Here is a 1,119,834-nt window from a genome sequence, read left to right on the forward strand (position 1 = left end):
TTAATAATTTTGTTAAACAAGTATTAATTTCCAAATGCAGACCATAATTCTTACGATGTATTTCTGTAATACAAAAAATATGACAAGGAACTTCGTCTTCCAAAACATCGCGACAAAAATTTCCAGTATCCACATTATTAGAGTTACTGAATAGTACTTTTTGAATAAATTATTGCAAAGAATATTTTCCTGATATTTATTTTGCAGCAAGCAAATCTTATAACACAGAAAAAATGATAAATTAAGAAAACATTTTGAAGTCCATGTTTTAGTATTTAGTACCAGTTATATGCAAATATATTTAAAAAATACGAGTGTACGAAAACAAATATGAGCCACTGTTTTTATAGCTCAGATTTAATCAGAAAATTCAGCGAATTTAAAAAAATATGTTTTCACTCGGTAAAACGTAAGACCGTAAAATCGTAGTCTTTGAATTAAATAAAAAAATTCATGTATTTAAAAGAAATGTGTTGCCACTGCTCAATGTAAAATATTTCTTGTCTTCAATACGCCAGTTCATTGCCATTTCGCGAAGCGTAAGATATTTCATTTTTTAAAATATTATTTATTTATTTATTTATTTATTCTTTAAAGTTAATTTTGTTATTAATTAATAAACTAAACAATTTAAACAAGGAGGTTAGAATAGTTTGAGTATGCATAATATTACAAAAGAGAAGCCAAGGAAAGGTCAACAAGGTGACGTCATGGACGACATGCTGCGTATGGATAATGCATCGAAACATATTGTTAAATAAAATTATACTGACTTCGAGACCAAATATCAACATCCGTAGGCTTAGAAAAATATTTTTAGGCATAATTTGCATAAAATACCATTGAAACTTTCACTCGTCCTCCAGGTTTTACCATGTATATAGTTCTCTTATAGTTACCGTTTACGCATTTTTAGGTACGTAGATTTTATTAAATTTGAAACAGTTATTTGCAGTTCTTGCGATGTTTCCACATACTGTCGAGACGTCATACTGTGACGTGTCATATCTTCATTTCACGGGACATAAGTAGAAGGCTTACTCCATTTATTCTAACCATCTTGGATTTAAAAGCGATTAATGCTTTTCTTTATTTTTGTTTTTTAATTATTATCTGGAGCCGTGAAATTAAACTAGGATAATTATACTGGATTTATAAAAAGCATTACATATTTTATCTTTCTTGTAGTAACTCTTTTAAGCTGCTTGACATGTCTGCGCAAGATATTTAAGACTAGTAACGTCAAAACTGTGAATTTATTTTCGATATAAAACAAAAGCAATTGCATTATGAGATCAACTTTACCTTTAAGGGTACCACAGAATAAATGCATTCTCGCTTTCCCTGCCATTAAAGTGAGATAACACAGGCAAAGATTTCATAAAAAAACTGGCATTTTTGAAAGCGTCTCCAGAAAACGGAACAAGAGCATTTAAATTATCATTTTAAGTTACCACAATGGGAAATCTAATCCTTCAAATCTCGTCCTTTTTTTCATTTTAGGGGGAGCTAGGTAGGAAGAAAAGATTAAGGGGGGGGGAGACAGTATCCAGAAAATTGCGTTTCGTTTAATATTACAAGGCGTTTGTTTTGAAAGTTTTTTTTTTTTTTCATTACTTTCTTTCATTGCCTTTTGTGGCAAATTTAATATTCTTTTTATGAGACAGATCAAAATAAAAATATTAATAACTTTGTGTTTATGAGACGAATCTGCCATTCTGTGATGAATAATCATTCTTTAGACAGTTTATCTGTATAATGGTTAGCTGGTAAAATTCTAAATGCAATTTAGACCTGAAAATTTAAAATAAGTATATAAAAATTTTAATTATATTAAGAACTACTTGACTTCTTGTTAAATCGTTTTGTTGAGGAATTACAAACTGTTAAATCTGAAATATAAGAATAAGTCTCTGTTATTAAATGATAAACAAATTGCACGTAAGTACACTGCGGGGGAAAAAAAAAAAAAAAAAAAAAGAGACAATTCTATATCTCCCGTTCTACTGAGCCGATTGACGAAATTCAACTTGCATTTTTTATGTCTCAAAAGCGCGACTTAGGATATGTATTAGATTTATATATAGCATTGTTCTAATATAGGTATTTTGACACAAAATCGGACTTTTTCTGAAATAACATACCAATTTTTTTCCATATTTCGATTCTATGACTCAAATTACAGCAAACTACCAAGTTTTGTAAAAATCGCAGGAGTAATTTTTAAAAAAATTAGCTCTCAAAATTTTAGCTCCTCATTGTTAACATAGTATATATTTATAAATCTCTCTTTTTTTATTAAACGTATTTGATTCTTCCTTACACATTTCGAAATTCAGGCTCGTTCCAAATAAAATTCACCCATTGTTTTGTGATTTATTTTTTATTTATATTTTTAATTAATTTTTATAAATTTTCAAAAACACTTTTGAATTATAATCTATAAAAATCTATCGTATTTCTAAGTATACCTGCAAAAATTACAGTTTTTTATTCAAAATTTTCGAGGATATACGTGAATTTATAAATTTGCGCGTTTTGAATTGTGGCATATTTGTTGAAAGCGATAAAACATCAAATGTGGGTTAGTCACTTTGCTAAAATTATTTGAAAGTAGGAACGATGTGAACTTTTTTTCCTCTCATGCACACTGTAAAAAGGTAGGAACGAGGTACCATTTTTTTCGCTCCGGCATAATGGAAGGGAAAGGAAAATTGGTTGCCATATATTAAGAAGTTCGCCAACTGAATTATTCTTGGCGCAAACTGAAAAATTTGAAAAAAAACTGAAAACTTATCTTGGCGCAAACTGAAAAATTTGCGCCTGAAAAGAAACTGAAAAGTTTTTGAATTTCTCCGTAAATTTCACACCGAATTTTACAAAATTTAATATCTGGGCATAATTTGAGCCGTAGAATCGAAATATGGAAAAAAATTGGTATGTTATTTCAGAGAAAGTCCGATTTTGTGTCGAAATTCTTTTGTTAGAACACTGCTATATATAAATATATCCTAAGTCGCGCTCTCGAGGTATGAAAAACGCAATTTAAATTTTCTCAATCGGACCAGTAGAACGGAAGATATAGAACTGCTCCCCCCTTTTTTTTTTCGCAGTGCACCTGTATATGCTCCTCGCAGAGTGGAAAAATGTCGCTACCTAGAGCTAGCACATTTAGAAAACATAGAGCACTCCACCTGATCATGTAAAAAAAAAAAATAAATAAATAAAAAAAATAAAAAAAAAATATCTCAAAGCATGACTTTGATTTTGATTTATAATTATTTTGTATCAAATAAAATATTTATTAATATTTTATTTTATACAAATTTAATGAATTTTTTTATCATTTAACTCAGAGATTTAAAAGCAAGCATTGGCAAAAGTAAATAATGTTTATCTTCGGCGTGCGAATACTTTGCCATTCGGCGAAAATGTAAGATATTTACTTTTATATTTAATCAATAATAATAGTTAATCAATCAAGATCACTACTTATCAACAGTGACAAAATAATTCGAAGAAAATGCGCTTTGATTTGAGAAACTACAGAACTTTTAAGATGACTCAAAATTTTATAGAGTACTCTAAATAATTTAAACTTCTTTAGAATCCTTTACAATTATGGCCCAATTCTCTGCAAACGAGATCATGTATTGTCCGTAGAGGTAGGCAACGCGGCGCTCGCCGCCGCGTCCCAATGCGCCCTCGCTAAATTATTCCGCTTTGTGTGAAATTTTACAGCTTTCGGTTTACGTTTATATATTAAAATTATATATATTTCCAGCTGCGTCAAATAGCCGATTTATTGCATTTGCACAGCTCGAAACGTTTCATTGTCGAGCGGAGCCGACTAAAGTGGGACGGAACCGACAGTGTGGCGTGGTGGATGTATTTAACCCTAACTTCTCTGACGCAATCGCCAGTACATGAGAGCAGAAAGACTTAGCGGATGCAAAACTAGACATCTGTCTACTTTGACAGTTTTGACTGATTCGTAAGCATATTCTGAATTTCCAACTTTTAGACAGGCCGTGAAATTAATAATTATAAGCTACGTAATGTTTATGCACTTTATCGTTGCTTTCTTGTTAGATTCGTTTACGCAATCTCTAATCATTCAGGGTGTTTTCTTAACATTTGCTTACAAAATGATGACTGTAACAACCCTCGATGAACAAAGTTAAGCGAGCACGCACTTTTAACTTTAACGAAGAATGGCAGCAGCAGTTTGCTAAATTTTATATATCATAAAGACAAATATGCTTACAACAAAGTGTAGCAATTCAAAGAAAAGTAACCCCGAGAGACATTTTAAAACGGTGCATCCGAATTTTACTCAGAGTATACTGAACGTTCTGAACTTCGAAGAAAAAAGAATTTATCATTAAAATCATCAATTTCGAAGCAACAATTTACTTTTAGCAAACCGCTGGAAACATCAAATGCAGCAACAACCGGCATTGATTAAAGTTTCGCATATACTTGCTAAGACAAAAAAAGCCATATACGGATGGATCGATAATAAAAGAAACAATGTTGGAATCTGAAGACGTATTTGTTTCAAATTTTAAAAATAAAAATGAAATTGTTTCGGCCGTAAATACTATACAATAGTCAGCTAGATCTGTTACAAGGAGAACTGAAACAACTGCATGTCACTTAGAAACCCAGGATAAAAGATATGAAGAGACGTAAATTTTTTCCTTACATTTGAACGAAATGAAAGATATTACAGATAGAGTGTCACTGGCAATAAGTGTCAAGATAAACCTTGATTACCATAAAACGATTTTACCATAAAAGAAGACTTTCTAAAACTAATACCGCTTAAAGAGCGCATTCCGGGAAGTGATTTATTTTGCTCAATAAAAACATTTTAATTGACGCTGAAATATCGATTGAGAAATTATCTTCAGAACCAAACGGATGATGCGCAAGTCATGACAGGAAAGAATATTTTCAATGCTTCAATTTTCAATTCAACAAGATATTTTTTTCCAAAATTTATTGCATATCACTGCATTATACTTCAGCAATTATTGTGCGCAAAATTCTTTGAATTCCAAGACTTAATTACTGTTGTTAAAAAAGTAATCAATTCAATAATGAAGACAAACAGAGTGAACCATAGACTATTTAAACTGCTTTTGGAAAATGACGAAGATACACAAGTTATCGATCTTTTGTTTCCCACTGAAATTCATCGACTGAGCAAGAGAAACATGCTTGACCGATTTAGCAATTTGTTACCACAAATAAAAGAATTCCAAACATCCCAAGGAAAAAAACTATGAACAGCTAGAAAACAAAAACTAATTAACAAATTTGGTTTTTTGACCGTTTTAACACTGAAACTTAATGAGCTAAATTTGAAATTACAGGGTAGGAATAATCACTTTGCTAATATAATCAGCGCTATCAATAGCTTCAACTCAATATTAGAATTGTTTAGGTCGCGTGTCTTTAAGAAAATCGTAGACGCTTTTCCCTAATACCCCAAAAATGGCAAAAGGTCTGAAAGAGCTTAATATTAATGCAGACTTATGTTTTCAAATTGTGCCTACATTGCAAACTGAATTTGATTCTAGATTTGTTGACTTTGGGAATTTAGAGACTATTTTAAAATTCTTTATAAATCTGTTTAATATTTCTGATGGAGAAAATACGGCTACACTATTTTTAACTATTTTCATCTTAACAATACGGAAAACTTAGAAATAGTAATCCTCCAAAATGATGTTATTTTAAAATCTTACGAAATAAATAAGATATTTTGCAGCTTAGTAAACAGAAATCAGTACCCTATTTTAAAGTCATGGGCGGTAAAGATTAATTCTTATTGATCCAAGTACCTACAATTGTGGGACTTTGTTTTCGAATATAACTTATTTGAAGTATCGTTCAAAATTTACTGATTGGCACTTAGGTAACTGTTTACCAGCGTGAAACTCAAATTTTGTCGATTTTAATAAGTTAGCAGACGAATTAAAAGCACAAGTTTCACATTGACATATTAAAAAGTATTTAAATAGTATTAATTATAAATATTTAATTTTTAGTTTAGTAAAGTTTTATTTTAAGGAAAAGCAGTTTGCAATACGACGTTTGATGTTTGATTATAAAACTTAAATAGGTGGCGCCCGCTAAGAACTTTAAACTTTATTTTGTACCCTCGAGGACTAAAAGGTTGCCAAATCCCTGGTCGATAGAATTCTATATTTATTATATATTAATTTATATTCTATATTTATTATATATTTATTATATATTTAATTCTATATTTATTATATATATTAAGTTTATATATAGCTGAATATAGTAGTGTAGAAATTCTATACCTACAGAATTAGTTATAGAGCTTCTACACCGATTATTTGTAAATATTCTATAGAGATTTATGCAGAAATTCTATAAAGGCACTTAAAATCCGGGGCACAGAATGTAACGTAACGTGTATAGAAAAAACTAATATAATTCCACTGAAAACAGAAGGTCCAGTGTATAGAAAACTGTGCCATATTCTAAAGAATTTGCTTCCTTAAATTTTGTGCAAAAGATGAAAAGCATTATAAAATAAAAAAAATTGGGGAGATGTTTGGATTAAATTTTGAATAGAATTTTTTAACCCAAATCTTTAAATGATATGACTTGGACGGAAGGTGGAATAAAACGTTTTGAAGCAGATGTGTTTTTTCTAATGAAAAATTTCAATATTATTTTGATTTAAAATGATAATTGATGTAATATTTAAATAAAATAAATACATTTTAAATAAGAGTTAACATCAATTAAAATTAATAAAGCATTTCTCTTATTCAGGATACATATTATAATTAAAAACATTAATTTTAGAAATTAAACTTATTAACGAGTAGCCTAAATTTAATGTGTCAGTTAATTTAAAAATTTATATTGATTTTACGCGTTTACAAGATTTAATTTTAGTGTTCAATAAACAGTACAAAAAAAAAACTGCATAAAGTATTTAATAAATTTAGGAGCTGAAAAACGTTGAGCTAGGGGGGAAGATAGAATTTGCATTCAAAAATGATTTAAAACTTATGAAAAAAGTGTTGATTTTTGTTCTTCTGTATCCCACATAGTACATCAGAAGCTCAAAATTTGCTTTGATAACAGTTTGAAAACTTTGTCGATGAGCATCTACCAAGACTCTGTAGACGTAAGTGGCATATCGCTATGTCTGTGTAAGAGAACGTTTCATTCAGAACTCAAATAACTGAACAGAAGGAACTTCTTGTGCTTTCGAAACCAGCCAGCGTAACTCAAAAAATAAGGAATTCAAATTTAAACTAAAGCTAAATTAGACAAAGGCTACATTGAAATAATTATCGCGCAAGTTGGTTCAAACTTACACCTGCATGAAAAGCACTATTGGGAAGAATAAAGCAACGCCGAAGACAGAATGCTATTGTAAAAATTCAACTAGTAACATGACTTTCAGCAGGAGGAACACGCTCTATCTAGGCAATGTAAAACTTATCTTTAAATAATATCTCTTTCTACCTCATTAAATTCGCGCGAACTAAAATTTGCATTCTGGCAGGAAAACACAAAGGAAGAAATGACAGTAAAGATACGGTAACATAAAATAACTGGTTAATTTAAATAAAATACCTTACAGGCTTACAAATAAAATAAAATACCTTACAAAATTTCTATAGAGTTTTACAAAGAAGTATTTCTATAGAAGTATAGAGAATCGCTTATTATGTTTTTGTAAAAAATTACCTCGATAACGGCCGGAAAATTTCGTATATTTCTACATAGATTATACCATTTTATAAGGGCTTTATAAAATTTCTGGATGGTTTTGTAAAGCAACAATTCTATACAATTCTGCTGTATGGAAGTTTCAGAACATTTCTATAGAATTTTATAAAGAAGCATTTGTGTAGAAGTATAGACTATTAATTTTAAATTCTGTAAAAATTCACTTTGATACTTGAAAACGTGAAAACTTCGTATATTTTTCCATGATAATATTCTATAAAAGTTTCAAAAAATTCCTACATGATTTTGCCAAGCAAAATTTCTACAGAATTCTGTTCTATGAAAGCTCAAAAGTTCTATAGAATTTCACGATGAAGTATTTCCGTAGAGGATTACTTATAAAGTTCTGTTTCAATTTCTATAAAACATTTCTTTGATAACAATTTATAAATATCGTAAATGACTTTGCAAAGTAACATTTCTTTAGAATTCTGCTCTGCGAATATTTACAAAATTTCTATAAAATTTTACAAAGAAGCATTTCTGCACAGGACTTAAAATTCTACAGGAATTTCTATAAAAATTCGCTTTGATAACAGTTTGAAAACTTCGTAGTTTTCTACATAATACTCTTTTATAAAGGCTTTATAAAATTTCTATAGGATTTCGCAAAGCAACTTTTCTATGGAATTTATACCAATTTTTTAAAAATTTCTGTGAAAGGTAGAGTTAACTCTAAGTTCTGTGAGAATTTCTATAAAGCTGTCTCAGCCTCTATAAAAATTTCCCGTACGGTTAGAAGCAATATTTGACGAAATAATTCCTGAAATTACTTTTTTAGGATAGTTGTATAATTTCGTTTTAATAACTGCAATACTTTCTTTTTCGCATTACTCAAATGAGAATAATCAAAATTCCACATGCTTCAAAAATTCCGTATTCTTAACATTCTGCTGCTAAACTGCGTTTGTAAGAATTATATTATCATCTGTCGCCAATCTAAATATTTCAATAATTCTGCTTCTAGTTATTATATTTCAAAGCACGAGAATTTGGTCTTGAAACTCGAGTTGTTTCTACCTTGCCATTTAATAACTGTCGTCGATTTCTTGAGAAATTCTATTATGTCTCAACAAATCACAAAAGCTCCCGTCTCCTTTCATATATTATCCGAAGAACAATACCTTAATCGCATGACATGGAGTCGTCATAACGTATTTTTCAGAATACAAATTGCATTCGATTTGTTACGTCTGCAACTACCATTCAATAAAACATTTTACCACCCGCTAACCAAATTTCTCAACGCTTACTTATTTTTTCTCCCGGGAAACAATCGGCGCGAATCAATTGTGTAGTTATATTTCCGTCAAGAGCTTCAAGATATTTTCTGCTATCAAAGGAATTTAACTTGTGTCACTACGCTGTTGTCGTAGTGACACAATGTTATTTTTGTTTGTAGTTTATTTTTGTTTGTTGTTGTATTTTCTGCTTTGTGTTATATTTCCAAAAGGAAATTGAAAAAGTGATCGTTTTAAATGATGCGTAATAATTATTGTTTTAGACGTTAAAATATTCTTAGTAGTGGCTTTTTAAAATTTTTTAACTGTTTATGTTAAGTGGCCAAGCTTTATGAACAATTTTCATAGGAAGTCACCAATCATGATTAGTCTATCAAAGATTTATTTGCAGTGGCTCGCACTTATTTTCGGAAACTTGTGTTTTTCAGATTTATTTGAAAATACCAGTTGCTAAATATTCACGAACTGTTTTTCAAACCTGTTTGTTTCCAAAAATGTTATTCGAAACGTTTTTAGCTAAAAAAATCTTTGTTGAGATAGTTCTGAAAATGAATTCAGACGCTTTGAACACGTAGGTTATACTTTATAAAAAACAGGAAAATAAAAGGACGTTCAATATTTCGTTGGACATCCTTTAGATCCTTTAGCGTATAAAATTACACTTTTTATGCACTTTTACATGGATTTAACTAATTTTTCTGAATAAGAATGTTCCTTTTTTTTTTTTTTTTTTTTTTTTTCCAATTTCCCTGCAAGAACTGATTTATAGAGCTTTCAAAGAAATGTCATGTTTACTTCTTCTCTTCTCCAACTGAGGTCGATAGGATTTAAGTCCGAAGAATACGAAAGAGTTTTGGTACAGTTATACATTGGTGAACAATTGCCAAGGACAGATGACAGTGGCAGCAACAACAACCACAAAATGGAAGGCAAGAAAATGTGGAAATTAGCATAAGTGGCGGGGTACAGTAAGCCGTGTTGTACGTATGCAAATTTTGGATTGCCGAAGTTGTTTATCACGCGATGCACTGCTAAAAGAGATAAAGAATTTGACGCGTATTAACCTTTGTTTTCAAAAGCAAAATTTAACGGGAAAGAATCAATTGACGAACTTACAATTTTCGGTATGTCTTCCCGAGATTACTTAGATGATTTTACACGAGGCCATATTATTTACACGTGGCCAGATATTGCTAGGGATTTTGACGTCAGCCGCAGTGTTGTTTAAACGCTTGGAAATCATTTCAGACAAATGGAATGAGTAGCAAACGTCACGGGAGGTCGTGTTCGCAGTATGAATCCTGCAGAAGATAGGTGCATAGTGGTATCGACAAAAAGGGACCTGCGCAGCACAGCTACTGAGGTAGCAAATCAGTTGCTTACTGCTACTGGTAAGCGAATCTCTCGAAAACCTGCATCAAGGAGTACTATACGCCCGCCATCCTGTAGTGTGCATTTCCATTGTCCAGACAGCAACGTACAACCAGTTTGCAATGGTATCGCGAGCATCGTAATTGGAATCAACAGAACTCGGCTTGTGTACTATTCTTAGATATGAGTAGGTTCAGTCTATTGCCAAATTATAGACGCCAACTGATCTGGCGTGAGAGTGGTACTGCTTATTGTTCAGAAATGATCCAGGAAAGGATCGGATTCCGAGATGCAGTATCATGGTATGGAACGACACTATTATCAATGGCCGCACGCCTCTACATGTAGTTACAACTGGAGTTGTTACTGGCTAATAATACATGAATGATGGATGGTCTTCTGCCTCATGTTTGTACGTTAGGTGGTGCTGACGATATTAATTTTTTTTTTCATGGACGACAACACAACATGTCATCGAACAATTGCTGTCTAGGAGTGTCTAGAGAGCAAGGATATTCAGAACCTCGTATGGCTAGCATGTTCTCCAGTTCTAAATTCTATTAAAAATGTTTGAGATGCTTTGGGGAGTGTCTTGCTGGTCGACAATGCCCTCCAATAAATAAGGGCTTTCTCGTCCGTGCACTGACAGAGGAAAGAAATAAATTACCCCAACAGCTGTTGGATAATGTTTTTCAAAGAATGACACGAAATGTGGAATCTTACATCCCCTCCATGGTGACCATGTCCTGAATTGACATCTTACGCTAGAATGCTTGTGGATGTTAATTGCATTTTTTTCGCTTTTACATATTCAGCACAATATGACCATTTTGTCCCTTGAACACTTTTCAAAGCCTTCTAGATTTCATAGCACAATAAATTATCTTTATTGTTATGTCCTAGTATTCTGGCATTATTTTATTTCACTTGGCATCCAAGAACACTTACTTTTTAATGCACTATATAGCCGTTTGTGATCTGTCCTTAGCAATTATCCAGAGTGTTTAGGATCATAATTTTGATAGAACTTGACTGTACTTTGCATTCCAAGTATTCGTGCAGGTACTTGCAGATTTTTATTCTGAATATTTCATATTTATATTGATCCATATTATTTTCTATAAAACTCAAATAGGTGGCAAAGACCAAAATGCTTCCACCTTCATGCATAACAGTAGGCTATAGGTTTTTTAAATTCAATTCTTCATTTGGCTTCCGCTTCCCAGCAATTCGTCCATCGGACCTAAATATATTAAATTATGACACATTGGCAAGTATAATATTATTTCAATATGGTAAATCTTTGTTTATATGGATTTTGCGAACGCCAGACGTATTTTCTTTGTTTTCTTGTTGGCGGAATATTTCCCATTCGTATCGCCCATTGTATCCATATACTCTAATGACTTTTTTAATAATTTCTAGGTTAAATTTTATCGCAAACCGTAGTTCTGAGTCTCATGTAAGTTTTACAGGACTAAATTTTGGGTTTTGTTTTATTTTTGGCAGGATAAATCCCCGATTCTTTGTTGTTGGCCTAGATCCAGACTTCTGTGCATTCTCAACAATTCCATACGATTTCCGTCGTTTTGTAGCTTCAAAAATTTCAAGCAAGTTACACCAAGGATATGGATATTTCGAATTCTTATACCATCATGGTGATTTGCTAAATTTTTGACATAGCTTGTCGTTCATGAGCACCATCTTGCCATGTTCTTTTCAGATATGGAATTGCTGTTCTAAACAGCTAATGATTTTCAAATGAAAACCGGAATTATTGTGATTTATTTTCCCTTAAAACAAAAATTTGTGATGACACATAGTCTGCCGAAACATCTAAAAAAATTCGTTTTTCGATTCTTAAAGATCGTACGTCTGACTTTAATTGTTGGGGGAAATTATAGCATATTGTTACGTGCATACGGGTTAGCAATGATTGAATGCATACATAACCGATGAAAGCTTGATGAAGTTTCTTTTTTCTTCCAAAAAAGAAAATACAGTTCTGAAACTCTTCATTCAAAAGTACTCCTAGAATTCTTCTCAGTATGACAGAGCACAATCAACAGTTACCACTTCAAATTACTAGAAACATTGAAACATTGAATGCAAAAAGCCTCAAATGCGTGAGCTTGTACTATGATCTCTCAATATTTTAAACTCAATACTTTAAGCTAAACTCGGAATTAAGCTAATGCTCTCTCTGGCCATGCAGTTTTCCCCCGTCCGCAAAGCAAATTCCTGTATCTTCGATTTCTCGAAGTAGCTGAATTCACTTACAGTTACAGTTATATAGGAACAACTGCAGTTACAGTTACATTATAAGGTATCTCTCCCACCTTCTTGGCGTGCCTTCGTGGTGTAATGATTCCGCACGCTGGGCCGGTATTCCAGAGGTCCGTGGTTCGATTCCCGGCGAAGGCGTTCGCTAATGTTTCATCTTGCCTGCTTCCAAAAAATCCTAATGTCTGTACAGTGACACCCGAACTAAAAAGGGTGTTGAATGATGATTCTCCTCACCCAGGATTCGGCGATTGGGTCCTCTAAAAACCTCAGTCGCCCTACAAAAGGGGAAGTATATCAGGTATTTCTCCCACCTTCTTGCCGTGCCTTCGTGGTGTAGTGGTTCTGCACGCTGGGCCAGTATTTCAGAGGCCCGTGGTTCGATTCCCGGCGAAGGCGTTTGCTAGTTTTTCATCTTGCCTGCTTCCAAAAAATACCTAATGTCTCTACAACATAAGAGTCGAAACAGTTACAGTAGCACAGGAATCAGACCAAAATGTCACCAAATGGTCGTCAAGTTTGGCAACTTCTATCTATTTTGGTTATTTCTCGCCAAATATGGCGAGAAAGCCATTTATCTTAATGTTATTTGGACTTACTCCTGTAACCTTATTTTTCTGGCGATGCTTCTCCTGACGACTTTCGCGTTACGTTATACAAGAAATACTACCGTTTACATAGAATTTGTCTAAAATTATTTATATATATTCAAAATACGTAACACAATCTTATCAGTGTTTTGATATATCGGTCAAGAGCATTAAGACTTTATGTTCGAATATGAGAAATAATACAAATCATCGATAGCTAATCATAACTGGAAACTTGATCACAATTTTGACAGTGAAAAATATTTGTGATAAAATTAACTATATACATATTTTTTTTAAATAGTGAATTGCACTTCTTTGAGTCTTAAAAATTTTATATTTAGTTAATGAAAGTAATTACAATTCAGTCCTTCACAGTGCTTTTAGATTTCTGATATTTTAATTTTCACATTTTATTATTATTTTCTTAAACAGATAGCGCTTGGTTCACTTTCTCCAGCCCATTACTTTCAATATAAATATGGTCATCATGTCTCTTATTTTGCACTTTTTTTTCCCCTGGACAAAAATTGCTTTCGAATTAGATAGAATTTTATTCAAAGTCTATGCCAAAGTAAGACTTATTTTGCTAGACTTTAAATATTTTTCTCAGTTTATTAAACTTTAAGCTATTCATGTTTATCTTTGGGAAGAAGGTGTAAGTATGTACACATAAGTATGCGAAGCATTCAGATTTTAAAGTCGCACCAGAGGATTTGATAACATTTTTTATGTTCTTCCCGAGTTCGCAGTTTATCAATGTGCTCTTGGTCTCACTCTGCAAACATAACATTTTTGTCTTTCTAACTTTATTTATTAAACATCGCTCTCTTCGCATTTACGCAGCAAAAAATTCAACAACAAAATCAAAAAAAAAAAAAAAAAAAAGGTTTAAAGCAGCATATGTTTAGAATTCCCACTACAGTTAAGTATTGCCATTAATTTTTTCCGTCTTTTCTGATTTCATCATATCAATGCTCAGTTTTCTTCGTAAGATGACTTTCACTTTTTTTTTTCCTTTTCATTGCTAAGTTTTCATTGCTAATTTTTTAACTTTGTTTATCAAACAACACTTTCTTCATACTTACGCCATGTATATTTAACAGCAATCGCAAAATATTTAAGAACATCATATCTTTAAAATTCCTTAATTAAGTGAGATAAAAAGTATGTAAATCAAAATCATAATTCCTAACTTCAAATTGGGTATTCCCCTCTCTTCTTCTGACACATTTCAGTTATCAATTTCAAAATTCCATTATATAAAATGACAAGGCTTCGCTTCTTAAAAAATGTGGAAATATCATTAATTTTCTTTTATCAGACCTTGCTCCTTTTGGTTTGTTCCATTTGCATCACATCTTTTTTCAAGAAACGTAAAATCCATAGCAAGATCCTTTGTCGGATCGAATAATTTTTCTTTCAGTTTCGAATACTTTTGAGCTAAATTTTCTTTACCCACAGAAACAATTTCGGAATTTTCATTGGCTATATTTAAGGTCTTCGATCTAGCCTGAGTTTAAAATTTTGACAAAAATCAATAAATTCCTTAACTCAGATATATAAAAACAATATTAAAAACCTTACAAATAAATCATGAAACAGCATTAAAATTATTCTATGATAAATTAAAATTATCTGAAACAAATACTGATTTTGAAAGCCAAATTTAATGAATAGCACTAATTTTGCACAGCACAATTTCCACTCCGGATGCCGAAAACAAACCTTATTTAATTCACTCAATCATATTTAACTGCTGAATATATGACGACGAACACAATGGCATAAACATGTCGGAAATTCGTAACAAATAAATCTCCTGTACGACATTTTAAACAAACACTATCACCTTGCTATGCAGAACAATGTAAAATTAGTTGTCATAGCAAAGCTTAACTGATTGTTCACTTATTTGAATTTATAAATAAACTGCACTTTAAGTCAGGGTTCATTCTGGTATAGATTAAATTAATTTTCAGGTAGGGATTTCCAATTTTTCAGGTAGGGATTTCCAATTTTTCAGGCAGGGATTTCAAACTGATGTTTTCCTGTCGTCTAGCTGTAATAATGTTGTAGAAACATTGATGACGCTAATGTTGGTCCGTAATAGAGAGCGAACTTGGAAGCTGAGGCAGATTAAATATTCATTTTTATTTCAATTGATATTTGTGGCCATAGTTCATTTGGCACTCTTAAAGGCGCCTATTTCAAAACATTTACATTCATTATAATGTTGCAGCAACAGGAAGAAACCATCGCAACAGCGTTTAAGAGGCGCTTCTCGCCGTTCCGTACCCAATATGGAAGCTCACCAAGAGAAACGTTTCGGTTTTCGAAATTTTGAGTTTAGGGTGGCGTGGTGGTTATGTGCTTAATGCATATCCTTGAACTCCTATGACTCCATTTCCTTAAACATAACCTTTATTCACACACACCATAACTTTAAAGACAACTGAAATAAATGAACGAATAACAAAAACACTAAACTAAAATTCAAACATCCTATGCTGCAGCTAAGGGCGAAGTGAGAGAGTTCACTGCCGCGCTGGCAGGTTTTACATAAACCACATGACGTGGATTGGCTGCGCACGCAGTCGAACATTAGATTGCCACAGAGTATCCCTCCAGTGACACAGTCACGACACAAAAGGGGTTGACTGTAAATTTCCAATTTAAGATATACACATTCAAATAACGGTTATACTTTAAAAGTGTACCTACAAAAAGAAATACAAATATATCAATAGTAATAATACATTTACAATTCTGATTGGAATATATACCCATAAATTGCATAACTTAGTTAAATAGAAATAATGAAAAGTTAATAAACATTTTATATAACTCAATACGTATGCAAAAAAAATTATTCCAAGTATCTGCACATTGCAACATTTGCAGCAAACCACAAGAGAAAACTTTAATCATTTTACAGTAATTAGGTTTTTTGGAAAATGAACACGACGTCCACTTCGGGTAACTACTTGTTTTGGAACAATTTTTGAGTCTTCGCAGACTTCCTGTGGAAACTGAGAAATTATAGGTGAATTTATACATTCTGACAACATATATGCTGGTTTTAAACGATCGATTGTAACTATAGTCTTTTTGTTATTTACCTCAATAATAAAATTTTTATCCATTCGTTTAACCACGGTATGAGGACCAGTGTAAGGTGGAGTTAGAGGGAGTTTAAACAGAATCGATACGCAGAAATACATGAGAACAGGTTTGAAGTGCTGGATGTACATAAATTGGTGATTGAATATGCCTAGAGGTTGAAATAGGTCTAACTAAATGCACGACTGATCGAAGTTGTGACACATAAGATTCAGTAGGAGATACAATGTTTATAGCATTCAGCATATCTGACGGTAATCTAAGTGTAGTACCGTAGACAAGTTCAGCGCAAGTAGCATTTATATCTTTCTCAGTGGCAGATCTAATACCCAACAGAACAATAGGCAGAATTTCAGTCCATTTTGGGTTGTTATGAGTCATTATTGAACCTTTAAGTTGCCTATGAAATCTCTCAATCAGTCCATTGGACTGAGGATGATAAGCAGTAGTTCTAATGCGATGTGTACCCAAAATTTTCATTAAATCCTTAAATGAGATTCAAAATTTCGGCCTTGATCAGCTGGTATTGATACCGGGCAGCCAAATCTTTGCTATCCAGTTATGCACTAACACTTTGCAAGTCGTCTGAGCTGACATGTCGACAGTAGGTATGACTTCTGGCCATCTGGTAAACCTGTCAATAATTGTCATGCAATAACCGTTACCTTCAGACGGTGGAAGAGGACCTATGGAATCAATATGGATATGTGCAAATCTTGCATCAGGCAAGGAAAAGGTACCCAACGGTGATTTCGTATGCCTGTGAATTTTAGAACGTTGGCACTGTAGACATGATTGAACTGCAGTTTTAATAAATTTCTTCATATTAGGCCAAAAATAGCGCTTAGTAATTAATTTTGTTGAAGTTGAAATACCAGCATGAGAAAGACACTGAATCTTCTGAAATATTTTAGAGCGAAAAGATTCAGGTATGAACGGTCGAGGTATACCTGTGTCCATATTACAGTAAAGATTAACATCTTCTAAAGGAAAGTAATGTTTTTCAAGTTTAAAAACTGGTGAAGATTGAGATAAGGAATTTTGAATTTCAGAGTCCTGAATTTGTGCTTCGGATAACTTTCTATAATCAATGTATTGATTATCAGATACTGCATCTATTTCTACCCTGGATAAGGCAACAGCAACAATATTATCACGACCTTTAATGTATCGTATGTCAGAGGAAAATTGGCCAATAAAATCAAGATAACGAAGTTGTCGTGGAGAACACTTTTCGGGCTTCTGCTTAAAAGCATATATTAAGGGCTTTTGGTCAGTGTAGATTGTAAAGACCCTGCCTTCAAGCATGTGCCGAAAATTGCTAATAGACAAATAAATTGTGAATAGTTCTCGATCATAAGTTGACCATTTCCTTTGACTTTTGCTGAGTTTAACGGATAGAAACGCAATGGGTTTCCAAACTGAATTATGCAGTTGCATTAATGAGCTACCAACCGCAACGTCCGATGCATCAGCACAAAGTTTCAAAGTCGCACCAGGAATTGGGTGTTTGAGAAGGGTTGCCTCAGTAATCGCTTTTTTTGCATTTTCGAATGCTTTCTCGGCTTCGTCGTCCCATTCGAGAGGATATTCTTTTGTTTTGCTTCTTTGTGAAGGTTTCTTTCATTAATGCGGCCTTCCAGTAACCTATTCAAGGGAGCTAAAACATGTGAAGCTCTTGGGACAAAACGTCTGTAAAAATTAAATATGCCAAGAAATATCCTTAACTGGGTTAATGTGTTTGGTTTAGGAAATTTTTGAATAGCTTCTACCCTCTCCGGTAAAGGTTTTAAACCCTGTTCAGATACATGAAAACCCAAAAGTTCCAAAGAAGTTTAACCAAAACTGCATTTAGATACATTAAGTCTTAACCCATAATTACTTAATCTTTCAAAAAGGGCTTTTAAGTGTATCAAATGCTCATTTTCGTCTTTTGACGCTATCAATATATCGTCGACAAAAGCAAATACTCCTGGCAGCTCGCGAGTTACTTCATCAATAAAGCGTTGAAAGGTTGCAGCTGCATTGCATAACCCAAATTGCATTCTTGTGCTCTCAAAAAGTCCAAAAGGAGTGGCAATAGCCGTTTTATGGATATCAGAGGTATTAATTGGAATTTGGTGATATGCTTTAACCAAATCTAATCGAGAAAATACATTTGTTCCATGTAACTCCGCTGCAAAATCGCAAATATTGGGAATAGGGTACTTATCCTTCACTGTCTGAGCGTTTAACCTCCGAAAATCTCCCACAGGTCTCAATTCGTTTGTGCCCCTTTTTGACACCATGTGAAAAGGAGAGGAGTAATTACTTTTGGAGGGTCGCATGTGACCTAAATTGATCATGTTCTGAATTTCATGCTTAGCAATTTTTAATCTATCTGGAGCTAATCTCCTTGGCTTACATGAAACAGGAGGACCAATGGTTTCAATGAAATTCATAGTATTATGCTTAACAGTCTCATTGAGATTAAGAAGCTTTGACAGTGAAGGATAGTTAGACAATAATTTATCATAAATACAATTTGTAATAATATTTTTAAAAGAATATAAATGTGTGTTAATTACACTGCAGTTAATTTTTAAATGTGTTTTTAAATCAACAAGTGTTTTGCCCCTTAAATCAGGTAATAAATCAAAATAATGCAAGAAATCAGATCCAATAATATTTGTTGACACTTTACACACATAAAAAGTAAAATTAAAATTATGACGAAGTCCAAGGTCAATACTTAACGCTTTTTGTCCATAAACTGGAATAGGGGTACCATTTGCTGCAGAAAATGTCATAATATGTGCTTGACGCGCTTCCTGTCTGGTTGCTGAAAGAAGACTGACGTCTGAGCCAGTGTCGCACAAAAATATTCTATTCGATTTCCTGTCTCTAATGAAAAGGCGACGAGACTCAGAGGTGGCATGTCGCCACTACACTTTCCCTAGTATGGTTCCCTGGAATGTACATGGTGTAACACGCTTTTTAGCTTTATCGCTAAATTTATGATGATACCAATAATAGGAACAGTTCGAAGCAGCTTTAGCTGAAGGTCTTCGCTTCCTGTTATAGCGATTTTTAAAAATACTGCGTTATCAGAGACATTGAGAGGTACGCAAGAAGAAACTTCGCTTACCTGAGCGGGGGTAACTTCCAATATTCTATTCGCGATGCTGGCAGCTTTCGATGAATCGAGCGGCTCAACCGACGCTAGATAGACTGAACATTTGGCGGCATCTGGTGCATGAATAATTCCAGTAACAAAGAGTCAGGCACATTGTATTTTTCAGCCCTCCTAGTCATTATTCGTAGAAGTTCTGATGGCTTTCTCTCTCCAAGTTGCTCGATGGTGAGTGATTTCCTTATTTCATTCGTACTGCTTTCACCACAGCGTTCCGTAATAGCAGCTTTGAGGTCTTCGTAAGAAGCATCTGTACGTTCCCGGAGAATGATATCTCCAACCAATGCAGCAATTTCCGGCGGCAAATGAGCTACCCAGTAGTTAAATTTTGTCTTCGAATCCGTGATAGGATTGGGTGCAGCTAAAACAAAAGTTGCGTCACACATAGCAAACCCCAATGCCGGGTCAATCGGATTGTAAATTGGAATCTTGACGGCTGCTGTTTCCTCCATGTCAGCGGCTGAAGGGAAAAAACACAAAAGCTCTGGAACCAAACTCTTGAACGAACAACCAGTATAAGCTTCATGCGAGTAGCCGGATCACCATTTTATGATCGTTGACGCCGAGTCACCATTTTATAGTCGTTGACGCCGGGTCACCATTTTATGGTCGTGGTGGTTATGTGCTTGGTGTATATCCTTGAATTGACATGACTCAATTTCCTTAAACATAACCTTTATTCACACACGCCATAACTTTAAACACAACTGAAATAAATTAACGAATAACAAAAACACTAAACTAAAATTCAAACATCCTATGCTGCAGCTAAGGGCGAAGTGAGAGAGTTCACTGCCGCGCTAGCAGGTTTTACATAAACCACATGACGTGGATTGGCTGCGCACGCAGTCGAACATTAGATTGCCACAAGTTCAAATTCCAAATGGGCTATGGATTATTCTAGAAACGACGCATTCCAAAAACATTATCATTTTTTAGGATAGATAGGGGAAATACCCAATTAAAATGAGGAATTAAATTTGCTAAATTTAGTTATTATAATTTTGATTTAGATATTTTTTCCCTTACATATGGGTCATTACGTTTACTGATCCAGGAGTCGTGAAAAATTCGAATAGCGGATAGTCCGACTGCTAGCCGGACGTCATATCCAGTTACACCACTATGGCCTGCGGAAAGAAGGGGAGAATACTTTATAAATAGGCTTACACGTAATACTTCTGTCTCCTTTCTTTTTTCAACGAATGTTTCATGTCTGCCGATGTGACAAAATTTCTGATTCTTTCATTTACTTCCCTTACTTATAAAGCATCAATATATTCTTTAAAAAATTAATTCGTAGCCGTTTTTAACTTTGTAGAAACATTAGGTATTTTTTGGAAGCAGGCAGGATGAAAATGGGCAATCTCCTTCGCCGGGAATCGAACCACGGACTTCTGAAATACCGGCCCAGCGTGTAGAACCACTACACCATGAACGCACGCTAGGAAAGGCGGGAGAAATACCTTATAACTTGAAAAAAGTTAGGACTTCAAGTTTTCGAGACAGCCTTTTTATTACACGTAAATGAGAATCTGCGTGAATGTTGAATTACTTATTTGCATAAGTGAGTTACGTTATCGAAATTTTCTGAACTTTATGCACAGTTCAAACATTTTTCCTTCCCTTTGCTGTAATTTGTACATTATTTATTTGTAAGTATTATATATATATATATTTGTGCGTGTTTTTAATTCTAAGAGTACGAATGGCATGTAGGTGCAGCTTGGGAGCAAATTTCAGACTTTCTGTGATCTTATTTTCCAAACACGGAAATTTATTTAAAACGGTTTAAAGTTTCAAATTGTCCAGAGGAACGAAATATGTTATTAGGAACTTAATAATCGATCAAGTTTAGTGTTTCAAATGCTTACCCCTTGACAAAATCTGTTTGAAGCAGTAAAAGAGGGAGATTAATATTTCCATTTTGCATTTTTCATATTTCAGTTTACACTGCTACTTATGTTTATTTTTCACTGATACTGTTATTGTTAATTTCAATTTTGAAGATTACACTATTATTTTAACTTTTTCAAATTCTCGCATAAAAAGCGTTAAGCTACGCCGCTTTTTATGCGAGAATGATATTGATGATTGAGGATGAATGATTGAGAATTATATTGATGTTTTGTCCACTTTAAAATTTGTCACCACTAAATTTTACCTTACAACTTTTCTTCAGATAGGATAATCAGGATTTCTTTTTCGAATAGACACAAACGTTATATATACATATTAACGTCAAGATAGTTATATGGCTCATTTAATTTTTCTTCTTATAGAATATCTTCAATACGCCGAAGCTATACCTGTTCTCCTTCTCTCGCAAATCACTTTCAAAACTGCAGCCTCTTCTTGTAGACTAAGCCAATCTTATTTTTGATCTATACGTCTTGTATTCAGGTAGTGTGGTTTTAATATATATTGGCGTTTTATTGTGATAAAGAAGGTTCTGCCTATATAGAACAAAATATTCAGAAAATTCTTTAGAGAACAAGAAATGAGCATTAAAACTCTGAACTCTAGGAAATTTAAGAAGAATCTGAGCAAAATGCGCAATTTTATGAAATAAAATTTTCCGGAATTCTTTTGTACTGCTAGAAAGTCATAATAGTTAAGAAAACTAAAATGAATTCTGAAATTATAATTTAAAATTATTTCTCGATATATTTACTTCTTTGCTATCAATTAAGGAAGTATAATCGCGAAAAATTTCGGTTATCAAATTCCAATGAAAATATTCATTTTGATCGTTCCCGAATCCATTTTGATTATTTTTTGTGGGACGTCTGTACGTAAGGATAAAATACGCATATATATATATATAAATTTCAAGTAATTCAAAGACAATAGACCGCAGAACGTTTAAATGCTATGCATTAGATTGCTATGGCCTCTAGTTGTGCACCTCCCTTTTCTATTACAATCAGCAGTGCCAAAAGTGTATATATATATATACAATTTATTTACTAATGAATTAATTGTATACATTATCTCCTTTGAGAACTCTAGTTGAATGAAGTAGGTTTGAGAAAGTTAGTAGAATTTTAGTACTTTAAGAAAGTTGGCAGAATTTTAGTTGGATGAAATCAAAGGAGATGATATACTGAATTAATCCATTAGTGAATAAATTATTATTTTATTACTTTGCAACTTTTGCGCAAGTATTAGGCAATTAATTACGATTTATTAATATTTTTACTTTACTTCAATCTTATATATATGCGACGTATGACACAAAAAAAAAAAAAAAAAAAAAAAAAAAAAAACGAGACTAAGTGTTTAGCTTGAAAACAGAGTGGAGTTGACAACTGTGTTAGTGACGTCATGCCACACACCTCCTCTATCCATGCGGCGAGTTTTGACTTAACCGATCACGCCAGTGGGAAATACTGCTTCATTGAATGAACACGTGCAACTGCATTCTGCCGGAAAAACGTCTAATGTAAAAACCGAACAGCGAAATCAACATAAAGTTTCTTGTGAAACTTAAGAAATCAGCCATGGAGGAAACATTTCAAATGTTAACCGAGGTTAATTGAGATGAAACTTTGTCTCATGCACGTGTGTTTAAATGGGATAAGCGGTTTTCACGGGGAAAGAACAGTTTGGAAGTTGATGAACGTGCTGGGGCTGAATGGGTTCCCAGTGGTCAGATTGTTAATCAACACTACTACACTGCAGTACTAAAACTACTTAGTAAAAAAATTGAGAGAAAAAAGGCCACAAAAATTTCAGTTATCAAATTCCAATGAAAATATCCATTTTGATCGTTCCCGAATCCATTTTGATTATTTTTTGTGGGACGTCTGTACGTAAGGATAAAATACGGATATATATATATATATATATATATATATATAAATTTCAAGTAATTCAAAGACAATAGACCGCAGAACGTTTAAATGCAGTAGGGGAGTAATGAACGGCTGTTGCACCAGGACAATGCACCCGCTCACACGGCCTTATCTGTCAAGCAGTTTCTGACAAGCAAAAATGTGATGGGGCTGTGATGCGGCATTCTCTTTAGTCACCTGATTTGGCTCCATGCGACATATTTTTATTTCCTTAAGATGGGTTTCCTTTAAGTAAATTAAAACTTACTTAAAGATAACCCATTCTATCTCAGCTGAAGAGGTTCAGGCAAAAACGGAGAATCTCCTGAAGGTCCTTCCAAAAACCTCGTTCCAGAGCTCTTACCAGCAATGGTAGCACCGAATGCAGAAGTGTGGGAATGGTGAAGGAAACTACTTTGAAGGTGATATGTCGCGGAGAACTGATTCTGTAGGTACAATAAGTGATTGGACCAGTCTCTCTCTCTTTTTTTTCTTTTTTTTTTCTTTTTTTTTTTTTTTTTTTTTTGCGTGTGTGTGTGTGTGTGTGTATGTCACACCTTGTATATATATATATACATCTCCCTTACATAGTCTAAAATTCGTTTTCCAGCCTTTACGTTTTTACTTTAATAGTCGTTGGTCGTAATCATAGACTTCAAATTACAGAAGTGTTTTAAATGACGAAAATATACATGCTTTGCAATCTCAAATTTTTTTAAAAATTTAATTTTGGACAAATAAACGAAATAAATTTTGAATGCTGTCTTCCGGTTCCTGTAGTTATATTTTAGAAAGATTTATACTTGTTATGAAGAATTAAATTTATGAGAGATTTAACTCCCGTACGATAAAAGTACACCAGGATATTAATTTCGTAATTTCAATATTTTGATGTCATTTTCAATTTGCTTTGAAGGATCAGTTAATTAAGTTAGAATAATTCTAGAAAGTTAAGTTCCAATGAAGTGCAGCAAAAAATGTGCGTTATTTTAATAGGTCGCAGAAGGAAGATATGTAGTATCCACATCAGGTTTTTTCTGTTTATTAATCTGATTAATTTAAATATAAATACATTTAAATCACGATATGTCTAATTAAATACATGTTTTTATAAAATGACACATTAGCTAGCACACATTAAAATTATTATGTAACTTTTCCGTTTAATCGTAACAATTTTAAGCGGCTACCCGTTCAAGCGGCTGGTTTAATAAAAAAGAAGAGATGTGACTTCCTATCAAACAAATCGATTTAAAAGCAATGAATTCGTTTCTTACTAATTTAAATCTTCATTCTTCTAATAATATATTTAACAAATTAAAATGTATTTCATTTATAATATATTCAACTCGTTATTTCTAGATCTATTCGCAAATGTATCATAATTAATGAAAGACTTTGAATGGCATGCATAACTTAACTAATAGGAAATCGTTTGATTTTTATTTGCATGTTAGCTCGGATTTACTGCAGCGAAACTATTCTTCAATAATGTCCGCGTCATAAAAAAATTCCACATCGTTCATATAACAGCCTAATGAATTGCTTGAAATAAATGAATCTAAATCAAAAATGCATAAACATGTTTTTATACCCCAAGCAATGAAAGCTAAAATTATCTTTATTTAAACATAAAATTCCTGCAAAAGACATTTATGTTCTTTTCCATGTATTCATTTTGAGCGCTTTTAAGGAATGATTAATGCTTATCTTTTACTTCCTTCGGAATATTTTCCTAGAGCAGAAGAATGAAAAGATACGTTTTAAGTTGCTTGGTGTTTGAATTCTGTTCAAACTTCGCGAAAACTAGTAAAAATAAGAAAACTGGAATATTATACCTAACTATATTTACTTTACTGGAAACCAGTTCTGGAATAAACTTTGTTTGCAGAACTATAGCACATAAATAACGCAATTTATAATAGAAATATGGCATATAAAATGAAGCATCTCACATAGTTATTTCTCAAAGCGTAGTCATTTGACGAAGAATTTGGTATTTAATATTCCTACAAATTTAATCTTAATTACGTTTAATCTTATTAAAATAGTTAAATTAAAATTCTTATAAATTGCAATTTTTCTATAGAAATTACATTCAAAAGTCAGTTAAGAATTTTCATTTATTCAGTAGATATTAGAAAACTTAACTTAGGAATTAGAAATCCCAGTCTTTCAGCAGAGGATACAAACTGCGGATATTTTTACTTCTGTTTAGTATCCCTCGAAGTTGACAGAATTTTAATCAAAATTTACTTTAGGTAAGATTGACTTTTACTTCCATATACGAAGTAAAGAAAGTATTACGATAAATTTCGGGTATCGCATTTCAACGGAAATATCAATTTTGACTATTCTTGGCAGTGACGGCTTTCCTCCCCCCCCTGCCGGGTGTCGACGTAGAGTACTCTGCGAAGCTACTAAGATCCGTACCTAGGCAGTCTCGGCCACGGGGGTATAAAAATTACTAGCCTGGCGATTCCGGACGATCCGTGGGGTGGGGCTTATCTCCGCTCTTCACGGGTCTGGTGGCATAAATCCCCGCAAGTAGGACATCGGTAGCCAAATAGCGAGTGGGCCATTGAGCGTCCAGTCACGGGTGTTCTTGGTATTCCGTGTAAGGCCTGGAGGGAGGGATAGCCCATGTAGTACTGGCGGGTAGCATCTAAACGACCAGTCAAAGCTTCAGACAATCAGCCCACCCCATCGTGGTCTCTGATCACTGGGACGGAGGTCTTAGTTGACCAGTGCAGCGATGGGCCTGATCTGCAGGTGGAGATATTTTTGAAGCTGTTTGTTCCTGATGATGTGAACTCCAAGACCTCAGATAGAGTGAGTACGACCATCTCCAAGGTGGCTTTTTGTTAGGATGCCCGTTCCGTGCCTAATATCGGGGGATTGAGTTGGGTTTTCCAGCCGCGTAGTGTTATTTAGTTGACGAGGCGCGTATACAAACCATTATATGTACGGAGAGAATAACCGATTCTTTATTCCAAAATGGACTGTAAAAAGTATTCAATATGGACTTTTTCGTGACATCTGTACGTATATACGTAATACGTTTCTCGTATAATTCAAAAACGACTAGCCGCAGAAAGTTGAAATTTTTACATAGGACTACTATAACATCTACCTGAGCACGCCTGCTTTTATCTCAATCGGCAGTACCAAAAGTAGATATGCATACAACGTATATATATATGTAAGATACGATATCTGCTTTAAAAATAATTGGCGACATTAAAATTAGCCATTCTAAATTTTATGCTGTTCCCCTAAATTCATCTGTTCTCCTAAATTCGAGATCTTTACAGGATTATATAACAACCTCAAATTAATTAAAAATAGCTTACTTTCTTCATGTACTTAATATAAATACCGCTCGCAAATAAACTGAGTCATCTTCTTTTAGCTTCCGCCACACCCAGATCCACGCTGCTTTGCTTCTCCGTCTAAAATGATATCGCCCCGCTATCTGTGTATATAAGAAATTATTGTAATTGCTTATTATAAAAGAATATATTGCCTACAAAGAATTATTCTAATGTGCTTGGAAATTAAGATGGTAATTAGCTGAACTTGGTTTGGTATCAACATCTTCGCAGTTAAGATTTAGTATTTCAGTGATAATAAAAAAAACATAGAAAAATGAAAAGAAGATAACAGCTTAAGTCAATAGCGTGGGGTGAAGTCACATAAGCTGTAATCCTGGCATCAAAGGGGAAAGTTTAGTCTTTGGCTACGTCGTAATCACTTCAAGCTACCGTCATCTCTCTACTCTCATGCGCAGAAGGAAGGACTAATTTCATCTCACAGCTTTCAGAACCATCTAGCTGCTGCGGAGGTTGCCAAATGCGGGAAGGAGAAAGGCGGATGAATTGTAGGCAGAGGGCGGAAGACAACATATATATGTAAGATGTAACAAAATACGGTAGCTGCTTTAAAAATAATTGGCGACCTTAAAATGAACATTCTAGATTTGGTAATTTCCCCCTAAATTCATCTGTTCTCCCAAATTCGAGATCTTTCTACGTTATGTAATGCTACTGGAAAAGAACAACTAAATCTAGTATTAACCAATCACAGCTTGTCTCTAGAATCGCACTTACTTCGGTATAAATACCTCTGGAGAGCTAATTACGTCATTATTCTGCTATCTTTTACATTGCTAATATCTTCAGGCTTCGTTTCTTTAAAATGCCTGCGTCATTCTTTTCAGAAACCTAATGTGTATAAGAAATTATCGTAATTGCATGATTAAAGAGCATGTTGTCCACGAAGAATTATTCTAGTTGCGCCTGGAAATAAAGATGATAATTGGTGGAACTTAGTTAGGTATGTTCTTTCTGTTGCCCTACAGCTCAGCCATCGCGACTGTGCTTCGAAAATCATTAAATTAAGTAAAAATTGACAGGATGTACCTGGTGAAAGTTTCCCCAATGGTCATCTAACTCTGTTGCTTTAATTCCAGTGGATCATCAAATTCGTTTCTGGCGTTCTCAAAAATGCTTTAAAAGTCACTGAGTATTTGCGGGTTCAAAAATTGAAAGAGAAAAAGGGGGGTTGAATCAATATCAGTGTCGCAACGTAGTGAAATATGCTTAATGATTCTTGCTCGCTTCGAATATTCGCAATGTTTATGCGTTTCCGATTATCGCATTAAAGAAAATTAAACATCCAAAGTGCTTTGAAGGTCAAAAACCCTTATCAGTCAAATAGTGTTTTGTACTCTTTTATGCTTTCAATGCTGAAATTTCTGTGATATTTTCATTCAAGGGATGGAATATTATCAAAAGTCATCAAAGTTAAGATGCTAAAGTGCTGTAGAAAGGCAAAGTTTTTTGTTAAGTAAATTATCTTTAAAGTGATTTTGCATTTCTAAGTATCGGGTCAGTCCATAAATTCGTATGCATTTTTTTGGTAAATTTTTAAATAATATTAAAAAACACAATTTAACATTTTAATCAATTATATATTTTCCTCCATTATCTACAATGTCTCGCCATATTACAAACAGCTTTTTTATGCCATTGCTGTAGAAAGACTCTGGTTTTGATGCAAAAATACTCGAAAGTTCATTGTGTACATCCTGTTTAGAATTGAATTTTTTTCCCAGTAAAAAATTTTGTAAAGCACGAAATAAGTGAAAATCACTTGGTTAAATATCTGGGGAGTAAGCAGGATGTGGCAAAAGCTCCCAATTAAATTCACAAATTTTTTGCAGCGCTGTTCGAGCCGTATGCGGTCTAGCGTTATCATGATGGAACAACACTTTCTTGATATTCGCCAATCGTGGGCGTTTTTTGATCAATTCTGAGTTTAGACGGCAACGTTGTTCACTATAAACTTCTTAATGAATCGTTTATCAAAATGTCCTGAACAGGATTCATCATCAATGCTGCTTTTTCCAACTTCAAATTTTTTAAACCATTTCTGGGCAGTTTTTTACACTAATAGTGTGTTCACCATGTACGCTATTAATTTTTATCGCTGCAAACCTGGCAGATTCACCACACGAAAATAAAAAATGTAGCGCAGCACGTTTGTACAGATTATTCATCTTCTATGGGTACTAAAATGCGTTCGATATTTAGGAAAGTTGGTGATGAACTGAAAGTTTCAACAGGTTTAAAATTGTATTGTTTTAATAAATGCGTCATAGTGAATTCCACGCATACTCTTAATGCGCAGGAACTTACGAACTGACCCGATAATTGCATTGTTTTATGATGATTTATGGATGGTAATATTTTGCTTAAATCATTTCAAGATGAAAGTTAATAATTTAAATATTTTACGATTTATTTAAAATGTAGTTTAGTATATTTTAATTTAAGAAAAAAAATAACTGAAATTTTAATGAATGGCAATATGCTTGTATTTAACGGTGTTGGGTTTCCTAATTTTAACTACTCACGAAGTTTGTAAACTTTTCCCGCCTGACAACACAGCCTTTTCTATTGTTGCATTTAATGGGGAAGTAACAAGAAAATTCTTACGGTTTGAATTAAGAATAAAAAAAAAAAAAAAAGATAAAAATAATTATTTTGGTTGCCATAACCTTCTTGGTCATATTTGGGTAAAAATAAGAGCCCTGGGCATTCACGAAAACATTATATAGGGACACTAACAGAGTTTTATGAAACAATAAAAGTGATAGCATTGAAACAAAATATACGAGAATGATTTCATTGAATTCATTTAAATTTGTTTCTAGCAATTTGGTTTAGAATGCCTCGCTGATTCCAGCCCATGATTTTATTTTTAGCCACACATGAGCAACAATGTTCGGAGAGTTACAACAAAAAATTCTCGAACGTCTCAGTCACATAATTTAAATACATGACTTTTACAGACATTGTGCCATTTTTATATCACATAAGATATTATTTGTAACGCCGTTATTAAAAGCAGATAACCTTATATGGTATTTAATACTCTCCGAAAGGCTACTAGCCCACCAGCGGCCGAGCGGTAAAGTCGCTAAACACTGGTAGTTCGGTCCGAGGTTCGAATCCCGCGAACGGGCTGGCTGCATGGGTGTTTTCGTAGTTTTCCCCATGTGTAACGTGTATACGAGCCAGTTTCCCTTAGAAAGTCCTCCACGAAGGCATTCCTCCCCTTAGGCAGATAGCCCTAGTGTGCTTTGCCATAATTAAATACACCAACACCCAAAGGCTACTAAATAACATGCAATAACGTTGGCACTTAAAACATTCATTTCGCCCTTGTTACTAAGAGTAATTTACGTCCAGAAGTAATAAAAGGGTGAAAGCTTCCGGGTTTTGAGTGCCGAAGTCATGCTGCGCGGGAAGTGTGACCTACAGTCAATCATACTGAACCTGAAAACACCTGTATTCATTTTACAACACTCTGAAACAAATATTTTCTTGTTTATTAGGATGAGAAAACAGCCAGGCCAGAAACAAATAGAATGCTCATGTCTTTCTTCCAGTAGCTAATATGACGGTTATTTAAGTAATGCTTGAGTTAGTTAAAAAGATTTCATCTAGAGCTTAAAATATGAACTTGGAGAATGCATATTTTGTACAAGCTCTCGCTTTTCGAACTTTTGTCCTACTACTGTTTTCAACAAGGACGGTGAGACTGGTAGTTCTGAGGGAGAGAATGTGATCAGCTTTTTATTTATCTATTAAGTATTTAGTTTGTAATTAAGACACAATAACACGCCGAATAAATACTAATTCAGAAGACAAATTTAATAAAATAAGAGTGTTGTACAATAATTATAACGCTGATTTTTGTTGTTTGTCTTCTATATTAGTATTTAATTTGTAGCTTACATAAAAAATATCTAATTAGGACACCACATACTTCCTTGTACGGCTTATTAAATTATACGCTTTTTTTTTTTTTTTTTTTTTTTTTTTTTTGCTGCATATCGTTTAAACTTATTTCCTCGAACTTCATTAGATATATTATTTCTCATTCAATTAATTTAGTTCTCACTTCACGGCAAGGCAAAAATACATAAAAACTCAAAACATCTTCGTTAAAAACTGTATAATAAGATAAAAATAAAATACCAAATATAGTGAAAAACAGTTAAAAAATATACAATCAAAATTTGTTTCTACGCAAAACAAGCAATTTGGCCAGTGGGCAGGAAGACAGAATTTTTGGTCCACAAAACTGAAAGCATACTTTTGGTTTTGTGTTCGGCAAAAAGACATTGAAGTTGGAGCAGAAACTGACTTAATTCAGTATTCTACTAACAGTTTCAAATGTAAACAAATAGCGGATTAGTTAAGCTTATTACCACTTTAACAACTTTAAAATTGTTGACGATTCTACAACTATTGCATGCAGATTAATTAAAGGCATAAAATCCGTAACCGAAACGTAAGAACAACATAATTCAATCCTTTTAAAGTAAAAAATGCACAATTTATGAACATATAAGATTAAAATAACTGAGCTCACCGAGTATATATATATATAATTAAAGAAAAGAGGACACACTATAAAAGACCTATGTGGTCAAAAACTTTGCGCATTGAGCTGCAAAATTTAGAAAAAAGTTAAAAGAAAATTCATAGTTCGTACGCTAAAAAGTTGCTTAAATACTGTGGTTCCGTCAAAATATTAACATAAGTAAAATAAAGTGCAATGAAATGTGTAAAAAGACTACTAGCTTATAGAGTTTAAACTCTATAAGCTAGTATGTCCTCCCATAAAATCTCGTATATTTTGACTAATAGCAAATAGCTATTTATTTTATTTTGTACATTGGCATTACCAGTCCATTATCTATAGTTATTATTACACCTTAATGTGTTTCTTCAAGCGGACGCGTCGGGAAATTGGAACAGAGAATTGAGACTAAAGTTTATGGCGAAGTTTTTTCAATTAATTTATAAAAAGTGTTTCGTATACAGTTTCAATTGTCTGTTTCGACGAAACGCGATATGGAGTTAGCTGAATTCGAAAATCATTAAAATTATTTCCCCTGAAGAGCCTTAATGAGATTCGAATTGGGCTATTCTACCATTTACAGCTTGTTTGTTTTTGTATTTTTACTTAAGTCTTTTGTCGCACTTTAATTCCAATGTTTTAAATACGCCTTACTTTGAGCAGCATATTGCTTACAATTAGTATTGAATTTATATTTACAATTAGTAAGTGTTTATATTGCTTATTTAATCTTTCTTACACATTTCGTTGCACTTTATTTTACTTATGTTAATATTTTCACGGAACACAGTTTCTAAGCAACGTTTTAGCGTACGAACTAGAAATTTTCCTATATATATATCCTCGGTGAGCTCATTTATATATATATGTATTTATATATATGTGTGTGTGTATGTGTGCGTCTAAGATAAAAAATATATAAATCCAAATTACAATGTAAACTAATGGTAGTCCTTTAATTCTGCTTCTCTATATTCTCTGGATTCCGTCAATCCATCTTTCATGGCCTGCGCAAAGCTGATAACGTAACTCTGAAAACTGAAACCTTTGTAATCCTTTCTCTTAACAGACTGCCATATTGGAGAAATGCGCAAATATATTATAGGTCTGTTGCAGCTTGAACGGTGTTTCATTTTGCTGTGCTTTGTCGTGCTGCTAACTAGGTCGTTATTTAAAATGTGACACTATATAAATTCTAAATGAATGTAGTGTGCGTATTGCGCTCATGATCAGGTGTAATAAATAATATCCTTTCTACAATTAGTTCGTCTCCAGCAATAAATATTATGTTCAGTTCGGCTACGTATGTCTACAAGTTTCTCCTTCGAGTGTCATCTTTCTAATCATGCAGCAGTCTCTTCAAGTTTTTATCGGGGAAAGTGCAGAATCCCCCACTGCTTCGCGCGTTTCGCAAAATCGCCAACTTGAAAATAACAAGTCAAAGAATTGCACAAATTCGGTATCCATGTACACATCGACATATTTTCACTTAAAAAAACATCAGAGAATTGCACAAACTTGGCACAGCGCACTCCCTTGACTTTTGTCCATGTGCTCATCGATACGCGCCATATAAGTGGGCTATTCTGCACTTTATCCGTTTTTATCATATATATATATATATTCGTGCGGCCGATTGTTACCAAAAAGGAGGTGCACAGCTACATGTCATAGTAGTTCCATATCAAAATTTCAACGTTGTGAGGCTACTCGTTTTTGAGTTATGCAACATACATGCATACGTACGTACGTACAGACGTCACGAGCAAAATCTCTTGCAAATCTATATTTTAATCCATTGTACAATCCGTTTTGGGAAAAAGGGTCTTTATTCTGTCCGTAAGTAGAGTTGTCACGCAAAAACATTTTTCAGATGGATTCGAGAGAGGTCAAAATGGATATTTTCGTTGAAATATGATGTCGGAAATTTTCCGCGATTACAATACTTCCTTTACTTGGTATAAGGAAGTAAAACTCTGATGTTATGCTTCGTACAAGGAAGTAAAAATCTAATGTTATGTTATGCAATCTATGTTACACTATGACTTCCTTACAAGGCCTATTAAATTATACATGTTTATTGGTGCAGTTTATTTAATCTTATTTCCTCAGATTATTCTAACTTATTTAACAGATCTCTAAAGGCAAATCGAAAATGACATCAAAAACTACAAATTTTGAAATTAGCCAGTCAATTTTTCTCGCGCCGGAGTCAAAATTCCTGGAATTTAATTTTTTCATAACGGGTACGAAGCTTTCCAAAATATAAGTATGGAACCGGGAGACAGCATTCAAAATTTATTTCGTTTATTTGTCCAAATTATTTTTTTTTTAAATCTGGGATTACAAAGTATGAATATTTTCGTCATTTAAAACACTTCTGTAATTTGAAGTCTATGATTACGACCTTGAAGTCTATGATTATGATTACTACTACCAAAATAAAGGCTGGGTAACGAATTTTAGACTGGGTACACACACAGGACAGATAATAGCTTCATGAAATTTATTTTCCCAAAAGAAACAGTTTATAGTTATGGAGCTTTTCACAAATGTACTCGTACAGTTCTTCTAATTATGACAAAGCACAAGTTAGTTACCACTTCAAACTACTAATAACGTCGAACACAAGAAATGCAAAAAGCCTCAAATGCGTAATCTCGCATGTGGTTTCTCAGTACTCTAAACTAAACTCAGCTATAATCTAAACTGAAAATAATTCTCTTTCCTGTCTTATACAATTTTCCTCCTTCCACCGAGAAATTTCCAGTACTTTCGATTTCTCGAAATTGCTGGAAGGCATACACAGTTTACGTAGGGTCAGATACAGTTACAGTTACTTAGGAATCGGACCCAAATACTTGCCGAGCTTGGCGAATTTTGGCGATCCATCGTCAAATTTGGAGATAAAAAATGGACTTACCCCCTGTAAACCGGTTTTTCCAGCAATACTTCGCATTCATAGGCCTTTCATGTTACATTATACAAGAGATACTACAATATAATTTCACTAAAATTATTTACATACGTATATACAAATTTCGTAACAGTGGATATAAGTAAAGATCATAGCTCCGTTCTCAGCGCTGTAAGCATCGAAAGAAGATTTCTTGGAATGTGCTGACGTTAATTGCGAATTACAATTCCGACGACAACGACAAAGCGAAAATTATTTTCCCTTGAATTCACAACGAAGAAGGATGTTTTATTAAATAAATACGCGTATTGATGGTAACTTCATATTTAATGTACGTATACGCATGATTAAATGCGATGTTCAGCCACCTCGTAACTTATTTATTACTCACGGCAAAGTGATAGATGCTCGTTGTGATTCTATGTGACATATTATCCCTGTGGCCGCAACTTCCAAAAATAATTAACGAGAGTTTATCACTCAGAGTTATGTTTTACTTTTAGAAAGATAGGTAATAATTCTCTGTATTTGATGTCGATATCTCTCGAAATCTTATTTTGTAACCTTACTTTTCAAATGTTTCATAATTCATCAAATTTCTTCCGTGTTAAAGACAAAATTTTATTGTTAAAGATATTATATCTAAACCTTTTGGACCCCGCCATTGACCAACTGGTTAAGACCCCTGAATGCCGGTAGTTTGACCAAGGTTCGAATACAGGCGAACGGACAGATTACGTGGTTGGTTTCATTCTTTTCCTCCTGAATAATATAAGTACGAATAAGTTTTCCTCATAAAATCTTTCACGAAGGTATCGTTCCCCAAAGGCCGTCATGTGTATTGTAGTATTCAAATAACCTGTACTAACCCTAACTAAAATTCTCTCAGCTTTGCGTTATTATGCTACATTAACATGAACTTATCATTTACCTATAGAAGCTTTAACTGATGATTGTCTAAATGCCTTCATAATAGTACTCTGTAATAAAAGTGTTTGCACCTTTATAAAAGTCAGCTATTTCCGATAAGACAATAACTTTCATAGAATGCATCGGCATAAAGGTAACTACACCCCTTATGAATATCAATTTGTGGAGTCTAGAAGGCAGATTTCATAAAAGTGCGGCAATCTTATGATAGAGCCCATCATATATAAAGGCATCTGCCTTTTTTTCACAGTTGCCGACTTGAACAAAGCTGCTAATAATCTTATGACATGATACCATTGTCAATCCACAAGTTATCAGGTTCAGTGTTCCGCCTTACTTGCTTTGGGAACATTCAACAACCTGACTCGAAACAGGGAGCTTACTAAAGCTATGTTCAATAAATGTGGGAAGTAGACAAGATACACAGGAAGGGTATACGAAACCCTTTATTTTTCACTCTTTACAATGACTTCCGGACTTCGGAATACAGAGACCAACCACTTGTGGTCTGAACATAAGAATATAAAAATATTAACTAAACTCTAACTTAACTTTGGAATAATAAACAAGGGCCTACGTGGAAGATTGGCCGTATATTAACAGGAAGCCGTATGTAGTACAGAGAACTGTTAACACTACAATACGTTTAAAATTATTAAGAGAATTAAACCTCTAGCCTGGAAGGCAACCAGCAACCGAGTAAAAGTGCTAAGGCAAGCGGCCTGCTTCGACTAACTCCTTCCTCTCTCTTGCTTGGCAAAAAGCCACAACTTAAGTACTTGGCGTTCACCAGACAAATTTGCATAAATAAGTTAAAGCTTTTAATTCTGGCCGGAAGTAGAAAATAAGAAGTGATAGTAAAGATTTAAAATAAAATAAACGTTAGTAAAACTTAAGATCCTTACATACTTCCCGCCAGAGTTAATTAGTTTGAAACTGAGGTCTAAAACGACCTTGTTGAAAACTTTTAGCTCTAGAATCTAACGCGAGGCAAATCTTTTACAAACATTTCTCACTAGAAACTAGAAATTTAAAAAAAAATTTGTTTTTACATTATCAGCTCCATGGACAATTACTTTTCATCTGTACTGCATCTAAACAGGAGCTTTTAGTTGAAATCTGGTTCCTTCCAGAGATCTGGAAGGAAAACTAGTTTAATGAAATGTTACACAATTAAATGGCAAGTCACATGAATATTTATATTTCTCTTAACATTCTTAATTCATTCACGACTTATTTAATTATCTCTCCCCGTGCTCTCTGACATATGTTGTAAAAGAAAACACCAAACACGAATGTGTTTATGTACCAGTGTTCAACACTACCTCCTACAATCAAAACACTAACGTGTTAAAATTCAACATAACAAGACCACGTAACACACCTTATCTTCATCTCTAAACCCTGAGGTACTATTCTGAAAGTGGCTAACTTTGAAGTGTAGCGTCAGAGAGCCTAACTACATTCATTCAACCTTTAACACATATTCACAATACTTTTCTCTTTTTTTCAGTCACACGAATAAGTTTAAAATTTTTGGCATTACTTTCACTTTTACCATATCACAGTATTTCTTAACATTTAAAATAACAGTTCACATTGTATATAAGAACATATTAACATGCCGTTAATTTTACGCATTTTAAAACATACATTAGTAGTACATTGTTAACTTCTATTCTTTTCTAAGCAAGTGCCAATTCTTCTACATTGAAATACTACATTTCAAAAGTCTTTCAGACTAAAACTTCTTTCTTGCCAGAATGTTTTAAATAAAATTTATACAATAACTTTTACAATATTCAAGTATTTACACATTCCTATTATACATCAACTTTAGTTTTACTCACGAGTAATTGAAAAACATAATACCAAAATAGGTAACAACTCATTTCTCGCCTTTTTGGCGATAAAGGTAGACCTCACATGAGGTAAAACGTCTTGACATCTGCCACTTGCAGTAAGAATGAAAGATTAACTTACGTTTGCAAAGTAACATAAAGTTTTACTTATCTTTGTGATATTCGGACATTCTTTTCTCTGCCCAGTCCTGGAAGGTAGCAAAGATTCGTGTTTGATTTATCCTCCTTCTTGTGCGGGCTCGCCCTTCAGGTCCTTCCTCTAGGAGCTTTCTTTTCCCTCCAGTTCGGTCACCCTTGAATACCTTCTTTTTCGCCTCTGCCTGCGGTCTTGGTCGTTTGATGGCAGCTGGTCTTGGCGGAACCGGGAAACTTCTTTCGTGTTCCTGCTTGGACCTCGTTGCTGGCCGTTCAAATTTTCCTTGTAACTTTTCCTCCGTCGCTGGTGGCCCTTCCGCAGTTCGGCGACATTTGCTGCGGAGAGTCCTGTCGGATGAGTAGATCTTCCGTTTTAGAGCCGGGTTATAGTTGCCGTCATTTCTCCTGGCTCTCTTTGCATACGTCGTCCTTCTCCCTTCTTCACTCTTGGGGTATTCGTGAGCTCTCTTTTCTGGACGGTGGAACGGCTTCTTTTTCTTGTTACCTTCAATTTTCCAACGTCGAAACTTTCTTTTCAATTGCTCCTGCCTCCTAATGGCTTGTCCTTGTGCTTGTCGTTGTTCCACCTCTGGAGCTTGTGCCTGCAGTGCCTGCCGTGCCGGATCCTGTAAAAGATCTTTAAATATTTGCATTTTATTACGGTCATAGTACGGTTTTATTTGGTCAATGTTGCGAAGCATGTTTCACCATTCCTGGCTTTTAATACCACTACAGCATGAGTTATTTTTTCTATGACATATGGTCCTTCAAATCGTGGAAAAAATTTGGCGGTTTTATCTTCTGGTGCTGAAGAAAGTGAATGCTTAATTTTTAATACGTCATCTCCTACTTTATAAGTTACTCCCCGTCGTTTTATATCATAATAGAGCTTCTGTTTTCTTTGTGCTACTTCGGTGTTCTTTTTTGCTTCTTTAATTAATATTTCTATATCACCCATTTTAAATTCTGGGGCTCTTTGTTGAACATAAAATAATTTATCTAACGGCGTTATAATCTTTCTGCCTAAAAATAACTCAGCAGGAGTTTTGCCCGTTGTATCATGTTTTGCGGTCCTAAGGGCGAAAGCAAATTCATTGACATAGTTATCCCAGCTTTTATGAAAATTTTTAACATAACTACGGATAATTTTCACTATATTTCTATTGACCCGTTCCGCTATATTTGATTGCGGCCGATACGGGACCATTTTTAAATGACGTATGCCCAGTTTTTGGCACATGTCTTCAAATACATTACTTACAAATTGAAGACCATTATCCGATATAACTTTTAGGGGCGCCCCGTATTTTAAAATATATTTATTTAAAATAGAATCAGTAACTAATTTCGCGGAGGCTCGTTTTAAGGGAACAATTTCGGTCCACTTACTAAAATGATCAACCATAACAAGGAGATAGCGACTTTTATTTAACTGACTTTTTGGGAAAGGGCCCAATAAATCGATGCCAATTATTTCATTTGGAAATTCCGATTTAATACTATTTAGAAACCCGGCCGGGCGGAAATTAATATAATTAACTGCTTGACATGTTGGGCAGGACTGGACATACGCCCTTGTTAACTTTTGCAGTTCGGGAAAATAGACTGCCTCGCGTACGCGTTGCATAGTTTTTCGAATACCAGCATGACAAGCTAAAGGGCTGTCATGTAACTCCTGCAGGATATTTAATCTAAGACTAGCTGGGATAACAGGTCGAAATTCGTTGTTGGAATTTGTAGTTTTTGTATAAAATAATAGACCATCTATTAGTTCGTAATGGGCCGCCCTATTTCTTATCGCCACAATATCTTGGTGGCTAAAATTTTCAGGATCCTTTAAATACTCATAAATGTTCCTAAATTCAGGATCCTTACCCAGTTCGGTTATTACAGTTTCTCGGGAATTTATTGTACATGCTGTGAGCATTGCCACCTTTACAGTATTACCTTCTTCATCTATTTTTATTCTGGATAGGGCATCTGCTACGATATTTTCCTTTCCGGGGGTATGCTTGATTACCAGATTATATTCTTGTAGCTTGAGTGCCCATCTTATTAACATTGGGGATAAGTTTTTCCCTGAGTACAATCTAGTTACCGCCGCATGAGCAGAATACACTGTTATTGGCGCTCTTCCAAAATAGACTCGGAACTTTTGCACTGCTAACAGAACTGCAAGTGCCTCTCTCTCGGTCGCTTAATAATTTCTTTGTGTTTGATTTAAAGTTCGACTAAAAAATGCCACGGGCTTCTGATTTTGAGAAAGTACCGCTCCTACCGCATAATCCGAAGCATCCGCTGAAATTTCTAAATTCTCATCCTTTTCAGGAAATTTCAACACAGGGGCTTGCGTTAATGCTTGCTTTAATTTTTCGAAAGCACCATTGGCTTCGGCCTTCCACGAGAATCTTGCCTTTTTCCTTTTTAATTTTAACAATGGTTCAGCAATAGCTGCAAAATCTTTTATAAAGGACCTATAATATGAACAAAGTCCTAGAAAAGAAGAGAGCTTCTTCGCCGTATTTGGCGGCGGATACTTTTGCACAGCGATTATTTTTGATTCGTCTGTCTCGATTCCTTTCTGAGATATTTTGTAACCTAAATATTTTAATTCAGGGGCTGCAAATTTGCACTTTTCGACATTAACTTTTAGACCGGCCTCATTTAATAATGAAAACACCTGTCTTAAATCCTGTACATATTGGTCCAGATTATCACTAGTAATAATGATATCGTCTAAGTAGATAAATGTGGACTTTCCAAGAACAGGCCTTAGCACAATGTCCAAACATCGCTGAAATGTTGCCGGTGCCCCTGAAAGGCCAAACGGCATACGCAGGAATGCATAAGTGCCAAACTTGTCCGGTCTAACCCCTATTTGAAAATAACCAGTCGTTAAGTCTAAAGTCGTCATGTATTTGGTAGAGGTTATGTTCTTTAGAATGTCTTCAATAATAGGTAACGGATATACCGGATATTTAGTTATGGAGTTTAATTTACGATAGTCAATCGCGAAACGCCACCTATTTGGATGTGTTAATGGATAGTCATTGTTTTTCTTACATAAAACCACCGGGCTAGCATAACTACTTGAGATGGGCGTTATGATCTTTTTACGTAACATATCGCTAATGTGCCATTCTATAATTTTTTCTTTATTCTTATCATACCGGTATGCTTTGTGGCGAACTGGCATTGAATCTCTGGTGTCAATACTATGGTTAGTAGCTTGAGTAAATCCTGGAATATCACTAAATAACGAAGCAAATTCACTTACCACTTGTCGGATTCTTTCTTGCTCTTCCTTAGGCAGGTGGTCAAGGTTTAACATTGGCATTTCCGTTTTTCTTCTCGAACTGGTTTCATCGTCAGCTTAAGGGACACTTCATTAAAATCCTGCGTTGCTTCTGCCTCTGAAAGAAAATCTATCCCTAAGATAATATGTGCTTGCAGATTCTTTACTATAAAAAACATAACCTTTACTTGTTCGTCCTTGATACGGACGTATAGCGGTAATTTACCTATGCACTTGCATCTTTCCCCTTGCGCAGCTAACACTGTCGTATTATCCGAATTATATATGGGATATTCACGAAAATACTTCCTAAAAAAATCTTCTGCCACACAGGAACACTGCGCGCCTGTATCCAGGAGTGCGGTGGCTGGGATGTTATTCACCAACACTTCAATCTTCGGAAGAGTCAAAATTTTCACCATTACTGTATTTAACTTGAAGGAAGAGGGGTTTTCTTGGCCTTCGGATTTCCGCACCCTCCCGTCAGCAGAAATCCATTTTAGTTTAAATCTTTTTTTCTTTCCATGTTTTCCTTCTTTTTCCACTGGCCTTGAGACTTTTTTCCTGGATTGCTATTGAACTATCGACGTTCGCCGGCTGTTTTTGGATGCTCGGGTTTCCTTGCCCACTGATTCGCTTTGCTTCCGTAGCCATGTGCTTGACTTTGCTGTGGTCTTGGCTCACCAAATTGGTTTCGTTGTTGATATTGGCGTCTTCTTTCAATGTCCGCCGTTCTTCGACTTTCAAACTGGATTGCTAGCTCAAATAACTTTTCCAGTGTAGTCGGATTCTTTAATTCAATAAAATCTTGTACTTGAGGAAGTAACCTCGGCAGAATCACTTGAATTATCTCAGGATGCGGACGGTTTCCATACAAGAGTTTGAAGACGTGAATTTTTCTTAAAATAAAGCTTGAGAGATTTTCAATTGGTTTCTGGTATATGCCGAAAAGTTCCGCTTCTAATTTCGCACGATCCCTTACGACAGGGAAGGCTTTTACTAAGGCAGTCTTGAAATTTTCGTAAGTATAGGTGGGACTTCCCGCTTGACCCAAGAGACTTCTGCCTATGCATTTGAACCAATTAAGCGCTTGGCCCCTCAAAGCGCTGGTAGCTAAGGTGACTTTTTGGAACTCATGCACGGGATACATCATGAAGTGGTCATCTAGTTTTTCCAAAAAAACTGGTTACCGGTGAGTTTCCATTAAATTTTGCTTCTGGTTTCATCGAAGCGCGCATGGTCTGGACGATGTAGCCAAATCCTTCCAGGGCGGCAGCTGGCATTTCTGGATTCTGAGCCGCTTCTGCAGGCAGCACAGGTTCTTCTTGAAACTCGGCCATGGTTATTCTTCTTCGTTGGGCGCCACTATCAGGTTCAGTGTTCCGCCTTACTTGCTTTGGGAACATTAAATGACCTGACTCGGAACAGGGTGCTTACTAAAGCTATGTTCAATAAATGTGGGAAGTAGACAAGATACACAGGAAGGGTATACGAAACCTTTTATTTTTCACTCTTTACAATGACTTCCGGACTTCGGAATACAGAGACCAACCACTTGTGGTCTGAACGTAAGAATATAAAAATATTAACTAAACTCTGACTTAACTTTGGAATAATAAACAAGGGCCTACGTGGAAGATTGGCCGTATATTAACAGGAAGCCGTATGTAGTACAGAGAACTGTTAACGCTACAATACGTTTAAAATTATTAAGAGGATTAAACCTCTAGCCTGGAAGGCAACCAGCAACCGAGTAAAACTGCTAAGGCAAGCGGCCTGCTTCGACTAACTCCTTCCTCTCTCTTGCTTGGCAAAAAGCCACAACTTAAGTACTTGGCGTTCGCCAGACAAATTTGCATAAATAAGTTAAAGCTTTTAATTCTGGCCGGAAGTAGAAAATAAGAAGTGATAGTAAAGATTTAAAATAAAATAAACGTTAGTAAAACTTAAGATCTTTACAAAGTTACCAGTGACCTAAGGACTTCACAAACATCGGGGATCTTCGAATTAATTCTACTTAATAACCTGCCTGAATTTACAGCACTCATTGGGAACCATTGGGATGAGTTCATTATTAGGGATTAGCACGTCGTACCTAAACCTGCAAGATTGTCGCTGATACAGGATCTATGAATAAACTCTTAGGGTCTGTCAGTCCGTAACTAAACTTACATCATTTATACCACGCATAAATTTACAGTACTGTTTCTCGCTGGGATCGCCATGAGTTTACTGTTAGTGATTAGCAGTTCGTACCTAAATTTACAGCACTGTCCTTCATAAAGGATCTATGAATTATTGTTAGAGTCCATCAGCTCGTAACTACATTTACACCATTGTCCCTAATTTGGAATCTGTGAACATCTTCTACCTGATCAAGGATGTTTTGTATACTCGCCGCACTGTAGAACTTTCTCTAGGTAATATTACGAACAAATATAGTTTGGAAAAGGGCTGTCCTCAAGGATCAGTCTCTGGATCCTTTTTGTAGAATCTTATAATTAATGATTTTTTATGGGAATTATCTGCTTTTCAAAACTATTTTTAAATTGCTTTTGAGGGTGGCTGCTTTTGATTGTTCAATGGAAAATTTCGTTGATGTATGTCTCAAGATTTACTCGTTCTTAATACTGCGTTTCGAAATTTAATCCGCCTAAAAGCAAAGTTATGATGGTACATAAAAAGATAAATATACTGACTGCAGAATAAATTTATTATTTGGGAACGTTCCTATTGAAAAAGTTACTCAAGTAAAGTACTCAGGAGTTATCTTGGATAACAAATTTCAGTATAAGTATCATTTAAAAAAACCCTCTGAAGCACACTGGACCGGGTGGTCAGACACCCTCAAGAGAAGTAAGCTCGCATTTAATCAGATTCATCGAGTAATAGACATTTGTGCTCATGAATTCTGTTGAACAGAAGCGGTGTCAACAGCAGCTACAGCAGGCAATTCTATACCAACAACTATAGAAGATCAGTAGCTTTCGTAATTCTTACCTTACAAATTTGATATCTTACTATATACGATAATATTCAACTACTGAAATCAGGACAGTTTCATAGACTAATAGCATGCCATTGTACCTATGTTACGTATATGCATGACAGCCATGTTTAGTGCAGTACATGAATAACTTTGCTAGAACATGTTACCTCCTAGATGCAGATTACCACAATCAATGTCTGTCTATTTGTACTTCAGTGTCGCTTCTATTCATTATTAATCTTTAAATTTTATTGTGTTTACTTAATTTTTGCATTGCATTCTGTGTATTTCAATTTACATATTGTCTTAGTGTATTGACCTGTTAAGTAGTAAGTGCGTTGTGTTATGTTTTCAAATTAAGTTTGCGGTATAACAGTAAATACATATATAGAGCTCTCGGCTAGTACCATGAAATATTGTGTGCAAATGTTTTGTTACAGTTTCTAGTATTGTGCAAAATGCAACAGTTTCTAACAAATATTCGTGGCCGCAGAACCAACTTTCTGATAAGCACATTGTATATTTATTGTTATTTTGTAGTATTCGCCATTTTATTTCAGTGTATGTACAGTATTCCATTAAGTATCTTGTATAATTTATTTTCTATTAATGTGGAGTATAATAGTTTAGGGTCGTATAATGATAAGTAAGTGTGATGTATAATAGTAGTAATGAACCAGACTTTCTTGGTTGTAGAACTTTGTAAATATGTATTGAAATCTTTTGCTGGATTTAATGTTTTGAAACGACTCGTATTCTATCTCTGCTATATTCTATCTATATATTCTATCTCTTCTATATATATATTATGTAATATTCTACATATGTATGTATATTCCTAATTTCACTGTGACTGTTTCCAAAGGTTATTGTCTAGTGTTCTTTTGATTAGTTTTAGCGTTACAGTACAGCATCATGTACGGAATTGTCTACGTTTCTGATACGAGCAGTGTATATGTTGTGTTTTATTTGTAGTATCAGCTTTACTATGTCAGTGTGTACTTTTCTGATACGAGCAGTGTATATGGCGTGTTTTATTTGTAGTATCAGTTTTACTATGTTAGTGTGTTGTTTAGTATTATAGTAATATATTGTATAATATGTTTTTTTTTAGTAATGTGCGGAATTATAGTAAGTGTATAATAGCAAGTCAGTGTGATGTATAATGCAGGCTTGAAATTCCAATGTTAGTCTTAAATTTTACTGTTTTTGTTTTACCTTTACCAGTTTTGTATCAATGCAGCTTTGTACTTCTAAGTATTTTTTTTTTTTTAAATCTGTGCTATCAGGAATGTCATATGTATTCAAGGTACTCCTTTGTATTTTCTATCTAGATGTGACTCTGTAATATTTTTTTATTTTTTAATTTAGACTTAATAAATGCCGTTATGGCTTCTGCAGGGCGGACATCATACTGCAAAGGCTTGTTCCCGGTCAGTAGTCCTCCTTAGCAGTGCAAAAAAAAAAAAAAAAAAAAAAAAAAAAAAAATAGTACAAGTATCATCTCTCCCATCTTTCAGGAAAATGCGAAAAGGTACTTTCAGGGTAATTTGAAATTTCTAAAAATACTTATGGAGTCAAAAGAGATGTTCTTAAATTCAATGTCGTAGCTAGGGTGGAGCAAGTGTGGAAATCTGTCTCCGGGCGCAGCATCCAAGGGGCGCCAAATTCATGCTACGAAATTTCTTAATGAAATGTTTTTCATTCCTGGAACACAGAAAAAGGCGCAAATTCTTCAGTTGTCCCCGGCCGCTGGAAACTCTAGCTACGCCCCTGCTTAAATTGATCTATAAATAAGTTATAGTGCTGGTTATTTCTCATGCATCAAGGGTTTGGGATGGTTCTTCACCGAAAAAGGTAAGCTGCAAACTTCAAAAAAAAATTCAAAGATTTCTTTTAAGAATAGTTCGTAGCCACTGAACTATTAGTTACGAGGTACTTTTTACTGTACTGTCGCTGGCATTTCACCCGTAGATATTGAAATTTTGAGCAATATTGCGATGAAAGAAAGCATTTACAGGGAATCCACATCAAATTTTCTTGAAGGCAATCTTCCAGTTTCTTTGCCACATCTTTTTAATAGGAATCCTATGCCAGTTGTTCGCTATCTCGATGATGTTCTTGTAGAATACAATTAAATTGTTTTACAAACGGAAGTAAGACGAATCATAAGATTGGTTTTACTTTTGTTGTTTATGAAAAATAAACAAGAAAGAGATTTCAAACAGTACAGAAATAATCATAAGTGCTTTATTTCTCAAGCTGAGTTGCTATCCTTAAAAGTTGCTGGAAAATGGATTCAAAATTCTTGTAGTAGTTTCAGGTCAATTTTAACACAAAGTGATTCTCTTTCCACGCTACAATTATTACAGAAAATCAGTGTTTCAAAGAAACTTGCTTTTGAAATTCAAGCTACTATTAAGACCTTGCAAGATTTTGACTATCGACATTAATTTTGCTTACATTCATGGACACTGGAAATGAGAGGGCTGATGCTCTAGAAAAGCTAACCACGAAAATTTAAGATCACGAAACTTTTAATTAAAACTAATTCTTACTTGAAGCGCTTTTATAGAAATGATGCTGTCTAAGTTTGGAATAAAAAATATGTGACTTCACCCAAAGCACAATGAATTAAAAGTTCTTTTTCTACAATTTTTTATAGAATAAAAGTTGATTAATTTTCAACAGATTTTAAAGTAACTCTGACTGGACATGTTAATTTTATGAAGTATTTAAAGCAATTTGTACTTGCTTTAAGTGCTTTTCGCGGAGCTAAAGATGTAAAGCATGCTCTACTTGAATGCGTTCATCATACCCAGCGGAAGAAGATAGTATTTCAGCCAACTTTGATGCACCTCTATATTGGCCACCAAAGTTTTCTGTATCTTTTCGGACTAAAGAGACAGTTTCTGCTTTTCGGAATTTTATTCTCAATTTATGTTCTTGAGTTCTCTTTATTTTTCTGTTCTTTTCCTTTTCTTTCTTTCTTTTTTTTTTTAAAGTTTGTTACCCATTTGCAGTGCTATTGTATATTATTTATTTTATTAGTGCTTTACTATTTTAAGCCTCGTGGTATACTTTGTGGACAGAAAGAACTAAAATTAGAGTTAACAAAAAATAAAAATTATTAAATACAGAACTTGATTTTTTTCTGACTTCATAAACGTTTTTCTTCCTCTCATCTCGGAGGGATATTTATTGCCAAATGAGTTTTTGTTTAGCTGCAAAGGATCTTTCCAAATTTGATTTCTTGTTAAACGTCAGTTCTTCTTAACAAGTAAAAAGAGGTCCGAACGCCATTTGAATTTTGTATAAACGTGTACGCTTCATTTAACTTTAAATTTGGGTTTTCATCTTCAGTTTTTCTTTGCTTCTTCTCTATATCCAAGCCAAATAAACATTCTTCTTTGTAGCCAAGCCAAAAAAACAGCAACACAAAGTTATCGTAACTTATTAAACTGATGCCAAAAACACCTGTGAGATCAGCAGCTGGTTGAAATATATAAATAGCTTAATTCATCGAGTAGGTATTCTGGTAGTTCGAAATGGCATACCAGACACTGACCACTGCACAAATTGTGTTACTGGCTAGCCGCGAGTGTGGGATTGGCTCGCTTTCCGTATGTTAGCCGCGGGGACATCCTCGCATTTGCGGACTTTGTAGGAAATAACTTTATTCTTACCTCCATGGGTTTAAGGATGGGGTCTTTGAGAACATTCGTTTTGAGTAAGTCTGCGTTCCGGGATTGAGGTCGCTGGCTCGCAGCAGTTGGGAATTTCGTCTATCATCTCTTCGAGGTGATTCATCCCTAGTTTCCACCTCCAGCCTAAAATGGAAGGTTTTCAGCCGGGATCTCTTCAACCCTATTTGCATTTAGTTACAGAAAGGGCTTACGGCTTAGAAATTTGATTGATTCTCTCCCAATTATATAAATGCCCAGTCTGCTTTGTAAGATGACTTACAGAACTTCTTTTGTCTTTTTCTTAACTAACTTTATTTATTAAATATCCTTTTCTTCGCACTTACTCCACATAAATTCAGCAGCAAAGTTATAAAATAGTTAAAAAATGCTTATCTTTAGAATTCCAGCTAGAGTTAAGCGTTTCCATACATTTCTTTATATCTACTATGTTATTTCTTTAAATGTAATTCATAGCGATAACATTTGATAGCAACATCCTTTTATTTGAAGGGATTCGGACAAAAAAAGTGAGAATGGAGATTAATAGCACCTCTCGTGCTAATAAACTAAAAACTTACTTTCAAGTTAATACAAATATTCTTGTTATTAAATTGTAACTCTTCAACCAGTGCCAACTTAACGCATGAAAAAATTTTAATTAATGTGTAATACTTTGCTTCGAAATTTTAACTAAACTGAAATAGTTACTGAAAATTAAATTGTCAGTATAAAAAAGGATAAAGTACTTGCATAAATTTACTCCAAAGTGTTCTAGAACTAAACAATACTTCTTTTATGTTAAAATAAGAACACAGAGAGAAAAAAAGAATACTAATATCATCAATTCTTGTTCCATCGTTAAAAAATAGATTAAGATGAATAATGGTTATCCAATAAAGAACTTCTGATGACTCACTGTGCAAAGTCATTGTTCTTTGCGAAGCACTGTATGTGATGTAGTATAATAGTAATACTCCATTAACTTTTATCGTGGATGTAATTTAAACATATTACTTATGTCATTTTTGCGAAACATAAAATTATATATATGTAAATGATTCGATGGTGTAGATGACTTGTTGATTCCCAAATTGCGCATATAGATTGAAAGAGCAGTGTGGATGGAATGATGGACTTCAGGACTGGAAAATATATAAAATACAGGTTCAAAAATGAATTAAATTATTCAAAGAACAATAGCGACACAGAACAAAACAGAATTTTACACAAAACGCCATGAATTCGAATGATGACATAGGTGAGGAAAAGGCAAGCGCTTTACAGCGCCTAAAAGCTTAACGGGCGGCCATGTTTATTCCGTTAGTTTTGAAACAGCCTGTTAAAAACCTGTTGACCTTGAACGTAGTAGTTGAACGTATGTTCTAATTGCCTGGTTATGCATAATCAAATGAAATCCCGAAGATGAATAGTTTGCTGAAGTGTGTTACACTGTCTTCCAGAATCAAAATAAAGGCGGATGTAGAACTCTTTAATAATAAAACATTCTTTATCTAGCTGCATCATAGGAATTTGGCGGCATTTTGTGAACTTCTACACACAGTTAATGAAAATTTTTAATTTATATGAACTTATATATATATATATATATATACGTACATAAAGGTAATAAAGAGTTACGTCATCACTGCGCAGATAAACAAGAACGGCGCATGCATCAGAAGAAACGCTCTTAAGCTAAACGTCGTAGTATAATTTATGATACAACAATATGTAATCACAAAATGAACGGCGTATTTATTTCCAGTAAATTTCGAAACACTGAAGCTCAAATCGTTAGCCACTCACACAGATTGACGCCGAAGAATTTAACAGAATACGCTGTCGGCATTGCTACCCATTTTCTTAAAATTAACGTCCACATAGCGATAAATTTTTAAATGAAAAATAAAGTTAACATATTATTATACAGGCCGTTGTATTTTTTCTCTCTCAACAGATTCTGTTGCCAATAATAACAAAAATCTTTTTAAAAAATATAAAAAATTCTGAAAGCTTTCTGATTTTATATTACGCCCGAACATTTACACACACATACACATTTCGAGAGCAATTGGGCTAACTCCCCTTTGGGGTAGAAATATCTAAAAACAGCCTATCTTTAGAATTTCTGATGGACAGGCTGGAGTAAAAATATTTTAGTCCGTAAACAGTGTGTTGCCACTGCTCGCTTTGAAATCGTTGAGTTTCTTAATCAAAAATTACTTAAGTTTAAAAAATATGAAATAGACAATAAAACAAATTCAAAATTTGGGCTTCCACGTGTCCACTACGTTATTAAAAATTTGATGGCTCTAAGTACTTAGTTCTTTCACAGTGCGAGAAACATGCACACATTCATGCAAATTCTTCATTATTCAATTTCTTTAAATATTATACAGGGCGACAGTATTTGATGCAAAAACCTGAAAAGTGATACAGCCGTTTATAGTGATTCGAGGCAAAATGCATTTTCAAGACTAATAGCCCTGCACCCCGTTGCTGTAAGTGCGCTTCGGATCATAGAACTGAAAATTGTCCCAAAAAAGGCAAAATTGATTATCCTGTCTGTGTAAATTGCTCTGAAAAACACGTAGCACCCTATAGAGGTTGCTCAAAACACCCAAAAAACAAGCCGCAGAGAAAAACTCCTGGAAAAATAATCAAGAAGCCAAACTGGCTTCGAACAGCAGTAATAACAATTTCCCTAAATTAAATGAAAATTTGAATGCTGTACAGAAACCTGTTAATGTATCTGAATGAATAATTATAATGGTAAAATTCGTGCAAATATTAAAATTAAAGCTTACTCTCTAGCCGCAAGTGGCAACAAAAGTAACAACAATGTTAATATTGGTAACAATAAGAAATTCCATGGGCTTCCGCTAAGCCATGAAAGAGTTAGAAAATGTGTTTGGACTTAGACAATTTCAAAGTTAATTATGCTAACTAACAAAAGTATTAAAAAACTTCGTGACGCTCAGTCACTAATAGACAAAATGTACACCCTTATTTTTGAGGAAGCAAGCAGTTTAATGCGAAATCATAATAGTTAATAGCACTTGATGCTCTTAGAATTTATTCTCTTGCTCTTTTTGAAAGTATTAAATTAAAAATTAGTTACTTATTCTTAAATTTTATTTACTTGTACCCACTATCCCTTCCCACTTTTTGTCATTGTTCTAAATTGCGTGGCAATGAAAAGAGTCTTCTCCTCCTTACTTACATGTGACCAAACTCACACTTATTCCAGCCAACCAGCTTTCTGTACCAAAAAACTCCTGCCCGACCACCAGGAAAGCTTTCTTGCCTACTGACTCCATCTGCATGGCCAGTCTCTTCTCAGACAAGCTTCGACTTCCAATGTTAAAGCATCATGTTACATAGGTCTCCATATTTCTCCTGCTGACCATGTTGATATGCTAATAATTTCCTTTTGCAACCTTATATTTTTCAACTTTACTCCACTAAGAACTGTTATTTTCTTTATTAATTCGATGTTCGAAAATAAACTATTACTTAGATGGGAATAGGGCTCCCTGCCCTGGTGCTCGTAGAAACGAACGTTTGTTCACATATATGACCTACAGCCTTTCTGGGTTTAACGCCCCTTTCGGTTAATAATGTTTACTGGATTCGTGTTTATTCAAGGTCTGTTCTTTATAATCACGCTTTCAGTTTTGTATTTGTTGCAAACACAGATATTGTAATACTAACAGATAATGTAAGTTAATCTCTCTATATACTTTTGATTCCAAAAACGGCTTGTGGCATCATCCATGAGAGTAGCAAGGAGTACTTTGACAAGTGTTTAATCTGCAGTTTACAAATCATTATTTTGAATTATTTATTGCATATGAAACAGCAATATCTGGTTTTATTTTTTAATTTCGATAGTTTCATCCATGTTGAAGTCTTAAATAGCTTACATTTGTACTCACCATTTTTAAAAAGAAAACGGAATAACTTTTCATAAGTAATTATCATGAGCAAGGCTTTCATTAACGATAGTTTGAAATTTATGATAATTATTAGTGATATTTACATCCATCCATTCTGATTAAATTAAATATTGTAAATATTATGCTGCGTATATTCAAATTTGAAATAGATGTGCACATGTAAAATTAGTAAATTAAAATAAATGCGTACTTCCTGATTATCTGCTTCCCAACTTCAACGTTCCACAGAAATGCCTTCTTTTGAAGCGTTTTCAAGTATACAACATAGAGAAGAAGTAGGAGAGTTCATTTCCTTTTTTATCCCCACTGTATACGTAGCAAAACAGCCCAAACTCGCATTCACGTACCATACCATGTTTCAGTACATGTGTATGATGCGCACACGTGGATTCGGGCGCTGTATATTTAACTAAACAGTATATAACGTCTGTAAAAATGAAAACAATGGCCATATAATTTTTTTTCCTCATAAAATGCTTCTTTTTCACTATTTCTGAGCAGAAAAAAAAAACTTATAAGACATTAAGTCAGCCAAATACATCTTTCTCGCCAATTCATAAAGTCACCAATGGATTAAAAACTGGAGGGGGAGAATAGTCAGAAAGTGCCAATAAAGATATAATTATATGAACTTTTCTAAAGCTTGATTTTTTCTTGAAATTATGTTATGTTTTAACAAACATGTATACTATAAGAGAGAAGATTACTCATATGTTAGGGACAGTTTATAAAATTTCTTATTCATAATATTTTAAACTATTAATATTGAATATCTTTCTCCTGTCTCCATGTTTTTAACTATGTAAAATGGGAACTGGCCTTAAAAAACACTTATAGTGTCACTGATGCTCAGGTTTGAAACAAACTGTATATTCTGAATATAACAATAATGACAACTGCAGTTATGTTTTTTGCCACTCTCCATGGCTGTTGCCAACCTTCTGGCTAGAATCAGGATTTATTGCACAATGAGCGATCTGATATTATTACTGTATCTATAGTTGCAAACACGGTGTTACAAAGATTTTAAGATTTTAGTTATTTGAAGTCCCAGTTTATATTATTTTCATTTCCATTAAAAAGGAACATGAGCAACGCACTAGAAAATCTATAAATGTAGTTAGTGAATTTACAGTGTGATATACCCGCAAAACGGGATAGTGCTTAGTGACGCTGAGTTGCCGTACCGAACATTCCGGGTTCGAATCCCGAAGAAGGCATGGATGTTTGTAAATGTATAGTGTCTGTGGCATGGAGGCACTTTAAATATGCGACGAGCCGAAAGTCCTCTCGAGAGGTTGATGGTTGGGGAAGAGGGGTGAGAGACCTTCGGTCCCATTCCCTCGGTGTCCATCATGGAGGTAGGAAGTAAGATGGAGTAGCCCTAAACAGGTTTCTCCCGTACCCTGCTCTGAAGCACCGGCGATCCCTACGTGGTGACCAAAACATTGGGTCATTTACCATTAAGTTCAATGGGTTTTGACGCGATCGAATGTAAATATTTTGTAATTACGTCGTAAATATACATATAAATGTATATTTTCTTTTTCTACAACACTTCAGAGTCCTAAGTATATGAAAACAACATATTTTTAAACAACATTTCATTCTGAACGGAATTAAATGCTATACTTTTCACAGAACAGTTTTCTCAGAATGGTTTAATTTGAATGAGATATTTTCACAAGTTTTCATTAATTACATTAGAAAAAAAATTTAAGGTAATTCGATTTTATTCGGTTAAGGTACAAAAATTAAGATCAAAATTTATTGTATTATTAATATTAAAATTATGCATTATTTCTTTTTTATTTATAGAGCTTCTTCCTAAAATACTTTCTTAAATATGGCATGATTTTTTGGCTTCTGAGGCATCTTTTAAATCGAAAAATATAAGTCAATTTATAATTAATGCTCTATTCGGTTCATTTTAAATTAGACAATTATTAGAAATTAGCGAAATACTTTAAATAGTACTTGACTTTCTCTGAACATTTCTGAAAGGGAGTAAAATAAGTTTTTTTTTTAAAGTATTATTTAAAACTTGTAACTGAGTTATTATAAAATGTAAGGGGAATAATTCTTTTAATCATACTTATCAGATTTTTTTTACCCTTAATTTCAACAATACATATTCCAAAACTCTTTATTACTTTCTTAAGTGCGCATCTCATAGCATTTGCTTTACAATACCTTTTAACAGATTGCTTACCAGTACGAGCAATTCTTGCTTAAATAGTTTTATAACGTATTTGTCAACAGGATTTCAGTTTATGTTTACAATTCAATATTAAGGTTATGATACATTTAGATAACATTTATAATCATTATAAATTAGATACATTTAATAATTAGATTTCTTCACAGTAACTTTCACAGTTGTTTATAAATGAATAAATTCTTCATTTCAAATACATTTATAAATAATTTAATGAATATTTATGTATTTTGTTAAAGGTAGATACATGCTTTTTGCAAGCACATGCATAAATACCCATACATGTTTCCTATTTTTCATTTCCCGCATGTGCAAATCTTTAATTTCTGTGCATTCACTATATTTTTCGAGTAAAGTAATTTACATTAATTTAGCATACACCCGAAAGTTTTACATAAAAAATGTATATGAATATAATTTGAATGACGGATTGCAGCATTTGATGGTAATTTTATTTTTAATTAACCCAAACAAGTAAAACGTGTAAGCCCAAAGTGATTATTTTTCAGATATATAAAATTAAAACGATGAGTTTAAAATTAGCAACAGTAAAGCCTCTCCTCTAAAAAAATTTAAAAGGTACATGTTACAATAATATATAGATGTGAAAAAAATTATTTTATTTAAAACATTTTGTCGTTTGGAACATAAAATAAAAGTAGCGAATACTCTATCAAGGGTATCGAAAGACGTATACAATTTTAAAGATACCGTAAGGTATTTTTCATTCTTTAAGCATAACATTTTTGTTAAAATCTATATTTTTTTAGTTCACAGCTTAGAATTTTATAAAACAAATTCATAATCAAAATCGCTGTTGTTAGTTATCGAAAAATAACGAAGATGTGATTTTTGCGTAAATGTCACTAAACTATACAAATTGCTATTATCCATCACACTATGAATATTTCTTTCATGCGAAAGTGTCCCTTTTTCGATTTGTGTGAAACTGTCGTGTGTCGAAATACTATTAGAGAACTGTCAAGCGAGCTTCTGAATGTAAACAAAGAACACCCCATCTGGTGACGGAAGCTTCGAAGCAGTGCTTCACTTCTAGTGCCGGTTGGTCACTCCTTCCTTTCTTACCTCCATGGTGTCCATCAAAATTGGGAGCCGAACTGAGCAAAGTCGTACTGTTACTTGTAGGATACTTTTTTTTTCTTGCCAACAACAGGCGCAGTCTTGCACTCTTTGCCACGACGAACTTCGTGGGTCTTCTGATATTACTGTCAGACAAGTGAGATAAGTCACAACAACAGCAGCAACACAGTGTGATACAGATCTCATTAAAAAATTTCAAGCTACAGATTGTATTAACTTTTATTCGTATTTCTCAAAAAATACATAAGCTCAATTACGAACATTTACAGAAAGAATAATCGTCTGGTTTGCATTTAATGCGAACAGCATTTTTTCACAGCTCAAAATACAGACTTTATCAGAATCTAGTAAAATCAAGTGTCAAGATTTAGTAAGAAATATACAGTTTGTAATTATTTGCATACAAACACATATATTTTTATTTATGGGCTAAAGGAAACTTTAATAAATAAGAGAAAGAAATTAGATTTCCATTATTTATTCTCAAATTATGTTGTTCCCTTTGGAAAAGTTTCTGTTTAAGCAGTTTCTGTCTAAGTTGCTTATTTTCAGTTTAAGCAAATTATTTAATGATTAATTAAACAAGCAAAAATTATTTGAAAGGGATGTCTGTCTAACTATTTAATATTCAGCTGTCAGTATATTTGAATTACAAAGTGCAGTTAACAAATATCCCTAGCAAGTATCAAACTTTAGATTTCAGATAGGAAACAAGTAGAAATTTTATTTTTTTATTTTACGATATTATTTTTAGTATTATTTATATCACATGTTCATAAATGTTTAGTAAGCGAAGATTTATTTAAAACACTTTTTATTTTTTAATTCGTATAAAAAATGAAAAGAGGAAAAAATATCTGGCCCCTCAGTTTTTTTCCAGATCGCGCATGCGGCGCTCATACAATTTGAGACTGACACCCCTGCCCTAAAAGATATTATTTATTTTAAACTAAACACGTCGGCGTTTAATTTTGGCTTTTGCTCCTTTGCCAAGACAAAAGTGTTTGTTTCGGTATAGTAATGCCGTAGTAAACCTCAGTACTTCAGCTGAAATGTAAACAAAAAGATAGAAGTTTTGCCTTTTGGAGATTTTGGATTAGGAAAAGGAAATGGAGCTTGATTTAGAAATTCAAACTAATTATTTAAGAGGAGAAAATAAAAGCTCGTCCAAAAGTGCCATTTATATATTTTTACACAAAAAGGGGGAAATACTCAAAAAACTAATGGTTTTATTTTTAATCATCTTTACTTTTTTTTTTTTTTTTTAACTTGAATTTCGCTTTACCGCTCGAGCATTTAAGCAAAAAGGTTTTAATCCTTGATAGATAACAGTTATTTTTATGTATTTATATATAAAAAATAAATAACTTTGTATTTTATTGGAAATATAATTGAAAGCATCAAAAGAAATCGCAGTATGAAAACTTGAAATTATAATCTAATACAGGGGCTCTCAGTCAGGGAGAAATCCCCACTGGGGGTGGGATTGAGTAGTTTCAGAGGGGGGAATACAGTCAGCCTTTTATTTACCTGTTAAGTATTAGTTTATATGTAAATATAAAAAATTACTTTTAATTAAGTTTTGGTAACTGTCAACATCTTCTATACTTTTTTCTTGTTTAATTTATAAAATACATATTTAAAAAGAATTTGATGTGACAGTACATGACCTCGAGCCAATTCCATGTTAAGACAAAGAATTGACAAAATAGCAACGAGCTTTAAAATAAAGTATCAACTTCTCGACAGATCGTTTGTAAATAAAATCTAATTTCTTTATAAGCTTTATGGCTCAGCGCTAATTATAAATACTACTCGTTTTTTTTATTATTTTTTTTCACCCATACAATAGAAAAATATAATTATGCATGCTTATGCACACATCAATCCTCAGGCTTGGATTTGAAAATATCGCATCGATCGTAGAATGTACGAATCGTCATGGAGTATACGGATTCACAAATCAAATGATCTAACAATTACAAAATATTTAAAAACGCCATATCTTTAGAATTCACTGTAGATTGTGATATCACTATTCAGTTTAAGATAACCAACTTTTTTATTTGCTCTTTAGCTTTATTAATTAATTAAGCATCCCTTTCTTCTCTCTCAAGACGCATAAAATTTAACAACAAAATAATAAAATTTTCAAAAACAGCAATATCTTTAGAATTCCCAACAGAATGTTAAATATTGCCATACTTTTTATATTCGCTATATTATTCAAAGTTGGTACCTTATTTCTTTAAAAATAATGCCTATCGTTAGCATTTGGCAGCAGCATCCTTTTGTTTGAAAGTTTGACACAAATGTGAAGCGTTGAAGACTGAGGCTAATTATGTATATTTGTTTCCTAACTAGAGCTCCTTTTCTTATTCTCGTTGCATTTAGTGCAATTCCAAGAATACACTGAATGCTTATAAATACAATATGTTGTTCTGAATCATATACCTAGTTTAAATATCAAGTTTGAGAAACTTTGGATGATCTTATAATATATCTTTTCACAAAAGTCTGTTCAGAGCCGAAAATCTACTCAGCTCTTTCTATGAATGTAGAAAGCGTAAACACGAAAAACAGAACTTTGTGGACGTTTCATATAAGCGGACGACAAAATCATTACACGCAGAGAGACAAACGTCACTATAAAAATAGTCAAAACGTAACATGTGAGGACCCTAATCCGTGTTTATTCACTGAAAGTCACTATTAAATTTTTGGACCGAAAGCAATTACCTCGCTTGTTTATGTATATTGCTTACATTTTAAATGTTTATATGTTATAGATAAACTTTCAAAGTTAAGATATTAAAAAACAATTAATCTCAAAACTTCAAATATAATCTAGCATACAGAACAGTACGTCATTATAGTTTCAAAATTTTAAAATAAAAAGGTATTTTAAACCCTAAAAAAATATAAAATTTATAAGACTGAAGAAAAAAATTCTCAAACTGAAAACATCTCCAGATTACGCACCAATATTTTGAAAAGTTCACCATTAAAATAAAATAAATAAATAAAATTTTAAAATACGCACATCATAAGATTAAAAAAATTACAATTTGATCTGAGTAGTCATACTTCAGTTTAACACCTTAAAATAATGCATATGCCAAGCAGTTATGATAGGTCTATAAATTTAAGATTCAGTTTCCTAGAAATTAAAGATATTGTTACGAATTTCGAATATATGTAATAAATTTTAGTGAAATTATGTGTAAAATTATACTCTCTCTTGTGTAATGTAAAATAAAGTGCTTCGAAAAAGATAAGATCTATTGGAAAAATAAGATTACAATGCCAAGCCTATTTAACATAGAGGTAAATGGGTATCTCGTTGAATTGGGACCGCATATTGCCAAGCTGGCCACGGTTTTGGAGACTAATTTTTGCCGCAAAATTTGGCGAGAGTTTAGAGTTCCTGTTCAGTTACATTCCGATCAAGGAAGAAATATTGCACCAACTGTAATCAAAGAACTCTGCAAGCTACTCGGCATCGACAAAAACCCAAACGACACATTTCCATCCCCAGTTTGACGGTATTGTAGAAAGATTTAATCAAACTATCCTAAATAACTTCTCGTTGATAATTTCCAGAAACCGTCAGGCCTGGGACCAGAAGCTATTTCTGTTCTTAGTGGCCTACCACAGAGCTGTCCGCGAGACTAACGGCTACTCTCCCTCGCAGAGGCTCTTCGAATGTGACGTTCTTCTGCCTCGCGACTTGCTGTTTGATCGTCCTCCGGATGTGTCTTCATCGCTAGAGGAATTATTCGGGATCTTCAGGCACTGTTTGAACTAATACACAATTTCTCATGAGAGCGTGTCATCTTGGCAAGTACTTTTGTGTGAAAAGCTCCACAACTGTGATGTTTTTTCAGAAAATAAATCTCATTAGCTTTCATCTGTTTTGTGTTCATTCAATACATTATGAACTCGTACTCACGTAACAATGCAAACATGGAAGGTATAAAACACGAAAGCAAACTATTAACTTTGATTTTGCAACAGATGCTTTATTCTTCATTTTAATTTGAATGCTTCTTTTTTCTGTACTAAGACTAATAACTATTTATAACATATCAATCTATACTGCGTCACTTCAGAATTAATCTGCGTTATAAGATGTTACCTAATCCGGCAATGCAGGTTACATTTTGGCCAATCCCTGATTAGATTCCAACTAAGAACCGAAACTTTTGACTACATGCCACCCAGACGGAGAGTGGTTAGTGACTCTGACTACCGTACCGAAGGTCTCGGTTCGAATCTCGAAGGAGACGTAGATGTAATTTGTTTGTCCCTTCACAAGAGACAACGGTGGATTCCTCCATACTAAAGAGACCACCGCTTCTGACCTTAGTAGAGGCCAACGCTTATAAACGGCTAGAGTCCGCCATTGCGAGAAAAAACTTTTGTCTCTATCTCCCACGCTCCTTCTGAATGCGTCACACGCATTCCCAATTGCATGCTTCAAAGTAACATATTGCCGCTCTCTTCTGCCTATTATCTTTTGTGTTAAGGTGTTTTAAACTTCCAAAAATTGTGGGGTGCGTACTGCGCTCATGATGAAATGCGAGTGAGAATTGGGATGATATGTGAATTAGAATCATTTAATATCTATCATACAGAATTTGATACAAGTTAAAAATAATTTAGAACTTGATTCGTTGTCCGAATATAGAAATTTATGACACTTGAAAACTGTGGGAATTTTTAATAAATCTGATGACAGTTACAACATAGAAGACGATGTTACTTTTAGAAAATTTTCAGAATACGTAAAAGTTTAGGACAGCAGATATACGGCTGGTTTGCTGTAGAACGAGCATAATGAAAATTACGGGATACTTCTGAGATCGCAGGAAAACGATCAGAGTCGCTGCGGTGCAGATTTAAGGAGTATCCGAAGTTTCAGACGCTTTGCAAAGCTGTGATAGATCAACATTTACAAGAAAGTATCTTGGATTAATTAAAATATTTAAACACTGAAAAAGAATACTTTTTATAGCATTGAGCTGTAATTAGAGAAAACAAAGACATCATAAAACTTTGCATTGTCTTCGATGCATCATCATTTGCTGAAGGCAAACTGCCATTGAATGATTCTTTAAAATAAGACGTTTTCCATTTGAAATCTGTTTCTCTACTTTTAAAATAATCTAAATATGGAATTGTGGCTCTTGGGAAAATCCCGTTACGGCTGTCGAACTTTCCTGGAATTCCATCATGCATCTCTCACTGACATGAAATTTGCTCACTCCTAATTACATGCTGAAGAACCAAAACATTATGACCACATACGCAATAACGCGTTGCGTGATTTTCAGTCTACAAAACAGCTGAAACTCACTTTCGGATGGATGCCACAGGTTCTTGGTAGATGACTGGAGACAGGTTGAACTAAATGTCTAAGCAGCGGTCAAGCTGTATTATTCAGGTCGTGATATTTCTACATGGGAGTGTTTAAGCTCTGAGCTGCGGTTCCATGACATCCCAAATGTGCTCTGTCGGGTTAAGATTCGGCGAGTTAGGTAGCCAGGACATTAACTGGAATCCATACTATTGCCCCTCGAACCATTCAATACAATTCAATTCTTGTAACATGGGTAATTGTCCTGCTGGAAGATTCCTTTTCCAGTTGGGAAGACAGACACCATGTAAGGGTGAAACTAATCCGCAATTATGTTCATATAGTCGACAGATTTCATGGTCTGTTCTACCACAATTAAGAGTCCCAGAGCCGCCCATGAGAACGCCCCTCAATGTAAAGTACCGCCAACACTAGCCTGTGTATGACCTGCTGTATAGGGGGGAGCAACTATTCGCCTAAAAGACTGTATCTTGACACGACTATCGAATGTGATGAACTAGAATTCGTTATTCATCATACCAGGCACTTTCATTTATCCATGGTCCAGTCTCGATGTCCCTGGGCCCACTGTAGGTGTAGTTGACAATGAAGCTTAATCAGCAGAGGCACAAGAAAGGGACGTCTATTGCGCAGTATCATATCCAACAGTGTTCTCTGAACTGTGTGTTCCGAAACACTTGCAGTTGAACCTGAACTGTATTGGGCTGTCAGCTGAGCCACTGTCTGGAGCAGATTTTGCTGTGCTTAGTGCGAACAGTCTCCGAGGTCCTTCTTCTTTGATGATGTGGGGATATCCAGCGCCTTGGCGTCTACTACTGGTTTCACCGTCACTTATCTACTTTATGTAAATACTAACAACGGCAGATCGGGAACAACCTACCAGTCGTGCAGTTTCGGAGATATTCATCCCGCGTCTTCGGGCTATTACAATCTGCCCTCTATCAAATTCGCTTAGATCAGCAGCCTTTCCCATCACTCACAAAATAAGTACAAGAATGATTCCTTACCTTCTCCAGCAACAGTTAAATGCCATTCCCACTTAATCACATGCCCACGTCATCTAGATGAGTTCACTGAAAAGTGTGGGGATGGTCATAATGTTTTGGCTCGTCAGAGTATATCATAATTCATTCTATATTGCTATTGTATTGTATAATAAACTTGTTATTGCGAATTATGTCTGCTAAAAGAATGTTCTTTATCTAAATTCCGTTAAATTTCCAAAATAATATTCATAAAGACGTCTTTAGGAGAGTAGGCACAAACTGAATATAAACATTCATAGAAGGCAAGCAAGACAAATATTGCTATCCTTAAATAAATAATATGCCCACTAATAATAGCCCTGGAATAAATTAATTACAGAGGAAGAGATTACGAAATTTTGAATACGATATTACGTCTCGAGCAGGCGGCAACACTTACCAGCTTTATTGAATGTTTATGACGATTGCTCACTTTTACAACATATGGCGCTACTTAACACTAAACGTTTCTACGTCACAAACAAACCCAAGGGTTTGCCTTTATTTACTGAAGCGAGTAATTCTTGTAGAATTAGAGCGGGCAACCTTCCAGACATACTGCGTTTGATTTCGGGAGAACCGTCGTAACTGTCACGGTTCTCTGAGGTTTGTTTACGTACAGACCCATACGATATCTAATGAAACTCCTCTGCGAAAATCAATCACCGGGGTGTTTAAAATTGGATGTGGACGGCTGGTGATGCAAATATAGAGTCGAGGTCGCTGTTTCTACTAAAAGCAGAACCAAACATACACCGTGTAAATAAAAGTCCTTACGCAGCTTTAATTTCCACCACTCGTTGGTCGTACATGTACACCATACCCACTAAAAGCCTCGGTTGTAAATGTACATCGTACCCACGAAAAGCCTCGGTCGTACACATAGACTTCCAGTTACAAAAACGTATTAAATTAAGCAAAGTTCTATTAAATTAAGCAAAGTTCATACTTTGGCACTTTTTTATATAAAAAACAGCTGATTTGAACACCACATGACTTCCTTATACGGCCCGTTAAACTATACACATCTTTTTCTGCATTCCATTTAAACTTATTTCTTCGAATCCTTATAACTTAATGAATAGACTGAAACAAGCTATAAATGACATCAAAAATTGCAAATTTTAACATTAAATATGACGGTCAATTTCTGAGGTATAAGAGTGAAACTTCTTGCACCTTTACTTTTTCATAAATTAGTTTAAAGTATAATATAAAACTTAGTATAATACTTTCTCAAATAATAAGTATAGGACCGGGAGACCGCATTAAGTAAAGCTTATATTTAAGAACAAACAGACAAAAATTTGCCGACATATATGATATTATATTCAAAAAACACTTTCAGGGGCCACACACAAACGGAAGTGTTTGAATTTTTATGAAATTAAAAGTACAATATTATTTAGAAAAATGTTCCTTACGTTAAGAATGACTTCGCGAGCAGATTATTCTGAAAAGTACTGTTTAATATAATAACGATAGCCGCCGCTTAATGTGATCACGGTTAGTTATCATTCGGATATTTTTATCAGAACTGACTAAATCCCGCCTTTTTGTATACGAAAAGCTGGAAAATAAATCGCTTAATGTGATCAACAATTCGTTAATATGATTAAAAAGTTATAAAATAAATATTTAGCACAAAGGGACAATTTAATTTTGCACTGGTTCTTTATAAACGGCGTTTCACTTTTCAAATTGTTGCCACCAAATAGTAGATCACTGCATTATTAGCCCAAAGGGACAATTTGCCCAGAAGGGCTATTAATTTCGTTTTGGCATTTCGTGTCGGTTCACTATAAATGTAAGTTCACTTTTCAAATTGTTTCCACCTAATATTAGAGCCCTGCATTATATTTATATTTAAAGATATTAAGTAACGAAGAATCTGCATGAATGTATGTATGTTTCTCGTATTGTGAAAAACCAACACTACCTAGAGACATAAAATTTTGAATTGTCGTCTTCTAGTCGAGTCCATGTCGTCTTCTACTCGAACATGAGCATCTGGAAGCCAAAATTCGTAATTTGTTTTATTATCTATTTCATATTTTGTCAAACATTAACAAATTTTTGATTAACAAACTCAACGATTTCAAAGCGAGTGATGGAAACACGGTACGTGGTGGAAGGGGGGGAATCAACTCCAATACGCCGGACTGAGTATCGAAAATTCTAAAGATTATGCTCTTTTAAATATTTTGTGATATTGCTGTTGAATTGAATTTTATGCTTTAAGTGTGAAGAACATGATATTTAATAAGGTAACACACAAAACGTTAAAAAAACGCCTTTTCAGGAGTAATATAAAATATGAAAGATTTCATATTTTTTTTATTTCAAGAAATTAAATAAATCTGCAGGAATGTTTGTATGTTTCTCGCACACCAACGGTCATGAAATTTTTATCAAATTTGGAGGCATCAAATTTTGAATAACGTTGTCCTCCAATCGAATATGGGCATCTGGAAGCCCAAATTTGGAATTTGTTTTATTATATATTTCATATTTTGTAAAACTTTAACGAATTTTTGATTAACAAACTCAACGATATTAAAGCGAGCAAATCTCCAGGGCGCAAGACTGTGCATCGGAAATTCTAAAGATATGTTCTTTTTAAATTATTTTGTGATATTGCTGTAAAATTGAATTTTAGGGTTTAAGTGGGAATAACATGATATTTAATAAATAAAGGAAACACACACTCGGTAATCTATAATAAACAAATTGCCTTTTTAAGCGTAGTATAAAATAGAAAAGATTTCGGATTTTTTTTTTTTTTTTTTTTTTTTTCGTTTTCTTTCTTTTTCTTTTTTTTCCTCATTTAAAGTCGCCAAATAACTTTATAATGCATTATTAGAAATGCCAAGTGACAGCAAAATGTAGCCAAATAAGGAATTAAGTAGACAAACTTCTTGGTTGCGATTTATTCTATTGTTTAAAATTAAACAAACAATAAAGGGGGGGAATCTGAAAGTGTTCAGATTTTAACGATCGCCCAGAAGGATTTGTTAATGTTGCAGTCTACCAGTCTGCTGTTGCACTTAGTTCTCTTAACACATTTCTTTCCGTCTTTTTAGCTATTTTGTAATACATCATTTTCTTGACACAAGTCAAAATCACAAAATATTTAAAACATCAGAATTTCAGAAACACTTTCGCGATGGAGATAAAAATATTTTATTCCGTACACTGTTGCCACTGCTCGCTTTGAAAGCTTTGAATTTGTTAATCAAAAATTCATTGAAGTTTTATAAAATATGAAATATAAAATTCGAAATTCAAAATTCGGGCTTTCGGGTGCGCATTATCGGGCGGAGAACTACGGTATTCAAAATCTGGTGGCTCTAGGTACCGTCTTTTTTTCCTAAAGTGAGGAACGTTATATGTAGGTTTTTCGTTATTTAATTTCGTTTAATATAATAAAGGATGATAATATTTGGTGGCAACCAATTTGTAAAGGGTTACAACCCTTTATAGTGGAAGAAGCGAAATCTCGTTTCGAGACTAATAGCCCTTTGTGTCTAACCATTATTATTCGTTCTAACGCCCTTTTAGATAAAAGAATAATCTCAGTTTGATGTAGATTTTCAGTAATTGTACTAGTTTTGAAGGCATCATATGCAGATACTTTTTCTTCAGGAGCGAACGTCTCCGCCAAACTAAGCTTATTTTTTCCCTAATTTTAAATTGGCAAGTTCTATTCCAATGAGAGATGCCCTCCGAGTATTAAAATCAGATCATCGGTCAAATAATCTCTTTTGCATTTCCCTAACTAAAATGCTGCGAAAGTGAATTAATTATACGTTTCTTGTTGTGTTTATATTAAATTAGTTAAATATTTAGCACTTCGTTGCTATTTTTAAGGTTTCTCCCCCCCCCCTCTTCGTTCAATGTTATCATTCGGAACATTCATTGCGCGGAACATATGGAGATGGCTTACTCCATTTATTCTAACCTCCTTGCTAGCGATAACTATTTTTTTTTTTCCAAGTAGTATTCTCACTGCTCGCTTTTAAATTGGTGAATTTGCTAATCAAAAATTCATTACATTCGTACAAAACTTGAAATAAAAATAAAATTCGAATTTCAGAATACGTCTTTCGAGATGCATATGTTCGGGTGGAGGACTGGATATATTCAAAATTTGGTGGCTCTTTTTTTAGATACCACAGACTTTTCGCAGCTCGAGTAACATGCATATATGCATATACACATGCATGCACACTTGGGCGTTCGCGCAAGCACATATTTATTAAGAATATTTATATAGTTATTCTGATTCGTATTCTTTTCTATAAAAACAAAATTTCCCATCTCAGAGGCAGCTAAACATCTCTAAACCATTATGCCTGCACCTCTGCTTAGCAGTAGGTGATAAGTTTTTCGCATTCAGTTCTTCATTCGGATTTTACCAGAGTCGTTCCCAAATATATTAAATTCTGACTTCTGTTCTGCAAATATCTATTCTACCTGCAAATATAACAGTGTTCCAACATAACAAAACTTTGCTTAATTCTGAAAACACCAGGCTTAGTTTCCTTACTTTCTTGTTGATGAAGAATTTCATTCTTACTAAGCACCTGTTGTATTATCTAGCCTAATGATTCTTCTAAATATTTCATGATGGTTAACATTCCTTGCAGGCGTTCTTCTAAATCTGTTATAGTTTTACAACACACTTTACAACAATAATTTTTAGATCTTGTTTGATATTATATAAATTAAATTTCGGATTCCTTGATGTTAGCTTGGAATGTGATCTAGACTTCAGTTTCCATCATTTTATAACAACAAAAGTAGCTGAAATCTTTACATCAAGGGTTTTTATCTATTTTCTTGTACGAAGTAAAGGAAGTATTGCAGTTGCAAAAAAATTCGGATTTCAGATTTCAACAGAATTATCCATTTTGGCTATTTTTCTGCGTAACGTTTGTAAGTACGGATCTAACAAAGGCCTGTTGTTTTCGAAATCGTTGAGCAAAATGGATTTAAAATAGATTTTTGTCGTGACCGTCTGCACATATGTACCTCCCATAACTCAAAATCGATTAGCAGTGGAACACTGAAATTTTGCGTTGCGTAATTTCTAAAGATGTATTTTATAACATATGGGATTGCTATAAAATCTAGTTGTGTGCCTCCCTTTTTTATTGCAATCAGCAGTACCAAAAGTATATCTATATATATATCCATCCACCCACCCCTACCTGGCTTTTATTCTCGCAATTGTTCGTCGCAGTTATATACGACTTCCAATTACAGAAGTGTTTCAAATGACAAACATATTCGTGTTATGACAAAGTGAAATTTAAAAAAAAAAAAAATTAATCTGAAAAGTTTCAGATTTTAAATTACCTCCAAGGAGGCGTTTTTTAACGTTTTGTGTGTTACCTGTATTTATTTATTATCATGCTCTTTGGACTTAACCATAAAATTCAGTTCAACAGCAATGTCGCAAAATAATTTTAAAATGAGCATATCTTTAGAATTTCCCATACACAGTTCCGCGCGCTGAAGATAAAAAGGTTTTTTTTCCCCTCGCGTAGAGTGTTGCCATTGCTCGCTTTTAAATCGTTGAGTTTGTTAATCAAAAATTCGTTAAAGTTTTACAAAATATGAAACCGATAATAAAAAAAAATTCCAAATTGGTCTTCCAGATGCCCATATTCGCAGTAGGATTACGTCATTCAAAATTGGATGGCTCTAGGTACCGTTGTTTTATCACAATGCGAGAAACATGCATACATTTATGCAGATTCTTCATTATTTAATTTCTTCAAATATAATATAGGGCGATAGTATTTGGTGGCAACAGTTTGAAAGTGAAACGGACATTCAGAGTGATTCAACGCAAAATCGCAAAACGAAAACAATAGTCCTTCAGGGACAAAGCCCTTTTGGACTAATGATTTTGCACAAATAACGAAAGCTAACTTTTAAATGATGTCTGCCGGTTTGACTCCCGTACTACAAAAATTGATCGGGATATTTAATTTTACAATATACAAATATTTGATGTCATTTTCAACTTCCCTGGAGAAATCATTTGTTTAAGTTTGACTAATTAGAGGAAATAAGTTTAAATGAAATGAACAAAAAATATGTGTAATTTAATAGGAAATATAAGAAAGTCACTGTGGTGTCTTCATCAGATTTTTTTATATTTCGAGTACTTTTATCCTTTTTAAAATAATAAATTAATAAATTTCTCACATAACTTATTATTAGTTTGTAGCGTCTTGTATGGTATGCATTTTCGATATGTAACTGGTAACATATGTTGCTAAATAATCATTAATTTTCAAATGCAAACAATATTCTAGTGATATATTTTCATTAAAAAAGCCGCCAGATGGGAAAGTGGTTAGTGACTCTGACTGAGCCGTAAAGAAGGGACCGGGCTAGAATCCCAGAGAAGGCACTGATGTAACTTGTCTGTCCCTTCACAGGAGATAGCGGTAGCGGCGTATCAGATGCCTCACTAAAAAAATCACCCCCGGATATGGTCTTAGAAGTGGCCAAAACCTAAAATGGTTAGTGCCCGCCATAATTTTTTTCTTTAAAAACAAAAATTTATGACAAGAAACATCTCTCGAAAATTTTCGAGTATTTGAATTATTATATGAGTTACTGGTTAAGGATTACTTACTGACATTGAATAAATTATTTTATTACATAAAATATTTTCTATTTATTTTGTCACAAGCAAGGCTTAAAATTAAAAAACAATAACATATCAGAAAAAAAATTGAAATCTGTGTTTCAATATTTAGCGCAAAGTCTATGCAAATAAATTTCAAAAACGCAAGTGCCCTAAAACAAATATAAATCTGTATATTTTCTACAAAAGAAACACAATTACAACACGAACACGTATTCTGTCAAGCGAAAAAATTTACCTGTACAAAAACATCCACTAACCGACGCGAGGCCAAATCTAACTGTGTTGTATTACTATGTGATTAGGCTTTGACAATGTTGCCATTTTTGCAAGAAAAATATAAACAGGGATACAAATAAAAGAAACAATAGAATGAAATAAAATGTATACTAATGTTTAATTTCCATATATATATAGAAACTTGAAATCTATGTATTGCTATGAAATTTCATCAATATATTTTAATTTTATTTTGGATACAAGAAATTTTGCTTGGATACTTGTGCATACTATTATTTTATATTCAATATCGTCATTATAATTTGTAGAATGTAAAAACGATTTTCTATTTTGACATTCGTTGTATAAAATAACAGTTGTTGCAAAATGTTTGTTAAGAAATCCAGATAAAATGACTTTTCTAAAGATAAATTACTGCTGCATTAAGCAATGTACTTTTATTATATCGAATGATAAACAGAACGTTTTATTTATCATCGATAATAAATTTTAAAACGCAATTGACGTTGCATTAAGCAATATTCTTGTATTATACATCGAAAATAAATGGAACATCTTAGTCATCATCGATTGGCAACACTGAATATTTATAACAGAGAAGGTTTTATTTCTATTTTATTGAAAACAAAAATGTTTCATCGAACTTTTAGTAGATGTAAATAAGTATAAAATATTGCTTCCTTCTTTATATTAAATTTTATATTTAATAAAAAAATCTCTAAGATGAATTAAAATCTTTTAACTTCACTTTTCTTAGCAGCGAAGACTGCTTTGCGTTTCTAAAAATAAAAACGAAATGTTACATACCCTAGCTTGTTTTCGAAATATTGTATTTTTGGTATATATTTGTATAGCTCTTATACTAAATATAAAAGCATAAGCTTCAAATTTTTTATTTGTAAAATAAATATCATCAAATATTCCTCGTAATTAAATAAGTTGTTGAAAAAAGTGTTTAACATTAACTCACATAATTATTCCAAAACTCCATACTATTTTAGTTCAAATGTCTTGGTAGGCAGAATTTTTTGTTTTAATATTTTCTTTTAATGAAAATACATCACAAGAACTACTATCTACATATGGAAATCTTTACTTGTTTAGTAAAATATATTAACGCTTCCATATCTAAAGTCAACATGGCGAGATGCTACAAATTACAGGCAAGTACTGTTAGAAATTTAATTATTCATCATTTTACAGATGCTAAAAGTTATCGAAATATCTAAAAAAAGGTTTGATGTAAAGCATTCATCTGCCTTTGATACTACAAAACGAGGGGAATTGTGCAGAAGTTTGGGCCTCTTTCCAAGTTAACAAGAGATTCCAGATTTATTGTATGAAAAATCAAACGAAACCAAAAAATTAGTACAGTAAAAGGTTCATCAATTTTAGAACAATGTTTTGCAATAAAAGTTAACATTGAAGCTTTTCGAAGAATAATTCAGGACACTAAATACAATGAGCGATCAGGAAGAAGGAAATTCTTCTTCCACAAGAAAACAAGGAAAATACGCTGAGCGTTCGCAAAATCAATAGGAAGCAAAGTGTATATTATTTGGAACATTATTGAACATTTAGAGCCAGCCAATTTTGAACAATCGTGGGCTGCCAACCGAACTTGCGCACTTCCATGACCGAATTTTGAATTTGATTTTTATTATTTCAAATTTTGTGCGAATTTAATCAACGTTTGATTGAAAAACTTGAAGGAACTCAATCAAAAGTTAAGTCTTGCCGGATGTAAATTATTAATGAGTTACCTCCGCAAAAGATGTGTGTATGTCTTCAGAAAACGTGTCGGCAGTTAAAGACTGCGGGAGACGCCCCGAAAATGTCCACTACCTGACAAGATTCCTGGAGCTTTGCACCTAATAGATTTCTGATTTGTGAATGACTTGTCTTTCTTTTCAAGACATCCTCACAAACTGACAGGGAGCAAGACAAATTTCTTGAGGGCAAAAGACTGTGAGGATGCATTTTACAAGTTGGCGGAAGCGTTAACATCTACAACAATCTTCACATATCCGCAGCTCGACAAACCATTTATTCTTGACACGGATACGAGCAATGAGAGTGATGATGCTTTTTTTCTCAATAAATAAACAATTAAAAATTTGTCGTAGCATACTGGAGTAAGTATCTATAGAAATCGGATAACAATTACTGCGTCACCAGGAAAGAGTTTCTTGGCATAGTGAAAGCCTTAGAACTTTTCCATCGTTACATCTATGGCAGAACAGTCCTGCTCCGCACAGATAATGCATCTTTGACCTGGCTATTAAATTTCAAAAATCCCGAAGACCAAATAACCAGATATAAATACAGAGACTCCAGGAATATGACATCATTATCCAATACTGGAAAGGATCATCACACGGAAAAGCTAGGGCGTCAGCTCTATCTTTTTAGATAGGCCCCAGAACTCCTGCCCAGAATGCAGCTGATATTGTTACCGGGTCGAATCGAAATACAAGCTACTTAATCCAGTAGCATGTCAAGTTATAACTTAACATCATCTGACCCAGACGCATTGAGGGACAAACAAGTCAGGAAAAACAATAGGAATGACAGCAACATTAAACCCATAGCTGATTTAATGAAGTCATCAAAATAAGAAACCTACCGGAAAGGTCATTTAGAGCTGTAATCCTACGACAAAACAATATTTGGTTCTCTGAGACTCACTCCATGTTACAAACGGCGTCTGGTACCGAAGCTCGAATCGGACGACAGAAAGCTGAAAGTGTTCCGATGGCAGCTAATACTTCCAAGATTCCGGATTCTGTGCGTTCTTAAAAAACTAAATAATATTCAGTATGGAGGACACTTTGGAATATTAAAGACTTGGTATAGAGTTCGAGAGAGCAAGAGTTGGCGTGTAAAAGTGGTGCGAATAAGGGGATGCCTGCGCGGGTCGGGAAGGACAGAAGAAACGCAGCCGAGGGAACCTGTAACATTGCAAAGTAGGAGCGCCTTTTAAACGCATAGCCTTTTGAACGATATCCTGAGACCTCTGTCACGAACTGCTAATGGCAACAAATACATCTTCGTTTTCATTAATAACTTCACAAAGTGGCTTGCAGCATACCCCATCCCTGATCAAGAAGCTAAACAGGAAGAGGTAAGAAAACTTATAAAGAACATGCAAGAAATGGTCGTTATCGAGCCTTCACCAAGTCCTTGGGTATGTCCCATTGTTCTGGTAAAAAAAAAGTCGGTTTGACTAGATTTTGCGTTGACTATCGCCGGCTGAACGCGGTTGCGAAGAAAATCAGCTATCCTCTTCCTAGAACTAACGCCATTCTGGACACTCTTTCTGGAAGCAAATGGTTTTCGATGCTTGACTAAAGAGTGGATATTGGCTGGTAGATAGATATACATCCTGATGATCGAGAAAAGGCCGTTTTACTACCGGACAAGGACTTTGGCAGTTTAAGGTGATGCCATTACCGATTATCTAATGGGCCGGCAACATTCAAGCGTGTAGCGATCACGTGGTGCGAGAGACCCCGGTAGTTTCTTGATCGTGTCACCATCTGTTAGCAAAAGTGAGAAGTGCGGCAGTACATGAGTGGGATTCGCTCCTGGGTCTGTTTTAATGCGAGTCGAATTCTCTGCGATTAGCCCAAAAGAGCTCCCCTGCGCTAGGAATTCTTTCTCTGCCTTTAAAAAAGATAAATTATTCAATTTTCAACAGAATTTTTCGTTAATTTGTAGTGTCTTGCCATGTTCATTTCAGATATGAAACTTTTATTGTATTTTGCTAAATAAGCAAAAAATTTTCAAATGCAGACGATAATTCTTGTGATGTGTTTTCATATAAAACAAAACATTTATAAAAAGAAACATTATTTGCCAACATACTCGTATTTCAACAAGAATCTGAAGTGTTTGAATTTTTATGTGAGTTCCTGGTTAAAATTTTTTAAACAAACTATTTTATCACAAGAACTATTTTGGTGATATTTATTTGGTAATAAACAAGATTAAGATAGAGAAAATTTTCCTAATATAATTAAATATTATATTAGGAAAAAAATCTGTAGTCTACGTTTCAGTATTTAGTACAAGATTTGTGCAACTAAATTCAAAAATGCCAAGGTACGAAAATAAGTTTCGGCTATTTTAGCTCACCATTGAAAGAAGATATGGTATCTAACATCCTGTTCTGCCGTTATGCTGATGACTCACAATATGGGAATTCCGAGCTTCGTTTATGACTCTTTAAAAGTTGATTCCAAGAAAACATTGATTTTAGCCTAATTTTCACATTCTTTAGTATGCATAGGGATCGAAAAAGCTGGTTACAAGCTTTATGTTTTTAAATATCAATTTCAGACATACACAGAGTATTCCAAAATAAGGTAGACGATTTTAAGAAAGCTGTTTCAATATTTTTAATGAAAAAGTTCTTTAAATGAAATCTAACTCTTTGTGTAGTTCTTGAAATGTCAAAATTCCTGTCTCTAGCACGCTTTTTGCGTTTCCAATAGTTTAGAAGCAAGAATTTTTATACCTTTGGGTGTAAAATAATTGGGGTGCAGAAACGAATTGAGGGAATAAATTAAATATAAAATAATCAGCAGCGAATTTTGAAAACTGGTATGAAATGTTTTCCTTTTGGTGTTTAACGGTTTCCTTTTAAATAAAAAAAAAAAAAAAAAAAAAGAAATCATAGCCGACTGCTTATTTATTAAGCATCTCTATTTTAATTATCATGTACAAGTATGTGTCAATTTATTTTAACAAACTGAATCATGTTGAATATCTTAATAGTTAAATTTTTTTATTCTGAGGGGATTAGAAACGTTAGATTATATTTTTTTCGGAATCACCTTCCTTAATAATATTGCAAGTAATTGATGCTGTTTAGAATCATTAGGTTATTTTGAAGCTGGAGATGTAAAAATTGTGCAATGCCCTCTTCGGGACTCGATCCTGGACCTCTCGACTACGCCCTGAGTTTGCTACTGCTACACCACAAGAGGATGCTGGAAGGCAAGAGAAAATACCTTATAACTGAAGCTGTTCCCAATACTATTGAAATTAATTAATATTGCATTAATTAATATCGAAATATTACTAAAATTTTGAACATTGAAACTTTGTTAAATTCTGTACCGTATTTTAAAAACCCCGTTGGAAGTATATTTATAAGAGCGTAGACACACAGTAGGTAGTCCACCGTGATCTTAACGCGATGATGATGAAATTGGGGAGGATTAGCTATTAAAGCTACCGATGCCGAAGTGTCATCTAGTAGAAATATTCCTCAGTTCATGGTATTACTCAAGTATAATTTATTACCTAAAAATTTTAACCAGCTATACGATTAATAAAGTTGTCTTGCCAGGTAAATCAAATCCTATAATTTAGGTAATTTAGGGACTTTTGCAATCTACAGACATGAAAATGTGTAATGAAAATTCATCTTAAGACAAATGTATACATGGCGAAACCCAAAAGATCTGTGAGTGTTTCAGGGGTATTTTATGCAAATTATTAAAACGCTTTCCTGAACCTAAGGACGTTGATATTCGCTCTCGCAGTGTAAATTTATTCAGCAATATCTTTCTCAGTCATATCCGTACGCCGTATGGCGGCCATGATAAGTAATGATTTCACATTGTTGACATTTCCTTGAGTTCATCTTTGCCATTCTTACTCCATCTATTGTGAACTTCTCGGTTCATTTTCTAACCGCAACACCCTTCATGCTCACCGTGCCTCTGGTAGAGTGTTGAAGCTGACAAACTGATTTAGCGTTGGGTGTAAGAGAGACTTCATTTTTAAGTCCGCCGTCTGGGTTGCGGACTCTCATGTGCGAGTGGCAAGGCACTTCACATCCACCATTCGCATGGCTTTCTGTATCTCAGGACCCCGGATGCCATCGACAAAAGAAGTACTGCAAGGACTGGATTTCCTTCTTCTGTGAGGCACTCCGAAAAGGCGAGATGAGACAACCTTTCAACATGCGTGACAAATTCTTGGAGAGTTTCCGTGGACTTCTCTTGACGGGCTTTTAATTGAAGCCTGATATAGTCTTTTACACACTTCTCCCCAAAGCGCAACTCCAACGCTCCGGATAGAGCTTCAAAGGTCTAGCCTCTGGTTTTCAGGAAGAATTTGAAGGATATCTGCTGCACCTGCTCTTAGGGATGTGGCGAGATGACGGGCCTTAGCTTGAATCCATCCATCTGCATACACCACTATAGAAAATTGTGTCTTATACATATGCCAGGAGGTCTTACCATCATATGTGGATAGCTTTAGAGAGGGACGACAAGGCATGGAAAAAAATGTAAAATCATTAGAATTGCTTCCTCTCGTTCGTCGCTATGCATTTCTTTAAGGTGTCAATTTTTTTTAGCAACGGCAGAAACTCTCTCTTCGATTTGTTCCTTGACAGAAGCAACTCTTTCTTGAATTTCTCCAATTCTATTTTCAACAGTGTCTCTTCTGCATGCCATAGCCTCGAATTTGTTTTCTATTATGCAATTAACTTCTCTTCTTATTTCCTTTTGACCATCTTCAATCTTTTCTTGCTTGTAGAGACATTAGGATTTTGGAAGCCGGAGAGATGAAAAATTAGCAACGCCTTCGCCGGGAATTGAACCACGGACCTCTGGAAATACCGGCCCAGCGTGCAGAACCACTACACCACGAAGGTACGCTAGGAAGGCGGGAGAAATACCTTATACGCTCAATCAAATTTAAATTTAATGCTTTAAATAAATATTTAATTAATATTAAATAAATGTATAACTATTATTAATACATTTTAAACAATTAAACAATTTCAGCATTTTTATAATTAATATTTTTAAAATGACATTAATACAAATTTAATATTTTTAAAATCATAAGAATGCAATTACGAGAAATTCGAAAAAAAAAAAAAAAAAAAAAAAAGTTCATACCTTTATTGGAATTTCCATCTTGAATAAGTAACATTTCTTTCTAAAACATTTTTGAGCAAAATTAGACTTTTTTAAAGAAAACGTCTCGTCTGACGTGTCTTTTGACTTTGAATCTCAAACAAAGCGCTATCAATCCAATTAAGTTCTTGAAATGTTTTTCTCTCTTGTATTCACACAAAGAAATTTTTGAAGGTATTAATGCAGTAGATAGCATTTTTAAAAGAAGGTGGAATCATTCCTTTATTTCCTTCTTCATTCCTGCTACTTAAATATTCATCTGGAAAAATGTTTTCAATCAGTTCTTCAACTGTACATAAGTCTGACGTCATTACACTAGCATCATAGTTTACGTAATCCTCAACTGTAAAGTCTAATCTCAGTAGCTTCCAATATTTTTCATCCATAATCACAGTTTTATCATCATTTTAACAGTTTTCCTCAAATGGTTGATTTCAATGTAACCCAAAAGGTATCTTTTGAAGTTTAATAAGGTTTATCGATACAGATTATCAGTACAGATGGCTCATGTGGAATACGAAACCTTTTATAGGATACTAAATGAATAAACATTTAAGACTAACAGGGGAACGACATATCTTTTGTATATTTGAAAAGTGGAAAAATATATAACGCCATTCTATAAAAATATTTTATTATTCTAATTAGATATATCATGAATTAAATGCATTTTTATTTCAATCAATCCGATTAAAAAGTAGAAAACTAATATTCTAAGAACTATATCTATTGCTTTTAAACAGCTTAGTTTATTAATCCATAACAAGCAGAATAAATTAGAAAGATAAACATTTTACATTTGGAAAAATGAAACAACGCATTTACAGTGAACGGCATTTAAAGTGAATCAACCCAAAATCGTGTGTTCAAAAGTTTTTAAAGTGGCTGTAGGTTCCTTCGCTTTCCTAAAGTGTGAGGAACATACAGACAGACACATTCTTCATTATTTAATAGTAGAAATTAAATTAAGTAGCTTCGTTGTGATAAATGTCGTTTTGAAGCTTTTTTTTTCCTTTTTTTCTTTTTTTAGAGTAGCTTTGTTCTGGGTAGCTGACACCGTAGAGCAGAGATTAGATTCTGGGGGAGAAGAAATGGATACATACGATCCTAGCGTTTTTACTGAATGTGGGGCTCTTAAAATTCGTCAGTCGTAAGTAATTTTGACAGCTTGGTTGTAGGAAAAAAATGTTATGAGGACATCTGAATTACTCCTACAGGCTGTTCTGAATTAAAATTGTGACTTAGCTCAGGTGTTCCCTCATTTGTTCTGCCATAATCGAATAATTTAATTCCGCTCTATCAATGAATAAATATCACATAAGTTAATGGAATAATCTTTTTGTCCTTTCTACTAACAAAAGAAAGTGCATGATATTACTTTTAAAACGAAGATGAGGATATTTAATTTATAGATAAGAAAAATACACAGTGAGATGGATTACTATATTGTTTAATTAAAAAGGGAATTTTGAATATATGATTAAAATGATATTTTATATATTCATATTAAAAATGATATTTACTGCTACCAATAGTTTCAGCAGAGGCCAAGCGAATAAGACCACTGAACGTTGGAATTCGACACGGATTCAGGTTTGTTTTGGTTTGATTTATTTAATTACTGCAAAGCATTCGAAGGCTATACCTAAAAGGAGGAATGCCTTCGTGAAAGACTTTATAAGGAAAACTGGCTCGTATACACATTACACGAGGGGGGGGGGAACTACGAAAACGCCTATTCAGCCAGCCCATTCGCCGAGATTCGAACCGGACCAAACTACCAGTGTTCAATGACTTTACCGCTCGGCCTCTGCCGAACGTATTCAGATCCAAGCGAAAATGTGGGCTACATGAGTGTTCACGTAATTTTACTCCATGCGTAATGTGAGTAAGAGACAGTCCTTAATAAATCCTCCATGAAGGTATCCTTTCCCTTTGGCAGAGAGCCGCAGTATTAAATCATTTAATAAATAAATATTAATGATAAATCCATTAATTAATAAATCTATATCAATTTGAAGTTTTTTTTTTCCAAATTTATTAGCACGAAGTCCGTAAAAGTGTTAGTTCATAAAAGCTATTATTCTCGAAACGGAATTTGCGTCGAATCACTTTTCAGATGGTTGCCACCAAACATTATCGCCCTGTATGTAATGCCTGTATATAATGAAACCAAATAATGAAGAATCTACATGAGTGTATGTATGTTTCTCACACTGTGAAAAAACAACGGTACCTAGAATGACCAACTTCCGAATAACATACTCCTCCTCCCGAGAATGGGCAACTGGAAGCCCGAATTAAGAATTTCGAATTTGTTTTATTGTCTGTTTCATATCTTGTAAAACTTTAAGGAATTTTAAACTCAACAATTTCAAAGTGAGTGGCAACACTGTAGACAAGAAAACATTTTTATGTCCAGCGCACGAGACTGTCTATCGGAAATTATCAAGATATGCTGTTTTTAAATATTTTTAGCACAATGTGGCGTTAGGCCAGTACCTCCTATATACGGTTTATAGGAGGTACTGGTTAGGCCAAATGTTCTCGAAATGTGTATGTGTCTGTAATTCCCCCCCCCTCCAAAGGTGGGCACTTTCCTATAATGGCATTGGCCACGTCTGCAAATGTAAAAAAGCGCACCTTTCGGTAATATAAACTTTCAGATTTTTTTTTTTTTTTTACTTTTTAGTTTCTTTTTCATATTCAAATAGGAAATGGGGAATAATTTGAGGTTACTGCACTTATTAACGTGGCAGAAGCTTCAAAAAATTCTTTGTCACGTAGTCGAAACAAAATACGAAAATAATCAAGACTTCGTCGAAGAAGATTTAAGTCGGATTCGGACATCATCCTGTGTTGGCACTGGATTGGCGATTGTTTTGCTGATTTTCGAGTACATTTGGCGAGTTTGAGTGCACTTTGCTGAAATCGCAGTCTCATACTAGGGCAATTCGTGTGATTCATTCGTAGTGGGCTGTGGAGTTTCCTTGACAATTGTTAGTGAAACGTTGGAAAGATAACAATAATGGTTAACTACATATTATCTGGCTATTAAAGGTAAGGCATTTATTTTTTTATTATATTAAAGAACGGAATAAAACATTTGTTTACTATCAACGTGTAAAAAACTGTGACGTTAGGCTTAATATTGCTGGGAACCTTGCAGATAGCTTACGTGATCTGAATTAAACTTTTATTTCTTTAAAAAGTAGATATGCATGAATTAAGGAAGCTTAATATGTATTATGTATAGTTATTTAACAATGTATACTGCTATTGTCCATCCGCATGTAAAGTTAATTTTTCACTTGTTACGCACTCGTATATGCGGCATAAACATAGAATAACTTACGTGTACCGAATTTTTTTTCACCCATTTTATATCAAGATAATTAAGATTGAGTGTAATTGTTTATAGTGTTATTAAACTATTTAAGCATGCGTATTTTTATTATTCTTGCATGCGTATAAATATTATCCGAAAGAAAATATGCATGACTCATTTAATTTATGCAGTATTTCATCCTTTAATACCTTTAAATACTAATGAATTTTTAGTTATTTAATATTGTTTGCACTGTTGCCTATGAACGTTCCACTACGGTTATAAACTATGTAGGATCTTTAAAATGTAGTTTTGTTTTGTTAGAATAAAATACTATGTGTTGATAAGATTGTAGTTTGTTTCATATGTAAATGTAGTTATATTTTTGTGCAGTAGTTTTTCTCGAAGAAACTATGAATTTGATATTCTGTTAAGAAAGAACTGAGCATTATTTCTAAATTCAAACTGATCAGTTTGGAAGTGAATACATGCTGTGATAGATATTGCATAAGACTAAAAAAATGAGAAAAATTTCAATATTGTTCAGTGTCTGTTTGTTAGAACATTTGAAGGATGTATAAGAAAGTTTGACGGAAAAATGCATGTGTAAAGTAAAATGCACTATTTGAAATTGCATGTCATCCAATTACCCTTTTTAAAATTTATTTTGTTTTTTATCTTAAATGTTTGATAAAATATAGGTAATGTCTTCCAGTTTTGTTTTGATATTTTATCTTTAATATTTGATAAAATATGGTTTGTGGGTTAGATTAATGTAAATGCTATCATCAGTGCATACTAAATAACTTTTGTATAATTCTATTCTAGTTTGTGATATTTTAAATATTGCTGTAATGTTTGTATTATGGTATTATTGATATTTGACATATATTTTAAAAATTATGAATTAATTAGCTAAGCAGTGTGCAGTAACATTAATTTATCTGTTTTGAAGAAGCTAAAAAATTATCAAAAAAGGTGCTATTTTTGAATTATAAAAATATGCTCTTTTTTTAAGTGTAATCTACTCATTTTTTTTTCATCTGGCTTTATGCAGTGAATTTTTATTTTTGTAAATTTAATTTGGCTTTATTCAGGGGCGTTAATTTTACTGCGGTCGTTCTTTTTCATTTTAAGTACGTTACAGGATGGAAATCTAAAACTAACTGTAGAGTGGCATAAATTGTACTGTGTAAGGCATTTTATGGCATGCAAATTACTTCTGATCAGTGCTATGAATAAAAGAATAACTTCTCAATCTTAATTGCTTTATACTAGTACTATAACTTTTAAAATTAGAATTATGTATAGTATTATTTTTCACGCACTGATTTTCCACAACCAAAATTTCACGTACTGATTTCCCACAAAGGTGACATCCAACTATACTGCCACAATCAGTCCTTAAGCTCTTTTGACTTACTCATTGTTTCACAAACGCAAATATCACCTGAAAACCACTACCAACACTTTTATAGCTTTCGATTATATATCAAATTATGTCACCTGCCAGATCCATTTCTCTGGAGATTTTATTGGCCAGATAGTGTATTATAAGAATTAAAAGTTAATGTGTAACCTTGTAGGAGTGTTTTTGCAGATAAAGGTATATGAATGTGTTTTAGTAGTTTGTTCATACTGCATTTTAAAATCAAATTGTATTTACTTAACTGTAAAAGAAAGTAATATTATAGTTCAAGTCTAAGAAATTGCATGCTTTCATTGCTACCAATGATAAGGACTGATAAGTTAACTCATTGTGGTTGTTATCTTCAGCTGTTAGATGAGTATCTAAGGTGTGGCATATGCATCTTAAGATTAAAAGAAAGGAAAAATGGTTTTGTAAAATTTGCAAAAATATACTTGTCATTCCTAATATACCTAACAACCCTACGTGAAGATCATGTGAATGCATGGTTTAAAGAACATCACGAATTTGATTATGAAAGATTTTTAAATTAGAAGATTAAAAACTTTTTACTATCTGTATGAATTTAAAAATTAGAACATTTACTTAACCAGTTAACTGTGGTGCTCTTGTTTAACAGTGCGCTCCATTTTGTGTCGCCAGAATAGAGCCATGACGAGTATATTCGTCAGTCATAGAGTAAGTTGCGCTGGTAAGATATTTGATGAAAAAGATGGGTTTATTTTATAAAATTGAAAATTTTATTACTAATATTTACTTATTTGGTTAACAAAAGCATATATTACATACATATTGAACTTAAAATGCAATAAATTAAATATTATGCATAAAAGTAAGAATTTAAATTCCTGCTGTGGAGTGATATTCAGTGAAACAGGGTACTTACTATACACAATGGGACTTTGCAAATCGAACACCAGTAATGCTATTTCTTCCTGATCTTACGTTTGTAGCAATGCGAACATCTTCACGTAGGGTTGTTTTTTTTCCCCCGATGATCTGAGTATATAATCCGGAAAATTATTCCCACCTAATTGGCTTATATTAGGTCTAAATAGCCGAGTTTGTGCCAATTTATTTCTTTCAACTGGATACTTCACAAAAGTTTCAATAAATTTGAGCAAAAAGTTGATACGCAATAATGTTCCTTTTTTTTTTTTTTTTTTTTTTTTTTTTTGTAATATGAATGTATTCAGACTCCTAATGTCTAAGAAATGGTGAAATATCTTTTTGTAGTACTTTTTGAATCGTTTTCTTGCTGTGGAGTACGCTATGATAATTCCATCGCTCATAATAACCACGCATTTTTTTATTATAATCAATCACTATCTCCGGTTTCTTTGTTATTATTTTTCTTTTCTCTGTTTCTATTATGTTATCATTATGTACAGTACTTACTAAATAAACCTCCCTCTTATTGTTCCATTTCATTATAGGCATGACGAGTATACTCGTCAATCACAGTTAACTGGTTAAGTATTTATGACTCAAAATACTTCTCATTAATCTTAATTTTTCCCTCATGTTTATATTACCTATTCAAAATAATAGGGGTGGACAGGGTGGAAAGGAATTAGCTTCCTATTGAATATTATTTAAAATCCTTGGTCAGTTTTAATAATGGGACAAAAACATTTTTTTTTCTTGCAGTAGAATTGTTACGCATTGCAAAAATTTGGGTAAAGCGCAGAATTGCCCACTTATTTGTTTGGCGCTTTTTACACGAGTAAGAACTGGATATTTGTCAATTTTCTTTGACTTTTTAAGTGAAAATAGGTCTATGTGCACATGGATACCGAATATGTGTAATTCTTAAAAACGTGCCAAGCAGTGGGTGATTCTGCACTGTACTCATTATTATGCAACACCATTATCCAACAGTTCGGGATGTTTGTGGCAAGCGTCTGTAGATACTGCAAGGGTACTTGTAAGAACTTGGCTAATTCATTCCACCTAATTGTGCTAGTTAACAACCCTACCTCCAGCATGAAACATGGCTTCATATGTATGCATGATATTAATTGTAAAGATTGAGGAAGTCTTAATACTAAGTAAGCATGTCTATCCTCACTTCGACTAGTGATTGCAGTCTTCCGCTTATAATTTCTGAGAGTTATGTTTCAAATGGATGAAAATTTTGGTGTTTCCTTCAGAACCTTTTGGATCATGTGTTGTGGTAAACCACATTTGTAAAATGCCTGTATTTGTTATTTTTAGTATTTTATGTGAACATTTTCTGAACCGCTTCTATATCATTCTCATCTTAAGTTTAGAAAGGTAACTGACTACATCGTATAATGAATTCTATCATTGTAAGAAACAAAATGCTTTTTGTTTCATGAATATTGATGAAACATTAAGCAAGTTACAAACCATAATACCATTCAGTTTTCAAAGTCCATTCATGTGACAGGTTTTGAAAAGATATAAAACATTGCTATCAGAACCTGACTTCTTATTAGTCTTTTCTTCTCTAACCTGTACAACTCTTTGGTTTTACCTCTCCCTGAAACATACCAGGTTGTTCAATAAGTTCGCGGAACGGAAATGAAGAAACCAATTTTTATTTCTAAAAATGACTTTCTAAATGAATAAAAATGAAAATTTTTCAACGTAATTTCCCTCAACTTCAATACACTTATTCCAACAGTCTTCTAATTTATGGATCCCTTGACTGTAGTGGTTTTTCGGCAGCTCTGCAAAATATCCCTCCACGGCAGCTATTACCTCTTCGTTTGAAGAAAATCATTTTCCACGGAGATATTGTTTGAGGTGTGGGAAGAACCAGAAGTCGGAGGGAGCTAAATCTGGCGAATAGGCTGGATGTTGCAACAATTTGTACTTCAATTCAGTTATTTTAGCAATGGTTTTTTTGAGCTGTGTGCGCAGGTGCGTTATCTTGGTGGAAAATGATTTTCTTCTGTAATCTGGGTCTTCTTTCACAAATTTTTTTGTCTAACTGATTCAAAAGGTTACAATAATAATCCGAATTGATTGTTTTGCCAGTTTGAAGGTAATGTATAAACAAAATTCCTTTCGTATCCCAAAAAACTGATGTTAACACATTCTTGGCTGATTTTTTGCACACGAACTCGTTTCGGCGCCGAAGAGCCAGGTTCACAACACTCCTTAGCCTCCTGTTTTGATTCAGGATCATGATGGTAGACCGAAGTCTCATCCATTGTGATAAATCGACGGATAAAGTCACTTTTATTCTTCTTAAAACGCTCCAAATGTTGCTGGCAAAGTCGCATCCGAATGTGTTTTTGCTCCATCTTTAGAGAATGCGGCACCCATTTTGCACAGAGTTTTTGAAACCCAAATTAACACTCAAAATATTGCTCACTGTGCCCAATGAAATGCCTAAAGCCTCTGGTAAATCTCTTTCAGTCAAATCGACGGTCTTCCAATATCATATCTTGTATTTTTCCGATGATTTCTGGTATTGATGCCGTTTTTGGACGTTCCTCTCGCGAATCGTCTTCAAGGCTGGTACGACCACTTTTGAATAAACTAGCCCACTTACAAACTATTGTTTTTGAAGGAGCAGATTCACCTAACACATTCACCGTTTCGTTATGAATTTCCATTGCCTTTAAACCTTTCTTTACAAAGAATTTGATAACTGCACGTTGCTCAATTTTATCCATACCTGAAAAAAGCCACAACACGTTAGATATAAAGGGCGGTTAAACAATGAATAAATTAATAGATCGAAATGAAACTTTTGACGTGTTCCTAAGAAAGAACAAATATGAAAATGGCTTCAAAGTTTTAGTTCTAATATTGATGAATAGATGGCGCTCCGCGAACTTATTGAACAACCTTGTATATTCTCCTTTGGGGATTCTTTATTGATGGGCGTTCAGACTGTAATGGTTTTCTGTTTTAATTAAAATGTTAAATATCGAATCGTTCTAAAAAGAAGTTTGAGTAGTGATTTAGTACATGATCTACTGCTTTTTGCTAGTTATTTATTAGGGTAAGATTGTGCAAGTCGTACCTTTTAAATATTAGGTGCAATATCACATGAATTGCACCTCCTTCGGCAAAATGAGTTATATCTTGGCCATATTATTTCACTTAGTGTTTGTCTCCCTGTAATATTTATAAGGAAGACTGTGAAAAGAATATGGTTCAGTATATAAAATGCAAAGGATTGGTACATGACTTAAGTGCTGGAATTTACAAAAAAATGAAAAAAGAAAGAAAAAAAAAAAAAACTTTCTGATCATTGTTCTAATTGTATACATAAATTGAGGAAAAGAAAGTTTTATTATAATTATCCTATTTTAAATTCAGTACAACTTAAGTTATAGGTGGTATAACTTACAATATGGGTTATCTAAGTACTCTTAAGTTCATGTTCTTAAATTTTATCAGCTACATTCAAGAGAGTAGATTGTATGGAATTTCATTGCAATAAATATCAGAAATGACAACACAAGATATTATATAATAGACATAGTTTTTATTTTTTCATAGAGCCTATGATTTATATACATTTTTTCTTATGGGCCATGTTATCCTGCTTAGATGATTTCATTAAGACACTTCTTAAATATGGAAAGCAAATGCTAATGTAACTTTTAAATTTTTAATTCCATTAAATTTAAATTGCTCCCAGTTTAACAAAAAAATCAGCAGTCACCTTTAAAAGTGTAATTTTTATGAATCCTTCAGCCATATACTCAGGTGACTGAGGACGGGTACACCTGTTGTTTAACAAATGTAAGCAGGTATATGTCCTACGCCCTCCACTATCTTGAACTGGCAAATCCTGAGGGCCAGGAGCCCTGCCGTGGGAATGCATTTGCTTCTCTGTGAAGTCGCATGAACAAACAAATGCCTGAATGATGTTAAATGAATGTGCTAGCTGCATGAATATATAAGCATTAGCTGTTAGAATGTGTTGGTGATGCCGTTGGGTGAATGTTGCCATAATTCTTAAATACATCAAATATTAATGCTTATAACAGTCATACTACTACTACTAATAATAATTCTTAAATGCACCAAATATGATTCATCAATTGAATACTTAATTGCAATAAAAACATTTGATTAGTTAATTACATTATCTTGTATACATTAATTTTATGCGTACTAAAGTACGGTTGTTGACACTTGTATATGCTTTTTGTTTACATACACACACAGTAATTCTTGGATACATTCTTGTGTACTTATATAATTCTTGGATAGTTTACACTGGGTACATAAATTCATGTAAGCTTGAATACTTATATATGTTACTGCTTAAAGACTTAATTTATTACTTATTTTTACTGCTGCAATTCTGGCACTACTGTCACTGGTGGGGGAGTATATCATACATTTGCTCATACAAACACTACAGAAGTGTTTCAGGAAGAAAATTGACATAGATCTTACTTATTTTGTAGCCACAATATCCAGTCCTGATGACATTAGCAGGTTAATGATGTAGATTTTCTGTCGTAGGGCTAAAGATCTGAATATGAAACGTCTGAATGGATTGATGTTGGTAGAAGGCATTCTGATATGGAACCTATCAGTTAGTGGACATTCCGTGACGTGGTCAGGGCTTCCTTCTGCTCCGCAAATGCAAAGGTCCAAATTCGAGATGGCTCCTCAAGTGAAGAAATACTCGGGGAATGTGCCATGTCCTCTGATGTATCTAGTAAGCTGTAAGGCAGAGTAGAGTCTATTTATGCAGACTTTTGGGAGAAAATCATGCAAACGATGCCCTTTGTCACTATCCCATCCCGTTTGCCATTTTTGTAGGGAAATGTTCAGTACACAGCATTTAAGATATGATCTTGGTGCCTCGAAATGATTGGGTTGCCTCTATATTAGAAGCCGCTTATTTGGCTTGAGAATCAACGAACTCATTCCTGCATATCCTGCATGTGCCTTGGTCAAATGGAGTGCAATGTTCAGATGCATGCTGTTGTGAAGCAATTGCTGTATGGACTTTACTGGTTGTGAAGAATATGAAGGATTGCGGATCGCTCGTAGCACAAATTTGCTGTCTGAGATTATTTGTATATTTAGGAGATTCTGTGTAATGGCATAGTAAACTGCCTGGAAGATGCTGTTATGTTCTGCGAGGTGCTCGTTTTAGTGATATGGCTGTCCAGAGTTGGTGAGATGGACTAAGGCACTTCCTACACCTCCATCAGATTTTGAGCCATCTGAGAGTCGCTGTGCTGTGTCAGTATGACTGCATTTTTCTCTGCCTGCTGAATAGGTGTGAAATGCAATACATTGTAGGTCAAACTCTAGGTGTGAATGTGGAGCCGTGGTAGGTAATTTCCTGTTGCAGATGGAGTAATTTGGCTGGCACTACCTCTTGATCAGTGTAGATGTGGAGTGGAAGCAGGCAACAGGCCGGCTAAAACATTGAGTGCATTTGTGAAAGTTGCTTGAAAGGCTCTGGTTATGGTAAGAGCAAATGGCCATTCTACTGAGTAGCTGCTTAACTTTTGTGTCCTCCCATTGGTGACACCCAGATGGCAATGGCGTAGGTAACCATTTTTTCAATTGCTGTTTCATACAGTAATTTTTTGAAGTGAGGGTTCCTTCCCTAAGTGGCACCCTGCAGTTGACGTATTTTGTTTGCAATGGCTTGAGTTTTTGTTTTAAGGTATGCTATGTGAAGTAGCCAGGTAAGTCCTTTATCCCACACAAGCCCTAGGAATTTGACTTCATTGCGAAACTTTGTTTCTTCCATTGATAGGAATACATAGCTTCCTGACTGTATTCTTCCCCTTTTTAGGAATGAGCAACTCTATGCATTTGGACACAGAGATGGTTAATTTAATTACTGTAGTATAAATTTGTGAAGATGTTGCATATTCCGTACCACGTTGCTCAATTTCGTTTTGAGTATTCTGGCTAATGCAAAGGTAGTGTCATCTGCTTATACAACTAGTTTTGCATATGATGGCAAGGGATGCCTGATCTTGCCCACTTGGTTGAATGTGAGGTTCCAGAGTACTGGGCCTGCACATGAACCTTGAGAGCAGCCTCTGACTTGTGGTTGTCTTATGATGCCATTATTGGTAGAGATGAGAAGTTCTTTGTCTGCAAGATAATTTCAGAAGGTCTTGTATAGATGGCCACTGCGCGTCCCTTAATGCCTGCTTGATAGCAGGTTACCATAGAGAGTCGAAGGCTTCCTTTAGGTCTAGGGAGATGACAGCTGAGTGCTGTTTCTGCTTTCTGTTGTTTTGAATTGCCGTTTGGAGTTCTGCTAATGCATGGGTAGTGGATTTGTGTGCTCTGAATCCAAATTGGCATGGATTTGCGTGATTTGTGTTTTCTCTTTGGTGTTTTAATCTATTGATGAGCAGCCTCTCATAAGTCTTCCCTAGCACAGAAAGTAAACAGATGAGCTGTGAAGAGGAGAGGACTGTTGGTTTTTTATTTTTCTTAGCAAAAAAGACAACCTGTCCGGATTTAAAAGCTTTTGGAAAGTGATGAAAGGTTAGAAGTTTGTTAAAGTATACCAAAAAGAAAGCTGGGTGAGAGAGAAATGCTATTTTAATAATATTATAGTCAAGGCAGTCTGGTCTTGCTCGTTTATTAGGAAGGCAGTGGAAGGTGGTCCTTAATTCCTTATTAGTGAAGGGCACGTCGTTTGATATTGCCAGATTTGCAGAGTCATGTTGAATTCGAGATTGAGAATCTGTGCCGCTGGAAGCATCGTCTGTAGGAAAGATAATATCTGTGATAGTGCTGAAGGTAGAGGATGTAGCACTTTCTGTGGCAGAGGAGCTGAGCTGAAGGTAAACTTGAGAAGGGGTGAAGACTTTGCTTTTCATTATCTTGTGCAGAGTTCCGTAGGTTTCAGAGTTGGTTGTACAGTATTGCTGTCAGCTTCTGCATTTAGCAGACAGAATACTCCTCTTGTACATTGTTCTTGCTTGTTGGAATTGCAATAGTCTTACTTCTTTCTTCTCTGGTGGGCTGCTACGGATTTTCCGACGAAGTATGCGGCAGTGTAGTCGCATTGTGCGCAACTCCTTCGTCCACCAATGAAGCAGCGTTAATACATTTTGTGTTCCTAGTTGGGAGAATTCCTTGCATATAGGTTGGATGTCTCACAGCAGATGATCTGTTTACGTGTCCAGGGCATAATTGTGGGTACAATCATGAAGCTCATTTAGTTTTGAGGCCAGTAGTAAATGAAGCTGTCAATGGTAAAGGTAATATTCTTGTGATCAGATGCATTGATATCATCTTATACTGTTCAATTGTGTATAAGATTGGTGACCACCAGGGTGGAAAGGGTTATATCTGGCCAACTTATTCCATGGCCACTTTCAAAAGTGGGAGGCCTTGATTCAGGAGGCAGAGGTTTTTGCTGCAGATGGATGGGATCTTTTAAATTGATGCCCATTGGTGTCATTAGAGGAGTATATCCAAGATATGTTGGGAGGTACATTGAGTAGGATCTCTGTAATGGTATTTTGGCCAGGATAGAGGGAAGAGTAACGATGGAGCCTTCTTTGCAGTATGGTTTCTGAGCAATGATGATATCGATATTAAATTTTACTGCATATTGGATTGCTTGAGCGGCAGCCGCTTGGGCTCACTAAGTTTATTTGGAGACATCAGATTGGTCTGTGGTTAATTTTGCACAATTCATTAATAGCACCCTTACTTACTGTGCGAGATTCTTCTGTGGTGTTGGAATTGAATGCACCATTTGTCATACTGTGTATTTCTGTTGGTACATTCAATGTAGCCTATATATCTGTGGCAGTAGATAATTGAATAGGCCGGGTGATTAGTGAGCACATTGCTACTGCCTGTCCTGTAGTTGAAGTCGAAACAGTTGATGCAGCTAGAACGGATGGCCTGGTAGTCTCTTATATTATGAGAACCAGAGCAGTATATGCAGTATGTCCTGTTCTTACAGGTGTTCTGTGTATGCCCTAGTTCTTGACATCTAAAGCATCTCTTTGTGTCAAAGTCCTCCTGCAGGCGATGTGCAGTCTGGGGTTACACATGAGGGACTTAAATGCTGTGGGGGAACATTCCGCAATCCATTTAACATTATTTCTCTTCTTGAGCCTGTAAGGCAATTTAATGGAACTCGTTTGTTTGTGTTCAGAGCTTAAGGCTGATTCAATCTGTTGTTGCTGTCAGTTAGGTGGAATTTTGTGAGCCATATACACAGTGCTGCATAGTATCGCCAAAAAAGAGCCATAGCTTTTATGAATGGATCTTCATGGTGTTTCTGTGAGATAACGTGGAAAACTTGCGGTGTCATACTCCACATGTTGTATAGAGTATTTAGCTTCAAAATTTTCCAGTATGATTTATTTGTTGAGTATTAGTACTGTGTGCAGGATTGACAAAGTTCTTTTGGCGGTTTATTAGTTCGGTAATCATAGGGTATGATTGCAAAAGCGGCAGATCACATGCTACATCAGTACCGAAATTTGGCATTTAGTAAAAATTTATACGATTGTCATTTTTAATATTATTCTTATTCTGTCTGATATTTTTCTTTAACATAATAGATGTCAAAATATTATGTGTAAGGTAATGATAATAGTTTGGCATAAAAAGAAAAAACAGCACATAGTTAATGTATATGAAAAGCCATCATTAACAGAATTAAACCAGTAATCGTTTTAAACACTAATTCTTACTGCTTATGGTAAATTTGTAATTTAATGCAAAATACTTCCTTTTTACTTCGTGCAAGGAAGTAAAAATGGAAAGAAGAAAATTCATACCTGATTTCAATGACTTTGAAAACATTATTAATCCAGCGGTTTAAACAAGCTGAAATTGAATAGCATTTTAGTGTTTGAAACTTAAGTATTAGTAAACAGTAAGATGATTAAATGTTTACCATATTTACCTGATTGCCGGCTAGCTGTTTTACTTATTTCATGATTCAAAAGGTATACCTGCATTTAGAAGCTTATTGTTAATGAAATCTGTAAAATAATTTTGTATTTATTTTCACTTTTAATTTCCTGATATCAGTTTAGTGCTACTTATAATCGAATAAATCCATTACTGTAAAATAAAGTATTTCTTTCTCTAAAGTTTGAATTTTGCATGGAATTTTTTTTAACCTAGTGGTGGCCTCTCCTAAGGCCAGAAGTGGGGGGGGGCATTTTATTTTGGAGGCACCTAATAGACAGCCACAGTTACCTCCTATAAAGAGATGGACAGTTACAATCATGCCAACTTTGAGATTTAAACCCAGGCCCTTCGGTACTGCAGTAGGCTCCCTTAACCACTATACAGTCGAGGCGGCCTGGGAAATCTTAATGATCAATTTAAGTTTTTTTTTTTAAAACTCTGCTTTAGATATCTCTCCACTTACTACATTAGTAACTTTTTAATGAGTCTTCAGAGTGATATACTGTTACGGTTTAATTGCATTTGCTATCCGAAAATAAAAATGCCGACTTGCATCTTTTTTTTTTTTTTTTTTCTTCTTGCTGCTGAAGTATGGAGTAGCAGCAGTCAGTGAGGTGGTGAAGCATATTCTGTGTCCAAAAACTGAGTAGAAGACAATTTCCTTATTTCTGTCAGTACAGTCTTAGTCTTTATGTGGTTCCATTTTAATGTACAAATCTGCAGTGATGAACAGCTAAAATTGTACTATAACTCTGTGCCATCTAAGACTAATAATTATATAAAAATGTAGTATTTCAATGATGTAAAGTAAGTGTAACTGTAGACGTAACTAATCTTACCTCCTGAGTTTTCTATCTATCTACAGGGTGCCTGAATCAAATGTACCTAATTTTGAGAGGTCGCTCTACTTAACAGAGAGTTTAAAAGCATAAGAAAACTGTAGAATTAGATACCAATACTCACAAAGTTTTTATTAAAGAATCGGTACAATTTCATGTGAGTTCCCTTAGCAGCCCTGAGAATGTCTAGCCGGTAGTCCAGTTCTAGCCATGTCGGGTGTAGCATTTCTGGAGTCACAGTAGCAATAGCCATCCGTGGTTATGGAGGCACATAGATATTCAGTATAACTGATGTTTCCTGAGTACACTTTGTCTTTCACATAGCCCCAAAAGAGAAATTAAGAGGAGTCTCATCTGGAGATCTGGTGGCCAGGCAATTGAGCCACCCTGTCCTATCCATCGGTTAGGGAAAGTTGTATCTAAAAATGCACGAACATGCCTGTCCCAGTGAGGAGGGGCCCCATCTTGCTGGAAATAACAGTGGGTTGTAAATGCTGCATTTGGGGTATTGCATAAATTTGTAACGTGTCCAGGTAATTGTTTGCTGTCACAGATGTCTGAGCAAAAACAAAAATTGTCCCATGACTGTATCATATGATAGAGCACATCAGACATTGATTTTTGGGCTGCTCTGTTCCAATTCGTGTAGTGAATGGGGATTTTCTGAGCCCCAAATTCTGCAGTTGTGCTTATTAATGTTGCTACTAACGTGAAATGTAGCTTCATCTGAAAAAAAAAGATGTGGTTTAAAAAGTTGTGTTAGTTTTCGATGTGAGATAACATTTTCACAGCAAATGCTGCACGCTGCGGCCCATAATTTAGTTGCATTGGATCTTTTCCATTCACTTCCCATTTCGAGAAACATTTTGTGTTACTTTTATGCTCTTAGTCTGGGGAGGATTTCTTTTACAACTGTTTGAAACATTCTTTTCATTTTTACTACGGAATTGTACCCTGCATACCAGAGAACAGTTTGTGCCTTCTCTTGCGGTGACACCATTTTTATACTTGTCAGCTCAGCAAAAGTGCAGCTTCAGACATGAGAAAAAATGTTGTCGCCTAACTCTATGAATTCAGCTCCCACATGTGACCAATATTCTCCTGTAGTGCTAAAACGTTGTTTTGAATCAACTGTTCAAAATAGGTACATTTGATTCGGACATCCTGTATATTTTGAACTCCTGCCCTGTTCAATGAAGAGGAGTGCGGGAAGATAATTTTAAATCCTGTGCCGATATGGCCTAGACCTTTAATCAGACATCCTCTAAGCACATCCAACCTGATGAACCGCACTTGACAGCAAATTTGAATTCCCTCGTCAGCCAGACCCACTAGTCCTTTGTTAAACATATAAAGTAATAAAATAGTAGAGTAAGGAAGGAAAACATGTAGTATATGCAGATGGAAAGAAGACATGATATAATTTTCTTTTGATCTCTTGCTCTTTACAATTGTAGACAGGACATGCTATAATCTTGCTGATTCACTCAAGTAATATGATTAATTATTTATAATCACCATGCCTTCATTTTCAATTATATGTTTCATAATTCTTCAGATGATATAAATTTTGTGCCTTCTGAATTATAAAATGAATGAAATGTAACGGTGTTAAGTGAACCTAGCACCAGACTGTTGCTATGGTAAACAAATAATGAATTTTAAAAAGTGTATTTATTCTACTGTGGTTTATGCACTATCGACGAAGTAGATTTAACTCAATCCAATAAGTTTAAATGAAATTGAAGAAAAAAATGCGTATAACATATAGCTTAATATTCCGTATTAAAATATAATTAAATATATATATATATATCCACATATAATTTAATATACATCAGATTTTTTTGCCATAGTTGTTTACATTTGAAACTTAGCAGTATAATGGATTTATTGCCAATCTAGAGAAACTAAGCTTCGCAACAACAAAGTAACGTCTTCTTTTATTATTGCGAATTAAATTATGCTTAGTCCATTCTGGAATTATCTAAGTTATTAAATTACCTCATATATTGACTCTGCATTTACAACAAATTAAGTCAGTTTCTACACCTTCAGTATATTTTTTGCAAAAGTAAACTTTCAGTTTTGTGCACCGAAAAATCTGCCTCCTTGCCTGCTGGCCTAATTGCTTGTTTTTTTGCGTTGAAACTGTAATTTTAATTATATCTTAAATAATAATATCTCGTTCCCCTCCTCCCCCAAAAAACCATCTTAAACAAATACATCTCTTTAAAATTCTAGTTATTCACAAAAAAAGCTTCCCACTGTAACTTTCTTGAAATCAAGTCCATTTTATTATTAGTCCAAAGGTGACTATTGTTTTCGTTTTGTGATTTTGCGTTGGTTCACTATAAGTGTCCGTTTCACTTTTCAATTTGTTGCCACCAAGTGTTAGAGTCCTGCATTATATTTGAAGAAATTAAATAATGAAAAATCTGCGTAAATGTATGTTATTTCTCACATTGTGATAAAACAACGGTACATAGAGCTATTGAATTTTGAATGATGTAATCCTCCTACAAATATGGGCATGTGGAAGCCCAATTTGGAATTTGTTTTATTATCGATTTCATATTTTGTAAAACTTTTAACGAATTTTTGATTAACAAACTCAAGGATTTCAAAGCCAGCAATGGCAACATTGTGCAGAAAACATTATCTCCAGTGCAGTCTCTGTATCAGAAATTCTAAAGATATACTCATTTTAAAACTATTTTGTGATATTGCGAACTGAATTTTATTGTTTAAGTGCGAAAAATGTGATATTTAATAAATAAAGGTAACACACAAAATGTTAAATTGGACGTTCAATTAAATTACTTTAAAACTGAGATGATTATTTTTTACGGTACTATTCCGTTTTGAAGGCCGTAAAAGATTGTAGAGAAAATGTATGCGCGAAAGCGCCAAATCTGGCAAACGTGCCCATTTAATAGCGCGCCAAATCTAGCCTATGCGCTGATTTCAAATTGTGTTAAGTTTAGATAGTTCTATATTTCTTAAGACGCCATTGAAATACTAGTTTAGTTTATAAATCCTTTTTTGATTTTAAATCCTTTTTTGATATCCTATGGATTTAACAATTTCGAAACTGCCGATGATGAAAAATCTGCAGTAAAATTTTTTCAAAGAAAAGGTATCATTCATTATAGAAAATTATGTTTGAACAACTAACAAGATGAAATTATGCTTTAGCGATAACTCGGTAGCGAAATAGCAATGCAGGAATCCATTCAGTTATGTTTAGCCTTTTTTATATAAATTAAAATAATTATTTACTCTTATGCTTCCATTCAGTTATGCTTCCATTCAGTCCTCTCTTATGCTTCCATTCAGTCCTTTTTATATAAACTCTTATGCTTCCATTCAGTCCTTTTTATATAAATTATAATAAGAAAAAAGTATTATATGAAATTAACCTTTCATATAAATTAAAACAATAATCTTTATATATTTACTATTATACTTCCTTTCTTGCGTGTATACGAGACAGTTCCCTTAGAAAATCCTCCACGAAGGCATTTCTTCCTTAAGGCAGATAGCCCTCGAGTGCTTTGCCGTAATCTAATAAAACCAAACCTTTCTTGCGTTAGGGTTGCGGCAATTATTTTTGGCAGCACTGGCATCAATATTTTGGCGATTTTTACGGTCCTCAAAACGGAATAGTACCAATTTTACTTAAATATGAAAAATACATCAGATCTACCTGCGCGGTGACAGACTTACGGCTATCGCACTCTGAGCCAGGAATCTTCCTGGGGCCCTCTTTATTGGAATAATCACCATGTAAAATGTCAACGCAAACTTACAATTAACATTTATTTAATCAAAATTAAACAGTTAAAATCATTTGGAACATAAAACAATCTTTAGACTAAAGGAAAAAAATAACTTAATAGCAGACAAACATATTTAAGAAATCTTATTAACCTGTCATTTTTCATTATTTAAAGTTTTTAAAAAATTTTCTAAGACTAAAACTGTTTTTCTACAAGCTTGGACTTCTGAAATTTTTTTATAGTTTCAACAAATTAATGTTTTTAGGTACTGCATTTTCAATGAAATGATAAATACGTTTAAATGAAATGCAGAAAAAAATGCGTATATTTTAATATTCCGTACAAGGAAGTCGTTGTGTACACATCGGATTTTTTGCTTTGTTATTAGAGAAGGATTACAGCGGTATCGTTCTTTTTGTTGTTAGTTTTATTACTCTCAATCTAACTTCCGGTAGTATATATATATATTTTAATATCTTACCATCTACAGAAATTTAAATTTTAAAAAAGCATTTTAAGTAAATCGGTGTTGCTAGTTGCGTATGTGGAAAGTGGGAAGAAAGTCGTTTATTTCATTAAAATTTTCACTCTGAAAAACGGATTATATTAGGCAACAAAAACAGTGGGAACAGAAAATATTTATTTTAGATAGTTTCGAAGTCCACGTAATATTAGGAAATTTTAAATTTTGATTTCCAGAACGCATGTGAGAGTTGTTTGGAACACTGAATACAACTGCTGTCTGTTTCAAAGAGATTTTTATCGGATCGTATCAAACAGATCGTACTTTTCGTAGAGAAGATATTTCATAGATTGAATCGCATTTATTATTTTATTAGTCATATCAGTAAGAGACTAATTTTGAGAAAACAAATAGCGCTGTGCGAAGTGGCTACGACACACTAGCGCGTGGAAGATAAAAATATTTTATTTCTGTTAGTGGCATACGCTTTGCAGAGCGCCAGTGCAATGCTTTTTAATCTCCGAGTTTGTTAATCAAGAAATCAATATATATATAAAACTGAAAGGTTTCAGATTTTAAATTACGTCCAGAGTACAGTTTTTTTTTTTTAGCATTTTGTCTGTTACCTTTATTTATTAAATATAACGTTCTTCGCACTAAAATCATAAAATTCAGTTCAACAGCAATATCTCAAGATAATTTTAAATTTAGCATATCTTAGAATTTCCAATGCAGTCTCGCCCACTGGAGATAAAAATGTTTTTTCTGTACAACGTTGCCATGGCTCGCTTTGAAATCCTTGAGTTTTTTTAATCAAAAAGTCGTTAAAGTCTTACAAAATATGAAATCGATAATAAAACAAATTCTAAATTTTGGCTTCCATATGCCCATATTCGCAGTAAGATTACGTCATTGAAAATTCGATGGCTTTATGTACTGTTTTATCACAATGCGAGAAATATGCAGATTTTTCATTATTTAATTTCTTCAAATATAATGCAGGACTCTAACATTTGGTGGCAACAGTTTGAAAAGTGAAACTGACATTTATAGTAAACCAACGCAAAATCGCCAAACGAAAACAATAGTCCTTCAGGGATATAAAGTCCCTTTGGCTAAAAAAAATAAAATGTGAAAGTTTTCAGATTTTACATTACGCCCAAAGGGTCGTTTTTTTAACGTTTTATGTGCTACCTTTATTTATTAAATATCATGTTCTTCGCACTTAATATCGCATGAGGCATATCTTTAGAATTTCCGTTACATAGTCTCGCGCGCTGGAGATGGGAAATATTTTTTTTTTTCGTACCGTATTGTCATTGTTCGCTTTGAAATCGTTGAGTTATTTAAATCAAAACTTCGTTAAAGTGTTACAAAATATGAAATCGATAAAAAAAAATTCGTACTTCCAGATGCCCATATTCAGTGGAAGACTACATTATTCAAAATTTTAAGGCTCTAAATACCCTTGTTTTATTACAATTTATGCAGATTCTTCATTAAATGTAACACAGGGTTCTGATACTTGGTGGCAACCATTTGAAAAGTGAACCAAAGCAAAATGCCAAAACAAAATTAATAGCCCCCTCTGGACTAATAAATAATAATAATAATAATAATAAAATCAGACTTCGGAAGTGCCCATGTTCGTTTGAAGGACTAGTGTGCTCGAAATGGGTCGCTGTAGGTCCTGTCGCATTTCTACAATAAGTGTAACATAATACAGGCTCTTCATTGTTTAATAATAGACAAGAAAAGTCGGTCTGGAGGCTGAGATTGCAGACTCCAAATACTCCATAATCAAATTTATTTTAGCTTGGAAATTCGTTGTAGGTGCTAATATTTTTTATAGATGCTTTAGGAATTCCTTTTAAAATCTATAACTTAAGAAGTTTTTGCTATTACGATTTTTAATGTCAAGATTAGCTCCCGAGGTGCATTGCATTTGTTGTTGAGAAACTTCGATATTTACGAAGCACATCTCAGTATCGTGTTTATTCAGCATTCTAAATCCAATAAAATCCGAAACTCCGAACATATTTCGATCGCAAATATATTTCTGTTTATATATGTGTGGCACTTTAAACAGAAGATTTGTAAAGTTATTGTTTGCATTAGAAAGGGGAGTTCTGAAAAAAGAATTGTGCTTATATGTGACCGTGTTATAAAATTCATTATCTTTCATCTCGAAACTTTTAATGAGTCCCCAAACGTCTTAAATTCAAATGGTCCAAGCAACAATAACTAGATCGTTACATGAAATGCTATACTGTCGCGAATTTTATATATAAATAAAATAGTTTAATGAAATTATATCTAAATTGTATCTCTTGTGTGATGTAACACAAGAATGCGAAGTTTCGCTGGAAAAATAAGGTTACAGAAGCAAGTCCGTCATTAATGCCAAGCTGGCAATGGTTTTTTGAGAAAAGCGTAGGCATTCTAAATTTCTGGGCTGAGGTGGGAAAACTGAGACTAGAGAGAGCATCAGTTTTCAGTTCAGAGTATTAAGGTATCGCTGTGCGAGCTTAGGTATTTGAGGCTTTTTACATTGCCTTGTGCCGTGTGTTAGTGGTAACTGTTGATTGTGATCTGTCGTAATAAAATCTATACGACTACTTTTGTAAAAAGTTCCAGAATTATAAAATGTTTCTTTAGGAAATAAATTTCATCAAGCTATTATTGCTTCTCTGTGCATTCAAACCATTACAAACCCTTTTTTCTTCCACATAATACAAATTTTCATAACTTAAGAATGGCACAAATCGTATACATTAAAATTCTGCGTACATTGGCGGAAATGTGTACGATAAAATTTAATAACTTATAGGGAAATCTTCTTCTTTTAACCTATTTTAGCATGGATTCAACTAGCTTAAATTTGTCTTCTGAAGTTGTATTGTTCCAGTTTTCTACGATAACAGATTTCTTTGGATGTTATTTCATGTTCACGTTGGATTTACATCTGGAAACTGGCGCGTCTTCCACGTGCTTTGGCACGTGAAAGAGCAGCCATAACCTTAACAATGTACGCCGTATGTTTGAAGTCATTGTTCTGCTGAAAGTCTTCATTTGCGTTAAGCTACTCATCACCTGCCTTGTGATTTTTCTTCAGAAAGTTCAAATAATGAATTTTATTAACCCCTCTCCCTCCATGTTTGACAGTCAGAATCCGGTTCTCTTTCCTTAGCTGTGTACAAGATTTAACCCAGTCATATTTCCTTACTTTGCCGAAAATAGAGAATTTCCTTTCGTCAGAAAATATTACCTTTTTTTCAGAAATCGTGATTTATTTAAAAGTGTTCTAGCTATGTTCATTTCAGAGCTGAACTGTCCATTTCTCTTAGAATTCTGTTTTAACTCGCACTTTTTTTTAAAGTTTTTTAGTAACACTTAGCTTTAGCTATTTTTGAATCTGACAGTCTTCGGTTTATTTTTGCGGAACATATTACAAAAACGGATTCCCGAGGCGACAGTGCAAGACAGGCATTCAGATCTAATTTGGACATTAACAGACCTGATGATTTGTAGTTCATGGTAATTTTTTAAATCGATTAATGTCTTCTGTTAAGTTTCAGCAATTTCTGCAAGAGATTTTCTCCTTTCTAAAGACCTACGATTATCTTTCTTTCAATAATTACCTGGCATGAAATCACTCGAGCATCTCAATTACAAGCATTAAAATATCAAATCCTGCCTCCCCTTTTTAAGTGTACGCTGACTTTTGGAGCGGTTCATTGGGGATTGTTGGATGGTGGTTCTTGTTTTTTCACATAAGTGGCCTTTTTCTTGGGGGGAGGGGTTGAATCAAAAGCTTAAAGAATCGCTGAAAGGTGTGTTGATTTTGGTAAGCAATATTTCAATAGCGATCTTAACATGAACACCGAAGATGATCACCTATACGCAGTTATCGGGACGCAGCAATCGTACGGTGTATGTAACGGCTGTTATGAAGTGTTAGGCAGTGCTTACCAGTCTTGCGACCAATATGTTAGGCTGAGAATTATTGTACCCATCTCCATGTGTTTGCTGTGGAGAAGGCTGGTAACAGGGGAAGTCTTAAGAAAATAACGAAATAATACTAACTAATAGTTAGATAATATTTACAGGTTAATCAGCAGTTACAAATGTTCATAATTATTTAACAAAATATATTTTCTACGACCCACTGACAATTATATTACCACCAAAGTATGTTTCGCTACTCGTACTTTGGAAGCCATTGATCCAGAATTTAGTTAGGTTCTCATTTATCCGCCCATACCTTCGAAAATTCTGTTGGCGACTTTCGGTGATTAAACTCCCGTTGTTTGGCTGTCACATCAAAATGGCATCAAACAGATTAATTGGAAATGTTGCGAACAGTTAAATCATGTGCTTTCAAATAATAAGCCGTGTACATACGTAAAGGGAAATAACTGGAAAAAATATTAAACAACGGTAAAGAAGAATTAAAATTATTTAACTATTTTCTTGTTCTAAAATTGATCTTATGAATATGTCTTTCCCTTTCGCAATCGAGCTTTGCTAACAGTGAACGTTTCGCAAACGATGTTTTTAGTTATTGTTTATATAAAAATAACATTGAAATATATTTACATTTTGGTTCCCCTCGCTGGGGGATCGACGTAAGAGAGCTCTGCGAAGCTACTGGCTAGGATCTTTACCTAATCAGTCTCGGCCACGGGGTATAAAATCACGAATTTGGCGGTTCGAGATCTCCAAAGAAATGTCGTTTATACGGCTGGACTGCGGGGGAAACGGCGAAGACTCTGCCCTGTGAGGAGAGAGGTAATAACTCTGTACTCCGTCTGGTGCGGTTGGTCAACAGGTTAAGGGTCCGAGCCCGTGTAGTACTGCCGGGTAGCATCCAGGCGACCAGTCAAATTGCCTAGCGAAAATTTTTCTCCACACCCTTTCAGGAGACCGAAAACAGGGAGTGGTGACCCCGCGGACCCGGTCAGACTAGTTGGGTATGTTACAACAAGAGTCTGTCGCCTGTAAGTGTGGGACGGCTGGCAGTAAACGGAGAATTTAGTCATTTAAAGTTGAGTAGTTAATCAAACAGGGATCTTTTCGCTTGCCTCCCGCCTAATACGGAAGATTCAAGTAGTGGAGTTGGTGGTGTAGTGCCCATAAAGGATGCGGCGGAACACATAACCTTAAATAAATCCTACGTTACCTTCTTTGCCCCCCCCTCTGCGGTGGGGTCGACGTAGCGAAGCTTCTCGATAGGATCTGTATCTAGACAGTTTCGTCCACGGGGGTATACAAATTACGAAACCTTCTGATTCTGGAGGCCCCAGAAAGGTCACTTATTGGCCGGCCCCTGGGTCTGGCAAGTCCTAGAGCTGAGTGCTCTAGTAGCCCGGGGTGGCGTCCCGGGTACGCTGGGTAATGTGCCTTTGCGACGGGCAGCCCGAGCGACTGTCAGGTAGCAAATCATTGCGTCGATCATGTTCAGCTGTAAAGAAACAGTAGTATTCTCTTGCAATAATATAAACCTGTAGCGTCATCTAGGTGCAAAACAAAACGTGAAATATGAATATTACTATATTCTCAGCCGACACGGAGAAAAAGCGAGATCCGTATTGAAAATAGAAAATAAACTTACACACGCTATTTTCACGCGACCCGTATTACGAGACGGATTTCGTATCTGGTGGAAATCACCGGGGCCATACGCGGAGGCCATTATGGTCATAAAAGTGATTTAAAAGAAATGTGTACCATAACACGATATAAAATATTTTTCTCTTTCACGCGCCATTTTTATTGTCATTTGGCGAAGCGTTAAGCTATTTTTCATTCAAATATGATCTGTCTATTACTGATTTCAAAAACTAAACGATTGAAAAGCAGTGAATGCAGTTCTTTGTTTATTATTAATTAGTAGCTGGGACCCATGAAATAACACTATCTGAACTCATTAAAAGCGTAACATTTTTTTTGGCTAATTGCTAGAGCTAACACAGCTTTGATGATAAGAGAATATAGAGCCAAGCTGACAAATGGCACGATTGACTGAAGTATCGCTTTAAGCATTTTTTAATGAATTTTTTGGTTCTAAATGATATATTCAGGTGCTGACATTTGTAGTACAATTTCCTTTTCGCTCCCTTTCGTTCCGAAAATTCGTTTCTATGGCAATTACTTTCTGTTGTTGACTTTATGTTGCGTCTGTAGCAAAGACTGCAAAGAAAAAACCTTTCGTGCAATTGCCCTCAAAAGAACTTCTGACCCACGGTTATCGCAAGTCACGTGTTTGAGTTCATTTACCTATTTTCTAATTCTCTTGTTACATTTTATTTTCTCTTTTTGGACTCTTTTTGTGATTTTTTTTAATGCTTCTCTTTAGTTTTTCCATTCAGTTAACATAGGCATGCAACCGGCTTTTCATCGGGAAAACTGAAATGTAGTAACGATGTCATTATATTCTGCGCATCGCTTGTTCGCTGGGTGGTTTTGAGTATTTTCATACTGAAAGCGACTTTTTAATGTAGTCCATTTCGATCGAAGTTGAAAAAGTTGTTAGTATTAGTCTATAATTTCCAGCCTGCCTTGAAATCTCTTGGATACTCGCCTTTATCTTAATTTTATTTAAATATAGTGTCATGCATAGTTCTAAAATTATGTTTTGTGTTTCGTGCAGTTTGCAGTAACAAGTCCCACGTAAAATATAAATCTGAATTATACGGGGGATTGAGTAAATCCAGGGTTTTATTTATTTACTTTGTTGAGAGGCGTAAACGGAAGAATGATGAAAGGAAGAATTCGTTTAAACTTTCAGGAATATTTGTAATTCGATTTTATTGCCCAATGGTTTACGCATAATGAAGCAGCAACAAATCAGAACACAGCTAAGTTAATCGGTTAAGGCAAAGCATACGAGGGTTATGTTCTTAAGGGTTCTCATTGTGAACAACATACTAAGGGTCAGGGCTTAGGTATACAGGAAAGGAGGCAGTAAAAAACTTCCCATTACCAGTTCTACTATGGAATGCATGGTGCAACTAAACCAAGAAAGAGAAGGAATGGGGGGGGGGACTTGCGTAAATATATACTACTCGATCTTAGTTGGCGAACGAGCTGGGTGCGTAGCAAATAGCCTTTGCATGCTTTGCCATAACCGAAGCTTTGAAAACTAATAGTTCTACCTGGGTTCGGGTATCGGGGTACGGACTGGCTGCAAGGGCGTTTTCATGCTTTTCTTAGTGTTCAATGTAGATACAAGCCAGTCGTCCTTAGGAAGTTCTCTGGAGACATTCCTTCTCTTATGTAGTGTAATGAAGTTTTAAGAACTCTCGCCATTTTTGAACAGACAACCAACTTTATTAGTCAAAACTTACAGAATAACTGAAAAACATTTTCAAACGCGCGCATCGTCTGTGGATAATCGTCGTAAATTACATTTTTTAGTGGAATTATGTTGGTAGCGTAGCAACGCAAATACGTTAAAGTCTTAAATTCCTTCCCTCACGGGCAACTTTCCGAAGAAAGTTTTTTTCTTAATACATTATTATTATTTTAAGAGAGAAAGATGTTCAGTTTAAATAAACATAAAATGTAATATTCTAATATTACAAAAATACTTAGATTTTCAATCCCCGGACCGATATAAATCAATTGGTTTTTGAGTAAAGTATCTCAAGATGGCATTTTGGACATCATTCAAATTTTTTGGCACTAAGAAAATGTTGTAGGGATCGAAATAAAGAGAAATCCAAGTGTACGATATCGGGCGAGTATGGTGGGTGATGCAACACCTCCCATCCCAATTCATTTTTTCCAGTGTCCGTCTTGCACAGTACGGTCTTGCATTGTCGTGTTGCAGAATGATGCCTTTTCTATTGACAGTCACCGGATATTTTTCGATTAAAGTTTGGAGAGGCGCGATTCAATTGTTTACAATAAAGATCTGCATTAACAGTTTGTCCTGGTTTCAGCAATTCAAAATGAACAATTCCGCGAATACTCCACCAAACACACAGAAGCGCCTTTTGGGGATGTAAACCCTTTGTAACTCATATTAAAACTGCCTTTTGTGTTTTGGATTATCATATAGGACCCATTTTTCGTTTCCAGTAATCAAATGATCAAAAAACGGTTCCGTATGGTGCCGTTGAAGCAATACGTTGCATGTGATGGATCGGTTGGCTTTGTTCTCTTCGGGCAGATTATGGGGGGGGGGGACTCAAACACCTGCTTTGCTTATTTTTCCATTCTGCTTTAAATGTTCTTGGATGGTCGACCAAGGTTAGTTAAGAGTGTTTGACATAAATTTGCTTCCACTTCTGCCCTTAGCATGTTGTTGTCAACATGCGCAGAAACGACATTACTCTCCAGTCCCCCTATTAATAAGAGACACTTTCCACTGGACATCCCTTTGTTTCAGGTCATGGAAGGCTGCAATTCTTCAGCCTAATGTAGTACTAAGAAATATATTTATTTGACCGCTCACAATTTATTTGTGTTGACGCACGTTATGTTGTTTGATGTGTATAATACAAACAACAGAATACAGACGTATATTTTAATAAAATATCAACTGTTTCTTTAAAAAACTATCCTTTTGTTATTGTTGTAGTATTTTGCATTTTAACAAGGATTTGTAAAGATGTCAGCTAAATGAAAGCCTGAAATGTCGAATTTCATGCCTTTTTTATCTGTGCTCATGTGTTCAAATTATACGAAATTTCAGTTATTATGGAGATTTTCTGCAAAAGTACAATTCTTAATGAGAGTTAAGTTCTTAATGAGAGTTGTAAGGATATTTACTCAAACTCTTTATCGCAAAGAACAGGAGCACTTCTACACATTACCATCGGTTTTTATCAGTGTGAAAGTCAAAGTGAAGATATGCAATTGGATAATGTTACTTCCCCCTTTGCTCTCTTAACATATTATTAAAGGTCGACATTGCTACTGACAGTTTTGTCAAGGAATCCTTTTGTAAACACTGTTTAAAGAAGCGATAAGAAATTGCGATATCTAAAGGAAACGATTACGGAGTGTTTCTTCCAAGTTTTAGATTTGATCTTCTTCAATCAGTCTCGGTGAAGTCTAAGGATAACTAATAATAATGTATTCTTACCACAACTAATTTTTTAGTCCAAAGGGGCTTTGTCCCTGAAGGACTGTTATTTTCGTTTTGCGATTTTGCGTTCGATCACTATAAATGTCCGTTTCACTTTTCAAACTGTTGCCACCAAGTGTTAAGAGTCCTGCATTATATTTGAAGAAATTAAATAATGAAAAATTTGCATAAATGTATGTATGTTTCTCGCATTGTAATAAAACAACAGTACCTAGAGTCATCGAATTTTGAATGACATAATCCTACTGCGATTATGGGCATCTGGAAACCCAAATGTGAAATTTGGAATTTTTGTTTTATTATCGATTTCACGTTTTGTATAACTTTAACGAATATTTGATTAACAAACTCAAGGATTTCAAAGCTAGCAATGGCAACGTTGTACAGAAAAAAACGTTTCTATCTCCAGCACGTAAGACTGTGTATCGGAAATTCTAAAGATATCTTGAATTAAAAATTATTTTGCGATATTGCTCTTGAACTGAATTTAATGGTTTATGTGCGAAGAACATAATATTTAATAATTAAAAGTAACACACAAAATGTAAAAAAAAAAAAAAAAAAAAAAAAAAAAACGCTCCTTTGGACGTAATTTAAAATCGTAAACCTTTCAGATTTCCCTCCCCCCCTCATCAAAATATCGTATGTTTAAGCCCAAAGTGTTTAAATACCTGCACAACCGTCAAGAGACCTGTGATATGTGGCCTGTGTAATGTAACTGAAAGTAAGCAGGTGCGTCACTAATTTTGAAAATAACTGGTTGGGGAATTTTTTTTTTAAATGAACTGAACATGCGTCTTTAAAACCAAAAGCAAAATATTAAATGGTGTTTCAAAGAATGGTAATTTCTGTTTGGACAAAATCTTCAAAATAAGAAAGAGTGCACAGTATTGATTAACATTTACTAAAATTTTGCGAATATCTATAAACAAACAAACTGTTAAATAGACTTGCCTTCGAACTTGCATATATAATATTGAAAATTCAGATATAGAAATGTGCAATGAACTAATTTAAGTTTCTGAGGTTGGCTTAACATATCAATAATAATAAAAATAAAGAAAGTACAATATATTTGTGAAGAGCTTGTTTTCCTTTGTGAAATGAACATAAAACGTATAAATATAATGTGAGATATACTTTGCAATCACTAACACGTGTGTCAAGTTAAATACGAATGTTGTGGTATTCAAGAAACTGGCTTAATGTTCACATTTGAAAACACTGGTTCTTGCTTGAAGTAGAAAATCAAAAGTAGTTTTATTAAATACAAGAGTAATGCTGGTTTATATTTGTTACGTGCTCGGCCACGGAAGTTGAGACATACCCCGTAGAGGACTTTTGAGGGAAACTGGATATATCTATATTACACATGGCGAAAACCAACAAAGACATCCATACAGCCAGCCTGTTTGCCAGAACTCGAACTGAACTACCAGTGTGTTGACGCTTTTATCGATCTGCTGCTTTGGTGGGCCCAGTAATATTGGTTGTAGCATAGTTTTTCTTGAATATTAAATTATATGTGTGGCCTCTTGGCATATTTTCGTAGGTCCTCTGTATTATGTTACATTACATCCTTTTAGGACCATGCGCTCCAGAAAGGTAGACATGGTTTAAAGGAATTCTAACGCAGTAAGTTTCTTCGTCTAACGCAGCTGTGTCAAGCAGTTTAAGGAAAGAAAAATTTTACCTTTTTAAAAATATGCGCGAGCGCTAACGTAGTTCACATTAAAAAATTAGTTTAAAGAATCCTGCTTAGTTATTTTTACGATGAATTTAGAAGCATATGGCATGTTCTTTTTCACAAATATTTTTTCTGCAATTTATTACCTTTTTATTTGTAATTTATTTGGATTCTGGATGTTATGAACCACCGGTGATTTCTGGTAATGATCCACCGGATCATTTAGATGTTCGGAAAATCAAAGTAAAGCATAGAAAAAAAAAGGGGAAAAAACTTCTATTATAGTTCTAAATTATCACTATTTTTCGTTTGTTTCACTAACGATAACTAAACTTCGGTAAACATGCGACTTCGTTGAATTTGTACTGGCAATATCATTATTATTATGTTAAGAAGAGGAATATGTCAGTGATAACCATACTATGGCCTCCTTGTAAATCTTGGATTGTGACGTATGCATAATCTTTCCTGTAGGTTTCTCCTTCAGCCTTCAACACTTCATTGATTTTTTTAACTATCGAATGTTTCTTCTGTGCATGGGTTATATATTCTCATCTCTCCCACAACTTTCTTTTTTACAGATCTTTACTGGGATTAGGATCTTTTGACGTATTTCTTGGACTGTTAATAGTTTGAATCCTATGTACGTTGGCAATCTTTGCTCGACGAGTCGTCGTTTGAGGTACTCACCGCGACAGATGCATTGTATCAAAGAAACTGATTATGTGTTTTTTCAAGTTCAGCCCTTTTCAAAAGCATATAAGTTGTCAGTTTCTACGAAGATAACCGGAAGCTGTACCGAAAGATGTGTTTGAATTAGAGGGAGTGTAAGTTAAATAGTGGGAAAAAAAAAAATGAGTTTGTTTCAATTTCAGGCCTTTTCACGTATTCTATCTTAACCTTTACAGCTCTAAATTTATGTGACGGAAGAGAAACTACAATATATTGTTTTAGGTGTTAGAACGCCATTGTTACATATTAATAACTACCTACTTAAATTGTAGATACCTTGATTTCGTGGCAGTTACCACCATTATATTACAAAATAGATGGTGAAATGTAAAATTATCTCTGCTACCGATGAATATGATAGTGTCGAAAGGGTTTTAAAATGTTTAAGATACGCGTGTTATTTGCATCGAGTATTGAAGAGTATGTAGATTCTTGTTAATGTTTAAAAAATTTGATTGTGTATGGACTTGGAACAAATTTGGAAGTATCGATAAGAATGCAACTTCGAAACATTGCATTTTTGTGAAAAAGAATTCGTGATATCTTTGCAACTGTTAGTTTTCGTCGTATGTAAAGTAAATATAAATCAGTTGCCATTAATCATCATTCGTCTTGATAGATACACTTTAAGTGCTTTAATTACAGTGAAACATAACTCTTATTTGAGAAAAAAAAAAAAAAAAGTCTTACAATTTTATTGAAAATGTCCAGGAATGTTACCTATTTTTTCTTTAAAAAAATTCTTTTTTCGTTTTACTCGATTAAATGATCATCCTATGATTTTTCTCACGTAAATGATTTAAGTATTTTAATAAAAGCGGTTAATCTATCTCCTTTAATTTTTTTGTGTAGGTCGGATTATCTTTTAATAAAGAATCCAAAGAAATTTGGAACAGAAATGAAAATGTTTTTTTCAGCTGATAGAGTTAAAATTTTCCGATAAGTTGTTATCAGTTAAAAAAAAAAAATACAACTTTTGCCGAAGTCCGAAAGGACGAATGTCTGTTGGAAAGTTAGCTATTGTATGGCTGATACTGGCCCTCAAAGACCAGCCAGTGGCTAAAGCTTGTTCTCTGTGGTTGAATGGGATAATGTGTGAGATTTTTTTTTTTTTTTTCCTTCATGTGTAGTATAAATGCAAGTCAAGTTCCTTAACTCTTTCGCATCGAGAGAGGGCAAAATCTCAATTCCCCAAACATCGAAAACGCCCGTATCTAAGAATTTCTCTTGGAATGCTTTTCCTTCCCCTATGACAAGTTGAATACTACAGCGCTAACAATAGCCTTACTTAAGTAAAGCGAGAACTTCTTTCTTCGACGCTTTGACACTGTGTGAAGTTCCCCCTTGGGACGGGATTGCAACTTCGGGCATCAAAAGCTAAACACTGACAGTCAACAAAGGAAAGGAAGGAACAAAGGAAACAAGGAAACTACTTTTAGTAGTTTCAAAAGAATGATTGGCACGTGATTTAGCAACACCTGAAAGCAATGAGTAATGCAGTAACGTGATGGGGAAAAACACTGGGTAGGAAATTATTCAGGCGTTTCGGGCGTCCAGACGATGTCTGAATGTTTGGGCGTTTGGGGCGACTTCGATGCGAAAGAGTTAAGACAAACCTTCGCGACTACAATTTGTCGCTTGCTTTGCTGTAATCTGTTGATCAGCTCACCGTTGTACCAGAATAGCATCGTTAACATCGGCCCCAATATTCTGATTAGAAGTATATTTGCCTGTATTTAAATCTTCCCGATTTTTAGATATTTAAATTTGAAATTGCTTTCTCATTGAATAAACAGGTATTTTATTATAAAGCTAAGACGCATTGAAAGTTTACTGCATGACTGTGCCTTATATAGACGAAGTTTCAAAAGAATATAGTAAAGTTAAATTAAATTTAGATAATTCTCTTGCGCCGTTGCTGCAAGCAATGAAATTTGAATTAAAATTATTGATTTATTAAAATTATTTAAATTATTAAATTTGAATTAATAATTATTTAAATTATAAAATTAAAATTATTGAAATTTGAATTAAAGTTAATTAAATTAAAATTTGCTCTTTACGAATAGAGAATGTATGTTATATAGACTTAGTATGTTCCGCCATCTTTGTCTCCAAATTATTTTAAAATTACTTACGAAAGAAAATGGGATTTCATCCCTAGGATTTTCCATTGTCCTTTTAAAAGCAGCAGTAATTTTTGTCTTTACGCGTGCATAAGATAAAAAGTGTTTAGTATAAGCTGATAATTGTAAAAAAGCTGAAACTCTGTTGAGATGTACTTTTTTTTTTTTTTTTTTTTTTTGGTTAAATCCGAAACCTTTTAAACGTACCGCGTAATCTTGTCGCTGAAATAACAACGGGAACCTGGCTAGCCAGCCAGCGAGCGGGCTTCGGCTTTCTACCTCTGTGCGTGCGAGAAGCTTTTCTTTCTATTCAAATTGGATGTTCTTTGACGTCATTGCATTTGGGTGTCGACAGGCCGTCTTGGATATGTGCCAATGCAGTCACCGCCTTTGTCGGTTCGTTTTGCTGGAGCACGATTGAGCCTGGCTAGTGTACCTTATTAAACGGGCTCAAATATGTGTGAAAGATTTTATTACAGTTAACACACAGTGATATTAATTAAGTATTGCTAATAGAATAGGTATCTAGAAAAGGAGTATAGTTAATGATTAAGTCATTCTAAACGTGCCTGTTTGAAAGGTATCAAAAACCGAAGTTTAAAATTCGTATCTTGAAACGTCATCGATGGATGACGCTGCATAGCGTCAAATTGAAGTCTTCCTTCTATGGATGGCGTCAAACTGAAATCTTCCAGTGGATGACGTGATTTGGCGTCAAAAAATCGTCATTTTGGTCTTAATCGTGAAGTAATCAGTGCGTTAGTGCCGTTGAGATAACGTGTGAAAGATAGATGATGAATATTTTCTCAGTTTCGAATTGAACAAGCTGCTAATAACGTTGTCCAACTAGTCTAAGTCCTGCAAAAAGTGCGGCAGGTTCGTTTGGAATCTGATGCTCTCAGAGGCCCACCAGCGGCCGAGCAGTAAAGTCGCTGAACACTGGTAGTTCGGTCCGAGGTTCGAATCCCGCGAACGGGCTGGCTGCATGGGTGTTTTCGTGGTTTTCCCCATGTGTAACGTGTATACGAGCCAGTTTTCCTTAGAAAGGCCTCCACGAAGGCATCCCTCACCTTAGGCAGATAGCCTCGAGGCTTTGCCATAATCACACACACACTGATGATCTCGGTTTTGCAGTGGCCTTAGATTTATTGATGTTGAAATGGTTGCCAAATTACACTTTAGAATAAAAATCTAAAGCGATTTCTCATCTTAGATTGATCGCATTTATAATTAAGATTGAAGTGAATTTTGATGTATCTTCTCTTTACTTTTCGAATATTCTTGGGTGATCGTTTTGGCTTGTTGGAATCTGGTAGGTCAGATTACCAGTTTCCTTATCAACCTTAGCCCACCAGCGGCCGAGCGGTAACGTCGCTGAACACTGGTAGTTCGGTCCGAGGTTCGAATCCTGCGAACGGGCTGGCTGCATGGGTGTTTTCTTGGTTTTCCCTATGTAAAACGTGTATGCGAGTCCGTTTCCCTTGAAAAGACCTCCACGAAGGCATCCCTCCCTTAAGGGAGATAGCCCTCGAGTGCTTTGCCGTAATCTAATAAACCAAACCAACCTTATCATTCTTTCTCATAAGGTCAGATACCAATTTCTTTAGCAAGCTTTCTCATAATGCAATGCAATTATATAAGAGTGGAAATGCAAAATTAATTTTGTTACAAAGAGTGATTGTTTGCATCTGAAATTTATCTCTTTGCAAATAGTGAAGCTTTTTGATACATACATATATATATATTTTATTGAAAAATGTAAAGTTTATAATTTTATTTCTATAAGTTGCGCGAAAAAGATCGACTTAAATGACTTGGGAAAATAATTATTGACAAAGAAGTGTTTGTAATCACACACGAAATTCGTGTGAAACTTTGACAGAATTCCCTTTTTTTGGGGGGGGGGTAGTTAAATTTAATAAACAAATTACCAATCAGATTGAAGTAAATAAATGGCTGTGGAGAAATTCTTTGTAAAAATTAAACAAGTTTGATTCGAATTTTCAGAAATAATGACTGTGGTGTTGAAATTCTGAGAGAAGTGTTTGTTTAAAAATAGTAAGTCTCTCCTGTTCAGTAACATCAAGCCTAGTTTAACCGCTTAAGTGAGTTTTAGTTGAAGTGATCAAATTTTTCATGTTTAAAATTAGTACATTATCTAATTTAGATATCCCTTTTCCGAGGATTGCAGTATAGTGTGTTAGTAGCTGAAAAATTTTGTCTAGACGGTCGAGCACTAACTTCTCATATATGAAATAATAAATTTTTTCGTATTTTACATGTACTGTAGATCCCATCTGTGTAGTGGAGGAAAAAGTAACTTGTGCTCACGAAAAGATTGAACATCATTATTTGCATTGAACATTATATAAATAGTGAGGCTGTTCTTATTTGAAAAGTTGGAAAACAATAATTATGATTTTTTAATAGAAAATAAACGTTATTGTGAATTTAGAATGAAAATCTGAAAACAAGATTGACATTTCATTTTGAATATGCAATTTTTATAAAGAACATACCAAGTAAAACAGGAAGATTGTGGCTATTGTCCGAATCAGAATTCTCTATGCTATGAAGAAAAGTGGTTCAGAAAACCAAAAAATTGAGTAATTAATTTTAGCCAAATTTTCCAATTTTCGTGCGGGAAGAAGTAAATAATAAACGCATCGTTATCTTCTAGATGTAGAAGAAAATAAGTGACAAGACATTATTAATTAAACAGATCTATTGTTGTAGAGGAATTATTAAGTAATCAAGAACGTGATATCGTTTTTTTCGGGAGGTTATATATATATATGACGAAAAGGTGTGCGTTTATTAAAAAAGCTATTTACATTTGATAGCATTTCTTCCATTTGATATAAGCTCATATGCACTTCTCTGTGGAGTGTTTTGAATGCGAAAGACCTAGTTACCTCCGATTATGTTTATGCATCATAAGAAATTGCCTGGTGCATATCGGTTCCAGGGTACGAAGAGATAATTGTTTGGGGAAGCAGAAGTGGTAATAAAATGATATATCAGTTTCTTTTCATGTAGTTTGCGTTATCGTATAAAGACTGATGTCTTGTTTCATAATAATGCTATGTTCAAATTGCTGATTTTAGATTTCGGTCATAATGAGGTAAAGACGGCTACCCTAATGGAAAAAGAAAGCAAGAAAGTGCATGGCAGTGCTTGAGAAAGGAAGTGCATGTAGACAGCGTACAGTTTTTGAGATAGAGTGGAAGCTCTGCTGTATGGTGCATGAGAGATAAGTTTGCAGCCAATGATGTGCGTATTTGTTGTTGACTTATTTTTCATTACGCGTTATCAGAAAATCCGGATTCCTGAATTTTTTTGCTTTCAGTCAGTTCCGAGGTACTCATTCGCGTAGTTTTCCGTCTTCCCTGCAGATGCGAAACAGATAGTTTCAACAGTTGCGTTGAATAGTTAGAAAAGTTTGTAAAAGAATCTTCTACAGCAGCATCACAGAAGCAATTCCGGGGGAATTTCCGGATCATCATAATGCTATGTGATTTATTATCAAATTGTTACGAGTGATGTATTTATTTCGAAGCATGTTTCAGAAGCGTTTGTTCCGGTTTTATGTAGCGAAAATTAAACTGTCTTCTGGAACATCGCAAGCTAGTGAAAGCTGCTTGCGTGAGTCAGTCACATGTTGCAAGTTGTATGCATGATCATATTCATTGTTGCAGCTAATACCTCTAAAACAGTCTTTTTTAAAGGGGGGGGGGGAAATACGCGATGTTAAGCCATTTTTTAAAAATCATTGCAACTTTATACAAATTCTGCACTTAATTGAGATAAGAATAAAATCAGTCTATTTATTTCAGTGTTAACTAATTTTTCCATCACTGTTTTTTTTGTTTATGGTATCATCGTGTTTACTTGCGTAAAAGTCGCACCCCCGTTTTGAAGCAGATAAAATTGTCAAAGTTATACAATAGTGTAGCATGTTTCTCCGCGTAATGGTCGCATCTACACTTTTATATTGAAAAATTGGGGGGGGGGAACTGTGACTATTACGCCAGTAAACGCAGCGCACATTTTACCGACTTCCTTTACCGCGGTTTCACCCCACCCAGCCCAAAAGGCCCTGTGGAATGGGATTTTGCTTCGAATCACTATAAATGCGTCGTTTCACTTCTCATTAGAGTTTGAAAATTTAAGATATTTATCTTTGAAATTGAATCTGTCTGTTATGGATTAAAGCTAAGAACTTTGATGAATTTATGATTAACAAACTTAGTCATTCGAAAGTAAGCATTGGCAACACTGCACGGAATTATAAAAAAAAATTATCCCCAGCGCGCGAGACTGTCTTTCGGGAATTCTAAAGATATACTATTTTTAAATATTTTGTGATTTTGCGATTAAATGAATTTTATATATTATGATATTTAATGAATAAAGTTAACACACAAAATGTTAATAATAAAAAGACAAAAAAAGTTTTGTAAAATCATATTAGTAAGAAAGCTGAACATTGATATGATGAAATGAGGAAAGACTGAAAAAATAGAAAAAAATGTATGCCGACACAGAACACTGCGCCGAGAATTCTTAACATGTGATTTTGCTGTTGAATTGTATATGCTTTAATGCAAAGAAAACGATGCTAACAAAAAAAAAAGGGGGCTTAGCTGGAGTGAGTGCAAGAGCAGACTGGTAGACTGCGAGCTCAGCGAGAGCGTAAGAAAACCTTAACAAATCCTTTTGGATGACCTTTAAAGTCACTTTTCAGGATTTGTGGGGAGGGGGTTTAGTTCCTGATCTCTGGTAAAAATATGACTTGTATTTCAGTAGCTATCTTTTTATCTTAATACTTGTTTAAACTTTGCGTTAACTGTGCTGTTTTGTAGGAAATAAAAAGATTTGTCTTTTAGTTTCAGCTGTGCGTTCTGAATGATGAAATGAATCTCTGTATATGACAGATAAGTCATTGGATTGGTGCTTATATGATATGACCGAACCCTTGCTAAAAGCAGTTATTTCTATTTAGTGCTTATGTCCTGGAAGTAAGTTTTGGACTCATCACGCAATGATTTCCAGAAAATTCGGGTCAACGCGCGGCATCGTCGGAAGTCGTAAAGATTGCCGTTAGAAGTTAGCGCGAAATATTGGCAGAGGGCCATTAACTTTTTATTATAGTTTCAGCTTATCTCATCGACTTCCATCAGGCAAACTTATTGTGCCCCCACACTCCCACGATGCTTTATTGTGTTACTTGAATTTTTTTTTTGGTCGTCCTGTTTCTGTGATAGATGTGGATGATTTGCATTTTCTACTCGGTAGTTTTTTGGGGAAAAGTCAAGGAAATTAACTATCTCCTGTTACTCCTCCCTTTTGGACATTGTTAGAAATACTGGGGGTCTCCGTAATGGTATTTTATGCAAAACCATTTAACCATTAATAAATAATGGCTATTTCAGTAGATTTCAGTTAATAAATTCATTAACCATTAATTAGTAAATAAATCAAAAACAGAGGAGTGTAGTAATGGTTCTGGGTGAATATTAGTACGACAAAATAGTTTTATAAGGTATTTTGTCTCTCCTTTCTGCATTCCTTCGAGGTGTAACGATAGCACATTCGGCGCGTATTCGAGAGATCCAGGTTCGAGTTCCTACGAGGGCATTGCTCATTTTTCGCTTCTCTTATTTCAAAATAATCTATTGATTCTACAGTATGTTGTCGCTGTTATTAAATAATTGAAGATTCTCTGCGCATATATTATTACGAACCCGTCCGGGGCACTTCAAACCGTGCCTGGAAATCCTGAATGTACTCTGAAGGGTAACTCAGGATAGAGTCCAAATGAGTTTATCTTTAAATTGTTGAGCTAAATCTCTTAGAATGATGGTAACATTAGCTCCTGTGTGGATGATCATATTGCAAGGGACTCCCTTTAATGCCCATTGACGAATAGTCGATTACTGCTGTTATTCACTGCGGAAATCTGAAGCGCTTTAAAATGGGCCTTCTCATTACCGTTCAAAGCCGAGATGGGCAATAATTCGTTTCTTGCGTCGTTGCTGAAAAATGGTCTTATTTTCCGTGCCCTGGGGTATTCAGCAATTCCTGCGTACGTGGCCTTCAACACCGCAGTTCCAGCACTTTAGAGTTGCCTTCTTGTCACTCCTCTTCTAACTTGTGTGTTTAGCTTAAAGCTCTAACTTGTCTGTGTTATTTCCATATCCTGGGCTGTTCTGCAGTTTCTTCATGCGTGGTTTTCAGCACCACATTTCCACTTCAGAATCGATGGCTTCTCACTTCCATTCCGTTTCAAGGCATTGGTTTGTCTGGTTAAATCGTCTAGACGAGCAGTCACTTGATCCACTGGCTCCTGGACTTAAGCAGCTCTGATTGGGTAGCGGTCAGTACGAATTGCTTTTTGGGCTGCCTCGAATTTCAGGGCGTACACCAGACCCCTTTTTAAATCCTTGATATCCTCCATTCGTTGAACTTTCTGTATTTCAGGATCCCGGATGCAGTCAATGAAGTACTGCAGGGACACGATTTTTCTTATTTCTGTCGAGCACTCCGAAAAGGCGAGATGGGAGAGCCTTTCAGCATTCATGGCGAGCTCAAGGAGTTTTCCATCGGTTTCGGTTGACGGTGTTTTAAATGAAGCCTGCTGTAATCTTTTAAAGACTCCTCTCCAAAGCGCAGCTTTCACGCGCCGGATAGAGCTTCGAGGTTTAGTCTCTGGTTTTCAAGAAGAGTTTGAAAAATATCCGCAGCGTCTGCTCTCAGAGAAGCGGCGAGAGACAGGCCTTAGCATGGAAATCCCATCTATTCGCATCCATCATTACAGAAAATTGTGTCTTATATAGTTGCCAGGAGGTCTTCCCATCATACGTGGGTAGCTTCAGAGAGGGTCGAGAAGCATGGGTAAAAATTTAAAACCATCAATATTGGTTCCTGCCGTTTATTGCTCCCTGCCGTCGTTACGAATATCTTCAAGGTATCACCTTCTTTGACGACCTCGGAAACCCTGTCATCAATTTGTTGTTCGATTTGATGTTGGACGGTAGAAACTCTTCCTTTTATTTGTTATTTCAAAGAAGAGACTCTTTCTTCAGTGTGGCAATCTCTTTTTCCAACAGCCTATATTCTGCTTTCCATAGATAGCCTCAAATTTGTTTTCTATTATGCAGGTTATTTCTGTTCCCATTTCTTCTTAACCTGCTTTCAATTCTACTTTAACAGCTTTTATCTCTTTTTCAACGGAACCTTGGCTAGCTTACATCTTCTCTTTAACGGAATCTTGGCCCACATTCATCTCATCCTAGCCCTCTTTCATTTCTCCTTTAATATCCTTCTCTCTTTTAACGGATCCTTGATCAGGTTCCATTTTGTTTGAATAGCTTCATCTCTTCTTTAACTGATTCTTGACCTGCTTCCGTCTTTTCTTGAAACGCAGTAAAGACTGCCACCAGTTGTCTTAATTGTTGCTCATTCGATTTTGTCATTGTCATTCAATCCCACTTCTGACAGCGAAAAATGTTACGTGCTTGCGGGTCCGTAATAGAGTGAATGTGCACTGCGAAAAAAAAAGGGGACAATACTATATCTTCCGTTCTACTGGGCTATTTGACGAAATTTAACTTGCGTTTTTCATTCTCGAAAGCGCGACTTGGGATATACAGGGTTATCCAAATTAAACTTCCCCAACTCAGAGGCTTGTGCAGAGTGTTGCATGGGTCATAATGTGATGAAATTTTAGATCATGCGCTCGAAATTTATTAAACAAAAAAAAATTAGTACAAGAATTTGTCGATAGGTGGCGCTGCAAATCAACAAGACATTCTACAAATGTTCTATATGTGTGCCATGGTTCTCCACAACTCTTTCCATTCGCAAAGCAGTGTGTTCCACAGCGTAAGTCTACATGAATTCCACGAATATGTCGAATAATTGCGTCTTTCAGATGTACCAAGGTCGCTGGGTGTTCTCGGTAGACCCGATCCTTTAAGAATCCCCATAACCAAAAGTCGCATGGCGTGAAATCAGGCGAGCGGGGAGGCCAAGCTGTAGGGAAACAGCGGCTGATCACACGTGCATCGGTAAAAGTTGCCCGTAACACCTGTTGAACGCCACGAAGAATATGGGGAGGTGCACCATCCTGCATAAATAGCGTGTCCTGGAGGCGGCCACTTGTTGCAGTTCAGGGATCACAAACGTTATCAACATGTCCTGATACAGTTTTCCTGTGACAAAGCAGGTTTTGAAGCCTGTTGGAGTCACCTCTTCAAGAAAATAAGGCCCAATGACGAATGTTGAAACCGCACCCATACAGTAACCTTTGGAGGGTTCAAGGGCACTTCATGGATTGCGCGCGGGTTTTCACTTGCCCAAATGCGGCAGTTGTGCGTATTCACTTGACCATTCAGGTGAAAATGGGCCTCATCCGTCCAAAGGATGTTCTACGGCCAAGCAGTATCGACTTCCACTCTGGCAAGGATGTGCAACGCAAATGTTTCCTGAACTACAGGATCCCCGTCGGACAGCTGATGACGACTATGGATTTTGTAAGGAAAATAACCGAGGATTCGACGCATCACACGCCAGACGGTCGTATAGGGCATATCAACAGCACGAGAAACAGTTGGCACACTGACAACACCATGTGGCGATTGGCTAGTGGGGTCCACGACCGCCAAAGCAACGTCTTCTACGCGTGCAGATTCCACAACCTGTCGTCCTCTACCTGGTAAAATTTCCAGCTGTCCCGTTCTTTCGAACTTCTTCATCATGTCTCGTAGAGAGCGTGGTGTCATTGGTCCTCGGTGTAAGATCTTCAGCCGACGGAATGCTCTTATCGCAGCACAGGAGTTCTCTTCATTCTGGTAGAAAAGTTTCACTAACAGAGCTTTGTGTTTCAAAGTCGCCATTGTGCATCAGCGAGCTGGAAACATCTGCCTGTGCAAGGCCTGTCTTCCACTTTTGTAGGGCTCGTCTTTTGGATACGTTGCATAGAAGCTTTATTTCTGCAAATCACCCTGCTGCAATAGGCACATTACTAGTGTTACAGCGCCACCTATCGGCAACTTCTTGTACTATTTTTTTTTTGTGTAATAAATCTCGAGCGCATGATCTGAAGTGTCTGTTTTTAAAATTTCATCACATTATGACCCATACAACACTCTGCACAGGCCTCTGAGTTGGGGAAGTTTAATTTCGATAACCCTGTATATTAGATTTATATATAGCAATCATTCTAACATGTATTTTGACACAAAATCAGACTTTTTTCTAAAATGACATGCCAATTTTTTCCCATATTTCGGTTCTACGACTCCAATTATGCCTAAATATTAAATTTTATAAAATTTGGTGCGAATTTACGGAGAAATTTAAAAATTTATCTTGACAAATTTTTTTTCAGTTTGCGCCAAGAATAACTCACTTGGTGAGCTTCTTAATTTATAGTAACTTGTTTTCCCTTTCCTTTTTACTTCCTTGTACGAAGTAAAAAGGAAGTATTGTAATCGCGAAAAGTTTCAGGCAGCATATTTCAACGAAAATATCCATTTTGACCGCTATCGAATGCAATTTAACGATGTTTTTGGGTGATATCTGTACGTAAGGACAGAATAAAATACTCTTTTCCTTCAAAAAAATTATAAAACTGCTTTAAAATTAATTCTGAAGAGAATTTTTCGTGGCGTCTGTACGAATGTATGTACGTACGTATCTCGCATAACTCAAAAACAAGTAGCCTCAGAACGTTGAAAATTTGTATATAGGACTGCTATAACATGTAGATGTGCACCTCGTATTTTGGTTGCAATCGGCCGCACCAAACGTATATAAATATATTTTTATGTATATCCACTCTGTTACCCGGCTCAGTGATTTCAGTTTCTTTACTCTTATATGTTTGTAAATTGTACATTTTTTGCTTTAAAAATGATTGAATTATGTTGTTTTTATTTTCCGGTTAAGGATTTTATGCCTTCAGTAAATCTGTGTGCAATATTTTTAGAATTATCAGCAATTTTAAAGTTGTTTAATTGCCGCTAAGCCTTTTTTTAATGGCGGCCATTGATGTTTACATTTGAAACAGGAGACTAGTGGATTTGTTGCCAATCTAGAGAAACTTAGCTTTGCAACAACAAAGATAACGCATTCATTTATTATTGCCAATTAAATCATGCTTAATTCTTTCTGGAATTTTTTCCAGGAAAGCGTTTAAGATTTACTTCGTAATTTTTAATATAGATATTTTGAATTTTTATGTATTTTTGCCTTCTCGCGAAGTGAGAACTGAATTAATTAAATGAGAAATACTCAATCGTCTGTGAAAAACTGTTTCTTTTTTGTTTTGTTTGCTTAATTTCTTTTATACATCATTCTAACTTTATTATAGTATTTGAATAGAACATGTGGCAACGATTAGATAATTCTATTCTTTAAATGATATAAATTTTGTGCATTATATAATTCAATAATTATATAACAGTTAACTTATATATTTCGTTCATATTTTAACTCATAATGCGCAAAATGTATATCATTTAAAGAATAGAATTATTGGATTATATAACAGTTAACTTAGTTTCCGTTATATAATTATTATATAAGTTAACTATTATATAATTATTAATACTGTTAAGTGAATCTATCGCCAGAGTGTCGCTATGGTAAACAAATACTAGAGTAAATTTTAAAGAACTCATTTATTCTATTGTGGTTTATGCGCTGTCGGCGAAGTAGATTTAATTCAATCCAATAAGTTTAAATGAAATGCAAGAAAAAATGCGTATAATTTAATATTCCAATACAAGGAAGTCGTGATGTACACATCAGATTTTTTTTTTTTTTTCGGTGTCCACGAGCGGGAAAAAAATCATCGTTCATGTTCAAATAATTTTAACAAAGTTGCGTAAACCACATTATCGTTATTATCACTTGTAATAAATACACCAAATTTCAAAACGGGCTTTAATATGTAAATTCAAGTATATCTTAGAAAATTTTGAATAAAAAAACTAGTTTTTTGTAGGGGCGCCTAGAAATACTTTTATTTTAAAACGATGTTACAAATTTTATAGGTTATATATAATTTTTATTTCGAAAAATTTATAAAAATATTTAAAAATATAAATTTTAAAAATAAATAAATAAAAATGTGCGAATTATATTTGGTGTAAGCCTAAATTTCGAATTGTGGAAGAAGGAATCACGTAAGTTTAATAAAAAAAAAGAGATTAATAAATATATATCAAATTCAATTAACATTGAGGAGCTGAAATTTTGAGAGCTAATTTTTAAAAAAGTACTGGCGCGATTTTTACAAAACTTGGTAGTTTGGCATAATTTGAGTCGTAGAATCGAAATGTGGAAAAAAATTAGCAAGTCATTTCAGAAAAAGTCCGATTTTGTTTTAAAATACCCATGATGCTATATATAAATCTAATACATATCCTAAGTCGTGCTTTGGAGAGAGGAAAAGCGTAAGTTGAATTTCGTCAATTGGCCAATAGAACGGGAGATACAGAAGACTTTTTTTTTTTTTTTTTTTCGCGCAGTGTACAAGTCCGATAAAAGGTTAAAAAATTAATCTTATCAAAAGAAATATATCGGAACATTGCGACTTTCCTCAGAGGTTTATTCGTACAAATATTCGCAGTACAATCAGTAGTTATACTTTAAACTACTAAAAACTTTAAAATACAACGCATTGCAAAGCGTATCTGAAGAGAAAGCTAATTCAGGTATCCCAGTTCACGCGGAATTAAACAACTTGCAACAATGATAATCGAGCAGCTGGGAGCTCAGGCGCTCTCTTTCTCTCCGGCCTTAAAATGTTTTCAACAGGCAGCGCGAAATATATATATAGTTTCTGCTTCTCGAAATTTCTGGAAAGCAATGAGAGATGAAATTGCGGTTACAGCTAACATAGTGGTCAAATACATTTTTTCAATTTCAATAGAACTTACCAAGATATCCATTTAATCAATGTTAAATGCACATACCCCTGTAGTCTTACTTTTCCGGCATAGCTTTCTCTTAAAAATTTGTCTCGCGCTGCATTCCACGGAGAAATACAATAATTTTAATTATAATTCTACTAAAATTACCTTTCTTAATTGCAAAATTCGTAACAATGTTTCTCGCATTGTGGAAAATTGGCAGTACTAAGAGCCAGCAACTTTTGAATGCACGGCCCCCATCCGAATATGTGTACCTGGAAGACCATATTTTTTTATTTTGAATTTTTAAAACTTATTTCATATTTTATACGAATTTAATGAATTTTTATCAACAACTCAAAGATTTAAACTAAGCATTGGCAACACTACTCGAAGTAGATCATATTTATCTTCGTACAAATGTCTTCCCCCCCTTTCGGCATATATTTGCAGTTACAGAACTGTTTTAAATGACAAAATTATTCATGTTTTGATCGTGCCAGATTTAAAAGAAGTAGATTAATTTTGGCCAAATAACGAAATCTTACTTTGAATGCAGTCTCGTAGTTCCTGTACTCATATTTATTTACACATTTATAGGAAGTTCGGTTTTTGTACGAAAAAAAATTGATCGGAATATTTAATTTCAAAAATTTAAAAGAATTTTTATGTTATTTTCATATCTGCCTCGAGGTATCGGTTAATTAAGTCAAAATAATTCGAGGAAATAAGTTTAAATGAAGTTCAGCAAAAAATGTATATAATTTAATGGGCTTTACAAGGAAATCATGTGTTGTCGATATCAAATTTTATTTAAGTCTTTTCAAAAGTGAGATTCACATGTTGTAATGAATTTTAAGATCTTTAATAGTTTAATCAGTGTTCGGTAAACTATATTTTAAGAGAATGGTATAAATAATTTAGGGATTCATGCACTGAGATGACAAAAGTCTTGGGATACTTCCTAATTACCGTGTCGAACCTCCTTTTAGCGGACGAACTTAAGCAACTCGACGTGGCATGGACTCAACAAGTCGTTGGAAGTCCCTATTTCCGAAGTCACGGAAATATTGAGCCGTGTTCCCTCTATAGACGTCCATAATTGCGAAATTATTGCTGATGCAGGATTTTGTGCATGAACTGATCTCTCAGTTATGTTCTATAAATGTTCGATGGGATTCATGTCGGGTGGTCTAGGTGGCCAAATCATTCGCTGGAATTGTCGAGAATGTTCTTCAAACCAGTCGCGGACAGTTGTGGCCTACTGACATGACACATTGTCATCCATAAAAATTCTATCGTTGTTTGGGTACATGAAGTCTATAAATGGCTGCAAGTGGTCTTCAAGTAGCTGATAATAACCATTTTCAGTCAATGATAGGTTCAGTTGGGCCATGAAAAAACAGCCGATACCATTATGGAACCATCACCAGCTTGCACGGTTTGCCTTGTTGACAACTTGGATCTATGGCTTCGTGGGGTATGCTCCACACTCGAACCCTACCAGCAGCTCTAAGCAACTGAAATCGTGACTCATCTGACCAAGCCCCGGTTTTCTCTCGTCTAGGGTCCAACCGATATGGTCACTAACCCACGAGAGGCGCTCTGTCGTTCTGTTAAAAGCAGTCAACTCTTGTCTTCTCCAACTATAATCCATTAAAGCAAATTTTGCCGCACTAGCCTACCAGGCACGTTTGTCTTACATCCGACATTGATTTCTGCAGTGTTATTTCACGCATGTTGCTTGTCTGTTAACACTGACAATTCTACGCACACGTCGCCGGTCTCGGTAATTAAATGCAGGTGGTCGGCCACTGCGTTGTCCATGATGGGAAGTTATGCCTGAAATTAGGTATTCTCGGCACACTCTTTGACACTGTAGATCTCGCGTCTAGTTCCAACTACCATTCTGCGTTGAAAGTCTGTTAATTCTCGTCGTGCAGCTATAATCACGTAAGAAACCTTTTCACATAACTGACTTTGAATACAAATGAATGCCCTGCCAGTTCACTGCCCATTTATACATTTTGTACGCGATGCTACTGCCATCTGTATACAGTCAAAAGTCGTTAATTCGGACACCCATAATTCGGAATGATCTATAATCCGGACCTCAAAGCTAAAAACTTTCTGCGCATGCTCCGCGTTGACACATGCGCATAGGCGTTTACGCGTGCGCGTAAGCCCTCTTACGACTGCGCATTTGCGTGTGCGCAAGCGCAGAATACGTTTTCACGTGTGCGTTTTATGTATAACGGATGGTGTAAGCTAAAATTATATAATTATCTATTTCAGTTAATGTTGATGATTGCGTTGTTCCTTAATTTTCAAATTGGATCCGGCTTATTATTTTTTGCAGACTGTAAGAGCAATACTAAAAAAGTAAACTTGAACTTTCGATTATGTCAAATAGAATTTTTGATTCTGGAGCTCCCAAAGGATCGTACAAAACGAAAGTATGTTTCGATGTCCATCAAACAAAAAGTGGAAATGCTGCAAAAAATGGATAAAGACATGAAGAATGTGACAGAGAGGTTAGTGAAAACGAAAAAATTTCGATTGACAAGTTAGTCGGTATTCTCGGCACAGCAATTAACGGGACTTGAACAGCGGAACTTTGTAAGTGAACAAAAAATTATGTCTGTTTATAGAATTAAAGACAAAGTATTATCACATAAAACGAAATAACTTACATTGAAAGAAATGTTTAATAAAGTAAACAAATAAATATTAAGCTTTTTTTTTTGTAAATTTTGATACCCTTTAGATCATAATTGTTCCTTATTTCATAAATTACGGTTTCATATTTTTAATTTTAGAATTTCTGCATGCCATCCTACGCGATTTAAACTGATGATCTATAATCCGGAATCGCCGAAGTCCCGACGAGTCCGGATTAACGACTTTTGACTGTATTTGCTTGTTGCTATCCCATGACTTTTGTCACCTCAGTGTATTATTATAATGCATTGACTCAGAATTACGTTGAAGAATTAAAAAATAAGAGAATACAAATTAATTCTAACTACATAATCTTGATTTAATAAGTAGTAGTAAAATTTCATGTAAATTATAATGCAGTTATTTTCAGTATTTGGTGTTTTTCGATAGAACATTCTCTGACAAATTGATATCTTTTAAATGTATCGATTGTTCTATGGTGAGCTGTGATTTGAAAACTTTTAACTACATTTTGTTTAGCCTATTGTTGCGAAAGTCTAGCTGTCTCAAATCAGTACAGTGCTAATTCCGAAGTCAAACAACAAAAATCAACGTTAGAATTGCGGTTTTGCAGCTGAAGATGGTGGTTCGGTAAAACCATCGAAACTAGTCCTGTGAAAATTTTGTAAATATAACGTTGATTTTTGTTGTTTGACTTCTGAATTAGTATTTATTCGGCGTGTTATTGTGTCTTAATTTCAGTACAGTGCTAATACATTCGAAAAGGAATGAATGGCATTTAAATTTAATCAGCCTCTGTCATTTGCGTTAGTACTCTCAAATATTTAGCGTAGTGTTTTCTGCCTTTGAGTCTATTTTTGTCATTCGGTTTGCCCTGACACGCAATTTGTCGCACGCTACTGGACCAATTTCGCAGAAACGCGAAAGTCATCGGTTAGATGATATTTCCTCCTGCAAAAGATAAGTCAACCTTAACTCCTTCGGATTTCATTACCAGTTATTTCAAGGAACAGCGTGAGCGAGTTTTTTTATTTATTGTAATTGATTTTTATGTTTGATTTATATTTGTTGTGAACAGTGATGTATTCAGTTCAGTAATTAGTTTTGGTTGTAGTGCTTTAAAGATTAGAACCAGCTTTTAGGATTTGCCGAATGAAGGCAATATCCATCTTCGCAGACGATTGCACGCGGAATATTATTGTCACCATTGACAAACGTAACATCGCTGGAAGAATCTGCATAACCCATAACCTCACGTTTTATGGCATTTGTCAGTCCTGACAAATATCGTGAATTTGGTGTGTAAGCCTTAGATTTCAGATAACCCCAGAGTCAGAAATCTATCGGAATGAGGTCGGGGGATTACGGTAGCCACAAAAATGAAAAATAACGGGAGATGACTCTATCTTGGAACGTTGCACCCCTTGAAAACTTGTAATTCCAATAAAGAAAAATTCCCCCTTTCCTTTCTTATCTTATTCTGCCATTATTAGTCCCTTACAATGCTTTTCCTTGCAAATGTTTGACACCGGCGATTTTCGTCATATGTGTCGCCAAATGGTCACCAAACAGCATTTGCGATTTCTTGTCAAATTTCGCAACAAAAATTAGTTGCCAGAACCATCGCCATGTTCGCGTAAGCGAAATAGTCTATTTTTCGGCCATGCTTTGCATTTTATTGCTTTTCATGCTATTTAAAAAAAAAAAAAAAAAAAAAAAAAAAGTTCTACAATTTACATATAATTTCACTATAATTATTTACATGTATAAAAAAATTCTAAAAATACATGGGTAGCTTATAAACTGCTTCAATGACCTCATCTGTAGTTCATAGTAACGCGCCATTAGCTATAAATAAGGTAATTTTATATAGATACCTTCATATTCGTTTATAAAACTTCATCCAGAAGTTAAAAGGAGGTCGAGAAAGAACATGTTATGATGCAAAAAAAGTAACCTTTTCGATTGAAATCTAAGCGTTGTCGGGCTAAGTTTGTTAATAAACCAAACCAAACTTATCCTGGGCTCAGTGTTGCACTGTTAGTTAACCTTAGTGATCTTGATTAAAGATGAGTTTGGTCTTGCCTGAAAATGCAGGAAGCCTACTGCATAACACAGAGTAACAGCTAGGATTTTGATTTGTTGGTTAGTTTCTTTTTGTATGTTCGAGTGCTTTGCCATAATCGAATAAACCTTCCTTTGTACGTATTTAAACTCCATTTTGTAAAACTCCATTTCCCATACGTACAAAGGAAGTAGACCTTCCTTTGTACGTATGGGAAATGGAGTTTTAGAAATTGAGCTGTAGCCAACAAGGCCAGAGACAAATCTTGACATGTTTTGCGGCTATTCCGTTCAATATTACTTGCCCGATTTAGTTGTTTGACTGATACAGGCTCATTTCTGTAGCACTGTTTTTACAACGAGGAAAGATGCGAAAACTTCAGAAAAGGTTTAACGGCTGCGGACGAGTATTCTGTTCACACATCTGAAAAAAATCTTTGCTTGGTATTTTACTTCAGAAATTAATATGCCACAAATAAGTGTATTGAAAAGATACCGAAAACGTTCCTTAAGGACAGCTTAAAATAGTTTTTCGTTCAGATAGGTGTATTCAGTTAAATAGGGATTATTTTGAAAAACAGCGTTTTAATATTAATGAAAACGGGTGAAATAAAGAAAATGATATTTGAATACCTAGAACTTTGGAAACATCCCTCTTATATCAAAGCCCACCAGCGGCCGAGCGGTAACGTCGCTGAACACTGGTAGTTCGGTCCGAGGTTCGAATCCCGCGAACGGGCTGGCTGCATGGGTGTTTTCGTGCTTTTCCCCATGTGTAACGTGTATACGAGCCAGTTTCCCTTAAAAAGTCCTCCACGAAGGCATCCCTCCCTTAAGGCAGATAGCCCTCGAGTGCTTTGCCGTAATTTAATAAACCAAACCAAACCAAACCAAACCAAACTCTTATATCAGAATTGAATGAAGCTGCGGCATGTTCAAGTTGTATATCTCAGCTTATTTTTCCCAATTTATTATTTTTAAGCCATGATCAGTGACCAAGCCGTGATGATTTTTTTTTTTTGCTGAAATTCAGCATTATACTTTTACATATTTTTCTTCGTGATGCAATCCAAGAAGTATATTATTTTAAACATTAATAAGAGCGCGAGCTTCAGTGTAAAGAAAAGGTTGAACAGCGGGATTTTTGTAGTATAGGTGACACTGAATTATGTCTAGGCCATTCGATGACTCAACCCTTCCTTCACCTGCTTCACGGAGGATTAAATGACGTCATGTGGAAGGTAAGAAAGCACTTTTGGCGAATGATCGTAGTTGCTGAAGGCCATACGAAGTCTCCCTCACGCTACCGCTTACTTAATTTGCTGTTGAAAACCTTGTTTTCATCTTTAATTTTTCTTTCAGCTATTTTTATGGTGTTATTATATTTAACATGATTTTCGCCAACTATTTAAAGTAGTTGATATAGCCTTGGTATGCGATCTTCACCAATAATGTCTGGCTGTGTCACCCCATTTTTTCAAGTGCGCAGTGGTATGTTTCTTCTAGATCAGGGGTTCTCAACCGGTGGTACGCAAGAGAAAAATAAGTGGTACGCAAAAGAAGCAAAGTATTTTTAACTGTTAAATTCAAAAATTGAAACCTCCAAAATCCTGATTGAGTTTTTTCTCTAACACTCGTAAATTTATGCGATCTGAACTTTGTTCATGAAGGGTGGTGGTACTAAAGGTTCTCAGTTATTGTTTAGATGGTACGCGTTAGTCAAAAGGTTGAGAACCACTGTTCTATATAAATAATTCAGTTAAATTTCCAACTGATTATTAACTGTATATCACACAAATGCATTGGGTACATTACATTATTATTCGTTACATCATACCTTTAGTATTGGATAAGTACAGTTAAAAAAATAGTCTTTTGAAAAAATAACTAGCTTTTTTAGTGCAAGTCCTTTCAAATTTTAATCACTTTGTTATTTAATTACAAAGTATACGATTTAAAAACAATAAATATAGTTCTCAAGAATTTTTAATTTTCTTTTTTACGTTTTGCTATGCTTGATTTAAATCATGAGTTAATTAATTAGAAATGCTACACATATTTGTGAAATTGCGTTACTGAGATCATTAAAAATATTTTAAAAAAACAGTATCTTTAGCGCGGGTAGTAATCACCACCCAAATCTACGATTTTCTGCCAACGTTTTAGTGATTAGTTTTTCAAAGCTTTCATCCCAGAAACTTGGTGGCCGCGACTCCAAAAACAGATCAACCTCTTTTCGGACATCTTGTGCAGAATGGAAAGATAGCACCGGCAAGATGTAGCTCCATATGTGAGAAAAGGTACAAGTCCGAAAAAGCGGGATGCCGGGGCTATATGGTGAATACAGCAAAAGATACCATTCGAGTCCGTGCAGAGTCCAACTGGTGAATGGTCTTGCATTATCTTAGTGGAACGTTACCTTTCTGCGCCGGAACTCAGTTCGACTTTTTCCTTTGATAGCAGCGTCAACACGGACGAGCACCTCATTGTCTAAGATTTTACCTTTTCACGTGCAATCCCACTAAAGCATTATCATTTGTTAGTCAAATTGCGTTTTGCAACGTTGCCGACGGGTTCACCGTGCATATACCAACCCTCTTTTCGGCCTGCAGTGTTGAAGTAAATCCACTTTTCATTAATAGTGACGATCCGGGTCTAGAATTTTGTCCTTGCGTTGATATTCAAGCAGATTATTGCATGCCCGACTCGTCTGTTCTGCTTGAGTCAGCTCATTCGCCACCCAGCGACTGAATTTATACGCCAAGTTTATGCGATGGTGCGACTAATGGACATGGAACAAACGTCTAACTCATTAACAAGCTCTCGAATTGTTGCATGCTGATATTGATTGCATATGATACAACATTAGTACCTAAAGCTATATACATGATTTGGTGACATTCTGTAGCTGACTTTTTGCAACAGAACTGGAAGTAAATGAGGGCTCTAATCTGGACGGTTATTCTACGCTACGAGAGTCCACAGCAAGTTGTGGGCCGCCAGATGTCGCTGCTAGTAAAAAACAGGTCTGCCCAACATCCTATATTCTCTGAGTACGGAAGTTGTCGAAAGCGCGTGAAAAAGTGTTGCCGCGTCGTTAATCAGGGTTGTCCAGTTGACGTACTAAGTAGACAATGGCTATGTGTTTTCGCCGCTGATTTTTTTTTCATATTTAAACGAAGAATACCGTCGTAGATCTCTGAATCGATGGCGAATTTATAGAAAATATGTTGATGCTTTTGCTCTGCCAAAAGATGTTTTCATTGCGTATTTCAGATTGCCAAAATTTATAGTTATTTTAATTTGGGATGAACTGAGAGAGTATTTGGAGCCACATTCAGAAAACAAGAACGCAATTTCTACTGAAAGAAAGGTTATACTATTCCTGAAATTATAGATATAAATTGTAATTGTACGCTTTAAAAATGTAGAAGATAATAAGTTTATCAAGCACATAAACCTTCTTCATTTAATACAAATATAGACATCCGATAAGCTTCTACTCGATTTATGTACAGCAAGAATTACGTTTACTTTAAAATCTAACAGTTGAATACCTTACGAATAATACTGTGAACACAAAAAATGTCGTTCATTATTACGCGAAATTCACACTAAAATAAAAATTTAAAATAATAATAATAATAATAATTATAAAACTATAAAATAGATTTATAATATTTTTTTCAGTAGTTGTACTACTACTAGTGTGATACTTTTAAAAATAAGTTTTAGCCCAGAGGGGCTATTAATTTCGTTTTGCCATTTTGTGGCGTTTCACGATAAATGGCGTTTCACTTTTCAAATCGTTGCCACCAAGTATTATCGCACTCTATTATATTTAAAGAAATTAAATAATGAGGAATCTGCAGAATGTATGAATGTTTCTCGCACTGTGATAAAACAACGGTACCTAGAGCCAAGAAATTCTGAATAACGTAATCCTCCATCCTAATATAGGCATCTGGAGGCCCAAATTTGGAACTGGGAATTTGTATTACTATCCATTTCATATATCATATTTTGTAAAGCATTTATGAGTTTTTGATTAAGAAACCCAACGATTTCAAAGCGAGCAATGGCAAAAAAACACTTTCATCTCTATCGCGCGAGACTATGTATCGGAAATTCTAAAAATATGCTTTTTTAAAATTATATGATATTGCTGTTGAATTGAATTTTATGGTTTAAGTGCGAAAAACATGATATTTAATAAATAAAGGTAACACGCAAAACGTTAAAAAAAATGGCCCTTTGGGAGTAATATAAAATCTGAAAGCTTTCAGATTTTTTTTTTTTTTTTGTGTGTGTGTGTGTGTGTGTAATTTTAATACGTTTTAAAACTGGTTTCTAAGTGAGGACTTTCTAAGGGAGACTGGCTCGTATACACGTTACACATGGGGAAAGCCACGAAAACGCCGTCCAGCTCGTTCGCGGGATTCGAATCTCGGACCAAACTACCTGCGTTCAGCGACTCTACCGCTCGGCGGCTGGTGGGCTTGTTAGCAGAATTATACTGTATTATTATTGTATTATGCTATAAAGTAACAATGCTATAAGACTGAGGGTTTGTTCATGGAATAGTACTTTTGTAACCTATTATAGTATTAAAAAATCATTGTTCCTTTGCATGAAAAAAAACTTAAAAAAAAAAATAAATAATAAATAAAAATACTGTTCATAGCATTCTCATTTTTATATTGTAAAAGAGATATTGATTATTATTAGTTTTCTATTTAAAATGTGTCGAAACGCTGGTTTGATAAGGACTTGAACTGCAGGAGACCTACACTGATTATTTTTACTTTAGTACTTCCTTTGTGAAAATATTACTATCTTTTAATTATTTTCAAAGAACAAAATCTTTTGAAAAGGAAGAATATTTAAACTGAGCAGTTCTTATATATATAAAAAATTCAAGTAACAGCAATGTAATATTAAAAAAAAAAAAAAGGTGTTAGTAATTGTGTGACAAAAATTGCAAAACGAATTAATCACACATACAGGATAGATTAGTTTAATTTTGGTTATATATTTTATGTTGAAAAAATATTTTCTTTCATGTTAATTATAGAATAAATTATTTAAAATAAAGCATTTTGATGCGTGTGTGATAGTTGAATGCAGCAGCAATCGGCCATACTGTAATAGCGAATGAATTTTATTTCTTTTCCTGAAAGAAATAATTTTCATAGTAAAAGAAAATAAAAAAAAAGGGAAGAAATATTAAGAAAGAAATATTTTCTTTCTAATTTATTATGTAAAGAAATATTTTTCCAATAGTAACTGTAAAATAAATTGCGGGAAAACAGTTTTAATGTAAGCATGGGAAAAAAAATAATAATAATAAAAAAAAAAAATAAAAAAAAAAGAAACTTAGTTTGCTATTAGATTGTAATGCAAATTAATCATATTATAAATTTAAATGATTAAAATTGTTTATTTCTAAAAGGATTTGAGGTAAGCTTAATTCATTTACTTTTATCTATTTACCATTGCTTTCGTAGTATCCCATATCACTCTTTATTTCTTAGCTCTAAATTCCTGAGTTAAGTTTCCCCTTAAAAAACGGAATTTTCCTTCACATAACACAGCAGCATATTCCGCTGCGTGTTGGTCATAATACTGTTTTGTGCAATTTTTTTCGAACTACAAATGCAGCGTGTGAGTTAGTGAAATAATGGGAGAATATTCCTAGAACTTCAGCCAGCGCGCGCTATAAATTTCGTCACTCGTCTGTACTGCGATTGGTCTAAAGCTCCTTAAAGCCTTGTCCCCTTCCAGTAAAGTTAAATGAACCCACCCGCCCACCAACTGAGGACCACAGAATGGCTTTCTCCGATAAGTTGTTGATAGCTGTCCATACCGGTTTCTTTGAGTCAATATTGTTCGCTTAAGTTGTAGACAGATCCAGTGATCATAGAATAGGCGTCCTGGTAGCGTGATAGTTCCATTTCAGACACCTTGTACTTAAATAATTACGATATTTTTTTTACAAATTTCACAACACTGATCTAAATCAAGTCTCTTTCTTTCAAATGCCAAGAATCGTTTGACAAAATACGATTAAACACGCCAATGCGAAGTGTTTGCGCAGACATTTGAGGTGGTGGGAACTTACCTTAAGAAACTCGATATTTTTCTTTCTTACGATAACTTGTAGACGACTTGCAAACTAAATGGTAATACGTTGGCGCGTGTAAGATAGATAGGCGCGCTCATTCCTTTTAAATAGCCGAGTTCGTTGATTAAAATTCAAAGATTAATTTCTTACATTTTGCTAAATGTCAGCAATCTTTCCGTGCGTTTGACTGCCGCAGCCACGACCATGAGCGGAAAGACGCATGCACCATTCGGACCGATTTATTCTTGAAATAAGGAGGATAGACACAAATCATGTAATAGGTGTTTATATATATATATATATATATATATATATAAGCATTCTAAGAACACAGAATTAAGGCAAAAATTACTTGTAATTAATATAAGCTGAAATATTGAACATGATTTGTAATAACTGTTTCATTACATTGTTTAATTTTGTGTGTTTATTTTTATAGTCTTAAAAATACGTGTGTTTTCAAAACTTATTTTGCTGTATATACGTAACTTAATGATAAATTTTAATAAATAATAGTCATTGTACTAATTTTGTTATAATTACTTAATTATTATATTTTATCGTAAAATTTTCATTATATTATAAGTACAATAAATTCTACTTATTATAATTGATAATTAATAATTATTATATATTTTATCTTTGAGCTTAAATATATGCACATTATTACATGCTGAAATAAAAACGAAATTTCTTAATGACTAGTTAGTTATAATAACTATGCAGTTATAAATAATTTTGTACTTATTTAATTATAATAATGGTATATTGAATAATCATTATATCTCTTTTTAATTTTTGTGCTAAAATATGTATACATTATTCGTACTGGATAGAAAGTAAGCGAAAAATATGCATTAAATACTGACAAGTGTCACATTACAATACTAGTAAATATTATGATTATGATACTGTTAAATTTCACCTTAAATCAATTACGATCTGGGCAAAGTAAACGACGGAATGGGCACTGTTCATATAAAATTAATAAATTATGAAACAAATTAAAACATGCTTGATAACCAGGTTTCAAATTACTACGAATTTTAATTTCTGCTCGTATAAACCAAAAATGTGAAAAGCATGTGACACGAGTAAAATTACCTCTTTCTAGCAAAAAGAGGACTCCTCATGTGACCCATCGCGCCGGTAACGCGTAAATAACACCCTTTCTGCACGTTTCTTTGTGTTTTGGCAGAATACTAACGAAGGGTGCGTTTGCGACGAACGACCGATCAAAAAGCTTTACTTCGAAATATGTTGCCATTGCTCGCTTTTAAATTGCCTTCGGAAATTTTAATGCTGTTTACACTTAGGGTATTATGAAAATCTGAAATCGCTTTTCGGTTCAGATATCATTATTAATAGGAGGGTGATAATTCTCTAATTTGTATGTGTTTGTTTTATTTTAATGTAATTTGGTAATAGTGCAGTACTTAAGTAAAACTGATGAGAAGATAGAATTAAGTGAAGGATGTAATATAGCGTGTGTTTACAGATTTCCGTAATAGTGATGTATTAATAGTTTTGCATGAGTATAAAAATAAGTTGAATAGAAATGTAAAGCTAATGCTTGTGTGTTTATTCTTCTTTGAGTCCAGTCATGAAAGAAAACCATCTAGTTATTCATGTGCCAGCGTACATAAAGTAAATATCGTTATTTTTTTTCTCCAAAGGCAGCCCCTATGCTCATCGCCACAGTTTTATCGAACTGTAAGTTAAGTAGTTCTGGCTTTCCGAATTTGAGGTTTTGAGTTTGTTCTTTTAGAATTTCGCAATCGATCGTTTTTTCCATCTGGCAACGTTAACCGCGTTTATTTCTTTGACCAATTTTTATCTGTGTGTCATCCCACCTGCTAGACAGTCATCGCGGACGATCATTTGCTCTTTTCATTTCTGTCGATGTCGCGTGACTAACCTTAACTAACAGATGACATTTTAAACTAGTAGATCACCGAGGGTGTGATCGTGTCTGCCATATTTAATAGCAATCGAGAATCGATCGTCCTTTTTTGCGTGCCCTTTTCCTTTGGTATCACATTGCCAAACTGTCTTTACAATTAACCCCCCCCCCCAATGCCATTTTTGCTTTATTTTGTTTGATTTTTAGGGAAGACTCAATTTACCTCCTGCTGTTACATAACTTTGCTGTGTAAGTCTTGCAAGTTAGCTTACCTGAACATCGATTTTCAGTGCCATGTGTAGAACGGGCTGGCTGCAGGAATGTTTTGTTGGATTTTGTCGTGCTTAGCGTTGTGACGTCTTCTGGACCCCAACAGAGAGAAGAGTCACCTTTCACCTTCTGTAGGCACGGTGTATATTGCTGAAATCTCGAGCCGGTGACATGTTCAGATAAAACAAAAATGGACCATGATGGTATCCATCACACCTGCCACATCGGAGATAAAATCTACACCTCTCTAGATCGATGGTAAAGCTCCAAATCTCCTTTTAGAGTCGAAACGAAGAATTGTGCTTGCGCAGGCGCAGTGCCTCGGACGAGACTGGTTGCCATCTGAGTTATAGAAAACTGTGTAGAATTGGTTACACGTAAAGGGGAGTTGCACACAGAAAATCTTCCATAGACGCTGCCACCACGAATACTATTAGATACTGTAAATAAGATTTCAATTTGAAAGAAATTAATATTGATCAATAGTTTTCACTATAATCTACATGGAAATGCTCGTCACTTAATCTCGCAACATCGGAAATCTTTTTCTAAGCTGCTATTTTACGTTTGCGTACATATGCAAGCATTTCGCTGTTCAGTTTTTGTACGGCCTCTAAATGTGTTCCTCAATTTTAATACCAAACATCTCGACCAATAGTACGGGAATTAAATTTGTGTTTTGTTTTTGTAGCAAGTATAAAGTTTTCCTAAATATAAATATTAGGTTTGGATGATTCGCTCCGGAACTGATTGAAAGAACAGATTCACTTTACTGAGCGAATTTACTCCGATTCCTGTAAATGGAGTAGTAGCTATTTTACAGTTCACACACAGCTCTTGTTGGAAGCATTCTAAGAATAGAGATTTGCAATCCGATTCGCAAAAAAAGCGTTCTTATTGGGAGCGTGCCAGGAAAGTTCGATTCTCATTTTAGGAAGGGAAAGAAGGATAATTCTTTCAAGTTAAAAGTGAATCTGAAAATGATAATTAAGTGAATTCTGAAATTGAAAATGATAGTTAAGTCAAAAAGTGAGTTAAAATTCTTATTTTAAAATTTTGGTGTTAGTTTTGTGTTGAGGAAGTTTTAGGGAATCTCGGAATTACATTTGAAAGAGATCAGTTCAGGGACTTAGTGTTTGATTGAGTCGATTTTTCCGATTCCACTGCTCGTTTTGAGTGTTTTCGGTCTTCGCTCTGTTCTCGCTAATCGCTCTTGCTTGACCCATAGTTATGGATTTTTTCATCAAGGTTACTGATAGTGAACGGTTGAGTCTTGACAAAAATTGATAGATTTCAGTTAGCAAACGGTTCAGATCCGATCCCGTAAAAGAGCGCTTTTTGTCCTTCTTTAATAAGTATAGGTACCGGAGGATGGTGTAAAAATTTGATTTCGTATTTAAATAAAATAACTTTTTTTGTTTTAATAGAAAAGTACGAAAACATGAAGCATTACGGCTTTTAAAGCATATTTGTGATTAAGAATATGCTACAACAATCGGTTGCAAAAACAAAGGCTGAGTTTGGAAATCTGTGAGCACGATCTGTAAGCATGTTTTTATTGATTGCATTACTGTCTTGCATGAAGGCAATCATTGAGCACACATAATATGAGTTATAAATTATCTAGTAAGGTCCTCTTTTGGAATGTTATTCGTGTTAGCTGAGTGGTGGGTTAAAGAATGGATATTTTCTCTGCCTGCGATAAAGGTAATTCTAATGCTTCACGAACAGAAACGCTGATTTCGAAACACAACGAAGATAAAAAAAAAGGCTGCGTTGTCCAACCATGGAAGTTCCGGTAAGCTTTAATGCCTAAAAATCTGCGCTTGCGGATGCCGCACACTGGCATACTTATCTCTGAAAGGCTTGCAACATGTATGAAAAATGCTTTCGTTATTTTACCTGACAACGACGAATCATCGCCCAAGAAAACTAGGTTGGAATGGTTTTCTAAGTTGTGTTGCCATAGTAATAAGTAATCAGTACTGCTTATGCTGTTTTATTACTTGGGCTGCTCTTTGTTTTTAGTTCGAAAAGATTGCGTGCCTACGCTTGCGAGGTGTTGAATGGACATCGTTAAATACAAAGAAGACACCAAAAATATCCGTGTTTAGATTCCTACGTGGATTTATTTACTCTGTTCCCGGTAAATTATGTCTTGTGTACTAACTAACGCGTCTGAGATTCAAGATGAATTTCATTGTTTTTCCTTTTACTTTTATGAAAAGATTGTAGAAAATATCTCTTCTCATTAGGCTTTTGCAAAAAACATTTTGGCTTACCCTTCAGGTAGCGTCATCATTAGAATCCCATTCACTCCGAAAACATTTAAATCGTTTATAAATTTAATATATAATCGTTTATAAGTTTAAATTCGTCAACTGCTTCATTTTACAGTCGCTGCTACACCGTCGCAGAGTGTCATTAACCGTAACGCTAATTATTGTGCTACGCTCAGAGTCTTTTCCGCGTTTCCTCGTTCGCTCGCTACTGCGCATGCGCATAATCTGAAGTTATTTACGCTTTTTTTTGGGGGGGGGTAAACTTTTATCTTACTCGATGGCGGTTGTCTCATGGTCAAAAGTTTATCATAGATTTTAAACTACTTTCTGATAAGCTATCGAGTTCAACGTTTATAAAGGCAGTGTTCGTGGATAACAATATAATGTGTGCTGAAGAGATTTTTTGAAAATTCGATCAAAGTTCTTTTAACTTTTAATGTTTAAATAATTTTTTTGCGCATGTTTTTGTTTAACGAACAAACAAAAAAATAACCAGAAGTTTATTGTTTGCGCCATTGGATAGATTTGGGCGGGGGAAAGTCTTTTAAATGAAGATTGCGAATTTTCGAAAACCGCGCGATTTTTTTCCCGAAAATTTAATGTCTATAATTTTAAAATTTAGACATATAAAAACGTATGGGTTACAAAGTATTGAAATTTTCACATATTATTTAAAGCAAACTCTTTGCCCTTTCTTAAAATAAGAATGATATATAAATACAGAAAGTAAGAAATTTAGAACCAGTTTTTCCACAAAGACCAAAAATTGAAATTCATAAATAATAAATTTCAAATAATCCAATAAGTGCAAAAAAGAATTTAATAATTGTTAAAACCAAGACACTTAAAACAAGCAATACCCGAATTCAAAATATCAATGGGGGGGGGAGGGGAAAACCAATGCAAAAGGAATGCAATCAACTTCAATGTCACCTCATCACGAGGAGGAACACTGAAATCAGTTGAAATCTCTCTTACGCAGAAATCTTTGCATTTCGGTTTTCAAAATTAGCCGATGAACCGTTTCAATGTATTTTAATTATAATAGTTCATCTCAAAATTCTGGCCCCTTCCCATGCAAGCAAAAAACAAAGTAAATTCTAATCAAAAATTTTTACCTTTAAATAAAGAGAACATTATCCAAAGAATTGAAAACGTAAATGAAATTATAAAACTTCAGTGAGAAGCCTTAATTTAAACGTTATTGAAATAAAAACTCGCATGAAATTAAAAACTTCGAGCAACACTTAACAGTATCGGAAATTCTAATGACATACTGTTTTTAAGTAATTTGTGATTTTGCTGTTAAATTTCATGCTGTATAAATACAAAGAAAGTAAGATATGGTATAAAAGGAAACTAAAAAGAGCAAAAGTTAATACTAAAAAAAGATAGGGTGGTATTAGTCATCTTACGAAGAAAACTGAACATTGATAGACTGAAGAGAGGGGGGGGGATTAATGCCAACGCGGAATACTGTATCGGAAATTCTAAATATATGCTGCTTTTAAAAAATTTGCAGTTTTCCTACAGAATTTTATTTGGTGTGAGTGTGAAGAAATTGATGTATAATAATAAAGCTATAAAGGCAGAAGGTTACTAGAATCCAAGAGCAGATTGGTAAACTTCGAGCTCAGCGAAAACGTTAAAAGCCATTAAAAGCAAACCCTATAGCGCTATTTTCTTAAGGAGCTTTCATCTCCATTTTTTGCTGTGTTTGGCACAGTTAATCTCAAATAAGCTATGTCGTAATATAATATGTCGCAGTTAAATGACGAAATATTGTAGTTGAATCATTTGCATCTCGAGGTTCATTAGTCATGGAAGTCGCGCTCGCTGAAGATTGCTGTAAACAGCCTTTTAGCGTAATTTGGTTCGCCGAATGTGTTTCGAGCGGCGAAATCCAATTACGTTGGGAAATAATGATTGCTTTGCCGACGGGGCTTGTTCTGTCTATTTTAAGCCTCAATAAAGCTTCCCGGACTACGAATTTGAATAAAAGAATATCTTTATTAAAAAGTGAGTAATGACCAGAAGTTTGTTTATAAATGTTCACATATATTGGGTGATCGTATGTGCCATACGTGTACACGTTGGTTACTTTAAGGGTACTAATTTTGTCGCTGGGCGGTCAGTGAAAGTTCGCGGAACTTTCGGTGCCTGACATTTACGCTAAACTTTCCACGAAAAGTTTCGTAGTTGAGGCTTCATGTTTGCAGGCTGAATACGTCTGCCCAAAATGAAGTAATGACAAACTAAATAAAATAAATATAAAACGTTTGTGAATACGTAACTAAATACACACGTGCGTACCGGTTCGTAATGGATTGAATGCACAGGAGAACCGATGATAGCTTAAATTCATTTTCACAAAAGAAACACTTAACAATTCTGGAACTTTCAACCAAAGTTCTCGTACAGCTCTTCTCAGAATGATAGAGCACAATGAATAAGTTACCACTTCATACTATTAACAACGTTGAACTGAAGACAATACAAAAACCTCAAATGCGTAACTCGCACAGTGATACATTAATACTTTGAACTAAACTGAAAACTGATGCTCTCTGCGGTCTTATATAGTATTTCCCCCCCCCCCTCTGGCCGACGAGAAATTTCCACTACCTTCCATTGTCCGAAATTAATGCAAGGCATATACGGTTACAATTATATATAAGAGATGGCTATAGTACATATGTAATTGCTTAGACATTTAGGTCAGTTACAGTTATACATGACCGGACAAAAATGCTATATGGTCTTCAATTTTGGCGCCTTTTGCCGATTTCTCACCAAATTTGGCGACAAAACAATCGTTAGGTTGGCGATAGCTCGCCAATTTAGTGACATGGCCAGTTATCTCAATTTTAATGCAACTTGGCCGTGTAATCTTATTTTTCCGGCAAAGTTTCTCATTTCTTGAAGCCGTTCGTATTACATTATACAAAATTCGTTACAATATTATAGATGTTTTTAATTGAAATTAAATAATTTTTAAGTAGTGAAATTCTGAAAACTTATTCAACTCCGTTATTTTACGTTAATATTGAATTGCACGATACTTTTTATATGTTGCACGCGCAAATAGTCCACCTACGCAATTTTTTTTCATTAGATAATTCTTTAAAAAAAAGTGTTGTTCAGCCTGGAAATAATTTGCCGGCAGTGATAAACAAGGCATTGAAGACTCTGTATTCGCAAAAAATTAATAAATGTTAATTCATTTCACTAATTTACATCAATTAAAACGAATAATGTTAGCTAATTAATTGACATTCACTAGCATAAATGCCGTGTCCACTACTGCGATGCGGACACGTTGCGTATGCTTTTCTCCAGTCAGCGAAAGAACTCACTTTGACATCTGTGATGCGTTGACGGACGAAGGCCCACAAAGAGTCGAACCATGTACAGCTTTAAAAAAAAAAAAAAAAAAAACTCCAACTACAGTACTAGTTCTCATACAATAAAATATACTTCAAGGTCCATGAAATAGCAAAATTTGTCCTGACTATTATTTACCAAGCCTAGTTCTGCATACACATTTACTTTTAATGAAAATGAACGTTTGACTAGCACATCTTTTACTTCCAATGTATTTTTAAAAATATATTCTTATAAAGTGTGTTTCGATACTTTATCAAGTGTCGTCGTTATTCACTCCAAATCTACGAACCCTGTACGAACGTGAAGGAAGAAAATAGTGTAACAGCTGGTGCCAGAAAAAAAAAGAACGCAACAATTTGAAATCGAAAAGTCGCAAAAAGAGCACAAGACGTCTGAAACCCTTGATTTTCGTGACGTCATCGTTTCGTACGTCCCGTGACCTCTGATGTCATCATAAATTTAGTCTTAATTGGTTCTCTAACCCATTTCTTATTCATTTTAATTATGTATCTTAGTTTTGACGAAAATTTTAAAATTGTATTGCTAATTATTCATTGTTTAATCATTATTTTAAATTAATCATCAGTATATTGAGGTTTTTATTTTAAAATTAATATGTTCATAACCTTTGTTATGTTCTTCCTCACGTTTGGATTGTTAACACTTGTAATAACGAGTTAGCAGTTCATTTTCATAACTCATTATTTTTTGCTTTAACTATTAATACTTTCAGTGAACTTTCTTTTCTGCGGGGTTGACTTTATCCGATTGCGATTACTAATAAAATCCTCATTCTTGCATTGTTAAATTTCTTTGGGCTGTTATTTAGAAAACTGATTTTACTTTGACTTTTAAATCGCATCGATTGTTTAGTTCTGAACAATTATATAATCAGGGGAATGAATTTCATGTCTTTCTCTGTTTGAGTACCCAATATATGCGCTCAAACTACAGAACGCTTCATTATCACCATAGAATTTGAAATAAAACTAGCTTAAAAACAATATTTGTAAAGTAATAAAATCACCAAATAAAATGCTATGGTGCATAATTCTGTTTTGTAGTTTTTTTTTTTTTTTTGCTATATTTTTCCTTTCATTATTATTGCTTTACAGAATTCTCCTATCTATCAATATAATACTCTGTTAGTTTCAGAAAAACTTTTAAATCGCCCTTTTCACAAAAGGCAAACAACTAGAGTACGCGTGGGTTTTTTCACAATATTTTAGCGTTAATTTTTGAAATTACACACACATATATATTTTAATTATATATAGCAAGAGAGAGAGAGATTTGAATATGGAAAGTTAATGGAGGTTAATTTGGCAAAAGATGCAGGAAAACTGGGAAACAGGGGGGAGGAAAATAGTAATTTACTAACCCTTAAATGCATGAATTTTTATTTTTAAAGTCAAAAATACATTAGAATTACTATCAAATAAAATAGGAAACATACAAAAAAAAAAAAAAAAAAAAAACTTTTATTCCAATTTTTGAAAAAAAGTAGTATTAACTTTTACCCCCCCCCCGAAAAAAAAAGGCAAATGTGTAATAAAAATGTTATGTAACAATATATCAAAATAACAAACACAAAATCAGAAATTCGTAAACACAATTGATGTCGAGTCTCTACACATCAACTCACAATAATGACCCTTACACCGTTATGGTGCCACCACACTGAAACTTTCAAAACTGTATACGTAATCAGTATGTATCCAAATGGTTACGCTATGCAGTAAGCTAAAATTTTTGTTTTGATTTGACTTGACTAAATATGAGTCGGATGCCAAATGGCAACTTGACTAAATATGAGTCGGTTGCCAAATGGCAACTACATGCATTTGAGGGTTAATAATGATCTGCATGCAAATCTAGGAGACAAGCAGATCACTAAGGTTTACACCAGTGATCTTCAATCACTGTCTGTTCAGGGTACCTATGAAAATAAAAAATTTTCTATTGCTCCTACTTATATATATATATAAATGTATAATTTCTCTCCTTTCCTCAGCAGAATGTATGGAAAAGAGAAAAAATACTGTTGTATATGCTGTTCCAGTCGGAGGACGAGTTCTCGATAGAATCGCATGGCTGCTCTACTACTTAAAACACTCAGACCAGTACCTAAGTCGTTTGCACGTCACACCTGCACGGTATGAATTTCGAAGCGGGGACCATGTGATCTCAGCGGCACCTTGATTTCTCCAAATAAATATATAAAAGTCGTCTTTTGCATTTAATATTGATTTTTTAACAGAATTTTAACAAGGCAAAATCCAGTTTTCCAATGATACCATCATAGCGTGCGCTTTCATTATAACAGATAGATGTCTAGATTAGATTAGCCTAAAGGCTGTAAAACATTTATTAAAGGGAAACACTCGGGGGGGGCTATCTGCCTTGTTGCAATCTAAATTGAAGATTTTTGTTTTTCTTTGGGGGGGGGCTGCGTCTGTCACGGAATATATAACTTTAGAATAGGCACGTGAAGGCCGATGCTAGCCCTCCACATTTGCGATCGTAATGCATGTCATTATCATCCCACAGCACTTATTTTCCCCACCTCATTTGATACTTTCAGTAAATGACTTTTCATGAAGCGGAATACACTAAACAAAAATGGAGGGGAGAAAGAAAATTAGACTACTCTAAATCGTCTTCTGCAACTATCGTTTCCATAGTTACGAGGCAAGATGGGCGGCGAAAAATAATCTTGCAATTCCTATTTTAACTATAACAGATTATAGTTAGTCTTGAAATTCTTGAATCAACATTCCTGAATCATCATCCTTGAATTAATCTTGAAATTCCTATTTAAACTATAACAGATTATAGTTATAAAATGATTAAGGTCCATTTCTTTCACATTCTTTATTTAGGAAATTTAAACCCCAGCATATTTAGATTTATCATAAGACCCCGCTTAACGTTACGGTTTAACGTTAAACGAGTGTCGTCTTAACGCGTAAAAAATGGGAATGAACGAAAAAGAAGAGAGGATAAGAAAATTTGACAGATTTTTTTATATTCATTGTCAAATGCTCTTTCATTGTAATTTATTATAGATTTATTTATTGCTAATATCGATTTTTCTTCATAAAACATTCATGAAAAATTCAAGTAAGTTCAAAATTCATGAAAAGTTCAAGTAAAGAAGTTGTTTTTTTAGTCCAAAGGGGCTTTCTCCCTGAAGGACTATTGTTTTCGTTTTGCGATTTTGCGTCGATTCACTTACAAACGGCGAATCACTTTTCAAACTGTTGCCACAAAGTATTATCGCCCTCTGTTATATTTAAAGAAATTAAATAATGAAAAATCTGTATAAATGTATGTATATTTCTCGCATTGTGATAAAGCAACGGTACATAGAGCCATCGAATTTTGAATGACGTAATCCTCCTATGAATATGAGCATGTGGAAGACGAAATTTGGAATTTGTTTTATTATCAATTTCCAATTTTGTAAAACTTTAACGAATTTTTGATTAACAAACTTCAGGATTTCAAAGCGAGCAATGGCAACGTTGTACAGAAGAAACACTTTTATCTCTAGCGCGTGAGTCTCTGTAACGAAAATTCGAAAGATACTCGTATGTTCATTTTAAAACTCTTTTGCGATATTGCTGTTGAACTGAATTTTATGGTTTAAGTGCGAAGAACGTGATATTTAATAAATAAATGTAACACACAAAATGTTAAAAAAAAGTCCCTTTAGACGTAGTTTAAAATCTGAAACATTTCAGTTTTGGGAGGGTTTGTTTTTGTTTGCGTGTGTATGAGAGAGGTCGTCATAGTGTTTGCCTTTCTTTTCCTGTTTCGGTCAGCAGTTATAGATATCAAGACATCGTATCAGTGACACTTCGTTTTTTTTTGTCTTTGATCTTCTATCAAAATTTAAATCATTTTGTTTAAACTGATCCATGATTTTCCTTAAAATGGCTAAAATTATTAGAAAATTCGCCGAAAGTTCATTTCGCTCCTTGTCTTCAGAAACGCTAATTTCGTCATCTTCGTGCATTTTGCTGCTCGGCTAATTTTTTAAGATCGTCGTTGAAAAGACATTCACCTGTTGTAACGTCTAATAATTCTTCAATATGCTGCGCTTTTATGTAATCCAACCCTATTTCTTTAGCTAGGTTGACAATTTCGTCGACATCAACAATGAATTCTCTTGTCAACATCTATGCTGAGCTCCGGCCATACATTCTTCTGTACGCCTTTCAAACATTTCTCGATCACTTCATTCTAGTAAAGATTGACGTTGTGTACAATATCCCTGGTGTAGTTTTTCAAAAAATTTCTAACGGATTTCTGTATCTTCTTCATCGGTTTTATCGATCAGTTGTCCGCATACCCGCGCCGTGGATAATAAATTTGAAATTATGCTTTAATCCATTTGTCGGGTGAACGAAGTTCTCTTTTGCGGCAAGAGAACCGTTTGTGTACTGGAATGCATGCTATTAAGTAGGTCAAATACTTTGGATTGCTCAGAACATTACCACTGAAAAGTAAAGCTTTCGTTTCTAGAGTCCCCCCCCCTCTCCTCAATTGCATTGAATTGACGTTAAAAAATGTTCCGTCAATTCTCGAAACTTTTATGGGAATTGAAGATTTTTTTACTGGATTCCAATTCCCATCAATGCTTTTGGGGTTTTGAAATGATAAACGAGCAGCGGGTTTTCGTCTGTAAACATGCAGCAGAAATGTTTTAAATAATCATTTTCATCTTTTTAAGTCTAAACCAACCCAACAGTACCGATACCGCGTACGATTTCTGTGAATTTCAGTACTCAGCAGCTAAGCAATACTGAAACAGCGGTCAGCGGGGTCTTGGTGCACATTGTGAAGGTTGCGCAAATGTTTACCTTTATTTTGCAGATATTTTATGGTAAAAATAAATAAGTTATTCTGGTTAGACGAATAACGAAGGTCTTTTGCACCGAGCGAACAGCTGTTTATGCAGATTATAGCTGATGAGGCAAACGAATTTTCCAAACGTTCAATCATTATTAGGTAATTTGCTTTAGAGTAAAATACAGATAAGAAAAAAATGCAATTATTCATCCATTTTGCGTTACCAAGCGCATCGTCCGCGTTGTTCTTTTGAAAAGCCGTTTTATCAGTTATTACATTGTATTTTATCATTTGCACAATCGAATTCGTTCTTCGATTTGCGTCGCGTTGCTGTACTTGATCTTTTACGATTAAATTTCCGAAAAATTCGGATTAAATTTTACCTCCTCTCTGTGGAATTTTCATACAATGGCTGATTCTGGTGAGTGTTTCTTTATGTGTAAAATTTAATCATCTGAAGCAAAAGCAGTAAAATATTAATTTTTTAATTTATTACATTTTTAATATTTTATTTCCGTAAAAAATGGAGCATAACGTTTTGCATTACCAACAGGAACAGTGCCGATATATAGTTTGTTGCGTGCAGCTCTTGGTTCGTGGATATTCGAGAAGTCATTTGTAATTTCGATTTCATCGAGCAAGTTTTGAAAGAAAATTTTTATCTTGCAGAACAGTATGGTGTTTATGTTTTTATAAACATGAAACTCTGTTTCCCACTGCAGTAAAATAACGTACTTTAAAAACTTTTTGTTGGCAGTACTTACTTGGAAGTTTTTCCAAGTGGGCTTTCTCTTAGTACATTGACTCGTATAATTTTCTGTAGAAAATTATTTGACGCTTGTTCTGTAACAGAAAAGATCCAAAAAATTCGATATTTTGGGAAGATAAAATTTTATTAAAAATTGGGCAATATATGTTTTTATTAAATTTTTTGCCGAAACCCTCGTACAGCACGGAAATACGGTTTCATTCTAGTCGTTAATGAATAAGCTTAAATCTCTTTTAACAGTTTATGTATATACATATTTTGATAACACGGTTTTTATTCTAAATATTTACAAAAGTAAGGTATATGCTATGCCATCCTGTGTCATACACAATAACATCTTAATTATTTATACATACACAAATAAAATAAAATGCTCGTGAATTGTGAAATTCAGTTGCGCCTATTATTTACCCAATATGTGTGTTGTGCTCCAAGTGTTCAGTTGATACAGCCTTGAGCACGATATAGGTGACAGTACGACTTTGTTCAGTTAACCTTGAACAGCCCGCGGATCGAACCCTGGACCTGTGGTGCTGCTGCGGGACGCGCTAGCCATTGTACCACCGGGCCTCTTACAATACGTTATTTTCCAAGAGCCTATCTAATGTATAATATGAGGGTTAGTTGCACTAAGTTTTCTGTCTAGTAAATTTGGGGAGAGAGGGGCCCTACAAAGCATAATGAAATCCTGAAGTAAGTGGGATTGCCAACCTTGCGTTAAAAAGTGTTTTATTACTGATATTCATATAAGCAGAATCCCTCTTTGTTACAGTGTTATCTATTATATGGTTTCATAGACCAATGTGGCATTCTATTTGCTAGGAATTTAACATTTAAAATAGTCGCCTTCTGTTTTTATGCTATCAGCTTTTAAAAACCAGAATTATTTTAATGACGTTCATTTATAGAATAACAGAAATTTGAAAATAGCCTTCCCAAAGTACAACTGTGACTGTATCCATAAGAAAAGCATAAGATGCTAGACGAAATTTCCTAAAGCATGTGTTTTCACATATTTTCGTTGGTTTTTTCATATATATGTATTGAATTTCTCTCTGATAGGTTAAAAAAAGAAGTAGAAGTCACGCGCCGTAATTGCTTTCAAGCAAATATTCTTAGTATAGGCATAAAATTAATTATGTGTAAACAATTAGCATCGGTTGCCGTTTTCTTCTTTTCCCATTCGTGCAGCTGTTTCCATCTGGCAGTATTTGCTCTCCTCAGCTACCTTTAAGAAACCAAAGTGTAGAACATACTTCTTTGAATCGAGTTAACTTTATTATTTAAGTTTTATGTTATATTTTGAAGAATTACACGTATAAGCATATTGTTACATTCAAATTGAAAGAATTAGATCACATCGTATTCAAGACGTAAACTTGGTAAATTAAATTGTGCGCATTTATCATTAAGTACAGGGAATGTAACATCTTTAACCATTTAGATGCCTGTTAATACCAGTGAATAGGGCTGCTAAGCGTTAATAGTGCGTTCCGGCTTCGGTTTTTGGTAAAGGGGCTTAATTGCATGAGGTTTTATATTTTTCTGTTATGTCATGAAATGAGTATGAGTCAGTTCCCCTTACGAAAACTTCGATGATGGCTTTCCTCTTAAGGCTGATAGCCCTCGCGTACTTTATCATTATTAGAATAGTAACTTTACCTTTCGCCCCAATTACCAAGATTGTTTTTACAAATTTCAGCGATTTTCCCATAAATGTGGATTTAATTAGTGAATTTCGGATTTTTTTTTTTTCCTTTCTTCCCTTCTCCCTTATTATTATTAGATTATTTTTATATTTAATTAATTTTTGTGGTACTTACCTTTGGAATTTCAGCAAAATACTCTGCCATAGCAATTCAGTTTCAAAATCAACCATTTTTCCGAGCTTACATAAAGTTGACTTTCCTTTCTTGATATTGGCCCCACAAGTGACCGAGTCGTTAGACAGCTGAATACTGGTAGTTCGACCGGAATTCGAATCCGCGCGAAAGGGGTTGGCTTGGTTTGGATGCATTGTTTTCCGCATGCATAACGTGAATATGAGTCGCCACTTACGTGTTATTGCAACTTCCTTAGAAGAAGTCGCAATATTTTCTTAATCGCCGAATTCTGGAAACCATGTCATAACCATTCTTCAGACGACCATCCGCATAATTAAGTTAAGCAAGTCGCCACTTATATATGTGTTTTTTATTATTATATTCAAAGTTCCAACTTTTTTTAATAACCAAATTGTGATATTTTTAGTCTTAAATTAAAATATGCGCTTGTTGAATATTTGAGTAATGAAAGAATTTGCGGTGAAAGTTCCGAAGAAATGCAGAATTTCGCCTCAAAATCTCTGAAGATAACGACAAGGAGATGCGTTTGATAAATAGTCGGCGATGCCGAGTCTCTGCAAATTTCTGATTTTTTTTAAGCGAAAGCAAACAAATTTCTATTTTTATTTATTTATCTTAAACTGTGTACTTGGGGAAAAGAATAGCGCAAGAAAAGTGAAAAATTGCAGAAAGATTTGATGGAGAATGTGTTTTATTTTTTAAGCTATCATGTAATCTTTATTTAATAGTTAAAATTCGTATTTTTAATTACTAAAATATGCTTTTTTTTTCATTTGTCGATAATGTTTTCCGACTTATGATAAATATCGATAGTTTGGGAACCTAACAAAATTCGCGAAAACCCCCAGCTTACACACGGTAAATAACTTTTACATTTTCATCTGTTAAAGAAAATATATATATATATATATCATCAAATTACGCCTAGATAGTTATATAAATTCGTAAATACCAACGAATCAGTTTCTACGAAAGCATTCCTCCTGTGAGGCATATAGCTCATGTTTTTTGATATATTTAAGTAACCTAATCTTAACAGTCACGATTTACAACCGAAGCAGCTTCGAGAATTTTGGCTTGAATTGTATGAAGCTTGATTTACGTGATTGAATCAATATCCTAGTCATGATCAGTTTAACCAATTAAGACGTTATATTTTATTGACATAAGATAGAGAAATATAAAATGAGTATTATAATAATAGCAATTTTTGCGCGTAATTTGTTATAAATAGATTCTTACGAATAATATTTGGTAATCGTAAGAAGATAATATTTGGTACGTATTACCGCAACCACCTTGGCACAGTTTGGTAAATTTTACAGAAGGAAAAGAATTCAAACATATTATTACATACATGTTTTACGTTTTGACTATGTATTTATAAAAGCTAAATAAATAAACCAACTTACGAGCGGGCTTTTGTTTCTTTTAACTGGTGGAAATTTTGTGGTAATCACTTTAAGAATAGATTCAAAAACATTGTTCTGTAACTGTTTTGGCTATAATTCGGCAGAATTATTATTGCGTCATTTCAGTATAGGCAGATGTCAAAAGCACATATTAAAAAATTGAATTCAAGACAAAAAATATCGCGATTTGTGTGCGGAAACCTTAGAAATACAACAGAAAAGACTAACACGAAGATGGCGAAGCTGTTAAAAAAGTGAAAAATTGCTATGCATGCAATTGCTAAAAAATTGTTATGTAGGAGATTGCCAGAATTCGACGTAATTTGAAACTTGCCAATTTGTACCAAGGTGTTTGCGATAATACGTGAGTACAGAATATTTAAATCAAAGGGGGGGGGGGGAATTAAAAACTTGTAAATAAATTAACAGCAAGCTCAATGTATCTTGCCTTAGGAAGAATAGGAGTTACGGCTGTTTAGAATCCGAGTTAAATTTTTTAAACAAGATTTAGGCATTGGTGGGATATTGAAAGATATTTTATACATGTACTTACATTGCTTTGAGTGAGGAAGCAATGCTGCGATAAAAATGATACAGGATGAGACAATAATATTCGAGAATATTTTGACTAAACATCCGCCTATAATAGGAAAAGAGCGTTAAATCAGCGTCATTCTGTCGAAATTGTTAGTACAGCTCATCCACGTAATCAATCGGTATCAACTTCATATACTTTATTTCCGTTATTTTGAAACAAAATTTGCTCATGTAATTTTATCATCATTTGTCTTATTTATGATTTCGTATTCGCGAAAGGGCTAAATATAGCTAATGTTCTGATGGCGACTACTACTTTCGTAAGGCAAATATCTCCGAAAAATAACCGACACTTCTAAAAAGTAATAAACATATGTATTGAAACATCACCTACTTCTGTAGAGTACCCAAATCATCTGGAACCGTTTCTATTCGTCTTAGATGCGTTCATTGTATTTTTTACTATTAAGATCTTCGTTTTTTCTGCCTCAAAAGTAATTTCAAATTCATCCGCTGCCACAAGCATATTTAAAAATATTTTGAGATCTTGAGTTTGATATCATTGGCACAGTTTGTGCTTCTCTTCTTACTACTATGTTGCAAATTAGCGTTCAATAATGTTTACACGGGATGTTTCAGAAAAAAAGGGCTACAGTATTTGCACGATGTATTCGAGAGCTTACAAAAAATAATATGTCTTTGGAATAAGTTCCGCGCACCGCTTCGTTCAGAAGAAATGAGATTTCAAAATTTCTTTTTCAGTCTTTTTGAGCAAACCAAATCTCGACAATGTTGTTAGGCTGTAGATTGCCAGGCTTAAAAACTCACTAATTTCATCTTATGTTGGCACATGAAACAGATTTTGTGCGTGAATAATAGAGCAAACAATTAGACTGGAAATCACTGCGCGCATTCAGTTAGCCTTCGACAACAGTCAGATCACATTGGGACAGCATTTGTCTTCAAATGGGTCAGACAATCCATAGTGCGAAGGATCAGCACAACTAGTATTGATGTTAATGGTCTGCGATTTGAGGAGATACTATGAGATATATTAAGCAGAATACTGCAAACCTGAGAATAAATACATCCACCACCAGTAAGGCAGAGTTTCTATGGGTCTTCAGCTCAGTAGTTGAATTTAAAGAAACTTCATTCATAAGACTTTTGAAGAATTACATTAATTGACATTAATGAGATTATACTTTTAAAGAAATTATATGAATTGATATTAATGAGATTAATTACCTGTTGTCTCACTAGAATTTTCTTTCATTTTTGTTTGCTTAAAATAAACTATTTCTAAATAAACCTAAAAGTACTTTTTATATGTATATTGTTTGCCAAGGAAGTGAATTATTTACGGGAAGATATTTATTGTTACATCTTTATTTTACATTTAATAACTGGGGTCGCGATTGAAAAAAGTTTAAGAAGCCCTGCCGTAAGGGGTTGCTGCATTACGGTGTTCCTTTCCCTGGCCAGAAGTTACGCAACATGACTTTGACAGTGTACTGCATTCCATTGTAATGTAATTGTGTTTCTTCTAACCTTCGAATATGCCATGTTATACTGCCGCGCCTTTCTTGAGACTATACTGTATATGCATTTCTACCTGACAAAACATTATATTTAACAACACTTTCCTTTATTAATATGGCGATCGAATTTGCGCATGAGGTTGCCGAGCAGTATTAAGAACGCAGTATTAAGAACGCACAGGTAAATTTGTATATTTCGCGATTTTTTCCGACGAATAATCACTTAATCATAAAAATTATTAATAATTCATTACAATAAAATAAAATACACTCAATATCTTTATACGAAAAGATAACGTACTAAGATATTAAAACACATTTTAATCAATTTCAAGCCTTCAGAAATAAAATCTTTAGGTAAAAACATGTTCATTATTCTTACGGTTATACCATAAGTAAGGAAGATTTAAAGAAATTCTTATCCATTTCAGAGCTTACAAAAACAAAAGAAATATGCAAGTGAAATGTGGTGTTAGTCTTCCTGGGACCCGTAGAACAAATGTGGAAACAAATTTTTATAAATCTCAAAATGAGTTTTCAACTGTTTACCTCTATCTCTAATGTTAAGTAATTAAGAATCTGTATGTTGTGTGCTCCTCCCATTGCGGAAAAAGGCGACTCCTACAGCTACCAGATTCTGAACACAAGTAGTCCTCCATCCAAACATGGGCTCCGCGAAGTCTGAATTTCGAATTTGTTTTTGATTTATTTCTTATTTTGCACGAATTTAATAAATTTTTGATTAATAAACTCAGCGATTTGAAAGTGAACAGTAGAAACAACTGTTCGAAATATAACATTTTTATGCAAAATTGTTTGTCTTTTGATTATTAAAGTTTTGTGTGTTAGTTTATTAATTAAATATCATATTCTACGCACTTCCCCCCCTCATAAAATTCAGTTGAGAAGCACAAAATATATAAAAACAGCATATCTTTAGAATTTCCGATATACAGTCTGTCGCTCTGAATATGTCAATGTACAATTCGTACAGTTGTTGCCACTGCTCGCTTCCAAATCGTTGAATGTAAGATATAAAATTCGAAATGTAAAATTCGGGTTTCCAGGTGCACATATTCAGGTAGGGGACTACGCTATTGAAAATTTGATGGCCCTAGGTACCGCCGTTCACAGTGCGAAAAACATATGTACATTTATGCAAATTCTTCATTATTTAATTTCTTTAAAAAATAATACAGGGCGATAATATTTCGTTTCAACAAATTGAAAAGTGATTCGGACATTTAAAAATGATACGCCTCCAAATTCCGTTTCGAGACTAAATATCCCATTCTGGCTTACTCTTGGCTAAAAATACATTTAATTTCTGATCTCTCTGCTTTAAAATTTTCAATGTTTTTGTAGAATGATGTTATATATTTTTTATTATCTATTTCATATTTTGTAAAACTTCAATGAATTTTTGATTAATTTACTCAACGATTCGAAAGCCAGCAGTGGCAACACTGTGCGTAATAAAGCATTTTTATCACCAGTGCGTGAAACTGTCTATCGAAAATCTAAAGATATGCTGATTTTATATATATTGTTATTTTGCTGAATTGAATTTTATGTAAGTGCGAGGAACGGAATAATTTATAAATAAAAGTTAACACTGTTAAATAATGTTAAATAAAGTTGATTATAAAAAGACCCCCAAAAAAGTTTTGTAAGTAAAGTGAACATTGATTTGATGAACTTTAAAAAAATACAAAAATTTATGCCAACACTTAACGCTGCATCAGGAATTATAAACAAATTCTCTTAAATAAATCTTTGTGATCTTATAGGTGAATTTTATATGTCGTTAAGCGCGAAGAAAACGATTCTTAATTATAATAATTCTTAATAAGTTTTTTCTAAAGAAAAATGAGTTAGGAGTGAGTGCAGCAGCAGACTGGTAGACTGCAAGCTCAGGGAGAGCGTAAAAAACCTTAAGAAACTCTCTTTTGCGAGACTGTTAAAATATAAAACTTTTTGTTTAAAATATATAATAGTTTTATCCTTCAGATCCTCATTCCATTCCCCGCCCCCTTTTTTCCCTGATGGCAGTGTCTTTTTAAGGAGTTAACAATAAGTATTTTTAAATCATTACAACTGTTCTTTAAACGTTTAGAAAAATTTCTTAGTGTTATATAAAAAAACATGTTTGGTTGCTCCCGTTAAGCAAACATGTAATATTTTTTTCTGTTTTTGTTTGCAAATCATTTTTAAAATGATAGAATTGAAATCATTTTCACCAGCTTCGTGAATTGCGCATCTGGTCTTTAAATCCAAAACTTCTCCGATATTAAATAAACTGTCTACCGACTTCAAAGTGTCCCGACCCCATATTGGACTACGGAACTTAAGAACTCCGATCAATAATGATGACGTTTTTCAAGATAGACGTTGCCAGCTGAAAGAACTCGAAGCTTCACTTTTATCTCAGGGGATTGGGCGTGAAGCTGCCTTCGTCGTCATGACGACCTCTTACATAGTCGTGGTATTTTCTTAAAAGTAGGGTTCAATTCCCTTAAGTTCCAGGAACCGTTATAGGTTTGAAATAACGTTTTGGAAAACAAAATATGTTAAGGAGATTTTAAAACGAGTTTTAATGGAATTAGAAAGGGCAGAAAATGCAATACATAAACAGCTGCAGTTTTATTATGTAGAAGTCGGTCATGTTTCCATATCTTGGACTTATCATAATGCCTTCCGATATGGAAAGGATTGAAGATATAAATAGATTATAAACGAGAAAGCGCGCATCATGAGCGAATGGAGAGTATGTGAAGTATATGCTTCATTTTATAGACTTTCGATTCTTTACAGAGCATACCGGAGAAATAGTAGTTCAAACTGAGTTCGATTCCAAGGAAGGGGCAGGGTGCGTGTGCTCTTTTATGGCTTTTCCAATGTGTACGGTGGATGCGAGCCACTTTTCCTTAGAAAGCCTTCTGCCGGGGCATCCCCTTTGCTTTTCGGTAATCATTTTCGGTTACAGATACTGTTGCGTCATCTTCCGATCATCCCATGGCAATCGTGAGTGCATTATTAGAACTGGTATTCCATTGCTTATACACGCAGGTGGAACAGTGTGATTTTTCTTATTCTACCATTTCGTCTAGATAGCTCCCTTAACTTTCAGTTATATCTATCTCGTTCAAAACTGCAAAATTTTCCTGATCATTCACGATTTTTCATACAAATGGCTGAATCATTTGTCTGTAATTCAGAATGTTACTTGAATCATCTTGAGCAATGCTGGGCCGATGCTGTAGTTCATTTTCATCCTGAAAAAGCCTGTGGTTTGGGGCTGCATATTCTATTAAGGTCGCCGGAAATTGTTAAAGTGGTTTGACTTCGCAATTCCTATTTAGTGATACGTTTATCAGATCAAAACAACCGAACCATGCTATGAGAGCATTCTCCGCACTGTTGTGCCATTGCCATCGTGAAGAGTGCTTTGTTGACAAATTAGGCCTGTAACTTCATAGATCTTCTACACGGTCCAGTCCTAGCATAAACATGTAATATGGCCATAATTCTTCAGGTCAGTCTGCTACCTTTTTCCAAGTCCGTTAGGGACCAGGCCTTAATTTCTAAGATTAGAAGTGCCGGAGCCCTATGGAAGACCGTCAGAAAAGAGGAACAAGAGTAAATAAATAAAATGACTATTAAACTCATTAAAAATTTAAAATTATATAGTTAATTATTATCAAATTAAGGTAACCGACCTCGTTCGAAGGGCGTTTTTCAAAATGTTTGTTATATTTTTGAATTTAAGTGATTTTTTAATGAATTGTACTCAAACTTAAATGTAATCACTGCAAAAGCGATAAAAACGCAATTATTTTGAGAAATGTACGCAAAAAAACGTAAAATTTTATATCAAAATTAATAAAAATATCAACCAGCACTGACAAGAAAATATTGTTGATAAAATTCTATTTTCGGCTTTATTTTAGACATGCTACTTAGAAATATGCATTGAACCAGAATAATTTGAAAATATTGATTAACTAGTAAATTGTTTTAAAAAAATACACACGCCATTGAAGAAAACATTATGTAACTTAAATTCTATGGGATTAATTTTTTAACTTCTATTCTACATTATGCATAATAATGTATAAAACGAGTGTGCAAAATTTCAAGTGATTCTATAATGAGCGTTTGGAGTTATCATGGTTGCCTTGAACATAAATCATGAAAAACACAACGGTGCTACTTTGGTAGACGGTTGCACGGATTTTCGCGATTTTTCTTTTGGCGAGTAATACAACTTGTGGTAAACCCATTGCTGGATAAGTTATTTATGGTAACCGATACTTTGTTGTCATTTTATTAAAAAAATAATGCGTTTTATTATGCATAACTTCCGTGTTTTAAATATTATTTATGGCTTCTAAATATTAAAAATAAATTTAATTTTACATTTTTATTTGAAATAAAAATTTTGTTGTTTATAATATTTTATATAATTTTATGTTGTGGATGATGTAATCAATGACGTCACCTTACTTAAAAAGTAATTTGTTTTATTAATATCTATAAATTTAATCTAATGTTTTAAACATTATTTATGGGTGTTAAATATTAAAATATAATTTAATTTTGCATTTGTTTTAAAAATGGATTTTATTATGAATGATTATTTAAATAATTTTAATTCTATGCGTGATGTAATCAGCTCTCTGATTTGGTTACTGAATATTTGTGCATTACCGCGCCATTTTAAAATTTTATTATTCATCTCTTCGAATTCCTCAGATTTCAAATGGAATGGATACTCCATTTCGAAGATGAATGTTGTTATTGATAATTACCAAGAATTATTGGTATTGGAATAAAAAAATTGCCCTTTGAGACCTTATTTTGGCCAACCTGTCTTTCCTAATCAAAGATTTATTTATAAATTGTTAATAGCGTCAGAGAAAATTTATTTTAAATTTTTGGAGGAAACCTCGCTAATTGCTTCTTCAATGAAGTGCGAGATATGTGGATAACAGATGAAGATGGTTAAAAGAGCCGATTCAATTATGATTTCGATTTTTTTTGTGGTACTTATCAATAAACAAAAGGTTAAATTACTCAAAAAAATGTAAGTACATATTTTTCTTTTATTTTATAATTGTATACTTCAATTTTTGTTAAAAAAATTAATACACTATTTTCAAAAATTGCTGAGATAGTTATTGTCACATATGTTTTAATGTTAATTATATTTTATATAACGTATTTTAAAGTATTTGAATTTAATAATATTCTAATTCTTTTAAATGTTGGTAGGATGTTTTTTAATTCGATTTTCAATTTCAGTAATATTTTAATCTAATTAAACGTTGGCACAATGTTTCTATAGCGGTGTTTTTATTCTCTTTTTTGCTATATGAAAGTAATAATAGCCTTACTTTAGTATTTTATACTCATAGTAAATGTATTTATTTACACTTGCCTGCCATCTTAAAAAACGACATTTTCAAAAAAAAAAAAAAAAAAAAAAAAATTAATCCATTACTTTTAACGATATTTATTTATTTTTTTAAGTTTCGAATACTTTACTATGCGTAAAAACAGCGTTTTTCAAGATGGCTGACGATTGTAAAAATCGCGCCAACGTAAATCGCCAAAAATCCGTGCAACCGTCTACCAAAGTAGCACCAAAACAACTAATCAAAAATCACGTTTAAAGTTTTCAGATTGTTACATGACATTATATACACAAATATTCACTAAACATGCTTCTGCATTATACGTGACAAAGTGAAAGTAAAATAATTAATACGTGACAAAGTGAAAGTAAAATATTTAATACGTGACAAAGTGAAAGTAAAATATTTAAAAGAATAGAAACCTCAACATTATGATTGCTTTTTAATTCATCAAAATCACTTTTTTCATTTGCAATAAACGTTCCAGATAATTTCATAGACAGATGTTTCAGTTTCATTGTGATTACCAGCATCAGCAGCCACATATTTTGTGTATTAGTCACTGTAAAATTTTCGCTTCTTTGAATGACTACGTATAAATTTTGGCATTCTCGAGCTTTCAGTTATTAAACAGAATAAAAAAAGTGCAGAAAAATGAATCTTTAGCTGATAAATTAGCGTAGGAAATTTGGGTAAAAGCGCAGAATAGGCTGCATCAACAAAGTTCAGTAGGAGGAGCTGTGTGACGTCCATAAATGGGTGGGACTTAGCTTATGACGTCACAATGTAGTCTCCATGGACCTTATAAGAAAGGTCCATGGTAAGGTATAAGAAACTGTCCTAGGCCTAATCGCCGCGCTTGCGTGGCCACGTGCTCAGAGATTTTGACTGTCGAGAGTCGAGTTTTGACTGTCGTACATGTAAGACGTACATCTGCTCGCTTCTGATTTTGTGATATTGGAACTCTTCTTTTATTATATCTGATCAGAGTGCATGCCGCTGTAACAGTAGGCCGGCATTGCAATAGACTCTGGTTGCTTTCTCCACTGCTTCATTTTCTACCATCCGCTCCACCATGGATCGAATGATTGATTTTATTGCCTCTGAGATTACCAACTTAGAATGCATCAAAGAAGCTGATGGATCTCTCTCATCTAAGGACGCACGAGACATTAAATTCCTTCGACGCCTCAAACTTTTCATCGACAGAGAATTAAACGCTGATCGTTCTTCTACTTCTCTTCCCAAACCAAACATCCCTGCTCCTAAGGTTGACAGTGATTCTTCAATAAGTGGAATCAACAAAACTAATGTCAGACGAGCCAGCAGCCCCGCGCGCTCAGATGAAGAGCAGTCGATAAAATATAAAGCACTGGATGAAGACAGCTCCGACACGGACTCAGGTCCTAAAGGAGATATTACTAGAAGACTAAGAAAACCCTCTCGAAAGCCTACTCTGACGGATTCCTCTGTTTTGTCAGAAATTTCGACAGCTGAGCCGACTACGGAAACAACTTCTGATAATATGGATACAGCCCCAGACATGGATAATATGGATACAGCCCACGCTAATGTGACGCCATCTAGTGAGATCCCCGAGAAGCCGGCTGCGAGTACGTCTCAGACGGAAAGCATGGTGCGGCCTATCGGTGCTGCAGATGAGGTCACGTGCCCGACTGGTCTAATAGGTGATGCTCATGATCATGAAACTGGTACCAATTCTGCTGAAAATAATGAGCAGGATGTGGATAAATTCATACATCCAAACAAAGTGGGCAATAAAGCTCCCCCGATCATTATACAAGATGGTAAATACTCCTGGTTAAAATATAAGGAAATGTTTAAAGATGCAGGAATTAAGCTAAAATCAGGTATAATGAAAGCTCAAGACCACTATGAGCTAAAAGTTGACAGTATAGAAACTCATAAGAGTTTAACTGCATTACTTAATGCCAAAGGAGGGAAATATCACTCATTTATTTTACCCGAAAACAAGAAGGTTAAAGTTGTTATACGCAGCTTACCGATCGACACGCCAACCTCAGAGATAGCTGATGAACTAATAGATAGCGGTTTCCCAGTCGAACGAGTCTCGCAATTAGTAAGACGCAGAAATGGTGAAAAATTTAATCTGCCCCTGTTTCTAGTTATTTTGAAGAGGAATGAAAAAGCGAGAGGGATACATAACTAAATTATGTTTGCTGAATGTTAAAGTAGAAGCTTACAAAGGAAGGAAAGGGCCGGTACAATGCTTTCGGTGTCAGGCATTTCATCATGCCCAGGCAGGATGTATGCATAACCCGAAATGCATGAAATGCGCTAGCGATCATTATTCAAAAGACTGCCCCAAGCCAAGAGAAGATAAACCTAAGTGTATAAGTTGCCAATTAGATCATACAAGCAACTACAGGGGTTGCCCGAATTTTACCAAAATAAATACTCAAAATCCGCCTTTGAAGAATTTCAGTGATAGAGTAATTATCAATAAATCTTATGCCGCCGCTGTTGGCGGGCAAACAATGAATACTCTAAATGAAGCTAGAAGTATTTTTGAAGGGCTTAAAAACCTTGTTGAGGCTATTAAGGCTTCCGGCATTCTACAAGTAAATTTAGCTCCTAGCGCAAATGCTAGTAGTTCGTGTCGTTTGTTGTTGGAAGGGTTGCGCCCGCTTTTCTTCATAAGGTTCAACAAACCAGGCGGAAGGGCTGCGCCCGTATAAAACAAAACCTCGTAATATTCACTTTGAGACCCAAGTCAGAATGAAAGTAGAAGAATGGCTAGGTGCTCCCACGGTTCTAAATGCCGATGGTTTAACTAATCTAAGAGAAGTTACAGATATTACAGTAGACGCTCGTTTTTACGAACTCGTAGGGACTACGAAAACAGTTCGTTAAATCGAGAGTTCGTAATTTAGAAAGGCATCGGAAATTGTTAGTATTTCACATTATAATGTTTTCGAGGCAGGTTAGTGATACTATTCCATGCTTTTATTTATGTATTAGGAATTATTTTTAATAGTATTACTACTTAATAAATGATATCCATTCTATTAAACAAACAAGAAATATAAAATATTTGTAAAACGTACCTTTATTAAGTCATTGAGCAACAAAATAATCATTTATCTTTGTCTTTAAACAACAGATTGTACAATGCAAGACTCCATCTTCTCTATATTTGTTAGCATTTCACAATTATCACTGGCCTCAAAAAATCGTCTAAGTTCTGACAAGTATTCAGTAGCTTGTTTTAAAGTCGGTCTTGGTGTTACTTCATTTTCTTCTTCTTCTTCTGGATCTGAAAGTCTCTCATTCTCGTTGATTATGCTGCTAATAATATCGTGATCCGATATTTCCTCAGATCAGTGCAGATGACATTAGAATACACATTTAAAAAATCCTCGAATGAAAGTTCTGGCAACTGTGGATTTCTACGGCGAAGTTCATGCATGAAAACCTCATCTTCGTCGTGAGATCTATTGTCATGGATTTCTTCAGTTACGTCTGTTTCTTTAATAAAACCTGCATGTCGAAAGGCTTTAGAAATTGTTTCATCTAAAACATCATTCCATGCACTGATTGATAAATGCATTGCACCAAGAATATCAATCTGATAAGGTTGTTCCCTTTCCAAGCCAAGGATTACTCTTTGCAAGAGCACTGTCTTATATTTTCGCTTGAAACTATTGATTATCCCCTGATCCATTGGCTGTAAAACTGCAGTTGCATTTGGTGGGAGATATTCCACACGGATTGCCTGAAGCCCAGTGACTTCCATGTGTGCCGTACAATTGTCCACGATTAGGAGAACTTTGCGCTTCTCTGCTGAAAAACGGTTATCTAAACCTCTCAACCATTTTTCGTAGATGTTGCCAGTCATCCAGGCCTTATTATTAGCATAATATGCAGCAGGAATCTTCTGAACATTTTTGAAACACCTTGGTTTCAGATATTTTCCAATAAAGAGCAGAGGCAATTTTTGTGACCGAGTCATGTTGGCTTCAATCAAAACTGTAAGTCTCTCTTTAGCTTTATTACCTCCAACACATTTATCTCCTTTGTAGGCTAATGTTCTTTCTGGCAAAATCTTAAAAAACAAAGCCGTTTCGTCCGCATTAAAAACGTCATCTGCAGCGTATTCAGAAAAAAGCAATTTCAACTTTTCTTCTTTCCATTCATTTGCTGATGACGTGTCTACTGCTGCACTTTCACCACACACTTTCCGGAAACTCAAACCATTCCGAAATTTAAATTTCTGTAACCAACCATCCGATGCTTTAAAATCTTTGATGTTTAATTTGGAAGCAAAAAAGTGTGCTTGTTCTTTTAGTACATTTCCATCAGTTGGAATGTTTAAGCTTCTCATCTTTCGAAACCAAACAAGCAAAGCCCTTTCCAAATTTGGGTGTTTTGATTCTCGAAAATATTTTCGAGAGGAGGGTCCACATTCATCGTTTCCGTTTTTAGCTCCAAAGATCTTCTCTCTTGCCTTTAAAATCGTCGATAAACTATTTTTAGGAATTCCATATTTCTGAGCAATTTGTGTCTTGCTTAATATTTTTTCGTCAACTTCTTTTAAAATCTTCTTTATTTCAACCGCTAAACAAATTTGTTTCTTCATTTGCGACATAGCTCTAAGAATCTTACTTAACAAAAACTGGCCCAATCTCCCTCTCGACTAACGAGACTTCACTGATTGAGTTGTCCAGATCAAATGACTGACATTAGAAAAAGTAACAACTCTCTTTTAGAAGCAACCCAAACCCCTTTAACACGAATGGTCTCACCCCCACCCAACAACATCAGGCTGATGCTCTTCTGAGAGCCTCCCACAACAAACAACACCATAAATTTGTCCTAAATCCCCTTCTTCTCCGCCCCCTCCTTCCTTACTGTACTTCTTCGAATGTTTCGCACTTGCTGCCTCAAAATAGTTGGAGATTTTATTTGACCTTCACACTTCGTCCCAATGAAACACGCAGAAGTATGAAAACTGAGTTCGCAAAAAAGAGATTTTCCTGATTTGTAGTTTGTAAATAAGAGCGCAAAATTACATTACATCTATGGGAGTGTATTCGGGACCATTCGCTAGTTCGTTCAATCGAGAGAGTTCGTAAAAAAGAGGTTCGTTAAAACGAACGTCTACTGTATCTCCAAATTGAACCCCAAGAAAGCCCCAGGTATTGATGGAGTTACAAATTTAATGATCGGGAACTTCCCGCGCGGTGGAATCACAAGACTTTCCAGCATTTTTATATATGCATTACGTTATGCTACTTCCCGGACTGCTGGAAGCACACAAAAGTTTTCCTACTACCGAAGCCTGCAAAAGACATCACTAAGGCGGAGAATCACATGCCCATAAGCTTGCTCTCTAATATAGGCAAGATCTTTGAACGAATAATTTTAAGGAAATTCCAGCCTTATTTACAGGTACTTCCGGAAGATCAGTACGGATTTAGGAGCGAACTTTGCACATCTAAACAACTGATAAGGCTTGTGGAATTTATCGGCTCTGCTCTGCATCAAAGAGTTGTACTGCAGTGCTCATGCTGGACTTGGCCAAAGCATTTGACCGTGTCTGGCACGAGGGCTTAATATATAAATTGATAATGATGAATTTGCCTAGAGAACCGATCTTACTCACCAGATCTTATATTGCAAATCGTTACTTTCCTGTTAGCTGCAAGCAAAGTCATTCTGGGTACAAAACTATCGCTGCAGGCGTCCCCCAGGGGTCCTGTCTTGGCCCAGTACTCTATCTTTTCTATGCCGCTGAGTTCCCGCGGGATAAACTCAACAGAAATACATTGCTGGCCTGCTATGCGGATGACACCGCTGTAGCGGTCAGATCTATTCAGCCTAACAGGGCAATTTCTGTTATGCAGGATATAATTATGGACATTGAGGAGTGGTGCTCCAGGTGGAAGATTTCCATCAATGCAACTAAATCACAGCTACTTCTTGTTAGAAGGAAGAAAATACTGGTCTCAGTTCAGCCACTTTACCTATTCGGCACACGTGTCCCGATGGTAAACAAGGCCAAGTATTTACTTGAATCGAAGACTCACGTGGAGTACGCATGTCAATTACATTGCAAACAAGACCAGAGGAATTGCTCAACAATTACAAGTACTGCTAGGGCGCAGCTCGCAGTTAGATCTGAGAAGGAAAAGACAGATTTATATTTCCATTTTAAGACCAATTATGTGTTATGCGTCCCCTGTCTGGGTGACTGCTACGAGTTCAGATATCAACAAATTGCAGGTGACTCAAAACACAATCTTACGCACCATTACAGGAGCGCATTTTTACATCCGTAACAAACTCCTGCACGATGATTTACAAGTTGAATATATTGACAAATATCTGCAAAATCTTAACAGCAAGTTCTTTGACAAAGGTTTGAATTGCAGTAAAGGAAACTTTAATGCTGTACTGAACTATGTCTGCATTCCTGAGGACTACAATATCAGGCCTTTCACGGCTCACAGAATGAGGGATCACAATTTTGTCACGTAGCCCACTCGTTTTTAAATATGTAAATAACACATTTTTATGCGTACATTACTTCACTTTCATTTGTTTATTACATGTTCAACACTGTATCCTATGCACATTTCATGTATTTTCATTTCTTTTGCATCTTCATAGCTCCATACACGTGATTATTACTCTTGTCTCAGGGGTGAGAAATAAGTTACTTTGATGATTGGACTTTGTCACTATGGCCGATGGGCCCTCTTATCCTTACCCGCTCGGCTTTACGGCTAGGAACTAGCTGATAGTTGACATTCTGATTGTCCTTAGGGGATTAGATCAATATAGCTTATTAAAGCCCAACTGGGCTAATATAAGCATAAGCAATTAGCATTTAAGCAAGCATTTAAGGTATAAGAAAGGTCCATTTCTTATAAGGTCCAAGGTAGTCTCTAGAGTAACCCAGTGGGCGGGCCGCGCGTCACCGACATGTCGGCAAGAAAGAGTAGGGACGATCTGGTTTACTTTAACATTGAAACCTATGGCGTTTGTATCACATAACTCTTTTTAATTATTAAATGTGATACTTTGTATAGTGATGATTATGAAAGCCACAGTTTTTCCAAATGGGATTTAATATATCTCATTAAAGCACTTTTTACTGCATTTCGCGCATTTTTTGCACGCGTAATTCTTGTGTACAAACATCGTTACTTTGGTAAAACGGTAAAAACTCTAAGCACAAAATTTATGAACTTAATTTTGCGTAAAAATAAAGTAAAATTAAATAAGATTGATAGTACGTGACGCTTTGAAATAAATAAGGTAAAATTAAACAAGATCTGATCATTTTTTTTTAATTTAATGAAAATTTTCAGGCAGTGATTTTCCAAACTATAATAACATTACAAATCGATCATATTTATTTGATATATGATCATTAAATTATTAACATTAAAGTGGATTAGTTATTTTAATAATTCATAAAATTCGGAGCATAAAATTTTCTAAGCGTAATGAAGGGGGAAAAAAAGATAAAAATAATAAATAGTGCTATAATACTCATCTATAATTTTAAAAAAGCAGCACAATTTAGAATTTTAAACAAAACTTTAAAAAATTCGTTTTTAAATATTTTAGTACTTTTACTTATTTACAGCAATTAAAAGCATAAAAATTGCAAAAGAAAATTGCTTGTTTGAAATTTTCTATTAGTTCAGATTTAAAATATTATTTTCTAAAAGAAGTAGTTACAAATTTCCTTACATTCCATAGGAAAAGCTAAATAAATATCCAGCCCTGAAAGCACGCAATAGCTTTATAATTATTTGGAACGTAAATTATGCATGATAAATATGTTAAATTTTTAAAAATCAATCTCAATTTCAAAAATAAAAATATGTAGAAATTCTAATTTGTGAAATAAAGCGCTAAAACCAGCTTTTTCTTGACAATTATACACGCTGCAATAGGCAACCAATGTTAAATTTCTGCAAGTCGTCCCTACTCCTCCGAATGTGATCAAGGTGACAGCCGGCAATGCGTCAGACGAGGGAGAAAACCCGTTTGGGTTAGTCTATTTCTTAAAAGGTCCATGGTAGTCTCGCATTTACACTACGTGTACTTTCTATTTTCTCTTTAAAATAACAATAATAAATTGTTTATTATTGTAAATTAATATCAAATTCTTTACTTTTAATTTACATTTATAACATTTAAGCTTAGGCGTTACTGATAATAAGTATAATACATTGTTTATATTTAAAATTACCATGATACAGTGAGCGAATTCTACCAATTATTAAAACGATAAACAACGTCGCAGTCTCTAATACTTGTTGAGCTTCAATATTTTCAAAGATTTTTATTAAATTATTATTATTTTTATTAATTTTTTTATTTATACAAATAAAATATTTTTTAAATTTAAATTCATATTGTATAACATTTCAATTTTATCATTTTTACAAATTACCTTCTTGCTACGTAACGACGTAATTCCTTGCATACCAATAATTAGACAATTTTCATTATTTCTAAAAATTTTAAACTTTACATTAATAAAAAAAGAATATTTTTTATTGCATATGAACATCATTACACAGCTTTCATATCAGTTTCTAAAATTCCTAAATCACGCCATATTCTGTGTAGTCATGCTAGAATTCTACGCATTAATAAATAAAAAAATATAATTTCTCAGAATGAAAGAAAATAATATAATAAAATAAATACTACAAACTTGGAACACTAAGCAATGCTTCACATACGCACACACACACACATATTATCAATGAACTCATATTATCAAGTGCAATTACGATACCAAACACTACGTATTAAAATATGAGGTAAACATTACTTCAAGAGTTAAAGTTAACAATTTTGCTACTGTTAAGTGGATCGTCGGGCTATCGATGTATGTCGTAAGTCGGAAAGCGTTATACACATATCAAAGCCAAAAAATTAAAAATACAATTTAAATGAAAAATGACGTCTTAAATATAATTCACAATTAAAACAACAATACAAATTTAAAATACACTAATGATATGTTAAACATTGCACATAAATAAAGTTACATTACTGCTCGGCATCACACACAACCTCGTTTTCTCTTCTACACAACGATCAGTATTCGCTCGAAAAACATCAAAGAATTCCAAAAACTCGGTGTCCATGTGCTCATCCATCAATTTTCACTTAAGGAAAAATCAGAGAATTGCTCAAACTCGGCATTGCGCACCATATTGACTTTGACCATGTGCACATCGATCTATTTTCACTTAAAAAAACATCACAGAGTTGCACAAACTCGGCATTGCGCACCACATCGATCTATTTTCACTTAAAAAAACATCCCAGAATTGCACAAACTCGGCATCGCTCACAACCTCGGCATTGCGCACCACATTGGCTTGCCCATGTGCACATAGATCTATTTTCACTTCAAAAAACATCCCAGAATTGCACAAAGTCGGCATTGCGCACCACATTTACTAATACAGTTTTCTTGATTTAGTTATTTTTGGTTTTCTTCTTTCCTGTTGTGTCGTTAATCCAGCCATTTAAAAAATAATAATAAATAAGTAAAATAAAATTATATAGTTGTATGGCAACCTTGCTGGATGTTGTTTTCTTTAGTTGATTATACTAACATTTTTAGTTACTCGGAATACCGGGGTTGGAGCTTTGAATTTTGAGTTAAATGCTAAGGTTACTTCGTGTATAATATCTTGGATTAGTTGTTCTTTTTTACTGATCTGGCGTTTCGACTTTTGTTGGGGGACTCTCCGGGTCTCTGGCTGCCTTCGCTTGTGGTGTGAATGGGACACCCCTTTTGGAACCATAAGATCACTTTGTGATCAGGCGGGTTGGGGCGTTCTAGCAAAAACAAAACAAAACCACATTGGCTTTGCCCATGTACACATCGATCTATTTTCACTTTAAAAAAATCCCAGAATTGCACAAACTCGGCATTGCGCACCACACTGGCTTTGCTCATGTGCACTTCGATCTATTTTTCACTTAAAAAACATCCCAGAATTGCACAAACTCGGCATCGTGCACAGCATTGGCTTTGCCCATGTGCACATCGATCAATTTTCACTTAAAAAACATCCCAGAATTGCACAAACTCGGCATCGCGCACAACCTCGGCATTGCGCACCACATTGGCTTACCCATGTGCACATCGATCTATTTTCACTTAAAACAACATCACAGAATTGCACAAACTCGGCATTGCGCACCACATTGGCTTTGCCCATGTGCACATCGATCTATTTTCACTTAAAAAAATCCCAGAATTGCACAAACTCGGCATTGCGCACCACATTGGCTTTGCCCATGTACACATCGATCTATTTTCACTTAAAAAAATCCCAGAATTGCACAAACTCGGCATTGCGCACCACACTGCTTTGCCCATGTGCACATCGATCTATTTTCACTTAAAAAAAATCTCAGAATTGCACAAACTCGGCATCGCGCACAGCATTGGCTTTGCCCATGTGCACATCGATCAATTTTCACTTAAAAAAACATCTCAGAGTTGCACAAACTCGGCATTGCGCACCACTCAAAATCGTCTATACGTCTCAAAACCGTCTCTCTACTAGTTTCATATTTGTTCCACAAATTGGCCCTTACTATACGATATTGCAATCAAACTTTTCTCCATACACCACTCAATAACGCTCTTTTTGTCTCTTCGCTCCAACTGATTAAAAAATCCAGATTCAGATACTCATCCATTCTGCAGTAAGCACCGATTTTTACACACTCATCAATAATCAAAACATTCTTTAAGCAAAAGAATTCTTTTCTGTATTTTCAGAAGTTACGGTTATAATTCATGCATTCAATATTTTCAATCGTTTGGTAATGATCGTTTTCAATCGTTTGGTATCTTAATAATACATTTGTCAGAGATAATTCGTTGCGTTAAATGCTAACATTACCACACACCACACGAAAGTAGGTTATAATTAAAAAAATCTCGCGCAGAACATTATAAACCTACCATTTCAACTCAGTTAAAACTTCATTTAAGTTTTCTTTAAATACGAAGCTGTAGCATACTTATAACTTGTTTTTAAGGAGAGGCGTAACCAATATTACGTCATAAAAAGGCGTGTCCAAGCATAAGAGAAGTAAACACAGCATCGACTGATGCAGCTTATTCTGCGATTTAGCCGAAATTTGTCACAAAACCGAAATACCGAAATCTCAATGTAAACAAAACAATAAGTTCTTTTATCATCACAAAAAGGAAGTATAGCTGATGAAAATTCCAGGGCGAAACAGAACGAGGGTATGAGTGGGTGGAAACAAAAAATAAGTGGAATCTTGGTGAGAGAGAACGTTCTCTTTGACCGCGGCTCTCTGCTCATATAATTATAGCCACCAAGCAGGTGTATGTCAGGGGTAAAATGAGACCTGAATCAGACTCCTAAGCATGAATGTAAAGTTGCTGGTTACGCTTCCCCCCATTAGTGGGTATTGTGGGAAGACGATGTGTAGGACGTGCTTGAACAGTTTATCTCAGTATTTCACTCTTATTGTTCTCGCTGTCACTTAACACACAATTTAGAATACAAATTTTCCTTCCTGCGAGGATAACTAACTGTAAACATCGATAACAATACACTAGAGACGATAGCATGGCGAGAAATTTACGCGTTCCTAAACAAACTCCCCCAAATTTATTGCCCTTCTTAAAGGCTAAGGTTTCCGCATGTGAGTGAGGGGACTTTACTAGAACGTCTCATGTTCTCATGAGTTCGTATTTCTAGGAAAATAGAGTATTGCAAGGTTTGCTTATTGGTAAACTTAAACTTTAGGCATTCTAATTTTTTCCCCTTGAAATCGTGGTTCAGTTTTATAAAAAGAAGTACCAGAGCTCATCTCATTTAGGGCTCCGGTGCGCTCCGGCTAAAATTGTAATTTCTCTTAAAAATTGAGATCCAGTGGGCTCTGGCGCAATTTAAGCACTGTTAGGGACCACTAATTGACATATTCATGAACCTTTGGGACGCAGTGTGAGCAGTAATCTCTTATTAATGGTGTATACTTATAACTCAGGTTCTTTTAACTGACCTCATAAAAAGTCTTTTGGCGCTTTTTGCATTTGATGTAAATGTTACTTGTTTGTTAGGCTGTGTTCAGACGGGGGCAGAAAAGGGGATAAGTGGTTAAAGCCGAGCTGCGTTGCCAAGGTAACCAATCTGGTTTAAGGCTCGTGGCGCAAGGTTCCAAGTTTTCAACTTTACGCCGAGTTTGGGATAAGCGTCTACCAATCAGAGCGAAGCTAAAAAGAAACTGTTTTTTTTTTAGACGATTTCGCTGTTACATCGAAGGCAGCATTTTTTTTTTTTTTTAATGTGGAGTATTAGTTTGTATCCGAACGAAATAATGAGTTGATCTCGCAAGAAATCTACGATGATGACATGCATTTTTTAACGAGTTTTCACTATAAATTGAAAAATATGGATAAAACTCGTAAAGCGAAAGTTACGCTCAGAATTATGCAAGCTGTGTATGATCCTGTAGATGATTGATCCCATCCAGTATTTTTAATTTTATTATGAAAATTCCTTAAAAAATGCATGCTTGCAAATTTTCTTTCTGTTTTATTATTTTTGTATAAATTATTACTATCGTTTTCTTCCTGTTTAATTATTTTTGAATATAATAAAGGTCAATCTCATGGATGTGATGTTTGTCTTAGACTTCAGATAACCAGAGATCCATCGGAGCGAGATCGCGGGATTGCCGTGGCAATGAAATTTCCAAAGTTATGGGAAGAACTTCTTTTCTTGAAACGTTGTACACGCTGAAAACTTGAAATTCCAATAAAAGTCCCCCCCTTCCAGTGTTGTGTTGTCATTGGTCCTTTACAATGCAAATATTTACGCAGGCTGTTTTCGACGTGTTTCGTGCCAGCGCCATTTCCGGTTTTTCAATGTGCTGATCGATTTGCGCAGGAAAAAAGTGGATGTTGCCATTCAAAAATTTCGAAATTGTTTTTAATCATAGGGTGGCGTACCTTCAGATAACATCTAAAATATCATTTTTGAATTAGTTGAGCGGATAGACCGCTAGCTTTTTTTTTATTACCATCCTGCCCATACCTACAGATTTTTCATTATTTAATAATAGAGAATTAAGTTTTATAATTCTTAGAAGTAATTTTTATTTCCGGTTTAAATCTGCAATTTTCAGTATGTGTATGTTTTTAGCATTAACTGGCTCTAAAAGCAATTATGTTTTAGAATAATAGCTCTCTTGAAGTTTTGTGTTAGGATCAATAAAAATTATAAACTTACATTTTTCAGATAATGAGATAAGTGTTGTTATGTAGAAGTGCCGTTTAAATTAATATATTTTGCAAAAATTAATTCTGTTGAAGCGGCATTGTTCTAATTTTTTAACGGGCAGAACTGTTTTAATGTGCAAAGGAAAACCGTAAACAAGTTGAATTAATCGATTGCTTTTGATTCACGTGAAGATTTTATTTTTGCGCGCAGTTATATTTATTAATTTAAAAACTTAGTTTGCTTTCATTTCTAAAAGTAATAATAATAACTTGAAATGCAGTATGGAGTTTCAGATTAAGGTGATTTCAGATCAGGTGAAGTTTTTTAGTGCGTTTTTCTTTATGTTGCAGACGCAGTGATCATGTAGCAATAATTTAGGTTTTAAAAAGTGTTTAATTTAGTTAGTTTTGAGTATTCAGTATTTCGGAAATATATTCTTGATTTTTAAAATGCTTCGTGTGATCTACAGCTAGATGAAGCAAAATATTTTGTGTTGCATTTACAGCATTTTAATCTCACTTAAAAATTTTACTTTTTATCGCCTTCCAAAAGATTAAGATTTACTTTAATCTTTAAAATGCGGTTCTGAAAACCGTACCTATCTCATATATATAGCCCTGACATGTAAATTATAGGTACGGTGACCAGACGTCCTTTATTTCAGAGGACAGTCCTTTATTTGAAGGCTCTGTCCTCTAACTTTATTTCCTGAAATAAGCATATTGTCCTTTATTTTGAGAAATTTTTAGTACATTACAAACCAGCATAGCTGTAAAATTTAACTTTGAAATGAATTGCCTTGAATTTCACGACTTTTTGAAGCGTGAACCGGCACTTTTGCGAAAAATCCATACATCTGGAAAGTATGAGCAATAAATTATTTAATAGCCTATATTTACATATTACATTATTTAAAACTCGTTGAACATATTAATGTCTGCTTCTATTGTTTTAATAAACCTTTTGAATTACTAAGTTTTTTGGAGTTTTTTTTTTTTATCAGGAGGCGTCCATAAATGATCGCAATATTTGGGATAATTTTGACCCTGCCCATCCCCAATCCCCATGTCACAATTTGTCACACCTTGGAAGACCCCAAATTAACATTTGTGACGTCACACGAACGCACAAACCCCCACCCCTAACACAAAATTATTGAGCACGAATTTAAATTACCATAACCCCCCCCCCTCATGTCACGTTACAAGTGTCCTTTATTTTCTCCGAAAAAATATGGTCACCGTAATTATAGGTAACATATATATGAAAGTAATCGTAATGATTTAAATAAAATATTTACTTCGTTTTTATTCAGTGTATTATTATTAGACTATTTAAATGTTTTTACTTTTGAGTGGTTTTAGTTTTACTGGTGTATGTAATTGAACGTATCTTATATGCAAATCTCTCTTCCTCGTTGACACATAAATTCTGGTTATTTCCACTAAGTTCTCAAGTAGGTTGTATGGCCCGTTTTGAAAGATTTGGAAAAAGTGTGGTTCAGTATTTTAGTTCCAGTTAAAAGTCATTGTAGCCAGTGGAACTTCGTGCGATGTATTGCTACTTACGCATTATCGCAAACACCTTAGTAGAAGTCGCCAAATTTTCATTTATGTTAAATATCGATAATTTGGGAATGCTTTTTAAATAAAAGTAGCGAAAATCGCCATTTTGCACTTGATAAGTTGTTTTACCATTTCACTTGTAAAACTTCGCCAGATTGCGCCAAGGTTTATCGGTTAATACGCAAGTACCAGTGTATTTTTGAAGCTGGATTATCACAATTTTTACAGTTTTTTACAGTCTTATACAACCTACTTGTAGAATTTATCTGAGAAACTTGACTTGCACCAGCTGTAAACTAAAGGATACATGGGTAGTTAGTTGACCTATATTTTAGCTCAATGTGATTTGTTTAGTTCAATATTACATTGTCAGCTCTTCAATGAATTTTGATTATGGTGTGGAAGAAACTGATGACATATCCGAAAGTACTTACGTAAGGTCTGTTAATGCATTTTTCTTTGTTACAGAGTAGTTTGCAAGGACTTCGATTCGCGCCCCTTATAAGTAAAAACATTAATAATTCAAAGCGAAGTGTACCTTTATTTAATTGCGCTTGTGTGAGCAACTTATCTGGCGCCCTCAAAAAAATCGATGCGGCTGCCTGGCCTTGATTAGTGCCCTAGGTGCTACTTTGGTAGACGGTTGCACGGATTTTTGGCGATTTACGTTGGCGCAATTGTTGGCGCGATTTCTACAAACGTCAGCCATTTTGAAAAACGCTGTTTTTACGCATAGTAAAGTATTCGAAACTTAAAAAATAAATAAATAAATAAATATCGTTAGAAATAATGGATTAATTTTTTTGTTGAAAATGTCGTTTTTTAAGATGGCAGGCAAGTGTAAATAAATACATTTACTATGAGTATAAAATACTAAAGTAAGGTTATTATTACTTTCATATAGCAAAGAAGAGAATAAAAACACCGCTATAAAAACATTGTGCCAACGTTTAATTAGATTAAAATATTACTGAAATTGAATATCGAAATAAAAAACATCATCCAACATTTAAAAGAATTAGAATATTATTAAATTTAAATACTTTAAAATACGTTATATAGAATATAATATATATATATTATATAGAATAAATACATTTACTACGAGTATAAAATACTAAAGAAAGGTTAAATTATTACGTTCATATAGCATAGAAATAGAACAAAAATACCACTATAAAAACATTGCGCAAACGTTTAATTGGATTAAAATATTACGTAAATTGAATATCGAATTAAAAACCATCATACCAACGTTTAAAAGAATTAAAATATTACTTAAATACTTTAAAATAAATAAATAAGAACGCTTCGTACACTAGAGCTAAAATGACAGCAATTAGTTTATTGTCGGTAAAAAAGGAGGAATGTCTAATAATTTTCTTACCGTTACAGCGGTTATTTCTTCCAACATGGCCACAATATCATATACGGCCATCTCAGAATCGGCTCTTCTAACGGTCTTCATCTGTGATCTACATTTTCGCACTTCATTGAAGAAACAATTAGCGACGTTTCCTTCAAAAATTTAAAATAAATTTCCTCTGACCCTTGTAAGAATTTATAAATAAATCTTTGATTAGGAAAGCCAGGCTGGCGAAAATAAGGTCTCAAAGGACAATTTTTTGATTCCGAAACCAAAAATTCTTGGTACTTATCAAAAACAACATTCATCTTTGAAGGAGACATTTTTGAAGGAATTCGAAGATATGAATTAAATTTTAAAATGGCGAGGTAATGCACAAATTTTCAGCAACCTATCAGGGAGCTGATTACAGCTCATTAATGCACAAATATTCTAAAACCAATCAGAGAGCTGATTACATCACGCCTAGAATTAAAATTATTTAAATAATCATACATAATAAAATCATTTTAAAAAAGAAATGCAAAATTAAATTGTATTTTAATATTTAACAGCCATAAATAATGTTTAAAACATTAGATTAAATTTATAGATATTAAAACCAATTACTTTTAAAGTAAGGTGACGTCACTGATTACATCATTCACAGCATAAAATTTCATAAAATATGATAAAAAATAAAATTTTTATTTCAAATAAAAATGCAAAATTAAATTGATTTTTAATATTTAGAAGCCATAAATAATATTTAAAACACGGAATTTATGCATAATAACACTCATTATTTTTTAAATAAAATGTCAACAAAGTATCGGTTACCATAAATAACTTATCCAGCAATGGGTTTACCATAAGTCGTATTACTCGCCAAAAGAAAAATTGCCAAAAACTTGCCAAAATCCGTGCAACCGTCTACCAAAGTAGCACCGTGCCCTACATATGTGTAGTTTCGCCATTGCGAAAGCAGTTTCCCGCAGAAAGTTCTCCACGAATGCATCCCTCCCCTTAGGCAGATAACCCTTAAGGCTTTGCCGTAATCACATAAACCAAACCAAACCAAACCAAACCAAACCAAACCTTTCTGAGTTGATTTCCAAGGCGGGGTGCAGTATGCCCCGTGATGGAGGTTGTGCTAGAACAACAGTAGTACGACGAAGCAAAACCTGTAAATCCGTAGACTGAAGTTCTGGTGCTCCGCCCATTAGTCCTTGTTAGTCACTGATGACTGACTGGCTTGACTCCTAACGTGTTAATAACGAATTGTGTTATGTAACTGTGTTGAGTGAAATGTTTTGAAAAAATCGCATGTTGAATAAAACTGATACTTGTGTTATGCGAGTTTTAGAAAAAATTGTATCTTGCTCTTACTGGTATACGGGCTATTACGCATACATTTCCTCGTGGGAGGCACAAATTTCAGTTAACTGCAGGGACTAAAACTGAGAATTTCTGCTATTATTTGTAAATAAATAAATAACTAGTCGTAAAGTATCCAATAAAAAATTTCACCAAAATGCAATCAAATCAAATCTTGCACCGTTTACCTTTGCTTTGTTCGATTATGGAATTTGTTTTTCAGAGTCCAGCAAGTATCACTTGGGGATACATTTAGTTCGCATAGTTCTGGATGAAACGTCTGATAATATTCAGTCATTGTAAATTGTCGTTATATGAAACCATTCAAAATCTCTGGCCTAGACTTCAAAAAACTGAAGCTTTTTGTCATTTGTTTCTTTTTAAAATCCGTTTATCTTAAAGTGCAAGACATTTCCTCGAAACATACTGTTATCCTAAAAAAAAGAATGTCATGTGATGATACGCATGAGGTATTTTTAGGACTAGGGAAGCACCTAAGCGAGAATTAAAATGCAGTTCCTTCCTCCGAAACTTTTGCTTATTGCACCAAATTTTCCGTCTTGGGGTTATTTCGAAATCGCACGTAAATCCGCGGCCACTTTTGTCTGTTAGTATCAGAATATCAGCAGCGTGGGTTTTTAGACTCAAAGAAAGCTGTGACCTTTCGGTTTGTTTTAAGAACCGGGCTATTTTTGTTGTGATGCAATGTATTTTTGTTGTACCGACGCGCTAATGTTAAGACAAAAATAGGAACCACCTGAAGCGCGTGTATGTGCGCTGTAAACAGCATTTCGTGAGGCCATCCTTAGTAGTTAGATGTTTTTAAGCTATTGTCTTTTGAAATAAACATATCGATAAGGTATCTATAATCATAAATAAAATTTTTTAGATAAGATTGGTCTATTATTGATAATATTAGATATATAGAGAAGTGTTTATTTTTTTAATCTCCCAAGCCTATTTTTAAGACTGTTTGAATAACAACAGGGAATTTAAGGTAACTGTTTTTAATTATTAATTTAGCCATGTATTTAATTAAAAGGTACTACCTGATTTTTCACGGCCTCCGCGATAAATTGCCATATTATGTAAAAAAACGGCAGCCAAACTAAGTGCAACCCATAAACGTTCTCACTTTCGATTTCTGTTTGCCGAATTTAACGAATAAATGTTAACAAATGTTCAAGGCAATAATATACCTGAAATAAATAACAAATACAATAACAAATAACTGAAATAAACGCAGTAATATAATCGAAATTGACGAGAGTTTTTTTTTTTTTTTTTTTTTTCGCGTAGCGAAAAGACAACCCTGGCAAGGTACTTACAACAGTGGATATTCAGTGGGTTATGCCGTGAAACCCCCCTTTTATGCCTGCCAATAGCAAAATTTTTATGCCGCACTTTCTCTCCTCATTTAGTAGTCCTCCGCAGACTCCAGCTCAGTCGGACGGACGACACCAAGGGAAGAGGATACGCTCTGCAGAAGTTAACTAACGCTCTTCGAATTGAATGGTGCCTACAACATTTAGATGTAGCTACATCTCTACTAATTCAAGCCCAAGTTATGCCTTCTTTAATGCCACAATTGCTAAATTGCTTCTTCATGTTAATACTACTTATTGCTATAATTGCTTCACGGAAACTCATGCTATAATTGCTACTTCTTCAATCTTCGCTATAACGGACTTTCATATTTTTGGACTTTAAATTATGCTATGCGAAGGAAAAGATATTCACAACACTCTACGTTACTATATACAGGGTAGGGAAGGTTTTCAGGAATCTGCTGCATGATTTCGTCACTTAAGAGATGCCGTGAAAGTGGCGAGTGCTTTCTTGTTCAGCCTCCTAATCGCGAATCAAGCACACTGATATCAACGAGTGTAGACCACGTAATGGATGGATAGACAAAAATGTTTAGGTCTTTGGCTAGCCTAATAAAACAGACGAGATTGAAAACGTGGGTTATAGCCATTTAAACTGTGAATCACACATTCGGGAGATCAGCTTGGCGATAATCTTGGCGCCGTTTTGATACTGTGAGGCCATGAAAATCCAATAGTCCCAATTAATACTGCAAGCTCCCTTTAGCAATAATTTGATATCATAAATCAGCAAAAATTCATAATTCATTTTTGTGTAATAATATATATTTTGTGGATAGCAGTAATTAAAATTAATGCTAATTTTGGTACTAAAAATGTAGTATAAAATATGGGGTGAGATTTCAAGAAAAAGGAGTATGAGATTTATGCCGAGTGCCTGTAGGAAAATATGGAATAGATTTTTACGGCAGCATTTGATTCATTGTGTCATCTTCATGAACTAACCCAATGATACCTTAGTAATTTGGTCTGAAGATTTCTCGATACTTCCTGATTATCCATGCCCCCATGAAATATTTCTAACTCATTAGAGGGACTTCATTTATTGGTGAAAAGCATTAGTTTGACTAGCTTTTTATGTTTGTAGAAATTATTTTCGGTATTTTTCTGTTATCGGAAATGGATTCAGAAATGCATACCTGTAAATGCATACATACATGCAAATGTGTGTGGACATGAACTGTGTAATACTATATTTTGTCATACAATTCTCAGATGTTAATAGAATAGTGACAAACTTTGTTATCAGACTTTGAGTTCTGGTAATGTACTCTTAAAATTTTTTTATTATGTATTCCTTAGGGGTTTATGACTGTATTATGAGCACTGCTGGTCTACAGCATTGTAGTACTCATAAAATTAATGAAAACAATGTGTGTTATGCTTCAGGAATGTATAAATGTTGTGCAAACTCTAATAATGACTACCTTTAGTATTTTTAAGAATTTCAACATTGTTATTGAACATCAGCTCTGTAATATGACACCTCGTTAGAAGACCTGGTACTTATGTATCAATGCAACCACCTTGGCACAATTTTACAATTTTTTACAGATGAAAAGGTAAAAGTTGCGTAGTGTTTGTGTGTTGGCAGTTTTGTGACATTTTTTAAAAGTAATCCCAAACTATCAATATTTATTGTAAGTGAACAAATATTATGTACACATCAAAAGAAAACACTCTTCAAGAAATTAAAATATGAATTTTAATTAAACAAAATATAATCAAATAAAAAATAATAAAATGCCTGTTAATGTTTTTCACAAAATTCTTTTAGTACTCTTCTTTTCCTTCATCTACATAGCAATCTGTTTTCACACACACACACACACACACACACACACACACACAAAAAAAAAAAAAAAAAAGGGGGGGAGAGAAAGAAAGAAAGCTTTCAGATTTTATATTACACCCAAAGGGCTTTTTTTAACATTTTGTGTGTTGCCTTTATTAAACACCATGCTCTTCGCATTTAAACCATAAAATCAATTCAACAGCAATATCACAAATTAAGAAACCTTGTGCATAAAATATCCATGCGCGAAGGTACACGAGATGTTAATGTTAATAAAAAGTTTATAAGTTTTACAAAATATGAAATAGATAATGAAAAAATTCCAAATTTGGGCTTCCCAGATGCCCAAATTTCAATGGAGGACTACGTTATTCAAAATTTGATGTCTTTATGTACCGTTGTTTTTTCACAATGCGAGAAACATGCAAACATTCATGCAGATTCTTCATTATTTAATTTCTTTAAATATAATGCAGGGTTGTAATATTTGTATTCTGCAGAAATTTTATCGCAGTTTCTTCCATTGCTAGCAAATTCCGCAAGCAATATAAAAAAACTCGGAGGTAGAAAAGTATTACAGTTTGTATATAAAAACCTTTGAAACTTAGAACAATTTTAAAGGGATTCAGACTTTTATAGTGTGCCAATGCAAAATGGCAAAACGAAATTAATAGCCCGTCTGAGCTAATGCTACTTTGGGCTTCAAACTCGACATTGTGCACCACCTGTCTACTGAGTGCATCTTATTATTATTCCCCTTAGCTATTTTGTGGCAAAAAAACAGTTTCTGCAGAAATTTTATCGCAGTTTCTTCCATTGCTGGCAAATTCCGCAAGCAATATCAGAAAACTCGGAGGCAGAAAAGTATCACAGTTTCTATATAAAACTTCTGAAACTTAGAATTCAACAAAAAGTTTGCATGCAAAAATGGGTATTTCCTTATTATAACAGCCCCTGAAACTTAATCACTAATTAACCAAGATGTAACATGTGGCAAAATATCTCGATTGATTAGCGATTCAATCTTAGATGGCACTATAATAAGGAAGTATCCAGGAATGGTGTGATATTACTTAACTGAAGAATTGTTAGGAGCATGGTTACCTGAAGAATGTTTATACACATGGTTGCTAGCACTTTGCATATTCTGAAAATTGGGTGACTTCTACTAAGGTGGTTACGATAATCCATGAGTACTGAGGATCAAAGTCATTTAGAAGTTTGCATGGTCATCTTAAGGAGATTTTATTCAATAATTATGTGACAACAGAAAGAATTCTTATGTTTGAAACTTTTTGAAGCTGAGAAGATTATACAATGCTAAACTTTTAACTCATTTTTTATTTCAGGGACCCACAATGTAAAATGGCAGGTACAATTTCGAAGTTTATGTTCTACTGGAATTCCTCATCTCCAGGGTATTCTGTGATACCTCTTGTTTTGAAGGGTTAGCTAGATATGTCTTCCAACGCTAGTGCGGAAGAGCAACCTCTGTTGACTGGCAGCAATATGGGTAAAGGACTGAGCTGGGAAAAGCAAGACCACAGGGACCATGTGGCAGACATGCATATTCATGTAGATAGTCTACACAATGGACTTAGTAGGCGTGATAAAAATGGCGAAGCCCATGGCTCTCAGGATGGCACAGTCAAAATTAATCTTCCTCCTCCAGAAAGAGAAGAACCTCGCTTTCCTCCAGAAAAATGGAAGACTTTTTTAAGTTTTGTTTATCTGACTCTCAACATGGCCTGGACATTGACTGTTTTGTCTATTGTGCATGAGCGAATGCCAGACAGGACCAAGTATCCTCCTCTTCCAGACATATTTTTTGATGTTTTCCCCCCAGTTGACTGGGCGTTAGATGTATCTGAATTTATAATCATTGTCTCCGTGTGGTTAACTGTACTTATGATAATCATGCACAAACATAGGTAAGTATTTTTTTAAGCTCTAGCAATATATCACTTTAATTTGTTGTTACTGTTGTTATCCAACTGAGTTTAAAATATGGAATTTTAAATATCCAACTGAAAACAATCAGCACCACTTTAGGTGTTGATTGTTTTCAGTTAGCAGATTTTGGGTCCTTGCAAAATAAAGTTTTGCTGTGCCAGAACTGATTAGTTTCATATGCAGACAGTTTAGCGAAATAAATGCACAGCTCCATCTTGAATAAATATGTGTAAAAGTGGCTTTAATTTCCGGTGAAATAATTGCAACCACTTTGGCACAGTTTGACGTTTTTTTGAAGAAAAAGAATGGTAATTTAAATTTGGAGAATGTTATGTATTTCATATCATGAATGTTGTTAGGCACATTCGATTTTTATCCTGGAAAACAATTTATAAAACTACTTGCAAATGGCATCTCCCGCATGTAATCATTCCAGTCTACTACTGTCTTGCTGGCCATTTCTATTATTCCTTTTAGAGATTTTGCAGCAAAAAACAGTTCCTGCAGAATTTTACCACAATTTTTTCAATTGCTGGCATATTCCACAAGCAATATCTGAAAACTGAGTTGAAGGGGGGGGGAAATATCGCAATTTGTGTATAAAAACCTCTGGAGCTGCTGCAGTGAATAGCGGGCCACTGTTCTTGAATCAGTTACTGTTTCGAATGCTGATGTGTTCATTATACATTTTCACTTTGCATTTCTAAAAAGGCGGTTCTCCAAAATACATCATTATCAAATGCAAATCTGAGCATTCCTCTATTTGTATGCAAAAGATTATATTTCTGCAAAAATTTCACAGAACTTCCTTCATTTGTAAGCAGATTCCACCAAGTGCATATTTAAAATTCAGCTGAAGACCAAAAATATCACAATATGCCTAATACAACCAAAACAGCATGTATGAAAATGGCAGAGTGTCTTATTAAAACTTACAAATATCAGTATGGTCACCTCAAAAATTGTTATTGCACATGGTTGCCACAGTTCGGCAATTTTTAACTTTTTGAAACTAATGATGCTAAGCTGTACTCTGAAGATTTCATTTAATTTTTTTTAATTACATATATGTATCTATCATAAATCATCAAAAACATAAATCATTGTTTTGAGAATATGTTTTTAAAATTTTGGCTGAGTAATGATTTCATATTATTTATTCTTTTATATACATCTTCCACATTTGCCATAGTGAGAGACTATCTGATTATGCAATTAGGTGAATGGCAAAAAAATGCAGGTTCATGATTTTAGCAGGCTGTTAGGCAAGTAGTTTTTTTAGAAATGAATTTCGTTCATTAGAATGTTTAACATGTTGGTCTGATTATTTTTTAAATTATTTTTATTGTGTACTATTCTAGGTTTTCCAGCTGTAAGGCAAATGTATTTCTGTATAAGCTATTTCTGGTTTGTTTGAATTTTGAAAATGTTTAATTTATGTTTACTGGGTACTTTTTGATTAACTGCACTGAATGAAAAGTCACCATTTCACTAAAAACTTTGTGAATTGATGAGGAAAAGGCCTTGCTCAGTTAACTATAAAGCTCTTAGTTACGATTCTGTTCATAAATAATTATAAAAAGAAACAATAACAATATATCCAAATAACATAAAATAATAAAAATAATAAATGTTTTGAAATAAAGCAGAAATTCATGTGGTCGATATTCACGTTTTTTACAATCAATAATATTTTGCAAAATAAGTAAAATTTGATGTTAATCCACATGCATAGTATGGTATACCTTGGCTATTATCCAGTGTATACTTGACAAAACGGCAGTTTTACATTATGTTGAAACTAAAGACGTGTAGATAATCAGAAAGTATCTTTTATTGTTAAGATAGAAAATTTGCTGAAACCTATAACTGTGAAATTAGTATAAAATACTTTTCTGAAATAGGAGTGTCTTAAGTGTGTATTTATTTTTCATTATATTTTCAGAAATGCTGCTGTATGCGTTATTTTTTAAGAAATTTTTCTTTCCATTTTTATCCAATACTAGTTTTTGTGACTTTTATTTTGAAATTTAAGACTCTTTCCTTTTTTTGAGGCAGTGCAAAAATATCTTTAGAAACCTGTCTTTATTTATATATATATAAAGTCATTAGAATTATATGAACATCTTCCTAAATGAAAGGAAGCAAAGCATGGGTAATTTTGCACTAGTTGTTCCCTCGTTAAATTAACTACTGCAGTAGTTTCTGATAACATTTGAAATTTACACAGTATAAATTGATTAAATTTGCTAGTTTAAAGACAATTAGCCATTAAAATAAGTGCTTACTTATAATAGGAAGTATTAATTTTTTAGCAGAAGTTGCAAAAATCAATGTGTATCATATTGTTAAAATATGAAACTGCTTTATGACTTTTGATAATATGCAGATTAATTAGCCCCCATCAAAAAAAGATGCTGTTGTAAACAAATATTTGAAAATGAGAGAAATAAAATGATAAGAAGTTAGTAAACTTTTTATAAATAATTATTTTTTTGGTTCAGTTTCATTTGTTTTTATGGCAAAGCACTCGAGGGCTGTCTGCCTAAAGAGATGGATGCCTTTGGGGAGCACTTTCTAAAGGAAACTGTCTTGTATACACATTGCACATGGGAAAGCCCACAAAAACGTTCGTGCAGTATATAATTTTCTGATTTTCATGTGACATTATTAATAATCCATAAGAAAATGAACATTAAAAAATTTTTCTACAACAGTAAATAAAGGGTTATGCGGACCAGATTCAGAAATGTATGTATATGTTCATGTATGCATGTATATGTTACCGGCAAAGTATAAAATAAGGCAATGTATGAAACAATTCGTATTTCACACATTTCCTAGGCATTCTATAGAATGCCAAATGACAAACTGTCAAAGTATAAAAAGCATTTCCGATTCGTTTCGAAGAACCGAAAATAATTACCAGAAGTTAATAAATGATGTAAAAAGGTCAAAATGACTACTAAGAAGGAACCACGGGACTACTGGCCACAGAATCGCTAGGTTGTGATTTTTGTGGAAAACAAAAGTACATTCATTTATACTGTTGAAGAAAGCTTCAGTGCTATGCAGTATTGCATCATGGACGGCGAGTTGTTTTCCGTATTTCATGAAAACTCATTTGAGTACTGCACAGGAACGAGAACTTTCAACCAGTTACAAAAACGTTACACGTAATGATATTGAACTGCAACAACCACCTTTGTGAGCCCTGCCAGAAAAAACAAAAAGGTATTAGGGCCCTGGTGTGAAACTTAAGATTGTTTCGGAATTTAACTTCTGTTGTCAGGTAGATCTTGCCGATTTCCAGTCTCAGCCAGATAGAAAATCCAAATTTATTACGCCATATCAAGATCACCTCACTATCTTTTTTTTACATATTTCGAAGAAAAATTTTTTAATGGCACTCTTTCATTATTTTTTTAAATAACATTTATATTTTAGAAGAATGAACATCTTTTAAATAATAACCTTATTGTAACCTTTTTTTCATACTTAAGAGCATTTATCATTTTACAGAATGCCTAAGTATTGTATACAATGCCTAGATAAAATATGTAATAATTCTCTTATTTCATACTTTGCCTAAAATAGTCCGACATTATATACAGTGCTTAGGCATTCTAAAAAATGCCGGCGTTTCATACTTTGCAGGTAATATACTATATATATATAATGTGTGTGTGAGTGCATATACGTGCACATATGAAACAAATCTAGGAATTTTTATTTGGATTTTTCATAATGGTCTGCGAAGTATTGATTCATGTTTGTTGTCATTGCAATAAATGTGTGTAATACAGTTTTTCAATTGCAGGCAGTCAACAATAAATCTGATATTCCTGTAAATGATAGGAATTATAAAAAAGGTCTATATTAAGCTAAAAATATATACATGTAACTATTTGTGAAGTACTATTTCATGTTTATTGCCATAATAACTAACATATCTGAATTTTATTATTTCCTGCCAACCTATTTACGTAGATAAGAGAAGTAATGTTTTCAATCCAAAATCTGATAGTGGGTTTTAGTAAATAAGCATGAGTTAGGGTCATCACAACATGCTTTTACTGTTTTAACATCAGTATCTGTCTGTATATGTGTGACTATTTTTGCATACACAAGAACTTTTATAACAGTCTTCATAAAATTTCTGTTTCCCATATTTAAAGCCATATAAAGAATTGATTAGATTTGGGATAAAATTGGACAAGAGCAAGTGATACTTTAACATAACCTATAACAGTTTTGCAGGAATCAACATCGTTGCATATATTAACCATAACGTATTGTTGCATCTGAAGGAGCCTTATGATATCTAAATATCTCCAAAGATATAAACGCAGATCTAAACGAGTTCAGATTTTGTTGGTACTATAGAAATAACATAGAAAAAAACTAAATTATGGCATTATTTCAAAGTATTTATTTTATATATGTTATAAATATGTAAGTTTCTTTAATTAAAAACCAATTATGTGTTATTCAGCTGCTCAGTAAAGTAGATATTAATAAATAAAGCAAACTTTTGTGCTGATAAAAATTTAGAAAAACGAGTTTTACACAAGGCCATTTATACCTTATGAAATGTAATCCAAAATTTTTTAGACGTATTTATTGAAACAACAAAATAGACTTTGTTTGTGAAGTAATCAACTGGAAGTGATACTTTAAAATTTGTTGCTACTTAAAACATGAAATTGATGGGAAGTCATGTGTTGGCCACATAAGCTTCTTCTCCCCTCTCCCTTTTTGTGTGTTAATAATTCAAATGTAGTTATTATATAATTTTCACTGTTCAAAACAAATACTTTTCAAGTATTTCATCTTTAAATATGGGATATTCTTAGGCATGTTGAATTCATTTATTTCATGGTATAATTTTAAACACGCATCTCTTATCTTATTACATTAGCAATTATTTTTTCCATGATCTTTCTAACTTTGAAGATATCGCACATAATACAAAATTTATTGCTTACTTTTGTATCTCCAAATAATAGTATTAAATTTGACTTTCTCTGAGTCACTTGCCTTGCTTGGAATTTTAACCCCTCCCCTTTTTTAACATTGCTTTTATAAACTGAAAAGGGTGACTTCATATCTAAAGTATTATCTTTGCATAATTTAGTTAATATGTATGGAATGCAGTAACGTAAATTATCACAGCAGCAAGCATATAAAGACTTTCAAGAACTCTTGGTTCTCGTAAAGTATGAATGAGAAGCATTTGTAGTTCCTCTTATTTTTAAAGCCAGTGGTAGAATGAGTTATCCTATGTTCTAAATCCTCAAAGCAGAATATTTTTCATTGTTCTGCTATTAGAACTTGAATTGCTTGTGAAGGTACCAAGTGGGTTCTCAATTGCATGCTGTCCCGCATTGTTCTGCTACAGCAGAGTTCATACGATTCATAAGAGTCCTTAAGTTTTTTGGAATCGATTTTTGGTCCTTAAAAGTCCTTAATTTCGGCCAAAATCGTCAGAAGGTCCTTAATTTTAATCATCTGAAATTTCTGACTGTTTTTACAACTGCCATTTTGAGTGTGAATTAGCATTTTGGAGGAATATGTTTGGCAATTCTCTGACAATTATCATTGTCTTTTGAATGGGTGAATGCGTGCATGGGTTATAATTTGTTCCTATTTCTAATAATAAAGGGTGGGATAGAGTTTCTGACCAAGTGTTGAAACATAAAGCATTCAAAATTATTTCATTTTTTCTAGTGAAGGGCTCTTAAACAACTTTCTGCTTTTGGCGATGGGAATTCTTTTATTAAATTCCTCTAAATTTGGAAACTTATCAATATTTTGCCGATTTTAAGATCAGTTTCTATAGAAATTTTAATTCCGAGATCTGGGAATTTTTCGATGATTTTTTTAAAACATTGTAAGTTTCATTAAAATAATGGTAATATATTGTAATTACATTTAAGAAATAACATTAAAATAAAACATTCTTATTTTTTGCTGTCGTGTTATAAAGTTCCATTTTGGTCACTTTTTGTACGATATTTTGAATCTGAAAAATAAGCAAGGTATAATGCTATAAAGCACAATTTACAAAACGGTTCTTAGCAAAAGCAAAATAGCTATGTAATTAATTAAAAATTTCTCCATACTAAGAGTTTCCTCATGTAATTGTCTCGGAATATGCGTCAGTTTTGTCTATAAAATTAATTTCACACATTTTAAATTAAAAAAAATATTTCTGGCTTTTTGCTGTTACTGAATTGGCAGAGGCAATTTTTCTTTAGAATTTTAGACAGACAGACTTGGAAAGTTTAGAAAGATTTGAAGACAAGATTTATAGACCCACTATATTGGAAGTGCTTATAAGTCCTTATATTTGAAAATAAAATATAAAGGCCCTTATAGGTGCATACTTTTTCTTTAAAGCCCTTATTTTTTTGTTTTTGTTTTTAGTGCTTATTTTTTGCTTTTAGTGCTTTTTTTTAATCCGTTGTTTTTAATGAACGCGCATTTTTTCCCCGTACCAAAGCCGAAACTAAATAAACAACTTTTCTTCCTTATACGCAACGTCAGATGGTGAATCATACTCCCGGAAATTGCTTTCCCCCCCCCCCTTCCTCTGCATTAACGTAACCTATGGTGCGGGCGAGAGTACAGACAGGTGCACGTCGTTCTATTGGCCAAAGATTTGCGAAAACGGTAGAAAATTCCGGTACATTCGGTATTCTTTTCCTCCCACTGAAATACTACACACGTTTGAATTTCTATCAAGATTTTAATAATTTGCATTCTCGTTCCGCGTGGTCAGTTCATATTCGTGTTTATTATGATCGTTATGCTTATATTATGAGCATATGTATGAATATTTATAATAATATAGTTGCAGTAACTGCTAAAGTATAGATAAACTTCCAAAAATGGGTGTGTTTTTACACAGATTAGCTTTCTAAGGAATAAGATTCGGAATGGCTTAAATAAAAGGAAAGTAATAGAATAGTCAAAATAATTTCATTTTCTTTGCCAATACATTATACAGTACGGAGGTTGGGAGTTTCTCCACAAAATCTCTAATATTGAAGCAGCGGACTTTTTATTTTGTCACTGTCCAATCTGGATTGAATAGGACTAAAAGTTTTTGTGGTCTACCCAACCCAAACGAAGATTGATTCTATTCCGGAAATTTAATAGTCTGTTGAAAATTAAAGTTTTTTTTCTTTTCCTTTATTTAGTTCTTTATTCTCCGAATACCGGCAGGTGTTGATTCCGATTGCGTAATATCACATATGGAAGAATTACGCCGCACGTATTGCGCAATAACGTTTGCGGTATTTTGCATTGATAATTAATTTTGATGTTCAGTCTGAGATGTGTTTATGAACACTTAAAAGAGTTTTACTGTGCTTTCTAAGCAGAATATTTCTCAGTTCCGTTGGTTTATTTTTATATGATGCACATATCGAAATGTCAAAATCATTTATTTAGCCTAAATTTAAATCTAAAGAATATTTAGCCTAAATTTAAATCTAAAGAACGGCTGCAATCTCCCCCACTCCTCTTTTTCCAGTTACTATCCGGAATTTCCGAGTATGCGGGTTAGTTAAGCTTTTACTGTTAAAGGATGACTGAATGAAGCAATTTCCCGTCTTCTGATTTTAGAAATGTGCCTCTCTTTTACTTAAATTACTTTGCTTGGAATATATGTTAAGGAAAAACTGTTATGCAATGAAAATTTAGAAAATGTTCAGAATTTTGATTTAAGTTAAATTATTTAAATATTAATATGAGTGGAAAAATAAATTGTATTTATTATTAGGTGCCAAGCGAATACAATTAATATGGCTTATTATTATTTATTTTCTATATTTTCAACTGAAATATCATCATTAAATCTTGTAATATAGTTTAGTTCTGCATAGTTTTTTTTTTTTCTCTCATTGTAAACTAATTCTGTAAGTTAATTGTTTTCCATTGTTGAGGTAATGCTCATTCTTTTAATAAATATTGCATTGCTCATATTTTAAATTACAAATCTAATTTTTCTTTTAAGGTTATGCAGTTGTGTATAATGTAATTAGACAGGTGCTTATTTTTTTAACTAAAATGTGGCTATGAACCCTGTGGAAGGTTCCAGAAAAATGTGGCAAAATGAAAAATGTCTCCATGGTATTAATACATAATTTCTTATTTTATGGAGAACGTCTAGAAGAACAATAAAAACATAATAGTTGAATGCTTTACTTCTGATACTAGAATCTTTTTCTTGACATTTTTATCTTCCCTTTATTTTCTCTATTTTTCACTAGACAAGAGTATGGAAAATGTTAAAAATGCTTCTATTGTTATCATATGGACAGGCATTATAGAAAATAATTTTTTTATTAATAAAGAAATTGGAAACTGACAATTTAAAGGATTCATCTAATATGTCTTAATGCATCATACGCAGGGATGGCACTAAGCATTTTCCTACCTGATGCAATCTCTGTGGATCCTAAATTCTGCTGCTTTCTAAATTCTGCTTCCAATGCCCGCTCTAAATTCTAAAAGTTTTGACATTTCCAGATTTTGTTGCTCGATGTGTGACTAAATTTAAAAAAATTCTGCCACACCAGCTCTGTAACCGGACCTTACCATATATATTTCATATTTCTTCTGAATGTTTATATTACTAAAGAAATAAAGTAACAGCTTTCTCTATACATTCTAAATGCATTTAGTGTTTTTAGAATAACAGAAATATTTAATTAAATCCAAAAATTCTAAAATGAAAAGGAAAAGTGGAAGAAAGAAACTGAATACATTAAGAGAAAGGAACATTATTCTTCAAAGATATGTACAGATATTATTATGTAAATTACCTAGTTGTTTACAATTTCAGCCTTTACTATAATTTGCCGTTTCTATATTCTCACCAGAATGCAAATCACTTAAACAGATTTTAAGCTGAGGGTTTTTTTTTTTTTAATTATTATTATTATTTTATTTTTATAGTGCGAGACAAGAGTGTGTTTCTGACCTCCTCTTGCTTCCTGCATTAGTTCTTGCCAGCTCTGATAATTTGAAATTATTCGTCTTTACATTACTGCTGCCAACAATTGAATTTGATATGACGATAAAGTTACTGAGGCAGCTTAAAATGAAATTAAATTGTATAGTCTTTGATCAAGAGTCCATATTTTTAGTTTGAATTTGATTCTTCTTGTTTAATTACATCACCACGAGCTGTAATTGATTTTTTTAGCATAAGAACATGCTTTATGTTCTTCTTTTTAATAAACATTTAAATCTTTGTAGTTAATACTCTGATATAGCGATAATTTGCTTCACATCTGTCCAGAGAATTTGGGACTATTTAACGTTTACCAGGTCATGTAAACTCTCATAGGTACATTTGGGAGAGGTTGACAGGTTAGATAGAAACTAGCAAGAACATTGTCTTGCATATTGAGACAAAGTTCTAACTCTTAGAAAAGATGCTTAAAGAAAAAGGAAATTGATATAAATCAGACAAAATGTCTGGGAAGGCTTCAAATTTAAAAGACTCGTAAATATCTTGAGTGTTGTTGCTATTTTAATGTGTAGTTATCCTAATATCGTTTAAGAATCAATGCTATAAATTACATATATTTTAAACTGTGAAATTTTATTAGATTGTGATTTAATAGGGCTTTTTAACAAATATTCTTAAAAAATAAATAAAATTTAATAGTGGCCCATGTAAATCCGTAATGACTAAGGTTATCTAATACCTAATTTAATTTCTTATATCTAACTGGTTACCTTTAAGGTCCCATTCAGACGAGGGCGTAAAGGGCATAAGTGGTTAAAGCCGAGCTCCGTTGCCAAGGCAACCAGTCACTGCTACATCACAGAATCTGGTTTAGGGCTTGTGGCATAGGGTTCCAAGTTTTCAACTTTACGCAGAGTTTGGGATAAGCATCGACCAATCAGAGCGAAGCTAAAACGAAGCGGCTTTCTTTAGACGATTTCGCTGTCACATTGAAGGCGACGCTTTTTTTTAATATGGAACACATCGTATCCGAACAAAATAATGAGTTGTAATCGTATCCGAACGAAATAAAGAGTTGATCTCGCAAGAAATATACGATGATGACATGCATTTTTGAGTTTTTCAATTTATATTGAAAAATATGGATGAAACTCATAAAGCGAAAGTAAGCTCAGGATTATGCACGCTGTGTATGATCCTGTAGATGATCGATCCCATCATCTAGAAATTTATATCCAATATTTTTCATTTTATTATGAAAATTCTTTAAAAAATGCATGCTTGCAAAAACTTTATTTTTTTCTGTGTAAATTATTATTATTGCTTTCTTTCTGTTTATAATTTTTTAAAAATTATTACTATCATTTTTTTCCTGTTTAATTATTTTTGTATTTAAGAATAAATTTATTGAAAAAGCTGGAAATATTGTATTGCTATTTTCTTCAAATGCTGATTTTCTTTTCTAACAAACTTCATGAATTAATTTTATTAAAACATGAAGTCAATATCAAGAATCTGCTGTTTTTTTTAACAGTAAAAATATTTAAAAAAAAAAAAAAATATTTTCACTTATTTAAGAATAATCACAATAGTCAATTCAATGGTGTAAGCTTTGTATAAGTAATAAAAGATTAATTTTTTGATAAAATGCTCTTGTGTATTCCAAGAAGGAAAAAAAATATAGTGAAATATCCTTAAAACAACAGCCAACAATTTTGTCTCCTGTTGAAGTACTCTTCTGCTTTTTAATTACGTTCTCCATGAAAGGAATTTACTTTTAATGAAACTGAATAGCACACATAATTCATAACATGGACTATAATTTAATGAATAGTATTTGTTATTATTATACACTCTTTATTACTATCTTTTGAATGGAATTCTGATCATTAAATTCATGCTATTTCTCTGGTAGAAATTCCTGGATAAGGTATGAATGTTTATAATGTTGTATTTGAAGACTTGTGTACCTAAAATTTGTCAATGAGAAATTACTTTTGAGATTTGGTCGTAAATGGAAATGACAGCATATGTTGAAATTAAATTCAGGGGTGTGGCTTATACATGCAAATTATTAGAAATAGATGTGTACAAACAGCTGGCAACCAGGGGCGTAGCTAGAGGGGGCATCTGTCCCCGGGCGCAGAATCCAAGGGGTGCCAAACTGATGTTACGACATTTTAGAATTAAATGTTTTTCATCCTTGGCAAGCAGTAGGGAGGCACGAAATCTTCAGTTGTTCCTGGGCGCTGAAAACCCTAGCTATGGCTCTGCTGGCAACACAGCAAAATGTATTTAATGATTGAGCATAAAATACATTGTTGGGTGAACGTTTCCTAGTATTGTACTAGTTGTGGTTGCTGGTTATTGTGACTAGTTGTGGGATACTAGTACTAGTGATAATTGATACTGGTAGTGCAGCCAACTAGTATAGTGATCGACAGTGACAGTGAATAAGGAGTGCTAAGCACACATGTTTTACTGTCACAGAAACATATTCGTTTTGATTGAAATTTTTTTTTAAAATAATAATAATGTATGGTAAGTACTGTTTTTAACTTAACTGCTTTCACACCTGCAAAGTGGAAAAATATTATATACAGATTATCTGTTAGTTATCCTCAAGATGTTTTTTTAACTAGGCATATTTAGAATATCATATTTCTCCTAAGAGAAATTATATATAAAAATTGAAGAAGATTTTATATATATAAATATGCATGTGCATGTTTATAGTATAGAGAGTGCTACAGTACAATGCAGAAATATTCCATACTGCTTTGCACAGAAATATATGTGCCAACCAAGTATTGGTCTTTCAAAGAAATATCTCTAGACCATTTCGTTCTTTCTTTTTTTACCTTCTTCCGTTGCCTCTTGGCTTATAAAAAGGGCAGATAAAAAAGCATTCTGTTGATCCAGTAAAACTTCGTGGTGAGCTGAAAAAGCCATGACACTAAATAACGAAAACAAGCAAAGCGAGCGCGAGAAATCAATTGAGCTAGAAAACAGTGCGCGAAAGGTGTAGACATATCCACGCATGTGCAAATTTAGCTTCTCTCATTGGCCACAGCTTAGACACCCGTCTCGCAGGTGTGAACGGATGTCCCGTATTTTATGCCCTTATGACTATGCTTTTATGTGCTTTACGCCCACGTCTGAACGCAGCTTTAAGATTGTCTCTGCATTTTAAAGCGAGTTATTACCTTTCATTAATCCTTATCGTGGTCACAAGATAAAACACAAAAATGTAAAAATTCATGTAAAACCTATTCTTTGTATCTAGTGGTACCTAAACTATTGCAAAACAACTTGTCACCTCTGGTGCTTTAGTGGATTATTAGGACCTTAAACTATATTAATTGAGTTACAACCCCTGGAACTCTACAAGAAGTTACAACACTAACTGCGTCAGATAGAGCTTGGCTAACTTTCAAAATTGTGAACTGTGCTTACATCAGGCCTCTCAGGTTAGTTCTGATCATCAGGTCTCTCTTTAGGCAAGCAGGAGAGGCGACAACAGCCAGTCTTTTGTTTCGAATCATGCTGATTGTGATTTTACTTCTCACTTTAACCTATGCCTCTTGACATAAAATCTACTTAATATTTACTAAACTCATAGACTGAGCAAGTATGTGACAAAATGAGACATTTAAAAAAAAATCAAAGCTGTTAGTAAAACCTAAATAAAATGTCACTTATCTTCTTTGAAATATGTCCAATTATTATGAGTGTAAAATATGTAATGATACTTGATAAATTTCATAAACTTTATTTTATTCTTAAACTTATTAATAATTATGTTTAATAATAATGCCTCCAACTTATGGATCTGTTTTATTTTTAGGATGGTATTACAAAAGTGAAGTTCAGCATAGATAATATTTTTAATTGAATTTATTCAGTTCCCATTTGCTTATAGGTCCTTAATTTTTTTCATTAATGGTCCTTAAAGGTACTTAATTTCTGTGTGCAGAAATGTGTACGAACCCTATACAAGAACGTGAATTCTTTGTTAAGGTACCAAGTGGATCCGTAATCGCATGCTGTCCCATTCAGCTGTAAATGCAAAGTTAAAGAGTTAGCAGTTTGCTAATGAAAAGCTATTTTCTACAGTTTTGAAAGTACCAAGAAACATAGTGTTCAATTGCAGGCTGTCACGGAAAGCGAATGAATACATTACAAGTGCTTTTTCACAAGTTATGTACATAGTATGTGTTATGAAGTTCTCAGTTTTGTAATATGTATATATATATAATAATTTATTATTAGGAAAGGAATTATTAGGAAATTTTAATTGTGATGCTGATATTAGAGGATAAAGCATTATTGGTGAAGTTTTTTTTTAACTCGTCTAAGAATCGCCGACTGAAGCTTTGCGAAAGTTTTGGACACAGAAGGAAGGTAAGAAAAGTTCAGGTCCAATCACCCTTGCCAGACTGACTTTCCTGGTACAATGTTTTAAAGAAATGGATAGTTTGCGTAATCGCCTTTGTAATGGTGCACAAAGATGAACAGAGGTCCATACTTTCAACGTGGCTTCACAGATTGACACTTTAAGGGAACACTCAATGAATGCAGTAAGTAATGTAAGAGAAGTGGCACAGAACATAGGCATACCAAAAACATCAGTATTCCTTATCCTTCACAGTGCTTAAAATTCTACCTCTACAAGTTGCAATCAGTTCACCAGCTCATGTCAAATGATAAAACCCACGTGTTAGAACCCAGCCTCAGTTGTTATCTTTCTTTTCATAGTTTGTCACTGTAAGAGTGGCAACTATTTGATCTTTGTTGTATTTCTACGGATTTTGAAAATAAATATGATGCTTTGAAATTTTATATGTAAAGTTATTTTAAGTTTATTGGGAGAAAGGAGAACGGGTAGTTCTTGCAAATCTCGAACAATTTTAGGGACGACGGAAGTAAGTTCTAATGATTTCCATTGGTTTTGTGCTGTGAATTTATGTACAAGGTATTGTGTAGAGTTTTAAAAAGCAATCATCTATAGCAGGGGTTCTCAACCGATGGTATGCATACCAATGGTGGTACGCAAGAGAAAAATAGGTGGTATGCAAAGAAGCTAAGAATTTTCAACTATAAAATTCAAAAATTAAAACCCCAACATCCTGACTGAGGTATTTTTTCTCTAACACTCATAAATTGTGTTCAAGAGTGCTGATGGTAGTAGTAGTACTTTGTAGTGGTGGTACTAAAGGTTTTCAATTTTTCTTCAGATGGTATGCGTTGGTCAAAAGGTTGAGAACCGCTGATCTATAGTTTAGAAATGAATTAAACTACTTTACATCAATTGCTATGTAAAAATAGTTTCGCTTTATTAATATTTTGGATGAGGAATGGTCTTCAGAAATGAATTACCGTAATTTCCGGAAGAAAGGCCGCATCAGCGTAAACGCCGCACTCGAGAAAAATGGCGAGGAAAAAATTAAAATTGCACAGAAATGCCGCATCTGCGTAAACGCCGCACTCGAGAAAAATGGCGGGGAAAAAATTAAAATTGCACAGAAACGCCGCAATAGATTAAATTGCGCGTGACATTGTCGGGGGCCGTATAGATGCAAAAACTCAACCTAAGTCCTGATATATGACATACCATCTCCCTTCGGAATAGTCTTTCGTTTAAAAATGATCATCGGCTTTAGCTTGTCACCGTTTGCGGCACAAGCTAATACACATGTAAATGACGTTCTTTCATGCCACGTCATAAACATAGATACAGTTTTTGCACCAGTTTCATCAACAGTTCTGTTTGCAGGAGAGTCGAAAGCTAACGGCGTTTCATCCATATTTATTATCTGCGACCGAAGTTTTTTTTTTTTTTTTTTTTTTTTTTTTTTTTTGTCAATAATAGCTGTCACATATTTTAGAAAAGATGACTTTTTATCCTGCCAGTCCATTGGTAATTGTTGCCCGACTGTTGTTCTAGTACGCACAGAAATATTTTTTCTTTTCATAAATCTGCTACACCTCCTTTGAAATCATTTATGTTCATTCGTTTTGCTATAAATTTTGCTTGTAAGAGAATTTTTACAGTCGAAATTGACATTCCCTTTCCTCGTTGCTCCTTTATCCAGTTTGCAATGTCATCCTCTAGATTTGGCCACCTTACAGTACCACTTCTTTTGGCTCGTTTCTGTTGTGGCATATTTTTAAGAAGTGCTTTTTCAGTTCTCCAACGTCGAATACATCTGTCATCCACTTCAAACTTTCGAGCTGCTGCTCGATTTCTAATTTGTTCAGCACGTGAAATTACATTAAGCTTAAAACCAGCAACAATTACATTAAGCTTCTGTGCCGTTTAGGGACATTTTCAAAAATTTTCCGCTCCCTTCTTTCTTAAAAACTATCCAACAAGTACTTGTTCCCAAACTGATGGGATCTGTATCTGGCAGAATGCCAAGAAAAATCCATTCATGCTGAAAGGGGAAATACGTCAGAGTTCGTTATTGCGAGGCAGGTGGAGTCGTGTCCGCCTTTGTTTTCAAATTTTTTTAAATTGCAGAAAAGGCAGGGGTGGGGAGAGGATGGGTCCTGGAAGATTCATCGAATGGCAGAGGAGAGAGACTATTCGAACTGATGAGAATGTTGATTTGAAAGGGGGAAGAATGTTATTGTTCTGAGATCTCGTTTAGGGTGAATAAGGCATGTAAGTCCGTTCAAGGGAAAGAATGTAAACAAAATAACGTTCGCAAAAAGCAACTGAGTGGTCTTTTGTGAGGGAACAGCACCAGTCTATGCACAATGACAAGGCCATCCAAACTATGTACAATGACCATCATAGGAAATATTTTATTTTTAGTGCACGTAAATGCCGCATGGGTAGAAATGCCGCACCCGCTGAAAATTTAAGTTTTAAACACGTAAACGCCGCTGCGTTTCTTCCGGAAATTGTGGCATATTTGTGAACCAAAGTTTCACTATATATGTAAAACTATTATCTCACTTACTGTTAATGCAACTAGACTGGAAGGAGAAGAATTACACTTCAAAATGCATCCCTATAATTTTTGTTCTTTTTCTTTTTTAAAAAACTTTAAGTAATAATTTGGAAGTTAATATGCTACAAAATGCTAATTTAGATTCAACTATTTTACCAGATAAACTTGTTTGAACAAAACATATTTTACATTTTTTTTCATAAAAAATATTTGCATGGAACTCAACCATTGTTATATTATGTTCGACATGACTTTTGGTCATTAAATATTAATTCACTTTGCAGGAAAGTTGCAAATATATGTATTTCTTAAGGCCAAGCCAATAGGCACAAATCAGCATTTTTGCAACTTACCTCGGGATTGAGTGAATTAAAATTATGGTTTTGATTCTATAAGTATTGATTTTTATTCTTTATCAGATATAAACACCAAAGAAAAGATTCTTATAAAAAACTGCGTTTATATTTTCATTTGTTTCATAACTCGTGCCATACATTTAGAATTGATTACAGGTCTTGCATTTGAATCTTTTATAACTACCTGAAAGATTCTTTACAAGATATGGTAAGAGTAGCAAATTATTTGGTGATGATGAAACATTCACTGAAGCTCACAATGAAATAAAGAAGCTTTACAACATTATTGAAAAGTGTGAAAAGTTATCTGATCCTCGACTTTTGGAAAAACATAAAAAGCTGGATGAAAGCTTTCAATTACCATTCAAAGTGTTTTGTAGATAATGCGAAATTAACTTTGGAAGAGTTTCTCATGGTAACAAATCAGACTAAAGGAATACTTAATAATTGTCTATTGTCTATTTCTGCTGTGTCAGCAGATTCAGATACCTCGAAGTGTTAACACCTGCACATCTGAGGTCGTTCAACCATAGACTTAACAGAAAAAGGTTTCAGTACTTAACCAGACAACAGACTTTCACACTGGCAATGGGTAACAAAACTGATTGAAGTCATTTGGAAAAAGTGGTCATGTACTTGCTTAACACCATAACTGCCGCGAAAAATGTCCAAGATTCACTCACCAGTGCCACTGTTTTTACACGGGCATGCTAGTTATGCAATGTATTAGGGAAAAATAAGTGCAAGTTTTGATGTCTAAAAACAGTTTCATTTCACAAAATAAGGAATAAAAGAAAAAATGAAAATACAAAAATTAATAAAAAAAGATGTAAGTATAATAAAAATGATGTAAGTATGATAATGATGTTTGTATAAAAAAAGATCCCCAAAAATGGACTTTTCGATCAATTTATTTTTAAAGTGTAATATCAGGTATTACACTTTAAAAATAAATGCATTATTAAACAAATAAGCTTAAAGGAATTTAAATTTACTGTCTGTACTAGAAGGTGAATGGACAGCATTAGTGGAAATGGTACTATTCAGTTAGAGCGGCATCAGTGAAAAATGCACCACTATTTTTTTGGGGGCTGTTAATTGTTGCCAAGTATAAAATTATGAAATAATAATAGAGTTCAAAAGAAAGGAAATTTTTGCCTTTAACTTTTTAATCTAGAGTATTCTACACATAAATAAGAAAATATAAAACAAAATTTAATTTTATCTAAATAGGTGGCATAAGAATATTCTATACGTAAATGAAAAATAATAAAAGAATATTCGATCTAAACAGATGACGTAAAATTACAAATATTATAGAAAAAATTTCAGTTTTTGAATATAACCGGCACTACATAAATTCTATCAAATGTGACTAAATGGTGGTGAACAGTGCCAACGCTGAAGTTTATTTCTCCATTTAGCACTTCCCCACAATCATCCCATAGTTTGTGTATAGCACCTATTTTCGGGGTCCACAAAATTATAAGTGATTCACAGTGAAATGTTCATAATTTCTTAATTCGTCTTTCTTATCTTCTTTCCAGCAGTCTGAAAATATTATGCTGCTATCCGCTATATTTCCCTGAATGGCAGTCATCAATGTTGTAGCATAGGGACCGGGAACGGCAACCAGAAAACATTCTTTGCTTTCCCAGTATAAACCTCCAAATACCCATTGTTCTGGAAGAACATATCCAATGTTGTTTCTTCTCTTTGTGAAAATACTTTTGTCTCTTTCTACAGTTGTGTTGGCTCTGCCGATTTTATTTCTTTTACAAGACCTCAAGCTATTTGTGCATACCTCCCTCAAGTAGTTATTCCAATCTACTGTCCTTTTATGCTTGATTTCTAACTGAAGTTGGCAAAATTCAGTCGACCCTGTTTGAGAGTTGCTAAGCTTCTGTTTTAATCAAAAGTCTGTCTAGTGGGATTTGTTTCTGGTGCATTTTAAAATGTTTTTTCAGCAGTTGTATTTGTTAGCTTGCTGTTATTTTATCAGAGTGATATCATTACAAGAAACTGCTCCTTGCTCCATTTTGCACAAATTTCATTGATCAAAGGTCTAAGTTTGCTGTCTTTTTCTTCCTCTTCCTGTGAAGGCATATCTTGCTCCAATCGCATTTTGTTATAGCTTCTGAAGTTTTTTAATTCTTAGCTCTTTTTTATGCTACTCTAGTAACTTTTCTAAATCGTCAAAGCTAAGGATTTTGCTTAGAGGTATATAATATCATTGCCAATTTAAAAAAAAATTCCAGTGTCAAAGCCTTCAAAATATGAAATGTCCATAATTTCCTACGGGCCGAATTCGTGATCCTTTATGTCACTTGCTGCTTAGCTTTGTGAATGAGAGTTAGGCTATGAGAGATATTAAAATGTTTTTAGAAGTTTCCGAATGTTAATTTTTGTGTCGGGGGGGGGGGTTACCTCCAAATCTGTCATCCATATTTTTTATGCAGATAATTTGTTCATGTTGTGAGCTTCTATGATCCAAGATTCAACTGTGTTGGGTATTATATAATAACTATGCCGTTCTACTGTATCTAGTATTCGAGTCGTAAATGGTAATTCATTATCGTCACTAATTATGTAGTTTTATAGTCCAACCTGGTTGATTAGGAAATACTGCTATAAAAACTGTGCTTGGTAAAAAGTAATGTGATAAATTTCAAGATTAATGTTATGTTTAGCTTCTATTATTATTATTATATCTTTTTATGAACATTATCTTATCTTAAATTTAAGCTAGATTTCATATTACTGAATTCATTTTGTAATAAATAAAACAACTGCTTAATTTTTATTTCTGTACTTTGGTTTTGTTATATTTAGTATTTTGATGTGTTTATTAGGCAAAGACTGCCTTCCATGATTTTCAGTTTTTCATTAAAAATTAAGAAAAATAGTAACATGTAAGTGTATCGTTGTTTGATAGCTAACATGTTGCTATAAAGTAAAATTATGTTTTAATCTCATTTTGAAGTATCTAATGATTTATATCTGAGGCAAACTCTGTGAAAAATTGTGTATTAATAATTAATTTGCATTTTCTTTCAGCTTCCTTATTCTCACAAATATTTTACACAATTTTTTCACGAAACTCGCAGGCAAAGATTTAATCCTGTTATATTTTTTTGGTCAGTTTTTCTATGCAGCACATGTCATATTACTTAATGCTAAGTTTAATAAATTATAGGATGCGGAGAAAATATTTTAAAAGTGTGCATTTTGTTTCAGGTTTATCATTTTGAGAAGGTGTTTTGTAATAATTGGCCTTCTATACTTTATGCGCAGTATTACAATGTTTGTTACTCAAGTCCCTGTTGCCAGCACAACATATTATTGCTCTCCAAAAGTAAGTTACCAATCATTTGTATTATCAGATAATTAAAATATTTATTTATTTATTTAGAATCAAAGGAATTTGAGTTACAAAGGTAATTGACTATTCACTCAATTCATATAATCACTCATTCATTACAAAGGTAATGGACTAGTATAATTTCATTCAGCTAGTAGAGTGAATTTATATTCATGGCAGTGAATCTGTGAAATCACATTTTATGAGTGTGGGCTATTTAATTTAGTTTCAGGCTTTTGTAAAATGATACTGTATGAATGTAGAAATATTTATATATCTAGTACTGGCATTCTGGTTGTAAAATCAAAGAAGAGTCATTGAGATTAATGATGGTTGAAATAGTAAAAAATGTATGATCTGCATGTAGAGGCATGAGAGACATTTAATGTATAAATGCTAATTTGCAACAGAAGTATCTGCAGTTTGATGTTTAATATTTTAACAATTTTTAATACTTTTAATTCATATCTAAGCAAATATGTCATTCCCAAACTGAATTACTATCTAGGCCTACATGTCCCAGACGTAGGATTTTGTAGAGCTTCCAAATCACCCTATAGACTCGCATTATCATGTTTCTTACTTATGAAAACAAAGTGAGTGTTAGAGGGCCCTAAAAGATGGTTATGCCTTTGGCCATTTAGATATTTCTTTCAGTCTGTGACAATTTCCTAAACTGACATTTTTGAAAATTAATTATTTGCTTCATAATATATTTTCACTATCTGTCCTTGCCTTAGGCATAACAATTTTTATATCCCTAATTGTACCTCTCCCAAGAATAAAAAATATTTAGTAAAATAGTTATGTGTATATCTTTTTTATGCATTTATTATCTCTTAATTCAATGATAAAACTACTTATTATCTGTTAATAAAGTTATTTGTATTTATTATATGTACAAATGTTATTATTTAAAAAATATTAATAAACAAAGCATTCTTCTTGTAATATATGAAATTAAAACTTTCACAACACCATCAGTAGTCTAAGGTGACATATCCTCAAATATAAATTATACAGTCAAAAGTCTTTAATTTGGACTCGTCAGGACTTCAGCCATTCCGGATTATCGGTTTTTCCGGATTATAGGTCATCAATTTAAATCTGGTAAGATGGCATGCAGAAATTATAAAATTAAAAATATAAAATCATAATTTATGAAATAAAGAGCAATTATGATCTAAAGGGTATAAAATTTACAAAAAAAAACTTAATATTTATTTGTTTACTTTATTAAACATTTCTTTGAAGGCGCGCATGCATAAAGCATACATTACGCATAGTCGAAATTAGAAAATTGCAACCAGAAAACTATTTGATGTGTATTCGTGATGTTTATACTGAGGAGGAATTTGATTTAAATTGTATCAAAGCCGGAGTACACGGAGATGAAATACTACATTTAATAAGGAATTATAAGCCAAATAAAATAAAAACATCTGTCCTGACAGATGTTTTTATTGCTGACAGATCAACTTCCAGTTCATTGCCCCGGATTTTGGAATGGTTAGAGAAACAAAGGATATGCCTTTATCCATTTTTTGCAGCAATTCCACTTTTTGTTTGATGGATATCGAAACATGCTTTCGCTTTGTAGATCCTTTGGCAGCTCCAAAATCGGAAATTCTTTTTGACATAATCGAAAGTTCAAGCTTACTTTTATAAAGTTGCTCTAACCGTGTGCAAAAAATAATGAGCCAGATCCAATTCGAAAATTAAGGAACAACACAATCTGCAACATTAAATGAAATAAATAATTAGATAATTTTAGCTTGGCTTATACCATTCGTTATACATTAAACACGCATGCGTAAACGCATATGTGCATGCGTTGTGTTTACACATGCGGAGAAAGTTTGTAGCTTTGAAGTCTGGATTATAGATCGCACAGAAAGTTTGTAGCTTTGAAGTCTGGATTATAGATCATTCCGGATTATGGACGTGTGGATTAAAGACTTTTGACTGTACTTAATTTCTTCAATGTAGTATAAAATAAAAGATAAATATTACTGAATGCAGGAAGGGGAATTTTATGTATGTATATATAAAATATGTATTCTGATATATCGATAGATATGGGTTTTAAACATCGAAATCTCTCTAAACTGAATGGAAGATAAATTTTTAGGATGGTTCTTATTTGTGTTCTGTTAATGAAATATATTGTATAGGGAATCTGGTATTACATTATTGAATTTGTTAGAAGAATTGAGAAAGATTTTTATAGAATGTTAAAACATTATGATAGCTTTAAGAATGATGATAGTGAAAATATATTATGAAGCAAATAATTAATTTTCAAAGCTGTCAGTTTAGGAAATTGTCACAGACTGAAAGGAATGTCTAAGTGGCCAATCTCTGTTATTAAATAATGAAGCTTCTCTCAGGGTTGAGACGCTACCTGGAAAACTGGGAAAAGTCAGGGAATTTGAAAATTGACCAAAAAAGTCGGGGAATTTAAATATTTTAGTCAAAATCTCAAAAAGTCGGGGAATGTCATACGGCAATCCCCAAAAATGCGAGTTTTGTGCCAATGTTGGAAGCGATCGCTTTGTTGGTGAATTATGTATCGGATGAGCGTCATTTGGGCAGCTGGCATAGAGCCAATTTTCGCAGCTCCAATCAGATTGTCTTTTAGAAAGACAAAGCAAATTTGGTTTCCAGTAACCTTGAGAATCCTAAGACTCGCATGTGCAGTGCATGTTGAACTAAAGAAAATACCTTCCCATTCTTGTATACAACAAAATCGGTTTAATCCTAATATACGGTACAATGGAGGCTAGAATAGCCCCCATGTACTCTGTTCTAATGTAAGAACGTCTGTGTAAAGAAAGAAGGGTTCCATAGACATAATGTAAATCAGTTTACTATGGTGCCTCTAGGAATTGGAGGGAAAAACTTCCCGAGGGATTTGGCGACGTAACCTGACAGTGAGAATTTCCCCTTCCACAATGTGTACAAGAAATTGTGGAGCATGTGTTGGAGCATGTGTTAAGAAAAAACTTTAACTTTCGCAATAATTTATGCTTGGATTTTCATACTTTTCTTGCTCCAAATAACTAATTTATTAATTTACTCATGTGAAAAAATATTTTCTTTTCCTTTAAAGTTTAAAGAAATTTAAAACGATATTTGTTTTACGTACTCTTGATAAATTTGACCTTCGAACTTCGTGAGCTTCAGCGACAGATATTTCATGCATACGCAGCTGTTTCTCTCTATGTTGGGACGGAACCATTCCTGTTGCAGAGAAGTTTTTTTTTTATTCTAACCTCCATGTATGGTACACACGGGATTTTACGATATTATGATGAGCAGTAACAACAGTTACCTCTCTCTGTCTCTTAAGCCCCGTTCACATGCTCTTTCACCAGCCTCTTTTGTGCAGCCACCGTTTATATTTGGGAGAAATGGGGATATGAAGCAGTTTCGCCTACAGGACCGATTCAGATGCACATCGTCTTCGAACCCTCAACCTTTAAGCCACTGTGAGCAACGAATGATGTCACAAACGCGAATTTCTAACAAATGCTCACATCTTTTTGGCATTGTTTACTATTGCTATCGAAAGCCATCGCAGTTTAACTCTTTAATTAACTAAAATACGCTTAAATTAATTTAAAATGCAATTTATATACGAGACCAAAGGTTAAAAGAAGAAAAGAAATTGCGTATATTGCTGAACGGTTTTAAATAAATGTTTTCCGGCTGTTAAAATTTCAATCTTTGCTTTTTGAAAAAATGCATAAAACGACAAATTAATATTATCTGCTTTAATTATAAATGCTTTAATATTGATTGTTTTAGAAAATATGTTATAAATTATTCATGCATTAAACTTGTTTTGAAACTGTTTTACGAAGATTTTAAATAAAAGCTTATAAAGGGGTCGTTTTAGATAGGGTCATAGAAGAGTCCGGTATAGTGTAACAAATATTTATTAACAGGTTTAAGTTACACACGGACATTACATTTAACTTTAAGAAAAAATTACAGAGCAACAGTCTGGTACAACCTATCAAGTGGGGGCCTTGGCTTTTACCGAAGTACTTCTCTGGCTGCTCACCAGAGGGCAGCCTTGTTGTCACAGTTAGTCCAACAGTTTATGTTAAAGGATTGGTTACAAGCTTGTAATTTATGTTTATATTAACCAATTGAATAGCACTAGGTTTTATTATATATATATGTGTGTGTGTGTGTATTGAAATTCAGTAATAACATTTTTAAGAAATTTGAAATGATTTAATGAAGATTTAGGTCTTTTATATTTTTGAAGTGCTTTTTCTCAGTTTGAATTTTTCGGATAAATCCTTTTATTTAATCTCCTAAAACTTATATACATATGGCTTAAATTACTTAATATTTTTACCGCTTATTTAAAATTATATACTTTACAGAAACAAGGATGGGTTTTGCAAAATACTGAAAAGAAAATTTATTTGAAGTTAAAATCTAAATGAGATATTTGTTTCAAAGTTTTTACATAAAAATATGTTTTTATTTTTCTTAGAAACTAATTCATTATTTGCAAAATCGATCATTAAAGTAATTAAAAACTCTCTAATAAATACAATAAGAAAATCTGGGAAAAAACATTGAAAAATGGGGGAGAAGAATGACATTTTAATTGTTAAACCTTTGTTCAAAAAATTTAAATAAAAAAAATTACCACCAAAAAAAAGTATTAACAAAATTTGAAAGGTTTTCAGATTTTAATTGCGTCCAAAGGGGTGTTTTTTTAACGTTTTGTGTGTTACCTTTATTAAATATCATGTTCTACGTAATCAAAGCATAAAGTTAAGTTCAACAGCAGATTTGCAAAATAATTTTAAAATGAGCATATCTTTAGAATTTCCCATACAAAGTCTGGCATGCAGGAGATAAAGAAGTTTCTTTTTTTTTCCATGAAATTTTGCCATTGCTTGCTTTGAAATCATTGAGTTTGTTAATAAAAAAAATATTCCTGAAAGTTTTACAATATATGAAATAGTTAATAAAACAAATTCCAAGTTTGGGCTTCCAGATGCTCATATTCAGCGGAGGATTACGTTATTCAAAGTTTGATGGATTTAGGTACCGTTGTTTTATCACAATGCGAGAAATATACATACGTTTGTGCAGATTCTTCATTATTTAATTATTTTAAATATGATACAGGGCGATAATATTTGGTAGCAACAATTTAAAAAGTGATTCACCTTTTAGTTTTCAACGAAATAAATAGTCCTTCAGGGCAAATTTTCTTTCAGCTTAAAATTATCTTGTCTTACAAAACTGTTTAATAATATTAAAAAAAAAAAGTAGATGAAAGTTCTTAAATTAAGAAAAATCGTTCAAAAGGTACCGAGTCTCCTTGTCTCGTTGAAGATGATATGCGTGTTTTTAGCTTTAGTTTGAACAGTATTTCTGGAATATCCAGCATCAGATAACCTTGTCTATACTAGTTTACAAATTTCTGTATTTCTTACGATTCCATCTAATTTTTTTGGATGATATCACATTCCCAGATATCTATCAATGCGATTATTTCGCTGACAGTCCAGCGAGCAGTCAGTTGCATGTCAGCCAGGTTGTTTGTTAAAATTAGTGAATGGCGCAATCGCACTGTGCAGTATAGGAAATCTTTCCATTTGCCTTGCTCCAGGAGAGGTAGGAACATTAAACCAAGTTCCACCTCCAATTTGGCAAGGCAGTTAATGCTTGTTCATCATGTGAATGGTATACGTTGGAAGAACTGGTTTTCGCTACCGGTAGAATCTGCTCTTGTGAACGGTTATTTAGTCTGTTTAAGAAGGTGTTGGGCAGTTAACCAGTCATTTTGGTGTTGGCGGCAGTTTTCAAAATTGTACCAAGGCCACAGCGACAACTGGGATTTCACTGCAAAAAAAAAAATTTTTTTTTTCTTTTTCATTTTGCAGTAAAATAATAATAATAAAAAAAAATAGTTATCGCCATCTAGGCTAACGTTTAATATGACTATACTCGCCAAAATGTCATTGATTATTGTATTTCAATCTTTAAGTAATTCATTTTAATGTTATTTATATCATTTACTGTTCTTCTTTCCTCTAAATTTATTTATTATTAGTTAATAATACTTTCAAATTTCAAGCAAATTTCTCTAGCATAATTCTGAAACTAAATCTAGCAGTATGATGACATACTATCACGAAATTCAGTGCATATATTTTTGCTTATATATGCTCCTAAATAAATATAAAGTACCTGAATTTTTTTTTAAATATTAAATAGATTTCTTTCTTTTGTTTAGCTGCAAAATGTCTGCAAAAAAACTCATTTTTTAATCCAGATTGGGCAGATTTTAATCTCAATCTTCAGTGGAGAAAACAACTCCTATTATAGCTATGATAGCTTTCAGGATTATATATTGTTACGAATTTGGTATTTAAAAAGCTAATGTTAGTCCAATTATAAATTAAATGGTTTTATTTCTCGCGCAGTGCAGCGCGTGACGAATATTAAAAGAAAGCTAAGCCGGAAAATTGAAAATACAAGAGCGCGTGCATTAAATAAATAAATATCTCTTTTTGATTTCGAGAAAGTACTGGAAAATTCTAGCGCGTGATTTTAAAATCTTATAAAAGGAGGAAAACATCTCAGTTTGTAGTAGTTGCTTAGTTTGTTGTTGTTTAGAAAACTACTGTTGTTGATTGTAGTGAATTCGCGGATTAGCGTTCTTTAGCTGTTTTGAATTATGTTCTATTGGACATTTGAGTAGTTAAAAGAAAACTACTGTGAGATATTGTAATACTGCATGATAATTTGAGAAAATTTAAGCATTTTTGTTGTGATAATAATAAATTTTTGTTCATTTTTCATCGGACTTGTGCATTCATTTCATAACGAACCCGTACGCACGCAACAATTTTTGGTGTCAGGAGTGGGGTGAATGCCAATAACAAGAGCGATGGAAGAACAATTGAGACAGCTCATTAGTGCTTTTGCTGCATTCCAAGAAAAGATGGAAGCTGGCCAAGCATCATTTAAGGAAGAAATGAAATTGGGCCAGGAATCCGTTAAGGAAGAAATGAAATTGGGCCAGGAATCCGTTAAGGACGAAATGAAAGCCGTTCAAGCTGGTCAAGAAGAAATGAAAAGAGAAATTACTTGCATAATAGAAAATAAATTTGAAGCTATGGAAGGCAGAATTGACGCAGTTGAAAATAAAGTTGGACATATTGAAGAGTTTCTTCGGTGAAAGAAGAAATAGAAGAAAGAGTTTCTTCTGTAAAAGAACAAATTGATGAGAGAGTTTCTGCAGTTGCCAAAGAAATGGATACTTTAAAGAAATTCGTAGCGTCGGCAGGGAGCAGGAGTGATAATTTTAAATTCTTACCAATGCCTGCTCGTCCACCTCTGAAGCTATCCACATATGATGGGAAGACCTCCTGGCAGGTGTATAAGACACAATTTTCTATCGTGGCGGATGCGAATGGATGGGATTCCCAAGCTAAGGCCTGTCATCTCGCCGCTTCTCTAAGAGCCGACGCAGCGGATATCCTTCAGACTCTTCCCGAAAACAAAAGGTTAGATTTCGAAGCTCTGTCCGGCGCCTTGGAGTTGCGCTTTGGGGAGAAGTGTTTAAAAGACTACAGCAGGCTCCAATTAAAATCTCGTCAACAGAAGCCTACCGAAACACTTCAGGAGCTCGCCGCGGATGTTGAAAGGCTGTCCCATCTCGCCTTTTCGGAATGCCCGACAGAAACAAGGGAAATCCTGTCCTTGCAATACTTTATCGACGGCATCCGAGATACTGAAATACAGAAAGCTCTACGAATGGCGGATGTAAAAGATTTAAAAAGTGCTCTAGTGTACGCCATGAAATTTGAGGCAGCCCAGCAAGCCACTCGTCGAGACCGCCACCCAGTCAGAGCTGCTCAAGTCCAGGAGCCAGGGGATCAAGTCACCGCTCGACTTGACGATTTAACTAGACAACTGAACACCTTGAGACGGAATATTGGTGAGAAGAAACCGACCGTTAAGTGCTGGAACTGCGGTGCTGAAGGACACATACGACGAAACTGCAAAACACCCCAGGGTACTGATGTTAAGACCGCTTCTAACAAGCAGCAGGGAAACTAATTAGTGGCCATCTCGCGGGGCGGAGGTTGCCAGATACTGAAAAGCCCCCGTTTAAAGCGCTTCAGATTTCTGCAGTGAGAGGCGGCAGTAATGGAATTTTCATAATAGGACATATTAATGGAGTTCCGTGCAATATGACTATAGATACAGGAGCCAACGTCACCATGATCCGAAAAGATTTGGCTCAACAACTAGGAAACAAACTTATCTGGACGCCGCCCTGCGTTACCCTCCAGACTGTGTCCGGTGAGAAGATTGACATCGACGGAAAAGTAAATGTTAACATCACGTTTGGAAGTGCCGCTTACCATCACACGGCATATGTAGCAGAAATCACTGATTCTTGCATACTCGGATTGGACTTTCTAAGGAAATACAATTTTTCCTTGGATTTTAAAAATAACGAATTGCATTCTACATCTGAGGACATAGCGTTATTTCTCGTTAATGATGAAGAAGTTAAATCTGTCCATAAAATCATAGCACAAGACTATATTACAATACCGGCAAGAACAGAAATTTTACTTCCTGGATCCATAGCCGAAAATAGAAATTTCCGCTACGGCATCATAGAATATCCCAATAACTGTAATATCCCAAAAGGAGTATTAGTAGCCTCAACACTCGTCGACCTATCCAGAACGGTTATCCCGGTGAGAGTCGCCAATGTAACTGAAAAGTCGAGAGTTATTAAGAAAGGTGAAGTGGTTGCAACATGTACTCCAGTAACCAGCGTTGAAAAAAAAAGTAACATCCCAGAATCCGTGTCCTCAGAGAGCATTACATCGGAGTTATTGCAGAATGCACAATTAAACAATAAAGAGAAAAATGCTGCCGATCGCGTCATTAAAGATCTTCAAGTTGTTTTCTCCCGCTCGTCTTCTGACGTGGGTCAAACTAGTTTGACACAACATAGAATGGATACTGGCGATCATCCCCCGATCAAGCAACATCCAAGACGTCTACCGTTTGCTAAACAGGAAGAGGTGCGAACACTGTTAAAAGATATGGAAGAAGGCGATGTCATCGAGCCTTCAGCGAGTCCATGGGCATCTCCCATCGTTCTCGTCAGAAAGAAAGACGGCTCAACAAGATTTTGCGTTGACTATCACCGGTTGAATGAGGTTACGAAGAAAGACAGTTACCCTCTTCCTAGAATTGATGACATTCTAGACACTCTTTCTGGAAGCAAGTGGTTCTCAACACTTGATTTAAAGAGTGGGTATTGGCAGGTAGAAATCCATCCTGATGACCGAGAAAAGACGGCATTTACTACGGGACAAGGACTTTGGCAGTTCAAAGTGATGCCGTTTGGACTGTGTAATGCGCCGGCAACATTCGAATGTCTTATGGAGACTGTTTTGAAAGGCCTTTCTTACGAAGCCTGTCTGATATACCTGGACGATATCATCATCGTCGGAAAGAGTTTTGAAGAGCATCTAGAAAATCTTAGAAAGGTGCTTCAGAAACTGAAAGAGGCCAATCTGAAGCTGACTCCCGCTAAATGCAAATTGTTTCGAAAGGAAGTGACTTACCTGGGACATGTCATCTCTGCAGAAGGTGTGCGCACGGATCCTGAAAAGGTATCAGCGGTTAAATCCTGGACGCGTCCCGAAAATGTCCATCAGCTGAGAAGCTTCCTAGGGCTTTGCACCTACTATAGGAGATTCGTGAAGAACTTTTCTTCCATCGCAAGACCACTTCACAAGCTGACAGAGAGCAAGCAAAGATTCTTGTGGACAAAGGAATGCGAGGATGCATTTAACAACTTAAAGGAAGCTTTAACATCTGCTCCAATCCTGACGTATCCTCAGCTCGACAGACCATTTATTCTCGACACCGACGCGAGCAATGAAAGTGTCGGTGCTGTTTTGTCCCAAGAAATAGACGGCCAAGAACGTGTAGTAGCTTACTGGAGCAAGTGCCTGTCTAAACCGGAGAGGAATTACTGTGTCACAAGGAAAGAGTTGCTCGCCATAGTCAAAGCTGTAGAACATTTCCATCATTATCTATACGGGAGAAAATTCCTCCTCCGCACGGACCATGCATGCCTCATTGGCGTGGCTTTTAAATTTCAAAAATCCTGAGGGTCAAATAGCCAGGTGGATACAGAGACTCCAAGAATATGACATCACTATCCGTCATCGTAAGGGATCATCACACGGAAACGCCGACGCCCTGTCTAGAAGACCTTGCCAAGAAAACTGCCGATATTGTTCCAGGGTGGAAGCGAAATACGAACTGCTGACTCCGGTCGCAAGACAAATTACAACATCAACATCGGCTGCTCGAGACCCGTGGAGTGATGATGAAGTCAGGAAAGACCAGCTGGAAGACCGCGACATTAAACCCATACTTGATTTAATAGAGTCATCAAACAGAAAACCTACATGGCAGGACATTTCTATCTGTAGTCCTACAACAAAACAATACTGGGCACTCTGGGATTCACTTCACATTCGAAACGGCGTCTTATACCGGAAATTCGAGTCGGATGATGGGAAGACGTTCCGATGGCAACTGATACTTCCGAGATCCCGGATTCCTGATGTCCTCAAAGAACTACATAACAGCCCTACAGGAGGTCACTTTGGAATTATGAAGACCTTACAGAGAGTTCGTGAGCGCTTTTACTGGAATAATGCAAAGAATGACGTGCAAAAGTGGTGCCGATCTTGCGATGCCTGTGCAGGTCGGAAAGGACCGAGGAAACGCAGCCGAGGCAGACTGCAACGTTACAACGTAGGTGCGCCTTTTGAACGTATCGCCTTTGACATCCTGGGACCTCTGCCACGAACTGCTGATGGCAACAAATACATACTCGTTGTCATTGATTACTTCACCAAGTGGCCTGAAGCTTATCCTATTCCTGATCAAGAGGCAGTCACAGTAGCTGAGGTAATGATACAGCACTGGATTTCCAGGTTCGGAGTGCCTCTTCAGTTACATTCCGATCAGGGAAGGAATTTTGCCTCGGCAGTAATCAAAGAACTATGCAAACTACTTGGCATTGACAAAACTCAAACGACGCCATTGCATCCCCAGTCGGACGGCATGGTAGAGAGGTTCAAACGAACCATCCTTAATAACCTCTCATTAGTGGTTTCCAGAAACCAACAGGACTGGGACAAGAAATTACCACTCTTTTTACTGGCTTACCGCAGTGCTGTCCACGAGACTACCGGCTATTCTCCATCACAGATGCTCTTCGGTCTTGACCTTCGTCTGCCTTGTGATCTATTGTTTGGCCGCCCTCCGGATGCTCCTTCATCGTCCGAGGAATATATTCAAGATCTCCAGGCCCGGTTTGAAGTGATGCACAATTTTGCACGAGAGCGAGTCAACTTGGCGACGGAGAAGATGAAGACCCGATACGACACAAGAGCTACTGAACATCAATTCCACGAAGGAGACAAGGTGTGGTTGTGGAATCTGACTCGACGGAAAGGACTTTGTCCGAAATTACAGTCACCTTGGGATGGGCCGTACACAGTCCTAAACAGGCTGAATGACGTCGTGGTTCGGATTCGTAAGTCTTCGAACTCTAAACCTAAAGTCGTTCATTACGACAGGTTAGCTCATTACTATGGCCATAGTACATAATGTAAATAATTGTAAATAGTATAAGACCATGGTCCATTTTGTTTTTAAATGTGTATTTGATTTGTATTTGATAGCATTTGATTTGTTTTATGTATTGCATTTATTGTTCATGTTGTTTATTATTGTAATGTAATGCTTATTAATGCATTTATGCCACAGTTGTAAGTTTTGCTTCCTGTCCAGGGATTGTACTGCCCGGGACGTGCAGTCCTTGGGAAGGGGGCAGTGTTACGAATTTGGTATTTAAAAAGCTAATGTTAGTCCAATTATAAATTAAATGGTTTTATTTCTCGCGCAGTGCAGCGCGTGACGAATATTAAAAGAAAGCTAAGCCGGAAAATTGAAAATACAAGAGCGCGTGCATTAAATAAATAAATATCTCTTTTTGATTTCGAGAAAGTACTGGAAAATTCTAGCGCGGGATTTTAAAATCTTATAAAAGGAGGAAAACATCTCAGTTTGTAGTAGTTGCTTAGTTTGTTGTTGTTTAGAAAACTACTGTTGTTGATTGTAGCGAATTCGCGGATTAGCGTTCTTTAGCTGTTTTGAATTACGTTCTATTGGACATTTGAGTAGTTAAAAGAAAACTACTGTGAGATATTGTAATACTGCATGATAATTTGAGAAAATTTAAGCATTTTTGTTGTGATGATAATAAATTTTTGTTCATTTTTCATCGGACTTGTGCATTCATTTCATAACGAACCCGTACGCACGCAACAATATATATGTAATAAGTCATATGCAATTGGCAAATTTTTGTGTTTTCAAATGGTACCATAATTAATTTACCTCTCAGCGCAGCCAACGCGCACTATGCTGATAGACTGGAATTTTCTCAAAACGCACCTGGAAAAGTCAGGGAATTTCATTCTCCTCTTTGAGTGGCAACCCTGTTCTATGTATGTATGTATGTATGTATATATGTCTTCATGTGGTGAAAAAACAGCGCTTTCAATAAGCATATTTCTCCACTTGCACATATGCACCTGAAAGCCGGAATTTTTAATTTTGAGTTTGTTTCATATTTTGTGAGAATTTTATAAACTTTAATGAAAAGCTTGGCGATTTAAAAGCTTTGTGTTACCACTTTGCAGAGCATAAGATATTTACATTTCAAATTTAATTAGGAAACTGAGTGATATAAAAGAAGTGTGTTGTCATTCAGCAAAATGCAATATATTTGTCTTTCAAATTTAATCAGCAAGTTTGGCAATTTAAAAGAAATTTGTTGCCAAATAAAAATATTTTTATCTTCCACAGGGCATGGTGGTGGTCAGGAAAGTGCAAAATATTTTTCGTAAAATTTATTCTATTATAAATAAATAGAAAAGTAATATAAAAGCAATGAACAGATTTATTTCAATTATTATTAAGTATTAGGTCAACCTGTGAAATTACCTTAGCTGGATTCTTTAAAATTATTGTATATATTTTTTCTTTTTATAATATCTGTTTTAGAATAAATAAATATTGTTTCTTTCCTAAAGGATTCATTTAGAATTTATGTGTGGATATATTATAGATACTTTGAACATTAAATCTTGTTATTTTCAGGCCAATTCAACAAGTCCACTTCTTATTGTAAAAAGAGTCCTTTATATGATGTCAGGGTTTGGATTATCTATTAATGGCAAACATACTTTTTGTGGAGATTACATTTACAGTGGCCATACAGTGGTACTGACTATGGCCTATTTAGTAATTAGAGAATGTAAGTATCTTTGAACACACATTTTTAATTCACTGTATATATTATTCATGTGCATAAATGTAAAAAAAAAAAAAAAGAAAAAAAAATTCTAGCTGTTTGTTTTCACAGATAGTCCAAGGAGATTTGTAATTTTCCATTGGATAGTATGGCTGTCAAGCTGTACAGGAGTGTTTATGGTGCTCTTATCTCGGGGTCATTATACTGTTGATGTTGTCATAGGCTATTATGTGACAACACGAGTATTTTGGATTTATCACACTATGGCTAATAATGCTGCTCTCAAAGTAAGTCACAGTTATTTATAGTTTCATGTAAAAATCTTTAATTTACATATATTTTATTATTGTTACTTATTAAAGAATTTACATATTGGATCATCTGGAATGCACTTTTTGTTAATGATTACAAATGAAGACAAACATTAAAAAAAATTTGATGAATCGCATAAGCAGCGTTTTATTCTACTACCTTTTGCCATCTCTCTAGTAGCCGGAATAATTCTGTATTTATTTGTTTTAGAAAAGTCGTTAGGTTTATTTGTAAAGATGTTATCAAGATGCTAATCGACAGTTTCCATAGAAATTAATTCCAGGCCATTTAAGGTATTTTAAAGTGACCTGATAAGAGAAAAAAAAATGCAAAGGAGCAAGGTCTGATGAATAAAAAGGAGTGGGAGATACAAAATGTCAATAAATCTGACATTCATCCAAAATGAGACCAAGCATTAACATGATGGAAGACAATACCTAGGCGATTGGTTGGTCACTTCTGGGCACCTAGGCAATAGCTTTTAAAACTGATGTTCAGGAACTGTATTTTTCCATATTTATCGTCTGATTTGATGGCAATAATTCAAAACACACAATTCCTTTGTAATTCCAGCATACACAAAGTATTACTTTTTTTTAAGTACATCCTCCTCTCAATGTTACAAAAGGACATTCTTTTTGCTTATTCCATGATCTTTTTCTTGTAATATTATTGTATAGTATCCACTTCTCATGTCCAGTGTAAAGAGCTTTTTCAAGAAAGGAACTTCTTTATTTCTTTTCAACAAAGAATCACTTGCTGTGACTTCAGAGAATCATGTGCAGAATCACGTGCTGTGCAAGCATATTCTGCTGTGTTAAAGTATGGAGTACCCATACATGGTAGCAACTTACATACCCAGCTGCAGACATGTATATAATAATTTTGACTTCGCTGTATAAAGCATTTATTTCTCAGTAGTTTCACTTATTATATTTTTTAATTTTTTTTCCCTTCAAAATAGAAAAATCTAATAGAAGGGTGAGTGCAAGTTATAGAAACTGAATGGCTCATGTAATGTATGTGGAAAATTGAATTAAAATTTATGGGTAAAAAGGGCAGAATTAAAAGGGTTTTTGTATTTTTATATTTAATCTAAAAGTCTGAATTGCTTTTTTTACATAATAAAAAATAGGGTATAAAAATATAAGTTAAAAATGAAAAAAATTTTGGAACAAAAATTTAAGAAAAGAGAAAAGGTGGAAAATAAAATATTGTTTATATGTGCATTTCTTTGCTGTGTATGATTACTTATATGACTTTTTTTTTTTTGTATGCTTGTATTGTAATCAATTTTAAAATTATTCAATGTTTATAAAATATTTATAAGCATTTACTTTTTTATTCTTAAAGGTGAATGAACAGGATCTCTTGAACATAGAAATAAATACTCACTCAAAATGTGTTGTAATGATTATAAAATAAATGTTTACGTATTCATCTTGTGTAAATTTACTGCATTTTTTGCTAGCAGCTAATTAATTAAAATTATCATAATACTTATTAAAATTGTCTAATTTTTAAATTTTAGGTACATGGAAAAGATAATTACTTGTCACGTGTTTGGTGGTTTTATGTATTTAATTATTTTGAAAAGAATGTTGGTGGTGTCGTGCCTCGTCAATATGAGTGGCCCCTTTCCTGGCCTCGCAAGTTTTCCCGTCACACGCGAATATCCTAGCACAGTTGAATATGTGGTAAGTATAGAGATCTTAATTTTGAATATAATTTTTAAATATGTATGATATACACTGCCTTCCAAAAGTTAAGGAACAGCACAATTTTGTGTCTAATTTGAGAATGAAGCAACATAAAAACAAGAAATTTACAGGACATGTTCACTAAACAGTTCTTTAATGAAGGCAACATAGAATGCTTCTTAAGTTCAACACAAACATGAATTACAACAAAAAATTGCACTTTTAGCTGAGAAATCCAGTCTTGGGAGAAGCACATCACAGTTTTTTTGATGAAAAATGGGGTGGTAACATTACAAAAATGGATTCATTGGCAGCAATGATGTTCCATGTTGTCAATTAAGTTGTCAGTCAGTGAAATGGGAGGCAACAATCAGACAAGGAGTAATCCTTGTTCAAACTTCATCTAGCAACTGTGGAGAAGACTTAAAGCAGCAACCTCTCTTCCAAGGTCCCAAAGATGCTGTATTGAATTCAGGTCTGGGGCATTGAGCTGGCCATTCCATCTGCTCCATACTGTGACCCTCAAAATATTCTTCAGCAGCCTGAGCTCAGTGCGGTTGCGCATTGTCATCCAACAGAAGAAATCCAGGATCAATAGCAGCGGCGTATTGATCCAAGGATCTCATTTCGATATGTCACACCGGTCAGAGTTTCTTCCATGAAACACATGCAGGTCAGTATGACCACCGAGAAAGATACCAGCTCAAACCATTATTCCACCACAATTTCTACAATGTGGGATTGGTTGTATCTGGTGTGTTGTTCTCTTTAGATCAGCTGATGATCTAAATCATTCTGCAATGTGAACCTGGACTTATCTGTGAAGAGAAAAAGCCATGAGCTGAGGCTTGTTGGGAGTGCTTTTAAAAACAAATGAGAAAATATGAGAGTAGTGTCTCTCATGATCATTATTCATAACGTTTTCAACTGAGCTTTCGTCTGTTTCATAATAGTGCATGATTTGATTCCTGTAAAAAATATCCTGCCAGTTACTAGATTTAAAATAAGTGCCAGGCCTTAGTTTCCAACCCTTGGTTTAGAGAAAATAGAATTTTATTAACGAAGTTAATATTCCCTGAGTCTTAGCCGAGATTAGACTCTCCTTCTAATCTTAACAGTAGTTGATTGCATATATCCATTTTATACAATTTTTCTTAAAACCAGATCTAATTTAACTAAACCTTCAAGATAAGTAATCTGTTTTTAGGAACTGATTTCCCAATCTGTGAATTTTAAAATCTAGCATTGTCCTTTATTTTGATATTTATCTAATTCTGTGGTACTCATTAAAATATTTCATATTAATGTATAATGAATGTACTTATTAATGTTCTGTTTTCAAGTACTTAAATATGTTCCTATTAAAAATTGAAACTTTCTACAGGTTAGCAAGGATGTCGCTGATGTTCTTCACCTAGCCACACTACTCTGACATCATATAAATTACAAGCTATTCTATATTTTGTTTTGTATAGAAAAGAGATCTGAACTCATCTATAGTGTAAGAAATATATATATATATATATATATATATATATATATATATATATATAAAATTTTTAAAACTTTACATAATGGATTATTTGCTGCAGCAAAGGAAGGTGCAAGATTCAAAGAAGGGGAAATTAAAGAATCAATATAGACACTGTCCTCGAATTTTTTTTTTTTTTTTACTGTGTTCTCATAACCTTCATTCCTTTAAATACCTCAAGCTAATTTTTTACAAAGAACTTTTCTTATAGAATATTTTCACTTTTAATTAATTACAAAGTGTCTTAGGTTAAAAGTAATTAATATATATATATATATATTTGTGTATGTATGAACTAGTACTGTTTTCTCTCATATTTCTGTAAGTACAGTTCTGCTTTTTACACATGTCAACTGGATGAAAATAATTTCAAAGTGTCTGAACTGTGTTTTGTGTTCAGAGAAACCTTGAGTCTGAAAGTGCCATCAACAAAATATCTCTCAGAAGTCAACTTTGTAGACAAAATGAAAAAGTTTCTGCAGTTAAATGTGGTTTTGATGGTTTTACTTTGAGAGACTATGTATTCCCCCAAGTTATTAGTTGCATTTTAGGTAATTATTTATTAAATGCTTTTTACAAATGTTAAAACTTTTAGTATTTATGAATTTGTGTTTTTTGGAAGAAAATATTTATATAGTTCTTCAGAAAGTCAAAAACATGTTACCTTCATATTTATATATAGGAGCTTCTACTTGTCTTGCAGTATTTATTATATCAGAGCATTGAAACTTATCAGTGTACAGGAAAAAAAGTATATGCAGAAAAATAGGTCTTACTTATTGAAATAATGTACCTTTGTAAATGTACTAAATGGAAAATTTCATTTTTGAATGTCAGGATATTTTGTGAATTTTTTGTCTGAATATTTAGATGTATGTTTTTCTCTGTGAACTATGAATCAAATTTTGATGAATAGTTTTAATGTGATGAAAATAAGTTTCTTAAGCACATTCATTTGAAGAAAACCATCATAATTAGTTGAACATGTTGTCTTTTATGGTGTGGAAAATTAATAGAAATTGATAATGAATGGTTCAGTTTTCTGTCTTTAACATGAGCATATCCCGAATAAATTAATTGATAACAGTTAAATACTAGCACTTTTAAATTAATAATGATGTGAATAATAATTTTATTCTGGTGAAAAAACAACAACATTTTCATTTATGAAGGTCCCAATGAAATAACTAGTATATCACTATAACTGAAATACATGATGTTAAAATATAATGATGTAATTTGTATAAACTGCAGAAACCATTTCTATAAAAATAAAACAAAATATTAGCAAAAATAAATGGAAATCGGTGTATGCAAAATGCAACAATATCTGTAGATAAAATTTGTGCATGGAAAAAATTTAAAAAAAAATAATCCTACTAACTATGCTGTGATTACAGAGTTTGTTTTTGAGACAATATTAATTTTTTTTAAATTATAAAAATGAATAATTTAGAAGGAATCTGGTCAGCTATGATTATTATAATGCAAATATATTTATTAAGTAGTATTTCCATCTAGCACATTTTCTAAGTCAAAATATGAAGCATAATTTAGGTTTTAAATTGAAGTAGTTGATAGATGAATCATAAATAAGAGTGCATCCTATACTGTTATCCTGTTAATTTATATTATTTAATACATACATTGTATTATATATACCAATACTTAACATTCATAAAATCAGTCAGAATCTGGTAATGTTTATACTAGGCTATTTTCCAAGATGAGGATTTCTATATAAGTGTACTACATTTTATACTGCATTAGTACAGTGATGCAATATCTATTGTGGGTGTTGGATCTGAAGATGGATCACATATGCTTTTCATTAAAGTCTATGGGCTGTTAAAGTTGTGATTACTGTACAAATTATTTTTTGTGTAGATTCTAATAATACTGAGCTCTCAATTAACTACAGATGATAGCTATGTTAATCCAAAAATAGTTAAAAAGTCATGGAGGGGAAAACATCTGTGTTATAATTAATAGAAAAACAATGTTTTAGAGATAAGGTTTCATTTGGTTGCTCAAGTAAAATCAGTATACCCCCCTTTTTTTTTAAAGTTTTCGTTTACATTATTCTTGCCTGTTGATAGGAGTCGATTTAAAACATATGTCTGTATCAAGATGTACATTTATTTTTACTATTTAAAAATTTATTTTTAATCCATAATTTAATAGTGTTTATATATCCAGATCATTTTCAAATAAATTGCATTAACTTACCATCATTTGCTATTCCTGTTATTCCCCCTTTTATATTATTTGTAGATAGTTTTCTTTAATGTGGATGGCTTGTGATTGAAATTTTTCCATCACTCTGCAATAAACAAGTGTAACTTTTTTGACAAGGTCTCCTTTATTTGCTTAACCGCAATAAATTTAACTAACTGACATCATGGTAAAATTACTGCCCTCATAGCAACAGTTTTGAAACAAGTTATATATATGTCATCACCCCAAAAGTTGTTATCCAAGATAAAGTAACTAACAATAATAAGCTCCTCACAATATGTATGTTTTTATCACCAGCATATTTCCATTTACTGGTAATGGTATTTCTGAGATATTTTGTGACAGAATGAATTTGGGCAGATTTTTATTATTCACATTTTCCAAGTCCTAGGTCCCTCACAGTAAAGTGTTTGATAATTCAATAATGCAGAAAGCACTCTCTTTGGAATTCCATTTTCTTCTTGCCTGAGTTGTGGCAATTCTTTACAGCACATTATGAAATGTGAGAAATAACATCATAATGATAATTTGTGTATTTTTTCATAGATAACTTATGCTTTCTTCCTTCATTGTCTTTTTAAATATTTCATTGATATCTGTGTAATAACAAGAGAATTGATTTCTTTTACTACATACATTCATAGAAGATATTACACAAATGCATCATTCAGTGTATTGAGAATATTTTTTGTAGTTTATGTATTTCCACTGTAAAAAAAAATACTTTCTTCTTTAACTCTGCATACTTTGTCTATTGCTTGAAAAATAAGATGATGGAAAAAATATCTTTGTGGGTGTAATTACAATATAATAATTTGCCCACATTGGTTTAGTGCAAAAATATTCTATACATACATATGTATATATAATCATGTTGCTTTTTTAGTGAATTGATATGTGAAATAAGATTTGCAAATTAATAATTACAGAGAAACTAATTCATGTTTAACTTTTTATATTGTGACATAAGCAAGAAATGAAAATTGATATGAATTGCTAAATTTTATGTATTTTGTATAAAATATCCTGTGCATTTATCAGTATTTTGAATAACTATCAATATCCTACCTCTATTTTTGATAATCATGATGTTTTGAAAATTTTATTGGATTTCTTCTTTTAACTTTTACAAAAGAAAAAAATGCCAAGTTGAGGGATTAATGCTTTAATATAAGAAACATTAAAAGAAGAAATGGTAGTTCTTATTATAAACAAAATTATTTTTTAGAAAATTTCCAAATGAAAAGTTTTGTTGTGAAATTGAAATTTATGAATATTTTAAATAGTCAGAAATTCAAGAATTAGTTAAAAAAAATATTTGTATTTGAAAAATTAAGCATATTGACTAGTTTTTCAGTCATTTGTGTGTCACAGTTTCATTGTGGAAGTTTATTCTATTTGCCATTCATTGTGTTCCCTTCATTTAAGTTACTGGAATACTTGAAATACTGATTGATGCACTTGCAATGCGTATGGGCTGAGGAGGAATTTAAAAGATTATTCAAAGTATGTAAAAGCCAAGTTTATAGGTTTCCAAACAAATATTTTGCATTGTATATTTTGATTAAATTGAACATGATATGTATATAAATTGTAAGAATATAGTTTTTTCCATCAGTTAAATCTTTTTTTATTCCAATAAATTTTATAGTTATAAATATGTCTTGTATTTTTTATATTTTAAAATTCCAAAGAGTTTTGTATGTTGACTGTAAATTGCAGTGGTCGTACAACACACCTGCAGCTTACATATTCAAAGTTTTTAATCTTATTTGAATTAATAAAAATTGAATCACGTAATAAGGTTAAAAATTTTAATCTTTATCAAATAAAAAATCATAACACTGAACCATTTATTTCCAACTGAGAGAACTTTTGTTGACAGCTGCAAAATTATCACACCAACTAGATTTGCCTAAAATATGCACTGATCACTTCTTTTGGTTGGGGGAGGGTTTTTTGTGGACTGATTCAGTCAGAAAGCATAATGTAATTTCACCCTTAGCCTGTTATATTACAAGTGTTTAAAGCTTGTTCATTTCTGACAGTATAAACAGTATTTTTGTCTTTTTTTGTCACATGCACTCTGTGCTAGATGATCATCCTCTCCCTTTTCAAAACTCAAAAAGTATGTACACATTTATTTAAATTTAAATTATTTTTTAACGTGTTCTATAAAGTATAGAAAATGTTGATAAAGACCAAAACTTGAATAAGAACATTTTTTTATATTCCTAAACTAAAACACTGAACAGTTAAATAAAAGATGAAACATTGATATGAAATCCTACTCTCTGGAGGGAGAATAATCTACCTTTTTATAGCTGTTGAGTAATTAGTTTATGAATATGAAAAATTACTACTGTTCGAGTTTTGACATTTATCAACATTTATCATGACATATCAACATTTTTATCAACATTATCCTTTGAATGGCATTTTTTTTTTTTTTTTTTTTTTTTTTTGGTGTGTGTGTGTAAGCAATTTTTTTTATTCTAAAACAGTTGCTTTTTTGTTAAAACATGTTTAGTATAGTTTTCAGATGGATTATTAGATTTATTTTCTTCCTTGCATGACAAGATAACTTGTACAGTAGTAGTCTGAGAATATACTAGGCAAACAGATTGAAAATGTATCAGTGAGAAATTCACTAATAAGTATATGATCCTTCCCAGAAAGTCCTGTATTAATAGTTTCTATATGATAAATGAATTTTAGAAAACATTGCTATCAGGAGCAAATAAAGAAACCATTCAGATTTTTGGAAATAATCCAAAGCACCTGTGGTTGTAGCACCATACTATCATTTTGATGCCAGGAGTTTAAAATATCAAATGTACAAATCATATAGTGCAAAACATAAAAAAGCATTTAATAGCATTAAAAATTATCATAATTGAAATATAAATTCATAGCAAATTGTTTGAACTCTGTCATTAGCTTGTTGTGAATTCATAATTATTCATCTATTTTTACTGTTCTGCATAAGCTGGGCAGTTTGTCACTTGAATATCATCACCTTTACAAGTTTCCAACTATTTATCAAGATAAAAAGCCTTCACAATAAGGGTGGTACCTTAATGCTATGGCAAATAGTAGTTGACTTTTATGACAGTGCTGGAACTTTTGTTTATGGGAATCAACATTCAGCCCATTAATGCTTAAAATAAGTAAAATTAGATTTGCATATCGTGCATTGATTAGAAATTGAATTGTGAGTCATAGTTTGCCCAGGCTAAGTTTAGCCTTACTAATGCTGCATCTATTTTCTTGAAGCAAGCAGTAACTGGAAAATTTGCAAAATTAAAGCAGGTGAAATTCATAAAAAAGGATTTTATTTGCCCAAAAGGATTTTTTTAAACATTTCATGTGTTACCTTTATTTTTATTAAATATGTTCTTCTCACGTAAGCCACATAAAATTCAATTCAACAGCAATATCACAAAATATTTAAAAACAGCATATCTTAGAATTTCCAATGGACAGTCTCAAGCGCTTGGAGATAATGATTTTTACATACAGTGTTGTCACTGCTTGTTGTGAAATCGTTAAGTTTGTGTTCTTCAACTACTTTAGGATATGCTTTATCTTTGGACTACCCTATAGAATTATGCATTATTCAGCAACTGCTCAGTGAAAATACTTATGAAAGAATAGAATAAGAGAATATCGGTGGTATTTGTAAACATCTATTTGAAAGTAAACAAACTTGCCTGGGTGAAAAGACAGCATGACGATTTATCCAATAACCTGAATTTCTGCTGCAACATATATAGTCCTTGAATTTGGCATGTCATGAATTTACATAGAATATAGAGAATAGTATAAAATGTAATTGTGTTTTGTAACATTTAAATGTTGTTTTACTAGTTTAATACTTTGATTTCTTGGATTAATTTACAAAAATGACAAAAACAACCACTTCTTTGAAAGACTTTGCTTATTTAGAATGTAATTTTACATGAAACTCCATAAACATAAAAGCTTTCAAAACACTGATACAAATAAATGAAAGATGATAATGTATAAAGAGGCTCTACACAGTTTTGATGAGTACAAAGTTAAAACTTGCATTTACATAATTTGTACTAATTTACCATTTGATAAAATAGTTCATTTTGAGTATATCATGCAGTATGTTTACAGAGAATCACTGCATCATACAAACTAACTTTACATACATTTTTCTCTGCACCTACTTGGTCAATATCACTATGTGTCTATATGTACAAGACTGATTACACACACAAGCAAGCACATTCAAATAGATGTATAAAAGTATCTAACTGGGGTTAAAACATCTTGTTGTGATGAGTCTTAAAAACAGGAATATATAATCATTCCAGCAACAGATGTTTTTGTCCTTAGTGCACTCATTCTTTGGTACAATCTCAGTAGCCTTAATGCTGCCTTTTTGCAGGCAAAGTCTCTCTTGTATAAAAAGAAATTTTGATTTCACTGGCATTTTCTTTCAGCCTAGCAAATTGGGGCTTTGCTGAGAAAATGAGACTTGAAGCGAGTCCTTGATACTTAATATCGCATAAACCCGTAACTTAAAATTTCCTGTTAACTTTCAGGATGGAATTCATACTGCAGATACTTGAGTTTCATCATCTGAAAATAAATTAAATTCTTACTTAATCTTACTGTGAAATAGCTTATTCAGTAATAATTCTTAAAATATTCTTAAATAAGAAATATGCACAAATCCAAAAAGTATTTTGGGAATTACAAAACATACAATCATATTATTTTGAAGTTATACTGATTTATTACTATATGCAACAAAAGGCTGTTACAGACTAGCTGCAATGTACGCATGTCAAAATCAAATCGGTGAGTATATTATAGAATTTCAATCACTTTGGTTATGTCAAGTTGTAGAATTAAGAAGTCTTAAACATTTCTTGATAAATAGAATACATATCAATGAAATTTTTGTCGAATCTTTTATCTCAGCAGGGGTTATGACCTTGAAATGTTCACATACTCAAATGGCAACTTGTAATATTGTTACCAGCATGGTTGCCTGAAAAATGGTTGTGCGCTTCATTATCAGTTTTATCACATTCTGAAAATTTGGCGATTTCTACTAAAGGTGGTTATGATAACATGGAAGTATATTTTTATACATTACCACATAAATAAAATTATAAATAATAAAAATTTAAACTTCAACAGTATCAGTTAATCTGAAAATTATAAAATCTATTAATATTTACATAAATAATTTACACCCCCCATTAGATGCACATATTATGTGGTTTCTGGAAATAACAGTATATATCTGAGGCCTAACATAATCAAAAGTCTAGAAATAACATTTACATTACACTCATTAGAATTAAAATAATTTGAATAGTGAATTCCTTCATAAAATGATGACCATGCTTTAAACTCTCAGAAGAGATTGCTTTTCGACAGATAATATGCTAAGCACACTTTAATATCTCTTGTGGCTGGCATTACTCTAAAGTAATTATCAATTTTTCTCAGAGCTGAAAATGATTTTTCTGCTGATAAAATTGAAGATGGTGATTGAATTGAAGACAATTTGTAAGTTTCACTCACAATGCTAAGATTAATTGTTGATTTTTATATGTTGCACTAGTTCATGTACAGGTTTGTTTTTAACTCTGCAGAAGAATAGAAAGCAATCAGCTCCTTTTTAAGCTTTTTAAGTTGTAAATATGACAAAGAGATTTTTCATATCCTGAGAGGAAAACTGATAATACATTGAAATTACTAAGTCCACATGCTTGTTTTGTCAACACCAAACTGCAGAACAACCTTTCTTTTTCACAACGAGCTAAGATATTTTTCTTGAACAAAGTGGGCTTCAAATTGTTGTTTTTAATCCCACAATTTCCGCCACACTTTTAAATCTGTCACATAAAGTGATTTAAGAAGGGCAAGTTTTTTGGTTCATTTTTTATTTTGAAAAGTTGAAGCTAAATGGTATTTGAATTCCATATTTAAAACACTACTTTATGGGAATTCAAAGAAGCGGAGAAATAAAAAATTAACCAGACTTAAAATTTTCATTATGTTGTGATAATAAACTTAATAAAATAAATAAATAAAGATCAATGTACCTAAAATGACAATCACTCTCTTCTCTCTAGTTGCAAAGCTACCACATACACTCAGTTGAAATTTGTGTCTTCTGATTAATAAAATATTTATCCTTCAGTTTCCTGCCACAACTTCTAAGCTAGGACTGCACACACAGTGTAAGCTGTGGCAAATTTTCCAACCCTGATGATGCCCAGGCAACAGTGTACAAAGTTTTCTTGAAAGGGTGTAAAGTCCTCAAGCAAAAAGTTCTCGCACAGCAATTAGCATACATAAATTATTTCGTCACTGATGCGGTGAATTTGGTATTCCATTATTAGTCCAAGCACTTGTTCTATCACTACCAAACAATTTAAAAGATACCACAAGAAAGATCTTTCTTTATCTGCTAGCTGGCTAATTTTCTTAAACAGTATACAGTTAGTCACAAAAGTCTGCATACAGACTAAATTTAAAATTAAAAAAACACTTAAAGCATAGAAAAATGTATTTTAATCATTGCATTTTTTTCTTCTAGTAGCTAAAATTGTAAGCTTAAATAAAAAGTAAATAACATCAGTGTAATACTTTTTACATTTTTTCAAAAATATATTTTGTCAAAAAAACTCGGAAATTCCCTCCAATAAGTCTGCGTACACTTTCAAAAAAAAAAAGGCAAAATATAAGTTTTTTACATTACTTCAATACTTTGTAGGATATCCTTTATTCTTCAAAACAGCTTGCAGACATCTGGGCATTGACTGAACTAGTTTTTCAGTGTCATCCGACGTAAATTTCGCCCATTCTTCCTGCAATTTACTAATTTGCTGATTTCGCGTCGTAATATTGTGTTTTCGAATTCGTTTCTCCAATTTTGCCCACAAATGTTCGATCGGATTGAGGTCTGGTGACTGGGGAGGAGTACGCAACTGTCTTGGAGTATGATAGAGGAGATATTCCTTCACAATTTTAGCTGTATGTTTCGAGTCGTTGTCTTGTTAGAAAATAAAGGTATTAGAAAGGTTTAAATTTCGAGCACTGTCTCGTAGATTTTTCTTCAGAATATCCAGATAAACATACTTATCCATGACTTTATGAATAATGTGAAAATTTCCAACTCCTTTCGACGACATACACCCCCATACCATCACACCACCAACTCCATGTTTGACAGTTGGATTTAAATTTCTCAGATTCAGTTCTGCTCATGGTTTTCTCCATACAATAGGGTGGCCATTAACTTTAAATATTGTAAATTTACTTTCATCTGACCAAATTACATTGTTCCAGAAGTCCTGCAAAGAGTTTAAATATGTTTTGGCAAAAGCAATTCTTTTCTATTTGTCTCGGAAATGTATGGCATAGACCTAGGTTTGCGTCCATGATAATCGGACCTAATTTCCTTGTTGCTAGTTAAAAAAATGTCTTTTGCAATGCTTGCAGCAGAAAGTTTAGGATTTTGTTTAATTCGTAAAAGAATTTTTCTTTCTTCTCTCTGCATTAGCTTCTTCGTCTCCCACATCTTGGTTTTACAGCAAGACCACCAGTGTCAAGATAGTTTTGAATAACTCTTTGCACACTAGAAAATGGTTTTCCAATGGTTTTACCAATATAACGAAGAGTTTTACCTTCATCTCTCAATTTGATAATTAGTTGTCTCGTAACTAAAGGAATTTCTTTATTAGTTGTCATTTTCGTCAAAGAAAAATAGAAATAGCAACTTCCAATCAACGTGAAATTTGCTTCGGAGGTCAATGACCTTGAAAGTGTAACCTTCTTTGCATTCTCAAATTTGAAGTTTAAAAGTTAGATAAGAAATCCTTCGCGTTGTACGCAAACTTTATTGGCTTTGATTTCTGGCCACTTATCTTTTAAAAATTAGTGTGCATAAATTATTAAATATGAAAATATTACAGTTAAATAATTTGAAAGTCCCTTATTGAAACTAAATATTTAAAAAATAAAACTTTAAGAAACTACCCTTTTCGCACCTTAAAATTTGGATTTGATATTACTTTTCTTGATGTACGCAGACTTTATTGACTAACTGTATGTAGCTTCAGATTTCTAGGAAAAATATTTTCATTTTGTGAAATTTGATAGAACTTTGAAAGAAATAATAACCGAGCTTTAAATTAAATGCAATGAACAACATAAACCTCGAAACAGAAAAATTGCCAGTAGCATACTAAAAAGTTGCTCTAAATTCAATGGCAAAGCATTATTATTCTTTTAATATTTTTTATCCTACACCAGACCTAGGACATGACTGCCATTAGTCTGTGACAAGCAGCCTAATATAATTCAGAAACATTAAAAAATGTACAATAATTTTTGACATCAATGATAAATTATGGAATATTCTCTCCTTGTTAGCTATGTGACAGCATGTTAGAACACAAAATTGATCAAATTCCTTGTACTATCGGTGCAAAGGAAGGGAAGAGGCGTTTGCTATTTCATTTGCTCTTCAGCATGCACAATCCTTTGATGATGAGGGATGGGTAAGACAGCATAGGAAGTGATAGTACATAATTTATTTCATTTTGAATATCCAACTCTTAAATCAGTTATTCAGAGCACAGCTACAGATTAATCACAATAGTTGAAAAGGATTTTATTATAGTATATGTTAAATTAATACTGAATATTCTTCTCAGTTTTAAATGTATAAGGAACGTTTCTGCTTTTTACATTTCTTTGCTATCACGGATAAGATACTGATTATATTTGAGATATCCCAAAATACATTTCTGACACAAATTGGTTTCAACAATTCCAGGTAATTAATAAAATTTATGATTTTTCAAAAATAATTAAGAATTTTTGACATTATGGAAGGCTTTAGAAATTATGCTTCTTGTGCTTACTTCCCATAAAATTTCCACGCATTCACCAAGCTTTATACCTTCTCCAGTGAGAATTCCCCTATTTCTAAACTGGTGTGTATTCACAGTATTTAGAGGAGGTGACTGTGTCTTCCCTACTATCTCTAAACATTTACATCTTCCAGATGTTTGTGCTCCGGGGATTTTGAACTTCGATACCCGGAAATTCCGGGGATCGTCGTTCAAAAGGAAGTAGGAATAATAATAAATTATTTATTTTGATCTGGGTAATTTTGTTTGCTTTGAAAGCAGAAAACGCAAGGTCAGTGTGTGTGGTGAAAACTTTTCCTTTCTTTCTCCAAAGGCAGTGATAATGGGTGAAAAGGGGAAAAAAACTTCTTTTTTGTTCTTTCCTTATTGCGAGTTATGACTCATTTCCCCCGGTTCTCGGACATTCTCTTCTGGATTCTTTTCGGCAAGTAGGTGCGGCAGAAAAAAAGGGGAGAGACTTCGTTCGACCAGATGTGCGATCACGTGACTCTGGGTTCAAAGGTCTTATCTCTCCTGGCGTGGTGCCAATAAGTAGAGAAGGGGGATTTTTCGCCGTATTAGCTATTTGTCATTGATCGCTTCTCAACTTTTTTTTCTCCGCTGTGTAAAATTTTCGTTTCATTTATTGATGCACGTGTAAATTTTTCGTTTCGTTTATTGAAATATTTTTTTTTTATTTATGTACACAAGAGAATTTCACTATGAAATTTCTCGATATAAATAGTGATATTATACAATTAGAAGAAGGTGTCCGGAATGCATTTAGGTGAAATTGGATTGAACGGAGAGATCGTAATGGGGATACCATCGGCACATGGTGCAAGAAAATAAATGTTGCTGGACAAGCATATTGTGTTTTTTGTAACTCACTGCTGAAGTATGGTGGGGAAGGATTCAAGGCTTTCACAAATCATTCTAAAACTGTGACGCAGATAAAATATTCAAAGTGCATTAGACATTCAATGACTTTAAGTAATTATGCTAATTCAAAAAATACTGATGACTTACTGGAGACTGATGCTCGGCCATTGGATATAGTGACAAGAAAGGCACGCCAAGAGGTATTAATAACTTTGTTTATTGCCGAGAATTCTCTTTCTTTCAATGTAGCTCCCAATTTAATTGAACTCTGCAAACAGTTGAGCCGCGATCAGACGGCACTAAACTCGTTGGAAATGTCCAGGACTACTGCATGTTATAAGATGAAATATGGGCTCGCAGAAACTATTAAGGAAAATATCATTAAAACTTTAAAGGAGACTCCATTTTCTCTAAATTTGGATGAAAGTACTAGCAATGCTCAAGAAAGTATACTGGCAATATTGGTGCAGTTTTATGACAACAATCAAAATGAGGTTGTAGTTCATCATTTTACATCTCTAAAGATGGAATCTTGCAATTCAGAAGCTGTTTTTAAAGCAGTTGTTAATACTATTGAAGATAATAATATTCCATGGGCAAACTTAATTAGTGTATTAATGGACTCATGTAACACCATACGTGGAAAAAAAAAGGGTGTTGAAACCAGACTACGATCAAACAAAGCACCCCACTTATTAGATATTGATGGTGACACATATCACACAGCTAATAACTGTGCAAAAAAATTTGCTTCATGTTTTGATAGATACTTAGGAGATTTGTTTGATGACATCTATTTTGATATGAAAAGGTGCAGTAAAAGAGAAAATTTTTTCAAAATCTGTGAATCCCTTGCCATTAAAAAACTTAAGCCCTTGAAGAGACCAGACCATAGGTAGGTGTACATTTTATGTGTTTTAGAAAGAATCAAAGATCTGTGGGATGCTCTTATTGCATTTTATTTTCACTACTTGGATAAAACTGATAAAGGGGGTTATTTTTCTTATGTTGAAACTGTATACAATAAAAGAAATATTTCTGCAGCTCAGAAAAAAATTGTTGAAGGGGTGTATTCTTGCTTGCATTCCCAACAACTCACAAAGGATGCTTTAGCTCGGGAAAAAAAGAATACTAAATGGGTTATTTGTTATGCAAAACAAAACTTTATTGCATATGGCATTATATTCAGCAGTATTACCAGAGTTCAACACATATATTAAATTATTTGAAACAAAAAAAAACCAATGCTTCATTTAATACATTCCAGTATTTATAAATTGATGGCAAAATTTTCCTCTTTTTTTATGAAGCCAGAAAATATAGAGTGCACATCTTATAATGATTTATTAAAGGTTGATGTCACAAATCCAGAATTCCATCTACCTAGCAAAGTAATATTTACTGGTGCAGAAGCTTCCACTTTCCTGAAGAAATTATCAAAAAATCATCCAATAGCAAAAGAATTCCAAATTTCTCTGATGAAAGCTTATACTAATACAGCACAGCATATGAAACAGAAATTACCCCTTAAAAATTCATATCTAATTAGTTTTACAGCATTAGATCCAGAGCTAAGAGGTAAAACCAGTACAATATTAGCTTTTGAAAAATTATCTTTTATGTCCCATATTTTTAGTGATAATGAAAAGTCAAAAGTAGAAGCTGAAATAAGGTTATACCAGAGTGATATTGATATCACCAAAGAAATGCTCTACACATCTGATGAAAGTGGAAATCAAGTCAAGTGTACAATTGATAAATATTGGTCTAAAGTTTTTAATTTAAAAGATGATTTCACAAATGATTATAAGTATCCTACATTGGCTAAATTGGTCAAAGCCTGCTTTAGCTGCTTCCATGGCCCATTAGTGGAAAGTGCATTCAACTTAATGGATACACTTGTCATTGACTATAGAACCTCTCTTAAGATTGATTTCCTAGATGCAGTGCAGACTATTAAATATGATTTAATGGCTTCTAAAGAAACCTCATGTGAAAAATATGGCTAAAAAAATCCAATGACTGATCCAATTCACAAAGATCTCTTACTGAATATGAACAGAAGTTGGAAAACATATCCAAGAGGACTTAAAAACATGTATTTCAGATGAGTCACCTATAAAAGTCTCTAAAAAACCTTCTACATTAGCAGAAAAGCAAACTGCTTCTACCTCTGTATGTGCAGTTCTCGAGGAAATTTCTTCAACTGTAAATGAGGAAAATAAAAGTCAACCTTCTTGCAATTATGAAGTTCACCACAAAAGAAAGACAAGCTCGCAAACATCAGAAAATAAAAAAAAAAGCAGCAGAAATTAGATAATTTTTTTTTTTAAGAATTAATTCAGGTAATTTAAAATATTTACATAAAATGTAGTAGTTTATATGTTTGAAAATTTATGGTTATTAATTTTGCAAAAAAGTAATTCATTGAACTTTTATAATTAGGTCATTCAATACTTCATAATTGTAATTTTTCATTTCTCTCCCCCCCTTCTCGAAACTCCAAAATGTCGGTAGCAAGTCCGTAAAAGTTTCAGGGGATTTTTTGGGGGTCCCACAAACCCCTGATCTTCAAAATATCTAAAGAGATTAATTGAGTTAACCAGACCTTGTGCTCATGTCACCAAAGAAAAAATATTACCTCCAACAGACAGGTATGCATAGCCACATTTCATACTGGCCACTCAGCAAACAACCACCTATAATATACAATCCTTGGTGGAAAAAAAAAGGTTATGTCAGTCATACAGTAATATATTGCATGTGCCTCATGATTTTGACCTCTGTATTCCATGGATCTCTTTCTAGGACAAAATATTTCTCCAGTGCTGCAGCTGCTCATGAATAATCACTACTAAACTTTCACACAGCTATTCTCCATCATTTAAAGTTCATACTTGTGACACGATACTCTATGTATGATCTTAAACTCCTCAACCATGCAAACAACATTTGAGCTTTCCAACTGCCAAGTAATTCAACCTCAGGTAAAACTGTCCGGATGTTATTTACGACTGTCATATATATTAGTAATTTGATATTGTTCAGTTGATATGTATTGTATATAAGTTTCTACTGAAATATTGAATGTATGTAATTTCTGCCCTTCTACAGAGGCACAGTATCACACACTACATATCCTACTTTTCTCAAGTTCTAAGCAATACCCTGTTTTGTAATCAAACTGGTTCAGTCAGCTGTCCTTAATTTTTACACGACTTATTTTACTCTGACTTATTTTTAAAAAAGGCTTTTTAAATGATGAAGCATCTGTGGGAATTTAGCTTTACAGCATTAGTGTGATATGTTCAAAGTGTTATACAAGATATATACAATTCAGATAAAAAGAAATAAATATAAAAAGAGGATGAGATGAATTAGTTTTGTATACTTAGGCTGCACTTAAAAGGTATATTCAGACTTATTTTCTAAATGCCTGAATCTCTCTTACCATCATCATCAGGATCTGTGACATCGCCATAATAGTTTGATGTGCCCTCTACACTATGAGCTCTGCCAAGGACTAGCTGCTGTCTACTCCTCGCAGCCATTTGTGCGGCTATAGAATAATCTGGTGGTCGCTGGGATCGAGGATAAGGAGGGGGAGGAGCACTTCTCGGTGGCGGGGGTGGAGGAAGAATATGAGATGGATGTGGCACAACTGTAATGGAAAGAAGAATTCAATTCAAGATGGCATACAAGATTTGAATACTTTATTTATATTCTTCTTTATGTACAGCAATTTTTTCCTTTTTCATAATTGAAAAAATTGCAATTTGAAAAATAAATCAAATCATGTTATTCAAAATGTATTGGTTACTCTCTAATATTTTTAATATTTCATGTATATACAATAATAAATAATTTTGCATGTAATTACTTCCTTGTATGAAATGAAAAGGAAGTATTGTAATCACGAAAAATTTCGGGTATCATATTTCAATGAAAATATCCATTTTGGCCACTATTGAACGCAATTTAATGAAGTTTTTGTGTGACATTTGTACGCAAGGACAGAATAAAGGACTTTTCCCCAAAAAAATTACAAAATTGATTTAAAATGAATTCTAAGAGCATTTCTGTGGCGTCTATATGTACGTACATATGTATGTATCTCGCATAACTCAAAAACAAGTAGCCTCAGAAAGTTGAAATTTTGTATTATAGGACTTCTATAACATGTAGATGTGCACCTCCTATTTTGGTTGCAATCGGCCACACCAAAAGTATATAAATATATGCATATATATCCACTCTGTTACTCGGCTCAATGAGCTCAGTTTCTTTATTTTTATATGTTTGTAAATTGTTTATTTTTTGCTTTAAAAATGATTGAATTATGTCGTTCTTATCTTCCTGTTAAGGTTTTTATGCCTTTAGTTAATCTGCATGTTATAGTTGTAGAATTATCAAGTAGCAAAATTTCTGATGACCGGATAAAGCCGATCATAACACTCAGGTGGTTAAGTACAGATAAAGCCTCTTTTTTTTTTTCCCATAGCAACCACACTTTTTTACATTTGAAACTTAGCAGAATACTGGATTTGTTGCCAATCTAGAGAAACTAAGGTTTTCAACAACAAAGTAACGTCTCTTTTTATTACTGCGAATTAAATTATGCTTAATCCATTCTGGAATTATCATTTAACTTATTAAATTATGCCATATATTGACTCAGCATAGCGTCCACAAAAAATGAAGTCAATTTCTACGCCTTCAGTTTCATTTTGCCGAGTGAGACCAAAAGTAAACTTTCAGTTTTGTGCACCAAAAAATCTGTCTTTTTGCCCACTAGCTGAATTGCTTTTTTTTTTTGCATAGAAAGTGTAATTTTAGTTGTAATTTTTGTACAAATTTTTTAACTGTATTTGCCGTTATCTATACCTTTAACCCCTTCGCGCCGACTGTCACGTCTACGTGCCAGCAACGAACACACTCACTTCCCGGCTGATACGCAGGCGTGCCAGAGCATTTTCCCGTTCAGCCCCGACTGTCACGTATTTGTGCCAGTGTCCTGGAACGCTTTAAAAACTATAATTTCTGCCACAAGATGGCACTGTATGTCCATATGGTTTCAGATACATGTACATTAGACCTTCTACTCGAAATGAGAGAAGCATGACTCACATACACGTGTTTTTGATTATATAAACAAAAGGAGAAATAAATGTTTCCGAATGGCGTGATTTATGACATCTCTTTAAATTCGCACATGGTAGTTGTTTATTGTAAGTAGAGAATTTTTATTTTCGCTAAAGCGTTGGGTATTTCGGTTTGCAGTTCAGTTTTTAGAAAATAATTAGATCTTGTTAGACATGAATTCTTTCTGATTTTACCGTTACAATGTCGAAGCGTCGAAAATGTTTAACAGAGCATGAAATAGCAGAAATGATGCAAAATATTTCAGATATTGATTCTGAAAGATTAACTGAAAAACATTTTCCAAAACTTTGTTCAGAAGAGACTGATAAGAAAATGAGACGACGATGCTTCGTTTGTTCACATTCCCGGAAAAATCCTCCAAAACGGCAAATGAGTTATTACGAGTGCAAGGAATGTAACGTAGGACTGTGTGTAGATCCCTGTTTTCAAATTTTTCATACAAAAAGAGAATTTTAAGTAATATATTTAGTTTTCAGATGTTAAAAGTCATAAAATAATGAGTAATGAAAATAAAATGTGTAAAATATGCATTTAAACAAGAAATAAGGTAATTAAAGTATATATAAAAATATCTATAATGCATAAGCTGTTTAAAATACTCTATAGAGCATTATTAAACAATGCGTTGATACTTCGGAAATTTCATGGATTTAGGCTTAATAGCAAAAAAGCCCCCGGCCCTGGACAGACACTGCCGGCCTCCGCAATAAGCGCGCGTTTGTACTACCCGGTGCGAAGGGGTTAAATTTTTAATGAAGATATTTTGTGTTTTTATTATTTTTGCCTTGCCACAAAGTGAGAACTGAATTAATTGAATAAGAAATACATACACATACATATACATCTTTAATGAAATTTGAGGATATAAGTGTTTCATAGTAGCAGAAAATACTGTCGCCAGTCTGTTTCGGAGAGAGGAGGAAGTTTCCGAGTAGCACATACGCATTAGGTAAGCAGCGCTGAATTGTCTGTGTAAAACTGTTTATTTTTTATTTAATTCCTTTTATACATCGATTTAGATTTATTATACAGTACAAAGTCCGTAATCCGGAATGATCTATAATCTGGACCTCAAAACCACAAACTTACGCATGCGCTTTTAATGCACGAATGCGCGTAAAGCATTTACCCATACGCACTTCTGATAGTGAAGAAAGTGACAGAGAGGTATTTCAATTAACAAGTTAGTCGGTATTCTCGACACAGCAATTGCAGGACTTGAACAGTGGAGTTTGTAACTGAACAAGAAATTATGTCTGTTTACAGAATTAAAGAGAAAGTATTAGCACAAAAAACAAAGCAACTTATATTGAAAGAAAAGTTTAATAAAGTAAACAAATAAATATTAAGCTCTTTTTTTTTTTTTTTTTTTTTTTGTAAATTTTGATACCCTTTAGATCATAATTGCTCTTTATTTCATAAATTACAGTTTCATATTTTTAATTGTATAATTTCTGCAGGCCATCTTACCAGATTTAAATTGATGATCTCTAATCCGGAAAATGGTAAATAAATATAGTGAGTTTTAAAAAGCAAATCTATTTTATTGTGGATTATATGCTATCAATGAAGTACATTAAATTCAATTCAATAATTTTAAATGAAATGTAGGGGAAAATGCGTATAATTTAATATTTCGTACAAGGAAGTCACATGGTGCACACATCAGATTCTTTTTAATTACATGCATGCATGATAACATTTAATACAAATAAAATGAGATCTTTTTAATTATACAAACTAATTTTGTATGATAAATACATCATAATTAAAAAACATCTTATTTATAAAACCTGCAATCACTGTTGATAAGAAATACCAACTAAGATACAAATTAAAATGCATTTTTTGATGACTTAACACCTTTTTGTTTGGGGGGGGGGGGTAAAGGGAGTATAAATTACTTAGGTGAAAATTCTTCTGGAATATCAATTGTATCAAAATTGTTAATTAAGAATGCCATACATTAGCAAATTGTAAAGAAATATCATCAGTGAATAGCCAAAGGGGGAAATATCAATTTAAAATTATTCTCATTTATTTATTAACCGATTTCTCAATGCAAACTGAATATGACATAAAAAAAAAAAAAAAAAAAAAAAAAAAAAAGCACCCCCTCAAATTTTTAAGTTATGTACTTTGATCATTTTTTGTGGTACAGGAATTAAAATTTTTGTGCTTCATTTGTTAAAACAATAACAAAATTTTCCTAAATAAAGTATAGGGACTGAAGGAATGTATAAAAAAAATTCATTTGCAAGATTTTCATGGAGGTCATGCATTATTTGCTATTCCTTTTTAAATAACTAGTCAATTATACTTCAAATACATAGTTACTGACTAAAATGAATGTGACAAATTTCTTTAGTGTCAAACTGATTTTTTACTAAATAAAATAAAGCAGTAATTAAGATAAAACTATATTAATTTTATCTTGCAACACAATTTTATGTTAATTAAAGACCATAACTGGTTACTTTGTAGACAATAAATGATAATTTGGATTCCAAAGAACGAGTTTAAGTTTTGAAATGAATCATAAAAAATTACATTAAATAAAATAATACCTTGGGATCCCGGTATTGTTGGCATGATACTCATGTGGGGAAAGGATCTCATCCGCATAATTGGTGGCGAGTGTGACACTAAACAGTAATGACAAATGCTTTAATGATTACTTATATTGATCATGATTTTCATTCAAAAATACAACACATACTGTTGAATCAAAATTTCAAATAAATGTTCTCCTTTTCAGATGACATCAATTGTATTTAAATATGTGCATACTAATTTAGAAGTCAAACAACAAAAATCAGAGTTATATTTTCAAATTTGCACAGAAAATTTTTGTTTGACTTCTAAATTAATATTTGTTTGGCATGTTATTGTATCTTAATTATATGCATACTGTTTCAAAAAAAATGAGTGAATAAAACTTAAATTTCATATCTTTTACATTTTTACAGCAGCTGAATTCAAATAGCATTTAAGGTTTATCAGGCTTCTCTGACTGAGCATGATTACTATTTTCCAGCTAGGTAGTCCCATTTTGATTAATATCTCTTATCTTGCAAAATCATAAAGCTTCATACATTTGTAACAGCTCATTTAGTATAAATTTTTTAATGACTATTAAATGGCATTAATCAAATAATGAGCTACTAAATAATTAAACAAATTTAGAGATAAATAATTAATCAAAGTTTAGTACTAATGGTTAATGGTGAAGATGGAAATAAAGATTTTTAAACACACATCGGCCATCCAGTCTGAGCATAACTTGGTGCCTGCAAAGAAATTCTCTGCAAGCAGTTCTGCTAACTTTCAACTGAAACCATATAAGCAGATTATCACAGAGAAGCACAGACTATTAGAAGAAATGAAACATATAAATTAGAAGAAAAAAAAAAAAAAAAAGAAAAGAAAAGAAAAGAAAAAAAAAAAAAAATGAAAGCTTTTAGATTTTATATTATGCCCATTGGGGCATTTTTTTAATGCTTTGTGTGTTGCCTTTATTTATTAAATATCATGTTCTTTGCACCTAAACCATAAAATTCAATTCAACAGCAATATCACAAAATAATTTTAAAAGACCATATCTTTAGAATTTTCAATACTCAGTCTCGCATGCTGGAGATAAAAATGTTTTATTTTCGTACAGTGTTGCCATTGCTCGCTTCGAAATCATTGAGTTCGTTAATCAAAATTTATTAAAGTTTTACAAAATATGAAATAGATAATGAAACAAATTCCAAATTAGGGCTTCCAGATGCCCATATTCAGTGGAAGATCACATTATTCAAAATTTCATGGCTCTAGGTACCGTTGCTTTATCACAATGCGAGAAACGTACATACATTTATGCAGATTCTTTATTATGTAGTTTCTTTAAATATAGCATAGAGCAAAAATATTTGGTGGCAACAATCTGAAAAGTGAACCAACATTTATAGTGATTCAATGCAAAATACCAAAAGGAAATTAATAGTCCTTCTGGGCACACTGCCCTTTTGGACTAAAAAATGGATTACATATGAAGTCAAGCTTGCAAATCCTTATTTAGGGCTCAAATAAGTAACTTTAATTCCCATTTAAACAACATAGCATACATTGAAATTGGGTTAGTTGTAAGTTTTTTATGGTATTGGAAACATAGGTTATGCTACTACTATCATAAAAAAATTAGTTAAACTATTGTTTCATTACAAAAATTTTGAAATAAAATTCAGGATGATACAATTTGTGGCTCATATGCATATTCAAAACTGCCAAGAACAAAAATTGACACAAAATATATTTATTCATTAACATACACCAGGTCCATTTAAAAGTCCTTACTTTATTTTCTGAACTGCTCGCCGTAGACATATAACTTCAAGTTACAAAAATGCTTTAAATCACATAAAGATTCATGTTTTGGTATTTTTTAATTTAAAGAAATCAGTTTCGGAAAATAATGAAATCTAACTTTGGGGGTGGGGGCATATACAAATGGAAAAGTGAAATATTTGAAAATGTACACAACTAAAAATAAAATATGAGTTTAGAGAAACGTTTCTGATGTTAAAAGATTCATTGATGAGCCTTTCTACGTAGATTATTTTGAAAAGTGTTCATCAATAGAATCCCTCTCAAAAAGAGCTCTTATTCAGAGAATCTACAAAATTCTTATTCTAGAAAATAATGAAGGCTTCAGTATTCGTTAACAGTGAACTGATAATATTTTTTACATTAATTAAAAATGAAAAATATTTGTACTTAAAGGAATTTGCTATGATTATCACATTATGATTCCTAAGTAAAAAAAAAAAAAAAAAAACTTCATGAGAACATTTATAATATATCTTTACACTTTGAAAGTTTATAAATTACACGTGTGAAAATTCTTTCCGCACACTACTTGTATCAAAAGTGTGAGTTAAAGAATACCATATAATGGAAAGTCATAAATCATTGAATAGCTTTTAAAGGGGAAATATCAACCTCGAATTATTCAATTTATTTATTAACTAACTTCTCAATGTAAACTGAATATGATATCAAAAGTCCAAATTTTTTAATTAAATATTTTTGTAGTTTTTTTTGGTATAGGAATCAAAACATTATTTTGCTTTATTTTTTAAAATAAGCACAAAGTTTTCCTAAATAAAATATAAGAACGCATAAAAAATTAATTTTCATAATTTTTACAAAATTGATTTCTTTAAATTTAAAAATGCCAAAAAACTTGAAAGTATATCTCTGTATTCAGTAGTTGGTTGCATAAATAAAAATTGGCTATAAGGACTTGAGTTGACATGGGGTATACTAAATTTATCTATTTGGACACTAGAAAACTTCTGGTTATTAACATGCACTAAAAAGTGGAGGAATCCCAATATTTTATGTTACACTATTTTTGATTTTAAGGGAATGCTCAAAACATTAAATGCTAAAGTAAACATAAAATATCAATCATGATTACCAATGTGCTGATTTCTTTGCTGTGGGGGAGAATTGGAAGAGCCTAAAGAACTGCTACTGTGGCTGTCCAAGCTCGTAGCATGACCAGAATCTATTTCATAAAGGGGATGGTGATGATAACTGCCTGTGCTGCTACTATCACTTGATGTCACTGAACCTACAAATAAAGCACACAAGAGATTTTTTCATTCCAAAATATACATGGTCCCTTATCATAACATAAAATAAAAATTCATCTGCATATGTAAGAAACATTACAAAATCCAAAAAAGTTACTTTTGATGCTAAAAAACTCCATGCACTTTCCTTTTTTCAGTTGTAGGATTTTAATGCAGTTTTGTACAAAATGTTACTAGCATATTCATTTACAACTATTGAAAATATCACAATGTTCTGACCCATTGGTCAACTCTAACAATGGATTTTATTAATACTTTTGAGAACAACCTTTGTGCATGTTCATCTGACTTTGTCTCTAGATTTTTGGCCTTTTCCAAAAATCAAAGCATACATGCACGAGAAATGTTTCGAAAATCAACACAATTTAAAAGAAATGACTAAACAGTACAAGAACTGGCAAAACTGATTTCTACTGATTTTCAGAACTATTTTTCAAACTGCATAATATACAGGCTACAAAACTGTGTTTAGGCTAATGGTGATTATAGAGAGAGAAAATAGAATTATTTTTTCTTTCTTGTAAAGTGCACAGACTTGGAATTTCCTATACAGTTACAGCCCTTGATTCTACTGATTAATTAAACAAATCATGGAAGAAAACATTTTCATGTTCTGAACACCATGTAATTACAATATTAGGACTCAGTAAACAGATTATTTAAACTACTTAAAATCTGTGTGTGTCTATCTGCTTGTAAACATCATCTTCTCTCGAACTGCTCGCTTCTGCGCTTAGCGAAGCATACCACTGTGGATTCCAAAAATTCCTGGTAAGCCATTCCCATCTTCGTACGACTTAGCCAAGATATAATTCAATGCAAATTTTTCACTTCCTCTGTTGGCTTTTTCCCTATTAAAGGGATTTGGCTATGTGCCAATTTCTTTTTTCACAAATATCTATGGAATGGCACTTAGTTGAATTTTAAGACACATATCCTGATTCCAAAAATTTGTTCGAATCTACTGATACCATTCTCATCTTCGTACAACTTTAATTAGCTGAGATATTAATTAAAAACTCTGAAAAAAGTAATTTGAATGAGACTCAATAGCCATTTTAGGGATTTTTTTCTTAGGTTTTTTCCGTACAGCTTCCCGAAAGATGTAGGGATTTGGCACCGTCCCAATGTCTTAAAACCTATATTAGCAATGAATTGTTCTAGCTTAGAAAATTATTCGTTAATTTTTTCTTTTTTACCAGGTGGCTGCAGTCCTCACCTGGCAGGCTTGCCCACTAGTTTAAATTAATTTCTGACACATTTGATGCCCTATTTAACTTAAATGCTGTGACTAACTGCCCATATATAGTTTGCCTCTTTTTCTTGCATGGTATCATAAGCAATTTTTTCCCCTATCATTGTATATAATATGGCAAATAGAAACTTGCCATTCAAACTAGTTCTGAAAAATGGATTTCTAAAAAACTGCCTGCCACATTTTGAATTCATAGGCATGATACGAGTTTTAAAAAACAATATATATATATATATACATAAACAGGATGACAACACAACATTTGAGAATTTCATAATTGTAGATCCTAACACTTAGGTCCTTAGTAACTTAGGATTTTCCACATCTATATGCAAAGTGGCATCTGCCTGAGTGAAGTGGTTTGGCATCAGTGCTGATTTATGCATGTACCAGCTCACAGTGTTCAACAACATGCAATTGCAAACAGTATGTGTGAAATTTTTTCTTTTACAAAAGAAGATGAAATGAAGACTGCTGTTAATCTTCAGGAATTCTTTAAAGATGGAACTAAGTAAATCAAAGGCGTATGAATAGTGCTATGTCAAATGAAGACTGCCACAATTTCGATATCCAATGATGAGCAGAAATCAGAAAAACACAGAGAAAATGCAATACACTATTAATGAGAGAAGATCATCGAAAGATTATTCATCAAAATTCTGAAAAAACTTTTTTGGTCCAACAACATAGTACTTGTGTTTCATTGATACTACTCACTAAATCTTCTACTAGCCCAATGTGATGTTTTTTTCTATTTCCACAAAAAAGAAAGATATTGAATGGATTAAAAAAAAACAGAAATTTAAATTAAATTCAATGGGCAGGAACATGGCTATTCAGCATTGGCCACTCCTAAGGGCAGAAGTAGTGGCCATTAACAAGCAGCCACCCTTGCCTCCTATGAAGGGACAGAGAGTTGCAAGCATTCCTTCTCCTGGATTCGAAACCTGGCCCTTCGGTACCGCAGTAGGCTCCCCCAGCCATTAAAATGAGGTGCAAGATAGTATGTTTCTTGCCTTGACTAATATTCTGAAGTTCCATCAGCAACAGGCAACGTGTTGGAAGTTACTGATAGATATCACTGTGAAAAGGACTAAAATATGTTAGTATTAAACTAATATTAAAATCTTTCCAATTGATAAGTGTACTGCTATCCGGACTCATCGAGACTTCAGCGATTCCGGATTTGGGATTTTTCCGGATATTGGATCATCGGTTTAAATCTAGTGATATGGCATGTAGAAATTATAAAATTAAAAATATGAAATCGTGATTTATGAAATAATGAAGTATTTATGATCTAAAGCAGGGATAGGCAAACTTTTCCGGTCGTGAGGCAAAAATCGAAAAAAAAAAAAAAAAAAAAAAGTTTGGCAGGCCAAGATAAGTTTTTCTAAAAATTTAAAAACAAAAATACAAGTATTACAATTTAAATATGTAAAAAACAAGTATTACAATTTAAACACGAGATGAATAAAATTGCAATTTCATTCAAGTTCCTTATATTGAGGTTCGAAGTGAGTTGTACTGATTCTAAGGAATGATGCTAAATGCTCATCTGTCAGTCTACTAATAAAATAATTCTTTCTAAGGTTCATAGTTGAAAACACTTATTCATATAAATAAGATGAAGCAAACATAGCACTGATTTTCTGGGTGTGAGATATTAAATTTGGGAAACTTACTTTCGACAATGATTTGTAAAACTCTAACTTTGGCATATTTAGAAACAACTGCTTGAGATGATTGTTAGATTGCAACTCAATTAATTCACGTTGCAAATCTGACCTCACTGCTTCAAAATTTACGTTGAAATGCATGGTAAAAATATCCAGTTTTGTTTGAATGACACTAAAATCTTGAAGTCTGCATTCGAACTCAAAATGCAGTTTTTTAAGCCAATCTTCATAATTCTTAAGCTTCTCTTCATTTACTGAGGGTATTGAATTTAACATCGGTAAATAAGACAAGTCATTCTCAGCTAGCTGCCCAGCAAACAGATTAAGTTTTAGTTTAAAAGCTTTGAGATGGGCCCAGATATTGTCGATAAATTGATTTTTCCCTTGCATCTTGACATTCAAGTTGCTCATATGACAAAGAAGATCTGTGAAAAATGCAAAATCCGAAAGCCATTCTGTGTCTTCTAACATTTGGCACTCTGCAGAACACTGTTTCTCATGGAAGAACTATACAATGTCATCTTTCAGCTGCCAAATTCATTCAAAAACACATCCTCCACTAAGCACCTTACTTTCGTGTAACACAGTACATCAGAGTATTCAGATGGCACAGATTGAAGAAATTCTCGAAATTGCCTGTAAGCCCACGAGATTGAATAGAATTTACAAGCTTCACGACTGCATCAAACATGGGCTTCATACTCAATGCAGATTTGCGCAGAGTATCTTGATGTGTAACACAATGTACAGTTTTGACTAGAGAAATCCAGATATTTTTCCAGTCATATTTGTGCTCCATCGATCGTAATATTACATATATTTGTTATAGGCACTTTCAATGTTAAAAGCCCTTCCTGAAATTCACGAAAAATGTCATATCCCACTGTAAGTTCCCTTTAAAGTACGCTTGCACGCCCGTTCCTCGGTAATATCAAAGTTCTCACCAACACCTCTTATAAATAATATAATACTAATTGAGCAGTATTATTTCTTTCAGTGCTTTCATCCACAGCTATGGGGCAAAATTTAAACTGGCAAATTTTTGACTCGAATTTTGATGTCAAATTTTTATCGATGGCTTCGATTCTAGAAGTCACTGTTTTTCGAGATAAGCTTACAGTCTCAAAATTATTTTTCTTGTCTGGAAATAAAACATCACAAACTTGGAGCATGCATTGTTTAACGAACTCTCTATCGATGAGAGCTTTATTATTTTTAGCAATACTGTATGTTACAATGTAACTGGCATGTGTAGCTGCTTCTTGGGTACTGTTTATCTTCTTGAAAAAATTTTGGCGGCCTGATAATTTTTCATAAACACTTTCTGCATTTTGTTTTCTTTCATATTCGAACATTGCTTCGTAATTCGAATTCTTATGCTTAGATGTGAAATGATGAGAAGTATTATATACATTCTTTGAAGACTACTACAGCTTCACTGCAGATGAGACACACTGGTTTATCGTTTACAACTGTAAAAAATATTTCCAGGTCCATTCATCATTAAAACCATGGCACTCTGAATCAACTTTACGTCTTTTAGTAGCCGTTTTGTGGTTGAAATATTTTACGAATAACCCAAACAAGCACTAGCTATGCCATCCTTTAATAATTTTACCACTAATCACAATGATGCTATATGTCCGCAATCTATCCATAAAAAATAAATAATATTAGAAGTCGCGCTGAAAGAAAAAGCCGCTGGTTGGAGCTTAAAACGCACAATCTGTCTTATATATGGTCTAATTCACCTATATTGGATTCCCATATGTTTGCTACCCAAGAAAGAGATAAGACTTGTTGGGCGCCAATCTACAGCTATAACTAATAAAGAACTTCTGCTTTTAACACTTATCGATTGAAAGCTGTCTGTTCTTGCTATTTTTGTGATTTATGTTTTATAGAACAAAAATAGAGAAAGTAAAAAGATCATCAGTCCTTTGAAAAAAAGGAAGAAATATTTAAAGAAAAGGAGATGGATATATAATATATAAATACAGTACAAAGTCCGTAATCTGGACTCGTCAGGACTTCGGCAATTCCGTATTAGGGGTTTTTCCAGATTATAGATCATCAATTTAAATCTGGTAAGATGGCATGCAGAAATTATACAATTACAAATATGAAACCGTAATTTATGAAATAAAGAGCAATTATGATCTAAAGGGTATCAAAATTTACAAAAAAAAAAAAAAAAAAAAAAAAAAAAAAAAAAAAAAAAAAAAACTTAATATTTATTTGTTTACATTATTAAACTTTTTTTTCAATGTAAGTTGTTTAAGTTGCTTCTTTTTTGTGCTAATAATACTTTCTCTTTAATTCTATAAACAGACATAATTTCTTGTTCAGTTACAAAGTTCCACTGTTCAAGTCCTGTAATTGCTGTGTCGAGAATACCAACTAACTTGTCAATCGAAATTTTTTCGTTTTCAATAACGTTCTCTGTTACTTTCTTCAATATCAGAAGCACGCATGGGATTACGGACTTTGTACTGTATTTATATATTATATATCCATCTCCCTTTCTACTTTCTTTAAATATTATTTTTCTTCCTTTTTTTTCAAAGGACTGATGATCTTTATTGGCTTTACGCGCATGTGTAAGTTTGTGGTTTTGAGGTCTGGATTATAGATCATTCTGGATAATGGACGTCCGGATTACAGACTTTGTACTGTATATATTTCTTTTAATTTGCCTCCATCCGCGGGCCATAGTTTGCCCATTCCTGATCTAAAGGTGTCAAAATTCGCGAAGAAAAGGCTCCATATTTATTTGTTCACCTTATTAAACATTTCTTTCAATGTAAGTTGTTTAAGTTACTTAATTTTTTGTGCTAATACTTTTTTTTTAATTCTGTAGAGAGACATAATCTCTTGTTCACTTACATTATTGAAGTCCTTGTCAATCGAAATTTTTTCATTTTCAGTAACTTCTCTGTTACTTTCTTCATTATCGGTAGCAGTATTTTCTGGATCTAGAACCATACTACAGATTTCGCCATTCATTAATTGACTGATGATTGAGAAGCATTGTCATCACAATGAAATCATCTTCTCTCCGCGTTTCTTTACAAAATCCGTTAATTGTAAAATTTCACCTTTGTTTTGCGATATTCGAATACCTTTAAAATTAGCAGCTATCATTATCAAATTTAGCTATCGTTCACTATACATATTTGGCTATGCATCATGAGCTTGGCGACTAATAGCAAGTTCTTTCGTTAAATTTCATCTTGCTCCTATAGCGCACTGTGATAATTAAGCCTGAATTGCATTAGTTTAGTTATTTATTATACTTATGTCTATTTCTTGCCCACACTTAAGGCTTATCAGAGTTCTGAATAAATAAATTCTCACATATACTTAAGCCTCATTCAGGGCCACCACTAGATATCTTACTACCTGATGCAGTCTCTGTGGGTCCTAAATTTTCGACCTGGTGTGGCCATATGAACCTTGGTTCTGGTTCTGGGTTTATATGAATAACAAATCAGTTATTCTTAATTCAAATAGTCCTAAATGTAATCTTTGGGTCTATGAGTATCATCAACAAAATATATTTTTACCATATGGAAAGAAATTTTTGTTAAATTTTTCCTCGTCAACATTTTTTAGCACATTTAACTTAAACCTGTTATCATCGCCAAGCATAATGTCAACACAAAAGGTTACCATACTCATTTATTATTCAATTACTAACATAAAAAAAAATTGTTTAGGCATGGCTACACGAGTTATTACTCAAGTTGTCATGTGTTGATAAACATGTGGTGATGAAAGTAAAGTATAATAAATAATGATTCACCAGTTTGGCGTTAGATTAACGTGTGTGTGTGATTATGGCAAAGCCTTGAGGGCTATCTGCCTAAGGGGAGGGATGCCTTCAGGGAGGACTTTCTAAGGGAAACTGGCTCGTATACACGTTACACATGGGGAAAACCACGAAAACGCCCATGCAGCCAGCCTGTTCGCGGGATTCGAACCTCGGACCAAACTACCAGTGTTCAGCGACTTTACCGCTCGGCCGCTGGTGGGCCCCCATTAGATTAACGATGTATCTATGTGGAATGTTTTGGTTCGAGATGTGTGCCAAAGCAGATACACAGCAACAGAGCCAAATTACTGATCGTACAAATTTATGCTAAAATGATTGTTTCTTCAATAACAAGATATTTTATTTAGTGTCAAAAAAATTAAGAATCGGGACTCTCCAGATGTGTTATTAAGTGTGGAGGGGAGACTCAAATGTGCATGCTTAAAGCCTACGAAAAAAACGTTGTTGGTTTTTTTAAGGTCTAGATTTTAGATCATTCTGGATATTGGATGTCCAGACTTCGGACTTTGTACTGTATTTAAAACAATGCGATAACCTTTCAGTACCCCCTTATACACAAGAAAAATTATATTTTTTGGTCCTTGTTGAGTCGAACAAAATTTTGAAATTTAGCAGAATGTTCAACATTCGAAACTTGTTCTAACTGTAAAAGGAATAAAGCAACCTATTTAATGATAACACATCAGTGCATTTTCTATATAACTTACCCGAAGTCTGCGACTTCCTCAATGGCAGGTTGCTAAGTGCAGTGACGCTCGAGCTCTCAGCACTCAAATCCACAGGTAGAACTGAAGGGTTTGCTGTATCACTATGTGATCGGCCATGACCCTGTCGTCCATCATGCTTTCTTCGAATGGCATTCGGAGATGGAGATGGGGATAGGGAATGATGATGGCGCGGGGGTTGATGAGGACGTACTTTGCTCTGATCCGAAAGTGCTAGCAACTTTCGAACAGCTTGGGGAGAGTCTGCACCTGTAATGCATGAATTTGCTCTCTTACTTTCTGTTGGTTTTTAGCACATTTTATGAATAAATATTTGTGAATTTATTAACTACACCAGTAAATTCCATGTCTAATTTCCAATATTATTTTCTTTCCATTTCATTTCTTCGTTGGTAGTTGAGAACTCGAAACCCATTTTCATAGATATGCAAAAGAGGTAAATTATCACTCAATAACTAAAACAGCTCAATCTTTAGAACTTGATTGTGAAATTGAGAATTTTTTTTTTCCATTACACTAATCAAATACAATAACAGCTAAACACATTTTTATTTAAAATAAATAAATATGCAATTAAGAGAAGAAAAATAGGTTATTTCCCACAACAAAATACATTAAACCACAAAGTCAGTTCCATCTATTCCTTAAAAACATTTTGCCATGCTATTTTTCAGCCACATTTCTTAATTGTTTAATTTATTTACTTCCTGTTCCTCAAAGAGAAATGTCATCTTGACAGGTTCAAAAAAAGCATCCCTCTTCTTGCATTTTGATATTGCATCATGTGATAGAAAATATATTTGCTTTCTAAAATTCGAAATTTTTAAGATGGCATCTTTACATATTCTAATTTTTTTATTTCAATCACATGAATTTTTAGAAATGATGTAAAAAAAATTTACTGCTAAAAGTGCCATTATTTTTTCCAATTTTCTTAAATTCTTACAAAAGTCTGTCGCTACTTAAAAGAAAATTACAAAAGGAAAGTTAATAACCTATGGGATAATCACCTGAAAACTATTATATTTCTTAACATAATCTTCATAAATTATTTATAAATACTTGTCCATCATTTTTTTATCAGTGCTCCAATTCCAGCTACATAAAATCCCTGGGTTTGAAATCGCAGCCATTCATCTTCATCATCACGTGTAAAGTCTTTGCCTCTAAGATGGTTATTATTAGACTAATAGGTACTGTTACTGTTAGTGTACAGCACATTTCTCATATCAAGTCCTCCACTCTCTGAGCTACTGAGTCTGTCTCAATCTGAATAGAAGTCTACTTTGGTTTTTGTCACAAACTTTGGAGCAGTCTTCAGAAAATTTCTCCACCCACTTGTGCATTATGTGACAAACACTTCTTTCCATAAAGAGGAAATACACCTTTATGAATATGTTTCGCACAAATTCCTATTGACCTCCTCCCCCCCCCAATGGATAAAAGCATGGTGCTTCTCTCTTGTACAGCCATTGAGTTCCAGTGACATTTTGAAATTGAACTATGTGTGTGCAACTGGCACTTGGAACTAACTAATGAAATAAATCATTCTGCTACCTATTAGCATACATGGAAAGTACTAACTGCTATTCTCAAATACATCATGCCAATTTGTGACTTGCTCAATGACTTTCTCTTGGACTTTTATTCAAATTAGAAAAAATAAATAAATAACATTCCAGCTTCCATCCACTGCAAGCAGCGGATGCTGGTCAAAGAAATTCTGTTCGCATGAAAATATCCTGTGGCATATTATTCTGACAGTTGGTCATTTCACACAATTAAGTTAAAAGGCTGATTAACATCTCAGAACAACAGATATTTCATTTAACTAATATCCAAAACAAGAAATTCCCCATTTTACCTATTTTCGATAGCGTAAAGCCCTTTTTTAAGAACGAAAATTTACCATACTGCAGAATTCTTGTTTCCAATAATTCTAAGATGCATACCTAATAATATTCATGTAACTAACTGTACTTTCCATAAAAGTAAATCAGGTACCGTACCAAATTTGGGACCAGCACTAAGTGATTTTTTCCCTTCAGATGTACTGCTGTTACTACTTGTGGTGGATAACGTAGGAGATGGATGCCTTTTCCTCGGCTGCTGGACTTGAGGAGCAACAGGTATGACTAATGGTACAGAACTTGTTGTGGGTTCGCATTCCAAAGACATTGTCCTCAGCTTCTCTTCGTCCGAAATTACTTTCAGATTGGAAAGATATGTTTTGACTCGGCGAACCATCTGGGCCTTTAAAAAAAAAATCAGAGGCATGAAAATCGTAATTCATTTTACATCATTTCCAATTTTAAGAGCACTTAAAAATCAGCAAGAAAAGCAATCTCTTTTAAAAGAAAGTCTTATTTTTTTAAACTTTAGACTCCTTAATGCATCCAAGTCCCCTTTCTTAAATAATTTTAATTACGTAAAAGAGTATTTCCTTTTTTCTTTTTCTGAAAGATTTGAAAGATATGTTTTTTAGTCTTATATACCTGGGCCTTGAGTGGCTACCATGCACGTCAGCAAGCGGTGGATAGCAGGATGTCCTGTATTATCTGACAGGATAGCTTCGAATAATAAATACGAAGCCACGAACCCCCTCCTGTAACCCTGATTTTATACAACCCATGCCTAGGGTGAATGATACTGTGGTTATATTGTTTTAACGAAGCCTCTAGAGTGCCTGGCAACTTCTAGAGTATTTTGCCTTACCCAGCAACAGGCAATACTGGGTGGACCTTTTTTATCCTCTACTTTCTTTTCTAGTTTATATATGGATGAAAATGACAATATAACTAAACATTCTGCTTTTACAGGCAAAACCTTTGAAGTAGACTTTCATCATGGGGCACAACTTTTTTAGAAAGCACCTTCATACTATGGGGCTCTCCCAATAAGACACTATATGCAGGAAATGCTGTAAGAACAAGGAAACAGCATGCCATATTACTACACAAGTGCATATTATATATACCCTTGTCCTCCCTTGCTTGACTACTTTAGGTATTCTCAATACTAAAGATTTACAGCTGAGCTATATTGAGGGACTGTCAGACTTTATAAACAAAGTGGGTGACCCAAACAGATGGAGCTAGGAAGCATTGAGTTTGGTGAATTTGGCACAAAATGCTATTTAGCAGAAGTGCCTGACAAACTCAACCTGAAGAAGAAGTCTTATATATAAAAACACATTACTTGTCAAGGCTTATTATTGTTTTCATTTATACGAGGTATTGCAAATCCTCTCTCAGAAAATATGTTTAATTACATTACAGGCATATTTACTTTCCTAATATGTGTTTTGTGTCTTTTTCACATAAAACCATACATTACATAACTTATCCTGCTCTAATTTTAAAAGTAAGCTTTTATTTGTTTTATGTACCTTTAAGTTAACAAGTTATGTAACTTTTACATGCTTTTTAACAAATGTCAGCCTTTAGGACTAGCTTTTGATCACGCAAAATAGGCTTGGCATTTAATGTGTTAAGATGTACATAGATTGTTATCTGAACATTTTAGCAGCTAAAATATACTTCTATGCTTCAAAGATAAGAGTTTTATATTAAAACAATATCCAGTTTCTATCTTTAACCCCCTATCAGTCAGTGAGCAACCAGCAAATGAAGCAGAGACATAATTAATTGAGATGCTATGGCAGCATGTATTTTCCTGTTATTCCTATTAATTTTCTCAAGTATGATATTTATAAAGTCAACAAGAAAAGATAGGAAACATGCATTAGAATTGTTTTAAAAATATCCTGAAGTGTATTCTTTTTGTGCTTTTTTTATTAGAAACACAGCAATAATATAGCTTGCTTATACAGCTTAAAATACATAGGGCCATATTCCCTGAATATGAATTTTAAAAAAAAAATCATTTTTTGAAATCTAGATTTCCAATTACCTCTTCAAACATTTTTTTAGGATTGGGCTGTGCAGTACTCTTCTTCCTCTTTTTCACAGTTGCAGCATTCGTTGTGGTGACAAAGCTGTTAAGGGAAGCCATAGCAGCAGTTGGATGAGCTCCTCCAATTTCCAACATGTTAAATAAATCCTACATGAGAAGTAGAAATAATTACATTATGTGCATTTATTTCACGAAAGGAAATATAGATATGCATACAATACTTTATCTTATTACCATAAAAAGGCAAAAAAATATATATAATTAAAAGTGATATCATGTAAAAAGAAAATTTGAATGGTTTCAGGTTTTAGTGATGTTCTAAAAGGGTTCTTGTAAAGTTCAATAAAGTTTATCAATAAAGATTACTGATAAAAATGGCCCAGGTGAAATAGTAAAACATTTTATATGATATTAGATTAATATGCATTTAGACTAACATGGGAACATTATATATCTTTTGCGTATTTAAAAGGTGAAAAATATGTGATGCAATTCTATAAAAATATTTAATGCATTTAATTAGATACATTATGAATTAAATCAGGGTTCGTACACATTTCTGCACATGGAAATTAAATAATTTTAAGGACCATTAATGAAAAAAATGACCTATTAGCAAATGGGAACTGAATAAATTCAATTGAAGATATGCCTGAATTTCCCTTTTGCAATACCATCCTAAAAATAAAATAGATCCCTAAGTAGTACGCATTATTACTAAACATGAATTAATTAACATAATTGTTAATAAGTTTGAAAATAAAATAAACTTATGCAATTTATCAAGTTGCATTAAATATTTTACACTTATAATTGTTGGTCATATTTGAAAGAAGATAAGTGACATTTACATTTTACTAACAGTTAGCTTTATGTTGATTTTTTTTTTATGTCTCATTTTGTCACATACTTGGTCAGTCTAGAGGTTTAGTAAATAAGCAGGCAGATTTTATGTCAAACTGAATAGGTTAAAATGAGAAGTAAGATCATAATCAGCATGATTCATAACCAAAAGACTGAATGTTGTCACCGCTGCCGCTTGTCTAGAAAGAGACCTGCTGATTAGAACAAACCTGAAAGGCCTGATGTAGGCAAGATTGGCATGTGTTGAAAGTTAGTCAGGCTCTGTTTGATGCAGTTAGTGCCGTAGCTTCGTGTACATATCCAGGGATTGTAACCCAGTTAATATACTTTAAGATTCTAATAAGCTATTAAAGCACCAGAGGTGATAAGTTGTTTTGTATTATTTTAAGTCTAAATAGATGCATGGTAGAATATGTTTTACTTGAATTTTTAAGGGTAAGCAGTTAGTTATAAATAATTAAATTAGGTAGTTTGATAACTTTGTCATTATGGATTTACATGACCACTATTAAATTTTATTTTTTAACAATATTTGTTAAAAAAGCCCTATTAAAATCAAAATCTAATAAAATTTCACAGTTTAAAGTAGATGTAATTTATGACACAGATTCTTAAACAATATTAATTATGCATTAAAACCTACAGAGCATTTATGTTTTGTAACAGTGAACAAAATATTTATCCGTCATTTTAATTCGAAACCTTCCCCGACATTTTGGCTAGTTTATATCGATTTCCTTCTCTTTAAGCATCTTTTCTAACAATTAGAGATTTGTCTCAATATGCAAATCAATGCTCTCACTAGTTTCTGCGTCTTTATCTCCTAACTTGTCAACCTCTCCACAATCTATCTTTGAGGGTTTAATTGATCTGGTAAAAGTTAAATGTTCCAAAACTCCCGACAGGCGTGAAGCATATTATTGCTATGTCTGAATTGGGTTATTCAATTATGGCAAAGCACACGAGGGCTATTTGTCTAAAGGTAGGGATGCCTTCGTGGAGGACTTTCTAAGGGAAACTGGCTCGTATACATGTCACACATGGGGAAAACCATGAAAACGCCCATGCAGCCAGCCTGTTCGCGGGATTCGAAGCTCAGACCGAACTACCAGTGTTCAACGTCTTTACCGCTCGGCCTTTGGTGTGCCTTGCTATGTCTGAAATTAACTATAATATCAGACAAAGGTTTAAAAAAGCCTCTTATTTAAAAAGATCTTAGAACATAAAGGCATGTTCTGATGCTAACAAAATCAATTAAAGCTCACGGTGATGTAATTAAACAAGAACAGTCAAATTGGAACTAATAATGTGGACTTGTGGTCAAAGATTATACAATTTAATTTTAATTTAATCTGGCTCAATAACTCTTATCATATGAGGAAATAGAAATTGGGAATTAAAGTAAAGGTTGAAATCATAAACAAGTGGGTAATTTACATAATAACAACTGCAGATATCTTTCAAGAATAATTTCCTTTATGTATTCAGTTTCTTTCTTCAACACGTTTCCTTTTCATTTTAGAATTTTTGGATTTAATTAAGGATTTCCGATATTCTAAAAAACACTAAATGCATTTAGAATGTAGAGGAAAAGCAGTTAATTTTATTTCTTTAGTAATATGAACATTCGGAAGCAATATGAAATATATATAGTAAAGGCCAGTTAGGGCTGGTGTGGCAGAATTTCTAGAATTTAGTGACACACCGAGCAACAAAATCTAGAAATGGCAAAACTTTTAGAATTTAGAGCAGGCATTGGAAGCAGAATTTAGAAAGGCACTAGGCAGCAGAATTTAGAATCCACAGAGATTGCATCAGGTGGGAAAATCAGAATTTAGAAAGGCACTAGGCAGCAGAATTTAGAATCCACAGAGATTGCATCAGGTAGGAAAATGCCTAGTAAGAATGTAAAGTTGAATTATGTTTAGAGCCATGCTCCAAAATTTGCCACACTAAAAATTTTTTTATATAATAATAAGTAATAGTATTAGCTGTACAAATTTAGTAAGCATGTATATTTATCAAACTGAGCCTGTATTTTTATATTTTTGTTCCATGCATGCTAAAATTGTGTGAGCCGTATTGTATGTTTTTTAAAAATTAAGAAACTATTATAATTCCTGCATTATATTGAATGAAAAGTGGAAGAACGCAAAATTGTGTTTCAATACTAATAGCCCTTTTGAGATAATAAATATCAAATTCTTTGCAAAGATTTAAAAAGGGGGGAAAGAACATAATCATCAGCATAAATGTATGTATGTTTCTCACATTGTGATAAAACAATGGTACCTAGAGCCATCAAATTTTGAATAATGTAATCCTCCACCAAATACGGGCATCTAGAAGCCCTAATTTGGAATTTGTTTTATAATCTATTTTATATTTTGTCAGACATTAAAGAATTTTTGATTAACAAACTCAACGATTTCAAAGCGAGAAATGGCAATACTGTACAGGGAAAAAAACATTTTTATCTCCAGCGTGCGAGACTGAGTATCAGAAATTCTAAAGATATGGTCTTTTAAAATTACTTTGTGATATTGCTGTTGAACTGAATTTTATGATTTATGTGCCAAGAACATGATATTTAATTAATAAAGGCAACACATACAACGTTAAAAGCACGCCCCTTTGGGCATTATGTAAAATCTGATAGCTTTCAGGGTTTTTTCTGGGGGAGGGGGGCTAATTTTAAACTTACAGCAAATGTTTATAAGAATTATATATATATATATATATAATATATCATATTTTGTGAAAATTTAATGAATTATTTATTAACAAGCTCAGTAATTTAAAGCACTGTGTTGCCATTTGATAAACCACATGACACTAGTCTTTCAAATTTAACCACTGGACTCAGCAATTTAAAAGAAATGTGTTGTCTACCACATTTGCCTTTAAAACTGAATCAACAAACGAAAAGTACTGCCACTGCTTGAAATGAAATAGGTAAGCATGTAGTATGTGATCTACCACTTTCAGTTATTCATTTCTTAGATGGTCTCACTAAAAAGCTTTTCTTAAATTCAAACCCGAAATTTAATGGTCAGAACAAGGAATTAAAACAACAACAATTTTAGTGCAGCTGTCTAAAAATACTAATAACTAATAAAGTGGTAGATCACATACTACAAGTTTAGAATATATTCTCAGCTTCCACTTGCTAGTGTTTTAACATACAGAAAAGCATAAGATATTTAATTTTTCTTTCAAATGTAACCTGTCTCTTATTAGTTAACAAACTAAATGATTTAAAAGCAATAAATACAGTTCTTCGTGGTTTTCATTAATAAGCATAATAGCTAGATTTGCCGTTAACCAGTGTAGTGGTTAGCATCGCTGACTGCCATGCCGAAGGGCCCGGGTTTGAAGGCATGGATGTTTGTAAATGTATAGAGTCAGTGAGGCATGGCGTCACTCTAAATATGTGGCGAGCCGAAAGTCCTTTCGCCTGGTTTGGTGGAAGGGGAAAGAGTGGGAATCCCTTAGACCTGTTTCCCTGGTCTATCAAAATTGGGTGCAGATATGAGCCAAATTGCACTGTCACCTGTAAGGTGCTCAGTGATGTTGCCAACTAAACAAAATATATGTAAGTCTCTAATAATCTGACTGGATCGAATGTAAAGTAATAAACAGAGAGCATTATTCCATACAACGTTTATTGGCGAACACCAAAGACGAACTGATACATATAAATAATTATGACATCACAGTTTCTTTTTACAAACACTACCGCCATCTATTGGCAATCTAAGAATACATAGTCACAAACTTAACACCAACGACAGGTGTGTTTGTACGCTCCTTGCCACGAGGAATTTTGTGGGCTTGGGCTGACTAAATCAGACAAGTGAGCATAAACAACAACAACATAGTTAGCTTTCTTAGAATCATTATATTTTCTCTCTTTTTTTATTATTATCACAATTTTAGGCAGCTAGAATTATTAAATAAAAATGTAAATTTTTAAGTAGAGTGCTGTTTGTAGCATTTTTGTCAATGTAACTGCTTAGCCAGATTACTATATTTAAAAGCTTAATATCTATACAAATATGCTTTGCTGAGTGGTAGCACAGTAAGAATTGGCTGTTTATGCCGCATAAATTTAACCCTTTAACTGTTAGACCCAGATTTTCTTGTTCTTTTAGGCAAGCTCCTTAACGGTTTCTCCCGTAATATTGTCATTTTAAATATCTTCTTGAAAACGGATTGACCTGTCTTTTTGTTAGACCTAAAAGAAACGTCAAAAATGAACAGCCCGTATTTTTGTCTCACTTTCACCCCCAAGTGTCTAAGGGGACAAGCGTCCCTCCAACCCTGATGACAATAGTTAATTAATGACCCTCAATAGCACGGGAAGTTTTACGATCAAGAACTCTTCTTGATGTTTTACGATAACGGCGACCTTACACTGGTTCTAAAGTAATAAGAAATTTGTTACCAGTTAGAAAGTTAATGGAAGAGGAAATAAGAATTTCTGTTTTAGACGCTGTTTAAGAAATTAAATAATAATAATAATAATAATAATAAAAGAAGATTTTTATAGAATAAGCTTTTATTTATTTATAACTCAAATGATTAATAAATTTTTTTAAAAAAAGTAATTTAGCTATTGTTCTGCTATCGGAAGGGATTTACGAATGTATGTATGCACATCATGTGCATGTGTCGGTGTATTTATGTGTGTGTAAACACATGTATACATTCGTATGTATATATAGGCACATACATGAATACATACATCTGTATATACATGCATACATACATACATTTTTTAATCCAATCCCGATAACAGAAGAGTACCGTAATTTATTATATAGATTAATAGGAATAAGGAATTAAATAATATTCTTTACAAAATTCATTTACAAATTTATATCATGAATAATAAAAAAAAGTTGTGCCCTATATATATTTTTGATATTGGAAATCGACTGTTTGATTTCGTTATTTAAGTGTCCTCACTTTTATAATCCTTGATATAAATTGCATATAAATAATTGAATATTGTAAAGAAGTTTAATTAATCTCTCTAAAATATGCCATAAATTATTTTTTTGCCTTTGACTTATTAAGAATTTTATAAGTTTTGAATAAAAGCTTATGTTACAAAACTTTTTAAATTTTTATCTTCTTAATCTTAATAACTTATTTTCAATTAAAAAATCATTTTCAAAAATGAATAAAATTTTTTTTACTTCCAATAAATGCCTCAAATAATCGAAAACATTTTCTGACTTTTCACTCAGAAATCAGAAGTTATGTTAAAAATATCATACAAATTTCAATTAAAATAATATTTTACGTCAGTGCAAACGTTAAAGTTTTGACATTTGTAGTTTGTCTTGCAAATGAAAATATGTGCAAAAATCATGTCAACATTAAATTTAAAAAAAAAATTAATGGAATTTTATAAAATTTGTTTTACCATATTATATTACCATCCGCAGTCAATATGTTTACAAAATTTGAACTCAATAGCTTATCAGGAAGTACTATAAAAATCTTCAGTTCATAGCCCCAAATTGACCTTCTGTTCATAAAGATGACCTTCTGTTCATAGCCCCAAATACCATGAGCGAGCTAAATATGTGCTACTTCTTTGCAGAAATACTATGCTGTTTGAAAGAGATCATCAGAAGAAATTTCGCATATTTTTAATTATTTATATAACTACTTTGCGCATTTTGCAGCAATTATTTTATTTTAAACATTTTTTTGCCTTTCCCACACTTAATGATCTTATCACCATTCTGATGAATCTTGAAGGCTTCAAAAAACCAAACTTTGAGTAGGTTCTCATAAATTTAACTTGATAAATACTACAAAAATACAACTGTTCTTATATGAGTAGAATTTATCGCCCGATGGAAAGGTTTTGCTAGATTGCTTTAGTAATTGGTAGAGTTTTATACTGATTTTAGGTTCTTTTTTCTTAATTTTCAGTTATTGTTGCCCTACCATCAACCTCTCGAGAGGACTTTCAGCTCGCTGAATATTTAGAGTGTCCCAATGCTGCATGGGCACTATACATTTACAAACATTCATCCTTCTCCAGGATTCGAGCCAGACTTTTCGATACTACAGTCAGCGATGCTAACCACTATACCAGCTGGGCTGCAATTTTCAGTTGTTCATGAGTCCATTAAAAAGCTCTGCTGCTTAAAATGTCAATTGCTTAAAAATATTTGCAGTCTAAAGCATATTTGATATTTACATGTTTTTACCTTAATATTTCTTTACAAAGATAGAATGATAGCTGTCAATACAGACGGGTTTAATGTATTTGGATTACGGCGAAGCACACAATTGTTTATCTGCCCAAGAGGAAGGAAACTTTCTAAGAGGATTTGACTTATATTCTTGTTCCACTTGTAAAAAAAGCCAGGAAAACTTCCATGCAACCAGCTTATTGGCCAGGATTTGAACCTGTGTTGAGCTAGCTGTGCTTAGCGATTTTAGATGCTCTGCTAGTGGGGATCTGGAGTCTTCTTTAAAATCTTGTTTTGAAATCTTCTACCCTAATTTAGTGTGATAGTTGTTGTAGTATGAGGGTTAGGGTTATTTAAATATAACAAAGCATATTAGAGCTATGGGCCTTCGTGGAGCCCTTTCAGTGAGAAACTGGGTTACACATGTAGAATACACGAAAAACAAACAGGCAGGAATCCCGTCTCTGAGAAACAGAACTGATTATTTTCCTTTAATCTGAAATCTAAAACAAATAAAATAGAAAACAGCGCTTTTCGGGGGAGCTGTATTCAACATACGAAATTTATTTAAAATATGCTGTAAGCTTTTAAATGCAGTTTTTATACAAGCATATAGTAGTTTGCCTATGCTAACTGCCCCAGTGGATTGGCTGCCTCACTGTCAGTGGGGAAAAAGAAGCTTTAGCTTTTGTATGTAATTAACATGCTGACCAGCAGCTGATCCTGTATCATTTTCTATTAATTCATTAAATGAATATTGTATCATTAGATAAATTTTGCTTCTTCCAGTGCCAGTTACAAATTGTACAGCTGTTCAGTAACATTTGAACTATATCATTAACGTTGCATATTACTAAAATGTACTTGTTCTTTAAAGTCCTTGATCTGTTCTAAAAATAGTACCGCAGAAGTTTCAGAAATGAAGTACAATTTAAAGCTACTTAACATTTTTATGCATATAAAAAAGTTAAACTGTTTAAAATGCATATTGTTTTATTTGGAATAATATTTCAAAAATAAAATTTGTGTTGGTTACGACCCAAGCAATACTTAACTGGATAAAGAGCCGTAGTTTGATAATGCTAGGATCATGCATTCAGTTTTCGCCGTTTTAATAAAATCCATTATGATACTTATGCTGGTAATTATAAACTGCATTTACGAATACAGAAGTATGATTAATAATACACTAATATCACAGAATATACGCATTTTATGCTCTGACAAGTTTTATCAAGATACCAATTTTTAGTTCATACACAAGTCGTAAATTCCCTAGCCAGATTCCATTTTTATATAAATAGATGCATAAAGGACAAAATGGAACAGTTAATTATATTTTTTATTCTTTTACAAAATTTAATTCTTTTAGATATAAATTTTAATGGTAAACGATATTCTGCTAAGTTATAATATAAAAATTATTACTAATAATAATTTATATCCTAATTTAATAATATTTATATTACTCAAAACAGAATTGGAAAACTCATTCAAATCATATTTAAACATTTTACGCAGTTTTGGGAAAAAGGAATTTTGGGGTTTGTTTGATTTTTAAAGGTGAATTCAATCATTAAAATATTTTTACTGTGTTTCCTCATTGATATAAAATTAGCAAAATAATTTACTAAATAATTCTTAGATGTAATAGTATTCTTGTTTATCTTTTGTTATATGACTAAAAATAAATAAAAAAGTGGCTGGTATTCAATATTTATTTTTGTTTAATTATTTAATTACAAATACTTGGCTATTGGTACTTAAGACATAGTCTTTCCATGTTATCACTTTTCTATTAGTCCTTGAAATTATGTTAAGAACCTAATAGAATTCGGAAAATCCTATGATTGCATAAGACTGCGGGAGGTGCTAATAATGACAAATTTTTAAATGACAGTAGAAATTTATTTAAATAGACTACAATAGAATTTATTTAAATTTAAAGATAGAATTTAAAGAAATTTATTTAAAATGACTATAATTATCCTTATATTCTATGTCATTTCAGTACTATAATTTCAGTTATTATCTTAAATACTGCAATTTAGTCATATAATTTGTAAGTCCCACGATTTTAAATTTATGCATAAATGAGCAAATACATTTTGAAAGTTAAAATACGTATATGTTTTACAATTCATTTAACTGAAACTGTAAGAATCAGAAGGGATTTTTGTGCATGTCTGCTTTATACATTTAATGTATAAAATGCAGAAAAGTGAGAAAATCTATCCAACACAGAGATATAGTTCTTTCTAGTCTGTGGTAAGATTGTATCAAATTCATTTAAACTTCCGTTTAAATTCGAAATGCTATCTCTTAAATAAACGAAGGAATACATTTTTGGTTTTAAATTTCACATTAGTAGCAACTGTATAATAGCTAAACTTACCAAAATATTTGTAGAAAACCGCCAAAATTCTAGAAATTGCTATAAAATCCCGAAAAACATTAGGAAGATTATTGCTTGCCAATTCCATGCTGAAACGATCAAGTGTTTACGAGGATGAGCTTGACTGTTAACGAACAACTTGTGGAAAACATTCAATGCTAAAATATAAATACATATGCCAAATTTTCCAAAAATTCCTGATAAATATTGTACTCTCATCGTAAATATATATGGACTTAAAATGTGATGAAAACTGAGTCGGTAAAAGAATGGATTAAAATTTAATTTCCCAAAATAAATTGGCCTACTAAAACTAAATAAAATAGATAAGTAAATAGTAAAAAAAAAAAAATGTGTAACAAAATAAATAATGATCTTTTTTAAAAGACTGCCCAATAAAACATGTCGAATAATTGAAAATTTACGAGCTTGGAAGCTAAAATTCTAAAAAGTTTTCGGAAAATTCGGACGTCACATATTAAAAGAAACAAGTCTACAAGCTACATGTACAAAGAAAGAAGAGAGACGAAACTAAACGCAACAAGTACTTCTTGCCATTTAATAGAGGGGAGGTAATTTTATGACTTATCCATCACACTACGGAGAAGCAAACATTCTGCCCTAGGCTGGGCCATCTTAGAGAGTTTTCAGAAAACGAAAGCGATTTTTTTTTTTTTTTGGAGGGATTTGTTGACTGACAACACGGCCATTTTCAAAGCATTTCATTCTGAGGGGCGGGCTCATTAATGGGTGAAGACTTTATGTTTCATGCAATGGCAACATGTTAAGCTGAATGAAAGGTAAACAATTTTGATTCATAAATTTATGAATCAAAATTGTTTGAAACTTTAAACTTCCCGGTATGGTTCCGCTATGTAGACGATACTTTTACCCTGTTTGAAGGTATAAAGATGATTTAAATAAAGTTCTTTCAACAATAAATTCCATTGATCCTGCTACTCAGTTCACTTCTGAACTTGAGACTTGCAATTCTCTTCCGTTTCTCGACACTCTGGTCACACGTAACACATCCAACTTCAGTACTACGGTTTACCATAAACCTTCATCGGTTTGCCTTCCACCACACTTCAAATCATGTCATCCAACTAAACAAAAGTTAGCTTCATTTTATTCCTATGTTTTCCGTGCTCTTCAAGTTTGCTCCTCCAAAAACTAAATTATTTAAAAGCAACAGCTACTGACAGGGGCTTTTCACCCAACATTATTAATCAAACAGTTCAAAAATTCTCTCTCATTGATCCTGCTATTCAGTTCACTTTTGAACTTCAGACTTGCAATTTTCTCCCGTTTCTCGACATTCTGGCATCCGACCCCAACATTATTAATTAAGCAGTTAAAAAATTCTCATCTCAACACACTAAAATGCACACTCTTGTTTTAGGAGATTATAAAAATTCTGTTGTTTCCCTTCTTTCTATCAATTAGCTATAAAGTTGCACGTATTTTGCAGACTTTCGGGTCGTTTATTCTCCCATCAATAAAATTCCAAGTTCCATACTCAAGGACCCCATTCCGGATACGAATTCCTGGGATATTTACAGGATTCCTTGCCAGTGTGGTTTCATTTACATTGGCCAAACTAAGAGAGCCTTAAAATTTCGTGTTAAGGAAATGAAGCGTTAAGGAGGCATATGTTAGAAAAAAGGAAAAACAGAAGTCTTCTGTTGCCCAACATTGTTGGTTCGAAAATCACACTTTCAATTTTTCTGCTGCCAAAATTATTCAAAAAATATCTTCCATTGGTGAATTGGATTTTATAGAGGCATTTCATATTCAAAAAATCTTTCTGTTCTAGTTAATGACCCTAATTCAAATCCAAATTTACCTTTAGCCATTAAAGAAATTATGTTTTAGTTCTAGTTTTATCAACAGATGGCGCCAGTAGCTTATCTCCTGTTCAGACGTTCTTATTTTATCTAATCATTATATCTTACCTTGCTCATTTACGCTTTTGCAGTTGAAAATGATGGTTCAGTGAAACCATCGAAACTAGTCCTGTGAAAAATTTGAAAATATAACGCTGATTTTTTGTTATTTGGCTTCTACATTAATTGGAGAAATATGCCAGAATTTCATAAGTATTACTTAAATTACTTTCATCATTTATTAATTTTAGATTAAGTTTTCATTTTAGCATAATATTTAAAAAAGAAGAATAATTTTTTTCTTATTTTTGAACAAAGCATGTGCGAACCCTTTAAAATTAATAACTATACTTCAATACAAAAAAATATTTCAGCATTTTTCAGCAGTCTAACACAGTATGTGTTTCTCAACACAATTTAGACAGTTACTGCTATATTGTAAATAACATGGCTCATATACATTGGGGGAGGGAGGCATTGATCAAACTAGTTCTTCCAACTAACATTTTGCCAGAGATATGATTTCTGTGAAGTTGAATTTTGCATTCCAAGAACATATAAAATTGACATATAAAACTTTCTTCACTGAGCAGCTGTAAGTTCAAAGGGAACATTGTAACAAATACACTTTTTTTTTTTATTGGATAAAAATTAAAGACCTTGGAAAATTCCATTTAAAAGTTATAGCCTCTCTAACAATTGCAAATATAACTTCCAATTATAAATTTTATAGGCTGATAATATTGTTTTGCATATAAATCAAATACGACATACAACAAAGACTTACATATGGTGCAGAACACATGTTCATCAACTGTCGAATTTCTTTAGCAATCATTCGAAGTTTTTCAAAATTCACCTAAATGTAAGATTTGAAGCAAAATTTATTTCATATTTAATAGCACTTTGTTCTGGAATAAAAATTATTTAAATAATACTGCAAATACTGTAAAGGCCCTTATTTTCGTGAAGCTTTAATTTTCACGAGCTCGTCATAATAGCGAAAGTTTAAGCCTCGCAAAATACTTTTTTTTTCGCCTCAAATAATAATAAAAAATCAGAAATTTTTTACTTACCCAAAATTTAATGATTTATTGCACAGTTACAAGCTTTTTTCTTGACAACTTTCTTTCTTATAACTACTTTTTAAATAATATACAACTATATTTCTCGAATATAAAAAAATTAAATTAATAAAAGGCAGCTCATTCACTTAGAATACTATTTATACCAGCTTCTTTGAAGCCATTCAAAATTATCTCGTGTTTAGTTTCAACACCGTTAAATACATGCACAAGCCAAGAAGCGTGAATTGGTTTTAGTTGTGATATTCGCAAGCCCACAGATTCTTTTTCCTCTAGAAATTGAATCTCATTAGAATACTACTCAATGAACTCATTCTTGAGCAAACGCTTGAACTCGCCATTTAGACGGAACAGGAGGGGGGGGGACGAAATTTTCGGACAAATGGAACTTTCTTAAAATGCTTTATGCAAAAGATGTACTTTTGGAATTTTTCAACTTTCTCAACTTTACTTAAGTACTTTTGAAATTTTTCAATTTTCGGTTCTATTTATATAAAATTCACGAAATTTTCAGCTCACCAAATCACCGATATATTCATTTTCGAGAAAATTTCGGCCCGCGAAAATAAGAGCCTTTACAGTATATGATATTTTCATAATAATCATTTACAGATTAAACCTTTTATTTCCTAAAACATACTATTAGCTTACAAAATCTCTTTTATTGGCACAATGTATGCATTAACAAGTTAAGCATTTATTTACGTACCCATCAAAAGCATAACGTGGCTGAAATCGGAACACGAGTCCTTATTACCTTGCATGATTATTTTCATTATTTAATATAATTAATTCTCAGTACAACTAATAATATATAACATTGTACCTTCCCAATAAGAATTTTTAACACTGCACGGAATAGAAAACTAAAATGGTGAAAACAAAAACATATTAATTTACTGTGTCCAACTTTATTTCAGTTTTATATATATAATTACAAAACATTTTTTAAAAACAAAATATAAATATGTCTAGTATTTTCATGCTTTAAGCTGCAGAAAATTATCATTAAACACATAAAGTAAGAAATTTAGAACTAATGTTTCCCAAAGACCAAAATTTTGAAATTCATAATTAATATATTTCAAATAATCTAATAAAGGCAACAAAGAATTTAATAAATGTAAAAAACCAAAACTTTTAAACATATACCACATAATTCAAAGTATTTTAAACTTTAGTGAAATTAAAAAACTTAAAAAACAAGGAAAAATTCAATTCAAACTTATACTTTTAAATAAACAGAATTGTATTTTGTTTAATAATATACACACTTACATTTAGTAAGTATTTTTAATGAAAGGAAATTTATACTTCAAAAAATTTCAGACAAATAAAAAATTGGCACTTCCTTAAAATAGCAGTCTCCGAACTTTAATCGCTAATCAATAACACGTAGCGAGGTAAAAGAACACATGGCAAGATTTTAACAAAATATCTCGGCTGATTAGTGATTCAGTCATGGGGGCCATTACAATAAAGAAGCACCAAAGATTTGAAGCCCTAAGAAAACAGAAATATCAATTCTGAAGAAAGAAACTGAATATCAATTCTGAAAATTTTAAAAGCTTTTTCAGAAACTTTTCTTTAACTGAATTCGGCCAAAAGGTATTTGGGAAATAGTAAATTTTTAAATAAAAATGGGAAATATGCACAAACAATGCTTTAAATTCCACAAAAGTTGAAAGCAACATTTATGAACAATTTTAAATAAACTTTCAATTAGATTTTGCTTGTCTTGTATAGAAATTTCCTTTCATGAAAATAATGTTACTTTCTTGTTTTTGAATATGTTAATAAATATTTTATTTGCTGTAAATGATTTATGATTTGAATACAGATTACAATTATATAACAGGATAAATATCATACTTTGGTCTATATAGTACAAATGAACAGAATCATGAAAAGACAAGTAAGACATAAAATAAAAACGTAATTATAAACAATATTATATTAATATCATTTCACTCACCAAGTTATCTACAAAAGTGTCATTTCCAAGATGGATAAATGTCAGATCTTTTTTCACAACTGGATAAAATGGTATCTGTACAAAACGCAAACACAAAAATTCAGATGTTATAGACATAAAATCCAACAAATATATTTAGAAGAAAATAATACAGAACTTTCAATTCTAAACAAATAAAAAGATTTCTTGTTTTAATTTTCCAGTTTTGCTCTGAAAAATTTAATAATTAATTTTTAATCTTATGTAAACTTACAAATAAATACATTAAAGTAAATAAATTTCTGTATGCAAAGGTAAAAAAAAAAGGATGAGAAATCCTTCAAAACTATTCAGCAAACCACTTAAAATTACATTCCCTGGGGGGGGGAATATACTATCAAAACCATTTAGCAAACGAATGAAAATTACATTCAGGCGCAAAAGTTTACTATCAAAACCACTTAGCAAATAAATGGAAATTACATTTGGGAGGGGGAAGAATATACCTTGTAATGATTTATTGATAATGTATCAAAATCAAATTTATTTTCAAAATGCAAGAAAATTACAAAGTCACATTTACCTGTGAATTCTATTAAAAAATAATGAAGAATCCAATAAAAAATTTTAAAACTATAATTCATTTTTGAAAATATGAGGGGGAAATATTTAATAAATGTCAAATAATGCCAAAGAAACAGAAAAAAAGAAAAATTGAAACTGGTTATCTTATAGAAGTAAATTGGCTGTGATAATAATTTTGTAATTATTCAGGTAATGTCTTAATTCCAGAAAAGGAAAATGGCAAATTTACACATGGAGTAAAACATCCATGTACTGCAATTTCAGGTAGATAAGCTACGGCTTATACATGTTTAAAAGTTGAAAATTTGGGTCTGCAGTGTATCTGAAGGAATTTTATTTTTTATCTGTCTTTAAAACTTCTAGTCTAATCATAAGTCATGTACATGTGAGATGGTTTATGTAGAATTTGTTACATTGTAGCCTGATATGAGCACTCTGGTCGCACCTAAAGTAGTGCAATAAATTTGAATTCACGAGAAACTCACTTAACTGCAGTAGGTGGCACTGGTGTAAAGATACAGTAATGCAAGTATTTTCTGCTAAACTCCTTGGTTTTGTCTGTACGTTTTGATAATCACCCTTTTTTTCCTAACAGGCCACAGAAACTTTAACTTTGCCAAGTTCTGTCTGTACCAATTTCTTTGCATGTGTCTTGTTGCTTTGTGGCTTGCTTATTGCTTGCTTGTTGCAGCGCTTATTTTATTGTCTGCAACTGTTGAATTTTTTTTTTAAATTATTATCATTATAGCTCCTACTTGAAGAAATGCTATGCACAATGTTTTTTAGCTTTTGGTAGAAGAATGTGATGGAAATTGCATTGTAGCTTGAGAAATTAAAGTTGAAGAGAGGTGCATTCAGCAGTGGAAATCCAAACACAAGAATTAGAAAAAATACTTAAGAATAAAAGATCGTGTTGAAATGGTATCACAGCCTGCCTGTTTTAGAAGGGAATCTATAGAAACAGACAACAGAGCACAGAGAAGGAATTATTAGAGTTAAAAGTCAGAATCCACCTCCAAGCAAAAGTAATTGCTCAATAAATAGGCATTAAAAACTTTGTTGGCAGACCTAATTGATATTTTAGATTTATGAAACAAGAGAAATTATCCGTCAGGCCTAAAACAGCTGATGGACAGAACTTTCCGCACACTGAATTGAAGAAAGATAGTTTTTTTGGAATATGCATCTAAGAAAATTTAAGAACAAAATTTGAATAGAAGTAAAATAATTAATATACATGAAAATCCCATTACTTTTGATTGTCCTCCGAGGAGAACTGTTCATTCAACAAATAAAAAAACTATTTCTGTATTAACAACCCTGAATGAAAAGACATTTTTATACTTGTGTTTTGTATTGTGTCGCCGATGGAGCGAAGTTAACCCCTTTGATAATTTTCAAAGCAAAAATTCTCTAAAGGGGTTATTATTTGCAGCAAAGAAAAAGGATGGATGTGAAAAGAAATGATGTTGCTCTGGCTGAGAGAAATTTATCAAAAAAGGAAGGTGCTTTTATCCAACCTTGGGAACTCAATGTTCTGGATTCAATACTATCCTATTTACTAGATACTGTAAACTTTAGTGATGCAATGCAGGCTTACAAAAATTTTACAGCCACTGGATCTCACCACCAACAGAATTTTCAAGCACAAACTACAAGAGCAGTGGGAGGAATGAATGCAAAGCTGACTTCATTTTTCACAAATTCCAGAGGGATGAGAAAAGCTTTGAATGAGCTTTTTGAAAAGCTTGTAGGTCCATAAAGCATGGCAATCAGTCTAAGCTGATATGATCATATCAACTTTCATTTAGTCAGAAATCATTGAAAAAGAAAATGAAACTGATGATAGCAATGTTAGAAGAAGTGATTTAGAACAGAATGCAGAAAATGATGTTGGTGATTTGTTACTTAATTCTGACATTAAAAAGTCATATTTTGAAGGTTTTACATAAATAAATGTAGTTTATTTTAATTAAAAAATTATGCTCGATTATTTACGTATTCATTTTTCAAAATATGGTGATTTTGCCCACCCCAATCTCCTAAAAAAGTCTACTGAAAATCAGCAGAGTTTGTTTTTGGCAAGTTCAAGGTAAGATGATTGTTTATTTTCATTTATTTACACATTACTTTTACAATTGTGTTGTAAATTTTATAAATAATAATTATACCAATATGGAAAGGAACTACTGAATAAATGAATAATAAGTGCTATGTTTTGGAATGCTTTGTTGTGGCATATATGAGGTGCAGTTTATCCAATGAACTTTCTTTTCATCAGTTATCATGTGTGAGGTGTATATGCTAGGGTGGCTTATCTACCCCACATTATGGTAATTTAGTTTCTTTGGGTGATAATGCTCCTGTGTAACAATGCAAACTGAGGTACAATTTATCTACTACATAATGAAAAACATAAACACAAATAACTTACAATTGGTGGCTGAGTATGTTCACTATTTAAAAGATTTCTATATTTACACATGTTTCGCGATGGATCCATCAGATCTTGCAAGTCCTGGAAAATATTTACATCACAACATGAAGGAAATGTTTTTTAAAGTTTTAAGTCACAAGTTTGTAAAGATTGTAATGCAAATGGACAAATATATACATTACAACAAGAGATCCAATTTATTTTAACATACTTTTAAAAAATATTCAACAAACAAACAATGAATAATTCCTTTTTCTATATGAGAAGCATGAAGTTAAAATTGGGCAAAAGCCCAACTTAAATTTGCCTTAATTTTCCAAGAAAGGCTCTGACTTTTCAAGCAAATCTGACACAAAGATATTTTCTTCCAGCAGTAACAGTAGGTTTTTCAATCAGAAGAGAAACCTGATTGAAATTGTCTTAAAATGCATAAAAAATGGCAATCTAAATTATATATAATCCTTAATTTTAAAGTTAGCAAACTTTTCTTACAGCAATTATATATTTTAAAATATATATTACATATTACAAATTAAATTATATATTACATATTTTAAAAATATCAAAGTCAAAAATAAAAATGGACAGTTTCCAGATTCAAATTATATAAAACAATACATCAGTTTAATACATTACATGAAAGGAGAAAACAAAGGATATTTATTATTTTATTTGAAAATTAAGAACTAAGGTAACAGAATTTGTTAGTTAAAAATTATCTAAAAGGTAGCAACTTACTGAAAATATTTTTTGATACTTTGTTGGCAGTTTTTCCCATGTGCTTCTAAGCCTGGAGACAGCACCATGTCCCAAGCCACATAAAATTGCAAACATAGAATTGAAATTTTTGCATACTTTACATTGCCCTGTGAAAAAAATTATTCTGAATTAGTATACTATTAACAAAATTTTCTGAAATAAAACCAACAATTTCCTATATTGAAAATGTTATTTCAAGACATACAGATTCACTACTTATATTCAAAATGTTATTTCAAGACATAAAGATTCACTACTCATATTCAAAATGTTATTTCAAGACACAAACATTCACTACTTCAATATATTATATAAAAATATTTTATCACTACATATACAGTAATTTTATGCCTCTCTTAACTGTAGAAAAATAGCTGTGGATAATTTAACAGTAATACACACCTAACTCTCTTTTTGTGCAATTTAAATATATATATACAGTGAAACCTGGTTACAACAATATTTTAGGGACCAAATAAATATATTGTTGTAGAGAGGCATATTGTTACATCAGGGCCCACATATTTTGAGCATTTAATAAGAATTTTATTATTATTATTATTATTAGTTTAAGGTGCATAACATACTACTTTTAAGTCTATATTTAGAAGAAATTAATTTGTAAAATACTAATAATAGTGGTTTAAATACTAAAAAAATAAATAAATAAGATAAATTCAGAAAATAAGCACAGAAATATTCACATACCTGAAAACACTTTTTATTGAAAACAATCCAATATTTTTGTTTGTTTATTGATTTTTTTAACTGTTAAGTTCACCAATACTGTATGCATTGAGTCTAGTGCACGAAAATGTTCTTCATTTGTCGATGGAAGGCTTGAAAAAAATGTCCGTAGAGAATTCACAGATTGAAGAGCTTACTGGGATGACAATAAGGACTGCGATGGACCTGTATTATCATCATCATCAATATCATCATCATCATCATCTTCATCATTGTTTCCTATATCATCAGTAATTTCAGAGAGAATATCTTCATCAGTAACTCCTGCGAAAACCATAAGATCATCATCTGCTGTTAAATATTCTATACTAATCCCAAACTTTTTACCGCTTGTTTCCTCAAGTTGGGATACGGATTTTTTTATGTGCAAAACACATTCTTGATCATCTGAGAGATCATTGTCTATGGAATTTTCATCATTATCAGATTTCTTATCTTCCATAACACAAAGACCGGCCTTTTTCCAGCAATTCCGAATAGTTTTTTCTGTTACTTCCCAACAACTTCCAGCAATATTGTCACACGCTTCCTTGACATTTACAGCTTTGAAAGGGTCTTCTACTTTATTTTCAAAGTTTACAAGTATGGAGTCCACCAACCGTTTTCTGTAATATCCTTTGAAGCACTTAATTATGCCCATATCAAGAGGCTGTAAAATTGAAGTGCAATTGGCAGGGAAAAAAGCGATTTCGATATTTTGTAGCTTTGGAAATGACGTGTGAGCACCGCAGTTATCTATCAACAAAACGATTTTTTTCTTTCTCTTCTTCATTTCATTGTCTAACTTCTGTAACCATTCAGAAAAAAATTTAGAAGTCATCCAAGCCTTCTTATTTGCTTTATACCCCACGGGAAGACTTTTCAAGTTCTTAAAGCACCTTGGCTTCAATGATTTACCAATGACGAGAGGTTGTATTCTATGCGTTCCTGTGCTATTTGTACACAGAAGAACAGTCAGTCTCTGCTTTGATTTCTTCCCTCCATAACACTTTTCACCCTTGAATGCCAATGTTCGATCACGTAGGAGTTGGAAAAACAGCCCAGCTTCATCTGCATTATAAATGTCTTCTGGAGCATACTTTTCTAAGATTTCTTTCATCTTGTTTTGCCGCCATTCATTTGCGTCATTTATCGGGGCTGACTTTTTCTCTCCGTGAACTTCTTGGAAAGTTATTCCATGACGATCTCGAAAACGCATTAACCAACCATTGCTAGCTTTGAAAGTTTCGTTCCCTAGCATTGCTGCAAATTTCCGTGCTTTTGCACATAATAAAGATCCATTTATTGGGACATTTGTTGCTCTCATCTCTTGAAACCATTTTAAAACAGCAGCATCAATGTTTTCATTTGTCGCAACTTTCAGTCGTTTTCGCTCTGGGTTAATTTCATTTGAAGTTACAGCATCTTCGATTTGCTTTCTCTTCTTTAGGAATGTTGCAACTGTAGATTGCGATAATCCATGTTTCTTAGCCGCATCAATCTGCTTCATTCCCTCATCAATATCATTGATAACGTTCAGTTTATCTCGAAAAGATAGTTGCTTTCGCCCTGCCATCTTAGGGAACAATATCGCGTGAAAGAAAGAAAAGTTTAAACCAAATGTTTCACATAGAACTCAAAATTGTTAAAGACTATAAAACAACCTTTGAACTCACTTTTCAGTACGTCACTTAACAACACCCTGCCTCCATCTCCCCCTGTTCCTCTAACAAAGGGCACTTGTTCTGTGACAAGGTGACCAGACAGGTCTAGATGTCCTTAAACCTTATCAGAATTCCAAAGCTTACTGGGAAATGAGACTAGGCATACATTTACACTTCACCCCCCCTCACCCACTCCAATTCCCAAAAGGGTGGTCTTCATCTGTTTTGAAATCTGAACAATAGCTATTTATTCAGGGATATGTTGAATATCCACAATGAGTCTTAATAGACGGAAAAAATAACAAAAGAAAATGAAAAAAAAGCATTTGAAAATCAAAATATTATTATAAAGGGAGAAAATAATACTGAAATTTAGATTGAAAAAATCGTTTTACAGAGGTTTATTGTTCTAGAGAATATAGCAATATTGAGGGGAGATTAACATTAGTTTATGTGCAAAATCACCGGGACCACAAAACATTATTGTAGTAGAGGGAGTTATTGTTGTATCGGGTATCGTTGTAGCGAGAGTTTACTGTATATATATTTTGCCTGTACATATGCTTAAAAGATTATATTAAAGAAAAATGGTGTGAAGGAAACTTTTCAAAGAATGAAAGATATACAAAAGAAAAGTTGAATGTGTACATTTCCCAATATCTTTTAAAGTTCTGTGAGAAAAAAACATATAAACAATGACAAATTTTACCATGAAATGTTTGTCAAAACAAAACCATTTTATTAAAGCTTGTTATAAAACCTATAATAAGTTTATATATATAGTACTTACTACAGAAATATTGATTATATTATCTCGTAGATACATTCTACTTAACTTATATTAGAAGATAATATAATCAATGTTTCTTTATTAAATAAATTATTATTATCTTACTTTGCAGCTATTGCGCAAGTATTAGGAAATTTAATCCTAATACTTGCACAAGTATTAGGAAATAACTTAATTAATTATTAATTTAAGTATTAGGAAATCGATTTCGATGAATTTCAGTTCATTAATTCAATATATATATATATTCACTAAATTATGTAACATACTCATAAAGCATCCTATATATACTCACTTGCTACTTTAATAAACTGCTTAACAATTCTCATTCTTCTGATCAACTGATGTTCTGCACATACTTCCGTGACTACCCAAAACATCTCCCGATTAACCAGCTACAAGAAAATTCATTTAGAGCTATGTCTTTCTTAAAAGAAAGAAACAGAACAAAATACACTGTTATCAGGAAAAAATCCTCCGATTACAAAGTTTATTTTCCATAATTACAAACAGAAAATTATAATTAATACGTCATCGTAAAAGGAAAATGTTAGATTTTTAACTTGTAACATTGTCTTTTCACCACAGGTGAAAGCACTGCTGTCAATAAGCTGTTTTTGAAGTTTTGAAAAGAAGCGGAAATGGCATCTAAGCAGAAGAAGGCCTTTTTGTGTGCTCTCCTTTGCAAGAAGTCAGTTAGTAATCACTGTTCAGGATGAATTTAGGAGAAAGTACCATACAAATAAAACACCAACATTTCAAGAGTATAAGAAAGTTCCGGGAAACTGGATGCCAGAGTAAAGGCAAAGTCCACGGCGTCCAGGTGTTTCAGCACAGAATGCTGAAAGAGTGTGACAGACTTTTAGTCCAAAGAAATCAACGGTTCATACTAGTCATGAACATGGGATACCTCAGTCTACCATCTGGTTTGTGTTGAGAAAAAAACTGCCCCCTTACATATTGCAAAGCATTCAAGCACTGAAGCCAAGTGACGAGTTGCAACATCTAAACTACTGCCTTTTCATGGATGAAACTATGCAAGACAAACATGTTTGCAACCAACTCATATTTAGTGATAAAGTCACCTTGCATTTAAATGGGAAAGTAAACTGCCGTAACATGTGAATTTGGGAATTGGAAAATCCCCACGCCTACTTACATTGAAAAACTCCCCAAAAGTAAACATTTTTTGTGCAATATCTTCATCAAACCTTTACTAACCAATCTTTTTTTTGCCAAAAAAAAAAAAAAAAAACAGTGGGTGGCATTAGAAATTCGGCTTTTCCCTCAGCTGAAGGAACATATGCAAAATTTCATTTTTCAACAAGATGGTGCATCATCCATTGGCATTTGAAGGTAAATTTCTAAACAGAGGATTATCATATCACTGGATTGGTAGCAGTACAGCTCAAGATTAGGTTCTACATAACTACCTCCTAGGTCACCTGATTTAACCCAATGCCACTTCTGTCTTTGGGCATATAGTATGTCAAAGATCTTGTGTTCATACCACCTTTGCCTACAAGGTTTTCCTGAACTTAAAAAAAATGCAATGCATTTACAAGCAGTTAATAGTAAAACATTACAATGTATTTGATTAGAAATATATATTGCATTGATATTATACGGGTGCAAACAGTTGTGAAAATAACATTTTCTCTTTACAATGACATATTATTTATAATTCTCTCTTTATAATTATGGAAAATATTGAAGTTCGTAATTGGATGATTCTTTCCTGATAACCATGTACATTAAAAAATTTTCAAATAGTACAGAAATAAAATAAAAGTGGATACAAATAGTTTCCTTGAACTTATTATTTTTCATTCTACTTAAAAGTCACCACTGCAGAGTAGTTAAAAATTTTCATAAAAGTTAAAATAAGAAAGCTCAAATTAAATCCTGCAATAAATATATCAATTAATAATCAATTAAAGTTAACAGATACTTTAATTGGTTATTTATAATGTTTTACTAATTCTGAAATATACCTCTGCAAACTTGGAAAGCTGAGGTGTTCCATATTTAGAAGAAACTTCAAATAAATCATCAATATATTCTGTGGGTTCAATTTGCCTAAATGTGCTAAAATCTTCAAGAGTTAATTGTGTGGCTACTTCTACGCTGTTTAGTTGTAAGAAGTGCACTTGACTTTCACGCAGAAGCTCCTAAAAGAAAATGGTTAAAAATAAATTCCCAAACTCAAAGGGTAAAAATTGCAGAAAACATTATCTAACAGAATATTAAATTTAATAATTTAATTATATTAAATGATAATTTAATAACTTGTTCAAATATATAATGTTTAATTTTATTTATAAATACAGTCAAAAGTCTTTAATCCGGACTCGTCGGGACTTTGGCGATTCCGGATTATCGATTTTTCCGGATTATAGATCATCAGTTTAAATATGGCAAGATGGCATGCAGAAATTATAAAATTAAAAATATGAAACCGTAATTTATAAAATAATGAGCAATTATGATCTAAAAGGTGTCAAAATTTACAAAAAAAAGAAGCTTAATATTTATTTGTTTACTTTATTAAGCATTTCTTTCAACGCACGCATGCATACCTTACACATAGCCAAAATTAGAAAATTGCAACCAGAAAACTATTTGATTTGCATTCGTGATATTTATAATGACGAGGAATTTGATTTAAATCATATCAAAGACGGAGTACATCGAGATTAAATACTACATTTAGTAAGGAATTATAAGCCGAATAAAATAAAAACATCTGCCCTGAAGATAACGATAGTGCTCACAGATAAACTTCCAGTTCATTGCGCACCGCAACATATTCCCCCCCCTCCCCCGTGCAGAGCAGTGTGAAATTGATAAACAGATTTCGGAACGGTTAGATAAACAAAGGATATACCTTTATCCATTTTTTGTAGCAATTCATTTTTTGTTTGATGGACATCGAAACATACTTTTGTTTTCTAGATCCTTTGGGAGCTCCAGCATCGGAAATTCTATTTGACATAATCGAAAGTTCAAGCTTACTTTTATAAAATTGCTCTTACAGTTTACAAAAAATAATAAGCCCGATCCAATTCGAAGATTAAGTAACAATGCAATTATCAACATTAACTGAAATAGATAATTAGATAATTTTAGCTTATACTGTCCGTTATACATTAAACGCGCACGCGAAAACGTATTCTGCGCTTGCGCAGACGCATATGTGCAGTCGTAAATGTCTTGCACGCATGCGTAAAACGCCTATGAGCATGCGTCAATGCAGCGCATGCGCAGAAAGATTTTAGCTTTGAGGTCCAGATTATAGATCATTCCGGATTATGGGTGTCCGAATTAACGACTTTTGACTGTACAGTAAACCCTCATTAACATGAATCTCAGGGAACTGAAAAATCAAGAGCTCACGTTAAAAAAATTTGTGTGAACTGGATAATATTTTCAGAATAATGTTTCCTATAGATTAATCATTTACAGTATATAGTTACATGACACTACAATATACAATGTACATCATTATAAAAAACACTACAGTACTGCATTAATTACCATACTGTAGCTTGAAAAAAATTCACTCACTGATCATCTACTTAACAGATGACAGTACTCAAGCATTTCGTAAAACTAGCATTCAGTTCGAATGTTGCAGCTAAACATTCTACAGTGTTCAAGGCAGGTTCACATTTCCTGGCGGGTGGACAAAATTATCTTGTCCTTCTCATTTTCTTTTGATGACATTTATTGTACCTCCAGACATATTTGCTTATACATCAGAATCCACTGGTGCACATATGGCAATGTCATCATCTGCACTAACAAACTCCTTAGACATTACATATTATTTAACATAGATATATAATTTAAAAACTATGCTATTGAAAATTGGATTTATTAGACCAGTAGACTCAAATGTTAAAAAAAAAATTATAATGGCAAAATTACATATTATCCTTTCAAATTAAATTCTGAAGCACAGTTGACATTTATGACATAAAAATCAGAAGATTTTTGTCTTGCAAAGAAATAAACTACATCATTTTATTAATTGCTGATATAAATCGTCATTTATGTGGCAAAAAAAACTACTTTCTGCCTGGTAATCAATTTTTAACAGTTAATGTTATTGATCAAGTAATATTAAAATATTATGTAAGCACTCAATAAAAAGCAATATTTCAGTATATCTACACACTTAAATAATTACCACAGTCTAGCTTAAGATATCTAAAATTAAAATCAAAATCCAAAAGATATTTTAGAGGAAAAAGTCATTACTGTCTTTAAGAAATTTGTAACAATGCATATGCATAGCATTGTTTAAATGTTTAAAATAATTTCTCTTTTTAAATATAAAAGCAATATGAATAAATTTCAAAATTTCAGTTGAATTTAAAAATTGGACATATCTGTTTAAAGCAAACATCTAATACTTACACTCTATTTGCACAGAAGATGATTCAGAACATCCGTTGAAAATAACAATTTTATGATTAGGCAGAAGTATGTAACTATTAATCTTACATACTTACTCTTTCAAGAAAAACGTTTAACATAAAAAAAGTGATTTCCAAAATAACAGCTTAGACACTTTTCTATTTAAACAAATTCATAAATATAAAAAATCTGAAAGCTTTTAGATTTTACATAACGTCGAAAAGGACTCTTTTTTTTTTTTTTTTTTTAAACATTTTGTGTGTTAACTTTATTTATTAGATATCATGTTCTTCACACTTAAACCATAAAATTCAGTTCAACAGCAATATCACAAAATAATTTCAGAATGAGCATATCTTTAGAATTTCTGATACACAGTTTCCAGGGCTGGAGATAAAAATGTTTCCCCACACACAATGTTACCATTGCTCACTTTTAAATTGTTCAGTTTGTTAATCAAAAATTTGTTATAAAGTTTTACAAAATATGAAATAGATAATAAAACAAATTTTAAACTCCCTATTCGGGTGGAAATACATGTTATTCAAAATTTGATATCTCTAGGTAAAGTTGTTTTATCACACTGCGAGAAACACACATACATTTATGCAAATTCTTCATTATTTATAATATATTTGGTGGCAACAGTTTGAAAAGTGAACTGACATTTCAAAACAAAATGCCAAAATGAAATTACTAGTCCTTCTGGGCAAATTACCCCTTTGTAATAATATTCTTTTTAATTAAGAAGACTTAAAATATTAATAATTCTTACTTTGAAAATGAAAATTTGAATGCTTCTTAACAAAATCAAGAAAGTATATGCAGATGCCCAACACATACATATTCACACATATTCTAGTAGAAGATATTGAAAAATTTAAGGCATACTTGGACACAAGCATTAATAGATTTATAAAAATTCTTTTCTTAAAGTTAATAACTATAAAAGTACATAAAATTTACAATTTCTTTCATGTTTGTGTTTATTGAAATCTAACTTTTAAATGAAAAAAATGATTTTCATAAAGTTTCTGTTGTTCACAAATAAAGTAAAAAAATACAGTATATACTTACTGTGGCTAATTCATCCGGAACAAGCGGCTCGGTTGAAGCATTGTTTTTTAAATAATATCGACTATTTAGACCAATTCTTTCAGCTAAATTCTGAAGTTGATCTGGTAACCTACGCTGCTTTACTACTCCACCGTCTCCAACAGAAACTTCCCGTAATGAATAGTTGCTATTAAAAATATTTTTTATTTTTTTTTTTCAGTTTAAAAGTAAAATATACACAATATTATTGCTAAACACTTGATACTAAAACATTTAGTTATGTTAAAACTTACCTACTGGGATCTGTAATACCAAATTCTCGTAATGAAAGCATTACAACTTCTCGAGCAGTTGTTTCCTAGGAAATTAATTATATATTTATTATACCTAAACAAGATTATAATAAACATGCCCTAATTACTAAAGTTTTAAATTAACAGCTCCTAAAAAAGTGCTTACCCCCCAAACCGAATTTCAACATCTAACAGAATGTATCTTAAGCTTTCAGCATGTACTTGCCTTCCCCATCTTAAATACTCATTTTATGTCATTTAAAATTTAAAAACAACAGATGGAGTGCTGCATTTACTTGAAAATAAGATGACCCTTACATTTTAGGGTAAATGAAGAAAAATGCATATATTTAATGAGAACATGGTTCTGATTAGAATGAAAGATAAACTTCTAATAAAGTACAATATTTTAGTCTGATTTGGTTTGTTTTATTACAGCAAAGGAGTCAAGGGCTATCTGCCTAAGGGAACGGAGGCCTTTGAGGAAAACTTTCCAAGGAAAACTAACTCGTATACACATTATACAAGGGGGGAAAACATAAAATCACCTATCAGCCAACCCATTCACAGCCTGGACTGAATACCAGTGTTCAGCATCTTTCCCCCTTGTCTGCTGGTGTCTGATATTTAACAATAATTCAGAAAGAAAAAAATCAGTAAATTAGAGACATTTTGTTACCTATTTGTTTTCAGGCACACTAATAGCCATAATGATGAATTCATGCTTAAATTGAAATCACTCAAATAGTTATTATAATTAGTTGTAGTTCTGCAAATTATATATTATGGTAACTCCTGTGTGGTTTGTTTAGTATTTAAACAGTGTAATTATTATATGCAGCCCTCTCATTCTGTCATCCTGAAGTTTCATTTATTAAATATTTGATTATAAGTCTCTACTAAATTTTAGACGAAAATATACCAAATAAGGGAGGGAGGATCTTATTTTTGAGTAAATAAAGTATTTTTGATATACCTAAAATTAACATCCATATGTTAATACGCATTAGTAGTATTTCATGAGCAAAAGACATAAAAATAACTTCCTCTTGTAAGTTCTTGTTACTGCACAGAAGTATATATATATATATATACCATTAATCATCTTATGTAACTTAAATTGTAGCATACCTTTCCATCACAGATACAGGCATAAACCATTGTAAAATTAAGAAAGGTTTATGCATATACAGTCGAAAGTCATTAATCTGGACTCGTTGGGACTTCGGCAATTCCGGATTATAGATCATCAGTTTAAATCTGGTAAGATGGCATGCAGAAATTATAAAATTAAAAATATGAAACTGTAATTTATGAAATAAAGAACAATTATGATCTAAAGGTTATCAAAATTTACAAAAAAAAAAAAAGCTTAATATTTATTTGTTTACTTTATTAAACATTTCTTTCAATGTAAGTTGTTTAAGTTGCTTCGTTTTTTATGTGATAATACATTCTCTTTAATTCTATACACAGACATAATTTCTTGTTCAGTTACAAAGTTCCGCTGTTCAAGTCCCATAATTGCTGTGTCTACCGACTAATTTGTCAATTGAAATTTTTTCGTTTTCAATAACCTCTGTCACTTTCTTCACTATCTGAAGCGAATTATAATGACGAGGAATTTGATCTAAATCATATCAAAGACAGCAGTACATGGAGATGAAATACTACATTTAGGAAGGAATTATAAGCCAAATAAAATAAAAACATCTGCCCTGAAGATAAGGATAGTGCTGACAGATCAACTTCCAATTCATTGCGCACTGCGTTAAAGATAAACAAAGTTTAGATAAACAAACATTAAAGTTTAGATAAACAAAGAATATGCCTTTATCCATTTTTTGCAGCAATTCCACTTTTTGTTTAATGAACTTCGAAATATACTTTCGCTTTGTAGATCTTTCACATATTAATAAATATATATCAGAAATTCTATTCGACATAATCGAAAGTTCAAGCTTACTTTTATAAAACTGCTCTAACAGTCTGTAAAAAATAATAAGCCGGGATCCAATTTGAAGATTAAGGAACAACACAATCTGCAACATTAACTGAAATAGATAATTAGATAATTTTAGCTTAGCTTATACCGTCCGTTATACATTAAACGTGCACTTGTAAACGTATTTTGCACACGCGCACAAGCATATTCGCATCCGTAAAGGTCTTATGCACACGCGTCAACGCAACGCATGCGCAGAAAGTTTGTAGCCTTGAGGTCCGGATTATGGGTGTCAATATAAACGACTTTTGACTGTATCTGTATATTACCTCACATACACTACAGCCTTATATTTACCAGTCTTAAATAAAGCAATGAAGTTCAGTTCATTCAAATTTTGAAAACTGCAAAACATATCAGAATATTATATATAATCCATGTTAATATCTTTCTTTACATCTAAGATAATATATAGTATGAAGAAATACACAAGAAGAGCACTCAGTCACTTTTTCTCAGGGGTGGTGTAAGTTTTCCATTTTTCAATGTTTTAATACCTGAAATTTTTTAAGATAATAAAAGCTAATTTATTTCACTTTAATTATTGTATTTTTCCATGCAAAAGACAAGAAGTTTTAGAACTTTTCTTAAATTCCAAGGATTGGCTTATATACGAATCCACTAATGTTGTTAAAATATGTAGGTACTTTTCTGTTAGCTAAGTGCAAACAATAAATTAACAAATACAGCACTTTTTTTTAATTCTTTAGTTTATACTTCTTATTTGATATTGGTAAAATTTTTACCCAGCTAATGAAACAATCACTTGCTGCCCTTTTTACTTCCTTGTACGAATTCAACGAAAATATCCATTTTGACAGCTATCGAATGCAATTTAACGATATTTTTGCGTGATATTTGTACGTACGGACAGACTAAAATACTCTTTTTCTCCAAAAAAAATTATAAAACTGGTTTAAAATGAATTCTGAAGAGAATTTTTCGTGGCATCTGTACAAACGTATGTATTTACGTATCTCGCATAACTCAAAAACGAGTAGCCTCAGAACGTTGAAATTTCGTATGTAGGACTGCTATAACATGTAGATGTGCACCTCGTATTTTGGTTGCAATTGGCTGCACCAAACGTATATAAATATATTTATATATATATCCACTCTGTTACCTGGCTCAGTAATCTCAGTTTCTCTACTCTTTTATGTTTGTAAATTGTACATTTTTTGCTTTAAAAATGATTGAATTATGTTTTTCTTATCTTCCAGTTGAGGTTTTTAAGCCTTTAGTAAATCTGTATGCAATATTTTTAGAATTATAAACAATTTTAAAGTTGTTTAAGTGCCGCTAAGCCTAATAATTTTTTTGATGGCGGCCATTGCTTGTTTACATTTGAAACAGGAGGATAGTGGATTTGTTACCAATCTAGAAAAACTTAGCTTCGCAACAACAAAGATAACGCCTTCATTTATTATTGCCAATTAAATCATGCTTAATCCTTTCTGGAATTTTTTTGAGGAAATAAGTGTTTAAGATTTACTTCATAATTTTTAATACAGATATTTTGAGTTTTTATGTATTTTTGCCTTGTCACGACGTGAGAACTGAATTAATTGAATGAGAAATACTCAATCGCCTGTGAAAAACTGTTTCTTTTTTGTTTTGCTTGCTTAATTTCTTTTAAACATCGTTCTAGCTTTATTATAGTATTTGAATAGAACATGTAGCAACGATTAGATAATTCTTTAAATGATATAAATTTTGTGCATTCTGAGTTATAATATGAATGAAATATAATACTGTTAAGTGAACCTAGCACCAGAGTGTTGCTATGGTAAACAAATAGAGTGAATTTTAAAGAATGCACTTATTCTATTGTGGTTTATGCGCTGTCGGCAAAGTAGATTTAATTCAATCCAATAAGTTTAAATGAAATGCAAGAAAAAATGCATATAATTTAATATTCCGTACAAGGAAGTCATGGTGTACTTATCAGATTTTTTATTTTGGAATCTCTGTTAATTTAACATATTTTTTTCACCCCTCTCAAACTTGTTTTTAATTTATGAAATGCCGAGCAGCGATACTGTTTTGGAATTTTCAGCAAGCGTGGTCACCAGTAGTTTGAAACTGCCATCTAAGAATTCTTCTTCTTAAACTTTCAGACAAGAAATAAAATGTTACAGATACCACAGATCATACGTAAGACAAAAAAATGACTGAAGAAAATGTCCTAGTTTCAGACAGAGGTTATCATACTTAAAACTATTGTCCTTGGCATTTTACTGTACAGGGATTTGATTGGAAAATATGTCATTTGTTTTCCTGCTTAGTAGTATTTTCACCCTCATGGTGACATGAACACAACTGCCCCCCTCCAATTTAGGTTTATGGGTTTGAGTTTTGGATAAATTTTCGAAGATAAAGTACACTCTCAGCTTATACATGGATCGGTTTATATTCAGCAATATATAGTATTTCCTTATTTATCTTGTGCTTATAGCACACAATTTGTTAAGTAAAAAAGAAAAGGGTAAAAGACTTACTTTGTGAACTAGAAGGAACTTAAAGGTTTGATCAGATTTATAAACTTTCAGGACATGCTCAGGATAGTCGAGAGTTAGTGGTTGTTCACTTAAGGCAGTAACTGATGAAAGATCTGGATTGCTGTGACTATGGTACAATGTTCCACCGCCAGTTCGGTGGGGCGAGGCAGTCCTTATGCCCAAACCTCCAGAACCACCACTACTACCACTGTGTATCGAATACAAACTATCATCAGAACTATTAAGTTGAGATTCACTGTAAATAAAGAACCAGATATGGGTAAACTGCACACAGGGATACATACCAGATGAAACATTTCATAATTTATTTGAACTACACAATAAGAAATATTTCTGGGTTCCGAAAAGTTCACACACTTCAATGTTGGCAAGCAGCTAAATCAAAATTAATTCGATATATTAAAAATCAAAAAAATATTTGCAGTTTAAGAAATTTTTTTAATGAGTACCAAATTATGATTCTAAAGCAATAAAACCTCATGAGAATATTAATAATGAATTTTTGACTTTGAAAACTTATGAATTACTTGTGTGAAAATTCTTGCAACATGCAAATGTAACAGAGTCAAAAATTAAAGACACTAATAAATTGCAAAAAAGCATCACTGAATGATATTTAACAGAAGAAAAAAAAGAAAAGAAAAAATTCAAACTCTATTTATTCTAATTTGTTTATTAACTAACCCCAGAATGCAAATTGTAAATGATTTAAACAAATCAAAGATTCTGATCAATTCTGAACACAAAATACATGCGTAAATTGAAAGCGCAAAGTATTCAAGTGTTTGAAAAGACTGGATGCTTAAAATGCCTTTTTTCTGTACACTGAATACATCAAGAAAATGAAGAAATTTCTTTTTTAAACTTATTTAATGAAAATTACTACATATTAAAAAATCGAAATATTTATTTATCTACACATCTTGCAATTTACTTCATAAATTGCAAGATGTGTAGATAAATAAAATAAAAATTATGTTTTGCAATTTACTTCATAAATTGCAAAACATAATTTTAATTGAAATAATTAAATAATCCTTTTAGCACTGAGATACATTTATTTGCCTAAAAATATTATTAGTTTATATTTCAAATAAAATTAAATAATGAAATTAATTTTATTTGTGAATTATTGCCACCTGTGTGAAACTTGCAATATTTATGGCTGTCAGATGGCATTACAGTATTTAATCTTTAGAAGAGAAATGTATCATCATCTGGAATAAAAGAATTTCTGTCGCACTTCAAATAGACTTAAAGTATCTTTAAAAAATGTGCTTCATTACTGCATTTTGAAAAAGAAATTTTAGTTTCTTTCATCAGAAACTGGTCATATCCATTCACAACCATTTCATTATCCTGATTTCTCATATTCTGGTACTATTGTTCTCTTTTCTTAAGATGGTTCTGTGCAATTAATATTTGCAGATAATTCAAGATGTCCAAAAGGCTGTCCATATGGTCTTTTAATTTTATTAATTGACTGCTTTTGTGTGGAATTTTTAGTGCATCACCATTTTGACTCAACTTTCATGCAGTAGCTTGGCAAAAAATTAATTGCCAGTAAATTCAAAACTTTTTTGTGGGGGTTCGGATAATCAGAAATTACTTATAAATATATTATAAAATGGTATTTCCTCAGCAAAATGACTATTGACTTTTGTCTTTGCTGACATTTGCATATTATAGATTTGATGATTTATAACAGCTATACGGATGGCCCCCCAACATGTGGTAGACTGTCCATATAGTTACATGAAACGAAGCATATTTTCTCATCTGCATTAAGTTTGCTAATTTTGGTAACTAAGCTATTTTATCAGTGAAGTATCTATCATTTAAATACATTTTAAATTATACAAAATAAGCATACTGTTAAAAAATAAAACTCAGAATTGTTAAAAAATTATATAGAAGTGCATTGTTTTTAATTGCCTAGTTTGTTAACTTTAGTTAACAAATCAAAATTCAAAAGATTTTGTATCACATTGAGAGGCAAAACTTTGGAAACTGCATCTTTGTGAGCCCACTTAAAAATTAATCAACTTTATTATATATTTCACATACAAAGGCAACATTTGCTATGGTATATTAATGAATAATACATGACAGTATAATATAATGCAACATAATGGCCAACAAGTTTTGAAAAGTTTCTATTAAAAATGTTTCTAACGCCAATAAAAATTTCTCATGCTTAATATATTTTTGTAAAGACCGTCAATAAAATGCAACAGGCCTAAAGAGTTTTAGTACACTTACTGGTTCAGTGTCTTTGGTATTATCATTTTTACGAGAGCTTTCTTGAGTTTAGCTCTGTGTCCTAGAGTCATAAATCCTTTTTTATCTTCTTTTTTCAAATCTCCACTGTTATTACTATTAGATCTGACTGCCTTTATGGGAGGAGAACTTGGTGTCTGAAAAATTGGGACAACACCAAGGGGATACCCGCTAACACCCAAAGGAAAGCCAATGTCTCCCCACTCCAGATGGGTTGATAACCTTGCTTGAGGATCGTGCTGAAGCCTAGCAATTTCGGAAGCTTTTCGACTCCTGGGTCGTGGAGAATTTTCTGGAGTATTTAGCATTTCTTTAAAACCTGTGGAAATTAATTTTAGTTCAGAACATAGAATATAATTAATTTTTTATATTTATTACAGAATATAACAGAAGCAATTTTTGCTCTTTAAAATATCACATTACATTATTTGACAATACTAAAAATTTACATTAAAATATGTGAAAACTTTTATATCTAGTTACCTAATAAATTAGACCTCACAGTGATGCAGAGGTGTGTTGTGCCTCTAAGGACTTCTAATGCACGTGCATGACTCATGTGCTCAAAACTTTGTCCATTTACTTCTAAAATCTGAAATATCATAATACACACACATACTATCATTTTTTTTTTTATTTTAAAACAATATATATAACCAAAATATATAGGCAAAAATATGTAAAACAAAATTCTAACTTTATTTTGCAATAGTCTACGAAATTTCCATTTTGATTTGATTATTTCTTTGTCTTTATGTTCTAAAAATTGTAAACTGCTTACAATAAATTACTCTGAATTGCATCATTTTAAAATTAATTCTTCTCACATAATTCTTACACAATGCTATTTACACAGACATTACCATAACTCTTCAGCCAGTAATGATTTTAAAAAGTTATTATTAACCCATCACAATAAAATTTTAAAAAAAATCAAACAAAACCAAATCATCTCAAATCAAGATTTCATCTTGAACATGCAGCATTCTTTCTCTCACTTCACTAATGTCAACTTGTTGTTGCTTCTTTCTTCAAATATATTTTTAAATGTATAAGGTTTGATATGATTCCCCAAGAACAAGTTTTTATTGTGCCAATTCATCTATCTGTGTTGTCTTAAAAAAATGTTTGTTGACAAGAATAAAAAGATATTAAAAGTGACAATAGCACTAGCAATTTTCATGCAGCAAACTTTTTTGTGTATCTATATCATTAATTGCCAGATTATTTCAAATGAAATAAATTGCATGAAAAGTGCTAGTGCTACTGTCACTTTTAGCAGAGATTTCTTTATATAGATACATATATCAAAACACTCTTTTCAGTTTCAGCAGTGAAAATTTTATTAGTTAAAAAAAAAAAAGTATTGTCTATATTTTCTGGCACAGACTAAACCATCATTTTTAATTAGAATGTTAGTTAAAATTGTTCTTCTAAACATTACTATAGTAGTATGCTTGCTATGATTATTTTAATTATAAAACAAAGCACTAAATAATTTTACTTTGGTGTGACACACAACTTATTTACCAATATAAAAATATGCACAAGGCCACATCTTACAAATAATATCTAAAACTTATTTCAGCAGGTATTTCTTGTAATGCAGTACTCGTATACATACAATGTGTCAACTAAGTTCATAAAAATCAAAAACTGACGAAAACACATTTTTACTTTTTTTAGCCTTCAATATGTAATTCTTTTAAGTCTACATAACACTTGACGTGTAATACATGTTTGACTCTTTCACAGAACTCATCTTTTAGAATACTGTTAAAAATCTTTGACTGCAGTTTTCTGAATCACTTCAATGCTATCAAAATAATGACCTCTGAGGCAACATTTTGCTTTACAAAACAGAAAGTAATCAGCAGATGCCAAATCTTAGTCAACAAAGAGAGTGACAGAGAACTGAAATATTGTTTTTCTCTAGAAATTACTCATCATGAATGGAGCTGTATGATTATATAACAGAAAACAGTTATATATAACTTGGTTTTCAATGCCTAATGCACTGAATTCTCCTCACAATTGACCACAATGGAGTTCCATCTGCTCCTCAGGAAAAATTCTAATGAATTATTGCTTTCCAATAAGCAAACATTCCTCAACATGGTCACTACTTGAAATTTCTGCAGATATGGTATAAACTTTCTCCAACACAAGCAGATGTTTGTCATTTTATGTCAAGATCAAAAGCAAAGCAGCAAGCTTAATCTGCAGTAGCAATATCTTGGAAAAAAAAAAATAAAATAAAAATAAAAAAAATAAATAAATAAATAAAGGTTAAGTGCCACTGCATATTGAAACTTCATTGCTATTTATTTTCTGTTCAGCTTTCCAAACACTGAAAACAGATATTCACTGGAACAAAGCGCACAATTAAATGCATAAAAGATTCTATCCATAGCAGATTATATTTTAGAAAGATCAAGATGAGACGTCATTGTAATAAATGTTATCAATTTTTATTTAGCAGATTGGTTAAAAAAATTAAGAGTACACATGTATTATTCTATCGCCTATAAAAGTTGGATGAAAGCCCACTTGAGTTAATTATTATTATTATTATTATTATTATTCCCTCTTAATTATTCCCCTTAATTCTGAAGGAACCGACACCTCTTTATCTAATAAACATCAGCATTCAACCTGTTTCATTTTTGTGCTTCATAAAAAAAAAGCTTTCATGAATTTCTACAACTTTGCTGGACTCTCTAATTTTACCAGGAGCTCCATTTAGAATGCTACAAGTACAAACTTCCCACAAGTAACTATTCCAATCTATTACTGTTTTGTCTGCCACATTCTGCTGACCACATCATGCCTACTAATGCACATTTTTCTTTTGGTATAATCCTATAACTTTGAATAAAATCCACTGTTTGTTTTTCTGCAGAAAGTAAATTCCAAATTTTAATTATATCCCCTCCTCCAAAAATGGAGGGAAATGACAGTTAATTCATACAAAAATATAACATGACTTATCCAAAGTCAATGAGGGTGACATTAAATGAAAGGTCAGACTTTCATTTAATGTATGTGTGTTGGTATGTCATGCTTATCCATAAGTGCTACTAAATAACACCACTTGTCACAATTCCCTGGCAAACAGATAATATTTAAGTAACAAAATCAGATGTAGATGCAATGTGTAATGCTGATATTACTGAAAAGCCATATCAAATATTTTTTCTGGATTATAACTTATAGCTGTTAACAAAGAATCAAAATTCAAAATTAATTTACCTGGTCACCTCTTTTCAGTCCAACCTCTTCTGCTTTGGACCCTTTGTCAACCTTAGACACAAAAACACCAAATCCTCTTTCATAGCCACCAAGGATATGAAAATGCAATACTTCATCTCGAGTTGATCTGGCCAAAGTGACGGTTCTGTTGCGAGCTTTAGTGGCACAGGCAATATTAAGCAGCCTCAGTTGGCTTTGCATTTTCTGCAATATATACAAAATTTTAATATTAAATGCTATAAGAAACTTATCTAAATGCATAAGGAAAATATCCAGAGCAATACTAAAAAATAAAAGTATTATTTGCATCGCTGTAATTTAAGATGCCTTTGTCCATCATAACTTCATCTTTGTGGAAGACGTGTAAATACAGTAAACCCTTGCCGAACATGGGGTTGTGTCATTCACATGTTGAACATATAGCAAATTCGCTTTCTGCACAGTTAACTTTCTTTGGGGGGGGTAGAAAGGGTTAGGTATAGTTTATATAAGTATTATATTTCATGAAAATGTAAATATGAATTATAATTAAGTGCAGTGTCTTATGTTGAACTGCTTCCAAAATGCTATTTTGTGCCATGCTTTCCTTCATTTAGTGCTTGTTTGCAGAAACATATAAATGCCTGATATAATATTTGAATATTTTTCTGATTCCTTGATCCACTGGTTGGATTAAAGAAGTGATACTCAATGGAAAGAATGAAATCTTTGCATTTGGATGCAATGTTGTGAGGGATTTATACTGTGTTCTGGAGCATTACCGAGAATTAGGAGAATCTTAAAACTCAAGTTTTGCTATGCAATGTGTGACTTCTTTAATGAATAAATTTTCAACTCGGTCATTAGAGAACCATCATAATACAACCGACAATCTGCAGCATATCACGTATAATTCAAATTCTTGCAATGAAAATGTTAAATGGAGACAATTAAGAGAACACATATACATAAAACTGAGTTCCAAAAATCTGTATTCGGTTAATGTTTACTGTAATGTGCATTTATGCACTTTCGTTGACGATGGACAATGAATGATGTTCAGCTCCCTTTTTTTGTTCCAGTAGGATTATTTCATTCCTATTGTAAATCTCAAGAATTACACATTTTGCACACTTTGTTCAACCTAACATAATAAATGATTTCATTAATAAAAAAAGCTGAGCCCTTAAGTTTTCTCTAATTGACTGCAATATCACAAAATGTTTTTATCATTGTTTATTAATGCAGTTTAAAATTTTAGGAAATAAGTTATATTATGATTTCAATGTATTAATGATATTTCACATAAGCATTAACCAATTTAGGAAGTGACAAATGACTGATTTAGGAGCTGAAAATTAATTGATATTAAATGAAAATGCAGGTGAATTTATGCAAACTGCAGCATGTTCATTCAAATATAACTGATCTTTTTATGTTCAGGATCAAAATTTAGGCTACTGCCAATATATATTTATATATATAATCCTTTAATTAATTTTAAGGGCCATTTTCATTTCAAAGTTGCATATTAGCCTTTTAGTGCGAAGAATTACGACTTTAACTACCAAATTTCTGTATTTTTTCCATTTCACTTGCTTTTGGCCAAATTAGAAAATTCTTTGCATTTCACCATTTTGTTTAAGTACTTACTTTTAAAAGCAACTAGTCTTGAACAAGGGCCATTTTAAAAGAGTTGCCTCTTTCTTCACCCTTCCTTCCCATTTGTTGCCCTTAAGTTTTTTCCCCACCACAAATAGGTACCATTGGCTGCTGCGATATTACGCTTAGTTTCTTCTTCTACGTCATCTCACCCAATTGGGGAATGTTAGCCCACTTTTCTATTCTGGTAGCACTCCTATCTTTTCTAGCAATTTTAATTTCTAGCAATAGTAACTTTTTCTAGCAATCTTTTTTCAAATTTTAGCTTACTTTTATCTTAGAAGGCAGTCGTATCGGACACAGGTATGTCAGTCTTTTTCTTTTTTCTGCAATAATTCTTTGCCTTTGGTCTTAACAAGACCCCTTTTAGTGTCATTTAAATTTCAATTATTTACATTTTAACAAAGCATTTATTTTCATTTTTACAAAATTTTTATTCTTTGATTTGATAGGGCCATCCCTTAAAATGATGTATATTTTTATGACTTGGCACCTTTTACGCTGTTTTTTTTAGATGTACATTTGCCAACACAGGCTATTAGTATAGGTTTTTCATACATCTGTTTTAAGATTAAAAATTTTTTTGCAAGGAAATTTTTCTTGATTTAATTTCGATTTTGTTCTTTAAATGCTTTTTTGAATCTAATTTCCTGGCACGACGAGAAAAGGAATGAAGCTATTGAGACTTAGCTAGAATAAGATAAATTAACTTAATAATTTTAATTATGAATTACCGCTTTCAGTCTCAATTGTTTTGTTCAATGAAACGTGCCATTTGTCATTAGCTAAATTGAAGATTTAAAGTCACTTTTTTTCTTGATAAGTCTGTCTGAAACCTCGAATTGAGCTAATTTACCTTTGTTTACAATTTTTTGTAAGTAATTTCTTTGTTTTTAAAATGTTTGTGATTTTTAAGCATACTAAATGTGATGCAGTAGTTTAAGTTTTTTTAAAAAAATTTAATTTCCAATTTTGTTTTTGTAGTTTATTTTATTTTTGTAGTTATTCAGGTAGATTGTTTCGCATATAATTAAACTGCTTAAGTTTAGTATAATTGTTTTTACTTGGTATTAAAAATAAGTTTTGGAATTGCAATATCAAATGTGCTTCAAAGCTTTAGCTCAGCTTGACTGAACCCTTCTTTGCGACCTATATATATATATATATATATACATATATATAAAAATTGTAGAAAGCTCGCCTAAAAGTTACCAAGAGCTGCTGCTCCAAAAGGTTAAATACGTTTTCAAAAATTAATACACATGAAAAGATTTTTAGGCTCATCAAAAATTATTTCTTTGGCAACAAATTACTTTTTGATCATAGTTGAATACAAATAATTTTTATTTACACAGATAAAAAGCTATGTCATTTCAGGCAGGGAAGCACAAGCAATGAGGAATTTTCATGGCAGAAAAGAAAGCGTAGTGCTCGTGACGCAGTATTTATACAAAGTACATACAGAAAGTACTCTAAGCTATGATTGGTTAATTTGAGGTTGTTATATAATCATGGAAGATTCTTGAATTTGGGAGAACAGATGAATTTATGGGGACAGCAGCAAATTTAGCATGTTAATTTTGAGGTCGCCATTTATTTTTTAAAGCAGCTATCATATTTTGTTATACCTTACATATATATATCAACAACTTTAGAAAAACTGGTCTGAGTACACTTATGAGCATTTTAAGAAAAATGTTTCTTAGAACTTACAACTGAAGATCATAAATACTAAATAATGTGCATTAAATCTTTCAAGACAGCATGCATTTGTTCAAGACATTCCTTGGGACAGTGGGGTGTCGAAAGGAATGCTCCTACTTTCTTTTTGATGGGTTTTTGCATTGCTAAGCCTCCCTTTAGGGGGGGGGACATTAAAAAAGTTTTAAGTCCTAATACATCATCATTTTATATTATTACTTAAGCTATCATATATGTTAAAATTAGCATTTAATAGTCTTCTGTCTTTACTTTACATGAAAATGAATTTTAAAAAATTGCTTACTTTATAACTAATTTTTGGATGAGCTATTCAAATTATTCCTAAGTTTTAACTGATAAAACACATTCATAAACTTAAAAATTAATTTTTAAAAAGTATAAGGAAAACTATTTACAAAAAGAAGTAACAAAATCTTTCATTAGAAGTGGAAGGCAGGCACTCAGAGAACTCAATTTCTGACAATATGCCCAAATCAGAATCACTAGAAATACCACTTTATAAAATGAAACATCACTCTTATCCATGTCACTAAGAAGGCTCATTTACAGTGTGAGTACATCCTTCTGTAATAAATAATGCCTTCTCAACATAATAAACTAGAGTCAAGCCCTTCCAAAATAAAAATGGAAGCACAGGAAACATATCCGAAAGCAATGCAAAGTGTGACAGAACTCCACACAGTAACCCTAAAAGACCCTACAAAGTAGTGAAAAAAATTTTTAAAAAGGTGGTGGTGGTGGTGGTGGTGGTGGCGAATTTTATGGTGCATAACTTGGACAGCTTGTAAGTGCCAAACATACAATACTCAAAAACAAGCTACAGTTCAATCCACACATTAATTCTATGCAAGAACTTTGGCATTTCGCCAGAAGGTCTTGAGACTACAAGGAAATGTGGACAGATCTTAGGTTTATACACATATGCATTGGTACATATCTTTTTGTTAGATTATTCAAAGTTGGAAAGGACATGAGTACAGTCTGGGTTTTGAATCATATAAATATTTGGAGTTGCCATATTTGAAAGAAAAATGATTCAGGTCCAACTTCCCCACATACCGCAGAGCCCGACAAAGTAGCGCAGATTCCTGTGTTAGGGCTAGAGATGGACCTATATGCACACTAAAGCCCCACACGCAGGTTTCCCCAAAACAGGTACTCCTGAAAGCTTATCCTCAAGCTGTCGACACTAAGGTCAGAAGACCACCTGATTGACACCAGTGAGAAACACCACAGTGCCTTCCATTTAGCTGAAACAGAGGACAAGAGGACAAAGCAGTGTGTTGGGAACAGTACCTCACTCCTCAAGTAACAGGCTCATCCTTTCCAATGGCACGGGTCTCCACGCACGGCAAACACGTGGGCAGTTTCCTTGCCACTTGAATATAAGAGCTGTAATAGCATGTGATGATGAGCCTAAACCTCCGAAGAGGAAAAGCACAAAGGAAAGAAGGGAAGAAAAAGTTATAGATAAGAGGAGAGGAGATGGACAAGAGGATAAATCACTGGGGATCCAGATGATCCCCTGAAAGGAATGATACCTCAGAATTGGCACACCCACACTCGCAGAAAGTAAGCCCCTGAGTGCGAATAAAAAAAGGATTTGGAGGATCAGATATCAGAAATAGGGATCAGAATAGAGATCAGGGATATCAGAAACATGAATATTTATATCAGGTGGGGACTTAAAAGTCTTGTTTGTTTACATTATGCTTCCCTCCTCCCCTGATTGTTTCTCTCATTTCGAGAAGAAGGTCAAATCTATATGTATTTCAAATCCTATTGGCATGCAATGCCATCTGGTGACAAAAGTTATAGTTTTTAAAATCTTCCAAGACACAAGCATAAATGTATGATGGCCGGGGGTAAGTGAGAAAATGCTCTGGCACACAAATGTGCCAGCCAGGAAATGAGCGCATTTTGTGCTAGCACGTATGAGTAACAGTCACAGCGAAAGGGTTAATAAAAGAACAGAACAACAAACAATTAAAAAAAGAAAAAAGCAAGAAAGAAAAGAAAAAAACATCAAGGAATAAAGTTATTAATTAAAAATCTTTACCTATTCTTTGCATATATTTTTTATTCACTGATTGATTACATAAAATGCATGATATGTATTCATTATTCCACTGTTCTCAAATTGATGAATATATATTTGCTGCATGTAAAAATTATGTAAAATAAACTAACAATCAATTTTAAAGATCGGTTTAGATAAATTTGTAAAAATTTGAAGGAATGAAATTTGAAAATATTTTTTTAAGCAATGTTTCTTATCCTTCAAATAAAGTCATCAATAACAATGAAATTAGTTTCCAATTGCAATTCCAATATTTAAGGTCAATTTAATTAGATAAATTTGTAAAAATCTGAAGCGGTAAAATTTACAAAAAAAATTTATTTAAGCAATATTTCTTATCCTTCAAATAAAGACAACAATAACAATCATTTTAGTTTGTAATTGCAGCAGTACGAGTAAAGTTTCAAGACTGATATAATATGAATGTACAATTTATTCTTCTTTACTACACATTACTAAATATTTTATGAAGAGTAAGCTTATGTAATTTAACTGAAAAATAAACAAAATTTATCTTCACTCAGAGCAATATCAGTTTTTCAGTTACACTCATTTCTGTTTAAATTAAACATAAGAAAAATCCTGAAAATTCCTATGCCCTTTCTTTGGCATTGAGAAATGAATCCATATACTTGATTTTACTAACTACTTTACTATACTATATTTAATTGTTTCAACAGTTCAGTCACAGTAAAATAGTGAGAAAAATAATTTTTGAGAACTTGTATCTATTTACATTTAATTTATAGTTTTATGTATTTACATTTAATTTATAGTTTTATGTCAAGTTAAAAATGACAGTTTCGTCACAATAAGTTTAAATAATTAATGGAAATTAATACTTACTTCTTTTTCTAACCCAGCCTCAAACTTCTCCAGAAATTCCATCATTTCAGGATCCGTTTCGAAATCTGTGAAATGGTTGTTGACCCACAAAAGGACCACTCTGGTAACCTTTAAAATATTGAAAAAAATTTTACTAGACAGAGCTGCTTGTTTGCAATATTTTGAAAATAAATGATAAAATCATTACAGAAACAGGAATTAGATCAGAATTGCATTTCAGGTGAATAAAATATTTATTATCAATGCAAAATCTTTAAAGTGAAAATATCTGATGTGGACAACACCTGACTTCCTTGGATGGCCTGTTCAATTACAAAAATTTTTTGTTGAACTTCATCTAAATTTATTTCCTTGAATTTCATCAAAGATAGATTTATAAATAAGATAGAGAAGTCAGTTGTCACTTCATGGCAAGGTATAAAAAATGAATCTTCAATAAAAATTGTAAAATACAGAAAAACCTAAAACACCAAACATGCTTCCCCCCCCTCCAAATTACAATTAGAATTTCTACACACACACACACACACAAAAAAAAAAAAAAAAAAAATTATCAGATGGCAGGAAGACAAAATTTTCGGTGCAAAAAAACAGTTAACGTATGGTCACACTAGGCAAAAAGACTTTGAAGTTTGTGCACTAAATTAGTTCACTATTCTACTGTTTCAAATGTAACAAACGGCAGCCTGGTTAGGCTTACCTGCACTAATAAATTTTTATCATTTATAAATACTGTATGCAGATTAAGTTAAGACATGAAAACCTTAACTGCAACATAAGAACATCATAATTCAATCACTTTTGAAGCAAAAAATGCACAATTTACCAACATATAAGAATGAAACTGAGCTCATGGAGTAAGTAACAAAGTTTAATATATATGCATGTGGTAAGATTATCCAAATACAGAGCCTGAGATAGGTATAATCTAATCTACTTTATTTATGAATTTACTAAGATGGAATTAAAACATGAAATGAACATTAACGCTGGTAACAGATGAAACTCACATAAACAACATGACTACCCCACAAGGAATTTGAAAGTCCATGACAGACTTTGCATAATACTGAATAATTCTCGCACACTCAGTCTCTAACAGTCCTCGAAGATCCAACCATTACGGTATTCATCTTACAGGCACAGAAGCTCATGTTTCAAAAGAATGCATCTATTATCCTCCATGGCTAGCTTAAGTCAAGTATCGTCCACTTGGACCCAGAACAAAATCCTCAAAAGAAACCTTCTGTTCCTGATCAGGTTTGATATTCGTTTGCATCTAGGTGTCGTCTCCGCACCTCCACTGCGCTATGCTGGCGATAGATCACGTGTTGGACGACTCAACGTTGGTAGTTGATGAGTACACTCCCCATACATATATATGTGTGTGTACAATATAAAATAAGAAAATAAATCTAATAAATTACTAACTTAATTAGAAATAGCTCTTTAAACTTCTTCTTTACATTTTTATAAGTCTTCCTTCTAGCATTTGCAATGCATCCAAATTTCTCTCGACAGCATTATTTCTAGATATGACTTAATAATGCTGATGATAAAACTAATTTAGAACTTAAACAAAAACTTTCTCTTAATAAGCGACTTAAACCAAAACCTTCTCTTAGTGAGCTTGCATACTGGATAACTGTGCACTTTGCTTGTATCTCTATTCTTGCTAAGATGCTGCTTGAAGCTGTTCTTCATAATGCAACAACATACAAAATGTACCTGTTCTGAAGCAGGCACAATTAGTGTGCCAAGTAAATTGACCTGGAAAGTCAATTGAAATAAAAATTAATATTTAATCAGTTCCAAATGGCAAGCTTGCTTTTCAGTATGGATCAACATTCTACACCACCAATATTTCAAAGTCTGTTTTCATTACAATTTAGCCAACATGATTTGAAATCCATTGGGGTTTCCCCACACAGATTCAAAATGCATAAATACATATATAAACAATATTCTGATCACATGACTTACCTTATCCCTGAGATTTGCATCTGCAAACCACCTAAGAAGATTTTCTGTGATACTGAGAGGATTTGAAATAAATGTTCGATAGGTAAGTAGAAAATCTTCGACGTAACTCGGATCTAAAGCATTATCTTCAACCAAATGGGCCATTAATCGTTCAACAGTACCCTAAAAATATTTTATAATACATGATTATTGTTTGCAGAAGTAAGTTAATAGAATTTCACTCTCCATGAAAATACTTTTATTTTCATAGCTCAGTACACTATGAAGACTGTGTACATAGTGTAAGTAAATATTTTTACAACTAAGCCATTAACAATTAAATGAGCAAATTCTTAACAATTCCAACAATGTGTTTTTAATAGTATTTGAATTTTTCTTTTTCATTTATCATGATTTTAGATTGAGCTCAGGAACACATTAAAATTATTTCTGTGGTGATCTACAGGAAACAATGTACGGCATAATGAATCTTTTTTATAACAAATGCATAGCAGTCAACTTATATATGAAATATATACGAAATATGAAAAACTATGAGTTTCTAGAAGGTTTCTGTGCTGCACAGAGGCATCATTCTAAAAGAATTCTAAACTACTTTTAATTCACTTCATCAATAATGCATGATTCAGTTTACTGAACTATTTATTTCTTTGATGTAAAATGAATTAATATGTTTAATGTTTAAATGCTTTAAATTTTGTTATTAGGCTAATTTCATTGTAATTTACTTACACACTTATACTGAGAAATTTCTACGTAGAAAAGAAAAGTTTTAATTTATCACAGTACTTTTAATTAAAAAATTTATTAACCTTTTCACGACGGTGCACCTTTGTTTAAGACGCTCGTGCGGGATGGAAGGGAATCGAAGGCAGTCACTGTACAGGATGGAGGTTTTGCATTGCTAAGCCTAGTTTTATTTTAAAAAATCAGAAAAAAAAAGTTTTGCTTCTAGCATTGCAATTTTTGGTATCGTTTTAGATTATTACTTGAGCTCTTATATATATATTAAAATTAGCACTTAATAATGTTTTTTTTTCCTTTATTTTACATGAAAATATATTAAAAATTGTTTATCTTGTAAAATAATTTTTGGAAGTGCTATTCAAATTATTCCAGAGTTTTAAATGATAAACTCCATCAATAAAGTTTAAAATTGATAAAACAACACAATAAAGACTATTTACAGTAAGAAGTAACAAAATTTAAAATGAAGACTGAGTGTGGTAAATCTCAAAGCATGGAGAAGTATCACTTTCTAACTCTCAGAAAAAGTATCACTTTATAACTCTTTAGAAAATGAATTATCACTCACATCTGTGTTAATAAATGGTTCATTGACCATACGAGGGTATTCTGCCTCTGATAAATAGTGCCTTCCCGCCATAATAGACTGGAGGTGAGGCTTTCCGAAATAAAAAGAGAAGAAATGAAAATAAAGGCAATGCAAAACGTAACAATACTCCACATACTAATCCTAAAAGAACATACATAGTAAAGGAAAAAATAGAATAAAAAAGGAATTGGATAAAAATCAGACACGCGAATGTTTTGATTAGCACGCAGCGATTTAAAGAGCTCACCTCTGTTTATGCTTTCCCCTCCCCCCCATCCTCGCAACAGCTGATGAGTAAAATACCTAAGTCAAGCAGAATATATCAAACTCAAGGTCAGAAACCTAAAACTGTGTTCATTTCAAAAGTAATGGACATAGGATGCAATCTAGTGGCCTTCCTAAAAACGTTCCAGCTTAAAATGCGTATACGCATCACCTGTCCTCTGAATGCAATCTCTAGTGATGCGTGGATGGGACACCCAGCTGTAACAGATGTTCTTAGGGAATGCGTATATGGGATGCCCGTCCTGAAAGGGTTAATAATTTTAAAAAATAATTAATTCAAAAAATTAATAATTAATTGATTCAAAGTTGTGGGTTTTAATTTGTTAACGTTAATCCAACTTGATAAAATCCATAATTGAGAATTTCTTCTATATTTGGGGGGAGGGGGGGACTTAGAAGTTGGCTTAGCTTACTTGTGTTAAATTTAAATGATATGTATAAAAACAGAATGAAATACAGTCAAAAGTCTTTAATCCGGACTCGTCGGAACTTCGGCGATTCCGAATTATCAATTTTTCCGGATTATAGATCATCAGTTAAAATCTGGTAAGATGGCATGCAGAAATTTTAAAATTAAAAATATGAAACCCTAATTTGTGAAATAAAGAGCAATTATGATCTAAAGGGTATCAAAATTTACAACAAAAAAAGCTTAATATTTATTTATTTACTTTATTAAACATTTCTTTCAATGCACGCATGCATAAAGCATACATTACGCATAGTCAAAATTAGAAAATTGCAACCAGAAAACTATTTGATGAGTACTTGTGATATTTATAATGACGAGGAATTTCATTTAAATCATATCAAAGACGGAATAGATCGAGATGAAATACTAAATTTAGTAAGGAATTATAAGCTGAATAAAATAAAAACATCTGCTCTGAAGATAAGGATAGCGCTGACAGATCAACTTCCAGTTCATTGCACGCCACGACGCATTATGCGTTGACGCATGTGCAGAAAGTTTGTAGCTTTGAGGTCCGGATTATGGGTGTCCGGATTAACGACTTTAGACTGTATACATCTAGAGTTCACTGTGTAAAAACAGAATTAAGTGTACATCTGCATGCAAGAAGGTGGATCTGTTTGCATAAGATGTACTAAACAATGTTGAGACCTTAATAACTGATAAAAACTCAACAGCCGAAATTATTCAGTTACAAAGAATTAAAAATTAATACAGCATTTTAAGACCATTCTAAACCAACTTATCACAAAAAAGAGGAAGGAAACGCTTACTGTTAATAATTGCTTATATATTACATTTCATACAACTGAAAACAATTTTTAAAATGAAAAATTTCATTCAATTAGACTAAATTATTTTCCCAATAGTAATACGCAATTTGTTTTATACAGCAAAAATAAATAAATAAATAAAACCATACAGATAAATAAGATTATCAAGAGAACTTAGCACTAATTTAAAACACTAAGTAGTAAGCGCAGGTAACCGTGCTACGCCCGAGGCTATAGGGGGCGTGGCCTCCGCCATCTTGGATTACGTAACAACCGAAAGTGACGATACCAGCGCCATCTTGGATTCCTTCCCGCGTTGGAATGACATCATCAAAGTTTCGTGGTGTGGCAACGATCTTTTCAAAGTTTTTATTTTTGTGGCAACGACACTATTTTTCAAAGTTTTTATTTTTTGTGGCATCGAATATATATTTTTAGATTTTGTGGCAACGAACTCTTGAACCACGTGTTTGGAATGACATCTCTTTTAATTTATTATTTTTAATTATTTGTCACATGATTAATATTAGTTTGATATTTGATTAATATTAATACTATTTTGTATGTCATTAATTTTACTTATTTACTCTTTTTAATAAGTATCTTAATTATTTAGTACGTCATTATTTAATTAATCACTTTTAATGAATTTTTGTGGAAATTAATATTATTTTCCCTGAATTTTAAAAGTAACTCCACGGCTGAGATTCGAACTCGCTATCTTTGGGATGGGAGTCTAGCGCTTTACCGCTCGGCTACCCGGTCCTCTTATCAGACTTGTTATTTGAAACCCTCTTTGGCCCTTTGACTTTTTGCACCATTGATGACATAAGGCTGAAAGTCTGAGCATGCGCTTCATTTGTTTTTACACGACGGCTAGGATTTCTTTTGGCTTCTTAATCATTACTTTATTCATTGCTGTTTTAAATGTAAGATTTTCCCACAGTTTAATTTTTTTTTTATTATTAAGATATTTTTAATTGTTTTCATTTTTCATCTTATTCTTACTATTTTTTTAGTTAATTTATTAATTTTTGATTTCATTTTTTCCCCTTTCCCAAACATAAATTTTATTTTTAACTTTCGCAAATTGACGTTTACTTCCCCAAAAGTGAACTTAAATTTTCTTTTTACTTTTTATCTTGCAAAGTTTATTTTTTTATATTTAATTTTCTTTTTGGTTTTACAAAAGTAATATTTATTTTTACGAATTGAATTTTTCCTTTTCACTTTTTTATTTTGCAAAAGTTTTTTTTTCTTCAAAAATTTATTCCTTTTTGTATTTTTACTTTACTTTATTTTAATTTTTTTTTTTTTTTTTGGTTTTACAAAATTAACATTTATTTTTACAAATTTAATTTTCCTTTCTGCTTTTTATTTAAAAAAAAAAGGTGTTACTATATTTTTAACTTAATTTTTTACAAAAGTAATATTTAGTTTCATAATTTTAATTTTTTGAGTTTTTTGTTTACACAAATGCAGTTTTGTTTTTTCCCTTATGCATTTTACTTCCAAAAGTAAATTTTATTTTTTTTCCCTTTCCCTTAATTTTTTTTGTTACATTTTTATTTTACCCTTAATTATTTTTCCCCCTTGTTTTAGTAATGTATCACAACTATGTAGGAGTCATTTGTCAGGTATGATAAATTAAATTTCGTTCTCAAAAGGCTGTAAGAGTTCAGTGCTAAATAAATTATTGACAATGTGAAATATGGGTCTTTTTCAGTTAAGTTACAATAAATACGTTAAAAATATTCCAAGTTAACAAATTTTTATATTCTAAATTGGGAAAAAGGCAATAAAGTTTCATTTCCATGGCTGAATATTAATTCCATGTGTATTATAGACATTAAGTTCTCCTTCACAAAATGTGACTATAATTCAAATTTAAAATAATACGACACAATGTGGATATTCTTCTCTGTAGTTAAAATATAATTCAATCTTCTGTACCTTGTTAAGAGAGTTAGGCTGTGATAAGTTGAAATAGAGTAGTGTTTATAAAGTTCTGCGGTAAATGGTGGAATCATATTAAGAATCCGAGTGACGTTTTCACATGAAGGAAAAAATCAAGGTTTCAGTGTATGTTTGGTGATTTAAGTAGGATATGTGCAAGAAAATACAAGATATTTTTGTAAAATATTTCAAAGAGTTAGCAAAATTTGTGTTAGTAGTATAAATGAATCTTACTGAATAAAAGGGAGTGTTCTGAATATATATGTATAAATGTCTGTAGAGTAAAATAAGAAGAAATGAAGTACTATTAGTATGTATCTAAACTTAACTGGGTAGAAATGCTCCATGCATTGGTTTGAGTGGCTTTATACCATGAAAATTTATTGCTCCTTATAAGATTTATTTAAAGACAGTAGGTCTTACAATAAAGAAACATGTGTAAGTCTGTATTTATTATGGGGAAAAGGAATCAGAAATACAACATGAATATGTTTTATAAGTTAAATATAAGGGTAAATGTGTAAATGGAAAGTGTAAAAATTACATTTGTCAGACATAGATTGGTGAATCCTTTGAATGAAAGTAAGACCTGTAAAAGGGAATCAACAAAGTTTTGTATAGTTAGTAAAATACATTAGAAGGAAAAGTTCTGAGTATCTCCAAATTAGTAGTAAAAAGTAAGAAATGTAGTATTCCAGTTAAACTGTATAGAAAGAGCATTGTGTATATTGGCTTAATGTTACAGAAAATATTATCTAGTGAAGTTATCTGCATGTAAATTCCAGCTTAAAATTTCAAAGACGGAGAAATGTAGGTAAGTTTACTTTTGGAGAAATGGAAGTGTAACATGATGTTGTATTTAAAACAAGGGGGAAAAATAATTAAGGGTAAAATAAAAATGTAACAAAAAAAAATTAAGGGAAAGGGAAAAAAAATAAAATTTACTTTTGGAAGTAAAATGCATAAGGGAAAAAAACAAAACTGCATTTGTGTAAACAAAAAACTCAAAAAATTAAAATTATGAAACTAAATATTACTTTTGTAAAAAATTATGTTAAAAATGTAGTAACACCTTTTTTTTTAAATAAAAAGCGGAAAGGAAAATTAAATTTGTAAAAATAAATGTTAATTTTGTAAAACCAAAAAAAAAAAAGTTTAAACAAAAAATTAAAATAAAGTAAAAATACGAAAAGGAATAAATTTTGGAAAAAAAAAAAAAACTTTTGCATAATAAAAAAGTGAAAAGGAAAAATTCAATTCGTAAAAATAAATATTACTTTTGTAAAACCAAAAAGAAAATTAAATATAAAAAAATAAACTTTGCAAGATAAAAAGTAAAAAGAAAATTTAAGTTCACTTTTGTGGAAGTAAACGTCAATTTGCGAAAGTTAAAAATAAAATTTATGTTTGGGAACGGGGAAAAAAATGAAATCAAAAATTAATAAATTAACTAAAAAAATAGTAAGAATAAGATGAAAAATGAAAACAATTAAAAATATCTTAATAATAAAAAAAAAAAATTAAACTGTGGGAAAATCTTACATTTAAAACAGCAATGAATAAAGTAATGATTAAGAAGCCAAAAGAAATCCTAGCCGTCGTGTAAAAACAAATGAAGCGCATGCTCAGACTTTCAGCCTTATGTCATCAATGGTGCAAAAAGTCAAAGGGCCAAAGAGGGTTTCAAATAACAAGTCTGATAAGAGGACCGGGTAGCCGAGCGGTAAAGCGCTAGACTCCCATCCCAAAGATAGCGAGTTCGAATCTCAGCCGTGGAGTTACTTTTAAAATTCAGGGAAAATAATATTAATTTCCACAAAAATTCATTAAAAGTGATTAATTAAATAATGACGTACTAAATAATTAAGATACTTATTAAAAAGAGTAAATAAGTAAAATTAATGACATACAAAATAGTATTAATATTAATCAAATATCAAACTAATATTAATCACGTGTCAAATAATTAAAAATAATAAATTAAAGAGATGTCATTCCAAACACGTGGTTCAAGAGTTCGTTGCCACAAAACCTAAAAATATATATTCGATGCCACAAAAAATAAAAACTTTGAAAAATAGTGTCATTGCCACAAAAATAAAAACTTTGAAAAGATCGTTGCCACACCACGAAACTTTGATGATGTCATTCCAACGCGGGAAGGAATCCAAGATGGCGCTGGTATCGTCACTTTCGGTTGTTACGTAATCCAAGATGGCGGAGGCCACGCCCCTATAGCCTCGGGCGTAGCACGGTTACCTGCGCTTACTACTACAGTATCAAATGAAAGACTAATTTTGTCAAATATTTTCTTACCCTTATGACAATGTGTCCTCTTCGACTTCCACCATCAAGAACCCTATGTTCAGTGACTAGTACAACCTCACCATCTTCTTCATGCTTCCTGGTATTTTCTTCACCTTGATGCAGAATTCTATAGTAATCACTTTGTGCAATGCAGACAAATTGGCAGTCATCGACTTTTGTTCGCATGACACCTTGATGATACATTTTTTCTGTTGTTGGAGTGATGCCAAAACTGAAAAAGCAACACATCATTGAAGATGCTGTTACACATCAGATTTATACTGTTCATAAAGAACAAAAATATGATTATCAGGAAGTTATTCAGTGATCAGCATACTGAAGAAAACTATTAAGAAGTGAATTATTATAATGGTATATCACATTTAAATTATAGCAGAACCATTACTTTGTATTATACACTATGAATCAAAAGGAATCATTTTCCTCATCTCCTGCTATAGGAGTTCTCCGCGATATCCTTTTATCAACAGTGACACTGCTTAACCAGTATAGCGGTTAGTTACGCGGGTTGCCATATCAACGAGCCTGGGTTTCAACCCCAGAAAAGACATAGATACTAAAGAAGAGAGGCGGGAGACTACTGGACCAAACTCAGGGTGTTCTCTCTCAAAACTGGGGCAGAGTTGCACAGTTAGTGCAGTGAAACTATACTTATATACCAATGGTGAATTTCTGCAGTTCTTCTCAATTTTACCAGCACCTATCAACACAACCACATTTTTAGATTATTTGTTCCAAGACCAAAGACCAAAAAATTACCAACTTTTCTTATTTAATTGTTTTAATTTGCATTCTGTTTCAAGACTGATTTCCTGGTTTATACTTCATGTGTCTGATTTTAATTTCTTCATGTTACATAGTTAGTCACTTTTAATACCTTTATATTCTATTCTATTATGTATTATATTCTATTCTATTATGTCACTTTTAATACCTTTATATTCTATTCTATTATGTGTGATAGTAAGATAAAAAAAAAAGCTGATGTGTACACTGCATGACTTCCTTGTACGGAATATTAAATTATATACAATTTTTCCTGCATTTCATTTAAACTTATTTCCTTGAATTTCATTAGAGATACATTTCTCATTCAATTAATTCATTTCTCATTTTGCAACAAGGCAAAAATACATAAAAACTCAAAATATTTTCATTAAAAATTGAAAGATACAGAGAAACATAAAACACCAATTACAGTTAAGACAATTAAAAAAACAAATTTTACAATTAAAATTACAGTTTCTGTGCAAAAATAAGCAATTTAGCCAGCCGGCAAGAAGGCAGAATTTTCAGTGCCCAAAACTAAAACTTTCCTTTCGGTCCCACCTCAGCAAAAAGACACTTGAAGGTGCAGAAAGTATTAATACACTATTCTGCCAAGTTTCAAATGTAAACAAATATGGCTGCTATAGTAAAAAAAAATTATGCTTAGGCACAACTAACCAACTTTTATATTGTTGATAATTTTACAAATAATGCATGCAGATTTACTAAAGGTACAAATACCTTAACCAGATGATAAGAACAACATAATATTAAGACACAATAACACACTGAACAAATACTAATTCAGAAGTCAAACAACAAAAACCAGCATCATATTTTCAAATTTTCACAGGACTAGTTTCGATGGTTTTACCGAACCATCATCCTCAGCTGCAAAGGCGCAAATGAACGAGATAGGATATAATGATTAGATTAGATAAGAAAGCCTGGACAGAAAATAAGCTAGTAGCGCCATCTGTTGATGAAACCAGAAGTAAAACATAATTTCTTTAAAAGCCGAAGGCAAAGATGGATTGGAATTAGGATAGTTAACTAGAACAGAAAGATTTTTTTGAATGTGAAATGCCTCTAGAAAATCCAGTTCTCCAATGGAAGATGTTTTTTGAATAATTTTGGCAGCAGAAAAATTAAAAGTGTGATTTTCAGACCATCAATGTTGGGCAACAGAAGACTTCTGTGTTTCCTTTTTTCTAACATATGCCTCACGTTCCTTGATGCGAAATTTTAAGGCTCTCTTAGTCTGGCCAATGTAAATTAAATCACACTGGGAAGGAATCCTATAAATACCCCAGGAATTCATATCCCGAATGGGGTCCTTGAGTATGGAACTCGGAATTTTATTGATGGGAAAATAAACGACCCGAAAATTAAATTTCTGCAAAATATGTGCCACTTTATAGCTAGAGTGTGCCTTTTAGTGTGTTGAGATGAGGATTTTTTAACTGCTTGATTAATAATGTTGGGTGAAAAGCCCCTGCCAATAGCTATTGCTTTTAAATAATTTAGTTCTTCATCAAGAGATAGTTTGGAGAAGAAAACTTGAAGAGCACAGAAAACATAGGACTAAAGTGAAACTAACTTTTGTTTATTCGGATGACATGATTTAAAGTGTGGTGGAGAGCAAACCGATGAAGGTTTACGGTAAACCATAGTACTGAAGTTCGATGTGTTATATGTGACCAGAATGTCGAGAAACGGAAGAGAATTGCAAGTCTCAAGTTCAAAAGTGAACTGAATAGCAGGATCAATGGAATTCATTGTTGAAAGAACTTTATTTAAATAATCTTTATTACCTTCAAACAGGATAAAAGTATCGTCTACGTAGCGGAACCATACCGGGAAGTTTAAAGTTTCAAACAGTTTTGTTCCATAATAATGCATATAGATATCAGCCAGGATGGGACTGAGGGGGCTTCCCATGGCTAATCCCTCAGTTTGCTTGTAATATTTATTTTGGAAAACAAAATGTGTTTGTTTCAAACAGAGTGAGAGAAATTAGCTCATCAATTTCGATGCAAGAGAAATGAAATTTGCGAAGTCTTGTTTCTAGACATCTTAATGCACCCTCCATATTGGTGAATAATGATTTTACATCAAAAGAAACCATGAGTAAATTTCTGGGAGGAATGTTTTTAACCTTTTTTACAAACTCTATTGAATTTTTTATGGTGTAAATGTTATTGTCTAATAGAGTTGAAAATCTAGAAACTAAATATTTAGCTAATGGATACGAGGCAGTACCTAAATTTGATACAATAGGGCGGAAAGGAATACCACTTTTATGAATATTGGGAAGAGCATATAATCTGACACAATTCGCAACAGATGAGATAAGCAAATGTTTTAAGTTGCTTGAAATGATTTGTGAAGATCTGATCACAGTTTTTGTCGTGTTCCTTGTCGCAGTTTTTGTCTTTCCAGTCATGTTTCAAGAATTCTGTTAAACTGCAAACTTGCCTTACTTTGGTCCATCATAAGGGATACACGTCAACAATTGTCCAAAATTGAACATGAGCACTATAAGCTTCATTTGGAACTCACTAATTCATATCCAAAATTCACTGCCCTTGAACAAAAGTCTTGGTATAGAATGGAGAATGCAGTTAACCGTCATAAAAACACCCTTGCAGTTAATTTTTGAAAAATTTCTTTTACAGTCTTCCAGTTCAAGTAGTTCAAAAAACTCTTCCCATTGTAAACATTACGCCAATATTTAATATTTCTAATGTTAGTTTATCAGAAAAACAAGAGGGAATTCTAAAATATAATTTTAACTTCTCACAAACCTGTAAACCAATTCGATTCCAAAGATTGTGGGTCCTATCGAAAAAGCTTTCAAGTTCAGTAAAGTTTCAGATTCACAGAAAGACATGATTAGGCATCTTATCGCTCATAATGTGAAATTCAATAATAAGCCTTTGAAACCAAATCTAACTGAAAGAGAAAAGTGGAATACAGAAAATGAGCCAAAGATAAGGCCAAACAGAGAAAACAAATTTCAGCTAAGATGAAAAAATAACTTCCTGGAAGAAGTAAACCGTCAGATCCTGCCGCAATTCCGATTGTGCTGAGATTCTAGAGGGAATTAATACTTCTTGCAATTTGCACGACCAAACATGACTGTATATATCATCCCCAAACAATCTACAAGTCAGCATTTGAAAGAATAAACTTCTTCATCGACATCTAACGAATAGCTGGAGGACATGAAACCATGATATAAAGATCTCTTCATTTAGATGGGAGCAGGCAGCAGAAAGACGAAAAACTAAAAATTTTTGATTTGTTGGATGCATGCAATTGGCTGGTCATAAAAAAAAACGAACGGTCACCAACAATCCTTCTTAAGCAGTCAATCAGTATTATTGGCCGGTAAACATCCGGAAAAACGTAAACCTCAATCCCATTGAACATCATGGCAGACATTTGACATGTTATACAGAACATTAGTAAATAATAAAAAGCGTAGATCTTGGTTTACATATTCTAAAAACAAGAATGCAATTTTTTGTACACCCTGCAAGATTTATCAGAAACATGGTGCTGGCGTTACACCATACAGCAGGATTCATTAATTGGAAAAAAGTTTTAGCAAGATTAACTGAGCGCGAAGCCTCTAAAATCCACAGAGGTGCATAATTAAGTGGAAAATTCGAGTACAACAAATGAAATCGTGCCAAGGCATTGATCACGACGCTGAGCGACTCATTCATACAGAGAAAGAAAAATTCTATATAATCATAGATGCAGTACTATATCTTTCAACAATCTGTCGTTCTTTTCTTGGGTCTGATGAAATCCCAAGTAGCCTGTTCACAAAGTGTCCTCGACCTAGTGAAGGAAATTTTCCGAATTTAATCTCTCCTCTTGCCAAACATAATTCAACTCTTAAGTACAAGCACCTAACAAAGAGAAAGAAATCATATTTATCCCATATGTGTCTCATACAGAAAAAAATGAGCCAGGTGATTCAATACATAAAAACGTGTGGTGATTGTGTGAGATAAAGGAAAATTTAATTGATTTCATAGAAGTTGGTGGAAAGATAGGAGAATGTATTTCTGAACGCATTGTAGAAAACTAGTGTCTGAATTGACACTTGATGGTTTAGATATTGGACAATGTCGGTGTCAGTCTTACGACAACGGGTCTAATATGCCTGGCATTTCTAAAACAGTACAAGCTAAAATTACAGAAATGAATAAGCTGGATGAATTTGTGCCATGTTTGGCTCACTTCTCGTATTTTGTCAGTATGCATTCTGCTTCGTAGTGCCCGGAAGCAGTTAATCTGTTAGGAATTACTCAGAAAATACTTCGCTTTTTTGTCGGATGCACTACTCGACAGTATATTATTAAAAAATGTACAAAATACAACTTAAAAGGAAGCAGCCAGACGGAATGGTCGGAAAAATATGTGGCTGTGAAAGTCCTTCTAATAAATTTACCGGAAATATTCAAATATTTAAAAGAAATTAAACATATTTCTCTTGATGTGGAATCAAAGCATGAGGTAGGACATCTGTTATATGCTGTGAAAAATTTGAATTTACCCAACCTGAAAATTTGAGCAAATATTTTTCCAGAATTCAATCGAGTAGATACAGAAATTCAAAAGGAATTCCTCTTCCGCGTTCTGTGTAGTTAACGAAAGAAATGATCAAAACTGAGGAATTATAAAAAATGAGAGAAAAATCTTATGGAACATTGGATACAAGAGTCTAAAACGGTAGCCGAAAAAATTGCATTTGAGTCTATTCTGACAAATAAATAATTCAAAAGCCCAAAAAGCAATCTGATGAACTGTTTGAGGACGAATCACGAACACTTCAACCTTTTCAGATCGAAATTTCAGCAAATTAAAACAGACTAAAAAATATCTACGATTATCGGTGAGCAAGAGCGTTTATCAAGTCTCGCGATTCTGACAACCGAAAATCTAACCGCAGATCAAATTATGATGATTCCATGCACTTATTTGCAGAACAAAAGGCTTACAGTGTAAAATTTAAATTTTCGTTTCTAATTCCGCGATATTTTAATAGTGTTAAGGCAGGTAAGAACTTAAAATTACTTATGAAATAGGAAGTATGAAAAACGAGACAGGAAGCACGAATACCCTCAGTAATAGCCCATATTCTGTATAATCTTTTCAGAATACTTCCTTTCGGCAATAGCCCATATTTTGCATGCAATGGTTCCGTTAGTGGCTGAGCAATAAAAGGGGCTGAGCACTAGTAGTTCGGTCCGAGGGTCAAGTATAGGTGAATGGGTTGGCTGTATGAATATCTCCATGATTTTCCCCATGTGTAACATAGATACAAGCCAGGTTTCCTTACAAAGTTTTTTCCATTGAATATTCCTCCTTTTCCCTGCAGAGCCTAATGGCGAAACACATAGTAAATAATCAGACAAATGTCCTCAGCAGAGGCCAAGTGATTAAGATCGCAGTATACTGGTAGTTCGACCTTGTTTGGGTTCAAACCCAAGCAAATAGGCTGGCTACATGGTTTGTTTTCATGGATTTCCTCATGTGTAACGTGAATACAAGCCAGTTTCCTTTAAAAAGTTCCTCCATGAAAGCACCTCTCCTCTAAGTAGATACCAGTCAGTCTCCTTAAAAATTTTTTCCACAAGGCATTCCTCCCTTTCCATGCAGTGCCTAATGGCAAAACACATAGTAAATAATCAAACAAATGTCCTGAGCAGTGGCCAAGTGATTTAGACCGCTGAATACTGGTAGTTCGACCTTGTCTGGTGAACAGTGAATTTCCAAACAACACATGAAATCCTTATGAAAATATTTCCTTATTAAATTTTCTTTAAAATAGGCTTCATAATTTAGTTACAAGGAACAGGGTGGATGAATTTCAAGATTATAGTCAATAACACAAAATACCATATGGATTTATACAAAGAACTCACAGGCATTTAAAAATGATCAATCAGATTTATAACTTAAAATTCTAGCGATAAGTTTTAGTTACTGAGAATTAAAAAAAAAAAAAAATCAGTTACCTGTCACCAAGATGAAGTTCTTCCACTCTTCCATCTGGATACTCAACTTCAACATGGCCATTAACAATCACAGACCAGGAATCTAATTCTTCGCCATCATTCATAACGACTGTTCCCGCTTTCTCTACTACAGCAAAGACCATTACGGCACACAGCGCTCTCCGTATTGTTAATGTCATATTGGCAAATGCCTAACAGAGATAAACAAATTTGATTTGGGAGGGAAAACATAATTATGCAATCAAATAGTTTTTTAACACAAATTTTCTATGGCTTACTGGCAAATGTTGCATGAACTCTAGTAATACTTCGATATCATCTTCTGTTCGCTCACAAGGGTCTTTCTCTAAACACTCCCTCACTGTGTCCCTGACTGTAAGACTCTAAAATCATAAGAAGTCATCAAGAAAAGCAACTTAAATAAAATAAACACGTTCAGGAGGCTCATAAATAGCAAGATTTTTTTTTTTAATTCAAAAAATTTTTTTTTTCAGAAATCAGAAATAAACATTTATGTAAATCATTCTAATTATATGTAGTAGTCCTTCAAAGAAGAGAACCTAACACACTAGAATACAATATATAACTAGTCCATTTCCTTACATTCTTACAGGACACTGCTTGGTACTAAAATGTTCTTTCATTACATATTTAAAAAACTACGCTAAAGCCATATAAATTTTATCTTAGTTACCATTTTGCTTATATTAATTAAAAATTCTCATTCTAAATACACAGGTTCAATTTTCTCTGTGTTTATAATAATCCCTACATTAAACGTAATTTTTTATTAGAATTTTAAGCAATTTAAAAGTGAATATAAAAATGCCTCCATTACTTAAATTCTAACTAAAACTGAAGTAGGAATCTTATTATAAATTAACTAACAAAATTTGGTATGTGTCTATCACCTGGGTGTTAAATAATTTCATGATCCTTATGAGCAAAGGTTGCATATTATCCTACCAACCATGAAATTTGGCTGCCATCAAACCATAAAAAGTGGCAGAGATGCTGCCAAAGTTGCATCAATTGTTCCTGTGGAATTCTGAAGAAAATTACACCTCTTTACTTAATAAACAATCAGTACTCAATCTGCTTTGTTTTTTGCATTTCTTTAGATTTTATCAATTTCCTCTACTTTGTTAGGCCCCCTAGTTTTACCAGAAATTCTGTTTAGAAGATTATGAGTACAAGATCCCATCGGTTTCAATCTATCATTGTTTTGTCAGCCATATTCAGCAGATCACATACATACATATTACTACACATACTTATACAGCAGACCATTACTACTCTATACATTGTGTCCATATACCTATTTACATAACGGGATTTGCACAGCATTGAAAATAATCCTCTGCATGCTGTTTTATAGAAAGCTGACTAAAAATTTTTTATATGTTACTTATACCCTAGATCAGGGTTTCTTTTTCAGTTGCGACCCCTTTTTATCAAAGAGATTCTTTCGCGACCCTCAGGACCCCATAATATTTACAAAAATTTTGTGGGACCTTATAAGTATTGCACAAATCTGCCACACGCATGAGTGAAAATGAATATTATAAAAAGAATGTGCTGAAACATTTTTGTTTTTTCTTTGTCTGTATTGTCTTATGTTTATCTATTTTCAGATACATTATGTAAAAATATTTGATAATTATAAAATTATTATAATAAACTAAAGGAAATATCAAACCTGCTATAATTTTTGGTGACCCCCTGCTGCAGATTCACGACCCACAGTTGAAGAAACCCTGCCCTAGATGATAAAAATAAATGGTAGCCAATTCAGAATCAATTGGAGTTACATAAAAGAAAAGTGTAGATGTTACGAGTGTGTTGTTACATCCAGCTTAGCCATAACTCGTGCTAAATCATACTACTCAGCCACAGTTTCATGGTCGATGAGCTAATATTTAAGTACTGAAAAATCATTTCATCATATGAAACAAGAAGTTTTGTAAATTCTCCAACTAAACACTAAGAAAAAAAAAAAAGAATTGTGCTAAATACAGTACAAAGTCCGTAATCCGGACTCGTCAGGACTTCAGCGAATCCGGATTAAGGGTTTTCACGGATTATAGATCATCAATTTAAATCTGGTAAGATGAAATACAGATATTATACAATTAAAAATATGAAACCGTAATTTATGAAATAAATAGCAATTATGATCTAAAGAGTATCAAAATTTACAAAAAAAAGCTTAATATTTATTTGTTTACTTTATTAAACATTTCTTTCAATGTAAGTTGTTTAAGTTGCTTCATTTTTTGTGCTAAACACATTACGTGCATGCGCAAAAGCATACAAAAAAAAAGTTTGCGGCTTTGAGATCCGGATTATAAATCATTCCGGATAATGGACGTCCGGATTACAGACTTTGTACTGTATTAATAATCTTCAGTTTAATAAGTAGCTTTCCCATCTAATATTTTGCATAAATTTGAAAAGTACAGCCTAAAACATCATTAAAAAGATTTTCAAAAATACACATCTTAAACAAAACTATCCCTAACAAAAAATTCATAAGTATATAAATGAAAACTTAAAAATTTAATACCAGAATTTGATACATTGACATTCTTACATTTAAGGACTCGGCTAGGTCCTCCTCTTCATCAGAATCAACAATGCTTTCAATAAGTCCAGACAAATCCACCTCCTGATCTTCCAGTGAAGAATGAACTGACTGCATTGTGTCTGACCCCGAATATGCAGAGGAAGAATCGCTGCTGTGAGAATTGCGATTGGAACTCTTAAGCAATGCTTCCCCACGATGGAGCATTGAGGGGAACTCCAGAGGAAGCTAGACAAAAAAAGTCAGTAACTTTGAGATATAATTATTATTATTATAAGGGCACAGCCCCGATCTTCCTAGCCAGCACAAGCCAGCCGTATGATCAAAAAATGGGACTGGCCAGAAAAAAACAAATATAAGAAAAAATATATAAAGCCCAAAATCTGCGTCTCAGTGCCGAATTCCAATTCTATCTTTGTTCGTATTTATAATCTTCATCATTATCTTTGCAAAATTTTTCAAATTTGAATAGTTCCTTTTAAAACCTTCCTTAAAATTCTTTCTATATTTCTCTCTTGCACTCCGGGTAAGCATACATTTATCGACAAAGTGCCTGGCATCCCCAAACTTTTCACAAATTAAGCATTAAGCATTATTCTGTAGATGGAGCTGATTAAAATAAGCCGGGAAACACCCATGATTAGTAAGTACCTGATTTATATCAACATTATTTATAATATTCATCTTGTTTAACTTTACATTTTTCATTAAGTCTTTTTTCTTATTAGACGACTCCCAGAAAAAATTTCATTCCGTATGAATCCAGTTTTCCATTTCCAGCAATGCTCTTTTTTCTTGAATCTTGGATACCATATATTTATCATAATCTAACCTTTATTACACACTGTAAAATCTCAAAGGCAGGTTGAAAAATTAATACTATTAAAATCTGTGACCATCTGTCTGTTTGTTTGCTTGCAAAATCATCTCCTTTGGAATAATGGGGATTGGAGTTTGGAGAGAGGTACAAAAAATTCTTGAGAAGCCATTTCGACCATTTTCATCTTTGTACAACTTTAATCAACCGTGATGTTAATTAGAAAATCTGAAAACATTAATTTTTTGCTGCTATTCAGCATGCTACGGCAAAGTACATAAGAAGTAGTATTTTTAAATTGCCATCTGTCATTTCTAAACAGAGGTGGAGTAAATTTTTTTATGGAATAGAAGTCATAAATTTTGTTTTGGCTTCAGTTCACTCATCTGATAGGCTTGCTTGCTAATTTTTATTAAAACATGTCCTATTTTAGAAGCAATCAATCTCTGAAGTATGGTTGGTTTCTTGCAGCTCCAAGCCTGCAGAGTTTATCTACACAGATGCAACACTGATTTGATTATTCAGAAATAACTGGTTATGAGTTAAAATTATATAAAAAATGAAGACATACATTGTTTTCAACATCAATCAGTCATACAGGCTGGTTCATCTGCCATATCGGCTGGTATTGTCATACCAGTCTGTCAAATCTATGACCATACATTTTCAGTAGGTGAGAGACCTGAAGAACACTCCAATCAAGACAGCAGGAGAAACCTTGAGTACTGAGGAAACATAGGTCAGCATGGTACCCACACTGTTTTATTGTTTTATGATGAAGGTATGGCCACAAGCATTAAAACATTAGGAATGTAATAGTGGGCTAGTCAAAGTAACAGGTAAAACGACAAGGTGAAGAGGATGTGTAACCAATGGAAGCTCATAGCATCAATTTAGGTGCCAAGCCGATACAACAATGACAAATTCAAGTTTCCAATAGTTGTTCCCCTTGGTGTCCCCACATATACATATGACCATTGTGATGCATTGAAAAATAAAAGATTCATAAGAAAAAGTGTCAAATCACTGATCGATAAACATTGTTGAATGCATGATTGTAGGTGCTGATATCTATGCTGTAGTGCCAAGATATATTTTCCTATACAATACACCTGATTTCTTAGCCCAGGATACCTGATGTGACTAAACTATCTCTAACAGTGAAGTGGATAAGATCACTTAGGGCAGTGGTAAAAGGGATAGTTATTAAGAACCCACATATCACTCTGTGTGGCCTTCCTGGATCCATTACTTCAAATTCCTATAAATGTCTGGAATTCAACAAACATGAGCAGCAATTGTGAGGCATGATTGGATGTAAACAACAAACAAGCCTGGTGCAGTTTAATGTTCTTTAAATTTCACAGAAATACATATCCATTACCATCATCAGTTCTTTTTAAACCATCTAGGTTCTGAATGAGGATATGAGGCTTACCTGTACCAAAATCGTATACAAATTATTCTTTGATTTGGAAATATTGCTTCTGATGGAACAAGTGTTAACCTTTTTTAAATAAATCTATGCTTGACTCAATGAACTACATACTTGTACCATCACAGCATGCATGCATCATCAACATATCTGTATGTAGATTATTTAATAAAGTTTTCAAAGAAAAGAATTTCTTTACGGTAAAATGATTAAAATTCAATGTAGAAGCATATTTATTAATGATAATGAAATAATCTGACAGCAAGCAACCAATTTTAATTCCAAAATGCTTGCGAAGTAAAAATTTCTGAATGAAAACTAGTAAATTTAACAAAAATCATGACTTCAAGAACTGCAGTCCTGTATTCTACTTTTTTTACACTAATGGAAATGAAAAGTAAGCAATTCCTCTTAGAAGAAACCGTTCTACATTAGTGTTTATAACAAGAGAATATTTACATGTCTGGGTTTACTTTTTGAAAATCACCAGAACAACAGGAAGTTGGATAAACATACTTTCCTGAAAAATGAACTAAATGATGGTTAACCATTTTTGAAAAATTTTGCAAAAATAAATGCTCATTGCTAAGACAATAATTACAGGGATTCTTCAAACATTTTGCATGGTTTAACAATAACTTTCAGGCATGCAATTTCATATTTCAAACTCTACGATAAAGAAAGTATGTTATATAAAATAAATATTTAGAACTATATCAGTAAATTACACAATAATCTAAAAATAGTCCAAATCTATTACCTGCAACCGATGGTGGCGATAGTTGTCATCACAACCTTCAGAATGAAATCTTTGCCGAGTATCTAAAGCTATTGTCACTTCTTCCTGTTCTAGAGCCAACAATTTCTCTAAGTTCATAGTTGTACATGACTGCCTCTGCCCAGGTCTCATCAACTGAACATCAGGATAATCAATCTATAAAGGAAAATAAAGGTTAGAAATGAATTAAGGATCATGCCAAAAAAATTATTAGAATTATATAACAATGCCAATTACAGAAACACAAAACAATTATTCTATCAAACAAATGATGCACTAAACACGCTATTAAATAAATCCTTATGCATTATAAATGATTGTTCAGAGTATGAAAATTTTTAAGTTTTTTGTTCATTTTCAACCTTTTAAGCTGCTAAATGCTATTATGTTCTACATTAGACCCCATATGAGATTAGTCCAGAAAGTCCATTTTAGTAACATAGAAATAATTAGGTATTATGTTAAATCTTCACACTTTAGAATGTTAAATTATTATATTAAATTATTATACAGTTCTCAATACAACTGTTGAGGATGTCAATGGATATTTTTTCAGTGAATTGACCCCCCCTGGTAACACTTACAAGATTATTCTTGAGCTCATGGCCTCTGAGGCTCCAGTGTATTAAAGTGTTAGATTCAGTACACTGAAGGATCAAGAAGCAATATTCTTCAGTCTCTACCTTATTTTCCAGAACTGGCAACATGATTTCTAGCTATTCATGAAAAGTCTTCTGCGCATAGAAAAAGTTACAAGAAATCAGATAAAATCATCAGGGAGTTGGATAATCAAGGAGAGAGAACAGTTTCCAAGACTTCTGAATACCGAAATTATTTTTCAAAGAAATGCATTAAGAACAGTGGTGATTAGAGTAAACCCTTTCTGCCTGACCACTTCTTAGGGAAAGCAGTATTTCTGATAATATAAACAAACACTGGTTTGGTACATTACCTCTCCAAGATGACGACCTCCACAGAAGACCAGAATCATCAAGAAACATGGACAGTCATCTAAGAGAGGGTTCAACATACCTAGAACTGATTAACTAAGCGGCTAAAGTGCAGAATCGCCCACTTCTTTATTTGGCGCTTTTTACAAGAGTAAGAAGAATTGGATTTTTGTCAATTTTGTTTGATTTTTTAAGTGAAAATAGGTCAATGTGTACATGGATAAAGTCAAGGGAGTGTGCAATGCCATTTTTGTGCAATTCTGGGGCGTTCTTTTAAGTGAAAATAGGTTGATGTGCACATGGATACCGAGTTAGTGCAATTCTTACGCGCCAAGCAGTGGGCGATTCTGCACTTTCCCCAACTAAGCTTTCAAAGGGAAGAAGAAAAATAACGAATTACCAAAATAATTTATGTAAAGCTAACTTTACTTTTGGATCTGGTCGCACATAATCTTTTGGATCTGGCCACCTTTTTCTTCAAATATAATTTGTTTTGTTCAGAAAACATTATATGGCTATAAAATTTATTATAAATAAATAGCTCTTCATATTAATTTAAATAGTTAAAAAAAGAACTGCACATTCAATTTACTTGGTTACAGAATTACGTATCTATAATTTTCTGATATTTAATCAGTGCTCTTTTTTTTTTTTTTTTTTTTTTTTTTTTTTTTAATTTTATTTATTTATTTATGTCTGGAAATAAAATAAACTAAAACACTTGGATGAAAACAATCAGTTTATTGTGCATTCTTTTTAACCAAACTTAATATGGTTCCAAGAACTTTTCTGATATTTAATGTGATCTCTTTCTTTTTTTTTTTTTTTTAATTTATGTCTTAAAACAAACTAAACTAAAACACTTAGATGAAAACAATCAGTTTATTGTGCATTCTTTTCAACCAAACTTAATATGGTTCCAAGAACTTCAAAACCAAACATTCTGCCAATTCCTTCTCCCTCCCACATTTTTTTAATTCAGCTAAACATCCAAATTGTGTCCAAAAAATGAGAATGATTACCAAGAATACAATACACCTAATTTTAGAAAATTCTTGCAATGAAATTAACAATTTTCTGCATAATCAGCAGCTAATTTGCGACACATTTCCCATTATTTTAAAATTCTGAAATCATTCCAGATGGTCTGATGGTGCCTTTTATCATAAAAACAACTGCAATCAAGAAGTACAAATATCATGTGCGAAGAAAAATTTAGTACATAGTCTTCCTACAAATATTCTGCAGCCAATAAACGCACTTAGGTCACTAAAATAAATAATAAATTTTGTTGCAAATAATCACATTTATTTTCGTTACATTTAAATAATGAATTGTCATGCAAAATTAGGAATTTAAACCGAATGACAGTTCTTAAAGTTATAAGAAAACTATCACAGTAAAGATCACTCATTATTTAAAAGTACTTTAAAAACGGTAAGTAAATTTCAACAGCACTTCTTTTTAAGAACACATTTTCGAATTCCTACACTTTAAAAAATCAGATGCACAGCTGTTTTTTAAAGCAACAGACCTATCTAAAGAGGTTAAATAAAATGTGCGGGTCAACTCCGTACAATAGAGTGGGGAATAAGTTGAATTAAGAATTGGGAAAAAAATATTGTACCTACGAAATTCCACAACATTCATGGGAACTGTCATTCGTTGGGCGTTGGGCAATTTTTCTTACGGGAAACGATTCTAACCAGGTGGCGCTCACTTAGTGGCGGTAACTATGGCAACGGATCGTAGCTGTGTGACTCATCCTCCATCATCAATGAAATCAATACCCCAAGCGATGCCAGAAGCTCGAATGATTTTTAGGGTGCGAATTTGCAAAATTTTGGTTCATTTAAAAACAAAAGCGTCAGGAACGAAAGGAAGGTAACTTTCATAGCGCTGTTCATGATAAATAAACTTCATAGAAACACTGCATAAAATACACATGCAAAAAAGGAACGGTGAACTGAAGTTTTTTCAAACTGAAATAAAACTCACATTACGGAGGGGAAATCAGCTTTTTCATTACTTAAATGAAAATAAAGCTTATTCATCATCGCTGTGTTAATAAAATTTCAGTGTTCCTATGTGGTATCTTTGAAATTTCTGATATTGAGAGAAGTTATTTTACCATGTCCATCATGAAAAACGTACACATTTCCATAAATATTCATATGTGGAAATAAATTTTCAAAACCAATCAGTTACCTTCACACAATGCATGCTCATTTTGTTTTCGGTGGAAGAAATGAACAGCAAAAAATAATAATAATAATAATAATAATAATTAATAAATAAATAAATAAATAAAATAATATATATATATATATATATATTGAAAAGCCAGAAATATATGTTTTCTTTGCACGTATTTAAGCCTTTAACTCCTAATGAATAGAGAGAAGAGGAAAAAATACAATTATATTTTACAATCCAGTTTCTATTTAACGTGACCGACGATAAGCAGAAAAACACAGAAAACCTAAACTGGCAACACAATATGTGGATTAAACTGTTTCTTCCTTTGAAGAATAATTTCCGAGTTATGAAGAAGTATAATCATTCACATTTATTCTTCTCGCTACACTTCTAAAGCAGAAATCACGTGCAAGTCCACGCATTTGTGACAAAGGACATGAATGGCACGTGATTTCCATTCATGTTCTTTGCTTAAGGTGTCAGAGCGCATGCGCCATATAGTAGCTCGTAAAATTTTCTTCTGTTTGAGAAACTTTTCCTTTTCGTAGTTCTTTCATAGATTTCACAGAACTACTGTTCATCCTAAATTAGACTGCCACATAATACAACATTTAATAAACTTTCTAATAATATCATCCATGACAACCTTAATGCAAACTGTTTCGAATCACATGTGCCTAAAAGAGGCACAATGATACCAAAATATCGATTTTAATCATCCGGTAATCAACAATATGTGATAACTGTGATTCATAAACAATTCAAGCGTATCTGCACGTTCTTTTGCATCGTATCGTACAAAAGTAGATTTCTATCCGAAGGCGATACAAACACTTTTTATTTTTCAGTTTCTCTTAAACTTCATAAATCATACTCCTAGGGCTAATACTTGTAGGGCTTCCGATTAAATGCACTTTCGAAGACAATGATAATTTCATTTATAAGATTTATTAGATGCACGATATATTTATTACTTCGGTGGATTCATTTCAATTCGAGTTAGCTTGCACGATACGTATTGCAGTTTCAAGTCGCCTGCATTGCATCCAGGATTGACATTCAAATCAGTGATTTTATCGGACATGAAAGCAAGAAAGAATTATTGCGCTAGATACCAACATATTTAAAAATTAAAACCTAACTTTTTTTTATCAAAGAACTTAAAAGATGGCTTTAAAAACACGTTTCGTTAATTATAATAACTCATCCAATGTTCGTAAAAATTATCAATGAGATGCTTCATAAATAAATGTATCTTAGATTACATTAATTCGATATATTATTTAAAATGTTAAAGAAAGATCGAAATCATTAAGAAATGAGCTTACTGCTCTTAAATAGCTCACGTTTTAAGTAGTCATAGTCCAACAAAATTTGAAAGATAAGGATATGTAAAGGTGAGAGTAATATTGTGTTCTATACACTATCTAGAGTGTTAATGAAATTTCATCTATAGATTATGATGAAATAGCTGATGAACAGATTCAAGATGAAGAACTGAAGAGTTTGCGAACCACTACTTCCTTGAATTTAAAGCAATGTTCTCTTCACCGAATTCACGGTTTATCGCATCCAAGAACAAAATCAACTATAAAGCTAATGACATCAAAATTCATTTGGCCTAACATTAAGAAAGATGTACAATTATGGACGCGAACCTGCATTCCTTGCCAAACAGCTAAAATCAGCCAGCATACAAAAACAAAATTAGGTGAGTTTGAAATACCACCAGGAGGAGTTTCTGCAATCCATATCGATTTCACAGGACCACTCCCCCCCCCATCCAAAGGAAATATTTACTACCTTAATTTGCACTGATACATTTTTCGAACTGGATAGAAGCAATTCCTTTAGATAATATTTCAGCTTAGAATATCGTAAGAGCTTCTTATAGCAACTTGATTGAACGTTTCGGAACGCAAGCAAACTCATTAGTGATCATGGATCCCAATTTAAATGTGACACATCATGAGCTTTGTCCGAAATCTGTAGCATCAATTTACAACACACTGCTCCCTACCGCCCATCATCTAATGGCAAAGTTGAGCGCATTCAAAAAACATTAAAAGCTCGCAACAACATATCTTGGACTGACACATTACCAACAGTTCTTTTGGGTTTGCGTACTGCTATTCAAGAAGATGCAAATCATTCTATTGCGAAGTAGTTTACGGCCAAAGTCTCAAACTTCCTGGAGAGTTTTTCAGCGAACCAAGTATCCAGACAGCATCGGAGACTTATTAGAGATGAAAGTCGTCGGACCCAGACACATTCGTAAAAATTCACCTGAATGGATTATTTGTACATAAAGACTTCAACAACTGTTCTCGTGTGTTTCAGCGAATAGATCGCGTGAAAAAAAAAACCTTTGGAACCTCCTAATGAAGGACCATTCCCTGTTATTGATAGCAAAGATAAATATTTTACTATTAGCATAAAAGGAAAACATGTTAATGTATCTCTAGATCTCTTGAAACCAGCTTATATTTTAACTCAGGAAAATTCTCAGTTAACAAAACCTGACAACAGCAAATTGCAGAGACCAGACTCAGATTCAGATAAGGATTAAAAGCACTTTCGCGCAAGTAGAACTATACGTTAACCTGTTAGATTCAATGGATTCAAGGATTGATCTAAGTGCTTCTGACAGCGGTCAGCGCTGCAATACTAGTTACTACCTATTTCTCCACCTTCGTAACATAACTTAGTTACTAGTGAGGGAGTAACTGTGGTGGCTCAGTTATTGCATGAGTAATAACTATTTTTTATTTCAAGTATTTTATATTTTTGCACGTGTTTAACTATTTCGTAAAATTAACTTTAACGTTTTGTTAATATTCATATTTTTTTATGCTGAAAGGCAAAACGGAGTTATTCATATTTATATTTCTTTTACGCTGAATGACATCTCTTGTGATTGTTATTCATGTAGCAGCTTATTTGATAGCTGAAAAATATTAGCAGTAAACTTAGCTATCCGTTAGTGATTCTTGCTGTTCCTAATTATAACTCAGTTTGAATATCAGTAGTCAAGAGCAATAGTTAACAAAAGCAAGTTACAAAAGCAACGGTTATGTAACATAAGCGACAGGTAACATGTGAATTCGCAATTAAACAAAATTGCGAATTCTCATAGTTATTTCACAGCACGCACTATAAAGTCGCACAAAAATAGGAAGACCAGATTATAAATCTCTATTTCTACTCTGTTATTAAATAATGAAGGATCTGTATGTATGGATGAATGTTCCTCGCAGTATGGGAAATCCGTGGTACCTGGAAAGACATTTTGAATATACACAAGAATATCTGTACATCGAGGCCCGCATTTTGGATTTCGAATTTTATTTATTTATTTCATATTTGAACAAATTTTTAAAAAAATGTCGTTGACAAACTCATCGATTCGAAAGCGAGCAGTCAAATTTATTTATCGGTTTGGTACTAATTAACAAACTAAGCGACTTGGCAATAAACGCATTTTTTTTTCCTTTTTCCCTTTTTCACTTGATGGATTTAAATAAAAATGCATTTTATTATGAGATTAAATCATGAAATGTCTAATTAAAATATTAAATATTTTTAGGAAATGGCACTGGCTGGACTCATTAAAATTATTACATATTTGTCCTTTTTTATGGTTACTATTTTAGAGAATTACTTTTGTTTCCGCGTTTTCCAAAATTCTTCCTGTTCCCGCGAAATCGGAGAGTACAGTACCCCTCCCACAGCACCTCAGGAGACGTCATGTTGAGTCATTAAGAAGAGCTGGGCAGTTCCTTTGTGAATAAGTTAGTCTTCGTTAGATTGAAGACGTGTCTTAGTCAACGAGATAATGTTATATGAAGTCGTTGGTCTTAGTTTAGGCTCCTCTTGAAATCTGAAGTTTCATTCCATTTGCAATTTTGCTACAATATTAGCTGCATTTTACATCTTATATTAATCAATATGAATGTTTTAGACATTATTGGAACTAAAAGGAAAAAACACTTAGCCTTTTATAAAAGTCATAAGTATCGAATTCAGAATAAAAATAAGGAAAATGTAGTTTATTGGATTTGCATAAATGAAAGAATTAAAAGCTGCAATAGAGTAATTAAGACCAAAGAAGTCGTCGTTTTAAAACGTATTCTGAAAGATTTTTATTATAACTCACCTTTATGCAGAATTTCGGAAGAATTTTTTTTTTTTTTTTTTTTTTTTTACTTTAGGAAACAATCTTTTAGTTCATTGTCAAAATCATCGGAGTTTGAACACCTCTCTCTCTCTCTCTCCTTTTAAATACAGTATTATCTTCATTCATGCAAAGATTTGAGATCGTAAATATTTTTCGATTATTTCTTTTAAAAATTCTTCTTTTTAAATTAAAAAATTTCCTCCCTTTCGGGAGAGGGAAAAGTCCACTCGGCCCCCCACAATGTAACCCCTTTCAGAAGGGGGGAAATGAAAATTGATGATTTCGCGGAAACAGGAATATTTTGACAACCGCGGAAACAGGAATCTCGGAAAAAGGAAGACACCATTTTAGGTGGCTTGTCCCGCAAATGGCTACCCCCCCCCAAAAAAAAAGAAAAGAAAACGAGAGAGAAAGGCTGAAAGAAACACTAGGTAACGATTTAAGGTCAGAGTACAAAATGTACTTGAGATTCGGAACAGAACTCATACGGTGACCTTCTGAAATTGCACTTGTTACTGAGAAAGCTATTTCAATACCAAACCGATTATTTTAATCCGTAAACAGCTTCCGGTGTTACAAGAAAAATGTATCATTCTCTCACATCCACGTTTTCGCAATCGTTCCTGAATTCAACATCATCCGTCGGCCAACGTGAGCAGCCATGAATGAATTCGAGCAGAAATACGCCAAAGCCAATAATGAACGGATGACGTAAGAAGACGCCGGAACACCTGCGAGTGAAAAATAGAAAGGAAGTTGAACGTCACGCATCCGATGACGTCAATTTTTTTGCACTTGGCAACTCGAGAGCGTAACGTCACATTATTGCTAACTGATTAGCAGACAGCAGACGTTCTCAAAGATGATAAATACAGAGTCCGAAAATCTTCCGCATTTTCACTATCAATTGCAATTACAGCCAGTAAACAGCGATAAGAAACAATAACTGCCATAAACATAACTTCACTGCAAGAGGAAAAATATTAACCCTTTGCACTGCAGTAATAAGCTGTTACGTAACTGAGATTGCAATGGCGTAACGTTCTTAATGAGTTCGATCAAAACAACTGCGAACTGCCGAGAACTGCATTTTGCGGAAAATTATAAACTATCCTTATATTTTAATTATCTGCGAGCACTAAGTTATCGCACTGTATCGATATTCTCTATAACATTTTGTGTTTCTGCTTTTCACTATTTCCTAATCACTACTCACCAGCATAACCTGTTATCATATTATTTTATTAATCACTACCTGTTTTGCCCCATCCTTTCTTCTAACATTACTAGAAGATCATTCCCTTCTGCCTACTTTTCCAAAACTCAAAAAATACATTTAATTAGCTTCTACACTGAACTTTGTGCAACCTCTTGAAACTTATTAGTAATTATTAGTATATGTATGTAATCATTGGCAGTAATTCGCAAATCAAATTGTGTTCGATAGGTAGAGCCTCGGGCTCAGGCATCCAGGTTTTGGGATGTCATGGGGCCATTTTTAACAAGAAGAAGTTCAATATGTAACAGGAATCAAATCAATGAAAGGAGCAATTAGTGTTTAGAGGTTTAATACCTTGGCAACTGTTCAGAAAGACGAGCATTGGATTAGAAAACGGCGGTTAAAAGAGACTTGGGGATAAGTATTATTTATAGGAAGAGATTATTCCATCAATTAAGAATATAGAAGCATGCAAATCCTGCAGAGGAAAAACTCTTAATAAACCTCAGACGCTGAACCTTTTAAAAAAAATCCAAATGAAAAGAAAAAACTTCTAAAAACCGCGCCCTCCATTTTTCTGCTTGAGACTGCCATTTCAGTGAAAACACCTTTGAAGTACATTTCAAGTGAGGAATCAGAATATCTACAGCATTCGAGACCGGTAGGAATTCGCGGCGGACAGTACCAGAACTGGTTTCTTGCCTGCTAGGGAGAGAATGAGGAACTCGTTCTGTAGGATCGTTAAGAGGCACATTGTTCGGGTTACAGGCATTCGAGGCAGGGAGAGCGATACGTCCTAGTTCGGAATTTTAGTTCGAACAGTGAGAATATTATATCGCGTGATGTCAATAATTATATTTTCCTACACATTAAATTTATGCTTGCATATCCTGAAGACACTTTTTAGGCCTCATTTTCTAACAACCTTACATGTGAGACGCGATCTACAAGTCGATCTCAGCTGTCGGTTAACGTTTTTAGTAGATCATATTCAGGCAACTAATCTACGTGCTGGCATATTGATGCTCAGTATGTAAGGATCTTAAGTTTTACTAACGTTTATTTTATTTTAAATCTTTACTATCACTTCTTATTTTCTACTTCCGGCCAGAATTAAAAGCTTTAACTTATTTATGCAAATTTGTCTTGCGAACGCCAAGTACTTAAGTTGTGGCTTTTTGCCAAGCAAGAGAGAGGAAGGAGTGATTAGGAGCAGGCCGCTTGCCATAGCAGTTTTACTCGGTTGCCTTCAAGGCCAGAGGTTTAATCCTCTTGATAATTTTAAACGTGTTGTAGTGTTAGCAGTTCTCTGTACTACATACGGCTTTCTGTTAATATACGGCCAATCTTCAAGTAGGCACTTGTTTATTAATCCAAAGTTAGTTCAGTTAGAGTTTAGTTAATATTTTTATATTCTTACGTTCAGACCACAAGTGGTTGGTCTCTGTATTCCGAAGTCCGGAAATCATTGTAAAGAGAGAAAAATAAAGGGTTTCGTATACCCTTCTTGTGTGCATTGTATACTTCCCACATTTATTGAACATAGCTTTAGTAAGCTCCCTGTTCCGAGTCAGGTCATTTAATGTTCCCAAAGCAAGTAAGGAGGAACATAGAACCTGATAAGTGAACAGTAATTTATATGATATTTAACTTCCTAATTTAATTTGACCGTTACTGAGTACAACTAAATGATTAAACGAAGTGCTTTCGAACATTTTTCTACTTTTTAATCTAAATAATTGAAATGAAAATGGACTGAAATTATGAGACGTCTTGAAATATTTTTATGAAATTATACTATATATTATTTTATGAAATTATACTATACTCATTAAATTATTACATATTTTTATTTTTATAGTAACTATTTTAGGGGCTGGCCTCGCCAGTCGCAAGTCATTTAAAAAGTTATTTTACAAGGACTTCTTATCAATAATTTGCTATGTTTTTAACCATGATGTGTCATACATAAAACATACACTATAATCAGTCGATCGTAAAATTCCTAACCATTTCTTGAGTATGCAATCGTTCTGCATACTCGCAAACATGTTGCGAACCACTGCATTAGACCTTTAATTTGATAAAAGGTCTAATGCAGTGGTTCGCAACATGTTTTGCCCCATCCTCCCTTTTAACTTTAATAGAAGATCATTCCCCCCCTGCCACCATTCTAAAACTCAAAAATACATTTAATTGGATTTAAATTATTTTTAACGTGTTTTATAAATTAAACAACAGAAAGTATTGAAAATGTTGATAAATCCCAAAACTTTAACAAAAGTAGTTTTATATATTCATTAACTTACAACTTAGCCTTATTGCCCCGGGCCCCAATAAGGTCCGACTTAGCCTTATTGGGGCCCGGGGCAGAAATTTCTTTGGGGGCCACCCTCTGCTTCACTTCTTCAGTCATGAAGAAGTTTGTTGATTGCTAACTTTGTCATCTAGCTGCGAAAAATTCATATCCTTGCTGACATTAGGATGGAATTCAGCTAAATTTTCGCAATTACGATGGCTCAATTAAGCCAATTAGAAGCCCGTATTTTTGTAAGCATATCGCATTTTGTCATTAGTAGAAATACAGGCTGTTGATTAGCCAAATTTGTCGATCGCAATTGCGAAAATTTAGCTGAATTCCGCCTTAGAAAGCCATGGATTTACGAAGTATAGATGTTTTGTGTTCATATGATATGGGACTGCTATAACATCTAGTCGTGCACCTCACTTTTTACCACACACTCGCGTTTTACCTCGGTAGTACCACACATTTGCATACATATATATAACAAAACCAAAAAATTTTTATAGTGAAGCAAAATAACCCAATAGCATTTCCGCGCAAATGCTGATATATATGCTAATCCAAAAACTGCTTTAATAAACAGCTGATAAAAAGTAAGAAGTTTAGAATCCATTTTATACATAGGCCCCCAAAAAGGGAAATTCAATACCAATAAATTTCACTTTAAATTTTAAAAAATTGTGACAACGCGCACTTTTAATACAAAAAATACGATCGAAATTAACGGCGTGAGTAATACACTGGATATAAAAATATGTTTCAAAATTTAGAAAAGAAGAGCATAGAGAAATCAGATTTCTACATATACCTTAAATGCTGTTTGTTTAAAAGAAATAACACACCTCATGAACTTAAAAAAAATTTATTATCGGATAATCTCCTTTACATGAAAGCATTGCACATGTATCTTTCAGGTTTCTTCTTAAAGAAACGGGTGCGCGTTATACGGTGAGTATACCTAAAAATTAAAATATGTAGTTTGAAATCACAGGTGCTGTTATATACCGGAGCACATTAAACGCCGGATTATACTGTAACGCAGGATTTTATTTAAGTCCCTTTTATATAACTTTTAAAATTCATTAAATTTTTTCTCCTTGTTTTCCTTTACAAATTACGTAGCTACGTAATTTATACAGAAACCTACCTACCCACTTACCTGGCTTAAAAGTCTTTACCCTGCCTTTATTTTCGCCAATCCTTGGTCATAGTCATATACTTCCAATTACAGAAGTGTTTTAAATAATGAAATTGACCGGTATATTTAATTTCAAAATCTGTAATTTTGATGTTATTTTGAACTTGCCTTGAGGAATTTAACCAATCCCTCAAGGCAAGGGATTAATTAAAATAATTCGAGGAAACAAGTTTAAATGAAGTGCAGCAAAAATACAGAAGTGCTTAAATGACGAAATATTGCAGTGTCATATTTAAAAATAATAATAATAAATAAATACATTTTGGACAAATAACGAAATCTAACTTTAAATGCGGCCTTCCGATTCTTATATTTATATCTGGGAAGTTTTTATACTTGCTACGAAAAAATAAAAATACAAGAGGTTTGACTTCCGTACGACAAAAATGAATAACCATGATATTTAATTTCGAAATTTGCAACTTCTGATGACATTTCCAACTTGAGGGATCGGTTCACGAGTAAACATGTTTACATGAAGTGCAGCAAAAATACAAAAGTATTTTAAATAACGAAAATATTCATATTTCGGCAATGTCAAATTTAAAATAAAATTAATTTTTCGCAAATAACGAAATGCGGTTAAATGCCTTGTCTCCCGGTTCCTATACTTATATCTGGGAAAATTTTATAGCCTTTTAAAAAAATCTGATATTGTAAACTACGACTTGCACGGAATATTAAATTATACGCAATTTTTTCTGAATTTCATTTAAACTTATTTCCCCGAATTTCATTATAGATAGATATATTTCTCATTCAATTATCGCTTCGCGACAAGCCAAGAATACATAAAAACTCAAAATATCCATATTAAAAATTGGAAGATATAGAAAAACATAAAACACCAAATACAATTAAAACAATTTTATTTATATATATAGAGAGAGAATTTTTAATTTTTATTTTTTATTTATTTATTTTTTTAACAATTAAAACTACAGATTTTTCGGTGCACAAAACTGAAAGTTTGGTCTCACTCAGCAAAAACATACTGAAGGCGTAGAAACTGACTTAATTTGTTGTGGACGCTATACTGAGTCAATATACGGGATAATTTAATAACGTAAATAAAATTCCAGAATGGATTAAGCATAATTTAATTCGCAAAAACAAAAGAAGAGGTTACTTTGTAGTTACCTCTTATCTTTTAAGCTTAGTTTTTCTAGATCGGCAAACAAATCCACTCTTCTGCTAAGTTTCAAATATAAACAAATATGGCTGCTATAGTAAAACAATTAGGCTTAGCCGCACTTAAACAACTTTTAAATTGTTGATAATTCTACAAGTATAACTTGCAGGTTAACTACAGGCATAAAAACCCTAACCAGAAGATAAAGAAAAACATAAAACGCCAAATACAGTTAAAACAATTTTATTTATATATAGAGAGAGATAAAAACAACATAATTCGATCATTTTTAAAGCAAACAATGAACAATTTACAAACATATATGACTAAAGAAACTGAACTCACTGAGCCGAGTAACAGTGCGATATATATATTTATATACGTTTGATGCGGCCGATTGCAACCAAAATAGGAGGTGCACATCTACATGCTATTACGCAGTCGTATATACAAAATTTAAACGTTCTGAGATTCAAAACTTGCAATTTTTGATGTAATTTTCAATTTACCACAAGGGATCGGTTTATTAAGTCAAAATAATTCGAATTTAAATGAAAATCAGCAAAAAATATGTATAATTTAATAAGCTGTACATGTGGTGTCATGTGGATCCACATCAGTAGTAGATAGAAAATGCGGGTTCAACGACACGCGGTGTGCGGTGTGGGCGTGGCCAACGACGTCACACAGAGGGCGGGACCAAAGGCAACGTCATCACACTAGGAGGCGTGGTCACGAGTGGAGTTGAGGTGTTGGTAGATTGCTGATTGAGTTGTAGACCTCCTGCTTTTCATTTAAAGTTAGTTTTTTTAAATTGGCAACGGGGTCATGGCATCCTCTAGGGATGAAAAATGAAAATAATCTGTTTAGGAATTGCTCACGGTGTCCTCTAGGGACGAAAAAAGAAAATAATCTATTTTAGAAGTTTCTTTTTTTGATACTTTTATCCTTTCTAGTTTTTCATGAAACTTTAACTTATTTCTCAGGTTTTCTGTTTCATAATAACATATTCATTTACTGTCATATTTTTTTAATACTTAACGTTTCTAATTTATTTGTAATATTTTATTTAATTTCCACATACTATTTTTTTTTTCATACCTTTCATAAATTTCAGAATACCCTGATTTTTAACTTATACGTTATATTTCACAAACGTTCCCGCACGTGCTGTTTATTTGTTACATTACTTAATTTTAGATGCAATTTCACACTTTTTTTAACGTTATAATGTTCAATATATTCTGAATTTTAACTTCATTTACTTTTTTTAAACCATTCTAGTATTCTATACACACTTTAACTTAGTGGTATGAAATTGTATTTAAAAAGAAACGTTTATTTTTCATGATCTTAGTTCATTTACTAAATTTTCTACAGAATTTCTAATTTCTTTCACGTGTTTAACAATATCTTCCTTACATTACCGAATATTTTTTAAAAAAACTTAAGTCTATAACAGTTAATTGCTTTTCTTACGTTCATGATTTCCCTTCTGTGTTTATATTTCTTAATTCTAGCTTAACTTATTTATTATAATGTTTTTATTTCTGTCTCATCACTCGTAATTCCAACATTTTATACCTTTTTATTCATTTTAACGATATGGATTGTTTTCATTTACTCCATATTCAAATATTTCCTTACAATTTTTATAATACTTGTTTTATTCCTCGATCATAATAGATCATCTACAGGTTTTACTCAGAAATTTCCATTCACAACTTTACAGTTTAATACCATTTATATCTAAATGTATTTCTTTCTCATATAGTTTTATGGTCTTCAAAGTTTCTAACATCATGTTTAGTTTTAAATCCCGATTACCTTTAAGTGTGTTGATAATTTTCATTTCTAATTTTACAACCACGTTCAGTGTTTCATCCACACATACCAAAATATTTCTTACATTTTCTGATATTTAGTCTATGTCATATTTCAGTACTTCAAATGAATTTAAACTGCTCACACTATTATTTTTTCATGTTTTAGAGACACTAACTATACTAATTTTACTATTTTTCCTCCACTAATTGCATCTATGTCAGCACTCATGATAAACTAGCAATTGTTTTGCATCACATGCATAAAGAAATTCTTAAAACCAACTTTTTCAATATCGTACTCAAATTACTGTTTTCCAGATGGGAATTACCAGTATTCTTTGGTTTTACTCTGTTACATCTTTTTAAATTTTAACATCTTACTTTTAATTCTAACTTACATCTTTTAAACAGTTTTTTCTTTTAATAATAGCCTTACCTTATTTGTTCAAATTAATTCTTTCATTCACCTTCTTTACTACCTTTCAGTACCTTCATAATTCACTATGCAAACGCAATGTCTTTCACTGACATTCTGTTTAATAATACCACAAGTTTCCTTAATTGACAAAAAGCGAATTATTTCTCATTTCAAAATAGAACTACTATATTTTTGCACAAACATTACCTTTATCCATTCAAGCCACCCCTTAACCTGTAACTGACGTAGCGATAGGAAAGGAGATTCTTATCATATGCTCTTTCGACATTTGAGGTTTCTAGAACTTCTTTGACAAGTATATCAATACCATCAGAAAATATACTTAACACTTTTACCCAGTTTAAAGGCAACATACTGTTATAAGAATGGTTTTAGTTAAATTTATAGCACAAATAAACGCATTTTGTGCTAAATAGGCATAAACATTTAGATTCAGAATATTTCTTTTTAATCCGATGTAAGACTTGAATTTCATTCATGATACGGATTGTCTCTTGATTTTCTTTTTGTTTACCTTACACTAATAGGAAATTTTTATTTTACAAGTTCAGCTTTTAATGAAATAGAAATAAAAACTACGATACACCTGCTGTTTTTAAGAAAAGGAACTTTGATATATTTCTGGAAATGTAAATGCTTTTAGAGTTTTCTTTCAATAACGTTGATTTTCATTACTTTACTAACTTCAATAATTCTCTTATTAGCTAATATGAATGAAAGAAGATTGTCAAAAATGTGACACAGTATAATTCTTACGAACATACGTACCTTTACCAGCATACAGATATTACCGATTGAAATGAAGAAAGATACAGATATTTTACTCCAATCTACATTAAATTAAAAAAAAAATATTTAAACTTTCATACATTCCAAAGAATAAAAGAAAACTCAATAGATATTGTCATGTTTGTATATATGAGATAAAAGTTTTATGAATGGTATTTAAAGTAATGCTTAGAACTTCATAAAAGCGAACATACACTATGTTAATACACATATCATCAGTTATTTACATTAATCAATGTAATATTAATCATTACATGTACTATATGCATATATATTTAAAGTTTAATTGTCTTACAATTGAATAATTAACTATTGAGAGAAAGAGGTTCATATCTTACACTATTTAATTCACATGGAACAAATTTTTCCATCAACCACATTGAACCACGTTTATTAAATTCGCCAAAGCTCTTTTATTTCTGCATTTTCACACTCACGACACATTTTAAATGTAACTGTTGATTACCATATCAAACACCGATATCATAACTCAGTGTTAACTCAGGGTAACTACATCATAACTCATTTTTTCCCTACTAACTACAATTTTATATATTCAAGAAGTACATCTAAGACATGATCATTTTCTATGTTCTAGCAAATCGATTCAATTGCGAACATACTATTAAGACTTGCGATTTTAGAAGACTTGCATGTATTAACGATGTCAACGTTTCTTCGTTTTTATAAGATTCACATCAAATCATGTCGCATTCGAATGTGGTGTAAGAGATCACTTTTTCTTTTAAACACTTGTAAACAATGGAGGTAATTTATAAGAAGAGAAGTATCATGCTGTTTCAAAACATCATCATCAGCATATTTCTGTTTCTTTTGACACCGGCAAAAAAAAAAAAAAAAAAAAGGTTCGTGAGATTTTCTTCAAATTCTGTTTTACTTGAAAAAATGTCCGAACATTCAATACGATGTAAAGATTCATATTGTTTTAAATTCTTATGCTCACTAAATATTTTTTATCACGATTTACTCTTAAAAGTAACTTTATAAGTTTTCATATCCTTTTTACATGAAAAGAACTTGTGATTATTCACTACAAAATTCTAAGACGAGAAGCTTCGCGACTTCTCAAACTACAAACTTAAATTTCTTAGGACATACACTACATCTGATGTTTCTTTCATGAGATTTCAAATATCTCTTCAGATTACTCGTATTCAAGAAACCTCGCAAATATATCACATAAGTTCAGCGAATAATCGCTTCATAAACTCTTAAATTTTCAACACGAGTGAATCACTTGAAACATATACTGCACTGTAAACATACAATACTTAAAAAAATTGTTATAAAAAATAAAAATACATTCATTTCACCAAGAAGCTTTTTTATTTAAATACATTTATTTATTTCCAAAGAACAAGTTTCTGTATTATACATAAAATATACTTAGAATTTTCTTTCATTAGTTAATATCAAATTAACAACAATATCCATTTACTGATATTTGATATACATGTTTGCTTTAAAATTAAAACTAAAATTTCAATATATTTCTATTAAAAAAACATAAGGAAAAAAAAATACTCATAACATCAACCAAAGACAGAAATTTAAATAGAATAGCTGTACTTATATTAGTGCATTTTTATAATCTTCATAACATTTCGATTCAAAAAACCTATTACAAAATAAATGAAACATTTTTTTCTGCCTTAAAGAATCTCTTATATTTTTAAAATTAATACATAAAAATATATCTTCCCCAATATATTTAATTCTATCCTCAACACTTATTATAATGCAATCATGTCTTGTTTGTGAAGGATGATTTACAATACAACCTTCGCATTTAAATAGTTTTTTAATCACTGAATTTAATTCAGTTTTGATAGAGTTTATGAGTTCTTTAAAAAGTTCATCATCATCACTTACCATATCCGAACAATTGTTTTTACATTTGATTTGCAACGGTAAAATAATTTCAAAAATACTTTTATATAAAGTATTAGATACATCAGGAATAATTTCTTTCAATTTTTTTAAAATATCACAGTTTACTTTTAGGTATGTAGGTTTTAGTTTAAAAGAATTTTCATCTTGTTTAAAAACTTGTTGAAAAATACACTCACCTTCTTTGTTGAAAACTACCAACTCATTATTGCAAATGATGCTGGCAGTCATATAGACAAGATTAAATTCATATATTTTTGAGGAAAATTCTTGCCATGTTGCAGGAGTTATAACAACACCGCGTGTAGTAGGGTATAATATTTTATTTTGTTCCACACATTCACGTAGATGAATGTTCATTCTGTTTTCAAACTGATTTATGGACACAAAATATCCCCAACCAAGAGTCCACTGTGCAATCAACTTCGAACTTTCTTTTTTCTGTTCTCGATTATTCGGCATGAAGATATTTTCAGGAACAGACTTCATATAGTGGGCAAACCAGTCATCCTCTGGAAGTTCATCCTCATTATCTTCCAAGCGTCGTTTTTTAATTTTCGAAATTTTTATGGTTCGGAATGTGATACTAATTCTAGGATCTTTAACGTCAGGTTGAGAGGGTATTCCGTGCATCCAAAATTGATTCGTTGGGGGTTTCATTACAAGGAGAGTTCCATGAGTTAAGTCCACGCTTCGAGATGTGAAATTTCGCCTGGTAAATACCATTTGACGTTTTACACCTAAACTGATGATAGGTATATCACTTTCAGGTTCGAGACAAGTTTCATTGTCTTTATGCGTTGAAATTTTCGCCACTCCGTCAGGATAATAGTTCAATAAAGCAAAATTATATTTTTTGCCAGTTATCGTTTCAACATAATCTTTTACATTTAGAAGAGTTTGAGTCCATGGTTCTGCACAAATGCTTGTTCCAGAGAATTCGTAACTAAGTCCTTCATCACCAAAACCGAGTACTTTTCTTCGTGGAACATACTGAGTCCCATTAATTTCAAAACTAATATTTTTAAAATCATAATTTGATAGTTCATCTAGCAAAATATCAGCTTCATTTCGTGAATAAAATTCTTCGTATAATTCCACATTTAACTCTGTATCACATATATTCCTCATATTCGCTTCTGAATCTAACGACAATTCTGAATGATATAGAAATACGTAGCATTCTTAAATAGCAAAAATTATCTAAAACATACATTAACGAAATGATTTCATCAACACTTATCGTAATACATTCTTGTCATGTCTTGTTTGTGAAGCCAGTCTTTCCGGCGTCATATGTGTAAAAATAATCATGATAGGATAGTGGGAAAGAGTTATAGTGTCCTAATGTTGTTATTCTGAACCTCGATATTACATATATGCATAACGAGAATCTTAAAAGCATCATCCACTTATCATGATAGAGTAATGGAAAATTTCTAAAACTCTGATAATCATACGCGAAAGAATGTATTATCTTGAGGTTGTTGTTGCTATTCCAAGTTTGACAATACATACAGAAGTGAAGGAAGACCCTTGATAAGTGCTGCACGTTATCATGATAACGTGAAGTCTACAGCGCTTATCAAGGATCTTCCTTCACTTCTGTATGTACTGTCAAATTTGGAATAGCAACAACAACCTCAAGATAATACATTCTTTCGCGTATGATTATCAGAGTTTTAGAAATTTTCCATTACTCTATCATGATAAGTGGATGATGCTTTTAAGATTCTCGTTATGCATATATGTAATATCGAGGTTCAGAATAACAACATTAGGACACTATAACTCTTTCCCACTATCCTATCATGATTATTTTTACACATATGACGCCGGAAAGACTGGCTTCACAAACAAGACATGACAAGAATGTATTACGATAAGTGTTGATGAAATCATTTCGTTAATGTATGTTTTAGATAATTTTTGCTATTTAAGAATGCTACGTATTTCTATATCATTCAGAATTGTCGTTAGATTCAGAAGCGAATATGAGGAATATATGTGATACAGAGTTAAATGTGGAATTATACGAAGAATTTTATTCACGAAATGAAGCTGATATTTTGCTAGATGAACTATCAAATTATGATTTTAAAAATATTAGTTTTGAAATTAATGGGACTCAGTATGTTCCACGAAGAAAAGTACTCGGTTTTGGTGATGAAGGACTTAGTTACGAATTCTCTGGAACAAGCATTTGTGCAGAACCATGGACTCAAACTCTTCTAAATGTAAAAGATTATGTTGAAACGATAACTGGCAAAAAATATAATTTTGCTTTATTGAACTATTATCCTGACGGAGTGGCGAAAATTTCAACGCATAAAGACAATGAAACTTGTCTCGAACCTGAAAGTGATATACCTATCATCAGTTTAGGTGTAAAACGTCAAATGGTATTTACCAGGCGAAATTTCACATCTCGAAGCGTGGACTTAACTCATGGAACTCTCCTTGTAATGAAACCCCCAACGAATCAATTTTGGATGCACGGAATACCCTCTCAACCTGACGTTAAAGATCCTAGAATTAGTATCACATTCCGAACCATAAAAATTTCGAAAATTAAAAAACGACGCTTGGAAGATAATGAGGATGAACTTCCAGAGGATGACTGGTTTGCCCACTATATGAAGTCTGTTCCTGAAAATATCTTCATGCCGAATAATCGAGAACAGAAAAAAGAAAGTTCGAAGTTGATTGCACAGTGGACTCTTGGTTGGGGATATTTTGTGTCCATAAATCAGTTTGAAAACAGAATGAACATTCATCTACGTGAATGTGTGGAACAAAATAAAATATTATACCCTACTACACGCGGTGTTGTTATAACTCCTGCAACATGGCAAGAATTTTCCTCAAAAATATATGAATTTAATCTTGTCTATATGACTGCCAGCATCATTTGCAATAATGAGTTGGTAGTTTTCAACAAAGAAGGTGAGTGTATTTTTCAACAAGTTTTTAAACAAGATGAAAATTCTTTTAAACTAAAACCTACATACCTAAAAGTAAACTGTGATATTTTAAAAAAATTGAAAGAAATTATTCCTGATGTATCTAATACTTTATATAAAAGTATTTTTGAAATTATTTTACCGTTGCAAATCAAATGTAAAAACAATTGTTCGGATATGGTAAGTGATGATGATGAACTTTTTAAAGAACTCATAAACTCTATCAAAACTGAATTAAATTCAGTGATTAAAAAACTATTTAAATGCGAAGGTTGTATTGTAAATCATCCTTCACAAACAAGACATGATTGCATTATAATAAGTGTTGAGGATAGAATTAAATATATTGGGGAAGATATATTTTTATGTATTAATTTTAAAAATATAAGAGATTCTTTAAGGCAGAAAAAAATGTTTCATTTATTTTGTAATAGGTTTTTTGAATCGAAATGTTATGAAGATTATAAAAATGCACTAATATAAGTACAGCTATTCTATTTAAATTTCTGTCTTTGGTTGATGTTATGAGTATTTTTTTTTCCTTATGTTTTTTTAATAGAAATATATTGAAATTTTAGTTTTAATTTTAAAGCAAACATGTATATCAAATATCAGTAAATGGATATTGTTGTTAATTTGATATTAACTAATGAAAGAAAATTCTAAGTATATTTTATGTATAATACAGAAACTTGTTCTTTGGAAATAAATAAATGTATTTAAATAAAAAAGCTTCTTGGTGAAATGAATGTATTTTTATTTTTTATAACAATTTTTTTAAGTATTGTATGTTTACAGTGCAGTATATGTTTCAAGTGATTCACTCGTGTTGAAAATTTAAGAGTTTATGAAGCGATTATTCGCTGAACTTATGTGATATATTTGCGAGGTTTCTTGAATACGAGTAATCTGAAGAGATATTTGAAATCTCATGAAAGAAACATCAGATGTAGTGTATGTCCTAAGAAATTTAAGTTTGTAGTTTGAGAAGTCGCGAAGCTTCTCGTCTTAGAATTTTGTAGTGAATAATCACAAGTTCTTTTCATGTAAAAAGGATATGAAAACTTATAAAGTTACTTTTAAGAGTAAATCGTGATAAAAAATATTTAGTGAGCATAAGAATTTAAAACAATATGAATCTTTACATCGTATTGAATGTTCGGACATTTTTTCAAGTAAAACAGAATTTGAAGAATATCTCAGGAAACTTTTTTTTTTTAAATGTTGCCGGTGTCAAAAGAAACAGAAATATGCTGATGATGATGTTTTGAAACAGCATGATACTTCTCTTCTTATAAATTGCATCCATTGTTTACAAGTGTTTAAAAGAAAAAGTGATCTCTTACACCACATTCGAATGCGACATGGTTTGATACGAATCTTACAAAAACGAAGAAACGTTGACATCGTTAATACGTGCAAGTCTTCTAAAATCGCAAGTCTTAATAGTATGTTCGCAATTGAATCGATTTGCTAGAACATAGGAAATGAACATGTCTTAGATGTACTTCTTGAATATATAAAACTGTAGTTAGTAGGGAAAAAATGAGTTATGATGTAGTTTTACACTGAGTTATGATATCGGTGTTTGAAATGGTAATCAATAGTTACATTTAAAATGTGTCGTGAGTGTGAAAATGCAGAAATAAAAGAGCTTTGGCGAATTTAATAAACGTGGTTCAATGTGGTTGATGGAAAAATTTGTTCCATGTGAATTAAATAGTGTAAGATATGAACCTCTTTCTCTCAATAGTTAATTATTCAATTGTAAGACAATTAAACTTTAAATATATATGCATATAGTACATGTAATGATTAATATTACATTGATTAATGTAAATAACTGATGATATGTGTATCAACATAGTGAATGTTCGCTTTTATGAAGTTCTAAGCATTACTTTAAATACCATTCATAAAACTTTTATCTCATATATACAAACATGACAATATCTATTGAGTTTTCTTTTATTCTTTGGAATGTATGAAAGTTTAAATATTTTTTTTAATTTAATGTAGATTGGAGTAAAATATCTTTCTTCATTTCAATCGGTAATATCTGTATGCTGGTAAAGGTACGTATGTTCGTAAGAATTATACTGTGTCACATTTTTGACAATCTTCTTTCATTCATATTAGCTAATAAGAGAATTATTGAAGTTAGTAAAGTAATGAAAATCAACGTTATTGAAAGAAAACTCTAAAAGCATTTACATTTCCAGAAATATATCAAAGTTCCTTTTCTTAAAAACAGCAGGTGTATCGTAGTTTTTATTTCTATTTCATTAAAAGCTGAACTTGTAAAATAAAAATTTCCTATTAGTGTAAGGTAAACAAAAAGAAAATCAAGAGACAATCCGTATCATGAATGAAATTCAAGTCTTACATCGGATTAAAAAGAAATATTCTGAATCTAAATGTTTATGCCTATTTAGCACAAAATGCGTTTATTTGTGCTATAAATTTAACTAAAACCATTCTTATAACAGTATGTTGCCTTTAAACTGGGTAAAAGTGTTAAGTATATTTTCTGATGGTATTGATATACTTGTCAAAGAAGTTCTAGAAACCTCAAATGTCGAAAGAGCATATGATAAGAATCTCCTTTCCTATCGCTACGTCAGTTACAGGTTAAGGGGTGGCTTGAATGGATAAAGGTAATGTTTGTGCAAAAATATAGTAGTTCTATTTTGAAATGAGAAATAATTCGCTTTTTGTCAATTAAGGAAACTTGTGGTATTATTAAACAGAATGTCAGTGAAAGACATTGCGTTTGCATAGTGAATTATGAAGGTACTGAAAGGTAGTAAAGAAGGTGAATGAAAGAATTAATTTGAACAAATAAGGTAAGGCTATCATTAAAATAAAAAACTGTTTAAAAGATGTATGTTAGAATTAAAAGTAAGATGTTAAAATCTAAAAAGATGTAACAGAGTAAAACCAAAGAATACTGGTAATTCCCATCTGGAAAACAGTAATTTGAGTACGATACTAAAAAAGTTGGTTTTAAGAATTTCTTTATGCATTTGATGCAAAACAATTGCTAGTTTATCATGAGTGCTGACATAGATGCAATTAGTGGAGGAAAAATAGTAAAATTAGTATAGTTAGTGTCTCTAAAACATGAAAAAATAATAGTGTGAGCAGTTTAAATTCATTTGAAGTACTGAAATATGACATAGACTAAATATCAGAAAATGTAAGAAATATTTTGGTATGTGTGGATGAAACACTGAACGTGGTTGTAAAATTAGAAATGAAAATTATCAACACACTTAAAGGTAATCGGGATTTAAAACTAAACATGATGTTAGAAACTTTGAAGACCATAAAACTATATGAGAAAGAAATACATTTAGATATAAATGGTATTAAACTGTAAAGTTGTGAATGGAAATTTCTGAGTAAAACCTGTAGATGATCTATTATGATCGAGGAATAAAACAAGTATTATAAAAATTGTAAGGAAATATTTGAATATGGAGTAAATGAAAACAATCCATATCGTTAAAATGAATAAAAAGGGATAAAATGTTGGAATTACGAGTGATGAGACAGAAATAAAAACATTATAATAAATAAGTTAAGCTAGAATTAAGAAATATAAACACAGAAGGGAAATCATGAACGTAAGAAAAGCAATTAACTGTTATAGACTTAAGTTTTTTTAAAAAATATTCGGTAATGTAAGGAAGATATTGTTAAACACGTGAAAGAAATTAGAAATTCTGTAGAAAATTTAGTAAATGAACTAAGATCATGAAAAATAAACGTTTCTTTTTAAATACAATTTCATACCACTAAGTTAAAGTGTGTATAGAATACTAGAATGGTTTAAAAAAAGTAAATGAAGTTAAAATTCAGAATATATTGAACATTATAACGTTAAAAAAAGTGTGAAATTGCATCTAAAATTAAGTAATGTAACAAATAAACAGCACGTGCGGGAACGTTTGTGAAATATAACGTATAAGTTAAAAATCAGGGTATTCTGAAATTTATGAAAGGTATGAAAAAAAAATAGTATGTGGAAATTAAATAAAATATTACAAATAAATTAGAAACGTTAAGTATTAAAAAAATATGACAGTAAATGAATATGTTATTATGAAACAGAAAACCTGAGAAATAAGTTAAAGTTTCATGAAAAACTAGAAAGGATAAAAGTATCAAAAAAAGAAACTTCTAAAATAGATTATTTTCTTTTTTCGTCCCTAGAGGACACCGTGAGCAATTCCTAAACAGATTATTTTCATTTTTCATCCCTAGAGGATGCCATGACCCCGTTGCCAATTTAAAAAAAAAACTAACTTTAAATGAAAAGCAGGAGGTCTACAACTCAATCAGCAATCTACCAACACCTCAACTCCACTCGTGACCACGCCTCCTAGTGTGATGACGTTGCCTTTGGTCCCGCCCTCTGTGTGACGTCGTTGGCCACGCCCACACCGCACACCGCGTGTCGGTGAACCCGCATTTTCTATCTACTCACATCAGATGGAAGTCATGTGGTGTCCATAACAATTTTTTTTAAACAAAAAACAACAAAAAATGTCTTCACAATCAAAATCAACTTTGAATACTCATTAAAAATCCAAATTATTATTAGAAGTAGCCGCGTGAGCAGGCAGTCATCTAGAATAGTTATTATAAAGACAAATATATATATATATAACGATATTAATCAGTCCAGTTAGAGTCATTTAATGAAAATATGTGTGTTTAATTAGATGCCTTATGAATTAACTGCATTTTTATTTAAATCAATCAGATTAAAGATCGGAAAAAATGCATTGTCATGAAATGCATTTATTGCTTTTAAATCGTCTAATTTGTTAACCAACAGCAGACAAACTTGAAAATTAAATGTCTTATTTACGCTTTGTCGAACGGCAACACACTGGCAAGTGAAGGCAAAAATATTTTATTTCTAGCAAAGGCAATATTGCTTTTGAAAAGTTGAATTATATTTGAAAGCTTAACATTGAACACTTTGCCGAAAGACAAAACACTAGCGTTTTTTATTTCCACCAAGGGCAACACATTTTTTTTTTTTTTTTTAAATCCTGAAGCTTATTAATCAAAAATTCATTCAATTCGCAAAATACAGAAACAGATAAAAAATTCGAAATTCAGAATTCGGAACTTCGAAGTGCACATGTTGAAATGGACAAGTATACTATGTTTGCTCAAAATTTGATTGCTCTAGGTGCCGTCTATTTTCCTCAATGCGTGGAACAATTACTCATGCATACATATATACACATTCCTCCATTACCTAAGAATAGAGATTAAAATAATAATAACGCAAGATTTCGAAGATGATAATAATTTCGAAGGTGTTAGATAATAATAATTGAATAGTTGAGATAAAAGCACATCGATGAGACTTTTCTATTGCACCGTGTTTATCATTCCGACTAATTTCAATTATTCGAGTTCATTTTTACATTTTAGTAAAAGTTCTGAAGTTTTCGTCTGAACAAAACTCCCAAAACTTTTTTACGATTTTTTAAAACTGCCAAGGTATTGTATCGCCTAAAAGAAGAATCCAGTACAAAAATAAAAGTAGTTCTTTCAGGAAATCGATTATACCACGATACAGTAATTGCAATAAAATCTGAAGTTATTCCTTGCTAAGTGAAGCAATTAAAGGGCAAAAACAATTTACAAAAACCTGTTACAAAAGAGGCAATTTCATAACGAAGTCCCATGGTTTAAAAGTAACACCTTCATCAAACCAGTTGCATACGATTACAAAAGATAAAAACACTTTTTTAAGAGTGCGCCGTTAAAGTTGCTTTCACCTTTAAGCAGCCCAATTTCCAACTTTCACAAATCAACCTCTTATAAGGGTTGAGAGCATCTTTAAACAGGGCTGTCATAAAAAATAACTTCCTGAACATATGAACTCCTAGCGGATGAATGAATTTTCAGAATGAATCTTCTAATGAAATTTCAGATGTTATTTGAAGATATGCGCGATGGTTTAAAACACAGCTCCCACAGTTACGGTTACAGTGAAAAATTTTCGAAAAGCACCCTTTCTGTTCCACGCAAATTGGTCAGCGCATTGGAAAAACATCTACGGCGTTGGAACGATACACTTATAATGGGAACTGCCGGTGTAAAATATTTGCAAAGAAGAGCATTGTAAAAGACCCATGAAAACACAAATGAGAAAAGGGGGAAAAAAGCTTTTATTGGAAATACAAGTTTCCAACGTTTCAAGATGGAATCATCTCCCGTAACTTTGCAGTTTCGTGTCCACCACGATCCCCCGACCTCAATCCGATAGATTTCTGATTGTTCGAAAATCTTAGGTATAGACATCAAATCCACGAGATTTGTCAGAAATGAAAAATGTGAAGTTATGGAAATTCCTCCTGCGATGATACGTTCGTCAGTGTTGATGCAATGCGTTATCGTCTGCGAAAGTGGGCATGTTGAAATATCTTAAAATTCCTATAAAAGTTCCACCCACTCTCCTCTCTAAAGTAGTCACTAGTCTTTACAGTGCAAATGTTTTCGGCAAATGTGTGTATCGTTCCAGCCGCAGTTACGTTTTTCAAAGCGCTAATCAATTTGCGCAGGTAAAAAGTGAGTATTGCCATTAGAAAATTTCGAGATAATTTCCCTGCAACCATAACCGTGAGAGCCCTGTTGTTTTAAATCGTAACAATCTCGAGCGCATACGTTCAAATAACAATATCTGTGTGTAATAACAATACGTTCAAATAACAATATCAATCGAAATAAATCTCATTTCGATTGGTTGAGATGAGCCGCTAGGAGTTCATATATCGAGGAAGTTTTAAGGGGCTTTTTGTCCCTGAAGGACTATTGTTTTCGTTTTGAGATGGTTCACTATAAATGTAAGTTTCACTTTTCAAACTGTTGCCACCAAGTGTTAGAGTCCTGCATTATATTTGAAGAAATTAAATAATGAAAAATCTGCATAAATGTATGTAAATTTCTCGCATTGTGATAAAACAATGCTACATAGAGCCATCGAATTTTGAATGACGTAATCCTACTGGGAATATGGATATGTGGAAGTCCAAATTTGAAATTTGTTTTATTATCGATTTCATATTTTGTAAAACTTTAAGGAATTTTTGATTAACAAACTCAAGGATTTCAAAGCGAGCAATGGCAACGTTGTACAGAAAAAACATTTTTGTCTCCAGCGCGCGAGACTCTGCAACGGAAATTCTAAAGATATGCTCAATTTAAAACTATTTTGCGATATTGCTCTCCAAGGCTCAGGTGCGGTACTTGTTGTGACAAGCTCCTGGGCTAATAAGCCTCATCCTGTGTATAATGCCGTAAGGAGTGGCATGACTTCCCTAACATAACATGGCAAAGTTCTTAAATGAGAATAAATCTCGTGATAAGTATTGATTAGCCCTGAGCATATACGTAACGTCGAGTCAGTTACTTCCGATGTTCAAGCAATAATATCATGGCAAAGGTTGCAATAAAGCATATCTTAGATGTCGCAGGCTACCTTCAGGGCTGATGGCGCTCAAATGGATGAAGAATGATGAAAGTAAAAGTTTTCCGGTGACTTGGGTGGAGCTACTGGGTCACGTGGTCGAATGGCGTACCTGGAAGGCAAGTGCATAATCTTGCTAATCAGGCATTGGTCGAGGGGCGAGGCTTAGTGTTACTCAAAAGTAGATATAGTAAAATAATTGAATGAGTTTGAAATAAAAGTTGAATGAATTGAAATATCTGCAGTAAAAAGATCAAAGAGTGAAATAATTTTGGTTGGCCTAAAACGTCTATTGCAGGGGGAAAAAATAGGGTAAGTTAAAATTTAGAGGATATGGGCGTAGTGCCTAAGTGTATCAAGAGCATCGTACATAGACGTGAATTTTATGAAGTACGAAGAACGTGATATTTAATGTAACAGACAAAATGTTAAAAAAAAACGCCCCTTTGGACGTAATTTAAAATCTGAAACCTTTCACTTTTTTTTTTAATTATCCTGTACATATAGAACAAACACATACATCAGAACAAACTCATACTTGCGAGAAAAACTCAAAAACGTTCAATATTTTACAAACATAGCATTAGGTCTATATTCAGAAAAACCCTAAGATCTATGATTTAAAAAAAAAAAAAAAGAGAGAGAGAGAGAGAGAGCTACTTAAGCCTGAAGATTTCTTGCAATCAGAAGTTAGTCCTAAACCAATTTCCAAATTTCCTGAAATCACATTTCCAGATTCCTAAACCCCAATGTTCAGCATTGTAATTCTACGCAGAATTAGAATTCCGCTGAATGTTTTTGTATGCTAATATTCTGCGGTTCGCGAATACACGGAAGTCAGTATAGTGCTTAAATAATTTCACAGAAAACAACGCTTAGCAGCCGAACATACGTGCTTAGAGGGAGCTAAGTAGTTCCTAACCATTTTTGGTTTCAGAATATGCTTATTAATCTTTCCTTTCGTTGAGATGGTTTTAACTGATTACAATTATTTTGATTTGTGACTACATTTAGGATAACAACGTAGAGGTGAGAAATTACTGAAGTAAATGTAATACATAATTTCAGTCCCAATTAAATGGGGAGGAACAATGAATTTGGTGGCGAATTAACTCGGCACTGACCTTCCCTCAGAAAAAAACTACTTATTGCAAGACTCTGGATAAATTACTACCACAAAACGATTGAAAGTTAAATAGCTTACGCTTTATTGAATGGCAACACGCTGCCATGCGGAAGGTAACAAGTATTTTATTTCGGCTAGTGGTAGCAAATCATAATTCTAAATAATCAAGTTTGTAGATCAAAACTGAGTTATAAATATCTGACATTTCATCTAATGACGTGATGGGAGATAAAAATTGTTTTGTTTCCAACTGTGTTGCCACAGCTTGCTTTCATATCTCTGAGTTTGTTAATCAAATATTCATTAAATTCGCAGAAATCTAAAGCAATTTCAAAATACTGACTTCAAGGTGCACATTTCGGGTGCACAACTATGTATATTCAAAATTTCGTGGCTCTAGGATTCCTGGTTTTCCCACAATGCGAGGAACATACATACACGTGCAAATTCTTCATTATTATACGGGGTTTGGTTTCTTTAAAGTTGGAGTTTGGAGTTGTTCTTGATAGCATAAACTAAGTTCCAAACTCCTCACAGACACAGAGTGAATTATCGTTGTGTTTGAAAAATCTTAAGAAGGTTTAAAAACAAACCGTTTTATTAAATTAGAACTTGAACATAAACGCAGTTTTCGGCTAGACAGGATCCGCCACCACTCGTGACAGTGTAACTTAACAATAACATTCAAATTCAAAAACTGAAACTAAATCTAACAGTCAAAAGACTACACAATTAAATCTTACAAAGTTGGTTCAGAACTTTACTCAGCATGGCAATTTAAATACTGGCAGCAGTAATACAAAGCCGAATAAATACAATCTTATAAGAGCTGGCAAAACCTAGTAACGTGACATCGGCAGGCAGATGAACGTGTAACGATATGCATACCTCTGTCGCACATTTGCTTTATGAGAAGAACTTCCTGTTTTGTCCAGAGACTAACTGTCAGTTAGAACTTTGAGAAAAAGTGTTGCGGAAATCCTCTGGTGCGGTTTCCGGACACAAGGGACGTTGTAAATTACCCCAAGATATTTCCGACAAGACGTTTAACAAAACGAAAGAGAGGGCTTTTTGCGCGAGCCTTTTTTGCAGTGAAAGACTTGAAAGAAGAGCAACCAGCATCGTTGCCGCATCCAGCGGCCATTGTTTTGTATTATGGCTGTAATGTTTTGATTATTTTACTTATAAGTATTCAAGAAATTCTTATTAAGTTTTTAAAATAAATATTTAAAAGACAACTGCTCTTTTTCTTTCCTCCAACACAGGTGTTCAGACGTTAAAAATTGGTGTCAGCGGTGGGATAAGAAAATCCATGCAGAGATTACAGACCATCAGGTTCTGATTTTCAGCTCGAAAAAGTGAATACAGTTAGTTATTCGTTAAGCAGGTGTGATTAGAAATCTACGAAAAGTTACGAACGTCAGTTTGAAAAAGTGAATACAGTTATTCGTTAAGCAAGTGTGATTGGGAAATCCACGAAAAGGTTACGGACGACAGTCCGGTTAAAGGGATTACAGCTCTTCGAAGCACGTGGATTAGCAAATCCACGGAAAAAGTTACGGACGCCAATTCGTTGGAAGAAGATTTTTGATCTACTGAATTTCGGCTGTGTCCAGATATCGTCAGCAATTTTTATAATTTGTTCAATCTTTGTATTGTGTCCGAGAAAATTTAGTGCAGTGTGTGGGGGATGGTAATTGTCCGAAGATCATCAGATTATTGTGAATTTGTATTGTAGTGATAAAAGTGATATAAGTGTCTACAAATCCAATGTCTCCGAAATATCTTCGATTTTTTTTATATGGGAGGCAGTAAAGTAGTTTAATTTAAGTATTTCTGTACATTAACTCTTCAGTCGACTCTGTTTTCTGTAAAACTTTAAGAAAGGTGTTTGGTTTATTTTTATATTAAGAAGCATAAAATTTAGGTTTGAATCTGAGTTCATTGATAGTTAATATCTGACAGGTTAAACGTTGTGCTATTATTGAGCTTATAAAATTGAATGTTTTAAATGTTAATATTTTCAGTAAGGTGCAAAAAAATTTTTTTAAGACCTGAACATTTCTTTTTGGTCTCTGTTGAACTGGTAAAAGGAGAAGCTAGAAACACCAGTATCTTATTTAATTGTGTGTGCGAAATCAATGTTTAATTATGAGCATGTGGATATGTGTTGTTTAATTTATTGTACTTTTGAATGCATATTTTAACATATCTCAAATTTTTATGAAAGTATATGGTACTATCATAAGCCTTTTAAGTTTGTAAAACGTTAACAGTATTTGTAATCTGAAGCTCTCAAGTAACAAATTATAATGTGCATATTATAGTGTAAATTGTTTTGCATTTGTGTTTAGATCTATAGAATATTTTGTGAAAAAAAATTAAGGGTTCAATGTTATTCTCTCTTTGTGAAAATGATATTTGTTTAAAGCAATCTAATATATAGGTAGTGTTGAGGGAGCTAAAATTGTTAGGTTGTTATCATAATTTTGGCGTATACCATGGCATTCTTAGCAAAAGTTAGGAAAGAGGATCTTAAAACCTTGGCTGAAGAGTTAGGGGAAAACTTCAGCCCTGAACTTAGGATATTGGATTTAAGACAGCTGATTATGGGAAATGAATCCTATGAGGAGGAACTAGTAAAAGGGCTGTTAGAAAATATTACTTCAACGAGGCTTGATAGAGAAAAAAGGGAGCAGGAAAGAATTAGGAAGGAAGAAGAAGAGAAGCAGGAAAGATTTAGGAGAGAAGAAGCAGAGAGGCAGGATAAAATTAGGAGAGAAGAAATGGAGTTTGAATTATCGAAATTAAGATTATTAGCCGCTAACGGAAACGACTCTGTAAATGGTGGGAATGAAGAAAATGAATTTAAGAAAAGCCATTACGATTTGAAAAAAAAAAAAAATGATTCAAAAAATTGATCCTGAAGAGAACGATATTAGTTTGTATCTAGTTACGTTTGAGCGCCAAGCAAAGCGTGCGAATCTTCACCAATCAGAATGGATTTCTGTTTTATTGACAATTTTGCCAACTGACATAGTTCAGCTGATTATGCGAGAACCAGAGCAGCAGGCTTATGACTACGATTACGTAATGGGGATATTGCTCAAAAGGTTTACGCTCAGTCCAGAAAAAATTCGCATTAAATTTACGGAATCCCAGAAAAACACTCAAACCACTTAGAGAGATTTTGCTTTTGAATTAAGGAATTATTCTGAAGAATGGATTGCAGGTTTGGAAGTTACAGATTTTGAACTTTTAAAGGATCTCATGATAACAGATCAAATGAAGCGTCTTGTAAATGTCGAAATGCGGCAGCATTTTATTGACGAATGGTCGAAGATAACGACTCCAGATAAATTAGGAGAAACGCCTGAAGAGTACGAAAATGTACGTGAACCCCGGAAGAAGATCTCTACTGTTCATAGTTCGGAGTCACAAAGGGGCAATAAAAATCCTTCAAGTTCAAGAGAGTCGCAAAAGTATCACCTGGCTGGAGGGAGAGTTAGATATGCCTCTGAAAAAAAGGAAAATCTCCGAAATCAGAATAAGCGTCTATTTGGTATAAGAAGATCACGTAAGTGTTATTCTTGTGGATCAACCGAACATTTAAGGCCTCAAATGCCAGGAAGTTAAAAAGGATTTCAAATCACCAGTTGTTGTAAATAGGGTCCAGGAGATTGAAGAAGATTGTTTATCCCCGTACCTAACGATAGCTAATGTGAAGGGGTTCGACCTCCCAGTTTTGAGAGATACCGGGTCATGCATTGACATAATATTCAACAAATACATCACTCCTTCGATGTTGACGGGCGAAACTATCTACGTAAAACAACCGTTTGATGCAGCTTCAATTTGCTTACCTTTTAGCACACGTCAAAATATAAGGGAAGATGGATGAATAACAACAAAGGCAGCGGTCATTCGTAACGAGTTGGACGAGGGGAGATATGTCCTAGGAAATCGGACCGCAGCAAAAATTAGAAGCAGATCAACTCGATAGGCTGTCTTTTCAGGTAAACACGATGGGTACTGGAGCTCCGGAACTCCGTCAATCGAAGAACGAAATCGGGAGAAGTTATTAGCAAGAGTCTGAACGTGAAGCGTCAGAACCCTCATGCAAAAATTCTCCTTGTATTATCGATAGAAGTAGCGTTTTGTCCCAAACAAAAGGAATGAAAAAGACAAATTTCGCCCAGCCTGAATAGAAGTGAAGGAACTTTCACTGTTTACAACAGACAAGATGCAGTTAGCTGATCTACAAAAGAAAAGTGACGTTGTAAAACCATCTTTTGACTTAGTCGCGTTAGACGATCAAAGTAACTCTTTGGGAAATGTTTACAAATTAGGAATTTCCTTTTCGGTTCGGCACGAACAAGAAACTGCAGATGTACCAAATTATGTCTCGTACCAACCAGACTCGGTAGGTTTACAAATGCCTAAAAATTCCATAAGAGAATTGCCCAAGATACCGAGTAGTGTAAATTAGTAGTGAGTAGGAAAGAAGAATCCCCAATTCATCATTTAAAAAATCTATGTTAGTGCCTGATACTGAAGGGTCAAAAGGAAGTAAATATAGCTACTTCATGAATGATGTTTGGTTTTGTTTGGTTTATTTAATTATGGCAAAGCACACTAGGGTTATCTGCCTAAGGGGAGGGATGCCTTCGTGGAGGACATTCTAAGGGAAACTGGCTCGTATACACGTTACACATGAGGAAAACCACGAAAACGCCCATACAGCCCTTCATGAATGATGTAAATCCAACTTACAATGAAGTAGTTTTTTCTGATGTTAATGCCTAATTAAATGTACATGTTTGTTTTGAGGTCAAGTGTAGTAGTTCTGGAACAGGTGTGGGGTTACCATTGAGAGATTATTACAAACTGAAAATTAAATATCTGCATGGTTTCCGTTTTCAGCTTGGGTATATATATAATTAATATTAGACTTAGGAATGTACATTGTACGTATATTATTATTTCAGAAACTCGTATATTACATATTTCAGAAAACAGTCAATCCTATATCGTATGTGAATGATTAAGATTAGTTCTTAGTATTATGTTGTTTATGTGTTCATTTGCTGGCCTCAATATAAGTTCTTATTGTGTTATCCTTGGTACTTAATTCAGCGTTGAGAAGAAAAAAAAAATATTAGTGTTAATATTTATTAATTAGTGTTTACTTTTTGAGAACTTGCTGTGGTAAATGGTACGAGGAATTGGAGTTCTGAACCCCCCCCCTCGGGGAGGAGAAGGATATAGGTGTTCAGGCGTTACAAACGCTTTGTCTCACAATCCGAAAACCGGAGCTTAAATACTCTCAAACTAAATTTGCATTCTGGTGAGGAAACGGAAAGGAGAAGTAAGATTAAAGGTTTAAATCATAAACTGGTTATGCAAAATAATAGTAACCTTACAACTAAATAACAGACACATAATGTTAACGAGATGATTAATTCCATCTTTAAAATGGCCAATCAGTCTGAACACTGGCATACTCCAATATTTCTTCAGATATTATTATTATTGGCAAATTACAGTCCATTTTGATGATAAATAAGCTTGGGTGCAAAAGGATTATATATGTAATCTCCCTCATTTATTGAACTGTACGATCTTACACCGCAATATTTACTTAGTCCACACTTCACGCTAGGCACGTCTGCTTTCCTTAGCCATGAATGGAATCCGTTCTCATTTTAAGTCTCCGTGGTAAACGGCCTGGTTTCCGTCCTGGGACGGCCAAGGACAGTTCATTCATTTAAAACCATTTTGGACTTCCCTGCAGGATGCCATTGGTAGTGTGTGAGCGTCCCAGAAAGGATGTCTCTTTGGTGCACGTTTTTTGTTTTGCAGTGACACAAGCTGTTCCTCTTCAGTCGAGGAGGAAATGTTTAAATTGCTTTGAATTGAACGGGATATTGTGGTGGAGGTTCTGGTATTTTAGTTCTGATCCTCTACACATGTTTTAACGGACTAAAACTGCTTATGTTACCAATCAACTCCGATTAGGCCCTCTCTAATAAAGTTGTTTGCGTATTTGTTACATGATGGAAAAATTATAGCTGCAAACTATCAATGTAAAACAAACTATATTATTATATAATGAAGAATGTGTATATAAGAATGCTCCTCGCATTGTGGAAAAATGATAGCACCTCTTCCACACACACTCCTCCACCCCAACATGTGTATATCGAGGCCTGAATTTCGAATTTCTTCATTTCAACTTCTTTATTTCCTTCACATTTTGTACGAATTTAATGAAATTTTAATTACAAACTCAGTGATTTGAAAGCGAGCAGTGGCAACATTTCCCAAAATAAAAGATTTTCATCTTCGGTGTACCAGACTATTGGCACTCCTCAAAGTATAAGGTACTTATTTTTAAATTTTAATGAACAAGTTCGGCTATTTTAAGACCAATATCTTGTTATTGTTTGTTGCCATTCAGTAAAGTCCATGACACTTAACTTTCAAACTTAAATCTATCAGTTATTGAGTAACAAACGAAGGAATTTGCAAAAATACTAAATTCTTTAGAATATTTTTTCTACTTTTCAATCGGATTGATTTGAATCGAAATGCATTTAAATCACGCGATATCTAAGTAGAAATATCAAATTACACTACCTACACTCATTAAAATCATTACACATTCCTTTTTTTTTATGGCAATATTTTAGGCGTCTGGCAAAAATTTTGAAATCTGTGTACCAATACAAAACTTCGTCGAAAGCGTTAGATTTCATTTTTCATGTGGTCTACAGCTTAACAAAAAGCAGATTTAGAATTTCTGCAAATTTCATGCTGTATTCATCAAAGCATATTTCTAGTACTAAAATTAAAGATCTTAATCAACGTCGCTAGCAATACAGCGTATTTATGTCAGACGCGATTTTATCGAAATCGAAGATACTTCCTCTTTGATAATTCGATAAAAAATTTCCGTTTTGAAATACAAACATCTTATCAGATTGAAAATATTCAATTTAATAAAAACCTGCATTTTTTAAAAACTCCTGAACTTCTATTTTCAATTTCAAATATTGGCAAGAAGTTATAAAATATTTACAAAAAGTAAATTAGTACGCGAAACAAACGACTACTAACTGAACGCACATATTATTTTCGCCTCAAAATCAACCGCAACGCTAAGAATGTGATCCTTCACCGCCTTTATTCTACTTCAGTAAGTATATCTGTTTAACTCAAGCTTTTCGCTTTTTTTAGGAAAACTCAGTTTACGGATGTTCAAATGTCTCCATTTCATGAAACACATGTACACATGTTCGTATATTCAACAATACAGCAGAAAATTGGGAACAGTTGCGTAGCTAGACGTGGAGCGGTCCGCCCCGGGTGCTTCCCTCCCACATGAATCATTATTTTATAGGTTTAGCCAAATGGATCGTCGAGGTAGGTGAAGAATAATTAGATTCTAAACGAAGGAGGAAAACTCCTCATTAAAATGAGGAGAAAAAGAGCTTTTACTCAGTCCCACGGGATTTTCAACAGCTACGTGCTCTTGTTATACCTTTTTTATTGCATAGAAGCTTTTGAATGCAAATTACGAACATCAACTAAATTATGATCGTAGTGACATTGATAAGGAGGAATTCCTCGTTAAGGAAGAAGTTTATTAGGGTTTTATTTCTGTCTGTTAGCGAAAACGAAACCAGAACGTCGAAGGGCGACTCGGAATTTTTCCAGTTTATTCTAAAATACAATCTCTAGAAAAGTTCCAGATATTGTAATACAAATACGAACTTTATTCTCAGTTGTTTAAGTGTTGCTAGATGTGAGAAACATTTTCTAAATAAAAACCATTTAGGCAGTATTTAAGAACTACGGATTGCGCTTAAGAAATCTTTCTCTATTGTCTACATAATTACATAAGAAATCAAATAGATCTCTACACTGTCACTGATGGTTTTGCGAATAAAAAATTCAAGCAAACTGATACAATTTTAAAATGTTGGAATTAAAAATTTTTTGTCAGAAATAAAAGCAGAGTTTTAATTTATTATTATACTTTGATATTTTTGTAGTTATTTGTTCGTATACTAAAGGAGACGACATATTCAGGTACCACCTCAGGCGGCAAAAGTTCTAGTTACACCACTAATAATGTAATAATGTTTAAATAAATATAAAAAAAATACAGGGACATTCGGAGAATACTGACATCAAGCGATACAAATTAACACAAACTTTGTTTAATGCGTGCAAATATTAATAAATATCCGAAATTTAGTTAAATTGTTTGTGCATCTTGTCTGTTCTGTGCATCGCACTTCTCAAAAATACATTCTATCTGTTTCCATATACAGGTACGATAGCTAAGTCTTTATCCGGTCTTTATTTTCGTAATCACTGGTTGTAAACATAGCCAATTACAAAAATGTTTTAAATGAAATTAAATGTTTTAATTAAATTTAAATGTTTTAATTAAAAACAATCTGATGTGGGCCCCACATGACTTTGTAGAGTCTATTAAATTATAAACATTTTTTGCTGCGCTTTACGTAAACTTGCTTCCTTGAGTTATTCTAACTTAATTAGCCGTTCCCTCGAGAAAAGTTGAAAACAGCATCAAAAATTGCAAAATTTGAAATTTAATATCTTGGTCCCTTTTTGTGTATTTCTTCAAAAAACTTCTTGCATTTTTATTTTTTCATAACGAGTATAAAATTTTCCCAAACATAAATATACGAATCACGAGACCGCTTTAAAAGTTGGATTTCGTTACTTGACCAGAATTATTATTATTTTTTTTATTACTTGAAATTGCCAAAGCATGAATATTTTTGTCAGTTAAAACACTTCTGAAACTAGAAATGCATATCTATGATCAACGATTGCGAAAATAAAGGATGGGCAAAAGGATGTTTTAGAGGGGTAAGGGTTGTGGGTATCAGTATCAGTGGCGGGTGCAGCCCGACCCGCCTAACCAAACACGTTGGTCTTATGGTCATGACAGGCCTTGCCCATTTCAACAAATGAAAAAATGAAACATAAAATATCTAAATGAGAATAATCATGTGTAAATAATAATTATAAGCATAAAAGTTAAGAAAAGGAACAAATACAAACATTTAGACAAGAGCAGACACTAAAGACAAAAACAAAAAAGCGAATAACAAACACAAACAATGGTAACAACAAATTATTAAAATATACCAATTAGTGATGGCAATAAAATGCAAATATCATACACTGATTCCCACTGCCCGGCGCTCACCGTCAATAAATTTCATCACAGATTTACATAATTGTGCGAAATCTTTATAGCATAAAAAGGGATTTTCAAAATCAATATTTTTATTGTTTCTTAAGCCATCAAAGTAGGGACAGACCTCGAGGAAATGCTTAGCATCACCAAACAGATCACATAGTTTACATTTATCGTCGTTCTGTATCTTAAACCTAGCGAAGTAACCCGGGAAACGCCCATGTCCGGTCAGAAACTGGTTAACTTCAAAATCATTAAAGATAATTTTTTTTTCCTAATCAGTTCTAAATGTTTCAAATAGCGACTTTTTCTTTTAGAAGAATTCCATTGTAACTGCCATTGCTTAAAATAAAACGAATAAATAACTTTAGTTGCTATTTTTTTTTAACCCTGAACATAAGGCGTCCCCGAAACACTCCCTATGGCAGCCTCTTTTGCGAGCACATCCGCTCTCTCATTACCGTATATTCCGATATGGGCTTTAACCCAACCAAACTTAATATTAAAGGATAAGGATAGTTTTTGGAAAAGATCTTTAATATCGATAATCAGATCATTATTATTTTCTGCATTATAAAGTGCATTTAAACAAGACATGCAATCTGTAAAAATAAGTTAGAATTTCTTACAAAATTACTTTTCAATATCCATTTAAAGGGCATAGAGGACGGCGATGAGTTCGGCTTGATAAACAGAGTTATATTTTTCAAAGCCCAATTTATAATGATAGATCTGAGTATCAAAATAATATACAACAAAAGCCGAACCCAACCCGCCCTCATAACTGGATCCATCAGTAAAAATTTGGTATTCCGTTAAACAAGGATCAATTAATAGAAATACGGTTTGCCGGATGGATCACATGTAAATTAAAGACAGAAAATGAGTCAGCAAAAACTGGGATTTCATTATAGTCAGCAAAAACTGGGATCGTTTCTTTTAAATAAGTCCGAAATATTGTTTGTTAATATAGTTTTATCATAATAAAACTTGTAGATTATCGAGAGAGGCGGAGTGCCCGCCAGGACGCAAAGCACCTCACTCGAGAACTGTGTGGAAAGAACGGGTGAGCGCGAGAAGCCAGCTCCGCTGAATGGAATTGATTTTCGTACTGAGTGTAGTAACTCCCTTTTGCCCTGCGACTTCAAGCCGTAATTCCATACATAACAATGGGTATAAAAAACATTATTATAAAGAAGTCTTAAAATATCGTTTCTTTTATTCAAGATATTGGAGGGGTAATTTCTTTTGTAAAAATGTAAAATTAAATCAGTTCGTTTTTGAATATAATTAAGATGATAATTAAAAAAATTGAGTTTTGAATCCAAATAAACACCTAAATATTTAAATTCTTGATTGATTTTCAAAATTTCACCGTTAAATCTTAATCTAGGGGGGCCGAGTGTGGCGACCGGAGTCAGGAAAAAAACAAAAATTTAGTTTGGGCAGCATTTGATTTCATTTGCTCCTCAGAGCACAGTTGCGGGTATATATGTATATTTTTGCTACTGCCGATTGCAATAAAAAAGGGAGATGTACAACCAGACGTTTAAGTTGAAAATCCTATTTAGGGGCCACACACAAATCAATAAGCAAAATATTTGTATTTGTGCGTAACTAAAGAAAAATAACAGTTACAGAAAGGTTTTTAATGTTAAAGGATTAAATGACGAGAATTTCTATGCAGATGGTTGCGAAACAAATTTTCTCAAAGGAGAAATCTTAACATCGGCAAAGAGTTACAAAATTCATGTTTTAGAAAACACTTGCAGGATACTGTGCAAGCACATAGCCAATTCGTAACATTATTTGGATAAATTAAAATGAAAAATATTTCTACTTTAATGAATTTATTTTTGTACGATTACTGGATTCTAAAGTAATAAAATTTCACGAAAATATTAATAATGTAGTTTTAGTGTTTCAGAACATAAATTAATTATGCGAAAATTCAACTGTAAGAAAATTATGAATTAAAAACACTAGTAAATAGCAAAAAAATATTAACACCATTTAAGGAGAAAAATAAACCTCGAATTACTTATTGTAATATAAGAAGAGGAACTGCGGACCTGTATAAAATGTTAAATTTCGAAATTTTTTAATTTAGTTTTAAAATGTTAAAATATAAATATTGTGTGATTTAAGACATTTTTGGGTACTATTCGGTTTCGAGGGCCGTAAAAAAATTGCAGCGAAAATGTATGCGCGAAAGCGCCAAATCTAACAAACACGCCCATTTAACAGAGTGCCAAATGTCGCGTACGCGCTGATTTCAGATTGCGTAAATTTATATAGTTCTATATTTCTTAAGACGCCATTGAAATACTAGTTTAATTTTTAATTCCTTTTTTGATATCCTATGGATTTAACAATTTGGGAATTGCCTATGATGAAAAGCCTGCGATAGAATTTTGGGTTAAAGTGCAAAATCACCCACTGCTTGACGCGTTTTTAAGAATTGCACATACTCAGTATTTTCACTTAAAAAAAATCCCAGAACTGCACTGCGCACACCCTTGACTTTATCTATGTACACATCGACCTATTGTCAGTTAAAAAGTAAACGAAAATTGACAAAATTCCAATTGTTTTTACCCTTGTAAAAAGCGGCAAAGAAATAAGCGGGCGATTCTGCACTTTACCGAAAATGTTTTCAAAGAAAAGGCATCATTCATTATAGAAAATTATGTTTGAACAACCAACGCGATGGACACTATGCTTTAGCGATAACTCGGTAGCGTTGCGTTAGGGTTGCCGCAATTACTTTTGGCAGCACTGGCCTCAACAATAGTTTGACGATTTTTTACTGCCCTCGAAACCGAATAGTACCCATTTTTGTAACTGGAAAGCCTGCTGTAACAACTCTGTGGACATGGTGTATAGAGATGCTGGAAATCACTAATCTTAATGATAGGTAAAATTCTCAGCTGATTCAAGCAAAATCAGACCAATTGTAAAACCACTCCGCGACGCTGGGTAGGGTCGAAGCTTTTTTTAACGCAATAGAACTAACTAGAATAATTGAGACGACGCCTTCATTACAATGTCCCGTTATGCTAGCACTTTTACACAAATCGACCAATTTTCAAAAAGACAGAAACCAACATAAAAGTATTTCGGCAAATAGCCGCACCCTAATGAAGATCACTTTCTAACTTGTAAAGTGAAATAAACATTTGCTTTGCTAATAAGAGTACCAATCTAAAAGAAGATTTTTATCTACCGATGGTGCCGCATCTTTTTTCTCCCCTCCCCCTCTTCGAGGATAGTCGTAAGGATGGCGGCACTCTTTCGAAAGCTTCTGTCTTTTCATACAGTGACCGCCCAGGAGACGACTCCACCACGTTCATGATGGTTACCGTTATAAAACGGTTACGACTGGTCCATCCCAGAATTAGACGAGAACTAAGCCGAACTAAGAGCTGAAGAATGTTTTCTTCACGCTATGGCTCACCAGCGGTCAAGCGTTAAAAAATGTCTAAATGCTGATAATTGGACATAAGTTCGAATCGCGGCCAACAGTTTCGCTACGCAGGAATGTGTTAACATGAACACGCGGCACTCAGCTTATTCCTACCACAACATCAGATAGAGGTACTATATTTTGCTTTAGAACACGATTTTCAAGGAAATCTTCGAGTCCGCTAATTGGCTACAATTCTTCACCAAAATTCTATATGCGGTGCTGATGACACGCGCTGCGATCTAAAGGAGAGGAGAGTCATTATGACCTTCAAGAGCCTGTTTAACGTAACAGCTTACAGCTTGAAGGAACCAAAGGAACCCTTTTGTTTACCAGTACGTAGATGTGGCAGCCGCGAAGCCGAGGTAAAAGTGTCTCCGGTGTTAAGCAGACGGCTTTGCTCGTGGCGACATCTATGAGTCGAATTAGAAGTCTCATGCGACAGGCAGCTTGGCCCTGGGGATAGAACTTGAGTCAGTTTCATAGGAGTGAAATACTCTAGCTCATCGGTGACGAATTCAAGTAATCCAACTCATTCGAATTTGCGACCGTCGGCTGGCTCCGCGAGAGACCAAATACCTGTTTACTGAGATACAATGCACAATGTTGTTTTAATACCTGAGATACAATGCCCAAATATTACTCCAAGTGTGCAAAGTTTACGATATAAAATCTAATGAAGTATACATGAAATTCTTTTGTACAATTGGTATATTACACTTAACAACCTTTGTATGAGATTGCGCATATCGCTATGGATGTTTTGAATGATGTTTGATGCACAGTCAATCCATTGGGGTATAATAAAATGGGATGCTTATTACCGATTACTCAGAGGTGCAGACTTTGTAAAATTGGTTGTCATTAGACAATAATTCTTCTATGATGATTCTTTTCATTAATTTTGTCCGAAGGGGTGCCTATATTATCTTCACCATGCAGCTTCCGAAGCGGACCATTAAGTGTAGGATTCTTAAATCACTTTTCGGCACATGAGTTGTTTGAAAATACCGGAATACTTTGCGGCGTTCCCTGCGAGTCAGACAAGGCGTCCTAAGATACACTTAAAGCCACTGCGTTAAGAGATAACAACACAGAAATTTATAGATCCCTCAAAGAGAAAGGGGAATGATGTCTATATTTCATCACGCATCTGCTTCGTATCATGATACAGTAAGCTAAGAATTTGATTTAAATATTAATAAATATTAAAGATAACAGAATCTACAATTCAGATTTTTGCTCAGTGGTGCCTGAAAAAAATGGTATTCTCTAATAATTTTACCGTTTACAAACAAAGACGATCAACAAGTTTTATTCGAAAAATAAATGACCTATAAAATGCGAATATATGTATATACATATATATAAACATTCATAAGTATTATTTACAATTTTACTTTTAAACGGCACAGCGAAATACGCTTGCATCTATCATTTAGCATTCTAAATAGATTTTTTATTAAGATCTATTTAGAATTTTTATTAAGACTTATAACAAAATATTTCTTCTTGAATAAAAGTTATTCATTTGTTTATAATTATAAATTTCCATCATTTGGAACTGTCATTTACATTGTCACACTTCAAGAAGTTCTTCACAAAATATACCTATATATTAAAGAATAACAGTTCAATAAATTTAAATTCCAAACGTTTCATTACATAAATGGATGGAAATGAGGATAAAATATTGTTCTAAGATTGTGATTTAAGGATAGAAAAGCTTCAAGATTATAATAATAGGACAATGTAATGACAGATTTTGCTTCTACCCAACATATGGCCTATTTTCAGCAGCATCTGCAATGGGGAATCGCTCAATCTTGCAGAATGATTTACTTATACAGGTTAAGTGCCGAAAATTGCTTTAAATATTTTGTAATAATTTTCAATACTTGAAAGCAGATATTATGTTGTTTAGTAGGACGCTTTTTATTTCTCATTCGCAGAAAAAGTGCATCCATCAAAAGAGAAAGGCTGTTCCCAATTTGCATAGCAGAAGTTCTTAGGATTATCTTCCAACTGCTGCGGCCCCAGAAAGCTATTGTAACAAAGCATTTACGAAGTCAAATCTATCGCTTGGATTCGACGTGGGAAACGTTAACTTGCAAGAGATGAGCATTCTCATATCTTCATTGAACCAAGAACACAGAATAATGAAACAAACTTTCAATTACGAATGTCAGTTAAAAAATATTCTAACCTATTTTTTTACGTGAAATTTAACTCAATGGCATGGTTCAAGTCCTCTTGTAAATGTTATTTAATTCATTTATAACTGCATTCCCCCCCCGTAATGATGTTGAATTTCCGTGATTTAGAGAATGCTCTGTTTGTTTCAATTAAGCACTAGCGTAGACAGCCGCCTAAAACAATTATATAGAATTGAATTTTATGGTTTATAAACCATAAAAAACCATAAAATTCAATTCAACAGCAATATCGTAAAATAATTTTAAAATGAGCATAGATTTAGAATTTCCGATACACAGTCTCGCGCGCTGAAGATAAAAATGATTTCCTTTTCGTACAGTATATATATATACTGTACGGAGTGACAACGCATTCCTTTTAAAACATCGAGTTTTCTGATTAAATTGAAAAATAAATATCTCACTCTTTTCCGAGCGGTAACATATTCTTTTTAAATCTATCACATTGTTATCAAATATTCACTAAATGTTTTTATGTTATGCCTGCTCTGCCTAGGCGTAATCAACACACACTATTAGAAAGAAATTACAAACTGAATAAATAAATAAATAATGTGAAAATAATTTAACGCTAGGGGGTAGAAGTCATTAAATTTGCGGTAAGAGAAGATGTTTTACTAGCATTTAAACTTGGTTACAACCATATAAAAGAAAAGGCATTTGACATTTGTGCTTCAAGATTAGTATAAAACGCCCCGTGTTACTTTTCTTTATTAAATATCATGTTCTTCGCACTTAAACCATGAAATTCAATTCAACAGCAATATAAAATAACTTTAAAATGAGCATATCTTTAGAATTTCCGATACACAGTCTCGCGCGCTGGAGTTAAAAATGTTTTCCTTTCCGTACAGTATTGTCATTGCTCACTTTGAAATCGTTGTGTTTGTTAATCAAAAATTCCTTAAAGTGTTACAAAATATGAAGTCGATAATAAAACAAATTCCAAATTAGAGTTTCCAGATGCCCATATACGGAGAAAGATTACGTTATTTGTGCTAAAAAAAACTCTTCGACAAATATGCAAAGCATGTTAGTTATATTCGTAACAATAAAATACATGAAGAATGAAATGTGTAGCTTATTGCAGAAGTATATATTATAAGCTAGCCATCTTTGATTCATAATGAAAATAATAGCAATTACGAATTCTACTTTAATTAAACTTAGGAGATAATATAATCAATTAATCAATACTGTTTAGGAAATAAATTATTATCAATATATATATATATATATATATATGATGCTCATAATGTCAGAAGCCACAGGGAGATCCTTAATGTAAACATGATGTAAGACAGCAATATTTATTTGTCTTGCTTGCTTTTATTACTTACGTCTACTAGCAAAATATAACCCTGCGAAACTTAGGCCCATATCACAAGGCGTTTGTTTCACACGAACAACTGTTTCGGACAATTTTTCTGCCTGGTTTACTATTGAAAGAAAGACGCGCGACATTTTCCTTCATTTCCAAAAAAATTGCAGGTTGTTCGTTTTCAACCAATCAGCTATCAGCTTCGAATGCTATCAGCTTGTTTGTAATGGGAAACCAGTTTCCCCTGTGTTAACCCCACAGCGATCTGTGGTGATTGGCTGTTGTGACAAAGCAGAAAAATTGTTCCAAACAGTTGTTCTTCCGAAACAAACCGACGTGTGATAGCAGCCTTTTAGTTTTAAGGACGCAAACATTTACCATAATGGACCTTCTTTGAACCGACAGGATTCGAAAATATAAATTATTTCAACAGGGACAGTGCCTCGAGCACAAGCAACCTGATGATTGTTACAATAGAATCTCATATATTCAGTATATTTATTCACACAAAATATCAGTAAAATAAATAAATGGTAAAGAGATTCGGAATTAAAAACACAGGCTTCGAGGTGCACATATTCGGGTGAAGGACAAACGCGTATTCAAAATCCGGTGGCTCTAGCGGTTGGTTTTCCACAATATGAAGCAATACGCATACACAGAGATTCTTCATTATTTAATAATAATAGATGATGACTTATAAGTAATAGAAAAACTCTCTTTACAAGATTAATTATATTCCAACATTTTCGCTATGCCAAGCCAGCTTCTTGAAGCCACGTACAGGATGATCATGCATCATCACTGGTAACGTTTGCCGGTGTTGAAGAAACTGACTACACGGAATTTTCCTGTTTTCTTCCAAATATGTAACCTTTAATACCAGCCTATTTCCCTTAGATAGGCCTGATGTACTTTTTTTAACGAAAATTCACTACCGTCTAAGTAGCCAGGTACAGTGGCGGCTCATAGTTGTTTTCGGACACTTGTATTGTTGAAGTTTCTTTTCAAAGACATTGTACTAAATATTGAAACATAGGCTTCAAAATTTATAAATAATGCAAAAAATACATTGTTTATTCTCTAATTTAAACCTAGCTTCTTGCAACATAAATATCAAAATATTCCTTGTAATAAAACAATTTATTCCAAAAGTGTTCATCAATAACTCCCATAACAATTCGGAGACTCGAAAGTTTGGTTGAGATGTTTTAGCATACTATGTTTGTTGCCTTAATTGTTTTATTTTAAATGATAATACAACACAATAATTATTTTTCACGCTTACTCAAAGATTATCCTGCACAAGATTAAACAACACTCCAAAATTAACGGTATAAAACTTCCAGCTAATTTTTTTTTTTTTTTTTTTTTTTTTTTTTTTTTTTTTTAAGTTTGCAATAAAAATTAACCCTAAACTTTTTGAAGAATCACTAGGGTATATGGATGGGCGATCACTGGGGTACAATGGGCTATCAGCAAAAGGAAGTACTTCATCAGCATGAAAAATAAGGAAAATATGCCTAGCATTCGCAAAATTCATATTAAGCAAAGCTTTCTTGTGTTATAACAATGTTATACTTGCAGACGAGTCCAAATTTAATACTATATTCGGGTCCGGTGGACAAAATACTGTAAAGCGAGAGCCAAATGAAGATCGGCTGCATACATAATGGTTACGGGATGTTTCGCTGCCTCTGGGATGGAAAATTTAATTTCTTTAGAAAATAATATGGATTCGTATAAATATTCTTAATGAAAACGTGAAAGCATCTGCAATAAAACTTAAAACATATTTAAGTTCTATCAGGATAAAGATCCTAAACATAAAGCTCTAAAACGTTCACTTTTATCGCGTGGCTATTATACAACTGTTTTGAAATTATCGAAATTCGTCCATATTGTTCGGACTAAAATCTTAACGAACATGTGTGGAAAGAGTTGGGGAAAAGAATGAAGAAACATGACAAATCTTTGAAAGCTCTACTAAAAGCAATTCTTATGGAGGAATGAACAAATAGAACATTCTTACTAGAAAAAAGATTAAATCCATATGCCCAATTTTTTTTTTTTTTTTTTTTTTTTTTTTTTTTTTTTTTTTAAGGTTTCTATTAAATATAAACTACTTGTTTAGGGTCCGAATACTTACCTGAGTTCATTTCAGAACTTAATTTTTTTATTTGTCAAAAACGTTTCAGATTCTGTGTTTTCGGCCTCACCAACTTAAAAAAAGTATTCTTTACAAAATATCAGTATTTCTAGTTAAATATTTTATCATTCCCTACGAAATTATACAGGTGCACAATAAGCGTGTGGTTTCGTTTTACGTTGCAAATAAATAAACACTGCTTTAAGTTCGAAATAACGTATCTTATTCAGGACTCTGATGCACGAAAAGTTTAGAAGACTCCCGCCCATCTGCGACACTCTCTGGCGCCACAATCACCAAATTCCTGTCCCACAAGTCTCGTCCCACATTTAAGGGAGAACCCCACTTTTCTGCCTCTGGACACCTACAGTAACCTACGTAAAGAACCTAAAATGTAATTGGAGACAAAACTTTCTCTTCTAGGACCAAACTGAAAATTCAGCCGATAAGATAACATGACAGGAAAATGAAAGAAAATTATTTCAGAAAAAAATTATATCAGTAATTTTCTTCACTCCCACATCGCAGCTTTAAGATGATTAGCTTAAAGTTCCGGTGTCGTTGCTAGGAATTTAGGATAGGGGGGTACTGTCGTTTTTTCACAGTGCGAGAAACATACATACATTCATGCAGATTCTTCATTATTTAATTTCTTTAAAAGTAATGCAGGGCGATAATATTTCACGGCAACATTTTGAAAACTGATTTAGACATTTAAAGTGATAAGTCGATAAATCGCGTTTCGAGAATAATAGCGCATTCGGGTTAACGCCCTTTTGGGCTTTAAAAAAAATAAGTTATCTAAAATTTCTTTTAACAGAATTCAAAGAAACTGATCGAAGTTAAACAGATTCAGAAACCTAAGAAGAATAGCCTCAACATGAGAGATTGGTTTCTCACTAAACATTTTTTGTTAAATATATCTTTCGCTGGATTCGATTTCTCGAGTAACATTATATTTCTCTGTACAAAAAACAAAACAAAAAAAAAAAAAAAAAACTATAGCAGCGGAGCTAATCAAGATCATGGAAAACGCTTTTCAAAAATGGCGACCTCAGATTTAGATTAGAGACAGCAAAGCTGGCTTTATGTTGAGATGCACAAAGTTACCTGAATGCGATGTAAAATCTCTTTATTTTCTTCCAGTTGAACCTAATGTCAGAAAAATCATCTCTCAAAAACTACATTTCTTTCTTTCAAAATAATTCTTTTAATCCACTTGGGGAAATAGAGCTACAGTTGCAAGCAGGTGACACATCCAGTGACGGATATTTATAGCAACTTAGAAAAGAAAAATGAGCAAAGAATTAAAAAAAAAAAAAAAACGAAAATGATGGGAGGAATTCTACCATTATGTTTTCTGTTCCATCACACCCGTGTGCATAATTCAAAAGTGCACATCAGTATCGCCACTAACGGAGGGGTTTCAAAAATAGACAAATGAGCTTTTTCTCCTGTGACCCTAAATCTTTGAAACTGTGCATATGAGCGCATGTTGTTGTTTACTTTTTTTTTTCCCCCATTTCTTTCTCAGTTATAAATGTACGGTGAATGCTGCTATTATTTTAGTAGAAAATCTCGTAGTGCTTTCATTTTATAAGTTTATTTAATCGTCAAAATTTCATTTTCGCAAATCTTATTACGCACTGTCGGATTACTATTCGGATTATGTTCGTGCATATTATCGAGAAAATGACACAAGCTAAAAAATTAGCCTCGAATATAATGCATTTACTAGCACTTATGGATTACGAGAATTCAAGTGTATATATATATTATTATTATTATTATTATTATTATTACTATTATTATTATTCAGCTAGGAATAACTGGAAATGTTACAATGAATCTAGTAATTTCCTATCTTAACGCTTGCATTCCTTTGATTTTGAAAGTGTAAGATTGAAAACATATACTGCGAATGATCTGATTATACCTATTGTTAATATTAAAAGTTATATATGAATAAATTAAATATATTCGTTGTGAATAAGATAAATTCATTCTGTTTTAGAGAATTTCAACAAAAAATGTTTTAAGAGAATGTGCAAGCAATACATTTAAGAATGATTTAATGTGAAATTTAACACAATGTGTAGGAATGCAAATTAGGAAAGTTCACTTTTAATGAAACTGTGCACTGGCTATTAATGTAGAAATCTTTCTTATATAGACTGCAATAAAAAATGCAAAGACTTATTATTTGCATATATAATTATGCTTATATTTGATCTAACTTTGCTCTGGAAATTTTCACAAGAAATCCATGAAGCATTAATTATTGTGTACAGGAAATTTCGTGGCCAAACATTTTCAATGCTTAAATAACGGAAAAGATCATGCGAAATTGCAGAAATAATACTGGAAGCCCAATAGTCCATTCTAGAAGCAATTCCCTCGGTGGCGATATATGCACTTATGAAATATGCCATCCGTGTAACTAGGTCGAGAATTATTTGTTTCAAGTGAATTCCGAATTATTACGCTTACTTACGCTCTCATCTGCAAGAGAAAGGGATCGAACTGGATGACTAATTTACTAATAATTCCTATATCAGAAACACAGTAGTCGAAAACAGTTATTTGCGGACAGAATCACACAGTATTGTTGCGTGCGTAATGGATTGAATGCATACAGAACCGATGATAACTTGATAAAATTTATTTTTCAAAAAAAAAAATAAATAAATAAAATAAACACTTTACAAATCTGGAAACATTCCACAAAAATACTCGTAAAGCTATTCTCAATATTGTTACGAAATGTCTAGGCGCGGTGAGATAGCTTCCCCGCAAAGCAAGTTTTAGGGTTGCCATAAAACGGCAAAAGATGACACGGTTGCCACATTTGGCGATGTTTGGCGATATACTATGGACGGTTGGAGAACCTTCTGGAACGAATTCTTACCGGTTTAGCCCAGAATGTTCTTGAACACAAGCCGAAAGCTATATAAACCTTGCTGGTCCGAAGTCAATGCCTCATCGAGTGCGAGATAGTCTCGAGTTAGTCAGTCCGTGCGGAGTCGATCGAGTTGACAGCCGGACAGCGAGTGCCGAGTGGGTCGTCGAGTGCATCGAAGAGTCTCTTAGTGTATCGCAGTTACTGCATCGTCGAGAGAGTGTGTTAAGTTCCGGGAAGTACTGAACTGAAAAGTCGGGAGCTGTGCTCTATGTGTTGTCGAGTGCATCGCGAGTTGTAGCGTGGAGTCTCGAGAGTACGTCAAGTTCCTAGAACGAACGAGCAGAATCGGGAGTTGTGCTTTGCAGTGAAGCTGTCTTTACCGTTACTGCCTGATAGTGTGAAGGCTGTGTCGTTGATTGTTCCAGCATGTGTATAGTAGACTTTCGACGACTGTAAAGCGTAACTTTGGAGCTGTCCTTATTAATACTGGCTAAATAAAGTGTGTTTCGATACTTCATCAAGTGTCGTCGTTATTGACTCCAAATCTTACGTTATTGACTCCAAATCCGTACTAACGTGAAGGAAGAAAATAACGCAACAATATGAAAGGGCACAACAGTAGTTGCCACTTAAAACTACTAAGAACATTAAACACAATACAATGCAAAACGCGTGTAAAAAGCGAAGCTCACACGAAGATCTCTCAATACTCCGAAGTCGACTCTGAACTAACAACTGAAAACTGATTCTCTCTGGTCTCATACAGTTTTTCCCCGGCCGCCAAGTTACATATAAGGGCCGAATACGGCTACAGTTACATACAAGGATCAATTACACTTATTTATTTGCATCACCAATTATGGTTACACAGGGATGGAACCAATATGTTGTCAAACGGTCCCCAAGTTTGGCGAGTTTTCGCCAAATTTGACAATAAAAACTATCTAAGGGGTGATGGTTTGGTGAGCCAACCATCGCCAGCTTGGGTACATCTCGCCAATTAGCGAGATAGCCATCCACCTCAATGTTAAATAAATAAACTTGCTCTCGTAACCTTATTTTTTTTGGGGGGGGCAAATCTTCGTTTTTCGAGGCACTTCATGATACATTATACAAGAGGTAAATTTTACATATAATTTCACTGAAATTATTTACATATATAAGTTCGTAACAGTATTATTCTTATAACATAAACAATAAGGAATGTTACAGTGAATAAGCTGCCTTAGAATTTATCAATCCTGGTTTGCATTCACAAGATCGACACTGGAATAGAGGACACTTAAGTTACGGACATACGATCGCCTTATAAAAAAAATTCTGATAATATACGAATTAATTGGAAAATTCATACATATTTGTCACCAGCACAGAATCAACACATAACATAGTATCAACCCTGCATCACATAACATATGATCAACCCTGGTCGTTAGGTGCATCAACAAGAATATAATATCGTCTAGGCATAAGGCTGGCAGTGCATAAAACCGACATCGAATAAGATCAACAAGATACCGGCATATAACAAACATTAGCATCGAATACATAAGACTAATAATTAGGCACACACAGCATACGGCCGACGTCCGCATATTATAAATGTGGCGTAGCATCAACATCGACATGTAATAGATACTGGCATAGAGTAGACAAGAGTATTATAACTTCAAAATTGCATTCAAAATGACCTCTACAAAACAAGAATTCACCTGAGGATGACAACAACAAAGACCTTACCAAAGTTAGCTCGAAAATGCGTATTACAATGGCAAACAAAGATAAAAACCTACGGACAACCGCTTTAAAGTACCTAAGCCGAACCGGATTTGCATTCCACGGTCCGATTTAGAGTCCAGTCAACATTTTCAACTATCAACTATGTAATCCCACTTTGTAGTCGAAAGGAAAGAGAGCCGTCACGGCACCACCACCTGTGCAGTAGACACACACACACACACACACACACACAGATCAGGAAATAATAACTGCAATCAACGACCGTAACCGTCCAGCGCCATTGTTCCAACTCTCCAAACCTGTATTCTATAATGCCTTCCCGCTCTATTGAATGCATGTCCGTCCTGCTTGGGAACTAACAAAAAGCCATCTTTTAGGCCAGTATCCCTACCTATCTACTGTCAGAGCTTTAAACAACGATGTCCAGATGTTTGTAACTGTTACCATTTTAATACATCGTTAACGTTGCTTGTTGAGTTTCTTATGAATCAAACATACACAAATCGTTCCTTCCACACAAACTCCACAGCATTTATGGTTCGGTAATAACCATGCCTAACTATTGCTTGATAAGAGTTTTTTTTTTTTTTTTTTGATTCAGCTCGTTAGGTACGGGGATATTACTATTATACTACGATATTTTGGTTTTCTATGACAACTTATTATTTGCTATTATAAATATTTAATGATATTAAATTGTTCCCCGTTCATTAAAATGCAATATTTGAATATTATAAAGAAATAGCCGCCTAAAATAGTAATTATTAAAACATAATAATAAATAAATAGAAATACACGAAAAGTCTTAAAGCCTTTATTTATTAAATGTTCTTTGCACCTAAGCAATAAATTCAATTCAACAGTAATCGCAAAATAATTTTAAAATGAGCATATCCTTAGAATTTCCGATACACACTCTCGCGCACTGGAGATAAAAATGTTTTTCTTCCGTACAGTCTTGCCACTGCTCGCTTTGAAATGGTTGTGTCTAGTAATGAAAAATTCGTTAAACTGTTACAGAATATGAAATCAAATTCCAAATTAGGGCCTATATTCGGTGGAAGATTACGTTCTTCAAAATATAACCGCTCTAGATACCGTTGTTTTCACACAAAGGGAGAAACATACATGAATTTATGCAGATTATTCATTATTTAATTTCTTTAAATACAGGGCGGCGCAGGGAAACAGTAAATTTCGAAATAACGTCATTTCCATGAACAAATTCATAAAACTAGTAATTTATTAACGAAAGTGCATGTATTCAGCATGCCATTTATGTTTTTACAATCAAATGTCCAAAAGTGTATCTTTACTTTTTAAAGATGACATTGGAAAGATGTGCTCCCATTCGGCGTTTACACTCTAACAGCCTGCTATGAAAACTCTGGAATGCGCGGTGTAGCAAATCTTGTGGAATGGCAGTAATTTCTTTTTCAATGTTCTCCTTCAGTTCATGGATTGTTGCAGGACGTGTACGGTACACCTTGCCTTTAAGATATCCCCACAGGAAGAAGTCGCACACTCTAAGATCAGGGGATCTCGCAGGCCATTCAATGTCACCGTTACGTGAAATAACGAGTCTTCCAAACAATTGACGAACTGCTGCCATCGATTATCGAGCAGTGTGTGACGTGGCTCCGTCCTGCTGAAACCTCATGTTTTCGATGTTAAGATTAAGCTCGTACAGTCTCGGTGTAAAGGATGTTTGAAGCATTTCAACATATCGCACTACCCTTCCTCACGTATAAAAAAATAAGGGCTGATAACACCATGACATGATAAAGCACACCATATTGTGACCTTGGCGCTATGTAGTGGTCTCTGGTAAAACTCACAAGAATTGTCCTGTGCCCAATAACGAAAATTCTGTTTGTTCACGAATTCGTTGAGGTGGAAATGGGCTTCGTCTGATATCCATATGTTACCAAGGAAATTCGCGTCCTCGTTGATTTTAGCCAATATCTGGCTACTAAACTCGATACGAGAAGCTGGGTCTCGTTCATGTAATTCTTGCACAATCTGCAACTTATATTCGTCGCTTAATCCCTAGCGAAGATGCATGCTGTCGAAAAGAGCGGCGAGAACTTCTCTCGATTGCAGCTGTAACAGCTTCAATGTTCTCTGGGGCACGTACCGTTGGAATGCCACCTGGAGGTTTCTTTTTCAAGGCAGATCCTGTTTCTTCAAAATTACGCACCCATATTGTAATCGCATGCGCAGATGGAACCCGTCCATGACGTCCAAGCTGGTAATGCTGTCGAAATATTCTCTGCGCGGCAGTCGCACTATCACCATTTTTATAAAACGCTCTCACAGCTACTGCATATTCCGCACCAGTCCAATGATCCATGATTACTAAATGGCAATGCGCTCACAACAATTGTGCAAAGTTTCGAACAACTGCCGGCTCTACAGTGCTGCCAACTGTAACATTCAAAATGTCCCGTTTCTCTGCGCCACCCTGTGTAACACAGGGAGATAATATTTGGTGGCAACAATTTGAAAAGTGAACCGACATTTAAAGATTTCAACGGAAAATGCCAAAATGAAATTAATAGCCCTACTGGACTGACGCTCTTTAGACTAAAAAAAAAAAAAACTCAAAGGACTCAGATTTTAACGGTCGCCCAAAAGAGTTTTTAAAGGTTTTCTGCTAAGGTCTCGCTGAGCTCGCAATCTACCAGTACGCTGCTGCACTCACTCCTGCTAGATATTTTGAGTTTCTATGTATTTTAGCCTTGTAGAGAAGTGAGCACTGAATTAATTGAGTGAGAAATACTGAATCGTCTGTTCTTTTAACACATCGTTTTAGATTTATTATAATATTTGAATAGAACATATGGCAACGATTGGATAATTCTTCAGATGATATAAATTTTGTGCATTATGAGTTATAAAATGAATGAAATGTAACGCTGTTAAGGGAACCTAGCGCATCACCAGAGTGTCACTATGGTAAACAAATACAGTGAATTTTAAAGAGTACATTTATTCTATTGTGGTTTATGCGCTACTGACGAAGTAGATTTAATTCAATGCAAGAAAAATGCGTATAATTTAATATTCCGTACAAGGAAACCATGTGGTGTACACATCAGATTTTTTTAATAATGCACACATAACATTCGATGGCAACATCCTTTTACTGCTATTGCCGATTTTTTTTATATATTTTCTATATTAATTCTTTAAAAACAATACATGGCAATAACATTTGGTGACAACATTTCAGAAGTTGCACGGACTAAAAAAGTGAGGTTCAGACTAATGAGAATTTTATAATTATCAGTAATTATTAATTTTTTAATTAAAAATATTTTTATTTATAGCCATCAAATGTATAGTTTATTTTTTTCCAACAAAACTGAACACGTTTTTGTTCCAACCAAGCTAGAGCATAATCGTTGGAATTTACAAAAAAAAAAAAAAAAAAAAAAAAAAAAAAAAAAAACAATATTCATTTAGTAGGTATTGATTACGTATTTACCAAGGAGGTTAGAATCCTCGGTGTTTACAGAAAATTGTAACCAGTAGATTTGGATCGCCGCCCAGCCGGTATAGAGGTTAGTGACCGAAAAGCCGTCGCATGGACCTCCAACCTAAGGTTCTACACAAAATCAGAGTTATGTCCATGCGACGGGAAAGAATCTACCATCCACTGAATGGACCCGGATTCGAGCCCCAAAGAATGCATGGTTGTAACTGTCCGGCCATTCATAGGAGGCAACGATGGCCACCTATTAGGTGCTTTCATAATGAAATGTCCTCCACTTCCATCCCTTGTAGAGATGGAAGGCTAATGTCTATAAAATAATACGCTGGACAATTAAAAAAAGGAGGGATTTGGTTCGATGGAATTCCCAGCAAAACATCACAATTTTCAATAGCTGCCTGCTTTGTTTTAGCGTGTCTGCTCTCGGCGTACTTGTCTATTTTATTAATTATGTTCATTTTACTGCAAAAAATTAACGTCACATTCCCGTGAAATTTTGGATTACAACTTTTTAAACAATTTAAATTTTAACGGGTAGCAAAATGTAATTCCTATTTTGCAAGCTTTGTGCAACGATTACATCTCAAAGTACACGCATAACTTTCAAATACATTAGCAAATGATTACGCAAATTCGTTTACAGAAGCGAAGGACAAAATTAATCCCCATCGTAACAAAAAAAAAAAAAAAAAAAAGTAAATGAATCATGCACAATCAAACAATTACCATTCCAAACAATAATTATCGCTGGCGAGAAAGGACAACAGGCATTATATCTCCGGGAATACTTAAAAGCACCGCTTAGGGGAAAATTCCAAACCGATGCGGAAGATTTTTCTGTATTACTACAATAGAAGCATCACGATATCCGTCATAATGAGGACGAGGAAGAGCAAAACAATTCGATTTCAAAAGCGATTCGCCATTTCCAAAAAGAAGATAGGATTAGTGCAGCTAATTAGATGCACAGGAAAACGACGAGAGAGAGAAAAGTTTTCCAAAACATTCCGCCATGCAAGCATGAACAACAACGATCGCCATTATCATCTAAGGATCGCACAAAAGATGCCCTTATTCTTTCTTTTTTCGGTTCCTCTAAAATACGCGAAGCGGGACTTCTGCAACAGCAGGCAGACTCGCAATGGGCTTCTACTACAAGCGGCCGAAATACTAAAAGTGGGTCATTCCATCGCTTCAGAAGCATTGAAGGGTTCGCATGAACTTTGAGAGAAAAAGGTTGATTCGTTGATTTTGTAGAGCAAGCTTGATGACAAAGAAAATTAAGCTAGTACACCTGAAAATTATCTGCCTAGTTTCGAAGATGGATTAGAAAACGGATATTGGTAAACATTTGGCTGCTCGCGAGAGGCTGCTTTCCTCTTTCGCAATATTTGTTTCGAGATGTGGCAACAAGAGGAAAACGGGATTCGAACCTTAGGAAAAGCTAACAGATGTTAGCATCGGTTTTGCTTTTGGAATTGAATGAACTATAAAAGTCCAATTTGAATAAACTTGCCTACGATAATTATTATAAAAAAATATAAAATGTACTGATATGCTTGAATTATTTTTTGGAAAAAAAAATCTTTGCGGCCAAGATATTACAGTATCACGTTAACACCACTGATATTAATCCAACGATCTAATTAAATATTTAGTATAATAGCCGCTTGCCGTGCCAGCCGCCTAAATTAGTTATTATAAAAAAGAAATATATATATATAATGATTTTAACGAATCCGAGTAATGCAATTTCACGCGTCTAGTCATTAATTATTAATAACTGAAATGAATTTACATTTATTGCTTTAAATCGCTTAGTTTGTTACTTCAAAGAGAATTAAAACGTTTTACGCTCCCCCAAATGGTAACAAACAGACGCGTGGAAAGCAAAAATATTTTAGACTGGAATTGTGGTAGCACGTTTCTTTTAAATCGCTAAGTTCTTTTATTAAGTTTGAAAGATAAATAGCTTGCGTTTTGCCAAGTGGCAACATACTTCTTTTGCATCCCATTATTATCATATTATTCTTTTGCATCCCATTATTATCATATTATTCTATTGCATCCCATTATTATTATTATTATTATTTTGCATTTAAAAGAAATTTAAAAAAAAAAAAATAACAATTTAAGAACGTTCAAATGTACTTGTCATCGCATATCTTTTCTTACATTGAATTTATTATTTAAAAAAAGTACTTATGAGTAAACAGTTAAAGATGCTGGTAGAAAGATCGTCGATAATATTCCAAGGAACTTCAGCAGAACGATTATTCTTTTTCAAAAGTGTGGGTAAAGAGGTAACTGGCATCAAGGTCGTCAAGACGGTTCAAAGTGTCTCGCCCACTCTATTTTTGTTGTCTGCGAAAAATGACTCGCATTAATGCATAGCACCAATTCGAATTTTAGCTACCTAAACACGTATTCAGTTACAAGCATTTAAGATGAGGATAAGGAAAATAGCATATCAAAATGAAAATTTAACTCACGTAAAAAAATTCTCAATTTCAAATAGGTTGTCATGTAATACCTTTTATACACCAATACAATAATTTTATTATTAATGCAATTTAAAATACCTTATATTGAATTTTACCTCTCCTATTATCGAATGGGTTTTTGAACGTGTTAAATTCAGTACTTAAAAAATTCGAAGTGCCAGAACCTTACGGAACGCCTTCAAGAAAGGTGTACAAAAATAAATAACAATTAATAAAATTAATGACATAGTTTAATTTAAATATCTAATCCTATCTCATCAGAAAAATGGAATTACTATTTCACTTAAAAACTGGAATTCCAGTTGAATTTAAGAACTGGTCAACATTCTCGAATTTGATAAATAACTCCTACCTAATTTTTTAAGTAGAGAAAGGTCGATCGCAACAACGATTAAGTTGGCCATCTTATTCTTTCTTTCAGCAACTTCTTTTTTTTAATTGGCTTCGATAAATGGAATGAAATCAACAATTAATAACAGAAAAAAATAATTAGGCTATATAAATTTGTATGAATACGGAAGCATTCCATACATGCGAATGAATAAAAGAAAAGAAAACATGGTATTTTCTCGATAAAACAAGCAATGGGAAGCTATTATAGTCAGAAATCGGGTACATGAACTTTTAATGTCCAAAATATTCGCACAATCCCTCTGCTACACAATACTTGTTCAACCACTTCCCGTGTCAATTCATTCACTCGCCGGTAGAGGGCGCGCGCATCACACTTGTTTATTTTTATGCTATTGCAGCATTCCAATGTCCAATTTCTTACATGACGCTGAAGAGTTAAACGTTCGGAATGCAGCCTGTAATCAAACTGTTTAGTGCCCTTTGAATTGATTCACGGAGCCTTTATTATGAAATAGTCAACTTTTTGTTACATATTAATAGTTAGAACAGATTTAAAAATACCATAGAATAATATTCTACATAATAAATGGTAATCAGTACTTTGCAATGATTCAAAACATAAAATTGTGCTTGTATTATTTTGATTAGACCACGAAGGTTAGAAAGGATACAAATGGACTTTCTTTTTCGAAGTGTGTTTGGCAAAGTACGAGATTTATGGCAAGGAAAAATTTTCTTCACTGTAGCAACCTTTGGATTTGATACACATGGGGTCAAACCTCTGTCAAGAAACTGATGCCAGACACAACGATGGATTAATCCCAAAAACAATTTGGCTAAATGCCATTCCTTCAAATAAAGTGTCTTCTGAGACACGTCCAACAATTGGTACAGACAGAACCTGTTCCAAGTTAAGAAAAATATACTGGGCGTGAAGTTAAAATTTCTCAACACACCCTCTCGCGTGTACTGAATAGAATAGACTTTCATCGATAGTCCGCCAACGATGACGAAAATGCTTTCATGAGACTTTCCTTCTGATGAATCCCAAATAAAGATACAGCGTCAAAAAATAATTCTGTATGAAATATATTAGTTCTTTACCTTGCTTCTTCTCTTGAATTTTTGCAGTTCTGAGCAAGAAATTATAAGCACTCAAAAATCCCTATTTATAACAAATGGAATATTTATTATTCATAAAACAAATTGTTTTAAAAATCAGTTTTTTAAAGTAATATTTGAAATGCACAAGTTTGCAACATTAGCAAAAACAGTTACTACAATTACTTTCTGAAAAATAAATAATTCTCTTATCAATCTGAACTAAAAAGTAGGTCGGGAGTTAAAAATTCCGAAATATTATTAATTTAATTATTCATACATGTACAGTATGAATACTTCAAAAATTAAAAACTTTTACTGAACAAGGTAACTTTTTTTAACAATTAAATTGCTGTTTACAAAGGCACACCAAATTCATTTTACATAAAACTGCACATTAAATACTTTTCACAGAAATATGCACAACTGATACCACAGAATGAAAGATAAGAAAAAGTTAAGAATTATAAAAAGGGGGGATTAAGAAGATATGTACAAAAAAAAAAAAAAATACAAGGATTAGAAAAACATTCCTTTCTTTGATAAATACTACTTTTCTTAACCGTACTGTCCGACTCAAAATAATCAAATCTGCTAGAAAAAAGAAACTTGAATTGGATTAACAACAATTCTTCTAAGGATTCCTTAACACAGAAGCCTTTTATCAAGATGAAGTCTTACAAATAATATGGCAGAATTTGAAAATAATTGACAGACAAAGATATGCATGCTGATTACACACAAAGTTATTTTAATGTTGCATATAAAAAGAAATATTGTAAACACTGCCTTTAGTAGGATCTTTTTATATATATATATCTTATTCTTTATGAATCTCCTAATAAATGCAAAATAATGAATATTACGAAAGCATTTTTTTCTATCCTGTACACCCGTTATATAATTTATGTTTCTTTCTTCCACCACCCAAAAATGGAAGAAGGGGGATAATTTTGTCTTGAAGTACATATAATATCAGGTATTAAAAACTTTTTTGATAATAACAATATTGGAAATACCTATAAATAATAATCAATTTAAATATACTGTATAGTTCCTCAAATAAATACACTGAAAACAAAATGCACTCACTTTTAAACCATTCAAATTATTTTAAAATCATAATTAGAATTTGAAAAATAATTGTCATGCTGAAAACCCACACGACAACAATCTAAAAACAGCTGTTTGCTAAGAAACATAAAAGAGGAATTTATGACCTTATAATATCTCTAGATGTGGCAACACTTGTTGGATCACATAGATGATATTTGCATAGTGCAACATAATGATCCAAAGTTTCCGAAAGACACTGCTATCGAGTTTCTAACATTATAGTTACAAATTAGGTGTACTTTTTTTGAATTCACATCTAAAAAGGCATAATATAATGAATGTTCATTTAATCCTGTAATATTATATTAATTCACATGAGTTAGTTTGCTGGCTTTGGATTTATATACCTAAATATATTTACAAAGAAGACTGCATATGAAAAAATGGACATACACTCCTTTTCTTTTCAGAAAAGGAATACAATTTTATTTATAAATTTTCTATGTCTACATGTCTCTTCAAAGTTTGGACAAAATGGATGAAGTCAAGAATAAAATACTTCAGTCATTAACACAGAATGTGAGAAAACTGTCATTGGAATTAGATTTATATAAGTAGAAAATCATTGTCTTTTCACAAATATTTAAGAAAGTCTCTTAAGTGTTTCAATTTCACTACCATTTTAAGAGTCAAGCTGTGAAGACTGGCTTATAAGAGAACTTATGATTTAGGGTAATAATGCATGTACAAATAGGAAAGCATTTTGTATAAGTAAAAAAAAAAAATATTATTCAAGCTGACTCCTCTGAAATATGTAATATAATAATATTACTGAATCTACAAAGGTCTGGATTAAGACGTTTAGAAGTCCTAAGCACCTAGAAGATTTTGATGCCTCCCACATATATTTACACCTTTGTAAGTCATGCAAAAACATTGTTAAATTGCATTCAATAGTGGTCAAAATGGATATTTTCATTGAAATATAATACCCAGAATTTTTCGTAATTACCTCATACAAGGAAGTAAATATACACATTCAAATTTGATGTTGTACCTATATATACATAGTATTAAAAACTATTTAACAGCCATTTGTCAAGTAGGGTGCCTTAGTAATAATTTCCACACAGAAGTTTAGTACCAAGCATACAAAAGTTTATACCTCTCACCTGTATTCTAAATTATAATTTTTTTATAATTTATAAAACAGCTCATGTTTGCAAAAAAAAAAAAAAAAATCCTGATATGGACACCATATGACTGATCTTCTACGGCCTATTAAATTATACATGTTTTTTGGTGCACTTCATTTCTTATTTCCATCAATTATTCTAACCTAATTAACTGATCCCTTAATGCAAGATGAAAATGACATCAAAAATCACAAATTTTGAAATTAAATATCCTGGATAATTTTTGTCACACGGGACTCAAACTTCTTATAGTAATTCTATTTTTTCATAACGAGTGTAAAGCTTTCCGGTACTGTTCTGTTATCGGGACCGAATTCAGAAATTTATGAATGTATGTGGGTGTGTATGTATGTTCATATACGTCAGTCAATATATACATGCATATATGAACACATGCAATCATACATACATGCATACGTATAACATACATTTCTGGATTTGGTTCTGGTAACAGAACAGTACAACTTTCTCAAATATAAATATATACACAAGATATAAGAATTGAAAGACAATATTAAGTTAGATATTTTTTAATTCGTCCAAAATTAATTTTTTTTTAAATTTGACAATGTCAAAATATGAATATTTTTATCATTTAAAATACTTCTGTAATTGGAAACATAGGACTGCAACCAACAATTGTGAAAATAAAAGGTGCATAAAGGACTTTTAAGTTGGATGAGGAGGGTGGATATATATAGAGAGAGACAGATACTTTTAGTTTTACATAATGCCATAAAAACAAGAGGTGCATAACTAGACGTTATAGCAGTTCCATACACAAAATTTCAATGTTCTATAAAAAATCCATTTTTAATTCCTTTTAAATCTATCTTACAATCTTGTTTTGGGAAAAAAAAAAAAAAAAAAAAGATATTTCCATTGAAAATACAGTATACAAAATTTTTTACAATTACAATATTTCCTTTACTTTGTACAGGGAAGTATCAAAGTATCTAAATATTCCAATAATATTAAAATAAGAGTGTCAATAAATACAAATTTTGTTGTTTTCACTGATCTTGCCTTTTTATTTCAAAAGGTATAAAAATTTTGAAATATGAATATATTTCATTCATTTATTGTTCATTCATTCATTTATTTTTAGATAGAGCTGGATGTAAATTCTGTCGTATGCTATAAAACGTTGGGGTGAAGTGCAGAATCGCCCCCTCATTTGAACTTTTGTTTGGCACTTTTTATAAGAGTAAGAAGAATTGGGTTGTTTTCAATTTCCTTTGCCTTTTTAAGTGACAACAGATCGATGTGTACATAGACAAAGTCAAGGGAGTGCGCAATGCTGATTTTGTGCACTTCTCTGATTTTTTTTTTAAGTGAAAATAGGTTGATGTGTACAAGGATACCAAGTTTGTGCAATTCTTAAAAACGTGCCAAGCAGTGGACGATTCTGCGCTTTCCCCAAAAGTTGATATTCACATAAAACGTTTTAGAATTTTAAACTAGAAATAAGATATTTATAGTTGTATTTAGGCTATTGTATCATGAATTAGATGAATCATACTTCATCAGTATTAACAATGCTTGACTGGAGCATACAGTATAAAGAACAAAATTAATGAGTGAAGTGCAGAATCGCCCACTTATTTGTTTGGCACTTTTTACAAGAGTAAGAAGAATTGGATTTTTGTCAATTTTGTTTGACTTTTTAAGTGAAAATAGGTCGATGTGTACATGGATAAAGGGAGTACTGGAATGTTTTTTTAAGTGAAAATAGGTTGAAATGTACATGGATACCGAGTTAGTGCAATTCTTAAAAACATGCCAAGCAGTGGGCGATTCTGCACTTTCCCCAAATTAATTACTAAAACTGAAGTTCTAGATGCTTAAAATGATATTAAAGCACAAGAAATCTGTCATACTTAAATCTCTCTTCTTTGCTTCATATAGAACTAGAAGCATTCTAGATCTTTTCAATTAATCATAAAGCTCAATATATTTCTTAGCAACTTTTCCAAGTTTCGTTTTCTTAACACTGATACTTATAAAGTTATGGCATAGAACAGGTGTGATCTTAAAACATAGAATATAGAATGAATATGTGTACATTTTGAAATGAATAAAATTTGAATGAAAAAAAAAACTATTTGTTATAGTACAAATGTTGCTAAAAGTAAGTGAAATTTGCCAGAAATATTCTTATTTTAATTACAAAATATAAGTAAATAAAAGAAAATAAATCACATATCATTCAAAGATAATTAAAATACTTCATAGATTTACTATATTCATCATTAATTAGAACAAAAAAAAAAAAACATTTTGATATTTAATTTATTATGGCAGAGCATTCCTGGGCAATATTATATTTATAGTGGATTTTCTATTTTTAAATGAATGAGAGGTTGGAAACTCAGAAAAGAATTAAAAGTTCAAAAGAAAACACAGAAAGCTTGCTACTCTTTTAAAATTAGTTTCAGACTATTTAACTGTAAGTGAAACACATCAATGTAAAATTTAAAATTACCCAAAAAAAATTTTAAATTTTTGCAGTTTTTTTTTTTTTTTTAAATAAAACTATCGATTTCAAGTGCGATCAGGCATTAGATCCCTCTTTGCTTCAGAAGAAGAGGGATTATGTGTGATTGCTCTTGAAATTGAAAGTTTTTCTCAAAATCTGTGTCATGGTACAGCTGCTTTTTTGCCTAATATTAAATAAAATCTATTTACTGTATGTTAACAACAGAGAGAAAAAAAAATGGCTAAACATATTCTTAAAACATTAATATATTTTTAAACAACAAAGAAAGTTTTCTAAACTTAAAGCCAAATATTATTTTCAGGATCAAGTCAAAAAAATTATAATTTTTGAGATATTTTTAGTACTAAAGATTTAAATTTTTCTTTATCAAATTTCAATACTATCATATAGTGAAGCTATTTTTACCACACTAACATAATTTAATTTAAAATTAATGTCAGATTTACTTATAGTCTTCCTAAATTATTAATGGCAATGAAATGGTTTAAGAAAAAACTGAAAAGTCTCCTGTCTAATAACAGTGCATTCATTTATTGATCATATACCGGCAGTGCATTCATTTAATTTTGGAATAACTTTCTTCAGATTGTAATTTATACTCAACATGATTTAATATTGCATTTTTCCTCAGAGTTTGTTTTTTTTTTTTTTTTTTTTTTTTTTTATTTACTGCCATTACATTCGATATTTCAAACAAATTCTTCGTAGAAAATGTCCCATTTCAACATCAACTGGATTATTTAAATTGCCTTTTAAACATAAAATACGTGCATAAGAAAATGTAACATTAACCTACAAAACTGAATAGTAAAAAGGCAGCGAAATTTTTTTCTACTTTTAAACACATGTAAACAAAAGCCTAAACTTGAGAAGATATCAAATTCACAGACCATAGAATATTTGTTGAAAGAAAAATAAAAATGATCATAACACAGAACAGAGATATCTATACTGAAAAAGAAAATTTTAAAATAATCAAACAATAAAACTTACTTTATCCTTTCGGTGACACAAAATAAAAATAGAGGATGTATGTTTGAAAAACACTTCAAATTAAACACCCTTAGCGAAGAAAGGGCATTAAAAATCCAACAACACGGGTAGGGAGGGAGTAGAAAGAACGATTTTTATCACCATATAGAAGACAGGTTTGTTACACAAGGTTTACTATGAACGTCCTCAAATGCTCAATTGACAACAACGAATTCGGCGGCGAGTAACTCATTGATCACTTAGTGATATCACAGCAACAGATGATAATTGATAGGACACCAACTCTATACCAACCGAAGGTTGCATACACTTCTACTCCAAATTGAGGGACGGACGCGGAAAATGTTAGGAATTTCCTCGCCAGTTTCAAACAATGTCTGCCGCCAAAACTGGTTGACGTGTAGACTGTGTTGTAGGGTTACTGTAATAACGTGAAGACCACTTACCACGGCCTTTTTCAAGACTCGCCAATGTTGCCAAACAAAAGCTCGAAACATAAATATCCATCTTGTATTCTAATTATGAATTCTTGTTTATATGATGTATGAGAAATGAGTTTTATCTTCGATTTATGAGAAAACGATTCTTTCTCTTTTCAACTTTCCCACATAAAAGGAAAAAAAATAAAGGAAAATATAGAGTTATTTGTAAAAAAAAGTATTTATACAATTAACAGAATGTCTGCAGTTTAAAGGGATTTATTCTGAAAATCGGACGGTTAAATAAATAATTACGGCATCATATGCTAGGGTTGCTTTAGAAAGAACAGAAGAATATGGAATTACTAATAAAAATATTTTATATAATTAGTATGTTCCAGTTTTACAGAATTTGCTTGGGGATAGTTAGTTAACTATTATCATTCAGAATAAATCCCCCGCAAACAAGTGCAAGGAAACATGTGCAAGGGCTATCTGCTTTAGAAGGGGGGCGGGAAGGAAAGCAAACTATGAAACTATCTATAAAAATATTTCATATAATTAGCAGAATATTATATTTTTATGCAATTTGTGAGGGATTTATTCTGAATGATGACTGGCAGTATGCGTGAGGGCTGTTTTCTGTAAAAGGAATGCGTTCATGGAACATTTTCTACGAAGATCAGAGGCAGGCAGTTTCATACATCAGGAATCGAACACGAATCGGTCACCAGTGTTTAGCAAATTTATTCTCTCGGACAGTGGTGTGCCAGCTCATATTTAAGGACTCGTGTATTTCATAAAAAGAATAAAATATAGTCCCGTTGATCATAGGTAATGTGATCAAATGCATTGGATATTTGAAAACTCAGAATGAACAGAAGCCATTGCTATTTTGAATTGAAAATTGTAGATATAAAATATCTATTTAAAAAAAAAAAAAAAAAAGAAGAAGAAGAATTTTGGTGTTTACGATCACTATATAAGGTTTTTGGTGAATATATGGTTTTTGGTAAAATATGTATAGTGACAAAAATAAATAAATTAATTAAATAATTTAAAGTCAAAATAAAATAAAAGAGACAAACAGACCTAATAAAATTAATAAATGATATAGTAAAATACTAAATTAATGGTAACTAGTTAAATAATAAAATAAAATGCCGAAACTAATCTTATTTGGGGCCCCGATTGAAAGTTTCACTCAAAAACCAAATTTCACTCAAAAAATAAAAATATAGTTCAGCTGAACTTCGGCTGAATTTAAGCCGGAGTCAAATTACTGCACTGTCTTGGTCTCTGTCATCCCTCTGTCAAGAGATGATTGAAATAATGGCCCCTCTTTTCCCAGCACGTACACCATTCAGAAAAGGCAAAACGATAAAAGCCTCATTCAATAGAATTCAGAGAATGCTGGAAAGCAGTCCCGGATCTAGCGGGGGGCAAGCTGGGGTTCTTGTCCCGGGCGGCAACTCTCGTGGGCGGCAAATTCAAATATAACGCTGGATCGTATTTGGTATGTTGGTCGCTAACACAGCTCTCTAATTTTAGTACAATGTTAATAGTTTTAAGGCCGAGTTTGAAAACCTCTTTTAAGAAGATTTATAATTTAAATACTAAAAACATTTTTAAAGGAACATGAGTGAAAATAAAGTACAGCCAATTACAAGTATAAATATAAGATCAGAAAGACGCAAATAGAAGGACTCCAGGCCTCACTGATAGAATCAGACTGACCCTATCAGTAACGTCTGAAGTCCCTCTATCGTTTCTTGTCTGGCCGGGGTGTATTCAAATGAGAAATAGGACGATAGCTTGTTGAAGGAGTCGCATGGTTTCCATAGCAACGTCTGCTGGGAAATAGAGAAGCATTGTAACTATTTTCTAAAATCTAATCCAAAAAAACTAACCTTTGGCCATCCCGGACAAATGAAATAATTCAAATTAATATTTATCGAGTATATACAAGACACCATCATAATGTCTTCAAGATGAAGCAAGGCATTTAGATTTCTTTGCAGTCAGTAGGCAACATAGGCTCACCTTTGGTTTGACTAGGAACAGTGGAACGTATTTTGGATTTTAAAGCTAGATTTATTATTTTTATGGTTATTTTTTAGTTTTCAGGTCTCTTCTGTACTCTTTCGGTTTTTTTTTTTTTTTTCCAAATATGCTTGCTTTTAATAGCTCGCACTATATTTAGCGAGATGCAACCATTTATTTAGGACTGTTCAGTGTAATTACGTCAGTTCTTAGTTATTAATTAAAAGAAACCGTCTGCTCGCTGAGGGGGAGAAAAGCGAAATATAGAAAACGAGCCAAAGGTAAGGCCATATAGAGAAAACAAATTTCAGCTAAGATGAAAAAATAACTTTACGGAAGAAGTAAACCGTCAGACGCTGCCGCAATTCCCATTGAGGCAGAGAGGGTATTAATATTTCTTGCAGTTTGCACGACCAAATATGACTGCCTATATCATCCCCAACAGCTTTTGAAAGAACAACCTTCTTCATCGACATCAAACGAATAGCTGGAGTATAGAAACCATGATATAAAGATATCTTCATTTAGATGGGGGCGGGGAGCAGAAAGACGAAAAACTAAAAATTTTGATTTGATGGACCCATGCAGTTGACTGGTCATAGAAAAAAAATAAAAGATTGCCAACAATCTTTCTTAAGCAGTATATCAGTATCATTAGCCAGTAAACATCTAGAAAACGTAAACCTCAGTCCCATTGAACTTAATGACAGACAGTTGACATGTAATACAGAACATTAGTAAATAATGAAAAACTTAGAAGATCTTGGTTTACATATTTTAAAATCAAGAATGCAATTTTTTGTACACTCTGCAAGATTTATCAGAAACATAGTGCTGCCGCTACACCATGCTACAGGGTTCATTGATTGGAAAAAAGTTTTAGGAAACTTAACTGAGCACGAAGCGTCTGGAATCCACAGAGGTGTATCATTAAGTGGAAAATTCGAATACAACAAATGAAATCGGGCCAAGGCATCGATCACGACACTGTGCGACTCATTCACACAGAGAAAGAAAAATGGAGAAAAATTCTATATAGTCATGGATGCAGTACTGTATCTTTCAACAAACTGTCGTTCTTTTCGTGGGTCTGATGATATCCCAAGTTGCCTGTTCACAAAGTGTCTTCGACCTAGCAATGGAAATTTTCTGAATTTAATCTCTCCTCTTGCCAAACATGATTCAACTCTTAAGTACCAGTCAAAGCACCAAACAAAGGAAAAGGAATCATATTTATCAAAGATAATTCAAAATGAAATTATTAACTTAAAGGCAAAACAGTCTGAAGTAGCATTTTAAACGATATTAAAGAAGCCAAATACTATACAATAATGCTCGGTTGCACTCAATATGCGTCTCATACCGAAAAAAAAAAAAAAAAAAAAAAAAAAAAAAAAAAAGAACCAGGTGATTCAATACGTAAAAACGTGTGGTGATGTGTGTGAGATAAAGGAAAATTTAATTGATTTCATAGAAGTTGGTGTAAAGATAGGAGAATGTATTTCTCAATGCATTGTAGAAAATTAGTGTCTTAATTGACACTTGATGGTTTAGATATTGGACAATGTCGGTGTGAGTCTTAGGACAACGATTCTAATATGGCTGGCTTTTCTAAAACAGTACAATATAGGATTACAGAAATGAATAAGCTGGAGGGATTTGTGTTATGTTTGGATCACTCCTCGTTTCTTGTCGGTGTGCATTCTGCTTCTTCGTGCCCGGAAGCAGTTAATCTGTTTGGAATTACTCAGAAAATACTTCGCTTTTTTGCCGGATGCACTACTCGATGGTATATTATAAAAAACTGTACAAAATACAACTTAAAAGGAAGTAGCCAGACGAGATGGTCGGCAAAATATGTGGCTGTGAAAGTCCTTCTAATGAATTTACTGGAAATGTTAAAATATTTAAAAGAAATTAAAGATATTTCTCTTGATGCGGAATCAAAGCACGAGGTAGGACATCTGGTACATGCAGTGAAAAATTTAATTTACTATCAACCTGAAAATTTGAGCTAATATTTTTCCAGAATTCAATCGAGTAAATATAGAAATTCAAAAGGAATTCCTCTTCCGTGTTCTGTGTAGTTAACGAAAGAACTGACCCAAACTGAGGAATTATAAAAAATGAGAGAAAAATCCTATGGGATATTGGATACAAGAGTCTAAAACCCAAAAAAATTGCAGTTGAGTCTATTCTAACAAAGGAAAAAATTCCACAGCACAGAAAGCAGTCTGATGAACTGTTTGAGGACGAATCACGAACCTGTTCAGATTGAAGTTTCAGCAAATTAAAACATATTAAAAAATATCTACGATCATCGGTGAGCCAGGAGCGTTTATCAAGTCTCGCAATTCTGGCAACCGAAAATCAAACCGCAGATCAAATTATGTCGATTCCATGCACTGATTTGCAGAACAAAGGCTTATAGTGTAAAATTTAAATTTTCGTTACTAATTCCGTGATATTTTAATAGGGTTATGGCAGGTAAGAACTTAAAATTACTTATGCAACAGGAAGTATGAAAAACAAGACAGGAAGCACGAATACTCTGAGTGATAGCCCGTATTCTGTATACTATTTTCAGAATTTTCCCTTTCCGCAATAGCCCACATTTTGTATGCAATGGCCCCATTAGTGGCTGAGCAATAAAACCGTTGAGCACTAGTAATTCGGTCCGAGAGTCAAGTATATGTAAATGTACTTGGCTATATGAGCATTTCCGTGACTTTGCTCGTGTGTAACATACATAAGAGCTAGCTTCCTTTACAATGTTTTTTCCACGGGGCATTCCTGTTTTTCCATGCAGCGCCTAATGGCGAAACACAAAGTAAATAACCAGACAAATGTCCTGAGCAGCGGCCGAGTCATTAAGATCGCTGAATACTGGTAGTTCGACCTTGCCTGGGTTCAAACCCAGGCGAACGGGCTGGCTGCATGGTTTGTTTTTTGGATTTCCTCATGTGTAACGTGAATACGAGCCAGTGTTCTTTAAAACATTCCTCCACCAAAGCACCTCTCCTCTAAGCAGACAGCCCTCCTGTCTTTGTCATATTCATATAATCTGAGCTAACGTAATTTAACCAGTATGCAATAACACGGAATAGTGTGAAGCTTAGGAGATGTCCCTTCACCCTAGAGCGGAAAAACGAATGGTTTCGAGGACTGGAGGGTTAGAAGCACTTCAGGATTAGAGTTTGGATTAGGACTGAATCCGAAAGTAAGCTCACCAGAAAGGCGGTTTTTCTAGGAGGGAACGATTTTCTAACTATGTAATTTTGGTACGTATTTTTCCTTTATAACCAGAGTCGTAGCTAGGGTTTTCAGCGCCCAGGGACAACTGAAGATTTCGCGCCCCCTACTGCTTGCCAAGGATGGAAAACATGTAATTCTAAAATGTCGTAACATCAGTTTGGCGCCGCTTGGATTCTGCGCCCGGGAATATATGCTCCCCCTTGCCCCCCTCTAGCTACGCCCCTGTTTATAACAAAAAAAAAAAAAAAAAAAAGCACGTAAGGAATTTAGTATAAAATGGAGCTTAGGTTTATACTTCAAACCCTACCTATTTCTGTATTTATTAAACAAATTAAAACTTGTTAGAGAAACTTAAAGGATGATGGGTGAGGGCGGCAGTTTCAGCTTTTGCCCCACATCAGAAAAATCAAAGATCCGGGTCTGCTGGAAAGAGCATGAGACTATGGAAGAAAATTTTAACGAAGATGTATAGGCATGACAACAAAGAGGGAAGAGTCCAATGCTTTAATATCACCATTCCCTGCCAATATATTTCTAGCTAACTAGTTGTAGTAAACTATAAGAAAAACCTTCACCCGAATCCGAGAAATCAGCTGTAACCTGAGAACAAACGTAAAGTTCTGTACCGCAACTAAGTACTGTATCGCATAAGTCACAGTTTTCATCCTCCGTATTTGGTTATATCCTTCCAAAAAGTTATCACTTCTAGTACTATCGGGGCTAAAAAATCTCAAAAAACCATTAAACTCATTAAGTGTATATATTTGAATTTTATTTAAACGTTCATACACTATTTTAATGCTTTGCTATTTTTCTTAATAGCGAAATGTCATTTTGCGTTCAGATTTAATATTCTTTGTGAACTGAGTTTTAATTTTATATAGCAGGAAAGATTTATTTTTTAAAAAGGGAACAAGTAAAATATTTGTCAGGTTTTTTTGTTTTAGTTTGTTCTGTTTTTAACCTTTTTAAAATTAGTTTTAAGCCTTCAAAAATTTTAATGAATATTATAATTTACTGACAAATATAGATTCTAAACCTTTCGAAAGTTGCCATATTTTAGCAACTGATTTTGTGATTAATTTTCTTGCCAAAACAAATTTTATCCTGGATTAGTTTTTTAAAGGATGATATTTGAAAGGAGATTCCGTTATTGCCAATCTATATGAGGCCGAATTTTCATTTACAATAAAAAGTAAGAAATTGCATCACGATTCATCTTCATTCAAAATTTAGTTAAAAACCAAATTCTTAAATTCATAAAATTATTATAAGGAATGTTTTATTCATAGCATTTATTAACGTCTTGAATTTTTAATTGGTAAAATGTTTGTCAAATACATTTTTAATAAGGGTTCATTCAGTTTACAAGTAAATTTGTAAATATACATTAATGAATATTATACCTTATTTATATTACTATTTTAATCCTATTTTATTATTACATTATTATTTATTTTATTAGAAAAACATTATTCATATTTATTATTCTATATAGTATTATATTCTTAAACACAATAATTAATTTATGTAGTAAGATGATAATATCAGAGCCCTCGAGAGCTATCTACTTTAATAAAGATAATTTCGTGGAACTCTTTCTAAAGGAAATTTTTATGCATTTAAGTTGTATGAGAAATTAATGCGACCAGCTCGTTCATTTTGCAAAATAATGAGTGCTGTCAGCGGTCTTATCAGATACTAATTATTATACTTTTAATATATATTACTACTGTATTAATTATTTTATCATTCATTACTACCATTATTTAACATTTAAAAACAAGTACTATTGTTTTATTTACACGAAATGCAAAAATTCCTGTCCTGGTAAAATGAAACCGATTGCACTAGACTAGCAGGAAAGATTTGTGCCAAGCCTTGTGCGCAGGCAATTCAGTTTAATAATTGCATATCTGCATCTTAAGTGATTAAATCTTTTTTTAAATAATTTAGTATGCGGGCATGTCTCTATCAGGTGTTAATTTAGAATATAATAATATTCTGAATAACTTATTTCGAGTATATAATTTTGTGCCCTATAGCTTAAAATTTGGGGAGTTTATTTTAAACAACAGCCTATCGTAGCTATTCAGGACCACCAGCGGTCGAGTGGTAAAGTCGCTGAGTACTAGTAGTTCGGAGAGGGTTTTAATCCCGACGAACGGTTGAGCAGCATGGGCGTTTTCGTGGTTTTCCCCATGTGTACCGTGGACCAACCAGCTTTTTTTAGAAGTCCTCCACAAAGGCATCCCTTTCCTTAGGCAGATAGTTCTCGAGTGCTTTTGCCATAATCAAATAAACCAAACCAAATGATGACTATTCAGTTTAAAACTACAAACTGTGTTGCATTTACTTTTGTAAGTTAAACATCATTATGCATTATCGTATGTAAAGGCAGCTAGCTATAATTGATTTTTAGAAAGATGTAATATTTAGAAATCATAACGGAAATAGTATGTCCTTGTGTCATTCACCGAAGTTTTTACACTTAACAGTAGGCATGGATAGCAGAAAAAAATAGTTTATCCTTCCAATAGATTTTTTTTTTTTTTTTAAAGGACAAAAAGAAGGAAACGTTTCAGGTTATAAAATGGATGTATATGTAAAATATAAAATTCCAAATTGAATTTTGTTATTTTGGGCTTTGTTTCGCTCTGGGTAAGTTTGATTTCAATGTTCTCTGTTAATTTTTATGTATTTTTTGGTATAACTACTTTTAAATTTCAATCTTAAATTCAGTAAAAAGTGTCTAATTAATTTCTTTTGCTTTATTTGACATTGGAATTTTTAAGTAGGGATGTGTTTTTTGTATATTTTTGTAACGGAATTCCTCTGTGTCGAAGAGGAGCTCAAAATTTTCGGATGAACTGTTATAAATTAAAATAATTTAGAATGGTTCATCAGCTAATTTTGGATGAACAGAAACACAATGGTTTTCCCGACGGAAAGGAGTTCAGTTGAGTCTGATCTACCTCCTCTTAATAACGTTGAATCAGATTTTGATCGCATTCCTCTCCCTATATACTTCTCATGCTTTTTATTAATTTCGTATTTCCCATATCTATAATTCTTTTGGTTTGGTGATTTTTGGCTTTATTTTTTATATATTTATAAGAAATTTTGAATTTTTATTGGTATGGTATTTAATTTCTTTTGTATCTTTGTGGATATGGTTCTAAATTTCTTATTTCTTATCTAAAATTGATTAATTTTCAGCAGCATATTGCGCGGGAAAAAATATTAAGATAATTTTGCTTAAAAATAAAAAAATTTTTGATACTGTAACATGTATAATATAAAGAATATAAATTAGAATTTCTAACATTTTAGTTTAAAAATAAGCAGATCTTGCAATACTCTATTTCCCTAGAAATACGAACCCATGAGAACATGAGACGTTCAAGTAAAGTCCCCTCACTCACATGCGCAAACCTTTCCCTTTAAGAAGGGCAATAAATTTGGGGGGGGGGAGTTTGTTTAGGAACGCGTAAATTTCTCGCCATGCCATCGTCTCTAGTGTATTGTTGTCGATGGTTACAGTTAGTTATCCTCGCAAGAAGAAAAATTTGAGTTCTTAAATGTGCGTTAAGTCACAGCGAGTACAATCAGAGTAAAATACTTAAATAAATTGCTCAAGCACATCTTATACATCGTCTTAACACAGTATTCACTAATGTAACCAAATATCAGGGGTGAAAAGTGTAACCAGTAACTTTACATTCATCCTTAGGAGTCAGATTCAGGACTCATTTTACCCCTGAACCCCTGATACACATCCGCTTGATAACTATCAGCAAAGAGTAGCGGTCCCCCCCCCAAAAAAAAGCGTTCTCTCTCGCCAAGATTCCTTTCATTTTTTGTTCCCATCCACTCATACCCTCATTCTGTTTCGCCCTGTTTTTAGCATTATCTGAATTTTCATCAACTATATTTTAAGTATATTTAATTTTTGCGATGATACAAGAACTTTCCCCTCCGCCTTACGATCAGAGCTTACATTGCGCCGGATCCGGTTCCGGTGCTTCTTAGTTTTTGTAATAAATCATAATTCTAGCCAGAGCGCACCGAAGCCCTAAATAAGAAGGCAGCAGCACTTCTTTTATGTAATTGAATACCAATTCAGTAGAAATTTTATCTGGAAAATTATATTTTTAGCAATAAAATTATATTAAAAATCGCTTATTAAATTTTAATTTATCTCTTTTCATTTAATTTAATTTTGATTATTTAATTACATTAATCTTTAGTTATTTAATTATTTCAATAATTAATTAATTAATTATCTAATAATTATCAACTAAATTATAATTAATTATCTAATAACTATCAATTAAATTATAATTAATTAGTTATATAATAATTATTGATTAAATAGCAATTTATAACCATTAATTAATTTGATAATAATGAACTATTTAATTTTAAAATTGTTAATGAGTTTATTAGTCTTTTTATTTATTTATTTACTCTTGTTCCTCTTTGCTGACAGTCTTCCATCATTCTTCTTCTAATTTTAGAAATTAAGCCCTGTACTGAACCCTTGAAATTTTTGACATGTACAACATAAAAAAGGACTACAATCTTTTTCATTTAATATTGTAAGTTATTAAAATATGATTTATTCTGAGCAAAAGGTTAGTCTTCTTTGGAATTGTTACTTATTACCTCTGCAAGAGACAAAAGATGTTTAAATCATCCCGTACATCCTTACGTGACATTAATTTATCTTTAAGTTATAATCGCTTAAATAAATTCAGCGATTTAAAGTGTAGATAGAATCGAATTTCTCTGTTCTGTTCTCTCGTTGGCACAATTTCTTTTTCAACATTTTTACTCCAGCTGAGGAAGGAGGCTCCTTTCGAGCCTATAACACAAATTTATTCAAACTTCGAACAAATGTATTCAGATTACGCCGAATATCACTGTTTATTATCAGATGTATTAACGTTTAACCTTTTGGCGCGTTTATTATACATTTCATGATTATTTCAATTTTTTATATATTTAATAATACAGCTATCTGATATAATTTTAAAACTTATTCAATTTATAATATATCGCAACTGATAATTATAAGTCTTTTATTATTACAATCAATGAAAGCTGTTTCTAACGTCATATTACGTATCTCTAAAGCAGTTTCACGAAAGAAGCAATTTAATTTTGTTCCGCATTCTTATTGCTGATACTCAAATAAACAACACTCTCAAGGGCATAAACTGCCTAACGCCATCTATAGGAAATAGAAACATATGATGCCAAATGAGGCGCTAATTGCCAAACATAGCATCCTCCCCATTGTAAATATCGCCAAGCTACGTCCCGCGCTTCATTGACAAGCAATTAGACGGAATGAACGCGGGAAGCGCTGTCCTTTCCTGGATTTGTTTCAAAGGCAGTTTTGGAATAATCTCTTCATGCGGCATAAACCTTGCAAATGTCATTTATCAGATACGGGAGGACGAACAAATATTGCTCGGAAGATTTCTGTCTCCATATTACGTGAAATACGACAATGTTGTCTTCAGGGTACATGTTGTTTAATGCCTTCAGCGAAGATTTTCTACTCTTATGGAACGGAGGAACACGTGAGGACGTTAATGCAGTTAGATCGTGAGCTTTAACTTATATTATATAGTTATAATACAGCAAACAAAATTGTAATTAAGCGATGAAGTATGGTAGCTATTTTAACGTTTAATACTGTCATTAAGATTGACCAAGATTTCATAAAACAACAACATTTATTCACGCACTTCGTACTCAAATTCAACATACTTCGTACTCAAAAATAGAATACTAACTGCATTGAAAGATGCAAAGTAGTTGAAAAAAATAGTTTGTGCCATTCTATCAGTTTTTCTTTTTGACGGAGAACGTTATGAAATTATGTCGTGAATTTTAATTTTTAAAAGTAAAATTCAAAAGTTAGTTATTACAAAGAAAACAAAGTTGAGGTTAAGCGATGAACTATGATTAGTTATTTTAACATTTAATATTGTACACGATTGCAGATTTAGTGATAGATTGACTAGGATTCGATTAAACAATAACAACATTTATTCATACTCAAAAACAGAAGTTTGTGCCATTCTATCAATTTTTACTTTTTGACACACTTCGTTATGGGATTATATCGTGAGATTTTAAGTAATTAACCAATGAACTATGATTAGCTATTAACCTTTTAATAACTTTTTAATGTTGTAAACTATTGTAGATTTAATGACAGATTGACTCAGATTCGATAAAATAACAATATAACATTTATTCACAAACTTCATACTCAAAAACAGAACACTGTTTGCACTGTCGGATGCAAAGAGGGTATAAAAATAATTTGTGCCATTTTATCAAGATTTGCTTATTATATTTGTTTATATATTTAATTTCAATATATATTTCTACACAGATCTATATCAGGTTCGTCCTCATATGGTTTTATACATTCTTTTTTGAAAAATCTGAAGTCTTCAAATTTTGTTAAATGAGTGAATCCTTAAAATTATAATTTTCCTTTGTGGAATCCCTAAAATTATAATTTTCGTTTGTGAAACTGCTAAAACTATAATTTTCTTTTGAGGTAGTCTTAAAACTATTACTTTTTGGTTGTGGAACCCCTAAAATTATATATGTATCTATATATTCACATTTGCGCAAGTATTAGGCAATTTATTATAAACGTTAAATTAATTTAACATTTATTTGTAACTTTAAATTTGCTTTTTACGAATAGAGAATGGTTGTTAAATTTATATATATATAATTTATTTACTAAATAAATATTTATTATATTATCTCCTAATATTAATTTTAGTAGAAGTATCTAAAAAGAGTGAACCCAGAGGTAGGAAGTTTAATTTTCGAACTAAGTGAATTTTAAGATCATACAACATATATATATATATAATTTATTTCCTAAACAGTATTGATTAATTGATTATATTATCTCCTAAGTTTAATTAAAGTAGAATTATTTTAAAAGTGTGCATCCATACTGGTAAGTTATATTTTGAAAGATGTTTTGAAGTAATTTGAAAGCAAAATGTTAATAATGTTTTAACGGGGACTGGAGTTAAATGATCACGAGGAATAATATTACAATTGTAAAAGTAAAAATTAAAACATGTAATTATTGTCATTGATCGGAAATTAGTTGACTTTTCAAGGGGAACAAACCAACTCCCGTTCAATGATCAATAATTGATAAAAATACGTAAATACGAAGGTGTTTCGTCTTTACTCGAGTTATAAGTTAAAGCCAAACCGGCAATTCTAGTCAGGCCAAATATTTCCGCGAATAGTTGTTACTCAAAGAACTGATTCTCATGAAGCATTTTAGTCAATTCAATTTGGAGTAAAAATCAATTACTGTAGAGAAATCTTGTAAAACTCGAGTAATCGTCCCCGACACTATCATCTTTATGTATTTGAGTACTATATTATTTGTAGAAATTAAACATTGGAAATTGTCATTATGAAATCGAAATCAAAGTAAAGTTGAAATAAACATAGAAGATTATAAAAAAGATAAATAATGCAAACTTTGCAAAAACAAATCAAAGAGAACATAAAAATAATATAAAAATAAAATAGAAAATAATATAAATAAGATCAGTGAATGTACATGAAGATATAAAGGCCAGAAAGGTATTAAGTAACTTACATTCTTTCTAGTGGGGGAGTTGGCAGTGTGTTCTCTTCGTGTCTGAGTCAGAAGTGTAGGGTGTCCGAAAATTCTTAGCGGCAGTAGGGGCTTTGAATTATATCAGTCGGTAAGATTTGGTTGAAGAAATTTATGGTAGTGGGTGGGACTTTGAATTCTTGAGGGATGTATTTTGTGGAGTTCTTATCTGAGAGAGACCGTCTGTTAAGATTTTTTTAAAAATACTAGTGAATGGAAATTAATTAATTTCTGGCTAATTGTCGTGTCGCAATGATTAAGAATTTAAGAAAGGAAAAAGGCATTTTCGCTATCCAAGAGCTAGTAGACAGTCTAAAGGCAGGAAATAGGCCCATTTTTTTAGTAACAGTATAGTAACAGTATATGTCTGAAGACAATTAGCTTTTTACAATATATACAATTGAGTAATTACACTATATACAAATCTTTCAACTGACAGTCATCCAACTTATACCGCCTTCTCAGGTTTAGGAATAAATTATCATATCCCTATCAGTTAAATGATTTAGAGTGAGTATTTAACGCCTGCTCTTTTAAGGCAATGGTTGATAAATTGAAAGGGAATTAGATTATTTTTGAGAATTTTGATAAGGATCAAAATTTCGCGTTGTAAATCTATTGTATCTGTGCATATAGTTTTAATTCGTTGTATTTGATTAATTATAGTATTGTTAATTACTTTTTTGGATATGTTGAAGTTCCAATTTATTAATTTGTTAGTATTGAAATTGAAGTTTCTTGTTTTGTCAAAAAGTAAAATTTTTTTGTAGTTAATGATTTGAAGATCTAGAAAGTCTATGCTATTTTGTGAATTATTAGTTTTATTAAGTTTAAGACAATTCGGATAAATGTCGGAGTTTTCAATTTTACCAAAATTATTAATTGTAATAAGGTCATCAATAAATCTGTAGGTGTGTTTGTAGTAATTTAACTCTTGTGGTTGTAGATTTTTTTGGAAGTTAAATTCTTTGACAAATAAAAAGATATTACAGATCGAGGTGCTGGAATGTAAGCCCATTGGCAATCCTCTGACTTGTTTAAAAAGTTGATTTTGAAACTTGATGTAGTTATGAAAAAGTGTGCATTTTAGGTAGGTTTTCCATTTGTTAAGAGTCATGATATTGAGTATATTAGGGAAAAGTTTTGGTAGATCAAGTAGACTGGTATAGATTTCTTCTAGAGGAAGTGAGGTATATAAGTTTTCAAAATCATAGCAGTTAATGTTTTGGATGTTAATGGTATGAATGGTATTAATGACAGGAGTGTTATTATGAATGATCCAGCAATAGTTATGATTAGTGTTACAATCATTGAAAATAAATTTACAGATTTTATTAAGTTGAATTGAAAAATAATAGTCTATATTTTTCTTGTAATTATTAGTTCCATTAGCTATAAATCTAAATTTTAATGGTGTTTTATGGAATTTGGGAATCGCATAAAGATTAGTAAATCTGTTGTAGTTTGCATTGAAAGTAATATTGAGTTTCTTATGAAAAGTTTTAATCCTGTTTTATATATATATATATATATATATAATTTATTTAATAGAGAAATGTTGATTATATTATCTCCTAATATAAATTTAGTGGAATGTATTAAAATTAGGTAACCCAGAAGTATGAAATTTAATTCCGAAAAAATTTTAAAGGAATTTTAATGTAAAACATGAAAAAAAATTTAAGGGAACTTGAATTTAAATCATAAAAAATAATTCCGAAACAGTTTTTTTCAATAATTACCCCACCGTAAGTATGTATAAAAACATGCTAATCTTTAGGGGCTGCTCATTAAATATAACTATTTTATCTTTTAATCTCATTTTAAATTCATACGAACACATATATCCAGAACATTTTGATGTAGTAAGAATACAGCAAGTGTAAAAAGCTTACAATAGGACATTTAAGAAAAGGAAAAAATATACCGATATCATTAGAAAGTAATTATGACTGCATGGGTAAGTAATACGACTGCTGCGAAATAAACATGACAGTTGGATAGAGACACGAAAATCTAAAGATGTCATAGAAAAAAACGAGAAGAGCAACATGTAAAGCTTTATTTAAAAAAAGAGAGAGAGAGAGAGAGAGAAATAAAGAAAAAAATAAAAGCAAAAAGAGAAAAGTAGAAAGAAAGGGGACAAAGGAAGGAAAAAAACTTGAGTTTTTTTCTTAAAGTAAACAATACCATTATTTTAAATTCTTTTTTTTTTTTTTAATGTCCTTTATACATAGTGTTTATTCATAATTCTAAACTACTTTCTACTGAAATCGTTCTATTTAACTGTTGCGATTAACATTCAGATTTGAACTTTAATATAGTTTTTAAGAATTGGCAACAACTAATTACGTTTACGTCCTTTTCTCTATCATGGATCATTGCTGTAGCGTCATAATTGTATTCTTTGTATAGTACATGTTTTGTTGCGTTTACTAAGCGTTCTTATTCATAGTACAGGAATTAGATAATATTTTAAGTTCTATTTTTAATAGTTTTGTTCTGTTAATAGTCTGTGTTTTCCAATTCAACAGACTATATAGTATATACCTGTGATGTGTGTCTAATGTAAATCAAGAAAGATGATACTTAATTTTAATAACACTGTGAATGCTATTAAAAAAATATTAAAGTCATGTTCAGATTCTGCAATTCCAAAAAGCTATGAACTGAGATTAAATTTTTAAAGATGTTTTTACGAATATAAATTTCAAAGTTCCGTGTATTTACCGCAAATCAGATTTCACCATGACAAACTAAATGCAAACATGACAAACTAAAATATGCTATCCTTCCGAAACTCGTGAAAACTTCTCTCCAGAATTTTTCTTCGTTAAAAATAAGAAAGCATTTTAAGAGTAAATTAATTACTCTTTGACGGCCCGTCGATTCTTTCCAAAAACAATTCAAAGGCGACATCTATCGGCCTATTCATGAAACAATTCATACACTTCGCAAAAAAAAATTCTAGAGCAGGATGTTTCTGATCGGCAGTAAAGCAAATATACAAAAAATATCTTCTGTGCTTTTATTATTGTAGGAACATGTACAGAGAAAAATCTACAAGATGCTATACTACTTTGTCGGTTTTTTTTTTTTTTTTTTTTTTTTTTTTTAAAGCTGAAATTTTTAGTAAATCATTCGGAAAGGAAGTGGTTTTGTCCCTCCCTCCCCCCACATAATTACAGAGACAAATATTTCTTTAAATTGCTCGAAAAGATTAAGAAAGCATTTGTATTCATCAAGCACATAATATGCATTCATTTTTGGGAGAACTGTTTTCTAGTTCGAAAACTGTATTCGTACACTAATTTAATCCGGAAGGCTTATCAATTGTTTAGAAACTTAAATTACATTTATTACAATATGTTTTGTAAATGAGATGAAAATTATGATTTAGCTAATTCTGAAAATATTTCAATGCTTTCTGTAGTAGATTTTTTTCAAACAAAACATTTTTAACATATAGTTTGCTTTTTTTTTTTTTTTTTTTTTTTTTTTTTTTTACAAGTATAGTTTAGTCATCACACAAAGAAACTCAGACGACATATTACATATATCGCTTCGCCAGATGGCAATAAATTGATAAGTGGCGAATAAAAATATTTTATATCAGTAATATATTCAGGTATGAGTAATATATTTCTTTTAAATTGTTAAGATCTTTTATATAATTCGAAAGAAAAATATCTTACGGTTTGCCTTGTGGGAATACCCTTTTCTTTTAAATCGCCGAGTTTTCGGACTAAATATGAAACATAAATATCTTACGCTTTATCGAGTGGCAAGACACAGATTTATATCATGGACTTTTTTAATCGAAATATCATCGAGTTCCCATAAAATATGAAGTAAATGAAAAAAGAAGTTCAAGTTCAAAATTTAGGCTTCGAGGTGCTCATGTTCGGACAACATGTGTTCGAAATTTCTGGCTCTAAGTGCCGCGTTTTTCCACAGTTCGAGGAACATACATGCATACAGATGATTCTTCAGTATCTAATAACTGAAAAAAGGTAATCATCACTTCAAGCACAACCTAAGAGAAACTAAATTTGTATAATAGCAGCACAATATAGTAGTAACACTAAAATTCTGCATTTGGAAACATACAAATCATATTCTTGAACTGAAATTTCGACTGCAATTCTTTCTCGTTTATACATCATTTTTTAGCAGTCTATTGACGTGTAAACGGTGCAAGATATATAAACAGTGTTTTAATGTATTTCTAATCTTTGAGCGTCAAATCTCTGCGTATAAAGTTATTTTAAAAATGCACTCTTAAAAGGTAATTTTTTTTTTCCTCTCTCGCCTGGCTAATTTCAACAACGTAAACCTTGATTCGTGCAATCTGAAAAATGAAAATAATGCAATTTGAAAAATTCGTGCAATCAAAGTTACATTTATTTACAAAATCAAAAAATCAGTTTGTTTTTAATTCTTGGACGGTATCACACAGAATAGAAATGAAGTAAAGAATTACAAAACGCACACTCTTTTCTCAACAGAAAGACAAACATGGCGGCTAAACATGACTTTTTCAGTCTTCGAAGAAGGCAACTATCAATGTTCGGTGCAACGAAACCTCAAAATAGAATGACTTCCCAAAACAATAGAATTCTTGTAGTACGAAAAGGCGCGGCTGTAGAAAGGGGGGATTCTGCTTTTGACACCAGCTTTCGTTTTTTGCTTGTTTATTTAAAAGAATATTCATAACCTTCAAAACATCTGAGCATTTTTTTAAGCAGACGAAATAAAATACCCTTAAGAAGAATGAAAAATTTAAAAGAAAAATATTTGATTCTCAGACAAAAATAATTTAAAATAAAGCAAGAATAAATTGAAGGAAAAGTTATAACAATGTTAGCATTTCTTTTTCATTTTTTTTTTCATCATTTGTTAGCTAAAAGGGGTAATTTGCCCAGAAGGGCTATTAATTTAATTTTGGCATTTTGACATCGGTTCACTATAAACGGCGTTTCACTTTTCAAATTGTTGGTACCAAATATTACAGCCCTGTAATATATTTAAAGAAATTAAATAATGAAGAATCTGCATGAGTGTATGTATATTTTTCGCACTGTGAAAAAACAGCTGTACCTAGAGACATCAAATTTTGAATAATGGAGTTCTCCACTCGAATCTGGACACCTGGAAGCCCGAATTTGAAATTTGTTTTATTATCTACTAGTCGCTACGTGGCCAGCCTTCGTCTGGCTTTTGAATGTACCGAAAAAATGCCTAAAGAGAACACCGAACATTAAATTTAAAAACTGCACAGAATTTTATTCTGCAGAACAATTTTATAAAAGAATTTTATTCTGCAGAACAATTTTATTAAAAAAAATTTCTATAAAAATCTATTACGTATTAAAAAATATTACAATGAAACAAGCAATATCACTTTATACAAATATTAATTATCCTAATAAATAAATTAACCCACTTCCCGTTGCCTTCTCTCGACAAAGGTCCAGTATCCGAGAGAAACATTAAATTTAAAAACTGCACAGAATTATCGCCCTCTTTTCGAGTAGCAATAGTGCTAATATCATCAACAATGGCTACGTGCATTGTTGCTGATATAATGAGAGAGAATTATCGATTTGATGCGATTTCATCTATACGTGTAAAATAAAATGAAAAAAACTCATTCGAATTTTGAAAAAAACCGCTTCGAAGTGCACTGGCTCTTATCTAAACGCACCTATGTACCAAATTTCGTAGCCCTGGGTCAATTAGCTTACATGCAGCACGAACGAAAGTCACAGACATGCACAGAGAAATAGACTCTTCCGTTTAAATATATAGATATCATTATCTTGTAAAACTAACAAATTTTTGATTAACAAACTCAACGTCTTCAAAGCGAACAATGGTAACACTGTACGGATAAAAAAAATAATATCTCCAGCGTGCGAAACCGTGTATCAGAAATTCTAAAGATATGCTCTTTTAAAATTATTTTGTGATATTGCTGTTGAATTGAATTTTATGCTTAAAGTGCAAAGAAGATGATATTTAATAAACAAAGGTAACACACAAAACGTTAAAAAAACGCCCTTATGGGTGTAATATAAAATCCGAAAGCTTTCAGTTTTTTTTGGAGGGGGGCGGGGCTATATTTAGTTCAAAGTAGTTAGGCTACATAATATTCAGAGGTTTTCAAATGTCGGAAAAAATTAATTCGCTTTATTTATTTACATGTTTAATTAGATCAAATTTTATTTTCCGGGAAATGTTAAAAAGTATGTGGCAATACGTTAAATATTCATGTCTCATACATAATTATGGAAATTAATTGATGAAAAAGCTGACAAATACCCTCTTCTCATATAATTAAATAAAAAAGAAAATAGCGAGGAAAACATGAATTTGTAACCTGAAAATTCCTGACTAAATTCCAAGTTTCAAAGCAGAACTTACCTGCAAGAGGAAAAAAAAAAAAGACAACAGTGAAATATTATCTTTATTTAAGAAAATATTCTTACGAATTTTGAACTTAAACCAGTAATTTAGAGTAGAATTATAAAATTGTTATATTTTTCTGTGTAGCGCGAGACAAATTTTAAGAGAAAGCTATGCCGGAAAATTAAGAATACACGGGCAAGTGCATTTAACATTGAGTAAATGGGTATCTCGGTAATTTCGCGAGATATCGCCAAGCTGACAACGTTTTGGTGACTTATTTTGACGCAAAATTTGCCAAGAAATCGCCAATCGCCAAAAGTCGTCAAATTTGGTGATCATTTGGTGATATTTTGGTCCAGGCTCTGTATTTCGGTAATAAGTATTGAAATTGAATAAATGTAATTGACCACTATATGTTAGCTGTAATCGTAATTCTACCCTCGTATTGCTTTTCAGTAATTTCCAAAAGCATAAAGTACTAGAAATATCTCGCGGCCGGTTGAAAACTATTTAAGGCCGAAGAGAGAGCATCTGCTTTCAGTTGCTTAGTTACTGTTGTTGCGAGTTGTTTAGTTCCGCATGAACTGAGATATCCAAGTTAGCTTTTTCTTTAGATGCGCTCCGCATTGTGTTTAACGTTCTTAGTAGTTTGCACTGTAATTACTGATTATACTGTGTGATACTGCGGACACTTGTACGAATATTTCTGTGTAAAATTCCAGAGTTGTGAAATATTTCTTTTGATAAAAATAAATTTTTATTAATATATTATCGGTCTTATTGTGCATCCAGTCTATTATGAGCCCGTACGCACGCAACAATATGTATATAAGATTTGATAGTCTCAAGAATTTAGCATATATATATATATATAATGTTGTTTTTAAAACTAATTCGTGCGTTTTGATAACTTATTAAATAGAATAACGTTTTCAAATATTTTGTGTACAATTTTTATAGGCTTATCTTTTATGAATTTTTTTTTGTATAATTTGCATCTTTAATTTAGTTTGATTATGAATTTACTTTTATTACTTGCTTTTAACTAGTGGGTGCCAATCACATGTCAGGGTAATTCTTGTCCGTAAGATTAGTAGAAATATTATTTAGTATTTTGGGACAACCGGTTACCGGGGATTTGGGGTCTCATAATAAAGTGAAAAAAAAAAAAAAAAAAAAAAAAGAAAAAAGAAAAAAAAGAAAAGTGTGCTCGACACACTCATTAATCATCCAGGCTTAATGTTTTAAATACTAACCTCATGAAAAGCACTCACTCTTTGAAGCACCAAGCAGAGGGTGATTCATAGTTTTTATTTGTTTCTCGCATTTATATTTTAAAAAATTTTAGTACCTATTCTTAATTGCCCTTCTAATTAAAACAATTTCCAGCTTTAATATTTAATTTAATAACTTCGCATTTCACTACCAATTAACTGAGGCAACATTAATACCCTACTTAATTTTTCCCAAGACGGAATAATCTTTTTACTAAAAATATTTTTAAAAATTTCTTTTGTGAATTTTTTGCATATTTATGCATTACTTACGAATTAGTTTTATTTCTTTCTTAACAATCTTTTATTTGGGCAAAATTGTTATAAAGGGGAGGCGTTTTTAATTTTCAGAGGCTCAAATAATTAATTTCAGTGTCTCAGCTAATTTGAAGTGAACAAACAGCAACATAAATAATTTTGCCAGAAAAAGATGTGATACCGTTGATGTACTCTTCCTTCTTCTACGAAAGTTTTGAATCTGACAGTGTTAATACATCTTTTTTCTTTACATATATTATTGTGTATTTAAACTTTTTTTAAATTATTTTTCTAACTAGTTAATTTAATGCATTTCTAGAACTTTATTTAATTAATATTAAAATGTGAGTATATTTGCCTTTTCTATATTATTCTTTGCCTGTTTATAATTTTAATTTTAACTACATTTCTTGTCTTAAATAAATATAATCTCTACTGCTGTCTACTTATAAAATTAAATCTTTACTGCTGAGTAATATCAAAACTCAGCAATTTCAGATTTAAAGAATTCGGAGTTTATTTCTGCATTTTCTATTTTGAGTGAAAAATAAAATAAGCAAAAAATATCAGCATATCAGATATATATATATGTATAATCTTAAATTCATTTAGTGCGAAATCAAGTTATTCTACTACTTGCGCAATAGCTGCAAAGTAAGTTTATATATATATATATATATATGTGTGTGTGTGTGTGTGTGTATGTGTATAACATAAAAAATATTAAATCTCTATAAAACATAAATAAATCTCAAAATTATAACTTAAACTACCAATAGTCCTTAATTCCCCCTCTTTATTCTAGAAATAGTAAAAAATTTCTAGACTGTGTCATTCCTAGATCAGTCTATGAAACATTGCTTGCGTAATGCTGATGACATAGCTAATTCAGAAACTGAACTCAAAATTTCGAGAACTGAAATCCTTCCCTTAATAAGCGACATAACTAAAACCTTCTCTCGGTGAGCCTCCCTATTGGGTTAATTGCGCACTTTTGCTTCTACCTCTGTTGCCGCTAGGACACAACTTTGCTCGCTTAGCCTCTGCCAGATATTGTCCATTATTCTAAAAATATAATCTGTATAAAATTGTGGGGTGTATATCACACCAACAATGATGATGTGAAATGAAAAAGAATATGTGTCCTCAGAATTCATTATCAACGAATAAAATTACAGGTGGAATTTACACCTACATCTGGCTTCGAGTATCGTCTTTCTAACTACGCAGTAAAGCTCTCCAAGCTATAACTTAAAGAAACATCGGCAAAACGTTGCAGCTTTCTCCAAGTTATTCTATTACATATATATAATATATATAATCTTGTATTAGCGAAAATGCTTCCTTCAGAAATGAGTTCTTAGGTACTCTACCTTGGTTATAAATCCCATCACTTCATGGAACTACAGTTTTGGCCTAACTTAACATCATTCTTACTTGAATAAAAGACGAAACACCTTCGCATTTATTAATTATTGTTCATTGAACGGGAGTTGGTTTGTTCCCCTTGAAAAGTCAACTAATTTTCGGTCAATAGCGATAATTGCTTGTTTTAAGTTTTTAATTTTAAATTTAATTTCTTTTCCAAAGTTTAAATTTTGTTATTCATGATTTAAATTCAAGTCTCCGCACAAAGTTTTTTTTTTTTTTTTTTTTTTTCATAATTTACATTTAAGTTACTTTAAAACATAATTTTCGGAATTAAACTTCCTACAAATGGGTTCCCTCATTTTAGATACTTCTACTAAATTTATATTAGGAGATACTAATATAATCAACGTTTCTTTAGTAAATAATATATATATATATATATTATCATCTGAATAAAATTTTAAAATCTGTTGAGAACTTCCTCGTAGGCCTATTAATTTATACATATATATATATATATATATATTGCTGCCTTTCATTTAAATTTATTACCTCAAATTATTCTAATTTAAATAACCGATCCCTCATGGAAATTTGAAAAATGACATCAAAAACTGCAAATTTCAAAATTAAATATCTCGGTCTGTTTCTGTCACAGAGCAGTTACACTTCTAGTATTTTAATTTTTTCATAACCAGTATAAAACTTTCCAAAATATGAAACCAGGAACCATGAGACTGCACTAAAGGCTACATTTAATTATTTATCCAGAATGGTTTTTTTACTGCGAAAATAAAAGATGGATAAAGAATTTTAAGCCACTTTTAACGGATTGAATGCACATAGAAACAATGATAGCTTGATAAAATTTATTTTCCCATAAGAAAGGGGTTTATAATTCTGGAACTTTCCATAAAAGCACTCGTACAGCTCTTCTCAGTATAACAGAGCATAATAAGTTGTTACACTTCAAACAACTAAGAAAGTTAAAGCCAACGCAATGCAAAGCGCATTTAAAATGGCAAGCTCTCAGGGAGATCTCAATACTCCGAAGTCAGCTCTGAATTGACAACCGAGAACTGAAACCCATTCCGACCTTATACAGTTTTCCTCCCACCGCCAAGAGTCGTCTAGTACCTTCCACTTTTTCGAAATTGCTGGAAGGCATATACCGTTAAAATTACACATAAGGGCTAGATACGGTGACAGTTACTTATAGGGATCAATTACAGTACAAATTACAATTATACAGGGATTGGATTAAAATATCGCCATGTTTGGTGACTTTTGGAGATTTCTCGCTAAATTTGGGGACAAAGATTAGTCGCGAAATTCATCACCAGCTTGGCAATATCTCGTCAATTTAGCAAGATAGCCATTTACCTTGATGTATTCAAGCATTTCATGTTACATTATACAAAAAAGACTATATTTTCACAATATTTATTTACATATATACATAATTCGTAATAATATATATTTTTGGTACTGTCAATTGCAATAATAAAAGGGGTGTGCACTATTAGATGTTATAGCAGTTCCATGCACAAAACTGCAACGTTAAACGGCTAATTGGTTTTGAATTATGCGAGATACATACGTATGTAACGTACAAACGTCACGAAAAAAATCTATTTTTAATTTATTTTGGGGACATCACGGGGGAGGGGGAAACAAAAAAACATCCATATTGATTCGAGAATGGTCAAAATGGATATTTCAGTTGAAATCTGGTAGCCAAAATTTTTCATAAAAAAAATAGTAGAAATAAATCATCGCATATCTACTTACATCATTTTTTTTTTTTTTTTTTTTTTTTTTTTTGTCTTTTATGGTATTATACCCATAAAAGAAAAAAAAAATGAGCGCAAATATTAACTGTGAGCGTTCACGAAAGACAGACATCAATACATTGTACATTCTCTTCGGCAGAGGAAAATGAAATCATCAAACTTCGAAAATCAACAGCGTTTCGTGAGCTGTGAAAACTTACCAGTGAGAAAACGCAAAAGGGAAGTAAACCTCCTCTCAAGAAATTGTCGAACAAATAATATAAGAACCTTAGAGAAAGAAAAGAGGGGAAAAGCCTTAGGAAAAAGAAAAACACTGCAAATGAAAAAACTTCACAACGAAGTTACACACAAGGCGGCGGCAAAGCATTTATACTATTAACCAAACGTGTGGTAATGTTTTCTTCCCTCGCATTATTATCAGTAGCAAAATCCTAAATACTGATTATCTCTGCTTCTCAATTATTAAATGATGGACAACCTGCGTGTATGTTCATCGTATTCTGCCAAAAAAAGCGACACCTAGAGCCACCCACTTTTGAATACATGTTGTCCTCCACCCGAACATCGGCAACTCGAAGCTCGAATTTTAATTTTCCAATATGTTTTTATTTATTTCATAGTTTGCGCGAATTTAACAAAATTTTCATTAACAAAGCAAGCGATTTAAAAGGAATTTGTTGCCACTCGGCAAAGGGTTCAGATATTTGCCATTCAAATTTAATCAACAAACTCAGGAATTTAAAAGAACTGTGCCGCCATAGTCTCGAAATAAAGCAGTGAAAAAAAAAAAAAAAATTAGAATCAAGAAGCGTAAGTATCAAAGGGCTGCTGCTGATTTAAACTATAATTTATCTTTTACATATTTAATTCTAGAATTTGAAATTTTCGATAGCATTTTCGACTTGCCTCTAGGGATCAGCTTATTAAGTTACAATTATTGAAGGAAATAAGTTTAAATGAAGTGCGGCAAAAAATGTTTATAATTTAATAGGTTGTACAAGAAAGTCATATACTGTTCATATCAGACTATTTTACAAGTTTTTTTTTTACAACTGGAACTATAATAAGTGACCGCGTAAGTGGTTATAAACTGTTACTTTAAAATAGGCACTTCAAGGCCGCTGCTTTTTCCCCCATTTGCTTTCGTAAGTCCTATCGTCCTCAGAGCACAGCAGTTATTTTCTCCACGTCAGCTGAAATTGTAGTTCAAGCCAGGCTTCATTCACATTGCTCTCATCAAGGGAAATACAGCAAACAGAAATGAAGAGGGAAAAAAAATTATGCGAGTAGTCTTCTTTTCCCCAGCTGCTGTTCCCATGGTTAAGAAGCAGATCAGCGTAAAACTTACTTTGACGATCCCGTTTTAAAATAACAAACTATAGTAACATAAATAAGAAAGAGTTTTTCGCTGAAATAAAAAGTGCTTACTACTTGGGAAGAGGAACCGTGGAATTGAAAGACGATCGCTTTGAACTTTTGCAGTTTATTCTAAAAAACAGTCTTCAGAATGCGCTTTCAAGTATTGAAATACTAAGAAGAAATTCCCCTTCCCCCACAATTTCTGAAGGTGTCATTTTTTTGTGACATGACGAATCAGTTAAGAAGCATTTAATATCTAAAAAATAACTGAAAGCCTTGAGTTTAAGAAATTTTACTATACTTTACCAGAACAGCACCTGAAAAAAACAGAACAAACTTCTTGAATGTAATCGCCGACTTGACAAGAAAACAAGCAAAAAGGGATTTTGAAATGTAAGAATTAAAGTTTCATTTTAGAAATTCATACTGAAGTTTTGTTTGTTTACCTATATACAGATTTAACACCTTAAAAATCTTAGATGTGCACTAAGAAGAGCAGCAAACGGATCGCCCAGGGCGACAAAAGCTACGGATATGCCTCTGGATCAAAGCAAAAGGTTAACTGCACAGAAAACGCTATCTGCAGAAGACATTTCAGGAAAAGCAAATTGAGATGTCATCATAATGAAAGTTGTCAGTCATCTTTTGGCGTGTTTCCTAGATTTTGTATTAAAAAAATCTGATGTGTAGACCACATGACTTCCTTGTACAGAATATTAAATTATACTCATTTTTTATTGAATTTCATTTAAATTGATTGGATTGAATTAAATCTACTTCATCGACAGCGCATAAACCCCAATAGAATAAATGCACTCTTTAAAATTCACTATATTTGTTTACTATAGCGACACTCTGAATGCACAGAATTTATATCATTTTGAAGAATTATCGTTGCCACATGTTCTATTCAAATACTGTAATAAAGCTAAAACGATGTATGAAAGAAATTAAGCAAACAAAACAGAAAAGAAACAGTTTTTCACAGACGATTAAGTATTTCTCATTCAATTAATTCAGTTCTCACTTCGCGACAAGCCAAAAATACATAAAAACTCAAAATATCTGCATTAAAAATTACGAAGTAAATCTTAAATACTTATTTCCTCGAAACAAATTCCAGAAAGGATTAAGCATGATTTAATTCGCAATAATAAATGAAGGCGTTATTTTTGTATTGCGAAGCTTAGTTACTCGAGATTGGCAACAAATTTACAATTCTGCTGTTTCAAATGTAAACAAATATGTCCGCCATGTTCTTTAAAACTTAACCGCACTTAAACAGCTTTTAAATTGTTGATAATTGTACAAATATTGCTTCCAGAATTACGAAAGGCATAAAAACCTTAACCGGAAGATAAAAACAACATAATTCAATCATTTTTAAAGCAAAAAATGTACAATTTACAAACATATAAGAGTAAAGAAACTGAGATCACTGAGCCGGGTAATAAAGTGGATATATATATAAATATATTTATATACGTTTGGTGCGGCCGATTGATTGCAACCAAAATACGAGGTGCACATCTACATGTTATAGCAGTCCTATATACGAAATTTCAACGTTCTGAGGCTACTCGTTTTTGAGTTATGCGAGATACGTACGTACATACGTTCGTACAGACGCCACGAAAAATTCTCTTCAGAATTAATTTTAAAGCAGTTTTATAATTTTTTTTGGAGGAAAAGAGTCTTTTATTCTGTCCTTACGTACAGATATCACGCAAAAACATCGTTAAATTGCATTCGATAGCGGTCAAAATGGATATTTTCGTTGAAATATGTTGCCTGAAACTTTTCGCGATTACAATACTTCCTTTTTACTTCGTACAAGGAAGTAAAAAAAGAGAGAGAGAAACAAGGAAAAAAAAATCTGAGTTTCAGATTTTAACGATCGCTCAAAAAGATTTAGGCACTGTTTTCTTCGCACTACAACACACGCCATTTAACTGCAACGTCAGAAAATTTTAAGAGAAAATATGCTTAGAATTGCCCTTGTAGTGTCAAGTGTTGGCATACACTTTTTTTTCTGTTTTTTTTTTTTTTTTCCCTCGATTTATCATACTAATGTTCAGTTTTTTTGTAAGATGGCTTACAAAGCTTTTTATTTAAACTTTTTATTACTAACGTTTTGTGTGTTAACTTTATTTATTAAATATCACGTTCTTCGCATTACTCCCACATAAAATTCCATTCAACCGCTAAATCACAAAATCTATAAAAATAGCATATCTTTAGAATTTCCGATACACAGTCTGGCGCGCTGGAGATAAAATACTTTTTTTTCTCCCCGTACAGTCTTGCCATTGTTCGCTTTGAAATGGTTGAGTTTGTTAATGAAAAATTCGTTAAAGTTTTACAAAATTTGAAATAGATAGCAAAACAAATTCGAAATTCAAAATTCGATTTTCCAAGTCTCTCCCCCCCCCCCATGTTCGTTTGAAGGACTACGTTGGATGGCTCTAGGTATAGTTGTTTTTTGACAATGAGAGATACATTCATGCATTCACACGCAAATTCTTCGTTATTTATTTTCTTTAAATATAATACGTGGCGATAATATTTGGTGACAGCAGTTTGAAAAGTGAATCAACGCAGAAAGTGAAACGACGCAAAATGCGCTTTTGAGATTAATAACCCTTTGTGTCTAACGCCTTATAGGCTAAACAGGAAAAGGAAATGAAAAAGAGGTTTAAGGCTTTGCAGAGATGCATTGTGTGTATAAAAAGTGGCTAAAATATTTTAGTTTTCTTATTATTGTTCATTACATTTTTAATCAACGTGCCTTTGACTAAAAAAAAGTTAATAAATAATAATAATAATAATAATAATAATAATAATAATAATAAAAGAGACCACTTCTGCTTTGATTTGAACCGTTCACCGTAACTTCATACTGTCATGTCGAAAACCTATTTTTTTGGTGGAATTTGATCATAAAATAATAAGAGACTTTTGCAATCATACAGCTATAAGCATTTCGGTTTAATCAAATAAACGAGTGCCAAATCCATTCCATGAAATGGCTTACACAGCTATCATTAAATTGTCGCTTGTGTCTCATTGTCCCAGAAGGGTGGAGGACCAGCTTTATTCGAGATGGGGTGGGGTTTGTATCCCCAGGAAACCAATTACGTTACTCATAGCAAAGGAAATTCCTCACCACCACTCTTCCTGCGGTCTGTCCGGATTCATTTTCGTAAAATTTTGCCGCATTCTCGTGAGTGTGATCGCGAGACGGACGAATCACCGACAGGTGACCGCTCGGCCGCATCGCTGTATGTGACCGCAGAGAAACAAAGTGATTCGCGTGGATAGGGTATCAATGCTCCAAGGCATTGTTAAGAACGCTGTTCCACTAGTTGACGATAATACTTTCCTATTTCGTTATGGTACTGTACTTCGTGACGAAATATGAAGGGGGAAATGCAATCAAATGAAGATGCGAAAGCCGAAGATATTCCTGTGAAAGAGAAATTTATTTTTGAAAGAGAAATAAATTAGCTGTCAGTTGCGTTTGAATGAACAGGATTTTTATTGGATTATATTAGGTTAGGTTATTTGGATTATAGCAAAGCATACGAGGGTCATCTGTTGAATAGGTACAGATTGAAGCAAGGTCGGCACTTATGTATCCAAGTAGGCATATAAGGTATCGCACAGTCCTGCTATAAATTTCTCCCACTTCCTTAGCGTGCCTTCGTGGTGTAACGGTAGCACGCTGGGCCGGTATTCCAGAGGTACATGGTTCGATTCCCGGCGAAGGCGGTTGCATATTTTTTATCTTGCCTGCTTCCAAAAACATCCCAATGACTCTACAAGTGGCTTCCGAACAAAAAAAGGGTTGTGGATGATGATTCTCCGCACCCAGGATTTGGCGAGTAGGTCCCCTAAAACCCTAGTCGCCCTTTAAAAAGGGGAGTATATAAGATATTTCTCCCACATCCCTAGCGTGCCTTCGTGGTGTAACGGTAGCACGCTGGGCCGGTATTCCAGAGGTCCGTGGTTCGATTCCCGGCGAAGGCGGTTGCATATTTTTCATCTTTTCTGCTTCCAGTTAACCTAATGACTCTACAGTGGCGCCCGAACTAAAAGAGTTGTGGATGATGATTCTCCACACCCAGGATTTGGCCACTAGGTCCCCTAAAACCCTAGTCGCCCTTTAAAAAGGGGAGTATATAAGGTATTTCTCAAGCTTTCCAGCGTGCCTTCGTGGTGTAACGGTAGCACGCTGGGCCGGTATTCCAGAGGTCCGTGGTTCGATTCCCGGGGAAGGCGTTTGCTAATTTTTTATCTCTTCGGCTTCCAAAAATTACCTAATGTCTCTACAATGCTACCTGTTAAGTTTCTTCTCCGGATGGAATTCTGAGAGAAAGCACCACGGATGCGGTCCGAAGGTCTCCCATCCCTCTTCCCCTAAAGATGATTTCGGCTCGCCGTGTATTCTGAGTGCTCCCTTGCAGCACAGACACTATACGTTATAAACATTCATGCTTTCTCCGGGATTCGAATATGGGGTTCTTCAGTACGGCAGTCAGTGTCAATAACCACTATAGCTGAGGTCCTAATGTCTCTACAATGCTACCTGTTAAGTTTCTTCTCCGGATGGAATTCTGAGAGAAAGCACCACGGATGCTGTCCGAAGGTCTCCCATCCCTCTTCCCCTAAAGATGATTTCGGCTCGCCGTGTATTCTGAGTGCTCCCTTGCAGCACAGACACTATACGTTATAAACATTCATGCTTTCTCCGGGATTCGAATATGGGGTTCTTCAGTACGGCAGTCAGTGTCAATAACCACTATAGCTGAGGTTCTCAACCGGGGGGGGGGGATTTCATAGTTTCAGGGAAGGAATGTGGTCAGCCTTTTACTTACCTGTTAAATATTTAGTTTTATTCTATGAATATAAAAACTTCTTTTATTCATGTTTTGGTATTTATTAAGATTTTCTATAGTTCTTGTTTGACTAATAAAACATATTAAAAAGTAATATAAATTTAATAGCTAGTTATTCTGGTAGAATTGTGCGTTACTGGAGTCGAAATTATGACAACACATTTCCAAATGTACAGAATTTTCTAGGCTTCTAATGATGTCAAGGTAGAGTTTATATGAGTACTTAAAACTCGAAATACGGAAATTTCTCGGAAACCCCAACGACTTTATCCTGTGTAAGAACGGTGCAGTACTTGACGTTTTATCACCCAGAACCTTAGTTAAATAAGAATGATTTAAGTATTTTTATCTCGGTATGTACACTGGTACCAAAAATTACAGAAAATTCACAAAAATAGGGATATCTCGTTCAAAAATACACCAATCCGTATAAAATTTGAATATGTTGTTCAATAAGAGCTGTTGAGTGAAACTGTAGTATGCAAATTAGTGGCGTTGTAATAGCATGTTTGCATGTTTGACAGCAAGCCTGCAAATTTTGCTATGATACTAAGATTAGAAATTTGGAATACCCAAGTGCAATAATTCGCAATTTTCTTACACCAAACTGACACATCCGATTTGTTCGTTTTATACATAAGCTAACTCTATAACATTACAGTTGACTGGTAATTTCTTTTCGTGTATTTTATACCTTACTATGTGTTGTATTCTGTGGGTCAGTTTCATTCAATTCTACATGTACTTTTCCGAGTAATGTTACGAAATCTACAGGCGCGGTAAGATGGCTTCCCGCAAAGCAGTTTTTAGGGTTGTCATAAAATGGCAAGGGAAGGGAGGGTGGCCACATTTGGCGAGAAATCGTCCATTTAACGACAAAATTGGCGAGATGTCATGGACGGTTGAGAACCTTCTGGAACGAATTCTTACCGGTTTAGCCCAGAATGTTCTCGAATACAAGCCGAAAGCTATATAAACCCTGCTCATCCGCAGTCAGTGTGTGTGTGCTTCACCGAGAGGGCGAGTCAGAGTGCCTCATCTGGAGTGCGAGTTAGTTAGTATCGAGTATGTGTCTCGCCTAGGGAGCTGAAAGAGTGAGAGTGCCTCGTAGAGAGGGCGAGGCAGTTTGTGCCTCGAATATAGTGCGAGAGAGTTAGTATCGAGTTGGTGTCTCGTCTAGCGAGTCAATCCCTGCGGAGTCGATCGAGTTGACAGCCAGGAATCGAGTGCCGACTGGGTCGTCGAGTGCGTCGAAGAGTCACTTAATGTATCGCGGTTAGTGCCTCGTCGAGAGAGTGTGTTAAGAACGACTGAACCGAAGAATCGGGAGCTGTGCTCTGTGTGTCGTCGAGTGCATCGCGAGTTGTAGCGTGGAGAGTCTCGAGAGTACGTGGAGTTTCGAGAACGACCTAGCAGAGTCGGGAGCTGTACTCTGGTGCTTTGCCGTGAAGCTGTCTCCAATGTGATACCTGATAACCTACAGGCTGTGTCGCTGATCGTATCAGCGTGTTTCTAGTAGTTCATCAACGACTGTAAAAACGTGTTTTGGAGCTGTCCTGACAATGCTGGCCAATAAAGTGTGTTTCGATACTTCATCAAGTAGTATTGTCATTATTCACTCCAAATCCTCACAAACCCCGTACGAACGTGAAGGAAGAAAATAACGTAACAACTGGTGTCAGAAAAAGAAAAACGCAGCAGTAATCATCATTTTTGTTATTTTTCCTTAATTAATGATAACCAATATAATTTTGATGCTACTTTTGTCTGTGGAACATTACAGAAAGAAACATCGCACAAGCAGATGCATCTATGCATGACGGAGAGATTCTCTACTAAATTTTTTATGAAATATAACAACCAATATTGCATGCAAGTTTTAAAGATTCACACAACATGATTATAAATGGAGAATCTAGAAACGATATTTAGAAGCGTGTGCAGAATATAATAATATTTAATGAGAGATTTAAAAGGGAAAAAAATCATGTTTTTCCACGCGTGCTTGGATCTCAACCCACCTATCCTGTCTCGGAAAAAAAAAAAAAAAAAGTTGGTTCGTACTGACCATTCGTTTATTCATTCTAAATCTCTCGCGGGTGACTGCTCGGACAGGATAGTCCACGGCCGATCGCTCTTGGCCGTGAAAAAGGGCTTAAACCACCGATGTGTACCATCGAAAATGGAAAATTAATCATTTTCGCCTCAATCTGTGAATCCATTCAGCCAGCGATACCCAAAAAACGCGAAAAAGAGTCGACAGCGAGAACGCACGGCTTTTGGAAGGCGGCAGCAGCAGCAACAAAAAAAAAAAAAAAAAAAAAAAGGAAACGGGATCGCCCCAAATGGCCAAATATGCGGAAAAGAATAATCAGACTACGCTCGGCGGAAAGAAAAGAATCAAAAAAAGAATGAACAACATCGTCAAATGGATGTCATTCGCTTCCGGATACCATCACTCGTTGGCTAGATTCAAGGTCAGCGCCCCATTTAGCGTCAATCTTTTCTCGCACATTCATAAATCTCAGTTCATGTCAATACTCATTTTATACCAAAATCATATTCTAACGAAACATTATAGATTTTAAAAGGATTGCCTTGTCTTGGAAAAGCAATATAACCAAACGTCTGACAACATTTAGACGTTTGGTTAAAAACATTTCTTAAACTTTTTACATCAGGGACGACCAATAAAGCTTTTTCGGTTCATCTCGAAAGAATTTGCCCACCAATGGCCGAGTCCATTAACACCTCGAATAGCTGTAGCTCATCCTGCGTGCAAACTCCTGCAGGCTACAGTAAAGGGGTTCTCAGAGGCATGGCTAGGCGGATCGTTTTTTAGGACAGCATTTCTTGACTGAAGCAGCATTTATAGGGATTAGTCAGGTGGATCATCGAAGCAGTGAAGAATAATTAGATTCTAAACTGCCATACGGAAATAATTAAGAAGAAAAAGAGTTTCTACTCTAGGCAAAGATATCACCACATTATCTCTACATACTTTTTTTTTTTACAGTTAATGAACTACTGTAATACTGTGTAATCCCGGCTAGATTTCGGGTATCATGTTTCAACGGAAATATCCATTTTGACCAATCCTGAAACTATTTTGGAGGGTGCCCCCCCCCCTCTCCCCAAGACGCCTGCACCGTCACCATCGAGATAGATAAGGCCTGCGCTCTGAAACGAAACTGGCTTGTGACGTCACGGTTAAGGGACCCTCAGCAAACTTTTTGTTGGCTTTTATAAGTTGTAATTTTTTATTCATTATGTTTTAAGAATTGAATTTATGTTTACTTTTGACATCTGAAGCATCATCCCTTGTAATAATTACTAACACTACTAATATAAAAATTGTCAGCAAAATTTATGATTATTTAAATTGGAAACTAATTTTATATGAAATAAATGTCCTAAGGGGTTAAAAGCATAACACTTATTTCATTACATAATATGTAGAATATCAAATGCAGAGTAAATTTGATTCTTGACAGAGTACTGTGTTCTTAAATTTAAATATCAATGTTTTTTGCAAATCATTAAATATCATTTTATCATGATGAAACTTAAAATGCATATGTTTAGCGCTAATATAACTTCTGTTCACTTTTATATATGTTATTATCATGCAATCAGTTTGTTTAAAATTTTTTATGCAATATAAATCTTTCTGAGAATGACAGAAAAGTTTCTAAAGTGATGTATGTAAGATTCATATTAAGGTAATTAAATTGCGAAACTGCAAAATGAAATTTTAAAAATGTACAGTTATTGAAGAAGCAGTAGTAATTGAATTCATATGTAGACATACTTGTTTTCATTGTATTTCAATTCAATGCAATTTTAAAAACAATTTTTTTAATTATCTTTTAAATTACAATCTTTAATTTGAGTACGTGGCACCACCAAAAGCTATGTAAGTTAAGTTAAAAAAATTGCTTACATTATACAGAAAAGTTTTGAACATAAAGTTAGGATTTATATTTTCTTTTCATGTGGATATTAATAGAAAAAATATTTTCAGAACAGAGGTAACACTTATAGTTAAATAGGTATGATGTAAATATTTGCAAGAAATTTCAGTTTATAAAAGTTTTTTAAGTATTTCGTATATTTTAAAAATATTTTCAAAAAAATTGTGTATAACTTTATTTAAAAAACTTTTTTCCTGTCTTATTTGGAATTTTAATATTGATAGTCTTCAGAGCTATGTAATAAACATTATCTCAATTTAACTACAGATTCTGTCGAATAATTATGTAGCATTAAGAGGAAAACATTAACTGTAATACAGATTAACATACAATATGTAAGTAAGAAATAATTTTAAGACTAGACTATTTAGTAATTTATTACATTCAAAAAAATTTTCTGACTGATATAAGGCATTCAAATGTTAGTCTAAATATTAAGTAGTCTCTTGCATTTGTTTGATGTTTTATAATCCTGCTACATTAATATGATAGATATAAAAAATATGCAATAATTATAGAATGAGAGATAACATGTGTTCCCACTGGCAAACATTTTGTTAAAGTAGTGGGTGAAACAAAAAAATTTGATGCGGTGATGAGAATCAACGAGAGACACAAAAACAGTGCAGAAAAAATTTTAGCTACTTGAATTTTAAAACCAATTTTTCTTCAAAGAAATGATTTGCTTTTAAAAGCACCACACCATTCTCAAATAATGTTGTTTTGAAAATAAATACCAACAAAAGAAAATGAAAATATTTCATATTCGTATAAGCTTTGTAAAACATTATATTGCCACTGGTAATTTTGTTTTAGACTGATTTTATAGTATGAGATACCAATTTCATAGAATAGGTTTAGAGAAACGGGTGTTTAGCAAGGAAGCTAAACTGCGCGAAAACCGGTCCCCTAGAAGTGACGTAATAACTCAGCGCGCAGGCCTTATCTATCTCGATGGTGACGCCTGCACGCACGGACAGAAAAAGGGACTCTTTTATTCAAAGCGGGTTGTAAAATAGATTTAAAATGGATTCAGAATAGATTCTTCATGACGTTCGTATATATCTTCCATTAGCTCTCCGATTAGCTGTAAAACGCTGAAATTTTGCCCATAGGACAGCCATAACATCTACTTGTGTACCTCCTTTTTTTATTGAAATCAGCAATACCAAAAGCGCATATATAAATATAAATATACCCCCTTACCCAGCCTTTATCTTCTCAATCACTGATTCCTCTTGCTTCAGCATCTGTAATATACATGCCCAATCGATATTATGGTATATGGTCACGATGTTAAAAAATAAACGTTAGTTGTTTTAAAAAATAATTTCCCTTCATTTTCATATTACTTTTTAATTTTTAATTTGAAGCACATTTACTATATATAATTTCACATTTTAGATACTATAATCACTTTGCGCAAACAGCCCTTTAATATATACATATTGGCGACCTCAAAATTAACATTCTAAATTTGATGTTCTACCCCTAAATTCATCTCTTCTCACAGGTTCCAGATTTTTCTATCTTACGTAACGTTTTAATGCCTCTTGTCCAATCAAATTAATTGTAAACCAAAACTCTAAACTCAAACTTTCCCAATCCCACCCTTCTTCCCCTGAAGTTCTATGATACTCTGCCCTTTTCCGCATAGCTCTCGTGCTGGCAAGACGCTTTTAAGCCATGCTGCTGTTGCTGCTTACTACTTAAGATGACGTTCTAATTCAAAATGCAATTTATGTATTCAATATAATTAGAAAACATTTTGTATGAAAAAGGATGATTTGATATGTATGGAAAAAATAAAGATTGTGATTTTTCAAGATACGTCGTGCTAAATTGCGTCGTCATGCTCTACACACTACTACAGTCACTCTACTCACACTACTACTCACTCTACACACTACGGTCTTCTCAGTCATCTACGCAGTATCGTAAGCTGTTAAAGTTCCAGTGCCTTCGTCTACGCATTTTTTAAAATCATCGCATATATATTTAATCTGATGTGGTTACCACATGACTTCCTTACATGGACTATTAAATTATACACATTTTTTGCTGCATTTCATTTAAATTAATTTCCTTGAATTACTCTAACGTAATTAACCGATCTCTCCAAGCAAGTTGAAAATGGCTATCAAAACTGCCAATTTTGAAATTAAATATCTGGTCAATGAGCCGAAGACACCACTGGCGCAATGAAATACGTTAGAGGGATGTCGGGATGTTGCAAGCTGGTGCAATACAATCTGCTGTTGCGAGAGAGCGGAATGTGCATTGTAGTGTCATCAGCAGGCTGTGGAATCGTTAATAAAGGGATCAAAACCCCTGTAGAAGATGTGGGTCTGGAAGCCGGAGGATTACCCTAATGCGAGACGATCGCTTCCTATTGCCATGTGGCAAGGTGCCCTGGATCATTAATAGCACAATAGCTGGCATCGCATCTTTCTGCTGCTCCAGGACGGCTCATATCCTGCCAAATTGTTTCGCGTCGACTGCATGAAGATGGACTGTACGTTCGACGACCTGTGGTTTTTGTTTTTTTGTCCCCATCGCATGTCACAGCGCCGTTCAGTTGGGCGCGTGAACATCGCAGTTGGATACCAAAAGAGTGGACCCGCGTATTCTTTACGCATGAGTTTCACTTTGACATCCTGAACGATTCCCGAAGGGCAATGGCAGGCAAGAGCCAGAGACACGTAGGAAGAACATCGCCAGACATCGTCGAAAGAGACCGTTACAGATAAAGAGGCTCACTTTCATGGGCTGAGATAGCAACGAACGGCCACAGGAACCTCTACGTGATTCCTGGTGGTTCCGTCATAACCTTCTGATTTCGCTACGAAATTCTACACACTCTTGTGCGTCCTTTTATCGCTGCAGATGGGGACTTACGCGATATTTATGGAAGATAACGGGTACCTGCAAAAAGCTTGAATGGTGCAGAATTATCTGGTGAGTGAAACCATTCCACATCTGCCATGGCCTGCTACATCAGCGAATCTGAATCCTACAGCGCATGTGTGGGACATGTTGTGACGAAGGATAGCAGGTCTCAGTGTGCTGCCAGGCAATTTCCACGAGCTCCGACATGCATTACTACAGGAACGGGCGATACTACCACAACAAGCGATCAACGACACTATTGCCAGCATGCCTCGCCCTTGTCGAGCACGCATTTCAGTTAGAGGGTAAGATATGCGTTATTAGCGTAATGTTTCCAACGAACATTCTTCCGATCCATTTGGTCTTTCTCGATGTGATGCTCGTATACATATATTTTTGTATGTCTTTGCTTTACTGTTTGCTAAGTGGTCTAGCAATGCACACCAATCTCTTGGATCAATTTCATGCATTAGTATTGAGAACTTCAACTTGCAGTCTAATACCTTAGAGGAGATTTTACCATTAGATAAATTATAATAATACTTTATTGGAGGAACTGGAGCAAAAGGAATCAACGCAATATTTATTCATTCTTCTTGCTTCAACTCTTCCAATAATGGTTATTCGGCGTGTTATTTTAACTAAAAAATATTTTTTTTTTTCCCCCGCCATATAAAAATAAATCTTAAACTGAAAGCCTTTTTTGGTAGGGGTGGAATTAATTTCTGCATTTTTTTTTTTACTTCCTTGTACGCATCAATGTTATCGTAAAAATTTTCGGGTATCATGTTTTAACGAAAATATTCATTTTGACTACTCTGGAATGCATTTGAGCGATGTATATATATATGCATCTACCCCCTTACCCGGCTCGTGAGCTCTGTGTTTTTATTCTTATTTGTTGGTAAATTGTGCTCTTTTTTTGGGGGGGGGGGCTTTAAAGTGATTATGTTTTTCTTGGGTTCCAGTTAAGGTTTTTATGCCTTTAGCATAAACAGCAATAATTATCACTTTAGCACTCGCAATAATTATAGAATTATCAATAACTTAAAAGTGTAAACGGCTGCTAGGCCTAACGTGGTGGCGGTTTGTTTACATTTGAAAGTCTTAGTAGAATAATGAATTAAATCAGCTGCTGCACCAACTTCTGTGTCTTTCTGCTGCGTAAGACCAAAAGTAAACTTTTAATTTTGTGCACCGAAAAATCTGTCCTCCTGGCCGAATTGCCTGTTTTTGCGTGAAAAATCTAATTTTAAATATATAAAAAACGTTTTAAGGTATCTGCCTACGTTAAAAAAGCGATTTCGGCGAAAAAATTCGATTTTTTTTTTATTGCCCAATTTGAAAGGTCAATTTTGTAGGATTCCGAAAATGGTTCATTTTTACGTTTGTGATAATTAGAAGAGAAGGTATAGCCAATTAACTTGCACTGGAAGTGAAAGCAGAAAGACCGGAAGTGCCATTTAAAAGGCTCAACTTAAAGGTAAACAATGTTGTTATCCGTGTTTTTTTTTAACTGTTTGTGTGTAAAATTGTGCTAAAACATTTCCTTTTAATTCTGGGTACTTTTTTTTTGTTTCTGGCAATAATTATTTGCCTTAATTCTTTGAACTGGGACTGGCAACATTGCGGTTTTTTTTAACTGGGTTTGGCAACATTGTGATTAGGTATAAAGACTATGTTGCTGGGTGCATATATAGCCGTTTTAATTTTTAATTCAGGGTATCTTGGATTACTTCCTGTGTTTGAACAATTAGGCATATCAATTGAACAAGAAATGATTAAAAATTACTTTGGAATTGATAACGAAAGAATAAAGAACTCGAAAATTCATTCGTCGCTCATTTCGAAAATAGCCAGAAAAAAAATCAAATAGGAAATCAAAATTATTTAAGTATAAAGATATGGAGGGTGTGATGTACAAATGTGGAGAATTTTAAGTGTGTAAATACAACAGAACAGTTTTTCTGTTAATGTGAAATCTTTAAATGCGTTTTCTGAAAAACTAATTTTTCTAGTGTTTTTACATACAAGAAATGTAATTACTCAAAACGTTCTAAAGATATCTCTATTAAATTTCACTAAAATGTTTTCTATATTATTTATTAGGTTTTAAGCTACAATCTAAGTAATATTTATTAATTTGATTGTTTTATAAGTATTTCTATATGAAACGGTAAGAAATATTTTACAAAAAACTGTGTTTTTTCATGTAATTACACATATTTTAGTAAATTTTAGAAATATCATATACATTTTAGTTCATAACACAGATAAGTGTTGTAGTAGTATACAGTATAAAAAAAATTGAAATATATGCTGTGAGGAAAAATATACGGCATTTAACGTAAGCGTTAAATTCTCCTAAAAATTTGCATAAAATTGCATATATTTCAAAAATTTATAAAAATATTCCTACAAATTTACCTATTTTCATGATTTGATATCATATTTTGACTAAATAAATATATATTTCATCAGAATTCTATGTTTTTAAAAAAAAGTGCTCCGAACGTAGGCAGATACCTTAACTGGTCTAAATGTATTTGGTGTTTTAGTTTTTTATGTATTTCACAATTTTTAATGAAGATGTTTTGATATTTTATGTGTTTTTGCTTGCCGCGAAGTGAGAACTGAACTAATTGACTGAGAAATATATTTGTAATGAAATTCGAGGAATAAGTTTAATGAAATGCATCAAAAAATGAGTATAGTTTAATATAGCGTAAAGAAAGTCATGTCGTGTACAGATCAGAATTTTTTTAACGTAATATGATATAAAAACGAAAATATCAAATTATTAAAAAATACCTCGCTATTTTGAAAAAGATTTTTATGAGTTGTATAATAATTGAAATGCATTTATAGAAATAGAGTTGCATCTTGTATGTTCCTACAAGATTTCATCATTACTATTTGATTCCGGTGAAGAAAAGAGTATGCAAATGAAGAAGAATTAGAAATTTCACAACTGACATAATTGAATAGTACGACATAGTTAAGTTACTACTGTATTTATTACACCAATGGGACATAATGTTATCAAAAAGTACAGATGATTTAACTTCTTATAACGTTAACTTTGCTAGTAGGATTAGAAAAAATTCCTTTTTAACGCAGTCCCTTAATGTAATTCCCTTCATAATGTAAATAAAAGATCTTAGGCGATCACATTGACCGGCATCGTCTTATAAATTACAGTTTTAATCCGACCAAAAATAACACTTGTACGTGATGTTAACTGTAAGATTTGATATACTAAGAAAGCACAATGTTAAATTTGTGAAAAAAGGAGTGGATCCCATTTTCGACAAAAATGAATGAATTAATTAAACCTAACTCACCACTATCATCTCCGATGGCTCCAAAATCAAGCATTCATTGACTCTTCGGCCGCTTCCACCAGACCGCTTCCCGAAGCTGAAAAGAAGCAGAAATTTAATTGCAGACGACATTTTAAGCCACTGGATTATTGGATGCAAAAGAATTGCATAATAAAATAAAATACTTTGTTGCACTCATCAGTCAATGATTCAGTGACTGAATATTTTTTAATTAACTAGCTTGAAAAATTGCTCATTTGGTTTAATAATTTTTTTTCCTCAAGCTTTCTTTGCTAGAAATGTTGTATGCTATCCTGTTTATAATTTAAAAATGCGGACAGCCTATTTTGTCATTTTACATCCCCCCCTCAGAAAAGTCTCTTGCAGAAATTTATAGTTATCTGAGCAGTTCATAAATAATTTAGCGTATTTAAAATGCAAAAAAATAATAAATTCATATACTCTGTAAGAAAAATCAATTAATTACATAATTATTCCATAAATTTTTATTGTTCGATTATAATGAAGTTGTTAAACGGATTTTTATCTGAAGTTATTTAGCTTGCTTTCAGAAGGACTAAAAATATTTAGATAGATTAGGTAAGATTACTTGATCATGACAAAACTCACGAGGGTTATCTGCCTAAGGAAAGGGCTGCTTTCTTGGAAACCTTTCTAAGGGAAAGTGCCCTTTACGTTACACATAGGGAAAATAACGAAAGGAAAATTATGAAAGCCAACCATGTGGGCAGCCTGTTCATCTGGGATTAAATTAGTCCAGCTCTCAGTATTCAGTAGTCTTCATCATTTAGCACTATTGAGGCAAACATTTAGATAAATTTACTGGGAGTGTAGTTCAATTGAAGCAATCATTTATGGCAAGTCAGATGGTTCATAAAATGAATAATTTTAACTTTTTCGTTTCAATTTGATTCCGTTTCTTAGTTTACTGGTTAAGTGGTATATAAAATACATAATTTCAGCTTTTTTTCATCTGAATTTCATTTCATTTGTTTCAAACGATGAATATGTTAAATTTTTTTCACTTGAATTTCATTTCGTTCCTTAGTTAGATAGTTCATTAAAACAATAATTTAATTTTTTTTTTCATTTGAATCGCATTCCGTTTCTTTCTTTTTTTTTTGGGGGGGGGGGTTAGATGATTGATCTCGTTTCTTGATTAGTTGGCTATTCAATGCTGGACTGGCTTGACAATTCGGGTAAATACTCTCTAAATGCATCGTAATTCCTAATACTTCATGTATCTAACAAAAATCTATTTGGATATTTTACTGAATGTGTAAATTATGTATATTTAGGCATCTAAATATGAAAATTTTATCCACTTCAGTCATGGATGTTAAAAACAAGTAATTTAAATACATTTATAACAAAACAAATTTTAATATGTATGCTCCATTGACAGAGGTAACAACATTCAATTTCCATCCACGCTCTTGCAGCCGCATCTAATATGGTATAATGCTTAGAAATGAGTTAAAACATACGTTCATAAACCATTATGTCCGAAAAATTTAGCATGGTCATTATAAAACGTATATTTTAAACAAAATTTCTCATCAATCCTTTTAACTTAAGATAGATTATTGTTACGAATTTTATATATGTAAATAATTTTTACGAAATTATATGTGAAATTCTAGTATTTTTGTATAACGTTAGATGAAAAGTAAGAAGACAGAGAAACTCTGCCGGAAAAATAAGATTACAGGGGCAAGTCTATTTAACATTCAGGTAAATAGCTATCTCGCTAAATTGGTGAGCTATTTATAAGCTGACGATGGTTTCGGTTATTAAGTTTTGTCGCCAAACTTAACGACCATTTGGCCCGGTCTCTGTATAACAATTGAAAAAACTGTAATTCATCCTTCTATGTAACTTAACCGTATCCAGCTCTTACATGTCACTTTGACCGTATATGACTTCTAGTACTGAGATACATTTCGCAAGAGAAGAAGAGGAACAATGACCTTGTTTGTTTTCATTAGCTATACATGAGTCACGTGATCTCTGAGGTCATCGGAATATATGTCATTTCGAAAAACAGAAGATATTAGAGATCTCTTCGCGGCCGAGGGAAACCTATCTAAGCCAGGAGTTTTTAGTTTATAGCTGAATTCGGAGTATTGAGAGATCGTACGAACTTCGTTCTTTAGATGCGCTTTCCATTGTGCTGTGTTTAACGTTCTGTATTCTGTTGTTGCTGTATTTAACGTTTTGATTTTTGTTGAAAGTTCCAAAACTGTAAAAAGTTTTCTTTCGGTAAAATACATTTCATCAAGCTATCGTCAGTTTTGTGCGCATTCAATCTATTACGAGCCGATACGCACGCAACATTATTAAGATTTGGAGGGAAAAAAATTCTGCATTTGAAAGCATGAGCGATACAAGCTTCCATAAAACCCTATTACGTTAACAGTTCAACTTGCGTTAATGGTCATTCTGTCTCATTTAAACACCGAACGAGTCACTAATGATCCACAGCAATGATAACAGCAAGAATGTTCCTTCCTTTCGTTTTCTCGTCATGGTCCGCAGACGAGGAAGAATAGCGTTCCCTGGGCACGTTCGGGAAGCTAATTCGATGGATACAGGAACAAGTAAGAAGACATAATTACGGCACAGAGAACACAAACAGAAAGGGGAATTTCGATTTCGATTTCTCTCCTTTTCTCCAAGAAGGGAAACCCATCGTTCGAAAAAGGAAAGATTGCCAGGTTACCGTCTTTCGCAGCAGACGGTGGGAAAAGTGCGAATGTTCGCGGAATGGATTGGCATGGGGTCAGACACTTGACTTCTAAGAGAAAGAAGATTTTAGCACTGTCGAAACTAGTCTAGGATTTGTGGAAATGATGTCAAGTCGCCGATACGTCTTTGTCGGTGGTGGGTAAAGAGAACGTCTTTGTTTGGTACAGCAATTAAAGTTTAAACATTGACGGGGTGAAATCCATTATGGGATTTGTTTGCCAGATGCAAAGAGTAAAATTGTGAAATTATCGTGGATATTATTTTTAGAAAATGAAAGATAGTTACAAAGAATTTTCCTGGTGACTTTTTACCATTTCCTGAATCAGATCTCAGAAAAATTCGGTCACGAATATGGCCTCATAGAAAAACTTACGAAAGAAATCGTCAGTATGAATCAAAAGATTTAAAAAGATTTACGGAGTATATAATAGAACGCTGGGAAAACAGCAACTTGAAGAACACATATTCTTTAAGCTAGTGTAAAGTTATGAATACGTAAATTAACAGGCTTCATTTTGCAAAGGGAGCACTGAATCGGTTACTTTACGAATTAATCACAACCTACATTCGTTTCATTTAATTATGAATCACATTTGAGCTATGGAAGTAATATGCGTACATATTATTTGTGTATCATGAGATTTAGATTACTGCCTAAACTTACAATGCTTAGTCTAAGGTTTCAGCTTTTAAAGCGTCTCAAAATGATACAATTCTTCATTACCTTTTTCTCTTGACGAAACAAATTTAGGCAGATAGCCCTGGCATGCTTTGTTGTAATGAAATAAAACAAAACAAACAAACCTTTACTAAATAAAGGAAGAAGGTACTGAGGATCCTTGAAAGAATGCTATGCCTAGAGTTTCATACTATCTTAATCGAGTCTTATCTTAAAATTTGTGTTCCTTTATGTATTTAATAGCACCGCGTATTTACGTATTTATCTGTACGTATCACATCTGTGTACTACATACGATACTACTTTAGGTTACAGAGATAATTACATCTTTCGGAGCAGGAATTATGAAATATCAACTGCACTTTAGCAGGGATTCGAACTACGGAACTTTCAGTTGCCAGCTGGTGGAGGAATGTGAAGATTCCTTAAAAGGTATTAATGCATTTACTAATTTACGTTTGCGATTAGAATTCTGTGGCGTTGAGTTTTTCTTCCTATTAGGCTTGTTTACGCCGACTTCGGTCGGTTACAGCCGAAAAACATAGCGGCAAAAACATCGCGGACGAAAGTGTCGCGGAGAAAACAACGCAAGGCGAAAACTCGTGGCACAAAACGTCGTGAGAGAAAATAAAGCAAAGAGAAATTCCAAAATATCGTCGTCGAAAATAAAGCGGTTCAAAAACTTCGCAGTTTAAAAACACAGTCGTCGAAAATATCGTGGTACAAAATTACAAAATCATCGCATGACGATAACATCGCAGACATACGTTTTTCAGGCTTTAATAATTGTAAATGGATATTCGTATATTGATTTGTGAGCGCAAGATGCAAAGAAGGATAATTTTTACTATCATATTTTTTATTAACTAATAAATTTATAAAAACAAAACAAAAAGGAAATAATTTTCACTATAAGAGTATCAGATTAACAAAAGTGAGAAAAATGATCTCGGAATTAACTTAGCAATTTTTTTATAGTATCTTCCTTTTTCTAATCTTTTTTAAATTATACTTTTCATGAAAAATTACTAGTAAAACTTTATAAAAAAATTTATTAATGACTTTTGTTTTTGTTAGTTAATTATATCAGTTTAAAATTCTATTAAGTGCTTATAAGTTGCATTAATTTTCTATACTTAAATTTCCATTTTACATTTTCAGTAAGTATTTTTAATTAATAATAAAATATGAAAGTAAAAATTATCCACCTTTCCATCTTGCGCTCACAAATCATTCTGCAAGTATCCTTTCACAATTATTAAAGCCTGAATTATAAATGCATGTTTGCGATGTTATCGCCATGCGATGATTTTATAGGTACTTCATTTTTTACCACGGTATTTTCTACGACGATGTTTTTAAAACTGCGAAGTTTTTGAGCCGCTTTTTTTTCGACGACGATATTTTGTACCACGATGTTTTAGAACTGCGATGTTTTCTCTATTTTTTTCCCTCCTACTATATTTTGTGCCACGACGTTTTTGCCTTGCGTTATTTTCTCCGCAACGTTTTCGTTTTGGCGGACACCATTTCGGTCAGAGTCAACTTGCGCGCGCGCTAGTTAAACTGTGAAGACGCTTAAAATTAAATTTCAATAATTTTAGTTCACTCATTATCTTTGATTTAAAGACAAATGCGTTGGTTTCTGAACGCACGACTGCCATCTGTTAAACTTTATTTGGATTAATAAAAGAGTCCTTTATGCCATTTCCCTGTCTCTGTGGTACTTGCGAGCCACAGCGATAATTCGTCACTTGTCTTTCAGAGATTTGATCTACTGTATACTCCTTAAGAGGATCAAACTCTATAACCTTTATAAACTATTTACGTATTCACAAATTATTCACGTACTACATGTATTACAAATTATTTATGTACCTCCTTTTTTTTTTTTTTTTTTTTGTATACAGAGGCTACTGAATTGAATTCGTTTGTAGAGAATAAGTCCAAACAATGCTGAAGCGTGGAAAAAGGAAATAGTTTTTTTTTACGACGCAAATAAAAGTTATAAAAAATATGGCATATATATAGAAAGGCTGTTCACGGTGTGCGCAAACAAAGTATCAGTTGCGTTAAGCAAACGGATTAAACTTTTTTCCTAGATATAAAAGCTACCCCCCCAAAAAAAAGGATTCTTTACATTATCCGAATGATTTAAATTCTATGAATCGCATAACTTATGGTCTGAATATAAAAGTGATTAATACTCTGCTAAAGCAGTTAAATTCATCCAACGTTAAAAGAGGAAGAAAAATACTGAATTAGATCTCAGAAAACTTCAATGACTGGTGCTTTCTCTCAAGACAGAGTTATTTTTTTTAAACAAACCTGTTTAAAAGGTTACTTTAAGTTAATTTAATAAGACAAAGCATACGGAGGTTATTTGCATGAGGGGAGGAATGCCTTCGTGGAGGACTTTCTAAGGGAACTGGCTTGTATTCACGTTACACATGGGAAAACCGCAAAAACCAAACAAGCAGTTAACCTTGTCGCTTGGGCTCGAGCCCAGATCGAACTAGGAGTGGTCAACGGCTTTAACTGTGAAGACCGCTGGTGAGGCTCCTACTTAAAAAGAAATCCTGATCAACACATTGCTCTCTTTAAAACATATTGTTACGAATTTTTGTACAGATGTAAATAATTTTAGTGAAGTTACATTTAAAACTGTAGTATCTTTTGTATAACGTACCATAAAATCTGAAAAGAGCGATGCTCTGCCAGAAAAGTTAGATTATAGGGGCAAGTCTATTTAATATTGAGGTAAATAGCTATCTCCGTAAACTGGCAAGATAAACCCAAGCTGGAGCTGGTTCCAAAAAAAATTTTTCTGTCCAAATTTGGCGAAATAACGCCAAAAGTCGCCAAACTTGGCAAACATTTTGGTGACATTTGGGCCGGATTCCTCCAAAGCTGTAATGGATACTGTAATTGAATAACTCTAATTGATCCCTATATGTAACTGTAACCGTATCCACCGGTTATACATAACTTTAATCGTATGTAGCTTCCCGTAATTTCGAGAAACGGAAGTTACTGGAAATTTCTTGGGTGCCCAGGGGAAAAGTGCTATATAAGAGCATCAATTTCCAGTTTTTAGTTCGTGGCTGACATAGGAGTATTGAGATATCGTGAGAGCTTCGCTCTTTGCATGTGCTTTCTAGTGCGTTGTGCTTAAAGCTCTTAGTAATTTCAAATGGTAACTACGATTGTATTCTGTCATACTGAGCAGAGAGTGTATTTTTGTGAAAAGTTCCAAAACTGTAAAGTGTTTCCTTTGGTAAAATACATTTAAAAAAAAACGAAGTGATTAAATTTTGGCTACCACTTCGCGAAATGACCGGCCATTTCTAGCTTTCGCCAGTTGATGTGGCCAAACGGCTGTAGTTAGTCTTGGCGGAATTTCCGAAGAAAGGACTGGCTGTAGGGGGTAGTGGTTACTCCGTGTGTGAATGTGACCAAATTTCCATTAAAAGGCTCTTGCTCCTAAAGCAAACTGAAGCTCTTTGCCTTCCTCCTAAAGCTCTGCCACAATCATTCAACGGATGTAAGACAAATTATTTGGATAGCCCTCCAGAAAGAACAACGCCGCTACTTCACCCTCCCCAAAAATGTCAAGAGAGATGGGATTAATTGAAGTCAATGATAAGATCCTTTCACAGTTCTTTACGTTGCAGAGATTTGCCAGAACAATGGACATTTTCCTTAATTTCAAATAAGCTCTTTTTTTCCCCTCCGTTCAAAGTGTTGTCATAAAATATATTTCTCTGTAATCGTCTTCGAAACGGAACTTTCCCTTAAAAGCAAAACTCGGAAAAATCTCGCTTATTTTTATTCGACCAAAGCAACCCGACATATAATCACCTCCAAGAATTGCATCATAAATTTCACGTCATATTAACCGAGGATGAAGGGTACTTAATTGATTTCATATCAGGATATGCGTCACAAGACAAAGGGAATGCAGACAATACGTTTGAAAGTAGATTGTTATCAACATGGAAATGCGATGCAATGAAAGAGAAAGCTCTGTAGACGTCTGGAACAGCGTTGAGATACCACACCTAATTGATGTAGGAAGTGCGAAGACCAAAAGTTACCAAAAAGGCCAAATAAAAGCACATTACTTTATTTCGAAATATATTATTAACGTCATTGTTACGTGAAATTTTTCTAATTATGCACATAATAAAATACGAATTAAAAAAATCTGACGTGGACATCACATGATTTCCTCTACGGCCTATTAAATTAAACACATTTTTTACTGCACTTCATTTAAATTTATTTCATTGAACTACTCTAGTAACTTAATTAACCGATCCTTCGAGACAAATTGAAAACGACATCAAATATTACAAATTTTGAAATTAAATATTCCGATCCACTTTTGCCGTACGGAATCAAACGTCTCGTATTATCATTCTTTACCTGGAAGATAATTCTTCTTGTTAATAAATATTTATTTCTAATTATGCAGTTTCAGCGCAATTTTAGGCTATTCGGACACTTAATTTCTTACCTTTAATTAATTATTTGTATATAGATACATACACAAGCACACATTTTTGGTATTGCCAATTGGAAAAAAAAAAAAAAAAAAAAAAGGAAAGTGCTTAGCTAGGTGTTATAGCAGTTCCATACATAAAATTTCAACGTTCTACGGCTAATCGTTCTTGAGTTATGCGAGACAGATACGTACGTAGAGACATCTCGAAAAAGTCCATTTTGAATCCATTTTATAATATGTTTCGGAATAAAGAGTTCTTTACTTTGTCCATGCGCAAAGACGTCACGCAAAAAAATAGTCAAAATAAATTCGGGAACAGTCAAAACGGATACCTCCGTTGAAATCTGAATACCGGCATTTTTTGGTTTAGTTTAATAGTTTTAGTTTTAGTTAAACAATAGTTTCTTTTACAAGAGAGTAATAAAAAAGAGCCTTAATAAAATAAATTTTACACAGATATAGCTCCATATTCCTATTCATATGATTTCCATGATAATTTAGCCCAGCAGTAGAAGAGCTGCTAAAATCCCCGGAAAAATGAAATTTTGACCCGATTCGGATCCTAGAATGGATTGGCTGCATGCGTACAAAACACGAGCGTTTTCGTGGTTTTCACATGCATAAAATAAATATGAGAGGCTCGCCAGGGGCGTAAAAAATCGTTGCACATAACTATTGCGACTTTGGTTCAATTTCCAGTGATTTTCTCAATGCTTAACTTAACCTAAATACGAGCAAATTTCCCTTATAAATTTCTCCATGAAAGCATCGCTCTTTTAGGCAGATAGCCCTCGAATGCAATTGCTGTAACCTAAATAATGCAATCCAGTCCAATACTTTATATAGCCTTGGCAATCTTTGCCGTATTCAAATAAGTAACAATAATCTTAGACAAACTTTCGATATAAATAACCTTATGGTTATGAACATAAGTTCATTTTTAATAATTATGTTAATTTAGAAGCAGACTCAGAAGCATTATGTGAAGAAAAATATTAACGCCCGTAACTTCAATTAATGCATAATAATAATAATAAGAAAAAAATTTTCAATACGTACATTGTGCAGAAATATGTGATGTTTTTTATGAATCGAGTCGCTACAGCATAGTATTCACTTAAAATATTTTTGCAGCGTCTTGAAATATTATTATTTTTCCATTGCGCTAAAAAGACTGAAATTCTGTAGTAACATTTTAAACCCTACACATATATTTTTAATTACGGTAATATACGTACTTTTTAATATTTTGATAGTCTTAAAAAAAGAGACGTAAGATAACTAACGGAATTTTTTAATACGAGTACAAATTCAATTATTAGTTTTTAACTTTATTAGTAATAAAGATTTAGTTTTACGAATGGCCAATAGAAGACATTACTTAGAAGATACTATTTAATCTGACTTTTTTTTTTTTTTTTTTTTTTCAGTGGCTTTACTGGATATAGAATTCTAATTTTCGATATTATAACTATTGTTAATGGTTTTTTACTGCTGGACAAGAAAAAGTGTTGTCACCTTCAACAGTATATACTGGACTTGAATATTTTTACCGTATTAATTTGTAGAGTCATTAAGTTATATCGATGCAGGAACGTGAAAAATGTGCAATGCTGTCGCCGGAATTCGAAATTCGGACCTCCCGAAAACGAGTTGAGTGTGCTTCCAGTTACAGCATGAAGGCATCCAGAAGGGAGGGAGAAAATACCTTACATACTGCTCCTGTTAAACGGCGATTGGGAATTAGCGGACCCTGTTGGCGACGAATTATCGACCACCGCCTTTTAGTTCGGGCGCCATTTGTAGAATCTTTTAGAATTTTTTCGATGTCAGGAAACTGAAGAAATGTGCAATGCCCTTGCCGGGATTCGAACTCCGGATCTCCATAGCAAGCGTCGGGTGTGTTTCGCATTGCAAACGGATGCAGGAAGGAGGGAGAAATCTTTAAAAATTAAATAATACTTTCGACAGAATTATTCAAGGCTCATACAACTATTTTTGTTGTTAAATCCTTTCCAGAACACTAATTCTTTGAAAGGATTTCGATTTTTCCAGAAAACAATTCTTCATTGCTTCTTTTACTTTTCCAGAATACCATTCTTTATTTTATTCAATAACTTGATTTAAATTTCTGAATTTAAACACTGATTTTCTTTCCTGTGCCGAGCTATGTTGTGAAGGTTTCTGTATTTTCGAACAGCTACAGACCTGCATTGATAATCTGCATCTTTATGACAGGAGCACCGTAATGAATGTGCCACCACTTTCAACATGTTATTGCAGCAATTGCATTTTAAGCATCTTGTAACACAGTTTGTACTACAACGAGATATTGGAAGTACCATTGCAACAAAATATTTTAACAAATAATAACACATTTCTTTTATATATAGGAATTCTCGGATTCAATTTGAAACACTTACATTTTGCCAGTTGGCGACACATAACTTTTATATCGCTGAGTTTTTTATCAAAAGTTCCACAAATTATATTTATTTCGATCAAAATACTAAATAAATAAATAAAAAAAAATCAAAATTCCGCCTTCGAGACGTCCACGTTCGGGTGGAGGATTACACGCGTTCAAAATTAGTCGGCTATAAGCTGCCGCCTTTTTTTCTATACTCTAAGAAACATACATAATAGTACATACATTCAGATTCTTCATTTACTTAATGGTAGCGATAGGAATAATGAAGTAACTTTATAAAATATTAATAAAATAATTCAGTATTATCAAATAATGAAGAATATGTTTATATGCATGTATATTCTTCGCACTGCGGAAAAAAGATGGCAACTGCAGCTATGAAATTTTGAACACACATACATAGTCCTCTATCAAAATGGGCACTTCAGGAATACTGAATTTGACTTTGATTTAATTCCTATTTTGTGGGAATTCAAAGAATTCCTGATTATCAAACTCAGGTATTCAAAATCAACGCATTACCCCTCTGCAAAACTTAAGATATTTATGTTTCGAATTTAATCAGAAAACTCAGCGATGTAAGTGTGTGTTGCAACTCCGTAAAATATAAATTTAACCAACAAACTTGGAAAAATAAGAAAATGTGTTGCCACTGTCCGAAATAAAATATATTTTATTTCCCACTTACTAATGTGTTGTCGTTTAGCAAAGCGTAAGACATATTATACTAGTTGGACTCATAAATTTCATCATATATCTTGTCATTTTTATAACGCTATTGCTTTTTCTAAGCGGCTTGCCGCGTATATATGATCAGTTTAAAATGTTTTTTAAAAAAAAGGCAGTAAAAATTTATTAAACTTTTTAACAAGCATTAGTCATCTAAGCTTTTATTACGTAGCCCAGGAATTGAATTCTAAGCTATGAATATCGATTTTATCGATGATGCTGAGGAGAGAGACGCTGTATCTAGACTTGCTGCAGCCCAGCTTTATTAATGAATGTACTTTTAATCGATGCAGCAGTTGCTTAAATCGATAGATCTTCTGAGTGAATGCATACAGAAAGTGAACCAGTTATATACAGAGATTAAATGCGCCTTCATTTTTCAATTTTTATTTGAGTGAAAGTGAATTTTAAAACACTTTTTTAACAGAATAGTAGTAAGTAATTATTATGGAAGTAAATCTAGAGATACATGTTTTTTGAAACATCTGATTTCTTGCCTAGAAATTGCACCATTTTTGGAGAGAAGGAGAATAATTTGAAATCTGAATATCTCAAACTAAATTTAATACTTTATAAGGTATTTTCTCCCTCCTTTCTGCATACCTTCATGGTGTAACGGTATTCGAGAGGTCCAGATTCGAGTCCCGACGAGGGCATTGCACATTTCTTCAGTTTCCTGACATCGAAAATAATCTAATGTCTCTGCCGTGACACCCGAACTAAAAGGTGGTGGATGATGATTCTTCATCACCAGGATTTCGCGACTGGGTGCCCTAATCCCCAGTCATTCTTTAAAAGGCGGAGTATATAAGGTATTTACTCCCTCCTTTCTGCATACCTTCATGGCGTAACGGTAGCGTACTCGGCGTATATTCGAGGTCCCTGTTCGAAGTCCAGGTTCCAGTCCTGGCGAGGGCAATGCAGATTTCTCCAGTTTCCTGACATAGAAAATAACCTAATGTCTTTGCAAAGATTAACTTAAAAGATTTTCCGTTTAAAACTTATAAAAATATTTAAAATAAAACACGAATATTTTTTTTTAAGAAAATATATCTACTGTTGCTAGAGTTCAGCCACATTGAAATTCGACTAAAAAGAATTTTAATGTTAAAAATCTGCGATTTTTTCTGCACTTCCCTCCCAAGTGTAAAGAGCATAAACAGAAAAAGACCGAAATATGATAAAATTATATTTTGGTTTCACAAAAATTCTGTTATATAAATATAAAGAAACTTACATTCTATTAGATTGATCCAAAACTTGATAATAGGTATACAATTATGTGCACTCTAAAATTTAAATGACTATCGCAAACGATAAATGACGAGCCAGAAATAAAGGAAACAGAATTATGCTTTACTATAAAAATTGTACACCTTGCACAAAAAAAGGGGGGAAGGTTGTATATCTCCTATTCTAGGATTCTATTAATTTAGGTCGAACGCAATTTCACTAGAATTGGGAGAAAAACAAATCTTTTCAAGGTGTTTAAAAAGAACTTTTAATTTCAATTGAAATCTCCGTGTAAAGAAATAAAATAATAGAATAATTGATTGTCGAAATTTAACTTGCTTTTCCATCTATCGAAAGCACGACTTAAGATATGTATTAGATTTATATATAGCATTGTTCTAACATAGGTGTTTTGAAAAAAAGGGGGGACCTTTTTCTTATATAACATACCAATTTTTTTAGCATATTCTACGACTTAAATTACGCCTAGATATTAAATTTTGTAATTTTTAGTGAGAAATTTATTGAGTAAATTTTAAAAAAAATTTTGGCGCATTTTTTTTTTTTTTAGTTTGGAATAAGAATAATTCAGTTGACGAACTTTATTTATAGAAACCTATTTTCCTTTCCTTTTGTTTTTCATTGTACACGAGCGGGAAAAAAGTCATCGTTCATACTTTCAAATAATTTTTACAATAAGCGTAAACCCCTTTTGCGTTATTATCGCTTGTAACAAATAAGCCAAATTTAAGAAACGCCCCACTATGTAAATTTACATATATCTTATGAAATTTTGAATTAAAAAACTCTGATTTTTTTTCAGGTATGCTTAGAAATACATCTTCTTTAAGACGATGACAAAAATGTTATAGGTTATAATTCAAAATTTTCTTCGAAAAATTTATAACAATTATTTAAAAATACAAATTTTTAAAACAAATCATAAGAAATGGACGAATTTTATTTAGAATGAACCTAAATTTCGAAATATGAAAGGATGAATCAAATAAGTTCAATTTAAAAAAAAGAGAGAGATTATCAAATATATACCAAATACAATTAATATGGGATCTAAAATTTTGAGAGCTAATTTTTTAAAAAACTACTGGTGTTCTTTTTATAAAACTTGGCACTTTGGCATAATTTGAGTCGTAGAATCGAAATATGGAAAACTATTGGTATGTTATTTCATAAAATGTCCGATTTTTGTGTCAAAATACCTGTGTTAGAACAATGCCATATATAAATCTAATACATATCATAAGCCGCGCTTTCGAGACATGGAAAAGTTAAATTTCGACAATCGGTCCAGTAGAACGAGAGATACAGAACTGTCCCCTCCCCTTTTTTTATGCAAGGTGTAGCAGTTTTGTTTAAGATGGTGTAGTTCATCTTAAATTTGATTGGAGTGCACTTTCAAAAATCCAAATAAAATTTCTAATATTATTAAAAGATGATTTTTTAAGAATAACCTAGTTTTTACTTTATTTCAATAAAATGCAGGAAGATGAGTTTTAATTCGCTATGGATCGAAAAGAAACAAGAAAATTTAGGCATTAGTTTTCATTTTTGATGCAGACGCTAATGTACACACACACACAAAATGCAGATTTAGAAGTTTATTTATATGAATCTGTTTTGTTAATAACATTCATGATACAAAATAATAGTTGTTGTAAAACTCTTGTTAAGGGTCCTAAATAAAATAACTATTTAAATGATTTATTCAAAGCTTATGTTCAACAACGTAGCTATACAATATCGAAGATAAATAATAGATTTTGCTCATGCCAATACCAGCATCAGTGCGTGTTTAGGTCGAACGCAATTTCACTAGAATTGGGAGAAAAACAAATCTTTTCAAGGTGTTTAAAAAGAACTTTTAATTTCAATTGAAATCTCCGTGTAAAGAAATAAAATAATAGAATAATTCCATATGATAATGCAGTCGATGCCATTTAAAGATAAACAAAATTTTATTTAAATTGTTCTTTACAGTTCGAAAAGTCATGTATCTTAATTCAAGAAAATATTATTTTAATACATAGTATTGCATTGTTGCATTGCATAATATAATATTGCATATCGCACTTAAATAATATTGTTCACAATTGCACATCCTTGAAAGAGTTTCTTAAGTGCAAAAATTTTAATACGATTTTTAATGACGAAACTCACGATGTGGTAAGAAAAGACTTAATTCAAAATATCTTAGCAATAAAAAGTATTCAAATTTTCGTACTTTCAATAGAATTATCACTCTTCTTTTGATATTCTCAAAAGAATCAAATTTTCGCGTCTTTTTTGAAGATGAAAGAATCGTCGCACATAGAAACGTTTAAATGATAAACAACCAAACCAGATACTCTCATTATATGGAAGAAGTTTAGAACTGAAGTGAAGAGCAACATAAAACCTTACCAACTCTTTGCAGTGAATTTTGTACTTTAAAAGCAAATTCTTATCCATCACCGCGTACTAACCCACATCCTAATCGCGTGGGAAAACCACAACTGCGAAATCCCGGATATATGTATAAAAATAAATCTCGGTAGTCTTAAAGGTGAAGAACAGTTTTCTGATAAGAAAGCAAAATCCTTTTCACTCCAAAAGCAATATATTAATTCAGAGATAATACAGGAAGATACGATAACAAGGATGGTCTTGGTAGAATGACAATATTCGTCGTACTTTCCAAGAATGCTGAATTTTCTTATCTCTCTCATATTCTCTGCAATGAATATTTAAAATATTTCATTTAAAATTTTGATTAGGACTTGCCTTCCAAGAACGTTGCATTTTCTTATGTCTCTCAAATTTTTGTGAAAAATTCGGATTAGGTACTTGTTTCTTATAAAAATGTACATTGCCTTCCCTCCCCAAAAAGGGGGTACAGCTCCATATCTCCCATTCTTCTAGACGATTGACGAAATTCAAATTGCGTTTTTCATATCTCGAAAGTGCGACTTAGGCTATAAATTAGATTTATATACAGCACTGTTCTAATATAGGTATTTTCACTCAAAATTGGACTTTTTCTGAAATGACATGCCATTTTTTCCCCACATTTCTATTCTACGGCTCAAATTATGCCAAATTCCCAAGTTTTGTAAAAATCGCACGAGTAGTTTTTAAAAAATTAGCTCTCAAAATTTTAGCTTCTCCGTGTTAATTGAATTTGGTATATATTTACCAGTATCTCTTTTTTTTTTTATTAAACTTATTTGATTCTTCCTTTCCCATTTCGAAAATTAGGTTCATTCCAAATAAAATTCTCCAATTTTTATAATTTATTTTTAAAATTTGTAGTTTAAAATAATTTTTATAAGTTTTTCGAAAAATATTTCGAATTATAACTTTGTAAAGACATTAGGTTATTTCAAAGGAGAGATGAAAAATTAGCAATGCTTTCGCTGGGACTCGAACCACGGACCTCTGGAATACGCGTCGAGCGTGCTGACCACTACACCACGAAAGCATGTTAAGAAGACGGAAGAAATACCCTATCACCTATAAAACGTTTAGCCTCATCTTAAAGTAGATGTATTTCTAAGCACACCTGCAAAAATTTAGAGTTTTTTTATTTAAAATTTCCTAAGATATACGTAAATTTCCATATTAGCACGTTCTGAAATTTGGCATATTTTTTATAAGAGACAATAACGCCAAATATGGTTTACGACTTTGTTAAAATTATTTAAAAGTATAGATGATGACCTTTCCTCCGCTCGTGTATAATGAACAGAAGAAAAGGAAAATAGGTTTCTATAAATTAAGAAGTTCGCCAAGTTAATTATTCTTGTTGCAAACTGAAAAAAATGTGTCACGATAAATTTTTAAATTTCTCCATAAATTTCGCACCAGAAATTAGAAAATTTAATATCTAGGCATAACTTGAGTCGGAGAATTGAACTGGCATGTCATTTCAGAAAAGTCCGATTTTGTACCAAAATACCTATATTAGAACAATGCTATATTTATCCTAAGTCGGCCTTTCGAGACATGAAAAACGCAATTTGCATTTCGTCAATTTGCATTTCGTTCGAAGACAGGTACACGTCTTCAAAACACGGAACCGCATCAAGATGCTAACACTCTTATGCAGGTCGGCCGTTATTCGAAAACATATAAATCTTCATAGAGGCAGGCCCATGATTAAAGGTTACCCTTATGCAGGTCCACTATTGTAGATGCCCCATCATAAAGGTGAGCAGATCCTTAGGCAGGTCAGTCATTGTTAAAAAAAGAACAGTATCTGAATGAGAGTGTCCTGTCATAAAGATGCCAGAAACCTAACGCAGGTCAATTATTATTAAAAGGTTGCCTCATCCTAAAGGTGCCCACAACCCTTATGCAGTTAAGCCACTGTTAAAAAAACAAAATCCTATTGAGGGTGGCCCCCTTATGCAGATCCGTCATTGTTAAAAAACAAAATCTTAAAGAGGATGCCCCGTCATAAAGGTGCCCACAACCCTATGCAGGTCAGCCGTTATTAAAAAACAGAATCTTAAAGAGGATGTCCCATCATAAAGGTGCCCACAACTTTATGCAAGTCAGCCATTGTTAAAAAACAGAATCTTAAAGAGGATGCCCCATCATAAAGGTGTCCACAGCCTTATGCAGTTAAGCCATTTGTTATAAAACAGAATCTCAATGACGGTGCCTCATCATAAAGGTGTCCATACCCTTATGTAGGCCAGCTATTGTTAAAAAACAGAATCTTAATCAGGATGCCCCATTATAAAGGTGCCGGAACTCTTATTCAAATCATATATTGTTAAAAAGGAGAATTTTAGTGAGGGTACCTCATCTTAAAAGTCCCCTACCCTTATGCTAGTCAGTAACATCATATTAAGCTGGGCCAGAAAATGTAAGCAGGAGAAGAATACAAGAATCCACGCAAAAAACAAACAAACAAACAAACAAACAAAAACAAAAAAAACAAAAAAAAAAAAAAAAAAAAAACCTATAATTATTAAAAAGAAAAAAAATTATTAAAATTATAAATAGACGAATACTAGCAATATTTTACGAAGTCAGTTTTATAAATTAAAATCATATCTCGCTGGTCAAGAAAATGTAAACAAAGAAAAAAACAAACAAAAACTATACTAATGAAAAACAAAACAAAAGGATTAAAATCGTAAAAATTCGTAATATAAAAGAATAACAAAAGTCAGCTTCGTAAAGTAAAATTATCCGGCTGCTTTAAGAAAAAAATATATGAGGGAAACGAAACAAAAAATTACACTAAGAAGAAAAAAAAAAAAAAAAAAAAAAAAAATGTATGAAAGGATTCAGATTTCAACAGGCGCCCAAAAGGGCTGTTTTAAAGCTTAAATATAGATTTTAGCAGAGATTATCAGCAGAGATGATCCGGGTGGAATAGTGAAACATTTTATAGAATGCTAAATGAATATAAATAAAGACAGCATGAGAACATTCTATACCTTCCGTATATTTGAAAGGTGAAAAAATTTATAACAGTAATTCTATAAAAATATTGAATGTTTTTTATATCCATCTCATGAATGCTGTGCGCCAATGTGTTTTTATTTAAATCAATCAGATTCAAAAATAAAACAGTATATTCTTAGGAACTCTATCGACAGCTTTTAGCTTTGTTTGTTAATCGATAACGGACAGATTAAATTGGAGACATAAAATGCCAAATGGCAACAGACTCGAATTAAAAATGAAACAGTGCATTGACTGTGGACGACATTTAAAGCGAATGAACGCAAAACCGTGTTTGGAAATTAATAGCCCTTTGGGGCTAAAAAAACACAAGAATCCAAGTAAAGAAAAGAAACAAAAAGTATTAATTAAAAACATTAAAAAAATATTTACTAAAACCGTAAAAATTCTTAATATAAACGACTATGAAAGTCAGTTTTGTAAATGAAACCAGATAATGCTGGCGAAGGAAATGTAAACAAGAGAAGAACGATCAATAAAAGTCCTAGTAAAGAACAAACAAAAAATTAAAAGTCCAAGTAAAGAAAAGATAAAAACCGTATTAATTTAAACTAAAAAACAATATTAAAACCATAAAAATTCGTAATACAAACACGAATATGAAAGTCAGCTTCCTGAAGAATATATACACAAGGAAAAAAATTACATATCAAACTTGTCGAGAAAATGTAAACAGTAAAAGAACAAAAAAAAAAAAAAAAAAAAAAAAAAAAACTACAATAGTTTAAGTAAAGAATATAAAAAAAAAACCGTTTATAACCTATCAAAAAGATTGTGGGAAATAAAAAATAATTTTCAATGAATCCATTTACCATGAAAGCCTTAAAATTAAAAAAATAGATAATGCAATTAAAGAAGAAAAAAAATGTTCTCATTTAACAAAATTTCAGATTTTAATATGTCTAAAAAGAAATATGGCGCAAAATAAATTACCGAGAAACATATAACTGAGTCAACATTTTTCCGGATGCTCCTTTTGACTAAAACGCAATGGACCAGCAGCAGGCCAGAACAACAGCAAAAAGAACTGGTGCTTCGCAACACAAAGCGAAATGTTCGGAACTGATAAGGTTAATCAAGATATATTAATAATAAATTTAGTTCAGAAAAGAGATGATAAAAAAATGACGAAACACGCAAAATGGAAAAAATAAAAAATAAATAAATAAAGGTCATAGATAGGGGAATTAGAGGTACAGATGGCAAAAAGCGATCAGCGCCATTTTGGTATTCTAAGAATCGAATTGTTGCTTGTTCGAAGATCATGTAAAACAGGAGTGCTTTGTTCCTGTGTTCTCTGGCATAAAGAACATGTGTGGGAGTGTGTAGTTTTTTAGCGTATGTTCTCAGAATGTAATGTTTATGCCTTCGACAATAAGCTTCTGTGCCATCGCCAAGAAACACCATCTAAAAGCTGGGACGAGTTTGAAACCTGCGTACCATCTACATAATGCAGCAGTTGGAGCTGTTTACCGCAGATGGCCAATTTTCAGAAATAAATTAGTATGTAATTAAAAATGATGAAAAAAATTTGGAAACTAGAGATTTCGAACTGCAGTCTAAAGTCGCAAAGAATGTACCATTAAAAATTTCAATACGTAAAAAAAAAAAAAAAAAAAAAAAAAAAAAATTGTTTTTAAATTAACATTTTTAAAAGTAGTAAATATTAAAATATTTGCAATTATAGCTTCATATTCAGATACTAGTTTAACAACTGAAACAAACTTACCGCAGATGGCCAATTTTCAGAAATAAATTAGTATGTAATTAAAAATGATGAAAAAAATTTGGAAACTAGAGATTTCGAACTGCAGTCTAAAGTCGCAAAGAATGTACCATTAAAAATTTCAATACGTAAAAAAAAAAAAAAAAAAAAAAAAAAAAAAAAAATTGTTTTTAAATTAACATTTTTAAAAGTAGTAAATATTAAAATATTTGCAATTATAGCTTCATATTCAGATACTAGTTTAACAACTGAAACAAATTTAAATTGAACAAATATGGCAGTTAGTTAGCCCCCAGAAATTCAAGACACAGTACAAGAAATCATATGTTTTATTTCCTCATGTAACCCTCCCCCTAGCTTTTTAAAGTTAGGTTCTGAAAATTTTAATAATATTCGCCTAATTTCTCTCTTTCTCCGCTACACATAGTTTTCCCATCTTGAGGTCTAATTTATTGGTAAATCGTATTCCCTCGATTATTTATATTTTTATTCAGTGCACTGAATTTGTGTTTGCACTTTTGTATTAACATTTCCCCCACTTTATTCCCCTCGCATTTATTATTTGAAACACATTTTGTCCAGATTCTTAAGTTACCCAAGCAACTTTGCAAACACGTGATTTTATCTTACTTCTGTTGTTTACGTTCCAATGCACCGCAGCCTTAGCTCCTGATGATGTGCTCGATCTTTCGAAATCCGTGTCTTCTTTTCGCCCCTTTTCTCCTTCGTTCCTCCGATGTCTCTCTTCGAAACTGCTCTCGAGATTCATTCATGTCAGGTGGCCCTGCACTTCACAAGATAGCGCGACAAGTCCAGCTCAGTCACTGTCACAGCTCCGCGAGATATTATAATGGTACTATGATTATGTATTCATATTGGAATGTAGTTTTCCATTAAAGTTATTATATATAAAAGTTAAGGTTTAAATATATATATATATTATATTAAAATACTGTGATAGTTACCAATACTTTACCAAAGACTACTTTTCATTTGTTATGTTCTTGCTTTAAGCGCGGCCTTCGGAAATTAAACTACTCGCATAATTTCCGCCTTTCGATTTTCGAACGATTAAGTTAGCTAAAAAAATCTAATGTCGACACCACATAACTTCCTTGTACGGCCCAATAAATTCTAAATATTTTTTGCTCCACTTCATTTAAACTTATTGCTTCGAATTATTGTAACATAATTAATATTAATTGATCTCTCCAGGCAAATCGGAAATGACATCACAAACTGCAAATTTTGAAATTAAATATCTCGGTCCAGTTTTGTCGTACGAGAGCGAAACTTCTTCTATTTTTACTTTTTCATAAAGTGTATAAAGCATTCCCAAATATGAGTACAGCAAAAGGAAGACAGCATCAAAAGTTAGATTTCATTATTTTTCCTTTTTTTTTTTTTTTTTATTTGGGTATTGCGGAAAAACATGAATATTTTTGACATTTAAAAACACTTCTATAATTGGAAGTTTATGACTACGACCAACGATTGCAAAAGCAAACGCCATGTAAGGACTAAGGTGCGTAAGGGTACTGGGTCTGTGTGTGTGTTTCACTTTTGGTACTGCCCATTGCAATAAAAAGGGAGATGCACAACTAGATGTTATGGCAGTCCCATATACAAAATTTCAACGTTCTATAGCTAATCGTTTTTCAGTTATGCAACGTACACACGTTCGTACGTACAGACGTCACGAAAAAATACCTTTTGAATCCATTTTAGAAAAAAGTCCTTTGTACAGAAATCACGCAAAACAGAAGTCAAAATGGGTTCAGTAATGCTCAAAATGGGTATTTTCGTTAAAATCTGATAACCTGAATTTTTCGAGATTATAATACTTTCTTTACTTCGCACAAGGAAATAAAAAGAGAAAAAACACGCTATAAAATACAGTATTTAAAAACAGTCTATTCAAATAAGGAATGCCAAACAGTAGGAGGGGAAAGTTACGATACTATTCCATTATACTGGGTTGTTCGGAAAGTAATTTCGTTTTTTCCCCAGGGGAGGGCTTGATTGTATTTTTTCATAGCCAACATCCCACTTAAGCAGCATAATCATTATATGTTTTGACAGCTGATATAGCAAGGCGTTTTTGTGAAAAAGTTCGATTGATTCTAAGCAGTAGTTTTTGGCCGGTGCCCTTTCAAATATGGAAAGGGAAAAGCAGCATTTTCAGCATATTTTACCCTTTTTTAACTGTCGCAAAGGTAAAAATGCTATTCAAGAAAGAAAAGGAATTATGTATGGAGAAAAGTTACACATGGACAATTATGTCCGATGTGTATGGAGAAGATGTATTGACAGAACGCTAGTACCAAAACTGGTTTGCAAAATTTCGATCCGGCAATTTTGATCTTGAAGATGCGCCATGTTCTGGAAGTCCAGTTGAAGCTGATGAAGACGTAGTAAAGACATTGACGCGAAACGGCGAATAACAAGTCGCAAGATCGCCGAGAGAATAAATTTATCGAATTCGACCGTTCATGAACATTTAAAACGTCTAAGTTTCATTTCAAAGCTCCACATATGGGTTCCTCATGTTCTTAAGATCTCCATCAGCTTCAACTGACCTTCCAGAAGAACTTCGAGCATCTTCAAGATCAAAATTGCCAAATCGAAATTTTGCAAACCAGTTTAGACACTATAGCGTTCTGTCAGTCTACCTTCTCCATACACATCTTTTTTTTTTTTTTTTGCTTGAACAACATTTTTGCCCTTTCGATTCGATAGTAAAAAGTGAAATATGCCGAAAATGCTGCTTTTCAATTTTCATATTTGAAAGGGTATCAGTCAAAAACTACTGCGTAGAATCAATCGAACGTTTTGACACATATGTCTTGCTGTGTCAGCTATCAAAATATATAATGACTATGCGGCTTAAGTGTGAAGTTGGCTGTAAAGAAATGCAATATAATACAAAAATACAAGTCCTTTTCGGGGGGGGGGAATTCCTTTCCGAAAAACCCAAAATTAACGCTATGTTATTTATTTAACTCTATATTTATTTAGTTTTAGGCAAATATAATGACTTTTTGTTTAACACACTCGAAGATTTAAAAGCAATCTTTTACATTCGGCAAAGCGTAAGATTGCTTTCCGAATCAAATTTAATCAGAAAACAGAATGATATAAAAGAAGATCGTTGCCGCTCGGCTACACGCTATATATTTGTCTTTCGAATTTAATTAACAAACTCGGAGATTTAAAAGAAATGTGTTCCGACTTCCCGAATTAAAATATTTGTATCTTCCACGCGGTAGTGTGTTGTCGTTTGGCAAAGAGTTAAGACATTATTTTTTTTTCCAAATTTATTCTATTATTTATTAAAAAATATGCGATTTAAAAGCAATGAATGCAGATTCATTTCAATAATTACTAATTACAAGCTGGACCCCTGAAACTATATCAGCTGCATTCATCAAAATCATTACACATTTTTTTTTCTTTTTAATAATAACTGTTTAAACCTGCGGACCACACAAGCGGCTTCTTATTATTAAATAATACATCATTTTTCCATATCTCAATTATTAAAAGCAATGAATTTACTGCTGAAAAAAACTTAAAAATTGCAGAATTTCAAGAATATGTTTAGTTACTTCTTACACCTACTCTTTTATTCTTCAAGATGAATTCAAGGTCAAAATACCACCTAAAATGGTCGTCTGCGTGCAAGTAAGGTATTTCTATGTACCAACGAATAATCATTACATGAGACTATAAATGAAAATTAAGTGGGCAAAAGACGAGGTTTTAATTAACATTTTAATGACAAACCAGCAATTATCAAAAGAGGTTTCCGGAATTATTACGGCGGAGTTGGTTCAATAATTAAAAATGTTTCAACACAACAGAGTTGAGTTGAATGATTATCTTAAAGCAATATGTTACCACCATTCTAAGAAAGAGAGCTGCAAGCAAACCTCAAATATGCATGTAGGCTGAAAGATCAAGGAGCTGCAAAACCCTGGGAAACCAAGTTCTCTTCATTGGAAGGAGTCTGCCAAGCGTAAACAAACACACGAAACTGTCTGAAAAGTCATACTTGAAATTCGAACGATGAAGGAAAAGGGGGAACAGGCAAGACAAGGCCCTTCTAGAAGATAAACATTCCAACAACTGGGTGATCTTGGGAGTTGAAAAACAAACCCAAACCACCTACTTATCAGAATACGCTTTTCGGTTTCAGTTAGTAATAAATCAATATATACAGTTTCTGAGCAAGAGAATTTTCAAAAAGAAATGGCTTGGGGAATGCACATCTTATACATCAGCATAGAGAATTCGAATTCCTTTATAATTTTCTATGTTGACCACATACTATTAACTGCAGGGTTTCGAAGAAAAGAAGCATAAGAAAAGTGTCAATCGATTGTAAGTTAGAGTATTTGGATTATGGCAAAGCATATGAGGGCTCTCTATTTAAGTGGACGAAGTCTTTTTCGACGATTTCTTATAGGAAACTAATTGGTATTGAAGTTACAAACGGCGGTCATAAAACATTTTCCCCGACATATGAACCCCTAGCGGCCTATTCGCTCAACCAATGGAAATGAAATTTCAGCTATTGTTAATTGAAGGTACGCGTTTGAGGTTGTGATGATTTAAAACAGTAGAGCTCTCAAGGTTACAGTGAAAAAATTTCAAAATTTTTGAATGGCAATACCCATTTTATTTCCTGAGGAAACCGATCAGCGCATCGAGAAACCATAAATGGCGTTAAAACGATTCACGTATGACGAAAACTGCTAGCGTAAAACATTTACAAAGCGTGTAGTAAAGGATCAATGAAAACGCAAGAGAGAAGAAAAGGGAAAAACTTTCATTGGAATTACAAGTTTTCAACATGTCGTCTTCACAAACGATAACGCACAATGTTGACGGCATCTTTCAATTTTGTCAGATCTCGTAACCCCAGAACCAGCGATCTATTGGAGAGAGGTCGGGGGATCGCGATGGCCGTGAAACTGCAAAATTACAGGAGATGACTCTATCTTGAAACGTTGAAAAACTTGTAATAAAATTTATAAATTGAACAAGTTGAAAGAATACATTACAACACGTTGAACTTCCTGTTACAGCACATTAAAAGCATTCTAGTATAACACGCTGAAAACGTCTAATAAATATTAAAAGGTTAATTTTCGTAATTTCAATGTAAGTTTTTTAAAGTGAATAAACGAAACACTTATTAACACAGATGCAGAACGGGCTTAAGAATAGGAAAACAACTTAGAGAATGGCAACTTATTGCACGATAATTAATAGTTGAACTATTATAAAATATTATTAGAATGGTTGAAACCCTGTCACAGTATATTATAGAGACTGATCGCAACTTTGAACGTAGTCTTACAGTTCGCAGTACAGGTCAAATAATGCAATTCGTTATTATAAATAAATATATGAAGAAAATAGGCCAAACTAAAAAGAATCCAGCCAAAGATATTGCAATTTTTAGAGGAAAAAAAAAAATCCCGCTCTTTTTAAAAACCGTTCCTAAAGACACTCGAAATTATTAATGTTTTTATTTATTGAAAAACAGGAAGAAAACGTTACTAGAACCAATTATTAATGTTTGCATGTATTTAGTTCCTGAATTAATCGGATATTGGAAGTTATCAGTTATAAAATCTTTACTTTAAAATCCTTCCACAAAAGATAAGTAGAAACAACAAAATGAAAATTTTTCACCGATTTAAAAATAATCGTTATTCTCTTGCACCTCAGTTGGAGAACAGAAACATGGATTCTTTTACACACGGGAAAGTAGAAACAGAAAACATAATCACACAAATATTCACCAAATGAGCCTCACTAGTTCGATCAAAATTTAATAGCGCCACCACAGTAACATAAAAAGTAATGAAAAAAGTAAATTTCCTTTCTAAAATACAATAAGCTAAGGTATAGGAGCAACTTTCTAACAACAACGAATATAAGCGAGCTGATGTTAACATTTCTGATATACAGTTTTGCTTTTAGCTGATATTAAAATACAAATGAAGGCAGCCTACCTATAGAACGGATCCCTTTAAAAGGGATACTTTCTAAAAGTATTGAATTTGGAATTATTAGAAAGTACACTCCAGCTGCCTATCAGAAAAAAAGGGATTTATTTGTGGACTTTTTAAAGGAAACTGATTCAACCACCCACGTGGAAAACCACAGCATGAATTTCGTGAATAAACGAAAATGATAGTATAAATTATATCTGGCATTTAATTTAGTGATGCATGCGAAATAATCTGTGTGCTATGTACTGGTTACTATTTATTTTCTTCTTCAGTTTGTAAGTCATCATTATATATGTTATTTACATTATGTTAACGATTAACATTCTGTAAACTTATCTATGATAAGATTTTGATTATTGGATTGGAATAATATCGGTCTTGATAACAAAAATTTATCATTTTCAGTTGATTAAATTGAATTTTCGCTCGTTTACTGAAATATTCCATTTCCTACGTTATAGTTCCTACGTTATATTCTATGCTACTAAATTAATCTATGTTATAGAATATAGAACTTCTTGTTTTACAAAATAACTCCATTTTCTAAGTTATAGAATATTTTTTGTTACTAAATTATTCCATTTCCTATGTAATAGAATATTCTAAGCTACTAAATTAATTCCATATTATAGAACATTCTGTGTTAATAATTTATTACATTATCAATGTTATAGGGTATTCTTTGTTATTAAATTACTCCATTTCTTATGCTATAGAACATTCTGTGCAATGTAATTACTCCTTTTCTATGTTATAGAACATTCTGTGCAACGTAATTACTCCATTCCTATGTTATAGAACAACATTCTGTGCAACGTAATTACTCCATTCCTATGTTATAGAACATTCTGTGCAACGTAATTACTCCATTCCTATGTTATAGAGTATTCTATAACATAGGATTAACATAGGATTCTATAACATACATATACTATATCCATATTATATAACATTCTGCGTTACTAAATTACTCCATTTTCTGTTACAGAATTATTCTTTGTTACTAAATTACGCCATTTCCTATGCTATAGAACAGGGTTTCTTAAATGTTTTTCAGTCGCGACCCTTTTATTATCACTGAGATTTTTTCGCGACCCCCCCGGGCCCCAAAATATTTACAAAAATTTTGTGGGACCCCATAAGTATTGCGCAAATTCGACACACGCAAGGGTGAAACAGTCAATTTTTTCACTTGTAGTATAATATACTATTGCAGTTTCAGGTTTTTAATTTCAAATTTTAAGACATAGAACAATGTGAAAATTTTAAATAAGCAGCAAACGAAATGACAGCGTCACATGCAAAGTAACGAAAATGAACGTTTATATTATAAAAAGAATGTGTCGAAACGTTTTCGTTTTTTTCTTTGTCTGTATTGTCGTATCTTTATCTCTTTTCATATACACTGTGTAAAAATATTTGGCATTGTAAAATTATTATAATAAGTTAAAGAAATATGAAAACTGCTGAAATTTTTGGCGACCCCCTGCTGCAGGTCCCGCAATTCCCTTGGGGTTCGCGACCCACAGTTTAAGAAACCCTGCTATAGAATATTATATGCAACTAAATTACTCCATTTCCTACGTTTTATAATATTCTATGGTACCAAATTAATCCATGTTATAGAACATTCTGTATTACTAAATAATAACTCCATTTTCTATGTCATAGAATTACGTTATTGAACAACTTCATTTTCTATGTTATACAATAATACTAGTTTTTGTTTACTTCATAGCGTTAATTTTCAAAGATTTCGGTTTGCAGTTGCAGTCAATAAAAAACTATAAATAAAACTATAACACTCAAAATATGCGAGAAAAGGCATGCAGGAAAAGCTCATAAATAGAAACAAAAACATTTCTTGCAATTTAAATGAAACTGCACTTGAACACATGATGATAAATTTCATTCATTCACAGACAACATTTACATAATATTAAAATGACTTCAAATAAAAACCGTAAGTTATAGAAAAATATATCAAAATATATTATAAATCAGTATATATAGAGAAAATGGATTTTAAATTAGAGCACATAAATGCATAAGAGACAAATCTCGCTCCTTCTGTGACAAAATCCTTGCTGATGTTGTCTCAAGCAGATTGAAATTTTCTTAACATATACTTAAGGATAAAGTTTTTAGTTCGCAAGTCTTTTTACATTTTTAAAAATCGATATTAGAAACAATTCTCAAACTTTTATCAGCATGTAACTAAGATCTAATATTTTAGTTATTTCTTTCTAACGATTTCGCCAATTTCTGATAAACAACATTTTCTCCAAAAAAATTAAATAAAATATGAGAATATTTGTTAATGCTATTTTGCTACCAATAGTTTGTTAACGTTTCCCTAATAGCACTGTTTAAACTAGTGTTGGTAAGTGAATTATCTAGTTATGAGGTCAAAAATAGTAAGGGGAATTAACTTGTTATACCATACAATAACAAGTTGTACCATAAAATAATAACATTCAAATTAGGGTAGTAAAAGCAAATATTTTCCGAAGCGTTCAGCGCTGCTGCGCGTCAGCGATTTGAAATCGAGCAATGGCAATACTGTTCGAAGTAAAACATTTTTCCTCCAGCGCGAGAAACTGTTGCCATTTGGAAAAATGTAAAATATTTATCTTTCAATTTTAATTAACAAACTCGGCTGTGTGAAACCAATGTGTTGCAGCTTACGGAAATAAAATCCTTTTACCTTCTCCGTGCCACCGTGTTTCCATTCAGTAAAGCCATATTTAATCTGAAAAGTTATTGAGTAATAAACTAAGAGATTTAAAAGCAATAAATACAATTTTCCACTTGTTAATGTGGTTGATTTAAATAAACATGTATTAACATTATGAGATGTCTAATTAGAAATATTAAATATTTTTATGAAATTACATTAGCTGGGATCTTTCAAATCATTATATACTACCTTTTCTCTTCGGAAAAATTATTTTAGATGGCTTGTCGAGGAAACGACAAGTTTTTAAAAAAAGTAATATAGTGAATATAAAATATGTATAGCAACCTTTAACACTCTAGCGGGAATTCTAAAGATATACTGTTTTAAATATTTTGTGATTTTACTGTTGTACTTAAAGTTTTCTCCACCTTTTTTAGTCCAAAAGGGCTTTGTCTTTGAAGCACTATTGTTTTCGTTTTGCGTTGAATCACTATAAACGGCGAATCATTTTTCAAACTGCTGCCACCAAATGTTAGAGTCCTGCATTATATTTGAAGAAATTAAATAATTAAAAATCTGCATAAATGCCTGTATATTTCTCGCATTGTGATAAAATAACGGTACATAGAGCTATCGAAATTTGAATGATGTAATCCTCCTACGAAAGGGGCATATTGAAGACCAAATTTGAAATTTGTTTTATTATCGATTTCATATTTTGTAAAACTTTACCGAATTTTTGAGTAACAAACTCATTGATTTAAAAGTGAGTAATGGCAACACTCTACGGGAGGGTGTGTGGGGGGAAGAAACAAAAGAAAAAAGAAAAAGAAAAAAAAAAAAAGAAAAAGAAAAAGAAAAAAAAAAACTTTTTATCTCTAGCGTGCGGAACTATGTATCGGAAATTCTAAAGATATGCTCATTTTGAAATTATTTTGTGACATTGCTATTGAACTGAATTTTATGGTTTAAGTGCAAAGAACATGATATTGAATAAATAAAGGTAACACACACAATGTTAAAAAACGCCCCTTTGGACGTAATTTGAAATCTGAAACCTTTCAGATTTTTTTTTTTTTTTTTTTTTTCCCTGTCTGATTTAAATTTTTACCCTGAAATTTTTCTCTTCCAAATAAACACGAAAATATCTTAAATTAAATTCCAAAATAACATAGAGCAATATTGCTGCGCGTATGAATTAACATTTTTTATGGAGGGGGGGGCGAAAGTTTAAATATTTTTTAAATATATATTAAAAAAATGTTAAATGAGAGCTGAAATAGGTGTTTAGGCTATCTGAATAAATCAAAGCACCCAAGGCCTATTTTTATGAGAAAAGCCTTTGTGGAGGATTTTCTAAGGAAATCTGGCTCATAGTCACGTCAGTCAAACATGCGAGAAACCACAAACACTAAACTCGTAGCCAGCCTGTTCGCCTGGGTTCGAACTCTCAGTATTCAGCAGTCTGAACCATACGGCCAATGGGCGCCTGAGCAGAAACTGAAAATTTGTTTTCAAACATTAAAAAAAAAATCAGGAAGTTATAAGAAGATTCGCATAAAATTTTAATTCATTCAGCATCCAAGCTGAATTATGTTTTGAAATTAACGATGTTTACCAATAACAGAAACTTAGCGAAGCATATTAATAGGCTTAATAGCTAACATTGAAAAACTAAGGCTAGAAAAAGGATTCACAAACCTCTGGAAGCGCTGATTGGACCTCAACTCCATCAACACACAATCCATCATATTCTTGTTTTCTGGTAGCACAGACACTCCACTAAAAACCATTTTGAAGGATTTTACGGCAAGAACCTTAGATGGATCGATTAGATGACGACACTCAAAACCATCGCGTATTTACGCAACGAACTTGTTTCTTTCTTCTTTATCCAAATTCAGAAAACAAAGAAGAAGAAGGAAAAATATATTATCTTTCTAGAATTGCTCACTTACTGAAGAACGTCGTTTAATCTTTTCTTAAAGGAAAAGTTGTTCAACTGTGGGGAAACAGTTGCAGTTCCCCCATTTGGGAGTTGAAACAATACTTGCATATAACAATAAAAGATATTTCCGAATCTTAATTATTTCGACGGTCAGATTGGGAAAAGAAATAATTAAAATGCTCTTTCGCATGTAATCTTTTTCTCTGGTTAAAAGAGTTAAAAGTTCTAGCAAGGAAATCTAGCTCAGAAATATTTTTTCTTCTAATTAACAAACTTTTAATTAGAAAACTTAATTTCCTTCTCCCGCACTGAAGACTAGACGACGCTCGCAAATTTAAGAGTTAATTCTATTTCCTTTTCGTTTCAACTTTTCTCTTTCAGTTTCGAACTATTGTTCATCGCAGAGGAAAAATAAAAAGTAAGAAAACTTTTTAATTTAGGTTTACATTTAGCAGCAATCCGTTTTGCATAGTAATTTAATCATCTTTAATCCTTTCTCTCACGCTAATCTTGAAAGAATTCTTTTTTTTAATATGCTACAGTCCATCGGTTATAATTCAAGAAACCGTTGCGAACACGGTGTGTGAAAAAAATTAATTTCTTTTGCAGCAAAAGGAAAGATAATCGTTTCTCATATCCAATTTTAATAACTTCCCGTCCACAGAACTTCGAAATTTATCCACATTTCAATCCTCTAGATTGATGTTTTTATCATCAGTTACAACTACGGTTAACTATGACTATAATGGAATATCGTTTGCAGGAGTAGATAATTACTTTAAAGTTCGTTTATGTTAAGCATATTTTGCAATTTCTTCTTGTCTTCCATTCTGTGAACATCCACAATTTCATTAAATAAAATCTTTTTCTTTCCATTTTATCTTTTCAGATCAAACAAAATGGCTAATATCCAAATATAATTTTCTGGTGAATAAAGATGAATCGAATGCTTCAGTTAATGCGTTGATACGTCATTCGTAGAATAATTAGTTCGTTTTAAATCGTGTTTATATACTACGTAATATACATCCATTACACTTGCCTTTATTGCCATTTGATTGCTTAGGTAATTTAGTAAAATACACAAAGCTCACAGATGGATGAGGCCCTACATACACTTCCTTGAATTTGAGGCACAACAATAACAAAAGCACGAGAAGAAAGTTTCGGACGCACGAAGACTTTAAAATTCCGGAGGAGGAGATATCATCTGCGATTAGTAACGAGAGTGAAGATTGAGAAAAGCGGCACTGCCACACTTGGAGTAGTTGCAGAAACTTTCTCTCAAGGGTTGGCAGAAAGAAAGCACGCCAATCAATCACTTGGCTACCTGCTCTTTGTGCCAAGACACCAAGAAAGCTGAGCGATTTGTTACAGGATAACATGTTGGCCAATCTTGCTTCTTTTAGTTCATTATGATTTTATGAATTTAAAAAAGCTTATTTTTATTATAACCTTTCTTTACCTTACTTTATTTTCATCTTTCTAGTTTTAATGACATGCGTCAGTTCAATTATTCAGTTTAAAAATTGTTTTTAAATAATGAAATATCTCTCTTTTACTTCCAACAGTTACATTACAAATTGGTCGAAAAAATTCAGCAATTTCGGAAAATTCCCCCAGAATTCAGAAATAAAATTAAAAACTTCGTACAAATTTCATTTAAAGTATTTTTTTTTTTTTCCGCTTTAGCCAATGGTACAAATAGTCAAATTATGTTATTTTTAGTTTATTCGTAAAACGAATATATATGCAAAAAATTATTTAAACAATCAATTAGGGGGAAAAAACACTAAATCGAATTAAAAAAAAGTCTCTTCACCACATCGTATTGTCATCTACAAACTATAGGTGTACAAATTTCAAACTCGGTTACTTTTCAGGATTTAAAAATCAATGAAAATCTTCTGACTATAGCGACAAATACCAGGAGTTTATCATCACTCACAATCAGCCACGTTTCACTTCTTTATATGAAGTAAAGGAAGTATTGTAATCGTGAAAAATTTGGGGTATCATATTTCAAAGAAAATATACCTCTTGACGACTCTCGAATCCATTTGAACGATTTTATTTTGGGGGGGAGGGTGCATGACATCTCTACGTACTGACAGAATAAAAGACTATTTTTTCTAAAACGGATTGTAAAATGGCTTTTAAATGGATTCAGAGCTTTTCTCCCTTCTTATCTGGCTCAGTGAGCTCTATGTTTTTAATCTTATTTATTGGTAAATTGTGCATTTTTTACTTTAAAACTGATTGAATTGTGTTGTCCTTGTGTTCCGATTAAGGTTTTAATTGATCTAGTTAGCCTGCTCGCAATAGTTGCAGAATTATGAATAATTTAAAAGTGTAAATGGCTGCTAGGCCTAACGTAGCGGCTGCTTGTTTACATTTGAAACTCTTAGTAGACTAGTGAATTAAGTCAATTTGCGCACCAGCTTCAGTGTTTTTTTTTTTTTTTTTTTTTTTTGCACAGTGGGGCTAAATTTAATGTTCAAATTTTCGTGCCCCAAAGATTTGTCTTTTTGCCCGTTGGCCGAATTGCTCGTTTGGGCGTAGAAGCTCTCATTTGAATAGTAAAAAGCTGTTTTTTTATTTTAGGTTCTTCTGTATTTTACAATTTTTAATGAAGATGTTTTTAGTATTTTTGCCTTGCCGTGAAGTCAGAACTGAATTGATTGAATGAGAAAAATATCTGATGAAATTCGAGGAAATAAGTCTAAATAAAGTGTAGCAAAAAAATGTATATAATTTAATAGGCCGTACAGGGAAGTCAGATGGTGTCCACATGAGATTTTTTTCCCGTGAATGAATGCTTATAGGTAAAATAATTTCCAATTATTATTTTTTATTATTTTAATAATTTTCAACATTTAAGACAAACTAAAGTTTTTATTAGTAAACTCTATATCGAGGTTCTAGACAAATCAGAAGCTTGTAATCGTAAATTACTCTGCATTTATTATTAGAACAAGCTTAATGAAATTTACACTTGTGCAATTAATTTTACAGCAGTATGAAGGAACTAATCCTAGAAATTCATTTATGAACAGTTCGAACATTATGAGCTACATGAAAATATTCTGCAGCTAAACAATGGAGCGCTGAAAACTGGACCACAAGAAGAAAGATTAAAGGTATATGTAGATAAAGCCTAACGAACTTGGTCGAACAAAGATTCTAATATTTAGCTTGAAGTGATAATATTGTAAGCGACAAGAAGTATAAGGGAAATGTAGATATTAATAATTTATAAATTAAAATGAGTAGGAAATTTTTAGCCTCACAACAGGAAAGTTAAGAGAACAATTACGCCTCTAAGTGCTCTAGATAAATTGGAAAGCATTGTTATAACGAATGTGACAAAAACAAGGAAATGCTCTGACAATTAGGATTTAATCATGTAACTGTAACAGCAGTAATCATTTATTTCCCCAAAAGATTTTAGACTGCTTAAAGAGAGTATTCGAAAGCTTTCTTAAGACAGAAATATGCTATTATTTTTGTTAAGAAGACCTACAAGAATAATAAAATTCAAAGCAGTGACACATTATAAATATTCACAATGACATAACTGATTTTTAACTTCGAAACTCTGCATGTATGAATCCAAATTTGACTCGTATTATTTTTGAAATAAAAGTCAGTTTTTGTTCTTAACTACACAACAAAACCTCATGACAGTAGAGTACTGTTAGAAAGATATTTCTTTTAATTATTTGGAAGTATTAATTGTTCCGGATAAAAACATTTTACTGTTTAATAATATAAGGTTGAAATTAAGTACAGGAATATGAAATGTACAAATTTAACTTTTAAAAGAATTGAATTAAATATTAACATTTAAAAAGGTTGAAAAATTCATATGCTTTTCCCACATGCACATTGCTGTATAGCCTAAGCCCGTAGAATATTCTATAGGACTAGGTACACTGTTATATAGTCTAAGTCCTTATCATATGACGTAGCATGTTCCAAGAAAGGCACTTGACAACAACTGCATATGTTTGCCGATTAGCCGTATAATGTATGTAGGGTAAACACTTGCTAAAAGACGTTTCTAGCACTACCTATCAGCCAAGAAATGTAACCATCATCATCCGTCAAAAAATACAGCAAATAAATGTTTTAAAAATTAGTTACTGACAACAGAGTCTTCCATCAATTCCATAAATCTCCAGTTTATCAAGTGGAGACTTAGACGTCTTCAGTGATTATGCCAAATGAAAGGCGCTGAAAATTACGTTCATCGCAGCCTGAAATTGCAGTCATAAAATTATATTCATAACAACAGCATGTTTTTCCTTAGATGATTTCTATGTGTTGAGCAAAGGCAATCAGGCATTTCAAGCTTTTTCAAAATTAAAGAAAATTTTCTGGCTCTCTTTTTAATTCTGATCTTGCTATTTTCTGAAGACTCTGCTTTCGCTAAGGGAATTTAGAACATCAGATTTAATTGGTTACATGCTCATCTCTGCAAAGGATACAGATGGGTTTACCCTTTTTTTTCCCGAACGGCATTTATAAGATATAGGGTTTCTGACACATTTAAAACACGCATGATAATTATAGGTAATTCAACTTCACACTTTTACAATCAGAGCCATCTCCAAACATGGGTGTATAGGCAGTTGCTTTAGGGTTCAAATTTTGGAGAGCGCCAGCTAACTTGTTCTCATAAGCGGCAACAATATACAGATGTATTTCGCTTTGAAATATAAATATTTTTAATTTATACTGGCACCAACTTGTATATTAAACGCTTAGGGCAGAAAAGGAAGAAGCCAGGCTAGGCTATATTAATACCATGCTTCTTTAGTGACAAACACGAAGGATTTTAAACTTCGAAAAATATATGAATTAAGAATTTGAAGTTGATGGCAGAAAATTTTTTTTTGAAAATAGTAATGCCATGTGGCATTTCCGGTGAACAATAAAACTTTTCTTACAAATAACGTATATCTGTAGCAGCAATCAACGTTCATGACGAACTAATTGCACAGATGATTGAGCTTTCCCAGTACAGGAGTATACGGCGAAGAAATTAAATAAAAGGATCTACATGCAATCCATGGATGAAATTATTTCTGTTTCTTGGTGATAGGCCCAGCAGCAGCAGAGCGGATAAGACCATTAAACAGGTATTCGAACCAGGTTCAAATCCAGTAAAAGGGATGGCTGTATGAGCGTGTTTTCCAATGTGTAATATGAATACAAGCCACTTTCTGTTCGAAAGGTCTCCAAGAAAGCAAGCCTTCCATTTGGATAAATAATGATGCTGTTTGCGATGTAATCCTGTGCTTCGTGATAATCTAACATACCCAAATTCTCATCAATTATTACATTATTTTAATTTTTAATACTCAAACAGAGCGTGAAATGGTAATTGGTTAAATAAAAGTATAATCATACTAATTTTTATTGAAAAACTTCATTGATAGAAACACAGTAATCAATTGGTAACAATAACATATGATTTATTAGTAGTAAGTATCTCTTTTTTTCTATACTCACGAAAAGAAACCTGTCGAATTCTAATCAAAGAACATTGATAAGAACATAACATCAGATTACAAAGTCTACATATACTGCAGACCGCAGAACATCTGTTCGAATTATTTACACATATTTCAATAACAAATATTTTGAAAAGCATGCCGATTCTAAAAGCCATGAACTAGATTAACAATTTTCAATGATAAAATACAGAAAACGAAGCAATGAAACAGTTTTAAAATAAATTAAAATTCAGTCGGAAATTGCCATTAATGGTAATGAAATGTTGGGTGCTTTTCGAGAGAATGTTATAGAAGTGTCTCCATTTTTCAAGAAATGAAATTTTTCAACTTCGAATGATAACATTGCTGTAATGGTGTTTTGTCATTGCGAGACTTATGTCTTGATGAGCAACATGTTGATCAAGTCAAAGATTTGGTGTTTAGCGATCGTCATTTAACAATTAAGAGTAATTTTAAACAGATTCTTATATCATTGGATCCTCTGCAGCAATTTTGCAAAATCATTTGCTCTTGTGAGGCGTTGCGTGAATTATTCCAAAAGCATTATATTTTTTCCAAAATCTACAATGTATTCAGGTGGCCCAGAGGATATTTCCTTAAGGCTTATTAAAAACATACTTTTACCGGTAATGGGAAATGGATCTACGCTTTTGATACAGAAACAGCTCGACTATCAAGCGAATGCCGCTCGAAAGTTGAAGCAAGACCGAAAGGACCATGTTAGACAGGTCAAAACGGTTTTCTTCGATTTTCTAATAATTGGCATAAAAGAATAAACGATCTGAATTGTGACGAGTCAACTCATGAATTTTGCCCCGCGACAAAGCACATGCTCATGGATTTTGTACCATGATAATGCGCCTTCTCATAGATATTAAAGCTAGGATAAAGGACCTATCCATATATTTTGTAGCATGATAATGCATATGCTTGTGAATTTTGCATGATAAACGCGCCTGCGTTTGGATTTTATTTCACGATAATGCACTTGCTCGCGAATTTTGAACCACGATAAAGAGCCTCTTCACAATGCTCTTGTTTTTCGTGATTTTCTTTTTTTGTTAGAAATTCAACAAATGCAGCTCTCGAAGCTTCTTATTTAACTAATATGACACCATATAACCTTTTCTTATTACCATGGTTTAAATCCCCACTTCGTGGTCATCATTTTGAGCCTGTGGAGACGCTTAGATAGCAGAAAGATCCAAAAGAAGGGGCTACCAGCTTTCCCTCTCTCGTTCAGTAGGGGCGAATTTGTGACTGGACAGTCTCTCGCAGCTATCACTGAAGCATCGGAGTGATTTCACACATATCGTGTGATACTGGCTAACTTTCAAACTAACATGCTTCCTACCGCTGTAGAAAACAGCCTATGATTCTTCTTTAATTGTGTTGAATGACTTCCATGTAATGTTTATCTTTGTTATTTGTGCATATGTACTAAGCTAATACATTTTTCTAATCCAATTAAAGTAATAGATGTAAAACCAAGCTAATCATCTTCATCCTTGCATGAATACATGGGATGGTGACTCTAATCTCGATCAAGATAAGACATGACAAGTCTACCATTGCAATATAAGAAAAATTCATGTGAATTCTGAGGGCTTTCATGAAACATGTTTCAAAGCTTGGAAAAAAAACGCTGACATAAATGTATTGAAAACGTATAGAATTTTTTTTAAAAAGAGATAATAAATATTAAACAAGAAAATGAAATTATGCATTTATTAATTATTAGGCAGCCTGTTTAACGATTTTCTTCTTTACCTTAGTTGATAAAATGCCAACACAGAAGCATAAATTTGTCCAGGCAGTGCAGGTGATTTAAATACCCTAGAAATGTTATCCTTGCTAGTAATGCAAGTAAGCCTAGTGTTCAATTCTCAGTGGGACTTTAAAGCACTTGTTAGTTAGAATAAACACTAAATTTTTTTGTCCCTCCTCTCTCTTTCTTAATATGGGTATCAGAATATTGTTTTATCGTTTAATTATTATCGAACGTTAAAATTTCATGATAAGTAACAAAAAAGTTCGAAAGACTTATTTTAAAAGTTACTAATTAAAATTTTAGAAAGCATTCAAAAATCCCTCAGAAAGAAAACAGTATTCATCTTGTAATGCTCTTATGTTAAATTAACCAGTTATTTTGATCTGTATTACAACTTCTTCTTTCCACATTTCACACCACGATACATATTAGCTTTTACTGTATAAAAGCTGAGGGTTTTTGAATTTGAGACAGAGAGAGAGAGTTACTGGCATTAGCGCCGTGCTTTTAGAATTTCGCCAGCTCTATCCAAAAGTAATGATTCCGGATTTTACATTCTCTCGCAGCCCATAGTTTAAACTCACCTGCAGTTTAAACTAACTCAGCCAGCTTACAGTTTAATAGTTTGACTTTGTAACCTTGGATGATATTATCAGTGCTTAAATTTATTTGACTGTTATTGTTTAATTTACATTACCACGAGTAATGGTTCTTGTCAATAGCACAAGTCATGGCTTTTATGTTATAAGTTGAGATTAAATAACGAAAAAAGTTATTTGAAACCTTCGCAAGTCTTTATCATACTATTTCAGATGTAGTGATAACGCGCAAGTTTGTCTAGTACGGTTTTAGGACTTAAATTCAGTTTTCAGGTAAATTGCAATCTTACAGTCTTGTTATTCTTCCCCAAGTAGTAGAAAATTGATTGGGAAAGTCGATCTTCTTCGAAATTATGTACTTTTATTTATTTATTTTAGGTTACAGGTATATGAGGTTATAGAACACTTTTATATATGTATAAACAGGAAAAGCGGCTTTCTTCCTCAAACCACCTTTTGGGTGACTCATACCTATTTTTCTTTTTTTCTTAACCGCGAATTAGCAAAAACAGTAAGCCTAAATGGATGACACGTGGTCGTTGATGTCTCTGTGGTTAGCCCAGTGGGTTGTTCCATACAAGTCTAACAGGCAGTAAGTTAGTCTACCTGTACGAAGATATGGAGGAGACTGCAATCTGAAAACTCACAGCAATCTAACACATCAAAAAAGAACACCATTTAAATTTTTTTTAAAAATATCATAATAATAAGAAGAAACTGCAATGTGTTCTCGGTATTCCTGTTGAGTTTAATATTTAAGATTTTAAAGTAAACAGTTACGACAATTCACTTGTTTACGGATTATTTTCTAGAAATTTAAGCTAAAGAACGTAAAACTATATGTTTAAAGCGCATTTTCAAAACAGTAATGCCAAACAGTTAAAAAAAACCACTATCATAAACACACATATATCGCTATTTTGATACATTTCACTTATTTTAAAAAAAGGCTTAATTTCTCAATACATTTCTGTGCATTGTTTATTATTTTCACTAGATTGTTTGCGCGGACTTGCGAGAAATTATTTCGCGCAAAAGAAGCAGAAACAATTTCTATTTTCCAGAATACAAAATTCGAATAGTGAAAACAATAATACTTTTTCAAGATGTTAGACTTATCAAAAAATAAAAAAAAAAGGGGGGAGAAAGAAAGATAAAATTTTTTATATAAACAATAAATAAAAAAAGAATTTTTTAAAATAGAAATGCACATTAGTGGTCATTATGATTTAAAATTAGATATACACCCCCCCCAATAAAATTTGATCGGCGTTGATTTTGAAAAAAATTCTATCGATTTCGAGGGCGATTAAACAGTCCCTCTTGTACAGAACACACACACACACACACATAAAAAAAAAAAAAAAAAAAAAAAAAAATCTTGCATTGCATTATTATGATTATAGCAATTAACTGATTTCATTTCAGTATTATTAATTTATATTTCCTATAAATTTGCGTACCTTTTTTTATTAACATGTGCATCAGTTTCACGCAAAATCAATAACTATAGATAATTATTCTGTAGCACAGGTTATAGTATATTTTACCTTTATACTATTATTATCTATATATAACAGATTAATTATTTTTGTACTATTATATGCTATGTACTATAATCTTTATTATAAACTAAAATTATCTTTATATTGTTATACGCTTTTATTACAATTATATTTGTAGTATTTTACGCTAATATTACGTAATTTTACGCTAATATTACGTAAACTCATATTTTTATACTATCGTACGTTATAATTATCTTCATACTATTAAATGATATGCTATAATTATCTTTATACTATTATATGCTATTATTATTTCTATATCATACGCTATATCTATCGTGTATTATATGTTATGTTTTAATTATCTTTATACCACGATATGCTACTGTTATCTGTATGCTGTAGATTATCAGTCCAAAAGGGCAATTTGCTCAGAATGGCTATCAATTTTTAGAATTTTGCGTTTGGTTCACTATATACGTTTCACTTTTTAAATTGTTGCCACCAAATACTACAGCTCTGCATTATATTTAAAGAAATTAAATAATGAAAAATTTGCATGAATGTATGTATGTTTCTCGAACTGTGAAAAAATAACGGTACCCTAGAGACATCAAATTCTGAATAACGTCTTCCTCCACTCAAATATGGGCATCTGGAAGCCCAAATTTGGAATTTGTTTTTTTATCTACTTCATATTTTATAAACGTTAACGAAGGTTTGATTAACACACTCAACGATTTCGAAACGAGCTATAGGAACACTGTACGAAAAAAAAAAAAAAATCTCCAGCGCGCGAGACTGTGTATCAGAAATTCTAAAGATACGCTCTTTTTAAATTATTTTGTGATACTGCTGTTAAATTGAATTTTATGGTTGAAGTGTGAAGAATATGATATTTAATAAATAAAGGTAACATACAAAACGTTAAAAAAACGTTTAGGGCATAATACAAAATTATAATAGCTAATATTTTTATTATTATTATTTAAAACGTTTTATGGTATTGCATTCTATTGAAATTCAAAGCGAAGAAATGCAGCAGTTTTCTCTTAAATAAATAAAAAATTGACATATGGAAATCCATTTCCTGCGCCAAAAAGAGGGATAAAACTTCCTTCCTGGCAAACATTTAAGCACCGTGCCGGTCAGATAGCGGGGCGAGGCTCTTGACTCTGGCGGCTGACTGGTGGTTGCTTTTCCGCCATGCCTCAAATAGGCGCGCCTCGCGGTGATCCTTTTTGACACTGATGCACTAGATACGACAACTCCGGGTTGAATATTCGCAGCCGCTTACTAAGTTCTCGCGAGGAAACTGCCTAGCTCACGGAAAACGATTGCCTAAACAGTTGCTATTTATGATGGTCTGATAATAGCACTAACGAAGGAAATTACATCATGATGGGGAGGAGGAAACACGGAAGCAGATTTATAGGAAAAGGCCTCCAATTCACTTTCACAGAAAAGAACGAGCTTCGAAATATTAAACTACTGGCAGAAAATTTCTTAATAAATAAAGATTTTTGTAAATCTGCTGAGAATAAAAGCAAACAATTCAATTTTAATCCTTGTTTAATTAATTAATATAAAACGGAAAAATGACAACATCAACAGCCACCAGATTTTGAATACTGAGCACCCGAATATATACCCTTCGAAACCCGAATAGTAGGGATTTATTATTTAATATTTTGTGCAAGTTTAATAAATTTTGATTAATAAACTCTGCGATTTGAATTTGAGCAAAGGCAACATTGTTCGAAGCAAAACATTTTTATTTCCAGTCCGTCAGACATTTACCATTAGGCGAACTGTCTTTCAGTTTTAATTAACAAGGTAATGTGTTGCCACTGCCGGAAATAAAATACTTTTATCTTTCGTGCGTCATTGTGCTGCCATTCAGTAAAGCCTAAGATGTTTAACTTTCAAATTTAATTTCTCCGATACTAATTTTTTTAATTAGCGACCACACGATTTAAAGAGTTCTTAAAATATTTTTTCTTCTTTTAACATGATTGATTTAAATAAAAATGCATTTAAATAACGAGAAATCTTGTTAGAAGTATTGAATATTTTTATTGAATGACTCATTAAAATCATTATACATTTTTTTCTATTTTCTAGTTACTTTAGGTGTACTAGCAGCACGATTGGCTAGTTTTTATAGAAAAAATGTTAAAAAAAAGAAATTATGGTAACATTTAACACTCTAGCGGAAATTCTAAACATAAGTTGATTTTAATTTTATTTATTTATTTTTTTATAAAATGCGATGAACATAATATTTAACGGTTAAAAATACAAACAGTTAATAATAAAATGCAAAAAAATATTGTGTAAGTCATCTCACTAAAACAACCCAGCACTGATATGAGGAAATGAGAAAAGAATGAAAAAAATTAAAAAATAGATATCAACATTTAACAATACATCGAGACCTCATTCCAATAGATTTCTGGTTGTGGGGTTATCTGAAATTTAAGATATACACATCAAATCCACCAGACTTGTCGGACTAAAAGATGCCATAAAATGTGAAGTTGCATAGATTCTTCCTGCGATGTTACGTTCGTCATTGTTGTCAACAAATTCCCCTATTACAATGCATTATTGTCTGCGAAGGTGCCTCGTACGCAATTCCTCGCGTATTTTTACACTTTTTTAACTACTTTTATCATCCGAAAATGGAGAAGGAAAATTATGCGAGTCATTTAATTTCGAAAGAATGCGGTTACAATAAAAGCATAACAAATGAAGAGTAGTCATGGATTAACTACTGCTAACTATCACAGTATTATTTCTTTCAAAGAAACCTATATTCCAATTAGAATACGTAGCAATATTAACATTACAATATCTGACGGATATTCAGCTGACATCTGACGGTAACTGATCCACTGTGCGAGGCATTCAGTTATCTTTTAAAGCCCCAGGAACACCTCACATGAATGAGTCTTGACCGCAGCTCCCAAGAGGGACATTGCAGGAACGAAGGAGAATAGGGGCGAACAAAAGATGCGGATTTCGAAAGATGGAACCCATCAAAAGTAAATAAGGCTACAATGAACTGGAGTGTAAATAACAGAAGTAAGGTGAAATTACATATTTGGAAATTTTTTACGTGTGAGAACACTCGTCACATCACGGTAGCTTAATAAAATCTCTACGCTAAATACTTTTCGAATAATGAATGCAAGGGAAAATAAAATGAATGAAATGCTAATAAAATGCCGATACAAATTGAATACACTGAATAAAAATAATCACAATTTACTAATAAAGAAGCCGTCAGAAGGAAAATTATGTTCAATAGAGGGAGGGGAAAAGTATTAGAATATTTTTTAAACTTTTCAGAACCTAGCGCTGAAATTCTAGGAGCGGGGGAGTTCGGTATATAAGAACCGTATGATAGCTATTAATTGTGAAATGAAACACACTTTATAAAAATTTACTATGAGCATTTTACTATGTTAAGAATCGAAAATTTAAATATCCAGTTTAAATATGAGATTTAAGCATATACTGCAAAATAAAGTTAAAATTTTATCTTACGTGCAAATAAAACTTAATTTAGATTAACAAAAATTCATGTTACTATGATTTATTGCGGTTAAATTTAATCCCTGTTTATCTTATCAAAAATATAGGAATATGAAATGATTCGTGTCATAATAATTTTTATCTGAATTACGCATATAATAAATAATTTTTATCTCAAATTATCTGTAGAGTTTTATCTTATATTTTGAAATGGTTTATCAATGCACAAGTGAAATAACTAAAACCGAAATAATTGCTTTTTGCAAAACTTTCATCCGACTACAAAAATTAAAGAATCGTAAATAAGTCTTCACTTGAAAATGTTTCAGTATTTGATATAAATTTTGTTTCATTTATTTTTATAACCTTTTTATTTAGTTCACTTATGGTGTTGGTCGCTATGATCGAAAGTTTTCACTGAAATTTAAATTACTTTCTGATCAACTGTCAAATTCAGATTTTGCACACACACTGTTTATTTATGGATGACAGTGCGATGTAGTGAAGTGATTTTTTCGAAATTCAATTTAGATATTTATTTATTTAATGTTTAAACGATGAAACTGAAAATCTCAGCCTACCGTTTGCACCATCGGATAAAGCGGGAAAAAAAAAATCCTTTAAATGAAATTCCTATCAAATTTTAACATTATTTTTGATTTTATTATTTCTTTTAGTTCATTAATTATTTTATGAGTTTTAGATAAATCTTATTTTATAAATATTTTCAGATTTTTTTAAACTAATATAGTTACAAAATATTTTTCATTAATTTTTAAGGTTAATTAATATAAGTCGTTCATAATGAATTTTAAGCTGTTTGTCAGATAAAATAATTGTAAATAAAATATTTCAATCTATTTTGTAGCCAGCAATTTCATTCATAAAATAAATATTATCATTGTCAGAATTGAAAGATGTCATAAAAAGTGAAGTAATACAGATTCTTCCTGCGATGTTACCTTCATCATTGTTGTCAAAAATCCTCTGCATTCAATGCACTATCGTCTGCGAAGGTGGGGCACGCTGAAAACTTGTAATTCCAGTAACAGTCTGTTTTTTTTTTCCCCTTTCCTCTCTTGCATTACAATGATCTTCTTTGCGAATTATTTAAGCCTCCAACGCCATTACGCCTAGGGCACTTAAACAGAGAAACATTGAGTTTAACTCTAATAAGAATAATAAAGGGATTAAAATTTTCATCAGAAACCCTGAACATTACAGGCAGACTGTTACTTATTTAAAAGACACGAAAGTGGAACATCACTCTTTCACGCTTCCTGAGGATAAAGACATAAAAGTTGTGATAAGAGGTCTTTTAAGAGATACAGATACGGTAGAAATACAAGAGGAGTTAGAGGATTTAGGATACAAAGTTGAATCAGTTAAACAACTTACGCGCAGAAGAAATGGGGAGGTTATTAAACTTCCGCTATTTTTAGTTACTCTGCCTAAGAAACCCAAATCTAAAGATATACACAACGAAACTCACTTATGTGACCTAGGAATTAAAGTCGAAAATTATAAAGGTAGATCGGGCACGCTACAATGCTATAGGTGCCAAGGATTTCATCATACGCAAACTGCCTGTAACTATGCACCCAAGTGCGTGAGATGCGGAGAGGGACATTTGTCCTTTGAATGCCCTAATAAAAACTATGACTTGCCACCATGTTGTGCGAACTGTAAACAATCTCACACCTCGAACTTTAGGGGTTGTGAGATGTTCCCTAAAAAGAAACAAGATAAGCCAAAAGTCTATACTAGTAGGGTTATAGAAAATAAATCATTTGCACAAGCCCTGTCTACTGGTTTGTATGCAGACACGATCAAGGAAGCAAAAACTGTTTTTGCACACCTGGCCGAGCTTGTATCGGTCATTAAGAGCTCCGGCTTTCTTTTAACACAGCAAATAGGACAAAATGCACCTACTCCTAAGGACAAAACTACCATAAATCAAGATCTTAATGGATAGGTACACCACACAAGGAGATCCCATAAAATTAGCATTCTGGAATGCTCATGCCATTCAGAACAAGTTGACGGAATTTTTAAACTTCCTTAACAATCACAATATTGATATTGCCCTTATAACAGAGACTTTTGCCACGCCATGCGTGCGTATAAATTTGCCTAATTACCGCACATATAGGTGCGATCGTTTGAGTCACCGTGGTGGGGGGGCCGCAATTTATGTGCGAAACTCGCTACAGTCCTGTTTGATTAGCCAAGATAGAAACGACGGACATGAGATGGTCGCAGTCTCAGTGTACTTACCGCAATATGGTAATTTGAATTTCATTTCATTTTATAATCCGCCCAGGAAACTACTGACGGAAAGTGTTCTTTCCAAACTTCTCTCTGACACTAATAAGTATATCCTAACGGGTGATCTCAACGCAAAGCACTCCGAGTGGGGGTGCCGTAAAACTAACCAAAATGGTAAGGTCCTCTATGAATTTATAAATAATCACCCAGTTGCCTTGCATGTTACTGAGGAGTATACGTATAGACCACAGAACCCAAGAAATGCAGACCTTCTTGATATTCTTCTGACAAATACTTCAATCCCTATTTATACTGAAGTAAAGCACGAATTGAGCTCTGACCATATACCGGTCATTGCTTACCTAGGCACTACTAAAGAGGCAGAAAATGAAATGATCCGCACGACTGATTGGAATAAGTTCCAGAAGTTTCTCAGTCAGAATCCGCCCATCATTGATACTCTGATCTCGCGGAAAGATATAGATGATGCAGTTGATACCCTCACTGATTCAATCAATAATGCTATTGAAAATGCCTCTAGACACGTGAGAAGAAATAATAACGCTGGCATTCTGCCACAGGAAATTAGAGAGATGATTAAGGACCGGAATAGGATGAGGAAAGTGTGGCACCTTACATGGAGCCCGCACGTTAAAAGAGATATGAACAAATTAAATAAATTAATTAAAAAGAAAATAGATGAGCATAAGAGAGATGTATGGGAAGAAAAAATTCAGAATCTTAGTCCGAATGATGGCAGTCTCTGGACGTTCATGCGTAACTTGAAAAGGCAGCGTACGTGCAATAAGCCGATTTATACTGAAAACTCTATTGCTCTCAACAATAAAGACAAATTGACGGTCCTTGCGGACCATTTAGAAGAGCAGTTCAGACCTAACATGACGCCCATGGACATTAATTTTGTCAATGAGGCATGCTACTTTGTTAGGGATTGGCTTAATGCCCACACTGCTAAGAGGTACATGGCCACTGCTACCCCCAGTGAGATCAAAGAAATCACAAAGAAGCTTAAAGTCAAAAAGGCCCCTGGCATAGACGGTATTAATAATCACGCACTTAGAAATCTGCCCTGCAATGTTGTGACAAAATTCACGAGTATTCTCAATGCGTGTCTTAGTCAATGCTATTTTCCCACAAAATGGAAAATCGCAAAAGTTATTTTATTGCCTAAGCCCGGCAAGGATAACACTAAGCCAGATGGGTACAGGCCCATTAGCTTGCTTCCGGGACTAGGAAAGGTCTTTGAGAGATTAATCTACAGCAGATTGAAAAACTGTATTGAATTACTGCCTCCGGAACAATTTGGTTTCCGGAGAAAGCTTTCAACAACGAAGCAGCTGGTTCGGCTCGTCGAGTTTTGTGGGGATGCGCTTCACAAGAAACAAAATGTCGCCTTACTCATGCTAGACGTGGCGAAGGCATTCGACCGCGTCTGGTATGAGGGGCTTATTTATAAACTTATAAATCTCCCTATGGATAGAGAGCTGATTCAGCTAATTATGTCTTTCATCACTAATAGGAAATTCACTGTGGCTATTGGAAAGGACATCTCCAGTTTACGCACCATGAATGCAGGCGTCCCACAGGGGTCCATTTTAGGGCCCGTCCTGTATTTATTTTATGTTCATGACTTCCCTAGGGCTCACATTGGCAGAAATTACTTTCTTGGGTGCTATGCGGACGATACGGCATTAGCCGTAAAGTCCGCAAACGCACACCATGCAATCAAGAAATTACAGGAGCTTCTACCAGTGGTAGAAAAGTGGTGTAAGACTTGGAGAATTGCTATTAATGCCAGCAAGTCGCAATTATTATTGATAAGGAGGAAAAATACACAGTTGACTATTAACAGTAAGCTCTTCTTATTCTCTGAAGAGATTCCTAGAGTTAGTAAGGCAAAATATTTAGGAGTAATGCTAAATGAAAGATTAAAATGGGGAGATCATATAACAGAGGTCAGAAAAAAAAATTTTCACTGTTGTAAATAGTCTCATCCCTATATTGGGTAATTATTCTAGCTTAGACCTCAGGAAAAAGAGGCTAGTTTATATCACGGCAATTAGGCCATTGATGACTTATGCGTCGCCGGCCTGGTGCACGGCTACCAAGGAGGATATAAAAAGACTTCAAATCATGCAAAACAAAGTCTTAAGGCTTATCACCCATGCTCACTTTTTTGTGAGCAATGCTACACTGCACTGTGACTTAAAACTGGACACTCTAGAAGAGCACCTGAATAAGATCAACAGGAAATTTTTCACGAAAGCTCTGAACTGTGACCATATGAGAAATTTTGATATTTTTACCTACGAAATATTGAATGAGGACGCCAAACTGCGCCCACTTGCGGCCCACCTTATCAGGGACCCGAACTTTCCCACCTAGTGCTCACCTGTAAATGATGTACCCAATGTGTTTATTAGCATTCTTAATTTTGTATTTTACTCATTTATTGTACTGTGTATTTCTTAAATTCTCTAGTTTTATTCACATTCTACACTCATTTTATGACTCCCACTTAGTCATGCCTTTACCGGGCCGGTTACTTGCTTGTGAGCTCTTGCGTTGCTGGTCTTCCTATTCTTTATCCGTCTTTCTCCTCCTTACTGCGGACATTATGTGAAGATAGTTCTATGTTATTGTGCCCATCCGGCATAAATTTGATTGAGCCAGATAAACTACTGATCTCAGTGGTATTCTGGCTATAAGTTATCAGTCAGTCAGTTACGATTTTTCAATGCGCTGATCAATTTGCGCATGGTGTTTGTCTTTTGAAAATTTCAGAATTTTTTCACTGTAACCGTGCCCGTGAGAGTTCAATTGTTTTCAATCATCACAATCTCGAACGCATGCCTTCAGATACCTGAAATTTCATTTGAATTAGTTGAACGGTTAAGCTGCTAGGGGTTCATATATCAGGGAAGTTTTTTTTTATAACCACACCCTGTAAAAAAATTATAAGATCATGAGGACCAAGATAGCATAACAAGGACAATCGAAAGAATGCACTGGGATAATCGAGGAAATGTTACTTTTTTGAGTATTAGGGAGAATGGATGTACTTTCTAGAAAAATATATGGAGATAACTGTGATAATACTGAAAGATGTTCGGAAACGAAAAGAAATCACGTATCAAAACTATACTACAAGAATTTTTGAAAAAGAAAGAAAGGTGCGTCAGTCCAGAAGGGTTATTAGTCTAGAAACGGCATTTTGCGCTTAATCTCTAGAAACGGCTGTATCACTTTTCAAATTGTTGCCACTAAATATTATCGTCATGTATTATATATTTAAAGAAATTAAATAATGAAGATTCTGAATGAATGTATGTATGTATGTTTCTCGCACTACGAAAAAACAGCAATACCTAGAGCCATCAAATTCTGAGTAACTTAATTCTCCACCCGAATACGGGAACCTGGAAGCCCGAATCTTGAATTCCAAAATATTTTTTTTGTTGTTGTTGTTTATTTCATATTTTTTAAACTTTAACGCTTTGAAATCGTAGAATTTTTGATTTAAAAACTCAACGATTTCAAAGCGAGCAGTTGCAACACGTTGTACAGAATAAAATAATTTTTTCTCCAGCCCGCGAGACTGGCTATTGAAAATTCTAAAGATATGCTGTTTTTTGAATGTTTTTAGCCCAAGGAAGCGTTTGCCCAAATGCTTTCGAAACGTGTGTGTATGTGTGAAATGGAGGGGGCGGGGACTTTGCGTGTAATATAAAATTTAAAAGCTTTCAGATTATTTTATTTATTCATTTTTATTGTTGTCATTGGTAATGGGTATTATTTTCTAGCATCATATTTTGCACTGATTTAATTTTTTATCGCATCAAAAAATTTCAGTTTCAGAAAATATTATTGAACCCATGGTTAGGGGAGATAAAGGACACATACCAGAACTAAGCTTTTACTTTTTCTTTACGCAAATCAGCTGCATCCATACTCGAATGCCATCTCCTCGAGCCATGGAAGATTACAATTTTTTCAAGATAAGAGGCTGCTGGTTGCATGCATGTATAAAAATATCTGCAACCCGAATAACGGCTTATCTGTTACACTCTAGAAGATGATAATCTTGGTAACAGCCAGCAATATCTTTACCGCTTGCTCATATCGTGATATTATAATTTAACATTTAGAATTAATTATTTTGTAATTAATTTTTATTTAGTATTTTTAATTCTAGAACAAAACTTTCAATTTTTATTTATTCTTGAGAAAGAAAGAAATTTTTATACATCGAATTTTAGGGGAAAAACCGGAATTCCATGTATGAAAATTATTTATGAAGGTTCGACATTCGATTTATGCACGTACAGTGGCGATCGCTGCTTGAATATAAAGAAAGATTCTAAATTAATTAAATTTATTTAAAATATATCTACCGACACTACACTTACAGAAAGTAATTAATTTTCAATCAAAAATGACTTTTTGCTTTTTTTTTTCAAACATCGAATACTTATTTTAAAATAAAACAAACTCCATACCACATGTTTCTAGTCAAATAATGCGCTGTTCTGAAAAAGATAAATTTCCGTGAAAAAAAGAAAATTGTTAAAAATCACAGAGTGAGTAATTCTCATTTTATGATTTAGAAAAGTCTGACGACATAAATACTGAAAGAGAACGAAACCGCAACGATCGCATATCGAATTTTAGATAAACGTGTTTACTTCGCTCGTTAAAAAATGAATTACTGAATAATAAGCTGATGTAGTACACTGAGGTTCAAAATCAAATGGCATAAAGACAACATTTGAAGATTTCTTCTTCATAAAAAAATTAAAATCTATAATCTATGTTAGGTTTCTGGAGAAAATGAGTTATTTATTCAAGCCGAGCAACTGAAATAAAATTATATAATCCTTCTTGATTTTGTAATAAATATTATATAGTTAGAATTCCTGTATGATTTAAAAAATATTTTAATAATTTAAAGCCAAGTTATTATTTTAAATAAACTAAGCGCAAGACAAAATAAAATTTTTAAAAATATCTGAAAGGCTTCAGATTTTAACGTCACGCCAGAGAACTTTATCAACTTTATTTTTGCTTCCGTACAGCTCCCGGTTTATCTATCTACACTGGTGTGCAAAAATTAAGGACGAAGTCGAAAAATTAGCATATCAGCTGAACGAAGAGGCAGAGCGGACAGAAAGACCAATCAGGAGATTAAGTAAGGTGATGTACGGTAGCACATGCGCAGATATGCAGGTAGACGTAATGGGGGAGTGTCTGAGTAGTATAAAGCATGTTGTCGGTGTAAGATCAGTATTTCTGGCAATAGCAGTTAAAATCACACCGAGTTGCTGCCTCAGCGAAAAATGGCGAATAATCAATCTGTTAGACGACATCTGGATGCTTTTACCCGAGATCGAATCATTGGGAAGTTAGAGGAAGGCCGCAGTGTGAAAAGTGTGGCTGCAGAGTTCGGAATTGCTCACAGCATCGTTTCACGACTTTGGAGACAATTTCAAACTACAGGAACAGCTATCCGGGGGCTTAGTAGTGGTCGTCCACGAGGAACCACACCCGCAGATGACCGGTATATTGCCTTACAGGCCAGAAGAAACAGACGGCAGACATCGGGAGAAATCGCTAGACACACGACACAGGCGACTGGTCGACCGATATCGCGTTTTACCGTGGCCAGAAGACTGCACGGTGGTGGTCTGTTTGCACGACGCCCTGTACGGTGTGTACCTCTAACGCCTGCCCATCGGAGGCGGCGTTCTCTGTGGTGCCGGGAACACCGGAATTGGAGAGACAATGAATGGGGACAAGTACTCTTTACAGATGAGAGCAGATTCAGTCTGAGTAGCGATTCTCATCGCATACTCATCTGGAGAGAGCGGGGAAGCCGCAATCATCCCTCGAACATCATTGAAAGGGACAGGTATGCAGGTGGCGGTGTTCTCGTTTGGGAAGGCATCATGCTTGGTAGTCGTACAGACCTTCACATCTTCGACGCAGGTTCAGTCAACGGGACCCGTTATTGTAACGAGATTCTTCTTCCACATGTGCGTCTTTTTAGAGGCGCTATGGGTCCGCAATTCCTTTTCATGGACCACAATGCACCATGTCATCGCACAGTAGCTGCCGAACAGCTCTTAGAGAGTGAGGATATTGAACGTAAGGATTGGCCGGCACGATCTCCGGATCTCAATCCCATCGAGCATGTATGGGATTTTCTAGGCAGACGCTTGGCAGCTCGTACCTTACCACCAGTAACGATTCCGGAGCTTCGATTGGCGCTGCAAGACGAATGGGCAGCAATGCCTCATCAACTCATTGACACCCTCATTCTCAGCATGGGCAGGGTATTAAATGTGTTGATTTGGAAAGCTTTTGTAAAAGTTATATTGAAAAAACCGTCTCGTCCTTAATTTTTGCACACCAGTGTACTCTTGGGCTCACTCCTACTGACACAACTTTGCCTTTTTAACTTAATAAAAGATCACTTTCTTTGAACCCACGACACGTAAAATTCAACAGAAAAATTAGAAAATTTTTAGAAACAGCATATTTTTAGAATTTCCGATACAGTGTTGAGTGTTGCCATACTTTAGCCCAGGAGGGCTATTATTCTAGAACTTAACTTTTGCGTCGAATCATTTTCGTTGCCGTTTCGCTTTTTAAATAACTAGCCGAGGCCGCCTAAAATAGTTATAATGAAAGATACATATATAATGCTTTTAATAAATTCAGCTATATTTTATATTTCATATATATGTAATGAACAAGACGTAGAAATGTTGATGACCTACCACGAACAATGCGGAATCTGTAATGAACAGCAAACGTAGCAGCAGAGGAAGATTCAATATTCATATTTATTTCAATTGGAAATTTAGTGGCCACGATTCACTTGGCACTCGAATCGTGTCTATTTCCTGAATATTTACATTTTTAAAAATATTGTGATAGGAAGAAAGCAGTGCGGCAACGTCCTAGCGGCAACAGAGGTCGGAGCAAAAGTACGCAATTATCCAATATGGGAATTAACCAAGAGAAGATTTTGGTTTATATAAGACAAAGGTTTCAGCCCTCGAAATTTTGAGTTTAGGTTTCGAATTAGCTACGTCATGAACATTACGCAAGCTATGTGACATAGATCGATCTAGAAAGGACATTGAGTGATCTAGAAATTATTTCAGAAAATTTCAGTTATTGCTATTTTTAGAATAACGAGAGGAAATTTAAAATGAGAGTTAAGAGGCTATCGCTAAATCAAATTATAAAGCTGATTTACATATTTTTATCTTATATATGGCCAGCTGCCTTTAAATGAAGAACAGGAGCCCTTTAGAAGTAACTGCCGCGAGCATCCCTTTAACCACTGTTGAAAATTCGTTAATGTGGATTTCCCTAATAGATGGAAATTTTTGTATTTAGAGAGAGCTGTGGGATCTTCCACTTTGTACAAAATAAATAAATTAGAAATATCGATAATAATAGAAACCATAATTTGGGTAATATTATTTCAAATGATGTTTTGAATGAAAAATTAACTACATTATAATATTGCGAATTTTTTTGTAATTTTGTAACGTAATTAATAGATGTATTTAAACTTTTTTATACCTGAAAAAATTTAAAAGCGTTCTGTAAACAGATATAATTATGATGTTTATTTATTTTTGTCATTTTATATTCACAAAATTATATGGTCCATATTATTATTGTAAGGCAATGCAGAATTTTACTTTCAAAATTTCTTAGACCTAACGAGGCCACCCAGCAGCTGAGTCGCTGAACACTGGTAGTTCGGTCCGAGGTTCGAATCTCGCGAACGGGCTATAGCTGCATGGGAGTTTATAATTTAATTTAGCAATAGCCTCTTCATTCCTCGTTTTAATTTGGGTATTTCATGTCTGCATTCTAAAATAGTAATAACTTTCTGGACTGAGTCATTTCTAGATCAATCTATGTCACATAATTTGCGTAATGCTCATGACGTAGCTAATTCGGAACCTGAACTCAAAATTTTGAGAAGTGAAATCTTTCTCTTAATAAGTAAACTAAACCAAAACCTTCTTTTGGTGAGCCTCTATATTGGAATTGCGTATTTTTGCTTCTACCTCTGTTGCCGCTAGGACGTTGCAGCGCTACGTTTTTTCCTATCGCAATATTTTCAAAAATGTAAATATTCAGGCACGATTAAAGTGCCAAATGAATTGTGGCTACAAATGTAATTTCAAATAAAAATGGCTATTAAATCTTTCTCGATTGCAATTCATATATACCTTGCATAGATAAATTCAACTAAATTTTATATCATGGGTCCAGCCTGGTAATTATTAAAAGGTTGGTTTAGTTAATTATGGCAAAGCACACTAGGGTTATCTTCCTAAGGGAAGGGAAGCCTTCGTAGAGGACTTTCTAAGGGAAACTGGCTCGTATACACGTTACACATAGGGAAAACCACGAAAACACCCATGCAGCCAGCCAGTTCGCGGGATTCGAACCTCGGACCGAACTACCAGTGTTCAGCGACTTTACCGCTCGGCTGCTGTAATTATTAAAAGAGATATTGCTTTTGAATCTCTTGGTCTGTTAATGAACGACAAGCAGATTAAATTTAAAAAAAATAAAATAAGAATTTAATATTTTACTCTTCGCCAAATGGCAACAAAATGGCGTTTGAAAAGTTAAAAATATTTTATATCGTTTACCTTCAGATTTCCCTATAAAGTGTTCAATACTGCCGTGCACTTTTTTTTTTTATATTGGCTGCATTATTTCCTTTAAAAATAATAAATGGCGATAACATTTGGAGAGAACATCCTTTTATTTGTGCTATTATATACATACACATTCGCTCTACTATTTCTTTCAAAATAATACATGGGGATAACATTTGGTGGCAAAATTAAGCGTGTCGAGTCATTAGGTTATATTGGAGCAGGAGTACATGAAAAATGAGCTATGCCTTCGCCGGGACTCGAACCTGTACCTCTCGAATACGCGTCGAAGGTGCTATCATTACGCCCCGAAGGCATGCTGGAAGGAAGGATAAAGTTGGGGATCCAATCGCCAAACCCTGGTGGTGACGAGTTATTGTCAACCACCTTTCAGCTCGGACCCCACTGTCGCGATCATTAGGTTATTTTGGAGCAGGTGTACAAGAAAAATGAGCAGTGCCCTCGGCGGGACTCGAACCTGGACCTATCGAATACGCGCCGAGTGTACTACCGTTACACCCCGAAGCCATGCTGGTAGGAAGGAAAAAATATACGGACAGAATATGAGGTTTGAGACTAATATTACTAAAAAGTTACTTTTTATAACAGTAGCACTGTAGCTGCATTAAGGTTCTTACGGATATTACTGAAATTGCAATTTTACGCACTCATACGTCATTTTCTCACTCATACGTCGTTTTACAGCGATTCCTTAAAGAATGTATAAATGCTACTTTACCATATTATATGAAATTCAGATTTCTTTTATGTTAAAATTAAAATATTAACTATTTTAAGCACTTTTACGAAATACCAAAAACCGGAGCATCTTCGAGGCACCAACATCCAAATAAAATAGAGCGAGGTCGGCCCATAAAGCATCTTGCCACTTGGGGACGCCAGAAAATCGCCAGAAAATCAAAAACTTCCGTTCCAGAAAGACGCCAAGAGTGCGCATATGAAGGGGAGGGGAGGGAGAAAAAACTCAATAGGCATTCTTTAAGGAGAAGTCGTATTGGGGGGGGGGGGGTAAAACAGCCGGGCGCGGAAAAAAAATAATAATAATAACGCTTTTGATACTTTCAGTGAGAGTTACGGAATAACGGAGGTTCGTAAACCTTTCCTTTTCATTTCTATAAGATCCGAGACAAAAGACTTTTGTTTGTTATCTTAGAAATGGGGGCAAGTGGAAGGTGCAGGATTACTTCAGATAGTTCTTCTGTCACTCCCAAGCTATTGTGTGGACAGAAGATATGTAGGAAATCTGTTAGGACTTCAAGGCTCCGCAATATTTATTCAACCAGATTTGTATCTATTTAATGCCATTAGTCTGAATCAAAATTCTGCCTCTTGTAGACACTGAGAAAAAAAATGAATTTGAATTGCCGACAGAGTGTCAGGAGCTGCAATACATCTTTCTTAATATATTTGCTACATTATTTCTTTGAACACTAGCCGCTAGACCGAACAGTCTTCTACAAGATATATCATAAAAGAAAAGTCTGATGTGGATACCACATGACTTCCCTGTACAGCCTATTAAATTACACACATTTTTTGCTGCATTTCATTTAAAGTTATTTCCTCGAATTTTATTAAAGATAAATTTCTCATTCAATTAATTCAGTTCTCGCTTCGCGACAAGGCAAAAAAGTACATAAAAACTCAAAACATCTTCATTAAAAATTGAAAAATATTAAAAAAAAAACACACAAAACACCAAATACAATTAAAAAAGTTTTTATTTTTTATTATTTATTTATTTATTTATTTATTTACAAATAAAATTAGAGTTTTCGCGCAAAAAGAAGCAATTCGGCCAGCGGCCAAAAAGGCAGATTTTCCGGTTCACAAAACTGAAAGTTTACTTTTGGTCCCCCTCTGCAAAAAGACACTGAAGGTGCAGAAAATGACTTAATTCACTATTCTTAACTCAATTTTCAAGTTTAAAATGTAAAAAATATGGCTGCTCTATTAGACTTACACGTACTTAAATAACTTTTAAATCGTTGACGATGCTACAGCTATTGCATGCAGACTAACTAAAGACATAGAAACCTTAACATAAGAATAACATAATTCAATCACCTTTAAACAAAAAATGCACAATTTACTAAAATATGAGAATAATAATAATAAAAACCGAGCAAACTGAGCCGAGTAACAGATTGTGTTCACACACACACATATATTTATATAGAATGCCTCGTAAATGTTGCGACAAATTTCTGGGGGAGGTAGGGCACATCATAAGGATTAAGAAGTGCATTGGAACCCATGTCCAGAAACGTTACTGTACGCCGCCAGGGAGTGCTGTACAGGGGAGTGCTAGTGGAAAGTGAGGATTGCCTCATTCGAGCGGTAGGCACCATACGAAGAGTATGGAACGTTATACGAACGTACAACTTGCAGACATGCACTTATTGTATGGCATAGCTGAGGGTAATGGAGGAGCCGCTGCACGCATTTATCGACAACGTTTCCCTGACAAACAAAAAATCAACCACACCACAGTTTGTTTGCACGTCTGCATCAAAATTTGTGCGACTACGGGTCATTAAGAGATTGCAGGACAAGTGAGGGCAGACCGCAATCGACTATCTCGGTCGTTAGTGAAGAAAGTGTGTTCGATACGGCTGAGAATAATCCAAGGATCAACATACCTGTACCTTCCATTGCCTTTCAATTAAAAATATCTCGTACCAGCGTGCCTTGAACGCCGAGTCCTTCCACAACTTTCGTCTCCAAAGGGTTCAGTTACTGCTACCGGAACTGCGAAACTCACAAAGGTTTCTGCAAGAAAGTGCTCGTTATGTTACGTTGACTTCCCAGCTTATGTGTTGTTAATGGAGGAAGCCATATTCAATAGAGATGGCGTATTCAATCACCACAATCAGCATTTGTGGGCTCAAAAAAACCCCTACGGTCTGCACCACGCGGCACAACAACGTTTCAAAGTTAATGCATAGGGGCCTGCTCATTTTGGACTAGTAGATGTTCGTAGCCATTTAAACAGGTCATTCCCCCATCGATGGATTGGGAGTGGTGGACCGATTCCCTGGCTCCCACGCTCACCGGATTCATCAAGCCTTGATTTCTTTTTGCGGGGAGCCATCAAAAGTGTCGTATATCACGATCCTGTTGTGTCTGAAATGGATATCGGGGCAAGACTCGCCTGCGCAGCTGCTACAATCAAAGTAACTCCCGGTGTGTTTGAACATGTCTGGCAATCAATGGTCCGTCGGTGTCAGGCATGTTTGGTATCTGATGGTGCAAACTTCGAGCATCTGTTGTAACATTCAAGCTGTCGTACACCATTTGTATTCATGTCCAATAAATGTTTCAAATTATTCGGTCTCTTGTTTCCTTTCCCATCTTCTACCTCCTACCACTTACCCCTGACAATTCTGGGCATGGGTTCCTATGCAATTTCTAATCTTTATGATATGCCCTATCTTCCCCAGAAGTCTGTCGCAACATTTACGGACACCCTGTATAGTATTATATATTTATATACTTTTGGTGCGGCTGATTTGAAGCAAAAAGGGAGGTGCATAACTACATATTGCAAAAGTCCTATATACAAAATTTCAATGTTCTGAGGATACTCATTTTTGAGTTATGCGAGATACGTACGTACGTGCAGACCTCACGAAAAAAAAAAAAATCTTTTTTTAAATCCATTTTAAATCAATTTTATAATTTATTTTGGGAAAAAGAGTCTTTTATTCTGTCCTTACGTATAGACGTCATGTAAAAGGCATAGTTAACTTGCATTCGATAGCGGTCAAAATTGATAATTTCGTTGGAATATGATACCCGAAATATTTCGTGATTACAATACTTCCTTTACTTCGTACAAAGAAGTAAAAACGTATATAATGATTTCAATGAGTCCATCTGATGAATTTCTTAATAACAATATTTAATTATTAATAACATTAATATTTATATATTATATATTTTCTAATTAAACGCCTCATGATATAAATTCACACTTGGTCATAAAATGTAGAAAAAATATTTTTAAGAACAACGTTTATTGTTTTTCATTCAGTCGGTTCCGTACTCAGCAACAGAAAGATTAAATAATACGTTTTACTGAATGGCAATACGCTGGTGCGTGGGGACATTAAAACGTGCGCGGAGGCTTTATTTGAGAAAGTTGCAATATACTGTTTTAAATAGTCAATTTTTTTTTATTTGAAAGATAAAAAAATATGTTACATTTTGTCGAATGGCAACAGTTTGGCGCGAAGAAGGTAAAAATGTTTTATTTCGAACAGTGTTGTCTCTTCTCGCTTTCAGATCGCAGAGTTTGTTAAAAAAAATCGTTAAATTTGTACAAAATATAAAGTCAATCAAAACCAAATTCAAAATTCAGACCTCTAAATGTTTATGTTCAAGTGAACGACTACGTATATTAAAAATTCGGTGGCTTTATGTGCCGTCATTTTTCCACAATGCGAGGACATACATACATATTCTTCATTATTTAATTTATTTAAATAATACACTGCTATAATATTTGGCGGCAACAATTTGAAAAGTTATATGGACACTAAGTGAGTTTCGAAACTATAGCACCTCTGATGGTAATAATATGTGATCTGTAATCTTTTAACTCACAAGTCCTGTTGCCGAACTTTGCGCATAAGCCTCGCAAATGAGTCCCAAGAACTCTTCGGAACTTCCTGATAAACGACTGAGTTTAAATTTTGTGCACACGCTGTTTATGGATGACAATCAATATGATAAGGAGATTTTTTTTTTAAATTCCGTTTAGTTATTATTTTTTTATATAATGTAGAAACGATTCTTTTTTTCTTTGTATCTTCGTTTCGTGAACAAGTTAAAAATCTCAGAATATTACGGATAGAGCGGGGGGAAAAAAAAAAGACTTTTTAATGAAGTTTAAAAAAGATTTCAACCCAATTAACCATGATTTTTTAGACCGTTCGACCTAACATAACTGCTGGAAAATGATTTTTCAGTTGTATAATTTGATTGGCAAAGTGTCATTAATACTAAAAAAGAGAAAAAAAGCATTTTAAAAAATAATTTTTATAAAACAAGCTTTTATTTAAAACCAATAAAATAATTAATGAATTGAAAATAGAAAATAAATGTTACCAACTGCATTAAATGCTTCACAACGACGACGATATGATTGGTGGACAGTTTTGAAGATGCTCGGCGTATACTTCGTGTACTTCTACACCAGGGATACTAATTGTAGCGATAAAGTGTTCAGAAGAATCAGATTGTGTCTTGTAAGCGAGATTCGTCGATTTTGTAATGCATGTCTTACAGTGATCATTGTTCATTTTAACAACTTTTGTAAATGTCAAACATTTTTTCTTGTATATATCCGTGATAAAACGATTTTCCAAGCTTTTGTAGTTATCATGTTTCAAATTTCCCATTCTACCACAAACTGCATTACAAAAATTGTTACTTTGCCCATATTCTATCACCTTTTAAATTTATGACCACGAGATCTACGACATCCTATAGAATGTCCCAGAACTGATGGTCAGAGCTGATGTCTTATTTCAGCGAGTTAACTTAAATCGCTTACTGGTACCATTTAACAAGTTCAAACCGTTCGCTCACCTAAATGAATCGGCTCTTTTTATAACTCACCAATCACTAATAGTAATGAAAAATATCCAGACCGAAGGGTAAATCAAGAGCGGTTAGCGAATATGGAGCGAAGAGCGAACAAGCGATGAAATCGGAAAAATCGATTCAATCAAACTCTAGTTCTTTGAACTGATTTCTTTCAATTTTAGTTTTGAGATTCCCTAAAATTTCCTTTCTACACAGAACTAAAAATTCGATCTGGGAAAAGAAAAAAATTAAACTCAGTTTTAAAGTGGGAAAATAATCATTCTTTTCTTCCTTAAAATGAAAAGCGAACTTTCTTGACACAATTCCAATAACAGCTCTGCTTTTTTTTTTTTTTTTTTTCCCTAGAATTAGACTGCGGATCTCTATTTCAAGAATTAGACTGCAGATCAACAGGACTTTCAACAAGAGATGTTTGTGAACTGTAAAAGTGCAACAAATCCGTTTCCTGAATTCGGAGTAAATTAGCAAAGTGAATAGGTTCGTTGAATCAATTACAGAGCGGATCATCTAACTCTATTAACAACTAGACTCAACCAGTGGCCGAGTGGTTAAGAAACTTGAGTACTGGTAGTTCGACCTCGTTTGGATTCAACCCCAGGTGAAAGAGCTGACTGCACGGTAGCTTTTCATGGTTTTCCTTATGTATGCGTAAATACAAGCCAGTTTTCCTCAGAAAGTCCTCCACCAAGGCATCCCTTATCTTAAGCAGAGAACCCTTGTGGCTTTGCCATATTCAAATAACGTAACCTAACCACTTAACAACTAGGAAGTAACACGTATTTTTTGCAGTCGCTCGTCCATCAAATTTCGAATCATCTTATATTTATCTAATCTATCTATCTAAGTTATATCTTATTTATCTAAGTTACAGGTAGAAATGGGCGGGACACCAGAACTTCACCACTGTTCGTACATTTGTAGTCTCGCCTCACTTACTAGTAGTTCGACCACAGTTTTGAAGGAGAACATCCCGGAGGAATTCAAGGATCTCCTACCCCTCTTCTGGGGGTGGAGATGAATTCCCCCCAGAAGGACACGAATATGAGTGCTACTCATCATTATTTGAAATGGACACGAATACAAAGTGCTCCTCATCATTATTTGAATTCGTACTCACCAGAAGAAATAGAATCTATTTCTGTCGCGATTTCGGAACGATTCGAGAGAGGGGAAGAAATCGGCGGTGGGGAGGAAGGTGTAAATAAAACCGCACGAACTAAATCGAAGAACAAAAACATTTCGAGCAAAGTATCAATTGCGTCTGAAGTCCCCCCCCCTTCTTCCACTTTCCAATTTTCGAATTCCCCTGCCCAAGCTGCCAACCAAATCCTGGTTTTAAGCTAACAGCTTTCCTTTGTCTTCTGCAGGGAAGAAAAGAAGAATAATAATGAAAAAAAAAAAAAAAAAAAAAAAAGTCCCCCCCCCCCCAGTTCGACCTTCAGAAGCAATTTTGCCAGGGCTTTATCCCTGTGTCGTTAAATCACGCACTTTAAACAGTAATCATCTTCGGAGATACCCAGGAAGGAAAAGAAAAAGTTTTTCAAGATTTTCCCTCACAGAAAATAACCTTTCGCCAGTTAAATGCATCATACATAATTCAGTAATAGCGCTGCCCTGTCAGATATAATGGGTAAAGGAATGAACCACGGATTGGATAAGAATGGCACCTTTCGTTTCATTCCTCCGCACAGATTCGACTCTTCAATCATTTTGCGGGGAAGCGAGGGATATTTTTGATTACAAGAGGTGATGTGGTTTAGGTTTCCATTCTTAGTAACTTATACCAGGAATTTAAATTCACGTTTGTTGCCGGATGACATTCAGACTTTATCCAACGGTTGGTTGATTGCACATTTCTTATTATTTTTCATAAATGAAATAAATTCTGATTCAGCAGAGTCTTCCCACACATCTGTACAGTTTTTAGGACAGAATTTATACTAAGAGATTAATTTATTGCTATTCTTGTTCCTGTTGCTCCTCCTGATCTGAACAAAATCCAGAACAAGTCTACAAATTCTTCAGGGAAAAAAAGAGAACGTCTGTCGTTTGGGCACCTTCGAAGGAACAATACAACTTTTGTCCAGCTCTGTGCCAGTTTTGATCGAAAATTACCCCTAGGATGGGGTTTACGGATAAGATTTTAAGGAATAGACTACTACAGAATTCTTTTAAGTTTTCTTTCAGAAATAAGTTTAAGTTTTCTAAATTTTCGTACTTTTCTGCTTTTTTTTTTTTTTTTTTTTTTTTCGGAATCCTTTAGAATTTAAGGACACAATTATTAAGGATAAGATTTTAAAAGTTGACTGATAAGATTATTACGCTAAAGAAAATGTCTACAAGAAGAAACACCTTAAAGAAAACTGGCTCGTATTTACGCTACACAAGGAAAAAAACACGTAAAAAGCTCATCTGTAAGCCCCAAACTCCCATGCAACAAGCCCGTCTGCTGGAGTTTGAATTCGGATCGAATTACTTGCGTTCAGAGATTTTTTATCACTTAGCTCGTCGAAGAATGGATCCAGGGTCTCCTATGCTTCTTCTTTTAACACCAATTTCTAGGTCGGTGGTATTTTAAGTATCCTCATGGCGAACAGACACTACATATCGTATTTATTCGAGCGTTTTTTCCCCTCGCGTATTCCGCTTCTTCCAGGCGATCAGAATCATTTAAAGATTCCCTAAATTTTAAAATGGATTCGTGCATGTAGTGATTGTTATCGTTTTATAAAATAATTTGTCCCACCAGCGGCCGAGCGATAAAGTCCCTGAACACTGGTAGTTTGGTCCGAGGTTCGAATCCTGCGAACGGAACGGCCGCATGGGCACTTCCGTGGTTTTCCCCAAATGTAACGTGTTAATACTAGTAAATTTCCCTTAGAAAGTCCTCCACGAAGACATCCCTCCCTTCAGTGTACTGCTTTATTGCGGTGCAAATAAATAATAATAATCACAATAGCTAATTTTCTCGTGGATTTTGAATGCATGGGATTTGACTGATGAAGCATATAATAGTGAGGAGAAAGAACGAAACGGAGTTATTTAATGGTTATTATGATTCTGAATCACTGAATTTCGAATAACTATTGTGAATCTGAACTATGCATGTGGGAATGGAAAGGTGATAAAGACGATGACAACGGAGACGATTTGTAAGCTGTAGTATAGATCACACAAACCAGCAGCATTAAATGATTTGAGCCCTAATGGGTAGCCGTGAACTACAATTACAGCGGGCAAGATAGAAGGGAATACAAGTAGAAATGAAGCTATCTTACAAGGTATTGCTAATATTAGTGAATAATCTTATTAGAATTTAGGATTCTTTTAAATACGATATTACAATAATTATAGGTAGTTTATCTATGATTACTTTTCATTTCTTACATTCTTACCGTAACCGCATATTTTCAGAAATGAAATTATTGGTGTAATTTTCCCCTGTTGATTTTCGTATGATAAAATTTGTAGAAACATTAGGTATTTTTTGGAAGCAGGCAAGATGAAAAATGAGCAATCGCCTTCGCCGGGAATCGAACTACGGACCTCTGGAATACTACGGACTACGGACCTCTGGAATAGGCCCAGCGTTGCAGAACTACCACACCACGAAGGCACGCTAGGAAGGCGGAAGAAATACCTTATAAATTAATATATAATACGCGAGTAAATATATTTACCGTTTATGATATTCACAAGCATCCATGCTTTCCTCGCAATTCGAATCTAGGCAAACGACATGGAAGTAGGCACCGATAACCACTGTGCCGGTTAGGAAGGCAGAAAACAAACTTATCACTGTTTAGTCTTCTGATACATTCCATAAATTTCCTCTGTATAATGCTACGTATATCTTATTAACTCGTTTAACTTCTGGTAATCTTCATATAAGTTAATTGTTGGAGAGAGCTTTAACAGTTTCTTTTTACTCTTGTTGAATTTTCAACTAGAGCTCCGTAGGAGATTAAATGCAAGCAAAGCATTAACCCATTTCTAATATTTTCAAATCGATGCCTGTATACCTTTAAGATACTTAAAATGGTGAAGTTCTTCGCATATAATGCCGCCTCGACTTTCCAGAAGGTACCACCTGTTATATAAACATCATTCGTAATTACACTCAAATGTAAAAGGCAGGAGCGGAGGAGTTTTCTAATTGGTATGGGCAACTTGAAAAAAGGTGCTTTGAAGTTGAATATCATAGGGAAAGCCACTTTCATCAAAGTTACCGGGACGCCCGTCTAAAGGTCTTAATGTTGGCGAACACTTACCTACTTGAGTAAAGGTGTCGGTAGCTTTTCAATGTGACAGTCGGTTCCCAAGAAAAACTGTCGTGACATAAAGGCATAGATGTGTCCGCACTCTTAAAGTTCAGTATCAAGGGGAGGAAAGCAACCTTCATCAAGGCTGCTGGGACACCGATGTGATGATCTTAATCTTAGTGAAAATTTGCCTACTCGCACAAAGGTGCCGGTATCTTTTCAATATGATAATCATTTGCGAACACTCAAGAGTGACGTGACATAGTGGCACAGATGTGCCAGAACCCTTATTAAGTTCAGCATCATGAGAAAAGCAACCCTCATTAAGACTACTGGGACACTCATGTGAAGCTTTGATCTTGGATGATCATTTGCCTAGTTGCATAAAAGTGCTGGCATCTTTATAACATTTTATGGAATCAACCGTATGGCGGCACATGAAAATTCCTTACTTTTATGAAATGTAATAACGAATTAGATTCAATGATTATGACCTTGCTGCGAGTTACCAACGACGGTGAAACCATCGATATATTAGGTAATAAAGCAAGGTCGCAGGCACCGTCGCATCGGGAAGATTCCTGATACAGGATTAGCGGAGGTTCGATTCCCGATAGCTTCCGCTAATTTCCACATTGAAAAAAAAACTATACACTACACGGATAATATTTTCTGGCTTCTTGGAAGTACTTAATACAAAGATGATGGAACTCCTAAACCTGTGAAGTTCATCGAGTTCAAAAACATGCAAGCACCTGAAGGAAGAAGACAGAAATTTGAATACCTAACAAAGGAGCCTTGTTTCTGAAGAGGAAACAACAGTACAGAATCAAAATGAAGACTTAACTTTTCCTTAAGCCCAAGGTGTAGATTGCAAGCAGCTGACGATGCGACAGTTGCTTCCCCCACGGTGCCATGCTAATTTATCACTCGGGAGACAAATAATGACAAGCGACTTGCCTCCGGAGGGGTAACACAAAAGCGTACGCGCATTTTTCGCCTACTTAATTAAAATACAGTTCGCGTGACCCAATTAATATGAGCTGATGTAGTAGCGGATAATATTTGAAAGATAAAGTTCAGTGACATCCAGGCGAAAGCGAAAATAATCAGGTGTTCCTTTATTTTCTTTCTTTGTTTTATTTACAGTTTCGTCTGCGGAACACGAATACCTACGTACTATAGTTTATTACGTTACCATAGTTTATTTATCGTGCTTTGTATCTGGTCTTTTCCCCCTACAGCTTCCAAAACGGGTTTCAGGATGTCCGTTGCCAATGAACCCTTGTCGTGGATGATTTGTTAATTTTTTTTCTTCCCTTTATTTTTAAACATAAAGTAAAGCATGGTCAAATATGTAATAGCAAGCTGCTCATTTGAGTTTGCGTGAATTTGTGTTATAAGCTGCTTTGAGAGCTTCCATTTCATAAAATGCAACAAATGATGTTACGAATTTAGCAAATAATTTTAGCGAAATTATATGTAAACTGTAGTGTCTCTTGTACAAGCAGCCAGTGTTGCCAGATCGTGCGATTTTGCGAAAATTTGCGACTTTTGTCAAACTTGTGCTACTAAAATTTTAGTAGTTGCGATTTTGAGAAATTTTTGCGACCTGCATCATTTCCTTCTGCTACTTTTTGCGACTTCAAAGATTTTTTAAAAATATATCGTAATATGTTAATATAAATTAATAGTAGTATAAATTAATAGTAGTAAAGTAATATTTAATATAAATTATTTTTAATTTATACATTAAAACAATGTATAAATTAAAAATAATTTATATTAAAAAAAACAGAAGAAGTTGGCATCAGGCAATCCTATTTACATGTCGGCTTTCCTTTGTGGACCTTCCTTTAATTGGTATTAGTTTAAGAAAATATTTTGCTCTTGGAATTGATGAAGCATCTAATCTATTCACTTTTTACACTACTGAAGGAAGATGTCCCTTATTTGATATTAATTAAATGCATCTGTCATTCACTGCACTTGGCTAGTTCGCATGCATTCGATTAATTACCATCTAATCTAGATTACATGATTAGAGAAACTTATAATTGGTTTCACCAGTCTGCTTTAAGAAAGGAATCTTAGATGAATTTATATAAGAAAATAAACGATGGAACGACCCCCTCCTATTGATTCCTCTCTCTGCAACCAGATGGCTAACAAGGAGCAAGTGTATCAAAAGAGTTCTTGATCAGTGGGAGTCTTTAAAACTTCATTTTCAGATTGTTTCACCAACATATGATAAACATTTAGCTACAGAACTCCACAAAATGTACACAGATCCAACAAATGAGTTGTATTTAGCATTCGTAGCGCCCATTTTATCAGACAGTGATCACGCTGATCACTGTAAGTTCCTCAAAGAACTTGAAGATGCTCAGAAGGATAATTTACTCTGAACATATAAATCTTGCAGTTGACATGACCTGTGCTTCTATTTATTTACCAATAAAAAATGTTTATTTTGGTTATTATTTTTTATCTCGTATGGCAAATAAGGTTAATGAAATTTCAACAGAATTTCAAACCTAGATTAGATATAATTGAAAGTCAGTGAAGACATCTACTCAACGTTGATTGGAACGATATTTTTCCTTCTGGAATTCCAATCGATGGTTCATTATTTTGGAGCCAAGCTTTTAAAATTAAAGGTGCTCTTGGCAATCCTGTTTTAAAAGATATAGCTGCATTTGCTTTAAAACTTTACAGTTTGCCAATAAGTAATGCAACTGTATAAAGAGTGTTTTCAAGAGTGACTTCAACCAAACTTCGAATCAAACTTCGAAATAGAATGTGTTTGGAACACCTGGATTCCATACTTCGAATAAAGATGTCATTGGAAGAAAACGAAATCTGTTGTGTTGACTTTGTACCCTCATCACGCATGCTTAAATATAGCTTAGATATTTATAAAAAGAAAGAAATGAAGGTAACAGGTCAAAAAATGAGCAGGATGATGAAGAGCTATTAAATTCAATTTTCTTTTAAATACCTAACCATATAATAAAAAAATGTGCATTTTTATATGTTTTTTTTTCCTTCTAAACCTAAGCAATAGTAGATTAATTAGCTATGTTATGATAATATGTTCTGTAATGCGTATTTTATTTTGGTTCAAGTACTAGTTGATTTATTTTAAAATGAAAATTTTTTTTTTCAGAATTAATTATACAGATTAAATAAAACCGATTAACCCAATGTGAAAAACTTATTTTTATGGCACTAGGTAAAGTAGCTTCACAGTACAATGAAATATTATTCTAGTATACCCTTTCGAGGCAATCACTTCTAAAAATGGCCTGCATATATAAGAACTTAAATAACATTAGTTCTATAAAACGATTACATACCCAGAAAAATCAAAATTATCTGGAATCATGAGTGGTTGTATCGGAGAGTATTTACTATGTTTGTTCTACAAATTTATTTCGAATGCTTTTTTCATTAATTTTAAAATGAAATATTTTTATAACTGACACATGCTATCTAAGCAAAATAGAGTTACTATGATATCTAAACTTTGGAAAACATGAATATGTTTATAATTGGAATAACTATTTTATTGCATCTATAAAACTCCAATACATCATTATTACACTCTTATTAAAATCTTGTAAAAGAAAGTTCAAAATTTTGCTGAAATATCGTAGTTTGAAAAAATAAATAAATAAATAAATAAATAAACTTATGAAACAAAGATTGCATAGGCCAATTCCGTATAAAGAATGGCAATAAATGAAAAAATATTGCAAAAGAATGTAAAACAGAGAATTAATTATGTACCCTTAATAATAATATTCATGATTTTATTGATCTACAAATTTTAAGTCAGCTCCCTCTTCCCAGTTCTATGGTGATAACGAATCGAACAAAAGAACTCGTAGCTTGCGCACCATATATCGGGCACCCAAACAGAAAAAGAAATTAAATTCATTCTCCTGATTATAAGACTGCTAAGAACTAAGCAATGGAAATGACTTAAAACAACGGCATTTTTCTAAATAACAACACAAATAAATTTAACAGTTAAAGATTAAAGCTTCCCTATGTAATCAGAATCTAAAATAAGTCCACCACGCAAAACGGAAAATTCACTGAAAATAATACCGCAATCAAATGTTCACAATTAAACAAAAAAAAAAAAAAAAAAAAAAAAAGTAAAAAAATCTGATGTGTACACCACATAACTTCCTTGCACAGAATAGTAAATTATACGCATTTTTTCTTGCATTTCAATTAAACGTATTGGATTGAATTAAATCTACTTCGTCGATAGCGCATAAACCACAATAGAATAAATGCACTCTTTAAAATTCATTATATTTGTTTACCACAGCGACACTCTGGCGCTAGTTTCACTTAATAGAGTTACATTTCGTTCATATTATAAATCAGAATGCATATAATTTTATATCATTTGAAGAATTAGCTAATCGTTGCCATATGTTCTATTCAAATACTATAATAAATCTAAAACGATGTATAAAAGAAATTCAGCAAACAAATCAAAAAAGAAACAGTTTGTTACAGACGATTCAGTATTTCTAATTCAATTAATTCAGTTCTCACTTCCCGACAAGGCAGAAATACATAAAAATTTAAAATATCTAGATTAAAAATTACGAAGTAAATCTTAAACACTTATTTCCTCGAATAAATTCCAGAATGGATCAAATATGATTTAATTCGCGATAATAAAAGGTAAAAAGAGATAGTACTTAAAATGAGGTTTTAGATTGATTAGACGAAGCGTGTTCCGAATGCTGAAGGCCACGTTACTAGTTGAAATTCAGTGTTAGCATTCTGTCTTTGGCGTTGTTTTATTATTGCCAACACTGCTTTTCGCGTCTTTATAGGTTTGAACCAACTTGCACGTTAATAATTTCTGCGTAGTTTTTGGCTAACTTAAGACTTAACTTAGTTTTAATCTAAAATTCTGTCTTTGAACTACGCCATAAGTGCAGGCTTGTTTTGTAAGCACAAGAAGTGCGTTCTGTTCAAGTATTTGAGTTCTTAATAAAAGGGTCATTTACACCCTTCTCACGTTTCTATTTAATTAACAAGACATAACGATAATTCGCTTAGCTCCTTTCACAGTCTCGACTTAGTGTATGCTTTCCAAAAGAGTGAGACTCTATAAAATAAATAGCTGAAATACATTCGACGGTCGAATTGAGGCTCGCTGGACAGTTGTAAACCAGAATGAACAATTCATTTTTTTTAACAATAATTCGGAAAGAAAAATCCCATGAAAGATAAAAACTCTCATCAATCAACAGAAATACACATTGCTAAGTGCTCTAGGATTGGAATTTGACATTGCAACAGCAGACAATGTCCAAAAATAGCATTGCCGATTCTTTATTCGAACTGCGGTGAAATCATATCACATCCCTCTTGACTTAACACTTGAAATAGTTTCTGAGATCAAAAACGCCGTTCAAGTTAAACGACTGAACTTCCCTTTTCTTCGGGCAAGAAATGTCTAAAACGGATACTTAAGTAATACTTTCCTCTTCTTTTCCGACTAAAGAAAAGTGTATTTTTTCTGAAAATATTCCCATTAATCATTTGTCGAATTTTTAAGCACTGTCTACAGAGAGAATAGTTCATCTTCTATTATTAAGATGGAACCTACAAAGCCGTAGACAAAAGATTTGCTTCTTTTCAATCAACTACAAGAAGATTTACCGATATCCTCATAAGAAATTCAATGAATCTTACCAACTCCCTGCTTCCCCCCGCTTGAATACAATTGCGATAGAATAAGGGATATCAAAAATCTATCCAACCGTGTCTGTATAACTTGCAAACCGCTGCGTCTTTTTCGTTACACTGCAGGAAAACGACATTCCGGTTTGCGCGAATTTATCCGTATCAAACAACATAAACTCTGCTTAGCTTCGCACCTAAAAAAAGAGCTTGAGTTTTCGCCCTGCGAGCAAAAAGACTTAGCTGACGCAAAACCATACATCTGTCTACTTTGTCTGACCGTGACTGACTGATACCTTTTTCAGACGCGAGTTTAAAAACTGGACAACGTCCATGTAATCATAATGCTAAAGCCAACTGGTAATGATTTAACATACTTAATTCCGGATCATTTCAGTTAACTAATGTATGAATATGTAAGGATAATCCATAAAAAGCGCTGCAAAATTTTAATAAATGTATAGATACCGTTATAAATGAACTCTTAGAGGTCTTCAACGAAATTTTACTAAAAATATCTGATGTAGACATCACCATCCTTGTACGACCTATTAAATTATACACACATTTTTTGCTCCACTTCATTTAAACCTGTTTCTTCGAAAACTGATCTAGCTTAATTAACCGTCCTTCAAGGCAAGTTGAAAATAATATCAAAAATTGCAATTTTTTTAATTAAATATTACGGTCCATTTTTGTCGTACGACAGTCAAACTTTTTGTATTTTTATTTCTTTATAACGAGTATGAAACTTTCCTAAATATAAATATAGGAACTGGGAGACCGCATTAAGAAATACATTTCCTTATTTGTCCAAAATTAATTTTTTTTTCTAATTTGATATTGCTGAAACATGAAAATTTTCGTCATTTAAAACTTATGTAATTGGAAATATATGACTACGGCCAACCATTGCGAAAATAAAGGCTGGGTAAGGACTTTAAGTCAGGTATACATATATATATATATATATATTTTATACATATGTATGTGTGTTTATAAAATAAAAAATATATAAATCAAAATACGTTAAATTAGCAATAGTCCTTAATTTTCCCTCTCTATTCTAAAAATCATAATAAATTTTCTGGACTGTCTCTTCACCTTTCTTACAGTGCAAATTTTAATTCGCTTCCTTTGCTTTGTCGTGCTGTTAACTATGCCGTTATCTAAATTGTGATAATCTATATAAAAAATATAGATGTGAGGTGCATACTGCGTCCATGATGTTTTGTGATGAAAAATATGTTTTGATAATTAGTTCATGTCCAGCAATAAAAATTATGTTCGATTCGGCGACGTCTGTCTTACAAGTCTCTCCTTCGAGTGTCACCTTTTCTAACTACGCAGTAAAGTCTGACCAAGTTATAACGCAGAGAACTATCGCCAAAGCGTTTTAGCTTTTCTCCAAGTCATCTTATTATATATAATATATATATATATATATATATATATACTGAAAAGCAATTAAATTAGGGATACATGTATTTTAATTAGGGATTGCATTTTAATTCATTTTAGAGCATACTTATATTCTTGCTGTGAGTTTCTTAAAGGTGGCAAATTTGTCATCATCGAAACAGCGATACAAGTAAGTGTCCCCTTTAGACTCTGCCTTTAAAGAGAGAACAGATTACAAATCCATCTTTGAAGAAACGATTATCTGTCAGACAGAAGATGCGACACATGATTCAAATGATTGCTCACTTCGAGGAAATAATTATGAATATTTCTGTTTAAACTCAGTTAATGGTCTTCAGAACTACAAGAGAACAACATACATTTATCGTTCCTTTTTCGCGTAAATGTTTCTCTTTCTGCGAATTATGATTCATTAGTTCTACAAAATTACTGATTTCTGAGCTGTGACACCATTCTCGAGAAGCAAAGCTTGCATGATACAAGCGGCATTTTGAAAAGCAGAAAGAACTGCCAACAAAGAGTACGATGACCATCAAGAAATTATCTCCAAAAAATGCAGATGATTGGATCGTTAAAAGAAGCAAATGGACTGTGCACGAATAAAATGGAATAAGATGATAGAATTTACCAAATCATCTTCCGTCAGAAGAAAAAAGAACAGCAAACGAGAATTGGAAAGGCAATAGAAGAAGAAAACCAACAACAGCCGCATGAGAGATTTTTCTTTTACCTTTTCGTTGTTGAGCTCTGCCAAAATTTCAATTCTGGAGGAAAGCAGGTGCAGGAGCTGGGGGCGTCGCCATTCTCCCGTGACGAGAAATCAATGGGTGTGGGCGTCATGACGTCATTCATCTTTTGGGTGTGGCAAGTGTATGAAGATGGACGAATGAATCCATATCTTTGCGTGTCCGCTCGTCCACAAAGTGCTTTTTGCCTAGTTAATGCAGGACACGTCAATTTTTTTAGGGCCTCGTCATCGCAACGACGCCTGGAAGGGTGAGAAGGGCCTCTTGCTGGCTTTTATCTCCGTAAAAGTGGCTAAGATGAGTGGAATTATGAATTTGGGAGAGGCCCGCTTCATGAGCAGCACAATTTTGAAAGAAGTAAGATATATGAAAGGCACCCTTACCAACAAAGAAAAAAATCTGAAACATGTAGCTTAATAAACATTGGGTTCGCTGAACATTGCATTGCTACTTGTTCAATAGCACACATTTAGAATGAGACGTCAAGAATTTAGCTAAGGGTAGATGCGAAAGTCTAAGTTAATAAAATTTCTACGTTTTGCATTGGGGAGGAGGGCTGAAATTTGAAAATTAAATATTACTTTTTAGCACCTCAAGGAAATATTTACTAATAATATTTTTAAAAATTATAAAATAAATAGATAAATTAAATACAGAAAATATAAAGCATCACACATTGTTTTTTAAATGCGTAATTCTACTTAAATCATGCTTTAAATTTACCTAAAATTTAATATTAGAAGCATCTTTTATTGATTTTACCAACACTTCAAACATTCATAAACATTATGAGTTAGGTACGAATAAATTAAACGAATGCAGAACGAATCACTTCCGGCTCGAGCATTCGACTTAGCTGGCACCATCCGAAATTCGGCGCCATAGGCGGCTGCCTATGCTTCAAAACGGCCATGCAGTGAATACTCTCTAAAACAACCACCCATTGTTCTAGAGAGTTCTGGTTTTCAGCGGAGACGGTTATCTTAGGAAAATAATATTAATTACCGATGCTTATTTACGCTTCGATTTCACCACTAAAAAGGTTCATTATATTTTTATTTGCATAACACAGTGAACCTTTTTTGAGGTAACCAACTGCGCATGCGCGACCAATTATATGTATTATTTTTAAAATAATACTTGAAACCAATTATTGCTACATTAAAGATACTTAAAAGTGAAAGCATCATAAGAATTAACAAAGCAAAATTAAGCACGGTAGGCTTATCTACGCAAGGAAAGAGATGTTTTTACAGAGGACTTTCTAAAGTAAATTGACTTGTATTCACGTTACATACCAGGAAAAAACACGAAAGTCACTTTACCATGATCTGAACGCAGATCGAACTGCCAGCGTCTAGCTGTCCTATCTATTCCTTCGCTGATATTAGTACTTTCCAGTGTCACGATCAAAACTCTGATAGTATTCAACATGCTACCAATGGTGCCCATAGGATTCATCATACCATCATTAGTGTCCTGTGGTTTCGTGGTATAAACTGTGAGGGTATTGGGTGCGTTGACATTGATACCTATTGATGCTCGCATGATCAGTTGCACCCACAAATCCGTTTTTGGGATTAATGCCGTGGTTTCGCGGTGAAAACTGTGATAGTATACGGTTCGTTAGCAATGATACCCATAGGTTCATCATGAGAGATGTCCATAAGCACATGGGTAATATCAATATATTGCGATGTCCCGAATGATGGTAATTGTTGTAATATTAACGGTCCGTGGGCACCATTGATCACAGGCCCGTGATCAGCTATGCTGTGCCCACAGATTCATAGCTGATATAAGTGTTTCGTCCAAAGCTGTGATAGTAATGAATTATGTCAGGGTTGATAGCAGATTATGTCAGATAAATCTATGATCAGTGATGCTTAGAGACATTGGCTGATACAAAATTATATCAGACGGTACTCCAATTAAAACTGTGGTAGTGTTGAGCATGTTACGGTTGATGCTCGGTGGCTCATGATTCAGTGGTGCTTACAGACACAAAGCTGATATCAGTGTTCTGCAGTGTTTCGGTCAAAACAGTGACGGTAATGAATAAGTTACCAATGGCTTCTGTAAGTCAATGATCAGTGGTGCTTAAAGACCCTACCTGATATCAGATTATATTGAGATCAAAGTTGTAAAAAAAAGTATGGTGTATATTACCGTCGGCGCTCAGATGACCATGATTAGTGAAGCTCACAGGTTCATGATAAGCATGACCAATGACGTCTGACGGCATGTTACGAATCAAGATCAATTACAAACATCCTTATTTCTAATCTGTTCATTGGCTTAGTCGCCATTGCGGTAGTTACCAGCGGCCGTTACCAGTAGCCACTGGTTACGGCGGGTGTCCACAGGCCCACATGTTCACTTGTAATTCTTCATAGGTTTCCTCAGACGTACATCATAAGAAAGAATTCATCTTTATTTTCAACTTTACGCATATGTTCCACAAACAGAATGCGCACATCATAAACATATTTCGTATTCTAGATTACCTCTCGGAAGACGTGTCCGGAAATTTCGCAGCTTCGATAACATCAACACGCTCTAAAATAAGACGTCGGGAAAAGAAAAATTATTGTAAAATTTATCACGTATTTAACGAAGCATGATATGTCTAAATATGGGTCTCCGAAGAGTTGTGATAAATGCGACGAAATATGATGCCGAGCACGCATGATAATTTGAGGCATGAGGGAGAAATAAAACTTTTACGAAAGCTGTTTCATTATTTATTTTTTGTTTTATTATTTATTTATTTAGAAAGCGAATGTATTGACATTTTCTCATCGGAAAAAAAATTTTATGAGAATTTAAAGCAGAAGTTTTACACTAGCGTTCCAATTTTATAGTAATGATTTGGGTATGTACAACCGACATTTTCTTGATGGGATACTATTTTTTAAGTGCTACAGCCTTGCTTTTCGCGCAATAAAATTTTAACATCGCTTGTGCAATGGCTGGTAATTATTTTGTCAGTATTTCAGGTTTGTGAATGATATTTTATATAAATTTCATTCATTCATTCTCATCTGTTGAGATAATTTCTCTATGAGGAATAAAAGCCAATCTTTACGATCGAAGGATTTTAAATTTCTGTAGCCGGAGGACTGAGAGCAATGCGAAAACGTGAAAAACGTCGACGAAAGAGTGAAGACATCAATACTTGTGCCGGAAAATACAGGCATTTTGCTCCATCTGAAATTCGCCGAAAAGAAGCAGCGCATATGCCAATATTTAGGAGCTAAAGCTCATTGCACAAAATGGCAGTGCATAGTTTGCAATGTTCTACTTATAATATAAGAACTGTTGTCTATTTCTACTCACTACTTAGATACTTTTCTGATGTGGAGGTACATGGTTTTGAACCATAGACACTCCGTAACTTATAATCATTGGCATTGGCATGGGCGTTTTCGTGGTTTTCCCCATGTGTAACATGTATACAAGCCATAACTACCTAAACCAGTTTAAAAAAATTCAGTAAAAATTTCTGTTGTTTATATCAATCATTACCTATATGTTAACCATGTGACAAGCAAATGAACTTTTTTACTGACTCCTTTTGGGGGGACAAAGGGTTGGAAAGGTATCGTTATGCTTAGTTGCTCCGATAATTAAAAGGAATCTTCTATTTTTTTATTAATTTTTATTTTATTATTAATTAATTTATTTTTTATGTTCAGAAACAGTGAATTTCCTTCTTTATTTTTTTCCTCATCTACGGGCTAAACAATGAAAAATGAAAACCTATAAAAGATTGCAAATTTATGTGCATACTTTTACTGTGAAATAAATCTATATTTTTTAATTTATATATCTGATATTCCTGCAGGGGAAAAATAGACAGCTTATGAATTTCTGTTAGATTACATTAAACGGTAATGAATTAATATATGTTTGGAAATTTAATTAAAACAAACAAGACAAACTTAAAATTTTAGGTTGTACTCAAACAGAATTTTACCCTTGAATAAATTAAAATAATATCTACTACTGCCAGCTGATAAAATTAAAGCTTATTGTCAAGTGACACACAAACTAGTTTTCCTTTATTAATAAATATAAATACGTATTCGTTTCAAATTATTTTTCTCTTAACCGTTATTATTAAATATAAACACGCATGCCATTTTCTATTCATTATAAACACGCATTTATTTTTCTTTCATCAATATACGTGCGTAAGGTATTTTTACTTGTGATGTCAGGGAAACATCTTACATTACGTAAGATATAATGTTAGAAACATTAATAACCAAAAAAAAAAAAAAAAAAAAAAAAAAAAGGAGAGAATACTCATAAAACTATCAGCTTATTATATTACAAATTAAATGTTTTAAATCATATCAGGATATAGTGTATATTAGGAATTTGGGGATATATTTATATATATTAGGAAGGTTACTACAAAAATACAAAATTTTAAATTATTAAGAATTGATTTTATTGCTTAACAGTTCCCTTTTTAAACAGCTGTGACTGAAAGATAAATTAAAGACATTATATCACATGAAACGGCAACACTCTGAGAGATGGCCAGGCTATATAACTGATAAATTGAATGGCTTCCGTCTCCGGAGGTGAACACTTGCCAAGTCGCGCGGACGATAAATGAAATAATAGCGTAACATAACAACCCAACAAATTAGAAAAGATTCCTTTGCAGGTATTTTTAATGCAGGTGTTATTAATAAGTGTGAATGTGCTAAATGCTTAACATTGATTGACACGTCACAAGAACTTCATTTCCATTCGGTCATTCAATTGTAGGACAATCACCTATGTGTTCAGTTAAGGGAGGGTAATATTGTTTCAGGCGAAAGAGGCTCACACGGTTATTTTAGTAATAAAAGAGATATTTAAGAAAGAATTCGACAGTAATGCTTTACAAAGCACACTAGCATTCCAGTCGACTGCCTCGTATAATCCTTACATTACTTTTGCACGAACTATGAGTTTATAGTCCTTCAACTCATAGTTTTCCACAACAACACCAGCTGTAAAATGTCCTAGAATGGGAAAATGTTATCAACTATACCAATCCCTTTCGAGTTGTTAACTTCTGTCCCAAGACACACGCCTCATTTCTTGGGAGTTAAATCCCGACCATAAAAATGCCACAGAAAAGTAACAAAAGAATTCGCCGCTTATTTTATGCCCAATAAAATATTTTATGCCTCAGAGCCATGGCTGTGGCGCAGTAACGGAACGAATGGTAGCCATGAAATTTGCATGTATGCCTCCCATCCGTTGCCGCTGGACTCGGCAAAGTAAAAACGATGCAAATAGGAGTACGTTTTTAGGCCACGTGTCTGCCTTTTGCTTCCTTGATTTACATTCACGTAATTCTTTCGAAGAGCGATCTAACGGTCGAAAATTTCGCTGACTGGTAGCGCCATCTATTGAGAGCTTATGAGACTGTTTATTTAAACAAGAACAAATGGAAAATTTTGAGTTGGGCTTTTATAACACGCAAGAATTTTAATGACAGGACCCAATTTACAGAATTGGAGGCAAGCGGCAAAACCTATTGGGCAACGCCCCCGAACCTCTATTTTTTTAGCTGAAAAAATACCGCTGATACAAATTATATTTTATGCAAAATATTATAATTAACGCTTTTCACTCATTAAAAAAAATCTTTTTAAAAATTTAGTTATCATGGTTTCAATTTCGTACGTATTGAATAAAAAAAATTATATATTTGAAATCAGAAATACTCTTCTCTCGAAAGAAACTGGGAGAAAGGGAAGAAATTAAAATATTCTTACGGATTTTACTACAAACTTATAACCAAATTAATGCAATCAGATTGTTCAATAACCAAGTATATAAAAAACACATAGAACTAAAGAGATTTTAAGTCTCTTTAAGACGAGAAAATATCATTTTTTATGATAGTTCAATAATTAAAAAAATAAAAGATACATAGAACTAAGATTTTAAGTCTCTTTCAGACGAAAAAATAATAATTTTCATTCTAGTTCAATAATAATAATAAAAATACGTACGATGAAAAAATATTTTAAATCTCTTTCAGATGAGAAAAAATAACTTTCCATACAGTTTTATTATATATATAAAAAGGCACAAAATCAAACAAATTTTAAGTCTCAAAGAGAAAAAAAAAAAAAATCATTTTTCATGACACTTCAGAAATCAAGAATATAAAAAATACATAGAATCAGAAAAAAAAAAAAAAAAAAAAAAAAATCTTCCAAACAAGAAAAAAGTAATTTCTTTTGATGCATTACTGCACCATTTTAAAAATCCTTTTACAATTATTTAAAAAGAAAATCTGGTCATTTTGCTCACGGTAAATCATAATTAAATAATCTATAATTTTAAATGAAAAAGACTGCAGTTATTTTCACACTCTATTTCCGAGTAATTTAAAAATTATTAATTCACAATAAAATTGCTACATAAGCTGAATACTCTATAACAGAAAAAGTTCAGTTGAAAAATGGGATTCAATAAAGTTAAATTGTCCAGACTTATTTGCAACAATTTGTTTCTATTTTATATTACAACAATGTAGGTAAAAATACTTACTTTTTTAAATTAGCCTAGCTTAAAATTTTTATTAAAAATGAAAGTCCACAATATTGCTAAATTTTTTTAAATAAGGAGGGGAAAAAACGATTGAAAATACCTACTTGAAAACGAACTATAGTCTGTTACTTTAAAATAGAAACTTTAGGACTTAAAACTATTACTTTTTATTTTCCGTCGCATGATCACTCGTAACCACGGAAAAGCAGCTGCGGAAAAAAGTTTACTCGCTTAAAATTCCCCCCCCCCACTTTTAAAAGCAATGGGCTTACTTGATTTATATGAAATGAAACTGCTCTAACAGTTTAGGCCAGTGTTTCCCAACCTTTTTTGTGCTATGCCCCACCTAATCGTCTCTAAAATTCTTAAGCTCCGCCCTAGCATATACATAATTTTTAATATTTAAAAATTGAAATGTTCACGAAAGAAACTTGAATGATAGCTTTTAGGAAGAAATGACTATGAAATTTTCTGAGCAAACACGGTAAGTGAACTTTCAAAACATGGAGAACTGAAATTAAAGAACACACTCATTTTAGTGAAAGTTTTTTTAATATTATTTTAAGTATTAGTTATTTTTATTATTTAAATTTAGCGAGTTTCTTGTGCTTGATACTTGCTGCAAAGAAATTTTATGTCAGGTTCCAATTTAGATAACTTGAGTCTCAAGTCTCCCGGTTTCATTATATCCAACCGATTTCTTTCTTTCTTTCTTTCTTTTTCTTTCTTTTTTTTTTAGCAACAAATCATTTATGGCACTAAATCAGCATTCAGCAAAATATGAAGATGGAAACGGTAACAATAGTTCTTTTGCAAATTTTGTTGCATTTGGATATCTGATTCCGGTTTCCTCACAAAGCTATGTCATCGCTCCTTTTATATTAAAAAAAGTTTTAATTGCCTCATCATTTTGCATATCTGCGAGTTCTTCTTTTTACTGCATATTTGAAATATCAGCCAAATCCACTAGCCAAACCCACTAGTTGGGAAATCAATTTGTTTTAAGTTACAAAATCTTTTAAATCAGCCGATAAAATTTTCAGATGATCGCCAATAACAAGTATAGCGGTAGTCGCGTCACATTTTTGGAGTCAATGAAACTTTTCAAAATTTTTGTGGTAAATAGTATATGCCTGACATATTCAACAAAGATAATGAAAACAAATATCTTTCTTTTGCATCGACATAAGTTTTATTTGATCCTTGAAGTTGTTTATTTAATATATTTAATTTTTCAAAGATATCGGCTAAATAACTGACAATTGCCTTGTTATCATCCGTTAATGGATTTTTCATTTCAGGTTTGTCGCTTAAAAAATAACTAAAAGTATCAAATAGTTCCATAAATCTTTCCAAGTAGTTCCCTTTCGAAAGCCTTCTTACTTCAGTGTGAAGTACAAATCTCATATAGTCTTCATTTTGTTCTCCATAAAATAACTTGAAAATACGTTCACATACGTCTGAAAAGACATGCATTTTTTTTTTCCATATTTCGATTCTAAGACTCAAATTATGCCAAACTGCCAAGTTTTGTAAAAATCGCCCGAGCAGTTTTTAAAAAATTAGTTCTCAAAATTTTAGCTCCTCAATGTTAATTGAATTTGATATATATTTAGTAACATATCTTTTTTATTAAACTTACTTGATTCCATCTTCCAGAACTCGAAATGCGAATTATATTTGGCTTGATCCAAATATAATTCACAAATTTTTTGTTTATTTTTAAAATTTGTATTTAAAAATATTTTTTATGAATTTTTCGAAAAAATTTTCGTAGCACCACAAAAGTTTTAACATCATCATCAAGTAGATATATTTCTAGGCACACCTGAAAAAAAATTAAGAGTTTTTTTTATTCAAAATTTTCTAAGATATACATGAATTAACATATTGGAGCGTCTTGAAATTTGGCATCTTTTTTTGAGCGATAATAACGCCAAACGATAATACGCATTTTGTTAAAATTAATTGAAAGTATGAATGATGACTTTTTTTCCGCTCGGCTACAATGAAAGAAAGGAAAGGAAAATAGTATGCAATAAATTAAGAAGTTTGCCAAGTAAATTATTCTTGGTGCAAACTGAGAAAAAAAAAATGTGCCAAGATAAATTTTTGAATTTCTTCGTAAATTTCGCTCCAAATTTTATGAAATTTAATATTTGGGCGTAATTTGAGTCGTAGAATCGAAATATGGAAAAAATTGGCATGTCATTTTAGGAAAAGGTCCGATTTTTTATCAAAATACTTGTTAGAATAATGCTATTTATAAATCTAATCTATATCCTATGTCGCGCTTTCGGGACATGAAAAACGCAATTTGAATTTCGTCAATCGGCCCAGTAGAACGGAAGCTATAGAACTGTACCTTTTTTTTTTTTTTTTTTTTTTTTTCCCGCCGGCAGTGTACATTCAAAATTCGGCGGGTCTACACTGAAGTGACAAAAGTCATGGGATACCTCCTAATATTTTGTCGGTCCTCCTTTTGCCCGGCGAAGTGCAGCAACTCGACGTGGCATGGACTCAACAAGTCGTTGGAACCCTACAGGAATATTGAGCCATGCTGCCTCTATAGACGTCCATAATTGTGAAAGTGTTGACGGTGCAGGGTTTTGGGCACGAACTGACCTCTCGATGATGTCCCATTAATGTTCGATGGGATTCATGTCGGGTGATCTAGGTGGCCAGATCATTCGCTGGAATTGTCCAGAATGTTCTTCTAACCAATCGCGAGCAATTGTGGCCCGGTGACATGGCGCATTGTCATCCATAAAAATCCCATCGTTGTTTGAGTACGTGAAGTCTATGAATGGCTGTAAGTGATCTCCAAGTAGCTGAAGGTATCCATTTCCAGTCAATGATCGGTTCAGTTGCACCAGAGGACCGAGTCCATGCCATGTAAAAACAGCCCAGACCATTATGGAACCACAACCAGCTTGAACAGTGCCTTGTTGACAACTTGGGTCCATGGTTTCGTGGGGTATGCGCCACACTCGAACCCTACCATCAGCTCTTACCAACTGAAATCGTGACTCATCTGACCAAGCCACGGTTTTCCATTCGTTTAGGGACCAACCGATATGCTGAAGAGCCCACGAGAGTCACTGCAAGCGATGTCGTGCTGTCAGTAAAGGCACTCGAGTCAGTCTTCTGCTGGCATAGCCCAAGGAAGACAAATTTCGCCGCACTGTCCTATCGGACACGTCCCTCGTACGTCCCACATTGATTTCTGCCGTTATTTGACGCAGTGTTCCTTGTCTGTGAACAATGACAACTCTACGCAGACGTCGCTGGTCTCGGTCGTTAAGTGCAGGTGGTCGGCCACTGCGCTGTCCATGGTGGGATGTTATGCCTGAAATTAGATACTCTCGGCACACTCTTGACACTGGATCTCGGAATGTTGAATTCCCTAACGATATCCGAAATGGAATGACCCATGCGTCTAGCTCCAACAACCATTCCGCGTTCAAAGTCTGTTAATTCTTGTCGTGCGGCCATAATCACGTCAAAGCCTCTTCACATGAATAACTTGAATACAAATGAAAGCCCTGCCAAAGCACTTCGCATTTATACATTTTCTACGCGATACTACTGCCATCTGTATATTTGCATATTGCTATCCCATGACTTTTGTCACTTCAGTGCACGTGCTGCCGTTTTTCAACAATGCGCGGAACATACGTGCAGACAGATTCCTCATTTTTAACAGTTCAGAAGAGAGGTGATAAAAATTTAAGTTACACAGAAGTGCGTCAATTGCTTTTAAATCCTTCAGTTTCACTTCAGGTTCCTGCACCTTTTCGGATCTGCTTAAGAGTTGTAGTTGTATATTCTGTACTGTGTACTTTTAAGTTACAGTTGAATTTGAAGAATCTTAAGAACTGTTAAGTGAATAATCGCTTGAGTTCATGAGATAGATAACAACAAGGGAGGGCTGAAATAACCCTTTATTATTCCAATATGGTGTACCAGAACTCCGTCTTCGAGTTGCGCAATACAGCCGACACTCGGGCTTGAACTTAAGAGACTAAGAACTAAACTAATCTTAACTAAAAAAGATATAGCCGAAGCTATCAAACTTCTAACAGAGTTGTCCACTTAAAGCTAATTACTGCGAAGCTATCAAGAGCCTAAAGTACGGCCGAGCGTAAAAGAGAGTAGCCTAAAAAGGCGGACGCAAGCTAACCAGAATCACTGGTTCTCTCTAACTAAGACAGTAGAACTTCGCGGTTAAATACTACTCCTGAAATTTGCATTCACACGTGATTCTAAAAATACGTTCTGGCCGGAAGTCGTAAGTTGAAATTAAGAAGCAACAGGAAAGGACTTTAACTCAAAGTTTAACTGTTAGATAAATCAACATAATCCTTACAGAGTTATTAAATAAATTGAACTGAAATCGAAAAAAAATCCAAAATTTACTAGTAAGACAATATATAACGTAATCTTGAAGATATTTAAGAGATGCCCTAAGGAGGATACCATAAATAACATCGCTTGCTGCCTCCTGCTGACTATATGTCATAAGAATGTCTCTGGAGGTTGTAAGACTGATGTTGTTGTTACCAATCTCACTCGTTTAACAATGGCCAGCAGAAGCCCACGACAATCATCATAGCAAAAAGTCAAATGCATCTGTCGTTGGCAAGAACCTTGAGCACGGTGACAGCCTGGCTTCAGCTCTATTACGTCCCCAGTTTTGAAAGAAAGCACCGCGGGGGAAGAGGTCTGGAGGTCTCCCTCCCCTTTTCCTTATCACTAACTCTAGAGAGAACTTTCTGCTGGTCACATATTTACAGTGCCCCATGCCGCACAGACACTGTACACTAAAAAACATCCATGCCATCTCCAGGATTCGAACCATGGCCTTTCAATACGGCTGTCAGAGTCACTAACCACTGTCCCGGTTGGGCGGCTAAGTAGGACCTCTAATAAGTTCCTACAGTATCTTTATACACTCTAGTAGGAATTTAGCGAAGATGTGTAGTTGAAAATTTAGGGTTATATTCCAGGATCTTCTGAGGACGTTCTGCAAAGTCGATATCATCATAGCATCCGTATAATCTTTTTGTGCTACGTGGTTAAGATAATTTCTTTAAAAGCAATTATCACTGTCATTATCAAAAGAGATATTCCAGAGTCTCCTGAAGATACTCTACGAAGTGAATATCCTCATAATACCTGGGTAACCTTTTCGTGCTACGTAGGCAAAAGATCATTTCTTTAAAAGAAATTTACTCGTGTCACTATCAAAATTTATAAATCATGTACATGAATGTGGATAATTAAGCATAATTAAATAATACTTACTAAATTTACGCCAAAATAAAAATAAATAAATAAAAAAAAAAAAAAAGCATCAAATTATATTAGCCTTAAAAATGTTATAAAAGCGGAAAAAAGAGTTTGTTTGAGGGACGAATATCATTTATCTAAAAGAACACATTTTAGAAATATAATAAAACAGACCTAACAAGATGTCCAGACTTAGCCATAAATAATAAGGGGCGTTATTGGCCTTAACAAGGAGTTTTGTGACATCTATCGACAAACAACGTCATCAGCCTTTTGTTGTCAACAGCATTCATTACACCTAAATCTTGTCTTGCTCGGCAATTTGAGGTAACGTACCTCAGACTGGTAACAAAGGTAGAAGGTTCAAGATTTTCTGAATTGTCTGCTGATATGGCCAAGCAAGCTTACTAAAAGCGGAGCGCTTGTTCTTCAGACAGTTACGTAGTTCTTGCAAATGTTATTTCACCAAGTTTAGCCTATTTATACAAGCTTTGAAACTATTAAAGTAAATGAATTTATAATTTGAAGACTAAAATTACATTCTAACATCCGAAAAGAAAGTATACTGTTAATTTTTTTTAATTAAGTAAAAAATACTATAAAAATACTAAAAGTATATAAATATTTACCTTTTCTTTTTAAAATCCTACTAGTAAATAATGAAGAATATACATGTTTACATGTATTTTCCTTGCTATGTCGAAAATCGGCGGCACCTAGAGGCACCCAGTTTTGAATACACGCAATTCTTTACCCGATCCAGAGTTTAAATCCAGAATTTTTAATTTCGAATTTGGTTTCATATTTTTTCATACTTAATGAATTTTTTATTAACATACTTTCATATGATTGTTAATAGGGTCGACCTAAAAACTTATCTACTTGTCAAATACCAATACGTAATGTTATCGTATTATGACGTCGATCCACACGCGTCTCAAGACCAGAAGAGGAAAATGCTTATCTTCACTGTCATTGGCTGTATACCACGTGACACTCCCGAAACGTTTAGGCAAAGAATCTGTAAGAGATTCTTTGGTTTTAGGCGCTATTTCTGGTTTTTCGCCAACTGCAATTGTGTTTCTCGCCAATTGTTAGCGGTTTGTTTAAATCAAGGATATTGCTTTTTTTTATTATCAAAATGGATATGTTTAAATGTAAATCTTGCAGTTCATCTTTTTATGCGAAAAGATATTTGAAAGCGCATGCACAAAGAATACACGAATTTAAATAATAAAGTTGCACCATTTTCGTGTACGTATTGTACGAAGCAATTTTGTACAAAAAATTCTTTAGCTAAACATAGGATACGTATCCATAATATAAGGCGAAGTAATATTAAATGCGGCGAAGACGAATGCCGGGAACTATTTTCTACTACAGGAGATTTAAGATCTCACTTAGAGACTTGCCATAATTACAGCAATATGACCAAATGTATAAAACTGGAGTTTAAAAAAAAGCAAGGTATGCAATGAACTTTTTATTATTTTGTTTTCCTAGTTCAATTATAAATAAGCAAAATATATTGCGTAACTTCTGTATATAGCCCTTAATCTTTTTACATTAAAATTAAATAACTTCATTAAAGCTAGTTCAGCAATACATTTATTTGAAGAAACACCATATATATGGTATTATTAATTTAAGCTGTTTCAGCACACAAATATGCATTTATTTGAAAAAATTAACAAATTAATTACTTTGAAACATATAATTTCAGAACACTATAGTTTTAACAATTAAGATTATTTTTCTGTGTGGCTGCAATCTGCATATTTTTATTTACTAATCAGATGCCCTTATTATGAAAATTTATACATATATTTATTTATTAGACTTTTATTCATGGCTATCGGATGAAGAAAGAAAAACAAAGACTCATTTTGTGGTAGATTCATCTGGGCAGAAACATAAAAATTACACCAGGACGCTGTTTTGCTGTAATAGAAGTGGGACATACAAAGCAAAAGGCAAAGGTGAAAGACAGCTAAAAGCACAAGGGACTTCCAAAACAGGTTTCTCTTGCACAGCTACTGTCATACTAAAAGATTTTGGCAATCGTTTTGAAGCTGTATATTTTAAAGAACATTACAAGCATGAAAAATCCCTTTGTCATCTCCCTATTCCTAAACAAGAAAAGCAAAGAATAGCAGGCAAGTTATGTGTTAGACCGTATTTTGATTGTATTAATTTCTCTTAAATAAAACTATAATTACTTATGCAGTTGGAGCCTTTCTAGCTGTCATTAATATACAGGTGGTTCAAAATTCCAAAAGTGAATGAATTTTAATATTAATGAAGTTGATAACGAAAATCATTCATGGAAAATTCAGATTGGGAGAGAAACACGCGAGTGTGAAATTTAAAATTAGGCTTAACAGCAGACTTAATTTGCATAGATTTTAAATAAAATTATCTGCTTTGAGGACAATCAGACACAGGTATCTCTTCAGGAGTACAAAACTTTTGCAAAATGGAAGGAGTGGGTAGAGCAAAGTAAAGATGAACGTAACACTGTCTGCTGTGGAAAATAATAATGAAGCATGTAAAACCAAGATATTATAATTCTAAATGTGTTATGAAGGAATTAACACATTTATAATTCTAATATCTTAATTTGTTATATTTCATTACTGTTTTATCTGAATGGTTCAATGTTTGTGTTTCTCTGTCAACTGCTTTTAATATAAATTTGGATAATTCTCTTGAAGAAGAGGGACCTTGAAAATGCTGAAGTTTGATTCAAAATCTAGATGAAACTAAGATTAATATTTTGTCTGATTTAAAATTATGGTAAATTGTTTTCTCTTGTATTTATGAACAGCATATTAAATATTTATATAAAAGTGATTAATTATCTATATTTAAGTAACCTGAGATTTGTAACAATTGTTTTTCTTATTATTAAATTAAGTATCATATTTCTTACTAATCTACTGTATAGGCATATTTGTAAATTTAAAGATACTTTTTTTATTCCATTAGTTTTTAGTATATAAGATACATCTGTCATGATATTTACATTTTTCAGTAACTGTATTATACTAATGAGCTAATAGTCAGTTTAGAGTTTTCGCCAGTAATCTATTGTCACATTTGTGAACAGGTGGTGTGGCTACACCGGACGTTGCCAGAGCGGACACGTACAATTTCGCGATCAGAGCAGACACTTCGAAACTCATCGTGGTTAGAGCTGCACATCTTTTCCCCATCTTAGAACAGATAAAGGGTGTAGATAAATAAGTAAATAAATACTTTTAAAAATTGCAAATATAATTTAAAACAGTATTTTAAGTGGCAAATCTCTTTTACCGATGTTCTCTGTTTTTGCACTCGATTATCGAATTACAATGATAAATACATTTTTGCCAATCATATTTAATTATTTATATGTATTTAAATTGTTATGATATTATAGTACGAATGCATTTTAAACATAGCGAAATGTAATAAAAATAAAAACTTTTGTGTAAATATAAAATGTAATAAAAATAAAAATTTCAGGGATTTTGTGGAAAACTGTATTTTAGAGTCAAATATTAGAACAGGTGCAGTTACCATAAAATTAATTAGCTGCATTAATGTAAGTAAAAATAAATATTAGAAGTAAAATATACAAAACAGATACTAGTAAATAAATACTAGCTATCCTTTATTATAAAGGCATAAATATAATTTACAATTTAGTCCAACCTAGTTACAAAACTTAAAGATTTTAGACATTTTTCTAAATTGTTGGATGTTTCGAATTCTTTTAGGATGTTTTTAATTCTTTCATCCAATTTTACATATGCTTTTTTCCTTGTTATTTCAGGGTCGCCTAATTCTCTGGCTTTCAAATTAAAAGACACTTTTTTGTGTTTCTTCTTTTAGTATTTTAACTAATAAGTGCACAATAGGCTGGTTTCTGCCAGTGATTGTGTTTAATTTAGAATTCCACCTTTCAACAGAATTATTTGTCTTATGATGCTGTCCATGTACATTCCGTATTTTAATGGGCATATTTTGATTTTCCATTCACTACTCGACAAAAGAATCAATGAATGTGGTAAGTTTGTTAGTGCTAAAAGCTTTTTCCTATACAATGCTCTAAGTATCATCTACATGTTCTATTGGCAAGTAAGCTAAGGCAGAAATCATTCTACAGACATGTCTTATATGTTCGTTCTCTTTATATTCCTTTATTACACCCATTTCTCCCCATTCATCTTATGTCACAAACATTGATTAAAATGAAAGTTACAACCGAATATAGTCGAACTGGGAAATTCTAACATACAGCTATTGATGGCTGCGGCTTCAAAATCAAATTTTATAATGTCAGGCTTCTACTTAGGGTACCAACATTTCACTTCCTGAAACATTGCAACTTACGTTGCTTGTGTCTTATAAGGCAGAAATGCAAAAAGCGCTGGATAAATATTGGTCTCAGTTGCTGTACTCCTTAAGTTGATGTTCAAATTTCAAAACACTTACTATTTTATATATTGTTGAAAGAATTGATTAGGGCAATGAAATGTTCATTAGAAAAAAATTTCAGTTGCAAGCTGATATTCTAATATCATACCATTGTTTGCATGGAATTCATATTTAGTAGGTATAAAATAATATAAAATTTTCTTTTCAAGTTCATATAAATGAAAAACTTTATTTTGCATATAGTATATATAATTTTTATCTCCTAATTATCTTTTTAAATTATTGCAGGGGGTGGAAGAGAAACGAATTTTGCAAGATGCAAGATTCTCTTCGAGAGATGATATTGAAACATAACAGTCAATAACGAGAAAAGACCTGCATAACATTAAGAGGGATTTTGGTCTGAGCATTAATTCTAAAGGATTTATTTTAACAGATGATGAGACAAGTGTTTGGTCCTGGGTTAATACGATGTCGCAAATGGAATTCAACCCCGTTCTGATGTATAAACGTCAAGGAGAAAAATATGCAAATGTAAACGAAAATGATTTCATGTTAGCAATAATGACAGAATTTCAAAAAAAAAAAAAAATGTTGATAGAATTTGGTAATGATAGAATCTGTATTGATTCTACACATGGAATTTCTGCTTATGGATTTGAACTTGTAACATTGCTTGTCGTTGATAAGTATGAAGAGGGCATACCAGTTGCTTTCTTAATATCATCAACAGTATCAGAAAAAATTTTGGTAAACTTTTTTAACTGCATCAAAAAGATCATTGATATCAAGCCAAAGGTTTTCATGAGCGATGATGCTCCCATGTTCTATAATGCATGGGAGCATACATTTGGTTCTTGCCAAAAATTATTATGTGCTTGGCATGTGGACAGAGCATGGAAAGGTCATTTGAATTCTGTGCCAAAACATAAAAGACAAGCAGTGTACAAAACTTTAAAAACTTTAATGTATGAATTAGATGAAGAAATGTTCAACAAAATGTTAGAAACATTTTCTGAGCAACTATGTGAAGATGAAGACACGCGAGAATTCCATAAATATTTTATGACATACTATTTTGAAAGAGCCAAAATGTGGGCATACTGTTTCAGAAAAGGGGCTAAAATCAACACCAATATGTATGTTGAAACATTTCATCGGAAATTAAAATATATTTATTTAGATGGGAAGAAAACCAAACGGGTTGATAAATGTATCATCGAGTTAATTAATCTTGTCAATGATCAAAAGTTTGACACTTACATAAAATATCAGAAAGGAAAAATAACAAAGAAGACAACAAAAACATTTCAACGTCATAAAGCTGCTGAGCTTTTAAATGCTAACTGTGTAAAAAAAGATGATGTATGGGAAGTTTCATCAGAACTGGGAGAAAATTCTTATAAAATTATCAGAGATCATGTTTGTAATGATTTATGCCTCATAACTTGTAGACTTTGTTCATGCTGTTTAAAAGCTTATAAATGTACATGCCATGATTATTCTATTTTAAATAATATGTGTAAACATATACATTTTGTAATCATGTCTGAAAAAAAGACAGAACCTTATATAGGCCCTCTAAACAGAATACCTACTAGGAATAATTATGAATCTTTAACAGTAAGTAAAACATGCATTAGTGAACTTATTCAATCTTCATTTTCAATTTCTGAAAAATTAAACTGCATTGAAAATATGGACATTAATCTTGCTACACAAATAAAAAAGCTTTTAAATGTAATTGAACATTTATTAGAAGTTCCTTTGTTAGATAAAGCACATGCTTCAGTTTCAAAAGAACCAACAAATAAAAAAATTGTTCCCCAAAAGAGATTTTATTCAGTTAAAAAACGAAAAGTGTGTAAAAAAGTACAGTTTGGAAATCCTTCAACAGCAGAAAAAAATAATACCAAACCTATTTTATTAAATCAATTAATTGTTAATTCAGATCCCAGCTATGATCATTTGTATTGCAGTGAATTGAATGCCAAAAGTTTAAAAGAAAAGTCACTAAATAATGTTTAAGAAAATTATGCTATTTAAGTATTTTTAAAATTTGTGTATTTATAACAAATTATTTGATTTTTATGTAACTAATCTGGATGTCTCATTTTAATTTAATTATGTATCTTATTATAAATTTAATAAAATTGTTATAACTGTTCTACTGTATATCTAAGCTATGCATTTATCCTATACTTAATCTACGCATACGTTAAATCTATTTATAAAGTCATGCTTTATAATAACTATTCTACTGTAAATGTGAATTACACATTTATCATATACGTAATCATTGTCCAGTTAGGTGATAGGATTGCTGATGTTTCTTTAAATAATGAGTCCAGATAAGCAGGATGGTATCAACAATTTATTAGGAGAATAGGCACAATACTATTACACACAGAACAAAAATGGCTGAAAACAAATCAAGGAGAATAGGGATATTTAGCAATTCACTTTTAGCTCATGAAATAAATTCTAAAGTTTCCTAAATCACTTTCTCAGGATAAACACTAACTTGTAATTCAGCTAACTGCAAAGTCTGCACCTGATTCACAAGCTCTCTTGTTCTCAGACCCATATTTATACTCTGCAGGATGTGTTATGCAAGATAAATGCAAAGTTCGTTATGACACGAAAACCTATTTTCGAAGCCCTGTGACCAATTCATCCAGAAGTTTCTAGAGCCATGCTGCAACAGGCATCTCAAGATAGATAACGCAAAATGCTTATCTTTACTGTCATTGACTATATCACATGACAGTCCTGAAACGTTGTTGGCTCTATTTCTAGTTCTCCTCCAACTGCGTATCTCGTCAATTGTTAGCAGTTTGTTTAAATCAAAGAGCTTGCACTTCGCTTTCTTTCTTTTTGCTTTTATTACTGAGATGGATATTTAAACATATCCATATTATATAGATATTTAAACATAATGCAAATCTTGCAGTGCATCTTTCTATGTGATGAGATATTTAAAAGCACATAAACGTATGCACAAAGATGCCGTTGCTAAAGTTACGCCATATTCATCATCAATTTTAAGCAAACACAGAATATGCATTCATAACGTAATGTGAAAAAAATATTAAATTCAGTGAAGTAGGATGTCTAGAACTGTTTCTCACCACAGGAGATTTAAGATCTCACTTTTAAGTTAGTTTTAAGTCACTTTAAGATTAAGATTAAAGACTCGCCATAATTATAATAACATGATAAAATGTATGAAACTTAGAGTTCCATAAAAAACAAGGTTTGTAATGATCTTTTCCTTATTTTGTTCTTTAGTTCAATTATAAATAAGAAAAATATATTACGTGACTTCTGTATATAGCCCTTAAACTTTTTATATTCAAATTAAATAGCTTAATGAATACGGTGTTATTCATTAAAGCTATTTCAGCACACACATTTATTTGAAAAAACATATATATGGTATTATTAATTTAAGCTGTTTCAGCACACAAATATACATTTATTTGAAAAAATTAGCATACATTAATTACTATAAAACTTATAATTTCAGAACACTATAGTTTTAACAACTAAGATTATTTTTCTGTGTGGGTGCAATTTGTATATTTTTATTATAATGTCTTATAAAAATTTAACAAAAAATGCAACTTATTTTTTTTATCTACTGCCATGTATAATTTGTTGTACTACTTGTTCCTTAATATGGAAAAGTTGTTATAAAAGTGCACAGTATGGCTCATAATTTGATTTCAATGTCTCACTTTAACTTTTTTTTTTTTTTTTTTTTGTCTTTTGACCAGGAGAATTTATTATGAATTATTATTATTGTTTTACATATATTATTATTAGTTACTGATGAAGATCAATAATGGTTTTGGTTTGGTTTATTTAATTACTGCTATCTGCCTAAGGGAAGGGATGCCTTCGTGGAGGACTTTCTAAGGGAAACTGGCTCGTATACACGTTACACATGGGAAAAACCATGAAAACGCCCATGCAGCCAGCCCATTCACAGGATTCGAACCTCGGACCGAACTACCAGTGTTCAGTGTCTTAACCGCTCGGCCTCTGGTGGGCTATATGAAATAACGAAAATTTGCTATCTTTGCTTTATTTCCAGCATAAATGCAAGTGTTTATTTTAGGAAAATAAAGCTGAATAAAATTTGTATATTTTTGCTAATTTTTTGAAAGATAATTTTAACTATTTCATTTGTATTATGGAGAATAACGAGAATGAAATAAGTAAAAACCTTTCATCAGATAACAAATAAGCGAAGATGCCAAATTTGAATATTAAGCGATAAAAAATTTTGAGAGCACACTACTCATACTTATCTCAGATGTTAAAAATCTGTTGGTTTATATAAAAAGTTGACTAATTCTTAATACAGAATACTATAACAATGCAAGCACTGACATAGTTTTCATAACCCTACATTTAAAAAACATTATAATTTAAAGATATAGCTTTTCCTGAAAATACACCATAAAGTACCACATTTAACCAATTTGTTACAAGCTTGATACCATGTGAGCAAACTTCAAACTGCATATCAGTTAGATTAAAAATGAAGAACAAGAACTGAATATGAATAAGGTACTAAATTTTTAAAAGTCTATAATATAAACAGGCTAAATGAAATAATGCATAAGTGTATATTTAAGTATTTATGGTATTAATTTTAGAAAAACACCTATTGACTCGGGAAAGTTTCGTGAAATTTAAACCAAGTACTGAAGTTGCATTCATGCCAAAATGAAACCACACTTTTTATATGCCCATATTTTATTGTGGAATGTAAATACAAGTAATCAGGAATACAATGAATTCACAATATTAAAAAATCACAGGTGGACATGAAGAATAATCTTACGAACACTCTATAAAACTGCTTTTAATTTTTATACAACATATGAAATTACCTTGAATTATAGAAGAAAGGTAGTTGAACAAATATGAAAATGAGATTTCATAACCAGGATAACTTCATGCAAAATTAAGAAAGCAGCTGCTAGAAATATTGATACTCTTCTGTTATGAGGATTGATTGTATGTATGTATATATATGTGCATGTCTATTTGTGTGTGTATGCATACATATATATATGCACATGCAAAATATATATACCAATTGTGGCCAATGTGCGGCTCGCGAGCCCTATACGGCTTTTGCAGGCAATTTGTGCGGTTCATGCATATAAAATATATGTATGAAATATGGTAAACTAAAACTATTCAGTGTCCAAAAGGAAGTAATTAATTAGTTTAGACTCTTTTTACAAAGTTATCAGGGATTTCTTTCTATTTAAAACCTCCTCCACTACTTCTATAATGATGTAAATATGAACTTGTGGCTTTTAGAAAATTTAAATGCAGCTCTCGAACATTCCTGAATTCAAACGTGCTTACTGAAATGAAGTTTGGCCAACTCTGATATGTACATTTCTGAATCTGGTTCCGATAACAGAACAGGGCCAAAATATCTTGTGAAAGAATATATATTGAAATGCCTCACATTATTTATTAAGTGAAATGGATTTGAAAAAAAAAAAAAAAAAAAGGTACATAAGTTGTATCTTCAAAATAAACAATATGTTAATATGTAATTCCTTAACATCAGAAAACATACTGACAAATTATCAATAACATAAATGATATTCTAATGGAAATTATAAGTAGATACACTTATAACTATTAAACCAGTCTGCAGTTATAAAATATAGCAATTTTAATTTTGACATCAGTTGCAAAAGTATTGCATAGCAGAAATATACTTTAATTCACAATGGCATTACCATAATATTCCTGTCATTGCAACTTACTTATTATAATACAAACCCAGTTATTTCAAATCAATTTCTATATAATTCCTGTGTAATATAGTACTTCAAATATACTGTTTGGTATGCCTGTTCACACTTGAATTCTTAATTTTGTTTTATAATTCTTTAATTATGACCCGAGAAATGCATGCAAATAATTCCATATGTTATAAAATGCGTTATATATTCCATTTTAATGTGATCATATCTTTACTTTGAACATCAAAATATGATTTTAGTCTTTGAAATATATTCATGTCATAAAGTGGTAAACAGCACATCGCAAACTAATGAACTACAATATAATATAAACAGTGTTAAATAAACAAAATGTTGTATTAACATTTAGGCCTGACTCTGGCTCACTTTGAAAAAACTGACACCACTTCTGAACCTTAATGTAAATTTTTAAGCAAACTGTTGCTCCTTTTAATATTCCCCATCTTACTAATGAATTATTTTGGTAATTCATCACAAACGATGCAACTAGCAATTATGATATGGCGTTTTTATTTTGGCGATTCTAAATATTAAATTTTCGCCAAAAGTGGTAAACTTACACAGTTAAGTTCTAGTGTTAATGCTGACGTCCAAAGGAAAGAAAACCACGTGACCTGTAATAACCAATCAGCATTAGGTTACGCATTTTCCTCTTCTGGTCTTGAGACGCCTGTCGTCGATCCTGTGCCATCATGGACCTTATAAGAAATAGACTAACCCAGTGGGCGGGGCGCGCGTCACCGACATGTCGGCAAGAAAGAGTAGGGACGATCTGGTCTACTTTAACATTGAAACCTATGGCGTTTGTATCACATAACTCTTTTTAATTATTAAATGTGATACGTTGTATAGTGATGAGATTATGAAAGCCACAGTTTTTTCCAAATAGGATTTAATATATCTCATTAAAGCACTTTTTACTGCATTTCGCGCATTTTTTTTTCACGCGTAATTCTTGTACAAACATCTTTACTTTGGTAAAACGGTAAAAGCTCTAGGCACAAAATTTATGAACTTAATTTTGCGTAAAAATAAAGTAAAATTAAATAAGATTGATAGTACGTGATGCTTTGAAATAAATAAGGTAAAATTAAACAAGATCTGATAATTTTTTTAAAAAAATTTAATGAAAATTTTCAGGCAGTGATTTTCCAAACTATAATACCATTACAAAACGATCATATTTATTTGATTATATGATCATTAAATTATTAACGTTAAAGTGGATTAGTTATTTTAATAATTCATAAAATTCGGAGCATAAAATTTTCTAAGCGTAATGAAGAGGGATAAAAAAGATTAAATAAAAGCTAGAAGCACTCAAATTTTATATTACGACCAAAAGGAACCTTTTTTTAAAGTTTTGTGTGTTACCTATATTTATTGAATATCATGTTCTTCGCCCGTAAACCACAGACATTTGAAAACAGCATATCTTTAGGCTTTCCGCACTGGAGTTAAACTGTTATTTTCCATACAGTGCTCGCTCTGAACTCGTTGAGTTTGTTAATCAAAAATTTGTTAAAGTTTTACAAAATATGAAATAGTTTAAAATAAATTTGAAATTCGGCCGTCCAGATGCCCATGTTCGGTTGTAGGATTATATTATTCAAAATTTGATTGCTCTAGATACTGTCGTCTTTGTCACAGTGCAAGAAACATATATGTATTCATGCAGATTTCTTCATTATTTAATTTCTTTACATATAATACAGGCTGATAATATTTGGTAACAACAATTTTCAAGGAGACACGGACACTTATAGTAAAACAGAGCAAAATGCCGCTTCGAAACTAACAGCCTTTCTAGGCGGCCGCCGCTTTGGGTTAATAAATTAAATTAACAGTAAATAAATAAAAAAAATCTTATGCAGAACTAAAAATAAATTTAAAAAAAAGTCACTATAAAATACAAGCAAAATTAATTATTACGGTTGAATACAATTTTAATATTAGAATTAAATGTATACAAATTTTTAAGGCGTCAAAACTGTTTATCACTATGATGTATTATGAAAGATAATTGAAATAAATTTCCTTTATAGAAATTGTGCTATAATACTCATCTATAATTTAAAAAAAGCAGCACAATTTAGAATTTTAAACAAAACTTTCAAAATTTCGTTTTTAAATATTTTAATACTTTTTACTTATTTACACCAATAAAAAGCAAAAAATTGCAAGAGAAAATTGCTTGTTTGAAATTTTCTATTAGTTCAGATTTAAAATATTATTTTCTAAAAGAAGTAGTTAAAAATTTCCTTACAGCATAGGAAAAGCTTAAAAAAATATCCAGCCCTGAAAGCATGCAATAGTTTTGTAATTATTTGGAACGTTAATTATGCTTGATAAATACGCTAAAGTTTTAAAAATCAATCTCAATTTCAAAAATAAGTTATATAGAAATTCTAATTTGTGAAATGAGGCGCTAAAACCAGCTTTTTCTTGACAATTATACACGCTGCAATAGGCAACCAATGTTAAATGTCTGCAAGTCGTCCCTACTCCTCCGGATGTGATCAAGGTGACAACCGGCAACGCCTCAGACGAGGGAGAAAACCCGTTTGAGTTAGTCTATTTCTTATAAGGTCCATGTGTGCCATCGATAGAAAAAATAATCGTGTCGATCGTGTACCAGTAGCAAGTAGCTGTGGTATGGTGTCCATTCTGTGCCATCGACACAAAGTCGATTCTACACCGTATCGACGCTACACAGTGCCGATCCTCTGCATTAACTGTCTTACGAGTATAAATACAATCGATATAAAAAATTTATACGTAGATCATATGCTAGAGTCGATATCGAATTGAAACATTATCGTTTAAGTCTTATGCCGATAATAAATGTCGATCGCGATCTAGTATCGATCTTGCACTGTGTCGACTCTACGCCGTATTGACTCTAACCCAGTGTCTGTGTTTTGCAATGGTGTCAGTTTTATGAATGTAATTAGGATCGACATAAAAATCTAGCGTGTCGACCGTACGCCAATAACTAGTATTAGTTATATGTTATTGTCTAGGCCAAGCCATCGACATAAAAAATTGTGTCGACAATATTCCGACAACTAGGATCGGTTGACGCTGGTTTTGATCTGTCAGGCCTCAATTCTACTTTGTGTCCGCGCTAAGAAATGTCGATTTTGGGCAGTGTCAATTCTACGCAATTCTTTGAATTTAAGCAAGCACATTATTTACAGCAGAGAAGGTAATGAGAAATCTCATTCATCATATCGATTATAGCAACAGTGTTGGTTTGTACACATTTAATCTAAACAGTAAACAATGTTAAAAAAATCTTCATCCCAAATACACAAGCCGCCCTTTTAAATTTGTACCCGGTCCTTCGAACTGCATGTCCTCTCCCCAAACAAGCTCCAGCTCTTGATTAAAAGCCAATCGAGTCAACGTAATTCAAGAATAAGTGGGTACCCCTCAAATCCCCCGGGTACTTCCAAGAGATGATGATAACAAGCCCTCGTTCCCTCCACCGTCCTCGGCTTAGCCCTCGCAAGAAAATGAGTTCCAAGGGTAATGCGGAATAGCTGAGGTGCCGCCTTAAAAAGGATCCTGGACAGGAAAGAGCTCCGATAAGGAAGGTTGTGTCCTATTATCAGTTAAGTAAAGAGACAGGAGCAAGGCAAATAATCGGGAAGCGGGAATTTTGTTGGAAGCATCAGTTTTTATGTTTGCCGCGGATATTTTTAACACGCAGCACAACTTGTAAACTTCAGTGGTAGTTTTCGTGGTGGTGAATTTTCCCGCTGAATAATAATTGCGGGTCGCTTCGGGGGTTGTCCAATGGTTTAGTTGTGCACTGCCACAGATAGCTAGTCTCTGACACAAATGCAATGACTGCATCAAAAGACTTAGCATTTCACAAAAACCTGTTGGATCTTTCAATTCTATAAGCAGTTCAAAGAAATTCTGCAATCAGCCGTTTCATATTGTGTCACTGAAACCGGTCTCAATAAAACCCATTAATTTATTTCTGAAATTTAAGAACCCAGAGGAATAAAAATATATGAAATTAATGTAACTGTTACATTTGTTGCACTTTCATAATGATACTCAGTCTTATATATACCGGCACTTATATGCAAGGCTGCTGCTGTTCGAAAAGACAGTCCAGCGGGACATTTTCATAATGATGCTTAATATACCGGCATTTTTATGCAAATCTGCAGCTGTTCGAAAAGTCAAGCCAGCTTGACGCCTTCATAACGATGCTCAGACATTAAAGATACCAGCACTTTTATGCAAGTCTGCTACTGTTCGAAAAGACAATCCAGCGGGATACCTTCATAATGACCAGTTTAAAAACTATCAGTGCGTTAATGCAAATCAGCAACTGTTCGAAAACACGTAGAATGTCTTTTCGAACAGCGGATAGTGTACAGGCGCTTTTATACTGATGCACAAAAGTGTCAGGACACTTTTCTTCCTCGCATACTTTAGTAGATCACGTCCTAACTTGGGAGAGAAGCAACCTTCATAAAGATGTGGCTATCTTTAAACCAGGATACCACTATGCAAGCACGGTTTTTAGTTTGTTACTCTGACGAGCAAAATAAATGAAAGTTTCACTTGAAGAACCATGCCCCGGCGTAATGGTACTACCATCTTTATAGTAGGCATCTACACGAATGCTTCCGTTCTTTTCGAGACGTAGCCGGCTTACCTAAAGGTGCAGAACCTCTAAGACGGTACACCATTACTCATTCTAGCAACACGAGGATTTTCAAAATGAAATAAATTTATGAAAAATTTCATTAAAGACCAGCATAATATAACTTTCTTTCGAGGCGTATCACAAAGCAAAACGGAGAATGATATATAAGGGACTTGTTCTGAAAACGATGTCCTGCAATTAAATACTGCAATTAATTTAACACAGTCCCCGCACTTCATGAAGGATGCTTCCTTCCTTTTCTATGATTTCCTTTTTCATTTGATGCATGCGATATTATTATACAATCAATAGGTAGGGAATAATGCTTATCTGAAACAAAGTTACTGATTTTGACTTATTCTCTGCTATATTTCATTATGATTTAGGCAACTACTTCGGTGTTACTGTGGAACAACTGTTTTAAATTTTAGTTACAGTTAGGCCTAGTACAAACAGTGTCATATTTTCCCTTTGATTCACTCCCAAATATTCGTTTACAGCAGATGGTTACGCAAATTAAAGGACAGCTATAGACTTTAAAACCAATGAAGGTTAATTGCAATTCCTGCATTTGTTGAGCAAATAACAGGCATAGCATTCGGAACTGCCAGCGCTGTCGAGCTCGCTGGATGGAATAAGTTTATTACAGGTCCGAGACCGTATCGATTTCTATTGTCGAACCATTCTCGTAAGTTCCCCTACCTTCTTCTACAGTGATAAGATAAGAACAAAAGCATACATTTTGTTTTAGATGATTTCATTTTAAACTGGTAGAATTTACAATATGAAGATCAATAGGAAAGATCCTATTTCGGACTCCGCTCTACAACAGCAACAGATGACATCGAGCTTTACTTACTTGTACCATCTGCCGGGCAAACATTCAAATCAGGTCATGCAGTTGTTACAGTTACTATCGGTAAATAAACCAACTTTTCAGTTTGCAAATTCTTGCCAAATCTATGAGGTTGTTGATCAAAGTTAATCAAAGTTGTTGAATGTTTATCTATGCTTGTGTAAACTGACTGTATTCAGAACGATAACACGCCGACATGTATAAAATATTTTTTAATGAAATACCGTTAGATAAGCATTCTGTTAAGAACAATTAAGTATTTGAGTTTCAACTATATTTGCGAGTTAAATTTGTTTCCTTGCAGTATTTGAATGATATCAAGAATAGAAATAATTTCATAGCATTGACAAGAGCAAAATTTTCAAATCTGTAACTAAATCAGCTTGATTTTATCCTCCTTAAGAATAATAATCATATCAATAAATAACCTTCGAATTTTGTTCTGACGGTTTTTGATGGAGAAACGGTTTTACGCGTCAACTAGCTCAAGAATGAAAACCTTCGTTTAGCCTTGAAATTGAATTCCTTTAATCTCTGATGCTTGATATGATCATATTAATGCTTTGAGAAACTGCTATGGAAATTCGAATCGGTATCGTATGTATTTTATGATAACAGTAATCAGAAATACTTTAAGCATTCTGAGTACTGCAGTTAAATATTGCTTTTAGCACTGAAGTAATTAATCTGATATGAATTTTGATTTTAATTTAGGAAATTTTGTACTGACTGCATAAAAATGAGGGCTATCTCCCAAACTGAAAATGAGATTAGCTGCATCTAACATGACACCAAATGATTCAGAGATGAATTTATTTTAAGAAATAATCGTTGCTGCATTTACTTGCTGCATAGTTGAGGTACTTAAAAACCTTGGAACAAAAAGTTTCCTCAAGAGGTTAGAGGTAGTGTGAGTCGGGTAAAAGACTGTTGGATTTTCGCATTTTGCTGAGCCAGAGGGGTGGTCGAACCACCCGAGGGTGGGTTAGCATTATAGCCCAGGAAGTCCAGTTATTTCCAAGACAAAGCTGCTAGTTCCTCAGGGCTATTTTGGAATAATGGCAAGAATTTTGATGACCAACATCTTTTTTTTTTTTTTTTTTTTTTTTTTTTTTGTGTGTGTGTGTGTGTGTGTGTGTGTCCTACATTTTAGAGAAGCATGATGAGCGATCCTGGATTCAGTTCCGAGAATGTTCTCGATTAAAGTTCAACAAATGTCGTTCTATCACTTACAAGATGCCCAAGACCTTGCTCAATGACAAGTGCTCGAACTTTCCTCTTGTCCAACAGTTATAGAAAGAACTTAATTATCAAAGACATAATTTAATATTAAATAATGAAGAATTTGCGTGTACGCATGTATGATCCCTTCACTATGGAAAAAGACGACAGCTAGAACCATCGAACTTTGAATGCACCTGGTCCTCCATACATTATGAATTTTAAAAAATGTATTTTATATTTTGTACGAATTTAACGAATTTTTAATTAATTAACTCAGCAATGTGAAAGCAAGCAGTGGCAATACCGTTCGAAATAAAACATTTTTATGTCCAGTGACTGTTACCATTTGGAAAAATATGCCTGAGATAAAATGCTTTTACCTTTAATGTTGCCATTCAGTAAAAAGTAAGCTATTCAAATTTCAAGCTCAATTTGTCTGTTATTGAGTAACAAACTTAGGGATTTTAAGCAATAAACGCAGTTCTTAAAATTATTTTTTCTGCTTTTTAATCAAGTTACATAACAATGCATTTAAATCATGACATATCTAATTAGATATTGTAAACGTTTTTTATGTAATTCAACGCTGATTAAAAAAAATCTTTTTATCACCGACTCACCAGTCTGTTGCCATTCGCAATATGTAAGATATCTATCCTTTAATTTTAATACACAAAATTGACAAGTTAAAAGCAATGTGTTACCACTGCCGTAAATAAAATCTTATATCTTCCAAATGCCTGTTTTACCATTCCGTAAAGAATAAGATATTTAACTTTCGAATTAAATCTGTCTGTTATTGAATAACAAAGTAAACGATTTTAAGGCAATAAACGCAGTTCTTAAGAATATGTTTTCTACTTTTTAATCTGAGTGTGTAGAGACATTAGGTTAATTGGAAGCAGGCAAGATGAAAAATTAGCCACGCTTTCGCCGGGAATCGAACCGCGGACCTCTCAAACGCGCTGAGCGTGCAGACCACTACACCACGAAGGCTCGTTAAGTAGGCGGGAAAAATACCTTATAAGTGATTTAAATGCAAATGCTTCTATCTCATGACATGTCTAATTAGAAATAGTAAACATTTTTTTTTTTCTTGAAATGACACTAGTTGGTCTCATTAAAATCATTTTATATTTCTTTTTGTGACATTTATTTTAGGTGAATTGTTTCATAAAGAATACAGTTTATACTTTGTTAGGACAGGAATTTCACGCAAAGAAAGCAATAACATCAATTCTAGGAATGAGTAAACTTAGCCTTTAATTAAACGGTGAAATTTTTCTCGATCAAAACGGGTTTGCAAGTGAAAAATGATTTCAGAAATATTCTTCTTAATATCCATTAAATTTAATCGCCACAGAAAGATTCGAATTTTTCCTTTGAGAAACACCAAATGTGTATGTGTGTGTGTGTGTGTGGGGATTGTGATATTTAATAAAAGTCTAAAATGGGCACGCAAACCCTATGAATTAAGTACTTAATATGAATATTTTTATCCTTGTAAAATTTTAATAATGAAACACGAAAATAACCTCTTCCCCAAACCTTAAAATCCTCATCATACTTCCAAGAAATCGTTTGACCTTCGGACACTGCATACCACGAAACGCATTTTTATCTCTTTTTGCGAACTCCTATAATAACAGAAGAGGAGCGGGGGAAAAAATTACCCCCATCAACTGCAAGAAAAATTTTTCATAAACATTTGGCAACAGATGACAGAAGTTGTACTTCCACTTCTTCGTTCAACCATAAACAACTCTCATTTTCTTTCGTTATCAGTTGCATGCAAGTTCCTTAAAAGGCCAAAGAATAAATTCGCCTGCTGCGCTTCTTCGAATAATAAATACTATTACTTCGACTGCCTGAACTTCTCGAAAAATCGTCTGAAGTTCAAATCGAATTTTAGCATCAAATGGAATCAGAAACGAAACTCTTTATTATGTTTTGCAGCAATAAATTCTAATTCAGCGAGATACTCGGAATTCTATTTGAAGAAAGGTATCTCACAAATGGATTTTTTTTAAAAAAATTCATTTAGTTTGTTCTGTAATTATCTTAGTGATTTCCGAATATCGAGGACTACGAATACTTGATAAAATATTCAGACTGTTTACTGGTTAAGCCTTAAGCAACGAAAGTAATTTTGCTGTTCTTTGCTTACAGTATCAAGAGCTCGAAATGCATAATTAATTTAATATTTTTTTTTCGCTCAAGATTTCGTATCTGTGCGATGGCAACGTCTTCTGATAGCTTGTTTATTGCAACATTTTTTCCTCTACTTCTGTTAGTTGCTACGAAGAGTTCGGCAAAGATACGCCAATGTAAAAATTTTAAATTGGATTAAAGAAAGCAATAATTAGACGTACATTTAAAATAAAACTTTACTGATTTCAAAAGCGATCAGATATTAGTTCCTCTTCATCAGAAACAAAATTTTTTTGAAGAGGAAGAGAAATAACAACAAAGTAATAAGAAAAATCGACGGGCAGACAAACAGCAAGGGAAGACAGAGCCATCTATCGAAGAAGCATTATTACATCTATCGAAGTAATGAAGCATTAGAATTTCGAAAGCATTGAACTCAGTGTAATTTTAAATTAGATATTAATTTTTTTATACTTTGCTTGCTAACTATCTTAATGAATAGAATTTTCTCTAACGTAATTTCTGAAGTTCAGAGTAAAATATCCTGAATCTTGAAGGAGAAATAAAAAAATGTTCAATGGTTAATCATAGTTGGTCACTTAACCATAAATTTGGCTTTGGTTTAGCGAAAATTATCTATTGAAATGTGTCTTCTGAGAGTGAAACATATATCTTTGAATACTTTCACAGCCATAAAATTTATCTTCCTTAGTTAATGATATTAATTCTGTTTCATTTTTATTTATGCATGCGTGTACACTGCAAGGAAGGTGGACACAAAAAAAAAAAAAAAAAAAAAAAAAAAAAAAAAAAAGACAGTTCTCTATCTGACGTTTTGCTGGACGATTGACAAAATTCAAACTGCGTTTTTCATGACTCGAAAGCGCGACTTAAAATATGTATTAGATTTATATATAGCATTATTCTAATAGAGATATTTTGACACAAAAACCGGACTTTTTCTGGTATGACATGCTAATGTTTTTCCATATTTTGACACTACGACTCAAATTATGCAAAACTGCCAAGTTTTGTAAAAATCGCAGTTTTTAAAAAAATTAGCTCTTAAAATTTTAGCTCTCCCATTTAATTGAATTTGGTATATAATTTATAAATATCCCTTTTTCTCTTAAAATTTATTTGATTTTTCCTTTCACATTTCGAAATTTAGGTTCATTCCAAATAAAATTCGCTCATTTTTTTATGATTTTTTTAAAATTTGTATTTTTAAATATTGTTTTATAAATTTTTCGAAATTTTTTGTTTTATAACGTATAAAATTTTTACCACCATTTTAGATGTATTTCTAAGCATACCTGCAAAAAATTACAGATTTTTATTCAAAATTTCCTAAGATATACGTGAATTTACGTTCTGGCGCGTTTTGAAGTTTGGCATATTGGTTATAAGAGATAATAATGCCAAATGTGGTTGGCACACTTTGTTAAAATTATTTGAAAGTATGAACGATGACTTGAAAGTACAAGGTAACCAAAAACGTTCTTGCCGTTTCTGTTATGACATTGGAAGAGTGAACCCCAACATAAAAATAAAAAACGCTGAAAAATCTACTGTTGTTTATTTTCAAAAACACCCCACCAGAAAGGCCTCTTGAAAATATCAAACTTAATAATATTGAAATAGCATGTGATACCTCAGTCAAATACCTGGGTGTTCACTTAGATAGAAAATTAACCTTTCAAAATCACATCAATTATATCTGCAAGAAAGCAAACCAAGCTATTGGAAGTGTTTATGCATTAACAGGCAGACACTCAACTCTTAGCATCGCTACTAAAAGAATTTTATATTTACAAACAATAAGACCTATGCTCTCAATGCTTCTCCAGCCTAGGCGGCTACCGCTCGTACGAACACATTGAAAATTTAAAGAATACAAAATAAAGCCATAAGAATCATAGCCAATGTTCCCTGATTCGTAAGAAACTCCACTCTGCATAATGACCTTAGGATTTTAAACCTACAGATTCAGAAATTCTCGCATAAATTCTTCCTCAAATGTGATCAACGTTAACAAGAAAATCATTCAGAAATTACGCAATTATGACTACATGATAAGAGCAAAATCATAAAAGATCTCGCACTATCCATCACAATTCTAAATGGTAGGGCTTGTATATATTATCTAATATTTTTTCATTTACTTCATTTAAACAAGTTTTATATTTTATTTATATTTAACCAAGTTTTTATTTTTTGTACCTTGCAAAGAAGATTTTTGTACCTGATATAGCAGGTTTTGTATATATTGTATTACTATCTGCATGCGACAGCTCTATGGCGTAGTAGATAAGACAAGCGCTTGGAAACTTTCCATGACGGGTTCGAGTCCCGATAGGATTGTTTACGCACATATAAAACTAAACTCAGTGGCGTAACAGCCCTAATGAGCCAAGGCCTGCAGTGCCTGAAATCTACTTTCTTGACCGTGGGTCCCGGGGTGCGTAAGCATATGCCCAATATGAACAAGTGGTCAGCTTGTCGCACGACCCCTCCAGTGTTTAGTCCCCAAGCGAACTTGGTACTCATTTTATCGACCCAAGACATGGAAATCAAGGGAGGAAAGGCTTAGTCGACCTTGCCCAGCCCGGGAATCGAACCCCGGACCTGTGGTGCTGCTGCGCTTGCCACTGAGCCACCGGGCCTTTTACGCACATATACCTGTACAAAATTGTTTCTTTTTTTCTGAAGCTTATTTTTATGCTCTCCACTGTCTTTATGCCCAATAGAATTTGTCTCAAGGAAAATCTACTTCTTCAAAGTTATATCATAGATATGCCATTGCTTATACTTTATCCCATGACATCAGATGGCGCCACATGAACGTCACTCCAAACATATGCCATTACTGAAGATTCTACTCAAGTCAACAGATGGCGTCGTACTTCTTTCTCTTAGGAGATCCGCACCCAGTGCTTTAAGACTCCGCTTGTTCGGATTTTTTCCTCCGTCATCTTTATGCCATTAAGAACTTAAATATAGACTGGTAAAAGCCTCAACAGGCTGCATGCCTTTTACACGAATGATGATCTATGATCTGTGGAACTTGGAACAACATAACTCACACAGCGACTGATTGAAATGGACTCGTTCGGAGTTGTTTGCTGTATGATTTTAAAGTGAACTTGTCAGCAGAAGAATCAAGTTGTGGAATTTGCCAGGCCTTTGGGGATGGTGCTGTTAAGGAACGAACGGCTAGGCAATGGTTCCAGAAGTTCAGATCAGGGAATATGTTTGTTAATGATGCACCACGCAGCGATAGGCCACAAGCCTATCGCTGCGTGGTGCATTCATCAGGCCCTGAGACCAGCTACAGAGAGCGACAGTAGCCAAACATGTGGTGAGCTTGCTGCACACTTCCAGGTACCTGATGAAACGATCAGACTCCATTTGCACTGCATAGGAAAGGGATACAAATTGAGGAAGTGGGTACCCCACTCACTGTCCGATGCAAACAAGCAACAGTGTGTTGCTGCCTGTTTGTCATTGCTTACTCGACACCGAAATGCATTCATATTTGATCGAGTACTCACCAGCGATGAAAAGTGGGTCCAGTATGACACACCCAGTGGTTCCAGATATTGGTTGTCACAGTGGGACCCTGTGTCTCACACTGCAAGACCTTCTCTCCATGCTCTGTATCTGGTGGACTAGTCTCCAAGTGGTGCACTATAAGCTCCTGGCAGTGGGCCAAATCATCAAGCCAGGTTTGTACTCGGAGCAGTTGGAACGCGCGCATCAGCCATTGATGCATAAAGAGTTAGCATTGGTCAATCGTAAGGGTGTACTCCTCCTCCATGACAATGCGAGGCCGCATGTGGCTCGGAAGGCCCGGGACACCCTCCAGCGACTGGGCTGGGAGACACTACCCCATCCACCATACTCCCCAGACCTCGCGCCGACAAACTACCATCTTTTCCATTCCTTGGCCAAACATCTTCGTGGAAAATCATACAACAACCGGCCAGACCTCGAAAAGACCCTCACGGATTTCTTTGTGTCCAGGACTCCTGAGTTTTACTGCGATGACGTCGCATAGCTAGCCACTTATTGGCAAAAGGCACTGGATGCCGATGGTGATTACTTTGAGGATTAGCGGTGATTATTATTTGTTTTAAGACTTTTTCTTTCTGACTGTCCAAAATGGTAAGAACTTTTTTGGTTACCTTGTATGAACGATTTTCCGCTGGCATCCAATTAAAAAAAAAAAAAAAAAAAAAAAAAAAGGAAAATAAGTTGCTATAAATTAAGAATTTCGCCATGTGAATTATTTTTGGCGCAAAGTGAAAAAATACCTCCCCAAGACAAATTTTTGAATTTCTCCGTAAATTTCGCAACAAATATTACGAAATTTAATATTTAGGCATAATTTGAGTCGTAGAATCAAAATACGGGGGAAAAAAAAAAAAAAAACTGACATCTCATTTCAGAAAAAGTCCGATTTTGCTTCAAAATACCTATATTATAACAATGTTATATAGAAATTTAATATATATCCTACGTCGCGCTTTCGAGACATAAAAAACGCAATTTGAATTTTGCCACTTGACCCAGTAGAACGGGAGACTGGCGTAAAGAACTGTTCCCCCCTTTTTTTCCCCCACAGTGTACCTGCATGTTCCTCGCATCGTGGAAAAACGACGCCACCTAGAGCCACCCAGTCTTGAATACAAATCTACTCGAACATGGGCACCTCCAAGATCGAATTTTGAATTTCCAATTTGTTTTTCATTTATTTCATATTTTGTACGAATTGAATGAATTTTTGATTAAGAAACTCAGCGCTTTAAAAGCAAGTAATGACAACAATATTCGAAATAAAACTTTTCTTCTTTACAGCGCACTAGACTGTTGTCATTTGGAAAAACGTAAGATGTAAATGTAAGTATCTTTCAATTTTAAACCCGAAGTCGGCTATTTAAAAGCAATGTGTTGCCACTGCCGAAAAATAAAATACTTTTATCTTACGCTTTACTGAATGGCGCCAGAGTGTTGCAACTTTGTAAAGCGTAAGATCTGTCTGTTATTGAGAAACAAACCAAGGAATTTAAAAGCAATAAACGCAGTTTTTAACAGTATTTTTCCTTCTTTAATCGGTTCAGTAAAAATGCGTCTAAATCATGAGATGCTAATCAGAAATATATTATTTTTTTGAGATGACAGGAGCTTGTCTCATTAAAATCACTACATATTTTTTTTTTCCTTTTTATGATGCTTATTTTAGGTGGCTGGCTAGTATTTTAAAAATGTCTATGTTTATATGTTTTTTACTGCTCTTTTGGTGTCGAAACATAAAAATTTAAATCTATTATGTGGTTACGAAATTCGAAAAACAGTGAAATGCATGTCCAGTATTTACGAAAGACAAACTACAGAAACATAAATAACCTGCCTGAATTTGAATTTTCTTCACCGTTTTACAAACAGAGGGAACGAAAAAAAAAAAAAAAAAAAAAAAAAAAGAAAAGTCCTGTTATAAAGAGAAGTACCTTAGTAACTGAAAAACAAACTTTATAACAACACTCTCGGCTTAAGTATAGCTTTATGCGAGTATAGCTTTAGTATAGCTTTAGTTAGAGAGATACCTCATTCCATCAATCACTCTAAAAGTAGCCTTGAAGAAAAATATTTCCAGTTTTTGCTTCCAGAAATTGACAGGATGGAAGTTTCTCCCCTCTTTTCTCGACATTCATTCATCTGAAACCAAATACGGGGACCAGAAATATTCCATTTGCTGCTCCAGCGGTCAACCAATCATAAGGATTTTCATTGCCACGGGTAGGTCGGTAGGTATATGCAACCTCTCCTCCGCCAGCGAACCTTCCCACACCCCCCCTTTCACGCTCACATAACTCACAGTCACATCACACTCGAACACCAGATATAAGATTCGATATTATTCTCATTTAATTGCTAAGGATTTGGATGTTCCAACTAGAAAAGAAGAAAATTTCGCAAGAAAACTCTTCGAGAGAATTTTCAGAACGAAAGCGAAAGACAAGAATGAGACACGTCACAATAGCCTGTCTGCTGATTCATGATCTACAGGACAGCTCAAAACCGGCATAGATGTTACGTTAATATCGATCTAATGCAGCTATCCTAAAAATGAAAAAAAAAAAAAAAAAAAATTAATCATATTCCTTCCTTGGATTATCAGATATTTTCGCTAATTATCGCCTTATTTGCATGTATGCTATTGACTATCGAATGCCGATGGCAAAACTATGGCCATGTTAGAATTATGCGGATGTCGATTTTCTGCCGTGTCGTAATTATATATATACTAAATATATATATATATACTAAAGAAATATTGATTATACTACCTCCTAATATAAATTTAGTAGAAGTATTAACTACTAAATTTATATTAGGAGATAATGTAATCAATAATTCTTTAGTAAATAAATTATCTTACTTTGCAGCTATTGCGCAAGTATTAGAAAAACTTGTTTTCGAACTAAGTGAATTTAAGATCATACAACATTTTATATATATATACACACAAAGTGCTGATTTTAAGCATTATTGATCCAGACTAGGCCAGTGCAGTGAAATCACGGTTTACGAATTTTATTCTTTCCTGAATAACGTTCGTCATCCGAAATGTTCGTAAACAGAAACTATTTTTCTCATAGAAATTGAGGTAAAATGGATTAATCTACTCCTGAACCATAAATGTCTACTGATTTAAATTTTGTGCGCATGTTCATAATGCAAAATCTTTAAGGTAAAATAATAATAATTAACAAATAACTAAAGAAAAGAGGAAAAATGAAAGGATTGAAACTTTAACTGTCGCACAAAATGGGGCTTTGAAAGTTTAATATGATTTATCAATAGAGACCATCTATAGAGTTGGCCAGGGGGAATGACAGAACAGGATACTAGATGAATATACATTTAGACTAACATGAGAACATTCTTTTTTTGCCATGTAATTCTATAACAATATTGTATGCTTTAATTAGATATATCATGAATTAAATGAATATTTATTTAAATTAAACCGATTTAAAAATAAAAACATTATATTCGTAAGAACTGCATCGATTGCTTTTCAATAAATCAATAAATTAGTTGGGGAAAAAAACAGATATCTTTCTTTCATTTCGGCGAACGGCAGTTTATCTTATATATTTAGGCTTAATTACTAAACAAGAGGGACATCCTTTTTCATATCAAAACTTTTACTTTTATTATGTTACGGGTTTTAAGAACTACTCCTCTTTTAAATTTTTATTTTATGGTTTTTTGGATCAAATTTCATGCATTCTTTTTTCATATGTTGGATTGCTTCTGTTTTATACGTTTTTGCGGTCCGTTTAAATTAAAAATCATTGACTATAATATGTAACATAGTAATAATCATATATAATACAAGAAAATATAATAATTAAATAACTGTAATAACAATTATTATACTGTAATAGTTATTCATTACATTTTACTATAATATTCTGTACATATAACAAAATAAAGTTTTGAAACCCCTCATATTTTTACTAAATATATAAATAAATAAATGAACAAAATTAAACATAAAATGATCAAACAGTTAATTTCAAATGCATATTGTTGTGTTCTTGTGACTTATCTCACATGTCTGATTGTAACATCAGAACAAGTCCACGAAATTCATCGTGGCAGGGAGAGGATGTTCGCGCCTGTCGCTGGCAAGAGCCTTGAGCACCATACAGGTGACCATATGACTTCGCTCAGTACCGCTTCAAATTTTGAATGAATCCCGGGGTGGGGTGCAAGGATCTAACAACCCTCTTCCCCTACCAACAACCTCTCAATAGGACTTTCGGCTCACCATGTATTTAGAGTACCCCCCTTGCTTTCTCCAGGATTCGAACCCGGATCCTTCGGTATCGCACTAGGCTCTCCTAACCACTATACTAGGTGGCCCAAATGCATATTATCTTAGATTAGTTACCCTAAAAATCAACAAGAAAAAAATAAGAACGGAAAAAAAAAAAAATCCCTCTTACATGATTCATAACCATCCTCTCTAAATTTCGTATATAAATCGGTTTTTATGGTGCATGCATGCTTGTGCTCATAGTTTGGCTGTCACGGTTGAAATATCCCATAGATTAAAAAAAAAAAAAAAAGTCTCTTGAAGTCCCCGCCAGCAGCAAAATCTGGCTATAATTTCTACATACCGAATTCATGGCTTAATTCTTGTTGGTAGGCCTTCCTAATGAGAGTTGCATAACAGAAAATATTAAAAAAATGTTTCCAGGAGTCTAAAAATTAATTCTGCGGCATAGGTTGCAAGATTTTTTTTTTCCACGTGCCTTTGTGGTGTAATTAGAAGCACGTCAGGCTAGCTGTCGGGAGGTCCGAAGTTCGAATCCCAATGAAAACAATGCACGCTTTTCCAGTTCCCTGCTTCTAAAAAACCTAATGACTATAAACGGTTATCTCAAAATGCCTTTGCAAATCACTTGTTGTTGATTTTAGTATTGGTAGTTCAACATATCGTTTGTCACCCGAGCTGTTTATTGTTCAGTTAATTTGTTCGTGAGCTGAATCGTTTGTGATAAGAAGCGTAAGGTTCCACTGTATTTGGAAGTAACGACAAAAGATTCTTAATGAACTGATGTCTGTGGAAGCGGTCTATTAATGGCTGATTAATCCCCAAAACCATTTGACGTTTAGAGTTTACAAATCAGATAAAAATGTGTGCATATCATGAATGTATTAATTTTACTTATATTTGTTTAGCTAAGCAACTCCCAATTTTTAATATTCTTTCTTTCATTTCAATTCTTGCTTAACTGATTAAAGCAAAGCACGACATTTAATTAAGGGCAGAATTGCTTACGAGGAGAACTTTCTGAAGGGAAGTGGCTTATAGTTTCCGGCTGGATAAAATCAGAAAAACTCGGAAGATTTAGGTTAACAAGGGCAGACTTCGAATAGTTCATCATCATTACGTACATAATTTTGATTCAGTTTCCATTTCATGTTGCATATTACGTTTACAACTACGATTACAGCTGTGTTTTTAAATTTATCAATTACCTGAAAATAAACATTTTCTAAAGCTTTTTTTTTTTTTTTTCTTTCTTTCTTGAATAAACAAATGGTTTAACCGTAGAAAAACAAAACGAATTATCTAAATAAATATAATAAAATAAGATATGCTAAAAATGAGTATATTATAAATAATATCAAATATATTGCTAACTATGCATATTATTAAAAATCTTAATGTTAATTATTCAGAAATATTTTCTACACAGCTACATTACATTTGAAAGATAAAGTGAAGATGTTATACAACATCGAATGGCAACATAGACAGAACAGATTATTTCAAAATGGAAGAAAAACATACCAGTGTAAAACATAAAATTAGAGCCCCCTTTTCAAAAAAAAAAAAAAAAAAAAAAAATTAAGTCGGGGTAGATCTTGAATAAAACTCTATCAATTTTGATAAAGTAATACGATTCGATACAGGAAAATCAAATTCTGACTTCTGACGAGCAAAAAATTTTCGATCAAAGTAAAAAAACAAACAAACAACAACAACAAAATCTTGTTCCTGAAGAAGAGGGACTTACGTCCGAAGAGTCTCAAAATTTATAGAGTTTTATTTAATATCCATGGAACCTTTTCTCTCCTAATTTTAAGAGGAGAAGTGAAAAATCTTTTATTTCTTAGAATGGTAACCCTTGTCATTCCTTTGGCATAAAGGATAAATACTCTGATAGCGTAACGTCGTAACAACTCCAAAACAGGAATGACCCACTATTGATGTTTGTAAGTCAAAATCAAATAAAGGTATAAACTATTACAGAGTAAAAGTACATTCTAAATCGCCCAGTTAATTAAGTAACGAACAACTTTGAGCTGAAAGAATATTAAAAAGTATTATGGAACGATGAAATGGCAATTTGCCAAGTAGCGTGGACAATAAATGCCCTAGAGCCCTGAGGTCACCGAAATTAAAAATAGACTGCGCTGTAGATATTTTTAGCGATAAAATAATTACACGTTTTAGCAATAATTTTAAGCAACGTCAAATCCCACAGGTATTACAAAAAGAATTTAAAGGAATTTTTACACATTATAAATAACGTCAATAAACATCAAATAGTTAGCGAAAAGTAACGTCAGAGCCCAACTAATGGTATGAGTAAAGGCTAATCTCCATTCACACTTATTTAAGATCGAAACACAAAATTGGCGGATTATTTAATGCAAAGCGAAATTATCGATTCTCGTGTATCAGTCAGGAAAGAAAGAATGTAAACCACGCCTTCCCCACCTCCGAAAACTGGAGATTAATGCTAAAACAGTTTGGAGTCGAGAGGGGGGAGGAAGAAGCCGCGTCTAAAGAGATAAAAATCTCTATTTCAAATAAAGGTGGTATAGTTGGAGGGAGGAAAAAGGGTGTTTCGATTTTCGTGACGTTCGTTCCCGCGAATCGGTTTTAAATCATTCATGAGTGTGGAGATTTCGGTGCCGATAAACGTTTTTACATGAGATTTCCTCGACAAATATAAACGGAAATTCCGTTATGGAACCGACGCAGGGTAATGCATGTTTACCGATTCATATTTAATACATCACGTTACTGCATCGATTACAATGCATTAAAAATGGAGGAAGAAAACTGAGTGATGAATTGACTGCACAGAAATCAATATGTCGAAGTGCCATGCGTGTGATTTCATTTCTATTATTGCTTTATTCGTAGACTACGTATTTGAATTCTTTAACCTTATCTGCAACGTTACTACACATTCAACTGTAATTTATTGCGATAGACAGAAATAGCTATTATGAAAAAGAAATAATATATAATAATTTTTATCAGTCCAACCACCGCAATTTCATAAAAAATATTTAATATTTAAATTTAGATAACTCGTGATTTCAGTGCATTTTATTTAAATCAGCCAGATTAAAGCAGAAAAAAAATATGCTTAAGAACTGCGTTTATCGCTTTTGAGTCGCTTGATTTGTTACTAATTAACAGAGAAACTTTCCACCCCGCTCGACTAAACACAAGTTGCTTTCATTTTTATTTCTTTATTTTCCAAGCACTTCACGTTTGCACCTCCATATAGGCTCTTGATTAAGGGGAAAAAAATCCGAAAGCTTTCAGATTTTACATTACGCCCAAAGGGGCATTTTTTAACATTTTGTGCGTTACCTTTATTTATTAAATATCATGTTCTTCCCATTTAAACCATAAAATTCAGTTCAACAGCAATATCGCAAAATAATTTTAAAATGAGTACATCTTTCGAAACAATCGCGCGCGCCAGAGATATTTTTTTCCCCCCATACCGCGTTGCCATGCTCGCTTTGAAATCGTTGAGTTTCTTAATTAAAAACTCTTTAAAGTTTTACAAAATATGAAATAGATTATAAAACAAATTCCAAATTCCGGCTTCCAGATGCTCATATTCGGGTGGAAACGTATGTTATTCACAATGTGATGGCTCTAGGTACCGTTGCTTTATCACAATGCGAGAAACATACATACATTTACGCAGATTCTTCAATATTTATTTTTTTTAATATAATACAGGGCTCTAATGTTTGGTGGCAACAATTTGAAGAAGTGGACCGACATTTATAGTGAATCAACACAAACTGCCAAAACGAAATTAATAGTCCTTCCGGGCAAATTGCCCCTTTAGACTTTAAAAAAAAAAAAAAAAAAAAAAAAAAAAAAAAAAAAAAAAAAACAGTTACAATATTAATAAACGTCACGTGGATGTACTAAATGGCGAACTAATGGGATAGCTACATTACATGCAAACAGGCTTACGACAAATGTCTGAACAGATTATGTATCACAAAAAAAGTAGGGAAAGAAAAATGAGTTGGTCAAGAATACATTAAAAAAAATGTGTCACATATAAAAGAAGCCTTGCTTTAAATGAAATATAACACTTAGTTCTAGAAGGGGGGGGAGTCTCGTAAACATCTTATATTTCACTTTGCCACGCCTTTGCTAAAATGAAATTAAGCGCATTACTGGAACGAAAATAAAGATCGTCTTTAATAAGAATATATAAAAAGAAACAGTTATTTAATAAATTACAATGCATTTATTTATTTATTTTCAACTCATTCCCTCTCGACGAAAACTAGATTAACCTATTTAAGAATGAACATTAATTTATCATATTTTTATTTATAACTTATTATTCTTCGTAAAATACAAATTAACTTTAATTCATAACTATAAATTTTTAATGATAACTAATACAAGCCTACTTTTTAATGATAACGCCAAAATGTATGAATTTAATTAAAAAGGAAGTTAATAAAAAAGTAATTCGGATTACCCTTTTTAACTGATTCTTTTCTTGACATTGTTTCGAATATTTTATGCTTTTTCAGTTTAAAATGGCTCACTACTGGGTGACAGGATAAGACCGTAATGAACACTGACAGATCGTCTTGTGTTCAGTTTCAAAGGAAGACGGTTTATTGCATAGACATTTCGTGTTTTTTTTTTTTTTTTTTTTTTTTTTTTTTTTTTCCCACGTGTAACACAAATACAAGCCAATTTCTCTTCGAAAGTCCTCTCCAAAGACATCCCACATAAGGCATTAACTAGCTTAATGCTTATGGTGATATAGGTTATTAGCCCAAAGAGGAAAGTCGCCCAGAAGGGTTATTAATTTCGTTTTGGCATTTTGCGTTGAATCACTATAAATGGCGAATCACTTTTTAAAATGTTGCCATTAAATATTACAGCCCTTTATTATATTTAAAGAAATTAAATAATGAAGAATCTGCATAAATGTATGTATGTTTCTCGCGTTGTGATAAAGAAACGGTACCTAGAACCATTAGATTTTGAATAATGTACGTCTGCACCCGAATATGGGCGTCTGGGAGCCCAAATTTGGAATTTGGTATTTGTTCTGTTACCTATTTCATATTCTGTAAAGCATTTATGAGTTTTTGATTAAGAAACTCAACGATTTCAAAGCGAGCAATGGTAACACTGCTCAAAATAAATTTAAAAAAAAAAAAAAAAAAGGAGCGGGTGAGAAATCTGCAGCGGGTGAGACTGTGCATCGGAAATTCTAAAGATATGCTCTTTTAAATATTTTGTGATATTGCTGTTGAATTTAATTTGATAGTTTAAATGCGAAGAACGTGATATTTAATAAATAAAGGACGTCAGAAAAAACGCCCCTTTGGGCATAATATAAAATCTGAAAGCTTTCAGAATTTTTTAAAATTTAAGCTATAATTTTAATTTACGTATTTTTTATTTTACATGCATGTGATGATTTAGTTGTGGATAACAGAAGGCACCGATAAACATTTCAGTCATGGTCGGAATAGTGATAAACATGGCAGACATACAGATTTCGTATTAGACGACTGGAACTTCGGAAAGCATTACTATCTTGATAGTCACAACATCACTTCTTTTTTTTTTTTAAAGAAATTAATTCTTGAACTTAAGACATATCTTCTTCGTTTACACAACACCATGAGTGCTATAAGCGCTCCACAATTGTAAAACATCTTTAACCAATAGACGAAAGCAGCAAAGCGACGAGACTGGTGTTTTATTAGGTAGGCAAGAGAAGGGGGGGAAAAAAAACTGCTTATTCAGAAATTGTGGTATTTATAAACTAGGCTCTTATGTTTCGGTTTTGAATGGTGACTGGACAATACCGCAGTGCAGATAAAATTAATGGCATAAGTAACCCAGTACAGATCGTTTGAAGGGGATGTAGCCAAATTAAAGTTAGTAATAAAAAAATCTATTGTTAAGTAATTTTGAGTATCATGTTAAACTGCTGTCCTTCACGGGGAAAAAGGCTTAGCCATAGAAAAGCCTTTTTAAAAAACGCCTTAGAGCGTTAGCAAATGAACAGAAATTTTGCACAATACACACAATATGCTTTGCTAATGAGAAAGGGAATGAATTTCTTGAATAACACATAAAAATATAATTTAGAAATATTATTAACAAAATAATATATATATAATTATATTACCCCAACCCAAATTTTGACAGCTTATGAATTTAGTCTTAAAATTCTATAGATGTGACAACAACCTGCTTGCCGAGTGTATGGGAGTATTACTTCGCGTATCGTATACCCCCCCCCCCATTTATAGCAAATTGGAGGTTCTTACAAAGAATGTTATTATTTACGGATGGAAGTTAACCGACAAAAATTTGAATTTATCGAGAAAAATTAGTTTCATTGCAACATTTTGCTGAGCACATAGCTAAAACTTCAACTTTTAAATAACGAAGAACCTATTATTTCGAATTTAATTAAAAAACTGAGCAATATGAAAAAAGGGCGTTACCATCCGGCAAAATGCAATATATCACTAAGTCTTAAACACATATACTCCTCCAGACGAACAAGTGCACCCCGAAGCGAAATAAAGGAAATTTTGATTAGAGACTTGGTGATCTAAAAACTTTGTGTTGTCATTTAGAAAAGCGTGGAATATTTATATTTCAAATTAAATCAGAAAAGTGTGCAATATAAAAGAAGTGTGTTGCCATTCGACAAAACAATAGGTTTGTCTCTCGAATTTAGTCAACAATGTCCGTGATTTGAAAGAAATAAGTTACTACTGCCCGAACTAAAATATTTTAATCTTCCACGACGTAGTGTTTGTCGTTTAGCACAATGTGAGATATTTATGTTTTCTTTCAAATTTATTCGGATATTGATCAACAAATTAAACCATTTAAAAGCAATATACGCAGATTCATTTCACTTATTATTAATTACTAGCCGAACCCGCGAAATTACATTAACTGGATTTATTAAAGTCGTTATATATCTATTTATAATAACTATTGTGCTCGTTATTCCTCACTTTTGCAGTTTTCTCTTTAGCTTTTGTTTATTGCACTATTTAATAATTTGATCAATAATCAGGAACGCGAAATATGCACAGAATAGAACACAGAGCACGAAAACATTTCTTGCGCAACTAAGACTATTTGCACGATATGAATGATTATATTGCATTTAGAAATTAAACTGCCTTTTAAAGATGTCGTAAATTTCTCCTTGAAGTACACAAATTTTTAAGAATGGCTAAATACACAAAATTGAACGGCGCTGGTATATAACACGCAGGAAAACTTTAAATACCAAAAATTTAAGAGAACCATTAAAACTTACCAATCGGAGAAACGACGACCAAAATGCAATGATCTTCTCTTAGCTTCGCGCAAGGACTGATGCCTTTTACGGATAAATCCTTCCATGGAGAGGGGGAAAAAAAAAACTAGTTCTTTAACTATATCTTAACTATCTGAATAATAAATCCAGACATTTTTGCAGAAATTACCATACGCTATAAAGACTTAGTTTTGTATTCTCATACTAACTTGACAGTACCAAGTTCAAAGAGCGAAAAATTTAATACGTTAAATACGGAATCGAAGACTACTGACCCGATTTCAATATCAGAAAGTTCTTCAATTACGTTATTAAAAAATTCCAGAAAATTTGCAAACGATAAAGTTCTATGTCAGTCACAAGTCACGTTGGAATGTGGTCAAGTTCTTCGACACGAACAATGTAAACAAAACAAAACCTTCGCTGCCAGAAGAAAGTTAAAAGTGTCAACAAACGTGGCTTCGAGCGTTTTCGACTTCTGAAGATTTTTTTTTTTTTTTTTTTTTCTCGAAGAGGAAGAGGAGTCTCTCGCGCCCGCGAAAGGTCGCTGCACAAGAATTTGATCCGAGAATTGAAAGATTGTCTATTAAGAGGGTGGGGCTAAACGGCGCGCCCCATCAACTCGCGGAAAATGAAGTAAATGCTGCTACGGAAGTCGCCATCGTACTGATTTTCCTAGGGCTGTCGGTTTAGTGATTGCGCACAAAATATCGCCAAAGGCGAAAATTCAGTATCGCCAAGCGCATCAGCGCAAACAATCCAATCAACATCGATAGTAATTGGAGACGTCAAGTTTTTAAGTACTGTTGTTTCGGTGGATGGCATCCAAAACAGCAGAAGAATTAGAAGTTTTATTGCATAATTTAAAAGAATTTAAACTGGAACGTATAGTATAAAATGTAATCCGTTTTATATAGATGAATGATAACTTTCTTATAATACTTTCCTTATGCTTTTTAAGGCAAGAACAGATATATTCCTCAGCTATTTAAAATGCGCTAGAAGCTCAAAGTTATTCGCATGCTATTGAAAGTAAACAGCTGGAAAAGAGAAAGATAGAAAATCTGAAAGCATAACATATTTTAACGTCGCACCAAGGGTTTTGTTAAGGTTTTTGTGCTTTCATTTGAGCTCCCAGATTACCAGTCTGATCTTGGACTGCTGACTCAACTTTTTTTTTTTTTTTTTCATTTTATTATTAATCACCGCTTTCTTTGCGCTTACGCCATATAAAGTTCTGCAGCACATTTACAAAAATTTTTCAAAACGGCCTATCTTTAGAATTCTCGAGGGTGTGTGATTAAGTGTTAAAATATATTTTTTTTACATTTGCCATATTAAATAATAAGTATTAAATAGAAATTAAAATGATTATCATATACCATGGTTTTATCATGTTATATCGTGGCTTAAATATTTATTATCGTGTAAATATATTCAATTTGATCCTTTATTCATTTATACTATAAGAGGAGCATCTTTGCATACCAGATTTATAATATTTCCGACAGCATTTTTTTTCTTTAAATTAGCCAGCCACCTAAAATAGTTACCATAAAAAAGAAAATATATATAACGACTTTAATAAGTTCAGCTAGTGTAAATTCAAAAAAAATGTATAGTATTTCTAATTAGTTAACTTATGATTTTAATGTATTTTTATGTAAATTAATCATGTTAACAAGTAGAAAAAAGGTTCTTAAAATTGCGTTTATTGCTTTTAAATCGCTTAGTTTGTTACTCAATAACCATCATCTAGGTTAAATTTGAAAGTTAGAAGATATGTTAGAGTCTATTCAATATAATACAGGCACGTGAAAGATAAAAGTATTATTTCCGGCAATGGCAATACATTGCTTTCGAACAGCCGAGTTTTTTTAAAAAATTCAAAATTAAAAAAAAATTCAAATTGAAATATAAATGTTTCATATTTTGGCGAATGGCTGCTGTAGTCTGGCACGTTAGAGACATAAATGTTTTATTCCAAGTAGTGATGCCACGGCTCACTCTACGAGAAACATATGCATGCCTATATACAGATTTTTACTTTTAGTTTCTTTAAAAATAGTTCACGGTGATAACATTTGGTGGCAACGTCTGAAAAGTGATGCAGACAAGAACATGACGTTTGAGACTTATAGCACCAAAGATGCTAAAAAACCAATAAAAAGGTGGGAAAATATGGTATAGGAAGCGGGAGACCGCGTTAAAAGTTATACTTCGTTATTTGTCCAAAATTAATTTTCTTTTAAATTTGACATAACTAAAACATAAATATTTTCGTCATTTAAAATACTTCTTTAATTAAAAGCATATGACAACGACAAACGGTTGCGAAAATAGCTAACGGGTAAGTGGGGTAGGTATATACTTCTGGTATTGCCAATTGCAATAAAAAGGGGAGATGTATAACTGGCTGTTATAGCAGTCCCATATACAAAATTCGAACGTTCTACGGCTAATTGTTTGTGATTATGCCAGATACATTCGTACGTACGTATAGACGGCACGAAAAAATCCTTTTGAATCTATTTTAAATCTTTTTTAAAATCGATTTTGGAAAAAAGAATCCTTTATTCTGTCCGTAGGTACAGACGTTACATAAAAATAGTTAAAATGTATTCGGGCACGTTCAAAATGATAATCGAAATCTGATAAATAAATATCTATCGAAATCTGATATCGAAATATCGAAATGTATAATGAATGATATACATATATATATAAGATATCGAAATAAATGATAAATCGAATCGATAAATATAAATGATATCGAAATCTGATAATCGAAATCTTATCAATCCGATAATCGAAATTATTCGCGGTTACAATACTTCCTTTATTTTATAAGAAGAGGTAAAAACATGGGTCTTACCATTTGCATAACACCAACACTCGCAAGTGTGGTAGATGATGAATGCTTGGTAAAAAAATGCTATGGGTTTGCAAATTTTGTAAAGATGGTTTGTAACGCCAACGAAATGAGCTGATAATCGCTTTATTAGTAATTTCTGACCTTCGTTGGCTGACTGCAGCATTTCATTAACAGATGTCAGGGCCCACCAGCGGCCGAGCGGTAAAGTCGCAGAACACTGGTAGTTCGGTCCGAGGTTCGAATCCCGCGAACGGGCTGGCTGCATGGATGTTTTCGTGGTTTTCCCCATGTGTAACGTGTATACGAGCCAGTTTCCCTTAGAAAGGTCCTCCACGAAGGCATCCCTCCCCTTAGGCAGATAGCCCTAGTGTGCTTTGCCATAATTAAATACACCACACCGCACCATTAACAGATGTCAACAAGATTTTTCGTCAGAACCAAAAGAGAAATAAATTGAGCAGTAGACTGTAAAGGAAGTTCCTAATACCAGCAACAACACATAGAATGAGGTTCATATCCTGCTTCTTTTCAAAGAAATGACATTTATGTCCTGCTTTGTGTCGGCTCTTCTTTGAACATCAATCAAAATTGACAAAAGGATGTCTATATTTTGTAAACAATTTCTATATTTCTATATTTCAAACAATGTCTATATTTCGAAAGTGAGCCAAATAGGAGTAATGATAACGCTCTTCTCTCTCCCTCAAAAATTCTGAAAGGATTCAGATTTTAACGGTCGTCTAAAACGGCTGTTTTAAACTTTAATACGGTTTATCAGTAGAGATTATCAACAGAGATGGCCCAGTTGGAATAGCGAAACATTTGATAAAGAGACATTTAAACTAACGGGGGAACGTTTTATATATTCGAAATGTGAAGAAATGTATCACTTAATTCTACAAAAATATTTCATGCTTAGATATATCGTGAAATGAATGCATTTTTATTAAAATAAATCCATTTATGATAACGAATAATAACGGAAAATAAAAATCTTAAGAACTGCATCGATTGCTTTAAAATGTGTTAGCTTGTTGATCAATAGCATACAGATTTAATTTGAAAGACAAATATCTTACATTCTGCCGAATGGCAAAAGGCTCCAATGAAAATTTAAACAACACAATGTCAGTGGATGACTTTTAAAGCGAATGCAAAATAGTGTTTCGAGACTAATAGCCTTTCTGGGCTAAAATTCACTACAAAATTTGATAATTGACTGATAACTTAATAGATGGAAATGATGAACTTTAAATGTGCCACCCAGCCAGTATAGTGGTTAGTGACCCTGCCTGCCGTAGCGATGGGCCCAGCTTCCAATCCCGGAGAAGGCATGGTTGTAACTGTCCGTCTGTTCATAGGAGGCAACATATTAGGTGCTTCCATAAGGAAATGGCCACCACTTCAGGCCACCTGTAGTGGCGCAAGGCCAATGACTATTAAATAAAGCGGCCGGCCATTAAAAAAAAATAAATGCAGTCAAAAGTGAATTTTGATTGGGATTTGTTCCATCGAAAATTTTAAAACATCTTGAAGGAAATCTACACAGTGCGTATTGGACTATAGTACTGTAATTATTCCAGTACATTACTGTACTGATAACACTAGAAACTGTATAAAGTTATTTGATTAGCTCGAATTTAAAAGGAAAAAAAAATTGGAGGCTATTAAATCATTGTTTAAATGTAAAGAATATTTTTTAAATCTTCGATGTTGTAATATATAGTAATATATAGTGACCAGATCTACCTCTAAGTGTGATCCTTGTCAATTCTTGCTCACAGATGAACACAACCAGAGGGGGGGAGTGTAAAAGACCTTTTTATTGAACACAAAATATTTAACAGATGGCGCGGACTTACGCGCTTACAAAGCACCGAACACTTGCGGTGAGAACTTAAAAGTTAAGGTAACACTAAATTTAAAGTAAAGATTAGTGCGATACTACACAATTCAAGTTAAGCTAATAGGTTCATTTAGAAACCTAAACCGGCAGGATACTAACTTGGCGGTAAGAATGCGTAGCCAAAGTTAAAATTAACAGCTGGTATAAACTAACAAGGTGTGCTCATAATACTGAAATCACGCTCTGTCTAACCTTTGCGCTCTAACAGTTTAAATACTCTCGTTCACCCTAATTCATTTACAGCTTGGCGAGGAAATGCAAAGTAAATTAGAGAATTCAGGAAATGTTCACAAAATAAATAAAATAAATATTAGTAAAAATAAATAGAACCCTACAATCTGATAACCCCCCCTTTTCTTTTCCTGGTGTATAAGTCTGTATCGTGATATCCAAGATAGAAGGGTTTTCGTAAAATTTCCAAGTGTGCCGATTTCCATTCCTCTTTCAGAGTCAACCCATCGTGGTGGATTTGCGCTTAGTTTTTTTCAAGAGAGGGAAGACATGATAAATCATAGGTGAAATGTCAGGGGACTTCGCAGGAATAGCGTTGAAAAGGTATACAGTTGGACTTCGACTTTCGTACATGATTGGTTCCCGAAAATATGTGCGAATGCTGAATGTTCCAAAACAGAGAGGTATAAAAAATAAAACAATAAAAAATTGGGCTGAATATCACACTCTCCCCATTTTTTTTTTCTCTTGATAAAGAGTTATACAACATGCTGTGTCTTCCTCGATCACCCTACGTACGTTCTGTATTGAAATCACATTCTTCCATGATCGTCAAAAATTTTTTAAGATGCGTGATAGCTTCAGTCGTAATTTGGATGTTCAAAGTTTTGACAATCTCCTCAGTTTCTTCTTCCTCACTGTATATTTCATTTAACTATTGTTGCTGAATTAAGTATTCATTTGCCAGAGATACTGAGTGAGATTAAATCAACTTATTAACATCTTCGCTGTTGACACTCAAGTTTAGTTCAATCATTACGCTAACCTTTTTGATTTGCTATAGTTTCCAAAGTTTCTTCCTATTTTATAAAATCACTCATCATTTTTTTTAATTGATTTCCAACTGACTGGAAGATATTATTTATCTTTCTCTGCGATTTTTCACTGCGATTTTCTACTTGACATTGGCTTCATTTTAAACCACGAATTTTACAATATCGACAAAAATCTTTAAAAATTTGAATTTTTTAAAATGTGCGAAAGTTGAGGGCCACCTGTATCAGTCTCATAATTAATCTTACAATATATTCTGTATATCTTAATCAGTTTTATAAGAAAATTAATGCATTGATGCCTCATTTTCCTGAATTTAATTGCAATCATGGCATGACTAAAGACAAATCAGTACCTTAACAGAAAAATATTACTCAATAAAATAACTTTCAAATATTCCATTCCCCTATTGTTCTGTTATTTATATTTTAATGAGCTGATCTATGCACTGAAATATGTAATAAAAATTCCTTAAAGTATGCAATTAAAGGAAAGTTCGAGGTTCATTTAATTTTCAATAGTCCCCCTAGACGAGAGTCAAGTACCTCGCCATTATGCAGATAATCCAGTCAAATCCAGTCTATCAATTATACTGCTAATGTCCCTGCTGAATCAAGCATATCGCACTACAATGATACACACGATGAGTGCTTCTGTAAATTGTAACCCATTAGTATTTTCCCGATTCAGCTTTGAAAATTTTACTTCTAACTCAGTGCAGATAAGAAATATTTTTAAACTTCACTTTCAGCCTAGCTTTCGTTTTCCACGCTCTCTTATAAACATAAACCTTATAACTATTTCGTAAGTTTTGCTAGAGTTTATTTCTATAACTATGGTTTATTTCCTAGCGTATTCCCCCACTTCAGCTTTTTAGCGCTGCGTTCAGAAAATTTTAAAAATACTCGCATAATTTTCCCCTCTCGATTTTCGAATTAGAAAATTAGTTAAAATGTCTGACGTGGATACCACATTATTATTATCTGGGAAACTTTTGGGAAAGCCCTAAATAACATTCAGTACACACTCCCAAAGACGCATTCGGGGAATGGTATTGATAGCTTAATTAAGAGCTTCACTGATGCTATCATTACAACATATGAAAATTCTTCCACTACGGCTAAAAAGCGAAAAACCATACTTTCTCCTGATCTCATAAAATTTATCCTGCAAAGAAACGTCGGAAGGTGGCAACGGCAACGTACAAGGCTACCTGAGGACTAAAAAGTATTCTCAGTAAACTTCAATGTGAAGTCAGATGTCCCTCATTCTAACTCACAGGTACAACAACGTTGAACAAATTATATTGATTCTCTTAGTGTGATGTTTACATATGGCGTGCCGTGGTACGTCTTACGAAAAGCTACAATGTTATTCCTCCCCTTAAAGGCGCAAAGAGGATCCACTACACAGAAAATGAGAAAGCAGAACTTTTAGCATCGCACAGAACTTTTAGCTTCGCACAAACAACATCCATGATCAGACACAAAACAAAGTTGCAGGCACAATTGCATCAATTCATGACAAACTCACACGCGAATAACATTAGTCCAGTATTCTCTTCGAGAGTCAGCCGCTATATCAAGAAAATCAAGAAGAAGAAAAGCTCAGGATTGTACAATATTACAAAAAAGATAATTAAGAAATTCCCTTTGAAGACAGTTTTCTTCCTTACTAAAATCAGAAAACTTATCTTAAAATATAAACATTTTCTCATCACCATGGAAAACAGCGGTAATTATACCGATCCTGAAACCGAACAAGCCTCCTGCATCACCTACATGGTATCGTCCGATAAGCCTGCTATCTACAGTAATCAAGATCGTCCAAGCTGCAATTCTAGAAAAAATAAATCATCAAAGAAAAGAATCTGATAATTCCACGTGAGTTTGATTTTCGTCGCTACCTTTCCACCACAGATCAGCTCTACCGAATGGGTTGAACCTAAGGTCTTCAACAGAAGAATTTTACAGCAGGATTCGTCTTGGATATAGTCAAAATTTTCGATATGGTCTGGCTGGATCGCCTCATTTACAAATTAGTCATCCTGGGTTTCCCGGGGAACATCACGAACATCCTTCAATCTTACTTGACAAGCAAAAACTTTATTAGTCCTGTGTTTCTCCCGTTCGCATATCAAACATATACTCATCTCACCCTGCTATCCTAGCCGGTGTACCTCAGAGATCGCTCTTGGGACCTACACTTTTCAGTTTGTATATGAAGAACATGCCACAAAAAGCCAACACCACACTAGCACTATGTGTTGCTGACACTGCGATCCCCACAAAAATTTTTTACTGAGCATTCGTCCAACATTACAAGACCACATCCAGGCACTTGAGACCTGGCTAATTAGATGGAAAGTGGAAATCGTTGTAGACAAATCTAAAGATATTTTCTTCACAAGGAAAAGGAAGATTAATGGAAATATAAAACTATGTGATTCTTCCCTGCCCCGGGCTAAGCGCGTCGCCTATCTGAGGGTAATCCCTGACGTTTATCTTACATAGGCCCTATAGATACAATCTATTATCCAGAAGTTCCGGGTCCGTAAAGCTAAACTTTTTCCCTTAATTGTCTGGAACGGCGCTTCATCTCTAGACAACAAGATACTCATTTAGAAAACCATATTATGTCCCATGCTAAGTTAAGACTGCCCTGTTTGTGCATATTCTTGCAAAACCATTTGGAAGCAACTTCAGACTGTGCAGAATTGCATTCTCAGTTAAATCGCCTACTGCCTTTGGTTTGTAAAGAACAATATACTCGTAATTCATGAAGAACTGGGCATTGCACAATTTTGTGCTTATTTCCATCGCCCGGCACACAATTTCCATTTAAATATTAGGAAATTAAATAAAAACATCAATCCTACAGACAATTATAATTACAATTCTCGTAACTATGTGAACCGGCCAACGGCTATCTTAAGGGATAATTTACAAATAATTTATTACCTTTCTGTATTTTGTTTCTTGCACTATACAAAATTTATAATTTATTTCTAATCCCTGTTGCTTTTAATATATTGTAAATTTTGCCTAAAATGGTTTCTGCTTCACTTGCTTGTGTAACTATGTGCTTTGATATGAGTTAAAAGAAATTTTAGCAGTAACCTCATATCATCAGCTTATCAACATGTGTTGAATTTTATGCGCGGTCAATGTTCTTACATTTCATTTAATTCTCAAGTAACTCCTTATCATCACCAATTATTCCGACCGTACAATATTTCGTAATAATCAGTTTCGATTGAGGTTGGACCTCGAGTCCGAGTCCTCCGGCGTTAATAGCACTTTCTATACCTTTGACTGCCTTCAGGTTCTTTCGGAACAAGAATGTTCAGAGTCCTCAGGATGTCATTTGAAAAAAAGTACTCCGTTAGTGTTAATGGATATCGTAATTAGTCCTTTTGTTCCAAAAGGAATTGCTCCCTTCCATACCGTGTTGAAACGCAGTTTCGGGACAAGAGATTCATCGCCAAACTTGGCGCGCCAGATGCGTTTCAGTTATTGTAGCGATATCTCTCCCACTCCGGACTATTACGCAGACTCGCAGGCTAGCAGCGATAGCGCTCGAGAGACAGCCAATTGGATGAGGGCGGCACGCGCGCCACATGTAAGCCCCCCTTCGCCTACAAACGAGAAAACTAAAAATTATGGCTCCCCTCGTAAAAATCCGACTCCGCTCAAGAGAGAGAGAGAAGGTCCTTGCGTACTTTTATTCTCGCCAGGAGATTTCGGAAAGTGGTGTGGGCCGGTTATTTTTACTCGGGCACAAAGCGAGGGTGGTGTGGGGGAATTATTTTGCCGGGGCCCAATTTTATTCTGAAACATTAAGCGGAATGGCTGCTGCGCTTTAGAAGTGCACGACAGGCTAAAATAAGAAGGGTTTTACGAGAAAGGTTTTGCGTTGCTAAATTATACGAATGGTACGTCTTTTTCTCCCTTTGGCCTTTTAATTCTCATCGGCAAGAGTGCAGGAAATGGGTGAGAACAGTCATTATATTATGGTGGTGAATGACTATGACGAGGTGCAAAATGAATAAAAATGGTTTTTTACGCTTTCTCTCTCTCTTTTTTTTTTATTCAAATAATTGTACAAAATGATTCCAAATCGAGATATATATATTTCTGCTAGTTCGCTACTATTACATGACCATTTTGGGAGGTAGCAAAGAGAAAGCTAAATGCTTTAAACATCGGAATCTTTATTCCTTCTTTCTTTTTAATTAGTATAATAGAGTCGATTTGGTTAAAAGGTATTCGGTTAATTGGAAAAAACAGTTTTTTCTTTGTTTTTGTATAACAAGTATAATATAGTTGATTCTGGTTAATAGAGCCATTTAATTAATTGGAGTAATCCAGTTTCTTCCTATATTCAGGCACTTGGATGACATCATGATACCGAACTTCATAAGGGTGCTGGCACACTCGTGCCTTCATGTCAGCATTGTCTTGGCAAGTAATGGTCAGCTTGAAAAGGCACCGGTACCTTTGTGCAAGTTGGCGGCTGTTCGTCAAGATTAAGATTTTAACATGGGCGTTCCGGCAGCTTTGATGAAAATTGCTTTCCTTGTAATATTGAACTTCAAAAGGGTGCCGGAACTTTTAAGATCCTGACATCGGATTTCAAATGAGTGCTGACACACCTTTGCCTTTATGCTAGGTTACCATCAAGTCTTGGTGAACAATGACCAACTTGCAAAAGGTGACGATACTTTTGATGAACGTTGTTTTCCTTATGACAATGAAATTCAAAAGGTTTCCGGTACCTTTTCAAGTTTACAGTTAGAAAACTCCTTTTATATTTAGTTATCTGCATTTTGTATTTAAGTGTAATTACGAACAAAGGTTATAGAATAGAAGATAACTCTGTGGAAGCGTTGGAGCACAATCAAATGCAGAAAACCTCCTCACTTTAAGTATCTTTAAGGTAAACAAGCATCAATTTGAAAATATTAGAAATGAGTTAGTATTTTGTTTGAATTTAATTTTGCACCGAGCACCAAGGTTCAAAATTCTCTTTTCAATACACTGCAACCTTGCCGGCAGTTAAAGGTAAAATAAATTCATTTTGAAATTTAATAGATTCCTCTCCGACGCGGGTGGGGAGAAGAATTGACTTTCCTCAATTGCATCATTACCCGTTCAATTTCCTTCGCAAACGTATTTTCTAACTCGTACTTCGAAGTGCTTCCCGCGATACCCAATAATTTATTTCGGAACTTTCTCATAAACGCTTACTTCGTATAAATTTGTAAACTGATGACATATCGATCCGTACAAACTCCTCGTGCACTAAGCATTTATTTTTCGATAAGTATCAAGTCTGACGCAAGTTTTTAGATTATTCTGCCGGTTTTGGGTATTGCTTAGGTTTCTCAAATTTACATAGAAAACATTTTGAATTAGATTTTCGTTTTTATCGCTTACGATATGCAAAACAGGATAAATAAAGATGGCACATTACAAAAGATAACGCATGCATATACTCCGTTCAAGTTCTGCGTTCTGATGAAACTTTCGAATAAACAGCAGTCTGGTGATAGGAGAGAAAGCATGTTTCCATTTCAGCTCATCGAAGGGGATTGCGGATTTGTAAAAAAAAAAAAAAAAAACACAGATGTTTTGGAAGTTGGTGAATGGATAATGGCGAAAAACTGGAAATCACATGCCTTTGACGACAGAGTAAATTTTGAATATAGCAGACTTGGAAAAAAAAAAAAAAAAATTAAACCACCTCCGCTTATAAGTTTCGAATAATGAATTATTAGCTCAAAGCTATTGTTTGGAAACACGATTTTGCTTTGATTAAATGTATCAGTGCGTTGCTTCACTTTTCATTCGAGTTACTAGCCATTCGGCAAAATGCAAGGTATTTAATTGTCTTTAAAATGGAATCTGCTTGCTGTAGATTAGCAAACAAAGTTACTGAAAAGCAACAGATGTAGTTCTTAAAAACAGTGCTTTTTTACTTTTCAATCTGATTGATTTAAATAAAAATCCATTTCATTTGTGATACATCTAATGAAAGATATTCAGTATTTTTAGAGACGTTATATATTTTTACTTCCTTGTACAGAGTAAAGGAAATATTGCAATCGCGAAAATTTTTGGTTATCAGATTTCAACAAAAATATCCGTTTTGACAGTTCCTGAATCTATTTTAACTACATTTTTGCATGACATTTGTACGTAAGGAGAAAATAAAGGACCCCTTATTCCAAAACGGATAGTGAAATGGATTCAAAACGAATTTTTTCATGATATCTGTACGTACGTACGCACGTGTGTATGCATCTCGTACAACTCAAAAACGATTAGCCGTTGTAGAACGCTCAAAGTTTGTAAATAGGGCTGCTATAACATCTAGTTGTGCATCTATCTCCCTTTTTTATTGCAATCAGCAGCACGAATATATATATATACACGCACATACACACGCAACCTTTACTCGGCTTAGAAGTCCTTACCTGGTCTTTATTTTCGCAGTCGTTTGTCTTAGTCCTGTACTTCTAGTTACAGAAGTGTTTTAAATGACGAAAATATTCATGCTTGGTGATGTCAAATAAAAAAAAATATTTTCCACAAATAACGAAAATTAACTTTTAATACCATCTCCCGGCTTCTATACTTACATTTGGGAAAGCTGCCGCCCACTTGTTATGAAAAAATAAAACCGTAAGAAATTTGACATTTGTGCGATAAAAATGGACCGGCATATTTAGTTTCAAAATTTGCAGTTTCTGATGTCATTTTCAGCTTGACTCGAGGGATCGGCTAATTCAGTTAGATAATGATTTGAAAAAATAAATTAAAATGAAGTGCAACAAAAAATGTTTATAATTTAATAGGCCGTACAAAGGAGAGATATGGCGTTCACATTTGATTTTTTTTTATTTCTTAAATGTACAGAAGATATATTATAGCCTCTCATGTTTCGCTTTCATGTTTTATAAAATATTTCGCTATTCCACTTCGGCCATCTGTATCGATAATCTCGACTGATAAATCATATAAAAATTTAAAAGAAGCTGTTTGGGCGACAGTTAAAATCTGGACCCTTTCAAATTTTTATTCTATGAGTTCTACAAATGTTTTCATAAATGGTAATATATGACCGAATAATTTGAAAAGAAGTTTAAGAGCTAAAAATTCTATATTCATTTATATTTAAGGAAATTTATCCATGATGCCACAGCACTGAGAGGAAGCTGATTGGTAGATTAAATTCCAAAGTTTAAACCAAACCCCTGGAGTTTAAACCAAGCTCCGGCGTTAAGGCTTGGCTGCTTGTGTCTGTCTTTCCCTTCTACTTGCGAATGAAACATCGGTTTACTCCAGTTCTCTAACCGCACAAAAAGTGGCATATGAAGCTTCCGGAACAGGCAACTTCTCATAAGCGTTATCTGATCAAACAGCCAGCATTTCGCATCAAAATAGGCCAGATAATGCAGAAACTGGAGGAATTGAGAACAGATTTGTGCAGTGTGGAATAGTTCCCTGTCAATCTCTCCTCTCTCTCTCTCTTCTACCTTTTTTTATTTTTTTTTTTATTATATATTTAATGAAACATGTATGTATTACGGCCCACTGTATATATTATGAAACATGTATGTACTATGGCCAATGAAAATTATTATGACCTATGTATGTATTATGTAACAGGCTCAATATATTATGAAACATGTATGTACTATGGCCAATGAAAATTATTATGACCTATGTATGTATTATGTAACAGGCTCAATATATTATGAAACATGTATGTACTATGGCCAATGAAAATTATTATGACCTATGTATGTATTATGTAACAGGCTCAATATATTATGAAACATGTATGTACTATGGCCAATGAAAATTATTATGAACTATGTATGTATTATGCAACAGGCTCAATATATTATGAACTATGTAAGCAAGTATGAACTATATAAGCAACTATGTACTATGTAAGCATGTATATGTATGAACTATGTAAGCAAGTATTATGAAAGATCTATGTATTATGAACTACTTGTATATAAGCATGTACTATGAACTATGTAACTATGTAAGCATATATTATGAACTATGTAACTATAAGCATATGTTATGAACTATGTAAGCATGTATACAGGACCAATGTATGCCCTTATAGGCCCCATGAGGTGTTGCCCCGGATAGTTGCGGAACCTGGACTAGACCCGAATAGTCTTAGTAAGCCGCACGGGTGTCCAGATTCTGCATTCTGCTCTCAACTCAACTCAACAACTCAACTCCAGTTGTGCATCCTGGACAATGTTCTCGAAGATGAGAAAGCTAAAGGACCGAGGGGATCGGCCGTATTCTAAAATTTGTCTTCAAGTAAGTGTCCGGTTTTGAAGCAACAGGAAATGGGGCTCGTTATTGTTTATTTGAATCTAAGAACACAAAGGCTATCTGCATCAAGTCAGGATTGCCTTCGGGGAGGACTTTCTAAGAGAATCTGGCTCAAATTCGTCTTGCACATTGAGGAAATCACGAAAACATCATGCATCCGGGTCCGAACCCAGGACAAACGGCTGATATTCAACAGTCTTCAACCGCCCCGTCACTGGTGGGACTGTGTGAGACAAGGGCCAAGTCAGGAAACATAACTTTTAAACACCTAAACGGTTACTAACTATTCACCACACTATGAACCGTTTAGTTAATTAATTACAGTAAAGCAAGCGAGGGTTATCTATCATCGAGAAGGGATGTCTTCGGAAAGTAATCTTTAAGGAAAATTAGATCCTATTGTTTACATGTATTGATAAAACCAAGATAATTAGAAGAACACGGTTAGGCTCTTCCCAGCGTTCACATGACTTAGTGACAGAAGTGAAAGAAACCAGTTAATACGCTAGAAGGTTTGCTCTTCCGGATCAACTTCAGTCAGCGTAATGACGTCGACATCCTGCTCCAAAGCAAGTTTTCTCCCACTTCTGTGAGTAAAGTGAAATCACTCTCTTAAGCATCGGAAGAACACATATTTGAACTAGAGAGAAGATAATTTTGTCTGTCTACTGACGTCATACAAGAACATCACACAAGGAGTCAGTAACGCCATACTATAAGGTATTTCTCCCGCCTTTTTAGCATGCCTTCGTAGTGTAGTGGTCTGCATGCTGGACGCGTATTGCAGAGGTCCGTGGTTCGATTCCCGGCGAAGGGCGTTGCTCATTTTTCATTTCTTCCTGCTTCTGAAATAAAATACGTAATGTCTCTACAATAATAGAATAAACCTTGTAGTACAACAAACTTAGGTGAAACAATGGAAATGCCTAGGAAATAATTCGTTTGTCGGTATTCGGACGCAAGTCGAAGCACTTTTCGACGGTATTAGATTAGACTAGTTATTTAGTAGGCGCATTTATAATCATGCGAGGGCTGCCTGCCTAAGGTGAAAGATACCTTCATGGATGATTTTTTAAAACGACATAGGCTCCTATTTACCTAATAGTACATGGGGGAAACTCAAAAGTTTCCATCCAACTAGGCCGTTAAAAGGGAACTGAACATGGGTCTATTTACCAGTGTTCATCTATCTTACCTCTCGACAACTAATGGGTATTTAGCGGAATTGGTCACAAGGGCAACCATTGGTAAGCCTAAGATATTATGAAACATCTTTTTGTGTTCCTGTAGGTTTCATTAGCATTGGAAGGATTAGTAAACTAACAGAAAAAAATTTCTATTCATTAAAATGAATATTTTCTGAATAAAAAACTTTATAATACTATCAAACATTTTCTAATACAGCTTGTATTTTGTATATACTAGTAAGTACTTTGAATTCATCAAGGGATATCAATTTAAGAGACGTACTTAGGAAAGTTCACTTCCGAGTTTTAATGAAAATTTTGCGCATATGCAACTCAAAGTTCTTGAGCTTACACTTAAGATGCGGCTCTTTGCCATCATTATTATTTTTTTCCACTTTTCTAAAATCTTACGGTTTATATTACCCTTACGAGCAAAAGCTCTTAGAACTGAAACTCTTAAAGATTTCTTTTTTTCGATCTCCACTCTCAGGTTCTTAAAAATTTTAAGTGCTTTTCCTTTTACAGACCACTTTTGTGGTTTTTATACTTCATTTCTTAGACGATAGATCGTAGATGGTTCCTTACATTACAGCATTATGTCTGATATTTTGAATTTTTAAAATTTCACTAGCCGCTTGTGTGGTTATATGCCACCACTGCATAAAATAATTATTATAAAGAATAGAAAATATGTAATAATCTTAATGAATATTAGCTAATGTCATTTCATGGATACAGCCACAAGCCCTGATTGATAATTAATAATAATTAAAATAAATCAGTATTTATTGCTTTTAAATCGCTTAGTTTGTTGAATAATGATAAAATAAATTTGAAAGAAAAATTAAATATCTTACACTTTGTTGAACAATATACTACCGCATGGAAGGTAAGATATTTTAATTCGCGCAGTGGCAGCCTGTCATCTGTATTGTTATTAAAGAATGAAGTATCTATAAGCGCATATGAATGTTCCTCGCGCTATGGAAAATAAGATACCAAATTTTGTACACTGCTCGAAATTAAACACTTCTATCTCAAGTGCGTCAGACTGTGTACATTCGACAAAATGCATATCTTTCACTTTTCAACAAACTCGGCATTTTAGAAGCAATGTGCTACTGCTACCACTGCTAGAAATAAAATACTTTTGTCTTACAAAGTGTTACCATTAAGCTAAGTATAATATATTTTAACCATGATACACTAGCCGCTTAGCATCTAAAGTAATAGTTATAAAACAGAAAAAATCTATAATGATTTTAAGAAGCCCATTTAGCGTATAAGCGTATAAGCCCATTTAGCCCATTTAGCGTTTAAATGAATCAGTTATTTACAGTTTCATCCTTTACTGCACATTTTCCTTTCCATTTCCTCACCAGAATGCAAATTAGTTAGATGGTATTGAAATTAAAGTTTTTGCCCTGTAAGGAAAGCGCGTTTCTGTCTCTCTTGGGCACAACGTTAGTTCCTGCCAGCTCTAATAAGTTAGTAATTCTTCGGTTTTGCATTATCACTGTCAACATTTGAATTTATTACACCGGTTAGAATTTCTCATCGTATGTATGTATCGATACAAGATATTTAAACAAAGATACGATACATAGATACGATGACAAAATTTAATAGAATTGACGAATTGATTTAAATAAAAGTGCATCGAAATCGTGTGATATATGCATTCATGAGATAATTATATATATATATGTATTGAAATAAGACTTATAAGGTTTTCCTTGTTCTGGTAAAAGCAAATAGCTCAAAACCATAACAGACGCGAAGCGAATTATTACTGTGTCTGAAAGTTACTATAAAGATTTGAAAAGGTTTAAATAAATCTTTTTGTTTAAACAGAACTTTGAACATAAATGCCCGTTCTTGTGCTCAGAAATTACCTGCAACTCGTGGTAATGAAAATAAAGTAACAGGTGACAGGAGGACCGGGCACCTGGACTACTCGGGTACTACCCGATAATAAAGAAACAGTGAATTTCAATTTAAAACGTAGAATAGTAGTCAAAGACTACAAATTTGAATTTGAATTTAAGCTCGCTGAGAAATTCTAACCGGTGTAATAAATTCAAATGTTGACAGTGATAATGCAAAACCGAAGAATTACTAACTTATTAGAGCTGGCAGGAACTAACGTTGTGCCCAAGAGAGACAGAAACGTGCTTTCCTTACAGGGCAAAAACTTTAATTTCAATACCATCTAACTAATTTGCATTCTGGCGAGGAAATGGAAAGGAAAATTTGCAATAAAGGCTGAAACTGTAAATAACTGATTCATTTAAATAATAAACTTATACGCTAGATGGGCTTCTTAAAATCATTATAGATTTTTTCTGTTTTATAACTATTACTTTAGGTGCTAAGCGGCTAGTGTATCATGGTCTTCCCCCCTATTCATTAAAATACTAGTACATCACTAATGCATTAATTATTAATGCAATACTAATGCGATAACGAACTCTGCTTTAAAATATTAGTATATCACATATGCTCATTGTATACATAAAAATTGGTCTTGTTTACGAGATCGAGCCTCTACGATGATAACATTTTGCAGACTGTCAAGCTTGTGATCTTCGCTCATAGCACTATTTAAATAGGCTTCATCATAGATACGATGACACGATATTTTCGTCAGCAGTGATGGATTGCTAAAGATTCACCTGCAATGAACTTTTGGAGGTCCGTCAGCTTAAGCCAAAGGAAGGGCTGGGTTAACTATTGAGCACTATAAGCACGTGATTAGGGCATCAAGGAAAAGGGACGCCACAACAATGTCATCTAGGCATTCGGAAAGGAGGCACCAAAACTTTTTTCGTTGCCGTTTTATCATGGAATGCGTGGTGCAGCTAAAGCAAAATTGAGAGAGAGAAGGAATGAAAATAAAATTGGCGTAAACCAACATCTTTTAAGTGCTTAGGGCCTAAAAGTTTTAATCTGACCCCGGATAAAAGGTACTTATGCTATTTTGTTTTTAAAAAATGACTTAATGATTAGAGGAATGAAAAAAGACTTAGGATCTCTTGGAAAGGGAAGCTCATCGCAACTGCAACTCGTGCAACTGATTCAATCCAGAAATCCTCATCGTTTCCTATGGAAGAATTGAATATTATCATGTTCCAAAAGATCACGTAAACTAATTCGAATCTAGGCGTAAGTTCTTCAGTAGCTTCATATGTTTGCCGATAGAATTTTTTTTTTGTCTGAAAACCAACAATGGAATACTTAACACCTATTTTGGTTCCACGTTCGATAAGTTCATCATGAAGCACTGACACCCATAAAGTCTACTAGGCGATAATGAAAACAAACTCAATCACAAGGCATCCAACGACTTTGTTCTTGTATCAGTTTTCTGTCTGAACTGTTGAAGAATCACGAACATGACCTTCACGTGACACTTAATCTTCTCCACCCCTCCCACAGTTCTTTGGACAATTCATTTCAGATTGTTTTCTCCACGGTAGGCTGGTTGGTTAAATGAGACCACAATGACCCTGAAACATTACGAAATATTTATTACGAGGCACCTCTTGACCTCCTAAGGACACATACACTGTTTCAATCGAAGCGAGACGGAAGTAAAATTTCTTGGCATAAGTTTTCAAAGCCTGACATCAGACGGTCTCTTCAGCAATCGAGCTTGCTAGCAGATCATCTTCTGCAGTGATTACCTGATGTAACTAACACGAACCTTTTTTTTTTTATTTGTTGTTGTTTTCACAGATTCTATCATAAATGGTTGATGGCTTCTTAACTTTTATTGATTCATCATTTCCATTCGGAAAACAGTTTTGCTCTCACTCTCCTTGGAGTTTGTTCCGCTGCTTTTGCCACAGTAATCTATCAAATCTGCTGAATGTGACCTGCGATCACTGAGTGAAAACATTTATATATTCTGATGGAATATTTCCTGATGGAATATTTCCTGATTCATCCTGAAGCCAGAGATTCAAAAAGCCTTTTGTTGAAACAGGACTAAATACGTTATAAATGCCAACTGGTTTATTTTTCAACTGCTGTAAAGTAATTTTAGAACGATGCTCAAGAGAGAAATGCAGTTCTATTTTTAGTCACATGTGATAACTTTGCCTTTTGAAATTTTTATCTATGGCTGATCGAAACGCAGTCACAAGTTTATTGAAACCTGGATTTAAATGGCGATTTAAATGGCAGATTACTCAATAGCCAGTACTGACGAATTCTGAAGATGATACATTGCAAGAAGAAAACCGTACGTCAACATAGCTAAGAAGACGAATATATTACGAAGTGACAAAAATCTGATATGTACACCACATAACTTTCTTGTACAGCCTATTAAATTATATACATTTTTTGCTGCGCTTCATTCAAACTTAATTCTTCGACAGATATTCAAACTTAATTAATTGTCGATTGCAATAAAAAATAGAGTTGCACAACTAGATGTTATAGCAGTCCCATACGCAAAATTTCAACTCATGGTACAGACGTACTCATGGTACAGACGTCACGAAAAAATCCATTTTAAATCCATTTTGGGGGAAAAAAAGTCCTTTATTTTGTCCGTACTTACAGACATCACGCAAAAAAATAGTTAAATTGGGTACTTCCTTTGAATAAGATATCCAAAATTTTTCGCGATTAGACGGCTAGCTGCGCAAGCGGCTAGTAAGAAGTATTTAGTTTCAATTAATTGACAATATAGACCATTGTCCATGAAATATGTAGAATCACTGAAATGTGTTCAAAACTATTCTCGTTTTGAGCTCAAAGTAGCCAAAATGATTCTTTTAAAATATAAAAAATGGTCAGTGACCTAAAAGCATGAGTCACTGCGAATAGCAATGTATACTTTCGTTCTCTTTCCCAAGCTCAATTGGTTAGTCGCAAGCACCCTACGGATCTTTCAGGACCCCTGAAGCGTTCGAAGGTCCTGTTTGGGAACGGCTTTTAGTAGAAAGCAGTACAGAACTTACAACACAAAAGTTTTATTACCAACGAGTAACCTTTTTTTTACCTTTCATTTTCTTTTCTTTCTATGCCTTATGTTTTTTCTGGAGAGAATGATCTCTTCGCCATATGCAATAAATGATGGTTTATTTAATTGTATTAGTCACTGCATATCACGACAAGCTCATAAAAAAGAGTGAACTCAATTCACGATCATTTGCTAAGAATTAAACTCGATTCATCAATTCTCTATTTTTGCGAAACTGAAAAGCTAACATTGTCGTTACCTACGTTGAATTATTTCAAAGTTCTAGGAATTAAGCTCTAGTTCAGTTCTTTGAACTTACAGGAAACACTATCGACCAGAGACAAGTCTTGACATGTTTACGCAGCTATCTCGAGCCACATTGTTTAGTCCAATTAAGTTGCTTCACTAACAGAGGCGTATTTCTGTAGCACTGTGTTTGAAACCATGGAAGATACGAAGATTTTCTTTTTGTGAAAAGAGACTATGAAAATTTCAGAAATTGTTCAGCGTCTACGAAGAGTATTTATTCTGTTCCCACAATTGAAAAAACTTTTACGGAGTGTTATATTTGAGATTTCAACCATGTCATAAATAGGTGGATTGAGGAGACACCGAAAATGTTCTTTGAAGTCAGTTTGGAAAAAATCAGTTTTTCGTTGCGATAATGGTATCATTTAAATAGCGATTATGCTGAAAACCTGTATTGATAAAAATTAACGATATAATATATATATATATATATACCTAAATTGATAGCACTTTGGAAACATCCTACATAACACATTTTTACATAAAATAGTGAGACTTTTACATAGCCCGTTACATTGTACGATTTTTACATAAAATTGAAAACAATAGAGACATTGGACATTTTGACTGCCTTGGACAAAATAAACAGAGACATTAGCAAAATTGAACCTTAGGAACGCTTCGGAAAACTGGTTTCAAAGAAAGTTGACATTCTGACTATGCCTTGAACAAGTTTAGGAATAACAAACAGGGGTTTTTGTCGGCGATGAAAAGTGAAAACAAATTTGCAATTGGTAACGAGACAGTTCCATGTGGAATATCTTTGTAAAAGTCACTGATTATAAATTTCGAGTTTGCAAGAAAGAAATTTCGGTTTTTTAGCGTGAAATAAAATTTAACTTTTTCTATATGAAAAATGAACTTTAATTAGTATTTTCCATGATGTTCGGTTACCTTTTGGCATCTTTCTCGTAACTTCCTGATTCCGCCTCTTAGAACTTCTGGCATTTATCAGCAAAAACCTCAGATTGTGATCAAAGTGAGATTTGAGGTCATCATTATTACTGAAATGTTTATCCTTTAAGAAATTTTGTAAACTTCGAAATAAATGATAATCCGATGGTGCAAGGTCGAGGCTATGTGTGGGATGCGACATCACTTCCCAACCAAGCTTCAGCAATTTCGTATGTGTTGTTAAAGATGTGTGAAGCCTCCCATTGTCGTTGATGGAACACAATTCCTTTGCGATTTGCCAATTCTGGTGGTAATCCTATCGAACTGAGAGCATAATTCTTTTCTGACGCAATTTAGTTTTCGGTATTATTTGTGCTGATTCATCATGCTTGGACCATAACGTCTTCGTTGAATCTTAATGTAGACGATCTATTTTTCATTACCAGTGATAAACTCGTTTAAAAAAAGGGTTAACTGTATTCCGTTTGAAATGCGTATCACAAAAATATTGATTCGTTGTGTTGATTCAGTGAATTTCATTTTTTGCCAAACCCAAATATTGAGATTCTTAACGAGTCCAAGACATTTTATGTAATTTTCAATTGTTCTGTGGGATACATTTGAACTTTTTGCAATCTCCAGTTTTTGCAATCTGTACAGTTACATGGCGATTCGATTCAGTTATGGCTTTAATTTCGTTATCATCAACTCCAGAAAGTCGGTCAGAACGGTGGTCGCCTTCAAGTGAAAAATCTCCAGAACGAAATTTTTTAAACCAACTCTGGCATACACGTTTTTTATAGCAACCCTAAGCTTCTGAAAGCTTTCAATGTTTTGCGTATTAGCTTTTTTCATTAAATATAATGTTCTTCGCAATTAATCAACAAAATTCAATTAAACAGTGATATTACAAAATATTTAAAAACAGCATATGTTTTGAATTTCCGATAGGCAGTCTCGCGCGCTGAAGATAACTTTTCCCACTACCTTCGTACAATTGTTGCTCGCTTTGAAATCTTTGATAAAAAATTTGTTAATAAAAAATTCGTTAAAGTTTTATAAAATATGAAATGGATAATAAAAAAATTCGAAATTCAAAATTTGGGCTTCCAGATGCTCATATTCGAGTGGAGAACTGCGTTATTTAGAATTTGGTATCTCTAGGTACCGTTGTTTTTTCACAGTGCGAGAAACATATATTCATGTCGATTCTTCATTATTTAATTTCTTTAAATGTAATGCAGGGCTCTAATATTTGGTGGCAACAATTTGAAAAGTGAAACGCCGTTTTAAAGTGGACGACGAAAATGCCAAAGCGAAATTAATAGCCCTTCTGGACAAATTGCCCGTTTGACCTTTAAAAACAAAATATATGACTGTCAGAAAAATAATAAAACGAACACAATAATAATAATATTGCCAAACCAATATTTACATGTATTTTTGATCTCTAACTTCTACAAGAAACATTTGTGAATCTGGCTTTACTAAATTCTTAATATTTTCATACACCGTGTCCACAAAAGTTCTTTCCCAATTTTTATTTTTATAACCGTTGGTCGTACACATAAGACTTCTAAATATAAAATCTTTTAAATGACACAGATTCAAGTTTTAACATTTTCAAATTTAAAGCTATCAGCTTTGTCAGTATTATAAAATCTGACTTTTTAATTAGTTCCTCCAGTTTCTATATTTACATTTCACAAAATTTTCTACTCTTTATAAAAAATAAATGCAATTCCATTTTTGTGTTTGACAAACAAAAAAATAGGGTTTAACATAAAAGTAAAGCTGTATAATGGTCCACATTTCATTTTTTACGGATAAAATATGGATCCTAACACCTAAACTTAGATGATTTTAAGAGTGCGTCTTTTGTTTTTATTAATACTTGCAGAAATTCTGGAAAAAAAATTAAGCGGAAGTTAGCTATGTAATTTGCTATATATGATTTTCATGCATGTGGAGGTTTGCTATAGCTAAGTGCATAGGAAACTGGAGGGGGCTAAAAGTTTCTTTCATTATATCAAGGGGTACTCTGTAACTCGAGTTCGTTATGTCCGATTCTCATACGTGTGGAGGTACGCTACAACAGTATAAAATAACAGTAAGTGTACAGAAAAATGGACGGGACCAAAAGTTTCGTTTGCTGTATCCGTGGAGGCATAATGGCAAACCGCACATTAAGTTGATCAATGTTAAACGAATTTCTCTTACTACGCATGCCCAAAAAAGAATTTGGTGCAGTTACGACTTTGGCGCAACTTTAAAAGAAGATAAATACGGTATATGGTTGGTATTGTGTTATCTTGGGCGTAAACAGTTCGAGGTTTTAAACGTGTCAGGTTGTAAGCTGCTTCATTACTTGGACTGTAAATGTCGATTGTAAACTACCCAAATTTTTTTTTAAGGGATTTCCCTTAAAATTAATTTAATTTAATTTCCGTTAAAAAGGATTACAAAACAGGTAGCTGATTATACTTCTGAGGTCTAAAAACAATTGAGTATTTACTATACGTTCCATTCATATATACTTTAACAAATTAAGGATTAAATCTAGTTTAAATTACTGAATTAAAGGTCAAATAAATTACTGTAAGTAAATGAAATCAATTGTAAACAGTCGATAAGACCTATATGACGAACAGGCTTGTGTAGAGTTGCTTAGTCGCCAGTATTTTCTTCCACGCCAGCGATACACCATTGAGTATGCGCAGTAAGCGAAATTCGTTAACACTGATCAACTCAATGCGCGGTTTGCCATTAAGCATCCGGGGAGTACGTTATAAGCAGGGTTCGTTATAGTGGGGTGCATCCGTAGTTGCAAAATTTTTAAAAACAATCACCACTCTTAAATACATCTAATGTACGTAGTTTAGGATAGTTCATCTCGAAATAAATGGGATGCGGACGAAATTTCCTTTGAACTCTGTGCATTTTTGACTAATTTATTGTAGTTGTTTCGAGCAACATTCAGGAAACGTATAGTAAGGCTATAAAGTATGACGAACACTATCCTTCCGTCACTGGATCTGCGATGCCTCTACTTGTGAAAAGAAAATTCATCTCAGGAGAATTAAAAATTAATAAATTTAAAAAATTAAATTTTCTTAAAAGCGCAGAACAAAAATCCCAACTTTCTAACAGGTCCCAAGGTCATTCATTTAAAACTGATCCAAGCTCATCTTAAGATTAGCGCATTTATTTCGCACCGAAAAATGATTATTCGAAGATTAGGTTATTTTGATGGGATATAAATTATCTTTGCATGAAAACGAAAATGAAAATACACTAGTTATTAATTGTCAGATAGACGATTATATTATCTAATATATCTCTGTATAGAAAAGAAATTGAAACTGATTTAGCTTTAGATTTTCAAGGAAGGCTTTCTTGATATGCAGTATTATAATTTCCTAAAGCAGCTCTGTATTGATTGTTTAAAAAGAAAGAAAAAAAAAATGTTATACTTACTCTTGAAACTGCAAATGTTATGAATTTCTAAAAATTTCTATCATTAAAATGCATCAGATTTCTTACCTGCAAAAGAAAGGAAATAGTAACTGTTTCACTTCAGTCTTAAAAATTATAGTTACAGCAATACACTTAAAAAAAATCTTATGCGGACAACACATGACGTCTTTGTACAGCCTATAAAATTATACACATTTTTACTACACTTCATTTAAACGTATTTCCTCGAATCTCATTAGAGATAAATTTCTCATTCAATTAATTCAGATCTCGCTTCGCGGTAAGGCAACATTATGTAAAACCTGAAAACTTCCCTAAAAATTGTAAAACACAGAAAAACTTAAAACACCAACTACAGTTAAAAACAGTTAAAAAAAAAAAAAAAAAAAAAAAAAAAAAAAAAAAAAAAAAAAGACAATTAAAAGTAGAGAGATTGTACGCCAAAAGAAGCAAATCGGACAACGGGCAGGAAGATACAACTTTTGGTGCACATAATTAAAAGCTATCGTTAGATCCCACTGAGCAGAAAGACACTGAAATCCAGCTGACTTAACTAACTATTCTACTAAGAGTTTCAAATGTAAACAAATGGCGGTCTCGCTAGGCTTATCGCCACTTTTAAATTGTTGCTATTTCTACAATGACTGTGTGCAGATTAACTAAAGGCATAAAAACTTTATTCGAAACATAAAAAGATAATCGCTTTTAAAGTAAAAATAGCATAATTTATCAGCATATAAGAATCAAAAATAAAACTCACCAAACTGTGCAAGTGTGTGTGCGTGTGTAAGATAAAAAATATATAAATTTCAAAATAATCATAATTATTGTTAGCAATTTTTTTTGTTGTTTAAAATATTTTTAATTACATTAATGAATGATCAAATTATTTCATGACCAAGGGTAAATGATGATAACAATATTAAAAAGCATTAAGAATACATTACGAAATACTAAAAAATTTTATGTATTCAAAACCATTTAAAAATGTTTTTATATATTTTGAATAAAAAGTTTTTAATGGCCATATTACATTATTTTTTGAAAATAACATTTGCATTTTTGAGGTGTGAATGCCTTATTTTAAACAGTAGCCTTATAAGGTATTTCTCCCGTCTTCTTGGCGCGGTGGTCTGCATGCTGGGCGCGTATTTCAGAGATCCGCGGTTCGATTCCCGGCGAAGGAGTTTGCTCATTTTTCATGTCGGTGTTTCATACTTTGCCAGTAAAGATAATTTTATTTTTTATTCCTTATAATTTTATGTGAAAACATTATCCAAAAATCAGTCTTTATTTTCACTACGGTCTTTAGAAAAGCTTTAAAAAAGGGATGGGAAGAAAATAATTAAACTTTGAACAACTTTGCTTATTGAAATAACACATACCTGTGTATTCATTCAGTTTCCTAATCATGTGTTTAGAAAAAATTTCGAAACGTTCTCGAGACGCAATATTGATGAACATAAAAGTACTCAAAATAGGGAGTAAAATAACTGAACATTAAAAAAATTAACAAATGTTATGCGATGCTTTACTACTAACATGTGGAGGAAACAACTGTTAAAACGAAATGAACTTATCCCTCTGGAATTTCAAAACTACTATAAACTTATAGCAGGCAATAACATACACAATGTTTTTCAACTGTTTGATTTATTTAATTTTTACTACACTTTTTACACACAAAACCTTTGGAAGTAAATCTTCAAAGACCCTCAAAAATAAAAGCAAAAAGAATAATCTAGTTGTATTTGGTTTTTGGTGGAAAAAAATAACCATTGATTTCTTTTAAACTGCGTTTAGCTTTCGTAAAATTTCAAAGCAAAAGAGATACATCCAAATTGCAATTACAAAGGAAAAGAAATTTCTTTCAAACTGCCTTTTACTTTGCGAAAACAGTAAGTCCAACAAATTTGTGACTTGCTTTTTTTGAAACATTGACTATATTTCCTACATTGTAAAAAAACATGATAAAGCCTGTAACAAATTAAACAATAATGATAACATTACGAAAGATTTTAACTCCGCATCCTTCTGTTTCCTCGAGTCATTCCCCCTTTTTATATGAATTTTATTGTCAGAAAAATATCAGTCGAAAATAATGCCAATAATTTGATTCTCGAAGGATGCGATTACAGTGAAAGATAACGAATGAAAATTAATAATGGATAACTTACAGCTAACTATCACAATATTATTTATTTGAAAGAAATCTACATTCCAATAAGAATACATAATAATATTAACGTTACAATATCTCGGTATTTTAAGATATCTTCATTTCTGCTTCCCTATTACTTGAATCACACTTGTTTTTACTGTAGTCGCTGCTACTACTCATGCCTCAAATCCTCCATGAATAGTTAGAGAAAATCAATGGGCAGCTGTCTCAGCGAAATCGTAGACTGAATGTCGGTTCGTGTTTGTTTCGGTCGATTTTGTATTAAGATGATATAAGTTCAACCGTAAGAAAGTAAATGCTCGACGTGACCTTCGCAGGCAGTTTGCGAGGATTTGTATTTGATAATAAGGCGAAAACAATTACCACATATACGAATTCGTTTTAATGTTTAGGAGAGCGAGTTCTCTGAACGCACTGAGAAACGAGAAAATTACATGGATATTTTTAAAAATTTCAGAACTTAGCTCTGAAATCGAGAGAGGGGAGATACGCGAGGAAATACAGTATAAACGAAATTAAAATTTTAAAGACTTAAAATTTTGAGTTAGATGTTTATATGATTTTTAATTCTTGTAAAGCTTCTAATAAGAATTTCCTTCATGATTTTTCACGACTAGAGCTGGTTATACCTGACACTTTCTAAATTTTCACACTGGCTAACTCCAGTTATATCCGGCATCCATTACTTACCTTACAGGTTGGTACCGGTTATATTACGGATCTACAAAACGTGTTGTATTGGCCCAATTGTGTCACCGCAGAAGAGTAGGAAATGGCTCAAAAACTAAGTTTCATATCATGCGTAAGTGCCTATGGAATGACTATTGTTTATATGGATCAGGGGTTCTCAATCAGGTGGGAATTTCCTACTTTCAGGGGGAGAATGCGGTCAGTCTTTTATTTACCGGTTAAGTATTTAGTTCTATTTTATGAATATAAAAGCTACTTTTATTCAGGTTTTAGTATTTATTCATTTTTTTACATTTTTCTTGTGATGGATAAAACACGTTAAAATAATCTAAACTAAATAAATGGTTATGTATTTTTCGAGTTTTGGAATGACGTAATGATCGTTTAGCAGTGCTGAAAAGAGGTGGCAAAAAAGGTTGAGAATTCGTGATACAGATTGAAAAATGGTCCAAATCCGTCTAAAGTGAAGTAAGATTCATTGGAAAACACGTTTCAATTCCATATAAGTATATATACAGAAAATAAGTTACGAAGATGCGTAGTTTGCAGCAAAGATGATGAGAGATACACCTTATGTATTAATGCAATGAATGTAACGCTGGATTATGTGTGTAACCTCGTATTAAAATTTTTCATGCCCAAATATATTACTAAATTATATTTATCCTTATTTCGTAATTTCCTATGAAATATTAAAATGATGATTTATTATTAGACTCATTCTAAAATACACAAAAGGACTTAATAACATCGCCTATCTAACATATCGTTAATCTTCTGGCCGTTTCAGCGGCCGAGTGGTTACGACCAAATAATACTGGTAGTTTGACCTATGATTGATTTCAGGCGAATAAGCTAGCTGCATGGGTGCTTTTCAAGGTTGTTTTTTTTTTTCAAATGGAACGTGAATATGAGCCATTTTCTTCTCGAAGGCATGTCTTTCTTTATACCAATAGCCATCCTACGCTTTGTCGTATCTAATTTAAATACAGTACTTTTGATTATTCGGGTGCGGATTATCCGGTTTGCGGATCATCCGTGCGGCAGCGGTGGTCATGCACGGTGTGACCTTCTCATACCTCTTGCTGAGTATATTGTTTAGTTTATTTGATTCCGACGAAGCACACGACGGCTATCTGCCTAAGGGAAGAGATGCATTTATAGAAATTTCCCAAAGGAACCTGCATCGTATACACATTACACATGGAAAAAACCACGAAAACGTCCATGCAGCCAGCCCGTTCACCGAGATTCGTACCCTGGACTGAACTACCAGTGTTCAGCGACTCTGCCGCTCGGCCGTTGATGAGTCGAACTGTTGTTGAGAAAGATGGGGATTTAATGGAAATAGTTGGAGTATAGTTCTGAAAATAGTTGACAGTATTGGATGCCATACACGGAGTAGCTACATCTCCGTTGAAAGTAAAACCAATAATACTAGTGCGATCATAAAGGCTCTTCCTAACACAGAAATCTGAGATTTATCTAATTGTGATGAAATCGATACAACAACGGCAGTTGCATGCGAAAAAATCGAAAATGTCAATCGAGACAACATCTAGGAGTGGTTTGATGACGATTCGACTGAGCTAGATTTTCGGTGCTAGAGTGATGCGGATATCGTTTCAAACATCACAAAAGCAGAAGAGTGATACTGATAATACAAGCAAAGTAGATACTGATAGTTACACGAGTTTTGATACAGCAATGACTTGTATTGAAACTCTATTGGATTTCGTCGACCAAAGAGGATTTGAATGCAATGATAAAACAGCACTTCGAAAAATACGCAGTGAAATTCACCAAATATTTAAACATTCTGAAAAACAAAGTAAAACTACTGATTTTTCAAAGAAATAATCACAATACAGTATGCATGAAAATTGGTAGCTCGGATTAAGATAATTGAGAAAATACCATTCTATAAAATTCGTAGTCGTAATTTAAAGTCCACTTAAAGGTAAGTAGTAACTTAGTTTACTAAAGAACCCTAAATTTTACAAACATATTTATGTACAATGTTTTGAAAGCGTTTGTTATTTATGCCAGAAGTCTAAAAACTGTTTATTAATTACCGATGGTACCGTTTATTTTCGTTTGGTTTAAACATCATGTTTCAGAAGATGCTGCTTCTACAAAGGTTTTCGCACCATTTTCATCGACAAAGAAAGGCAGAGCCAAAGCAATTAAATCTCTTAATTCTTTTAATCAGCCGGTGGATGCAAAGGCACCGCTTGCGCCTAATAAACATCCGCCACGGAATTCATCAAGAACTATTAAAATTCCACTCTGTGTGCCGTACGAAAACATTGTGGTACTCTTTCCGGCACCTCGAATGTTCCGGAAATCGAACGGATGCGAGTACAGTTGCCTAGTTTGGGGCTGTAAGCACGCTGCTGCCCAGGGCAGTTGGGCGTGGGGCGTGTGTGACGCTTTTAGGAAATGAGTTGGAAAACTTCACACCTAGTTGGTTCTTCATTTCCTATTCAAGATTACCTGGGAAGTCATTGGGGCGATGTTCGTTGCTATGGTAATCCGTAAATTTCGTTGCAATGGGAAGTGGGGCATGTGTAGATAGATAATAGTTTGGAGCTGACTTTATCTAGTAGTTTCCATGTGAAATCTCATCAGCGTGAAAAAGAAATGAGTTTATTAGCTGAGAATGTCGATTAAAATTTCGCAGATGTGTTTTTTTCGCCTTATTTTGAAATTTCTAATCGGAAAAAATAATTCTTTTAACCTCAAGCAGAATTGATTTTCAGATTCTTCGACAGAAAACTATTAAGATTTGAGGTATACTAATTAATTTCTAGAACGAAATAATTCTGCTTTTCCCTTATCATCATGTTGAATGAAGTTACAAGCTCAAATTACGAATACGTTCAACTGGTTAATGCAAATTTAAACGTAGAAGCCACTGCTGAGATATACCTAAATCTATTTCTACGCCATACTATTCTGAAGAATACTAAAAATGACATTATAGCTATGGGAGAAGCAAAGACTGATTCTGGATCGAAAAATCTGAAAAGTATTCGTTTGAAGATTATTATTTTATTTAAACAACATGTATATGTGTAGGGTTTTCCTTATTTTGCATAACAAATTTATTTTAAGTTTGTTACCCGTTCTAGACTTCTCAACTTCCCCTCTCATTCTCTCGTCAGGATGTAAATTTAAAGTTAAGTGAAGTGCTATTTAAACGTGTGAATATCTCGGTTTATTCAGAGCGAGCGTGTTTCGCTAACAAAGCGCACGTTTCAATGTTATTTCGCTGTCACGCTAGTAAGCCAGTTGGCTTTATCAGATTAGTATCACGCCGGTTGGATTCCTGTGAGTCCACCTCTTAGGCGTAAACTTAAGTGCGCTCTTGCACTATTTATTTCCGGTTTGACTTGTATTGAATTCTACGTTTTAGTTTCTACCGCAAGTGGACGATGTTCTTGTAACGCACGAAGTCCGTGCCTTTGTGTTAACTAGTTAAATTAATAAAGGGTTATTTTTACCCTTCCTTTGAGTCAGTAGTTTTTAGTCACGCCTGTGCGCGAATTTGCCAGGTCATTATAGGGTCTGTTCTAGTTTATGTGGAACAAGAGAGACAGACTCTATATATGTAATGACAATGTACTGAAATTAATTTTCATTTGAAATGGGGCAAAAAAAAGTCATGAAAAGTTCATGAAAAATGATTTTATTCATTTTCAGTTTTTGACAGTAAAGGTGCATAAGTTTGTGTAGGACTAGGGTATCACTGATATCACTAGACATATTATAAACATCGCTTCCCTCCTTTATTATTAGCCCAGAGAGGCAGAAGGGCTATTAATTTCGTTTTGGTATTTTGTGTTGAAAACTTAAATGCATTTTAAATTGTTGACACCAAATATTATCGCCATGCATTATATTTAAAGAAATTAAATCATGAAGAATCTGTATAAATGTATTTATGTTTCTCGCATTGTGATAATACAACGGTATCTACAACCATCAAATTTTGAATAAGGTAATCCTCCATCCGAATATGGGCATTTAGAAGCCCAAATTTGGAATTTGTTTTATTATCTATTTCCTATATTTTAAACTTTAACGAATTTTTGATTAACAAACTCAACGATTTCAAAGCGAGTAGTGGCAACACTATACGAAAAAAATTTTTTATCTCCAGCGTGAGAGATTGTATATCAGAAATTCTAAGGATATGCTCTTTTTAAATTATTTTGTGATATTGGTGTTGAATTGAATTTTATGGTTTAAGTGCGAAGAACATGATATTTAATAAATAAAGGTAACCGACAAACCGTTAAAAAAAGCCCTTTTGGGAGTAATATAAAATCTCAAAACTCTCAGATTTTTTTTAATGAAATTTTTTCTGTGATCCATAAAGCAATATCAGCACGAGTCCTCTTTGATGCTGATATTTCATTCGACGGTTTTACGATATTCGGTTTTACCACGAATTCTGTTATTAATCGCTGTGTTCTTATTTGGTTAAGCTGTTATACAATTCTCAATTGCTGAGTAGGAAAGGTGTTCATTGAAATAAACGTTGAGTATTCACTTTCAGTCAGTTCACATATGTTTTCCGAAGACCCCCCCAGCCCACCCCCAAAAAATTTTAAAATTAATAAAAAAAAGATGAAAAAAATCGTAATCTGTTTTTACCAATTTTACTTCTAGCGCAAGAAGAGAAATTAATCAAATATTTCAAAAGATCGATCAGATCGAAAGCGTAACATACCTTACAAAACTAAAGCAAACATAAACGCGAGCTTCTATTACTAATTTGTCAACATTTAAGCTTCCATCAAAAACTGAGCCCACTAGTGGCCGAGCGGTAAAGTCGCTGAACACTGGTAGTTTGGTCCGAGGTTCGAATCCCGCGAACGGGCTGGCTACATGGGTGTTTTCGTGGTTTTCCCCATGTGTAACGTGTATACGAGCCAGTTTCCCTTAGAAAGTCCTCCACGAAGGCATCCCTCCCCTTAGGCAGATAGCCCTCGAGGCTTTGCCGTAATTAAATAACATAACCATCAAAAACTGTTTCACCTAATCCAAATTTTGAGATGATTTAGAATAATTTTTTTACGAAAACAATAATTTTGTAAAGTAAGCACAATCCTAGGATTATTACAAAAGGAAAATAGTTAATCCATTGATATTTTTAACATATTATTGTGAAATGTAGTGATGTCTTAAAATGAAATTTGAAATCCTTAGAATGTAAACATTCTCTGTAAAATACTTCCTATTCCACCAAGACAAAAACTTATGTTATAATATACGTGTTTCATAAAGACATTTCGTAATCCGCAGTTTACCGTTATTTGAATTGTTTGATTATGGTAAAGTACGTAAGAAATATCTGCCTAAGCGGAGGGATACCTTAGTGGAAAACTTTCTAAGGAAAATTGTCTCTTATTCACATTAAGCATGGGAAGAAGTGCGAAAATGTTCTTCAGATAATCAGCCTGCTCTTTTAAATTTGAATCCAGGTCGACCTAACAGTGTTGTGACGAAATCCGAAATCCTCAGGGTAAAAACTTAATGTTACACATTGCTTTAAATGTGTGACTCTGGTGGATGTTTAATTGCCTCAGAATACTCAAAACGCTTCTTCAGTGTTTGGACTTAAACCACTTTGAAAATATTTACATAAAATAAAACTAAAATTCGAAAGAGATGATAGTAATCTAAGAACACACTAGGAAATTTCTAAGAAATATTTTAATTATTTATGTTTATTTGAATTTTACAAGAACGCAAACGCTTTTGTGTGTTCTCAGAAATGAAGATCATTTTCGAATTCATTTTATTTTCGGAGAAAATACTTAGGATAACTAAGGAAACTAGGTTAAACACAAGTTAACAAATGAGGTTTTATAATTCCAGATAAATGCACTCTGACATTATTTTCGAAAACTAAAACTACGCAATCGTATTTAAGGGATATGATTTGCAACACCTGCTGGAAAACACAATAATTATATACCACCCGGACCAAACTGCTGTAAATAATCGCTTACTCACACTGTTGTGAATGAAGTATAGCTCCTCCATTGTTATTTAAAATGCCTCCACACTTGGAGACAGATAACATTTTTTTTATATAAACAAGGCAATAGAAGCGTAGTTTCAGCTTCCCCCCTCCCTTTCCGAACTCTACTCTTTCATTTGCATTTTCGATGATAGCATGCCGAGGGATTTTCCTCGGCCCAAAACTTCTTCCAGCTCCAATCTCTTATAAGTGTCTCAATTTTCTCCACCCTTCATTTCCATTTAGAAAGCGAGCGAGAAGGGGTCACAGATGCCGGTCAACAGTGCTGCACAAACTGGAGCGCAATCCCACGCAATCTGTCTTCTCTGCTTGCCACTGGAAGGAGGGAGGTGTGAGTGAAGTGTGGGTTTACCAACCCCCTCACACTAGCTCTAGATTACCTGCAAGGAATACAGAAGTGGGATCTTTTACCCAGTAAACGAGTTCTGAGCTTTGGAGGTATCTTCATTCACACCACTAGGCTTAACATTTCAGTTAAAAGTATTAAGAAGTGCCCTCACCTACACGGCTGCCGTTAAATACCTTCAAGAACTGTTTTAATAAAGTGACTGCTATTGAAGGAAAGCAGACATAAATGGTTAATTTTTTTGATGGTTTCCAGATATGAAATAGATCACTTGCTGGTTCCCAAGCCTAGAATTGACAAAAACAACTTCTTAATCGCCCTCTTGGCTTGGTGGGAGTGAAGCCGACTGTACTCTACCACCAAACAAACAGAACGACTTCGGATCTTAGAGAAGGTATGGTATTAAGTGCATAGTGTCTTTCAAACATGGAAACACTTCAAGTATTTTCGAGCCAAACATCTTCTCGAATGGTTGGTGGTAGAGAAGGATGCAAGGGAGATGCTCTAATCCGCCCACTAGGGCGTCCTTCATGGAAATTGCGGCGCAACTTACCCTTTCTGGAGGCTGTAAAATCAGTCACCTTTGTGTGGTACGCTCTAGGTAGCATTATTTGTCATAAGATGGCTAAATGATTGGTGGTTTCGGCCATTCCCAACGAATGCTTAAGTAGCAAAGTCTATAATCGTTAGGGTAGGGACGGAATAACCTCTAATAGTAAGGTCACGCTAAAAGCATGAATTTCTAATCAATCGCAGCGCATGTGCGTCTTCTTTTCTTATGCAAGCCGCTTGGACGGATTATATATATATATATATATATATATATATATATATATCTTTTTTAGAAGAAGATTAGAAGAAAATTCATCTATCTCTCTATATATAATGATTTTAATTAAGTTCAGTTAATGTAATTTGACAAGTCAAATTGGCCATTAATAATGGTTGAACGACAACATGCAGCCACGCGGAAGATAAAAATATTTTATTTATTTATTATTTTATTTTATTTGAAATACATTTCTTCTAAATCGTCGAAATTTTCCGTTTAAATTAAACACAAATATCTTTTGCTCTGCCGAGTGGTGACATACTTCTTTTAAGTCTCTGTGTTTTCTAATTAAATTTGAAAATAAACATATTACACTTTGCCGAGTGTCCACAATTTTCTTTTAAATTTCTGAATTTTCTAAATAAATTTGAAATCGCTGAATTTTTCTAATTAAATTTGAAATATAAATAATATCTTACGCTTTGTAGAGGGGCGACATATTGTTTTGTAAACCACTAAGTTTGTTAATCCACATTTTATCTTGTTTGCACAAAATATAAAATGAATGAAAAAAACAATTGAAATTCAAAATTCAGGCTTCGAGGTGCACATGTTATGGTGGAGGACTATATGTGTGTTCGAAATTTAGTTGCTCTCAGAGGAGTCCTTCCCCCCCCCAATGCGAGAAGCATACATATATACAAACAGATGATTCATTATTAAATAGAGATTAACTTTACTTGCTCTTCTAAAGGAAAAGCGCGAGGCTTAGAAATAATAATAATAATAACATAAAAGAATATAGGAGAGCTTAACTAATCAAAATTTTATGATGTTAACGGATGTGTATTTCATCCATGGGACTAAGGAAGCACAGCTTCACCATGGGAAATGGAGTAATTGCTCAAAAGAGGTATTAGGAAATCATTTTTGCATCCGTTTTTAGTAATTGTTCTATTTTAAGCTATGCCCCCGTACATAAAATGCACGTAGGCGAGCTCTGCATTCGCGCAGTGATGTATACTATACCGCTCGGCATTCGCACGGGCAATGACGATTTACGCCATCAGAACGCTTTTACCAATCGCTGGACAACGCCCTATATCACCTTAACGCGTCATTATCGCACACACATTACATTACAAAATCTGCTTTTGTACTCGTATGTCCTTTCTTTGTCATCATTTTCGCCAGATATTTCTGAGTCAAGATGTTATGTGTTGGACGAGCATACGTTACATAATGCATATACTTTGGACAAATACATGTTACTTGAAGAATACTTGCATGATTTACACACGCACAACAACGAATGTACAAGAATATATGTAATGACGCTGTAATGGAATTATCATGTAATGGGGAGACGCGAGACACTAGAAGAAACTTTTCCCAGATATGAGTTCTTTCCATCATTCGTTTAAACCACAGGGTTCTTAACCGAAACATTGTAGCTGGAAGCTATGTCCCACTGCAGTTTCGACAAAAAATTGGTTTCCGTGTAAATGAACCAAGCAGATATCCCCAAAGCCAAGATTCGAGAAAACTTTTCTTTCGTCGCGCAGTCACGGATAGCTTGCAGATCTGATAATGGTTTTACGAATATACCTTCTATAATGAGTATAATATAATTGCTAATAGAATAAAGATGTACTTCTAACTATAAATATTCTACGTCAACCGTCTTATGTTTTCGTCGAAAATGAACGGGAATCAAAAAAGAGTAATAAAACTCAGAAATAAATTCAAGATGAGTTAAATTTCTTAGATAATGCGTGAGCTGTGAAGTAGTGTGATTAAATTTTTCAGCTCAAAAGGAAGTAGTGTGATTAAATTTTGGTGACTGTCTGATGGAAATTCCTAAAATACCTTTTGGGCAAAATAGACACCTCGGCATTTAGATTTCACACATTTTAAGGTGATATTTACATAATTTTACATCTTCAAGTATACTGTCTCTAAGCTTTAAAGGCAGCACCAGTTATTTGTATCTCGATTCATTTTCAGTGAATATGCAAATGTTTTTTAATTTGCCAGTTATAATAGTTTCAGCAAAAATTATATCACTACAAAACTAACTTTTAGCAAAAATAGAAAACCCAGAAACTACGCTTATGTTCATTTCATAAATCAATGAAATTTAAGTTGCAGCAAATAGTCCCGGACAAGTCTTAAAAACATCGCAATCTCATCTAAACGGAAAACGATGGTAAAATTTCAGGACGTTTCGCTTAATTTAATAATATTCGTCATAAAAATCACAAATTCTTGACCATAAAGCATAATTTTAACAGTTATTCCGACAACCGAATAGTGTAATAACTTACTGGTAACGAGATTACACCGAAAGGGGTACTCTGTTTAATCTCACACCAAGCGTAGTTCTGTCAAAAAACTTTTTTTTTACATTTTTCCCTATTTTTAATATTTTAGCTCGCTTGTAAAAGTTATGAGATTTAAATAAAATTTTATTACGCATCTCCAGGGATTCTACGCTATATTTATAATCTCGAAACAGTTTTGGGGGAGGGGACTTTTGTTCCATAAATGTAGAGTCTCTTGTTTCGCCTTTCCAAAACGCATTAGAGAAATTGCATTATTTGCATATGCGCTTTCAAAGGTGCTGTTCTATTCTTAAGTGCTCACTACGATATGAAAATACAATTATGTCACTTCAGAAGCTCACGATTTCATTCTGGTGTCATACTATAGGGCTATACGAAGCAGTACTAAACTCCAAACAGAGATCTGATTTTCCAAACAGTTAAGCCGTATATATAGAGTAAAAGCCGGTTAATGCGATTTCGTTTGTCCATGATAACATTAAATGGTACATTGGCCCATGGTAACATTGCTAGTTATTAAATATTTGGTGACATTAAACAATGATAAATTTATTTTTTGTAGCATTAAACTTTTGGTAACATTAAGGGATTGTAACATTAAACGACGAGAAAAAATATCCTTAAAAACAGCAATACAATTTAACCAATTTAATCTAAATATAAGAAGAATCATATAAATAGGTACTTTCACAGAATTTTAATTAAGAAAAGACAAATATTTGTTAATCAATTGTTCATAATGGCTTTGACACAAAAGTTCATATCTTTAAAATAAAAGTTCATTCATAACATTTTTTGAAAATTATTTAGCCGGTGAAAATTATTTGACCTAATCTTAATACTTGGAGGGCATCTCTCATTCACTGGAAGAGAACCTGCGAATGTAAAATTTAAAATTAGGCTTAGTTTAGCGTAGATGTTTTAGGGATTTTTTTTTTTTTTTTTTTTTTTTTTCCCAACAGCAGAAGAAAATAACATAGCAAAATATTTTTCGTTCCTGGACAAGAAGGACCTTCCTGAACAAGAGAGTGTCTGATCGTTGTCAAAACCAGTAGAGTTATTCAAGGTCTACGCCAAACTTAAGGCTGCTTTTTTGTCTAACATTAAATGATGGGAAACAAGCTATTTGGCTACATAATCCCTTTTAATTTGCGAATTTTTTCTAAACACTTGGTTATTTTTATAACCTATTTGAACCTTATTTGGCGATTTTACTTCAGCTAAAATGGTTATTCTTTAATACTTTGATCATAGTAATATTCGATAACAATATCCGAATGGTAACATTAACCACAATCACATTAAGCTACAATATGTAAAAATTTTGTCATGATACCGTTACTTACGCAGACTGAAACCTTTAAGTACCATGATACCGTTAAGTAAAGTAAAAATACTTTTAGCCGCATGGCTGGCTTCATTCTTTGCACTGCATTTTAGTTGCCCTTTCCTATAACGACAGAAGACATGTCTCCGGATTTGTGAACAAAATCAGAATCGCTGGCGGAGTCTAAACAGGTTGATAAGCATTATCCCCAAGTAGACCAACCGCTCTGTCGGTGGAATAAAGTAAAATTACCGTCAAGTACGCAAACATCTTGAAACGTGCTCAGATTATTAAGGCAGCATGTATATGTATGTGTATGTATACAAGGTGAATCTGAACAAGTGGGCAAAACGTTATGGGTAATAGAAGGCAGCTATATGAGCAATATTGGTCATAAAAAAATGTATGATCAGAACGCAAACGGCGAGCCGCCAGGTGGCATTGTAAATGATACGAAAGGTTCGATCCTCGCACCTAACGACATTTTCTCTACTGTGGATTGCTGGTTATACGAATAGCGACATTTCCAGGGCGATGGATTGGTGGAGGTGGTCCCATAGCTTGGTTACCAAGATTGCCGATCTCTCGTGTTTGGACTTTTTCCTGTGGGGCATATGAAAAGCCTAATACACATGTGCCTCGTTGAAGCCGATATGGATCTAGTCACTAGGATTTGAACCAGATCTAGCCTTTGACCAGACTTCAGTCGAACACCATGCATTTTACAGTCGATATTCAGCTTGGAAACTTATTCTGAGAGTACCTGTACCTGAAGAGAATCTGGAACATGATACCACCCGTCCCTCACCAGGTTAAAGTATCGTTGTGGAGGTGAAGTTGCAGTGGTTTGGATAGGCATTATGTTGGACTGCCGCACAGCCCTGTATGTGTTTGACAAAGGCTTCCTGACTGCTATGAGGTATACAGAGGAGTTCGAGACCTATGCTCGACGTTTCAGGGGCGGAGTTGGTCCTGGGTTCCTTTCAATGGTCAACAACACTTGTCCACATAGGACTCAGCTGATCTATTATTAACTGGAAAGTGAGGGTATTTCGTCGCATGGATTGGCCAGATCTTTTGATCTTAATCCTATAGAGAATGCATGGGACTCTCTTAGGAGGGCTATATAATTTCGCCAGTCCCTTCCGAGAACCATCCCGGAATTGAAAACTGGCTTGCTACAGAAGTGGTATCTATTGCCAAAGGGACTCCTCAGCTGCCTCTTGTCTAGTATGACGTTACGTTGCCCTGTGAGAGGGGACCGTACTCCATATTAGACTCATTTTCAGTTCTATATCACAGCGTGGATTTTGGACATCCCTGGGCTTAGAGCTTTACTGATAATCGTACGTACATAAAACGACTTTTGAATGATACCCCACTTTCTCTGTTGAAAATGTATATTCATATCAAATTTCAATAAAATCAGTCCATTAGTTTTTTAGAAATTTCACATAAAGGGCAAATTCTCTTAACTTTGCACACGAGTCTATTTGGGTTATTTTGTCATGAGCTATTTTGTCGTGTGCTGTTTTGACGTATTACGCACTGCATGGTGTGCAATTATGGCATCTTATGGCATCACCAGAATGCTTTCTTCTTTCCGAAACAATGGAGAAGATGCAGTTACAGTTAGTGAGGAGCGATAACGATTGATGATAACAAATATTTTGGGGCCAAATTTGGAGGACAAGTAGTTCCAACAAGACGTTGCCTCATGTCACACTGTTAGTGCCACTATCGACTTACAAAAAACGTTTGATGAAAAGATAATTTCACGAAATGCAACTGTTACTTAACCTCCAGAAGTGGTAATTTAACTCCTTTAGTTACTTTTTGGGCGGTTATTTAAAAATCACTGGTTTATGCGAATGAATTACAAAGCCTTGAAGCATTAAGAATAAACATTGAATGCTGAATTCATTCTATTAGGTCCGTAGTATGGCATACAGTCATGGAAAACTGAGTTCATCATATTCGCTCGTGTGCGCTACGTCGAGGTGGACGCTTAAATGATGCTTTTATTATAATGTATCTAGTGTGTTTTACACACCGATTCAGATGTTAGATTATACCTAAAAATATATCAGAGAGATAACGATGGGAGAAACTGCTCACCGAAATACGGTAAAATGTTTTCTTTCATTCATGTAAAAGCACACTTTTGCCTCTCAGACTACTTTTAACTATAAATCTACATTATCTAATAATATTTCTTACATGATAAATAGATGCCATTTTTTAATTACCTAATGTGTCAGCGTAGGTTGGAGCCTTTTTTTAAATGGCTGACGGAGCTATATGCCAAAACAAACCGTCACCCGCTAAGTGGATTAAATAAAAGCTCATAATTAATGCATTTCTCCCGGAACTAATTATCTGGCTATAATTCCGCAGTCGACCGTTCTCGCTTTTATTACAAGATTTCACTGAGGTAGCTCGGAATTTTAATTACTTTTCTCACGATTTTTAAGAACTGGGATAAGTAAACGGAGGTAAGAAGCCTTCTATGATTTCACACTGTCAGTTTAGAAAATTTTATTAATATTTCGGAAGGTCTTTCGCGCCATCTTAAGACTCTAATATTTTATTCTTTAACCGCATAAAAAATTGTTTTTAGCTTCGCGCCAAGATTTATGAGTTTTCCAGTTCTCCTTATTTAATTTGGTTCAGTAGTTAAACAATACGATTATTTATCTAGTAAAATAAAGTCTAAAAAAAGAACGTCAATAAAGATATCCTCTTGTGGAAAGTAATGAATTGTAATCGTAGCACTGGTTATAGTTGTGCGTCTACAAACTATATAATTTATGTATATAAAAATTTGTGGTATCTACTTGCGATTAAAGCTGGCAATCTCGTGCAAACTGTATTAAGCTTGAAGAATAATTCTTAAATTGAAAAGCTTATTTTAACATTAGCAAATTGCAGGGCCGGCACTAGGTATTTTACTTTACAGATCCCAAATTCCTCTACCTTCCACCTCCTTTAAATTATAAAACATTTTGCCATTCTTATATTTTGCTGCTCAGGGCTTCTCTAAATTCTATAAATTCTGCCGTCCAGTGCCTCCTCTAAATTATAAAACAGGTACAGATAGAAACGGGTAGGTGAAATAGAAATTCATCATTGGTCGTAGGAGTATAGTTCCAGCAACAGTTTTGAGGGAGAACACCTCCGGGAGGCCGTTCGAAGATCTTCCATTCCTTTCCCTTACTAACAACTTCTCAAGAGGACTTTCGGCTCTCCGTGTATTTTGAGTGCCCGCTTACTGCACAGACAGTTATGCGCTTTAAACATGCATGCCTTCTGCGGAATTCGAACCGGGGCCTTTGGTACGGCAGTCAGCGTCACTAACGATTGGAAAGAAAATTGTTAACCACAGCTTGACTAAATATTGGCGGAGAGGATTGGCCTTTATGAAGCTGTGATATAGAGCATTCGGAATGACAACTCATGCGAAACGAATTATACTCTCTCTACAATGCCAACAGCTGCTAATAACGATATGTAAAGTATACCGCACGACATCCACGGCGGAGCTGCAGATTCTGGCAGATACGCCTCAACTGGATATGGTAGATGAAAGGGAGACTGCGATTACAAACGTTAGCAGATCATCGCTCACGGTGATACCAATATACCTATGGATATGGATCCCACATCCACAGAGGCAAAAAGACCGGAAACACAAGAGAGTGTAACGCCTTGGGGCCACCACATTTGTGACCCGGACGTGATTTAGTACAAATACTGAACATTCTGAATTGTCTGTCAGAGTCTTTGCACATTAAAATCAGCTGATTTGAGCTGAAAGCTCTTTTTTTAATTCAGATCAGTAGTTTTTATGGTTAATAACATCTATTTTTTTTGTACCTATACAGTGTAAGTCTCGAAAAATGCAATTGCTTTTATTAGAAAGCAGCGATACTAAACACGCTACAGGAACATAATATCTTTGTATACGCCGTGTCCACCAAAGTTCTTATCCGACTTTTATTTTCAAAACTGTTGGTCATAAAAGTATACAATTACAAAAATGCTTTAAATGGCGTATTCAAATATTTTAAATTTAAAGAACTCAGCTTTGTAAAATTTATGAAATCTAACTTTTTAAGCGTTTCTTTACTCCCTATAATTATATTTAGGAAAATTAATAAATAAAACACAAAACATTTGACTCGTAAATGACAAAAATTGACAGGGATACAGACAGATGACAGATGTATATTGTATTCAAGTCGGGAATCTCATTCAGGGGCTATACATAAATGAAGAGCAAAATATTTGCTTGCACGTAAAGAAATATAAAATATCAGTTTAGGAAAAGGTTTAAGATATTAAATGATGATTTTCGTGAAAATTATTGTAAAGCATGTTTATCAATATAATTATTTCAAAAAAGAAATCTTATTCACAGAATCTTATAAAATTCGTATTCTAGAAAACACTGGCAGGCTTCAGTGCTGGAAAGCAGCCAATTCGTAATATTATTTGCAATGATTAAAAATGAAAAATATTTCTGAATTTTTCGTATGATTACCAGATTATGATTCTAAAATAATAAAAAACTTTATGGAGAATATCATCAACGTGATTTCAGACTCTTATATATTACTTGTTTGAAAATTCTTTCGGTATGTCAAATGTAACAAAATTATAAATTAAAGACACCAGTCAATCACAAAATATTATAAGTGAAAGACACTGAAGCGGAAAAAATCAACCTCGAATCATTGACATTTTTACTAACCGACCCCTGAATGCAAATGCAATATCACCTTTAAAATAACAAATTTTGAAATTACATATTTCTGTCACTTTTTGTCAAACAGGAGTCAAACATTTGTGCTTTACTGTAATATAAAAATTGTTATTTCAACACGAACATTACGTCCTTGTAATAAGTAAAATAAAGTAACCCCGAAGATCTTCGGGTTTCAGTTTCAACGGAAGTATCCATTTTGACCATTCCGAAATGCGTTATGACTATTTTTTTTTGCGTGAAGTCTTGATCCCATACAAGAAACAATACTCGTGAATGGTTTCAGCAGATTATCAGAAATAAATTTCTTCCCCAAAAGCTTCAGACTCTAATCTTACTATAAACAGAGACAATCTCAAAGCAGTAGAATTCTCATTTTTATTAATAATTTTATACCTATTATTGCTATTGATGTAAGTAGCAGGCACAAAAGTGGCTTATAATCCTAATGATAATAGTTTTACTTTTGTAATATCATTCCAGTGGACCCTAGGGTAGCCATGTTGCTAGGCAACTGCGAGCATTATACTCGTTCTTCTGGAAAGGCTTCGAGGTTAAAGGAGGTCCCTTGCGCTTACAGGAGGAAGGGGACGGTCAAAAACACGAGGGTAAAATTCTAACACGGGCTAATTCCATAACAGAGAAGACATAGAAGACTATTAGACATATAAGACTGTATTTCGAATGTCAAAGACACATCGCGAAGATTTATAAACATATCAGTTTCACATGAAAATTAAAATGTGGTAAACGTTTTAAATATTATTCGTGTTCACAGTTTTCATCTTTCAATCAAAGCTGTTGTAAATTTTGTAACTATTGTATTCATATTTGTTTATAACTTAAAACCCTAGGTATATTTTTCTAGAGTTGCATATTTTTTATTTACTTATCATAACGCATTTTATACTCGATTTTATGCTTATTTATTGCACATTTTATCTAAATTTTATACACTCATTTATTAAGTTTCTAGTTGTTTATTTCATATATCACATAGTAAATCTGTTAATTTTGAGATGACTGACATTTGAATTGTGAAGAAAGTAGAATCAAAGATACAAGCAAAAACCTTCCAATATTTTATCGCCAGCTCGGCGACATTTGATGAATTTCTTCCAGCTTAGTGATATCCTAAAAGTTTTATTAAAAACGCATTTTTAAAATTCTCAAAGCAACTTTTCTCAAATTTTTTAGAAGTGCCTACATCCCGTTCAGTAATCTTATAAACAAGAGGCTGTAAGCTTCAAATGTGGTGAGTGGGTACTCATTTCTTTTTCTGAGTTTTCTGATTAAATTTGAAACATAAATATGTTTCGCTACACCGAGTAGTAAAACATTGCTTTTAAATACTGCATTTGTTAATCAAAATTTTATTAAATTATCACAACATTCAAAATAAACAAAAAACAAATTCAAAATTCGAATTTCGAAGTGAACACGTTCGGGTGGAGAACTATGTGTGTTCAAATTTGATGGCTAAAGGTGAAACTGTTTTACACAGTGCGAGAAATATATATACATACATGCACACATGAATAGCGTTCTTTATATCCCAGAAAGTAAATGAAAAACTTTAAGACTGTGTGGAAAGAAGGGAGCTTATTTATCTATTATTTTCCTGAATTACGAATTTTTCCATAAAACTTAATTATGCATTTGCACTACCTCTATATTATTAAAATTCCAGTCGAGGAATCCGTAAATAACGCATTCATCTTTTACGCTGAATATACGCGGGGAACGTCCTCATTTCCGTGGCAGAAACTGCAATCTGTTTCGCAGAAAAAAGATACTACGTAATTTATTTTTACGCTATTATGAGTTTTGCATCGGAGGTCAGAGGCTTAAATAATGAAGAATCTGTACGTTTGTTCCCTCGCATTAGAGAAAAACATACACGCGCACATTAAGATCCACCAAATTTTAAATATACAGGGTGATTATATTAAAAAAAAAAAAAATCTTCCCCAATACATGGACATCTAAGCAGCCTATCTACTCAACCCACTGAAATGAAATTTTAGATATTGTTATTTTAAAGTATACGCTCGAAATTGTGATGATGTAAAACAATAGAGCTCTCACGTTTAAGGTCACAGTGAAAAAATTTCGAAAATTTTCGAATGGCAGCGCATATGTTCAAGTGCTCGGTATAATATTGCAGAAGTACGTAATTCCAGAATTGCAGCAGCGAAATGTCGAAAATCTCATTACATAGATGCAAGATGTTACTCTTCCACACATCGGCACATGTGTCCGTCAAGTGCTGCGCCAGAACTTTGGACATGGAGTCATCTCTCTCGTTAACTTCCCAGTTTCGTGGCCACCTGATCCCCTGAGCTCATTCAGATGGATTTCTGATTCTGAGGTTATTAAAAATCTAAAATGTACACATCAGATCCACGAGAATTGTCAGATTGAAAGATGCCACAAAACCTGAAGCTATACACATTTCTCCTGCAATGTTACGTTCGTCGTTGTTGCAATGCGCATGCAATCAAAGCTGAGCACGTCGAAAACTTGCATTTCACATGACAGTTTTTTTTCCAGTCTTCTCTCTTCTATTGCCGTTGGTCCTTTGCAGTGCTCTCCTTTGAAATGTTTTACGGTAGCAATTTTCGTCATTTGTGTATCGTTCTGACGCCATTTATGGTTTTTTCATGCGCTGATAAATTGGCCTGGAAAAAAGTGGATGTTGCCATTTTAGAATTTCGAAATTTTTTTCCTATAACCGTGAGAGCTTTATCGTTTTAAATCATCACAATCTCCGCATACCTTCAAATAAAAATATCTGAAATCTCATTTTGATTGGGTGAATCTTAATTTTAGAATTAGAATTTGTTTTTCATTTACTTCGTATTTTGTGGAAACTTTATCATTTCTATTTTTTAACAAATTCGGCGATTTAAAAGCAATGTATTGTCACTCGATAAACAGTAAGATGTTTATGTTTTAAATTTAATCAGAGAACTCAGCTATTTAAAAGAATACGTTTCTTCTCGGGAAAGCGCAAAATATTTATGTTTCAAATTTAATCAGAAAGAGCAGCTATTCAACAGAAATGTGTTGCCATTGCCCGAAATAAAACATTTTTACCTTCATACACTAGTGAGTTGGCATTCAGGAAAATGTAAGACGTTTAATTATCTATTTTCACTGAATTTTTGATGAGCAAATAAGCGATTTAAAAGTAATAAAAGCAGTTCTTCATTTAGATTACTGTTTAATTATTAGCTGGATTTATGAAATAACGTTAAATGAATTCATTAAAATCATTCTATACTTTTTCTTTTCATAATAAATATGACCAATCAAGTGGCTATTTGTACGAAAACAGGAGATTATTTGAAGCGGGCTTGTATTTTAAACTATGATATCAATATAATATTGTTGTGATATGCCCAGCTGCGCTAAAATATCTTCCCCGCAAATTTGGTTTAGGGTTGCCAAAAGGTGGCAACGAAATGCAAGGTTGCCAGATTTGGTGCGAAAACGCCCATTTGGCGACATTTGGATGCAAAATTGACATAGACGGATAGAGTATGCCAAACCACATTTGATATAGTATGCCATAGACGGATAGAGAACATTCTAGAACGAATTATTACCGGTTTGTCCCAAAATATTTTCAAAGGCAGGCCGAAAGCTATATAAAACCTGCCTGAACGCGGAGTAGCAGTGTATCGTCGAGTTTTACCTTGAGCTCCGAGAGCGATCGACCGAGTCGGGAGCTGTACTTTAGTGTTTTACCGTGAAGCTCTCTTCACCGTTATAGCTTGACAGCCTGAAGGCTGTGTTGCTGATTGTTTCAGTGTGTTTGTCTTAGTTTTTCGACGACTGTAAACGTGATTTTGGAACAGTCCTGAGTTATACTGGCTAAATAAACTACGTTTTGATTCTTAATCAAGTGTTGTCATCAATTACTCCAATTCCACAAACCCGTTGGACGCAACACTATAAAACTGGACTAACAACTAACAGATTTATTTCCGACGCCATAGAATTTAAATATGGTAATGCCCTGTATAAGCTTTGCTATACAAGTTTACTGTCTTCAAAAATTCCTGGAGAACAATAATCGTGACCGTTGATACTCCATTGTAAATATTGCAAGGCTCCCTGAGGTAAAGCCCTTCCCCTCGAGGATCATAATATCCCAGAAGTATTTTGAAAACTCGTATTTTCAAAAACACGCTTTCGCAAACAATACCCTTTTTTTTTTTTAAACCTACCTCTCTTTTCAACGGCTTTCAAAAGTTGTAATAGAGTAGTGTGAAACGGCATTTTATTTCCATTCATTTTCATTCGCGAAGAAAGATCGAAGCCATTATTAAAAGAAAAATATCCTTTCGTTTGCTCTTGTTTACGAAAACAGTTTCAGAGATATGACTTCTTTTCTTTTTATTTCTTTCTTTTCTTTATCTCTCTCTCTCTTTTTTTTTTTTTTTTTTGTTTGTTTGATAAATTTAATACCAGTAAACCCTATAGTCTTTCTCAACACCACTGAAGCGAGAATTATGTAATAAAAACATAATTCTCTTGCTCCATTTTTTCGTGTATAGAAATGCCATCTAATACTACTCCAATCTACAAAGAAAAGAACTAGGGGGGGGGGGAAATAATAATAATAATAAAAAAACAAAAACTGCAGCAAATATTTGGAGATAATCTAATTCACGAAAAGGTAAAAAGCAGTTTTGCAAAAAGGCAAATTCAAGTGTTAATCTTTTCCGCAATCGTTAGAGGATTAAGAAAATTAAATATTTTTATATAGTTATTTATTTATCACCATGCCCTTTCCTTAATAACTAGGGCCTAGGTGAATAACACATTTGTCTGGTGATGGCCAGACTCTCTAACCCAGGAATTCACACCACTTTTTTTGCCTTGACACTTTTAAAGGAACGTTTTTTTCTTCATCGACCACCAAACACATTTCTCTATAATAAACAGCATACAACATAACCATAATGAAAGTAATTGCATATAAATAACTTAAAGATAACAATTAAACTAAGAATACGAATGTTTTGAAAAAAAAGGCTTTATTAGATTTAAGTTTTATTATTTTTTGCAATTATTATTATTTTTTTAGTTTTACGAATGTAAAGAAGTTTTCAGAAGAAAAAAAATTGCGGGTTCTAATTGAGCAAAAGTTCGATTTTAATTAATCTGATAGCTGCGTTTCGATGTCTGTGGATTAGTTAGTTGTCTAATTAATTATGGCAAAGCACTTCTAGCAAAATCTGTAATGGAAAAGATGCCTTCATGGAGGCTTTGTAAAAAAAAAAAAAAAAAAAAAAAAAAAAAAAAAAAAAAAAAAAAAACCTTTTGTTTTCTTTAAGGATGAAATGTTTTCAATGCCTTAATAAAATCACATTTCATTTTGTTTTCCCCCATTAATATTGCAAAACAAGCATAATTTGGTTGATGAAAATTGTAGATTATTTTCAACTACATTAAATTGTATAACTTCTTTAGAATTTTAACAGACTAGCGCACAAATTACAGACAGTTTATTGTGAGTTCAACATTGGGCAAGTGGACACGACCACAGATATCTGACTATTCTTCCGGGGTTAGTTAGCGATAGGGTTGGCTGCATGGTGTTCTTCTGTTTATGTCACGTAGATACCGTAAGTAAAAGAAAAACTCTGTCCAAAAGTGCTTCACAAAGGCAAATAACCTTCTTGTAACATGACATAATCAATTAATGAACTAAAATATCAAACAGTTTAGAGCCTTATTCTTATATCGTGAACGGAAAATGGAAGAGAAACTCATGCAATTCTATTACTGATCCAATCAAACGCTTTACACCGTAATAACCCTCTCAAATAAAATGATAATTTAAAGATTTCAAAAGAGAAAATCAAAAGAAATATTAATAAAAAACGAGCCATTGCATTATTGTACAAGTGTCATAGGACAAAATATTTTAATTTATTGGTTAAAATTTATAAAATCTTCTCTGACTGCAAATCTATTCTGCCTTCCCCCATCCTTGATTTTTTTAATAGTGGTTATAAGTTATTTTTCGCTTCTTCCAGCATGTCTTCTATGAGTAACGGTAGTACACTCGGAACCTGGACTTCGAGAAGTCCAGGTTCGAGTTCCGTCGAAACAGTGCACATTTTTCACAAACTTGCTTTAAAAAAAAATTCTCTACAAGAGGCGCCCAAACTAAAAGGCGGTCGACGATAATTCATCACCACAATAAGATTTAGCGATTGGGTCCCCTAATTCCCAGTTGCCCTTTAAAAACGGGGTGTATATAAGGCATTTTCTCCATTCCTCCAGCGCGTCTTTGTAGTGTAATGGCAGCATACTCGATGCGTGTTTGAGAAATCAGGTTTGAGCCCCGGCGGGGGCATTGCACATTTTTCACATTTCCAGCATTTGAAAACCTAACGACTCTATATGGTATTCGCGAAACCACGGTTCAGAAATTACGGTGAAATTTTTTTAATTTCATCAATAAGCTCAAAATGGTGACCACGAAGCGGCGATTTTAACGACAAAAATAAGAAAACGTCCTGACGAAGAATTCGGAAATTAGGGAGCATTTGTTAAATTTTTGACCGGAAACTGACTTACAATAAAAGCACTGTCAGCAAGTACATTGTCTTGAGGGAACATCCGTGAGTCCTTTTACCACAATTCAGATCGTTTTCAACGATTTATTTTACGCAAACGTTGCCAATTATATTCTTTGTTAATAGCAAAATCAGTAGACAAACAAGATTATATTCTTCCCACCCTAACGTCACTTACTTACACAAGTAGAAAACTAGAAGTCGGTGACGTCATATAAGAGCAAACCTTGTAGCAAGATCAGCCCTCGAGGATCGACGGAGGTGATCGTCTTACGTGCTCGTTAGGATCTGTACCTAGGCAATCTTGCCACCGGTGAACATAATCAGTCTTCACAGAACTAGAACCATCGATCATTCGGTGGTAAGCTCAGGCTCGGCAGGGACCGTACTAGTATTGGTCTTATTTGCTTCTTCTTTGTGGAGACGCTACAAATTTGATGGTTACGGCTGTCCTCAGGAAAATGCCCTCGTCGGTGGACTCCAGGAGTTTGATAAAAATTTTGATTACCTGCTTATGGTGACCAGTAACCTTGAAAGATAACCAGAGTCTGGTTACCTTGAAACTGCGTATTCATACTTGCCTTTGCCATCTTCCACCTGTGGGCGCTGAGGAGATCGTTTTCTAGGTGACCAGTTTGGCGGGACGATTTGCCTTTGACTTGTGATTCGGTTTGCCGTCTTGGGATTGGGCACCCCGAGGCGGTGGCATTGCATGTCACGTTATTTTTACTTCCAGAAGTGAGGAAGCAGTCAACGATTTCTGTTTGCAACTTCAACGAGACTTTGCTGTTTTTTTCTTCTCGGGTCGATCGATAAGATCGCAGCCCTTGGATCACTTCTGGTGAGCTAATCTTGTAAGAGAAACTCAATATAAGCTCAGGTCTGGAACAGCATTCTCTAGCGTTATGTAGCAAGATCAGTAGACAAACAAAGTTAGGCTCTTCCAAACGAAGACATAATAGGAGTAGTTGAATCAAAATCGTAAAAACAACCTTGTATTTAGCCTAAGTATAATGAAACATTCAATCGATTTCGAGGGCAGCTAAAGGTCCCTCCTCATCAGAAGAAAGTAATACCTAGAAAGAAGAAAATAAAGGAGAAGAAGTCTCAGAAACACGTGGTCCTTATCAGCACTGCACGTGGTTATAACTGGATTTTTAACCAGAGTTGCAGTGGCCGCCTACTTTTACTGAGCCAGGCTATCTGATCAAGCATAAAGGACAAGAAAAATTAGCGAAGTTAAAATAGGGAGCGAGGGGCAAAAGCACCTTCACGCTCAAAATCTGAACTTCAAATAATGGAAAGCAACCACTGAACGGATTTTTATACCCTCTGGTAGTACCAAACGCGAGGAGGTAACGCCATCTATCGGCAAAAATAACTGAATTAAGATAGTAGAATTTTAAAGGCATTAGGAAGGACTGGATTGGACTTCAAATCATTAACTAAACCTGCTAAATCTTTGTGAATGTGAAAAGCCTCAAGGAAATTCAATTCACCTATGGAAGAAGCCTTTTGGATAATTTTTGCAGTCAAAATTATGGTTAAATGTCCAACTATGATACGCTATTGAAGACTTGTTAATTTCGCCTTTTCTGACATAAGATTCATGTTCCTTGATACGAAACTTCAACGCTCTTTTTGTTTCGCCAATATATCTTAAACCACACTGACACGATATACTATAAATTCCCCAAGAATTCAAGACAGAAACGCAATCTTTTAGAATCGAAGGGTGAATTTTATTAATAGGGGAGAAACCGACTTGAAAATTGAATTGCTGGAGAATCCGTGCAATTTTATAGCTAACAAAAGGATAAAATGGAAGCACGACAAGGTCATTAATATTATTTCTAACAGTGGAATGTCTTCTTTGATGGGAATCTGAAAATTTTTTAACGGCTCAATAATTATGGGAGAAAATCCACGGTCAATCGCAACTGCTCTCAAATAATTAAGTTCATTGGTAAGCAAAGATTCCGAGGAACAAACTTTAAGCGTGCGGAATACATAATAGTAAAAAGAAGCGATTTTTTGCTTAACAGGGTGGCATGACTCGGCAATGGGGTGGTAAACAAACTGCAAAGGGTTTACGGTACACAGTGGTGCTAAAATCAGTTTCATTGCGGATTATAAGAATATCAAGGGAGGGAATTGTTGGATTCAATTTCAAGAATGAATTGGATGGCTGGATCAATTGAATTCATAATCGATATAATCTCGGATAAATCCTCTTTATAACCGTCAAAAAGTGCGAAAGTGTCGTCAACATACCGAATCCAAAGACGAAAAGATAGTTTATAAAATAATTTCATCTCAAAATAGTGCATATAAATGTCAGCAAGTACCGGACTGAGAGGATTACCCATAGACAATCCTTCAACTTGACGAAAATATGCATTTTGGAAAACAAAGTGGGGTTGACTTAGAGAAACTTTAGTAAGCGAAACCAACTCATTAATTTCAGTATGTGTGAAGTGAAATTCCCGAAGCCTAGTTTTAAGACAATTTAGTGCTCCTTCGACCGGAACATTAGTAAACAGTGATTTGACATCAAATGAAACCATAATGGAACGATGTGGAGAAATATTTTTAAGTTTATCAATGACTTCAACAGAATTTTTTACAGTGTGAATATTGTTAGCAAGTAGAGGAGAAAATCTGGAAACTAAATATTTGGCCAAAGGATATGAAGCAGTACCTATGTTGGAAACAATTGGTCGAAAAGGAATACCGGTTTTTGTGGACTTTTGGAAGAGCAGAAAGCCTAGCGCAATCAGTAATAGGTGGAATAAGTGATTTCTTCAACTGAGTTGGCAGAATGTGGGAAGATTTAATAGCACTTTTAAAGTTCGTGAGGTCCGAAGTTGAAGGATCTTTAGGGATCGAGCAGTATGGGCCTTCATTTATCAGTTTAGAGACTCCAGTAATATATGTGTGTTTGTCCATAACAACGATCTGTCCGCCCTTATCAGCTTTAGAGATAATGATATTAGTATCAGAGTGAATTTCACGTAAGATCTCATTTTCCTTTTTGCTAAGATTCGAACCCAAAGATTTGTTGTTAAAATTAATGTTATGAGTAATTAGGTGGCGGATTGTATCCTTCTGCGTTTCCGAAATTTTGGAGAATTTAAAGGCTTTCTCTATAGGGGCGATGATTTGAGGAATTGAAGGTTAGATGTCTTTGAAAAGTTGAAATTATATTTTAATACTTTTAACTGATCCTCCGAAAGATTCCTATTGGAGATATTAACGATGGGGTTAACGTTTACAGTGAGAAGATCAGCTAGACAGGTGAGACTATCCAACTGGTGTGCGAGTTTAAGGAATTTAGAAATAAGCACATTTTTATGCCGTTGACAAACGGTATCGGTTCTAGACCAGGATGTATGTTCAAATGAGGAAAAATTTTTCAGTTGAATTATCCATTTTTAAATGGAGGTAATATAATTCAAATTCAATTTTAGATAAACGTTTGCGCGTGTCCCTTATAATATGACGAAGAAGTCCCAATTTGAATTTATGCAAAATTTTTGAAACGTGAACGGAAGCTTTAAGGTTACATTTCACATGCATAAATTTGGGAATGATATTTTGATGTTTGCATTTAAGTAGAAACTGTAGATGATTCAAGAATTTCGTACGCTTAAGGCGTAACTTACAAAATCGGTTCCTGTTAGTGGACATATTGTGAAAAGGGTACAAGCAAGAAACAAGTGAACAAAAGAAATATAATTCCGAAAGTCCAAACAAGTAATTACTTATAACATGAAAAAACACCAATAAATAATGAAGACAATTTTCATCAACATATGACAAAAACATTCCAAAAGGAGAGAAACATCCAATAGCCACGTGGAAAGAAACAACGAAAGTCAAAATCGTGCACGTGGTAAACCGATAAAAAGTAGAATTTCCTCGAAAATGCTGGTTGATAGCATAAACCAAATCCGAAAAACTAATAGCCACGTGGAAAGAAGTAAATAAAATGGTGCACGTGGTAAAACAATAAACAGTAAAATATTCTCGAAAATGCCGGTTGATAGCACAAACTAGACTAGAAGAGAAACACGCTAATGTGACAATCAAAATCGTAAAAACAACCTTGTATTTAGCGTAAGTATAATGAAACACCCAATCGATTTCGAGGGCAGCTAAAGGTCCCTCCTCATCAGGAGAAAGTAATACCTAGAAAGAAGAAAATAAAGGAGAAGGAGTCTCAGAAACACGTGGTCCTTATCAGCACTGCACGTGGTTATAACTGGATATTCTTAAATTCCGCAATGAAACTGATTTTACCACCACTGTGTACCGTAAACCCTTTGCAGTTTGTTTACCACCCCATGCCAAGTCATGCCACCCTGTTAAGCAAAAAATCGCTTCTTTTTACTATTATGTATTCCGCGCGCTTAGTTTGTTCCTCTGAATCTTTGCTTACCAATGAACTTAATTATTTGAGAGCAGTTGCGATTGACCGTGGATTTTCTCCCGTGATTATTGATAAAGCCGTTAAAAAATTTTCAGATTCCCATCAAAGAAGACATTCCACTGTTAGAAATAATATTAATGACTTTGTCGTGCTTCCATTTTATCTTTCTGTTAGCTATAAAATTGCACGAATGTTCCAGCAATTCAATTTTCAAGTCGGTTTCTCCCCTATTAATAAAATTCACCCTTCGATTCTAAAAGATTGCGTTTCTGTCTTGAATTCTTGGGGAATTTATAGTATATCGTGTCAGTGTGGTTTAAGATATATTGGCGAAACAAAAAGAGCGTTGAAGTTTCGTATCAAGGAACATGAATCTTATGTCAGAAAAGGCGAAATTAACAAGTCTTCAATAGCGTATCATAGTTGGACATTTAACCATAATTTTGACTGCGAAAATTATCCAAAAGGCTTCTTCCATAGGTGAATTGGATTTCCTTGGGGCTTTTCACATTCACAAAGATTTAGCAGGTTTAGTTAATGATTTGAAGTCCAATCCAGTCCTTCCTAATACCTTTAAAATTCTACTATCTTAATTCAGTTATTTTTGCCGATAGATGGCGTTACCTCCTCGCGTTTGGTACTACCAGAGGGTATAAAAATTCGTTCAGTGGTTGCTTCTCTTCTTCCCCTTATATCCGTTTTCTCATCTGAGTTGTATGTCAAGAGCCCTTGGGCTTTAATTCTGGAACTTGCAACATTGCTCTTCGCAATAGCTCGGTCAATTATAGAGTCTAAGTCTAAGCTTTCCATTATTTGAAGTTCAGATTTTGAGCGTGAAGGTGCATTAGCCCCTCGCTCCCTATTTTAACTTCGCTAATTTTTCTTGTCCTTTATGCTTGATCAGATAGCCTGGCTCAGTAAAAGTAGGTGGCCAGTGCAACTCTGATTAAAAATCCAGTTATAACCATGTGCAGTGCTGATCAGGACCACGTGTTTCTGAGACTCCTTCTCCTTTATTTTCTTCTTTCTAGGTATTACTTTCTCCTGATGAGGAGGGACCTTTAGCTGCCCTCGAAATCGATTGAGTGTTTCATTATACTTACGCTAAATACAAGGTTGTTTTTACGATTTTGATTGTCACATTAGCGTGTTTCTGTTCTAGTCTAGGAGTAGTTGCTTTTGAGCAGACTAAGAGTCAACGATGCCAGACAAACCTTGTAGTAAAGTAACGTTGGTTAATATTTTCCACAGATGGTAGTATTGTTGCTTCTAAAGCAGAACTTTGATTGCTGCACCACACTACTTTACTGAGGAAAACAGTCCAAATTGCCTTTATTTTTGATCGATTTTTGTGTGGTCTTTTTGCCTTGTTTCGCCTTTTGAGCAACATTCATTTGCTTGTTGAGATGCTTCTGTATAAAAAATGTAGATTCGTATTTTATAGCTCATGATAGTGTGTTTTAAGAATGACTCGGCTTGTGAAAGTATTTCTTGGGCTGTTTGAACACATTATTCTTTTCAGAAATAAAATCCAATGCTTTCGTAAAACAGTTTCACGAGCAATGCCGTAAGCCCAAATGATTTTCAGAATTGCTTGACAAGATCGAAATAATACAGTAACTTACTGCATTGAGATCATGCATTGACATGGTAGATCCATTATGAAACTATTATCGCTATTCACCAAATTCCTAATTTGGTCGAAGTGTTTATCATTAGCTGAAGAAGATGGTCTAACATATAGTGGTCCATCTTTGAAGCGTTATCTGACTTTCTTAATAAAAAGTTGATAGCACTAAAAAAAATTTGATAAAGTTTTTACAAAGGCTTTCTGCAACATTTCAAACTTATCTGTAACAGATATTCCATTAAGAAAGAAAAATTTAATACATCTTATTTGTGCAGTTTCTTTCACTATTTTGAGAAATAGTTAAAGTAAATATTCTTTATTGATTAACAGAGATTCATTTTCTGCCCATTATCTGCCTTCCTAAAACATTTTACACTACTCAACTCCAAAACTCTTGTTTTTGATAAAATGTTGTCCTCGAAGCCTTTTTGCAACGTTTCAAACTTTTTTGTGTAACAGAAATTTCACAAGGAAAGCAAAATTTAATAATGTTCTTTGTTCAGTTTTCTTCGCCACTTTGAAAAATCATCAAAGTAACATTCAAAAGAATGTTGATTAACGGTGGTTAATTTTCTGCGAATTGTCTGCTTTCCTTAAAAATGTCATGCCACTCAAAAACCCTTTTATTTGATAAAGTGTTGTCCTCAAAGGCATTTTGGATCATTTCAGAAGTTTTTGTAACAGAAATTCCACAATGGAAACAAAATAAAATGTATGTTTTTTTTCAATTTCCTTCGCCATTTTGAGAAATCGCCAAAGCAAGCATTCTTTACTGATTTAATACAAATTTGTTAGCAGACCATAAAAGAAAATAAAATACAGATTGTTGCCAGATGTCGACAAAAGACGCTACAATATCAAAAAGACTTAGCAAGCTATTTCTCGATAATGTTTATTTTAAATCTTTCCCAATATAGAGATTTCACTGAAAACTGTAAATAACATGCAATATTACAATCCTTACAAAATTCAAGAAGTAATAGAAGAAGGTTAAATAAACTTCAAAAACGTTGAAGCTGAAACCACGAACAGTGGTCACCATAAACCATTGAAGTGTCATTTCTCTCTGCACATCTTTAACTGAACTATCACGTAAAGCCGGTAATTGGATTTTCAACGAAGTACACCGTCTTTTAGAAAACCAATAGTTTGGAAGCATCATCTACTATTGGGCGAAGAGTGTGTTTAAACTCCCCGATGCTGAAAGCAGATTATGAAAATTTAAAGATTTTTCAGCTTAATTAACCGGATGAAATGGAATCAATTAAGGTCTGAAAAAATGGGCTCTATCCTTCATTTATCAAGCACAAGAACTGTTAGGAAACTGGGATCTAGGCTGTCGTAAGTTGCCCAAGCGATTTTTTTAAAAATCTATCACCCTGCATCATGTCAAGAAGATGTTACGAACAGGTTGAATTTTAATTATCTAAGATTCGCTATGATTTACGCATTAAGTTAAGGATATAAAAGGGGGGGGGGGGTTAAAGCAGCATTAAAATCGACTCATGTTTAAATTCGCTGCGGCAGTTTTGTTCGAAGATACTCGTGAAAATATTTTTTTAATTTATGATGCAAACTGTATTTTTTTTCGCTCTGTTACATATAACCAAGTAGAACACTCTGAAAAAATTTTTATCTTTTTATTAATATAATTAATTTCGTAGTTTATGAAGCTTTTTATTTCTATTCTTTTTTTTTTAATTATTGTAACAAGAAAACCTTTTTTCTTCCCTTTTTCACGGACTTTTATCATATTACGAAATTTTTTTATATTTAAACAAAAAATGTTCAGCATTCTACACGCTTCCAAAACAAAAGGTGAAGTTAAACTAAGAAATAGCAACGACTGCTTTATTTGAGAAAAGAACATGATAACACATCCCCCCCCCAAAAAAAAAATTATTGATTTTAGTCTTCGAACTTCGATTCGGTCAACCCATAAAAGCTATTCTGTCGTCTTTTGAAATCCACAACAATTTTTATTCCTATGGAACCTTACTTTCACAGAAAAGTAAATGTTAAAAGTGCTCTGGAAATATATAATTGTTGCGGAAAGTTTATGCAAAAATGAAAAGAAAATTTATTTACGAAGCCGGGTCAAAAATGAGGCAGGTGAATAAGGAATCAAATTAGCTATAAAATTTTAGAAATGCATTTAATTTAACAATTAAATTATGATACTTAATTTTCAGTTCTTAAACATATTGAGAAATATCAATTTAAAATAAAACGTTCAAATCAATAAAAAAGGCGGTATAATCTTGAGCACTTGTGCAATTTTTATTTACTCTGGTTACCAAATCTAATCAAAAATTTAGTTAATTATGAAAGATTTAGTACTTAAAATGTGACTAAAATCATTATAACTTATTTTGTATAATTTTTAATTGATTGTTATTACTTTATATTCATACAAAATTTAAAGTTATGTAAGCTATCGAATGATAAATCATTCCAATAGGTTGAGCTTAATAGCTTTTTTAAGGAAAATAGTTAAAAATTTTACACAATTTAATACTGCAAGACAAAGAAAATAAAAATTTGAATATACATAAAGCCATAGCTTTTTCAGTAATTCTGATAGCTAAAGCAAAATCAGATGTTTTGAAGATAATTCGAAAACGCAGCTTAGCTCAATCATGCCTTAATTCGGAAGCTGTGTTGAAAATACTTTTAATATCCCCAATTACTATTGTGTGGGTGAAAGAAACTTCAGTAGACTTAAAATTATTCAAAAAAAGTTAATATCTTTTTTTCCCTAGAAAGCTTTCATCGCTAATTTGTTTATCAAATTCGATTTAAATAATAAAATAGATTTTCTAAAAATGATTTTACATCTTTAAAACAAGAAGCATTAGATTATGAAAGAAAACTTGAATATTAATGCAACACCTTTATTATTTTAGTGTTACTTGCTGTGTACCAAAAAAGGCACTTTTCAGTGTTTTTATTTGAAAATTATAAATTATTTCACGTATTAGTTTTACGAAAATATAAAGTTATGATTACAAATATTACAAAAGTTTACGGTATGATATAATATTTTAAACGTTATTGACTTTAAAAGCATAAGTAAACAGTAAATTTGATTGTATATAGGGTCGCATATTTACTTCTTTGTCTCAGATGAAAAAATAGGGAGACAGGGTAAATAATTTTATTTGTGAAAATATCAGATTAAGTTGTTTCATGTTGACTCTGATATACAGAATTCTCAGCGTAGTTACATGGATTCTCAAGATCCCACGGAACACTGTCGAAAGACACGGGTTTACTTAAGCATAAATAAATTTGTGGTTTAATTAAAATTTCAAAAATTCAATAAAACTTTTCAGGTTTTCCCTCTGTTACATGGCAAACGTGGGAGCTGTTGAGAAACAGAAAGAAATCTGTTGAGGAAGTTTCTTCTGAAAATACCTACATAATAGCAACAGATGATGGTGACATAAATGGAGAGCCCTACAATGCACGCGAGTGTACTGCAACCAAACAAAGCCCCATTATATTGGTGCAACAGATGTGGACCCATTGTATGTCCCAGTGCTTCACTGGCGAGCCTCTTGAAGGAAAAAATACTAAATGTATAGTATAATACAACAAACTTTGTTCACAGAAGCCCCTGGAGAGCATTCAAGAAAAGTAAAAAAAAAAAAAAAAAAAAAAAAAACATTGCACTTACAGATAGATTTTTAGCTAGAGTATTCAGGAAAATTAGCAGAATGATAAATACACTTAAATTGCATCAATTACATAGATTATTAAAATAAAACTGCACCGATGGTGAATTTCAAGTTCATTGGTCACCAATGACATACAGTTTCAAAGTCAGCAATGTACGGCGGTGACATTAATTTCCAAAATGAGAAGCGCAGGAGTCCTACTAAAGGCCGTCAAGAATGATAAAAAATGAAATAAATAAAATAATAAATGATGAATGATAAAATTAAGTAAGAAGTAAAAAAAAGAAAAGAATTTTTTTCCTTTCCTTTTCCTTTTCACTTCCTTCACGTTATTATTAAATATAGCTTTATTCGCCCTTATGCCACATAAAAATTCAACGTAAAATCATAAATTTTCAATTTTTCCGTCTTTTTTCAGTTCATTATATCAGTTATGTTCAATTTTTTTTAATCATTGTATTTTAACTTTATTATTATACATTAGATTCCTCACATTTTCACACGTTTTATTATAGCAACATTCCATTTTCTTGACAAGTTGTCTTAAGCAATTTACTTATTTATTTACTTAGTTATTGTCTTTTTAACTTTATCATTCTTCATATTTACGTCACATAAAATTCAACAACAAAAACGCAAAATTTTTAACAGCACCATGCGCCAACGCGAGCATGCGCCAATGTGCTTCCATTCAACAAAGCCTAAGATTTTACGCTTTCAAATTTAATGTGTCTGTTGCCGATTGACAAACCAAGCGATTTAAAAGCAATAAACTCAGTCCTTAAAAATATTTTTTTTTCTGTTTTTTAATCCGATAGATTTAAATGAAAATAAATTTAAATCATGAGATATCTGATGGAAAATATTCAATATTTTTATGAAATGATAGTAGCTGGACTGATTAAAGTTATTATAGGTATATTTCTTTTTAGAATTAGTATTTTGGGTGAGTAGCTATTACATAATGGAGAATTTGCATGTATGTATGTTCTTCGAATTAAAAAGACGGCCGCTAGAGCCATCCAATTTTGAGCACACGTAGTCCTGCACCCGAATATGGGCACAGCAGTTTTGAATTCGAATTTTTTTTTTATTTATGTATATTTTATGCAAATTTAATAACAGTGTGTTTAACAAAATCGGTGATTTAAAACCACTGCGTTACCACTCGGCAAAGCGCAAGACACTTGTGTTTCCAACTTAATTAGAGAACTCCTCAGTAATTTAAAAGAAATATGTTGCCACTCGGCAAATTGAAATATAGTATATACTTGTCTTTGGAATTTAATCAACAGTCTCATCAAATTAAAAGAAATGTATTGCAACTGTCGGAAATAAAATATTTTTACCTCCCACATGGATGTGCGAGGTAAAAATATTTTATTTCGACTACCATTCTTCAAAGAGTAAAATACTCAATTTTTCTTTTATGGTTTTCTTAGTCTATTACCATTCTTCAAAGAGTAAAATACTTAATTTTTCTTTCAAGGTTAACCTGTCTGTTACTGATTAACTAAGGGTTTTCAAAAGCTGATTAACTGATTAACTAAAGGGTTTAAGCAACCGTCATCTCTATTGAAATTACACTAACAAAACTCATTAAATTACTATACAGCCATATATTTTTCTATAAGAGATTTTTAGGCGGCTAGAAGAATGAATAAGCAAATTCAAAAGTGAAAAATATTCAAAAAATATTACGCGAGTGTCAATAGTAATAAGATCACGAACTTTTCAAAAACACCCAGATTTCTTGCAGCTCAGACTGTGAAAATTCCATTTCAGCCATAATCGCTAATGAAAGACCATTATTCATCCCATGCCACACAACAACAATGCTTCTCGAATCGGAAATGCGATATTTTAAAGTTATGTCATATAGCGCTTAATCCCCGCATTAGAATTATTCAGCAAAAGGTGAGGAGGCGGAGTTAATGGAAGGCAACGCTTTCAGCTCCGCCAAGGCAGTTTTATCGAGATATTTGAATTTTACATCTCCGAGCGTTCTGCCGCTCATTTATCAAACTTTTCAGACATGCACGTATGCGCACCTCTCTTCCACTCTTTAAATAAACAAATGGCATTAAATCCGCGCCTAGATTTATTGCAGATCTCGGATGGTAGAACGGTGGCCCGATATATCAAACAAAACAGTTTCACGCTTCCCTTTACAGATACATAATAGTTCTTGAAAAGTGTCTTGTAAGTTCCAAAAATATTAATTTAAATTTTGTTAAACAACAAGCCTTTTGTGACGAGTTATACATCATATTCATAAAAGTCAATACGTAGCCTTTATTCTTGCAACCGTTGATCGTAAACATACAGTATATCCTCACGAATTTTTTCCCTTGCTATTTACGACCAGGTTCTGAAAATTTAGAAATATTCGAGTACTTTCCCTTTCCTCAATGCATTAAACGTACGAGCTCCCTTAAATTTTAAAATGGATTCGTCCACGTAATGATTGTTTTCGTCTTACTAACAAAGACAAACCCTCGCAAACCACCTGCGAAGGATATGCCGAACATTTCCCTTCTAACTGTTGAACTTCATGCCAGCCTAATACGCGAACTAACCGATGATAGTGAAGTAAACACGAACTGCTATTCGGTGTACGATTTCGCCGCGTCAACTGCACATTCACACTCTTTAACTATTTGTGGATGAATGAAGGCATAGCAAAGACGGGCATAAGAACGGGCGAGATCCAAAATGAACATATTTCATTAGACACTATAATGCTAATATTACCATGTAAACTAATTGTGTAGAGATATTAGGTATTTTTGAAGCAGGTGACAGGAAAAATGAGCAATGATCTCGCCGGGACTCGAACCACGGACCTCTCGAATACACGTCGAGCGTGCTGACCACTACACCAGGAAGGCATGCTAAGAAGGCGGGAGAAGTACCTTATAATTGAATATATGTATATTTCTTTTTAAAAAAGGAATTTTCTTTTAAAAAATGTAGATTTCTTTTAAAGAAATAATGTTGCTATAGTTACCTGTAATTTATCTATGGGTACCTTTCATTTGGTATGTTCTCATTGCATTCGCGTCCTTCGGAAATTAAATGATTCACGTAAATTCCCATCTCGATTTTCGGATGGTGAAATTGGTAAAAATGCAGGGTGAGATACGCGAAGAAATACGGTATACTTCTAGTTACAAGAATGCTTTAAATGGTGCGAATATTCATATTTTAGATTTTCAGATTGATGGAAGAAATTGCGATATCTAATTTTTTATAGTATCTAAATTTATAATTTTAATATTTTTTTTAGTAAAAAGCAAAGCAGCAGAAGTTCCAGAACTTCTGTACGAGGAAAATTGACAGAGATATTTAATTTTAAAGTTTGGGTTTTTATAGATCTTACAGCGCCAGAAAATCCTATTTATTGCTATCAAAACGTGGTTAAAATGTTACTTAGATCTACCAAACGCTGATTCTCACCAATTCCCAAGTTAGGGATATTCATGTATACCTTACTACTGTGTTACATTCTTTGACCTATAATTTTGTTACGTTTGGCATTCAGATGCATTTTCTCATAAGCAAATTGTAAGTTTTGAATTGTTAAAAGTATATTAAAATATTCTCTAACGCTATTACTATTTTAGGATCATGATCTAATAGCCATACTAAAAATTTAAAATAAATAACCAAATAAAAAGTCGCCGAACTAGAAATATTTTTTATTTTTAATTTATATGCTAGTACTCGAAAGCTGTTATTATTTTTTGGAGCTCCCAACCACCAACCAGCGGTCGAGTGGTTAAGACGGCTGAATTCTGGTAGTTCGATCCAGGCAAGCGGAATAGCTGCATGGATGATTTTTCTCATATAGATGTATTCCAGGAATTCAATTAATTCTGATAATTTCGGTGTATTCTGCGAAATAATATTGATAATGCCACCATAAAGAAGCATTGCAGAAATTAAATTACCGCAACTTGTGTTTCATTTTAAAAAACAAAAAGAATGAAAGAAAGAAATTCTAAATTCAAGATTCAATTCAATCTAATTCTTTTCCCATATCAAATTTGAATTAGTAATCTTAAAAAGTAAAGATTTTTAATAAACAGATGAAAAAGAAATTTTAAAAAAAAAAAAAAAAAAAAAAAAAAAAAAAACTCCTTATTCAAGATAAACAGCTGGTAAGAAAGCTGGTAAGAATTTTAAAAAAATAAAATAAATTCAGGATTACGGATACTTCACTCAAAATTCTAAAATGAACGGACATTCATCCCACAGCACTTTTTTTCTTTTCCTTATGGCAGACGAAAAGATGGAACCGAGGGGTTGATGACGAAAGAAAGAGAAGAGTCCATACATCTCTCTGCATAAGCGGGCGTCTCATCAAAAAGACATTACGAAACAGATGTCACATTTCTGGCACTCTACTCATTAGCATTCTTCGGCACACCTTATCTTTAGGCACCTGGACGAAAAAGCGCATTATATGAAAGAGCTCGGTGCAAGATGCTGAGTCAGCCGGACAACATACCTTAGGAGACCAGACATATTTCGTTTCGAGATTATGTAGAAAAGAAAAAATAAAGACAGACCACTGAAGAAACGGAATGTACTTTATGCCTTGCTTAAATTTTAAAGAGGTACAGTAACTTACCGACTTACGTAAAGTTTACAGTTACGCAACTGAGCAAAAGCTGAAACATTTAAACTGTTACTTCCAGTTAGAAATAAGGATTCTGTAAATAATTCATCTTTCATTACCGACCCGTAATTCTTGCATTCAATATGCAATCGACCTGCACTTCCTGCAATTCAATGCATATATATCATGATTAATTAATATATTTACTTCATTCGTTGATATATATATATATAGGGTGATTCAAAAGTCTCGTACCTCAAGCTTTCGAATATTGTGGAAATTTTAAAATAGATATTAACAGCAAATTGTTTGAATAGAAGACATTCACTTATTGTTGCAAGTAATACATCATTTCAAATTTTAGATTTAGTATTAAAAAAAAAGGAATACATAAAAGACCAACAAATTTTGGAAAAACTTCACAGAAAACTTTTCTATAGCAAAACTGAGCCAAAAGGTAATGGCGACTTGTAGGTTAAAAGCCAAGTATAGAGCAAAGTAATGTTTTGTGGAGTAGTAGTAGTAACACTTGTCAAGCTGCAGGGATGATAAACATAACATAAACTAGCGTAATATCAAATAACGAAAGGTTAGGTTAGGTTATTTTAATTACGGCAAAGCCTTGAGGGCTATCTGTCTAAGGGGAGGGATGCCTTCGTGGAGGACTTTCTAAGGGAAACTGGCTCGTATACACGTTACACATGGGAAAAACCACGAAAGCACCCATGCAGCCAGCCCGTTCGCGGGCTTCGAATCTCGGACCGAACTACCAGTGTTCAGCGACTTTACCGCTCCGCCGCTGGTGGGCTCTCAAATATAGCGAAAGTAAAGTAAGAAAGATTCGTAATGCAAAAACGTAAGTAAGTAAAGTAAAAACGTCAAGTAACGTAAAACGATTATCAATGTAAAAACATAAGTACGTAAAGTAAAAATATAAAGTAACGTAAGAACGATTAGTAATGTAAAAAACGCGAATAGGTAAAAGAAAACTTAAAAGTAACGTTAAGTAGAACAATGAAGATTAATGACGTAAATAACGTACGTGCGTAAAATAAAAATATTAAGTGACATAAGTAAAGTAAGAAATTAGTAATGTAAAATGTGTAAATACATAAAGTAAAAATGTAAAGCGAAGTAAGTAAAGAAAAATTAGTAATTTAAAAAATTAAGTGTGTAAAGTAAAAATATAAAGTGATATAAGTAGAGAAGGTTTTAAAATATAAGGTAAAGTAAGTAAAATAAAAAAGATTAGCAACATAAAATATGTAAGTAGAAACGTAGCAAAATACATAAGTAAAAGCGTAAAGTAATGTAAGCGAGTAAAGTAAAAATATTAGCAAAAACAAAGTGAATAAGAAAGATTAGCAATGTAAAACATGTAAAAACATAAAGTAAAATAAGAAAGATAAGTAATGAAAAAAACTAAAGCAATGTAACTAAAAAAGTAAAGTAACTGTAGCGTAATATAATGTAATGTAGCGAATCGTAACGCGTTTGGAAAATTCTTTTACTTTATATCTCAGGAAATCTCTGCCATAACTAACACCAAATCATTATAATGTTAAATAGGATTCTGAATGAATTTTTGTTTACTCATTCAGAATCTAATGTATTTAATATGTGGTTTGTTTTACCTCATATAAAAAAAAACAAATCATAACTTAAAATTTTCACCATTAAAATGTTATCGACCTTTTCCCTACTTCTTCACGAAACGATCTCAATGAATTGGCTTTGTTTCAACAGTTATCTTAATAAGCGTTGTTTATGAGCACGAAAATCCAAATAATAAATGCCGAGAGAAAAAACTTCACGTAACTGCAACCGACACGAAGTTATACACAAACTGAATCTGTCCGCAGCTTAATCATTAATGAGGTACGGCAATTCTTCGCCACAACTCCAACGATAGGAAGACACAGGATTAAGACACACAACAATCCTGATTATTTATTCCATCCACAAATGATGATGCCACAGAATTTAATGCAATTGTAACCTTAGTTAATTCTCTGTGCACGATTAGTTTCCAAATAAAGCATTAATAAGCTTGCCATTTTATCAAAAGAGCATTAAACCCTCTTTATTTCATGAGTATTTGAATCTTTATTTAAAACTGAGAAATGTTAAATTTAAAATGGCATACTGCAATTATCTAGCTCAAAACTGTTTCAAGTGTCAAAAGGAAAGATGATTATATTGTAGTTTAGATAAACTACAGTACCATTGAATTTATACATTTAAAACATCGTCATAATTTTAAAATTCATCTTTGTGATACTGATTTAATAAACTTGTAGAGACATTAGGTATTTTTTGGAAGCAGGACAGATGAAAAATTAGCTACGTCTTCGCCGGAAATCGAGCCGCGGACGTCTCAATTACGCGCTGAGCGTGCAGACCACTACACCACGAAGACTCGCTCCCTCGTTAAGAAGGCGGGAGAAATACTTTATAAACTGTAAAAGATAATTATAACGAAAATTCAAATTTGTCAATAATTTTTGCAATTACCGAAACGTGTTATTTCTTTCCGACCAGCTGCCTCAAAAAAAAAAAAAAAAAAAAGTGTGTGTGTGTGTGTGGGAGAACATATGATTTTAATGAATCGAGATAATGTAATTTCACGGATTCACGTAGTACCTGATAATATCTGAATTGAATTCGCATTTTTTGCTATTAAATATCTTAGTTTTTTTAATTAATAAGAGAATAAGTTTGAAAGAAATTTAAATATCTTATTCAACATCAAATATCAAATATCTTATACAACATTCTGCCGCGTGGAAAATAAAAGTAGTTTAATTCGAGCGGTGGCAACACATTTCTCTTAAATCAATGAGCTTGTTAATTAAATTCGGAAGACAAATATCTCGCGTTTTACCGAGTGTCAATTCTTTTATTAGCCCAGAAGGGCTATAAATTCCATTTTGGCATTTTGTATCGATTCACTTTCTGCTTTGATTCACTTTTCAAACTGTTGCCACTAAATATTACAGCCCTATATTTAAAGGAATTAAATAATGAAGCTTCTGCATAAATGCATCTATGTTTCTCACATTGTGATAAAACAACGGTACCTTGAGTCATAAAATTTTGAATAACGTAATCCTCCATCGAATATGGGCATATGCATTCTAATTTGAAATTTGTTTTATTATCTATTTCATATTTTGTCAGGCATCAAAGAATTTTTGATAGAAAAAAAAAAAAAAAAATTCGGGAGACGTGTATCGGAAATTTCAAAGAAATGCTCATTTAAAAATTATTTTGCGATATTGTTGTCGAATTGAATTTTATGGTCTAAGTGCGAAGAACATGATCTTTAATAAATAAAGGTAACACACAAAACGTTAAAAAAACGCTCCTTTGAGCGTAATGTAAAATCTAAGATTTTATTTATTTTCATTGTATTTTGTTGCCGAGTTCTCTGTTTAAATATGAAACACAAACATCTTGTGCTGTGACGAGTGGTACCACGCTGCTGTGTTTGATAATCGAAATTTCATTAAGTTCGCACAAAATATAAAATTAATAAATTTAAAATTCTAGCTTGGGAACTTACACGGAAATGCCATGTATCTTCTGTACACTTCAGAAGGGAACAAATATATAGCTTAATACAGTAAAAATATTTAATGTTTTGAATTAGATATATCAATGATATAATATTAAAATAAAAGGTAGAAATATTGCAGCGAGCTTGCTATAAAGTTACCAGGAGCTGTATCAATGATATAATATTATATTTAGATGTATAATTTATCATGGATGAAATGCAATTTTATTCAAATCAGTCCAATTAAAAAGTCAAAAAATAGTATTCTCTGTGTCTATTACTTTCAAATAATTTAGTTTGTTAATTAATGACAGACATATGAAATATAAAAGAACAGCACCTTACATTTTCCCGAATGGCAACCCACTCGAATGAAAAGTGAAACAACGCAAAATCGGTTTTCCAAAATAATTGCCCTTTTAAGCTAATAAGCTGAATATATTATGTGAATCGAAAATTAGTTTTTGAGTAACTGAGTGCATATTATTAGTCACTTTTTTCTGGTATTGCAGCTGTATTGTTTCTGTTACCTACGTGAAACCGCAGAAATGCATACAGTTGCAAACAATTAAATCCCGAGCACAAGTTATTAGTCATTACCTTCATTCGCAGGAAAACCCAGTGGAATGAGGGGGCGGAGAGAAACCTCACCCTTTCGAGGATAACGTTGTTTTACATCTCCCACCTGTCCTCCCCCCGTCGCGTGAAAATGAGGCATATCCCCTCGCACGTTAACCGCCGAAATATTTACCTGCCGTTGCGCAAAATTTTTCGTGCTCGTGTATCTTGGATTGTCAGTTGTATCCGGTGGTTATTCCGGAAGTAGTGGAACCACTTCCGCCCGAAAGGAAAAGGGAGAATGGAAGAGCGGAAAAGGGGATGAAAAGAGACTGTGGGAAAAGGGATTTAAACAGTGTGCCATATTCCGGGCGCCAGGATACGGGATATCTGTGAAGGGAGCATGGAAAAGAAATGGAACGCTTTAAAAAGTCATCTCTTACATATATCTCTGCTTGGCTTTTATTTTTGCATAGTTTTTATTTCATTTCTTTTTATTGTTGCTTTTTTACGAAACAAAATGGCTGATTATTGTTTATTTAAAAAGAACAGCCATTTGCTGTTTACATAAAGAATACGGAGAGGAGAATGGAATAATTCTTTACAGCCCTTGGGTTGTTAGCAAAAGCGCTTGTTACGAAAAAATAGATCATTCTTCTCAAAAACATTTGGCTCCATACGAGTGCAGCCACACCACATCTACTGAAAACTTTTTGAAGTACTCAGTTTACAGTCCTGACTTTAACCCAGCGTCTGCTATCTTTTCCCTGAGTTGAAGTTTTGGGCGGAAAGTGCCTGTCTGAAACGAAGAACCCCGGCAAACGGTTATAGCATTTCTCAGATAGACTGATGTCAAAAAATGTATGATGAAAGTATGTAGAAACTTTGTCTCCCAGTATGGTAACTTCCTCAATGTCATGGATACTTTACGCAAAAAGAAAATTCCAAAGAATGTACTTTCAAAGAAAAAAAAAAAAAAATATTTTACACTAACTTTTATTGTTTCTTTAAAATACATAAGTAAATAAACAAATACGTACTACTTTCTCTAACAAAGTTAATACAAAATTTTAAATTATTAAAGAATTTAGCGATTTCATGCTCAACCTTTTTTTTTTTTTTTTTAATTTCCACCTATGTACTTGTTATTTTAAACTCATATCCCTTAAGATACTCAGAATTCTCAAAGCAAATTTAGTGTCAATGGAATTTTTTTTATATATAAAAACATGCAGAACAAGAATTTAGATGGCTTTTATAATATTTCCGTAGTCTATGTATAAAAAGTTAGGTTAGGTTATTCAAATATGACAAAACAGATCAGAGATATCCGTCTGAGGGGAGGAATGCTTTCGTGAAAGACTTTCTGAGGAAAATGGTTCGTATTCGTGTTACACATGAAGAAAACAGCGAAAATCCACCATACAGTCAGTTAACCTGTTCGTCTGGGCTGGAATCCAGGTAGAACTATTATTATTCAGCAGTTTTAAATACTCGGCTACTGGTTATTAAAACATGCTTGGGTATTTCTTCTTTCTCATTCTTTATTTCCAACCTCACAAAAGAACCTTCTTGCCAATAAATTTTATGTGCCTCCATTCGCACAGAGACGTAGTGTTATATCCACCAAGAAGACACACTGAGGTAGTTAAAAAATGGTAGTAAAAAATGTATCATAACCATACGAATAAAAGTAACCCACAAAAATAAGCCGAGGTTTCAAAGATCTATAAAGTTAATTAAAAATCGATAAAAAACTCCATCAGGCTGAAATTGCGAAATCTGTTGTGTCTTATCAGATAATGAGCTTGGGAAATATATCTAAAAAATGTTATTATCGATTCATGTCTTACTTTCCTGGAACGGATATTTCACTTTCATTTCAATTCTAGTTCCAAATTATACATTTCAAATCAGCACACGCATTTGAAAAACAAAAATTTTACTATTGTTTAAAGAAACACTGAACAGCTCTTTTTTATTTATTTAATTCTTGTTCTTTTTGATAAAATCCTTTAAAATCAGCATAAGCTGATCAGAGACAGGTATACTAGATTACTATTGCAAAAACAATAATAATAATCTTCAATAATGCGATTAAAGTGAAGGTTGCTGCGTCTACATTAGACAAGAAACCGGAGATTACCGTTCCTATAGGAGAACAGAACACTTATACGTGTTCTAATTGCATCGAACAAAGAATTCCTCTTCGCAGTTGAAGTGTCGTCCCCAGAGGGGTCGTTGATCGGATACCAGACATCTGCAGTGTCGAAGAACGAAAAGAGAAGTCGAAATGTCTTTTCAGTTTAATTTTCGCTGTGTCTGGTCGCCTATTAAAATTTGAGAAATGGCTGATATAGATTGGTCACGGCTGTCCCAAAGCGAACATGATACTTTATTTGACATTTGTTAAATTACTTTTGCGAAAAAGTGCCATTTGTGAGTGGATGTGTGATATTTAGCTGTTGGATACGCAATAAAAGCTCAAGTAACGGAACAAGACTGGAATCACGATCTATCTGTATGTTAGAAATATTATTTGGATAATAATTGTCCGTTTTTTAAAACTTCAAATTCACGCTAAAATTCCACAGTAAAAAGTCAAATTATAAGAATAATTCTTATTCGGCGCAATAAGATCCCAAATATCCAGACTGAGTGGATATTCCAACGTGGATATACAACCTACCGGATATTCGAAATAACTCGCCCTGACAGGAAAGTGGTTAGTGACACTGACTGCCGTACCGAAGGGCTCGGGTTCGAATCCCAGAGAACGCATAGCTGTAACTTGTTTGTCCCTTCAAAGGAGGCAACGGTGACTCACCTATTAGGTGCCTCCATAATAAAGTGACAACCGCTTCCGGCACTTAGTAGTAGCCAACGCCTGTAATGGCTAGTGCCCAGCATTACAAAAAATATTCGAAATAATTGGATTATTGGGTTGTTATTTTTTTAATTCGTTGTACGGATTCAAAAGGAATTTTTTCGCGACGATGTACGTGTGTATGTATCTCGCATAACGCACAAACCATTAGCCGTAGAACGTTGAAATTTTGTACACGGGATTGTTATAACATCTAGTTGTGCACCGTCCTTTCTTACTGCAATCAGCAACATCAAACGCATATGTGCATATATATGTTGTTGTGTACGTGCTTACCCATCCACCTTACCTTTTGCACTTTTTTCAATCGTTGGTCGTAGTAATAAAATCCCAATCACAGAAGTATTTTAAATGACAAAGAATGTTTAAGCAAAGTCAAATTTCCTATACTTAAATTTGCGAAAATTTTAATAAATTTCTAATTTACAATAAAGTACACAAAAACTTCAAATATCCAGGGCAAATGCTATCCCACACAATAAAACTCCAAATCCTAATGTAGGTACCATAATGTACATTAGGTATTTTTGGAAGCCCACTACACCACGAAGGGCTCGCTAAGAAGGCGGGAGAAATACCTCATATACTCCCCCTTTTAAATTGTGACTAGGCTTTTTAGGGGGCCCAATCGCCAAATCCTGGGTGCGGAGAATCATCATCCAACACTCGTTTTAGTTCGGGCGACACTGTAGAGACATTAGAATTTTTGGAAGCAGACAAGATGAAAAATTAGCAATCGCCTTCGACGGAAATCGAACCGCGGACCTCTCAATTACGCGCTGAGCGTGCAGACCACTACACCAAGAAGGTCAAGTAGTAGGGAAAAATACCTTATACTAACATCTGGATTAACTACAGTTGTTTTAAAGTTACTCCTAACTACGGTTACTCTTACGGATTATTCGAATGTTCAAAATATTCGTTAAAAAAGCTTGTCACTTTTTCATGCAAGAAACGCTGAATAAAACTCCAGATGCAAAATAAAACTTCAAATAAGCGGATTGTACACCCACAGTTTGGATATTCAAAATATTTGGCTAATATGGGTGTTATTATCTTTCTGCAGAAATCTCAATATAAAACTCCAGATACACAGTGAAATTTTAAATAACCGGATTGGTTGGATATTCGGACTGTTTGGATATTCGGAATGTTCGGTTAACAAGGTTATACCCCCCTTTTTTTTTTCAAGAAACACGTTACAAATTCCTTATGCACAATAAAATACACAGTAAAACTTTAAATATCTGCAACGGTTGCGATCACAGCTTATCCGCCTTTTTAAAACTCCATATATCCGGATTCAAACAGACTGAAACCAAAGGCTATTCGAATATTCGAAATATTCAGATAACAATGTTATTTCTCTGACAGATATATTTACTTTATTTAATTTTTTCAGACATATCTATTGTAACAGAAATGAGGGATGAAGGTTTATATATTTGTAAGAATTTACTTAATTTTATTTCAATGATTAAAAGTGAAATAAAAGTTAAAAAACGTGTAAAAATAAAAGTAGAATATTTTTGATACCATTAAACTATTATGTTTTTCACCAGAGTTTAATGAAGCGAGCTGAAATGATAAGGAACTATCATCTCAGTGTCAAAATTAAATAAAATAAGCTTTCACAGTTGGCTAAGAAACAGATTACTTATATAAAAAATTAAACACGATTTAGAATTTTTTAATCCATTTTACATTTATTTAGATCTCTTCTGTCTATGGTTGGGTGAAATCTTGAAAACTTTAAATAATAAGCTTAAATATTAAATCTAAATCTTAAAATAATCTTAAATAAATAATAACCTATAATTTAAAATAATACACCCAAACCTTAATTCGAAATTTTAAATAATAAATCTTAAATATAGATAAGTTTAGATTAGATAATATTTGTCTAAATTACTTTTAAGAAACTATGCAACGAGTTTTTAAAAATAAACGCAATGCTGTATTATCATTCTTATATTATTTAAATCAATAAAAATGAAAATCGCATAAATAAATTAGCAAGCCTAATTTGTTCACCTGTTTCAGTTAAATTATTATTGAAGAGTGAGCGATCCAAAGAAGATACCTGTAGAATTTCCAGGCCACAGATGCAATAATGTAAAACTCTTACTTTAAATATACATTTTGATGCATCAACCAATAGCTACGCCCTTTTGGAAATATTACGTAATAAATGTATGCCTGCGCTGCCAATCCCCTAAAATAGTAATTATAAAAAATTATATTCTTTGGAATATGAATACATAATCCCGAAACAGGAACGGAAAAATCACTTCTTAGAAACATTGTTTTGTTGCGAAATATTATAATTTTAAGATTAACATGCAAGCCAGAAAACATGCAAAATTTTTCTTCAAAAGCATGGCAAAGAGCTTCTAATATTCATAACATAAAGTTTGGATTTTTAATAATCTATTATTCTTCAAAACTTAAAATAGAGCAGAAAGTTAAATGTTAGTTTTGCTGCATAATTCTTTTACCAAGGGGAAAACTACTTTTCAGATTATTTAGAAAATATGCTTCAGTAAAATCGAGTTAGGAGACAATTTTTTGAGACTTTTATTTCATACTATTTTATCAGTTACTATATTTATATAATATAAACATATTAAAGGAAGAACAACGAGCTGAAACTATAGTTATTTTATGCAAAGTAGACATTTTTTTCGACCTATCGAAGGTTTTATGGTACAGTACTTTTCAACCAGAGTTTAATGAAGCGTGCTGCAATAAGCAACTATCATCTCAATGTAAAAATGAAATAAAATAAGCTTTCACAGTTGACTAAGAAACAGATTACTTTTATAAAATAATACAGGCAAAAATGCAAACAAGAAAGTATTATCAATATCAATGACAAGAAAGTTTTAATCCCCAAAGACCTGTGAGTTACATTTATCTCAAAGGCTTATTTCTGCAAGTCATTTCTTTAATCTCTCTTCTTAACTTTAACTTGTATTTGTAATGTAGGTATGTATGTATGTTCCTCAAATTATGGATAAAGGGGCGTCACCTAGATCAACCACATTTTTACTTTCGAGTTTGATTTTTATTTATCTTATATTTTCTAAGAACTTAATTTTGATTGACAAGCGGCGATTTATAAGCAAAGTGTTGCCATTCGGCAAAGCTTAATATACTTTTCTTTCGATTTTAATCAACAAATTCGGTGATTTAAGAGAATGTGTTCCCACTATCCAAACTAAAACACAGTTACCTCCCCCCCAATATGTTGCCATTCGGCAAGATATTTAATTTTTAAATTTAATCAGTCTGTTATTTATGAACAAACCAAGCTAATTAAATATGATTAAACGCTGCTCGTAAGAATACTTTCTTACTTTTTAATCTGGCTGATTTAAATGAAAATACATTAAATTCATGAGATGTTTAATTAAAATATTAAAATTTTTATAAAATTAAATTAGCTGGACTCATTTAAAATCATTACGTATACAATTTTTTATAATTCCTATTTTAGGAGACTAACGCGCAAGTGGCTAGTTCTTTAAAAAAAGCAAATTTTTAGTCTAAGGATTCAGATTAAGAACAATATTTCTACATATAATTTCTGAATGATAGCAAAACTAAATGCCATAATTAAAATATCCTAACAGTGTAATTAAAAACAAAAGTTTCTTAAAGACATTTTAAGATAAAATTTAAACTTATGGTGCATTTTGATTCAAATAGATTATTCAAAAATTGACTCACATTCGCTTAAAATTAATTCGAGGACTTAATCGCAGTGAACAGAAAACTAACGCAAATTTAGAATGCCATTAGTTTTTAAATTTTTGTAAAATTTTCATTTATAATTTCTCTTTCTTCTTCATTCTTACTATTTTATCATTTTCTCACGCGATAAATTTTGCGTATCCAAGAAAATAGATTACAAAAATATCAAAAGCATTTTTGTGATTCAGTAACTTACTAAATAAAGATTTTCTTTGAAACATCATTTCTTCGCCTACCTTGAGAGCTCACAGCGGTAGAGCGGTAAAATCGCTCCACTGGTAGCTCGGTCTGAGTTTCGAATCCCGGTGGGGCTGGCTGCATGGGCATTTTTCTGGTTTTCTCTACACGAGCCAGTTTTCCTTAGAAAGTCCCCCACAAAGCGCAGATATCCAGCGTGCACTTTGCCGTAATTAAATACACATTTCTCCTTTTGTTCAAAGTATAATTTTTGTAAATATTTCTGTTATTCGTTTGCATTTTGATTTATATTGATTTTTAAGGGCGTTGTATTTTTGTGTTTTTGTTTTATATTTGTATGCTAATTTTAAGTATATTTTTTGCAGTATTTTATTTATTCTCAATGAAAATGAATTTTAAAAGCTTAATTTGAAATATATATTAAACTGATCCACTACGAAGCAAGTTAAATAAATGATTGAATTGAAAGGATGTGTTAAAATATTTTAGCACGAAGAAATTAAAAAAGTAGAAATTGAAGAATACATTAAAAAAATTCACTGGAATAGTGTACATTGTGAATATAGATAAAATGAAATGCAGGTCGTGAACTCTGCAGGTTTCATTAATTTTTAGGCGTTACAATATTTTGTTTCGAATTTCTACCAGAGGATTTTCTAAAATGCGGAATTAAAAATTTATTTATTCAGTTAAAAAATTTAATCGAGAGTTTTTTCTTGTTGGTTTTGCCACCGAAATAATACCGCCTCATAAGAGCATTTTTTAACTTTGCAATTTAAATACACTGAAAGTATTAAAAATTTACTAATTCTGTGTGTGTTTCGTTTTTTTTCGAAAATTTCATTGCAGCAGGCACTTTCAGTAGAAATTGAATCCGGAATCAATTCAGCGGAATTATCCACTTGCCCACTGCTATGCCACATGTATCACAGAAATTTGGGAAAAAATTAATAATTATTTGGTAATTAATTAAATACACTTTAGATATTATATTTATGATGGGATAAAGATGGATTTACTGGTGAAAGAATACGAAAGAATTAGTCATGTTTCTTCCAAAGAGGAATATCGCTATTATTAAATAATGTAAAATTTGTGCGTATGTTCCTTTAACTAAGGAAAATAGGCGACTCTTAGAGACACCAGATTTTGAGCACAAGGAAATCGAACATGTGCAGCTCGAAGCCTGAATTTTTTTGAAACATGTATTTAACATTTTAGTCAAATTAATTGCATATTTAACAAACTGGGCCATTTAAATGCAACGTGCTGCCACTCGACAAAGCGTAAGGCATTTATCCTTCAAATTTAATGAACAATTTTCGCGATTTAAAACAAATGTTTTGTCATTGCGAGACATAAAATATTTTTATCTTTAACTTTCAGATTTAATCTGTCCATTATTGAACAACCAACTAAGCGATTTAAAAACAATAAACGTAGTTCATGGTAATATTTAAAAAAAAATAATCTGATGGACTTACATAAAATACATTTAATTCATGAAGCTATCTAATTAAAACATTAAATGTTTTTATGAAATTACACTCGCTGGACTTATTTAAAAACCATTATACATTTTTTCCCCTTTTTTCTACAGTGAAAGGCTATTTAGGCGGCTGTTCGAGCAAGTGAAGTACATCGAAAGAATTATATTTTTGGAAAAATACTTACTTTTCCCTATAGATGAAAATTGAATAAAAAGTTTAAAAAGGGAAAAAAGTAACATTATTTAAATTTTAATTAAATTTGTCAAGTAAATGATTAAATAAATTTATTTTATGTGAATGACATGAAAACTTTTCCAATTTTTATAAGATGAACATTTACTTTCGAAAGCTTATCAGGAGCGTAAAAAAACAACACTTGCCTGGGGTGAAAAAGTTACAATTTAAAAGTGTATTAACCACATTTATCTTTGTTTAAAAGATAAAAAAGGGAACGCAAACAAAACTCCTAATGTCTTGAAAAGAGTTTTCCTACCCCACTCTCCAGAAATAAATACATTAAAAAATGCAGGAAATTTCTTATAAAGTCAACGACAACGTAAATTGAGATTCTTCCCGCTTTTTCTCTAACTTTATTCCCGAATACGGGGTTTTTGAGAATGAAGAGACGAAAAAAAAAGTAATTATAATAAAACTGAAAAACCCACTCAAAAGAATAAATAACATGCAACAATATTTGTAGGCGGGAGAAAATTCCATTTATGAATGAAAAGCAAATTCTTGTTAAACGCGGGAAAAAACTATCTTGGAACTTTTTATTAAATATTTTGTATGCACTTAATGAAAAATTTCTTCAGAATAAAAGGCAAAACTTACACACACACACACAAACACAAAACCTGGGGGGGGGGGAACCCGCAGAAAGGAAAGGATTAAAAAAATAAAGAAAAAAAAAACATGCGTAGCAAGTTATTCTTTTAATAGCAGCAATAGCGAAACTCTTGGGGGAAAAAAAAAAAAAACAAAAAACAAAAAAAAACAAGAATTAAAAATCAAGCTTTTTTTTTGTTTCTTTCCCCCAAAAGCGTGGCCATTGATAAAATTTAATAAATTTCGCAGCGATTGAGCATAAGAATGGGCATGTTTATGGTCCGTAAGAAATAATATTCCTAAAAAATGCAAACCCCTGTTATGCGTAACAAAAAATCAATATAAAACACACAGTTTATGTATGTTACCGACAATACATGAAAGCCGGAATTCTGTAGAATAGCTAGGCATTTTATCGAATGCCGAAAACAGACAGGCCAGTATATGAAACGATTAACATTTCAGATATTTCCCAGGCATTCTATAGAATGACAAACGACAAACCGGCAAAATATGAAATACTTTTTCATTTCACTTCCAATATCGATACATTTAATACATTCATACATAACCCGTACATTTAACACATTCATTCCAAAGTTACATACATGGGTATATTGCTTTCTTTAATAAGAAAAGCAAAAATTTTCCTTTTTTTTTTTTTTTTTTTTTTGCACAGCTTCAATTTTATTTACTTGTTTCGAATAATACTTTTAATGGCATTTTTTTTTTTTTCAAAATAATGTTTTTATTTTTGAGAAACGCACTTCTTTTAAACAAAGTCTTATCAGGTCCGTTTTTCATACTTTGTCTAAATAGCATTTGCCATTCTATAGAATGCTTGGTATTGTATAAAAAACGTAGAGAAAGTGTATAATAATTCTCATATTTTATACTTTCCCTAAAATGCTCAGGTATTTTAAAAAATGCTTAGATATATATAAAATGCCTTAAAAAGGTATAATGCCTTAGGAAAAGTTTATAAAAATTCTTAGATTTCATACTTTGACCCAAAACCCGAGGCATTCTATAACACTCCTAGGTATTCCACAAAATGCCAGTGTTCCATATATTTCCGGTAACATATAAACTCTTAAGTTTATTTATAGTGTAGTTTATTAAAGTAAGCAGAAAATGAGAAAAATCAACCGTACCATCTCCAGAATACGCTTCAGATATTCGAATGTGCCAGCCGGACGTGGCAGACACTTATACCACGAAAGAAGCAGCGGGTTTCATTCTCCCCTCTGCCCATTTAAAAAGCGACTTAGACGATTAAACCAGATGATAGCGAACTATAATCATCCAACTATATTTTACTTCCGGCTTCTCTGTTGAGACTATTAGATCTTCTTTTCCAAAACAGAATAACTGAAACATCGTGGGATTTCGAACCACAGATCTTCCAATCGCCAACTAGATGTGATAATTATTTTTACTGTGGCAAAACGCACAGAGAAGTAAACATTCCAAAAGTTCATCCTAAAATAAACAAAACTAGAAAGCTCCTTTCCTAACAAGCCCAAGATATTTCAATGAAACAAGTCTTGATATACGTACCCGTTAATAACAATAGTTGCGAGTGAAGATTTCGGAAAGAAAGCGTGGAGACGTGGTGTATGGTGTATTTAATTATGGCAAAGCACACGAGGGCTATCTGCCTGCGTGGAGACGTTGTAGGATGCAAATCTGGACCATCAGCATTGAACGGCAGTATCTGGGGGGCGATCCGGGCTTTAGCGCCCTTAGCTACCCACCTCTCGTAATACCATATTTTTGACAAGGTTGGAATGTGGGGCTGTGTCGGTGCCTTAGTATGATCTGAAGTTAGTGCAAGACTTTGAAGGCAGAACTGAGGTTCACCGAGTATAGAAATCAAACACTTCTGTACCACAAAGGTAAAAAGCGCTTCAGTCTGCCAAAATTTGGCTTCGTCTCCTGGCCCAAGCATTATCGAGGCTGCCACCCGTGCATCATCATATATTAAAATTTTCCTAGCCAGAAATGCTTTAAAGTATTGCGTTAAAAAACAAATTAAAAAAAACCTGAAAGCAGATTTTATATTACATCCAAAAAGGCGTTTTTTTTTAAAGTTTTGTGTGTTACCTTTATTTATTAAACATCATGTTCTTCGCCACATAAAATTCAATTCAACAGCAATAACACAAAATATTTAAAAACAGCCAAACTGCATATCTTTAGAATTTCAAATACACAGTCTTCGTGAGCTGGAGATAAAAATGTATTCTTCCGTACAGCGTTGTCATTGCACCTCGCTTTGAAATATTTGAGTTTTTAAATCAAAAATTCGTTAAAGTTTTACGAAATGTGACATAGACAATTAAAAAAAATCCAAAATTCTAAATTCGGGCTTCCAGATATCCGCATTCGGTTGGAGAACTAAGTTATTCAAAACTGGCCACCTGTAGGTGCAGCTGTTTTTTCACAATACGAGAAACATACATATGCATTCAGGCATATTCTTAATTATTTAGTAGTTCCTTTAAATAATGGCGATAATATTTGGTGGCAACAGTTTGAAAAGTGAATCAACGCAAAATGACAAAACGAAATTAATAGCCCTTCTTGGATAACGTCCTTTGGGTTAAAAAAAGAAAAAGAAGAAGAAGAAAAAAAAAAAAAAAAAAAACCCTGAAAGGTTTCAGATTTTAATGGTCGCTCAGAAGGATTTGTTACGGTTTTTTTTTACATTCCCGCTGAACTCGCAGTCTGCTCTTGCATTCATTCCTGCTAACCATCACTTTTTTTTTTCTTTTTAGCTTTATTACTAGTGCGTTTTCTTCGCACTTAAGCCGCATACAGTTCAACTGCAAAATCACAAAATTTTTAATAGCTTCATAACAGAATAGGTTTAGGATTTCAGATGCAGTGTTATGTGCTGGCATACATTTTAATATTTTTTCCAGTCTTTTCTCAGGTCATCTTATCTATATTCAGTTTTCTTAGTAAGATGGCTAACAAAATTTGTCTTTTTATTATTAACTTTCCTATTTAAATTTTATTTATTAAATATCACACTCTTCTCACTTAACCTATATAACATTGAATTCAAATACAAAATCGCAAAATATTTAAAAAAGCATAGCTTTAGAATTTCCAATAGACTGTTAGAGATTGCCATATATATTTTTATACATGTTGTATTATTTCTTTAAAAAGTAGCCTCTAACGAAGTCAGCCGCCTGAATAGCTATCATAAAAAAGAATAAGTGAATACTTATTTTAATGAATACAGCCAGTGTAATTTCATAAAAATATTGGATATTTCTAATTAGATATCTCATGATTTTAATATTTGTTCATTTAAATACATCCCATTAAAAAGTAGAAAAAAATATTCTTAAGAACTGTGTTTATTGCTTTTAAATCGCTTACTTTATTACACAGTAACTTTCGAGATTACGTTTTCGTAGATTTCCCCATGTTTAACGTGTATACGAGCCAGTTTCCCTTAGAAAGTCCTCCACGAAGGCATTCCTCCCTTTAGGCAGATAGCCCTTGTGTGCTTTGCTATAATTACATAATCCAATCCAATAAAATCCAGATTAAATTTGAAAGTGTATTAGGTTTTACTGAATAGCAGCACGATGGCGCGTGGAAGATAAAAGTGTTTTGTTTCCGGCCGCGGGAACACATGGCTTTCATAAAGCCGAGTTTGTTAATTAAACGTTAAGATAAATACATTGCATTTTTGAGTGGCAACAGCCACGAGCGCTAGAGATAAAAATATTTCATTTCGAACAGCGTTGCGACCGTTCAGTCTGTTCATCAAAAATTTATCAAAGTTTTACAAAATATGAAATAAATAAGAAAACAAGATAGAAATTAAAAATTCGAGCTTCCAGGTGCATATGTTCGGTGGAACACTTGCCACATTCAAAGTTGGATGGCTCTAGGTAATGTCATTTTTTCGCAATGCGAGGAACATGCATAATATACATGCAGATTCATCGTTATTTAATTTCTCTAAAAATAAATCATACAGGGCGACACTATTTGGTGGCAACAAATGAATAATGATACCCCGTTTATAATGAACCAACGCAAAATCCCATTTCGAGACTTAAAAACTACACAAAACATTATTGGACACTACACAAAGTATTTTGCTTTGTGTAGTGTCCGATATATTAGTCAAATTAGAATTTCAGTTTATGTTATTTTAAATATTTATTCTGATCTTGATTCTATGAATTAAAATGACGTAGATATAGAGATTTTAATAAGTCCAGTACAACTACAGTTACGAAGAAAGTCGTGGAATTCATTGAACGCATGTATAAGGCAAATGCGACTCAAATACGAGAAATAACATGCCACATCCATTCCTAAAAATATCTAGGTGCAATTCTGTCAATGTCTACGGCTATATTATCAATGAAGGAAGGATTACAAAGATAAAAGCCATTGTATTCCACTAGGAACCATGTCAAATAAATAAATCGGATTTTTAAGAAGTGTATGAGTATTCTCAGCAGGAACAATTAAATTAAAAAATATTTAATTAAGCATGGAAGTGAAGCATTTTCTCAATATTTTTTAAAGTTCACACAGAAATCGGTTCATAAGCACCTAAGACCTAGAAATGAGAATCTTGTATTTAATAACTATTGCGCAGTCTAAAGAACAACTGCAGTAATGAAACAAACTTCTAGAAAAGTGATTTTCAACTTTTTTTTAACCCCATGAACCCCTTTCGCCATTGCTAGACCATCATATCCTCATTCTTTCTAAAATTCGCAAAATACGTATACGTTTGTTCTTTAATATGCTTTATAAATTTAACACAAAACATATAGAAGATGCTGATAAATATCAAGACTCGAGTAAAAGTAGTTTTTTATGTTTGTAAACTAAAACTAATTACTTAACACAGGTAAATAAAATGTTGGCCGCATTCACTCCCCTGAAACTATGAAATTCCATCCAAGGGGGAATTTCTCTTCGTTGAGAATTCTAGTTGAGGAAAAAAAATAAATAAAAGAATTTATTTTAGAATGTCATCAATGATTAACAGATCCTGATCACACTTCAGAATTAAAGAATTAAAGTTTGCAGGTTTTTATGTTAATTAACCAATAATTATGATTTGAAACTTTATTGTAACTTCTTTCTGTAGTTCTCACCAAAATGCAAATTAGTTGTAGAATATGCGAGTCCAGAGTTTGAGTGTTTGTATTCAAACTCTGGACGTTCAAACTCAACCTCTGGCAGCATAGTACAGTTCACGTCCTGTCGTCCATTCTGCCAAATTCTGGCCTTAAGTATTTTTCTAGTCGGCTTTAAATATGCGCCATTATTTATTTGAGCCACTTAAGTATTTTGCTTTGTGTAGTGTCCGATATATTAGTCAAATTAGAATTTCAGTTTATGTTATTTTAAATACCCGAAAGTAGCGGAGTTTCGTTCTGTAGCATAAGTGGTGTCATTTTTTTATTTCAAGAATTAGTAAAAAAGTTATTTTAACCTTCGTAAAACTTTGTGATTTCGCTTCAGAGAAGAGCGATAGCTCGTTTATTTAGTTTAGTACGATGCAAAATATATTGATTTAATATTCTATACAAGCAGAAACCTACAAGATTTATTTAAAAATGAACACAAAACATTTATTCATTTCCTTATTTGTCGTTTTGACATTTTTATAGACTTGATTTCTTTGAGTACATTGCGGCGCTCGGGCAGCGAATCGCCCCCTAGCTACGCCATTACTTAAGAGCTACGTATATGATACATTAAAGTAAAAATTTTATTTTACATATATATGCTGCATTAATTTATATTTTATGCTCAGAATGTAATTTATTTTCATATATTCTGATATGGCTTGATAAATTAGAGTAGAGCAAGTATATTTTGTATCATTTTGTCTTATAGTTTCGGTAAATGTTTCGAAAATAAAAAATATAGATAAGCTGATTTTAACTGGCAGTGTTATCGAATTGCAGGCCAATAAATTAAAAATTCCAGTTCGGATCATGGGAGTGCACTATACAACGCAACAGCAACAGTTGGCTTCCAGCAGCAAGCCTTTCTTCATCAAACAAGCAGTTGCTTACGATATCGCGACCTTCGGCAGAGTCATCCAACCACAGATGCGGGTCAAGACCTCTGGCCGAATCGAAACGGTAGATCTCCTCAAAATCGCTCATCCGTTACCCGCATCCTGACAATCACTGTGAAGGAGAAGGTGGTGGGGGGAGCGAGAATTACTCCCGGATTTGAAATCGCATCGGAACAATGGACGAAATGCGTGAGAAATGGTCGGTAAACTGCTGCCTCATCGTGGTTTGTAGTTGTTTCGAAATGTTTCGGAATGAGCAGTGTGCTGATACATGGTTACAGGTCTCCCATTTCTTGTACAGTGAACTCTGGTAGTTTCACTGATTCTCCATTAAATAAGGAAAAGCGAATTGTTCGACACGGCAAAGAGTTTTGTATAGTTGAGAGTTATTTGCAACGGAAGATAATGCTTTTAAATTGCCGATTACTTCAGCCTTCTTACTTAGTTCTTAAATTTCACTTATTTCTTCTTCTTTTATTTCAGTTGTTCTCTTCAATGAAAGTTTATGTAAATTTTCCTTAAAGTATTTCTTACTCCTGAAAGTACTGCTAAAGTGTTTCTCACATCTTAAAGTATTTTTACATCTTAAAGTGTTTAAGTGATTCATACATCTTAAAGTGTTTGTAAGACATTGGTAATTTTTTTTTAACAGGTGACATGAAAAATTCACAGTACCTTCACCGGGATTCGAACCCTGGACCTCTCAAAGACACTTCGAGTATGCTTATAATTACACCATGATGGTATGCGGTAAGGAGGGAGAAAATTCCTTATATACTCTCCCTTCTACAGAGCGTCTTGGAATTAGAGAATTCAATTGCCGAATCCTCGTAGTGACAAATTATCGTTCACCACCTTTTAGTTCGGGTGTCATCTCTAGAGTCATTAGGTTATTTTGAAGCGGGAGATGTTAAAAATGTATAATACCCTCGCTGGGACTCGAACCGGGACCTCTCCAATCCGCGTTGAGTATGCTTCCAATTACTTCACGATGGCATGCGGAAAGGAAGGAGAAAATACCTTATATGTTATCTTTTTTAAGGTGTTTCTTGCATGTTTCTTACATCTATTTTTCTGTTTGCTTACTCTAACAATTTAAAAGCACATATTTTAAAGTTTCAAAACATTTTTCTACAGATTTGAATTTTTTTTGTATATAAAAAGTACTATAACCGTATGAATTATTATTCCTTTTTATTAAAATGATGAGGAATCAAAACAGCAAACTTGGACCAGGGAGAATAAACTTGAAAGTGAAACTTCCAGGCATTTACTAACAAATACGAACTGGGCAATGAATATGCACAATATACCAATAAGTATTCGGACACCTGCGACTGAAAACAAAAACACAATTTAATCATATTCAGTATTTCGTAAGAGCATCGAGGGGCAGTTATAGCCTTAACCCTCCGGCCCATGCTTTACACAAGTCCTTGTACGACGGCTATTGGTATTTTCTTCCATTCTCCTTGGAGAAGGCATGCAAGTTCCTTCACCTATATTGAACGGTTCTTGCACCCCTTAATTCGGCGATCCATCTCATCCTAGAAGTTCTCGATAGCGTTAAGGTCTGGGCAGTTCAGTCCATTTGGTTAACCCCATTCTCATCGTACTAATCAAAGTGGACCTCGCAACATGACAGTCTGCAGTGTCATCCTGAAAGTAATACAAGTCCAACCCGTAAAACTGCCCCAACGTAGGAAGCACATTGTCATCCAAAATAGTGCAGTAGGCGTCGTCGTTGAGTTTAGTATAAATTTGGACCAAGGGTTCAGTCTAAACCAGGAGAAATACCTACAGATCGTAATTCAACCTCCATTGAACTTTACTGTGGGCACAATACATTCGGGCAGGAAGTTTTCTCCAGGCAGACGTCAGACCCAGACATCCGGAACCTTGATTCGTTGTTCCAGAAAACCCGTTTTCACTGATCAACGGTCCACTGTCGATGTGCTTTGATGTGCTTTGTACCACATTAACCGAGCAGTGGGGTGGGCTTTGTGATCAAAGTCTCATGGGCAGCAGCACGACCATGAAAACCAAGCGGATGTGCTTTCTTTGGGCCATCATATAGTTGAGTGTGGTCCTTCCGAATTTCTCTGAACAGCATTCGTTGATTTCTGTCTCCCAGTTTCATGGGTCTGCTGAGTCGGGCTGAGAGTTTATTTTACCTCCGTGGCATCTTGCATGCGACTAATGCCAATGCTGTTTCCTACAAGATATTTAATGGCGGACGGCAGGGCGTATTACTTTATTTTACCATCAGATGAGCAGCTGTACCGCCTTTAAGACATTTAGCTTTTATGGACAGGCTGGCAGGACGTATATTAGGACCGCAGATATTGGCATTTGCATGAGTGTCCAAATACTTATTGGTAAATAGTGTATATACTCCGAAATACTAGTGCAGCCAACGGCCTAAAATAGTTACAATAAAAAAGAAAATATATGTAATGATTTTAATGAATCCTGATAATATCATTTCCGAATCCAAATAGTAATTAATAATAGCAGCCATGAAGAGCTGCGTTTATTGCTTTTAAATAGATTAGTTTGTTAAACAATGACACACAGATTGTGTTTGATGGGGGGGGGGATAAATATCTTACGCTTTGCCGAATGGAAACACACTGGAGCGGGGGGAAAATAAATTATTTTATTTCGAGCAGCGGAAACCCAATTGTTCTAAATCGTCGAGTTTGTTGATTAAATTCGAAAGACATATATCTTATGCTTAGCCAAGTGGCAACACCTTATCTCTAAATTGCTGAGTTTTCTGATAAAATTTGAAACATGTGCATCTTGTACATTTTTCCAAGCAGCAATATATCGCTTTTTAAAAATTATGCTAATTAAAATTTCCCTAATCTCGCAAAAAACATGATATAAATAAAAAAAATCGAAATTCAAATTCGTGCTTATTCGGGTGGCAGACTGTGAGCGTTGGTTTTCCACAGTGCGAAGAGCATACATATCTACTTGCATGCATGCATGCATACATACATACATACATACATACATACAGATTCTACATTATTTAATAATAGAGGTTAAACTCTCAAGGCTAGAAACATAAAAAATTAACCCACATATATTCTAATTACTATAAAACAGGTTGTGCTAATCCCTAAAATTTGAAACAGATTGCTCCAGAATCCACGTAGTGATTGTGTATAGAGATACGCAATAGAGAATTGTCTAAATTTCTTGAATCTTTTCTAATTTAACACGAAACTGGGAAGGATGGACGAAATCCAGTCTACCAAATCCACAAGATGGAGAATCATCAGATTTTAGTTCGAGCGCCATTGTACGGACTATCATATTTTCAAAGCAAAAACGGGAGAAATCAGCTCTGCAAGAATCGAACCAGGGATCCTCCAACCGGCGACGAATGTGCTAACCACTACACCAAAAAAACACATACGAGAGAAATGGCATAAATCATTAAAATTTCCATGACTATTTCCCCAAATTAAAAATATTAGTTAGTTCTCCCAAACAGAATTAGCGTATTTCCACGTGTATCCCTAGTTTTTTTTTTTTTTTTTTTCCCGAAAATTGAGAGGGAAAAATTATGCCAATAACTTAATTTCCAAAGGACGTGGTTACAGTAAGAACATAACAAATGAAAAGTATTCATGGATAAACTACAGATAGAATGACAATGTTATTTTTTAAAAGACTCATGCATTCCAATAAGGATACATAGTAATATTAACATTATGGTAGTGCCTAATAAGATATCTTCATTTTTACTTCCCTGTCACTTGAGTCTTTTTGTCCGTTCTTATTGTTGTTTCTACTACTCTTTTGGCCTCGAATCATTCATAAATAGTTAGAGACGACGAATGGGCAGTTGACTCGGCGAAATCGTGCATTGAATATCAGTTCATATTTCCTTCACTGTGATGGGTCATTTCCTGTATTAGGCTGGCATAAAACTCAAGAGTTAGAAGGAAAAGGTTCGGCGTGACACTCGCAGGTCATTTGCGAGGCTTTATGGGTAAGACAAATACAATCACTACGCGGAGAAATCTGTTTTAAAATTTAGGGAATCTCATTCTCTAACGCATCAGTAAGGGGAAAAAATGACACGAATATTTTTAAAAATTTCAGAATCCTCGCGCTATAAAGTTACAGGGAAAAATCAGAAAAAAAAAAAAAAAAAACACGCCTAGTATTAAAAATGGTGAAAAAACGGTATTTCGCATTACCTAACGCTATTTCTAGTGCAATTTCCTATAAGCTATTCGTAATTTGCAGTAAATCGTGCTAGGTAGTTTACAGCTTTAGAGCGTGATCTATTTATAAGAGTTGTATTATTAGCATATTATAAATGGAATGACTGAGATATGCTCATGCAATCATATTTGATCTGTGCCCACCCCAAGGTATAACACGCAATTATTGCAACGCATTATCCAATACATCTAAAACAACTGTGTTCGTGTGTTATAACGAATTTGAATCGAATACCTCGCAGCAAATACCATTCTCGTATCTCGTTAAGTCATGATTGTTGGAATGAATCCTTGGTGAGTGTTTCATGGGCCATTAACAAAGACGTTCTATTAATGATGTTTTGTTTTAATGCATCCTAAGCACTGTTTTTAGGTAGATGTTTGAACTTTAAATATTTTGAATTGCTAAACGTTAGTTACAATGCGGAATCTTATACCAGAAAAGACGAAGAGGAAAACAGAAATGTGTGTGGCGTGGACGCACTCAGCTGATCAATGTTTATATTCACAGACAGTTAAGTGTTGCTACACTTTTTTTTCATATTCGTTATACAATTTATATTTAGAATGTTGGAAATCTTCACCTGTAAAAAATTGCTACTGCGCGGAGTCGTAAAAAAAGTCAAAATTTTTGTTTCATTTTTTTGCATTTCTGACGCGTGTATTCACAAAGTTTATGCTAACCGTTAACACACAAAAATACTAACTCAGTAACTAAAAACACTCGAAAATATCAAAATATTTAATTTATTGACTATTCGTTCTGAACTTGGATTGCAGCGATTTGTAAAACAATTTAGAAGAAACCTTAAGATTCTTATTTTGGAAAACAGGTAATATATTATTTTTATATATTTAAAACTGAATTTTAAAATTCCAATAATATAATCAAGAGGATGCTACAAGACTTATTGTCTGATCTAATTTTATGATTTGTTTTGATTGTTAGTTTTAAGATATTTTAAGATGAAAGAGCTTTAAGGCATGAGTTGCTTATTTTATTTATTATTTGTTGTTACTTTAGCTATTAAACTTGTTTTTAGACACGACTGACAACAACACTTTTCTTAACATTTTCCAGAGTTCATCGATCGTGTGATTAAAGTATTCAACAGTACGGCAAACTGCTGCTTGAAAGCAGCACTGCTTTTACCCATATCATTGAGTACAGGGAAGGTTTTGATTCATTTCCTCAATTGATTTATTTTGTTAACTTTACCGGCGATGGCTACGCAAAGTTTGAGTTATGTTGTAAAATAAAATAATAAAACAATTGATCTGGCTTCGTTTAATTTTATTCCATTAAGTCTCAAAATGTATATGCAACTTGAAAGGGAGATTTTTGCCATTTTCATTCCTATGCAATTTATACTGCTGCGAGTTAACGCGTTCGCGTATTCCCTGCGTTCTATTTAGTGACAAGGATATGCTTGCCTTTTTCTACACAACTGTGTAAGCCTAACTTTATTGATGTTATCTGCAGTCACATTTACTATTCTACATAGAATTTGTTTCTATATTTTGTTTTTGTTGCTATATATGTTGAGAAAGATTTTTCACTTAAATACGTTGTTCCGAGAGGCATTAAAATGTGCGAAGAAACTTTTAGCTATTCTGCATGAATTTGCAACCAAACTCTTTAGGAACCGGTTTTGTGAAATTTAGATTTTAACTTCGAATCTACTGAAATTATTCCCTTTTTTCAGAGGAAAATTATCTGATTTATTGTAGAACTCAAACACATATTTTATCCAGTGATACTGTTTTTTTTTTTTTTTTTTTTTTTTTTTTTGTTTTTTTTTCCTCTGAGGAATACACTATTATAATTTTCTTCAATTGAAAAAGATGTCCCATCGTATAATTTTTAACACTATCAGCCAAAGTCAATTAAATTTACATTAGAAAAATTTTTAATTTTGCAAAGCATTGCACGTCATTCTCTCTGACATATGATGACCCTATGTTACGCTTTAAAATAATCTGCAACTAAATGCATGTTCATATTTCCATACTAGTCAACTATTAAGAGTACTTTATGATAGACCTTTTCGAATGCTTTTGATTTACTGAAACGTGGGGTTCAACGGGTTTATGCCATTTGCTACGGAATCGGGGCTTAACAGTTTAAAATAGACGCCTTTTTATCACATTTGACTTTGTAGAGTCATGAGGATTTTTTTTTTAAAGAAAAAGAGCAGGGTGAAATGAAAACTATGCAATACTCTAACCCGGACCTCCCTCTCGAATACGCGCCGAGTGTGCTGCTGTTACGTCATAAAGTCATGCTGGAAGGAGACAAAAAACGTTGCCGCTGATACGGCGATAGTAACAGCGAAACATAATTAAAGGAAGATAAAGAGATTCCAAAGCAATTCTAAGAATTACTTTAAGACTCTTAATTATTTACAATTCCGAATAATTTTCCTTTAAATTCTTCTCTGAATTTAATACTGTTATTAATTACGTCTTTCTAAATTCGGTTATCAAAAATGGCAAAGAGCTCAAAGCACATCATGACATAGGAAAAAACTACAAAAGCGATCTGAATTATGATATTTGAGAAATATGTGTGAAACAACCATTGGCAGTCTTTTTATAATAATTTTATAAAATAACATCACTTAACTGATTTCGAGAATTGGCTTAGAAGGGATTATATTCCACATGTAAAAGCTAGTTACCTAATAATATTCAAACCGGTCGTGACCTTGTATTTAATGTTTTTTTCATACTTCTGTAGAAGAAATTTTTATGTCAAAATAAGCAGTTGAGAATTCTTTTGCATAATTGAGAAAGAACGCAAAATGAATTATGGTAATCTTCAATTAACTCCCGTGTTTTGACACTTTCTCAAAATTTTTTTGTGACATGAAGGGCAACCTGAAAAGTGTTTCCCTATTCTTTTCATGCTAGCATGTGTTTTTGTATTAAGCTTCTGATGATACTATTCTATATCTCAGTCACACATTTTACATTACGTCATTCTGTTACATGAATTTGTAAAGTTTCCGCGTTACCTCTATTATTGAAAATTAATAATAGAGGGTATGAATGTATGCATGTTGTTGCATTATGGTAAAACGACAGCAATAAGAGCCACCAAATTCTGAATACACATACTTCTCCACCCGAACATGGACAACTCGATGCCCGAATTTTTAATTTGTTTCGGTTTTATTTCATTATGCGAATTTAATGAATATGTGATTAATAGACTCGGCAATTTAAAAACGAGCAGTGGAAACATTGCTCGAAATAAAATATTGTAAAATAACTGTCTATCAGTTTTAATCACCAAATTCTGTTATCGAAAAGCAATACGTTGCTTTTAAGTCTATCTTTCAGTAAAATACAATTCAAAAACAGGTTTTTATACAATAAGCTTTTATTTAAAATGGATACGATAACGAATGCACTAAAGGGAAAAATATTTATCATTATAGTTTAATGAGAATAATACGTTAGATAATTTTATTTACAGAATTCATCTATAAATTTGTATCGCGAATAATAAAAGCTTGGAGAGGTTATAATAATTAAAAAAGATAATTACTTATACATTTGGCAATGGAATTAAATTAATAGATTTGGTATATAAAGAACCAAGCTGTTTTAAATAGGTGATATCTTCCCCCAATTTTGACTAAGAAGTTAAAGATCTATGCCATTCTGGGCTTTAATCATTTAACAAATTGCAAGAACAAGTCGACACCAGAAAACTGGAGAATTATCTGCTCTCAAATTTGTTCTTATTTCAGTTATTTTTATTGCTGTTTGTATTATTATTGCTATTATTACGTATTACAGCTTTTACTGCTATCGGTTTTATTTAAAGAAATTAAATAATGAAGAATCTGCATAAATGTATGTATGTTCCTCGCACTGTGATAAAAAACGGTACCTAGAGCCATTAAGTTCTGAATAACGTACGTCTCCGCCCGAATATCGGCATCTGAAATCCCAAATTTGGATTTTGTAAATTCCTTTATTATCTATCTATTAGCCACGTTAGTAACCTGCAGCTCAGTGTCGTTCTTGATCGCTTATACACATTTTTTCTTGAACGAAGGATTGGTAATGCATGATATTAGAAGAAATAATTTTAATCCTCTGGAGTATGCCAAGCATGAATGGACACACAAGAAAAATATCCATCAAGAAAACCCTTTCTAATTCTAGTTCTCTTAAGAGTTGTTAAATTTGTCACAATTACCAAAAATAAAAATGCTATACTCCGTTTGTCGAGAACAGACACCAAAAGGGGCATGGGCGATAACATTAGTGCTTCGGAACAAATCAGATTTTTGTTAGAAATTTCAGTTAATATTTTTTAAGGTTTGAATTATTCCATATTATATATATTTATTATTTAAATTTGCCTGCATATATTTATTATATGCAGGCAAATAGAGTGAGAGGTAAGTAGGTAAAAGTGCATGGGGGCGCCAGAGACTTCACTACCGAATCCAACAGGTATTGCTCGAATACACTAACCAACTAGAATTTGACACCGCCATGAAGTGGCAAAAAGTTCCTTGGGAAAGGATGTTGAATGAAACTAAACCTCGGGCACGTGGTTACTCCAAAGAGCTCGGGGCGGGAAAAATGTTTGAGAGAAAAATTGGAATTTGACTGTATGCTTTTTCCCCAGGGTACACTGGAATTATACATTGAAGTTGTTACATTTGAGAGGATATTAACGTAAAATTAGGAAAAGTTATATAGCAAAAACTGTTAAATATATTCATTACAGTATGGAAATCGTTGCACTGGAATTTTTATAATTTATGTAAGTAGATAAACATACGGATTTGATTTTGCTAATATATAGTATGTCTGGTTATTGTAATGTAAGGATAGGATATTTGTTACAGGTAACTTTGGACTGAGATCAGATCTTTCAAACCGGAGTCCAAATTTCGTAAATAAAGTTCAGCTCATGGACTCTAGCTTAGTCATTGTTCTTTCTGCATTTTAGATTAGAGAGAAATAAGAGAGATAGCAACAAAGAAAGTGAGAAAAGAGAAATGGGAATAAAGAAAATAAGTATAGAGACGTGAGAACAGAGAAATCAGAAGAGCGAGAACACAGAATGTGAAACTAGAGGAAGTGAGAATAGAAAAGTGAAAATAGATAAAAGTGATAATAGACAAGTGAGATTATAGAAGTGAGAATAGAGAAAGTCGAAACAGAAAAGGCAAATAAAGAAAATGATTACGTGACCATGGGTAGCCAAGTGAATGAAATTAGGGAACACTGACAATTAGACTTCAGATTTGATTCTTAGGGCCACTAGTGACTGAGCGGATAAGACCGCTGAAGGCTGGTAATTCTGTCCACATTTAAATCCTGGCGAATGGGCTGCCTGCAAGGAATACTTTTGTTGTTTGATATATGTAATAAAATGAATATGAGAAAGTTTCTCAGAAAGTCCTCCAAGAAGGCATTCCTCCTTCAATTTATACCCTTCACGTGCTTTCCTTAGCATATTAATAATACAGTAGATACCGCGGTAATATGATTGCAATCATATCATTCAGATATTGTTATAGATCTGCCTTTATGATAGACCTTCTCATTCGTCTCGTTCGTTTGTATATGAAATCATGGAAAATACATTACTTATTGTGATTAATAATTTGGATAATATTATGAAAAAAATTAATGAAATAAAGTCACCAAATAAAAAAAAAGTTGCCAGATAACGCCGAAATAGATTATAAAAAATGTTAAATGTCAGAAAAATGTGGCCAAGATTATGTCACCAAGTAGCTTGTTTTTGATTTTAGTCAGCTATTTAAAATTATTCTAAAAAGCAACCTTAGTTTGCCTCATTCTGAATACTGAATAACTATCAATTTTCAGGATGATCAGACAATGATCATTCTTCTTCAGCAGAAAAAAGAATTCATCAGAATTGGGGGGGGGGGAAGAACCGCTAAAAACATTTGCTCTAAACAAAGGTTACTTTTCGTTTCTTTCCTTTTTTAGTCCATAAAGGCTATTAATTTCGTTTTGGAATTTTGCGTCGAAAACTTTAAAAATCTGAATCCCTTTTCAAATCAGATATTTTCGTTATGTATTATATTTAAAGAAATTAAATAATGAAGAATCTGCATAAATGTATTTATGTTTCTCTCATTATGATAAAACAACGGTACGTAGAGTCATCAAATGTTGAATAACGTACGTTTCCACCCGAGCATGGGCATCCGGAAGACCAAATTTTGAAGTTTAAACTTGTTTTATTACCTGTTTTATATTTTGTAAAACTTTAACGAATTTTTTATTTACAAACTCAAGGATTTCAAAGCGAGCAATGGTAACGTTGTACAGGAAAAACATTTTTATCTCCAGCGCGCAAGACTGGTATCGGAAATTCTAAAGATATGCTCTTTTAAAAATTATTTGCGATACTGCTGTTGAATTGAATTTTATGGTTTAAAAATTGAGTAGCTCTAGGTACCATCGATTTTCCAAAGTGCGAGAAAGATGCTTGTATTCATACATACATAGAAACTATAAAATTATTTCAAAGGATATTAAATTTAGTTTCAAAAAGAGGTCTTAAAAATTCGAGAAGATTGTGTGTACGCTATTGTTTCGGTTTTCAGTTGTATTCCGAAAGTCATTTTTGGTTGAAATGCTCATTTCTATCAAAAGAAGGTCTCAAGGGTTTTTTAAGTGTACCGCGTTCTTTTCTTGTGGCAAAATACATAAGACGAAAAGCGTGGAATGTATTAGCTTAATCTGCGTAGTTATGCTTTAATTTTCTTTATTAAAATAGCCGCAAGACGTCGGCGTAGATGATTATTCGAAAGATAAGCGAAATTTCTGAAAGATATTTCTACATTTACTCAACTGGCACTTGTCTATTATAACAGTTGGATTTAAACCATACAGCATGCTGTCTCAAATGCAATGAAATAATCGCATTTATGATGACGTTACGGCTTACAACTACTGATGGTAGGTAATTCCAGAAATTGGCAATTAAGGAAATGCATTTCGGTCTGATGATGGTTTAAAATCAGATTGAGAGTAAGTTCTAACCTTTGAACTGCGTCTTATCTCTACAATTAAATAGTCAAATTTTCGCAAATGATTACTTCTGAAAGAGAAGTAAAGCCTAACCATTTACGAGCAGAAGCAATTTTCCAGTTTTCATTGTGTAGGATTTTGCATAGAAATGAAACAAGTAGACAAACAACACCAGGATAAATATCCTAAATATAGTATTTTCACAGTCGCATACAAGCTTTAAACTATTTTTCTTTAATATACAACGAACCAAAGCACTAAAAGATCAAATTCTTCAAGTGGGTTTTCCAAGGTAAGACAAAATTAAGAAAACCTTAATGGGAAAAGAGAAAGTTTGCAAACGATTCGGTATGAAAACGGCGGGCTTATATGTAGTATTCTGAGAAATATTGGTCTATTTGATTTCTGCAAAGTACTCGAGTGTTATCTGCTTAAGGGGAGAGTTGCCTTCTTGGAAGACTTTCTAAGAGAAACTAGCTCGTATACATAATACAAATGAGGAAACGCCACGAAAACGGCCATGCAGCGAGAAACAAAGAATAAACTTTATCACTTACTACAGCTTTGGAGAATCTAAACCAATTTGGCTTGTTGATGAAATAAATACCTTTGAATTTTTAAATTATAATAATCTAGGAATATTGATATTATGGTTAAATCGATTGAAACATTTTATCGTATACATTATTTACGAATTTTCAATTGCATAGTTAGAATGGAATGTTGAAAGAGATGTTTTAACTCAACTTTTTTTCAATTATTTCCCATTAACTATTAATGAAATTCCAACGTTAATAATTCACACAATTTAATTGCGAGCTAACGGTAATTCTCAAAATTTAATTAATATCAAGAAATAAACATAACCTATCAAAAATTAAATTAATATCAAGAAATAAACATAACGCACAATATTTTTCCTACTTCCTTGTACGAAATAAAGGAAGTATTGTAATCGAAAAAAAAATCGAGCTTCAGATTTCAACAAAAAATATCCATTTTTGACAGTTCCCGCATCTATTTTCACTATATTTTTTGAGACGTGTACATACGGACAGAAAAATGGACCCTTTTTAGAATTGGAAAATGATTAGCAACAGAACGTTGAAATTTTGTATATGGAACTGCTATAACATCTAGTTATGCACCTCCCTTTTTACTGCAATCGGCAATACTAAGCGTACACACACACACACATATATATACATATATATATATATATATATATATATATATATATATATATATATATATACACATATATACCCACCCTCTTACCGTACTTAAAAGTCCTTAAAAGGACTTTATTTTCCCAATCGTTGGTTGTAGACATACACTTCCAATTACAGAAGTGTTTTAAATAGTGAAAACATTCATAATTTGGCAATGTCAAATTTAAAAAAAAGTTAATTTTGGACAGATAACGAAATATAACTTTTAATGCGGCCTTCCAGTTAAAGTTTTGTACTCGCTATGATAAAATATACAAGAAGTTTGACTTCCGTATGACAAAAATGGACCGGGGTAAATAAATTGAAACACTGAAATTTTTTACGCGATTTTCAACTTGCCTGGAAATCTTGGTTAATTAAGTTAAAATAATTCGAGGAAATAAGTTTGAATGAAGTGTACTAAAACATGTATGTAATTTAACAGGAGTACAAAGAAGCCATGTGGTGCCCCCATCAGACGTTTTTCGGTGACATATATATTGATATATCTATCTATCTACGTATAGATAGATAGATATCCAAACTATAGTTTGAATATATATTAAAAATTATTTTATGTAAACTTAACTTTCTGACTCTGTTCGGCGCGGAGTTTTAATAAAGAATAAATGTAGCACATTAAAACTGAATAAATGCCTTTTACAAGTACCAAACTTGCTCTGTAGTTTAAAAGAAAATAGTTTAATTGCCGTCTACAAGCTTATAAATGAGTATGAATTTATAATAATAATAAATAGAATTGAAGTACTCTTCTCTTATTACTGCCCTTATTACTATCGTAAAAAGTACTTTTTGTGTAATGCTATTTTCTTTAAAGATTCCTTTTTTAAATACTTGTCGGCGCCGAGGACAAAGTAAGTACTTCCAAAGCGCCGAAGGAAGAATCTCGCTAAATTTATACGCTATAACACCCGAAAAAAAAAAAAAAAAAAAGTTTTAAAGGAAATGAAAGGGGAGGGGGAAATACTAATCTCCGTTTTTGCGAATTCGGGTGGAGTGTAAAATAACCATTTCTTATGAGAACGCAGTTACTTCATTTTTTTATTTGATAGTAAACTAAAAATTATCATCATTTTAAAAATGAGAAAAAAAGAGTAAAATTTCTTAAGAAAGGAAAAAAATTTCTTACAAATGAAAAACTTAATTCACAATTCTTATTCTTTGGTTTTGATATACTCATAAGTTTGCTTTATCATTATGGGTAGGTACATAAGCTTGCTGTATCGTTTAGTGAATAAACGCTACCACGATTAACGTCATCGGATTTCATTTAAAGCAAAATTTGAAATATGCCATTAATAAAAAAAAGTAAATTTAAGAATGTAATTTTTAAAAATGAACGCGCATTTATTAAGATAATGCAAATATAGTTTAATAAATGCAAATCATAATTAAAACTCCAGAAATTTGACGCTCATTTTCTTAATGTAATTTAGCAAATATATCTGAGCTACAAATGAAATTCTTTTTACATTTCCGAGAAACATTTTAGATAAAAACAAATATAGAGAAGGAAAGATTATTTCAAGTTTCAACATATATATATTGTTACGAATTTTGTATATATGTAAATAATTTTAGTGAAATTACAGTACCTTTCGTATGAAGTGGTTGAAAACGCTGGCGACAAATCACCAAATATCGCCAAATTTGGCGACATTTTGGTAAGAATTGTATAACTATAAATAATATTGTAATTGGTCCCGATGTTTAATTGTAACCGTATCCACCCCTTATATGTAACTTTAAACCTTATATGCCTTTCAGTAATTTCTAGAAATGGAAGGTACTAAGGATTTCTTGGCGGTCGGTATACAACTACAAAAAACCGGAGAGGGCATCAGTTCAGAGTCGACTTCGGAGTATTGAGATATCATTGTGTGGAGCTTTGTTATTTAGATGCGCGTTGCATTGATTGTGTTTAACATTCTTAGTAGTTTGAAGTGTAACTACTGATTGTGCTCTATGATACTGAAAAGAGCTTTATGAGTATTTCTGTGGGAAGTCCCAAAACTGCGAAGTGTTTCTTTGGCAAAATAAATTTTATCAGGTTACCCTCCGTTCTGTATGCATTCAATGCATTACGAACTCGTACACACGAACAAGTCTTGTAGACGAACAGTCAACTGGAGTCTTGTAGACGAATGCCTTGAGGTGTCCCCATGAGGAAAAATCGATGGTTGATAAAAGTGGTGAACGTGCTGGCTAAACGACTGGTTCACCTAGTCCAATCCATCGAGGGCCAAGGGTGACATTGAGGTAATTACGCATATCATTGCGGAAATGGGCTGGAGCCTCATCGTGCTGAAATCTCGTGGCATTTCGAACAAAAGTTGCAACACTATCAAATACTTTTGGTGGTACCTCTCCCGGAAAGATTCTATACGTCGTGCGTTGAGTTGATATGGGACCAAGTACAGGCCAATAAGGAAATCATTCACGATACCGCCCACACATTAGCAAAGAAGCGCTCCTGGAAAACTTACGGACGTGTGGCATATGGGTTAGAAGTGGTCTACATATGGGAGTTGTACAAATTAAAAACTCCGTCTCACGTAAACGTGGTCTCATGTGGAAAAAAATACATTTTCAGAAAAGCTCGGAGTGAATGTACTCTGCTGCAAAACCCAATGACAGAAATCTGAGAGGCGAGGATAATCAGCTGCATTCAGTGCTTGCGTTCTTTGGTAGTATGGAAGAAGTCTTTCCACTTGCAAAATTTTCTATTGCGTGAATTATCTTCAACCTCAGAATACGTTTTCCCATTTCTGGAACTCGTACATGTCTCGAGCGACCGGCATCTGTTCTCTTAATAAGAAATGAACCGCTCTCGCAAAGCTGGAGGTTTAAATGCAGAAACATTTTGTGGTACTGCTTTTGTCCTATTTAGGAAACGTTCATGGTACGGCCTTAACACCTCTCTTTCGTTACAATTCGCAGTCCGGTACATAAGATGCTTGTCTGCTTTTTCAGACAGTGTATATTGCTCCATAACACACAAAATTCTATAACAAAAAAGAATTGTCTGAAACTTGCGTAATGCCATTCGAACTCAATAAAATTGTTTTGAAGACGATTTGATAATACAAACTAAATAAACCTCTATATTCAATTACTTTTCTTCCCCAAAATTCATCTTTACTTAAGCTACATCACTAAACTTGTAATATCGTCTGCTCTAAAAATCTCTTATAAAAATACGTACAGGTACCTATTTGTCACACTACCTTTGTACCGATCCCAATCTACCGCATCTCTGAATCGACATCTTTATCACTGTTAATTGTCGGATGTTTCAGCACTTACTGTAATATTATGTAGCTAAAGAGATTATGTAGCTACCGCCTACACTTTTCATTTCCGACTCCCCACTGCTATACAAAAAATGATTTTATATATATATTTCATCTAGCCTTAAAGTTTGATCCATAAATTCAGAGACACCCGCATACACCTTAAATGTATAAACCGCGGTCTAATTTTTTAAATAAGACATAAAAAGTTAAAATACAAAAATTAAATTTTTGTTCCTGCTTTTAGCTTTATATCTATAAAATTTAGATTGGAAAATTATGTTATAAATTTTACATAGTTTAACCCCCATAAAAAGATTTGGAGTCTCCATGAAACTGGAGGAGGTCGGGGCACACGCTTGTCTTAGCCCTTGGGGGGAGGGGGGGAAGTGAAAACGAAACGCTTAAAAAGTATTTTACGCAGTCTTACATTCCATAGTTAAAAATAATTTTATCCCATTTTATTTAAGTTTAAATGATTATTAGATGAGGTTGCAAGCCAGAAAAATTCACATGTCACATTTAAGGAAACTGCTAACAGTTACTGAAAAATGACACTCACAAAGACCTATTTCGGTATTTGCACACGTTTCTCATAAAATTCCAACCAATTCAATGCCACCGTAAGTGGGACGAATGAAATTGTTTAAAGGGCGTCGGTTGGGCTATCGCATGGCAAAATCCACGAGTTGTGACAATTTCACAGCATTTTTTTAAACACGGTATTTCTAACAAATTTACGGGTCAGCATGGAAGTAGGGCAAACATCTGACTGTAAGAAAATAATAAATAAAAGTTTTTATTAGCACCATTTGATATGATGGAATCCGCCTTATTTTCCGTTCTTTAAAGGCAGTAGGTATAAAACTCCATAAAACTCAGTTATCTTATCTTGAGTTTATCTACAGAAAAAAGATCCTTGCTTCTGATCTAAATACATACAAATCAAAGCAATAGTTTGACACTGTAAAATGCACTGATGCAATAATATTTTACTTGCAATAAACCACAAGATATTATTAAGAAATTAAAACCACGTATTTACTGAACGTAAGCTTGCCGATATTCTTCCCTAAACATTCCTAAAAATTTGAATTAAAAACATAAACTCGATTAAAAGGAAAATAAAATAATAAGTATAAATTCCTCGAGTCATTGAACCTACGAATTCTAAAAAGAATTAGAGATTCGAAAATTCGAATCTTTACGCTTTTTTTCGCCGTACGAATCTTTCAAATTCTAATCTCAAAATCTGATGTGGACGTTACATGACTTCGTTGTACGCCTATTAAATTATACACTTTTTTGCTGCACTTCATTTAAACTTATTTCCTCGAATTATTCTAACTTAATTAACCGATTTCTCCACGCAAGTCGAAAATGACATCAAAACTGACAAATTCGGGAATTAAATATCCCACCCGACTTTTGTCGTACGGTAGTCAAACTTCTTGTTTTTTTAATTGTGTCATAACGAGTATATAAAGTATAGTAACCGGGAGGCCGCATTTAAAAGTTGTATTACGTTATTTGTCCAAAATAGTAATAATAATTATTATTTAAAAATTTGAAATTACCAAAACAAGAATATTTTTACCATTTTAAACACTTCTGTGATTGAAAGTACATGACTACGACCAACGACTGAGAAATTAAAGGCCAAGCAAGGGCTTTTAAAGCGGGTACATTTGTAGTACAGTGTTACGTTTTTCATTTATAAAATATATGCTTTTGGTATTGACGATTGCAATAAAAACAAGAGTTGCATAACTAGATGTTATAACAGTCTCATATATACAAAATTTCAAAGTTCTACGACTGATCTTTTTTGAGTTATAAAGAATACATACATATGTACGTACGCGGCACGAAAAAAATCCTCCTTGAATCCACTTTAAATCCATTTTATAAACCGTTTTTGGAAAACACAGTTCTTTATTCAATCTGTACATGCAGATGTCACTCAAAAATTTGTCAAAATGGATTCAGGAATGGTCAAAATAGATATTTCAGTTGAAACCTAAAATCCTAAATTTTTAGCGATTACAATGCTTTCTTTACTACGGTACAAGGAAATAAAAACTGTTAAATATTTAATCTGAATACTACTGAAGAGTTAGTTTCATTGATACATCAATGGAACTCTCTGACCGGCCATATACGACTAAAGTCTGATACCGCCCGTTTAACTCCCGAACGGCTGCAGCTATAGATATAAACATGGTGTCTAGGTATAGTAGAGTGGCTAGTTGCTACTAAATGAGACCGCTCACAGCGCCACCTGGTGAAAAACGGCGGAATTAAACTTCCTTTCTCGAAAATGGTACGAGACAGGAGAAAAATGTGAAATCACAAAGTTGTAGAGCACCATCGATTTAGTACGAAAAGATACCTCGTGGACATGAATGATAAGAATAGAACGTTTTAAATGCGCATTTGTTTTTTCGCGATTTCCTACACTGTGACGTGAGTATACGATTAAAAAAAGAAATTAAAAAAAAAAAAAAAAAAAACTAGTTATCACAAGATACCTTTATTTTCGATGTTCAAACATCTCTCTGTCAGTTGAAGTGCACATCTAGACAATTCACGTTACACGCGTTGTAGCATAGCGGGTGAAACGTTTGCACAAACATCTGCAATATCTCGTTGAAATTCCTGCAATGTTTGCGCGTATTTTTGAAAGGCCACTTTCACTTACCTTTCTTGTGCTGCTGTTCATATATGTGACAGCGTACGATAATACATCTTCCGATCATACTTTCCGCTCTACCTTAACTGGTTCCGGATCAAAGTCGGCTAGTCACGCATCCTATCTTCCTTAAGCGTTTCAGAACCTTTAGGATGGTTTTGTATAAAGGATGCAGTCCTGTAGGAAAAAGTTGCCGATACAATCGCGCTGCAGATGGTGCCTTGCGCCAACATTCATCTTAAAGTAGAACCATCTCATGTTAATTTTTTTAAAATCGCTTTATGACCTTCAAACATATGACCTCGAGGAGCTATCTCTTTTATAACTGTTCGCAGGTGAAAAGGTGGGATTTTTCATACATAATTTGCATCATGCACAAATTTCGCATACGAAGATCAGAATGCGTTGATTTGATGCGTTTTGGGACACGATTGTGCACAATCTGCATATTGTCCACTCTGTAAAGACAATCAGTACAAAGATGCACCGCGGGGTTTGAACTACAGTCCTCTCGAATGTGAATTACAAGCGATACCTCTGTGCCGCTATGCGAGCTTGTTTTTCGTCCGATATACTATAAGCTTTTGTCCTTTCGTTCAAGTTCCGTGACATCACAGTTTTAGAAATCGCAAAGAAACAAATGTGCGTTTTCAGCGTTCTGTTTTTAGCATTCATACCCACAAGGGGTCTTCGTACTAAATCGATGATGTTCTACAATAATTCACTTTTTTTCCCCTGCTATCTCGTACCGTTTTCATATAACTCCGCTGTCGTTCATCAGGAGGCATTGTAAGCAGAACAGTGTTTATCGCTTTTCTTTCGCATGAATTGCTACTCAGTAACAGAAAGATTAAATTTGAAAGTTAGTTGAAATTACAGTGATTAAATTTGAAAGTTAGTTGAATTTGAAAGTTAGTCTTATACCTTTTACTGCATGGCAACATGTAATGGTGCGTGGAGATAATAAGTATTCTATTTGAGGCAGTTTCAACACATTGCTTTTAAATAGCCGAATTTATGGATTAAAACTGTTCTTATATTTTGATGAATGGCGACAGTTTGTCGCGCTGGATATAAAAATGTTTTATTTCGAACAGTGTTGCAACTTCTCGCTTTCAAATCCCTGAATTTGTTAGTCAAAACTTCAGTAAATCCGAACATAATATGAACAAAAACAAATTCGAAATTTAAAATTCGGACTTCGAAGTGCCTACGTTCGTGTAGAAGACTACGTGTATTAAAAATTCGGTGGTTCTAGATGCTGTCGTTTATTCAGAATGTGAGAAACATAAATATATATATGTTACCGTGAAAGACCGAAATTGGAGAATGTCGACTTTCACCGGAGAATGTCAACATTCACCAAATACGTCGGTGAAAGATCGAATATTGCATTACATTCTTGCACATTCGGACACTCACCGGTGTATGTCGACAATCACAGATATGCTCTGGTGTAGATCGAAAAGAGAGGTCATAAAGTGCCATAATAGTTTAAGTTGTTGCAATAAATAAGATTTGAATCACATAATTTAGTAAGTTTTTTATTACTATTATTTTATTTTCTCATTTAGAACGTACTGTATAATTAAGTAAGTTTTTAACTTCTATTATTTTCCTTTTTTATTATGAATGTACTGTGTGTTTTAAGTTATGTTCTTATTTTAGTCTCATGTGTGTTTTTTCGCGACTGAATTACGAAAAAGAAAATATAATATTCGTATATGTTCAACATTCACCATTAATACATGGCGAATGTCGACATTAATCGGTGTAAGTCAGAAATAAGAGTATTTGGAAAATATTTCGGACATACACCAAGCGACTAGGTGATTGTTGGTATTCACCGGTGAAAGTCGACATTCTCCAGATTTCGGTGTTTCACCGTAACATATACATATGATGTGGAAGACTACGTGCATTAAAAATTTGGTGGCTCTTGGTGTCGTCGATTTTTCAGAATGCGAGAAACATACATTTATACAAACAGATTCTTCAGTTGTTTTTTTTAAATAATAGATGACCATATCATTGGGTGGCAACGATTTGAAAAAAGACTCGGACAAATAGTGATGCGCACAAAAACTGTGTTTCGAGACTAAGCACCTCTGGTCTAAAAATATATTAATGTTGCCTACACTTCATGAAAGAAAAAAATGGAAAATCATTATCATATATAAAGATAAAATACATCGTTTGATTAATTATTTTAGATGTTCAATTTTGCTGTTCACATGATATTAAAAAAGTCTTTCAAATTTTCATTTTGATTTACAAAATCGATAGTAGGTTTGCAGAGGAACTCAGGTTTCGCGAAAAAAAATTTTAAGACTACCATTTCAATACTTATATTTTCAATCTATATTAGTATTATATTACAATTTTTTAAACTGGAAGTGTGAAAATCTAATGAAAGATCACCAGGTATGGTAAATAAAATTAAATAAATAATAATTAATAAAACTGTGTAAAATGTAAAGAAATGAAGAAAATTGAGAAATAAAACTATTTAATGACAAATTGTTAAGCATAAATTAAAACAGGTAGAACTTATCATAATAAGGGGTCCAGATAGAATTATGACTTTGCACAAAGACTGAGAAGTGGTGGACTCTGGGTGGAATTAAGCCCTGTTTCCACTCAGAGTCCATTTTAAATACCACCAACAGTGTAGTAATTAAACAGAGGATATGGGAATGAATCCCTTTTGGAAACTATTTACAAAAAAAAAAAAAAAAAAAAAAAGGCATATTGTAATTAATATATTGCTAAAAGCATTATTCGTAGCTAGCAGTTTTGAAGACCATATTACACATTGTTGCATGTTATTCGTGCAAACTGATTGGTTAAAAATAAAATTTTAAAAAAAAAAAAAATAGTTCTCAGCAAATTAAACAATTTTTCTCTTTAGCTAGAAGCAATCAAAATAAGTAAAAAAAGATACATTAAAATTAAGTCCTTGTTGCTAAGAATTAGGAATGCAGCATTCGAATCGTCAGATCTCGCGAATCTTGAAAATGCTCGAAATTCGAAAACTAGAATCTTTGCACTTTTTTCAACATTCGAATCTTCTGAAGCTCATGTTAAATCTTTAAAAGTTTTAACATAATCGAAGGAAATTTAAAAAAAAAAAAAAGTATCAGCTGACTCACCTGCACATGATGTTGATTCGATTAATTTTATCCTTTCGCAAACCATGGAACAAATTCAGTCAGGGTAATCCACTGAGCCACACACACTTACACTCGCATCGGATATCATTGCTCACACTTTTTAAAAAAAAAAAAAAAACTTTTAATACATAAACACTATTCGTCTGTATTTTATTCTAAAAGCATAAACTCCAACGACAATCCGACAGACATAACGGCCGTCCTAACTATATGAAGTCCAGGCGTGTTGTAGAATAGCCCTCGTGATTAGGTGGCCCCAGAGAGAGAGAGAGCGCGAAAAAAAAAAAAAAAAAAAAAAATACCACTCAGTATACCTGTCTGACAGGCTTGCGGTGTCTGCAAGGCTGTGATAGTAGTGGCTGTCTTTTCCCCTGCAGCCAGCTGCGAACACACAACTCTGGCCTTGCGAGTTTTTTTTTTTTTTTTTTGGTTTTGTTTTGCTTGTTTTGTTTTTTTGGAGGCGGGAGAGGGAGGATACGGTAGGTGAAGAGAAGTGCATCGCACCGTTGAAGTTTACATTTTCGACAAGAACAAATTTTCCAGGGCGGACGGAAAGATGTCAGTGGCATCCAGACAGACCTTCGTGCCTAGAAAGAGAATCCATAGGTGATTATTTAAATTTTATGCCATCGCATCAGATTTTTATTGTCCTTCTTCTTCTGAAGTGTTGTTCTACATCGGTTGACAAATCGCGAATGCTAATGAGGAAGGAAAGATTTGCTGCAGACATTGTCAAGGATATTGGGTTGGTTTCGTTTTTATCACTCACTGTCGTCTTCTTCCCCCCTCCCCCGGAGAATATGAATTAACTAGACCGAAACTTACAACTAAATTAACTATTACTAAAGAAAGAAAATATGTCTCAAGTAGGATTAGATACAGAATGTTAAAAACATTGTTAAAAGGACCAAAGTAAAAAAGGAATAAGAACCGATTAAATCAGGGGTCTCAATAGGTTCGATATTAATTCTTCTGGGAAACAATGAAATTTAAAAAGGGATTGATGAAGATGAAGGGACCGATAATCCAATATGCATCGACAGTTAATCGGCATAATCTCTTTGATTATGCGTTAATCTCATAGATCGCGTTGATTGAAAAACATTACGATCTCCAACCGTGAAATAGTGTCAATCCAGGTCGCAATAGTTTCGCGAATGTTTTACTATTTATTTTATTACGCGCTCCTGGACTATTAGGCATTACACCGAAAGGGAGAGATGCGTCGTGAAGGACTTTCTAATGGAAACTGGCTCGTATAAACGTTATACATGGAAAAAACATCGAAAACGCCCATGCAGGATTCGAGTATCGGCCCATGCGCCGATACTCGAACTCGGACCGAACTACCAGTTTTCAGCGGCTTTAACCGCTCGGCGTCGCTGGTGGCTGCCGTTTATTACTTAGATAACTACAAAAAGCTACTCTCACTACATAGGTCACAATTGTTACGTAGTTTTTCCCTTCCCCATCTCGAGGTAAAATTACTGCATTACCCGTATTGCTTACTGTACAAAAATCAATTCAAAAATAAAAATTACTGTATTGCACATATTGCTTACTGTTTAAAAATCAATTCATAACCAATTAAAAATCCAATCAAATTACTTCAAAATAAATTCAAATCATTTTAAAATAATTCAAATTACTGCAATATATATATTTCTTACAGTATAAAACTCAATTCATGTCCCAGTTTCTCAATTTTCACACCAAAATTTCTGCCTACGAGCAGCAATAGCTGAGCACTAGTAATTAGACCCGGGTTCAGACCCTATGCGAAAGGGCGGGCTGCAAGGCTTTGGTTTGCACTACGTGCAATGTGAATAGGAATTTACGTTGCACATGGCGTCATAAGATACGGGGTTACGCACGTCACATTACATATGGGAGTACACACATCGCTAGTTTTTTCCTTCAAGTGTTCTCTGCGAAGGCATCCTTTCCCTCAGGCAGATAGACCTCCCGCGTTTTTCTATAATCTAAAAAATCGTAATCCCCCAAGTTTCCAACTTTTTAGAGGCTGCACCAATGGCAGAATGGATATCATCACCAAATACTGGTAATTCAACTCGAGTCAAAACCCGGGTGGTTTAGTTTGGTTTATTAGATTACGACAAAGCACTCGAGGGCTATCTGCCCTAAGGGAGGGATGCCTTCGTGGAGGACGTTTTAAGGGAAACTGGCTCGTACACACGTTACACATGGGGAAAACCACGAAAACACCCATGCAGCCAGCCCGTTTGCGGGATTCGAACTCCAAAACCCGGGTGAATGGGTTGGCATCGTGGTTGGTTATCGTGCTTTTCCCAAGTGAAACATGAATTCGAGCCAGTTTCTCTTACAAAGGTATTCTTTCCTTTAGGCAAATTCAAATTCTGGTTTTGCCATATTCAAATAACCTAACATAACGTCACATTCCAATGTTTTCTGAAATCACTAATAAAATTTTTCAGATTCCTAATAAAAAAAAATTTACATTATATTTATAAAAAGAGAGGTTAGCTTTATTTGATTACGGCAAAGCAAACGTAAGGGCTATCTGCCTAAGCAAAGGAATGTCTTCGTGAAGGATTTTCTGAAGGAAGCCGGCTCATATCGACATTGCACATGGAGAAAACCACGAAAATATCCATGCAATGAACTCCCCGCTAGAATTCGAACTACCAGTGTTCAACGATTTTACTACTCGGCCACTGGTGGGCTTTACAAAAGAGAATTAAAGAGCTATTTTAACCTTATATTCAGAATTTCATATATGCTGCTTCCAAAAATTGACTTCTTGTTTATTTTTCCAACGGAAAAATGTTATACCACAAATGATAACTATTTTAAAAAATGTCTTTCATTTTTACAAAATCAAGAAACAGGAGAAATATTGTTATTACTTTTCATATTGCAGCATCAGGATCTTCGAGAAGCCAGTTTAAAAATAAACAAATAAGAAGTCGAAGTATAAGAAGAGCAGATTGAATGCGAATAGCGAAAAGTTCTGTTTTTTATTAGCTGTTAACCTGGTTAATTGCTCATTCTGTGAGCAAAACAAACCGGTTGGTGATTTTTTTTTTTTTTTTTTTTTTTTTTTTGAAAGCTTTGGTTACATCTGGTTTGGTCGGTGGTGATGGATTCTTCGATTATTGTGACGCAACGTTTAAAAAATAAAATTCTAAAAATAACTGAAAAACTGAAATCTGATCTGATCTTTCAGATTCCAGTTCAGGAACTGAAGTACACTTTTACGATAGACACTTTTACGATGAGAAACTTCAGAGTTCATCAAATAAACGTTACGTTCTTTTCCCTCTTTAAATTCTTTAACGGACCGAATTTAAACGAAACGTGAATAGAAGAAAAGTCTCAATAATATTTCGCTTGAGAAATAAAGATTATTCGCTGCCGAAGTACGTAACATATATTAGAAACGTCATACTCGTATTTACTTTCTTAATAAAGTAAAGAAAGTGTGGTAATTGCGAAAAATTTCGGGTTTCAGATTTCAGTGGAAATATACACTTTAAACGTTCCCGAAAACATTTCAAATTTTATTTTCTATTTTTCTATTTTTTAGGTGTGTGCGTGAAAGACGTCTATACATACGGATAGAATAAAGGACCCTTTATTAGGCTTTCAAATGCTACTTGTGCAAGAGAGATGACTTTGAGAGGAATATTTTTAAAAGGAAATCAATTCGAAATTGAGTGCAGGTGCGTTAAGAAAGAAAAACATATACCCTTCAACCCATTCATTTAAAAAACAAAGCTGGAATCAATTATTAATGTTTCATGCCTTCAGATATTAAGGCACTGGACCAACCTAATTGCATATATTTTATCCTAAGGGCGAAATAAAAAGCTACTGCATATTAAAATGAATTCAACTTGTAAATTCACGTTGTTAAAGACGTTTCAAAAAAATTTAATTTAAAAATAACTGTAAGAGGAAACAAGAAAGGTCAGAGCAAAGGTAAGATTCTGATATTCTGATTACAATGATATTTTAACAAAATATCTCATTCATTTTTAACAAAATATCTATTACAGGCCAAGCTAAGGAAAATCAGCTTTTCTTTATCCGTGCTGCTAGATCACTAAATATAACACTATAATACTATCAAAGTACCCTCTTTTAGACCTTCTTTATTAATAGATAATAATCATCATTTGACCTCTTCTGTGTTCCTATTTGTTAGAGCATCTTTCTCCTTTAACAATGGACAGACCGTTACTCGGAAGTTTTTGAGAAACGATCGCCAACAAAAGACAGAAGCGATGGTTTTTTCTGATTCGATTATTTTCGGGGCCTTGGCTAGCAAGGGTGGTTGACTCCGTTTAATGAGTCACCGCCCCTATATGAAGTGGAGGACTTTGTCCTTAATTTGGGAGAATGCTCCTCAAGGACTTCGAAAAAGCATTTTCTACTCCCTTCTTTCTTTCGCTTTGACACACGCTGGATGATCCTTTACAAAGAGAGATGTTTTGTTTTTGTTTTTCCCACATCGTTGTATTTGTTTGGCTTTTCCTCGAATGCAGTTAACGAGTAAAATGAACATAGTGAACTATCTTTTCCCAAGCCTTGACCACATTTGGCGCTTCGCGAAGAAGCTTGTATTTGTGTACGATAGTTAGTGTATTGTTTGCGTAAAATTCTAAGCAAAAAAGTGGTATTTGGCAACTCTTTTAAGAATTCTGGTTTCAAAAATTAGAAGAATGTAATTCAACTCTAAAAGTTAATGCATGATGAGGCCCATAACTTGAAGAGCAGGTTAAGAAAAACGGATATATCAGCAGCACAGCACAGGTCAATGCACATTTATTTCACTACGAATACAGCTTTCTAAAGCACAATTAGGAATCCTGCTTCGGAGAAACGCTGAGAAATTCGGTTGAAATTATTTGAATTTCGTTAAAATAAACTTGGTTGGTTTATTTAATTCTGGCAAAGCTCATGTGGGCTATCTGCCTAAGGGAAGGAATGCCTTCGTGAAGGGCTTTCCAAGGGAAACGGGCACGTATAACACTTTACTTGTAGCGTCTGTGTAATCAGCCTGTTCGTCGGGATTCGAATACCAAAACGAACTACCAGTGTTCAACGACTTTACCGCAGGTTCGCAGCCGCTGGTGGTTATCCTTGACATAGGCAAAAACGGATTCATTACAATTTCAGTTTTAGCCCTTTGCATTCGAGAGGTGACTCTCGGTCATCAATTGATGCGGTAATTCTAGTCGCGACGCTCGATCACCACTCGGTTTCACGGGATAATTCGAGCGGTAACGATGTTTATTAAAGTTTGATTTGGGTAATATCGCATCATAAGTGCATTCAGCAATACATGCGTATAAAATAACTGCCAATTTTTAATCTTAAATACGATTTTTAGATTTACTGTTATATATGCTTCTTAGACGCTAGTTCGAACTCGACAGTCATGGCAATAGGAATATTATTTTCAGAATTATGGAGCCCAATTTGCATCGAATACGATGAAGGAATCAGTTCGAGTGAAGATGAGTTCGATTTTTCGTTGATGAAGAACGAAATTACGTCTATGTACAGACTTTTTGATAGAGAGGAGGAAAGCAATGATGCAGTAATAGGTGTAAGAAGGCGAAACATCCAAGATAATAGTGAATGTGAAAGAGGAAGTGATTCAGTCAGCGACTGTAAGAGAATCCTGTGATAATCATAAAACCGTTAATGAAACTATCTTTGCATTTTGGGACCATGTTTATACACTTTCTTCTCTTCGTTTTCGATAATAAATAGTCAAGAGCGTTGCTTGAGGGGGGGGGGCAAGGGTGACATCTATCCCTGGACGCAGTATCCAGGAGGAGCCAAACTAATGCTACGAAATTTTAGTATTACATATTTGCCATTCTTAGCAAACAAGAGGGGACGTGAAATCTTCAGCTATTCTCGGGCGCTGAAAACCTTAGCGAAAATTAGCTGTAAATATACCTAATTTTTTTTTCAGTCATCTAGGTAAACACATACTTCATCAAGGGTCACATTGTACTTCCCTTTATCTCCTAAATAATTTTCATGCCGGGTTCTACAAATCGTTTAGCTTTTTTAAGTTCTAAATCATCTTTTTTTTTTTTTTTTTTTTTTTTTTTTTTTTTGTTCAGTAAAAGTAATCTTTTCTTGTTTGGTATAAGTTTTTTGGTTTATTATTTCATTTATTGCTGTTACAGATGTATTTAAAGATATTGCAATTGCTTTCTCGCGGATTTTACCTTGTTACCAAAAATTTAACTATAGAAACATTAGAAAGAGTACGTACCTTTTTTGGGTATTTGTTTGGAGTCTTCTTTCCGTGTAGAAGTAAAGATTGTGGGATTTTCCCTTTCCAAATAAAAAAGTTTCTTATTTTGCATTCAAAAATTTTAATACCGAGTATTTAAGAATATTTCTCTTCGGAAAGCGCAAAATCACATTTCTCAATCCACAGTTTGTTTACATAGCGCATCTTGAAAGTAGAATAAATTTAAAAGTAGCAGATGATATTTCTCATTTCAAATAATAAGATATTGCCAGGAATTGTTATACTAAATCATTTGCTTATTTTAAATTCATTACGGAAATAGTTCTAAAAATGTGTAAACACCTTCTGTATATCAATCTTATGTATACGTTATGTGAAAAATGAAAATAAAATCATTATTTCGTTATGCTAATAAAGGCTAATCTATTTCACATTTTTAGGTAACAATAATAAAGGAAAAACAATAATTATTTTAAGCATTATAATCAATTAATGGGGAATATATTTAATTACTATTGCATGGTATTTAAAAATTGTTTCGAATTTTGATTTTGAGCTGCAGAATTCTTAAAGGAACCCCAGGGTTCTGCAAAACATAGTTTTGAAGGCCTTTATTCCCCAGTAAAAGAGACGCAGAGTAGCAGATATAAATAAAAAAAATCTGAAAGGATTCTGATTTTTCAAACGTCGCACCAGTTTTGTTTTAAGGTATTTTACTCTCTTAATGAGGTCTCAGTTTTTCAATTTGCTTTGGATTTACTCCTGATAATACAACACTCTTTTTTTGCCTTTTTAACTTTTATTGTGAAACATCACTTTCTTCGCAATTATGTCACATAAAATATGACTATAAAATACCTTTAGAATAATATAAAGCCACATAAAATGCATTTAGAATTCCCGATAGAGTGATGTTTTCATTAATTTTTTAGCCCCAAAAGGGCTGTTAGTCTCGAAATGAAATTTTGGGTCATAATGCTAACAATGCGTCGTTTCACTTTTCATTCGAGTCCGTTGGGCAAAATGTAAGATATTTATCTTTCAAATTGAACCTGTGTGTCGTGGATTAAAGAATAGATGATATTAGAAGAATAGATGGATAAAGCATGACATTACAAAAGAAGTCAAGAAAATGTTAACAGTATAGCAGTGTGACGTAACGATTAATCATAGCCGCCATACAGCGTACAGATAAAACTTCGAAATATATTGTTAAATAAAATTATAACGACTTTTAAAGCAAATACAAACGTTCGCAGGCTCAGAAAATAGCCTTTAGGCGTAATTTACATTAAATACCATTGAGACGTTCACTAGTCTTCCCCGTTTTACCTTGTATACATTTGTCTTATAGTTACCTTATATATTTTCATGTACCTAGATTTTAAAAAATTTGAAAAAGTCATTTGCAATCCTAGCGGTTTTTCTATGTACTAAGTCAAAAATCCTTTATGTTAAGTATTAAAAGTAGAACGGGAGATTTATAAACGTTCAATGATGTAAAGCCAAAGTACATACAACACCAATTAGACTGTAAACAAAACCAACAAATTTGCCTATGGCTCCGGCCACGATAAGTCGTGACGTCATTCCATGACGTGTCATGGCTTCGTTTTCCTTGCACCGGACATACGGAGAAGGCTTGTCCATTTATTCTAACCTCCATGGGATTAACAAACTAGTAAGCTATTTGAAAGCAATACATGCAGTTTTTAAGACCATTCGTTTCGGACTTTTGAATCGGAATGATTTAAGTAATTAAAATGCATGAAATTCACGATCTCTCTAATAAAAATATTCAGTATTTTCGTAGATTGACGTTACATACTTTCGTATTTTGTAAAACAATGATGAATTTTTGATTAACAAACTCAACGATGCGAAAGTGATCAGTGGCAACACTGTACAGTGGCAACAGAATACATTTTATTTCCAGGGCTCGAGAGTGTGTATCGGAACTTCTAAAGGTATGCTGTTTGTAAATAATTTGTTATTTTATGTGGCGTAAATGCGAAGAACATGATATTTAATAAATAAAGTTAACACATAAAACGTTAATAATAAAAAGTTAAAAAAAATTTGCAAGCTATCTTTACTAAGAAAACTTGACATGGGTAAGAGGAACTGAGCAAAGACTAGAGAAAATTTTAAAAAATGTATGCCAATACTTAACATTGCATCGGGAATTCTAAACATAAGCTGCTGGGTTACTTTTTAACATTTTGTGATTTTGCTGTTGAATAGTATATAGCGGCGAAGACAATATACTTAATAATAATGCTAAAAAGAAAGAAAAAGTTAGGAAGAGTGACGCAAGAGCATAATAGTAGACTGCGAGTTCAGCGAGAGCGTAAAAAACCTTAACAAACCCTTTTAGGCAACCGTTGAAATCTGAAACCTTTCAGCAGATTCTTTTCTTTTTCCAGTTTTTTCCGCAGTTTATCTTATTGATGTTCAGTTTTTTTTGGTAAGATGGCTTATCCCTCATTGTCCTTTTATTATTAATTTTTAACCTTTTCAGCTATTAAATATCACTTTCTTAGCAATTATGCCAAGCAAAATCAACAACCAAAAGTACAAAACTTAACAAAAGAGAACATGTTTAGAATTACCGAATATTAAGTGTTGTCATACACTTTTTTATATTCGCTATCTTAAAAAATAATACATGGCGATAGTATTTGGTGGCAAAATCTTTCAATTTGAAAATTGACACATATACAAAAGTGATAGAAAAGTAAAAATGCAGACAAATACTGCTCTCTGGCGCTAATAAAATATCTGCAATGAGAATAAGTTATGGACAATAAAGAAATCACAAACCCAGAAGCGAAAACCAAAAATGCGATATCTTGGACTTCTCTCATTACGATGCTTCATGTTTAAAACTGTAGGAGAAACTATAGTACACTACTACTATAATCGTGTTGTAATGCACGGTAATTAAATTACACACTGATGTTTTACTTAAAAACAAAACAGAAATCTCACCTTTTCGATATTAAACGATATATCATCGAATTTTACCAATTTTTCGATGTTTACAGAAGTTTTGAGAGGAAGATTGTACTTAAAACTGAAATATGGAAATTTCTGGAATCTATTGCCATTTCCATTTCATTGCCTGGAGAAAGACGATGAATGCACTTAGACTGATACTCTAAACCTGAATTTAATTTTAACTTAATGAGAGAATGTATCTGCTTCTATATAATACTGCTTTCGTGTTACTTTTGTATTTCTACGTTGCTTTGTTTTCGGTGCAGTCTTCCTAAAGTTTTTGCGCTCGGAGTGGTTTAAGATGCAGTGCATATTTTGAAACAAGATACAATTTTTATTTCTACTTTCTTCAGGAGGACTTTGCTGTGTTTTTACAATTGTAGTATGCTCATTAATTTAAAGTTTCAAAGAAAGTTTATTTTTTACTATCGTCTGACTATATATGGTAATCAAATACGTAGTTTTAAAAAGTGATAATGTGATATAAAGAAGAGAAAAAATGTGCCAGTTATTAAAAAAAAGCGACTTATAAATTGGAGTTCTTAGAGCTGTTAACAAGCTTCCGGGGTCACGTACTCAGTCTTAATAAAGGCGGATTTTCTAACATGAGAACGGAAGAAAAAAGATTCTACGTCGATTCGTTATCTTCGAATCTAGTAAATGATTTTATGGGAGAGAAGAAACAACAATATTCTTGAAGCATGACTGACACTCAGACACAAAGCACTGGTCATCTTTCTTGAGCTTTTGTGTTTATCTGACCAAAGAGATAATGATGAAGGGACCAAAAAAACGAAATACTACACTTCATATACATTATATTTCAATAAAAAAGTGCTTCTGGAATTGTGAGAGAGCTTATTGAATATATGATATCATATTATGCAACCGAGTGAATAACATGTATAGAAGCTAGAGATCTAAGATTGATAAAAATAGCATTTTTTCATAGTACACTCTCCTTTTTTAATGCTAGAGTTCACTGAATAACCTTCGATGTGTTTTGATAAAAATTCGTGACCAGAATTTATTACACCACATGATATAGAATTAGCAATAACTCGTCAAGATAACTCCACAAAATACTCTGCTATAAGATATTGAATCTGCTATTATCTCTACAGTTTATAATGCTATAAGTTGTGTAATCCTCCGTTGCCTCTATTTCTTACTATACCTCAAGATACGAAACTTCCATTGGCTCTATAGCTTAAAAACTGCTACGTATGGCATCAGCCACCGACTGGTAGTTTCTTTCCCACAAGATACGGAGGCGGCTACTTACTCTACAGCTTACTACACCGCAAGATATGAAATCCATCATTGACTTTACAGTTTACTATACAGCACCATGTGCAGTCAGCCACTGGCTCTCCATAATTTATTATCCCACAAGATATGGAATCAGCCACTTACTCGACAGCTTACTACCTCATAAGATATAAAATCTACAATCGACTCTACAACTTACTACACAGCAACGTACAGAATCAGCTATTGGTTCTATAGTTTATTATCTCATAAGATATGGAACCAGCCACTTACTCTACAGCTTACTATGTAAATTAAGATAAGAAGATACGGAATTCGCCAACTCAAAGAGAGTTATAGTGGGTTGCCATTCCAACTAACGCTCGGAAAGTTTAGAGTTCTGGTTCAGATAAAACGCTGCTGCTGTTAGAACGCTAGAAATTGCAAAATCATGAACATAGCTGCATTGATTATTTAAGTGACAAAATAGAATTAGTTTGCAATGAAGAATTGTTTGCAAAAGAAATACAAAATACAGGGTGCTTCATATTGAATGGGACAAAAAGCACACCTGTGAATGCTATAATCACTTAATTTTGATAAATCAAATTAATAGTCGAACTATAGTTATCCAAGTTTCTATAGATGTTCTATGTGTGTCCCTCCAGTGACACTACAAACAAATGTGCGGTATTTCAATTTCCTGCCGCATTCGTGATAGAATATCCTTTGTTAATGATTCGAACATTTTAGTTATCCACTGCTTCAGTTGCTTAAGTCCTGGGGAAATGGAGGCTTGAACACTTTATCTTTAATAAAACCACATAGGGAAAAATTACAAGGCGTTAGATCTGTGGATCTCGATGGTGAACAAAGCAATGGAATGTCGTTAGGCCCAGCACGGCTAATCCAACGATGGGGGTAGACTATCATTCAGGTACTGGCGTACGTTTTTATGACAGCGTGATAGACACCCTCTTGCTGCAGAATGAAGCCAGAAATCGCTTCTTCCGACTGAGGGGAAAACACTCTGATTAGCATTATCTTGGTAAATGCACTCGAAAATCGATTTTTTTTTCACGATTAAAAATGACCAGAAACACAATTGTTGGAAATGGCGCAGAAAACATTCACCTTTGGAGAATCAAGGCATATTCCATTACACCATGGAATTTTCTGTGTTCCAAATCGTAAATTATGGCGATTAACTTTAACAGAAACGTGAAAAGTGGCTTCATCGGTAAACACACTTGTCTTCTTATATCACAGAAAGCTTTACGCAATGGTCTGTCGGAATGTTTTAACTCTTGCACCATATGAAAGGTGTATGGGCTGAATCTGTAACATACGGCATACCCTTACATTAGGGACATTGAGTTCAGAACTCGCACGAAGCGTTGATTTTGTGAGTCTTCGTAAATACTTTACACGAATTTTTTTCAACCATTTTAGTTTGCGCTGCTATTAGTTTTGGGCTGGTTGTCTTATACAAGTAGACCGTATCCTAAAACTTCTTTACCCACCGTTCGATACTGGGATAATGCGGTGGTTCTTTACCAAATTTCGTATAAAAATATCTTTGAACGATGAAAAACAGTACTCTTTCTTCTGCATGGATGGCGCCATTTTGATTAACAGTGCCTCCAGCGGTGATTTCGTAACCGGCTGATTTTTCGCTATTGCCAGATGAAACTTTTACAGTTGTAATTTCAGAATTAATTTGTAAGGCTTCATAAATCAATTACAGAATTTGTACTATGCTATTCTTTTTTACCCATTCAATCTGAAATACCCTGGAATGTTTACACTTTTTGAATATAAAAAAGAGAGAAACATTTAAAATATTTAAAGTCGACATTTTGTGTTCGAAGCTGCCATGCGTACGTTGAGCGTGTGGTATCCAAAGAAAATATGATAGAGCAACAACGGAACAACAATGGCTGAAGTGTGAGAACGGTTACAGACTTTGAATATCCACTCCATAAAGCCACGGACGCGGGATAGAATAAGACATGTGATTGATACTACTTATGCATCCGCTTTCGTTTAAATCATAACATATCTATTCTGTAACGTTGCAAAGGATGCGTTCTGTTCAATATTTGTCAATATAAACACGAGTAAAGTATTTATTTTAATTAACCAGTTTATTTTACGTTACGCGTCTTTACTGTCAGTTCTCTGTTTCTGTTTTCCTGCCAAAACGCATATTTAAATGAGGTAGAAAGACACAGTATTTAAAGGGAGGTAAATTGTTTAGACAGAGCGTGTTCCACCAGTGAAGTCCACGTTACTAGCTAAAATTCTACGATAGCAGTCTGTCTTCGGCGTTGCTTCGTCCTTGCCAATAGTGCTTGTCTCGTCGGTATAGGTTTGAGCCAATCTGCCAGTTAATAATACCCGAGTAGCATTTGGCTAATTCACGACTCAGTTTTAATTTAAAATTTTAAATTCTTGCTTTTGAGTTACGTCACAAATGTTGTCTGGTTTTGTAAGTACAAGAAATGCGTTCTGTTCAACTATGTTGAGTTCTTCATAAAAGAACCTTTTATACCTTTTCTCTCGTATCTGTTGGTTAACTAGACATAATGCTAATTTCCAGAGTCTTGGCTTAGTGTATGCCACTTAAAACAGTGAGACTACATGCGTATATCAAATATCTCAATACTTGTTATGGTAGTCTTCGTATTAATGTTTAAAGAGCAACAAAGAATATAAATAAAACATAAAATTACGCCAAAGTAAAATACAAAATTAGCAACGTAACAAAATCCAATTCATCAATGGAAGAAAGTTTTTGGAAGGTCTGCTAAAATTATTCAATAAGCTTCTTGAAGTATAAATTGTGATTAAATTTCCAAATATGATTAGCTATCTAAAATTTGGACGTAAGATTCGTGCTCCTTGATGCGAAACTTCAACGCGCTTTTAGTTTTACCGATATATCTCAAATCACACTAGAATTTGATTTTGTTGAAGATTTTCACATTCACAAAGATTTATCTTGTTTGATTAATGACATTAATTTCAGTCAGTTAACACTTTTAAAATTCTATTAACTTAATTTGTTTATTTTCGTTACTATTTCTGCCGATATATGGCCCTACCTTCTCGTTTGCTTTATTCCTTTTGGGTATAAATACAACCGTGGCTTTCTCGTCATTGCGGATTCATTTGATTCTGATGAAGAGGGACCTGTATCTTTTTGCCCTCGAAATCCAGAGCCTTAACCACAATATACGCCAAACAGAAGGTTTGCTTTACTAATTTTAAGGGTAAGCATTATTTTGCGACTACATATGTATTAAATCTTTTAAGAGAAATACTGTATCTATTTGTTAGTAAGATAGTCCCTTTGCGCTGTAAGCACGTTAGGCTCAGATTTTTAAATTACAGCTATTTTAGGCTATACTGCCAAGCTAGTTAATGTATTTTTATTTGATTTAATAAGGAATCTATTAATAAGGAATATATAGCATAATTTGATCAAAATCCTTTATATATGAGAGAAAAAGAGAGAAAGAAGGCGGCTTTCGGTTAAAACGGTACGGTCTTACGTCATAACTACATAAAGGAATGTTTATGTTGCTTTTTATGAAAGCGTGTTATCGTAATGCTACACTGCTGTCGTCTAGCCTTTCACATCCAAGATTTCTGAATGAATTATTCACTCACAATACTTCCAAGTCTCTTGAAGGTCTGTCGAGAAACGGCGTCCATTCGAAGGCCGAAATGGGTCAGGGTCTAATCTCAGAAATACGAGCACGAGCGACAGAATAAAATCCTGCCCGACAAGCTCGAGTTCGTAATTAAAGCATAAACAAACACATTTTTTCCAGAAAGCCTTTTGGTGCCGATTTTAAGAAGTTGGTTGATAACGAAACAGTAAACGTTACTGGTGTTTCCATCTTGTTCAAAATGCCAGCAACCAGAACTCGTCCAGAACCGGAAATAGTAGAAATACAAACCCAGGCACTTTTTTAAACTTGCAGATGCATTATGGTTGTTTGAAAGCGTAATAAACGATGCATAAAACATATTTTGTGTCACTAAAAAAAATGCATGAAATATGTAATATAGTAAAAGATTTTGTTTGAAAAAAGTTATCTTAAATATTTACTTTTAGGCAATGGACAGAAATTTACCTTATTTTAATATATATTTAAAAAAAAAAGGACAGAAGAGGAACGCTCCAAAGTAAAACATAATATTAGCAAAGCTTTGTGTTCTGTGCAGACGAATTGTTCTGAAGTTAATAAAGCTTTGCGTGTTTGTGTGACGTGTCAAAAGTTGTTTCTTAATTGACTTTCTCGCCTTCCGACCAGCAGTGAGAAGGCTACGTCGCATGTTTGAAGGATGGATATCAATACCAATAGATAATAGATATATTTTTATGTGTATGCCAGTTTTTGTTAGACCAATAATGCTATTTCAGAGTAGGAATCAATCAGATTTTGAGTTTTTCCCTTTTCTTTCCACGTTTGCTCTTTCTTTCTGGAGAAAATGATGCAGTTTCATTGTGTTTCTTTAGAATTTGAGAAACTCTCATTGCCCAACACCAACCGCGGAAGTAATGTTTCTTGCGGTCAAAAATAATCTTTTCTCCCTTTCTAACGCATTATATCCATTTTTAATAAGCTAAAATGAACAAATGGAAAACATATTTAAAAAGTTTTTTCACAGACACAAGTTTTAAAAATGGTTCAAGAATTCTAATTTACTGTCTAAACCAATTCTAATTAGTAGAAATCAGGCATCCAGAGGCCATTAAGGCAGATAAAATTGTTTTGAGAGGCCTGCTGGCGTCAGCTGGCAAAAAAATTCTGTGAAAAAAATCACACTGTCCCAATTAATTTGCACATTAACGTATGTTGGAGAATTTAAGCAACAAAAATCAGCGTAACATTTGTAAATTTTGTGGGACTAGTTTTGATGGTTTAAATACAGAACCATCTTCTTCATTCCGGTTCTGTATTTAAACCATCGAAACTAGTCCTGCAAAAAATTTACAAACGTTACGTTAATTCTTGTTGTTTATTTTCTCCAACAGTTATTATTCGGCGTGCCATTTTAACCTAAATTAGCGTATGCTCTTCTCAAAAACGGCTCGCAATGAAACAGGGTGATAAGCATTAGTAAGCCACTTCATAATAGTAACCATACCATTAAATAGTGTGTGGAATTTCTCCGCGAATTAAACACATTTCGTTGGCGTTGAAAGGTATTTTAATCCTGAATGTTTAATTACTTAACTTAATTAGTTGATATACATTATTGTATTTAACTGCAGTTATAACTGACATAGACTTTCAAGTCGTCTAAGCGGTTAAAAATTTTTTATTTCAGTATAAACAAAAGCATTCTTTCTTTTAGAGAGATTATAAGAATTCAGCATATATTCTTTTCTTTCCATAGATTAGCAACAAAAGTGCACAGATTTGAAAGAAAACTTTCGTGTCCTACTAATAAAATTCATAGTTCCATACTTAAAATCCTATTCCGGAAGTGAGCTAACGAGTTATATACAGTATTCTTTGCTAGTGTGGCTTAATATGCACTCGCCGAACTAAGAGAGCCTTAAAACTTCGCTGTAAGGAACTTTGAGATATATGGTAGGAAAAAAAAACAAACATATAAATCCATTAATGCCCAACACTATCAGTCAATAAATCACATTTTGAATATCTCCGCTACCAGAATTATTCAAAAATTGTTGGCTTCCTAAAGGCGTTTAGAATTCATTAAAATTTTTCAGTTTTAATTAATGATCCCAATTCTAATCTTACTTTATCTTCAGCTTTTGGGGAAATCGTTTCACAATAGCTTTCACTTTTTATCAATAGACGGCGCGAGTAGCTTTCTTTCCTTAATTAAAACTCCCTCGAATTTTTTGATCTATTATTATCTCGTGAGCGCAGGTTTCTCTTTCGTCATTTTTGCTCCTGCAACTGAAGAAGGTTCTGCTCACACTGCGAAACTATTCCGGCAAATTTATGCAACTTACGCTGACTCTTGTTGTTAGTATCTCTCATATTATGATTGTATATCTTTGAACTATTACAGCTAAAACTCTCTCAGTGACTGCACTGATGTAAGAAATATTTACACTGGTATTATGGGCGGCTGGCAGAGCACTCTCACACTACACAAGAATTTAAGTCTATTGCTTCATTAAGTTCATACATCTGTGGTTGTTCTGTAGAGAGTATTAAACTAATTAGAAAAATTTTTAATTAAGTGACTTAAAGAATAAACTATTTAAAAATACTTTAGTGATTCCAAATTGAATCAAATGTGGACATAAATGTTGTATTACCAAGATTTTTATTCCAACATAGGAATAAATCTTTCCCAGCTTGATAATTCTTTAAATACAGCAACTGAAATTCTTAAAATACTTGAAAAGTCTTACCTGCTGCGAGGAAGATACATGGAGCCATCGATGAAGACAGATCCAGACAGGAGTATAAACCAACATGTACTGAGTTCTCCTCGGCTGTGAAAAAAGAATATATAAATTTATTAAGTGCAAAAGCTTACTCTACAGCTATAAATAATTAAATACAATTTAAAACAGTTATAATATAATCCGAAACTGCACATTTTGTATGCTGAGTAGAGAAACGAAGCCGTAAAATATGTGCTTTTATGAAATGATCAGAAAATAACAGCAGTTCTGTCATAATAGAACGTAAATGACATTTGATGAAAAAGAAATCAATCGGAGCATCCCACTGCTAGCAACATTCTTGAAATTTGAAATACTATCAAACACTGCTACGATGCGCTTTCAAAGGACAGCAAGTTTGGTTAGTTATGTGAGTATTTCGCTATATTCAGTATGATAATAAAAATGGAAAAAGGATTACCTTTCAAAAAAGTGTAAAATATTGAATATTGAATTTTAGATAATAGAATTAACATGCGCAACTATTAAAGAAGTTTTTCGCCTTTTTTCAGTTTCCTCATCAGTGGCCGAGGGGTAAATGTCACTGAATGCTGGTTGTTCTACCAGAAGTCAAATTCTTGCGAATGGGCTAACTACACGATTGGCTTTCGCAATACACAATTTTCCACAAAGTGATCCTTGCTCTTAAGCAGATAGCTTTTGTTTACTATTCCATACTTAAATAACTTAACCTAAATCTTGGTTTCATCACACTTCATATTTTAAAATATGAATTACTGATCATACATTTCTGTTAAATCTTTGAGTTCGTTGATTAAAATCGAAAGACGAAAAAATATTTTAAGCTTTGCAGAATGGCAATACAATTCTTTTACATCGTTGAGTTTTCAATGAAAATTTAATCGCACAAAATTTGAAATCAAATAAAAACCGAATTCGAAATTCAAAATTCGGGAGAGACGCACATGTTCGGGCGGAAACAAATTATATTTCAAAGAGAAATTAAATATTTTAGTCTTGACTGGATGGTAACATGCTTGGAGATAATAGTATGTATTCTGTTTGAGGCAATGGCAACACATTGCTTTCAGATAGCCAAATTTATGTATTAAAATTCATATCTTACCTTTTGCCAAACGACAACAGAATGCAACAGATAAACATGTTTTATTTCGAACAGTGTTGCCACTTTTCGCTTTCAAATCGCTGAGTTTGTTAAACTAAAGATCGTTAAATTTTATAAAAACACGAAATAAATCAAAACCAAATTCGGAAGCCAAAATTCGGTGGCTTCAGGAGCCAGCATGTTTTCACAGATGAGGAAAATACCATGCATAAAGATTCTTAATGATAGTGAAAGCAGCTATTAGAATTTGTACAGCATTATTAATCAGAATGGGAAGAACAGTCAATTTTTACTTCTGTATGGAAAGAAGACTCCAAACGAATAAATACCCGAAAAACGTACGTATTGTTTCTAAAGTTAAATCGTTGCTAAGAACAGAAAATCTGCCGAAGTAGAAATCAGTTGGATAACTTTTAAATAAAACTGTTGCAACAATAATTAAAAAAGAAAACTAATTTAAAAAGCTAAAAAAAGTAATGTTGACCAGCTTTTGAGCTTCATCAAAACTAGACATGTGGCTCAACGCAGAACATTTTGTATAAACCTCTATGAAAACTGAAAACTGTTTAGCAGGAAACAAATGGAAATACAACATGACTACATGGGTGTATTTGAATACACACACACAAAAATAAAAGTCTATTTATTACTGAAAACGAAGAGAAAGAAAAAGTACGAGTCTGGTTCCGTTAATGCAAAGTAAGTTTCAGTAACGGTTTATTATTGTCGCAGGATTCTCTTGCAAAGGGATTTTAAAAATAAGAAGAGTGAGAAAAAAATGTTAAAATCAACTCTACGTACTAACGAGAAAATATTTTATGTCCAATATTTAAAGAAGAAATTCCATCCCAATGACTGTCAAAGACCGAAACTTCATCAAACCTAAATAATACTTCGAAAAGTAACCCTGCATTTCTTGAAAAAATGAAAACTGATACAGGTATTGCATGCATACCTTTTCGGGAATCCACCACGATGGATGGATATCAACATCCTTGAAATTTCATCAGAATTCCTTCCAGCATGGAAATCACGATGCAAATTTATAGTAGAGTCAAGAAAAATGACTATCGAATCAAACATTTAAAAAAATACTATTTACATTTTTAAATGTTAATTAAATAGGGCCAAAATCGTTCTAAAAATGCATAAACACTTTATTTAATTCTGTTATTCCTTGATGAATTTATGATTACTATAATGTTTTATGATTGTCAAAGGATTCTCTTAGAACGGAAATTTACAATTAAGAAGATTGGGGGGGGGGAATGTTAAAAATCAATTCAACGTACTACCAAGGAAAAGTTTTACGCCCAATATTTCAAAAAAAAAAAAAAAAAAAAAAAAAAAACATTTCTTGATCCCATTGATTTTAAAAAAGTGAAACTTCATCAAGACAAAGCAATAAGTCATACAGTGGGTACAAAAAGTATTTGCACACATACATTTTTGTTCACAATTTATAAGAAAATGCATTAAGAAATACAAAATTTGGCATTTAAAAACGGAATAAGCTTATTCATTTAAATTTATTACAAAAAATGCAATAATATTAATAAAAAACATTTTTTGAAACAATATTAAAATATCTTATGCCAAAAAAGTATTTGCACACTCAACTCAACTTTAGCAAATTTGCATTTTTATGCTATTATTTGACAGTCATCCCGCAGTAAATAACATACGTAAGACGACTATAAAAGGAGGTGTTTACGAAACGTTATCAGTTGATTGTCGATTTCAAATTGTAATGGCACTTAAGAAATCTTAATTGTCGATTTCGTTGCGAGAAAAATTGTTTCTCTACGTGAAAATGGCCTAAGTTATCGAGAAATAGATAAAAAAGTAAATGTTTGCTTCTCTACTGTTCGGTATGTTATAAAACGTCATAAAGAAAGAGGATCTACATCAAATAACTTGCGCTCCGGACGCCCAAAGAAACTTTCACTGTAAATGAAGTGAAAAAATCATAAGAGAAGCATCGAAAAATCCATTTATTAGTGCAATTACTTTAGCCAATGATGTCGCTTCAACATCTGGAGTTCAAATCTGTGCCCAAAGTGTTCGAAATGTCCTGCACGATGCACACATTTATGAGAGATCTCCAAGGTAAAAACTTCTCATAACTGAACGAAATAGACTGAAGAGACTTGAATTCGCTAAGAAATTTATCAATAAGCCAATTGATTTCTGGAAAAATGTCATATTCTCCGACGAGAGTAAGTTCAATATCTTTAAATCAGATGGCAGTAAATCAGTTTGGAGAAAACCTTGTACTGCTTTTCATACCAAAATATGTTACCTACAGTTAAACATGGAGGAGGTTCTGTTATGATTTTGGGGTGCTTGGCTAGCAAAGGAGTTGGTAATCTGTGTTTCATTGATGGGAATATGACAGCTCGAACCTATATTGATGTGTTGCGAGATAACTTGCCACAAAGTGCAATAAAATTGGGTATCAGTAATTCATACTATTTTCAGCAAGACAATGATGCCAAGCACACCGCCGGTATAACACGTATGTGGTTGCTTTATAATGTACCCAGAAAACTTGCCACTCCACCATTATCACCAGACTTAAATCCTTTGGAAAATTTTTGGAATTCTTTGGATTTAAAAATAAGAAAAAGGAAGATTTCAAGCAAATCTACCCTTAAACAAGCCCTTATTGAAGAGTGATCGAGTACTGACCCTACTATTACAGAAAATTTAATTAAATCAATGCCAGCAAGATTACAAGCAGTAATAGATGCTAAAGGAATGCATACTAAACATTAGTTATTTGAAATTTGCTTATATATTTTATTTCTTTTGTATTCATGCAGGTGTGCAAATACTTTTTTGATACGAGGTATTTTAATTTTATTACAAAAAAGCATTGTTATTTATATTGTTGTAATTTTTCTGTTTGTTTTGGATGATTAAACTTATTCTGATTTGGCAATACCAATTCTTTTATTTCTTAATGCTTCTTTTTATGAAATGCAAACAAAAATGTAGGTGTGCAAATACTTTTTTTACCCACAGTATATCGTAAAGTACCTCTATATTCTCTGAAAAAAATGTATTGCATATATGCATTTTCAACATATTCCTGCAAAGTTACCTGACATCTTACACCTATGAACTATTGAGGCTTTAATCTCTCAAAAAAAGTTCTTTCTAAGAGCAAGCACACCACGATGAATGGACTCTGGAAAGTAATGGAAGAGGAATGGCAATCAATACCGCTGGAAATTTTGCGAACAGCCTCTCTGTCTTTGGAATGACGATATTTATCGTTCAGGAGAGAGGAAAAAAAAAAAGATTTTAAATCGAACACTTAAAAATAATCCTTACATTTTAAACATGAAGTAAATGGCAAAGGAAATTGTCCTAGCAGTATGTAACCATTCTGTATAGCTTACTAACTGTAAAAATGGAGAAACATAGAATGAAAGGATATCTTTCAGAAAAATCGGTTACGAGATTCTGTCACGCAATGCATTGATAATATATTAAATTCCTGGCAACGTATGTCTAGATTACCTATATCTCGTCTTGCAAAATACTGTCCGACTGTGTACCAGAGAGCAACACATCTAGACCGTGGAGCAGCCCATAGACGGTTATGAGACACTGTTATAATGTACTCTGTCTTGACCTTATTAGAAAAAAAAATTTTCGTAGTTATATTTCTACTTTCTTTGGAATTATTTGGAAAAAACACATTACTTTGATCCTTGGAACGAAATTAAAGGCTTAAACCTAATAGTTAAAATTGCTCCCTTATATCGCGAAGACTCTGCTGTGATTGGAAACATTATCTGTTGAAGGAAAACCTTGAACATTATAAATAATTCATCGAAATCTCGTTGAAATTATTTATAGTGTTGAAGGCTTTGAGAATACTCGAAAGAAACAAAGAAATGTTTATGGAGAATGACAATATCGATAAAAGTTTATAACATTATTTGACCAAAATATTCTTAACTGGAATTGACTCAAGAAGACCTAATGCAGACTGGAAGATGCTAATGAATATGAAGTTTCAGATGAACTTGAATTTCGAAATCGTTTCTAATTACTTTCTCATTTTGCGTGAATTTAACGGCATTTTCATTAATAAAAGTTTCAGCAAAATAAAAACCAATGCGTTAGCAATCTGCAAAGCGTAAAATGTCTATGCTTCAAACGTAACCAGAGAGCTCGGCGATTCAAAATAAATGTGTTACTACTTGGCAAATTGTAAAATGTTTGTCTTTCAAATGCAATAAAAAAGTGTAGCAATTTGAGTGAAATGTGTTACCACTCGGTAAAGCGCAAGACCTGATTTAAAAGAAATGTGCTGACACTACCCAAAACAAAATTTTTTTCTCTTATATTCACCAGATGTATTGCCATTCGTGTACGATATTTATTTATTATTAATTTTTTCAAATTTAATTTGCCTGTTATGGATTAATAAACTAAGCGATTTAAAAGAAATAAATATAGATCTTCATTTCTAATATTATTAATTACTAGCTGCATCGCTGAAATTACAGTAACTGCATTCATAATTTTCATTATTTATGGACAGTTTTTTAAAATAACACACTAAAAGAATTGGATACCAAAGGATCCGAAGTAAATTAGTCATAAATAAGTATTTTGTCTCTAAGTAAGACCTGACAAAGTGTGTCTAAGATATTAACGATTTTCTTTCGACAAGATAAAGAAATAATTTTTAACAGTCTTCAATCAAGGATGTAAACTGTATTTAAATTAAAAACACGCTTTGATAAATTTAAAAAAATCCTGCAATATTTCATATTTTATATTACATCCAAAGGAGCTTTTTTTCATTTACACACACATTCATGTTTTGAAAATATTTGGGCTAAAAATATTTAAAAACAACATATCTTTAGAATTTCCGGTAGACAGTCTCGCGCCCTGGGAATAAAAATATTTTATTCCGTACAGTGTGTTACCACTGCTCGCTTTGAAATCATTGACTTTCTCAATAAAAAATTCGTTAAAGTTTTACAAAAGAGGAAATAGACAATAAAACAAATGCGAAATTCAAAATTCGGGATTCCAGGTGTTCAGGTTCGGGTAAAGGACTAGGTTATTCAAAATTTGATCACTCTAGGTACCAATGTTTTTTCGCAGCGCGAGAAACATGCATACATTCATTGTAGATTCGTCAGTATTTAGTTTTTTTAAATGTAATACAGGGCGATAATATTTGGTGGCAACAATTTGACTAGTGATACAGCCGACGTAAAAGACCGATTCGAGACTAATAGCCCTTGTGGGTTAAGCTCCATTTGGACTAATAAACTCCGCTAATAACCTAGAATTAATTTAGAACATTTTTATTAGTCAAAATGTTCATTATCATCATGGATACAAACACGATACGGTTGGTAAACAATTTTTATTTGAATAAACAGCAATTTTAGTAATGCATGTAGAGAAAGAAGTTCCACGACATATGGCAAGCAAACTGAAATCCGTATGTTTAAGAAGAAATTCTGCATAACTCACTTCCCTTAAGCATTTTAGGGATCGTTTTTAAGAAAAAGCTTAAATACCTTAAAAAACATATAAATTTTTCCAGTATGATCTCATGTTTACATCATTATCTTCGATTTTCGTTATTTCCGGAGATGAAAGATCATCTAGGATAAATATAGGGTATTACTGACAGGTCTCGAGGTGGCCAATTAATCAACTTTTTTTTGGCCAATGTGCTATTTAGCAGGAAGCTGGAAATACGTTTAGCAGCAACTTTCATTAACGAAAATGAGGGCTAGAAGATCAGCTATTCGCTTCACTAGTCGTTTCCGAGCACCTAAAATATTGGGTTGTCAGGAAAGTAATTTCGGTATTTTAATGTGAAGATATTTTTTCTACACAAAATGTGAACTTTAATCAGTCAAATATTTTGACATTCTATTCGATGGCCTTTTACCATCTTTCTGGCAACTTCATGATTCAGGCCGGTAGAACTTCTGAACTCTTCTGAAATCTTTATCAGCAACAAAAACAAACTCAAGTAACTGTGATTAGAGTTGTAAACTAACAGTTGTAAACAAAAATGCACGAAATTTATTTCTGTAACTTAAAAGTATCAGCTGCCAAATCTTAAAAGAAAAAGTAATAACAAAAGGCGGGTCTGAAGCAAATAAATGAAGAGGAATTTGAAATTTCTCTTCCTCGACTACCAATCAAGTAAACATAATGTTTTAATATTATAACTGACTCCACCCAATTAAATTTTTGAATATTAGTATTTTACCAATTGTTTGGATGATGTGATCTCGCATTTAAGGTTTTATTAAATACGAAGAAAAATTAAAATCTATTACTGTTTTGAATCCGTAAAAAATAAATTTCCTGTCCTGTCTGAATATGTAATAAAACTCTAAATGCTTTTAAATATATATTCTTCTCATTTATGGGATTGCAATATTGGTATATGAAATGCTTAATATCAACTCTGGTAAGAAAGATTTGTTCAAAAGCAAAATAATTGATATGCAATAGAAGCTTAGAGACCTACGGTAAAGGGACTTTTCCCTATACCAAACCATTTACAAAGTTCATGTCTACAACATGGTTAGTAAGTTTACTGCTTCATTACAGAGACGAAATGCCATATTTCTCCGTCTACATCAACAACTGTTTCTGCACCATTATTAATTCTAAGTTTGCTTTCATTACTTATGCAGTATACGTTTTGCACTGCCAATTGCAATAAAAAAGGGGAGATGCATAACCAATTGTTACAGGAGTTTCATATACAAAATTTCAACGTTCTGCGGGTAATCGTTTTTGAGTTTTGCGAGATCCATACATACGTACGTGTATGTATACCTACGTATGTAAGAATACATACATAAAGAAAACATCCATTTTGAATCCATCGGAATCCGTTTGGGAATAAAGACACCTATAAATTCTATTCATACGTAGTCTTTAAAAAAAAAAGTCAAAATCGATTCGGAAATAGAGTTAATATTTCCTTTGAAATCTGATAATCGAAATTTTCCTCGATTACAATAAGATCTGCAAGGTATAAAGGTCTGCAACAGTATAATGCGATTTCTTCTGATATTAAAAACCTGGGGAATGTTTAAAAGAATATACTTTTTTCAAGCTTAAATCATTATTGCATATTCTGTTTTTAAAAACCTTATCCCCTGATATACAGAAGGTGTTTAAATATTTTTAGAACAATTTCGAAGCTGTTTAATTAATGTTTAAAATCTAAAACGTGTATTTTAATGTTTGATCTGAGAACCATTTTTCTGGACTTCAAGTCGTCATCGTGATTTCCATGATAGAACGGCTTTTCGTAAAATTTCCAGGGATGTTGATTTCCATTTCTCTTCTGGACTCTTCCCAGAGTCCATCCATTGCGGTGAGTTTGTGCTTAGAAAGAGCTGTTTTCAAGAAACCGAAGGAACAATAATTCATAGGTTAAACATCAGGAGACATCGCAGAAAATACGTTTAAAAGGTGTATAGGCAATGCCTATCATAAGTCTCCATTTTTTTCAAGAAATGCGGTATTACTTTTCAAAGTATGACCTTGTTGCTTTGTCTGAATGTATTTCACTTGTTGAAAGTCATTGAAATAAAGAAATGCAATTCCTTTTGCAAATATCGAACGCAAAACTTTCGCTTGATTGTACGTTGAACTAGTCTTAGCATTTTTTCCCACTCTTCTTATTTTTAATTTCCCCTTCGTAAGAGAAAATTGCGATGACCATAAACCCCTTACGAAGCTAGGTTTCTATACACTTCTCTCTTCATTTTATATGATAAACAGAGACTTTTTTCGCGTTGCAGTCATTTAGGTTTAACCTGTGCTTCATCAAGGGTCGCAATGTATTTCCGTTTATTTCCTGCTAAATGGTTTTCATACAGGTTTTACAAACTGTTCGGCGTGAGCCGCATGTCTCAGTAACAAGCTGGTGAACATTAAGTTTCTTAGTTTTTTTAAAATGTAAACTTTCGTTTATTATTTTATTTATTGTTGCTAGAGATGTATCTAAAGACTCTGCAGTTGATTTCTGAGAGGCGGATTTTCTCTATTTACCAAAGATTAAACTTTAGAATCATTACGTAAGTTGTTTTCGGATATTCGTTTGGAGTGTTCGTTCTATGACGAAGTGATGATTGAATGATTTCGCTTTCCATGACGAAGTAATGACTGCTTGTGACTTTCAGTTTAATAATATTGCCTATTTTGCACTTAGAAATTTTAATACTAAGTATTTTACAACGTTTTTTAATTATGGAATAGGAATATTTCTTTTCGGAAAGCGCAGAAACTTATCCTTCAATTCACAGCTTGTTTACATACGACGTTTTGAAAGAATAAATTTGAAAGTAGACGATATATCTCATTTCTAATAATAAGCTATTGACAAAAATATTTATTCCAGAAAACTGGATCTTTTTAAAAATGTTCTTTCCCGAAATTGTTGAAACAATGTGCATACACCTTCTGTAGATACAAAAGAATTCAATAAAATGTCTGCAGCTATACAGTGCGACTTCTTCTTCCAATTAAAATCTGGCAAATATTAGAAGAATCGAATAAAACCTCTTTGTCCGTGTTTACAACCATTATTGCATATTATATCCACAAAAACATATCATCTAATGTAATTGCTCGCGTAATTTTACAAAATCTTATTAGAAGGATGTGCATTGTTATTTTAAAAGCACAGTCATTTGGTGTGTTATCCAGCAGTCCTTAAAACTAATGCGTAGGATATCAAATATGTGGCCAGCCTCTTTCTGAACTGCACGTCAGATTACAGTTTCCTAAAAGATATGCCAAGGAAAGTCATTCGAATAAGACTTTCCTCACCTGACTGCAACGGAACTGAGATTACGTGACACAATCCACCCTTCATCTGACCATCCAGCAAAATGTGCGTGAGGAAGTTAATGGATCCAGAAAGTGATGAACACGAATCAATTATCAGCTCTTTCGTGTTTGTGGACAAAGAATGCTAAAAAAGATGAAAGTAGACGGAAAAGGGAAAGGAAAAAGAAAAGAGTTGGTGTCACGCAGCATGAAGACCCAGTGAAAGAGAGACGTTTGTTGGAATATTTTTTCCTTTAATCATAAAACATTTTTACAGAATCGCAGATTTCTTAAGCTGTTCCGTGAAAACTACCAAATTTAAATTATAAAGTTGATGTGTTGGATGGTTTTTGAAGGCGTTTCGCATTTGCCTTTCGTTTTGAGGTTAAGAACACCTGTTTTCACTTCCTGGGCAGAAACTTGACCCGAAATCTTGATCGTCAACTCGTGCGTGATGGACAACACGCAATTGCCTTCTAAAATTGTAGTAGAAGTTTTTAAAAACTAACGATTTCAATAATTACATATTATTTGCAGCAATAATATTCAGTTTTACCGTCATGAATACTTTACTAATTTAACTAAATTAAGATACACTTTTGGGTCAAGGATATTAACGACACTAATGAGTAATGTATTATTCGTATGTAAATTTTCCTCGAATTGTTTAGAATAATTATCCACGCCCGGTGGCAAGAGCATGCATTGGGATAGAACTGTGTAATAACGGACAATATTTTTGAAAATATTGATTCTTACTTCCTTGTAGGAAGTAAAGGAAGTATTGTACGTGCCATAAATTTCGGGTATCATATTTCAACGGAAATATCCGCTTTAGAATCCATTTGAACGATAATTTTGCTTAACATCTGTGCGCATGGACAGAATATAGGACTCTTTTTCCCAAAAAGGATTGTAAACTGGATTTAAAAGGAACTCAAAAGAGATTTTTTTTGACGTACGTACATATGTATATATCTCTCGCATAACTCAAAAACAAGTAGGCGTAGAAGGCTGAAATTTTGTATGTGGAGATTGCTATAACATCTAGTTGTACGCCTCTCTTTTACATTGCAATCGGCCTCACCAAACATATATACTCCCACTCTGTTACTCGGCTTAGTGAACTCAGCATTTTTATTCTTATATACTGGTAAATTGAGCATTGTTTGTTTTAAAAGTGATTGAATTATGTTGGTATTATGTTCCGGTTAAGGCTTCTTAAGTCAGTTGGTGCACCAGCTTCAGTACTTTTTGCCTAGTGGGACAAGAAGTTAAAAATTTTGTGCACCGAAATTTTGTCTTCCTGCACGATGGCCGAATTGCTTCTTTTTGAGTAGAAACTTTAATTTTATTTGTAAAAAAGAGTTTTTTTTTAACTTTTCTTTTCGCCATCGACAGAACAGCTGGCACACTGGGTTAGGCGTCTTTCAGCCTGTTGAATCCCGTCGATGGAATTTAAAATAAATAAATATATATAAACAGCTTAGCACTGTGTCCTCCCGGAATTAATTACATTTAGAGCTTAGTGTTGTGTCCTCCGGGAATTGGCCACTCTAAACGAGGAGCACTGAAAGAAGATGCAATGGTGGGGACTGTTGAAACGAAGTTGAACACTTTTAACCGTATTTGAAATTTTATATTTTTCTGTATTTTACAGTTTTTAGTGAAGATTTGATTTTTTATGTATTTTTGGCTTGTCGCGAAGTGAGAACTGAATTGATTGCATGAGAACTGTATCCCTTGTGAAATTCGATGAAATAAGTTTAAATGAAATGCAGCAAAAAATATGTATAATTTAATAGGCCGCACAAAGAAGCCATATGGTGTCCGCATCAGATATTGTTCTATAGTGATCATATCACATGGTAATGTCTCTTTTATCGCATGCTTTACATTCGGGATTAGCATGCTTTACATTTAGGTTAGCAGTAAGGCAATAATGTGACCAATTTGTATTAAAATTTCTGATTACTTAGCAGTTTCTAGCCGACTTTACTGACCAATTTTCGGTGCGCCACGCCTGGCTTAGTCGAAAGTGATTGAATATTCAGTTGCGAGTTGCATGAGAAAATACACACGTATGCTATACATGTGCTTTCAAGATATAATTCAAAAAGTCATATTTTGTCACGTGTTCCAGCAGTATCGGAAAATGTGAATCTAAATTAATATATAAAAGTTTACAATAGTTTCCAAATGAACGGCTTTGAAATAAAGGATAAGGAACCCAACTTTGAGTTCATAATATACATATTTGGCTGTTTCTCAAATGCCATTCAAAATCCTAGAAAATATTTCTAAATGTTTTGGAAATATAGCAGAGAGACAGATATAGATAAATTCATTCTCACAAATATGACATTTAATGAAACATTTCATCTAACTCTCAAGAAGAATTTGGTTTTATAAGATAAACATTTATTTGCTTACATTAATTAATTACATGTGATCAGTTTGATGTTTGCTTCCTTTGTAGTCAGGTCATTAAGAATGTTAGTCACTCTTTAATCTCTAAATTTCAATCAGAAAACTAATTTTAAAGTAAGAACATGCTATTTTCTTTCCTCTTTATTAATTTACTTACCGCATAAGAATTTTTTTACTTTCCTGAACATAATCAAATCAATACCAAAAGCAGATGGGATCAGATCATTAAATTTTTCAGAGTGTCAAATAGAATTCCAGCATCAAATGAATCCGAGAATCAAATCAATCGGTGAATTCGAGTATGAAACCAATAGATGGATCCAAATATGAAGTCAATCAGAGAAAAAAAATGAAATCAAATCAATCTGAGAATCTAATGGAATCCGACGATCAAACCACTCTGAGAATCAAATCGGATCCGAGGCCTTCACTTATGATGAATGAGTATTCAGAATCCAGGACTATCAATGAGGATTCCAAGGATCTACTCAAATCAATTGGAGAAGAAAAAGGGATTCCAAATTCCAAAATGAAATGCAATATGGAACTGAAGGATAAAATCAACCCAAAAATTCAAGAACAAAATGAGCCCGAGAATGAAATGAAATCTGATTGGAGGATCAAATCAGTCTAAGAATCAAATAGATTCTAATCCGAAAATTAAATCAATCAGAGAATCAGGTGGGATATGTATATCAAATTTATCAGAATATAAAATAGAATCCGAAGATCAAATAAATCAGAGAAACAAATAGTATCAAATGAATTCGACAATAAAATATATACCAAGGATCAAATCACTTGGAGGAGAATCTAATGGAATCGGAAGGTCAAATTAATCGGAATCAGAGGATCATATAAATCTGAGAATGAAATGGAATCTGTTGACTTCATTTACTATCAATGAGGATCGAATCAATCCAAGAACACTTAACATCAGTTAGGAAACCGAAGATTCAAACCGTGAATCAAACGGAATCCGAGATGTACATTTACTTCCAGTGAACGAATTCGAGGATTAAATCAGTCCCGGACCTGGTGACCATATTATTTAATCAAATGGAAACCCAGGATTAATCAAATGGAAATCAGGCTTTCATTTACGATCAAGGTAAAATCCAAGGATGAAATCAATCCGATAACCAAACCAAATACGATTAAAAAAGGCGAAAATAAGATCTTTTCGCAAATGAGTTAATACTAAAATTATCTTAATCATAACATGACTGTTTATTGACGTTTTGCTTTTTATTATTCTTCGTAACCTTCGTAATACCTTTTGCTCTCCAGAATGATTTATTAATCCTCTCACTAGTTAGAAAGATCACCTTAATGAAATTGGTGGCAAATATATAAGCAAAACAAAAATTTTCGGCATAGCTTGAGCACAAAGGAAGATGGAATTAAAGCACCATTTATGTCATTCATAATATTAGAATTCCCATTATAAGAACGGCCATAAATTACTATCAGTTCATTATCAGTAGACGAATCAGATTTAACAACGCTGGAAGTGAAAATACAATTTCCAGATTCGCATTCAAATTTTGATGAATTAGGGCTTTCATTAAAAATCAAATGCTTTAATTTTCGATCAAAATTTTTTTGGGAGAACGCATTGAACTGGAGAGATCTGACCATCCGAAACGCACGAGTCATTCATTTAAGAATGAAAACAAAAAACAACACGCAACAATTACGAAACAAATAAAGATTTAAATATTTAATGATCTATTCCATGAAAGAAGAATAAGAAGACTTCGTCATCTTTTCATGGGCGACTGCTTTTTCATTGGAAGTTCATTTTGGCAATCGACTTTCGATTGTTCAAGCAAAGACGTCTGACCGAGCCAGGCGTTATCGGCGACGCATTGTTCGACGATCTTGCTGCTGTTGCTGCTAACAGGCCCACCACTTCTTGGAGATCTGGAGAATCTGTTGCAGAGAAATTGAGCGGAAATGGATGAAGCAATAACAGTGACTCTTTCGACCTTTACGTGATTTGTCCTCTAGAGGAATAATTAACTTTCAAAACGGACAGGCATTTTTAAGAAGGTCGTACAAAGCAATAAGTGAAAGCCCCAAACCAGAATACTTAATCTCTTCAACCTGACTGCTTCATTGTTTCGTTTCTAAAATGAAAAGGCCAGTTAATGGCAATTGAACATAAACGGTAATACCCGTTCTCTGTTACTAAGTTTAGTCCGTAACATAAAATAGTAGCGTTATATGCTGGGTGATCAATGGTTCAGTAAGTTTGTTCTCCATAACAAGAACGCTGACAACAATGTCATCTTTTCGGATATGAAACTACAATAAATGCAGCTTAATATGATCGCGGTTAATGTAATCATTCGGGTATTGTTATCGAATTGCCGAAAGCCCACCCGTTTGAATACGAAACCTTGGAAAACACTTCGTTTATTGTGCTAACAATTCGGTTAATATAATATACAAAATATTATTGAATAATTTTTTTAATTGAAATATTTATAGATTATAAATTGACCAGTAACACAGAGAAATGTCGTCAAGTAAGGGATTAAGTTACCAAACCACTTGGTTACGATTTTAATCAACAACTTAAAATCAAGCCTCCCCCCCCCCCGGAAAAAAAAAAAAGGAACCTTTTGAAAAACTCTGTGTATTTCGAGGGCGGTCAGAAACAGATTCCTTCCTGATCTTCAAAAGCACGGAAAAAAAAAAAAATCTTCAGAAATTGTTCTACATTTTTGTTGTACCTAAAAAAATGCGTGAAAACATCTACTAGCGTTGCTTATTTTTTCTAATTTTTAATTTTACGTTAGCATGTTCTCTTTCAGCTAGGGATGCCTTCTATCAGTCAAATAATTCCCAGAAACGTTATGAGAAGTTCATATGAACTTTTGCATTAAAGACATTGTGAACAATTTATAAATACATTTTTGTTTTTTCCTAAATACAACGCACATTTATACTAAATTATATAATTTCTATTGCTATTTTGAACGGCAATTCTTTCTTTTCGTTTAATTTTATCATTCTGTTGATGTTTCTAGATAGTGGTAGACAAACATTAATTATTTATGATTATGTCAAGTGTTTTACACATTTTGTTGGCTTATTTTCTCCCTCCTTTCCGCATGCCTTCGTAGTATAACGGTTAGCACACTCGGCACGTATTCGAGTCCCGGAGAGGGTACTGCTCATTTTCACGCCTCATGCTTCAAAAAATGCTATATGTTAGGTTCTATTAACAAAGTCTTAAAAACGTATAGTTATATATAAGGTGAGTAAGAACTATGAACTAATAAATGTAAGATTCGTGGTTCGAATCTAGACCAGAACCTAGTTGATATTTCATGTTTGTAGTACGAAATACCTAATAGACTCTGTAGTAGACCAAAATAAAAAATGTGATTGATACTGATTCGTCACAACTTTTATTTTGCCGACTGGATCTCATGCCTTTCCCCACTCACTCTCTAAGTGAGGCAGAACCTACAGGTGCAGATAAAAGTGGGTAGGACACCAGGGTTCGTCATTAATCGTACAAGTATAACTCCGCCGCACCCGGGGAAGTCGTCCGAAGGTTTCCCTCTCTCTTTCCCCACCACCAAACTTTCGAGAGGACTTTCGGGTCGCCTTGTACTTTGAGTGCTTCCTTGCAGACTACATATACTTGTAAATATCCCTTCTCTGGGATTTGAAACCTGGCCTAGGGCAGTCGTCTTCATTAACAATTTTAACGGCTGTGTGGAAAGACAGAATATAATGAATTATCGCATTCCTCCGTGCATACTTTCCTTAATAATTCCAGCTAGCAAAATGAGGGTTCATGTTGGAATCTCGGTTACAGCGCAGTTGGTTTTTCCTGTCATTTGCTAGAAAAGATCTAATAATTTGAATAAACATTTAATCATATCATGTTGTGACAGTATCATTGCTACAGGAAATGAAATATTATCACTAGAATGTGAATACCTCAATCTGAAGACCAATGTACTGCAATATCAACTAGACTCAGTTTATTGCTATTTCTCGGGGGGGGGGCTGTCACAATCATTATCGATTTGCTGAATCATTGAGTGTTTCTCTTATATGCAACTGTTTTCCCCACTTTCTAATAACTGATGTTAAGAGTGCTGCTTAAAATCCCATGTCCTTAGTTTTACGGCCTCACGATCATTTTGGTATGAAGTCTCTCACGCTGCCATTGCTGCTACATGCTCAGCGGTCTCTGTATTTATATTTAGGAAAATTTCGTACTCGTTATAAAAATAAAACACAAAAAATTTAGCTGCTGTACTACAAAAATTAACCGAGAAATTTAATTTTAAAATTTGCAACATTTGACGTCCTTTTCAATTTACATTGAGGGGTTTAGTTGCACAAAGGGGGCAGAACACCAGAATTTCACAATTTGTCATACAAAGTTCCAAAGCACTGACTGCGCACACTCGTCCAGCTTTGATGGAGAGCATTTCTCATGATTGTCCGAGGGTCTCTCCCTACCCCCTTCCCCTACCACCAAAACACTCGCGAAAAATTTTGGCTCGCCTGTGTTTTAAATATCCCCATGCCCTACAGACACTATACACTGTGGTCTGGTGCTTGCTAGGCGTTCAAACCGACCATCTTTCCAAACAAACACTATGCACTTACAAACTTTCTCTGGGATTCGAGCCCGGGCTCACCGGTTCGGCAACCAGCGTGGCTAACCGCTAAACTGATCAATGCGATTTGAAAAACAGCACAAACTTTTCCAAACTACCAGCCATTCAGTCGCTAAGAATCAAAACCTGGATTGATTGGATTATTTAGATTGTGGCAGAGCAAGCATCTATCTACTCAAGAGAAGGAATGCTTTCGTGGAGGATTTCGTAAGCTAAATTGAGTCATATTCACGTTATGTACGATGAAAAACACGGAAACTCCCCTGCAGCCAGCCAGTCCCTTTGCCATCAACTCGGGTCGAACTACGTATGATTAGTGGTTTTCTGAAACTTGGAGAGTATTAGGCTGATAATGGCACCATGAGATTCACTTCTTTCCCACATCTGTCACTTAGTTAAACTTAATAAAAATAATAAATTCCATTTAAGTCATTAATGGAAAGCAGAACATAATTGGTTCCATGAAGTATCTAAACCTCCTTCTCTCATTAAAATTAAGAGCCCAACAAACATTTTTTTTTTTTTTTTTTTTTTTTGTCTTCATTTTCCAAGCAGAAACAATCACAGGACATTCATCTCATTCAATGCCAAGAATGCTTGTAATGTGTTATTAAATAAACATCAGCTACTTATACTGAAAATTTCCCATTTTTATGTTTGGCGACATTATTGCTAATTACCTAGGTGATTTCTTACCCGCTTGGCCCGAATGGCAACAAGCAGCCATACCCTCAGTTTATTGATTGTCGAATTTTGAGAGGTCGATAAGAAGGTTGGAGAAGAGTATGTCTTCTGGGGAAGGCTCGATTTGCGGTGGAAGCGTTAAAGGGCTTAAGAACACGGATATCTTCGGCAAATAGGAATCAGATCAATGGTAGCTGGAAGAGGAGAAGCGGGAATTCCATTTACAAGCTACGCTCATATAGACGCCTCTTTGTCTGAAGAGGCCCAAAAAAAAAAAAAAAAAAAAAAAAAAAAAGGGAAAAAAGATATCAGTCGGTTGAAAGCTTCTGGTTGTAGATGGCAGCAAGCAATGGTATGCACTTAAGTTACAACTGACGCTCATTGAAATGAAAGGGAAAATGTTACCAAAACTTTAATTAAAACGTAGTTTGCAGAAATGAATTTTAGAATTTTTTAAAAACATTCGAATAGCGTATGGAATACAGGGTGTTTATGTTGCCCCCAGTGCATGATCGTTATTAAATTTAATTTATGGAAAAGTTAATAAAAAATTATTAAAAGTATTTATTGAATATAATTACATAAGTTCACAACTAATATGTAATAACTTACTATTATTATACCGAAATAGCTTATTCAGTAAATTACACAAAGAATTTAATAGATTTCTACAAAAAATGAATTATTATTAATATAATAATATGATAAATTATTTTACACAAATAATATTAAATTAATAAATTATTATATATAAATAATATTTAATAAATTATTATGATACGCAAATATTAAATAAATTGCTCAAATAATTTAATAAACTTTTATACGCAAATAATATTAAAAAAGTTACACAAAATGATTTAATGGATTTTCATTCAAAAATGAAATATTAAATAATAATTGAATAAATTATTGTATGCAATTATAAATTATTATATGTAAATAATGTTTAATAAATTGCTATTATAATGCACAAAGTATATTTAATAAGTTAACAAATTAATTTAATAAACTTTTATACATAAATAATATTTAATAAATTACTATTATTATGCACGAATAATAGCTAATAAACCGCAAAAAACTTTTCCAGCAGAAGCACACAAATAGCAGAGACTTATTGAAGGGGGGGAATGCACTTCTTTGACGTTAAGAAGTTTTTAGTGGAGTACTTGAAAAATTTCTGGAGCCTTGCATCACAGTTACGATACATTACGCTATTATACACTTACTATCTATTTCTACCTAAAGTGTTGATGTTGTATGAAGCATTTTACGGTCCCTCACCAATTATGCTCAAATCCTACAGTATCAACGAGGATCAACGGCCTCAATGTTGGCCCATTATCCTTTGGGACTTGGGATCCATGATATTTTTTTGATATAAGAGTTTCTGCCATGAAATTGTCGATTTTCTGGTCAGTGGAGTGGCAGAAATGGACATATCTCATGGTTTGCAAGAAGTTTTGATCTTATTCCACAGTCACTATCAATGCAAATTTGTCAAAAATGAAGTTAACTGTACAAGTATCAGTACAAGAACTGATAACCTTTACCACAGAATCATATAAGCAGTCACAAGACGAACGTTCATGCTCTAAAGTATGGACCAAAATTGAATATCTCTGTCACTTCTATCGCGCAATACGTATTGAAACTTGTTAATTTAGTTCTTGATTTTGTGTCTTCAACAAAAAGAGTGGAAACTTCTTGAAATTTATTTTTGCGCCAATTCCACTTCACGCCATTTCCTCGAATTTTACGAATTTTTCGGAACCCTGACAGAGCTTCTGGCCGTCTTGGATTAATGATACCCGAGCCTTAAGCTCCGCCGCTTTCAGGATCAAACGCGTGGAAATTTGACCCAAAAACTAGAACATATTATTTTTATTTCAATTGATCCTTACACATATTGTCATCTTTCCTCATCAATTTTCGGGCCCACCACCGGCCGAGCGGTAAAGTCGCTGGACACGGTAGTTCGGTCCGAGGTTCGAATCCCACGAACGGGTTGGCTGCATGGGCGTTTTCGTGGTTTTTCCCACGAAATGTAACGTGTATACGAGCCAGTTTCCCTTATAAAGTCCTACACAAAGGCATCCCTCTCATTAGGCAGATAGCCCTCGAGGCTTTGCCATAATCACACACCTCACCAATTTTCCCCGTTTTTTTTTTATTACATTTTTCGACCGAAAATCAAAAAGAGAACATTATGCAAACAGTTTAATATCCGGAGTTACAAATGAAAGAAAAAAAAACAAATAACAAATGAACAAATGAAAAGCAGTCATGAATAAATTATGAATATTATTTTTTTAAAAGAAATTTACATGCCAATAAGAATATTATCATTACTTCTTCCTCCCTGTAACTTAAAATTCGCCCGTTCAAGGGATATATAAATACCAGATATATCCATACCTTCTATAAGAAAAAACTTCCTTATGTTAGAAAATGATTAGCAGAGTATTCCCAAAATTTTTGGAGACTTGCTTTCGACTCCTTGACATTACGCTACCGTGCATTTATAATCTGCGTGCCTTGTCAACTGTTGACATTGCGTGACGCATAGTACTGCCCCGTATTGATTACACTCTAATCGTAGATCATGAAGATGCATCTTTAATGCTAATCCAAAACTTTTAGTTTGTTGTAGCTGCTGCTCCATATGCCTCGAATTGCGGCGGACTCAGCGAAATCATAAACTGAATTTCAGTTCGTGTTTGCTTCACAGTGATGTGTTGGTTCTTGTATTAGCTAGGCATAAAGTTTAACAGTTAGAATGGAAAAGGTTCAACATGAAGGTAGTTTTCGACTTTTTGTCTTAGTTAGTGAGATGAAAACAATTACTATGTGGACAAGACCATTTTAAAAATAAGGAAAGCTTGTTCTCTGAGCGCATTGCGAAAGGAGAAAATTATGCGAATTAAAAAAAAAATTAGAACCTGGCTCTAAAATTCTTGGGAGAAAATAGGGGAGGAATTGCGATAATCAAATTTCTTAATGACAGTATCAAACTCAGAATTTCTAGCCATTCTCGGAAGTCCGTCTCTGGTCAGTATGGGAAAATTATATTATCCTCCACTGACCATTAACATCATTTTGAGCTGTCTCGTAGATAATGGTATCCTCAGTTCCGTGCACAACACTTCGTTCCATGCTTAGCAAAAGTGATACCTTTTAGTTTAAACCAGAAGAATATGCAACCCTTTTTGTCCCGGAAGCTTTCAGGATATAACAGAAATAAATAATCGTATTTTACTCGTAAAAGTTGTGGAAAAGTTTGTTCAAGAAATGTTTTTAATCACACCTGTTATTTTTATTCATATTGTATTCACATATATTCAGATTGGGAATTATGATGTTTTAACAATTTCAGAACATGAAACGGAAAGAAATGCGTCGTTTTGCATGTTGTACATGAAAAGGATTATCAGAAAAAAAGTGGTTTTTACGTAAATTGAGCAAACTAAAAAGGTGTAAAAAGAAAATAAAATCGTTAGACAATAAATCGACTAATAAAATGAAATATGTTTTATGGCCATAAAGTCAAAATAATAATAATAATAATAAAATGAAGTGAAATTAAAAAAAGGGTTTATAACAAATTATTTCGCTTTGTTCAGAAACGAAACAAAATAATTCTTTTTTCAATCTTGTTCACGATGAAACATTTCTCTTTCAAAAATAGAAAAATAATTTCAATATGTAAATGAATGTCAACAAAAATATAAAAGTCGTTCAGCAAGATTGGGAAATCAATTGTTTAGATGAAATGGAGCAATGATACTAGGAAGTAACTGCATGTCACGATTTTCATTAAATAACTGTTTAACATTTAGAGGTTATTAGACGACATTTAGTCATTTAAGACATTGAAATTCGTGATTTGTATCAAATTTTGTACGATAATGATCACTACACGAATAGTAAAATAAGAGCAAAAAAGCATGTCATCTTACATTAGGAAAGGCGTATTTATGTGCCGTGAACGTAAGTCAATTGAAGTTCACGCCAACAGAGCGATAATGTTGTCATACCTTTTTTTTTTCGCTATATTATTTATATATACACAAAAAGAACTCCAGTAAAGCATTTTACTTTAAATGACTTTTTCGAGGTGCGTGCTAAGCTGTTAAAAAATGATTATAACGGTCATCAACATTAAGCACTACAAATCTGAAAAAAAGAAAATCTGAAAGGTTTCAGATTTTAAAATACCTCCAAAGGACTGCGTTTTTTTAGCATTTTGTTTGTAAATATCGCGTTCTTCGCACTTAAACCATGAAATTCAGTTCAAGAGCATTATCGCAAAATAATTTTAAAATGAGCATATCTTTAGAATTTCCGATACACAGTCTCGCGCACTGGAGATAAAAAGATTTTTTTTTTCGCACAGTGCTGCCATTGCTCGTTTTGAAATGTTTGTTAATCAAAAATTCGATAAAGTTTTACAAAATATGAAATCGATAATAAAACAAATTCCAAATTTCAGCTTCCGGATGCCCATATTCGCAGTAGGATTACGTCATTCAAAATTCGATGGCTCTATGTAGCGTTATTTTATCACAGTGCGAGAAATATACATACATTTATGCAAATTTTTCATTATTTAATTTCTTCAAATATAATACAGGGCGATAATATTTGGTTGCAAGAGTTTGAAAAGTGAAACGGACATGTATAGTGAACCAATGCAAAATCACAAAACAAAAACAATAGTCCTTCAGAGACGAAGCTCTTTGGACTAAAAAAAAAAAAAAAATAGAGAGAGAGGGGAAAATATGTTTAAAATATTTTATGCATATGTACGCAAGAAAATGAAAATAAATTGACATGTCGATTTTAAACCACTACAGATGCACTCAGCTGTTCAATGTTTACGTTTACAAGTAATATTTTTGAAAATGAGAGAAATCAAAAACAATCAGAGAGAGGTCACTGACAGTCAAAAAAGTTTAGTTCTCTCCTGCGCTCGACGAGAGTTAACACATAAAAATGAAATTCTTGGAGACACACCATTGAGGATTATAAACAAGGATTGTGCAGGGCACAGGTTTGTTGGATGCTCATTTTAATTTAAAGCATTATTCGATTCTTTAAAGCAGGGGCTTACTGATTTCAAAGAATGGGCAGAAGAAAATAATCTTTGACGATTTTGAGCGATTGCTTGCGGTTGCATAATCTTTCAGTTGCGTTGTTAAAATTGAAAGTTTATTCCTCGTAGAATTCAGATTTAAATTCTTTATTATTCGTTCAAATTTTCCTTTTGCTGAGACATTAGTTTTTCTTTTACCACAAGAGGTAGTCTTAAGCCTTAACTTCGGTGTCCGTATCACTTTTTAAATGTTGTCACCAAATGTTATCGTCATGTATTATTTTTAAAGGAATAATATATATATTCATATATATGCACTTTAATATATGTAATTGCAACACAAATAAAAGGGTATTGCCACGAAATATCATCGTCATGTATTATTTTTAAGCGTATAATGTAGCGAATATAAAAGAAAAAAATGTCTGGCAACATTTAACGCATTATCGGGAATTCTGAAGACACCTGACATAATTTTTTTTTAAGTTCCTTGCGCCAGTCTGCTGCCATTCGGCGAAGCATAAGATATATTATTAGTATAACTTTTAAAATCAACAATCTCCCTCTTATTGATTAAAAAATTAAGAAATTAAACAGTTCTTTATTTCTTTGAATTAATTGCGAGTTGGACCTGTGAAATTCTACTAGATGCATTTATTAAAAGAATTATTATATTTTTCTTTTCTATCGTAACTATTTTTTAGGTGGCTGGCCGTGTCCACGGCCAGTAGTTATTTGAAAAGTGAATATTTCGACGCAAAAATCAGATACGAGACTAATAGGCCTTCTGAGCTAGACAATTATATGACAACAAATAACACTGTATTGCGAATACTAAAGATAGGCTACTTTTAAAGATTTTGCTGTTTTATTTTATGAGGCATAAAAGCGAAAAAAGTGTTGTTTAATAACAAAACTTAAAAAAAAAAAAAAAAAAAAAAAAAAAAATTCATCAATAGAAGAGGTTCCCAAAGCAGATAGATATTCTGCGAGCTCAACAAAAGCATAAAAAACCCTCACAAACCTTCTGGTGGTGCGTTAAAATCTGAATCCTTTAAGATTTACATTCTTTCTTTCTTGCCTGCTTTTGGAAAGAAAAACGAAAAAGTGCTTACGTTCTTGCCTCGAAACTTTCATTGCAAGCTCGACGTGCTACGACTTACTTACATCACTAGAGCATGTGCAGAGAAATTCGATAATTCTTTTTATTTTACTCCACTTAAAGGGCGGCTGGGAGGAGGCCGGAGCCTCAGTCAAAAGCCCTGAGACACATAGATATTTTTATGGCCTAAAAGAGCTACTTAAAATCCAGCTTTCAACTGCATTACTTCTTTGCGACAGTCTTATAACATCTGTTCTGAGATTTCCGTCGGAAGCTTGGACGCTGACTTTAAGTGATGAGGAACCTTCGGGAATTTTTGAGAGAAAGATATTGCGTTGAATACTTGGATCCGTGTGAATGGATCGTGCAGAAGATCTAATTTAAAGCTATACAAGATCTATAGATAACGTGATAAAGTAAAATTCTTCAAATTACAGACACTTAAATGGGATAGTCATCTGTCCAGGATGCATGAAGATCGGTGTTGCAAGAAAATCGATGGCAAAACCCATGGGAACCAGACTTCGAGGTAGCCCCCTCCCCCTCCCCCGCGAGATGGATGGATTGTGCTGAAAAAATGACCTAAACATTCTAAAGATCATAAACTGGAATTGCCAAAAGCAGAGACAGTTGGAGAAGACTTCTAGAGAAAGCCAGGGCCCACCTTGGGCTGTCGAGCCAATGAATATGAAGAAAAATAGTCTTGAATAATTAAAAAGGAGTATAAATTTTATCTATTTACTTAATTCTTTGATACCAATAAATAATTAAATGCTTTAAATTCAATGTACTTTATACTAGCAGTAACACATCTAAAAAAACTTCCTGCGGTGAGGATAACAGTAAGGTTGACAGCAGAACATTCTAATTTAAATAATGTATTGGCAAATTGAAATAAGAGCGTAAACTTCTAGTTTTTCAATAAAAGAAAAAGTGTCTGGGAGCGTCATGAGAACCAGCCGACTAAATCTGGGTGGTGACATAATATTGTTTTGTAATATTTTATTTTATGACCCGCTCTAAAATTTATTAGACACCTCGGAGCAGAAAACGTGAAAAATCATATACGACTTCGCTAGGACTCGAATCACAGATCTTTCACACATTAGCTGTATGTGTTAATGACTTACACCATGACAGCAAGCGCAGGAAAATCTTAGAAAATCTTAAAGAGCGACTGAGGAGAGGCGTGAGAACCAGTCGATAAAACCCAGGTGGTGATGAAATATTGTCCACTGTATTTTAGTTCCGGAGCCACTATAAAGATTTTCGAAGCGAGAAGCCTAAAAAATCAACAATGCCTTCGACACAATAACAGCATGCGTGGGAGTAATAAAATAACTCTTCCCAAACTGCTGTGCAAAAATGATAAAAATCTGCATTTTAGAAAAGATTTATTAATTTATATGTATATATATATATATATATATATATATAAAGAAGAGCGTTCGTTTATTTGTGTGTATAATTCATGCAAATCTACAGTTTTATTCTGATCTTGATGTAATTTTGCGCATGTGACCTTCAAAACGAGACTCTAAGGTTATTGCCTACATGAGGTTTCGAAAAATCATCCCACGGAGTGAACATTCAGGGCGTTTACATTAGGATTTTGTGCTCAAGTCATCCCTGTTAGGTTTACGTCGCAGTTGTGTTTCCACTATAAGTGGAAGTCATACATGCTAAGTAAGGAATTTCTTCCGCTATTAGTTCTTACTAAAACCGTTAGATGTCGCTGAGTGCGTTTATTCTTTAGAGCAATGAAGAACTTTCCAAAATAGCGTAAAACATTTAAAGCAGAATTTGAATACTCTCCTCTTTTTTCAGGTCTTTAGCGAATATACTGAAAACAGGTGAGTTAAATGGAGCATTTTCCTTCCTTTCTAAATCAAATGCATTTTATTCGAACTCGAAATTTTGCACAATTTACTTTGAAACAAAAGAAAAGGAAAAATGACTGATTATCTCAGATGTCGAAAAAAATTACTGCCGTACCCATAAAAGAATTCGAACCAGAAGCGGCCAAGCGATAAAGTCGCTGAACACTGGTAGTTCGATCTGGGTTCGATTACAGGCAAACAGGCTGATTGCATGGGCGTTTTCGTGGTTTTTCCTATGTGTAACGTGGATACAAAGCCGTCCACAAAGGCATTTCATCCTTTAGGCAGATATCCCTATGAAGCCCTATTCGTTCAGCGTAAAGACGGGTACTTCAAAAACTAGTCAACAATAAAATGGTAAAACTATAAGGTATTTCTCTCGCCTTCTTAGCATGCCTTCGTGGCGTAGTGGTCAGCACGCTCGACGCGAATTCAAGAGGTTCGAGTCCCGGCGAGGGCATTGCTCATTTTTCATCTCTCCAGCTTCCAAAATAATGTCTCTACTGTGGCGACAGAACTAAAAAAGGTGGCGGATAATAATTTATTCACCAACAGGATTTGGCGATTTGGTCCCCTAAATCCGCAGTCGCCCTTTAAAAGAGGAAGTATATAAAGTATTTCTTCCGCCTTCTTAGCATGCCTTCGTAGTGTAGTGGTCAGCACGCTAGGCGCGTATTCGAGAGGTCCGTGGTTCGAGTCCCGACGAAGGCATTGCTCATTTTTCACATCTTCTGCTTTTCAAAAATATCCTAATGTATCTAGAAAACTATCAATCAAACGTCTATATTTCAGTTTCATTTTTGAGTAAAAACAAGCAAGTTTCTATTGCATCTTGATTCTCCCCCCCCCATTTGATGTATAATTTTATTTCTTTTCCATTATCTTTCCAGTTCATAATCATCAAGCCTCCCCCATTTTTTTAGAGTTTTACTTATTTAATTTCATACTATTTAAAGTATTTAATACTATTATCAGCATTAGTATTATATAACTATTTATACTCTATATATTATAGTATTTAATACTATCATTAGTATTATATAACTATTTATACTGTTTACTATATCCTAAATATAGGACTATACTAAGTGCATTTCAGTATTGCATAACTATAATATTAATAGTTTTAGTATTTAATACTATATTTAGTATTTAATAGCATTCAATACGTAGTACTTATTTAATCTCAAAATTTGTTCAAAAGATTGCAACTGGAAAATTTTGAAAATAATAGAAAATACAGTCTCCGTACTGGATCCATGCCAAGGAAGCTTACAGTGGGATAATTTTGGAGTTACTGTTACGAAAAACCAATTTTAAGGTTCGTGTATCTCTCAGAGAGCAATTTTAGATTCTCTAATTGCGTGACCAGTTACATTGCTTTCGATAAGGAGAATCGTTCCTGGAAGAAAAGCAGTTTTTTATCTTTGAATTTACTTTTCAATCATCAAGACTCTAACTGTAATCTCTATGATGGTGATATAGCCAGAGTGAAACATCGCTAGTGAAGACAAGATCGAGCTTTTTATAATGCATCAAGCTCTTAAACATTTGTTTTTGTTGTTATTATTTCAATTATCTTGCACGTAAAAAGAAAGTTATTCGATATTCTTCTCAGAAATGGAATTTGATTTCGAACAATTTTTTTTTTCAATCTGAAAACTCATCTGCAATTTCAATGTTATAAACATTAAGCTATCTGTGTGCTGAATGGTTGTTTGGAATACAAGGCTCACAGCAGATGGATATGAAATGCAAGGCGTACAAGTGTAGTTAAGTGATTGGTGCTTTTGTCTGTTTCATCTTGAGTGTTAACCTCTAACCCTGGATCAGACATGAATGTTTGTGAATAAAATAAAAAACAGCTTTAATGGCTTTCGCGCTCAGATTATGACCGCACAGAAAGAAACCGAATCAGTCTGAAAACTAGATGGGTAGCTTTCTAGTGCATTAACTTCAGCATTTAGAATGTTTTGGTCTTAAATATGAACTGGTTCTAAGAATATAGTTTGGACCTAGAATAAAATTTTTTGTTTTCTTCTTTTTCGATTATGTATATCCCTCTAAGATAATTGTTGAAGTTTATGTCGTTTTCATATGTCATAGTCTGTCCCTGGCAATGTTTTTAACCGATACTGTTCTTGAACCTACAGTCAATAAATCGTAGAACTGCTATAGAAGTTGTTTTACACTTTTAAACGATTTCCGGACTCTCTACTGTGAAGTTAAAATGTGAAGAATATTTTTTTGAATGTTCAGATTTCGGACTGTAATTCCGCATAATAATTCCCATAACAGATGGAATTTTCTTAAAATTTCCAGGGTTAGTCATTTCCAGTCGTCTTTCACTACATTTTACGGACCATTCGTCATGATGGGTTTGATCTTAGAAAGAGCTCTTTTCAAGAGACCAAAGGCAGTATAGTTCGTCAGTGACACATCAGGGGATTTCGCGGGAATACGTTGAAAACGTCATATGCGATACCTGTATCAGTCTTCAGTTTTTCAAAGAATGCAGTGTTATTTTTTGAAGTATGACTTGTTGCTTTGTATTGATGAAGTTTCACTCTTTGAACATCAATGGGATAAAGAAATGGAATTTCTTATGTACATATCAGAAGTAAAACTTTCTTTTGATAATGTTTTGAGTTAGTTTTAATACTTTTTCGCATTTTTCTAATTTTTAATTTCACACTGTAAGAGAATCCTGCAAGAAACGTAAACCTCTTACTGAAAATTTCTTTGCATTGATGGAACTAGGTTTGTACACTTTTTCTCTTCCTTTTAGATAATACTTAGACCTCTTTTTGTTGCAGTCATTTAATTAAATCCACGCTTGATCGAGAGCCATAATGTATTTCTATTTATCGCAAAAGTTAACACAGAGTTCTACAAATTATTTGAGGCACATGCCTCGGTGAAAGTTGTTGAACATTTTGTATTTTAGCTTTTTGGTATATTTTAAGACTTTTTTTAATCTGTATCGGCGAATTTTTTCTTGCTACCAATGATATAACTTTAGAAACATTAGGAACAGTACGTATCTTTTTTAGACATTCGTTCGATGTGGAAGTAATGATTATCAGCATTCCCCTTTTCGATTAATATTGCATATTTTGCATTTTGAAAGTTTAATACCGTGCATTTCACATTTTTAAACTGTGGAATAGTAGTATTTATCTTTGGAATTGAAGAATATCAAAAGCATATCCTTCAATCCAAAGCTTGTTTACATGCGAAATTTTGGATGAAAAATAAATTTAAAAGCAGCAGATGGTATTTCTCATTTCAGATAATAAATTGTTGCCAGAAATTTTTATTCCAAAATATCTGCTTTAAAAAAAAAAGAAAACAAAATTCTTCATCAAAATCCTTCTAAAAATGCACCTTCTGTATAAATATTTTTTTCAAGTATTTAAATATTTTTACCAGCTACTTTTCAGTTTTCTGCATCCTCACTCAGAGTGACCATTCCGCAAAACGGCCGTACAAGGAAATCATGTGATGACCACATCAGAATTTTTTTTATTTTAGATTTCGTACCCGGGGGGGAGATGATTCTGCGATACTGAAAGTTCTACTAAGCGCCTTTAAAATCTTGCAGTACAGGAAGCAAAAGAAGTCACTATTCTTTCTCTACGGAGAGGATCGCAATTAATGCTGTTCGAGCTATGGCCGAACAGGTTGGCTTGATTGACTCCAAACTGCAAAGGAATCATTTATATCGGCTAATCCAAAGCTCTCAAACTTTCTTCAAGTGTAAATGGAATTGAAGAATGTTCGATGATTATTCTTCTGTCAGATCACTGGTGCCAAAGCAGATAATCTATCAGGCAGTGTTAAAGAATAAAAGAGAGAAAAAGAAAAAAAATTCGGAGATTAACAGAAATATTTATTTCGTCTTAGGACAAAGTAATAAATGCTGTTACGTACGAGAGGCACCTACAAGTAAAATGGTGGATAAAATACGTAAGAATACTATGTGTGCTATTTTCTGCGATATAAGTAACACTGGCGCTACCAACAGAAGAGATACTGATGGTGTTGGAGTATATGATGTTAAAAAGTAGTATAAAATTGTACACGACTTTTAATACTAGTATTATTGAAAAACAGAAGTATCGTATTGGAGAAGCCACTTGTTTTTATTGTGAGAAAGCCAATTACAAACGCATGGGATTAAAACGTCAGTGGCGCATGCCGAGACGAGAAGGCGGACTTATTTGTGTAGTAGTAGTAAGGATATTCTCCAAATAGAAACAGAGGAATTATAGGAAATGCAGAAATGGCTACCATACTTTTTGTGGATGTTTCCTTAAATAATCTCTCTGGACGAGAGGGAAGAAACTGACAATTTATTGCAATTAATAATGACACACTGCAAAATAAATTAACGCAAATATTTCAAAGAGAACGCCGATATACGGCAAACCTTCTTTGCACTCGCGAAATATCATACATTACCGATACCATTTCCAGAGTAAACTCTAGAACGCAATGCAATTAGTACTTGGAAGGCAATCTCTCTGAAGCACTCAAAATTGATTAAAGAACTAACGGATCCTGATTCTAGCACTCGTATTTATGTCGTATTTCATGGGCTTCTGGAAAATTCGCTCACAAGACTTTCGAAATGCTTTTTATGGAAACTTCCAGAAAGTCACCAAATTGGCAAGAAATCACTACGTTAAAATCTGGGCGACTAGCTTGTCAGGAACGTTTTCGCCCACACCTTACATTTCATCTGAGCTATTTTAACAATTTAAATGTTGTTAGATTTATAATTGATAGATCTCTGTACAAATGAGTATTTCTGTGAAAACCTTAGGTCCAAAAATTCAATTACGCACAAAAATATACCCTAAAAATATTTTCCTAAAATAAACAAATGCATAAATAAAACAGTATAAAGTATTATAACAGTATACAAAAACCAATCTGTGCAATCAAAAGATTAAAATACTGCTGTATGAGTACGAGTTCGTAATGTATTGAATGCACACAGAGCCAATGATAGCTTGATAAAATTTATTTTTACAAAAGAAATCGTTACAGGTCTGCAACTTTTCAAAAAGTACTCGTACAGCTCTTCTGAGTATGACAGAGTACTATCAGGTGCTACCACTTCAAACTGCTAAGAACATTAAACACAACACAATATAAAAAACATCAGTTGCATAAGTTCGCACAGTGATCTCTCAAGCTCTAAAATGAACCTGACAGATGCTCTCTCCGGTCTTATATAGTTTTCCCCGTCCGCCGAGAAATTTCTAGTACCTTCCATGTCTCGAAATCGTTAGAAGGTATATACCAGCCATTTTCAACTGGTAGTACACAAAAGTAAAATTGGTAGTACGCAAAGAAACAAAGTATTTTTTAAATTCAAAAATTAAATACCCTATGATAAGGTCGCATAAATGTTCTTTGTTTAGGATGAGTGATTTTAGAGTGCAATAGTTTCATATCCGTGGTGAAATCCTGTGCCTTTATTAATGATTCCGGTTGCAGCCTTGTGGGTCACTCTAGTGGACAAAGAGATATAAGAAATCTTTTCATCAGGGTCAGGGGATGGACACTTTGTTATGTATGAGTGAAAGAATCTTTCCCCAAGGAATTCAGCGCAAGTAAACACAGGGAGGTATATAAGGTGGTTTCCTGAGAAGAAAAAGAACTTTCCTGTTTAGAGCTATGGGCATGTTGGCCGGCTAAGAACGATCATTCCTCGTGTATAAATGCGTTAGGGCATTTTTCCTGCTAAGAAAATTCTGAAATTGCGGGACTATACAAGTCCCATACTGTCAAGATTGGCAACTGTTAAGGTTTTCATCTTATTAAAATTCATGTTATTGTTAAAACTAGAGTTAGAAGTTCATTTCAACCCTGTTTCACAACCCAGGGTTTGCGTAGCGGTTTCGTCCACTACACCACAACCCCAACATCCTGTATAATATTTTTCTCTATCAATTGTAAATTTATGCGATCTGAGTTTTGTTCAATGTCAATAGCCACTCACAGACTTTAGCAAAATAATCCGTTTTTATTTTCACAAATATTCTTTTAGCCATAGAATAATAAAATTCGTCACCAATGAATATTTTTAAAAAGTTTAATAGAAATAGATATTGTATTTAATAGGAAATAAATATCAGTTCTTATAAAAAGATAATAATACCTCATTAATTCTTTTAGAGTTGATCGATTTATTAGCATGTCTACACTTATGTCGCCACCATTTCCGCGCTCCTATAGCTCTATTTTCAATTAGAATTAATTTTTTTACGTTGATTTACTGTCTCTAACAGTAGGTGTTTTTCCTTCTTAATGCTTTGTATTCCTTACTTTTCTATACGATTTGAGAATATCGTCGTTTGAAGAACTCGTAATATATTGTGTATTTAAATATTTGTGAAAAAATAATAAAAGAAACCTAGATTTTCAAAATGAAAAAATTGCTAGAATAGACTAAGGGGAAAAGTGATGACTCACAGGTGATGAATCCAGGACAATCTACTAGTGCTAAGAATACTGAAAAGAAAAGAAAAATTATTTATAGAAAATGTGATGAAAGTTATTTATCTTTTGGGTTTACTTAGAATGAAGATGAAATAGGCTCTCAAGCTCAATGTGCTATTTGCGGTGAACTATTTTCCAGTCAAAGTATGTAACCATCGGTTCTTAAAAGATATCCTAAGTTTAAAGGATAAATCTAAAGAACATTTTAAGAGGAAATTATCGGAGTTCAAAAATAGTAAACAAATAATCAAGTGAAAAAGCTCTGAAAGCTAGTTACCTAGTAAACCCAAGAATTGCCAAGACTGGGCCAGGTTATTAAAGAAAACCTTATATGACCAGCAGCTAAACATATCATTTTGATATTATTCAACGAGAAAGCGGCTAATGGACTTAATAATATCTCGTTATCAAATGGTACAGTAAGTCAAAGAATTCATAAAATGGCGAATTCCATAAAAGAGACATTCAAAAAATAAAACACAGTGAGTATTTCGCATTGCAATTGGATGAAAGTACTGATAGAACGAACTTAGTTCAATTATTAGTTTGCATACGCTTCGCAGAAGATACACGAATTGTCGAAGAGTATTTACTTTGTGAATCACTTCATGATAGTGCAACTGCAAAGAAATTTTCAAAGTAATCGACAATTTTATGTCTGAGAATCATATCCTTGGAATAAGTACTCTTACAGCTCTCCGTAGAGACAGAGCTCGGGCTTTAACAGGAAAACATTCCAGTGTTATTTCTCAAATAAAGAAAGTCGCACCTGAAACTAAATTCACTCAAAACAATCCACGAAAACCTGAAAAATTGGTTTCAATCAATCTGTGAAAATTGTTAATTTTATTAAAAGCCGAGCTTTAAATTCAAGAATATTTACGATTTTATACCAAGAGATGAGTAGTGAACATGAAACGCTTTTGTTACATTCCGAAGTAAGGTGGTTATCAAAGTAAGGCAAAGTTTTAGTCTTTTCGAGCTTCGATCAGACATTCAAATTTTCCTCTGTGATTCAAAATCTGAACTGCAAAAATGTTTATTTAGTGAACCGAGAGCTGTATCGGAAACCTAAAGATGTCCTACTTTTAAAAATTTTGTGATTTTCCTCTTGAATTTTATGTAGCGTAAATACAGAGAAAGTTAGGTTTAATCAAAGTTAAAATTACAAAAACTTATATCAGCAGGAATGCCTCCGAGGACAGATTAGTAAACTGCAAACTCAGCAAGTGCATAAAAAACATTGACAAACCCTCTAAAGCGATAATAAGATCTGAATCTTCAAGATTTTTTTTCTTAATTTCATTTTTTATTTTTCACGAAAAGGTATTTTTCTGTCCAAGAAATTGTATGAAAATGTATGAAATTAGACGAAACACTGCAAACTAATAATACAATAATGTCCAAATTTCTTTTCTAACCGTTCCGCGCTGTTACAAGAATGAGTAAAAAATCTACTTACCAGTAGAGAATATCGTTGGCTTCATAAGCCTCGTAGCGGATAGTTTTGCATAGAGTCCGAAGTGAAGCTTCCCTAAGTGATGACAAAGCCTCCAACCCATGGAGATAAGAATAAATTATCTGATGGTCCTGCAAAAGAAAAAAGTTAAGTGTTTAATATCATTCATCAACTTCATATTTAAGAATTAACCAGCTTTGGTAACTCGAAAACTGTCAACTACTTTTTGAAATACCATAATTTTTATACTTCCTTGTACGAAGGAAAGGAAGTACTGTAACCGCGAAAATTTCCACTATCATATTTCAAAGGAAGTATCTCTTTTGACCGTTCTCGAATAATTTGGACAATTTTTTTAGGGATTTTTTGTGATGTTTGTACGTACATACTCCCTCATGTATCCCGCATTAACTGAAAAATGATTAGCAGTAGAACATTGAAATTTTGTATATGAGTCTACTATAACATACAGTTGTGCACCTCTGCTTTTATTGCAAGCAGCAATACAATAGTATATATATATATATATATATATATATATATATACATACCCCTAACCTGGCTTAGAAGTTTTATCCGACCTTTATTTTCGAAATCTTTGGTCCTAATCATATACTTGATATCACAGAAGTATTTTACATAACAAAAATATTCAATGCAATATTGTCAATGCCAAATAAAAAAAAAAAAAAAAAAAAAAGGACAAATAGCGAAATCTAACTTTTAATGCGTTCTCCTGGATCGCTTCTTTACTGCATTTAGAGAAGGACAAAGCTACGTAGAATCAATCTACGTAGGACAAAGCTAAGAATACTAAGATGCGTAACGGAGAAGGAAAAAGTTAGCGGACGTGGCTGGAGATAATTAAACATTTTATTTTTAGAAACTTAATTCTTGACGTACATATCCTCCACCACACATCATTTTGGGTATGATAAGCACCCCACAATTTTATATAACTTACTACATCTTTAATTATACTTTAGTACCTTGAAAAATTTATCATTAGAGTTTAAAAAAAATTTATATATTTTTAAAATTAAAAAAAAATTTAAAAATTCAATCAGATTGCGGTAAGCAAATTCTAGTTTAAAACAGGGAATTAAACAATCACAAGCCATTTATTAGTTTAAGCATAATTCTTCCAGAAACTAACATAGAGCATAAAATTAGCTATTTTAAACAGCAATGCCACGGGGGGAGAGAGAAAAAAATCCTATGATCTATTCCATTATAAATTGACGTTTTTGAAATCTTCTGCATTTATTTAATAAAGGTAAGATTTAATTGAGACAAAATATGTTTTATTTCCTATTGCAGAGTCTGTGTGGGTAGTTCTCAATAAATACTCTCAAATAAAGTGGCAAATATTTTCTATTTTTTTATTTTCTGTTTCTCTATAGTACGTTCCATTTTTTATTCTTTTGCCATTTTCGAAAGCACCAAATCCATGAAATATAAAAATGATATACAGTTCGAAGAGAGGTTTCTTTCATTGTGTTTAATTGTATAATTTATTTTGTCTTCCGAAATAAAAATTCGATATAGATTTGGTCTTACTGATGAAATTATTTAGCAGTGCACGAAATTGAAAATAAAATAAATAAATAAAAATAGAAATAAAGTGATGAAGCTCCTTTAAAATGTCTTATTGTATGTAGCATATTGTTATTGTATGTAGCAGCATAGTATGTAGCATATTACTAACACTGTATTATTTGTTCTAAGGATATCAACTAAAAGTTTGATAGAGAAACGCAAAAAATGTATCCATACACAAATTTATATCTATATATCTATATTTTAAATATACTTTATTGTAATATCAAATTAAACATTTTTCAGTTATATATATATATATATATATATATATATATATATATATATATATATATATATATATATATATATATATATATATAATTCAATTATGATACTGAACATTAACTAAAAAATTGCTTGATACATCGTTTCATTCCAGCACGGCAATGAAGAACAGGATATATATCTGTCAGAAATATTTAAGGTTTATATACTTCAATTAATTAGTCAATCGATAAATACTTGAATAGTAAAGCAACAAATTTTCAGACTCTGTTCACACCTTTGTTTCAACTGGTTTTAAATCGATATATTAATAATTAGTTGTTTCTTAAAATTTCATTAACATAACTGAGGAATGAAGTTTCTCATACATTTACATTACAATTTTTTAAACCTTTAGAGAAAATTTTAAGGATAATATATAAAGTAGAAGAGATGGGATTCGTTTTCGTAATCATATTGACCTCAAAAAGATATAATTAGGAATATCGTCAGTAGATGGCAGCACCAAACGCATGAACTCCATCGGAAAGTATTTTGAACTTATTCAAATATACGCGGCGAAACTTCATTTTATATCTATTTTACTCATTCAAATATGCTTTATTTCAAACGTAATCCCAAGCTTATGATTGCACATACTTTTATTTTACGTTAGTATGAAGGAAAAGGTTTTCGAAATTTCGTATTTCGTTAATTTACATATGTGCGTGGAGTTTAAATTTCTCACATCAGGCAAAAACATGAGGGCTCGTTTCGAATCAATGTTTGAAATCAAGTTTTAATAATTGTGTTTAATTAACGTTCAATAATGATGTTTCGAATTAGTTTGTAGATTTAATTCATAAACTCAAATTAAATAAATAAGAAACGATGAAAAATTCTATTAAATAAAACTGAAAAACTGCATTTTCTAAACAGTAGATTGAAGGTTTCTAAACAGTATACCGATAACATTAAAAATGTCTAGTTGAAATGAAATGCTACTTTTCTATAACAGAAATAAATCGAATTTCCTTAAAAGGAAAACATTTCATTGCAGCTAGACATTTTTTAACATGGGAATTGGCAAGCGTCAAATTCACAAATTTCAAAAGAAAGTGTAATACTCAACGGATATGGCTTTTCGATACTATTTTGTAAACTGAAACAGAGGGGTAGGGAGGAAAGTATCCCATTAAAGGGCCGGATCTCAAAATATCTAAATAAGACAAAAAAAAAAAAAAAAAAAAAAAAAAAAACCAGGTTTAGTTTACTTAAAAAAAATTTTTATTCTCTTTTTTATTTTAACTTTTCAATATAACGAATTTATCGAATTTCTAAATAAACCTGAATCAATAAACAAATAATTGACTTTGATAATAAAATTATGCTAGTCTTTTTAGTCCCTGAGGGACTATTGTTTTCGTTTTGCGATTTTGCGTCGAATCATTCTGAATGCCCGTTTCACTTTTCAAACTGTTGCCACCAAATATCATCGCCCTGTATTACATTTGAAGAAATTAAATAATGAAAAATCTACATAAATGTATGTATATTTCTCGCACTGTGATAAAACAACGGTACATAGAGCCATCGAATTTTGAATGACGTAATCCTGCTGCGAATATGGGCATTCGGAAGCCCAAATTTGAAATTTGGAATTCGTTTTATTATCGATTTCATATTTTCTAAAACTTTAACGAATTTTTCATTAACAAACTCAAGGATTTCAAAGCTAGCAATGGCAACGTTGTACAGAAAAAACATTTCTATCTCGGGCACGTAAGACTGTGTATCGGAAATTCTAAAGATATCTTGAATTAAAAATTATTTTGCGATATTGCTCTTGAACTGAATTTAATGGTTTATGTGCGAAGAACATAATACACTGACTATCAATAAGTATTTGGACACCTGTGATAGATAAGAAAAACTAACTTTATTCAAAATCAATAGTTGGTAGAGCCTCCATGAGAGGTAATTACAGCGTGGACCCTCCGGGGCCTACTTTCCACAAGTCTTTGTATGACAGCTAGCGGTATTTTATTCCACCCGACTTGGAGAAGACATAGAAGTTCCTTCTCCGATTTTGCACGGGTAGTGCACCCCTGAATTCGGCGATGCAGCTCGTCCCAGAGGTTCTCGATAGGGTTCAGGTCTGGACTCTGGGCAGGCCAGTCCATTCGATGAACTCCATTGGCCCCTTACCAAGCCATGGTTAACGTCGAAACATGACAACTGGCATTGTTGACCTGAAAGTAACAAGGGTCCAACCCGTAAAACCGCCACAACGTAGGAAGCACATTGTCATCCAAAATAGTGCAGTAGGCATCGGAGTTGAGCTTACCATGAATGGGGAGCAAGGGTCCTAGCCCATACCAAGAGAAACACCTCCAGACCATAATTCCACCTCCGCCGAACTTGACTGTTGGCACAATACATTCTGGCAGGAGACGTTCTCCAGGTAGACGCCAGACCCAGACCCTGCCATTCGAACGGTAAAAGGTGAACCTTGATTCGTCACTCCAAAGAACCCGTTTCCACTGATCTACGGTCCAATTTCGATGTGATTTGCACCACATTAACCGAGCAGCGCGGTTGGACTTTGTGATCAAAGGCTTATGGGCAGCAGCACGACCATGAAAACCAAGCAGATGTGCTTCCTTACGGATGGTATTCATTGAAACAATACTGCCGGATGCCTGTTGAAACTCCTCGCGGATGAGGGCCATCGGTTGGGTGAGGTTCTTCCGAATTTCTCTGGACAGCACTCGTCGGTCTCCATCTCCCAGTTTCGTTGGTCTGCCGACTCGGGCACATTCCGACAATCACCGCTCACCTTCCACTTCTTAATAACATAGGCCACTGTCGATTTTGGGTAATTAAGATCGCTAGATATGTCCCTTAAGGATCGGCCACATTTGTGATACCCGATAATTATACCTTTCTCGAAATCAGAGAGCTCCGAACTGCGAGGCATCTTGCATGCGACTAAAGCCGATGCTGTTTCCTACACGATATATACCGGCGGTGTCCGTGACGTACTTAGGACCGCAGATATCGTCATTTGCATAGGTGTCCAAATACTTATTGGTAGTTAGTGTATTTAATAATTAAAGGTAAGACACAAAATGTTAAAAAAACGCTCCTTTGGACGTAATTTAAAATATGAAACCTTTCAGATTCCCCCCCCCCCCTCATCAACATATCGTATGTTTAAGCCCAAAGTGTTTAAATACCTGCAGAACCATCAAGAGACCAGTGATACGTGGCCTGTGTAATGTAACTGAAAGTAAGCAGGTGCGGCACTAATTTTAAAAATAACTGGTTGGGGGATTTTTTTTTTTTTTTTCTCTTTCTATATTGGCGACTTGTTTAAATGAACTGAACAATCGTCTTGTCTTTAAAATCAAAAGCAAAATATTAAATGGTGTTTCAAAGAATGGTAATTTCTGTTTGGACAAAATCTTCAGAATAAGAAAGATTGCACAGTATTGATTAACATTTATTAAAATTTTGCGAATATCTATAAACAAACAAACTGTTAAATAGACTTACCTTAAACTGTTAAATAGAACCTGCATATATAATATTGAAAATTCAGGTATAGACATGTGCAGTGAACTAATTTAAGTTTCTGAGGTTGGCTTAACATATCAATAATAATAAAAATAAAGAAAGTACAATATATTTGTGAAGAGCTTGTTTTCCTTTGTGAAATGAACATAAAACGTATAAATATAATGTGAGATATACTTTGCAATCATTAACACGTCTGTCAAGTTAAATACAAATGTTGTGGTATTCAAGAAACTGGCTTAATGTTCACATTTGAAAATACCGGTTCTTGCTTGAAGTAGAAAATCAAACGTAGTTTTATTAAATACAAGAGTAATGCTGGTTTATATTTGTTACGTGCTCGGCCATCTGGCGCTACACGAAAGTTGAGATGTACCCCGTAGAGGACTTTTAAGGGAAACTGGATATATCTATATTACACATGGCGAAAACCAACAAAGACATCCATACAGCCAGCCTGTTTGTCAGGATTCGAACTGAACTACCAGTGTGTTGATGCTTTTATCGATCAGCTGCTGGTGGGCCCAGTAATATAGGTTGTAGCATAGTTTTTCTTGAATATTAAATTCTATGTGTGGCCTCTTGGCATATTTTCGTAAGTCCTCTGTATTACGTTACATTACATCCTTTTAGGACCATGCGCTCCAGAAAGGTAGACATGGTTTAAAGGAATTCTAACGCAGTAAGTTTCTTCGTCTAACGCAGCTGTGTCAAGCAGTTTAAGGAAAGAAAAATTTTACCTTTTTAAAAATATGCGCGAGCGCTAACGTAGTTCACATTAAAAAATTAGTTTAAAGAATCCTGCTTAGTTATTTTTCCGATGAATTTAGAAGCATACAGCGTTTTCTTTTTCCCAAATATTTTGTCTGCAATTTATTACCTTTTTATTTGTAATTTATTTGGATTCTGGATGTTATGAACCACCGGTGATTTCTGGTAATGATCCACCGGATCATTTTGATGTTCGGAAAATCAAAGTAAAGCATAGAAAAAAAGGGAAAAAAACTTCTATTATAGTTCTAAATTATCACTATTTTTCGTTTGTTTCACTAACGATAACTAACTTCGGTAAACATGCGACTTCGTTGAATTTGTACTGACAATATCATTATTATTATGTTAAGAAGAGGAATATGTCAGTGATAACCATTCTATGGCTTCTTTGCAAATCTTGGATTGTGACGTATGCATAATCTTTCCTGTCGGTTTCTCCTTCAGCCTTCAACACTTCATTGATTTTTTTAAAAATTTAAAATCTGAAACCTTTCAGAATTTTTAATTTTTTTTCTAAGTTAATTTTTAACTTATCATTTTGATTTTATGTTCTCCATGTCTAGTATAATCGACGAAGGCATAAAAGTAGTATTTAATATTAAACAAAAGTGAACAAAAATATGTATATTTGTACTTTTATGAGTGGTCAGTAAATTTAACTGTAACTTAATACAAGAATTAAGTTTTGTCTAAACTTTTTATCTACGGCTTTATAGTGTTTGTTATTATCATTCAACAATGAGTTTTACACAATGAGTTACCATGAGCTACAAAACACATTTTCCTAGAAAAAGTTGAGAGCGTTGCTAAAATCTATCAACATGCATAGATAAGAATGGTGATGATTCACGATCCTTACTAATACAGGTTGCGAAAGATGTTTTGTGTTATACAGGAAGTTCAAACACGTTGGGTATAGATTTTATTTTCTCATTTTAGGATTATAAAATCTTACTTTTTAAACGGATACTACAGAGCAAAAATTTGGATTTTTCTTTCATAGAACTACTTGCCACACTTCTGTGAGTTAAATACAAAAAAACGTTCACTTGTAAAATAGTACTTTTATTTTGCTTCTATAAGTTAAAAAGAAACGTTTCATTTCTAAAATATTCATTATGAGTTTTAGAGTGAAAACCAAACGTTACGCACAAAGTAAATATAATGATTTTATGAATTAACGAATCATTCCATTGTAAAATATTTATTATGCGATGAGTTAAAAACAAAACGTTCCGTTTGCAAAATCCTTGTTATGTTAATTAACCATATATTTTATGTTTTGAACCTTTACTGTCACTTCTCCTTTCCGTTTTCCTGCCATAAATGCAAATTTAGTTCGCAATACTTAAGGTGAGGTTCTTAGATTTCAAGTGGGAAAGCGTTCTGCCTCTAGAGGCCATGTTACTATATTGCGAGATAAAATAAGAATTTCAGGTTTCGGCCTTGCATTATAATTACCAATAGTTGATATCCATGCCGGTTAAATTTTGAGCCAACTTCGCGTTAACTGATTTGTGTAGCCTCCGGCTACTAGTTATTTGAATTTGAATTTTATATTTGAACTTACTAAGTTATCTCGTCACAACTGACTGCCTGATTTGTAAGCAACAGGTGAGCTTTCTGTTATTCTTAGTTTGAAATAAAGGGTCTTTTACACTTTTCTCAAGTTTCAGTTGTTACTTTAGACTTAGCGATAATTAGCTTAAGGTCTACCAAGAGCTTGGATACTGTGGATGATTGCAAAGCTCACCAAACTCTACATTCTCATTGTATTTTTATGGGTTACAGAAAAAAAAAAAAAAAAAAAAAAATCGGCTTATATAATATTCACTCGGCTTCTATAAATTAAAAGAATAGGTATTTTTATTTGAAACTTGCAGCATTTGCAAAAGTATCGTTAAACTTTCAACGGTCGAGCTACATATTTAATAATAAATGCTGTTCCTCAGAGCCAAATTACTGATAATCAAAACGAGGAATTTCGGTTGTAATTGCTCTTTAAATCTGTTGCCAAAATCGAAAAATGATATAAGTTAGTAAATTTCTTTCTTAAATATCTCTAAATATTTCTCCAGAAATATAGAATGTTTTGCTTTTAACTCACCACATCGAAAGAATGTCATAAATTAAAAAGAAAATTTTCTATCTTTCCCACAGATTTAAATAAATAATAATTTGCCTACTTTATTTAAAATTTAGAATGTATTAATTCTTTACGTAATTAACATATTCATCTAATTAGAAATCAAGTGATTTGCATTCAGCGGCTAGTTCGACTGCTTTAGATTTTTCCTACTGATAGTATTTTTTAACTAAAATCATTTGTAGTACATCACACACACACACACGCACACGCACGCGCACGCGCACACACACACACACACACACACACGCACGCACGCACGCACACGCACACACATGCACGCGCACACGCACGCGCACACACGCGCGCACACACACGCGCACACACACGCGCGCACACACGCGCGAACACACGCGCACACACACGCGCACACACTTTCCTTTCTTTTAAAAATCGATTTTAAAATAAGCAGCTCTCAGATATTTTGACCTACTAGGTCACACGTTTTTGTTACTTTTTTCTACTTTTACACTCTCTTTATATATATTCCTATTTGTCTTTTTAGCTTTATTATTAAGCGCCGTTTACTTCGCATATGCAGTTCTACAACAAAATTACAGAATTTTTAAAAGCAGCATATGTTTATAATGACCGATGAAGTGTTGAGTTTTGGCATACAATTTTACATTTTGTTCAGTCTTTTCGAAGTTTATTGTGTCAGTGTTAAATTTTCTTAATGAACTGGCCAGCGAAAAAGAATTTTGTCTTTTTATTATTAACTTTCGGTGTGTTACATTAACTCAAAAGTTTCTTTTTTATCATATTCGAAATGAATAATTAATCATACATAACTATTGTACATAACTATTGTATAGAATTAATGGACAAAGTTACTTCATTACACATCTGAATATTTGAAAAACATCAAGTTTTCCTCTATGTGTGCAATTTCAAATCGAATTTTACTACCGCGCAGAAGCCCTTTACTGCATTTTTGGTTAACTTCCTAAAGGTTGGATCGAGTGTTCATTGCCTGTTTGATATCTACTGACTGCATTCTACTAGAAAGAAAACATTCACAACCTAGTAACGAAGAATAATTTATAGACATACTTTGTTATACTTTTTGATTAATTTTCACCCCCATTTGCTTATCTATCATATTTGATTCCTAGTCCGATTCTAACATATTACTAATTTTCGCTTTCCCAATATGTTTCGTATGTCACAAATATTCAATTTAGAAAATTTTACTTACATAACGCCTTCTATTGCATTGTTAAACCGAGTCACGCTTTAATTTTTATTACATATCATGTGAAAATTTAAAGAAATGCTTTATTTCATTCTATCAGCACAACTTCAAGCAATATTTTACTATTACATAAACCTCTTTACTGTGTTTTTTAGCAAAAGAGGTTAAACTGAACTTTTTATATGTTCAGTTTTTTATATGTTATGTTTTTATATGTTCAGTTTATGTTCAGTTTATTTAGTTTTAAAATTAAATATTGAAAGAGTGTGGCGATATTCTGCTCAAAGAAAACGTTCCTAACTTATTAGCAAAGTAATTTATATATGTACTTTGTTGCGTTCTTGGTTAATTTTCGAACTGCTTTGACATTTTGATTTCTAGTCAAATATTCATGTGATTTCTAACTTTCTGCCTTTCCAAAGAATTTCTTATTCACATGGTTTCATTACAGAAAAATTCTTTTTATTCACCAATTTTACAACTCAAAACAGTAAATATGCAAAGTTTCCTAAAAATTTATGTATTTGTTTCTTTTTGAAAATGTACTTGAATATCCACATTTAATCCTTTAACTTTTACTTTCCTGTATCATAACTAAAATTTCGAACACAAAATTTTGCATAATTTCAAGTTCTACGAAATTTATATACTTGCGATGTCACTGTGTTTCCACAAACATTTTAAGTGTGTGTTCTCGGTAGTCTTTTAGACACTTCGAAAATATTTTCTCTTTGCTATTGGTACATGTCACATGTGATTTTCCGATATGTTTTTCTGTTAATTTTCACTTTATGAGTTCTTTAAATACTTAAAAATATATTTATAGATAGTTTTATGTTGATTTCTGAGATAAATTTCTTGTGTGTTTGGGAGAATAATTTATTTTGTTTACGCGAATGAAACTGATATTTACTTTAAACTTTATTATTCAGAGTATTAAACAATATACAACAACATGGCAATATTTGCGGTCATTATTCAACATTCATACGAACTTGAGTGTTCTAAATTTCTCTCGTAAGTGTAATTTTTCCTACCAGTAATTAGATATACAGACATGAAGTAAAATTTTTGAAGGGGGGGGGAAGAGAAATTCTTCAGATCTAGGAAAGTGAAGTTATTACTAGCATATATAAATGTTCTTCAGATTTGAACCTTTTTTGAAACGTCATAGCATATAAGAAATAAATTTATAAGTAAGGAAATAGTTAAGTAAGAGGTTTCTGTAATATCCGAACGGTAATCATACAAAACTAATTATATTGAAATTCTTCATAAAGAGTAGTTCTAACAAAGGAAATATGCCTATAATCTCCCGAAAATCAAAGTAGGCATTTGATCTTTGGCCTCATTTAGAATTTACAATTATGCTAAGACTTTTGTAAGAGCTAAGATCAAGTGCTCACTTAGTTTGAAGGTTAGAAGAGTTTTCTGAAATATGATGATTTTAATGAGTCCAGCAAGCATAATTTCATAAAAAATATATAATAATTATGATAACATCTCAGGATTTTAGTGTACTTTCATTTAAATCAATCTCATTAGGGAAAATATTGCTTTTAATCCACAGCAGATTTATTATTCCACAGCAGACAGAATAAATTAAAAAAAATAAATATCTTAAGCTCACCAGAAGCCGAGCGGTAAAAGCCGCTAAACACTGGTATTTCGGTTCGGGATTCAAGTCCGGGCAAACAGGCTGAGTGCATAGGCGATCTCGTGGTTTTCCCCATGTGTAAGGTGAATACGAGGCAATTTCCCTTAAAAAGCACTCCACGGGGCATCCTTCCCTTCCCTTTCCGTGTAGTGCCCCCCTTATAAAATAAATATCTTACGTTTTACTGAATGGCAACATGTTGGTGCATAAAAGTTTAAAGTATTTTATTTCAGGAAGTGGTAGCATATAGTTTTTAATTAGCCGAATTTGTTGATTAATTGAAACATAAATATCTTACATTCTGTCAAATGGCAATAATCTGGCGCTCTATAAATAAAAATATTTTATTTCGAACTGATCCTGGTAACCTTTCAAATCTCTGAGTTTATAATCAAAATTTCATGAAATGAGTACAAAATATGAAATAAATGAAAAACAAATTTGAAATTCAAATTTGGTGTTTCGAAGTGACATGTTCGGATGGAAGAATAAGTGTGTTCAAAATTGGGAGGCTCTAGCTGCCGCCATTTATTCACAGTGCGAAGAACATACATACACATTACTTAATTATTAAATTTTAACATTTCGCTACTTTTGGTTTTATGTAATTTTTAACTTATACCTGTATGGATGACGAAACACGAATTGAATAATTGAAGAGTTAGGTTTAGGGGCAACTTCCCTTTCAAAAAATCTGTCTCCTGCCTGCTCAACAATTATTCACTTTATGCAAATTAAATTTAGTTTTTAAAAAATTTAAAAGATTTTAAGATAAAATTTTGGATTGTATAATATTTTTTTTCATGTGTTCACATGCTTGTTCTGTATTATGTTCTCTGAATATGAATGATATTGCAAATTAGTTCGCAACAGTAATCATTTTATTTGTTTTCGATTAAATTTACATAAATAAAACATTTAATTTGTTTTATATGAATGAGATATTATATTGTATTTGTTACATACATATACACATAGATTTTTCGTTATTTAATAGCAAAGCTATAAAAAATGGATGTGTCTTCGAAATTTTAGAAACTCGACCGAAAAACGTAACTGAAATCTTAAATATTAGTTAAAAACAAATAATAGAGTAGCAGTTTAAATTACTATTATTTCTTGTAAGCTCAGGCTACCGAAGTGTACAAAATTGCAAGAATTTAAGGAAAGAAAATCATTCGAGGGAACAAAAAAAATTACAATCCTTGGTCATTAATAAAATTGAAACTTGAAAAATTAATGCGCCAATATCCATTCATGCAAAATAAATTATTCTGTTTTCTTTTAACTTCCCTTTGGGGCCTTAACTATGCACAACGCATTTTTTTCCGATACCGACTGCAATTCAAATCACATTGTTCCATCCGACTGCATAGGTTTAATGCAGTCAATGGGCCTGTAATTGCAGGCATAAATTAAATAAACTCTGAGCAATGGAAAAAAAAAAAAAAAAACGCAGTCGATTAAAGAAATCTGCACTGATTGTGATTCGGTCATTGACCAGCACTAACCACTCTGCATCCCTAAGCAACTCGATGGGTAATGACGAAATTTACTGTTCATTGTCTTTGATTATTATAGTGCAGTGTTGCTATCTGCATTTTTTTTCCTGCGTGTCACTTCAAAATTTCTGACATGCGAACTTAACAGCTTATTTTATGTTAATGTTAGTTCTCAGTCAAAATGTTGGCCTCGCTTTCATCTTATTTCAACTCCGATTAGCTTAGCATATGCTGTTCGTTAGTGTTTCTTTGTGTTCTTAAACGCGATGTTTATATGAGAAGTGGGGGCGTGTAATTTATGCAATTATATATACACTAGGATTTATTATTTAAATTGGATTCTTTATTTAAATTTAGATTATTCTTTAAGATAAGGTCAGAGTTTAACTTCGTTTCCGAATCATCAGAAGGTAAAATGGCGCAACTTTGTCATGGGTCCACAATGTCTGGTTACCAGGATAAGACATCAACAAGCATACGGGTTCACATGTTCTTTATCGTATGATCAGGTATTGTCTCTGATCCGAAAATATATACCGCAAGCTTTTCGTGCTATCTTTTCAAAAATGTTACACCTTCTCAGAAACTTGCATTTGCTGATTTCTCTTAATTGGCACATTAATACCGATATAAATAACTAAAAGGTTTCTTTTTTTCTCTTTTAACGGGACAGGATTGCTTTCTCTCTTTGCAAAATTCTGCATATAAAGATGACTTTCCAACTCGTTGCCCATGACAAATTCTGTCAGCTTCTGTTGGATTCGATTTCGGTTCTGTGTATGTGTATTGGAAGAAATGGAGTTAAGGTACAAAGTGAAAGAAGTCATATTGGAATTATAATCACACAAATATCACTCATTCACAGCATTTGAGAGAACTTGGGGGCTTTAGGGTTAAACACTCAAAAACGCTAAGAGATTTAGGACTATCATTACACTCAAGAATTCTATAGTTTGATTGTTGGTGAATCTGGACACCTCATCGACAAAGAACATTTAAAAACCTGCTCCAGCACTTACTGATTTTAAAATTGACAAATGCCAGGTATTTTCTACACTTTGTGAATGCTACATTTTTGTAGCACCATATAAAAATTTGCTGTATTACATAAAAAATTGCAGTGTTGCATAGCAGCGACCAAAGGGATGATGTACAGAATAATCACAAAATAACTTCCCCGATGTATGAATTCCTAGCGGCGTATCCGCTCAACCAATCCAAAGGAAATTTCAGATATTGTTATTTGAAGACATACGCCCACCATAAACAGTGTTAGAACGATACACGACTGGTGAAAATTGCCGACTTAAAACATTTACAAAAAAGAGCATCGTAAAGGACTAGTGACAGGCACAAGAAACACGAGGTGGGGAACTTTTATTGGAATTAAAAGTTTTTAACTTCCGCACTTTCGCAGGCAATAACGCATTGCATACGGGAGATTGTTGACAACAGTCGCAGTAGGAATCTGTATAATTTCACGTTTTACGGCATCTTTCAGTTCTGACAAATCTTTTGGGTTTAATGTGCACACCGTAAATTTCAGATAACTTCAGAACTAGAAATCCATTTAAGTGCGGTTGTGAGATCGGTAACCACGAAACTGCGAAGCTAGGGAAGATAATTTCATCTCCAATGTGCTATTGCAGCACTTGCCGAACACACGTGGCGATTTGTGGATGATACCACCTTGCGAGAGTCTATCCTTATAATATGATTAACAACATTTCGCTGCTGCAATTCTGGAATTACGTTAATGAAAAAAGAATACAGGGTCAATAGACTTGTCCTTGTGTTCTTACTTTCCCAGTAAAGCATCATTCCTCTCAGCTTTTCGTGTTATGTTATACAGAAAAATACAACTACTCGTATTTCACACACAATTACACCAAAATAATATACCGTATGTACAAAACTCATAACAATATTTTTGTGTCCTGTGACTAGTTGGAGTCATTAAAATCTTTATACATTTTTCCTTTTTTATAATTATAGCAACTAGTTTTGTAAGTAAAAAAGAAAAAGTAAAAGTGTTAAAATTTGCTTTGGCGTGTTTCTCCAGACAATAATTTTTGCCATCGAATTTAATGTTTTAATATACATTACTGATTAAAAGTGTTTTTAATATATTTAAATTCCTCTAAATAGTACTTAGAATCTAAAAATGCAAAGAAAGTCCTTCAGAGACTACACAGCCATTGCCTTCACAGAGGATTTTTAAACAACTCCGGAAGAAAACAGACTTTTTCATATATGTCCTGCTGCCTGAGCTTCTCAGAAGCTTTGTAAGTTTGCCGATCTTTAAAATTCTTTCCCCCCTCTTTTCGAGCTTGCTCAATTTTCTTTTTTGTTTCGATTTTGCTCAATAGGCGGCACTACAAACCATTTTTTTTCCCCTAATTTTTCTTTTTTATTCGCAAGCCAACAGCAAACTAGGATTGAATTTGGCTAGTTTTCAAACATATTTAACACTTATTTTGACAGAATGAAAGTATGAAAAAATCTGTTGAGTACACCACATGACTTCCTTGCACGGAATATTAAATTATACGCATTTTTTCTTGCATTTCATTTAAACTTATTGGATTGAATTAAATCTACTTCGTCTATAGAGCATAAACCACAATAGAATAAATGTAATAATAGAAAAAATAACCACAATAGAATAAATAACCACAATAGAATAAATGACCATAATCTCATTCAATTAATTCAGTTCTGCCTTCGCGACAAGGGAAAAATAGGTGCTACTTTGGTAGACGGTTGCACGGATTTTGGCGATTTTTCTTTTGGCGAGTAATACGACTTATGATAAACCCATTGCTCGATAAGTTATTTATGGTAACCGATACTTTGTAGTCATTTTATTTTAAAAATAATGCGTTTTATTATGTATAAATTCTGTGTTTTAAATATTATTTATGGCTTCTAAATATTAAAAATCAATTAAATTTTGCATTTTTATTTGAAATAAAAATTTTATTGTTTATGATATTTTATGAAATTTTATGTTGTGGATGATGTAATCAATGACGTCACCTTACTTTAAAAATAATTAGTTTTAATATCTATAAATTTAATCTAATGTTTTAAACATTATTTATGGCTGTTAAATATTAAAATACAATTTAATTTTGCATTTTTTTGAAAAATGATTTTATTATGTATGATTATTTAAATAATTTTAACTCTAGGCGTGATGTAATCAGCTCTCTGATTGGTTATAGAATATTTGTGCATTACCGCGCCATTTTAAAATTTAATTCATATCTTCGAATTCTTTCAAAGATGTCTCTTTCAAAGATGAATGTTGTTATTGGAAAGCACCAAGAATTATTGGTATCGGAATCAAAACATTGTCCTTTGTACTTCAGGGAGGTGCGATTAAAGGATCTTCGAAATCTTAACAATACCTATTACTGGAGTTTTTTTTTTTTTTTTTTTCAATTTTTTTGTTATTTTTAATCCTTATGATCCATTAATTTGGCTCTAAATTGCTTTATCTATTTATTAATTTTTTTGTTTTTAAAATTTTTTTTATTCCTGCCCTTGATATTACATTTTTCAAAATTTTTTCATTGATATCTAAATTATGATTCCGATTTTTTTGTGGTACTTATCAATAAACGACAGTTTAAATGAGTCAAAAAAATGTAAGTACATATTTTTCTTTTATTTTATAATTGTATATTTCAATTTTTGTTAAAAAATTAATACACTGTTTTCAAAAATTGCTGAGATAATTATTGGCACATATGTTTTAATGTTAATTATATTCTATATAACGTACTTTAAAGTATTTGAATTAAGTAATATTTTAACTCTTTTAAATGTTGGTATAATGTTTTTAATTCGATATTCAATTTAAGTAATATTTTAATCTAATTAAACGTTGGCACAAAGTTTTTATAGCAGTGTTTTTATTCTCTTTGCTATATGAAAGTAATAATAACCTTACTTTAGCATTTTATACTCATAGTAAATGTATTTATTTACATAATATAACTTGTCTGCCATCTTAAAAAATGACATTTTCAACAAAAAAATTAATCTATTACTTTTAACGGTATTTATTTATTTTTTTTTTTTTTAAGTTTCGAAGAATTCTTTACTATGCGTAAAAACAGTGTTTTTCAAGATGGCTGACGACTGTAAAAACTGCGCCAACGTAAATCGCCAAAAATCCGTGCAACCGTCTACTAAAGTAGCACCCAAAAATAAATAAAAACTCAAAATATCTATATTAAAAATTACGAAGCAAATTTTAAACACTTATTTCCTCGATAAAAATCCAGAAAAGATTAAGCATGATTTAATTCGCAATAATAAATGAAGGCGTTATCTTTGTTGTTGCGAAGCTTAGTCTCTCTAGATTGGCAACAAATCTACTGTTCTACCGTTTCAAATGTAAACAAACATGTCCGCCATGTTATTTAAACATTAACCGCACTTACACAGCTTTTAAATTGTTGATAATTCTAAAAATATTGCTCGCAGATTTCCTAAAGGCATAAAAACCTTAATCGGAAGATAAGAACAACATATTTCAATCATTTTTATATACGAAATATTAAATTATATCCATTTTTTCTTGCATTTCATTTAAACTTATTGAATTGAATTGAATTAAACCTACTTCGTCGATGGCGCATAAACCACAATAGAATAAATGCACTCTTTAAAATTCACTATATTTGTTTACCATAGCGACACTCTTGGTATAGCGACACTTGGTTCATTTAACAGCGTTACATTTTCTTCGTTTTTTAACTCAGAATGCACAAAATTTATATCATCTTAATTATCTAATTTCTATTCAAATACTATAATAAATCTTATACGGTGTATAAACGAAATTAAGCAAACAACAACAAAACACCCCCCCCCTCCCCCCAAAAAAAAACAGTTTTGCTCAGACGATTCAGTATTTCTCATTCAACTAATTCAGTACTCACTTCGCGACAAGGCAAAAATATTTAAAACTCAAGATGTCTCTATTGAAAATTATGAAGTAAATCTTCCGCAATGGATTAAGCATGATTGAATTCGCAATAATAAAAGAAGGCATTATATTTGTTATTGCAAAGATTATTTTCTCTAGATTGGCAACAAATCTACTATTCTGCTGTTTCAAACGTAAACAAGCAATGGCCGCCATGGAAAAAAGTATTAGGCTTAGCGGCATTTAAACAACTTTTAAATTGTTGATAATTCTAAAAATATTGCATACAGATTTACTAAGGCATAAAAACCTTAACCAGAAGATAAGAACAACATAATTCAATCATTTTTAAAGCAAAAAATGCACAATTTACAAACATATAAGAATAAAGAATTTGAGATCACTGAGCCGAGTAAAAGAGTGCATATATACATACATACATTTATATACTTTTGGTGCGGCCGATTGCAACCGAAATAAGAGGTGCACATCTACATGTTATAGCAGTCTTATATACAAAATTTTAAAGTTATGCGAGTTTGAGTTATGCGAGATACATACGTACGTACAGACACCAGGAAAAATTCTCTTCAGAATTCATTTAAAATTAGTTTTATAATTTTTTTGGGAGGAAGAGAGTCTTTTATTCTGTCCTTACGTACAGATGTCGGGCAAAAACATCGTTAAACTGCATTCGATAGCGGTTAAAATGGATATTTTCGTTGAAATATGTTGCCTGAAACTTTTCGCAGTTACAATACTTCCTTTTTACTTCCTACAAGGAAGTAAAAAAAAAAAAAAAAAAAAAAAAAAAAAAAAAAAAAAACCTACCCAATAAAAACGGTATCCACTTAAAATAATTTTAAAAAATTCTATAATTCTATAATCTGCATGCAGCTACGTGAAAAATTCTCTCCCATTAAAACTCATATCCGAAATTAAGGATATTGATAAATTTTTGAAAAGGGGCAACTTTTACTTTTTTATGATCTTTTTATCCTAGGCACTCTCAGATAGATAAACAATACACAAAGTATACAATAAAATGCAGGTAAATGATATGAAAGGTATGCATTGTACACGTTACGGATACGTAATGATTCAAATGAATTTCCTGAAGTCCAAACAAAAGGGAAATTATTTAGAAACAGCACATCCGAACAAAATAAAAACACTCCAAAGATAACAGAGAATTAACTCATTTCCTTAAAAGAAAGCGCGGAGTTAGACTATTCCATTACGAATATTAAATCTCAGATATTCCGAAACTATTTCTAATTTTTTTTTGCCATTTTACTGTGGAAGATATGAAAGTGATATAGCGGGCAGAAAATGTTTCTATTAATGACCACCATTGCCAGCAAACCTATTGCTTCTTCGAAACGATAACGATTGCTCTAATTCTTTCTTTTTTATCCAAAAGCAAAAGGAATTGCAGTTTGAAAGCTGAAAAAGAACACTATATTCAGAAATTATTTTTTTATCTAATTCTGTGTGGGAAATTATTTTTAATCGAAATTACTCCAAAGCCTTATCCGTTTGTTGTCCAAACGTTTGCCGCTTTGGATCTTACAGAAATTATATCGAGTTTATTAATTTAATTTTCTTAATTACTATATAGGGAACACTCCCAAGACGTTCCAGACATTTTGCTGTTTGTATAAGAGAAATGTAATCATCAGTGATGTTCTGTATTAAATATTATTTTTGCTTTCAGAAAATTCTTGTCATTTTTAGAGATGGTCGTGTATGAGAAGTGGTGTTCATGCGAGATCTGATTAAGTAATTGCTTCTCTAAGCAATGTGTGTGGGGGGGGGATACGTGTTTTTAGCGAAACAAATAATTTAAAAATCAGTTCCACAATTTAGAAGTCAACTGAACGAATTAGTTATCGCATAAAGTTTAAAAAAATCTAATAATTCACCCCCCCCAGATATATTCATTTTGATTTTTCCCGAATGCATTGGGACGATTTTTTTTTTTTTTGCATAATATGTGCGGACAGAATAAAGTCCAAAATATTATTTTTATTTCAAAATGAACTGTAAAACATATTCCCTAGTAACGTCTGTATATATGCATGTATGTACATATATATGTATCTCGTATAATTCTGAAGTGATTAGTCATAGAATGTTGAAATTTTGTATATAGGACTGCTATAACATCTAGTTGTGCACTTCTCTCTCTCTCTCTCTCTATATATATATCTACTACACCCACTCGCTACCAGGCTTAAAAATCCTTACTTGGCTTTTAATTTCGCAATTGATGGTCGTAGTCATAGACTTACAATTACAAAAGTGTTTTAAATGACGAAAATATTCATGTTTTCGGCAATTTCAAAGTTTGATAATAATTATTATTTTGGACAAATAAGGAAATCGAATTTTTAATGTGGTCGCCCGGTTCCTCTACTTATATTTCGGAAAGTTTTATATTCGTTATATGAAAAAGTAAAATTACAAGAAATTTGACTCCTGAACGTCAAAAGTTGATCGGGATATTTCATTGCAAAATTTTCATTTTTTATGTCATTTTTAACTTGCTTCGAGGGATCGGTTCATTAAATTAGAATAATTCGAGGAAATGGGTTTAAATGAAGTGCATCAAAAATGTATATAATTTAATAGGCCGTACAAGGAAGTCATATGGTGTCTATATCAGTTTTTTTATTATTTCGTTTCTAGCTCTTCGCTTCGTTCTGTACCCTTACAAATGACAGTAATTCTTTTATAGAGCAAACGATACGAAACCAGACCAACATTCCCGCACTGTTTTAAGAAATGCTTACGATTTGCATATTAGTACTCGAAATATAAACATCATTAGCCTTAAAATACAGAAAGGTTCCGCTTTATTACTTTTCTCCTTCTCACGGAAATACCGTACTTTGAAACCATTCGTTGCAGCAGTGTCAACTGTGTTATGACTCATTTGTGGACATTCCCCCTCCCCAACCCGCGTTCATGTTTTCAGCATTGCAGATGTTAGTTTTCCCGTTCAGTCATTTTTTCCAGATAATTTTCATGATGTCGCAAAGCGTCTGTTTATCAGATAAGAGAGAACAGATTAAGTGTGGCATTTCAAGAGTCAAGGGATTGATGTCAGAAATTACGTGATAGTTATGATAACAAGCAGAGGCGATGTAAGTAGCCCCACATAGCGCCAGTTTTCGCTGGGCGCCAGGCGCGAATGACAGTGTCTGCTGGAGTGACAGGGGTTTAAAGTATCAAATCTAATACAAATGCTGCAGAGTTGTCTTAGAATTGTTGGCAGCTTACTGGAATTTATTTCTTGAGTGACAAAAACGCAAAATGAAAATGCTTTCTGAATTCACATACATTTTTTACAAGAGGCAGCCAAGATACGTAAAGATGGCGCTATAGGCTTTATTTTTTTTTAACTGTATAGTCTTGGTTTAAAGAAAATAGAATAAAGGAAAAAATAAAATTCCCCTCACTTATACTTACAATCAATATGGATTTGCTTTAGTATATATATATTACTTGCGAAAAAACATCGTGCTGCTGGAAGGGGGGAGGTAAATCTCTGCAAGCGATAAAGTTTGCGTACTTTTCTGATAGCTATTCTGTTAAAAGATTTCCATAAAATTTTACAAGTTGTAACTAGGAATGCAACACTTATAAGGCATTTTCTTCCTCCTTTCCACATGCCTTCGTGATGTAATTGGAAGCATACTCAACGCGTATTTGAGAGGTCTACGGCTCGATTCCCGCGAGGGCGCTGCAGTTCACCTGCTTCACACACACACACACACACACACACACACACACACACACACACACAAAAAAAAAAAAAAAAAAAAAAAAAAAAAACCTAAAATTTTCATATTTTAAATTACGTCCAAAGGGGCGTTTTTTTTAACATCTTGTGCGTTACCTTTATTTATTAAATATCATGTTCTTTGCCCTTAAAACATAAAATTCAGTTCAAGAGCAATATGTTTATAATAATTTTAAATTGAGCATGTCTTTAGAATTTCCGATACGCAGTCTCACGCGCTGGAGATGAAAATGCTTTTTCTGTACAACGCTGCCATTTCTCGCTTTGAAATTGTTTAGTTCTTTTAAATCATAAATTCGTTGAAGCGTTACAAAACATGAATCGATAATAAAACAAATTTCAAATTCAAAGTAGGGCTTCCACCTGCCCATATTCTATGGAAGATTACGTTAGTCAAATTTTGATGGCTCTAGGTGCCGTTGTTTTATCACAATGCGAGAAACATGCATTTATGCAGATTCTTCATTATTTAATTTCTTCAGATATAATACAGGGCGATAATATTTGGTGGCAACGATTTGAAAAGTGATACAGCTTTTTAAAAGTTTCAACGCAAAATCGCAAAACGGAAACAATAGTCCTTCAGGGCAAATTGCCTCTTTCGATTTAAAAAAAAAAAAAAAAAAAAAAAAAAAAAACCTAGTGATTCTAAGTACTATATATAACCTTCAACTGTAGTAGTTATATGCATTCTTATTTATGGGGTTCTTGTTCTTTTTTTTTCTTTCTTTCTTTCTTTCTTTTTTTTTTTTCACTTTCTTTGTATTTAATAAAACAGAGATTCATTTCAGTATTTCAAGCTGTTTATAACTTATGGTTGCTATTTCTACTTGAAGTTAGGACATTAACATTTGGTATTCAGTGAGGTCTCGTTAATCGGGAAGTATCAAATGTATTCAGCACGAACCATACGGTGCTGTTAAGAATAAAAATATATGTCATACATGATTCAAAACTGTGTCTATAATGCAAAATCATATTATCTAATCAAACCAAATCAGAATACCAGTATTGGTAAATTAGATAACAAAAATATATTCGAAAACTACTGGCTGCATTTTTATTATATTCTTCAGATGTTTGAACTAATTTTCAAATCATTCGACGCAGTGTGACCGGACATACACCTTGACGAATGTTACGCCCCAGGCGAAACAAATGTGTGCTATATTTGTAACCGCGTTTTCGCGCCATAAACACTGTATTACCGAAAATTTTGATGTTGACGGTTTAACACAAAAATAGGAAATCCGACACTAAGTACTCTGAACTTGTCAGGCAAGTGCAAAATAATGTGTTGACATCGGCGAAAAAATCGACAACGATTTCTCTGGAATTCTGCCATATTACCAAAAGGTAACTGCTGAAATTGGGACAGTTATATTAACGACAGACAGTCTTTTGCATATTCCTTTACGGATCATTAAACGGAACAATGGAAAGAAGATCACGAACTGAAGTTTAAAAAATGCCGGAAAAGATTACGGGCCATGAAGGCGCAGCAGTGGTGCTCAATAGCAGCCATGAGAAAGATATAGAGGATTCGAATAAGATAATTCATTATAGCATCAATAAACCTTTATGTTTCTAAGCGAGTACGTATTTTTACGCTATGTTTTATTAGAAAAGGTGAGAAAAAAAAAAAAATGTGTGGCATGGACGCATTCAGTTGATCAATGCTTACGTATACAGAGTGTTACAATCACTATACTATTTATATTTAGAATGCAAATTGGTAAAGCTTTCTGGATTTGCTACTGATATCTTCACCTGTTAAAAGTGTTATTGCTTAGAATTGTAATAAATTTTGTGTCAATTTTCCCCCCCCCCCCCATATTCTGGCACGTTTATTCACACAGTTTTTACATACTTTTAAGACGCAAAAATAACAACTCGGTATTTGAAAACTCTGGAAATATTAAAATGGTTAAGTTCATGATTCTTTATTTTGAAGATAAGGATGGCGAAGATTCGTGAAGCAATTTAAAATGGAATCCTAAGTTTCGAAATTTTGTTTTGGAAAACAAATAAGGTGTTAGTTTTATATATTTAAAATTTGGATTTTTGAGATTCCAACGTTACATTCAATATGATGCTATAAGCCTTTTTATTGTGGCCTTAATGATTTGCGTTTTGTGAATTGTTTTAGTGTTAATTTTAAGGTGTTATGAGATGAATGAGCTTTAAAGCACGGATTCCCTACTTTAGTCACTGTTTACTTTATCTATTATTTACTGTAACTTTAGTTACTATTTCCAGCGTCAACAGTGACATCAGCACTTTGTCAGAGTTTCACCCGTCCATTAGAGAATCAGACTTACTAGTAAACTATAAATTTATAATATGGGGTTACTTATATTTAACGGTAGGGCAAGTCCTAAATTACTGGATTTTACTGGATTACCCTAAATCTAAAATTACTGGACCTTTGCTGTTTATTTACACAAAGCTGAACAAGGTTATCTGCCTAACGGAATGGATGTGTTCGTGAGAAACTTTTCAACTTTCGGTAGTTGCGAGATTAAGTAGTTCATTCTTCCCAAATATGTTTGATATCTGTCTGTCACAAATCTGTGTTCGTTTGGGAAAACTGAGTTCGTTTGGACCCACTGTGATGCGTAACTGAAATGCGAGCTGAGCTTGTTCATGGTCAACAAAAACACACGGGCAGCTTATGTTAAGCATGGATAAACCTATGACAAGAGCTATTATGTACTCTCCCATTTTATTAGAATTTCAACCTAACCCGGATAAACTAACAATGTTCGGCGATTCCAACTTCTTGGTCAGTGGCGGCAGGTTCGCAGCTCTCTATTTCTCCATGATTAAATTAATATACCATTTAGAACATTTTATTACATGGATTGTTTACAAGTATTCAATTTACATTTAGAATGGAATGTTGAAATAAATAAATGTTTTAACTTAATTTCAACTTTTCTTAAAATATTTCTTTTAATTAATTTCAAATTAGGCGTATTTATCAATTTAATCGCAAACCTGAAGGCGAATTCTGAAGATTAAATAAATATTAATAAGTATTTTATACACATCCTGCATCTGTCTGAGTTCCTTAATATTTTTGGCAGTAAAGTACATATTTAAGTCAGTCTGAATAAACGTTAGTAAATATTTCGATACATAAGTATTAGAGCAACACTTTGACTCAGTTTAACGATTCCTTACAGAAGAAAAATGTTATTCGGTGAATTTTCAGACTGCAGCTTACAATGGATGTGATTACCGGAAGAACTGTTATGCGCATGGTTGCCAGATTTGTCGAGTTCTGAAAATTTAGCGACTTTTGCTAAGGTGGTTGCGATAATACGTAAGTACCAATGTTTTTAAACAAAATTTAAAACATTCCGAATCTGTAAAAACAAGTAGACTAAAATTAACGTAAAACTTTATTAAAATTAAACAAATGGTTTTACAGCACTAAATTTGCCGCATAATTTTAAAACAATGCTCAAGTTTAATTGCTGTCTACAAACTAACGATGTGCATCGCCATTTACAGTACTCACGCATCGTCATTTACAGTAGAATCCCTTTTAACCGGCAGTAACTGGACCGCGCTGATTTCGGATAATTGGATAAGGTTTTTCGGATAATTGAATATGTGTTTTTAAAACTTACTTGCTCATGCCTAGTGGTGCCATCTGTAAAAACTGCAGCATGCGAAGTCTTTCGGCAGTGTTTTTTTATCTATTGGTCGTTATTGGAAACCGAACAAATTATTTAAAATAAACACATAACATGATTTTATATTTCAGAAAAACAAAATTAAACAAACAGATTTTAAAATTACCATTTTTACCATCACAAGATAGTTGCGAATTTCTTTAGGATGATAGAATATAGCTTTTTATGTCCGCTTGCTTACAAGATGGTCGCCATAGCTTTAAAATTCGCTGTGTATATATACAATGAAGCTGCATAACGTCATGTACGGTCACAGAGGAAAATTTCTCGAGAAATCTTATGAAAGTCTGCAGGTCTTCGACAGCTTCCTTCCTCGTAACTTTCTTATACTGTCCGTGTCGACTTTATCTTCTTCCTCCCTTTCCTTCTCCTCATATTTCTCCTTTCCCAGTACATGTGCAAATATTTCGTCGTCATCTTCACAGAATGTGACTGAAAATGAATTGTCTACATCTACCCAAGCCTGCACTTCCTTCCACTATCTTATCTCTTCCCCCAATACGTAAGAAAATCCAAGATATCCGACATGAGCGCCGAACTTGTTTTAAAACCAAGAGAATCTTTGTCACTCGATTCTTCGTCTCATCTACGAAAATTATCATTGGACACAATTTACATCAAAAACGATGTAAACTAATATTCCTTATATATTTCAAGAAAAAAGACAATCAGTGTGAATTGCTTTTGAAAATGGGGGACACTACTTTCAAAGTTCGCACATGCACGTATAAAAAGGGATCGGTAGATCTTTATATTCTGGATAATTCCTTGACTCACTAGTTGCATAAGCAGTGCTTAAATTGCGCCGGAGCTTCTCAGTTTTTAAGATAAATTATAATTCTAGCCGGAGTGCACCGGAGCCCTAAATAAGATGAGCTCCGGTACTTCTTTTTATAAAACTGAGCCACAATTTCAAGGAAACATTTTTAGAATTAACATTTTAGTTTAACAATAAGCAGATCTTGCAGTACTCTATTTCCCTGGAAATACGAACCCATGAGAACTTGAGACGTTCAAGTAAAGTCCCCTATAGTGTATTGTTGTCGATAGTTACAGTTATTTATCCTTGCAAGAACGAAAATTTGAGTTCTTAAATGTGCTTTAAGTGACAGCGAGTACAATACTGAGATAAACTGCTCAAGCACATCCTATACATCGTCTTCCCACAGTATCCACTAATGTAATCAAATACGGGGGGGGGCGAAAAGCGTAACCAGCAACTTTACATCCATCCTTAGGAGTCAGATTCAGGACTCATTTTACCCCTGACAAACATCCGCTTGATGGCTATAATTATATCAGCAAAGAACCGCGGTCAAAGAAAACGTTCTCTCTCACCAAGATTCCCCTACTGTTTTGTTTCCACCCACTCATACCCTCATTCTGTTTCACTCTGTTTTTAGCATTATCTGAATTTTCGTCAGCTATATTTCAGGTATATTTAATTTTTGTGATGATAAAAGAACTTTTACCCCAACGATCAGAGCTTAAATTGCGTCGGATCCCGGCTCCGGTGCTTCTTAGCTTTTGTAATAAATCATAATTCTAGCCGGAGCGCATCGAAGCCCTAAATAAGAAGGCTGCAGCACTTCTTTTATGTAATTGAATAACAAGTTTAGTAGAAATTTTATCTCGGAAATATTAATTTTAGCAATAAAATTATATTAAAAATCGCTTTTTAAATTTTAATTTATCTCTTTACATTTAATTTAATTTTAATCATTTAATTACTTTAATCTTGAATTATTACAATAAATAATTAATTAATTATCTAATAATTATCAATTAAATTATAATTAATTATATAATAAATATTGATTAAATAACAATTTATAAACATTAATTAATTTGATAATAATTATCTATTTAATTTCAAAATTATTACTGAGTTTAATAGACATTTTATTTATTTATTTACTCTTGTTCCTCTTTGCTGACGGTTTTCCATAGGGCTCCGGCACTTTTTAATTTTAGAAATTAAGCCCTGTGCATAACATTGTTAGGCTAAGTGGCAGAAACATGACACAAATGTCTTAAACAATTTAAGTCTTTAGGTTGTTAGCCGATTACATACTTTTTAACATACAGGCCTAAATTTCGAATTTAAATTTAAACTTTCATAGGTGCCGTTATTTTATTCGTTAACTGGGTGCCGGTTATGAGGGATTATGACTCTGTGTATAGAACTTTTTTTTAAAGGTCATAGTTTGTAGTTACTTACTGGTTTTACTGGCGAACAAAGCGGGGGGGGGGAAATAGTTAAGTTACTGAGGGGGGAAAATCAATAATGTAAAAATTACAAAATTTAACTTTTATACGTTACTCCATTCCTTACATTTTTCGAAAAATTTTGTACTTGCTATCGAAAAATTTTGAAAAAAATTAACTCTCGTACGACAAATATTGACCGACCTATATCATTTTAAAGTTGCAGATGATATTTAAGGGCCGTACACAAATCAGAGAGCAAAATGTGCCCACTTGTACGTAACTAAAAATAAAAACAGTTTAGATTCGTTTAATTATTTACTTCAAAGAACACTAGGGCTATTTGCCTAGGGAGGGATGTCTTTGTGAAGGGCTTTCCGAGAGAAACTTTCTCATATACACGTTACACATGTGGAAAACCACGAAACGCCCATGCAGCCAGCCCGTTCGTCTGCTTATGAAATTACAGTTGGTAATTTCCATTACGTGAAATACTCGTGCCAGTATTACAGCTGCCAGAGTTATGCTAAATATTACATAACAATGCACATTGCAGTTTTTGGGGTTAGAAACATTTTCAGCTTTTCTGAAATTTTTGGACTCTTATATTTATTTGTGTAATAGTACATACCAAAGAATACCACGGCTATCTACTTATGTAAGCAGCACTTTTTGTGGAAGAACTTTATGAAGGAAACACGCTTGTATTTTCGTTATAAATACATGAAAAAAACTATAAGGCAGGATTGTTTTGGTTTAATGATTATCGCAAAGCACTCGAAGGGCTACCTGCCTAAGGAAAAGGATGCCTTCGTGAAAGATTTTCTAAAGGGAAACCGGCTCGTATACACGTTACACGTGGTAAAAAAACCATGAAAATGCCCATACAGCCACCCTGTTCGCCTGATTCGAAACTCGAACCGAACTACCAGTATTTAGCAACTTTTCCTCTCGGCCGCTGATGGGCGCTAAGAAGCTATAAACACAGCTCATGTGCCGTTATTTTAACCCAAGCCGAACTACCAGTATTCAACGGGCATATTAACTCAGCCACAATGAGCGAGATTTTAATATTACATTAGAAATGTAAAATTTAAAAAATAATTTAAGAAGCCGATTTAGTTTCACAATCCAAATGCGCTCCTTCTATTTTAATACAAATTATCTCTCACAAAGCTAATGATTATAGTATTTTTCTTTGCTAAACAGTTTTGCTACAAAAAATAACGTTCCTTTTCTAATTTTGGAAATCAAATCCATCAAAATTACCATTTTAGTCAAAGTAGACTACAAATTTATGTCATTCCACTTACAGCAAAACTATGATACTCAGAAGCAAAATTTATGACTTAACAAGTACCGAACTTCAACGCATTAGAAACTCTAATTCTGATTTATGATAACGTAGTTAATTATCAATGTTAGCGTTAATAACATGGTGGATATAATTATGCCTATGGCTGCATTAAGATCTCTTTAATCAATTTTAACTGCTATATCGAGATAAACCACAAAAATGAAATATACGCAATAATTAGGGGGTAATTTTATCCCGGAAGGGGAAAATAGCAAAATTTGTGTGGGACACTTTTGCGAGTAGTGAAAGTTAGCGAAACTCCCGAGACCTGGAAATGGTACTAATGATTTCGTGGTCAAGGATTTACTTAACATTTCACGAAATTCGCGTTTAACATAGATGGAACAAAAATGGAAGTATATTACAGTATTTAAATAAACATTATACAATAAAGTTTTTCATTTACATTTATAACCAATCATATTCTGGAAACTTACTGAACGTCCTTATTGTTGAGCAAGATTATCTCTCGCAATAAGTAAAGAAAGAATCTGTGTATACGCGCACTCGCACACATAATAATGATAATAATTAAATTAAATTAATTAAAATAAAATAAAAAAAATTGGGATAGTTCTGTATCTCCCATTATATCCGGCCGATTGAAGAAAATTTAATTTGTGCTTTTTATGTCTCAAAAGGGCGATTTACGCTATATATTAGATTTATATATAGCATTGTTCTAACATAGGCATTTCGACACAAATAAGACTTTTCCGAAAGGCCATAGGGATTTTTTTCCATATTTCGATTCCCTTTCTCATATTGCACGAGCGGAAAAAATGTTGCATCGTTCATTCTTTCAAACGATTTTAACAAACAACGTAAAGCACATTTGGCGTTATTATCGCTTATAACAAAAATAAGATATTTCAAAACTTGCCAATATATAAATCACGTATATCTTCGGAAACTTTGAATTAAAACTGTAATTTGTTTTGCAAATGTGCCTAGAAATACATCTACATTAAGGTGATGGAAAGAATTTTTATAGGTTTTAATCCAAATTTTTTCCCCGAAAAATTTATAGCAGTTTCTAAAAAAATACAAATTAAGAAAATATTAGCGAATCTTATTTGGAACTTAAATTCCGAGCTACGAAAAAAGGAATCAAGCAAGTTTAATAATAATAAAAGAAATATGAATAAATATATACCAAATTCAATTAACATTGAGAAGCTAGAATTTTGAGAGCCAATATTTTTTGAAGACTACTCGTGCGATTTTTACAACACTTGGCACTTTAGCATAATTTGAGACGTAGAATCAAATTTAGAAAAAATTGCTACGTCTTTTCAGAAAAAGTTCGATTTTGTGTCAGAACAACTGCTATATATAAATCTAACATATATCGTAAGTAGCGCTTTCGACACATAAGAAACACAAGTTAAATTTCGTCTATCGGCCCAATGGAACGGAAGAATAGAATTGTCTCCCCTAACCCTTTTTTTTGGGGGGGGGGAAGGTGTATGTTTGTACCTTTTGAAAACTAACAGCATCTACAGCCATCAAATTTCGAAAACACGCTATTTTTACTAATTTCATATTACGTCCAAATATAATACGAAATTTCGGTTAACAAACTCAGTGTTTCAAAAGAAATGTATTGCCATGGGGCAAGGAATAACACATTTATGTTTCATATTTAATCAGAAATCTCAGATATTTAAGGGTGAGGGTGAGTGAGGTTTTTGGCGCAAAACCAAAGATGGTTATGACGCGCCAAACACAGGATGGGATGATTACAAATGAAATTAAAATACAATAAATTAAAACAAGTGGACAAATGTACCAAATCCAGAGGATGAAGTCATATAAAAACAAGGTAAAAGCACACAACAAAATCCAAGACACAGTCTTCAAAATATATTACATTAGGTAGTAAAATCCAGTTTCTTTTAAATAATAAAATAAATTACAATTAGCCTCTCTTCCGATTAAACGGTCGAGAGGTTAGTCACAGCTATTAAAATGTTTCTGACGAAGATTATTGAAATATGGACACTCAATTAAAATATGACGGACAGATAGACAAATATTACCATTTGAACAAATAGGCTCATTCCTAACTTTTAAAAGGTAGCTATGTGTCACTCTAGTGTGACCAATTCTGAGGCGAGTCAAAAGAACTTCTTCTTTACGATTTCCAGCAAAATCCCAATGCTCAATTCTAGGCTTTACATGTCTTAACTTGTTTTGAGGCTGAACAAAGTTGCTGCCATTTTTTTCGGATCTTGTTTTTCACAACACAACAGATGTCTCCAAAAGGGATGAGGCGACTGGACAGTTCAACAGCACATTTCGCCGTGATATCTGCCAGCTCATTCCCTTTTATTCCCACATGCCCGGGAACCCAGCAGTACAGGATTTCATATCCACGATTCATTAAGTTTATATGTAATTTGAGAATATCCACTATTACTGGATTTTGAGTATTAGGAAAAGCTTCTAATGATTTAAGCGCACTATAGGAGTCTGTATAAACTATAAACTATAAACTTTTTGTAGCAGAGCCTTGAGATGTACAAAAGACTATAATATATCGCAGTTAGTTCGGATGTTAAGACAGAGAAAGCATGGTGCAAGCGTCTGCCCTCCATGTGGTCTTCAATTACAAATGCCATCCCGACATGATCTTTTGACTTGGATCCATCTGTATAAACTGGAAGATAACTGCTATATTTGTCCCTGTGCTCAGCGAAGAGTTGTCTGTAAATCATCTCGTTAGTGCTTGCCTTCACATGATACTTAAAAACATCAAGAGGCTGAATCCGTGCATTTTCCCAAGGTGGGATTTCAAAATTCTGTACTGCTTGGGGGTGCATATCAGAGAGGGAAAGTTTCTCAATGACAGGGCGAACTCTTATAAGAAATGTAGGAACACAGGATGAACGTGTTTCAAATAACGCGTTACACACATCATCAAGTAAGCACAGCTTGTTGGGATGTTCAGGTTGGGATAGAATATTAAAATATTGCAAAATGGACAATTGTTCACACCTCAGATAAAGTGATGGTTCATTAGCGTCAACATACAGGCTCTGGACAGGAGAAGTCCTGAAAGCTCCTGAACAGATCCGCAGAGCTTGATGGTGAACAGGATCCAGTTTTAACAATACTGATGACCGGGCGGATCCGTAAACAACTGAGCCATAGTCCAGTTTAGAGCGAACAAGCGCTCTGTAAATGCGAAGCATAGAGCAACGCTCTGCACCCCAGGAGGTGTTCGCCAACACTTTTAAAATATTTAGTGTTTTTAAACACTTTTTTCTCAGGTTTAAAACGTGAGTAAAGAAAGTCAATTTTCGGTCGAACATCACCCCTAAAAATTTTACTTCAGATGCAACTGGAATCACAGACCCATTAAGGTATAATTCAGGCTCAGGATGGAGATCTCGCTTTCTACAAAAATGCACACAGAAAGTATTTTGTTTCGAAAACGTAAATCCTTGTCTTTTTGCCCATTCCTGGATCCTGTTCAAAGCGATCTGGAGCTGCCTCTCTACGTGTCTCATATCCGCACCTCGACAGCTAATTTGTAGATCATCAACATATAAAGATCCTGAAATGGTGGGAGGAAGTTGTTTTAATACAGAATTTATTTTTAGGCTGAAAAGAGTTACACTAAGCCCACAGCCTTGAGGCACACCCTCTTCTTGTTCAAAAACATCCGACAAAACAGAGCCAATCCTTGCTTGAAAAGTTCTAGTATTCAAGAAATTCTGAATGAAAATTGGTAGGTTGCCGCGCAAGCCACTCTCGTGAAGATCCCGAAGTATACCGTATCTTCATGCCTTATCATAAGCTTTCTCAATGTCAAAAATTATTAAATGACATTTCTCAATGTCAAAAAATACCGAGACAAGGTGACTCCTTCTTACAAAAGCTTTTCGAATGGATGTCTCTAAAAGGAGCATATTATCTACGGTAGTTCTCCCCTTTCGAAAACCGCTTTGATAAAGCGATATAATATTATTCTTTTCCAAGAAGTAGACTAGGCGGCTGTTTACCATTTTTTCAAACAGCTTGCATACGCAACTCGTAAGGGCAATTGGCCGATAGTTGGAGGGATTTCTTGGATCTTTCCCTGGCTTCGCAATAGGAATTACAACAGCTCTCCTCCATGCACTTGGAAAAGTACGCTCCTTCCACACTCTATTGTAAAGTTTGAGAAGGGCAGTCAGTGACTTATAGGACAGATGCTTTAGCATTTCATAATTTATGCCATCAAAACCCGGAGAAGACTTATGTGTCTGCAACAAAGTTCTCCTTAATTCCAGCATAGTAAAGTCTCTATTGTAAGGCTCAGATTTGGAAGAGTTGAATGCGATGGGATTTATTTCAGAGTGTTGCTTGATAGAGAGAAATGTAGATGAATAGTTTCTGCTAGAAGAAACGGCAGCAAATGTCTCACCAATAGTATTCGCAATTTCTTCTATGGAGCTAATCACTCGGCCATCTTTTTCCAGAAAGGAAAGTGAGTGGTCTTTATATATTCCGCATGCTTTTCGAACTCTTTCCCAAACCCGCTTACTAGGCGTAGAGGATGTTATTGAGGACACATATGAAATCCAGGAATCCCTCTGGCTCTGCCTTCTTACTTTTCGTGCATTTGCTTTGGCTCTTTTAAATGCTATGAGGTTTCGCAGAGTAGGATATCTACGAAAAATACCCCATGCTTTTTTCTGTTTTTTCAGTGCTTCATGACAGTCGCGATTCCACCATGGTTTCGAATATTTTAGTATTTTTTCTGATGTTCTAGGAATGGAAAGCATAGCTGCCTCGATAATAGTATTAGTAACAGCTTCAACAGCATCATCGATATGCGCATCTTCTACCATTTCATCTGTGAGATCTGCAATGGAAGAGAAGAGTTCCCAGTCTGCCCTATCGAGTATGAATCGAGGGGATCTCGACATGGGGTTTGCTCCTCTTCGTGCAAGAGATATAAAAATGGGATAGTGATCGCTGTTGTAAAGATCATTTCCCACACTAAAAGTGCAAAATGGCAACAGAGATGGTGAACAGATGGCAGGGGCGTAGCGAAAGGGGGGCATCTGTCCCCGGGCGCAGAATCCAAGGGGCGCCAAACTGATGTTACGACATTTTAGAATTAAATGTTTTCCATCCTTGGCAAGCAGTAGGAGGCGCGAAATCTTCAGTTGTCCCTGGGCGCTGAAAACCCTAGCTACGACTCTGACAGATGGCATCGTCGAGAGCGTGGAATGTCCTTGAAGGCTCATGGAAGTACATATCCTGCCCATTATTCAGGAGACAATTGAGCTATGATCTTCCATCATTTGCTCAATTTGTCTTCCTCGGCAATTTGTATCTTTACTATCCCAGAGCGGACTATGGCTGTTAAAATCTCCTATTAGGATGAAAGGCACAGGCAGCTGCTCTATAAGACCATTTAAATCTTGCTGATCAATGCGCTCGTTAGGTGGCAAATAAAGAGAAACGACTGAAACTACAATATGAAAATTGACTTGTACAGCGACAACTTGGAGGGATGTCGTCAAAGGAAGGAAACTTGAGGGATAGTCGAGTGAGGTGAGGAGACCTACACGTCCACACGCACGTTCACCTGCAAGGTAATCCTTCCTGACGAAAGAAAACCTCCGAAGTTTTGCATGTTGATCTGGTTTCAGATTTGTTTCCTGTACTGCCAAGCACACAGGCTGATAATCATTGATCATAGCTTTGATGTCAGGGAAATTTCGATGGAATCCGCGACAGTTCCATGAGACGAGGGTGGCCATTATGTTTGATGTTTGTTAGTTCTGTGTTGCTTTTTAGTTTTGCGCGGAAGCAGATGTTTGGGAACTTCCATGCCCTCTTCCACTTCCATGCTATCTGAACCTCCCGATTCAGAAATCATTTCATCTACAGAACTACTGCTGGGACTTTTATTTTTCTTAATTGATTTTTCAGGGACATTTTTTTGGTTTGCTTTGAATAACTATTTCTTTATTTTGTATTACGTGTGTTGGATTTTCCTTTTTTTTGCTTGCAGGTTGATGGGTTTTATTCTGTACTGTCTGTGTACTTATTGAGGTTTCGGTGGCAATGCTACGTGTTGATTTTACGGCGCTGGCATATGACTTGTTTGATTGAAGCTGTGTGCTTTGCACTAGTTTTTTGGCTACAGCATACGATTTGTTCCTAGTGACTTTTAACGTCTGTACTTCCTTTTCTGTTTTCCGTTTTGGGCGTGATCGGGAAAATGCTGGATGGTCACCCTTGCAATTTATACACAGTGCCGCAGCAATGCAATTATCGCTATCGTGGCCAACCGATGAACATCGAGCGCACGTCAGGTTCCCACGACAGGATATCTTGGAATGGCCGAAACGCTGGCACTGGAAGCATCGCATAGAATTTGGAATATACGGTGTTACGGGGCAATTAAGATACCCAGCCTTAATATTCTTAGGCAGAACAGGCGTGTTGAAGGTAAGGATCACGTGTTTCGTATCGATCAACTTACCTTCTTTACGCATCTTGATCCGCTTTGCATCACATACATTTTGGTTAGATAGCTCGGATGCGATCTCTTCTTCGGGAACACACAGAAGGTCGATTTCCGAGATTACACCACGACAGTAATTCAAGGTCTTATGTGCTGTTACAGTGACATTCGCTTGCCCAAGTTTGGTTACTTGAAGTAAAGAAGCAGACTGGGTGGCTGAATTCGTATCAATAAGTACGTCTCCAGAGCGGAGACGCTTTATATTTCTGGGCTCACCAATACAGGAATGAATATACTTATATATTACAAATGGAGACATCTTTTGCAGCTCGCCAGAAGGACTAGATATAACAACGAAACGGGGGTTACTATTTGGATTATTTTCATCTGTACGTAGTTTTTTAACAGTAGATTTTTCGGAATTAGGTTGAGCGACTTGAGTAACTGGAGTTACTTCGAAATCTTTAATAAGGTAAATGTGAGAGTTAGTCATGATTGAAGAATATAAGATTTTCGGTTCCGACGGCCCCGCCCACCACGGAGCCCAACAAGGGAACACAGATTCCTGTGTTAGGGCTAGCCGGACCTATACGCAAACTGAAGCCCCACAGTCGACTTTCCCGAAAGCAGGTACTCCCGAGAGCTTGACCCCAAGCCACTGACACAAGGACTAGTGAACACCCGATTAACACCCGTGAGGACGACTAAGGTGCCTCCCGTTTAGCTGAAGCAGAGGCCAAAGCAGTGTGTTGGGGACAGTACCTCGCCCCTCAACTACCAGAACCCTCCTTTCCAGCGACACGGGTCTCCACTCACGGCAAACACGTGGGCAGTTTTCTCGCCACACGAAAACTAGAGACAAGGGCTGCTCCAGTCTCTCGTGACGAGCCCCAAACTCCGTAGAGAGAAACCACAAGGGAGAAGTGAAGGGAAAAGTTCCAGCCAAGAGGAGAGGAGACGGAAAAGAGGATAGATCACTGGGGCTCCAGGATCGTGACACCCGTCTCACCAAGAAGATGATCCCCTGAAGGGCTAGGGTACCTCGGGATTGCCGCACCCGTACTCACAAAAGTGAGCCCCCTGAGGGGTCAGATATTTAAGAGAAATGTTTTTTTACACTCGATCAAATTAATATTATTTGTATTTTAAATAACAGACTTAGAGCTTTAAAAGCTTTGTATTGCCCCTCTTTTTATTAAGATGATTCAAATGTTTCAAATTTAATTAGGAAACTCAGAGATATAACAGATATGTGTTGCCACTACGCAAAATGCAGTTTTTTTTTCGCATTGCAGAAAAACGTGGTATCTACAGCCACAAAATTTCGAACGCACGAAGTCCTCCAAATATGAACATGGGCACTTTGAAGCCCGAATTTCGGATTCCGAATTTGAGATTTATTTATTTCCAGTTTTGTGCGAATTTAAGGAGCTCTGGACTAACAAGTTCAGCTATTTAAAAGCAATGGGTTGGAACTGGACAAAGCATGACATGTATGTTTAATATTTAATCATAAATCTCAGATATTTAAAAGAAATAATGTTGCCACTCACTAAAGTGCAGTATTATAAGTCTTTCAAATTTAGTCAACAAGCTCAGAAATTTAATATAAATGTGGTACCACTGCCCGAAATAAAATAATTTAATCTTTCATGCTCCAGTGTGTTACCATTCAGCAAAGAGAAAAGTGTTTAACTTTCCTTTCAAATTCAGTCTGTCTCTTACTGATTACCCAACTATGTCATTTAAAAACAATAAACATGCAGTTCTTCCACTTTACAATAAGCTATTAGTTAGACCCTTGAAATGATACTAGTTGAAGTCATTATATGCATTTTCATTTTTATAGTAACAACTTTAGGCATTACTTAGGCTAGTTATTACGGTACTTTTATACATTATATTGTACATATACAGATTTTCTTCATTAAATAGCACGCTTTAAAAAAAGGAACTATCATTTCACAAAAAAATTTTTCCCCGTCAATTGACAGACAAAGGAGAAAGTGTCTGTGATTTCTTGAAATAACTTTCTTCCAGAGCATTGAATTATCTTTCTGGAATGCCTTTAATGAGGTCGAAGGATCGACTTCTTTAAAGGTATTACAGAAACTCAGAAAACGTAGGATAATTCAAACTCCTGTTTGTATTTCGAAAGAGGACTACCTTGCTGAGCACTTTAGGGGAAATTCTAATGGAAATAGCATAAAAATAACACAAAAATAATCCAAAAGTTTCATATATATATATATATATATATATATATATATATGTAATAATAAAATTCCATAGTCAAGAATACATCTTAAAATTCTCACTGTATGTACTTTTCATTTTTTAATGGCGACGGTCTCTTATTTGAAGGTACGTGGAATTAAATCCACAGTCCCGTAGTCAAGTTGTTTTTCCCGCCTTTTCTACACGCACAGTTATAAAATGTTCTGGAAATATTTAAAGCGAACTGGAATGGCTGACGCCATTTCTTGGAAGCTCCGCCTTTCCAGAGGCTATAAAAGGACTCACAAAAGAATATCGGGGATTTTTCTTTAATGTAACGATGCAGTAAAATTCATACAAAAAGTTATTAGTAATTCTTTTTTATTTACTCCGGATATCTGATTTTGTAACTGCTATTTCTCCTGACCAATAATAAATGGATCCTGTTTTTTAAACTTATCGTCTGACAATTTAAGCTACGACTACATCTATATTTCTTCGCCAATCTATTTATTCCAGACAAAAGCTGGTACATCAGAAATAAAAGCAAAAGGAAAAGACGGAACACTGTAGATGCGTGATTAGACCCATATTGAAGAAGATTTTGATTGCGTAGTAGGCTAGTAATGCTAACTTGGTAATATCTAAAGAACCTTGGCAGTCGAGGCAGTTTTAATTCCATTTTTATTTGCAACTGATATTTGTGGCCACAATCAGTTGGCACTCTAGTCGTGCCTTTCCACAGAAGATTTACATTTTTGATATTGTTGAGATAGAAAGCAAGCCAGCGAAATTACATCTTAGCACAGTAGAGAGCAAAAGCTGAAGTGCGTAGTTATGAAAGATGGAAGCACGGCGAAGAGAAAAGTTTTGGTTTACAATGGCAGTTTCAGTTCCAAATTATTACGTCATCAGAGCTGCGCGGGCCATAGAGTGATCTAGAAATGACGCAATGCAGAGAAGTTATTACGATTTTAGAATAAAGAGGAAGAATTAACGTTTATAGTTTAAACTATAATTTTGATTCATTATTTTTATCTTTCACACACACACACACACACACACACACACATATATATATATATATATATTTTTGATCCGATCATTTTTTTGTACGGACTTGTTACATTTATATGTCCCTCGAGATACATAATTTTGAAGTTTTTGATTTCTACTTAGGATTGTAAGCATATAAATCATCGGCCTTCAGCTAATGAACAAATAACTAATCTGTGAAAATTTGCAAAACTAATAAATACTTACATCACTGTCTCGGTCTTCGGGTTCTTTCTTCAGACTCTCATAAAATCTCTCCTCTCCGTACAGAGACATACTAATCACACAAACACTGTCAACTACACCGAATGTTATTACAGTTTAAGCAACTAAACATTGAAATAAGTTATGTTTCACAGTAAGAAGACGAATGTGTAAATTACTTTTCCTAGTCTATATTAATTCTCAAATTTTATCCTGGTGCTAGGGTGCAGTACATCATAAGTCCTTCAAAGTTGCTTTTCGTAGAGAGTTCCAAAGACAAATTTTGTAGCTGGATGTTAAAGCATATATATTTGATCATGATGCTGCAGGATGTTGTTGAGCAAGCAGACGATTGTGCACAGGACAGTTCCCGTCTCGCGGGGGTCTCATGTTAAAGCTTTCGTGCTTGATAATCAAAGGTCATCAGTATCAGCAAAGTATCCTGAAAGAAACAGAATATACACAAAAAATGTAAATTGGAGAGAAATACAAGATGAAATTACATTAAGCAAATGTTGGAAGAACGCAGAAAAGATTTTACGAAATTATCTAATATAGATACAGAAGGGAGAAAATTGAAAAAAAAAAAAAAAACTATTCTTTTTAGTTTCTGGGCCACTAAAAAGAACACTTATTGATGACTTCAAATTAATTCAACTAAGATGGCTTTCAAAATTAAGCAAAAAGCAATCTTAGATCGCCGCAGACATTTGAATAAAACTCTGTCGATTTGGGCAGCGATCAGACATAAATCACAGACATAGACTCGTTTTCAGAGAAACACAGGCTCCTATTCTTCAGGAGCTCTTGAAGAAGCGTGAGGCATAGGTTCCTCTTCTCAAAGAGTTCTTGAAGAAGAAACAGACATTGGTTCCCGTCTATAGAAGCTCTTCAAGCAGAGAGAGAGAGACACAGGTTACGCTTCTGAAAGAGCTGTTAAAGAAGACAACATAGATTCACATCTTCAGGAGCTCTCGAAGAAGAGACAGGCATAGGTTCACATCTTTAGGAGCTCTTGAAAAAGTGACAGATAAAAGCTTCTCTTCTTTCTCTTCTTGAAGAAAAGAGAGACATAGGTTCCTTTTCTTCCGGAGCTCTTGAAGAAGAGACCTATATATGGTCCTCTTTTCCAAGAGCTCTTGAAGAAGAGGAACATATGTATCCATAAAGGAAAGAGATCTTTGTATAATCACCCTCCAAATCGATAAAATTTTATTTAAAATTTATCCAGTCTAAGATTGCTTTTTTGTCCAATTAAAATTTTTTTGGTATGTTGTACTTCCAAAAAGATAATTAATTCTATTGTATTTTTAACGGTGTTTTAATTGAACGAATGGCTGCCACTGGTTCATTGGTTAGGTAATGGAAACTAAAACTGGTAATCTAGCTAACTGCCTGATGCTTCCGTGAAACAAAATACAGTGAGCTCGCTCTTTATTATCAACAGTTCCAGAAGATTCTGGTCTTTATAAATTCGGCCTTCTTCGCACGACGTTCTAATCCGTGTTGTGTTCTCAGAAATATTAGTCGCTTTCAATGATTAGTATCTTAAGAAAGTGTCTGACACGAAACAAAACGATCCGTATTTACTTTACCATATTCCAAAATTTATAAATATACATTACCAACGAAACGGGTACAGAAATACTAAAATCTTGCGCTAAACATATTGTAATGAAATGAGCACTTAATGCGCTTACTGTGTTAAATTACGAATGCAGAGGTCAAAAATGAAACAATAAGTTAGAAATCGGAATCATATCACGTGCAAAACTTATCTGATTTAAATTCCAAAATTGGTCTTTTGAGATTAAAACACATTATCTGTGTTTATAACAATGAATATTATTGTTTATCTTTGAATACTTTTGTTAAAATTACTATAACTACATTTTGAAGAAAAATTTTGTAGAAACCATTTCTTTCTTTCATTCTAGTAGTTGACTGGATAAAACTGTACAGTACTAGCAGCTCAGCCACAAATTCCAGTGTACGGGCTTGGGTACACAGAATTTTCATGGTTTTCGTCATGCGCAAAGTAAATACATGCCATTTTTTCTTAGAAAGTTCTGCGTGGAGTCATCCAGCCCCGTAGCTTTTACGTGCTTTTATTAATCAAAATAATCCAGTCCAGTTTAATACAATCCATTCATCTTTAGCCTTATGCAAAATAAGAACTTTATTGGTTTTTAAAACCATAAGAAAAACCTAACATAAAAAAACTCTTTATAGTTTCAAAAGCACAAGACTGGATCGATGGTTTGGTTTAGATCAGAGAAAGGTACCTGTTTATGAGATGGGATGCCTTAGTGGAGAAATTCCTCGGGAAAAAACCCATCAATATGAGGAAAAATACGAAGCTGCTTGGAATAGAACTCAAAAAAATTCCCGGCTTTGAAAATTCAATTGTTAAGCGGTAGTAAGAAATAATTCAACGGTGCCAAGAAATAATCTTGCTACCGTTGAATTTTCCACAGTACTTTATGCTTATCTCTCAAAGAGTTACCTCTTAGAAAATATTTTAATTTATTAAAATATTAGAATAGCTTTTAAGCGTATAATATACTTGTATGACAATAGTCTAATAATTCAATTAATCTAAGATTCTGATACAGTGAACAATACCGAAATTTCTATTAAATTTACCATAATAAATATTTAATCATGCTAATTCACAAGCCACAGAACTTATAAACCATATCTGAAAATAGTTAGCACTTTAACAAACTAATCAAAGATAAAAAGTGCTCCTTGCTCCAGAGAAAAAAAATTGGCTTTGCCGAAGCGAACTTCTTCAAATTAAGGATTCTTAAGGGATCTTTTCTTTTTACTTTTTCGTTTCTTTCTCAGTTAACCGCGGCCCAGAGATAACCCCTCATTAATTCCAACTTCCGCTAACAATTTATTTTACGGTTAATTACATTAAAGAAGGCTCGGTTCTTCCCCAATCAAGGTTCATTCGAGGGGACAGCGAGCTAAAGAGGAAGAGGATTGGTCGATAAACGACTGTGGTCCTAGCCATTGATTTCGGTGGCGATATTTTTAGCCGTTCGCTGTTGCATGCACCAGCAGTCGCGAGATACACTCACCAGCATTTTAATTAAGTTCTCATAGTTTGGCAACGGCAACTGGCTGTCATTCTGGGAATCAATTTATTCTAGAATATGGGTGGAAAGGTTGGAGAGGTTAGGGTTAAGTAGGAGTAATTCATCTGTTCGACACAGGAAAAGAGTTTACTTTGCCGGTCTATTCAATTAAAAATAACATATATTATTTATAAAAACAACAACAACAACAACAGGGTATGTTACTTTTGTGCGTTTAGAAAGGGATATTAAAGGCGATAGTTGAAGTTCTAAAAGTGTCGTGTCTCGGAAGTTTCTTTTTTGATTCACTTTTCAAAGTGTCATAAGATTATCATATTTTATCACAACCATTTTAGCTTTATTTGTATTATTTAGGAACATTTTATATTGCTACGACCAAATTCAATGTTCACAGTCGTTTATCGACCAATTCTCTTATGGCTGAATAAACCTAATCGACAACCACCACATCAACACGCAAGCACTCACGCGGGGTCTGTGTTTGACCCCCACCTCCATAAAATATAATGCTTCTCTTAAAGAACGATTCACTATCACTTAATTTCGTAAGTATTTGTCATCTAGATCATAACCTGTAAGACCAAATTTTTTTATTTAGTAAATAATTACCTTAGATATTATTTTGGGGCTCTATTTACCCCACGCGCGTCCTCGTCTAGGTTCAAATTTCATGAACGTGTGCTCAGAAGTTTTTATTGGATTTTCTTATCGTTTATTTTGCTTTCTAAAAGTGTAGGCGTTTTCGAATACAAATGAAACTTATGACCAAGATCGCACTTTTTCAATGAATGAAAAATATTACAATTTACCAGAAAGCAAAAATATTTGATAGCATTTTATATGACAAAAATTAATTTTTATAATATATGGATTGAAATTATTTTTTATAATTAATGTCAATAATTTTTTTTGTATTCATTTTCGTGAAAATATAAAATTACTTTAGAAGTTATGCGAGTAAATAAATCTTTTCTGTACAGAAAAAAAGAAAGTATCTAATAACTTACAATAATAGTTGCAAATAATCTATTTATAACTGTATGTTTAAGCAATAAATAATAATAATTAATTATTATTTAATTATTATTATTACTATTATTTTTCATTTCAATGTAATAATTTACAAATACGCTGCGAAACAAAATGGGACAGTTCTATATCTCCCGTTCTACTGGGCCGACTGACGAAATTAAAATTGCGTTTTTCATGTCTCCAAAGCGCAACTTAGGATATACTACATTTATATATAGCATTGCTCTAACATAGGTATTTTGGCACAAAATAGGATTTTTTTTTAAATAACATACCATTTTTTTCCATATTTCGATTCTACGATCTAAATTATGCCTAAATATTAAATTTTTTAAAATCTGGTGCGAAATTTACGGGGAATTTCAAAAATTACCATAACGCGTTTTTTTTTTTTTTCAGTTTGCGCCAAGAATAGTTCATTTGGCGAACTTCTTAATATATGGCAACCTATTTTCCTTTCCCTTCCAATGTGCAGGAAAGGAAAAAATGACACATCGTGTCTACCTATTACATTGTGGATGAGCGGAAAAAGTCACATCGTTCTTACTTTCAAATAATTTTAACTAAGTGCCTAAACCACATTTGATGTTATTATCGCCTTCAACAAATATGCCAAATTTCAAAACGTGCCAGTATATATAAATTCACGTATATCTTCGGAAATTTGCAATAAAAATTCTATTTTTTTGCAGGTATACACAGAAATACATCTACTTTAAAATGATGGTAAAAATTTTACAGGTTATAATTCAAAATGTTTTTCGAAAAATTTCTAAAAATTATTTAAAAACACAAATTTTAAAAATAAATCATAAAAAATGGGCTAATGTTGTTTGGAATGGACCTAAATTTCGAAATGTGAAAGGAAGAATTAAATAAATTTAATAAAAAAGAGATATATATATAAATATATACCAAACTCAATTAACATCGAGGAGCTAAAACTTTGAGTGCTAATTTTTAAAAAACTACTCGTGCGATTTTTACAATACTTGGCGGTTTGGTGTAATTTGAGTCATAGAATTGAAATATGGAAAAGGAAATTGGCATGCCATTTCAGAAAAAGTCCGATTTTTGTGTCAAAATACTTATATTAGAACAACGCTATGTATAAATCTAATACATATCCTAAATCACGCTTCGAGACATAAAAAACGCAAGTTGAATTTAGTCAATCGGCCCAGTAGAACGGGAGATATAGAACTCTCCTCCTTTTTTTTGCGCTGTGTACTTTTATATTTTCAGCAACTTTATTTTTATCAACATCAGTGGATAATTATTTGAGACTATGGAACGGAAAAGAACAGATTTTATGCACATATAACAAAATATATTTCAGGCAATGATAATTTAAGGAAAGGACACATTGATAAAAGTGGGGTCAAACATACCTCATACGCGTCCTCCTATATGAGAATGGAAAGCTCGTCCTCTCAGGATAAATTTACAATCAAAAAAGGGCTCGATTTAAAAACTTTGTTAACTGTTTTTTTAAAGAATTCAGCATTAAAAATGCAGATATTTTCAAATAATTAGAATATTATTCTAATATCAAATATTATATGTTTGTTTATAATCTAATAATACTTTAAAAAAATCTGATAGGGACACAGCCTACTAAAATTATACACATTTTTTTGCTGCAAATTATTTAAACTCATTTTCTCTAATTATTCCAACTGATCTCTGGAGGCCAGTTGAAAATGACATCAGAAGCTACAAATTTTGAAATTAAGTATAACGGTCAATTTTTGTAGTAAGGGAGCTAAACTTCTTATGATTTTATTTTTTCATAACGAGTATAAAACTTTCCCTTATATAAGTATATGAATCGGGAGACCACATTAAAAGTTAGATTTCGTTATTTACCTAAAATGAGTTTTCTTTTGACGTTGCCAAAAACTTATATTTTCTTCATTTAAAACGCTTCTCTAACTCGAAGTATAGTAATAAGACCAATGATTGAGAAAATAAAGCTTGCGTGAGAAAAGCCGGATGAGGGGAAGTATTTATATATATCCAATCGCCTTATATATACTTTTGGTACTGCCGATTGCAATAAAAAGGCACAACTAGTTGCTATAGCAGTCTTATATACAAAATTTCAGTGTTCTTCGGCTAATAGTATTCGAAATATGCAAGATACGTAATTACAGATGTCAAGAAAAAATCAATTTTGAATCCATTTTACAATCCGTTTTGGAAAAAGGAAGTCCTTTATTCTGTCCGTACGAAATCACTTCGAAAAAATAAGGAAAATGGATATTTCCGTTGAAATATGGTACCCAAAATTTTTCATGATTACAATACTTCCTTTACATTGTACAAGGAACTAAAAAAATATATGTTGTTTTATTTGACCAGGGGAATTTCTTGAGCGTTCTGAACAACAGATGGTAAAATAAACTTCATTTTCTGGTAGTGTAAGCCTAAGAATAATTAATGATCAGTTAAATTTGTTTCTGAATTTTTTTTGATAAAACATAACGACAGAAAAACTTGTCTTACAAATCGCACTGCCACATGCATTACTACACTTGTTAATCGTAATACAAATGTGATCCCCGGCAACGCCTTTATAAAAATTGCTTTTTACATATTAAAAACTGATCTTCAAATGAGGTGGGCCTTATGAATGTTTGTCTTTTCGAATGACAGCTTAGTTGTATAAAGGTTTCGGCACTCGTATGCCAGGGTATCGTTATGAAGGTTTGTGTCTATCCAAATAGTTTACCTACTCAAATAACTCTGCCGGCACCTTCATGAAGAGGCCGCGTTATAAAGGTTTTGTCTTTTGAAAATAGTAGCATATTTACATAAAAGTACCAGCATACTTATGCCTTCGTTTAAGTTTTCATAAGTTTCTCTTTTTTCGTAAAGTGGCTTATTTATTAAAGGTACTAGAAATTTACCTTGTGTTTTCAAATAATGGCCTATTTACATAAAGATTCCGATATTTTTATGTACAGATCTTATGAAGGCTTCTCCCTTTCGAATAGTGGACTAGTTGCACAAAGGTGCCGATACCTTTGTGCGGGTAGCCGTTTCCAGAGTTTGTCTTTTCGAACAGATTCCCATTTGCATAAATGTACCAGTACCTTTACGTAAATAAAGATATAAAATGTACTTGCTGAAGGTTTCTATCTTATGAAAGTTTCTGTTTCTTATGAAAGCCTGTCTTATGAAGGTTTCTGCCATTTCGAATAGTGGCCTATTTGTATTAAATGTTTCAGCATCTGTTTGATTTTTATCAGTCGCCTGTTTGCATAAAGGTTTCAGCACCTTTACATACAAATCTTACGAAAGTTTCTGTCTTTTGAATAGCGACGAAATTGCGCAAAGATGCCAGTACCTCTATCTCCGGCACCGTTTTCAAAGTTTGTTTTTTCGAGCAATGACTCATTTGCACAAAGTTGCTGGTACCTTTATGCTGGGGCAACGTTTTGAAAGTTTGTCTTTTCGAGGAGGTGTAAAATGTACCATTTCAAGATTTCTGTTCATTCTGGTCATTCATCTAATGAAGGTTCCAGTCATTTCGTATAGTTGCCTATTCGCATAAAGGTTTCGGCACCTTTATAAAAAAACCTTGACAAAGGTTTCTGTCTTTCGAAATAACGGCCTATTTTCAGGAACTTCAAACTACAAAAGTGTCTCTAAATTTATGCCAGGGCACTGTTTTGAAAGTTTGTCTTTCCGAATAGTGGCCTATTTGCATAAAAATACTGATGCTTAAGCAAACGAAGGTGCAAAATGTACCTTACGAAGTTTATGCCATATGAAGGTCTGTTTTATGAAGTTTTTACCTTATGGAAATTTCTATCACTTCGATTAGTAGTTTATTTGCATAAATGCTCCGACATCTTCGTCTGTTTGTTTATTACAGGCCTATTTGCATAAAGGTACCGGCACATTTATACTTTTGTTTGAAGCTTTCATAAGTTTTCTCTTTACGCAAAGTGGCCAATTGGCATAAAGATTTCGGAACCTTTAAATACAAACCTTACGAAGGTTTCTGTCTCTGAAATAGTGGCCTATTGCGTAAATGTTCCGGTACCATTATGACGTTATGAAGGTATTCTGTATAATATAATGCTTTTAAAATTTAAAAAAAATTTTGAAGAGACCATGCTACGAAACCTTTTACAGTAGGGGCCGCTTAATTTGTGATCATGTGTGTCCACCACAGTTTTGATAACATTAACTGAATGATAACACTAAATTATAAAAAATATATCCTTCAAAATATCAATATAATTTGACTAATTTAATATAATACAACTAGAAACTTTTAAACGGGTACCTTCACAGCATTTTAACTATGACAGTCCTTGTTACTGTCTACAAGCTTTATGCACAAGTTCATTTATGAACTGTGTCTAACGTTTCTGAAATTATTGGACCAATGTTGACATAATACTCGGAGGGCGTTTCCTATTTAAATCAGCATTTATGGGGAATTCACCGACATCATCTTTACGTTCTTCAGAAAGTTTATTGCGCGCTGTGTTTTGTTTTGTTTCAGAAAGTTCTTGACAAATATGTTCTGCTCAAAGAAGAAGTTTGGTTTATTTTAAATGTCAAATCACTCGAGGGCTTTCTATATATGGGGAAGAATGCCTTCGTGCAGAACTTTTTAAGGCAAACTGGCTCGTTTACATGTTACCCACCTAAAAAAGAGAGATTTGTGTCTGCTCGTTCTTGCAATAAACAGAGTTATTAAAAGTCTATGCCAAACTAAGCAAAAGGCTGCTTTTTTTTAGCCTAATTTTAAATTGTTGATTAAAATAAAATCTATGCAGTTTATTGACTTATTCCATTACTTGATGAAATTTTTTAATCTGGTACTTTTTAAAATTTATTTGAATTTCATTTGAAGAATTTACTTCGATCTGAGTAATTCATTCTATACCAACATTAACCGAATCGTTGATTCCAATAAGCAATGTGATTTTCATGTTTTCGTATAAAAGGGTGGGACTTTGGCAATTGGATAATAGTATCCGAATAGTATTCGATAATAGTATCCGAATAATAATATTAAGCTGTGTCTATTATAATAATCGCACAGAGCTTGCCAGTTGAGCAGTGACTTAATCAAAAAATGAGCAAATAAAAGGGTAAAGCACCTTGATTAAAAAACCGAATTTCTTTACAAAACATATTTCGTGAGAGAGAAATCTCTTTAGTGGAGCAATGCCATCAACTGCCAGTACCAAAGTTTCGAAAAAGAGATGTAAAAAGTTCTTCGAACTATCGACCGAAGTAATTGCATCCGTAGACTTCTCTAGAAAAGTGCTTAGAACTAGATTTGTCCGTTTCTAAAGCGGTTTCGATAAAAACAGATGGTCCAGAAATTACCTACACCAGTGACCTAAGTGAGGCACAGTTCCAATGCGACGAAAACACATTTTTTTAACCGTAAAGAAAAACTTTACACTGGTTTATATAAAAGAGAATACTACGTTTCAAAGAGGATTTTGTAGCAGAGTTTGTTTTGTTTGTAGATTTGTAGTTGAGATGCTTTGTAATAGATTGATTTAGTTTTTATTTACAGTAGATTGCTTGATTATTGTTGTTACTGAAATCGATACTAAACTTTTATTTGCTTTTTAGGGAACTTAATTGATTTGCATGTTTCATATATATTTGAAAAAGGATTTCTTTAATTGCTATATAGCTTCAATGAAATCTATAATATAACGCGACAAAGACATCTTGTCATCGCTCGTCCGTAAAGTTTTGTGCTGTCACTGTGCGAAGCGTAAGATATTTGGGTTTCAAATTTTAATCAGAAAACTCGGCGATTTAAAAGAAGTTAATCGCAGTCTATTTCTCTTATACGTTTACTAAACAGACTCAACGATTTAAAGAAAATGTGTTGCCATTATCCGAATAACAACATTTTATCATCCATGAGGCACTGTTCTGCCGTTTAACAAAAGATATTTAATTTTTCGTTCAACTTTTATTATTTTTTTAATTAAGAAACTAAGAAGTTTAAAAGCGATTAATTCAGATTCATTTCAACTTTTATTGTTAACAAGATAGATTCATTAAAATCATTTATATTATATATATATTAGGCGTAGAACGTTGACATTTTGTATATGGGACTGCTATAACTTTATATGCGGCCTCCCAAGAACATGAAAAAGCATTAACATATCTGGCGCGACATCAAAACCTGTATTTTTTTTTTTTTTGTAATTTTTATTTCCTTTTCTTATTTAAGCTCAATTTTCGCTATTGGCAGATGGACGAAATTAAAAAGTGAATTGATTCAGAACATCATTCAGATGGAAAATCATTTAGGCCCTTAATCTCTTCCAGCTTTAGATAGCTTAGTAGATCATACGGCTTTTGTTTCATTTGTTAAAAACAAAACTTTTTTCCATCGTAGAATCGGTGAAGCGATATATATTCCCAAGCGTAACTCGTGATTTCATTGAGGATTCCCATCCCATTCTTTCTGTCCTGAACACGTGCGGACAGAAAGGATATCCGCTCGAAAAACGAGCGACCCATTCTTAACGGACATCCTCGTCAACGGCCTTTTTTTTTTTTTTTTTTTAATTGCGTTATAGTTTTTCCACCCTTTGAAATAACGAATAATTAACACAGTTACCATTAACCGGCTGGCGGCGTAACGGCTCTGTCTTAAAATAGTTAAGTTTTTTATTGAGAAACGATGAAAAAATTATTACTGCACACCATTAGCGTAAATCAAAAGTGCCTACTGGAAAAAAAAATGCTAAAGAAAATCCGCAGCAGCAGTGATAGTAGGTAATGCTCGCCACATGAACCAAAAAGTAAAAGGTTTTAATTGACTTTTTTACACGAGTTTGAAATCAGTGGTTCAAATTCTCTTGTAAATAGAGTTCTTTAACGTCATTTATATCTTAGCTGCCCCCCCCACCAATGGTGCTTATTCTCCGTTACCTGCAGACTGCTTTTTTGTTTCGAATATGAACAGCTTGTGTGGCCAACCACTTCGAATAGTTATGATATATACGTATGTACTGTTAGGAAAGTGCAGCTGCGGTAAGATAGCTTCCCTGCAAGGCTGGTTTAGGGTTGCCAGAAAATGGCAAGGGAAGGCAGAGTTGCTCTATTTGGCGAGAAAGCGCTCATTTGGAGATATTTGGCGACAAAACTGGTGATATGGCATAGACGGCTGGAGAATGAATTCTTAGCGGTTTGGACCAGAATGTTCTCGAAGGCAGCCCAAAAGCTATCGAAACCCTGCCTGGACGTGGCATAGTCAGTCAGGTAGTGTCCAGTCTAGTTAGAGAGTGGTTCAGTCAGTGCCTTGTCTATCGAGTCGATCGCGAGTTTATCGAGTGTCTCGTAGTCTATCGATTTTTAGCGTTAGTCTACTCTCGAGTTGGTGCATCGTAGTTTTAGCGTGGAGAGCCTCGAGAGTACGTTGAGTTCCGAGAACGACCGAACCGAGTCCGGAGCTGTACTCTACTGCTTTTCCGTGAAGCTGTCTTCACCGTTATAGCCTGATAGCCTGAAGACTGTGTTGCTGACTGTTTCAGTGTGTTTGTCGTAATTTCTCGACGGCTGTAAATGTGTTTTTGGAGCTGTCTTGAGTAATATTGACTAATAAATTGGGTTTTCATTCTTCCTCAGGTGTTGTCGTCAATCGCTCCAAATCCACGAACCCGTGCAAAACGCAAAATACTATATATACATAATTTTATTGAGTACAGTTTGTAGTCAATAATAATGGATGTGAACAGAGCCGCGTTTATGTCTTTTGAATCTCTTCGTTTATTAATTACTATTGAGTCTGATACAAAATATTACGTATCTTGCGCTTTCCGGAATGGCAACATACTGGCGCGTGAAAGACAAATGCTACCACTATCCGAAACAAATTATTTTGTTTCGGATACTGGCAACACATTTCTCTTATATCATTGAGATTTATGTTTAAATCTGAAACATTAATATATTACGGTTTGCAAAGTGGCAACATATTGCTTTGGACTGCCGATTCTGCTAATGAGAATTTCATTAATTTAGAACAAATTATGAAATAAAACAAAAATTCGAAATTCAAAATTCTGGCTTTGAGATGCTTATGTTCGAGTGGAAGACAACGTGTGTTCCAAATTGGATGGTAACAATTTATAATGAACCGACGCAAAATACCAAAACGAAATTAATATCCCTTCTGGGCAAATTGCCCCTTTGGGCTAAAAAAAAAACAGAATGCAGAAATTTCAGCTTCATTCCAGCTTTACTAGTATTAAAATGCATTTTAATTTCAATATTATCGACCTGCTTATATTAATTTAGCGTTCCGATTGTTTACGAGTAAATTGTTAGCGGTGTGGATGTGCAAATTTAGACATTGTAGTTTAGAAAATATTTCTTACATATTCTACGAAGAAACATTTCCGAGAAATGCGTATCTTCATGTACGAAGGTACTTTTATTAATTATATTTTTAAAATAATGTAGGAAGACTCTGCTAAAAGCCCTTCGAAAAATGTGAATAATAGATGCAAACATTCAGAGACTAATTTTCATTTAGAAATTTGTGGAAGACCAGAAAACAGAACCTTTTCCATTAATTACATTTAAAATTCATTACCTTAACCCAAAGTAAACATTTTGCTTATTAGAAACAATGTAATCTAGAATTCCATTTGTTTATTCGCTAACTGAAACAGCTCGAAATCATTTGCTTGAATGATTTGTGTCTTAAATAAAAGAAACACATTTCTAATTGTGCTGGCATGTATGGATCGTAGAGAGATTGTAGGAGTAAAGCATTGGAGGACAGACAGCATTTGTTCGCTTTGGAGCTTAAGTATCTGTCATTTCAAAAGTGATTGATTATGACTAATAGCAAACTCAGTCTTAGGAGAAGCTCGTGAATGGAATTCAATAGAATAAGATTTCGCAATATTCTGCATTTACAGTTAACATATCTTTTAAGAAGTTGAGACAAAACACCAGTTTCATGTTCTTTAAACTATATACGAATGCATGAGCAATATTTAAGCTAAATCTACAAGTTATTTATGAATGGAAAGAGAATGTAATGGGACAGGTATGTACTTTCGAACTGGAAACCGTAAGTTCTGAAGCAATTTTAAATTCGTTCAAGTTTTTCAAAATTAGAAGAAACTAACTACAAATTTCCATTCAGTCTTTATATCAAAATTCTAAATTAAGAAAAAACGTTTCACATACCTTTTTTCTTCTAAAAGTTCTAATCCGGGCCAAGCTTGCCTACACAATATTTCACGAACTATACTCGAAATTTATATTCCAAGAAAACACTTTTTATTAAAAAAAATCTCAGATGTCAAACACGAAAAAGGCAACTATAAAACGTTACATGTCCGCACAAAAACAGAAGATCGAAAAACAGCCGACGTCTTACATTGACCTTTTTTGAAGCAGGAGACGTGAAAATGAAGCAGCGCCATTGCCGGGATTCGAACCCTGGACCTCTCGAATACGCACCGAGCGTGCTACCGTTACACCAGGAAGATATGCTGGAAGTAGGGAGAAACGCCTTATAATTTTTTTTTTTGCAATCTTGTTGCTAATTTTAATGATGCATATGATTTAAATATAAATAAAAAATAACATTTCATGCAGCGTACCATTTGGTGAAAACAGAATTTTTTAAAATTCATTATTATTTTTATTTGAAGGCAGTTTTCGATTCAAGCCTTTGGTTATGAGGAACTACAAAGTAAGTATAAACTCTGCGAATGAAGATTTGACCCGATTATAGTATAATAAGACAGTCACTCTACTGCCGTAAAAGACGGCAAATGTTGAGCAGTAACAGAGTAAGCAGCGTAAATTGGGGCATGTGATTTACGCAAACAAATTATGTTAACATTATAGAGACATTAGGTATTTTTTGGAAGCAGACAAGATGAAAAATTAGCAATCGCCTTCGCCGGGAATCGAACCACGGACCTCTGGAATACCGGACCAGCGTGCAAAGGCACGCTAGGAAAGCGGGAGAATAACCTTATAACATATCTGCGGCAAGAGAAGGTACACCAGAAGCGAAATAAGAGTACAGATACTTAATGTGTAACAAAACAAAAAAATATATATATATTTCAAATTTTTGAGTGATATTATTAATAAATTACACACGTGTGCAAAACTAAAGGAATTTATAATTTACATCAGTTTTTACGAAAGTTATTGAACCAAAGATACTAATTATGTCAAGAAGAATTACGCAAATTTCAGAGTCGTATATGTAAGTCTATCCGTGCATGCCTGCGGAGCTGTGATTGAGGAGAGGATATTACATAAATCAAAAATAAATTCAAATTTGGTCTTCGAGGTGCACGGTTCGGGTTATTCGGTTGGGGGACTATGTCTGTTCAAAATTTGATGGTTGTAGGTGTCATCATTTTCCCCCTATGCGATTAAATTCGAAAGAGTAACATATTGCATTTTGCTGTGTGGCAACCCATTTCTCTTACACCGGTGTGCTTCCTGATTAACTATGAAACAGGCTTTGCAAGTGGCAACAGAAAGCTTTTAAACTGCCGAGTTTGTTAATTAAATGGTCATTACATTTCCCCCAAAACACGAAGTAAACAAACTACAAATCCAAATTTAAAAATTCGAGCTTCGAGGTGCACATCTTCCGGCGGTACACATATAAATGTGTTAAAACTAGTGGCTCTAGATGCCACAGCATTATTCCACAATGCGACGAGTATAGATGCATACACATGCTTCATTAATCTATAAGATATTTCTTCCGCCTTTTTAGCATGCCTTCGTAGTGTAGTGGTCAGCACGCTCGGCGCGTATTCGAGCCGTCCGTGGTTTAAGTCCCGACGAAGGCGTTGCTCATTTTTCATCTCTCCTGCTTCGAAATAGCCTAATGTCTCTACAGTGGGACCCGAACTAAAAGGGTGGTGGATGATGATTCTCCAACCCCAGGATTTGGTGATTGGGTCCCCTAACCCCCAGTCGCCCTTTAAAAGGGGGATTATATAAGGTATTTCTCCCGCCTTTGTAGTATAGTGGTTAGCACGCTCGGTGCGCATTCGAGAGGCCCGTGGTTCGAGTCCCGGCTAAGGTGTTGCTTATTTTTCATCTCTCCTGCTTCGAATTAACCTAATGTTTCTACAAATCAATGACACAAATTGAAAGTATATTATTTTTAATTTATTATATAATGTATATCTATTATTTTTTATTATATTACACATATTTATTAATTTTTTGATTTGAAAATTAAATTGGAAAAATTCGCATCACATGGAATTTAAAAGAAGAAAATATTTCGAATTTGATATTGAGCTGAAATACCACTTTTAGTTGCATCTTAAAATGAAAATTATGTACTTAAGATTGAGAGATCCAACCCTCCACTCCATAGGGGCGACAAAATGCCTTTTATCAGATGCAAAATACAGTCTTGTTCATACCACATCCTGCATCTGCCACCTATAGGGGTTCTACCGCCAGCTGTTTCGAGTTTTGTTTGATCTTCAACCCTAGTTTCCTCTCTTCGATCCTCTGTTACACTTCCTCCTTTACTATTACCATCTGTTCAACCAGTATGCTTTCACTATTCGCAAAAGAACATTCCAAATACAGCCGCAAATGCCCTTGCTATATTTGTCAAAATTTGAAACGATTGAAAAATTCATTTTTATCATATCTGTGTTGCATGAAATTGAAAACATATAATATGTTATATACAAATGGGCCTATATTTTCCTCTAACGTTTTTATTTTTTCTTTTAGTATAAATTTCAATATTAATGTGCGAATTATGTTATAGAGTTTTTAAAAACAATTCTATTTGTAATTTTCTATTTAATGACGATATCTTTAATAAAATACCGTTGCCAATAAAGTTTAGTATAATTTTCAACGTAAATCAAATCGAGTTTATAGGAGAACTCTTCCGACAAAATTTAGCTCATATTTTGAAAATTTAATGCTAAAAAGAAATAATCAAATGGACTTTAACTGGAGCTTAAACACCCAAAGATAAATAAGTTAACAAACCATTGGTTTCTGAAAATATTACTATTGAGATAGCATGAGAAAATTAACGATTAAAAATGCCTTTTTATCATCATTAAAAAATTCCTTTTCATTAAACAATTAAAAAATTCTTTTCATCGAAAGAAAGAATTAAATTTTTTTGAAACATCTGTCGAAGTTTTCTGTATTAAATCTATACTTCTATTTGAACTGGCTCCCGCCAGCCGCTTAAATAGTTACTGCAAAGTAATAATATATAACGATTTTGTATGATTTTTTCAAAATATATAATGATTTAACCAGCCCAGCTAATATTATTTCACGGCCTTATAATTAATAATAATAAAAAATATAGAATTGTGTTCATTGATTTTAAATCCCTTAGTTTATTAATCAATAACATATAGATTAAATTTGAAAGGAAAATTAAATATTTTATACTTCCCCAAATGGCAACAAGCAAAATAATTTCAGCCTTTTCTCAGATTTATATTAATGTTCAGTTTCTTTAGAAAGGTGACTTAAAAATTGTTTCCCTTCTTATTATTTAACATTTTTTAACTGTATTTATTATTGATTAAACATTACTTTCTTCGCACTCGTGCCTGGTAAAATTTAACAGCAAAATCGCAAAATATTTTAAAGCTGTATATGTTTAGAATTCTTGATACAGTGTTAAATGTTACCATTAACTTTTTTTATAATTGCTACACAATTCCTTTAAAAATATGCTTTAATAAACACATCTTTGTATTTGAAAAGTAATGCGGACACAAAAGTGATGCAGCCGAAAAACTGATTTGATCCCACACCCCTTCGAAAAAAACTCTTGAAATGAATGCTTTTAAAATACTGGTGAGCGGAAAGTCCTGTCGAGTGTTTTGGTGGTGGCAGGATGGGCGTTTTCCATCAGTGTCAGGATGCAACTTCCCGTTCTCGCAAGCGTAAAATCGCTCGCCGCTTGTGGTGCATCTTGGGCAACGTTCTCGGTGATGAAGCAGCTAAATGACTGATGGGCAATTGCCATTCTCGACGAGCGCATTAAGATGCAAGCGCCCAGCCATTTGAAACAACAATATCTCTTAATTAAATTGGAAGAGAAACAACACGCCAATTTAAAATTTAAAAGTAGGCAAAAAAGTCTTAGGGTGACATAGATTTTGAATAAAACTCAATCGATTTCAAGGACAATCAAACACAGTCTCATCTTCTTCAGAATCAAGAAGCTTTTGAAAAAGAGGTACCAGCGTTTGATCTCCTAGAAATCGATAGAGACCAAACACTACACCAAACTAAGGTTGTCTTATTTTGCCTAAATTTATATTAAATCTTAATCACTATACAATTAAACATGCAACGCATGGTATGTTAATTAATTCAGTTATTATGATTTAGATCTTGACTACAATTTCTTCTTTCCGTATCCTTCACCAGAATGCAAATTAGCTTTGAATGTCTTAAAGCTTAAGGTTATTGAATTTTAGAAGGACAGAGCTTCTGGCACTCACGTTTGTTGTTAGTTTCTTCTCAGATCTATTTTAAAATGATATATACGCATTTTTGCTACAGAGTAAATAACAGAACCAGTTTATTTCTAATTCAGTTGAAAGTTACTGATTCCAGCAAATGCTACAATTGAAATACCACTTCTGAGCTAAAATTCAGTATTGCTAGCAATCATTCCCTCATCCCATTTGAGACTATAACATGGCAACTGAGAACTATTTATTATGCCACTGTATTTCATTGGAAGTTCAACACTGCATTCACTGCACTGATACCTATTGCTTATTATGTGCACGGTGCATATCCTTTGCTTCTCGTCATGAGACGTAGGAAATCACAAACTTACAAAAAGAATTGTAAAACTACCATTTTATACAGGGTGAAGGATAATAAAAATTAAATTCAAGTAAACATTTTGTATTGCATTTAATAGCAACTGTAAACGAACAGCACGTCACCAGTTAGACGCGCGCAGAAAATTCCCAGATCTGCATAACAATCTGGATCACAGTCAATGAGTTAAGTACATGACAGTTGTACTACCTACAAATCACAAAAGACTTCAATTAACCTTAAGAAAGGGGTTTTATAAAGGTCATGGTTATAAAACAAACGAGGGTGGGCATCTTAAACCTTTACTTGGTTATAACTGCGTTCCTGTGTCTCTTTCAAATCGTGAACGGGACGATTCACTGATAACAGAAGTATCGGAATCAAAAACCGTTCTGTTACAAAATGGCGCGCTTTAATACTTGAAATTCTAATCACTATCAACTCCCATTCATAACGTAATAATTAAATTTCCGATTCAATGGTATCGTGAATTCGTTTCTAATGCGATTATATCGTGACGCAGAAAGAAATAAAAAGAGTCACGCAGCTGCAGTTGAGATTGCAACTGGCATATGTGCGCCCACGCAAGTTTAGCATAGGAATGACGATAAATCTTTCCACTAATAGGGAAAAAGATATAAATTCAAAATGAGCTATTATTTGATTAGAATAATAAAAATGATTACAGACCTAGTGTTTGAGGACCTGATCGTAGTTACAAAACAACCTCAACTATTTAGCAAAAATCTACAGATCATTCAGCGAGTGAATAATCGAAATTAAAGCCTCTGACGTTGGTTAGGTTTATACAAAGAAAAAAAGATAGATAAATGATTCCGTGATACGAGGGCCATCCAGGAAGTAGATTACGTTTCCGTCTGTGTCCGCTAGGGGCGGGGCTAGCGCGGCCATCTTGGGGTCAGAGCGTTGCGCAGCTCAGTCTGCATCTAGCCGTGCTAGTGAGAGGTTCGTGCTGTGCTCCGTTCAGATACTGTGACGGTTTGAAATGTCTGCGTTAATTGAAAATCCTGCGAGGTGCGCTCAGTAATAAGGTTTCTGACTGCAAAAAACTGTAAACCGATAGAAATCTATCGGCAGCTTCGTGAAGTGTATGGGGACAACATTATCACTGAAGGTGGAGTGCGTCAGTGGGTCATAAGATTTCAAAATGGCCGAACCAATGTTCACGACGAAGATCGAAGTGGGAGACCCAGCATAGTGACCGCCGAACTTCTCGAAAAAGTCGATGCTAAAGTCCGTGAAAATCGAAATTTCACAATAACGGAACTTTCTTTGAGTTTTCCACAAATTTCGCGAAGTTTGTTGCACGAAATCATCAGCAAAAAGCTTGGTTACCACAAGTTTTGTGCAAGATGGAAGGCAAGAAGAGGTAACGAAGTGGTTGAAGGCGCAGGCGGCCGAATTTTTCGACGAAGGAATTTCCAAGCTCGTACATCGCTACGATAAATGCCTTAATTTGTATGGTGACTATGTAGAAAAGTAGTATTTGAGTGTGGCTTTCATCTGTATATAATAAAATTTGTTTCCTATACTTTGTTTATTTTTTTATTCCAAAACGTAATCTACTTTCTGGATAGCCCTCGTATATTTAAGTAGCCAATTCAGCGAAACGTCATGTAATACTACAGCATAAAAATGAAAATTTGCATGTTTGTAAACTCGTTATTCATTCTTGCCTCCTAGCCCTCAGATTTTATTATGGTTGTCCGACAGGGGAAATATGCGAAATCTATTGTATTCTCTTCGGGATTCGAACCATGGTCCTTCCAACTGTTAGCTGGACTTGCTAGCAAGTTACACTACGAGAGAACGCTCTGGGGGACGAGATAATTCCTTATATTGATCACACCTTAAAGGGCAACTGAAGAGAGAAGTTTAGGTTTAGTTTATTTGAAAACGGCGAAACAACTGCCGGCTATCTGTGATAGCAGAGGGATGCCTTCGTGGAGGATGTTGTAAAGGAAACTTTAAAGGACTTTATAAAGGGGTATTTATGTCACACATGGGGAAAACGACAAAAACAATATACAGTTAATCCATTCGCCTGGGTTAGAGCCCAGGACGAATAACCAGTATTCAGCAGTCTTTACCCGTTCGACATTTGGTGAACCTGCAGTTGGGAGCAGAAAGAAACCCAGTCGATTAGGTAGTGACGAATTATCGTACCCAATGCATTAGTTCGGGCGCGCGCCATTGTAGAGACTACTAGGTTTTTCGAAGCAGGAAACATAAAAAATCAATTCTGTTTTCGCTGGGAATCGAAATACATTATCTTTTACCATCTATAGTAATGTAAGACATCATTGGTAGCACGTAAGGTGAAACGTGATTATTCCTGACCAGCTGAGTGATCGTACTAAGATCAGTTATTTAGATTAGGGCAAAACCCGCAAGAGCTATCAACTTAAGAGAAGGCATATCTTTCCAGATGACTTTTTCTGAAGTTTTTAACCACTTATATTCAAGTTACCTATGGATAAAAAACAAAAACTTGCATGCAGCTAGTCCATTCGCCGGAATCTGAGAGCGAGTCGAACTATCAGTGTTAGCGGTTTCACAGCTTGGCAAGTGGTGATCAGAATTTGATTAACGGGTTTAAAATTTCGGGTATACATAGGCAATAGTTTTCTTTGATTACGGCAAAACAAGTGACGGCTATCTGCCTAAGAAAAGGAATGGCTTCACGAAGGATTTTCTAAAGCAATCTGGTTTGTTTCCACATTCTATAATAGAAAAAGGAATCCAGCCTGTAAGTAGACAATGGTATAGATTCCCCATGCAAACAATTTTAATAATACATACAAATACTATTTCTCCAATACTGTATTTCTTTAAATTAAAAAAAATATAAATAGCATAATTTCAGTCAAATGTCCTGAAACTTTATTAGTCTCAAAACACTCTTTTGAGTTGTTTAATTTTTCATTCAAGTCTGCTGCCATTTGAAAAAGCATAAAATATTATATTTTGATGCTTAATTTCGCTGTTATTATTAGTCCAAAATTATAAAATGTTTCGCTATTCCACTTGAGCCATATCTATCAATAATCTCTACCGATAAACCATGTTATTATAATTTATTTATTATGTGCTACGTTATTAGCCACTACACGGAAAAGGAGGGATACCCTGTGGCGGACTTTTTAAGTGAAATTGGCTCTTGCCCACGTTACACATGGGGAACACTACGAAAACCTCCACACAGCCAGCCCGTTGACCGGGATACGAACCCGAACCGAACTATCAGTGCTCAGCGACTTTTACCACTCGGCCGCTGGTGGTCCTGATAAACCATATTAAACTTTAAGAAGAGCTCTTTTGGGTGATCGTAGTATTTTCGATGAAGTAAGACTAAAATGAATAGGGAATTGATAACAATGACCCTCCAAAAAAACTGGGGGGGGGGAGAACATTTAAGCCTCTCAGGTTGTTTTTAGAGTATGCATTCAGCCCGCGAGTAATTTGAGTTTGAGAGCATACTGCTGTACTGTACGGCATTCAAATTTTATAATTAAAACTTACATATCATATTCTTAAACAAAAATTATTATTTATACGTTTGTTTTAGCAAAGGTCGTGCGAAAAAAGTATAAATGTTTCTTTACTATTTTTACGATTGATTTTAAAAATTATAACTCTCTTTCAGATTAATAGTAACATTTTGGGAAAAATGGAGGATTTTTTTCTATCGCTACCTCATTCCTACCTTATCAATTACATAATAAGCTTAGCTCAAAATAATAAAAACAGATAACATCACAGCTATGTAGAGTGATGAAATTAGGTAACTGACAGTAGCACTTTTTCCCAGCACATCACTGCAAATGAGGTCAGGCCTTTATATTATCTCCATCACGTTAAGTGGAATGATTGGATATGTCTCTCTAGTGGTATCGGTTACTAAAGATAAGTGCAATAGACATCTTATCCTGTTATTTATTTAGACTGTCCATATTAAATTTTTCCCATGTATTATTCGAATAAAACTACTCCAGGTGATGAAAAGTTTCTTAATGTTCGCATGTAACTATTGTTCTGACAATTTAAATTTGTCTGAAGACTGGTGTCTAAATGTGAATGTTTGCAAGTGTTTTTAAATGCTTAAAATGTGACTGTTCACAAACGTTTTAAATACTTTTAATGTGAATGCTTGCAAGTGTTTTAAATGCTTCTGCATCACCTTAAATAAATATCTTCACCCTTGGTATGTAACAGATAGAAAATTTCTTACCTTTTCCTCACTTAAAAGTCATCTGGGGAGGAAGTGAGCCAGTCATCAAATCCAAGTGCTGATCTTTCAATAAATGTTAGTTCGGGCTATTAGGCACTTATAGAAGCAATTAACATGGAAATTTAGCCATGCCTTCATCAAGATCTGAACTCCGAACTTCTCGATAAATAGCTGGATGCACTTTCCAATTACATCATAAAACCACGAGGTGAGAAAGGAGAAAATTCCTTTCATTGCTGACAGAATACAATGCAGAATGCCCTGCATAATTACCTGCAATCTCTAGGAGAATGATGTTTCTTTTAAGGCTGTAATTTCAGACTAAATGGAATCAAAAAACCTGAACTTTGAAGCATGCCCATGAAAAATAAAATGTCTTCGGCATTCCGCGAAAGGTTTCTCTTTTAGTTTGATGACGTTCGTTTGCTGTCTTTCAAACCACCAAAATTTGACTACAGCAGGCATTTCGTTTCCTTTCCGAGGCAATTTGAAAGCCCAAAATTTATTCATAGTTTATTTAACATTAAGAGGCTCAAAAATGCAATTTGTCAGGAAGTTGCGAATATTTCGAAGGACAATCCCTGTCAAACTATATCGAAAAGCGCGGACTGAACCACTCTATTCAGAAGATGCTTAATGTCACTAGCTGTCTGCCATAACATTGGTCCACGTTCGAATTAAGTTATGAATGTATGTAATTATCTATCCCTGTTTTACGAGTGTAATATCGGCCGCTCTTGGAAATGAACCGTGGACAATTTCTTTTGGCTATTTCATGCGAATGCACAACAAGCAAGCGTCCAGCTACTGAAGGGAGAAATTGAACATCTAATTAACACAAATACATTATTGCTATTTTCCTGTAGGATAGGATGCATACGTGCAAGATGTTTTAAGGGGAAGTGTAGGGCATTTCCTTTACATATCAGGTTAGATTATCTGAATATTGCAAAGAATAAGAGAACTAGCTGACTAAGAGGAGGGATGTCTTCGTGAAGCACTTTCTCTTGGATTCGAACCCGCGTCGATCTACCAATATTCATCGTCCTGAAAACTCGTCTACTGGTAGGGCTACTTAGTATACAAGAAAAACCATACAAAAATTATGTAGACCGTCTCAGCTGCTGAAAATAGAAACTGTGAAGAATAGCTCAAATCGATAAACCGAAAACGTTACTTTACTAGAAGCTCTGACCAGACCTTCGTAAAAAAAAATATACTAGGAGATAATTCAAAACTTCTCAAATTTGCTGTTTAAATAGATATTGTGATACTTCTTTGGCGAAATGAAGCAACTCCAATGATGGAACACAGCAATAATTTTTATTTAACACTCAAAAAAATGCCGACATACAAACAAGAAGAGAAAACATATTCTATAAACTTATTTTAAAAAAAATAATTACATGCTTCGTGCGAGAAAATGCATGCAGCTCTCGAGCCTGCATTTCAATATTGCCAGTAAAGGGTACATTATTTATTATTCATCTATTTCAAATGCACGAGAGATTAATAACGATATTAAAGCTGTTACAACCTCTCCCCCAACGGAGAGACTTTTTCCGAAGGGAAAAGTCCTGTAAAATTTGACAGTTTAATAAGCTCGGCTTGCTCATTTGCTTAAAGAGAAAAGGTAACTTCTCTCATAAGTTTCCAAATTTCAGGTCAAAAATTTTAAATTTTAAACAAATATTTTTACACCCCATTTAAATAGGAAGAAAATGGACAGTGTTCAAATTAGTCTTCTTTTTTTTTCTTGACGGCACCTAGATCTCTTCCATAAAGGACCAGTTAATTCAATGTAAAATATTACATGTATTCTTGGAGTTATGTGAGTGCAACGAGAATAAGCTAGTTTTGAAGCAATTAAATGCATTAGCCTTAATCCTGAATTTTTCGTTCGTTTCATTTTTGTGACGAATTACTTTTCAGAGAAAAGGAATTAATATTTAACATGTATTAAAATATTAGGGGATTTAGTGTCTACTTCTTTCTTAAAGAAATACTAAGCATTTCAATTTTAAAAGATCTCAATTTCTTAGTCAATTTTTAATAGCTTTTAAAAATTTAATATTTAAATCAATTACGTACTAACACACTGACCTCATAGTTCCTTCAGCAGCCGATAGGTTGAAACCGCTGAAGACTGGTATTTCGACCCAGGTTCATATGCCAGCAAACGAGCTGGTTGCATAGGCATTTTCATGATTTTACCGATGTATAAACATGAATATGAGCCAGTTTTTCTCTCCAAGAAGGCCTCCCTTCCATGAAGCAAATAGTTTATGTCTACTTTGCCATAATCAAACCAAACCAAAATTAGTTAATCCCGCGCTATTCTTGGTGATAAGTAGCTGTCAAAATAAAGATTTTGATGGGACAATCGCAATCATGTACATTATTCAGACTCGTAGCTTTCTTAAAGTTTTAATCGTTTCGCTTTTATTTCTACCAACACTAAGCTGAAAACCGTATTCGTATCTGAAATAACGCTTTCAAAATTACTTTGCGTGACAGCAATAGGATAATTTTGCCCATTTACAATAAATCGGACGAAACATATTGCTGAACTTTCCATTCGTAAACATTTACCTCGAAGGTGTCAAAATCTTCACTGCAACACTGTGCAAAACAATCTCAAACTATAAAACTCCCTCCTTTATTGTACCTAAAAGAGATTTAAAAACGAATTTTTAAACCTTGCTGCCGAATCGAAGGGGAAAAATCCAGATAATATATTCTCTTCTCATTCTGTATTTACTAACGTTTCAAGAACTTGAGAACTAGCTGCACTTAAGAGCATTCCGATTCTTTCGTCGCGATAATAAAACCACCCCAAATGTCTGAAAAAGAATCTATTATCTCCCTTTTCACCTCAGGGTATTATCGGATAAGAGGACCAACACTTTAAAAACTACTACAAGTCAAGGTATTTCCCGTTGATGTCAGCATAAAAATCGAAAATCCCTGTTAAACGGAAGAAGCCTTGGTATAGAGAATGGAAAGAAATGAGTTAGTCACGTTTTGTGTTTTGGGGCTATTTCGTCGTGTTTAGAGAGATAGAAGCGAGCGATTTGGGATATTGGAGGAGTGGTAAAATATTTTGGCTAGGTTGCAAAATAATATTCAGTTAGAAACCCGAAAACTAAAGAAAAGGAATTAGAAAAATTAGTTTAAAAATGAAGCATAAAGTGTAGTTTACATTTAATAACACATCAGCGATATTTTTATTGAGATTTCAGCAATATTTGTCAGCAAAAGTTTCAGAAAATTAAATGATAAACCCAAAGCAATGGATTACAGCCACATATACATACATTTCTGCAGCATGAATGTACTAATGAGAATTGCTTAACTTTTAAACTGTGTTCCGCCGAATGTTAGGTTTCCAGGCAAAACTTCTAAGGATTCAGCAGATTGAAATTTGAAAGAATTTTTGAATACGTATTACGCAAAACTAACGATCTCAAACGAACAATAATTTTTCTAAAATTTATATTCTTATCGTCATCCAAAACGATATGAAGTAAATCTGCATTTGCGAATAAAATTGTAATAAAGCAATGATTCTATTTTCCACATTTTTTAATATATTTACAATTATATTTTTACTTTTCGTCAATCTATATGCATAGATAAGGGAGGTCGTGTTTTCGGTGCAAAGATTCGATAGTGATTTTTCAACGAATAAGCATGAATGAAGGTCTCGCAACACATTTTGACTATTTTTAGGATGATGTCTGTCCGCTGTGTGTACATGTATGATTTTGTTCACGATAAGTTTTACATCAATCTATCAAAAATTTCTAGTTTGTGCATTTTAGCTTTCTGCTTTCCTATAATGAGTTGACTTGATTTTGCGTAAAACAGGACAGCCGGAAGTAATATTTTACTGGATGCCCATAACAGCTTTTAATGAAAAACTGTATTAAAATAGAATACAAAACTTTTCAGTTTTAGTATATGAATCGGAACAATATATTAGATTTTGGCTGAAATTGATAAATTGGAAAGGCTACTTTACTTAAGGCTCTGAACTGATTTTCGTAGGAAAAAAATTACACACGAGATAAACCAGAATTTCTTAAATTTGGTATTTAAAACTTGTATACACAAACTTGTATAAATCGGGGGTTCATCCGTAAACAGTACTTGGTTTCATTGGTCTGGTGTCCAACTGCGATGTTCACCAACCCAACTGAACAGCGCTCTGACATGCGGCGGTGACAGAGAGACACAAATCACATATCGTTCGGGCGTACAGTTAACACCTCCTAACAAAAGAAAGCCAGGACACTAAAGCGAGGTATCCTGTTAGGAGGTGTTGGTACAGTTCTCCTCCACGCAGTCGACGAGACACAGTTTTGGTGGGATTTGTTACGTCTTGCAGGAGCAGAAAGAAGCGATATCAGCCGTCGTGCTTTTATTAGTGATCTACGGCGTCTTCCTCCGGCGTTCAGACTCAAGTCTTCTACAGGGGTTTTGATCCCTTTGCTTACGTTTCCACTGCCTATCGATAATATTACGATGCCCATTCAGCTCTCTCGCAACAGCGAATTGTCTTGCACCAGCTTGCAACATCCCGACAGTTTTCCAACACATTTCATCGTGCAAATGGTTTCTTCGGTTCATGCTTTCCGCTTTAACTATCTCGGATTACACCGAACTATCGTTGCTTGCGAAATGACGCGTAGGTCAGGCATGACCGAGAGATTGCATTTTGTATTAATTTTGGTTACCTATTTTCATTGGGTGATGCAACCTTTATCTCATATGTAAATTGTATGTTTTAATTTCCCTTTTTACATTCGTACCTTTTTTTTAGGTATGGATATAAAAAGGGTTGCTACTTTGCGTTTGCTACTTATTTTTTGAGCATGAATATAATATGTTGAAATTTTGTGTTTTATTGAATCATTCCCGATTCTTTTGGCTTACAGTATTATTGCTGGTACACTAAAGGTCAGTAGACGTACAAGGTTATGCTCTTCCAAAAGTTCGAATTCAGTAGCGTCACTTACAGAACTGGGAGAAATGCAGACACATTTACATTTAATTTTTTAAGCGAATAACTGCTTGGAGCAAACTATGAGTTACTGATATTTTTTTTTCAATGGCAGATTGTGAACAATTACAAATGTAACCCAGTCCATTAATCTATTCAAGGCCGGATGTGGTGGTCTCGTTATTATGGAGGCACCTAATAGGTGGGCCACCATCGCCTTTCCTATGAAGGGGTGGACAGTATCAACCATGCCTTCTCCGGGATTCGAACCCAGGCCCTTCGGTATCGCAGTCAGGTTCTCTAACCACCATACCGACTGGGCGGCATGAATTACTGATACCACACGCTCAAAAATTTAGGATCGGGAAGAGCAAACCTTGTTAGCGCAGTAACCTTAGGTACAACGTTCGATACTCTTAGTTTTTCTTTTTCTTGCAAGAAAACAATAAGTACAATTTTATTTTAATCCTAATTTATTTTACAAAGTTGCTTTCTATTTCGCTTTATGATCTGGAAAATTAAGTATTTAAAATGATAAATGCCAATAATTTCGAAATCATAAGTCCGACATTTATTACTACCTTGTATTGTAATCGCTAAAAATTCTGGGTATCATGTTTCAACGAAAATATGCATTTTAACCGTTCACGAATCCATTTGAATGATTTTTTGCGTGATTATCTGCACGTGCAGATAGAATAAAAGTACTTTATTCCAAAACATATTGTAAAACGGTTTTAAAATGGAATCAAAAAGGATTTTTTTTTTTTGCGACGTCTGTACGTACGAATGTATCGCGCATAGCTCAAAAACAATCAGCCGTAGAACACTTAAATTTAGTATGTGGAACTGCTAGGACATCTAGTTGTACAGCCCCCGTTTTCAATGCAATCAGCAGTACCAAACATATTTAAATACATACCCACCCACTCACCCGACTTGGTCCTTACACGGACTTTATTTTCGCACAATCGTAGGTTGCAGTCATATACTTTTAAATACTCAAATATTATATTTTGACTCAAATATTATATTTTGACAATGTCAAATTTGAAAAAAAGTTATTTTGGATCAATAACAAAATCTAACTTTTAATGCGGTTTCTCGCTTCCTATATAGTTATATTTGGGAAAGTTTTATACTCGTTGTACAATGATGAAATGTGAAAGTACAAAAATTTTGATTCCTGTAGGGCAAAAATTGATTGGGAAATTTAATATCAAAACTTTGCAATTTTTGATAGCGTTATCACTTTGCATTCAGAAATCAGTTAATTAAATTAGAATAATCCGAGGAAGTAAGTGCAGGAACAAAATGTGTATAATTTAATATTTCATAGAAGGAAGTCATACGATATCCCAGTTAGAATTTGTTTCTTTTAGATTTAAAAAAGAACTGCTTTTCAGGTGCTCAACTTGAATAGGGATTCAAAAATCTAAATTAAAAGCTCCATAAATATCAAGAATCTTCCTCCTATTTTGCACACTTTCATGATAAGAAAATAACGACTATCTTTCCACTACCTTGGATATTTGCATCTAAATTTCTGTATCTAATTTTTCTAAGATCGTAAATGACAATTATCCAGCAGAGAAGCATCATCAAATTAAAAATTCCAGACATATTTATATGCTGAAGAGATGCAATTCTTACAAAACGTATTAGCACCCATCGCCGCGGCAAACTAAATTGAAAACCTCGCCAAGATTACCTCTTAGCATATATTTAATTCTCACAAGGTCAGGATCGTTGTTGTCACAGGTGGTGGCTAACTGAAATAACAGCCAACGCTCACGATTTCACTTTCAGTCTTGCCTTGAATACGCCCAAGCAACACGCTTTTCTCGATACATGTACACCAAGGTTTAAAAAGGCTGGGCCCTAGAAACTGGGTTTCTGGGAGGACAATCGTTTTCCATTAATGGGATTTGGGCGTACAAACAATTGTTCAAAAGTGTGAATGATTTTCACGGGGATAGTAATCAGTTTGATTTTCAATGATTTCTGCAAATGATGTGGTGAGAGGTTCCATCGAGGTATACATTCATGTAAGCACATGCAACTGCGCCGCAATATCTAATAAATAAGAGCAGTGACTTCACTGCTGTGCGAATTTCCATGAATTTTCTAAGCTTTCGTTAATATTAGAGGCTTCATCTATGTACACAGTGATGTAACCACATATAATTAAATTTAAATCTAAATTACAAATTTAGATAATTATATTTTGCTTTAATTATATTCCTAATTGCAAATTAAGATTAATTTGGTGTTATATACAGGTTTTGCGCAAGTATTAGGCAGTTTATTGCAGTTAATTAAATTATATATGTATATAATATAATTAGAAAATAATTTTTTAAAAACAAAATATAATATAGTTACAGCAGTAACTTCAGTGTTATTATATTACTGTGTCGAATGTAATTAAAGCAGTACGAATGAAACGCAAACAATAAGCACATTCAAGTAAACAAGTAAGCACATTGAATTATATCACAGTAACGAATACTAGTTATTTTATTGCAGCTCCAATTTTCTAAGATTTCGCGAATGTTAGTTTTTCAGTGTAGACTGAATATACTCGCAAAGAGTGGATGAACGGGCTAAATGCACAGAAGTTTTCCAGGTTTCCCCTACGTGTAACGTGAATATGAACTAGTTTTAAGTAACATACCTACCCAGAAAACATTCATCCTTAAGCAGATAGCAGTTCTCGTGTTTTCCTAAAATCCAAATAATCTAAATCCCCGAATTTCGAATATTTTGCAATTAATCTTTTTTTATTACATTTGTTAGATTAGAATGCTTTTAGATTACCTTCTTTACTCATATTTTTCCTATTTTAATAAGTTAATTATTAAAAATAGGAGTAAAGAAGAAGTAATTATTGGAGATGAGGATCTTTTTTATTATGAGAATCCCGCCACCTCCAAATAATTTTCTTTAGAAAGATATATGTACCAATTTGAGTGATAAAGTACTTCTGTCGTCAATTCATTTTGACTTAGATCAAAATTTTCTAAACATAAGCTTAAGTTATCTGAATATCGCAAAAACATACGACAGCTATCTCTCTATAACGAGGGATGATTTCATGGATAACTTGATTATGGAAATTGGCTCGCATTCACGTTAAACAGGTGGAAAATCACAGAAAGCAATCATACTGTTGCGTGCGTACTGGTTTGTTTTTTTAAATTGAATGCATACAGAACCGATGATAGCTTGATAAATTTTATTTAACCAAGCTAAATTATTTTTATTTAAATATAAAATAAATTTTATCAACAGAAACACTTCACAGTTCCGGAACTGTCCAAAGAAATACTCGTACAGCTCTTGACAGTATCACAGAGTAAAATCAGTAACTACACTTCAAACTACTAAGAATGTTAAACACAATACAATGCAAAGCGCATCTAAGAGACGAAGCTCTCACGAATATCTCAATATCCCGAAGTCGCTCCGAACTAACAACAACTGAGACTGATGCTCTTTCTCCCGTCTTAAGAGCTTTCCTCCGACTGCCGTGAAATCTATAGTACTTTCTGCTTCTCGAAATTACTGGAAGGCATTTGAGAGCCGGATACAGTTATAGCTAACATAGGAATCAATAACAGTTATTCAGTTACAATATCCATTACAGTTATACAGGGACCGGATAAAAATGTCGGCAAATGCTAGCAAATTTGGCGACTTTTGACGATATCTAGCTAATAGCGAGACAGCCATCTTGTCGACGCTAAAATAGACTAGCCCCTGTATTCTTATTTTCCCGGCAAAGCATCTTTTCTCTCAAGCTTTAAACGCTTATAGGATTTGCCTGCAAACGAAGGTATGTGAAACTTTTGCAGGAATATAATATTTTGACACAAAGCCGGGAATGTCCAGATTTGAATTTGATGATGATGCATTTTGGAAAACAACCTTTTTGGAAATAAAATGTGAAAAAGTGTAATAAACACATCAGCATTCGAAGCAGTAACTGGTTCGAGAATAGCCGTTTGCCCTTTACTAGAACAAGTTCAAATTTATATACTGCTGGTGTAAAGAATTAACGAGGGTTAAATTTTGCTTGGGAGTTAGAAATGGTCGAAAAGAGTGTGGTAGACTGGAATAATTACATGCGAGAGATATCAGAACGAAGAAGAAATAAAACCCTATTTGTAAATAGTTTCATAAATTTATAAGGTATTCTATCCCTCTTTCAAGCATGCCTCCGGGGGTAACGCTTAGTACACTCGGCGCGTATTCGAGAAGTCTAGGTTCGAGTCTCGGCGAGGGCCTTGCTCATTTTTCACGTCTCCCGCATAAAAAGAAATAAGTAAATAAAAATAAATAAAAAAATCCTAATGACTATAAATTGTTTTCCGGAATAGACGTCGAATAAAATTTATGTGGCGAATAACATGTATGATATGAAATAAATAATTTTCTCCAATTTGAAATTACCATTCTTTTTCTTCTTCAGAAAAAATTAAAACTCCAAATTCGGGCTTCGAGATGCAGATGTTCGGGTTCAGGACTTGTGTTCGAACTTGGGTGGCTGTTGGTGCAGAACGTTTTTCATAATGCGAGGAAGATGCATACATACAGGTTCTTCATTATTATTATTACAGAGAAGTGAGGATGAGGATAAATCGAATATGAGAACAGAAAAGCGTTAGCAATCAGCAAACGTAAGAATAACAGAAAATTTGAATAAACGTAAGAAATAAACTTGAAAAGAGATGAGTTTGTGAGTTTTATTCTTATTTCTGATGAGTCCAAAAATCGGAACAGCTGATCTTCGCTCGAACATTAAATCTGACACCTTCCTTGGGGTATCTATTTTACAATCTGCTTAGGTACAACTAAATGTGTCCTATTGTCGACCCAGTTTGCTTCAAAAATAAAGCAAATAATAGTGTACAACGGGTCTGTTAAAGAGATCTCGGAAATCTATAAATCCCTCAATATCTGCACCAGATCTAGAAAAGATTAAAAAAATAGTCAGAATAAGAATCTTTTAATTGCGTCTTTTGGCTCTCGTGCAGCCGGTTCCGTTTCCCCTTGACCTACTTGAGGGATCAGGAGACGCACAACACTCTCATTAAACGCTCGGAAAGGATTAAAAATCCCTTTTAAAACCCGCGAGCGAAATAATTGCAGCAACTGTATAGATTTGGTGGGATTATGCACAATGGGTACCATTGTGTTCAGTATGAAGTGAGAGGCTTAAGTGAGTAATTAGGACTCTTAAAGGTGCGTCTCTCGAAGCTACAAGACAAAATAATACATAGATTTAATAGGATTAAGGAGGAAAATTTCGTTTTAAGTATGTGTTAATTGGTCAGAGGCGAAATGGTGCACTACTCCTTAATACAGGTTTACAATAATGCGTCAGTAGTTAAATGATTAAAATATTCAGCTTATAAAGCCTAAATACAAAGTTGCTCATTAAGCTAGCTATGACTTACGCTACTCTATTAGAAGGATGGCTAGCTTGCGAATAAGCTTTCAGTATATTGTTTATCCTGCGTTTCTTAAATTGGTGTTCTCGAAGATATAGCACTTGCGCTTATGACAGTTCTGCACAAGTGGCATTTGCGCATACCATCCCTGCAGGAACAAAACATTTTCCGATTAGTGTAATCAATCATGAACAACAAGTGACACATCCGCACAGCCTGTCAGAAACAATCAATCAGCCTTACGATTTAAAGACATGATTTTTGTCAAGTAGTGTCCATTTCTTACATGACAGTTGTTCTGGGTCTTTCTTGTATATTATTAGTTGCTTCCTAAGTTTTTTTTAAGAATATTTGCGTAATATGAATTTTACTTTTGTTGAACATCTAAAGGAAATCCATCACGATTTATATAACCGCTATAGATATGCATGCAATATTGTTTAAATATATAATCATGCATACCTACAAACTTTGATTTAGAAGTACAATTTTGTATTTCTTTATCAAGAAACTGATATGTACTTACAGAGTTTGAAAGTAACTACATCTTCAAGTTAAGATTCTTAACAACTATAATTGTTAATTGCTGTTGTTGTGACTTATCTCACTTGTCTGACAGCGACATCAGAAGAAGCCCACGAAAATCATCATGGCAACGAGTGCAAGACCGCCTGTCGTTGGCCAAGAGCCTTGAATACCATACAGGTGCCAGTACGACTTTGCTCAGTTCAGCCTCCAATTTTGACGGAGAGCATCCCGGCGGCATGGGCCCGACGGTCTCTCGTCCCCCTCTTTCCCTACTAACAACCTCTCGAGAGGACTTTCGGCTCGCCGCATATTTATAGTGCCCCCACGCGGCACAAACACTATACATTTACAAACATCCATGTCTTCTCCAGGATTCGAACTTGGGTTCTTCGGTACGACAGTCAGAGTCACTAACCATTATTCCGGTTGGGCAGTGCAATTATAATTAAAAAAAAAAACATTTCCAGTGGTGTTTTGGCTTGATAAGCAGTACATTTGGGTTTCAATTCACTCTTTTCGGTAGATCTTTATCTACCCACTCAACAATTTTATCAAACTGAAAAATAAAATGTCTAAATTTACTAATTATGAATAAAAAGTGGCAGTATAAGAAAATGTAAGCAATATTATTTATTGTTTACTATGAGAACTTGTACTAACTTGAAAACAGAAGTAGCAGCCATTTTCCAAATAGCAATGCTTTACTTAGTGATGCTATACAGCCATCTATGATGGACAGTTGAAAGTTCTAATAATATAGAATGAATAAACACAGGAATGGAATTTGTTAAGGCATTTACAGAAGAATAAACAAATTTAAACTTTTGTCTACTACAGTGGACATGATGCAGCAAAGGGTTAAATATATAATTCTATTATTTCAGAATCATTTTAATTGTACATTATTTTCCTACTTGAAAAAACAACATTTGACTTGAAAAACTACATTTTATAAGCTACTTGAAAAACTACATTTTATAAGCTACTTGAAAAACTACATTTTATAAGCAACATTTTGATTAGGTTAAGGTGCTTGAACATAGCAAGCACAAAAAGTTCATCTACCTAAGAGACAGATGCCTTTTTAGAGGATTTTCTAAGGCAGAAGCTCGCATTCACGGTACACATTGGATAAAGCGCAAAAATTAATTACGCAGCCAGTCCATTTTCCTCAGCTTGGATCAAGCTACCAGTATTCAGAGATCTTAATCACTCTTGATAGAGCGCCATTTTGACAAGGAATTATCCACCAGTGATTGGATAAGACCAACGGCCGAGTACCTAAGACGCCTGAATACTGAAAATTCGATTCAGGTTCGATTCCAGGCGACCGGGCTGTCTGTATGGTTGGTTTTCTCCATGTTTAACGTGAATATGAGTCAGATGTTCTAGAAACGTCTTTCACGAAGATATATTTTTTATATTCAAATAACCAAAACTAAACTAGACCACTGATCACTGGTAGTCCGAGACGTGTTTGAACATCAGTAAATGAACTGGCTAATCATATGTAAATTTACATAATAATTTTTACGGTAGAGATTCTTTGAGACACGGCTATTATTTGAAGCGTATCATTGAACTAGGCTCTGCCAATGATCGAATCGTTAAAGACCGCTGAATACTGATAGTTCGACACAGGTTCAAAACGTGACCAAACGGACTCTCTGCATGAGTGTTTTTCGTAGTTTCTTTCTCGCCTAACATGAATGCCAGTCAGTTTCTCTTAGAAAGTACCCCAAGAAAGCATTTTCTTCCTTAACCCTGCTGATCGATAAAATCGTTGAACTGCGTCAGTTCGTTTCGGGGTTCAATGGGGTGGCTGCTGGGCGTTTCCGTAGTTTTCCTTATGTCTAACGTGTGTACGAACCGATTTTTCTTAGAAAGTCCTTCACAAAGATACCTTTGAGGTCACATCTTTGAGGGTTTTGGCATAATCAAATAAACGAAACTCCTTAACTCTAGGAACGAAACTCCTTAACTAGGCGTGCACATTTGTGTTGCATATTTAGGCGCATGTGTGACAGATGTCATTCGCCTATTTAAATGCGTCTAAAATAAAGAAAATTATTTTTGTGCCACTGCCGCCTTAACAAACACCAACTATTAAAGTTCAACTACTGAAAGGCTCGACTCCCGAAAATTAAGACATTATTGCAACCTTGCGACAAATATCACTAACCTGTCATCCATGCGTCTAATCTAATGTTATGAATGTAGCTTTCTGGTGCTTTGCCATATCCAAACACCTTAACTTTCAAATCATGTGACTTAATACTTTTGTTTTAAATACAGAGCACATTTGCTTGTTGCTTAATCCTTTCATTGCTTCTAGCGCCTCGAATTTTCAGAGAGTTCTTGTACCATTAAACAGTTAAATATTTCACCTAATGCAAACAATATCTTCAGGCGTTCCAGTCCCCGCTCAAAGGAGAAGGTCAAAAGCAGTTAGGCATTAATTATACTAACATTTATTCACATGTTTCGCATAAGAATTTAAACTGGAGAGAACCATATTGGTGACTGTTGTAAACCTGCTGAACGCACATATGCTTTATATTAATTCTTTCGGTGTCACGAGTTTATATATGGATTCCTAAACATCTTTCATTATGGTCTATAAACTCACATACGTTTTCTCAAAAGACGTTTCATTATGGTCTATGAACATTATACGTCTTCTAAAAAGTCACTCAATATGGTTTATGAACCGATACATGCCAGCTGAAAAATACTGCTTTTAGGTTGATGAGCCGTATGTGGAGAACCTTATAAAACGATAGTTTTCAAAATTCAGTTTATTATCATTATTATTTTGTGTAGCTGCAAAATTAAGTTCTGGTTTGTAATTTTAAAAGTTTCATTTAATAGACATTTTAATTCATTTATAGCATTATTTTACAAAAATTATTGTTATATATTTGAGCAAAATACAAAGTGGCTAGAAAGTCCCTTTATACATGAAATTATTTCATTCTAACTTTAATAACACTTAACAGTTATTTGTTTATATCGTCCGTATGTGCACCACCATTATTCCTGCACATCTTAATAGGTCTGAGTGTCCTCCTGCTCATTCGCTTTAGCAGCTGCGGTGTCACATGCTGGACGGCTTCAAGCCCGCAGAGCATCATTGCCCACGTACCGCTTCTTCCTGACTTACGATTTGATGATATCTCGATGATCTGCTGTCGTAAGGTCTGGACTTCGACGGGGCCATGAAGGGCTGGTGAATTTGCAAACCCATGTCCTATCCACTGAGATGACGAAGGCCGTACAAGAAAACCATGTGGTGTCTACATCAGATATTTTCAAAGAATTAACATAAGCATAATATTCATATTTATAATTTTTTTCGGAAGTGTGTTTCCAGATTTTTGACATGTTCATTCTGTTGCTAATTGTTTCGCAACTAACGTAACTGCAACTTTCTGCAACTTTTTGTTTTTCTTTTGATGCATTAAGAAGTGGACAATCGCAACTCGCTCGAAAACTCTCTTTTTTCATCTTAGTTTTACATTAGGTTGATATGCAATTTTAATATAAGATCAGCGGAGGAAGTAAGAAACATAATTATAATTCGTAATAATTAGATTAACTAAAAATTGTATGTCAATTGTATTGTAAAAATGTCAAAACAAATAACGGATATCATGAAACATTGATTTTGGTTGAAGGCTTCACAACTTTGGAATACAGCATAACTTGCAGTTGCATTCGCCAATAATTCCCGTTTAAAAATTCAGTTGCTACTACTAATTATTATGAGAGAAGTATATAACAGAATTGTCTTTTCCTGAAGCATTACTTAACACACAAAATTTATTGCAAAAGGACTGTCTTTAAAAAGACTTAACAACAATGAAGTTACAACAAAACTAACTCATTCGGAAAAAAATAATCTTTCGTTTTTGAACTGTTCACCTCATTAAACATTAACCACCTTTCATTTTTAACTGTAATTTGAAAACTACTCACGCACGAAAGCTCCATCGAAGATAATTTAAAGAACACTCTACTGTATTTAACATATCATTAGTAAAATATAATGAAAATCATTGTTTTAGTATGCTATAAACTAAAGCAAAGGTTACATTTTCATTTGTTTTTTGTGAAGCCATTAAAAGGCAACGTTTAGTAAAAGTTACCGATTTCTTCATTAATTATTTTAATGCATATGAAACGTTCGATTTCAATAAAACGTGACCCATGATGATATCAAATATGTAAAGGAAAAAGTTGCCATCGTTGGCAAGTTAGAAGCCATTAACCCAATGTTCCGTTTGATCTGCTGTAATTGGATGTGGCCTCTAGCTAGTACCTTGCGTCGCAGTAATCGCCCTTTAATTGCCGAGTCAGTAGTTTCGGATCAATTCAGACATTTTCGCTATATTAGTATATTAAAGCATATCCTGTCCAGCATTTGCAGATCTTGTATTTCCAAAACTGAACACAGAGATCTGTTGCTTGATTTGTGGCCTTAAGAATAGTCGAGAAAAAAATGTCTTTACTTCAAATAGATTTAGGCTAATTTTCTGCCCTTAATTTCTCTTTCTCCGTAAAAAAAAAAAAAAAAAAAAAAAAAAAAAAAACTGCATCATTTTCAGATATTGGGTCATTTTCTGCAATGTCAAAGTACTCATAGCTTCTCCTCTTACTCCTGAATTCCTTATATACTAATTTTTAGATTTATAAGCGCTTTCATTCTGGGCATGATTCTTTCAGATATTTTTAAAGCTCACCAACAATACAATAGACATATTACACTTTTTTATCATCAGAGGTACTATTAGTCTCGATCCTTACTATTTTGTCCTTAACGCATTTCAAATAAAAGTAGGCTGTCACGAAACGTTATGTATTATTTTTAAAGAGATGACCTAATGTAAAAAATGTGTAGGAACGCAAATGAAAGGCTTTTTGCTACCAAATGCTGTCACCATGTGGAGCGAGTATGAAAAAATTGTATAGCAACACTTAACACTCTATCGGTCATTTTACAAATGCGCTATTTTTAAATATTTTGTGATTTTGCTGTTACATTTTGCGTTGGTAATTGTATGATCTGTGTATATATTGAAATAATTACAATTTTTCTGAATTGAGCCGGCTTTTGTCAGCCACGGAAAGAAATAATGAGAGTTTTATGTAAAAAGAAAGGTGTATGTAACTTACATATTAAACATCATATCGAAAAACATTATTAGTCTCAACATCTGGACTTTATGCAAAGACAGAGAGGTTCAGGTATGAGCACATTTCATTAATAAAAGTATTTATAGAAATCTTACATAAATAAGTCTACTTTTAAAAATTTTGTTTCAATCTCTCCTTCGAAAGTGTCCGATTATGTATCCCTAACCGAAACGAAGGTGCTGAGTTTTTGTGCGGCCCAGCACCATGCATAAAACTCAGCTGCTTTGTACAATCAAATAAGGTCGGAATGGACGTTAACCCACTGTATATACAACACTATGTTATGTGCAAAAATATTATGGGCTTCAAGTAAAGTACCACTTCCCTTGAAAGCTGTTACGGGTTTCAAAACCACTTCCGGTTGTCCAGTTTTAATCTAATCAACTCTTTATATGAAAGCTTAACTACGGAAAAAGAAAGTTTTGGAAGTTTGATGTGAGGACTATCGTAGACCAAAAACTCGTCACCCACATATGCATAGACAGACAAATTGAAAATTAGTAAACCATTTTGTGGGGATCCTGATTCATGTTTATTCACTGAAAACTCAATATCGAATTTTTGGGCCAAAACATTATCTTCCTTACCTATAGATAGAGGTTAGCAGGAAGTATAAAGGTTTTACAAAAATATTTCAATATTTTTCATATTTTTAACAGTTTCAGGTAAATATAAACGAGATTACTCGAGTCATAGTGCAACAGAGAATAAGATTTTGTTTACTCAACATTTACTCAACCAGCTGGAAGACATCAAGCCCTGTTAATCGATCACAATTAACGTACTTGTAAGTCATTTAATGAGTCGTTTTTTTAAAATAATATTTTAAAACATTTTCCTTATTGATTAAATATGCAGATATAAAGCATTATTTAAGCAGACATAATGCAGCAGAAAACAATTACTTTTTTAATAGAGTCGGAAATTACCATGAGCATTAGTGCAGAGTATATGGGGAAAGAAAAAGTGAAACGAAAAATAATATCCTAAATTTCCCAAGTTGGATAAATGTTACAAAAAGATATAAAAACGTTGCTAAATGCTTTCACAAAATTTTCAAAACGATGATTACTTTTTTTTTTCAAAACAAAATAGGAGAGAAAGTGAAATTCCTTATAATGTTAATTACAGAAAAACTTATAAGATATTCTTTCAGGTCTGATATCGAAAATGATTTTTAATGCATTTTGGAATGCATGAATTTAAGCTAGAACAACGACTGAAAAACTTGACCCAGTAAACTAAAGACAAGTCAACTTTTTTTAGCACCGCAGAAACTTTGTGATTTAGTATTGCAGAAACATCGCGATGACATTTTTTGTCTTTGCGAGTTCGACAAAAATATGCCTTCCAGGAAAGGAAACTGCGTTGAGGAATATGTTATAGGTAAAACGTGATGTAATGCGAATTCGAACTAGCAAGGAACGTGCTCGGAATGTGTAAAAAGAAAACTTTTTGTAGGGGTGAGACTAATTATTTTCTCACACCTTCCGAGATTTAACTAAACTAGTATAGAAACTGCACTGGAAATTGTGAATACAGAGATAGAGAGATAGATTTATGAATTTCATTTCGGCAGAATTTTTTTATAAGTTATTCATTGTTACTGTAGAAAACAACTTTCATACAGCGACATCACTAATGGTTTGGTTTGGTTTGGTTTATTTGATTACAGCAAAGCATTCGAAGGCTAACTATCCAAGATGAAGAATGCTTACGTGGAGAACTTTCTAAAGGAAACTGGCTCGTATTCATGTTACACATGGGGAAAGCCAAGAAAACGTCTACATAGCCGACTCGTTTACCTGGAATCGAGCCCCGGTCCAACTACGAGTGATCAGCAACTTTACCATCCTCTTTTATTTTCCAGTTACGGACAGAATAAACACGATCAGGTTTGGTTATGCAAATTGAGCTTGCAAACTGTTAAATATTTAAGTTGTGGCTTTTAGCCAAGAGGGAGAAAGAGATTTCCCGCTACCCTACCTTGCCTCCCGCGCGCTTTTCAGTTCTTGTCTGCCTTTGAGGCCAGAATTTAGTTCTCTTTGATACTTGAAAACGTATTGTAGTTTTCCGCATTCTGCTCACTACATACGTAAAGTTTAAAAGGCCAGTTTTCGCGTTACTAGTTTTTGTAAAGTATCTGAGTTTCGTTCTTATTAAAGTAGTTTTAGTTCTTAATTTTACGTTATAGACCATAAGTACTGGACTTTGTATCCCAAAGTGCGGAAACGGCTGTAAAGTGGAAGAACTAAAAGGTAATCAAACCCTTCCCATTTGTGTCGTATCTTGAACATAGCTTTAAGTAAACTCCCTGTTCTTACTACAGTTATGCTTGCAAAGGCAATTAGAAGAAACAGAAGTCCTGATAAACTATCCTAAATCATTTTACAGGAAGTATTAAAAGAAGATTTTGATGAAACGAAATATTTTCTTCTTTAATTAATGGAAGTATTTAGAAGTCATATTTATGCTAACAAGAGGTAGTTAAAGTTTTTAAACAGAATATTTAACTATTAAACATTCGAAAATTGATAAGTAATTTCAATAATTCTGTAGTAAAATCTTCGTAAGATGACTCATCGTGGCTTTTAGACAACTGATATTTCATGGAAGTAGTTAACTTATAAGAGTTCATACAGGTATATATTAGTACAGGTAGCGTTTATTTCGTTTTAAGAAATGATGCTAGTGATACCGCTTCTAAAAATAGTGGTGGCCGTTTAGAGTTGCCATCTCGCTAATGCAAGTTGTCGCCATGAGTGGGGTCGGCGCAAAGAATTTTGTTCCTCGATGCAATCTCCCAAGGTTCTAAATTCTACTATCTAATATTTTTCTATATTCTAAATATTTTGACGCCTCTAAATTCTACTGCTCAACGTCCTTCCTAAATTCTAAAAAATTCCCGTCATTGTACTCGATTACAGCTAAAAACATCGCAGATGAAAGCGTCGTCGTAGAAAAACATCGTGGAAGAAAAGAGAGTAAAGAGAAAAACGTAGCAGTTTCTAAAATATCGTAGTTTAACCCTTCGTGGTAGAAAACAAGGCAGTGCAAAAACTTCGCAGTTCCTAAAGCATCATCATGAAGAATATCGGCATACCAAATACAGAAGCTACAAATCACCGCATGATAATAATACCGCAGACATGCATTTTTTGAAGGAAAACAAATTAAGAGAATTTTCGCTTAATGGTTTGTGCGCATAAGAAGAAATAATATTATTTCATATTTTTGTAATAACTAATAAATTTTTACTGGAAAAGCAAAAAATAAAATTAATCATTGAATATCTGAAAATTAGTAAATTAATGGTAATTTTACTTCTGATTAATGTTAATTCAATTACAGCAGTTAACAGATTTTTAAACTGATGGAGTTTCCTCTTTCTAATCTTTTTCGTACATATTTTTTTATCAAAAACTATTAATACGTTTTTGTAAAAGAGGTTGTTACTTTTAACAATTAGCATTATAACTTTAAATTTCTATTAACTGCTATACACTTTACTAACTTCCAGATTTTGAATGCTTTTCTTTTTCAGTAAAAACGCAGCAGTTGATAAAAATTCAACTATAGAAGTAAAAATATCATTTGCTTCTTCTTATGCTCAGAAATCATTGCAAGACAATTCTGTTCAAATTTTATAAACAGAAAGGGCACGCTTCGGGTGATGATTCGTGGGATCTTTATATTTTACTACAGTAATTAGGAATTAATTAGATAAATTTTGGAACAACTTTGTATTATTTCAGGGTGTTTTACAGTATGATTTCTTTTTACGCACCATGTTTTGTAAGACGACGTTTTTCCATTGCGCTGTTTGCTCTCGCGATGATTTTATTAATACAGTGTTTTTCAGGGACTTTGCCGCTCGATGCCACTGCTTTAATTGCACCGGATCTTACCATTATAGGCTCCAATGTATTTATAGTCCGTATGCTTTCGTTTCTATGTTTGGTAAATGTGTAGAGATATTAGGTATTTTTTTGGAAGCAGGCAAGATGAAAAATATGCAACGCCTTCGCCGGGAATCGAACCACGGACCTCTGGAATATGCGTCTAGCCTGCAGACCACCACACCACGAAGGCATGCCAAGAAGGCGAGAGAAATACCTTATAAATGTAGGGAGAAACCGGCAACCTATCAAAAAATGATATTGTCGCCAAAAGAAAGAAACAATTCCAACACCGATATAAAATGTTCGTGAATCAATTCTCGCGCAATTTTTCGAAACATATAAAGAGATAAACGTCGAAAAGGGGCGTGTTTCTTCAGTTCGATAGCACCTGAGAAAGCTTCACACGTCAGTGAGTTCTCGTCTCAGAAAGTTACACCGATATTATCTTCAAATAAGACAAGTCACCCACTGTGAGAAATTTTCTGCAATTATGCACTTTCTTATCTCATATTTTGATGCTACGACTCCTACCAGGCAAGATTAAAATGAAACCATGATGAGAAATTTCAGTGTAATTTGCATTAAGGAAAAGATATAATATATTACTACAGGATGACGTCATCTATTCTCCAATAAACTTCACAGGATAGAGAAAAATATCAATAATGAACAAGCGATTGAGTCTGCCATATAAATGTGATTCAGAATTTTCTCTACGTCTCTACGTTCCTTTTGGTACGTCGGCTGAAACAGTCGAGCGCAAAGGGAGTATTGTTGATATATCACAGTTTGCAGATATCAGAATCGTTCGTTGATTTTTTGATGATGCTAAGTTCGGTTCTGAAGTCCATTTTATGCCCAGAAGATTGGTGTAATTTCTTTGGGCTAATGTGTAAAAAATATTAATAACTGTGTCCGTAAAAGTGCTTAAAGGAGAAATGTTTTCGCATTCGTTGTTCGCAGACATGTACTTACTCTAACAAAAATGTTTTAAATGATGCAAGTATTCATGTTTTGGTAATTTTTAATTTAAAGAAAGTAAATTTAAGAAACCTTTATACGTTCCTTCGATCTATATACTTATATTAAAAAAATTTTATACTCGCTATAAAAAGTAAAAGGTAAAAAGTTTGATTCCAGTGCAACAAAAGCTGACAGATATATTTGATATCAAAGTCCAATATCCCATTTAGGGGCCACACAGCAGTATGAATACTTTTTTAAAATTCAAAGATGTCTCAAAGGTTACGTAAATGCACTATTCCGATAAAAATATTCATATCAGCAAATCGTAAAGCAGTGTAAAAATCGTAAAGTTACTGCATTTCAAAGAAAGATATTTTTAAAAAATATTAAAAATATGAGAAAGGAAAAACGTTTAGCTTAGTGGTTTTTAATTTTTTTTTTTTTTTTTTTTTTGATCTATGTACTCCTTTTACCGTTGCTAGCAGATTAGCCCGCATCCTTTCCAAACTTGAAAAATACATATACATATTTATTAAGATTTAGATTATTGTCTTATTTTATAAATTAAACAACAAAAAGTACACAAAATGTTGGTAAATATTAAAACTTAAATTAAAATAGTTTTTTTTTTATATTCATAAACTAAAACTAAATACTTAACAGCTAAATAAAAGGCTTCCAGCATACCCTTCCCTTCGAAACTATGAAATTCCTCTTTAGAGGTATTTCCCCCGTTTGAGAATGCATGATAAAGTTCAATGCAAATAATGAAAATTGGTCTCAGAACCGAATCTTAACACTTTTCGAACGCGAATAAACGTCAAGAAAGTGAGGTCTCTGATCCCGAAAGAAAACCTCACTGCATCAGAATTGGGAATGTCTTCTGACACTATCAGTAAAATCACTCATTAAGATTTGAAATTAAAAAAAATGCTTAAAACTAAAGTTCTTCTGCTTATGACAAAGCATACTAAAGAAAGAAAACAGATAGTAGAAAATGATACGTGAAACATCTGTCTGATGATAAATGGAAATTTGCGGTAACGCTCGACGAAGCGTGGGCATATTTACGTGACTGGGAAATAAAAAAATAAATTTTATACTACCCAATTGATGAAAATGATAGTATAAAATAGCTTCGTCAACCTACAACAGTAAATTAAAACTCAATACCAAGTAAAGCTAAAATTAATTTACTATACTATCAGCAGAATATTTCAGATTTAAGTTGTGAAGACCAAATTCCCGCCTTATATGGAAAAGGGCGTCAATAAAATTGAGCTTTATGTGGATAAGGCCTTTAGTCAGACATATAAGACAAATATAGCTTATTTAGCAGAATAAGAAGAATCAAAACCAAGAATAAAATGCATCCCATTTAATGACAAACCTATAAAATCACCTGACGCTTCTCCATGGACTTTTGCGCTTTCGGTTTGTTAAAACGAAACTTAGGAAAACGTCATCCAAGGATACTGAACGGAAAACAACCCAAGTATTTTTGACTTTACTGAAATTTTAAATTGCAAACTCTTCGAAGTATCTGACTTGCATTTTCAAATTGCAGATTTTTCAATTTTTGAAAGTAAAGATTCTTAATATTTTTTAGAATTCAGAATCGAGGCATTTACTTGAGTGATATATTATATATTTTGAAAAAACGTAATTCTACTTACTTACTGTTATTGATAAGATGATTATGTTAATGGTAGGACGCCTAGACATGATCGAAGTTCCTTATTTCTTTGAAAACCGAGAATGTGCAAGAATCAGATCAAGTAAGCTTTCGACAGAACAGGCAAAATTCTTCTTTGTCAAAAACAAAAGCCACTCTGAGATTGAATTTTGTCAAACATTAAACTTCTCAAAGCTTTATTTAAAATTCCAAGCAGACACCGAATGCTATTAAGGGCTCTTATAAGAATAGGATGAAAAGTTTTTAAGGACATAAGAACTGCAAAAGACCTTAGAAAATGATAAGATAAGTAACTTGCAAACGTGAATATTCATGCATTCAAATTATTGATCTAAACAAAACTTTTTATGTAAGTAAGAAGGATTATTTCAGCGGCTTCTCGTTTCTGGTTAGGGGCATCGCCGAGAAAAGTCCGAGAAACCTTTGAAATTCGGTAAAACCGTAGATTTACTTTTGCTAGAGAAATGTATGGGATTAGTCTCTCTCCTCGAAATCGATTAGCAAAATTTGCATAGCACACATTTTTACTGTTTCACGGTATCTGTGACTCAATAAGCGTGATAAAAGGAGGACATGCGAATTGGTAGCCTAAATACAGAATATCTGATATATAACGACGGCATTTATATTCATTGAATAATTTTTATTGATAAGTTGCATCGGGTTCCGTATTATTTTATTTAGTTACTTAGCTGTTGTTGATAAGATGATTATGTTAATGGTAGGACGTCTAGACATGCTCGAAGCTCCTTCTTTCTATAAAAACCGAGAATGTGCAAGAATCAGATCACGTAAACTTCAGACAGAACAGGCAATTATTGCATTTTTTACGATTTTTCAAAAAGCGTTATTGAATTATTTTCAAAGTCGATGATATGGAAAATCTCATTCCAAAAATCAGACATTATTCCATTGAGTTTCTTCTTCTACAGTAGATATGCCATACTATTTACTAGCAGCCCAAGGTATGTCAGACTGGCGGCCAATATCATTCGGATATTGTTCGCTAATTACCGAAATTCCGCCCGTTTGCATACGAAAGCATGGAAAATGCATCGCGTTTTAAGACTCGGTTAATATGATCAAATGATTTTAGAATAAAATTTTTATACTGGAGTAATGTCGCTAGGTGAGTTTAAAATACATTAGAAAATTTGCCGAGTTACAAAAAAATACGGCCAAGTAAGGGATTAAGTTGCCAAACATCTTGGTTTCGATTTTAATTAAACATTTAAAATTAGGCCAAAAATAATCTTCATTTGACGTAGATTTTAAATAACTCTATCGATTATAAGGGGGTCAGACACATGCCCTTTTATTTCAGGAGCAGAAAAAAAGGCTGCAGAATTTCAGCATTACCGAATAGTCGCAATGGTTGTATTGACAGCCATATGCAATCTCTAATCATTGTCTCGAAAGAGGTAAACAAAGGTAGTGCGCGCAGTCGTAACTCAGGGATAAATAGAAGGGCTAGCTCATTTCTTTGTTCGACTCCTTGCCGACGCGAGCCTAGTGGGGGGACGTAACAGGCAATAATCTGACGTCACTGTGATGCCACCTGTCCTGATTTCCCGCGTTTAAAACAGTATTTTCATTGAACTGCGAGACGATTTTCTAGAGGTTACATATCCCAAATTAATTTTAATAATATATATATCTGTTTTCTAATAATGTATATATTTAAAATAATTTATATATATGTAATTTTAGTCAGTTTTTATTTTAAATTCTATATTGTAAAGTATCGTTTACGTAATATGGCTTTTTGCGCTGCAGTAACGTGCCGTAGCACTTACAGAAGGATGATCATTTGATCAAAGGATGAGATATTTTATTTCATGGGACCAAAGGATCCAAATGAGAGTTTGCTTTTGAAGAAAGTATGGATACACAAATGTCAAAGAGAAGATTCTATTAATGTGAAGAGCGGAAAAATTTGCAGCGAACATTTTCTATGCAGTGTTTATGAAGATGATATGAAAATCGCTTGTTTGGATAGTCACAAAAAGAAACTGTTGGAATGGAATGCTGTGCCGAAAGTAAATTATGATGACAATAATGAATCGAAATTGATGATGATAATAATGAATCAAATTTTAATGATTTTGAAATAAAACTCACAAATGAAAATGTAGATCATCCTGAATGTTTAAGGATAAACAAGAATGGATTGATAATTTGAAGAACAAAATAATATCCTTAGAAAATTGTATTAAATTGCATTAAAGTATTGAAAAATAGAGAAAAGAACAATTTTAGAATGTTTGTTCAGCGACAAAGAAGGTGGACGACATCTAGACAGAAACTGGTATCAGAAATTAAAATCTCAAATAGCGAAATTTGGGGGAGCACAAATTGGAGAATTGGAAAAAATGTCTAAAGCCTATTTTTATAAAGACGCAGATTAATGCATTACTGAAAAAATTACTGAAAAAGAAGAAAAAAATCAGGTGGACTAGTGAAAATATTTCACGTAGCATCGTCATAAGAGCTCTGTCATCTTAAAGCTATGATTTTTGGAAAGAAAAAAAAATTGGAATATCTTTACCTAGTATTATCAAATTAAAGAAATGGTGTTTATTTTATTTTTTAGTGTTTTCTAAATTTTAGTGTAGTCCAAGAATTCAAAGTAATGTTCTGACTCTAAAGAAGGAAAGAGGCGAATATTTGTATTCTGTAGAAAAAATATGAGTTCTCAGTTTCGACGAAATGCATATAGATTGAAAACTCTGACTCTAAACTGGACTAAGTTGGTCCTTTTCAAAATGTGCAGTTTGTTTGAATCAGAGTCTCATTTCGCGCTCTGCCTCAAATTACTGAGAAACCGCGTTTTAGATAGAGGATTTGTTTTAGAAGATGTAACTGTTTGAAATTTTGATATTATTAAAGAGGTTTTAAATAGAGATTGAGAAGAAATCAAACTGTGTCACAAACTAAAACCAAATTATTTAATGGTCAAGGGAAACGAGAGACAAAAAGTCGCTCCAGAGAAAACATTATTTTCAAAAAGTACCGAAAAAGGTATACTCTACCCCACAGGAAATCAGAAAGCATCTGACTTCTATGAGTTAATCGATAATATCTTCGGTATTATGTGTATGTGTGTATTTAATTATGGCAAAGCACACTAGGGCTATCTGCCTAAGGGGAGGGATGCCTTCGTGGAGGACTTTCTAAGGAAAACCGGCTCGTATACACGTTACACATGGGGAAAACCACGAAAACATCCATGCAGCCAGCCCGTTCGCGGGATTCGAACCTCGGACCGAACTACCAGTGTTCAGCGACTTTACCGCTCGGCCGCTGGTGGGCCTCTTCAGTATTATGAATAGTACCAAAATAGTACCAACAAGAATAACAAGTATTTAACAAACTAATTTTGTAAAGTACTTGTTAAAGTTATTCTTATTGTATCCTTTGTAATTAATTATTGATTAGATTTTGTGCTAGATTAGCATTCTAGATAAAATATAATAGTATAAAACATCAAAGTAATTGGCATAAAAAGACCTGCTTCCTTTACTCACACTTTTGAAAAATTAAATAACTGTTTTAGGTACTCTGAATAAAGCTATTTTGTCAAAATTAAGGTAACAATCTTATATACATTTATTTAATTGTAATATAGATATAAGTATAAATTACAAAATTATTTAAAAAATATGTATTATATTGAATCGGAAGAGAATTATAACAATGTAAAATTTACAATTAGGCAAAAAATCAAACGTAGGTTAGCAGAAATGTTGCCATATATGTCATATATGTTTAAACCTATGTCGATGTAAAGTTGTTTTTTGAGTAAATTTAAATAGCTGCTATTATAGTTATCTTAGAAGCATGCAAATAAATAGTATGCAAATAAAGAAATGATTAGAAATAAACGTGCATTAAATAAAAAAACCTGCAAATAAAAATAAAAAAAACCACGGAACTTTATGTTAAAAGAGTAGCACATTTTATCTATTATTTTAAAATTGAGTAAGCATTATTAAATTTTTAATTGTTCAGTCTAAAATTCATAAAGCAGTAACATTGGCTTTTCCAAATTATAGCTATCTTTCACACACAGCTCATTTTAAACGCTGGTTCAAAAACGCTAATTTCCAAGCTGTTAATTATATTGGCGCGCTCAGCGTCATCATGGCTACGTCATCACTTCTCACTTTCTGCTTCAGGGGGAAAAGCTCTATGAGCTAGCCATTCTCTTCTAAGTCCTGGTCGTAACTCCTTCAACTGGAGGTCCTGTTCCAAACAAATATTGTGCATGAAACAAAAGTTTTCGTCTTCACGCAAGACATACATCAAGTTGGAAATATTCTAAAGTGGACGTATATTGAAGTACTAAATTATGATATATTTCTAAACATCAGAATTCGACCGAACATTGGGGCTGATATGCCACCTTGGGTGCTTCAAAAGATTCTCGAGAGGGTATTTTTACAAAAATACTTTGAGAAAAGATCAGCCCATTTACAGATCGAAATAGGAATAAAATCTAACTAGGCTCTAAAGCAAAAATTCGGTGAAGGGATTTTTTGGAATTTTCCAAATGCTTGCTTGCGTCGTTCTAAGAAAGCCGAAAATCTGCATCATATGTGTATTCTACGTTAGGGAGTACATCAGTGTGAACAACTGTTCCCATTTATAAAGACTCGCTTAAGAAAAATAAAGATATGTATCTCGCAAGCACAACACAATCTAGCGCACGTATACTTGGATTTTATATGTGCGTATAAATATCATATTATTTATTTTATGACAATCTAGTGACGTTTCTCCTATTCCTACGGTTTCAATGAAAACATTTGCACTATTCGTAAAATATTCACAGGTATGTTTCTGCAGCCTGAAGAACCCCAAACATTTAAAAATGCGCTTCCGAATGTCACTAACATTTTTGCTTTCGAGAAGTGAGCGCTCTAATATCTATTGGTTGTAGCACAGAAAAAAAGTTCTTTGTTCTTTTATTCCCAATAAAAGTGTTAACAAATATTTTACCCAATACTGCATACCTTGGCATCTTTTTAGAACACGTAATACGATGCAGATATTATTTATTTATTTATTTATTTATTCCTGAGACTTGGAAAGCATTCATAAGACGAATGTATTTGGAATTTTTTCAAGGTAGATGTTTGGGCACGTTTTTAGAAAAGCAAATTTACTCTAGAATTTCCACTGCACTTAATGCAGGATTTCTCATACTCACCATTAAATCAAAATAAATTTATTGCAAACCAGTCAATCAGATAAAAACATAATTTTTCAAAACCTCTGGAAGATTTATTAATAAAATTTACGAGTTTTATTTAAGTAACTGGCCGCGCAAAGAAAGCACAAGGCAAACATTTTAAAGAATCCAGCTAATATCATTTCATGAATCCAGCTCTAATTATTGCCATCTAGTCTCCAACACTTTTTATCAGTAAGACTATTATTTGCATACCGTTTCTTCAAATGCTGCCGCCGAATGTCATCGAAATGTATTATTTTTAATGAAGTGATATAATGAATACGTATAAAAATTTTTTAAAAAAATCTAGAAGATTTTAGAATTTAACGTTCGTCTAAACGGGCTTGTTAAGGACTTTTACGCTCTCAGCTGAGCTCGCAGTCTACCAATCTGCTGTTGTACTCGCTCCTATTAACCATTTCATTTTTGTCTTTTTAGTTTTATTACTAAGCATTGTTTTCTTCGCACTTACGCCATGCACAATTCAACAGAAAAATTACAGAAATTTTAAAAGCAGCATATGTTTAGAATTTCTGATGCAGTGTTAATTTTTGGCACACAATTTTAAATTTTTTTTCAGTCTTTTCACGGTTCATCATTTCAGTGTTCATCTTTCTTGGTAAAATGGTTTACATAACTTTTTTTGTTTCCTTATTATTAAACTTTTGTATCTTAACTTTATTTATTAAATATCACTTTTTTCGCACTTGCGCCACATCAAATTCAACTCCACATCTAAATCACAAAATATGTGAAAACAGTGTATGTTTAGATTTTCCGATAGGCTCCGATTGGAGATAAAAAGGCTTTATTCCGTACAGTACAGCCATTGCTCACTTTCAAATCACTGAACTTTTAAATCAGATTAAGGATTTACAAATACGAAATAAATATTAAAACAATATATAACCACATTCTATGAAACTATTGAATATTTTCAATTAGATAAAATCATGAATTAAATGCATTTTATTACTTAAATCAATCTGATTCAAATTAAGAAATGAATTTTTTTAAGAAATGCATCTGTTGCTTTCAGACAGTTTGTTAATTCACAACCGACAGATTCAAGTTGAAATATAATTCTTACATTTTGCCAAACGACAACAGACTCGAAAGGAAATTGAGATGACGCATATATAGTGATTCAAATCTTAATCACGCAAAGTCTTTTTTCGAAACTAACACCTCCTTTTGGAGCTGTTAGTCTCGAATTTGGCTAAAAATGTATGGCAACGGTTTAACTCTTTGTCCGTCGGACTCCGAAAGATATATGATATAAAATATTTTTATCTTCTACGTGCCAGTTTGTTGACACTTAGCGAAGCGTATGGTATTTTTCTTTTAAACCGAATCTGTTTGTTACTAAACAGACAAAAACGATTTAAATTCAATAAGCACAGTTCTTTACATCTTTTAGTAGTTACCATCCAACCCGTGAAATGACACTAGCTGGATCTGTTGAAAGCATTATATATATATTTCTTTTTTATAGTAACTTTTGTAGGGGGCTGGCGTCTTTGTCCATCGCTTGCCGGCAGAAATTTCAATCGTTTGCGGGCAGAAAACTTTATTATGTAACACATTGTCTGGTTTTCAGCCACGAATGAAATAAAAACGAATTTTTCTCTGCAACAACGAATTTTTTCTCTGCGTTATTCAGCAGCTTATCCTCGAAGCCATCCATTCCTAAGCGAAGACAGCATTCGATTTCTTTGCATAATTAATCATCTCATTTTCGGTTAATAGAGCGAATAAAAGATGAATTCGATTGGATACATAATATGAATAATAATGAAATTCGCCAAAGAAACGCACATTAATTCAGCGTTTTTGTCATGTCCTTGGAAAGCAAACTTGTGAAAAATTAACAAAAACATTTGATTATCATGAAATTCCTTCATAATTAAAAAGGTTTACATATTCCTTTTCCCTAGCAGAAAATTGCTTAGAATTTGAAAATATTTTCTTTTCTAATTTTGTTTTCAAATAATGATTTAATAAAAATTTATGATGGATCGTGAACTTGAGATGCATTTATTGGATACAACAAAAATTTAATCTTCCCAAAAGCATTTATATGTAATGCTTATTCGAAATATTTTAGCAGAATAACCTCACTTTCAACGTGAAAATTCTTAAAAATTCTGTAAGAATAACAAAATGTGATTTCAATTTTTGGGAAAAGTAAAAACATTTTTTTAAACTAGATGTGCTGTTAGTCACGAGATCATCACTTTTCTCCATATTACTTTTCTAATAAAAGGTTGTTGCTACCAAAGATTTTCCAATGTATTAATTTTAAAGAGATAATGCGGAGAACATAAAAAGTATGGCAACACACATACAAGGAGCTGCCGCGATGTTATCGCCATGTATTATTTTTTTAGAATGAGTGGATTAGTAAAATAAATATATTGCAACACTTAACACTGTGTCGGTAATTCTAAAACTATGCTACTTTTAAAGTTTTGTAACTTTACTGTTGAATTTTATGTACCGCAAATGCGTAAAAAGCGATGTTTAATAATAAAGTTAAAAGATAAAATTTGTTAGCAGGCGTGAGTCCAAAAGTTACAAGATAAAGTTCGTTAGCAGGAGTGAGTCCAAGAGTGCACTGGTAAACTGTGAGAGAATAAATTACGTAAAAATTATTAGTATAATAATTAGACAAACAGCTTTTAAAAAATCACCAAAAATTGTAATAGTTTTGTAAACTCTGCTAGACATTTTGGACCGAGAAAGATGTTCGTCAACTAGCCGGAATTTGAAACACGGATCTTCCTCTTGCTAGATGGAGATACTAATTGCTTACAGCACGACAACATAAGCCGGAACGCTTAATTCCTGACATTCTCCCCCATTTAAATGTCGCCTGGAGGAAGACAGGAGTCGTTAAATACAGTTTAGGAAAAGTAACGTCTGTCCACCATATTTTCTTTCGGATGCCATTATAATGGTTATAGGTTGTAGAGTTATGAGGTTATTTTAAAGCAGAAAACGAAAAAAAAAAAAAAAAAAAAAAAAGGGCAGGGCCCTCGCCGGGACTCAAACCCTGGACATTTCGAATACGTGTCGAGTATGAATTACACCACGAAGGCATGCGGACAGGAGGGTGAAAACACCTTATTTACTCCCCCTTTTAAAGGGCGACTGGAAATGAGGGGATCCAATCGCCAAATACTTGTGGTGACGAATTATTGTCCACCACCTTTTAGTTCGGGCGCCTAAGCAGGAGACGTGAAAAATGTGCAGTGCCTTCGCCGGGAGTCGAACCCTGGGACCTCTCGAAAACGCATTACACGGCGGAGGCATGAAGAAAGAAAGGAAAAAATGCTTATAAAGTGTTTTCTGGCTTTCGAACTACGGATCTTTCTGGAAATGCTAAGAGAAGGAGAAACAAGGTAAATACCTACAATATACAATTCACGTAATATCAATTTTTAATAATAATAAGACTTACTTTAAATAGCTTGATTTTGAAAATGAAGCGCGGAAAGAAAAGAATAGAAAATAGATAACTTTGAAAAAGAGTAGAAATAGATACTTTTATCTTTCTACAAATATAAAGCAAGGCATTAAAAATAAATAAATAAAAAATAGAAAACTTCCAGTGTTCTCTTGAAAGAAAATCAAATATATTTTTTAAAATAAGCTTTTATAAAGCGCATAGTTTCAAGCTCGTTGATTATCTAGTGTTAAGTATGCTTAGCCCACAGTTTTTGAAGCGGCTTTTAAACAAATACCTTATCTATGAAGGATAAACAAAGACAATGCGGAAGATAAGATAAATCTGAATAGGCACAATGTTGCTGCAGCTACGGAAACGAGCGATAGGATCGACACTGCGTAAGATAGACAGCGTTTTGCTTTCAGAGATCGACCTGACAGTTAAAAAACCAGTTCTGATTTATGTTGGTGTCGATCCTTTGTGAACGATTAATACCAGAATAATTGCAAGAAAAAAATCGATAAAGTTAATTATAACTTTATCTATGGCATGTTAATGTCGACAATATACCTGTATCGATTCTAAGCCTGTGTCTCTGAGCAGATTATTAAATGTGCATTAGTTTATTCTCTTATTCATAAATATATCGCAGTCAAAACATTTCTTTTATTCTGTCAGTTACATTCCATGAACTAACGTCAATCTTATACTCATCTCATCGACGTTACGCAGCCGTCGCATCGACGTTACGCAGTGTTGATGTTATGCAGCATCGATTATACGTCGCGTCGATCACATAGCATCGATTATACGCCGCGTCGATCCTTTGTGATTTCAAAGACATGCAGTATCGATTTAATCCTGTGAAGGATTTAATCCTGTGAAGATAATCGTGTTGATCCTGTGAAGTAGATTCTACATCGCGTCGATCCGATGCAGTGTCGACTCCGTGCTGCATCGATTCTTCTCCATATCGATCTTATGAAGTTGCTGTTACTGTTTATACAGAAATAAAACGGACATAAATTACTGATTAAAAATTTATCAGAAGAGTGTACTAAGATATGTCTATATAAGATAGACAAAATTCGCAGTTTTAAAAGCATCATTTGATCACATATTGTATCTAAAGAATATGTAAGAGTGATGAACATGAAAAGTTATGAGTTTTTATGAACTGTCTGATAGTAACACTAGTCTGATAATAACACTTCATATCCACGAATTTTATCATGGTCGAAAGACAGGATTGCGATTGTCATTGGCTTAGGCTTTGGGCTCCTTCATGTGGCAATACGAATTTCTCGAATTTTGAACAGAGTCCCCGAATCTGAAGTTTCTTCCGCTTCCACCAGCATCTCTACAAGACTTCGGCTTGGGAGTATTTTATGTGTTCTCATGCTGTAAAAAGATTAAACACTTAAAAACATCCGTATTTTTTCCGCATTAGAATACTGACTCGTAGTTATGACAACGAGCTGCCCATCCCCGCACACGTCACCAAGGCGAGGAAATAAACTGTTATGCATAAACATTATTAACAGTACACAACGTTGAGTTTGCTTACAAGTATCCATGCAGAGTCAGGAGAATATGAGCAAAGCATGAGAGATCCTCCAAACCTGCAGTACCTGTATGGCAGAAAATGTACTCTGCAAGTGTTTTGAAACGGAAGAAAATCCAAAACAACTCTAGGGCAATTTCCTAGGGACAGGGATGACTTCGCAGAGGACCTTTTAAGGGAAACTGGCTCGTATCCATGCACAGATGGAGAAAGCCAAAGCCAGTGGACAAACAAGGTTATGCTTTTCCCAACGTTCGAGTTCCGTGATGTCACTTTATTTATAAAAGTGTTGAAACGGAGACACAAAGGGAGTACGGAATAGTTACCTTTGAGCACCCTATAAGTCAGTGACGTCACACACTCAAAGATTTCTGATCGGCAAGAGCAGACGTTTTAGCAGAGTAACTTTGGAGAAAACCATGAAAACTTCCATGCAGTTAACCCGTTCGGCGGGGTTGAACCTAGGTGTAACAACCAATGCGACCCAGCGACTTTATGCTATCTCGGACTTCGTGGATTAATCAGCTATTCAAGAAATATATAGAGCAACATTATTTAAAATAAAATTTAAGAACATAAATTTCCAGTCCTTTACTTCTATAAGAGTTACAGGCAAAAACATCCCGGCAAAATAATGCAAGGTGAAACTTCGTCGTATAAAACACCGTGGAAGAAAACATTGCAGTTGTAAAACATCGCGGTACAAAATATCTGCATCAAAAAATAAAGCGGTTCAAAAACATCGCAGTTTTAAAACATCGTCGTAAAAAATAAAGCACCTTCAAATAATCGCATGATGATAACATCTCAAACATGAATTTTTGAGACTTTAAATTTGGAAATGCATATTAGCATAATGATTTGTGAATGCAAGAAGGAATGAGGAATGTTTTGCTTTTATATTTTTGAATCAACTAATAAATGTTTACTGAAATATTAAGAAGGGAACTTACTCGTAAGCATTCAAAAACTCAAAATGTGTAGAAAATTAATGCTACTTACAGCAGTTAACAGAATTTTAAAATTTGATAATTAATTAAACAGTTTTAATTGAAGCAATCACATGCTGTTACTCACTTTTCTTTTTCTAACTCTTTTTAGGCCCTTTTCATGAAAAATTACAAATACAGCTTTATGAAAGAGATTAATTAATTAATGATATTTACTAACTAACTATATAAATTTAAAATTCTTTAAACTTTTTATTTAAAATTCTTTTTTAGCTATCTAGCGTTATTTTCTACTCATTTTCAGTTTTTGAATGCCTGAATTTTCCTCTTACTTTTTCATCAAAATTTATTAGTTAATTCAAAAACATGAAATATAAAAGAAAAAATGTTTCTCATTCCTTCTTGCGCTCACAAATCTTTATGCCAATATGCAAATTTTTAAAGCCAGAAAACTTATGTCTGCGACGTTATCATCACACGATGATTTGTAGGTGCATTATTTTTTACCATTATATTTTCGACGACGTTTTAAAATAGCAATGGTTTTGAACCGCATTATTTCTTATGAAGATATTTTGTACCATGATGCTATAGAACTGCGATGTTTTCTCTTTTGCTTTCATTTTTTCTACGATGTTTTTTACGGTGACGTTTTCGCAGTGCGCTATTTTCTCCGAGACGCTTTCGCCCGCGATATATTTGTCGCGATTTTTTCGGCGGACACCCTCTATAAGATCTATGATATTTTGTTTTGGAGAACTCTGTTGGCAGTACTTAACAATATGCGAAAAACAGTTACCGCATTTTGAAAATATGCCCATATTTATTTTATTCCCAAGTAATATGTATTCTTAAAGTCATACTGCCTTGTGATATACTTTAATTTATTTATTCACTCTTAGAATCTAATAGCTTACTCACACGCTCTATTGTCACATTTTCTGTTCGCCTTCGTTATCATGTTTTTTTTCTTATGATTTTCTAGTGGTTTATTGTGAATCGCTAAGTTAAAAATACCTTGGTTTGATGAAATCTTATAGTTTTCATAGCTTTCATCTTTCTCCATTCACTCATCCGCGTCTTCTTAAACTAAATTCTTAAATATCAGAAATAATTTCAGCTAGCTCCCACTTTTTTTTACCTTTTTCTCAGCAGAAAATTTAAAGTTTCATAATATGATTTACTAGAATTTTTTCCAACCGAGCATCAACGCTAATCGTTTAACTTCGTTACGAGCCTCAACAATGAAATTAATTGCATCCAAAATCATGAGTCTAAAAATTGTACAATCCATTTTTGTCTTCTTCAAGAATCGCTCTGAGAATGCTTTAGAACGAAGTTATGTGGATAATCCAATTAACTGATAATCAGAAATTCAGTTAGTTCTTCAAGAGAAGAATTCAATGGGAAAGAAACGCTAGCTTTTCTCAGATGTAATCCTATTTTGTTTTAAAATTAGTTTGTTAACTACTAAAATCCAACTATAATAGTACTCAGAAGCGACGGATTGTTGTGAACTAGAATTACAGCACGCCACCTAGAAATCACTGCGTCTGTTACTAAACCAGGCTTTCTTTTTAATAGAGATAGTTATGTATGTCACTTTCATTTAATAGCAAATGCGATGATATAACTACCATTTTCATATTTCTTTACTTCAGAAGAAAAACAACCGCTGGTTTGGCTAGCCGCCTAAGACTGTAAAAGATAAAATTGTAAAAGTAAAAGGAATATGAGATGCAATGATTTTAATGAGTCCAGCTAGTGTCATTCCATAAAAATATTTAATATTTATAATAGACATTTCGTAAATTAAATGCATTTTTATTTAAATCAATAACGTTAAAATGTAAAAAAAAAAATGTTCTTAACAACTGCTTTAACCGCTTTTATATTGCTTGATTTGTCACTCAGTAAAGAACAGATTAAATTTGTCAAAAGTTAAATATTTTACGTTTTGCAGCACGACAAATACGTTAGCGCGCGGATGATGAAGGTATGTTAGTTAGGAAAGTGGCAATTCCTTGCTTTTAAATAGCACAATTGAATTTAATTTCTTTCGCATTTTAGTACACATTAAAAAAATAATAAATAAAAAACAGAAGTAAGCATTTTCATGAAGGATGGGAACTTGATTATTTTTTAGTGATGATTGATAAACGTCGTTGCTTAAATCTGCAACGCCTCTGCAGCCGCCACTAAAAAGAGTAGTTTTTTAACTTAAGAAATAGCTTACAAAATTTTAAGTTCTAGGTTTCTATATTATATGTTTTCTATATTAAAATTCTAAGTTAAAATTAAAAAAAAAAACTTTCTTAGGAATGTCATGTCCAATTTTTTAACGATTTTAAGAATGAAATTATTACCACAATTAAAGATCTACAGTTGTCTCGAATAAAAATAGGATGCCCGTGTACAACGCACTAACCTATCAAATATTTCTGATTTGCAAAAAAAAAAAAAAAAAAAAAAAAAAAAAAAAAAAAAAAAAATTCTTGGAAGAATGATTAAATCTCACATTCTGCGGAGCGGTAACAGTCCGCGGAATGGCGTGATGGAGATAAAAAGTTTTGATTTCGAATAGTTTTGCCACCATTCGATAATAAATCGTTAAATTTTTTATTCAGAAACGTATCAAATTCGTACAAAATTTAAAACAAATTGAAAACAAATTCCAAACTCAAAATTCGGGCTTCGAGCTGCCTATGTTTGGGTGGAAGACTTATATGCATCAAATTTTAAAGTTTGTAGATACCGCTGATTTTCCAACAATGCGAGGAACATCCATCCATGCATACTACATACATACGCACATATTCATTACTAAATAATACAGATAAAACTCTGGAGAGAATTATATTCATTCAATCCGATATGAAATGTATTAAAATTATAAAGCTTGCTTAAAGAAACAATTTAATATGTAATGGCAAATATTATGAAAATAACACGTATTAATTATTTAATTTCAAGTGAAAAATTTCTGAGATAACATTTTAATAATATACTAATTTATTACATAATAAAGCATTGATAAAGTAATTTATTGCTAAATTAGAAATAATTGCATATATAAATTATTCATCTTTATTTTGACAGCATTCAAAAAATCGCTGAAGTAAATTATTTTAACTTGGTTAATTTACACATTTATAAGCTTTGTATGCGGAAAACAAATGAAAAAGCTTATATACAAAGGATCTGCAATAGATTCTTAGTTAATTTATGCTGATTTACTTGTGTAGATGTAATTATTGTCCACAAGACATATCTTTCAAATTTTTAAAACAATACCCATTTATATTATGTATCAGAATAAGCTGAAATAAGCGAAGGTTATTTATAAAGCCGGAAACATTTCTAAAATACATAAAGCAATGTTAAATGGATATCAAATTTTATTATATCAAAACTGAATTAAGTTTATTTTTTAATTTAACTTATATTATTTAATTTAATTCACAAACGTTCAGTGCATCTATATTTCTCATGCAACAAGCACTTATGCGTCAGTTGAAGAATTTATTTGGACAAACTGGTTGATGCCTGAGTTGAATGAAAAGCTTGATGATTGGCTTTTATAATTGAACAATTCACTACCCAGTTGGTACCCAGGACCAATTCACTTCTCAGGACAGTTAGTAGGCACTAGAATTGCCCACCAACTGTCCAACTTACTAAAAACAATTCTCTGGATCACTGCCACAAATACTATTATCTAGTGTATTTACTCAATTTAAAAAGTCTTAAATATGAAAAAAAATATGCAACAACATTTAATCAAAATTTTCCAGTGAGATGAGTAAAACGTACAGAATGACGCGCTAAGGCTGCGAACATCTCGGTCTTCGGACTCAATATCTTGTGACCTTTTGAGAGATTTTTCTCTTTGTATTAGCATTTTCCCGCTGTTTTCCATGATCTTCATAATCTTCGTAACCGTATAATCGAGGCTGAGACTCTGGTCGATCGTTTTATAATAGCCCGCATGCAGTACAAAAGGAATTATCATCTAAATAAGTATTGTAATAAAACAAAGGTTAACATACAAAATATTTGTGAAATCCATAAAAAACCTTGAGGAGTTTTCTCTGTTTCAAGAAAATAAAATTTAGCATAAGTTATGTAGTTTATTTTTTAAAATGCCTCACATAATCACAAACAATCCTATGTTATTTAGATTTGCTTAAATTTTACTGAACTTATCATACGCTGAGAAGGCGAAATCACTAAACATCGATAGAGTCACTAAGGTTTAGTTTCTCTTGAAATTGACATTTTGATGAAATAAACAGTAATAACCCTTGAATAGTAGTTTTCTTGAAATAAATAGCAATAACCCTTGAATAGCAGTTACCTTGAAATAAACAATAATAACTTGTGGCAATAATGACGCTCTTCCTTTTTTTACCATGTTCAACAAAGTAACAAAGAAGCATTCATAACATAACATAACGTTTCCAGTAAAACCTTCCCAAAAGCCGTATAAAATTCACTTTACATTTGATAACAAACTGCAATATTCAGGAGACAGAGGATGGACTTCCTCTTCACTTAGATCCAGTTTCTTAGCCAACGAAAAAAACTAAAAAAAAAAAAAAAAAAAAAAAAAAAAAAAAAAACTTTTGGAAATGCAATGCATCAACGAATGTGACTAAGAGTTAAATAATGATGTAAAGACAAAGCCCTGCTTTGTTTCGTTTTATCTTACTTCCGTTGTAATGTATCTATGAATATTATATAGCTGCCTTCTCGGCACGGCGCGTCTTTGATATCCAAGGGTGGTTGACACTTTATCCTAATTATCTTTTTTATTGCTTGCTGATTCCTACTTACATTATAAGTTCGCTTTCCTTCATTTATTACATTGATTCGCAAGCAAGTGTACATTTTATTTATTACAGGGCAGAATTGCTATTAATTTGATTAGTAACGCTGATTATAATTACGCCTACTCTCTAATATTTAATAGTATACAATGTACTTTCGATTATCTGGGGAAGCAGGTTCCAGATAATCGAAAAACATAGATAATCAAAACTACCAGTTTTCAGGAGTACTGCATGTATTTTTTCTGAAAAAAAATAAGTAATTTTATTTCGTTTTTGAGAACGTTTGAATGTTTGCAAAATCTCACTGCGCATTTTTCGAAAGGCTATTTTGTCATTTTATTCAAATCCCCTTTAGTCGACGAAGTCCAGGAGAGTTTCAATAGAAATCATTTCTGTCTCGGGACTGCTGTAATTGTCAGTATCTTCTTTGCTTGTATTTTCAATATCACTCTCTACCTCTTCTGTCTTTCAGGCATTTGAAACGATATCCTCATTACTCGGTCTCTGAGAGCTCGACTCAGTCGAATCGCTATCGAATCATTCCTCGACGTTTTTCCAATTGAAGAATTTTACATTTTCAATTTTTTTGGCATACAACTTCGTTGCTTTAACTTCACAATTAGATAAAGCTCTGATTTCTATATTAGAAAAACATCTTTCTGCATCATCAAACCAGTTTATTGGCTTTACTTTTGATCAAGCTTTTGTTGCTTCATAAATGACATTCAATACAGTCAACTTTTTCCAGAGCTTCATTAAATCATCGTCTTTCTCGTTAAGAGTTGTGAGGAGACCAGAAGAGTAAAGTAATTTCACTGATGATATTATATTTACTGGCTGAATAATTTTGGCAACATTTGGCAGTAAAAATTTATCCATTATTAGACAATCCGTCGTTTTTTGCACACTCTCACGCATAAAGTTTGCGAGCGTAAGAATCGCATCGCACGGACAACCCGCACCTGGATAATAGAGTTACATCGTATTTAAAAATATTTATCACTCATCTGTTAACTTTGCAAATAACATATTTACTTGTGAATTGACACCCAAAGCATAGGTTCACTCTGACAATCATACCGATGGGCCCGGTTCGAATATCGAAGAAATATGGATGTTTATAAGTGCATCTATGAGGCATGCAGAAACTTGAACTACTGGTGAGTAGAAAGTCCTTTCGAGTTATTTAGTCGTATTGAAATAGAGGTGAGGGAGCCCCGGATAAATCCCATCATCAAAATTGGAGCGGAGTTGCACAGTTGTGGGGTGGGATTATACCTGTACCAACCGACGGCGAAATTCTGGTACCTCGCCCACTTGTACCTGTACATACAGCTGCATCTAAGGTGTTTGGTGGTAGAAGATGTGTGGAGGATTTTCGGATCCATACACCCTGGAGATCTCTCCATTAAAATTAGGGCTGAACTGCACAATTAGCGCAATGTTACTATACCTGTACGACCAATGGTGCACTATCCAGTTCTACTTTTACATGTATCTAGATCACTTTCCCCGGAGGATGGTTTGGCTACATGGGCGTTTTTATAGTTACGAGCCAGCCATTTGTAACATGGATGCGAACTAGTTTCCCTTAAAAAGTCCTCCGACAAGATATCTCTTCCCGTTAGGCAGACAGACCTCGCACGCTTTGTGGTAATCAACCAAACAAACCGAAGCAAATCATTTAATTAACATTCTTCAGAGCATCTTCATGCGAATCTTACACATTAAAGGATATACGATATTTGCATTATATTCATCCTATTGGTGATTAAAACTGCTGAACGTTGGGCGTTCGGCTCAACTCAGATCTTGGTAAATGGGTAATCTGCGCGAGATTTACCCGATTAGTTGTTAGTAACTTCAATGGTATGGTATTTAAGTTCTGTTAAGTTTCAGTCGTTATGTTCGGAAGTCATCTTGACAGCTGAAAAGTGAAAAGGTTTTTCCCATGTGTAACATAAATACCTCTCTTCTTCTATTTCTATTTAGAAAATCTTTAAAGAAAGGTGTTCTTTTCTTAAGCACATAAAACTCTCGAGTTATCGCTTTAATCAACTAAAAAATCATAGACTTATTTCGGGGACAAACAGATTGCATGCGTGGGACTGGATTAAACTGGGTTATTTTAGATTATGGCAGAGCACGTGAAAGCTATCTTTTAAAGAGAAGGATGTTCATGAAGAGGATTCGACCTGTTCCATCAATAACCATATATGATATGCAATTGAAAATGCATATCATATATGGTCATTGATGGTCAGGGCATCAATACCGACACCTCTAGAAATCCTGTTTAGATTAACATAACTCAATTGATTAACAGATAATGAAAAAAGTGTAAATTCATTTGCATTTATTATTTCTTCATGTGAAAACTCCACAGGTACTGAACTTTTTTCTTTAATTACATATCAAAATAATAATAATAAAAAGAACATTGGAACAGCTGCCAAAGTTCCCGGTTTTATATCATATCTTCTGGTAAATTATCAAATCTCTACCGGTTTTTAATTTTCAGCTTTTACTAAGGAAAATGTTTTCCAGAAATAAATGAAATTTGTTAAATTAATAATAAATTAGGCAAATTCCATTCCCCACCTCCGAATAATTTTCAGAATAATTTTTGTTAATAAAGCTTATTTCATGTAAGTTGTACTTTTTTCTCATTAAATTTTACTAATCTGATTAAATTTTTCTTATGAAATTTCATTTTATCTGAGTTATCGTAATCTACTGTAGACATTTGTAGATTTAAAATGGAGATTTCAGGAATGATTAATTAGATAATATTTGCATTTACTTTTACTTCCATATAACGCTACATTACTAGATTTATCCACACAAATACTATGTACATTAATTATTAACTTTATTTTAATCGTATTTAAAAATACTTAATTAAAGCAAATAATAAAATAAATAAAAGCTTTCCTTCACTATTAGGGATTTTCTCAGTATAAAAATGTAAGGAAATTTAAAACTGAAATCAGCCAAAGAATTTAAAATTAATAATACCCAATTAAATTCTGATATGTTTTACATCAGAATTGAATTACTATAACTTGAACCAAACATTATAAAGTCAGTTAAAACTAGTTTGGATTTCCTTTGAAATAGTGTCGCTGTACCAATTTCTCCCGGCTTTGCAGCAAAAATCTCCAAATTTTTAAGATTTCAATGTTAGCAGCTATATTTTCTGAGTATCGAGGTTTCAGTCCCTTCCAAACCAATCAGTATCATGATACTGCAACTTAAGCCTTCGGACATTCTAACCAATCTCTGGTAACATACATTACTGGTTTCATGAATGGTAACCATAATGCGATTAACGCATGCGAAGAACTTACAACTGCACGTAATTATTATTTCCACTTTCATGCCTTCAGTTACACGCAGTTTGTCTTTCTGGAGAGAAAACAAATCCACGCTATTCATTACGCTGAACATGACCTATTATGTATCCACTCGGCCATTGCGAATATGTCCACCTTTCACTCGTGTTGCCCAACTGTTAGTAAACGTATCTAGCAGACATTTCCCACCATACATAATTAAGGTGATGAAATGATTGGAAAGTATCCCACCAAGCCGACCGCAACGGCTGCCATTCACGGCTAATAGAACAGTCGTCGACTTTCCCATGCACTTCAGGAGCACACATCGCATTGTGAAGGGATTCTTCAACTTAACCATCGATTAATCTAGTCAGTGATGTGGGTCATGTCTAGATTATCCTCATGTGATTCCAAAAGAGAAAATGATGTGAATTTTTTTTTTTTTTTTTTTTTGTTAGTAGATTTTCTTTATGTTGCTGACACTCAGGTCTTAAAAGGAAGACTAGATAAAAATTTTCTTTGGAAGAAAAAGTGTTTTTAACATTGCATTCAACAGCCACTTACGTTTTATCAAAGTGTTAACATGTTTCAGCAGGATGCTTCTATATTTTATTAGTTGCAACTTTGCTGTTATTGTAGTTTGTAAAATCAGATTCTTATGAATGTCCTTGTAACCTAAAATCGCACTTTTGCATTAATTTGCCATTTACCGGCTTGGGGAGGAAGGTGTCATATTCATCAAAAAAGAACATGCCTATCGTAAAGAATTGCCAGTGCACAAATCTCATTACTTCCACATGAATGAAATACAGAAACTGTAAATTTAAACCACTATCATTCAGGACTCCTAAGAAAACGTTTTGAGCAGAATCAATAGTCACAGGACAAACCGAGGTGTATATCAGAAAAGATGATGGAAGGGGCATATATGGAATTTCAAGGAAAAAGGTGGATATTTTTAGCCACATTTGAAGGAAGGGTAAATAATTCGTCTACTATCGACCTTCTTATTTAATCTCAAATTTGCTAACATCTATTCAGAAAATGTGAAAAAATGACTAATTTAAGAAACAGACTATCCATCTGAAAATATCTACATTTCCTTTATTATCTTTGTCCGTAGTAGTTCTGAAGAGTGGATGGTGAACTTTTTAAGATTTACTAGAAAAACAAGACAATGAAATTAGCAGCTTAAAGTGATAGGTTTTGCTTTAAGTCCCAGAGTTCCATAGAATGTAGTTTGAAAACTATTGGCCTGAATTGAGAAACCATTTTTTTAAAGGAAAGATTTTTCCATCAACCCCTTTAAGTTTTCTTCCATAATATTCAATATATAATAAAATCGTAATACAAATAAATGCACTTTAATAACTTGATATAGACAAAACATTTTGGGAAAAAAGTGATTTTAGGTTTATGTTTTATTATTTTTATATTATTATACTTTTTAAAATTCTACCAATATTTTAAAATCTCTATATTCTAATGAGCTTAAAAAATCTGAAACCTTTCAGATTTTAAATTACGTCCAAAGGGCCGTTTTTTTAATATTGTGTGTGTTACCTTTATTTATTAAATATCATGTTCTTTACACTTAAACCATAAAATTCAATTCAAGTTTATTTATTTTTTTTTTTTTTAATTTTATTTTTTTTTTTTACAGTGTTGCTATTCCTTGCTTCGAAATCGTTTAGTCGAAAATCGTTAGCTGGAGATAAAAATGTTTTTTCTGCACAACATTGCCATTGCTCGCTTTGAAATCCTTGAGTTTGTTAATTAAAAATTCATTAAAGTTTTACAAAATATGAAATCGATAATAAAACGAATTCCAAATTTCAAATTTGGGCTTCCAGATGTCCATATTCGCAGTAGAATTACGTCATTCAAAAGTTGATGGCTCTAGGCACCGTTGTTTTATCACAAAGCGAGAAGCATACATATACTTATGCAGATTCTTCCTTATTTAACTTCTTCAAATATAATATAATATAATACAGGGCAATAATATTTGGTGGCAACAGTTTGAAATGTGGAACGGACATTCAAAGTTATTCGATGCAAAATCTCAGAACGAAATCCCTTTGGGGTCTCAGGGACAAAGCCCCTTTGGACTAAAACGAAAGAAAAATCACAAATTCTAACTTCTCAAAAGTTCAGTTTTAATTAATGTGATTGCTGCAATATTTTTAATATTTGGGATAAAAATTGGTTAATTTTTAAATCACATTGTTCAAAACTATTCAACCTGTTTTATTGTTTTCTATTCTACCTCAACGTTCTTTATTTTTTATTATATTTACTTGCGTTTCTGTTCTTTACTTTTTACACTGGTGTTGGTGGTGTATTTAATTATGGCAAAGCACACGAGGGCTATCTGCCTAAGGGAAGGGATGCCTTCGTGGAGGACTTTCTGAGGGAAACTGGCTCGTATACACGTTACACATGGGGAAAACCACGAAAACGCCCATGCAGCCAGCCCGTTCGCGGGATTCGAACCACGGACCGAACTACCAGTGTTCAGCGAATTTACCGCTCGGCCGCTGGTGGGCACCTTTTTACACTGAACTTGTTGCATAAAAAATTACATATTAGCAGAATACTATTAGCCCAAAAGGGCGTTAGCCAGAATGCACTATTAGTCTCACGATCATATCAGTAATGATGATCAGTTTCTTTCATGCTTGAGGAGAGGTTAATTGACATAAGTTCAGGACTTGGGTGTCAGAAAACAGCATTTTGTAAGGGAAATTGAGCGAGGTAGTCCTTATGTTAACATTTGATTTGCGCTAACTCATCGCAAAATGATAGTTTCCTTTTTTCCTCGGAGTCATCAAGTAATTCGGATGATTTCTTCGATATGCTGAGACTTTTTTCGGGTACCGCAATTAATTTCTCCCAAAGCATAGGGTTCCCTGTCATTGGATTGTACATGAATCCTTGATGAAACGTTCCCAGATCATTGGATTGGTAGAAGTGGACCAGTTTCATGTCCACCCCTTTCTTCGGACGTTACACTACTCGACTTCTTTTTTCTATGATACCTGTAGAACTGTCTTATGCTGCGAAGATTCGCAGCATCGAAGAATTCAAAAAATCGAATCATCACAAAAACAGCTACTGATGCAAAATCTTAATAACTTTTGACGTGAAATCGAGAACAGACTTTATATTCTACGAGCAACTAATGGAGCTTATATTAAAATGCACATATAAAATTCATTCGGACGTTTTTCCCTGCCTCTTAATGTGTATTATTTAAAACATATCTATATCCGGTGAATAAATTATGGACACTCTGTATAAAATTCAATTTTAAATATTAATTTAATATTAACTTCTTTTAAATTTCATCGACTCCCAGGGGATCAGCACCGACCCCATCACGAACCTCTGGTCTGCACTTTCGTAGTAATTTTTTTAATTACTGGTATTTCGTTGCACGATACCACATCATTGTAAGTGATAAAAATGATTACTTGAACTATGTCATTTCTAAACAAACTCTACTCGTCCGGATAAAAATACGTTAATTTTCAGTCATGTGCGTAAGTGCAACAAATGCAGATAATGTTGTTCTTAAGAACACTAAACAGGAAAAGCATATTTGCATTAGCAGACAGAGGAAAAAAAAAACTGCGTTTTTCAAACTTGCGCATCCTAGACAAACAACATAGCGTGCTGAATGCAGACAATCGCATGCGTAAAGCGATATTTACGGAAGCGATTTCGTAAAGCCTCGAAACGAAATGGACACTGTAAAGCAAATGTCAAATAACGAGAACGTTATTGGCACGGAAAGAAAAAAAACTGAGGATGTCCACGGCCAAATGCGTTCCACTTTGCAAAGGCAGACCGCGTAGTTAACTTGACAACAGTGACGACTGTACAGTGACAACAGTCAATGAATTGGATTTCCGGGAAACCTTAATCACTATCTCCGTTCATCTTCGTGCCGAAACAGAAAGAAGCCCTTGCTGATCCAGATTGGATTACGAGCTCGGTGCACAGACGAGAAGAAAAAAATTCCGCAATATACATACGTTAAACTTTTATTTTTTAGAAAGAAGAAAGTGCTTTGAAAAGAACCATTGGTCGTGCAGGACAGTTCGTTTCCTATTACAAATAACGCAACATATATATATATATATATATATATATATATACAATTAAGTAAAAATTAATAGTTAGAAAAAGAGAAAAATTTGAAAGAGTTAAAATTTTAACGGTCGTCCAAAAGGATTTATTAAGGTTTTTTTACGCCATCGCTTAACTCGCAATCTACCAGTTTGTTGTTGCACGCACTCGTGTTAACCTATTTTATTTTTGTCTCTTTATCTCTATTATCACATATAATCTTTTCCGCACTTAGGACAAATACAATTCAACAGCAAAATTACAAATATTTCAAAAGCATCATATCTTTACAATTTCCGCTACACAGTCCCGCGCGCTGGAGATAAAAATGTTTTATTCCGTACATTATTGCCTCTGCTCGCTTTTGAAATCAAGTTTTTTTTAATAAAAAATTCGTTAATGTTTATAAAATATGAAATATAAAATTCGAACTTCAAAATTCGGGCTTCCAGGTGCATATGGTCGTGGGGGACTATGTAATTCAAAATTTAGACAGCGCTGGCTACAATTTTTTTTTCGCAATTCGAGGAACATAAATACGTACATGTAGATTCTTCATTATTTAATTTTTTTAAATTTAATACAAGGAGATAATATTAGCAAGCGACAATTTGAAAAGGGATACAGCCGTTTAAAGGGACGAAGCAAAATATCGTCTTTCGAGACTAACAGCTAAAGCCTTTTTGAGCTAATTAAATAAAAATTTTAATTAAATTATTTAAATAAATACAAATTAATCAAATTAAGCTAAAACTGAATGTTTAATTAAATACATTAAATAAAAACTAAAAGTTTAACTACATAAATTAAATAAAAACTAAATTTTTAATTAATAAATTAAATTAAAATAAATGTTTAACTAAATAAACTTAATTAAATAAATTAAAGTTAAATTAAATGTTTATTTAAATAAATTAAATAAAAAAATTATATGTTTGATTGAAAAAATTAAATGTTTTATTAAATAAATTAAATAACTTCCTGAGAATAATGAATAATAATTAATTCAAATTGATTAAAACTGAATAAGCAGAAACTTGAAAGGAAAAACATTTCATTCATAATTAGCATCTTATCTAATCCCCCAAAAAGCTGTATGCACATGTACAAGTATAGGTTGAAGCAAGTTTGGCACCTGTGGATTCCTGAAAGTATAGTTAGTAGCTCTGGGCCTGGCTAACTGTTAAGATATGCTTCAATTTTGATGGAGAATATACCGAGGGGGTGGTTGAGGGTCTTCTACCCTTCTTTCCTGCTATCAGCCGCTCTAGAAGACTTTCGGCTTATCATGTATTTTGAGTGTCCCTTTGCCGCATAGATATTATACGCTTACAAATATCCATGCCTTCTCTGGGATCAGAACCCGGGCCCTTCAGTATGGCAGTCTGTGGTAGATAGGTGGAAGGATGCAACGAAACGCAACTGTTAGTTGACCTTCCAGAAGTTGCGATTTAACTCCTTCAGATGACTTTTTATGGGGTTGTTAGAAATCAATGATCGATGGAAAAAAAAAAAAAAAGTGAACCCTTGAAGCATAAGAATAAGCATTGAACTCTACATTCGTGATATTAGACTTGAATTACTGCATACAGTCATAAAAAATTATGTTCATCGACTTCGCACCTGTGCTTTGAGGTGGACCTTTAAATGAAATTTTATTCTGAACTTAAAGCATAAATTTTACTTTCAAATAATATAAAACGTTTGGTTGTTTCCGAAATAGTTTTTATTTTATTTCAGTTTGAAATCGCTTCATTCTTACTGGAATATGCTTTATATCACAGTTCTTTTAATTCTTAGAACATCAGTTTTTAAATGACAAAATAATAAAAAGAATTATTGATATAATGATGATAAAAATTTGGTCATTATTTTTTTGGTAAATCCATCCATTAAATTAAACAGCAACTTACTTGCATCTTATGCAATTTTCTTTTTTTTTTTGGGGGGGGGGCCTGTTCCTACAAGTACACTCTAAACACTAAACAGATGAGGATTTAGGGGATCGCACATGTGACATCCATTTGGGGCCCCGTTTTCAAATGGGCATCTAACAAGTTAAAAAATAACTTGAGATGAGGTACCTACAAAATTCAGGTAAATTCATTTCATAAATCCATCACTTGTGTTATATAAGACAAACGTTTAGGGCGGAAAAATCTACTTCTTCTGTATTGCTTCATCATGGTTACGTCAACCAAATTATTTTTTTAAAGTACCGGAAGTGATATTAGTTTGAAATTCAGTTTTTGTCTGTAACTTTTGTGTTCCGATCACTTTTCGGATTGTTGCCATGAAATGTTATCGCCATGTGTAATAAAAAAAATAATTAAGAATCTATATGTATGGTATGCATGTATGTATGTATGTTCCTCGCATTGTGGAAAAAGGTCGCACCTTAGACGGCATCCCCAGCGCGCCGGCTGCTGCCATTTGGCCAAAGGTAAGATATATTTACCTTTCAATTTTAATCCACAAATTCGGCTATTTGAAAACAATATGCTGCCACTGCCTCCAATAGAATACTTATTATCTGTGCGTACCAGCGTGTTGCCATCTAGTACAGCATAAGATATTTACTTCCAAAATTAGTCTATATAAATATATTTCTGTGTAGCCAACCAACTCAGTTCTTGAGAAATTTTTTTCTCTTTTTTAATATCAGTGATTTAAATAAAAGTGCATTTATATTATTACAATATGTCGAATTAGAAATAGTAAATATTTTTATAAAATGACACTAACTGTACTCATTAATATAATTATATATTTTTTCTTTTTTATAACTCTTTCAGGCGCCCGGCTGCTCGATCGGCTAGTTTTCAAACGCGAATATAACAAAAGTATGAAAAACCTTACCACTATATCGGAAATTTTATAGGTATACTGTTTTTCAATACTTTGTGATTTTGCTTTTAAAATTTATGGGGCGTAAATGTGAAGAAAATGATGTTTAATAAAACTAAAAAGACAAATTAATTGTTTTTCCAAGAATGAGTCCAAGAGCCAATTCGTAACCTGCGATGCTAAGGTAAAAAATCTTAACAAATCCCATGCGATGATAAAATATGAATCCTTTCATATTTTCTTTAATATATATATATATACATATATTTTTCTCATTTTTCATTTTTATTTCTGGTGTATTTTTTAATAATTTCTAACAAATGAAATATCCCCTGGATGCTTTCGATTGTTGCAAATGTCAAGCGTATTTGTCTTCTTACAGAAATAGTGATTGGAAGAGGAAGTAAATAATCAGAATTTGCGACAAAAAAAGGCCTTCTACAAATCTTTAATCAGCTGCTATAAAGAATAAAGTAAACTCTTTCTCGAAGACGGATTTGTGCCTTCATCACACTGACTCTAATCTTCATAAAGATACGTATATATAGATTGATTTAGATTTTTACCGAACAACAGCTGTCTATTAATGACTTTTTTTCTTAACTCCACTATCACGAACTTTGATTCTTTTCATATCACTCTTGTATAAATCCTTTTTTTATTCAATTCCAAATAGCAGCTTATTTGAATTATTTCAAAAATGTTCATTGCTGGCAAGTTTAATTCAAATATATTTCACATGCGCCATTTGATTCAATCTAAATGTATAAGCTAGTATAATGAAGCTAATTTAACACTGACAAGAAGAACTTGTAAATTTGCAATGAAAGCGTTTACAAATATGAAACAACATATGAAAGATTAACATCACATAACTTGAAAAATTGTTTAGCTGCACTTGTAATTGTGATAATGCCCACCTGCAGCCCCGTGAATAAGATAGCTGAAAACTTTTAGTTCGACCTGGGTCCTAATAACCTGTAAAGAATCATTGCATTCCAGCGTGATGCTTTTGTGGTGTAAGTGTTAGCACATCGAAACGGCAATTAAAAGTTTCAAAGTTCTTATTCCCACAACAGTACAGTTGATTTTCCTTATTTTTTGTTGGAAACGTCTAATAATCTCTACACCCGGGCCTGAACTAACATGTGGTGGACACTGATTCAGCACCACCTGAATCTGATCGACTGGACTTCGTTTTTTGTTTATTGTTCTTTATTGTTTATTGTTTGTTTATTGTTCTTAATTGCTTCTATAGGTGTATTTAAAGGCGTTGCAATTCATTTCTGCGTTAGTGAACTTTCTCTTGTTACCAATGATTTAACTTTAAAAACACCAGAAACAAGTACGTACATCTTTCGAGTATTCTTTTGGAGTCTTCTTTCCATGTCGTAATAACGACTGACGGTTTGTCTCTTAATATTGCTTATTTTGCGCTTAGAGATTTTAATACCATGCATTTCACTATATTTTTTAATTATGGAATAGGAGTGTTTCTCTTCGGAATTCGCGAAAACATATCCTTCAATCCACATCTTGCACATGTGACATTTTGAAAGGGGAATAAAATTTAAAAGTAGCCGATGAGAGACCTCATTTCCAGTAATAAGCTGTTGCCAGAAGTTTTTATTCCAAATATGCTTTTTCTTCAGTTCTTTATCAAAATCGTTCTAAAACACACGTAAAACACCTTGTATAATTAGTATAAGTCAAGGATATTTTCGGTCATTCGCCAAGATCGTAGAAGCTGCAGCATTTGTCCCTGACACACCTGTCCATTTTGAACGGGTCTCTGAATCTATGCGTTGTGAAGAACGCATTTTGGTGAACGGAAGGAATTTTGAACATCTATGATTTAACCATGATCCTTAATAAAAGTCATTATTAAGATCTCTTTCGGCATCCCTACTGTCTTCTCCTGGCGGTCGCTGTTAGCATTTTCGGACACAAGATCCTATGTAAATTTTGTTTGTCAGGGTATGAAAGACCAGCATGTTAAGTTTGGCAACGACCTTTTGAGACACCCTGCCCTGTACACTTCTAATTTGTTGTCGTTTGTGAAAGTACGCGTGCGCCCTCCGAATTCCGGCAGTCTATATGTCTGCGTATGTTGTAAGGATTTATTTTATTCTCACCAGTTATTTTTAGTTTTCTTTCCCTTCCCTCCTGATTTCACTTTTCTTCCGGAATGTAAATTTTATTGATGTTGAGTCAAATTTTAAACGTGTTTCAGAAGCAGTATTTAAACTGCGTTTCAAGAGTTCAAAAGAGTAGTACTGGACTTAGTTTCGATGCTTATGCTGCGAGTTTAAAATTAGCTCTCTAGTTCGATTTAGTTTCAGTTACTTTCAGTTTATACTGATATTTCTGGGCTCGGCTTTGCTGTGTGCAGTCGATTTATAGTTAGTTTAAGTTAAGGAGCCAGTCACTAGATTACCTCAATTTACTAGTAATTTGTTACATTCTTATTTTGTGTTACGTAGCCACAAGTGGTGGTGATTTGTGAGTACGAAGTGAGTGCATCTGTTTTAATTTAGTTTCAAATAAAAATTTTATTTAAACCTTTCTCCTGCAGTATTTATTCTTAAAGACATAACTAGAATTCGCAACTTCGTCTTCCATATATGGTGAAAGATTGTATGTTACCAAAGAATACCCACAGACTGTATTATGTGACCTATACTTTGAGTCCGCCCTGATTCCATGATTGTTGTCCTCAAATATAAAACTAATCAAATTCTGCTCTTCTCATGTTGATAAAAATGTCATCATCTTCAAGCAAATTCATCCACGTCTTTTTTCGTAATCGACAGAGTAATTTCCCTTTTGCTATCTTCCAGATATACTTAATTATTAAACAATATTTTTTATATATACGTCTTGAAATTAGAAAGCAAATTACTTCAGAGCACGCAATTAGGAGACAAATTTCTAAAGCTGCTAAGATTATTGCAAACTACATATTTTCATATATCTATAATTTGCTCTTAAGTCCTAATGGCAAGTGTCATTAGATAGATTCAGTATGCATAATGGCTCAAATATATAAAATAAATATTTTTATACCTAAAGAATGTAGAAAAGCAGAGTCTTGATTACCGCTTAAGCTTAGCTCCAGATTTTAGAGACTTCCTAAATCATTCGATAGTACCTTGTAATCTTATTTCCCCCTGATAAAAACAATAAAAGTTGTTGTTAGAGGCCCCCAGAACGGTATTACTAAGGTTCCAAACTAGCTAAATCGTGCCATACGGAGAAGCAATGATGTGAAACAAGTTTTTCCCCCCTTCTTCAATTTTTCTTTCCTTAACCACATTATCTGGATGCCAATACTTAAAAAGCGCTACCTCCATCATTTGCGTTCTGTGAGCCTATATATCAAAATGACTGTCGTGTGCTTGGTATAATTCGTGTTGGATGCGTGAGCTTGATATAAATCTAGTTGGTTGCTTGGTATATTTCGAACCGATCGCTATGTCAATTGCTATCTATTTCCTACGAATTAAACTTTAGATCCAAAAAATACAAACCTCACTGGATTGCCTGCGTGTTTATACGAAGTGGGCACTGCCTCTTAAAACGTCAGCACGAAATATAAAGAAATAACAGAACATAAAAAGATGATTGTGCATGAAATTGTCATTGACGTTAACAAAAAAATGTATATGCCAAATACCTAGTCAACTGTTATCTGAACTTCATGGAATGTATAAAGCAAGCATCTTTGTGTAACTGTGTGAAAAGGTTATTGACACATATAACATGAATGCAACATGAACTAAAATATGTTTGTTCACTGGCTAAATTACAACAAAACTTTCAAGGTGTGCTGCATACTTCCTACACACATTTTTATTGTCTATGTACTTGCTACGCATGCTTCGCATTTTCATGGAAAGAAATGCTTCCATGCCGAACTTTCGAAAAACATTAACCAGTAATTGCGGTATACTTGGGGAACAGAAAAAGGTCATATAGAAAAAAAAAAGAAAGAAAGAAAATGTCAAAGGATTCAGATTTTACACCACAAATTACCAATCTGCTCTTGGACTCAATTTTCGCAAAAGACTTTTTTGTCTTTTTAGCTTTCTTATTAAGCACAGCTTTCTTCCAAATTTTTCCACATAAAAGTCACAAGCAAAATAACAAAATATTTAAAAACAGCTTATCTTTAGAATTTCCGATAGAATATTAGGGGTTACCACACATTTTTTTTATATTCATTTGAAAATTAGCCTCTAGGTGTCAGAATGGATTCCAAATAGCCGAATTTACGGAATATTAACAAGCTGGCGCGTGGGAGACAAAAAGTGTTTTATTTCAGGCAATAGCAACGCATTACTTTTAAATAGCTGAGTTAGATAAATATCATATATTTTGCCGAAAGGAAACAAACACTCTAGTGCTTTGTAAATAAAAAATTATTTATTTCGAACAGTATAATCATTGCTCGTTTTCAAATCTTTGAGTTTGTTAAATAAAAATTCGTTACATTTATACAAAATATGAAATAAATAAATAAATCGAAATTCAAAATTCGATCTTTAAGGTGCAGATGTTCGGATGTAGGATCTGTATACGAGCCAGTTTCCCTTAGAAAGTCCTCCACGAAGGCATCCCTCCCCTTAGGCAGATAGCCCTAGTGTGCTTTGCCATAATTAAATACACACACACACACTCGGATGTAGGATTACGTGTGTTAAAAATTTGGTGCCTCTAGTTCCCACCATTTTTTCAAACTGCGAAGAACGCATAACTTGACAAGGTTGTATAATTTTACTGCAATAAAACTTCATTCAGAATGAGCTACTTATTTCAAACATTCAATACTATTTTGAGAGCTTAAACAATTTCTTAATTGAAAGGTTATTCAGTTCGGAGGAAAAAAAAAAAAAAAAAAAAAAAAAAAAAAAAACATTCTCAGGTCGAAAACCTAATTTATAATCATCGGAGATTTTTCTTATTTTATCTCCCGATCAGCAACAATAAGACAATACACAAGGAAAAAATGTATGATGAATTACAGCAAAACTAAATTGAAGAAAGGAAAAATATTATAATTGGAAATGATCATAGAACAAGTTACGTAGAATGAAACAAGAGCCAAATTTTTCTCATTCGAAATCGATGTGCGTGTTTCGAAACAGCAAGATTACTTACGGCTGGCTGATGGATTTGATATCAATCGTAATCGAAATATGAGATTCCACATAAGATTATATCGATCTTTTTCCTTTCCATGAGCGGATTAGGTTACCAAACCGGAGAACAATTTTATTGAAAATTCGTCTTTTCTGTATTCCTAAAATCTAAAATATTCTGAAACACGTTACATATATATGGAATTTTTGTTCTCATATATCTCATCTGACTTTCCTCTTCTGGAATATTTTGTTATCAATAAAAAAGTATTACGGTTACTTGCATGCATATGGAGATAAGTTTAAAAATGTAACTATGCAAATTAATTTCAATTTTGAATAGTAACTTTTGTTTAATTTCTTCGTGATGCATTGTAAAATGGCGCAAACTCAATAGATTTTTCTAAATCCGTAATTTCCTCATGTAGTTTCCCAAATAGCATTAGCCCACCAGCGGCCGAGCAGTAAAGACGCTGAACACTGGTAGTTCGGTCCCGCGAACGGGCTTGCTGCACGGGTGTTTTCGTGGTTTTCCCCATGTGTAACGTGGATACGAGCCAGTTTCCCTTAGAAAAACCTCCACGAAGGCATCCCTCCCTTTAGGCAGATAGCCTTCGTTTGCTGTGCCATAATTGAATAATCCTAATCCCCAATAGCATTTTAGTCCTAGGTTCTGAAACTTTAAAAAATATTCCATAGTTCCGGTACATAGAGTTTTCTCTCTGAGAGCTAGTTCATTGGAAAATTGTATTCCCATTGATTATTTTTATTCAGGGTATTTAATTTATATTTGTCTTATTGTATTAGCATTGCATTCATTTTATTTTTCCTGGAATTTGTTATTTGAAACATATTTTGCGCAAATTCTTTGTTAAGTTACATGAAAGGGGCAGGTATTCTTACACTTAAGAAACTTCTTAAATGTGTGATTTCACCTTGCTTTTATTATTTACGTTCCAGCTCACTGCAGCCTTCTACTGCTGATATATCCGATCTTTTGAAATACAGGTCTTCTGTTCACTGTTCATCTGCTTCATCCCTCTCACAAAATGTGGTCAAGACTCATTCATGTGATTTGGGTGCTCCTGGAGCTTTACAAAATAACTGAACCGCAGCGTCGCGTCCAGCTCAATCACCATTAAATATCCGTTAGATATTATAATGCTGTAATCACTATGTAATCTGATTAGAATGTAGGTTTATTTTAAACAAATAATGTTGGGATAGTTACCAGTGGTCTACTTTTCATTTATGTTTTTACTGATTTGCTTTCTTGGGAAACTAAATTACTTCCATAATTTCTCCCTCTCGATTTTCGGATGATAAAATCAGTTAAGTATACTTATGCGTTCTATTAAATTATATACATTCTTTGTTTCACATCATTTAAACTTATTTCTTCAAATTATTCTAATTTAATGAACCGATTCTTCGAGGCAAGTTGAAAATGACATAAAAAATTGCAAATTTTGAAATTAAGTATCCTGGTCAATTTTGTCATCGGAGGGCAAACTCGTATTCTTATTTTTTTTATAGCGAGTACAAAACTTTCCCAATACAAGTATAGGAAACGGACAGGCACCATTAAAAGTTAAGTTTCGTTATTTGCTCAAAATTATTTTTCTTTTAAACTAACATCACTAAAACATGAATATTGTGCATAAAATCTAAGAAGCACTCCTGTAATTTGAATTATATGACTACGACCAAGAACTGAGAAAATAAAGGCCGGCTAAAGGTTTCCTAGATACGGTGCATAGTCAAAATTGTAATTTAACAAAATTTGATGCGTAAGTTCAAGGTGAAGAATTTTAATGCTAACACTATACTAATGTTCTTATACAAATTTTATTTTATCATGCTAGTTTTTAGTTTTTATAACTATTTTATATTTAAAAATGTTAAAATATCCCATTCTAAAAACAACGGCTATTTGTTTTTAATTTATTTCTGATTGCATGCAAATTTGATGAATTATTGATTAATAAATTAAAATTTAAAAGCCAGGAGTGGCAATACTGCTCGAAATAATAAAAAAAAATGTTTTATTTCCAGAGTGCCAGATTTTTGCCATTCGCTAATATGTAAGCTATTACTTTTAATCAACCAACTTGGCTATTTCAAAACAGTGTGTTGCCACTGCCTGAAATAAAATACTTTTATCTTTCATGTGCCAGCATTTTGCCATTTAAGCGTAAGCTATTTAACTTTCAGATTTAATCTGTCTGTTATCGATTAAAGCCAAACGATTTAAAAGCAATAAACGTGGTTCTTATAAGAATATATTCTCTGTTTTTTAATCTGTTTGATTTAAATAAAAATGTATTAAAATCATGAGATGTCTAATTATAAATGTTACATATTTTTAATGACTTTGATGATATTTAAATATATATATTTAAATCTATTTTAGACGTTTGGAAGTGTAAGCCGCTAGTATATCTAAATAACTTTCTTTCTAACTCTACATAATTTATTATGAAAACAAAATACGTATGTATCTCATATATTATACACACACCAATATTCAGGCACATACATAATTTAACATCTTAGCTTATAATATTGAAAACTCAGAAGGATTTACTCTTCTTCCAATTTATTTCTTATAAAAGAGCTTGTCATTACAAATTAATTTCAACGCTTACTCACTTCCTCGGTGAAAAGTTTTTATTGATTATACTCTTTCCTCGAAGAGCAGAGAATGAAAAACTTATCATTATTTGTCATTTTAAGTACCTGGTGCTTCCATAACATATGTTGAAGTCGGTAGAAGTCATTACATTCAAGTATCCTTGAAAACAATGTTTTCTACATTAATGGACTTTTTGCTCAGTAACGAATGCTGAGTGCTTATTTTCGCGGCAGTTAACTTACGCCCCTTTTATCCACGAGAAACAAGTCACATTGATTGCTCATTTAATAATTTCTACTGCACTTTTATTCGAATTTAACTGTAGTATAACATTTTAATGGTTCCAAACTCCGTAATTTTGCTAACAATTCGCTGAACTTTATTTTAAAAATACATATATTGCATCATTCAAATCACATACGATTGCAAAAGCGAATACGTACGTGATATCTGGAATACATCCTAATAAATATTTTAGTTGTTTATTTCACATGCTTAGAAAGATGAATATTTTAAAAGGTTACGACAGAATATAAAATGTATTATTAAAGAAAAGTTGCGAAACAAATGCAGAGTTTTTTTTTAATTACATATTTTTGAAGTTTCGTAAAAATTTGGATTGAATTATTGAAGGATAATTATTCCTTCAAAGACATATTACATAAGTTTAAGCTATAAGCGATATATTATTTATACCATAGGTAACTGATAAAAAATAACTGCATTTGAGAGGCTATTAGGAAATTTAGTTCGTGAAATAGGAAAAGCACAAGCTTCTGTCAGCAGCAAGATTCAGTACAATTTGAATTTCAGAAAATAAACTTCTCAAGCATACGTTTGTAGTAAACTTCAGCCATTTCCTTCCTGCTTTGACGGTCGTTGTAAAAATAGCATCCTCAGTATCTTATGTAAGAAGTTACAAAGAACATTTCATTACAAATATGAGAAAAATACATATTTGAAATGATGCTTGGGGAAATTTTTCTATAGAATATACATGGGAGAGGTTAAACTGTGCCGTTCTCGTGGTTAGAGACAGTAAGGACAGAAAGTTGATGCCAGAAGAGATATACCATTATTTCCTCAGAGGTAAAAAGTAATTTGAGAATATTTCATTTGATTAAAATTACCTTTCATAGCAAAGTTGTATCTCATCGTGTTGCATCATCGCAATGAACTCATATGGCACATATTTGAACTTCTAGTAGTCAAAGAAGGAAGAACTGAAAGCAACTTAGTAGATTGTATCAAACTCAAGAATGATTGAAATCAAACATTCCAAACTGCATCATTTTACAAAAACCGAAATTAGATGTTTCAAGAAAGGAAATTCAAGATATCTTTTCAATGACGTCCAACTTCTGTTCTATCTGATTGGAATTAACGTTCTGCCTGACAACGTAATTAAACGAAATCGTTTTTTATTAAAATTAATTTACCTACCCATATATACAACCTCTCTCTTCGTTCTCTCCTATTCTGTGATTTGTTACGGATACTCTTTGGCTATGGATAAAAGTTTCAGAACCAGACAGAACGTTTTTCATTTCGCCAGGTTGGTAGTCTCAGTATATTTTCGTTATTTTCTTGTCAGAAATCGTCAAAATTTCCTCAGCTCGCAGTTCTATTTGAAAAAGCTCAGAAACGGTCAGTTGGGTGCTAAGTACATCATCAAGTATAAGTACAAGCTTAAAGTACTATGTACTGTCACGGGACTTTACGTTTTACTATCATCTTGTGTATATACGTTATACGTAATGTATTTTACGAAAGCAAGTATCAGATATGTGTACTTACTCGGCATAGAATATTCTAAAGGCTTGATGGATTCTAAATTGTGGTATTTGAGTGCAGCATGCCACTTTTTGACGAGAATTTTCTCTACAGGACAAGTTCAAGTTTTCATTTTATACTATGCTGTAATATGCTTCTCCATGCAAGCCGTTTGTGAAGGCATACAAGACAAACTTAGCAGAGGAGAGGACAGTCACGAAGTGCAGCTAATACACAAACATTTAATAAAACACATAGAGAAAATTGACAAGAGACTAACTTTTAGCGCTTTTCTGACCTTTGCTTTAGTATCTAACCTAACATTCAACGCGACATATGACATTCTTTTCGTCAAAAATGATCCGTTCGATCTCATCTATTTGTGCATTGAATTTTGTCATGGCATTGTGGCATTTCTAGTTTTTATGATTTCTGGAGCAAAAGTGCATGAGGCTTTCGAGGCCGTCCAAGAAAAAGTTACCCAATTAGACCTAGATTTGTTTTTAGGTGAGCCTGAAGCGTTACTGAAATTCAGACGCTCCGCTGTTTTTATGACTTTGTGGGGATTCATGGATGTCAAGAGAGAACTCATTTTGACCACCGTTGAAGTAGTTGCCACGTATGTGGTGGTTATTGGAACTTTAGATAGCCATTAATATTTTGTAGAAAATTTTCACTTTCATGAATCAAATTTATATCAAATGGATTTCTTCCATTTTCCGAGATGTGCATTAATACATTGGAGATTATTACAGATTTGGTTATAACTTTTCATACTATGAACTAAACAGAATAATAAATCAAATGTGAAGAAATTTGCTTTCATCATTTATTTCCAAGAATTTTTCTGTCACAACCATAAGCAATCACTCTCGGCAACCACTCTGAATGAGAAGTGACAAATCAGTCTCTTAATTTTTTAAAAATAGTCTAACTTTTCTGCTCTTATTTACGCATCTTATGACTTCTAGTGCCTATTCATAATTTCGTGTTTCATTCTACCAGCAGCAGCTGCAAAAAACAGTTTTCTGTCTCTTGAATAACAGAATAAATTAATCGCAGGTAAAAATATTTTATATATATATTTTTAACTTGAAAAACGCGTTAATATGAGAATAATATTTAAAATTTCTTCCAGTAATTTTAGTAAAAGTCAAATATAATGTTACTGATGTCTTTATAATGTTACTGATGAAAATGAATAATTAAAATAGCATCCACTGCTACAATTTAATTATATATTACGACTAACAATTACACCGCATGCAATCTACTATTACTTTATTGTTGCATTTAATTGCAAATAATTTACTGTCCTCATGCAATTGTAAATTTTATATAAGCCATGATGTACCTGCTATTACTCGTATATTCATACTTTCTGTCTGCGTGTTTTAACATTTGTTGACTGCATTATGATATTCTTTTATAAACAAGATAATTTAAGTAAATTAGCGATTGGATTGGTTATTCAAAAAAGGTAAGAGCACGTGAGTATTACTCTATTTTTCTTTGCGTAAGGTGATGGAATGACTTTAATACGTACGTCCTAATACGTAAATAGGGTACGATAGACCTAAATAGGTACCTTTAAAAGTTTGGTTTATTTAATTACGGCAAAACACTCGGGTGTTATCTGCCTTAGGGAAAGGGTGCCTTCGCAAACGACTTTCTAAGGGTAACTGGGTGATAAACAGGTCATACATGGGGAAAAAGACGCAAACGGCCATGTAGCCAGCCCATTCGCCGAAATTCGAACCTCGTATCGAACTACTAGTGTTCAGCGACTTTACTATTCAGCCGCTGGTGGGCTACTTTTAAAGGATCTTATATGTACTCAGGGACAACTAACAGTACTCAGTGGTCTTAGTACTCAGCCGCTGGTAGTCCCAGGATTTAATGAATGAATTAACCTTCAACTTAAAATTTCTATCTATACATTAATAAATTACATTTGCTAACTATTAAGAAGGCTGGCGCTAGGCTTTCTGCCATTGTGATAGGTGCAATCTCTGCCTTTTCTTTTGCAGCCTACCGCTAGAAGCTTATAGAAATTAGTTACCCCTAAAGTGTGCCAGTCGGTTCCGCCGCACAGATAGTCCCGGCTGTAATGCACGCCAGCCGGCTGTTATGTTAAATTTTCACGGAGTTTTTTAAAATAAAGTTTTGGAACTTACTCTTTACTTAACAATTTTAAATAAAGTTTTTATAATGACTTTTTCTGCTGACACAAGTAGTATTGCTCATTTATAGTTTTTATAATTCAGCAACTTTTGTTCCACTTTTATACGGAGAATTCAATAAATGAATATATATATTTTACCATTTCACAATATTCTAATTCCAGTAAAGAACAATTCGTACTTTATAAAGCAATGCGCAAGGTATAATATCGCAGCACGTGTTGCAGTCCATCTAGAATAAAAAAAATTCTGCTAAGTTCTAAGACTTTTAAAGATAACATAAAATTTTCAGTATTGTTAAATGTGTAATTTAAACTTAATTTATAAGATATTTTCTCCCTTCTTTCTGAATTCAGGATTTCGTGGTATAAGTGGAAACACACTCGACGCGTATTCGACAAGTCCGCAATTCAAATCTCGGTGAGGGCAATGCATATTTTTCATGTTCCAGCATCTATATAATCTAATGAATCTACATGTTCCAGCATCTATGTATTCCTAATGAATCTACATTAGGTTATATATTGGATATTTGTAGGATTTGGAAGTCTACACATATTATTGCATTTTTTTCCCTCTAAAATGACAAAACTTTTCCCCTCGGTTAAAGTACACGTTTACTATTAAAAACCTGAATAGCAGCACATCAATAAGTTACCATATGACTTCCTTGTACAGCAACACAGTTATACACGGTTTTCGCTGCAAAACTAAACTGATATTAAATATTGTTAGGTATTTATTGTTAGAAAAATTGCATATATAAACTGTTATTATGCATGTAGTAAGATTTCGCTACTTATCTAAAATTAATACCTTTTTTAATTTGACATTGCTAAAACATGAATATTTTCGTCATTTAAAACACTTCTGTAACAGAAAGTATATGACTACGACCAACGATTGCGAAAATAAAGGCCGGGTAAGGACGTTTAAGCCAGGTATGGTGGGTGTGTGTACATATATATATAATAATGTATACATATATATATAATTTATTTACTTAAGAAATATTGATTACATTATCTCCTAATATAAATTTAGTAAAAGTACCAAAAAGAGGGAACCAATGTGTAGTAAGTTTAATTCCGAAAATTGAGTTTTGAAGTAACTTGAATGTAAATTATGAAAAAAAAAACAATGAAAAAAAATTATGAAAAAATGAATGTTTTTTTTTCATAATTTACATTCAAGTTACTTTAAAACACAATTTTCGGAATTAAACTTCCTACTAAATTTATATTAGGAGATAAAAAATCAGTACTTCTTTAGTAAATAAATTATTATTATTTTACTCTGCAGGTATTGCGCAAGTATTAGAAAAACGTGTTTTCGAACTAAGTGAATTTTAGATCATTCAACATATATATATATATACCCATATTATATATACATATATATGGTTGTATGTGTATATAGGATTCTAATAAAAAAGGGAGCTATAAAAATTAAAAAAAAAAAAAAAAAAAAAAAAAAAAAAAGGAGGTATACCAATTCCAATTAAAAAGAGAAGTACACAAGTAGAAGTTATATACAGTATTTCAACATTCTATAGTTATCGTTTCTGAGTTTTGCAAGATACATACTTACATACATAAAATCCCTTTTGAATCCACTTTAAATCCATTTTACAATCCTTTTTGTAAAAAAGTCCTTTATTCCGTCCGTACGTACAGAAACCAGGCAAATTAATCGTCCAAATGGATACATACTTACATATGCATGTTTGTACGTACAGTCGTCAAGAAAAAATGTCCCTTTGTAATCCACTTTAAATCCGTTTTAGAAAAAAAGTGCTCTTTATTTTGTCCGTACGTACAGACGTCACTCAAAATAATCGTCCAAATGGATTCGGGAACGGTCAAAACGGATATTTCTGTTGAAATATGACACATAAATTTTTCGCAATTACATTTCTTCCTTTAATTCGTATAAGGAAGTAAAAAGCAATTTAGATTGACTTTTGAGAATTTCAGACAAGTTTTCACACTGATGGAATGCAGTTTGTATTAATGAAAGGTATGGAAAAAAACTAACGATTTTTCTTATTGGAAGTTTAGAGTTACAGTTTGTTCGTGATATTTCTCTACTGCAATGAAATGCTCTGTAAGCAACTTTGCTGAATTTATAGTAATTATGACACTGACATTCCAGTAACACCACTAAAATAATATTCATTTTAACATTCTAAATCAGATATTTTATTCAGTATTCCAAGATTATTTGCAAAAATGGTCTTAATTGTAAAAAATGAGGTGCGTACTAACATGTACTGTACTTAAATTATTTATGAAATATAAGCGATATGTTTATTTAATGCTATTTATTTAGAAACAATTTAAAAAAATTGAGTTGATATGAAAACAATATAACTGATTCAACCTGCATCTATCAACAATGAAGAATCTGTATATATGTATGTACATACATTATTCGTACAGTAGTAATACGACGACATCTGGAACCATCACATTGGGGTGGCTACACAGAGTCCTTCACAAGAATATGTCTACTTCGAAACACGAATTTTGACTTTTAAATTATTTTTTTTATTTATTTCATATTTTGTGCCAGTCTAATGAATTTTTGGTTAACGAGCTCAGCTATATGGAAGCAAGCAGTGGCTTCACTGTTCGAAATAAAAGATTTCATCTTCAACGCGCAAGACTGTTGCCATTCGGAAAAGTGTAAGATATTTATATCTCAAATTTAATTAACATACTCTTCTCTATGAAAGCAAAGTGTTGCCGTAGCCGGAAATAAAATATTTTATCTTGAACGTGCCAGCGTGTTGCCATTCAGTAAAGCCTAAGATACTTTGTGTTTTGCCAATTAGCCGCTTTTGCAGCCAGCCGCTTAAAACTATTATTATAGAAAACAAAAACAGGTGTTATTATTTTAATGAATCTAGTTAGTGTCATTTCACGTGTCTAGTTAGTTATTAATAACATAGATGAAGAACTGTGATGCTTTTAAATCGCTTAGTTTAATAATCAATAATAGATAAAATTTTGAAAGAAAAATTAAATATCTTACACTTTGTCAAAGGATAAAACACTGCCGCGGGGATGATTAAAACATTTTATTATGGGCAGTGGAAGCACGTCCTTCTAAGCTGTTGAAAGATAAATAAATACCTTACGCTTAGATCAGTGGCAACATACTGATTTTGAATCGCGATTTCCTTTATCAATAATTCGTTAAATTCCCACAAAACACAAAATAATTAAAAAAACTAATTGAAACTTCGAAGTGCATATATTCGGATGAAGGACTATGGGTTCAAAATTTGATGGATCTAGATACTGCAGTTTTTGCACAACGTGAGAAACAAACACACATACAGACTCTTCATTATTTAATTATAGAGATGCTTAATCGTTAAATATTAAGCGTATTTAAAGTTTTCTTTTAAAAATTTCATTGCGTAGATCTTGTACTAAAAACTGAAACATAAAATTCAAATTCTTTTCCTCTGCTTTAAAACCTTCCTTGTTTCAAAATAAATAGTGCCAAAATAATCCTTGTAATAAAATTATTTATTCAAAAAGTGTTACTCCAGTATCACATATAATAATTCGGGCACTCGAAATTCGAAATGCTTGGGCATACAATGTTTTTTGTCATAGTTTTTTGTTTTAAAGGAAAATGAATCTCAAGAATTATCTTCTGTACCTAGAAATTATTACTTGCTTCGTAAAATATATTAAAAGTCGCATATCTGAAATGAATATGGCAAAACACTATAAATTAAAGACAAATTCTGTTAGAAATTTAATTGTTCGTCACCTTTACAGATGATAAAAAAAAAAAAAAAAACTTCGACCGAATTTAGAAGAACGAGTTTCAATAAAAATTAAGCTTGAAGTTGTATCACCAGGGTATACGGATACAATTGCCATCAGCAAGAAGGCTTATGGCTTACTTTTGCTTATAAGCAAAGCACTCGAGGGTTATCTGCCTAAGAGTGTGGGCTTTCATGGCAGATTTTCTAAGGAAAACTGGCTCGTATACACATTATACATGAGAAAATCCATGAAGACGGCCCGTTCGGGAGGATTCGAGCCCCGGTCCGAACTACCAGTGTTCAGTGACTTTATCGCTCGGCCGCTGGAGAGCCTTCAACAAGAAGGAAATTCTTCGTCAACAAGAAAACTAGTAAAATACTCCTGGCATTCTTAAAATTCGTAGTAAACAATAATTCATTTCGTTGGAATAAAGTTATATTTGATGATTAGTCGAAATTTATATTGAGTCCGATGGAAGAATTACTGTGTGGTGAAAGCTGAATGATGAATAAAATCTAAAACATCTATCGCCTTCTGTTAAATGCGGAAGTGGAGGCATAATGGTTCCGGTGCGTTTCGCTGCCTCTACAGTAGAAAATTTAGCTTTTATAGAAAATCTTATGGATCAGTGTAAATATATAAATATTCTTAATGAAAATCCTGAAAGTATCCGCAAGAAAACATCGAATGCAAAAATACAAAAATAGTGCATTTATTTCATACTTGAAAAAATATGAAATTATATTAATCGATTAAAGTATAAGAGAGGGTTGCCATCCTATTAGAGGAATGTTCTCGTAGTTAAGTTTTTAAGGATAACTGGCTTGTATTCACGATCATACGAACTGAATATGGCTCAGTTTCCGAGTAAAAGGAATTTTTAAAATGCTGTTAAGGAGAAAAAAGCTAATTACTTAACAACAATTGAAAACAGCATTGTTTAAATCAGTTACTTTATACGCCTGCACACAAAAATCAAACACAATCTTTTACTATATATTTACGTCTTCCACTTCCAAAACTCCGCGAGACGCAGCTGTGGAAATTGCAAAATAAAGCTTGAATGTTACACTAAAAAAAAGGTCAAGTTTTTTTTCCCTCTTTTTCTTTTTTTCTTTCCTTTTCTTTAAAAAAAAAAAAAAAAAAAAAAAAAAAAAAAAAAAAAAAAAAAAAAACAATGTTCAACATCGGAGGCTTGCTAAAGCTTTTGTCGTCTTTAACATCGAGTAAAAATGTAAGGGAAAAAAATCTCTCTAACAAGGGACTTATACAATTCCCCCCCCCCCAGTCAAAGTGATTGATCGATTGTATTCTAAAAATAAAATTATTAAAGCTAATCTTCTGAAAAAAAGTGTTCTTGAAGCGCAATTTTAAGAACACTGCCCACGTTTAAATAGTGTTTCTTTCAGCTTATTAGTCACCGCTTTAGATTTACCCAGCCATTATGCTGTGCAGATAATTTCTCTAACTATTATGTCGCGATGTGAATTTCAGATGCAATGTATATATATACTTCAATTTACTTCACTTCACTGAGGCACACGAGAATAATTTCCTAGTTTCATCTCATTTTTTTTTTTTTTTTTTTTTTTTTTTTTGTTGAACACTCTGGAAGGCTAAATCTGAAAACCTACTGCCCTTCTTTACTTGCCATCTTAAGAATTCCCGTGCCGTCAGTTTCTAAATGCTCTCATTCTGTATAAAGATACTAAGGTTGCAAATGTCCGTACGCTACCAAAATTCCAATAAAAATTCATTAATTTCAGCTACCCATTAAAACAGACCTGACCAAATGCTGATGAGAACTGTAAATATAAATCAACTAAAAACAGAGATAGAGACTGGATTATTTAGATTACGGTAAAGCACTTGAAGGCTATCTCTCTAATAGGAGGGATACCTTCGTGGATAACTTTCTAAGGAAAACTGGCATGTATTCATGTTACACAATGAGAAAAACTAAGAAAGCTCCCGCGCAACCCTCGCGTTCGCAGGAATTTAGATCCGGACCAAGCTACCAGTTTTCAGCGATCTTACTAGTTGGCTACTAGTGACATGCAGAGGTAGGTAGCGAATGGTTAATGGATGAAAACACCCTAGCAAATTCTCTTAAAAAATAAATTGTGAAAATGAGTAATAGTTCTTCCTAGTAGAGCTAAATTCACCTGTCTTTGAAGAGTATGTACTTTCTATAATAATAAATAATAATAGTAAATAGTAGTACTTTCAATAATAGGGAAATTTTAGCCTAACTGATTACAAAAAACACAAAATTAATTAGAAATCAACTTGATCTTTAATAACTGATGAAGTTCAATCCCCATCGACTACCGTTTTTGTTCGATTAATTTAATATGGCGAAACTACGAGGGCTATCTGCTTAGGAGGAGGGATGCCTTTGTGGAGGTTTTTATACATGTAACTGGCTCGTATTCATGTTACACATGGGAAATCTGCAAAAAATAGGCCATGCAGCCAGCCTGGGTTTGAACGTAAACAAAGTCGAACTACCAGCATGCAGCACTCTTAACCACTCGGACATTGGTAGGGGAATACATTAGATGGACAGTTCCAAGTTTCGGCTTCTCATTAAATTTAGACGCATGAAATTTCAAATATCGTAAATAAGAACGTGACGCAAATAAGAATTAGCTCTTCTTTGAAAATCGGAAGGTATAACGTAAATACAAAAACAAAAGTCCTTGAAACTTCCCACTAGCAATATAAATATAAGAAAAGTTCTTGGAAACTCCCATGTGTAACTTAAATACGAGTACAATAAATAAACTGATAAATATAAATTCAGAAAGCGTCCAAATTTTAACTTTCACTCAGAAGGGCTCTTTTAAAGTTTAATGTGGTTTATCAGTAGAGGTTTATCCACAGAGATGGCTCAGGTGGAACAGCGAAACAAATTATAGGATACTAGATGAATATACATTTACATTAACATGAGAAGGTTACATATATCCTGCATATTTGAAAAATGAAAAAATATACAACGCAATTCTATAAAAATATTGAATATTTTTAATTAGGTATATCATGCATTAAATGCTGTTTCATTCATATCATGCATTAAATGCACTTTCATTCATATCATGCATTAAATGCACTTTCATTTAAATCAGTCGAGTTCAAAGGTAGAAAGATACTAGCATTATAACTGCATCTATTGCTTTTAAATAACTTAATTTTTTCATGAGTAGCAGATGGATTAAATTTGAAGGATAAATATTTTACAGTTTGCTGAATGGCAGCAGATTGGAATGAAGAGTGAAACAACTCAAAATCTCGTTTCCAGACTAAAAGCCCATTTGGGGTTTTAAAAGGAGGATATTCTCATGTGCATCGCATGCAAGAAAATTTGTCCTTCAAAATGTTCTTTTCCCCATGCTTTAAGTCATTAAACTAACTTCTATAAAAATCGCCTATGAATTTCCCCACAGAAAAATTATTTCATAACGTAGGAACGTTTAACTTAGAAAACCATAAACTCTGCAATTTCAGTATCATATATTACAGTACATTCTCTCACTTGATTGTTAATACAGTTAGTTACGAAAATCATAAACTTTACAATTTTGAGTATCATACATTATGGTATGTTCTCCTACTCGATTATAATAAATATGATTAGTTTTAAGACTTACATATTTATTGCAGTCAAGCTGTAAATTAGCTGTAAACTTTATTACATCATCCATTATGGTCATTTCTTCTACATGAGAGTATTACATATAAATGGCCATGAAGATCATAAACTCTATAATTTCAGTATCATACATTACAAAATGTGCTTCTGCTTGACTATTCAATGCAATTTGTCACGAAAATCACAAGCTTTGAAATTATAGTATGTTATTCTAGTTGACTACAATAAATAAGTTAGTGATTAAAGCTATAAACTTTGGGATAGTTTATAGCTTTAATTACTGAGTACCATACATTATGGTATGTACGGTTATGTTCTCTTACTTGGCTATATTAAAAATAGTTGGTCACGAAAATTATAAACTTTGAAATCATACATTATAGTTATATTTCCTACTTGACTAGATTAAATATGTTTAATCACTGGTACTACGTTTCAAACAGAAATAATCTTTGATAAACATAAGCATTAAAATATCACAAATAAAGAAAAAATATAGCATTCAGCGAAACGTATGACAGCCATCTAATCTGGAACCAGTTGCTAAAATGTATGCAGGCGGAAAACTGTCAAAAAGCATTTTCTTACAGATAAGAGATAAAATTTCATAGTTATTTTGAACAGGACATCGCAGCTTCTGCAGCATAAATCAGTTATCATCACAACTTCGCTTCAAATGGGGGGAGAAAATGCATCCATCCACTGGCCATTCTGAAGACTAAATTGCAACAATGAAAACTTTTCAACACTCATTTCCCACATATTTTCCACTCCAAATCACAGAATTACAAGGTGCGGGGCCATTTTTATTCTCGCCAAACTATTTCATATGGAACTGAACTCGATGGTCCTAGTGAAAGAGTTGAAGAAGTCCCGGCGATTATGTTACGGTTGACGGAGAACCAGCTGGAGTGAGACTATGCGATTTTGATCAGTTTTGGGCAATCAGGATACACGCTTTGCTATTTTACTTCTCACTCTTTGTGGCCTCAAGTTGCGAGGGCTTCAAACGAAGGCAAGTTCCCATCCACGCAGAAAAGTACCAATCCGTGTCGACTCAGCTGATTCGAGTCTTGTTCAACTTTTATTTTATTTTATTTTTGTTGCCCGTCTAATGATGATTTAATCTCGCTGATCGCTCTTTTGTTCTAAATCGAACTGCTTCTTGAAATAAAATGCAAGACCCGTTAGCTGACTGAATCCTCCTCTGCAAATTCTTGCCCAACTTTTGAATCAAGGACAAACTTTACTATCATTAAAAGAACTAAAAACAATCCTGAGAATGAGAACGAAAGAAACTTATTTGTTTTAAAAATAAGCATTGAATAATTCTAAAAAAAATTAAGATTCTCTGCTTCTGATGTTCCCCAATTACGTAAAGAATTGGCAGTTAGAAGCAATTTTGTGCTGCTCTGAGCTTGGTCCCGAATGTTATGGCAGCCCTTTACCTGAAAATAAAGATTTCAAAATAAGAAGTTTGAATTTCGAAATTTTAAATTTGTTTCATATTTTATGCCAATTTGAGGATTTTTTGACTAAAAATTCGGTGATATAAAAGCTCTGTTTGCCAATCGGCAAAGCGCAAGGTATTTATGTTTCAAATTAAATCAGAAAATTCGTCAATAAAAAAGAAGTGTGTTTCTAATCGGGAAAACTCAATATACTTATTTGTCTTTCGAATTTATTCAACAAATTCAGCGATTTTAAAGACACAAAATGCTGTTACATGTCAGATTTTTACTACTCCATGATATGTGCGTGACAACAAAAATCCACAATGAGTTTAACATAGTTCAAATCCGAATATTTACTATTAAACCTATTGGCAATGAATGCATAAATGCATTTGATTATAATGCATTTGATTATATGTGATGTAAATATTGTAAAATGTCCCAGAGCCATTTTTAATGAGCAAATTATTTAAGGGTAGCAATATTAGTTTGTCTTGCACGCCTTCTATGAATGCTTACTCTTCAGTTATGTATACGTGTCTAAAATTTTACGGATTTCTGACATAGAAGATTCTTTTAACAGACTTCGCAATGACTAGTTTCATTCCACAGGTATAGTGCGCCTCTAGCACATTCATTCTGGCGTTGCACCATTCTACTCGAATGAATTTTAAAGAAATGTGTTGCCGCTGCTTGGATTAAAATATTTTTATCTTCCACAAGGCAATAATGTATCGCTTTGCAAATTGTAAGGTAATACTTAAGTTTTCTTTCAAAGGTATTCTATTATTAATTAATAAATTAAGCGATTTAAAAGCAATAAACGCAGACTCATTTTAATTAATATTAATGACTGCTAGACCCATGAAAATCTTTTAGCTAGATTAATTAAAAATCGCTTTACAATTTTTTCTTTTCTATAATAATTATTTTATAATAACTAATAGAAGGCCTTTCCTTTCAAGCAGTAAATCATCATAATACCCAAGAAGAAATATAAAAATAATATATTTGCTTATTAATAACAAAGAAACTCGACCACTATTAAATTGTAAACTAAAATAGCATACTAATACTGTAAGCATATGTTATGGCGATCTAATAATAGAAAAATTGATTTTATTCTCTTCAGTTGACAATGTACCGTTCAAAGCCAGCCTATACCAGTCATAATCGCACACCTGCTTTAAATAAATATACTTCATTATGCGGTATTTTTGGATCACAGATCACGAAAAACATGGACTGATTCAAGATAACGTAATAATGTTTGACTCTGATATCGTTTCGTCTATTGTTTTCCTGCCACTGAAAGCTCAAGGAAAGACATTCGAAAGCTATAACTATTATTGGAATGCATTTCATTTGTTTCAGTTTATGTTATCGTGTGATTAAGAATATGTATTGTAAAATATAAAGCGCTTAGCTTTTATTTTATAAAGACATTTAAAAGTAATTTACTGACCATAAAACCAGTTTCCAGAGTTCTCCGATTGAAGTTAAGATTAGCAATAACAAACAATAGCTTCGACATTCGAATTCGATTTGAAAAGCTTACAGCTTTTACATCAAGGGGACAATGAACCCTAGAGTGTTAATAAATTAAAATAAAACACCTTTGTGTATTTCTAAAGAAAATGATTGTCTTTTCTTTCCAAGAAAAGAGTTATTTTGTTCATGTTGTGACAGTTACATAACGTTAAGTAGTTGGTGGTAAAATTGTGAGGTAAAAAAAAATCATGTGTAAATTTCTAAGTAATTTTTGAAATTTATGATTAGAATTTTAAGTAAAATCGTTAAATAAAGCAGACATATTTTAAAGAAATTGGCAGATCAAATGAAGAATTTTTTCGAGTAAAAGATTAAAAAGTTTTCTGAAAGAAAAATTCGAAAAAAGGCTTGAGAGACCAACTATGATCAGTGGTGGAAGATTTATTAATTCTTTCTTTTCTCACATAGTGTTGAGATATTTGTAATCGCATTCTTACTGGTTAAAAGGAAGTATAGCTTTCTGTCAAGTCCGAAACATTCATTAGCTTTCAGCCAGGTCCGAGTTATTCTGAAACTAAATCCCATTTTGCATGTTACTTTTGATTGGTTATTTATTGTGTCTTGGTTATGATTTGTTAAACCATGATCTGTTATGAAGTTATATATATGACCTCTGTAACCGCTTATCGCTGCTTAGTATTATTCTGTTATTCTGCTTGCTTAGTATTATTCTGCATGTACTTATTTATCTGTGCTATTGCTTGTACTTAGTATTATTCTGCTTGCATGTAACTCTGCGTATTACTCTGCATATCTCAGTAATAAATATTTGTTTTGCGAACCACGGCATTTTCTATGTTTAACAGCAGAGCGTGGTTCCTTCAAAAGTTAGAATTCGCTGATAGTTCCCTAATTGAACCTTCAGTGTAATAATTTCTCGTTCGCGTGATTTTGATTTGGTATATTACGAATGATGGCTTTTTCCGGAGGTGAAAGGGAAGCTTTTGGTGTAGCGCCATTTGACGGTGTTAATAACTTTACTGTTTGGTGTCGAAGAGTTCGAGCAGTATTTACGGCAAGAGAATTGGATACGTTTTTGGAAACAGAAGCAGTTGCGGACAGAGTTGCAGATGTTTTGAAATCAAAAAAGGCTTATGCCTTAATACTTGCCCTTCTAAGTGACAATGTTATTGCTTCTCTTCAACGTGAAGGCACTGCATGTAAAATATGGAAGAAACTACAAGCTACGTATAGCGCTAAAGGTGCAGTGAGTCAAATTTTAACGCGTAAACGTCTAGCTACCATAAGGAAATCCAAGGATGTGTCAATGAGACAGCATATCGACAGCATAATGAACCTGGTGAGTAGTTTACGCGTCTCTGGCCCTGAAGTAAGCGATTTTGATATTATTATTTACATTTTAATGTCTTTGCCAAAAGAATATGAAAATATTAAGGCATCAAAAGAATATGAAAATATTAAGGCATCGAAAATCAGCCAAGCAATAATTTGAGTTTAGATTTTGTTACAAGTAGACTTATTGATTGTGAATCTCTTATGTTTGATTATAAAAATGAAAATAAGTATTCTAAACCAAATACAGATAACTCTGTTTTTATTAGTGCTCGTAAAGAATTGTTTTGTACTTATTGTAAAAGAAAAGGACATTCTGTTAAATTTTGTAGGAAAAAGAACTGTGTCTGTCATAACTGTGGGAAAAGTGGTCATTTCAAAAGTGAATGTTTTGATAATTCTAAAAAGCAGGCAAATTCAAATAGTAATAAGTATGCTTCCCCTGCAATATCTTTTATGGCTGGAAATCTTGTGCATGATCAATTTATTATTGATTCTGGTGCAACTTCTCATATGTCTTCTCACAAGGAATGGTTTACCTCAATTAAGCCTAAGACTGGAACTGTTAAGTGCGCGTCTAAGTCGGCGGTTTTACAAGTGGAAGGAATTGGTGATATTTGCGGTAAAACTAAGAATGGTGTTGAAATAATGTTAAAAGATGTTCTTTACGTTCCAAAATTAAACGGACAATTAATTTCTGTTAAAAATATTGAAGCAGCAGGTTTGAGCATAATTTTTAAAAATGAAATAGTTTATATTGAAAACAAAAACAAGCGTTTTAGATTTGGATACTTGGATAAATGCGGACAATATTTTAGTGATTTTTCACCAAATTTATTTACAGCTTTAGCAGTAAAGAATGATGATTTATGGCACAGAAGGTTAGGACACTGCTGTGATCAAAAATTAAAACTGATGAATCTTCCTGCAAAAGAATCCTTTTGTGAAGTGTGTGTTCGTGCCAAACAAAGTGCTTTGCCTATAGGAAAGGGTCCTCGCATAAAAGAATCCAAACCGCTTATAACTATACACACTGATATATGTGGTCCAGTAGAACCTCAAACACTCCATGGGGAAAGGTATTTCATGACTATAATTGATGACTATTCGAGATTTATGGAAATCAGACTGCTCAAAAGAAAAAGTGACATTGCTGATGAACTCAAGCTATTCTTTAAATTGAATCCAACTGTTGCAAAACTGCGCTGTGACAATGCCAAAGAATATGTCAGTGGGGAATTGCATGAAGTTGCTAAAAGAGTAGGTGTAAAAATAGATCCTGCACCTCCCTATACACCTTTTCTAAATGGTGTTGCTGAACGAGCAAATAGAACTGTACTGGAAAAAGCTAGAGAAATGATACTTGAGGCAAAATTACCAAAATTCCTTTGGGGTGAAGCAATACTTACGGCTGCTTACATAAATAATCGACTCCCAAATAGTTCAATTGACAATCATGTTCCTTATTTTCTGAAGAACGGTAAGTTAGATGAAATCATCTATATGGACCAGCCAAAAGGATATGATGATATGAGTGGTAAGAAATGTAAACTTAAAAAGAGTTTATATGGTCTTAAACAGTCTCCTCGACAATGGTATCAGAAATTTCTTAATTTTGTTATTAAATTAGATTTTAAGCAATTGGACTCTGAACCATGTATTTTTTATCAGAAATTTAAATTGTAAGAAAGTAATTATAGCTCTTTATGTAGATAACTTATTAATTGCAGGTTCAGATGTAAAAGAAACAAATATTATAATATCATTGTTATCAAATGAATTTAAAATGTCAAAATCTGAAAGTGTCTCGGAATTTTTGGGTATTAGACTGAAATTTGAGTCTGGTTGTTTATATTTAGATCAGAAACCATATATTGAAAAATTACTTGATAAATTTAAAATGTCTGATTGTAAAACAGCCCAAACTCCCATTCAACCAAAATCTACAGCAGCTGATTTTCAGAAAGGAAATGCATTTCATGGCCCATACAAAGAATTAATTGGATCTTTACTTTACTTAGCATATATCACACGGCCAGATATTATTTTTTCAGTAAATTGCTTGAGCCAACTGCAGGAGCATCCTACTGATGTTGCCTGGTGTGCCTTAAAAAAATTCTTAGGTACTTGAAAAACACTTTAAATTTAAAATTGATATACAAAAATGGTGATTTGGAAAGGGCAAACTTGTGTTTGTACGTAGATGCAGATTGGGGGGGGGGAGATACTCAAGATAGGAAATCAATTACTGGTTACTTTATAATGTTTTCAAATTGTCCTATTATGTGGTGCTGTAACAAGCAAAAGTGTATTGCACTTTCATCAACAGAATCTGAAATAATTGCTTTATGTAAAGGTATTCAAGATGTTTTATGGATAAAAAATGTAGTAAATGAAATTTCCAGTGTTAAAAATGTTTATATTTTTGAGGATAACCAGTCATGTATCAAAAGTATTGTTAATGAAAACTTTTCAGGTAGGTTGAAACATATAGATATAAAATTAAAGTTCACTCGTAAGATTGTTAAGGAAAATAATATTAGAATTGAATATGTACAATCAGGCTTACAAATTGCAGATATGTTAACTAAGGCTTTGTCCAAAACACAATTCTATGAACTGTTATCTTTGAGCTGTTTAAAAATTGTGTAATTCTTTTATGTTTTGTATAATGTGAGATTAAGGGGGAGTGTTGAGATATTTGTAATCGCATTCTTACTGGTTAAAAGGAAGTATAGCTTTCTGTCAAGTCCGAAACATTCATTAGCTTTCAGCCAGGTCCGAGTTATTCTGAAACTAAATCCCATTTTGCATGTTACTTTTGATTGGTTATTTATTGTGTCTTGTTTATGATTTGTTAAACCATGATCTGTTATGAAGTTATATATATGACCTCTGTAACCGCTTATCGCTGCTTAGTCTGCCTGTACTTATTTATCTGTGCAATTGCTTGTACTTAGTATTATTCTGCATATCTCAGTAATAAATATTTGTTTTGCGAACCACGGCATTTTCTATGTTTAACACATAGCATTTCACTTCCTTTCTTTAGTGTGAAATTTCAGAGCTTTTTAGCCCTTTTTTATTTTAAAATTTTTAATGTAAACATTAAACAAAAGAAAATTCTATGCAGCTAACATTCAATAAAAGTAAAGATAACGCTTCTTAGTTAAATAGTGTTCGTTCAAGGTAAAATTTAAGAAAAAGGATATTACATACAGAAAAAGAGTGAACGCGAATTGTTGATTAAGATCTTAATTGTAGGATTCTAATATAAATAACTAGATTCTTAAAATTCTTCCATCTTATAAATTTAATTTAATTATAGCAAAACACTTAAACGGTATTTGCCTAAGGATAGATATGCTTTCGAGGAGGACTTTATGAGAGAAATATTCTTGTATACATGTTAATGATGGGGAAAGCCATAAAAGCGCACATGCAGCCAGCCCATTAGCCGGGATTCAATCTCCGAACAGAACTACCAGCGTCCAGCAACTTTACCTCTCTGACATTATAATATGTCGGAAGATAAAATTTGCTACCCGAAACTGTTCTGTAGTATAATAGACACATATAAATTCAAAATGAACAAAGATGCATAAAAATGAAAGTAGGCTACAAATTTGGTAAATATCACCATAAAACATCTTGAATTTTTTTATTTCATGAACTAAGAAAAATTCTGCATTTGATAGTCACTCCCTAAATTGCAAAAAGGTCTATAGTACAGTGTCATTATTAGAGTAAGTTTCTTTACTCCTGGACCAAAATGAGAAAAATTCTGCATTTGATAGTCACTTCCTAAATTGCAAAAAAGGTCTATAATATAGTGTCATTATTAGAGTAAGTTTCTTTACTCCTGGACCAAGATGCTACCTGAATTTTATAAATATCTCTCATTTGATGGTCAGGAACGTGAATATGAGCCAGTTTCCCTCAGAAAGACCCCTCTCAGGCAAACAGCCTTCATAACTTTGCCGTATTCAAATAATATCCTGGCGGCTAATAAATAGCTCCATTCGACTTAAGTGGTAAACCCCCATCAGTAGCCAAACGATTCAAAACTGCTGAATACTGGTATTTTGACTCGGATTCAAACCCAATTGAATAGACTGGGTACATACTGGTTTCAGCCGCCCAACCGGAATAGTGATTAGTGACTCTGCCGAACGGAAGAGCCCCGGTTTTGAATCCCAGTAAAGGCATGGATGTTTGTAGATACATCGTGTCTGTACGATTTGGAGGGCACACAAGTATGTGGTTAGCTGGGAAGTCCTCTGAAGAAGTTGGTGGCAGGGAAAGAGGGATGAGAGACCCTCGGATACGTCCTCTCGGACTGCTATCTTTTAAAATTGGGGACGGAACTAAGCTAAAGTCGGGCTGCCACTTATATGGTGCTGAAGGCTAACCTAACGTAACCAAGGCAATACAGTCAGGTCTCGATTAACCGTGTTGTGGAATACGAGCTGCTCGAAAATAAAAAAAATAAAAATATATAATTTTTTTTTATTAAATAAGCTTTTATTTAAAAATCATAAAATAATTAATGACCCAAAGAAGAAAAATCATTTATTATATAGTTTAACAAGAACTACATAATACTGTTTAAAAAATTCATCTACAATTTTATATCCCGAATAATAGCAGCATAGCTTGCCCTTAGCGAATTTATAAAATAATGCTTTTGCCAGTACAATTCGATTCCGTTATTTAATCACCCAGGTTTTTATGATTTTTGATATTAAATGGTAGATGAATTTGGTAAAGAGAATTATTTAATCTCTTCCCCTTAAATTAAATGATAAATTGTTTTTTCTTTGGTTTATCAATTATTTTACAAGATTTAAATTAAAGGTTTTTTTTTAACGAATTTGTTTTGTCTTCTTTCTGTTCTCAGTTACACGTTTTTCAATCAAATCATTCAATTTAAAAATCATTTTTCAACAATGAATAATCGCTTGTTTCACTTCCAACAATCCTGTTAGGTACAGCCTTGTACGAGCACTGTCATTCACAAAGATTGTTATGAACAAAATTTCAACTCTATAGCTTATCAAGAAACAATTGAAAGATCGCTAGCAAAGTCTTGTTCTTAGCGACAAATACAATGAGGGAGTTAAATGAAAGCTTATAAAAATATCGCATTTGCTGATTGAGGAACAATGAGAAAATTACTGTGAAACGGATTAAAGTGAAAAAAAAACTATCCATGGAAAGCACAAAAGAGAAAAATTCCTGGGATAAACAATAGCGATACCAGATGATGTTATGGTGTTTGAAAATTGCTTTTATTCGCAACAGTACGCAATCCAAAATACATAAATATTATGAGTAAAAATTATAAAATTCTAATCAGAGTTTAAAACGAATTTGAACGCAATAACATTATTCAAGTTACCTTCAAATATTGTTCTTAAACGCTTTTTATAATTTAATTTCTTCATTTTTAAATTATGCTTATTCTTCTGTTATTTATACTTGTTCTTCTTATACTTAACTAAACTATTCATTCTACCAGGAATATGTAGGCCGTATCCAGGATGTTTTTTGTCTTGCTTGCTATCAAGTTGTGTACCAGTTACGGAAACTAAAGTCGAATCAAATCCAGAATCTTTTTGTGTATCCTTCTATACGCGGTCTTGAACTTTTGTCTGATTACGTAAGTAATTTAAATCCTTAATTTGTAGCTGATGAGACGAAGGTTGCTCAAAGATGAAAATGTAGTACTTGCTAGTCTGACATCTCGCTTGCCATGTAAGAAGAGACCGTAGCTGTCCGGTCTCAGATATCGCGAAAGGTGGGCAACGAGTCATGCGTCTTTAGAACAGTCTGTGGTGCCATGGCGAACTTCAGAACTTTTTGTGCTCTCGTATTCTCTTTGGGGACTCCCTATAATACGCTTGAGGCACTGAAGTCCCAGATATTACTGCTTGATTAGACTCTCTCCTGATACTAGTACTAAGTTCATGCAGTTGCGTATCTGCTTCCTCACTCGGTGGAAAGTGAACACCGCACTGTGAAACTAAATTAATTTACTCAACTAATTTAATTTATTCTTCAGATTAAATTGCGGGAATTATTTTTTAAAATTATGATATATTATTCTTCTGTCTTGTGCTTTTTAACTTCCTTCGAACTCCCAAGATTTTGATTTAACAGTGGACATCGCTTTCGGTCTTGACTGTAGCCTGGTAAATCGGTGTTGACGCTGCAAGATTTAAAATTAATTAACCAATTATTAAGTTTTGAATTTTCAATTTATCTGTTTTGCGTAATGCAAATTTTGTATTTATGCAGAAGCCTTGCATATTTTAGAGTTAGAGCGGCAGCTTCGCCTTGCAATTGCGTACTATCGCCAGCTCTGCTAAAGTTTTATACCGGCTTTAGCCATCTTGCTAGCCAACGTTTAAGTACGAGCCATTAATTACTTCAGCCAGCTTAAATAGCCTATTTTATATATAGTCTCAGCCTACATTTAAAATTAATCAATTTTATTTTATTTTAAACACCCTCAACGTAAGTTCATCTGTAGCTCAAGTAGTGTCTTCTGTTAATTTAAAGAGTTCAGTAAAAACGTTGTTTTAAGCTTTGTAAGACTCTGACACCTTATTTCAGATTAGAGCGATAACTCGCTTATCAATTAGTAGGGACTGAAGAGCATTGAGTTAAAACTCCTATACGAGCAGTATTCTACAACTGTTGCCCAGGTGTCTTACTTAATTTACCATGCATTACCATTAAGCTTCAAATAATTTCATTCAGTACAACAGAACAACATAAATATACAATTGTTACTAATAATGAAGTAATAATTCTTGCGCCTTATCTCACAGAAAAACTATACTCGTATTACTAATAACAAAGCCTTGCTGTCCTGTCTTTAATGATAGTTAGCTGAGCTGAGTATTAATTACCGTTTTCCATTTCATATCAGTAATTTGGATTCAGTATTCGTAAAGATACGGCGTTAGCAAGTATGATATGACGTAATAATTATTTTTCTATTAGTCTTTCTGCAAAATTAAAAAAATCTGATGTGGACAGCACATGACTTCCTTGTACGGTCTATTGAATTATACACATTTCTGCTGCACTTCATTTAATATTGCTTCGTCGAATTATTCCAATTTAATTAACCAGTCACTCATGACAAATCGAAAATGACTTAAAAATTGCCAATTTTGAAATTAAATATCCAGACAGTAATTGATTTTTACTCCAAATTGAATTGACTAAAATGCTTCATGAGAATAAGTTCTTTGAGTAGCAACTATTCGCGGAAATATTTGGCCTGACTAGAATTGCCGGTTTGGCTTTAATTTATAACTCGAGTAAAGACGAAACACTTTCATATTTACGTATTTTTATCAATTATTGATCATTGAACGGGAGTTGGTTTGTTCCCCTTGAAAAGTCAACTAATTTCCGATCAATGACAATAATTACATGTTTTAATTTTTACTTTTACAATTGTAATATTATTCTTCGTGATGATTTAACTCCAGTCCCCGTTAAAACATTATTAACTTTTTGCTTTCAAATTACTTCAAAACATCTTTCAAAATATAACTTACCAGTATGGATGCACACTTTTAAATTAATTATACTTAGGAGATAATATAATCAATTAATCAATACTGTTTAGGAAATAAATTATTATTAACTAACTTTGCAGCAATTGCGCAAGTAATAATAACTTGTATTCGCACTAAATGGATTTAAGTTCATACAACATTATATATATATATATATATATATATATATATACATATATAGTTGATACTGCCGATTCCAATAAGAAAGGGAGGTGTACAACTAGATGTTATAGCAGTCCTATATATAAAATTTCAACGCTTTACGGTTAATCTTTTTTTATGTTATGAGAGATACATACGTATGTACGTACAGACGTTAACGAAAAAATCAATTTTGCATTCCTTTTCGAAAAAAAAAAAAAAGTTCTTTATTCTGTCCGTACCCGCAGACGTCACCCGTCCCCCCAAAAGACAACATGTATTCGGGAATGGTCAAAATGAATACTTCTGTTGAAATCTGGTAAGCAAAATTTATACTACTAATATATTTTACTTTGCACAAGGACATAAAAACGCTTAGCGAAATCGTTTGATGTAACTGAATTCCAAATGCTAGGATTTTACTTCTTTGGTCAAATTTGGTTTTACGGAGTTTATTTTTCGAGCGCATTTTAGTCGAACTTACATTAGAAGATCTCAGTAGGTCTCAAGAAGGTGAACGGTGTCACTGAAGCGAAACAGTTAGGAAAAGTGCCATCCATACATATGGCGTCATTTGTTTTCTTTAAATACACGATCAGGATATGGATGGGGAAAAAATGAAACGGGGCACAAAATGAAAGAAAAAAAAAAAAAAAAAAAAAAAGACTTTCACCACCACCTTTATCTGCAACTGGGTGACAGTCGTCTGTTTCTTCGTCACCGGGTGTGCCAATTTTGGTGAACCGTAGGTTGTTGCATAGGCGAAACAAGAAGGCCGAATGTCAAAGTCTGCCACGCATTTTTCAGATGGTATAATTCGAAAAGTCATATTTACATTTTGTTTAGAACATGATTAGCTGTTTATATATTTAAGTACCTCTAGAATCTGTTATATTTCACAAGCTTAACAATAAAGATTTTCAGTGAAAAAATTGAAACTGCTTGAGCAATGCGGACATCCTACACAGCAATGGCGGTAGCATTTTCGGCGCCCCAAGCGATCACTGCAGTTGACGCCCCGTATAAATTAAAGCAATAATAACTCATTGCAAAATGAACCTTTATTTAGTAGGTGCTCGCGAGAATCAATTAGCTCAGGGGTTCCTGATGAAGTCGACTTTGACCCTCGGAGATCGATAGCCGAAAATGCACCGGCAATTAATCGTCACAATCAAGATTACATTGACTAAAAAATTATTAGTAAAACTGTTAAATAATTGCTTATTGATTATTAAGATGTGTAACTTAGTAAGAAAGAAATCATGTAAAATAAATATAAGGGGAAAATTCATTAAAATTATTTAATATATTTTAAAAATCAGTAATATTTTAATATATAAATTTTTAAGTAAAAATTGCAGTATAAAAACGTAAAAATAGAAGAAGGCACAAAAAATAAAATATGAAGAACACAAAACTACAATTGAAAACATGAAATACGTTGAATAGTTTTGACCGAGAGGATTTAAAAATTACAATAAGGAATATCATGTCAAATATTAAAAAAAATTTCATTAAGACATTAAATGCAGCCATCACTCTCTTTAAAATCGAAACTTTGTGCAGTTAGAATCTGTCATATTATTCCTGTAAACTTGTTTATATTTGTAAAATTAAAAGTAATAATAACAATAATAAAAAAAGTACAAAATCTGAAAGCTTTCAGATTTTATATTAGCCCAAAAGGACATTTTTTAACGTTTTGTGTGTTACTTTTATTTATTAAATATCATGTTTTTTTGCACTTAAACCACACAAATTTCGATTCAATAGCAAAATCACAAAATATTTTTAAAAAGCGTATCCTTAGAATTTACAGTGAACAGTTTCGCGCGCTGGCGATAAAAAATGTTTTATTCCGTAAAGTGTTGCCACTGCTGGCTATCGAGTCATTGAGTTTATTGATCAAAAATCCATTAAAGTGTTACAAAATGTGAAATAAATAATAAAAAATATATAACGTGATTCTACGAAAATATTTAATACTTTTAATTATGTAGATCATGAATTCATTTCATTTTTATCATTTAAATCAATTCCATTAAAATGTAAAAACGAATATTCTTAATAACTTCATCTATTGCTTTCAAATAACTTAGATTGTTAATCCACAACAGACAGAATCAATTTCAAGATAAATATCTTACACTTTACTGATGGCAACAGACTCGAATGCAAAATGAAACGATGCATGTATAACGATTCGACGCAAAATCCCATTTGGAGACTTATAGCTCTTTTAGGCTAAAAGTAACTACGCATAAGATCTCATAAAGTCATTTATTTAGACTCCTCTAAAATGAAAGAAATCAGCATTCAAGTGCAGATTTCACCTTGTTGCAAATGTGGTTCTTAGGAGAATTAGATATTCAGATATGTTGATCCTCAACACATCTAGATGTTTACAACCTAACTGTCAAGAAAAAGCAAAATTTATATTAAAGTTCCATAGACATTTAGTTCATCTAATTAGCCTTCACAAAATGAAGAGAACTTGCTCTCACACGAGATATGTTTATGAAGCTTTTCATACTACCTTTTTTCATTCGTAATAATACTTTTTAAAAATATTCTTTTAATTTAAGCCAACTTAAACATCGTACAAGATAAAAAAAAATTAAATGTGCACGTGAAGTTAAAAACTATGAAAAGCAAAATTGTAACTTTAATTTGCAATAGTTCCTTGAATCAGTGTTTTAATTTGCCTAAATTCTCTTCCTGTCGTAAAAAATGGTATCTTCGTATACTAAATCTCTCTAAATTTCAAAATTAATAGCTGTCATATGATTCTTACGTAAAACTCATAACACAGGTAAGCTACATAAGGCTTCAGCAAGTAATAATTTTAGAACCTTAAATATTAAACAATCAAGATAAAGCACACCGAAACTAATATTGTAGGCCCCCGTGTTTTCCTCAGTGTTAATTACTCGGGCTATCTACTAAGAAATAGAATGAGGTAATGCAGTCTGGAAATAGATTGGATATAGAAACAGTTTTACTTATAAAAATATTATAACTACGAAAGCTAAGTGATTCAAACTAGAACTTTAAACAGAGTTAAAACTTAGGCTACAGTTTTCAGATTTTAAGCAAAACTTTCCAAATATCAAACAAAAGGTGGGAAATATTAAAGCTATTTAAACCGTGAAAGTCTTTAAGATGAAAAAGCAAAATCCAAACTTGGGGATGTCCATCGATGACAATTCATCATAACTTTTAATTTCGCGCTGCTTTATAAAACATAATTAGTTTCTTTACACAAACGTAAATAAGAAAAACTAATGAAATCTACCGAATTCTAATCTGAAATTGAGATATTAATATTATTATTCCTATATTGATGGTCTGAAAGACTCAGAGAAATTTAGAACAGCAATATTAAGAATCAGAATCTTAATCAGATCTCTTGCCTGCAAGGAATCAGAACTGGCACTGCTAGAATGAAAAGTGAGGAATAATTACAATACAGTAGGACTGACAGGAAAAGAAATAAACTAGATTAATTATTACTTTTATCAATTGCCTTTTATAGCACATCAGAAAGAAACTGATTAATCTTCGAAATTATCAATTACCTCCTACAGTTCGCTCATTCAAATAAAGATTCTATTTAAGTTATTGGGTTTTCCACTTTTTAGATTTTTTACATTCAAGATTTAGAATGCAAGAGAGCATTTTCTCGTTAATTAAAAATATTTTATTTTATTTATTTATCCTGATGAATATAAACTGACAGATTTATATCAGAATTAGCTATATTTGAATATATTTGATTTATTTTAGGAACTAAATTCAAATTTTCGAGATAATTCATGGTTACTGAAAATAATTCATGGTTCGTAGAGATGATTTCAAGAGTTTGGTTTTATTTTTTCTGCTTAAGGAACGGAAAGCCTTTGTGTAGAATATTTTAGGGGAATGCAGCTCTTATTCATATTGCATATTATTTTTGTTACGAAATGCCCAGCCGTGGTAAGATAGGTTACCCGAAAATTTATACACGGTCAACTTTATATTTCCTGTTCAAGAGTTCGTTAAAGAACGGACGTAAAATTAAACATAATTGATGTTCGTCTTAAAAGTGATGGAAAGATCTTAAAAGTGAGCAAGGCGAGCTTAAAAGTGATGGAAAGATCTACACAATAAATGTTGTGTAGATCTTTGACATGACAATTAATATTTTTATTTAAATCACCTTTATTTATTGAACTAGCGGTGGCTTTTAAATGAAACGCTAGTGGTTTCCTTCATTGCACTCTACTTTAAGCAATTAAGCAAGTAGAAAGGGAAAACCCAGTGGGGCAGTAAGTAAAGGGGCGTCCTCGCCGCCTGTCCCGGGTAATTCAGTCTGAATTAGCAGACACCTCTGCACAAATCATTTTAATTACAATTTATAATATCTAAAACAGCGGTCATTTCGTATGCCCGCCAAGCTTTCTAGTTACATATAATCTGTTTGCTGATGGATTTCAGCCGCAGTTGGACTACTGTGTTGAGCAGTCTTACCGCTCGATCGCTGTTGGACCGTCTTGACAGACGAGGGAAACTAAACAAAACCCAACCAGGCAGCCTGTTTATCCAGTATCTGGTGGAACTAACAATGTCTTACGGTCTTATTCACTTGGTTATTTGGTGAGCGATAACCTATAACTATTATTTCCAATTAAAGGTAGAAACAAATATGTATACAATTAAGGGAAAATATTACCAATCTCATAATATAAAATATGTCTCAATAACATCATTTATATATAAAAATGATAAAAATGTCCTTTGCGATGCATGGCGATATAAATTTATAAAGACATTATTCCGTTTGAATTAATCAGAATTTAGTTATCAATTAAACGAGATTTTACTCCACGCGCAAATAACTTCTTTTAAAAGAAAGGTCATAGCTTATAAACATAATAATTTCTGGGGGGGGAGTTTTAATTGCAGAATATTAAAAGACGACCGTGTTCTCGTGGAACAGCAACTGACATACAAAAGGCATCACAAAATAAAGCTGCAGTTCTTTATTGGTTAAAGACGCCTACAGATAATGTAGAAAAAAAAAGAGCTGCAATCATTATAATTGGATAATTTAAGTTGAAATTGGAAGCACCCACACACAAATTCAAACGTCTTCAAAGCTTTCTGAAACTGCTGTAACCTTTTATTTCCCGCACCTGCTTGGTTCAAAAACATCCTTAATTTATGTGCATTTAATAAATTCAATGAAATATTGTTTAATGAGCGATGTATTAATGAACATCTTAGACCTATTAATGCAATGAGATAAACTGATTAAAATCGGTGGATTGTTATTGAATGTAGAGGAAGAAATCAATCATTTAATGCAGGCGTGTCCATCTCGAGGCCTTCTGATAAAATTCATGTAGCCCGAGTAATATAACTGAAACATAAATGAAAAGATCAGACCACGAAAAGTTGAGTTTAACTAAAGCAGAAAAATGGTAATGAAGCGTGAAAAACAAACATATAAGAATTTTGAAAGTTTTAGGAAGGACCGGATTGGAATTAATGTTATTAATTAAAGAAGGGAAGTTTTTGTGACTGTGAAAAATCTTTAAAGAAATCTGGTTCATCAACTGAAGAAACGTTATGTATAACTTTTGCAAAATGTCAGAATTAAGATCAAGTGTCTAGTCCTATATTAGCTCTAGAAGATTTGCTTATTTCTGTTTTCCTTAAGGTAAGATTCGTGATCGATGCTGGAACAATTTAAACCTCTTTTTAGTTTGGCTGATTTATGGCAAACCGTATTGACAAAATAACACTATAAAAACGAAAATGAAAATTTCGTACACGCGAAACGAAGATGAAAGTGTCTTCCATTTTGTTCTTGAAGAAAAGGGACTTGTGTCTTACTCTCTTGGAAATTGAGAGCTTTATTCAAAAACTTCTCCAAATTAGCGGCTTTTTGCTTTTTTGGCCTAATTTTAAATTTAAATAAAGACTGCTGAAGAAATTTAAATAAAGACTGCTGAAGAAATTTAAATAAAGACTGAAAATAAAGACTGCAGGGTTTTTTATTCGATGTGAACTTAGTTTGAATCAAGGATTCCGAACCCTTTTCTTGCATCGATCCCTTTTAAAAGAATAGTTTTCTTTATCAAACCTCCTTACATTTCCCCCTATAACATACAGCGGACAACATAATCATACTACAAATAATTGCGCATAAATAAATTAAAGACAATAATTAGACTAAGGATACGAACAACAGTTTTAAGAAAAAGGCCTATTAGATTATTGTTTTATTATTTTTTGCATTATTATTTTTAACTTTACAAATAAGTTTTCAAGAAAAAAATCACAGATGCTAATTTCACGAAACTTTAATTTTAATTAAATGATGGCTCCGCTTTATATATTGATACAATTTTTTGAATATTTGGCATAAAATTGCTTTAGTTAATTCTTAAATCCCTTGCTCAGGAATAATCAACTTGTTTCTTGTATTTAAAAGTAACTTACTGACTTGGGGAAAGCCTGCTTCCTCTGGGTAAGAAGAGGGAGAAGTCAACAGTGTTCGTCCTGTGTCGATGATCCTGTATCTTGTAGCTATTTTGGGATGTTTTCTCGGATGACTTAAATTACAAAACTTAATTTATGCATGTGCTTTGAATAAGACTCGTGCTTGAATATTCTCCTTCAGTACAATGGATTCTACTTGCATCATAATATCAAGATGAAATAATATATCACAATTCAATATTTTTTGGGGAGAAATCAATGGGATCTTTATTATAGCGATCAACTGCCAGCGCATATTCGGATAACGATTTCCCACCCAGTGATCCTAACGAATCCTTTTTGAAATTTCATCGCCCTCGCGGGGAACATCTATTTTAAATATATTGGACCAATTTCATTAACCGAACTGAAGAGAAACACTCAAATGTAAAATTTAAAATTAGGCCAAAAAAGCAAAAAGCCGCTAATTTGGAGAAGTTTTTGAATAAAGCTCTCAATTTCCAAGACAGTAAGACACAAGTCCCTTTTCTTCAAGAACAAAATGGAAGACACTTTCATCTTCGTTTCGCGTGTACGAAATTTTCATTTTCGTTTTTATAGTGTTATTTTGTCAATACGGTTTGCCATAAATCAGCCAAACTAAAAAGAGGTTTAAATTGTTCCAGCATCGATCACGAATCTTACCTTAAGGAAAACAGAAATAAGCAAATCTTCTAGAGCTAATATAGGACTAGACACTTGATCTTAATTCTGACATTTTGCAAAAGTTATACATAACGTTTCTTCAGTTGATGAACCAGATTTCTTTAAAGATTTTTCACAGTCACAAAAACTTCCCTTCTTTAATTAATAACATTAATTCCAATCCGGTCCTTCCTAAAGCTTTCAAAATTCTTATATGTTTGTTTTTCACGCTTCATTACCATTTTTCTCGATAGATGGCACAGCGTTCGTACTCGCTTTGCTCCGCTCTACGCTTTCAATATACAAACGCCATCCCACCTCTCATTTTATTATTTTTTTTTTTTTCCAACGGCAGCAACTGTTGCAATATATAGTTTAAGATCAGCCAGACTAAGAGGAAGGTGTGTCACATTGATGATCCTGTAAGTAGTAATATTAGGGTATTAAATTCAGACTTCTTGGTGGGCAAACTGCCGGAGCCCTATTCAGTCCTGTTGAACAAACAGCTCCTCTTTGAGGCAGAATTTGAATTTTGTCAATATTGTATTTTAAAACGAGGCTATATAGCAGTAATAAATTTTGCTTTTGTATATTCAAGCACACAAAGCGTCTTTTCTGTTGATTAGCATTATACTGCCCAAATAACATCAAGAGTCAAATAACATCTTGCCGGTTTATTGCCATTTTGTGATGCGTAAGACAATGAATTTTTCTTCTAAATGTTATCTGCCTGTTAATGTTAATCAAACTAAGCGATTTAAAACCAATAAACGCATTTCTTTATTTCGTTCATTAATTAGTGGTTAGACCCTTGAAATGACATTAGCTGAAATGCATATAGTAAAAGCATTCTACACTTCTTTCTTTTTGTATAGTAACAATGTGAGGCGCAGACTGCGCAGAAGGCTAGTGAAAAAGTGAAACCGACAACGAAAGGGATTATATGCAAAAATACGCTTCGAGAATAATACCCTTTCTGGATTAAAAAATGTAAGACAGCGCTTAACACTGCATCAGAAATGATAAACATATGCTGTTTTTAAAAATTTTGCGATTTTCTTGTTGAATTTTATGTGACGTTAGAACGAAAAGAGTGATGTTTAATAAGGAAGTTAAAAAGATAAAGTTATATCAGTAGCAGCTAATTCAAGAACAGACACAAAAATTGCAAGTTCCACAAGAGCATTACAAAACCTTAACAAACCCTCCAGTGTGACGTAAAATCTGAATCCTTTCAAATTTTCTTTTTTATTCCTTCCCTGTACGAAGTAAAGGAAGTATTGCAATTTTGAAAATTTTCTGGTATCATATTTCAACTAAAATATCCACTTTGACCGTTCCCGAATCCGTTTGGACGATTTCTTTTGCGTAACTTTTGTATTTACGGACAGAATAAAGAACTCTGTTTTCCAAAATGGATTTTTTGTGCGGTATTTGTTTGTTACGTACGTATGTATGTATTTCGTAGAGCTGAAACCGATCAGCCATAATTGTTGTGCTCTTCCCTTTTTTATTGCAATCGGCAGTACCAGACGTGTATATATATATAACCCATCCCTTTTTCCGGCCTTAAAGTCCTCATCCGGCTTTTATTTTCGCAATCGTTAGTCGTAGTCATATACTTTCAAAAACAGAAGTGTTTTAAATGACGAAAATATTCGTGTTTTGGCAAGACCAAATTAAGACAAATATTAATTTTCCATAAATAACAAAATCTAACTACATATATATTAACAGTTTATATATGCAGTTAGTCTAACAATATTTAATACCAGTTTACTGTTGCAACACAAACGGTGTATAATTTAACAGGCCGTACAAGGGAGTCATATGGTGTCTACATCAGATTATTTTTCTCAAATTCCCTTTGAAATATTCCGTGTGTTGGAAATCGCATTATTTTAAGTAAGCAATGAAAAAGGCATAAAATATATCACCTCTTCCTTACTTTGTAATATCTCAAAACTGTGAAACAAAATTTGTGGTTTTCTTTCCACGTGTTTATTTTCAAATTTATAGTTTTTTAAGTTTAAATTAAAGCTTCTCAACGGACAGATTTTCTAAGACGAAACCAGTGATTATGCTTCTGGCATAGCAATAAAATAATACAATTGCAAAACTGAAATACCATTTCATTGGATCTATCATTGGCTTATTTCATCCATCTAACATCTACTAATCATCCAAGTTATTGCACTCATATCATTATTTTGAAATTGCCCTCTCTATTATTCCACAGAAGAGTGATTTTGCTTTCGTTATTTAAGGGTTGGTTGAGCAGGACTTGCTTCGATCAATCATGTGGTCCTCAACTGCAAGGCAAAGTGGGCAGGGACTTCACCACGTGCCATGTTTCCGTTAACTATGTAAACAAGAAACTTTCGACACAAACGTTGCTGTGAAAACTCGCACAAAAATTATCGTGAGCACCTAACCAATTGCTTAATATCGAATTACCAGAGAAACTATAACTTTTACTTCACAGCCAAGTCACGTAAGATTAAGCAAACCGGAACTGCCTAATGTGCGGACTGAAAAACTCAGCTGGCGAGATTATGGAAACCAAATCAACAATAAGGTTTTGGAATCGGGTCATGGCTACCTTTAAGCATATTATGTCTGCTCTTGATGAAGTTAATGAACATAGATTTAATATTGGGTCGAGGCTTATTTACTGGTAGTTTTTGTGACTGAAAAATCGTTGTATCGGGTTGGCAGGAAAGTAGTATAGGTTTTTTAATATGAAATAAAACTCAGTTTTTTCTATACAAAAAAGGAACCTTAATCAGTCAGATATCTTTAATTCAGTTCGATGACCTTTACCATCTGTCTGGCAACTTCATGATTCTGGGCTCATAGAATTTCTGGTCGTTATCAGTAAAAAACTAAACCAAGTGCGACTTTTGTCATCGTTATTACTGAAATTTTTAACATTTATAAACTTTGAAATAAATGATAATCCAATGGCGCGAGGTCGGGGGGACATCACTTCCCAACCAAGCTCCAGTAATTTCGTACGTGATGTTTCAGCTGTGTGAGGCCTCGCATTGTTTTGGTGGAGCACGATTCCTTTAATCGCAAGAATTGGCAAATCTGGCTTTTTCTCCTTGATTGCTTTCTTTAATGTCATAAGCTGTTGGCAGTAAACATCTGAGCTGATCGTTTGTTGCTTGGAAGCAGCTCAAAATACATAACACCTTTGTAATCTCACCAAACTGACAGCATAATCTTTTTCTCATGCAATTTATCTTTCAGTATTATTTGTGATCATTCATCATGTTTGAACCATGATCTTTTTCCTTTAATGTTATTGTAAAAGATTCATTTTTCATCATCAGTGGTAATTCATTAAAAAGGGTCGACTGCATAACGTTTGAAATTCATATCGCCAATATTGATTCGTTTTGTTAAGTGAATTTCTTTCAGTTTATGCAAAACCCAAATATTAAGCTTTTTAACAAGTCGGAGACATCTTATGTGATTTTCAGTTGTTGCGTGTGACACATTTAACATTTTTGCAATCTGTTGCGCAGTTATATGACAATTCGATTCAATTATGGTTTTAGTTTAGTCATCATCAACTTCAGAAAGTCGACCAGACCGTTGGTCATCTTCAGGTAAGAAATCTCCAGAATGAAATATTTTAAACCAGTTCTGGAATATGCGATCTATTAAGACGTCGGCATCATAAAATTCACATATCTCTTCCTAAGCCTCAACTACATTCTTGCCTTTATGAAAATAAAAAGTAAAATATGTCGATAATGTTTATTTTTGTACTCTATGTTAAAATTGACCTTAAACTAACAGTTATAAACAAAAATGCACGGAATTTGTTTCTATAGAAACTTAAACGTTTCAGCTGTCAAATATCAAAAGGATATAAAATTAAGATTGACAGAAGAATAGGAGAACAAACATAACGCTATCTATTTCTGCAAACCGAAATTACTTTCTTGCCAACCCAATACTTCTGTTGGAGTGAGAGTTTCAATAAGTAGCGTTTTTAAACATCAGAGAGAGTTAAGTTATATTCAGATATTCGTCACTTATTCAGTCCTTCGTCACTTATTTCCCTCCCCATAGTATTTTACAGTTAGGTTCTGAAATTAAAAAAAAAAATCTGAAATGTTTCAGATTTTAAATTACGTTCAAAGGGGCGTTTTTTTAACGTTTTGAGTGTTACCTTTATTTATTAAATATCATGTTCTTTGCACTTAAACCATAAAATTCAGTTCAAGAGCAATATCGCAAAATAATGTTAAATTAAGCATATCTTTAGAATTTCCGATATACACAGTCTCGCGAGCTGGAGATAAAAGTATTTTTTTTCTATATAACGTTGCCATTTCTCGCTTTTAAAGCATTGAGTTTGTAAATCAAAAATTCGTTAAAGTTTTACAAAATATAAAATCTATAATAAAACAAATTCCAAATTTGGGATTTCAGATGCCCATATTCGCAGTAGGATTTCGTCATTCAAAATTCGATGGCTCTGTACCATTGTTTTATCACAATGCGAGAAATAGACAATCATTTATGCAGATTATTCATTATTTAATTTCTTCAAATATAATGCAGGACTCTAACATTTTGTGGCAACAGTTTGAAAAGTGAACCGACGTTTATGAGTCCGACGCAAAATCGTAAAACGAAAACAATAGTCCTTCAGGGACAAAGCCCCTTTGGACTAAATATTCGCTTAATTTTCCCCTTTCTCAGTGCCTTCAGAAAATGAGCTCCCGTAAGTTTTAAAATGGTTTCGTCTACGTACTGATTATTTTCGTGACTAACAAAAACGAACCCTTGCAAATTACCTGCTAAAGTCGCGCCCAACCTTTCCCTCCTAACTGTTAAACTTTGTGACAATTTAACGCAAGAACCGACTTTTCGCGACGAATCAAACACGAACTGACTTTCAGTCGTTGATTCACCGAGTCAACTGCAAATACCTTCTCTAGTTATTTATAGATAATTCGAGGCTTAAGGAGTAGCACAGATAACAATAAGAGATTCTAGTTAGAGGTAAGTAGAAACGAAAATATCTTAATTAGGTATTATAATGTTAATATTACTTCTTATTGGGATGTAGATGTCTTTTAGAGAACAGATCTTTGCATACGATGTGCATTTTTCCAGACGGCTAACATTTATTGATATTTTTAAATTAAATTAAGTACTGAATCATATTTTTTGTTTTAAAAATCAAGTTCCATTTATTAATTATGAACTCATGGACCTTTACTTCTCTAAAAGTCATGGTTTAAGTTTAAGATAGATTATCAAAATGTGGCAAAGCACACGAGGCTATCTACAAGTGGGAATAATGCTTTCCTGGATGATTTTCTGAGGAAAACTGGCTCTTACTTTACATATGGGCTAAATCATGAAAAACGTACCGTGTTCATCTGCATTTAAACCGAATCGAATTCCCAGTAGTATTCGGACTGTCTTTTTAACCACTCGGTCACTGGTAGGACTATCAGAGATTACGAATTGGCGCTCTAGGGAATTCCTGTTTTCTTGGCATCAGTAACTCATTTGTTTTATTTATAATATTACGCATTGAGCTACGACAGGGATCAACTATATGATATTCAGGAACAATTAATCTTTCTTAGTTTGAATTTATAATTACATAATGATAAAATTTACGAAAACATTCATGCTCATTCCGCCATGAAGAATCAAACCCATGATGAAATTCTACTGTATTCGTAGTAAAAAACGTATTCTTAATATGCTCTCGCAACGGAATTTCTTTTAATAAAATGTTTGATATGATATATCTATATATTTATACACGTTTGAAAATAACTCTTTATCAAAAGCAGAAGTTTTGGAAAAGTATGAGATGTTTAAGGAAGACAAAAAATGGTCAAAACTCAAGGTGATGACTATTTCTTGGGTTATTGCGATGTTGAGAATGACGAATTAAGTGCTTACATTGCAGTCGAAGGGAATTCATTCGAAAGTGATGCAATGAATACTGACCAATCAATTCGAATTTTGTGTTTTCTAGAAGCATTCCCTATTTTGTCACAGTAGTATAAATACAAATAATCGATTTTCCCAAGCATGACAATCGTAGTATTATTATACCAGAAGGGCTGATTATTTCGTTTTGGCATTTTGCATCGAAAACTTTAAAATCTGAACCACTTTTCAAATTGTTGCCACCAAATATATCGCCCTGTGTTATATTTAAAGAAATTAAATCATAAAGAATCTGCATTGCTAAACAATACCTAGAGCCATCCAATTTTGAATAACGTACGTATCCACCCGAATATGGGCATCTAGAAGCCCAAATTTGGAATTTGTTTTATTATCTCTTTAAGCCTCTTTGGGCGTAATATAAAATCAGTAAACTTACATTTTTTATACATTTATTTTCATACTGGTTTTATTTATCTCATATAACACGATTTCGTAGTATAATAAGATCTTAAATGAAGCGATTTTATTATATGTGCTATACCATACAAATGTAACCTGTTTATCTTGAGAAATTTCATCATTCAGAGTTAGAAAAGGTAAAAGGCTCATATAAAATAAAAATTATGTTACAAATCACACTATTTGCTTTCAAGTTTATTTCTCAGAGAACTAATCCAGTCTAGTCAGACATTCCCAGACGAAATTGTGCAATGTATTCTTTTAAGCTGGAATTGTTGCGAAAGTTGTCGAAGAATCAGCAGACATAAATTTCTCACTTCGTAATTAATTACGATGCTTTATGAAAGCAGTGAAGAACGAAGTTGAAGATAAAGCAGACGTAAAGCAGTCATAATAATAGTTATTTTATTGATATGTTAATGTTATTGTTGTTTTATATTTTTATAACAGGATGGTATTTATTTTCAAAACTTTGTTTATTAGTGTCGACATACTACTTGAAGATTTCTGGCCACATCAGAATTTCTAATGCCTTTAACAGAATGAAGATTGCTAAATTTGCAGTTATTTCTATGTTTTGTTTTAGTTTTAATTTTGCTTTTCTTATAATATTCTTTTTTCCATTTACGTCAATTTATTAGAAATGTAAGTTAAAGTCTGGATAAAGGGAGTTCAATCTTTCAACTTTCTTTTCAACTGATTTCTGACCCCTTTGAAAAAATGTTGGGAACTATAATTCTTCTTTTATTCAATTTGGTTAATTGGATCTCATGCCTTTTCCCAATTACCCTTTAAATAGGGGAGAATGTAAAGAATGACCATATTCTTCAATATGTGCTTTAATTTTATAAGTGGTTAGAATGTGTAAATTAGAACTGAAACAGAAATTACCATCATGATAATGGCTGGTTGGATAATTATGATAAAGCAGACGAGGGTTATGAGCCCAAGGAGGAGAATGTATTTCCGGACGATGTTTTGCAGGAGACTGGCTAATACTCACATAAGAATTGCTCTTGTCTGCTCTTATCAACTATAAAATGGCTAATTAGTTGATTTTAATTAGCAAGCTCACGATAGATATTTATTACCATCATGAATCGTTGTTGGCACCCAAGGACTATCAACCTAAGGGAAAGGATGCTTTCATGGATAATTTTAAAAGCAAACGGGCTCATATTCACACAAGGATATCACAAACATTCATAACCGCCCAAACGGGGTAGTGGTTAGTGACTCTGACTGCCGTACCGAAGGGCCAGGGATTCGAATTCTGGAGAAGGCATAGATGCTTGTAAATGTATAGCGTCTGTGCGGCATGGGGCACTCAAAATATGAAGCGTGCCGAAAGTCCTCTCGAGAGATTGGGATTATGGGAAGACGGGTGAGAGACCCTCGGACCCGTCCCCCCTGCCCGGGGTACTCTCCTTCAAAATTAACAAAGTCGTACTGTCACCTGTGCGGTGCCCTCTTGCAAAAGATAAGCGCAGTCTTACGCCCTTTGCCAAGATGAGTTTAGTGGCCTTGTTCTGATATCAGACAAGCTAGATTAATCATAACAACAACAAATATTCATGAAGATTTACACCCAGATCGAGTTAATAGACTTCAGAGATCTTATTTATTCGGTCACTGTTAGGTAGTGAAATACCTTGTTAATTATAACTTGATAAAATGCTAGTAGTTAACTAATTTTAACGACCAGTATCTAAAAGAATAATTTTCTAGGGGGCTAGAGTTTTAACCGTGTTTGCTAATAATTACAATAACTTCATAAATTTGTAACTTTAGTGCTGCAACTTAGTATATTCCAAGCGAATTCTTAAAATTAATAATATTTACTACGTATTAACGAGTTGCAATTGGAAAATTAAATTTGTCAGTTACGATCCCAACATCTATAGACATAATTTCTAAATACTGCCTCAGTTGCTTGACCTTTCTATTTTTAAATGCTAGACAACCGTTAGTACTTCACCTTAATTCAGTTACCGTATTTCAATGCAGAATAACGAATTGTACTTCACATTAAGATTTATTAACGTAACTCTAATTTATTAACATAAAAGAAAATGAGAAAAAAATGCAGAAACGTGATTAAGTGGGTATAAAACCGAGGAAAAGAAAATGAATCGAAGCATTTCATCAAACAGAAGACTGTAACAGATGTTTTCCAACCATTTCAGAGAATTGTGAATTTAGAAAGGTGAAAAATAAGATTTACATTTGCCTCTTTTTATGATTTATAAATTTGCTGGACGTCAAGACATTTATCATACATGAAATCTGATCATAAAATATATTTTCCCTCTTTATTAAAGATAAAAACTTCCACATTTCATAGAAATTTAATGACGTTTACAATTGCAAAATCATTAAGTGTCATTTCTTATTATTAGCTACGGATATTAGAGATAAGGGGAGAAAATTGAATGAGAGTTAAATTACGATAGTAACAAATTACATTTACTATAAGGAAATTTAATTGCCAAATATTTTGAGGTGTCAAAGATTAAATATTGATGTGTTTATTAAAAATGAGGTAAAACAGCAACCTTAGATAAGCGATGATTTGAACAAAACTTTATCGATTTCCTTTGCTATCTACACAGAAGTAAACAGGCGGAGTAAAACAAATAAGAACTAGCGCCATCTATCGAGAAAAAAGTAATTAAACAAAAAAAAAGAGTAAAGGATATTAAAATTTTCAGAGTTTAAAACTAGATTGGAATTATTAGAAGTGGCGCTGTTTAGAAAGTTTTATAATAAGCAGTTACTACGTTTAGAAGAAAGGGAAAATACTAAAGAGTTAAAGAGCTATAGCGAATTAAACGTAATATTTTGATTTACGTACATGTTTTTTTATTTATATTAGATAAAATTATTTCTCTCTCAGTCTCTCTTTATATAAATATAATCAAGAGATAATAATTACTTGAAAAAAGGAGGTCAACAATCTTTTTGCTTCATTTTTTATGTTTATATTTCCTGTTAGGCTGTTGACCTTCCTTTCTGATTTAATTATATTCTCATGATTATTTAATTAGTTTCGCAGCATACTGCGCGATCTTTAATAGCTTGTAATCTTAAATTGAAATTTTAAAACTTTTGTTTATATATATCTGATGATTCATTTCTTAGTCGATAGTTTTTCCTCCTTATCATTCTATTATAAACAAACTTTTGGTACTAAGTTGCATTTTCATTTCTTTTTCCTCTGTTGAATTCCATTACACTAATCGACAATTTGAAGAGATGGTTGTTGAATTATGCAGACACTCCCATGTAATGTAGTTGAAAATAAAATTTGTAACATACTTGTTTCAGAACGATTCGCACTAAATTTTTCCTTTGAGGTGAAAACAAGATGAGCATGAAAAAAAGATTTATTTCTTTAATACACTTTATAATCCCATCGATAAATTTTCCACTCGCACTTAGGACACCTTGTCGAATCAAATGTAATAAAACAAATTTAGTAGTACGGATGTAGGAACACTGAGACGTAGAAATGCAGAAATAGTGATGGCGCAGCACGTAGATAGCAAAGAACGTAAATCTATATTGAAGAGGAAGAATTCTGATTAGAATCTGTAGAATGCTAAAATGTTGAATCTATAATGACAAGGAAACTTGGTAGTCGAGGCAAATGAAATTTAATTTTTATTTCAATTGACATTTGTGGTCACAATTTACTTCGCACTCCAATCGTATCTGTTCAAGAACATTAAAATTTTTGATACTGTTGCGATAAGAAGAGAGCAAGGCGAAATAGGGAGAGAGGTAGAAGCTAAAGTGGGCAATAATCCAATACGGAGGCTCACTAGGAGGTGGTTTTGGTTTAGGTTGCTTGTTAATAGAAATGTTTCAGTTTCCGAAATTTTGAGTTTAGATTCCGAATTAGCTACGTCATCAGCGTTACGCAAGCCATGTGACATAGACTGATCTAGTCATGTCATAGAATCATAGTCATGTCATAGAATTGACGCAGTCCAGAAAAGTAATTACTATTTTTAGAATACAGAGAGGAAATACCTGAATTAAAAATGAGAAATAAATTTTAACACTTCATAGATACATTTAAATCTTGATTTTGAAGTCATAAAACTCATTCCAGTTATATCTTTGATAAAAGAATTGAATAATTACTAAACATCAAGGCGAAAAAATTTCAGACATTAAAAAAAATTGATATAAGTAACCCTAGGAAACTAAAATTTTCAGCATCATCAGAAATCCATTATACTCGTTGACATTAATAAGGAATTATCAAATTTTGCTATATTTATAATTAAATATGCGGATACAATTAAATTGACGTGTTAAAATTATATAAATTCAAAGCAATTCATTCCTTCTGTAAATAATCATTGTTCCTTTACCCCTCCAAATTATTATTTCAACAGCATTCTAATTCTAAATTATTGCTCAAAAGATAACAAGACCTCAGTGGAAGCTTAAAACTGCAAAAATAAAAAAATGCATTTTGAGTTTTTCTTTGCCAGTGTAAAATTTCCTCATTAAAATTTTCGCAAAAGCATAAAAGCAAAACTTCATACTTTTCACTCCAGCATTCGGAATTTAGATGATTATTTTATACAAATAAAAATCTTTTTTTTTTACTCTCATAAGCTCATACCATAATTTCCAAAACGTCGGACTTATTTATGAAAGCTTTGCGAATGACTCCACCCAACACACTTAGCATGCTCTGGAAATAGAGTTCAGAGAATTCCCTTATTGAGATTACTGGCTTATTGAGGCGTATTGAGATGTCCTTCCCTGAAACTGCACTATTAAGCTTCTTTTCCTGAAGAATGCTGAGCGGTTAGGATTCTTTTCTGAAAATGCATTCTATATTATTTATTCTGAAAAGGGTATGAATAATTGTTACAAAAATTAAATAAAAGAAAAAAAAAGTACGTTTTACGATAAAACGTTTTCAGTACATTTCCTTTCTTGTAACAAAGTAAACTATGTCATTCAATTTAAAATAATTATTTTAGCCTCTTAAATAGTTATTATAAAAAATCTAATGTGAATACCAAATAACTTCCCCGTATAGTATACTAAATTATACATACTTTTGTCTGCACCTCATTTAACTTTATTTCCTCGAATTATTCTAACTCGATTAACCGATCTCTTAAGCCACTGGCATTAAAAATTGTAAATTTTGAAATTAAATATAGAGGTCAATTTTTGTTATACTGGAGTAAAAATTTTTATAATTTTATTTTTTCATAACAAGTATAAAACTTTTTCTAGTATAGGAAACGGGAGACCGCATTCAAAATTAGATTTCATTACTTGCTCAAATTATTATTTTTAATGTGGCACTGTGAAACATGAATATTTTCGTTACTTAAAATACTTCTGTAACATGACTACGACCAACGATTGCGAAAACAAAGGCCTGATTATTACTTTTAAGCAGGGTGAGGGGAGTGGGTGTATATATATAAATATATGTATATACACTTTAGATGCTACCGATTGAATTAGAAAAAGGAGGTACACAATGAGATGTTATAACAGTCCCATATGCAAAATTTCAGTGCTCTACGGCTAATTATGTCTGAGCTATGCGAGGTAACATATACGTACCTACAAATGTATAGACATGATAAAAAATCCATTTTGAAACCATTTTAAATCCATTCTACAGTCTGTTTTGGAAAACGGAGCACTATTTTTCTGACCTTACATACAGACGTCAAGTAAAAGAATAGACTGTATATAATTCCGTTAAAATATGATACCTGATATTTTTTCCGATTACAATACTATTTTTACTTTGTATAGGGAAGTAAAACAAAAGAATTATGTAATGATTTTAGATATTTCCGTATTAACGCAATTTCCTTGACAATTTGGCTTACATGTGTAAACTGATGAGCCTTTTTTCTTTCTTTCTTTTAAAATTTATGTCACATTTTATGCAATTTTGATTACAAGCGTGAGATATTTGTGTTTCAAATTTAATCAGAGAACTCAGCAATATTCACCATGAAATTAAAAACCGTACCATGAAATTATGCATAGAAAATGTTGGAATTGTTTTCAAACTTTAAAACTTGTTGATACTTAGTTTAAAATATGATTTTTAATTTTTGAAACGAATAACATATCTTTCGAATTACTCTATACTGCTATCAAAATATCATAAATAAAAAAATTAGAATATTATAACTGTAATTGAAACGATAAATATTTCAAAAGTAAGATAGTTTGAAATGATCATAAATTACAAAATTCACAACGTTAAAATTCGTGTAGGATATTACAAGATTCCAGTTGCAGAAAATTTTTAAGAAATAGAGTTTAAAGTTTTTGCGCTTTGATGAATCGAATAATTTTAGTAAAAATAACACATATAAAATACTACAATTTATATCATTCGAGCCATGGCTCCATGTATCATCAATCAAATTTAGATACATTATCCCTTAAAGGCGATAAATATAACTTATCCCTTCATACGATATGCAGGATCTCTTAAGCTAGCGAGAAAAATTACCAATATTGTTTCTTCATACAAATACATATATTTGTTACTCCAAAACGTGGACAAATGATATTCTTCTCAATTTTTAATCGAACCATTCATTAGTTGAATCATCTGGTATTTTCCCCAGGCCATGTAAAATGACCTTTGGTTCATTTTTCACGTCACTGCAGTTAAGGGAAATCGATCGGAAGCTTTAAAGAAACACTATTTAATAAGTATGTTGCATTTAATGAAGGCGCCATTAATGAAGTATTAAACCATTCTATACAGGTATGAGAGCCGTTGCAGAGGAATTTATAACAGAAATGGAATTGTGCTCGTATTACAAAGTTCTCAGAAATGTTTAGAATTGTAAAAAGTTGATCATTTGTGTATTATTTACAATTCTTTCCAAACGGCCAGAAATTTCTCAAGCATATGACTGAAGATCGTTATATAATTCCAGAAGTAATATTTGAGACACCTCAATAATGGTGCCCTCTCATTTATACCACGACATTTACTCAAGTCGGCCACTGCTCAGAAAAACAAAGTTCATGAAGGTGCTTCGATTCTTATGCAGATTCATTTCTAACAAGAAAAAAGCAACATTTATAAAGACAGCTGTGCAAAAAGAATTCCCGTTTGCTTTGCAAATCAGAGAAGCAGAAGAAAATTTTTCTTGCGTAGGTGGCATAAAGGTCCTTTATGGAGCATGCCTTTTACAATTTAGAAATTGTTCTTCATAAAGGTGCAGGCACCTTCATGCCGCGGCACTCTTATGTAGCTTCTGGTCATATCGAAAAATGGCAGACCTACGTAAAGATGATGACGTCGTTATTACAGAACACTTAAAAAGCAGATTCAGGCAACTTTATGCCTCGGAACTCTTTCAGGATCACAGCTTTTCGAACAGTGCGAGATTTAAGGGGCTGGCGTGCTTATGACAGGACACCATTATAAAACAGTCTCTAAATGATCTTCATAAAGGTGTAAGCACCTTTATGCGGAAGCACTCTTTTGAAAGATCTGTTCTTCTCGAAATGTAACCGACCTGCATAATATTCAACAATGAAATCACAAAATTTTAAAAGCAACGTATGTTTAAAATTCTTGATACAGTATTAAGTACTGGCATACATTTTTTAGCCCACAAGCGGTCTTATTCTCCTTCCACACTTTTGCGTAGAACCATTTCGTTGTTTGTTTCATTTTTCAAATAATAACTCGTTGGCGCGTCCGACCGCTTAAAATAGTTACTATAAAAAAGAAGAAAATATAATTCTTTTAATAAATCCAGCTAATTTCATTTCACAGGTCTAGCTGGCAATTAATAAAAAAATAAAGAACTGCATTTACTGCTTTTAAATCTCTTAGCTTCTTAATCAATGATAGGCAAATTAAATTTAAAAGAAAAATATCGTATGCTTCTCAAAATGGCAGTAAACTTAGCCGTGGAAATAAAAAATATTTTGTACCGCATAACTTTAGAATTTTCGATTTAGAAGTGTTAAGATTATTTAAAAGCTTTAAATGTTGCCACACATTCTTTTTATATTCGTAATATTTTTTCTTTAAAAGTAATTTATAGCGATAACATTTCGTGGCAACATCTTTTTATTTGTGTTGCCATACTTTTTTTATATTCGCTATAATAGCTCTTTGTGGTGGCATCCGGTTATTTGGGTTGCTGTATATTTTCTAATACTCGCTATATTATTATCCCAAAGGAGTGTTAGCCCAGAAGGTCTATTAGTCTCGAAACGGCATTTTGCGTCGAATCACTATAAACGGCTGTATAACTTTTCAAATATTTCAATTGCCACCAAATATTATCGCCTTGTATTATATTTGAAGAAATTTAATAATGAAGAAACTGCATAAATGTAGGTATGTTTTTCGCTTTATGAAAAAACGACAGTACCCAAAGTACCTAGAGACATCAAATTTTGAATAGCGTAATCCTCCACCTGGGCATGGGCACCTGGAAGCCCGAATTTTGAATTTGTTTTATTATCCATTTCCTACTTTGTAAAACTTTAAAGAATTTTTGATTAACAAACTCATGCTTCCAAAGCGGGCAATGGCAACAGTGTTCAGGAAAACAAAATTCTATCTCCAACGCCGCGAGGCTGTCTATCGGAAATGCTGTTTTTAAATATTTTGTAATATTGCTGTTGAACTGAATTTTATGTGATTCAAGTGCAAAGAGCGTGATATTTAATAAATAAAAGTAACACATAAAGCATTAAAAACGTCCCTAATATATAATAATAAATAATAAATCGTAATATAAAAACTCAAAGCTTTCTTTTTCTTTTTTTTTAAGTATACATTGCTGGCATTTAGGCACAAAAGAGTGTATATTGTGCACAGAAATATTAAAATTAAATATGTACCATTTTAAATGACTCCATTTATTTCCCTGCTTTGCAATGTACTGTTATAATACTGAAGATATATTAAAGTTGTGCAGCAAGTGAAACGGGAACGCTTTTGTTTTTTGCGCTGTATATAATCTTATTGAAATCAATACATTAATAGCTGAACAGCTGCCAGTTACCATAAAATAATACTCAAAATATGTTTTGAAGTCTATTCTCGTCTGTCATCAGTACGATACTGCTGCCACAATGTGACAATTTAAATTCATCTGTCTGAAAGTATTGGTATTAAGAAAATAAATGCTTCTTCCAGTAAATACTACCTCTTCTTCACTACCTGTTCAGTAGGAGTCACTATCTGTTTTTCCTTATCTTCACTCTAAACATTTACTCTAGTAATACCTATAAAAGCTTTATAAGAAGATAAAAGATTGATAAGAAGCCTTAGAAGATTCATTATCAGGATTTACAAGAGCATCAGGAAAATATGAACATGGCACTACAGTTGAAAAACCTTCCAACTGCCCCATAAAGGCAGAATTTATTGTTAAAATCGTAAACAAAAGAGGTATTCCAAAACATTAGTTCTCAATTTCTACTATTTGTAATATTAATGCATTCATTGATAATGTAGAACTCTATATTATAGCACGTTTCTCTGTATGTACTGATGGATGAATTAAAATACTTTTTAGATCATAAGGATCAATTAAAATTTTTTAGATCGTAAAAATTAAAATATTTTTCAGACCATAAGGAGTAATTAAAATATTCTTTAGATCGTAAGAACTGATTAGAAGACTTTTAAGAACGTAAAGATCTGTTAAAAGATTTTTTAGATGGTAAGAATGAATTAAAATATTCTTTGGATCATAAGTATTATGTTAAAAGATTTTTCGGTACTTTTCCATTTCGCCGGTACAAGCGATAAAGTCGCCAAAAATGATACAACCGACGCTAAACGGTATATATCAACTGGTAACCTTTTACCGCCACATTTTCAAAACAAGTTGCAGGCATTTTTTTATCAGTCGCATTCTTTCCCTGATAAAATGTCAAAAATGGATGAAAAACCGATGAAAATTTGGGATTTGCCCGGAATTACATATTTTGAGTATTATTTTATGGTAACTGGCAGCTGTTCAGCTATTACTGTATTGATTTCAATAAGATTATATACAGCGCAAAAAACAAAAGCGTTAAATTTTGTGAAAATCAGTCAGTTGAAAATCAGTTCCAGAACAGTTTATGACTGGATTAACTACATGTGCAAGGTTTGTATACATTTTTTTGTTTAAACTTCAACAGCAGAAAATAGGAGGACCTGGTACGATCGCCGAAGTGGATGAAAGTATGTTCACGAAGCACCAAAACAATGCGAGACGGATTCTACCACAACAGTGGAGCTTTGCCGTGAAACAAACGAATGTTTCCTTGTGAAGCTGCCAAACCGATCCATTAGCATTATATTAGAAGCAATTAAGGAAAATATAGAAAAAGGAACTGTAATATATTCGGATTCGTAGAAATCATGCTGCACTGAAAGAAGAAAGTTTCGAACATTTCAAAGTGAACTTTAAATACAAGTTTGCCAATCCGAAAACTGGAACGCACACACAAAAAATAGAAAGATTATGGACTATCTCTAAACGGCAAAATAAGAAACACTGAGGAACGGTACGTCATCTTCTGAAAAGTAATCTTTCGGAATTTATGTGGAGAAGGGAAGCGAAAGACCCATTTGAAAAAAAATTAAACGATATTAAAATGTTTATGCCTCTAAAGTAAAACTTTCTTAGAACTAACATTTGTTAACATTTTTTATGTATGGTATACTGTGTGTTGTCACCAATAAAGTCTGCTTGGCGAGAATTTCGCAGGCGAAATGGAAAAGTAGCGATTTTTCGAAGCGTGAGAATCAATTGAAATATTTTTCAGAACTTAAAAGTTCATTTAAAAGATTCCTTAGATCGTAAGAATGACTAAAATAGTTTTCAGAACTTGTAGATCAATTAAAATATATTTCAAATCATAAGAAGTAATTAAAAGAGTTTTCAGAGCATAAGGGCCAATCAAAATATTTTTAGCATTGTGAGGATCAATCAAAATGTTTTCCAGACTCCGAAAATACATTAAAATATTTTTCAGATCACTAGGATCAATTCAAATATTTTTCAAACTGTAAGGAAAATTAATTTCCACAATACAAGACTCCGAAAATCCATTCAAATATTTTTCAGATTAGAATGATTAATTAATTTTTTTTCAGAACGTGAAGATCAATTAAAATATTTTTCAACTAAATAAATAAAACCAAGTGAAGTTCTATTTCAGTCTCGCTCAATAAGCAGATGATATTTTAAACAAAATAAATTGAGATGCGTCGGTCATCATTGCCATTATTTCCCATCTAGTAGCTTTGTTCTAAAATAAGTTTCGAACATATTCTGTTCTTAAAACGTTCAATTCACACAGAATAACATAATGGACAGAAACGTACGTACATAATAGAAAACACAGTAATAAAGTTAAAAAATAAGTATTTTATTGGGAGATCTAATGTGAACAAGGAGAAAGAGGTAATACATTTTTCAGGTTCCTAAAAAGGGATAACACGAGTGTTACGTAATGGAACTCTATATTTCTAGAGATGATGTTACCGCTGAAAAGAATGCAAGTGACACTTGACTAATTTGGACGTGGGATTACTTTTTATTTGTTTGCGGAGTAAGATAAAAGGCTGTCGTAACACAAAAGAAACATTTATGGGTCAAAACAAAAAGTGGGTAGAAGTTTGTAATCTGTATCTTCCGATGTACTCCATGAACTCTGAATAGACGATTCCAGAAGGCATTGCCGTCCGGCATGCGCGTCAAAAGTTTCAACATGATTATATTAATAGCTTTTAATATTTATTAATTATTATTATTGCAATATTTATTAATTTAGAAGGATCACCCGTCATATTATTTTCGAATGCTGAGATAAAAAATTTTAGATGCTGCCACAAATTCCACGAAACGCGATAATATAGCTATTTTGTTTTTCAATCAATGTTGCGCGTATGCTAACTAGAATCGTTTACAAGCTTATCAGTCAAAATTTTCTAAAATATGGTATTTTCGAACGCTGCACTGTATGAGGGCAGCCATAAGTGCAGTTATAAATTTAATAATGTCTTTTAGTACTTTTCTGTTAACGGAGCGCAACTGAGCGTCAAACATAAACATAGGCGTGAAATCTAATTAGATGGCGACAACCCTAACAATACATAAATGTTCATGAAAATAATGAATCATATTATACAGTATACAGAGTACACCAAAAAAATTATACATTTTTCAGAAAAAAAACCTTTATATCATATTTCTTACTTACATTTAATTGTTGTTCAGACATGTGTTACAAACCTTCAAGTAAGCATATATTTACATTAGATATTCTCAAAATGTTGGTCCTTAACAGCTAAACACCTAACAGAACGACGAGAGGTAGTTTCAGCTACAGCGATAAATGTATCGATGGTGACCTAGCCACATGCCTCTGTAATCTTCTGGCGAAGGTTCTCGAGCGTGCGCAGCTTAATTCTATACACTTCACTTTTCTCAGTGCTTTACAAGAAAAAGTCCATGGGGTTTTAAGATCTGGCGAACGGTGAGGGAACGCAATGGGCCCTCTTTGTCCAATCCATTGTCCCTGCAGTTTGTCATCCAGGAAAGCTCGTACTTCTAGGTGGTAGTGGAGTGGTAGAACGTCTCATCGTCTCCATAAAGCTCACGTACACCTGGTAAAATTAATGTACGTAACATTTACAGGTACGCTTCTCCAGTGACAGTACCATCAAAGAAGGGTCCTATAAAACCTCGAGCTGTAGGCTCACACCAGACAGTAACCCCTGGTAGATTCACTACCTTATCAACATGGACGTGCGGATTTTCTGGAGACCAGTAGACATAGTTATGTCGATTGACTGTCCCATTTAGTTTAAACTGCGCCTCATAAGAGCACACTACCTTCGTCACAAACTGTTCCTCGTTACTTACCATTTGCTGATACCATTCACAAAATTGCATTCGACGATTCGACGACGCATGCCGTAATCGCGGAATGTAACATTTTCACTTGACGTTTTTCAAAATTCGTCGTATACTTGTAGTGCTAACCCCCATCTCCCGTGCAGACTTCTATTGGTAACGGTTTAAACTTTTCCAACACGAGAGCCGACGAAGCAGGACTTGTGTAGGCGTTCTTCCCGCTCTTCCTTTGTGAATATCGCAAATCGTTCTATGCGCCTCAAACTTGTCAACAATGCGCTTGATTGTTAGGCGGGTTGGAGGTTCAGTACATGGAGGCAGAAACGTTCAGAAATCAGTCTACTTCAAGCTCTCCTCGAAGCAATATACATTATAACAGCCGGGAAAAAAACTTGCATAATGCAAGCTAGTCGATGCATATAGAGCGCTAGTTGGAGTTGCAATTTCTCAGTTTTAGTTGTGCCGACCTCGAAGTATTGAGAGCACTGGGACCTTCGCGCTTTACCTTGCGTTGTCTTTAACGTTCTTGCTACTTTGACTAGTGTAACTATTGCTTGTACTCGTGCTTATTGGTCGTGGTCATATATTTCCAATCACAGAAGGGGGTCAAACGAAGAATATATTCACGTTTGGGCAATGACAAATTATAAAAAATAATAAAAATAATTTTGGACAAATAACGAAATCTGACTTTTAATGCCTGCTCCTAGTTTATATACTTATATTTAGGATAGTTTTATACCTGTTATGAAAAAAAAATTATAAGAAGTTTGCTCGAGGGATCGGTTAATTTAGGTTGGGTAATTCGAGAAAATAGGTTTAAATAAAGTGCAGCCAAAAATGTTAATAATTTAACAGGCCGTGCAAGGAAGTCACGGGGTGTCCACATCAGAAGTTTTTTTGATTGTGAATCAAATGTTAAAAAATTATTAACTAAGCGATTAATATTAAACATTTTATGCAGTTATTAATTATTATAGTTTTTTGCTGTATTCCTCACGATGGTTTTTAAACATCATGTGGAAATGAAAACAACATAGCTATATTGTGATACGATAACAACACAACGAAAACATAATAAAATCGTAGCATAAATTTCGAAAGCACTTTTATGTTTCTTATCAGTTTAAAGTCTTTTTTGACAACTCATACTCAGATAAGCAATTCATAGCATCCCAGGATTTTAAGTGACTTTTATCTAATCAATAACGATACAATAGTCGTAAAAAATGTTATCATAACATTAAGAAACGCATTTTAACATAACCTAACCCTTCCAAGGAGTATAATTCTATTAAATTAAAACGTGTTATACATAACACTCTTCAAGCTTTAGTTAAAAAGTATCTGAAAACTTTAATTGGAACATTCAAATAAAACAAATTGTTTCACAATAAACATGAGAAGCATATTGAAATGTTGAACGGCGAAGTTAAAACTGGTTTTCAAACAAACTATATGAAAGTGTAATTTATTTTACGGACGTAATTAATTTTAAATCTCATTTATATAATTCAAACTACCTCTAGAGCAAGTTTCTACCAGTTAACCTTCATGTTATGATATGTTAGCGAGTTTTATAAAACGTTTGGCGCCTTTTGCGAAATCGGATGAATGAAGAAGTAGCGTGTTGGAATTTATATATCTTTCTATAACCAGTGTCCCAAATACACAGTGTAATCAAATGTTTCTAATAATAATAGTTTAGGAAAAAATTACTTCATTTCCGCGAATAATTGCATAATATTTTACAGAACGAACTGTCTTAATTGACTATTAATATTGTAATCATTGTCATCCATTTATTTCCGCGAATTCCAAACTATACTGAATCCAAAACAAAATTCATGACTGAAAAAGGTCAGGAAAATGTTCTTACAGTTCATCACAAGTCTGACAGTTTTGTTGACAAAAGCGAATTTTATTCTATTTTTTGAACAAAATAAGAAAATATTTCAATTATACGAAATCATCATTAGCTAATTCTGAATTAATCGAAGACGGTTCACAATCGTGCCTTGTCTTAAAAAAAATTAAAAGTCTAAAAGACCAAATCAGGGTTTTCAACAGTTTAAAACTAATGTACAGTTCTAAAAGCTGAACAATTGCAGTTGAGAGAAATGGTGAAATAAAAATCTATATCATGATTGGTGCACACTTTAAGTCATGTTTTTTTTTATCGAAATTATTCTTTACTAAGTAATGTTCCGAAAGTAGGCTGTTTATTACAGCGAAAAGTCAAGAACTACACTCTTTTACAAGGTGCGTTTTCGTAAAGGATTTAAAAAAAAAAAAAAAAAAAAAAAGAGAGCTCATATTTGTAAGTGCAGCTTACGAACATTCAGTCGCCGAGAATTCTCCCAACGCTTCCTTGTTGGCTGGTTAATTTAATTAGAGCAAAGTACGCAAGGGCTACGTGGCAAGAAAGTATGCCTTCGTGGAGAACTTTTTAAATGGAACTAATTTAACTCGTATTTTAGGCTACAATGGAAATGGATTAAATTAATGGAATGGAATTTTAGGCTACAATGGTAATGAATTTTAGCAAAGCACGCGAGAATTATGTGCCTACAAAAGAGATGCCTTCGTGAAGTTTTTCGAGACTGATTAAGGGAAACGGGCTGATATTCACGTCATGCACAAGGAAATTTCCATGCAGCCAGCCTGTTCGCAGGAAGGTTTGTTTTTGATTTATGACATAGCATACAGGGCTATCTGCCTAAGGGGAGGGATGCCTACGTGTAGGATTTTATAAGAGAACCTGGCCTCATATTTACGTTACGCATGGTGAAAATTACAAAAGCATGTTCGCCTGAAGTTAAATCCAGCTCAAACTACCAGTGATCAGCGACTTTACCGCTCGGCCGTTCGCGGAAGTAGCATATGTGAAAAATTATCAAAATGCCTATGCAGTCAACTCGTTCTCCAGGATTAGAACCCGGATCTAACTACAGGTGTTTAGTGATCTTATCCATTCAGCCACTAGTAGGCGAGTTCAGCCCAAGATGATCTAACGAACTTTAGAGGTTTCATCCACTCGAAATGCTATTAAGATTCTATCTATAATCACATCAACATACTGTATAAAGTGTTTAATCTGCCTTTAACAGTTGCTGACTTTTAGTTTAACAATAGTTAAACCAAAAGAGATCAGTCAAGAACATTTTGCATGTTATTTAAATGATTTTAACCGAAAAAAACTACAAAAATTACGAACTGATTTATTTAACAGCTAAAAAATAAAACATAAATGAAGGAAATATTTTTGACAGATTCAGTCAGCTCTAGCTAATTACCAAATTAGTGCATCGATAAAACAAAAAGACAACGATGGAATTTCATGAGCAACTTAAAGACAATCTATTGTCAATTATCTCTAAAATTCACGCATTTTTCATACTCTCTTTGGATGTTTCTAATCAGTTCATTTATCTTTGAAAGAGTTTCAGAAAATGTTAGGCTTGTGATACTCATTCGAGTAAAGGCTCATTTGTTGATAACTGTGATGTTTCATTTAATAATAAGATTTACAGGATTTAAGAAAACATTCAAAGACCAAAGCAACACGTATTAAGCACTCACTATTTTACTAGTGATATAGGTTGCATATATAACCTAACCTCAAAACTCCTTATCCGACTCTATATTCCACAATCGTTGGGCGTAGACATATGCATCCGATTATAACATGTTTTAAACGACGCAAAGGTTCATGTTTTCGTATTTTTAAATTTGAAGGAATCAATTTTGTAAAAATTACGAAGGTTAATTTATTATCCGTTCTTCCAGTCCTCACAATTTTCTCTAGAAACATTTTGTCATAACGTACAAAACGTTTGACACTCGTGCGAAAAAAAAATTGTCCGAGATATTTGATTCCAAAATTTGCTGTTTTTGGCGCCAATTTCAATTTGTGTTGAGTAGTCCGTTAAGAAATGAATTAAAATAAGTCGAGGTAGTTTTCCCTTAAATATCATTCAATGATATTCTTTCGTGATTTACCAATGTCTTTAATTTAAAATCCTGTTACATTTGGTAAGCCGAAAGATTTTCCACAATACTTATTTATTACTTTTCAAAGTCTAAAAATACTTAATTAATAATCCCACGAAGTTTTCTTAATTTACATCCCAGTGGTTTGAAATTTTTTTGCCCCATGCACCCCTTTCACTATTACTCAACGATCGTCCTCCTCCTTTTCCAAATTCGAAAAACCTATACATTTATTTAAATTTAGATATTTTAAAGTTTATTTTATAAATTAAACAAGAAAGAATACAGATAGCGTTGATAAATACCACAGCTGGAATAAAAGTAGTTTTTTACTGCCTTGTACGAAGTAATGTAATCGCGAAAAGTTTCGAGTATCATACTTCAAAGGAAATATCCATTTTGATCGTTCCCGAATTCATACCGACTAGTGTTTTGCGTAACATCTGTATGTACAGACAAAATAAAGGACTTTCTTTAACAAAGCAGACTGTAAAATGGCTTTAATTATTAATTAAATTAAAAATAGACATTTTCGTGACCTCTGTCTGTAATTATGTACATATGTATCTTGCCTAACTAATGTATAGATTAAAAACGGATTTTTTCGTGACGTTTGTACGTGCGTTCGAACGTATGCGCCTCGCCTAAAACGATTTTAGGCGTACAACGTTGAAATATACACCCTACCCCTCACCCGGCTTTTATTTTAGCAATTGTTAGTCATAGTCATATACTTCCAATTACACTGTGTAATAGGAAGTATGTGACTTCCAATTACACACTGTAATTAGTGTATGAAGTGTTTAAAATGACGAAAATATTTATATTTTGACAATGTCAAACTTAAAAAAAAAAAAAAAAAAAAAAAAAAAAAAAAAAGAATAAATAACGAAATCTAACTTTTAACGCGGTCTCCCGGTTCCTAGACCTGGGATATATAAATCTGGGACCTGGATGGCCTGGGATCTATTATAAAGAAGTCGATGCAATAGCTGAAGTTGTAAGTGAAAAAAAATGAAAATGTAAAATTCTTGGAGAATGTCGACAGAGAAATCGTCGAGGAATGATTCGATGAGCGATTCGACAGAGTCGAGCTTTCAAGGCTCGAATGATGCGGATATCGTTTCAACTGTCACCAGAACAGAAGGAGGCAGAAAGTCATTCTGAAAATATGAGAGAAAAATATATTGACAATTACATTGGCCCTAGACAGTAACGACTTTTACTGACTAAACTTCGTCGAGCAAAGGGAGTTCCAGTACAATGAGAAAATAGCACTTCGAAAAATACGTAGTGAAATTCAATAAATTTTTAAACGAAGTAAAATTATTTATTTTTTGTAAATAAAATTTTTGTAGTAAAATTATTTATTTATTTTTTAGAAATAAATATGCAGTATGAAAATTGATAGTTTAGATTATTCGTGTTTTTCAGTTATCCGTGACTTGTTACCCGGCATTAACCTGGATATCTGAAAGTACATAGTACACCTATTACAGCCACTAAAAATATTCTGCATATTTTATCTTAAAAACACTGTTAGGACCATGACCGTATTTATCTTGTCATGAGATTTTTTTGTCGCTCGGCATTTCGTTTTATTATTTTCTTCAGTAATAAAAATGCCATGTTAATAAAGAAATTTATGACAATAGAGACTAAAATAAGTAAATATACAAATTTAGCTAACAAAGGCTTACAGGTCTTCGTGAAGGATCCAAATACCCGAGTCTTTCAGAGGGTTAAAATGAAACGGTCAATCATGGCTAAGATTTAGAACTCTCGAAACCATTTCATATTTCGAAAGTGTCTATAATATACATTGGCAATTTTATACGGTACAAAAATGATATAGATGATGATAAACAATGATATATACGGCATTACAATTAATACTTTAAATGTCGAGCTGCCTTGATTCAATATATAATCATTTTAATATAAAATGTTATTTTGTATGCATAAAACTTTAGTTTCTTAGTATAGTTTATTAAAGAAATAATAATAATAATGAAATGCTTGGTAGAGCTGCGTTCTCAATCATTTTACACTTCCCTTGTTTATCACGGCCATAAATTTGAAAATCTACGGTCTAAGCAGTGAATAAACGATTAAGAAAAATTTTTATTAATAAGATGTGCAACTTACGTGTTTTTCGAGGAATCAATATATCCAAATATTTCTGGTCTTTAATTTTCAGTGTAATCCAAAAGAATTGCTTCCGATGCAGTTACACACTTATTACAAAATTATTAATTCTACAGAAACAGCACAAAATGAAAACACAATCGCTAAAGCATGGATATGATCGAACGTTTTGAACTGGCCGCCACGTTCGGTTCAGAATGTTCCACGAACATTACGACAGACTCCCGCGATCCTCCACACGATGCTTTAGGGTTGCTACGACCCTGTAACAAAAAAGCAGATGAATCGAGGTTCTCGCCAAATGTGACGGTTAAGTTTCGCCAAATGTGGTTTGGCTGTTTGGATGCCAGCGAAATCAAGCGGAAAGCAGTTACAAGATGAAATAGAGAGTTGCAAGTCACCAATTAATCTCTTTTAAATAAATGACCGAAGAGTTAAAAACATCATCTGCCATCTGTGTTAATTAATAAATTATTATAGATTTTTCTTCCTTGACCCGTAACTGGCCAAATTATTAAAATAATTTTTATTGTTATTGCACTCCACGGTGAAATGGTTTGGTGACCCAGAGAACGTTCACGGTTTTTTTTATTTACATATGACTAAAAGACAAACTTTTCTCCAAAGAAGACTTTTTTTTTGGGGGGGGGGAATCTTCGTGCTATTTTCTTTGAAAGCGGTTTCAGCAGTCTTTTATGTGACTACATTTCTTTCTTTCTCTGTGCTAAAATGTCTGATTGTGTTTCTTACTCTACTTTTGTCTGTTTTTCTGTACGATTTCACTTTCGTTCTTCATTATTTAAAGGAATTCAAACAGTTAAAAATATAAACAACAACAACAAAAAAGGGGGGAATTTGAAAATTTCAAGTAACAAATAATACTTTAAGCAAGAATTTACTATTAAAAGTTAAAAAAAGGTTTAACTAAAAAGAACTTTAACAATTAAAATTTTGAAGTATAAATTTAAAACTTTTTTATTCTTCGGCAGCATAATTAGTACCTATGTTTTGATGCTTTTCGTAAAAGTAGACATAATTTGTAAATGTTCTTAATTTTGCCCACCCCTGTAGTTCAATGGTCTTCAGAATTTCAACATACAATTTGTTTAAAATGACTTGCTGAGAAAGAAAAATGCCAAACGACAGGGATAAAAATAAAATATATAAATACAAATTTTCTTTAAATATATTCCATCATGAATGTACGCTCCACGGAGACTTAAGTGGCAACAATTTTTATACTGACGAGACACGAAACTTTCTTAGTTGAAACATACCTTCTCCGAGATGGCAAAAATTCGTAGATCAGTTATGAATTTTATGCAGACTCATTCTTCAAAATTTTAAATTATTACATTTATAACTTAGAATCTATGACCTACTGAATGTCAAATAAGTCATAAAACCCGAATTCGTAGGCCAAAATGTAAACTTACATCAGATTGAATGCGCTAGGTGGCTGTATAGTTTTTTTTCTCATGTTCTTCGCATTGTAAGAAGACTACAGCACTTAAAGCTACCGAATTTTTAATACCTCTACTCGAGTATGGGTACCTTAAAGTCCGAATTTTGAATTTGTTTCAGATTCGTTTTGTCTTTTTTAAAATTTTAACGAATCTTCGTTTAGCAAAGTCATCGATCTGAAAGAGCGAAGTGGCAACACTGTTCGAAATAAAATATTTTTATTGCCAGCGCGGCAGACTGTTGCCGCTCGCCAAAGTGTAAGATTTTGTCTTTCAGTTTTAGTTCCCCAATCCCGGTACTTGAAAGTAATATGTTGGCATAGCATCGAATGGAATACGTATTGTCTCTGCCCACCAATATATTGCCATTTAGTAAATTGTAAGATATTTAATATTCAAATTTAATCATTTTGTGTTATGAGTAACAAATGGAGCTACTGAAAAGCAATAAACGCAGTTTTTAAAAATATTTTTTCTACTTTAAATCTGATTGATTTAAATAAAAAGGTATTTAAATAGTGGCATGTCCAATTAGAAATTTTAAATATTTTTTCTGAAATGACACTTAACTGAAATCATTAAAATCGTTACACATTTTTTCCTTTTCATGATAACTCTTTTAGGCGGCTGACCACTCGAGCGGGTAGTTTTCAAAGAAATACCTTAGCGAATATTAAAAAAGAAAAATATATGGCAGCCCCTACATTACTCTAAAGATATGTTGTTTTGAAATATTTCGTGAATATTCTTGAATTTTATGGTTTGGTTTGGTTTATTTAATTATGTCAAAGCACATTAGGGGCTATCTGCCTAAGGGGAGGGATGCCTTCGTGGAGGACTTTCTAAGGGAAACTAGCTCGTACACACGTTACACATGGAGAAAACCACGAAAACGCCCATGCAACCAGCCCGTTCGTGGGATACGAACCTCGGATCGAACTACCAGTTTTCAACGACTTTACCGCTCGGCCGTTGGTGGACCTTCGAATTTTATGGTGATTAAGAAGAAAAACGATGCAAGTAATAAAAATAAAGGGGCAAATCAATTGTGTTAGCAAGGAGCGAGTCCAAGAGCAGACTGGTTATCTGCCATGCTCAGCGACAGAATAAAACACCTCAACAAATTCTCTGGTGGGACGCTGAAGTCTGAATCCTTTAAGATTTTCTTTCTTTTATTCGTTATTGCTTCTCTCCTTTGCTTTTACTTTCTTTTTAATAACACTAGCTACTTGCGAAAACAGATGCCTAAAGTAATTATTATAAAAATGAAAATAATATAAAATAATTTTAATGAATCCGGCTAATGCCATTTCATGAGCCCAGCTAGTAATTAGTCGTAATTAAAATGTATTTGCACTTATTGCTTTTAAATCGCTTAGTTTGTTAATGAATAACAGAATGCATTTGAAAGAAAATGAAATATATTACGCTTTGCGGAATGGCAGCCTATTGGTCGTGTTTAATTCGGGCAGTGCAACCCGTTTCTTTTAAATTTCTGAGTTTTTTGATAAAATTCAAAACACAAATTACGCTTTGCCGAATCTCAACACTCTTCTTTTATATCGCCTAATTTCTAATTAAATTTGATACTTAGATATCTCCCGCATTGCCGCTCCGCAATGCAAAGCTTTTATATCTTTGAGTTTTTAATCAGTTCATTAAATTCGCGCAAAATACGAAATAAGTAAAAACAATTCGAAATTTAAAATTAGAGTGCCAGTACTCGGATGGAGGACTGCATGTGTTTTAAATTGGGTGGCTGTAGGTATCGCCAGTCATGTACGATGCGAGAAACATACCTACATACATCCTTACGTACACATACAGATTCTTCATTATTTAATAACATAGATGAGACCGTTTCTATTAACATTAAGGGGAAAATGTTTTTTTCTTAAAGGTAATTTACCTTGCATCGATAATCTTAAATATTTTGATAAAGTTGACTCAGTTTCATAGCACATGTCTTACAGATATCTGTGGTAAACGTAGCACCTGTCAGGGTTGTTATTCATCTAATACGTGACTCAGTATTCCTCTTCAAGTTGCGAGAAAAACATATATCTTCCTCCTTTTTGTTTACTAGGGAAATAACGCCTGTAGCCCGATACCCTGTACGGCGTGTTAAAATATACACATTTTTTTCTGCACTTCATTTAAATTTATTTTCTCGAATTTCTCGAGTTAACCGATCCCTCCAAGCAAGTCGAAAATGATATACAAAATTCCATGTTTTGATGATAAATATGCCGGTTAGTTTTTCTCGTATGGGAGTCAAACTTGTATTTTTATTTTTTTTTATAAGTAATATAAAACTTTCCCAAACAAAGTAGAGAAACTGGCAGACAATATTATAAATTATATTTCGTTATTCGTTAAAACGAAACATGAATATTTTCATCGTTCAAAACACTTTTGTAATTAGAAGTATATGTCTACGACCAACTAAAATAAACGGCAGGGAAGGGGTATTTACATATATATAGCTATCTCTCTCTCTCTATATATATATATATATATATTATATATATATATATATTATATATATAAATTATATATATATATATATATATATATATATTATATATATATATATATTATATATATAATTAGACAGATAATATACTTTTGGCAGAATCTGTCTCTCTCTGTGTCTATCTATCTATATATATATATATACTTGCTTTTGTTACTACCGCTTTCAATAAAAAAGGAGATGCACAACTAGATATTATAGCAGTCCCACATACAAAATTTCATCGTTATACTGCTATTCACTTTTGAGTTATGCGAGATACATACGTGTGTGTGTGTATATATATATAAACTTCAAGAAATAATCCATTTTGAATCCAGTTTTACAATCCGTTCTGGGAAAAAAGTATCCTTTGTTCTGTCCGTACGTATAGATGTCACTTAAAAAAATAATGAAAATTGATTCGGGAACAATCGAAAGGGATATTTCCATTGGAAAAGCATACCCGAAATTTTCGCGATTTTATCCTTCTTTAGACTTAAACATTTGTTCCAAACTAAAGCTAGAGCTTGCATTCAATCTAATTGGGTCTATAGAACATTAATACAGGTTTCTAGATGCAAGGTCAACCCTACAAATTTACTGCAAACAATACATAAAATAAAATATTTTCAATGAAACTATAACACTTACTATAGTCTGCTTCTTTAAAATAGGAGCTTCAAAGTCGTCGCGACCCTATCCTCATTTACGATCGCAACCAATTTTGTCATCGCCGCGCACAGGGGAAAAAGGATTTTAGGAAATTAGAGGATTCGACTTTCTTTCCGCAGTAGCCGTTGCATTGGTTACAAATCATGGTTTGGGTGGAAAGAAATGGCCTTGAAATTCTTATTCTAAAGTAGCATTCTATATTACACTGACTACCAATAAGTATTTGGACACCTGTGATAGAAAAGAAAAACTAACTTTATTCAAAATCAATAGTTGGTAGAGCCTCCACGAGAGGTAATTACAGCGTGGACCCTCCGGGGCATACTTTCCATAAGTCTTTGTATGACAGCTAGTGGTATTTTCTTCCACTCGGCTTGGAGAAGACATAGAAGTTCCTTCACCGATTTTGCACGGGTAGTGCACCCCTGAATTCAGCGATACAACTCGTCCCAGAGGTTCTCGATAGGGTTCAGGTCTGGACTCTGGGCAGGCCAGTCCATTCGATGAACTCCATTGGCACCATACCAAGCCTTGGTTAACGTCGAAACATGACAACTGGCATTGTCGTCCTGAAAGTAACAGGGGTCCAACCCGTAAAACTGCCACAACGTAGGAAGCACATTGTCATCCAAAATAGTGCAGTAGGCATCGGAGTTGAGCTTACCATGAATGGGGACCAAGGGTCCCAGCCCATACCAGGAGAAACACCCCCAGACCATAATTCCACCTCCGCCGAACTTGACTGTTGGCGCAATGCATTCTGGCAGGAGACATTCTCGAGGTAGACGCCAGACACAGACCCTGCCATCCGAGAGGTAAAGGGTGAACGTTGATTCGTCAGTCCAAAGAACCCGTTTCCACTGATCTACGGTCCAATTTCGATGTGCTTTGCACCACATTAACCGAGCAGCGCAGTTGGACTTTGTGATCAAAGGCTTATGGGCAGCAGCACGACCATGAAAACCAAGCAGATGTGCTTCCTTACGGATGGTATTCATTGAAACAATACTCCCGGATGCCTGCTGAAACTCCTCGTGGATGAGGACCATCGGTTGGGTTCGGTTCTTCCGAATTTCTCTGGACAGCACTCGTCGGTCTCTATCTCCCAGTTTCGTTTGTCTGCCGACTCGGGGCACATTCCGACAATCACCGCTCACTTTCCACTTCGTAATCACATAGGCCACTGTCGAGTTTGGGTACCTCAGATCGCTAGATATGTCCCTTAAGAATCGGCCACCTTTGTGATACCCGATAATTATACCTTTCTCGAAATCAGAGAGCTCCGAACTGCGAGGCATCTTGCATGCGAATAGAGCCGATGCTGTTTCCTATACGATATAACCGGCGGAGTCCGTGACTTACCTTAGGACCGCAGATATCGTCATTTGCATAGGTGTCCAAATATTTATTGGTAGTCAGTGTATAATGCATTTTGTTTTTCATGGAAACCTCTAAATACCCTCTGCAGTAGTATGTTTTTGTCGAAGAAACGTTATTTATGACCAAACTGCGAAAGATAAACTAAGATTTGAATCGGTATATGTACAGCAATTCCTTATTTCCTCACACTTATTCTTTTTTTTTTTTTTTCCAATAATCGAACAAAATGAAAAACAGAAGGTTCTGTCAATGTTTTTCAATTTTCCAAGTATTTAAAGGAAATTTCGAGAGAAAAGTAGGAAAGCTGTGTAGAATTTTACTCTCGTCTTGAACACATATCATACATGTCCAGATAAGATCTCCTTTCACTTTGGCATGCATGTTTCCTGATGTGCCAGAAAATATGTTTAAGGCAAGGTCACTAGTTGTAGAAAGGCTTAGAATATCGACTAATTGTTCAGTTACATCAATATAATAAGTGATAATTATTTACGAATTCACTGTCCTGGCTTAATTTTACAGAAAAACAAAACTAGATTTCGTAGATATATATTTATGTATTTTAATCATTATCTATCCAATAAAGATTTTAATAAAAAATGCTTTTAAATTTAGACATATCTGTAGATTAATAAGCTTTCCAATATTTACCTCCCATACCAGTACAACCGGTGCGACTGCAACATGCGGCAAAGTTTTTAGAAATTAGAGAAACACGGAATAACAAAATTTAAGACACGCAGAAATGCACTGCTGCAAAATGGGTAGCGCCGACCCTGGCTACGTTTTACTGACATTCATCACCCACGCAGCTGATAAACTGTCATTGCTTGAAGATTTTGCTGTTCAGCTCTTAAAAAAAATTCTAATAAATAATAAAGTTTGAATAAAAGGTAGACAAAAATAGAAGACCGAGAGAAAAAGGCATATGGAAATTTAACTTAAATTTGAATAACTTTTATGATGTTAACAAGAAAATTTTCATACAATTTTTGTTATTATAAGTATTTTGAACATTATGCTAAAACTAAGGATTACGTTTCCAAAATAAATTTTAAATAAAATAATATGATAAATTGAATTGAAACATGGTCTTTTATTTATTTACCCTTAAGATTATTCAACCTATATTCACTTTTTGAACCTCATTATTAATTCTTCCATTCATTGTTCTGTTCTAAAAAAACAATAAACATGTAAGACAACTAGTCATAATTACGTACGAAATCCTAACCACGAAATGCTAGATAAAGTCAAAATTCATGACCCATTTCAGAGAGTTCAAGAAAATTGCCAACCATTTCAGAAAAATTGCCAGAATTGCGAGTACTTGCCAAATGTGGCTACGCGTAAACTTCTGCTTCTCCCTTCGCAGCCAAGGTAACGGACGGTTGTTACCTGAGTGACGCACTCCTATCAGCTGGCATCAGCATCCTCCCATCACGGAAACGAGTGTCGATTGTAGTCGATCCCGCTGCTTCTTGTATTTATTAGTTTCTTCCTTTTTTTATTATTTTTTCTTAAAGAAAGATGATGGAAAACTGAACTGAAGTGTTGGATAAATGAAACTGCTTATTTGGCTATTTGATGTTTAGAACTGAAAATTCTAAACATCAAATAGTTAATACATAATGAAATACATTATAAAATGAATATTTATAATTAATTATATTTTTTTTTTACGATAAAGTAAATAAATTATTTCGTACATAATTTTTTCGTAAATACGTATAATCAGTTTTAAAAAAAATTAAATGTTAGCACATACATTAAATTAGAATAAAATGTCATATTAATGTATATAACAATTTAAAACAAAAACAAAAATGTCAAATATTAAAAAAATAAAAAGAAGAAGAATTATTCGATCATACAAGTTCTTCCATTGCTTTTAAAGCAGTAACTTAATCAAAACTATTAGCTCTTGGAAATTTGTAATATGCTAAATGCAGGAAAACAAGTAACGTTAGTTTAGCATAGATTTTGAATAAACGCTATTGATTTCGAAGGCGATCACACGCAAGTCCCTCTACTTCAGGAACTAACAAACAAAAACGAAGGAAAAAAGAAAAAGAAAATTTGAAACCATTCAAATTTTAGTGTCGCGCCGGAAGGTTTCTTAACTTTGTTTTCGCTGTTGCTGAGCTCTCTACCAGTGCGTGCTCTTTAACTCACTCCTACGAACATATTTTATTTGTCTTTTTAACTTTATTGTTAAACATCACTTTCTTTGCTCTTAAGCCTCATAAAGTTCAGTAAAATCATAAAATTATTAAAACCTACACATTTTTAGAATTCCCGGAAGTATTAAGTGTTGCCATGCATTTTTCTTTCTCCCCCTCTCTGTTTTTTTCACTTATCTTTCCTTCCTATTTTTATGAGGGCAGCATTTCAATGCCTGAAGTTCATCATATCATTAGTCACAGCAAAATGACTTAGATTCCTTTTTTTGCCTTTTTTTTAAACATTATTTTGTCTTTTTCATTAACCTTATTTATTAAGCATCACTTTCTTTGCATTTACGCTATATGAAATTCAACACAAAATCATAAAATATTTAAAAATAGCCTATCTTTAGTATTTCTGATAGAGTGTTGCCATATATATTTTTTATATTTACCATATTATGTCTTCAAATAATAATGGCGTCAAAATTTTGGTTGGAACAAAAAAATGGCGTTAACATTTAGTGGCAACATCCTTTTATTTTTGTTCTCTTATAATATATATTATATATATAAATAATATTATAATATATATAAATAAATACATAAAGAAACTTAGTAAGAGGCAAAAATTAAAAACACATTTTTTATACCCGTCCTGCGCTTATATATAAATAAAATTTTTTAATTTTTAAATTTTTAATTTAAGTGCAATTTTAGTAAAATATTATATATAGTATATATATTCGGTATAGTATTTCTTTAAAAATAATACATGGCGATAACATTTGGTGAAACATTCTTTTATTTGAAAAGTGATACTGGCAAAAAAAAAATGAGAATTAAGACTAATTACATCTCAGGTGAGGAGAGGCGGAAATTAAAATTGGAAATTTTTTTTTGCTCTTGAAGAAGGGAAACTTTTGTCTGATCCTCCTCGTAATTAGTAGAGTTTTGTCTAAAAATTACGCGAAACTAAGGTTTCCTTTTTTACTTAATTTTAAATTTTACACTGACAAGTTTCGCTTCCAGTCTAATGGTAGTTTACGTTTATTATAGCTATTATTTTTACTGCATAATATGTGTTAATAAAATAGGGAAAATTCGGTTTTATTATGAGTAAATTTTACTGAAAATTCTAATGCATTTCAGGAGAATTTTATGTGGATTTCTTTTTTAATTCCTTGTACAAAGTAAAAAGGAAGTATTGTAATCGCGAAAAGTTTCAGGCAGCATATTTCAACGAAAATATCCATTTTGACCGCTATCGAATGCAATTTAACTATGTTTTTGCGTGATATCTGTACTTAAGGACAGAATAAAAGACTCGTTTCCACCAAAAAAATTACAAAACTGCTTTAAAATTAATTCTGAAGAGAATTTTTCGTGGCGTCTGTACGAAGGTATGTACGTACGTATCTCGCATAACTCAAAAACGAGTAGCCTCATAACGTTGAAATTTTGTATATAGGACTGCTATAACATGTAGATTTGCACCTCGTATTTTGGTTGCAATCGGCGGCACCAAACGTATATAAATATATTTATATATATATCCACTCTGTTACCCGGCTCAGTGATCTCAGTTTCCTTACTCTTATATGTTTGTAAATTGTACATTTTTTGCTTTAAAAATGATTGTATTATGTTGTTTTTATCTTCTGGTTAAGGTTTTTATGCCTTTAGTAAATCTGTGTGCAATATGTTTAGAATTATCAGCAATTTTAAAGTTGTTTAATTGCCGGTAAGCGTTTTTTTAATGGCGGCCATTGATGTTTACATTTGAAACAGGAGACTAGTGGATTTGTTGCCAATCTAGAGAAACTTAGCTTCGCAACAACAAACATAACGCCTTCATTTATTATTGCCAATTAAATCATGCTTAATCCTTTTTGGAATTTTGAGGAAATAAGTGTTTAAGATTTACTTCGTAATTTTTAATATAGATATTTTGAGTTTTTATGTATTTTTGCCTTCTCACTAAGTGAGAACTGAATTAATTGAATGAGAAATACTCAATCGTCTGTGAAACACTGTTTCTTTTTTGTTTTGTTTGCTTAATTTCTTTTATACATTATTCTAGCTTTATTATAGTATTTGAATAGAACATGTGGTAACGATTAGATAATTCTATTCTTTAAATGATATAAATTTTGTACATTATGAGTTATAATATGAACGAAATATAATACTGTTAAGTGAATCTAGCGCCAGTGTCGCTATGGTAAACAAATACTAGAGTGAATTTTAAAGAATGCATTTATTCTATTGTGGTTTATGCGCTGTCGGCGAAGTAGATTTAATTCAATCCAATAAGTTTAAATGAAATGCAAGAAAAATTGCGTATAATTTAATATTCCGTACAAGGAAGTCATGTGGTGTACACATCAGATTTTTTTCAAGCAGGAGTTTAAGAAGCTGGGAGATTCTGTTGGCATCATCTTCAAGGAAGTCGCTGTTTAATTGCGCTTTTTCAAAAAATATTCTGCTGCTGAACTTTTAAAAATAATATTTCTGCTTGAACTGTCATCAATTTTTTTTTTCAGATCAACCATTTGATATTGTAACAAATTCATAAAATACTTTTACTAAAATTAAATCAATATTAAAAATTAAAAAGTTTCCTCCCCTCCGCCGAGTTGACATGTTTTTGAAGGATTGAAGTAGTTTGTTGTAACACCTGCTTCCACAATGAGGATTACCTTTGTTTTATGATAAAAGTTTTTAATTTTTGTTATATATATGTGATGATATTAGTTTATCATAGTGGATAGTAATGATAGTTTTTGTTTTATTAAAAGGACTTATTAATTTCGTTGTATATGTGAGATGAAAAAAGTCTATCATAGATGGAAATAACGTTGATGGAATTTGGATTGCTACAAATTAGATACAAGGTATTTTTAATTTTTTTAAATTTTTTATATTCTTGCTGAACTCGCAGTCTACCACTCTGCTGTTGCCTTCACTCCTGCTATCCCATTTATTTGTCTTTTTATCTTTATTACTAAACATCGTTTTCTTCCATGGACCTTGTAAGAGATAGACTAACCCAGTGGGCGGGGCGCGCGTCACCGACATGCCCGCAAGAAAGAGTAGGGACGATCTGGTTTACTTTAACGCTGAAACCTATGCCGTTTGTATCACAGAACTGTTTTTAATTATTAAATGTGATACGTTGTATAGTGATGAGATTATGAAAGTCACAGTTTTTTCAAATAGAATTTAATATATCTCATTAAAGCACATTTTACTGCATTTCGCGCATTTATTTCACGCGTAATGTTTGTACAAACATCTTTACTTTGGTAAAACGGTAAAAACTCTAAGCACAAACTTTATGAACTTAATTTTGAATAAAAATAAAATTAAATTAAATAAGATTCATAGTACGTGATGCTTTGAAATAAATAAAGGTAAAATTAAACAAGATCTGATAATTTTTTTAAAAAATTTAATGAACATTTTCAAGCAGTGATTTTTAAAACGATAATAATGTTACAAAACGATCATTTATTTGATTATATCATCATTAAATTTTTAACATTAAAGTGGATTATTTATTTTAGTAATTTATAAAATTCGAAGCATACAATTTTCTAAGTACAATGAAGGGAAAAAAAAGATACAATAAAATCTATAAGCACTCAGATTTTATATTACGCCTAAAGGGAACCTTTTTTTAAAGTTTTGTGTGTTACCTATATTTATTGAATATCACGTTCTCCGCCTGTAAGTCACATACATTTGAAAACAGCATATCTTTAGAATTTCCACACTTGCTCGCTTTGAACTCGTTGAATTTGTTAATCAAAAATTCTTTAAAGTTTAACAAAATATAAAACAGATTAAAACAAATTCGAAATAAGGCCGTCCAGGTGCGCATTTCGGGTGGAGGATTACATAATTCAAAATTTGATTGCTCTAGATACCGTCGTTTTTGTCACAGTGTCAGAAACATACATGTATTCATGCAGATCCTTCATTATTTAATTTCTTTAAATATAATACAGGGTGATAATATTTGGTAACAACAATTTGCAAGGAGACATGGACACACGCAAAATGCCGCTTTGAGCTAATAAATTAAATTAACAGTAAATAAAAAAATCTTATGCAAAACTAAAAGTAAATTAAATATAATGACTATAAAATACAAGCAAAATGAATTATTACGATTAAATGCAATTTTAATATTAGAATTAAATGTTAAAAAATTAAGATGTCAAAAGTGTTATCACTATGATGTACTATGAAATATAATTGAAACAAAATTCCTTTATAGAAATTGTGCTATAATACTCATCTATAATTTTAAAAAAGCAGCAAAATCTAGAATTTTAAACAAAACTTTCAAAAATTCGTTTTTAAATATTATAGTATTTTTTTTTTATTTATACCAATAAAAAGTATAAAAATTGCAAGAGAAAATTGCTAGTTTGAAATTTTCTATTAGTTCAGATTTAAAATATTATTTTCTAAAAGAAGTTTTTACAAATTTCCTTACAGCATAGGAAAAGCTAAAAAAATATCCAGCCTTGAAAGCATGCAACGGCTTTATAACTATTTGGAACGCTAATTATGCTTAATAAATATGGTAAATTTTTAAAAGTCAATCTCAGTTTAAAAAATAAAAATATGGAGAAATTCTAATTTGTGAAATAAGGCGCTACAACCAGCTTTTTCTTGACAATTATACACGCTGCAATAGACAACCACTGGTAAATTTCTGCAAGTCGTCCCTACTCCTCCGGATGTGATCAAGGTGACAGCCGGGAACGCGTCAGACGAGGGAGAAAACCCATTTGGGTTGGTCTATTTCTTATAAGGTTCATGTTTTCTTCACACTTACGTCATATTCAATTCAACAACAAAATCTCAAAAATTTTAAAAGCAACATAGCAGCATATGTTTAGATTTCCAGATGCAGTGTTAAATTTTGGCATACATTTTTCTATTTTTCTCGGTTTATTATTGATAAACTGAGAAAAGACTGAAACTTCTGAGTGAACTAGGAAACTGACTCATCTTTTCTCAGTTTTCTTAGTAAGATGCCTAGCAAAACGTTTATTTTGTCTTTTTATTATTAACGTTTTGTGTGCTAACTTTATTTATTAAACATCATGTTCTTCGCGCTTACACCACATAAAATTTCAATTCAAGAGTATTTAAAAACAGTAAAGTATTTAAAAACAGCATATCTTTAGAATTCCCGATAGACAGTCTAGCGTGATGGAGATAAAATTGTTTTATTCCGTTCAGTGTCACTGCTCGCTTTTGAATCGCTGCATTTGTTAATGAAAAAATTCGTTAAAGCTTTACGAAATATGAAACAAATAATAAAATGAATTTGAAATAAAAAATTCGGGCTTTTAGGTGGCCATGTTCGTGAGGAAAACTATGTTATTCGAACTTAAGTGGCCCTAGATACCGTAATTTTTCACAGTGCGAGAAACATACATATATACAGGCAAATTCTTCATTATTTAATTGCTTAAAAAATAATAAAGGACAATGATATTTGGTGACGGCAATTGGAAAAGAGATATGCCGTGTATAGTAAAGAAACGCAAAATCCGGGTTCGAGGATAATAGCTCATTTGGGCTAACTCCTTTTTTGGCTAGACAGAAAAGACTAAAGAGAGAGAGAGAGACAAAAAAAATAGAAAAGAAATTTTTTAAAATATTACTACATTTAACTTTCACACTATATGGCAATGTAAAAACCTTTGATTTATTAATAAATACTAGATAAGGGCGGACGTGGGCAGATCCGATGAACCGTAATGGTAGAGGGATGGTGCCCACGTCCTCCATTACTACTACTATTACTACTACTACATTTAACTTTTTATTACTACATTAGAAAAAATTACACTTAAAAAATAACTACATTTAACAACAAAACATAACATTTAAATTTTTTAAAATATATTAAACATTTTTTTTTAAAATTTGTATCATTTTTTTTTTTTTTTTTTTTTCTTTAACTAAGCATAAGAAGCATACGTGGCCTATGGTCTCTTTAGCAGGCATGTGCAGTTAAAGACTTTCATTTCCTTCCGTTGATGTTTCAACGCAAATAGAATTTTTTTTAGAAAAAGTGTGAAAAAAACTGAATAAACGTTTAAATGTATTATAATTTCTGCAAATATATAAAATAGGGAAATAATCGCACAGACGTTTTTCGTTTAACATTTATTTCAGTTTTGATATTCCTTTTTTTTTTTTTTTTTTTTTTTGTTCCTTCCTTTTGTACTAAGAACAGATTTAATTCTCAATGAATGCGATCATAACCGTTGGTAACGAAAAAACTTGATCGATCTGATTCTCATTACATCCAATTTCCACTATATTTGGATGCGGTTTTATTTGTCTCCCTTTGGCAACAAGATAAATACGAAATCATCATTCAGATACTCGATCGCCAGTGTTATAATACACAGTTCAGTGGGTACCATCAGTTCGCGCGCAGGTGGTAACCATGGAGACGGGTGCTGGCAGTTTGAAGGGGGAACGGGAGGCACTCGGGGAGGTAACCAGCTGCAAGCGCGCGCAAGTTTTTTTTTTTTTTTTAGCTTTACTTTTTCCTTCTCTGTTACAGTCTGTCTATTAACAGGATGCATAGACAAGCAGAAAATAACGATTGTAGAAGATCAACATGTCGGTCTTGGCTGCTAACAGCTGTTTATGGGGAAAGAATACTCCAATCGCACGTGCGTGCGTTGCATATAGAAGTAAAATATGGGGCGTGGTCGAACATTGGTGTTTGAACTGCACCTCTAGTGACAGATGCTGCAAAGTGAAATTGAATTTTCATTGGAACATGTTTCAGTTTATTTTTTATTCATTAAAATTTAAAAATATGAAATATAATTTAGTAATATAAAGGGCTTGGCGCATGTTTCAATAAAAGAACAATGAAATAAAATATATAAATAATTAAAATACGAGAAATATATGTATAAATAAAATAAGATTTTGCAATGGATTTGGAGTACGTGATTCTATTTTTTCGTGTCGTTGGCTGTAGCAATGTTTTAATATATTGTATATTAAAGTTATTCAGCAAAATATAAATCATTGTCATTTATAGGCCTGCTAATATCTACGTCAGAATCACAATTCCAAATGTATAATAGGTAGCAAAATCGAAGGCCAAAAATTATCACATATTTAGTTTCTTTCATAATGGAAGGTGGTCATAAAAAACTTCTCCAATGTATGACCCCCTAGCCGCCTATCCTCTCAACCAATCGAAATAAAATTTCAGTTATTGTTTATTTGAAGGTATGTGCTCGGCACTGTGATGATTTAAAACAATAGAGCTGTCGTCGTTAGGCTTACCGTGAAACATTTCAAAATTTTCGAAAGGCAATGCCCGCCTTTCACCTGCGAAAAAAAAAAAAAAAAAATCTGCGCACTGAAAAACCATAAATGGAGTTGGAACAATACACGGAAACATTTGCAAAGAAGAGCATTGTAAAGAACCAAGGATAATACAAAAAAGAAGAGGGAAAAAATATTATTGGAATTACAAGTTTTCATCGCGTAACACTTTTTAAGAGAGAGTCATCTGTCATAACTTTCTAGTTTCATGGCCATCGCGATCTCCCGACCTTTCTCCGATAAATTTCTGGTTCTGGGGTTATCTGAAATTGAAAGTGTACACATAAATCTACGAGATTTGTCAGAATTGACAGAACCTATAAAATGTGAAGTTTTATAAATTCCTTCTGTGATGTTACGTTCTTCACTGCGTCAACAATCTCTCGCATGCAGTGCATTATCGTCTGTTAAGGTGGACACGTTGAAAACTTGTATTTGCATGAAAAGTTTTTTCCTTTCTCTTTGTTATTGGTCCTTTAAATTGCTGTTCTTTGCATATGTTTTACACCGGCAATTTTCGTCATATGTGTTTCGTTCCAACGGTGTTTATGGTTTTCCAATGCACTGATTAATTTGCGCAGGGGGGGGAATGGGTATTGGCATTTGAAAATTCCGAAATTACTTCACTGTCATCGTAACAGTGAGAGCTCTATTGTTTTAAATCATCACAATCTTGAGCGCATACCTTCAAACAGCAATGTCTGGAATTCTAATTTCGATTGATTGAACGGATAGGCCGTTTATTGGTTGGGAGGATGGATCGGCAGGGGTTCATATATCGGGAAAATTTTTTTTATGATCACTCTGTACTTAGGCGTCATCATGAAGCCATCTTAAAATGCAAACCATTCGCATGATGTCATCTTAAATTATTGGCAGTGTATCCTCCAGAAATCGAAAGGTTATTTCCACAATGAAAAATATTTAGATATTTTGATAACAGCATTACTGGCATAGCAACAAGATCACTGTCAAGAAGGAACAAGTGCCATTTTAAAATATAGGTTGTGAACCTTCCACATGATGCTAATAGTTTAAAATATGGGCACTGGGCTCTGCAGACGGTACTATTTCAAAATATGGTCACTCGATAAGCCTCACGGTGCCATTTTAAAATAATGGCTCTGACTCATCCACATGATGGCAGACTAAAATATGGGCTATCCACACGGTTTTATTTTAAAATATGACCACTGCACCAGCCTCACGGTAATATTTTAAAACAAAGACACTTTACAATCCAAAGGGTATAATTTTAAAATAAGAACACTGGACGATTCACATGATGCCGTTTTAGAATGAGCAGTATGGGCGTTGCCAGAGGATCCGGGAAGTGCAGAGGTCAAATTTTTAGCAAAAAGAAAATTTGCTGTTGTTCAGAATGTTTGCATGAGGACCGGGGAGTATAGAGGTCCAATGTTTAGCAAAAACCTTTGCTATTATTCAGAAAGCGTGAGTAAGGATCCTACAGGATTACAAAAGAACAGTGACATTTTTCACTGCTCTTGAGAATAATCCAAGGAGCAAGATGTGGACTGTCGAGAAATGTGTTTAGGTTTTGGTGATTGATAGCAATTAGCAACAATTAAGTTGCTGATAGTTATCAGAAAGCAAGTTGTTATTTCCATGATGACAAGTAATGCGATCAAGTAATGCGAATAACTTTACTGGCATGACAAGATGATCTCTGTCAATAATCAAATCCGTTATTTGAACTATGAGAAGTATTGAGATCTTATATGGTAAGTTGAACAATATTATTGTCGTGATAAGTTGAACAACATTGCTGATGTGGCAAGATGACTATCTTGAAAGAAAATTCTCTTTCTGTTGATCACAAGCGAATATTTTTGACACAAAACAACATGGAGTTGCTTAGTTGATCTTCATACAAAATCATCCACCTAAATTTTCATCACTAGGTAAAGTTCCCAATGCATTGGACCATCCACACATTCTTAAAATATGGGAACTATAGACATAGCCCGGGAGAGTGTAGTGAGTTTAGGGTTCATATTTTGGCAAATTTATGACTGTTCTTGCGAAGTTTCCCGTTCAGTAAGGATCTTAGAACAGTGTTTCTTAATCCGATTTACTCGTAGAACAGGTAAAATATTTCAGCATTTTATCGCGGACCGGTAAGGTTAGTAATTTGGACTATTGGCATAATTTTTACGTATACAGAATTGTGGAACTTAAGCAATTGGAAGGACCGGCGGTGGAGAAACACTGTCCTAGAACACTACAAAAGATCAAGAAACCACGAATTTTGTTCACATTTAGCCTTCGTTTACATTTCACCTCCTGCGGTACCTCACTTTTCTTCAGACCAGCACATGAGAAACACAGTATGGATCTCATGTCCTGGTTAAAGTCATAAATTACTAGAGTGTAGGCAACTCTAGTAATACAGAACCGTTTTTCATCACCAGTAAAAACTCTTCGTCCAAAACGACGAATGGCTAAGAATGGTAAACATGAAACCTTCGGTAAATCTACTAGGATAATAATTGATTGGTTGATCCCTGGATCCGTAGCTCTGAATGTTGGATCCACTTTTACGCATAATATTATTCATAAAGACTGTGTATGAAAATATTAGTTTGTTGTTGGGTAGACCATTTATTAACAGAACCACAAAACGTGGAGTATTTCAGAATCAGAAAAGAAACCCTTAAGGTAATGATGGTATATATCGCATTATATCAAAAATCATATTTGTAATTAAAGGTACGTACTACTTTTTAGACACTCTAATACGTAAAAAAGTAAATTATGGGTCTTTGAAGAATACATCAAATCAACAATGGTGAAACGACAGCACCCAATGAAAAAAGTAAATGTATGGCATTTTCTTCGGAAGAATAGAATTGCTCAAAACCATGAAGTGAGAGGGATAGAAGACAGTTACAGCTAACTTGTTTATCACTAAATATCACTAATCACTAAATATTTTCCATAAATTCTTTTAGAAGGGAAAAATATGTTACTTATGCTTCATTTAATGCTTTTTTTCATTCGGGCAATCGAATTTCTTGAACAATGGAACTAACTGATAATCGAATTTCTCGAAAAAAAAAAAAAAAAAAAAACACTTTAAAGTAATAGAACATTTACCATTATCTCCAGATCTTTTTATTTGTGATTTCTGGTTATTTTTTAATTTAAAAGAAAATTTACGTGGTTGTCGGTTTCATTCCGAAGGTGAGATCGATGAGGCTATAAAAACATATTTTCGATCCATTTCATGAAATGGATGGCTTGAATCATTTAATCTTTGTATAATTCGCCTATAAATGGCACTGACGTTGAGGGGAACTTATCTGAACACTCTTAAGATTGGTAAGTTTAAGTTACACCGTTTAGGTCTTTCTCAAAAATTTTAGAATTATACTCATATTGTCTGAGTAATAATTGTATAGCGTCTAGTATTTTAATGATCTAAGTAATAAATCGATTGAGAGAGCACGAAATGCAATGTCCAAAGTGTTCGAGAATGAATCTGCAAGTGAACTGTCCATCAGGAACACAGTTTTATTCAATTTATACTGGTAGTTGATGGTACGATTATTTCAAACATTAAAACTGACGAGAACGTTCGTTCTGCTGTTTCAACAATCAGAATCCCACATTCTCCTTATTCTCACTTCTCGAAAATAAATCATAGAAAAGAGGGAAGCAGGCTCTCGTTAAAGAAAGGACCAGTAAGTATTAGTAACACAGAGTATTCTAATACCGTAGTTGTTAATATACTCGTGAAGAAAGGCTGTCAATGTCTTCCACCTGTGATGCAGAAAAAACTCTCTTCATTCCGTCCTACATCTACACATTCCCTTAAGAAACCGACCGAAAAACATGGCTTTGTTAGTAAAGGTTACTTTAATACCCGCAGTGCCGCGATATGCTTTTTGAGAAATTGGCGGTCTTTCAGAACCTTACCTTTATGTCTAGTGCCGCTCTCTCTCATTCATTCGAAAGGTGCAAGTGGCAGCAATTTTTGCGTTCCATTCTGTTTCACCCTTTCGGCACGTTCCAGCAGCATAGCACGTATTCTTATTTAAAATATGTCTTAAATTGGGCTGGGCCAGAATCTATAATCGACAGACGAATTTTCGAATTCTAAGTATAGTTTGCGTTGAAGAAAAATCTGATGTGGACGCCACATGATTTCCTTGTACGGCCCATAAAATTATACACATTTTTACTGCACTTCATTGAAACTTATCTCTTCGAATTATTCTAACTTAATAAATCGATTTCTCGAGGCAAATTGACATTGACACAAAAAAATTGTAAATTTTGAAATTAAATATTCCGAATAATAATAAAAAATTTTTATAATGAGTTTTATTTAAAAAAAATTAAAGAATGAGAGAACTGTATATGTGTATGTTCCTCATATTATGAAAAAACGGCGGCACATAGAAACACCACATAGTCCTCCAACTGATCAGGGTCACTTCGAAGCAATAATTTTGAATATTGAATTTGTTTTGATTCATCTCGTACTTTGTACAATTTTACTGAATTTTTGTTTTACAAACTCGGCGGTCAGAGAAGTAGTAACATTTTGAAATAAAACACTTTTGTAGCCAATGAGTCAAACTGTTGCCCTTCGGCAAAATGTAAGATATTTATTTCTCGATTTTAATCCACAAATTCGACTATCTGAAAGGTACGTATTTTCAGTGCCTCAAACAAAATACTTTTTATCTCCATGCATCACAGTGTAGCCATTCGGTACAGCGTAAGATATTTAACTTTCAAATTTAATCATTCTTTTAGCAGGGAACAAAATGAATTGAAAAGCCATAAACGCAGTTCTTAAAATAATTTTTCTGCTTATTAATCTGATTGATTTTAACAAAAAATGCATTTAAATCATGAACTATCTAATGAGAAATATTAAATATTTTTATAAAATGGCACTAACTGAACTCATTAAAATCTTTATATATCTTTTTTTATGATAACTCTTTCAGGCGGCCAGTTTTCAAAGAAACAATATGGCAAATATAAGAAAAAAGATTGGCACTCCTAACAATCTAACGGGAATGCCAAAGATATGCTGTTTTTAAATATTTTGCCATTTTGCTCATAAATTTTATGTGGCGCAAATGCGAAGAAAGTGATGCTTAATAATAAAGATAAAAAAACAAAAAATGAATTGTGTTAGCAGGAATGAGACCAAAAGCAGATTATTAACCTACGATGCTCAACGAGAGTATAAAACGTCTTAATAAATGTTCCGGTGTGACGTCAAAATGTGAATCCTTTTAGTTTTCTTTCTTTCTTCCCCCCCTTTTTTTTTAAATTTTTTTAAAGAAAATAGGTAAAAAATTATCTATTTCCTTTAAAAAAAATATTACACTAAATTCATACTTTTTCCAAAACAGTGTTCATAAGCACAGATAAAATTACTTTATAAACAGATCATTTCATTAGAATGATGAGCAATATATTTTTATAACCCGGATTAGCAACGAAGCATCTCACCCATATGGATTACTAACATATCCTTATTTGTAACAGACAGACCCGCTAAGAGTAAACAATGATACCTTCAGCTGTGTTTAAAAGTGTTTATGGCATGCAAACAATAATCAATGTTTAAATAAAAACACTTTTAATATTCATAACGAATCTTTTTCTGTGTGCCTTTGGGGGATTATTTCATTTGACAACTGTATTGTCTTGTTTTATGCTTGTAATTAAAAACTGAAAGCGATTCAATACATTTGATGGTTGTTATTAATAAATATTTTATTTTTATTAATGAGACATTAAGTTTTATTTGTTTGAATTCTTTGTCACAAATTTATATTTAATTTTCTCAATTCACTAAAACACAAGGAATTAGTAATGTATTGCTGTGGTTGTACTATTATTTCTAATTCAATAACAAATTTGGTATTTACGAGTTATCGGAAGTACTTTGACAGAAGGTGCCAAACTTTCGGAATGTGCCAAACTCTCGAAACCGTGCGCATAAGTTTTCTTCAGGAAATCATGCTCGTAACAATTCTTCAGTTAAGCAATCTCTCCGTTTTCATATGCGTTTCTTTTGTTGTATTTTAACTATTTTATAGATAAGTCCTGATATTTTTTGCCTTCATCTTAATTTTAAAATATCCATTTAAAGGATTTGCCAACCGTGGAAAAAAATACTGTTAATACGGAATTTTGCTGTTAATACGGAATTTTGCTGCAGAATCTCCAGAATCTCTAAAGAGAACAACAAGAAGAGGCCGTTGATAGTCGATTTTTCATTGGTTTGAGCCCTGCCGAGTCTCTGAAATTTTGTGATTTTAAGAAGAACCACTGTATACTCTGAGAAAAGAAGAGCGCAAACAAGTTTCAGACAGATTTGGTATTTTCTTAATGTATCACGTATTCTTTATAATAAAATTTGTCTTTCAAATTGTTAGTCTTTTCATATGTTGATAATATTTCCGATTTACGATATCGATAGTTTGCTAATCTTTTTAAAAGAAGTTGCGAAAACCCCTAACTTATAAATAACTTTTACCTTTTCATCTGTGAAAAGTCGCCAAATTGCGCCTAGGTGGTTGCGTGTGGTGGTGTATTTAATTATGGCAAAGCACACGAGGGCTATCTGCCTAAAGGGAGGGATGCCTTTCGTGGAGGACTTTCTAAGGGAAACTGGCTCGTATACACGTTACACATGGGGAAAACCACGAAAACGCCCATGCAGCCAGCCCGTTCGCGGGATTCGAACCTCAGACCGAACTACCAGTGTTCAGCGTCTTTACCGCTCGGCCGCTGGTGGGCTTAGGTGGTTGCGTAAATACGTAAGTACCACAAATAGCAATGATTATACAGTCCTTTACTTAAAAATTATTCTTAGAGGTTATGTAATATTGCGAAACACTGAATATTTTTACGCGCAATACCCATTAATAAATAGCTGAATGTAATACAGTATAATTAACTGAAAAATGCGGTAGTTGTTTAGTCTTATATATATATATTTTTTCCGAATCCATGAGTATATAATGAAGTTCATGATATTAATGTATTTGGTCAATGGCAAAAATAACTTGAAGATTCTGCAGCACAACAGCACTAATACCTTATGTTTATATGTTTTAAAAAATTTATCAGACCAGAACTATAATGATAGCTATTATTTCAATATAAGACCTAGCGGATGCAAAACAAGACATCTGTCTACTTTGTCTGTCTGTCTGAACTCGTTATCAAATTTCTATCATTCATGTAACAACTTTAATTTCAATATTTAGCTTTGCTTTATTTTTTAGACATTTATTCCTTTATTTTGTGCTTGAATTCAATTTTTGTTTTTTACTTTTATTAAATTGCTTCGCGCGAGCACTTTATTTTTTATCATATTCCAAGTTATATGTTGAGAAGATAAAGAAGTTTTCAGATGAAATTTATATTAGTAGTTACTGTCAGTAGATGGCAGCAGCATTTAAAGAACTCTACATTTTCGTTTATTAAATTTGTTCTACTGCCATCTACTAGCAATTTCTAAAACTAATAACTATTGATATTGCGTTGATTTGAAGCATTTCTTAGTTGATAAGTTAATTTTCTTTCAAAACAGCAGTTTGACTTAATAGATTCCTCTTTACTTGAAGAGGAGTATATAAAATAAATTTAAAGGAAGAGCAAAAAGTACTTTAAACAAAACATTTTGTTTTTGAAATAGATCTACAAAAGTAAATGTGCTAAATTACGAATAATAATTCTTAGAATGTAAGAAGAATAAAAGTAGAACAATAAAATATTTCTAAAATTTTATGTATAGGTAAGCTTTTGGGATTTAAATAATAAATACAGTGAAACCACACAAAACGACCATTTCTCAAATACGATTATCACAGAAAATGATTATGTTTCTTATTCTGGAATCGCGGTGCTTATGGAAACTTTCACTACATTCTCAACTGAGTATAAATATTTATGCTGTACGAAAACATTTTCATAAAATCTTGCATCAAATTAAAAGCTATTATCTTGTTAATGTTAAATGAGGCAGCAATTTTACACAGTTTTAAAACATTTTTCTTCTAGATAATATCTTAATAATATTTCTTGTTACAACGTACAATTCGACGTTATGGGCTGTTAATTATTGAAATAAAAAAAATTATTACAAATAGGCTTCTATTTACAAAGAACTAAAACCTTAGAATGAATTTATAAGATCTAGTCTTTTTAGCTATCATAAAAGCGTAACTAGATCTACTTAAGTGTTGTTCCTTGGCGAATTCTCGCACAGGCTTAAAGATGAACACAACCAGAGGAAGAGAGTAAAAGACCTTTTTATTGAACACAATGTAGTTTCCAGATGGCACGGACTTACGTGATTACAAACACCGACTACTTGCGGTGATAACTTAAAGGATAATGTAACACTAAATTTAAAAGTAAAGAGTAGTGCAAGATTACACAGTTCAATATAAGCTAACAGGTTGATGTACACCGGCAGAATAATAAATCGGCGGCAAGAAGGAATACCCGATATAAAATTAACATTTGAAAGAAAATAGTAACGTGCGCTCACAATAGTGAAATCCCGCTTTGACTAAACTTTTCTCTCCAATAATTTAAATACGCTCCTTTATTCTTTTATATCCTGGCGAGGACACGCTAGGGGAATAAGAGAAAGCAGAAATGGCTCACAAATTAAAATAACTGTTAGTAAAAATAAATAAAACCTGTATGTTTTCAAATATAACTTTAGGAACCGGAAGTTGGCATTAAATGTTACATTCTGTTATTTATCCAAAATTAATATTTAAAAAAAAATTGAAATTGCCAAAACAGGAATATTTTCGTCATTTAAAACATTTCTGTGACTAAAAGTTTAAAACTACAACCAACAGTTCAGAAAAGAAAGTTCGGGAAAGGACTTTTAAGCAGAGTAAGGTGTGTGTGTGTGTGTATATATATTGCAGCAATTGCGCAAGTAGTAGTAACTTGTTTTCGCACTAAATGAATTTAAGTTCGTACAACATTTTATATATATATACAGGGGTTGGACAAAAATATGGAAACACCTTTAAAAAAACATGTTTCTTTGCTTAATATGGTGTAGGAAATCCGATGGCATCCAAAACAGCTTGCAGTCTTCTCGGAATGCATAAATACAGTTCCTGTATGTTTGCCAAGGGAATATTATACCATTCTTCCTGCAAAACGGTGGCAAGTTCAGATAACGATGTTGGCGGTGGATAACGAGAACGCACTTTCCGTTCCAATGTAGACCACAAAGGTTCGATAATATTCAGGTCTGGTGACTGTGGTGGCCAGGGCAGATGGGACAACTCATCCTCGTGCTCAGAAAACCAGTCCTGGACAATGTTAGCTGCGTGAACAGGGGCTTTGTCGTCTTGGAAGACAGCATCACCATCGGAGAACAAAGTTTGTACCATGGGATGAACTTGATCGGCCAAAATGTTCACATAAGTCTTGGCAGTCATGTGCCCTGACACAGTTATCATGGGGCTAGCAGAGAACCACGATATGGCTGCCCAAACCATAACAGAACCCCTGCCATGTTTCACTTTTGGCAACAAGCAGTCTGTATTATAGGCTTGAGATGTCGTTCTCCAGACGTAAACTCGGCCAGAAGTGGGAAACAATGTGAAAGAAGACTCGTCAGACCATATTACTCGCTTCCACTGCTCTATAGTCCAGGCTTTATGACTTAAACACCACCTTTTCCTGTTACGGGCATTAGCATCACTGATGAGTGGCTTATCAATTGCAGCACGGCCAGCAATTCCCTGTTTATGAAGCTCCCTTCTAATTGTTTTGGTACTCACAGGGTTCGGTAACACAACATTCATTTCAGCAGTAACTTTTGCAGCTGTGGTCTTCTTATTTTTCGTCACAATTGCCCTTAATGATCGTCTGTCACAATCACTCAGGGCACACTTTCGTCCGCGCTGTGATTTAGCAGATGATGTTTTTCCGCTTTTCAAACATGCGAAATAAATCTTCGATACAGTACCTCTTGAAACACTAAACACCTCGGCTACCTTGCTTACGGAAGCACCTACCATACGTGCTCCAACAATTTGCCCACGTTCGAAGTCTGTTAACTCAAACATAATGCAATGACAACCTCACATAACATTACTCCGACAACAACTGAACTGTTTAGCACATTTATGAAGTTGTATAGATGGCGTCAGTAGTCAAAAACGCCAGCGCCACCTACATATTTCATTAAAATCAATCTTTCTTTTCAAACATGCATTTCACAAGGTGTTTTCATATTTTTGTCCATCCACTGTATGTCTTTTCTCATCTGTCACCCCCTTCTGTAAAAAAGAGGGGGACAAGACTTCCCGCCAACTTACTCTCTCAGCCCATTGGCCTCTTCAGTTTTAATAGCTTCGCACGATGACGTCATTTTACGATAAGGAAGGTTGGTTTGGACAAGAAAGGATTTTGCGCCCTTTTCCAAAAAAATTCTTTTCGAAAGCTGAGGACGGAACCTCTCAGGTCAGTTTTTTCGTTTCTTTTGTATAAGTTTTTGGTCCTAATAAGACCCTGCGACGTTTCTTACTTACTAAATTGAATACATTTTTTTACTTACAATGTTGATTACATTTTTATCTGTTTACAGCACCTTTCTTCTAATAAAAGTTACAAAGTCTTTAAGGTCTAAAGGACCAGCCCGTACGTTGATGTGTATTTTGACTAATAGCAGACCGCTATTTATTTTATTTTATTATTTTTCTACTTTAATTTTGATTTTTATTTTACATAGCTCGGAAAAATAATAGCCTTTGACACCTTAATGAGTTTTTCAGCGGACGCGTCGGGAAAAAGAGACAGAGCAGTGGAGCTACAAAAAAGGATTTATTCCAGTAAAAAAATTTTTCGGAAATACTAATATTCTTTTATAAATTTTTTTTTCGCATTAAACAAGAGCTTCAATGGTCTGTTTCGGCGAAACGCGTAATGGTATTTAGCCTATTTCGTAGAACAGTTTTTTCCCCTTGAAAAGCCAACTGAGAGTACGAGTGGGCTAATTTAACATTTTTTTCCGCTATTTAATAATTGCTTTTGTAGCTAGTTTTTGATACTTTTTGTGTCTTTATTATATTTTTTAAATTTTGATTTTTATTTTTATGTATAGGCATATTACATATTGGCAATTTTTAATTTTAATTTTTTATGTATAGGCATTTTATATATTGACATTTATAATCCATGTTTTTTGTAACTTCCTTATATATATATATTTTCCGTCCATCTATTTTTCATGTGAGTTAACTTTTCACATTTTACAACGGTCAGATTCATTAATTTTTTTTCGTTCATTAGCAAGTCTTCCAGCAGTAAAATTTGGCAGTTTTATCGCGCTTATACAGTTTTTCCAGTTTTACCAGACAAATTTCTTATTGTTTATGTAGTACTATGTTACAACATTTCGTGGAGCTACAGCTCCTGGTAACATTTAGCAAGGTTGCTACAATGTTCCTACCTACTACTATTCTTTCAAATCTTTTTGCAGCATTATGCGCAAAAGTTTTTGAGACTAGATAGGTCTTACGTCTAATTACCAGTTAGCTTTACATTTTCTTTTTCAATTATATACCATATATATATATACTCCTCTTACTCAGCTTACTCTGCATATATATATATATATATATATATATATATATATATATATAGTAGGTAGGAACATTGCAGCTTTTTCAATTAATATATATATATATATATATATATATATACTCTTCTTACTCTGTTTATATATATAGGAATGAAATTAGAATTTAACAAGCATTACTTATTCGTAAAATACAAATTTAAAGTTCATTAAATTTAAATAATGAAATTTAATTGCAAACAAATAAATGATTAATTATTGCTGCGAACTAATCTACAATATCATTTAAATTCTTAGAGCATATGTAAATCAAGTGCAAGTATCAAAATCCATTAATATTGTTTACAATTAAATTTCATTATTTAAATTTGATTAACTTTACATTTGCTTTTTACGAATAGAGAATGTTTGTTAAATTCAAACATTGATATTATATATATATATATATATATATATATATATATATATATATATATATATATTGTTACGGATTTTATATTTAGTTAGCTATTTTTGGTAGAATTGTAATTAAAATTGTTTTATTTTCCTGTGTAATGCAGCGCCTGACGAGTTTTAAAAGAAAGCTACGCCGAAAGAGCAAAAATATAGGAGCACGCTCGCATTTAATAAATAGATATCTCGTAATTTATGTTTAAACTAAAATAATACAATTGAGTGTTAGCTGTAACTGTAATTCTACTCTTTTGCTTTCAAGAAACATTGAGAAATTACAAGAAGCTTCTCGTGACTGATTAAAAATCTTATAAAAGTGAGAGAAAAACATCTCAGTTCAATTGCTTACTTAGTTGTTGACTGATTATAGTGAATTCGCGGTGAGATCGGATTAGCTTTCTCTGTGTTTTGGATTGCGTTCTATTTAACGTTTTAGTAGCTTAAAATATAACTACTGTATGATATTGTGATATTGTACGAATATCTCCGAGGAAAAATTTCAGCATTTTGTTTTATTTCGTGTGATAAGAATAAGTTTTATTAACTTTTTATCAGATCTGTGCATTCAATCTATTACGAAACCGTACGCACGCAACAATATATATATATAAGCTAAGTAAAACGGTGGATATATATATATATATATATATATATATTGTATAAGTATATATATTATGTACTTTTGGTACTGCTGATTGCTATAAAAACGGGAATGAAGCAACTATCATAGCAATCCCGTATACAAAATTTTAACATTCTAAGTATAGTTAAGTCACCTTGAATTCATTTTTTTCTGACGGCATTTTAAATAGCATTTCAAAAATAATTTCTTTTCATATTAAATAATATCTGGAATTATATGCGGGGAAGGAAGAAATATCTGAGATATACTGGTTTGAAAAAACAATAGCAATTGAAAAAATATGGTTTAAAAATACTATATATGTATCTGATGATTATAACGATGCAATTTATAGATAGACACATATATATTAAAAATGAAGGAATAAGCAAAGTACATTCAAATCTTATTCTCACTAAATAATGGAATTATTTGCATATGTAATACACTATTGAAAAAAATTGAACTAGATTTGTTTCAAAACTCCCAGGCCAATCGACTGATGAAAAAATAAATTTCTTACAAAAATTACCATTACACAATTTTTTTTTTTTAAGTAAGAAATGTAAACTGATTTTGGAAATCTCGGTACATCTTCATGTGGTTGGTATAGGTAGAGAAATAAAAGAAGTGTGCTTCTGAAAGAAACGACCTAGGGAAAATGTTGATGGAGAATCTTCAATTTGCCTTTATTATGGTTTCTATACAATAGTATTTTATACCTGTAAAATAATTACATTATTAAAATTATATGAATTGACTTTGCTTTTCTTAATAAATATTATCTACCGTTATTGCACCTTGCAGCAGATAGTTGTGTTCTGGTTTTAAATTTATTTTATCATTTGTTTAAATTTACATGCACACGTGCATGAATAAATAAATAAATAGTAAAGGATATCGAAAATGGAGTAGAAAATTGTATATATTAGGTTCATTATATTTATTTTTAGAGAAGTATTCCAAGATACAGGTTGTAAACTGCTTGTTGCGCGTTAGCAAAAACTTGCAAATTATTCATTATTTTTATTAATTGCTTACTACAGTATGCATTATTTTAATTATTGTATTTATATATTATTTGCTTTTTATGAATTATTATTTATTTTTGCTGATTTTTTCTTTTTCGTAAGGTAAATCCTTGAATTAGAATTCAGCAGTCATTTATTGCTACCACTTAACAATGTTCCGAACTCATAAAAACAGAAGAATATTATGAATTTCATATTGATATTTTGCTACTTCAGCCAACCCTAATTCAGGCATTAAATTTGGAACTAGCAAATTTGCATTCATTTCCAAGAATAAATGGAAAGTCATGTTCATTTCTTGGTATAGTGCTGCCATCTATGAGCGATAATTGAAGAAAGACTGCATTACTTCAAAGATTGCTTATAGATGGCAGCACAGCAGCAGTAAAGGAAGAATTCTAAAATTGATGCCTAGAAAAAATTAGGTAATATTCTTAGTTCAAGAGATGGCAGAAATAGCATAATACTAGAATAAAATCCCTTCTAATGTATTAGTTAATAATATTCCCTGTAGTTCGCAGTAATATCTCATTAAATTAAGTATTTTGTGTAAAAGGGGAAAAATATAGGAAAAAACAGAATTATTGCATAAGAAGGTGGTAAAAAAATAAATTAGTATTATCAGTAATTTTTGCCCCGAAGGAAGTTTAAAATCTTTCAGGTAGTTGAACACTTTTAAATCTGAAGTAGTTAGCAAAAATGCTATTATAAGTCATAACAAAGTACGCCAGGACTATCTACCAAGAGAGACATATTTATTCGTGGAGTATTTCCCAAGGAAAACTTTCTTTTTTGTATCTAGTAAAAGTGCATTTTTAGGCAATGAGAGCGAGTTTTTGTTTTAAAATGAATTCGGATGCAAGTAATCTATGTTTGAAAATTAAAACATGTTCTTAGAGTTAATTATGCCAAAAAAAAAAAAAAATTGTATAAACGTAATTGAAATTTTTTCTGCCTTTCAAAAAGTTTGAAGAGGTTTTATTAATTATTCAGTTAGAGATAATGTCCTGATCATTGCTAACAAAGAACAGGAATACAGCAGCACGTTGCCGCCAGTCGATAATATATGAAATCTTTTATTTATATTATTGTAAAAATGCATTTTGATCAGTGAAAGAAATTGAATTAGTTAAAAATTATTCTATTTGTACTTCTTACTAAACTTACTAACAAGCGTTATTTTATATAAAAAATTTGATAATAAAGTATGTTCCTGCAACCTATTTCTATTGGTACACATCGACTGAATAATTTCCAGCTCTAAGTTAGTACACTCTCATCTTCATTTAAGATACAATGCTGTGATATTGATGAGATTTTGTAACAACACTATGTAATTCCTCTATGCATACAGAAGGTTTTCACACATTTTTGTAACGATTTTCTAAAGATTTGTATACAAACAAACCTTAGAATTTTATTTTCTAATATATTCAGTTTGATAGCTCTTTTGTTGAACACCAAATTATATAGTATATTAATTAAATTGCACCAAAAATTACACCATTAATTAAAATTACACCAAATTATAAGGTGTAATTTTCATATTACACCTTTATTTCCAAGGTAAAAGCTCTTTTCTTAAAACATCAAGGTTGATTTTATTGCACTCCTCCTTCGCAATCTTCCAGAGTCCATCCAATGCTATGGCATGCCGCTTATAAAGAGCTTCTTTTAAAAGTCCAGATGCACAGTAATCCATAGAAGACAGACACATCAGAGGACTTGAGTGGGATGCGTTTAAAGGGAATAGCTTCAATTCCGGTTCCGTTTCCCATTTTTTCAAAAAATAAAGCAGTAGATTTAGAGGTATGGCTTGGAGCCTTTTCCTGTTGTTGTTGGCAATTGACACAGTGAAGATTGTCTGGATAAACACATGAAATTTCTTCTTTAAAAATTAGTGTTAATACGTTTTTCTGAAAGTAATCCGAATTGATTTTGTCATTTTTTCTACTTTCCTTATTTTAAGTTTTCCGTTATAAGAGAATCCAGTAATAACCATAAGAAAAAAAAAAAAAAAAAAAAAAAAACTTTCCTTGTTTTCTTTGAACCAAAATATTAAGTCTTTTTTTCCTCTTTATCGGTAGTAAATAGATATTTTCTATTGCAATAAGTCAAGTATATCCAAGCTTCATCAACTGTAACTATATATTTATATTTTTCACCTGCCAAATAATTTTCATCACATCTGCACATAATCTTACGTTGAGAAACATGCTTCGGCGTTAGGCGATGAACATCATGTTTTTTTTATTAGCTTTAAATCATATTTTATAATTTTGTTCACATTCTATCTATCACATTCTAGCTATCGCAAAATTTTTAAATAGCTCTTGCCTATAAAATTTAGCTTTAAAAAAAGAGCTATTTAAAAATTTTGCGATAGCTCTTTGGGAGATGTTATTTTCCTTTGAAACATGAGATGCAACTATAGATTTAATAAGAGCTGTATATAGTACCTTGTTGGCTGTGCAGTTTTTGCCTTTCCCTCCAGTCAGATATAAACTTTGACGTTTCTTTCCTTTCCTGTTAATTATGTCCCTTATTTTACGTGTAGAAATATTATAACCATGCTTTTCATATCTTTTTTTTTTTTTTTTAATAATTGAATAAGAGTATTTACTTCTGTTCGGACAGCACAAAAAATACAGCCTTCGATCCATTGTTTCTTTTTCAGCGACATTTTAAAGAAAAGAATGTTTTTAACGCTGTAAACGATAACTAAACTTTATTCCAGTTGAATGTCAGTCACATTTGTATATTAAAGTTAATATTGAAATTAATGGAGAAAATCGAAATCGTTACAAAAATGTGTGAACACCCTCTGTATTTCGTTTCTCTTTCTTTCAAAGTTATCTAAGCGACAACATACGTTTTTGATATTTTGATAGATTTCTTTTTTCACTACTAAATGTTTTACTTTACTTCCAAAAAAGAAATGCCGAAACGTACGCGGGGAAAGGTTTGAAACCGAAATTCTGTTTGAATTAAATTTTATTCAACAGTAAAGATTATAAATAGTAAAGATTCTACAGCATAGTAAGAGTGATGCAGTTTTGTACATTTGGCATCAATTCACTATCTGTAATGCTATGAATGAATTTGCTGCGGACACCATATTACTTCCTTGCACGGCTTATTAAATTGTACGCATTTTTTGCTGTCCTTCATTTAAACATATTTCCTCAAATTATTCTAATTTAATTAACCGATTTCTCCAGGCAAGTTGAAAATGACATAAAAAATTCCAGATTTTGAAATTAAACATCCTAGTCAATTTTTGTGCACGAGACTCGAACTTCTTTTATTTTCATTTTTTCATAACAAGTATTAAAATTTTCCCAGATATAAGTTTAGCAACCGGGTGACTACATTAAAAGTTAGATTTCGTTGTTTGTCCAAAATAAATTTAAAAAAAAATTGACATTGCCAAAACATGAATAATTTTATCATTAACACTTCTGCAGTTGGAAGTATACGTTTACGACCAACGATTGCGAAAATAAAGGCAGGGTGAGGGAATGGGTATCCAACATATTTTTGTTCTTACCGATTGCAATAAATAAGACAGGTGAACAACTATATGTTATAGACATTCCATATACAAAATTTCAACGTTCTACGTCTAATCGATTTTAAGTTATGTGAGATACATACGAACGTACGCCCAGACGTCAGGAATAAAACCCATTTGTAATCCATTTTACAATCTGTATTGGAGAAAAGAACCTTTATTCCGTCCGTACGTATAGATGTTATGCAAAAAATAGTCAAAGCGGATTCAGGAATAGTTAAAAGAGATATTTCCTTTGAAATATGATAGCCGAAATTTTTCGCGATTACAATACAATATTATCCTTACTTCGTTAAAGCAAGTAAAAAAGCAAATTATCTGCAAGAGTTTGTCATACATTTTTAGTAAAGTGTTTTTAATAATTCTTAAAGGTGTTAAAATGTAAGTTGAAATATTAAGATTGCAAATTAATATTTTTTAATATTAGAAAGAACAATGATCCCCGGTTATCAAATACTTGCTTTGTGAGCTATATATTTCATCATGTATTGATGGTTTAATTATTAATGATTTTTTTGAAAAAGTGAAAACGAAGAACCAATAATTTCAAGAATTTAAAGAATTAGTTACTTGCACGTTAATGAATTAATTTCTTATATTTCAGCAATCCCTCTTTAATCAGAGATTACTTGTTCTATATTTGGACCGAACTACTCACATGTAGAATACTCAAATGTAAAATTACTCAAATGTACAGTAACTCAAACTTAGAATATTATTTATTCAAATGTAAAATTATTGAACTTCAAAAAAGAAAGGTAAAAGGATAGAAACAATGTGAAGTATATGTAACACGATGATAATTCAATTATATTCTGTAAGCTTCTTCTACCTAATGGCATTAAGTATGTGCCATGAAGCTAACAACAATCTAATGGCATTAGGTACTCTCTCATAAACAATATGCAAATAATGTGATTTAAATTTTATCATGTTGCTTTTAATTAACATCCAAATCGAATTGATAAAAAATATATAAGACCAGCTCACAATCCTTTTTCACTTCCTTGTACGAAGTAAAAAGGAAGTATTGTAATCGCGAAAAGTTTCAGGCAGCATATTTCAACGAAAATATCCATTTTGACCGCTATCGAATGCAATTTAACGATGTTTTTTGCGTCATATCTGTACGTAAGAACAGAATAAAATACTTTTTTCCTTCAAAAAAATTATAAAACTGCTTTAAAATTAATTCTGAAGAGAATTTTTCGTGGCGTCTGTACGAAGGTATGTACGTACGTATCTCGCATAACTCAAAAACGAGTAGCCTCATAACGTTGAAATTTTGTATATAGGACTGCTATAACATGTAGATTTGCACCTCGTATTTTGGTTGCAATCGGCGGCACCAAACGTATATAAATATATTTATATATATATCCACTCTGTTACCCGGCTCAGTGATCTCAGTTTCCTTACTCTTATATGTTTGTAAATTGTACATTTTTTGCTTTAAAAATGATTGTATTATGTTGTTTTTATCTTCTGGTTAAGGTTTTTATGCCTTTAGTAAATCTGTGTGCAATATGTTTAGAATTATCAGCAATTTTAAAGTTGTTTAATTGCCGGTAAGCGTTTTTTTAATGGCGGCCATTGATGTTTACATTTGAAACAGGAGACTAGTGGATTTGTTGCCAATCTAGAGAAACTTAGCTTCGCAACAACAAACATAACGCCTTCATTTATTATTGCCAATTAAATCATGCTTAATCCTTTTTGGAATTTTGAGGAAATAAGTGTTTAAGATTTACTTCGTAATTTTTAATATAGATATTTTGAGTTTTTATGTATTTTTGCCTTCTCACTAAGTGAGAACTGAATTAATTGAATGAGAAATACTCAATCGTCTGTGAAACACTGTTTCTTTTTTGTTTTGTTTGCTTAATTTCTTTTATACATTATTCTAGCTTTATTATAGTATTTGAATAGAACATGTGGTAACGATTAGATAATTCTATTCTTTAAATGATATAAATTTTGTACATTATGAGTTATAATATGAACGAAATATAATACTGTTAAGTGAATCTAGCGCCAGTGTCGCTATGGTAAACAAATACTAGAGTGAATTTTAAAGAATGCATTTATTCTATTGTGGTTTATGCGCTGTCGGCGAAGTAGATTTAATTCAATCCAATAAGTTTAAATGAAATGCAAGAAAAAATGCGCATAATTTAATACTCCAATTTAATATTCCAATACAAGGAAGTCATGTGGTGTACACATCAGATTTTTTTTTTTTTTTTTTCCTGGAACGCTAAGAACGCTTTTTATCACGCTAAGAATGCTTAATGAACGAACCACTTATCGTCCATTATATCAGCAATGGTAAGATATTATAACTCTCACCTTCAGAACAAAATTTATTCCCTTTATAAAAATTGATTTATTTCACATTTGGTTTTTATTACTATTTAAAATTTTTTTCCTATTTTATTCCTTTCTCATTTACATTCATAATTGAAATTTTTGTATTATTTCAATTTTTAAAGCTACTCCATTAACTTTTCCTCTCATTCCTAAATTCAATCGTAATAATAAATTAATGCAGAGGAGCTAAGAGTAAGAGGGGTTTTAATCCCTCTTACTCTTAGCTCCCTGTAAACTTACCCTTTTAACACGCACGTTACTTAGAATTTTTTTTCATTAAACTTGATTGTTATGACGGCCCTAATTATGCAGGAATTAATGCCCCGCCGAAACAGGCGGTGAGAGATTATGTGCACATGCACCGTCTTAGTTAATTAAAGAAAAAAAATATTCGTAAATTTTGCTTTAAGGCAAATTAACGGATTTTTAAAAAATACTGTTATCTTTTAATTTTATCCATGTATAAAGTTTTAAAATGCTGCTTTAATTTTTTCACTAATCGCAATATTTGTTTTCTATATTAATAAAAATATCCGAAACCATACTATGGAGCAAGTTGTAACAAAATCTCGGGACAAGTTACAAATCCCGATTAACCAACAAACTACCAGATGATTCTTATAGTTAGATTTCCTTCTTTAAATGTTTACATGCCCATTACTTTATTCTATTTAGTTTTCTTTTCCCAAACAGAAAAATTATTTAATTCCTTTCTATTCTGTTTTCTTGTTACTATTTGCCCAGCTCTTTTACAGTTTACCCTAAGTTTGAGGCAGATTTTAACAGACGAATGGTTTTGACCTTTTTTGCTGAAATCTAGAAAACTTCCGAATGTTTGTTTTGTGCATATGATGAATGAATAGTTATACTAGGGTTTCTCAACTTTTTTTGTCCCCCCCCCCCATGCACTCCTTTTACCACTAGTAGAAATTCATTCCCCCTCTCCTTTCCTAAAGGTGAAAAATACATAAACAATAATTCGGATTTAATTGTTTTTAGCCTGCTTCATTAATTATGCAACAAAAAGTGTAGAAAACATTGATGAATACAAGAACTTGAATAAAAGAAGCTTTTTCAGTATTCATAAACTAAAATTAAATATTGAACAACTAAATAAAAGGTTGACAGCATCTCCCATGAAGCTATAAAATTTTCAATCTGGTTGAGAATCCCTGTTGTATACTATTAAATACAGCAGTTATAATCAGGGAATTGTAAATGCATTTAAAGATATAAGCATTTTCTCCAAATATTATTTCAACTAGCCCCCAGGACCCGTCACTTGTAACTAGATGTCCAAAAAGAAACAGAATGCTAATATTGTGAATATTCTTAAAGAAGACCATTCAGGGTTACTTTAGAAGGCATTTTCTCCCTCCTTTTCCGCATGCGTTCCTGGTTAACTGGAAGCACACTGGACTTGTATTCGGGAGGTCTGGATTTCGAATTCCGGTGAGGGCACTGCACATTTTTCCCGTCTCCTGCCTCGAAAAACCTAATGACTCCACAGTGGTGTCCAGACTAAAATGCGGTAATTTAAATTATGATTGTTTTAGGTACATTCATAGGATCAACACCAGCATAAGATCGAAACCGGTTTTGAATTGCCTTGTTGATATATGGCAACAGAAAGGCTAGGATGGTGTTAAAACTTAGCGCCATCGATTTCGTATTAGAAAGAAACGTATTGTTTATTATTTCTGAGCTTCTCTGTATTATTTTTACAATTAAGTGGATACTTAGCCAGAACAGATATGTTTCAGCTACTTCATCTGCACTGATTCTCGCTTTTCTCTGGAGTCCCTAAACATACCTTATCATGTTATTGTTAATCTACAGCAGTCTCTAGGGGATCTACTGGAGAACGATAATTCAGTGTTTTTAACATTTGTTTGTGGGTATGCGGGGCTAAATGGAAATGAGAGAGCTGATTAGTTGTAGGATTTATCAACTTACTTATGACTGATAGTTAATTAACTTTCCTGTTCGCTCTGCTTTTCATACACGCTTTTCATGCCGGAATGTAAATAAGATATTGAGCATTTATTCAGAGAGAGGAAGAAAGAAGTGCTATTTAAGTGAAGTTATCATTTAAGTGCTATTTATCCTAATACCTGAAGCTAATTCTTCTACAGTCTTTTCAGTGTTCGTTAGCGCTTTTTAGTGCTCGCTTCCTAAGTATGTTAGGCGCTATAAGTTTGCTATGAATACATTCAGAAAAGACATTGATGTTAAAGAAAATATTCCAAAATTGTTATTAAAAAACATTGAAAGTTAAAATGACTGAATAATTTAATTATGATTACATCACTTCTGATAAGGAAGATTTTGCAAAATACAACTACCTTTGAGCTCTTTCCAACTATTTTTGAGAGACTGAGAAATAAGTACTTCTTGCTCAGTTTTTTTACTCATTGCTCAATTTAATTTAGTTTCTGTCTGAGCGTGGAAAGTTTAATGTTTATCTTGAACGACTGGCGTCTTAAAATTTATGCTATTGTGATCTCGGCGTTCAGCAAGTGTCTTCTACTCATTTTTTGATTGCCCTTTGCTTAATTACTTTTATAAATTCATTAAAATGTAGATTGAAATTAAGTGGAATTAATTGGCCACCAAAATGTTATGAATTAGTTTCTCTGCCTTCTTCTTACTTTGCTTTTAATGACTTGGTGACTCTTATATTAAATGTTGTATATGATTTTCTTCTCTTGTTCTTTTTTTAATTTTAACATCATATTTGTTTGATTTATTAGTATTATTTAAAGTTGATGTGTTTTCCTTACTTACAGTTTGTAAACCTCGTGTGATACTTTGTGCTGCACAAGGAATTTTATTTTTCATTAAAAAAAAAGAAAGGAAAGAAAATAGAAAAGCTATTTATCCTTCCCAAAGTCGATCTTTTGCAGCAATCCGGATACCTTCAAGGATTATATTTCCAAATATTATCTCTCAAGCAATTTATAATATTTAATGAAATAAGAATCAAGAATGCTTTTTTTTTTCAAATTTAATAATAGGCAAAAACGAGGGAAGCAAGAAGCAGAGTGCTGCAGATTCATTTTCAACAATAAAGAAAGAAATTCATCATGTCAGGCACACATTTGGGCATCATGCTTGTTCAGGGTTGGACAAAGCAGACATCAGCGTCTTGAAGCTCCCTGATTGATGAATGACCTCTTTTGGACATCCGAAAGCGTTGATTCGTTCTTCGAAACCGTAAGGCTTAGGACCTCGAACTTCTGTCACAGCTGGGCCTGGAGCCCTACGTGGCATAGTCGGAGTCCTGACTTCTGGACTGGCGGATCTCCTCTTTTCCTCCTCTTGAAGCATCTGGAAGGTGGGGGACAGCGTGATGTCCACGATATTTGTTAGCTTGGTACCAGGTTTAGCCGGTGCCAGAGTGCCGGGTGTTCCAGGCGACAATGGACCTTGCGTGGACGATGCAGGATTTCCAACAGTAAGCTTAGGTTTCCTATCAAGCAAAGAATCATGATAAAATTTTATGCAAAAACAAAAGGCAGTTTGCATTACAAAATTTATGTTTATTAATATCGTCATTCTTTTTATATTAGTGCTGATTTTTGAAATATCTGCTATTCAGATTTTTAACTTAATTTAATAAAAATATCGAATACAAGGTCACCAGAAAAAATGGATCTGATTTTAAGTCGGTATATTGTTCTTTTTTTATAAATTATTTTTTTAATATTTATATCAATATAATTCGAATATGCCTAAGTTTTGACTGCAAAAATAGTATTGCAATATATTTTTTTAATTTCCACATAAGTAGTATTAACAAATATTATACTTTAAAAAATTGTGTATAGTAATATTTTATTATTTGGCATACTTCTCATTTGAGGGAAATTTTTTTATTAAATTGCTGTCGTTGTTTAAAAGGTCATGAAGCTTTTCACAAGAGTTTGTTGAATTATATTTCACATATAAAATGGCTTTTAAAGTGTCAACACTTAATTGTGATTTTTCTGATGTCCGTACTTTATTTACCGTAGAAAAAAATGTGTTCAGTAGCAGCATTAGTTCCTGGTAAGGACAAAGCGTATTCCACAATTTTTAGTGCGTTATTGTAGGGAACATGATTTGTTTCAAAATGATGAAATATTTCTAACCATTTGTTCTCTAGCGTGATTTTTGCTGATGCCCAAGATTTAACCTTTTCCTTATCAATATATTTTTTTAATAATGGTACCTCATAAAAAAGATTATTTTCGGAAATACATTTATATGGGAAATTTTGAGTAATATGATCGAATGGTTTTTGCACATCATTCCAATTAAGTTCTTGTTTTAATGTAACCCAATGAAAATAAACGTTTAGTGTCACTGTAATGTACCGTCCACTCTTCTAAATAATCTATGCAATTACTATAGAACTTTTTAATGTGATTCATGATATCTGCACAATTTATTGCACCTTATTCTCCTATCTGGTTTATACTATTGCGGAAAGTTAACGGAGGAAAATTATTTTCTAACTGCTCTTGACACTGAAATTTTAAATTATTAACTTCATTTGCTACTTCGATTACCGAAACTTTGTAATCTGCGATAAGTTTTGTAGCATTTTTTAAAAAAAGCTACTTGATTGTGTATAAACTCTAGCCAAATTTTTAAAGATTCTTTTTCAACGAGCACAATATATATATAACAATAAGAATATATTTTGTCGTGCTTCCAAAAATTGGGACTTCTTTAAAACGTTGCGGGACGCGGGACAAATTGTTAAAAATCCGGACTGTCTCGCCAAAAGCGGGACGTCTGGTCACCTTACTGTACAGACATGTTCAATCGTAACGACGCCACAAGGTATTAATTGGACAATTCGCATGAAGATAGTAACGGTGCAACAAAAACCGTAGTACATCTTGTGTTGTCCGGCTAATTTCAAGAACTGTTCACCACATATTTGGAGAAATTATGTGGGATACAGCCACTTCTTGCAAAATTATCATTTATTGCTTTTGCTGCAATTATACCAGACAGGATGAGTGAAGAGAAATAGCACATATCTTCGCTGTTTGCAGTCATATTGAAATTTTCTAATTATATAGTAAATAATTTAAATTTTCATTTTTATTATGCAATATAAATTGTTAAGCCCCACAAATCCTTTTTCTACCACAAAAGTTTAAAAATAGGTTAATCGTTTTCTAATGCTCAGTTAGAAAACGCATAAAATATTTTAGTATCTAAACGACATCTATCGATGATATATATCTCTGTCGTTTAGACAGACTGTGTTAACACATTTTAGAACGATTTTGGGACCGTTTGGTTAATATTTAAAATGTAAAGAGCATTTTTTATGCCCGATCTAATAGCCTTTTTTCTGGACTATAAGTCTACATCGCGATATCTAAGACAGAAGGGCATTTTGTAAAATTTTCAGAGATATTGATATCCATTTCTTTTCCACTACTTTCGAGGTATATCAACCGTGGTGGTTTTGTGTTTAGAAAGAGCTCTTTCCAAGAGACCAGAGGTAAAATAGTGCGTAGGTAAACCTTCAAGGTACTTTGCAGGAAAGCGATGAAAAGGCATACATGCAATACCTGTGTCAGTCTTCATTTTTCCAAGAAATGCACTGGTACTCTTCGAAGTATGGCTTGTTGCTTTGTCTTGATGGAGTTTCGCTCTTTGAAAGTCATTGACTTGAAGAAATGGAATTTATTCTGTAAATATCGAATATAAAATTTTCTCTACTTTAAGTAGATTTTTCTCTAAGTTAGCAGCGAAGTCTCTCTACACACGTTGAGTAGATTCTAACGTTTTCTTCAGTTCTTATTTTCAGTTTCTAATTGTAACAGAATCCTGCGAGAATCATATTAGCCGTTACTGAAACTTTCTTTGCATTGACAGAACTAGATTTGTGCATTTGTTTCTCTTTTTACGATAATAAATGCACCTTTTTTTATGCAATTCTTTAATTCCGTGGTTCGGAACTTTTAGACTAACGCGTACCATCTAAACAAAAATTTAGAAACTTTAGTACCATCACTACATTTTAAAACGATTTTTTTTTTTTTTTTTTTTAAATTTCTCAGTGCGAAATTTGGGCCTCTTTAAGAGAGATCGATTTACTTATCAAAAACTTAGTTTTGAACGTAAATTAGGATCCACTTTTAACTTTGTTCTGTATTTATTTTTCAAATATAACATGGAAGAAAATCCTTGTTCATACAAATAGGTTGTGCAAAAAGATCACAAAAATTTAATAGCTTTATTTTAAATGCCTTGAAATTCTATTTATCGGTTCAGCCAAAATAAATAAGTCTACATCGCGATATCTAAGACAGAAGGGCATTTGAAGTTTTCATTTAGAGTTCTATCACAGGAAACCTTCTATCAATTCTCTTTCGTCACGAGACAAAATTTCAGGTACATTTGAACAAAATGGATTTCTAATCCAATTTTCTTTTTCATAATCCCCGGGAAAATATTTATCAATGGAAAATAATGATTTTTATTGTCGGATGCTAGTTCTTTTACTTTCAAATTATTTTTGGTTAGGCAACTTTCTAAAAGTGGTAAAAAGCTTATTAAGTAGCAGCTAAGCAGTATTATTATCCAATTCTTTGATTATTAGCTTGACTTTTTTTTATCATTGCATATATTTTATCTCTAATGGTAAACAAATTAACACTTTGTTTTGTAATTTTAAATTTAATTCATTTAACTTTCCACAAATATCAGCTAAATATGCCAAACGCGCCAACCAGAATTCACTAAATAACAATTTTGCAATTCAAATTTTGAATCACAGAGGAAAATTTGAATTTCTGATCGAAGTTCAAAATGATGATTTAAAACTTTGCATCTGGATAACCACCTTAGTTCTGAATGCAACAAAAGCGTTCCATGTTCACTGTCCATCTCTTTGCATAAAATCGTAAATATTCTTGAAGTTAAAGCTCAGTTTTTAATAAAACGAAAAATTTTCAGTTTGAATGAAAACGATTTTCCAGGTTTTCGGGAATTGTTTTGGCTACTAAAATTTCACGATGGATGGAGGAATGAGTAAATTTAGTTTCAAATGCGCTTTCTTTATCTGAGAAATTTACCAGAATGTTTTTTTGTTAAAACCCAAGCTTCGTCACTGCATACGACAATGCACTTATTTCAAAGAATATCATTCTCAAACATAACATTATCAATTTCAGTTGCTCTATCACGAAGAGATTCACAAAATAAAATACTCTTCGGCAATTCAGTTATCTTCTTCGAAGCGTATGTAAACTAATAATTTAACATATTTCATCCAACTGCAATGCGAAATGCTCACTGCGTTTTATTTTTTTGAATAAGTGTCTCTTTTATGGAATTTGCCATTTCTTGAGTTCGTCGAATTACTATGTCATTTGATAATTATTAAGTTCATTAGCCGCTTTTTCGTTGAATAACGTTAAAACCATATCTTTAGCTGCTGGTAATATAAAGTATTCTCCATTAGTGTGTGACCCTGCCCAGTCTCAGCAGATCTTAGGTTTAGTAGGCTTAGTAACTAGCGTCCAAAGCTTTTTCACTTGAAGTAATAAAATCCTTCATTACTTTGTAGAGACATTAGGATTTTTTTGGAAGCAAGCAAGATGAAAAATTGGCAACGCCCTCGCCGGGAATCGAGCCACGAACCTGTGGAATACGCGCCCAGCGTGCAGACCACCACACCACGAAGACATGCCAAGAAGGCGGGAGAATACCTATAGCTATAGCTTTGTCTGCTATTTTTGAATTTTATTCGACGATACTTTCCTCTTATACTGTTATTCAGATTTATCCTTTAAATTGGCATGCTTAGATTCAAGATGTCTTTTAAGAAATGATGGTTTTGTACTTTGATTGGATAATAATTCACCGCAAACAACTAATTGAGGTTGAGGGTCCATTTCATCTCCATTCCAAGTAAACCCAAATGATAAATAACTTTTATTATATTTCCTATAAATATTTTTTTTTTTTTCTTTTCTATATTCTTACTGTTAGTAGATTGTCTTGGATCCACCAACTGTGAATCATCACTTTTCCGCTTAGTCAATCCTGAGTTCTTCAAAATATACGACGATCGCGTAGAAAAGTAAAGAATGCAAAGTAACAAAAAGACCTCTCTCTAGAGACAAGCAAATCGATGTAAAAAATGATTCAAATTGAAAATAGAGCAATATGAGTCTGGAAATGGTGGCGACATGCTAATAAATCAATCAACTCTAAAAGAATTAATAAGATACTATTATCTTTTGGTAGGAACTTATTTTTATTTCGAATTAAATACAACATTCATTTCTATTACTCCTTTTAAAAACATCATTTATCGCAAATTTTGTTTTGTCTATGGCTAAAAGAATATCTATGAAAATAAAAACGGTTTATTTTGCTAAAATGTGCGAGCGGCTATTGGCTTTGAGCAAAGCTCAGATCGCATAAATTTACGAGTGTTAGAGAAAAATCTTAAACAGGATGGATGCTGGGGCATTTAATTTTTGAATTTATTAGTTATAAAATACTTTTGATGATGTTTTCTTGGGTACCACCTGTTTTTCTCTTGCGTTCCACTGGTTGAGAATCGTTGCTTTGGGTAAATCCTTATTTCATCAAATGCATTCCATGTTTTTTTAGCTTTTTTAAGCTGTAAATCTTGGTTTATTATTTTATTTACTGTTGCTACAGATGTATTCAAATGCTTTGCAATTGGTTTCTGCGTCAGATGACTTTCTCTTGTTACGAATGTTTTAACTTTAGAAATATTGGAAAGAGTATGTGCATTTTTCGAGTATTCATCTTGAGTACTCTTTCCATTCTTTAATGTTTCTTCACTTCACGCTTCGAAGTTTTAATATCTGGCATTTCAGAACTTTTTTGAACTAAGAGGAATATTTCTCTTTGAGAAGTGTCAAAACATATCTTTCAATCCACAGCTTGTTTACATGCGATACTTTGAAAGGAGAATGAATTAAAATGTAGCAGACGATATTTCTCATTTCAGCTGTTGCCTGAAAATTTTATTCCAAAACATTTTTTTAAAATTTATAATCGAAATCTTCCTAAAAAATGTGTAAACACTCTTTGTATTGCATAAAGTTCGTGATGAGTGTTAAGATGTTCATATAAAACAGTGCTCATTTCATATGAGGCAGAAAATTAAAAGAGTGACTCATTTGCTTTAGTGAACGTCTTTAATGATTTCATACGAAAGAACCTATGGTAAATGAGTTCAGAAGTATAACTCTATTGTATTTTTATTCAGTTTAGTTCATTCTACCGATTCTAGTTCTTGAATTATAGTACTCACTGGCAAGATGAGGAAGAAGAATAGCCTTGAGCTGCTTTTCCCCCAAACCCTAGACATTAGGAGCTCAAGGTAAATTTAATGCATTACTGAATTTAACTGTTTGAAATATTTGTGTACTTTTTGAATTAGTTTAATATTGAAGCTTTTAGACTGAATTATTTGTATTACAGCAAAGTACGCAAGAGCTATTTGCGTTTGAAGCTTTCAGCGAATCAATGAGTTCTTTGACATTTCTTTTATTGGCCTTTCCTTATGTAATGCTGTTCTGGTTCTTGGTTGTATCATTTTTTCTTGTACTACTGTTGTTTTGCTTCTTGCTTGTATCATTCTTGCTTGTACTTATTGTTGTTTTGCATCTTGAGTGTACCACTTTTGTCTGTACTTATTGTTATTTGGATGCTTATTTGTTTAAGTCTTGTTTGTATGAGCTTGGATAAAATATATGCTGTTTTCAATAAATACCTTTCAATTTGCTTTGCTTACTGCACTATCCTTATTTTACTGCTTTTATGCGCTTTTATTTATGAGCTTTTATTTTATGTGCGGCTTCGTTGACTTTAAAGTAACATCTAAAATTTATAATATGCTTACTTGTCAAACAGCTGATATATCGTTTTCAGATGGGAACCCTTCATAATCGTTCTTAAAGTGTCAGCACCTTTACGCAAGTTAGGAATTATATCATAAAACAGAAAACCTCATAACAGTGCCGGAGCATAACGGCATCCACATCCTTATGAAGATGTTGTTTCCTAAAAAACAAACAACAATTTGGTGCCCTAGTGCCTGCCCGTTCTATAGTGATAGGCTTTTACGTGAAGTCAGTGATTAATAAAGGAAATTAAAATTCTACTTGCAGGGCGGTAACTCAATATAAAACTCTGTTTACAATGTGGTGGCTGGGAAAATCCTGTTTTCAAAGCGATGGTGCAGTAAAAAGATTCTACTAGGCGGTAACCCGGCATAAAAATCTTACAAATAAATGACCAGCCTTAAAAATTTAAAATTTGATTTAAGAACTTACGTGAGGCTGGGGGAGTTAACCCCAGTTTGTTCTTTAATCGTTTCTTCGACGTTCTTCTGCGAATAAAGAAAGAGAGGAGAGTTGTATTGATGGTGAACTAGCTGAGAACTTTCGTCTAAGGGGCGCTCGAAAGTGGGAGCTCCTGGGGGCAGAGCCTTGGGTTTTGCTGTGTACGTTCCTATAGTTGAATAAGTTGGCGTTGGAAAACTGTTCACAAAAACAGGCTGAAAGAAAAGAGAAGAGTTCAATATTAGAACAAACTATTCCTCAAGGAACATAAAAACAAATAATTGGATATATCATAAAATTTTCGACATAGACGGTCTTGAGTATCATGTAAGAGATCAATTGTCCAAGAGCGTTTAAACTGTGTGGCGTTCATTTTATTTTCAAATATTTCATCTATTATTAATAAATCATGTTTACTTGTTGCTTCAAAAGCCACAAAATTCCGCTTTGTAGTCATTTTAAAAGAACATCTGTTTCCTAAGATTTAAGTGGTTTATTTTATAGAGATCTTCGAAGGAAAAGAACGTGCTATGTCTTCGCCAGGACTCAGACTACGGATCTTCATCTTGTTAACTAGATTTATTAACTACATTCAGTCTACAAAATACAGGCGATGACGAATTATGGTTACGTCAGTTAACTCGAGCGCTCTGCAAGAGACTACTGAGCATTTTCGAGGCAAAAAAAATATGATCAACGAACTGTACTTTCGCGTGGATTCAAACCTCAGATTTCACGAGGATTTTCACAATAAAGCATGCATGATGGGATGAGATAATTTCTTACATTCTTCCCCACAGATGATAGATTTGCGGCGATTGTACAAATTATAATCACGAACGGTTGTTGCCAAAATTGTTGTCGTTGTAAAGCCCTTAATTAATTAATTAAAAATAGTAAGAACAAACTGTATCATAAGATAAGGGAGTACCAGTAGTTCAGGTGAGATGAATTCTTTATTTCCCAACCCTGGAACTTCTCCCTCATTTAAATGAGGACAGGAGAGAGATATTATAGTCAGTCGACCAAATGTGGACAAGATCGAGTTATGGCTACGTCAGTTATCTTGGGCGCCCTGGAGACTATTGAACTTTTCGGAGTAAGAAATATGAGCAATCAATTGTACCGTCGTAGGGCTTGAAACTGCGGATCTCCCACGTACTTCCTGAAAGTATACATTACACACTTACATCCCGGGTGTACACACGCTGGAACCAAAAATGCTTCAAAATATCAGACAAGTATTTTTATTAGCTAAAATGTTTGTATACAGAAAAACAAAACAATTCTGCATCCCATAAATCTTTACTCAACGTTGTAACCCAAAAAGATTAGCATTGTAATGCTTTGTTACTTAAAGATACCTTTGGAATTTTTCTAATAAAAGGCAGAGTTGATTGCAGGTATCTAGATCTCGATCGAATGTCAGAATCTAGAAATCTTTATAGACCGTTTATTCTATTTAAAGACACCTCTGGAACTTTAAAAGGTTGAATGGATTCTAAGCCTGCAAAACTCGGCCCATTGTCGAATTTGGGAAACCCTGACAGAAGTCAGTGTTTTAGAGACAACAATAATTGATATATTTCTGTTTCATTGAAACCGACTTTAATCAAACATAAACTGTAGAAACCTGACAAAAATTTACCATTCACGTATTCTATTTCTTTCCTTTCATTTTGTTGCAGAAAATATTTCATCTTTCTCCCCAAGTTTCTGTTTAACTATTTTAAGTGATACCCTGTTGGCGGGACAGGTATTTTCTTCATACAACTATCTAATCAATATTTTAACTGGTGTTCTTTTTCTTTAATGATAGATTTGATTTGATGTGGTGTCACCTGAATACGTTGCGGGTACTATGGATACAATGTGATACACACTGAATATGATGTGTGTACTAACACGGGTACGTTATGGTGTTCATTGAATAATTTGTGGGTAATGCTATGCATATATTGTAATACCCACAGAAAAAGCGTGAATACTATTTCGGACACGTTGTAGTCTCCACTGAATTTGGTGTGGATTCTACTACGGATACGTTATGAGTACTACTATGAATATGTTGTGGTGTTCACTGAACATTATGTAGATACTTCTACGGATACTTTGTGGTGTCCACTGAATACGTTTTGATGTACAGTGAATACACTGAACATATTTGAAAATGTTTTGGGTATTTCCAATCAAGCTTATTCAGTTGCAACATATTCAAATCATTGTCTGAAAGTATCATTTTAGTTCTGTTGTCGTATTCAGAAACTGGTTCAAGTTGGAGATTCTGAAGGTAATTTTAAATTGCTAATGTTGGGCTTGATGGGCCAGTCTTGTAGCATATGATCCAGAGAGCATCAGCCATTGCCAACCTAGATGATACCATCAACCAACAGGTAACTAAATAGCCAACAAAGAGAGAGGTAACATTGTTTAAAGAACGTTTAATAAAGAAATTGCCCCAAGTTAATGATAGAAAAACATATATAATAATCTACTAAGGCGCTCAATTAAAAATGCATTTTGTCCTAAGAAGACTGAAATTGGGCCATTTCAGATCTATCTGGGTGCGTATAATAGGCCAAAAAATATGTTTCCTAATGCATACAAAAAATAAACAAAACAGATACACCCTCTTCTTCTTGCAGGTAGAACATCCTAAATGGTGAATGTTATACGAAGAGTCCCGATTTATATATAATGAAATAAGATAATTGCTTTGGCAACCATACCATATTGTATTTGAAGAAATTTTAAAGTGAATGCCATGACACAATTTATAAAGAAGTATTCCTTACCAATTAAAACTATATCATTTCCTTCAGGGATAGGAGGTTATTGCAGTAGGAACAATGCATAATGACATTTTGCTCTTTGATGAACAGCGGGTAAAGCAAAACAGTACTCTCTGCGTTCTAATACATGAGGCATGTTCTAGAGGATAGGCACAGCGGGAAACAACGCACTGACCCGCAAACTATATATTAGGAAACAAAGCTGTTCTACTTTTTTAATGTATAACCTAGAAGATTTTGAAGGATGTATTTCAAAAAGCTATTTAAAAAATAATCATTTCTCTTAGTACCATAAATATACAGATTTATATTTTTGAAGTATGGGAAAAACTCAAAGAAATAGTTATATCTACCAGTTTTCATTGTGTAAATAATTTCAATAATCTAAATAATTAGTATTTTGTATTAATAAGCATTGTATATTTTAGTAATATACGAGTAAGAAGGAATTATTTTACTCATCTTTTGTTGCAATGACGGAGAAATGTTTCAACGGCTATCTGTAATAAAATATGCATGATCTGATGAAAACAGCAGATGAGGGAGAATTTTTTTTTTTTTTTTGCAAATTAAAAATTTTTTATTTTGAAGAAAAAAGTTAATTTTAAATTTTGCTGACTAAATATTTATCAGTATTTACAAGATAATAATAACGAAAAAGGGAAAATATTCAAATTTACACTTATTTTCTCTCTGAAATCGAAAGTTTGGTACCTGTAAAATACTTTACAGTAATCTCAGTAATTCAAACAGACTGACAGCTAAATGTATTAGTTTTCCGGATTGGAATTCATTTCAAATAATTGTAATATGTTTAATTAATCATTAAATAATTTACTATAAATAAAATTAAAAATAAACAAATTCTAAAACTTTCTACGTTTTCAGAGAAAACTTTCCAAGTGAAGAAAAATTCGAGAATAAATAATGAAAACGTACACCCTTTCTCTTATTCATTAAATTTCTCTCCGACGCCTAAATAAAACTACAATAATACATGTGTGAGTAATTATAAATTTTGCATGTAAATAAAAAAAATTAGTTTTTCATCACGGATTACAGATTCTCATTGCTAAATCAGGTTCTTTCCTTATTAATGCTCTATTTTGAAAAACACCCGTTCCCATTTAAATGTGTTCCTAAGCAAAGCGATCCTTAGTGCAAAACTCGTAACTACAACGTACTTATTTTTTGACAATTGTCTATGAAATTTAATTGCATTTGTATTTCAAGTCTTTGAATAAGATTTATATCCCACTATAAATTAATTAGCTCAATTTATAGATTTTCTGCTGTGTTGTTTTTGTTCGTTTTAAATGATAATGAAAGGTAATGTAAATTCCAACTTCAAATAATTAAAATGTTTAAATCTTTACTGCAGTAATGAGAATAATGAGAATAATAATAAGTACCTTGTAAGTTTTCTATAACGGTAAGTAAATTTTTAGGTAGCGTGTATTCAAATGAGGTAGTAATAATACAGTATTTAAAGCAAGGTTTTAGATTGCAGAATCAGAGCATGTTCCGCCTACTGAAGGCCACGTTTACTAATTGATTCTCATGAGAGCAGTGTTCTACGGCGTTGCATTATTCTCACCATTAGGCTTGTCACGTCGACTTTAGGTCAGAGCCAACTTGTGCGTTTCTTTGTCTGTGCAGCCACTGGGCTAACTTGCACTTACTTAGTTAAGTAGTTAAGTACTGCCTTTACTTGGTACAAGGAAGTAAAAATGAAGTGAAATGAAAGCAAATAAGAGGATAATGGCTGAAAAGGAAAATGGAAAGCTGATACAATATTGTTACGAAATGCCCAGCTGCGGTAAGATAACTTATCCGCGAAGCAGAACATAATTGCAAACAAATAAATGATTAATTATTGCTGCGAACTAACCTACAATATCATTTAAATTCTAAGAGCATTTATTTGTTTGCAATTAAATTTCATTATTTAAATTTAATTAACTTTAAATTTGCTTTTTACGAATAGAGAATGTTTGTTATATGTATATATACATATATACCTATGTGTGTACGTACAGACGGCACGAAACGCTTTATTTTGAATAAATTTTTCAATCCGTTTAGGAAAAAAAGAGTCCTTCATTGTGGCCATACGTCCAGAGGTCACGAAAAAAATAGTCAAAATGGTTTCGGGAACGGACAAAATGGAGAGAATTTTAGAATAAGTATTTTATGTGGCTGTCGCTCAAGTGTCTAACAATCATAATAATTAACAAATTGTAGTCAGAACATTTCAGATTATAGTTTAACGACCCTGAAAGAAGAGTTTATAACTGACCATTTTAAAATTTTTAAAGTAATAAATATGCATATATATATAGATAGATATACATGCTACAGATTAGAAGTTGCAAAATTAAAATTTAATAATTGTTAAAATCGTGCAGTATGCTGCGAAATTAATTTAATAATGCAGAAGTAATTGATATAATTAAGTCAATGAAAACTAGTTAACTTACTAATAGGAAAAATAATATTTAAACAAAGAAATATCAAAGCTGAATTAAAAAAATAAGTAAATAAATAAATAAAAATAGAAATATAATAAAATAAAAAGTAAAAAATAAAATAACAAAAGTAAGAAGTGAAAATATAAATAATAAATAAATAAATGATAAATAGTAATTGAAAATTCTTTGGTCCTTTTCAAGAGTAGCTAAATGCGTGGCTCCGTTGAAAAAAATATTTCTCAACTTCTGTTTGTGTATATATGTACTTATACAAATATAAGTTGAGAAATTTTAAATTAAAATGATCTATATTATTAAATCGGTTAGTATCCTGCGAAATTAATTGAATGATCAAAAGATAAAACAGTAAATAAAAATTAACAGTGAAAGGAAAACAACATTCCAAAAGAGATACTCAAATCAAAATTAAATCTAAAACAACTCAAAACTGAAACAAGAACAATTCAGCAAAATAAAATCAAAAAAACATGACAAAATTAAAGTTTAATTTTTTTCTGTTGATTATTCAATTAATTTCGATGCAAATTTAGTCCTTGAAAAAGACTAAGGAATTTCAACACTTTTGTATATTTTATTTAAATTTTAATATGCTTTGTTAATTTTATTTTATTGATTTTTTTTTATTTAATTTTAATTTGAGTATTTCCTGCGGAAACTTGTCCCTTTCATTTTCTAATTTTGATTTAATATTTATCTCTTGATTATATAAATGCGTTTGTGTGTGTAGTTATGGGGGTAATTAATAATATCACGAAATTAAAAATTAAAAAAACTGTAACATCTTTATTTTGAGATATGAGTTTGATGCGTGACGCTTGCTAAAATATTATTCCATCACGAACTTCGCCAGTTGGAAACTTATGAAAAACTTAATTATAGAAAACATAGTCGCTCATTTTGTTCCTGAATCACTTGGGCATAAAACTTGTATCAGCTATTTCCAGCAAGTAAAGCAAGAGTATTTTCTGCTTTGCCAGTATAGAAAATTTGCGTCTTGAAAATCATAACCTCTTCCACCTAGATATTAAGAAAAAAAATGGTTTTTCCTAAATGTATTGATTCTTGGAAAATTTTTGTTTTTATATCATCATTTCAGTTACTTTTCATTTCTTAGCCAGCAGATGGAACAGATTAAAAAACCCGTTACTGCATCTTTACATAAAATTAAAATTGGCAAAAACAATACTTCACAAAACATGGAAAGTATTATCAATGAGTTTGGAAATTATTTCACGCATATTTAACCAACCAATAATTATTCCGATTTAAAACAGCATTGCTGTTACTGATTCCCACCAAATCCAGTTAAAGCCCTGAAACTAATACCTTTACTTCAACAACAATAACAGATTAATACGATTGCTGCCATTCTCATCGTACGCTTTGGTACAGGAAGTTGCCAATTTCTTCTTTAACTTTAGAAAAACCTGAGTAATCTTTCCTTCTTCTTGACATTTATAGAAACTGATTCCCCAATTACTTCATTTCCCGAGAACTGATGTATGCTTTCGCCAGTATTTTCAAAATCGACAGGCAACCGTATCAGCTGGCACAATTCGGAAGAAGATAAGCATTAAAAAAAGTGCATTCGAATTCTTTAAAAGTCAAAGGATCCTCTTCGTACAATCCCGTTTGAAGCAATTTGCGATCATTTTGCTGTCGACTCGTCTCCATGCATCACTGATGCGTGTCATTGTAGTTAAATAAGTATTCTTGTGAGTAATCTTCTTTCCGAAGCTATGACGAGACATGGCGTAGGAAATGGGAAGGAGATTAAATGCAAATGCAAAAAAGGAGACAGGGAACGTTTTTCAAAATTTCGTTTGATTATCAAGTTGTGTGTGAGAGAAAGTATTTATAATGATATTTTATGTAAAATAATAATGATAATGATAAACCACGAAGCCATAAAGCATCAAAATAGTTATTTTTAAACTTAACATGCTTAACCAGTAGGCGCCGTTCTATAATTTTAACCGAATGATAAGACTAAGCAATGAGAAAAATATGCTTCAAAATACTAATAGAATTTAACTAATTTAGTACAAATGTCACTAATAGTCATAGAGCATTCTTTATTTCAGCATTTGTAGGAAATTCACCGATTTTATCGTTTTTCTTTCTTCAGAAAGTCTATCACATTATATTTTGTGATTTGTTACAGAAAATGACTCTGCCATTAATGTTTCAACATGAATTTTTTCAGATATTTTGGCGCGATAAAGCAAGGCTATCTAGAATTCACCATCATTATTTGCCAATTTTGATAAATCCAATCGTTCTTCTAGATCCTGGAAAACGGGCTGCTTTGCATATAGTCGTCTTAAATAAAAATTAAGCTGCTTGGTTCCTAAATCCCTGATCTGGCGACACGTCTTAGCCATTAGGAAATATCTATACTCTATTTCGACCTTATATTGCTATTTTATCTTTTGTTTGGCTCTCTTATCTTTTACTAGCAGCTTCGCTGCCAGCCTTCGTCTGACTTTTAAATGTACCGGAAAAATGGCTGAACGTTAAATTAAAAAACTGCGTAGAATTTTACTCTGCAGAACAACTTCATAAAAAAAGTTATTACGTATAACAAAATTACAATGAAATAAGCAATATCCGTTAATACAAATATTAATTATCCTAATAAATAAATTAACCAACTTCCCTTTAAAAGATTTTAAGAACTCAAATGGTATAAAGGAGGTTAAGAACTTTGTTTCCTAAAATATCGCTCAAAACTTGTCAATGTCTTAAAGACAGTGAAATGAGCAATAAATAACATAAAAGAATACAAAAAACAAAAAATTCTGAAAAGCAAAGTATAATTAATGATATTTTATCTTATATTTTCAAGAGAAAAAAATTACAATGAAATAAGCTATATCTCTTAATACAAATATTAATTATCCTAATAAAAAAATTAACCAACTTTCCGTTGAAGAAAAAAAATCTTGCAAAACTTTTCAGTATCTTACAAATAGTGAAATAAACAAAAAATAACATGAAAGGAACTCAACGAAAAATTCCGTGCAGAATTTTACTCTGCAGAACAACTTTATCCAAATAATAATAATAATAATAATAATAATAATAATAACAATAATAATAATAATAAAAATAGAATAAAAAATGACAATGAAATATGCCAATCTATTAAAAACAGTGACATAAGAAATACGATGAAACATTGTTGCCAAACCCATATTTCTAAAAGAACGAAACTATTGAAAATGATGCGATTTCATCAAAAATCTATCAACAACAATAAGACAGAAAATTGTTGCCCAAATCACTTTTTAAAGATGTGAGATGTGAGAAGTGTACTCGGAAGCTTCATTTAAAATTTTTTTAAAAATACAAAATATTATCATTTTCCCAAAATTCTTTTTGTAAAAGCAGTCGCAAGGATGAAAGTTTAACGTGTCCAAAAATTAAAGAAAAATAAACTGTACATTTTAAAAAATAAACTTTTTTACAAAAAATTCCGTTGAAAAGGTGTTAAGCTCACTTTGTTAAATAAATTCGTATTTAATCGATTTATTGAAACACGAAATTTATTTTAAGTTCGTAAAACAGCTAAGTGCCTACGTTTCATGACGATGTGAAAATGGAGTGTGTAGAGTAAAATCTTGCTTTCCTATAGCCCATTATGTTTCAAAATGACGCGATTTCGTCACAAAACATAAAATAATTAAAAAAAAAAAAATTCCAATTCGAATTTCGAAAAAATCGCTTCGAGGTGCACTGGCTCTTGTCTAGATGCACTATGTACCAAATTTCGTAGCTGTGGGTCTATTAGCTTAGGCGCAACGCGAACGAAAGACACACTGACGCACACACAAACAGACTCTTTCTTTTATTATATGTAGAGATTAAAACTGCCAAGTTAGAAATCAAGTCACAAAGAAAGTAATAGATTGTTTTTTAAATGAACGGAAGAATGTTGTACATTCCTATGATTAAAGGAGCTATGATTAAAGGCGCTGCTATGGAACTTGCCAAATCCGTTACATATCAACTCTTTTGTCGGTGACACCGACTATACCGAACATTGTTTCACCCGAACTTGGCTCCTTTTTCACATTTATGTTCTTGTCATGAAAAAATTTACAATAATGATGTTTAGAAGAAAAGCTCATTCAATAAATTACAACCAAATTATGTAAATGACAAGTATTTAAAAAAGTTTTTAAGGAAACAATTATGATTAATGTCTCTGCCATTTCTAAACCATCGATATCACTTCTAAAACATCGATATCATAAGGGCTTACTCAAGCCCACCGTTTCGTCGAATTCCTGACAGCCCCATCCTTCCCTGGGCACTTGCCTACAGGGAGTGATATTCCGTTTGTTGGGATTTAAAGCTGAACCGAATTATCAGCGTTCAACAATGTTATTTTCTCGGACATTGCCAGATCGTAACTTAAATAGAAACACTTCACGATAATTTAAATTTCTAAAAAAAAAAAAAAAAAAAATATTGCAGAAAAATACGAAGAATATATTCCATTTGAAAATTTCGGAAATATTAAAAGTACAACTACTTTGGGAAAAAAAAGGAAAATCTGAAAGTTTTCAAATTTTAACGGTGGCCAAAAGGGCTTGTTAAGGTTTTCACTCTCTTGCTGAGTTCGCAGTTTACCAGTCTGCTGTGGCACTCACTCTTGCTGACACATTGTTTTTTTTTTTCTAGCTTTATTATTAAACATCATCTTCTTCGCTCTTACGCTTACAGTTCAATAAAGAAACGACAAAATTTTTAAAAGCTGCATAGTATATGTTTAGAATTCCGTATGTAGTACTAAGTGTTGACATACATTTTAAAATTTTTTTCAGATTTTCTTAATTAAATCTATCAATATCAATTAAATCATTTACTTTTATCATATTAATACTCAATTCCCTTAGTAACATGGCTGACTTTTTATTGTTAATGTTTTGTATGTTAATTTATATGTATTTTGGTTGCTTATTAAATATTATGTTCTTCGAAATTTAGTGGCAAAATCACAAAATCACAAGCTAATAAAAAAAAGCATATCTTTAGAATTCCACATAGAGCGTTAGAAGTTTCTGTAAATATTTTTATATTTGCTGTATTATTCTTTAAAAACTAGCAGTTCGCTCATTCAGCCACCTAAATATTTATCATAAAAAATTAAAAGTATATAATGATTTTACGGAGTCCAAATGAAGTAATATACGCTGTTTATAGTGAACCAACTCAAAATCTCATTTCGAGATTGATAGACCCTTTTTGGCCTAAAAAGCGAAAGGAACTGCTATCTAGAAACATCACTTTATAATCTAAAACTTCAAAGAAGAGTTTATCATACAAAATTTCAAAATGTTAAAAAATTAAAAAGTCAAAAATTATTAAAAGTTATGAAAATTTTTTAAATGCAATCTTATCTGCATATTCAATTTTTAATTCAAGATTGAAAAAGTGTTTTAAGCAATAGAATTATAACAGCAAGGTCATTAATCTCAGCAAGATCTATTAGTCAGCTAGATCTATTAGTTTATGAATTGATCTATCAACAGGCTTTATGGATTAACAATTATAGCTAATACTATAATGATAATAGTGATTTTTAAGTATTAAAGTCAGTTTTAACTTTGATGTGTAAACTGACATATAACACGTTTAGCTGTCCATAATCTGACAGCTTAAATGAGGTTGGTTTATTTGAATATGACAAAGCAGAAGAAGACTAAGAAGAGAAAACGCCTTCGTAGAGGACTTACAGAAAGAACTTGCTCATGTTTACGTTATGCATAGGAAAACCGCGAAAATTAACCACACAATTAGTCTGTTCATCGGGGTTCGAAATCGGGTCGAATTCTCAGTATTCAGCGACTTTATCCAATTGCCAGATGTAATTTTCCTGAGCAGAAAGATTTTTCATAGAGCTTTCATAGAGATCTCATGAGATTCTTAGATTGACTGTTGAGATACACACACACACACACACACACACACACACACAAAAAAAAAAAAAAAAAAAAAAAAAAAAAAACCATCATACTTACTTTGGACGGCTGTACTGTTGATCTTCCTTTCCAGTTCGGATCGTGCACATGTCGCAGGTAGGAGCCCATTGGAATATCGTGCCGTGTCTTTGGCTTCGGAGCAATCAAAGGCAACGTTCGATAGCCCTGAAGAGCATAGCCGCAAAGTTTAAGATTAAAAGAAATTCATCGAATATCAGTCAAGAAATAAAACTAATTTTATTTACAAATAAGAGCAATTTCGCATTATTTTATCATAAATTATGATAAAGATACATTATCTGCTAGAAGAATTCCAGTTTTTTTTTTTTTTTTTTTTTTTTTTTTACTTTACATAACGGGATAACAATGCCAAAACCGAAAAATCTGCGGAATAGATATGTGAGAATATTGGGCAGAAGGGAAAATTCCAGTCCCTTTTAAAACTAAGCCCGAGCTAAGTCTTTAAATTCCTTTAATTCAAAACAGCAAGCCTGTAGATTCGTGGTTTGGGCATGGCTGCCTGGAAGTAATGCAAGTTAGGTGAAATTAAAAATAAGCAGAAACATTCCTTTCATGTATCTGTATTATATACTCGTTAATACGTCTGACTAGAAGCTTGGGCTCAGTTCCTAGAAAATGCATTCATGGGTTTTTCAAAATCTTCGTGCTAAAAAAAAATAATGACTCTGCAATGCCACTTGAACTAAAATGGGGTGAATAGTAAATATTGTTTTTCTTTCTGGAGAAGTTTTACTGATTCTCAAAATCTTGGAATAGTTATCCGGATTGTTGAAATGCATTATTAATGCATGCTTCTACAGTATATTCAAAACTTAAGGATTTTACTGGAAAAAAGTTCTACAACAAAGTTCATCAAACTTCAGGGCATAGTATATTTAATGACGGCAAAGGACTCGAGAGCTATCCGTCTAAGAAGTCTAGAGAAGTGGCATAGAGTCCTAAACGAACCCCTAAAGAAATACAGTTTGGAAACCATTTTTTTAGAATAATATAGTTAGAACTAAATTAAATTCGGTTGCGATTAATAAATAAAAGACAAGTGTAAAATTTCTTTTTTACAAAAGAAGCATTTATTGTTCTTTTTTTTCCTTTCCCTTCGTTGTTTGCAATATTAAAATTAATAAAAAGTGTTTTTTTTGTTTACGTTTTTTGATAATCATTTCTTTTAAAGAATCAGTATTTAGTAGTAAGACACTGTTCATTTAGCCCCCAGACAGGAAAGTTGTTAGTGACTCTGACTGCAGTACTGAAGGATTTGGATTCAAGTGCCGGACTTGGATTGGATTTGGATTCGAGTGCCGTAGAAGGCAGGGATCTAAATTGTCTGTTCCGTCATAGGAGGCAACGGTGGCCAACCTAATAGATGCCTCCATTATAAAGTGATCACCGCTATCGACCTCAGCAGCCTCCAAAGCCTAGAATGGATAGTTAGAACGTATTCTGGAACCCGCATATATGCAGGAATCTGAATCTGAAGTCAGCGGGATTTATATTCATTGCGTCCTTCAGAGTAAAGCAAAACATGACCCACAAGGAATTGAAGCTATGAAATTGTAGAGTCTAGTGTTCCTTCTTAAGCTAATTTCTCAAAAACTTACCATAAAATGTCTTGTCTAAAATTTATTAAAATTGATTTCAATATTTTATTTTGTTATTAAGCAAGACATCTATGATAAGCATGACAGCTTTCTTTTTAAAAAATGGTCATATAAAATTTTCGATTTAATCGAAATCCGACTTTTCAAAGAAAAATATAAAGTTTTTTTTTTAAAAATTTGCTTGAAAAAAAAGAAAAGAAAATTTCTAAAACAGTGAAAAAAATCTTAAATAAGATCTTTAGAAGTAACCGAAATAATTCTCTTTCTGATAAATGGATTATATTTAGTAAAATTAGTTTGAATTCGATAATTGGAGGCGATAAAACAACAAGAATCAGCGTAATTTAAATACAGAACCTTTCTTCTTCAAGTGCAGAACTAAAAATGCACTTCATTTGCATTTCTGCAGCTGAAGTAGAAAGAGGTTCTATATTTAAAACTTCAAAACTAGTCCTGTAAATTAATATATTGACACATTAAATGACTTGAGAATATTTGGCTGATTCTTGTTGTTTTAACTCCTCTAATAATCATTATTCTACATGTTATTTTAACTCAAACACTTTGAATTCATTAAAATTGTAATTAAACGAAATTTTGCTGTCATTTTTCTGGGGCCATTCAGATTAGCGGGCAGTAAAAAATCAGCCTGTATCTTGCCGAAGCTTAGCTGTGCATATTTATTTCAAAAATGCTATGTGGAAAACAAAAGAACTGTATCAACCGGCTGCGATTCTGGTCACATATTAGTATTCTAAGTTAATTATCATTTATTATTATTACGATACCACGCAAAACGTTTATTAGCAATAAAAACTAGAACCTTACCTTTACATATATATTTATTGTACACCTACATCCCCATATATATGTGTGTGTGTGTATATATATATATATATATATATACCTATCTATCTATCTACATAATATATATACACACACAATATACGTACCTATGAAATGAAAGTGAAAATATAAAGCAAAAGCAAAATAAAATAAGCGTGAATTTCGAGCAATTTAAAGTGGTTAGTTGAAGATTAAAATCTGTCTATTTAAGCTAAAAATAAGCATTTATAGTTATTTCATCCAAAACCAATTTCACGATTGTAAAAATGAATAAATGTAAAAAAAAAAAAAATAAAAACAGAGAATATAAACAACAATAAAAAGAAATAAAAAAAGAACTATAAAGTCAAAATATAACCACTGCCGAAAACTTAAATAAATGAAACTTAAAGGTTCATAGGAAGATCATATAACACCAGAAAGAGGTTCTCGTGACATCTGTCAGGAGAAATGTGAAAAATATAGTCTGTTTCTGAGTTAAGTAATAAACAACTAGAAAGGAGAAAAAAATTTAAGGAGTTTAAGTCAAAGATTATTGTTCTTGAATATCATAGCTATTTTAATGGAATATAAATTTTAAAATTAAGACTAGATTTTAAGTATTATTAGCCCAAAGAAGCACTATCTCAGAAGGGCTATTTGTCTCGAAATGGTATTTTGCGTCGGTTCACTATAAACAGCGCATCAGTTTTTAAATTGTTGCTACCAAATATTATTGCCCTGTATAATATTTAAAGAAATTAAATAATGAAGAATTTGCATGAATGTATGTGTGTTTCTCGCACTATGAAAAAACAACGGTACCTAGAATCATCAAATTTGAATAACATAGTCCTCCACCGTAACAAAGGCAACACTGCAGAGGAAAAAACATTTTTATATCCAGCGCGTGAGACCATCTATCGGAAATTCTACAGATTTGCTATTGTTAAATAATTTGTGATATTTCTGAATTTTATGTGGTTTAAGTGCGAAGAACATAATGTTTAAAAATAAAGGTAAGACACAAAACGTTGGAAAAACCCCCTTATTTATCGCTAAATTGCTAAACAGCATTATTTAGTTACCAGCGTTTTAAAAATAATGACATTTAAATTTAAGTGTATACGAATCGTAATAAAACGTTTAACGAATCGTCTGCTAATAAATAGTAATGCTGTTTATTATTAAATAATGCGTTTTTTAATTGGCAACAACGAGAGTTCAGAATTCTAAAGCTGTAAGACTCTGGATGTTTTCTTAAACGCGTATTTACTTATTCTTTGTATATATATCCGTAAAAAAAAATGATGTCAGGTCGTAGAATAATGAAGATATCTTTAATAGTTCCTTCGATACTACATAGTATGGCTAAGCGAAAAAAAAGGTTAACCGTGAAACAAGCTTCAGACTGTGAGTCAAGGTTTATCCAGATTCTATTTTTTTATTGGCTTATTTACAGAAAGCTATTTATATAACTGGATTGACGGTTGAATTGGGCTTAAATAAGCTGCCAAATCCAAAGATTTTTAGATGTGGACATTAATTAAATTCAGTGACTTATTTTAACATTAAACAGAAATTATTCTGAATGTGAGATGTAGATGTGATCTGAAGTTTCAGACTGTGAAGTGATTTAAAACTATAAAATATCATAACCTTATGTTGATATTCTCTATGAAAAGGAATGGATAGAACCTTTTCACACCATTAAGGTTGAATGCTTATTATTTTTGATAATGTGCTTGTTTAATTTCATCAAGTTAATTTTCTAGAAACTATTTTGACATGAATTTTCCACCTTCATAACGAACTGGAGTATAAAATAATCAGCTGTTAAGTTCCGGACCAGCGCAAGTCCAAAAATAAACAACCGTTTTCTGGTTTTGAAAAATTCTCTTGTAATGAGGCGTTAAATAAATGGACACTCATAGTTGAAATATTCACGGCTGTTCAAATGATCAACAACTAAAGACTTTAAAAAAAGTATTAATTTCACTTTTCATAGCGGGTGTATCAAAAAATATTCTTAAGTATAATACATTCGTAACATTTTTGAATAGAAATCTTTTAAATCGGGACTTAAAATTATTGATAGATATTAACCAAAATCAGGCAAATAACAGTTTAAAAATGTTTACCAGCTACTTCAATTTTATATGTAAGAAAAATTAAAGAACGATATTAAATAAGTAATTCGTATATATTTTTCTAAAATTTTTGATTATTGACTTAAATGTAAAACAGCAAATAATTTTATAAGCTAATATGATCTCCAAAAATTTGACATTTATATTTTAACGAACTAATGATATAATCATTCCGAAATTATACGCCTTTATTTTTGGTGTACAAACGGCTTCAACTCGTATAGTATACGCATATTTTCGAAGCTATTCTGCCTGCGGTAGTCCGAAACACGATCGACTGTACTCAAGATTCGCTTGCGTTAGCTCATGATTCTCATTTGTATTTTGCCTTTAATTATTTATTTTTTATTAAAAAACTTGGGAAAGATTAAAACTTTTCTGTACAAATAAGCATGAAAGTGTATAGAATATCAGTATATAAATCTTTCAAAGAACCTATTAAATTGCTCCAAATTTCAAATTAACGTCCATCGTCAGTCGAAGAAAGAAATAATTATCTGACTTCTGAATGATTCTTTATGATGAATTACCTGAATATATAGCTTCAAATTATAACATTCGGCTGTTTTATCCATTTGTACATATAGCTTCTACATCCTACAAGGCGGAAATAGTAGCTAGAATTGATCATGAACTCTTCAGAACTGCCTTTTTCATCCTAGAGATTGCAAAAGAATCTTACTTTTCTATAGTAACTGCATTTGTAAAAGATATATTTTCTATTAATGACGATTATTTGAGCAAACGGAGTGACGCAGAACCCGCAGACATAATTTAAAAGTATGCAAAAAGGAAAACAAGGTAAAACCAACCCTAAATACAGCTCAGTATGTTATTTATGGGTTGGTTTCCCAATGGTCTCTCGGTATAACAGTGTCACAACCTCATGCAAGTCGGCCGCTGTTCGAAAAGACAATCTTTATAACTGTGCTGAGACATAAGGGAACGTGTACAAACTGAAGATCAGTTTCTCGCTTGAAATGGATCATCGGTACCCTTATGGCAAACCTGTGTTTTTCACAAAGGTGCTCTCATGGATGAGGATCTGGGAATTTCAATAAAACTTTATTTTCATACAAATTACAAACTGCTGCATACACATAGGGGTATAAAAGGGCGCATACCGATTCTAGCCTAATCATTCTTTTTTAAATGTCTCATATTAAATTTTTTGTTTAATGTCTTACTTTAAGCTTTCAATATTCTATCAGATAATTTAATTTTCATACGTTTTACCCCACATGTCTATTTCAAAGTTAAAAGAAACACTTTTAGTTATGGAACGATTCGAATCCTTCCCTCCCATTTCATTTTCCTTTTTTTTCTAGTGTTTCCTAAGATATTTGCTATTTGTATTGCCACCTTCGAGCTCTCTGAGAAAAAGAAAATTGCTTTCTAGAAACTCTGTAGAAAAATGTTGCTCTGTGTGAAAGAGGAAGAAGGAATTCAGAAGAAAATAAAGTAATAACGGATTAATAATAAATAACTTATCATGTTTCATAATGTACGGGCATCCTTATGAAAAGGCTAAATTAATTGCTTAATTAATTAATCAGTTTTTATCTGCTTTGTAGGGTTCCTTACTATTATTCTACTAAATGAACGTTGAATAACCTACTGATCTGTTAAGAGACTTATCGCAGAGTTCAAATAACTAAATCAAGAAGGGTAACTACTCTTTATTTCACTCCAAATAAGGTGAACAGTTGGCCCCTTTCTCTGGCTTACAGCAAAGTCTCTACTCTGGCTTAGCTCAAGTCAGAGTAGAGAAACTAAGAAATAAGAAATAAATTAGAATAACTAAAGTAGACTTTTCCGAAGCTAACACAATTATCTAAAGAAGTTGGCTCTGAGTTTAAACTAGCCGGCAACCATCAAAAAGCAAATCATATAAGGCGAGCACAACAGATTCAAGAGAGACTTAGCCCGAAGGCAAACACGCGCTACTCAGAATTCCTAACTCTCTCTTACGAAGTTCTCTTACGAAGAATTGTTCACATGTTATTCCCATCTTATGGCCCCTCGTCTGTAAACACACCCCACAATGTACAGTATATGTGATCAATGAGGTCAAATATGTATTTGACACGTGGTATATGTGTATCATTATTTTTTAAGTGTGTTTTATTTATCATAAGTCTTCAGCGTTAATCAAGTGTATCCCTCTCCCCCTTTCCTCCCCTCTGCGTGTGCGTTTTCTGTACATTTTCATGTTTTTGTGTTTTCATACATTTAGTACCTAGCTCTCAGTCCCTCATCTGTGAATCCGTCCCACAAGTCTCATACCTGTAATTATGTAATTAGTCATGCAATGTTAATAAGTCGCCCCTGTTTGGCCATGTAAACTCCTGCGCTCTTAATAAGCTCCCGCTGTGGACTCTTGAGGCCACAGGGAGTTGTTGCCATTAGATAGTGGAAGGCGAGGGACACATGCCTGTTTATCTCTGGTAGCCACCAGGCGTCCCCGTCTTCCGTCACCTACCTACCCTACCTACGAAGAATTGTCGTTGTCGCCGCGTCTAGCTTGCAAAAGTGCAAGCTGTATACCAGCTATCTTCAGTTGATTGGCTTAATGTAGCGATGCAGGGACAGAAATGCCTAAGTGAGTCCTGGAGACTAGTCCTGTTTATGAGAAAAATACAAATATTTCTCATAAACTGGAAGACTATATACATAATGTTTACAACTATTTGCATAAAATAAATAATGAGGATGAAGTCAAAATCATGCTATATACATAGTTTCAGCTGAGATCTTGGACAGAGCAGATAAGAAAGCACATTCAAGCTTTTTGTAGGAAAATTTTGGTTATCGCTGAGCATGAAAGCCGAAAATGGGCGCAGATGGCGGTCCTCTTGAAGAATCTCGTAGCCGTAAAGTTCAGTGGTTCATTATATTACATTCTTGTGCTTTCGGATGGAAGCGTTCATTTAGTTTTCTGAGAAACCTTGCCAACAGTTCGATCTTAAGGTCTTCGTGAAGACATTTGCTACGTACATAGAAATGGACATTTGTAATGATGCAAAGGTATCTGCTTTGCACCACTCGAAGCTTTTTAAGATCATTATTGGAGATAGTTGCCCATGCCAGGGAAGGGTAAGTCATGACTGGTCTGATAACGGAGAGGTAGTAAATAAATCTCTTCTTGTTCAGCTCTAGTGAAGAGTATTTCCTAAAAATTGGGTATAAGCATTTGATGATTTTAAATGCCCTGTCTCGCACATTATTAAAATGATGTGTCCAAGTAATAAAACATCAAGATATTTAGCCTTGGAAACCACCGGAACATTTTCGTTGAATAAAGTAAGTTGTTTTTTGATCGGAGCATTCATTCTGCGTTTCCGAATGATCAAGAGCAGTGACATAGAGGCATTAATTTGGATTTTCCATTATGCACACCACTGTTCAATCGAAGGAATGAGATCTTGAAGTTTTTATACTACGGGATTTATATTTGCAGATTTCACAGCTAACATCGTGCCATCTGCATAGCACGCCAAAATAAAGTTGTTCTATAGAATTTCTGAAAAATCTGTAGAGTAAAATAAGTAAAATATTGGTCCTAGGACAAAGCCTTGAGGAATACCACTACGAATATTCTTTTTGCAAGAGTCAGCACCATTTACACAAATATAAAAGTCCTGTTCGTGATGAAAGAATGTGTTGTAAGTAATAACTCTCTATCAAAGTGACAGAAAATCAGTTTCGAGATAAGTCGCTCATGCCAGGACGCGATCGAAAGCTCTCGCCACATTTTGCATGAGGAGAGCAACACACTGTTTATTATGCAACGCTGAGTCAGCAAACTCCGTAATTCGCACTAATTGCTTGGCCGTCGAAAGCTTGGGTCGAAAACCAAATTGTTCAGGCGGTATTAAATTGAGATAAGGTTGCATTCGTGACACAATAATCCGTTCGCAGATTTTTTCTAGCACTGGTAGCAAACTGATCGGCCGATAACCGCCAGGTTTAATGTGATCCTTACCAGGCTTCGGAATCAGAATATCTTTTGCACATTTCCATAAGGTAGGAAAACAGTTGTGATAAAAGTATGCATTTAAAATGCTGGTTTACAAATAACGTTGTGCGGCAGGTTTTTGATAGCAGCATTTGGGATTCCGTTATTACTGGGCGCTTTGTGCGGCTTTTTAATAATATTCACATCTTCCGCAGGAGGGACAAATTCCGAAATATTTTTGATGGGTGGTGCACAGATTCCATTATGCACTAGAAATAACGTAGATGATTCGAAATTTTTATCAATAGGCCATTCATTTGGTGTGAATTGTCTCTTAAGAAGTAAATTGAACCTTCCATGAAGTACTCCTTCTATCTCATTTGCATTCAACGCGATTCTAAAAACTCATTCTGGTAGGGAATTGTAAGTGTAAATAAGAACTGATGGGAAAGCACTTTAAAATTAAAATAACTGTTAAAAAATTAAAATATACCTTAGACAATAGTTGTAGGATTTCAGATTCTATTACTCTTCATAATCTTGCTTTCTCTCATGAAACCAATGGAAATAAAACTGAAGTTCTGTAGCGGCCTTGGCGAGAAATAAATGGTTAATGATGTGCGCAATAATAAATAGAATTTTCTGGAATGTTTATATGTGTTGTTACTTTAAATATTTTGCCTACATAATTATATTAAAGATGGTAATTAATTTATACGTATATATTAAACAAGTTTCGTGGAATTATATTATTTTAAATAAATTGCCGAAAAATTGTTTTAGATACCATAAAATGTTTTAATTAAATTTGCATTAAATTCCTTCTATATGTATATATTAAATAATTTACATTATACGCATATTGAATGATTTGCCGATTTATCGTTTACCGTAGTCCATTTCGTTTTCGTGGATATTTAAATCACTTGGTAACAAATTGCACTTTCTTAAGCACAAATTGCGCAAATGCTCTTTTCTCTAGCCAAAAGGTCAAGTTACCTTGTATTAGTTTACGAAGCTAAAGGAACTAAAACTGAGGCATCCCGTAAAAAATTTCTGCGCTTAGGACACCAGACTTTCTTAATGACTGACTGTATGAAAATAACATAGCATCCTCTTCTCTACTCTAACATTCCTTTTTCTGCCAATCATGACTTGATAGAGAAAGAGGGTTGGAAGACCTTCGAATCTATCCCCTGTGATTTTCTGCATCGAAATTGGGACGGTGTATGGTGGGGACTATATTTGTAAAACCTCTGGGTGGTAAAGTCCGGTACACTACTTCTTGGCCTATCAATCATGACAAGCTAATGCGTAGAGTAATATTCGAATAGGAAATGTGTCAGTCAGCTTGTTACCACTTTATTTTTATACCGTTTTTATTTTAATTTGAAATATAATAATAATATTTTCAAAGAAGGCAGTGATGATTTCAGTATATAGAAATAATGAAAGTGGAAGTAGTATATTCAATATGGCAAAGTAGAAGAGACTGAATTGAACACAGATTCAGAAGAATTTTTTGTTTAGCATTCTGTATTATTGCTTAGCATTCTTAGCCTATAAGAAAATTTTCTAGTAGTGGAAAACGTATCTTCTGTCAGAGTAAATTTAAACTATTTTTTACCAAAGTAATTTAATAACCTTCTCCCTTAAGTTGGGCCACCGAAGACATAGATGTTTGTAAGATTATAGTGTCTGTGCAATACGGAAACACGTAACTTAGTGTGGATAGCTGAATGCCCTGTTGAGAGGTTTGGTGTTAGGAGAAGAGCTGCGAGATACTCTAGAATCCATTTCCTGGGAAGTTCGCCATCAGAACTGGGACAGAGTTAACACTTAGTGCGGTTGAGACCATACATGAAAAACCATTAGTTACGTTTTGGTACCTCTGCCACTTCTTCCTTCTTGCTGTTATCCTGACCTTGGCAAAATGAGTAGAACAATATAGATGGAGCGCTATAAAGGCAATGAAATTATTCTCTTGATTGATGATTTAAAATCCCACGTTAATTTCTATGTCAATCAATGCATTCTAGGCCACGGTACTTTGCTCAGCAAGAAATATAGTACATATTAGTCAATATAATAGGCAAAAAATATAAGAAACAGCGATCTTTGAATTTGTGGAGAAAGAAGGGAAACTTGATGTTGTACATTCGCAAACCAATTTACGTAAGATTTAAACTGCAAACCAATCCCAGCAGGAATTATAGCATATAAAATAAATACCTAATAATAAAGGGTCTTTTAAAAAACCATCATTATTAATTAAGCAGGAGATGCGTCATTATTATTTAAGTAGCATCATTATTAATTAGTTAATTAAGCAGAAGATGATTCATTATGTGTTTAAAACATTATTAAAAGAACTTTTTTCTAAAATGATATGCACGGTCTCGTACCAAGGTTACTAACACGCCAGTCGCCTAGAAAACATTTTGTGTACATTTTATTTAACTTTAGATTAAGTAATATTTGAAGCATTACAGCTTTAGAAAGATAACGCATGAGTCTACATCTGATAAAAAAAGTATAGAGCTGCTTCGTGATAGGCCCTACATCTGGTGTTACAATTAGGCAATGCCGCATTAGATATGAATTTTACGTTTACGGTACTTTCTAACAGATATAAACAAGACATTTATGCATACCTGGTGAGTAATGGCTTCTTTTTCTTTATACTTCTCTACTACATATTCCTTGAGTTCTGCATCAGCTAAGGTTCTTGGAGTTGGAGTAAAAAATCCTCCAACTGGCGTGCGATCCGGTAAAGGAGTGGTGGGCAAAGGCGAATAGCTGTAATTCTTTATGGGTTGATAAGTTGGATGAGGAGGTTGAGGAGTTGCTCTCGGTGGTGACATCGGCTGAAACATGGGAGCCCTCGGTAGTGTTCGTGAAGATTCGGTTTCCCGGAGTAACTTTGCATACGGATGCATGCCTTCGGTTGTTGGCAACGGGCTTATAGGTGTAGTAGGGGTTTGAGGAGCGCCAGGTAACCTGTATAGAAAAGAAATAGGAGGAAATTTACAAAAAGGATGAGATTTAACATACATCTTAATATCCCTGTCTCAATATCCCTGTATTAATATCCCTGTATCTTAATATCCTGTCATCTTAATATCTCTAATTTTCGGTTCCTGCATTTCTTCAAGCTTTCGCAGACTCTTTAGTACTATGAGAAATTTTCCTGCAGCCTTAAAGAAAAAACAGGAAGTTTTAGTAACATAAAACTTGGCCAAAGTTTTGTTCTTTAGGGAAACAGAAATTTGTGCACGCGAAATAGCAAAAGATATGTCCACAGTCACTTAAACATGAAATTATTCGAAAAGTGTGAATTTCAATTTAAGCGTGTGTTTAGTATCGAAAAGTCGTACGTAACAAAAATTAAATCTTTCTAAATAGTTAGGGCTGACTGGGTGGCAGAAAAATGCATACCTTCCATATTCACACCAGAGGAGATATAGTCATATATATGTTGGATCTGCCAGTGCATACCTTCCATGCTCACACCACAAAAGGTATAATTATATGCAGATTAAAATAACCGATTATTTGCCTCCTAACGCCTTCCAGCTGCTGTTAGTATTTTTAGTGTCTGTCAGCACATACATTTCATGTTCACACCAGAAAGAATATAGTCATATATAAATTGAAATATACCACTATTAACCTGCTAACGCCTTCCAGCTGCTGTTAACATTTGGGGGAAGTTCTGCTGGTGCATACTTTCCATGTTCACATCAGAAGAAATATAGTCATATGTAGACTGAAGTATACGTCTGTTTTTACTGATAATGCCTTTCAACTGCTGTTTACATTTTCGGGGTCTGCCAGTACATTCCAGTTTCGCACTTGAAGAGGTATAGTCATCTGTGTGATTGAAATTGTCGAGTCATTAGGTTTCTTGTTGAAGCAGGAGACTATGAAAAATAAGCAATGGCCTCGTAGAGACTCGAACCTGGACCTCTCGAATACATGCCGAGTATGCTAACCATTACACCACGGAGGCATCGAGAAAGGAGGGAGAAAATACCTTATAAAGTATACGAATATTTTCTTGCCGGTGTCTTCCAACTTCTGTTAATATTTTTGGTGTCCTCATGACTAATCCATTGAACCATTTTCACATGTAAGAGGGAGATTAAGGTCATATTCGCTTTCGTTATGCCTGAAGACATCGAATTAGAAATAATAAAACTTTCTAAACTTTCAATGAAGTTATCTCAGATGGTATGATTCAGCCCTTTTTTAAGGATAACAGTAAGCGTTCTTCTCGGTTTCCATCGTTATCACTCACCTGCGAATGAGGAGCTGCAGTCTTGTGCCCGCAGCCTTGATGAGGTCATAGGCATCCATATGCGTCAGGTCCCCAGCATCACGGCCTTGAACTTGAAGGATGGTATCCCCTCTTTGTAGTTCACCTTCCGATGGACTCCCCAGGAATACCTGGCAAATAAAAGTTCCCATTAGTACATCTTGAAACAGTTTCATATTTCACTTTATTAAGTCAGTGATGATTGCATAATGTTACTATTACATCAATATAGGTCAATATTATCTGAAAATTTTAGATGTTCACTCCTTTCAAACATTTTGACTCCCTTTTGACTTTTGACTTTTACCCTTTTGACTCCTGTTTAAACTTAATTAATTTTATAAAACTATAAGAAATTATCTCATCCCTCCTTGTATGCTTTCGGGATGTAAGTGGTAAAATGTTTAGCTAGTAGTTTGAAGATTCTGCTGTGGTCACGTTTAGCTTCTCATATTTCCTTCTCCAAAAAATCTCATATCTCTGTTGAATTAAGTTAGCCAATAATTGTCATTGCATGGATTTGGTCGACTGATCCTCGTGTCTTTTCCCATTTGTTTCTTATATGGAGAGAACATAAGGAATTGCCACATTCTCCTGGCCGAGTTCTCGTGTTATGAAAGTGGTTAGGATGTTCAGCTAGCAACTAGAAAATCCGTGATTCGAACGCTACCGAGAGCATTACTGAAGTTTCACGTTCTTTAATTCAAAAACCTTCTTGTCTCCACAAAACAAAAATTTGGATTTTTAATAAATTACGTAATTTAGACCCTTTCGGCTGATTTTATTCGTTTAACTGCAGTACACCAAAAGATGTTTTAATAATGTATGATACAAAAAGTAATGTTTATGTTAAATACAGGATCAACAAATGCGACAAATAATAAATAATTCATTATAAGTTGTAAAAAATAGCATATGGAATATATAAGCGTAAAATAAAATTATATAATAATGCATAAAATAATTTTTTGTACACATAACTAAATAAAATAAAAAAAAAGCAAATCCAAAATCACGGGGTAAAATAAAAGAAGGTATAGAAATACGCACAACAGAAACTTTATTTTACGACTTGCAGTTTGGCAAGATGTTTATATGTAACATTTTAAATGAATTAGGTTAAATTGCTTTGTTAATGTATTTAAAACTATTAACATTATTTAGGAATAGATCTTGGATTTCACCTGATCGGAATTTTTGAATGCTTAGACAAGCAGAATCCTGAGCTTTTACACCAGGAATTGTGAATTGAGAAAGAGAATCTTATAAGAGATTCAGCAAAATAAATTAGTATTATTATGGATTTAAAACCAAACAGTGAGCATTTTGTGATTACCATCATTACCGTCTTATTTTAGAAAATGCGAAGAAAACAAAAACGTAGTATGGCTTGGAAGCAATCAGCTGATCAATTTTTACGTTTTCACAGTGTTACGTGTTGCCATACTCTTTTTTAATATTTGATATATAAGGTATTTCTCCCGCATTCTTAGCATGCCTTCGTGGTTTAATGGCCAGCACACTCTGCGCGTATTTGAGAGGTCCGAAGTGCGAGTCCCGGCAAGGGCATTGCTCATTTCTTCAATTTCCTGCTTTAAAAAAATATAATGTTTCTACAGATATGCTATTTATATTTGAGATGCAAATTGATGAAAATATCCAGGAAAGAACTTATCCGGATTTTTTACGGATATCTTCAGCTGTAAAAATTGTTACTGCTTGGAGTTGTAGGAAAAGGTCCAAACTTTGGGTTCATTATTTTGCTCTTCTAGTATGTTTACACGAACTATTACTCTCAAAAAGAATAATTCAGAATTTGAAAAATATGATTAGAAAATATGAAAATATTTAATTGAATTATTTTTGGTTTTGAAGCTGATGATCTCAATGATTTGTAAAGCTATTTGAAATGGAATCCAAGCTGAGGATGGCAATGATTCGTAGAGCATTTAAAATGGAATCCTAACTTTTAAGGCTGTTATTTTGGAGAACATGTAAGATGCTTAATGGAGAAGTCAACCAACAAAAATCAGCTTTATATTTATTGCTTCACTTTTAAATTAATACTTGTTCGACGTTATTTTATCTTAATTATGTAAGATGCTATTTATATATATATATATATTAATGATTCTTACCACTATCTCTTCAGTTGAGAAAATCTCGTCAAGCATCATTTCCGCAAACCTGCGGATGCAAATGTAACAGCATGGGCAGCCAATGTATTTAAAAAAGGTTCTTGCTCTTAAACGCATAACGGAATGTGTAAACATAGCCAGTTAGTTCTATTTCCAACTTTTTCGATTAAATTATTTCCTTCAAATAATCACTAACAATACCAATCTTTGAGTTCTTTCTCACTCTATTGAACTTGTTTTTGGAAATCTATCCATTTCATTCGTATTTATACATTTCCTGTGTTATATCCGGTGAGGTTCCGCTATTGTAATTTTATTTTGCATTGTTTAATATATGCATTAATTAAAGTGCTTTCGCTGTTGTGAAATCGAATTACATTGTACATACGCATTATAAATTTACCCGTTTTGCATTTATTACGTTTCAACGAGGCCTCATCTAATTCATCTGTCTGCATCTTTGTAAATATAGTGTCTTCAATGTGTATTACCTGGCATGCTTATTATATAGTTACTGCTCTACCTTATTCACCGAGTTCCTTTGTTTTTACATCCTTGTACAAAGCAAAGGAAATATTGTAATCTCAAAAAATTTTGGGTATCATATTCCAATGAAAAAATCCATTTTGACCGCTCTCGAATCTATTTGAACGATGTTTTTGCTTTACAACTGTATCTACGGGCAGAGTAAAGAAACTCATTTTTCCAAAACGGCTTGTAAAATTGTTGTTGTTATGATTAATCCTTCTGATCTGGGCGTAATGCAGACCAAGCACATGAATTCTTTACGGCCAAGACAAAGAAGACAGCTCTTGACATTGGACAACGTCTTAGGCTCTTTATAAGTGATTACGAGTTATCCAATGCCATCTTTGTTCTGCTGGACTGATGGAAGGAACTTCTAACTCTTTTTACCTGCCATCAGCTTCTCGAAGGAACGTTCAGGTTAATGGTATTTAAAGTAGCCGCATGCCGCACAGACATTAGATTTACAACATCCATGTCTTCTTCGGAATTCGATCCCAGGGAATCCCCCCCCCAAATGACAGCCAGCAATACCGTATCGATCAGGGCGGCTCGGAGTTGAAATAAATCCGATGGCAAACCCAGTTTACATTTTCCATTAACAAATGCAAACAAATCGTTTTCAAAATATGTATTCACATCAAACGTCTCTCCGTGGCGTAGACTACTTCAGTAGGGTATACGAAGTCAAATGAGGGAAAATCAGCCGGGAGTCATACGGGGTTTAATAAAAAATAATTAGTTCCTTTACAACCATTACATTGTTGATTGAAATGTTTGCTGTTGGCATAAATACAGATCATTATGTAGAAATTCAATAATTATTTTGTATAAAACTTATCTGCCAAGTTATAAGTAAAAATATTTCAAAAAGTTTAAAAATTATGTAAAAAAGGTGAAAAGTTCTTATTAAGTGAACTGTGCTGTTTAATCTTCAGCTTCACAATCTATGACATTCTATTATACATGATTTTCGCAAGTGAAAGCGCAAAGGTGTTTCAAAAGAAGTACCATTTCAAACATGTCTTCACTAGTGAGTTCAGTAGACAACTTTTGGTATTTGAAGTAGATATTAATTGCTTGTTTAGAGTAATAAAATAGTAAGTCGTAAGAAATATTTTTTTGATTAGGGTACAAAATGTTCGCATATGAATAGGCGGTGATTTAGATCTTTTGAGATAATTCAGGCCTAGTTAGATAAAAAAATAGAAGGTTAGTATTTAATATTTGTGCTTTTCCCAGATATAGTTCCAATATAGTTTTGCTTGTGTACCTTTGAGTTATAAGGTATTTCTCCCACTTTCCTAGCGTGCCATCGTCGTGTAGTGGTTCTCCACGTTGGGCCGGTATTCCAGAGGTCCGTGGTTCTATTCCCGGCGAAGACGTTTGCTAATTTTTCATTTCTCCGGCCTCGAAATAATTTAATGTCTCTACAGACTAAGATACGCCTTGGTTCACAAATTGGAAGAATGACTTCATATGTGTTATATTTTATTTCGTTATGATTTAAATGACAGGCTTAAAATGGGCGGCGCTAAAACCCAATAAATGCTGCTGTAAGAAATCAGAGAACTAAATTAAAAATGTATTTAAATTTAATATTAAATCAGTTCAATATGCTAATTTTTTAACATAACATATATGAACGACTGCATTACTCTGCCCATCAGTAATAACTGAAGGAAAAAAAAGAATAATTTATTCGTTTTATTATTATATTACGTTTAGTATACTTATTCAATAACGAACTTTCGTAGAATTCCGTTAACTAAAATATGGAGGGGTCGATAGTAGAAAATATTTTAGAGATTTCTGCTATACAGAAAAATCCGAAATATCTCAGGAAAACTCATTGGAAATGAAGTTGCGTTTTACAACCAATCAAGAGCTAAACTTGAATAAAGTATGAGTGTTCAGCATATGTTTGTATTTCCTTTTTGTCAGGCCATCTCAGATTTGTGATGAACTTTGTAGAATTTCAGTAACTTAGATATGGATGGGTTGGTAGGTGAAAACATTGAAATATCCTTGGCACGTATGAAACATCCAAAATGGATCATGAAATGCATTCAATAACAAAGAAATATCTTATACAACTAGGGAGATAATTGAACCTGAATAAATGTTTTAGAAAATGTTTCCATTTATATTTTACAAGTCTGAATCTCAAGCAAAATGCGGGGAGGTCGATAGTCGAAAACAATTCAGAGAATTATAGTATACATAAAATATCCGAAATGTCAAGTGAAATGCACTCACTTGAAAAAAAATCATCTTTTTCAATTAGTCAGGTGCTGAACCTGAACGAATCTCAGCACACCTTTCATTCACATTTCTCAAGCCATTTCTAAGTTATGGCTTTCATCTATTCGTGTTCGGGGGGTCGGGTACCGCCGAGATATGACAAGGATACACTGCATGGAGACGCTGACGATAGCACTTTCTCCACCGCTTCACGTTTCCTGCTACAGGGAATTTGGCGTGCAAAGATTTACGTGGGCGTGCTCCGAAATAGCATTGCTTGACACGCTCTCCCTGCAAAAAATACAAGAGTCGAAGAATAACTAGGTTGATAGGATCGCTTTCCTTTCACGTGCTCCAAGAAAGATACATATTGATGTTTAATTTGATAGTTGGAATTTCAGCTTTATCTGCCTGTTTTAGAAGCAGCGAAAGATGAGGAATAGGGTTTCAATAGAAAATTTATATTAAAACAAAAAGCGTATGTTTAATGTAATAATATTTCATTTGATTGTACTTGCTTTTTGCATGTACTCTTGTAATATTTTGTTATATACGCCATACTAATTTTGACCCTTGACAGAGTAGGAAACTTTACCCAGTTTACTAGTTTACATTCTAATACCATTTTATTAGAGTGAAAACTAAATAATATTTTATTCGAGGTCAAATAATTTATTTTTGATGTAAATGTTTTATTATGTCCTAAAGAATAAGTATTTCATTCCAATACAAATATGTTATTAATGTATAGCATTTTATCTGAAAAAATATGTTATTAGTTTCGAAAATATTTGATTAAAGAGCACAAAATTACGCTCTAATATTATTTTACTAGAGTAAAAATTCAATAATATTCAATTAGAAGAAAATAACTTATTTTAATATAAATTTCTCACTGTGTTCAATATTACAGCGACAAATATTTTATTAGCGTGAAATATTTTATTAAGTATCTAATTCAAGATGTAGAGACATTAGATATTTCTGGAGCAGGAGTCGTGAAAAATGAGCAATGCCCTCACTGGGACTCGAACCTGGACCTCTCGAATACGCGCCGAGAGTGCTACTGTTACACCATGAAGGCATGCAGAAAGGTGGGAACTCCTCCTTTTAAAAGGTGATTGGGGGATTAGGGGACCCAGAGAAAATTTTTCTTTATTTTGATAATTTATTGTAGAAATATTTACAACAGAAAATACCTTATAAAATCTAAATATTTTATCAGTTAATTTACACTAATAGTTATTTCATTTTCTTCGACTTGCTGTTAGAACAATGTTCTGTGTAATGATAATTCCTATACATATAATTTACTCGTAACTAAAGAATAACTCATGTCATTTTTCTTATTCGTGTGCAGCATTACTCATACGGCAATGATTTCGATTTTTGCAGAATTAACCGTTGAAAAATGAAGTACTGCATACACAATATATCTAAAGTGCTATTATATATTTTCTCAGTGCTAATGGCTGCCAACCAGCTTAAGTGTTTTGTCGAATGAAGGAAGTGCATGTCAATGCATGCGTTTCAAAACAAAAGTTGCGGTTTTTAGCAAGAATGTTTATTTTGAATACGGACCAGGATGGAATAATGATTTGCATTAAAAGTCGTTATTTCCGTTCTGGTCAAGCAGATGTTAGACCCCCTTCGTTTGTGGTTCTAAAACCAGTCTTCAAAATTTTACACAGATAAAACTTCTAAATTGGCGGTACAATGGGACAAATATATAAACACTTTTGAAAACCAAATGCTGTGACATATTCACCATGGATGTTTGAGCATAGTCTATCAAATGTTATTAAATACATTTATTACATTTTCGCAGATATTGTATGCAAGGATTTTCAATTGATCGATCATATACAAAGAATTACATAACGAAATGTCTCCATAGTATTCCAAATATTTTACAAAGTTTGAATTGCCTTGCGGACAGATGCTTAGAATCTAAAGATTCTGCAGAATATGGCCTGAAGACCACTAGTTTGGGCAATTATTAAGACCCTTTACATGACAATGTATAAAAATTAACTAACTGAGTGAGGCAGAGGTGTAGCCTCATTCGTATACGTAATCAGAAAATCTTTTTCAGTTATTAAATGCAATCTAAAAATATATTATGAAACTCTAATTACACTTTTTTCTGAAACTCTAATTACACTTTTTTCACTCTTCATTTCTTTAAGCGATTTTTTAATAAACGTAAAATTCTTAAATTCTTTTCAGTTAAGGAGAAAGAGGAAGGATATGCCGTTCGTATTTTATCACTTTGCATTTTAACTTATGAATCTTAGTCTGATTGTTAAACTTTAACACTGAAGAAACTGTACACTAGCAAAACTCTGGAAAAGTTCCAAACAGTGGATAGTCTTAATTGATTGCATTTGCTCTGAAAAAACAAAGCTACTGTACTCTTCCTTGTTTTAGTTCCCTAGATTCCCAGTCGTCGATTGTTTGTAAACTTTTACATAAATAGAAGAAAGTATAGGCCACTCTCAATAGAAAACGCAACTAACTGATAAATTTGAAACTATTTAGTATTTATAAACAAAAGCTTGATAGAATGATATAGATAAATTTCAAATGTGCAAGAATATAAATTTCATAAAAAGAAATTAAAAAGACTGAAGAAATTTTAGCTGAAATGTCTACTAAGGAATCAAGAACTAAAATGTCGACGATTGTATTATATAATACCATCCTTTCGTATGCCATACATAATGAGACCTCACTATTTTTAACGACCTAAATCAATATAAAATAATAAAATCAATATTACATTATACTAAACTCCACACTGGGTGGATTGAAATTTGAATAAAGACGAATGTTCGACTAGAATTATAATTTCGCGGTTCAACATACTCCATGCCACAATGTTGGGTTAAATTAAATTGCTCTGCTGCACATGACATGACTGATCATAAATGCTTGAAAAATTATTTAACCGAAGTATCAATGCATGCTTCTTCTAAAGAAGTAAAAAGCTATTTACGCCTCATTAAAAACTCATCATCCTTGAAGATAATGAAGTCTTCATCTGATATATATAGTATTCATCTGATACTCAATGGGATCTAAAGACGCGGAAGGCTAGAAGAAACTTTTCTGAGAGTTTCTGAGAGACGAGTTTCTTCGTCTTCTACCAGTGGAGAATTCTTAGTCGAAACATGTATAGATAGAATGTATATCCCGGTTAGCTGAGCGGGTGTTTTTGAGACTGAACCTTAAATGTTTCAGTTGAAGCTTTGTCCTATATACGATTCCTCCAAAAAACTGGTTTTTACGTAACAGTCAGATATCCCGAAATCAAAAATTTTGGGAAATGTTTCTTTCGATGTGCTGTTGAGGCTAGTTTGTAGATGTGATAGCGGTTTAAGTGAGTCATTATTACCTTCTAATACTTCCTCCAATCGCAAAGGATGCAAAAGCTGGGAAACCTTACAAGTTCAGAAAACAAAGAGATTGGGAACAAATCTTGTATCTCAAGATATACGTGTTTCCGTTGCATGGGTTCAATGCGTAATGGGAATCGGTAATGTTTTGGTAAGATTATTATGCCCTGAAAGATAATACAGTTAAGTAGCTAGTACTGAATAGTAGTACAAACTTTAGATGTAACCGTAGTTCCTCAGTATTTCCTCGAACAGTTTTTTAACTTCTTTGCCGGAATGTTATTACTCGTAAAGTTGTACTTCTGTCGTATTGCCATGAAGTTTTATAAACCAGAGTTCTTTTGTTTGCCTCAGAGTATAAAATGCATTGTATTTAAACATCTACTATTTCATTTTCAACAATCTAATTGAAGGGCCTGCAGTAAGAAGGGCCCTGTCATCATTTTTAAATTTTCGGAAAATTAAATAAAAAATCAAAAATTCATTTTTAACGTATGTTTTAAATGTTTGTCCTGATTAAAAGTGCTAGTAAAAATGATTTTTTACATCTACTCCAATGCTTTTAACTCTAATGCAAAGAATGATTTTTTTTTAACAAAGAAGGACCTATGAGCACAAAATCTACCAAAAGAAGTTAGAACCCTCTAGCTGCAATCCCTTCAATTGTCAGTAGAACCGGATTAACATTTACTAATTTTCTGCAATTCAGTGTGATTATTTGTTGTTTAGTTATTTCTGGTTAGTAATGCATATTATTATTATTATTATTACAGCATTTTATTTTTATTATTACCTCTCAAATTTTATCATAACAATATTTTACGCATTTAGACGTCCCAGGACATGCCCAACGAGATGATTGTAGTTCCTTGTGATACACCGAGCACTGAAGTTTCTGGAGACTTTATTCTGAAACTATGGAAGGACTTTTAAATTGCATGGTAAACGAAAGTATTGCATTTATTAAAGTTCTGTTTCTTATATTTCGAGGTTACAATAAAAATGTAAAATATTCGGATTTGAGAGTGATGGTTTTTAAAGTAAGTGTTTAATATCGTTATAAGGCAAGAAGGCAGGAAGAGATGGATATATATGATGGTTGTAAATGACAGTGCTATGTATCTGCGGGAAATGCTTACATTCTTTAGCTATCATGTGAATGGATAAATGATTATAGAGCAAAGTAATGTAGGAATGCTCTCGCTGACGATTTTCTATAGTAAACTGGCTGTTTTTAAGTTAGAGTGGATGAAGTCTCTGCAATCTTATGCAACCATTCAGTTCAGTGCAATCTTAGCCTTTGCAGATAAAAAGCATGCATTTTTTTTATTTTTAAGAGAAAACAAATCATGATCTTAAAGTTTCAGCCCAAAGCATGTTCATATTTATTACTTTTAATTCCTTTTCATGTAAGGTGTGTTCAAAATGTAAAACTCTTAACTTTCGATTATGAATGTTCCATTTACCTTATCGAAAATTATTTCGCTCAGTTGAAATAGCACGTCGGTTCCTTAGAGTGAGGTAATATGTGAGCCTAAGCAGGATATGAAGGAATGTACACAGTTTAATGAAAGATACTGCCAGAATTTAAGTTTAAGGATTTATGTTATTTAATGAATTAAGTTTTAATGTGCTTAATTTAATGAATCAAGCTTTAATGTGGCATGTCATTTAATGAATTAAGGTTTAAGGTGAATTTAAGTTTAAGATACTAAGTGAAATTTAAGTTGAAACTTAGAGGGCATTGAAGTCACAAATATATATCATTTAAACTCAAAACTCAAAGCATAAGCATTATATTGTTAAGCATTATCTTGTTCAATATAATTTCTGTTGCACTCTTTATGAAGTGAGACCTAATCATTAAGTTGATTCTAGCGTATATATTTAGAATTTGTAAAGCATATGGAAAGAAATTCAAAAGGCAACATATCTCGGATTTGCTTCGTACTCCTGATAAAGTTTATTGATAAATCGATGTAAAATGAAAGAATTAGAAAGATTTTCTTAGACTATAATTTAGAAAGTACAGATTAATGAATGCTACACAGTGTTAGTTGATGAACTGAAATTAATATCTGCTAATGAATCTATGCAATAAACTATTTATCAACACAGATTAGGAGGTACAGAATAGCGAATACTACAAATGTTCGTTGATGAAATGATGCTAAGTTTTGTTGATGAATTAATTTTGTTGAAGTAAAAATAAAGAGTCGGAAAAAAGGTTAAATTAGAGAGTAGAAAGTAAAGATAAGCAAATAATACACAATGTTTATTGATGAACAAAATCCTACGTTTCTGAAGAATTTGTGTAAAAAAGGAATCGAGAAATCAATACTAAATTTTAAATCAAAAGGTATCAATAAAGGAATGCTAAACGTGTTTATTCATGAAATGTGAATAATATCTCTAAATTAATCCATGTAAGCAACTAGAGATTAGAAAGTACAAAAGAACGAATACTACACAGCCTATGCTGTTTGCAACTATCTTTAATTTTATGCATTCTTACTTATCTTTAAGTATTTCTTTTGAATACCATTCTAGACGTTTCTAAGTAAGGATTAAGTTGCACTTTAAATAAAGTGCCATCATAAGAAGCTAATTTTACTTTGATTTACATAACTTTTAGCAATACGTTTACAGTAAGATATGCACATGAGCTTAGATTTATTCCAGTGTACTTTTAAAGTTAGCTATCTAAAGTTTAGGGTAAAAAGACATACTATTAAGAAAAGCATTTTAAGATGTATAAGAAGTAATAAAATTATTACTACTTTCTAAAATCCTCCATTGCCAAAAATATTTGTTAAACAACGTAAGCAAATATTTTTTGGGGGCACCTTTTTCCTTAAGGCTAAAATATTTTGACACTTTAAAGTTTTTACACTTATCTTACCGAAGACATAAAAGTTGGCAATAACTGAAGAACTTAATCTGTATCATTCGTTTGTTTCATCTGGCAACTGTGATCCTTGCTTTTTTAAGTTTCGATATAAATGTTTTGTCTAATGAGGTTAATGGAAGAAGTGAATGGAAACCTAACGTCTAGTCCTTCATGAGATAAAACTTGAGGGAAAAAAACAAACCTTTCTAAAAAAACAAACATATCGCACATTTCTAGAAGCTGAATGATGAGACGCATTTTTAACTCCCGGTTAAAAAATAACTCTAATTCTGTTTCTTTTCCGACAAAACATATTTTTACTAACCCATTTTGTTTGGCGTTAGAGACATTTTAGAAAGTCTGCTTTTAAAAAAGGATGGGATTATGTGATAAAAATACAGTAAGCGAATTTATGATCTAACAGCTGTAGACGCCTGCAGAATACCTGAAAAAAGCTTTTATAAGTTATAGGATGGACAAGCAATATTCTTTTAGTGAAAGAATAAATTATTCTGAAGAAAGACTTTCCCTTCAAAAACGTTTGTAGTGCGTTAGAAGTTGTCATTTCTGAAACCACAGAATTTTACAAAGTCTTTGAATAAAGAATTGCACATAATTATGTTTAATTTTTAAACTATACTATAATTTTATTCTTCTTCAGTAAAATACAATGTTGTACTTAAAGAAAGTGGTACAAATTTAACATCTGTTTCTTCCCATGGTTAAATACATGAATAAAACCTACGGTACTTCATCTTCATTTAAATGTCTCCTAAGTGTGAAGTATTTGATTATCTATCTGTGTTATTAAATAATAAATCTACATTTATGTTCCTCGCATTGTAGAAGACTGGTGGCATCTAATGTTACCCTAATTTTGAACACACGTACTCGAACATGACCACCTCGGTGCCCAAATTTTAAAATCTGAATTTGTTTTCGATTTATCACATCTGTGCTAATTTAATAACGTTTTGATTAAAAATTCAGAGCTATAAAAACTTTGTGCTACCAATCAGCAAAGTGTTTCAAACTGAATCAGAAAACTTCCATATAAAATAAGTGTGTAACCACTTTGGAAAAATGCAATACAAATTTTTGTTGTGTTAAATATGTGTATCCTCAATAAGAAGAACCTATTTAATTAATTGTAAAATTGAGTATTATAATTCACTTTCATTTTGTTGAATATGAGTTTAACTAAATATGAAAATTATGTTTTACTGAATATGAAAATAACTTGAAAATTATATTTTTACTGAATATGAAAGTTTACAATTCATTGTACACTATAATAGAAAAAATCTGCTCATCAACAGAAATTTGACAGATTTTTTTTTGTGAACATTTGCTTTATGAAAAACGTGTGAACATTTACTTTCAAAGACTTTTAGTGAACTTTGAATATTTACCTGGTGTAACTATTTTTATCAAGAGACTTCTTAAACAATTTTTATTGAACATTCAAAAAGGCATGGGATTTTTTTTCAAAAAGGACTAAAGGACTTTTAAACTTATATTTGTCTTAATTTATTAATTAGTTTATTTAGAAATTATATACTTATTGCAATAATTGTAAATTAGTTTAAGTATTACATAATATACTGTGTATGAGAAATGTCATGAATAATGATGGGGCATAGGCAAACCCAACAGCAATGTCCTTGACGCTTCTTCATGTCTTTCCTCATATAACCAAACTCTCTCTTGCGTCGCTAATCCTTTTCTGCGACTTTGCTCTTCCAACTTTTCTTTTGAAGGGGGGATATGTAAGATATATTAAAATATGATAGCTGCTTTCAAAAATTATCGGCGACCTCAAAATTAACATTCTAAATTTGGTGCTCTCCCCCTAAATTAATTTCTTCTCCCAAATTCGAGAATCTTCCATGATCATATAACAACCTCAAATTAACTTTTCATAGCTTAGAGTACTTTCTGCATGTACTTTGTATAAATACCGCTCGGAAATAAATTGCGTCACTCTTTTCCTAGTTTCCACCTTGCTAATAGCTCCTCGCTTTGCTTCCTAATCTAAACTGCCTGCGTCTTAATTTTAAAAAAATCAATGTACACAGAAATTTATCGTATTTTCGTTATGATTGAATCATAAAAATGTCTCGGATTTCATTATGATTGTATAAACATCTATGGAGAGGGTTTTATATGCGTGGAAATAAAGCTTGGAAATTCTTCCAAGTTCATGCTTTGTTATCTTCATCTGTAAGCCTTCACTCTCAACTACGACGACTGCAAGCTGATTCCTCTTCTGTGTTCCCGAAATTATCACATATATTAAAGGTTTATATATTAATGGTTATAATGTTTTCGGTACAAAAATTCGATAGCGAGTTTTCAGTGAATAAGCAGAAATTAGTGTTCTCACAACCCGTTTTCACTATTTTCTAGAATGTTGTTTGGCTGTTTGTCCTCATAACTCTTATATCAAACTTCCAAAATTTTTATTTTCTGTATTTAATATTTTTGCATTTGTAGCAAGAGTTGATTAAATTTTAGGTTAAATTGATCAAACAGAAGTAGAACTTTATATGAACCCATAAAATACTTTTATGGGAACCAAAACTGGTACTATACATGAAACCCATAACAACTTCTAATGAAAAACTATATCAACATATATTAAATTTATATTAAAATATAACCCAGAACTTTTTAGTTTTAGTAATTGAAACTCTTACACTAATGAAAACAACATATTAGATTTTCGATAAAAGGAATAAAACGGAAGTGTTACATTATCTGAAGTTCTGAACAGATTTTCGTGAAAATATATGATATAATTCAAAAGTTCTGAGATTTGGTATCTCAATTTCAAATATGAATGAGAGCAACATATTAGATTTTGGCTGTCTATCTGTCTATATTTTGAACTCTCGCTCTGTTCAGTGAAGAATATTGAGAAGAGATAATTTTAAATTCTGTGCCAAAATTGCCGAAACAATTGATCAACCATCCGCTCAGCATATACAGCCGTAAGGATGAGAGCATTAACGTTGATTAACCGCGCTCGACTAGAAAAATGGTTAACGTTGTCAAGAGGACTCACATGTCCTTTGTTAAACATATAAAGTAATAAAATAATAGTATAAGGAAGGAAAACATATACATATGGAAAGAAGACTTGATATAATTTTCAGTTGTTCGCTTGCTCTTTAAAAATGTAGGCAAAACACGTTATAATCTTTACATACTCTTGACTACTTGTTAATTCTCTCATATAATATGATTAATTATTTAAAATCGCCTTGCCTTGGTTTTCAATAATACATTTGCTGCCAACACACACTTTGTATCGTAGAATAAATGTTTCGCTAGAGTTTTTGTTTCAAATCCTGGTAAATTCTTTGCTCTAACAATTAAAAGTAATGGACATTGCCAAATATAATGTTTAGCATGTACTAGAATGCTGGTATTCTGTACCCACAGCTGACATTTCTTCTTAAGAATCGGTCGAAATATGTTGGAAATTTTCCATGATTTATTGCGAATTGTACTAGAGGAAATTTGTCTCTATTCGTTTTAAGAAAACTTATGGGAAGCTTTCGGGAGTTAACCTTATTGTGTCTGCCTTGTCCATCTTCGTTGCTATTTTGTTAAAACTTGTTTATAAATTTTATTCTTGACTGTAAGTCTTGAAATAGGAAGATTAAGTCTTGAAATAGGCTTGTCAATCATAACTTTTAATGTGCCTTCCTTAGCACTTGTATCAGAAGCTTAGAGTTTGACTATAGTAAACAGAAAGTGGTACTTTACATGGAACTGTTAGAAGAGTTTCGTAGAAAAATACAGAATCACTATAATAAAAGTGTGTCAAATGGTGCTGTCGGTGGCTGGTTCCGCTGTACTCAGATTTTGATCGGAGGCAATCAATCATGTTCGTAAACCATAACCTTTTTCCAGTTTCAAAAATGCCAGTCTATTGTAGTGTTAGGTTCAGTTATCATTCTTTTTAGAAAGAAAAGAAGCAAATGAGGGACGAAGTAAAATTTGAAACTAAAAAATAAAAAAAGGCAACCATCTGATTATGCTGGTATAAATTTAGAAATTATGGTCATGGTCAATTATGCATAATCCAGTATACAGAACTTTCTCTTTTTTGGAACAATAAATTAGATTTTGTTTACAAACGTTCCACCGGAAATGATACTTTATTTAAAGCTTATTACTATTCCAAATATGGAATTGGCGAAAGTTCATATGTTGGCCACGAGGAATATTTTTTTAACTGCTGTTGGACTAACCGCGATTTTGGGCTAACGTGAACCGATATAATCGGGATTCTACTGCACTGCCAAAAAAATTGTTTTAAATATATATCACACATGAGATCATTAATAATGATTTGGTATTTTAAGTAATTAAATGCTGGTCTGAAGTAATTAAAAAGTCCTTATATACATAAGGAAATACTCTTCATTAGGCTACAAAATGTTTTTAGAAAATTTTTTTGTGTCCGTTTAAATGCAGTTACTTATACTTTCTTTCTCATATATATTTTGTTGTGAAGAAAATAACTTTTTGCACATTAGAGCTTTTGTCCTTTTGAAGAAACTTTAGTCCAGCTAATTAAAAGAAATATTCGAAAATACGCATTTTCTAAAATTTAGGTTCTAATTTCATTCATAGAGGGTAGCAATTTATTTCAAAATAGCTACTTCGACTTCCAGTGTGTTTTTTAAACAGACGCACTGTTAGTTTTTATCTCCTCCAATATATCATTAAATTATGCTCTGAAACTCAGTACAAAAAATAGTACAAATAATAGAAATAAACCTGAGAATGTTAATTTCTAAAAGAATTTTTGTTTATAAATTTGTTTTTCAAATAACGTTATAAAATATTCTCATTAAAAATAATTAGATAAATTTTTCATTCTTTCGCTAGAACATTAAAAGTAGTTTGACTTTGGACCTTTGTTTTCCCCAAATAACAATTCTTTTGGAATAACGTAACTTTGGACTTTCACTATTTAGTGCTTTTAAATTTTGCGCAGTTTATACCTTTCAAATTACAACATTTTGGCACAGAACTCTAAGTTTCAAAGAAAGTGTCGGGAATCCGAAAGCAAGCTTAGAATTCAAAGTTATGCACACTCTACGCTAGGAGCTGCTTGCTGGGTTATTTTGCAAGATTTTCCCGCGGGCCTTCTGAGAGGAATTGGAAAGCACGTCCGCCTAACGGTCAGAAGGTCTGGAGCTCTAATCTCGAAGAGGACATCTCATATTTTTCAAGTTTCCTGCTTCAATACACCTAATGACGCTACAAGTAGCGTCCGAACTACTAAAGGGTGGTTGACGATAATTCGCCACCACCAGGATCTGGTAAATGATCCCCAATTGCTCTTTAAATGGGGGAAAATGTAACGTATTTTTTCCCTCTCACTGAGTGTCTTCGTGATGTCATCGATCGGTATTTAGAATCTCGGCTACTGCGTTGCACATTTATCATGTCCTTTGCTTCAACAAAAATAATGGCTCTACAGTTTGAATATGATCAAACACTGGAGTGCTAAGGGAAGGAATATATTTGGGGAGAACGTTCTGAGTGAAACAGACTTATATTCAGGCATATTGAAAATCATGAAAAACAATCAAGCACCCAGCTCGTTCACCTGGGTTCCAAGCTGGATGAATTATCAGGGTTCAAAGGTCTTCAGCATTCCGACCACTAATGGGGCCTTTTATCAGAAACTTGGAATGAAATATTGTATTAAGTGTATTAGGTTTGGTGCATGCCAGTGAACCGTTAGTGTTACTAACAGTATACTTAGCATTACTGTAAACAGTAAATAGAAAGATATGCTAACAGACGTAAGCCAAGTGATTAGACTGCATTTACACGAAAACTGTTTGGTTAGCGATGAATTTGTGTTAATGTTTGATATGATATATACTGTGTCATTCATTTCTAAAGTCTATTATGTTCTTGTTTTAACAATAGATCTGATAATTTCTACTTATTCACTCTATATAATTACTTTGACTTGAATTCCTGTTCCGCTGATTTAAATTTGCTGATTTAAATTTTATGTAAAACGTGTGTCATAATCTGATGAACTGAATGAAGCATTTAAAGTGAGTCACTCTCATTTAGGTATACCTCGAGTTTGAATTTTCAGTTATTTTTTCCCTGTATTCAGTATTTATGTAACTTACTTAAATAAAGGAATGAAACATTTTCGTCAGTATTTCATCTAAGGTGATGCGTTGGTCTAGTTTAAAGTAGAAGAAATAGTAGTAACAGATTCTAGATATTTACTCAGCATACCTATAGTATATACTGAATTACCTAAATTTTTGCAGAGACAAATACACTCATATTTTATATCTGCGTTTGCAGAGTTGGAGAAATAAGATGACACATCGCGTATGAGATGTGCTGAAGATGAAACTAGGGAGGCACATATCTCGGGTAAAATATAAGAAAGGCATAAGATAAAAGTACACAAGATTGCATATTCTTGTTATAAGGTATTTTCTCCGTCCTTTCTGCATACCTTCTTGGTGTAACGGTAGCACACTCGGCACGTATTCGAGAGGTCCCGGTTCGAGTCCCGGCGAGGGCATTGCTCATTTGACGTGTCCTCCTGCTTCAAAATAACTTAATTACTCTACATTGTGAAAATGATAAAAATAATTAGAGTTCGCTTTTTTTTTTTTTTTTTTTTTTTTAGGATTTCCTCATACGTGTTTTATGATGCTTATATTTTTGATGTTGAAATCTATCCACCAAGCACTGTCTCATCATTCTGTGAAAGGACTACAGACAGCTAAATGGATGAAACCTCCGTTTGGTTCTTGTTTAGTGCTTAAACTAACCACGTGTCAGAATTATATTTTGATTTTTTTAACTTCCCCTTCATTTATTAGTTAATACTATATTCCACTATTTTTTATTTTCTACCGGAAAATATGAAATTATATCGAAAGAACTCAGCGAGGGGATAAAGTGAAAAGTAGCTCTCATTACTTGCCCAATTATGTAAAGTAAATTTAAGTATAAAATGACAATACTTTTAAAGTGCTTTAAGAAGAAAGTATGTATTTTGATAAAGTTTAGACGTTTTGACATCGTAAAAAATATTATTAGCTTACGTTATAACCCACTTTTATTTTAGAGTATGCAGGATTTAAAAATTAAATAAATAAATATTGTGATATATTCAGGATAACTAATATATTATGATATATTCATGATTCCATATGAAAATTCATAAGTATAATCGAATTCACTAGTTTCAGTAAGAGAATAAGAGAAGGACAGAACTGCATTTTGGACTTTGATTGTAAATTTTACGTCTGAAAAATATGTATAAAGCTTTAATTTAAAGTCAGATTGACTGAGGGTACAGCGAAAGGGAGTTAAATGTATAAAATGGTCTTTTATAAAGCCCTTTTGAAGGTATTATATGTTTTGATAAATATTAATTGCTCTTTATTACGATTCGTAACAAAGCCACAACAGAATGTAACATTAAGTAATGGCTTTGATATTGAATTTGCATCAAGAAGAAATGGCCAATTTTCTTTTTGCTCGGAAGTTTTTCTGCCTTCTCTGCAAACAGAAAATTGTCGAAAGAAACACTGAATAATCTAAAGACCGTATGGAAAAGGAAACGTGGAATGGAATCATAGCAATATTCTTTTCATTTGAGATAAGTTCTAAACTGCTAAATGTTAAATAGTAGTTAACAATCATATTTCACCTCCTTCCGCCTTTTAAGACAATTTAAGGAGAAGTGGAGAACTGAAAATACAAAGTACTCATATAATGAGAATAGACGTATTAACTTAAAAAAGGCAGTATATTTTTTTGCGTAGAAACATCAAGAAATATCTATTGGATGTAATAAAATGTAAAGCAATCTGCATTATAAAAATTTTCATCATTTGGATATTAAAAGCGGCCACATAAATATTTTTTTCTCTTTTAAACGATTTATTAAACATTTAACCGTCTCCGGAAGAATAATCCTGTTAAAAACAGTCAGAATTTGTGAAAAGTGACTTATATGCGAGTTTTCTTCATATACCGGCAAAGTCTGTTGCTTAACAAATGTAGAAAATGGTACTGATTTGTCCAAACAACTTGTTTTTCCTTCTCTGTCGTCTGTCGTCTCAAAACAGGTTTTCCACCATCCTGCTACACATTTTGAAAATGCGCCAAAATCAACAGTCATCCTTCCTCGAACAAGACTTTCAAATACCTTTATTGCTCACAAAGCAATTCTCAAGCTTTTGAGTTTTGTGTAAAATTCTGGTTCTTACATTTGGTTCTTTAAATTACTTTATGTTGTCAGTTTGTTTTAAATGTAGAACTTGGCATAAATTGATGTGATAAATGAAATATATCGAATAATTATTCTGGTTGCATCGTATTGATTTTGACAGTTCCTAGTTACTTTGCTAAATTAACGTAAATTACTGAATGAAGTTTGTAGTCATTAAATCATGTTTTGCGAAACTGCCATTAAAGCAATCAGAACCATTTTTTAGCTTGCAAAAGCACAGTAAATTTGGTAATTGATGGTATTATTAAATCGTGAAGGCACTACTATATAATTTGTATCAAATTATTATTAAGGCAATCAGAACTATTTTCCTAACTTTTAGAATTTTAGCATTTAATGAAGTATTCAACTAAGAATATAATACAATTCAGAATAAGTATGGTATATTTCTTGCATCAGCTTAAGGAGTGTTCAAATATTTTGAACTGAAGATTTTGTTCTAAGTTTTTTTCAATTGCCGCTTTGATCAAAAATATTTTCTGCTCACAAAGAAATCAAAGTCATTAATTTTCAAACATTAGAAAAGACCACTGTGTATTCTCAAACTTTCAGGCTATCTGATTCCATCTATATTTTTGAATATATTATTTGAAATCGATTTAATTTATCTCTTTCTATTCCCATTAGTCATTTAGCTAAAGTCAATTACTCAAAAGATTGTAGAATTCATTTATTCAAGTCTGCCTATAAAATAAATATCAGATGCTCTTTTATTTAAATGTTTACGAAACATTAAGCAGAATATGGATGCATGATCTGCTATGCTACCCATGCTGATTAACAAGAAGTGATAGATGTCCATTCTGAAGAAAGATGGTGACATTTATAAATAAGGAAATAAAGTCTGAGTTATAGAAGCTCCTTTTCCATAAATTATTATAAGTTATAGCTAGGGTAATTAAATATCCTTTCTTCAATTCTATTTCTATTTTTTGTACATTCAGATATTAGTCAATACTCGAACTGTCTCATGGTCTTCTGCGTAGAACACTATCATTGCAATGAAACTTTAATATTGAGATTTTTCAAATTGCAAATTTATTAGTTTTTAAACCGAAGGATGGTGCTCAATAAAAGATATAGAACCAGAATTAAAATAAGAATAAGTCTTTAATAACTAATAAAGAATTCAAACCTCTCATCGAAAAGCTCTGAGTTTTTCATGATCACAGTGCTAAATTTTATAGTTCAGTAAAGAAACACGAAGTGATATATCAAAGTTGAAGTGATAGGAGATAATACTATTTTTGATTATCAACCCTTCTTAGGAAGGGTTCTCATTTTCATCCAGTTTTCTAATTTTTCCAGGTAGTCTGAACAGTCAAAGACAAATAAATAAATGCTTTGCTACTTCATTAGGAGAGGGGGCAATCTTCCAAACGCAAAAATCTCGATAGATGTTTTAGAAAATTAGAAGAATTTTCTTATCAATAAAAGTATTATTAAACGATAAAGATATGCAGGAAAAAGATTTAATTATGAAAATAGTTAAGAATCTACCCTTCTATTGAATGAATTAAAAAATCGCAATGGCAGGCTTCACACAAGACGTAGGCATACAATTTTTTTAAATCATGTGTATATTTTTTTAGCAAATGTGAATAAAAAAAAATAATTAATTTTTTAGGAAATGTGATTAAAAAAGCAAATGTGATAAAAAATGCTTGTATATTTTTAAACCTCTTCCCAAAGCACGTAGAAATTACATTGTTTAGCGAAAAGAACGCAAAGAACAATCTTCAGACGGCACAAAGATAATGCAAAGCAAGTTTAGAAGATTATTAGATGTTACCGTTTTTACAGAGACTCTACAACGAAAATGAAGTTTAAAATATAAGTGTTTCGAAACGGTTTTAAAAAATAAAAAGGAATTTAATTTTGAAAAAGGAGACAGTAAGATAAACGTAAAAAAATAAAAAAACGCACACTTACTAAGTATTAACTGACTTTAATTTAGGAAATAGTAACGACTAGAATAATCGTTCGAAATCATGAAGAATTTGGCGACTACATCTGTAAGATTATTTCAAAAATGTGCATAAAAACAGATCTAAAAAATTATAAAATCCAGGCCTTTTATAATAAATATATTAATGAACACATATTAATAATATAAATTGTTCTTAATTATTTTAAAATTATTTTTATTAATGGGCAGAAAAGTAAGAACCACATCTTCTAATCATTTTTGAGAAATTACATGCTACAAACTCATGAAAAAGTTACGTTTAGAAACAAAATTTTAGAGCTTTAACATTTCCTTATGTCCTTTAAGAAAAACGGCATTAATTTTTACTTATGCTTCACTTTCAGTGGTAGGCAAGAACATCTGAGTGACCGAGCAGAGAGAAGACGGTCTAGGCATGTGGCCTACGACTAAAGGATTCCAGCAGTTGCCACTTAGTTGCACGACCCTAAGTCATAAAACTACTTATTCAGCCACTCCTAAAGAAGGAAGCAACTGCCAATGCTCAGCAGTTTCAACATTTTGAAGAGCGGTGGTTGTGTTACACTAACCTCTTTTTGACATATCTCTACTATGTTTTCTTGTTAGTGGATCACAAAGACGAGGTTCAGTAGTTCCCGCACAGCCTAAATAGCATCAAAAATCATAAACCTTCCACAGAAACTAAAGTACGCTAATCAATTTCTGTTGTTCATTTCCATGCATTTTCTTCTTTAGTGATTACTGTGAACAGCTATTACTTTAGTAGCTCCTATTCGGTCTAAAATGCCATCACAAGACATCTATAGACTAGAGCAGGGTTTATTAAACTTTTTGGTGTGGGGACCCCGTAATATTTCTGAAAATTTTGTGGACCCCATAAGCATTGCGCAAATCCGACACGCTTCGTTAATGAAACTATCAGTTTCTTCACCTGTAGTGACTGTTGCAGTTTCAGGTCATTAACTTTAATTTTTAAAGTAAAATGAACGTTTCTATTTTAAGAAAATGCGTCGAAACGTTTTCTTTTTTTCTTTTTCTATGTTGTCTTATCTTTATCTATTTTCAAATACATTATTTATAAATATTTGGTAACGGTGAAATTGGTACAGTAAGTTAAAAATATCAAAATTGTTAAAATTTTTGGTGACCCCCAACTGAAGGTCCCGCGACCCACAGTTTAAGAAACTCTGGGCTAGGGTTACCAGATGCAAAAGTGAAAAAGGTGGACATTTACTTTGAAAGCCAGACATTTCAAAATAAAACTAAATTTAGATATATGAAACTTTAATGTAAGAAACAAATTTTAATATTAAAGTAATTGATAGAATATAGTGCTAATACCAGTTATACATTTAAATACATTATTCAGAGCTACGTGCTTTTGACAAAAGTTCTTCATTTCTTGAGTAATAACTGTAAAACTCTGAGCATGCCATACTTTTAAAATTTTACTACGTGAGTATTAATGTCTTAGCTGACTCCCTTTACTCCCTTCACTCTCTTCCTTTCCTTGGTCCATTGAGAGTTTAACAGTTAAACAAACCCTCTGAATGTTTGTGTTATGAGCAAGAATGCAAAAATAAAATTAAAAAATTTTCAGTAATTCCGAAAAGAAAGCAATATTTATACAAAATTTTAAAAATACCATTCTATGTTTATGCAGATTATAACCTTCGATAGATCTTGCCTTTAGATTTGAGGAATGATATCAAGTTGCAAAATTGGCTTGACAGTTTCACGTCATCGATGATAAAATCATTTGTTGCAAGAACTCAGTACAAGGAATCAAATCTTAAAATTTGTAATTATTGTATTCTTTAACTGGCTTCTGTTCAAAACGTATGTGAAACATTATAAACGTATGCATTGTAAAACGGTATAAATGTACGCACTATAAAAGAGTACTTTACATTACACGAACATTTTCGAAAAAGAAAGACGGTTTAAAGTTGACGGAGGAATTACATGTTAATAAAAAAAGGATGTCTTGTTCTCCTTTTGAATACTACATGGTAAGCCAATATAGAACCTGAAAACATTAACTTTCTTTTGTCAGATCTTCCTTCTTTTCAGGAATTACTAAGACTGAACTTCTTTTGTCGCATCTAAAGTTTTCTTGTTAGAATAATGCTAATTAAAGGAGGCTCTTCAATAACTTCTGTGTAGCTTACTAAAAGACATCATGAGAATAAACCTTCTATAGATTGTTGTAGTATATGAACATCATCTTTTTGTTGTACCTCTTCCACGTTAGTGATTATGTAGAAAAGCTTCTTTAATAGTTCCTATGTACTAGTATTTTAAATGGCATCACGAGATATCCACAGATACTGAAATGCATTAATCTACTTTTGTGAAATCTTTCCTCCGTTTACTTTTTAGTTGTTACTTAAACTAATGATGCAACAAAAGACGCTGATGCTGCAAAAGACATTTACACTTTTGCCGCGTAAGCGTTTTCTTTTTAATGATTACATAGACTAGTCACTCTAATAACTATCATGCAACCTATTGAAAAACACGAAAAGACATACAACTCCTGTAGACGCTGACTCCTAAGCTTCTATTTTCGTATCTTTTCCACGTTTTATTGTTAGTGGCTAAGCATCTAAACCAGCGTCATGCCTCCTATATGGTCTAATATCTATCTCTAGAGATACAAACCTTCTACAAGCGCTCAAGCTCTTTTTAAAGAAAAAAAACCTCACATTGAAATTCACGATGGCAATATTAAACACTTTGCTGTGGAAAAGGAGAGATGTCACGAAGTGTGTAGAAATCCAACGCATGCAAATTTGCTCTTTGCTTGGGAAAGAAAAATAAAGGACTATCGTGCGAAATGCACAAGTGGTGTCCTATGAGAGGCACGCATGTGTGGCGCATACTTAAACACGCCGTCTGGGATTTAAAAAGTTTTAGCCAATAATATGACAGATAAGTACTTTAATGATATTTATGTTCATACTAATTTTTGATAAGCAAAATGTGCTCATTTCTGGTTTGATGTATGCTGAACAAGTTCTTGCAAAACTGTACCCCAAACAAAAAAGCACAATGTATATGAAAAGAAAACAAGACTAGTTTTTGTTTTGAAAACCCACTGCAAAACTAAATGTTTTCAAATGAATTATAACAAAATTTTTAATTAAAACTTAATTTATTTTTAACTATTTCAATATACAAGAGTATTAATTATCAAAATTTCATTTACCTGAATCGCTTGCTTTGCTCTAGAGGCTTTTTAAAGATTAAACTTGTTGTTAATATTATAATTTTCTTTTATTTCAATAATAATATTGGGTGAATAAACAAGATCCAGCTCTTTTTCTACCAAATGTTAGCTTATTTTTTTGAAATGAAAGAAACGATTTTTCATCAGAAGCTACAACATTCACCCAGCATATGCTACAACATTTCAGGCAAAAGTTAGATTCCGTGATGGAAGAAATACAGTTGTGAAACAATCCAGTCATCAATCTAAGTTTTGATATCTTCATGAGAACTGAATCGGTTTTTCGTAAATACCTAATGAATCGAAACGAACGGTAGTTCGAAGGAGCATCATCTGGTAAATACAGCAGATGGGCAACACATCTCATTGAGGTGTATTTAAAATTTGCTTGACTAGCCCTGCAACTGATTGAGCATTGTCATGTTAGGAATAACATTGCCGTGTCTTTTGGTATAATCTGGATGCGTTTGCTTCACTGCTGCGTTCAAATTCACTAACTGCTATTTATAATATTCGGTTTTATTCGGTGTAACTCGGCTGCAAAAGCTAAAAGTTTTCTCGAGGTTCACCAAGCCTTTCTCATGTACATCAAAATCATTATTTCTAAACAGTGGAAATAAAGTTTTGAAGGTTGTATTTGATGGAGCATATTCATATTAAATTTCCAGCAGCAAATGGTGCATTTGCGTTGCAGTGAAATAAACCTTCCACAAATGCTGTATTTTTGTTTCCCCCCCCCACCATACTCGATATTTTTAAAGAAAAAACATAATTATTTACACTACGAACAGATATCACATCTGAATTATTAGAAATTGCTAGCCAAATTATACTACTCATTTAATTGCATGAAGAATTATTAATGACTTCTATTAATGAGAATCTTGCATGAGAATTATTAATGACTTCTATTAATTATAATCTATTAAATAGACATTTCAAGGCCGTCGCGATCCTTCCCTCATTTACGATTGTTACGCGTATAGTCATCACCACGCAGAGGAAATTATAACATTTTAACAAATTAAAGGGATTCGGCCTTTTTTATGCAGTACTTGTTGTTATGAATCAGGATTTCAGAAAAAAATATTTGTAAAATAAAGAGTTTGGAGAACCTCGAACGCGTCTTCCGATGTGCTGTATATCAAAACTGTGACGAAAATTCTTGCGTGTGCAAGATCGATCGCCCCCTGTGGTACATTTTGTGCAACGTTCTGGGTAATGGGAGAGTCAAATGATGAGTGTTAGCCATTGCCAACGAATGCATTAAGTTGCTATTTGAAAACAACAACAACATTTTTAAAAAAAGGCGTGGTTTGAGTAAAACTAGATCAAAGGTGTTGCACAAAAATAGAATTGGATTTTTTTATAACTGTGTTTCATCCAAACCGTGTAAAAATATTATGTAAAAACAAAACTAGTTTTTAATGTAGTGGTATTCCAAGTATAACACATTTTGGTACCTTAGGCTTCTGTAACGGCCTTGGCAAGAAAGTGAATTTGGCGCGTTTCGGCACTGGCGAAAGAAATCGGTTATCGATTAGCACATGAGCGAAAAAACACACAGTTACCGATCTGCGTAATGTAAAAGCAACATACGGTTAACGATGTGACTAGTGTTTCGTAACAAAATTGTATCAAGCGATTTTACGCTGTAAAATACAATTTTCCATCAATGAAAAAAGAAGTTGTAGTTGATGTTTGATGAATTATTAGCAGCAATTGCTGAATTGTAGCCACCAGAACATCAGAAAAACTATGTAAGAAACCTGATGTAGATATCATATGGCTTTCTTAAATGTCCTATTAAATTATACACATTTTTTGCACTTCATTTAAATTTGTTTCCTCTAATTATTCTAATGTAATTACTGATTTCTCCAGGCATGTTGAAAATGAGATAAAAAAATAGCAAATTTTGAAATTAAGTATGCCTTTGAATTTTTACCATACGAGAGTCAAACTTCTGACATTTTCTTTTTCATAACGTGTGTAAAACTTTCTCAAATATTAGTATGAGAATTGGGAAACGGCACTATATGTCAGGTTTCGTTATTTGGCCATAATTAAATTTTTAAATATTGCCAAAAATGAACAATTTCGTCATTTAAATCACTTCTGTAATTACAAGTATATGACTACGACCAATGATTGCAAAAATGGAAAAGAACTTTTAAACTATGTAAAGAAAGTGAGTTTATATATATATATATATATATATATATATATACTTTAGGCACTGTCAATTGCAATAAAAAAGAGAAGTGAACAACTAGATGTCATACCAATCCCATATATAAAATTTCAACGTTCTACCGCTAATCAGTTTTTGAGTTATGCAAAAGACACATATATATACAGAAGTCACGAAATATTCCATGTTGAGTCCTGTGTCCATTTTAGATCTATTTTAGAATCCGTTTTTTAAAAGAGTTTTCATTCTGTCCATACATATAGACATCCTGCAAGAAATAGTTAAAATGAATTCGGAAACAGTCAAAATAGATATTTCCGTTGAAATATGATACCCGAAATATCTCGCGATTATAATATTTCCTTTACTTCGGGTAAGGAAGTGAAAATGAATTTTCCGGTACGTTAATGCTTCATTTGGCAATAAATTACGCGTTCTTAAGTCCGAATTGAGCCAATGCCATTCACTTTCCTATCAAGGCCGTAATAGAAGACCAGTACCCATACATTTTTACACATTTCAAGGCTTTTAGTAAGTGGCCAATTGCCTCCAGAATTACGAAAGGCATAAAAACCTTAACCGGAAGATAAGAAAAACATAATTCAATCATTTTTTAAAGCAAAAAATGTACAATTTACAAACATATAAGAGTAAAGAAACTGAGATCACTGTGCCGAGTAACAGAGGGGATATATATATAAATATAGTATTTATATACGTTTGGTGTGGCCGATTGCAACCAAAATACGAGGTGCACATCTACATGTTATACACTGACTACCAATAAGTATTTGGACACCTAATGCAAATGACGATATCTGCGGTCCTAAGGTACGCCACGGATTCCGCCGGTATATATCGTGTAGGAAACAACAATGGTTTTAGTCGCATGCAAGATGCCTCGCAGTTCAGAGCTCTCTGATTTCGAGAAAGGTATAATTATCGGGTATCACAAATGTGGCCGATCCTTAAGGGACACATCTAGCGATCTGAAGTACCCAAAATCGACAGTGGCCTATGTGATTAAGAAGTGGAAGGTGAGTGGTGATTGTCGGAATGTGCCCCGAGTCAGCAGACCAAGAAAACTGGGAGATAGAGACCGACGAGTGCTGTCCAGAGAAATTCGGAAGAATCGCACCCAACCGATGGCCCTCATCCGCGAGGAGTTTCAACAGGCATCCGGGAGTATTGTTTCACTGAATACCATCCGTAAGGAAGCACATCTACTAGGTTTTCATGGTAGTGCTGCTGCCCACAAGCCTTTGATCACAAAGTCCAACCGCGCTGCTAGGTTAATGTGGTGCAAAGCACATCGAAATTGGACCGTAGATCAGTGGAAACGGGTTCTTTGGAGTGACGAATCAAGGCTCACCCTTTTCCGTTCGGATGGCAGGGTCTGGGTCTGGCGTCTACCTGGAGAACGTCTCCTGCCAGAATGCATTGTGCCAACAGTCAAGTTCGGCTGAGGTGGAATTATGGTCTGGGGGTGTTTCTCCTGGTATGGGCTGGGACCCTTGGTCCTCATTCATGGTAAGCTCAACTCCGATGCCTACTGCACTATTTTGGATGACAATGTGCTTCCTACGTTGTGGCAGATTTACGGGTTGGACCCCTGTTACTTTCAGGACGACAATGCCAGTTGTCATGTTTCTACGTTAACCAAGGCTTGGTATGATACCAATGGAGGTCATCGAATGGACTGGCCTGCCCAGAGTCCAGACCTGAACCCTGTCGAGAACCTCTGGGACGAGTTGCATCCCGAATTCAGGGGTGCACTACCCGTGCAAAATCGGTGAAGGAACTTCTATGTGTTCTCCAAGCCGAGTGGAATAAAATACCACTATCTGTCATACAAAGACTTGTGGAAAGTATGCTCCGGAGGGTCCATGCTGTAATTATCTCTCGTGGAAGCTCTACCAACTATTGATTTTGAATAAAGTTAGTTTTTCTTTTCTATCACAGGTGTCCAAATACTGATTCGTAGTCAGTATAGCAGTCCTATATACAAAATTTCAACGTTCTGAGGCTACTCGTTTTCGAGTTATGCGAGAAACGTACGTACGTACATACGTTCGTACAGACGCCACGCAAAATTCTCTTCAGAATTAATTTTAAAGCAGTTTTATAATTTTTTTGGAGGAAACGAGTCTTTTATTCTGTCCTTACGTACAGATATCACGCAAAAATATCGTTAAATTGCATTCGATAGCTCTTTTTTAGTCAAGAAGGATTATTAGTATCACGAAATCGACTTTACTTTGTTTCGCTTTTAATTTGAGTCTGTTGCCACTCGAGAAAACGTAAGGTAATTTCTTTCATTTCAATTTTAATTCCTTGTACGAAGTAAAAAGGAAGTATTGTAATCGCGAAAAGTTTCAGGCAGCATATTTCAACGAAAATATCCATTTTGACCGCTATCGAATGCAATTAAATGATGTTTTTGCGTGATATCTGTACGTAAGGACAGAACAAAATACTCTTTTCCTTCAAAAAAATTATAAAACTGCTTTAAAATTAATTCTGAAGAGAATTTTTCGTGGCGTCTGTACGAACGTATGTACGTACGCAGTGGCGTTAGCTAGGGTGGGGCAAGGGGGGACATCTGCCCCCGGGCGCAGCATTCAGGGGGCGCCAAATTGATGTTACGAAATTTTAGAATGAAATGTTTTCCGCTCTTGGCACAGAGAAAGGGGCGCAAAATCTTTAGTTGTCCCCAGGCGCCGAAAACCCTAGCTAGGCCGCTGTACGTACGAGCGTACGTACGTATCTCGCATAACTCAAAAACGAGTAGCCTCAGAACGTTGAAAGTTTGTATATAGGACTGCTATAACATGCAGATGTGCACCTCGTATTTTGGTTGCAATCGGCCGCACCAAACGTATATAAATATATTTATATAGATATCCACTCTGTTACCCGGCTCAGTGATCTCTGTTTCTTTACTCTTATATGTCTGTAAATTGTACATTTTTTTTCTTTAAAAATGATTTAATTATGTTGTTTTTATCTTCCGGTTAAGGATTTTATGCCTTTAGTAAATCTGTGTGCAATATGTTTAGAATTATCAGCAATTTTAAAGTTGTTTAATTGCCGGTAAGCGTTTAATGGCGGCCATTGATGTTTACATTTGAAACAGGAGACTAGTGGATTTGTTGCCAATCTAGAGAAACTTAGCTTCGCAACAACAAAGATAACGCATTCATTTATTATTGCCAATTAAATCATGCTTCCTGGAATTTTTTCGAGGAAATAAGTGTTTGAGATTTACTTCGTACTTTTTCATATAGATATTTTGAGTTTTTATGTATTTTTGCCTTCTCGCGAAGTGAGAACTGAATTAATTAAATGAGAAATACTCAATCGTCTGTGAAAAACTGTTTTGTTTTGTTTTGTTTTGTTTACTTAATTTCTTTTATACATCATTCTAGCTTTATTATAATATTTGAATATATAATAATTCAATATATATATAATTAATATATAATAATTCAACGATTAGATAATTCTATTCTTTAAATGATATAAATTTTGTGCATTATGAGTTATAATATGAACGAAATATATAAGTTAACTGTTATATAATTATTGGATTATATAACTGTTAACTTAGTTTCCTTTATATAATTATTATATAAGTTAACTGTTATATAATTATTAATACTGTTAAGTGAATCTAGCGCCAGAGTGTCGCTATGGTAAACAAATACTAGAGTGAATTTTAAAGAATGCATTTATTCTATTGTGGTTTATGCGCTGTCGGCGAAGTAGATTTAATTCAATCCAATAAATTTAAATGAAATGCAAGAAAAAATGCGTATAATTTAATATTCCAATACAAGGAAGTCATTTGGTGTACACATCATATTTTTATTGTTATTAATTAGCAAATAAAACTATTTAAAGGCATTAGATGCAGTTCTTAAGAATATTATTTTTTTTACTTTTTAATCTTCTTGTTGATTTAAATAAAAACGCATTTCATTCGTGAAAAATATAATTAAAAACATTCAATATTTTTAATAGAATTACGTTATATGCTAGTACAAAGTAGTTGCTAGTACAATTAGTACAAAGAATATATGTAACTTTCCAATTTCCCACTCATTAATATCCTATAAAAATATCGCTATTGCATGTAGCCCACCTCTGATGATAATCTATGCCAAAAAAACATATTAAACCTTAAAAGAGCCTTTTTGGGCGATTGCTAAAATCTGAGTCCCTACAGATTTCTTTAATTTTTGTTTCTTTTTCTTCTCTTTTTCTCTCATTATCACTGGTCTTTGTTTAATAATCACTGAGTCCTTGTACCATTAACATTTGTCCACTGTGATTAGTTTCTGCCTATGTTTTAAAATATTGCTGTAAATTGCATTTATATTACAGCTTATTATTGCTTTATTAAAGTGATAAAGTTCTAACCTTTCACCTTACCTCCATTTTGCTCAAATTTTTGTGAATCAAATAACTAGAACATCATCATCTCTTAGTCTTCTTCTTCTGAAAACATTTCCTCCACTACATTAACTGCAATTAAATTATGGAATATTTTCTTTTTCTTCTTTTCTTTTTTTAAAGGCTCCTCTCTTTTTTGTTTTAGCTCTTTTTTCAAATAAAAGGATGTTGCTCCAAATGTTATCGCTATGCATTTTTTTAATAAATAATGTAACGAAAATTAAAAAAATATATGGCCACAAATATAAAAGGATATTGCCCCCAAATGTTGTCGATGCGTATTATATTTAAAAGAATACTATCGTGGACATAAAAAATATGCCAAAACTTAACTCTCTAACAGGAATTCTGAAGATGCCTGTTTTTGAAACGTTTTCTGAATTTTCTGTTGAATTTTATGAGGCGCAAATGTAAAGAAAGTCATGTTTATTAAATAAATTTTAAAAAACCAAAAATTTAATAATTGGGACTAATAGTAAGACCAAAAAAGGTGTGTACGTCATCTCTAAGAAAACAGAACACCGATATGAAGTACAGAGAAAAGACTGAACACAGTACTACCAATAGTTAGCAGTATTTCGCGAATTCTAAACATAGACTGCTTGATGTTTAATAATACAGTTAAAAAAACACACAAGAAAAACAAAAGTTGTGTAGGTCATTTTATTAAGAGAGCTGCATACTGATATGATTAGCTGAGAAGAGACTGTAACAAATAGAAAAATGTACCGCAACACTTAACACTCTATCGGAAATTCTAAAAAGAAGCTGTTTTTAAATATTTTGCAATTTTATTGTTGAATTTTATGTGGTGTAAATGCGAAGAAAGCAGTGTTTAATAATAACGTTAAAAGGACAATAAAAAGTTGCGTTAGCAGAAATGAACCCAAGAGCAGACTCGTAAATTATATATATCTGTAAAATAATAAGGCACCGTTGATTAAGAACTTCTAAATTAAATATCTGATGTGGACCCCACATGAATTTCTTGTGCGGCCTATTCAATTATACACATTTTTGCTGTGCATTAGAGATATATTTCTTATTCAATCAGTATAGTTCTTATTTCGCGACAAGACAAAGATATATAAAAACTCAAAAAATCTTCATTAAAAAATGTAAAATACAGAAAACCTTAATACCAAATACAGTTAAAAACAGATAAAAATTTTCTAAATTAAAATTAGAGTTTCTACACAAAAACAAACAGTTTGACCAACGGGCTAAAAGGCTGTGAAATACGTAAAAAACTGAAGCAACAAACACAGTTAAAAACAATTTTTACAATAAAAATTAGAGTTTGTACTACAAGACAAGCAATTCAAACAACGGACAGAAAGATCCAATTTTAGTGCCCAAAAAGTTAATTTTTGGTCTCACTGCGGAAAAAGGCACTGAAGTTGATGCATCAACTGATTTAAATCACTATTCTACTAAGATTTGAAATGTAAACAAATGACGGCCTCGTTAGGCTTACTACCACTTAAACAACTTTTAAATTGTTGATAATTCTTCAACTACCGCATGCAAAATAACTAAAGGCACAAAACTCTTAACCTGGACATAAGAACAACAAAATTCAATCACTTTTCAAGCTAAAAATTCAAAATTTATCAACATTTCAGAATAAAAAAGCTGAACTCATTGGGCCAGGTAATATATATGTATATATATTTATATGCGTTTGGTTCGGCCAAGTGCAACCAAAAAGGGAGGTGCACAACTACATGTTATCAGTCTCATATACAAAATTTCAACGTCCTCAGGGTACTTTTTTTCGAGTTATGCAAGATATATACATATATATGCATGTACATACATCAACAAATATGTCTCTTCTGAATCCAATTTAAATCCTTTTTTGCAATCCTTTTGGAAAAAAGACCTCTTTATTCTGTCTGTACGTATGTCACGCAAAAAAAAAAAAAAAAAAAAAAAAAAAAATCCAAACGGATTCTAGAGCGGCCAAAATGGATATTTTCGATGAAATCTGATACGCGAAATTTTTCGAGATTACAGTACTTCCTTTACTTCATACAAGGAAGTAAAAAGATCCGTTTGCACGCCATTTTACGTTTTAACTCCAACAACCAGAATAACACACAGATGACTTATCTTCTCTGCAGAATTAATTCTTGCAGCTTAAGATAGATAAACGTTTAATAAAGCATTTTAGAATGATGAAAGATTCTACTTCATAATCCTAAACTCTAGAAGGTTTCATAAAATTTAGATTGCTGCATACTTAAATCCAATAAAATTTTCATGGTATTTTTATTATATAAGAAATATATAATTTTGTATGATTCACACAATTGTAAATGTCAATTTCTAGAACCCTAAAGGCAGAGAGGCAACTTATTGCTTCATCTTATGTCTAAAATACTGTAATGCAAATGCATATGAAGGTTTGAAAAACATTTTTTAATTTGCATACCAGTTTGACGGATGCACACATCAATTAACAGTAACAAAAAATCAAATCTTCAAAGTTGAGGGAACTTCGCAACAAATACTCATGTAAACTTTGTACATACAAAATTTCCAGGGCTTAAATAAGCTCTGGTTCTGCCCTTACTAATCCACTAAGCAATTGTGGGTAGCCGATATTGAAACCAGTAGCAAAAAGAAATGCCAGAGTGACTGGTCAGCAATGGTTGTTCAAAGGCTCAAAACCTCTGCCCATAAATACGTGAACTAATTTGCCTCCTGGTGGACGTTGACGAAAGTGGAGGTGCAAGTAAAGGCCAAATAATAATATAACTGGCTAAGTTACATAAAAACCTATGAGAAGTCTATATTGCATTAGCTATATCAGGTGAATCATAAATTCTACGTATTTTAAAGATTCTTTGATAGATCCGTCAGATTTCTTTGAAAGATCCGTCTGGAAACTAAATAAATATCCTTGAGAAAAATGCCAGTGTGCTGCTATTAAGCTTCCCAGAGATAGATAGCACCTGATAACAAACAATGTCTAGGTCTCTGGAGTAGTGTACTGTTGATGCAAATCCAATGGTAATCCATTACATCAGATAGCTGTGCACTCAGAGCCTCTGTTCGAATTGCTTATTTTAGTTGTTTCCGTTCTTATTCTGTCTCGTTCTTTGGCTTATTTATAGACTCTTCCGTAGGTGTCGGTCGTGACCTTCAAGAGTGAAATAAGAATTCTCTCCCATGTAAATCGTTTGCAACAAATCCAAGTCTCAATGGAAAATACTCCGTTGAGTTTATTTACAAAAGGAAATGAGACTCAGTTTATTCTTCTAGTGGAGAAAACTACCGTCAGTTTTAAAATGATATCAAACAGTAAAGTCATAAAATTGTGTAATTTTTCTGCTTATGATTGCAAGGAAATAATCATGAAACTAGCAAATTGTACTGCATATAATTAATTCATTAACATATTTTAATGTTCATTATTAAATACAAAATAAGGACTTAAAATACACACGTTTTAGAGAAACCAAACGATGAATATAGGGGTGCCTTTATATATAGGGCCCATCAGTGACTACGTGGATAAGACAGCTGAATGCTGGTAGTTTGATTTGGGTTACAATCCCGGTAAATGGGCTGATTGTGCAGGCACTTTCCATGTTTTTTTCTTTTGTAAAACAAAAGTATGATCAAGTTTCCGTAAGAATGTTTTGTACGAAAGCATTCGTCTACTGGCAGTTAGCCCTCATATGTTTTACTTTAATTAAACAAGGCCAAACATTAATGACTAATTTTGAAATGAAAGTTAACTCGTATTCGAATTCAGTTTGGGGTAAAACATGAGAATGCTGATACTGCCAAATTCTTCCGATAGGATTTGAAAATGGGCTGAATGACCATTTGGCCACTAATGGATTTAACCTGCTACCATCTTCAGAGTTCCCATTTTGATGATAATAGATAAGGCTAGGTTAAAATTACAGCAAAGTTTTCGAGGGTTAGCTATTTTAGGTTGGATTAATTTTGAGAGAAAAATTGGTTGCATCTCTTTTACACATAGGGAAATGAGTCAATCCATTCAGTTGTCAGAAATCGAACTGGTGAAGAGTTATTAGGATTTAGTTAAAATTAATTCATTGAAGTTTATGAAAGCAGGGGAGTGTGAGACATGGAAAGCAAAAGATGCAAGTATTCGTACTAAAAATATCTAGAAGATATTTTAAATACTACATATGGCATACTAACACAAAGCAAACTAACTGAAAAGTAATCTCGGAACTATATTTTCTGCGGAACCCTGAAATTCCATGAAATTCGTCTAGGGCGTGGTTCTCAACTTAGCTGACTTCATGCACCCGTTTTAGAGATCATACCCATTCCTTTTCAAAACTCGAAAAATACATGTGCATTTATTTCGATTTAAATTACCTTTTGAAGTGTTTTATAAATTAAATAACAAAAATTATAGAAAATATTGATAAATACCAATACGCGAACAAAAGTAGTTTTCTTTATTCATAAATTAAAACTCACTTAAACAACTAAATAAAAGTCTGATTGAAATCCCCGGCTGAAACTATTAAATTCCTTCTTAGTTGAGGAAATTCCTCTTGGTGGTTCGGAAGTCAAAAATCAAGATTTGGAAGATAATTTGAATAGTATGCGAGTATTTTAGTCCAAAGGGGCAATTTGCCCAGAAGGATTATTAATTTCCTTTTGGCATTTTGCGTTGGTTCACGATAAATGTCGGTTCACTTTTCAAATTGTTGCCACCAAATATTAGATCCCTGCATTATATTTAAAGAAATTAAATAATGAAGAATCTGCATAAATGTATTATGTTTCTCGCATTGTGATAAAACAACGGTACCTAGAGCCCTCAAATTTTTAATAACGAATGTTTCCACCTGCATATGGGCATCTGGATGCCCAAATTTGGAATCTGGAGTTTGTTTTACTATCTATTTTATATTTTTTATTTTTGATTAACTGAACGATTTCAAAGTGAGCAATGGCAACACTATACGAAAAAAAATTACCTTTAGCGCGCGAGACTGTGTATCGTGAATTTATTTCGCGATGTTGCTGTTGAACTGAATTTTATGGTTTAAGTGTGAAGAACATGATATTTAATAAATTAAGGTAACATGCAAAACGTTAAGAAAACGCCTCTTTGGGAATAATATAAAATCTGAAAGCTCTCAGATTTTTTTTAAATTTTTATTAGTTACTATCTATTTTAAACAAGCCCCCTTGTTTGTGTTATTTTTTTTCTTTGTATATGGTAGTGAGAAGACATGAAAATAATTGATCATAATATTGAAGAATACGAAAGCAGAGGACTGAAATATAGAATGCGAAAGGCATAAGCATTCATGCTAATTTATCTAAGAAATGCTGTGGCTACTATATAGGTATGAGAATGTAGTACAAAATCAACTGACTAAAGATCTAACTTGTTATCGAATTATTTTGAATGTGAACCCTGGGATTTCATCAATTACTCTAGGGATTTCTCAAGTTAACATGAAAATTTGACGGCTATTTTGATAATATGGCAACCGAAATTTAACATCTTAAATACTTAATTAAATATTTTTTATTTTCATTGTTATTTTTACATAAAATAAAACTAAATAAATTAGTTCTGATGCATAAATCTATAGTAAAATATAATATTTTCTTTTTCATTTTGCATACATATAATACGCAACACTGATATATATTCAGTGCTTTTTGATGACTTTTCTGAGAATGGTCGAAGATTCACCCATCACATAAATAAATAACTAAATAACTAAATAAATATTAGCTTCCTATCAACAAGATAATTTCAGGACTTCTCCAAAAGATGTTTGAAGACCAGAGTAATAAATCAATAAATACGAGTGAATTAATATAGCTTGTGGCATTTGAAACTGATAACTATGAACGCATAACTATGAACGAATGTATATTTACTATGGACCACGAATACCATAGCTGCATTACCACTTATAAATGGATACAATAGATGCATATTACAATGCATCATGTTGTGTCATTATTCATGTAAAAGCAATTAAACGGAGACTGAGGGCGGGATTATGTTCCCAGTTTCAGGTACCCTGGAAGTAATAAGATATATCACTCACTCGTTGGATGACCAGGGGAAAGCCGATATCCTTGCCCCCATGGAGTCGAAAACCCCACGGAGTAGATGGCCCATCGCGGTTGAGGGTCACATTGATTATCCCGGAAGTCATCTCCAGGCGTTTCTTGGCTCACTTAACTATCGCAAACGGTACATGGAAGTACTGCCCGGCTCGAAGAACCGAGCCTTCGGTACTGAAGGTGTGTTTCCTTCGACCGAGTTCGTCCTACGCGGAATTTTGCAGTTGCGTCAGCGTTTCGCACGCGACGGGATGCGGAGAAAGTTTGGGAGGTCGTTCCCAAATTGAAAGCAAGCACCCCCATCTTCTTACTTTCAGCGCCACCAAATTTTAAAACGGTGCCAAGACGAAAAGGCTTGTCAAGAGTGTCTCGAAAATGAATTTGACAAGTAATCCAATATCGAATTCAGATGTGTAAAAGATTTTTATGAAGCCGTTTTTGGAACATATTGCTTAGAGTTTCGAGTTAATGGTGCGAGAGTCTATTCTACTCTTTTAGTCGTCGGTATATCTGAAAAGAATTCGAAAGTGTTTGTTGATAAGGCTCTTTTAATTTGAGAGGGAGGAGGGGGGCGTTAAAGCATCCAATCCATCAGAAACCTTGTAGCCGAGCCAGGAATATTTATGAATCATACTTTTGGCAGTTAGGCGAATTTATTCTGTACTGTTCCTGTTTCGATAGTACCCCTTTTCCCTTCAAAAAGTGAAGCCGTCTTTGAAGGTTTGAAGTTTGAGAAAGTTCTTTTATGCGAATATTTAGATAATATTCTTGAACACAAACAGTGAGATAAGAAGCTGAAATTGAAATTCATTGTACCGATATAAACTACATAATAAATTATAATAACTGAATTTTATTTTCGCGATATCCGACTATGAGTCATAACTATTTATATTTGATTTTAAACACTCTTGCCCATCATTTGCGGTTATGTGGTTATCGTCGAAGGTAAAAAACACAATTTTGGGTTTCAGAATATTTCTTAGATATATAATATTCTTTAATTAAAAGGATTTATTGAATTGCACAGATTCAAACCACGTGACATGTACTTGCATACATATAAACACATTTCTTTGCCTGAACACTCGAATTTGTAAACTGATGCTTCAGACTTGTGATTCTTCAAGATTTTGCTTTTCATGAACATTTCTGAGGTAAATATATCTTCAGAAGTTCATCATTGTAAATAGAATAATTTGCTTTTGGTTTAAGAAGCATATTTTTATAAGTATATCAGTGTTCGTTAAATTCATTCTAGAAATTATAGAGGAAAACAAATGGTTTAGACGTTTAGAGGATTTACCATTGAAAAGTTCGATTTTGAAACGCTCTGTTAGAGATATTGAATTGAAAAATATTAGAAGAGGCTAATTTGAAAGATTGAAAGAACTTTAATTATTCTGCTGTAAAAAAATGAGTTTTCAGTAACATGACTATGACCAATGTGTTTCTTTCATTTCAAATTTTATACTTCATATCGAAGCAGTTATTTATACTGTAGAAAAAATATAAAACATTTTCAAAATATTTTCCATAAATGTTTATTTAAGCTATCATTGAACTGTAACAGAGAGTTTGAAACTTATATGTTCACTATCTGTGCTAGTGTCTCTTTAGACAAACTAGGCTAATGAGAAATGTATTTTCTGTAATTTTACTGCTTTTTAAGGTAAATAGCTGCGAAACTTAATATACCCAAGTATTTCATCACTCAAAATTAATTTTTTCTTTCCATATTTTTTCTTTCTGAACCTTAAGTATTCCCTTATTAGCAATAAATGAATACTTAAGATTATTAACAATAAAAGGAAAAGATATAGTTTAAAATTCTCGAACCGTGTTCCACTGAAATTTGCATTAATTACTATACGTACCAATATACTACAAGAAAAGATACCCCATAAACTTGTTAATAGTAGATTTTTCTTTTTGCAGATATCGTTTCTTCTTTATTTAGTCTTCTAACCTCTTCCTAATCATCAGTTCCAAAATTAGAAGAAATAGTTACTAAAGTTACTATGTTACTAAAGTTTCGTACATGCATAACAATAGCTCAGGACACTTTGTGTTTAGTTACACAACATATACATGAAGTAAACAAATGTACAGGAGAGAACATTATAGAATGAAATAAAATAAAACAAGTAAGAAAAAAATTGCAATCTGAAAACTTCAGAATATATCTCGAACTTCTTGCTAAAGTTAAAAAAAAAGTTAAACAATATTAAAAAATACAATATTAAAAGGAAACTGCAGTATTATCTTGGCATGCTGATTTCATTTTACTACCTGAAACAATTTTAAATTATTGATAAAAAAAATCAAGCAATTAACCCGCTATTTTCAGAATTAATCCTTCTGAAATAAAAAATATAAAATAAAAGCCTTATACTTAAAACGAGCTATTCAAAATGGCAAAACCGAATGGTTGCTCGAATGAGAAAATGTTTGCTGAAATATTATTTCATCGTGAAATATTTACACTTGGAAACGTGCATTTATTTAATAAAAAAGGATTTAGTTATTCTAGATGTAACTGTGCATGTTACTCAAGATTTTTACTACGCATTTGTTTCACTGGACCGCTCACACACGGGTCTTGCAAAAAGCATTTTCCTCAAATGATGGTACTTTATATTTATCCAAAAATAAAACAAAAAGTTCAGTTTCAGTTCTACAAAAGAACTGAAACAATAAATACTTTCAATTGCTTCAAAATGTTTAATAAGAGACTTTATATATATTAACTTCTTGTTTCGTTAATTAATTTCCATTAAGGTGTTTTCTAGTGCAACTTTGTTTATTTGAAAAGCAAATATTAAAATTTTCAAAAATGCACGCATGTCTTGCATACGTCACCTGCTACATACTGAATATTTCAAAAGGTTATTTTTTGTAATTAATAAAATTTGATTTTAACTTAGCAATGAAATTTAATAAAACTTAATGAATTAATGGAATTTGATTTCGATGTAATTTTAATTTTTGAATTAATAAAATGTGATTAATGAAATTTGATTTTAACAACTCAGGGTAAATTCCTTTCTTCCATCATTTATTAATTCCAATCTCGGCAGTGTTTTCCCCCCATAGAGAATCGAACGCATTTTACCAGCTAAGTTTTATCCGGATTTCCTAAATCAACTACTTCATGACTTTTTTTTTTCATTTTCTGTATTTCGATTTGTTACATTAGTATTGCTCTGAACCTCTCTCTACCTTGAATTCTGTAAGTAACAATTCACTTCGTCAATGGCCCCGCGAAGTGAGTTAGAAGTCGGCGGTTGGGAGTAGCAAAAACGCTCTTCTTTCTTTGTGACTAAAATTATAAATAGAGCAGATCATCTGTCCTAGAACTTCCCAGCTGCCTTGTGTCGAAGGTTTACAACAGACATTAAACTGCGATTGTTTTTTGCTCGTACCCTACTTAATGGGGCATGGTTATACCTTAAGAAATGTTTCTATTCAGTCATTAATGAGTTATATTATTATTAATAACTTAATTACCATTTCTTGAAACAAAATCAACTATGATATTTTAAATTAATATCCCCCTTGTTTCAGGAAATTGTTTTGATTTACTGATTTTACTCTCAATTTGGTTTACCATGTCCATACTTTAAATCACTTCTCTTAGGATTTACTGGAAAAAAAAAAAAAAAAAAAAACAGTTGCAAAAGGATCATTTATGCTATTTGTGAAAGTGGAATATTTATAAAACTTCTGTTATTGATTCCCTAAGAAATGTAAGACGTAAACTAAATGAATTCATGATTATCTGAACTTACACTAATTTTCCTATTCTGATTTACAGAAATAAGGTATCTGAGAAGAACGAATCTTTAGAAAGATATACTTTATGCAGTTTAGACAAATTAATTCATAGTAAGTAATCCTCGATGGAATAATGTCTATAAGGTAGTATAACATATTCCTTTCGAAAAATTACATATTACTTAAAAATTAGCATATTACTTTAGAAAAATGAAACATGAGTTATTGTATTGTTGTGAAACATGAGTGTTATGTCATGGTATAGGATAATATAATCCAACCATCCACTCCATCAATCTATACCAACCCAACAAACAAGGTTAAGCTCTTTCCAACACTCAAGTTCAATAACTTCACTTTAAGAAAAGAAGAGAGAGAAAAGACGACAGAAAGGGAATAGGATATAGCTGCTTTTGAGCAGATTATGAGTCAGTGACGTCACGGAAGTGTAACCTTATTAGTGAACACTAAGCGGTAGTTTTAACGATGGAAATAAGAAAACCTCATCTGGTATGGGACCATACCAGGTGATCGCGGAGCTTGCGGAGTCATATTGTTGAGTTTCATCACCAAAAATCTCATGAACAACGAAGATGCAGAAAAGACGTGAGTAGATGCATCATCGTGGTGAAAAATCCACGAGATTTCTCTTCACAGTTTAAGTCATTTTCTACGTATTGTTTAGTATTGCTACATATTGCAATGTATTTCTACGTATACTGCAAAACAATCGAGTAGTATTATTTGTTAATAATTTGAAATCCAATTAATAAAAATTTCATGTCGCACAGCAGAACTGCATTCAAAGGAAGCAGTCAAGTTGTGTTAACTTATGACCGACTATGACGTGGCCTTTTTGATCTTGTTCCACCTTTCGAACTGCGCTTACTTGACTGTTGGATTGTTTCTACATCAAAAACGTAGATGAAGATGGACAAAAGCCGGCCCGTTGTTTGAGTGAGAAACTTTTAATTGCTTAATTCGGCTCATTACGAAATCCTCTGAAACGACATTTTCATCTCTTTTCTATCCGATTTTGCACTCAAACTATTAAAAGTGGCATAAGTGCGCATTTACTACTACAGTGTATATGCGCATACACGGTTACGTTATTAGTCAACTTAAGCTGAGAGCACTAGATATGCTAGAAAGCAAGTGCCTCCGCTAAGAATATTGTTCTTGCCAAGAATTCAACCATTCTCTCCTCTCTCTAAGACACGTAGTAAAATAATCAATTAGCTCTAACCTAAAGAATGGAAAGCAGGAAGAGCTGTCACGATTCTGTATTCACTCTCAAGGGCTTATTTAAAGTAAAACGTATGAAATTAGCTATATAAATTGCTATTTTAAATTGTAATTTTTAAAACATTTCTACCTGGGAAGGGGTGTTTCCCTCCCCCATCTCTTTCTGGAAAACATTAGAAACGCCACAAAAGATTGTCACACAAGAACCATTGCACGTTGTCAAGGACCTTTCCACATGTTGAAAAAAAGAAAGATCTGTTTGGCCCATAGTTGAAAGTATTTACTGAACTTTGACGTACATACATGCTTCTTCACTGGTAATAATTCCTTTTAAGAAGGACTGGTCAAGAGAAAGAATCTTTTTGGCTTCTTGAAGTTACTTTATTTGAAAATATTCAAATTTTGAAAACAATTCGAAATATAACCTACCACAAATCCAAATCCTTTTTCAAAACTGCTTGACAAGATCCAGATGAATGCGAAATTGTACAGTAATATCCCTAACTGTTAAACGACGATCATTATGATCTACATTTCCGACTTGATCGACTGTTACTCGTAAATTGAAGTGGATGACTATCGCAGAGTGTTTCATCTTCGTGCATTCTTTGCCCGCCTTTAACATCTTAGACAACTTATAAATTTTTTGTTTTTAAAAATTAATCTGAGAGGTTTTCTTCAACATTTTAAGCTTTTTTTTTATAGAAGAAATTTCACTGCGAAAAAACTCCTTAATGCATGTCATTTATACAATTACCTTCTCCATTTTGGAAAATCGCCAAAGCAAAAATTCTTAATTAAGAGTAATTTCATTCCCAAATAATAAAAAGAAATGAAATACGAATTGTTGCAAAATGTCGATGAGTCTCTTAATAGCTCTCTGAAAAATTTTGCAAGTAATTTCTTTAAATAAATCATTTGGGAGGGGGTTCATTGACAGTTAATTTTAAATTGAAGCAACCTTTCCTATCGCTCTTGCTTTGAACTCACGCTTTCTTGGCAGAATGTAAATGAATTAGCGCGTGTGTATTCAAAATGAGGTAGAAATAAGTTAGTATTAAGGAAAGGTTTTGGAAGGTGAATTTAATGCGTGTACTGTCTGCTTGAAGGCCACTTTGCCATATTTGATTTATTAGCGATTACACTTCTGTGACGTTGACAGCTGTTTACCATTACGCTTGTTTACGCCGACTTTTGAGTCAGAGCCATTCTGCGCGTTCAGTAACCTGTGAAGACATTAGGTTAACTTACTTTATTTAATTTTAAATTACTCGTTGCCTTTTTTGAGTTAAGCCATGCTTTTGCAAGTACGAGTATGTGCCATTTGTGAATTTTAATTTGAGTTAATAAAGAGCTATTTACATCCTTCTCTGGGCATTGTCGTACTGAAAATACTACACAGTCTTTTAACGTCTAATTAGTTTCTGCTACCAAAGAATACAAGATATTATAATTCCTTATAATTTTTAATCAGAGTACTAAGTACTATTAATTCATTTATATTAACATTAAACATTAAATATTAAAATTTAAAAAAATAAAACTATTGGAAGTATAATTAAAGTCCAATATGTGTAATGAGTAAGATTTAAGTTTTAATTCCTGATTTCAAATATATTTTTAAATACGCTGTCAGCTGCAGAAAACATGTATTTAATTATAAAAACAATAGAACAACAAAAAAATTCTTCCCAAAAATTATTTGAACTTAATTTGAGTTATAAAAATAATAGAACTAAATAATATTTTTCGCAAAGTTTATTTGAAAATTTACAAAATTTTGCAAACATGATGAAAGGAAAAATTTCTGCATGTATTCAAGATCTCTTTCTGGAAATTTTTCTGGAATTTCGTTCCCTCTAATGGTTTTTTCTTTTATATACTCTAATATTAGAATTCATCTATGCCAATCACTTTCAAATTAAAATAATGAAACAAATTACATAAAATGTTGATAAAAGTGACTGTAATGAAGAAAATACTGTATTTAAAAATAAATAAGCTCTATGATATGTTAAACGACGACATTTTGATTTATAGCAAGAGCGGCAATTTTTTGTCTGATTCCAAAAATATTTTTAAAATGTTTTAACGTTAGAAAAATGACTCTGTCGAAAACTTGAGTCCTTGGCGGATATTCAACGTATTGCCAAAATTCTTTTTAGTGGCCTGGTTTTAATAGAAATGTCGTTGCCCTTTCAATTTTATTTCAGGAAATAAAAATATATGAGTAACGTTTAGGCATTATTATTTTTTGATACTATTGGTATAGGTATCATTGTTTTCAGTACAAAATGAAATAGTACGGACTATTTTAGAAACAAAGAGGAATTAAATGTTTTAATATATAAAAATGTTCTTCATTGACATAAAACGAGGAAAACATATTTGCAAATAAGAATTAGTAGTCCGAAACACTGTTTCGCGCCGCCCATTGTAAATACATTGATTCACTTTTCAGAGAGTATGCCTTTTATTAAAAGTTTAATCCCCAATAAACTATAAACCACTTATCGCTATTAAACAGAAATATTAGAAGGGTGTAAAAGACCTTTTTTACTTAAAACTAAGTAATTTGAACAGTAGGCACATCTGGTGCTTACAAATCAGCCAGTATTTATGGCAGGAACTTAAGATGGAATTTTAAATTAAAACTAAAGTTAAGTATTTATTAACCAAGGGCTACGTAGAGTGATTTAAACGCAGAAGTTGCATCGGTATGACAGCATTACTGGCAAGATATAAGCAACGTCAAAAACAGGAAGACTTATCTTAAAATAACTTCTATTAACGTAGTCCTCAGCACTAGAAACATGCTCCTTAATTTTAATACACTCAAGCTAATTTGCATTCTGGCAGCAAAAAGAAACGAGAGCATTAGCAGTACAGATACAGAACACAAAATAACTGGGTAATTAATATAAATAAGCCCTACAACGTTTCATTCGAATCTATTGCCATTTAGCAAAATGTAAGATATTTATCTTTCAAATTTAATTTCTCTATTATTGGTTAACAAACTAAGTTATTTAAAAGCAATAGATGCAGTTATTAAGGTATTTAGTTTTTTTACTCTTTCATCCGACTGCTTAAAATAAATATGTATTAATTCATGATAATATCTAATTAAAAACATTCAATATTTTTATAGAATTACCTTACATATTTTTTCACCTTTATTTATTTATACAGTAATGCACACAAGCTAGTAAACTGAAACATTATTTATTGCATTATTTATTTAATTAAAATTAATTTCATATGCAAGAATTAAGGGATTCTTAGTTTTAAAAGTTACGGTAAAAAAAAAAAAAAAAAAAAAAAAAAAAAAAAAAAAATTCCACAACCTTTCACTTAGTGCTAGTAGATTTTAAAAGTAATATTGAAACTGAGTTATTCAAATAGGTCTAAAATTATAGCTTTTCTCTACACATAATTTAGATTTTAATTTAAATTAAGACCAAAATTATAATTTTGTTTGGTAAATTTCTTTTAACGTGGGAAGGTATTCTTGCAAAGAAGAATATCACGTATCTGGCTGTTCGACATATGTACAACAGATGAACTCTTCCCTTAAGCGTTTCCTAGATTGCAAGATTTTTCGCTGAATTCTGTTTTACCTGGAAAGCTGTTTATAACAAACTCCTTTTCCGCTTAAAACAATTCTTCTCGCAGGATTCTTTTACATTGGGAAATTAAAAATAAAAAGACTGGAAAAAGTCTTGAAATCAACTCACATATCTCAAGTAACGTTTTGCATCCGATATTTACAAAATAAATTAGATTTCTTCACCTCAATGAGTTTCAAAGAATGAAACCTCATTAAGACAAAGCAAGAAATTATATTTCAAAAAGTACCACTGCATTCGTTGAGAAAATGAAGACTGATATAGGCATTGCATTTACACCTTTTCAACCTGCAAAGTTCCCTGACGAATATTAGTTGATTAACCTTTGGTGTTCTGTCACAGAGATCATGATGCAGACTTATATTCCAGAGAAACGTTATCCCATCAAACCTTTAAAGAAATATTCTTTATAATTTAAAAATTAATTAAACAGTCCTAAAATCATTCCAAAAATTAAGTAAACATCCTCTGCATCAAAAAATTTAAATGAATAAATAAATATAAATAAAAGAACTTTTTGAAAAGCAAATTTTTATTTAAAAAAGATAAAATTCACAATGGACAAAAAAATAGAAAAATTATTCATCATGTAATTTAATGGGAGCAAGAGATTCTATAATTCTATTTGCACAATTCATCTGCAATTTTTCATCGCGAATGATAAAAAAGTGGAGGATCGTTGATAAAGGGAGTGTCCTTGACCTTGCATTTTTGACAAAGCAATTCGATTATTAGGTTTTCTTATTATTTAGGTGCACATACTTTTATTATTCGTGATACAGAATTGTAGATGAATTTAATAAATACAATCATTTAATATCTTATTCCCATTAAACTATATGACAAAGTATTTTTGTCTTTATAGTTCATTAATCATTTCATGAGTTTCAAAAAGCTTACTTTTTTTAAAACTTCTTTAAAAGATTTTTATTTTCTTCGTTTTTACTCTCAGTGACAAATTATCAATCAAATTACTCAATTGAAAAAATAATTTTCCAGAAATGAATAATCATTCTTTTACTTCGAACAATAATTTATGTCAAATGATCAAAAACATCCAGCAATTTTGCCAAAATGAGCAGAAATTAGTCTCTTATAGCAATCTTATTTAAGAGATTTTTGTCCGCTCTATCTGATGGTGCAAAGCGTAAAATTCTGAGCTTTTTAGCTTATTCGGTTAAATAAAGATATGTGGGAAAATTTTTCAACATTAAATTAAAAAAATATAAATTGAATTTTGAAAGAAATTACTTCATCACACTATAGTGTCATCTACAGACAGTGTGTGTACAAAATTTGAATTACATAGCATATCAGGAAGTAGGTTAAAAACCGATGAAAACTTTCGGACCATAGCCAAGAACATTTAAAACTAAATAAAAACTAAATAAAAGCTTATAATGATGAATAAGTGACTTCGCGCTCAAATTAGACTTACAAAAATAATTTTTCTTCATCCAAATTAGGATTTTAAAACTTATTTTACAAAAATAAGTTTTAAAATAAAATATAAGCTTTGTTATTGACCAAACTCAAAAATATGCTCTTAAAATTGTGTTTGTTTTTAAAACTCTTAAAAGTTTCCTCTTAAAACATTTAAAAAATGCTTCAAAATGAAGTTTTGCATGCCGAAGTTCCAAAATATTATCCGAAAAGGAAAATCTTGAGTATTTACAGCAGAATTAATTGATGTTTTCCAGAAAGTTCATTTGTCTGTATTCTTAAAAAGAGATGAAAGTGGTATCACTCCAGGAAAATGGTATCACTCTTTCTGGAACTTCGAAAACAAATGTGAAGCTATTTTTGAGGGAAAAGAAAATATTTATGCATTGAGATCTTTCTTCCGCTGAGCAATTGAATGACAAGTTGTTTTTACCAGAGAATAACTATGTTTCAAAAATTGCTTTAGAGACAGCATTTTAAATATAGTAAATACACTCATGTCCATAAATTAAGGATAATTCGGAGTCACGCGGAAATCGAACTCTAAAATAAATATATCACGTGTAAAATCACTACACACATCTTCAAGAATCATATGCGAATTTCAGGAAGTAATCAGATGTCACCGATGGTACGTCACAATGACGAGAGTGTAAGATAGTGATATATAAGGAAGACAGGCAAAGAAGTAAAATTGTTCGCAGGCGCTTTATAAGCATTTCAGTGCAATAACCGAATAGTTATGACACAAAGGACGCATTTGGATGACTTTTTACGTGATAGAATTATCGGCCGTCTGGAATGTGGGCGTACCCAACTGGAAGTATCAGACGAACTTGGAATTGCCCAGAGTGTCATCTCCAGGCTTTGGCAATGATTCCAAGATGATGGTAATGTGAGTAGACGTTACAGCACAGGTCGCCCCAGAGTTACAACGCCAAATGATGACCGGTATTTGGCAGTTACTGCCAAAAGAAACAGGCGGAGCACAGTCTCAGACCTGTCTCGTCAGCTCTCTTCAGCCACTGGTACGACAATTTCAAGGCAGACCGTGTACAGACGCTTAGGGCAGATTGGTCTATATGCTCGTAGACCTGTCAGATGCGTTCCACTTACTGCAATTCACTGTCGCCTGCGGTTAACCTGGAGTAGAGAGCATGCATTGTGAACACCGCAACAGTGAGCTTGTGTGATGTTTTCCGACGAGTCCAGGTTTAGCTTGCAGTCTGATTCTCGCCGGACTTTCATATGGAGAGCTCCAGGTACCCGTTACCACCAAGAAAACATCATTGAACGACACCGTTACCGTGGTGCAGAAGTGCTCGTTTGGGGTGGAATTATTCTGGGTTCCAGAACTGACCTGCATGTTCGAATTGGAACCATGACAAGCCAATTCTATCGGGATGTCATTCTGGAACAACATGTACGTTTGTTTCGGGGCGCCATGGGCGCACAATTTGTGTTTATGGATGACAACGCCCGTCCTCACCGTGCAAACATCGTAAGCGAATGCCTTCAATCGGAGGATATCACCCGTACGGACTGGCCAGCATTCTTACCGGACTTGAATCCAGTAGAGCAGGTGTGGGACATGCTTGGAAGACGAGTTGCAGCCCGTCAACCTCCTCCTACATGTCAACCGGAACTTCGGAGAGCATTGCGTTTTGAGTGGTGTAATATCCCCCAAGATCAGATCGATAATTTGATACTCAGCATGCCTAGGCGTTGCACGGACTGTATTGCATCGTCTGGGAGACATACAATGTATTAACAATCATACCAACCATGTAATATTGGTTTTTTGTAAATAGGTGTTTTTTGTAATTTGCTCCAGGGAGAAAAAATCGCTAATTTTTTTTAATAATATCAAACATATAGCATCGTTTTTTGCTCTTTACCTTTTGTTTAATAAATAAGCTTTACAAATAAGTCAAATTTGTTTTGCTTCTAACTCTTTCTTTGCCTGATTTTGTATTATCCTTAATTTATAGACATGAGTGTAATAGCAATTTGCTCGGATAGCCGCCTAAAATAGGTAACATCAAAAAAATATATTGCATATATATATAATGATTTTAATGAGTCCACTTAGTATAATTTTACGGGTCCAGTAGTTAATAATAATAGACACGAAGAACTGTATTGATTGCTTTTAAATTGCTTAGTATGTTATTCAATAACAGACAGATTAAGTTTGAAAGAAAAATTAAATATCTAATGTTTCGCCGAATGGTAACACATTAACGCAAAAAGACAGGCGCACCGGCTTCGGGCACAGGCGCACCGGTGACTGCATCATTTCAATGCGATATATATTACTGGTGAATATCTTACATATTCCTGAAAGGCAAGAGTCTGGCACACTGAAAAGAAAAAAATTCGAACAGCTTTGCTACTGCTTCTTTCAAATCGCTGAGTTTGTTGATCAAAAATTCATTAAATTCAAACAAGATGTAATATTAATAAAAAACATATTCAAAATTCAATATTCGAAATTCGAGGTGCCTGTGTTCGGGTTGAGGACTGAATATGCTCAAAATTTAAGAGCTCTACGCATAGTCATTTTTCCACAATACGAGGAAATTAATTACAAATTCTTCATTATTTAATACTAGCGATAAGAAAAAAGCATAGAAAATACAAAAATTTTATCCATGGGAATGAACAGGCTACAGGTCTTATTTCCATATACGCATTAATAATTAACGTATTTTTTCCATTATAATGCTGTATGGTCAGACTTTTGGAAAGACAAACATCAGCTATGCCAACGACGGGATTCGTACCACGAATCTTTCAAATTTAACTAGATATGCTACCCTTTTAACCTACAAGCGCATGCACATAGGAAAGCATTGCACTAGATGCCAATAATATTTGGACACCTATGTTGATATCTATCTGTAAATGCCGGAAAAACAAACGTAAAAATTCAGCTACGCGAACGGTAGGATTCGTACCATGTATCTTTCAAATTCTAAATAGACATGCTACCCTTTACACTACAACGCATACACATAAGACTGCAATACACTACATGCCAATCAGTATTTGGACACCCATGGAAATGCCGATATCTGCAGTCTCGATATATGTGATGCCCTTCGCCGTTAAATATCGTGTACGAAATAACATTGGAATTTGTCGCATGTAAGATGCCACGAAGTGTAATCGTCGGGTATCACAGAAATAGCCGATCTTTAAGAAGCTTATTAAGCCAGCTGAATTCCCTAAAATCAGCAGTGACCTATGTGATTTAGAAGTGGAAGGTAAGCGGTGATTTTCGGAATGTGCCCCGAATCGGCAGGCCCACGAAATTGGGAGATAGAGACTGACAGGTCCTGTCCAGAGAAATTCGGAAGAGCCGCACTCCCCATACTGTAAAGTTTCAACAGGTATTCAGGAATGTTGTTTCGATAAATACAATCCGTAAGGAAGCATATATGCTTGTTTTGTATGTTCGTGCTGCGGCCCATAATCCTTTCATCGCAAAAGTCCATTAATGCTGTGCAAACCACGTCGACACTGAAAATTAGATCAGTGAAAACGTCTTCACTGGAGGGACGAAACACTTTCGGATGCAGAGTCTGGGTCTGGCGTCTGCTTGAAGAACGTCTGCTGTCCGAATGCATTGTTCCACAGTAAAGCTCGGCGAAAGTTAAATTATGGTCACGGGGTGTTTCTTCTGCTATGGACTCAGACCCTTGGTTCAAATTCATGGTAAACTCAACGCTGACACCTATATATTGCACTATTTTGAATGTCAGTGTTACTCTTATGTTGTGGCAGGTTTTCAAGCTGGACCCATGTTACTTTTCAGGATGACAACGCCAGCTTTCCTTTTCCGAGGTCTACCGTGGTTTGGTATTGTGACAACGCGGGATTAACCGAATGGGTTAGACCGGGGTCTGCTCACAGTCTAGACATAAACTCTATCCAGAACTTCTGGGACGACTTGGATCGCGGAATTAAGTAGTGCAACAACTGTCCAACATCATTGAAGAGACTTTCATGTCTTCTCCAAGCCCAGTGGAAGAAAATACCAATAGCCGTCATACAACGACTTGCGAAAAGCGTGCCCAGGAGGGTTGACGCTGTAACTGCCATTGGTGGAGGCTTCACCTATTATTATAGCTGAATATTGTTTTACTCTTTTCTATCACAGGTTCCAATTAATTGACAGATAGCATAGTTCCTTTCATTGTTCCATACTTAAAGAGCCACTAAGGAGATATGGAGAGCTAGTTTACTAAATTATCGACCACAACATTTTATTTCAGACTCCAGTAGAAACTGTCAAGTATTTTGAAACTAAAGAACACAAAAACTCAATTACATACTCGTCAGGATCCCAGCCGCGGATCTTCCATTTCTAGTGTATGTGCTAAACGCTAGACCACGAGATCACGAACGAGAGAATATGATGAATGTTCATAATGCTTATTAAGATAAGATGAAGGAATGTACGAAAGCAATTTCATCATTATATGGAAAAACAGTATTTTATGAATGCAGTTTCAACATTGTAAGAGAGAGTTTTATAAAAAGCATTTTATAAAAGAAGTTTCACCATTGTAACTGAAAACTTTTTCTAAAAAGCATTTTATAAAAGTCATTTTAACACTGCAAAAGGAAAAATTGATGTAAAAATATATTATGATAACAGTTTCAGTATTTGTAAGGAAGAATGTTGTGTAAAAAGGTTTTTTTTTTTTTTTTCGAAAATACTTTGAAATGTAAGGAATAGTCTTACAAAAAGTATTTTTGGAAATCAGTTTCAATATTGTAAGGCATAACGTTTTGAAAAAATATTATGAAAGCAGTTTCGAACGTTTTGTAAAAAGAATTTTTGAAAGCTGTTTCAATACTATAAGGATGAAAGCATTGTAAAAATATTTTATGAAAGCAGCTTTAAAAATGTAAGGAAACAAAACCTTACAAAAGGATATTGTGAAAGCAGTTTCAGTATTGTAAGGAAACAAATTTTGTATAAAATATTTTACTAAAGCCTTTCCAACACTGTAAGGGAAAGAGTTATACAAAATCTATTTTATGACACTAATATCAACATTGTAAGGAAGTTTTGTAAAAAGTGTTTTATGAAAGCATTTTCATATTGTAAGGGAGAGTGTTTTGTAAAAAGTATTTTATGAAATCAATTTTAACACTGTAAAGGAAAAAAATTTGTAAAAAATAATATTCAAATTTATATGCAGCTTCTTCAGTCAAACATTTATTTAATGAAACATTATTATGTTCTGTTGAATTGAAAACACAACCTTGCGTAATGCAAAATCTGTAGATATACGCATAAAAAACATGTTCAACTAGTCAGCTGCAAATTAATGCCAAAATTTCTTTGAACCAAAAATCAAAGCATTAATTTCCAAAATGAGAAACCTCTCTTTCCAAATTCGTCTTCATATGTTGTTGGTAATACGCATGGCGAATAGCTCAGTTTAACTAAATTCATTCACGAATATGTTCATGACATTTGTGCATGAAACTTATAAGGTATTCTCTTCCTCCTTTTCGCATTCCTTCATGTGTAACTGGCGGCATACTGGAAGCGTATTTGGGGTGTCCGGAGTTCGAATCCCGCGAAGGCATTGCGTATTTCTTCGTTTTTCTGATATAAAAAATGCCTAATGAGTCTACAAAATATGGAAGTTTTTTAATTGAAAAACTCATAGTAAATTTAAAATCTACTTTATGGCGATTATATAAAAAGTCAGATTTTATTTTTAGAAATTCCTTTTAGCCACAGATCTCCTAAAGTTCTGAATTTCGACTCTTTGAGTAACAGGATTTCGTGAAATAGTGTACTTGAAAACTTTGTGGCTGTAACCAGTATTTAAAGAAAAACGGTACCTTTTTCAAGCACTCTGAATGTATATTTAAAACTTTTCTGCGTAGACAGAAGTAATTATTGGATTTTCTGAAGCAAAAATTAAATTGCAATATTTTGCAATTTAATAATAATATCAATAAAAGTCAGTCTCTTAGAATGAATGATTTTCACCACAATATTACAAATATAATTCAAATAAATATTACAAATAAATTTTCGTCAAGAACTACTCCATAAAAATATTTTATTATATAAATAAGATCCTTTACTTTTTGCATTAATAATAATTTACGAGTTTATTTATACTTTTTTACTTTACTCCAAAGTTAACTAAAAAGAAAGTGTAAACGAATTAGTTTCCTTAAAAACTTTTAAAAATACTTGTCATTTACATAATTGGGTTGTAATTTATTAAATGAGTTTTTCTCCTAAACATTATTATTGTAAATTTTATCATGACAGGAACATAAATGTGAAAAAGGAGCCAAGTTCGGGTGAAACGAGGTTCGGTATATTCGGTGTCACCGACAAAAGAGTTGAGATCTAACGGATTGGCAAGTTCCATAGCAGCTCCTTCAATCATAGCTGTAAGTTCAATTTAAAAAGCAATTTATTACTTTCTTTGATATCGGATTTCTAACTTGGCAGTTTTAACTGTCAATAAATTACCTTAAAAATTGTGACGTCTCCAATTAAAAATAAATCCCAGAATAATATATTAAATGTTTGTTTGCCACTGCTATTTTTATTTCATATTTTGTAAAACTTATAAATTTTTTAAGGAACTCTGCGACTTGAAAGAGAGCAGTGGCAACACTTTTCCAAATAAAGCAGATTTTTATCTTATCTCCAGAGTGCAAGACTGTTTCCACTCTGAGAAATGAGAGCGAAAATTAGCGTTAATAGTTATAATATTTTTTCAGAACAGACTACTTTTGCATACATTCGTTTATCTAACAGCCTTTCTAATAGCCTTTCTTCATAAATAGTTTCTATCTAATAGCCTTTCTTCATAAATAGTTTAAATTACTTTCTTCTTAGAGGAATTTCTAGATAAAAATATGTATTAACTGCGGTTAATTGCACTCTCGTATTTCCTGAAATTGCAATTTGAAAAATAAAAAAATGTTGGCAATGCTGATTTCAAAGATGAACATAATTTATGGATTCGCTTATAAACTTTTTCACATGGAGAGCACTTTAAAATACTTTTACCTCATAAGAAATTTCTACACATTTTTAAACTGCAGTTAATAACAGTCAAAATTTTAATCCATGTTTAGAAATCCAAAAAGAGCTTTTTAGTACCTTCTTGTTAGTCATAAAAAAGGTAATTAAATTTAATCTACGTCTAGTCCTAGTCTATTGAAATTTAGTCTACCGTTTTAGAAACTGAATATATTTTTTTCTATATATTCGTTAAATATATTCGTTCTATATATTCTATATATTCGTTAAAAAGGAAATAAAAGTTTAATTCTTTAGCTTTCTTTACCTTGTTTAAGCCATAGTAAGTCTAAATTTTACACAAATAAATTTTTTAATAAAACTAATATTTAACTGAGACAAGCTAGCACTAAAGGTCTTCTTTAATTATTCTCGATTTTTAAAGTTCAAAAATTCAAAGTTTAAAGCAAACATTTCGTTTTGCATAAAACTTTCTTTAATGGTGAATAATTCCACTTTAAATAGATCAAAGAATTTTATAATCAGCTTTATTTTAAATCTCTTATCAAGATTTTGAAATATTTAACAGATTAATTTCAAATGAAATTTTTCTGAAAATGGCTAACTACTGGAAATTATTTTTAATTACTTACAGTTCAAAATTACATTTTATCTCAATTACTTCAATAGCATGTCTTGCTGGATCAAGAACACATCGTTTAAATTCAAAAATATTTTAGTCTCATAAATTTAAGCGGGATTATAAGGAAGTAATATGGAAAAGTCAAACAAATTTATCATAGAATTCTGTTTAAGTGATATTATAGCATTTGACTATTTATATGTGAAAAGAAATCGAAAAAATGAGGTATTTGTAATGTTTGCATATAAACACATTTTTGAAATATATGATAAATAGAAATAAATTGCAAAAGAAAGATAAATGATATTTTAAAGCACTGAATTTCAGCGAATAGTAAACCATTAATAAATAATAAAAATATAATAATAATTACAGCTATAAAATCAAAAACAAAATATGTGTATTTTCCATTAGCCATTCAAAAATAAGTTAAACGATTAGTGAAATATAAATAAGTATAAAAAAGAGAGGTGCTTTAAATTTAAAACATTTTGTTTCTAATTTGCGCCGTATTTTGTGCTTAAACCGAAGTCAATATATTACGAAAATACTATTCAACTAAATATAGATTTTTATGAAATAATTAAAACCGATACTTATCATCATTTAAAATAAAACAATCATTCTACATCAGACTTTCCTATCAAGACTTTCATATCACTTGCGATTAAACCTGCTGAAACGAATACAAAAGCTTACCTCCTCGTCGTAATCATATAGGTAATCATTTTCCACATCGGACCCCATTGGCTGGGGCCAGAAGTAAGGACGAGTTGCATCTTCTTGCAGCATCGCACTCCTCCAAAAGATGAGGATGAAGCAATCAAAGTACGGTTTTGGGCAAACATGGGTGCCATCTGGACAGGATCTTCTGTTTTCCACACATCGTCTCTCCCCTCCAACTCTACAGCTCTGACGTATTCTCAGAATAGTTGAGAGTCGGAAGGCCAATGGATAACTCTTTGGAATATATCGATTTAATCGCATACGCATCAGTTTGAAATAATACGCATCTGAGGAGAAAAATTGGGGTGGATTATAATTTTCTGTTTTAATTTGGGAAGCGACAGGAAATGTATTTTCTTATCTTAAATTCCTACAGCTATATTAACGCTTTATGGTAAGAGTTTTACTCTCTCTTTACCACACACGTTCGTGGTGTAACTGAAAGGCACGTCCAGATAGCAATCGCGAGATCCAAAATTCGAGTCACAGATAGGATATTTCTCTCGTTTCTATACTTTGAAAAATATGAAGGACCTTACAGTGGGGCCCGAACATAAAAAATATGGTGTGGTGTGGTGCTGGTGATTTGGCGGTTGGGTCTCTTCCTTTCCACTCACGCTCAGAGTGGGGAAGAGTGTAAAGTATTTTCTGCCTTTTTACTGCGTGGTGTAATTGGAAAGCAGGTCCGACTAGAAGGCCTGGAGTTGCCGATAAAAGTAGCTTACGTTTTATGATCTTCGTCCATGTATATTTATCTGAATGTTTTTATTCAAAAGCAGAAATAAAAACAAGAGGAAAAAAATGAAAGGGTTTAGATTTCATTAGTTAGGAAGGGCATTCAGAAGATCTGTTTTAAATTCTAGCATGGTTCATCAGTACAGATTATTAACAGAGATGGCTCAGGTGGAATAGTGAAACATTTTGTAAGGTACCAAAGGATTACATACGTAGATTAACATTCTATATATTCATTATAACATTCTATATATTCTGTATACTTGAAATTCTATATATTCTGTATATTTGAAACGTGAAAAATTGTGTTATATCATTATGTAAAAATATTGAATGTTTTTAATTAGACAGATCATTAATTAAATGAATTTTTGCTGAAATTCACCAGATTGAAAAGTAAAAGTATAATATTCCTAGTAATAACTGCATAGATTGCTTTTCAATAGCTTAATTTATTAATTTATAACATACAGATTAAAACTGAAAGATAATAGCTTTTTTGAAAGAAAACCAAACAGGAAAAAAAGGCTAGTGTTCTTCTCAGTAAAATTAGAAAAAGGGAAATATTGAATGAATTGAGACTAAACACTGTCAAAAGTACAATGAAAAGTAAGTGAATATTCTCATTGTATACTAATTCCTATATATAATATCATTGTATTTCTCATTTCCAGTGGTAAAGGCAATTCTTGGATACGAATATTAAACGATTTTGCTTTTAAGCTTGTTTATTTCTTTTCATCAAGTCAAACTTTTCTTTCTTTTTTAGGCGGGGGGAGGGGAGTTGTATATTCATTTTTTACATTTACATGAAAAATGAAATTCACACAGGCTGGCAATTTTAGCGTTTCTAAATACTGAGCACCATCTACAGTTTGAGTTGAAAGCAGAACCTCAGAAATGGTGGCTGACGCAAGGCTCTGACGTGTCTTTTGAACCACCTGGGAACAATCACAAGTACTCTGTACGTTACTGTTAGGCATCAAGGAATGATTCAACAAGACAATGGATTTGTCATTGTGAAAACCGGGGAATAAAAATAACCCTAAACAAAGAGTTCTGTTGAAATGACTCTATTTGAGAAATGACAGAATTTTCAACATTTGCTCTACTTTTATTATTTATTATGACATTTATTTTTTTTTTCCAAATCGAATTTTAACTTTCCGAATTCAATGAAACATTTTCAGGTTTGTTACGGAGCTTTGGTACGAAAGAGTTATTAAAATATGACTTTTGTATATTTACACAATATAATTCGTCGAAGTACTGCAGATAAAATATTATATAAGACTGTTATTCATATAAGTATTTCTGTTTGTATATACTGATTTTACACAATTTTTTTTGCCATTTATTTTCTCGTAAATTCGTTAATCAGCATTCTGTTAATTTATTAACTATATCTTTTTAATTAGAATTTCTTCCAGTTTTCTTTGGAACTTCTTTTTCAAACCAGACTATATATCCTTACCATTAAAAAAAATTGTAAGAAATTCTCTCCTTCTTCCGTGGGTACTCTCGTAATATAAGCGGACGTCCAGCTACCAACCAGAAGTTCCATGTATCGAATCTCGGAAAGGGTATCATTGATTTTTCCCTTTTCTGCTCGAAAAGTTCAAATATTTATCCATAGTATGATCAGGTGTAAAAGTTTATGAATGATAACTCATCACTCTGTGAATTTGATAGACTGGCCTCGTGCTTCTCCTATGTTGCCCTTTAAGTGAAGATGAATACAAGGTATTATTGCTTCCCCCCATGCTTGCTTTCGTAGTTTAAGCAGTTAGCCAATCCATTTATCTATTAGAAAATTTTCGATACGTTCTCAATGAGGATACAGTTGCTTTTCATGTCTCCTGCTTAAAAAAATAAAAATTAAAACTAACCTCTACAGCGGACAATTTTGTATCCGAGGTTGGAATTTCGAAGGGAATATGTTCATTTTTTATGTTCTCGTCGAAAACCTAGTGAGGCTTACACAAAGTTATTTCCTTATAATCAATATTTTCTTACCTCCAAGCTGCAGGCTCGGCATAAATTCATACACTGATTTGATATTACTAATGTTTAAGTTTTTAGTTGGTTTATTTGATTTCGGCAAAATTCGAACCATGGATTCGACTACCAGTTTTCAGCGACTTTACCGCTTGGCCTCTGGTGGCCTTACTAATATTTATTTTTATATGCAAGTATTTTCGCAGATCTCTCACATGCTTCCGAACTGATAAAGAATTGCTAGATTTTTGCTTCAAAGAAAATGCCCCAATATCTTTACGCCATAATATATTGCTTGGATTATCAGGAATGTTCTTTAATTTTGTAGGATTTGTATTTTGTATTTGCATAGGATCACAATTCAAAAACTACATTCTGTAGTCATTACAAATATTTGCTTAAATTCCTGTGGGAAATACGCATATGTAATTATGGAAAGCAATATTTTTTTTCAGAATGAAATTGTTTTCATAGACTATATCACATTCTTTTGTGAGTCTTCTATTTAAGGGGAACTTTAGGGGATTCTTGAGAAAAGTCGGATGTGCGCGAAAGAAGAGTGTATAAATATAAGCGCCTGAATTGAGGGTGATCAGCAAAATATGACGTCAGGCGACAGCAAAACAAAGTGTGGGTGGAGGTTTACTTTGTATCTCTCAGTGCGACGCCAGGCAGAGATAAATTTCCAGCTCTAAACGTGACCCGGAACAGTTACAAAAGGGGAACTTATCTGCCTCATTTATGACGTCTCACCTTCGCAATGCTCTGCGAAAACGCGAACAAAAACTAAATATTTTGTTTTCTGATTTATTAGGTATGTAGAAACCATTGCTTAGAATAAAATTTCTTTTGGCTTTCGAGACACTTACCGTGAACTCTCGATATACAGTGCAAATAACGGTAATAACCGGGTAAGATTTTCACGGTAAATTCAATAATTAATCAGAGAGCGATATACAGTGCAAATAACGGTAATAACCGGGTAAGATTTTCACGGTAAATTCAATAATTAATCAGAGAGTATTTGAAAAAGAACATAAGGAAGGATAACAATCCATATTACAATGAACAGAAAAATTCTTATATATTTTCAAGCAGTTTAATGGAGAGAATAAGTACATAAATTACATAAATTTAAAAAATAAATAACATAAATTAGATTAGTGCTCAAATGAAAAAAAGAGTACGTTGTAAGTAAATGAAGACTGCAGACTTTTGCGTTTCGTTTAAGTTATTTCGTATTTCTGTAATAACTACTGTGAAACAGAAAATTAATGGCTTTACACATCAGAACCAGGAACTCAACAGCTTTAGAAATAGAAATTAATAGCTTTATGTCATTAATTTCTATTTCTACTATTGTATCTATTTCTGCTAAGCTATTTGCTACTAATGGATAATTTAACAGTGCTTATATATTCCGAATTATGTATAATTAAATTATACACTGCTAGGGATTAGCAATTCCTAAATACTATGACATCATCTGTCATCACAGCTGTTATACCTTGCAGTTTCTTTATATTTGTACTTTTCTGAAGACAGTTTTATTTTACTCTGATAATCTGAGTTAGTAACTTTTTTCCATGGCTCTGCAATAAACACACTTTAACGGTTTTTAGGAAGGGCGCAGTTAATGCACTACCGATAAATCGAAAAGAGTTTCTCCGGTTGTTCTTAAGATTAAGGCTTAGAAAATTATAGATTATGCAAATAGGAAATCTTTAAAATGTGAATCCTGAATTATTTTAAGCTTGCAATTGAATTTTGGTAACATCTGAAGATATCTTCAGATTCTACTTTTTGTGAACAAGGACTACTTTATTTATTATTATCATTACGATAACTTCTATACTGTAAAATGCCTCTAAGTTAATCACTATTTCTAAGCATTTGTTTTTAACTAACTTTATAATTCCTATCATTATGTGGCAGAGCGGTAGTGGCAGAGCGGTTAAAGACAACCAAATACTGGAAGTTTGGTTGCCTTTCATGTCTTTGGTGTGAAAAACCTCCATTTTCACACCAAAGACATGAATCTATTTATTTTTTATTTTCCCATGCACTCATTTTCTATGCTATTTTAAAACAATTTTTACTACTTTAAAAGATTGAAATTCTTCTCTTATGAGATAACTTATAAGGTATTTCTCTCGCCTTCTTAGCATACCTTCGTTTTGTAGTGGTCAGCACACTCGGCGCGTATCGAGAGGTCCGAGGTTCGATTCCCAGCGAGGATATTGCTCATTTTTCATGTCTCCTTCTTCAAAAAATTCCTAATGTCTTTACAGTGGCGCCCGAAATAAAAAAGGTACTGGATAATGATTCTCCAGCACCAGGATCTGGCGACTGGCTTCCCTAGTCCGAGGTTCAATATCCGACGAGGGCATTGCTCATTTTTCATATTTTCTGCTTCGAAATAACCTAATGTCTGTATAATTGTATGAGAATTATTGAATAAAAGTCTAAATTCTCGAAAAAAACATGTACTAAATAATTATAACTCAAAACAATGCTTTTGCTGTCTTATGAATTTAGAAGTAATAATATATAATATAGAATTATATTATTCAAATTTCTGTTTGTAACCAATGAAAAACAACTAGATAGATCGACAAAACGTTTGAATTGAAACCACTATTTTCTAAACGTCCAGTCACGAAGTCTTGTACAAATTAAATGTCGAACAAACTTCAGGTAGCAAATATTAATTTCTAAGCTACAAATAATTTAACCAATTACATTTGTGAATCATATGTATTTATTTTATCCACATTACATAGCAGAAGTTCCCACCTTGTTTCTTTTTCAAATGAATATTTTAAATAAACAATTTGTCGCGAGCTATATATCAGATTTTAGAAATTTTACTCATTTTCGTTCCTTTGGCTAACTGCTGAGAGTGATGAAAATGAGAACTTGTATGAAGAATAAAACAAAATTAAATCGCAGTTAATATTAAACAACATTGTGCTTGCATTATTATGATAAAAACAGAATATCAAAATAGTGAGACATTGTTTAGATCGTAAATATATTAAAAAAAAACTTATTTAAATAGGTAACCAATATCAGGAGCCTCATTAGGCCACTGTAAAGGAGGTTTTGTATAGATGTTAAAAAAAGCATTTGTTTGAAATAGCCATATTAACTAAAATGTTATAAAATGAAAGCAGAATTTTTCAAGATTGTTAAATAAAGACATACATATATGTGTGCAAATATTTGAATATTTGACCTGTTGCTATAATATGAACATGGCGTCCATTTTATATTGAAGGATCTAGGCAAGCATATCAGATTCATTCGCAGCTTTTGAAGCTGGAAACATGAAAACTAATTATACCCTCGCCAAGATTCGAATCACTATTCTTCCACTTTTTACCTGAATCTATTATGCCCTTACACGATGCAGGAAGAATATGACAATCCTTACATTCTGTCTAGATAAATATACTTAAAAAGATGACTAAGAGACATAAGTATAAAGGAATAAATCTAACAAATCTAACTGCATTTTTATTTTGGCCGCTATTATAAAGACCGTTAGGCTTTTTGAAGCAGAAGCATAAAAATTTAATAGTGTCTTTGCGGAGATTCAAAGCTAGGATCATCCAAATACTTACCGTGCGCAAAACAAGACAACTGTCTATTTTGTTTGTCTGACTGCCTCATTTGCCCCTCTTTAGATTTGTTTTTCTTTCACACCTAAGTTTTATTTCTCGCGCTGCGGATAGAAACACTTAACCAGTACAAAAGAAGACATCAGTGAACTTTTTCTGTTTTCTGTCTCTTGCTACTCTGTACTTTAAAATTGGAACTTCAAGATCATTTTTGTACTCTGACTTGCCTTATAACCATCGAAATGCTAACTGTAGCAGATATTTCGAGTCGCCTTATTTTTCCCCTCCATTATAGTTAGCGAGTTTTTCTTCATGATAGGCGAGCGAATGATTCTCATTTCAACTACAGTCTCAGACAAGGAAGGAAAAATAAACACTGTGAGATGATAACGACACGCTTTAAGATCATAAATGTGGGGTGGGTGGCAATGACCTTGAAGTGTCCGTTTTAAATGAACAGACTATAGCACTTTACTACGATGGCACGCATGGATGATTATGACAATTACAGACTGATTAGAGCTATTTCATTTGCCAGCATCCGTTTCAGCATGAAGACTAATACAAGGAATGAAAACGGATGCTGGGATTAATATAACTAATCAAAGATCCTCCTCGTACATGCTATTATATTATGATGGTTAGTACATCAAGTTAGCAGTTGGTTAAGACTCGGATTTAGTTCCCGACGATGATACAGTTAATTTTGCAAGATTTCTCACTCCGAAAAACCTAACGACTTGTTAAAACAGCGTTAATTGAAGGAGAAATATAACACGGACATGGGCGCCAGATAGGTAATATAAGTGTTAACAGACTGAAATGCATTACAGTCTGACTGAAAAGAATAATCACAATTTCTTTCTTAACATTTCATCTTCACTCCTACATTCGACTTTTCTTGAGAAGATATTTCTGTTACTTATTTCTGAATTTTCCTAATAGTTTCCTAACTGGTTCTGTAGGATCAGCTTAACGTTTTCCAGTACCTTTTTAAAATCCTGCTCCGTTGAAAGGAGCCATTTCTTCGCCATGGCTATCAAGAATCTCGTTTGTAAGTCATCAGCTTCTGCATTATCTAGTTCTATTTCCTTTGCTAGCTCGTTTACTTCTCTGACGAAAGCGAGGTAACTTGCCCATCGGGATGTAGAATACAAACCAGGCCATATATTATGCCATTCGTTGAACCTTCACTCCCAGATATGTTTATAACTTTGAAGCGTTTTACGTTTATTAACCAGTTACTTATAATTTTGGTTTCATTGTCATTTATGTGTCCAGTGGATCTCACTTAAACACAAATTATTTAACGTATGTAAGAATAAGTTCCAAAACTTGTGAATACCATATTTTAATACCACTTAGTGATTTTACTTTAGCTCTGTTTCTGTTAATCCAGCAAGTAGCTAACGCCATCTGTTATTACATAGGTTGTGCAAATTGTAAAGTTGCGAAACATATAAAAAAGATTTATTTTAAATCTCCTGACTCGGTGTTACTTTATTGAAACCTTGGGACGGACAAAAAGCTGCCTGGCTGTCTTCACGAAGCCAAAAATTAATACAGTGACTTCCATTTTATTTTAGACACTAAGGTTTCTAAATTTTATTTGCAAATATCAATTACTAAATATTAGCGAAGTAATTTTACTTTTCTTTCGCGTGTACTTATAATCAATTTTTAAACCAACTTGTTTTGAAATATGTTATTCAAAATATTTTTTGTTAAAAAAATTGGGAGTTGGGGAGAATTCAAATAAACAAATTTATATTTAATAAAACGTGAAAATAACAGCACGTTGACTATTTTTTAGCATTATTTAGTTAAATTACTGCTTTTAGTAGCTCTATTAAAAGAAATTTCATATTTTCCTATTCTTTTCTCCAACTTACTGCATACATGATTGATGGAATTTATGCATGGAAAATATGGAGGAGTTCTGATAACTTCAGGCCAGTTGTTAGAATCGTTATTCCGATAGAACTCGAGTGTATTTTGCATTCCGAATTTTCTTGCAGACGCTTTCAGGATTTCATTGAGAATATTTAATTCGATTCGTACTGTTTTCTATGAATATACCTGAATTTTTTTTCGCAGAGGCAGCGAAACATTCTTAAGCCATTGTACCTCAGCTATTATGCTTAATAGTAGAGAATAGGTTTTTCGGATTCAGTTCTTCATTCGGCTTTCACCACAGTGCAATTCAGCCATCAGACACAAATATATTATATCTTGACTTCTGCAAATATAACATTGTTGAGAAGGATAAATCTTTGCATACCACGGATTTTGTGAATGCCTGGCGTATTCTTGTTGATAAAGAATTTTTCTTCTTGCTGATCGCTTAATGAGTCTTCTAACAACTTCAATATTATCTTTTATTGCAAACCGTTCTTCCAGTCTTGTTTGATTTTTTCGTAGAATAATACACGATTCCTCGATGTTAGCTTGGAATGTGATCCAGACGTCAGTGAATTTTCAAAGGTTGCACACTATTTCCATCATTTAATAATATCAAAGTTAGTTGAACTCTTCACTTCGAGGACTTCTTGGGTATTTCGACCACTTTTAATGACCACCAAATGCAGCCAATAATTCTTGTGATGTATTTATTTGCATTAAAAAAATGGCATGGGAACATCACAGACTTCCGTGTACGGCTTATTAAATTATACACACTTTTTGCTGCACTTCACTTAAACATTTTTCCCTACCTTAATTAACTGATTCCTGAAGGCAAGTTGAAAATGGCCTCAAAAATTTCAAATTTTGAAATTAAGTATCCCGCTTAATTGTTTTCACACAAGAATCAAACTTCTCACAGTACCGCTTAGCCGGAATAGCGGTTAGCGACGATGACTGCCGTGCCGAAGGGCCTGGTTTCGAATCTCGGAGAAGGCATGGATGTTTGTAAACGTATAGTATCTGTGCAATATGGAGACACTCTAAATATGTGGTGAACCGAAAGTCTTCTCAAGAGCTGGTGGTAGGAGAAGAGGGCTGGGAGACCCTCGGACCCGTCCCTCTCGGGGTTCTTTTCATCAGAATTGGAAGTGGAACTGAGCAAAGTCACTCTGTCTCCTGCCTGGTGCTTAAGGCTCTTGCCAACAACAGGAGCAATCTTGCACTCCTTTTCACGATGGATTTCTTAGGCTTGTTCTGATGTTAGAGTCAGAAAAGAGAGTTAAGTAAGACACACACTTTTTATTACTTTATGTTTTCATAGTGAGAATATAACTTTCCCAAACTTAAATATAGGAATCGAAAGATCGCGTTAAAAGTTAAATTTCATTGTTTGTCGAAAATTAATTTTTTAAAAGTTGTACGCCCTAAAAAAGAGGTATAAATCGTAGGATCTATGAAAAAATAAAAATTCTATATAGTAATAATATCTTTTGTTGTTATTGCCAATATTTATTACAATAAATTTCCATACAGTCTACTCTCTTGAATAAAATTAATAAAATTTATGATCACGAACTTAATACGACTTAAACAACCAGTACTCTAAGTCGTACCACCTATAGCTTTCGTACTGTTTTTAAAACTGGACAATTTTAATAAAATTTACTTTTTCTAGATTAATTTATTTATGCAATTAATTACAACACTGATCATAAAGCTATTTTTTTTTTTTCATTTTCTTGTCAACTCCAACACATAAGTATATACCCATCCTTTGCATCTTACGGAGTGAAACATGTTCACTCCGCGGTCTTCCTCACAAATATCACAGAGAGATAAATACAATTTGAAACAACATGGTGTACTAGGGGGATTACTCAGTTTGCCGAAAAAGGCGCAGATGGGGTTATACTAAGCCTAATATATTTAAAATGTTCCACTTAAGTGGCGGTACGACTTGCGCAACCTTATACGACTACCACCAAAGATTAAGAAAATAAAGCCCGGGTAAGGACTTTTAAAATGGATAGAGTGTGTATATGTAAGTGTGTGTATGTGTATATATATATGTACACTTTTGGTACTGCCCATTGCAATAAAAAAGTGAAGTGTGTAACTAGATCTTATCGCTGTCTCATATACAAAATTTCAACGTTCTATGACTAATAGTTTTAGAGTTACTTGAGATAAATACATACACATAAATGCGTACGTACTACATAGAGACTTCACTGAAAAATTCATTTTTAATCTCTTTTAAAGCCATATTATAATCCGTTTTTGGAAAACATAGTCCTTTATTTTGCGCATAAGTACAGACGTCACTCAAAAAAAGTCGTCCAAATGGGTTCCTGAAATTTTTCGAGATACCGATACTTCTTTTACTTCATACAAGGAAGTAAAAACATATGACAAGAAACATCTTCTAAAACATCTCAAAATTCAGACTATCCGAACAATTATGTGAGTTATTTGTTAATGAACAAATTATCTTATTGTACGGAATATTTAATGATATTCAATTTTCAAAAAGCAAGACTAAAACCAGGAAAAATATATTAAAAAATTCAGTATTTCAATATTTAATACAAACATCTGTTAAAAAATGTCAGGTGTCCGAAAACAAATGTAAGCCACTGTATTTAAAGGTGTTAGGTTCCGTATAATTTAATACTGTAAGTCTTTTGACTGTGGACTAAGTACTTTTTACTAAGTTTTCTTGTTGTTTTTTCCATTATTTGAATTTTAGTGTTTGGTTAAATCTTTAAATTTAGAATTTCGGTGCAGGAAATACCTCAATCATGTACAGTTTTGGCTAATCAACGCTCTCAAGCGTGATCTACGAGGGGCCTAAGGTGAAGTGGATGTTGATAAACTGCCCAAGAGGAGTCATTTCAGTATGTGGTTTTCGATACGGTTAAAGTTTAGAGAATAATAACACCATTAAGTAATAAAGGGAATTTATAAATCGCGTGATCTGGGTTTAATAAGTCACATTCTTCCTTATTTCTACGTTAAGATTAAGTCCCTTTGGTGTATTTTTTCATGTATTTAATTATGGCAAAGCACGCTAGGGCTATCTGCCTAAGGAAAAGGATACCTTCGTGGAGGACTTTCTAAGGGAAACTGGCTCGTATACACGTTACACATGGGGAAAACCACGAAAACACCCATACAGCCAGCCCGTTCGCGGGATTCGAGCCTCGGACCGAACTACCAGTGTTCAGTGACTTTACCGCTCGGCCGCTGGTGGGTCTAAGATTAAGTCACATCCTGGCTTATTTCTACGTTGGGGCAGGTCTTCATCTGATCGGCATCGTGAATAATTTTAGATATCATCAAGCAAAAGCATTTAGCGGTCTAAACAGAACAGCTTTGTCCTACACTGTTGTAAATTTCATCGTGAACACTCCGATGAAGAGTACGCGGGCCTCGATTCCATCTCTCTTGCCACCAACATCTAGAGAGTATTTTCGTGTTGAGAGATGATAAGTGTTCCAAAATAATATGGCAAACTGCAAAAGCCACCTGCCTAATATGTTCTTCATTAACAGCTCTGCCGTTCATTGTTATAAGAAGTTACGTTGTGTAATATATAAACTAACAATTACATTTAATATCTCTGTAAGGATATTGAAGAAGAGAATAGGATAGAGAAACTATGAAATAAAATTAAGATTCAATCTGCTAACTAATTGGTAGGTTGGGATATCTCTGAGGAAGATTCTCTTTCTGACCATAAAATGATTATCTTTGAACTTGTTTTATGCCGTCCGATTATATCTTCTAATTTGTGTACTTTTAATTTAAAAAGAGCGAACTGGTTTTTATTTACTGAACTTTGTAAGAGAGAATTGTGTAACTTGAATATCCTTCTTAACAGTTGCTCTGATTATATTGCATTAGAAAATGTTGTAAACAGACTTTCTACCGTTGTTTTTAATTGTGCTTTACTTTCAATTCCGATGAAGAAAAGTAAGAAGAATGGGGTCCCTTGGTGGTCTAAGGAAATTGATTGTTATAGAAAGCATGTAAATGCTGCTAGGCGTAGATTCCAGAGAGAAAGAAACTGTCTTCTTAAAAATATTTATAAAATTAAATATTTCGAATTGCGGCATAAGTACAAGGCTAAATTAGCTAATGCTAAGCTTGAGTCGTGGAGGAATTTTCTCTCAACTATTACTGTTCACAATGTCTGGAAATCTATATATAAGTATGGGGTTAAGACCAATTTTGCGAAAAGGATTGAGATTTCGGGAATTAAACTCCCGGACGGCAGTGTTACTTCGAGTTTGAGTGATACAATTGTTGCTATAATGACAAAGAATTTCCCAAGAGATAATGCGCGTGATGATAGAAATTCTCTCATAGAACTATGCGCACTGAGTCTGATGGACCTTATATTTCTTCTGTGGACTGTCTGTTCTCTACTTCAGAAGTTAACAGTGTTATTAAAAATCTCAAGAAGAACAAATCACCTGGGCTTGACTCTCTTTCTAATGAAATGGTACAGCACTTTCATGCGGTTTATAGCACATTTCTACACAGACTTTTCAACCTTTGTTTACAATTAACAGTTTTTCCAGCACAATGGAAGAGAGCTCGGGTTGTTTTGATTCCTAAAACGTTAGATACAAGAACCCCTTATCTTGATAATATTAGATGCATTAGTCTTTTGCCTACTTTGGGAAAATGTCTTGAAACTCTCTTCATTAACAGAATAAATTGGTATTTGAGAAAAAATGCTTTTATAATGATTCTCAGTTCGGATTTACTCCTCGGAAGTCCACTGAAGACGCCATTATTCGCCTTTGTAATATCTTGCAGTGTGCAAAGAAAATGAATTATACTACACTTCTTATTTTCCTGGATTTCAGAGGAGCTTTTGATAAGGCTTGGTGGCCATCTATCTTAAAACTTTTAAAAGATGCTGGTATACCACATAATATCTATAACCTTCTTAAAAACTTCTTGAACGAGAGGACTGCTGAGCTTCAGCTTGGGAACGAAGCTAAGGTTTATTCTCTAGAAAAAGGCTGTCCTCAAGGCTCTGTATCCGGACCTACTCTTTGGAACATAATCATAAATGATCTTTTAAATCATCTCGACGGTTGTTTAAAAATTGCGTTTGCAGACGACTTACTATTAATTTTCCAAGGAAGGATTTTGAATAACATTCTTTTGAGAGCACAAGAAAATCTAGATTTTGTCTCCAGTTGGGCGATTTCTCATAAACTCTCTTTCAATCCTTCAAAAAGTAAAGCTATGCTTGTTCCCAGTACGTTTGATGAACAAAATATTGCTTCTTTGATGCTCGATAATTCTCCGTTGGAATTGGTAGAAAATGTTAAATATCTTGGTGTCATTCTTGACCAAAAATTAACATGGAAAAAGCACATTGAATTCCTTTCTGCTAAATGTGAAAAAATTATTAATGGCTTTCACCGAATTGCCAAAAATACTTTTGGAGTAAGCTACGATGTTAAGAAACTCATGTATAAGCAGTGTATTGTACCTTTCATTTCGTACGGCTTGGGGTACGGCTTTTTCGTCGTACGGCTTTTTCGTCGTGCTTGGGGACATGTTCTTGCCAAGAAGGTTAACAAAAGAAATTTAAGAAAGATTCAACGGAGAATTCTTCTTCGTATTATTAGTGGTTATAGAACCTTAAGCTATGAGGCTACTTTTGTTCTTGCAGGAGTTCCGCCTATTGATTTTGAAATTGCATATAAGAATAATATTTTTGAGTCATTGGCAACTCATGCTTCGGAAGACTGTATTAATGGAATTGTCCCCTTCACTGATCTTCCTTATCCCGCTTCTTTAGAACCCATAAATTTCTGCGATTATAAAGAGACTGCTGAAATAAGTTTTCATATGGTTTTCTTTACAGATGGCAGCAAGATGAACAGCAAGGTTGGTCTTGCATTTGTTCTTTTTGAAGGCCAATCCAAGATTTGTTTTCTTAAACACCGTATACGGAATGAATGTACAGTTTTTCAAGCAGAACTTCTGTGCATTTATCTTGCCGTCAAATGGATCCAGGATCATGGGACAACATCCTCAAAGTACCTTATTTGTTCTGATTCTCTTTCTTCTCTTCAACTTTTGAACAGTATTACCAGCTGCGATAAATTAGTTATCGAAACGCTAGTTAGTTCACTTAGAATTAGAGGTATTGATATCTGCTTTGCTTATGTGCGTGCTCATCATGGTTTCTACGGAAATGAAAGAGCTGATTTCTTAGCTAAAGATGCCTTAAATTTACCCATTGATATCAACATTAGCATTCCAAAGAGTTATTGGAAGTCCTTTCATTATAAAAAGCTTTTAGCTATGTGGAATGAGGAATACATTTCATCTTGTAATGCGGAAGTCACCAAAAGGTTCCTTCCTTCTATTTACCATAGACTGAATTCCGAGTCTTTCCTCTCGTTAAATTTTAAAGTGTCTCAGTTTTTATCTGGTCACGGTAAATTTGCAAGTTATCTGTTTCATTTTAATCTACGATCAAACAATTTATGTGAATGTTCAAAAAGAGTTCCTCAGGATGTGGAACATTTGATTTTCTCGTGCCCTACATTTGATGGCCCTAGATTATGCTTACAGAACGATTTGAAAATGTTCGGAGTGACCTTGGCCAGTGAACTTATCTGTTTTCGTGAAGTCCAGACTGCTGTTCTCTGCTTTTGTTCGCTTTATTTATGCATGTAATTTTAATGTTTATTTATACATGTAACCTTTAATGTTCTAGTTAACTTACTTCTGTAAGCCCCGTGTTGTACATATGTGGTGCACAGGGAGTCTGTATGTTCTCAAAGAAAAAAAAATCTGCTAACTGAGAAGGAATCCAGATATTTTATAAATGAATATTTCTTTTCATTTTCTTATATTTCTATGTTTTATAAATATATATAGTAAATGCAAATTTTACAACGTAAGATCGCAGTATATTTTTATGCAAAAGGATTAGGCTCAAAAATATCTGTTTTTAAGATGACTTTAATATCTGCGTTGCAGCCCACCAATGGCTGAGCGAATAAGACAGCTGGACGACTTCAGCTCAAATCCAGCAGGCTGATTGCATGGTTCTCTTCAAGTGCAATGTGAATACGTGCTAGGTTTCAGTTAGAAAACATTCCATGAAGGTATCTTTCCCGTTAGGTAAATAGCTCTAATGTGAATTGCTGTAATCTAATAAATCCGAATACCTGCGTTCATACGTGCTTTATATCAATGTAAATTTGTGTAAAATGAAGAATGTCTCTTAAAGTAAATAAAAAATCAAAAATTTCTGTGAATTATTTTAAAATATTTGCATTACATCGCAAATAAATTTGTTGCCATACTGTGAAGAATGGCGCACTATCTACAAAATGGAAGAAACGTTGCCATGTGTGGCTTATCTTATTCCTCGATAAAATCCAGGTATATTAATATTCTTAGTATGATATTTAAATAAAAGGCATGAGTAAGAGAAAAAATCTTGGAAGTTTCTTTTATTTTAAAGGAGTACATCTCTAGTACTGGTGTCAAAAATGATGTTCGCAAAAACGGAACAATGCTATTTTTTATGAAAACAAGCTTTGAAACTCCTTATTCGAAATTGCTCCCCCCAATTAATCTGGATAAATTGAGATCCATAGTTTTGTACTTAGCAGATAGAACTTAATTGGCCACAATGGGTATTGAACTTCTTTTAAGTGGCAAAATTGAAAGGAAAATAAATAAAATCATCAACTACTATGCAGTATAGTATGCCTCGGTTAACAGATGGAATGTAATAGAATGGGAAAGACAGTATAGTGGACATCCTTAGATAGAGTTCTAGGATTTACCAGCCTATAGTTAAATTTATGATTATGATTTATGCATAATGATTGGCATGGATCTTACATATCATCGACCTATGTATGATGGACATTTCATGGACTTAGTATTATGATTATTTGGAATTAATCATTATTAGAATCACAGATTTGTATGACACGGAATTTTATGCTCTTATGTATATATGAGGTAAAGTATTTCACATATGTAATACTCAATGTAATTGTAAATGTATATATTTTGAAATTGAAATAAATGCCGTCTGGTCTGCTAATGCTTCTTTTGGAGAGGTCTAGCTAGTATCAGAGGGTATCTACCAGGACAACTAAACACCGAAACACCTTTTTCAGGAAAGGTCAGGACAATGGTCATCTTTGATGGTATCAAACTTACGTGCTTATGCTGTAATTGTGAATACTACTTTTGGTATTTCATGTTTGACTCATGTATTTATGTATTTTCCTAACTGAAAAGCTGTATTAATTGTATTTTAAATAAATCCCAATTGTATCTTAAATAATAAGATCATAAGCCAGTGTTTACAAACAATTTCTTTATTCTGTACAAAAACAGTAATACAAATAATGCGGCATATATAATACATTTGAAATTCACATATTTACAATTTTATATTTCTAAAAAAACACACGAACGAGTTTTATTTACAGAAAATACATGTGCACATTAAATCACACAAAAGAGAAAAACATTGAAATTTAAAAAATATCATATCAGAATATTTTACTTTAAAAATATAAATTTACATTTCTTAAAATTCTTAATTTTGCGCATATAAATAAAAATAAGAAAATAAGATATGTCTAAAATTTATTGTACTTATATGACTTTGAGTGCTAATGTCAAATTTAATTTTAAAATTAAATGTTACTGGATTTATAGACCTGTAAAGGAAGCTTTAGTTGATTTTCAATTACATCAAAAACAATTTCCAAACTTCAACGATCTTAAATATGATATTATTGCATTGTTAAGAACGAATGAAATATATGCAATAAGGAAATTCTTAGGAACTTCGTGGAAAGTCTAGCGTTTTCAAAGAAAACTTATGCAATCATTTCAATGAAGAAATATTTCTTTTTCAGTAAATATCAAAATACAGGAAACTAGTCTGAAGAAGCAGTAAATCTTCTGAACGTGAAGCTTAATCACATCAATTTCCTAAATTTACATATTCTCATGACATTTAAATTGTTCCATTTTAAAAACTATTTTATTCAGATTTTACATCTTCAGTATTTGACTTGACAACTGTATTTATGTTTTCAGATTTTGCTTCCTGCAAGTTTTCATCATTCCGATCTTGTTTACTTACACTATAACTTTCAGACTTTGTAGAAGCCGAGGCTTTAGATCGCCCTTTTGGTACATTGAAAACAATCCTACTAACTCCATCTCCATGTTGCTGAACAAGTTCACCTTTAGAAACGAGAGCTTTAGGTTCGTTCATATTGCTGCGGAAATCAAGGTCGTCGATGGAAGAGTCATCAGCATTTGAGCTTACAAATCCACCTTTCCCAGAACTCATAATTTTCGGTAATTTCCTAAGAAACCTGGGATTGGAATTAACAAGATCGCTAAATGAACCGGGAATTTCTTTAGGAACTCTCATTCCCTGAGGCATTCTTTTATGAGGTATCTCCTCTTCACTGTGTTCTTTGGCTTCGTAATTTTCTATTTGCGCAGGTTCTTCGTCATCATCAGAATGTCCTCCTTCTACAACATCTCTTCCATCAGCAAGAAATAAGTTTGGTTCCACTGGTTGTGCAACAATAATCTTTGCATTTTTAGATATTTCGTATTTTTCGAAGAATTTATCATCTATCTGTAAAGGTTCAGAGTTATCAATATCTTCTTGATAGCCTTCTAGTGGTCCTTCTGGAGGCCCATAATTGCCTTCATATGGCCCTTGATCTGCAGGAGTGTAAGGCCCATGTTCTGATGGACCTGGACCGTATGCCTCAGGTTCTGCTGAATTTGGTCCATATGGACCTTCTGGTCCTGGCGCATATGGACCTTGTTCTGAGGGACCGTCATATGGTCCTTCATCATAATGCTGACGCTGCTCTCCGTATGGACGGTCTGCCATTAGCCGAGGATGTTCATGAGCTCCGTTATGATGTTGGTCATTGGCGTAGCTTGCAGGGTATTCAGAATTAAATGGCTTGTATGAAGTTTGAAAATCAAGGTGACTAGCATCATCCTTTTGAATCTCGCCATTTAAATTTTGAGGCTCATTGTACTGGCGAGCCTGCTGGTCTGATTTAGTCGATTTAGGTTCAGATTGTCCATGGTTTTTCATATTGTAGCTGCTTTCAGAATAAGAGACAGAGCGCGACACGTACGGCTTGCTTTCCTTGCTTACCATAGTTGGAGATTCGACTACATCGCCACCTGGATATTGTGCTCTAGCTTCAACTATACGTGGTTTCAGATGCTGTGAAGATGAACGAACAGCTCTTGCAGGATGTCTATGTTGCGTTTTATAGCCTCTACTATTTTGTTCATGCCTCATGCCTACCTCATTTGGTGTAGCCTGAAAAACATACTCTTTAGGCTGTTGAAGCTCAGAGGGCATGAGTTTACTGTTTTGATTTCTCTGATAACTATCACTTTGGGCTTCTCTTTGTACCTGGATTTCTTCTACAGGGTAGTTGTCGTAAGGAATTTGAGGTCTTTCTGCCCTTTGTCTAGACGACTGTAATACGTGTTCTTGAGGCTGATTACTGTATCTGTTCCCTCCAGGACTCAGTTTAGTTTCGATACCAGCTTCATAATTTACATTACGATTCCTATGGTTTTTCCTTGATCGTTTCCTTTCTGGCTGTTGCGAAACGTACACGACTGCGTCTTTTCCATTTCTATAGTTTCCTTGGGAATGATCTGTATATTCGGATGGTGAGTTGAATTCCTGTTGATGTTGATGAGAAGGATGAACATCTTGTTGAATGTACTCTTGCCTGTAGTTTTGTCGCTCATCTGAAGGATATGAACTGTGCTCATAATTGCCATGATCTTGAGGAGGTCCATACTGAACTGGCCTGTTTTCATGGTGACCAATGGAATCTTCTACGGGACGATGACCCGCTGGTCGTCGCTGCTGAGATCCCTGAGAAGGTTTCCCCGCTCTTACTCCAGGAGTATGTTCCACTGAATACTGTGCCATACGATGTTTACTCGGAGGTGATGACTGTTGGTATTCTGAATGTGAAGGATCATTGTAACCATTTGGTCTTTGCCTATCCTCGTCTCTGACTTTGTACACAACAATTTCTTCTTCTTTATTACCACTGTGATGTCCTCTGTTATTCTCATTTTTATTCACAGGTAAATCACCGAAGACATGGACTTTTGGTTTCACTCTGTTTGGAGTGGTTGTCCGTGAAGTTGAAGTGCTTTTAGATTTAGTATAACTGCCAGAAGAATGGGATTTGGATTTTGACTCGTGTTCAGAGGGATAACTTTTTGATTCATGTTCGGATGGGTAACTTTTGGATTCGTATTGTGATGGATAGCTTTTTGAATCATATTCTGATGGATAACTTCTTGAGTCATAACCACTAGAAACTCGTGGATCTTCGTGACTGCTGTAATCTCCAGCGTCAGTTTGTTGATAACTACCTGTCTGAGCCTGCCTATATTCAATTTTAGGGCTTGATGTATCTAGAATTTCTCGTCGAGGAAATTTCTGCTTATCAGGAGTGTAGGCTATATCTCCTGAGCGAGAATTCTTACGACAGTCATCATTTTCATAATGACGTTTTATTTCTTCGGGTCGAGCTGATCTTTCAAGAATTGGAGATGATTTTCCAGACTGTAAATTTAAAAATTGCTCGAATACATGAAGGGGCATTTCTCCTGCTTTGTTTGAGGAACCTAAACGGTCATTGTCCACTATCTCTGAAGCAGGACGAAGAACTTCAGTTTCAGAATATTCATGGTTTCCCCTAGCTTTGGCTGTAAAAATTCTACCTGCTACTGGAGTGGTTGTAAGGCGAGCGGTTGAAATATACTCCGGGACAAAAGCAACTGGATTGTGACCTGTGGCAGAAGCTTCTAGGCTGTCTTTGTTGTTGGTTCTCAGCAAATCTCCAATGAATAAGGCGGAAATAGGAGATGGTGAAGGTTTATTTTTGACTTCTTCAGCTTCCACGGAATCTTTGGAAGTTATATCTTTTGCTGAAGATACCACGAGTACGCACAACCCTATGAAACAGCCAATAGACTTTAGGGACATCTAAAATGAAAATGAAAGAAAATTAGTTTTAAATAAACTCATATAATTCAACAATTCAAATTAACATAGGGAAGTAACTATGTCCTTTCAGCTTCCACAAATCTGAGCGATTATATAGTATATTCGTATGTAAAGAACATTTCTTTGCAAGCGTAAAAAGGTTATTTGGGATCATAAAAATTTCGTTTCAATGAAATGCGGTTACCCGTTTAGAAATGAGGAAATACCATAGGAACTCAAGTTGCAACAATAACTTAATAATAATATAAATAAATAATAAAAACTTAATATTATTCCCATGTCAATAAAAACTTAAATATTATTCCCATGTCAGCTCCTGATAATTAAAATTCTGTAGCAACGAAAGTTTTTCATATATTTTACCTAATTATAGTGTTGAATTATTGGGCACCAACTGTATTGTTTCGGAAATTTAAATGATAAATTAAAACTCACGTCTTATGAGCTGATTAAGAAAGTCTACGCCTTTCCTATAGTTTACCTCTTATGTCCACTTCCCTTGTTTTCATCTCTGAAAAATATGATTAGGAGAAATTTACGATAACTTAGGAGTTGGGAGTTACTGAAATCTAGGATTCTAAGCTGGTTCGTTTTGGTCCTAACCGGTAACCGGAACCGGAACTCCTTTCATTACACCTTTCCAGCATGTTATAATGATTCACAAACACTTAAATATGACATAAAATTGCTCATACTGAAAGCTCTAACATATTTAATACCTACATTGCAATACAGAATGACTATTTGTAATGCAATACTGTGCCATACGATGTTTACTCGGAGGTTGTGACTGTTGGTATTTTGACATTCAGTTAACTAATGAATTTGAAACACGGTTTTTAGGTTTATTTGATTATGGCAAATCATTCGACGGCTATCTGCGTAAGAAGAAGGATGCTTTCAGCCCGGTTTTGCTCAGATCAAAATATAAGTATTCAGTGACTTTACCGCTTAGCTGCTGGTGGGTAATTTGAAGCAAGCTCGTAAGATATTAAGTTAAAGGATTTGAAATAAACCAATGAATTTTTTCTTGAATAATAAATTTTGATACTTTTTATGCTGATATTTTCTGCTCAATAACAATGTAATTCATTACTTTAATTAACTGGTGCAGAACTGGATTCCTAATAAATCAAAATTATTAGTTTTTCAGACTAACAATCCTAAACATTAAAAAATGCGAGCTACATTAGAAGCACAGTTACTGCGTCGACGTATCATTTCTATAGCTGTAATTATTACTTAAATTAAATAATGCATTTCCTGTAGTGAGGAAATTCAATGAAAGCTTATGCTCGAAAGAATGCTAAGTCTGGAATTCACAGGAAAAAACAGATTTAGAAAAATGGTCGAAGTAATTTGAGTAGGAATTATAAAAAGTAGTCAGAAAGATATGAACTAGAGTAAATACAAGATGCGCTCATAAAGTAACTGGAAAAATTAACCATCAAAATATTTGCCTGTAAGTGATTAAGTCCTAAATTCTAAGCAAAATTTAAGGACTCCGATGCGCAGAAAATCTTAACTTTTATTGCTTGTTCGAACTAAAGACATAACTAGATTATTCATAAAGAATTAAACTGTCATGCAGGACTTACGTAACCGCCCAACTGCTGATGAATGAGCATAATAATGATTAATTAAGGTAACTGCTAAAAGGCAATACGTGGCATATATAAAAATATAATATAATAATAGCAAACGAATGACAATAAATAATACAATTATTTATTAAGCATGTAAGTATAATGTTAATTATCATGTAATTAATACATTTGTAATTAGGGCAAAATATTAACTTTTATTAATGTTGTAACGTTTTTGGAAGATAAAAAATTTCTAATAATTTCTTCTGTAGTGCCAAAATCAAATAAAATTAAAAAATTAAGAAAGCAACTTGAAAGAATTCAGATTTTAACGCCATGCTAGAAGATTAACGTCACGTCTAGAGTTTTCATTTGTCTCGCTGAGATCACAGATTACCAATCCAAATTTGCATTCACTACTGCTATCATAATTTTTTCCGTTGTTTTAGCTTTATTATTAAGCATCTCTTTCTTCGCACTTACGCCACATAAAATTTAAGAGCAAAGACACGAAATATTTAAAAAACAGCATATATTTATAATTACAGATAGAGTGTTTACCATGCACTTTTTTATATTCGCTATATTATTTCTTTGAAAACAAACCACTCGAGGGGGCATCCATTTAAAAGAAGTGTTACTATATATATAACTGCAGTAGCAACATATTGCTTGTATATAGCCAAATATGTGGATTAAAATTAAAAGAAAAATATCTTAAATTTTGCCAAATGAGAAGATGTGGCGAGACGAAGTTAAAAACATTTTATTTCGAATAATGTTACCACTTCTCGCTTTCAGATCGCTTAGTTTTCTAAACAAAAATTCGTTAAATTTGCTCAAAATATGAAATAAAGAAAAAATTGAAATTCAAAATTCAGGCTTCGAGATGCCCGATGATTACGTTTATTAAAAATTCGGTGGCTCTAGGTCATGTCGTTTTCTACAATGAAGAACTTATATACGTACAGTATGTATTTTTCCCTGTTGATTATTTATTTCCTTTTATTTTTCATTATTTATTTCTTTTGTGTTTCATTATTTATTTCTTTTTTAAAATATTTTTATTTCATTATTACTTTATTTATTCATTATTGATTTCTTTTTTTAATAACTGCGCCGTGATAACATTTTGCAGCAGTTATTTGGAAAGTAAATCGAACCAAATGTCACCATTGGTGCTAATAGTGTTTATGAAATTGATTAATAATTTTGCAATAAACTTTGAACTTGTATCAAGTTTTCCTTCCAAAACGAGCAAACACTAAATACCACTCATTCTTATACTGAAGTTATAACATCTAAGAACTGCTTTATAACAGCTAAGAACTATACCTGCTCTCAACTGTTATAGAGCAATTGACGAATACTTAAAAAATAATTTTAGAAACTGTACAATTCACCCTCAAGAGTTACTGCAACACTTTCATTTACTCTTAAACTGTCAAAGAGGTAAAACTTGCATCGGCTGAATAGCTTCGAAAAAATTACTTGCGCTTTTGCGTAAGTGGAATTCACATGGAAACGAGAAATGTCGACGAAAGAAAACTCAGAGAGCTATTATCTAAATAAGTATAAATTTTACAAATCGTATGACAGAATAGCTACTAAATTTACTCTAATTTTCTGTTAGAAAAAAGTTCTGAAAGACTTTGCTTACAACACGCATGCTCTATTTTCCTTTTCTTCCGAGACATGGAAGCAATAGTGCATCCGTTTTCATCCATTGCCTTGAATGAATGGTTATCTTTCTCAGCGACTTAACGCTCTAGTAATCAATGAAAGTGAATCTGCAACGCTTCACATACCCAGTTAAGTCCATCAGAATGCTTTTTGAAAAAGTTTCACTTTTAATTTACTCACAGATTTTATTTTAACCGGACTGTATAAATTTTCTGGACAACTATAACACATTCACGTCATTTGCGTAATAAAAGTTAATTTGTAGCAACGAAATGTTTGCAAGATTGATGAACATCAACGACTTGTAATTATAAAGAGTGTATTTCAGATTTGTATTAGTCGCAATCAGTAAAAGCAATATGTCCTGTGAAATATAACCAACTTTTTGAGCTGGTTTAAACGTAAAATTAGTGAGACATCTTCTCTCGCTCATTATGATGCAACTTTAAAGAAGTTTAGGCTACTTTTTTAGAAGAAAGTAACAATTATCTTGAATTTTATTAACAGGTAAACTTAAGTTACACTCTTTCCTATCTTCTCTTCCATTCACGTCACATATATTCGCTCAGACCGGAAAGGTATGTTAATGTAAAGTACGCTCAAGAGAATTTATAAGCTGACGCATATACAGTTAGACAAATAATTTATTGTCTTATTGCTGACGATTTTGATCTCCAATCCATTATCTTTAAGTTTGGGTTGGAAAGACAGTAGTGCCATAAAGGGCCATTACCCACCTAGCTTATTAAACTAATGTCTTTTGAAATTATTAGATTAGGAACCAAACTCAGGTGCTATGTTTTAGAACCATCCGGGAAAAATTGTAATTAATCTTGCAAAACCTTTATATCAAAATTTTGAAAATACCGATATGAGCTGCGTTAGAATTAATATAATTAAGAAAAGATGGTAAAGGGTTTTAATTACTAGCCGTCTATGTAAGATAGGTACAAAACAAGAAAAGTATGCAATAATTTTAACGAGTCCAACTAGTACCATTTCATAAAAATATTTAATTTTTCTAATTACATTTTTCGTTATTTAGATGTATTTTCATTTAAATCGATCAAATTATGAAGTAGGAAAAACATTCTTAAAAACTGCATATTTTACTTTTAAATAACTTAGTTTGTAACTCAATAACAGATAGATTAAATCTCAAGATCTGAATATCTTACACTTTACTGAAGGCCAACAGGCTAATGAGTGGAAGATGAAAGTGTTTTATTTTGAACAGTGGCAACACTTTGCTTTAAACAACCAAGTTTTTAATTAAAATTGAAAGATAAATAATTTTCATTTTATTGAATGGCGACAGTATGGTGCACTAGAGATCAAAAGATTTTATTTCGAGCAGTGTTGGCACTACTCCCTTTTATAGCTCTGAATTTTTTAATGCCAAATTCATTTAAAAAAATTCGAAATTTAAAAAGTTTGGGCTTCATTATTGTGTCTCTTTACCTTAATAAAGAACATTTTTAGACTCCAGGAGACAATTATTTTTACTTTTATGAAAACCATTTGAGAGTAAAATCCTTAAACTTCTAAGATACATAAAAGCTTAAAACAATTTTAAAAACGAATTTATGTGTTCCAAATTTAAATAAATAATTTAAAATAAAAAACTAAATTTTAAAATAAAATATGTTTTATATAAAGAATTTTGACGTAAAATAGTAAAAAAAACTGAAATACGAATAAAATAATAAAAAAGATTACGATACTTAAAAAATACATTTAATTATTTATTTATTTATTTAATATTTTACTGTAATGTGTTTCATTTAATTGTTTAATGTAGTCCAAAGCGGTACTTTTAAAAGTTTCTGCGTGTGAAATATTTACATAGTTTCATAAAGTTCAGTCAATATCTTATAGGTTTTTCGTGAACGGGGAGTTTAAAGAATACCTCGATAAGCATTGCAGTTCATCTGGGAGCTAAGCACGTGGAAATTTACATTAATTATTACATTAGAAACGATTATTCAGTTATATAGAAAATATATTTATTACATGTAACGGATATCAACTCATGAACCTTCCTTTCAGCGTAATGCCTACTGGCAGAGAACGTAATAAATAATAAAAATAAAATTATAAAAATTTTAAAATAATTATGAATAGTTTAAAAATAATCAATTTTAATATTAATCAAATAATTAAGAATTTGTAGCTGGAATTAGCCAGAGAACTTTTAGCAATGAACCTTTGAGAACTGATCTTCTCTTGCACGCAGTCAAAGAGTTCAATCCCTTCCTTGGAATCGAACTCAAGATCTTTAAATTTTCAGAATGATGTAAGAACACATATGAGAAATACATTTAATCTTTACATTTCTGTCCCCACTTAATGGCGACAGAATGAACGGTGGACGACAAATGAAAGTCCGCTGACATATTAATTGTTCATTATTTTACTTCAGATACTTGATCTGGAAATGTGCATGCAATTTTTTTTATCCTGAAGAACATATGTCTGAATGCCCTCAAAATCGATAAGGTTACTTTTAAAAATCTATCCCAATCTAAAGCTGCTTTTTTGTGCTTAGCTTTAAATTTTACGTGCAATTTGTTTTCTATTGAAGAAGAGAGATTTATATTTGATTGCCCTCGAAATCGGTACAGCTTTATTCAAAGCCTACGCTTATCTAAGCTTCCTTTTTTTGATTAATTTTAAATAACCAAAATTTCTTTTAAATTATTTACACATATTCCACCTACATCTTCTGTGCTGCATTCTTTAATTGTATAAAAATTTATAACCATAAACGTTTCTTAAATTAGCAGGCGCTGACATAAAGTTTCTCTCTGATGGATTCCATAATTTCTAATCACCGTGAAATAACGGAATGATTAGTCACATTTTAAGCTTTTATTCTGAAACCCGGAATATCTCTAACGAAAGATTTAAAATTGCAATTATTTGCTGACTGCCTGAGGCAGAACATTTACTTTTCCGTTTCTTTTTGAAAGAAAAAGTTTTATTTTAGAATTTTCTCTTCCGTTTCAATGATCTGCTGAACTAAAAATACTAACAAATATATGTTGCAAAAAAAAGACGACTCTAAAAAAATTAAATGCTCATTGAATTATTATTTGTTATGCATAAGAGAATTGAGGAAGTCTCAAGGAATGGGGCAAAGATTTTCGTTGGTACCGGTACTTCAAGGAAATCTAATCTGGTTGACATCAAGCTTAAGGGGGGGAAGAACACACCTTTTAGCACAATTTTAACACAGAACATTAAAAAGCGCTTTGCGCTGAGTAAAAAATAAACACGTTAATGATATTTATCGCTAAAGCTTTTTTAACTAAAATTGTCTCTTAGCATTTCTTTCTGAAGGATGCAAACTTGTTACAAAAAGTTTTAAGCTTATTTAAAAATTAAGTAGAAGAAACAAACGACTATAATTCTTCCATTACGTCCGTTCAACTTTCTCAAAAGAAGCAAATAATATAAAAATAAATAAATAAATAAACTTTAAGTCTTTCATTACGATTCTACCATCTCAAAAGAAATCGCTCTTTTCGAATATATTCGAAGAAGGATTTACACGTATGAGATATCATTTGTTAAACCAGATTTCGGAAATAAAATTTATGATAAGAGAAATAGATTGATTATTAGATTATTGTGAAATCATTATAATTTTTTTAACCATGTCTTTTTGCACCCTCATTCCTCAAACCAACTGGTACAATTTAAGACCAGGCAGCAAGAGTTACCGTCAAATAAAAATTAAGTAAAACTTGAATGGCTTTTCCCGCTAGGTAAGCAAAGAAGAATAAATCAACAGCGCTTTTAAGCTTTTATCGACTGGATTTAGTCTTTTATCTTTAATCTACTTAATAATAAACGCCTTCGCAAAACAAACTAAATGGATCCTAAACCTTGATCAGGAACTTATTATATTAAATGAAAATTTCAGTGAACATATTCGGAAAGCGAAAAAGAAGATCTCTTAATAATTTTCTGTTCTTTAAAAAATTTAGCCAGTCTTTCAACAATTACTAACTAATTTAATTAATACACATTATTTTAACTTACTTATGTCTATTAGATAGTAACTCTTATCTTAGAGTCTTTTTTAGAACTGCAAGGGGAAAAGTTATAAGGAAAATCTTGTTATTCTTTTTAAGCTTTCTCTGTTTAATTGGGAATTTCTTTTGAATTAAGATTGAGTTATCAAACTATATTAAAAAAATTAACAAGAAAGAAATGTAGATATTTAATGTAGTACTTTAAATATTTGGATTTATTAGATGAAAGCGAAATTCAGTAATAAACGCAACACGAGCCAGATAAGTAAAAAAGTAAGAAAAATTTTGCAAACTGAATAAAAAACTTAGGATTTTGTTGTTTTAGCAAAAAATACTATTTGGCTAGCAATTCGTTCCGAAAATCCTATTTTCTAAGATAACTGTAGAGTATGCAAAAAAACTGCTTATTGTTGCATAATTTGCAATTAAAATTTCACCTCCCTTTAAGAAAATCAACAGTTTGAAAGATAAGAATTACAAAAGTATTTTTCGCATACAAAAAGTAAAATTTGAAAATATTTTAAATCATTCAGAATTTTCCGCTAAAGTCGAAACCATCGTCTGATAGTGTGCTAATCGTCTAAAGCATCTGGGAGCAGAATTTGAATTTTATTTTATGAGCTTTCGTTTCATAAGTTACTTTTAGAAAGAAAAGAACTTGCTCTCAAAGGGAAAGTAAGCCTATATTAACTGCAAATTTTAAATCAGTGTTGGAATGGTTTCAGAATGTATGAAACTTTTGTTTGAATTCAATGCAATGCAGTATTGTAGCCAAAAGATGTAAAACGAACAATCGAACATAAAGTTTTATAAGAGTTTTTGGATTCAATTTTTACCTCATAAAAGGCTGTAAACTTTCACAGAAATATATACTGTCATCATTATCAAAATAGGATGTTGTATGTAGACTTATTGCCACAATTTATAATAAATAATGTATTAGAAATTATTCTAACAGAAAATTAGCCTTATTATTTATATTCAAATGTGTAAACAAAGGAATGTTTCCAATTTGACTAGAAAACGAAGTGATTTTCGAGAATGGGCGATGTCGATTACATGCATAATTGATGAAATTTTCATCATTGCCTATTCTCCGAGGCTAGTTTTCATTGTCATTTCGCGGAACAATTTTGTAAATACCCTGAATTATATTTCTATCGGCTTGAATTCAATATGTAGAGTAGGGCGTATTGCATTGCCTACAACATAGAAATTATTTTTTCCCGAAAATGTAAATAAACAATGAAGAATAGCTTAATTCATGCCACATTCGACTTGCGAAATAAATGAAATCGTTTCTTTGAATTGTTTAACATGATCTTTGACTTTTATACTTAATAAGACGTCTGAGTATGAATCAATTTGAAGGAGAGTTTGGCTTCTGTTTTAAAAGCAATTTACTCCTTGTACATTAAAATTAATAACTTTTCTAGTTTATGTAATAGAACTTTAGAATGTTGCATACGAAATAAATCAGAGATGAAGCATTAATCTATAGCTAGATTAAAGGCACAGTAGTAACTCAACGCCGTTTACGAAGATATAAAACAATTTTATCATAAATTTACCGGCTCATACAAATATGGTAGAAATTTTTATTTGTTTAAAATATATTTTATTCATCTGATTTTGCATTTATATCTGATTGCAGCATTATATTCAGTTAGTCTGTAGTTGGGATACCGAAACGTTTTAGTTTTTGCTCTCGCAAATCTTTCAACATATCATGCTTATAAGGAACGATGTTCATGAATAGTTTTGTAAAGAAATTGTCTTGAATTTGCGTTTTACATGATGGAGATCGTTAAAAATTTAAAGCAGTAACATTTCCCCTCATGAATATATAATATACAAGCAACAGAGAATATCTGTTTCTATTAAAATAAAATCTGCGTTAATTAAACTATTTTTTTCTTGCACACAATACTTCAAAGAGTGTACAATTTTTATTGATGGTTTACATCTGAACGTAGTTATCAAATTGTTCCATTCTACCGAGCTGAAGAAATGCTTAAAACTGTAATCATGATACATCACTGCAAGTTTATAATGCTAATTGGTTCGCATATTAGGAAAGCTAGTTGACAAACTGCTCTTGCCAACTGGTAAATATCTTACCTCGTTCTAAACAACTTATAACTAAATTGATGAAAAGTTATTCGACTGAAAATTCTGGAATCGCAATGTTGCCACAAGATTGGCGATTAATTGTAAACAATCAGTGGTTCGCTGTTTAAGAAAACTAGTGCATAAATTAGTGGTACCAACTATAAATATATTTTCCCGCTTTTTACAGCTGCTATATGCGAACAATTTTTACAATATTGCTATATACGAACGCTTGTTCACTGTAAACCGCCAGTGGTTCTCTGATTAAGAAAATCAACGCACAAACTCATTTTATCAATTGGATAAATTACTTATCCCGCTCTTGCTAACTGTTGACTTGATGCTGGGTTACTCTATTGAATCGCTTAAACGCTGGAATCGCAATGTTGCTATAAGAGCGCCATTTTACAATATTCCTTTTAAGCGCCAATGGTTAGCTGATTAAGAAAGTAAGTTAATGCACAAACTCGTCTTACCAATGGATAAAATATCTTACTTCTCTTTTAGCAACCGGAAACCTGATACCAGGTTTTACATAGAATTTATTGATTACCTGGCATTGCGAGGAATACATCTAACTCGATCTGTGAAGTGCAGGAAACTGATAGCGATATTTTTGTTCTCACCACTTAGGTTATTGGAAAGTTAGTATGTAATTTTCAGATAAAACAATATGTGTTTTTTTAATAATCTTGACTAACTTATTGTTCAAAACATTTTATTTGAGGTAAAAATTAATTAAATTTGCTCAAGTAATATCCATTACAGATGATTGATTTCTAAATGGTAAATTATATATTTCTACACATATTGCGCAATATTTGGCAATTAGTTTCACTAATATTTGCGAAAGATAAATTGTTTAAAAGAGATAATATTTTCTGCAGTAGAGCAAACCCAACATTCGGAAAAGTATGTTTGAATACCAACGGAAAAAAAAGAGCTTTTGCCCTTTCAAACGAAAGTGAAATGTTACGGCATTTGCACAATCACCCAGTTTAAAGCCTAGTTGGTGCAACATACACAGAAACAATAAGAACGGTTGTAGCTGAATAAAGTAATTGCTTGAAATGTGTTTTGTTAACCAACGAAAAGCTTGACGTTTTCCAACATGTCGCAAAAAGTAATATATTTTAGACTGATAAGAAAAACAAACTCGAAGATAATAAATACCTAAATTCTGCAAATATAATTATCAGAATATGCTTAACCTCCATTCAGGCAATATGTTTTCTTTGAGAGTTAACCATTCAAGCCAGAAAAAATTGAAATGGTACATCTGTTGACGAAATTGTGATACATTAGCTGTTCAAGCAATAGGTAATGTTTCTGTACGTCAATTTAAACAATCACAAACCATAAAGAACCTAAAATAATGACATAATATTTTACGAAGGAAGAGAATATCCGTAATTTAATTGCAGAGCAATTTCGCTGAGGACCTGTTAGAGACATAAATATTTCCTTCAATTAGTGAAATGGCAAAAAATTCTGATGTTTTCAATTCTTGAGATTACTTCCTTTTGTAATGTCCCTTCGCTCTCAAGATCAAAATTATTGACAACTAACTGAAAACATTTCTTTGGTCGAATGAATTTGCAATTTCATTTAATTGACCATTCCAGATTACCGAAAGCATCTTACTGTCTTCTAAAAGGCAATCTAGTATATGCATGCTCTTCAGAATGATGATTTAATTGTTAGGTTACAAGAAACGTTACTCTTAATGGAATAATAAGAGATATTACTGCTTTAGGAAAGAACACTCGTACTGGAAGAGAACTTACAAAATCTGTACTTATTGACAATCATCGAATAAGAACCCTAACCTATGAAGAGGCGGACAAATTACAGCCATGCCTTCTCCGAGATTCGAATCCGGGCCTGGCAGTCACAGTCACTAACCATTTTCCCGTCTGGCAGTTAAGTAATTAAATCTTGAAATAATAAAAAAGGCGTCTCACCTATTGCCAGAGTGTTTTATTTACATAACATTTATTAATCTGTTTCGTAATTTTTTATTTTACATCATTTTTGCTCTCATAAGAGTGATTTCTAAAATCATTATAGAAAATAAAAAATCAAAATAAATTCAAAACAGAACAATGTACACAAAATGGAAAGAAATGTTATGGCGACATAAAAGTTATTACGCCAAGTACAGGAGATGAGGCTGCCTTCAGTGGAGGTCTTTCTATGCTAAAATGTGATAATTAGCTGCTACGTAAGAGTGTATGAGCCTGTTTGTCACCTTGCTTGCCACCACTCCTTGCAGTTGCTTCCAAAATTTAAAAACACAGAATCAGTGTCGTGCGTTTCTACATGGAAGTACAATGATTATAATCGTTACACGCTTTAAATCGCAAGTGTTAATGCAACTTTGTATACATATTTCCTACGATTTTTATATACGTAAATAAGAACTTACATTAATTCTTTTCCAAGACAGACAAGAATTACATTTATATAATAACAGAAATCAAATGAAATCTATTACTAATATTCAGAGACTTAGAAACAAAACGTTGTTATCTCTTAAAAGAGATTTTTTTTTTTAATCTCAAAGGGGCAATTTGCCCAGAAGGGTTATTAATTTCGTTTTGACATTTTGCGTTGATTCACTATAAACGGCGAATCACTTTTTAAATTGTTGCAACCAAATATAGCCCTGTATTATATTTAATGAAATTAATTAATGAAGAATTTGCATAAATGTATCTATGTTTCTCGCTGATAAAATAACGGTACCCAGAGCTATCAAATTTTGAATAACGTACTTATCAACCCAAATATGGGCATCTGGAAGCCCAAATTTGGAATTTGGAATTTTTTTTATTATCTACTTCATACTTTGTAAAGCATTTATGAGTTTTTGATCAAGAAACTGAACAATTTCAAAGCAAGCGATGGCAACAATGTACGGGAAAGAAAACATTTTTATATCTAGCGCGGGAGATTGTGTATCGGAATTTCTAAAGATATGTTGTTTTAAATATTTTGTGATATTGCTGTTGAATTTAATTTTATTGCGTAAGTACGAAGAACATGATATTTAATAAATAAAGACACAAAACGTTAAAAAAAACGCCCCTTTAGGCATAATATAAAAACTGAAAGCTTCCAGATTTTTTTTAATGCGAGCACTAGCCATTTTTAAGCTTTCACCCTATTAATTAGGAAATGGTGGTCATTTCATTATGGAGGTATTTAATTTGCAGCCACCTTTACTTCCTAGCAGTGGACAGACAATTTACATATATGCCTTCTTCGGGATTCGAACCCGGCTTTCGGTATCGCAGTCGGCTTTCCTACCACTAATACCGTCTGGACGGCCGAGCTAAGAATGCATACCATGAGACAAAATATTTATTCAGATTATTATATTTATTTTATCGGAATAAATAAGCTTCCTTATCATAACTGACAAACTACATATCGTTTAAATAAAGTTAATCTCATTTAGCAGAAGAAAACTAACTTGGTCTATTATTGTCATAAATCTGGGCATTTCGTTCAAAACAAGCGCATAAACACATAGTAAACTGACAACAGATATGTTTCCTTTCCCGCTTGTCAGAGCTCGAGCGATGTTGATTAATAATACAAGAAACGATCTATAAAACGATCTATAAACATTCTTCCTTTTTCCAATTATCTTCAAGCCAAAAATAAGAATGGTTTGCATATCACACGCGGTGAAAAAAACAGAAAATCATAATAATACAAAGCCTATAAAACTTCACGGTTACTTGATTCAAGAAATGATCGAACCTCGCTCGGTCAAAACTCGGGAAATTGATTTTGAAATGGGCCATTTCGCGCAAAATTATGCATTCTGTGTAGATTGTGTTTATGAAACACGCGCAAAGTGTTTAGATATAGTTAGTAGTTTCATAAAACAGTACACATGCAAACTAATTTATCATGTTCTTATTGATGTATTTTGTTATGCTTAACTGCATCATGTAGTGCATCATCATACATGTGCATCGATATTTTCGAATTCTTTCTTCAGCAAGTTAATTTATCGAAATTAGGTGAAGGTGCACCACCAGCCGATGCGTTATTTATTTATTTATGTAGTCATAACCTATTGAATTCTTAGAATAGTTACATAAGAAAGACTAAATTCTTTTCTTTTGATATAGCACTTGTTAAAGAGTTCTCATAAAGAGTTAAAGAGTTAATTCCTTAAAAATCTTTGTGATATTTAGGACTACTTCCACACGTTATTTTTGTTATACTTGTTGCTGAGGTTATTTAAATACTAAAGAATCTATAGAAAAAAAGTAATTTAATAAACTTAATTATGTAAATCTGTCAGTTATGATGCATGTTTGAAATTTCTTTCATACATGATTCGTATACTATTCTTTAAAATGAATTCAAGGGTATTTCATAGACTTATTAAAGCAGGTTTCAGCATTTTTCAGTTTTCAAAAGATATTTGCAACAATATTTTAAATACTTGTTATGATAAAATATATAATGGATCTGTTGCATAAACATATAACTGAGCTGTGATGATCAGTCAAATATTTTTTTTTTCTTAAATAAGCATATCTGAAAAAACATTACTAAGGTATAAAGCTTTTTTTTTTAATAAAAAAGTTATTCAGTATGGTCCAGCTTTCGTAAAACGCCAGTACTTTCTTCAGAAATTATAATTATAATTTCCACTTCTTTATTACGATACATTTAAAGTAAGAAATATAAGTGACAAATAACAAATTAGCAGTATAGGGAAATTGAGAAGAAATGTGTAGATTACAGCATGGATATTAGTATATCATTTTTAGAATATTTTAGAATAGAAGAGAGAAATAACCAAAATAAAAAGAATCAAGGCAAATTAAAGTTAAATTTTACCTTATTCATTCATTACCTAACATATATATAAATCTAGGTTGAAAAACACGCTGAATAACGATTATTGGAGGTGATAAGGCAACAAGAATCAATCTAGTATTACTAGATTTGTAGGACTAGTTTTGAAAATCTAATCATTTCAGAAGGTTTAAATAATACATCTTTATCCTCAGCTTTTATGGAAATTATTTTACAGTTGTTTTCAATCTTTATTAATAGATACTCCAGCAGCTTTATTTCCTTCCTCTCATTGTTATTGCCCGAGCACAGGCTTCTTTTCTGTCATTTGCATTCTTGAAGCTGGAAACGAAAGTTTTATATTTAAACCTTTGAAACCGATCCTGCAAATTTATGACTATTCGCTGATTCTTGTTGCCTTAGTACCTCCAACAGTATACATAAATATACTATACAAATTATATTAATGTAAAATATATGTAAATTTATATTATATATATATCTATAAATATTACATAAAATTTTGGCTATTTAATACTCATCTTCAGATTCTTTAATATGTCAACTAGTAACTGCAACGTAACATAAATAATGAGTGATTTCTAGTTTTAAATTTTCAATAAAAAAGGATACATAATTCCTCTAATAACGTTACTACTTCCGTTCTTCGCTTAAATTCGCGCCTAAACTAATGTTTCACTAATTAAGACACAATAACACGCCGAACAAATAACAAATACTAATTAAGGAATTCAAACAACAAAAAAACAAAAATCAGCGTTATATTTTCAAATTTTCACAGGACTAGTTTCGATGGTTTTACCGAACCACCATCCTCAGCTGCAAAAGCGCAAAAGCTGAGGATTGTAGTTATTTGAAGCTTTGCGCTTTTGCAGCTGAGGATGGTGGTTCGGTGAAACCATCGAAACTAGTCCTGTGAAAATTTGAAAATATAACGCTGATTTTTGCTGTTTTAGTAATGTTTCACTGTTGGTTATATAATCGAGGATTTTAACGAGGAGGTTATAAAAAATGGATATTTCTCAGAAAAGCGACACATTTTGTTAAAGTAAGAAGGTAGAAAAAAACTGCAAGGTTCAGATTTTGAAGGTCGCCTAAAAGTGCTCTTTTAAAGTGCCGTTTACCGAATGGCTAAAGACTCGAATGAAAAGTGAAACAATGCAAAATCGTAAGTACAGCCATTTTGCGTTAAAAATGCTGATGTTTTAGATGAATATCCTTTGCAACAAGTTAGAATTTAGGAAACAAATTGCACCAAACGTATATGAAAGCTTATGAAAGCAAATATATAAATAAAAATAAGGAATTTCACAAAAATTTAAGTTCCTCATTTTAAGTATGGACAAATTTTCAGAGGATTCTGCAAATAAAAGATCATAATATTTCTACGAATAAGTATCCCCATGTTTGTCAGCTTATATAGAAGAATATTCCATTTATTCTTACTGCTGGCAAGACTAGTGTTGTAAAAACATCAGTGCACAATAGTACTTTAATATATAGAACGTTACACACAACAACACTTATTCAACAATTCATTAAATAAGGATATAGGCAAGTGTATAGGAAATGTATTAAAAGGCCTCCACGAACAAAGTTTAAAGTACTGAGCAAATTTTGTCGTAAAAATGTTTCATGTAATAATTCAAACTGTTAAAACTGGATAAAATAGAGATACATATAGATTAAATAGAGATACATATACAAGAATGTTAACACTTTTAATTTTATTTATTGTATTTTCAAACCGTTCGATAAATATTATCGCAATATGTCATAGCGGAATTTTAGAAAATATTTTGCTACACTATTTCGCTAAGTTAAATAGAAAATACCAGATTTGCTATCCCAGTTGAAAAAACAAAGAATAAAAAAAAAACATAAAACATATCAGTTCATTTACACTTCATCTTTTCAATTTCTTCAAGAATATATCCTTCAAATTTTCATAACCTCTCGAATTATGAAAATGACACTCCATTTATTTATTAATACGAATTATTTAATGAAATAACTTAACCGAAAATGCCTTAAATAAATAAAATATTTTTTAAAATTTTATCTTTTTAATACTTCCAAGAAGGATTTGTTATTTTCCTTAGCCCTTAATTTTGTGCTCTGACAATATATAAATTGCTGCCTTTGTTCAGTAGAAATATTTGATATAACCCTTATGCGGCTTATCTAATGAAAATCATATTACACAGCAATGCCTTGAACAAGTCTTTTTTTAGTTAAATAATTGCAAAACTGCCTGTATAGCATTAATTTATGATAGAAAAACTGTCACAGGCTTTCTGTCCTTTGATTATTTAGCTATTCTGTTTTGAACAGCTATTCGAAATGTACATTTTTTACTCTATATTGTTAGTTCTTAGGAATGTAACTATTTTATTTAGACGTTAAATTAGAACTCGAATATGTTAATCCAACTACTGTTTCTAAAATTTTATTTTTTATGATTTTAATTTTTTACTTAAAAAAATTAGCAATAAAATCCTTTGACTGAATGCAAGTTGAAATTCCGAGATACAATTGTTTTATTTTATTTATTAGTACCAGAGATGTTATAACTCTCGATCCTCACTTTTCTGTCCGTATCACTTTTCAAATAAAAGGATGTTGCCACCCAATGTTATCGCCATGTTTTATTTTTAAAGAAATAATGTAGCATAAATAAAAAAAATGTCACGGCAACACACTATAAGGAACTGTAATGATATGCTGTTTTTAAATATTTTGTGATTTTGCTCTTGAATTTTACATAGCAAAAGTGCAAAAAACGTGACATTTAATAAAGTTCAAAAGACAAGAAGTAAATAATAAAAAAGGCAAAAGTTGCGTAGGTCATGCAACTAAATAATAAAAAAGGCGCAAAAAAGTTGTGTAGGTCATGCAACTAAGAAAACTGAACATTGATATGATGAACTGAGAAAAGTCTGAAAAAAAAAACGTATATGGCAACATTTAACACTCTATCGGGAACTGTAAAAATAAGCTGCTTTTGAACGTTTTATCGTTTTGCTTTTGAACGTTTTATGTAGAAATAAGCTGCTTTTGAACGTTTTATCGTTATGAGATGTTCAAATTTGGATCCTTCCAAAATTTTTTAATTTTTTTAATTTAATTTTCTCGTAAACAGAAAAAAATAAAAATAACTGTTTGCTGATCTAACTGCCTAGGCTACAAATTTCATATCAGAAAATTCGATCAACGTAAACACAAGAATCTAGAAATAAACCCTTCTTCCTTTTATAGACACAAAATTTTTTGTTTTCTATTCAAGTGTATCAAAGAGTAAATATGATATTAATGAGCTTTTATTTTAAGCCTTCTTTTTATCTTATGAAAACTTGCTTAGAGCATTCAAATAATGCTTAATGATATCTAATATGATAATTTGTTCTTTAATTCGTATTAATATAAAGTCATGCGTTGCCATCAGGTATGATATTAAAGGAAGGAAATTGTCGATGATATGTTTTTTGATCAGATAATAAGTCAAACATAGAAATGGACTGTGTTTCACTTGAATGCGGAGTACAGATGCTTTCACCAAACAAAAACAAAACAAAACAAAACAAAACAAAAACAAAAAAAAAAAAAAAAAGAATGAACGTATTTTATCTTTATTTATGTATTTATGTATTTTTAAAAATAAATATAAAAAAATTATTTTGACATATCTTTTTTTTTTTTACTTATTTTCGGCTACTACGTTTGCAATTTATTTTCTTTTGGATTATTGTTGCACTACATTGTATATTTTCATATGAAATTGCAACATTCCTTTGAAAATAATTTAATGATAGATACAATGCCCTGCTTTAAAGAATAAATTTTAATAAGTTATATTTACTCGAATGCAACATTAACAATATTTTCTTGCTATTTTGCCTGTAGATTTACAGCGCCAGGTTCTGATAATTTAAAAAATATCCACGTAATTTTTTTTTTTTACCATTACTGAATAATGCAGTTTCAGTAGCACACTTATATTAGTAAAAAAATGGGGAAAATGCTTAGCGAATACGGTAATTTTGCTAGAATTTTTATTGAAAATATAGAGATCTAATAGCACTGAAATGCAAAGCAAAATAACTGTGAATGCTTATTACCTTGTATGCGATGTCGTGAATGTTATTTGAAATAAAATTTTAATATTTTCTCTTAAAGCCTTATAAATTATGTTATATAACAGGATTGAAATCAGTCGGAAATTTTAATTATGTATTTTTGACAGTGACATTATGAAAAGCTTTAGTTCGAAGCTATAAATAGGATAAGATTTAAGTACAGTTCATTTTCGCAGTAATCATATTCTACACAATTAATCGGAATTAAGGTAAATTTATGTACTTACCTTAGAAAGGAATTAAAAAACGAACCGAGAAAATGGTATTTTACATAAAAAATAAATTTATATTTAGCTTTTTAATATATTTTCTGCAAACTGCTGTAATATCATCTTATGTTTGAAACTGAATACGAATATGTTTTGGACGAGGAAGAAAAATCGTTTCCACTAAGGAATTCTTTAAATAATATTTCACTCATTTAATTTGAAATAAAAATCTAATTTTCAAACTAACTATCGTAACGGAAAGTCATTTTCGTAGGACTTTTTTTGTGATAACTGTTACAGAAAATGTGATATATGTAGTAAGGTGATTTCAAATTCCTTAACTATTATTTTTCAAAGCTAGTAAATTTTGAACTGATATGCTGTGCAATGAGATTTTCTCTAACACACCTGAAATTTAGTTACATTTTAAGCAATCCTAAATTTTTAAAAAAGACTCATTGGATTGAAAATCAGTTGCTCAGTTCATGCAATTTTTCAAAAATTTAATACAGTTGCATTTGTAACAATTACATCTTATTTAAATTGATGTACTCATTTAAATTTTTATAATTATGACTAACAAGACATATATTAAAACTGAAACTTTTACTGAAATTTTCATATGCAACTCTCCAATTTGAGTGAGACTATTTTTATAACCAAGAAGAAACACTTAGCTGACTAATGTTTACTATTAAGTAATGAAGAATCTATTTCTGTGCATGTTCCTCGCATTACGCAAAAACGGCAGCACCTAGAACGACAAAATTTTGAACACACGTTTTCCTCTGCCAGAACATTGGCACCTGGAAACCCGAATTTTGAATTTTTTGATTTATTTCATATTTCGTATGAATTTAACGAATTTGGGAGCTAGCCCAAATGTTCTCGAAACGTATATGTATGTGTAAATAAGAAAATGTCCCTTTATGTGTAATGTAAATTCTGAAAGCTTTCAGATTTTTTTTATTTAGTGATTTCATATTTTGTAAGAATTTTAGGAATTCTTGGCGACTTAAAAGCGGCACTCAGCGATTTAATAGGGGGGGATTCAAAAGCAGGCGGAGACAACTGCTCGAAATAAAAGATTTTTTTAACTGCAGCGCGGTAGACTGTTGCCAATAAGCGAAGTTTAAAACATTCTTCTTTAAATTTAATCAACAAACTCGGTTATTTAAAAGCAATCTGTTGCCTCAATTAAAATATTGTTAACTTTCGGGCGTCAGCGTGCTGAGATTCAGAAAAGCATTAGAAAAGAAATGTCAGAAAAGCGTTTCATATTCAATCTGTCTTATATCCAGTAACAAACTAAACGATTTAAATGCAATAAACGCAGCTCTTAATATTTTTAATGTGATTGATTTTTTATGACCTAAATCATGATATGCTTAATTGAAAATAATAAAAAAACGATTAAATATTTTTTTTATGAAATTACGCTTGCTGAACTAAAATCATTATATACTTTTATGGTAACTAGTTAAGCTAAAAGTGTACATCTTTTCTTCATTAGCAACTTACGTATCTCGTCTAGGCATAATGCATATTTTTGGTTTTTTTTGTGCGAATAAAATAAGTCTAATAATACCTTCTTATTCCAAATAAATTATTGTAAATATTATGGTTTAAGGATTAATTACATTTTTAAAGTAAAGTAAACAGGCAATTGTTTAAAATATTTATCTTTCTCTCTTAGTTCCTGTTGCTCCTCATCTGAAACAAAGCGAAGCATACCGAAAGAGAAATCGAACGTACCTTGTTCTCTTTTCGAATGATTTGCTGCAAGTTGAATCCTTCTACCTGGAATGGCAGACATGCATCGTTTGATGCCCGCACCGGCGTCGGCCTTTCTTTTTAAACACGGAAGGCTTTTTTTTCTCTTCCCGGCATTCCCTGCGAGGGCTCGTGCAAGACAGTAGTCAGCACTAATGACCACTCGTCCACGAATGCAAAATAACAATGGCTCCACCCTCACTAAAGGGGGGACCGACAGGAAAAGAAGTGCGTCGGCTGGATTTTCGCACTTCGAAGAAGGAAATACCATCCCGTGGCTAACTTCTGAGTTCACTGCCATTCCACAGGGGAGAGGGACGATCACTTACTCTAAATGAAAAAAAAAAGACCTGACTTCCTCTTTTTGATAGCATAAAAATCAATGGTGCTATTGTATCTTCGTTTCTGATTAAGATTGAAGAAAAACAGTGCAAGGGACTTAGTTACACTTTAAAAAGTGGTTGAAATGGATGAAATTTAAATATCATAATCTCAGAAGGCTACTTATATATAATTATCATAACATCACATCATATTTTTAAATAATAGCGTGCATTTTGATTTAACTGCAGTGTTAAGAAACAACAAAAAGATGAAGAAAAATAACAAAATTTAACGGTTAGGGTTTAGGGAGTAGGAAAACAATGCAATAAAATCGGTTTTTTTCGCAAAGTTTCGGCAAGCTCATTAATATTTCCTGACACAGCAAGGGGCTCATAGTCATTTAACTCAGTGGTCTCAAACTGACGCTTCAGAAGGAATTTTATGCAGTCCTCGAAGACTTTTTAATTATGTTTTTGCTGCAAATACGGTGTGGCAAGGATTTCGAGATTTAACTATTTGAAGTCCGAGAGTACAATATTTTTAGCCCAAAGGAAGCTCAGAATTAGCCCAATATTTTTAGCCCAGAAGGGCTATTAATTTCGTTTTGGCATTTTGCGTTGGTTCACTATGAATGTCGGTTCCCTTTACAAATTGTTGCCACCAAATATTGGAGCCCCGCATTATATTTAAAGAAATTAAATAATGAAGAATCTGCATAAATGTATGCATGTTTTCCGCGCAGCGAAAAAAGATCTAGAGACATCAAATTTTCAGTAAATTGTCATCCACTAGAATATGAGGACCTGGAAGCCAGAACTTAGAATTTGGAATTTGTTTTATTATATATTTCTTAATTTGTAAAACTTTAGCAAATTTTTGATTAAGAAACTCAACAATTTCAAAGCGAGCAATGTCAAAACTGTACGGGGGAAAATATATCTCCAGCGCGCGAGACTGTGCATCGGAAATTTTAAAGATATGCTCATTTTTAAAATTATTTCGTAATATTACTGTTGAATTGAATTTTATGTGGTTTAAGTTCGAAGAACATTATATTTAATAAATAAAGGTAACTCACAAAACGTTAGAAAAACACCCCTTTTGGCTTAATACTTTTATGGTTTTTAAAAATGTACATAAATAACGCATTATAACATCCACAAATAGAGCTAATTAACTGACAATGGGAGGTTAATCTTATTTAAATATCTGAAGATACAAATTTATTAACTTTTAAGAACATGATTGATCGATGAGCCTTCGTGATATAGATAAGGTAGTAATTTCTCTGCAAGGATACAAAAGCTATCTGAATCAAAACGTCAAGGGTCAATTTGTAGTAAGAAATAAAAAATTTTATAATTATTTACATGCAAATATATGCATTTTTATTAATGCTTCAAAAAATTTAATAAATAAGAAAAATTAACTAGGTTGTAATTATTTATTCTTACGTTTTGTGTATTAAATTTTCTCTGAAAAGTTTAAAATTTTCATAAGTTATTTATTTTTAATTCAAATTAAAGTATGTTGTTTAATGATTAATTAAAGCTCTAAAGATTATTTGAAAGAAATGGCCGTCTAAAGAATATAATATTTAGCTGTCAGTTTAATTCAATTTGAATTACATAACATAAGCAACAAAAGTGTCTTATAGGTGCCAGATTTTCGATTTCAAATAGAAAATAAATATAAATTTATTTTTTTTTCTGTGCGGTATTATTATTGTTTATGTCTGTTTTGATACATGCAATGTGTTTTATTTTAAACTGATATTTAAACTGACAACTAACCAGAGCCATCCGTAGCTCGATTTTATCAGCTCAAATGCTATCAAATTTGGTAGGAAGACCAACGACGATATGGGAAAAAGGAGTTCGTGGGAGGAACTAAATCTGAAAGGTTTTCGATTTTAACTGTCTCCCGAAAGAGTTTGTTAAGGTGTTTTACGCATTCATTGAGCTCGCAGATTACCAATCTCCTCCTGTTAACCACTTTTTTTCTTCCTGTTTTTTTAGCATCGTCTTTTTCTCACTTACGGCACATACAATTCAACAGCAAAATCACAAAATTTTTAAGAGAAATGCTTAGAATTCTCAGTGCATTGTTAAATGTTGCCATATATTTTTCTATTTTGTTCAGTTTTCTCCAAAACTTCTTTTTGTCTTTTTATTATTAACTGTGTTAACCTTATTTATTAAATACTACATTCTTCGCACTTAAGCCACATAAAATTTAATTCAATTTTTTTTTATTGTTAACCTTTTGTTTGTTTTATTATTAACCTTTTTGATTACTCTCATCATCGAAAATATTATTTATAAACGTAAATACTGATCAACTGTGTGTGCCCAAGGCATACACACTTTTTTCCTCTTCACCCTTCCTTTTCTTTTCCGCCGTTTTTTTCCCTTCGCCTTTCTGAATCATACAAGTATTAATCAAGGTGCTTATGTCACTTCTAACGAAGGAAATATTAACTAAAGTAACAATAAATGTTAACTAAAGTAGCAAACTAATGCCTTAAAGGTCATTCATCTCTTAATATCTTAAAACTAACATCAAAAACAGTTCGCAGAATGCAAATCATAAAATTATATAGTAATACTAAGGCTTATAACATATCCTATTGATTATATTATTTGAATCTGAAAATTCATAATTTTAAACATATAAGAATAACATTTTACATATTTCCCAAAATTGTAAAACTTACGATTCCATTTTAAATTGCTTTACGAATCGTTGCCATTCACAACTTCAAAGCAAATATAATTGAATTAAACATTAATATTTTCCAGTCTTTTCAAATATTATTGAGTTAGTACTTTTGTGTGTTAACAATTCGTATAAAATTTGTGAATAAACATGCCAGAAGAGAAAAAAAAATTGTAACTTTTTTTACAATTTCAAACTTTGACAGGTGAAGATATCGGGAGCAAATCCGAATACCTTCATCATCGGGACATGTTTTTAGGAATTTACATCCCAAGTATAAATATTACAGCGGATATTAAAAAAGTGCCTGGCAACAGTTAATATTCCGTAAACGTGAATATTGATTAGCTGACTGCTTCCACGCCCCACACATTTTTTTCTTCGCCTTCTAGATATACGGTAAGGATTTTTTGTTGTTTATTTGAATGTACGCGTTAACTGATGACAGAATTAATATTATTCCTATCATTTATTTCATTCGCCTACAGCTCGTTGTTAGATTAATTAACCTAAGCGAGAATTTGAGACCTCCGAAATAGCTAATTTGTTCGCATGAATCTCGAAATTACTCGCCTGAAGAATGTGAGGTATGGAAATTTGTTTTGAGAAAGAATCTTTTAGATCTTCTTTTATTTCATGCACTCGCCAACGATTTCAGATAGTCTTTAGGAAATTACAGAGCAGTTTTTCATATTTAGATGTGATTCCAAAGGCAAAAATTGCTGAAGAACGTAGAAATTTATCCTTAACTTCGGTTTATGTCCGAGCTAATGATTTACATTATAGTTTTCGAACGTGATTGGAAAGCCTAAGAACTGTGAATAATAAATGCAGAGAAAGCAAATCAGTTTAAATTCTAACAAATGAAGCTTTTCAGTGATGCATTGGCATTATGAGGAAAACATTGTAATCCGCGTAGTTTAAAATTCTTTCAGTTCAAGCTTTGCAGCGTAATTTTTATAATGGAATTTAAAAATATAATTTAGTGAAAAGATAATAATATATAATTATATCATTACCTACTCGTGCATTGAAAACTGTATTGGTACAGGAAGTAATTTTTATTGTATTTATATCAATGCTCACGCATTTCATAAATGCTTTACAAACTGATGTTTATGTGTATAAGCAGAACAAGTTTCCTGTGCCTTTTATTATTAATTGTAGCTATTAATAACTGCATACATAGAACAGCGCTACTATTAAGCTATCATTAATTACATGCAACCGGAGTTCTATTTACAAAACAGGAAGTCAAGAGAAAATTCTCTTCAGAATATCCCTCTTCTCTATTTTTTCAATGCAGCCAAATCCAGCTGACGTATTAGTACTTCATATAAAGTACAGAGGGTGTTTACAAATTTTTGGAATGATTTCAGGACTGTTTAATTAATGTTAATTAACATTGAGTATTTTTCGAATGTTCGATCTTATAGTCATTTTCCTTTTTGGATCGCAATTTCGGTAGTAGAAAGACTTTTCGTAAAATTTCCGAGGTCATTGATTTCCATTTATCTTCCACTACCTTCCAGAATCGTGATGGGTTTGCACTTAGAAAGATATAGTTTCAGACGACGAAAGACACACTAGTCTGTTAGTGAAATGTCAGTAAACGTCGCAGGAATACGTTCAAAAGATATATATGAAATACCTATATCAGTCATCATTTTTTCAAGGAATGCAGTGGTACTTTTTGAAATATGACTTATTGCTTTGCTCGATGAAGTTTCACTCTTAAAAGTCATTCGAATGAAGTAAAACTTTTTCTTGATAGTACGTTGAGTTAATTTCAACACTTTTTCCACATCTCTTATTTTTAATTTACCGTTGTAGGAGAATACTGCGATAATCATAAAACCCTTGTTAAGATTTTCGTTGCATTGACGGAACCAGGTTTGTAGATTTTGATCTCATCATTTTTGATAACAAACAGACTTTTTTTGTTGAAGTTATTTAAGTAAACCGAAGCTTCATCTAGGATTACAATGGATTTCGATTTACTTCCTAATAGATATTTTTCTTACAGATTTCCACAATCTGTTCAGAGTTCAGCCACATGTTTCGGCAGAAGCCAATGAACAGATTTTTTAAAGTTGAGAATCTTGGTTTATAATCTTATTTGTTTCTGCTGCATGTGTGTTTAAAACATTTTAGCTCTGATTTCTGCATCAGGAGATTTTCTCTCGTTGCTAATGATTTAGCTTCAAAAACATTAGAAACAATGCATACTTTCTCGGTATTCTTTCGGAATCTTCTTTTTATGTAGAAGTAATAATTCTCGGTTTTTTTCCTTTTCTGATTATTAATATTGTTTATTTTGCATTTAGAAATTTTAATGCCATGCATTTCATAAAATCTTTTATGGAATAGGAATATTTCATTCCCGAAAACGCGTCGTCAGTCCACAGCTTGTTTGCATGAGCCATTTTGAAAGAAGAATAAATTTAAAAGTAGCGGACGATATTTCTGAAGTGAAATAATAAGCATTTACCAGAAATTTTCATTCTAAAACATTTGCGTTTTCCAAATTCGTTATGGAAACCGTTTTAAAAATGTTTAAATACTCTCTGATATGTTTTAAATCCGAATCTACTTTTTTTTTTTCTAGAATCAACTCAAACGAAAAAAGGAAGAGTCTAAGAAATTGTTTAGATTTTACTACAAACCTTGATTAAATCATACAGATATGAAGACATTAATGCAGTTAGATGTTCATTAGTTTAATAATCAGTTATAGGAAGAAAACATGGAATTAAAAAATTCAGCATCTTTCCAAAAATAGGAAAAATGAGTTCATCAATCACTTCTTCTTTTCGGTTTTGCTTCGGATGCTTTTCAAACCTAAAATTTAAAAAATCCTAAAATTACATATGTTTAGAAATTTGAAGCTTTCTCGAAAACAGAGGCCAGTTGCATGTGTTTCGTTTGTCTTACGGGAATCAAGTTTTGTTTGCAATTATCATTAAATTATTATTAATTGTAGAAAAACAGTATTTCTCGTGAAGCATTAAAACTTCTGAAAACTCCAGAATCTTGTTGTTACGCAAGTTATTATGAATTCTGGAAGGAAAAATAAGAGGCTAATCAATATGTAAAGTCACGTAATAATTTTTAAGGTAGAGATTCTCCGAGAAGTGAATATTATTTCAAAGACGCTTTCTAGATAAGCTCCAAAAGTGGCCAAATCGTTAAAGTCATTAAATACTGATAGTTTGACCCGGTTTCGAACCCAAACGGGCTGGCTGCGTGGGCACTGTTTTTGGATTTTTCCCCATGTGTAACGTTACCACGTTTCAAACGAACAAGTTAAGTTTCGTTCAAACGTCTTCCATGAAGGCATCTCTACTACTATTTCCATGGAGGCAGATAGCCTTCGTGTGCTTTGCCACATCCAGTTAACATAAACTTGTAGAGTTATTAGGTGCTTACCGCAGTAGATAACATGAAAGAGAGCAATAACCTTGCCTGGATTTGAATTCCAAAAAGCGAACGGGTTACGACTTACACCACGAAAGCATGCGGAAAAAAGAGAGAAAATTCCTTACCCTCTCGCAGATTTAAAGATAGTAGAGGAAGGAATTTAGTCACTAAATCCAGGTGGTGATGAATTACCGTCTAATATATTTTACTTCAGGGGCCACTCATTTAATTTCATTAAAATGAGTGGTCACTTAAATAAAATGTTTTGAAAGCCGGAAATATGACAATCAAATATACCCTCGCCGGGCTTCAAATTCTGGTACTGCTGATTCTAGCCTGACGTGCCTCCGATTATATCACGAAAGCACGCTGTAAGAAAGGAGAAAATTCCTTGTACTCTCCGAAATTTAAAGGACGATAAGGGAGGAGGGAACTTAATCTCCAAATCCAGGTGGTGAAGAATTATCGTCCATTATAGTTTACTTCAAGCGCCACTCGTTTAATTTAATTAGCTACATAGAACTTTGAATGCTCTAGTTTAATAACCAAATCTTTGTTCTTCATTTTTATACGCTTATTTTGTTTTGCCAAATCAGTTTTAAATTTAAGTTATTTCATTATTATCAGCTTAAAGTTGGTCATCATTTTGTAAATTTAAATACTGAAAAAAACATTAAATTCGTATTTTTATCAGATTTAAATAACTTAAATAATAAATAAGCGTTTTATGTATACGATTGCCGCCCAGACGGTATAGTGGTTAGGAGAGGTAAACCGCTGAGTTGGCTTCCGACCGAGTTATACTTGATATATCCATGCAGAATTGGTTACCAACTCGCCCCGGTAGCCCCGGTTGGACCGGTTATTGGACCGCCCCGGTAGAGCAGACGGCATTTATTAAATGCAAAAAAGAAACATAAATGTGCATACAAAGGCGCTTGAAGAAGAGTACAATCAAAATATATAACTGTACATATAAATACCAACTTGTTTTCGCACTAAATGCATTTAAGATCATACAACTCAAATACAGATATATACACCCTTATATATATCCGAAGCAAATAAAAGTATACGGACTCTCTCACGCATATTTATATATACATCTATACATATACTCCATGATAGTTAAAGTTTACATGAAGAATGCCACTGAGGTACGCGTGATCCTTAATATAGTTTAGGTACCATAAATAAAAGATATTAACATGTACAGATACAGTACAGCATTCAGTCATAGTACAAGTGGTTAGGCAAGCCTACTGCGGTGCTGAAGGGCCCGTGTTCGAATCCCGAAAAGGGCATGGATTTTGTAAATGTATAGCGCTTTTCAGCATGGGGACACTCTAAATATATGGCGAACCCAAAGTCATTTCGTGTGGTTTGGTGTTGGGGAAGAGGGGTGTGATATCCTCGGACCAGTCCCCCCCCAGGGTGCTTCCAAGTCCAGCCTTCTGGAGGCTTTAGCAGGCATTCTACCATGAAATACATGGACAAGATAACAAACAACAACATTTGTGCTATTAAATAATGAAAACCCGATATGTATATATGTTTCTCACATTGCAGAGAAAAGGTGGCACCTAGAGTCACCAAATTTTGAAAGGACCTAGCCCTCCACCAGAGCACATGGACCTCGAAGTCAGAGTTCTGAATTTCGAATAAAATTTTTTATGCATACTATATTTTGCTCGAATTAAAGGAAATTTCTCATCATTTGCACTTTTGTAGCTGAAAAAGAAAGTACTGTGGAAACCTTAGAGGCTAGTCCTCTGAATTTAAGAAGATTATGCCAATTTTTGTTGCTTAACACCTTCAAATAATCAGAAAATTCAACGATATAAAAGCTTTGTGTTGCCACTCGGCAAAGCGTAAGATATTTATGTTTCAAATTTAATCAGGAAACTCAGCAATATAAAAGAAATATGTTAAGGTAAACCACAATATATATGTGTTTTGAATTTAATCAACAAACTGAGCGATTTAAAAGAAATGTATTGCTACTGTACGAATTCAGATGCTTTTGACTTCCATGCATCTATGTGTACGGTAATGAGCGCAGTAATGTGTAATATGAAGTTTTCCTGAAAACTGTTTTGCAAAGCGTGAAATAATATCTACTTTTCTTCTAAATATATTACGTTATTAATTAACAAACAAAGCGATTTAAAGGCAATAAATACAAATTCATTTAAATTCTTAATTACTTCCTGACCCGTGAAAGTATATTAGCTGGATTCCTTAAAATCACTGCACAAATGTGCAAATAATGTGTTTCATGTATATGTTTTATGTAAAAATCCTATTTTTACAAAAATAAATAAATAAATAAAGTTGTAGAATTATTCTTAAACAATTTTTATTAGGATTAATAAATTTTTAAACTTGATTACTCAGAAAAATGAAAAAGAATGAAAAATGCAATGTTTAATAAAGCAATGGACCAAAATAATTGATACACAAATTTTGCACTTAACACAAATTCTACGTAGCTGAAGACATATTACATGTACTTAGTTGTGTTTACACGCATAAGAGTGTTTACATCAGTGTTTAGTAAATCCTCCGCGAACTGAGATAACAGCCTTGGACAGGTCCGACATATAAGATATCAACTTAATGTAAGCCTCGCCAATTTTATGGATCCAAACTCTAATAATGCTTTCCTGCAGTTTAGTCATAGTAGCAGGCTTCTTAGCAGTAATTTTGGTACCCGTTATATGCCAACAATTTTCAATGGGATTCAGATTCTCGCAGTCGTCCGAAACTTCAGCACCAGATTTTGTCGGATAGGCCGCCACCTAAAAGGGGGAAATAGGAAGAAAATTACATTTGGTATATCCGTTATGTTCTGGAGATGAAAAAATGTAAATGGGGCAATAAAATTATACAATGGGCAATGGCAAACTGGGCAATTATTATATTATTATAGTAAGTTAGATCCTAATTACCGATTTAGCTGAAAAGATATGGTGTAGAGTCCTGATGAAAAATGCAATTTCCATCACATTTAAAATGACCCCGAATAAATGGCTTTAAATACTACTCCAAGATATGGGTATAAATTGATGCTTCATAGTTCCAGTAATAAATTTCAGGCGTTCAACTACTTTGCTGGATATGCATCCCCAAAGCATTTCGCTCACTCAGACAATATGCAGTCTGGATGATAAGCTTCACTTTTACGTCTCCAACAATATCACTTACTGTCCGATCCATGTATATATTAAATTAGGATTCATCCTAAAACCATACTGAGTTTCACAAAGCTTTTGCCAATAAGACATATTCTTGCGCCCAAGAAGGTCGATTGTGTATCATTTTGTTTTGTAATTAAAAGCTTTTTCATTGGGCAATATGCATGCAGATCGCATTCCGCAAATCGTCCTTGAACAGTTCGTGACCTCACATTAATAGCGCAATTTTTCTCAAATTCAACTCTTAAATTAGCAGCACTTGCATGACGATTACGGAGAGACATCCATTCTAGGAATCGAAAGTCAGATTTTATGGTCATCCTCTTCCGATCTGATTCTGGACCTTTCTCAACATCACCAGTTTCATGCTTCAACTTAATCGCTCTCGATACTGTCGAATGATTGCAGCCAACTTTTTACCAATATCTTTCTTTAGCTAAAGCAACTGCTATATATTTTTCCTGTTGCGTGAGTTGAACATACGGAGACATCCGTTCATCGCTTAAAGAAAGAGACGAATGACCATTTTATTCTTTTATTGCGCTATTTATACACATCGAACTATATAATACTTCGAAAACGTTGTATGATGCAACATGAGTGTGGAATGGTCTCATATCTTGCTTTTCAGCAACTAAGATAATTTTATGTGAGCAAAATAATGCGTTAACATTACAAAATATATATATTTTAGGTGATGTTATAAGGTATCTTCTCCCTCCTTTCTGCATGCCTTCGTAGTATAACGGTAGGGCACTCGGCGCGTATTCGAGAAGTTCAGGTTCGAGTCCTGGCGACGGTTGCTCATTTTTCGTGTTTCCTACTTCAGAAATCCTAATGACTCTACAATGTTGTATTTTTTACCCGTCACTGTATATACGTATATTCCATAATAACTCATTTTTTCGGCTGTCCGCGCAAGCGACTAGCTCAGTAAAATAAACGCGAATTATATAAGTTCTTATTTTGAATGTAAAATAACTGGATAGTAAGAAATTTATATAATACAAGAACGTAATGTAACTGTTCGCAAGAAATTTGTTTAGTGAAATAGTTCTCACAATATAAAAATTAAACAGAGATTAAAATATATTTACTTTTTCATTGCACAATTGTAATAAGACCTTGGTGCTTTCATTGGGAAAATTAGAGAAAATGATTAATTGATTCTTTTTCTACGAGTGCGCAGTAAATCCAATACAAAGAAACAGATTTTCTTGACATGCATGTGATAACATAAGATATGAAAACCACTTCTCAAGGCAAGCAATCACTATTTGTAAACCGCCATTATGTGGCAAATGAAAGAAAGGATTAAACAGTTATAAATGGAAGCTTGGCTAAAATGTTTAACACAGATAAGTAAAGACGCAGATGATGTGTAGTTTTTACCTCTGGAGATATAGGTTAATTTTTCCTTCGTACATGATTCATTTTTAAAAATTTCACCAGTTAAGCAATTGAATATTTTCAAAAGGACAAAGCTAATGACTCATACGTATTAAGCAATCAAAGAAAGTTTAGCTTAAGAAATGAAAATAAGTAATTACAAGACACTGAAGTAGATTAGAGAGCTTTTTTACTTATGCATAATAGACTTCAAAAAAGATAACAATTTTCAATATTTCAGTTCACAATTTTAAATTTCAATATTATGTGAATAATAAATCAGTATTAAGTAAAACCACCTTCAGATGTATAACTATGATGAGTTTTCTGCCAAAATAATTTTAGTGTTAACAATAATTTCTGAACTCTCAATGTCTTATTATGAATGACTAATAAATCGGTTTATACTCAGAATATTTATTTCTGCTTTCGTTACGCAAACTCATGTATTTGCAACGTATTGATTCATAGACTTTTTTTGTCTTAAGTTAAACGCGTTAAACTTAAAACACGTTAAGTGTTTTCAGTTTTATCGTGTTTTAAGTTCTAATCATCGCAGATTCTTTTTCATCTTGACTTACATCCTTCTCTACATCTGTACGTACAGACAGAATAAAGGACTCATTTTTTTTTACAAAACGGATTTTAAAATGATATAAAAAGATATATATATATATATATATATATAATTTATTTCCTAAACCGTATTGATTAACCGTATTGATAACATATATATATATATATATATATATATGTTATCCAACTCGATGAGCACAGTTTTTTTATTGTTATATGTTGGTAAATCGTGCATTTTTTGGTTCCGGTTCAGGCTTTTATGGCTTTAGGCTACATGCAATAATTATAGAATTATCAACAGTATAAAAGTTTCAGTGGGGCTAAGATTAACGAGGTCGCTGTTTGTGTATATTTGAAACTCAGTAGAATAGACTGGATTAACTGGGAGGTGGCTCTCCAACTTAAGAGTCTTTTTGCCTAGTGGGACCAAAAGCTAACTTTCAATTTTGTGAACCAAACATTTTGTCTTCTTGCCTCCTGGCCGTATTGCTTGTTTTTGTAAAGAAACTGTAAAATTATTTTTAACTGTTTTAACTGTATTTGTGCTTTAGGTTTTCCTTTATTTCGCCAATTTTGTGATGAAGATGTTTTGAGTTTTTATGTATTCGCGAAGGGAATTCATTAAATGAGAAAGACATCTCGAATAAAATTCGAAGAATTCAAGATTAAATGAAGTGCAGTAAAAAAATGTCTGTAATTTAATAGGCTGCGCAAAAAAGCCATGTGGTGTCCACATCAGATATTTAACTTCCAATAGTACCTTTTTAAATAAAAAAGACCACTCAGTATGTGCAAGATAATGTAAATATGTGTATGTATAAACTGATGTAATGCTTCAACTGTTGTAGGTAATATCACAATTTCATTTACCTCTCTTATAGAAAAAGAAATAAAATTGTATGCTTTCCAGTAAAGTATTTACTTTAAACTGGGCAAAACTTAAAGCAAGAAGCGGATTTATGAAAACGAAGATAGGATAAAAGAGTGAATCATACAGAATCTGAAGCAAACTGAAAAAAACCGACGACTTTAAAAAGAACATTGGTCTACGAAAATAATATGTATGTAGGGAACGTATCACTCTTTTTGCTTAAGATGAACATCGAGGAACGAACCTAGTGAATTGTATAGGGACTTATCTCTAAGTTGAAACAACTAAATCGTAGAATCGAGAAGGTTAAAATACCTTTCTTTCATTCAAAATAAGAATAACAGGAAGCCTCAACTCGAGCTCAGAATACGAAATAAGAAACTAAACTATAATTAACTAAGGGAGACATAGTCGAAGCTAACCACAAGTATCTAACGTAGTTGGCCTTTAAATTAAGCTAGCCGGAGAATATCAAAAGGCACGTAATAATGCGGCCGAGTGTCACAGCTTCAAGAGTGACTTAGCTCAAAGGCAAACGCGCTATCAGGATTCCTAGCTCTCTCTTACGAAGTAAGTTGAAGCTTCCTTAAATACTTCTTCTAACTTATTTGCATTCAACGCGATTCTAAAAATTCATTCTGGGAAGGAGTTATAAGTGGAAACGAACTGATAGGAAATGGACTTTCAAATTAAACTAAACTTTATAAAATTAAGATATACTTACACGTTTTATTTCACATTATTATAATAATTATCATTCAACATAATATTGAAGAAGAATTTAAAAATGGGATTTTGCAAGAAATCCACAAACACCTTTGCCTGCTAAGCGATTTAACCTATCCAAAAATATATGCATCTTTTTCCAAAATTCTTATTTCTCTTTATTGACTAACTATGCAGGTCTTTGAATATTTACAATGTTTAGATAGCGTAATATTTTATAATAATTATCGTAGTCTTCAAAGTATCAGTTTTTATTTTAGATTTCTGAGATGTCTGGATGATACTATGATTTAAGCAAAATAATAAGTAGACATTATGCATACTTGCTTTGCTGCTGCGCTGCATTTGTTCTTTAAATTAACAAACACTCAGCTATAAAGGAAAAAACTTTGTTCTTTTTACATATTTAAGAATAACGGTTATTTAAGGTTTTAGTTATTGTGACTAATCTAACTTGTCTGATAACAGAGCAAGCCCATCGTGGCACGAAGGCAAGATTGCGCTCAGGGGCGTAGCCTGAATTTTCATAAAGGGCATACTGCTGAACACCAAATATTTCGAATCCTATATTAATAAACGAAAATTGGAATTACATGCATTTGAAAGTTGAATATAGTATTTGCATAGTAATATGTTGCTAAAAATTACATAATACGAATATTAATTAATAAAATTTTTAAATTCCTCGAATTTAAGGTCTGAAATGGAAATTTTTCAAGAAAGATTTGCAGGCATTTTGCATCGTAATTGAATTTTGCTTCGTTTAGGCCTATCGCACTAAAATATATAGGGCTAACATAAATGATACATTCATTTTTGAAAGGCTATATCTTCGAAAGTATTATTCGCACACACATCTGTGTGTGTGTGATTATGGCAAAGCCTCGAGGGATATCTGCCTAAGGGAAGGATCGCCTTCGTGGAGAACTTTCTAAGGGAAACTGGCTCGTATACTCGTTACACATGGGGAAAACCACGAAACCGCCCATGCAGCCAGCCCGTTTGCGGGATTCGTACCTCGGACCGAACTACCAGTGTTCAGCGACTTTACCGCTCGGGCGCTGGTGGGCCATACACACATGAAAAATGTATGAAAAGAGCCGCAAACTCACCAAGTTTCTTTTTCACTATTTTAAAAGTTTTCCAGAAAAGTGGAATGTTGCTTCATCGCTGAATATCATTTTGGTGACGAAATCTTCGTCCTTCAATGCTTCCTGCATGTTGACACCAAAAATTTAGTCGACGGGCGTACGAGTAACCCTCCGGTTTTAATTGTTGCAGGAGAGACACATGGTACGGTTTGAAACACAACTGTTGACGCAAAATCTTCCACACAGTGTTTTGTAATATCCCGAATATCTGGTCAATTGACAGACGAACATCTGGAAAACAATGCTACAAAATGTATGGAAAGAGAGCTTGATTATCGTCTGGACGTGTGTCTTGTCACTAAATGGGCTTGTACCGAGTATTTGTAGAAGGCATATTAACTTGGTGAGTTTGTGGTTCTTTTCATACATCTTTTATGTATGCACGTAAAATACTTTTAAAAATGGGGCCTTTTTAAAAGGAATGAACCATTTATGCCAGCCCTGTATTTCTAAGTGTAATCTGCAAATGAATTATATTAATAATTAATAAATTTTATATTAGTCATTGATAAAATTTGATCAATGATACGCTTGATGTTGATATTAACAAAATCAGTCAGTCTTATAAATTTCAGTGATCATGTTACGAATACTGTTGGTATTATGACATGATATAAATTTACGCACATGTTTAGTATTACGTATAGTTTGAGTAGGCTTCGTTTTGACTTATGCACATTCTGTTATGCACATTCTGTTTACTTTTATCACACTTTATTAGGAAGTGAGGAACTCGACTTATTTTTTACAGGATAATCAAAATCTAACTACCGGCTAAATTAAACCTTTTAATAGCTTGTCTGTTTCATTTTCAATCATGCTGCAAATCTTTAAAAAAAATGCTTCACTTAATTATTCATGTTTAACACATTATCACAGTGGTCTCAAACTGAAATTGCCCGTGGGCTAAATACATGACCTGAAAGTAGGAGACGGATCACAGTTTAAAAGCATCTGATGTACATACACCACATGACATCCTTGGACGGAATGTTAAACTATACGCATTTTTCCTGGATTTCATTTAAACTTATTGAATTGAATTAAATCTACTTCGTCGATAGCGCATAAAACACTGTTTATATTTACTTACCATAGCGACTCTCTGGCGCTAGGTCACTTAACAGGGTTACATCTCATTCATTTTATAACTCAGAATGCTAAAAAATTATATCATCTAAAGAATTATCTAATCGTTGCCACATGTTCTATTCAAATACTATAATAAATCTAAAACGATGTATAAAAGAAATTAAACAATTAAAAAAGAAACAGTTTCTCACAGACAATTCGTCGCCGTTTACTTAATGCACATGCGCTACTCGTAAACATCTCCTCTGTCCGAAACAGACTGGCGACATTATTTTCCGCTAATGCGAAACACTTATTTTCTCTAATTTCATTAGAGATATAATTATTATTCCATTAATTCTGTTCTCAGTTCGCGACAAGGGAAAAATAAGTAGAGCCTCAAAATATCTTGATTAAAAATTGAAAAATATATATATATAAATAATAAATAAATAAAACACCAAATACAGTTAAACAAGGGGAAAAAAATTTTACAATTAAAATTAGAGTTTCTGCGTAAAAAGAAGTAATTCGACCAGCAGGCAACAAAGCAGACTTTTCTGAAAGTTTAATTTTTTTCCACTCGGCAAAAATGCACTGAAGGTGCAGAAACTGAATTCACTAAGTTTCTGCTAAGTTTCAGATGTAAACAAATATGGCTGGTAATATGGTAAATAAATACGGTAAACAAAAATAGGCTTAAACAACTTTTAAATTTTTGACAATTTTGCAATTATATAGAAAACCTTGCCAAGAAGGACAAACCTGGAGAATAAGCAATGAAATCTATTCTCTTTCTTTTATTTATTAGATTTTCCTCTGACGCATACAGAAAAAATAATATTTGTATGCAAATAATCATAATCTTTCTTACTGTATCTATCAGCTACAAGCCCTCATGGCTTTCCGATTTTCAGAAAGTTTGTTGTGAAGGAAAATTAGTAGTAAGTAAATTCATCACAAATTGTAAATGCTCATCGGCAGTCTGGTTCTTTTCGTAGATTTATTCATTTTCAACTACCGAAAAGAAAAAACTGTTTCAATGTAAATATACTCCGAAACAAAGCTATCATTTTTATTGTAAATATTCGTAATTGAGAATATTTATCTTTCGATGAGTACGAAAGTAATTTGGATCTTCAAATCTTGTATAAGTTTTATATAACACTGTTAATTAATTCCCATAGCATTTCTATATTTTCCGGGGAGTTACATTCGTTTGTGCCGCTAAAAATAATGTAAAATTAAAATCCAAACCATTAAAATCTTTTTTTTTCAAATTCTTATCATCATAATGCTTATTAAGATGAAATGTATTCGCAGGCCACAAAATATGCTTCAGGGCCACCAGTTTGAGATTACTGTATTGTCATACGGAAAGAAGCCAAACAATTAAAAAAAGGGAGAAATATAAGCTAAATAAATGTAAAACTTCGAAAGCAGAGTACTCGCCGTTGCGTAATAATAATGCCTAAAACGTAATAATTGTACCAAATTCAGTGCTAAACAAAGAACGAATACTCATTTCCTCCATCTGAATCCGATAAAAGTATCGTATGCATTTAGGGAAAATTTAAATACGCTTTAATATTGCGGTAGGATAAAAAGGGAAAAGGTTTTCCCCATTATCCTTGTAAAGTATACTATTTCGTAAATGATGCTGCTATTTCCATAGCATGCAGAGGCAAGATTAGACAGAGCTCAGTTTATTTTATTCTAGATTTCTGATTTAAATAAAATCGACCCTTCAGTGCAAAACTATTTATTTAAATAATTAATAAGGATTGTATTATTCGATTGAGTTAAAAAATAATTTCTTGTGTCTGTATTTCAAATTTATAGGAATGCATTGCAGCACTAAGATGACGCCCTTGATTGCGCGTGCCGTTGGCAAGAGCCTTGGACACCATATAGATAACAGTACGAAACTGCTCAGTTCCGCCTCCAATTTTGAAGGAGAGGACATCGAGAGACGGGTCCGACCGTCTACCATCCCTCTTTTTTTACTACGAGCCTCTTCAGAGAACTTTCGGCTAACCGCATATTTTGAGTGGTCCCATGCCGCACAGACACTGCGCATTTACAAACATCTATGCCTTCTCCGGGAATCGAACCCGGACACTTCGCTACGGCAGTCAGAGTCATTAACTACTATCTCGATTGGACAGCTGTTTGACATTTTTATTCAGGATTAATGTGTATTGTTTAAGCAAGAACTTTTTAATTTTTTTTATTTATGATCTCTTTTAATCACACAGATTTTTTCGCGACCCTAGTTATTAAATATAGAATACAAATAAAAACATAAATATTTTTCAGTAAATAATTTATTTCTTTGGTAAACTTTATGAATATGAAAAGCAATAGTTTCAGTTTGTTTCAAATATTAATTAAATTAATGAAAGAAAATTACGCTATAATGGGACGGATATGCTTGTTTTTTGCTGTGTAACAAATTATAGTTCTTTTGCAATATTTGACAGTGCTAGCTAACAGCTTTTTAAATACCTGTCGGGCTTTATATGGCAGGTTATTAACTTCACTGATGCCAATCAAAAATGGTTTTTGCCGCCAGGATAATTTTTTGAAATGAAAATTCTATATTATAAGTATTTGCAAAACTGTATTTCTAGGGATTTAAGTGATCTGTAATAATATTTGCCATTAAACTTTTACAATATTTTTTTCAAGTATAACTTTGTTGACACTCGAAAATATTTCGAATGACTCATTTTTCATCCTATTCTTTCAAATGCTGAATTTTTAATAAAACTTTCAATTTTATCATTCAAGTAATTTGTGTGTATGTAAAAGAGAATAGTTGAGATCGTTAAGTTTCTCAAAATATCTGACAAAATAACGCAGCTTTGCTAATCTTAAGTCATACTGAAAATCGGCAGGATCAGATTTGTGTTTGGTTGAAAATGTAATAAATTCATCTTTTAATAACTCTATTCTTCTTAATTTGAAGAGTCCTTTTGATTTTTATATTACTTCTGCATGTAATAATAAGTTTCTGTATTCACACTCCATGTCTTTTCGTAGATTTGAAAGCGAAGAGCTGTCAAGGCTACGGCTTTTAATAAAGTTCATAATTTTGACAGCATCCTAAAACTCATCGTTTAATTCTCATGCTAATTTTTTATTTTAGGGCCCTTTGATGGATCAGGCCGTGCATAAAAGTTACTTAATCTTTTTCAGAAGCTTTAACAAATGATTTATACCGATAGTTTCTTCCGTCATCTTTACACTCTCAGTGCATACTCCAATGAAATGTTTCCATTTTCACCACGCCTCTGGCAGTATTCAAAAAGAGGGGGAAACACACGCTGCCGTTTATACAAAAGTGCTCAGCAAGTATGTTGTCGTAAGAACGATAGTGGAATTTTTATATTATATATGTACACTTGTAACTATAATTTCGAGTACTGGAGTTGTTGGTGTACTATATGAGTCACCAGCAAAGGGTTAAATAGGGAAAATAGAAATTTTCGGAAGTTTGATATAGAGTTATAATGGATGAAAATATATATGCAGCCAGATAGACATCATTGCAAAAATAGTAAAAATTTGTTTTGGGGATTCTTGTTCGTGCTTATTCACTCAAAACACACTATCGAGTTTTTGGATCGAAAAAATTATCTACCTCTACCTATGTATATAGATTCGCAAGATTAAACAAAAAATGTAAAAAGGTCCTCTTTATTTCTAAGTACAGAATCAACAGAAGAAATACATTTTACATGTATTTCATTGACAACATATGTCATCTGTTATCGTGCTACATTTCCAAATTTATTACGCTTGCAATTTGGTTTTATGATTTTCTCTTTATCTTTTTACTTCCTTGTACTTGGAAAAGTAGGAACTTAAAAATATTGTAAAGGAAGTATTATAATCGCGGAAAAATTTCGAGTATCATATTTCAACTGAAATATCTATTGTGACCATTCCCGAAACCATTTGGATGATTTTGTTTCTATAACATCTGTACGTATGGACAGAAAAAAAAAAAAACTCTTTTTTTTAAAAACGGTTGGTAAAAGGGATTTAAAATGGATTTAAATGGGTTTTCTCATGACCTCTGTACGTATGTATATATCTCGCATAACTCAAAAGCGTAGACCGTAGAGCGTTGGAATTTTGTATATGGGACTGCTATAACACTTTCCCTTTTTTTATTACAATTGGCAGTACCAGACTTTTACATACATTAGGAGGTATGTCGCATATATATCAGGAGGAGGTATGTCGAATTCAATTACAATTATCCTTTCCAAAATAAAATCCTTGCTTTTCTGTATCTAGAGTTAACGGATGAACCCTTTTCAATATATTTTTTGATCTTAATAGTTCACCCGAAAACTCTGATATCCTCCTCAAAACGAAGGAAATGGCAAAAAGTAATTAAAAAGATTCTTCCAATTTAAAAAGATTTTTCTAATTAAAAAAATCATTAATAAAAATGAAAACTTAACTTTAAAACATAGAAAAAATTAAATTCTTACAGTGAAAAAAATCCTTGAAATTGAAAAAAAAAAATCTTAATACAAATCTTTATGAGAACCTCTTATCAAACACCAGTTTGAACCAGTGAAAAAACGTTAGAATCTGAGACACTAAGGGATTGCCAGTTCGGTTTAACTGAAAACTTAGTTGAACTTGCCATCTTCCAAAAAGTGAATTAATGCTACAAAGCAAAGAATTTTGAAATTCAAAGAAAACTTTTTATTCAAAAAACTTACTGACACTTTGAAAAGTTAATAAAGCCAAAGAATTATTCCTAAGTGTAGAAAATATCAATCACTTCCAAATTAAAAACCAAATTTAAATTTAAAAGAATTGCAATTAAAATGTTGGAAAAATTATGATAAAAATGAAGAAAATAGAATAAAGAAAAGCAGAAAAAAAGCGAGAATATTATAATAAGTATATAAATTCCAAATATTAAAAATATTTTACAAATTATAATAGGCTTAAATGGTGCGCAGTTTTTAGAATTTTTAAAATTAATGTCAAGGGTGCCTAGAAATTTCTTAATGGTGAATTTAATGCAATTAGAAAAAAAATAATAAGTAGAAGAATAAAAATAAAAAACAATATTAAAATTTCTTAAAAATTTACAAATTTAATCTTAGGAAAATGCAAAGGGAGTAAAGCAAGAAAAGGAAGTAAAGGTGTGTGTGTGTGTGTGATTATGGCAAAGCCTCGAGGGCTATCTGCCTAAGGGGAGGGATGCCTTCGTGGAGGACTTTCTAAGGGAAACTGGCTCGTATACACGTTACACATGGGGAAAACCATGAAAACGCCCATGCAGCCAGTCCGTTCGCGGGATTCGAACCTCGGACCGAACTACCAGTGTTCAGCGACTTTACCGCTCGGCCGCTGGTGGGCTAGGAAGTAAAGGACAAACGTTTAAAATGTAAAAAGTCTTCACGTTGTAGAGACATTAGGTTATTTGGAAGCAGGAGACTTAAAAAATGAGCAATGCCCTCTCCGGGACTCGAACCCCGAACCTTTCGAATACGCGTCGAGCGTGCTGACCATTACACCACGAAGGTATGCTAAGACGGCGAGAGAAATACATTATAACTTCATGGGCTTATAACGACGACTTGAAAATAGAAGCCCTAAACGTTAATCACAGCTAAGCAAAGAAATAAAAATAAATCAATATTAAAACCTGTATAAATTTCTAAAACATCCAGAGGGGGACAAGGGGGGCATCTGCCCCCGGGCGCAGAATCTAAGGGGCGCCAAACTGATGTTACGACATTTTAGAATTAAATGTTTTCCATCCTTGGCGAGCAGTAGGGGGCGCGAAATCTTCAGTTGTCCCTGGGTGCTGAAAACCCTAGCTACGACTCTGAAAACATCATTCTTTATCCTAGAATATGTGCTTTAATATAAGAATGCATATTCTAAATTAACTTTAAAAGAGAAAACTTCCCTGAAAATTAAAAGATTTGTAGGCGAAAGTCGTCTTAATGTAAGTGATAGAACAATTCGTTGCACACTGTGGGATGAAAAATTGTATTCTCAAATACCAGCACCAGTTTTTTTTTTTTTTTTATTATTATTATTTTTAAATTTTTTTGAGAAACATCTAACCGATTTGGCAGATTTTTGTTAATAATCCTATCAATCAAAAAATTGCCAAATCAGTTAGGCATTCCTTAAAGCCTAATGTTCATTTTAAAATAGTTTGTAATTCTACACTAAAGCAATTCCCCCCCCTACTCTTTATTATGCATATAATTTATGTAAGAAAAAATAATTTGATGAGGAGTACCAGAGCTGAACGGAAAAAAGAGACACATTTCATGAATCACTTTTGAAAGGATAAAGATTATTTCTGATTTAATTATATTACCTACCGGCCTAATTTTGAAGGTGTGAAAATTGCGCTGCTTCTTGTTGCCTTCGTTCTTCAATTAATCTCTATTTAGTGCTTTACTTCAATCGAATTTCTAAAATATCTCTATTTATTAGAGGATCTAGCATTAGTAATATTCTTTCTGTTGACTCTTTCTCAAAATCTGGACATTTGCCGAAGAAATTTATAAAATAGTTTCATAGAATAAAATTTTAGATTTCTTGCCAATCTAGTTAAGTATTTGAGACAAGGTATGACGAATGGAATGTTAATTTAAATTATTATCTAGAAAAGCTTACTTAAGATAATACCGGATAGTATTTTTTAAACTTAATTCTTTTAAGTTTGAAAAAAAAATCATTCACTTTACATGGAAATAAAGTAAAGTAAACAGTTATTTAAATTTAGGAGGCAGCGAAATTAAGGTGTTAAATTCATTTGCTTAAGCTAGCGTATAAATAAAAAAATAAGATTACAGAAATAAGATTATCCTTCCGACTATCTCAATTCTGAAAAAGAGTAGTCTTCTGTTTGCTGTAAACTTTGTATTATCTGCAAGGAAAAGGCACGAACAGAAGTATTAAATGCCTGAGTGAGAAAAGGAAGCTAAAAATCTTCAGAAAAGGAGACGAACATTTTGCAGTTATCAACTTATTAAGGTACTTCGTGAGTGGTTTCTCAAAACAGGTTGAATAACACTAGCAGGAAGAGCGAGATTATTCAGTAACAGATGGTACACGGACGTAGTAACCGATTTGGTTTAATGCGCATCTTAAGATGTTCGGAAATACAGTATTTACTCTAAACCTCTCGTAATTCCTTCATAGCTTATTTGCATTAGCAATTAAACGGCGGATTTTCTTTCGCGATCTGAAGATAAAGTAAGAATTAAAAAGTTAAAAAGGGAAATTGAAGTTCATTGGAGGAAAACGTAAGATAGATAGAAAGGTTAAAACGTTTTAAAAGAAATGGTGCACTAGAATTCAAATTATTGAAAAGATTATTAAGAATAGATTCTACGTAAAGTAGATTTAGAAGCATTATCGCCTTCCACACGGTGAAGTGAAAAATTTAGAACACCGCTTTTCCAAAAATTTGAAAAAAAAAATTGAAATCTCTATGAGTAACATAACAGTCATTCTTTTTCAAATAGCAGCTCTACTTGTGGTATGTGCGTAATAGCAGTATTAAGAGTGGTAGCGGAAATATGTTTGAGATTCTTTAATTGCTCATGGTAAAAGGTAGTTAAACGTTATCAGACATAATACAATTTTACAACACTAGCACTGACCACTCTCATACTTGTTTCCGTATTCTTATATAGTAGCTTTAAATCTGATGTTAAAGAACAAAGATTTAGTGATGCTTCAAAGATTATTTACAGAAAGCAGAAAACATGAAGTATCAATTGTGCCTTCACCGCTACCTGAACCACAGATCTTTCACATGCTAACCGGACGGGCTAACTCCTAAAACCACAAGAGTACACGGGAGGAAATGAGTTAATTCCTTACATTCTTTCCCGCTTAAAGGTCGAAAAGAGAGAGACACAAGATTAATCAACCAAATCCAAATGAATCAACTTCCACCGCAGTTTTATTACGGATACCTTTGAAGAGATATCAGAGATTTTTCGGGGGGAAAGAGGAAGCAAGAAACACGAGAAATATAGTATTACGTCTGAAGTTCAAACTACTAATCCTCCAGTTGCTAGCTGGTCCATCACATACACCATGAAAATATGCAAGGTGAAATGAAATAATTCCTTATAGCATTAACGTCATATTATAAGTGCCACGATTGTCATTCCTCTGCCATCAGCAGTTCTTCCGACTATATGAGGCTTACTGGTGGTAAAATCTCTGAAAACTGAGAATTCACGCCAGGTTCAAAATCCGATAAATAGAGTGGCTACATGGAAATTTTCATGCTTTTTCTCACACGTAACTTAAATTTTTAAATTTGAGCAAATGTCTCTTAAAAAGATCTTTATAAAGTCACTCTCTTCTCTAGGCCAGATGGCTGTAGATGTAGCGGGATTCAAATAGCGCTCACAGAAAAATTCACGGTATTAAATACAATGCAAATTTATAATTCCAAGTGCAAGAAAACAGACATTAATTGATTCTATGATCGCTATTGTGACAAATAATCTTAGAACTACAAATAGTTCATAGTATGAATGCTTCCAATAATTTTATTAACATTACAAAAGTATATAGCATTGGAAGTTACTCCTCGAAAGGAATATACTGGAAGTAATTTTACCCTTAAGAGATTTTTTCCAACAAATGAATTTTTAAGATTTCTAGATGCCATATGGACGTGTATGTATAATTTGAAGAACCACTGTGAAAAAGCATCATCATTTAACCAGAAAAAAATCTGAAAACAACTTTAAATACCCTAAGAAAAATTATATTTCGATCCGGAAGACTGGGAAATTCTTGATGTTTGTTTTAAAATTCACAAAACTGTTAGGCTAGAGTATTCAAATATGGCAAAACGATGGACCTTATCTGCCTAAAGAGTCGTTCTAAAGGGAAGTTGTGTCTTATTTGTGTTACAAATGTTGCAAAAAATTACTATTTTTCGATCAAAACCTCTGATTTTCCAAATTACCCATCTTGAGATTTTATCATACTTATTTAACAGTTTTAAAAGAATTTATACATTCATTAAAAAAAAAAAAAAAGCTCCAAACAAAATTATAAAAGGAAAAATTTTTAAATAAGCAAAGAAAAGTATTATTCTGCATTAATATTGTTTCGTCACCTCCACTAAAATGTACCGTTACGAATTTTGTGTGTAGATAAAGAATGCTAGTATTAATTATATGTGAAAGTATTGCATTTCTGTGTATAACTGTAACATGAAAATCCGCAGAAGTGAAGTTTGCTGGAAAAGTAAGAATACAGGGATAAATCTATTTAACATTTAGTAAATGACTAGCTAAATTGGCGAGATATCGCCAAGCTGGCAAAGGTTTTCGAGACTAATTTTTATTGCCAAATTTGGTGAGAAATTACCAAAAATTGCCAATCTTGTCGATCAATTTGTTGACGTTTTGGTCCGGCGCCTGTATAACTGTAATGAGCATTGTAATTGAATAACTGTAATAGATCCTCTCTGTAGCTGTAACCACAATTGGACCCTCATATGACTTCCAGTAATTTCTAGAAGCAGAAAGTCCGACTATTTTTGTGGAAAGTTCCAAGTTCTCAAATGTTTCTTTTGATAAAATAAAATTTATCAACCTATCATCAGAGCTGTGGATATTCAATCTTTACGAACCCATACGCAATTAATTTTAAACAGAAGCTAGAAGCTATCGTTGAGAGAGTCGTCTGGCAACATCAGTCAGCCGAAGTAAACTGTTGCATGGTTTAACTGCCATAAGCTATCAGCCAATGAGTTTTTATTTGAGTAAGAATTAAATTAAATATTTTGAAAAAGCAAAACCAGGTTGCTAGGATTTACTGGAAGTATTTTAGATCTGTAGTTTTGAAGTTAAAATAAATCTTTAGTTGTTTTATATTGTATTTATTTTTGGCATTGAAAGGTAAACATGAGAAGAGAATTCTTTTGGAAGTTTAGAAGATTTAGATTAGTGAAATACCTTATGATATTTGACAAAATATATATAATGTACGAGAAAATACTTTATACTATAAATATGTAGCTTGCCACATATTTTGTTAATTGAAAAAAAAAATTAAAGCCTTTTAAGAAAAGTGAACAGTTACCATCTTGCCCCCAAACTGCCATCTTTTATAGTTCGGGTGCCCCTTGCTGAATCATTGGGTATTTTTTGAAGCAGGAGTCATGAAAAAATGTTCCGTACCCACGCCGGAACTCGAACTCTGGACCTCTCGAATACGCGTTCAGTATGCTTCCAATCACACCACGAAGGCATTCGAAAAGGAAGGAGGAAATACATTATATCGTTCTCTTTGAAAGGGAGATTGGAGATTAATAAACACAGTCGCCAAATCCAGGTGGTGACGAATCATCGTCCACCACATTTTAGAACGGGCACCACTTGCAGAGTCATTTTGGTTTTTCTTTGCTGGAGACAGCAGGAAAGCATGCAGAAAGGAGAAAAAGGAGAAAATACCTTATGATATAAATACGCATGTTGCCGCACAATTTGTTAATTAAAAAAATTAAAGCATTTTAAGAAAAGTGAACAGTTACCATCTTACCCAAAAACAGAAAACTACCAATGTTGCCCTCGTTAGCGGAGGAGGTTTTGATGAACCGGAAAAGTGACCATTTTTTTGTTTCTGATGAACATTCGACCAAGCAGATCTTTTTACACTTGTGCAAGTCTTCAAATCAGTTCCCATATCGAATCTTTGAATTTTTTCCTTTCTTTCCTTTTCTTTTTTCTTGTTGTGAGTTGTTTTAGAAAAACTGAAGAATTATTTGAGCTTTTTTTAACCTTAAAAACGTGCAATATTTGAGCAGAATTTATAATTTTTTCTTAATTTCTTTCCATTAATTATTTTTTCCCTAGCGATATTTTTTTCGAAAACAAATCATGATTATGTAATCGTGTTAGTTAACTCTTGCACAGAAAGGTACAAAATGTTAATTAAGAAAAGAACAAAAACACTAAAGAACTATTAGTCATTAATTAAAGAGTTAGGAACTTTAATTAAATCCAACTAATAGAGTTAATAAACATAATGAGTAATTAATATTGGCATTTTTTTTTCGTATTCATTACACTGAAGTGTGTCTGTAATTGATAAATTTCAAAATTTGTTTGACATTTCTTTTCAACTAAAAGGCTCAATGCATTTCGAGAAATGAATGAGAGAAATTTTCGCTTCGACAGCATTTTAGTAGACCGACGACAAGGAAATCGAACAAGGCCAATCAAATTTTTTAAATCGTTTGATCTCCATGACCATTAAAATAATACTTTTCTGCAGGTACGTTCATATCCCAGCGCTTATATACAAAACGGAATATTCTACGGTAGGGATTTCCAACTTGTAGCTCGAGAGCCACACGTGTTTTGCTCGAAATTTTAGATGTGACTCGCATTGCTCTACGATCCCACCTCAATCTTGCGAAGTTAAGAGTCAACAGGGGAAAACGAAAATTGAATTCTACTTATGCCAAACACTCAAAAAGCGCAGCCGATACGATTTTACAATAATCGTTGCGCGGCTACATCGCTGCGAATGTTCCACGCGTCATCATCGACATCAGAGTGAGTTCTGCGTTTTCATTCGCTGATCCTTATACGTACTTTAGATACACAGTGTTTAGTTATTTTACAGCACGACTGTAAATCGCTTGCCGTAGCATGAAATACACACTAGCGAACACATAGATCGCGTTGTGTGAAGTAGTTGTGCTAAAAGTAGCTGATTCTGGTGTTTGGATACAGGTATAAGAAATATTCGCTTCTTCTGTGTTAATTATTAGTTTTAAGAGATATTAAAGATTTTATAGTTACCCTAATCATGCCATCATACGAATCGAAAAAAAAATACCTAAAATTATAATTTTAACAATGAGTAGAAAGGGAAATATTTTTTTCATTAATTTTAAGAACAAATGTATTTGTTTGATTTGTAGTTCAACAATTTATATTTAAAAAAGAAAGCAAAATAAAGTGGTATGCGCTATACTTGCAATTCACACACACACACACACACACACACACAAAAAAAAAAAAAAAAAAAAAACCCTTTGAGAATGTCAACATAATTAAAGAATTAAAGAAGGAATGCTTGCTGCTTCGGAGATTTTATTTCAAGAAGCTAAAAATAAAAACGAAATTGTGTTAGCTAAGCAAGATGTCCATTTATTCAGAAATTGCATCACTCGTGAAATGGAAGCTATGCCTGAAAATATCACAGGACAGATAATATTTATTTCAGAAACTTCGTATGAACTATTAAGACGCAAAAATACTAACTCAGCATTTGAAAATACTGAAAAATTTCAAAATCCTTAGTCTGGGTTTGTTTTAAAGCTGAAGATAGCAACGGTTTACGACGCAATTTAAAAAGGAATCCTACTCAATAGGATATTATAAGCCTTAGTGTTATTTTTTAATTTTATGATTTCCATCCCGCGAAATGTTTTTGATGTTAGTTTTAGGATATTATGAGATGAATGACCTTTAAGGCATGAATCGTCTACTTCTGTTATTATTTGTTGTTACTTTATTCCTTACTAGCCGCAGCCCACGAGCGGCCGAGCGGTAAAGACGCTGAACACTGGTAGTTCGGTTCGAGGTTCGAATTCCGCGAACGGGTTGGCTGCATGGGCGTTTTCGTGATTTTCCACATGCGTAAATTGTATACGAGCCAGTTTTCCTTAGAAAGTCCTCCACGAAGGCATTCCTTCCTTTAGGCAGATAGTCCTCGTGTGCTTTGCCATAATTGAATAATCCAATCCATTACTAGCCGCTACGCGGCCAGCCTTCGTCTGGCTTTTAAATGTACCGGGAAAATACCGAAAGGGAACACGAAACATTAAATTTAAAAACTGCTCAATTTTACTCTGCAAAACAACTTTATATATATATATATAAAAAAAAAAAAAAAAAAAAAAAAAAAAAAAAAAAAAAAAAAAACACCACAAATTTCAATAAAAATGTATGCATTATTTTAATAAAAATATATGTAATATAAAAACATTATAATGAAATAAGCAGTACCCTTAATACAAACATTAATTATCCTAATAAATAAATTAACTTCCCGTTCCAAAATCTTAAGAATTCTAATGGTATAAAGGAAGCTAAAAACTTTGTTTCCTAAAAAAAAATCACGCAAAACTTTTCAAGATCTTAAAAAAAGTGAAATAAGCAATAAATAACATGAAAGAAACACAAAAAAACAAAAAATTCTGAAAAGGAAAGTGTAATTAATAATATTTTAGCTCATATTTTCAATAGTCAGCAGTTCAGTATACAAAGCATTGAATGAAAAATTGTTGCCAAAACCACATTTCTAAACCAATGAAACTATTCAAAATGATGCGATTTCATCGAAAAAGATAAAATTTATTCGAATTCTGAAAAATTCGCTTCAAGGTGCGATGGCTCTTGTCTAGATGCACCTATGTACCAAATTTCGCAGCCCTGGGTCTATTAGCTTACGCGCAGCACGAACGAAAGACACAAACAGGGAGACTCTATCTTTTATTATACATAGAGATTTTCAGGATTAAGAGTGACGTCAGCATATTGGTTAACATAATTCAGGAACCTGAAAAAAAAAAAAAATGGCGAAGAAAAAAGGAGAGTTTTAGGCTTTCGGATTATTTTATTCGTTAGCTTGCTTGCCTTTTAATATAGATAGAACACGAACTTTGCTTCATCAGTTATCCGATAATCGTTAGATATTGAAATCAGTAGAAAAGAATTCAGAATCTTGACATAATGTTGAATTTTTCAGCATCTATATGTACCTGTTTTTACTTAATTGTACGAAGTAAAAAGGAAGTATTGTAATCGCGAAAAGTTTCAGGCAGCATATTTCAACGAAAATATCAATTTTGACCACTTTCGAATGCAATTCAACGATGTTTTTGCGTGATATCTGTACGTAAGGACAGAATAAAAGACTCTTTCCTCCAACAAAATTATAAAACTGCTTTAAAATTAATTCTGAAGAGAATTTTTCGTGGCGTCTGTACGAACGTATGTACGTACGCATGTATCTCGCATAACTCAAAAACGAGTAGCCTCATAACGTTGAAATTTTGTATATAGGACTACTATAATATGTAGATGTGCACCTCGTATTTCGGTTGCAATCGGCCGCACCAAATGTATATAAATATATTTATATATATATATATATATATCCACTCTGTTACCCGGCTCAATGATCTCAGTTTCTTTACTCTTATATGTTTGTAAATTGTACATTTTTTGCTTTAAAAATGATTGAATTATGTTGTTCTTGTCTTCCGGTTAAGGTTTTTATGCCATTAGTAAATCTGTATGCAATATTTTTAGAGTTATCAACAATTTTAATGTTGTTTAAGTGCCGCTAAGCCTAATACTATTTTCCATGGCGGCCATTGCTTGTTTACATTTGAAACAGCAGACTAGTGGATTTTTTGCCAATCTAGAGAAACGTAGCTTCGAAACAACAAAGATAACGCCTTCATTTATTATTGCGAATTAAATGATGCTTAATCCTTTTTGGAATTTTTTCGAGAAAATAAGTGTTTAAGATTTACTTCGTAATTTTTAATACAGATATTTTGAGTTTTTATGTATTTTTGCCTTGTCGCGAAGTGAGAACTGAATTAATTGAATGAGAAATACTAAATCGTCTGTGAAAAACTGTTTCTTTTCTGTTTTGTTTGCTTAATTTCTTTCATACATCGATCTAGCTTTATTATAGTATTTGAATAGAACATGTGGCAACGATAAGATAATTCTTCAAATGATATCAATTTATATGCATTCTTATTTATAATATGAGCGAAATGTAACTCTATTAAGTGAAACTAGCGCCAGAGTGTCGCTATGGTAAGCAAATATAATGAATTTTAAAGAGTGCATTTATTCTATTGTGGTTTATGCGCTATCGACGAAGTAGATTTAATTCAACCCAATAATTAAGACACAATAACACGCCGAACAAATACTAATTCAGAAGTCAAACAACAAAAATCAGCGTTATATTCACAAAATTTTCACAGGACTAGTTTCGATGGTTTTACCGAACCATCATCTTCAGCTGCAAAACCGCAAATGAACAAGATAGGAAATAATGATTAGATAAGATAAGGAAGCCTGGACAAGAATAAGCAAGTGGCGCCATCTGTTGGCGAAACCAGAACTAAAACATAATTTCTCTAAAAGCCGAAGGCAAATTTGGATTGGAATTAGGATCGTTAACTAGAACAGAAAGATTTTTATGAATGTGAAATGCCTCTAGAAAATCCAGTTCTCCAATGGAAGATGTTTTTTGAATAATTTTGGCAGCAGAAAAATTGAAAGTGTGATTTTCGGACCAACAATGTTGAGCAACAGAAGACTTCTGTGTTTCCTTTTTTCTAACATATGCCTCATGTTCTTTGACGCGAAATTTTAAGGCTCTCTTAGTTTGGCCAATGTAAATTAAACCACACTGGCAAGGAATCCTATAAATACCCCAGGAATTCATATCCGGAATGGGGTCCTTGAGTATAGAAGTTGGAATTTTATTGATGGGAGAATAAACAACTCGAAAGTTAAATTTCTGCAAAATATGTGCAACTTTATAGCTAATTGATGGAAAGAAGGGAATGACAACAGAATTTTTATAATCTCCTAAAATAAGAGTGTGGCTTTTAGTGTGTTGAGATGAGAATTTTTTAACTGCTTGATTAATAATGTTGGGTGAAAAGCCCCTGTCAATAGCTATTGCTTTTAAATAATTTAGTTCTTCGTCAAGGGCTAGTTTGGAGGAGCAAACTTGCAGAGCACGGAAAACATAGGAATAAAATGAAGCTAACTTTTGTTTAGTCGGATGACATGATTTAAAGTGTGGTGGAAGGCAAACCGATGAAGGTTTACGGTAAACTGTAGTACTGAAGTTGGATGTGTTACGTGTGACCAGAATGTCGAGAAACGGAAGAGAATTGCAAGTCTCGAGTTCAAAAGTGAACTGAATAGCAGGATCAATAGAATTCATTGTTGAAAGAACTTTATTTAAATCATCTTTATTACCTTCAAACAGGGTAAAAGTATCGTCTACGTAGCGGAACCATGCCGGGAAGTTTAAAGTTTCAAACAATTTTGATTCATAATAATGCATGTAGATATCAGCCAGGATGGGACTGAGGGGGCTGTTTGAAACAAACACATTTTGTTTTCCAAAATAAATATTACAAGCAAACTGAGGGATTAGCCATGGGAAGCCCCCTCAGTCCCATCCTGGCTGATATCTACATGCATTATTATGAATCAAAATTGTTTGAAACTTTAAACTTCCCGGCATGGTTCCGCTACGTAGACGATACTTTTACCCTGTTTGAAGGTAATAAAGATGATTTAAATAAAGTTCTTTCAACAATGAATTCTATTGATCCTGCTATTCAGTTCACTTTTGAACTCGAGACTTGCAATTCTCTTCCGTTTCTCGACATTCTGGTCACACGTAACACATCCAACTTCAGTACTACAGTTTACCGTAAACCTTCATCGGTTTGCCTTCCACCACACTTTAAATCATGTCATCCGACTAAACAAAAGTTAGCTTCATTTTATTCCTATGTTTTCCGTGCTCTTCAAGTTTGCTCCTCCAAACTAGCCCTTGACGAAGAACTAAATTATTTAAAAGCAATAGCTATTGACAGGGGCTTTTCACCCAACATTATTAATCAAGCAGTTAAAAAATTCTCATCTCAACACACTAAAAGCCACACTCTTATTTTAGGAGATTATAAAAATTCTGTTGTCATTCCCTTCTTTCCATCAATTAGCTATAAAGTTGCACATATTTTGCAGAAATTTAACTTTCGAGTTGTTTATTCTCCCATCAATAAAATTCCAACTTCTATACTCAAGGACCCCATTCCGGATATGAATTCCTGGGGTATTTATAGGATTCCTTGCCAGTGTGGTTTAATTTACATTGGCCAAACTAAGAGAGCCTTAAAATTTCGCGTCAAAGAACATGAGGCATATGTTAGAAAAAAGGAAACACAGAAGTCTTCTGTTGCTCAACATTGTTGGTCCGAAAATCACACTTTCAATTTTTCTGCTGCCAAAATTATTCAAAAAACATCTTCCATTGGAGAACTGGATTTTCTAGAGGCATTTCACATTCATAAAAATCTTTCTGTTCTAGTTAACGATCCTAATTCCAATCCAAATTTGCCTTCGGTTTTTAGAGAAATTATGTTTTAGTTCTGGTTTCGCCAACAGATGGCGCCACTTGCTTATTCTTGTCCAGGCTTCCTTATCTTATCTAATCATTATTTCCTATCTTGTTCATTTGCGGTTTTGCAGCTGAAGATGATGGTTCGGTAAAACCATCGAAACTAGTCCTGTGAAAATTTTGTGAATATAACGCTGATTTTTGTTGTTTGACTTCTGAATTAGTATTTGTTCGGCGTGTTATTGTGTCTTAATTATAGAAGCCCCAAACAGGCTTACATTTTGCTTTCTTTTTTGCACGTGGTGTGGCCGCCATTTTGTGATTGTAGGAGTTTCGGTGAGTACATTTTTGCAACTTTCAAGTTATGCTTATGTTTTGTACATTTGGATATTGTGCTTTGCTTGTCTGATTTTATGCATTTTGCTTACAAACGTTTTATTTTCTATTCATTTCAGTGAGGGATTTTTCTGCTGTATTGTGTGTACTTTATTATTGCTCAGTTAATTTAGTTTGATTTTCTGCATTGTTTATCATGCCTTCATCCGTTAATCGTTTCACTAAATTACGCCTGAAACGGCAAAAATTCCTGAATCATCTTGACTTTTTACTTAAATGTAAATGTAAAAAATTGATCCCCAATTTTATTCAAATCAAATCTAATCAAAAACCTTCGAGTCGCGTTTCAAGAATTCTGTTAAATTGCAAACTTGCCTTACTTCGGTCCGTGATAAGGAATACACGTCAACAATTGTCCAAAATTGAACATGAACTCTATAAGCTTCATCTGGAACTCGCTAAATCATATCCAAAATTCACTGCCCTTGAACAAAAGTCTTGGTCTAGAACGGAGAATGCAGTTATCCGTCATAAAATCACCCTTGCAGTTAAATTCGAAAAACTTCTTTTACAGTTTTCCAGTTCAAGTAGCTCAAAAAATCTTCCCATTGTAAACATCAAGCCAATAGTTAATATTTCTAATGTTAGTCTTTCGGAAGAACAAGAGAGAATTCTAAAATATAATTTTAACTTCTCACAAACCTGTAAACCCTCGATTCCAAAGATTTTGGCTCCTATAGAAAAAGCTTTCAAGTTCAGTAAAGTTTCAGATTCACAGAAAGAAATGATTAGGCATCTTATCGCTCATAATGTAATTCAATAATAAACCTTTGAAACCAAATCTAACTGCGAGAGAAAGAGCTACAATGCGCGAAATTCATTCTAACCCGGATATTATCATTTCAAAGGCCGACAAAGGTGGCCAGATAGTCGTCATGGATAAGAACATTTACATCGATGGTGTCACAAAACTCTTAAACGAAGGACCATATAATACGATCCCTAAAGATCCTTCACCTTCGGACTTATCCAAAATAAAAACTGCGATCAAATCTTCGCAAATCATTTCAAGCAACTTAAAACATTCGCTTATCCCACCTGTTGCGAATTGTGCCAGATTATATGCTCTTCCCAAAATTCATAAAAGTGGTATTCCTTTCCGCCCTATTGTATCAAATTTAGGTACTGCCTCGTATCCATTAGCTAAATATTTAGTTTCTAGATTTTTCACTCTATTAGACAATAACATTTACACCATAAAAAATTCAATAGAGTTTGTAAAAAAGGTTAAAAACATTTCTCCAAGTAATTTACTCATGGTTTCTTTTGATGTAAAATCATTATTCACCAATGTCCCAGTGGAGGGTGCATTAAGATGTCTAGAAACCAGACTTCGTGAATTTCATTTCTCTTGCATCGAAATTGATGAGCTAATTTCTCTCACTCAACTCTGTTTGAAACAAACACATTTTGTTTTCCAAAATAAATATTACAAGCAAACTGAGGGATTAGCCATGGGAAGCCCCCTCAGTCCCATCCTGGCTGATATCTACATGCATTATTATGAATCAAAATTGTTTGAAACTTTAAACTTCCCGGCATGGTTCCGCTACGTAGACGATACTTTTACCCTGTTTGAAGGTAATAAAGATGATTTAAATAAAGTTCTTTCAACAATGAATTCTATTGATCCTGCTATTCAGTTCACTTTTGAACTCGAGACTTGCAATTCTCTTCCGTTTCTCGACATTCTGGTCACACGTAACACATCCAACTTCAGTACTACAGTTTACCGTAAACCTTCATCGGTTTGCCATCCACCACACTTTAAATCATGTCATCCGACTAAACAAAAGTTAGCTTCATTTTATTCCTATGTTTTCCGTGCTCTTCAAGTTTGCTCCTCCAAACTAGCCCTTGACGAAGAACTAAATTATTTAAAAGCAATAGCTATTGACAGGGGCTTTTCACCCAACATTATTAATCAAGCAGTTAAAAAATTCTCATCTCAACACACTAAAAGCCACACTCTTATTTTAGGAGATTATAAAAATTCTGTTGTCATTCCCTTCTTTCCATCAATTAGCTATAAAGTTGCACATATTTTGCAGAAATTTAACTTTCGAGTTGTTTATTCTCCCATCAATAAAATTCCAACTTCTATACTCAAGGACCCCATTCCGGATATGAATTCCTGGGGTATTTATAGGATTCCTTGCCAGTGTGGTTTAATTTACATTGGCCAAACTAAGAGAGCCTTAAAATTTCGCGTCAAAGAACATGAGGCATATGTTAGAAAAAAGGAAACACAGAAGTCTTCTGTTGCTCAACATTGTTGGTCCGAAAATCACACTTTCAATTTTTCTGCTGCCAAAATTATTCAAAAAACATCTTCCATTGGAGAACTGGATTTTCTAGAGGCATTTCACATTCATAAAAATCTTTCTGTTCTAGTTAACGATCCTAATTCCAATCCAAATTTGCCTTCGGTTTTTAGAGAAATTATGTTTTAGTTCTGGTTTCGCCAACAGATGGCGCCACTTGCTTATTCTTGTCCAGGCTTCCTTATCTTATCTAATCATTATTTCCTATCTTGTTCATTTGCGGTTTTGCAGCTGAAGATGATGGTTCGGTAAAACCATCGAAACTAGTCCTGTGAAAATTTTGTGAATATAACGCTGATTTTTCTTGTTTGACTTCTGAATCAACCCAATAAGTTTAAATGAAATGCAAGAAAAAATGCGTATAATTTAATATTCCGTACAAGGAAGTCATGTGATGTATACATCAGATTTTTTAATTTATTTGAAAATGTGCCTTTTGGGGAACTTAATATTCAATAATCTTTCTTATTTTGCTTACAGTTGACGTAACTACTAAGTTCATTGTTCGGTCAAACTTTCTTTCCTGCTACTCTTTTTTATATGTCAAAAAACTCTCTCTATCTCTCGATTTTCCCATTGAATTAATTTGATAAAACTGGAGAGTAATGTCAGGCTTACTAATTATATTATATTAAAAAATGATTATATTAGCTGAATGAAATATTTGTTCTTTTGACGTATATTCCCATAAAGCATTAGGTAATATAAAAAATCTGATGTGTACACCACATGTCTTCCTTGTACGGAATATTAAATTATACGCATTTTTTTCTTCCATTTCATTTAAACTTATTGGGTTGAATTAAATCTGCTTCGCCGACAGCGCATAAACCACAATAGAATAAATGCATTCTTTCAAATTCACTCTAGTATTTGTTTACCATAGCGACACTCTGGCGCTAGATTCAGTTAAAAGTATTATATTTCTTTCATATTATAACTCAGAATGCACAAAATTTATATCATTTAAAGAATAAAATTATCTAATCGTTGCCACATGTTCTATTCAAATACTATAATAAAGCTAGAATGATGTATAAAGGAAATTAAGCAAACAAAACAAAAACTAAACAGTTTTTCACAGACGATTGAGTATTTCTCATTCAATTAATTCAGTTCTCACTTCGCGAGAAGGCAAAAATACATAAAAACTCAAAATATCTATATTAAAAATTACGAAATAAATCTTAAACACTTATTTCCTCGAAAAAATTCCAGAAAGTATTAAGCATCATTTAATTGGCAATAATAAATGAAGGCCTTATCTTCGTTGTTGCGAAGCTAAGTTTCTCTAGATTGGCAACAAATCCACTAGTCTGCTGTTTCAAATGTAAACAAGCAATGGCCGCCGTCAAAAAAAATTATTAGTCTTAGCGGCACTTAAACAACTTTAAAATTGTTGATAATTATAAAAATATTGCATACAGATTTAATAAAAACATAAAAACCTTAACCGGAAGATAAAAACAACATAATTCAATCATTTTTAAAGCAAAAAATGCACAATTTACAAATATATAAAAGTAAAGAATCTGAGATCACTGAGCCGGGTAACAGAGTGGATATATAAATTAATATATTTATATACGTTTGGTGCGGCCGATTGCAACCAAAATGCGAGGTGCACATTTCATGTTATAGCAGTCCTATATACAAAATTTCAACGTTTCGAGGCTACTCGTTTTGAGTTATGCGAGATACGTACGTACATACGTTCGTACAGACGCCCCTAAACATTCTCTTCAGAATTAATTTTAAAGCAGTTTTATAATTTTTTTGGAGGAAAGAGTATATTATTCTGTCCTTACGTACAGATATCACGCAAAAACATCGTTGAATTGCATTCGAAAGTGGTCAAAATGGATATTTTCGTTGAAATATGCTGCCTGAAAGTTTTCGCGATTACAATACTTCCTTTTTACTTCGTACAGTGAAGTAAAAATGGTGAAGTTTTGCTCATAATCCTTTGCCCGAAATTGATCTGAAGTTAGACGTGTGATTTTAACCACTTTTAAAATAAAATTAGGGAAAAAAAAATTAGAAAAAATCTGAAAGCATTCGGATTTTACATTACGTCCAAAGGAGCAATTTTTTAAGGTTTCGTATGTTACCTTTATTTATTAAATATCATGTTCTTCTCACTTAATCCATAAAATTCAATTCAATAGTAATATCGCAAAGTAATTTTAAAATGAGCATAGCTTTAGAATTTCCGTTACACAGTCTCGCGCGCTGGAGATAATTTTTTTTTTTTTTTTTTTTTTTTTTTTTTTTTTTTTTTTACAGTGTTGTCATTGCTTGCTTTGAAATCGTTGAGTTTGCTAATCAAAAATTACTTAAAGTGTTACAAAATATGAAATCGATAATAAAACAAATATTTCAAATTCAAATTTGGGCTTCCAGATGCCCATATTCAGTGGAAAATTACGTTATTCAAAATTGGATGGCTCTAGGTACTTGTTTTATCACAATGGGAGAAATATATATACATTTATGCAGATTCTTCATTATTTAATTTCTTTAAATATATCACAGAGCTCTAATATTTGGTGGCAACAATTTGAAAAGTGAACTGACATTTACTGTGAACCAACGCAAATTTCCAAAACGAAATTAATAGCCCTTCTGGGATAATGCCCTTTGGGCTAAAAAAACAATTTTAGAGTGGCTTAAATTTTAGTTATTATTAAATTTTAGTTACCTAAAATTCACTTTTATAACTGAAATCTTTTGCATTTACAGTGTTTTTTATTTCAACTGGGATTAATATTCACATAAACTAGTGATCGTAGCGAAAATCGACACAATGTTACTTACCACCTTTTATTAAAAATCTGCCAGAAATCTTTCATGTGAATTTTAGTTTTGGTACTTGTCTTCTATTGCGGCCTTGTCGAGAATGATGGTTTTGTGCGTTTCAGCATTATTGATAAACAAACTATTATCTATTTGCGCATGTGAGGGAATCGAACAGTTACCGATGTGCTCATTAGGCGAGAAATGAAGGATTAGATAGTATCTAAGTTGCTTTTTTTAATTGCATTATGAAAATATGTAGTATGTTTTCATTGTAAAATAGTCATTATTCTTAATATTTTCAATCTCCTCTGTAGGGGAAAAAAATTATATTTGATGTTTCAGGCATTATTAGCAGCAACTGTGGCCATCAGAAAGAGCTTTTAAAATTTTTTTCCGGTGTTTATTTAATAAATTACAAAGAAAATTGTATTAAATAAAGGAATAAATAGATATTTCGGTTATGTGTAATCGTAAAGTGGACTTTTCCAGCAGTGTATTAAATACGATAATTAATGTATATTTTAAATATGTTTAATTATGTTATTTTAAATAAATTGTTCACAAAATTGTATAAAATACTACAATTAATACAAATTTATGTCAAACTCCTTCTATATGTATGTATTAACTTATATTGTGGATACTGGAAGAATTTCTGTTTACCGTTGACAGTTTCGTTTTTATGCATGCTGATAATTTTTGGCAACAAATCACCTTTTCAAGTCCGAATTGCACCAACACCCTTTCCTCTCACCAAAACACAAGATCACAAGTATCGAAGTTTTTCGTAAAATCGGCTGTTCAAATGTAATAGTTGGTAATAGCAAAAATTAATACCAAAAGCGTAATAGCACTATTACGTTTAATTTAAATTATTTTTAACTATCCATTTTCCAAAAATGAATGAGAAATGTATTAATTAAATTATATATTTCTTATCAACTGATATTAATAAGCAGTACAAGGCAGCGCTAATAATTTGTAAATATTGATTATTCTTCTCTCTTCATAATCTCGAAAATATGTTATATAAATTCAATATTCTTCCTAACTGCATATGGGCACACCACTAACCGGGCAGTAAAATTGCTGACCAGAGGTAGTTCGGTCCGGGTTCGGATCCCCACAAACAGACTGACTGCATCTGTGTTTTCGTTTTTCCCCATGGGCAACTCTTATACAAGCTATTTTACCTTAGAAAGCTCTCCACAAAGGCATCCCTCCTTATAGGCAAATAGCCTTCGAGTGCTTTATCATAATCAAATAAACTAAACCAAACCTAACTTCATATGCAATAAAAAAGCGTGAAAATCTGAAACATAAACTTCGTTACAGCTTTGATGCTGGTCTTTTCATATTTCTTATTCCGTTCGGGATTTTAATAATGGCTTTTTCAGACTTCTGTTTTCATTAATAATAAAATTTTATTATTTTTGCTTAAGCAAGCAAATCTTTTCTAAATTTTCAAAAAAGAATAATAATTAGAAGAGCTGAAAAGGTTTCTCATGCATAAAAACCACTAAACGTTTAGTGATTTGGGTGGGGAAGGGCGGAAGAGGATCTAAAGTGCAATTAAACGCAGCAGCGTTATTAGAGGAGTTAAAAGTTACAAGAATCAATTTAATATTCATAAATTGTAAGAAATTACAATATTTAAATACAGAGTTTTTTCTTAAGCTGCTGAAGTGCACAGTAACCCATGAGAATTAAGTTAAAGACTGTCAAGGGGATTATATGTTCTTTAATTATTTAAAATCTTCACACGTGGTTGCATAATTTTTAAAGTAAAACTGAAGAATTTTTTAATACTGATTCAATGTTTTTAGTTTTTTGTCTAATAAGGAAAAACGAAAGTGAATTCGTTATGTTTTATTACCTTATCAAACAATCAACTTCCTCTTAAATAATAATTAAAATTCGAAATCTGATTACATATCTAAAACTTGAAAAAAATCGTTATGTGACGCATCATTTTTTTTTAAATAAATGAAGATTTTATATCTCTATCATTTTTTCAAGCTGCTAGTTTATTTGCTATGTAACAAGAAAAAGAATATAGTAAGTTTTTATCAGCTCATCAAAATCAGTTTCCTCTTAAAAAGGAAATTAAAATTTAAATCTATGAAAACTCACCAGTTAACTGAAGCATCGAAACGTTTTTTGATTTGCGTATTTCCACAAAAATTTCTGCCATTTGACAAAATTTGATAAATACAAGTGTGCTAGAAAAATGTATACACACTTTGAACTATCACAAATTTATTTTCTAACCTACAAGGCTAAATTTCTGGAACAGGTAAATCTGTAGTCTAATGTGAAAATAAATGTAATTTTTGGTGAAAGTGAATGTGTCCAAATGGTGATTTCTGGTAAAAGTAAATGTGCAGAATGGGGACCTTCGGTATCGATACATTTCTGAGTACAAGTCACGACTTATTCCGTACTTCCCACTAAAGTGTTCAATGAGATTTCTGTGTACATCGCTTGCATTTCATTTCAAAGAGTTCAAGTTTACGTGGTTTACGATAGTACATCTGATCTTTTACTGCACCCCATAAAAAAATTCTGGAGTCTGGAGACCGTGCAAGGAATTCAATTGGCCCTTCGCGTCCGATTCATTGGTCTGGTACATTTTGATCCAGGTATGCTTGCACATCCCTATGATACTGCGGAGGTGACACCTTTTTGGTAATAAAATCTGTTATTACCGTACATTGCACGAATGGCAGGGAAAATGGAATCAGAAGCATTGTTAGGTACTTTTCTCAAATTACCTTCAAATCGAAAAGGCTCAATGAGTCCCTTAGGAAACAAAACCCACCACATATTTACACCAGGCAAATTCACAGCCTTTTCAACAGTAATGTAGGGATTATCTTCAACCAGTACATTCAATTAATGCCTATTGACAGTTCCATTAAGTTTAAATTGTGCTTCATCCCACCAAACAATGCTACCCGTAAATCCCGATTGCTGCGTAATCATCTCCTGAACCCATTCGCAAAATTGTACCCAACGATCTGGCCAACGATTGTCTACCAACGATTGTCGTCACTTAGCTTTTGTACCAGCCTTGAAATATACACATGCAACTTGCTTTTCTCCAGAATGTATAGTACGGCACTAGCACTTACACCACTTTAGTGTGACCCTTGGCTTGCAAGTTTTTGTGGGCAACATTAAAACACTTCCAAAATGGGAACTGAGGGTTCATCAAATATAGCCGCGTGAGGTCACCCTGATTGACTATTCTGGACATCATACACTGTTCCATGAACCTCGAATTTTTCTAGTAGACGACAATGTTGGGCAACAGAAGACTTCTGTGTTTCCAGTGTGTTCTGTGTGGCCAATGATTGGCCAAACTAAGAGAGGCTTAAAATTTCACGTCAAGGAACATGAGGCATATGTTTGGCCAAACTAAGAGAGCCTTAAAATTTCGTGTCAAGGAACATGAGGCATATGTTAGAAAAAAGGAAACACAGAAGTCTTCTGTTGCCCAACATTGTTGGCCAGAAAATCACACTTTCAATTTTTCTGCTGCCAAAATTATTCAAAAAACATCTTCCATTGGAGAAGTGGATTTTCTAGAGGCATTTCACATTCAAAAAAATCTTTCTGTTCTAGTTAACGATCCTAATTCCAATTCATCTTTGCCTTCGGCCTTTAAAGAAGGTATGTTTTAGTTCGTGTTTCATCAACAGATGGCGCCACTAGCTTATTTTCTGTCCAGGCATTCTTATCTTATTTGATCGTTATATTCTATCTCGTTCATTTGCGCTTTTGCAGCTGAGTATGGTGGTTCGGTAAAACCATCGAAACTAGTCCTGTGAAAATTTGAAAATATAACGCTGATTTTTGTTGTTTGACTTCTGAATAAGTATTTGTTCGGCGTATTATTGTGTCTTAAACAATACCTTTTTAACTAATTTCAGATCATCGTATGTTTGATTTTTCAGCCGACACAGATACTACATTTACGAATCCAGTGCTAGTGTAGTTAGGTAGTGATTATTCTTAACATGTTTTAGAGTATTTTTATGGCAGATTCAGCATTTTATTACTGTTTGTATTATTTTTTAATACGAATATATTCTATGCATTATATTACTGTAAGTGTTTTTCTTTTGGAGGGGCACCAGAAAGGTGTTTTGCTCCGGGCTCCAGTTATGCTCGCTACGCCACTGGGTGCACCAATTTCAAAGGCTTTTTGCCGAGTGGGACAAAAAGTTAACTTTTAATTTTTTCAGCAAAAATTGTATATTCCCGACCGTTGGCCGCATTGCGTGTTTTCCCGCAGAAACTCGAACTTAAATAGCGAAAATTCATTTTTTTAATTGTTTTAAACCGTAATTGCCATTTTAGTTCTTTCTTTACTTTACAATTTTTAATGAAGATGCTTTGAAATTTTATGTAGTTTTGCCTTGCTTTAAAGAATAAAGGATAAATATATCTCTAATGAAATTGGAGAAAGTAAGTTTAAATGAAGTTTAGCAAAAATATGTGTCATTTAATAGTTAATGCCTGTTACGTGAAATAATTGCTTTATTCAATTCCTTTTATGAGACACTTAATTTTACTTAACTAATTTTCATGATTTGAAACTTTACTGTAAGTTCTTCTTTCTATTATCTGTCACCAGGATGCAGATGAGGTTAAAGGGTATTCCCACATTAGCTATTTGCTAGCTGACGTTAAATTGTGCTATTAAAGTTGAGGACACTTAGTTAGGCGAAATTTATATACTTACTTAGACTAAAAAATTTCCTCCGATTACGGTACTTCGAAAATATAAATTATGTTACTTTGCTGCCCGCAAGTTGTTGAGTTTTGTTCTTACGGAAAAATAGTGCCTCTTGTTTAAATTAAAATTAAATAAAAAAGATTATTTAAAACTTTCATAGGACTTTGGTGATTTTATATTAGATGAAGCAGGCCACTCTATTAAAGCCCGAAGGACATTTTAGTTAATATTACACAATTAAAACGATCATTATTTAAATCTTTGCTTAAGAAAATAAATGAATAAGCCTGTGCAATGCAACTTAAAGGGGCCGAAATAAAACGCACCTAAATAAATGAGTTCGTACTTACTTGTGATTCTCATAAAACGGTCAAAAAGACCCAAAAAAGAAAGAAGAAAAGGCAAGCGGATCTTTCTTCTAATTGTTAATTAATGCTGATTCAAAAGTGGAAAAAGCATGCAATATCTTCTAACGTCTAGAAGAAGGAAATTTCTACAGTGTTTAAAGGATATTTAAGAAACCTCTGGGCTTAAATTGGATTTGGTCGATTGCATTTCCTGCTCTCAGTTTGCAGTTTAAAGCAGAGAAGAAAATATTGTTTTTAAATGCCGCTATTTATTTGAAAACTTCTCACGCTATTTTACGGAAATTACCAAAACATTTTTGAGGCATTTCTTTGCAATTTATTGGTCTCATTTTAGACAGTTCTCATTCTTGATATTCCTTCTCTGATGGAAAATGTAATGTTTTCTGTCTGATACAATCTGTAACCGTAGTAGAAATTTATTGTTAAAGGAAAGTATTATTTTCTCTGAAATTGCATCTAATGAATGTTTGTCAGGCTGAGGAAGAATTTTGGGTTGACGATATTAAGATTAGTACTACCGAATTACAAAATATTCGCAAATTTGCCAGACTGAAAGGTTCCACAACTCAGAAATATTTCAAATGAGAAATTCTAAAGTTAATTCTTCAGGTTTATGTATCCTGAAAAGTATGAGGCAAAAGATAATACGAGCATGAAGAGGTCATTATTAAATTCATTTGTCAAATTGAGCGAATAACACAGAATTGCGTTAGAAAATTTGTTGAAAGACCTTTTTTATGAAGATTAAAATTCGTATGTAGAGTATAGATTAGCTTAAGTTTTTCATTACGCAAAACACTCAAGGGCTCATTTCTTAAGAAGATTTAAATGGGAAAAACATCTATTTTGTTTCTACTTCCAAGTGGCTAAAGAATTACGCCAGTGGGCTAAAGAATTATCTGGAATATGAAAATGAACTACTGATCCCTTTTCTGAATCGATGCTTAAGCTTTGAAGGTAGTGTTTGTGATTTTCAGGTACAGTTCGCAATGAAAGAAGCCATATTTACTTTCTGTCTTGCTTAGAAAGATAAAAAAACATTACTTTACACCACTCGTTGGCACAAATTGTAAATTACGTAGCGTATTCGGAAACTAAGTACCGTTTCATTCTAGCGCCGTCGCAGCGCTGTGGTAGGTGTCCCGCGCATGCGCACTAGTCTTTTTTGTTCACTGACTTTCAATTGTCGCCATTTTGGTTGCTCTATGTTGTGTTTTCAGTTTGCTGTGCACATTCAAAATTTTTAAGACAATTAGTTCTCCCGCTGACTGCGAGATTCGTGCCGTGATTAAATTTTTGAACGCGAGGAATGTTAAATCGGCCGAAATTTATCGTCAAGTGACAGAAGTTTACGGTGAATACGCGATAAGTGATGGAATGGTGAGAAAATAGGTAAGAATGTTTAATGCAGGTCGAACAAATGTCCACGCCGAGGCTCGGAGTAGTCGGCCTTCTGTTGTCACCGATGATTTGGTAAGGAAAGTTGATGAAGCAATTCATGAGAACAGACGCTTCACAATGACACTCTTTCAGAGGCATTTCCACAAATTTCACGTACTGTTTTGTTCGAAATTGTGTCTGACCGCTTCAATTATCGCAAACTGTGTTCCCGATGGGTTCCAAAAATGCTCGCTGATGTTCACAAAACAAAGCGACTTGGTAGTGCCCTGACATTTCTCACGCGGTACAGTGATGAGGGAGAAAACTTTTTAAACCAAATTTGTGACAGGTGATGAAACTTGGGTGTGTCATTTCACGCCAGAATCGAAACAACAATCGATGGAGTGGAGATACACTCATTCTCCGAAAAAACAAAAGTTCAAAGTGACAATGTCATCACACTGTCTCACTGTCTTCTGGGATAGGAAAGGCGTTTTGCTTACTGAATTTCTTCCCAGAGGTGAAACCATTAATGCGGCACGATATTTTGAGACTTTAACAAAACTAAGGCGTGCCATTCAAAACAAACGAAGAGGAATGCTCAGTAAAGGAATTGTGTTGCTCCATGACAATGCTCGGCCTCATACTGCTGGTGTCACTCAATCGTTAATTCGACAGTTTCATTGGGAGTAGTTCGATCACCCGCCGTACAGCCCGGACTTGGCGCCGTCCGACTATCACTTGTTCCTGCACATGAAGCGCGAGCTTGGTGGCAAGCGCTTTGGATCTGACGATGACACGAAAAATGCTGTGAAGTCGTGATTATCGAAACTGGCGGGAAGTTTCTTTGACGATGGTATACAAAAACTGGTCACCCGCTATGACAAGTGTTTGATCATTGGCGGAAACTATGTTGAAAAATAGTTTAAGACATGTATTTTCATGTAAAAATAAAATTGGATTCGAAAAAATTGTTTTACTATTTTTTTTTTTTTTTTTTTTTTTCAAAACGGTACTTAGTTTCCGAATACGCCGCATATGATCATAGATGACAAATTAAGTGATGAAAATTTTCTTGCTTCTAAAACACATCCGGGCGCCCATGACCAATATCTTAGATTTAGTTAGATATTAATTAAGATTATTAAGATTAGTATTAATAAAGAGCTTTAGTTCAGGCTTTGGTGGAAGTACACGGTTCTGTTTCTAGCATACTCTCTCATTATCATAGCATTACAGTAAGATGGTTATTGAAATTTGTACCAAATGGCTCAATTTTGTTCCATAACAGTGTATAAATTTATGAATAGGTAGGTTTAAATTGGTGAATGTCACGATTTATTTATTAATTTTGTTTAACCTTTACAGTAACGCAATCTTAAAGTATGTTATTTTGATTTAAATTTGTAAGGTATTTTATGTTAGTTAAACAGTTATTATGATTTAAGTCTATACTAAAATTTATCCTTTCGGTATTCTTCACCAAGAATGCAATTAGGTTTGTATGTATTTAAGCTGAGAGTTTCGAATCATTAGATTAGAGCTTCTGACAACTGCTACTTGCTGTTGGTATTCTTCACAGTTTTGCTTAAGTATTATATTCTTGCTTTAGCATCTCGCTAGCCAATGTTTTAAAATAAGTGTCAGTAAAATATCTGAGTCAGATTAATTAATCAATTTCATGGGCACTTTTCTACCTTTCTACGGTTGAATTTAACTGTGTTATTTTAATTATCTGCAAGAAGTGGAAATTTCGTCTGTATAACACAAATTGTTCCTCTTCTCTTACATTAAGACTAAATAAAAAGGTTATTTTCGCCTTTTGTAGTATTTGTTGTGTAAGACTTTCTAGTAACTCTTTATTTAACACGATTTTTCAGAAGCAATATAAGTTTTTACCATTTGCCAATTAAAGGGTTAATTCAAAATGAGATAGAGTAAAACAAAAATTTCGATCTGCGTTTAAAATATAATAGTTTATTAGTGTAAAATATACTACAATACACTGCAGAACAATACAATACATCAAGGGCTCTTTCCGCCTGAAATTGAAACTATCCTAGATGGTAATTAAACAATAGCAAGACACTGCAGTACACAATAGCAAGACGTTGATAAGCAACATCATAAATCAATAATCATTCACGCATTCATTCAGTGATGTTCTCACCATCTTCGTCGATGACTGCCTTCCAGCATTCAAGGAGTTCAATGGATCTCCTGTAAAACTGTTTTCTTTTCAAGTTCAAGAAATATGTAAGCCAGCTGTTGACAGAAGCTTCATCATGAAACTCTTGTCCCTGAAAGCTCTTAGACAAAGGCCGGAAAGGATAGTAATCGTAAGGGGCGATGAATATGTCGGGAGCGTTTATTTTTCTCTACTTCACACACCATAATGGTTATCCTTGAAAACGGCCAAAACGATCTGTTGATAATATGCAAGCTCATGTTCGCAGCACTCCTAACTAAAGAGAAACAATTTAAAACAGCCCAAAACCAGAGGTATGGGTTCGTCTTCAGTTGAATGTGTGTTGTGTTTTCTCACATTTTCATAGCTGTAGTATCTGCTACCCCTATTGGGTACCCTGGGTAACGTTCTTAATGATAAGACCGATACCTGTGACCACTTCTGACGAAATGTTTAAAAAGGAAATGTCCAGTCATTGCATTAAAGAAATCTGATGTGGATATCATATGACTTCCTTGGCTGCATTTCATTTAAACTTATTTACTCGAGATATTCTAATTTGATTCATTTTTATCCCATTCAATTTTTGTCGTATTGGAATTAAACTTCTTATAATTTTATTTTTTCATAACGAGGATAAAACTTTCACAAATGTACACATAGGAACCCTGAGAGAACGCATTAAAACTTATATATCGTTATTTGTCCAAATAATTTTCTAAAAAATTCGACAAGTTTCGAAATTAAAATATTTTTATCATTTAAAACACTTCTGTAATTAGAAGTTTATGACTACGAACAACGATTGCGAAAATAAATCTCGAATGAGAACCTCAAAGCCGGATAAGGAGGTTCGGTATATGCATATGTATTAAGAAAAATAAAGAATATGTCAAAGATTAAACTAGCAACGTAAATTAATTTCCCTTCTCTATTCTATAAATAGTAACCTCTATTTGCACTGCGTCATTTCGAGACTAATCTATGCCATATGATTCTTAGCAATTCTGATGATGTAAATGGAACTAAAACTCAAACAGCCAATAGTAATTTTATAGCCATATTAACTATCCAATCAAAATGCATTGAGAACCAAAACTTATTCAATTTGAATTAAGATTTCACCCTAAACATAAGGCACTTACTTTCTACGCTTTGGCCTAGCTGGACTACAGCCTATCTGCGCCTTCGTTCTTATCGCAAATTTATATAAAATGAAATCTTTTTGGAATAGGCACAATTAATGTGCCAACTTGATTGTGGCCGCAGCATGTTTGTTCAATTAAAAAAAATGAAGATTTAATCTGTTTTCGCCTCCAGTTTCCTACTCATTATGAATCAACACTTCTACGCCATCAAAATTCCTGCTGGTTATTAATTCTGAGTTTGGTTTTATCACATGTATATAACTTTTGACATTGACGATTGCAATAAAAAAATTAGAGTTGCACAGCTAGATGTTGTTGAAGTCCTATGTACAAAATTTCAACGACTAATCATTTTGAGATATGCGAGATACGTACCTACGTAAGATGTTATGAAAGAATCCATTTTGAAACCGCTTTAAGATAAAGAGCCCTTTATTTTGTAAGTACACAGAGTACATTAAAAATAGTCAAAAGGGATTCCGGAAAGTACAAAATAGATTTCCGTTGAAATCTCTGATACCTGAAATTTTTCGTAATTACACTTCCTTTACTTCGTACAAGGAAATGAAAACTAACTTCTAGTTTAATTGTTCCTGATTGTTATTTAAAAGGGAACATTCCATGGGGACAAACTTAATTTCATTCTTTTTAAAAATCCCTTTTTAATGAAGCACTTTTCACTCTCTAGGATTGTAAATAAAGTACTATATGACTGATGACCTAAAGGTATCAAGATATTAAACTACGAGTATTCAGTGACCTTAACTACTATCGTGGTCTGCTGGCAATATTCATATTTATTTATACTGAGTTTCTATAGCCGGTAGACTCCGCTAATAGTTAAGAAACCTGAATATTCGTAATTGGACTCGGTTTGAACTATGGCGAAAGAGCTGGTTGCATGGCTTGTTTTTTACAGTTTTTACCATGAATATGAGTAAGTTTCTCCGAAAAAATCCTCCACGAAGACATCCCTTCCCTTAAACAGATAATTTATTGTGTCATAATTGTGAAATATTAAATAAAAATCCTTCAGACCATATTAGATTGATAAGCAAGTAAAGATTAAGACAAAGTTCTACGAAGAATTTGATAACCTTTGATTAAATAACCTCTTCATTAACTCCTTAATTTAAATAGAAGGCATCACTTATGCTTACAGTCAACACTACCCCATTTATCGTTAGTAAACTAACAAAAGTAAAACTTTCAAATTTTAAGGAACGCATATTACTAAATTGGTATTTCAAGATGGGACAATATTTTTAATGGCGCATTTTTAACGTCGGTTAGTGAAACGGCTAAAAAAGGAATAATTACTGGTAGAGAGGGGCAGTTGGACATAAACTGCAAGCGACGCTGCCAAAAATTCTAAAACTCTCAAAACCCTCTATTTAAATACTCTACCACATAATTTGCATCTTAACAAGCACTACAGAAAAAAAGAAGTCACAGTAAAAGTTTTTAAATCGCAATAATTGATTAATTAACCTAAAATATCTTATAAATTTAGCTGTGCTTTGTCATATTTAAATAAACTAAGCAAACTTATCCATAGACATTTTTGTTTACCAATAGAAACCAAGAATGTTTTATTTTCTATGCATATATTTTATTAACTTTGTGACAGCAAAAATTCATCAGATAATTTCTTTATTTCTTCTTAGCTTATGTTACAGAAACTGCATAAATTTAGAAGCTATCGTAAATCTTAGCTCTTGATTCCACTGAACTCATCACAAAAATGTCCTTTCTTTCTAAATATAAAAAGGAAAAAAATGGTACTATTCTTCGGCGTAAACACAATTGTTTGCGCCCCTTTTTACTGTAAATTAACTTTTTGGGAAGATTCTTTGCTTGAAAGATTAGTGTAAATTAACTTATTCTTTCATGAGTTCTTAATAAATATGTATCATAATGTTTAAAGTGAAATAGAAAACTCAATTTATATATTGGTTTAATGGTTTGGGATTACTCAATGAGTACTTCATCGAGGAAGATATCATTCCAGCCAGGAAAAACAACTTATTTTATCTCATATTCATCAAACTTTTGCTATGTTGCGACAGCATGTTCGCAGAAAGAACAACAAAAATCGGCCAAGTATCTTTATATTCCAGAGATATAGAAAGTAGCTCCTTGCTTGGTAAGATGAGAAATGGATGGACAAACAATGTAGAAATTACAGGATTTCTTTCGCAACTACTGAATTACTAACACTGAAAGTTAAATTTTGTTTCATTTTAAGCGTGTAAGTGACTCTCGCGAGATGGTGTTGCCGTTTCCAGCTCGTATTCTGTAATCGGACCGCAAAGATTTTGAGATACTGTGGCGACTTTTCCGCGCCATTTCTGGTGTAGGGTCAAAGATCGACTTTCTCTTTCTTCGCTGGGCAATTGAACAAGCGTAGCTGGAGCGGAACCGTAGCAGAGTCGCTTGATAACACAATCGAAATTATCAGCTGAGATAGCGTAATAAAACAGTTCTTGTAAATTTCGAGGGTGCAAAAGGAGTGGTCTAGTGAGTGTGAGCGATAGTATTAATACTCATGTGCCCTAGAAATGAAGGAAAGCTCAGTTAGAGAAACCTTGTTTGTTGAAAATGCAAAGATGCATTGTTCTTTTGTTGTCTTACACGAACTTGGTTGGTGCGATTGTTGAATTAGAAGCACGCCATATTGTTTACGATTTTTTTTAAACTATCTTCCACTCTCTCCAGAAAATTACAATGTTTACAGTTTTAAGTGATATGCAGAATAGTGATCATTTTATATAAAATCGGCGAAATTGCTCAGGGAAATGTGCTAGTTTTTATAAATATAATCTTTTTTAATGAAATTTCAGATGATATGTTGGTAAATAATCATGAAATTTGTAAATTGTTTTTCAGTCAGAACTTGGTATTAATTCTTTTATGCAATGATGCTGTTTTTTTTTTTTTTTTTTTTTTTTTTTTTTTTTTCTGAGCAACTAGAAATTTTGTTTAGCTAGTTTTTTTAAAGCTATGTAAAATTTAAATTTCATTAAATTTTTAAATTCGTTTTATTATTTTGAATACGACTAAATATTAATATCATTAAAAATAACTGAATGATTCTTAAAAGTATAACCCATATAATAAGTAACTTTACTGCAAATTTTATTTCTTTTCAGATGTTTATAAGAAATTGGACAAGAAGCATCTTCTTGGAATGAATGTTATTTATTGAAGCGATTTATAGTGCGTTACGTCCTACCGATGGAGCCAACATTTCCTTTAAAAATTCTGGTTCTCTTGTATAACAGGACCATTTATTTAATACGTGTCTTTCTGCAAACATTCGCTCCACAACTGAGATTTGGTCTCACATTTCTCAAACTAGGTTATTATCTCTTCATACAGATGTATGAAGAGTGATTAGGTTTCTTTCAGAACAGAAAATATAAAAAAGCAGCAGTCCCATAGCCAGGATTCTAATTCGTATCTTCCCACCGCTAGCCGGACATGCTTTCCACTTATACCACTAAGGCAAGCATTAAGGAAGGAGAAAATTCCTTACATTTTCTTCTATACTTATAGGGTGACGGGGACCTAAACGCTAAATTCAGATGGTAACGAATTATCGTCCACCACATTTTAATTAGGGGCTACTGCAGAGTGATTTCGTGTTATTTGAAAATGGAGAACGAACACTGTTCTTGCCGGGATTCAGACCCCACCCTCCCGATTGCTAACCCGTTGGGCTTTCCAACTACACCACGAAAGCTCCCGGTAAGAAGAAAGAAGTAAATTCCTTATACTATAAAGTTGGTCTTCAGACATATTTAGCAGAAGACGGTATTCTATCATACAGCCCCAATTTCTGAAATTTTTCAGAAACAAAACAAATAGACGTAAACTGTACCAATTCTTCAAAATTTAAGAGCCTGTACAAAAGAGAGAAAACGAATAAATCTTGCAATCTTATTCTGCAGGTCCCAATTTAATAATATATATATATTAAAAATTGATTCCTTTTGCGGAGTCCATCCAATAATCCAAAATGAGTTTTTTAACAATGATGGTTTTATCCCCTCATATGCATAATATGCAAATTAAATAGAAATTGTAACAATTCAAATCCTAAGAATCAAACTTTGCTGAAACTGAAATTAAATTCAAATAGTGCAAATCTTTCTCTTTTCGTTTTGAGCAGATCTATTACTACTATTTAATTTAAACTAATTTTGTTTAAAATAAAAATATCCGAGATATAGATAACTAACATTCATATTGCTGCAGCACTGTATTACTATTCAGATTTATTTTTTAATATAAAGTACGATATTCACAGCTAGGAGAGGTAGCTGGAAAATCTGAAATAGTTTTAAAGTAAATGGTAGAATTAAAAATTCTTCTATTATATTACTCTAATGATATAAAGCTTTTCAAAAAGTCATTATTCCTTTACAAATAACAAAGAAATCACTGCATGGTAGTAGATGTCCAGGCAGGTATTTTATTAACAGTTTTGCTGATATCGAAATGTTTAGGAATGTAATTCAAAATTATATTATTTTTAACAGCTCACTTTGATACATTGATAGCGAAAGCTGCTATAGTTTGGAAAGTAAATCGAAACTCTTATACTGCATTGATTTCCTGTTTTGACAGAAATTATGCTCATTCTCTTTCTCTCTCTCTCTCAAACATCTTTAGAGTCTACTATGCCACCCAGACGGTATACGGGTTTTCGAAGTTGACTGAAGCACCACTAATCCCTACCTCCGATCCCGGAGAAGACATGGATGCTTATAAATGTATAGTGTCTTTGCGGCATGAAGGCACTCAAAATATACTGCGAGTCGGAAGTCTTCTTAAGTGGTATGGAAAAATAGGCGTGGGATACCTTTGGTTCCGATTCCCCGAGGTGCTCTACTTCAAAACTGAAGCGAAATAGTCCAGTTCCGTCTTAATTTTGAAAGTCGTACTGTTATCTATATGGCGCTTGAGACTTATACCAATGATACATGCAGTCTTTAACTCATTGTCACGATAAATTTCATGGGCTTGTTCTGATTAAATCAGACAAAACGATTAGCCACAACAGCAATACAGTCGCAGTTTATCATTAAAGCTGGGGAAAGTCTTTCCCAAAAGCACTCAATTTTCGATAATTTACTTTCTGAGTAAGAAAGCAAACTTTAAGGGCACGAAAAACATAACAATAAAGAGAAACTAATATTTGTTTAGCAGAGTGAGAAGATTTAGCATGAGGAGGAAGACAAACAAGGAAAGTTGATTCGCTTTCAAACGTGAACTGAAGAGCTAAATCAATGAAATCCTTAACAAATAAAATAATTCGTAAATACTCTTTACTACCGTAAAAAACGTGCAGAAATGTCATCAACACATTGAATCAAGAACCGAATATAGATTTTTCAAATAATTTAAATTATTTATTAATTTAATAATTAGATAAATAATTAATTGGATGTTTCTTATATCAACTTCCTCCTTTCGCTATCAGCTGCACGTTGATAACTATATGGAATGTTTTTCTTCTCAGTAAAATTAGTATTCGATTACTTGCACACAGTAAAACAAAACAATAAAACTAAAATTTAATTCCATCGCTTTGTTGCAATCATCTAGATCAAAGTTGCAGAACAAATTATCTAAACATTTTTTAAGAATTAGCATATAAAAGCAGTGGTTAAGCAAAATTAAGGTACATAAAAGAAAAATTTAAATATATAGGCAGAGAATAAATCTTATCTTCCACGATTACTGATACCGTGAAAACCTCCGATCGCATGCCATCATTTCATTTAGCTTCTTAATTGGCAGATGACAGATTCTTAATCCTTCTTATTGACATGTAAATAACAAAATGGTTTTAATACTAAGTACAACTCTACCTGATAGGTATTGGATAATAAGATCAGGCAAGTGTATTTTTTATACTCTGCATCTTAATGGTATTAAATTTGCATCCTGTTGACATCAGACGTTAACAATACGTACATGAATTTTGTCAGAGAGTTGTAGATAATTTATTTAACGCCAGCGTAAGATGGCTTTGATTAGTTTTACCATGACAATGAGAAAATTAAACAGTAATGCCATAACAATTAAATTTCACACATAAATATCTTGTGTTTTACGGAGTGGTAACACAAAATTCGATCGCTGAGTTTTTAACCAAAAGTTCATTAAATTCGCGCAAAATATGAAATAAAGTAAAAGCAAATTCGAAAAGCAAATTCGAATACTTGGACGTGCACATGTTCGAGTGAAAGACCATGCGTTTTTAAAATATTTAAAATATTTTAAAATTATTTTTAATGAAAATATTTTGAGTTTTAATGTATTTTTGCATGGCCGCAAAGTAAGGCTGAATTAATTGAATGAGAAATATATCTCTAATGAAATTCGAGTAAAAATGTTTAAATCATATGCAGTAAAAAAGGCGTATAATTTTATAGGCGGTGCAAGGAAATCATGTGGTGTCCACAGCAGATTTTTTCTCAGTGCGATTAAATTTGAAAGAACTACTGGCCACACTTCTGGTTATTAAAATTGCAATACCATTAAGGAAATAAAACACAAAAAAGAATTTCATTTCACGTTAACGATATAGCTTGAAGACAAAATGATTAAATTTGCAAGTATTTGGGAGGCTTACAGGAATGCGAAATTATTAGAAACAGCTGCCAACCCTGGCAGCTAAAAAGGCCCTTACCCCATTAGGCATGGAGTCAAACTGGGCTCGGATGACAGAAATGGGCAACTCATTCCATGCTGCTTCAAGTCTATGCCACACTTCATCAACCCTATTAGCTGGAGAGAGGTGGCGGGCCGGCCTCATTCGCAAACTCAGCAACCCATGACCAATGTTTTCAATGGGTGACAGATATGGAGACCTTGCAGACTAGGGAAGTAATCGAATATTCTGTGTATCGAAGAAGATCAGAACATGACGTGCAACATGTGATGTAGTCGTACGCTTTTGCAGGGCTGACCTCACAATATGCCTGTCCTCTTGACCCCCCCCCGGCGGTTGACTCAGGCGAACGCCTGGGAAGTACTGGTTAGGATCTGTACTTAGGCAGTCTCAACCACGGGGGTATATAATTTGACTTCACAGAGAGAAGTATTGTAGAGCCCGAGTATTTTACTCAGGTTGGTTCAGCCTTGGCAGGGACAGTACTGGTACTGTCGTGTCTGTTCCTCCGACTGTGGTGGAGCTATATGGAAGATTTGTCGACTAGGTTCCCGTGGGTTTGACCCCATTCAGATCTCGTGGCGGAGACTGACAAAGCGGACAGAGCACCTTTTAACAATGTGTTTTTGCCGATGGAGTGTTGCGCGGAGGCAAGGTGACAGAGTTTCAAAATAGCAACGTACTAGTCCTGCCCAATGCTTAGTAAAAGCCGGGCGGGGACTGCGGGGGTTGCGCCCGCGAGAACGAGGTCCCACGGACGTTGGATATTCCAAACTTTTAATGGATCCCGTATAATGAGGATCTGGGACGGAGGTCCTTCGTCTGGTGTGTCTGTCCTCTTTGACCTTAGTAATGAAAGGGCATTGAGATGCTGCCTGCTCGTTCAGTATGTCCCTAAGCAACCCATTGATTCCATATTCTCATGACAATGGTTGGATGTCGACCAGTGCGACGGGCGATATCACGAATTTCGAAACTTGCTGGCAAGCATTTACTCTTCTTATTCGAGGCATAACACGATATTCTGAGTAAACTGCAACCTTACAAAGCACATTCCGAATGAGAAAGCCACTACACAACTTTTCTTTTATGCAGCGCTTCAGATGTCGTTTCTCCCTCCTGCGTTGTCTAAATGCGCTGAAATACTAATCATTTGCATATCCCTACCTCTTCCTCTCATGTGATTTTGACGTTTGTCAGATCATTCCCGGTGTTACAATTTTAATGGCCGAGTGGCAACACAAAGCCTATTGCAGTGTTTTTAATCAAATGTTCACTTATTTCGCACAAAATGCGAAATAAATTTTTTAAAAGAATTTGAAATTCAGTTGCACATGCTCTGGTGGAGAACTAAAGTGTGTTGAAAATTTAGTGTCTCAAAATCCTGTCTTTTTTCCACAATGCGAGGAACATACATACATATTTTCATTAGGAGTTTTCATTATTTTTAAATATAAAATTATTATTCAATATTAAAAATAATGAATGATGTTTTCATTATTCCGATAAAAGGTTAGATAAAGAAGATATGATTTTATATTCTGAATCTTCAGTTTTTGGGGAACTAGTTTTTAAGCTATTAGGCTTATTATAACTTAATTTTTCTCAGGTATTAACCAGATTAATATATTATTTACAAAACTGTATGTTTTCTACTTCTGTGCCCTGTTATCTGCGATGAAATTAAAATCAAATGGTGATGATGAAATTTTATAATGCCATTTAATTTTCAGTTTCCTATATATTTCAATATACGTATTTCGTTTCCTAATTTGGATCATTTTAAACATTTTTTGACATTATTTTTTTGTTGCACTGTTTAGTATTCGGAAAACAAATGCAGAAACGACTCCTGGAAATTTTAAACTAAATTCCTTTGAAAATTAAAATGAAAGACTATATTGAATTTCAAATTTATTCAATTAACTAAGATTTAATATTTTTATCACTTGAAATAACTAATATTATTTTAATTAAAGACGAGAAATAAATTGTTTGTATAGCATTTCGTATCTTTCATTTCTTTTTACATTTTTAAATTTTTACAAATTTTCAATGGTAAGCACTTTTCTTTAGTTTAAAACCTGAAGTTTTTCAGATTGTAAATTGTTTTCTTTATTTAAGACTAAGTAAACAATAAGACGGAAAATGTGTCTAAAAATAAAGATAATATAAAATAATAAACAAAGCACTGCTGAGATTTTTTTTCACGGCTTATTAATGGAGTTTCCTTTCATTGAAACTTCATTCGAATCTAATTAAAACTTATTCGAACTGGTATTAGAAAACACATTAAAATTAACAGACATAAAAAATGTGATAGGTACGTTATGCTTACTATTTTTCTACTGATACCATTGTTGAAACCTATTTTTATTGAAAAAAAGTAAGCAAGCAACAAAAACGCAAATGATAAATATCTTCCGGTAAAAGGTTAGTTTTGCTATAAATATCTGCGTCATTCTTGCCATAATATGATTGATATTTTTTTGTTTTCTTTTATTAGACGTAATTTCATGAGGCCACAGGAATGCAATCCAAAAGGAGAAATAACGGAGATTAAATCTCATTGCTCAGTCTCGCATGAAATGTTGCTTCCTTCTAAAGGATTTCCTCTTTATTACAACACTTTCCAACCTAGGATAGAATGTTATAATACTTTGCTATCAGTGATGCAAAAGAAAACCATACTTTCGTTTCCTTTTCGGTTATTTAGCCAAAAATAAAATGCAACATCTTGAATGTGACAGAAGAAATACAATGAATTGTTACAAACGTTTGTTTCCAATTGAGCAACTTTGTTGCCGTCACATCGTAAGTCATATTCTCTATTAATAAATTATCAAGAATTTGCCTGTATGCATGAATGCAAGTACGTACGTATATATGTATGCTCCTCGCATTGTTAAAAAAAAGGGCGTAATTAAAAGGTATCAAATTTTGTACCCACTGTTACTACCTCTACGAAGACTTTACTTCCAAGACAGATAGCCCTGAAGTGCGTTGTCATAATAAAGAACCTTCCCTGTAAACAGTTACTCTATTTCAGTAGACAAAATAAAATCATTTTTAACTAATTCCTTAGCGCAGCATACAGTTAAGGTAAGAAACCAACTTCAAAGATTGCAGATTGTATTGAAAATTTTGAAGTTATAAAGAATATAATTCTACAGTAAATTTCGTCATTTGTACATTTTTACTATATCCACTACAAAATTTCGTCATTTGTATATTTTTACTATATCCACTACAAAATTTATAAATGACTTCGCCATTTATATACTTTTAGTAGCGGATAACTCAGAAGTAAAGAAATATCTCATGCACTGGAATAAAATTCAAAGAATCAACCCCACTCTAAGCTATCCCCTTTCAGCCTGTTTATTAAGTTATAACGTTGCGCGCCTCCAACTTGCACGCAACCAAGAGGTGACTGTGAAAACTTGTATAAAAGATAGAGCCTTGTGAAGGGGTTAAGTCCCTTTTTATTCAACGTAATAAAATTACAATTGCGTGCTCTTGACGCTTACAGACTGTGCCAACTTGGCAGTCAAATAAAAATAATAACCTGAAAAGAAAGTAAAGGCAAGATTCTAACTACGAGGCTCTCTAAAATAACTAACTCACCGCGTTTTACAATACCGCTGCTAATTCAGCAGACTTGAAGCTCACTGGAACGATTACCACTACTTCCCGCCAAGCACATAGGCCGCAACGCGGGGTTCTTCAATTCTCGCTAACTACCTCCGCGCTCGCTAAGTAAGAATATCTCACACCGAACTCGTTTCCTTCTATTTAAATCAGAATACTTCCGCTGATAATTTGAATCCTTGCGCGTTCTACTAAAATTTACATATTCTGGCATTGGCAGTTCCAGGGGAAAGTAAGGCTTGACAGGAAAGATAGTTTAAACTTAAAATAAATGTTAGTTAAAATAAATATAAACCCTACAAAGTTGCTGCTATTTTTTATAAAGAACTCTTAAACACTATTACATAATGCCATGACTGTGAGGGATTACGGGATAGAATTAATTCTATCTAATTTCAGAATGCATGATTTAGTATTATACTTACACGTGCTTTGCCATTTTCATTATTAATACTCGACAGGTGTATCTTTTTGATGCAAAGGACAACTAAGACGAACTTCTGAGTTCGGAATTTTCCGATGATGAGATTGTCAAATAGAATGTTTTTGGCCAATTGAAATCTGACCCGGTGAAAAGTAGCAGTTAAGTAACTAACTTGTAAATGCACAAAATTAAACAGCTCTTTTAAGTTTCTGCAATGTACTTTCAGTTCCTTGCTGAGGGAATTCTGCAAGGATTTTCCGAAATTATATGTATATTTTTGGGTTTATAAATATATTATATATCTCTAAATGTCTCCTAAATACAATTATTATTTCCTGACAAAACGCTAATTTTGTAGAATACTTTAAATCACTTTTTATCAATAATTTTTAAACTAAGGCTGGAAATATTAAAAACAAATCATAGTAATACTGAGCAATAAAAATTATTTTTCTCGGTGGATTAAAATAAAGTCAAAGGAAATGAATAATTTATCACGTAAATAAATTAGTGAAACTTATCGACAGATTCTTTTAATTTTTATCTAATAGTGTAAAAACTTTTCTTGAATTAGAAGTTAGTAACTCATCAAAATTTAAATTCTTTCAAGTTGGAAAATTATTTCTTAATAGTTAATTAACTTATTAATTATTAAATAAGGAATTAAGCAAACTATATACTTCGTAAATTTTTAAATCTGTTTTCAGAAAATAGTTTGGCCTAAATAGCTGCTATGTAGTTTGTAAAACCCAACTGCGTGTGTAATATAAAGTTTTATGATCCGTAATAGATAAAATATCCTAATCGTAACTATAAAATATTTCCTGTTATCTGAAAGCCCTTTTACACAACTACAGTAAAATTAAAACCTTTGTACTTCATTTAACAAGTTAATATACCCAACGATCAAAGACTATTAATTTTTCTTTTTAATTTCGGTACTTTTTTGTTTATATTTTTTAGTTTTCGCAAGCACGTGTTGTTATTATCAAATTTCATTTTTAGTTTTAAATCTTTTATGTACGAAGGGTCAATAAATATCTCTCGTTTTTATTTTCTAATTTAAAAACTTTACCCATATTGTAGTTTTAAAGTCATTATCTGTGATGTGTTAAAAACATTAAAAACATGCTATTCCCTTAAAATTTCCTCAAGTTCTTAATCAAAATGAAGTTCATGTATTGCAAAAGGTGACCGTGATATTCCATGAAGGATATTTGGAGGAAAAAGAAAAGAATTAAATATCACTCAGAGTAATTTCTTTCAGGAGAAAATTATATTTAGTTTAAGTGAGTTAAAAAGCAAAACACGACAGTAAAAGAAATGCAGGTATATTTTGTAAAGTAACTATAGCGGGATGTTAAATTTTATTTTTTTATTGGTAGATTTACCTATTAATAAAAATTATATTTTAATGTTCCTTTTATTCTTATCAATGTTTTAAAATTGTGTGAAATTACTTGCGTCCTGCTTGTAAACATTTCATTGCAATTATTTACGTAATAAAAAGTGTATTTGGTTCTTACTCCTGAAACCTGTTATTATTGATTAAGGATTCACAGCGAATTCAACACTCTGCACTCCAAATAAATTTTGATACTAAAGTCTAGCAATTAAAGCCCACTTTTACAATATTTTTTTCGGGACCATAGCATTTTGTCGGTAAACACGCAAATGCTGGTGTTGTAATCAACATTATCACAGAGCCATAAACCATGCAAAGGTGCACACTTCATGCGTTATTAATGCACTGAGTGCACAAAACCACCAGGGTTTCTAACAGAGCTTTATTTTGGCAACCGTTGATTGGAGACATATATTACTTTCAGTTATAAAAATATTTTAAATGACGCAAAGATTCATGTTTCGGCATTTTTACGTTTAAAGACGTCATTTCTATGAAAACTGTATAAAGTCTTACATTTATAGATTCCTCCTGTCCCTATACTTATATTTAGGAAAATTTCATACTTCCTCAAAAAACGTAAATTACTAAAAGTTTGTCTCCCGAATGACCAGGGTTGACTGAGATATTTAATTTTTGAATCTGCCATTTCTGACGTCATTTTTATTTTGCATTGAGGAGTCAGTTAATAAAGAAATAAGTAAAAATCGAGGATGATTCTGCCCCCTTAAATGCCATTCAGTGATGTACTTTAGTGATATAAAAGTATTTATATATATAATTTCATGACATTTTGTACGCCAAAAGTTATTGCGCAAGTAATTTATAAATTTTCAGAATATGAAGTTGCATCATTAATATTTTCATGAAGTTTTATTACTTTAGAATCATAATCTGATAATCGTAAAAAGTTCATTTAGTACAAATATTTTTCATTCTTAATTTTCGTAAATAACGTTGCGAGTTAGCTAGGTACCAATACGGTTAAATTATTAAGTTAAGGTTAAGTTATTTAATTACAGCAAAGCCTCGAGGGCTATCTGCCTTAAGATAATATGTCTGTCTTAAGGGAGGGATGCCTTCGTGGGGGACTTTCTAAGGGAAACTGGTTCGTATACACGTTACACATGGGGAAAACCACGAAAACACCCATGCAGCCAGCCCGTTCGCGGGATTCGAACCTCGGACCGAACTACCAGTGTTCAGCGACTTTACCACTCGGCCACTGGTGGGCAGGTGCCAATACGGAAGCTTGCCTGTGCTTTCTAAGACACTTATTCTATAAAATTCTGTGAATAACACCTTCTTTTTGAAAATATACACACACACACACACACACACACATATATATATATATATATTTTCATCAATATTTTTCACAATAATCTATAAAGAAACAAAAGCTTTTCTCATAAGATCAGAAGTCTTTCTTTAAAAGATACTTTAGTCACATATGAATGCAAACTTTTTCTCTTACATTTGTGTATCACCCCTAAACATGACTTCCGATTTCTACATCAAATATTTCAGTCACCTTTTATCGTAAAAGAGAAAAACTTTTTGCCTTTCATTTTTTTAAAACGAGTATAAAAGCTTCTTAAATGTAAGTACAGGGATCGAAAGAATGAATTAAAAGCTGGAAGTTTCACAAAATTTATTCTTTTAAATTTAAAAATCTAAAACAGGAATTTTTACGTCATATAAAACAATTGTGTAATTGAAATTATGCGTCTACGACCACAGTTGCGAAAACAAAGGCCAGATGAGGACTTTATTGAACGCGGTGTATATAGTATTGAGAAAACAACTGGTACGATTGCAATTATTTCGATATAACAAACTCTGGTACCGGTTTTAAAGCCTAATTATTGTGAATTTTTTAAATGGTTTACGGAATTCTGAATAAGCGAGCTTTGCAACAAAGTTAATTTACTTCAGGAGCTTTGGAAAAAGTTCTTAAGAGTCTTTATTTAATGCGTTAAGCCTTTTCTCTTCAATATCATTTTTTGTAAATCTATATTGAAAACATAATTGCTTCTGATGTGACAATAGTCTATTTCACAAATTTCGCGAATTGCTGGGCAAAATGGTTATATCGCTTCGTTTGTTGCGATAAAAATAATAATTGTTGGCAAACTGAAAGGTAATTCTAAGTCAGCAAATGTTATAATTCGTTTTAGAAAGATTTATGTTGCCACCGAGAAAAAAATCGATTTTGCTGAATCTTGACTCATCGAAAATATACCATAAATAGTGAAGATAATAATGAAAAAATTCTTAAATTAGTTCGTTTACTGATTTAAGAATTCCCTACCGTTCTAACATGTAAAGAATAAAATTTTGAACTTTAATCTTTTACTTTAGAATAGACACTTCAAGATCATTTTCTCCCCTTTCCGACTTGCCTCGTAATCATGCGAACGACAGCTGCGGAAGATGATCAGCTCACCTAGCTCTTCCCACCACCACTTCATTTCCTTTAGCGTTATATCGCGTCTTGAAAAGCGCATGAATGAAAGCTGATTTGAACTGCCTTCTTAAATTTGGTGGAGAAAATAAGCGCTGTCTTCTGATGACAACACACATTACGATTGCAAATAAATGAAGCACTAAAGACGTTGAAGTACCTGTCTGAAGGTAGCAGACTGTAATTAAGGATTCATTAAGCCTAGATATTCAGGACTGTAAAAGTAATTTGAGTACGCAGCTGTAAAATATAATCTTATGCTAAAATAGTTCCCAAAAATGGCTATATAGCAGCTCGTTTGAAGTGTAAAAGAGCTCCTATACCTAATCTTCCTCAAAGTTATATCCATCGGAACGTATGCACTTGCTCTAGTGGTTTTGGTACTGCTGAAAACTAGAATGCCTTTTTTGTTATTTATCATGAATTGGCATCACGTCGTTTTATATCTTGAATTATCTGAAAAGTTGACCTCAAACGGAAGGGCAAGAGGCAGAGTCTAATTTATAAACACGATATCGGAGGTAAAACCTATTGCCACAGAACATTCTTCTGATTTTTTAATTTTTCAACGTAGTAGATGTCACTGACGAAAACTATGTTTTATTTAAATTGCTTTCATTCAATATTTTATCAAACATTCTCGTAGTTTAATATTTTTAAAGTTATTTTTTAAAATATACATTTCACCTTTTTCGAACATTTGGTTTTGAAGGTTTCAGTTTATATAAACCAATGATCCCAAACTCGAATAGCATGCGAGCCAAATGCAAGATCTGAAACCAGCTTCAGAGCTAATTTGTTTTAACTCAATGAAAGCTTTTTTTTAGCAAAACTATTTTTAAATCAAATTTGAAATTTTGTTTACTAATGTATAGCAAAATATTCATAAATAGCAATATTAATAATGCAAAGGAAAAATTCCAATTTATATTTACTTTTTGTCTGAAATGTCGAGGCTGGTATTTGCTAGAAATTTCTGTTGGTTACAATTTGGAATTCAAACGTATTGATAGCTAAATACTAAATTTTCAGGCAGACACTTATTTTAAATAATCCTCTTTAACTCCTAATGAAATAAATAACCATACTAAATAACTTTAAACTAAAAACAAACAGATTGCGAAAACTTCCAAGTGGGACAAACCTTGAGAATAAATAATGACAACCTGTTATCGTTCTTTTATGTATTAAATTTGTTTTCGACGTATATAGAAAAAATACATATATTTGTATGTAAATAAAGATAAACTTCTTTCTTTTTTAATACAAATTTCAGCCGCAACACCTCATGAAATTTCGGTTTTGATGAAGTTCGTAACCTTGGAGAAAAATAACTAGAAACTATCTTCATAGTGAACTGTAGATGCTCCTCGGTTAATCTGGATCTTTTTGTTAGCCTTATTAATTTTCAAGTCCGGAAAAAGACTATTCACATATAAATATCTCTGAAGAAAAATCGATTATTCTTGAAAAAAATTGTACCTGGGGGCATTTTTCTTTTCACGTGAGAAAAATGGTTAATCGAATCTGTATCTTTGAATCATTGAAACAAATTTATATCACACATTAAATTAATTAGCTCCACTATAGACTTTCTGAGGCGTTATTCAGTTCTTTTTAATGGCAATGAAAATAATGTAAAGTTGGACTCTATCTTAAGCCTTTCTTCCGTTCCTGTGTCATAATAACGTATCTTATAATAATGCTAACTAAATTAAGGAAAATGTCTTCGTAGGCCGCTTAAATTTCTTTGCTAATCGCCAAATTGATGCAGTTAAGTTTTTGTCAATTCACTAATCAAGTTAACGAATAAAATGTAGAATTAAAAAACTCAGTTTCAAACATGGAAAAAAAATTATTTCTTCGTATGGATTCTGCTTCTAATTTCGTATTTTAAAATCCAGACTTGGAAAAATATTGATACAATTTTATATATTTTAAACATTACTAGCGGGCAAGCCTGCCAGCTCACTTCATTCACGTATGCATCTGCAAGATATTCGCTACTTCACATGATTGCTAGCGGGCAAACCCGCCAGCTGAACGGGCTGCGCCCGCTTAATTCACGTATGCAATTACAAGATACTTCATAACGTTACATATGCAGAAAATCACGAAAACACCCATGCAGCCACTCCGTTCGCCAAGAACGGGCTGTCAAACGGGCTCGCTGCGTGGGTGTTTTCGTGATTTTCTGCATGTGTAACGTGTATGCAGTATTTTGCAAATGCATACGTGAATACAGCGGGAGCAGCCCGGCCAAAATGGCTGAACACTGGTATTTCTGTCCAACTTTCGAATTCCGGCGAACGAAAGCGGGCTTCAGCCGGTCAGCTGGCGGGCTTGCCACGTGTATGCAGTATCATGTGGATGCATACGTGAATAAAGCGGCCGCAGCCCGGACAAAATCGCTGAATACTGGTAGTTCGGTTCAACTTTCGAATCCTGGCGAACGAAAGCGGGCTTCACTGGTAGTTCGGTCAAGCTTTCGAATCCCGCCGAAAGAAAGCGGGCTTACCCGCTTTTGGAGGTGAGCGGGATGAAACTCGCTTTCTTTCGACGGGATTCGAAAGTTGAACCGAACTACCAGTGTTCAGCGATTTTACGGGAGTTTTTAGTTCTCGGTCGTCGTACCCAGACTAGCGGGCTACGCCCGCTTTATTCACATATGCATCCACATGATACTGTATACACCTATAGCAAAACACTCTAGGTAAATCTATCTAAGTTGAGAGATGCTTTCGGGGAGGACTTTTTAAGGGATCCGACTCGTATACACGTGACACACTCGAATACACGTGACTCGTATACGCGTGACCACCATCCTCAGCTGCAAAACCGCAGCGGTTTTGCAGCTGAGGATGGTGGTTCGGTAAAACCATCGAAACTAGTCCTGTGAAAATTTTGTAAATATAACGCTGATTTTTGTTGATTGACTTCTGAATTAGTAAATAAAAGGTAGTTTAATATTACAAGACTCTAATTCTAATCAAAGAATTTAACGCTTCTTTGCTCAGATACCCTTTGTTCACAATTTAGTAGCGCACGCAATGGTCAAACTACGTTTTAAATTCGTTTCCATTACAAAGCGAGCTACGAGTGACATCACTTCATATACTTCTATAAAAATATGTTAATACTCTTTCACAGTAATACAAATATTAATTATCCTAATAAATAAATTAACCAACTTCCGTTTGCAAAATCTTAAGAACTCAAATGATATAAAGGAGGTTAAAAACTTTGTTTCCTAAAAAAAAATCAGTCAAAACTTTTCAATATCTTACAAACAGTGAAATAAGCAAAAAATAACATGAAAGCAACTCAAAAACATAAAATTCCGCGCAGAATTTTACTCTGCAGAACAACTTTATCAAAAAAAAAAAAAAAAAAAAAAAAAAAAAAAATCAATAAAAATGTATTATATATGTATAAAAATGACAATGAAATATGCCAGTCTCTTAAAAACAGTGACATAAGAAATACAATGAAACATTGTTGCCAAACCCATATTTCTAAAAGAACGAAACTATTCAAAATGATGCGATTTCATCAAAAATCTATCAACAACAATAAGACAGGAAAATTGTTGCCCAAATCACTTTTTAAAGATGTGAGATGTGAGAAGTGTACTTCATTAAAATTCTTTTTAAAAAATACAAAATATTATCATTTTTCCAAAATTATTTTTGTAAAAGCAATAGCAAGGATAAAAGTTTAACGTGTCCAAAAATCAAAGAAAAATAAACTGTACATTTTTAAAAATAAACTTTTTTAGAAAAAAATCCCGTTGAAAAGGTGTTAAGCTCCGTTTGTTAAATAAATTCGTATTTAATCGATTTATTGAAACACGAAATTTATTTTAATTTCGTAAAATAGCTAAGTGCCTACGTTTCATGACGGTGTGAAAATGGAGTGTGTAGAGTAAAATCTCACTTTCATATAGCCCATTATGTCCCAAAATGACGCGATTTCGTCACAAAACATAAAATTTAAAAAAAAAAAAAAATCTAATTCGAATTTCGCAAAAATCGCTTCGAGGTGCACTGGCTCTTGTCTAAATGCACTTATGTACCAAATTTCGTAGCTGTGGGTCTATTAACTTACGCGCAGCGAGAACGAAACACACACACAGAGAGAGACAGACTCTTTTATTATATGTAGAGAACACATTATACTGTTTATCATTTGTTATTGCAAGCATTACACATTTCTGAAAATTAATTAAACATTACTTCCTTTTCCCATCTTATTAGACATTAAGTATTTTACCAACACAGATATTCACTTATTGCACTGAGCCTAGTTTTTTCTTAACTGAATACATAAATATGATAAACTCCTATTGCCGAATATTTCCCCCGAATGTGCAAACATGCCAAATTTTATATACATTTACCTTCCTCACGTATTTTTCTCTATGGCGTTTTAGATTCAGGTTCTGAAAATTTTAAAAATATTCGCATGCTTTACCCCTCTTGATTTTCGAACTATAAAATTATTTAAAAAAATGTGGAGAGAAATACGATATGCATTTTTTGTTTAAATTTGCAGTCTTAGTAGAATGTTTAACTCGAACTCAGAGAGAACATTTTTGCCTTCTTTTGTTCGAAACTCGATTTTTCTTAATTCTCGACTTTTCTTAATTCGTTATGAATGCAAAATCACTCATATTTTTTATAGTTCCAAGCAATATTTTATCTCATTTATAATTAAACATTTCTTACATCCAAATTTCCTATAAGGGGAATCGATTAGCCATTATTTAATAATACAAAGTTTCAGTAACTATGACCTATATTTAGTTTCTATAAAGAGAATATTATTCAAAGCAACCATGTGTGCTGCAGTTTCGTATTCTAGATGTAGGATATTAGAATCTAATCTGTTCGAAACAGATAGTCAGAGGGTCATGCTTGATCGTACAAATAATATTATTACATACTCGTGTAGACAACTATTGTGGAAACTTGACCACAATCATTTTCCCTATTCTGAAGTACTTTATATGGCATCAGAAAAATTCTAATGTTAATGGCAGGGAAGTAGTTATTGGCAGAAACTTCAGACTTCAGTTGTTGCAAAAAATTTGCACTCATTCAGCTGTGGGAACTTGATTGAAACTTATTCCGAGTATAGTTGGCCTTTGTATTCTCTATTCATATGACTTAGAAAATTTATATAAGAAATAAAATTGAGACTTGTCTCAGCGCCAAAACTCTATGGTGTAAATCTGAACATAGTTTTGGACTTTCTTAAAGTTTAAGTACTATGAAACAGACTACTTTGGACTAAAAACTTTGTGCTGTTTAACATTACATTAAATCAGTCATTCTCAAAATGTTTTTCCCCATGCATCCCTTTCAGTACTGCTAGATGATCATTATTCCTCTTCCCAAAACTCAGACAATACATATATATTTATATAAATTCGTTTTTTAATCTCTTCACTGTATAACAAAACTCAAATGTTTTCTACTCCCCCCCCCTGAAGTTGGTTGTTCTTAAATTTGTGATAGAAATGCTTCTTTTCCCCTTTCGCCAGCTGTCAAGACCTATTTAGAAGATCGCACTAAATCAACTTGCCGCCTACTTGTCATACTCAAGGATGTTGAATGGTATCACCCTACCCAGGAGAAAAAATTCTTTGGTATTCCTTAGTCTCTGATTTGAAAATCAACAAAGACGATCTCCTAAAAGCACGCTTTCTAACTAATAGCAGTTCCCATTGCAATGCCAGATGAAAGGGCGAGGAAGTGCATTCATATTTCCTGTTTTTTACTTTCTTGTACAAAATAAAGGAAATATTGCAATCACGAAAAATTTCGGGTATCATATTTCAACGAAGATGTCCATTTTGACCGCTATCGAAAGTTAACGATGTTGTTTATCGATTGTTAGCGATGTTTCTGAGTGACATCTTACGTAAGAAAAGAATAAAGGATTCTTTTCCCCCAAACGGATTATAAAATTGATCTAAAATGGTTTCAGAAGAGATTTTTTTCGTGACATCTGTGCGTACGTACTTATGTATATAGGTATCTCGCATAACTCAAAAAACGAGTAGCCTCAGAGCGTTGATATTCTGTATATAAGTCTGTTATAACATGTAGCTGTGCACCTCCCTTTTTGGTTGCAATCAGCCACACCAAATTTATATATATTTTAATCTTATATATTGGTAAATTGTGCATTTTTTGCTTTAAAGATGATTGAATTATGAATTGAATTAGTATTATCTTCCGGTTAAAGTTTTTATATCTTTCGTTAATCTGCCTGCAATATTTGTAGAATTATTAACAATTTAAAACTTTTTAAGAAATACCAATTGTTACCATAGCAGCCATATTTGTTTACCTTTTAAACTTAACAAAATAGTGAATTAAGTCAGTTTCTGAACCTTCAATGTTTTTTGCCGAGTGGGGCCAGAAGTAAACTTTCAGTTCTGTGAACCGAAAAATCTACCTTGTTGCTGCTGGCCGAATTGCTTGTTTTTGTGTAAACTCTAATTTTAATTGTAAAAATTGTTTTTATCTGTTATTTGGTGGTTTATTTTTTTCTATATTTTTCAATTTTTAATGTACTTTTTGAGGTTTTATGTGTTTTTGCTTTACCGTGAAGTGAGAACTGAATTAATTGAATGAGAAATCTATCTCTAATGAAATTCGAGGAAATAAGTTTAAATGAAATGCAGCAAAAAATGTGTTTAATTTAATATTCCGTGTAAGGAAGTCATGTGGTGTCCGCATCAGATTATTTAAGTTAACTTTGCTTTATATGGTCCTGATACAATCTCATTCTGGAGAAATCGTGACCATCGTAAATCGTAAATATTTTTTTTTCATTTTTACCGCGTTCGGGGGGTTAAAAAATACAAAACGCAGAGTCTGCGGTGAGAGTAACTATCCAGATTCCCTTTAACGTACACGAGAATGTCTCGTCCTAACGCCTGACGTCACTTTTAAAATCGACAAGTCCTTCTCTGGTGGAACGGTATAGTGATGAATGTATTTTATAAATTAAACAAGCAAAAGTATAGAAAATGTTGATAAATACTAAAGCTTGAATAAAAGTAGTTTTTTAATATTCATAACTAAAACTAAATATCTTCGAATGCCAAGTAAAATCAAAATATTAAATTCATGCAGGAGCAGGAAGAATTTGATAATTTAAATTTGGCTCTACGCCGATGTCTTTGTAGGTAACCTGGTAGAACACATATTACTGACTGAAAAAGTTTAAAACCTTTAGTTACCATGCAGTATATTAGTCAAAAATGCATCAAGCGGAATGAATTTTACAGGAAATTATTGCAAATGATTGGAAACACATCGCAATTCCTGGATCCCCTAGTGATGCCCGATGAAGCATATGTTCATCTAAACGTATTCTGTAACAGGTAGAACTTCAAATATTGGTAGCAGAGAACCCATGCATATTGTATCAAAAGTCACTGGCTAGATTTCGGGTAATGTTTCCTCAAAAGTTCGTCTGTCTCTTCGAAGACTTTGAATGGATCCACGCTTGCCTGATTTATCAGTATGTGATATTTTTCCCTTGGGACTATTTGAAGACTACGGAATAGACCTCATCCCTTACAGAAACTTTAAGTCCACATAGAGATAACATCCGTCCTGTAGACCAACTGGATTTGAAGTCATCCCGACGGTATTTAATAAGTCTTAGGAGAGGAAAGGTTACATGGTCGTACAAGACCACAGTTGTTTCTTACATTTCTTATGCACTTTTAGTGCTTCAAGTGATACATAATTTTGTATATAATTTTGACATGCCTACTCATAATAACTTGTACATGATTTTCACACTGATATTACATATATCAGTGTTTTGATAAAATTGTGTTTTGATATTTAATATACAGAAGCATACAAACGAATGGAGTCAGCAAGATCCAAATTGAATAATTCTTCCGGTTATGATGTGCTCCTTCGGGAAATTTTAGCTGGGTTATAACTGCAGTTGACCATTTTTACCGGAGTTTTCTGAGAGCTGATTTGTTGCGAGTAAGATTGTTTGTTCAACCTCATCAATTTTACTGGTTTAATGAGCCGAGTCTTGATCAGTTATTGGCAGAGGAACACATATTGGTCTTGGTCTCTCATTTGGCCCTAGTCACACAGGTCTTAGACCGAAACGCTAAAGATATGTCAAGAAATGTACTTTTTAAGTAATGAATCCTATAATAGAAGGGGGACTCTGAAGATTCCAGGTCATGGCAGCATTTTACAGAAACTGAAAGATTACATCCGAAAGGAAATTCATAAAATTCAGCGAATTTTCAAGTCATGGATAACATCAGACAATGTCCACATGTGTAAATTACTTCCAATGGTACTTACCTGAGCGATATTTCAGTTGAAAACGAAATGTTTTTCCATATTTTTCACAATCATTCACAAAATCACACACTCCTAAGTTGATGCTATACGACGGGTCATTAAACTGCTCCAAAAGATGATTACAGAAAATTTATCAGATATTAAATTTCATCTCTTCCCTGAATTGAAGAATCGGTTAGGAGGCTAAAATTTCTAGACCAAAGAAGATCTTCAAAGTAACATTCAGACTCATCTTGCATCACTGGCAGCGACGTTCTTCGAAGAGAGGATTGAAAAGCTCGTCCACCGTTATGACAAGCGCATGAACCTTATATATAATTTTATTTCAATTGACGTTTGAGGCCACAGCTTATTTGGCACTCTAATCATGCACTGTAATCAATTATTATGTAATGATTTGTTGTTCGATGGCAAAAACGCTTTCTTAGATTTTTTTTTTTTTTTTTTTTTTTTTTTTTTTTTTTTTGGCAGAAGAAACTCTTTCTGTTTCTCCAAATTATTTTTTGACATTGTCTATTTGCCTTCCATAGCTTCAAATTTGTTTTCTGTTAAGCAGAAATTTCTCTTTTCCTTTTCTCTTGATCTGTTTCAATCTTTTTTTGAACTCACTTGACGCCATTTTTATCTTTTCTTGATCTGTTTTCATCTCTAACGTGGGCCAACCACGTTCTTCTGATCTTTAACGGAGATGACGGCGCCTTCTATCATTTTTTGGAATGCGGCAAAGGCAGTCACCAACTGTCTTCATTGCTCATCCATCGTTCTTGTCACCGGCATTCAGTCCCACTTCTGACACTAAAAACTGTAGCTTGAGTACGAGCTCGTAATAGATTGAAGGAACAGAACCGATGAGACATTGATCAAATTTATTTTACCAATATAGACACTTTGCGCTTGTCGTAACGTTCTGTAATTTTACACAAAAATATTCTACAGCTCTTCACAGTATCACAAAATACAATCAATAGTTACACTTAAAACTACTAAGAACGTTAAACACAACGCAATGCAAAGCGCATCTAAAGAGCGAAGCTACCACGGATATAACTCAATACTCCGAATACACGCTGAACTCAACAACTGAGAAAATGATGCTCTCTTTTATATAATTTTCTCCCGGCTGCTAAGAAATCTCTGGTACATATTTCTACTCTTTGAAATTCCTGGATGGCATATAAGGACCGAATACAGTTACATTTACATATTCGGATAAATTACATTTATTCAATCACAATACCAATTATAGTTATTACAGGGACCGAAACGCCGTCGTATGGACCTCCGACCTAAGGTTCTACACCAAATCAGAGTCCATGCGACGGAAAAGAATCTACCATCCACCGCCGGTGGCATTCACTGAATCAGTGATAGTAATATTACAATGCTAAATTGAAAATGTCAACTATACAATAATGGTTACATAATAATCCGTATGAAAAATAAATATGCAATCAGTTAATCATTACATTGTCATGGATAGGATCTATGTTGTGGAGAGTGAAACTTATATATTAACCAGTTTTTAAACCTATGTCTTCTTCAATACGTCATAACTTCATGTTCTTATCAGTTTCACACCTAATGATGTGTGTCTGTATTATTGTTGCAGTTATCCACAAAGTAGGCCAGTCACACAGTTCAGGCAGTTGATAGTTCCATAGCCCAAAGTATATGATGTTGTGTAGACTATTCTATGTTCATATAAACTGTATTCTAAGTTAACTTTTGATAAATTCCAAGTACACTTTTGTTACGTTCATTGTTCACGTAAATACTACTTGTCCACTTCTAACTTAACTTCGTGTCCTTAACAGTTTGCACACCTCATTATGTGTGTCCATAGCAATTTGCACACTGCGTCGCAGTTATCCACAAAGCAATCACGAAATTGCAGTTGGGAAGTTCATTGTAATATGTACACTATTTTACTATTATCCACAGAAGCAAATGTTTTGTAAATCATAACTTGGCTCCTAGATGAAAAAAAAAAAAAAAAAAAAAAAGGAAAGAAAGCTAATTCTTAAATTTTTTCAGTACAATTCTAAATTATGCAAAACTACAGATTTGTTATACAATTCCAGTCTATACAAATTGACTAGTATTCCAACAATATAAAGCATGTATTCTAAAAAATGATATTATTTATTCCATTACATGTATCTAATTGTTTATAAAAAGGCTACAATAATACACAATTTCTTCAAAGGTATTAAAACGTCTAATGGAAAAGAGGAAATAATTCTCAATTGTAATAGACATAAAATACATAATTATTCAGCACATATTATTTACCAATCATCATACCATAAAAATACACATGTTTCAAATACTGCAACTAATTTTTCATTGCGGACAGAATATTTACCAATCAATCATGCCACAAATGTACATGTTTAAAAAAATTGCAACTAATTTTTCATTAAAGTTAAAATAATACATTTTTACTATACAGTTATAAATAGCACAGTTAAACAATTTCAATCTATACAAATTGATAGGTATTCCTACAATATAAGAGCACATATTCAAATGTAGCTAATCCTTCTTGTAAAATGGCTATAATAGTGCTCAGTTTGTTCAAATAATTAAAAACATCTACAGAAAAACAGGAACCAATTCCCAATTGTAACAAACATGAAATACAGAAAAATATTCAGTACATATTATATACAATCAATTATACCATATAAATGCACATGTTTCAAATGCTGCAACTAATTTTTCATTACAGTTAGTATAGTTATCAATCCATCATACTATATAAATGCACATGTTTCAAATACTGCAACCAATTTTTCATTACAGTTAGTATATTCCAATTTGCCAGCTAATAAAATGAATCAGCTCTAAGTTGAATTGGCTGTAATAATTCACAATGCTTAAAATAATTAAGAATATCTACTGGAAAACAGGAACTCATACCCAATCGTGATGGACATGATATACAAAAGTTATTCTGTACAAGGCTATTATATTTCCAGATCCTATAAAAAGCTACAAAACATCCTCAGATGTTTATTCTTACGTGAAAATACAAAACACTAAACTCTCTATCAAATATAGAAAAGACATTTACCAATTCTATCAAAACTCAATAGATCTAAATATTTCATACATGTAATTATAACTTTAATAACAAGGAAGCATTATATTTATAATATGATTTATAATTTTTATACAGGCACCAGAGCACGCCAAATGGTCGCCCAGTTTGGCCACTTTTCGCAATTTCTCTCCAATTTGGCGACAAAAGTTAAGTCACCAAAACCGTCGCCAGCTTGGCGATATATCGCCAATTTAGCGAGATAGCCATTTGCTCAATGTCATATAGACTTGTCCGCTATTTTTTCGGCAGAGCATCTTCTCCTTCAAGCATTTCAAATTGCGTTATTTAAAAAAATACTACAATTTCAAATTTCACATATAATTTCACTAACGCTGTTTACATATGTACAAAATTCATAGCAATACGATATAGATATGTTTTATGTGAAGTATTATAAGGACATAATGATTTTCGTTTCGTTTTCTACGTAACTCTCCGAGGAACATTGATATATTTTTAATACTTTTAAATGATTGTTTATTTAGAATGACAGGGAATCAATTAAAATTTAAAAGAAAAAAAAAAAAAAGAAGATAAAAATTTAGAAGAATTTTATTAATTTAAAAGAAAAGCTTCTTTAAATTTAAAAAAATATATATATTAAATTAAAGTGTGCTGATTTTCTGAGTATGCAAAGTCAACTCACCGATTTATGCTTAATGAGGCATTTGTTGCAATTAAACATTTTATGAATAAAATTATTCGTTCTTATTTCTGTATCCCAGTAAGTCGTATTTTCGTTCGAACTGAAGCAACCTTATGCTAACTGGTGATTTGCAGCTGAATGTGAGTCGTGGGAAAGTGAATACAGCTTATTCACAAATTAGCCTTTTATGTATCACCAGTCGCTGAAAATATTTACCATGAAAAATTCCAGCTTGTGTCATTTTGTAAAATTATTTAATGTTTATAATTAAACATCTCATTATTAAATGCATTTTAATTGAAATCAATAGTATTAAAACACAGAACAATTATTCTTAAGAACTAGGATTATTGCTTTTAAATCGCTTGGTTTGTTAATGAATATTAGATAGATTAAACTTTAAATGTCTTACGGAATGGAACGTAGCTGGCCATTCCGTAAGACACGTAGCAGATTACAGTATTTGATTTCAGTGGCAACGTATTGCTATTAAATAGCGGAATTTATTGATTTAAAACTGAAGGACCTTACATTTTGCCGGATGAAAACAGTCTCGCGCTTTAAACATAAAAATGTTTTATTTTGAGCAGTGTTGCCACTGCTTGCTTTCAAATCGCTAAGTTTTCATTCAAAAATTCATTCAAGTCATATAAAATATGAAATAAATCAAAAACAAATTCGAAACTGAAAATTCTGGCTTCAATAGGTACATACATGTGTTCAAAATTTGGTAGCTCTAGAAGTCACCGTTTTCTGAAATGCGAGGACTGTCGAAGCATAAATTCATACAGATTCTTCATCTTTACTTCCTTGTAAGTATAGAAAGTATTGTAATAGCAAAAAATTTCGGATTCCGTTGACCACTCTCGGATCCATAAACGAACAGAACAAAGGACTCTTTCTTCCAAAACGGATTGTAAGCTGGACTTAAAATGGATTCAGAAGATATCATCTTCGTGACTTCCGTTCGTATGTATGTATGTATCTCGCTTAACTCAAAAACAAATAGCCGTGGAACGTTGGAATTTTGTATATGGGACTGTTATAACATCTAGTTGTGCACCTACTTTTATTTTTACTAATTTTTTTTTCTCTTTAGTTGTATGCACCATCTATTTTCACAAATTAGCAGTGCAGATTTTTTACTTTTTATTAATGACTCAAAGTTGGCAACATTTTTGTACACTAACAAGCATTTTACATTTTACACTTTTGGAATTTACAACATGGGTTTTTACAATAGCTCTCCCATGTAGCAGCTTTACACTCAACTATACTTAGTATTAGAGACCTCTATTTTTACAGTTAGCAGTAAAAACTACTCAACTCAACTAGTTTAGCAAATGCTGGTACAGCTCAGAAATTCAAATATGTATCTAGGTAAGTTGAATTAAAACTTGCTATCTACTAGCCTTTTTATTATTATTATTTTTATTATTATTATTTTTATTTTTATATTTTAATTGCTGTTTATAATTTATTTTAGGTTTACATGCATATTTCGTGTTGGGGAAGTTTCCTGTAGGCAAGAGTTTCTAAATTACTTTGGTTTTCTACTCTTAATTGACTTTAAATTAATTTAATTAATTTTAACTGTAATAATTTACTTGCCTTTTTCCTCAAAATTGTTTAAATTTCTATTTTTGTAATTCACAACATTTGATTTTACTTTTGGTTTTGAATTTTACTTTTACCTATACATATATGGATGACGGAACACGAATTGATTAATTGAAGAGTGAGGTTCGGGGGCAACTTCCCCTTGATAAGTCTGTCTACTACCTGCTCAACAATTATTCACTAATAATAAATTTAATTTTTTGGAACAATATATTTTTTCATGGTTTTAAATAAGTGCAATTAATTTACATATGCTCTTAGAATTTAAATGATATTGTAAATTAGTTCGCAGCAAGAATAATTATTTTTATTTCTTTGCAATTTAAATTTCTTAATTAAATTTTAAATTTTAATTTTATATTTGCTTTATACGAATAGACAATATTTTTTAAATTCAAATGTAAATATACTATATATTCCCACTCTGTTACTCGGCTCGATGAGCTCCTTTTTCTCATTCTTATATGCTGATAAAATGTGCATTTTATGCTCTATAGGTGATTGAATTATGTTTTTCTCATGTTCCGTTTAAGGTTTTTATACTTTTAGTTAATGTGTATGCAAAAATTGTAGAATTGTAAGCAATTTAAAATTGGCGTTAGGCCTAACGAGGCCGTCGTTTTTTAACATTTGAAACTCTTAGCAGAAATGTGAATTAAGTCATTTGATGCACCCAATTCAGTGTTATTTTGCTCAATGAGACCGAAGTTAACTTTCGATTTTGTGCACCAAAAATGTTTTCCTACCTGCAGCCCAAAATACACGTTTTTGCGCAGAAACTCTAATTTTAATTGTAAACATTTTTTAACTGTTTTAATTGTATTTGGTGGATTAGTTTTTCTGTGCGTTACAGCTTTTAATAAAGATGTTTTGAGTTTTTACGCATTTTTGCCTAACCGTGAAATGAGAATTGAATTGACTGAATGAGAAATATATCTTTAATGAAATTAGAGGACATAAATTTAAATGAAGTGTAGCAAAAAAAAAAAAAAAAAAGGGGGGGCATATAATTTAACAGGCCTTACAAAGAAATCGTGTGGTGCCCACCTCAAATATTTTAATAATAGAAAATGTGATAAATACGACTGTTTACAAATCAGTCATAAATGTCCCTATTTTGCCTTAGGAGGGTTACAGAAAAATGAACGAAATGACCCAAAACAATTTTGTGTAGGTTTTGATTGGCTTTATTTTAAGAAAAATTATAGTCCATAAACTTAAAGCAATTCTATTTTGTGAAACATTTTTCAGTAATGAAAAGATACGTTCCGTCGTGTAAGGAATAATATTTAAAATACAATTTCATTCGTTTATGATCTTCGAGAGCATCTAATTTACATCAATTTTAAAAACCTTCACGGATCGAAAGAAAACGTAATCAAAAAGAAAATCAGACAAAGTAAGTCATTTCTAATATTCCAGTTTTCGATAACAGTCAATATGAGGGAGAGAAAACTGCAACAAAAGCTTATATTTTTTCTTTGCAGAGAGCAAATTAAAAAAATAAGAGTAACGCGGATGTTTTCTTATTTTCTAATTCCATATCATTGTTATATTTACAATACTACCATTAAGAGTACAAAAGAGGGAGTTCAGAAAGGTACTAACTTCAGTTTATCATGAGAGGAAAAAAAAATATTTTAACAACTTAAGAAAGTATTTATTTCTTTTGAGCAAAAATAAGACCACACAACTCGCAACAGTGAATTGAAAAAGTCTGTCGTGAGTACAAAACTTAGCGTTTTATACGGTTTTTATACAAATATACTTGTACATTTCTTTGATAATCACAGAATTGTATAAACTTTTAAAATGTTTCCAATGAAACATTCAAACCAAAATGCGGTTATTTCGAATTTAAATGTTCGCAAAAGTCCCAGATACTTCAATAAAACATGACTGCTGTAATAATAGTAAAAAAAAATCAACTGAATAAAAAACTATTGAAATGTTTTATTTCTTCAGAGAATACTTCGTCAGGCACACAAAAAAATCAAATCTATTCATTAGTAAATTACTTTTAGAAACGAATTGTCTGACATGTGTCACTGGAAGGAGTAACAGGTACAGTATAGTGGGTACTTGCTATCTTCACGCTCATTAGCAATGGTCATTTAGCTTTTTTTGAACGTATTTCTCTTTAGAAATACGGCACTGCTTCTAGGTTACACAATAGAATTTCCGCATGCGTTGAGTTCCGATGAAAATTGGAAAAATAGAAGGACGGTATTGATTAGCATAATCTAGTACTTTAATTACAATTATTCGCAAACTGTCGTCTTAAAAAAGTCATCAGCGAATGTTATTTTCTCGTTCACAGTAATTTTTTAGGTTATGAGAAAATAAATTAGTATTATGTTTGATACACGGCTTAGAAAACACGCAGTTTGAAAGCTTCAGAATGTAATCTAGCATCTTAAAATGTATACCAATTAAATTTTAAAATAGTTTTAGATTTTAAAAATATGAAAATCACAAACATGTAAAAAATTGCAATTACGATATCTTTCAAATTTTATAATTTTTATGTTTTTCAAAGTCTTTGTTATTAAATAATGAGAAATCTGTATGCATAAATGTTTGTTCCTCCCGCAGTGGAAAGACGGCTGCACCTGCAGCTTCCCAATTTTGTACAGATTTAGTCCTCTACTTGATGTCCGAATTTTGAATTTCAATTTTTTTATTTATTTGACAGTTTGTAGGAATTTTATTAATTTTTTTTATTGGGATTTGAAAGTGAGCAGTGACAATACTGCTCAAAATAAAACAATTTTGTCTCCAGCGCTCCAAAATTTTTGCCTTTCGGCAAAATGTAACAGATTTATCTCTCAATTTTAATTAACATAATCGGCTAGTTAAAAGCAGTGTGTTGTCATTGTCTAAAATAAAATACTTTTATTTTCTACGCGCCAGTGTGTTGCCATTCGGCAAAGCGTAAAACATTCAAATTTCAAATCTAACCTGTCTGTTAATGATTAACAAACCAAGCGATTTAAAAGCTATGAACGCGGTTCTAAATATTTTCTCTTTGTAGTCTGATTCATCTAAATCATGGTACATCTAATTAGATATATTAAATATTTTTACTAAATTATATTGGCTGGGCTCTAAAGTCATTGTACACTTTTTTTCTTTTTTATGATAACTATTCTAGACGGCTAACTCGCATGAGACTAGTTTAAAAAATTATCTTTATGTACCGATTTCGATTCGCTGCCTGAAACAGTGTTAAGCTAAACGGTTCCAATTGAAACCTACTAATCAAGAATTAATTCCACAGGAATTTAAGATATAGAACATATCATAAATTTAAAACGCTCTATTAAAATTAGCAATAGCCGAAAAAAATTTCTATGATACTATTTCATCATCAATTAAAGGCATACGAAAAGTCATGTCTTTTCTTGTTTGATAAAGAAAGCTTAATTTTTCAAATTGTAGCTATGCAAATATTTCAGTGCGGACGAGGCCTGCAGCAAATATTTTCCTCGGTCTGCAGAGAGTTCTGTATTTTTTTAATCCAAGAAACTTGAAAACTCAATTGTCCGCTTTCCGGGATTCCAACCACAACTGCTAACTGAGTGTACTGATCATTTATACCATAACAACTCAGAAAGAAGTTATTGCTATAATTCTTTACTTCCCGCCACACATTTAAAAGTTACCTGGGGTAAAATCAGAAAACCCAGTCCACCAAGCCTACGCGGTGAAGCCTTATAGTCGACCCTATTTTAGTTTGCGGCCTTTGTAAAGACTAAGCCAGAAAACAAGAAAGAAACAGCTGTATCCTCTTCCTGTGTATTCCAGTCTAAAGTGGAACGCCAGAGGTTTACCATTGGTTGTACAGCTATAGTATCGTCGCTTCAACTCTGCAGTTCCCCTCCCCACATTTGAGGAAGAATACATCGGGGGATGGTCCGAGAGCATTTCACCCTCTTCCCCCACCACTAATATCTCGTAAAGCTCGCGTTGTTTTTGAATATCCCTCTACGCCACAGACACTATACGCTTATAAATATTCATGCCTTCTCCATGATTCGAACCCGGGACCATTGGTACAGCAGTTACTATCACTAACCACTATACCGGTTGGGCGGCTTCCAGTTTATTAACACTGCAAAGGGATGTCGATCTCAGTACTTCTAAGTGAGCCAGATAATTATATTATAACAATGCGGTGTGCAAGAAAAATGAAAAGCTATTTTCATACTTGATGATATATTTGAAAAGTGAGTAAATGCTTAAAATCTTACATAATACTCGAGTTCTTTAAAAAAATAGTATCAAAATACGGAAATCCTGTTACAAAATGGATCTCTAATGCTTATTTCCAGACCCTTGGCATCTTTTTCCTGCAACTAACTTTCAGATGCTTAGAGACATGATGCTCATACTATCGATTTTCAAAAATCACATACAGTATATAACATTTTTTGGGGGTACTTGTGTTTTTCAGATTTATTTGCAAATATCAGTTAATATAAATATTATCAATGTGACTTTATTTTTCTTTCATTTATAATAATTATCATATTGTTGTACGGTTTCGTTAAGAACTGAATGCACAAGTCCGATGAAAAGTGAATAAAATTTATTATTATCACAACAAATAAAACAAAATGCTTAAATTTCCTCAGATATTCTTACAATATTGCAATATCTCACAGTAGTTATCTTTTAAGCTACCAAAAACGTTCAACAGAACTAATTCAAAATAGAGAAAGCAATTGTTTAACGCAACACCCGGGCGCCCCACTAGGAACGTATGGTGAGTTTATTAAGATGCTACATATGCTGATGAAGACATTAGATAGCGGTTCTCAACCTTTTGACTAACGCGTACCATCTAAAGAAAAATTGAAAACCTTTAGTACCACCACTACAAAGTACTACTGCCACCACCACCATTCTTGAACAAAGCTCAGATCGCATAAATTTACGAGTGTTAGAGAAAAAAACTCAATAAGGATGTTGGGGTTTTAATTTTTAAATTTAATAGTTAATACTTTGCTTCTTTGCGTACCACCTATTTTTCTCTTGCGCACCGCCAGTGGTATGCGTACCACCGGTGAAGAATCCCTGCATTAGACTATACATTTTACACATTACAGATACTATGCAGACATATATTCCAAATATGAAGCAAGACATTACGCATATATACAGATACTAACGCAGGTGTACAGATACAATTAAATGACGAAAGAAAGCAGGTATGCAAATACTAGTTACACTATTATACAGATGTAGAGACATTAGGTTATTTTATAGAAGCAGGCAAGCTGAAAAATTCGCAAACGTCTTCACCGGGAATCGAATTACGGACCTCTGTAATACCGGCACAGAGTGCAGAACCACTACACCAGTGCTCCGCAACCTTTCTCACCTGCGACGCACAAAAAATCTTTCTGGATTTCGTGGCACACCAAAGAGTTCCGAGTTATCAAGGAAGTGCCGAAAAAATTCAAATGCTGACACACTTACAATCACACACACAACCACACAACAGTGAAATATATAAAAACATTTAAAATAGCCATTATTAAGGAAAAAAATTGTCATTGTGTATTAAATACATGATAAAAAATTGTAAAATGTCAAATACATGTATTTGATTGCGGCACACCTATATCCTACTCATGGCACACCAGTGTGCCGCGGCACACCGGTTGCGGAGCACTGCACTACACCACGAAGGCACGCTAGGAAAGCGGGAGAAATACCTTACACAGATATTAAATACGAATACACAAATATTAAACTGCACTATATGAACTATACAGATATTAAACATACTATCCAGATTTTTAATACGGATACAAACACAAATACTAAATACCAATACAAGACAGTACGCAGGCACATAGGGCCTAAATACATTACTACATACTACACAGATACGAAGTACTGATTAGGACATTATACTTTATATTATGCAAACGTTACACAGATATACAGATACTTCATAATATACAGACACTGGATAAACAGCATACAAATACATAGTCAATAAACTGGTGCATACTAAGGCTGCTGTCACAGAGCCTGCCCGAATGCCTCTAGTTTTTCCATTATACTTCTTAATTTCTTAAGGGAGGCTGGCTGCTTGATGTAGAATCGCTTAAATGGGTCATCAGTCTCCGGCAACCTAATGTGCCCCGCCTCTGTGAGTAGGCACGTTGTTATGGAATGGTCTGGGGATCCAGCCTCGCCGCGCACACATAAGTTAGAGGAAACAAAACCCCTTCTCCAGAAACATTCCGGAAAAGAACCATAGGATGTGAAGAAAGGGATTATGTATGGTGCTGAAAATAGGCGGTTGGCCTATTTTCAGCACCAATTGCAAGACACTGAATTGACACACTGAGTTACTACACAACTGACTGAATTCACAATTATACTAAGAGTTCCAAGTGTAAACAAATGGCCTTCACGTTAGGCCTAGCAACATTTCAAATTTTAAATTGTTGATATTTCTACAGTTATTGCAGGTTAACTAAAGGCATAAAAACCTTAACCAAACATAAGAACACCATAATTCAATCATTTTTAAAGAAACAAATGCGCAATTTACCAACACAAAAGAATTAGAACACTGAGATCATGAAAAGTTTTCATTGAAAAATTTAAGGAGGCTGTCTGAGTACCTCTTTAAAGGAGACGAAAGGGATTCTGCCTAATAAATAAAAGGAGATTCTGCCTAATAAATAAATACAACTATTTAAAGGAATATTTATGTTACTTGTTAGATTATAAGAGGTCTACAGCACATTTGTCTAATCTTCCCATGAGAAGGAGCTACTATGTTTTTCTACTAGTTACGAGTACAGAAAAAATGAAATTATGTAATAATGTAACAGATTTAAGGTTTAAACTCAACTCAAAATCAGTCCGATGTTAATCATAGGACTTTTCCTTTACTAACAAAACTATTCAGAAGCGAAGTTCAGTCGCTGAAAGAGAAATAAATACAGTTTTTTAGTTATATCGCAGTTTACTATCAAACAAAAAATCGAAAAACAACTAAGCAAGCATCTGTTCTATCAATAAACATTTTTTCCTTCTATTTGAAGATTAATATTTATCATGTAAGATTCGGTAAAATACATTTTTAGTACCTTAAGTTGCTCTGTGAAAACTTAGATTCGAAGAAACTTGAATTAGGCATTATGAAAAAAAAAAAAAGGTTTCAATACATAAGAGGAAAAAAATTATATACTTCTAGTATTGCTTCTCTACGCTGTCGCCTTCTCGATTAATTTTTTAATTTTTTATTTTTTAATGCGCTGCATTCCTATGGCGCAGACATTTCCAACCTGGCCGCTAAATCAATTTGTCATGTAATTGACGGAATTCATCACTCTCCTCAGACTCATAGAACTTCTTCCCACCTGCTTTTATTCATTTATATCTATTTGTCTTTCTCTAAAATGTTAGTACTCTTTATGGCACAGTGCAGAAAGTGTATAGCTTTTGTAGCACTTTCAAAGAACACTGCGAAAACTACGATGGCTTTCCATGGATTTTCAGCCTTGAAACAGTTCCATGGATGCAAGAAATTAATCTGCTATTGTTTATCATTGAAGTGTATTTATTTTCCATTCCTTATCTTCCCTCCTTTCATTGCGCAGTTCTAAATATTCAAAGGTGTTACGGCAAACAATTCAACGAGGTTTATATTGTTTAACTGAAACTTGAGATGGTCGGTATCACTTTTATGAAAAAGTGCATAAACTTTGAAGCGACAATAAGGATAAGCAATTTGGCTGGGATAAGCCCAACACTGAAGCAGGTAAGTTCTGGGATGGACGACTGTGTATAGGCATCGGGAATTCAAGAAATCTAAGGTGAGTGAAGAATAGTGCAATTAAACAGGAATCTAAGAATTTATTTGGGAAGAGCTGTGGAGTACCGTACACCATGAGCGACGGTCGAAGTTCAAAAGAAAAATGACTTCAGTAAGAAGCCCAGCTCGAGAAATTGGAGGCGTGACGTGGTCCTCAGGAGCATCAGAATTGGCTACGAGGTAGGTTTAATACACAAACAATTCATACAATAGGGAATAAGAGGGCGGGACACTGATGGAATCACACTGTTAGAAAGCCTTAGCCGAAAAAATGGGGAATGGGGAAGATGGTTAACAAAAAATAAAAGCAAAGGAATTCAATAAGCTTGTTAATCTGAATAAATTAAGGGATAAATTACAGAGGGAAAAAACCTAATTTGATTGGCTAAGCGGAATTAAATTAAAACCGCTTATTTACGCCCTTGTTCAGCTATTTCCTAAACGACTGAGCAGAAAATATAAATTTTGTTTATAGTATCAGTGACAGAACTTAGTTGCTATTT

The 1,119,834-nt window shown here is 33.1% G+C and overlaps 4 protein-coding genes and 1 pseudogene across 13 annotated transcripts; 2 read left to right on the plus strand and 3 right to left on the minus strand.

Moving 5' to 3' along the window:
- The first annotated feature begins 77,593 nt into the window (after positions 1-77,593).
- On the plus strand, positions 77,594-218,301 carry LOC118194039 (phosphatidylcholine:ceramide cholinephosphotransferase 1-like). Of its 2 annotated transcripts, none has more exons than XM_035365222.2 (7): positions 77,594-77,747; positions 177,177-177,758; positions 197,319-197,436; positions 210,709-210,865; positions 210,974-211,149; positions 212,706-212,871; positions 214,259-218,301. In XM_035365222.2, the coding sequence occupies exons 2-6, from the start codon at positions 177,286-177,288 to the stop codon at positions 212,853-212,855; spliced, it is 1,074 nt and encodes a 357-aa protein (XP_035221113.1). In that variant the 5' UTR covers positions 77,594-77,747; positions 177,177-177,285; the 3' UTR covers positions 212,856-212,871; positions 214,259-218,301. The 2 variants fall into 2 exon arrangements, with proteins under 2 accessions (XP_035221113.1, XP_035221114.1); XM_035365223.2 differs by lacking the exon at positions 77,594-77,747 and adding an exon at positions 143,814-143,957.
- Positions 218,302-220,565: 2,264 nt separating this feature from the next.
- On the minus strand, positions 220,566-868,889 carry LOC118194037 (rap guanine nucleotide exchange factor 2-like). Of its 7 annotated transcripts, XM_085815113.1 has the most exons (31): positions 868,699-868,888; positions 733,535-733,973; positions 694,908-695,035; positions 661,108-661,191; positions 420,632-420,707; positions 313,672-313,845; positions 310,669-310,887; positions 308,354-308,458; positions 308,076-308,266; positions 301,258-301,480; positions 294,120-294,281; positions 292,137-292,244; positions 285,848-286,051; positions 283,079-283,187; positions 282,578-282,914; positions 280,295-280,550; positions 275,789-275,853; positions 275,517-275,682; positions 272,012-272,188; positions 270,313-270,412; positions 266,817-266,944; positions 266,076-266,159; positions 263,078-263,152; positions 260,805-260,876; positions 248,652-248,801; positions 246,749-246,992; positions 244,722-244,988; positions 237,068-237,223; positions 234,168-234,245; positions 229,889-230,098; positions 220,566-221,257 (listed from the first exon to the last, which is right to left on the minus strand). In XM_085815113.1, exons 2-31 carry the CDS (start codon positions 733,601-733,603, stop codon positions 221,229-221,231), a joined length of 4,446 nt encoding a protein of 1,481 aa, XP_085671239.1. In that variant the 5' UTR covers positions 733,604-733,973; positions 868,699-868,888; the 3' UTR covers positions 220,566-221,228. The 7 variants fall into 7 exon arrangements, with proteins under 7 accessions (XP_085671239.1, XP_085671240.1, XP_085671244.1 ...); XM_085815114.1 differs by lacking the exon at positions 234,168-234,245 and having other exon boundaries at positions 868,699-868,889; XM_085815118.1 differs by lacking the exons at positions 661,108-661,191; positions 694,908-695,035; positions 733,535-733,973; positions 868,699-868,888 and adding an exon at positions 644,162-644,354.
- On the plus strand, positions 506,196-510,985 carry LOC146997586 (uncharacterized; annotated as a pseudogene).
- A 38,055-nt stretch (positions 868,890-906,944) lies between the features above and the next one.
- On the minus strand, positions 906,945-994,618 carry LOC118190514 (uncharacterized). 3 transcript variants are annotated; one of them, XM_035361234.2, is made up of 6 exons: positions 994,322-994,618; positions 938,422-938,570; positions 936,776-937,121; positions 925,609-925,734; positions 914,287-914,510; positions 906,945-907,427 (listed from the first exon to the last, which is right to left on the minus strand). In XM_035361234.2, exons 1-6 carry the CDS (start codon positions 994,613-994,615, stop codon positions 907,064-907,066), a joined length of 1,503 nt encoding a protein of 500 aa, XP_035217125.2. In that variant the 5' UTR covers positions 994,616-994,618; the 3' UTR covers positions 906,945-907,063. The 3 variants fall into 3 exon arrangements, with proteins under 3 accessions (XP_035217125.2, XP_035217124.1, XP_035217126.1); XM_035361233.2 differs by lacking the exon at positions 994,322-994,618 and adding an exon at positions 975,849-976,125; XM_035361235.1 differs by lacking the exon at positions 994,322-994,618 and adding an exon at positions 943,362-943,391.
- Positions 994,619-1,011,021: 16,403 nt separating this feature from the next.
- On the minus strand, positions 1,011,022-1,035,242 carry LOC118190515 (uncharacterized). Its single transcript, XM_035361236.2, has 2 exons — positions 1,035,085-1,035,242; positions 1,011,022-1,014,694 (listed from the first exon to the last, which is right to left on the minus strand). Exon 2 carries the CDS (start codon positions 1,014,692-1,014,694, stop codon positions 1,011,671-1,011,673), a length of 3,024 nt encoding a protein of 1,007 aa, XP_035217127.1. The 5' UTR covers positions 1,035,085-1,035,242; the 3' UTR covers positions 1,011,022-1,011,670.
- Positions 1,035,243-1,119,834: the final 84,592 nt, after the last annotated feature.

This window comes from Stegodyphus dumicola, chromosome 4 (genome assembly GCF_044657685.1).
Source record: "Stegodyphus dumicola isolate Sdum_Otavi_A_Nest chromosome 4, ASM4465768v1".
Taxonomy (NCBI): Eukaryota; Metazoa; Arthropoda; class Arachnida; order Araneae; family Eresidae; genus Stegodyphus; species Stegodyphus dumicola.

What these genes read in the sequence shown, in the direction of transcription:
- LOC118190515 (XM_035361236.2), bottom strand. Translation starts at nt 1,014,694, where the DNA reads ATGTCCCTAAAGTCTATTGGCTGTTTCATAGGGTTGTGCGTACTCGTG.
- LOC118190514 (XM_035361234.2), bottom strand. Translation starts at nt 994,615, where the DNA reads ATGCGTATGCGATTAAATCGATATATTCCAAAGAGTTATCCATTGGCC. An exon ending in CTGCAGCTCCTCATTCGCAG is followed by an intron (nt 937,122 to 938,421) that starts GTGAGTGATAAC and finishes TTTTCTATACAG; the next exon opens with GTTACCTGGCGCTCCTCAAA. An exon ending in AAGAAGCCATTACTCACCAG is followed by an intron (nt 925,735 to 936,775) that starts GTATGCATAAAT and finishes TATGCTCTTCAG; the next exon opens with GGCTATCGAACGTTGCCTTT.
- LOC118194037 (XM_085815113.1), bottom strand. Translation starts at nt 733,603, where the DNA reads ATGTCTCTGTACGGAGAGGAGAGATTTTATGAGAGTCTGAAGAAAGAA. An exon ending in AGCCATCGGAGATGATAGTG is followed by an intron (nt 313,846 to 420,631) that starts GTGAGTTAGGTT and finishes TTTCCTTTATAG; the next exon opens with ATTGATTATCCTGATGTTCA. An exon ending in AACATACTCAGCCACCAATT is followed by an intron (nt 263,153 to 266,075) that starts GTAAGTTATTTG and finishes CGTTTTGTACAG; the next exon opens with ATACCATTTTATCCAGTTGT.
- LOC118194039 (XM_035365222.2), top strand. Translation starts at nt 177,286, where the DNA reads ATGTCTTCCAACGCTAGTGCGGAAGAGCAACCTCTGTTGACTGGCAGC. An exon ending in ATAATCATGCACAAACATAG is followed by an intron (nt 177,759 to 197,318) that starts GTAAGTATTTTT and finishes ATTTTGTTTCAG; the next exon opens with GTTTATCATTTTGAGAAGGT. An exon ending in CTAATAATGCTGCTCTCAAA is followed by an intron (nt 211,150 to 212,705) that starts GTAAGTCACAGT and finishes TTTAAATTTTAG; the next exon opens with GTACATGGAAAAGATAATTA.